Source organism: Equus caballus, chromosome 29, assembly GCF_041296265.1.
Source record: "Equus caballus isolate H_3958 breed thoroughbred chromosome 29, TB-T2T, whole genome shotgun sequence".
NCBI lineage: Eukaryota > Metazoa > Chordata > Mammalia > Perissodactyla > Equidae > Equus > Equus caballus.
The window spans coordinates 43,841,726-44,855,000 of NC_091712.1; the positions used below are offsets into that span (position 1 = coordinate 43,841,726).

General features: G+C 42.1%; 6 protein-coding genes, 4 long non-coding RNA genes, 1 other non-coding gene and 2 pseudogenes across 129 annotated transcripts; 7 read left to right on the forward strand and 6 right to left on the reverse strand.

The window, feature by feature from the left end:
* Positions 1 to 24,543: 24,543 nt before the first annotated feature.
* On the reverse strand, positions 24,544 to 46,145 carry GTPBP4 (GTP binding protein 4). Its single transcript, XM_001500943.7, has 17 exons — positions 46,013 to 46,145; positions 44,506 to 44,676; positions 41,590 to 41,693; positions 41,369 to 41,505; positions 39,939 to 40,039; positions 38,608 to 38,700; positions 37,737 to 37,928; positions 37,595 to 37,660; positions 35,326 to 35,415; positions 34,302 to 34,412; positions 32,539 to 32,616; positions 32,103 to 32,154; positions 31,513 to 31,613; positions 29,631 to 29,828; positions 28,568 to 28,633; positions 26,249 to 26,392; positions 24,544 to 25,309 (listed from the first exon to the last, which is right to left on the reverse strand). The coding sequence occupies exons 1-17, from the start codon at positions 46,058 to 46,060 to the stop codon at positions 25,157 to 25,159; spliced, it is 1,905 nt and encodes a 634-aa protein (XP_001500993.4). The 5' UTR covers positions 46,061 to 46,145; the 3' UTR covers positions 24,544 to 25,156.
* On the forward strand, positions 46,113 to 103,056 carry LOC106782748 (laforin). 21 transcript variants are annotated; one of them, XM_070254976.1, is made up of 5 exons: positions 46,113 to 47,211; positions 61,666 to 61,753; positions 61,892 to 62,140; positions 72,920 to 73,579; positions 75,878 to 76,131. In XM_070254976.1, the coding sequence occupies exon 1, from the start codon at positions 46,113 to 46,115 to the stop codon at positions 46,614 to 46,616; it is 504 nt and encodes a 167-aa protein (XP_070111077.1). In that variant the 3' UTR covers positions 46,617 to 47,211; positions 61,666 to 61,753; positions 61,892 to 62,140; positions 72,920 to 73,579; positions 75,878 to 76,131. The 21 variants fall into 21 exon arrangements, with proteins under 21 accessions (XP_070111077.1, XP_070111078.1, XP_070111075.1 ...); XM_070254977.1 differs by lacking the exons at positions 61,666 to 61,753; positions 61,892 to 62,140; positions 75,878 to 76,131 and adding exons at positions 91,063 to 91,158; positions 101,552 to 103,056 and having other exon boundaries at positions 71,670 to 73,579; XM_070254974.1 differs by lacking the exon at positions 75,878 to 76,131 and having other exon boundaries at positions 71,670 to 73,280.
* Positions 103,057 to 150,631: 47,575 nt separating this feature from the next.
* LARP4B (La ribonucleoprotein 4B) lies at positions 150,632 to 242,169 on the forward strand. 24 transcript variants are annotated; one of them, XM_070254664.1, is made up of 18 exons: positions 150,632 to 150,746; positions 178,083 to 178,217; positions 178,908 to 178,967; positions 195,226 to 195,376; positions 195,626 to 195,766; positions 210,591 to 210,669; positions 212,307 to 212,443; positions 218,296 to 218,399; positions 222,702 to 222,812; positions 223,924 to 223,977; positions 224,063 to 224,272; positions 227,423 to 227,538; positions 228,088 to 228,339; positions 232,052 to 232,097; positions 234,808 to 234,957; positions 236,924 to 237,048; positions 237,143 to 237,251; positions 238,506 to 242,169. In XM_070254664.1, the coding sequence occupies exons 2-18, from the start codon at positions 178,137 to 178,139 to the stop codon at positions 238,776 to 238,778; spliced, it is 2,199 nt and encodes a 732-aa protein (XP_070110765.1). In that variant the 5' UTR covers positions 150,632 to 150,746; positions 178,083 to 178,136; the 3' UTR covers positions 238,779 to 242,169.
* Positions 242,170 to 252,797: 10,628 nt separating this feature from the next.
* LOC111771217 (uncharacterized) lies at positions 252,798 to 255,478 on the reverse strand. Its single transcript, XR_011433916.1, has 3 exons — positions 255,080 to 255,478; positions 254,647 to 254,958; positions 252,798 to 254,505 (listed from the first exon to the last, which is right to left on the reverse strand). It is a non-coding gene; the product is annotated as an uncharacterized lncRNA (long non-coding RNA).
* A 245-nt stretch (positions 255,479 to 255,723) lies between these two features.
* On the forward strand, positions 255,724 to 267,141 carry LOC138921431 (serine/arginine repetitive matrix protein 3-like). Its single transcript, XM_070255248.1, has 4 exons — positions 255,724 to 256,203; positions 256,683 to 256,967; positions 259,274 to 259,358; positions 263,038 to 267,141. The coding sequence occupies exons 1-4, from the start codon at positions 255,724 to 255,726 to the stop codon at positions 263,061 to 263,063; spliced, it is 876 nt and encodes a 291-aa protein (XP_070111349.1). The 3' UTR covers positions 263,064 to 267,141.
* A 4,201-nt stretch (positions 267,142 to 271,342) lies between these two features.
* Positions 271,343 to 272,272, forward strand: LOC138921383 (uncharacterized). The gene is made up of 2 exons (XR_011433917.1): positions 271,343 to 271,464; positions 271,916 to 272,272. It is a non-coding gene; the product is annotated as an uncharacterized lncRNA (long non-coding RNA).
* Positions 272,273 to 333,676: 61,404 nt separating this feature from the next.
* Positions 333,677 to 343,218, reverse strand: LOC138921394 (uncharacterized). The gene is made up of 2 exons (XR_011433936.1): positions 343,129 to 343,218; positions 333,677 to 333,954 (listed from the first exon to the last, which is right to left on the reverse strand). It is a non-coding gene; the product is annotated as an uncharacterized lncRNA (long non-coding RNA).
* Positions 343,219 to 356,479: 13,261 nt separating this feature from the next.
* On the reverse strand, positions 356,480 to 359,217 carry LOC138921395 (uncharacterized). Its single transcript, XR_011433937.1, has 2 exons — positions 359,142 to 359,217; positions 356,480 to 357,096 (listed from the first exon to the last, which is right to left on the reverse strand). It is a non-coding gene; the product is annotated as an uncharacterized lncRNA (long non-coding RNA).
* A 154-nt stretch (positions 359,218 to 359,371) lies between these two features.
* Positions 359,372 to 829,033, forward strand: DIP2C (disco interacting protein 2 homolog C). Of its 26 annotated transcripts, none has more exons than XM_023631967.2 (39): positions 359,372 to 359,636; positions 606,848 to 606,919; positions 608,499 to 608,666; positions 619,277 to 619,387; positions 645,695 to 645,820; positions 656,366 to 656,575; positions 667,324 to 667,458; positions 671,005 to 671,124; positions 672,240 to 672,437; positions 681,024 to 681,115; positions 687,731 to 687,841; positions 692,551 to 692,674; positions 692,998 to 693,107; positions 693,284 to 693,386; positions 695,696 to 695,760; positions 698,095 to 698,188; positions 698,309 to 698,428; positions 699,700 to 699,814; positions 725,986 to 726,125; positions 728,839 to 728,975; positions 730,375 to 730,583; positions 731,834 to 731,948; positions 732,462 to 732,663; positions 738,224 to 738,333; positions 739,612 to 739,692; positions 745,855 to 745,978; positions 746,662 to 746,783; positions 747,705 to 747,816; positions 747,906 to 748,015; positions 754,321 to 754,451; positions 767,761 to 767,929; positions 770,085 to 770,255; positions 793,933 to 793,962; positions 795,419 to 795,480; positions 815,811 to 815,868; positions 817,753 to 817,827; positions 819,785 to 819,959; positions 821,491 to 821,614; positions 825,953 to 829,033. In XM_023631967.2, exons 1-39 carry the CDS (start codon positions 359,552 to 359,554, stop codon positions 826,203 to 826,205), a joined length of 4,869 nt encoding a protein of 1,622 aa, XP_023487735.1. In that variant the 5' UTR covers positions 359,372 to 359,551; the 3' UTR covers positions 826,206 to 829,033. The 26 variants fall into 26 exon arrangements, with proteins under 26 accessions (XP_023487735.1, XP_023487737.1, XP_023487738.1 ...); XM_070254986.1 differs by having other exon boundaries at positions 359,458 to 359,636; positions 606,848 to 607,068; XM_070254988.1 differs by lacking the exon at positions 359,372 to 359,636 and adding an exon at positions 359,781 to 360,015.
* Positions 569,904 to 572,009, reverse strand: LOC100057652 (ras-related C3 botulinum toxin substrate 1 pseudogene; annotated as a pseudogene).
* Positions 790,615 to 790,721, forward strand: LOC111771263 (U6 spliceosomal RNA). The gene has a single exon (XR_002805008.1). It is a non-coding gene; the product is annotated as a U6 spliceosomal RNA (small nuclear RNA).
* On the forward strand, positions 804,632 to 805,215 carry LOC111771184 (large ribosomal subunit protein eL32 pseudogene; annotated as a pseudogene).
* A 16,199-nt stretch (positions 829,034 to 845,232) lies between the features above and the next one.
* ZMYND11 (zinc finger MYND-type containing 11) lies at positions 845,233 to 961,464 on the reverse strand. 51 transcript variants are annotated; one of them, XM_070254712.1, is made up of 17 exons: positions 961,062 to 961,271; positions 922,064 to 922,198; positions 889,955 to 890,114; positions 882,368 to 882,412; positions 880,170 to 880,265; positions 879,546 to 879,707; positions 864,687 to 864,764; positions 864,125 to 864,217; positions 861,850 to 861,937; positions 861,232 to 861,287; positions 859,574 to 859,651; positions 858,583 to 858,701; positions 853,730 to 853,937; positions 853,247 to 853,315; positions 851,909 to 852,181; positions 851,414 to 851,599; positions 845,233 to 847,499 (listed from the first exon to the last, which is right to left on the reverse strand). In XM_070254712.1, exons 5-17 carry the CDS (start codon positions 880,218 to 880,220, stop codon positions 847,377 to 847,379), a joined length of 1,584 nt encoding a protein of 527 aa, XP_070110813.1. In that variant the 5' UTR covers positions 880,221 to 880,265; positions 882,368 to 882,412; positions 889,955 to 890,114; positions 922,064 to 922,198; positions 961,062 to 961,271; the 3' UTR covers positions 845,233 to 847,376.
* Positions 961,465 to 1,013,275: the final 51,811 nt, after the last annotated feature.

Here is a 1,013,275-nt window from a genome sequence, read left to right on the forward strand (position 1 = left end):
TTAAACAGAGCAAAACTTTATATTTTCAAGGATTTTTTAAATAGGAGCTTTTTGCCCCTAGAGCCTCTGAAAAGGGTCAGGGGCAAAAAAGGAACTGTCCTCATTTAGAAGTGTCCCTCCCCCTCCAGGGACAGCTGTCCAAGGTGAAAGGGCAGTTGAGACATATGATAGTGTCTGTTGAAATAGGAGCTATGATGCAGAAGAGATACCCAGATAGGAAAATTCCTAAATAAGAACAGGCTTAACGGAAGGAGTGGACCTGCTCATGGTAGGCTGAGAAGGCCAAGACGTCCTGATCTTTTCATCCAGAACGAACAGTCCCTTCCAAGAATTCATACTGGATAGACCTCAGCTTAGACGGAGCCCAAGGGAGCCTACACGAGGTTTGGAAATATCACTTGGAGGAAGATGTTACTTATAGGTTAAAATTAAAACTGAAGAAACTCTAGTTCATGTTCACCAACACTCTTCATAAAACTGAAACAGCTCAAAAATCCCTCAAGAATAGATTTGATAATCAAATGCCATTTTCTTCACACAACACGTTTCTTCATCTCTGAATTATTTATTGATGCTTTTATATCATTTTCTAAGGTAATCGCATCTTTGAAATTATAAAGTAAGAACTCTTGGTAGCTTAAGGATATTAAGTTTTATCTGTAATATGTTATCAAGATAAAACATTTATGATTTCTCTTTTTCTTAGTCACTACTTTCCTGACACACAGAAGGATTATTTGAGTGTATTTCAATCTACCACTTTTTGTGTATAGATTTCTGCTCTTAGTGTCATACCTAGAAAGACTTTTCCTTCTAGAATATCATGTAACTCTTCACTCATCTATTTTTTCTAGTACTTTCATGGTTTCATTTTTTTCAATGAAATCTTAAATTCATATGGATGTCTCTAATCTGACATCAGAAGGATATGACTTTGTTCCTTTCCAAAAAACTAGCCGTTTAGTCCATCAATGCTTGAATAATTCTCTCTTCCATATCTCTTTGAAAGGCACCTTAATCATATACTAAAATGTTACACAGTAGAACATAATTCACCCCAGGTTTAAAAACTGAAAGCGTAAAGAAAAGTGTAGTTGTGTCAAAATAATATTCTATAATCATCCAATTTGTGAAACAAGCCATCGAATAACTGAAGATGATTTGTTAACATTCTGTGGTACCTGGAAATGTGGGATTTGTCCAGCTGTGAAAAAAGCATAATGGCCTGAGAGATTCAGGGGCTGAATACAAACTTTGAAAAGAAAATGTAGAGCGTGAGCAAGCAGATATCCAAAGAGATCTCTCTTCCAAAGGGCTTTTGTATCACCATCTTCACCAGTTTCTGCAGAACCTGTTACAACAAATCTTTTTAGGGGACATGGCCATACTCCCAAGCACAGATCAGTAAAGGTTCACCATGTACTTTTTAACTACTGCAAGAATTTTTTTGGCCAACATTAAAAGAATGAGTATGTTTTGAAAATTCTTATTTTTGCTCCAAGAATCAACTAATATTCTAAAGACTGTAATTAGATCTATTTTGTGCCTGTTTCTTATGTTCTGTTATTATTTCCACACTCAGATGCCAGCAGCACATTGAGTTGGTCATTATAGTTTTCACATTGCAATACTGGGTTGAGCAACATCTATTACTCTTACTTTCAAAACATTGAGAGCTATTATTGCAAATTAGTGTGTGTGTTTGTGTGATATTCTCCTCAAAAGAAAATAAAATTTTATTTTTTTAAATGCCAATGTGATTGAGAATGTAATTAAATAAAATTCATAGAATAATTTTGGAATACCTGCCATCTTTGAACACTGATTCCTGCCACCTGTACATATCTTATTTTGCCCCATTCATTTTTTTTAAAGATTTTATTTTTTTTTCCTTTTTCTCCCCAAAGCCCCCCAGTACATAGTTGTATATTCTTCGTTGTGGGTCCTTCTAGTTGTGGCATGTGGGATGCTGCCTCAGCGTGGTTTGATGAGCAGTGCCATGTCCACGCCCAGGATTCGAACCAACGAAACACCGGGTTGCCTGCAGTGGAGCGCATGAACTTAACCACTCGGCCACGGGGCCAGCCCCTCATTTTTTCTTATTACATTTTCTTCTGGTAGAACATGCACATCTAATCTTAAATACATTTCCAAAGCACAATATATCATTTGCTTCAGTTATGAATGGGATATTTTTTCCATTATGTTTCAGTAAATATTATTATTAATATACATTTAGTATTTTTGTAAAATATGACAATGATGAATAAAAGCTTATCAAACCTGTGACTCACTTAGAAGGAATTGATGTCTCCATAAGACTTATCCCTTTGAGTTCAGCCAAGACGTTGTAATCTCCAGAAATGAGCACTTCACAGTGAATCCGCCCACTCATCCCCACACACAGTGCTGGTGCGGAGGGAGGAGGACCAGGACAGCCATGCAGCCCCTAAGCCTCTTCTACTCTTGCAAAATGGCAAAATGGTTAAAATGGCAAAAACCATTACTGGGGTTGACAGTTATTACCCTCCCTTGAATCTTCTTTCTTTGATCATCTCTCATCTGACTCCTCATTAATGTGAAGAAGTATCTAAGTACCACTCATGAAAATAAGATGCCATGAATAATCGTAAAAAAAAGAGTGAGTGGGCGAACTTGAAGACCAACCCACTATGGGACAGCTAGACATGATAAGCAAAAAACTATTAATAGCAACCAGATATTTTAAATACAGAACATATAAGAGAACATACAAGAGAGTAAGAAGGGCCTCCAAAAAGTGAAAATTGAAAATGAAGACAAGCTTCGTCTGAAATGTGGGTGTTTCATGTTGGAGTCCCATTAACAAAGGGGCTGGGATTTTAGGACCATGATTTCTTAGACAGAAGAGAACTGAACAGGATGTTGGAATTGAGATTCTTACCCAAATCCAGGATCGAAAACAAGGCTGCTCCTTCCCTGGGAAGGTGAACCCTATAGGAAAATATCTGACAACCACAAAGGGAAAATGAAGTGAAATTGGTGGGAAATTTTAAAAGACATCTGAAGTTTTGTCTCCACATGTCTTACATCTTCACATGCATGTAGAACTCAAAGTTACACTCCACTGTGGTTCAGAAAACCCCAATTCAAGAAATAAAGCCAAAAAATAAAAACGAAAAAAGGCAACGGGTACTTGGCAGAAATAAACACAAAACCTCCATCTTTAATACAGATTGCTTAGAATTCTGATAAATGAAGCATAATAATAATAATAATAATAATAATAACGGCTTCACGATTCAAAGCTACAAAATTCGGGAGAATGTAAACTACAATGAGACAGGTCCAGATAAGACCAACAAGAATTTCCTAACGTGATTTTATGATAAAGACTCTAAAACTAAGTAATTAAAAAAACGCAACATAAAATGATCAAAAACATGAGAAAAAATTAAGATCCTATAAAAAAGAGACCAAGCAGATTTGAAAAAGAAATGAACAGGATGTACCGGGTTGAAGGTTGTCCTCCCAAAATTCATGTCCATCCAGAACCTCAGAAGGTGACTTTAATTGTAAATAAGGTTTTTGCTCATATAATTAGTTACACTTAGGTCATAATGGATTAGGGTGGGCCGGTGTCCTTATAAGAAGGCCATGTGAAGACACAAAGAGGGAAGAAAGCTACGTGACAACGGAGGCAGAGATTGCAGAGAGCAGCTGCAAGCCAAGGAAGGCCAAGGACCGTCAGCAGCACCAGATGCTGGGAGGGAGGCCAGAAGGGATTCTCCTCAGAGCCTCCAGAAGCCACCCACCTGCTGACACCTGGAGTTTGGACTTCCAGACTCCACAACAGTGAGAGAATCAATGTCTGTTCTTTTAAGTCACCAAGTTCGTGGTAATTTGTTACAGCAGCACTGGGAAACTAACACAGAGAACTTAGAAGCTTTTATACCTATATCTATATAGACAGATTAGAATTGATTAAGCTCCAGTTTAAACAGCAGAAGAGAAATTAGTGAACTGGAAGCCATACATGTGTAAAAACCCCCAAACTCTTTTTCTTTTTGAGGGAGATTAGCCCTGAGCTAACATCTGCCAGTCCTCCTCTTTTTGCTGAGGAAGACTGGCCCTGAGCTAACACTCGTGCCCATCTTCCTCTACTTTATATGTGGGACGCCTACCACAGCATGGTGTGCCAAGCGGTGCCATGTCCGCACCTGGGATCCGAACTGGCGAACCCCGGGCTGCTGAGAAGTGGAACGTGTGCACTTACCCGCTGCGCCACTGGGCCGGCCCCCAAAACCCCAAATTCTTTACAGGGAAATAAAGAGAAAGAAAATATGATAGTGAGATAAATAAAAGAATGAAGTGAGATGGTCTAACACACATCTAACAGAAAGACAGGGAGAAAACACGGGAGGAAACTGGGGAGAAGCAATATGCAAAGAGATCATGGATATCCCTCTGGTTTGCTCTACTCTCTCACCTCTTCCATGTCTTTTCTCAAATATCTCCTTCTCTATCTGACAGTCCTTGAGTACCCTATTTACAAGTATTTATTAGTAATGAGGGATGTAGACTGCTGTTTCTGTATAAATAAGTAGGAAACAAGAACAAGAACACTGTGGCTGGGGCCAAGAGTGGCCATCCCAAAACCACGTCGGGGGCGGGAAGCAAAGTCCCCCTTTCAGCTGGTTTTCTTGGAGCTAGTTATTTTGTAGGGCATGGGAGGGGCAGGTAAGATTACAAGGTGTTTGCTGGTTCTGGGTTGTTGATTCTGTTCAAGGTTAGTTCTGCTTGGGGATCATTAGGGTGAAATGTTGGTTAAGGCTTCGGAGAGCAGGTTGGGGTTAGGATTGCAAGAAATGGGTCGCTAAGAGCCCTGTGACCAGATTAGGCAAGGAGCTGCCTGGATGAAGGGAGGAGCTGATTAAGTTGTGGGAATGGGTTCGTTTTGAGAAGCAATGCTCTACCTAGTTTCCAAGAGGTGAGCGTGACCCAAAGGTCTGAGATAGTGAGACTACGGAGGAAAATCTTTAGTGCTCTTTCCTCTGCAGAGGGGATCCCCATGGTCCACCTCTCGATTCCTAAACACAGCAACTCAACTGCTGGAATCCGCTCATGAGGGGCCGCACATGTGGGAACGCATCATGCTGTGTTCTCCCAGTGACACCCATCACTGCAACTCAGAACAGAGGGATAGGTCTGAATAGCACTGTGCTCTGAAATGTTCCAGAAGCGAGAGATTATGAAATATCTTTACTCACCTTCCTGTTCAGCCTGGATTAGTAAGAGGGAGGGCCAAAACCGAAGGGAAGAAAAGGACTTTTTTTTTTAAGAGATGCACTTTTTTTTCATCAGATGCAACAGAAACTAAAGAAAAAGGCATGTTTGAAACTGAGAAGAATCAGCCAGCAGGGATTGTGATTGCACTGGTTTCTGATTATACAAATTAACAGGCTGTCAAATGCAGCTTTGCCCCAGTTTGGCTGAGGCCCTAGGGCAATAGAGAGAAACCCCTCCACATCCAGAGGAAGGAGCTAGGCTGATTCCACACAGTGTGAAAACACCAGTTTTGCCCAATTAAGTATCTGCCATATCCAGGTAGTCAGAGGGAAAAGTCCCCAGGAGGTTGGAGAACCATCCTTAGTGTGCCCTGGGTCCAGCCTGACTTGGGGGACAATGGGGATCCCTTCAGCTTAGACTTAGTGGGAGGGGGTTTAAGCCCCCTGGAGGGTTTTCCTGGGTGTTACCTGGGGCATGACAAGAGTGCCCACTTGTGGCCACCTCAGAACCTCCCACTGGACGCCCTGGAGAGGTGAAGTGGCCTCAGTGGGAGGGGCTGGAGGACATGCCCCTGTTGTCAGACGTTCCTCCCAGTACCCTTGAAGAATCCCATAAGGTGTTGCTCAGGTGAGTGGACCACCCACTTGCTTCCAGCCCAACTCACTCTGCTCTAGGCTCCTGCTTCTCCTTAGGGTCCCAGGTCAGCCCTTTCCCCTGCCTAGCTTGGCACTGGCCTCCCTTGCTGAGGATGCTCTTAGCTTGTTCAAGGGTACCAGCTGCCTCCCACTCAGCTCACCTCTCATCTCACCTGTACCCAACCCCACTGCTCAGCCCAGCCCTGAGGTAAAGTCAGGGGTCATGGTGCAAGGTTCCAGAAGAGATGCAGAAGGCCCCTCTCCTCCTTGACCGGCTGGCAGTCATTTTTTCCCCCAGTTTTATTGAGATATAATTGGCATTTAACGTTGTATTAGTTTAAGATACACAACATAATGATCTGATGTATGTGTGTATTGTGAAACGACACCACAGTAAGTCTAGTTAACATCCATCACTACTCATAGTTACCTATTTTTTTTTCTTGAGATGACAATGTTTAAGCTCTATTCTCTTAGCAACTTTCAAATATGCAATACAGTATTACTAACTATAGTCATTATGCTGTAGATGAGATCCCCAGGACCTATTTATTTTGTAACTGGAGGTTTGTACCTTTGACCCCCTTCACCCACTGTGCCCACCTCTCAACCCCGCCTCTGGCAACCACCAATCTGTTCTCTGTAGCTATGAGTGTAGTTTTTTAGATTCCACCTACAAGAGAGATCACAGAGTATTTGTCTTTTTCTGTCTGGCTTATTTCACTTAGCATAATGCCCTCAAGGTCCATCCATGTTGTTGCAAATGGCATAATTTCCTTCTTTTCTATGTCTGAATAATATTCCATTTCAAATATATCACATTTTCTTTATCCACTCATCTGTCAATGGACACTTAGATTGTTTCTATACCTGCCTATTGTGAATAAAGCTGCAATGAACATGGAAGTGCAAATAGTTCTTTGAGATACCATTTTCATTTGCTTGGTTTATATACCCAGAAGTGGAATTGTTGGATCATACGATAGTTCCATTTTAAATTTTTTGAGGAACCTCACTCACCATAGTGACTGCAGCAATTTACATTCCCACAGTGCACAAGGGTTCCTTTTCTCCACATCCTTGCCAACACTTGTTATTTCTGGTCTTTCTGACAATACCCATTCTAACACATATGAGGCAATGTCTCTGTGGTTTTGATTGGCATTCCCCTGATGATTAATGATGTTGAGCTTCTTTTCATGTACCTGTGGGCCATCTGTATGTCTTCTTTGCAAAAATATCTATTCAGATCCTCTGCCCATTTTTAAATCAGATTGTTTTTTGGCTACTATTAGCTATCATTTCTTTATGACCTAAACTGAGCTGAATGTGTCAACTTTTCTGGATTTCTATGGTAATATATGTCTTCTCTTTATTATATAAAGGTGTATATTTGGTCAAATGTGTTGTTCAAATTCTCAGTAGTCTTATTTTTTTATCCTCTTGATTTGCACGTCTCTGAAAGAAATGAGTTAAATCTTTTACTATAATTACGAAATTATAAAATTTTCTTATATTGTAAACAGTTTCTCACACATGTTCAGCTCAACGTCATTTCTGATATAGGAGAACTCCGGAGACATGTCGCTCCTCAAGGGTTCAGCTGAGGGTGGCTGGCACATGCACATGAAGGGAAAAGCCAACTAAAGGATCAGAGGGAACGGTGCCCGGCACTCCTGCAGACTGCCTCCTGCCACTAGCCAGAATGGAAAGTGTCATGGTTCGTGCGCCAATGGGGAGACATTCAGAAGTGTCTAGCCTCAGTAGAATAATTAGTCTAGATTTAGGACTGCTTTAGTCTCACCTAACATCCTAAAAGCAATACCTGAAAGGATCAAACTTTCCAAACCATTCAACCACATCCCAGCTATAATCAAGTGAGAAATGTGTGCAGTCCAGTATCAGAATCCCAGTCATTTCATGCATAATCTTAGTTAATTTGATGCCACTCCATGAGGTAAAAACATAAATGTCATCACTCCCCTTGACTTCTGAAGATCAGTATGTATTTTTGTTAACCTGCCAATATTTGAGAATGTCTCAACCCAAAGAGAAGACAAACACATGTGCAGATGCACATGTACACACATGGCCAAAAGATATAAAAAGACACTCAGGCCCAGAAGTGGTCTCGGCATTCTATATTTTGATTTCAGAAATATTTGGCATACAGTGAACCCTAATCTGTAGGAATGGTGAGTGCATATATTTTTGTTTTCCAGTTACTCTCATTTTGGTCAAGGCTATTTTGTTTTTGCATTTTCCATCACTGCTTTCTTTTGGCAACTGGCCATAACCCATGTTCTCTCATTTCCTTCCTCATTATCCTAAGACAAATATTCCCCTCTTAACTGATACTGGGTATGTTAGGCCGCAAGCCCAGCTGGGCTAAGGTGGCAGGATATCGCACCGAGAGACCAAAGAAATGACCCGGAGACTGTGAACGAGACATATAGGTTTACTGGGTCCTACTTACAGGAGTGTCCAGTGGCAGCTGGCTGGACAGAAGTGTGCACCTGCAACCGCCCCCTAAGAGAAGTTTGCTTAAGTAAGCAGAGAAACAAAGGCTGCATGCTTGCCATAGGGCTGTCCTTGGTACGACCAGTGTTCCCAGGAACAGTAGCTCACGTGGAGGGGCTCTGTCTTCCTGTAAGACTCGATGTTCTTCTCGTGGGATAAGGGGGGATCCAGGCTGGCCAGGCCCAGATCGTTACAAATCCCAGCAGCTGGGCTCCCTGCCCAGCAGGAAGCCAGAAGGACACATGGTTGCAATGGGCCTGGGGGCTTTTGCTGAGCAAGCAAGGCCCAGGCCCTACAGGGTAGCATTAGAATCTTGCATTTCTCCAATTCTCATATATTGCCTACAATGCTTCTTGGAATAAGACAAAGTTAAACATAAATAGAAAAAATAAAAGGAGATACAGACTGTGGTAATGATGAATGAAGTCCACAGAGGTGGGTTGTTTTTTTCTCACTTCTGTAGAGATGAGAACTTTATCCTTTTTATTCTCTACTTGTCAGCTTTCCAGTGTCAGAGATTTCCAAAACCCTTTGGTTTATGAGTCTGATTTACAGGGGTTTACTGATTGACAAAAAACCTGCAGGACAATAAAAAGCAGAACAAGAACATGCCCTAAATTTCCAACGTAACTAAGAAGTGTACCCTAAATGATTAGCGTTTCTCCATATACGTTACACTACTTTGTGTAATTTGTGATATTCACAATGAAGGGACATGGCTATATGTTCTCTTTCATTGTTCATTTATTGGCAAATTTAGGGACAGTACCCACTGCTGACTAACCCTGTTTGCAGGTATGTCCGCCTAGGTCACCTTGATGAGTTCCAGACACTGCGGCTGGAGGAGAGTTGCACCATCACTGATGAGAATGATCAGGTCACTGGATACAAAACAAAGAGGAACTGCCACCTGATTGAAAAATTGAAAAGGGTAAGGCGGAAAGAGGTTCTTGTCTGTGTTCAGGATCTGTCACATCGGCTATTCCCAAACTTGCCAAGTGCACCGAGGAAGCATGTGAGAAAATGTCACTGAGCAGCAGACAGTTTACGTGTGTGGTGCTTCTCCCTTCATACAGCTTTGAAGAAAAGTCAGGACCATTATACCCTGACTGTGAGCTCTGTCCGTGTCAAGGGTCACCACAAGGCCAGAGCCTGAGAGGTCACTTGGCCCCACCAGGTTCTCCCTCTGCCCACCTGGTCAGCCTGTCACCGCAACAACTGTGGGTCCTGAGGACCAGGTTTACACTTGGTTGGTTGGGTCCAAATCCTAGACCTGTGTTCCTGGTATGGATGCTCAGTTCTTTACCCTCCAGTTTCCTTTTTTATAAATAGGGGAAATAATAGTGCTGCCCTCAAAGTGAGGCCATGAGTACCAGATGAACAGACAAAGCGTATAGCACCTGGAGTATAATGCAACGAAGCCAAGGTGAGATGCTGCTGCTGTTCAAGTCCTGAGCTGAGTGAGAGGATGCGACGGGGCAGAGGGGACCGCTTCCATAGACTTCACATGCACAGCGGCTGTGTTTTAACCAACACACACCCACTCTGTAGGGCTGTTACACTGACGCTTCAGTGTCATCCTGTTCAACCAGCAAGACCAGCTCCTCATACAGCAGAGATCTGACTACGTACATGTTTCCCGGTGAAGCTTGTCAGATGAAACCTAAAAGCCTGCTGACTTCTGACCTGTCCTGTGGGAGCACACGGAGGGTTGACTAGTCAGCAAACCCACCCAAAGCTCTCTCAGGAAATCTCAGTCCCACTCCAACAGACAATGGAAGGACACCACATTACCAGCATTGACAAACTGGAATTTTTTCAGGGAAGTGAAGAGACCCATTTGTCTCAGAAATGCAAATTTGGGGGCAGTGAAAAGATTTTGTAGTTCAAAGGAATTGAGACTTTAATGTGAATAATATTTGACCAAGATTTGAAAAGTTGAATTGATAATAAGGTGATAATTCAGAATTAAATCTATTTTATCCACTAAATGGGGATTAGGAAGGGAATTATCCTGTTTAGTTAAAAAAATTTCCAATAAAGTAGGCACTTTATCCATGCTTTCCAGGGTATTTCATTGGCTCCTGCTCTGGTCACTCCCTAAGCAATCCCGAAGATTGCTCTGGAAGAAAAAGACGCCTTGGGAGTGAGTAGGGCAGCCGTGAGACATCTGCAGGCTGGGCCGGGAATCCCTATGGAACAGGTACCCTGCATCTTGTCTTCTAAATCTTTCTACACAACTGTGTTAGTTACTCAAATTCTTACCTCCAATCAAAACTCCAGGAAAGAAAATAAACTTTGGGTGCAAATTTAGAAAATTGTGTGTGGATTTCTATGATGCATTCTCTGTTTTTACAACATGAGGATAGGTGAAAGCGAAGAATCTGAACATTGGTTGTTACTTAATAAGTGATGCTGAGTTAGATAAGAATCAGAGGTAGAGCCTTCTCATGAAACCTATGAAAACCCGATTCACAATCTATGAACACAGAAATCCCTTACATGGTATTTACAGATAAAATACGACTTTTGTTTATGAAATCAGGGTGTATGTGCCCCACAGAAATACGCTTATCAGTTACTTATAGCACTTTTCATATTTCAATTGTGTCCATATAATTATCCCATTGGGTGCACAACAAAATGAATTTTCAAGGCTATAAAACTGTGCTTTCTTTAATTTGGTCTCCCCAGTGAAAAATGAGTGAGTGGCACTCAGTGGATGCACTGTATATATTTTTTTAATGAAAAAAAGAATGAATTTGAATTCTCTCTCCAACGTATTTTCCTTGTGTTTGAATTAACACAGATCAACTTTTGTCACAGCTTTCCATAAAGGATATAATTTTTATGACCCGAATTTACCACAAGAGTCCATTGAATAATGTCTGGCGGGACCATAAAATTGGCTATCTTCTGTTTGTGAGGAAAAACCTCATGGTGAACCTAGACCCCAGGGGGGTCCAACATTACTGCTACATGACCTGGGAGGAGATGGGGGTCCTCCTGGACAGGGCAGCCTAGGAACAGGAGGAGGTCACCCCGTGGATTAAGACCATCACAAAGGGCTTTCTGTTCAAGTGGTGGGGTCATTTACTGGACGTCTCCCCATTTGTGGAGCCTGACAAAATTCACAAGCGAGAAGCTGTGGGAGGGGACTGTCCGAAGTAAGGGGTCACCCAACCCCATGATCTCAGCTCCTATTTCAGATTAAAACAGCACACATGCTGATGAAGGTGCACTACAGAAATCTAGTCATAAAATTTCTTTAATCACTTAGATTTAGCTTAAGAATCTCCTTCACAATTATACTCGAGAGCTCCCTTGTTTTCATCCATCTCTTAAAATGCTTCAGCTGCTTTCTATAGAAAACGTCATTTTTGTCCTAAAACTTTCCCTCTAGTGGCTTCACCATTCCCCATTAGCTGGGTGCAGACACGAGCTCACACAGGTACGGCAGCTCTTCACGTCGCCTCTCTACTGGGTCCTTGATCACGTGTCCTTGGAGAATTTCATCCTTTAGGAAGATATGTTGCATGATGATGACATATAAGAAAAAAAATTAAATGTCTGTTAGTATTAACTGAGGAAATTAATCTCATCAAAATACTGACTTAGACTAGAAATAAATGCTTGCTAGCATATAAACATATAATCATTTTAAAAATAAAATTGTTTAATTTCCTTAAAGAGGTGAATCTTTTTATTGAAATGTTATCATAGTTACATATTAACCTGTTTTTACTGCCCATTTCACAAGATCTATACTCATAATCTTCATTATCAAAAATGTATTAAAATGCAAAAACTTGAATAATAAGAAATCTTGAAAAAGAGGTATTGTAATTCACTGATTTTCTAAGTAAATCCTAATGAGGAAACCACTTTTACTAAGTGCTTGTTAAATTCTTTGCCATGTATAAATATATTTGATCATTTTCCTGAAAATCAATAAAAATCAGATGGAAATTGCTTACTCCTTCTTTGAGGATTCCCTGGTCTTTGGTCTTGGGGTCATCATTCATGAAACGAATCCACAGGGTAGAGTTTCAAGATGGAGTTGACCGGGTTGAGTGGATGAATTCCAGCACTGGAATTTCAGGATCTCTTCTTCTCTGTTCTTTCCCTTGTTCTGCTGTAGTGTCTGGGCAAAAAAACTTTATCCTGCTGGAATTCACCGGAAGAACCTAGAAGTGTTTACTGGCCCATCATTTCTAATATTTCCACGCTGATCCCAAACCTTAGTTTTTATACCAACAACCTCCCTACACATCTGTTGAGAAGTACCAATTTAACATGTCTTTCACCCTTGTGGGGAAAAGCTCTTTTTCAAAGGGACATTAATAATGTTTAGAGTTTCAAAGACCATGGTTAGTACGTTTTAGCTTCCAGCACTGTGCACAAAGCTATTTCACACTGGTAGAAACGGGGTCAACTTTGGATCATTTTACTTACTGACATGACCACAAATGGAAGGAAACTAGAGAAGCATAATGGCATGCAAAAAAAAAAAAAAAAAATAGAGTTTCTGGTTGTGAATGGCTTCCTCTCACACTAAACTTTAGAAATGACAGAACAGACAGTACAAATAAAATCAAATACATCAGCATTCTTGCAAATGAAAGGAATTCTCAGAGAAAAGCAAAAGAATGAAGGAGAGGCATCTTTGTAAAATATAGCTGGTACTTTTCCAACAATAAAGACATTCTGAAATTGGAAGAGCCACCTAGTATCCAGCAGGAGGAGGAGGAAAAAACCTGAAGAAATTTACAACGAAATTTCAGAACCTCAATTAGAAAAGACAAAATCCTAAGAGGATTAAAAAACAGAAAGATATAAAAACACACCTATGTATATGTCTATAATATGTACCTATATACTTTATGTAGCTATAAAATATAAGAAAATAAATATAACAATATAAACATGAGAATATAAATATAAGATACTATAACACAGCACTTCTGTGGTCCTCCACTTCCCCTGCCCAAGAAATGTATAACTTATAGTAAGGGAAAATTAGACAAATTCAAATCAAGGAGCAGCTACAAAATACCTGGCTTGTACCTTTCAAAAATGTCAATATCATGAAAAGCAAAGAAAAACTGAGGAAAGTTACAGACCGAAGGAGACCAAGCATCATGACAGCTGACTGCAACACATCATCTACTGCTTCTTTTGCTCTAATGGACATTGTTGGATAATTTGTAAAATCTGAATAACTTCTGTAGATTAGACAATAGTACTTCATCAACGTTAATTTCCTGATTCCAATAAGTTCCGTCTGGTTATGGAAGAAAATGTATTTAGTTTTAGAAAATACACACTGAAGTATTTAGGGATGGGGGCCATCGTGCCTGCAACTCTCTCAACGGTTCAGGAAAAAGACGTAAACACACGGTGTGTTTTAAATTATGAGTACACACAGATCTAAGCTAACAGATATGAAGAGCACTATAAAACACTCTTTCAGAGAAAACACGCTGAATAACACTGAGTCTAGAGGAAGCAGAAAACCTGTAACATTGGCATTATAAGCTTTATATCCAGGAGAGACACTGAGGTGAGGTTTATACCCAGGAAAGACACTGAAGGGCATGTTGACATAGCTGTCACTCTGAAAGTGCAGCATGTGGGCAACAAGGCTTCTAGAAAGAACACTGGAAATCTGGAAAAGGGAACAGAGAGGTACAGGAATGAAGGCAAAGGCAAATGATTAGAAGCACTACCTCTGGGGGCCGTTTTCAAAAACTCCCTCTAGTGGAAGGAATTGGCAGTCAGGTCTGAGCACTGCAAGGCTCACAGAGGAGCACAGTGGCCACCAGGACTTGGCCCAACAGCTCTGGTGGAAGGACCGAAGGTCTTACCTGCAGCTCAATCACCTACCTGGGCCTAGCCCTGCCTGGCTGGCTTCACACTCTGGGAGCCTCCTTCTGCCTGGGTAGCACCGGCTCCTTTCCCAGGTCCTGTACACAGCTCCATGGCGACTGCAGGCTCAACGCGGAGAAGGTCCAACACGCTCACTCCTACTTAAAACGGGCGTCCTAAACCCTCAGGAGACTCTCCTTGTTAATGGTGCCTTCCTTTGTTTAATTTTCTCTGTCTGCTCCTAGAAACCTGAAATTATCTTTTGTTTTGTTTTCCTTCTCTCCCTTGTTCCAATCTCTCACTCTGATCTCTCCCAAGATGTAAGGGAAAAAAAATTAAAGAATCTTATTAATTCACTCAACAACTTACACATAACTTAAAATATACCCTGAAAACTATTTCTCTGGCTAATGTTCTCCCAGTAGAACACCTCTTGGAGTCTGCATATCTTTTTTTTTAATGTGGTAAAATACACATACCATAAAATCTACCATTTTAAGTATACATTCAGTGGCATTAAGAACATTCATCTTGTTGTGCAAACCTGACCATTATCCATATCCAGAACTGTTCCATCATCCGAAACTGAACTCTGTACGCATTAAACAATAACTTTCCAATTCCTCCTTACCCTAGTCCCTGGTAACCATTGTTTTACTTTCTGTCTCTACGAATTTGACTGTTCTAGGGACCTCATAAAGGGGGATCATGCAATAGTTGTCCTTTTGTGCCTGGCTTACTCCACTTAGCATAATGTCTTCCAAGTTTATCCATGTTTTAGCATGTGTCAAAAGTTAATTCTTTTTAAGGGTAAATAATATTTGATTGTATGTATGTACCATTGTGTGTATCCATTCATCTATCAATGGACATTCGGTTGTTTCCACCTTTTGGCTATTGTGAATATATGCTGCTATGGCTATATATCTGTTCAAGTTTCTGCTTTAAATTCTTTTGTATATATATTGAGAAGTGGAAGTACCAGATCCTATGATAATTGTTTAATTTTTTGAGGAACTGTCTTACTGTCTTTCACAGTGGCTGCACCACTTTATATTCCCATCAGCAATGAACAACAGTTCCAATTTCTCCATCCTCACCAACATCTGCTTTTTTTCCTAAATAATACTCATATTAATGGATGTGAGGTGGTATCTCACTATGGTTTTCATTTGCATTTCCCTAGTGACTAGGTGATATTGAGCATCTTTCCATTTATTTATTGGCTATTTGTATGTCTCTTTGGAGAAATAACTATATATAAGTCCTTTGCCCATTTTTGAATTGGGTTGCTTGGTTTTTACTGTTGAGTTTTAGGAATTCTTTATGTATTCTGGATACAAATCCCTTAGCAGATATGTGATTTGCAAATATATTCTCCCATTCTGTGGGTTGCCTTTTTACTCTGTTGATGGTGTCTTTAGGTGTAAAAGTTTTAAATTTTGATAAAGTTCAATTTTTCAAATTTTCTTTTATTGCCTGGGCTTTTGGTCTCATACCCAAGAAATCATTGCTAAATCCAACGTCCTGAAGATTTTCTTCTATGTTTTCTTCTAGGAATTTTATAGTTTTAGCTCTTATGTTTAGGTCTGATCCATTTTGAGTTAATTTTAATATATGGTGTAAGAAAGGGTTCCAATTTCATTCTTTTCCATGTGGATACCCAGTTTCCCCAAAACCATCTCTTGTCCTTTCTCCAAATGTCCTTTCTCCATTGAATGGTCTTGGGATCCTTCTTGAAAGTAATTTGGCCATATATGTGACGGTTTATCTGGGTCTCTATCCTATTCCATCGGTATATGTAATTGTCTCTAAGGCAGTAAGTAGCACACTCCTTGATCCCTGTAGCATGGCACTACGTTTTGAAGTCAGGAAGTGTTAAGTCCTCCAGTTTCATTCTTCTTTTCCAAGATTACTTTACCTATTTGGGTCCCTTAAGATTCCATAGAATTTTAGTATGGATTTTTTCTTTTTTTAAGATTTTATTTTTTCCTTTTTCTCCCAAAGCCCCCTCGGGTACATAGTTGTGTATTTTAATTGTGTGTCCTTCTAGTTGTGGCATGTGGGACGCTGCCTCAGCGTGGCTTGATGAGCAGTGCCATGTCTGCACCCAGGATTTGAACCGGCAAAACCCTGGGCTGCCGAAGCAGAGCGTGCAACTTAACCACTCGGCCATGGGGCCAGCCCTCTAGGATGGATTTTCTTATTTCTACAAAAAACATCATTGGCATTTTAATGTGGGATGCATTGAATCTATAGACTACTTTGGGTGGTACTGGCATCTTAACAGTATTGAATCTTTCCATGCTTGAACACAGGATGTCTTTACATTTATTTGTCTTTAAATTTATTTCAGCAATGTCTTGTAGTTTTCAATGTACAAGTGTTTTCCTTCCTTGGTTAATTGCTAAATATTTTATTCTTTTAGATCCTATTTTAAGTGGAATTATTTTCTTAATTTGCTTTTTGGACTGTTCATTGTTAGTGCATAGAAATGTAATTGAAACTGATTTTTGTGTCTTGATTTTGTATTCTTCAACTTTGCTGAGTTCATTTATTCTTGTTTTTTTCTTTTTGGTATAAAATATTTAGAGTTCTCCAAAGGTAATTTTACTTTGTCCTTCTCAATTTGTCTATCTTTTATTTCCCTTCCTTGTCTAACTGCTCTAGCTAAGCCTTCCAGAACTACGTTAAATAGAAGTGGCAAGAGTGGGCATGCTTGCCTTCCTCCTGCTCTTAAAAGGAAAAGCTTTCAGTCTTTCACCCTTGAGTATGATGTTTACTATAGGGTTTTCAAGTTGCCTTTACTGTGTTGTAGTTTCTTTCTAGTCCTAGTTTGAGTCCTGTTATCATAATTTGAGGTTGAATTTTGTCAAATGCTTTTTCTGCATTGATTAAGATAAACATGAGGTTTTCATCCTTCATTCTGTAAATGTGATGCATTACATTGATTGATTTTTGTATGTTGACTCATCATTGCCTTACAGGAATCTGTCATGGTGAATAATCCTTTTAATATGCTGCTGAATTCTGTTGGCTAGTATTTTGTTGAGGATTTCTGCATTAATATTTATAAGGGATATTGGCTTGTAGGTTTTTTTTCTTGTAGTGTCATTGTATGGCTTTGATTTGAGGGCAATGCTGGCCTCACAGAGTAAGTTATGAAGTGTACCCTCTCTTCATTTTTTTTGGGAAGTTTGAGATGGTTGGTGTTAGTTGTTCGTTAAATGTTTGGCAGAATTCACCAGTGAAGCCACCTGGTCCAGGGCTTTTCTTTGTTGGGAGGTTTTTTTTTTAAATTGTGGAAAAAATACATAACATTAAATTTACCATCTTAACCATTTTTAAGTGTCCAATTAAGTGGTATTAAGTATATTCACATTGCTGTTGAAGAGATCTCTAGAACTTTTTCATCTTGTAAAACTGAAACTCTATACTATTAAACACTTTCTCCCTCTCCCCAGCCCTTGGAAACTACCTTAAAACTTTCTGTCTCTATGATTTTGACTACTTTAAATACTTCAAAGTGGAATCACATAGCATTTGTCCTTATGTGACTGCCTTATTTCACTCAGCTTGTCCTTAACGTTCAATCACTTTGCAGCATGTAACAGAATTTCCTTTTTTAAGGCTGGATATTATTCCAATGTACGCATTTACTACATTTTCTTTATTCATTCCTCCATCCATAGACATTGCTTCTACCTTGTGGTTATTGTGAATAATTGTGCAATGAACATGAAGGTACAGACACCTCTTCAAGATCCCACCTTGAATTCTTTTAGATATATACCTGGAAGTAGTAGTGCTGAATCATGTAGTAATTCTATTTTTAAAGTTTTGAGGAACGTCTATACTATTTTCTACAGTGGCTGCACCATTTTACATTCCCACCAACAGTGCCAAAGGATTCCAATTTCTCCCCATCCTCACTAACACTTTTCTGTTTTTTTTTTTTAACTGAGGTCGTAATAGTTTATAACATTGAGAAATTTCAGTTGTACTTTGTCAGTCACCATACATATGTGCCCCTTTACCCTTATACCCACCCCCCAACCCCCTTCCCCTCTGGTAACAACTAATCTGTTCTCTTTGTCCATTTGTTTATCTTCCACACATGAGTGAAATCATGTGGTATTTATCTTCCTCTGTGTGGCTTATTTTGCTTAACATAATACCCTCAAGGTCCATCCATGTTGTTACAAATGGGATGATTCTGTCTTTTTTATGGCTGAGTAGCATTCCATTGTGTGTGTGTGTGTGTGTGTGTTTGTACACACCACATCTTCTTCATCCATTCATCAGTTGATGGGCAGTTCGGTTGCTTCCACATATTGGCTATTGTGAATAGTGTCACAATGAACATAGGGGTGCATAAGTCTCTTTGAATTGTTGATTTCAAGTTCTTTAGATAAATACCCAGTAGTGGGATACCTGGACCATATAGCATTTCTATTTTTAACTTTTTGAGAAATCTCCATACTGTTTTTCATAGTGGCTGCACCTGTTTGCATTCCCACCAGTAGGGTATGAGGGTTCTCTTTTCTCCACATCCTCTCCAATATATATTTTTTTATCTTGGTAATTATAGCCATTCTAATGGGTGTAAGGTCATATCTCATTGTAGTTTTGATTTGCATTTCCCTAACAATTAGTGATGTTGAATATGTTCCCACGTGCCTATTGGCCATTTGTATATCTTCTTTGGAAAAATGTGTGTTCGTATTCTCTGCCCATTTTTTTAATCAGGTTTTTTTGTTGTTGAGTTATGTGTGATCTTTATCTATTTTGGAAAACTCCTTGTTGGACATATGATTTGCCAATATTTTCTCCCAGTTGGTGGGTTGTCTTTTCATTTTGTTCCTGGTTTCCTTTGCCTTACAGAAGCTCTTTAGTCTGATGAAGTCCCACTTGTTTGTTTTTTCTTTTGTTTCCCTTGCCCAAGTGGACATGGTATTCAAAAAGATGTGGCTAAGACCAATGTCAGAGTGTACTATTGGGCCAGCCTGGTGGTGCAGTGGTTAAGTTTGCACGTTCCACTTCAGCAGCCCGGGGTTCACCGATTTGGATCCCAAGTGTGGACATGGCACCGCTTGGCAAGCCACGCTGTGGTAGGCGACCCACATATAAACTGGAGGAAGATGGGTACAGATGTTAGCTCAGGGCCAGTCTTACTCAGCAAAAAGAGGAGGATTGGCAGCTCAAAAGGAGCTCAAAAGGAGATGTTAGCTCAAGGTCTGATCTTCCTCAAAAAAAAAAAAAAACCCAGTGTACTGCCTATATTTTTTTGTAGGAGTTTTACGGTTTCATGTCTTACCCTCAAGTCTTTGATCCATTTTGAGTAAATTTTTGTGTATGGTGTAAGGTAATGGTCTACTTTCATTCTTTTGCATACGGCTGTCCAGTTTTCCCAACACCATTTATTGGACAGACTTTCCTTTCTCCATTGTGTGTTCTTGGCTCCTTTGTCGAAGATTAGCTGCCCACAGATGTGTGGTTTATTACTGGGCTTTCAATTCTGTTGCATTGATCTGTGTGCCTTTGTACCATGCTGTTTTCATTACTATCGCTTTCTAGCATATTTTGAAGCCAGGGACTGTGATGCCTCCAGCTTTGTTCTTTTTTCTCAGGATTGCTTTAGTGATTTGGGTCTTTTGTTGTTAATTTTAGGATTCCTTGTTCTATTTCCATGAAGAATGTCACTGGGGTTCTGATTGGGATTGTCTCGAACCTGTAGACTACTTTAGGTAGTAGGGACAATTTAACTATGTTTATTCTTCCATTTCTTTATGTCATTGATTTCTTTCAACAATGTTTTATAATTTTCATTGTATACATCTTTCACCTCCTTGGTTAAATTTATTCCTAGATACTTTATTCTTTTTGCTGCGAAGGTAAATAGGATTATATTCTTGAGTTTTCTTTCTGTTAGTGCATTATTAGAGTACAGAAATACAACTGATTTTTGTAAGTTGATTTTGTACCCTGCCACTTTGCTGTAGTTGTTATTTTTAATAGTTTTCTGACGGATTCTTTAGGGTTTTCTATATATAGAATCATGTCATGTACAAACAGCGAGAGTTTCACTTCTTCCTTGCCAATATGGATATCTTTCATTTCTTTTTCTTGTGCAATTGCTCTGGACAAAATCTCCAGTACTATGTTGAATAGGAGTGGTGAAGGTGGGCACCCTTGTCTTCTTCCTGTTCTCAGAGGGATGGCTCTCAGCTTTTCCCCACTGAGTATGACATTGGCAGTGGGTTTGTCATATATGGCCTTTATTATTTTGAGGTATTTTCCTTTCATACACATTTTATTGAGTTATCATAAATACATGTTTGATCTTGTCAAATGCTTTCTCTGCATCTATTGAGACGATCATGTGATTTTCATTCCTCACTTTGTTAATGTGGTGTATCATATTGATTGATTTGTGGATGTTAAACTATCCCTGTGTCCCTGGTATAAATCCCACTTGATCATGGTGTATGATCCTTTTAATGTATTGTTGTATTTGGTTTGCCAATATTTTCTTGAAGATTCTTTGCATCTATGTTCATCAGTGATATTCCTTCTTTGTATTGTCCTTGTCTGGCTTTGGGATCAGGGTGACATGGCCTTGTAGAATATGTTAGGTAGTCTTCCATCTTCTTCAACTTTTTGGAATAGTTTGAGAAAGATAGGTACTAAATCTTCTTTGAATGTTTGATAGAATTCTCCAGAGAAGCCATCTGGTACTGGACTTTCAGTTATTGGAAGGTTTTTGATTATTGTTTCAATCTCTTTACTTGTGATTAGTCTACTCAGATTCTCTATGTCTTCTTGGTTCAGTTTTGAGAGGCTGTATGAGTCTAAGAATTTATCCATTTCTTCTAGACTTTCCAATTTGTTTGCATATAACTTTTCATAGTATTCTCTCATAATTCTTTGTATTTCTGTATCTGTTGTAATTTCTCCTCTTTCATTTCTAATTTATTCGAACTTTCTTTTTTTTTAGTGAGTCTGGTTAAGGGTTTGTCTTCTCAAGATGTTTATATTATCAAAGAACCAGCTATTAGTTTCATTGATCCTTTTTACTGACTTTTCTGGTTTCTATTTCATTTATTTCTGCTCTAATTTTTATTATTTCCTCCTTCTGCTTACTTTGGGCTTTGTTTGTTCTTTCCTAGTTCTATTAGGTGTAGTTTAAGATTACTTATTTGAGATTTCTCTTGTTTAAGGTGGGCCTGTATTGCTACGAATTTCCCTCTTAAGACAGCTTTTGCTGCATCCCATATGAGTTGATATGGTGTATTTTCATTTTCATTTGTCTTCAGATATTTTCTTATTTCTTCTTAAATTTCTTCATTGATCCATTGGTTGTTTAGTCACCACATATTTGTGACTGTTTCAGCTTTTTTCTTGTAGTTGATTTCTAGTTTCATAACATGATGTTCGGAAAAGCTGCTTGATATGACTTCAATCTTCTTAAACTTACTGAGGCTTGCCTTGTTTCCCAACATATGGTCTATCTTTGATGATGTTCTATGTGCACTTGAAGAATATGTATTCTCCTGATTTTGAATGGAGTGTTCTCTATATACATCTATTAAGTCCATCTGGTCTAGTTTTTCATTTAATTCCAGTATTTCCTTGTTTACTTTCAGTATGGATGAACTATCCACTGATGTATGTTGGGTGTTGAGGTCCCCTACTATCGCTGTGTTGCTGTTAATTTCTCCTTTTAGGTGTGTTAATAGTTGCTTTATGTACTCTGGTGCTCCTGTGTTATGTGCACATATATCCATAAACGTTATGTCCTCTTGGTGGAATCTCCCTTTTATCATTATACACTGCCCCTCATCTCTCATTGTCTACTTTATCTTGAAGTCTATTTTGTGTGATAAGTACAGCAAGACCTGCTTTCTTTTATTTGCTATTAGCTTGGAGTATCATCTTCCATCCCTTCACTCTGAGCCTGTGTTTATCTTTAGACCTGAGATGTGTTTCCTGGAGGCAGCATATTGTTGGGTCTTATTTTTTAATCCATCCAGCCACTCTGGGTCTTTTGATTGGAGAATTCAATCCATTTACATGTAGAGTGATCATTGATATATGAAGGCTTAATACTGCCATTTTATCACTTGTTTCTGGTTGTTCTTTGTTTCCCTTGTTTCTCATCCTGTGTATTTCTGACTGCCAGTTCAGTTTGGTGTTTCTCTATGATGGTTTTCTGAGTTTCTTATTATTTGTGTCTTTGTTCTGATTTTTTGTTTAGTGGTTACTATGATGTTTGTATAAAAGATCTAGTAGATGAAATAGTCCACTTTCTGATACCCTCTTATTTCTTTAGTCTAAGCAGGTTCCCTTCCTTTCCTCTTGGCCATCTAAGTTGTTGTCACATCTTACTCCGTTTTGTCTTGTGAGTTTGTGATTAAAATGAAGTGATTATAGTTATTTTTGATGCTGCCTTTCCTTCATCTTCAATGTTATAATAGTTTGCTAACCTCTTCTGATCGACACAGTTTTCTGATTTTGTCTGTCAGTATCTCCTTGCTCAAGGCTTTGTAAACTCTTTTTTTTTTCAGGGATGAGGGCGTTTTGATGGTTTCTTATGGGTAGTTTTGCTAATAGAGTATTCTTGGCTGAAAGGTTTTGTCTTTCAGAATTTTGAATATATCACTCCACTCTCTCCTAGCCTGTAGGGTTTCTGCCGAAAATCTGCTGAAAGCCTGATAGGGGTTCCTTTGTAGGTTATTTTTTTCTGCCTTCATCCTTAATATTTCTTCTTTGTCATTGACTTTTGCCAGTTTTACTAATATACGCCTTGGAGAAAGTCTTTTTACATTGATGTAATTAGGAGTTCTATTAGCTTCATTTATATGTAATTCCAGTGCCTCCTCTAGGTTTGAGAAGTTCTCAGCTATTATTTCTTTGAACAACCTCTCTGCTCTTTTCTCTTTCTGGAATACTTATAATCCTTGTTACAATTCTTAACTCAGTCGGATATTTCTCAGAGAATTTCTTCAGTTCTTTTTAGTCCTCCATCTGCAGCATTTATATATTTCTGTCCTCTAAATTACTGATTTTGTCCTCCATACTATCTGTTTTTCAAGGACTCTAGATTTTTCTTTACCTTATTCATTGTTTTCATCTCCAACATTTGTTTTTTTAGTTTCAATTTCTTTTGTGAAGAATTCCCTCTGTTCATTTTTATTCCTGAGATCACTAAACTGTCTGAGTTTTCTTGTAAGTTGTTGAGTTTCTTTATAATTATTTTGAATTCTCTGTCATTTAAGATTGTAAATTTCTGTGACTTGAGGATTGATTTCTGGGTACTTGCCATTTTCCTTCTGTTCTGGAGCTTTAATATACTTCTTCCTGCCTTTTGATGGTGTGGACTTTTGCTGTCACATAGTGGTAGCATCTGTTTGCAGATTCTACCTTCCAACACTGGGGTGGCAGGGCAGGAGCTGTGTTTTCTGAGCCACCTGCAAACCCTGGCAGATGTGCCTGCCTGTTGGAAGCTTTGCCGACGGCCCGTCTGTGTTTGCCTGCTGGCTGCTGCTGCTTTACATATGTATGTGCAGGCGTTCTGGCAGGGTTCCCCTGCTCTGGCTGACTAGCCGAGCTGGTCTACCTAGAGGAAGGGGAGCTTTCTTTCAAGTGCGTGATCCCGCACATCCCCATGCCACACTATCTGCCTAAGCGGGCTGCTTGGCTTGGTGTGGATGCCCCAGTGATTGCTTAGCTGCCTCATTGGGGAGCATTTCCATGGCTTGGAAGGTGTCCAAGAACACAAGCATTCCCACAGAGGGCTACCTTTCCCCACCTTCTCCTCGCATGGTTGTGTGCCAGCTGCTGTGCAAGGTCCTGTGCCCTAAATTGCTGCCACTCAGGAGATTCCTTTATCTCCTTGCACTACCTCCCAGCGGGGGTCCAGCACCCTCACCTTCAAATATAGAGCAGTGTGGATCTCTCACACGTCTACTGTGTTACGTGAACGTCCTCTGTTGGTTTATGAATGTCCTTTTCATTGTATGTTAGTGGGGAGAGACTAAGAGATGGGCTCACTCGGCCATGAAGCTGACATCACTCCACCTATTTTCTGTTCTTTTGATAGTGGCCATCCTAATGGGTGTGAGCTTATTGTGATTTTAAAAACAAAAAGGAATTGTCATTTATTTTTTCACCTGTTTATCTGACCAAATCAACACTAATTTGTAACTAAGTCAACAAAACAAAACAAAATAACCCTAAATAAATACAACTATTTTCTTTTAGAAATTTATTTTGGATCAAATAGTTGAAGACGAATTACATTGGTACTCTGTACAAAAAGACTAGAAAATAATTTAGCCCTGGCATTCCAACATATAAACTTGCATTTGCTCCTGTGTCTGCAGGACAGGAATAGCAGCTTTCTGCCCATGTCCACAAGTGGAGAAGTTTTCTTTGCAAAAAAAGACTATTCATGTGCAGTAAACCAAAGTTCCCTCTTGCAGAAGAAAAGATTTTTCTCCATCAAAAACAACATAATGCACAACTAGAAGGACCCGCAATTAAAACATACAGCTATGTAGTGGGTGGACTTCGGGAGAAAAAGAAACCACATAGTCAAATCAATACATCTTTCCAGTTCTGCAAATCTGAAGCAATCAAAACTCCATTAAATGCAGAAACCACTCTCTACTCAAAATGTAATATGCAGTGATAAAAATGTCCCACACCTGTATAGTTAAGGATTAACCATAGTTCTAAGCAAAGCAACAACTGCTATTGTTATTTTCAGTTTATAGATCATGACTCCAATTTTATGAAACCATACCATACCAAAACAAGAAACAAACAACAGTCTAGCTAAACTGTTTCAGCTGACAAAGACACTATCTCCTGTCCTTTTTACCAGCTTTCCTCTTTCCAGAGAGTAAGTGCTTGGGCTTCATATCAAATACATGTCTGTCTGCCTCGCCTTTCTTCCCGAAGCGATTCATCTTCTTCTGAGCATTCTTCATCATAGTCTTTGCTTTCTTCACCATCTATAAAGGAGAAGAAACCATAAAACACATTAGCTACCAAAAACTAAATTTCCTCATGTATCTTTGTTACCTGTCTCAGTGGTCCAGGTCTATTCTGTGGAGAAGCCCTGGTAAGTCTCACTCACTACTGTTTTCCCTCAGACTCTCCACAGTATCTGCAGGAATTCAACCAATATCTGTGTATAAAGATGGGGTAAAATTATATCTAGAGAAGTTTTGTACCTAGAAGGACCAGACACATTTTAGATCTGGAAGATTAGATACATCTAACTCCCCCTTAGACAGAGAAAGAAACTGAGATTCCGGCCCATGAAATTGTACTGCTCACATCTGACTGATAAGTGGCAATGCTGGTATTAAAATCCAGATTTCTAGACGGAGGTGCCATGGAGGAATGGAAAACACAGGCTTCTATAAAGAAGACTGCTGCAAGTTTACATACAGAATTTCTCCTATGTCTAAACTTTCAAAATGCTGAAACTAATACTGTTTGTGTTTTTTAAATAAAAAGAAGCTTCAGCAAAAAAGACTGTGTACATCCAAAATGTCTTTCCCAACAGACTGGCCAAAACAACTCCCTCTGGTCTGGTTACCTGCATGGGTTTGCAGCTCCCAGGCCTCTAGGTTCTGATCAGGGTCCATTTCCTATCACAACTGTAAATGGCTGGGACCTAGACTAGATCGCCTGGTGCCTTATGACGCCATGCTTCTGTCCACTCCTGAGAAAGGACACCACTCATGGATGCTGTACCTAGGGCAAAGATCCAGGGACACCCACTGTACCCTGGCCCAAGCTTACTTTTTGGGGTGCAGAATGCAGCTAATCCCCCATCTGCCGTCCCTGCCACTCCAAATGAAAGGTGTGGGTGTTTTGCCCTGAGTCTCATGTAATTAAAAGCAGAGGCTGTTGTTTTTTAATGACACATTACAGAGACTAACCTTGACGTCCCGAAGACCAGAGACATCACGTGGAGTTCGAGAGCAACTGCGACTCCGGGCTACAGAAGAGGGTGGAACAGAGTCTTCCCGCTTTCTTTTCCTAGTAACACTCCGAGATCTCCTGGCCTGGACTGCATAATGGGCCTGAAAAGCAAACTTCAGTGCCTCAGTACCCCAGCCTGGCTTCCAGACTTAGTGACAAACGTGAAATTACCCCAATGAGGGAAGAGAACAGTTAGGAGCTTTTAGAACCATTATAAAATAAGCTAAAGGTCTTTAAAATACGGTTAATTTCACATCAATTACTGGTCAAACATTCTTTTTCACTTAACTCAACTACTGTATATTACAAAGCTGATTTTAACTCCATTTAACTAAGTTTACATAGAACTGCCCATTCAACAATGTTTTCCCTTACCCTAGGATCATTGGATTAGCATCAGAATTTCTGTTTTAGACATAAAGAGTCTCTCTCCTTCACCTCTCCATTTTGGGGTTAGCTATATGAACACAGAGTGATAGCCATGAGAAAGTTCAGCCTTGAGGCTAAGCAAAGACATGCAGACTGCTAAGGACAGGCTCTGTGGTCAGTCCCTGGGCAAGTCAGCTCTGCTCATACTGGTCATAGGTGCCTTGTTCACCCTCGTTACTGAAATAACTATGTAAACTGATGTAAATAACAGGGAAATAATAATAATACAACTACCATGAAAGTCATGTAGGCAGTGAGCCTAGCAGTTAATAAACAACTGAAAGTCAGAAGCTATATATGTACATTAAAATAGTACTCCATGTGGGGGCTGGCCCTGTGGCCGAGTGGCTAAGTTCATGAACTCTGCTTCGGAGGCCCAGGGTTTCACTGGTTTGGATCCTGGGCATGGACCTAGCACCGTTCATCAAGCCATGCTGAGGCAGCATCCCACACAGCACCACCAGAAGGACCTACAACTAGAATATATAACTACGTACTGGGAGACTTTGGGAAGAAGAAGGAGGAAAAAAAAAGATTGGCAACAGATGTTAGCTCAGGTGCCAATCTTCGAAAATAGTACTCCATGTGAGCAAGATACTCTCATACATTGCTGATTAAAACCCAAATTAGTCCATGCTTGCTGGAAAAAAACCTTAACACAATGTTATCCCTTTTAGTAACTGCACTTCTGGGGATCTGTTTTGAGAAAATAATCCAGAATATGAAAAAGTTCTCTATATGAAGATGCATATTATGCTCTGGCATAATTCATCAAGCAAAAACATTAGAATGCATAATAGGTATCTGAAATGCCTTCTAATCTTTGGGCTCCCAGGAAAATAGTTCTGAAGTATTTATAGCCTAAGTTCCTCTCACATTGAGAAGCTCAATAACATCTCATCTTTATTTGGTAACTGAACTGAAGCTAATGAAAGCACCGTGTAAAGACTAGTCACCAAAATCAAAGTCATAGTTTAAGTAAAAAAATTGTATAGAACAATATAAATTTATCTGTTTTGTTCTCTTTGACATTTTATTCCAATTCGTACTTTTCCCTATGCAAATTCTTCTATTTTCTTGTATACTTCTTACACATCATCCTACATTGTTTGTGGAGACGGAATATGAATTTTTAAACTGCAAACAATCCAAAAAGCCTAAATAAAGAAACTAAATGTTTTTACTCAATTAAAAAGGTGAGAAAATTATACTAAAATGAAAAATGCTTATACTACAATAAAAAGTAGATGCAAAAATGTACATGTCAACCTAGCTTATTTTTGTGTGCTGTAACCACAAGTGATCTTTTTTCTTTCTAAGAAGTTTTCAGTATATTCCAAATTTTCCATTAACCTGGAATGGAAGATAATGTAAATAGATATATAATAAAACACTGACATGAAGCAAAAAAACAAAAGAAAAAGAAAACGCACTGGGGCTGCCTCTCATAACTGAGGTGAACTGAAGCAGAACATTGGAGTAACACCCAGGGGAACCTCCCCCAACCCCAGGGATGAATTTTAATTAAGGACGATGGAGCATGCAAGGTCTATCTACAACAAGAACTAAGTTTGGAAATACCATCCTGCACCAAGAGCACAGTCCCTTGAGCCAAATGCCCCTGAACCAGTCCCTGAGGGAAATGGACAAAACAGTGTGCATCCTTCAGTCCTTAACTAGCCACTACTAATCAAGATTCATGCTAATGAAGCTCCTCAATGGAAATACTAAAATTCTATTTTCCTTTTTAGTCAACTCTGTAATCCTATTGGTTTCTAGGACCCTAGTTTTTAAGAGAAAGCTGAATCCAACTTTGTAAGCATCTGAGACCATCTCTGCACACTCACATTGTCTTTATCATCCATGTCAACACCAAGGCTGCGCATCTCATTCGCCAAGACTTTCCGCTGAACCTAAAATGGTGTTAAAAAGGATATTTGTTTTAAGCAAAATTAGTTTGATGAAATGGGCTCATGTTCATGTTTTTGGACAACTCATTAAATCCCATGAAAATCCGTGAACATCTGGAACGTCATCATTATTCTTCCTCTCTCATTACACTTTGCCCTCCCTCTTTCTTCAGGGAGCTGCCCTTCCATTTTTGCCATGTCCTGTGGTTTGGGGCACCCACAGGACCTAGCCTTACCTGCCACCCTGACAAGAGCGTGCAGCAGGAGAGAAAGACACCTAATGAAAACAGAGCTGGGAAGTGGAAAGAATCTTGACATCATTTGATCCATTCGTGCCTAAAGTGCAATTCTCCCCACCCTAACCAGTCATAGGAGTCAATAAGTTGCCTTTGGATTTAAGTTAGATTGGGTGAGGTTTCTGTAAATTGCAAAAGATGAGTCCTGACTAATAAAGAAATTATAAAACAAGAACATGTGAATTGATGGCTTTACTTCTACATATCATGAATTAGGAAATTAATTTGTACAACTGCAAAGTACTTGAATCTAATAGTGCTGAACTTCAAAGTCACCAAGAAAGGGTATAATAATCAGAATAATCAAGCAAGCTCAAAAATTAATATATACCAAGAAAACAAAGTACGAACAGGGGCCGGCACAGTGGTTAAGTTCGCATGTTCTGCTTTGGTGGCCCAGGGTTTGCTGATTCTGATCCCAGGGGCAGACCTATGCACCGCTTGGCAAGCCATACTGTGGCAGGCATACCGCATGTAAAGTAGAGGAAGATGGGCACAGATGTTAGCTCAGGGCCAATCTTCCTCAGCAAAAAGAGGAGGACTGGCAGTGGATGTTAGCTCAGGGTTAATCTTCCTCAAAAACAAAAAGTATGAACAATCTTACGGACACACAAGAGTTGAAATGCTGTATTTAGCAATGACTATACAAGAATCCAATCAGCAAAGAAACAGGTCATGCCTCTTTGAAGAGACATAAAACTTGCCTTCTTTGCAGTTCGAGGCATTCTGGGTCCCTGTGTATTCTTCTCTTTGGATTGCAAAATTTTCAACTTCTTTTTTTCTCTAATTTGTCTTGCCAGCTGTCGGATTTCCAACATTTCTTCATCTTCACTTTCAGATTCACTGTCGTACTCTCCAGCAGCTGTCCTTAGCTCTTCCTCTTTTTCCAACTCTTCCAATTTCTTTAAAAAGAGTTGTAATTAAACAAAAGCAATAATGAAAAACTGATACACCAGCATAGCAACGCTTATATGGGAACAAGGTTTCCACTAAGCCTTTCAGGATGCAGTGAATGCCAGGGTTGTCTCAGGTGGGCCTCGTCTTACATGCCAGGGCTTACCTCCCAGCAAACAGATTCTGTGAAGAAAATGAAGACGGCAGGAACGCTAAGCTGACAGCATACTGTTAACTCTTTTGTGTCATTTCTTTTTCTCATTTAAAAACAATTACTCCAAATACCAAGATTAAAACCGTGCGGACGTCACCTCCCTCATTCCCCACCACTCCCAGCAGATATACAAAGAACCTCATTTCTTGAAAAACTTACAACATCATTGTGAACTGGCGTTACACGACAACAGCCCATTTATCCATCCTGCCATCCCAAGATACCACCTCACTGCCTTTACAATTACAAAAACAAAAAAAATATGTGTATGTATATCACCACCTAACAAATAAACCTTTACAGAAATCTGACAGTCCAATGTGCCCATATCAATAATTATGTAACAAGTGCAGAGTGGGGGAGGCCGGGAAGAGGACAGGCCAGGCCAATCACAGGCTACGCTGAACCGAGACTAAGGAAACTGGACACTACACAACAAGAGAGAAAGCAAGAGGCGTACCCAAGAATTTAATGGAGAATAACATTTGAAGGAGATTTCTCACACATGGGAGTGTGGACAACAGAATGAAAAGCAAGAAGACCAATGAAAGCAAAGGCAGTGAGGTGAAGTAAGACGCCAGAATAAGGACTATTTCAGAAGCGGAGCAAACAGGAAGAGAAGACTGAAAGAGGCGTACATTAAGTTTACTCCTTGGATACCCAGATAAATCATGATGCTATCAACCAGGTTAGCTTCTGGAGCAGAAATGAGTCCGAAATGTTGGGTATGAAGAGCTTGCACAGATGTCGACAACCAGACTGAAATGTAAATTCAGGACAGCATTTGGGAATTGAGGATCGGAAAGTACTGAAACGTACACTGCAAATATTTTACAAAGTCTCTTTTTAAAAAGCTTGAGTGAGGAGAGAAAGAACAGCAACTAAAAGAGGACACAGGGTTTAAGAAAGTTTTTGCTTTTCAGAAAAGATGAGACAAACCTGTGGACACTCACATGCTAAGAAACAGCAAATGGAGAGAGGAGTGAACAGGAGGAAGACATCGGTGATGGAGAAAACTCCAGAGAAGACAGAGTGGGCCAGGTCAGAGAGCAAGCTGAGCCTGCACCCAGGGCTGAACCTCTGTGGTGAGAAGGCCCCATGGGGGAAAGGACAGAGTGAGAGATCAGGAAATTCACACCCTACAACTCTATTTTCTTTCCAAAGGGGCGCCATCTGCTAAGACTGGCAGAAGGAAGTACCAGCAGGTTTGAGGAGTCTGGAAGGGGCCCGGATGGAAGAATGCCAGCTGGGGGGAAGAGGATTAATGGTGCTGCGCCCATGGCAGCCTACTTGGCAGAATCCTGGAGTCTCAGGACACCTGGCAGGAGCAGGCGGTCATGATCAGGGCCGGGAGGCTTGGTGGGGGTAGAAGGAGCGAGGGGAACAGACAGAGGTGAACCCAAGGTTATGCTCATACCTTCCAGTAGTTGCATTAAAAAGGACTAACAAAATAACATAATTTAACGAGTGACACAAACCTGCATGATGTCAGGATCAATATAATCAGCTATATTATGGCCTTCCCAGATCTCGGGTATCTTATCATACTTTTCAGATGAATTCATTATATCCCAGTACTCTAAAGTTAAAAAAAAAGTTATTTATAGTTAGCTACAAAAAAAATCCCGGTATCCTAAAATGACAGAAAACTACCTGGAAGAAATCTCACAGAGCCCTGTCAGTATGCAACCCTTCATCTTTAAGAAATTAAACAAAACGCTGGAAGACTTTCATTCATTAAAGTCCTTTCACAGTTTTCTTAAACACTTTACAAGCAATTAGCATTTTAAAATAACAGGGGCCGGCCCAGTGGCACAGCGGTTAAGTGCGCACATTCTGCTGTGGCATTCTGGGGTTCACCAGTTCGGATCTCGGGTGCAGACCTGGCACCGCTTGGCAAGCCATGTTGTGGCAGGCATCCCACACATAAAGTGGAGGAAGATGGGCACGGATGTTAGCTCAGGGCCAGTCTTCCTCAGCAAAAGGAGGATTGGAGGCAGATGTTAGCTCAGGGCTAATCTTCTTCAAATAAAATAAAATAAAATAACGATTACATTCTAGCCCTTACTTTGAAGATCCAAAATATAATCATCTCCCATTTCTAGTTCAATATCTCGTTCCTGCAATGAAAAAACAAAACAGTTAAAATTAGCTCTATTTGACCTTTCAGTTCCAGAAATGCTGAGCTCCCTCCTTGTCCCTGTGAATCGTCTCTTCTCCAATCTAAGAGCCAATGCTTTCAACACCTGCGAGGCTCAGCTCCTTTACCTGGCAGGAAAGCTGCCTGGACCATCCAGTGGACCCTATCTGTTACGTATATACTTTACTCACTGCCATCTCCCATCCGCGAGGGTAGGGACCTTCATCAGATTTCACGGCCATGTTCTCAGAGCCTGAGAGCACGGGCACCAGGTGCTCTCAGCATGTTCATGCTCTAAGTCTCCACCCCTCCTGCATGCACTGCCTTTCTGACCCTCTCTAAAAGGAAACCTATAGCAACTTACCCTTTTCCTCTTCGGCTCCCCAATTTCCATTCTCTTTTTGCGTGCCACCACTCCTTCTGGGATGAAAGGGGGCCTCTCCTGAGAAGATATTATTAGAAATATTTATGTGAAACGCCTTGTTAAATGCGAAAGAAACACAAAAATGAAAAAGTAGGAGCAAATTCTCCATCTGCAAGGAAAATGCAAAACCGTACTCAGACTAATTAAAAATCAACAGATGATCAAGGGGAGAGAACAGGACGCAGGGCCAGTTTGGGCAAGGAAGCCAGGAGGGCTTCACAAGCCAATTTTAAAGTTAATTTACAAAAAAAATAAACATCAAGATTTTCAAGAAAAATTATGCACAAGGAAAGTGATCAGGAGAAATAAAGCAGATGAATGAGAAATTTAGACATAATCCAAGTACATATGAGAAATTCAATGGAAAACACATTATCCAATCATTAGTTGTGAGACGAATGACTAGCCAGTTGAAAACAGAGCTGGGTAACTATCTCTGCTTGCTTTCTAAGAACAAAATAAACTCAAGACTGAGTGAAGAGTTCCATTCAAAATAGGCAAAATTTTTAAAAAACTAAACCATCAAAATATAGAAGAAAAAATAATTCTTAAAGAGTATTTTTGGAATGGACAGTAGGCCTTTCTATACATGACACAAAACTCAGCAGACACAAAGAAAATATTAATATATATGCTAATAGTTTAAAAACATGTGATTCCTTTGAGGTAAAAAAATCCCCCAAATCAAAAAGAAAAGAATATTTATAGAACATACAAGAGTCTGATTTCCTTACTATAAAAATTACAAATCAATGAGTAAAAACCAAATGACCAAAAGAACCGAAAAGACCAACAAGCACCTTAAAAATGCTCAACTGCACTAATCATTAAAGAAATACATCACAGGGGCCAGCCCCGTGGTGGAGTGGTTAAGTTCACAAGCTCCACTTCAGCGGCCCAGGGTTTTGCTGGTTCAGATCCTAGGGACGGACAGGGCACCGCTCATCAAGCCATACTGAGGCGGTGTCCAACACAGCACAACCACAGGCACTCACAACTAGAATATCTAACTATCTACTGGGGGACTTTGGGGAGAAGAAGCAAAAAACAAAAAAAGATTGGCAACAGATGTTAGCTCTGATGCCGATCTTTAGAAAAAGAAAGAAAGAAATACGTCACAGTAAAACCATCTTTAACCATTTCAATCTATTAGACTGACAGAAGCTAACACCCATTAATGATGCAGAGAAATGTGCATTCTCCAACTGTTCACAGTGGAGAATAAACTAGTAAGGCATTTTTTGAGGACAATGTGATTTTCAATGCCATACCTTAAAATTTACTCCACAGACATATTTGCAGTTAAAAACAAACACGTATGTATAAAGATGTGCTCCTGAGCTCTGTTTGTAATGGCAAGAAAACGAAAATTTTAAAAGAACCTAATACATTCTGTTAATTTTAAAAAAAATTATGCTTATATGCCAAAAATATTTCTGGAAGGACAAACAAGACAGAGTTAACAGTAACTGCCTCAGGTGGAGCGAGAAGGTGGTTTTAACTTGGCATTTTAGACTTTTTTTTTTAACTTTTCAATTCTTTATGATATACATGTCATACATTTCATTCTGAGAAAGAAACTAAAGACCACTCATGAAATCCATTTGGATCTGCGACTCCTGGACAAAGGCATGTGGTGCTGTCCACTGACCGTATCAGTAACACTATCTTATCTCAAAGGCTCTCTGGAAAGGCAACCTTACCTTATCATCTCTTTTGTTTGGTATAGCTAAATGCAATTTGTTCAGCACCTCATTCACTTTATTTCCTTTCATTTTGGTTTCAACTCGATGAGCCAAAAGCCTGTCACAAGCCTAAGAAGGTGAGAAAACAAGGCACCGAGTCACAAGGTATCCTGTGGCAGCCTCCTGTCACATCTTCCCAGGAGGAACCGGGAACCAGCGCCCTGTTAACCAGCAGATTATGTCCCAAAGGTTTAGAGCATGCTGTGCAATGTTCCTCAGTAGTGACATCTGGTGGCTAAGTCCTTAGGACTACCCTGAGGTCCATGTAACTACTCTGGGGCAGACCATACTTCCAGGAGGGAGAAGGCATCTTTCTCCCTTTCCAGGCCAGGCCCCATCGGAGGCAGAACCCTAAGGCAGTGCTGCCACAAAGCTTGCCCCAAATGCTCCCACCTCCCATTTGGGGCCTGTATCCCACCAGTGGTGACCCTCACGCTAGCTAAGTAGTATCCCGAACTAGATTCACGTCCCATCTCAGGACTCTGCCTGGAGTAACTGAGCCCTGAGAAAAACCAACAGTATCAGAGCTGCCCTTTCTATTTCAGGTAAAAATAGCAATGAAGGAAAGGTAATTAGAATCACATGTGAAATCCAACAGGCAATGCCTCCTTAGGCTGTTCTTGCTTTTCACACTATTTTATTGCCTTCTGGTTTTAAACAGGTTCCACAAAAACTCCATGTTTTCATGACAGCACCCATGGAAATACTGGCAGGTCAAAAGACACAGCAGACAGTGACCTAAGTTATAATTACCTATAGTGTGAATCTAAGTATCTCTTCAAATCCCTATATTCACCTGGGCAGTTGGGGACCTCGGGTTAAGTGAGGGCACTTACACTCATTTCTCTCGCCTAGTTATACTACTACCAGTGCTCAGGGTCAATACCACCTAGAAAGAAAACATTTCCCCCGCCAACTGACTTTTCTGAAACAAGAGAAAGACAATAAAGAGGTCAACACCTGCTTGTAAGGAAGCACTGACCTCTGTTTTCACTTTAATAACTCCCTCCTCCGTGAGGGTGCTGGTCTCCACCACAGGAAATCCTTCAGCCTGCAAATCTATAAATATTTTCTAGGAATACAAAGGAAAAATGAGAGATGCATTATTTCTAGTTCCCCACGAACAAATCTTACTGTTCCTCAACTGGGTGTTATAAATGCTAACGAGCACAACATCTGTGGTTTGTTTTTGAACTTCTGAAGAACAGACATCTCTCCTAAACAGTTATCTGATCTTCCCATATATTCTTCTCTAATTAGGAAAATATAAATTACTGGGAGGATTAAACCAGACTATAGCAGGCAAACTAGAGGCTCTCTGGAACATTCTGTGAGACTTCACCTTCCAAAAAGAAACTTGACAAGATCAATAAACGGATTTTTTCCCAGAATGTTTTCAACGCTATTTTTAATAAAATATTTGGCCTCCCCAGGCTAAGAGAATTCCTTAGAAAACACAAAAATGTTTATGAATCTAGCTACATATAAATCACTAAGACTCTAAGAGAAGGGACTTCAATTGTGTGTCCCTCCACCAATGCCATGTTGATACCTCACTGAAGATGCGGCCAGGTTCAGACGCAGGTGACCACACCCATGGTAGTTAAGCTTCTCATGAACAAGATCTACTTCCTTACTACACGGTCCAACTTACCACTTAGGACTCCCTCCTCCACTGGAAAGATCAATGGTCTTGGAGAATACCAGGGTCTGAGAGCCAATCCCACCAATGACTAGCACATGACCCTGCATAAGACACTACATCTGCATGAGCTTATGGTGACAGCATCCACCACGTGCATTATGAGGCAATAACTTATGATGCTGCTCTAATGAAGTTAGAAGCATGGATAAATAGAGGGCAGGCTGCAATACCGTTACAGCGCCCACTACCCACCTGCTTTCTAATTCCATTAAATCTCCCTGACAACGTCATTGGTAAACAGCCCAATGATGCAGTTGTTACTATCACTGATTCCTGAAAGGCGACCTCATCCATCACAGCTGGCAGGGAGTGAAGCAGAGACTGGAGCATGTCTAACCACTGAGCCTGAGCATCTGGCACAACATCCACTCTCAGCTTTCCCAGTGTTCCTGCCTTCCCCTCTTCCCCACCCTATAATGCTTGTAGCCTGGAAACCTGAGACTGCTCGATATATATTTAGGTCCTTTCAAAGACAAGCAAATTCTCTGATGTCAGTATTTATATAATTAGTAATTTAAAAAATACCCTGCAGTGCCCCAAGGAACCGAATTCTTACCAAGTATTAAACATCTAAATAGAACAAGACAGAGACACTGACTGAGAAGAGAGCAGCACACCCCTCCCTCAAGAGGGTCTCCTTTGATGTGGTAAACGACTACACTCTAGGAGATGTGGCCAGATGAGTTCATTATTCCAGTGCAGTGGTTCTCAAACTCAAGTGTGCATCCACTACCCGGGAGTACATTCAAATCCAGGTTGCTGGGAGCCTCCCCAGTTTGTGATTTTGTAGGCCTGGGGTATACCCAAGAATTTGCATTTATGACACATTACTATGGGAAAGCAATGCTGACGCTGCTGGCTGGGGACCATGATAGGAGAACCACCGTACTAGTGCAATGCTTCTCTAAGCATGTATCCTGAAATATGCCTATTAAAGAGGGCTGCAGGGTCAAATTATTTTGAAAAACTAGGGCTAACAATATTACTTGCCTCTTGGAAAATTATAGCAGACAATGCACACTCACGGTTCTGCAAAGTGTGCACATGTTCCTTCTCCTCCATTCACTCACTCAATTCCCAAACTTATTTCACCACAGAACAGAAGTGGCAGGTATGTAAGTAACACACATGAAACCCTTCCTACCTAAAAACTTATTCTGCAAAGTGCTGCTCCAGTGCACTGGTAGCCTGAGGCCTGGAAGAGGCAAAGCACACCTTAAAGTGCTTTGATTCTTTTAAGGCACCAATGTAAGAGAACAATCCCTTCCCAAGGAAGCACATCTTCCAAAGGTTAAATGCACCGACCTGTTGAATGCATGGATGTTTCCATAGCCTCTACAACAGAGTAGGAATCGGGAAATTTCGGTTTTAGTTCGCCACTAACTAGGTTTTTATAACATTATGTCAACTAAACCAGAGGATGTTATCTCAACTGTAAAATAAGAAACAGGACTAGCACTGCTAACATTCCTCCTAAATTTTTGTTGCCTGAGATGAGATTCAGAATTGGTAAGTAAGAAATATTCAAAATGTTAAGATGATTTACCTGATCGTCTTCAGGAAGTTCAGCTATCCTCTTTACATCACATTTGTTTGCCACAACTATAAGAGGCTAGAACAAGGGAAAAAAATAAATTATTACCTCTACACTGCAGGTTATAAATGAAAATACTGGTTATCACACTTACCTTGTTGATAAAGAGGGGTCTGATATTCTGGAAGAGCTCCAGCTGCTCCTTCAGCCCATGCCCACACTGCTCAGACAAATCCATCACATACAGAACTGCAGCACGCAGGTGGGCCAGGGCCGTGATGGCCTGCATTTCAATGGTGTTCCGATCCTCCAGAGGGTGGTCCAAAATCCCCGGAGTATCTACAACCTAATTGTTAGATTCATTACTCCAAAGCGTCCACATTCACAAACTTCTCGTCCAGCACATCCTAGAGGTCACTCACATACCCAAACAAGTCCTGAGAAAACTGGTAAATAAAATGTAGGTCTCCCAACCAACTCTACTAAAATAAAGCAGTGAGGAAAAAGTATATAATCTTTCAATATTTAAAGGAATGGTGGAGGGACCCTGAGAGCTCACTAAAGAACTAGCCAATGACCTTGAGAGAATGACTCCTCTTTTCATTAGTGACATCATAAAATAGAACTGGAATAACTGGCAAACACTCCCATGGTTTAGGAATTATTTCATCGTCTATAAAATTCAACTCAACTGTGGAAACAGATTGCTTCCCACTTTCAAACAGCTGGCAGATGCCATTTCTAATGACAGAGTCAGAACAATGACAAGGAGATTTTCATTTCATCAGAAGCACCATTGTTACACTGTTAACATAACACAGAAAGGCATACTGGTAGCTGGATACTTCCCCTGAATTCTATCAGAGAAACAAGGACTGCCCTCATGCAACCTTAAAGCTCAAATGAGTTTTCTCCATGGGGATGTTCCTGGCAACCCTGAGAATCTATCCTACCTCCTCAGTCTTCTCATGAAAATCAAACTCCATTAACAAAACCACCAAGACATCTGTTTAAAGAACTCTCACCTGCCAACGCAGATACTTATAATCCATGTGCCCGACAAACAGAGACTTGGTTGTGAATGCATAAGGTTGGACATCCACATCTGCTCTCGTCACCTAAAACAAAACAAAACTCCCACAATCACAGAAGTTCTACAGCTTGTTTGCTCTTAAATAATGTACATGTGGCACCTACATGGTATCAAGACTAATTTTTTTGGCAGGAAAAATAAAAGAGAGAGCCCTCACATGATTAAACTGCTGTGGACAGGAGCTACCACACTTTGACAGATGGACAGGCTCCATTTCCTCATACCACTGGGCCCGTGAAGGAAGGGTCTACATCAGGGATTATGAGGCAAGGCCCAGTATTTAGAAGACATCCATCAGCTTCTCCTCTCATCCTCCCCAGACCCAGCAATGCCCAACAGAACTTTCTGTGACAATGGAAACATTCTACATCTGGACTGTCCAATACAGGGCCTGCTAGCCACGTGTCCTCATGAACTCTTGAAACATGCTCAGTGCAACTGAGGAACTGAATTTTTTTACTGTTTAATTTTAATTACTTAAGTGGCTGACACCCCACAGCACAGGCTTACAAGTGTTTGAGACATTAGCTAGGTCATTGCAGAACTTTGGCTTATCACCACGTCATGGCAATTTTTGGACTAAATAAAAACCTACAGATCTGCTTAAAAGTCAAAGTGGTTTTGGCAGCAAGTATCCACAACACACATAAAAATTGTTTTTTGGTATCTTTTGTTTTGTTGCTGGCTGCAAACTAACATTTTAAACAGTGTTTCTACTCTCTTCAGGTCCCTCAAGTTCAGCTAAATTGTTCTGAAGCACCAAGTTACTTACATAATACCTCTGAGCCCCAATTAATAAACTTAGCCAGTAAAGAAGACGCAGTCATTTACTGTTACCTGGACGAAATAGCTTATGTGAAAGTTGATACAGCAACCAAAGTGACATTCACCCAAAAAATACCTTCAAAGACTAGGAAGTCCAATTCAGCAAGTGCAAGCTGCTATAGTCAACAGTATCTCCCATGACACTACCATTACCAAAATATGCGGAGACAACATATCCTGTGAGAAGCTCTCCATGTGTCAATAAAAATGTACTTAAATGTCTCAAATCCCTTACAAATCTGTAGGACACTTACAACAATCAAAAATAAAATGGTTTCTGTAAGAGCAATATAAATCTAGGTTCAGACAGAGCCAATTTTCCCTTCATGGAAACGGCGTTTTAAGCCTAGGGCAGTTGTCCTCCACCCAAGATCACGACATGGCAGTGCTTTGGCCTCAGGTCCTCGGTCACTATGTTATCATCAGAGACAGACCAACCTTATTGATGAAGCTGGACTTGCCAACATTCGGGTACCCACACAGAAGCAAGGTCCTTGTATTCGGGTCAATAGTTGGCAGACGGGACAAATGCTGACGCACTATGAGAAGTTTAAATTAAATGTGTTTGATTATTCATAAGAAAAATTAAGAAACTCAAAAGTTTAAGATCTGCTTGACTTATACTCCAGGCCCATGGTTATGTTAACCTCACTCCAACATTTATAACATAAGTGACAGAGAAAATACAAATGAAAGAAAAAAGTAGTAGTTGCAGATGCAGCATGGTACCAAACAGTATTTCCCAAATCTGGCTGTACCAAGAATCCTATTCCTAGGCCCTACCAACTTGGTATCCCATCCAACAGGTCAAAGGTGGGGGCAAAAACTTGTCTAAGAAGTGCCCAAATGATTCTTACTAAGTGAGATGATGTTTGGAAAAGCATTTTTGAAGGGGGCATGCGCATCATCACTTCCTGGCTAGGCAGTGGGCTATTTCCACGTAATGACCAATCCTCAGGTGCCTCGTCTACAAGGCACACAGCTCCAGTGACACTACTTGGCTACCCTGAGCATCACACAGATCAGCTGAAGCACTGTCAAAGAAGTCAAGTACTACAATCTTGTCACAAATTATTTGTCAGATGCACAGTGAGAGGGAACAAAACCAACTGAATTAAAAAAAATTGTAATGTAGGGCCTGCCCGGTGGCTCAGCAGTTAAGTGCGCACGTTCTGCTTTGGCAGCCCAGGGTTCGCCGGTTCGGATCCTGGGTGCAGACATGGCACCACTTGGCAAGCCATGTTGTGGTAGGAGTCCCACATATAAAGTAGAGGAAGATGGGCACGGATTTTAGCTCAGGGCCAGTCTTCCTCAGCAGAAAGAGGAGGATTGGCAGCAGTTAGCTCAGGGCTAATCTTCCTCAAAAAAAAAAAAAATTGTAGTGTAAAAATACAAGCATGTAAAAAGGCAAATATCTGTTTCAATAAAAATCCTACTACATTAATTCAGAAATTGTCCTATTAAGCAAAACTATCAGGTGGCAAAACTGGAGTAGCAGTTTAATGCAAACACATATTACACAGAAAAGCATTTAAGAAAAAACTAGTGTCAATAATAGGTAAAGCTATGAGTCAGTTTTATATTTTTTTGGTATTGTCCTGTGATTGATAATGTATATGCCTTACTTACTAAATATGATAAAAAAATTTCCTAACAGTGCTATTAATTTATAAGCATTATAAGTGCTAGCTGCTTTTTTAATAACTAGCCTGGTAGAATTTCTTATAGGCTAGTCTGGGAAAAATAATTTGACCCTGTCATCTCTAAAATAAGACATAAACAAGTATTTCAAAAATAAGTTCTCAACAAAGATCAAGTAGCTTAATCAAATACACTAAAAACCATTTTTGCTTATGCATAACGAGTACCTTGTTCCAAATATTCCAAACTCTGCTTCTGTCTCTTGATAATTGTACACATTCGCCCAAGGGCAGCACGCTTCAGCTGCTTGCAGCGGTAGAGAGAATCACCATATTTCATAAGCCGCACATAATCTTTAGCAACACTTAAAGAAATAAATAGAAATATCTAAGAATTTTTTCACTTTTGACAATAATTTAAAAGATACTACCTTAAGAAGATACCTTACTTGTCCACTAAATTTTTGGCAATGTTTACTTGTCCAAGAGCCAATTTGTAATGATCTTTGTCATAGAGAATGTTCATCAAATCAGCATAAAATGGATGGATATCCTATAACAAGAAAAACAACAGTCATTTTGATACAATAGTTTCTCATCCCTCCAAGTAAATAATACTTGAAGAGTTATTTTCTAGGGAAGTATGTCACACCTTTTCCTCTTCCCTCACACCCCTAGCATCTTCTCCCCAGTCCTCTCTCCTGGCTAATGACTGACTGTAGTTTTCTGAGAAAAAAGCAGCAGAAAGCAGGGAAGCAGGCGCAGCAGTTACTTCTGCCCACACATGCACCTGACCCATGCCCAAGAAAGCTTCCTTGATCCCCACTACTGTCCTTGGACCTGGCCAAAGCCAGATCTCCATTTCTACATTAGACCCATCCCCTTACTTCTCAAGAACTGAGCTCCAGAAATTCTCCCTTCTCTACCTGGCCATTCCCATCAGCTTGCAAACATACTGTTATTTCCCAGGAAAATTCTCTAAAAGTTTTAAAACTCCCTTGAACCCACAATCCTTCCATTTCTCGGCTTCTTTTTTTTGGTAAATGACACGAAGAGAAATACTGTCTTTTCTTTCCTCCTACTCTTCATAAACCCAATCGAGTCAGGACTGTCTCTAATCCATCAAAACAGCTCATCAGATCACCAGTCACCTTCCAATCCTCGTTTATTTACTAGACCTCTTTGCAGCATTAGGCAGCTGGCCACTCATCCTTCTTGATACATTTTATTCAACGGCCTCGGGACCCACTGTGGCCACTCCTCAAACTCCCTTGCTGACTTGTGCTCCCACCCCAATGTTCAACTCGAGTTTCTGGAGCACATTTCTTTCCACACTCATTTCCTACGTGGTCTCATGGAGCTCCGAATATGTCTACATTTTCACAGGTCCCATTTTTACATCTCCAGGCCAGACTGCTCATGAGCCTCAGACTGCTCGGCACTTCTACTTTGACATCTTACCCACATCTCATGATCAACATGTACAAACTGCTCTCCCTGTCCTCAAATCTGCTCCCCTTCCGTGTCTCGGTGAATAGCAATACCACTGCCCAAGGTGCTAAAGCCCACACCTGTCTTATGAGCAAATCCATTAGCTCCTCTTTCAAAGGATACCCTGAAGCCAGCCACTTTACTCCTTCACCACCACTAGTCATCTAAGTTGCTGCGTTCCCCTCTGAACGGTCTCTTCCCACATGGGCCAGTCATCCTCTAAAGCTAAGTCAAAGCACAGCATGTCCCATGCTCAACTCCGACTGCTCCCTCAGGAACAGAATTTAAGTCCTACACAAGTCGCCTTGCTCCAGCCACTACTTCTTTGATCCATCTTCTAGTGCCCTCCCTCTCACACATCCTGCCCGGTCTTCCTGCTCTTCAGAGACATCAGATTGTAGACCTCATGGCCTTTGCACTTGCTGTTCCTGTGCCTACAGTACACTTTTCCCACATAGCTGCACGGCTCATGATCTCACTTCCTTCAAGTCTCTGCTACAAACTCCCTGCTCAGGCACTCCCTACTTTCCTTTCTCATCTGACACACTCTGTATTTTCATGTTTACTAGACAAGGATAGCGACCTTTCTTTAAAATTACCGTTGTATTCCTAGCACCTAGAAGAGTACTTGAGACATGAAAACCATTTGATGAATGGTAACATACTCTAACTCTCTCCTCTAAAATTGTCCTCAGACTACTCACTCTAACTAAAAACCAGGAACAGAATGTTTATAAATTTAAACCTCTAATGTAATAATAAAAAAGATACCAAGGATGAAAAAGGTAAAATTTCTTACAAAGAACCACAAAAACCTGGTACTAAGAAGATCAAGGTATTTTCTGTTTGCTCAAATCAGGTGCTTCCTAACACCAAATCAGTTTAGAATAATCTCATTCTTACATCTTTTTTCATCCCCAGGTACTTTCTATAACACCTGCCCTATCGCCAAAAATTATTCACTCATTCAACATGCACCTATCAAGCACCCAAGTCCTAGAGATGCATATAAGTGCCTGTCTGCTAGCAGAATTTACTTTTTATTTTAAACACTTCGGTATTTTTTTAACAGCCATCATTACCTTTTTCAATGCAAAAGAAATTCTGGTCACATAAACCAACCTCTTCTCTCTGCCTTAACCTACCTTCAGAGACTATTTCTGGGCAGTGGCAAATTTAGGCTCTTACACTGGCCTCCTGACCCCACATCTTTCATCACCTCAAATAACCCTGCAACCGTGTGACCCCCACAGGGACTTCCTAAGCAGTGTCTGCTCTTGCTCTCTATAGCTAAAGAAATAGGCCAACTGCACTATGCAGCAGAGTGAAGAATTCAACTTATTTGGCTTAACATGTAAGTCACAGCTCCCCACTCGACTTCCTCTTGGCAATGAAGAAAGCAGTCAGTGCTGAACTGATCATCATCAGCTGATGAAGCAGCAAGATCACAACAGTGGCGGACCTCAGGCCACTGACCCAGTGTGAGCCCACAAGAACAGGAGCCTTGGAAAAGAGGGAGGAGAGGAAGCCGAGACAAGCCAGTGAGCCACCAGAACCCTAGACTTCCGGATTCAGTCCTCAGCTTTTAAACAGCTTGTGTTGACCCCTGCAAGCCCAGAGGTTACAAACAAAGCTTGAGGAGACAGCTTTGGGCCCCTTAGATGGGGTTTAGTTGGGGGAAAGGAAGAACACTAAGGAATCAAAAAACCTGTGTTCTGTTCCCAGCTTTGCCACTAACTCACTGAGGAAACTTCGACAAGTCAATTATTTTGTGTCCTTCATTATCTGTCAGATGAGCAGGCCAAACTGATTAAACACTGATTTTTCTGAAGCCTCATATTTATATAACCATGTTATCCCTTGGAGTCACTTACATCCAATTTGGGGAAATCGGTTAGAATCTGTGAGAGTCTGTCATGGTAATTCTGTTGAGTAAATTTGACTTTCCTCATGTAAAAATGTCTAATGCGATGAATTTTGTAATGTTTATGAATAACTGTCGGAGTCTTTCGTTGAGTCTTCGACAATGTCAGGTCAATAAAGTCCTGAAATTAAATAAAATAAGACACAGTTACACCAGAAACGTCTACTTTTCATACACTCATCTGAAACCCTCTTAAGACTAGTATCTAACAATAACACACATTTTAAACTACAAACACTCTTCTAACTAAATCTTTAGCCTTCTATATACAACTTTGTTCATCTTTTATAGTCTTTGCCTTTAACAAACACTTAGCAAACAGCTGCTGAATTAAATTTTATCCCAAACTTCCTTGATGTTATCTTATTTTTTTTTGATGAAGATTAGCCCTGAGCTAACATCTGCTGCCAGTCCTCCTCTTTTTGCTGAGGAAGACTGGCCCTGAGCTAACATCCATGCCCATCCTCCTCTATTTCATACGTGGGATGCCTACCACAGCATGGCTTGCCAAGCGGTGCCATGTCCGCACCCGGGATCTGAACTGGCAAACCCCAGGCCGCTGAAGCGGAATGTGGGCCCTTAACCACTGCGCCACCAGGCGGCCCTAGGTTATCTTATTTTCTAAATACCTAAGAACCTTTGAACTTAAGCAGTCAGATAACTCAAGCAAAAATCAGAAAACATTTTAAAGAAAAAGAAACAATCCTTCAGTTTTGATTTGCATATCCTTGACTTTGAAAGCATACAAGATAATCGATAAAACTAAAACCCACGGTTTATAATCTTCTAAAATACATACGGAGACTTTTGCAGGAAGTCCCCAGTGCAAACAGAAACAAAGCCAGGCGCCTACAACACTGTCAGCACTGGGAGGGGCAGATCACGCCTCGAGACCTCCTCTATCTCCGCTCCATCTCGCAGATTCGGTGAACCCTTAAGGCTCCAGCTACCTACTTCATAACGTTTTCCCTGACTCTCCCCCTACTCTCAGGAGTGACCCTGAACATCTGAGGAAAGACCCTAACCCCCGTGGGCCCTGATCTCTGAGGAAGGAACCTAATCTCAGAGGAAAGTCCCTCATCTCTGAAGAAGGACCCTAATCTCTGACAAAGAACCTAATCTCTGAGGAACGACCTAACCTCTGAGGAGGGACCCTAACGTCTGAGGAAGGACCATGACCTCCGAGAAAGGACCCTGACTTCTGAGGAAGAATCCTAATGTGCAAGTCTGAGGAGGGACCCTAACCTCTGAGGAAGGAGCCTGATCTCCGAGGAAGGACCTAATCTCTAAGGAAGGAGCCCCCCCCCCGCTCCTTGAGGGGACCCCTAAGCCGGGCGACGTGGGCTGGGAGGCGAGGCTGGCGCGGCGGCGACCCCTCTCCCAGCCCCGCCTTGCGGGCCCGGCCCTCGGCGACTTGCGGAGAAGGGCGGGGACGGAAGGCCCCTCGAGCCGCCTACCTTGGCTGACGGCACCACGGTGATCTTCTTGAAGTTGTAGTGCGCCATGCCGCCGGTCTGACACGAGGACCGTCGCGCGGGCGGGCGGGCCTTCCGCCGGATGCGCGTCACTTCCGAGCGCTCCCCGTGTGCCCGGCGCTCTGCCTCAGCCCGCACGGCGCCCCCGGGCGGCCCGGAGGTCCCGCGGCTCGGGCGAGGGCGGCGGCCGGCTGGGGGCGCGCGGGGCGGAGCGGCGCGGAGCTCACTTCCTGCCGCGGACGGGGGTCCCGGCGGGCCGGCCCGGGGTCTGTGCCGCCCCGCCCGGTCCGGCTCAGCGGCTGCAGGAACTCTGGAGGCCCGTGGGCCTTGGGGGCCCGGGGTTCGTGGCCGGCGTGGGCGCGCGCGGCCGCGGGGTCAAGCGCGGGCGGAGCTCCCGGACGGCGCGTCGCTTCTGCGCGTGCGCGGCCGCCGCCGCCTCTGCACTTGGAAACGCGCGCAAGTCCGGTTAAATACGGAGCGCGGCGGGGCGCTCGTCTGCGAGGAGACGCGTCTCTGCTGGCCCGGCCCTGACCCCGACTGCGACCCCGGACGGCGTCTCCACCGGCCCCGGCCCGGGAAGGCCTGACGGCCGCAGGGAGAGCCCCGGCCTGCGGGGCGCCTGCTCCCCCCGGCCTGGACCGCCGCCTTACTGGGACCGCGTGCGTAGCCTGGCCTCTTCTCGGTCGTCGCCCTCGCTCCCTCCCGTCTCCTCAAAGCCGCCTCCGTTCCCGTGAGGGCTGGCCCTGCGCTGGTCTCAGTGTCTCGGCTCCCTCTTTCGCGGCTCGCTCGCCGGCTGCTGTCTCGCCCTGACTGGAGCTGGTCCGCGCCGGCGGCCTCCGCCTCTCCGGACTTCCCTGGAGCTCTCGCTCAGCCTGTCCAGACTCCCTCCTTGTGGGCGCGTCGCCGGTCGCCCTGCGTGGATGCCTCTGGTGAAGCAGACGTTTCCAGCCTGACGGTTCCGGTCAGCTCCGAACGGCCGCCCTGCGCGGCGGCGGAGGCGGCGGACGCAGCGCTTCTAAACATCACGGGCCCTGGCCTCCTCTCCGCGGAGGTCGGCCCCCCCCTCGCCGCGGAGCGCGGTGGCGGGGCGCGGCCCTGACGCCCCTGAGACCCCGGGAGCAGGGCTGAGCTGCCGCGCAGACTGTGCACCAGCGCGATGGGCAAGGCATCCCGGGGCAAAGGTGAGGGCACGCCGAGGGAGACAGGTCAGAGGACGAGTTCGATCCCCAGAACGAGCGGCAGAGGAGAAGCCCGCGGACGGCAGGCCGTGGCGGCCGGCTCCTCTCAGCGCGGGAGGAGGCCGGCGGAGCGGGTGGGAGACGGCCCTCTGGAGTCCGACTGAGCGCGGAGCATTGGGACGCTTACCGTAAGCTGCCGTCAGCACGGCCACTCCCTCAGGTAGCCCCGGACCGCGGCCCAGGGTGAGCCGTGTGTGGGTGTGGCCGCGGGTCAAGCGCTCGTCAAAGCGGTTGAGCACATACCAACTCGTTTAATTCCCACAGCGACCCTGTGAAGTGGGTGGCAAAGCCAGGGCACAGCAGGGCTGGTAAGCAGCCGTGGTCACACAGCTAGTGGGCGGCGGGGTTGGAGTTTGCGCCTAGGGGGCCTGCCCAGCGTCTGGTCAACCGTTAGCTATTCTGCTTCTGAGTCATCTCGAACGCACCCTCAACTTCTCAAATCCTGTTAACGAGCCCGTTTGTGTCATCAGCAGGTCAGACAAGCATGCCTCCTGTGTCTTTGTGGCGTTCCTAAAGGAAGCCTCTGCGATCGTCAGGATTTCCTGGCTACGATCATTTGCCAAACTGCAGCACAGCTCTGCACTGTTCCGGAGGTTCCCAAAGGTGTGCGCATGGTCACGGCTCTTCCTCGGGTACCTGTGCGCTCCTCAACCCCACCCACGTCCCCTCGCTCTTATGTGACCTGGTCCACCTCCTTTTTGTTCAGTCCAGTACTTAGACAAGTCCAGTCAATCCTTGGCTTGCGGCAGGCCACTATCCTTTCTTTAGCTCTTAGCTCTAGGGAGTAATTGAACAATTTCTTACATTTGTATAGGACTTTAACATTTACAAAGTGCTTTACTTTTTAGTGTCTCAGTAATATTCCCAACAACTTTCTGATGTGACACTAAACTGAGATTAGAGGCTTGCTTCTCCTTAAGGTCACACAGCACTACATGGCAAACAGGATTAGACCAAGCTGAGGACCAGGCCTCTTCAGCCATCCCATAAACATTTATATAAATGGTTTGTGGAGGAAACAGAATTTTTTTACATGCTAATAACAAATGTCAGTGTGTGATTTTCTTGATTTTATGCAGAATAGTGAAGTCTACTTGTTCATATAGAACAGAAGAGAAACCATTCATTTAAAGAAAACAGAAAGAGGACACTTGACAAAGAGAAAATGTATTAACATTCATGTCGGAGAATACATGTGAGAGGATTTTATAAATCCTGTCAATGAAAAACTGACAGGTCTTTGATATTTTTACTATTCTCCCAAGAATTTGAAATCCTATTTGCATAAAACACTTAATAAACACTTGCCACCATGAAGAGTTGAAGGCCCAGGTTCATGTTCCAGTTCTGCACCTTACAAGCCACGGCACGTGAGCTTCAGCAAGTGACTCAACTCCTATCCTTGCCTCCTCTTTTACAAAATGGGGGAAATAATGCTCGCTCTCAGAGGATTGTTTATGGCGGCTAATTATGCAAAAGCATAAGCCATACAGTAAGAGGTATTAATATAATGAGTATCATTAATAAAATTTTATTTGAAAACTTTATCAGGTCAGTTACAAGGTAATGATCTGAGCATTGCCATAAAGTATATCAAATCCCAAGTTTCTTATCAGGGATTCTCAGTTCCTAGGTGTGGCAATAAAATCATCCTTTAGAGAGCATGATGGTGTGGAACCTGAGTTATTGGCTAGCTTTTCAAGGGACAAGAAGCAGCACATGAGAAGAAGAGATGTATAACACCCTTCTCGTGAATCTAAGGGTGTGAAATTGGGAAGGGGGTCTGAGAAGACAAGACCACTTCTGGGAGCTATCTGCTTTTCAGTTGCTCAGCCACAAGACGTGTCTGTGAATGCACAAGCATTGTGACTCATTGTGGGCTCAGAGCTACACACCCACGATGGGGTACCAAGCATCCCACACCACCTGCATGTTGATCAGAATCAACATTCTTCCCTCTCCCACTTGTGCTTTGCGTGGCTGAGTGCAGCTTCCTGGGGGCAGGTGTGTGTCCCCGACCACTAAGAGGAAGCAACTCATTCATGAACGTGCTGCTGGTCTCTGGGGGAACCAGACCCTTGTTGAGGAGAGTTGGAAAAGCCACCTGCAGCAGAAGGCAGGTCACCATTTCTCAAGCTGATTTTGGCCGTGTTGTGGAGGTGTCCAATTGCCAGGACTCCTCAGAGTGTGAGCCTTGTGACAGAGGAAGGGAAGCCTTGGCTATGGTGCAGGACACTCTCGAGGGTGCTCTGCAGTGCTTTCTGGTGACTTCTGACCGTGAGAGCACTGCACAGCAAAAAGGCTTGTTTTTCAGGCCTGTTTATTTTGTGGAATTGGTCTCCTCTGTTTTACTTTCCTATTGCTATAATTCTGATTGATGAAAAGTACACCTTGCAGCAGAAACTGTGCCTGGGGAATGTGACCAAACTTGCGTAGAAGGAGCCTTTGTGTGGGGATTAGTCACCTAGCCACAGGTAGCTGTCCGGTATTAGAAGATGTTGGAACCACTCCAGTGCATCTGTTGGTCATTTCCCTGAGTCCCCACTGAAACGGTGTTCTGGCTGACTCATTGAGCAGGAATCATGCTGCTTTGGGCTGTTCCCTACATGTTCCTCCTGAGTCCATCTCATTTCCCAGAGAGACAGTCTCTTCAAGGGCAGAGACTGTGTCTCATCTTTTTGCTGTTCCTCACAGCAAGCAGCATTTCCCTGAGCATTCTAGAATGACTGTGGAACTCGACTGATTGAAAGCTGGCCTAAGTAAATTCCTGGTGCAGCTGACATTTGACATTTGAAATAAGGCTTCTGTCCTACTTAGTCCCACTTATTTCACAATTCCTGCTGTAACACAGAAGAAAGCTGCACTGAACCTGTAGCTTAATGACAGCCAGGGCAGATGCCTCAGGCCCAGGGCACTTGGACTCTGGTCCCCTGGAGTGATGAGAGACACAGAGGGCCTCAGGTTCTGAGGCTACATGCCCAGATTCTGAGAGGCAAACTCTCCCCAAAGGAGCCTGCAGCCAGCTCGTTCCTTATTGAAGTGAAAACTGCAGCTGAGGAGCCCAGGGAGCAGGCAGGACAACACCTCAGTGGGCTGCAAGGTGTGTACACCCCCACAGCCAAGTTCTGCCCGTCAGCACTGCTCTCAACTCCTGGCGCTCGGTCTCCTGGCCCACAGCCTGCTGACCCACAGCCTCCTGAGCCACCATCTCCTGGCATGAATCAGTGGTGCCTCAACTGCTGAACAAGGGGATGTAAGCCAGGTCCACACAACAGAGGTCTGCATATGTGTGTCTTTCAGTTGTCGAAGTGATTGGTTATGAAGACACCTCACTGAAGGATAAGGGGATGACAGGTTTACTCATCATAGTTTTCCTTTAATATGACACTGAAAACTCGAGAGAAGGGGAATTTCCCTTTGATGACATGACTTAGTGTCAGCGTGGGCTGCTATAACAGAACACCATAAACTGGGTAGCTTGAACAGCAGATGTTTATTTCTCATAGTTCTGGAGATGGGAAAGTCTGAGATCAGGGTGGCAGCATGGTCAGTTTCTAATGAGGACTCTTCCTGGCTTGCAGATGGCCACCTTCTTGTTGTGTCCTCACATGGTGGAGAGAGGAAACTTTGGTGTCTCTTCCTTTTTTTTTTAGGAAGATTGGCCCTGAGCTAACTACTGCCAATCCTCTTTTTGTTGAGGAAGACTGGCCCTGAGCTGACATCCATGCCCATCTTCCTCTATTTTATATGTGGGACCCCTACCATAGCATGGCTTTTGCCAAGTGGTGCCATGTCCACACCCAGAATCTGAACCAGCGAACCCTGGGCTGCTGAGAAGCAGAACATGCGGACTTAACCGCTGTGCCACTGAGCCAGCCCCTCTTCCTTTTCTTATAGGGCCACTAATCCCATGATAGGGGCTCCACGGTCATGACCTCAGTTAATCCTCATCACCTCCCAAAGGCCCTACCTCCTAATACCATCATATTAGGGACTGCAGCTTCAACATATGAATTAAAGACATAATATTCACTTATCAGTCTGTATAGTCTAAGTCATGCTGTGGTAACAAACAGTTTTCAGATCTCAGCATCATGTTGTTTTTCTCATATGCTCCATGCCTACCTTAAGTCACAGGGGGCTGTTTTCTGGATGGTCACTGAGGGAACCAGACTGCAAGAGCAAATGTTGCCAATTGCTGTGCCAGGGAAGAGAGAGAGTTTGACAATTAAATGTTTCAGCCTCAATTCATTGGCTGGAAATAGTCACATGGGACAGGGTGTACAAGGAAGGGGGAGAAACAGAGTTATTTGCAGACAGCACTAATGCCCACCACGTTGGCATCGAAAGCAGTTGCTTTACAAGTGTATATCCAATCAATAATTCAAATATTGTACAACATGAAACATAAAAGGCATTGACAGAACCTCAAGCACTAAGCCACAGTAGGAGGGTCCTCAAGCAGGAGCTGCAGACACAGAAGCATGTGGTGATGCCAAAACCTCAGGCTGGGAGGGAGAGGTGAGACAAATAAATACCCAGGGCAATCTCTCCTTCTCACTTCTGCTGGGGTCTCCCTTTGACCTAACCCAATGGCCAGAATGCAAGAGAACCAGGGATCCTGTCTGTAGGAGTCAGCTTCCTGGGACACAGTGCAGGGCAGAGAGAGACACAGAGTGCGTCTGGGAGCAAATGGAAAACATACAACACAGAGATTCACAGATGTGAACACAGATTGAGAAGATCAGTAGGATTGAGAAGAGCAAACCTTTGTCTAATAAGAGTTCCAGAAGGACCTGAGGAGTAAGGGGAGGAGGCAATATTTGAAGACATAACAACTATGATTTTCCCAGAGCCCTTGAAAGATGCCAACCCACAGATTCAAGAAAACCAACCAGTACCAGGATGTTAAATAAGTCAGGGGCTGGCCTGGTGGTGCAGAGGTTAAGTTCGCATGTTCTGCTTTGGCAGCCTGGGGTTCACCAGTTCAGATCCTGGGTGCGGACATGGCACTGCTTGGCAAGCCATGCTGTGGTAGGCGTCCCACATATAAAGTGGAGGAAGATGGGCACGGATGTTAGCTCAGGGCCAGTCTTCCTCAGCTAAAAAAAGAGGATTGGTGGCAGATGTTAGCTCAGGGCTAATCTTCCTCAAAAAAAAAAAAACAACAAAATGTCAAAGATTGAAGAATACCAAAGACAAGAACGATATACTAAAGGCAACCAGAAGGAAAAAGCTGATAACCTTGAAAAAGCAACAATTGGTCAGGTGGTAACACGAAAAGACAGAAGACCCTGGGATGACATGTTCAACCTGAGGGGGGAAACCAATATGACCAAACTAGAATGCAGTGCCCAGAGAAAATATCTTTTAAGGACCAGACAAAAGAAAAACTGGTAATCGTACCATCAGTAGACCCTGTCTAATGGGAAGTCTAAAGAATTTACTTGAGGCAGAAGCAAAGTGATCAGAATGAAGAACAAAGAAAGTGTATAAACAATAATAATAATATTGCACTTTAACATTATAAAGCCTATGAATCAAAAAGAGAATAGAGTTAGAGTTCTAGATCCTTTTTCAGAATTAGGGTAAAAAAGTGCTAATGAGCTTCTTGATAAAGTAAGTATTCATGTTATAATTTCTAGGGTAACAATGGAAACTACAGAAATAGAATGTATAACTTCCAATTTAGTAGGAAAAAAACAATGCTTAATAAAAGCTAATAAAATGAGGAGGACAAGAAAGGAGGAAAAAGAAACGGAAAAACAAGACAAATGGAAAACCATAAATAGTAGTAAATATAAATCCAAATATGCCAATTACAGCAAGTGTTCAATTCACAAAGAACATAATTTTAGAGTATGAACCTAATAGCATAACCTTGAAATATAGAAAGTAAAATTGACAGAACTATAGAGAGAGAATCGTATCTTTCAGTAACTGACAGAGCACACAAGAGATAATTAAGGAACAGGAAATCTGAACAAAGCAACATTAGCTTAATGGAGATGCCTGTTTTACTGCATCCTAGATTTCGAGAGTATGCATTCTTTCAAGCACACAGAAAATTTTTATGAAACTTGAGCACATGTAAATCAGGTCTCAACAAATCTCTATGGATTTGTATCATAAATCAGATTCTTTGAACACAGAAAATTTAACTAGAAGTTAGAACAAGTAAAATGGTAGAAATATACATATGCTTGGAAATTATAAAAACACATTTCTAAATATATCATGGATCAAAGAAGAAATTTCAATAAGAATTAGGAAATACTTTTAACTGAATGATAAAAATTCTACATGAAAGACAAAATTGATGAGCTAGGCATCCATCTTAATGAGTTTTCAAAAACTGCAAAATAAAGTAAATGAACAAATAAAATGAAGAAATGAGCAGAAATTAATGATGTATAAAACAAAACAACAGTTGGTAATGAAAAGATATTAATTGTCAAACTTGGGGCAAGACTGATCAAGAAAAGAAAGAAAGGTGCTAATAAAACAGTATTAGGATTGAAGACGTAATACTATCTATATTAGCACCAAAATTTGAAATATTTAGGTATAAATGTAACAAAATATGTACAAGATCTATATTAGGAAAAGTACAAAACTCTAATGAAGGAAATCAAAGAACCAAATAAATGGAGAGGTAGTCCATGTTCATGGATAGGAACACTCAGTATTGTCAAGATGTCAGTTATTCCAAAATCTACAGATTTGATGCAATCCCAATCAAAATCCCAGCAAGTTATTTTGTGGGTATTGGCAAATTGATTCTAAAATTTATATGGAGAGACAAAAAATCCAGAATATCCAATACGATATTGAAGAAGAAGAACAAAGAGGTCTGACACTACCCTGCTAAAAAACTTACTATAAAGTTACAATTATCAAGACAGTGTGGTATTGGCAAAAGAATAGACAAATAGATGTCCAGAATAGAAAGCCCAGATACAGACTCACAGAAATATGATGAATATTTCACAATATATACATGTAGCAAATCATCACTTTGTAGACCGTAAACTTGCACAATGTTATATGTCAATTACATCTCAATAAAGCCGGGAAAAGAAGGGATGGAGCAAAATGGCAGGGTGAGCTGACCCAAGACTCTCTCCCCTCCAAAATACAACAAAGGATTGGAAAAACTGAATTTCACAGAAGAAATCTAATGCCAACATGTTAGAGACCTACAATACCAAGAAGGCAGAGGACAGAGACCTTGCTGCCGGCCTCAGAGGAGTTGGAATGGTAGGAGAGAACATCGCTCCCTCCCCTAGAGTGTGTGACGCTGCTGCGTGGGTCTGGGAAGGAGTGGGGGAGGGGCCGTGTGACCAGGGGATCATCCAGGACTCCCGCTGCTGGTACAGTGGAAACCCGCTGATGGGGAAAGCTTCCGTGCACGGGGACCCCCTAAACCCAGGGCCTTGGGAGCCAGAGAACAGAACTGATCTGAAACCAGATCGGCGGTGAGAATAGCAGCGCTTCCCTCCTGGCAAAGCACACTGGGCCCAGCCATCTTGCCCGAAGGCGGAGAGCTCAGTACACGTGGCTCTCGACCCCCATCTAGTGGCAACAGGCTGTAACCGCAACCGAATTCTACCACCATGAGAAAAAACCGCTCCTGTACCATCCAGCAATTTATAAAAGCCCCAGACCAGAAGGAAAACAATAAAAACATAGAATTAAGTCCTGAGGACTTAGAATTAGGTAAACTAAGTGAAAATGAGTTCAGAGCAGCTATAATCAAAAAACTCAATGAGGTAGAGAGAAAGATAGAGAAACAAGCCAATGAGTTCTGGAGTTACTTGACAAAAGAGATTGAAATTATAAAGAAGAATCAAACAGAATTACTAGAGATGAAAAACACAATGGACCAGATAAAACAGAATACGGATTCCCTGAATGTCCGTGTAGACACCATAGAAGAACAAATTAACATAATTGAAGATAGACAGGCTGAATGGCTCCAGACAGAGGAAGAAAGAGAACTAAGAATTTTAAAAAAACGAGGAAAATCTCCGAGAGATAGTGGATTCAATGAAGAGAAAGTACTTAAGGATCATCGGAATTCCTGAGAACGTGGAGAAGGAAAATGGAGCAGAAAGTGTGCTTAATGAAATTATAGAAGAGAACGTCCCAAATCTAGGGATTGATGGAGAAATGTGTGTAGAGGAAGATTTCAGATCTCCTAGATTTGTCAATGTAAAAAGACCTACTGCAAGGCACATAGTACAAATGGCAAAAAGGAAAGACAAAGAAAGAATACTCAGGGAAGCAAGACACAAGAGAATAACCTACAAAGGAGCTCCTATCAGACTTTCAGCGGATTTCTCTATGGAAACCCTACAAGCTAGGAGAGAATGGAGTGACATATTCAAAGCTTTAAAAGATAAAAATCTTCAGCCAAGAATACTCTATCCAGCAAGAATTTCCTTCAGATTTGAGGGAGAAATTAAATCTTTTCCAGACAAACAAAAGTTAAGGGAATTTGTAACTAAAAGCCCTCCACTACAAGAAATCCTCAAGAAGGCTCTCATACCTGAAAAAATAAAAAAGGGGGAAAGGGGTCACAAATCACAGAGTAGGGAGACCAGTGGATAGAACCAGAACAGGATAGCAAATATTCAACTATAGCATTAGGGTAAAGGTAAGGAAACTGCCAAAGCAAGGATGATCTTATCACTCTTAACTACAAATTCATAACACGAGTTGGAATAAGAAAGGAAAATAATTATTTAGGAGGGGAAGAGCAAAGGGTCTAAATCAGTCTAGGCCAAGTAAGTAAGAGACCACCAGAGAATAGACTATATTATACACGAGATTCTAAATACAAACTTCAGGGTAGCCACTAAACTGAAAAACAGAACAGAGCCACAAAACATAAATAAGGAAAAATCTAAGAAACCCAGCATAAGAAATTGCAGTATTAAATGGGTAAGCTAAAGCACACAGGAAAAGAAATGCAGGAAAACAAGGTAATGAGCAACAGATTGACAGCATTAAGTCCACATGCATCAATAATCACTCTCAATGTAAACGGATTGAACTCTCCAATAAAAAGACACAGAGTGGCAAAATGGATTAAAGAACAAGATCCAACAATTTGTTGCCTCCAGGAAACACACCACTGCCACAAGGACAAACACAAGCTCAGAGTGAAGGGGTGGAGGACAATACTTCAAGCTAATAGCAAGCAAAAAAAGGCAGGTGTTTCAATTCTTATATCAGACAAAGTGGATTTCAAAATAAGACAGGTAAAGAGAGACACAGAGGAACAATATATAATGATCAAAGGGACACTTCATTGGGGGGCTGGCCCCGTGGCCGAGTGGTTAAGTTCACGCACTCCATTGCAGGTGGCCCAGTGTTTCGTTGGTTCGAATCCTGGGCGTGGACATGGCACTGCTCATCAAACCACGCTGAGGCAGCATCCCACATGCCACAACTAGAAGGACCCACAACAAAGAATATACAACTATGTACCAGGGGGCTTTGGGGAGAAAAAGGAAAAAAATAAAATCTTAAAAAAAAAAAAAGGGACACTTCATCAAGAAGAAATAACGCTTATAAATATCTATGCACCCAACACGGAGCACCAAGATTCATAAAGCAACTATTAACAGACCTAAAGGAAGATGTTAAAAACAACACAATAATACTAGGGGACCGCAACACCCCACTCACATCAATTGACAGATCATCCAGACAGAAAATCAACAAGGAAATAGTGGAGCTAAATGAAAAACTAAAACAATTGGACTTAATAGACATATATAGATCACTCCATCCTAAAACAGCAGATTACACATTCTTCTCAAGTGCACATGGAACATTCTCAAGGATAGACCATATATTGGGAAACAAGTCAAGCCTCTACAAATTTAAAAAAATTGAAGTAATAACAAGCATCTTCTCCGATCATAATGCTATAAGGCTAGAAATTAATTACAAGAAAAAAGCTGAGAAAGGCACAAAGATGTGGAGACTAAACAACACACTACCGAACAAGCAATGGATCGTTGAAGAAATTAAAGAAGAAATCAAAAAATACCTGGAAACAAATGAAAATGATAACATGCCATACCAACTCATATGGGATGCAGCAAAAGCTGTATTAAGAGGAAAATTCATTGCGATACAGGCACATCTTAACAAACAAGAAAAATCCCAAATAAGCAATCTTAAACTACACCTAATTGAACTAGAGAAAAAAGAACAAATAAAGCCCAAAGTCAGCAGAAGGAGAGAAATAATAAAAATCAGAGCAGAAATAAATACTATTGAAACAAAAAAGGCAGTAGAAAGGATCAATGAAACAAAGAGCTGGTTCTTTGAGAAGATAAAATTGACAAACCCCTAGCCAGACTTACAAAGAAAAAAAGGGAGAAAGCTCAAATAAACAAAATCAGAAATGAAAGAGGAGAAATAACAACAGACTCTGCAGAGATACAATGGATTATAAGAGAATACTATGAAAAACTATATGCCAACAGAATGGATAACCTAGAGGAAATGGATAAATTCTTGGACTCCTACAATCTCCCAAAGCTCACTCAAGAAGAAGCAGACAATTTGAACAGACCAAACACAAGGAAAGAGATTGAAACAGCAATCAAAAACATCCCAAAGAATAAAACCCCAGGACCAGATGGCTTTCCTGGGGAATTCTACCAAACTTTCAGAGAGGATTTAATACCTATCCTTTTCAAGCTATTCCAAAAAATTAGGGAGGATGGAACACTTCTTAACCCATTCTATGAGGCCAACATCACGCTGATACCAAAACCTGACAAGGACACCATGAAAAAAGAGAACTACAGGCCAATATCACTGATGAACATAGATGCAAAAATTCTAAACAAAATTTTGGCAACCAGAATTCAGCAATTCATCAAAAGGATCATAGATCATGATCAGGTGGGATTCATACCAGGGACACAGGGATGGTTCAACATCCGCAAATCAATCAACCAGATACACCACATCAACAAACTGAGGAATAAAAACCACATGATCATCTCAATAGATGCAGAGAAAGCATTTGACAAGATCCAACAGCCATTTATGATGAAAACTCTGAACAAAATGGGCATAGAAGGAAACTACCTCAACATAATAAAGGCCATATGTGACAAACCCATAGCCAACATCATACTCGATGGGCAAAAACTGAACACCATCCCCCTGAAAACAGGAACAAGACAAGGATGCCCTCTATCACCACTCTTATTTAACATAGTACTGGAGGTCCTGGCCAGAGCAATCAGGCAAGAAAAAGGAATAAAAGGCATCCAAAGAGAGAGGGAAGAAGTGAAACTCTCGCTGCTTGCAGACGACATGATGTTATATATAGAAAACCCCAAAGAATCCATTGGAAAACTCTTAGAAGTAATCAACAACTACAGCAAAGTTGCAGGGTACAAAATCAATTTGCGTAAGTCAGTAGCATTTCTATACTCCAATAATGAACTAACAGAAAAAGAACTCAAGAACACAATACCATTCACAATCGCAACAAAAAAATAAAATAATTTTTTTGGGGTAAATTTAACTAAGGAAGTGAAGGACCTATATAATGAAAATTACAAGGCCTGTCTGAGAGAAATGGATGACGACATAAGGAGATGGAAAGATGTTCCATGTACATGAATTGGAAGAATAAACATAGTGAAAATGTCTGTTCTACCTAAAGCAATCTACAGATTCAACACTATCCCATTCAGAATCCCAATGACATCCTTTACAGAATTAGAACAAAGAATCCTAAAATTCATATGGGGCAACAAAAGACCCCGAATTTCTAAAGCAATCCTGAGAAAAAAGAACAAAACAGGAGGCATCACAATCCCTGACTTCAAAACATACTACAAAGCTACAGTAATCAAAACAGCATGGTACTGGTACAAAAACAGATGCACAGATCAATGGAACAGAATTGAAAGCCCAGAAATAAAACCATGCATCTGTGGACAGCTTATCTTCGACAAAGGAGCTGAGGGCCTACAATGGAGAAAAGAAAGTCTTTTCAACAAATGGTGCTGGGAAAACTGGAAAGCCACATCTAAAAGAATGAAAATTGACCACTCTTTTTCACCATTCACCAAAATAAACTCAAAATGGATCAAAGACCTAAAGGTGAGACCTGAAACCATAAGACTTCTAGAATAAAACGTAGGCAGTACACTCTTTGACATCAGTATTAAAAGGATCTTTTCAGACACCATGTCTTCTCACAGAAGGGAAACAATAGAAAGAATAAACAAATGGGACTTCATCAGACTAAAGAGCTTCTTCAAGGCAAATGAAAACAGGATTGAAACAAAAAAAACAACCCACTAACTGGGAAAAAATATTTGCAAGTCATATATCTGATAAAGGCTTAATATCCATAATATATAAAGAACTCTCACAACTCAACAACAAAAAATCAAACAACCCGATCAAAAAATGGGCTGGAGACATGAACAGACATTTCTCCAAAGAAGATATACGGATGGCCAATAGGCACATGAAAAGATGCTCATCATCACTGATCATCAGGGAAATGCAAATCAAAACTACACTGAGATATCATCTTACACCCATTAGAATGACAAAAATATCTAAAACTAATAGTAACAAATGTGGGAGAGGTTGTGGAGAAAAAGAACCCTCATACACTGCTGGTGGGAATGCAAACTGGTGCAGCCACTATGGAAAACAGTATGGAGATCCTCAAAAAATTAAAAATAGAACTACCATACGATCCAGCCATCCCACTACTGGGTATTTATCCAAAGAGCTTGAAGTCAGCAATCCCAAAAGTCCTATGCACCCCAATGTTCATTGCAGCATTATTTACAATAGCCAAGACATGGAAGCAACCTAAGTGCCCATCAACAGATGAATGGATAAAGAAGATGTGGTACACATATACAATGGAATACTACTCAGCTGCAAAACAGAACAAAATCATTCCATTTGCAATAACATGGATGGACCTTGAGGGAATTATGTTAAGTGAAATAAGCCAGCTAGAGAAGGATAATCTGTGTATGACTCCACTCATATGAGGAATTTAAAAATGTGGACTAAGAGAACAGTTTAGTGGATACCAGGGGAAAGGTGGGGTGAGGGGTGGGCACAAAAGGTGAAGTGGTGCACCTACAACACGAATGACAAACATTAATGTACAACTGAAATTTCACAAGATTGTAACCTATCATTAACTCAATGAAAAAAAAAATAAAGCCTGGAAAAAGGGAAAGAAATTCAATGTTATTCAAATGCCCTATCATTGATCAGTCTAAGTTTTTGACATTTAGTGTCAGCAGTAGGCCAAGTTCATATCTCAAAATCTATTCTTCAAGAATCTCAGCTTGCAGGTGAGAAAGTGAGTTCTGCAAACATTCGGTGACAGGCCTCAATTCAGCTCACTGCAGACACAAGTCCCAAGTTCCTGCCCGTCATCTGTGTCATACTACACCAGCCAGCCTTGATTTCATTACTTCACCCCCAAGAGCTGCCATCTGTGTGCATTCAAACTCTTCACCATTTGATGGAATCCCTCTGAGTTTTTCCTTTATTATATATAAGAGAACAGCATTTCTTTCATTTCCTCAAACCCAAAGCTTTTGTATGTGACAATTTAGACAAGGCTGTGCCCCATGGCAGGGGGAGGAACAAGGTATGTGAAATTCCGGGAGTACACTCTTAGGAAATTTAGTACATTATCACTTCAATTCAACAGACGTTTATTAAATTCCAACCATGTGACAGACTGCGCTAAGCACTTGGAAGACATCGACATCCATAAATAAAGCAAGATGAAGGCGTTCTGCCACCAGAGCATCCATGCTAGTGGCAGCAGCAGGTGGATGCTGACAACTCATTTAAGTCAGGAGATTTAACTTAAATAAGCACGGACACAAATGAGCAACTCTCTTGTAAACTTTTTCTGATTAATTAATTCGCTATTTTTTCCCTGACTGCTGGGAACCTAAAAATACATAAAAATAATTTGCATGTGTTTCCAGTTTAAATGTCACTGTTTTACATAAATGATTTCTTCTGACAAACAGACACTGTTGTGTGCTGGGTGGGTCACAGCTGCGCTCAAGACCATCACCACCAACAAAGGAGGGAACTGGCAGCAAGTTGAGTTGCTCAAGTTCCCACCCCATTTCCAGAAAGATGCTGAATCCCGAGTCCCCAAATTCCTGGTGTTGACCCCTCATGCGTTTGCATAACAACAACAATAGCTAACATTTGTTGACTCTGCATGGCTGTGAGCAGAGTGTATTACTGCATTAACTCATTTAATCTTTACAACAACCGTTGAGGTGCCTGTTAATATGATATTTTACAGTTGAGGTAAACTGTATCTTTTTGTACTTTTGCAAACAGAAAATAGATTACCATTGTGGCCTAATGGCTGTGGGAGCACTAACTGGTGACCTGGCCTTGTTCCCGCTTTCACACACGAGGAGAACAGGTAACAGTCTATGTGCCTGCACCTTGCTCTACATAAACAATGTCTGATCCTCACAGTGGTCCTTCAAGAGAGGTTTTATTATTCCCAGTTTGTAAACAAAGAAATGGAGTGTAATTCTCCCCCTCCATTGCTCCTTAGGAAGGTGCACTTCTGGAACTCTGTAAGGCCTGGAGGAACAGTCAATGGGGAAGAGGCAAACCCACACAGAAACACTTCAACCTGCATTTACTGTCCAGGGAAGGCCCAGTTTGGCAGGAGTGTGTGTGTGGTTACCAAGCGTCTGCTGAGTCACTCATCACAGGACCTTGACCAGCTGCCCCTCCCGTGTACACAGTGTTTGGTGATTTACCTGGTGTTTTCTCTTCCGAACCAGCTCGGCCAGAAAAGGTATCTATCTGATTAACCATGTGGAACCCCTTCCCCCTCCCCCCTCCCCCACCCCGGCACCTGGCACCTACCCACCTACCTGCACATGCTCGGACCTTTCTCCCATCTGGTTTGCCCTACAAGTCAGCTCTTTGAGCTGTTGGGAGTTTATGTGATGATGTGCCCGTTTAGGGTAGTCCTTTGGAGTTTTGAAGCTGTTACAGCACCAGTGGCTACTGGAAGCCTGGCTTAGTCCCAACAACCAAAGGACTATTTGGAGAAAATATTCATCCTTCTTACAGACATTCTGAGAACCTCTCATTCCATGCTATAATTTCCCAGCTAAAAGTTACTAATTTATAAAGTTCAGACACTGAAACTTTAAAAGTCAAGATGGCGCACATTGCAATGTGCTGCAGTCACACTGTCAGTGGCCTGTTGTGTTGGAGTCTGATAAATGGCCACAGATATATTCTGGAGACATCCAGGAGTCCCCATCCTATGTGGGAGTCACATTCATAGACTTTTGGGAAAAGTGGCCTATGAGGAGCTCATCAAAGCTGCAAACAGTACAATGAATGCAGCAGAAAGTCAGAGTGCTTTGTAGCCTGTCTGATGGAAGTCTTGAGATTTGTTGCCCAGAAAGCTCTTTTGTCATAACTATAAGGAAAACACAAACTCAAAATTTGGTAATCACAGTAATCTGTTATTAGAAACAGTCCTTTTGCCGATAACACCAATCAAGTCACCAATCTACCCTACATATTACCAGCCCTGCTTTGTAATAAGCTGCATACATATTGTTATCTATCCTCTTGGTTTTGGCCACAGTCCGCCCCCATTATAATCATTAGAATTAAAGAAATGATGTGCTATGATGAGAATCTGGAGAAAAAAGTTGAACCCCACTAACTTTAAGCAATAGATCAGATTAAGGGGGACAGGAAATACTTTGCTATACCCCAATATGCATAATAGGACACAAATCATGGAGGATTGTATTTTTTTAGCTCCACAGTATCAATGCTTGCTTGAGATAACAGAAGATAATGTGCTATTTATGAGCGTTAAGCAGTTAAAATCTAGTCCATATAACTTCCAGGAGCTCTTAACTACAGTGTGCAAATAATAATATCTAGGAGTACAATTTTAGCTAATGAAAACCATTGTAGCTGAGGCTAGGGCAGGGGAAAAGTGTTAAATGTGAACCAAAAGCAAGTATGTCCATATATTTAAGTGAGGGCTGAACAAGCAAGGAAGGCCCTGGGCATTCACTCAGACTGCCCAGTTAACGCCATCCGCCTGAGACCCAGCTGGTATGAGCTGTTCCCGCCCTGCACTCCCCAGCGCTGGGGGTCTGTTCCCACCTGAGCCCCCAGCAGGTGAAGCTGTAACCAGCACATCTGACTCCTCACCAGACTATGGGTTTCTTGCAGTCAGGACCTCCTTCCACACAGTTGGGTGTTTGCCCTTTCAGCCTTTGCCATAAGTGTTCAATTACTGTCAGTGCTGCACGACCTCCTTCCATAACAGCAGAGTTATGGTAGATCCTGTCAGCCCGCCTCGTGTGAAATCCTGTGCTCATGGAATAAGAATGACAGGGCATGCTCTCAACAGCTTGTCGGTTGGGTCTCTGAAGACTGCATAAATACCAGGTGTGATGGGGCACACCCCAACAGAACATCGAAGGAGCAAAGCCAAGTGCTCTCTCCAACACCAGGGCGACATTTGTCGAGCAAGAAAAAGAAGGCAGCGATCAGTGACTGAACACTTGCTCTTCTGCCAGCTACTTTTCTTTCCTTTTGTCATCAACTTACCTACGCAAGATCTGGGTGTAGAACATTTGACATTCTGAACAACTGATTCTTGGCACGTGTGTACTTCTTACAAGCCAAGGGCTTATACAGAAATAGAGTGTCTCATGATTATCTGGAAGTCTCTGAGCAAACCTGGGAATGCCTCTCCGAATCTACTAACGCTGACGACTAGTTTCACCCCTTAGTCTTCCCTGGGCTTCTAAACGTTAACATCTTTAGAATCACACATGCCCTTGAGAAGCCACAGATTCTGCCCAGGAGCAATGAATATACGCTAATTCCCATACATTTTTGCACCCAATCTCAAAAGGTTCATGGACTCCACCCTCCAGATTCAGTCCTTCCCCCAAAGAAAGAAACAGATAAAACCCTCGTCTTTGTGTACACAGGGTCCCGAGCGTTTCATGGCCTGCTTGCACAGTGACTATGCACAGAGTTGTCTCAAACACTGTTCTGTGGCCTCCCTTCAAATGCTAATGTAATCTCTAAATTCTCACACCCAGCCACAAGCAACAAGACCCTGAACTTCTGTGTCCAAGAATCTGGATAAAGTGACTTTGTTGATATTCGTCATAAAGCAAGTAACAGCATTTCTCAGGGTGACATGAGGCCAATGAGTCAGACCTATTCTGGCAGCCGGCAGCCAATGGCAGGCATTCTCAGCCTCACCAATGGAATCTGGGTTGAGGAAGGAGCAGATCAAGGCAGGCAGTCAGGTAATAACCAATTCAGTGTCGAGTGACCTGATGCTGGACATAAGCATCACCCTCCCCTCACATAGCCTTAGTGAGTTCCTTTGCTTTCCCTATGCTTTCCTGAAAAGAACATGAATAGAGGGAGATGCAGAGAGTAATGCATCACACATGTACCCACCGCCCATCACGGTGCCCAGGGTGTCAGGGCACAGCCTCAGGGCTGGGGAACCAGTGACTGTGACATGGTTCTGGCCTGCAAGGACTCTGTTTCTGCAAACCAATGACTCACAGATGCCCTCCTCCAGGCATGTCTGGGCATGTCTGCGCAACAGCAGGGAAGAGAAGCTGACTGCACCATCAGGAAACCCCCTCCCCCATGAGCCAACCTAGGGGCCTCCTTGGAGGCGGAGGCAGAAGCGGACCAGAATAGCAAAGGGCAGACATCTGGGCAGGTGCACAGGTATACAGGCTGAGGCAGCGCCCCACGCTGAGGGGACTGCAGGTGATGCTCTAGTGCTGGCACAGGGCACACCTGGGTGTGCAGGCGACGAGGCCAGAAAGGCAGCTGGAGCAAGAGCGGATGGCTAGCCGCCAGGTGAGAGGAGGACCCCCTTCCGGTTAGAAAGCTGGTGAAGATATGCAACAGTGGAGGCACGATGACCCAACACGGAAAGGTTCTAGTGTGGAAGAGGACAAGACAGGGCTGCAGCCAGTGCAGCTGTCGCAGCGATGACCCCAGGGAGGGACCGAGAGCCTGCAGAGGGCGTTGACATCACAAGTGGAAGAGGGGGCAGATTCAAAAATGACTTAGGAAAAGAACCAGGTCTTGTGTGATTGGAGCTGTGGCCCAGGGAGAGGGGGTTGAATGGAGAACTCAGATCGGAAAGTGGGTTTCCACAGTGAGTTTGGACGTTTGGCTTAGAAACAGCAGTGGAACATCCAGGATGGGAAAGCCTGTGAGCAGCTGAAACCCAGCTCAGGCACAAAGCTCAGAGGAGTGGTCAGGCTCCTGAGGCAGGTTTGAGAGTCAAGAGTGTGTAGGTGCAGTTTGTCGAATGAGGGGACAGGTGGACTGAACCGAGACCCTTGGAGACATGGGAGGGGTGAGGGGATGGACAGAGGAGAAGAAGAGAGAGCAGGACAGAAAAATATGTAGACGAAGGGAAGAGAGAGTGGCCCACAGTGCTGAGGGCTTCTAGAGGACTAAGTAGTAAAAGTGTCAATTAGTTATTTCAGTTACTTAGAAATCTGCATTGTGGGGAAGGCATGTCAGCTGTGAATCTCCCCACAGGCTGCACGCTCATCTTGGGGATGCATGTGACCACATGTTTGGGACCAGCTTGGAGCCACAACACTGAACCACTCTGGGGGCCTCTTCCACCAGTCTTGGGGGGCGCCCTGGAGTAGAGCAGAGTACAGCCTGTGGGGTCATGAGCAGCGACTCTGAATGAATAAGAGGCTAAGGATGGAACACCAAACAGTGACTCCTGTTTCTCCTGATGCTGAGACAGTGAGTCTTGCCTCTGCGTCAGGACCAAGGGAGTTACAGGGACCAGCGTTCTCATGCGACCACACAGAATAGGGAGTTTCTGACATGCTTTATGGAGGACTTACCTCCTGGTCTTACAGAAAAAGTCCTCCTTGGTGTGAACTGAGTTCCACCCGTTACCAAATCCATGGTGAATGCCAAACAAGAGTGTGCATGCTCCGTAGCAGCCCAAGCAGAAGGGCGCCTGGCCATGGCAGCTTTACGTTCTGGGTGCTGTAGATTCCTGAACACAATCTGTAGTGGGGTCTATTTGGGCCAGATGTAATCTATAAACATAACCAAACAGTTCTTTAATACAAGGATTGTTAGAGATTAGTTGAGAATTGCTGGACCTACTCTAAAAAATCAGGACCAGGAACAGCTTAATTCTAATTTGGAGAATTAATTCTAAGATGAGTATATCCAACAACCAATGATACTAATATGGTGACTTCTAATACTGATTCCAATTTTTCTTCCCTAAGTGACTGTTGAAAAACAGGGCAGTGATTAGGATAATAGGTTTTGCAATCAGGTGCCTGTATTTGAATTCAGTGTCCATCAGCTGTATGTCCTGGGGTAAGTTACTCAACGTCTCTGACCATCAGTCTCCTCAGTGCATTACAGTAATGCAATAAACTACGTCAAGCACTCACACTGTTCCTGGCACTTGGAAAATGCCCTGTAAGTGTTCAGCATGAGCATTCCGTCATGGCTCAGTGCTGACTGCTCATTTTCTCACATGATCACGGTTCAGCCAGCCCTGCTCCACGTGTCACACACTGTTCTTTTCCTGCGCCAGTGCTCTTCTGCTGCATGGAGAAAAGTTCTCTCTGTGCTTGCGCACCTGTTCAGAGTGCACTTTAAATGCGTCTTTGTTAATGGAAGTCCCAAAGCAGCTTTTCTTCCTTCCAGTACGCACTGCACAATACCTGCCATCCACTCCTGGTTATTGAAGGATGCTTTCTTTCTTTCTTTGTGTCGCTTTGAGGTTTTTTTCTCTCAGCAAGCACTCAGGGTCCCACAGTTCACATTCTGCCATGCTGTGGCAGCAGGAGGAATATTTTGAAGTCCACTTACTCTGGAGAGGAGCTACTTCTAGATTGGAGCTAAGAGAAAGCAGACCTCCTAGGCCGTGGCACCCCAACAGTGTCAGGGTACTGCCCAAGGCCGGTAAACATCATTTGGTTTTAACCGATTCAGGTTCAGCTTCATCTACCGAGCTGGGAATGGACTCACAATTGGTCAGCTGTAAACGGAAGCAGACGCGAGCCCTCTGCATCTCATGGCGGTCAGTGCCTCCCAGCCCCTGACGCCCTGGCCCTCCGTCTGTTTGCTGAATTATCACGTTCAGACTCAGTGCATGTTGTTTTGTTCTTCTGCCAGGCTGCTGCTGAGGATACACAATGATCCCTATTGTACAGGAAGCAGTATATTTGGAAACTTTAGCAACTGTTACAGTGATTTAATTTAGAGGATGAGGAAAAAGTGATGGCTTGAACACAGATAGAAAATGACAATTGTTAAGAGGCAATATGGTAAAATTTAGGTCAATTCAATAGAGTTTGAATATAAAGGTATATTTGTTTACTTTATTTTGTTTAAGAAGTCTGCATTGCATGCCTACAATGGGACAAGCATACTGGTGGATGTGGTTGGCAGAATAATGGCCCCCAAAGATATCCATGTCGTAATACCCAGAACTGGTGAATACATTGCCTTACCATGGCAAGGGGAATTAAGCTGAAGAAGGAATGAGGATTGCTAACTAGCTGAGATGAAGGTAGGGAGATGATCCTGTATCAGTTGCATGGGACCAATTAATCATAAGGTCCTTGTAAGTGGAAGAGAGAGCCAGAAGGGTCAGCGTTAGAGCTACTCGCATAGAACTACTCATGAGAAGGTCTTAACCTGCCACTGCTGGCTTTGAAGAAGGAGGGAGAGGCCATAAGCCAAGGGATATGGGCAGGCTCTAGAATCTGGAGAAGTCAAGGAAACACCTTCTTCCCATGACCCTCCAGAGGGAATGCAGCTGTACCAACATCTTGATGTTAGCCCAGTGAGGCCCTTTTCAGATTCACAGCCTGAAGAACTCCAAGGTAATAAACTTGTGTTGTTTTAAACTAAGTTTGTGGTCATTTGTCAAAGCAGCAATAGAAAGCTAGTGCACCAACTGACTTATCAATTTAGTCCAACTGTTATCTTGCTAAAGAAAAAACAGACATGACTCTTGACTTGGGGAGACAAACATATCAACAACCAATTACAATTAAATAAGTAGAAGTCTATACATGTTTATGTACATGTATAGGTTTACACATGTTGTGTGAGCAGAAGAGAAGAGGAATAAAAGGCACTGTCTGAGCATGGATTTTCTTTTTTCTTCATCCCAATCCTATTGGGACCCAAATGGTTGATGTCAAGTCCTTACAGATGGAGTAGTTAGGAACTGCCTCTCCACCAGATGCTGGGCCTGGCGTCTCCTCCTTCCCTCCTCTATTTACCCTGTAGTGGGATGGCTGCCCTGCATTCCTCTTCACAGAAGAACAGTATTCACATTCTCACTGACAATTAAAACAAGGGGACAGAGTTCTTGTTGCAAAAGCCACATGCACTCCGAGTGTAAGTGTGGCTCACTTGTCCAGGGACGTGGGAGTGAACAGCACCAGACACTTCCTGAGGCCCAGGGCCGCCTACTGAATCATACAGTGAAAGGAAATTCTTCTCAGGTTTGGTTGTCAGCTGGGGTTATGGTAGAATTCCACTTCTTCCCCATGTTTTTAATCGTTTCAAACTCTTTGCTAGATTAGGCAATGCCAGGCTGGGGCATTGTTGAAAATATCAAAGTTGTCACTGTTGACCTTAAACAAATAGGCAGTTATTTCTCTAGCAAAAAGGGTTTATTCTGGATGAGAAAGAATTGCAACTGGGGTCTGTGACCATGGCAAGCCACGTGCAAGTCCCAGCAACACGGGAGGAGAAGCCCTTTTGCAGGGGGAAGAGGAAGTGGGGGAGGCAATCGTAAACAAAGAGTCCATGGGAGGAGATGGGAGTTGGAAGTGTAGTGGCTTGTCATTGACTGAATGGTGACAGTCTCTCATTGGCTGAGCTGTTGCCGGGCGAGAAGAAGTCTTTTTCCTTCCCGTGGGTGTCTGCCTTCTTCCTAGGGCGTGAGAGCTCCCCCTCTGGTCTCCTGACTCCAATATCGTGAGGTTTCTGTTTATTAATTTTCATATCACCATGGAAATGTGCCTCGTTACATTTTACATTTTAAACAACCTGTTTTCAAATCTACTGTGAACTATGGGTGAATATGGACTCTTCGTCAGGACTCAGAATGCACAGGTCTGTCTTGATCGAGCCAGTTGCCAACTGGTTGGCAGTAACTTCCAAATTCTGCTTGTGGCCTTTTCTTTGCTCTCTTGTCATGCCCTCCCCCAGCCACCTAGAATTCTGGCCAACAAGGTTTCCAGATACCAGATATTGCTGGACTGTCCCAGAAATGTATCATTGAGAAATGCTGGCAAGGCCCTGGCACCAAGAAAGACAGCTGCTCTCCAGCATGTCAGCCCCTAGTCTGCACCTGGAGAACCTAGTTGTTATAGGCTGTGTGCCCTAAAAGGCCTTCCAGACACCTTATCTTGCAGTTACTTCGAATCTCTGATTCCACTCAGTGCTCATTGCTGGGAAATCAGACTCTGAACCCACCAGGCCCCTCAGAGGCGCTCAGAACAAGGCTGAGTCTCAGTAGGGTTTGCCGCACGCAGTCTGACAGGTCAGGGTTTCCCGTTCTGTAGGGTCCCTTCGACCCACCCCTCGGGGCTAGCACGTGCCCTGCGGTCACGGGAGGGGAATGCAGAGCACACGCACCTGCATCCACCTAGTTGTGTGCCCTCCAGCGTCTCTCCTCTATCTGTGGGAATGTTGTCTGGCCACACACTCCTGGAGGGCTGCTCTCCTCCTTCAGCTCCTTTCTCTGTGAGAGGTGCTCATTGACAGAAGTGCAGTTGGAAGGAACACCCTCATGTGAGAGTGAATGCCTCACAATTGAAAAGAAGGAAAACTGCCAGCATCCAGGCAGCTCCTCCCAGGAGGTGAGAGGAATTACACTGCAACGTTCACAGACGCCTTTTCACGATGTGGACGGGGTGGAGGCCAGAGCAGAGGACAGAAATTCATGCGTCTGCCAAAGTGAACCTGACCTTTCCTGCTAGTTGACTTAGTAGCAAAGCCAGTCAATAAACAGTCTTGAGACGCCAGAGGGCGCCTCACGGCGCCAGCCTGGTACTGATCAAGCACTACTCTGCACTCACCTCCAACATTCTGTGCTGTCTGAAGTATCCCCACCAAGATCATATTTGTACCACAGAGTGAAGACCCTTAGCAACTAAGTTCTCATTTTCCACATCTGATACCTGTTAAGACTTATGTTTTCAAAATGATAAATAGGGTTTTTTCCTCTTCTTCTCCCCAAAGCCCCCCAGCACATAGTTGTATGTTCTAGTTGTAGATCCTTCTAGTTAAGCTATGCAGGACGCCCCCCTCAGTATGGCCCAACGACTGGTGCCAGGTCCATGCCCAGGATCCGAACCATGAACCCTGGGCCGCCGACGTGGAGAGCGCGAACATAACCACTCGGCCACAGGGGCAGCCCCCAAAAATAATAAGTAGGTTTTTGAAGAGAAAACAAAAATGTTTTGTGGGGTAAGATAGACACCTAAATCCAAGAATACAGGAGAAAACACAATGAATTAAATAAGGAAGTTATGGGCAAAGCAGAATGGTGGTCTCGAGAAGGGGAGGTCCGGCGGGCAGAGCTGAGAGGACTCCCCAGATTGCTCCTGGTGCTGGATGCTCTGACACAGAGGCTCTCACACTCGGCTGCGTATAGTCATCATCAGGAGCATTTTAAACCCTGATGCCCAGGCCACATCCAGCACAATCAGATCAGATTTTCTGGGGGCAGATTAGGCAATTTGGTAAAGCTCCTTCGGGGGTTCAACACACCCAGGTTGGGAACCTGCCACTGTCGAGGGGTTTGTACCCAGTGGAGGGTGGAAGGTTCGGGGTATCAATCTCATCTTCAGGACCCACCACCTACACAAAAAGACTGTCCATATGCCTCCTCAATCTCTCAGGTTGGGATCATGTCCCATTCCTCCCTTTCCATTACCCTCTGCATCCACCTCTTCAATCACGTAGTAGGTAAGAATGTGCTCCTTCCTTCCTCTGCGGCCTCACTGGCCCCGTCCTGGTCTGGACCGCTGGCCCAGGGGCTGTTGAGCACCGGGCATGTGGCTAGTCCAAATCGCATGCTGTGAATGTGGGAACACACCTCATATGGAAGAGTTAGTATAAAGGGTATACAAACCTCATTCATCATTTTTATCTTGATTACACACTGAAAAGATAATATTTTAGTTAGTTGGGTTGCATAAAATGTGTTATTAAAATTAATTTACACCTGTTTCTTTTTTTTAACGTGGTTACCATGTCACTTAAAACTACAGCTGTGGCTCAAGTTACATTCCTATGGGACGGCACCAGTCCAGACGCTCATTCTTTCTGACCGGGACTAACACAACAGTCTCTGTTAGGCTTCTCCTACCCAAGTCCATCACCGCCTCCCTTGCCTCAGTTCCTCCTCCCCTGCAGTTCAAGTCCTGCCTAAGAAGCACGGGTGACCGCGCCTGCCCATCGCTCCCCCTTCGCAGCTCGCCCCTCCCAGCAGTGAGCACCCTGGCCCTCCGCTGGGGTGGCAGAGGAAGTTCCCGTTAGTCAGTCGGGATTCCAACAATCTGTCAACACCTCCTCCTCCTGGCCAGTGTTCTCTCCCGCACCTCAGAAGGCGGGCATATCTGCCACACTTGCACTGATGGCACACAGCATTGTGACGGTTTGGCATCGTCTTCCCCAACCCACATTTGCTCCTTGAAGGCAGGGACAGTAGCTGCTTCACAGCGTCGTGCTTTGGACTTTGTATCAATCCGGAAATGTCCATTGACGGAGCATGTGGTGAATAAGACAGAGAATGTGGAGAGTTTACTTATTCTGATGTTATATATTTATGCCAGAGCTAATCAGCTGTTACGGTGCTGGACATCGGTCAGGCATAAATGGTGGCGGTCTCATGAGGGCTTTCCGAGGGCCCCCTCATGTGTCATGGAGCTGCCGGTCACCCACACGCTCTGGAGTGTTGGGAGGTAAAGTTGTCACAGGTGCTGGCGCTTACCACACAGGCCCGCTATGCAGCCTCAGGGCCTTGAAACACTTTTGGAGCAGAGAGTTTGGGAAACAAGCCTACGGGCCACACACTTGCTGGCGAGAGGCAGGAAGCTGAGTGTGCTTGCTCAGGGGAAAGAAAGGGAGCCAGAGGTCTTGGTATCTGTCCATAGGTTAGGGGATGCAGGGAGGGTACAGGGGAGAATCTGCCCTCTTCTCACCCTGCAGACGCTCCCAGATATCACGCTCTAAACCTGCCCCAAGGAGGTCAGCTCGAGGCCTAGAAGGCTATCGCCTCCCATGGCCCTGTGCCCAGAGACGACTTTCTCATCATGAATAAAACACGTGCCATGAGCACCTCTGTCAGAGAATGAACATGGATCTCACAGGACACTGGAACCTTAAGCTTGCAGAGGTCGGGGTAGCAGCCAGGGGGCAGAGAGGGAGGCCGGGGACAGCACGGCAAAGGTGAAGACGTTCTGTGGATCCCTCAGACCCCTGTTCTTTCTCTTCCTTCTGCCTGCCTGTGACTGGTTAGCCTCTTACTATCCAGGAGTCGCTCAAGAAGACTCAACGCAAGTGACCCTCGGAGTTTGCTCTTTGTTTCATCTGTACCTTTCTTTGTCTGACGTCTGACTTCGTGAGCAGGAGCCCTTCTGGAGCCAGGGGGCTGGATTGGGACCCCGCGCCCCACTCAACAGCTGCAGAGCCTGAGACGGGTCCTTTGCTTCTCTGTACCTCAGTTTCCTCTTCATAAAATTGGAGACAAAAACAACACCCGCTTGGTAGGAAGTACTATGGTGCCCAAAGATGTCCACGTCCTGATACTCGGAAACTGGGAATGTCACCTTCCATTGCAAAACGGGCTCTGCAGATGTGATTAAAGTTATACAGAACCTTGAGATGGGGAGATTATTCTCGATTATCCGTGCCCAATCTAACTACATGAGTCCTTAAAAGTTGGGAATCTCTCCCCACTGAGTTCAGAGAGAGATGTGACCACGGAAGAAGTGTCCAAGAAATGAGATGTTACTGTCTCTGAAGATGGAGGAAAGGCCACGAACCAAGGAATGCGGGAGATTCTAGAAGCTGGAAAAGGCAAGGAATGGATCCTTCCCTGCAGCCTGCAGAAGGAACCAGCCTTCCTGACACCTCAGTTTTAGCCCAGTGAGACTTCAGACTTCTAACCTACAGAATGGTAAGATAATAAATTTGAGCTCTTTTAAGCCACAAGGTTCATGGTAGTTTTCTGCAGCAGCCACAGGCAGTTCATAGGCCTCCCTCACACGACTATTGTATTAGATCAGGTTACATGTGCCAGTGCCTGGAGAAGTGCCTGGTAAACAGTCAGTGTTTAGATGCACACGTGCACACACATGTACACGTATGGGTTTCTCAACCTGGCACTAATGACATTTGGGGCCGGACATTTCCTTGCTGTGGAGCGGTCCTGTGCATTGCAGGATGCTCAGCAGCATTCATAGCCTCTGCCCTCTGGATGCCAGTAGCTCTAAGCCCTCCACTCCATGTATGGCAACTGAAAATGTCTCCAGACATTGCCAGATGTCCCTGGCAAGGAAAATCACCCACGGCTGAAAGCCACTAATATGTATGTTAGCTATTGCTACCATTGTTGTTTACAACACCAACAACATGCAAGACGTTATCCTTGGTGATATAATTTGATTTCCTTTGCTAGCAATCATGATTTAAATAAGAATGTGTATGGGAGAGTTTGCAATTTTAAATGCCCAGAATTCAGTAATATCAACCATTGTCTGCTTGTAAACTAGATTTTGAGCTCCACGTCAGCTTTTAAACCCGGGGGCAATGTCCATGCTTTGTATTTCAGTATACCTCACAGTAGCCGAACAGTGCTGTGTCCATATAATAATAGAATACTAGAGCCAGAAAGGGTCTTTCTGATGATTTTTTTCTACCATGATAAACAATCACCAGATACTGATTGGATGGATGGATGGGTGAATGGATGGATGGATGGATGGATGGACAGATGGATGGACAGATGAATGAGTGGATGGGTGAATGGATGGATGGATGAAATAGCTAATATCCTAAAATGAGGTATAGAGATATTTGTGTGATTTTTTAATCTATAATTTCAGTCCTTTCATTAGAGTTCAATCCCTTTTCCTCCTTTTGTACAAGCAATAGATAACAGAAAAGTTGGCTGTAATTCTGAAAATAACAGAGGTCCCACCAAGTTCAACATTGATATTTTAGAACCCTGTGTTGTATGAGACCAGAACATCCAAGTGGTCAATTATACATAAAACTCTGTGATGCCTTGTACACTCTGAGTTCATTAAATACCCAGGTATCTCACCAGCACAGCCTGGGATTGCACAGGTCCATCCAGACCCCCAAAAGGGAGGGTGAGGGGATTCTACAGGTTTCTGGTGCAGCACAGATTCACCCATCACTTGTCTGTCGAACTGAATGATGGTGACAGTAGGATGGAGGGATTGAGAAATTTGGGTGGTTCAGGACTAAGTCCCAGGCTGGACATTCTGGAAGGAACAGTGGTCAAAAATATTACCCTGGAGCTGGCCCAGTGGCACAGTGGTTAAGTTCACATGCCCTACTCTGGCAGTCTGGGGTTCACAGGTTTGGATCCCAGGTGCAGACCTGCACACTGCTCATGAAGCCATGCTGTGGCAGCGACCCACATATAAAATAGAGGAAAATGCCACAGATGTTATCTCAGCGACAATCTTCCTTAAGCAAAAAGAGGAAGATTGGCAATGGATGTTAGCTCAGGGCCAATCTTCCTCACCAAAACCTCCCCCCAAAAAAACATTGCCCTAAAATATAAAATGGTGAGGGTTCTCAAAACAGCAGACATGGAATTGTTAACACTGAAGCATGAGAGAACCAAACAGTCTGGTTCTCCTAATTTCTGCTCCTTTTGTGTTGTTGTAACCACTCCTCTGGCCCCAAACTCCGTATTCCTAAGTTGAGTCTGTCATAACCCTCTGGTTGAGACAGTCGTTGCTATAACTCCTCTTGGGCATTGCTGTAGAGAGCACTCTCTCCAGAAAGCAGTAAGTGTTCTAAAGAACCCCACCTCCAGGCTGTGCCCTCCCAGGAGGCAGTAACCACTCCATGGACGAGGCTTCTTGTTACAGGCTCACATCATCCATGGATGCAGCCACCTCCTAACGAATGTTTGCCAAGTTAACTAACTAATTAATCAGTGTTTACATTGTGGGAAGAGGACCTCAGCTACCGCCATTGTAGAAATGAAGGTGGAGAAATAAGAGGCTCGAACGTCAAGAATCAGAAAACATTTCTATTGAACACCTGTATTAAATTTGAGGCCACTGGTAGATATTCGTCAGAAATGCAAATGGAGCTGGTTAACAAAGGCACCCAAACCAAGTTAAAATAAATCCACAATGATGTTCACTCTTGACCTTTTATTTAAACATCCTTTAAAAGCAGGTATTGTTATTTGATGTTTCCATTTTTGCAGAAACCTGAAGCCCAGAGATTATATGTGACTTGCCACACAGCTAATTCGCAGCAAACTGCAACTGGAACTCATGTCTCTTCACAGCCAGGCCAGCCGTTTTCACCTTAAGATACTCCGACGTGGGTGCTTGTCTTTTCCTGGTTCAGGCGAGCCTGAGGAATGAGGTCAGGGGACAGTGCTGCCTCCTTGGGCCACAGTGCCTCCTGTCCCTGGGTGTCTGAGGAGTCTCTGGTTCATTAAAATCTTCTGAGTGAGTCAAGCTTCCTGTTCCATTTATAGCCCAGCCACCAGATGAGCTCACTGTGGCCCTATTCTCCCCAAGGCTCTGGGTGGTAGGGCCGGCTCTTTTGGAGTCGTGGAACAGGATTTTCATTCCTGACTTGTACAAGAGGGCCTCAAGGATGGGTGGGGCTGACATTAACACAACATGCCAGCACCGTCTTAGGCTCTGAGGATACAGGAGTGGGTGAAACAAGCAGAGCCCTCACCCACATGGAGCCACATTCTATTGGAGGGCATGCCAGACAGTAGTCACCACCATGGGGAAATAAATATAAAGCAAGAAGGGGGAGCAAGAGTGACATGGTCAAGGGGGATTCTGTGGGGGAATGATATTTGAGCAAAGATCTGAAAGGGAGGCCAGTTTAACCACGTGGACACCAAGGGGCTTGTTCCAGAAAGAGGGCACAAGTGTGGGACATGCCTGTCAGTTGGGGGGCCATAGGCGAGTCCTGAGGCTGGAGAGGGGCTCGCTGGAAGGATCACACAGGTCCCAGTGCGATGGGAATCCACTGCCAGGCTCAGATTTCACAGGGACACCTCTGGCTGTTGTGTTGAGAGGAGAGGCAGGTGGAGGCACAGAGGTCGACTAAGAGACAGCTGCGGCAACTGGCAGGAAGACAGATACATGCGATATGATGGATGCCATTCCGTTACATTCAAAACCCCGGAAAACAATTCTGTTGCACAGAGGGAGAAGGGCAGGTGAGGTTGGCCTGGCAGGCAAAGGGAAGGGAAAGAGTTTCAGTTCCTGCTGCTGTGTTTTAGTTCTTAAGGTGGGATGGCGAGTGCACAGGTGTTAATTCTATTTTAAAATGCTCAAATCTCTTTTAAAAATGAAAGGGAAAATAAGGAAACCAAAGCCTCAGAGGTAGGATGATTCTACCCTGGGTCTCACGCCAGAGAGTGTTGCAATGTTCTCCTAACTCCACCATGAGACTTCATCTATCCCCCTTATCCTAAAATTCTTGTATTTTAGGAAAATCTGTATAGTTTGCCTTTTTCAATCCAAGAGAATAAAGTGTGAGATGCTGTCACAGAGGGCCGGCCCTGCTCTGGGCAGACCTGGGTAATGGTAACTGAGGAGCATGGGGGCGTGGGGTGGGGGCCTCTTTCCTTAGAGTCAGGGTCCTCAAATCCTCCTTCCACCCCCAAAAAGCAAAGGTTCTCACGCTTGTGGGTCCCACCAAGAAGCCATCCTACTGTCTTGTTGGCATGACACATAACAAGGGATCACCATAAAATGCTGATGAGCTGTGGATGCTTCTTAAAAACCCAGGTTGGATTTCTCTCCTAGAGTCCCCTTTCTCCCTTTCTTCTGCTCATTAGCTAACTGGCCATCACATGCAGCCAAACCTCCAGTTCTGATCTCCCCCGGAGAGCCTGGACACAGCTCAGAACCCCGACTCAATGGGAGCTCCATGGCCAGCCTGCCAAGCGCCCACATCCTGCTTGTTCTGTCTGCTCAGCTGCCCACAGCCTGTCCACTCCAGGCTGATCACAAGTCCAGAATCCTCACAGAAATTAACCACTCTTCACTCATCCGGCCACCCCATGGTGCCCCTACTCCACTTCAGGACCTGCCTCGGCACCAGGGATACAAATAGGTATTTTAAAAAACCCAGCAGTGGGCTTGGAGAGCTCCCAGTCTGATAGATCACTTCACAATGGGATTTCCTTTTTCTGAATATGAAATACATGCACTTACTATAGAAACACAGAAAAGAATTAAGAAGAAACAAAAATCACCCACACTGTCAATGCCTACAGGCATCTACCGCTAAAATCTTGCTCTGTCTTCCTCTCCATCTCTTGGCAATTCTAGTCATTTCTTTCTTTCTGACCTGTTCCCATTCTGCTCAGCAGAGTTTGCCATGGTTTTCAGCAGCAGAATCAAATGTGTCAATAGCATCAGTGGTCCCTCTCCTGGTCAGGGCCCTTACCCTCCAGTTTGTTGGGGTGGCTTATTTTTAACTGGACAGAGGGTACGAGTGAGAACTTAGCTGTGACAGGTCACAACATCTTAATGTACATTGGACTTACACGCATCCCTTCTGTCAGGTTCAATGCCCTCATGATGATAAATAGGGGCCCATTCATGAGAGTCTTCCCAGTACAACTAGAGACTAAAAAATACCTGTTTTCCACATGAGGCAAACTGACCACTGTCTTGAGCTGTTGGCGTGGTCCGTGACTCCAGACGCTGGTGGAGGAATGGAGCATGTCCTTCCCTGAAGGAGAGCGCAGTGTGGGCAGGAGAGCCATGCAGAAGACCCCCTTCTCAGGGGGTTAGATTTGCAAGGTCAAATGTTCGTTATTTTCTGAGAGAAATTTATATTTCAAATATACAAAATGTCTTTTGTATTACTAGAGTTTTGACATTGAGCTTGTCAAACTCATCTCCATATTTGCTTCTCAGGAAACTCTCATAATTTAGGACCAATTATGAAAACTCATCTCCATATTTGCTTCTCAGGAAACTCTCATAATTTAGGACCAATTATGAAAACAAGCTATTTTATTAGCTGGTTTATTTTAACAATACCAGTGAGCCTAAACCACCTTAAAATTTTGGTCCTTCCTTCTCTTTAGTCAGTCAATTATGTAGCTATCAAGAAAACCACCAGCACCGCGGGAAGTGCCACGGCTTTTTGGCAATAATGAAGAAACAGGTCTTATGATCCCCGCCTTTGGGGACATGCTGACCCCTCCTTATTCTTCTATGTCAAAGGCTGCTTCTGCCTTATTTTGAACACTGGTGTCAGATCTCAACTTATAATCCAAAGTCAACATCCAAATCCTTAAGCAACAACGCTGCTCCAGCCACAGCAAGCGTTCCACATCGTCAGCCTGTGAGCCGCAAGGATCAGGTGTGTCATTGAACCCACAGCCAGCGTCACAGAAAGAAAACATGCTTTTCAGCAAAATTGCATGAAACAATCAACAGAAGACTAACCGCGAACAAAGCCTGTCCTGATTTTCTGTGAGTGTGTGAATGTGTGTGGTTGTGCTGAGGCACTGATGGTGATTCAGGGGACCTCCACTGGGACTTGCTGTGGGATCACTCACGTGAGCGTTCCTGCAGGCTTCCTCTCCCCTAGGCAGTTTTTAAGCAGGCTTCCCCCACCTCCTGTAAACACCTGGTCTCTCGGGCTCTTTGCTCCTGCCCACCCTAAAAATGGCAGGAACTTAAGAGTCATCACCATGAGTCTGCGGACTTTTTTCAATTGGCACTAAAAGAAATCACAGAGCTGGAGACGCTGGTGTGGCCATTCGCAGGCACTGTTCCTATCAAGATTAAATTTCTCTTCTTAAATGGTTGACTGGCATCTAGCCATTAGATAATTGGCTATCTAGTGTCGCTTAAACATTGACTCCTCTTTCAATACAGTAAATACGATACAGACTTTCACTGTCTTCTCCTTCTAAATGCCTGGAAGTATCTACTCAGGCTGTATCACACTACTATTTTACAGAGAGTTGTAATGATGACTAACATGTCCACAGGGCTCTGGGACAACAGCAGGGTTTTACGTGCTTCGCTGCACTTGCTCTTCACTGGCATAGTCCACAGGCAGCGAGTGGGAAGACAATGGTGATAACCCTCGAGGAACCAATAAGCATTTCTGTGTATTTTTATTTTGCCTGCCCCCTGGAGCAGGGAACCAACTGGCTTTCCCTGGCAGGATCCCACTTTCTGTATTTCTGTGGTGTGAGGTTGGAGAGACCAGTGGTTCTTTGAGTCCAGCAGCCTCAGGATCACCTGGTGAACAGACGAAAATTCTTGGGCCTGACCCCAGATGCACTGCTTCACTCCACCAAGGAGGGCTGAGGATAAATACTTGCCTGCTGCTTACAGTTTCTAACCCTCACTTAACCACCGCAGCTCTGCCTGTCTATGGTGTCGGCCGGCTACGCGCTCAGTGAAATCCCCCTCCCTGTGCTCAGGGACTTCCATCTCCTCCTCGCTCCCAGGCACATGCTGACTTGAATACCCGTCTGTTAAGTGTCTGTCTTGCTCCAAACTATCCATGGCACTAAGGATTTCCCCATCAAGTATAATCCACAGTATCCGCCAGCTCAGCTGTCACAGCAAATCATCACAGTTGCGGGGGCTGAAACAACAGACATTCATTGTCTCTCTGTCCTGGAGCCTGGCAGTCCAAGGTCAAGGTGTGGGCAGGGCTGGTTCCTCCTGAGGCACCTCTCCTTGGGTGTAGACGCTGTCTCCTCCCTGTGTCCTGACATGGTCTGTGCGCTGTGCTCTGGGCCTGTGGTGGGAGTGGCAGGTCTGCTGATCTCTGAGTTGCCTCGGGGTCACTCCGGCTTTTGTTAAGAATAATGCCTGCCACAGCCGGACATCTCCACTGTTCCGTCCTGTAAAATCCTAGAAGTCTGACAGCCTTCCTTCGTCTGTCCCATCTCTGTTGCCTTTAGTCCCAGCTGGCAGAGTCTTTGCTGGTGCAACCCCATCTCAGTTCCTGGCTTCTGCTGAGATGGTGGAGAAGTGTCCAAATTCTCTCATTCTTTCTTGCTTGACAATTCCTTCTGCAATTTCTCTCTGTCCTCTCACATTTTACCATAAGCATGAAGGGAAAACCAGGCCACTCCTTCAGCACTTTGCTTAGAAATATCCTCTGCTAAATATCCAAGTCTGTCACTCAACAAGTTCTACCATCATGAAACACTAGAACACAGTCCAGCCGAGTCCTTCGCCACTTTGTAACGAGGATTGCTTTTCTCCAGATTCCAATAACCTCTTCCTCATTTCCACCTGAGACCTCGTCAGAATGTCCCTTAACATCCATATTTCCAACAACAGTCTCTTCAAGGCTTTGTCGACAAAAATAATCCATAACCAATCTATAAATGAAAATTTGGGTGAGTTTATTCTGAGCTGAAATCTGAGGACCATGGCCCAGGGCCTTTCTTTCTGAAGGAAGAAAGGGCACCAAAGAAGTGAGGTATGCAGAATGGTTATATACCCCCATACAGGACGTTTCGCATATGATTGAAATGTCCCTCCCACAATAGTCACAAGATTGCCCTGTCAGCACAGAGCTTCCTGGAGGGCGTAGCAGGAGGCAAGTCCATTGTCCCCAGCTGGGTGGTCACAGGTGAGCACAGCAATCAGTTTCTAGCCTAAGGAAAGATGCTTAATCCTTAAGGAGATGCCAACGTTGGGAGGGGGAGGGAAGTTGCACCTTTATCTCAAGGGCCTTTGTTCTTGCCATAGGGAATATCTAAAGCAGATATACAATGCATGCTCAACAGCCATGGTCAGGCCCTTTTGGAAAGACAAGGTCAGGCCGAATTAGGTTTATACCAAATGGCTTCCTCATATTCTCCAATATATGCTATTGCTTGCCATTTTTATTTGTCAGCTTTTTCTAATGAGGTCTCCAAAACTCTTCCAGCCTCTACCCATAGCCCAGTACCAAAAACTCTTCCACATTTTTAGATGTTTGTTACAGCAGCACCTGAAATCCTTGGTACAAAAATCTGTATTAGTCAGGGTTCTTCAGAGAAACAGAACCGATAGGATGTGTATGAATAAAGAGAGATTTTTAGGGAATTGGTTCACACAACTATAGAGGCTGGAAAGTCCAGAATCTGCAGTTTGAGTCTGAAGGCTGCCTGCTGGAGAATTCCCTCTTGGTCAGCAGAGGTCAGCCTCTGTTCTATTCAGGTCTTCAACGGACTTGATGAAGCCCACCCACATTATGGAGGGCAATCTGCCTTACCCAAAGGCCACCAATTTAAATGTTGATCTCATACAAAAACACACTCACAGAAACAACCAGAATGACGACCACATATCTTAGCACCATGGCCCAGACAAGGTGACACATGAAATCTACCATCACATCTGCCACGGTCCTTTCTTTCATTTCTTTATTTTCCTTTTCACCATTATCACAACCATTTTCTTAACACAGAAGAGAGGTAGAAAGCCAGCCAGAGGGACTGGCAGCACTCCACCCCAAATGAGGAAGCTCAAGCATAAGGACAGTAGGATGGCTACCAAGTAATGCTACAATGCCTCCTCCTTTGGGTTGCACATGTTTCTTCCCAGAGATAAAGGGTAGATTAAAGGAGTCTTCAGAGGCCACTCCCACTACTGAGATTTTGTGATATAGCAAAAAACAATTGCCTAAAACTTGTGAAATTTGTTTAGGTTTCCCAGAGGCAAAATTTGAGTGAAGCCAATAGCAGGATCAACTACTTTTTTTTTTAAGATTTGCTGTTAATTTACTAACCTCAAAGAAAGTTTGATCTTCTCTTTTTTGCTTTTGCATTACAGAAAATGTCGATGTAAGTATTTTTTTGATTTTACTGAGGTCATAATAATTTATAACATTGTGAAATTTCAGTTGTACATTATTATTTGTCAGTCACCATAAAGATGTGCCCCTTTACCACTTATGCCCACCCCCCAACCCCCTTCCCCTCTGGTAATCACTAATCTGTTCTCTTTATCCATGTCTTTATCTTCCACATATGAGTGGAATCATGCAGTGTTTGTCTTTCTCTGTCTATTTTCACTTAACATCCTAGCCTCAAGGTCCATCCATGTGACTGTGAATGGGATGATTTCATCTTTTTTATGGCTGAGTAGTATTCCATTGTGTATATATACCACATCTTCTTTATTCATTCATCAGTCTGCGAACACTTGAGTTGAGTCAAAGAGTGTACTGTCTATAATTTCTTCTAGGACTTTTATGGTTTCAGGTCTTACCTTCAAGTCTTTGGTCCATTTTGAGTTAGTTTTTGTGTATGGCAAAGCATAGTCATTGGGATTCTGATTGGGATTGCACTGAGTCTGTAGATGACTCTCAGGGTTAGCAGAGAGAAGCTTCTTTACCTGGGAAGACAGGCTTGGTTGTTGTGGACCATGATCTCGGGCAAGCAGTCACCAGATGACAGGCTGCCCTGGGCCCTGCACTGGCATGCCACCTGGGCACGGGCTCATGGCTGCACCAGCAGTTTCCTGTAGGGATGAGGAGGACCAGGTGGTAGCAGCACTCAGCTTTCTTGCTGAAATATACAGGCCACACCCCTGTAAGAGGAGCCGGTGTCCACTTGCAGGAAAGCTCTCCCTGATCACATCATGCCCCACACTCATGATGCTCTCTGCTCAAACTGCCCCCCCCACACTCAGGGAAAGTCAGTAAGAAAGTGGTCAATGGGATAAAGAAGGACGTTTCCCAAGTGATGTAAAGTTGTTACAGACAGATCTACTCCTGAAGAGGCTCAGAGACAGGTAAGGAAGACACACACAGGGAGAATGAGAACTTCCGAGAGATCAGAGGTGATGTTAGAGACCCTGGAGGGAAATAAGGCTGCCACCCTGGCGGAGAGCAGCGAGGAGCTTCTCATTAATCAGTGGTAAAGCCTCCCGTATCTGGAGCCCTCCAGATATCAAATCTTTGATAATTCACATTTTACCTTTCCTTGTCCTGAACCTGGCTCTTGTCCTCAAGGAAAGGTACTCAATAACCATGGAAACCAGACTCTCAGCAAGAATCTGCCTTCATGCTTCCTAATGCGTATCCACTCCCAGCTTAACGCCCCTACTATTGTGGCTCTTTAAAAATCACATTTCAAAATAGAATGAGAATTAAAATACAATCACTTGAAATCACTAATTTTGATGGATACTTTTAAATAGCTCATAGACACATTTTAATATTTTTGATAGATAAACACTTTTTAAAGATACGAATCTTAAATAATTATCTCCAAATCCCATTGTTAACTATGACTTCCTTCTGTAAGTTTACATAAATCTGTATTTTCTTTGAGAGTAAATGGTTCTTTTAAATGACTTTATGGAGAAGCTCTTTATTTTATTCTTAAAACTTATCAAGGTGTTAGCTACCTGTTCTTCCAATATCCCCAAATAGGAAATGAGAAGAATTTAACCCGGAAAATGTACCAAGTCTCTTTTCTGGTCTCAAATAAGGAATTGGGCAGTCAAGGGAGAGGTGGAGACATCAGAGCCCATTGAAACTAACGGAGCCATCAGTGCACTTTGAAAGACCTGCCAATGACAGAAGCATGAAATTACCTGCATTCTCTCAATGAGCCAAACCTTGACGTTTTAGAAGATATTCTCACTCTGAGACCTGAACCAGGCCCTGGCAGAGGGTGCCTGCAGGCTTAGAAATGTGCAGTGGGGGCTTGGCAGTTTGAGTAGAGGAGGGACTCAAACCAGGTCAGGCTATGTGGGAGGTGTGGAGCCCGTGCTGGGATCAGACACAGTGAGGAGGCAGAGACGCAGGGAACCCAGCTGAAGCTGCTGTGCCCACCAGTCGAGGCAGTGTGGTGAGGGGCATGGAACTCCAGAGAGAGCTGGAGGCTGACCAGAAAGGCTTTGCTGAGGTCTGACTGGGGTGTCCAAGGAAAAGAGGAGTCGAGATGACTCTGCTTTTGGCATGAGCAACCAGAAGAATGTGTTGCAATTAACTGAGATGATCAGGAGGAGCTGGTTTGAAGAAAAATGTCGGGAGTTCAGTGTTGGACTTGATGTTTGAGAAGCATATTAGATATCCAAGGGGAGATGTCAAGCAGGCTGTTGAACACAAAAGTCTGGCATTCAGTGAAAAGGCCTGGACTGAAGATATAAATGTGGGAATCAACAGCATACAGATGACATATGGAGCTGTGACTGGATGAGATAACCAGAAAGTGAATGTGGAAGGGGAGAGGGAGGGGGAGGGGAGGGAAGGAGAGCGAGAAGGGGATGACATAAGGGAGAAGGGAGGAGTAGAAGTGTACCTGGACCCCACGCTCAGTGCTGGACCCCCCTCCCTGCCACACTGGCCTCCCCTGCAGGGTCTGGACCCCACACTCAATGCTGGATGCCCCTCCCTGCCACACTGGCCTGCTCTCAGAATGTGCAAACCTCTGCTCTGTTTTTCTTGCCCACTGCTCTGGTTCCTGCCCAGGATTGGCATCTGGCCTTGACTCCCAGACTGCTGGGCTGGAGTCCTGAGATCCGCCTTGGTTCAGCTTTGCCCCCAGGGGTCTGGAATCTGGCTAGCGGCACACTGAGGAAATGGATTCTCCAGAACTGGACAGCTGCCGATGCAGAGCACCTTGTGCTGGAAGCGCCCTCTCCCCACCTCACTGCTGAACCTCTGAGCTGGTCTCGGCCTTCGCACTACATTGAACAGACCTGCATGAACACCTTGGCTGCCCTGGAATCTTTCCTGCACTGATATTGTTGTATTGTGCATCTTTCCCACATTTTATTTGTGCACAAGGATGACCCTCTGGGTCTTCAGGACCAGGACCAATTTACAGCATCAATGTGATGAGATCTCTCTGCATCCCAATGTCTGTTGCTGTCTGCAAGGGCAAGACGTGTGGTCCAGCTGCTGGGGTCTAAGAATAAACCCAAATAATGCTTGTGATGGTAGGAGGGAAGGGAAAGGGGACACCATGACCAAGCACTCACTGTGCTCACCACTCTGCTAAATGCTTTTCTGGTCTTCTATAATTTTCTCCCCATAAAATCCCTTGAAATAAGCTGTATTCCTATTTAATAGATGAGGAAACTGGGACTCACAGAGGCTGAGCAACTCATACAGTTGCCCAGCTAGTACGCGGTGAGCTCAGATTCAAATCCACACCGACTGACTCAGGAGCCCATGTTTATACTGATAATGATAACAATGCTGCAATCTACCCTTCAGAAACCCTCTATCCCACCAGGCAGAACATCTGCACTTGACCTCCAGTCTCTCCTTTAATCTTCAGGTTGATCCTATGATTGATATCTCATTTAATCCTCATGTCAATCGTATAATTATTCCCTTTCATAAACTAGGGAATTGAGGCACAGAGAGATTAAGCAACTTGCCTGGGGTCCTCCATCTAACAGGTACAAGAGGAAGAATTTGAATCCACAAGATCTGACTCGAGAGTGACACCCCTTAAATAGTCTGCTATTTAATTTCTTATGTATATATATGTAGTCTGTCCCATTAGGAAAAGAACATGAGGAAAGTTACAGAAAATATACTTTACCACAAAATGAGGACTATATAAAATATTGAAAACCAGGACAAAGGCAAAGTAAGAAAAGAACAGGAGGCCAGAGAAGAGTTTCTGCTGGAAGCGTGTGCTGTGCAGTCTCACTGACCAACCAAAGGGGGGTCCTGCAGGATGAAGACTGTGTCAGATGAGTGAGTGCAGCTCAAATGCATCTTGACCACCCAAACCCACCTCCAGGTACCATCATTTGAACACTTGGCAAACCACAGACACACAGAACCCCCCTCTGTCCTGCTGAGCCCCCAGGCCAAAGGCAGAGCAGCTGAAGGTTGAAACTCTGCTTCTCTAGATGCCACACCCTCCAGAATCTGGACATGCCAGAAGGGCCCTTTCCCCTGGGGTCAAACCACTTCCTCAAGTCCAGGAAACAACAGTGACTTCAGAGAGAGTGTCCTGTTAACTGTCCCTTCTCCAGAAAGAATCGAGGACAGAATGGCTTCTGTGCAACTACCTGGATTTGGTCAAATTTCCAATGTTTCTACTATGAATCCATCAGTTCTCAGTGGCCGGGCTGGCAATGGAACCAACTCTATGATGGAAGAGACAAGAAATTTGCTGACAGTGCAGGTGGCCTCGGGTCTCTGGAAGGCTGGATACTTGAGTCTGAGCGAGCATCCTTGGGAAGGGCACCCACCCTGAACAGGCCCAATCATCCAGACACTCGTGCCCACTGGGACCACCGCCCCACTACCAGCCCCTCCACTCAGATGCAGCTCCTGTCTCACATTCTCAGCCAGAAGCATCTGCTGGGCCACGCCCGGGTATGGGCCTGCTGCAGCTGTGAGAGGGGCTGGGGAGGAGGGTACCTGGACCTTGACTTTAAAGCAGGAGGCAGGCTCCACCCCCACGGACACCTGCGTCACTGTTTCTATACCGTTTGAATCTAGATACCAGTTGGTGTACAGGGATCACAGTCAGATTTTTTTTTTATGAAGATTATGATAGTTAACAACCTTGTGAAATTACAGTTGTACATCATTATTAGTCATGTTGTAAGTACACCACTTCACCCCTAGTGCCCTCCCCCCACCCCCCCTTTCCCCTGGTAACCACCAATCAGTTCTCTTTGTCTATATGTTAACTACTACCTATGAGTGGAGTCATACAGAGTTCGTCTTTCTCTGTCTGGCTTTTTTCACTCAACATAATACCCTCAAGGTCTATCCATGTTGCTGTGAATGGGATGACTTTGTCCTTTTTTATGGCTGAGTAGTATTCCATTGCATATATACACCATATCTTCTTTATTCAATCATTAGTTGCTGGGCACTTGGGTTGGTTCCATGACTTTGCTATTGTGAATAATGCTGCAATGAACATAGGGGTGCATGGGACTTTTGGAATTGCTGATTTCAGGTTCTTAGGATAGATACCCAGTAGTGGGATGGCTGGGTCATAAGGTATTTCTATTTTCAACTTTTTGAGAAATCTCCATACTGTTTTCCACAGTGGCTGCACACAGTTTGCATTCCCACCAACAGTGCATGAGGGTTCCTTTTTCTCCACAGCCTCTCCAACATTTGTCACTCTTGGTTTTGGATATTTTTGCCATTCTAACAGGTGTAAGGTAATATCTTAGTGTAGTTTTGATTTGCATTTCCCTGATGATTAGTGATGATGAGCATCTTTTCATGTGTCTATTGGCCATCCGTATATCTTCTTTGGAGAGATGTCTGTTCATGTCCCCTGCCCATTTCGTGATTGGGTTGTTTGATTTTTTGTTGTTGAGCTGTGTGAGTTCTTTATATATTATGGAGATTAACCCTTTGTCGGATAAATAACTTGTAAATATTTTTTCCCAGTTAGTGGGCTGTTTTTTTGTTTCAATCCTGTTTTCCCTTGCCTTGAAGAAGCCCTTTAGTCTGATGAAGTCCCATTTGTTTATTCTTTCTATTGTTTCCCTCGTCTGAGGGGTTATGGTGTCCTAAAAGATTCTTTTGAAGCTGATGTCAAAGAGTGTACTCCCTATATTCTCTTCTAGAAGGCTTATTGTTTCAGGCCTAATCTTTAGGTCTTTGATCCATTTTGAGTTTATTTTAGTGAATGGTGAAAAAGAATGGTCGATTTTCATTCTTTTACATGTGGCTGTCCAGTTTTCCCAGCACCATTTGTTGAAGAGACTTTCTTTTCTCCATCGTAGGCCCTCAGCTCCTTTGTCGAAGATAAGCTGTCCATAGATGTGGATCACAGTCAGCTTTTAGCCCCATTTCCTTTCCTGTCACACACATCTCCAGTAGGGAAGTCATCCGCAGCTGATAGCTCATCCAATGCTTTTCAAAATTTAATCTAAACTGGTATCAACATATTCTCCAAAAGTTTTCAAAACAAAATTATATTTAATTCAGCTTAAGTCCTTCATTGGGGTGTAATATTGCAAAAATTATACAATGAAGATAGATATCAAAATTTCCTTTTGATAAACATTGCTTTCCCTAAAACCTTTCCTTTCATGGTTTTTACGACCCATGTCATACATTTTGACACTTAAATCCCAAACTGAATATCTGGTTTACTTCACTAACCATTACGAAGAAGTATTCTTTTTCTAAAAGTAAACTGCTTCTATTATATAGTAGCAAAATATCTGGAGAAAAAGTAATTGCACCCCTATTCCTCTCTAGTGTTTATTCCTTTTCATGTCTATGTGCTTCATGTAAGTTTATAAAATTTTCTTGTATTGATATAGCTACATCAGCTTTTTTGAAATTAGATTTCACATGGTATGCTTTTTTCTGTCCTTTTACCTTCAGTCTGTGTACGTGTTTATATTTTAAACTTGCTGATGTAAACAGCAGACAATTGGATAGTTGGATAGTTTCCCCCTAGACTGATGATCCTGTCTCTTCATTAGAACACTTACAGTCAATGTAATTCTTGGTACATGGGCTTAAGCCTACTATGCTGCTATCTGTTTTCTATTTGTCCCATCTGTTCTTTATTCCTCCTTTCCTACTTTCTTTTCAGTTAATAAGTAATTGTCAGTATTTCATTTTATTGCTTCTATTGGCATTTTAACTATACCTCTTTTTTTAAATCTTTTACTGGTAATTCTAGTGATTACAATATGTATCGTTAGTTCATCACAGTCTACTTTAAATTAATGTTATAAAACTTCCTATTCAAAGTAAGAAACCCACAACAGTATTTACCCTTTAGCACGTTGTGTTATTGTTGTTTTAGTTCTGTATGTGTCATAAAGCCTGCAACACGTCATCATCATCATTATCATCATTACTGTTGCTTCAAACAGTCAATAGACTTTAAAGAAATTATGAAAAAAATCATCTTTTACATTTACCTATATGTTGAATTTCTGGTTCTCTTTGCTCCTTCTTGCAGACCCAGATTTCCATCTTGGATAATTTCCCTTAGGCTTTAAGAACTTCCGTTAGCATTTCTTGTAGTGCAGGTCCATTGGTGCCAAATTCTCTGAGCTTTTTTTTTTCTTCTGAAATGTCTTTATTTTTCCTTCATCTTGAGGAAATTTCACTGGGTATAGAATTTAGATTACTAGTACTTTTAGAACTTTAAAGGTGCTACTACATTGTTGTCTGGCTTTCATTTTTTCCTATGATAAATCAGCTATCATAGTTATTCCCCTGAATGTAATGTGCAGTTTTTCTCTAGCTATATTTAAAATTTACTCTTTATCTCTGGTTTTCATTAATCTAACTATCATATGCCTAGGAGTGGTTTCTTTGTGTTTATTTTGATTGGGATTCATTGAGTTTCTTAGATCTGTGAGTTTGTGTCTTCCATCAACTATAGAAAATCTTGGCCATTATCTCTTCAAATACAGACAAGACAGCTCTATATTTTATTATCTTCCTTAATTTTTCTCAATTTCTGCTCTCCTCTCCTTCTGGAGCTACACTAACATGGATTTTTAAGCATCTTTTATTCTACACATCTTGGATATTCCTTTATTATTTCATTCTTTCTTCTCTGTGTTTAATTTGGATGTTTTCTATTGAAGCATCATCAAATTAACTGATCCTTTCTCTTCTGTATCCATTATGCTGTTAAGTCTATCCATTGAATTTTTCACTTTAGATATTGTTATTTTTTTACTTCTAGGTTTTTTATTCCATTCTTTTTTATAGTTCTCATTTCTCTGGTGAGAATTTCCTTATGCTCACCCATTCTGTCCATCTTTTCATGTAAATTGTTTTTCGTATTTATAATAGTTGTTTTAAAGTCTTCATCTGCTAATTCCAGCATCCAGGCCATCTGTTGATCTGCTTCTATTGACTGATTCTTTTCTTGATCGTGACTCACATTTCTTGGTGTATCTAGTGGTTTTTCACTGTATATTTGACATTGTGGATGATACATTGTGGAGACTCTGGATCATGTTATCTTCTTTTACAAAGAATTGACATTTACGTGTTCATTTTTCTGGACGGCAGTTAAATTAGTGGAAGATTACCTTGATCCTGTGGAAATTTGGCTTTAATCTTTGTTAGAGCAGGTCTGCTTTTGTTTTCTGCTTTGTTCTAGAGTAAACCCTTTTGTATTGTTTATATTTTTTATTTTTTGTGTATTATGATGTTTTGACATCTTTAAAACCTTTCTGGCTGGTGCAAGGACTGTCTCTCCCAGGGCTAGTCAATTCTTGGAGGGGCCAAAAAGTTCAACCAGAAGCATGCCTTCAATATGTAAACTAACCAATCCAGAGTAGACCTCCTCTATCTGACCCATGCACCCAGGAGGTAATAAGCCTCTGCCTTCATCATCCCAGAGCCAGGTACCACCCCCTATAGTTTAGAGCCTGCTGGAATTATTCAAACTAGCCAGTCCTAAACTGTTTACCCTCCCTGTCTTGCTTTTCTTTCCCACAGAAATCCCTAGTCTTGGCTTTCCTCTCACCCCTGACCAGCCTGGTGTCTTTCCCATGTGGCCTACATGGTGTGCCCTACCTCTCATTTCTGGGACCTGTGAGTATAATAAATTTTGTTCTCTCCTGTGTCTCTTCTTTTGGTTGTATCTGACCATCACATAAAAGAACACAGAACATCCTTAGTCCTGAAATGTGACCAATATCCCCAGGGGTATCCCTTTTGGGAAAGCCAATGTCTACCATGCCCTTCTGACTTGATGGAACTTGATATTCAAGCTGTGTCTCCAGCACTGGGCAGGCCAGTGCCTCCTCAGCTCTTTAGCTTTCCAGCTTCTGATTTCTGGGGCTGGGAGGGGCGGGGGGCTTTGAGTCTCACCCACACCTGTGTAGTTAGGAACCAGCTTAGACTGTGAAACGTTTTTGCACAAATTCAAGAGATGCCTGATTCTATACATCCCTCCCTTATGAGATTTTCTCTTTAGTTTCCAGCCACTTTGGCAGCTTCAACCTCCAAATTCTGTCTCTTCATCTCAGTAAAACTGCCACTTTTTTGCTTGAACTCCATTGTCCTGTGTCCTGAGAGAACTTGGGAGTGCTGTCAGGGGAAAAGGCAGATGAATGTTGCTAAACTGTGTTCACTAGTTTGCTTCCCTTATTTCAAGGATTGCATCCTTCCAGTTTCTGTCTGCTTTTGTTTGACTTCCGATGCCTTCAAACTATTGTTCTTAATATTTAATACAGAGTTTATAATTGTTATTAGCAGGAGAGTTAATCCAACAAAAGCAACTCTGCCATGGCCTACACAGATTTTCCAAAATATTTTCCTGACGTGCAGGTATGTTCAGATTGTCAAACGATGTCAGATCAAGATAAGAAATCCTTACAAATTGAGAAAAAATTATTTTCCCACTGTTATTACAAAATAATTTTGTAATACTTCCTAGTATCTACTTCCTAGTATCCCTGAATTACTTAATACAAGCAGTTGTAATTTAGTGGACACATTTCATTTTTAAAGAGCAATAAATCAGAGTAATTTCTTCCTCATTTACACCTTCCCTTTCCCTGTGTTTCATACATGTGGCATTACACAGAACTTACTACTAGTTCACTTAAGAGTGACAAAAATAGTTTTTATGAGCTTGTCAAAAATAGGAAGGAGAGGCCAGCCCAGTGGCGCAGCGGTTAAGTGCACACATGTCGCTTCGGCGGCCTGGGGTTCACCGGTTTGGATCCCGGCTGCGGACATGGCACTGCTTGGAAAGCCATGCTGTGGTAGGCGTCCCACATATAAAGTAGAGTAAGATGGGCACAGATGTCAGCTAAGGGCCAGTCTTCCTCACCAAAAAGAGGAGGATTGGCAGCAGTTAGCTCAGGGCTAGTCTTCCTCAAAAATAATTAATTAATTAATTAATTAAAAAATAGGAAGGAAAAGTTACTTTTCCACACTTTGATATTTGAACGAATATTTGAACTGATGGAATTCTTGAAGGTTTCAATAAAATGAAAAAGAATTAAAATTAAAGAATAATTTCTTGTTCCAAAAGTTTACCCAAACCACCCTTTTCCAAAATGATAGCTGTGCTTGAATAACTGCCAAGGAACTGGGCATGAACACTGCACAGGCAGCTTAGCATGTGTCTGCGTGTACGTACACTAATGCCACTTTAATTGGTTTTTGCAAACACTGACAACTTCATCTGACACTCAGTAGAGTGATCACCGGAGGACAGTCAAGCCAAGCACAACACTTGGAGTGCTAACACATCCTGTAATAAAACTTTTAGCTTGGCTTGGAAATGCTGCTTGCAATGTTTCCACTCTTTCTTCTCAATCGCTGTCTTTCATTTCCTTTGCTGCTAATTCTTCCAGTTGTACTTCCAGTTTTTACTTCAAATTTCTTCTCTCTTGATGCTCAATACAGTCTTATAGCTATCATTAAAAAAAGAAAGGAAAAGAAAATGTGTTCTTTAGACATCAAGGAAGAAAAAAAAATATGCCCCGACTTTGGGAACAATCAAAGCTGACACAGCTGTCTTTCTGTCTTTGAAAATGAGCTCAGTCACTGGTTCTTGGAGCCAGAGTAAAATAAACACTTCACTTGTTATTCAGTGCAGTGTTATGATACAGAAGTCCCATCGTGGCTTCCAGAGGACTCCTGTGTAAATATTTACTGGCTTCTTAGAATCTCAATCCCACTCCCACTTTTGAGCCAAGAATTCCAATGATTCATAGAATCATGGAACCCCAGATTTGGAAGGGATGGAAGCGATCACTTAATCCAGTTTGTACCAGCCATCATGAGATTTTCCTTTAAAACACCCCTGAGGGATAGATAGCAAGTTTCCACCTGTCACCAGAGCTTGTGATTTCTCAAATGAGTCCATCCTATTGCTGGGCAGTGTCAATGGTTAGAAGTTTCTTTCTTGCATTAACTAAAATCTCCTTCCAGAACCTTCTACTCATTGGTCCTTGCTCTGTCATTGAGTTATACAAATGTATAACTATCTAATCTGTGAATACAGACATGCAAGAAATTGCAATTTCTTTAACTCAACCTACATCTATATATCCGAGCCTCCTTCAGGCAGCGTTGGTGGTAATATTCAATCTCAGTCGTTACAAAGTTCCCAGAGACTACCCAATAGCCCCAGAGCAATGAAAATGTCCCATGGGCCTATACAGAGCCAAATATTCAGGGACATTCCTATTTTAATCAGTCCAAGCTCCTTACCACTGGAATGCTGTGGTCCCTTACCTTCCATGTCCCTTTAGGGGCTGTTGTGGGGCATGCAGCCCGCTGACACACTGCTCAGTGTCTCTGAGGCCCTCCCACATTCCAGGGGCACCTTCATAGAAAGGGAATCAGATGACTTCAAATCATGGGGCAAGTCACCCCACTTCCATTCTCTTCCTCCAGAATATCTCTTTCTCTCCTAATTCGTAAAAGTATCATTCCTCTCTCTATACTACCGTTTGGACCCCTTTGTTTAATTTCCTCCCAGCTTTTATAAGCATCAGGAAGAGCCCTTGTTATCAAGCTTCCCTGCAGACACCAGGCAATGAAATCCAGCCTGTACACTCTCCTGAAGTGGGTGGGGCAGCAGGCAAGATCAATAAGGAAGGAAATATAGGAAGACCAGACACAAGCTTTAACTGCCACACCTAGTAAAAATGAATCACCTTTGTAATGCTCTTCCAAATATTTGAAAATATCCATCATGTTTGCCCAAAATCCTATCCAATTCAGAAACTACTCCCGTTTCCTTCAATTATTCCCCATAAAAGATAGTTTCCAAGTTCATCCTCATCTCAACCTGCTATTGTTTGGCCAAGTCTTTCTTAAAATATGGTGCCAAGTCTTTCTTAAACACAGTGCCCGGATGTGGTTTGACCTTGGCAGAGATTCGTAGAGCCAACATAGTCCTTGCTCTGGGCAATACACAATTAATAAGCTTAAGATAATGTCAGTTTTCTCCCCAGACACATCATACTGTTGACCCATAGTGAATTTGCAGTCAAGATAGAAGGCATAGTCTTGTTCTAGCACTTTCTCCAGAATGTGTTTGCTGACTTAAGAATAGCCCATATGTACAGGAGCTCACTTCCATTGCTACCACAATTTCAGAGAGAAGATGCCATTTTCTCCCGATGATTCCATCACTTCTCTTCATCAATCGAGCTCTTCCTTGTGTTTCAAAGGAATCCAGCTTTTTGAGAGCTTGTCAAAAAGCAAATGAAATTGTCAGGTGCTGGGCTTGCAGGAGAATCAGATTTACAACAGCTAGCTGAGAAGTCAAAGTCTCTATCCCAGTGACTTGTCTTTATGTTCGTTTCATTACAGAAACTTCATTAAAATCTTCTTTCTGCATCTACAGTTAAGATACCCACATGGAGCAAAACCCTCTCAATTTAGGCTAATTGGAGGAAAAGCCAATGGAATTAGTGAAAAGTCAAGTACATTTAGTAACCAAAAACACACTAATAAAGGGTTGCTTAGTAGAAAAATATTCTTTGAAAACTATCTCTAAGAATTCTCATAATGAGTACACAAATTGTCCGTATGGTGCATCTATAAGGTTTGATCTCGATTTGCTCTCAAGCGTCATGACTTGCTTTAGAAAGTCTTTTTATTAGCTCAGAGGTTTACTACAGCTTGAGCCCAGTGTGGTTACTACAAATCACCAGGTTCCCACTTAATGAGGTTTTCATGCCATAAGGATTAGAGGGTCTTGGAGACAGAGAGAATCTCAGTGGATATTGAATCTAAATTTCTATCCATTGTTAAAAGCCTCTGCTTGAATATTTCCCCTGAGCAACGACTATGTAATATAATATATTACATAATATATGGGGGGAGGGGGAGAGGAGGAGAGAAACGCATTTGTTTTAATGGAGCCCAATCCCGTCCCTGGTTAACTTCCACCTCCCTGTTCTAGATTTGTTTCTGAAACAATGGGCTAGAACACTGCAACACCTTCTTTTCTGATGATTTTTGGTCACAGGCTAAACAACATTGGTCACCTGGACGAGGAACAGGGTCCCAGACCTGCCCATCCACTCCCTCTCACTAACCGTTCTATCCACTCCCGTCCTCCTCCCAGTGGCACCCACACTGTGGCAAGAGGAGCATCTACTGAGAGTCAGGCAGCCAGAGCTCTGATTACCTGCCTTGAACCAGTCTCTCGGCACCCCCAACGCTTACTCTCCTTATCTGTGGGTCTCCTGAGTGTAGTACTGTGTGCAAAATACCTAAGGCAGTGCTTGGCACATCAAGGTGATCAGTAACTATTGATTCTCTCTGCCCCCTTCCTTTCCCGGTCAACACAAAGGACAGTGGGATGCCGACACCCAAGTCCAGATGTTCTGCTCCCCTGTGAAGAAGCGTAAGAGAGAAGCATAGAGCAGCTCTGAAAGGGTGGCCAGATTGACAATGGCCTTCTTCACAGGCGTCATGGGCCCACCAGAAATCTCTCCACAGGTTCTTAATCCTGGCTGCACAGTGAATCGTCTGGGAGCTTTAAAAATGGTGATATCCAGGCCATGCCCACACCAATGAATCCGGCTCATGCAGGATTTACCTCTGAAAAGAATGTTTATAACACTGCCTTTCAGTCTTTTATTTTAGGCATTATCCACTGACCTTCATCTTCTGTGTTGGTATCTGAGCTACTCATTGCTGGCTGCTGCTCACCACCAAATCCACACACACACATGTACACACATACACGCACATGCATACACACGTGCCAAGACCATCATATTCTCAACATGCTCTATCATAAATATTTGGTTATTTGACTTGTGTCTATGTAAACACTATTCACATAGAAAACTATGGTTCCATTTCCTTTCTTCTACACTTTTCCCCTAAAGTGAATAACTGCCTCGGTCTTTCTTTCAGTTGTTTAACTTTCTATGTACCTATTATGAATTCACCGCAAACTCTCTGCCATGAACATAAATCCCTTCTTGACACGTATAGACACATCTGCACCCGGTCTGTCTTGTCTTCTTGGTGTCGACCTCCTGGAGGCCTTAGTCCTCCTCCCAAGTCTGTACTGGTTTTGCTGGGAACCCACTCAAGTGATCCTGGGGATTTTTTTCCTCTCTCCTGAGTTGGGTTTTTCTTTCCTGGATCCAGTGTCTTTTGTCTAATGTTTACTCCCTCATTCAATGAGAACACATCTTCCATTAGCTTTCCAAGGAAGAGTGCATGAGAGGTAAATGATGGAGACCCTGAATGTCTGAAGATCTTTGCTCCCCTTGTGACCTTGTAGATAACTGGGCTGGTAAAGAATTCTGGAGGGACATGATCTGCCCTCAGAGTATCTGGGCCTTGCTCCATCACCTCCTAAAGTCCAGCATTGCTGGTGAGCCGTCCAGTGACAGTCACTCCTAATTCCGCGTGTGGCCACTTCTTCTGCACCAGCAGTAGTCTCGACTACGCCCTACCTGGAGTCCTGGAATGCCATGACAACACGCCCCTGCGGTGGGTCTGGCTCATTATTCAGGCCAGACTTCTATTTCGTTCAGATGTTTCACCTGCTCGCTGAACCACAGGGGTGTCTTTATTCTTTTGTTTTTCATCTCTTGTCTTTTGGTTTCTGAGAGTTTTTTAAATTTTATTTTCCCGCCTTTCCATTGAGGCTGGCATTTACACTATCACAGAAGTTTTTTTATTTACGAAAGCTTTTTCCCTCCAGTGTGTTCCTTTATAAGCATGCTGTTCTTGTTTCATGGGTACAACATCTGCTCTTCTCTCTCTAAGGGTATAAATTATAGCACTTTTTTCCTTGAGGTTTTCTTCACCCTGCATTGTGTCTGTTTCCTCCCAATGGTCCTCTGCTTGTTCCAGTGTCTAGATTCAACATTGGATGCTTTCCTCCAGAGGCTGATGATGGGGCTGTCCACTCCTGAGAGCAGGGCTGTCACGGGCTCTAGTGGGGCAGCTGTGTGCGTGCCCTACTATGGAGTGGCCTGGTAGGAAGGTGTCACTGGGGCTCCTCACTTTAGCATCTATGGGACTTTTCTCAAGGACTAATGAGATTCTTCAAAGGAAAGAATCTCAACATCTCATCTAGATGACACAGATGGGGGACCCAAGTGGGGAAAGGAGTGTGAGGTCGGCTTGCCACTCAGTGTGGTCACTCAGTTAACCCACTCCAGCAGAGACCTTCTCTCTGACCCCTGCCCAGAGAACAACCCTTCCCCACTTATTGTGAGTGATGGAGGGGAGGGTTTCAAGTTTTCAACAAGTCTTTTATTTGTAGGTTGACCTTCTCCCTGGCTTTCACGGGTTCCTGCTCCTGTTCATTTCTGTGCCTCTCTGGGGTGCTGCAGCGTACACATGCTGGCCTGTTGGCCTCCCTCCAGGTTCCAGCTCTCCTCGGCATGGTGGACAGTCACCACGCATCCGTTTTCTTGCTAGCTCCCACAGTACTCCTGCTCTCACCTCCTCTTCTATTCCCTTTCTCCTTGAAGATTTATGCCACATTCTTCTTTCTCCCTTTCCTTCATCTTCTCTTTCTCTTCCTTCTCTGCCTCTATTGTCACTTTAGAGACACTTTGGATAAGAACAAAGAAAAACTGAGCATCCAATTCACTAAAGCCCCTAAGTTCTGTTCTACTTTTTCAAACACTGTCACACTCCGAACTCAGGAATAAATTGAGATAACGAATGAATCTACCATGAAGCCTTTCTCTTCCACTGCTGGGAAGAGGGCTGGAGCTGTGTTCCATTAATTGCTTCTGTTGGATATTTGATATAAATCAGTGGACAACTGTTAAGTACCGCACTGAAATTTCATCTACTATAGCTCCTGTGACACTGTTTTCTTTGATAGTGGACATAACCTCCTCTTCCAGAAGACAGTCATCCTCAATGTGGTGATGTCACCATATTTTCTTTCTGTCTTCAGGGTTCAGCATCCAGTAGGTGCTTGACAAATGTTTGCTGAACTGCTTGGTGAATAAACAACTGCCTCATCCATTGCTGACAATCCAATGACTGGTTAGTGTAGAAATGACTCACAATGACATATGTCTTCCTTTTTCTTCTTTAGTTTGCTTTTGCTTATATACAAATATCTGTAACTTGATAATTCCCTCCCATCTTATGCTGCAGTTTTGGTCTCTGACTAAATTATAAGCTATTTGAAAACGTGGACTGTCTCAGAGTTGCAGAATGGTGGGACGGGAGGAGCACACAGAGCATCCTTGAGGTCCTCAGTGAGGCCCGTGTGGCATGAGTTGCATGAAGAAGACAGAGCATGGTAGGAGAAGTCAAAGGGAAGACAGAGACCAGATCATGTCAGGCCTCAGAGTCAAGATGAGAACTTGGTCTTTGATCCGCCACAGAAATGAATTGGCACTACTGCCTTTCATCCCTGAGAGATTCCCACTGAGTGAGTGAGACGGCGAGGGCTCGGGTCTCACACTCTCCCTCAGTCACAGAAGTCTGCACTGTACTGGGTGCTCCCACCAAGAGAAGACCTAAGGAGAGGATGGGTCTCCAAAAGCAGCCAAGCAGTGCAGAACAGAGGGCAACAGGTGACAAGCAGTAATGACAGAGGTCTGCTCAACATGGCCTGGTGCCCTCCTCACTTCTGTCCCGCCCAACAGCGGCCATCCCAGAGGCTCAGTGGGAAGGCAGGGGGTAAGGGGTGGACACACTGGTTTGGTGTCCTTTGCCTGTCAGTATATCAACACAGAGAGCATGTCAGTGTTTCATAACCCTCATTTCAGAGCTTCCAAAGCGCCTTTGCCCCACTGTGGCCATTTATCCTTCCACTCCTCTCTAAGATCTGTACTTTCCTGAGCTGCTTCCTCTGGCTCAGCTTCATGCCTAATGAAGTGACTCTCTCCCCCAGCAGCTTAGCCACGGTCAGTGTAGCCCAGCCACTGTCACTTGTGCATCAAAAACACTGTCATTGTCCAGTGCTGCCTCAGAGGGGCCTGGAAACTAGGAGTCACCCTGGGCTTGGACCCTGAACCTGCATTTTCGGCCTGTCATCTTTAACCCTGACTTGGCTTTTGACTTCTGTTTTGTTTCCTGAGCCAGGCATCTGGTTGACTTCAATGACTGCCAGGTTTTTTTTTTAGTCCTAATCGATTATTTGCTGTAACGATATTTGACCTCCTCATTGCAGGTTATCTCATCTGTCCTTGGCCCTGATCCAAGGAGTTTGTGCTCTAGCCCATGACAAAAACACACTATGTAATTAATGTTACCGAAATTGTATTTTAAAAAACTAGCCAGCTCACTCTTGGCTTGTGGACAAGGGTATAAAGATGGACATCTACATTTTTATTTCCTTAGAGCTCTTTTTTGGGACTTACCACATTCTGCCCCATAATGTCATTCTGCATACCTTTTCTTCTTTGTTAGGGTGAATTTGTGAACTCCTGGAGGATGGAGACCATGACTTACTCTTCTTCATATTTCCTACACTTCTATGCAGATCCCAGAGGAATTATTAAATTTTCATACATCTAAGAATCACCTGGAGAACCTGTAAAACATGCAAATCCCCAGGCCCCTGTGCAAGTGATTCTGATTCCGTATATCTGAGGCAGGGCCTAGCGATGCACATTTTCTCAAGCTCCCCAAGCGACATAAGACAGGTGGTCCTCAGAGTACACAATGAGAAATAAAACTTGGGGAAGAAGGAGTGTATGGTGAAAATGAATAAAGAAAGAATATGAGGCAGGTAAGAAATTTAGGGTCATTTGTGAATTTAGGGTCTCTCTGGAAATCAAGTCTCACGGACATGACCTCGTTCTGTACCCTACCCCATTTAGAACATCTGTGTGCATTTCACTTCATAAGATTAAAAATGGCACCTAAAGTGTCCTCTGGATATGCAAAGATGAGATTTGTCTTGTTGGAGAGGAAAAACTTTTCCTCTACTCTCTTAGGTTCAGTAAATGGAGGCCTACAATTTAAATTGACAAAAGACAGATTAGCAAAAGTAAAACGGTTTATTTACTCAGGCAACATGTATACACATGGGAGGGTTCAGTGATGAGTAATTCAAAGGAGTGGTTAGAACTCGGGGCTGATGTACCTAACTTAGTAGGGGAAAGGGAAGAGGGAGAAAAGGTTCCTACATGAAGAACAAATAGGTTTCTATACGAAAGACAAATGGGTTTTTAGGAAAACAAATGGGAGATAAGAAAGTTAGTGATAATGTTTGTTTATGCAGGTGCAAGTGGTCTTTCTCTCTTCTTCATGTTCATGAAAGTCCACAGAAATGAATTTCTGAGAGGGGATTTATGGTTGGGCTACTCTTGATCTCTCTGCTGGAAGCAGAAGCCACCCCAAGGAAAGACTTTATGGCAGTCCTCACTGCCCAGAAGTTGCTGCCTGTAGTCGGGAAAGGGAAGCTTTGAGAAGGCTTCTTTATGCATCTGTTGAATCAAATGCCTTAAGTTTAAAATAATCATACCAACTCTGGGGTTCCAAGTGGGTCCCCAATAGACTCAAACTCTTACCTGGTTTAAAAAAAAGTCAAAAACTGGAAGTCTGTCAAGAGTATAATTATCTTCCAATGACAGCTCAGTGGCAGGTAGGAAAGGATTATGTAAATGTATTCCAATTCATACTCCCTAGAAAAAGATGCTCATTTATTTCATGTGATGTGACTAAGACAGCTCTAAAGCCACACAGAGCACTGGTATCTCACTGCAGATACAATTCGTGGCAAAAGCCAACTGAATCCTGAAAACTAAAGACATGATAACTAAAACCATGTGAGAAAATGAAACCACCCATGTGAGCAAGGACATTCATTTCTTGATAGGGAAATTGGTATGCCTTACAAGATGAAAATTAAGTATTTAAAATGACAATTTTTTGCCTTAAGGAGAAGTCTTTTTTTGTTTTTGAGGAAGATTAGCCCTCAGCTAACTACTGCCAGTCCTCCTCTTTTTGCTGAGGAAGCCTGGGCCTAAGCTAACATCTGTGCCCATCTTCCTCTACTTTATAGGTGGACGCCTACCACAGCATGGTGTGCCAAACGGTGCCATGTCCACACCCCTGATCCGAACCAGCGAACCCTGGCTGCCGAGAAGCAGAACGTGCGAACTTAACTGCTGGGCCACTGGGCCGGCCCCGGAGAAGTTTTCTTATGATTGCCCCTGCGCGGAGTCAGTTTCTCTACCTACTTTAACTCTAGCATCTTCCTAAACTCCAACCATGCAGAAACGCAACACAAGCCTTTCAGACAAATGTACATCAAACAGCCTAGAAACACCTCTGCTGGGCAAGCACAACTTATTTCCATGTAGGGGGAGCTTGAAAAATGGAAGATAAACTTCCTTTTATTTTTCATGAAGAAAGGCCCCAATCCTGCTCGAGCACTGACTCTATCTGTGCTTCTCAAAGTTCTGTTACTTTAGGGCTACATCTTCGGTCAGGATCAACCAAGACAATCACATGACCACTGCTGGCTCTGTAGGGTTGGCTCTACATAAAGTATTTTAATATAGAAATGAGAGGACTTGCAAAGCCACAGGGTGCCAAGGAAAGAATGGCAGTTAAAGTCAGAAATGAAAGAGGCAAAGCTGTGCTCTTGTACACTGCTGAAGATGAAAGGAGCAAATCCACTCAGTCTGTGAGTGACGCCTCCATTGGGACAGACCTGAGAATGGGGTCAGGGATGGCAGACGTGTTTTTGGAAGGAAAGCCATTACGTCAGCATTAAGGGGCACAGCACTCTCCATTCTTTAAAGTCTTTGCCTTTTTTCCCATTAGCAATTAGAATGTTCAGTACTGGATCTCAAAACCTATCCAACCAGTTTTCTTACAGCTGGTTACTTGGCAGGTATTCCAAGCACACTAGCCAGAGCATACCTTTCCTTTAGTGAAGAAGAGGATAGGAAATAAGATGGTCAATAGGAAGCTGGTCTTTTCCCCTCAGGCTTCCAGGAACAGTGATACGTAGGACCTCAAAGGGCGGATTGGTTCCTAGGGAGCAACTCGTTGAAGCATATATTTCCACAAGGAGCAAGAAATGGAGCACTAATACATTCCCCATAGTGGAACATTAAGAAAAATTAAGGATAAAACAAATTAGGAGATAACAAATGGTATTACAGCTATGGAAATACCATCCTAACACATTAAGAAGTTGAGAAAGCAAAAGAAATCCGTTTTTAAAGAGGACAATTTAGCACATGGAGAGCATTATTTATGCCCGACAAATAAAGAAATCATCTACAGATGAGAAGCGAATGTTTCCACAACTCTGTTAAGTACCCAGGTTCCACCCCTTAGAACTTGGTTTCTTAGGCTTTGGTCTTATTATATTTTTGATCCTTTAATTCTTTTATCTCTTTTCAACTTAAAGTCAGACCTTTACAAAATTTGTCCTATGTGAACACTTCCTTTTTTCTATTTTTTTATTTTGAGGCATACATATATATGAAAATGAATAATTACAAACATCCATGTAATAACCCCTCAAGGCAAGAAATAGAATGTTAGCAACAAGTCCCGGGTATGTTCCTTTTAATTATTCCATCTTTTATCTTCATTTTTCACTCTACTTTTGGGTGCTTTAGTGTTGAATCTACACTGTGCTCGCTGGGCACTGGAACTGTGCCTCACTCCGGAGAGGCAGTAGCAGTTAAGAGGCAGTCTTTGAAACTGGATTGACCAGAGCAAAAGTTGAGGTACTAAGACTCAATACCTTACCACCTGTGTAACCTTGGGCAAATTACTTGCCACCAAGCCTCAGTTTCCTCACACATAAAACAGGAGAAAGAATATTTAGCTCATAAGCTTATTTGCAGATTAAGAAAACTGGAACCCAGCCTCCGAACTTGATCAGTTAAGCACGCTAGGTAATTATTTTGCTCAAATGCCTTATCTTCTCCATCCCCTTACTTACTATCAAGAATGAAACTAAATTATTACAGAATGATTTTCAACAAGAAAGTTTTATAGAAAAGGAGGAGGACGTTTGGTCGTCACAATAACTGGGAAGCAGTATTGGCTCTAATGGAAGGAGAACAGGGATGCTAAATATGCAACATGCAGCACAGCACCACATAGAGAAAAATGGTCTCATCCAAAATGCCACTAGTATCACCTTTGAGAAACAAAGCTATGTCTTAGAATCCAGAAGAAAGGAAGAAATGATTGAACAAGTTTCATATACAAGTCTATCAATGTTTACACTATTTATAATTAGGCAGTTTTCCCAATTTCTAAATTGTATCACCTTTGTTAAAATTTTAGACTATCATTTTTTATCCTGTTTGGAGAAGGGAAAACAATAGTTGATCATCCGTTTTTATGTTTGTAGAAAAATACAAGTATATAGAAAATAAGTTTGCTTAGTGAAAAATTAGAGTGGGGAAGATCCAAAAATAGAGGATTGGTATAATAATTTGGGGTACTCATCCATAAATCATCTATTATAGTCTATTATGTAGCCATATAAAATCATATCCTAGAAGAATCGTTTACTGACATGAGAAAATAATAATGTTACATTGCTAAATGAAAAAATAAAGCAGGATGAAAAACAGACATTGTGATTACAAAACATGCAAAGGAAAGTATGACCAAGATACCAGAAAAAAAAAAAGCAAGCAACAGAAACTGCAGGTGAGAGTGACCAGGTGTTAACTAAGACTTCAAAGTACCTGTTATAACTATGTTCAAAGAACTAAAGAAAACCATAATTAAAGAAGTAAAAAAAGGTATGATGACAATGTCATGTCAAGTAGAGAATATCAATAGAGAGAAATTACAAAAAAGAACAAAATGGAGATTCTGAAGTTGAAAAGTACAATAACTAAAATGAAAAATCCACTAGAGGGGTTCAACAGTAAATTTGAACTGGCAGAAGAATAAATTAGCAAACTTGAAGATAGATCAATAGAGATTATACAATCTAAAGAACAGAGAAAAACAATTAAGAAAAATGAACACAGCCTCAGAAAATTTGTGAGACACAATTAAAGGGAACAACATACATGTAATGGAAATAGCAGAGGAGAGGAGACAAAGGAGCAGAAAAAATATTCAAAGAAATAGTAGCTGAAAACTTCTCAAAGTTATTGAGACATTAATCTACTCATTGAGTAAGCTCAATAAATTCCAAGTAAATTCCAAGACTTCCTCAAATAAACAAAATAAACAAACAACAAAATAAAGTAAAAAAATAAACAGAATTAAAAATAAGCAAAAGCTGAGAGAATTTGTTGCCAGTGGACCACCTTATAAGAAATACTAAAGGAAGTCTTTAATTTGAAAGCAAGTGATCCCGGGTGATAATTCAAATCCACACATACAAAAAACAAAGAGCATGAGTAAAGCTAATTACATAATTATAATAGATAGTATAAATGTATATTTCCTTTTCTTTCTTTTATTAAGTGATTTCAAAAGCAATTGTATAAAACAAAGTGTATACAATACATTGTTGGACCTATAATATATAGAAATGTAATATATTTGCCAACAACAGCATGAAAGAGATGGGTTGCAGCAAAGCCATATTGAGCTCAGGAAATGATTCCATATGGTAACTTGAATTCATAGAAACAAATGAAGATAATCAGAACTTATAAATAAGAAACTTAATATAACAAAAGCTATAAACACATTTTCACAGTCTCTTCTTATTTAAGCTTCTTTAAAGTACAAAAAATTATATAAAGTGATAATTATAAAAATGTGTTGTTGAGTTTAAGACTTATAGAAGTAGCACGTATACCAGTAATACCCCCCAAAGGAGGAAAAATAAATAGAATTATATAGGAGGAACATTTCTGTATCTCACTGGAATTAAGTATAAATCTGAAGTTGATCTGATAAAATGTCTATGAAAGCCCTAGAGCAATCATTAAAGTTGCTCAAAAATATATAATGAAAAAATTATTAAAGAAATTAAATGCTACATTAGAAAATATTCACTTAATGCAAAAGAAAACAGAAAACAGTAAAGGAGGAATAGTGGAACAAAGAAGACATGAAACACATAGAAAACAAAAAGTAAAATGGCAGACATGAATCTAACTATATCAATAATAACACTAAATGTGAAAGGATTAAACAATCCAATAGAATGGCAGGGATTGTCAGACTAGATTAAAAAAAAAACAAGATCCAATTTTATGTTGTCTACAAGAGACTCACTTTAGATTCAAAGACAGAAATACATTGAAAGTAAAAGAATGGAAAAAAAATATACAGTCAGCCCTCTATATCCATGGGTTCCTCATCCATGGATTCAACCAACCACAGATCACGTTCTATGTTTACAATCTGTGATTGGTTGAATCTGCAGATGTGGAACACATGGATACAGAGGGCTGACTAGGGACTTGAGCAGCCTCAGATTTTGGTATCCACAGGGAATCCTGGAACCAACTGCCCATAGATACTGAAGGACAACTGTATCATGCAAACAGTAACCACAGAAATCTGGAATGGCTATCCTAACAGATAAAATAGACTTTAAAACAGAAAATGTTACTAGAGATAAAGAGAGACACTTAAAATAATAAAAGAGTCAATCTATTAGGAAGAAACAGCTGTAAACATATATGCATCTAACACAGAACACCAAAATACATAAGCAAAAATTAACAGAAATTAATGGAGAAATAGACAATTCAAGAATAATAGTTGGTGACTTCAATATGCCATTTTCAACAATGAATAGAAAAGCTAGACAAAGATGAAAAAGGAAATAGAAAATTTGAACAACATGATAAACCACGGAGATCTAAAGACATCTATAAACACTTAACCCAACAACAGTAGACTATACATTTTTCTCAAGTGCACATGGAACGTTCTCCAGAATAGACAAAATGCTGAAACATAAAACACACCTCAATAAGTTTAAAAGACTAAAACAATACAAAGTATGTTCTCTGACCACAATAGAATGAAATTACAAGTCAGTAACAGAAAGAAATTTGAGAAACTTACAAATATGTGGAAATTAAAAACACACTCCTAAATAAACAATGAGTCAGAGAAGAAATCACAAGGGAAATTTGAAAATACTTTGAGATAAATGATAATTAAGACATGACATATCAAAGTTTAAGGGCTACAACTAAAGCAGCATTTAGAGGAAAATTTATAGCTGTAAATGCTTATATCAAAAAAGAAGAAAAATTTCAAATCTTACTTTAAGACACCATAAAAAGAAGAGCAATCTAAATCTAAAGCAGACAGAAGAAAGGAAATAATAAAGATTAGAGAGAAAATGAATGAAATGGAAAAAATTTTTTTAAATCAAGAAAATCAATGAAAACAAAAGCTAGTTCTTTGAAAAAAATCAACAAAATTAACAGATGTTTGTCTAGATTTACCAAGAAAAAAAGAAATACACAAATTACTAGATTCATAAGTGAAAGATAGGGATATTATGACTGACTTTACAGAAATAAAAAGAATTGTAAAGAAATACTATGAACAATTGTCTGTCAATAAGTTAGATATCTTAGCTGATATGGACAAATTCCTAAAAGATACAAATTACCAAAACTGACTCAAGAAGAAATAGACTATCTGAATATATCTATAACAAGTAAAGAGATTGAATCTCTCTTGAGATTCAAAAACTACCCACAAAGAAAAGCTCAGGTCAAATGACTTCACTGGTGAATTCTACTAAATATTTAAGGAAGGATTAATACCGATTCTTGAAAAATTCTCTCATAAAATAGAAGAGGAAGGAACACTTCTCAATTCAATCTGTGAGGGCAATATTACCCTGATACCAAAACCAGACAAAGCCATCACGAGAAAAGAAAACTAAAGATCAGTATCTCTTATGAATATGGATGCAAAAACCCTCAATAAAATACTAGTTTTTAGCAAATGGAATCCAAAAACACATACAAAGAATTATACACCATGATCAAGTGGGATTTATTCCAGGAATGCAAGGTTGGTTTAACATCTGAAAATCAATTCATGTAATAAACCATATCAATAGACTAATAAAACAGAAATCACATGATCGTCTCAGTAGATACAGAAAAAGCATTTGAGAAAACCCCAAAACTTTTCATAATAAGAACACTGAACAAACTGAATAGAAGGGAAACTCCTCAATCTGATAAAGAATATTAAAAACCAACCAACCAACCCAGAGCTAACACCATGCTTACTGGTGAAAGACTGTATGCTTTCACTCTAAGATCAGGAACAAAACAAGGATGTTCACTCTTGTCATTGCTATTCAAAGTTGTACTAGAGGTCCTAACCAGGTCAATTAGGAAAGACAAAGAAGTAAAAGGCATCCAGATAGGAAAAGAAGAAGTAAAACTATGTCTATTCACGGATGACATGATATTGTATACATGGAAAATCTTAAGGAACCCACTGAAAAACTAATGAATGATTTCAGCAAGGTTGAGGGATACAAGGCCAACATACAAAAATCAATTCTATTTCTACACACTTGTGTGGAAGAATGAAACATGAAGTTAAGAAAATTTCATCTATAATAGCATCAAAAAGAATAAAATACTTAGGAATAACTTACAAAGTTCAAAACTTATACTTTGAAAGCTATAAAATGTTGTTGATGGAAATTAAATAAACCCTAAATAAATGGAAAATACCCTTGTTCATGAACTGGAAGACTTAACACTGTTAAGATGGCAACATTCCCCAACAGACCTACAGACTCAACGCAATCCTTAGCAGAATCTCAGCTGGCTTCTTTGTAGAAACTGACAAGCAAATTCTAAAATTCACGCGGAATTGCAAGGGACTCAGAATAGCCAAAACAAAGCTAACAAAGAACAAAGGGGGAGAACTCACATTTCCCAATTTCAAAACTTACTAGAAAGCAATAGTAATCAAGATGGTGTGGTAGTGGCGTGAGGATAGACATAGATCAATGAAATAACATGAATAGTCCAGTAATAAACCCACATATCTCTGATCAAATGATTTTTCACTAGAGTACCAAGACCATCTGATGGGGAAAGGATTATCTTTTCAACAAATGGTGCTGGGACAACTGGATAGTCACATGAAGAAAAATGAAGTTGGACCCTTATCTCCCACATACAAAAATTAACTTAAAATGGATCAAAGACATACGTGTAAGAACTAAAACTATAAAACATAGAAGTAAGCCCTTGTGGTCTTGGATTTGGCAGAGTTCTTCAATATGACACCAAAAGCACAGGTAACAAAAGAAAAAATAGTTTGGAGTGTGGATGTCATTGAAATTAAAAAGTGGGCTTTAAAGGCCACTATCAAGAAAATGAAAAGAAGACCCACAGAATGTGAGAAAATGTTTGCAAGTGATATGTCTGATAAAGTACATATCTAGAATGTATAAAGAACATTTACAACTCAATAATAGACAAATAATCCAATTTAAAAATGGGCAAAGGATTCAAATAGACATTTCTCCAAAAGAGATAAACGAATGGCCAAAAAACACATGAAAAGATGCTCAATCATCTGTCATCAGGAAAATGCAATTCAAAACACAATGAGATACCACTTCACACCCATAGAATGTCTAGAATAAAACAGACAGATAATAGCAAGTGTTGGCAAAGATGTAGAAAAATCAAAACCCTCATTCACTGCTGGTGAGAATGTAAAATGATGCATCTGTTTTGGAAAACAGTCTGGCAGATCCTCAAATGATCAAACACAGAGTAACCATGTGACCCAGAAATTCCACTCCTAGGTATGTATCCAAGAGAAATGTAAACATACGTCCACGAAAACTTGCACATGAAAGTTCATAGAAGCATTATTCATAACAGCCAAAAATGGAGACAACTTAAATGTTTGTCAACTGGCAAATGGATAGACAAAATGTGACATATTCACGCAACGAACTTTTATCCTGCCCCATAAAAAGGAATGAAGTACTGATATAGATCTCACATGGATGAACTTTGAACACATGCTAAGTGAAAGAAGTCAGTCACCAAAGACCACATACAATATGATTCCATTCATGTGAAATGTCCGGAACAGGGAAATCTATAGAGACAAAAAGCAGATTCCTGGTTGCTTTGGGCTAGGAGGAATGGTGAGATAGAGGGTGTTAGCTAAATGGTACAGATTTTCTGTTTGAGGTGATAAAAATGTTCTAAAATGGATTGTGGAGATGTTTGAACACGTCTGTGAGTATACTAAAAACCTCTGATGGAACACATTAAATGGGTGAATTGTACTGATATATCTCAACAGAGCTACTATTTTTTTAAAAACAGTATAAACAATGTGATACTATTTTGTTTAAAATAATATCTATATATAGCCAGAAGTCTTGAAAGTCATATAAAAAATGTTTACAGTGGCTCTCTCTCAATGGAACAATTATACATTACTTTTATTGATTATTTCTATGTGTATGTTTTGTTTTTCAAATTTTATTATTTTGCAATAAGAACAAAAACATTTTGAACATAAAAGCAAATAAAAATATAGAATACCTTCTAAATTAGTTTTCCTCTTTCCAGGCTAATTCACTCCAAATTCTGCAAGTCATCACAAAAAGAATTTTCCCACAAAGATTTTTTTTTACTAATTTCTTTTATCTGACATTGCTCCACAAGTCAATCAACAAGCACATCAAGAACTTCCTGGTTGCTTACTCACACTGGACACTGCTGACCACTCCCTCCTTCATAAGCCTCCCGAGGCACAGTGTTTGGCACATTGTAGATGCTCAAAAAGTACTTATTGAATAACTGAAATTTGAGTGTCTACTGCTTTGAGGATTTAAGACTAAGGCATGTAGAAGAATCAGAGAACAAAGAATATAATTTAGTACTGTATTTTTTGCTTGGAACACAAATGCTGTTTCATAGATGAGAAAGATTAATGTGGAGAAAATCAATCAGTATCATTTATGCCACATGTGCTTCACAGACAAAGAGACGTGGTGGAGGCAGGTTCAAGAGGAAGAGGACTTTGCTTGCCAGGCATCTTTCACTCTTTCCTGAAAAGAGTCTGTGTCCTAGCCAGAGTAGTCTAGCAGGTTCCCCAGTGCGGTCTCTGCTTACCTTCACTCATGCCAACCCTTCCTCTTTGCGTCACTACTGACAAACGCAATGCCCTTCTTTCTAATGCCCACTTGTCAAGACCCAGTTCTTGGCATTGATAGCATCATCCGGTCTCTTCCACGATGTTGTTCCTGTTCTCCTCTCAGCAGACCTCTTCCTTCCCTGAAGCCCTCGGCTCTGCCTTTGGCTGTGCTTTACTCTTCACCCCACCTATCGCTGAGGTCAGGCCTGGAAGGCCTCTGATTGGCCCTTGTTGGCTCCAGTCTATGCTTTAGGTGGAAAAATGTGTTGTTGGTGGAGGAATAGCATTTGTGAAAGTCTGAAGTTGAGCTATGGCATGACCACTTGAGACACGGGAAGACTACAGTGTAGGTGGAATGCAGCATTCGAGGAGGGAAGTTGGAAGAGGTGAGTGTAAAGAAGGAAAATAAGCCATATCAGGAAGGGCTTTGGGTGCCCTGGGAAGGAGTTTGGACACCCCACTAAGGCAGCAGGAGCTTTAAGAAGATTTGTGTGTTAACGTTTTCCCTCACTGCTGGATGACACTGCATGGGCGGGGGTGGGGGGGGGTGGGGGGCGGACAAGAATAAATGTTGGGAGACCACATAGGAGATCACTGTGGTAGCCAGGTGAGAAAGGTAAATGGACTAGTAATGACTAGTAGTGTCCAGTGGAGAGAGATGGCGGACTGAGTGATCTTTAGGAGCAAATTGATTACTAGTGCCTTTCACAGAGACTGGTTACAAAAAAGGGAGCAACTGGTTTGGGCACAGGGCAGGGTAGTAGGGGAGAGGCAGAATTCAGTCTTATTAACTTGAAGTGAGTTTTTCTGCAGTCCTCTGGGAAATGTTGACTAGGCAGTTGGTTACACAGAATTTAAGTTCCAGACATATACAAAGGCTGGGAATTTGGTTCAGGAGTCATTGACACGAAGATGACAATGGAAGATCCCCAGTGAGAATTAGCAGAGGGAGGACTCACAGCAGAAACCCAAGAGGTGCCAGAAGTTAGAGAAGAGAGGATGAGGACCCTATCACGGAAACAAAGAAGGAGCTGCTAGAGAGAGAGAATGAGACCAGAAGCCAGGGAAGACGCTGTTCAGAGAGGAGCCTGTGGCCAACAGAGGCAATGTGGCTTGAGCCCTGGAAACTATCTGACGACTTCGTTCTTCTGGAGGCTGTCAGCAACCCAGCAGGAGGCTGCACAGATGGAGGGCAGCTTAGGCCAGCTGACAATGGTCCAAGCGGATGAATAGGAAGAGAGGAGATGGGGGTGACAAGTGCAGAAAGCTCTTTCCAAAAGTGTGATCAGCCTTACCCAGGAACACTGCTCTTATTCCTAAGAAGAAGGAGGTACAGGTGTGGGTAAATGTGTAGATTCTGTGCCAGGATCAGAGGGAGTTCTTGTGTGGTAGCTTTTATTTTCTCTGGGAAATCGAAGGTGAGATTGTCTGCCGAGAATGATGGAGGGGGAGAAGGCTCAGTGGTTTGAGGAGGAGGGAGAATCATGGAGCATGGGGGAGATTGATGAGTTGCAGAGCATGGTGGAGCAGACCTAGGGTCTGTGCTTATGGTCTCTGAGGTCACACTGGCTTCCATCAGCAACATGCTCAGGAGCCCAGGAGTAGGACAGGAGAGGGAAGAAGTGGGATTAGTCCTGGGTTGAGGTCTTTCTAAGAAGTGGTAATACAAGGATGAGAGGGCAGGGCTGTAGAAGATTCTGCAAGAAGAATGGAAATAATATAGCTTGTAATACGGCTTTGGTAGAGAGGGAGTGTAGTAGTTTTCAATCACTGCATAACACAAACTTAGTGTTGGAAACAAAATCCATTTGTTATCTCAACTTTGGTAGGTCAGAATTCTGAGCACGGCTCAGCTGGGTCCTCTCCCCAGGGTCTCACAAGGCTGCAATCAAGCTGTCAGCAGAACCTGCAGTCTCACCCGGAGCTTGAGGCCCTCTTTTGAGCTCATCCAGGGTGCTGGCAGAATTTAGTTCCTTGTGGTTGGATGACTGAGGTCCTTTGCTGGCTGGTGGATCATTCTCAGCCTCTAGAGGCCACCTCTCTCCACAAGACTTTGCTTTCTTCCTCTGAGACCAGCCAGAAAAAACATCTGCTTTTAGAGAGCTCACCTGATTAAGTCAGACCCACACAAGGTAATCTTTATTTTGATTAACTCAGAGTCAATTGATTTGGGACCTTGATCACATCTGTAAAATCTCTTTTACCATATGATGTGGCATAATCATGGGAGTTACATCACATCATATTCACAGGTCTCACACACACTCAGTGGGAAGGGATCATCCAGGAGGAGGGTCGTTGAGTAAAGTCATCTATGTGAAAAGGAAGCCAAGATTTACATCTTACGCCCTGATCTCTTCAATGGACTGAATTGTGTCTCCACAATTCCTATGTTGAAGCCGTAATCCCCAACGTGACTGTATTTGGAAATGAGGCCTCTAAGGAGGTAATTAAGATTAAATGAGGTCATAAGGGTGAGGCCCTGATCTGACAGGAATGGTGTCCCTATAAGAAGAGGAAGAAGGGCCGGCCCGGTGGCACAGCAGTTAAGTGCACAAGTTCCACTTCAGTGGCCCGGGGTTCGCTGGTTTGGATCCTGGGTCCAGACAAGGTACTGCATGGCAAGCCATGCTGGGGTAGGCGTCCCATATATAAAGTAGAGGAAGATGGGCACGGATGTTACCTCAGGGCCAGTCTTCCTCAGCAAAAAGAGGAGGATTGGCAGATGTTAGCTCAGGGCTAATCTTCCTCGGAAAAAAAAAAAAGAAGAGGAAGAGACACCAGAGACTTCTCTCTCTCCATGTGCACAGAGGAAGCACCATGCGAAGACATAGTGAAAAGGTGCCATCTACAACTCAGGAAGGGAGGCATCTCCAGAAACTCGCCCTAGAACCCTCTGCCCATCTCCCACTTCACCTTGGATAATCCCCTGGGCCCACTAGGCTTCACTCTGTTTCTCAACATAGCAGGATCTCATTCCAGCCTCAGGGCTTCTGTTCCTTCTGTTCCCTATACCTAGAATGCTCTTCCTTCAGAACTGTGTGAGGCCTATTCTTTTATACAGCACAGTTTTATACAACTGTTTGAGGCTCTATTCTTTTATACAGAAGGGAGAACCCTCCCTTCACCATTCTGTCTAAAGGATATGCCATATCTGCTGGTTCCTTCATCACATATCCTGTGGCAGACAGAATAATTGCCCCCCAAAATGTCTACCTCCTAATTCCTGGAACCCCTGAATATGTTATTGTACATTGTGAAGGGCAATTTAGGTAGCAGATGGATTATGTTACTAATTAGCTGACCTTAAAATAGATTATTTTGGATCACCTGGGAGGGCCCAATGTAATCACAAGAGTCCTTAAAAGTGGAAGAGGGAGGCAGGAGACTCTGTGTCAGAGGCGTGGGACGTAAGAAAGACTCAATCCACCACTGTTGGCTCTGAAGATAGGGGAAGGGGCAGTGAGCCAACGAATGCGGGTGGCCTCTATTAGCTGGAAAAGGCAGGGAACAGACTCTCCCTTATAACCTCCTGGAAGGACAACTTGATTTTAGCCCAGTGTGATCCATTTTGGACTTCTGACCTCCAGAACTATAATTTGTGTTATTAAAGCACTAAGTTTGCAATAATTGTTTCAGCAGTAATAGGAAAATAATACACACTCCATTTTGGTTCCTTCACAACACTTATCACTATCCAAAATGATTTTATTTATTCACTTATAAAGTGTCTCCCTGCTCTAGAATGTAAATCCAGGAGGACAAGGACCTTGACTTCACTACTGTGTCCCCAGGGCCTCGAACAGCAATGAACAAAAGTGGGTGCTAAATAAAGATCATCTCTTGGATAAGTAAAAAGAAGAAAAGGTTAACAGGAACTTGAGGGGTTAGGGATAAGTATTCCTGTGTGTTCGAGAGACAAGCACAGCAGAATAAGAGTTAGGATTAGGCTTGAAGTGAGTCGGAAATGTGGCACGATAGTGGTCTGAACAAAGCAGAGCATTTCTTTCTCCTGGAGGAGCTGGGAGGTGGCAGTCCAGGCCTGATGGCATTGCCGCTCTAGGGAATCCTTAGGGACCCAGCTTCCTGCCTTGTCCCTCCATCCTTAGCAGGTGGCCTCATCCTCCTGGTCCAAGGTGGACTTCTAAGGAAAACTTCCAGAAACTGCACACAACTTGTTCCACTTACATACCATTGGTTATCACAGACAGTGGAAAAGCTACTTTACAAGTATTAGATGCACAGTGTAATGCCACTTTTATAAACACACACACATTATTAGAAGGGCTTCTAGCAACAACTAAAGAGTGTTTATTTCTTGGTTGTGGGATATAGGAGATTTTTATCTTCTGCTTTGGGCTTTTCTATATTTTCCATATGAATAGCAATAAATATGTATTGCTTTTGTAATCAGAAAAATCCAATAAAAAGCATTTTAAGAAAAAGGAGGAAAAGTCATAGTCAAGGGACTAAAGTAGTGATTTATGCAGGAAATCAAGAGGGTTGAATTGTGGCTGAGAGGGGCGGGGGTAGTATCAGATAATGGTTGAAAGAAGGGACATTTCCAGATTCACCGGAAGGACCCGCTTTTACTCTCCCATTGTCAAAATGTTTATAGTCTGAAGGGTTGCTATGCTCGGGATTTTAGGCTTAGCTGTATTTTGATTTGGAGTTTATCCTCCTTACAAAATTATAGACTCTAAAAGAGCAAAACGTGGACTACAGCTCAGGCTACAGATGAGACCAGAAATGTAAATACCAGGATCTCGAAAATGTCAAGCTCTTCTTTCAATATTTGTCTATATAATAGCCTCACTCCATCACCTTCCTTGCTCCTCCCTCCCAAATAAAGAGCATCTGTAAAGCTTTCTACTTAGTCTCAATGCCTAGCTCCAAGCCACACTCCCCGGCCTGGGAGGAACCTTCCTGTTGGCCATGGGGGCCTGGTTCCACCAGCAGCTCTGGGAGGCAGCACGGCTGCCCGCAGCCCACAGGCCAGCATCCGTAGGGAGACAGTCCAGTTGGAACCTGCTGAGTTCTTGTCATTTTAGGCTGAACAAAATTATAAGGTAAAGATTTTCTGCGTTAGACTACGCTCCTTAGTGCCTCCTGGATGTGGGTGTAGCCTTAGGCATGTAGACAGGAGCCCTGTAAGTACTCTGGTAACATAACTGCATAGTTTGTAGTTTGTGGTACAAATCAAGCTCCAAGCTGCCATTACATTTAGCTGTCGGGGTTGGTACATGTATAATTTGATTCAATCTGTCAGGGTTCATGGGGTCAGCAGTTTGGGAGCAGAAAGTTAGTCTGAGTCAGCTCCCAGGGCAGCTGTACAAAGCAGGCTCTGGTTTGGTGGGTAGACCAGAAACCTGGCCTGGGGCCTCTTCTCCTGTAGAGCGGTGTGTGTGACCCCCCCCCCCCCCTTCTCTGTAGGGCTGCTGGGCAGGCACTGTGTGTACGCGAAGTTGGAGAGGCACATTGTGGGGACCAGAGTAGAGAGGGAGAGATTTCTCAGCTGGCCAGGAATAGTCTGCGTCAGGCAGGATTAAGAGGGAGGAAATAAGACCCAAGGTTCCAAACACTTTCACACATTTTCCCTTCTTGCTAGAGTTTTCAAAGCACTGTATTTTAAAAAAAATTAACAGTGCAGTTTCAAGTTATTCCAGTTAACAGGATAGTGTTTACTTAGCTTATTTCCTGCTGTGACTTAAAGCAGAAAGCGTATTAAGCTCTTTAGATTTTGCACTAAGTCAGGCAGGCTGGAAAAGCTCTTTTAAATCCATGGAGTATGAAAACATAAGCTACACATCCTAGGCAACAGGTAAAGAAACATGTTGCCTAGGCAGTAAAATATTTTATTGAAAAGGCAATGACCTGAGTCAAAGCTCTTATTGAATTGTAAAAGTGATAACGTCATCAGATAAATAGAACTTTAGAGGTTTATCAATTACTGGTATTGCTCAATCAGCATCAAAACCACAGAAAGGAGAGTCATCTCAGGAAACAGAAGTACTAGAAACATACTTCTAATCTCATGAGGGATTGGGGCCAGGGAGGAAAAATCTGGCAGCACATTTAGGTACCTGCCTAATCTTCCATCGCATGGGATGCTTGGTGCCTGTGGGGTGGGACTCTCCTGACGGCTACAGTCCTGGCAGGTTGATGTAAGAGTAGACATGCAGGCGATGTCAGCAAGATGGTAGACTAGGAGGCCTCAGCCCTTGCGCCCCCTCAGAAAAACACAACAATTTGACAACTATCCATGGACAATAATAACTCTGGGAGAGCTCTGGAGTACAATTAAGAAAGAGGAGCAACCCAGTGGAGTACAAAAACTGAGGGTGGCCACATAGACAAGACACAGAAACATCTTACCTGTGTCACCCCATCACTCAGGCTGACACATCTCAGTGACAAAGGAATCCCTTGGGCTATGAGTCCCCCTGAGGGAAAAGGAGAGCAGGAAGACCCCAGCAGCCTTCATCACTCAAGACCCTGCAGCCCTGCCACTGTCAAGGATCCCCAAAGTCTTGGCTGACATAGACTCCAGCTGTCAGCGATAACTGGAGCCCATACCACTGTGCCCCGTGGAGCTGAACATGGAGCCTCATCCCCAGAGGCGGCACTGTGCCTTTCCCCTGAGTCAGTGCTGCCTGTGCACAGGCCCAGCCTGGACCTGGTATCACCAACGTGTGTGTGCCTGCCCCGAACCCTGCGCTCCCATGTGCCCACTGGATCCCGCACTCCTACATGCCCACCAGACCTGGCGTGCTTGCACAACCCCCAGACCAGGTACCACTGTGCACCCCACCCAGCCAATGCCCTCACACCCACCAAGAGGTGAGGGTCTTTCCTTAGTGAAGCCAGTCTGCAAAGTCCAGAAGAAGTGATTGCTTCTTCAAATGTGCAGGCACCAATACAAGGCTAGAAGGCACATAAAAACTCAGGAAAGCATGACATCGGCAAAGGAACACAATAAATTTCCAGTAACTGAACTCAAAGAAATGGAAATCTATAAATTGCATGACAAATAATTCAAAATAATGGTTTTAATGAAGCTCAGCAAGCTCCAAGAGAACACAAATAGACAAGTCAAAAAAATTAGGGCAATAAGACATGAACAAAATGAGAAGTTCAACAAAGAGCTAGAAATCATAAAACAAACATACAAACAAACAAAACAAAATAGAAATGCTGGAGCTGAAGAATATAGTGACTGAATTGAAGAATTCAATAGAGAGCCTCAACATCAGCCTCAATCAAGCAGAAGAATGATTCAGTGAGTTTGAAGGTAAGTCATTTGAAATTATCCAGTCAGAGGTACAACGAGAAAAAAGAATGAAAAAGAGCGAAGAAAGCCTATGGGATTTATGGGATACCATAAAAGTAAGTATCATACACATTAGGAGAATCTCAGAAGGAGAAGAGAGAGAGAAAGGAGTGAAAAACTTATTTAAAGAAATAATACCCCCAACTTCCCAAATCTAGGGAAGAAAGTAGACATTCAGGCTCATGAAGCCCAAAGGACCCCAAGTAGTTTGAAGATAAAGAGGTCTACACTGAGACACATTATAACAAAATTGTGAAAATTCAAAAACAAAGGGAGAATTTGGAAAGTAGCAAGAGAAAAATGACACATCACATATAAGGAAACCTCCACAAAACTATTGGCAGATTTCTCAGCAAAAATCTTGTAGACCAGGACTGCTGGTGGGAATGCAAACTGGTGCAGCCACTATGGAAAACAGTATGGAGATCCTCAAAAAACTAAAAATAGAACTACCATACGATCCAGCCATCCCACTACTGGGTATTTATCCAAAGAGCCTGAAGTCAGCAATCCCAAAAGTCCTGTGCACCCCAATGTTTATTGCAGCACTGTTTACAATAGCCAAGACATGGAAGCAACCTAAGTGCCCATCAACAGATGAATGGATAAAGAAGATGTGGTACACATATACAATGGAATACTACTCAGCTGCAAAACAGAACAAAATCATTCCATTTGCAATAACATGGATGGACCTTGAGAGAATTATGTTAAGTGAAATAAGCCAGCAAGAGAAAGATAATCTGTGTATGACTCCACTCATATGAGGAATTTAAAACTATGGACCAAGAACAGTTTAGTGGATACCAGGGGAAAGGTAGGGTCGGGGGTGGGCACAAAGGGTGAAGTGGTGCACCTACAACATGACTGACAAACATTAATGTATAATTGAAATTTCACAAGATTGTAACCTATCAATAACTCAATAAAAAAAAAAAAAGAAAAACTGGGGAAAAAAAAATCTTGTAGACCAGGAAAGAGTGGGATGATATGTATTAAAGTACTAAAAGAAAAAAACTTCCAGTCAAGAATACTATATGCCACAAACTCTCCTTTAACAATGAAAGAGAGAGAAAGTATTTCCCAGACAAACTAAAAATTGAGGGATTTCATTAACACAAGATTTGCTTTTCAAGAAATGCTTAAGAGAGTTACTCAAATTGAAATGAAAACAGGCTAAACAGCAACATGAAAGCATATGAAAGAATAAATCTCACTGGTAAAGGTAAGCATACAGACAAATACAGAATAATATAACACTGGAATGATGGTGTGTAACTACTTTTAAGCCTAATATAATAGTTAAAAGACAAAAATATTAAGAATAACCATAACCACAAAAATTTGTTAATGGCTACACAATACAAAAAGAGTTAAACTCTGACTAGAAGAACACAAGGTGTAGGGGATTGGGGAGGTAATAAAAGTGCAGAGAGTTGTATGTAATTGAAGTTCAGTTGTTATCAACTTAAAACAGACAGATATAACAAGATATTTTATGCAAGCCTCGAGGTAATCACAAAAGAAAAGCCTATAATAAATATACAAAAGACAAAGAGAAAAGAATCAAAGCAAATTACTACAAAAAACACATCAGGTAGCACAGGAAGACAGCAAGAGAGGAAGAAAGGAACAAAAAAACTGCCAAACAGACAGAAAGCAATTAACAAAATGGCAATAGTAAGTCCTCACCTATTATTGATTATTTTAAATGTAAACAGATTAAATTCCCCAATCAAAAGCCAAAGATTGGCTGAATGGATTAGAAAAAACAAGATCCAGTGATATGCTGTCTATAAGAGACTCACTTTAGATTTAAGGATACCCAAAGACTGAAAGCAAAGGCATGGAAAAGATATTCCATTCAAATGGTAACCAAAAGAAAGAGGGCTGGCTATATTTATATCAGACAAAATAGCCTTTAAGTCAAAAACTGTCTCTAGAGTCAAAGAAGGTCATTATATAATGATAAAATGTCAATTCAACAGGAAAATAAAACAATTATAAATACATAACACACCCAACATCAGAGTAACTAAATATATAAAGCAAATATTGACAGACCTGAAGGGAGAAAGTGACAGCAATACAATAATACTAGAAGACTTCAATACCCCACTTTCAATAATGGTTAAAACATCCAGACAGAAAATCAATAAAGAAACAGCTGACCTAAACAACACTGTAGACCAAATGGACCCGACAGAGATGTACAGAACTTTCCACCCAACACCAGATTACACATTCTTCTGAAGCACACACAGAACATTCTCCAGTGGAGATCACATGCTAGGTCACAAAGCAAGTCTTAACAAATTTAAGAAGATCAAAATTATTACAAGTATATTTTCCAACCACAAAAGAAAGAAACTAGGAAGTAATAACAGTAAAATAAATAAGAAAATTCACAAGTATGTGGAAACTAAACAACATACTCTTGAACAACCATTGAGCCAAAGAGGAAATCAAAAGGGAATTTAGGGGCCGGCTCTGTGGCCGAGCGGTTAAGGTTGCGAGCTCTGCTGCGGTGCCCCAGGGTTCAGATCCTGGGCGCGGACGTGGCACTGCTCGTCAGGCCACATTGAGGCAGCGTCCCACATCCCACAACTAGATGGACCTGCAACTAAGATATACAACTGTGTACAGCGGGGTTTGGGGAGATAAAGCAGGAAAAAAAAAAGATTGGCAACAGTTGTTAGCCCAGGCGCCAATCTTTAAAAAAAAGGGAATTTAAAAAATACTTTGAGACAAACAAAAATGAAAACATACATACCAAAACTTATGGGATGCAGCAAAAGCAATACTAAGAAATGAGTTTCTAGTGATAAAGGCCTACATTAAAAAAAGAGAAATTTCAAATAAACAACCTAACTCTACACCTCAGGGAATTAAAAAGAAGAAAACTAAGCCCAAAGTTAGCAGAAGGAAGGAAGTAATAAAGATTAGAGCAGAAATAAAACAAATAGAGAATAGAAAAACAATAGAAAAAAATCAGTGAAACTGAGGGTTGGTTTTTTGAAAAGATCAACAAAATTAACAAACCTTGACTAGACTAAGAAAAAAAGAGAGAGAACTCAAATGAATAAAATGGAATGAATGAAAGAAGAGACATTACAGTGCATGACTCAGAAATATAAAGGATCATAAGGGACTATTATGAACAATTATACATCAACAAATTGGACAATCTAGAAGGAGTGGATAAATTCTTAGACTCATACAGCCTCTCAAAACTGAATCAAGAATAAATAGAAAGCCTAAATAGACCAACAGACCAAAAAATAAGGAGATTGAATCAGAGATCAAAAACATCCCAAGAAAGAAAAGCCCAGGACCAGATGGCTTCATGGACAAATTCTACCACACATTCAAAGAAGAATTAATACCAAGCCTTCTTAAACTCTTCCAAAAATAGAAGAGAGAACACTTTAAAACTCATTTTACAAGGCAAGCATCACTCTGTTACCAAAGCCAGACAAAGATATCACAAGAAAAGATAACTACATGTCAATATCCTTGATGAATATAGATTTTTAAATCCTCAATTAAATAATATCAAACCAAATTCAACAGCATGTGAAAAGGACTACACACCATGACCAAGTGGGATTTATCTCTGGGATTCAAGGATGGTTCAATATATACAAATCAATCAATGTGATACACCACATTAACAGAATGAAAGATAAAAACCAAATGAACATCTTAATAGATGCAGAAAAGGCATTTGACAAAATTTAACATCCATTCATGATGACACATCTCAAAATAGGTACTGAAGGAACTTACTCTAATATAATGAAGGCCATCTATGCAAAGTCCAGAGCTAACATCACAATCAATGGGGAAAAACTGAAAGCTTTTGCCAGTACAAGACTGGGTTGCCCACTCTCACCACTTCTATTCAGAATAGTACTGAAAGTCCTAGCCAGAGCAATTAGACAAGAAAAAAGAAATAAAAGATATCCAAATTGGAAAGAAAGAAGTAAAAATATCTGTTTGTAGATGATAACATGATGATATAGGTAGAAAACCCTAAGACTCCACAAAAAATTGTTAGAACTGATAAACAAATTCAGTAAATTGCAGGATCCAAAATTAACATACAGGGGCTGGCCCTGTTGCCGAGTGGTTATGGTTGCATGCTCTGCTTCTGCAGCCCAGGGTTCCATCAGTTTGGATTCTGGGTGTGGACATGACACTGCTCATTAGGCCATGCTGAGACAGCGTCCCACATGTCACAATCAGAAGGATCTACAACTAAAATATACAACTATGTACTGGGGGGCTTTGGGAGAAGAATTTTTTTAAAAGATTAACATGCAAAAATCAGTGATGTTTCTATACACAAACAACAAACCATCTGAAAAGGAAATTAAGAAAACAATCCCATTTACAATAGCAACAAAAAGAACAAAATACTTAGGAACAAACTTAAGCAAAGAGGTGAAAGACTTGTACACTGAAAATTATAAAACATTGGTGAAGGAAATTAAAGAAGACACAGATAAATGGAAAGATATCTTTGTTCATGCATTGGAAGAATTAATATTGTTAAAATATATGTACTGCCCAAAGTGATCTGTAGATTCATTGCAATCCCTATCAAAATCCCAATGGCATTCTTCATAGAAATAGAAAAAAAATCCTAAAATTATATGGACCTTCAGAAGACCTCAAATAGCCAAAGTAATCTTGAGCAAGAAAAATAAAGCTGGAGGCACCACATAGTTGATTTCAAAATATATTACAAAGCCACAGTAGTCAAAACAGTATGGTACTGGCATAAAAACAGATACATAGATCAATGGAATAGAATTGAGAGCCCAGAAATAAACTCACACATTTACAGCCAACTGATCTTCAACAAGGGTGCCAAGAACACACAATGGGAAAGGGATAGTCTCTTGAATAAATGATGTTGGGAAAACTGGATATCCACCTGCAGAAGACCCTTATCTTACAGTGTATACAAAAAAACAAACTCAAGATGGATTAAAGATTTAAACATAAGACCTGAAACCATAAAAATATTAAAAGAAAATAGGGGAAAAGCTTCTTGACATTGGTCTGAGCAATAATTTTTCAGATACGACACCAAAGCACAGGCAATAAAAGAAAAAATAGATAAGTAGGATTGCATCTAACTAAAAGCTTCTGCACAGAAAAGGAAACAATCAACAGAGTGAAAAGGCAACCTATGGAATGGGAGAAAATATTTGCAAACCATACATCTGATAAGGTGTTAATATCCAACAGCAAGAAACTCACACAACTCAATAGCACAAAACAAGCAAATAAAACCCCAAATAATCTGATTTTAAAATGGGCAAAGGATCTGAATAGACATTTCTCAAAAGAAGACCTACACATGGCCAACAGGTATATAAAAGGTGCTCAATATCACTAATCATCAAAGAAACAAAAATCAAAACCGCAATGAGATATCACCTCACACCTGTTAGAATGGCTACCACCAAAAAGACAAAAGATAACAAGTGTCGGTGAGGATGTGGAGAAAAGGGAACCCTTATGCACTGTTGGTGGGAATGTAAATTGGTGCAGCCACTATGGAAAACAGTATGGACGTTCCTTGAAAAATTAAAAATAGGACAACCATATGATCCAGCAATCCCACTTCTGAGTAGATAGCCAAAGGAAATGAAATCAGTATCACAAAGAGATATCTGCAATCCCATGTTCGCTGCAGCATTATTCACGACAGCCAATACATGGAAACAACCTAAATGTCCATTGACAGACGAATGGATAAAGAAAATGTCGCATATACATACAATGAAATATTATTCAGCCTTAAAAAAAGAAGGAATTCCTGCCATTTACGGCAATAAGGATTAACCTGGAGGACATTATACTAAATGAAATAAGCCAGACACAGGAACACAAATACGGCATGATCTCACTTACATATAGAATCCAAAAGAGTCGAACTTACAGTATTAGAGAATAGAATGGTAGTTACCAGGGGCTTAAGGAGAAATGCGGAGAAGTCGGTCGAAGGTGCAAAGGTTCAGTTATGCCAGATGAATAAGTCCTGGAGAGCTAATATACCACAATGTGACTGTAGTTAATAATACTGTATTGTATACATGAAATTTGCTGAAAGGCTAGATCTTAAGTGTTCTCACCATACACACACACACACAAAAAGGTAATTATGTGGAGCAACGGAGGTGTTAGCTTGATTGTGGTGCTATTTTACAATGTATACACATATAAAACCAGCACGTTGTACACCTTAAATACATATAATTTTTATTTTATAAAAAAAGCAGAGGGATGCAGAATGGGGGCAGGGCATGCTTGGTGGGGCTTTGCCGGATGTAGGTGGAATGTTCTCCTTCAGCTTCTGACATGCAGGTGACAACCTGGCTACTGGATTGGCAGCTATTTGCCACCCTTTAAATTTCTGGAACATAGTAAATATTTAATTCACTGTGATAGAGCTGACACCACTATGACAATCAGTAATGAACCTGCTTGTATCCCAAAACAATATTCTGGGAGCAGTTTCTTTAGCAGGCTGAATTCTTCCTCTGTTTTACTCCCATTTTCAATACATGTAATTAGTCCTTCATGTAAGTTGCCAAATGTAGCAAAAACAAAAAGTAAAAAATATTGTAATGGACACACTTATACTAAAAAGCTATTCCTTGTTTACCTGAAATTCAAACCCAGCTGGGCATCCTGTACCTCTCTGGGAGCGCCCCTGCACTCGCCCCCCCCCCCCCCCCCCCCACTGATTCTCCACCCGCCATGCCTTCTTTTTATAGTGGGCAAAACATAGCAAATTCAGAACACAGGCATCTCAATAAATTATTCCACCACCATCAGAAATCTGATTCCACTACTATAGCGCCTGTGAAGCTGTCCCTGCTGTCTGGTTCACGTGGTGAGAAGGGAGGCACGTTATGTTTCTTTCTAGTCCACAACACATGGAATATAACAAGACTGACAAGCCTCTCAGAGCCCTTGGAGCCACAGCATTATCAGCCACAGTGGCCGAGGGGTTCCTGCCTGGTGGTAGCTTTCCAGGCAGAGCAAGCATTTCAGGGACCGGACTTCCTCCCAGCTAAGTCCCGAGGCACAAACAGACCAGAGGGAGCCCAGCCTGGGGCCTGCTCCTGCTCCTCGGCACCCCAGGCGTCGCTGGCTTCCTCGGGTGTGTCTTCTTTCGCTGCGCTCCTCCACGCCTGATCTGACAGCTCCTGAGGGGCCGTGTGTCCCTCATATTTGCAGCCAGCACACAGGAGGCGCCGCAGCTACTGTTGTGGAGCAGCAATCCACTGTAAAACCTAGTGGCTTAAAGCAAAACAACCTGGGTTTGCTCAGGACTCTGCAGTTTGGGCAGACCCTGCTTGGCGAGCAGGAGTGTCCTGGAGGACCCACTTCCCAGGGGTTTGTGCACACAAGAGGCTGGCTGATGGCCAGGAGCACAGCCCAGGCTGTCTGTCAGGCCTCAACCCCCTTCCTAGGACCCTGCACAGGAATGTGGGGGTTCCCAGACTCAGAGCACCAGGAGAGGCAGGTGGAAACTGTGCCTTTTACCAACTAACAGCAAATCACGATGGCAGCATTATCCCCGCCGTCGCTGGGACCCCACCCGGGGTCAAGAGGGAGGGAATATAGACCCAAATTTATGTTGTGAGGACAGCAGGGAGATGGGAGGTCCTGTTGCAGAAATTCTGGAAGAAAAACCTGCCACAGGAAATGTGTTCAATGACATTGATGGATGAACGTGTCCTGTCTTCTTGTAGCTTGAAGAGCTGAGCTTAGGCTCGCTGTTCCTCTCCATTGCTGCCTCTCTCTTACTTTAATACCAGGACCTCGGGGCTCCTTGATCATGCAACGCCTTCGTCCTCCCCTGACCTCGGCCAACCAGGACCCCTGCTTCATTGGTACCTGAAGCCCGTGTGGGCCAACCCCACTCGGCACTTCTCCAGGCTGTCCGGAGCCCCACTCCAACATGGACCTGATCCGTGTGGGGCTCTCCCGGCTGCACAGCCTCATTCCTTCTGTACCCACCTCCACAGAGAGCCCTTCTCTGACCATCTAGTCCAAATGAGTCCCCACTCCCCTCAGTCACTGTCTCACAACCATATTTTATTTTCCATAGCACTGATCACTACTTAAAATTAGCATTGTAATGCATTTCTTTACTAGTCATTGTTGATAGCACCCCCCTCCCCTGTCCCCACATAAGCTGCATGGAGCAGGAGCCCGCTGCCCTGTAGACAGTGAGTTGGCAAGTCTTTTCTGTAAAGGACCAGATATTTTGGTTTGTGGCAAGCTCTCAACTCTTCCTCTGTATGCAAAGTGACCGCAGAGGGCGCCTAAGCAAATGAGCTGTCTGTGCTCTGGAGGGTACCAGCACCTGAAACCACAGCAGTCAGTTCCAGGCCCGGACATTTTCTGGGCCACCACAGCAGGATGCAGTGTCAGTAGGGCTGCTCGCTCCTGGCTCACCATGACGTTGAGGTTCAGCCCCCTCATAGTCAGCGAGCTGCTCCACCTTGCAGGCCTGGGCCCCTCACTCCGAAGTCAAAGCCAGCTCCATCTTCTCAGCTCCCTCTTCCAGATCGGCAAACACCTTCAGAGCTGAAGTAAATTTCTGTCTTCCCCTAGATCTTGTCTAGCCCTCGGATGTTTTCCAGAAGATTTTTTTTTTTTTGAGGAAAATTAGCCCTGAGCTAACATCTGCTGTCAATCCTCCTCTTTTTGCTGAGGAAGCCTGGCCCTGAACTAACATCCGTGCCCATCTTCCTCTACTTTATACGTGGGACGCCTACCACAGCATGGCTTGATAAGTGATGTTCAGGTCTGCACCTGGGATCCAAACCAGCAAACCCCAGGCTGCCGAAGTGGAACCTGTGAACTTAACCACTACGCCACTGGGCCAGCCCCTAGAAGATTTTTAATATGCTGCCTCTTCAGGTGTTTTCAGGGAGGACTGGTCAGAATTACCCTGTCCACCATTACCAGAAGTAGAAACCCTCTCATCTTGTCTGTATTTTTAGCATATGTTCTAGATTTCCTCAAACACACCCTGTAGATTACATACTTGAGTCCATTCTGTTATTCAGTTGGTCCTTTGAATTTTGTAATTTATTTCTTTTAAATTAATTCTGTATTTACTAATTAAATTCCATACAAGTCTTTCTTGTACTGGTGTTCCTATTGGTAGTCTATTCTTGTTTTGTGGATACAATATTGTTCTGAATATCTCCGAAGGTTCTATTAGTCCAACATTTTTTAAAGTTCTTGCCTATTTGTGAATTAGCACCATGACACCTGAGCTGATTATTCTAGTTCTGCCCATGGTGCTTCTGTCCTTACATGTTGGAAGAGCCTCGGAGGTCCCTTGAGGTCCATCCGATTTTACAGACGAAGATCGAGGGTCCTGAGCATTCGTGGCTGACATGGGATTTCCTACAGTTGTGTGGCTGTGTCACACCTGCCATCTTCGTCTTTCCTCATTCCAGTCTCAAAGGGTAGTCTCACCTTCAGTTTTGAGGGGAACTTTCTGTTGGTCCTGCAGATCAACTAAAGGCAAAGAGGAAACTACAAATAGATGAAAAAGACCCAAAGATAAAATTAGAGTTCTGCATATTGATGAGGTAATTGTTTCTGGATCAAGAATGAGTCAGTGTTTATCTTTCAATTCTATTTTCTTTCTCTTTGGGTTAACTTCCCTCTTTAGGTGGAATTCTAGAAAAAAACAGTCACAGCCAGCAGGTGTAAATATGAAGAAAGAAGAGACTCTTACTTTACATCACAATTTACACAACCTGTTGTAGCTGCACATTTCTCTTGGGACACACTTGTGTCCTGGGTTGAGGGGCGTGTACCACCTGGATCATTTGGCCAAGGAAAGATAGAAGGTTGTCCCAAAGGAGCTAACTCCAAGGCCTTTAGAATAGCAGTGCTGCTTGTCTATGGCTGCAACAACCCTCTAAGCAAATACCATGTATTTTCTTCAAGGAGTTCCCACTGACAACAAAAATATAAACGCATCCGCTCAGTGCGAATATACTGAAATGGTACCGTTTACTATTTTGCTATAATTAAATGAAATGGCACTGCAGGAAGGGAGACTTAGAGTGGCTGTCACAAAAATCTGAAGGAGCAATATTTTCAGCAGCTGGTGAGTCACTATTCTCCAGGAATAATCACGGCCTGAGGCAGAAGACGGTGCTCGGCTGTTTCACGTAGCAGTGTTTTCAGTGGTGTTCAATGCAGGCTCTTATAAACAGGAGGGACCTTGACGATTCTTTGAGGATTTCTACCTCTGAGGGTGGTGTTTCCTGACACAATGCTCAGGGGGTCCTCAAGTTAAAAATAAGTCCTAGTCCCAAAGCTAATCCAAGTATGATATTCATAATAATGTCACCAATGGTATTTTGATTCCCAGTTGACTCACCAAATAAGACTGAAGGCAAACCCTGTGTGTTTTTAAAGTATCTTTGTAAGCATAGATCACACTAAGTATCTAACATATAGCGATGATGAATTATGACTGTTGAATTCAATAAAAAGAGTGACATTTTTGGGTGAATAATAATAGTATCTTTTTTGGGTAAACAAGAGCTAGTATTTACTGAGTGACTACACGAACTCTGAACAGCCCTGTGAAGCAGATGTCATGATCCCCATCTTACAGATGAGTCAACTGAGGTTCAGAAAGGGTAAGCAACTCAATCAAGTCTATAGTGGGGGTAAGTAGCCAAGGCAGGGCTGTGTGGCTGCCAGGACAGGCCCTCCTGGTCATGCCTGCTCAACTGTGTGTGATATTCTGCAGCCATTCCCACACCAGTGTCAGGGTCCCACCGGTGGACGGGTCCATGCAGCTCAGGGAAGAGGAGGACGGGCCATGGGAGAGAAGTTCCTCTGCCTCCCTTTATCCAGAGCGGGGCTTGGGCCCAGGGGTTCTGACCCAAACTGTTCTTTTATGTATATCTTTCACATGATGCATCATAGCTGCTGTGCCAAGCTCCCTTTCCACACTGACCACACTGTCCCCACCCCAAAGTGCTCTATTTCCCTTTTCAATAACCGTCTCCTTCCCGCAATACCTGTTCTCTTGACAGGTTCGAATGAACTTTCCTTGAAGTGTCGCCATGTGTTAACAGGGTACCCGAACCTTGATAACGGTAGGCAGTGCACCCAGGTGAGGTGGAAGAGGGGTGGAGGATGGAGGGTGGGGAAGGGAGCATTACTTTGAGGTATTCTGTGCATGTTTCTCTCTGAACATTCCGCATTTGTCCACAATGGTGGCCAGAGCTGAGGCAGTGCAGGGCACCACTCCTTAGGCAGCTCACAAGCCAGGGGCTGCCTGCCAATTCTCATAGAAGAAACAGGAGTCCTGCCTTGTCCACGAGCCGGACAACTGAGCCGCCTTGGAGGAGACACTGATTCCTTTCAAAGTCTAGTGAGATGTTTTTGTAAATAGAGGCCCTAGAGTCTCTAAATCAAGCTGTATATTGTTGTTGTGGCAAGCACGCCAATTAGAGATAAATGTTTCCACTCCCCACTCGGGAATTGCTGGGCCCATCTGAGAGCATGGCCAGGTTCTTGGCCCCACTCCATGGTGGCTCTTTATGGTCATCTGTGCCTGTCTCTTCAGAGGCTGTTCATCTTTCGCAGGTTTATCGTGCTCTAATGGAACAGCTTCCTTCTATACCATGAAAACTTGTACTTTTTAGGCATAGTGTCAGAATTCGAGGTATTCAGAGCTAGACTATTCAGAACAACAAAACAAAACTGCATGTTCACATAGGATACTTGTGTATATGATTATTCACAATTAACATTCTATGTGGTTTGATACATGGCAATATTAAACCCACCACTCATCAGATTTCTGCTGAGTACCACATGCACACGGCATCAGTGACCCACAGCAGAACCTTTGTGACTGCATTTGCTGCTGCTGAGGCCACAGTGTCAGAGCCTAGACTCCAGCCCCAGGGTGATGACTCAGAAACCTTCCGCCAACCGTGCCGGCCCCACCTCAGTCTTGTCCACATTTCACCAAGGCCACATATCCTACAGGCAATTGGAGTGGGCATCCCTTGACTATTCTGATGATAAACAAATGTCAGGATTTCTAATACTAGAATTTTGGTAAAGAGAATCACAATATAGGTTTTAAAAAGAAGGAAGATATTTTAAAATCAAAACAAAGATTATATTGTAAGGTAATAAATATCAACTTCTGTCAACTTTAAGGATTTCAGAGTTTGAAGAGTTTTTCTCGTTATTACCAATTCCAACAGGAACTTCTAGTGAACATTACTGAACTTGCTAAAGGAGTACCTCAGGGCTTCACCCTGCGTATTTTTGGTTTCCCCTTCTAATCTCCCTAAGCAATCACATCAGTTTCGCTGGTTCCAAAACCATTCGTATGTTGAAGACTCCAACAATTTTACATTCAGTCCTGACGTTTCCTTTGAATTTCAATCGACTTGACCTCTGCCCTTGGATGTCTCATGCTTATCTTGCACCAAACCCTCCAAATGGAAATCTCGACCTCCCCATCCCACACAGTTTCCCAGTGTTCTCTATCTGAAGAAAACCACCATCAACATGGTTGCTCAGAAACGTGGGACTCCTGCTTCATTTCTGCCTCCTTTCCCTGCACTTGTAATGGCCAGCAGTCCCACTTTCCATCTTCATGATGTGTTTTGAAGCTGTCCACTACTCTGGCTCTGGGGCCATCTGCTAGGTCCAAGTCCCCCTGGGCAGCTGCAGTGGCTCGGCGCTGTGCCCTCACTCAAGTTCTTGGCAGCAGCGTGTTGACATTTGGGGCTGGGTGATTCTTTGTCTTGGGGGTGGGGCATGCGGAGGCCTGTCCTGTGCATTGTAGGGGTGTTGACCAGCATTCCTGGCCCCCACCCACTCGATGCCTGCATCTCCCCCGACAACAGGGATAACCAAAACATCTCCAGACATTGCCAAATATCCCCTGGGTCAAAATTATCACAGTTTGAGACCACCGCTCTATTCCAATCCATTTCCTGTCCTGAGGAAATATGAAGCAATGATGTTCTAAACCCTAATCAGATAATTTCACTCTCTTGGTTAAAAACACTCAGTGATTCCCTATTGGACACAGAACAAACTCCAAACACTTTACCATGAGACACTTAAGGCTGTTGTGACCAGACACCTGCCCACAGCCCCAAACTCTCACTTATACCTTCAGCTAGTGCTGTGAGCTGAATGTTTGTGTTCCCCAAATTCATATGTGAAATCCCAACCCACAAGGTGATGGTGTTAGGAGATGGGCCTTTGGAAGATGACGAGGTCATGAGGGTGGAGGCCCCATGAATGGGATTGTGCCATTATGAAAGAGACCAGGAGAGCTCCCTTGCCCCTTCCACCATGTGACGACACAGCGAGAAGATGGCCATCTATGAAAGAGAAAGTGGGTTCACAGACACCTCACCAGACACTGAATCTGCTGGTGCCTTGATCTGCAACGTCTAGCCCCAGAGCTGTGAGGAATGAGTGTCTGTTGTTTAAGTCCCAGTCTGTGGTGTCTGTTAGGGCTGCCAGGCTGACTAAGACAGCTAGTGTAGCCGTCTCTCACTCTTGGGACCCTGCCAAGCTCTTTCTCACATAGGGCCTTTGACCATGCTGCACCCTCTGCCTGGAATGCTTCAAGTCTTGGCATAAATGTCACCACCTCAAAGGCCATCCCAACCTGTGCCCTGTTATTCTCCATCTCAGCCTCTGCTTATTTCCTCCAGGGGGTGGCAAGCTCGGGGTCCCTGGTTTTAGCTCGGTGAAAAATGACAGGAAAGCGTATTTCAGAAGAGATGATAGTATGCACAGAAGCCCTAGGACAGGAGAAAGCCTAGCAGGTGGAGGGGTAGAAAAGGCCTGTGGTAGGCTGGGAATTGGTGAGGATGGAGAGGGAGGGAGGGCCCAGGCCGTGCAGGAAGATTTCAGACTTTGCTGTGTGTGGAGAATCAGAATGCATCACCAGAACCAACTTCGCCTATCTGGGATTTCCCGGGCTGGACCAAGTGGCCGATGGCCAGATGTTCTCTTGCTCCGGTGCGGAACACGAAACCCCTGTCCCTTGAACTAAAATCGAAATGTGACAAGTAAGTGGGGGGGGGCGGGGAGAGGAAATGTTCCTGGGATTTTGAATGTTATTTGGACATGGACAATGAATGAAGCTCCCCATTTCACTCTGTTGTCACTGAATGAGTGTCGAGTGTTCACTTTCAACCCGTTTGGGGTGTGGATTAAGAGAGGCCACAGTCTAAGATCTAAGGCAAGATTCACACTGTGGTTTCAAGGAAGGGCCTTTGGGTCTGTGCCAACCTAAATGACAAAAATTCATGGGCGTTTTTCTAGAGAGCAAGTGCATCTCTTCTTCCCTCAGATTTTGAAAGAGGTCTGAGACCTCAGGGATATGCTGAGACGCGCTAAGACAGGCACAACCCAGAGCGTGAACACACTTTACCTCACGTCTAAGTGTTACTCAGTAGGTAGGAGGATGCTGCTCATTTATGTGCAAGTGTGTTCGTCAGCCTCACATTCACAGAACACAACGCAGAGGACTGAGGGACTGCAGGCGAGTCCACACGCCCTCCAAAGCAGCAGCACCGAGGGCGCAGTAATTAGAGACCAGGCCTCTGGCGTCAACAGGCTCTGGAATGATTGCACAGTTCAGACCCCGTAGTTTCTGACGTTCTGTGTGTTGACTTGCCAGAAGGACTGAATCTGAGTATTTTATTTGAAAGTTAGAAAAGAAATTGGAGAATATGTAGTTGAAGATTATTCCAAATATCGGGCAATCGTATAGGAAGAGGGATGTTTTCAAGTCAAGAAATATAAGGGTTTATTGTTTTTTAAAAAAGAGTGATAGGAAATAACAGAGATTCTCTGCCACCCCTCAGTGCCCAGAATAGCTAGAATGCTTGATAGAAAACTAGTGGAACAAAGAGGAGACGGCTTGACTCTGTACTCTGGTAAAAACTACACAACAATAAAAACGCTGGGAATTATTTAGACTACGTACTCACTGTCAGATTTCCCAGTGATTTTCTCAGTAAAAACATTCTTGAACCTGCCTGAATGTGAAAAGAAGGGTGGCTCTGGCCAGTTAACATATCTTGCTGGAACTATGTGACTTCCAGGAAGGAATCTCGGCATAAGCAATGGTCTTACTTTAAGATCTTCCTCATGGGATGTTCCATTTTTATTTCTCTCTTTTCTTTTAGAAAAGTTTATGAAAACATTTACCACATACCAAATTTCTTATTTAAAAAGCTGGCTTCTCTTTGCAAAACTAAAAGTTGAAGTTTCCCATCTTCCAAGCCAATGTGAGCAGAGGATGTCCCCTTTGCCCAAAAAGAGCCAAAAGATGAGGTTTGGGGCAAAGGGGGATGAGTCAAAGTTGAGATATTATTTTTTGTCATAAATCCTTGTCTTTCCTTACCTCAGTTTCCTTAACTGTCAAACGTCTTGCATGCTGCTATCAAGGAAAGCAGTTGTTGTGCTACGCTCTCTGAATCAAAGCCCTTTCTCCTCCATGTCCGCAGGCTCCATCAGCTGGCCTAACACATCCTTTGGTCTTCCCTAGCTGGCCTCTGCTGCAGCGGGCACCTCTCCTGGGTCCCACCCAGCACATCTGCGTTAGATGCCTCTAGGTGTGTGTGCTCCTCCATCTGCAGGAGGCTTCTCTCTCCTGTCCTCTTGCCTCAGAGCCTTCCACCTTCCTCCTCATGACGATCAGCACTTGCTTTAAACTCAGATCACGACAACACCTTCAAATCTTTCCAGGTTCACTCTGCCGCAATTATTCCTTCCTTCAGTTATATCAGTAAATTCATTCGATACATTCAGGAAATAGATGAACGCTTTTTCATATGTGGGACACTATGGGTGATATAAAACATGTCAGAAATGTCTATGCCACTTAGAGATTAAAATCCGGTAAGGAAAACAAAATATTTTTAAAGATTTTACTTTTGCTTTTTCTCCCCAAACCCCCCTGGTACATAGTTGTATATTTTAGTTGTGGGTCCTTCTAGTTGTGGCATGTGGGACGCCGCCTCAACGTGGCCTGATGAGCCGTGCCATGTTGGCACCCAGGATCCGAAACCAGTGAAACACTAGGCCACCGCAGCGGCGCAGGCGAACTTAACCACTCAGCCACGGGGCCGGCCCCAAGGAAAATAAGATACTTTTAGACAACTACAATTCAAAGAGACAGAGCAAGGGGCATACTAACATGTTTACAGCAACTTAGTGAGATGACTTTTACCCTATAAAACCCATGTCGGCTCAGTTCCTACATGTTAGGGAATTGAGGAGGAAATCAGGATCTAGGAGGGGGTGTTGACCCAGGGGATGGGATAGGGCTGCCCCATAGTCCAAAATGCAGTATTCAGACCTGACCTAGACAGAAACTCACTTCCTGGAAGAGGGCAACAAGAAGATGGGGCATGGCAGCAAAAGTAGACAGTGGGTGACACTCAAAACTGCAGGGAGGCGCCAGCACAGTTCCAGGAACAGGAGGAAAGAAGTGGGGGGCTAGGGAGGGCAGAGACTGGTAAAGAGTGTCAAGGCTTTAGCCAAATAGGCCAGGTTTCTGGACAAGACTGATTTCAGCAGGAAGCTAAGAGAGAATCTGGCCTAAAGGTGAGCCAACACACATGGGGCAGAAGAAGGTGTAGCCCGAGAGTCCCTTCACCAGCCACCCAAAGGTGGCAGACCTGGACCTGGACCTGGACCTGACGACTCTTTATACAGGTGCTGTCATGTGTGCTACTTGATTAGTTGACAAAGAATTGTGCACATCAGGCAAAGCAAATACAGACCATTCAAAACAGTATATGACAAAAATACTGAATGTGGGTGGTAGCTATACGGATGTCACTGATACTCTTCCTTCAATGTTTCGGTGTACTTGCAAATGTTCATATAAAGCGGTGGGGAGGGAATAAATCATGCTCTTCCGTCAAAGCCCCACTGCCAAGCCACCCTCCACCCTCTCTCCTGCCAGGGGCAACCATTTTTTAAGCACAACTGACCCTTGCTCCCTAACAGTTTTCCCTCATTAGAATGGCTCAGGGACAAAGTCGACGGAATTGAGAAGGACTTTCTAGGCAGAGGTAAGAGCCAGTCAGGAATAGACTGGGGAGGCACTACAGACACCCAGCGCATGGCGGGCAGATGAGCTGGCCTAACGCTGACCTGTGCACTTCCTGTATCCAACACACTGAGTTAGGCCATGAATAAATTCGTAAAGGATTGGGTCCCAGAACCCAAGAGCCTATGGTCTACTCAGAGTCAAAATGCATGCAACCATGCAAAACTGTGCATGAAAAATGCTAATGATGGTCTTCAGAGGCGGGAGGAATCCCATGTGTAGGAGTCTGCCAGAAGAGAGAAGATGTGAGTGATACTTTAAAGGATGGGTAAGATTTGGATAATCTGAAAGGACAAAGCAGTATTTTCTGAGAGTGTGTATGTGCGCACGTGCATGTAGTGGAAGGTAAGGTAGCGTAAGGTAGTATTTCCTGGTTTTTCCTCTCACTTTGTTAAGCATAGATAGAAGTACTGACTACCTGATTATCTTCTTAATTATCTCATTATCTCTGGGTATTGGCAAGGGTGAGGAGACACTGTATGTGGAGGGAATGAATGGAAAAACCTGCTTCTCCGTTCTCTTACTTCCTGCCCACCTCCAACTACCCTCTCTGCTTATGAGACATACTAGGGTGCTTGGTTACAGGTGGAGTTAACCTAACGGGATACTTCTTGGGAAATAGACTGGTTGGACCTTTTGTCTCAATAAAGTGATATGTGAACAAAATTTTAAGACCATAGTACATACCAACGTCTTTAAGAGTGTTTCTGCTACTAGGCTTTAAAAATCCTCCAGAACTCCTTTCACAATATATTTTAAAAAAGAAATGCTTATTGAAGCATTAAGTGCCATGAGAACTTCTAAGAAGTTCTTCGTTGCTTCTAAGAAGTAACGACTAGGGGCAATTAGCTTTCACAATCACACTTTCTTATATTCACCTGACTTTTCTAGAATAGCTTAGTTTTTCGGTTTTTTTTAAACTCCAATCTAATCTTATCTCACATTTCTCACCATGAAAAACAAATGTGAATCAGAAAAATCTGAGTGCTAACCTTGTCTTTGCCCTTTTCTAGCTTGTTGAGTGAACTTGGATGAGTCATTCAACCTTTGAGCCCTGTTTCTTTAACTGAAATAAAATTAAAAGGTGAGAATAATCCTGCCCTATGGGTTTCACAACGTTGATATGATGACCAAATAAAATATGTATGCATAAACACTAGCTCACCAGATGAAATGTAAAGAATTATCCGTTTCAGCAAGTTAGCGGGTACCAACGTTATGAGATTCATATTTTATGAGTGCCTTTCAGTGACATACCATCAAACCACACATACAAAGCAAGCACTTGCCCAAAATATTAAAACCTCCAGGCCTAGATGATTTCCAGCAGCATTATACCAAACATTTAAAGAATTAACTCCAATTATACATAATCTCTTCCAGGAAACAGAAGAGGAGGGAACACTTTTCAATTCATTTAATTAAGCTAGTAGTAGCCCGATACCAAAACCAGGCAAAGACAGCACAAGAAAAGAAACTTACAGACCAACATCTTCATAAAGATAGATGCAAAGGTTCATAATAAAATATCAAATAGAATTCAGCATATATAAAAAAACTTATACCATAACCAAGTTTATTCTAGGGATGTAAGTCTGGCTCAAGATTCAACTATCAATCAATGTAATCTACCACATTAATAGGTTAAAGAATAAAAGCCAGAAGAGGATATCAATTGATGGAGAAAAAGCATTCGACAAAATTAACACCCAGTATACCTACCGGTAAAAGACAATGCTTTCTCCTTAAGAGAAAGCCTACACCTAGAAGAAAGAAAGAAAGGAAGAAACGTAGAAAAGGAGGAAGAAAGAAAGGAAGGAAGGAAAACTGTCCCTATTTGCAGATGACATGATTGTCTACACAGAAAATGCCAAGGAATCTACCAGAAAACCCCTAGACTGAGTTCAGCAGGATCACAGGATCCACAATAAACATACAAAATTAATTGTATGTGTATATAGTACCAGCAATGAATAGACACCAAAATTTAAAAGTACAACATAATTTACAATCACTCAAAAAAATGTACTACTTAAGTACAAATCTAACAAAACATGTATAGGATTTGTATGCTGAAAACTACAAAATGCCAATGACAGAAATCAAAGAAGATTTAAATAAATAGAGAAATGTAGGGTGTTCATGGATTGGAAAACTCAACATAGTAAAGATGCCAAGTCTCCCCACACTGATCTAATACTGATATACAGATTTAATGCAATTCTTGCCAAAAGACCAGCAAGATATTTTCAGATACAGAAAATTTTAGAATGTATACAGAAATACAAAGGAACTAGAATGGCTAAACTAATTTTGAAAAAGAAAAAGTGATGGAATCAGTCTACCCTATTTCAAGATGGATCATAGACTTAAATGTAAAATACAAAACTTTTAGAAAAACAAAACAGAAAATCTTCAGTATCTAGGGCTAAGCAAAGATTTCTTAGAGTTCACATCATCAACGTGACACATAAAAGGATAACTTGGATTTCATCAAAAATAAAATCTTTTGGGGGCTGGCCTGGTGGCATGATGGTGAAGTTCATGCCCTCTACTTCAGTGGCCCAGGGGTTTGCAGGTTCAGATCCCAGGTGGAGACAGAGCACTGCTCATCAAGCCATGCTGTGGTGGCATCCCACACAAAACAGAGGAAGATTGGCACAGATGTTAACTCAGGGCCAATCTTTCACACAAAAAGAAAAATGAAAAAAATAAATAAATAAAATAAACAAAACCTTTTGAATGGTTTTGCAGAAAACCATTTTGGGAAGATAAAAAGACAAACTACAGACTGGGAGAAAATGTTCACAAACCACATAGCTAACAAAGGACTGGTATCTCAACTATAAAAAGAACTTTCAAAACAACCGAACAGTAAAAAACAAACAATTCAATTAGAAAATGGGCAAAAGATAAGAAACGACATTTCACCAAAGAGGATACACAGATGGCAAATAAGCAGATCAAAAGATGTTCAACATAATGACATTCAACATAATGAACCATGAGGGAAATGCAAATCAAGACCACAATGAGACATCCCTATACACCTATCAGAACAGCTGAGATAAAAAATAGTGGCGACGCCCTGTGCTGGCAAGGATGGGGAAGCCTGTTCACTTATACATGCTGCGGGGATGTGAAATGGAACGGTCACTCTGGAAAGCACTTTGGCAGTTTCTTAACAAACTCAACATGCAACTACCATACAACCCAATAACTGCCCTTTTGGGCATTTATCCCACAGAAATGAAGACTTACGTTCACACAAAAACCTGTACACAAATATTCCCAGCAGCTTTATGGTCACAGCCCAAACTAGCAACAACCCAGATGTCTTCTACAAGGGAGTCCGTCCACACCACGAAACAGTGCTCTGCAATAAAAACTATTGAAGAGAAGTCACAGGTCCCCTCTCCCCAAAACTATTGATCAAGAACTATTGATACACACAACACAACCTGAATGACTCTCTAGAGAATTATGCTGAATGAAAGAAGCCAATGTGAAAGGTCTCACACTGTGTGAGCCCATTTACAGAACACTCCTGAAGCGACACAGTTACAGAGACGGGAGCAGATTATGGTTGCCAGGGTGATGGGGGAGGTGGGCGTGGCTCTCAAAGGGCAGCAGAAGGGAAGCTTGTGTTGATGGAGTCTGTATCTTACTGTACCAACGTCAGCATCCTGCCTGTGATATTCACTATAGTTGTGCACAAGGCTACCACTAGGGGAAACCGGGGAGAGGGGACCTGTGACTTCTTTGTATTATTTTTCACTAATGCAGATGAAGCTATAATTACCTCAAAATCAAAAGTTTAATTAAAAAGCAATGAGGCCATGTGCCTTCAGTGTTTGGAGCCATCTTTTGCACGCTGTGCTACTGCGCACAGCACGTCCAGTGGAAAACTGCCTGTGGAAACAGCGTCCTGACGGCCACTGCCCTCGTGATGTCTTCTTGCCCTATTCAAGTCCACCATCACACTGTCAGCAGTTTAACTATGTTTAACTATGTCACGTTTTAAGCCACTTTTGTTTGATTTATTAATTTTTAAAAATCATATAATTCACTTCATGATTTGGGGAGCTTTTTACATTTAAAGAAGAAACCGCTATTCATCAATCAATCAAGAAAATGAGACTTCTTAACCTCCTCTTCCAGAGCCACAGAATATTTTCTTCCTCCTTCTGACAGGTTAAGGGCTTTCTTCCCTCATTCCTAATATCACAGTGTGCACACCACCAACTGTGGCAGGGGTATGAGTTCCTCTGAGTTCAAATGTGTGGGTCACTGGCTGACCATCTGCTGCCCAGAGAACCCCAGCCCCTCTGTCCTTTGCGCTGCCAGATAGAACTGAGTCATATTTTTTCCGTGCCTGAAAGAAGCAGAACAAAATGTTTTCTTGTTTGTTGGCAAGAATTGGCAAAATAAATTGTGTTGGTGATGAAAAGCTGGCTCTTGCTTCCTTTTCACCCTGAAGTAGGTTTACTTCTGGGGCTCAGTAGATAAAAGCATTTCAGGGGCCGGCTCCGTGGCCGAGTGGTTAAGTTCACGTGCGCGGCCCAGTGTTCGGATCCTGGGCGCGGACATGGCACTGCTCGTCAGGCCACGTTGAGGCGGCATCCCACAACTAGAAGGACCTGCAACTAAGATATACAACTGTGTACAGGCGGGGTTTGGGGAGATAAAGCAGGAAAAAAAAAAAAAAAGACTGGCAACAGTTGTTAGCCAGGTGCCAATCTAAAAAAAAAAGAAAAAAAAGTATTTCAGAGTCGAAGTTACGGCAGTTTTCACTTCCGGTAAGCTTGGACTGAAGTGCTCAGCCCTGCGTGTTTTCAAACAAGGAAAAAAAAAAATATGTTTTGAGGGGTTTTTTGTTGAATATATCTGCTCTGTTGAGCATAGTATAGTTTCTAGTTCAATCCTTTGATTCAACAAATGGAGAAACAAAGCCCAAAGAGCTTAAATAACTTGCTAAAAGTTAGAGATAGAAATGGGGTTCCCAGGTTCTGGACTCTTCCTGTACTTGAACTGCCTTCCATCATGCTACCACAATGAATTAGAGGACAAACTCAGAAAGAAATGTTCATTTTCCTAACTTTTAAAGATTCTTTTAACAACTGGAGACATGACTATACTAATCGCCCTAAAATTTATCAGAAAAGTAATTTCCTCCCCTTCCTACATCCTTTTGGATAAATGCAGATTTATTTACAAAAATAACAATTATTCCCTAGTTTGACAACTTAAAAGTCTTTACAAATCTTTATATTTTCATTTAAAAACCAGCCTACGTAATTAAGAGCTAATATAAAACACACAATCCATAAGAAAGGTAAAGGATGTAAAGAACTTCCAGAAACTTTCAGACAATGTGGAAATTAAAAAGTTTGGTTTTTATTTTTACTAGTAAATTTTCAGTATTCTATAATGTGGGGTTAACTGAGAACAGATAAATTTGGAAAAGTACCAGGAAGAAAATAAAATCTATAGAGAAGATTTTCCCCAGGGATCAAGTCTTTCATAACTGAGTTTTTCCTGTCTGTGAGCACACAGAACAGGCGGCTTAAATGGCAGAAATTTATTTTCTCACAGTTCTGGAGGCTGGAGGTCCAAGGTCAATGTTCTAGCCAATTCAGTGTCTGGTGAGGGCCACTTCCTGACTCATGACACCATCTTCTCACTGTGTCCTCACGTGGCCTTTCCTCAGTGCACATTCAGGAGAACGTGTGAGTTGTCTGGTGCTTCTTCTTACAAGGATACCAGTCCTATGGGATCAGGGCCCCACCCTTATGAGCACTCTGCACCTCAGTTACCTCCTTAGACACCCCATCTCCAAATACAGCCACACTAGGGGTTAGGGCTTCAACATAGGAATTTGGGGCGGACACAGAGTCCATAACAGAGAGTAATGCTAAAATGTCTTTAAATTATGTTTTAAAATACGATCATATAGGCGCTAGCCCTGTGGCCAAATGGCTAAGTTTGTGCACTTTGCTTCAGTGGCCCAGGGTTCCCTGGTTCAGATCCTGGGCATGGACCTGCACATCGCTCATCAAGCCATGCTGTGGTGGTGTCCCACATAGAAGAACTAAAATGACTTACAACTAGGATATACAACAATGCACTGGGGCTTTGGTGAGGGGAAAAAAAGAAAGACTGGCAACAGATGTTAGCTCAGGGAGAATCTTTCCCTGCAAAAAAGAAAATAGAAGTGAGCTTGGGCTGTGGTCTCATCTGAAGGCTTGGCTGGGGCTGGAGGACCCACTTCCCAGGGGGCCACCATGGCTATTGGCAAGAGGCCTCAGTTCTTCTCCACAGCGACCCTTCCAGAGTGCTACGGGGCATCCTTAAGACATGTCAACTGGCTTCCTTCAAAGTGAGTGACCCAAGACAGGGGACCATGGTTTTAAAAAACGTCATTAGATCATGAAATTATCAAAACTTCCCATATTTATGATGGCTTTCCTATAGAGGTTCCCCATTCATTTAAAGCTGAATATTAGTAATACTCCTACTATTAGAGTGGTATATCAATATTTTCTTTTTAAAAGTGATATATGGTAACCCACTGTTTTCTACACTTTGCAGAGGCTGTTCCATCTGAAAGAGAACCAACTTCCAGAACAAAGACTCTTTTAACCTTCTGGCTTGAGTGTGTGCAAATGGCATGTTTGAGAAAGAAAATCCCTGTTAAAATAAATTATTTGGGAGGAACAGACACCTAGGAAAATGGATCTGGGAACATAGCCCATATCATATGTAGTATTTCTTTTGTATACTTATAAAACAACAAGCATTGTGCTGTATATGTCTTAACAAATAGCATTGTATTCCAAATCAAAATAGGGACTTTAGGGGCTGGCCCTGCAGCATAGTGGTTAAGTTTGGCGCACTCTACACCAGTGGCCTGGGTTCATGGGTTTGTGGGTTCGGATCCCAGGTGTGGACCTACACCACTTGTCAGCCATGCTGTGGCAGCGACCCACATATAAAGTGGAGGAAGATTGGCACAGGTGTTAGCTCAGGGCTGATCTTCTTCAAGCAAAAAAAGAGGAAGATTAGCAACAAATGTTAGCTCAGGACTAATCTTCTTCAGCAAAAAAAAAAAAAAAGGGACTTCATAAGTGTTCATTGAATAGTCCTATTTTTTGGGGGGTGGGGGAGCATCACAAGAAGAGCCACATTCATCTGCATATAAGCAAGTACACTAGGATATGGTGATAGGTTCAAGATCTCAAGACTGAAAGAATTTTAATCCAAGTAGATTTAAAATAACTCATATCCTCATTCAGCAAAGGTTATTCAACAAGAACTGGCCCACAGGACATGTTAATATCTTCTGAGAGAAATTAAGCTATTCTCCTCTGAGTAAAGATGTCACAATGTGACTGAATTTTATCAGAGAGCAATATATTAAGTCTACTTAATTCTTTATATAGAAACCTACTTGTCTTCTGCTTTGCTATGTTAAGCAAGGTATAGCAGAAAAATTTCCACTGAGTAAAATGTGAAATTTCCACGATGGGACTTCCATTCTGCTGACACAGAACATGGAACAGTATAAAGTAGAAAACACACAGAATCTGGAGTTCTAGTCTTGCTTTCTACTCACTAGCAAGGGAATCTTGGGCAGATTATTTGACATTTCTGAATTTCACTTTCCTTATGTATAAAATAGAACTGGTGATCACTTACATTCCAGTGTCATTTTAGGGATATGAGATACTGAGTGAAAAATACCTTGTAAATTCAAAGTGGTAAAGAAATGGTAGTCATAATTATTAATATTATTATATAAAAGCACTTTGGATTTTTGCATAAAATTCTGTAATTTGTTAGAAGCTGCAAACAATCTCCTTATCAATATTGATATTACTGATCCCGAAGCAGCATGACAACAGTTTTGTATTCAGCTGTACTGTTTCCCATACCCTCACTCTGTACACTCAAGTCTTTCCCATCTTAAAAATTGCTCCTTTCCCCAACGCTCACTCTTGATACTGCCATTTCTACCAGACCACCAAACTTCTTGAAACAACTGTCTGTGATGGAGATCTCAAGCTCAGGCTGTGGATCACGTAAACCCCTCTGTGGACACAGCAGTCTGAGAGTTGGTTTTTGGCGGAATGTGACTGCCTCCAGGCTGGGCATGCTCTCCTCATTCAGCCCTGCTCACCACTCCCTATTATCACTCCAGTTAGTTCACAATTGATGTTAACTGTCTGGTCCCTAAGGCAATTTGTATTTGTAACCTCTAGTACCAAAGATAAAAACAGTAACTGACAGAATCACTTACTTACAAATTTCAAATTAAGAAAAGAAAGATTTGCAAATTAAGATACAATTTACAGTTATACAATTAAGCCATATTTTTTAAATATGGTTTCAAACTCAGTCTTCAAAAATAGTGAATTATACAGACACATTTAGGGAATTATCAGCTTGCTTTCACTTTCTCTTTTTTTTTTTTGAGGAAGATTAGCCCTGAGCCAACATCCATGCCCATCTTCCCTCTATTTTATATGTGGCAAGCCTGCCACAGCATGGGTTGATAAGTGGTCAGTATGTCCGCACCTGGGATCTGGGCAGCGAACCTTGGGCCAACAAAGCAAAACATGTGAACTTCACCACTGCACCACCAGGCCGGCCCTTCACTTTCTCTTTTTAATTACGCTGTTTCTAATGCTTCGGACAAGCAAAGAGCCCCATCAGCTGTGTGAAAATCCAGTGCCTAAGCTGCAGCTTCCTCACCTTCAGTTCAGCATCTCACCCAGGGCGGGTTGTGACCAGGGTGAGTGACAAATCAATTTAAAGGGTGGTAACTAGAATTAACAAAAATAACACAGAATAGAAGATATCAGAGAAAACAACACAAAGTAAGGGTAAATATTATTTCATGAAACTTTAAAAATTGTGGTAAAATATAAAGAACATAAATTTACCATTTTAACCATTTTTAAGTATACAAGTTGTGGCATTAAGTACATTCACAATGTTGTGTTGCCATCACCAATATTTCACGAAACTTCTGCTTTGTGTGTACACGTGTGCGTGTGTGTGTAGTGGGCTGTCATAGAAAATGTATTTCTTACAATAGGTCATGGTTTTTCAAAAAGGCATGAAAACCCTACACTAGCTCACCCTTCTCAGATGTAAAATAACGGATATTTCACTAACTCTGTGACTTCAATGGAGATTGAGCATCAGAGAAATACTCTCAACCTAAACATGAGGAGATATTTCTAAAGAAAAAGATAAATTCAGATATTTGACACAGTGAAAAATTTGAAATGCTTACCTGTCCTTACACGTAGTGTAACATATTTGTTCCTATAACAAATGCAGGGCGTTGGGGGATAAAGTAAAAAAACGTTATCCTTTGCAATTGAAGGTAGAAAGAATGGACATAAACCTGTTTTGATTCGCTTTCTACAGCAATAATTACAACTGTGATGACTGTCAATGTGTTTCTAATGAGACTCAAGTATTTCCCAACAGGATCAGGAAACAGTGTTTCCTAAGTCTAATCAAAGTGACTAAAATACATCCAGGGGAAACATGATTGTAATACAGCTGATGTACGGAAAATTAACATTCACTCAACTCTAGCCTATGGTATCTAAGGTTATAATGTTGTCAAAACAAAGTAACAGAAATAGCTGTCACCATGGAATCCAGAAAAAAAACAAAAGCAAACAATAAGAATTCCAAGTCTATTGGATTCCCTACGGTGAATGGTGTTAAAAATAAAGGCAGCTCACTCAGAACTGACAGAAGCCTAGTAGAGGCTGGTGGGTGAGTGAGCAAAGTTGGGATGATTTCAGTTCAGTAAACATTTACTAATCACCAGTCACTGTGAAAAATGACAAGGATACAAATTCTACACTAAAGTTCCTGCCTTTGTGAAGTTTATAATGAGCAGGAGGAGATATACAACACATATGCTGGGGCTCCTGTGCAATGCAGAAAGAGCTGTGATAAAGGTGCACCCTGGATGGGATGAGAGCCTGAAGAAAGGGACCTGATCCAGCCAGGGATGGGTTGAGGGGTGAGAATTCAGGGAAGGCTTCCTGGAGGAGGTCAAAAGCATCCGAGTGAAGTAGTGAAAAGAGTGGAAGACAACTGGCCAGAAGGAAGAGGGGAAAGATAGAAGGTGAAACACACAGAGGTGCAGCAGCTTAGTGTACTCGGGAAACTCCAGCTGGTTCCATGATCAGGAGGGGCAATTTCCAGCCCCAGCAAGTGGCTGTGGTTACTGTTTAAAAATGGAGCCTGTTGTCATTCACAGGCTCCCTTCCTCAACCTGGAAGCTCATCACTGTTAGTGACCACCAGGAGCCGCCCACGTTTGATTACTGGATAGGTGCGTGCATTTCTTGGAGAAATGAGGTGGAGAGTTCTCATTAGAGAAGCCTTTGTTCGGGGAAGAGAAGAGCACACCTCTCGGGAGACTTCTGTGAGCCCACACGCGGCGCCTGGCACCCCTTCTGCTCCAGCGCGGGGAAGCGGGGCTGGGGAAGGCAGGCGGCAATTGCAGGGGCACCGCATGGAAGAAACAGGAGGGGACTGGTGTTGCTAGGCACAGTCTAGAACTTTGGAGACAGGCAATGATGTCCAGACACTGACCTGCTCTCTCCCTAGAGGAAGGTCTTTTGTTTCTCAAGAAGTTGAGTGTCCATGGAGGTCAGATTAAAAAGAATGTCCACTTTGCCAGGCCTCCAGGAAGGTAAAAATTTCTCAATCTAATAAAAACGACATGCTTATCAAGTCTGGTTCTCTGCCTGAAACATCCAAATTGGGAAGTCTCTCCAAAATGTCTCTCTCTATCAGTTCCTCTTCCTTTCTATGAGAGCTACGGTCAGGCAGGCAATAACAGTGAAAATGCCATCTTTTCTCCGGCCTAGAGCCATACATTTGCCTGAATGCAGACAGGCACTATGTGGGTTAACTATCCCAGAGGACACCTGCAAGCAAGTGTATGAATTTAAGCTGCAGCCCCAGCCAGCAGCCTCAGCCCTCAATGAAGTTACTTTCAAAGGAAACGCAATCCAACCCTGGAAGTCTTGAAGGACTGGCTAGGTCTCTACTGTGGGTTTTCATAAAGGAGCTAGCTCCAGGGTATTACAAAGCACACTATATAAATGGTTCTCAGAAACTCTCTCTAGACACGGTCCCTCTTTCTAAAACTCCATACTGGAGCAAACCTTGCGTCTCCCCTGCAGGCCCTCAGGCCTCCTCCCCCAGGGATGGCAGCTGCCAACACAACTCTGCCAAGGCTCCCTACTTCCCCAGCTTGGACACCCAGAGGTTTTGCCTAGGCCCCTTTGTTGCTCTAGCAGAAAGGCTGTGGAGTATCCTGGGAAACGGTCTCCTTCTCTTTCACTGCCTTTTGAGCAATACATGTTCATGGAAAATCTACAATGAATTAAAACCCTCCGTCTCATCACCGTTTTGTGTGTGTGTGTGAGGCAGCTTGGCCCTGAGCTAACATCTGTGTCAATCTTCCTCTATTTTGTATGTGGGATGCCTGCCACAGCGCAGCTTGATAAGCAGTGTGTAGGTCTGTACCAGGGATCTGGACCACAAACCCTGGGCCACGGAAGCGGAGTGTGTGAACTTAACTACTACGCTACTGGGCTGGTCCCTCATCACCATATTTTTCCTATAATGAGGAATTTAAAACATATATGAAAGCAAGGAGAAGACTTTGGTGAACCCCTATGCATCCATCACCCAGCTCCAACAAATTTCAACAGACTAGGCTGTCCCATTATTATCTGTTCCTACCGACCACCTCCCCTTTAGATGATTTTGAAGCAAATTCAAGACATAATATCATGTCACTCATAAATACTTCAGTATATATCTCTAAAAAATAACTCTCCGTTTTGAGGAGTTTCAGATTCACAAAACAAGTTGTACCCACTTACATATCCTACACCTAGATTTACCAAGTAAGATTTTGTCATATTCCCTAAGTATGTGTGTGTATGTTTCACAAAACTATTTGAGAGAAACTTGCAGATATCTTGACCCCTCGTCTCTAAGTACTTCAGTTGATATTTCCTAAGTTCAAAGACATCCACTTACATAGCCATAAAACAATTTATAAATAAATCCAATTCGGGAAATTTAAGCTTGATTACAAGACTGGAATAGAACCCATACTGAAATTCCAGTCATGTGCATTATAGAGATTTTATTCTGATCAAGGATCTAATCTAGGATTACTTGTTGCATTTAGTTGTCATGTCTCCTTAGTGTTCTTTAATTTGGAAAACTCCCTCAGCCTTTTGTTGTCTTTTTTGGGGGGTGGGGAGGAGGGAAGATTAGCCCTGAGCCAACATTTGTTGCCAATCCTCTTTTTTTTGCTTGAGGAAGTTTTGCCTTGAGCTAATATCTATGCCAATCTTCTTTTACTTTGTATGTGGGATGCCTCCACAGCATGGCTAATGAGTAGGGTAGGTCTGTGCCAGGGATCCGAACCCACAAACCCCAGGCTGCTGAAGCAGTGCGTGGAACTTTAACCACTCAGGCCTGAGCCAGCCCCCTGTTGTCTTCCATGACCTTGACATTTTTTAAGAGTATGGGCTGATCATTTTGCAAAATGTCCTCAGTTTGAGTTTGTGATTGTTCCTCATGGTTAGTTTGTGCAGTTTTGGCAGAAAGGCCACATAACTGAGGCTGTGTCACATGATATCAGTAGGCCACCATTACTGGGGATGACAACTTTATCTCTTGGTTAAGATGGGGTCCACCATATTTACGCATTGTAAAAAATACTCTTCCTCCCTTTGAAATTAATAAGCAATAAGGAATTAATAAGCTGTGAAATGGCATACACAACCTGTTCCTCAACCAGCTCTCACCCAATGATTTTAGCATTCGTTAATGATTCTTGCCAAGATAAATTCTATGATAGTTGCCATGTGGTAATTTTTAAAATAATTCCTTCTCTCTTTATTAGTCAGCATTCTACTGCAAAGAAAAAGCTTTCCCTTTTCCTTCCTCATTTCTATTATTTTTTTATTTGCTCATTTATATTTCTTTGTATGAGCTCATGCATTCTTTTTTTCCAATGCATTCTAATCTATTACTGTCATTATTCATTTTGATACTTCCGCTTAATTTGACTAAGCTACTTCCTTACTGTAGTTCTGTTTGGGTGGCTTTTTGGGGCCAGAGATCCTCCAGAGCTTAAAACCTTTATGAGCCCTCATAATAAAATCTTGACTCTGTACCAAATCCAAACAACCTGGGTGACTCACACGACTCTCGGGGTTCTTGCCTCACTTACCCCTCTAGGCTCCACCCACTGCCCTAACTTGGCTTTCTGCATCTCACGTTCAAATACTTCTGTTCTCTGACCAGCGCCGGCCTCTCCCTGCCTGCTGGAAGGTTTGTTGGCAGCCCCTCCACTCTTGTCTCTTTGGTCTTGGCTCAGTTATCGCTTTCTCTGACTCCTTCCAAGCTGGCCTCTTGCTCCCCGGGCCCCCTGTGCACACTCCGAGGCCATCCTTATTCCTCTGCCTCCCTTACCGTCTCTTTACCTGCCTCTGTCCTGGGCTGCTCTGTGCCATCTCCCCAGCACTTAGCACAGCCCCTGAGGCGGAGTAGGGACTTGGTGAGTGTCTGTTTAATTGACAGGTGAATGAATGGTGCTAAATCATCAGGAATAAAGTTTGAGCAGTGTGGTTAAGCCACAAATGAGTTTGCTAACATACAGATACGGTAATCTTCAATGATGATATACACAGTGAAGAAAAAGTGTTTATTTTTTACGCAAAATGCTGGGAGAATAAAAGGAAAAAAATGTTCTTGGATACTAGCTGAAACTCAGGGCTTTACTAAGAGAATAACGTCTTGCTTTGTTTGTTGGTTAATTTTCAAGGAGGCAGTGTGTGCACCCACACACACGCATACCCCGTGCTAGCTGTCACTCGGTCTCCACCTGTGGACTGACTGACCAGTGGTCACTGAGGGTCCTGTAAACAGAGTACCACAAGGACCCAGAAGGAAATCTACTATCTAAAGGAAAAGATTTACATGGCTGACACTTGAGCTGTAACTGGAAAAATAAGCCAGACCTTACCAGCAGTGGAAGCTGAGGAAGGACGCTCCAGACAGAGGGAGGAGCATAGAGAAGGACCCTGGAGGCCCCGCATGCTCAGGACAGGAAGGATGCTCCGTCCCAGCAGCAGGTGTCCGGCGTCTGCTCCTGTTGCCTCTGCAGCAGGACTCCCCACGCCGGGGTGCTTTGCCTGTCTGTAAACAGCACGGTCCTAGCGTGTTACCCACGTCTATACCCAGCAACTACCTGACATCCTAAACAATGCCTGTGAAGTGAGTGTGGTTGCAAGGCTGCGGGGTCTAAGCTCAGGGCAGAAAGGAGATGGAGGGATCAGCTTCGGGCTAGGGCCAGTCTGCGAAGGGCCTTGCAGCCCATAAAACACAACTTGGACTTCACCCTCGGGGCGAACAACAGGTTGTCCTTGGAGGCTGACAGTGAGCAGGCTTTCAAGGATAGTCTGTCTGCGCGATGCAGATGGGGCGAGGACACCACAAGCAGAGGCCCCCCTCGATGCTGTGAAAGCAAATGGAGGGAAGTAACCGTGGGCAAAACCCTCCTCAGGGGGAGAGGAAAGAGGCTTTAGGTGGGATAGGTAGGATATGTAACGGCGCGCACAGGGGAAGCAGTGTTTCAAAATTGGTCTTATCTTTCTAGGTAAAAATGCCATAAAAATGCGTTTTATGTTGTAACCGCATATCCCAAGGTGACAATAGATCTTTGTTCTGAAACGCAGGTCAAAAAACAAAATCCTAGGAGAACAAAAAGCTGGTTTTGGTTGTTCAGACAGGATCACACAATGTGAACACAAAGTAAGAGATGTCATTTCAACAGAAAGCATTCTCATGCCATTTAGGTTTAATCTCTTTTGTAATTTAGGAATTTTTCTATATATCAAAACGTCTGCCAGAATGTAGACACAAGCGAAGCAGAAGAAGTCTAACTTACCAACTGGAGGATTCCTGATCTCTCCAAGGTGGACCACATCTCTGGGCCTAGCGGCGATTTCACTGGCGGAGAGTGGGGCCTGGCTCTGAGAGGTTACAGGTGGAGGTGAGCATAAACGAGGCGCTTGAGAAGGGCTCTGCGACACGTTCAACAGGTTCTCTTGGAAAGTGAGCTTAAAACTCTGCTTTTTCTGAAATACGTACATGCTTTCAACATTCGAGGAAATGTCCGGCTCACATGACTATTTAAAGACATTGCTATGAAAATCATTATCTAACTTGCAAGTTTCTTAGAGCTAGGAGGTGACAACGTATCACAAAGCAGGTGGCATCCAACACTGATGGCAATAGTTGATCTTCCCAAACAACACATGGACGTCCAAAACGCAGATCTGTCGGCATTTGAATACCGTCAGGAGGAACGGACAAGCAGCACAGACGCATGGAGAAGTGACCCAGAAAAGTCTTCTGAAGACGGGTTAAATCCTGCAATCTATATAATCAATAATCAATCAGAGCAAGTAGACAGGAAATCAGGCAGCAAGCTTAAAGGAAGTGAGCACACTTGAGCTTTTCTTCCCCATGAAACGGGCCGGGGCAGGTGAGATGTTCTATGTTTGGGAGACTCCGGAGTCTTCAGCTGTTCCCCTGAAATCGCGAGAATGTAGCTGCGACAGACGGCCCGGCTGGACCCCACTGGACCCCACAAGGCCGGCGACGGCCTTCTCCGAGCGCCCTCAGGGGGCTCTCCTGGACCCCGACCTCCACCGGGCCGCCAGATCACTCGAGCGGGTCATGGGGGGTGTGGAGGGGCCGGAGGGGGCGGGGGTCGCTGTCCCGGGTGGAGGGAGGCGGGGGTCGCTGTCTGGGGTGAGGAGGGCGGGGGTCGCTGTCCCGGGTGAAGGGGGGGCTGGGGTCGCTGTCCCGGGTGAAGGGGGGGCTGGGGTCGCTGTCCCGGGTGACGGGGGGCGGGGGTCGCTGTCCGGGGTGAAGGGGGGGCGGGGGTCGCTGTCCGCGGTGAAGGGGGGCGGGGCTCGCTGTCGGGTGTGAGGGGGCGCGGGTCGCTGTCCTGGGTGAAGGGGGGCGGGTCGCTGTCCGGGATGGGGGGGACGGGTCTCGCTGTCGGGGGTGAGGGAGGCGGGGGTCGCTGTCGGGGGTGAAGGGGGGGCGGGGGTCGCTGTCCGGAGTGAAGGGGGGCGGGGGTCGCTGTCCGGGGTGAAGGGGGGGGCGGGGGTCGCTGTCGGGGGTGACGGGGGGCGGGGGTCGCTGTCGGGGGTGACGGGGGGCGGGGGTCGCTGTCCGGGGTGAAGTGGGGGCGGGGGTCGCTGTCTGGGGTGACGAGGGGCGGGGGGTCGCTGTCCGGGGTGAGGGGACGGGGGTCGCTGGGGTGACGGGGACAGGGGTCTTGGTCCCGCGGTGGCGCCGGCTCCTTAGGCCGCAGCGGGCAGAGGGGGTGAGGGCCGGGGGCGGGGCGGGGCCCGCCGGGGAGCGTGCGCCGGGCCGGCCGGGAGCGTGAGCGGGGCGTGGTTGCGTGCGCGCCCGCGCCAATCACCGGCGCCGCCGCAAGGGGTGCGCGCGCGGAAAGGCCGGGAGGCCCGGGGGGCGGGCCGGGCCCGCGCGCGTCCAATCGGAGCGCCGCGCCTCCGTGACGCGAGGGTCTCCCGGGCGCCGGGCGCCAGTCTGCAGGCCCGGCGGGTGAGTGCGCGGGCGCGCGGGCGCGGGGGCGGGACTTCCGCTGAGTCCCGGAAGCGGGAGCTGTGTGTTCTCATGCGAACGGGAAGGAGCGTTGGGGCGCCGGAGTCGCGAGGTTGAGACATTTTCGGGCCCGAAACGGGAAGGAGCCGCCGCCGCCCCGCCGCCAGCCCGCGACCGCCGCCCCCGCCGCTCGTCCGGGCCGGCCGCGCCCCTCCTCCCGCCTCTCCCTCTCGGCCCGTCCGCGTGCAGCGCGGTCGCCGGGCACCGGGGCTGCGGCGGTCGGCGGCCGGGCGGCGGCGGCGCTGACAGGTGAGCACGGCGGGCGGCGGCCGCCGCTCCCGTCCCTCCGCGCCCCTGCCGCTCCCGGCCCCGCCTCGGACCCGCGCCGCGCCTGCCTGTCACGGGCCGCCATCTTCCCGGAGGACGCGGCCCGGCAGGCCCGGGGCCGGCGCGGGGCAGGGCCGGGCTGGGCAGTGGCAGGACCGGGCCCCAGTCTAGGCAGGGCCGGGCTGGCGTGTCGGCGGGACAGGGGCCGGGCTGGCCGGCGTCTCGCCGGGCAGGGGCGGGTGCAGGGCCGTGGGTCAGGTCCGAGCACGGCTGGCGTCTGAGCAGGGCCGGGTCGGGCAGGGTTACAGCCTGGCAGCCCTGCGGGCCGGTGGGCCAGGGCCGGGGTCTGAGCGGGGCCGGGGCCGGGCAGGGTATAGTGCGGGCAGGGCCGGGGTCGTAGTAGGGCCAGGGCCGGGCAAGGTTACAGTGGGGGCAGGGCCGGGGTCCGGGCAGCGCCGCCGTCCGGCCCGCACTGCGGCGGCCTCGCCCTGCCCTCGCCCCGGAGCCCCGGCCGCGGGCCGGCCGGGCGGGGAGGGACGGGGTCATTCGGACCAGGAAGTGGGGATCGTGTTGCTCGGTGTGTGTTTGGGAAGCTCCCGTTCTCTTCTCGGTGGGCTTCATTAGAGGCAGATTCTGAAGGAATTAGAAGAAAGTGACATATAAAGATGTCTTGTGTTCGAAATAGGGCCACGATGCGCAGTCGAGGAAGGGCCAGGTCAGGAGTCTCTCACCACCTGCTTTTCAGTCGTGTCCAATCCGAGCGTAAACTTGAGTTACTCAGATTTCATGTAATTTTGTGTTGCGGCTCTTCGTGCAAGTAGTCTTGCTTTCCCCCTCATCTTTATGTGAAACGGTTTTTGATTTTGGCTGAGATGAAACTTGAGAAGAGGATCTGTAGGGTAGCTCTTAGGCGTTGGAGACCCTCTCCCTGGCTGCGCTGTAACTTGTGATCTTAACTGGAAATTTGGACTTTTGGATAACAGCAGGAAAGCAGGATGTCCCTGGACTGTGCAGGGATATCAGTTGGTATGTGGGACAGTTTTAAGAAAAGATAATGCCAGCTTGAAGACGAATATTGTAAGTAAGCATTGTAAATTATTTTGCCTTTTGAAAGTTTTTTCTCGTGATATTTAGGTGGTTTCTTACTTTAAGTTGTGTGAAGTATTTAAAATGCACTTGAAATAGGTGCTGAGTTGTAGTTTGCCGAGACCGCGGGGGGCGGGGGTTAGGGGAGTGGCGGCAGGGAGACTGATGTTCACTTCTCTGTGGTGGTCAGATAGAATGTGCAAAGTGCAGTTTCCATACTTCCCCACCCGGCTCCCTCTAATTTACAGTCGGGGTAATTTACAGAAGTTGAGGTGGTTGTGGCTTTTCAGCTTTTCTCTGCATTTAATGTATTGACAGGCAATTTTATAATCAAGGTGTAAGAAGTCTCTTGACCGAAGTTTGTTTGAGTTCCTAACGTGAAATACTTTCTGAAAGGCACTAGATTAGTAAATTTATTATTCAAGCATAAATTTGATTTGTGTATTTCGCTTTGAAACTTGCGTTTTGTTAGACACAAATTTCATCCTGTATTTTGAAAAGTTAATGTGAGTTGACTTATTTACGTGAAAGAATGGCATGGCTTGTTATTTATTACAATTTACCCTCTTGGTCCTTCACTTTCATCTCCAAAAAGGGGATAATAATAGCCCCATAGGGCTGTTCTAACATGCTGATGTTGGCTGTTTCTACTATTTTTTTTTATTACTGAGATTCTTATTCAGAATTTTGAAAATGGTATTTACCTTATTACTATTTTCAGTATTCTTTCTGTGACCCTCAATTTTAATTTATTAGCAGAGAGAATTTTTTTTTGCTTGATCAGATGTATCTGGGCAGAGAAAGCAGGTTCTGAGGATGGAATGTGTATTTGGAGAAAGGAGTTATACTATATTGGAATAGGAGCTAGAGAGAAGATAGATGATAATGTGAGTACAAGAGTGTCCTAGCATTCATTTTAATGTGTTTTGAAGAAGAGTAGCTAAAATTAAATGGCAGCACATTTAGGGAGAAATTTGATTTTATTTAATGTTCCTAGGGGTTGCACTTTTAAAAAATTGAGATTTGCAGATTTTATTGAACTTAATATGATTTCCATAAATAAGCACAAATTTTGACAAGTACATATTGAAACTCTGTGGAAACAAATATTTTACTTAGTCGCTTGTTTTTATGAAGCAGTCTTCACATATAAAACATAATTTTAACATACTTAAGTGCAGATTGGGAACATCAGGTTGTTAATGGTAATAACATTAAATAGTGCTTTTGATTGGCCCCACTACTCGACATCGATTTGCAACAGTATTTATAAGTTTTTGTAGTGATAGACCTGTGGTTGATGTCACCAGCCAAGAAGTGGCTGACAGACTCCTTTGACTGTTGTTGCAGTGTCATGCTGGAGTTCATACTTTCCCTGGTGATAGCTAGGATTATAATCCAGGTCTTTTAACTTTAGTAACGTGTTATCTTTATGATGGTCCCTAGAGATTGTAAAAAACTGCATAGATAGATGCGACTTTAAATTCCATCTGTCATTGTCCTAATGAGCCTTTAACAGGCTCAAGTTTTAAATAAGCTTTCGTAACACATGCTTGTAGTCTTGCAGAATTCTCTCATATTTAGGGATTTTGTTTTCCAACTGATAAATGCAAGAAAATCTCAGAGTATATTCTTTTAATTCCTCCTATAACACCATTGACTCAGTGTTTTTCTACTGGAGAGAAGAAAACAAACACTGAAGTTGTGTTTATGGAAAACACATTGTTAAAAACCAGGCACAGCTGCTGGGTTTTGTTGCTTAAGCTCTTTTGTAAAACTTTATTCCTGTATAGAGTGCTTGTTTTTCTGTAAGAGCTAGTTTTAGAGAACACAGTATGTGAGGCACTGCCTGCTGAGAGGGTTCAACTCACCAGAGCTGAGTTTAGTTTAGTTTCATTCAGTTTTAACTTTTTTATCCTAACTGTTGCATTTCTCGATATCTTTGGAGCTACTCTACTTCTTCTGGAGTTATCTTGGTTAGAAATTGAATTTCTTTATTAGAATATGGTATTGTAAGGTAGAAAGCCATTAGGTTCTCTTATTAAAAGAAAGAAAATTCCAACATGGAAATGTTTTCCTCCTAACGTTCTAACGCTTTATTTTTCCTGCGTGTAAAAGTCTTCCTTAGGAACAGGGAAAATTATTAGCTTATGTTCCCTTCCCTTTTTATCTCTCCCATCCCAAAGCTCCCATACTTTTTGTCCCTTCAGAGCCTTTATAAACTGTCTTTTCACCATTTTCCTGGTGAAGCTGTTGTGGCTCCTACTTAATCATGAAGGGTGCAGGTGAGTGATGGCACTCCTTTTGTGCCTTCTCTTGTGGTCTGGTTCCTTGTTTAGTGTCAGCCCCTTTCCCGCTAGTGAGACGTGGGCCATAGAGTGCATTGTGTAACATGGAGGACATTTCATATTTAACCTATTTGAAAGCATGCTACTTAATTTTTAGGGGGAGTTTGATAATCATTGGGATGAGACTTACTCTTCACTGAAAATGTTCTTTATCAAATCTGTTCTTTATGAACAGATGTGTTCCTAATGTGTTCTTTATGAACATAAATGTTCTTTATGAAATATAAGCAAAAGTTTTGGCTTAAAAACTGATAAGATAGTATTTGTGTGATAAAAATAAGATGCTCTCTATTTATGTACACCATTTTAATCACATAAGGCTAGAGGTTACTTTAAAGGCATATCCTGATTCTTAGGCCCTTTTGAAAAACTCCACAGTGACTATCTCTGCCTAAATAAGAGACACTCAGGGGCCTTGCCATCTCTGCCTCCTCCTTGCAGGCTGGACCACCTTTGGTAAGCCTGTGCTGACCACTGCCTCCACCCATAATACCTTGGGGTTGCAAATGGTGTTGCCTTTGCTCTCTGTAGTTTCTTTGCCTGAAATCGAGTGTCCTTCTTCTTTTTTTTTTTTTTTAAAAAAACCTTACCTCCTTAACCCATCCTTATAAAGGCATTTCAGGAGTCTTTCAGGAATCCTTGCCTTGATTTCTAAGATGGTGCTGAGTGCTTCTGTTTCCATAGCACCTAATTACTTAATATAATCTCCTTGTGGGCAGGATCCTTTTTGCCCAGTTTAGGGTCAAGTACACTACAGATATTTAGCAAACTTGGTTCAACTAGACGGATTAAGGTACACCTAAAGACACCTCCCACCTCCCTTTTAGAGAAATTCTTTGCAAATCATACATTTGTGTGCTTTCATAAGCAAATATGAAGATTTTCACTCAAAAGGGATGCAATAGGAAGTGCATAAAAATTATATTTATAAAATGTTAACTGACTTACCTATAGCTACATCTGGTGCATACCGTGTTTTAGATGCAGTAATTTACAGGACCTCCAGATTATGCTCCTTCTCAGTCTTTAAAGACATGCCCATTTTGGTTAACAAATATTTCTTACTGTCTTTATTTTGCTTTAAAATTAAAACAAATTATATTAACCAAAATTAAAGCAATCACAATAGCGAAAATGTATTTTTAAACTTCAGTGGATTTTTCTATTTTTCATTTCCTGTGAGAATCATTGCTCCATGGCCTGATTCGGAGGAGGGCCAGTCAGAGGAAAGAGGAGAATTCATGCTTGCCTTGAGCAGGTGTTTTTGATCAGTCAGACACTAGCAGTACAAAGATGAGTGATACTAGAACTTTTCTCTAAGGCTTGTGGTCTAGGAGGAATTAGGAAAGTGAATTGTTTTAAAGTAAAGTAGACTGGCATTTGAACTCTTGAAGTTTCTGTTCATGAAACTTGTTGATGACTCTCAACTCCACACTTCCTTGAGCAGTCCCATAGTGACAGTCGCATTTATTATAGCATATCCTATGGCAGGCACCCCTTATCTCCCTTCCCCGCTTTATTTTTCTTTGTAGCACTTACTGCATTATAACATGCCATGTGATTTCCATATTTTATGCGTGATCTGTCTTCTCGTACTTGAGTGTAAACTCTGTGAAGTCAAGGGTTTCTGTCCACTTTGTTCATTGGTGTGAGCCCAGATCTTAGAATGGTACATAGTATGCACTAGACACCTTATGAGTAAATCCCAGGTTGTATTGGTGAACAGAAGGGATAAATTGCCCTCTTAGAGCTTGCTGTCCACTCAGGCAGGTAGATAATCATATAATGAGGTATGAGGGTGCTTTGTGCTGGGAGACCATCATGTAGGCCTTGAGGGATGAGGAGACTTCCTTAAAGGAAGGATGAGGTGGGAGAGAGACAGTCTTCTAGGCAGAGAGGTAAGTGTGCAAAAACTGAGCTCGGGAGGGGTGCGGCAATCTGGAGGAACTAAGTTGAACAAGGCTGAGTGAGGTGGGCGGGCTGAGGTGGCAGCTGGATCATCCACAGCCTGGAAGGTCCTAAGAGCAGTTGGAGAGTTTTGAACAGGAGGATTACCTGACCCGAATTGCCTTTTTAAGTGATCATTCTACCTTGTGGAGAGTGGCATGGAGGGCAGGAATGGGCACACACGGACGGGGATGTTGCTTGGCCCCAAGGTGGAGAGCACTGTTATTCACTCTTGTGTTGATCTCCGTGGGAAAGGCCAGGCCCTGGTCTAAGTGAGACTAGCTTGCTAAGAAGCTCTTTCGTTTGCGTTACACATCATCACATATGCTTAAAAATACTTAGAATGTACGTCTTAAATCTGCTAGCATTTGTCAATTTAAAGTATATTTGTTATTTCAGCTTTTATTAAGGCAGACTAATTAACGGATTCCTATTTTAGTAACATCTATGAAAAATGAGAATATTTTGTTTTCAAGTTTAAAAAAGCTTTGTTTTATTGTCAAAGCTCAAAATATAGGGATAAAAAATAGTGACCAATTTGATATAGATTTACAAGTTGCCTCAGTGATTATTTCCTCTGAACATGTTAAACATTCCCTTTTCAGATATTTTTCTTGCAAATATCAGGTCCTTTAAAACCTGTTCTTTAAAGACTTTATACTTTCTGAACATGATTTTTCCTTCTCTTTGCTGATGACATTATATCTCTGTATTTCATTGTTGAGATTTTACCATCTGTATAATTTCTGCCTTACGATGTATATGTGTGTGTGTGTGTGTGTGTGTGTGTATTTACATCCAAACTGTATGTGGTGCTGTAATCCACTGCTCAACCCCCCACAGTCAGAGAATACCAGGAACCTTTAAGAGTAGACTCGAAGTCCTTGTGGAAAGTTACCTTTTAAAAATCTAGACATTTAGAAGGCAAAAGCACTCTCTCTTTACTTGTGTTTTAGGAGGTAAAAATGTTCAAACAGTTGATAGTATGCTGATTGTTGTTTAGTATGGGAGCTTAGCGTGAAAACCTTTTTGGATGAAACTTTCCCCAGCATCATTGTGAGTTCCATGTTCCTTTTAGATTAACATGTGTATCTCCAGTGATACTTGTTATCAGACTAGAATGCTGTTTCCGGTTTTCCCTTCACCAGGTCACTAGGAGTACAGACCATTGTACGAATGAGTAGCTGATGAATCAGCAATATTTGCTTCTTCACACCTTAAATATCTGGGGAGGGAAGGGCCGTCAGGGAAGATCAAAGGGCGCAGTATTGAATGATGCCCTTCGCTGGAGCCGCCATTTGTGTGTGCGGCTCTTCCCATTTCTTTGTATATGTTGTTGAGTTTTCATTTATTCTGCTGAAGTCATTATCTTTCAGGGTTCAGTGCAGGAGAGTTAAACTGAAGCGTGGCAGGTCTGGAAGTAGAAAATAGAATCACCAGTAAGATGGCAAAAGCATCCAGGCACATAGAATTCGAAAGTTGCTGTGACCTGGGGAAGCTATCGTTAAGAGTACAGTGTTTGATGTGAGAGTGCCTCGAGATCCCAAATGGCCACGTGTTGGTCTTCAGTCAAGCCCACGGACACTGGGCATACCGTTCCTTTCAAGTTCAGAACATTGAGTGTGTGTTTGATTGCAGTTGTGGAGGGTTTTAAACTTTAACTCAGTATAAGTTTTTCATGAAATCATAAGATTACAGGTCAAGATAAAAAGCCATAGATCAGATGTTTTCCCGAAGTCATTATATGGCCACAAATTGTGTTAATAGGTAGTTTTATGAGCAGGGCAAATAAAAGCTGGATCATTAACTTCCAATTTACTTTTGGTGTGTGGGGATGTGGTTAGGTAAGTTTATTGACAATTTGTAAAGAATATGTTTACCAAATGTTTAATAATAATTAACCAGTAATCAGCCTTAATCCAGTTACATGGATTATTTTATTAATTTTTTTGCTGAGGAAGATTCTCCCTGAGTTAACATCTGCTGCCAATCTTCCTCTTTTTGTGTGTGAGCCACTGCCACAGCATGGCCACTGACAGACAAGTGGTGTAGCTCTGTGCCCGGGAACCGAACCTGGGCCACCGAAGTGGAGTACACTGAATTTAACACTAGGCCGCCGAGCTGGCCCTGGGTTATTTTGTTTCCATCAGTGCTGTTGTTACCTGTCTGGAATTATAAGACTGAGATGAAAGCTTTAATTCTTTTTGACTATTCATATGTTTAGTGTGAATGAAACAACACTTTGAATTAGGAGAATCATTTTCTGAGACTTTTAGGTTTGGTCTATATTGTTTTATTAACTGAGATTTGATAGCTAGTTTCTGAAAATAACTGCTAGGAAAATAGTGTAATGTTGTAGTTGTAGTCTTAGGATTTTAGAGCTTTAAAACTCAGAAACTGAAGCCCACAGAGGTAAAATTAATTAGAAATACAGCTAGTTAGTTAGTGGTAGAGCAAGGATTATAACTTTGGTCTCCTTTCTAAATTCAGTTTTCCATTGCACTGTAATTATAGAATTCATGTAAGATCCTTTTCAAGGTGTACCTTTAACAATGAAATTTAAAAGGAAAAATTGAAATTGGTGAAAGTGTTAACTTTATGTATGCTATAGCATTTTGTTGGCATTTTATTGTTTTTTATTTTAAAACAGATTTTTTTTACAGTGAACAAAAATTTTTATTTCAACTGACCAATGGTTACTACAAGTCAGTCATTATTTGACAAAATGAAGTTGCATGCAAATCTCCTTTTTTCCCAAGAAATGTATTGTCATTAAATTTGATATGTAATCAACTGTAAAACTATTTCTCACCCTCAAACAAATTAGAATTACTAAACTGAAACTTCTTTTAGCTTCAGCAGCATTTATTTCAGAACTTCACGCATTAGTCAGTGACATGAAGGACTTCTTTGCTGAATTGGGTAATAGTTTTTGAATACTGGAAGAAGTATTGCCTCCATTTTGTGTGTGTGTGCATGCTAGTCACGATGTAATGACTACAGATGACATACTTTTTAGTTTAATCTTCGTTGTTAGCATTTTCTGTATCACTTTTTGTTTATTTTATTGAGGTTGTATTGGTTTATGACTTGGTATCATTTCAGGTGTACATTATTATATCTCAGTTTCTGTATAGACTGCATCGTGCTCACCACCAATAGTCTAGTTTTTATCCATCACCATACAGATGTGCCCCTTTACCCACCCTCTACCCACCCCCCACTCCCTTCCCCTCTGGTAACCACTAATCTGGTCTCTTAAATCAAATTCTTAAAGCAGCTATTAAACTGTGCTTTGTAAAACGTTGAAATAGCATGTTTATTCCAGGAAAGTTAAGGTTGTTTTGTTGTTGTTGTTGTCTTTTGAGGAAGATTAGCCCTGAGCTAACATCTGCTGCCAATCCTCCTCTTTTTGCTGAGGAAGACTGGCCGTGAGCTAACATCCATGCCTATCCTCCTCCACTTAACATGTGGGATGCCTACCACAGCATGGCTTGCCACGCGATGCCGTGTCCACACTCGGGATCCGAACCAGCGAACCCTGCGCTGCTGAAGCGGAATGTGCGCACTTAACGACCGCGCCACCAGGCCGGCCCCAAAGTTAAGGGTTTTATTTGTCACTTTAGATAATTTAACCTATTAGCTTTAAGCTGTTTAGGAAGGTGCTAACAGGTCTTCCAGTTTGTAGCATACGTTCAGACTGCAGTTTACCTGTCATCTTTGAGAAATAGTCTAAGAGAAATTCATATCAACTCTGTGGTTTCCTTTCTGGAGCATGTGGACAGTTGTAAAACTTAATATAATATCCAAGCTACTGGTGCAGGGCTCTGTGTTCAGGCTTTGGAAATGTTAACACCTCTTTTCACACCCATCACTTTTTTGTAAAGAGTTTGGAGGAGAGAAGGTGACTTGCTGTGAGAACTGCACCACCTCTCTTGGCCTTTAGTTTTCCATCCTGAACAACTGTTTTTGCCTACTTCCTGCTGTGTGTTTAATGATTTCAGATTTTAACAGCCTGCACCTTTCCTAAGAACTGGGAGAAATGAATTCAGATCGCAGTAATTCCCACCTTCAACAGTGTATTTGTCTCCCCCCTTTCTTTTTTCATTTGTTCTTCAGAACACCTGTCTTACTGTTTGGGAAACTGAGGCCTGGAGACAGTTTGCCTTACATCACACACTGAGGGAAGAGCAGAAAATGGGATCTATCTAGCTTCTTGCTCCCAAGTTCATTACAAATAGTGTCAAACTCTTGGAAAGTAGATGTCCTGCCCAAAGCCTGAGATCCAAGTAGCCTGATAGACTTGAGGGATGTGCCATACAACTGCAGCTAAGCACCAGAAATGCTAGCTTTGACCAGGAAGTTTTAATGGTAGTTTTTATAGTTGAGATCGTTGAACTCAGGGCTATCCCACACCATAGGACTGAGGGAAGTTCATTTACCTAGCTGAGCAGTAATTCAGCATTATTGGAGCTGATTCTGATAGTTTGCTTAGAACTTTTATGGTGATGTTGTTAGGTTCTTCGTCTGTTGAACTATAATTTGACTGACCAAAGAGTTGTGATCCAGTTATTTATAAAATGGAGATGGTATTATGCCTAGGAGATATTTCCTTTGGAATTTCAACTGAAGGATAATCCAAAGTAGTATATATTTTTGAATTCATAACTGTGGAACTTATATTCTTTTTTTAAATATAGTATCACTTGTGGAGGGAACACTTCATATTAGGGGATCTTCATTGTACTTTAATATTAATTAATTTGCAGTCATCTTGGAAAACATGAAAGTGTTTTCAGTTGTCATATCTAATATTTGAGGGTTGTGGTTAGATTCTGCGCCTGGACTCAGTGGCTGTTACTTTCTGAGTACAGTGTGGTATTTCATAGTTATTCCAGGTCCAGCCTCTGGCTCACTAGTAATAGTAATGATTGCATTGTTTAAGCATGTGCTCTGGGCTGCACATGCTCACAACAGGTAAAATGGGAGTGCCCGGTGTCTCCACCTGGGGAGTCTCAGTGTTTATGCTGGGTGTGGACTTGAACCCCTGCTCTTAACTTCCTCCTCAGAGCCCAGCCTGTCTTTCATAGATGGACTTGCCGGTTCATTGAACTTCTGATTCTGTGTTTTACATTTCTAGTATGTGTCTGTTTTTCCAGTTGTCAGCACATTTTCAAAAGGATCTTTGACCTCTGCCTTCAATACAAGTAATAGTTTTAGTGTGTGTTTGTCTCTTAGGAACTTTTTCAATGATTTGTTGTTATTTTGATAATTAAATGTAATTTTTTACTGTCAACATCATTTAATGTTTAAGTCATATGTTTAGATCCCAAGTGCATACTTACATATATGCACATACATATACATATACATACACTTGTCCCTCAGTATTTGCTGGGGATTGGTTCCAGGACTGCTGGCGATACCAAAATCTGTGGATGTTCAAGTCCCTAATATAAAATGGGGTGATGCAATGAGTACAGTCTGCCTTTGAATCATATAGATTCAATTCCTCCATATCTGCGAAATTTGTATCCATGGTTGGTTGAATCCACGAAGGTGAAACTCGTGGATATGGAGACATGACTGTATACAAAATCTAGAGAATATCTAAAATAAAATGAAAGTAATTTTACCCTAACCTAAAAATATTGCCTTTTCCCACATTAACACGTCGTTTGGAATATGCAGCAACAGAGGCTTTCGCTTGGAATCATCTCGTTTTCTGAGCTTTATATTTTAAAGCTCATGTTTATTGTTCTAAAGGCAAAATGACTGGACATGTATTTCCTGAGATTCTTAGTCTGTTGAGTATAGTATCAGGAATACAGCTTATGGAGAAGGTAGAGGGATTCCTGCCCTCCCAGTATTGGAGAGACGGGACTCCCTTAGCACACAGTGTCACTGGGTATAAAGGTTTTTTGACCCAGGCTTTGTTGGGACAGTGGGGAGTGACATTTCAATTGGCCTTGCTTGTGGTCACGGTGTCCCAAGTGCAGGCCTTTGGAGGTGTGAGCTGAGAGGTGGGAGACTAGTCTCCTGTTCCAGGAAGGTCATTCTTTGGGAGAATTGGTGGGATTGAGGGAGACTTAAGAAGTCGGGTAGTAATTTAGTTCAGAGATGATGGTTATCTGACCAATTTAGCAACAATAGAGATAGGGAGATAGAATCTTATTTGCAAGGAAGAGATTGAAAATGTATTGGCAGGTTTCTGGTTTGGGCAACTGGGTTGATGATATGCTTGCTCTCTTTCTTTGAGGTGGAGGGGTTGATTGTCATTTTTGTTTATTTGTTTTAAATGAAAAGGAGGGGTAGGAATGGATTTTTTTAGTAACTGATTTTGAGAAGTCTGTAGGTCAAAAAACATTCACCAGATGTTTGCATGGTTGAACTGAAATTCAGCGTATGGTGTTAACTGGAGCCATGAACAGCTGAGAGGGAAGAGCATAAGAGAAGCAAGTGAGGCCGCAGCTCCTGTGTGCCGTCCTGTGGAATCACAGTTGCTGTGGGTGAGGAGCACTGGGGCTGGCCACTCCTGGTTGCTTTTTCTTTCTCTTTTCCTACCGGTTGAGTTGTGTGCTTGTAAAAGCCAGTTCAGTTTGTCCCCATCAGTGCAGCTACATTATTTAACTAATATAAACTGATAAAAGAGTACAAAAACAGTTATTCATGGGAAGACCAATTTGAAAATTTTGGAGTGTCTCAATAAAAATGTCTCTAAGACAACTGCTATTAAATTAGGTATATGGATAAGACAACCATAAAAAATTGGGGAATAATCATTCTAGAAGCATTGTGCCATTCAGATGATGTTTTAAGTATCTAAGTTGTACTCTAAAGAAACAAAGTGAAAGTCTTAGGTGATGAGTTATGGTTGTGGTTTACGTGAGAAAGAAATAGGAACGTCTAATAGACTGACTCAGTCTCAGAAAAGGCCCAAGTGAAGGAGCATATACAAGTTAAAGTTGTTAAGGATCCATGTCTCAGTTTTAGAATTACCTGTGTAACTCACTCATACAGTTGCTTCCAATTGCTTAAGGCAAGAGAGCTTTTACTGTACTGAGTGTGGAGGAGAGCATTCAGGGAGCGAATGAGACAGGAGGGAGGAGGAAGGCGGGCATCCCCTACTGGAGTGGAGGAAGAGAGCTGCAGAGGCCCGCCCCACTTGATAGATCCAGCAGTAAGTAGGCACTGGCCATTTTGGAAGGAGCAGTGTCCTTGGAGAGGCTTCGTCCTGCCAGGGAGGCCCCCCAGCCTCTTGGTTTTGTCCTTCCCTGTCCCTGCCCCTCTCGCCTCTCCACTTGCCTTCCCTCTGCCCTGTCTTTGGAGACAGCATAGGCTGGGCGTGTTTACAAAGGGACAAGGAGGAAGAAGTTGAAGATGCAGGAAAAGCGGAGGAAATGGGATCCAGATCACAGATAAAGGACCAGTGCTCCTTCACTTAACAGGTTGTTTTTCTCCAAACCTTCTTTGATTTTGAAACTACTGAGAAAAACTCATTCATTTGCATGAAGTTTTTTCAAGTTGTCTTATGTTTGGGCTGTATTTGGGTCTCTTGCCTTGACTTTTGAGGTCTGATTTTCAAGAGCTGTATAGGATTATAATTGTTATGGAATACTTCCCTTTCTTTCACCAAAGTGCTAAGAAATATATATCTATTAGGAATACTAAATTCAAGAAAGGAAGGATGCATATTAATATAGATCTTGAAGTAAAGCATATTTTATCACCACTTATAAAGCTGTTGAGTGGTTTTCAATTTTTCAGGAAGATGATTTGCATGTTCAGGTAAGATTTTAGGGAAGCCCTGTAGGGTTGTAGTAAGGACTTTAGGAAGACAGATTGCCATATTTATGTGTTTTCCACCATCTGTTGCATCAAACAGCTGTTTACTGCTTTAGAGCTCTGCAGACCCTTTGGAATTTCTTCATGACTTGCTGAATTTCGTTGTCCTTCATTTGGAGAAACGTTGCGCATTCAAGATGTTCTTGCTTTATTTTGATTTATTGGTTAGTTGATTAATATAGATCAGAAGTACCTTTCCCCGCAGCAAAGCTTTTCTTTTAACATACTTGAAAGCTACATTTTGGTAGTACTTTAAGAAATTGGTCTGTTATAGGATGAAGAAGTAAAAATATTCTGTCAGTGTCAGGTGTACAGTTTTTTACTGAATCAATTTATGTATAGTTCCAGGACTTCAAAAATTTTTCCATCTCTACTTCTGGTTCTTTGGTACCCTCCCAGGAATAAAAGCATGCCTCAGTCTGAGCAGCCCAGAGTTAAAGCAGCTCTAAGCTGCTTTCCAGCTCTGAGAATGTCATTCTTAAATTTTTGAGTTCTGAGTTTGTTTACCATCGCTATCATCTTTCTCTTTAAGTATTATGCACTTTCAAGTGAAAATTGTGGTTATGTGATTATAAATTGGAAAGTGCGGTAGAATGGGATCAGCAGTCCTTGAGGAAATGCAAGGTTCATTAGAAGGGTGAGGTGAATAGAGACTTTTTCCATTGAAAGGAGTTGAAGCAGTGTACCATCCAGAGCTCTTTTTTTTTTTTTTTAAAGATTGGCACCCAAGCTAACAACTTGCCAATCTTTCTTTTTTTGTTTTTTTTTTTTCTTTTTCTCCCCAAATCCCCCCCAGTAGATAGTTGTATACTTTTAGTTGTAGGTCCTTCTAGTTGTGGCATGTGGGACGCTGCCTCGACATGGCCTGATGAGTGGTACCATGTGTCTGCGCCCTGGATCCAAAGCGGTGAAACCCTGGGCTGCCGAAGCAGAGCGTGTGAACTTAACCACTCGGCCCCGTGGCCCCGGAGCTCATTTTTGAACAGGACTTCTGGGTCTCTTGAAAGACTTTCTTGTGGTATTGACTCTGACTTTTCCTTGGTACAGGTGTGTACCATTGCTACATTTGGCCATCATCATTTTTTGTTTTCAAGTGTAAATGAGAGAAAAATGAAGATTTTTATGAAGAATGTCAATAATCTCAAGAAAATGATCACATATTCAAAATGAAATTAACAAAGCTGTTAATGAACTTCATATGTGCAGTTTCCTAGGGTAAAAATAAATTATAAAAGATGTTGAATGTGGTAGTTCTGCTCTTTGTTCAAAAGGTGATGTTACACATGAATTGTCAGCTGTAAATTTTTTTTTTCCTACTCTGGACTCAAGGTACATTTTGCTTGCCATCAGTGAGGTTAGTGTGTAGCTAAGAGAAGAGATGGCATAAATAAGAGAGGCGCAGAAGTTCAGCTGAAAGTGCCTTTGCAGCACATGAGCAGACAGATCTAAAAAGGACTTGAGGGTGGAAGTTAATGGGGGTCAGTGTGGCATACTTCTGGGTCAGACAGTGTGAATCTAGCATGGCAGGGGTGGTCATTTCAACATGGGAAGTAGTTGTGTTTGTTTTTGTTTTTTTTTAAAGATTGGCACCTGAGCTAACATCTGTTGCCAATCTTTTTTTTCTTCTTTTCCCCAAAGTCCTCCAGTACATAGTTGTATATTCTAGTTGCAGGTCCATCTGGCTCTGCTATGTGGGATGCTGCCTCAGCATGGCTTGATGAGCAGTGTTAGGTCTGCACCCAGGATACTAACCCGTGAAACCCTGGGCCGTCGAAGCAGGTGCGCAAACTTAACCACTCAGCCACGGGGCTGGCCCCCAGAAGTAGTTCTTAATGAAAAAAATATTCATGAACACATAAATGGAGGTCAGAAAACGTTCTAAACAGGCTGGACTCAGGACAGTTAGCTTTTTAACTATGGAATTGAACATCTCTCTTAACAGTATTTCTTAGATTTACTCCTTCCATTTCAGGTTAAATGAAGTAGGCTTGCTGCATTGTATCCTGTGGATGCTGCAGGTTTGGCTCTAGCACTTCCTGGGAGCATTCCGGAAGATGTGTGAATGAGCTAAGCTTGCACCTTAGAGAGACACACCTAATGTGCTTGTGACCCTCTCCATTTGCTTCTCCCTCTGGTGAGGAAGTGTGTACCTGCTTCAGGAGCTGCTCTTCTGTTGGAAAAGAAGTGACTTATGATCAGAACAAGAAATTTTACTTTCAGGGCAGAAAGGCCGTATCTCTAAGGATGTGATTCCCTACATCAACTTTGCACTTACTTTTACAAAATAACCATTACAACCACGTGCAAAATGAGAGAGAGGCTTTTAAAATCATCTTCGTATTGTTTCACTTGTTTCAGATAATGTTTTACTTAGGCTGTTTAATAACCAAGTATTGGAGTGGTTGGTTGGAGTTTGTCAGAGATTTAATGGATAAAATACTTCTCTCCTAGCCAGAGGGTTAATAAGATGATCTGAGCTCTCTGTTTTGTTTTGTATTTTAGTAAGAATCTTAGCTAAAAGGATCTTTTCAAATAATTGTCTTTTCCAGGGCAAGATAATATGTCATAAGCCAATTATAAGTCTTAAAGCTGGAAGGACCGTTTTTCATTTTTTGTGTGGAATTACTAGATAAGTTCTAAATTAAAAGCAATTAGAAAATTTTAGTAGTGTAATTTTTCAGTATACTTCTCATATAGATACTTTTCCAGTCGTATTTGGCTAAGAAATGTTTTTGCATCTTGTGTCTGATTTTATGCCCTCCCTAGAAGCAGAACCAGATCAAACTATAAAAAAGAAATCACTTTTCCCCACTGCTGTCTTTTTCAGTAGAAGCACAGGTGTACATGTATAAAAGGAAATTAAAAGAATTAATCTTGAAGTTTATCGGCAGCATCTGCTTAGGAATATTTCCGTACTGGGTGCCAGTTTAAATGTGTAATTAAACAACTGCCTACTCTACTGAGATTGGATTCCTGTCTTTCATTCGTAAGTGTCTTTGAGTGACACGTATGCTGTGAGAAGACTCAGTGGAAAGAATGTACTATCAGAGAGATTGAATCTTGAAAAACAAAGAGCTAAAATAACAGCTTTCCAGGCAATAGCCATCTATTGGTCTGTAAATTTTTCCACTCTTTAACCCTGCACATTCAGTTGAGTATATGATCTGGGCAAAAGGTGCTGTGAAAGGTGCATGGACTAATCTGCCCTAAGAGTCTCACAAATTATTCTGCTGTGCGACAGGAATGTACATTTTAGATACTGTAGAGTAACACCAGTAGCAGTGAGATAAAGAGCATAATCTAAGCAGCAGCACAAGGCAAATGACTGAGGACCTATAGTTCCTATTACGCTATTTTATTTTCTTACACTTCTCTGTTTAGAGATGGGTGTATTGCATTCATGAAAGAAAGTTACTGTTATTAATGAATGTCCTTCCAGTCACCAAATGCTATGATTGTGCTTTAATGATTTGATTTAGCTTGTTTGACCTTTTTTTTTTTAATGAGTTTATTTAGTTTCAAAACTCTGGTAGGTAAACTGTCTTTCTACAAAGTATGTTTACACATTGAAAGTAACAGATTTTGACTTCTAATTGATTCTCAAAGAGGATCATATAGTACTTAATTAGGGCAGTCTCCTAAGTTCTTAGCCCATTTTCCATATTGAGGTAAAACTGTTTACTTCTCTAGTTCAGCATTCATTTGCTGTTTTTGTAAAATGATCCTAATAGTTATGCCCGAGTTCTTAGAACGCGTGTCTAGGTAGTAGCATCTTATCCTGTCTCTTCTTTGCTCATGTTCTGTCCCTTAACTCATTGCTCCTAATCACAATTAGGGTTAGAAGAGACGTTAGCAAACTCTACACCTCCCTCATTTTGTGGATGCAAATACAGAAACAGAGTATTTAGACAATACTGCAGTAAAACCGTATGTATTGGAGTGTTACTGATAAAGGAAGCTCTTTGGGGTAAATTGTTACATATCATTGGTGGAATATATATTTCTCTTGTGTCCTGTACGTAGAAGATGAAATGCATGGATTACCTTTGAAAAACTCAGGATAGTAGGGATGAGGCATGGATGTGGTCATTGCCGTAAACAGCAGAGAAGCCTGTGGGTGCTTGAAGAAGGACTGAGGCAGGAATCGGAACGATGCTTTTGAGAGGGAGGAGCACTGCAGGCAAGAAGAACAGAATGTGTAAAGAAAAGCGTGGAAGTGTTAGTGGAAGTATTAAAGGGCTTGGCGAATATAGAGAATGGGGAGTGGAGACTTCCTGACTTCAGAATAATGTTTTTAGGTTCAGAAAAGAGGTTTTATATTTGGCTTCCATATACTGGAATCTCATCTTAATGTGACATGTATACATTTTAAGGTCAACTCATAAAGTAAAAATTATCTATACACTTGAAAATTCCCCAGTAAGGTACAAAATATTATCTCTCAATGCAGCCAGTTTTATTCTGGCGTTGAATCAGATCACTGTTTTTGTTGTATAAAATAACGAAGTATTTGACTCATATTTAGACACTATGTTGTTTTTTAAAAAAGTGCTTATTTTAAATCCCAAAATCATAATCTGTACGTTGGTGCAAGATGAATATCACCATAAAGGGAAAGGAGGAATGAAGACCCACTAAGGAACTGTAGGTACTTCTGAGGGTCACGTCATAGGGGGCCATTGCCCACTGGCATGGATTGAGAGGGTGAGCTGCCTGCACTACTGAAATTCTAAGCATATTGTGTTGAATAGTGGAAATTATATGTGCATATGATTCGGCTCCCTGGACTTACTAGCTTTGTGACCTTGACTAAGTTATCTCTGAACTCAATTTCTCAGTCTGCTAGATGGGCATGAGACCTAACTAAGAGGATTAAGGTTAATTTAGTGACATGTAAAGCACTTAGAATAATCACTGCATAACAGAGATCCAAAATGCTAATTCTTTCCTTTGTACATTTCTGATCCAGAGACAAATCAGCCGTGTTTCCACATCACTCTTTTGTATGCAGTAAAAGAATTTCATTCTGTTTAGGAGAATGATAACTTTATTTTAATTGTTTAAGAAATTATTAAATTCTCAAACTATGATACTGTCATTGCTATTTGCAAATCCAGTGAAGTATGCCAGGCACATGTGTGAAAATAAGGCTTGTAACTTCTAATAGTTTACTGTTTGGGTTGTTTCCACTTTTTGGCTATTATGAATAATGTTGCTATGGATATTTATGTGCAAGTTTTGGTGGGGATATATAGATTTTCACTTCTCTTGGCTATATACCTAGCAGTGGAATTGCCAGGTCATATGGTAACTCTACATTAACATTTTGAAACTGTTGCCAAAGTGGCTGTGCCATTTTACATCCCCACCAGCAACGTATTAAGATTCCAGTTTCTCCACATCCTCACCAACACTTGTTATTGTCTTTTTGATTATAGCCATCCCAGTGAGTGTGAAGTGGTATTTCGTGTTTTGATTTGCATTTCCCTAATGACTAATGATGTTGAGCATCTTTTCATGTGCTTATTGGCCATTTCTACATCTTCTTAGGGGAAATGTCAGTTCAGACTCTTTGCCCATTTTTTACTTATTTGTCTCTTATTATTGAGTTTCAGGAATTCTTTATTCTAGATGTATGTCCCTTATCAGATATATAATTTGCAAATATTTTCTCCCATTCTGTGGGTTATCTTTCCATTTTCTTGATGGTGTGCTTTGAAGCACAAATGTTTTTAATTTTGATGAAGACCGGTTTGTTTTTTCTTTCGTTGTTTGTGCTTTTGGTGCCCTAAGAAGACATTTCCCAACCCATGTTCACAAAGATTTACTCCTGTGTTTCCTTCTGAATTTTATAGTTTTAGCTCGTGCATTTAGGTGTTTGATCTATTTTGAGTTAATTTTTATATAGTGAGAACAGGGATCCACCTTCATTGTTTAGCGTGGGGATATTCACTTGTCCCCGCACCATTTGTTGAAAAGAATGTTCTTTCCCCATTGAAGGATCTTGACACCCTTTCAAAAATAATTGGCCATAAATGTAAGAGTTTATTTCTGGACTCTCAGTTCCATTCCATTGATTTGTATGCCTCTCCTTACAACAGTACCAAAGTGTCCTGATTGCTGTCATTTTGTAGTAAGTTTTGAAATCAGAAAGGGTAAGTCTTCCAACTGTTTTCTTTTCAATGTTGTATTGAGTATTCTGGGTCTCTTGCATTTCCATAAGAATTTCAGGAGCAGCTTATCATTTTCTGCAAAGAAGGCTGGTGGGATTTGACAGGGATTGTGTTGACTCTGTAGATCGATTTGGGAAGTATTGCCATCATGAGAATAGCTTATCAGCCCATCTGTGAGCATGGGACGTCTTCCATTCATGAACACCAGGCATTTGTCCATCAGAACTAGTTTTGTCATATATCAGTGGTTCTCAAACATTTTGATTTCAGGACTGCTTTACACTTTTAAACACTGAAGATCCCCGAGAGCTTTTGTTTATATGGCTTTTCTCTATATTAAGAATGAAGACTTGGGGCTGGCCCCATGGTACAGCGGTTAAGTTCGCACGTTCTGCTTCGTCGGCCTGGGGTTCGCCAGTTTGGATCCTGGGTGTGGACAAGGCAATGTTTGGCAAGCCATGCTGTGGCAGGCGTCCCACATATGAAGTGGAGGAAGATGGGCACGGATGTTAGCTCAGGGCCAATCTTCCTCAGCAAAAAGAGGAGAATTGGCAGCAGGTGTTAGCTCAGGGCTAATATTCCTCAAAATAAATAAATAAATAAAAATTACAAAAAATAACAAGACTCAAAAATTTTAAAAATACATTTTCTTTAATAATAATAGCAAACCCATTGCATGTAATAGAAATAACATATTTATGAAAAGAAAGCAATCTTTTCCAAAACAGAAAATAATTTAATGAGGAAAGTGGCAGGGTTTTATATTTTTTATAAATCTGTTTAATGCCTAATTTAATAGAATCTCGGCTAGATTCTCATCTGCATCTGCATTTGCTCTGTTGGTGATGTGTTTTGATTGAAGTATGAGAAGGAAATCTGGCCTCACACAAATACAATATGTAGTTGGAAAACCTTGATGATTCTTCTTTGATACTACACCATAACTCCACTGCACTTTTGTGAGGAGAGAATGAGAATGAAAAAGGCAAATAACATCTTGGCATTATTACAAAAATCGTTTTGACCCCGTGGGCCCCTGAGAAAAGGTCTCTGGGAACACTTACAAACCCTGACTACACTGAGAGCCCATCTTACAGAACAAGACTGAGTAGTATAGTTTCGCAAGAAAATGTTGTAATCACCGAATGACAGTTTTATTAATCTGTATTGACAAACAGCTGGGAAGGGGCTTAGGTGCTTTTCCTGCTGGTTACTTGATCTTTCTGTATAAAAGACGCCCTGGAACCCCAGAAGATTAGCTTGTTGCTTTGTAAATGTGGAATTGGCAGGCTACTGGGTTTTGTTAAGTATGTGTGATTATAAAAATAAGTTATTCAAAAAATTGAGACTACAGAAATGAAACAAAGTAAAACACTATCCTCAAGTTGCAACACTTCATCACACATTGTCAGTCATCTGGTGTATTTCCTTTGGGTTTCACTTGTTTTGTTTTTAAATATTCACAAAGTTATGTGAATTTTTAAAATGTAGTTGTAATTATACTGTCTACAGTTTTATATCCTGCTTTTTTTACTTAATGTAATCTTTGTGAATATTTTAAATAATTGTAATATATCACATTAGTTTCTGCTTTCCTATAGTGAAATGTTTTTATTTCCTGTTTTTTTGCTAAAGCTGCTGTGAGCATTGTTCATAAAATGGTTTACATATTTTTGTGTAATTTTTTAGTACAAGTTTTAAATAGAAGTGTGTGAAGTTTTAGATGTATATTGATACTATATCCTAGTTAGATTTTTCTTTTACTTTTTATTATGGACAATTTTAACCGCAAAAGTAGAGAAGATAGTGCAGTAATCCTCAGTGTACCCATCCTCTAGTTTCAGGTACCATCAACTTGCTGTGTTCTTGTATTTTCGTTTCTTTTCTTTCCTTAAACTTAGAAAAAAAATTATTAGCATGTTTTAAGGCAAATTCCAGATGTGTAAATTCATCTGTAGTCTTTTAGTTTGTATCTCTTATACAGATAAGACCTTTAAAAATAAACAGGAACAGCACCTTGATTACACTCAACAAAATTAATAATCATTCTATAATATTCTTTATTACCTAGGCAACATTGTTTTTCCAGTCATAAATGTTGTTTTAAATTTAGTTTATTTGAATCCAAATCCAGATGCAGTCCTCACATTACATAAGGTTATTTTTGTTAAAGCTTTTTTATTTTGTAGCTATAAAAATCTCTCCCATTTTTTCATGAGTTAGATTTGTTATAGAATTGAGGTCATCTGTCTTGTAGAATGCCCCACATTTTGGATTTAGCTAATGACTTTGTGTTGGTATTATTTAACATGCATCGCCCCAGAATTTCCTTTAAATTGGGAGTTAGGTCTAGAGGTTTAATTAAATGCAGGTTCTTTTTTTGGCAAGAATACTTAATAGATGGTACTCTGTCTCATCAAGAAGAATGTAATACCTAGGTGTTGCACTTTTTGTGATAAAATTGAAAGGTGGCTTCAGTCAGTGTCCATCTGACCCACCCATTATAAAATCCCCGTCAGCTCTTCACTTACTTCCAGCGGGCATCAGTGATCTTGCCTTTGTTATTTCATTAGAAGTTGCAATATTTTGATTTTCTGATTCTCTCATTCACTCTCCATCTATTGCTTGTGGTTCCTGTATAGAGAACAGCTTGCCCTGATCAGCTGCTTGTTTATACTGAAACAGAATCATGGAGGAAAGGCAGACTAATGATTGTTTCCCTTTAGGGGTCTTCAGAAAAATGCGTTGGTGTCGTAACAGCCTCCAGAGGTGACCCATGTGGTGGTGGTGGTGGTGGTGGTTTGAACTATTGTGGATTTTTATATGTTTGTATCCATTCGTTCTGTCTGCTACTCTCACCTTCCATGTTGGCCATTGGGAAGTCCCTCCCTTCCTTTCCTGTTGTTCCTGTGACATGACCACAGGAGTCTTTGGTAGCTTCCTCACTTTCACGGTGTGATGTCACAGATTCATCTCAAATTGACCAATGTTCTACAAGATAACTTGGGAAGTGTAGATGAAAGATGAGGAAAGACTAAGGAGCTGTCGGTTTAGAGGAGACTAAAGAGAAGCGACAGCCAAATGCAGTGTGGGATCCTGGATTGGATCATGGAATGGAAAGAGGACATTAGTAGAAAAACTAGTGAAAGCCAGGAAAAGCTATAGTTTAGTTTAAAAAGTTACATTTCCAATTTTAAAAGTATACAGATTTTACTTAGCTTATTTGATTTTATGTTTGTATCTTCTTTTATGCTGAAAATCTGAGTACCTAATGTTAGTGTGATTCTTACGTTTTCTGTTATAGTATGTGTGTGTGTATATAGTGTATGAAAGAAGGGAGTTTCGAAATAATACCAACATTTACTGTAAAGAACAAGCCAACTGGATGCATTTTAAGATTTCTAGATGAATTTTTAGGATCTTATGTGCAAATAATATCTTTTAAAATCACTTAGAATAGTTCTTCTGAATAGGTATGCCACAGACTTGATATACAGTTAAGTTTATTTGAGATTGAGTTATATTTTTAAGGATTGCTTTGAGTGTCCAGAAAGATCTTAATAAATGTTTAGTTATGAAACAAACGTTTCTGGTATATGTGAAAAGAATTCTTTAGAAATAGATCTAAGTAAACTGTACTCTCCCAAGTATTTAATAAGATTGATAAAACATTTTTTAGGCATAGCTCTGACAGTTTGAGATTAAAAATGTACTGCCAGCACGGAGACCACCAGATAGGCAGGAGGGCCTTTTGATTTCAGCTCTCTTTGCTCTTCATGTGAAGAGAGATGAAATCAAATCAGGAAAATAACTCTCTTGTCCAGCTCATTAAAGCTTTGTGAAGGCTGCCTCCGAACACTATCGAGTTTTCAAAGAACTCTGTCTTAGGCCAGGAAATACTTTGCTTTGGCAGTAGTTTTTTTTTTCCCCTCGCATATTTCTCTTTACAACCTAGAGAGCTGCTTTTTGGGCATGCCAGGAAGCAGTAGTTTATATAGTTTGTCTCAAAATAGTTTTGGTCTCTTGAACAAGTAATGCAAAACTTACTTTGTTATTTATTGGAACTATTGTCAGTACTTGCATCATCATACTTTAAATCTCATTTTAGATTCGGACGTTTGATAATAAAGTCTAATTTTAATGTTTTGTATCTTTTGTAGTGCTTAGATGAATATCAGTAACTCCTGTTGGCAGACTTTCCATTTGTAGGATTTTTTTTAAAAAACTGTACATTTGTAAGGTCAGTAATTAAGAGACATAGTAGTATGATGTAAAGATTACCTGTTTGTGGATAGGATGTGTGGGTCAGATCAGGACCACTGATTCTGTTGTACTAAGATACTGCCATGGTCACCTTTTTAACCTTTTATTATAGAACATTTCAAACATACAAAAGTAGACCGGATTGTATCATGAGTCCCCATACCCCTTTCCCAGGAGGAACAATTGTGAACCCCTACATCTGTCCCACCTATTATTTTGAGGGAAATTCCAGATATCGTGTTATTTCCCCTATAAATATTTTAGTATGCAGCTCTAAATGGCAGGCCCTGTTTTTTTGTTAAACATAACCACAACATCATTATCACATGTAAGAAAATACAGTAATTCTTTAATACCATCAAATATTCCATCAGTATTAATTCCCTGATCATCTTTTGTTTTAGTTTGTTTGAATCAAATAAAGACGTATAGGGGCTGGCCCAGTGGTACAGCGGTTAAATTTGCACGTTCCACTTTGGCGGCCCAGTGTTCGCAGGTTTGGATCCTGGGTACGGACATGGCACCACTTGGCAAGCCATGCTGTAGCAGGGGTCCCACAAATAAAGTGGAGGAAGATGGGCATGGATGTTAGCTCAGAGCCAGTCTTCCTCAAAAAATTAATTAATTAATTAATTTTTAAAAAGCTGTATAAACCAGGTAAGGCCATAGTTTGGCCAGCATGTGTCTCTTGTCTCCTTTTGTGTTGAATAAGCCAGGCTGTATGTCTAGTGATTGCCCACTTTGCAGAACCCCGTGGTGCTCCTCTGGGCTTGTGTTTGCTATAAGTGTGTACTAAGATCACATCCTGGATTTGTTGTTTGGTTTTGCAAGACCACTTCCTATCTGGTGGCATTGCCGTTTCCATCAGGAGGTATGTAATTTCTGACTGTCTGAGAAAACATAGTATATGTGATAAAGGATTCTTCTACTTCATTTTTTCCCTTTTGGCTATCATATCTTGTTTTCTGCCATTCTTTTCTTTGAGAATCTTAAAAATCTACAAGTTAATAGTAGTACAAGCATCTACAGTACCACCTTCTGTGATTTGTCAGTCTGAGTGTCATTCTACATCTTTATTTTCTGGATTTGATGGTTTTGTGAGAATTGATGTTGGTTTCTATTACAATGTAATAACATATTTGTCATTCATCTTACATTTTGGAAAACATTGACCTGTGTGAAAGTGACTTAATTTGTTTCAAGTATTTCTTCTCTATTAGTTTCTGTTTCCAAACCTGTCTTCAGCATTTTAGTGATGTTGTCCTTTTGTGATTGATGATAGACTTGACAATTGGAGGAGATCAGATTATTTCTTTAGCAAAGGCTTTGAGAATTTATCATAAGCAGGTTATTGAGAATAGGGAGCACCATCATAGAAACTAAAAATCTACGTTCCTACCTAGTGAGACAAAAATAGTTAACTTTTAAATTTCTTTATGTAGCACTTGGATACGGTGTGTTTCAGAAGAGCCTGAAAAAGATAACTGGATTAAATTGAGTTCTTTCCCTCGTGGTGAAGCAGCGTAGCTTGCAGTGAACAGAGGGAGTGCCTGAAGTCAGGCCGGAGTGTCCGGGAACCCCAGTTCTGACGCTTGTAATATGAAATCATGAAAACTGTCGTCCTTGCTGAACCAGAGTTACTTCTTAAGCCGTTTGGGAAAAGCAAATGAGATATTCTATGTAAAGTTCAGTGTCTAGCTGTTGAGTTGAGCAAATGCTTTGCAGAGGTTCCTTTGCAGTGCTATACCACTGTATTCAGATTGTTTTCAGTTTCTGTGGTTCAGGATTGTACAGGGCTTCCTTTTTAACTAGTTACTGTTTATTTCTCCTGATAACTGTTGTCCTGGAACAAGATGAAATTAATGGGACTGGTCAAAAGTACATATATAAATTTGGGATTTATCAAATCCCCAGTTGGAGTTGTATTAGTTATGTAATTTTCTGTTTTTAAAAAATGAGTTTCTGGGCATAAATGGGTTTCTCTGTGTTAGCACATGGTTTCTGAGTCTTACAGTGTTATCATGGTCACCAAATTAGTGTAAAGAAGAAATTTACTTATTGAAAAAACAAGTATTTCTTAGGTAAGTAAGGTGTAAATTATGGGCAGATTTCTTTAAACTAGTTAGACTCCAGAGGAATAAACACGTGTCTTGGAAAACTTGAGGATTTTGAGACTTCTTAGTAATTTTACTTTAAGAATCAGTTATATTCTGCACTTCAAGTTACCAATTTACTGTCTTTGTCGCTTTACAGCATCCTCCGGTTAACATTAAACTTCTCCCAGTGGAGCCACAAAGTAAACAGCTCATGACTTCTGATCAGGACGCTAAGGTCGTGGCTGAACCTCAGGGCCAGCGAGTCCAGGAAGGGAAAGACGGCGCTCATCTGGTAAGTGTGCGTCTGAGGCCAGGATTGGCTCGGTGAACCTCTCTTCTCTCCTTCTGGTGACAGATTCGACATTGGACTTAATAAATAGATCAAAATAATGACACTTGCATATCCTATGAACTAAATATAGGTGCTATATTCTGAATAAATTTATGGGTGGCTTAGTAGAGGAAACTGTGAGTACCAGGTCATGGAGAAAACAAACAGCAGTTATAGCTCTAGATGCTTAAAGCTTTGGGTTTTAGATCACCAAGAAACATGCAGTGATTTATAAATACTTTAGTAACAGTAGAGCTGTTGTGGTATATATTTAAAGAGTTAATTAGGACTATATCATAAGTTTTTCATTTTGAGTACTTTCATTTATTGTAAGAGTTTATCATGTCAAGCAGTATATTTAAAGTTCCTAAATGGCTTTGGAAAATGTAGATTTTTGTAATTTTCCCCATTGACTATAATTTTCCCCATAAGACTATAAGAATTTTACTTATGGTGTTCAGTCAGAGTTTCAAAATATTTTATATTTCAAGGCTGCTACATCAGTCTGGTCTGAATATCTCGCTGGATTTCTTTGTCATGTAAAAATGTGCTTTTCTTAGTGGCTTTTGTTTTGCTAAATGACAAATATAGTTTGAAAATATGTTTCTTTACGTTGCAGTGATGGTGTGTTTGATGTTTTCAATTTTACAGATGAATGGTCCCATATCTCAAAGCACTTCTCAGACAAGTTCCATCCCAGCTTTGAGTCAGGTAATTCAGGTCTGAGATTAATCACAGCCAAGGCTCACAGATGTCTCCTTATTTTAATGTAAAAAAATTAGAAAATGTTGATGTTTCCCAAAAAGGGCTGGGAGGACTGAGCTGGGTACAGTAGACGTCAGTACTGCATGTCCTCTCCTGGCTTCTGTGTGTGGTATGCGTCTGGTTCCACGGATGGCGGTGTGCCTGGTGTGTTAATTTAAGGTCAGATATTCATCACAGTGTTTTTAATGGTTCATTGATTATCTGTTGTCTGTCTATGATTAGCTTTACGTTTTGATAGCCTGTGTTCTTTAAAGCACACAAGTCATAGTAAGCATTTACTAAGCAAATTAGTTTCACATTTTAGTTGAGATTAATGAAAGAATAAGGAGATAGAGACCATTGGTTTTTAAAGCCTGCTTTGTACCATTGTTCATGCGAATGGCAGGTGCATTTGGAGCCACTGCAAATTTAGCTTGGCAGTCTTCTAAGTGATCTTCTAAACCTCACAAAATTTAAAAAGTAAACCTTTTTTTATTAAAGTAAAATTTTAAAGTAATCTTACAAAATTTATAGTAAACCTTATCTATTCCCTCAGATTATAAGCAGTTAATGTAGAAATTAAAGGAGGGGATTGGATTGTTGATCTACTTTAATAAGGTAGAATTTTAAAAAGTGAAAGACTTCTCCAAACTGTTGTATTTTATTGTTGTTATTCAATTAAGTATGTATTTTTTTGTATATTGTATTTTACGTTGATATTTTTAAAAATGAATTTTATAATATTTTAAGTAAAACCCAAATATAAGACCTCTAGTAGTCCAAGAGGGAAATTATACAGAAATCATTGAGAGATTTTAAAAAAGTTGGGGGGGGGGACACAAATCTCCCTCTTCCCCATGGTTGATTTGCAGTCCAACATAACTTTCAAATGTCTTTAAAACCTTTTGCAAGACATAAAACTAGATTTTGGATTCTATGTGGTTTTTAAGAATTATTTTGTGAGATTTGAGATAATGCTTATCTAGAAAAGAAGTGAAACACCTGAGCCAGAATTCAGTATTTCATTTCTGTGGAGAAATAATTTGCAACTAGTATTGCCTACACGTGCTTTCTAAGAGTCGTTTTTTTTAAGAGTTAACATCCTATAACAGAGTATCATCTGGTGAGTTCTTGGTCCAGGCCTGCTAATCAGTACCCCTGGTGTCCCTTGGGCAGATCACATCTCTGATAACAGGTTTTATAAAATGTGGATATACTATTTAACATTTTTACAGGGTTTTGCACTCTTTAGGTTTTCATAGGATCATTAAATACTAGAGCTGGAAGGTACCGTAAGAGACCATCTGGGCTCACAACATGTGTCATTTAAAACTTTATTTGAAACTAACTTAAGCATCCTTACAGAAAATAAAAGTCTTGTTAAAGTGTACACACATTTTTGTGTAGTTGTAATCAATATATACGTATTTTAACTCATTTTTTCCCACATAGCATGCTTTCGCCTATATGTCATCTTGTACTTGCCCTGTAGTATTTTCTTTATTTTGATATGCCTTTATTTCTTTAGCCATTTGGTTTTGGGGGGCATTTAAAGTGTTTATTTTTTTCCTGCTATTATAAATGGCATTGCTCTGAACATTTTTCTGACTGGCATTACTCATGGCGCAGCTAAGTGTGTGGACAGCTTACTTTGTTTAGTGGCTCTGAGTGTTGATGCTCAGTAGTCAGCAGTTGTTAGGATTGGTAAGTGAGTATGCTTAGCAGTCTGGTTTAGGAACCAGTCTCTCTAAGGTCTAGTCTTCCCCCAAGGGTGGATGCAGTGTGAGTAGGAGGAGAGTCACCATAGAGATGTCCAAATGTTTGAATAATTCAGGAGCAGTTTGCATTTATCCAGTGATACATCAGTCATATTTATTATACAGCTCCCTGCCCCCCCAAAAGAAACTTAGTGAGTAATAACTATTTACAAGCCTCGCCAATCAGTGAGCACCAAAAAGTGATCTTAACTAGAGGAAACTGAGACCTGAACAGGCTTAAGTAATTTCCCCCAAGATTACTCAACTAGAAAGTGGCAGAACCAGTATTTGAACCCAGCAACTTGCCTTCAGAGTCCAAACTCAAGATGAGATACTTCATCTTTGGCATCTGTTATTTCATTTAAAAGGAGAAACAACAAACAGAAAATAATACCAAAACCAAAACCCAGCTCTTGTCAGCCATTTGCTGACGATTTGCATTGTCGCCTAGTGGTTGAAATTAATTTGGGATAAAGCTGGAGGATTTTAGGTGAGGAATAGTATGACACATTATAGGAACATTATTTTGACCTCATTATATTAAGAGAATGGATTGTAACGAGTCAAGAATGGAAGCAAAGAAATGAAATTTAGAAACTATCAGGTAATGAAGGTGAGAAATGATTGTGGCTTAGACTAGGATTGAGTGAATTTCAAATTGATTTTGGAGGTGGATTTAACCACACCTTTTTGTAGATTGGTTGTAGAGATTGGGGCGAGGGAAAGATAAATCAAGCATAGCTGAGCAACTTGATGGATGATGGTTTCATTTATTTTGAGATGGAAAACAATGGAGAAGTAAAGGTTTGGGGAGGGACTGTCCACCTGGTAGAAATTCAGGCAAGCAGCGAAGTGGGCGGGTGGGACCCATTGGACCTCAGTGGAGAGGTTAGAGCCTGGGATGTAAATCTGAAATAAAGAAATAGATGTTTTTCTGTATTTATTATGTAGAAAAGACTATTAAAACTACTGTTATATATGGGGATTAGGGGTAAGCAGTTAAAAAGTAACTGAGTTACCATTTAGTATAAAATTTTTTTCCCCTCTGTAACTTTCTGCCCACCATTAAGGTTTTTATATCCTTCAAGAGCATTCTCAGCTATAACTGATATCTTCATTGATTCATCTTTTTCCTAGTCACCTGTAATACTTCCTATATGTATATTGATTAAAATTTATTTAAGAAATTATATTCTATGTTATTTTTCTGAATGTTTCAAATTATAAGTTTTATCTTGGGAGTTTTTTTTTTTTTTTTTTTTTTTTTTTTTTTGGCTTAATGCAAACATTTATGTTTAAAATATATATCTGTATACATAGCGCCTATGGACATTATCATAGAAAATAAGCAAACAAATCACACAGAAATTAAGATGAGGAGTTGATTAGACCTAAAGGATTAAAATGAAAAATCTTGATTTTCCTTTATCATACTCTAAATTAATTAATTGATATTTTTACTATCTAAACTTCTCTCTCTCTCAAACAGCAAAGTGGAACGAAGATCACAATTGATTAAATTGTACTCTTTAAGTCCATTTTTTAATTCAACAAAGAGATCTTAAGCATCCGTCTTAAGTGAGTTGGCACCGTTAAACATTGGGAGTTTGTGAACAAGGCAGTGTTGTGCCTGACTCCTGTACTTCATTTACAGTCGTAGAAATAGATAAGAAATTCCCCCAAATTTAGATGGTTAGTAAGTCTGAAGACGTGGAAGGGATTTTGCTAGGTGACAACATGGTAATTCACTTTATTCTAGGGATTTGGGGAAATATCTTGGGAGTTTTAAGACCCATAAGGGCAGGAACTATGTAATGTAGCTCATTGATAATTCTCTGCAAGGCATACTTTACTTAAATTGGAAAGAAGTTTCATTAATATCAACATGGTATAATTGATAGTTTAGTCATTCATCCTAAAAACTTTATATATATCATATATATGTGATTTTATATATATTCTATGTATATGTATATGTATGTATATGTATGTGTATATATACATTTTATATATATCATGTATATTATATATATATATATGTATCTTTGTGGTTACCATGGGGATTACATATAACATCCAAAAGTTATAATTATCTAATTTAAATTGATGCCTGCTTAACCTCAGGAGCACGCAAAAGCTCTACTCCTATAAAGTTCTCCACCCCTGGTGTCACAAATTACATCTTTATTATTTTGTGTGCAATAACGTAGGTTTATAATTATTTTTATGCATTTGCCTTTTAAATCCTGTAGAAAACAAAAAAGTGAAGCTGTAAATAAAAATTTGAATGCTGGCTTTTATAATTGTATATTTACCTTTATCAGAGAGTTTTATTTCTTCATACAGCTTTGAGTTACTGTCTCATGTCCTTTCATTTCAACTTGAAAGCCTCCCTTTAGCATTTCTTGCAGGACAGATCTAGCAGTAATGAGCTCCTTCAGCTTTTGTTTATCTTGGAATGTCTTAATTTCTCCTTCATTTTTGAAAGACAGTTTTGCTAGATAAAGAATTCCCAATTGACAGTTTTTTCTTAGAGTGTTTAACTATACCATCCCACCACCTTCTAGCCTGCAGGGTTTCTAATGATAAATTGGCTGATATTCTTATTGAGGATCTCGTGTACTTGACAGTCATTTTTTTCTTAGACCTTTCAAGATTTTTTTTTGTCTTTTGACAGTTTGATTATGATGTGTCTTCGTGTCTGTTTCTTTGGGTGTATCGTACTTGAGTTTGTTGAGCTCTTAGATTTGTAAATGCATGTATTTCATCAAATTTGGGAAGTTTTCGGCCATTATCTCTTCAAAGATTCTTTTTTCCCCTTCCTCTCTTCTTCTGGGCCTCCCATAATGTATATATTGGTCTACTTGATGATGTCCCGTAAGTCCATTAGTCTCTGTTCACTTTTCTCTGTTCTTTTTCCTTCTTCGCTGACTCAATAATTTCAGTAGTCCTATCTTCAAATTTGCCGATTCTTTCTTCTACCTGTCCAAGTCTGTTTTTGAACCTCTCTAGTGAATTTTTCAATTCAGTTATTGTGCTTTTCAGCCCCAGATTATTTCTCTTTGATTCTTGTTTATAATTCCCGTCTCTTCATTGATATTCTGTTCGTATATCATGTTCCTGGTTAACTTCAGTTTCTGTCCATGTTTTCCTTAGCTCTTTGAGCATATTTAAGATGATTGTTTTAAAGTCTTTGTCTAGTAAGTCCCATGTCTGAGCTTTCTCATGGACTAATTTGGTTCATTTGAATGAGCCGTATTTTCCTGTTTCTTTGTATGCCTTGTGATTTTTTTTGTTGTTTTTGAAAGTTTGGCATTTGATTATAATGTAACTCTGGAAATCAGATTCTCTTCTTACCCAAGGTTTGTTATTTGTTGATATTGTTGAAGGCTCTAGTAGTCTCAATATTTTGAGACTTTTCCAAACTATTTTTGTAAAGACTGTTCCTTGTCATATGTGTTCACTGAAGTCTCTTCCTTTAGCTTATGTTCAGCTAATGTTTTGACAGAGATTTCCTTGAATGCCACAAACTGAAATAGACAGTCAGCCAAAAAAACCCCCAAAGAACAAGAGAGAGTACCACTGCCTCTCCCAGTCTTTGTAGACTGGCTGTTTGCTGGGGTAGTCCCTTGCCGATTGGCTCAGCTTGCTCGGAGACCAGAGATCAGCCTGAGGTGAAAGCCTAACGTCTTCTGAAGACTTTTTTGAGCATACATCTTGCCTGGATGTGGCTTTCTGAATTCCCCACATACTTGGCTGCTTTTGAATATCCTGATTTCCCAGAGTTTTACCCCAGCTTCTTCTCTGGTCTTTAGATGGTTCTTGCATGTCTCCACCTGTCATCTCTGCCCCAGGTGTGTGTGGGTCTGTAGCTCCCTTCTAGCTTTTATGAGCACTGCCTACCGCTTTTCTCTTTGTGTTCTGAGCTCTGTGAGATCAGATGAGTGAGTCAGTCCTTCAGGTAACCTCCAGCTAGGACAGAACAGATGTACATACTAATTTGCAAGTGCTGTATACTCTGCTCCCTCTGGTTCCAGGAGGGGATCTGGGACTTGGGCTGCTGCCACCTCAGACCAAGACCACACCATGCCACAGAACGTTCCTGCCACATGGAGGGCAGCTGTTTCTTGATTGTGTTTTCTTAGTTGCTGTAAACCTATAATTGTTTTTTAAGAGCTCCTACAGAGTTGGTTCAGAAACTTCTGGTTGTTTTCTTGATATTGCTGTGGGAGAGGAGAGTTTGGAGCTTCCGAGTTCATCATTTTGCTTGACTTATCATAAAGTTTAAATGAAAACATTTTCTGGATTGTCTTTGTTGATTTAAATTGTTCTTCTAATAATATAGAAATACTGATAAGTTCTTAATGCATGTGCATGTAATTCTTATACAAATATAAAACATGACTGCCCAAACCTATAAAATGCAAATTAATGACATTCATTTAGTCTAGTGGGTAATGTTTTGCTGAAACTCAAGCTGCTTCACCAAGTACTTGAGGTACTAGTTACTCAGAATTTCTTTACATTTGCCACAACCTAAACTGCTGAATGCCATGTGAATGATTTTCTACTACTTTTGCCACTTTATTTCTGTGGCACACCTTCGTGTCACCTGGCCCTCACTGGGCATGAATGAATTTATGACATTTTAAATCCAACTCTTTTTCAGTAGATTAGGTCAATTTAAGTATTGTCACATGGTACCACTGCACTCTTAAATCTATTTGCAGGCGTGGGCTGGTTATCTTTAAAATTTTGTGTTTGCGTCTTTTAATTCTCTCAGAAAGCTTGCAGATTCCCAGGGCACCACAAACCCCAGTTTGAGATAGTTGATGGTACAGACACTAAGACTTGCTGTTAGGATGATTTCCTAGAGGCGTGGGGAGCAACCAGCATGTGGGGTAGGAGACAGTTATTTTGCGGAATTGAGAGGGATGGCCTTAAAAAGGATGTGAGATTTGGTCAGTGGGAAGACCTGATAAATGGCTCAAGCAAAGACAGACTATGCTGGAGTTGGTCAGTTGGGTGTGTTTGGGATGAAATAGAGAAGATAAGGAGGATGGTATTTTAGAATGAGAGGCAGTTATGGTGGTGGGCTGGGGTAGGGTATGAGGACTTTGAAGTGATATTGGGGTTTTATTCTAAGTATTTTACTTAATATCTTCACAACAACTCTTTATGATGGGTACTGGTATTGGCTCCATTTTACAAATGAGAAAACTGAGATCAGGAGGTTAAATAATGTGCCAAAGCTAGACATGTAGTATAGCTTCACACGTAGTACAGCTTACACACGTAGTATAGCTTACACACGTAGGAAAGTGGACTGAGACTCACAGCTAGGGAGATGAGCTCATGAGCCTCCCTCTGTAACTGCTGCTCCGTGTAACTGCAACAGGTGAAGGGTGTGTGTCATCCTGGATAAAGAATTGTTTTCATGTGGATAGTTTACTCTCTTTAGTGATACAAAGAGCTGTATAACTTGTGAGGTCTTGCACTGTTCTGCCCTCAGTTCTTCATTCTCCTTACCTGTAGAATGGGGTTAATATATCTACCTTGGGTTGTTAGGAGTGTGAATTAAAGTGTGTAACGTAATGAAAATATTTGTGTACTTAAAATTTTGTGGCACATAGTGCCATAGAAAGTTATAATTATCATCATCATTTGCTGCAGTTTCAGTACCTGAACTTAAGTATATTCAGAAGTGTTCCTGTTATCTTCATATTTAAGTAGAATTCGTATACTGCTTTCATAAAATATAAATAAAGCATAAAATATAGTGTTTTATAAAATGGAAGTAGGACTAGTAGGACTAGCCATAACTTGTAGATTAAAGTAGACAGAAAAATGTCTCTCACAGAGGAGTTAACAGGATTATTTTGTTTTTAAATATCGTATCAGAACCATAATAAGAAAAGAATTGCTTATACTGAGAACAATACTTACAGCTGTGGATAAGACCAGACCCATTGTGTGTGTCAGCAGTCCTGGACCACAGTGCCGGGGCTCTTCTTACTACTGCAGGAAGAAAGGGTTTAGGGGCTTTTGAGGGGATTCCTGGTTATTGGACTGGTGGGTGTGGAATTTCTTTCTCTTTTTCTCTTGTTCTGTTCTTTTTCTTAATTAGAATTTTCAGACATCTGCAGAAGTAGAAAGAATAATAAAATGAACCCGTGTACTCATCATGAACTTGAACAATTACCACTCTCACATTTTGCAACTTTTGTTTCATCTTTTCCTCCCCTCTACACGCTCTTTAAAAAGATGTTATATATGTATGTATTTACTACTGCTTTATTTGCTGGGGTGTTTTAAAGCAAATCTCAGACAATGTGCCATTCACCGTAAACATACCAACATGCTTCTCTAACAGACACCAGTTCCAGTTGTGCCTAGCACAGTTATTCCTGAACATCCACAGACGTCATTTCTCAAAGGCAGAAAATTAGGTACAACTATAAGTACCTATAAGTTTTAAAGAAAAAATTTTTTATTATTGTTTCCTCTGGGGGGTATACCTGCTAACTTCAGTTGCCGCCATACCATGAAATACAGTTTAGAGAATGCTGAAGCACTAGAGAAAGCGAAAGTGTGAAATTCCTTCTGGCTAGGATAATTTAGTTATTTTTTATTGAGTTTATGAGAATAAGAAAAGTAATACGAAAATTTTTGTTGCTATTCTGACTCCACATGCTATTTGGGTTTCAGTGCGTAGAGTAGGATGGCTGTTAGGCAGGGTCTGTTATGATTAGGATTTTGGATTTGAGTGGCAGGGACATGTGACTGCTGTGCAAGGGGTTATTTTTGGTGTCTGGGTGTCGGCTTCTTGTCAGAAACCATAGAAAGTTAGTGAGATGCACTTGTGGAGGCTCAGAAAACGACAGGCGTTATGTGAGTTTTTCAAGTTTCGAACATGGGTTGTTGCTTCAGCAAAGAATTAAGTAGTGAAAATGACAATGAAAAAACTGGCCTTTTACAAAAATCTGTGGAGGAGAAGGAACCGGAGAACAAGATAAGTAAAACTTTATCTTCATTATTTGATACCCTTGAAGGTGAGGAGCTTCACAATGTTGGACATGGAGCCAGCGGGGCAGCTGCTGGAGCCAATACACGGACAAGGGCTTGTGCGAGGCCTGGGCACAAACAAGGTCACAGACCAAGACAGTTGTTTAACTCTTTTTCCTCTTCAATGTATAAGTTCTTAACTAGGTATGAAAATTTAGATGAGACTGACAAGAACCCAGATACAGTTGTTATTGAGCAGGATTGTAAAAATGCCTGCGGTACTCGGTGTGTGGGCACTGACAGTAAATGGGGTTTCTCTGAGAGTGTTTGCTCTGAAGATGGCGAGTCTCTTTCCTGTGTCCTGGTGCCTTCCTACCAGGGCATGCGGGAAGTAGCCCTTGTAAATTACCATTTGTGCCGTTGCCCAGCCACCTGTGAAAACTCTGTGATGGAGAAAGAAGTAGCCATAAATGTTCGCATCAGCAGTGATGATGAGAATAACTCTTTAGGTATGTCTGGTAGGGAGACAAAGGATGAAAACCGTATTTGTGTTGATCACAAACGATGTAGGAATTCAAGAGACAGTGAGTTTTACAGTATTTGTGTTGTAGATGCTGACTGCCTGGATGTTGAAGACGAATTGTGTACTCGGGTATGTGGAGCAGCTGCAGCAGAAGAGAGTCATTCAGCTGTCACCTCTGAGGGGACTCGCAGAGGGGCCTGGCCAGCAGATAACACTGCACAAAGGCCAGGGGAGTTAGAGGCACTGCAGAAAGAGCTGTCCCCAGAGGGCATGCCGGGTGCAAATGAAATGAAGGAAGTCTTTAATGAGAAAACTAAACTTAGTTCTGAGCTTGTGACTGACAGTGACCCACCCTGTAAAGTAAATGCTGATGACACGCAGGCTGAGTCTTTCAGGGCCAGCACTTACACCAGGTTCCCTGAAGATTACACAGAAAGTAATGCATTACCTAACGTTGGCATACTCCCTGAGTTACATATTAACATAGACGTGCTGGAGTCTAGTGTGTGTGCAGTCCCTAAAGAAAGAGAGAGCTGTAGTTCAGAACTAGTAAGTCCGATGGGTGATTCGAATGTTAATTTAGTTAATGACACTTCAAATGTGGAAAAAAATGGTGAGTCTGGGACTGTAACAGCTAGTGTAGATCAGAATTTAAACTCTGAAAAGGAAGGAGAAAATAACTCTGTAAAACCACTAAAAGATAATCATTGTTCCACCTTAGATATTAGCAGATCAGCCAGTAGTCTCCTTTCCATAAATCTGGATAGAATTAATTTAAGTTCAAGAAGATGTATCACTTCATTGAGCTTTGGAAATGAGCATATTCCCATTCATGCTAATTTCCAAGAAACAGCCCCTAACAGAATTGCTGGTTCCGGACCTGAACACCTCCTGGGGCCAGTGATTGAGGAGCAGCACTGGGGGGACTATAGCCTGGAAACTGGGAGCATCCAGCTTTCAAACAAAGGAGAGTTGTTTTTGGAATCTGAAAATAGATCATCTTATCAAGATGAGGATAAAATTAGCATTTTTGAAGATGAAGGTTGTGGTAAGAGGGCTTTTGAATGGAGACCTTCGTGTCAGGTAGATCTCTTTGTAGGTGCTGGGGCCGGCAAGGTCCAGGCACAGATCTGTGATTTAACTCATGCAATGCGGGAAACAGAAGAGGAGAGAATGTTCCAAAGAATAGACACCATGGGACTCAGAAGTTCACAGGAAGCGCCCTCAGATGACGAGTCACTTGATGGCGCCAGATGTCGTAAGAATAACTTTATTTCCTCTGCATTTATTTTCACTTGCACTGAAGAAGAAAGTGAAACAGGCCTGAATTATAAAGCAGAAGGTAAAATGTGTGTGCATAGTTCAGGGAGTGACCTTGACAGATTAGAAAGTGCTGAAAAAGAATCACAAAAAGCTAATCCCAGAGAGAGAAGTAAAAATGATATAGAAAATGTCAAATCAGACTCTAAAACAACCTTTGACTGGGAAACAGATACCCTAAAATGCAAGGCAGCACCCATTCAGGATGTACTGGCTTGTGCTGGTTCTAGGATAACAGAAATCCCTGATTTTGAAACAAATCAAATAGAAAAAAATAATGAAAGCCATAGAGTGAGTGACTACAGATGTGAAGATCTTAATCTTGTACCACCTTTAAACCAAAGTTCGAATTCAGCTGTACAGAGGTCGGAAGTAGAGATTGACTCTGTTAACAGTGATAGAAATCTGGGACTGAAGCAGATTTTCTCCGAATCAGCCAGAGAAGTTTCTGGTGGCTTTGGTAGTGCGTCGGGGGTGAGCGAACCAAAACTAACAGATAAGGAAGAAGAAAAGAGACTTTATTTGGAGAAAGACAGCAGTGATCCCAGCATCGTCGACTGTGTAGGTCCATGTGGGGCAAGCAGACATGCACAGCACTGCACACAAGGAAATGTTGAGCCCACCATTAAAGGACCCACGTTAAACAGTGGAGTGGATTTTCTGGGACGCCCAGAGGTGATTTTTGGAAAAATGGAGTTGTGTGACACTCTTGAGGGGCATTCTTGTTTGGCTGGTGTCGATTCTGCCCTAGTGGACAGATACACAGCTGCTCCTCATGATATACTGCAGGTAGTTCCTGTCATCCCAGGTGACAGCAGAGACGACCATGTTTTATCATTCACAGAAGATGCTGTACATATAGCTGAAAACCCCTCAAAAGGGGATTTGCAGAGCTTCCCAGAGAAATTGTACTCCCAGTTTTTGAATGAACTTTCCTGTTACCCGATGGGAGGCTTGTCAAGCCAGATATTTTCCGAAAGACTGGCGGATGGTTGTGGATATCAAGGGGGCTGTCTCTGGACTGGTACAGTTGCGAAAGGCGGGTTAGAAGATGAACAGATGTTCAGTGACGACCTGCGCAGTGAGCAGCAGGACTTAGAGATCACCTTGTTTTGGATGGAAAAGCCCCCTCATCAGCCTCCAGTGGCACAAGATGGTGTTATTTGGGGATGGCAAAACAGAGGTGGACAGTTAGTAAGTATGTTTCATCAGTTTTCATGATTGTGCTGGGATATGCTCATCTCTCATTTTGATTGCTTTTAACGTAACAAAATATTTATTCTAAACAATTGGCACTTGTTTGAATGTTTATATAAGGCTCTGGCTCTGAGTTACTCTGGCGTCGATTTAACCATTTCCAAATTGGAGAATATGAATTTAATTCACTGTTTAGTATATTTAAACCAGAGTTTGTGTGTCAACTCTTGTTAGCCCCAAACCCTACACTGCTGCTGGTCAGACGCAGCGTTGTGCAGATGTCTTCTGTGTGTGGACATTGTGTGGTGTGCTCGTGAGTGCTGCCCTGCCCGATCCCTGTCCTTCCTCATCCCCTGCTCCTTGTTAGAGCACAACACATATTTCACCCATTGGGTGTTGAAAGGCGTCTCTGAAAGGTCACACTTGCAGAGTATAGATGAATTAGAATCTGACTTACCACTACTTTTGTATGGTACCTGCCTAAGGCGGGTAAAATTTGCTGCTTTAACTGGCTTTGAGATCTTGATTCTGTGTCCTTTCAGTCAGAAGCTTTTCAGACCACGGTGCTCACGATGCTCGTTTGGAAGAGGCTTCACAGATGATTCTGCAGTGGGCAGCCAGTTTGAGCTTCTTTTAGGAGTTCTGTAATAAATGCAAACATTTAACAAACAGGAAGTTAGTCTTGCTCTTCAAGCAGTCCCTTTGGACATGTGTGATTGAAAGGGTGTACTTGTAATAGCAAAATTACCTCTATTCAACCAGTAGTTTCTTATTAGTGGGTTTTTGTTGCATTAAGTGAGAATAATGATTGATACTAGTAAGGAGATAGATGTGGCTGAAATGTTGATGCCTGTTATTTGTAAATAAACAAGTAGAGATTAAGTCCTATAATTTAGGGAATTATCCACCACCCTCCTTCTTTCCTTTCGAAGCCCACATTTGGGAGTCTTACCAGAAAGAGCTATGTTCACATTAATCAGTTTTGTTCCTTAAATAGTTATAGAGGCAAAACACTACAAAATTAGGCCTTTAAATAGTACATATGTAATTGTTTACGAAGCGGGGATGATTGGTAGTTGGCTTGTCTGTGCTTGTCCCTCAGCTTAGAGTGCCTGGCTTCTGTTGCTGTCCTGGTCTTTGGCCTTGAAGTGACATGCGTGTGACTTCCGGATTAGCTTTTCAGTTATGAGACCACACCCAGATGGTGTTCTGATCTGACATACTGTTTTAGTGATGGTGCTTTCTCTTCAGAGCTCCAATTCTCAGAGTGCTTGTACAGACATCATTTTCGTAGTAATCTTATATAGCAGCTCTTACTCCATTTTGCAAATAAAGAGCCAGAGGTATGAGACTTCATGACTCTAAGGCCAGTGAATCACTCTGAATTATTAAACTTACTTAGTGGTAAATCCAGGAATAGTCCCTGCTCACTTATCTCAGCTGTTTTATATTCTCCACCTACCTTTCCCCTTCTATGATATTAGTTACTCTAGTTCCTACTCAGTAACTTGTCAGTGGGACCATTCTGTCCCATGTCCAGAAGACACAAATTTATGAATTGGTAGGTTATTTTTATTTTAATGGGGCACAGTGTTTGGGGGGTAGGAGAGTTTCTTTAGAGTGTCGGAATTTAGGGATGCTGTACTCTTCAAAGAGTAACATTGGTCATTTATGTAAAATTGCTTCGGAGTGTGGCTGTTAGGGTCCACTCACTGCTGCTTCTAGCAACCATTGTTTAGCCGCGAGTGTTCAGTGGAGAAATAGGACTTAGGCAGTCAAGCAGATGAAACTTGCGTTGCTGGTCATCAGTTGGAGTTCATATGACTGCAAGAGAATAACCACATTTTAAAGAAATATGTTTAATACAAGTTATTTCTCATGTGAATTACAAGAATTTAATGAACTCTTGATAAATGTTTTATTTTTGCTGATAGTAGAACAGTCTTCTAATTATAGTCATTTTCATGAGCAAGTTACTTAACCATTCTCTGCCTTGGTTTTCTCATTTGTGAAATGGGGGCAGTGGTAATAACCCTCATGGGATTGTCATGGTTCAGTACAATACATGCCTAGAGCATGCCTGGTACCCAGCAGGCTCTTTAGTGTCAGTTGTCATGGCATTAGCTTGTAATTATAAGTCTCTGTTTTTTCATCCCTTGTCACATGTCAGAGTATCTCTTGAATACTGGTTAACTGCTTAAAATTGCGTTGTCTCTAATACTAGATTTGGATTTGAGTATTTACTACTTAAGAAGTAGTAAATTACATAAGGATAGGGTTCTATTCAGTTGTAGCATAAAATCTTTCACACTTTGTCAAATAGTGGAAAATAGAATTTTCTGAGTTACTACTGTTTTAAACATTTATTCCTTCAGCATATTTCTCAAGCACCTCTATACTGAGTTCAGGAGTGCTGAGTATTTGTGGTACAGGGTGAACAAGATGGACATCCAAGAGTTTTTGGGCTGGTGGGAAAGACAAGACGCGTTCTAGCAGTGTGAGTGCTGTGGTGGCTCTCAGATTTGTTTACGGGCAGTTCACTTCCAGGACGGTGTGTGATCTGTGTTTGTGAACTATAGTCAGTGGCAAAAGGTGCTAAAAATGGAAAAGACCAATGTTAGCTCATGTTAGGAATTTAGAGAATGTGTCGTATGTACGTGAGATCAGGGGGTCAGGTCCGTTGGTGGAATAGCACTAACATGGGAGAGCTTGGTGTCTGTTGTGGCGTGATGGAAAGAGACCCGGTTTAATCAGAAAAGGTGTTTACGCAAGTGTTGAAATAAGAAAGAGAATAGAGACCTGAGTTTAAAAAGAAAAATGGTTTAACTGCTGAGGAGGGTAGTGGTGTCTGAGCCGTGGAGTGGCTTCTGCGCCGCTGGGTGTGCTCATGAGGCCAGGGGCTCACCGTTCTGTCCTGTTGCCTAGTGCTGTGCCTGGTGCTTGGTGAGCATTTGGGAAGCGTTTGTTGGAGAGAGGAGTGGATGAGAGAGACAAAGAAACAGTGTGCAGAAGCAGGGGCCAACAATGAACCGGGAAGTTTAGAAGTTATGTGAGAAGGGAGACTGGAGAGTCATTGCTTCTTGAGTATAATATTCTTCAAGGAGAAGGGGAACCTTAATTTCTGCCCTATCACCAATACTTAAAAAATAAGAATTCCAGATAGGTGCTCACTCAAGCATCTGGTTTTGTGGGCATGATGTTTATTGATTACCCTTGCTTCCTAGGTGTGAACAAAGTATATCCTGTAACCACATCAGCCTCTAATCTTAATTTCAGGAATAGTTTTGTTTTTCACTGCAAGCTTTAATCACCCTAGCTAGAATGAACTTATTCTCTCTTTTTAAGATTGTTAATCTATATGTTGTTTCCTCGATGGCTCATCATGCTGCTTCCTGATCCTTTTCACGTTTGGAGGCAGCATCGGGGGATATCTGCTCGTCTCTGGGGTGGTGCAGGGAGGCTGCACTCAGCCTCGAGCTCCTGCCTGGCACTGCCCAAGGGCTTCTGGGACCAGGACCCTTGTCCCTCCCTTTGAAGCTCTGACCCCTGCATAGTGGTGTCAAGGCTTGTGATACCTGGGACAACAAATAATTTGGCTAGGTTTGCTGAAGGATTGTAGCAACAGGACTAGAGTTAGCTTGGGGAGCAGCTGCCTCCCCTCCCCGCCCAGGACATCGACTTTTCTTTAGACTTGGGGAGCCACTCAAGGTTTGTAAGCAGGAGAAAATCAGGGAGTGGCTGTGGATTTAATAAGGTACGCCAGAAAAGACCTCTCCAATTCCCAAAGGAAGCAAAGGTGTGAGCCGTGTGGATATCTGGGAGAGTGTTCTGGACAAACAGGCAGGAAGAGCAGAAGTGCCTGGTGTGTCTGGGACAGTACGGAGGCTGGTGTAGCTGAAAATGTGCAAGGTCAAGAGGTGGCCACACCAAGCACCTCTCTGACACACCTATCAGAAGACCTTTGTTCTTCTGAGGAACTTTCGTTTTCTATGACCTTTGCTTATGTGAATGTTTGAGCTTTATTTAAAAATTTTATCCATCTATATTCTATTCAGATTTGTAAATCTGCGAATTGTGTGAGTATTCTAGAACAGAGATGATAATTGGATCACCACTTATTTCTCTGTTACACCGTTGGTAAGGCACTGAAATCTCATGAAGGCAGGGACCCTGTCTTTCATTCCTATTTCTAGAGAGCCTTGTACTTAGTAGGAACTTAAGAGTAATAGTGAATTGAGTTCTGAATGCATCAATTTTTGTTACTTTTGCACCTGATTTCATCCCACAAGTATGTGCAAATAGATAGATTCAAGTTTTTTTAGCGTAAATTCTTTATAGAGATGTGTTTTAACTCTGAATTAATAAGTAAAATTGCATTTGATTGGAATTTGGATACAAATGTGTATATCAAATTTTTTCTTAGGTACCAACAGCCAAGGTATCAGAGCTCAACCCTAATGCAAAAGTGTGGGGGACTCACATGCTACATGTGGAAGCAAGTAGTGCAGCAGACAGCGGTGTGAGTGCAGCTTGGGAGGAGACGCACGGCCGTCGCACAGACAGCGGCCAGGAGGGTGAGTGGTGAGCTGAGGGCGATGAGGAGTGGCTTTGCCCTCAAGGCTTTGTGTTTGTTTCTTTTTAATCCTCCTTTAAGAAATAGTTAATTAAAACTTGTGTCATGGTTTGTAATGGTATTTAAGAGCAAGGAGATCTTTCACAATCAAGTTAAAAATTCGAGTAACTGCAAATGTAAGCTTTTCTTTTGTTTTAACAGAAAGTTACTCTTCTAATCCTGCCTTTTGGGGTAAAATTCCTAATTGTAGGATTGGATGCCAGTGGTGATGGTGACAAAAGTCATGACAATGCAGCACTATCAGATTTACAGGAGTCAAACCAAACAGCTATGAACACTTTGGCCCTGGATCACTCAGAATATGAGTCTCCACCTGAAAATAGCGAAACAGGTAAAGGTATTTTATGAATTCATTTTCATATAGTGTGTGGACTTTTTAAACTTAGCTTGTTAAATCTTTCCCTAAACGTGCATTTCATCGCTTCCTTTGAGTCTGCTTTAAACTCACTGATGTGGATACAGAGATGAGTTCTGGTTGGGGAAGGTGTCATGGAGTGTCTAAGACCTGAGCAGTTCCTGAAAGACAAGTCAGATTTAATTAGGAGAAGCAGAAGATGGGCTGTAGGGCAGAGTGTCGTAAAAGTACAGAGAGGGAACATTAATGTTGAATTTTGACGCTCGAACCCTAAAGGACTTGGTTCTTCGTGAAAGAGGTATTTAAAGCTATTTTCAGAAGAAGGAAAAGAACAAGGAGAAGACAATAGTTCTCTTGTGGGGGCTAAGATATGGACCACCAGAGAAATGGCGTATAGGTGATGGGACATGGATTGCTCACGTCTGATTTTGTTTCTGCCTTAATCTGAAAAACCAGGCTTTTCTCTTTTTTTCCTCTCTTTTTTAAAGATTTTATTTTATGTTTTCCTTTTTCTCTCCAAAGCCCCCCGGTACATAGTTATATATTCTTTGTTGTGGGTCCTTCTAGTTGTGGCATGTGGGACGCTGCCTCAGCGTGGTTTGATGAGCAGTGCCATGTCCGTGCCCAGGATTCAAACCAACGAAACACTGGGCCGCCTGCAGCGGAGCGCGCGAACTTAACCACTCGGCCACGAGGCCAGCCCACCTCTCTTTTTTTTTGCCAAGGAAGATTCGCCCTGAGCTGACATCTGTTGCCAATCTTCCTGGGTTGTTTTTTGCTTGAGGAAGATTGTCCCTGAGCTAACATCTGTGCCAGTCTTCCTCTGTTTTGTGTGTGGGTTGGTGCCACAGCATGGTCACTGACGAGTGGTGTAGGTCTGCCCAGGAACCGAACCTGGGCTGCCAAAGTGGAGTATGCCGAACTTAACCATTAGGCAACAGGTCCAGCCCCAAGACCAGGCACCCCAACAGACCTAAGGGGCAGGCTGCACTCTCACTCTCATTATTAGCAGCTGGATGGGGCAAGTTGAGTGGAAGTAACTCCCCTAAATTGGTAAATATGAATTGAACATGGAGTGTGTTCCATCTCCCAGATGTTTCTATCTGAAAATACACTTGAGTTAGAGAAGAAGGTACATGAATGAGAAGGTATGCCCTTCCTTTCCATCGTTGTTACGATCTTACTACCAAATGGTCTATGACCTATGAAAGGTACATAATAAGCAACGTGTAAATGTTTGGCATTAAATGTTTGTTTATTTTCCCCCTTCAAGGGTAACCTCCTTGAAGACCTTGTCTTCACTGTGGATAATTCAGCCAGCGCTTGTTGAATGCCTCCACTGGCTTCTGTAATCACTGTGACCCCCCCCTTGCACCCTCACTTCCTTCCTCACTCTGCCTGGATTACCCAGACTGTCATTTCAGTTATTTTCTTGCATCCAACTTCCTTCGTAGTTGCTTAGCAAATGCCTCAAAATTGTTTAAATATAATGCTCTACCTTCTGTGTGCCTATTCCTGAGCAGATAGATAAATGCAGCTGAACAAAAATGTATAGTGGTGTGGAATGGTCTCTTTTTAAGTTCGTGATCACAGACTTCCCGCAGCATGGCCCCCAGTGCTGCTGTGTGGCCCAGTGAAGTCACTCTCCTGGACAACTACTTTATACCTCCTGTTCTCTCCTCAGACCCTAGAACTCTCCTCTTTGTTATTTTTGCGTATAGAGCATTAGTGAAGCATCATTGATGTACAATAAACATCACACATCCAAAGTGTATTATAGCTTTTCTGTAAGTTTTATTTTCCCTAGCTAAAAACGCGCTATTCAGTGCACTATAGAATTGATTTGCTGACTCTTCCATTCCTCATTGATTTCTCTACTGGTTTTGATAAGATGTCTATGCACCTGTAAAACCATTACCACAGTCAAGGTAATGAACATATCCATCACCGTGAAAAGCTTCCTGTGCCCTCACTCCTGCTCTCTCCCTGCCCCAGGCAACTACTGATCTGCTTTCTGTCACTCTGGGTTAGTTTGCATTTTCTAGACTTTTATGTAAATAGAGTTTTAGAGTATGTGCTCTTTTTGTCTGGATTCTTTTACCTGACTTACTAATTTTGAGATTCATTCATGTAACATTCATAGGTCGTTCCTTTTTATTGCTAATCGGTATTCCATTCTAGTGTACACCAGTTTTTTCATTCACCTGTTGATGAATATTTGTATTGTTTCTAGTTTTTGGCTATCACAAATGAAGCTACTGTGAATAGTTATAAGCAAGACTTTTTATGGACATTATGTTTTCATTTCTCTTGGGTAGATACATAGGAATGGAGTAGAGTGGATCATCTTGTAGACGTGTGTTTATCCTTGTAAGAGATGATAAAGCTGGGTCCATAGTGGTACCTTTGTTTTCCCATCAGCAGTGGATCAAAGCTCCAGCTGCTCTACATGCTTACCAACATTTGATATGGTCAGTCTTGTTAATTTTAGCTGTTCTAAAAGATAGGTAGTGGTTTTTATTGCAGTTTTAATTTGTGTTTCCCTAGTAACTAATGCTGGTCAAGCAACTTTTCTGTGCATATATTTTTGGTGAAGAGTCTGTTCAAGTCTTTTGCCCATTTTCTTATTGGATTGTTTTATTATTGAGTTTTGAGAGTTCCTTATATGTTTTGGACACGTCTTTATCAGATATGTAATTTGCAAATACATTCTCCCGGTCCGTTGGTTGCCTTTTTGTTCTCCTAACAGTATCTTTTGAAAAGTAGAACTTTACATTTTTTCATATAGTCCAATTTGTCAGGGTTTTTTTCTTCTAGGGATCTTTTTTTTGATGTTATACCTAAGAAATCTTTGCTTAATCCAAGGTCACAAAGATTTCCTCCTAGAAGTTGCATAGTTTTAAGTTTTACATTTTTTAAGTCTGTGTTCTGTTTTCAGTTAATTTTTTATATGATGTGAGGTATGGAGCAAATTTTTTTTTTCCACGTGGGGAGATGCATCTGTTCTAGCACCATTTGTTGGAAAGACTCTCATTCCTCTACTGCATTGCCTTTGTCAGAATCATTTGTCCCTACGTGTGTGGGTTTATTTCTGGATTGTCTCTTCTGTTCCATTGATCTGCTAGTCTGTTTTGACAACAGTACCACATTGTTTTGATTACTGTAAATGATTCTTAAAAACAGGTAGTGTTAGTCTTCCAATTTTGTTCTTTTTCAGAGTTATTTTGGCTCTTAGTTCCTTTCCTTTTATATACAAATTAGAGTGAGCTGGTCACTGTCTATAAAATGCTGAAATTTTTGTTGGGAATGCACTGAATCTGTTGATCAGTTGGAGAAAATTGACATCTTAGCACAGTACTCACGAGCAAGGTGTACATCTCTACTTGTTTAGGTCTTTAATTTCTCTTCGCTAGATTTTTTAGTTTTTAGTGTACAGGTCTTTCACATCTTTTGTCCAGTTTATCCTTAAATATTTCATATTTTTTGATGCTATTCTAGGTGATTTCTAAAAATTTAATTTGCAGTTTGTTAGTAATCGATAGAAATATAATTAATTTTTGTAAATCGATATCATACTGTGAAAACTTGTTAATAAGCTTACTTACTAGTTTTAGGAACTTTTTGTAGATTCCATTGGATTTTCTACATAGACAGTCATGTTATCTGTGAATAAATTCAGTTTTATTTCCTAGCCAATCTGGTGCCTTTTATTTCTTTATCTTGCCTGATTGCACTGGGTGGATCTTCCATTACAAAGATGAACAGATGTGGTGAGAGTGAACATCTGACTGACCTTAGGGGGAAAACATTCAGTCTTTCACCATTAAGTAAAATGTTAGTTGTAGTTTTATGTATAAGACTTTTATCAGGTTGACAAGGTGCCTTTCTATTAGGATTTGCTGAGAGTTTTTATGAGGAATGGTTGTTGGAATTTGTCATGTTTTTTTCTATCTATGGCAACAAACATACATTTTTTATTTTTTAGTGTGTTAAGATGAATTACATTGATTGATTTTTCAAATGTTTAACCAGCTTGCATTCCTGAGATAAGCCTCACTGAGTCATGATGTAATATACTTTTGATATATTATTGGATTAGATTGGCCAGAATTCTGCTTTGAGTCTTGACACTTGTGTTCATGAGACATATTCGTCTGTAGTTTTCTTTTGTATAGAGTGGCTGATAATACTCTATCCTTTTAACATCTGTAGAATCTGTAGTCATCACATCACTCATTCCTGTTGCTGGCAATTCATGTCTTCTCTTTTTTTTCACTCTAATTGATCTGAGTAGAGCTTTGCCAATTTTATTGATCTTTGCAAAGAATCAGTGTTTGGTTTCATTGATTTTTCTCGTTTTTCTTCTTCCCATTTCATTACTTGTCTTCTGATCTTTAGAACATACTTTCTTCTGGTTACCTTGCGTTTAATTTGTCCTTTTTCGAGTGTCTTAAGATAGAAGTGAGCTCATTGATATGAGGCATTTCTTCTTTTCTAAAATGGCTATTTAGTTCTATAAATTTCCTCTTAAGTACTGTTTTAGCACAATCGCACAAATTTCGATATGGTGTGTATTTTGTTTTTTTAAATTTAGTTCAAAATTCTTTCTAATTTTCTTTTTTTTATTTTCTCTTTGATCCATGTGTAATTTAGATGTACGTTATTGGGACCAGCCTGATCCTGTGGTGGTTGGGTTCACGTACTCCACTTCGGTGGCCTGGGGTTCACAGTTTCAGATCCCAGGGGACCTACACACCACTCTTCAAGCCATGCTGTGATGGCATCCCACATACAAAGTAGAGGAAGATGGGCACTGATGTTAGCTCGGGGCCAGTCTTCCTCACCCAAAAAATAAAAAAAAAAAAGTATGTGATTTAGTTTCCAAATATTTGGAGATTTTTCCAGGGAACTTTTTAAAAATTGATTTCTAATTTGATCTTGTGGTCAAAGGATGTATTTTGTATGACTTGAATCCTTTAAATTTATTAAGACTTTACTATGGCCCAGAATGTGGGCCATCTAGGTAAGTGTTCCCTTTGCACTTGAGAATGTGTATTTTGCGCTTGTTATGGGGGTGTTCTGTAAATAGCAATCCTGTCTATTTGGGTGATAGTGTTGTTCAAGTCTGTTCTTTCTGGTTTCTGCCTGCTTGTTCTATTGAGTAAGAAAGGTGTCCTATCTTGAGTTCATCTGTCTGTCCTGTTCTCTCAGGTTTTGCTTCATGTATTTTGGAGCTTTGTTTCAGGACTGTTATGGCCTCTTGCTATATTGACTCCTCTTTCATTATAAAATGACTTTCTTATCCCTGGTAATTTTCTTTGCTCTGAGCTTACTTTGTCTAATATTCATGTAGTCACCTCGGCTTTCTTGTGACTACTGTTAGGGTACATTTTCTTCAACCTTTCATTTTTAACCTCTTGGGATCTTTATATTTAATACAGTACATTTCTTTTAGATAACAATTGAGTCTTGCTTTTTTAAAAAAAAAAGTTAAATCTTACAATCGCTGCCTTTAATTCAAGTGTTTAAAACGTTAACATTTACTGTGGTAACTGATACAGTTAGGTTTGAGTCTCTCATCTTGCCATTTGTTTTAGAACAGTTTTAGACTTAACAGAAAAATTGAGAAGATTGAGTACAGAGCGTTCCCGTAGACCAGGCACCCAGTTTCTTCTCTTCCTAAGAACTTACATTAGTATGACACGTTTGCCACAGTGACTACACCAGTATTGGTACACTTACCTAGTACCCCTTTTCTGTCCCAGGACACCACACTACGTTTACACGTCATATCTTCTAAGGCTCCTTTTGGCTATAACAGTTTCTCAGACTTCACTTGTTTTTGATAACCTTGATAGTTTTGAGGAGTACTGTACTCTTTTTTTGTACTGTACTCTTCTGTTGAAATTTATATGATGTTTTTCTCATCATAATACTAGTATTAGGGTTTGGGTGCAAAAAGACCACAGAGGTCAAGTACCATTTTCATCCCATCATCTTGAGGGTACATAGTATCAGTATGAATTATCACTGTTGATGTTGACCTTAACCATCTGGCTGAAGTAGGTTTATTAGATTTCTCAACTGTAAAGTTAATCTTTCTTCTCCCAGTTCCCATATTGGACTCTTTGGAAGGAAGTCACTGCACAGCCTACACTTAAGGACTGTCCCCTTCGTGAGGGCAGAGAAGCTATGTAAATAACTTGGAATTCTCATGAATGGGCATTTGTCTCTTCTCTGTCATTTATTCAACCATTGATTTATATCAGTATGGACTCATGGGTATTTAGTTTATACTTTGAGTTATAATCCAATACTATATTATTTTTTTCTCAGATGTTCTAGCTTTGGCCATTGGAAGCTCTTCTAGTTGGTTCCATTTGACATGCCCCCATCAGCGTAGAGTTTTTGCTGTTGTGTTGATCTTCTTTTCTTTTCTTTCTCCCTGCTCCAGGTCCACAATCAGCCAATTCTCCAAGGAACCATGGTTCCTGTTATTGGGAAATGATTTTTTTTCTTTTGGAGTATGATTTTTTAATAAGTAAAACTTCATACTTATCCATGTAGTTACCATCTCTGGCACTCTTTATACTTGTGTTTAAAGCCAGATCTCCTTCTTGTACCCTTTTCTTAAAGATTGGCACCTGAGCTAACATCTGTTGCCACTCTTCTTTTTTTTCCTTTATTCTTCTTCTCCCCAAAGCTCCCCAGTACATAGTTGTATATTCTAGTTGTGAGTTCCTCTGGTTGTGCTGTGTAGGACACTGCCTCAGCATGGCTTGATCAGCAGTGCCATGTCCACACCCAGGATCGGAACCGGTGAAATCCCAGGCCACCGAAACAGAGCACAGGAACTTAACCACTCAGCCATGGGGCTGGCCCTTTCTTGTATCCTTTTGCTTCCGTCTAAAGGACTTCCTTGGATATTTCTTGTGGTGCAGATCTGCTGTGATGAATTATTTCAGCTTCTGTATATCTAAAAACATCTTTATTTTACATTTCTTTTTGCTTGGTGTATAGAATTCTGGGTTATCAGATTTTTTTTTTTTTGGTCAGCCTTAAAGATGCTGTGCTGCTGTCTTTCATTTGCATTATTTCTCAAGATAAATCTGACGTCATCCTTAAATTTGTTCTACTCTGTATAGCCTTTTTTGTTATCTTGCTGCTTTTAAGATTTTTCTCTCTTTTAGTGGTTTTGAGTGTTTTGATTATGATGTATCTTAAAGGTAATCTTCAGGTTCCTGTAGTTGGTTTTCATTGAGCTTCTTGGATCTGTGATATATAAATGTTTTCGTCAGACTTGGAAAAATTTTGGCCATAATTTCTTCAAATGTCCCTCTGAAACCACCCCACCCACCCAGCCATTTCTTCTCCTTCATGATCTCTGGTTATACCTGTGTTAAGCCCCTTGAAGTTGTCCCACAGCTTACTGATCCTTTCTTTTTTAAATAATTATTTCTCTGTTTCATTTTGGAAAGTTTCTGTTACGTTTTTAAGTTCACTAGTCTTCTGTAATGTCTTATCTGTTGTTAATTCCATCAAGTATATTTGTAATATTGGACATTATAGTTTTCATCTGTGGAAGTTCTATTTGGGGTTTTTATTCCATGTCTGCCTAACTTTGTGAGCATGTGGAATGCAATTAGGATAACTGTTATAATGTCTTTCTCAGTTAATGTCAACATCTGCATCAGTTCTGGATAGGTTTCTCTTGATTACTGGGTTATATTTTTCTGCTTCTTTACATTCACTGTAATTTTTGGTTGGATTAATTTGACTTTGTTAGGTGCTTAATATTTTTGTATTTCTATGACTATTTTGATTTTTGTTCCAGGTTGCAGTCAGTTGGAAACAATTTGATCCTTTCATATCTTGTTTTCAGATTTGTTAGGCATGAGTGAAGCAGTGCTCAGTCTGGGACCAATTATCTTCCACCCCTGAGGCAAGACCCTTCTCTCTGCTCTTCCCCATGTAGACAGTACTCCAGAACATGAGGGGTTCTACTCCAGCTGGTGGAAACAGGGGCTGTTGCTAATTCTCATTCTTTCAGGTGGTTCCTGCCTGGCCTCAGGGAGTCCATCACACCTGTGCTGTGCTTAGAGTGTGGCTGCCTACTTGTTGGGGGTCTTCCACAGCTCTCTGGACACCATCCCTGTGCACTCTGTCCCAGCACTCTCCTCTGTCTCTTAATTCACTGAGCCTACTGGATTCTACCTGGCTTCCCACTTCCTGAGCCCAGGCCCAGGACAGTCATATGTCTCATCTCTCTCAGGGACTGGTGTCCTACAGCTGGAAAACTTGTTTCATTTGTTCTGTTTCTTATTGTTTCCATTCCGAAAATATTTATTCAAACTCTCCACATGCCAGATTTAGTTGGAATACGTCAGTGAACATAAGTGATGAAAGGCCCTGCCCTGCTGGAGCTTACATCCTATTGGGCAGAGACAGACAGTACACATAATAAATAAGTTCGTGATATATAGTGTAAGAGGATGATAAACACGACAGAAAAGACAAATCAAGGTAAGGAAAGTGCTGGGGTGAGGTTGCAGTTTTCTCCAATCATACCTTATTGAGGTATAATTGACAAGTAAAAATTGAATATATTTAAGGTGTACCACATGGTGGTTTGATAGTACATATACTCTGTGAAATGATCACCACAGTCTGGCTAATTAACACATTCATCACCTCAATAGTTACTTTCTTTTTTTTTTTTTTGGTGTGCTGAGAAACTTAAGATCTACTCTTAGCAAATTTCAAGTACACAATACATTATTATTAACTGTTGTCACCATGCTGTACCTTAGATCTCCAGATCTTACTCCTTGTATAACTGAAAGTTTGTACCTGTTGACCAACATCTTTCCATTTTCCCTCAACCCCCAGCCCCTGGCAACCATGGTTCTACCCTCTTAGTCTATGAGTGCTACTCTTTTAGATTCTACATGTAAGTGAGATCATGTAGTTTTTTTTCTTTCTGTGTCTGACTTATTTTACTTAGCATAATATTCTCTAGGTTCATCCATATTGTCACAATTGGCAGGATTTTCTTCTTTCTCCTAGCTGAATAATATTTCATTGTATATGTATACCACATTTTCTTCATCCATTCATCTGTCAGCAGACTCTTAGGTTATTTCTATGTCTTCGCTGTTGTGAATAATGCTGCAGTAACATGGGAGTGCAGATATCTCTTTGAGATACTGATTTCATTTCCTTTGGATATCTACCCAATAGCGGGAATGCTGGATAATATACTAGTTCTATTTTTAATTTTTCAAGGAACCTCCATACTGTTTTCCATAGTGGTCTAACCACTTTACGGTCCCACCAACAGTGCACAAGGGTTCCCTTTTCTCCACATCCTCACCAACACTTGTTATTTCCTGTCTTTTTAAAAATTTTTTTTGAGGAAGGTTAGCCCTAAGCTAACATCTGCCACCAGTCCTCCTCTTTTTGCTGAGGAAGATTGGCCCTGAGGTAACATCTGTGCCCATCTTCCTTTATTTTATATGTGGGACATCTGCCACATCATGGCTTGATAAGTGGTGCGTAGGTCTGCACCTGGGATCCGAACTGGCAAACCCTAGGCCACTGAAGCAGAGTGCACAGACTTACTCGCCATGCCACCAGGCCAGCCCCTTTCCTGTCTTTTCCATGATAGCTGTCCTAACAAGTGTGAGGTGGTATCTCATCATGGTCCTGATTTACATTTCCCTGATGATTAGTGGCGTTGAGCACCTTTTTTATGTACCTATTGGCCATCTGTATGTCTTCTTTGGAAAAATGTCTACTCAGATCCTTTGCCCATTTTTAATTGGATTGTTTGGTTTTTTGCTATTGAGTTTTGTATATATTTTGGGTATTAATCCCTCATCTGATAGATGATTTGCAAATATTTTCTCACAGTCCAATTCATTCTTTTGGTTTCCTTTGCTGAGCAGAAACTTTTTAATTTGATGTAATCCCACTTGTTTATTTTTGTTCTTGTTGCCTGTGCTTTGGTGTCAAATCCAAAAATATCATCACCAAGACCTATTTCAAGGAGCTCTTCCCCTACATTTTCTTCTAGTAGTTTTACAGTTTCAGGTCTTACGTTTAAATCTTTAATGCATTTTGAGTTGGTTTTTGTATATGATGTAAGATAAGGGTTCTGTTTCTTTGTTTTGCATCTGACTGTCCAGTTTTCCCAACACCATTTATTGAAGAGACTGTCCTTTCCCCGTTAAGTATTCTTGGCAGCCTTGTTGAAGATCAGTTGACCATATGTGCATGGGTTTATTTCTGGGTGCTCTATTCTGTTCCATTGGCCTGTGTGTCTGTTCTTATGCTGATTCTGTATTGTTTTATTACTATAGCTTTGTAATAGAGTTTGAAATCGGGGAGCATGATACCTCTGGCTTTGTTCTTCTTTCTCAAGATTGCTTTGGCTATTTGGAGTCTTTTGTGGTTCCATACGAATTTTAGGCTTAGTTGTTCTATTTCTGAGAAAAATGCCTTTGGAATTTTGATAGGCCTTGCATTGAATTTGTAGGTGGCTTTGGGCAGTATGGAGATTTTTCACAATATTAATTCTTCCGATCCAAGAACACACGATATTTTTCCATTTTTTATGTCTTCAATTTCTTTCATCACTGTCTTACAATTTTCAGTGTACAGATCTTTCCTCTCCTTGGTTAAATTTTTTCCTGGGTGTTTTATTCTTTTTGATGTAATTATGAATGAAGTTCTTTTCTTAATTGCCTTTTTGGATAGTTTGTTGTTAGTATAGAAATGCAGCTGACAGTGTCCCATAATTCATGCAGGCTTTCTTCACTGTTTTGTTTATTGTTGTTTTTGTGAGGAAGATTGGCCCTCAGCTAACATCTGTTCCCAATCTTCCTCTTTTTGCTTGAGGAAGATTGTCGCTGAGCTAATACCTATGCCAGTCTTCCTGTATTTTGTATCTGGGACGCCACCACAGCATGGCTTGATGAGTGGTGTGTAGGTCACCACCTGGGATCTAAACCTGCAAACCCTGGGCTGCTAGTGAACTTAAACACTATGCCACTAGGCTGGCCCCTTTTCATTGTTTTTCTTTTTGTTCCTCTAACTGGCTAATTTCATATGACCTGTCTTTGAGTTTGCTGACTCTTCCTTCTGCATGACTGAGTCTACTATTGAGGCTCTCTGTTGAGTTTTCAGTTTTGTCATTGTATTCTTCAGCTCCAGGATTTCTGTTTAGTTCTTTCTTATGGTTTCTGTTTGTTTACTAAACTTGTTATGTTCGTACATTGTTTTCCTGATTTTGTTTTGTTTTCTGTGTTCTCTTGCATTTCATTGAGTTTCTTTAAGATGATTATTTTGAATTCTTTCTCAGGCTATTCGTAGATCTCCATTTCTTTGGAATCAGTTACTAGAGCCTTACTAGTTTCCTTTCACAGTATCATATTTGCCTGATTCTTGTAGCCTTGCTTTGGTATCTGTGCATTTGAAGGAGCAAACACCTCGTCCTGTCTTTACAGACTGGTTTGGCGAGTAAAGACCTTCTCCTCTTGGTTTAGGCTGATAGGATTACCTCTGACATCACAGTCCTGGTGGATTGGAGCCAGGTCGCAAGGCTGCTGCTGGGTCTGCAGTCAAGTGCACAGTTGGGAGAACTTGGGTGGATGTGGATCCTGCCTGCTCCCTGGATGCTCAGGGGATATGGACTGGTGTATCTCCTGGTGGGTCTTCCGGATGGGCAGAACTGCTCATGGACTGGCAGCACAGCTGGGAGGGGCTGGAGCAGAGTCACAGATCTGTTTCAGGATCTGCAGTCAGACCGAGGTTGGCTAGCCTATCTCCAGGGGCATGCCAGGGTAGTTTCCCTGAGGGACCTTTGGCTGGTAGGACAGCTTGTGGACTGTGGCTGGGAGGGGCTGGAGCCCATTTCTAACACCCTTTCAGTATCTACAGTCTGACTGAGTTTGGTGGGCTTGCCTCCGGGGGCTTCTGGACTGTAGCCAAGAGGGGCTGGAGCTGGGTCATGGACCACTTTGGGGTCCACAGCCAGGACTGAGGTCTGTGTACCTAAACCCAGGGCACAGGTGAGTGTGACTCTTTTCCCATGTCCCTTGGTGAGTGATGCTGGTGACAAGACTAAGTCATAGGGGGCTGTAGCCAAGTCCTCAGGGGTATGGGGCTATTTCCAGGTCTGTAGCTGCGACCTCCATTGGCAAGTCAGCTGCCTGGGTGTCGGCCTGCCTCCTCGAAACGACTCTCCTTGGTCTTGGACTGCGCTGGGGTTTCATGTCTCCTACCTAGATCCCACAGTTCCCACAAAGGCCCTCTTGTCCGAGGATGGATGCCAAATTTTTGTTGCTGAGAGGAACACAAGTGGGGATCTCCTATTCCACCCTCTCGCTGATGGCACTCTCTGTCTCTTTGGTTTTCCTGGTTGATTTACAAGAGGAGGAAAGTCCAGTCCCTGTTCTCCATCTTGCCCAGTCGCAGATAACCTCGTGTCTTAGTTAACTGTGGAGACGGGAGCTGTCAGAAGAGCACTTCCACACTCAACACCCCTGAATCTGTCTTCTCTCTGACTCCTCCTCTCCTGTGTTCTCACACCCTTTGCTGTGTCAGGGATCTTCCACATTGGCATATCCTCTCGTGTTAGGTGAAACCTCCCTCGACACGCTGTCTTCCCCCAGCAGAACTCTCCAGACTAATCGTCTGGATCAGCTGTCTCCCTGCCTACCTCCTGTGCCCTCTTGAGCCCCACCCAGGTAGACTGTTGTCCCAGCCACATCACCAGTATTGCCTTTGTCCAGTCTTCAGTGACATGGTGCTGCGAGATCAGTGGGTAATCTGCCTAACTCAGCGTGTCCTTGTGTCTCCCACCGACTCCACGTCCTGCCTCCCCAGTCACATCCTCTCAGTTTTCCTCAGGGGGTTGGAGTGCCTCAGGGTTCAGTCCTGGCCCTCAGCTCTTCCTGCATTGTTGGCTTAATTTCCACCCTTAACCTGAAGAGTCCCAAATATTAGTTTATCCTTGATTATTGCATCAGCATCCTAACTAGGCTCCCTGCTTCCCTCTTTGCCCTCACCATCCGTCTTCAACACAGAATATGGAGCTTTCTCTGAGATGGAAATTGGTTTCCCACCACGTTTAGGTTAGAATTTTCATGTCCTCACTGTGGCCTGCAAGGACCCTGGATCTGACATTCACCCTCCCTGCCTCTGTGGCCTCCTTTCTGACCACAGTCCCCCACTCACTCTCCCAGGCATTCTGGCTTCCCTCCTGGTTCTTTAGGACCCCCTGCCAGACCTGTGCATTTGCTGCACCCCTGCTTAGAATGTACTTCCCACAGACCCTGGACAAGCCTACGCTCTCCTCCATCAGATCTCTGCTCCATGCCGCCTCCGTGCCAAGACCCCTCTGAGCACCCCGTCTGGAGTGGCTCTGTGCATGCCATTCCATGCCCTGGGTCTTATCCCATATGTCAGATTCTCCCTGACGCTGAATGCAGTGTTTACTTACGTGGTTGTTGACTGCCTCTCCCACTGAGAGCAGAAATTTTGCCTCATTGAGGCTGAATAAGCAGTGCTATAGCAATGCATGGCACACAGGAGATGTGCTTAATGAGAATTAAATGGGTGATTAGGAGAGGCCCCTCTGGATGAAGGAGTAAAATCAGGTGGTGGTTTCAAGGGCCATTTCTAGTTTTCAGTCTCATCAAGTCCATTTGTTTGTTTTCTTTTCTTTTGGTGGTTTTGTTTTTTTATAGTGGGGGTGGATTTTGGTAAAGCTCTTCACATAAAACAGACACAAGCTCTCTGTCCTTATTTGTTATAAATGCTCCCACTTTGTCTTTGCTTTTTCATGGTCTTTGACTTTTAAAATAACAAGTATCTTTTTTCAGAAAATTCCACATGTATGATTATGCAGATTTATACAGAAGTGTACAAAATTCTGAGTTCTGAGTGTGTCAGTGCTTTTCCTCTCCTAGTGCCACCTAAAATGGGGTCCTCACCTGGCGTGCAGAGTCCTGGAGAGGGGCAGGGGCCTCACCCCAAACTCCTGCATGGAAGTCCTGCTCCTGCTACGTACAGAGTCTGGCGGTGCCCAGGCCTTCCCCTGAGCTCGCTTATACTGTCCTAGAGGCCCCAGGGCCATGACAGGTGCTTCGTGTGACACACGTGGACTGTGCCATCCAGCATCTTAGGGGAAGTCTCCTCTAGAGTCTAGTCGCAGCTTCTATTTCCTCTTGAGGGTCTGCTTATTTAGTATTTTCCAGTAGGATCTCTTTAACGCCACAATTTCTTACTGTAACTGACTGCCTGGAAATTTAAAGACAAGTTTATAAAGCCCTGGGGCAGAAACTGCATAGTCCTTAGGGCCTGGTATTTATGATCCCAGCCTTGATTTTTTGGCCTGTATTTATTATTTCCTTATTTTGATTTTTTCCTTTGTATTTTATTATTGTTTTAGTATCTGTGTTCTTGTAGGCTACTTGAAAATCCTTTTTGAATTGAGGCAACACATTAAGTAAGCTTACACTCATTTCGTGATAAAAAGCACCTGCGAAACTTTGCTAATCTTACTTCTCAGATTATTTTTTGAAAGTGTTTTTGTTTGGGGAACAGGAGTTTTTTTGAGTTTTTTTGCTTATGATTTCTCTTTTTTTAGTAGCTAAAATAGCATTTTTCTTATGTTCTCTATACACTATGTAGATGAGTTAATATGTATATTGAGAATATTAGACTTGCCTTACTGAATCATCTGCTGGGTAAATTTTAAGCCGTTTTTCCTCAGTTGAGTATTACTTTTCTGTAGGAGGAAATGAGTCTCAACCAGAAAGCCAGGAAGACCCTCGAGAAGTACTTAAAAAAACATTGGAATTCTGCTTATCTAGGTAAGGACGGTAGTAGTTTTTCTAGTACCTAATAATCTGTGTTGTTCTGCATTGGTTATTGTTTACAGATGTGGCACTTTACTTAGCAATGTGTGTCTGTTAATATCTATGTCTGTATACATCTATTAATAGGAAATCCAGAATGTTGAGTAGTAATTACCTTTGACATGTTGGAGAACTGAACATAATCCTCTGGACCAGTGTTCCCCACAGTTGTCCACAGATTCATCTTCACCATTATCTGGGCTGCTTTATGAAGTTTGGATTCCTATGCCCCACCGCCTGCCCATGGAATCAGACTCTGGGGGTGGAACCTTTGGTCATCAATCTCACAGAGACATTTTTAGCACACTAAAGTTGGAGAACAAGTTTCCTATACTAGTTCTCAAAAAATGCCAAAACTGCAGTAGCAAATTGTTTTATTTATATAGCACTCATATTTTTAGGGTTTTTTTCCTGAATACCTTTTCTATTGAAAAATAGAGTACAACCTTTAGAGTTCAAATGACAGAACTGGACATGCAAGATGGGATAAGGTTACATGTAGTTTTCTTTGACTATGAAGATAACCGAACAGCTATGTGTGAAGTTTTCTACCAATAGTGGTGATTTTTCAGGTTTTTATCTGGGCCTGCCTTAAGACCTCACAGAGGTGTCTGATGAGGGCTGCCTCAGAGACAATAGGGCTGCGTGAGGGAGAGCTGAGGGTTGTGCGCTGGCCTTCCTTCCACGTCCATATATTCACAAGTTAGGAAACCCCATACACTGCATGATGATATGCTTTAAAAGGAGAAGATGGTGCTGCAAATGTTGAAAACCTAGTCTGCACCACTCGCAAACCCTGCTCTGTCGCTCCTCTGGCCAGAAGCCTCATATGTGCAAGATGGCTAACCAAGATGAGGGGGACAGAACAGCGTTTACCTTTGCAAATCAGTGGCTTTATGCAGCTTTGCAATTGTCATCAGCCTTCAGCACAGGACCAGTGAAACCCAGAGTTTAATTGTGTCTGGCTTAGAGATGTTTTTGAGCATAATGTCCTCTTTATGAAAACATTCATCATAGGCCAGAATACCAGGAAGTAGCTCATCATCACTAAACTACTGATTATGTGTGGCTTACCTTGTGACCCTGTGGGTTATGTTACTGATCATGTTTCCTTCTTTTTAATCCTGGCTGCTAAAAAGTGCTAGGAAGCCAGAGTTGGATTTGCAGCTTCTCTGGCAAGTGTCCAGACTGAACAGCACATACTGGGGACCAACCTTTCCCAGGCTTTTCATATTTTTCTTACTTTCTTATTCTTTCAGATGGATCTCCTTACTTCAAAAATTGTGTTTATGTTTTTAATAAGCTACTCAAACATTTTTTAGAACAGAGAAAAGCTATGAATACGTTTTTTAAAGATTTACCTGCTAATTAATTTTGATTATATAAAGTGCAGTAGCATACTTTTACTTTTGCTCTCTCCACCTGCCAAAATGTCCCTGAAAAAAATTTACGTCCAGTCATAGAGATGGCAAATACCAGGTAGAGTTTGAACTCAGATCTAATTCTGAAGCCATACCATGCTACACTTGTATGTCTTGCGAAGCTTCCTTTTAAAGAAGTCTTAATTAAGAGAGATTGTCTTCTTTCTGCAGGGAGAACCTTGCTAGTGACATGTACCTTATATCGCAGATGGACAGTGATCAGTACGTGCCAATCACCACGGTAGCTAACCTGGACCACATCAAGAAGCTCAGCACCGACATGGACTTGATTGTCGAAGTGCTGAGATGTAAGTAAACAGCAGTTAGCTCAATCGTACCTGGTCTTGACGCCATTTGCCTCCCGGGTGCGACCTTTAGATGCACACCATTCAGTGCTCAGGCGCTCAATGGCAAGTGGAGCCTTCCCGGGCCTTCTGAGCCTTGCCGACGAGTCCCATGTCTGGTGAGCGCCCATGGCATTGGGGCGCTGATGGGCTCCCTAACCGAGACCTCAGTGCATCCCAGCTGTATGTCATGGGAACTGAAAAGGGTAACGGCAAGATTAAAGACAGCTGTGATGTTAATGAAAAAGTAATGGTATTTAGGGTAAAGTAGAATGCGTTTTAATTGGTAGTCTAGTCACTAAATGAGTTTCTTTCAAATTGCAACTTCCTGCTGAAATTTTGGTGAAATATTATTGCATTTTTCCTTAAAAGGATATTGTGAATGAAGTTGTTTCTTGGACATTTGGTAACATCAAAGGAAGGTTTAAACCTTACATCAGAGACCCACAGGGATTCAGGAAATGTGGATATTTAAAGTGTTAGCTGCTGTGTCACAAGTGTACTTTGCTCGTACCCTGGTTTGCTTTGCAGATTGAAGCTTCTACAACCTATCCATTTTATTTATTTATTTATTTTTGAAAAGCCACTTCCCTGAGGTATAATTGGCATGGTGAACATGTGTTTCAAGTGTACCTTGGGTCAGTTTGGACCTGTGTATACATTGGTGGGCTGTTCATCACATCACGGTCAGGATTACGAGCACATTCACCACTGCCCAGAGTTTCCTATGCCCCTTCCACCTGCGATGGCTTCACTGGGGATTAGTTTTATATTGAATGTATGATATATTGCATTTCTTTTTAAATGGGGTTGGTTTTAATGATGGAAATTCACTTTTTATAATAGGGCTGCAAGTAGCAGGTGAATTATTTCTCCCTCCTCAGAACTGCTCTACTGAGCAAGTCCAGTGGGTGCCCTTCACAAAGAACAGTGTGACATGTGCTGGCCCCGTTCCCCCCCATGCTGCCTAAATATTTCCAAATGATGAGATGTTGCATGCCCGAGTTAAAGCCTCGTTTCTCTGTTCACGACCATGACTTTGCCTCACTGATGCTTAGGCAGAAGCGTTCACATGTTCTCCCTGGCTCAGCTGACTGCTGACAGTCAGGGAAGATTTTTTTCTTGTGTGCATTTGACTTAATGGTAGTAGAAAAAGATGAACATCTTACCCTAGAACTTAGTTGGATTTTCTTTTCATGAATAAAAGTTCTCCTCTGTTTTCTGTTCCTAGGCATATGTTGTAAGGTCATTAAATTATTGAACCAGATGCTAAACATAGCAGGTATAATCCATAAAGTTTGATTTCTAAAAATTATACCACCGTTTCCCAAGATCTTGTTATACTTTCCCATGTTGCTTTGTTTTTTGGAGTCCATTTAGAACAGAAACCTATTTTATGTATGAGTTGAGTTTGGTTCCATCTGACCCACATAAAGGCCAGTGGCTTTCTTAACCTAAAAACACTTTACTCTGTTAACAGTCTGTGGTTATTATTAGGAATCCCAGCTTTGGTTATTCCTTTTAGGTATTCCTTGGAAACTTGGCTGCCCCACTGAGGATAATTTCTCAGTTGATGCTTGTTTTGTTGGTGAGGGGTCATTCGTGCAGGCTCTGAGGATGTTTAATTGCCCTGTGTGTTTGCTTTAAAGGAGCCGTTGCTCCCATGGACAGCCCTGTAACTCTCCACTCCAGCTCCACCTGTCCTTTTCCAGGGCTGTGTTTGGGGAGTTCTTGAGTTGTAGTGTTATCTTCTGTCCATTTGTTATTCAGTTCTTTGGTGTCTAATTGTCTCTTTTCTCTCAATCTTTGAACAAAAATATATGCATATGTGAACAGACTATAGTTAACATAGTGTTAGTTGCAGTTCTGAAGAGGGTGACATAAATAAGCCTCTGTGAGCAGAGATCTCTTCTTAAATTTAAATCTTATCCTCATCCCCAAAATGCCTAACATAGAGTCAGACACATAGTAGACATCTGATAACATTTTATTTTAATTTGGATGTCCCTTACTACAACACTGAGACTCACAGGTTAATTGAGTTACATAAATTACATTTTTAGAGTATTTTCATATCATACATATAGTGCATGACATAGTATATCTGATTCAAATTCTTTGTTTTTACACTTAATATAATTGAAATGCTAATTTAAAAAAAACGCTAAAATATTTGTCACCAGAGTATGAATAAATACATTGTGATGTAGCCACACAGTGAATACTAGAGCAGTTAAAATTAACTAGATGTACATTTTTCAGTAAGAATACGTTTAAAATCATAACATTGAATATAAAAGCATATTTTAAATAGCACAAGATGATACCACTTATGTAAAGTTTAGGTATGTGTAAGAACCATATTTTTATGGATTCGGAGGTCCAGGGTAAGAGTATAAAACCACGAATAGGATTGAAACTCCTGATTCAATGTGACTGTTGTGGGTGGCTGGACTGGGCAGGGAGGAGAGGGACAGAGGGTTTCTCGAATACCCGTTTTTTGGTTTGTTTTACAGCTTTATTTAAGTAGAATTTGCATGCCGTAAGTTACACGTGGTTTAAGTGTACATTTGTAAGTTTTGGCATATTTATACACCCACAGAGCTACCACAATCAAGATAGTGAACATATCCATCACCCCCTAAGAGTTTTCTACCTCCCCAGACAACCACTCATCTGCTTTTGGTCACTATAGATTAGTTTGCATTTTCTAGAAATTTTATATAAATGGAATCAGTCATGCAGTATCCCTTTTTTTTGGTCTGGTTTCTTTCACTTAGCATAATTATTTTGTTGTTGAGTGTATCAGTAGATCATTGCTTTTTATTGCTGAGTAGTATTCCATTGAGTAGATACACCACAGTTGGTTTATTCACCCCTTAGTTGATAGACATGTAAGTTATTGTAGGTCTTGCCTACTACAGAGAAAGTTGCCGTGAACCATTGTGTAGGTCTCTATGTGGACAAATCTTCCATTTCTCTCGAGTCAGTAGCTGAGAGTGCAGTGTCTGTATAGTGTGATAGGTGTACGTTAGCTTGTGAAACTGCCAACCTGTTCCCAGAGTGGTCGTACCATCTCACAGTGCACGTCACCCACAGAGAGGCAAGCTCCCTTGTTCCCAGCTTTGCCAACACTTGACATGACAGACATTCTAGTTTTAGATTTTCTAATAGGCCTGTGTGGTTATCTCACTGTGGTTTTAATTTCTGTTTCCCTAATGCCTGCTAACATCAAGTAGTCATTTCATGGGCTTATTTGCCCTCTTTTTATTTTTGCTTAAGTGTCCCTTCAGGTGCCTCCCTGCCCCTGCCACTTTTTTATTTGTTTTCTTACAATTGAGATTTGAGAGGTGTGTGTGTATAGCTTCAGATATGTATTATCTGTATTCTGGATATAAGTCCTTATCAGATATGTGATTTGCAAATACATTCACCCAGTCTGTGGCTTCTCTTTTTATTCTCTTAATAGTATCTTCTGAAAAGCAGAGTTTTGAATTTTTTATATAGTCCAGTTTATTAATTTTTTTCTTTTATGGATCTTGCTTTTGGTGTTGTGTCTGAGAAATCTTTGCTTAATCCAAAATCACAAAGATTTTCTCTTAGAAGTTGTGTAGTTTTAGGGCTCACATATTTAAGTGTGTGATCCATTTTTAGGTAATTTTTGTAGGTGGTCTGATATTCAGGGCCTCTAAGGGGCCTCTAAGTTCACCGCCCCTCGTGTGGGGATACTCACTGCTTCAGCACCATTTGTTGAAAAGGCTCTTCTTTCTCCACTGCCTGGTCAGAATCGTTTGTCCCTACACATGTGGGTTCATCTCTGGGCCGTGTGTCTGTCCTTGATCTGCTTGTACTGGCTTTGATGCCAGTACTACAGTGTCTTGATTATTCTGGCTTTACAGTAAGTCTTAAAGTAGGTGCAAAATCTTCAACTTTGTCTTGGCTCTTCTAAATGCTTTGCATTTCCATATGAAATTTAGAATTCTAGTTGGGTGCTAGTATGTAGGAATGAATTGATGTTTGTATATTGATCTTGTATACTAAAACCTTGCTAAGGTCATCAATTCTAGGTTTTTTATGGAAATTGTATCAGATTTTGTGCATAGAGATAAGCTTGTTGTCTATGAATGAAGAGGTTTCCCTCCTTATACCCAGTCTGGGCACATTTAATTTCTATTTCTTGCATTATGCCCTGGCTTCACCCTGAGCACGGTGGTAGATAGAAATGGGGAGAGTCAACATCCTTGCCTTGTCCAGTCTCCAGGCAAGTGTGATGCTCGGTGTTGGTTTTTCATAGGTGAGGAGGTTTCCCTCCCGTTCCTGAGTTTGCTGAGACTTTTTATCAGGAATAAAAGTTGGATTTTGTCAAATACTCTCTCTGCGTCTATTAGAAATCATATGGTCTTTTGCTTTGTAGTCCGTTAATATGGTGAATTACATTGCTTAATTTTCGGTTGGTAAACCAGCCTTGCATTACTGAGAAAAAACCCACTTGTCCTTATTTGTTATCATTTTTATATATTGTTGGATTCAATTTGGCAAGCTCTGGTAAGAATTTTTAATGTTCTTGAGGGACATTGGCCTACAGTTTTCTTTTTCTTAATGTCGTTGTTTAGTTTGGGTATCAGAGAACTGCTGGCTTCGCAGGTTGAATTGGACAGTACTCTCTTAGGTATTTTGAAAGAGTTTGTACTGTAGAATTGGTATTTATTTTTTCCTTGAATATTTGGTAGGATTCTCCAGAAACCGTTTGGCCTTGAGTTTTCTTTTCTCTCATATGTCTTGGTCTATTCTGGTGACCTCCTTCTTGGAGTGAGCTTTGGTCATGTATGCCTTTTAAGGAATTCTTCTGTTTCTTGTAAGTTGTCTAATTTATTAGCATGAACTTTTTCTCACTATTCTCTTAGGATCCTTTTAATATAAGTATAACCTGTGGCAAAGTTACATCTTTCATTCCTGATGTTGGTAACGTGTGTCTTTGAAGTGGTGGACACATCTGAGCCCTGATTGTGATGATGATGTGCTGTGACTTGAATCTACACATGATATAGTTTCACAGACGTGACACCAAAAACCAAAACATAACAAAAAGGGAATGCACATAAAGACTGATGAAATCTGAATTAGGCGTGTCCCTGTGTTAGCAGTCTTGCCCCAACGCCAGCCTTCTCGTTTTGACAGTGGACTATGATGCTGTAAGATGTTGTCATTAGGGAAAGCTGGGTGAAGGGTACATGGCAACTTCCTGTGAGTGCAAAATAAAGTCATAATAAGACAGAAGATTATAGAAAGGAGAAAGCCGTTAACCCTGAATCTTAATCTACTTTTAGTTCTTTGAGCTGTTTACAATTTTTGTTTCATAGTATGAACATTTGTTACAGCTCTTACAGAATTTTTTTTTTTTAAGATTTTATTTTTTCCTTTTTTTCCGCAAAGCCCCCCGTACATAGTTGTATATTCTTCGTTGCGGGTCCTTCTAGTTGTGGCATGTGGGACGCTGCCTCAGCATGGTTTGACGAGCAGTGCCATGTCTGCACCCAGGATTTGAACCAACAAAACACTGGGCTGCCTGCAGTGGAGTGCGTGAACTTAACCACCCGGCCACGGGGCACAGAATTTTTTAAGTTCCCATGTTCCTGAGTTTTGGAAATGTAACATGAAAGATTGGTTTAAAACTTCTGGATAGTTTTCCTATTGTATACAGGTTTCTTTAGTGTGACACATCCTGCTGGAGTATCTATGTTATATCATAATAGAATACAAGTGGTCGATTTGTTTTAACATTTGTTTTTTACCATTCATTTTTCTTCTCTTTATAGCTTTACCTTTAGTCCAAGTGGATGAGAAGGGAGAAAAAGTAAGGCCGAATCAAAATCGTTGTATAGTAATACTGCGGGAGATCCCCGAGTCCACCCCTGTAGAAGTAAGTCGTTTCTCCTCTGAAGGACACGTGGGCACTTCTGTGTGGGCTTTTTGTTTTGATTTTTTTCTTACTTCTGTGTTTTTTGGAGAGCATATTTTAAAGGATAAATACCTGCAGTAACAGTTTTTCCTAGATTTATGCACTCTGATAGTTACATTGTGATTCGTTTTTAAGAGTGCTTCTCAAACTTTTTGGTCTCAGGACTCCATTACACACTGTACAGTAAAAAAATAGAGTTTATGATAATTTCATTATTCAGAAATTAAAAGTAAGAAAATGTTTAAATATTCATTTAAAAATAGACATAAACTCACAAGTTAAGATAAAAATCGCATCTTTATGCTAAATGACTTTTCAATACAAATGTTTTCATGACAAGAGGGGCACTGTAAAGAGTTCACGCCAGTGTAGCTTGTGCTTGACTCGAGCTGCCTCAGTGTAAATGTTGTTACAGTAAAGAGGCAAAGACATCTTTTTTTTGTAAATGGAGTCTGGAGATCATAATTTGAGAACTGCTAACTTAGGTGATGATTTTAGGAAACCACAGTATTTGCTAGCTTGAGTTGCGGAAAGTAATCTGCCTTATTGCACTGCTGTGAGACCTGCTACTTGTCCAGATGCTTAAACTAAGTGCGTTGTGTCATAATGCACACTGATAGCCACGCCTTGAAATAATAAAGGGCAGTCTTCATGTAGAGCACCAATATCACTTACTCATGCTGTATGCTTTCTAAGTACCTTCTCTGTAGAGGAAATAGATTAGTGCATCTGCAGGTTTATTAAGGGCAGTTCTTGGTGGAGTGTGACAAAGGTGAGGTTCCAGCAAGAAATTACATCATTCTTTTTTGTTTTTTCTTTTTGAGGAAGATTAGCCCTGAGCTAACATCTGCCACTAATCCTCCTCTTTTTGCTGAGGAAGATTGGCCCTGAGCTAACATCTGAGCCAGTCTTCTCTATTTTGTATGTCAGATGCTTGCCACAGAATGGCTTGATAAGCCAGTGTGTAGGTTCATACCCAGGATCCAAACTGGCAAACCCCAGGTCACTGAACCAGAGTGTTCAAACTTAACCACTATGCCACCAGGCCAGCCCCCAGAAATTACATCATTCTTGAGCATGGCCTTCCTAGCAAGTTTTACTTTCCTTTCAACTTGGGCTATTTTTACTAGTTCTGTTGTAATATGTAAAGAAAAGAAAAATTAGGGGGCCGGCCTGGTGGCGCAGCGGTTAAGTTTGCACATTCTGCTTCTCGGCAGCCCGGGGTTTGCCAGTTCGGATCCCGGCTGCAGGCATGCTACTGCTTGGCAAAAGCCATGCTGTGGTAGGCGTCCTGCGTATAAAGTAGAGGAAGATGGGCATGGATGTTAGCTCAGAGCCAGTCTTCCTCAGCAAAAAGAGGAGGATGGCAGTAGTTAGCTCAGGGCTAATCTTCCACAAAAAAAAAAAATTAGGGTTGTATTTTTTTCCTCATCTTTTAATTAAGGTTCTGAATATGAAGGATCAGCGTATTTCTTATTACTAATCTGGATGTCTTTATTAACTCACAATAATATTTAAAACATAAGTCCTGAGTTTCAAGACTCGAGACATTTGTAAAGACTACAACCAAGAAGAATTTTCTAATTTTAGCTGCAGACATTGATCTTGGTATATTTCTCTAATTCCAAATTGCACACCGTATATCTGTTGTAAAACTTGAACAATGAGAGTCTTAGGAGAGAAGGTTTAGAGGAAGCTCTATGGATAAATTAAAAGTTGAACAAAAAAGGAAGGTGGGGGGGAAGTGGTCCCAACCGGCGTGAATAAGAAAAGGACAGTAAGATCCTGAACACCGTATGGTGGAGAGCCCTTCTGCTGGGGCTGGGACTGTCGGCTGGGAGTCTTCAGGAAGTCCTTCTCTTTAAATGTGACCAAGTGCTCGTCAGTGACTAGAAAATTCTTTAAATCATAGTTCATTTAGTTAATTCCTTTGGTAATTTTTGAGGTGTAACTGGCTAGTAGGCCTTTATGAAACAACCCTATTTTTGTCCTGGAATTGCTTTGTCTGGTATTCACGTAGCCACTCCAGCTTTCTTTGATAGATGTCAGCGTGGTGGGTCTTTTCCAGTCGTTTACCTTTGACCCTTTTGTGTCTTGATATTTAGAGTGGGCTTTCGGTAAGCAGCCTAGGGGTCTTGCTTTTCCTACCTAATCTGAATATCTCTGCCTTTTACTTGGGGAGTTTAGACCACTCCCATTTACGTGATTCATAACGTGTTGTTTAGTTCATCCTGCTGCTTGCTTTCTATTCATCTCTACTGTTGTTCGTTTTCTTTCCTTTTCCCCCTCTTTCTTTTGAATTAAATGTGTATTTTTTTATCTTTTTTTGGCTTATTAGATATAACTCTTTGTTTTGTTTCGTTTTGTTTTAGTGGTTGCTTTAGGGTTTGTAGTTGACATCCTTAATTTATCAAAGTCTGCCCTTTATTAATATAATACCCCTTTTCACCATTTAAAAGTTCCTTCCAGTTTTCCTTATCTGGCCTTTGTGCTATTGTTATACATTTTAATTCTGCGTAGTCATAAACACAATATTTTGTTATGTTTGCTTTAAACAAGTTGATTTTCTTTTAAAGAGATTAAAAATAAGAAAAAATGTATTATATTTATTCACTATTTACCATTTACAGTGCTTTTCATTCCTTTGCCTAGTTCTAGACTTCCATCTGGCATCATTTCTGCCTGAATATTCCTTTAATATTTCTTGTGGTGCAGGTCTACTGGTAATGCATTTTTACAATTTTTGTATGTTTGAGAAAATCTTTATTTTACCTTCATTTATGAAAGATGTTTTCACTGGGTGCAGAATTCTGGATTGACAGGATTTTTTTCTTTCTGTATTTTAAAGCGATTGTTCTACTCTGTCCCGGTGCACATTGTTTCTGAGGCTCAGTCTGCCCTTTTTATTGCTGCCTTGAAGATTCTGGCATTGTTGTTAAGCAGTTTGATTGCAATGCACCTTGTTGTAGCTTTCGAGTTTCTTGTACTTAAAGATCCCTGATCCATTATCTCTCAAATATTTTTTCTCTTCTCTCTTCTTTTCCCTTTTCTGAAGGTCTCTAACTAGCTGTTAATCCTATTTAGTGTATTTTTCATCTCAGACATTGTATTTTTCATCTCCAGAAGTTCAGTTTGGTTCTTTTTTTTAAAATCTTCCATGTCTCTATTTAACATGCTCAGTCTTTTACCTCTTTGAATATAGAATATTTCCAGTAACTTTTAATGTCCTTGCCTACTGATTCCATTGTCTGTATCATTTCTTAATCTCATTTGATTGATTGGTTTTTCTCTTATAGGTCATATTTTTCCTTTTCTTTGCATGCCTGGTGAATTTTGAATGGATGCCTAGCATTTTGGATTTTACTTTATTGGATACTGAATGGTTTTGTATTTCTTCCTATAAGTATTCTTCAGCTTTGTTTTGAGGTTTAGTTAAGTGACTTGGGGCCCATTTGATCATCACTGAAGGAGCATTTGTTAGGTGCAGTAGAGCTGCCTTTGCAGCTGGACCCATCTTCCCCACACTGAGGCACTGTCCTTTGAGTGCTCAGCCTGAGGGCTGTGAATTAGGAACCTTTTCCACTCTGCCTGGTGGGGAGACACACAGCCCTGTCCCGTGAGCTCTGGGGTGTTCCCTCTAGTCATTTCGGGTAGCTGTTTCCTGCACACTGAGCCTGGGGAGACCCCAAGAGCTCTGGCGTTGTTGGGCTGGGCCTGTGCTCACCCTCCTGGCACTGCAGTCTGGAAACTTCAGGCATGAACTGGGTGTTCGCAGGCTCTCCTCCCGTGTCCCTCTCAGGGATTGTGTCCTACACGTGAGGGCCACTGTCTGAAAAATGGTATTTCATATATTTTGTCTTTTGTTTTTAATTGTCTCATGTGGGAGGGTAAATCTGGTCTACCTTGGCCAGAAGCAAAAGTCCAGCTAATTTTTAAATTCCTTAAATTACCTTCCTCCCCGCCCCCCAAATTGTGTAGTTATCAGCCTACTGTGTAAAATGAAATGATATTTTCACATTAATTTAGCTTAATGGTCTCTTGGTAGTAGGGAATTTGTGGACTTATTTCTCCTGTGGCAGTGGGATCCTAAATCTGGAAGCTACACTGAACTCCTTAGCTGTTTTGAAAGAGGTTTGCTAGACATCAGTGTGTTGGACTCTGTCTAAGGATCTGTCCTTAAGAGTGTGCATCATTTTTATTTGGTGACGACAAAAGGTGGCATAGTGGAGAATTAATTTCTAATTAATTTCTCTTTTTCTGTAGGAAGTAGAAGCACTATTTAAAGGAGCTAATTTACCGAAATTTATAAACTGTGAATTTGCCTATAATGATAATTGGTTTATTACATTTGAAACAGAAGCTGATGCACAGCAGGTAAGCTGTTTCTACTATTCCCCATGAAGTACAGAGTTCACGATACCTAACAGTTAGTACATAGTGAGACTAAATTTGGGCGTTGAATTACTATTGCATTTTAGTGTTGTTTGAATATATAAAATGCAGAGGAAATCAAGTTATAGAAACTTAGATAGATGTGTTTGTGTAGACAGTTTCTGTAGCAATATGAAAAGTATGTGACATTATTTTCTGAGGCCATGTAAGATAAGCAGCCTGGGAAAATGAGTTCGGTTCTTATATCTGGACAGAGAAAGGTTTTAATATTTGGAAAGTGTTTTGGGAAATTTGAACTTAACCTTAACTTGCACTAGGCATCATCGTGTTACAAAATGCTTGAAAAGACACTGAGAAACCCTATGAGGAGACACAGCAGTTAGGATGGTTTCCCTGCCCTTAAAGAAAGAATCTTCTTTGGGGGAAACATTAGCATGTGTGAAGGAATCCCAGTATAGGATTAAGTCTTAAATAGTGTGAATGCTATGGGTTCAGAAGAGAGAGACAAAAATCTGAACTATGGGTTTTAAGTGGATGGAAGGGAAGAGAGGGACTAGGAGGAGCCCGGCGATGGGGAGGACGTGTGTCTGCAGCAGGTGCAAGCCCTCTGCCCAGTGTGGCCTGCAGTGCGCTGAGGCCGAGTCAGGAGGTTCAGAGCCTTCAGAGTCTCGTAGGACAATTTGGAAAAGAATAAGGAGCTACGTAAATAATGACTTTTGAATATTGCAATCATAATCTTTTCCTTTCCTAAACTGTGTAATTCCAGTTTCAAATTTAGGTTATTGCTAGGAGCCCAGTAGCCCTTGTTTTCCCATAGGTCAGGATCCTTAGCCTATGGTCTATGGGGAGCTTTTATAGTATCTATTAATGCTTATAAAATTGTATACAAATGTTGTTTAGGAGAATTTTGGTTAGAGGGTACATAGCTCTTATCAGGTTCTTTTGAGGAATCTGTCACCCGAAGAAGGTTAAGGATCACTGCTGTAGGTCCTGTCCACCATATTTTAACTTTGCAGTTCCTTGTTTGAGATACTGTCAGTTCATCTTATTTATAAAATTAACACAATGGTATTTTGGATGATTTTGCCCTCAGGCTTACAAATATTTGCGAGAAGAAGTGAAAACTTTTCAAGGAAAACCAATTAAGGTAAGCAAGACCATTGGTTATACTTGCTTTATTTGCAAATCAGTTTTCTTAAGTATCTAATAGAAACTCACATATTTTCAAACAGGCACGGATAAAAGCAAAGGCAATAGCTATAAACACATTTTTGCCAAAGAACGGATTCAGACCTCTGGACATGAGCCTTTACACGCAGCAGCGATACACGGCCTCCTTTTACTTACCTCCGGTCTACGGCCCCCAGCAGCAGTTCCCTCTCTACAGCCTGATCGCCCCTCAGACGTGGTCGGCAGCGCACAGCTATCTCGACCCACCCCTGGTGAGTTTTGTCTTTACGTGGAGCTCATGTAGCAGCAAGTTACATTGTGGACGCTGCACTAGGTGCTTTGAAGGATGAGGGGGTCTTCGTCTCATGGGGGAACCAGATACGCGTGCCCATTGCCATAGTAAAACAGACCTTCACCTTCTGTGGTGGATTTTAAATTTAACTGGGAGGTAAATATGGAGCACTGTGTACACTAACAAACCTTCAAATTGTGTCATCTCAGTCCTTTGCCCAGTTCACCTCCCCTCCTGTCTAGCATTTCCTTTCTTAAGCTAGTAAAACACCACATGTGCTACAACTCTGGGATAGCTGGGGTACTTGTGAGCGCAGAGGGAAGTGCAAGGGGAGATGGTCCTAAGGAGAAAGAGGTGTTTTAATAGGCTTTTAACAGTCGAAGACAGGTAGAAGACACGCTCTTAAAAGCTCTATTTTTTACACCAGCCCTAGAGTTGATGGGCATGGTTAATTTTTACAGATTTCAGCCTGTCTTAAGGCCTATGGTTGGAAACAGGTATGCTGCTGTAGATGTTAAAGAGATGCCCTGGCTTGGACTTGGCATGAGTTGATGAAGTGGGACGTGAGAATCAGGGCTAATCTGTGGTCATTCAGCTCCTACCTGGGAGGATAGGGATGGGCTGATGGATGGAGCCTTGCTTGAGGCTGCAAAGCAGGAGTATCTGGAACCAGAGGTGGTAGGAGAGACCATGGGGGGGACTGTGGTCAGAAAGCAGGAATCAAGTTAACAAATCTGAGGATATGGCTGCGGACCACGTCAGGGAAAGTTGGACTGATCTCCCCTGTGCAGTGCTCTGGTCATCGTGGGGAGTGAGGGAGATGCCGTGAGTTGAGCCTCGTCATGTGAGGATATCACCTGAGGCTCTCTCACCCCTGAAGGGTGGAAAGAGGGTGGTAACAAGAAGGGTGGCTTGAGAGAAGGAGCGCTGGGATGGCTGTGCCTGTTATCCACTGGAGTGTAAAGATGGGCGTCCATGAGAGAACACACAGTCTGGAAAAGACTAGTGTGTCAAGCAGGCAGTCATCACATAAATAGGACATAAGCACAGTACCATTAGGCGTTTACCAGGGATCACGTTGTTGTCTAAGTGGAGCTTATTAGAAGGGGTGGGAGAGAAGGAAGCTGCCTGCAAGAAGGCGGCATGGCAGAGGTCCTTGGGGTGACTTTGTGGAGAGGAGGCTGGTGAGTTCTCTCAGGGCCAGACTGTCCAGGTTCTTAAATGTGGGCTGAGGCTTGTGAACTCACCTCTGGTGCTTGAGGGACGTGAGAAGGACAGCCAGGAAAGAAAGATGAGTCAGGAGATCCTGAGGGGTGCAGAGCTCCTCAAAAGTGAAAGACAGCTAGCAGACAAGTGCTGACATTCACGATTGTTTCTCTTTCTTTCGAGTGAATCATAATGGGAAGAAAATGTACTACTTTTTTGAAATACTACATTCTGTAAAAGTGTACCTATAGCCGTATAGTTAGTATATCAAGAGAGAACGTTAAACTCTTGGGTTGAATAATTTATCCAGAGGAGGGTGACCACTATGCCTGTGCTATTTGGTTCTTCTTGAATTAAGTTGCTTTTCTGTTTCTCTAATCATATCTGTTCCTCTCCCAGATGGGGTCCTTTGGGCTCCTGCGTCAGTCGTCTGGCTGTTTAGAAAGGTTCCTTTGACCCTGGTTTGGGGCTGTGAGGCCCTTGTGCTTGCTCTCAAACACACTGTGTTGTTCTGAGCAGAAGTGAAGACCTGATGCTTGTTAATTGTCAGCAAGTTGTGTTACATTATCGTGTTAGTAGCCAGTTTACTTTTAAATTCTTGAGCAGAGTGACTCAGATACCAGAGCTCTGTGTGTAGACGTGCATCCGTGAAATGACTGGTCTTACCATGATAGACAGTCTTCCAGCTCTGGTTCTGGTTGATGCATTTCTCAAGAGTCTGGTGCAGACTCTTCTCCAGTAGTGTGCTGACCGCTCCAACAGAGCTTGAGGTACATCTTTCTCCCCCAGCGTTTCCCTTTTATTGCTTTAATTTTATTTTTTTTAAATCAGGGAACAATTTTATTTTGGTCCTAGGCCATCTCTAACATCCTTCTTCTATTATAGCTTCCAGTGAGCTCCAGTTAAAAGGAATTGCTTGCTTCTATCCTCTCCCTTTTTTTCCCCCCAAACAAGGAAGGACCTAAATCTATTTTTCAATTTAGTGATAATTTAAGGTGGGGACTGGAGGACACTGAGTAGTTAAATACCTTTGAACCCATCGAGAAATGTCATTTACACAGAAAGTGTTTGAAACCACAGGTCCGGAATCCAGAGAGCTGGAGTGAACATTCTTTTCATCTTTTTAAAAAAGAACTGTGTTTCAACACTTAAGTTTTCTGGGGTTTTTTTTGTGTCTAGATGTTTAAAATAGTTGGCTGATACTTAAAATTCTGTACTTAATCTTTTTAACTTTTTAGATTGTATGTTTTATAAGGGTACTGTGGCCCTTTTTAATTCTCTTCTGAATTATATGTCATTGTATCACTTTAAATGTATCACTTTAAATTGTGACTTGAGGGATAATTATTAATGATCTGAAAATATCTTGATGCTCAAAGCAAGACTTGCGTGAAGGTGAAGACTAAAAATGGCACTCTCAAAGGCTGTGATTGTGAAATAGATATATAAATGTTCCTAAAATTGGGAACTCTGATGAATTTCACTAAAGTCATTAGGAATAAAGAAGAATGGCTGACTTTTTGCCAGTCTTGGAGGTGGTGTTACTTGTACCATTCAGTTGAGCATTTGGACTCAGGTGAGCGTGCAAGTCACGAGCCTGTACTTGGACCTGTGGGGTCTTGAGCAGGTGCTTTCCTCTCCTGTCAGTTTCCACTTACATAAATTGGCTTCTTTGTTGGGTCATCATGAGGATCAACTGAGACAGCCCAGAAAAAGGTCTTAGCCTCAGCCTGGCTCAAGAAATATTGGCTACTAGCAATAATCTTACACAGTACTCTTCTTGACCTGCGAATGTTGGAAGTCTGACATGGAACATAGCCTCCTTGACATGTCAGGAAACGACCCAGGTTACCACAAGATGCAGTGTTAACCAACTCAGAGTCTGTTCATGCCTTGTTGACTTGCTTGTTTTTAATGAATCTAGGTAACTCCATTTCCAAGTACTGGATTTATAAATGGGTTTACGTCTCCAACCTTCAAACCCGCAGCATCTCCTCTGACTTCACTCAGACAGTACCCTCCGAGAAGCAGGCAAGTTCTGTGAGTGATTAAAATGCAGTTGTTTTTCCAGGGGTGGTAATAAGAGGTTGCTGCTATGTTGTATACTTTAAAAGCAAAGGAAAATAGAATGTGTTAAACCTTGGTAATCCTCACCATATGCACGAGTCACACTTACTAAGTAGAGAGGCTGTTTCTGACGCTCACTCCTGATATATTTGGTCCTAGTAATGTTCACCAGGGATAAAGCTACTTGCAGTGTAGAATTACATTCTGTGAGATTTAAACCCTAAAATGCATACCGTAGTGCCTACATAAAGGATGGCTTCTCTGCAGACAAAGGCATAGGGCAGCCTGCATCTCTGCGTGCCTGCTTTTAACTTGGGCCTGGACTGTAGCTAACAGAACACTGATACTTTATTTATAGATTTGCATTATCAGACATATTATGTGGTAACTGTTCTAAATAACATTTTTATATTTTTTCTAAATAGAAAGCAAATTTTAGCTTAGACATTCCTATATCGGCATGCTCGTTCTGTAACACTATGATCGTTTTTAACTGAGCATGTACGAACACTTTATTTATAGGAATCCTAGTAAGTCTCATCTACGCCATGCCATTCCCAGTGCAGAGAGGGGACCCGGGCTGTTAGAAAGTCCTTCGATATTTAACTTCACTGCGGATCGGCTACTCAACGGTGTCCGGAGCCCACAAACGAGGCCGACAGGCCAACCTAGAACACGGGTACAGAACCCTCCCACCTATGCTAAGAGAGACATTGGAACTGGGCGAGTGGAACAGAGCAGTCTGGAGTCCTCTCCTGGTTTGGGTAGAGGAAGGTGAGTTACACAGAATTTTTGTTGGACAGGTACTTGTGCTTATAAACTATTCCATTAATTTAGATGTGTTTTATAATCATTATTTTCAAATGCATCATAGAAAATCAGATTGAAAGCTGTAGCCATCAAAGGTTTTATATAGTTACTCAGAAGAGTTGGTTTTAGAGCAGAGACTTAAGTAGTTTTATTTCTTTTTTGTAATATAAAATTCTTCAATCAGATCACTAAATGGAGTTGAACCATGTTAGGTCACGGTCATTTGTGGAGAATTTGGAGCTCGACATATAGCAGACTCCATGCTCTGTGAGCCTCTGGTCTCACTTCGCATCCCCTCCTGCTGCTGCCTGGGTAGAGGGCCCGCGTGTTCCCAGCCTTGCTCATTTTCCAGCCAGCAGTGTCGCACAGTAGACAGGCAATGAGTTGTGTGGCCAGGCAGACCAGAGTTTAAATTCCATTTGTACTAAATTTGTTTATAAACACGGGCTGTTATGGTTAAGTGGTACCTGTTGGCCGTCTTTAGGGGAGAGTTAGCTCATTTCCATCCTTGATCCCACATTATCTGTGGTCATTACCCGGGGTTGTTAGCGTGCATCCTGACAGTGGGCTGTGTCTGCCCCCTTCTCACTTTTCCTTTGCTGCAGCTTGCTGTCTGCCTTCTGCCACTTATTCCTCCACTAGAGAGGTGGGCTTAGAAAAGATGGAGGTGGGTCATCATCCAAAAGATGGATGGGTGAGCGTCCAATTAGTGACATCTTGTCCACTGTTGACAGATGGAAGCTGGCTTATTAGTTTGTTCTCTCAGTGATTAGTTCAGTACGGGCTGTCAGGAAGGAAATCTCCTCTGATAATTAACTAGCTAGCGCTCAACTACCTAAGCTTTTTTTTTTTTTAACCTACTTTGAGAACTTAAGATGAAAATATTTCTGTGTTCTATACGGAATGTCCAGCACAGTGTCTGACATGCAGAAGCTCCAATAATGTTGGTTCCTCTGCCTTCCTGGCACGATATGTTTCCAGTGCAGTTTGGGAGTTTGAGGAGCCCAGAGGTCCATCACATTTGTGGTGGTTAAATCCACATGGTCAGCCTTGGTGGGGTTGTAGGATGGACTTAGAGTGACTGAAGGCAGCAGGCTGCAGGAGAACTGGTGCAGGACTGCACATCGTCAGGAAATTTGATAGAAAGTTGGTTTGACTGGTATTGGAGGGCTGAAAGGCAAAGGGGCACACCGAGGAAATACAGAGGAAGTGACTTCAGGAGGCAGCTGCCATTCGTGGGGCTGGGAGACAGTAGGCAAGTTTGGGGTTTTTAGACAAAGAGGCTTGGAGCAGGGTCTGCGGAGCTGAGGCCAGACCCTAAGGAAGGGCCGTGCCACCATGCTAGATGGTGCTGGTTGAGGGACAGTGCAGAAGAAGCACCACCAGGAAGACAAGTTCCTAGACCCTCCTCCTGTGGCATTCCCTGTTGGGAAACACTGGACAAGGAGTGTCCTGGCAGTGGGAAGATGAGTCCTGCAGAACACCACCCAGTGTCACAGAGGAGGGTGAAGGCAAATGTGCTGAGGAGCATTTAGTCAGCCAGCATGCCCGCCTCTGACCATGTAGTCACATGCAGTCCTCCCACAGCATTCGAAATTCCAAACAGCAGTAACGACTTTGTGCTTTTGCGCAACCAGTAGAGACTCCCACCTCAACAGTGTGCACCTGAGGACTGTGACCAGCACCAGTGAGACTGGAGAGAGCTCAGCCTACGCACCGGTCTACACCAGCTGCAAGGAACAGCCTGTCAGGGGAGCCCTGGTCAATACTGTCACCTGGCTCCTTCCTCTGTTCCTTGTGCCTTTTGTCTCCAGACAAGTCATCAGGTGTCCAGGGCTCTTCAGCTGAAGGGTGATGCCCGCCTTCTCTCCTGAAGGACCTGAGCCACAGTGGCCGTGCTACCCCCCAGGATGCCTATTTTTCTGGTTTTTGTTTCGTTTTCCAGTAACTTTGTCTCTTGGGCAATAAGGAGTCGTCGAAGGCACCCCAGGAAATCCCCTGGACTACACATGGCTCTCTTACCTGCCGTGTAACAGCAGCCCACAGGGCAGCCACCTAGCCAGGTTCAGTGTCAGGAAGAACCCCAGTTGAGCAGACAGCTATCTCTGTTATGTCACCTGATGGGAGCATTCCATTTTGGGGAACTAAGCCAGACCACCAAAATTCGAAGTAGTGGGCACAGGAACCAGAAATCATACTGGTGGAATATTGAGTGTGATAGTGAAGAGTCCCTCCCAATTCTGTTGTTTGGTGCCGGGGCCGTGTTTGCTGGTGTGGTCACATGCAAAGCATATGCTGCATCTCTTGAGTTAGGACCATCCTTTGAAGCTGTTGCCGGCCCCTCAGCCTTGCATCTGAGTCTTCCTCGGTGAAGCTGCTCCCTGGAGTGGGGCACACGCCACTCATGCTGTGGGATGGGTCTCAACAGCATTGCATGGGCACCATGGGGTGAAGGCAGCGTCTCCTTAGGGTCCACTGATAGGTGCCATCAAACCAGTGGCACGCAGAGCTTCTGCCTCCTCCAGGATAGAGAAGGACTGGCCCCCTGGGCCAGGCTGGGCACTGTCAGTAGTGGTAAGCAGGCTAGCCTTGGCATTGGGGTGCCCGAGTGTAACTACTATGCCCCTGGGCTGACGGGGAAGAGGCTGGACACCACCCCTTGTCACCCACTTGTTGGGGATCTCTTCTAAAGTGGATGGCTCCAACACAGATGTCTTCACAATGTCCCTTCCTTAAGTCTCCTCCCAAGGTCTCTTTATTGTCAGACTTTGAGTTCTTGTCTTCATGAGTCTCTCGTCTAGCCAGGTCTTTAGCTCCCCTGCTTGAGAACTAGTGTAAATCTGTACTTTCAGCCGTTTCTGTGTCCAGACATGGTGGACAGCGAATATGTTGCTTGAAGTTCTGCTCTCTGGGAAGATCCCCTTGCACACTGGCTCTTGGGAATGCTCCTTATTGGGGTGTGATGCCAAGGCGGTCGGCATGCTGTTCAGCCATCTGTAACCCAGGTCCAGAGCTCTCCCCTGGTCAGTGGTCAATAAATTTTCATTACCATTCTTTAACAGTTGACCTATATAGTTCACTATCAGATTTTATACATCTTGTCATTCTGACAGAATGGATATTCAAATATTTATGTGATAAATTCTAAATAGCCACTAGGATAATTCTTTTAATAAATGTTTTTATTTTATTTACGTATTTAGATATCAGTTTTAGTCCTTTATTATAAAATTTTTGTGTTTTGCTTGTACTTCCTCTTTTTTTCTGTTTTTGGTGGGGAAGATTTTCGCCCTGAGCTAACATCTGTTGCCAATCTTCCTCTCTCTCATTTTTTTCCCCTTTCCCAAAGCATCAGTGCATTGTTGTATATTCTAGTTTTAAGTGCTTCTAGTTCTTCTATGTGAGCCACTGCCACAGCATGGCTACTGACAGACAAGTGGTGTCATTCCACACCCAGGAACCAAACCCAGGCTGCTGAAGTGGAGTGCACTGAACTTTAATCACTAGGCCATCAGGGCTAACTCTGCTTGTACTTCTTAAGGTTGAGATTTTAGAATCGAAAATCATCTTCAAAAGAGTACAAAGTAATAAAGACAAGTATGTCTGCACATCCATATACTTGAGAAAATGTTCTGAGTGGAAAAAATTAATGGTCTTTTGCTTTCCTCTCCTCTAGGAAAAATTCCTTTGGTTACCGGAAGAAAAGGGAGGAAAAGTTTACAGTGAGTACATCAAGCCGATGTCATTTTTGCAAGACATTTCAATCTAGTTTATACTAAAGAAACATGGGATTTAATCAAATCAGTAAAGGTTAAGATGTGAGAAGGAGCTTTTCAAAAGACATTTTCTTTTAACATGATATCCATTAGGTAATAACCGACATTTTAGATGCTCTGAAGAGGGGAAGGTGGTGGCTAGTTGCCTGAGTGTTACTGCATAGTACCTATGTGTGCACGCACTGTGCAAATGATGCTGCCAAGAACATGCACACAGACTCTAGTCTCTCTACAGGTGTCCAGAGTTCTTTCTGGGTGGGTAACCATACACCATAAAATAACTGGACTCATGTAGGAATTAGTTCATTAATATTTTTCATTCAAAATGATTTACTTTGTACCCACAATGTAGAAAGCATTATTGCGTTCTGCTGTAGCCTATGCTCAGGACAAATGCAAAATTAAGTGATGGGTTTATGTGAGTGGGAAGTCCATGGGCGTACTCACGTCTGCTTGGGTTGATTAAACAGTTCCTCCTATGCATAATGCCTCCACAGGCTTTGATGGGGGTCATATGGTACGTTTCCACATGAAGTGGTGGGAGAACATCCTGGCAGAGTTACCAGGATTGGTGAAGACGCAGAAGGGAGAAAGTATGTTTCATGGACTTGCACATGGAGAATTCCCCACTTAGAAGACTGGCAAAGACCTTGAGAAAGTTCTTGGTCCAGTCCCTGAACCATTGGTATATGCTTTCTCATCACAAAAGAGAAAGTTTGTTTGTCTAGAACTTAGTACAAGTTAGTCATAAAGAAACACGCATAATCCTGCCTTATTGGTTACTTTAGCCTAGTTTTTGGTGAACCCTTTGGTAAGGCAGTTTACATCAGTTGATCCTAGTTGGAATTAATGAATTCCTGTAACATTTGGACTAACAAGACTAGCATCTGAATATCTCTTCAGATATTACTTACCTTACACAAGTTATTCCCATTGGTCACTACATCACCTTCAAAAGTGAAATTTTTTCCTGCTACCATCTTGATTCATTTTGTGTCCCTAATTCATGTGTTCATACCTGGGAGCCACCTAGAAGCCCAGGCACATGATGCAGGTATATGTATTAAAGAGACCACAGCTGTTACCACACTAGGCTCCTCTAATGACTTCAGCCTAGAGCTGGGCAACAAACGTATGGGCAGTTGGCTGAAGCCCGTAGGACCAGGGATGGGTTGCATGCCACCTAAAGCTGTTCTGATCCTAAGGAATGTTAGACACTGCCCTCAAGATGAGGCGTCATCTGTCGGCTTGCCATTTTGTGACTGCTGTGTCTGGGCAGCTACTGCCTGCCTCTTTTGTTCCTAAAGGTCGAGATTTAGTGAATTTTTAGTAAGTCTTTCTCCCTAGAAATGCTTATCATCTGGAAACCTGGGTTTCCCTCAGAAACATGCAGGTGTTTAAAATAAAGCATCTAAAAATTGGTTTGAGATTATGGTGTCTGCATAACCTAGAGCTGCGCTGAATTATAGGGAGTGTCCCACAGCCAAGTGGTTAACAAGTGCAGGCTTAGTTCTGAGGGCACCTAACTGAGCAAAATGAGGCTGAACTCCGGCACCTACACCCTAATAAAGAGAGAAACAGGTGGGGATGCCCAGAAGAGATGTGGAATTTGCCAGCTTGGGTCCATTTTTACCTTTAACCTGCTCTCACTTGAGTTCTGACAGATTTTCTCTGCATTCCACTTCTGTAGGGAAATAAGTTTCTGGGAAATGTTGGCCCTTTCAAGTTATGTGAGCCCCGTGAGGGCATTGCTTCTAGTCAGAGTAGCCCACCCCTCTCCCAGAAATACCTGTATTCCACCTGAACACAAACTCACTTCCCCCTCCTGTTCCTGACTCCTTCAGCCAAGAACTGGACACTTATAAAATGACTTCTAGCTTATTAAAGCAAGTTGATAGTTTTTCGATAAAACACGTATCACTGCCTTTCGCCCTAGATCTTGGGTTTATAAAGTACACTCAGATATTATGCTGAGTCTACCTGAAGTCAGGGAATGTCTTATCAAATACCGTGTTTCTACATAGTGATTTAAACATATAAAGGGTTTCAGTAAGTTAATTTTCAGATAACTTGAAGACTCTTTTTTTGTTAAACCATTTTTTTAATGGAAATCTTTGTAAATTTCTTACATAAGGTGTAGAGTTGAGAGAGTGGCACTTTTTTCTCTTACTGTCTCCTCCATGACTTAGATTACAAGCTATTCTGTGATAACATGAAACTTGTCTGGAGATGACTGAGTTAATGTCTGGACTCGGGCTCTTCTGATTTGTGAGCAGTGGGGTTGAGTGACTTTACAGCATCTCCCCTGTCTGTGGCTGTCACTTTGCTGCTATCAGCTGCACACTTGGGTCCTACCAGGCCTTTGTCGGCTGATGGTGGTCCAGGGGCTGCAGGGTCTTGTGGTCGTAGAGAAGCAGCTCCATTGCAGTGTGCTGGATCATGGCTGGCAGCAGCCTGAGGTCTCACCTTTACAGCTCTTCTTCTGATGAAGGAGATGAAGTGTTTGTATGTTTGGAACATCTGTCTGCCTTTTCAGATGGATGCAGAAATGAGAAGGCTGGAGAGCAGGTTCTTGGCCTTAGCCTTCTGCTGTATTTCTTAGTTCTGCACTGTGTGTCTACACTTGGGCAACTTTATGGGTGTTCTTCTCTTTCAGAGGAGTCAAACTCAGTCTCCAACGCCACCAAAGCCTCCGTCTCCGAGCTTCGAATTAGGGCTGTCCAACTTCCCCCCACTGCCTGGGGCAGCAGGCCACTTGAAGACAGAGGACTTGTCTAGCTTGCTAATAGGATCATCAAAAGAAAGGGTAAGATACGTATCACAGGCCTAACAGTCACTGACGTTTGCTGAGTGCTGATTCGTGCCTGGCACCTTGCTGAGCTCTTTACATACATAATATTCTTCATACTCAGAAGAGGTTCAGAGAGGTTAAGTGATTTGCACAGGTCACACAGATTTTGAGTGGACCCTCTTAGTTGCCTGTCTGCCAGGGTAAGAGGTGGAAACCTGTGCTGTGGCATGCTATACAGATGCTTTCTCTCACCCTGGAAACTCAGATTGCACTTATATTGTTGTTATTCAGGACTTGCCATTATTTTACAAGTCAGCAGAATAAAACAGAGAAATCTGGATTGTACCAGAAGTAATACAGTTTTTGGTAACCTACATGAATAACAAGGAGCCCGGAATAACTTTACTCTAATACTGGTGGTTTTGGGTGAATTCTCTAGGCTGCTAAATGAGTTGTTTTCACTCTTCTGCAGTGATGACAATCCCAAGAATCAGCTTGAGCTACAGAAGCCAGAGGGTGTGAGTTCCAGTGCTCCTTCTGGGTTCTGCTGTAGTTGACGAGTTAAGGAGGGATTTGTCCTGCTGCCAGGAGTGCTGTTGATGGCTCTGTCGGTTCTTAGCCAGGCAGAGGTGCCCTGCAATGCCGTGTTGAGCTGAGGCGGGGAGAATGTGTCCCCGGGCGAGTTCTCAGCGTGGCTGCACACCACAGTCGCCCTTTGTCTTTTTCCACTGGAAATCCACCACCACCCTGCCCGCTACCCTCAGATCTCAGGGATCAGAATCCTCTCACCTCTGGATTGGAAAGGCACACACTGCAGCTGCAGCCAGACCGTCTACACTCAGAGAGCACCATGAAGCCCTCAGGCACCAGGCCAGGGCTCACGGTGAGATTTATAAAGCCAGGGGTTTAGTCCTCTTTATCCTCCCACACAATGCAGCTGTGGTCTACGTTCCAGCATGTCAGGACCCAACATCCTGGATTAAATGAGCTTTTACAAAAAGATATTTTCCATTCCCACCAACCTTGAGCATGAAATCTTGAAAGATCGTGGTTCTCACGGAGGGCCTCTTGTCTCTGGTCACCCCCGTTGAGGACAGGTGTAGAGGTAGTGCCATTCCATACATCTCGCTCCCTCCAGAAGCTCTCGTTTCAGTTCATTTCTGAACTTACCTGCTTTGAAAAGTACAATTTTAAGACAATGTCTTTTTGCACTTAATCACACTTCCAATTATTTATTTGCTCTCCTGCCTTTTTTGTTAGTTACACAACATGAAGAAGACTGTGCATATGTGAGCTATCTCTGCACATCAGGGTCACCGGCCTGAGTAAGAACATCTAGTGTTAGTCAGGTCTTTGCCTCATTGCTGTGGACAAATAAACATTCTCAGCCTCACTTTCCTCGCCTGTTAAACTGGGAGAGTTAACACACCTGCTTCTAGGGTTTCTGGGGAATTCAGGTGAGAACTGCTGTCAGCACCTCCTGCCCACCTCAAGGTACTCAAATTTATGTCAGTATGGAGGCGTTGATCTTTTGGATTTTAGTTATAAGACTGAGTCATTGAATTGTGTTAGGAGCTCTACATTTAACAGATATTTGGGTGTTATATGCCAGACTGTACTAGGCGCTGGGATATCAGATGGATAAGATGTTTTTGATGCGTATTCAATTAAGAAAACAAATTTGCTGCTAATTATGATAGAAGCACGGAAGAAAGGGCCTGAGATGTCAGGGAAGACGGGTGAGGGCTCTGTAGGCAGGACAGACTTGGGGTGGTTTCCTTGTACAGCCAGTGTTTGCCAGCTCTGCTCTCCTCTGCAGGGTCCACTCAGTCAGCACCCGGCACAGCCGCCCCTCCACCCCCAGGAGGAAGGTGGGAAGCCATCAGATTGTTGCCATCATTGGTGTATTTAAGATGATTATGACAAAGAGCTGACAAATGCTTCTCTACACAAATATAACTGTTATTCCGATGATTTTCAGAGCCTCAATGCGGATGCAAGCACGAACACTCCTCCCGCAGTGACCCCCCGAGAGCCCTCAGTGCCAGCCCCCTGCACTGTGTCGGCAGCCTGTGCGCGCTCCCCTTCCCCCACCCACCTACCCGAGTAAGTAGCTGCCTTCTGTCACACTTCCATGTTGACTGATTGAAATTGCTCCCCAGTGTGCAGGAGATTCAAATATTGGGTGGCATTTTTACAGGGATCCCAAGGTGGTCGAGAAGCAGAGGGAAACCCCAAGTATGGACAGACTTCCTTCTACCCTGACTACAACTGCAAGTAAATCGGTGCAGGTGAACGGCGCTGCCACGGTACGTGCCCCGACCACCTCCCGCCACCCCACAGAGGCTCTCCGTGTGGGAGAAAGACAGAGCTCCTTCTCTGCATCAGCTTATTCTCAGTAAAATCAAATTTGATGGGTTTTTACTTGTGTGTGTGCTGTTGTGCTTTCTGTACAGAATACCTTGGATCTTTGCTATTAATTTTCACCTTACTGCCTGGTTATTTCTCGTTACACAGCCATGGTGTCTTTATTTCAGTGCCACTAGAGCACAGTTCTCTTTTTGAGTAGTCAGAAGATGCCAGCTCCTGTTCTCTGTAGGACTTGTGGTCGTGTAGCGTGTGCTGTCAGTAGCAGACACTGAGGACAGACAGGCACAGCCCTGCCCTCCCGCTCCTGTGGGGCCGCTCCCTCCCCGCGTGGGCCTGCGCACTACTCCAGCCCTCTCCTCTCCTTCCCTCAGGGGCCAGTCCGCATCTCTATTCTGATTTGTGTTCTCCTCAGTTTGATCTCCGTGAGCTTTGTCGTTTCGTTTGGGAGTTAAACCTTTACTGTCCACCAGGTTGACTCTTTAAAGAAAAACATTTTTTTAGGTTAAAAAATTATTTTTAAGTTAGCAAATGGCTTATGCAGGTGAAATAGTTTTTACTATTCTGTTTTCTTCGGTCATTTAATCTTCATGCTTCTACTTACCCAAAAACCCTATTAATTTTTTTTAAGTTTTTAACTCTGTCTTCACCTTTCCTGAACCCCCATCTCCAGCCCTCTGTAGTTTTCAGATGTGCCCAAAAATTTTTCAAAGATGATTTTTGAAGTTCACCTTAAGTGATGGGCTGTGCCTTTCTCTAGCATTCCAGGAAACCTGGGCTGTGCTGAGTGGCAGTGTGTGTGGAAGGAAGCAAGGGCAGAGAAAGCAGATGTTGCCTTTTCTGGGGATTTCTGGTGTTCTTAGGCCTCCTTCCAGGCTTCCATGAGGCTCAGCAATCCGTAAAGGTCAAACGTTGGGAAGAGTTCAGTCAGCACTTTACATATCAATACCACCTCTAGTTGCAGCCTTTTTGTACAAGATATTTCTAGAGTATCTTGGAAGGAAAGTTGTACTGCAAGGGAAACAAAATTTTGTTGAAACTTATGACCTTTTTAAAAGTCAGAATACTCTGAATGTGGAGATCTGGTTACGGTTGAGAACTTGTTTACTTTTACCTTAAGTGAACTTTATTTTCACATGTTGTCACTGGAGACGTCATTTTATGCATGTCATCCCAGAGTTATGTCTGTTTCCCAGGAATTGCGAAAACCCAGCTATGCGGAGATTTGTCAGAGGACGAGTAGAGAGCCTCCGGTGTCCCCGTTGCAACCCCAAAAAGAACAAAAGCCAAACACTGTCGGTTGTGGGAAGGAAGAAAAGAAGCTTCCTGAGAGAGAGCCCCCTACCCCCAAGTCCAACCCGGGACCACCCAAAGACCAGAGGAGGCCGCCGGGCCGCCGGCCTTCGCCACCGGCCACAGGGAAGCGTCCACACAGAGAACAGAGCACCCCTCCCAAGTCCCCCCAGTGAGCGCCGAGGGCTGGGAGGGCTGCGAGGAGTTGAGGTCGCCACAACTAAGCACTGTCCCACTCGGGACCGAGAATGAGCCGCTGGTTAGGAGCTTGCAGTGGAGAGGAGGCCATGAGATGCCTGCAAGTTATTTTTCTTCTATGAGTCGGATTTTCCCCCTCTTGAAAAAAATCTATTTTTCAGGATTTAATTAATATAAACCTTATTTTAGGTTGGTGCTTAACTGGAGGTGATGCATAAGTCTGATTTTTTTCAGGATAGAAAATGCATTTATCCTAACAAATTGATATTTTTTATTAAGCCTCCATGTGGCTATGAATGCAAGCTATATATAGTGAGTTTTTCTAAATTAAGCGGAACTATGCTACTTCGTTTTTTAAAATAACTGGTTAGCAAGTGCATATCTCTAAGATGTCCATACCGACAGGTGAAGCTGAGGACAGTGGGATTGAGGGCATGAGGCGACGCTGTAAGTGGAGCCTGGAGAAGGCATAGGGTCAGATCGAGTCACACCCTGGCCTGGGAGTTATACTTTCATTCAGAATCCTAACAAGTGATTCTAGCATTTTTTTTTTTAAAGAGTATAGCCCGTTTTTGATCTATGGGGCAAAATGAGCCTGCAGAGAGCACCCAAGAGAGCCTTGAAACCTCAAGTTTGATGTACTGCAAGCAGTAACCAGCTTCTCACTCCAGTCTCAAGTGGCTATTATGTAAGATAAATTCAAAGCACAGTGTGAATAGAATTAAATGAAAACATAAACTTTGCTGCCCACTGACATGTTATCGCAAAGTTGTACCCTGATGTTGTCTTGCTCCCACGAGCTAGCAGGGAGGATGTGGGAGCCACGGTGGCTCCTGCGTCTCCCCCATGTTAGTCAGCTCCCGTGGGCACCTTCCCGTACCTCTGAATCGGCACGCAGACCGAGACGTTGCATAACTGTGAGAGAATGGTATTTGTGGTGCCCCTTTGGTGGTGGAGGATGAAAACTCCCGCTCTCTTTACCTCCAAGACGAGGGTCTCATTGAGTCCTCCTGGGTGTGCTGGGCTCGGAAGAACACGCATGCACTGAAGCTAGCAGTTTATAATAAAGTTAAATACAAATTATTTTGTTTTAAAATGCCTAAATTTTTTCTTTGAGTATTCTAAGCAGCAGACGTTAAAATAAGACTATTTCCTGCTAAATGTAACCATACAGTTTATTCCACAAAATGTTATTTAATAAGACTGAGGATTTTTTTAAAAAAATTATTTCCATCCAATATTTAAAGACTTGAATTTTATTTAAACTTGAAAATGACTTTGCCTTAACTTTTGTATAAGACAGCATAGAGTTGATGGAGACCGGCCCCTGGGTTGGCATGAGTCGAGTACAGAGTTACTCAGTTACGTGGGATCTGCTGGCGCTAGTTTTACTGAGTAAGCATACGGTAGTGTGAGAACTAGCAGCATTGTTTGTAATATACCTTGAAGATCTTAAACAGTTGACCTTTTTCAGATTGTTGAAAGCCCTGTAAATGCGGATAGTCGATACTGTATTAAATATGTGCACTTGGAGTGTGTGCTTTGCCTGTACAGTTGTAAATAATCAGAACATATTAAAAAGGTACCCTAAAGAGAAAATCTGATAAAAATTATTGATATATTATAAATGTTGCTATTGAGCTGGATGTAGATAAACTAAATGTTGTGGTTTGAATATTATTTTAATTTGTTGAGGTTTTTTCCTTTTTCTCCTATGCCGGTGTGTTGAACTGATTCTGCCTCTTTGCTGCTGCAAAAGGGAAATGGAAAGTCTTATTAAAGCCTTCAGATGTCTCCATGCTCTTCTTAAAAGTATGTAAATATGTACTAATCATAGCTGATGTGAAAGGGTTTTGAAGTATAATATTGAAAGCAGACACTTGCAGGGTCTGCAAGGGAAAGTAAAAATAATCTACTGCTTAAATCTGGAATAGCTGAGTATGATTTCCCCTGCCAGAGGGAAAGGCGCCCTGGTGCATTTGACCATCTCCTTCATTCAGTACCTAGAAATACACACAGTGCTAATAGTTTACAAATGCTGGTAAAAGGAAAATGGGACTTTACTTCTTTGTAGTTGTCAGACTGCTGACTAAAACATCAGGAATAACTGACCTCTTACACCCAAACTGATGAGTACTGTATACAGCGTTGGAAGGGCATGCTCCAAGCCCTAGGAATTCCTTAATGTCGCAGTCTTTGCTGGAAGAGGGAGCGGATGTTGTCAGCCATCATCATCCCCCAAATCACAAACCCTGTGGAGCTGAGACACTGGTTCTCAATGATGACAAATCCTTTCCCTGGAGGCAGGTGTGTGCTAGAGCCAGCTGTAGCGATCTGCTCTTTGTTGGCAGACAGCATGACGGTGGGCCCCTGAGGTAGCAGCCAATCGTGTGGCAGGCGGTGCCTGAGAGGCGCAGGGTGGATTCTGCTGCGTCCCTGCTGGCTCAGTGTGCTGTGTTTACTGCTCCTGCAGCCAGTCTGTTGCATCGAGAGTTGAAACCTCGCTCTGATGTGATTTTTATAGCATCCTTTTTAATTAAGCAAAGGTAATATGCCAAATACTTCTATAATGTCTACAACACGACCTTTCTGACATTGCTCTGAGATGTCCCTTCACAGAAAGGAATGGGAGTTCACAACGGGAAGCTGTGATACGGCACACAGACAGCGGCTCCATCACACGCAGCCAGTAGTGTGTGGCTTTCGTACATTTTTTAAAATTTAACTCTTTCCTTTCCCCCAGCAGTATCTCAAGGTATAGAATCAGATGCAGCAATCACAAATGACATTTTAACTTGTAAAATTGTGAGGTGATGCTTGTCATCTGGAAATATGAGAATCTGGCTTTTTTCACTAGACATGAATTTCAAGTAGAATAGTTCCTTTTTAAGAGTTAGTGTCATGATGTTTCTGATCAGCCCTTCCTGTAATCACATCACTGGTTGTCATTAGCAGGTGGCAAAAGATGTTTTATGTTGCTGCGTTAGTCAGGACCGCTGCAGTTTACATTTAAAAACTGGCTCAGTTTCTGCAAGGGCGGCAGGTGAGGAAGGTGCGTGCCTGTCTTTGTACCAGCCGTCAGTGTGCTCTAGTTAGGGTCCATGTACTTCAAGGCCTCTTACCCAGAAAGCAGCAGACAATCGAAGACGGAAGGAGAGCCAACAGCTGCCAATTCACACAACGCAAGTGTAATGTGGAAGCTTTCTTGAAGGTTTTTGTTTTTGTTCTAATTCTTTTCATTAAGACTGGAATCAAGCTTACATGTAAACTATTGGTAATTTAAGTTTCCTTTTGTGTCATTCAGTGTAAAACTGTCTAATTTGAAAAAAAATGTAGGTTATGAAAAATAAAGATTTAGGCACTGTTCAATTTTTCTTTTGATTTTTTTAATTAAAATTTTCTTCAAGAATGCATCTTTTTTAAAAATAGTTTTTTGTCTCTTCCCATCAGTGTACATGAGAGTGAAATGCAGGTTGCCTTGGCCTGTGTTTGGATTATGGCTTCTCGACACACGTGTGAGTTATGTCGCATTAGGGCTTTTCCCTGGTCGGCTTAGTGCTCTGAGGTGTTCAGAGTGAGCATTAAAATCAAGATTCACAAGGAAACAGTTCATTAGTCCAAGATTTACCACAAGAATAAAGATCCCTGTGTCAGGATCTTTTGTTTCTTATGTTAAATGGCCTTGTCTCGTGAGATGTCTCCATAAAGTCACTTGGAGTTGTTGTTGGGTCATGGTGGTTTTCAGATCACAAATGAGCCTCAAAACAAACTAATTGACTTATTCCTAAATAATCATGATGCCAACACTAGTAAAAGGCTGAAGATGGATCAAACTTATTAGTATATTATAAATTTAGTGGACAGATGGTCCGATTAGATATTAATTGCCTGATTTTCCTTTTCTATGAATTGCCTGTTCATATCCTATTCCCATTTTTCTACTGGGTTATCTTTTTCTTATTGACTTGGTATCCTTTATCTGTTCTCACTATCAGTCCTTTGTTATGTATGTTACAAATATTTTCTCTCAATCTCTACCAGTTGTCTTAACTTTATTTGGAGTACCTTTTATCTTACAGTTTTTAATTATCATGTAGTAAAATTTATCAGTCTTCTCCTTTATGGTTTGAGTGTCTTGGTCTTGTTTATGAAGTCTTTCCCTGCTCCGGAGTCACAAAGGTAATCTCCTTTTATGTCTATATATGTCTTCAGTCCATCTGGAATTGATTGATTTGTATGTGCGTGTATGGTCTGAGGTAAGAACCCAGTTTTATTTTTTGCCACATGGAAAATTTCTTTTTCTCATATCACTTACTAATTAGTTTATTATTTTTCTACTGATGTGTAATGCCACTCTTGTTACTTACAGAGTTCCCACATATGCAGGCATCTTTAGCTAGTCTCTCTCTTCTGTACTGTTTGTAGTTCTGTTTCCTTGCTGACGCCATAGAATTTCATTCTCCATTCCTAAGAATTTCGTTCATAGAACTCATCACAGTGATAATTAAGTGTGCTCAGTGAAGGCAGGAATTAAGTCCATCCTGATCACCATTGTATCCCCTGTACTTCCTACACTGTCTGCAACATAGTAGGTGCTCAATAAATATTTGTTAAATTAAAGAAATACTTATTGAGTATGTATTCTCCATGCACAGCGCTGCCCTAGGAAATTCAGCGAGAAATAGGGTGATGTGTTGATTTGCTGTTTCCACATAACCACCCCAAAACTCAGTGGCTTAAAATGACAGTTAGGCATTGAGAGACTGATGGAGGCTTGGCTCCCCGGCCCTGCTGGCATTGCGCTGCACTTGGTCACAGGGGTGTACCTTGGCTGGTCTGGACCCAGGCCTGTTCTGGGGGATGTGGGGTCTTACCCAGTTTATCACCATGTGCGCCTCATCTTTGGGCCAGCAGGCTGGCCAAGGCGTGTTCTTCCATGCCTGTGGGAGTGGTTCAAGAGCCGAACCCCAAATATTTAAATTTCCCCACAAGAAATTGAAATTGTTGCATTTCATTCCTTCGTATATCCACATATGTTACTAATGTTAAAATGCTATGTTTATCTAAATCATTAGATAAAACTGACAGTTGAAGAAGCACCACCAGCAGATGGTCATGTATTGCCAAGCCTGATGGGCTGTGAGCCATTGCTAATCCAAGTGAACTGATGGTCTGCTTAGATTGGGATGTAGGTGGGGCTTTATTTCCCCTTTAACATCCTGTATTCCAAGTTCACCATGGAGAGGCGGGAGAGGTGAGACAGTAAGTCAGAGAAAGACAGGCATGGCAAGAGGATTTAGGTGACTTTCACAAAGACCTCCCCACTCAGCTTCATTGTTTGTGGAACCAGAGAGACCGTGGGGCACAGCCAACACTTTGAGTGCTCAGCTGGGTGGACCTGGCCCCTGTCCTCCACAGCAGGAGTCTGGACAGTCTGGGTGGTCCTGCTCTGAGCTGAAATATGATGAAGGTGTCACAAGGGAAGGATGGTTGGCTGGACCCAGGGGGTCGGGATAGCTTTACAGAGGAGGCTACCTGTTAGGTGCATCTGAAACTGACTAAGGGAGGAAAGGGTTTCCATGGCAGGGGAAGAATGAACACTAGGCCCCAGGGACTGACAATTGAGCGTCCAAGAGATGGAGATTCCCTGTCAGCACTTGTCCCCTGCATGGCAAGGGCCTCCAATCCAGTTCATCTGAGACCAGGTTTTCTTTTCAGTCATGGCGGCCACCTTGCATAGCTAAAACTCATTATTTGTTTATTGAACAGTTGTATGCCTCTGTGTGTGTTTATCATGCAGGGTGTGAAAGCTCTCTAGAACATTCACAAGCAAAGTGGGTCCATTCTGAGGGTGGCTGGTGAGGCAGCAGCACTATGGCTTAACTACCCCATGCGAAGAGGGCTCTGCACTTCTGCCACGGCCATAGGAAGAGTACTTGCTTAAAAAAAAACAACAGATTTCTGGCACCATTTCAGCCCTTCTGAACCAGGAACTACAGCTGCAAGGCCCAGAGATCTGTTAAGACCCAAATGACTGTGATTGGACAAGTTTGGGATCGACTGAACAGACGAAGATCTAGCTATACCTGTCCTGGGCCTCCCAGCAGCCACAGACACTGAGAAGGGCCCTCCCCTGTGACCTGCGATGCATCCCCACACCAAAAGATGAGGTTCACCATGGCTTCCTCTAAGGCATTGAGTTGTGAGAGATTGAAAGCTAGGTGGCTGGCCATGGGAAACATGGCTGAGATTGCCAGGGAGGCCAGTGGCCCGCAAGGCTGAGAACAGCCCGTCATAGAGCTTTCACTTCCATTCCACACAGCCTTAAAATAAATCCTGTTGTTCTTTAGTCGCCTGGAGTGACTCTCTGTCTCTCTCCTTTTCAGCCAGAAGAGCCAAACTAAACATCAAGAAAACACAACCAGGGATGTCGGCTATTAGAGCTGGCTGCCAAGGCTTGCCCACAGGGGACTCCAGGTCCTGGCACTCGGGGCCAGGCAGCAGCTAAGCTCCCAGCTGCCTCTCTTTTTACCCACTCAAGTGCCTGGCTTAAGGGACCCAGTGCAGAGAGTGGCAAAGGAAGTTTCCCAGCACTTAGCAGCTGGGATTAACTGGGAACCAGAAATGCTAGGAGTCAGAGCCTTGACCTTCTCCTGCGGGGCTGCTGTACAGCCCTGTGCCCAACACCACTGAAACCACACCAAGAAAAACTTTATCTTGGGAAGAGGTTCCAAATTCGCATGAGCCTAACCCATCCCTGCTACGAACATGGGGCTCAGGGTGGGAGGAGAGGAGTGCCGAATCGAGTTGTTGCCGAGGATGTAGGAGTGGTCACTCGGCACACCAGCTGCTGTGGAGAATGATGGTCAAAAGGTGCTTTTGGTTCATAGGCAGTTCAGTTACCAGAGAAAAAGCAAGCAGCCCCCACAGAAACCCCAGAACTAGTGCCCAAGTCAGGTTGGCACAGCTGGAACTTGCCAATCCTTTATTTTTTCCTTCGTTCTGCTTGCTTTGGGTTTATTTTTGCTCTTGAGAAAAGAATGTAAGATGACTGATTTAAGATCTTTTCTAATGTAAGCATGTAGTGCTCTAAGTTTCCGTCTTCAACTACATCTCAGTTCTACATATTTTTAAATTTTTCTTTGAGATTTCTTCTTTGAACCATGGATTATTTAGAAGTGTGTTGTTTAGTTTCCAAGTGTTTGGAGGTTTTTCTGTGGTCTTTTGCTGGTTTCTAGTTTGCTTCCGTTGTGGTCACAGGACACACTATGATCTCAGTCTTCTTGAATGTGTTTTGTGACCCTGGATGTGGTCTGCCTTGGTGAATATTCCATGGGCACTTAGACGTGCCATGGACAGTACGTGCTTCAGCATGCATAAATGTCAGGCAGATCCTCATGGTTGAGGGTGGTGTTCAGTTCTACATCCTTGCTGCTTTCTGACTAGTTCTCTCAATTGCATCTCCAACTGTAGTAATAGATTTATCTATGTTTTACTCTTTCTCATTCCAGCTCAGTGAGTTTTTGCTTTGTGTATTTTGAAGCTCTGTTGTTTGGCGCCTGCACTTTTAGGATTGATGTGCCTTCTTGTGGGATCCATGCTTTTATCATTTGGTAATCTCTCTCTTGGTCCTTAGTAATTGTCTTTGCTCTGAAGTTTTGCTGTATTTGACCCATTCCTGTTCTTCTTTTCCCTTAATGTTTGAGATGCACTTTTCCCATCTTTACTTTTCAACAAAACTGCCTCTGTTGTCATATCTGGAGTGAGTTGCTTGTAAACAGCAGACAGTTGGGTGTTGTTTTTTAATCTACTTGGTCAATCTGTCTTTTATCTTGTGTGGATAGGCCATTTACACTTAAAGTAACTATTGATATGTTGTGGCATATGTCTGCCATTTTATTACTTGTTTTCCATTTGCTCCCTCTGTTTCTTGTTCCTCTGTTTCTTTTTTTTTTTTTTTTTCCTTCCTGAGGGTTATAATTTGCTGGTTTTGTTTTTTTTAAGGAAGATTGGTCCTGAGCTAACATCTGTTGCCAGTCTTTCCTCTTTTTGTTTTTTGTCTCCCCAGTGCCCTAGTACATAGTTGTACATCCTAGTTGTGAGTCATTCTTGTTCCTCCATGTGGGATGCTGCCAAGCAAAGCTGATGAACAGTGTGTAGGTCCAGGATCTGAACCGGCGAACCCTGGGCCGCCGAACCGGAGCGCGCAACCTTAACCACTCAGCCGGCCCTTAATTTGCTGATTCTTAAGTCCCAGATCAGGAGTTGTTTTTAAAAAAAAGTCAGCTCTGTATGCCTGAAGGTGCATTTGCCAGAGTGGGCTCTGCAACACTGCAGCCTCACACAGGGATCCTCTCCTCACAGATCACTTTGGGCAAGTTATTTAGTCTCTCTAAGCCTGTTTTTTAAAATTTTTTGATGGGACTTTTCACAGTGCCCACCTCATGTGGTTATTATGAAGGCATAGCAAACATTTGAAAGTGGCATCCCCAGCACCTGAACTCCGTGCCCCAGCCATTGGTGTCCAGGTTCTTTAGGAAATTGTCCCTCCTCCGTTCTCAGCAGGTTTGGGTGATGTGATCTCAAGTCTCAGGTACTAGAATATTCTCCTCTTGGCTAAAACCAGTGAGGGCATCCCATGCCCCTGGCCGCTGTGATTGGCTTAGGCTGGACATGTTACCAAGTGCAGGTGAGTGAGACACAAGGAACTTGCAAGAGCTCCTTCTGTGATCATGACCTGAAAATTCCTCCTCTGCCTCTGGGTGGTTTAGGGTGAGGATGTTAGACAGAACAAGTATGACAGAGCCATGGCTAGAGTGAGCTACCATGAGGAAACTGTCACAAAGACTCACAAATAGGGCAGAGCCTAGAGAACACAGGATGGACCTGGTGACATCGTGATCCTGAGCCAAACAAGAACTGAAGTCAGAGCCGCCTTGGGAGTCTTCAGGTATATGTGTGAACAGATCACTTTTTGGTTTTGGCTAGCTTATGTTAGGCTACTGTGGGCACCCAATATGTTTTTAATAAGTAGAGTGCATTAGACAGTGCATGTAAAGTACAGTGCCTTGCAAATACGTGCCTAAGAAATTCTCTCACTAAAACTTGCCACAGCAAAGGGAGAATGCATTTCACATTTCAGGTCCAGTCTTGCACCCAAGGCCTTCTCCAAAGGAATGATTCTAACCCTTGACCCTCTGAGAGAGGGAACTAAGACCACCCAGAGGTCTGAGGGGGCAGATTGAAGTGGACGTGTACCCCTTATAGAGTCTGAGGAGTGGACTGAAGTAGACATGTGACCGCTCACAGAGTCTGAGGGTATGGACTTAAGAGGACGTGTGACCACCCAGAAGTGTGGGCAGCCAACATAGGTTCTCATGTCACCTATGAGGTACACCTGGAGAACCATCTTCTCTGTGTCCTCACCTGAACTGAGAGGTTAGGCAAATTCAAGCTTTGCTCAATGGATTTGCCAAAGCCCAGGGCAGCATCTCCCATCAGCTCTCCATTTGAGTTTCAGCTAGTCACATGAGCTGCCTTCTTTCTTTTTTTGAGGAAGATTAGCCCTGAGCTAACTGCTGCCAATCCTCCTCTTTTTGCTGAGGAAGACTGGCCCTGAGCTAACATCCGTGCCCATCTTCCTCCATTTTATGTGTGGGACACTTACCACAACATGGCTTGCCAAGCGGTGCCATGTCCGCACCCAGGATCTGAACTGGTGAACCCAGGGCTGCCGAAGTGGGATGTGCGAACTTATCCGCTGCGCCATGGGGCCAGCCCAGCTGCCTTCTTTCTTAAGGCTGCTGTATGAGTTTGTTCCCTGCACCCAAAGTTGCTAAAGCAAAAACCAAAGACATTTCTGGGGCTTTCACAATAGCTCAGATGTAAAGCAGTGAAAATGGAATGGGGGCCAAATCAAATGCAAGCATCTCAGTTCTACTCCTGGGGCGCTCAGCCTCACACAGCTGACGTCCAGGTGCTCTGCCTTTCACTTCCACCGTTTTTCTTCCTCCTCGGCACTGACCAATCCCTCTTGGTTTATTGCTGGCTTCTCTCCCTGACCTTGATGATTGCGGAGTCTTCTTGTCTATATCTACACTTTCTTATGGGGCAGTCTCATCCAAGGTTCTTAACTTTATACTTCATTGAAATGTGGATACTTCCATACCACTTGAAATCCAACCCCTCCGTGGAGAAACAACAATAAAACTTACTGTGTCGCTGAAGAGGAAGTGCAGAGCTCAAGATGTCCCCGAGGACTCATGCCCTTTCCATGGCCCTGTTCTGCCACATCAGGGTCAGCTTCTTCCTCAGACAGGGAGCAAGAATGCTGTAGGCAGACATGTTAGCATCCAGGGGAAGAAAAGGGATTTTCTTTTTGTGTGGCATTTAGGGATGTCAAAGCTGCCAGTAAATTTCTCATCTCATTGGCCAGAGTTGCGACCCATTTCTAGTCTTGAACCAGTGACTGTCAAGGGAAATGGGCTTTCAAACCAGTTAGGTCTACCTTTGGGGATCTGGGATAGGGCCAAGGAGGGGTGGGGCCCAGACACATCCAGTTACCGTTAGGAAAGAAGAGGCAGCAACCGACCACACCCACGCTCAGATATATCCCAACCCTGGCCTGCCCTCAGACTCCAGGCTTATATATCTGACTGACCATGTGACATGGCTACCTGAATTTACTTGATATCTCAGACTTAATACGCCCAAAGCTGATCCAAAATAGGCCCCTGTTTCCTCCGCAAAGCATCATCTCATCTGGTATCACCATCCCACCCAGCTACTCAAGTCAAAAAGCTGAACTGTCCTTCATCCCATTGTCTCTCTCCCCATATCTAATCCACTGATGACCCTGCCTGCTCTACCTCCATAGGATGCCCCTAAGCCTCCCTTTGCCCTGTTCAGCCTCAGTTATCTCTTCCAGGCACCTTTTAATTGGCCTCCTCCAGTCCTCTGACACCTCCAGCTGCACCTCCTACCAACTGGGGGGATCCTTTTGGTGTTATTGGCTTCAAACCCTGCAATTATTGACCATGATAGAATGAAGTCCAAACACTTAGCGTAGCCTCTAGGTCCCTCACCCATGAGCTATCCAGCTTTGTGTCTGACCACTCGTCCTTGCTCCATCCACCCTGCCTCCTTTCTGTTCCTCAAACATACCCAACTTGCTCCATCTCAGTGTTTCCTTGGCTTGGAATACTCTTCTCCCTTCTCTTCGCATGACTGGTCTTCCCATTACCCGAGTTTCAGTTCAGATACCAACCCTTCACAGAACCTCTCCCTGGCCACCCTCTCATACAGCAGTCCCGGGTCACCTCTGTCTCAGTCCCCATCTTATTTTATTCATATTTCATCTAATTCGTGTACTTGCTTTTGGCCCAAATTCCTATGTGTCTATGTGTCTATGCCTCTGTCTCCCCAGTGTCAGGAGCACTGCCTGGCCCACAATGGATATCAATATATATCAATATATAAATCCATTCATATATTGATTCAGCACCCATGTGACAAGACCTACTTTGTCCCAAATAGTGTCATCTACAGGCTGAAGACCACCAAAGTTCTGTCTCCCCCAGACCTCTCCTTAAGGTGCCAGCTCACCATTACGGCTCAGATATCTAAAAGGCAACTCAAACTCAACGTGTCCACAACTGAATTCCTGATACTCTCTCACAGATCTGCTCCTTTCAGTCAGTGACAGCCCAAGCCTGGGACTCATCCTCAATGGCTCCGTTTCCCTCCCACCCCACATCAGGAAATCTCATAACCCCCCAAGCTGCCACTGGCGTCCCTTCTCCAGGACCCAGACCTGCCTACTCTCGATTAATGCAGTGACTGCTGCTTCTGTGCTGGGCTCTCTGCTGTCCTCACACAGCCACAGTGTGGTCCTTTGGCCTCAGCTCTGCCAGGACCGCCCAAGGGCCCACCTCACTTGGAGTTACTTGTTCGACTTCGATGCTGTGCCTCAGACGTAGCAGACTTCCAACCCCGCAGCCCCACTCCTCCAGTTCTATGTGTGATGGCTTCCTCTTCCGTCCAGCCTCTGTTCTCACGTCACCTTCCTGACCACCCTATTTAAAATGAACCTCCCTGGCAAGAAGTTCCTTCCCCTTCCTGCTGTATTTTGCTCATGGTTCCAACTGTCATCTAATGGGACACACCTGTGTGTCTTGTTTGCCGTTTGCTGGCCTCCCCTCGAGTGCACACTTCACTGGGGCACAGATTGATTTTTTTTTTTTTTTGGTTTTATTTTGTTTAGTTCTGTTTCCCCAGTGCCTGGAACTGTTTAGAAAGTCTTTAATGACATTTTTGAATAAATGCTGAATGGAACAATTTATTTTTTAAGAAGGCCAGTCTTGCTGCCTTGTGGGAAATGAGATGGAGACTGACATTGGATGGAGACTGGCGTCAGCTAGAGACATGGCCAGATGCCCAGTGTAGCTCCAGGTGACCCTCTGGGGCCAGCAGACGGGCAGGTGTAGGGTGGGAGGAACATGAGTCATCAGAGATGAATCTGAGTCCTGCTTCAGTGCCTGGGTGCACAGATGGTGATGCCTTCACTGGGGTAAGGAAGACTGCTAGGAAGCAAGTTGGGAGAGGGGGAGACAAAAGTTCCATTCTGGCCATTTTAACTTTGCAATGCTGCTGAAATCACGGAGTGGAACAATGGTGCCCAACAGACAAGCAAACCTGAGCCTGGAGCTCGCAGAGGGAGTGGTCAACGTACACTGAGTGCATGGGCTGTGATACGCGCCCAGGAGGAGCCAGACAGAGGACACAGCTGCAGCCAAGTGGTTTCAACATGCAGAGACCCAGCTGAGAGGAAAGATCAGAGACAGGTGGGAAAGACAGGCCAGAAGGGGAAGGAGGGGGGTGTGATATTCGGGGACCCTCAGAAGGAGTGGTGGCTGCTGAGGCCCTAAGAGGTGGGATAGCGTGTGTCTGTCGGATTTGGCGGCACAGAGTTTCAAGGTGCCCTTGACCAGAGAAGTTCTAAATATGCCTAGTATTTCCTCCAAGAAAAGAAAGTCGTCAGGGTTAGGAGGCAGCAGTCTCAGGTTCTGAGCCACGGTTCTGTCTTCTGAAATCTAGGCACCAGCCCCCAGTGGGTAAAATTATGATGTTTCAGCCTGAAAAACGGCAGTTCACGGTGTCCAGGGAATCACAGAAGTGGCCTTTTTCTTGGCCTTCTCACTGACCAGGAAAACTATTCTGATCGCCTTCTTCCTTTTAAAACTCAGGCTGACAGCCAGCATCCTTCGGGATGGAATAGCCACTGAGGACAGCGCAGCAGAAGACCCGCACTTGTGCTGGGGTGGCGGCTTTGTTTTCCTCACATCCTGCCACTTGTCCAGCACAGCATCTCACACTGCTGTCACGACTCAAGTTGCCACAGGGCAGGGGCTTGGTCTACGCTGCAGCTCAGGACATTGTCATTTACTCAAAACAGCAAGCAAGACAAAGCAGACTCCTTCAGCATGGCTTCCGCAATGAAGGGACCGGTTTGCGGTTCTGGTATCTCTTCCTCTTCTTATAAGGACATCTGCCTTATTGAATTAGGGCCCTGCCCCTTATGATCTCATTTAAACGTAATCATTTCCTGAGAGGCCCATCTACAAAGACAGTCACCTTGGGGGCGAGGGCTTCAACATATGAATTTGGGGAGACACAATTCATGCATATTCAAGCACATGTGATAGCAGAGGAAGGTGCAGATGCTGTGGGAATGAGAGGAAGGAGAAATTATTCTGCAGAATCAAGGAAGATGAAGCATGCAATGTTAAATTGGGCCCTGAGGAATGTGTGGAATTGGCCACGGAAGAGGAGAAATCATTCTAGGAGGAATGGAGCAACGTCACGCGCAGAGATATGAGGGCGTTAGGGAGCTCAGCTCATGGCCTGGGTGGGGGGGGGGGAAGGGGAGGGCGCGGGGGGAGTGATGGTGGGTCTGATGAGAGAGGCCAAATGAAGGAGGACTCAGCCACGCTGAGGGATTTGGACTCTATCCTGTGGGTAATGGGCAGCCATGGAAGGTTTTGAGCACAGTAGTGATGTTATTAGCTTTACGTTTAGGAAGTTCATTGCAAGTTGTAAGATGAACAGACTGGAAAGAGGAAAAAAAGGTTGGAAGTCATGAAAACAGAGCAGGGAAACAAGTGGATGTGGTGTGAATGGAGCAAAAGAAAGGGGCATCTGTGGGGACTGGCCCCTCAGGGAGACAGCGGTGCCACCTGAGGTGTGGACAGTGGAGCGGGGCTAGCAGTGAGGGGTGGAGGATCAGAGGAGGCCTGGGGCGGTCATTGGCATACATGGGATGATGTGAAGTCTCTGAAAAGAACATGATGAGAGGAAGTCCAATGGGAAGCAGCCAGGTCCTGGGGTGTGCACAGGTTTATGTCCCCTGTGGACAGCAAGCAGAGCCACATATACCCGGGGTCACCATCCAGCAGGCCAGCACCTGGTCCAGTCGCCTGGGGAGATGGAACCCTGTGTCCCTGTGTGTGGAGGCCCTGGGGTGCACAGGAAACTGCCCCTTGTCCTGGTCCTGGTCCAGTCACCCAGGGAGATGGAAGCTGGAGAAGAACCAGCCCAGGCTGGGTGCAGGCGATGGGCTGGAGGGATGGGTGTGGTATGAACATTAGCACATCCTGCCCCAAGGCAAAAGTCACTGAGCTCAATGGGAGAAAGCCTCTCCTCTGCTGTGCACACCAGTACCTGAGATGTGACGCTCCTAACTGGCGAGCAGGGCTTCAGCAGAAACAGACACTTGTGGTTCCCTTTGGGGAGGGGATTGGAGGGCAGGGGAGGGAAGGAGACTCGCATTTCACTGAGTGCCCTTTATACTTTGGGGTTCTTGGCATCGTGCACAACTTTTTGCCTCTAAAAAGCAAAATTAATTTCATTCTCTTTTGTGTCATAAAGGAAGAGTCTGAGAAATGTTATCCAGTGGCAAGAATTGAGTTTTTACGTTGAGGAATTCTAAACAGCTCTTTGGATTAAAAGCTCTTAAATGCTGCCCTCTGTGGGCTGTCACCACCACCTTGCCCGGTGCTCAGTGTTCACTCCACTACGTGCAGCTGGAGGCATTGCAGGCACTTTCCCCCAACCCTCACTCCATCTGCTCTGACTCACTGATGAGATGCTACAAGGCCCCGGAGCCAGGAGCTCTCTCCCCCAGCCCGCCATCACTGGCTCCATCTTGGGTCTCCATCCCAAAGGAAGCCTGAGCATTAAATCCAGACAAGGCCCAGGGGTCTCTTCTTACATCAGCACCCACTTTACAGCATAATATTTGTGTTTGCCATAAATATCACCACACTGTCTCCCCCTAACCACTCAAAGCCAATTTTGATGTTTTGCATTCTGGCATCAGAACATGTTTCCTTTTGGCGAAAACTCCGAAATCCATCTGTTTCACCTCTTTTTTCTGCTTCAGTTCTTAGATTCACTCAGACTCAGGAGACGACCCCACTCTCCTGCCCCCTTGAAGGTAAGGTGAGGTCATGTGTCTTGCTTTGGTCAACAAAAGTAAGGAGGGTGACGTGTCACCTGAGGGGCAGAGTTTACAAGTTGGTTCTTGATTCTCTATACTCCTCTTCGCCCGTGAGAGGACATGCAGGTTCCATGCGATCAGGCACCCAGAACGAGGACAGGTGAAGCTGGCTGCCCTGGAGAGCAGACTGGACCTCTCCCACACGACCTCTGTGAGTGAGCAGGAGAGAAAAAGTGTTTGTTAAGCTCCTCGGTTTGGGGGTATTTGTTACACAGCATAAGCGGGCCATCCAGACAGTACACTATGGCTTTCTTCTCGCAGGTGTCTCTCAGAGACCTGGCCCCTCTCACCTCCTCACGGTGAGAGCTCGCTCAGAGGCAATGCTCATGGCAGGCAAGTAGGGAGGTCAGGAGCACAGAAGTGACAACACATCCTTTCTCTCAATACAACATACGCTGTTGCTGGTGGGGCTGGGGTCAGAGCTATGAACGCAGTTGGGAGTTTTGCTCTCCAGAGCCTTGCTGAAACGCTCTCAGATGGGCTCTGACGGACCACTCTGACAGCAGAACCGGCGGCCTGGAACTGCACGCACGGAAGCAGATGCGTGCTCCTCTGCAGCACGCTTCCTGCGGCGCTGGGAGGCGGGCTCCGGATTTCTGTAACTGGAAGAAAGAGGAGCCGACAGGAAACACAGTGTCAGGAGGAGGCGCGCACACTCCCTTCAGCTTCGCCGAGGCCCCCGCCCCCCGCCTGAGCGCAGTCACTTCCGACCACCAGCTGTACCTTTTCCTTCGTCGGGCTCTGAACTCCTCTGCTGTTTTGCCAGTTATCCTCCGGGTGCTCGTTAGAGCTACTCAGCTGGGTAAAAGATATAGCATGAGGAGGAGACCAGCAAGGAAATACTATAACAGAAACCTCCCTGGTGCACTGTGAGAATCGAGCGGTTCTCCGCCCTTCAAACGCGCACACTGACTCTGGGGGAAGCGACCACCCGAGTGTTCAAGTCAATGAATCGAAAACTTGAGTCAGGATTGATTTCCAGAAGATTAAAAGCAGCGCCCTGTACACACAGTGGGGCGCGGAGACGTCGCAGGCGCGGCGAGGACACAAAGGCAGGCGGTTCCACCGCCCGCCCCGCCGCAGAAGCCGATAGACGACGATTCAGAGACGCGCCGCGGCCGCGCGCTGGAAGGCGAGCGCGGGCCTGAGGGCGGGAGGCGGGGCCGGGGGAGCGGCGGGGGGCGGGGCCGGGGGAGCGGCATGAGGCGGGGCCGGGGGAGCGGCGGGGGGCGGGGCCGGGGAGCGGCGGGGGGCGGGGCCGGAGGAGCGGCGGGGGGCGGGGCCGGGGGAGCGGCGGGGGGCGGGGCCGGGGGAGCGGCATGAGGCGGGGTCGGGGGAGCGGCGGGGGGCGGGGCCGGGGGAGCGGCATGAGGCGGGGCCGGGGGAGCGGCGGGGGGCGGGGCCGGGGGAGCGGCGGGGGGCGGGGCCGGGGAGCGGCGGGGGGCGGGGCCGGGGAGCGGCGGGGGGCGGGGCCGGGGGAGGGGCGGGGGGCGGGGCCGGGGGAGGGGCGGGGGGCGGGGCCGGGGGAGCGGCGCCCCGGCGCTGGGGCTGCTTCCAGCGTCCTCGCTCCCCCGCCGTTTCCTCTGCAGCGCGACCCGGGAGTGCTGAGTCACGGTGACGCGAGCGGGAGCGGGGCAGCGCCCCCTGCTGTGCGTCTGGCCCGGACGCTGTGTGCTGTTGGGGGCGGCGTCTTCGGCGGCACGCACTGGGGGCCCCGGCTCCCCCTGCGCCGGGTGGGGCGGAGGCACCGCAGGCGTTGGGAGCAGCGGCGGCGCCTCCCCGTCCGGTTCCCCGTCGGCGTCGCTGCGTGGAGGCCGCGGGGCCCGCAGGCCGGCTCCAGCACCTCGGTGCACAGTCGATGCTGTGACTCTAGTCGGAGACTCAGGGATGGGCTGACGTGGGGACGGGGGTCCCGCCTCCCCCGTGGAGAAATTAAGGGTCGCAGGTTGTCTGCACCCTGGATTTCGGCGGGGGGCGGGCAAGGGGGCAGAGAGAGCGGGGAGCCGCCCCTTCCCCGAGCCCACTTCCTGCTCACACGACCCAAACTGACCTGAAGGCGAGGCCTCCCGCCCGCGCCACCCTCGGGTCAGAGAATCCCAGGCTCCGCGTGGAGTCTAGACCTGCGCCGTCCAGGAGACTTGTCACGCGAGGCACAGATGTAATTTTAAATTTCTTAGTAGCCTCATTAAAAAACAAACAAAAAAACCCAGGCTAAATTAATTTTAATATATTTTATGGACTCTACATTCAAACTACTGCCACTTCAACAGGTAATATCAGAAATTAGCAGTTCGATCTCTTATCTTCTTTTTCACACTTTCCTTAGAGAGCCGGTGTGCACGCCCACAGCGCCTCGGTTTCTCAAGAGCTGGGAGCCCAGGGCCAGTGGCCGCCCCTGGACAGCACAGGTCTCGCTGGGCTCCTGTTGTGTGAGTTGCTCTCGCTGGCCCAGAGATTGTCTGAAACCGCAGGCCCAGCGGCTCAGGAGGTGTCTCCACGCAGAGGGAAGTGTGGCTCCACCGAGAGCCGGGATGAGGCAGCCTGGGGCCGCAGAGGCTGCTCCCCGCCCGCCCAGCCACCCGCAGCGCCAGAGCTGCATAGAAATACCCACGTAAGAAATAGGGAGCAACTGTGTGCAGGCGAGGGGCGATTTATGGGCAGAAATGGTTTTCTGTGTAGGGAAAGCTGTACGTGTGCACCCATGTGCATAGACGTGTATGTGCATGGTTGTACATGTGTGTCTGTGTATATGTGCATGTGTGTATTGTGTGCAGGTATGTGTCTGTGCATGTGTCTGTGCATGGGAGAGAAAGATGAGATGTGAGGAATTCATGTTTATAGTGTTTTCTACTTGTTTTTCCGATGAAATATTTTGGGGAGGAGACGTTGCACTGAGTGAAGCTACTCTGGGAGGAGCGCGTGCTAGAGCAATTCTTCACCGCCTAGGGAGCTGTGCACGCCACACTTAAGGATCTCTGGTGCACCATCCAGGCAGCAAGACCCCTTTGCTCTCCTTGGTTGAAGGTCAGATGACCCCATCGTGTCCACTGTGAGGGGCCGACCTGGTCTCCCGGCTCAGGAGAGGAGGAGCAGCTCCTCTCCAGGACTGCCCGGGCCTCAGAGGGGACTCCCAGTCACACCAAGTCGGACCCTGAGCCGCTTCTCCTCGGCCAACACGGGGACAGCGAAACTCGAGAATTCCCTGATTGAGCAGCACCACCCACCTCCCACAAGGGAGAAACCCTGGACGATGGCCCTGCTCTAGGGGCACAGGTGTCTTGTCCCAGCTCCCAGCTGGCCCCAGGAGACTGAGGGGATGCACTAGGGGTCTGAGTTCTGCTCGGCCATTTAATAGCTATTTGACCTTGGGCATGTCACCGAACCTCTCTGAGCCTCAGTTTACCCCGATGACAAATGGGAGAAATAGAACCTACCTCTTGGGTCTTTGGAGAGGACTGAAGGAAATCAGGCACAAAAATGATAAGATCAGACCTAGGAGGACCCCATGTGTGTGAGGGAGGTGCAGCAAGTGCCCTTGCGTCAGCTCAGGGAGCTCAGCACCACCAGGGGCTGACCTGTCTCCCAGGGCCACCCAGCCTGGTTGTGGCCACTCCTCCTGTCCCATGTCCCATCAGCCTCAGTCCATCCCCAAGTCTGTCAGCCCACTCGACCCACATAGGGACCGATTGTCTGAGGGGCAGACACCATTCGTCCACCAAACACACCCTCTTCTCTGACCATTGCCCACCATTCGCACCCCTCATGCTGCAAAGTGGTCACGTTTGATTATGTGTTACCTGAGGCAGAGAGAGAGATAAAGACAGAGACAAGGAGAAAGAGAATGACGGAGAGAGACAGAGACTTGGGAACATGCTGGGCAGGGGATTTGGCCTGGGTTCCAGATGGTCTGTCTGGGTCAGCCCCTCAGGAGAGTCAGTGGTACCCCTACCTTGCATTAATGAGATGCTCCTGGCACCATACAGACTCTGCCTAAGCAGGTGCCAGTGGTTTCCGTGGTCCCTGGAGAGCCCCACAACTGGACAGGCACAAGTGGGTGGGGCAGCAGCCTGAGGTGCCCTCTCTCCATGGAGGAGAGTGACTCCTCCCCGAGACTCCAGCCTGATGGGCCCCTGTGCTGTGATGGCCACAGTGCCCAGGGGGCATGGGGCTTCCTCCCCGGGGTCCACAGTCTTGCTCTTGGTGTAACGGGGACCCCAGCCTCCTGTTTCCACTCAGAGCCCTCAGTCCCCCTCCCGCCTGCCCCATACGGATCCTAGTTGGTACCACCCACCATGCCTGGCATGAGCTCAGAGCCTGGCTGGCTGCACTCAACTCTAGTCGGCCCATCCTCCTGTCTAGGCCCCACACATCTGTCTGTCTGCTGCGGAAGGCTAAGGCCAGCCCCACTTGGTCTGGGCGCTCGCCTGTGACTAGGCAACTTGGACAGGAACTGAGCATCTGAATGGGGAAGTGAGGCCCTGGGCGTCCGTCATGAGGAGCATGCCCCGGTGCCAGAAGGAAACGGTGGTTCTACTGGTATATTTTGTGTTCTGGGTGGTGGCCTCTGGGATGACCCTGTGGCCTCAGTCCTGGTGTGGGCTGGACCCAGCAACACTTCTGCATCCTGAGTAGAAAACAGACACATTGAATGAGGTGGGATATCACTTCCAAGACCAGGTCACAAAGGAAGGATGAGGCTGCTCCAGCTGGCCCCTCCCCACCTCCCCTTGGCTTCGCTCTGGAGGCTGAGCCTCTGAGGGGATGGCAGCCCAGGCTGACACCTGGAGCAGAGTTCCTGCTAAGCTGTGCTGGGATTCCTGAGCCAAATATCTGTGCTTTTGAGCTGCCCGGTGAGGGCTGTTTGCTACATAGAGTGGAGAACACCCATGATCATTACCACATTTGTTCCTTGTCTAGGTGCGACCTCTGAAGGGCAACTACAGCCCGTCTAGTTGGATGCTGACCCTGGACCTTGCCCTTGGTGTTAGTCCCAGGATTGGAGGTAAATGTTCTCTGCCTGCCCAGCCACGGCCACACCCCACAAGACAGTGGTCAGAGGACAAGGAAGGCAGCAACTGCCGCCAGCAGCAGGGGCGAGAGCCGGGCAGGTGGGTGCTGCTGATCACAGCTAGGGTGTCCGGAAACCATCCACGGGACAAGGGTGCCCATGCCAGCCTGCTCCGCCCTCCCGGGCCCTGCAGCGTGGACAGGCTTCCCTCAGACACTCACACAACACCCACACAGAGCAGTGCTCCATCCCGGCTGTGATGACGGGAGAGCACGGAAAGCAGGTGAAGATCTCTCTGTGCTGCCCACTGCCCTGGGCTGTCCTGTGCCATCGACAGGGTTGTTCCAGGGGAATAAGCCCCGTGCGAGGCTGTGTCTCCAGGGCTCACAGAGCCCCACTCTGATTACATGATGTATGGGCAGCCTTGATGAGGAGGGCGAGAAGGACATTCCTGGGCCCCTCATTGAGGGGGTGGGTGTCTCCATGGGTGTCACCTGTGCCTTGGGGGTGATCTGAGGAGGCCTAGTGTTTCTCCAGACTGTCCCCAAGTCACCAGGCAACCACGACCAACTCCATACCCACAGCCAGCATCCACCCTTGGTCACCTGCGGGTCCCGAGCCTGTCCTGAGAGAAGGCTCCACCCGAGACCCCATCCGCTCTTCGGCAACATTCGTCACAGGTCTTGCCTTGTGGCAGGGCCACCTCCAAGTCAGGACATCACTCTGAGTCCCTGACGAACTGTCATGTGAGCTGCAGACGTGCCGCGTCCCCCCAGCCAGCTGCCCAGGATGAGGGCCTGGCTCCCACTTGGGACCTGACCTCACGCCCGACTGACTTTGACTGGTGGGAGTCAACGTGCACTCCAGATGTGTGCACCCAGACACAGCTCAAACCAGGCTCCATACACTCAGGTCCTGTCCCCATGCAGACACTCCGTGCAGACCCGAGCCCTGTCCCCTTGCAGACCCTCCGTGCAGACCCGGGCCCTGTCCCCATGCAGACCCTCCGTGCAGACCCGGGCCCTGTCCCCTTGCAGACCCTCCGTGCAGACCCGGGCCCTGTCCCCGTGCAGACCCTCCGTGCAGACCCGGGCCCTGTCCCCGTGCGGACCCTCTGTGCAGACCTGGGCACTGTCCCCGTGCAGACCCTCTGTTCAGACCCGGGCCCTGTCCCCATGCAGACCCTCTGTTCAGACCCGGGCCCTGTCCCCATGCAGACCCTCCGTGCAGACCTGGGCCCTGTCCCCATGCAGACCCTCCGTGCAGACCCGGGCCCTGTCCCCTTGCAGACTCTCACTGTAGACCCAGGCCCTGTCCCCGTGCAGACCCGGGCCCTGTCCCCATGCAGACCCTCCGTGGAGACCCAGGCCCTGTCCCCATGCAGACCCTCCGTGCAGACCCGGGCCCTGTCCCCATGCAGACTCTCACTGTAGACCCGGGCCCTATCCCCATGCAGACTCTCACTGTAGACCCAGGCCCTGTCCCCATGCAGACCCTCCGTGCAGACCCGGGCCCTGTCCCCATGCAGACTCTCACTGTAGACCCAGGCCCTATCCCCATGCAGACTCTCACTGTAGACCCAGGCCCTGTCCCCATGCAGACCCTCCGTGCAGACCCGGGCCCTGTCCCCATGCAGACTCTCACTGTAGACCCGGGCCCTATCCCCATGCAGACTCTCACTGTAGACCCAGGCCCTGTCCCCATGCAGACCCTCCGTGCAGACCCGGGCCCTGTCCCCATGCAGACCCTCCGTGCAGACCCGGGCCCTGTCCCCATGCAGACCCTCCGTGCAGACCCGGGCCCTGTCCCCTTGCAGACCCTCCGTGCAGACCCGGGCCCTGTCCCCATGCAGACCCTCCGTGCAGACCCGGGCCCTGTCCCCATGCAGACCCTCCGTGCAGACCCGGGCCCTGTCCCCATGCAGACTCTCACTGTAGACCCGGGCCCTGTCCCCATGCAGACTCTCACTGTAGACCCGGGCCCTATCCCCATGCAGACTCTCACTGTAGACCCAGGCCCTGTCCCCATGCAGACCCTCCGTGCAGACCCGGGCCCTGTCCCCATGCAGACCCTCCGTGCAGACCCGGGCCCTGTCCCCATGCAGACCCTCTGTGCAGACCCGGGCCCTGTCCCCATGCAGACTCTCACTGTAGACCCAGGCCCTGTCCCCGTGCGGACCCTCTGTGCAGACCTGGGCCCTGTCCCTGAGCAGACCCTCTGTGCAGACCTGGGCCCTGTCCCCGTGCAGACTCTCACTGTAGACCCGGGCCCTGTCCCCGTGCAGACTCTCACTGTAGACCCGGGCCCTGTCCCCGTGCAGACTCTCACTGTAGACCCAGGCCCTGTCCCCGTGCAGACCCTCTGTGCAGACCTGGGCACTGTCCCTGAGCAGACCCTCTGTTTGTCAATTGGGTCTGGTTTGTCGGGCAGGTCTAACCCTCTGTCTCTGTGGGAGGCCACATCCCATGGCGTGGGCACCTTCCCTTCCTTGCCTGTTGGGAAATGGCGTTTCTGCAAGTTCTATTTCAGTAGCAGAATTTCTGAATCACTGGCACTGAGCCCTCGGGGAGCCTCTAAAAGTGGCACTTCCGATCCCTCACTCAGTGGTTAGGAGGCATTTGCTGGGTTCCTCCCTGCCCCCTGCTGTGGAGGCAGGAATGACTCATCCTCCTGCTCCGGGATTGGAAAGATCTTCTGACCTAACTGGTGAGTCCGATGCCAAGTCTGGTCTGGTCCCGACCCAGGCGGCTCTGAGAGAGGAAACCCCACAGCAGATCTGAGTGTAGGATGGGGTGTCCCGCCTCCCAGGAGGGATGGAATCACCTCACCTCTTGCCAGGTAGGAGCGGACCCCTCCCCATTAGCTGAGGACTGGAAGTGGCTCCAGCGGTGTCTGAGCAGCTGGCCAGTGTCCACAGGAGATACTCTCGGCCTCCAGGAGCAATGACCCTCCGCCCAAGACAGGTCCTCCCTGCCCCTCGCTCCAAGACAGTGTCTCAGTGGATGCTGCAGAAACCACGCCGCCTTCCACCAAAAGCTCAGGGAAAATTCCCCGGGCCCTGCACAAAACTCACTATGGTTTCTGGGGTTCCTGCCCCACTCCTTTACTCTCTTGTCATTTTCAGACAACAGACCTACAACTCCCGGAAAGTCTGGTTAAAGATGGAGACCCTCCCAGCCCCCAGGCCTCAGCTCACTGTTGATCCCTGATTAACCCTTGAGCTCCAACTGATGCCTGAAATGACCACGGGACTCCTTGTCCTCCTGCGGTCAGCCTGCCCGGCTGTCCAGTCCTGGAACTGCCAGAGAGGCTGGGAGGGACTTGAAATAACTTGCTTCTGTCTGGAGCCAGGGTGGGGTGTGACTTGCCCTGGGGCTCTCCCCCAAGAAGAGCTGAGGTCGGAATTTGAGTGCAAGTCGTTTATTTGGGAGGTGGTCCCAGAAGAGCCAGTTGAGGAGGCAGGGAGGGGACAGCAGAACTCAAGAGCCTCGCCCAGCTGTTGGACAGTGTGGGCACATTCAGGGACCCCGGGAGAGGAATCTGGGGTATCATCCACATCTGCCACCCAGGAAAGCCCCTGGTGGGGTCTGGGAGATGCCAGCGGGAGGTGGGACCCAGGCAGCCATAAGGCATCTGACAGCCTTCAGGTCAGACGTCCTTCTTTTCCCTTCAGGGCAACAAGAAGAGGCTGTGTGCTGACCAGCCTTCAGAACACGCTAAGATGCTCTTGCTCGGGAAGTGGCAGGGGCCGAACACTGTTCGAGTGATGGAAGAACCGAAGGTCCAGGAGACAATGGGGAGGACCATCCACACCACAGGGCTGCACGTCGGTGCCGGGTGGTCCCGTCCACCGCCTGACAGCCTCCTTCCACAGTGAGAAAGGGTTTCCCGGCTTCCAGGTCCTGCGGCACCGTGGATGGTGGACAGAGCCGACTGCCCGCCGGGCCTTCCGAAGCTGCTGCCGACGGCTTAGGTGGTCGGCCTGCACCCAGCTGACAACTAGCCCAAGAGAGGGGGCTGCATCTCCTGGGTGGGGACTGTGGGGCCTGCACGGGGAGCTCGGCTGGGTCCGTGTGCTGCGACTTCTCAGGGATAGGGCAGCCTTTCTCGATTCGGGGACACCGGATGCATCTCAGTGCGCATCTGGGGTTGGCAGCTGCCGCCTTGGAATTAAGTCAAAGGCAGAAAGCTGAATCCAAGACAGGGCACGTCTGAATCCCTGGGAGAGCTCCCTGGATGCAGGCTCCGAGCGCTCCTGGAAGGCCTGGCTCTGCAGGTTAAGTGGAAGGCCAGGGCACCTGGACCCAGGGGACCACAGACCATCCTCTGAGAAGCAAAGCATGGACGGCGCCTCCTGAAACAGATGAGCTGCATCAGGAGGGAGCTGAAGATCAAAAGCAGGGTTCACGTTTAGAAATTAGGGCTCTCGGCCGGAGCTCAAGCCGTGTGCCCTGTGCCCTGGTCCTGCTCTCGGGTGGCCCCACTAGGAGGGCTTTTGGGGTCTCAGCTGGTCACTCAGGGCCTCCCGATGAAGCGCCAGGGTCCAGGCTGCTCCAGGATGGACCGCAGTGTCACCTCAACCACTGCAGGCTGTCAGGGGTGGCCCTCTGGCTGAGCAGAGGTTCTCCCTGTGACCCGGCCTGATGACCTGAGGCCAAAGGGGCCCTGGCCGGCCGGTAAAGGCTTATGGGGAGGCCTGGGGGCTGGAGAGGCCTCACGAAGCCTCATCTGGGCAGAGCAGGTCAGCACTCACTGCCCTGGGCCGGCCGGGCTCTGCTGACCGCTGGCCCCAGCCCCCCACGCCAGTTCCTCCTTGACCGCCTGCCCCTCTGAGCCTTTACTGGAGCCGCTCCTGGGCCAGGCGGACCCCGTCCAGGCTCTTGGTCAGGCTTGTCTCGTTGATCCCTCAGGGAGGCTCTGTGAAATAGGTACCAGTGGCCTGGTTTCCAGGGGCGTGAGCAGACACAGGTGCAGGGAAATTCAAGCCTCACTTGCTGCCTCTGAACCCAGCGAGCTCTCTGTGTCGACACCCACCACCCTCAGACTGGGTAATGGGTAACGGGACTCCGGTTGGGCTGTGGAGGCACGGTGGGAAACTGGTTGGCAGAAGGTCCTTGAGCAAAGGGTCCTCCTGATGTCCTGGGACCCCTCACCATGTAAGACGTTCCACCCACTCCGAGGGGACGATGGTGGCACCGACAGAGGCTGATGGACACTGAACCTGGGGCGGAGCCCACCTTCTCCTCTGGAGACTTCCCCAAACCGGTCTTGCAGGTGGGGGAGTGGGGGGGCGGGAGGGGCCCTCCTGGTGGCTGTCACAGCCCTTGGCTGACCCGACAGCAAGCCCCAGCCCCTGAGGGACCAGGCGTCTCTTAGTGGTGGCAGTGGGCAGGGTGGATGGAGGGGGCATCCCCCACTGAGCTCCTGCCTCCTCCTGCAAACCTGCGCTTCCTCAAGCAAATGGACCCGAGGGCCCAGGGAGCCATTTGACTGCAGGTGAGGCCCAGCCGGAGCGCTGTGGGTGGTTTCGAATTTCAATTGTTCCTGTCTTGAGCGGCTCCACCAGCTGTGAGATCTGGCCTTGAACATTAGTCCACTCCGCTCCTCTGTCAAGAGGGCCTTTCCAAACCGTGTTCCCTCCCTGTTTAGTGCTGCCTGACGGCCTCCCTGCGCTTTCAGGATAAAGAGGAAAGCCCTTCTCTTCCCTCCTGGCTCCCTTTCCAACTGAGGCCTCTCTGTGCTCTGGGTCTAGGCTCCCTGGCCTTCTTTCCATCTTGGGTTCTCTGTTATCTCTGACCACAGGGCCTTTGCACCTGCTGTTCCCTCTGCTTGCAACCCTCTTTGCTGGTTTCAGATTTCATCTCAATATCCCTTCTTTTGGGAAGCCTTGCCTGACTTTTTGACTAGAGAAATCCCCGTTTTACCTTCCCAGAGAACCATCTTCTGCTCTTTCACATAATTAGCACAATGACGTTTCACATTTGCTTGAGTGACTAGTTAGTTTTTATTCGTGTCCACCATCAGACTTGCTTCCACTTATCTATTACCGCATAACATCTACCTCCAAAACTGAGTGGCAAAAAATTTACTCATTTTATTATGCCCATGATTTTTTGGGTCTGGAACTCGGGCAGAGCAGAGATGTCTCAGCTGGGGCGGCTCAGACTTTCAGAGCTGGCTGGGATGGCTCCACTGGGGCAGGGTTCCTTCATGTCTTCCACGTCCTGTCTGCTGGGGTGGGAATGTGCAAGGTGGCTCCTTCCCTCACAGAGCTGGGCCAGCCAGAGTGATGGGCTGGGCCGGGTATCCCTCTTTCTCCACAAAGCTGGCTTGTGGGTCTCACGGCATGGCAGTCCTGGGTGTCAGACACTGTGCGTGGTCACTGCCTTCCCCAGAGCAGGACCCAGGAGAGCAGGAGGCAGCTGAGGGCTTCTTCTAACCCATCTGGAAGTGTCCGTCACATTCCACTGGCATCGCAGGGCCAGCCCAGGTTCAAGGCGGGACCACATAAGGGCAATTCCCCAGGGGACGTCTCTGGAGGCCAGCCCCCAGAGACAGAAGGCCAGGCATGAGGAGAGGGGCCCTGTGTGTTCTGTGCTCCAGAAGGTGCTCAGGATAGTGGCTGAATGAACGAGTGAGTGAACGTAAACTTGAGACTAAGACTGGGGAGACTGCCAAGACACTAAATTCCTTGAGAGCAAGAAAAATAAATATTGGCTATTGGTAGCACCCCGTCGAAGGCACACGCATTCTGCCCAATGTGTAGGATTGTTAAATGGAGACCTACTTCTCACTTCTGTTTGGACTCGACACCAAGGCGTTCCTGAGGAGTCTGGTGTCACACCCAAGCCCCGTGGGCTGCGGGGACACCAAGGGAATTGAGTTTAGAGGACAATTTAGAAGCTAGGAACTCCCATGAACACTCACTGTCTAAACGGAAGCAGCAGGTGAAGACCCACAATGGAAGAAGACCCTGGCTTTGCAGAGGTATCCAAAAATCTTGAAGGGGTTCCTTCTCTTTTCAACCTGTCCTATGATAATCTCTTTATTGACACAATTTCTGGCTGAACCTATTGGGAGAGTATTTTCACTACAATTTTGAAATGCAAGTCGATGAGACAGTGGGATGTGCACAGGAATTCTAACACCATCCACGGATTTGAGAGCAAATGCTTTCAGGTGGGTGACATGCACCACAGACATTGGAATCGTGTGGAAGGTGGACTCTGGCTGCGAGGCCCAGCCAGGAGAGGTGGGGCCTGCAGCCCTTTGATAAACAAATGGCAAGCAATAGGATATTGGAGTATATGAGGAAGCCATTTAGTGTAAAATTAATTTGGCCTGACCTTGTTTTTCCAAAAGGGCCTGACGTGGCCGATGAGCATGCATTTCATATGTCCCAAAGACAAGAACGAATGGGCTTAAGATAAAGATGCAACTTCCCCCACATTGGCATTTCCTTAAGGATAAGCATCTTTGTCTAGCCCTAGGAACTGATTGCTGCACCCACCTGTGACCACCCAGCTCACCTGTGATCACCCAGCTCGAGACCACAGACCTGCCACCTGCTGTGTCCATTAATCACTGTGCTGACAGAGCAGTCTCATGACTATTGTACAAGAACAATTTCAATCACATGTGACACATGCTCTTTGACAGTATATAACCACTCTGTACACCCCACTTCTTTGGTGCCCTTCCTTCCTTGGGGAAGGAGGCCCTGGGCTAAGCTAGTCCTCAGATGTGGCTCATAATAAACTCATCCCAGTTTGATTTATAGATTGGTTATGGATTATGTGTCTCGACACCTGTCTGCTGACAGGTTTCACTGACTGAGCCACGGTGGCTTTCCAGACCCTCGTCTCTGACTTGGGGGCCTGAAGGTTTGTTCCTCCTGGGTGAAGCTCACGACTTGGTTTCCATCAATTGTTTTGTGAATGGAAATGAAAAAGTTCAAAAGACTCAATAGCCTACTGAGGGTGAATCACGTTTCTTATTGTCCACTTTAAATGCACAGGAATTGTTCTCGCCTGTGGATTAGCCTGAGCGATGTGGGAAAGCCACACAATGATGACACTGGTGTGTGTCCTAAAAACCCTAGCATATGCCGGCACGTGGCCGCCCCATCCATTGTTGGTCCACTCCTGCCATCCTTCCAAACAGTGGCTTGAATTCAAATTCGGGGCCCTCAGGCAGACATTGCAGAAAGAGCGTCAGTGTCAACAAACTCCACCCTATACCTCCCATCAGAGCCTGGGTCTGCCCCAGGGCACAGAAGCATCCAGAGGGAAAAACCCGTAATGATCTTAAAAGATGATGTGAAATTTCCAGCCTCCTTTCTCTTCGCAAACGTTCACCGCAGCTCTCCAGGCTCGTGTCTGAGTTTCGCTCCGGCAGCTGGAGGACAGAGTCCAGGTTTCTGCTACACAGTCTGACCCTCGGCAGCATCAGCATCACCCGGGACTGTTAGAAATGCAGACTCTCAGGCCCCACGCCGGCTGCCGGACAAGGTCTGCACTTTAGCCAGGGGTCCAAGTGCTTCCCAGGCATGAAGTTTAAGGAGCTGGAGGGGCGGCTTCCCATCTCCTCCCCCTACCCCCACTACTGGAGCAGCCTGGGGCTCTGCCTTCTATTTTAGGTAAAAGAGCCCCACATCACTGGCTCTCCGCGGGTGACGGGCCTCGCCTTCTGCATCAGGGGCGACCTGGGTAGTAGGTGCTTCTCCATTTCTCAGGGACAGCTCCACTCGTTTCTTCTTCTCCATCCTTAATACTTGGGTATTTCAAATGCTGATGCTGTTGGCAATCCCTGTTCTACTTTCAAAAGATGAATAATTTGGCCCTGGAGGAAAAAGCAGTCTTCTGAAATTAAGGGACGGCAGACGGCCTTGTCCACCGAAGAAACCCACCCAAACAGCCATCCTGAAGCCAGAGATGCTCCCTGCCTCCAAGGCCACAGCACAGGGCGTGAAGGTCACCAGTGAAGCTCATGATGAGCTCCATTGCTTCCCCTGTGAATTCCTCCTCAGAGCGCTCTGCAGGCTCCCGTGGAGCTTCTAACCCGTCAGTCGAGCTTCTAACCAGTCGGTGCAGACGTGCCTCTCTGCCCCAGGACTGCAGCAGCCTTGCTTTGCCTCAGCTTCCTCTGAAGTAAGTCACTCCTCTGTGATCTGTTCTGACGGGATGGGGGGAATTCGGGGCTTGGATTCTCCGAGCCCCCAGACCCCCCAGTCATGAGGATCAAGGCTGCCCCAGGGAGAGAAGCGCAAGGCGTCCTCCCCTACATACCGATCTATATCATCCTCCAGGAAGCATAGGACGTCCTGACCTGATCTGATCTGATTTCTATCCAAAGTTATAGGACCACCCAATAACCAGACCCCACCTGCATTGATACCATTTTAATGCCTTTTTTTCACATAATCTTTCCTTTGTCTTGTAAAGAAATAATTCACATACCTATGCCTTATAAATTTAGCCCTACCCTCAACCAATGTTTGTAGCTCCTACTGCCCATGGGTCCTGTCCCCATGCCTGCAGCTCTTACTGCCCACGGGTCCTGCCCTCATGCTATTCTTTGAAGAAAGGAGCACTACTGCCAGACCTTGAGAGTCCAAGAAATCTTTCTTTTGACTCGTTGGCTCGCCAAACCTGCATCACCACCATCTGGGAGAAGTCACTCAGGGCCCCACAGCACTGAACCTTAGGAACAGCCCAGGCCTGTCTGCTGGTGCCTGTGTAGTCTGCACTGCGGCTGGGATGGACTCATTCCGGGTGAGGTCACTCACCAAAAGGGAGATTATCTGGGCAGCCTGACCTGCCTAGGCCCCTGGAAAGAGACCAGCATGTCCTGAGGTCACAGAGATTGGGAGTGAGCACTTGTCAAGTGGCGATGAATGACCAATACACTTATCCCACCAGGCCCCTCTTTAGCCTCCATCCATCTGCCTCTTTTCAGAAACTGACTTTCAGGGTCAGGAGGGTCACTAAGGGCCGGCCTGCTCCTCCATCTGCTTGGCTCACCGCCCCCACACAACCCCTTCTACTTGTCAGCAGCTCGAAGACAGCAGACACTGCAGAACAAGGGCGTCCCCTCTCCCTGATGTCCTCCTCGTGTCCACCTCCTAGCTCCTCACACTGTCTCAGGCCCATCACCCATCTGTCTCCTGCCCCTGAAGACGGTTCTGTTTCCCTGCATTCTTCTAGATGCCCGTGTGACGTCCTGACAAGGTCTGCCCAGGACCGGCATGGTGGGTGGTCAACTCCTATGGTTTTGCCTGAATCCAGTCCTGTCTCACCATCCCGGCTTCAAACCCCCTGACCCCGGGGCAGTCAGAGAGATTGTTTTCTTTAGAATGTGAGTCAACCATGTCGCCCCCAACACTTAGACCAAACCCAAAGACCTCAGTATGTTCTGGAAAGTTCTCGAAGACATGGTACCTGGGTCCCAGGGACCTCGCCCTCTTCATCTCTGACCATGGTCCCACCCATTCCCTCCATCCCAATGACACCCAAGCCCATCCCAGCAGTTCCCACAATTCCCCCCGCTTCAGACGTTACCCCTGAAAATGCCCCCGACCCCCACATCCCTCTCCTTCTGTTTCCTGCCTCACTTTCCTTCACTTCTCCCACTTACTGTGTCTTTGCCTGTGTGCGAGGGCCAGGCTCAGTCACTCCTGACCCCCAGACTCAGGCGGATGCTCTGCGATTAGCATCCAGCGAGTAAATGAATGGCAAATGTTGCATTTCAGTTACTGTGAGGTAACTGACCCCTGGATTCGCGTGACCTTCCCTCTGCATAATGAGAACCCCAGGCTCTTATCTGTCCCAGGAGGCGCGCCTCCCTCACCCCACCTTGTGCAGAAACTTCCCCGTTCCTCTAAGATTAGATCTCGCCAGGTTCAGCCTCCTCAGCCGGCAGGATCTTTGCGGAGATTGTGTGAACCTGAGCTGCCTGACTCCACCTCAGCTTCCGCCCCGACAGCTTCCAGGGGATGTTCCCGTGTCTCGCGGCTCAGACACAGATACCTGAGCACACCTGGCTTGGGGCCCAGCACTGCCCGCGGCCGGCTGCAGACTTCACCCAGCGGCTTTTATCTAGGTGCTCGCCGTGGCAGCCAGAGCGCAAGCCCCTCGGGTCGTCTTAGATTTCCTAGTGGCCACATTTAGGAAGTAAAAAGAAACAGGTAAAATTAACTCTAATAAAATATTTTATTTAAACACCATATCTATCATATCGTTTCAAGATGGAGTCAATGTAAAACTATTAATGAGAACGTATAATTAATCATACTTTCTCTTTGTATAGTCTTGGGAATCTGGCGCATTTTACGCTACAGCCATCTCCCATTGGATCGCTGTATTTCTTGTCCTTGCTTGTGTAGCCCACACCTGCCATCTTAGCCAGGCCTCTCTTCAGCTCCGACCCCTAGTCCTGGTCCCATAGTCTGTCACCCCAGGCGCTGTCCTATGCCTTAAAACTGCCACAGAGACAGGAACCAGTGTAACAAGACAGGGTTGTCCCCAGGGCCCTGGCCTAACAAGATAAGGCCGGTAACAAATCCTCAAGGTAAGAGTCAGATAGAGACCACCGAGATCCACATTCCATAGCCTCTGGACGCTCCTGGATTTAGGCATGCACCCTAGCACCCAGGAGTTGTCTGAAGGTGACCCTGGCCCCATTAGCAGAGTAAAAATCACACCCAGGGGGTGGAGAGCTAGCATGCTAATGATACATGGAACGCATGTGGCGGCATGTTGAACAGTGCAGGCGAGAGCACAACCCCACCTCCACATGCCATGACAAGGCCCTCCTCCCCAGGCTTTGCCTAACAAAAGCCCCACAGTCCCGCTCCCTAAGGAGCCAGTCACCTGCCCTTTCCTTTCTGCACCGGCTCCCTTGTGCCTCTCCTGTGCACAAGCTAATAAACTTTTGCTTTTCTACTCTCTTTTGTTCTCTCTGTTGATATCCATCCCAAGGGACAATAAGAATCCAATGTGCCTGTAACACCAAGACCCTGGGCTCCGCCTCTTCGGTCCCCACTGGTGCAGTCTCCCAGCGCATCATCCTCGGCCCACCTGTGTGAGCAGACAGGTGCCAGGTGAGGACTGCCAGAGACCCGGGCAGGTGCCTCAGGGCTTCGCCTGCCCCAGAGATCTGTTTTCTCTTGGGCCTTGTGGGCCGTGGGTAGTTGGGTGACAGAGGGCTTTGTGGGCCCTCCTCCTGCACACAGCACACCCAAGAGGCTATGGTCACCTGGCCCCTGGGCAGAGCACACTCAGCTGGCATGGACGAGGGCCCATGGAACGGAAATCAGCAGAGAGTTAGCCATTGATGATTAAGTAGCTAGGAACTAAAGTTTTTTCCTTTTTGCAATTACTGATTATAGCTTTTAGCTGTTTAACCTGCCCATTGTTAACTGTGCTACTTAAGCAATATGCTATCTGACTCCCACTAGGCTCCTACAGATAGCATCTCCCTGGAGCCTGGGTCTCCATGGTAATGGGTGTGTGAGCCAGTTTTCAGGAATTAGAACTCCTTGTTCACTTCAGGCAGGTGGAGACCACCAACTCATCAACCAACTCATCAACCGGGCCCATGCAGATGTCTGATAAGTGACCTGCTGTCAAGCGGCTAAAACCTCCACCCTCAGATCATGCTAACGCTGCCATTTTGTGAACATGGGTCCCATGAAGAAGCATGAAGTCTGACTACTCTTGGACAGACCATCAATCACCTAACCTCTCCTCACCTCCCCTCACCTCCAATCTCCTCTCTCCACAATTCAGGCCACCTTGCCCCCCATCCCATAAATATCCCTGAGTGGCTAGTTTCTGGGAAGCAAATTTGAGGCTCATGCTCTTGCTTCCTTGCGTGGTTGCCTTGTGAGTAAACTCTCTCTCTGCTGCAATCTCGTTGTCTCAGTGTTTGGCTTTCTGGGCGGCGGGCAAAAACGAACCTGGTTCAGTAACAGAACTTCCAGGAGATGGGTGTGCTGGTACCCAGTGAGGGGCGGGAGGCTCAGGAGGCCAGCCAGGGTCTTGGGGCAGCCCTGCTTCCCGTTTCCAGCTGATGGGCCCTCAGTACCTCCCAGCCAGCCACCAAGTGACTGTTTCAAAATGCACATACACATTGCAAATGATGCCTCCCATGCCGAGAAAAAGTTTGGTTTCTAAATCCATTGAAATTATCATAAGAAATGCCAGCAATTTGCATTCCCACCAGCAGGTTTCAAGGGCTCCAGTTCCTCCACGTGCTGAACAACACGCAGGGAACGATGCCATATGGTTACCTAAGATCTGTTAAGAGGCCGGTCCCGTGGCAAGTGTTCTTACCAGGATAAAATTTGTAAAAATTTTAAAAATTTTTATTACAGGGAAAGCAAGGGAGGTACAAAACTCTTAGATAAAATACCAACGTTTAACTTTAAACCGGTTGTAAAAGTGGCTCTAAACTCTTTTCATCCTCTCTGTGTGCGGTTTCTCACTGCTGGTGGCATCAGGACCTGACAGCATCATCAGAAAGGCGCAATCAGGACCTACACCTGGCCATTTCAAGGATGAATCTTGATGTACAGAAGTTACATTTTCTAAAACAAGTTTCACAGGGAGATTTTTTAAAAGATATTCGGAAGTTTTATGCAAAATCAATATTTTTCTTATCATGACTATATAATAATAAAGAAAATGCAAGGTATTTTTTTTTTGCTAGGCTCCAAATTATGCCATCAAAGTCCCAATTTGCCCTAATTCACCCCATGTCACGCCCCCAATAGTACCATTGTCGGTGTGTGAAAATCCTGGGCAGCCAGTGACTGCCCCAGGCCTGCTCCGCACCTGCTCTCTGCCTCCTTAACCTGCATTTTCACCCCTTTGCAGTGGATTTGCTTTCTAAACAATCAAAATTTCAACTTATCTAAATTTTGTAGCAGAATCAGGCAGGTGACTTTTAACAGAGGTGCATGCAGCCGGGGGCTGCAGAGAATGTCCAGCAACCCTTCTCTCCTCGCCCCTATTTACTTCCCAAACAGCCCGCAGGGCTGTGAGCAGGTGAACTCCCCGGGGCAGGGTTGCCATCTGCCCTGCCTCTTGTTGAGAGGCTCCTGTTGGTGTGAAACGGCACTGCCCTGGCCTGGGGTCTCTCTCGGCAAAGCAGAGAGATGTCTATTTATTTGGTGATGCTGTGAGTTTTTGAGGGCTGAGCACTTCCCTTGAAGCCTGCCGTCCAGGCCTCACTGAGATGGGAGGCCCGAGAAGGAGCCGGGCGGAGGGAGACAGCAGCATCGCATTACTCGGTCAGGGTGCAGCTTGTCTACTGTCTCTCACACATGCGGACAGACGCTGCCACGATGTGCAATTTGAAATATATGACGCTCGAAAGAGAACGAATGGAAGCGGAAGTGAACTTCTGGGTGTAAAAATAGGAAAAACGTGAGAGGCAGGACGCCCCTAAGCCACAAAGGCGATTCCCCGCAGGGTCTGCAACACGTCAGCTATGGTCTTCAGAGCTCACCGTGCAGACAGAGGTGTTACCAGTGTGGACACCGCACAGAAGGTAGGTCCCTTCCCAGTAGTTGTCAGAGAGCACGCCGTCTACACTTCGAGGGAGGGGACGGTCCTGGGGGGGCTCCGGATTCCCAGGGCGAGCAGCTGCCCCAAATCCCTGGTCGGAGCGAGGCAGAGGATGAGCGCACAAAGCACAGGACACACACAGGGTCTGCCCTGGATGAGCGGGAGCTGGGACGCGCCTCGAGCCGGAGCTCAGCCCACAGCAGCGCTCGCGCGGCGCCTGCGTCTTCCGGTCCATCACGGACACGGCGCGCCCTTCGGGCCAGCGCTGCGCAGGCGGGTGGGCGCGGGGCGAGGCTGGGGCGAGCCCGGGGGGTGGGGGTCCGCGGGGCCGGTGGCCGCACGGGGGGACGGCCTCGCTGCGCTCGGACGAGCGGGGGCTGCGTCTCCGCGCTCCGTATCGCTGCCTCCCCGTGTGTCTGTGATGAAGTCGACGGACGGCAGAGCCCGGGCGGTGGAGCCGCGTGTCCTCAGCTGCCCGCCCCTCGGTCCCCTTCCTCCGTCCTCCCTCGCCCCCCTGCAGGCGCCAGATCTGGCCAGAGCTGGGGGGCACTGACCCCTGGGGTCGCGCGTCTGCCGTGGGCAGAGGGCAGGGCTGTGGGCAGGGGCGCTCGCGGCTCAGAGCCGGGGACGGGGTCCTCAACTCCCCCTCCAGCGCTCCCCAGTCCGGCTAGTTTTGTCTCTACTGGTGGCTGGAGGCGAACCGACAAACAGAGCTGTGTCATTTCAGTAATTCTGCATACAAGTTAAACGCTCTGATGGTTGCGTTTAAAACTGCATTGCACGGTATAAAGACAAATGGTAAAATTCATGCTAATAATTGACATTTTCAGATTTCCTTAGAACAATGATAAATAGCAAATAAAAAGATATCAGGACAAGCTGAGAGACAGCGATGGCAGAAGGCAGAAAAGGCTGTGAACGTCTCTTTCACAGCACTTTTTTCCTGCCTTTTGAACAAGGGGCCTGCGTTTCACACTGGTCCAGGACGTCCTGACATGGAGTTCTGGCCCGTGTGTCCACTGACGGAGACACTCCCTCAGCGCACACTTGTGCGCAAGAAAGGGGGCTGAAGATGGCTTCAGGAGCTGCGTATTAAGAGGTGCAGATTCACAGAGAGAAGGGCCTGAAGGGCGGCATGTCAGACGTCGCAGCACCAATCCAACAATCAAAAGCATTTCAGAACTCAACGCTTTGCCTGAACCAGGATTGGAGCTAAAGGAACTTCTGAGAGGGCGAGCTTCACTTAACGTTGTTTGCAAATGAAAATAGTTTCAAAATGAAAACAGGTTTTTTTGATTCAAAAAGTAACACAATCCAAGTGTCATTGACGGATGAATGAATAAGCAAAATGTGGTCTATCCATAGAGTGGAATATTACTCAGCCTTCAGAAGGCCACAGTGTGGGTGGATCTTGAGGACATGGTGCTCAGTGAAATAAGCCAGTCACAGAAAGACGAATACTGTATGATTCCACTCACATGCGGTATCTAGAGCAGTCAAATTCATAGGGATAGAAAGTGGAATGGTGGCTTCCAAGGGAGGAGGTTGGGGAGTTAGTGTTGACTGGGGACAGAGTTTGTTTGGGAAGATAAGAAATTCTGAGGATGGGTGGCGGTGATGGCTGTGCAGCAATGAATGTTCTTAATGCCTCTGAACTGTACACTAGAATGGGTAAGATGGCAAATTTTATAGTATGTGTATTTTACCAGGAGAAGAAACAGGAGCACCTACTCACTATAAAAATGAAAAGCAGAGGCCAAAGGAGAAGCTGCAAGTGGAAGGCTGCAGGTGGGAAGGACGGGCAGGAAGTGCCCATGCAGTCCCACCTGAACCAGCCAGGCCACAGGATGCTGCAGAACACCCACCTGTCAGTCTCCCTTGGCCCCGGGGCCCCAGGCAGGGCGATGGGGGCTGCTGGAGATGCCATCGCTGCAGGGAGGGTCTCGCACAATGAGGCTCGTGCCACTGTTCAGAAATAACTTACACAATTCCGAGTGTTTAAAGACATGGGCGTTGGCCGTGCTCATCCACACAGGGGCCCAGATATGCGGTTCCCAGGGCCTGAGAGAAGACCTGCCTCCAGCTCTCAGCTTTCCCAAAAGACGATTTCCTCACAGCCACTCTCTCTGGGAGGCAGCCTCCAGGGGACTGTGAAATCACAGAGTAGCAAGGGTCTTCAGAGAACAAGAGAAGAGCACAGCTAAGGTGACGTGCTGGGACGGCTCCAACTCCTCCTCTGGTCTCAAAAGGCTAACTTTATAAGAAACTGTCAAACTGACTTCCAAAGCATCTGTACTGTTTTATTTCCCCACCAGCAATAGATGAGCACGCCAGTTGCTCCACCTGCTCATCAACACTTGGTATTGTCAACCTTTTAAATTTTAGCCACTGAGTGGGTATATAGTAGTATCTCATTGTGGTTTTGATTTGCATGTGCTTAACCTGCACGTTAAGCATATTTTCTGGTTTTGCATACTTCATTTTATGAACTGTCTGTCCAAATATTTTTCCCGTTAAAAAAATTGAGTCATCTTATTATTGACTAGTAAGAGTTGTTTATGTATCTAGGTACAAGTCCATTGTCAGAAATATGTATTAGATATTTTCTCCCAGTCTGAGGCTTGCTTTCTTGTTTTCTTCATGAATCTTTCAAAATGCAGAACTTTTCATTTTGAAGTCCAATTTATCTTTTTTTTTTTAAGATTGGCCCTGAGCTAACATCTTTTGCCAATCTTTTTTTTCTTCTTCTCCGCAAAGCCCCCCAGTACATAGTTGTATATTCTAATTGTAGGTCCTTCTGGCTCTGCTACGTGGGACGCCACCTCAGCATGGCCTGATGAGCTGTGCCAGGTCCACACCTGGGATCCGAACTGGCAAAACCCTGGGCTGCCAAAGCAGAATGCATGAACTTAACAACTCGGCCACGGTGCTGGCCCCCAATTTATCATTTTTTTAAAAAATTGTGCTGTCTGTCTCTATTCTTTTTTTGGTTACTTTTACGATTTTTGTTTCTTATCCCTGGTTTTAAGTATTTTCTCTATAATATGTCTTGTGGTTTTCTTTGTGTTTATCTTTCTGGGAGATTCATTGAGTTTCTTGGATCTGTATGTTTATACATTTTATCAAATTTGGAAAATTGTATCATTAAATTTTTTCTGCACTTCCCTTCCCCTTTTTGCTTGGGTTTCCAACTGCACATGTTGGACCACTGGATGGTCCCCCTGGTGCATTAACCTTCTGCTCATTGTTTTTCAGTGTTTTTCTCTCTGTGCTTTATTTTGGATAGCTTCTTTTGCTATATCTTTAAGTTCATTGACCTTTTCTGCTTCAGTTTCTAATCTGGTGTTAATACCACTTAATTAAATTTTTATCTTAGCTATCGTATTTTTCATCTCTAGAATTTCCATTTGGGTTTTTTTAAATCTCTTTCATATCTTCCACTTCTCTCCTCATTAGGTTTGTGTGTTCCGCTACATTCTTGAGCATATTGAACGTATTTATAATAACTTTTGTGCTATTGTGTGATAAATCCACCATCTGTCATTTCTAGGTTTGTTTCTATTGATTGACTTTTTTCTTACCACGTTTCACGTCTTCTTGCTTTAGTGCACGTCTAGTCAATTTTATTGGATGCCAGTTATTGTGAATTTTAGATTGTTAAATACTAGGTTTTGTTATATTTCTTTAAAAAGTGTTGGACCTATTTTCAGTCCTGATTGGTTCTTTCGAGGCTTGTTTTGAAGCTATTTTAAGGCAGGCTTAGGCTAGTGTTTCCTGTGGGGCTGGCTTCACCCTGCTGCTAAGGCAATCTACTGATCACGCACGTAAGGTCTCTCCACCCTGACTACAGGGAATATGAACTACTCCTAGCCCCGTGTGAGCTCTGGAAATTACTCTGCTGAGAGCTCCCCAGTACCTCTTCTTTCCCCAGGATTTACTCTTTGCAAACTAAGGATTTTTACCTTGGTCATGAACAGATGGTTTCCACCTGAAGACCTAAGAGAACCCCTATGAGGATTTCTGAGCTCTTTGCCTGTGTGCCTTCCTCCTATTCAGTACTCTGCCTGGCAAGTTTTAACTGCCTCAGCCTCCCCAGGCTATCTCTGCCTCCTCAACACCATGAAACCAGCTGGCCCAGTTTCCCCACCTGTGCCAGTGTCACAAAATGCCTCAGGCAGAAATCTAGGTTGCTGGAAGGGCTCATCTGCCTTGGTTCCCTCATCTTAGGGATCACAGTCCTGCATTGTCTGTTGTTCAACATCTAAAAACAATTTTGTGTAGTGTGGTTATTTTGCAGATGGTTTGTTTAATATAGTATGCCTAATTTTCTAGCTGTTACAGCAGAAAGACAAGTCTGGACGCTGTTATTTCCTCACAGCCAGAAGTGAAAAATTTAGTTTTATATTTAAAAATAATTTTTTCTTAATTATAAAAATAACAAATATTCATTCTAGAAAATTTAAGAATTACAAGTAGACACACACAAAAATAAAATAAAAATTACACACACCACAAAAAATAATCACTAGCATTGTGGTATACACCTTTCTGTTACAGTCCCTATGAACATATGTGTATGTTTGTGAGTGTGTATATGTATGTTTATATACTAGGGTTTTTTAACAAAAATAGGATAATATTGCATGCACTATTTTATACTCTGATTTTTTCATTTCATATTATATCATAAATGTGTTTCCATGTCACTACGGTCAAGACCATCCATCTCACGTCTTTACTTACACCCTCTCCTTCCTTCCTGACTCCTGCTCTTTCCCCCTACTTCTCTGTAGTCTGTTCCCACTGCTAGTGCCATCCCAGGCATTGTGTGGTGCACAGAGGAAAGAGAGGTCATGTTCTCCGTGCTTGAGAAATTCAATATCACACCGAGGAGAGAGACATAAATGTCGTGTCTGTCTAGAGAACTGTGTGTAGACAAGTACTTTGTAGAGTGAGGTTGGTTGTGTAAGTGTAGAGTGGATACAGAAATGGAAAAGATTGTTAAAAAAAATGAGTCACAGGCCAAAAGAAAATTAACCCTGAGGCTCAAAAAGTTCACCTCTTTAGAGCTTTACAGTATTGGAGTGATGTAATAAGTCATCAGTTTGTGGGATTCTTAAAGCTTTGAGTGATTTGCTATGTAGTTTTCCTCTCTCTTCATGGAAAAGATTGTTTTTCCTCACATGAGCTTCAAAATCTGCCATGATCCTGTTGCTAAAGATATTTTTAGTCAAAAAATATTTTTTTAGTCAAAAGTTTTTTTAGTCAAAAAAAAAATTCATTATCCTACTAATTCATTCACTTAAAACACAAGGTGGATGGGCCAGCCTGGTGGCACAGCGGTTAAGTTTGCACGTTCTACTTCGGTGGGCTGAGGCTCACTGGTTCGGATCCCAGGTGCGGACCTAAGCACTGCTTGACAAGCCGTGCTGTGGCAAGTGTCCCACCTGTGAAGTAGAGGAAGATGGGCACAGGTGTTAGCTCAGGGCCAGTCTTCCTCAGCAAAAAGAGGAGGATTGGTGGTGGACATCAGCTAAGGGTTAATCTTCCTCAAAAATAATAACACACAAGGTAGAAGACAATCTATCCTGTTTGCTAGAGTATTTTGATAACACACAGTTGTTAGGACTCCTAAAAGTGTGAATATGAGAATTTTACTTGTAGGATGGTAATCACAGGAGGTAAATTAACTATAATAAAAATTAACTGCCCAATTATGTGGAAGGTAAAGTAAGGTGAAGGGTTAATATTTAGAAGTCTTTCCTTCAGACATATTCTTTAATATGCCAATTAAGTCAAATTTCTGTATTTTTTGTGATAGTTAATTTCATATTTTTAATCTACAATAGATATTCATATTTACAAATTACAAAAATTCAACTTTAAAAATATGTACAGGTCTATTTCTAAGCTCTCTTTTCTGTTCCAATGGTCCATCCATAAACTAATACCATCAAGCTGGGTTGATTACTATAGGTTTGTAAGTCTTGATATTGGGCAAGTCCCCACTGTATTGTCCTTCATGAGTGTCTTAGCTATTCTTGGCTCTTTGCCCTTCCATAGAAATTTTATAATTAACTCATCAAATTCTGCAAAAATCCTTCTTGGGATTTTGATTAAAATCATATTGGATCTAGAAATCAATTTCAGGAAAAATAACATCTTTATGATCTTGAGTCTTCCAGTCATGAATATATTTCTCTATTTTAAGGTATACTTTAATGGTTTTCAAATAAGTTTCAAAATCTTCTCCATAGTGGTCTTGCAAATAATTCTTTAGGTATATTCAGGATTACTAGAGATGCATCAAATACATTTTTTTGCCAAATACCAAACAGTCAAGTGTCAAAACAGATATTTGGCCAAAGCCATGACCAATATTTATTTAGAAAACTAAAATACTTGGAACATATGGATAAATATAAAGGTTTTTCAGAAAATTTATTTTATGAAAAAATATTTCAATTTTTATACTGCAATTTTAAGTTTGATATTATGATGCAGAAACCATCAGTTCTCAGAGCTGACAGCTGTTAGATTACTCCTGCAGTTACTACACTGCACAGTTGTAGTGTTCTCACTTTCAGATGAGGTGAAGAGAAAAGCAAGATATTTTTGAGGTGTATCATTTTCTTCTCTAAAACTTTCATTTTCATATTGTTTGTCTACTAGATCTTTTCTTACTAGAAAAATTTTGAAGTGACAAAGATAACAATATACTTTTCATTTATCTTCATGAGATGTGAAGGATTCCCAGACAGTAATTTTTCTCCAAGATCTCATGGTTTAAATGAAATTAAGTAACTGAAAATAAATGCAGGTTTTACAGATTATTTTGTTTAATGTAATGGGTGCTAGTATGCCAAGCAATTCTATGATTACTAGAATAATTGCATAATCTAATTCTTAGTATTATGCTTGTATAATTACAGAAAGTTTTAGGAACATTTCTTCGTTCAAAAATGACATAATGTTCTTTCCAAATTTGTCGAGCTAATGCATTCTCAATATTCCTATTAACTTGCAGTCTTTTCCTTTATTTATTTAGCTATTTGGAAGCCCTTCATCGTTGTTTTTCTACATAAAATTAACTGCTTTCACAGCCATCGTTAATTATTGCAGAATTTTACTCCTGCAATAGTAAATGTACCATTATACGACAACCAACATTTCAACATGGAAAGAAGCTAAGAAGATCTTCCCTCCAAGTTACATATAGAATGTTTACCTATATTTGTAAAGTAAATATTTAGATATTAAAAATGAAACCCAACAGCATGCTTTGTCTGTATTACTGATAGTAATCTGCACAGTGTTGTGACCATACATGGGCTAAGGGATTCGAGGAATGTATCAGACATTTGACCACCCCCCACCCAAAGCCAAAGCCAAACGGCAAGCTTGACCCAAAAACAGAGGTTGAAGATCAACTTCAGCACTAGGTACTGGATAACTTTTTCTTAATTGCTATTATAAATGGCATTTTTAATAAATTACACTTTCTATATATTGTTACTATGTAGAAATGCAATTGAGTTTTGCATATTGATTTTATATCTAACAACTTTGCCAAATTTTATCCTTAATTTTAATACTTTGTGCATTTTGGGGCCATTTTGAAGACCACCATACTGCTGTGAATAATGACAATTTGTCTTTTCTTTGTATTGCTTTTTCTTTCGTATAAGAGCCTCAACAATGTTGGGTACAAGTAGGGCTAGCAGGCATCTGTCTTGTTTCTACTTTTTAAAGAGAAAGCTTTCAACATTACTTTACTAGTTAGGAAGTTTGCTGAGTCTTTCAGAGATACTATGAAAACAAAACTGTAAACCCCATATTTCTTTTCTGTCCCTCTCTCTCTCTCTCTCTTTTTTTTTGTGGGGAAGATTGGCCCTGAGCTACATCCATTGCCAATCTTCCTCTTTTTGCTTGAGGAAGATTGTTGCTGAGCTAAGATCTGTGCCAATCTTTATTTTATGTGGGATGCCACCACAGCATGGCTTGATGAGTGGTGCTAGGTCTGTGCCCAGGATCCAAACCTGCAAACCATGGGCCACCAAAGCAAAGTGTGTGAACTTAACCACTATGCCACCAGGCCAGCCCTTAAACCACGTATTTCTTGATTCCACAAGTCCCATTTTCAACAAGTTCCACATACTTAGATTCGACCTCGCTCAAAAAATCAAGTGTATACCAGATGAGGAGCCTCTTACTAGTATTTGTTAGCAAGAACCTGAGGAAGATGAGGACTATTGACTTAGGTAGGAGAAGAAATCAAAGACAAGGTTTGCAAATATTTGTGAGGCATTTGAAGATGCCAAGAATGTAAATCTTTATTTTTTATTTTTAAAACATTGTGGTGAAGGGGCTGGCCCCGTGGCCGAGTGGTTAAGTTCGCGCGCTCTGCTGCAGGCGGCCCAGTGTTTCGTTAGTTCGAATCCTGGGCGCGGACATGGCACTGCTCATCAGACCACGCTGAGGCAGCGTCCCACATGCCACAACTAGAAGAACCCACAACGAAGAATACACAACTATGTACCGGGGGGCTTTGGGGAGAAAAAGGAAAAAATAAAATCTTTAAAAAAAAAAAAAATTGTGGTGAAATACACTTAACTTAAAATTTACCATATCTGAGAAATCATTGCCAAATCCAAAATCATGAAACTTTCCCCTATGTTTTCTTCTAAGAGTTTTATAGTTTTAACTCTTCCATTGAGGTCTTTGATGCATCATGAGTTAGTTTTTGTATAAGACATAGGTTAGGATCCAACTTCATTCTTTGGCATGTGGATATCCAGTTTTCCAGCACCATTTGTCAAAAAGACTGTTCTTTCTCCCATTTAATGGTCTTGGCACCCTTGTTGAAAATCATGTGACCCTATATGTGAGGGTTTGTTTCTAGGCTCTCTCTTCTGTACCATTGATCTATGTGTCTGTCTTTTTGGCATCCCACACTGTTTGGATTACCGTAGCTTTGTAGTAAGCTTTGAAATCAGGAAGTGTGAGACCTCCAGCTTTGCTCTTTTTCAAGATTGTTTGACTATTTAAATTTTGGGATGGATTTTTCTATTTCTGCAGAAAACGTCATTGGGATTTTGACAGGGATTGCACTGAATCTGTAGGAGAATGTAAATCTTAACTCAAGTTGGGGTCAAAGTCCTTTTGTGTCAACATTTATACCTGTTCTCTACAAATTCCTTTTTGTGTCATCTAACCTCCTGTGGAACAGAACGATCTTGGGCCATACACACTAATTGCTTGTCTTGGGAAACTGCGTTTTCTGTAACCTCACTTGTCTACAAGGAGATTTGTAGCCGTTTGGTGATGAGAAAGCTTCAAGACCTTTGTTTGGCTTTCTCACTTCAAGCTTGATTACAATACATTGATAACTCTTACAGATTCAGTTCTTAAAAGCACACGTGACAAATTTCTATTTATACTCTTTAGCAAGTAAAGGAAGTTCCCATCTATTCCAAGGTTACTAAGAGTTTTTTTTGTATCATGAATGGGTGTTGAGTTTTATCAAAATTTTTTGCATTTATTGAGATAATCATATGAGATTTCTCTCATTTAACTTATAAAGGTGGTAGATTACATTAATTGATTTTCTATGGGAAAGCATTTTGCAGTCTTAGGATAAATCTAATGTGTTCATGACAATTAACTTTCTTTTGTAGTGCTGGATTCTGTTGCTGACATTTTGTTTAGGATTTTGCTTCTGTGTTCATAAGTGATGGGGTAGCTAGTCTTAAAAGATGACTCTGTTTTCAAAGATAAACCACATCTCCCAGAATTTATGCCCTTGTGTAGGCACCTTCCCTTCAAATTTGGACCAGTCCTGTAGCGCAGTTTAAACGATAGCCACAGCAGAATTAATGCTGCGCTAGTTCTGGGCATAGAATTAATGCTGCGCAGCTGGTTCTGGGTATAAGTCTCAGAAAGGCCTGGTAGGTTCCTCTCTCTCACTTTTGAGAACTCTCAGATGCCATGTAACAAGTCTTGCTAACTTGCTGGAGAAACCACATGGAAAGGCCATGTTGGAAGTAGAAGTTCTGAGGCCATGTGGAGAGAGACTCAGTCATCTCTGCATCCCAGTTGAGCTCAACCTTCCAGATGTCACCACCCAGGCACCACATCTATGGTGAAGCCATCTTGGACGTTGCAGCCCACGTGAGCCCTGGGACGACTACACCCCAGTAACCTCACATGGAGTAGAAGAGCCACCCATGTGGGTCCTGTCAACCCCAGAATAAGAAAAGGTAATAAACGTTTGGTTTTTAAGCCATCACGTTTTGGAGAGGTTTGTTATGCATCAGTATACAACCCAAATACTGTTTTAGTTTGGATTTTGTATCAAAATTAAATCAGCTTCATAAAATGAGTTGGGAATATTTCCCTTTTTTCTGTTTCCTCAAGAATATGTGTAAGGTTGGAATTCACTCTTCCTTGTGTGTTTAGTGGAATTTATCTGTAAACTTCCTGGCTCTGGTGTTTACTTCGTGGGCAAATTTTTTAACAGTTGATTCTATTTATTTATTGATTAAATCTGTGGTTCTCAAGCTGAGCACCAAGGCTCTGCAATGTGCTGTAGGAAAGTCTTAGGGTGCAGAAGATTTTTCAATTTTAGGGGAAAGTACTCAGACCTGGCATGTGTTGGACACTGCACCAACTTCTAACTCGAGGAAGTTCATGGTTTCAACATCAGGTCTCAGTATATTCCTATCAATGACATATCTCTATGGAGCTGGTTTTAGGTGGGTGCTCTGATCAAAAAGCATGCAGAAATCAGTGTGTTGGTGTTCAATCTGACTGCACAGTTTGACCAGCTGAGTAGTGACCAGTGGGCACCCGCATCTCAATAGTAAGTAATTGTGGTTATTTAAGAAAGTATAAACTATTACTTTTCTCTTTCAATTTATGTGTATTTCTTTTTCAATTGGCAAATAAGTTGTTAGGACATAATATGTGCTTTCCCTCTGTTATCTTTGTCCACCTGCTAGAGGTTTATAAATTTTGTTGACCTTTTCAAGGAACCACCTTTTGATTTTATTGATATTCTATGTTGACTTTCTATTTTCAATTTCATTGATTTCTGCTCTTTTTATTTTCTTCTTTCTACTTCCTTTGGGTTTATTTTGCTCGTATTTTTTCTCATTTCTTAAGGTGTAAGCTTTGATTATTCATTTGAGAACTTGCTTTATTTCTAATATAAGTATTCAATGCTGCAATTTTCCCTCTAAGCACTTTTTCAGCTGCATCCTACAAATGTTATGTTGTATTTTAATTTTCATTATTTCAAAATATTTCCTAATTTCCTGTGAGACTTTTTCTTTGACCAATTGATTATTTAAAAGTATGTTTTTTAGTTTCCAAATGTTTGGAGATTTTTCTGTTATATTTTGGGTTTTTATTTCTAGTGTAATTCCATTATGATCTGAGAGCACATTTTGAATGATATCAATTCTTTTAAGGTTAAGTATTTTTCCCCACAGTGGCTGCACCATTTTACACTGCCCCGAACGATACAGGAGGGTTCCAGTTTCTCCACATCCTCGCCTACACTTCTTGTAGTTTTATAGGTATCCTAGAGGATTCGGTGTGTCTTGTTGTGGTTTTGATTTGCATTTCCCTGATGACTAAGGATGTTGAGCATCTTTTCGTGTGATTATTGGCCATTTGTATACCTTCTTTGGAGAAATGTTTATGCAAGTCCTTTGCCCATTTTTGATTGGGTCCTTTGTTATTTTAGTGTTGAGTTGTAGTTCTTTATATATTCTGGATATTAAACCCTCCGCAGATATATGATTTGCAAATGTTTTCTCCCATTCTATAGGTTATCTTTTCATTTCTTGATGTCCTCTGATACACAAAACATTTTTAATTTTGATGAAGTCAAATGTACCCATTGTTTCTTTCGCTGATCATTCTTTTGGTGTCATATCTGAGAATCTGTTGTCAAATCCAATGCCATGAAGATTTACCCTGATATTTTTTTCCATTAAGAATCTTATGGTTTTTGTTCTTATATTTAGGTCGCTGATTCATTTTGAGTTAATTTTTATATCTGATATGAAGCAGAGATCCAAATTCATTCTTTTGCATGCAGAAATTTGGTTTTCCCAGCACCATTTGTTGAAGACTGTTCTTTCCCCATTGAATGGACTTGGCACCCCTGTCAAAAATCATTTGGCTGTAGGTGTATGGATTTATACCTGGACTCTCAATTCTATTCCATTAGTCCACATGTCTATCCTTATGTCAGTACCATACTGTTCTGGTTACTGTAGCTTGTAGTAAGTTTTGAAATCAGGAAGTGTGAGTCCTCCAGCTTTGTTCTTCCTTTTTCAAGGTTATTTTGGTGTTTAGGGGCCCATTACAATTGCATGTGAATTTGAGGATCACCTCTTTCATTTCTGCAATAAAGGCTGTTAGAATTTTGATAGGGATTGCATTGAACTCTAGATTACTTCAAATAGTATTGACATCTTAACAATATTAAGTATTCCTACCTATGAACAAGTGAAGTCTTTCTATTTATTTAGGTTTCTTCATTTCTTTCAGCAATGCTTTGTAGTTTTCAGTGTACAGATCTTTCACCACCTTGGTCAAATTTGTTGCTAGGTATTTTATTCCTTTAGATAATCTCTAAACAGAGTTACTTTCTTAATTTCCTTTTCAGGTTGTTTATTACATGTGTACAGAAACACAACTGCTTTTTGTGTGTTGATCTCATACCCTGCAACTTTGCTGAATTCTTTCATTAGCTTTGGTAGCTATCTTGTGCATTCTTTGGGATTTTCTATATATGGGATTATGTCATCTGCAAATAGTGATAGTTTTACTTCTTCCTTTCCAGTTGGAATGCCGTTAATTTCTTCTTCTCTTCTAATTGCTCTGGCTGTGATTTCTAGTAAAATGTTGAATAGCAGGGTTGAAAGTGAGCATCCTTGCCTTGTTCCTAATCTTGGGGGGAAAGCTTTCAGTCTTTCTCCATTGAGTAGGATGTTAGCTGTGTTTTTTATAAATGCCCTTATCGTGTTGAGGAGGTTCCCTTCTATTCCCAGTTTTTCTGAGTGTTTTTATCATGAAAGTGTGTCGGATTTTTTCAAATGGCTTTTCACATCAATTTAGGTAATCATATGGCTTATTCCCTTTGTTCTTTGATGTGGCGTGTCATATTGATGGATTTTCATATGATGAACCACCCTTGCATTCCTGGGGTAAGTCCCACTTGCTCATCGTGTATAATCCTTTTAATATTATCTTGGATTTGGTTTGCTGGCATTTTGTTGAGGATTTTAAAAATCAATATGCATAAGGGTTATTGGTCTGCTGTTTTCTTGTGACATCTTTATCTGGCTTCAGTATCATGGTGATAAAAGGTTCACTGAATGAATTAGGAAGTGCTCCCTCCTTTTTTATTTTCTGGAAGAATTTGAGAAGGATTGATGCCAGTTTTTCCTTAACTGTTTGATGGAATTTACCAGCAAAGCCCTCTGGTCCTGGACTTTTCTTTGTTGGGAAATATTTGATTACTGATTCAGTATCACAAGTATTTACTTGTTATAGGTCTATTCAGATTTTTCCACTTCATTATGAGTCTGTTTAGGTAATTTGTGTGTTTCTAGGGATTTGTCCATTTCATTCAGCTAATCCAATTTGTTGGAATACGATTATTATAGTATTCTTTTATAATCCTTTTTATTTCTATAAGATCAATAGTAATGTCCCACTTTCATTTCTCATTTTAATTATTTATATCTTCTCTCTTTTTTCTATATCAGTCTAGGTTTCTCAGATTTGTTGATCTTTCTGAAGAACCAAATGTCTTTGCTTTCATTGATTCTATTGTTTTCCTATTATCTATCTTTTTTATCTCCTCTCTAATCTTTATTTCCTTTCTTCTGCTAGCTTTGGGCTTAATTTTCTCTTCTTTTTCTAGTTTCTCCAAGTTAGGTGACTGATTTGAGATATTTCTTCTTTTTCAGTTTAGGCATTTACAGCTATAAGTTTCCCTCTGAGCACTGCCTTTGCTGCATCTCATAAGTTTTAGTATATTGTGTTATTTTTCCATTCATCTCTAAGTATTTTCTCATTTCCCTTGTGAATTCTTCTTTGACCCATTGGTTGTTTAAGACTGTGTTTTAAAATTTTTGCACATTTGTGAATTTTCCAGTTTACCTTTTGTTATTGATTTCTAGCTTCATTTCATTGTGGTCAGAAAATATACTCTGTATTATTTCAATTGTTCTAAATTTATTGAGACATTTTGTGGCTTCACATATGCTCTATCCTGAAGTAGTTCTATGTGCACTTGAGAAAAATGTGTATTCTGTTGTTTTTGGGTGGAGTGTTCTACATATGTCTGTTGCATATAGTTGGTTTAGAGTGTGGGTCAAGTCTTCTACTTCCTCATTGATCTGTCTACATAGTCCACCCATTATTGTATTTGATGTATTGAAGTCTCCAACTGTTACTGTGAAACCGTTTATCTTTCCCTTCAGTTCTATCAGTGTCTGCTTCATATATTTTGGGTCTCTGGTGTTTGGTGCATATATTAATATACAATGTCTTTCTTTGTCTCTTTTAATGGTTTTTGATTTAAAGTATATTTTGTCTGATGTTAGTATAGCCCCCTCAGCTCCTATTTGCATGGAATATCTCTTCAATCTTTTCACGGTCAATCTATTTGTGTCTTTGTATCTAAAGTGAGTATCTTGTAGATAGCATATAGTTGGATCATATTTTTTTATTCATTCTACCAATCTTTGCCTTTTAATTGCAGAACTTAAAGTAATTACTGATAAGAAAGGACTTACTTCTGCCATTTTGCAATTTGTTTTCTGTATGTCTTATACCTTTTTGTCCGTTTCCTCCATTACTGCCTTCTTTTGTGTTTAGTTGATTTTTTTATAGTGAACCATTTGATTCTCTTTTCATTTCCTTTTGTGTATATATTTTAAAAGATATTTTCTTTGTAGTTACCATGGAGATTATATTTAACATCCTAAATTTAAAACAATCTATTTTGAGTTGTTACCAATTTATATTCAAAAGCATGCAAAACTGCTCCTGTAAAATTCTGTCCTCCCCGTTTGTGTTGTTGTTGTCACAAATTACATCTTTATACATTGTGAGTACAAATAATATAGATCTTAAATATTTTGAAAAATCCTGTAGAAAAGAAAAAGTGGAGATACAAAACAATACTTGCTTTTATATTTGTCCATGTGTTTACCTTCACTGGAGGTCTTCACTTCTTCAAACATCTTTGACTTGCTGTCTATTGTCCTTTCATTTGACTCCCTTTAACATTTCTTGTATGGCAGGTGTAGTGATAATGGACTCCCTCAGCTTTTGTTTTTCTAGGAATGTCTTATTAGTCTCTCATTTTTAATGGACAGTTTGCCAGATATAGAATTCTCTGTTGACAGTTTTTTTTTCTTTCAGCACTTTACATATGTCAACCCACTGTCTTCTGGCCTCCAAAGTTTCTGATGGGAAGTTGGCTGTTAACCTTATTGAGAATTGCTTGTTCATGATGAGTCACTCCACTCTTGTTGCTTTTGATATTCTCTTTGTCTTTTGACAGTTTAATTATAATGTGTCTCACATAGATCTCTGTGAGTTTAACCTACTTGCAGTTCATTGAACATCCTGAGTTTGTAGGTTCGTGTCTTTCACCAAATTTGGTACATTTTTGACCATTATTTCTTTAAATATTCTTTCTCTCTCTCCTTCTGGGACTTCCATACATATATGTTAGTTCAGTTGATGGGGTTCCACCAAGTCCCTTGAGCTGTTTTCACTTTTCTTCATTCTTTTTCCTTTCTGCTCCTTCAGACTCAATAATTTTAATTGTCCTATCTTCAGTTTGCTGATTCTTCTGTCTGCTGAAACCTGCTGTTGAGACTCTGTAGTGAATTTTTCACTTTTGCTTTTGTATTCTGCTCCAGAATTTCTTTTTGATTCCTTATGGTTTCTATCTCCTTATTGATATTCTCATTTTGTTTATACATCATTTTCCTGATTTGCTTTAGGTCTTTGTCTATGTTTTTCCTTAGATCATTGAAAATATTTAAAACAGTTATTTTAAAGTCTTTGTCTGATAAGTCTGGTGTCAGGACTTCCGCAGAGGTGGTTTCTGTCAATTAGTTTGTTCCTTTGAATGAGCTATACTCTTCTGTTTTATTGTAAGCCTGCTGTTGTTGTTGCTAAAAATGACATTTCAATATTATAAACTGGTAACTCTGGAAATCGGACTCTGCATTCCCCAGGGCCTGCTGGTTCTTTTAGTTGTTGAAGGTTGTAGTAGTCTGTTTGTTGTGAGACTTTCCAAAGCTGTTATTTCAAAGACTGTATTCCCTGTTGATGTGTTCACTGAAGTCTCTGATCCTTAGCTTGTGTTCAGTTAGTGTTTTGACAGAGATTTTGACAGAGTGTTTGATGGATTTCTGGCCTTATAGGAGCTAAGAAAACAAATAAAAGCAAACAAGGAGAGAAAGACAGAGACAAAGACAGACAGACAGAGAGAGAGAGAGGGAGACAGAGACAGAATCAGAGAGAGAGAGAGACAGAGAGACACTTCCCCCAATCTTTGCAAGTTGGCTGTGCACCGGGACCCTCCTTCACCTATTAGCCAGGCTTGCAGTGAATAAGCCCAAGGTGAAAGTTTAGGGTTTTCTCATGTCTTTTCTGAGCATGCATCTTGCCCTGTGCATGTGTGTTGCTTTATAAATTCCTCGGTATACACAATTGCTTTTCAATATTCTAATTTCCCTAAGAAACCCTCCCCAGCTTATGCCTCAGGCAGGTTATTGCATATTTAGACTGCAATCTTTTGCCCCACGTATCTGAGTGTTGTTATTTTGGCTTATAGTGTTTTTAAGCACTTCTCACCACTTTTCTGGCCTGAGTTCCAAGTTAGGTGACACTGACACATATGGCTTGCACTAGCCCTTCAGGTGGACCCAAGACGGGTGAGAACATATAAAATAATTTGCTAATAAGTTCTGCTCTGGTCCCTCCAGGACCAGGAGGATGGTTTCACAATGGGAAAATGGGCTGCTGCTGCTTTGAAACTGCTGTCATTTCAAGTCACTTGCTGATTTAAGACCACTACCATGCCCGGGAGGAAGTGGAACCAGGGCGAGGAAAATCACCACAAAGCTTTGCTACTATTTTGGAGTGTCTTTTTCTTCTCTTTTTTTTTAAGATTGGCACCTGAACTGACATCTGTTGCCAATCTTCTTTCTCCTTCTTCCTCTTCCTCCTCCTCCTCCTCCTCCTCCTCCTCATCCTCTTCTCCTTCTACTTCCTCCTCCTCCCCCTCCTCCTCCTCTGTCTTCTTCTTCTTTTTCTTCTCCCCAAAGCCCCCCGGTACATGGTTGCATATTCTAGTCGTAGGTCCTTCCAGTTCTGCTGTGTGGGACGCCACCTCAGCAGGGCTTGATGAGTGGTGCTAGGTCTGCGCCCAGAATCTGAACTGATAAAACCCTGGGCAGCCAAGGCCGAGAGCACACACTTAACCACTTGGCCGTGGGCCTGGCCCCTGAAGTGTCTTTTTCTTGATGCAGCACTCATATAGTTGCTGTAAACTTTAAACTATTTTCCAGAGTTCTCAGAAAAGTGGTTTATATTTTCTGCTGGCTTTTCATTGTTTCTTTGGGGGGATGAGAACTTAGAGTTGCTTACTTCACCATTTTGCCAATGTCACATTCAAGCTTTATTTTAATTAGAATTTTCATACATATTTTTTCCATCCTTTGACCTTTCAACTGTCTATATTACCACAGTTGAAGTTAATTTCTTATAGGCAGCATATAATTAGTTCATGTTTATATGTATTCTGAAAATCTCTGTCTTTTAATTGGTGTGTTTACATGATTTGCATTTAATGTAATTATTGATAGGCTTGGATTTAGGGCCATGATTTTATTAGTTGTTTTCTGCTTGTTCCTTCTGTTTTTTTGTTTTTATTTTATTTTATTTTATTTTATTTTAAATATTGGCACCTGAGCTAACATCTGTTGCCAATCTTTTCTTTTTCTTCTTCTCATCCCCAAAGCCCCCAGGACATAGCTGGATACTCCAGTTGTAGGTCCTTCTAGTTCCTCTATCGCTGCCTCGGCATGGCTTGATGAGCGGTGCTAGGTCTGTGCCCAGGACCAGAACCGGTGAAACCCTGGGCTGCCAAAGCAGAGCGCACGAACTTAACCCTGTTCCCTCTGTTTTTTTTTTTTTAAGATTTTATTTTTTTTCCTTTTTCTCCCCAAAGCCCCCAGGTACATAGTTGCATATTCTTCGTTGTGGGTCCTTCTAGTTGTGGCATGTGGGACGCTGCCTCAGCGTGGTTTGATGAGCAGTGCCATGTCCGCGCCCGGGATTCGAACCAACGAAACACTGGGCCGCCTGCAGCGGAGCGCGCGAACTTAACCACTCGGCCACGGGGCCAGCCCCTTCTGTTCCCTCTGTTTTTTATTCCTCTGTTTCCCCTGCCTTTCTTTCTTTTTTGTTATTTGAACATTTTTAATATTCCATTTCAGTTTATCTATTGTTTTTTACTCTATTTCCTTGTAGTTTTTATTTTAAAGGCATGTTCTAGGGACTAGAAAATACAAATGTAACTTTTCACTTTCAGGTTGTAATCACTATTTTACCACTTCAAATGGAAGGTAGACACCTCATCACCACATAGATCCTTCTACAGCCCCACCCCATGTTGCAGTTGTCCTATATATTACACCTGCATACACTGAAAAACCACTCAGACAATGTTATAATTTTTGCTTTCAATTGCCAAGCATATTTTCAAGAACTCAAGAGGAGAAAAATGGCCTATTCTATTTACCAAATGTCTTCTGGTATCATTTTCTTTTCATCTGAAGAACCCTCTTTAGCATTTCTTTTGGAGCAGGTCTGTTGGCAGTGAATTCTCTTGATTTTGCTTTATCTGAGAATGTCTTTATTTCATCTTAATTCCTGAAGGATTTTTTCACTGGATATAGAATTCTGAGTTGACAGTCTTTTTTTTCCCAGCACTTTTTAAATGCTCCAGCACTTCCAGCAATTTAAAAATGAGAAATCTGTAGTCTTTTGAATCCTTTTTCCCCTATAAGTCATGTGCCATTTTACTCTGGTTACTCACAAAGTTTTTTCTTTGTCTTTAGTTTTCAGCTGTGTAATTATGATGTGTTTGAGATTAATTTCTTTAGGTTTATCATATTTGGGATTCACTGAGCTTCTTAAAACTCAAAAGACTCTGAGGTTTGTGTATTTTCTTAAATGTGGGAATTTTCCAGCCATTATTCTTCAAATGCTTTTTTCTGCATCATACTCTTTCTTCTCTCCTGGGACTCTGATAGTGCAAATATTAGACATTTTGATATTGTCAGACAAGTCCCTGAAACAATAATTTTTTCCAATCTTTTTCTCTCTGTTATCAAGATTGAATAATTTCTGTTAATCCTTCTTCAACTTCACTGTCTCTTTCCTCTGTCATCTCCATTCTGTTATTGAGACTATCCACTGAGTTTTTAAATTTTCCATGATTGTAATTTTCAGTTATAAATTTTCCATTTAGTTATTATTTATATCTCCTATTTCTTTGCTGTGACTTTCTATATTTCCATTCTTTTCAAGAACATAAACCATTACTTCTTGGAGCATTTTTATAATAGTTCATTTAAAGTCTTGTCAGGTAATTCCAACATCTGTGTCATCTCAGCGTTGTTGTCTGTTGATTACATTTTCCCATGCAACTTAAGATTTTCTTATGTCAAGTAATTTGGGATTGTATCCTTGACAATTTGCATATTGTGTTATGGGACTCTAGGTGTTGTTTAAATCCTACGGAAATTATTTACATGTTTAAAGTGAGACCTATGCATGCCACTTCGAGAGTGAGCCCATATGTTCAAAATCAACTTTATGTATTTCCTTCCTAATATCCTCCTTCTCCACAATTTCCCTGGTGCTTTTCAAGTTACCTGGAGGTCCTCATTTTAAACCTTCAGTCAGAAAACAAGGGCTTTGCTTACCTTGCTCTGCTGTACATTTCGTGCAGTTGATCATGTGTCCAGGGCCAATTGACCAGAGAAGAGGGAAAATAAGCAATGGTGTTTACCTTCCTCTTTCTGTCATAGTTCCTGCAAGTGGAGAGGAAGGTTCTGTTCCCTCCAGTTCTGAGCTCCTGTGGGTGGGCCCTTCTGTTGCTGTTACCCCTGCTGCACCACAGAATTGCTTAGAGATTGGGACGTGTGTGAATAGATAAAAGAAAAACGGGAAATTTCTGAGCATTAGGATACTCCTTTTCCATTACTGAATCCAGAACTACATAACTTCTTCTACAGCCCTCTCTATTTTCACTCTATTCTGGATTTTAGGCTGCACCGAGCCCAGGTTGGGTGACACTGAAGGAAAAAAAATGGTAAACTCACTCAAGTTTGGTGATATTTCAACTCCTGCTCTTCCTCTGCAGTGTGCCTGCTGCTATTTATCTTCAGGGACCTCAGTTAGCTGCCGCATGTGTTGTATTCAGGTTTTTACAGCTTCATTTAGTAGGAGAGACAAGGTACGGTGTGCTTATTCCATTAACACAGGAACCTGTATTCTCCATCCTTAACTTCTCACATTCCAGTACAGTTACTGTTTGGATACTTCACGTAAAATGCAGAAACTTTGCAGTTTTATAGGTCCGTGTTTCTCCTTCCCCACATCCTTGATGCCATAGCTGTTAGGTGTATTTTATCTACATATATCATGAACTCCACAAGGTACTGTTAGAGTATTTGCTTTAAATAGCCACATGTATAAAGAAATTAGGGGGAAATAAAGCAAAAAAATCCTTTTTTATTTAGTCAGATATTTACCATTTCTTATGTTCTTCATTCATTTCTGATAAACCAAGTTTTTTCTAATATTAACTCCTTTCATTATGAAGAACTTACTTTCTCATTTCTTATAGTGGTAGTTTGCTGCTAAACAATTCCTTTCTGTTATATGAGAAGGTATTTTGCCTTGATTTTTTTTCAAACTTTTTTTTTTAGAGTACGTTAAAGTTTACTATAAAATTGAGAGGAAGGTACAGAGATTTCCCATATATACCTTGCCCCCACACATGCACAGCCTCTCCCATTATCAACATCACTCACCAGATGGTACATGTTTTACCAAGGATGAACCTGCCTAAACACATGAACACCCAAAGTCCATAGTTTACATCAGGGCTCACTCTTGGTATTGTACGATTAACAGGTTTGGACAAGTGTATAATGACATGTATCCATCATTATAGTATCATACAAAGTATTTTCACTGCCTTAAAATCCTCTGTGCTTTGCCTATTCATCCTTTCCTCCCTACCAGCCCTTGGCAACCACTGATCTTTGTATTGTCTCCACAGTTTTGCCTTTTCCAGAATGTCATGTAGTTGGAATCACATAATGTAGCCTTTTCATATTGGCTTCTTTCACTTAGTAATATGCCTTTAAGTTTCTTTCATGCCTTTTCATGGCTTGAAAGCTCCTTTTTTTTAGTACTGAATGATATTCCATTGTCTGGATATACCACAGTTTATTTATCTATTCACCTGTTGAAGGACATCTTGATTGCTTCCAAGTTTTGGCAATCATGGATAAAGCTGCTATAATTTGTGTGCAGGTTTTTGTATGGACAAAAGTTTTCACTTGGTATTGGGTAAATAACAAGGAGCATGATTGTTGGGTCATATAGTAAGAGTATGTTTAGTTTTGTAAGAAACCACCCAGGTGTCTTCGAAAGTAGCTTGCCGTTTTGCATTCCTACCAGCAACGTATGAGAATTTTTGTTGTTCCGTATTCTTACCAGCATTTGGTGTTGTCAGTGTTCTGGATTTTGGCTAGTCTAATAGGTGTGTAGTAGTATGTCATTGTTATTTTAATTTGCATTTCCCTGATAGCATGTGATCTGGAGCATATATTCATATGCTTATTTGCCATCTGTATATCTTTTCTGGTGAGGTGTCTGTTCAGGTCTTTGACCCATTTTTAATTGGGTTATTTTCTTATTGCTGAATTTTAAGAGTTCTTTGTATATTTTGGATAACAGTCCTTTATCAAATATGTTTTTTGCAAATATTTTCTCCTAGTCTGTGGTTTGTCTTCTAATTCTCTTGATATTGTCTTTCAATGTCAAGACAGAAGTTTTTAATTTTAATGAAGTCTAGCTCATTAATTCTTTCTTTGATGGATTGTGTCTTTGGTGTTGTGTCTAAAAAGACATCACCATATCCAAGGTCATCTAGGTTTTTTGCTATGTTACCTTCTAGGAATTTTATAGTTTTGCATTTGCATGAAGGTGTTTGATACATTTTGAGTCTTTTTTTGTGATAGGTGTAAGATCTGTGTCTAGATTAATGTCTTCGCACGTGTATGTCCAGTTGTTCCAACACCATTTGTTGAAGGTATTGTCTTTGTGCATTGTATTACATTGCTCCTTTGTAAAAGATGAGTTGATTCTATGTAGATCTATTTCTGGCCTCTCTATTCTGTTGCATTGATCTATGTGTCTATTCTTTGACCAATACCACACTGTCTTGATTACTGTAGCTTTGTAGTAAGTCTTGAAGTCTGGTGGCATCAGTCCTACAATTTTATTCTTCTCATTCAATATCGTGTTAGCTATTCTGGGTCTTTTGCCTCTCTATATAAAATTTAAAATTATTTTGTTGATATCTGCAAAATGACTTACTGGTATTTTGATTGGGATTGTGTTGAATCTATAGATCAAATTGGGAAGAACTGACATCTTGACAATATTGAGTCTTCCTACCCATGGACATGGAATATCTATTCATTTATTTAGTTCTTCCTTGATTTCATTCATCAGAATTGTATAGTTTTTCTCATGTAGAAAGTTTTTTTGTTGATTCCTTTAGATTTTATACATTGACAATCATGTCATCTGTGAACAAAGACAGTCTAATGTCTTCCTTCCCTGTCTGTATACTTTGTATTTCCTTTTCTTGCTTTACTACATTTGCAAGGACTTCCATTATGATGCTAAAAAGGAGCGGTGAGAGGGACATCTTGCCTGTACCTGATCTTAATGGGAAAGCTTCGAGTTTCTCACCGTTAAGTATGATATTAGCTATAGTTTTTTTGTAGATAGTCTGTCTCAAGTTGAGAAGTTCCTCTTTATTTGTAGTTTACTGAGAGTTTTTATCACGAATAGGTGTTGGATTTTGTCAAATTCTTTTTCTGCATCTATTGATATGATCATTGATTTTTCTTTTTTAGCTTACTGATATGATGGGTTACATTAATTGATTTTTGTGTGTTGAACCAGCCTTGTATACCTGGGATAAATTCCACTTAATTATGGTATACAACTTTTTAATAGTTTTTAAATTCAATTCGCTAATATTTTGTTGAGGATTTTTGCATCTTTTTGAGATATATATATACACACACACTAATGAGAACTTTAAAGGCATTCTTCATTTCTGTTACAGTATTTTTTAATCTCTAGCATTTCTTTTTGTTTTTTTCTAGGATTTCCATTTCTCTGCTTACATTGCTCATCTGTTCTCACATGCTGTCTACTTTATCCTTAGAGCCCCTAGCGTATTAATCATAACTGTTTTAAATTCCTGGTCTAATAATTCCAACATCCTCGCATGTCTGGTTCTGATGCTTGCTGTGTCTCTTCAGATTGTGTGGGTATTTTGCCTTTTGGTATGTCTTGTGATTTTTTCTTGGTATCTGGACGTAATGTACTGAGTAAAAGGAACTGCTGTGAATACGCCTTTAGCAATGTGGTGATGAGTTGTGGGGGAGGGGAAGCATTCTGTAGACCCATGATTAGGTCTCTGTCTTTTGGTGAGCCGATGCCTCTGGACTGTGAACTTGACAAGTGTTTCTCAGTTCTCCCCAACCCCACTTAGATGGGACAGGATGGATAGAGCTCACTAAAGTTGGGTATTCCCTTCTAGTAGCTAGTTAGGCTCTGATAACACCTCAGCAGGTTAGGCTCAGGTTAACTAGTTTCCCCTGAAGGCAGGCCTTGTTAGGAAGAAGAGAATGCTCTGATGTCTTTTAAAATGGTTCTTTTCCCCTCCCAACGCCAGAGACCCATGGGGATTTTTCTCTGATACTCACTGTGGCAACCTGGTTGAGCTCCTGGAGGTAAAACTCACAATATTGAGGGCCCCTATGACGGGGTCCCCCAGGAGTTTTTCACTCTAAGAGTTGTCCCCACTGAGCCTCCAGCAATTTCTCAATCACATTGAGATTTTCCTGCCCTGGCACTGGTTCCCACAGCAGTGTCCACCACTGGGTCCCTGCGCCCATAAATTATAATTCCCACATAGTCAATGCCTGTCTGTCTTTCCAATCTGGGGCCAGTGATTTGCCGTGTGTCCTCTTCTCTCTTACAGAGCCAAGAAGAGTTGTTTGTTTTTCAGTCTATTCATCTTTTTACTTGTTGTTAGGACAGAGTGGCGAATTTGGAGCGGAACTGGAAATTGGAAGTTCCTAGCTGCCTTTTTGAAAAATAAACTCAACTTTGCCTTGATTCTTGAAGAATATCTTCACTAGAGAGAATTCTGGGTTGGTTGGCAGCTTTTTTTTCTGGCCTCATTCACATCTGATGAAACATCAGCCAATAATTGAATTGTTGTCCCACATTTAATGTGTTGCGTTTCTCTTGTTACTGTCAGATTTGGTGTTCATCTTTGTTTTCCAGCAGTTTGACAACGATGTGCCTCAGCACAGCCTTCTCTGTGCCTCTCCAGGTCGGTGTTTACTGAGCACCTGAAACTGTAAAGTGATATCTTTCATAAGATGGAAAATCAGCTATTATTTCTTCAAATACTTTTTCTGTCCCGTTCTTTCTCCTCTCCTTCTTGGTCTTCAGTTACACATATGTAAGATTGTTTGATATCACCTGATAGGTTCCTCAGGACATGATCTTTTTTAATCAATCCTTTTGCTCTCTGTTCTTTGCACTATTTCATTTTTATTAATTGATCTTCAAGTTTACATATTCTTTCTTCTGTTATCTCCATTTGGCTGTTAAGTCCATCCAGTGAATTTTTTATTTCAGACAGGTTTTCACCTCTAGAAATTTTGTTTTGGTTCTTTGTTTGTAATTTCTATTTCTCTGTGAACATATTTTTTTTCACTGGGGATAGTTATAATAGCCACTTTAAAATCTTTGCCTATCAGTTCCAAACCCTGGGTCATCTCAAGCTTTCTGTCAGTTTATTTTGTTTTCTCTGGAGGAGGCATACCATTCCCGGGTTTTTTGTTTGTTTGTTTATGTGTACATGAGGTAATTTTGGAAATCCTGAACATTCAAAATATGAAGCTGCGAAGACTCAGGATTCTGTTCTTTTTCTCTGGGGAGTACTGTTGCTTGGTTTCGGCAGGCGGTTAGCTTGTTGGGCTGCAGAACGAGTCTCAGCTCATCCTCTCTCTCCTTAGCAGATATTCTTAGAGTCTGCCCCACACGTGTGTAGTTCAGAGACAGACAGACAGGATTGGGGATCCCCACTCTGGATTTCCTTCTGGGATTCCCTCTCTCTGTCTGGAGGTCAGGTTTGCTGGATTCTGCAGTCTAGTTCTCCAAGTCCTAAGGAATGGGGTTTTCCCACCAGTGCCCTTGAGGCCCTGTGCATTAGCTCATCGCATCTGGCCCTGTCACAGAGCTACAGAGACAGGCACTGACTCATACTAGTCTCCTCCTCTGGTGTGGACTCCCGCAGACTCTGCATGCTTCCTGTGGCTGGTGCTTCAGGCAGCTGCTTTTGTGTGACATCTGAACGTTGTAGTTGTTTCCTGCGGGCGTATTGGTCCGGTAGGATCTTATTAGTCATTATTAGAAACAGACGGCCTTCCTTATCTCATAAAAATGCTTTGTCATTTCTGTCACATATGCTATTCATGTTTTTCTTTAAGACTTTCAAAGATGTTTTATATTTTTAGATCCTGTCAAGAATGGGAGCATGTTCGTGTGCACGCTCTCTCTCTCTCTCTTCACATTTTCTAATTAGTCATTGTTGCTAGTTATAGGCATGCTATTGGATTTTAAAAATTGGTTTTACATGCAGTGATTTTCCCCCCAAAATTATTTTAATTATTTCTATTTGATTTCTTTTTCATTTCTAGAGGGAAAATTGTAGCCTCCGTAAATAGTGATTGTACCATGTATTTCCCTTTTTATTGGAATATCCTGTCTTTTTGCTTTTGACCCTTCACTGGCGTGCCACTAGTCCCTCCCCTCCTGGCCTCACATTCCTCCCCCAGGGTCGTGCCTGACCTCCTGAAAGATGAGATGATGGTGCAGAGGAGGCACCCAGAACAGAGCTGGATTGAGACCCGGTTTCCTTCTCTAACTTAACTCATTAGTTCAGCCAAAATGGCAAAAAAATGACATGCCCAATACAAAGCCCTGGAAGATTTTAGGTAGAAACAGTAAAAAAAGCTTTCTTAGAAACACTACTGAAAGTGGAAGAAGTGGAATTAATTTCTAAAGTTAGATTTTGCTTTTGTTAAGGACAATGTGGAGCAATATTTTATTTTTAAATTCTTCAAAGTACAATGGAAATAATCTAACTTTTCTTGGCTGAAACTGCAAAATAAAGCAGAGAACTAAAGAAATTACATAGATAATTCATATCAAAATTTGCTCTTGGAATATCCAGATAATTGAGTACAAAGTGAAGATTTTATTTGCTTGAATGACCTGGAAAGTTGTTTATCCTCCATTTCACCTTTATGACTAAAACAGTGGTCTAGGGAAGGAAAATGGAGGCCTTGCTTTTTTGAAAAAAATATTTAAATATCTTTTTAAAAAGAAGCAAATAGAGAAATAGAAAAAGAGTATGAAGAGGCAATTCACAGAAGAAATACAAATAGCCAATATACGTACAGAAATGAGATATATTTCACTAGTAGTGTGGGAAATAAAAATTGTAGCAATGATTGATAGGATTTTTTTGCCTATCAGATTAGCAAAAATTTTTTAATTGATAATATCCAATGTTAATAAGCTTGTGGGGAAATAAATGTTCTTATCTGATATTGGAAAGACTGTAAATGAGTTCACACTATTTGGAGGGGTAGCACAGATGTCCTCAGTTCTACAACTCTTCCCAAATCAACACCCTTCACCTCATGACTTTGTGGTTCTCTCCATCCTGAGTCTAGGCTGAGCTGTGCGACTGGAGGCAGTTCATGGATGTTAGGAAAGTGCAAGCAGGAACTTGGAAGGTGTGTGATTGGAGTTGCCTCTCTCTCTCTCTTTGCACCTCTCCCTGCACCAGGAGAACGTGCCCAGGCTACCCTGCTGGAGGCTGATACATATGTGAGCAGAGCAGTTGCCCAGACACCCAACTTGGGCTGCCCAAGATCACCTGCCCAGCCTATCTGCAGACACACAGGCAAGCCTGCCAAGACCAGCAGAGGTCCCAGCTAACCACCCAGACCTACGAGGAAGAGATGCTTTTATTTGACTATTAGATGTGAGGTTTGTGGTTGTTACGCAGCGTTATTGGGGAAGGAGATAACTGAGTCAGAAGGCAATAGGCTTAATCTACAGGGATTTTTAAGATGTATAACTCAACCCAACAATTATATTTCTAGGAAAAAACAGAAATGCAGATGAACTGACAGGCTTGCAAGAAGTTGTCCACGGAAGCATTATTTGTTATAGAAAAAATTGATTAAAGATTCAAAATTTCTATCAGTAGGGAATGGTTAAATAAATTAAAGTATGTCTGAATAAGAGAATATTATGTAGCTATTCAAAAGTATAAAGTAGATTTATATATACTGATATGGAAAAATGTTTATAACATCATCTTAAGTAAAAAAAAATATTGCCCAGCAGTAAGCATAATATAACAGCATTTTGTTTAAAAAACTACAAATGTAAAGGCATAGAAAAATATCTGGACAGAGAAAAAAACTATTTGTAACTTCTGAGAAGTTGCATTTGGGGGAGTGAATCTATCTGTATGTAGACTTAGCATTTCTGTAATGACCATGAATTACCATTGTAATTCAAAACAAATGAGAAAAATAACATTTTTTAGTTGGTTTTTATTTTATTCTTTTTCAGTTTTATTGATATATAATTGACATACAGCATTGTATGAGTTTAAGCTGTGCAGCATAATGACTTGACTTACATATATTGCAAAATGATTATCACAATGTTTGGTTAACACCCATCACCTCATATAGTTACAAAAAAAGGTTTTTATCCTTGTGATAAGAACTTTAGGATCTACTTTCTTAGCAAATTTCATATACGTCATACAGCAGTGTTAGCTATAGTCCTCATGTTGTATATTACATCTCTAGTACTTATTTATCTGGTAACTGGAAGTTCGTACCTTTTGACCTCTTTCCTCCAATTCCCCCTAACCGTGCCCCCTGTCTCTGGTAGCCACAAATCTGATCTCCTTTTCTCTAAGTTTGTTTCTTTTTTTAATTCTACATGTAAGTGAGATCATACAGTATTTGTCTTTCTCTGTCTGACTTATTTCACCTAGCATAATGCCCTCAAGGTCCATCCATGTTGTCACAAATGGCAAGATTTCCTTCTTTTTAATGGCTAATATTCTATTGTGTGTATATATATATATACACAATATATATACAGTATATGTATATACCATATCTTCTTTATCCATTCATCCTTTGATGGACACTTCCATTGTTTCCATTTCTTGGCTATTGTAAATAATGCTACAATGAACATGGGAGTGCATATATCTTTTCAAATTAGTGTTTTCATTTTCTTTGGATAAATGCCCAAAAGTGGAGTTGTGAATGCCATGATAGTTCTATTTTTAATTTTTTGAGGAACCTCCATACTATTTTCCATAGTGGCTGTACCAATTTAAATTCCCACCAAGAGTACACAGGCGTTCCCTTTTCTCCATACCCTCCCCAACACTCCTTATCTCTTGTCTTTTTGATGATGGCCATTCTGATGGGCACAAGATGATATCTAATTGTGGTTTTGATTTGCATTTCCCTGATGGTTAGTGATTTGAACACCTTTTCATGTACCTGTTGGCCATCAGAATATCTTCTTTGGAAAAATGTCTATCCAAATCTTCTTTCCATTTTTAAATTGGATTATTATTATTATTGTTGCTTTTTTGCTATTGAGTTGTGAGAATTCTTTATATATTTTGGATATTAACCCCTTATCAGATATATATATTTGCAAATATTTTCTCCTACTCAGTAGGTTCACTTTTCATTTTGTTGATGGTTTCCTTTGGTGTGTAGAAGATTTTTAGTTTAATGTAGTCCCACTTGTTTATTTTTGATTTTGTTTCTTGAGCTTTAGGTGTCATATCCAAAAACTCATTGCCAAGAACCATGTCAAGGAGCTTTTTCCTTATGTTTTCTTCGTTCCAGGTCTTACTTTTAAGTCTTTAATCTATTTTCAGTTAATTTTTGTGGGTGGTTTAAGATAGGGGTCTGGTTTCATTCTTTTGCTTGTGAATATCCAGTTTTCCCAGCACCATTTATTGAAGAGACTGTATTTTCTCCACTGAGTATTCTTGGCTCCCTTGTCAAATATTAGTTGACCATATATGCATGGTTTATTTCTGGGCTTTTGATCTGTTCCATTGGTCTATGTGTCTGTTTTTAGTTTGATACCATCCTGTTTTGATTACTATAGCTTTGTAGTATAGTTTGAAATCAGGAAGTGCGATGCCTCCAGCTTTGTTCTTCTTTCTCAGGATTGCTTTGGCTATTTGAAGTCTTTTGTGGTTCCATGTGAATTTTAGGTTTGTTTTCACTACTTATGTAAAAAATGTTATTGGAATCTTGATAGGGATTACTTTGCACCCATAGATGGCTTTGAGTAATATGGACATTTTAACATATTTATTCTTCCAATATATTCATTTGTGTCCTCTTCAATTTCTTTTATCAATATCTTATAGTTTTCAATATACAGGTCTTTCACCTCCTTGGTTAAATTTATTCCTAAGTATTTTACTGTTTTTGATCTATTGTAAGTGGGATCATTTTCCTTATTTCTTTTTCAGATAGTTTGATATTAGGGTATAGATATCCTACTGACTTTTGTATGTTAACTTTGTATCCTGCAACCTTACTGAATTCATTAATTAGTTCTAACAGTTTTTTGGTGGCGTCTTCAGGATTTTGTATACATACAAGATGATATCATCAGCTAACGGAGACAATTTTACTTCTTCCCTCCTGATTTGGATGTCTTTTATTTCTTTTTCTTGCCTGATTGCTCTGGCTAGGACTTCCAGTATGATGTTGAATAGGAGCAGTGAGAGAGGGCATCCTTGTCTTGTTTCTGATCTTAGAGGAAAAACTTTCAACCTTTCACCACTCAGTATGATGTTAGCTGTGGGCCTGTCATATCTGGCCTTTATTAGGTTGAGGTCTGCTCCTCCTTTACTCAATTTGTTGAGGGTTCTTGTCATGAACAGATGTTGAATTTTGTCAGATGCTTTTCCTGCATCTATTGAGATGATCATATGATTTTTATTTTTCATTCTGTTAATGTGGTGTCTCACGTTGGTTGATTTGTGCGTGTTGAACCATCTTTGCATCCCAGGGATGCATCCCACTTCGTCATGGTGAATGATCTTTTTAATGTGCTGTTGAATTTGCTTTGCTAACATTTTCTTGAGAACTTTTGCATCTATGTTCATCAGGGATATTGGCCTACAGTTTTCTTTTCTTGTAGTGTCCTAATCTGGCTTTGGTGTCAGGGTAATGCTGGCCTCGTGAAATCAATTTGGGAGTGTTCCCTTCTCTTTGAGGTTTTTTGTTTGTTAGTTTGTTTGTTGTTTTTTGGAGTAGTTTGGGAACGATTGGTATTAATTCTTTGTTAAGTGTTTGGTAAAATTCACCAGTGAAGCCACATGGTCCTGGGGTTTTCTTTGTTGGGAGGCTTTTGATTACTGCTTCAATCTCCTTACAGTAATTGGTTTCTTTGGATTTTCTATTTCTTCCTCATTCAGTCTTGATAAGTTGTATGTTTCTAAGAATTTATCCAATTCTTCTGAAGTTGTGCAATTTGTTGGTGTATAGTTGTTCATAGTAGCCTCTTAGTATCCTCAGTATTTCTGTTTTATTAGTTGTAGTGTCTTCTCTTTCATTTATAATTTTGTTGATTTGGGTCCTCTCTTTTTTCCTTGTTTAGTCTACCTAAATGTTTGTCAATTTTGTTTATCTTTTCATAGAGCCGACTCTTAGTTTTGTTACTCTTTTTGACTATTTTCCTGGTCTCTATTAATTTATCTCTGCTCTAATCTTTATTATTTCTTTCCTTCTGCTAACTTTGGACTCAGTTCTTTTTCTAGTTTCTTGAGTATAGATTTTTTAAATTATAAGAAATTTAAAAATTATTAAAGTAATAGATACCACTTCACACCCAATTAAACAGCTGTTATGTAAGCACCCATACACACTTTCTGATTTACAAAAGTGAAGTCACATTATTTATTATTCTAGCAATTTGTTTTTACTTCATAACATCCAGAGATAGTTTCTTTCTGTCTCAGGCTAGCTTTCATTTTAAATTACTTCCTGAACAAATATCTAGTAGGGCCTCAATCACGAAATGCGACCTGCTCATAGACACCTTCTCAGAGCCTAGACCAGTGCCTGGTATGCCATAGACAGCATGGAAAGCTGAATGAATGAAAAAATCTCGATTATTTCAAGTGCCTCAAAATGACTATGTTAATTATTATTTATATATCACACAATCCAACTTATAATACCAAATGTGTCCTTAGTGGCAAAGTTAAAACCCTGGTGTATTTCAGTTACTTTTTAAAAGCTTAATTCAAAAGTATCCACTTAAAACCTATGGTTCACGTAAAGCACATTTAGATTCTGGATAGAACTTCTGACTCTTATGTGGAAGGAGTCATTGTACTCTCTCTTTTCCTCAGGCACCCCGAGGGTGGCCTTTTGTTGATCTGTGGATATTAAAAGAGAAACTGACACTACTGGCCTACAATCTGGGAATCCTCATTCCATTCCAGGTCTGGGTGCTTATGCGGTTTGCAACTTTGGGGAAATGGCAGTGTTTCCATTTTCTCCTCTTTCTCTGTTTAAGGATAGATGATATGGCTCCTTTCTGAAGAGCTCTGACTTCCTAATGGAAGTTGAACCTGCCCCGCGGTGTGGGGAGCATCCCCAGGGCACCTGCGGAGGCTGGGGGGCACATGAGCTCTGCCTTCTGCTCCCACCTCCTCCCCTGGCTTCCTCCTCTCTCCCATGCCAGCTCTTCCTCCTGTGTCCCTTTCTTTTTCCCTCTTTGTCTCCCTTTCTAGACACCTGGCAGCAGCAGTGGCCCCCAGCAGGGTCCCTGGGAGCCTTCTCCAGGTGTGCTCAGGTGGAACCTGGGACACCCAGTTTGTTTCACACAGTGTGCCACACAAGGCTATTCTTCCTGTTCTCAGAACCAGAGTGCACAGCCCCCTGCTGGCCTTTCCCACCAGCAGCGCGCAGAGCCCTTCACCCTCTGGGCAGTGCTCGGAACTGACTAGCTGCTTCGCCCTCTGGCTTCTGGCCTGGGCTCAGCCAGTGGGAGAGAGGGCAGGAGATCAAAGGAGTTAGGAAGGTGGGCGGAGGCCTTCCTTCTCCCTCTGTCTCTGTCTCTCTGTCTCTCTCTGTCTCTGTCTCCGCCTCCCCTTCCTCTTGCCTCTGCAGACCCAAGACCGGCACAGCTTCCCTGACATTGCCGCTGCCCCCCATCCCAGGTTTTCATTCTTGTTTACTTCTCTTAACACTGCTCACACCTTTGTGACGGCCCCATCGCCTCGCCGGCCAAGGACCTCCTGAGCCGGGAGGGTTGAGTGGCGCTGGGCTGCCTGTGGAGGTGGACTGCAGACTCTGTGATGTGCTTGGAAGGTTTGCGGGAAAGCACTCCCAGGGTCCGCTCCTCCCAGGGTGGGAGGGAGCCGGATTGGGGAGGACACGCTGAGGACCCTCCAGGACCCCAGGAGCCCGCAGCTGGGATGGGCAGTGTGGCATGGGGGCTGTGTTTCTGGTGGACCCCTGACCAAAGTCCCACTATGACCTGATTTCTGTGAGAGAACGTGTGCTACGCCCACTCCTTACAGGACTTTGGGGACACCCGTTTCCAAATCTGCCCCTCCCACAGTTTGCCTTTCCCTCTGAGCTCTGAGAGTTCAGGCAGAGGGGCGGTCCTGAAGGGACCGTCAGATGCTGTGACGAAAGCCTCAGGAGGCCTGCAAACAGCTTCCTGTGAGAGCAGCGTCCTCGCCTGGGCTGGATCCCTGGCCTGGCGTCCAGCCCCGGGCACGGGACCGAGTGCTGTTGTTTCAGTTATTGAACGAGCTGTGCCTGAGCCCAGCAAACTCAGAATCCAATATAAATTATTTACTTATTACTCATTCCCTCTGCCCCAGGACAAATGTCTGCTCTTTGTTTTAAAAAGTGATTAAGTTTTTCCCATGGGGGTTTAAAGTCTGCTATTTCATAACTGACTTGATATATCGGATTCTTGGAAGCTCTGCCACATGGGCAGCAGCTCCTCATGAGGAGCCAGGACATTGTCTTTGGTTGGTGTTGCCAGCGTGGGCCCAGGAGCACCATGGAAGGTAGTCCAGTTACTCAGAGGGGACTGCGCGCCCCCAGCAGAAGGCGGGTGAGTGGGCAGTTCACTGGGACGTGGAGACAGGGTTTCTGCCCCTTGGCCGGAACCCACCATGTGGAAACGACACGTGCATCCTTCAGAAGAAAACACTGTGCCCTTCCCATCCTGTGTCCTATGACTGCCCTCCCGCCCCCTGGGCATGTGAGCCAGACGTTTCCAATGGAAAAGTACTGCTGGATGACTCTCCCGTGTCAGCCTGGGAACCGCGACATTTCCATCCCTTTATTGCAGCTGTGCTCACCCCATTTGCTCTGACAGTGGGGAGGTGTGGTCGCCTTGTGATCGACTTAACCAATCTGCCTTTTGCGAGGGTCTCTCTGGCTTTGCTCTGGGCCCTGCCTCATCTTGTCTGCACCCGGAGCACTGACCCACTCCTTCCTCAAGGTCTTAGGAGCATTATTACCATCTCTCTTTTCCTCCATTTCTTCGCCAAATCCACCTCCCTAGCCATCAAAACCATACACACACACGCACGCACATGCACATCCATCAGGATAACTGAGCTTTTTCACCAGCCTCAGAAAATGAAGAGCAGGGAACTGCTACTGCAGTGTGTCACAGCCGATCTCCCTCAGCCCAGTCCTCCCAGACGCATGCTCTGCGCCAGGCCCTGGGAACACACGACTGGACCAGCGAGCCCTGCTCTCCAGGAGCATGGCCGCCTGGGTGAACAGACCAAATGCTCCCAGGTGGTCGGTGCAACTACAGACACAGAAAGCACAGGTGCAGGGAACACCTGGGCACACCTGTGTGGGGCGGGAGGGGCACAGGAGAGGGTGTCGGGGCAGTGACGTTCCAGGACGGGGGTCTGGAAGACAACCGGTCCTTGTCAATCCTGATGGTTAATTTGATGTCACCTTCACCAGGCTGAGGGAGGCCCAGAGAGCTGTGTCTGTGAGGGCGTGTCTGGCATTTGAATCAGTGGACTGAGCACAATTAACTGTCACCCATGTAGATGGGCATCATTCAATCCCTTGAGGGCTCGAATAGAAAAAAGATGGAAGAAGGAGAATTCGCGCTCTGCTTGAGCTGGGACGCCCGTCTTCCCCAGCCCTTGGACGTCAGCCCCCAGTTCTCGGGCCTTTGGACTCAGACTGAATTACACCACTGGCTCTCCTCAGTCTCCAGCTTGCAGACCTCAGAGCACGAGACTGGGCAGCCTCCATAATCATGTGAGCCAGTTCCCATAATAAATCCCCTCTGATACATACCCTGTTGGTTCTGTTTCTCTGAAGAACCCTGACTACCTCACCAGGGGTGGGTCTTCCTTGAGGACCCCAACACCTGCAGAATCTCCCTCTGACCCAGAGGTGCTTTGGGAATGTTTTCTGATTGTGGGGTAAGGAGATGTTGGAGAAGGGAGCGGCCCACAACAGGCCAATTCCGCACACCACACACATTCCACTCGAGGCAATGGCAAGGAGAATTAGCCTGTGATTTAAGCGAAGGGATTGAGAGCCAAAAGGAAAAGTACAGTGAAGGAAGGTGTGTCCCTCCGAGCAGCACCCAGAGCATAAAGCAGGTGGGTTTGGGGTTCCCCAGTCAGCTGGTCCGTCGACCAGGTTTCCAACCACACCCTGAGCTTCTAGAAACCTCCCGCAGATGGGGCAGCTCCACACCAGCTGGCAGCATCCAGGGCCTCGCCATCTAGAGGCCCTGTCCTGTCCAGGTCTGGGAAGCCCACACCAAGTGCCACGTACCCAGCAGGATCGGGGTAAGCAGCTGGTTGAAGCTCAGAATCATAATGCACGTCATATAAAATTTACAACGACCGTTTCTTTAAGTGGAACAATGACCTAAGCCCTGGCAAAGATATCTGCAGGCAGAGTCCCCAGTCTCTTACTATTGTCCAGTCCAGGAATCGGCAATTTTTTTCTAAAAAGTTAAAGGCCCAGAGAGGAAATATTTTTGGCTTTCTGGGCCATACGGTCTGTCACACCTTCTCAACTCTGCTGTTGTCGTGCAAAAGCAGCTGTAGATGGCGCGGAAATTAATGACATGGCCCCATTCCAGTGAAACTTTATTTACAGAAATAGGCGGCGGCCACATTTGGCCCGTGAGCCGTGGTTTGCTGACGCCAGGTCTCATCCATAGCAATTTGAGGACTTTTGCTTCTAGCCACTCAACTTTATCCAATTTTTCTGAAGCATTTGACTTAGTTTTGAAGAAGCAACAATTCCATTCCCCCAGCAAATAACAGTTCTAGTTTTTAGCTGTTTAGTTCAAAAAACCTTGATTCTCTTTCTCTCACAGCCGTATCCCATGTGTCAGCAGACCCCACGGACTCTGCGTGGACTGTAAACACAGAACCCAACCTTCTCATCCCGTCCTGCACTCCCCGCTCGCCTGCATTGCTGCACGGCCCCCAAGGGGCTCCCGGCTGTCCCCTTACCCCACAGCAACCACAGTAGTCCTCTCAAACTGGTGGCAGCTCTTGTCACCCCTAGGCTGACACCCCACAGGGGCTCCACATCTCAGTGCAGAGCAGAGCCCTTCCTGAAACCACTGCCACCCCCACCACCATGTGACCTCCACCAGCCCTGCACCCGCCTACACGGAGCTTGTCGATCCCAAAGCTACGGCATTTCCCCGCTGTGCTCACTGGTCCTTCAGCCTGGAATCGCTTCCCCAGAGATCTGCAAGGCTCCCCCTCATTTTTCCCCCATTATCAGTGGCCTTCCCTCCCTCCCTCGGGAGCCACCGGCTGTCCTCAGCTCACGCTTAGGCTCTGTCAGCATCACCAGCATTCTGTGCTCGCCGTTCACCGACAGCCCTGCACTGGTTTGCTGGGGCTGCTGCTACAGAGTCCCACAAACCAGGCGGCTTCAACAACATGAATGTCGCCTCTCTCAGTCTGGAGGCTGGAAGTCTCAGATCAGGGTGTCCACAGGCTGGTTCCTTCTGAGGCCGCGAGAGAGAACCTGTGCTGGGCCTCTCACTTCTGCTGCTGGAGATCCTTGGTGTGGAAGCATCACCCAATCTCTGCCTTTGTCTTCACGCCGCGTTTTCCCTCTGTGTGTGTCTGTTCAAATCTCCACTGTTTATGGGACACCCGTTGTATCAGATTAGGGCCCACCCTAGTGACCTCATTTTAGCTTGTTTACCTGTGTAAACACCCTATTTCCAAACACGGCACTCGGATAATTCTGAGGAGCTGGGGGCTTAGGACTTCAGCATATGAATTTTGGGGGAAACAATTCAACTCAAAACAGCCCCCAACCCAGAATGCAAGCTCTGTGAGGGCAGGGATTTCGTGTCACTTGCTCCTAATCCAGGTCACAGGGAGAATGTTGCCGCACCGCGGACACCTGTGAGTATCTGGAATGAGTGGCTCCTGCCTATCTCATAACCCTTCTGCTTATGGGAACGTTTAGTTAGATGACACATAAACTGAGGTAACAGGTTTGGGGACCAGAAGAACGGATTCTCTGCAAGCATGTGCCCCGCTAGGGCGCAGAGAGAACCGACTCCCCCCGTGGTGGTCCGCGTACTCTGGCGTCAGCCAGGAGGCCTTACACAGGGGATGGAGAACGTAGGCTCAGTCGAGAAACAGGTTCCGTGGAGGCTGGTTAAGAAAGCTTCACTGTATCCGCTACCCTCTGTCCATCCCCGATAGCTCCCTTCTGAGTCCCAGTGAAGGGGGTTACAGCTCAATTCACAGCTGCTTGCAGTTATTTTCAGGCCCAAGCTTGACGAATTTTGCAGTAGAAATACGCTGTGATTGTGATGAAGGAGAAGTTGCAGACTTGTGTTTGGCCTCTGCGATTCACACGTGTGGAAGCGGCTGGGATTCAGTGTGCCTGGGGAGTAGGTGTTACTGCTGAGAAGGCAGAGGCGGACAAGGACCAGATCCTGGGCATTAAAACAGGCCTTCGCTGCACGTTAAGAGATGTGGGCTTGATCCTACAAAACAATGGGGCTCACCCACTGTATGCGTCACTTGTCATGTGGGGAGGAAGATGAGTGCTAGCCAAGCCCTGAGGAGCCCAGGAGCAAGAAAGACCAGGGAGTCATTGGGCCTGAGGTGGGAGGGCGGTGAACAGGGGCCAGCTCCAGAGAGAGCTGCATGACAAGAGCTGTTACCGCTGCAGGGGCCCAGGAGGGTCCTCCCAGCCTCCCTTTCCTCCTCTGTTCTGCTGCCTGCGAGGCCCCAGGGCTAGACAACCAGAAGCCAGAGAGACAAGTGATCCAATCCGCAGGGGCTGGTGTCCTGGGGCACAGAGCAGGATGCAGAGGAGTGGAGAGATTTGGGGTAGAGAGCAAAGAGAAAGTGTCAGCTATAAAGGGTATTGTGAGGAAGATGACACTGAGTTTGAGCAGCTGACAGAACAACCAAGGGGAGACCCAGTGGGTGGTCGGACATGGGAACCTGCATCTTCTCGCAGAGTTCCGAGTAGAAAGTATAGACATGAATCTGTGACAGCACCAGTGTCATGTAAAGGGTGAAAAGTCAAGAGCTGTCGTGGGAAACTCATGTTTTGTCTTGCACGTCAAATGAAACTCCTCTATTCGGCTTTCCAGACCCTCCAGTTGGGCCCCACCTGCCATGATTCTCGCTACTGCCCAACAGAACTCCTTACTGCCTATCTCTCTTCAGGCTGCTCGCCCTTCCTTGTCTTCTTGCCGTGCAGATCTTCAGTCTCAACCTGTGGTAAGACCCGTTCCTCCCCAAGCCTTGGATTGCTCTACCCTCCGCTGACCTCTCTCTTTCTGAGGCTGCTTTCGCCTCACCTGGCCATTTGTTGTCCTTTAATTATTTTCACGTGTTGGTTTGTCTCCAAGAGAGAGATAAAGATCTCTAACATTAGGGATCTTATTTCACACTCTTTACTATCATTTAGCACAATGCTAGGTGCTTATAAGTTAATTTTTGCTTGACTTATATTTAAAAATTTTTTAAATTGTGTTACAATACTCATAATATGAAATTCAACATTTTAGCCGTTTTTAAGAGTAAAGGTCAGTGGCGTTAAGCACATTTATTGTTGTGCAACCATCACCATCATCCGTCCACAGATTTCCATCTTGCAAAACTGAAACTCTCTAACCATTAAATTATAGCCCCCCTTTCCCTCTGCTTCCTGCTTCTGTAAATTTGACACCTCTAGCTATCTCATGTAAGTGGAATCATACACTATTTGTCCTTTTATGACTGGCTTATTTCATTTAGCAAAATGTCTTAAAAGTTCATGTTGTAGCATATGTCAGAATTTCATTCCTTTTTAAAGCTAAATAATATTCCATGTATGTATATACCACATTTTGTTTATCCATTCATCCATTGATGGACACTGGGTTGTTACCACTTTTGAACTTGGTTTGTTTTGAAGTGGGTGGTTCTGAGATAATTTTTCTCTTCTCCGCCACCACAAATGTCAGTTGGGCTAGTTGAGCAGGGAGGGTAAGTGTTCAATGACGTTCTTCCGAATGCCTGATTTGCATTTTCTAGGACGTGCATTTTTCCTCTTTTAAGTCTTCAACCTGGATAAACTGCAAATGAAGTCAATAAAAGTGTTGGTTGAAACCATCTTCTAGACAAAATTGATGTTTGTTTCTGATTTTAGTTTGGTTTTTTAACTTTATTTTTTTAAAGCAGTTTTAGATTCACAGAAAAACTAAGAGGAGGGTACAGAGATTCCCATTTACCTCCTGCCCTTGCACAGGCACAGCCTCCCCCACTATCAGCATCCCCCACCAGAGTGGTATGTTTGTTACAATTGATGAACCTACATTGACACGTCATCATCCTTCTAAACTAATCACCAAAACTAAGCATACTGTTACCATATGATCCAGATGTCGTGCTCCTTGGTATTTACACAAAGAAGCTGAAAACTTATGTCCACACAAAAGCCTGCACACAAATGTTTATGGCAGCTTTGTTCACAATTGCCAAAACTTGGAAGCAACCAAGATGTCTTTCAATAGGTGAATGGATGAGTAAACTGTGGTACATTCAGGTAATGGAATGTTATTTAGCACTAAAAATAAATGAGCTATCAAGCCATGAAAAGACATGGAGGAAACTTAAATGCATATTACTAAGTGACAGAAGCCATTCTGAAGAGGCTACATACTGTATGATTCCACTATATGACACTCTGGAAAAGGCAAAACTATGGAGACAGTGAAAGGATCAGTGGTTGCCGGGGGTTGGAGGGGGGAGGGGTGAATAGGCAGAGCACAGAGGATTTCTAGTGAAGTGAAAACACTCTATGTGATGTTGTAATGTTAGCTACGTGTCATTATACATTTGTCTAAACCCGTAGACTGTACACCATCAAGAGTGAACCCTAATGTAAATGTAGATTTTGGGTACCTTCCGTTTTTAAGAATATCTTTTAAAGAAAATCATTGGTTGGGTTGGCCAGTTTAACAGAAGGAACATTTGGAAAATCAAGAGAGGCCATCCTCACAGCAGAGGCTTTCCACATACACTTAGGTGAGTTTGGGATTCCAGGATCTCTCCCTAGGTTGGGCTCTGGGTGTGGTGATGTTAGTTCATGTCCCCACTGCCTCCAGGTCCCCATGCGAAATAGATGTGGAGTTCTGGAAACTTTAAAACCAAATAAAAGTATTCCAGGGACTCGAGCTTTTCACAGCGACTGTTCATGGTTGGCAGAGGCAGGAGCAGACACGCTGCCCGGTAGGTGCCATGTCACATCAGGGACACAGTTGGACACAGTCATCATGTGACCGTGAAGGGACGATCAGCACCAAAACAGAAAGACGCCCGCCAGAGGAGGAGTTTCTTTACAACCGTGAGTCAACATTCGCAGAGTAAGTGCCATGTGCCCATCCCTGTGCAAGAACCAAGAGGCACAGACAGCACATCACTTCCAGGTTAATACGGCCAATGGTGGTGGGTGACAGAGTTCCTCCTGCGATACCTAACAGATGAACAGAAAGGAGTGCCAAAAAATCACCAAAGAAAGTGGACCAACCTTTGGCCATAGATGTTACACCCACCAACATCCCAGTCGAGTCAATAGTCCAGGGGCAGTAAGGAAAGCCTGGAGGGCTGGAACTCAGTGTGCTGCCTCTGGTACTTGGCAGCCCAAGACAAGCCCTGAGGTTTGCCAGCTTCCGGAGCATCCTGCCAGGTTGGACTCATGTGCCCGACTCACCAGCGTGGGACACTTCTGACGGCGGGGGACTCAGAAGAGGTTGGAGGGTGTGGAGGCAAATTCACCCACGCTGCATCAGAGCAAACACAAGGTGCCCATGCTCACAATGAGCAGGATGGAGAGGGAGCACAGCATGGGAACTGTGGGGAGGGAGGGAAGAAGGAGGAAGGATCTTTGTATGCAAAAGATGAACAGCCCAGGCTGGAAAATATGTGGCAAAAGGAACAGAAGTAAATCTCCATAGGTGCTTCTCTCTACTATGGAAAATGTAATGATAGGAACGCAATAAAACAGCAGCTCAGAGATGAGAAGGTAAAACAGCAGAGAGCAATGCAGAGCTAAGGAAACAATACCATCAACAAACAAAACTTTACAGACTAATATCTTTTTTTTTTTTTTGAGGCAGATTAGCCCTGAGCTAACATCTGCTGCCAATCCTCCCCTTTTTGCTGAGGAAGACGGGCCCTGAGCTAACATCTGTGCCCATTTTCCTCTACTTTATATGTGGGACACCTGTCATAGCATGGCTTGCCAAGTGGTGCCATGTCCACAGCCAGGATCCGAACCGGCGAACCCCGGGCTGTGGAAGCAGAATGTGCGAACTTAACTGCTGCACCACCGGGCCAGACCCAAGACTAATATCTTTTATTTATAAGCAACAAGGGAAAGAATAGATACGATTGAAAAGTCAGATTAATGGCATGGGGAAAGGCTTGAGATCTTCAGAGTGACACAGAGGGGAAAAGACCCAGAGATCAGAGCATCTATAGTGAAGATATTGTATAGAGATGTGCATGATCCAACACAGGCTAAGTCGTGTCCCCAAGCAGCACCTCCACAAATGGGACAGAAGATGTATTTAGAGAGAGAGTAGAGGAAAACTTCTTTTCTGGAGACATCTAGAATCATATTTACCAAATGTTAATAGGTGGCACAGCTCAGTGCCAAGAGATGCTTCTCAGCCTGTGATTTCTTACTGGGAGAAAGTGAGAGCATGTGAGTGAGCACCCAGCTTCCCCAGCTGTGTGGGATGCTGCCAAGGAGGCCCATTTCTCTCACTCCATCCAGAGTGCTGAGTCATGAGCTACACGCCTGGGGGCAGTGAGTGACTGGGAGAGCAGCAGAAAGGACTGTCGGAGGGCATTAAAGGGACTACTTATGTCACAGACTCCATCAAGAAGCCCAACCGTGAGCTCCTGGGATGCCTTGCCCCTGGACCCCCTTGCTGACCCATGGGCACCCCCAGTGCTCCATGAGCCTCACCCGCACACCCCACCATCCTATGGCTGGCTCCCTGTGCACACTCCCAACAGTGGTGAGAGCAAGCTTTTGCAGATGGCTAGTGAGCACATGCAGAAAGCCATCCTGAGTCTAAAGACCTGGAGGAAAACACAATTTGAGATTTGGCTCTACCTTTGAGAAAGCGAAAGGGAAGTTGTTAGCACCAGACTTGTGCATTGCAGGATCAAGGGAAAGCATGCGAGCTTAAGAATTCTGCCACAAGAGGGAGCAAGAATCGTGGAGTAATTGTATCCACAGAAGGTCCAAGAAAGCCTCAGAGTCCCTAGCAAGGCTGATGGAAGGTACTTCTCTCCCAAAGTCAGTTAATAAAGACTGGAAGAGGTGACTGCTTCCTCAAGTGTGAAGACAGCAACACAAGACTTTAAAGAACATGAAAAATTAAGAGAACATGACATCCCCAAAGGAACACAATAATCTTCTAGTAACCAACCACAAAGACATGGAGATCTGCGATATAGCTGATAAAGAATTCAAGATAGCTGCTCTAAGGGTGCTTAATGAGCTACAAGAAAACCAGAAAGACAATCCAATGAAATTAGGAAAATTATATACAAACAAAATGAGAAGGTTAGCAAAGAGATAGAAATAATAAAAAAAAGGACCAAATAGAGATTGAGGAGCTGAAGAATATAAGAAAAATGTAATAGAGAACATCAGTAGCAGAACGGATCAAGCAGAAGAATCTGCAAAGTAGAAGACAGGACTCTGAAATTATCTCAGAGGAGAAGAAAGGAAAAAGAGCAGAGAAAGCTTATGTGAACTATGGGATACCACCAAGAAAATAATCTGTGAATTATTGGAGTCCCAGAAGCAGAAGAGAGGAAGAAAGGATTAGAGAGCTTATTTAAAGAAATAATGGCTGAGAACTTTCCAAATCTGGGGAGAGGATTGGACATTCAAGGTTGTAAAACTCATCAGTCACCAAACAAATTCAACTCGAAACAATCTTCTCCAAGACATTATGATAAAACTGTCAAAAATCAAAGACAGAGAGAATCTTAAAAGCAGCAAGAGAAAAGAAGCTTATCTCCACAAGGGAACCCCCATGAGACTACCAGCAGATTTCTCAGCAGAAACCTTACAGACCAGGAGGGAGTGGGATGATATATTCAAAGTGCTGAAGGAAAAAGGCTGCCAACCAGGACTATGTTATCTGGCAAAGTTGTCCTACAGAAATGAAGGAGAGGTAACGACGTTCCCAGACAAATGAAAGCTGAGGGAGCTCATCACCACTAGACCTGCCTTACAGGAGACACTGAAGGGGGTTCTTCAAGCTGAAGTGAAAGGACGCTAATTAGTAACATGAAAGCATAAGAAAATATAAAGGCAAGTATATAGTCACATCCAGAATACTCTAATACTGTAATATGATAGTGTGTTAGCCACTTAGCTCTAGTAAAAGGTGAAAGGACAAAACTATTTAAAATAATGATAGCTACAATAATTTGTTAATGAATATGCATATAAAAAGATGTAAATTGTGACATCAAAAACATAAAAGAGGAGGGAATAAAAGGGTAAAGTTTTGTACAGGATCAAAATTAAGTTGTTATCAGCATAAAATAGACTGTCATATCAATAAGCTGCTTTTCGTAAGCCTCATGGTAACCACAAGGCAAAAACCTACAGTAAGTAAATGAAAGAAAAAGAGAAGAGAATCACCACGGAATATAATCAATTCACAAAGGAGGACAGTAAGAGAGAAAGAAAGAAGAGAACCACAAAACACTAGGAAACAATAAGATGGCATTAATAAGCCCTTACCTATCAGTAATTACTCTAAATGTAAATAGATTAAATTCTCCAATCAAAAAGCATAGAATGCCTGAATGGGTTTTAAAAAAAAAACAAGACCCAACTGTATGCTGCCTCTAAGTGATTCACTTCAGCTTTGGGACACACATAGGCTCAAAGTGAAGGGATGGAGTAGATCAAACTAAAAAGCTTCTGCATAGCAAAAGAAACAATCAATCAAGTGAAAAAGCAACCCTCAGAATGGGAGAAAATATTTACAAACCATCTATCTGATAAGAAGTTAATATCCAAATATATAAGGAACTCATACAACTCAATAGCAAAAAATAATAATAATAACTTGATTAAGAAATGGGCCAATGACCTAAATAGACATATTTCCAAAGAAGGTATATAAATGACCCACAAGTTGATGAAAAAGTGCTCAACATCACTAATCATCAGGGAAACGCAAATGAAAACCACAATCAGATATCACCTCACATCTGTTAGAACGACTGTTATCAAAAAGACAAGAGATAACAAGTGTTGGTGAGGGTGTCAAGGAAAGGGAGCCCTCGTGCACTGTTGGTGGGAATGTAAATTGATGCAGCCACCATGGAAAGCAGTGTGGAGGTTCCTCAGAAAATTAGCAATAGAACTATCATAAGATCTGCAATCCCACTTCCGGGTATTTATCCAAAGGAAATGTAATCAAGATCTCGAAGAGCTATCTGCACCCCTATGTTCATTGCCCCGTTATTAACAACAGCCAAGACATGGAAACAACATAACTGTTCGTCAACAGATGAATAGATAAAGAGGATGTGGTATATACATATATATATGTACATGTACATGAATAATAGAATATTATTCAGCCATAAAAAAGAAGGAAATACTGCCATTTTTGACAACATAGATAGACCTTAAGGGCTTCATGCTAAGTGAGATGTCAGATAGAGAAAGACAAATACTATACTATCTTGCTTATAAGTGGAATCTAAGAAAAGTCAAACTCATTGAAACAGAGAGTAGAATGGTGGTTGCCAGCGGGGTGGGAAGTGGGGAGATGTTGGTCAAAGGGTGCAACCTTCCAGTTATAAGATGCAAGAGTTCTGGGGATCTAATGCAGAGCATGGTGACTGTGGCTAACAATAGATTGTGTACTTTAAAGTTTCTAAGAGAGTAGATCTTAAACATTCTCACCATACCCCCAAAATTGTAATTATGTGAGGTGATGGAGGTGTTAACTAACCCTATTGTGTAATCATTTCACAATATATACGTGATTTAAATCATCATGTTTATGTCTTAAACTTATACAGTGTTATATATCAATTACATCTCAATGAAGTTGGATTGAGCTTATATTGTACATGAAATTTTACATATTTTGAGCATTTCCTATGTTAATAAAAATTTTTCATAAACATAATTTGGACGATGTTACATTCTTGCATTGTATGAATACATTATAACTCATTTAACAGTTACTGGAATAACTCTGGAGGATACATGTAATCTCTAATTTTCCTCACAAAATAGGCACATAATAGACATGTAATTAATCTCCCTTGAAGGAGCATCGTAGCATACAGACTAGAACTTCATAGAATTTCACACAACTAAATGTCATTCTGGAACCCCTGTTTTAACAAATAACTGGTTTATAAAATACATACTCTAATATGATGAAATTTAGTGTCCAAATAAAATATCAAAATATTTATATGCATTTTGACACTTCCTTTAAAAATAAACAGAATAATAGTCTGATTAGATGCTTTTCTTAAGTCTAACTTCAACTCCTTCCTATTTCTTTGGCTCAAACATGCACATAGCCTGTTTCATGGTCAGACTATTGAGAGGGGAAGCCATGGATTTACTACTTATTGTGACAGTATAAGAGAGCTAAAATCAGCTGTGCTATGTCATTCCTCCCCACTTCGCCTGGCTCCCGGGAGGAGGGGATGGCAGTTAGAATAAAATGTGACTGTGTGCAAGCACGGACAATCATTCTCTCTCTTTATCCACTCTCCTACTGTGTGACATGTGATCCGTTTTTTTCTTCTTTTACTATTAAGGAGAAGTAAGAGATGTGAATTACCAGTAGAACATGGTCAAGGGGGCTGGCCCCGTGGCTGAATGGTTAAGTTTGCGCGCTCTGCTGTGGCGGCCCAGGGTTTCGCTGGTTCGGATCCTGGGAACCAACATGGCACTGCTCATCAGGCCACATTGAGGTGGCCTCCCACGTACTACAATTAGAAGGACCCACAACTAAAATATATACAACTATATACTGGGGGGATTTGGGGAGAAAAAGCAGAAAGAAAAAATACATGGTCAAGCTGTGAAGTTTTACATAGAGAATACTTGTCTGGGTTTTTTTGGGTATGTGTAAATAAATTGTAGGTATAGCAGTAGGAAATTAGTTGATAGGCTTTGAATTTTTATTAATGAACAAATAAGTATTATTAAAGAGCTGACAATTTATTGCTATTTAAACATTGAACATTAAATCTCAAATGAATTTTATTTATATTCATAAGTCTAGTATTAATGGAGAGAATAACAAGAAGAAGGTGTACTTTTTAAGGCACTAATAATCTTGATGTGAGACACAAATTTGACCCTTACCCGACACATCCGTCTCACTTCCCTACTGAGATTATCTGGTATCAGTCTTTGTGTGAGGTTCCATCTACACTGTGGTGGCAGAAGTAACATCACTTATGTAACACTGAAACATGACTCCTTCAATGTGTGTCTAAATAAGTTTTAGAAATTCTGCTTTTATTTATTTATTTTTTGTGTTAGGAAGATTGTCCCTGAGCTAACATCTGTTGCCAATCCTGCCCTCTTTTCGCTTGAGGAAGATCAGCCCTGAGTTGACATCTGTACCAGTCTTCCTCTACCGTGTATGTGGGTCATTGCCTCAGCATGGCTGATGAGTGGTGTAGGTCTGTGCTCAGGATCCAAACCAAAGAACCCAGGCCACTGAAGTGGAGTGCACTGAACTTAACCACTAAGCCACAGGGCCAGCTCCTAGAAATTCTACTTTGAACGTGCACCTCTCAGACATACTCATTTCACATTAGCGCATAAATATACAAGGAATTCTTCAGTTAAAACTACCTAACTTTGTTCAGGCTAGCTTCTTCAAACTTAGCTGACATCAGAACCATTTTCTTTTTCTATTTCTCCTGTTAACATCTCTTTGGACACCCCGGGGAATAACTGCTTTAAGCTGTTGCTCTAATAGCAGCATATTTGAATACAGTATTATATTGGTGTGCTTGGGCTACCACTACAACACACCTCAGACCGGGGGCTTAAACAGCAGATATTCATTGTCTCTCAGCTCTGGAGGCCGGAGGTCAGAGATCAAGGTGTGGGAGGGCTGGATCCTCCTAAGGCCTCTCTCCTTGATGTGCAGATGGCCGTCTTCTCTCTGTGTCCTCACGTGGTCGTCCCTGTGTGTATGTCTGCGTCCTCATCTCCTCTTCTGATAAGGATACCAGTCAGATGGGATTAGGGCCCACCCTGATGACCTCATTTTAACTTGATCACCTCTTTAAAGACCCTGTGTCCAAATACAGTCACATTCTGAAGTCCTGGGCATTGGGACTTCCACATGTGAATTTTGGACGACATAACTCAGCCTACAACAGGTATGAAGAGCTTTGGAATCAGATGTAGACATTAGCCGGCTGTACATCACTCCTTTGGTCTCAATTTGCTCCTCTGAAAAGTGGGAACAACATTATCCCCTTACAGATTGTGTGAGGATAAGTCAGTGTATATACAATGCCAAGTTCTGTGCCTGACACTGAGAGGGTGCGTGCTCAATAAATCTTGGTCCCCAACATACATTCCTTTTTCTAACCTCTTTCTCTCAACACCCACTTACCACCCCACCAATACATCCTGAGATTTTATTTTTAGAAACTCAGCCTAAGCGTCATGATCTACAGACTTACTTCTCATCGACCTGCATCCAACTCCATGCTTTCTTTCATCTGCATATCCAGAGGGCATATAATTGGTGGCCCTGCATCATTTCCTTCCAAACTTAGCCCTTTGGTTCCGGCCACTGGGCTGTGAAATTATAACTCAGCTCTGCAGAGCTTGGACCAAAAAGTCACCTTGTGTAATTTGGGTGCCCAGGACTAATTTGTTATTGCAGAAGCTAAGGGTGTTTGTTGAAACGTGGTGTAATTTAGACTCTGTGGACAGAGCAGTTGAGAATCATGATGAAAACACTGAATAAAGATCAGAGAGGCTTGGCTGTGGTTGGATTGGATGGAAAAGCACCCTTTTAAAAAGCCAGCAGTTGTTGCACGGGTCTGACCTAAGGTTTCACCCCATAGCAGGGCATGTCTACTGAGGGCGCAGCCATGTTCTTTTCCTTGCAGTAGTTTAATCTACAGTGTCTGGGTTTTATTTATGCCCTGAAGTATTTGTGCTGTTTAATTAAGCTAGAGTGGTTTTATCTTAATTTTAACTAGAAGCTTAACAATATTTAAGTGGATGAAAAGTCAAAAAATAAAGCTGGAGAGTCCTCTCTGAGTAGTCAAGGAAAGCAAGACAGTGAGAGACATTACACAGATAATTTATCACACGTGAAGCACATTTCAAAATAGAAGCCAACCTGTGACTTTATTCTGATATATGGTTTCCGGAACAGCCTGAGCTGAGCCATTGCAGGTGAGAGCTCTCTGGAGGATGGCGCACAGTGTGGCCCCCATGCTAACACCAGTGGGATCAGACAAAGATGGACATGAAGGGCAAAAGGTAAAACAGCCACATGGGAGGCTGGGCCTGGTCAAGTGTGCTGCATGTTGGGGGATGCGCTGCGCATGCCCAGGGTTCCATGGTGACAGGTGACGTGCCCACCAACCCGGCCCTTTGGCCACCACACGGCAATGCTGCCTCCTGCACCCCTCCACTCTATCTCCCCGTTAGCACTGGGAAGCCCTAGAAAAGCGGGAACTTGCTGTGACTGCCATTATTCACCATATCCAAGCCTCACTGCTGGTATGGTTTTCTTATCATCATAATAAAGTTAACAAAATAGTTTTCAACCCTACAAAATCTGTATTGCTGTGATCATGTAACTGCCTACGGCTTTTGTCCCTGAAAAGACAGAAATGCACAACGAAATCACCTCACAGTCTCACCGAAACCGAAGTGGGTTCCCTCCTGACGAGTTAAATCAGACTCTCCACCAGAAGCAGTTGTCTCACAAAGTAAAGCACATTTGCTGCAAATAGGAGACCATGAGGAGTCATTTCCAGCCTCACGGCGTCCACGAACAAAGGGAAGCAGGGACATTTATTTGGGATGGGGAATGAATATTCCAAAGGGAGAGGTGGGTATCCTCTTGCACAGGCTCTGTTGGAAAACATCCTTCCACATACACTGCAGGTGATGGTAACAAGGCCCAAGCTCCTCTTGGAGAGATCTTAGCATTAAAAATAAGGCAAAAGTCACAGGCATAGCTCTCATGGTGAGGCCTGGTCCAGTTCAGGGTGGTTGGTGATCTCATCTCCTTACCATATAAAAGGAAAAAGAACAATTTGGAAAAACAGTTAAAATATCCAAACCCACCTTTGAATTCCTCGGGGTAACTAGTGGGTGACAGCACGAGAGGAGGAAGGGCCTTACAGGCCGCCTAGTCTGCTGGCTCCCTGTCCTGGCTGCATTCGAAGCACCTGAGGAGCCTTGAGAGCTGTGCGGGACCCGCCCAGACCAACCGTGCACACTCTCCGGGATGAGGCCACGGTGTTCTTTAGAGCTTTCCAAGCAGTCAGTGAGCTGTCAGGGCTGAGAGGCGCAACAACTCCATTTTACAAACACAAATGAGGAAACGGAAACCTGGAGAAAAAAATGACTTTCCCAAAGCGGCCAAACTATTAAATTGATCCCTAGGAAACTGCTGATATTTGAATTTTTGACCTAAAAAAGGAGAGTTTCCTATGGCTCAGTCAAATGTACAGCAACACGATTAGCACAACCACCCAGCTTGAGCTTTTCCCACTAAGTCGTGTGAGGTTTGTTCCATGGTTGGTCAAGCACATGTGGTATCAGTTCCACAACTGACAACTGGGACGTAGTCTCGAAACTCTTTTAGGGAAGCAGGTCTGGGACCATTTCTCTGGTGCTGCCGTCCCTCCGATTTGCGTGGAAACAGTTTGATTTTTTCTGACATTCGCTTTGGTTCTTTTTAGGTGGGACCAGAGCAGCTTTTTCCTTCATTTCTGAGACAACATGCTTCTGAGTACTCTCCTGCTCTCGGTGACTACAACTTGGCTGGAAGCAGAAGTCTGTTGACGCAGTTTTAATGGGGGGGGTGGGGGAGGCGGTGGGACTATTAGGAAAAGGGCTAAAAGAAACTGACGTTTGCTATTCGGACAGAACTCTCCGGAGTCCCAGCTCCGGCAAGGCCACCAGAAGCCTGTTCCTGCACTGAAGTCACAGCAGGAGCCAAAGGGACTTAAACTCCGTGTGTGAGGCCAGGTTTTAAAGTAAAAAAATACAACTAAAATATATAGACACCTCTGTATATAGGCACGGAAAAAAAAAACCCTGGAAGGTGAGATGCCCGCACGTAATTATAGGTAATAAATACTTTACTTTTGGATGAGTTTTTAATATTTAAATAGCCTAAGGAAGAACAGGAATTACTTTCTTTAAGAAAAAAATAATGTTTTTGAAAAGTTTATAGATAATCCTGACTTTAATAATGTGAAATAAGGGATTGGGTGAAATAACCTCTCATGCCCTCTAGTCCTAAGCTGGGGAAAGATCTCCAAATATTTCTAGTTTCCTGAGATGTCTGATTCCGGATCGATTAGTCTTGTGTTTAATTACTTTGTTCTTCAATTTTCACTTACTCAAAATCCACAATTTTTACACAGGCCCATGAAAAAAGGTTGGTTTTGGTGGATGTTCCTTGTTTCTTCTGTTATGTGGCCTTTAATTTTTCTGTTAATATTACCCTTAAATCTACCTGAACTGTAATAAGTTAAAAAAAAAAAAACCTTTCTTCCAAATTGATACTCCAAACGTAGTGTGAGGGCAGGAAAGTGCCAGAGGATTTCACATATCAGATAAAAAAATGTGATTGTCTAAAAATCCCCAATAAATTTCTTCATTTTTCCAAGAGAAAATTCTTTGAAGAACAGGGCATAATAATCTTTTTAAATTGTTTCAGTTAAATCACATAACTGCTTCTCCTCCAACTTGTAAGGCATTTCACAAGAAGTAATTTTAGTCCTAACAGCACATTAACGCAGATATTTGACAAATCTCAGCCAAATGCATTTCTTGTCTGGTGCTACTGAATGAAACAGAGATAGGAAAAAAAATTGATGTTAAGGCTGCCACTCCTATTCTACTTAACGATAAAGAAATAATATTTTACCCAAGAGTTTTATTTGGCTTGGCTTCGGAAAAGGAGATTCAAACTCAGCTTTGGACGTAGTTCATCGGGCAGGTTTCTCAGGACCAAATACAGAAAGCAGTTAGGTCACCTGGATCCCGAGGAGTGTTTTCTGGGGTTGAGGTGTGTGTGGGTGTAAGCACGAGTGGATTTCTGGGAGGTGACCAGTAAACAGGGGCAGACAGTGCGTCAGCTGTAGAGTGAACAGCCACTCCCATGACGGAAAACCAGTTTCTGGAGTTCCCTCTGCAGACACGGACACGGAAGGAGCTTTAGAAGGAACAGGTGTCATTGTGTACTTAGGGTGTGAGACGTTACCACCGCCCGGCCAGGCCCTGCTATGCTTCGAAGGGTGTTCCCGTGTTCGCTTTACTGCTCAGAAGGCGGAAGCTCCTTGCTGCGAGGGCCTCATGTCCTCACAGCCCCGCATGCTGTTGGGCACATGGTGGGCATCAGAATATTCATCATTTGCCGTCACTTGGTTGGTATTCAAAGCAGCCAGAAAGGATCATACACAGTCTTATATCTGGTTTAGAAATTCCTGATTCCATGGTTTTCAAACTGCATTCCACAGAGACTTACGGAATCTTTGGGTCTGTTTCTAGAATAGTCAGCAGAATGAGGCTGTAAAGTGGGGTTCTCAATCAGAGCAGACGTTAGCAGGCCCAACACGTATGGCTGTGCAGCTGTGCGCCTCACGATCCCACAGGCTGGGGCACATTTTATGACAATTTCCCAGAAAATTACAGTGAAGGTCTTGTTCTAATCAAAGCCGTACATTGCAACCCTTCTCTGCGCAACGCAGGTAGTGTCTTCAGGAAAAGCCTTGGCCCAAAGAGCCACCATCCCTCCCCATGTCTGTGCCCTGGTGGAATCCCCTCCCATGTCAGGCCATGGCCAATGGGGCAGCAGCAGACTTGACACAGGCTGGGGCTCACTCTCTCCATCTCGGGGCTGCTGGAGTCCACACTGTGTGCCCGGAAGCCCAGGCTAGCCCTCTGGAGACATGTGGGCTTTCCCACAGCCAGAGCCAACTTCAGGCACAGGAACGAGGCCATCAGAGGCCGTGCAGCCACATCTGTGCTTGGACATCTGAATTACTCGTCGTGGAATCATGAGCAAATAAATTGATAATTTTAAGCCACTCAGCTTTGCGGTAACGTGGAGGTAATCGCTATGCAGCCCTGGATGGAGAGTCAGGCATCTTTTTCTAATTGGCACACAGGTAGTAACTGGTACCAATAGTGGACATGTATACAGGGCTGCCACTGAAGAGTCCTTTAATAAAAATTTTCCAGCTAAAAATATGCTTAGAAAACCTGTTCTGGTTAAACGTTTTGCTCAACTGAAATTTCTAGCATAAATAAAAATGATGAACTTTTTACAGAATTCGAGAACGTATAATATTCAAAAATAGTAAAATATTCAATACCGATGTCACACTAAAGCATTCTCAGCTCTGCATGATACCTTCAGGGATGATTACTAACTGACTGATCTTCTAGTTCACTAGTTGGCTCTTCAGATTTTTTTCATTCTGGAATGAATATATTTTTTCCCATCCATTAAGATTTCCCGGCAATGGTTCAATTCCATCCGTTTTTGTCTCATAGCTGAACAGGGAACATCAGCTATCCACCTTTGCCTCTTTGAGGAAATTAATCACATTTTTTAAACCTCCTGCTCTGATTCTTAACAGAACTTGTTGCCTTGGGTGGAAGTTTTCTCCTGCTGAGTTCGTGCTTCGCCTTTGTGGCTGACATTCCCCAGCTTCTGCTTCTGTGGTGGGGGGCTCTCTGGGGTGGTGCAGGGCTGCTCAGGGGGCTGGCTGCCCGGAGAGAGGGTGGCCCTGCTGTGACCCTGCCACCTCTGGCTTGTGGCGGAAGCCCCCAGCCCCAGCGACAGGCCCCCTGTTCAGTCCCGTCTGTCTCCCTGGAGTCCACAGGGTCCCAGCCCTTCCTACTTTGGAGCTACGGGAACTTGGTTTTGAAAGTTTCTCCAGCATTCCGTAGACGTGATGCAGGAAGAACAGAACGGGGTGCCCAGACCAGCACCTTAACTCTAGAGTGAACCTGACTTTGGCGATCGCCACGTCAGGACCTCCGTGGAGAAACCCACGGCCACGGCTTCTTCCCAACACGCGCTGGGCTGCGAGGCCGGGCGCCGGAGCCACGCGCTCTCCCGCCGGCTGGACCCGCCGCCCCGCCCGGCGCGTCTCCGCGGGGGAGCTGGAGGGGCTCCGACCAGAAGCGCTCGGTGGGCGCGCGCGCGGACCAAGGGGTGAGCGGACTCTCCCTGCTCAGAGCGGGTGGTCCCGTCACGGCACAGGAGAGACCCTCGTCCCGGAGCCGGGCGGCTTCAGCAGGGCCTCGGGAGGACCGGAGCGCCGGCCACGCGGGAGGAGGTCGGTCTGCAGCCCCGTGCGCCTCGCTGGCGTCCCCAGCCTCTGCCTCTGGCCGCTCCTGCAGGCGCCCTCCCAGGCGCCGGGGCTCGGCAGGGCGCGGGACGCTGCTTCTCGTCGGAAGGCCCGTGGTTAAATTTGCACACCTACATTAGCGTTGGCTGGGCACACCTTTGCCACGTATGACGTTGCTTTTTTCTTTCAAGATAGGTTAAAATGCGCCATTTTGACTAGAAGATCATACAGGGAATGTTTCCCCCTTGCCGCAGCAGCAGCAGCCGGAGAAGTGAGTGAAGGGAGAAGGTCACACAGCAAAGGCAGGGACGTGAAAGGTGAAGGCACGGAGGACGTGACAAAACGGGTTCCGGGAGGGAACAAGGTCCTTAAAGCTCTTAATTAGCATTTTCCCTTTGGACCAAGGGGCTGTCGAGAATATTCTGTAAACGTGGAAAATTCCCCAGAAGGAGACAGGTACTATCGCAGGAGTCTGCACACAGTACATTTATGGCCCCACGTGGCAGCCGCTGGAGAGGGTGCTCGGCGACAGGGACCCTGATGGTAGGGTTGCTTCACCGCCCAGGAGGGGCCAGCCTGTGGAAGGCCCGGGATCCGGGGCCCAAAGGCAGCCCAATGCTGTTAAATGCCCAGGACCACGATCAAGAGGAGAAAGGCAGGCAGAGGGTGGTGGTCTGGCGAGGAGACTGCACCATTCACCAGGCCGGCACAAGTTGGGGAGAGAACGACAGGGACACGCATCAGGTGGCTGCATGTCATTGACACATACCCAGTTAAAGCTTTTATTTGGTTCTATCCACATTCTGTCTGTTATAATATACCCACCATCCCCCCCAAACTGGACTGATCATGCAGGAATTTCCGGAAGAGAAAGAGAGCTGCCTCTATTCCTCCTACTGATACTGTAGATTCATAGATTTAGGGGGAAATCTGCCAGCATGTTTCTCTTTAAGCTTCTAAAACCCAGATTTAAAAAACAAATAAGTTAAAGGGTAATAATTTTCTTTACTTAACCCAAGGATTTATATAAAAGCTTTCATTAAGATAGAATTTCATCTACAAAATTTTGATTTGCCTAGAATTTTAGAATAACATAAACATGCAACACAAATTGGACCAAATCTCCTAGATTGATGAGCAGTGGCTGTTTTAACTAAGTAAGGCCCTCGGTGGGATCGAAAGTGGCCTGCCTGCTCCTCAGCTTTGCCCAGACTGCCTGCACTGGGCCCAGCCGAACTCAACTGGTGCAGTTAGTTTCACAGCAAAATCTTGGACACTTTCACCAGGGAAAGTCTCAGCTCAGAAGAGAGTCCTGGGCTAAGGAGGCTGGTGGAGAGTCGGGGCTCTGTCTTTTTCATCTCTACATCCCCAGGGCTGAGCACAATGGCTCCTAACAAATAGTAGATGTTCCATAAATGTCTGTTGAACATACAAATGAATTGACGAGGTAAATAAATGAAAACTGGGCTGGGAAGCAGAAGTCCATGGGCTGTTGTACGTAATGATCTGGCTGCATGATCTTTGATCCAAGGCGGTTAACGTCCCCTGACATATGATACATCCATATGTTATATGAAACAGAACATATTTACAACACACTCTCATCCCTCGACATTCTAAATAGACATGTGTCTGTTTCTTCACTGTCTGTCTCACCACTGGAATTTAGCTTCCCTTAGGAAAGCAGCTTCATTTTGTTCACTGCTGAATCTTAGGACTTGAGGATCACCTGGCCTATCATAGGTCCTAGGAAATATTTGCTGAATGAATAAAGTGAGTGAATCTTGTCATTTCCCTGATTCCTTTTTGCCTTACTTTTTGTATTTGCACCTATCTTACAGATGGGTGCTGTGAGGCTGAAAAGAATAACAATGTCCTGAATTAATGATAGTAGCAGACAGAAAAAAAAAAAGAAAGGGACAATGAAAAAAATTACCAAATTTACAACATAAATGAGCATTTCAGATAACATTAAATAAAAGTAGGGGACCATCTCAATCTACATTGCCACTTTAATCTCATTTACAACGAGTGGTTTGTATAAATGTCGCTTCAGTCAAACTGGTTGTACCATAGTTTTCCTACATGCAAATGTGAAACTGGCCTGGCATTTGCTGTTTTTGCTGCTCAGCCTTTAGTCCTCCTTTTCCTGATGTCAGGCAGGCCTCCAAAGGGAACCTCACTCCACGCACAGACCTCACAGGGTGAGGGAATCGACTTTACCAGGTTCCTGGGGCATGTGACACAGACCCTTCACCATCAGCATCCCTCTGCTTGTGTACCACACTGTAGCCGTAGCCTTCACTGTATCTGTGTGGAATGATTGGTTCAGACCAAATCAAAGCATTTTGAAGGAACTAAACATTGATGGGAAAGTGGTCGAGGATGGAAGCACTCTTTCCCGCTGGATCAGAATGAAGGTCAACGTAGAAATTAAAAGTAGGGATAAACCAAGTTCTGAGGGTGTCGTTGGGATACTGAGTCACACTTCCCCTGAAGCTCACATTCCTCTTAGGCTTTCCCATTTCCTGAAGCAATAGTTTCCCATTTCCAGAACTCTGTTTTCAGAAAATAATCAGAAATATGCAAAAAGTGTGTAATGTAAAAATATGTTCACTATGGGTTTATTATAATTGTGAAAAACTGAAGCAAAGTGAATTATTACACAGCCATTAAAAATAATATATTGTAATATCACTAATCATCGGGGAAATGCAAATCAAAACCACAATGAGCTGTCACCTCACACCTGTCAGAATAGCTATTATCAAAAAGACAGACATAACAAATTTTGGTAAGGATGTGGAGAAAAGGGAACCCTTGTGCACTGTTGGTGGTAATGTAACTGTTACAGCCACTATGGAAAACAGTATGGAGGTTCCTCAAAAAATTAAAAATAGAACTACCATATGTTCCAGCAATCCCACTTCTGGGTACATAGCCAAAGGAAATGAAGTCAGTATTGTGAAGCGATATCTACACTCCCATGTTCACTGCAGTGATATTTACAACAGTGAAGACATGGAAACAACCTGTGTCCTTTATGGATGAATGGATAAAGAAGATGTGGTATATATGTACAATGGACTATCGTTAAACCATAAAAAAGGACATCCTGCCATTTGTAATGACAGGGTGGAACTTGAGGGCATTATCCTAAGTGAAATAAGCCAGAGAAAGACAAATACTGCATGGTATCACTTAAATGGGGAATCTAAAAACATCAAACTCATAGAAACAGAGAGTAGAAAAGTGGTTGCCAGGGGCTGGGGGGGTGAGGGGAGTGGGGGCAGGTTGGTAAAAGGGTACAAACAATCAGTTACGAGGTGAGTAAGGTCTGAGGAGCTACTGTATAATGTAGTGACTATGGGTTGCTTACACTGTATTGTATAACTGAAATTTGCTAAGAGAATAGAACTTAGGTGTTCTCATCCAAAAAAAAAAAAAGATAAATATGTGAGGCGACGGATGTCTTAGTTAACCAGATGAGGGGAGTCCTTTCACAATGTCTGCATATATCAAATCATATTTACATCGTACAGTGTAAATATCTTACAATTCTATATGTTAATTATACTTCAATAAAGCTGGAATTTTTAAAAAAATCATGTGTGGTATAAAACAAAGTAATGATGTCAACAAATATTCACAATACGTAATTCTGGCTTTAATGGCTTTTGGTATGTTTAAATATCAGTATTTGCTCGGAAGAGCAGCTCAATTTTTACCCGAAACATAAATGTCTTTATATTTTATTATGAAAGTAGTGCATTGTTGTAAAATTGTAAATAATCTATAAAATTATGCAAATGTGAAAGTGAAAGTTGTGCTGTGATTTGTGTCTAACCCCCACTCCCACCAGATATGACTAGTCACACTGTTTGTTGAAGATCAATATCCAGCCGGTTAGAATACTGGAGCAGGTGAGGTTGCTCATCTTAAAGCAGGGGTCCTGAGAGGATGATGATCCTTAACAGTTGTTGTTTTGATCAAATTATTTCTTAAATTTTATCTTGGAAAATATAAGGCAATAATCAGAAGTAGGCACATTGTATGTGTATATTTCATTGATTATATATTTGAACAATTAATGATATTTACTAAATTCCTGTCCCGTTAGAAAGGATTCAATAGAAGTGTTCAATGTGTGAGAAAGACTTTAAAAATCATTTGGGGAAACATGAGTTTCCTCTGTCTGTTCTAGGTGATTTGTGATCTAACCTGGAAGGAAGTCTTTGCTGATAAAAATAGTCCTGTTCCTTTTTCTTTCATCAACATTCCTTGATCGTCTGTGACATCCGGCAGTGTTCCAGGACACACTGTAAGGACCTTACTTCGGATTCCTTATCTTCAGTCCTAACAACTGTCAGGGTAAAGTGAACATAAAGCAGAAACTTGAACAACTGTCATATTTTCTGTATTTCTATCTCTTCTCTTTTTATTCACACAAAATGCCATCTCATCACTTAAATGGTACTGAGAATAAACTACTTAAAAGAAATTTCTTTCTGACCATTCTAAAAAGGCTTTTCCCTGCTTTTTTTGTATGTGTTAAAATGATTGTGATGCTTAAGTGAAAGTTCAGAGAAATAGTTCAAGATTCCATAAAGTTTATCGGGAAAGACAATCTCTTTCCGTGGCTGCTGATGCTGGCACAGTGAACAGAAAGACAGGGTCGAGCACACACGTCCTCTCAGCCAGCCAGCGGTTGTTCTCAGAGCAATCCATGGCTTCTCCATGTGGACCTGTGTGTTTCCTCCAGTCATTAGAATGGAGGACCACATACAATCAGTGATAAAAGGCAGATTCCAAATTTCACTCCTGCTCCCAGAACCTTTAGTTCTTTGCTTCCCAGGTAACTAACCAGAAGACCATCAAGATGAGAATGTGGACTGTGGATCCTCTGCAGCTGGCTTCAGGATATTCAGATTTGTGATTCACAGTTACAGTGAATGTTAAGACTGTCAAGATGCTCCCAGGGAGGGGAACATTCTCTGGAACCGAGAGCATCATCTTCCCAGGACATCCAGAGATGGAAATGGATCATTTTGGCGGGACCGCCGGCTAATCAAACACCAAGTCTCCCTGGGCCCTGGGAGACTGTCTGTTGGACCAGCTGGTCTTGAACGCTCCTTTTTGCTGTTACTCCTTTGATTATGTGACTTGGCTAATCACTCGCCTGTGCCTGCCCCTTTCTGGCACCTTGGGAGAGCAGAAAACACTCTCCTGCCCAAGATCGACACAGGCATGTGCTGTGATGATCAACGACCTATCCTCTTCATAAAAGAATGTGACTAACCTATGTCCTGAGGTTTGCAAAACCAAAAATTCGCCTTCTGAAAGGTTCTTTTCTGTGATACTCAAGTCTGTAATGTTTACAAGTTACATTTTGCCTCTTTCCTTAAACTTATTTATAATAAGCATCTACCAAATGGTGAAATGTTTTCTAAATGCCACTTGGTGAAGTAATCGCTGGTGGATAATCTCTGTGAGTAGTTTACACACCCAGAGAACATGCATGTCCACCTACTCCACACCAACACATAAAAGGAGTGGGACTTTGATTCATAAAATCCACTGCACATTATTTAGAGAATCCCTTGCCTGACTTTTTTTTTTAAGTAATAATGACTTTAGTCCAGACTGAAGGAAGTCCATATTCTTTTGTGGTGGAAAAAAGAAGACCTTATTGTTGCTAAATATACACAGGGTCCTCACAGCAAAATGGAACAAAGATTGAGAAACATCATCAAATTTTTCTTTATTCAAAGAACACTGAAAATGGCAAATATTACAGACACTAAACCCCAGAAATTGAAAAGAGATAAAATTTACTGGCATATTGATGAAAGCCAGACATAGCTGGAAAATTTCCTTCTCCTTGCATGCACACAGGCAATCATGCAATCACAGATTTTGCTGGTGCTTCTGATTTGTTCAACAGTGTCCCTGATTCCTGTTCTATTGCTCTTAGATCTGCATCTTGAAGAGGTTTATTGTAAGACTTTTCCTCAGATCAGACAGATGAAAACTAAGCTTTCTATTTTTATTCATTTAAACAAGGACACTAAGACATTTGTAACTCAAAAAATGTTTAAATATGAGCTTGTGTTTGCTTTACAGCTGTGGCCCATTTGATTGGAATTTGTGATTGGTTGCGAAGTCCCACCTCCCTCTGAGGTATTTCTGATGTTATTCTGTCATATCCCAGGATGAACCAAGTTGGCTTGGCAGACGTAGCATCCAACATGACAAACAGGATGGTTGATGCTCCTGGTGTCTGGTGCTGGTGTCAGGCTAAGCCTTCCTGCTGAAATGAAGTGGAATGAAAAAGACTGCATTTAGGGAAAGAAAATATCACTGAAGCACTGAAGGTCTGAAGCAGCAGGAACTCTGAGGTCAATTACTGGATGAAAACAGAAAGATACAGGAAAGCCAGGGTGACACAGCCACTTCTGTCCCGAGGGTGCTGCCACTGCATCCTCACCTGGAGGACAGCCAGGGCAGGGCCTGCCCAGGGTGGGAAATCTTGGGGGGACACACTCCCTCTCCTGCTGACCCCCTGAGGACTCCCAGGGGAGATGCTTTAGCGCTGCGCCAAGTCTTCCTCGATTTTATACGTGGGACGCTGCCACAGCATGGCTTGATGAGTGGTGTGTAGGTTCACACTCGGGATCTGAACCTGTGAACCCTGGGCCACCAAAGTGGAGCACGCGAACTTAACAACTATACCACCAGGCCATCCCCTTTTCACGTTTTTTTAATGTAACTTGATAAGCTACATCTAGAATATATATGGAATTGCAAAGTGCCATGAGTAGCCAGGATATCCTTGAATAAGGTGAGAAGACTGCTGTGTCGGCTATCAAGTTGTATTATACAGCTACATAATGTGGTGTTGGTGGACAAGTGAGCTAACTGAGTAGAACAGAAAACCTAGAAAGAGACTCGCATGCACATGAATCATGGCCCTGTGATGTATGACAGAGACCACACTTTAGATCAGTGGGCAAGGATGGGTTTTTTCAATAAACAGTACTGAGAAAATTGACTAACCAGACAGGAAAAAAAAAGAAAGGAAAGAAAACAGACTCCTTGCTAACAACGTGCACAAAATTAATAAAGCAACTAAAGACTGAAATGTAAATTCCAATAACTGGAGCCAAACTCGGAGTCCAACTCAATTGATTTCCCTTTCTCTTGCGAGCATGTTCTATTTTCTTGGTTCTCCATGTGTCAGGTAGTTTTGGGCTGTGTCCTGGTTGTTATGCAAACAAAGCTGTGGAATTCAGAGTTCTCTTATTTTTCTCCACCATTGCTGAGTCCTTTACTTCGTAGATGGTCTTCTTGGCTGGGCTGGAACTGCGGTTCCTGAGTGGAGTTTTAGTCTGTCCAGATCTCTGTCTTCAGCAGGTGACTCTCAGTTGGTTGCCTGCATGTGTCTTTCAGGGTCAGCCAGTCAGGAGGGGAGGCAGACTGTGGGGATCCCTTGTCTGGCTCTCTCACTTATGGAGTTTTGCCATTCTCTTCAGCGTTCATACCATGTTCCTGGCTCCAACCTTCTGGTTCCCCGCACCAAAACAGACTGCAAGTTATTCCATGTGGGTCCTCTTGGCACCTATCACTGTGCTTGCTGTGCAGACCACAGATTGAAGACCTAGAAACAGAAACTTATTATATAGCTCCCAGCCCCTCCTCCAAGAGCATGAACTCCCCTCAGAGTCTATATGCGTCAGTGCTCCGTCTGGTTCCTTCAGGGGGTTGCTTCTTGCCTCTTGTAATGCATCCAGGTTTTATACTTGTTTTCTGCAGGGGAGGGAAGGTCATCCAGTGGGTCTTAGTCCTTGATTACCAGAAGTAGAAACTCACAGACCAAATGTAAAAGTAAAACCTTTTAGAAGAGAGTGCTGGAGAATATCTTCATGGCCTCGGGGTAGGGAAAAATTTCTTAAACAAGATACAGTAAGTAATAACCACAAACGGACAAGTTTGCTAAATTTAACACATTAAAATTAAGAATTCTATTCATCAAAGCACACACACACAAAGAATGAAAAGATAAGACAGCCTGTGGGAAAAGATATTTGACAAAAAACTAGTATCTAGAATATATAAAGGGCCTCTACTACTCAGTGAGAAAAGCCAGAATGACCAACAGAAAAATGAGCAAAAAGACTTGAATGAGCATATCACAAAAAAGGTGATCAAGGGCCAGTGAACATGTGACCACGTGCTCGATCTTATCAGCCATCGGAGAAACACAAGCTAAAACTGCACACGCAGGAGAGACATTCTGCCTTGCCATCACACCATAGAATGTAAAGCTGAGTACTACCAAATGTTGACAAGGACAAGGACACAGAGCATCGGGAACTCTCACTCAGAGCTGAAGGGAGGGGACTTGTGCAATCACTTTGAAGAGTTTAGTGTTATCCAGTGAGTTGACAATAATCATGCCCTATTTTTTACTCAGCAGTTCCGCTCCTAGGATATACCTCAAATACAAGTGTTGATGTGTAGAAAGATATATGCACACTTTCATAGTGGTATTACTCATAATGGCACCATGTGGGAAGAACTCAAATGCCCATCAATAGAAGAATGGATCCAGAAGTGGAAGATTATTTATTCAATGGGATTCTATTCCACCATGAAAATAAATGAATGCCAGATATAGAAAACAACATGGATGAATCAGGGAAACAAAATATTGGGGGGAAAAAGCAAATCCCCAAAGAATATGTACAGTATGATTCAATTTACATAGCATTCAGAAACGGACAAAATGAAGCTGTCTATTCTATGGAGGCACACACATGTTGTAAAACGAGGAAGAAAAGGCAGTGATCGCTAAAAATGTCAGAGGCCTGGGGTGCGTGTGATGGGGAAGAGGTAAATGGGGATTTGGGGTGTTCTGTCTCTTGTTCTGGATGGTGGTCACAGGTGTTAGATTTACCTCCACTGGTTAAACTGCACACAAAGTCATATTCATGTACATATTCATGAATGTCACCATTAAAAATATTAAAAGAGAGAAAGATAATTATATTCTAGTATTAAAATCGACAGGAGCAAAATTATTAATCATTTTAGTTTGAAAGTGATAAGACAAGAAAAGCATTTCAGACCCTCTCCCTGCTCTTCTCTTCCTGGGCCCGGACAGCTGAAAGTCACCATGCGGCACAGTCTGGACAAGCAGATGTGGGGAAGTCCCCAGCTAAGATTTCCTGTCCAGAGAAGCAGTCAAAGCCTCACAGAAAGATATTTCTTTTCCCCTGCACACTTCCCTTCACCCTTTTCCTCTTTCTCCAGCCACAAATGCAGGGCCATCTTGCTACTGTGAGCTGACAAGCAGAAGGGTGGAGAGTGGGAAGGTGGGACAATCTGGTCCCTGATGGCGTTGCTGAGCTACCATGCTGGCCATGTGTGCCTACTCTAGGTTCCAGTTGGGTCAAACAGAGAAACACTGTTTGCTGTTGTTGAGTTTTCTGTAAGGAATAGCTATTAGTAAACAATGGCCTGGACAGACAAATGGACAAACTCCATTTGAAGCTCTACAACTTAATGTTGCAGATCCAATGTGGACAAGTCACTTAACCTTGATTGTTCTTGTGTTCCTTTTTTAAAAAAATCAATTGATTGGTTGGTTCAGAAAACCTCTAAGCGTCCATCTAGCTGGAGTCTCTGACTGCATAGCAGTGTTCACTTTTCCACATTCACTGGGAAGAGTGCAATGCATCAGCTTAAAAAATTTAGTGAAACACAATTCAGTGACTATGCTATCTAAACTTCTATTATTCTAATTCCATGAACTATTTAAAAATAGAGCAATAAAAAAACCAACTAGGATCTGGAGACGTATAGAACAGTACTTTTCACGTTTCTAACAGCATTTGTTCAAAGAGAGGTATATTTTTTAATAGCTGTTGGATTGGATTCTCGCAGAGCCCAAGCTATTCTCCTGGTGATAAGTTAGGCATTTTTAGAAACCACATTAACTCCTACAGTCCGTAATCCAGAGCAAACTGAAGTAGAAACTTAGAACGTCTGCATTTTTGACCATGTCCTTTCCATTTCTCTTCTGACCATCCATTTAATGTTGGTGACCTCCAGGTTCATTCTTGGATCATTGATCTCATCCTACCTGATCTAGCAGAGCAACTTCAGCCTTTCCCAAGGTTTCAGCTACCGCTTATATACTAATTACTCTTAAATCTTTATCTCTAGTTCTGAGTATGCTTCTGAGTTCTGGATGTATATGTCTAACAACCTACTGAAATTTTCAGTTTCTTAAATTCTACATGCTTCAGATTAACTTATCATCTTCTTTCACAAAACTGCTGCTCTTCCTTTCTTCAGATCTTGGTGATTAGCACCATCAGTTGTCACAAGAGGGGCCTCAGTGATGCAAATTGGTCAGTACCAGGGCTTTAATTTTAGTTTGAAAACCAACTAAGGGAATCAGGACCACAGGGAGTGAGAGGGTGAGTGAAAATCATTGAGCGTTCAGAGTTGTTGTGGGAAAACAAAACCTCCCATCAAATCTGATGAGCAGGGACAGGGCTGAAATTGAGAGATAAAATCAAGAGTCAGGTCAGTGGTGAGGAGGAAGTGACTTTGTTTATTTTTGGTGAGGAGGAGTGGCGCTAACATCTGTGCCAATCTTCCTCTTTTTGCTTGAGGAAGACTGTTGCTGAGCTAACATCTGTGCTAATCTTCCTCTGTTTTGTTTGTAGGACGCCGCCACACATGGCTTGATGGGCAGTGTCAAGGTCCATGCCTGTGATCTGAACCCGTGAACTCCAGGCCACCCAAGTGGAGCCCACGAACTTAACCATTACACCACCAGGCCAGCCCCAGAAGTGACTTTAATAGGACGAAGGAGAGAGTGAAGTTAGAAGAACAGCAATGCTGGAGAGGCTGCAGCTTGCCCCCAGGCTGTCAGCTGCATGTGGCAGCCATACCTGTCATCTCCCTGAATGTGCCTGCTCTCATTCCTCTTGCATTTGCACTTGCTGTTTCCTCTTCCTGATGGGCCCACATTTTTGCCTTTGTCTGGACTTTCCTCCTAATTGTTGTAGACTCAGCTGAAGCATCTTCTCTGCGAAAACTTACCTCACACTCTAGACAGTTTCCCTACTCTGCCTGTATCTCGTACATACCTCTTTGTCTGCAGTCCCGACATTTTTTATATCTGTTTACATTTTTCTTTTCTTTTAGTTTTATTTTAAAAAGTAATATATATGAAAATGCTTTGAAGTTAAATAATGCCTCTGGTTTCCAGAAACAGCAGACTGGTTTAGTGAGATTAACTCTCCAGCTAAAAACAATGAAAAATATTATATAACATAGTTTTACATATTTAAAAAAATAACTTTAAGGGCCAGCCCGGTGGCGTAGCAAAGTTTGCGTACTCTGCTTAGGCCACCTGGGGTTTGCTGGTTTGGATCCCTGGTGCGGACCTACGTACCACTTATCAAGCCATGCTGTGGCTGGCGTCCCACATATAAAGTAGAGGAAGATGGGCACAGATGTTAGCTCAGGGCCAGCCTTTCTCAAAAAATAAATAAATACAACTTTAAAAGTATCAAAAATCTGAAAAGACAGTAGAAAATCCAAGTTATTGCATGAAAGTCTGCAATGAGAGCTATGAGCATATGTATGTGCTGTATACGTATGAGAGTGTATGTGCTCACCAAAGGTGCTCATGTCCTGAGGGCATTTGCTGTATCTATGCTTGGGTTTTGGTTCTGCAGCCACATAGTACAAGAGGAACAGAAGTCAGTCCTGGTATCCAAGGTCTTAAAGGAGACATCAAGCTGGGATCCCTAAAGGGAATCACACTCGGAGTAAGGGTGAACCATATCTAAACCCACCCTCTACCCCAACCATAGGGGATTTAAAAAACACTGCCTTGGAGAGAAACAGAGCAAGAGAAGAATAATGAAAGAACAAAATTCCAGAGAATTTGGGGCCACCGATCAGCTCTTACAAAGATTTGCACCTGGGTACACATGGTCTAGAACTCAAAGGCCAAGGAAAATCAAACTACAGAATTGGTTTGAGATGGTTGCAACTGTTAGTATCCCAAACATTCTTAAAAAGGAAAAGTAAATGTTCTCTGAAGGAGACATATCCATCCTAGACTTTGGGCAACGAACAAGCAAAAGTAATTGTCAATTACAAACATGTAATTTTCTTGTTTTCCTGACAAGCAGGAAGACAGAGATGACAAGACACCAAACTGATAGTGGTGGAGGGTGGTAGGAAGACAACATGAATGAGAACTGAGAGATACAAAACAGCAGAAACAGAACTGTAAGAATTTCAAAGAGCAGAATTATCAGACACACATTTTAAACAACTAAACATATCATGTTTAAAGAAGTAAAATAAAAACTTGAAATATATGCAGGAAACATGAAATTATAAAAAGGGATGTAGTTTACTTGAAAAACAGAACTTCTACAAATGAATAAATAATCGAAATTTGAAACTCAATGGATACCTTATAAGGTAATAATTATAATTAAAAAATTATAATTATAAAAAAATAATTATAAGACATAGAGAAAATCTTAAAATCCACCAAATAAAATGGACAGATCACTTTCAAATGACTGACAATTACACACAGCTAGATTCTCAACTACAATGTTCAAAGCAGAAAACAGTGCATTGATATCGTCAATTGCCAGCCTAGAATTCTATATCTAGTGAATCTATACCTCATGAATGAGAGTCAAATAAAGGCATTTTCCAGACAAATCAAAACTAAAAGAATTCATCACCAACTGACCCTCACCAATGAGTATTCTAAAGGAGATCCCAAGCCGAAGACAAGCGATCACAGATGCAGGTTTTGAGATTGAGCTCATGAGTGGCCAAGTCAAACTTGCACAGCTCACTGGCCTGCAGTTCTAGGGTGAGAGCTGTAGAATTTCGAAAAAGAATTAATAACAAAGAGAGAACTGAATATCCAGGTAAATGGAAATGAACAAAAACTGAATGTAATATTAATAACAATATTTAGTGGGGCCTAAAAAGGAGAGAGAAATTATGGATGTAGTGGAGTTAAATTATTCTAAGGTCCTTGTATTATCCAAGAAACTAATAAAGGTTTTGATTATCTTTTTTTTTTTTTAAAGATTGGCGCCTGAGCTAACAACTGTTGCCAATCTTTTTGTTTTTGTTTTTGTTTTTTCTCCCCAAATTCCCCAAGTACCTAGTTGTATATTTTAGTTGTAGGTCCTTCTAGTTGTGGCACGTGGGACGCCGCCTCAGCGTGGCCTGATGAGCGGTGCCATGTCCACGCCCAGTATCCGAACCAGAAAAACCCTGGGCCGCCACAGAAGAGTGTGAGAACTTAACCACTCGGCCACGGGGCCGGCCCCTTGATTATCTTTATATCTTGATAATTTAACTATTGATGTTATAATTTCTAGAATAACCAGCAAAATAAGATAATTAAATGCACAACTTCCAAATGATTAGAGGGAAAAATTGAATGATAAGGAATTCTTAGCCAATCAAAATACTACAAAAAAGGAGAGAAAAAAATAGAAGAGATGAGAAATCACAAAATAAGATGGCAGATTTAAACCTAAATATCTTAATAATTACATGAAATGTAAATGACTAAATTTTTGACTTAAAAAGACAAAGAATGCTATATTGAATTTTTAAAATTGAACTGTACACATCCAGAGAATACAGGGAGAATAATAATAAAAGAATGGAAAGAATATAACATTTGTACTTGCTAAAGTATTTGGTATAAATAGATTAATATCAGACAAACTATAAGGCAAAAAACATTGTGAAAGATAAGGAAGGATGCTTCATGATAATAAAAATTTCAATTAATCAGGAAGAAATGATTATCTAATATGTATGCACCTCATAAAATAACACCAAAATATGAAACAAAAACTTGATAGAACTACACAGAGAAATAGGCAAATTCACAGTTATAGGGGAAAATTTTACCATACCCCTCTCAGTGATTGATAGAAATAATCAGACCAACAAAAAGTTGGTTACGATATAAAAGATGGAACAATTTAACGACAAACTAGATTTATGGGCATCTATTGAGCAATGGAACCAACTGCAAAAAACACATTATTTTCTAGTACACAAAGCATTTACAAACAATGATAAAAAGGCAAGAGTTAATACATTTCAAAGGATTGAAACATTATCCAAATATTTTCTGATTATAATGAAATTAAAGGAGAAATCAACAACAAAACGACAGGTAGAAAATTCTCGCATCTTTGGAAATTAACAACATCATTCTAAGTCAGTCTTATGTCAAGTAATAAATTATGATAAAAATTAAATTTTGGTGGCTGGCCGCATGGCCAAGTGGTTAAGTTCACGAGATCTGCTTTGGCGGCCCAGGGTTTCACTGGTTTGCATCCTGGGCAGGGACATGGCACTGCTCATCAGGCCATGTTGAGGCGGCATCGCACATGCCACAACTAGAAGGACCAACAATTAGAAGTATACAGCCTAGGTACTGGGGAGATTTGGGGAGGAAAACCAGAAAAAAAAGTTTGGCAACAGTTGTTTGTTCAGGTGCCAATCTTTAAAAAGAAAATTAAATTTTGAACTGAATAATGAAATGCTGCATATTAAAACTATGGATCAAGCCAGAGAAGTAATAAAGAAAAATGTATAGCTTTGTACCATATATTAGAAAAGAAGACAGGCTGATAATTAATAAGCTTAATATCTATCAAAAAAGTTTAAAAAGCAAACACAAAATTAACCCAAAAAAAGAAAAAGAAAATAAATAATAAAGATAGGAGCAGTAATTAAGTGAATGAAACAAAAAACAAACACGATAGGAAGGATCTAGATAGCTAAAGATCTGTTCTTCAATAACTAATAAAATTGACAAAACCTCTTGTGAAATTGATAAAAAATAGAGAGAAGGTACAAATAATTGATCCTGGAATAAAAAAGAGAATATCACTATAGATGCCACACACACACAAACATATTAGAAAAAAAGATATTGCTAAAACTTTATACAATAAATTTGAAAATATGGATCAAGTGGACAAATTTGGGGAGATGTATACCAAGACTGGCTCAAGAAGAAACGGAAAACTGCAACAGTCCAAAACCTTGAAAGAATTAAGTCAGTATTACATGGCTTCCCTTAAAAGAAAACTCCAGGCCAGCTGGGTTCACTATGCAGTTATTCTAAACATTCAGGGAGGAAACAATGGTTTTCTTACACACACTCCTCCAGACAACAGAAGAAACATTTCGCAGTTTATTTTATGATATAGCAAAAGCTTGGTACAAAAGACAAATATTTCCAGGCTAATTTCACTCATGGACACAGATGTAAAACTTTTCAAAATTTAGTAAAGCCCCACCACAATTTGATAATGAGACTCAAATAATATCAATTGTATAAACGCAGGTCCCATTATCGTGAAGTCATGAGTGGCCACGTCACACTTACCCAGATCCCTGGCTTGCCACTCTCGGGTGAGAGCTGTGGAACTGCAGGAGCCCTCAGTCCCTGCTGTGGCTTTATATGGGAGGGTTTCATTTTTATATGGGAGGGTTTCATTTTTATGTGGGAGGGTTTCATTTTTATGTGGGAGGGTTCCATTTTTATATGGGAGGGGTTTCATTTTTATATGGGAGGGGTTTCATTTTTATATGGGAGGGTTTCATTTTTATATGGGAGGGTTTCATTTTTATATGGGAGGGGTTTCATTTTTATATGGGAGGGGTTTCATTTTTATATGGGAGGGGTTTCATTTTTATATGGGAGGGGTTTCATTTTTATGTGGGAGGGGTTTCATTTTTATGTGGGAGGGTTTCATTTTTATGTGGGAGGGTTTCATTTTTATTCGGGAGGGTTTCATTTTTATATGGGAGGGTTTCATTTTTCTCCTCTTCTTTTCTTTTCCCTCCCCTCTTCTTTCTTTATGTTTTTTGTCTGTTTATCAACTTTTGGCTTAAATGCCAGTGGGGAAAATTCTGATTCTTGTGGTGACTCAGCTCTCAAAGACGTTCACATGGATCAGAAACCCTCTGATTAAGCTGAGAGAATATTGGGGTGCAGGGACCTGTCCTCTACGTCTCCATTTTCCAGGAAATAATTGATTACTTACAGCTACCCGGCCCCCTCCAGCTCCCTGAAGAGGTTAAGAACTTTAATCAGGCTCTGTTTGAGAAAGCAGAGGAAAAATTGCCAATGTCTTACTCTCAATTTCAGGTTATTTTTGGGGAGTTATTGATAAGTTTTACTGTAATAGTAAGCCAAATTCAGCAATATGTTAAAACGACAATACAATTTGATGAAGTCAGAATTATCCAAGGAATGCAAGGTTGATTTAACATTTAAAAAAATCAGTTAGCAATTTTCCATATTAGCAGGTTGATACAGGAAAAAATTCTATGATCATCCCTATAGATGTAAGAAAAGCATTTGATAAAATTCAGTACCAGCTTAAAAACTGAGTAAACTGAATCAGATAAAGAGAAGCTACAAAAATGTACCATAAATATCAAATTTAACAAATGTTTGAGAACTTTCCCTTTGAGATGATGAACAAGAAAAGACCACCTCCTATCACCGCTGTCACCATGGCTGCTCCACACTGAACATGAGGTCCTGGCTATGCACAGAGAGAAGAAAAAAATCAAGACTGTTAACTTTGGAAAGGAAGAAGCCAAACTATGACTGTTGTCAGATAAAATGATTGTCTACGTATTAAATAAAAAAATTTTACAGATAAAATATTAGAATTGATAAGAAAGTTTATAACAGGGTTACCAAAAAATAAAATCAGTATCAAAATTCAATTGTATTTCTATATAAGAGCAACAAATAGAAAATGTAATTTTAAAATATACTATTTACAAATAGCATCCAAACATAGCAATTAGAACAAACATAAAAGAATGATGTGAAAGGCATTTATGAGGAGACATTATTGAAAACCTAAACAAATGGAGAACTATGCCATGTTTATGGAATGGAAGATTCAAAATGCAAAGAGGTTGTTTATCTCTAAATTGATTTCTAGATTCAAAGCAATCCCATTCAAAATCCCAAGAGGTATTTTGTGGAAGTGACATGTAATGGGATAATTCAAAATATTAAAAAATTCCAGGAAGAAGAATAGCCAAGGCATTGAAGGAGGAGGAGGAGAAGGGAGGAGGTAAAGGAAGAGGAGAAGGAGGGGATGAGAGGGCTCGGTCTGCCCAAGGTTAGATATCGTAAAGCTGTATTGATCAATACAAGGTCAGTGCTGGAATAGACAAATAGATGAGTGGAACAGAAAAGAGAGCCTATATATGCATGGTGATATATGGCATAGGGAGTAACTCAGAGCAGTGGGGGAAAGTTGCTCTTATGTTCACCAGGATATTATCTATGAGATATTTATATACCATATATATCAGCTGTAATCATGTAATACTAAATTGTATCATGCTATTATATATTGTTCCCATAATAGTCCAAACCTGGAAACAACCCACATGTCCATCAACAGTGGAATGAGAGAATAGATCAATAAACTCTGATACACTTATTTAAAAAAGATATTTATTTAGAGCCAAAAACAAAAACAAAAAACCAGTAGGCTACTTGAAACAATATGGATGAACCCATAAAATTAAAGTTGAATGAATAAAAAACAAAACATAGAATTTATAGTATAATGCTATCTATATAAAGTCCAACCGTAAGTGAAATTAAACTATATTTTATGGGGATGCATGCAAAGATGGAATTACCATACAAGACAGGAGAACAATCTCTCTTGGTGGAAATAAGGGTGTTGTATTCAGGAAGGACTTCTGGGATCAAATAATGTTCAATTTCTTGACTGGGTTCATAGTTACTTGGCTTTCTAACTATTTATTAAAGGTTACCAATAACACTTATGCACACTTCTGTATATTATATTTTGCAACAGAAATTTTAAAAATATAGTATAATTTGACTTCCAATGAAAATCCATTTTCTGACATGGTTGAGAACTAGTGGTGTTCTACTTATTTGTTAAATGCCAAAACATTTATGCACATTTCTGTATATGTTATCTTTCACAACAAAAGTATATAATTTTATGATTAGACTCCAAATGAAAAAAGCAGTTCCCCAACCTGTCTGGTCTTACTTCCTAGGGGCGCACACAGTCAGATTTCTGATGTTTCTTTTAGTATTTCCTTCTATATTTCTAAATATAAGCTTGTAGTGCTATGTTTTTATTTTTCCCTTTTAGATCCTATTACCGACCGTCTACATCCGCAAGGTGAGGACATACTTTCTTATCTAACTCTCTCTCTAGGCTCACACACACGTTTCCTGTTCTCTTCCACCCCAACTATATTGCTTTTTGTTTACGTCAATTTTCAGAATTTATATTATTATGACTACATAAATATTATTCATCACCAAAATAATTCAACCCCAAACTCCTCTCAATGTGTTCATTGTATTAGTTTCTTTTTTTTTCCCTTGGAGACATCCCTCCAGGATTCCTCATTCTTTTTCTCCAGTTTGGACTGGTGTTTGCGTTATTACACTTATGAAGTATTTTTCAGAGACTTCTACTACCAGCCATGAGACTGTAAGTGATACCAGACTTGCCCTCCACTGAAAACAAGTACAAAATTAGATAACGTGCTACAACTCTTTTCAGTCTTTGAAAAATGAGCATCCCAGGAGAAAAGAGATTCAGAAGGTGAGCCCAGTTGCCCACGACCCTTCTGGCTTTCAGCCTGGAGGTGGTCTTGCCAAGCTGAGGAGGAAGGGGTTGAAGTTCAGATCTCTGAAGTGGTTGGAATTTGTTGGACAGGATTTCTGAGAAGGGGAGCTGCACAGAGAGGAGCACCAAGAAGTCTGCACAGGGATTCTTTGTGGGTCCTGGGCTGCACAGCAAAGGGTGAAACTCTGTGAGGCTAGCAGAGATCACCTGCTGCAGGCTGGCAGCTCAGTGGTGACACCAGGAGGCATGCAGTTCTGGGAGACGTTGAAGCACCAGCCTAGGCAGTGGAGAGACCTCACTGAAAATTTTGGAACAGAGTTGAGATTCCAGAAATGTCAAATCTTAAGAGTAAGGTCCACACTCTACAGGAAGGGACATATCCCAAACGTAACTTCTAAACCAAAATAGGCCCACTCCAAGAAAAAATAAAACCAAGACTGACAAGAGCAAAGTAAGGATGAATAATCTCACTGCCTGCCCGAAAAAACTGTGAAGGGAGACGTGATTTTCTCTCCCCACAACATGTCATACACAATGTCCAGCATACAATAAAAAGTTGCTACATGTGCAAAGAAGTGGGAAAATATGAACCATAATCAATAGAAAATACAGTTTTTGGAAACTGATCATTGGTTCCCTAGATGTTGGAATTAACAAGCAAGAACTTTCAAGCAACTATGTAAGTATGCATATTTATAACAGCTGTTTGAATAAGTGGTCATGATGAGTAAATAAATGGGAAATCTCAACAGAGAAATGTAGATTATAAAAAAGAACCAAAGGGAAGTTAGAAAACTGAAAAGTGCAATATATGAAATGAAAAATTAGTGGGATGAGCTAAATAATGAATTTCAAATGTTAGAAAGAAGGGTCAATGAGCCATTCAATCCAAAAAACAAAAAGAAAAAATATTAAAAAAAAATAAAACATGAACAGAGTCACATTGACCTGTAGGACAATATCAATCAGGACAACTGAAGTGTAGGAAGAATCTAGAAGGAGAGGAGAGCAAGAATGAGCAGAAAATAAATGTGGAAGAATAGTTGGAAATTACCCAAATTTTGTGAAAAGCACAAACTTACAGATCAAAAAATCTCAGCAAATTCTAAGTAGGATAAATACAAAGAAAACAACACTCAGGCAAATCATGGTCAAATCGTTGAAACCAAAGATAAAGAGAAAATCTTAAAAGCAGCCAGAGAAAAATGACAATTTTATACAAGTGAGTGATGACACAAATTATGACTGGTTTCTTATCGAAACAATGGAGGCCAGATGACAATGGAACAAGGTTGTAGAGTTTCGAAGGAAAAAACTGTCAACCCAGATTTCTAAGTCCAATGAAATTTCAAATATTATTAGAAATTGAAGATGCATTAAAGATCCTTCATTGACAGCATAACTGCACTACAAAAATTCTAAAGCAAGTTATTTATGACCTAGGTAGAAATTCAGATCCACAAGAATGAAATGGAGAACACCAAAAATGGTAAATAGAAAAGACTACACACTTTTCTTGTTGCTATTATTATTTTTTATTGAGTTCATAATAGTTTACATCATTGTGAAATTTCGCTTGTACATTATTTCTTGTCTGTCACCATATAAGTGTTCCCCTTCACCCCCTGTGCCCAACCCCCATCCCCCTTTCCCTGGTAACCATTGAACTGTTCTCTTTGTCTGTGTGTTTGTTTATCTTTCACAGCTGAGTGAAATCATACGGTGTTTGTCTTTCTCCATCTGGCTTATTTTGCTTAGCATAATTCCCTCAGGTCCATCCATGTTGTTGCAAATGGGACGATTTTGTCTTTTTTATGGCTAAATAGTTTTCCATTTTATATATATATAGAGATAGATAGATAGATAGATAGATAGATAGATAGATATACACCACACCTTCTTTATCCAGTCATCAGTCAATGGGCACTTGGATTGCTTCCATGTCCTGGCTATTGTGAATAGTACTGCAATGAACATGGGGTGCATGTGTTACTTTGGATTGTTGATTTCAAGTTGTTTGGATAGATATCCAGTAGTGGGATAGCTGGCTCATATGGTATTTCTGTTTTCAGTTTTTTGAGGACTCTCCATACTGTTTTCCATAGTGGTTGCACCAGTTTGCGTTCCCACCAGCAGTGTATGAGGGTTCCCTTCTCTCCACAACCTCTCCAGCATTTGTTATTTTTAGTCTTAGTGATTATAGCCATTTTAACAGGTGTAAGGTGATATCTTAGTGTGGTTTTGATTTGCATTTACCTGATGATTAGTGATGTTGAACATCTTTTCATGTGCTTATTGGCCATCTGTATATCTTCTTTGGAAAAGAATCTGTTCATGTCCTCTGCCCATTTTTTGATCAGGCTGTTTGTTTTTCTGTTGTTCAGTTGTGTGAGTTCTTTATATATTATGGAGATTAACCCCTTGTCAGATACATGATTTGCAAATATTTTCTCCCAATTGGTGGGTTGCCTTTTTGTTTTGATCCCAGTTTCTTTTGCCTTTTAGAAGCTCTTTAGTCTGATGAAGTCCCACTTGTTTATTTTTTCTTTTGTTTCCCCTGTCTGAGAAGACATGATATTTGAAAAGATCCTTTAAGTTCGATGTCAGAGAGTGTACTACCTATATTTTCTTTCAGAGGTTTTATGGTTTCAGGACTTATCTTCAAGTCTTTGATCCCTTTGGAGTTTATTTTTGTATATGGCGTGAGGTAATGGCCTACTTTCATTCTTTTGCAAGTGGTTTTCCTGATTTCCCAACACCATTTATTGAAGAGACTATCTTTTCTCCATTGTATATTCTTGGCATCTTTGTCAAAGATTAGCTGTCCATAGATGTGCGGTTTAAGACTCTATACTTTTTAACTTTCCTCTCCAATTTTTAAAAAGACGTATGACTGGTAAAGCAAATATTACCCCAGTGCTCTGTGGCATTTATAATATATATATATGACAATAAACAAAAAAATGCAAAGAGGTATAGAAAAACGTCGGTAGAGGAGTTAAAATAGAATACTAAAAAACATTTGATTAATCCAAAAGAAGTCAGGAAAGGAGGAACAGAGGAACAAAAGATAGAAAATAAATCACAAAATGATAGACGTATATGCAACTATATTAACATTACATTATAAGCAAATATTATTCAGAATTTATCATTATAATATACTATGATCTAGATCCTTTCTTTTTGTTTTTCCTAAAAACGATTGCCTTATTTTCTCCATGAGATTAGCTTTTTGGGGGGCCGGCCCGTGGCTGAGTGGTTGGGTTCATGCGCTCTCCTTTGGTGGCCTGGGGTTTGCCAGCTCAGATCCTGGACATGGACCTGCACACTGCTCGTTGGGCCATGCGGTGGTGGCATCCCACATGGAGGAGCTGGAATGACCTACAACTGGGATGTGCAGCTGTACACTGGGGCTTTGGCGAGGAAAAAAAATGGGAAGATTGGCAATAGATGTTGACTCAGGGCCAATCTTCCTCATCCTTCCCCTCCCCCAAAAATTAGCTTTTTATTTTTTAACCATTCATAATTTCCCCCATACCTTATAACATTCTCTCTCTAAAATTTTCTGGAAGGTCAATCACATAATTAATCTATCAATTCCTTTTTTAACTTTTTTGCGGGGAACACAGCTCCCCACACCTCATGGTTTCTTCCATGTGGAGGAACTCTGTACCGTAACATTTCTAGCCTTTTTGTATTTATAAACACAAATACACACACATGCACACATGCACACACACACTGCCCCAGAAAAAGTGAAGTATCTTCTCTGGTTGGTGAGAATGAAGAAGAAACAGCACAGCCCAGATGCTGGCTTCTTCTCTTCCTCTTGGGGGTAAACAGTGGGCAGAGAATACATGTTGCGTACTGTTCACCAAGGGTGGACTTTGTTTGCACAAGGAGGCCTGCCCCAGCCCCACGTTGCCTGTGGCAGTAAATATTTATGACTCAGTAGTAGGAAGCCCATTTGCCCGCAGGCGCAAGACACATTCACCAGTAACAGCATTACTATATAAAGGCGAATCTTTGGTCTCCCAATAAATTATGGAATCAGAAGCCCTATCAGAGCAGCTGTCCATCTACTAATGTGATTTACACATGGCGACATTAAACTGAAACTATCTTAGGTAACAAGTTAGTCAACTGATGAGCAATGATTGAGTAATATCTGTTTTTCAAGTGCTAGAAATAAAACCAATCTCCTTCATAATCGTCTTTCATTGCTTTTGTTCAGTATTTTTTGTTATTGTGTATAATACATTACTTATAATTTCTTCTCCTGCTTCATTTCCACTCCCCAATCTTGTTAGTTTGTTTTACAATTTGCTCGTAAGTAGCTAGCTCTTTGTAATTCTCTTGGTGTTCAGGCTGTAAAGTCTTAATCTAGATTTGGTTTTTTCCCACATTAACATCTGTTATGGTTGACTTGTGCCCCCTCAAAGAAGATATGTTGGAGTCCTAACCCACAGTACCTCAGAATGTAACTTTATTTGGAAATAGGGTATTTTCAGAGTTAACCAAGTTAAGATGAGGTCACCAGGATGGGTCCTAATTCAATATGACCAATGTCCTTATAAAAAGAGGAAATTTGGAGACAGATGCAGAGAGAGGGAAGACGACATAAAGATGCCAATTTGACAGTGGAGTCACAGATTGGAGTGACTTGGACAAGCCAAGAACTGCCAGAGATTGCTGAGAACCGCCAGACGCTGGGAAGAGTCAAGGCAGGCTCCTTCCCTGCAGCTGTCAGAGGGAGTGTGAACATGCTGACACCTGGATTCCAGACTTCCAGCCTCCAGAACTGGGAGACAGAAAGTTTCTCTTGTTTAGAGCCACCCAGTTTGTGCCACTTTGTTACAGCAGCCCTAGGAAGGTAACACAATATCTAACTTCTCAGCAACATTTCAAAACAGCATTCTGCTTGCCTATGTTTAAAATTTTTACCTGATTTATCATATCTTAAAATTCGTTAGTTTGAGCTCTGTCTCCCTGTATCTGTCTTTTCCCCTCTCAGTCTTCTTGCCTGTTTTAACACAAACAGTTTTTTTCTTTGGAATGTATATTCCTCGATAAGTCAGGGGTCCGTGTGTTGACCTTCTTCCCTCCATCTCTTCCTCTTACCCTTGCTCTGTGCATCCTTCTCTTTCCACCTTTCAATCTTTCTTTCTTATGCATCAGGGTACTTCCTTCAGTTTGTCGGGGAATGGTGGTCAGAGGGAAAGGACAGCGCCACATCTGAGTGAAAGGGAATAGAGTGGGTTCCTGTTGAACAAGTTCCACAAGTTAGAAAAGCCAGGTAGAGATCAAAGCCACATCTTGAAGATTTACTGGATTTTATAAATTAACTTCCTCATTCTTTACCTTCCTCAGAAACACGTTGTCCATGTGGCACTATTAAGTTCTGCATTGTTCTACCGGGATTTGCATGCATATCTTTTTCTTGCCAAGGTCTGAAACCATTGAGAGATTTTGTGAAGCCCTTGGTGAGCTACCTACTCGGAAAAAGAGGATGCTACGAGGGACCACAGGGATTGGGCAAGCACTTTGGGACAATCAGGTGGGTGACATAGTCTCCGTAGTCCATGCCCCCGGTTAGTGTGGGTGTTTGTACACAGCAGTGTACAAACATTTGGTCTAGACTCTTCATGAAGTGTGGCCATAGTCATGTGTTTTCCCATCTCAGGTCAGGTCCTCAAGAGGGCTGTGGCTTTGACTTTCGTGTTGAGAAAAAGGCCAAGAGATGAGGCTTTCCCTATTCATACATCAGGAAAGGACGTACAGGGAAATGGGGAGCTCTGAGGTGTACCAGCTTGTCTCCAAGCCAGGGACCAGGTGGAGAGCTGAGAGAGAACAAAAGCCAGACAAATCTCTCAGGAATCTGCTTAAAGAGTGGGATACCCCAGAGCCATGGTCCCCTTTGCCCGAGGGTCTTCCCACGCTGACACGGAGGGCTAACGAGGAGGGAGAAAACAGCAGTTGCACAGCATCAGGGAAGGGAAAGATAGGGCAGCTGGGTCTGCAGCTTCGAAGGCTGGGGCAACATGAGGTATAGATGGACAAGGAAACTTTTTGGAATGAGATCTTTTGGACAATATAGGATACCTTATAAACTAACTGTTCATCAGCTGTGTTGAAAGCAAATGCCAGACTAAAAAGGCCTATGGGACAGGCTCCACTGGCTGCTGTGTGCATTTGTGCCTCTTATTTGGGCTACATGCCTACAGGACTGGAAGTTCCTAGAAGTTCTGAGCAACATCTCATATGGCATCCAGCACAGTGCTTTGCACCAATTGTTTTGTAAAACTTTACATGAATGACTGGGCAGCATCTGAAATCCTTCACAAGCCCATGCAAAGCAAGTTAAGTCATTTTGAATAATTCATTGGTTTATTAAAAAATAAAAATAAAATGAGAAAAACAATATTAACATACAAAATAAACCCAAAACACTCAATTGCGTAAGTCCAGTTTTCCACCTGAGCCTATGCAGGTTCCTCACATTCCATGATCTCTCTGCCCAGATCAGCTTCATGGTGGATGTAGCGACTATTGACTGAATCAGCAGTGACCCGAGTTTCCACCCAGTGATGTGCAGTAGGGGGTGTGGTGCCTGCCCAGAGCCCTTTACAGCCTGGGTGCTTCATCTCTTAGCTGCTGTAAGTGTTGGTGCTAATGGATTGCAGCTACCCACTTTCCTGATGGGATCAATTGATGCTGGGCCCCCACTGCAGGTCAGCGACTGAGAGACACAGCAGTACCAAGGCTTGTCATCAGTTCTGTGGTGCCCCATGCTGGAGAGCCAGCTGCCCCATCAAACTCTGGACCAGGCCACTGTGGCCTGCTCTTTCCCTCCTGCCCTGATGTGCTCACTCCCTACAGGTTCTTTTTGATAAGAGCATGCTCCCAATAAAGCATGTGCCTCTGAACCCTCCTCTCAGGCTCTGCTTCTTGGGAACCAATTTATGTCAGTCCAGTCCATTTGTGTGACTTCAGTGAGCATGGCTAGGCTGAAGCACCAGCATCGACTAAGGTAAAACTTTCGCTGTCTCTGAGATGTGGCTATTCTATGATTGTACAATCTCTCCTGTTGTTTCAGACCAGTGTATATTTTAAACACTCAATAAAGTCACTCAATAAAGTCTTATATCTTAGAACACTTTGTAAAATCTAGAAAAAGTGCCTATGTGTCATTAGTCTCAGTCATTAACTGATATGAGTTCTGGGAATGACAATTAATTTTAACGTTAGCTTAATTAAGCCAGACATTAGTCAATCATAATTGGCAAAGGAAACATGCTGTAAAAATATGATGCAATCTAGGACCAAACAGGATTGACTTTTGGATAATTTGTTGTTTTATGCTATCCACGTCACCATTAGCAAAAGTGATTAAGCATTCACTGAAATGATCAGAAATTATTATTGATAATTGCATATTGACTTGTAATAACATATAGAAGGAAACTTAGGCTATTTGTCCAAGATAAATTTCACACACTTGTTTTTCCATCAAGATGTCTTTGACCCACAGCTGAATTCTCAGCACTTCCGGCAATGGCATAGAAAATCAAATTAATTATGCCATGGGATTCTGTCGGATTGCTTCCTGCTGCTTCTGTTTCGCCGGTACGCTTGTTCTTAGGTAAACAGCTTGGCTAGTTCTTTACTTCTAGAGGAACAGAAATGCGAGCACACATCTGGTTCACCGAACTTAGTCACATTCATAGAAGGAAGTCACAAAAGTCTTATTGATCTCTTGCATGCATGCAGTAGTTTCATTCAAGGGTTCAAGCTGCTTTCTAAGTTCTAATTAATTAAACGCAAACTTTGTGTGTCAGATTATTCACTTTTGTTCTTTCTTTAAACCCAACACTCTACCCAAGATGAATTTCTGACAATATGGCAAGACCGAAATGAAACATACCCAAAAACACAAATTGCCAGGCACAGTTCTGTAGGGAGACTTCAGCTTAGGAAGAATGTGTTATAACAGGGTTGGAAGCATCCCCCCATAGGATTTAGGATATAAGAACTTGGAGAACTCCGACCGCAGTCTTTTACAACTCACTCTTCCTAGTGGCTTTGGAAAAGGTAAAAAATTCACAAAGTTGGGATACATAGGAGAGCATGACATGAACAAATTCTATGTGAATCTGATAAGGAGTGAAATAAGCAACCCTTATCAGCAATAAAACTTAGGAAATGAAGGTGCAACTCAGAGATACGCTTCTGCAAGGGATCCGTCACCTAAGGAGCTTCGGTTTCCTCCATCAGCTCCCTCATTAATAAATAAACCGTCTCTGCCACGCCGACACCTTTAGCGCACTCTGATTTAGTACATTTCTTTACTACTCTCTTCCATCCCAACCAGGTTTTCTGAAACCTAGAGCCCAGTAAGTAAGTCATTTTTCACTTGGAATTGACTTGGAATTCAGTGAAACAGAAAAAAATAGAGGTGAGATCCTGCAGGTAGGCAAATAGTGGTGACAAATTACCCACAGCAGACAGTAAAGCAAGATACAGACAGAGGTACTCAAATCCTCGCTGGCATGATGACTAATTAATTAATTAGCTTTATGTAGCTGCCCCTCTGTGGAACTCAAAACACTGTCTCCAGGATTTGCCTACGCGAAACTGTAGAGGAGCAAAGATAGCCTACCATGCCGTGTCTCAGTGTTTCTTCAATCCACTAGCCTCTCGCTGGCTACCTACTAGCCAGCCAGGGGCCTTACTGGGGACCCTTTCTCTCCTCCTGGCACCTAAATGTCCTGTACTGTGTCTTAGACCCTCTGGGAGTAAAGGCTGACTTATTTGATAAATTAAACCATGCTGGTGTGTTAATAAATGCTAATGAAGTGTAACTCCTCCCCAGGAGCAGTCATGAGATTTTACAGTGGCTTTCTGAAGACAACTGACCACAGTTCAAAGATGTAACTCTGATGACGGAATTTTCAGGCTTTTAGCAAAGCTTTTGAAGAAAATAGCCCTTAGCATCTATTCAATTCATTCTAATAAACATCTATTGGGTATTGTCATGCCCGCCTTGGCATACATTTGAGCCAAGTTTTATATGTACAAACACAGACTAGAATAACGGGGTATTCACTGAGCCCCACATCCCTTGAGGCTGGCCATGACTGGAGCAGAACGAGACGAGGGGAACAGTCTTCCCCCTGTTCTAATGCCAGACTGCACTTTGAGAAACAGTATTCAACACGGTGGGAGAATTATAGATAGACTAGCTCCCAGATAAAATGCACATACACACTACTAATCCTAGGTAGAACAGGCAGAAAAAGAGGCGTGTCATTCCAGAGGCGGGAGAGAGTTTTTCTAACCAGATTAGGAAGGAAGTCTTCACAGAAGTAGCATTTGAACCGGGACTTGAAAGGGTAAAATTTGATGTGTAGCTGGGACTTGGGTTGGCGGAACAAGGGAGAAGGAGGTGACAAGAAGAGGGTACAGGTCAGCAAAAACAGGGATGAGCAGCAGGAGACTCTCCGAGGACAACTGAGAATTTTTCGGGCTAAAGTGAGTGTATGATAGGGAGCTGCAGAATAGAAAGGGAGGAAGGAAGCTTTGTGCCAGGGCCTGTGAAGCCTCCAATGACAAATCAAGGAGTTCTTTGCTTTGCAGGCAGAGAATCTTTGGAGATTGCAAGGCAAGGGGACTGTAGCCTATTCAAGGTGGCACTTTGGGAAGAGTGGGCCAGCAGCCACCGTGGGAAAGATTAGAAAAAAAACTGGGAGGAGGCACTCTGAAGGCCTGAGGGCAGTGGCAGTGGGACTGGAGGGGAGGAGAGAGATGTGAGACAGAAAGGTTGTAGGTAGAAGTTTTTGAAGCCTGATAACAGGCATGACTCAAAGTGTGGATTACTTGGAGAAAGGGAGGCTGCTCTCAGAGACAAGGAACAGAGACTGAGGAGTGTGACTTTGGACACAACGTGTTTTGAAGACATGGTGGGATCTCTGGAAAAAGATGTCTGTCAGGCCATTGGAAGGACCAAGAGTACACCATCCTATGTGTACTTTGTAGTTTCAGAAAGACCTGCTGAAATGAAGAGGCATGAGCTCAGAATCTAAGCACACCATTGATGAGTTTAATGCAAAACAGTAGTCTTCTCTGGAACCAACCTTGGTTACAGCATCGTACACAAATAATCAAGACCCATCCATGCATTAAAGGGAATGTATGTTTCATGTTGACATCATCCTGCCCTGGACTGGTACCACTTGTTGTCCGGAATGTGCAGTCCCCCTTTGGTATAACAGATGAACCCAGGGCTTGGCTCTGAAGATGTGGTTTAAATCCTGGTTCCACTGCATTTTATTTCTCTAAGACTTTCATCTGTAGCGTGAAGGGGCTGGACCAGATCCTCTCTAGGACTTTCTACTTCAGTGGTCTGTTTATTACGAGAATGAGGGAGATAGTGGTGGGGCCATACAGTTGTGGCCACTGGTGTCCATTGTATTTATGTCCATAGAATGTAAAGCACAGGAGATTTGGAATCATCTTCTTCAAGCTCATCACTATCAGTTGCCCACTTCTCTCTCACAATTCACAATTCCCCACTGAGAAGACTGATCTATATGAGAAAGGCCAACAACACTCTAAGTTGTCACTGCTGTCACATCACTAGGAAGTACAAAGATGATGGAGGCTTGGTCTTCGTCCTGGAGGGGCTTTCACTCAGGCTAATGAGGAAGATAAACAAAAGATCAAATACATTACAAGGGCAGTAAGTAGTGGGAATGCAGTAGGGGAGGAGGAGAGATTTTTCTGGAGTTGATGTTAGGGATGACTGTGGGAGGGTGTGGGCAGAGAAGCAGGACAGGGCACACCTGGAGCAAAGATGCTGAAAAAGAGCACACCAGGTCTCTGGGAACCAGAGCACGTGAGAGATGTAGGAGGGACTGCAGTTTGGAGCCAGGTGGTGGAAGTTCTCCAGTCTCCTGCTAGGAAGTTGGGCTTGTATTCAGCAGACAATGCAGTAAGTACTGCTGCCTTCTTTTTTTTTTTGGAGGAAGATTGGCCCTGAGCCAACATCTGTGTCCATCTGTGCCCATCTTCTTCTCATTTTATATGTGGGATGCCTGCCACAGCATGGTTTGATGAGAAGTGCTCAGGCATGTCTGTGCCCGGGATCCGGGCCTGCGAACCTTGGGCAGCTGTGGGGAAACTTAACTGCTACACCACCAGGCAGGGCTCACTATTGACTATTTTTTTTTTTTTTTAAAGATTTTATTTTTTCCTTTTTCTCCCCAAAGCCCCCCCGGTACATAGTTGTGCATTCTTCGTTGTGGGTTCTTCTAGTTGTGGCATGTGGGACGCTGCCTCAGTGTGGTCCGATGAGCAGTGCCATGTCCGCGCCCAGGACTCGAACCAACGAAACACTGGGCCGCCTGCAGCGGAGCGCGCGAACCTAACCACTCGGCCACAGGGCCAGCCCTCACTATTGACTATTTTTGAGGGGAATGAATGTCACTGTGCTTCTGGGAGCCAACTCCTAGCACAGGGTCAAGTAGATGGTGGAGGAACCAACTAGGAGGTCGTCATAATGCTCCAGGAGTGCGTTAGTGGATGAACTGGGAAGAGGGGTTACAGGAATGAAAATGAAGTCAGATGATCAAGACTTTGCTGAGAACCTGGAGACCACTGGGAAGCAGAGGGTGTGTGAAAACTGAGGAAGACAGAGAAGTCTCAGGCGACCTTTTCTAGCCTGGATAATTAAGAAGAGGGTAGAAATTATCAGAAGTCAAGAGAAAGGGCTGGCATAATTTTGGGCTTATGGAGTTCAGGGTTGGGGGACATGTAGGTGAGGTTATTCAGTTGGACAATGGAGGTGTGAGATAGTCTTCCCCAAACCATCAGGACTAGAGGCACAGATTTGGTAATCTGCCCCGCAGAGGTGGCACTGATGCTGTGGGAGCTGATAACCTGAGAGGAGAAGGCTTTCAGGGAGAGGAGGGAGAAGGCGGGAGGACAGAATCCCAGGGCCAGCCTGGCTAGGGCGCCGGCAGGAGGACCTAGGAATGACAAGAGCCCTCAGTCCGAGGAAGGCTGGGTGGGTCCTGGGCCACCGCGTGTGATTCGGCCTTTTAGGGCTGACATGGAATGTGGAGATTAGGTGACCGCATGTCTCCTGCAGCCTCCTTTTCACAGGTGGGGAAACTGAAGCCCAGGCGGAAGCACTGATCAGCCTAAAGGCACAGGCTAGCCAGCTTTAGATCTAGAACTAGGAACTTCCAACCTAGTACTCTTTCCACGGCCCACACTGTCTTTTTACCCATCCCGCCCCTCCCCCGCCCCGCCCCCGCCCCCTAAGTATTCACACACATACACAAATTCAGCTCTCGAAGACCCAAACACTTTAAGTTTTAACCTGCGCTCTAGGCTGGGGCTCCAGCAGGTATTTTTTGCCTTAAGCTAGGGAAAGGAGAGGGCTGGGCCCGGCGGGGAGTCACCGCCGGGTCGGTGCGCGCGCCCTACTCCCCGAGCGCGGCCCCGGGAGCGCACACTGCGCAGGGGAGGCCAAGTTCCCGTCCGGGTGCGCGCCCAAGGCCCCGTCCTCCCGCCTCCCTTGCGCGCCTCCGCCCATATCCATCCCGGTGCACGGACCCTTCCCCCACCCCATCCCCTGCCCCCATTTCCAGTGCGCGCGCCCTTCCGCACCCCCATCCACGCCCCTGTGCGCGCCCCCTTCCCCCACCCCATCCCCCACCCCATCCCCTGTCCCCACCTCCGGTGCGCGCGTCCTTCCCCACCTTCATCCCCGTCCCGGTGCGCGCCTCCTTCCCCCACCCCCCTCCTCTGCCCCCACCACTGGTGCGCGCGCCCTTCCCCACCCCCGTCCCCGCCCCGGTGCGCGCCCCCGCCCCGCCTCCTTCCCCGCCCTGTGCGCCCTCGCCGCCACGCGCATCGGCGGAGCAGCGGCGGCTGTGAGCGCGCCGGGCCGGGGGCGCGCACCGGGGCGGCGCGGGCACGCGGGCGCGAGGCCGCCGTGGCGGGGCCGCGCTGAGGAGGCGCCGGAGGAGTGAGCTCGCTGCGCCGCGCCCGGCCTGCCGCCGCTCGGTGCGGGTCCGCGGGGCGCGAGGAGCGGCCGAGACCGCGGCCTGGAACAAAGAGAGGCGCTGGGCGGGGGCGGCGAGCATGGCGGACCGCAGCCTGGAAGGGATGGCGCTGCCCCTGGAGGTGCGGGCCCGGCTGGCCGAGCTGGAGCTGGAGCTGTCGGAAGGTAACAGGCCCCGCGCTCGGCCGGCCGCGCTGTCCCGGGAGGGCCGGGGCGCGGCGGTGCCCGCGCCGGTGCGTGTGCGTCCGGCCCTGCGGCTGCTGGCGTCGTCGGCCGTCCCCGCTGCGGCGGCCTGGGCGCGGGCCTGGCGCGGGCGCCGCGGCCGGGGGCCTGCCGGAGGGAGCCGTGTCCTTGGTCGCGTCCGTGCGCTGCCCACCGCGGCCCATGGCTGCACGGCCTGACGCGCCGCCGGCCTTATTCTCATGCGAAACTTGTCGTTGGACTTGAGGGCTCGATCTCCGCGTTTCAGGCATCCTGGTCTTCAGACAGCCTGCCCTGGCTGGAGGAAGATAGCACCACTATTGTTCCTGTGTGTGATGTGAAGGTTGGGCAAAATCAGGAAACCTCCTCCCTCAGGCCAGGTTTTATGCCTCGCTCTCATCGTCGCATATTTAGAATTTGTGACAGATTTGCTACAGTGATTTCATGGAGTGTTCCATACGGTTTCTTGTTTGCTCTTAATGGTGGGATCATGTGCTCAACTGTCATAAGTTTTAGCTCGGGTTTTGCTATGTCTTTAAAAAAAAAACCACTCGAGTTCCAAAATGTTAAATGTGTAATTTATGTCGAGTATTCGCCCGGTTCGCCTTGGAAAGGCCACTAATATAATGTGGTGGTGTGGGGATAGGCCGGTCGTCGCGAATTTATATTTGGAGCAGTTTAGCTAGTGAACTTGTGTGTGAGTGTGTGTGTGTGTGTAACGGTTTTGTGAGGGCCGGCAGCCAGAAAGTAGATTCATTCGTGCCAATTTTCATCAGCAGGGAGGAGCTGATGTTGACTTTATGTTTTCCTTTTAACACTTTCAGGGCGAAGAAGAGAATAAACGTGGGGGCTGTGATGTGGTGTTAACTGCCTTTTCGGATTTCCAGGGACTGGAAAATTTTCTATTTCAAATTTGGGGTTCTGCAGGGTATTGCGATGTTCTGTAATGTGAAACAGCCCGCAGGAGGAGGAGGAGACAGCTTCCTGGACTCTGTATGCTGAGCAGACACTGTTCTGACTGGTTGAAGATGCTGAGGGCCTTGCTGGGATCTCAGAGGACCCAGAGCTGGGACACAGAGAGTGTGGCACCCAACTGGGGGCAATATTTACATGTAAGCTGGTGGATAAAGTGTGCAGTGTGGACAGATTGCCTGAAGCAATGAAGCCACTGTTAGAAAACATTTGCCTGAGTTCTTTGATTCTGTCAATGTTCAGATGGATTTTCTCCCTCACTTTACAAGGCCCTCTTAGCTCCAGTTTCTTGCCTGCACCACTGTTGTGTTATTTACAGCACCCCATCATTCATGCATTATCTCCAAACAAGCACTTCTGCTATGTCTGTTATTACACTAAAGTTGTGTTGGTCTCTTGTCTGTGTTAGCAAAGTGGGGAGCCATCTGAACGCAACAGGATTGCACCACCTCCACTGTCAGTCTGAAAATCGGCTCGCATGTGCTTCTCCCAGTCTGGGACGTGCTCTGGAACGTGTGTCCTGGGCCCCTGCTGCGCTGGGAGTGGTTGCTTATGAACATGTGCTTAGGCACACTCACCTGTGAGATGACACTCACCTGTCACCAGCACTTGGTCTTGGAGGCCTGCTGCTGAGAGGATGGCACAGCCACTTTAGACCAAGATGTGTTCGTTGAACACCTTGTGTTTGTGCAGACTTTCTTAAAGGGTTTAATGAATTTCTTATTGAGTGTCTGGGCAGAGAAAGGGGTGTGTGCGTTTGCATGTGGGAAGCATATTATTGTTTTTCGTTCTATCTGAACTTTGCTAGACCTAGCCTGAACACTGTAGAATAAAAGCATCAGAGGGTTGTTGCTTTGGCTGGTCTACCCTCAGACAACCCCCATGCCGCCCCCACCCACTAGCCGTGTCGTCTTTGACTTGCTTTGTCCAAACCAAGCTGATGGAGCATTCTTTAAGGTCATTTGGAATTTCTTGTCTTGTAACCACACAGAGTAGTTTTACTGGCTTAAATTAGATGAATCAACTTGTTTTTCAGTATTGCTTAATGGAAACCAAAGAATGGAAGGATCAGAAATCTGTGTCTCTTTACATTGTGGAACTTAAAAAAAATCCCCCTACATATCCACTTTCAAAGTGAAAAGTTAAAACAACTTTTAATGCTGAATTATTTGTGTATTGCTTTCACGTTTTATCTTCAATCAGGGTTCATGTGGAGAGAATTCTTTAAATGTATTCATCATTTTATTAAAATATCAGAAAATATTGTGGAAATATATGTGGAATTTTTAGTGCTCAGTTCCTCCAGAGGAGGATGGAAAAACAATTCCATTTTAAGCACATAATATAGGTTGAAAAGACAGAGTAGACTGTTCTCTCAAAGTTCCTGTATGGCCTGCCAGCTCTTAATGGTTGTATATTGTCTAGATTTGTAGACACTGGTTGAGTTTTGGTTTGCACTGTCTGCTGGGTGTTGTTATGGATACTGATGTTTTATTTTATTGGGTCATTGTTTGGTAAAGGGTTGCAGATTGACTTCTTGGCTGCAGAGCTGAGATTTTTACTCTCCTGCTCGCCTCCTCTTTTCTTTCCATCTCTGATACTACCCGGTACGTCCCTCACTGGGGAAAGCTATGCTCCTCTTGCTGTAGAACAGCGTTGTCAGCAAAGAACAAGAGCTTTCTGTGGGAGATGTGGCAGGCAGCCCCTCCTGTGGGCACTGAGAGCCTCCAATCCACATGTCTGGCTAAAGTCCTTGGTGTGGGGCCAGGGATTGTCGGTCTGCTCAAATACTTGGGACTGAATGTGGGGTGGGGGCGGGGAGTAAGCCACGCCAGTGAGCTGGCTGGCTGCAGGATGCCAGGTGAAGTAGTGGGGGCTCCTTTCTCCACACTCCATTCCCTTAATCACTTTTTCTTTCCTTCTCTTACCTATATTCTTGCCTTTTGGAATTGTGCTTTTTCTTTTTGGCTTTAAGAGGGCCTAAAAGTAATTTCATTAATATGTGAATAAACATTATTTGGCTTAAGGAAAAACTTTAAATGGAAACACCAAGCAAAGTAGAGAGAAAATAGAGAACTACTCAATAATGACAGACTCATATCTTATTAAAAAAAACCAAATTCAGTTGTTGATTGCATTGTCAATAAGTTTCTCTGTTAAGGGATGCTTATTTCCGGGGCTGTACATACACTGGACTTGTAACTATGGGAGGAGCTGTTCCCACTCTTTCAGGAGTGGCTGAATTCTTATTTTGGTAGAACTTAGGAAAATTGCCTTGTGATATAGTCTGTGAAAATTGATGTTTGCAGAAGAGATGTCTTTAAAAAATATTTGCCATGGTTTACACCTTGTGGCTTTTTAGTTGTTAGTATGCCATTACTAACTTCTTCACTTCTGCTTATGGGAGTTACTCAGTTCATGCTCTGCTTTGCTAGTTAGTATACCGAATTACTTCAACTATTAGTTATGTTCCATAATAGAGTCCAACTTAATGTTTTCTTAGTAAGTGTGAAACTGCTTGAGGAAGGAGGTGAATGCTAACTTAAATATCAGTTCTGGTCAAGGAACCCCATTTTTTTTAAAAATGCAGATGAGCAATTCACACGCAGCTTGCACATTCCTGTCACCAGAGAGTAAAACCTTGAAGAGATGGCCAGCTGGAAAGTTTGTAGATTTTGGGGGTGTCATCTTCAGGGCTGTTGGGCACAAGATGATGCATACACTCAGCTCTAGAACTCGAGTTCTGTCCTTTCGCCCTTCCACACTAGGCTTTCTTGGAGGTCCCTGTGCTACAGAACTAACAGCTCTGTTGGAGTGTAAACCTTTGCACTGCCTTCCAGAGTCAAGAAGACAAGACCCAGCTGTCCCTAATGCCACCCAAACTTTGTGTATATTCTCCTCAGTGAAGGGCAGTAGTTAACTCTGGAAAACAAATGTGTGAAAAAATGTTTTCTTCCCAAGTCTCATTGGTGATTTGCTGTAATGGGGAGAGGCCGAACAGAAGAGGTCAGCAGATTCAGGGAAACAGTAGCTGGGATGCTGCACAGAGCCGCCCCACCTGGAATCAGGTCTTGAGATTGTTAACAAGATTTGTTTACTTTATTACATCCGTCTCAGAGTTGTCACAAATAGCTGTAAGTATTATGGTGAATGAAACGGAATACTTGGCATGATAAATATAAACATTGTTACCTGTATTTTAAAAAAATTACAAAATGGCAGCATTGAAATGTGTGGGGTTTAGAATGTGTGGACTTCAGTTGAAGAGTTTTTCAGAGTTATGAAAATAGTTGAATTTGAATGTTCTTTTCTCGATGAATAAATATAGATGTCAAATTTAGCCAGGAAGCTGGGAAAGTAAACACATACACACACATTAAAGGCACAGCTCTGTGAGATTGTTCCAAATGCTCGTAAGAAATTTGCAATGCTACAGTCGTGCTTAGATCGGAACTTTATGGGGTCAAAGCTGTAACAACGACTCTATTTTGTTTTATACTGGGCCCACTGGTTTTATATTCTTGTTATGGTTTGGAGGCTACAAGCTGTTGGGTATTATGAGTCACTTTTTGCCTTCCTCCTCCCAGCCTTTTTCAAATGGGTTGTCTCTTTTTTTAGAGCTGATTTTTTTTAAAGCAGTGATTTATGGGATGAGTTGTAGCATTCTTCTGAATTGCAAAGGGAATGTATTGGATAATCTTAGTTTTGATGTCATATGTATGGACTGACTCATCAGTTCAAATCCTAGTCACGTCATTAAGATCATTTCTATTTCTCATACTCACACAGCCACCTTAAAAAAAGCAAATTCTTGCTTATAGTGATTTCACTGAGTTTTGCGTATCAGTCTTTATCCTGGGAATAGGGGACATTTCATCTGCTGTAACGTGGAAGGCACCTTGGTGGGTTGATGTCCTCTCACACTGCAGTCTCTCTTTCTGTAACCTCTACTTTCAAGGTAGCCAACTTTAATTTCCCTCTTCTGTGAATTTTTTGCCTTACAAAGGTTACCTACTGTTGTTGCCAGTGCTCTGTTCTTTCTGCTTAGAGGGTCAAAAATTTGTCACGTCTCAAAAGAAGTAATTGCATCCATTTGTTCATGATGATAATAAATAGCGCTCTCAAAGAGGAGACTCTAAGTGGGAATCCCAGCTGGTGTGGGGTAAGAATAGAGGAGTCAGCATGCCACAGGAGCGAGTATTCATAGTCTCTGAGCATACGTTTGCTGCACTTCTTTCTTCAGGACCCAACTGGGGTATTAATTTTAATAAGCCCCTGAGACAAATAAAGTGAGAAAATGCTAAAATATTGAGTTGTAAAAGCCAAAATTACAACAAGCGGTCTTCAAGTTTGTCTAAGATAGTGAGGAATGGAGGGATTCTGTGATTGACAGTAGGTTAAATAGATCTTTTTTTCCTGGGCTGCTGGTTTTAAATCATTTTTTTTGCTTATTAGGTTACAAACCGTTTCTTTGGCCTGATGCAAAGATTGAAGACCACAGGCCAGATCCAAATTAGTTCTAGTTCACCAGAGAGAGGGATTCCCTACATACTTATCTACAATTAGGCACAATTTTTTTTCTTTACTAAATTATCTCGTTAATTGTCACATTTTTTCTATTTTATTAGAGAAATATTATAACATTTAAAAATATAAAATAAAAAAATTGTATTAAACATACCATCTCTTCCACATGGGCTACTTCAGACCCATCAGTCTCAGGTCTGAGGCACTCGTTGAGGAAGAAGGAATTCGTGGGTCTGACTTCCTTTCTGGATAGTTAGTCCTATGCCCAGAGAAACTTTATTACAGAATCACGGGAGGAATTCTACTCATGTTCTGACCAAACGTCTTATAAACATAGTTTGCCATATGTCAAGAGCTCATAAAACAAATAAAGCTTTAGGGAGGAGAGAGGCCCACATGTCCCAGACTTTCCTTAGTCAGTGCACTGCAGTCGCCTAATGGCAGGTCTTACATCTCCAGGCATTTGTGGATTTGTTCTGGTCACTCCCTTGTGTTTACATAGAGCCATGATTTCTTGACTTTGTCACTTGCAGGTAAAACTGTAAAAGCATCTGTTTTGAATCCTTGTTTTATTCTCCATTCTGCTTTCTCACCAAGCTGAAATTCACTTCCCTATAGAGATGAAGATGGCATGGATCTACCCTGATGATCTTTCTAAGGAAGTATCAAGAGGTGCTTCTGGGGCAAAACAGATTCTGCAGGCCAGTTTACCTGAAGTGAAAATGGAAATGTACACTGTGTTATTAATTAACCTTACTGGAAGATTCTGGTCTTCTTTATGAGTAAACTAATGCAAATAGAGGTTATTTGTTATATTGCAAATGGAGCATGGCCAGTTATGTCAGTTACCCATATGGTGACAGAATGTAGCTTGTAAATCCTCATATAAGGATGTCAGGTGTCTCTGAGAGCAGTGGCAAAGCCTGACATTGTCAGGGGAAAGGAATAGATGAAATCTTTTAGTTGGCTGAGTGCTTTAGAGAGGACAGGTTCACTTATGAGCCATCAGTTTGAAGGGGCTGGGTTTTAGTACACTGGGAATTTAAAGCACAAAAACCCACTTTTAACTTGTGGGTGACCTTCTTCTGTGCTTCCCGAGTCTCTGAGTCTTTTCCTAATTCCTGTTTGCAGGGATTTGTGTGGGGATCTTGAGATTTCTCTGGGCTGAACATGAATCCATTGAGAAGTCCTCTTCTTGGTTTTCACACATCAGAGAGGATGTCAGGCTCTGCTGGTTCCACCACTCACAGCATCATCTTGGGTCAGCCAGCTAGTCTCTCCCAGCCTCAGTTTCCTCAGCTGTAAGATGAGGTTCATAACCCTACCTTCAGGTTTGTAATGAGGACCAATGAGGCAATGTCACAGTGGCTGTGTGGTAAATATCCACTTCCACTGTTTCCCTCCAAGGTGCTGGCCACTGGGACAGAGCTCTCCGGACTTCCTGTTTCTGGCATTCCCTCTCCCCCAGTTAATCCAGGTGATTTGAGGTTATGGTGACTGTAAGAGTGGCCTTAGGAGAAAAGTGAAGGAGGAGCTGTCCCAAGGCACAGGCATGGGTATGGGAAAGCACTTTTGCCTCATGCTTGGAGGGTGCACTTCTTAATAGATATCACCTGAGCACTTGCTGACTGTGTACTTGGATAGTTTCAGAGCCCAATGCCTGTTTTTTTTTTGTTGTTGTTGTTCCTTCCTGGTAGCCTCTTTGAGTCAATAACCCTGGGAAGGATGTCCTAACTCAGGTTCTACTCCAGGTGTATCTGGGAAGGATGTCCTATTTAAGTTCTAGTCCTGTCATGTCTTGGGACCACTTTTGGACCTCCAATCAGAGCTATTCCCAGAGCTTTGTGGGGGACTGGAATTGGCCACCCCAAGATATGTCTCTTTGGCATGAGGATTATTTTGGGCTGGTTACTTTAAAAAAAAACTGCAGACAGGAAAGAAACTCTGAAAAGCAGAGTTTACTTATCCTTTGTTAAGAGACGTTTACATTGTAGGGGAAATCTCCATCTGTAAAGGTGTCTCCCTCTCTATACCAGGAAGGAAGGATGACCTTATCTCTGGAAACTCTCATCAATGTGGAAGGCAAGGACTCAAGTCTGCATAATAACCTGACTCTTGTTTACTGTACTGGTGTGGTAATCTCCCATGATCGACTCTCCACCCCCAACATCCTCCTTTGTCTTTAGCTGAAGATGATATTTAAGGTGGTGGCTTCAGCCATTTTGGTGAGTTGCTCAGGTTGCCTGAGCCTCTCCCATGTATACATGTTATAAAGCTTTGTTTAATTTTCTCTTGTTATTCTGTCTCATGTAAATTTAATTCGTTCTCCGGCCAGAAGAACCCACAGTGGGTAGAGGAAATGTCTTCCTCCTGACAGCTTCCAGGAGGAGCTTCCCAAATATCTGCTGCAGTATTCCCCTCCTCTCTTTGCTAACTGCCGATGAAGTTCAGAACTCCACCGGCTGTGACTATGGGACATCTTCCTCCTGGAAGTGGGTGTCCCTCAGCCATCAGTGTGTGTTGAGTGAGGCCAAGTAACGCCCCTTCTTGTCATGCTCCCATGTTTGGTGATATGTGAACGTGGATGTTGGCTGACAGGCCACTCAGGTGGGATCATGTGAGCCTGGGGTAGTTCTAAGAGGCCAGGGTACTCCTGTGATTTGGAGCCTGCCCACAGGTGTGGACAGGGGCTTGCTCTGGGAGTGTGGCTTGAGGCCCTGTCCCTTGCTTGCCGAACACCCTGTGTTGTCCTGGGGCTTTATCCTTTACGTCATCCTGGCAGTCACACGAACTGAGCTCCATTTAGGTTTGTGAGTGTGAGTGGGATCATTTCCATATTGACTTTCATAAGCTGCTTCTTATAAAATAAAAACCAGAGATAGAGTGTGAAGCCTCCCTGCTTGTAAACTTACTGGTATCACAGAAGTTATGGCTTCAGTTATGTATAATAACCGACTATTTAAAAATAACCTGAAGTAATAAGGTAGAACTGTACTTCATGCTAGATTCTTAAGTGAGCATTATTGGGCTTTGAAGACATCTTTTGTTTTTTTTATTTTGGCGAATAATAATAGATGCTTAAAAGCTGTTGAGATTTAGTAATACTAAGTCATCTTTAAGGATCTATTTAAGCAAGGATGAGGGTCCGTTAAACTTAAGTCACCAAAACACACCTCTTTAAACCAAGGAAATGGCTATCAACTTGCCAGGGTTGAAACTTTGTTACTAATGTTACTAATGTACATTGTAATGTACTTGTTACTCATGTTCCTCTCATGCCCACAAGTTACTGTTGCAGTGCTGTGTCATGTAGGAAAATTCTGTGAAAACTAAGACTTGCTGTGTGGGTTGGTTTTGTTGTTTCATTTTGCTTTTAGTTCAAGTGAATGTAGTCTTATTGCAATGGCTAGGCTTCCCCCCATGCACTGCTACATTGACATGGGCCAAATGAGAAACAGCCGTTGCAGTTATTTTGCTGTTGCAATTAAAGTCCAGACTTTGAGAATTTCTCACTTAATTACTTGTACACAAATTAATGTGAAAAGGAAGTAGAATTGTTTTTTCTCCCTCTCCCCCAGTAGATGGTGATGAATTATTGTTTAGATCTCATACTAGTAAGGCATTTATAATGCTTGTTGATATTTTAGAATTTCTTCCCTGTTATTAGGAAGATCACATGGGGCAGGAAGCAGTCTGGATTTGGCTTACTTCTTTGATGACTTGTTGAGTTTAGTGTTCGACAAACAGGATTCTAGATCATATCTGCCCTTTATGGAAAGTGTGTTAAGTAAGATAGGGGCTTTCTGAAAGTATTGTTCTATATTCTATCTCCTGTGAATACAGAACAGCAAGGCCTTGGGGAAGGAATTGGGCAGAGGATGGCATGGGCAGGAGCGTTCCTTGGATAGGCTGCCATTTGGCAGGTGATGGAAGTCTGCTGGTTGGGAATACTCACCCAGGGATAGGAAGCTCACAGGCTGACTGCAACAGTGGGGTCATAGGGCAGTTTTGATAACTGTGATTTATTCTTGAATGATAATGTGGGATGGGGAGCAATATTTGGAACACTAGTGTTACTTGAAATAAAGACATAAACCTTGTAATTGCATGGTGCCTTGTAGCTTTCAACTACTTTCATGTTGATCCTTTTTAGTTCTTTTAAAATATTTTCTAGGGGAATGATATTATCTTCTTTGTACAGATGAGGAGACTGGATTCAAATGGTTAGAAACTAATCATGAGCCTTAGAATCTTGGTTTCCTGATACATTTCCAATACCACGAGTGAACCAATAGACCTTTTGAACCACAATTGGGGATCCAGCCTTCTCCTTTTATTTATTTTACTATTATTATTATTTTGTGTGTATGTGAGGAAGACTGGCTCTGAGCTAACATCTGTGCCATTCTTTCTCTACTTTATGTGGGTTGCCACCACAGCATGGCTTGACGAGTGGTGCTAGGTCCACGCCTGGGATCAGAACCTGTGAACCCCAGGCCGCTGAAGTGGACAGCGGAAACTCAACCACTACACCACAGGGCCAGCCCCCAGCCTTCTTTTAGACAAGCGCCAGGAGCTCCATGGAGTCCTGGGTGCTCCAAGGAGGGTAAGCAGTGGGCAGTTTATTTCCAGCTTTAGCAGTAATGAAAATGCTTGCATTTCCATTCCACTTGGTTACAGTGGGGTGGAGGCTTATGCTGCACATTCTCTTAGCTGACTGCCTCTGGAACTTTCTGTTTAAAATCTAATCTGTCATCTAGGGAGTAGTACATGGGTGTTCACTGTACAACTCTTTACATGTTTGAAATTTTCCTATGTTTCTCATGGAAGATAAACAAAAAATGCAACCACTGGGTTAATTTTTCTGTACAGCATCCTTTCAAATCAGGAGGCTGGATATAGTATGGTTTTATCAGAAATATTAATCATTTTGCTCAAGAGACAATACTGTTAATTCTTGGTTGTGTTGTTTTCAGGAAAGAAATTCTAAATGAGGTTTGAGGAATAACCTCTTCAGCATCTCTATAAGAAAAAAGTGGCCTCTCTCAAAGCTTCCCTATTACTAACCAGAATGATGGTGATCATGTTTAAGCAGCCACCAATCACTTATGAGGCAACCAATTTTTTTTTTTTTTTAACGTGGAGTGCCCTTATTCCAAGTGAAGTGCCCGTTTTCATCTTCTCCAGTTCTTGCAGGGATGGGGGCCCCATCTAATGGACACAAACCATGCTCATCTCTGGTCCCCAGGGAACTGGAGTCTTGTGAGTAGGAATGGCAGGTGCATAACTTGGATTTTTAAATCAGATGTTGTGAATACACATTTTTTTTTTTTGGTGTGAACAGTCTCTTATCTCTGTTCATGGTGGAGGATGCTAATATATATGTCTGGCCACCACTCACTGTACTAAGCATTGCTTAGGTGTCTTACATATATTACCTTTTAGTACTTATAACCCAAGTTAAATTACATTTCTCTCACAAAAAAGGAAACATGTTCGCCAAGGCTTTGTGGCTGAGCACTAGGTCTAAGTCATCCTGCTTTGCCCTTGAAACTCTTTCTGATGCTGCCTGCTGTCTCCTTTGTACATTACAGCTTTCCTTACACAAGGGCCACCCTCATGCAGTAAGTTAAGCAAATCAAAGTAGGAAACAGAATTTTTAAAAAGATACCAAGTTTCGTCGTATATGTGATTTTTCTTTTTTACATATTTACTTTCATGTACCCTAAACAATATGTTTCTTCCACCCGATGTAACAATTAACTTAATTACCAGCTATTATTGATACATAGTCCTATAAAGGATATTTTAGGAACCTGTAGGCTCAAAAAAAAAAATCCTTTATTTTAATAACTCTAAGCTGCTTAATAAAGTTGTTGGGATTGTGGCTTCCTTTTGTTATCCTATTTTTATTTTTATATCCTTGAGAGGAAGCTATTTAGTGGTTACTCATAATTGTGAAAATAATCAAGTCATTAGAGAATCTTGTTAGGACAAATCTTATAGCTTTGTGTCCTTTATGTAAATAAAAAAATCTTAATTCAGGTAAATGTTGGAAGGAAGGACTGTATTTAAAACAGATAAGATCTTGGTGTGATGTGGTCATCCTGGGATATTGTCTCAAGAAATATTCTAGAACATCCATCTTTATTCTCACTAGTCTACACTCTCCCCATCCCCTGATTATTTCCCTCTTCACCAGAATTTTGAGTCCCTGTATGCAAGATGGTAATTGCACATGTGTGCATGTATGATGCCTTTTCCTGTAATGGGCCGTTTGAATATTGTTTTTGGACAGTACAACTTCCCATTTCCTCAGTTAGAAAACATGTAGCTCCTCGTTAATGAAGATAGATATTCTGGTATCAGGAACCCCCGAAGACTTTTCATGTTATATTAAACAAATTCTAGAACAAAGGTGGTTTTGTATATTATGTATTTATATTGGACTTTCTTGTTAAAAATGGTGTGAATGTGTTCCTGCATATTGGAAATCACATGACTAGCTTAAACAGAAAACATGGAGCATTAATTTTGTCTTCAAATTGTTTTTCCATGTTTATGATTGCACCTGTTCTACAGGCTTTGGGAGTCATTCATTCTTGGCCTAGTGGGGCCATGGTTATCAGAATTAAGAGAAATAAGATGATTCGCCAGTTTAGGTTTCTTAATCTAAAACTGCCTCTTCTCTGCATAATAACCCAATCTTTAAAAAGATGCAATGTAACTTTTAGTGGATTATATTAATTTGGTTATCTGCAGTTGAATCACTACACTGCATTGTGAATGAATTTTATTTTTCGATTTATCCTCATAATATAGAGTGGTTTCAGAAGATCAGCTGTAGGCTCAGGTAAAAGTGTTAACATTGTTACTTGTAACTTAGACTAACTCTTGGTTTCTTTATCATCTTGTGAAATGATAACCGTAGAGTCATGCATTTAATTTCCATTTATCACTTTGTTCTAAATTCTAAGTCCTTCTTTGGTGATCTATTTCTCCCATGTTCTTTCCCTTCCTCTTGCTCCATCCTTTCTTCTGTTTTGTCTTCTTTCTGATCCATAGGCTCTGAATATATGGTGCATGTGTATAGAGGGGTCCTGACTGCTGTGAATCTTTGGTAACTTGTGGAAAGGGCTCTTTTTTTTTTCTTTCTTTCTTTTTTTTTTTTTTTAGCAAGACACCTCTAAACAAACCTTCAATTGTCTATGTATCATCTGTTTTGTGGACTGTTTGTGGAAAATTTTAATCATTTTTTCATGAGATTTTGGCTGATCTTTCTCTGCCCCACTGATTCTTCCACCCAGCCCATGTGCACTTAAGCTCTGCAAGCCTGTTTCAACAATGATTATATGCAAAATAATTAAACAGAGCTCTGTAAATAAGAAATCACATGTTACCATATATGTACCCTTCTCTGGAATTTGAGCGTGGATTGTATAGTCTTCCTGTTAGTGGCCCTGAGGATCCTGGCCTTTATTTGGGAGCACCTTGCAATGAAGTGGATGTAAAATGTAAAATTGATTACAGTATTATAACTCACATGGTGGACACCAAAGATGCTTTAATCTGAATACCATCTGAAAATTAGGATATGTTAGGTTTGGATGGTGGATGACCTTTTTGACAAAAGCAGCTGGCTTTTGTCATACCTTGAAAGCTGTGCTTACACTGTTTTCTCTTTTATACTTAGAATTTCTACAGTTCCTAAAGAAGATACTTGCTTATTTTAAGGGGTAAATTACTTTAGCAATAAAAATGCTCTCTGGAGATTTAGATTGAATAGATTTGCCATATTTGTTGTTTACTATTTATTTAATACCAAATATAGTGGACTTTGAAGTAGCAGAACATGCTCCACCCCCATGTTGGTATATACATGCAAACATACATGCATACATCTAACTAGTATAGTTACCTTTGATTCCAAAGTTAGGTAGAGATTGCTTTTGCCAAACGAGAGCTTTTGAATTGTCTTCCCTTTCCTTAACCCTTTATTTCATTGGTAATTTAAGAGAGGCTCTATATTAGATGATATGGGAGTGGGGACAGCCGTTTTATAATCCAGAAGGAGGTAGGACTTAAGCGTGTGGGGAAGGTCGGTAATGATAGAGAAGACAATGAGTAAGACCTACCACAAGTCAGTGTGGAATTAGATGCCAAATGAGTGATCTCAGCAAGGAGAGCTGAGTTCAGAGGAAGGAGCTGCTGTGTGCTGGGCCTCTGGGGCCTGGAGGGCCAGGCCCTGGGCCTTTGCAGAGAGGCAGAGGCCAGCTGGGCCGGGATGTGGCCCCTCCCTCAGTGTGGCCAGGCAGTGCTGTCTGTGGGCTCCTGGGTTTTGGGTGAGGCATGGTCTTGGGCCAGGGGTCCCCGGCACTGAGCCTAAAGGACAATGGCATCTGGGCCTTACCTGGTTTCCAAAGGCACATGTGAGTGACCGGGGCATGCCTTTGTTTTCCTCTCTCTCTCCGTCCTGTCCAGTGGGGTGACTGTACAAGGGTTGATGTGATTTTCCACACTTTGATTTTGAGGGGATAGCTGGCATCTGAAGATGAGGCTCCATCCTTGGAGATGCCCTCACGTGACCTTCCTACTTTCTGAGCAAGATTATGGAAGCAGGAGTTGCAGGGACTTGCCGGAGGTCGTGGTCAGCGGCGGAAGCGGGCCACAGACCCTGACGCCTGTCCGGTCCTCCCGCCCGCAGGCTGTGCCCTCACGCGCTCGACGGCCCCGCGTGGGGAGCGCGCCATTACCGCCGCGGAGCTGCGGCGCCTGGGGCACTGCGTCTGTGCGCCGTGCCGTGCGTGCGTCGTGTGCCGTGCGTGCGTCGTGCGTGCGTGTGAGGACGGGATTCCGCGTGGCCTGCGCGCCTCCTGCCCTCGGTCTTTCAGGTCAGTGCCGCGGGCTGAGCCCCCCGACCGCCAGGAAGCAGTCGTGTCGGGCGTGTGCCGTGGGGGTGTGGAGGGGGGACCTGCCTTCCTCTTCTGCCCTCAGCGCCCAGCCCGCTGGTGTGGCGGGCAGGTTAAATGTTCCCCCCGAGCTGTGGGCGGCACCGTGACCACTCTGTCCCTGGACAACTTGCCCGTCGTCTGAGGAGAGCGGAGCGCGGGGCCGCTCTGAGGCGGCGCCAGGGTCCCTGACAAGTCGCCCCGCCAACCCCGACGTCCGCCCCTCAGCACCCCCCCGTTCCTCAGCCCTCTCCCTCGTCCCCCCGCCTGTCCGCCGCCCCCTTCTCCCCTCAGCACCCCAGTCTCCCCGCAGCCTCCGCCCCCCCGTCCGTCGCCCGCGCGCCGTGGCGACCCCGCGGGCGGCCGTGGGAAGGTGTCTCCGTCCGGGCCGCGAGGAAGACCTCGGTGCTGTGAGAGCGGAGGTCTCCTCGTGGGCCTGCCCGGCAGTCAGGGCGCGCCGCTTTCCGTCAGGTGTCACGTCCCGGTGGGACTGGGAGTGCCCTTCCCGCGCGTCGCTGTGGACTGGCCGTGTCGGCAGCAGACGGAGCGCGCGGCCGCGGTCAGGCGAGGCCGATCTGAGGCTGTGTGTGTGGAGCGGGGAAGGCGGCCGCGGGGCAGGCCTCGCCGGCTGCGAGCCTGAGAGGACGCGGGCCCCGCCCGCCCCGTGGTGTGTCCTGCCCGCGCCTCTCGCGCCCGCCGGCTGGGCCCCTCCCGACGCCGGGAGCCATCGGCCGAGGGCGGTGCAGGGGCGTCCGCGTGCGAACGCCGGGGGCCGCCCCGCGCTGCCGGCCGCGTTCCGTCGAGCGTGTAGCTCGCTAGCTCGTTTGTGGGAGGAAACTGGTGTGTGGCGGGAGGCCGTGGGCATTTCAGTCCCGCTTTTGTACAAGAAGTTGGAGAATGCATGAAAGGATCTGCAGGCTGTCACCAGGTCCTTTAGGAGAGGACGTTGCTGGTGAGGGATTTTCCCCTGCCCTTTGACACGGATGTATCTTTAAACAAAGAACTTTTGCCTTATTGTGGAATGAGAATTATGATTTAAAGCATAAAATTTTCTAAAATAGTAATGAGAACTTTGGCGGTATAAACTCTAGCAGTAGTTGGTCGTTACAATGGAATGACAATTTTTATTCAAACTGGAAGATTTCCTTGTCTTCTTTCCAGGAAGGCGACTGAGGCAGTCTGCCCCTTCCCGCCCCGTTCCTTTGGGATCCTTTCCTGTGGCCAGGCCCTCCGGCTTCTCTCTCTGGCTGCTTCCCTGGAGGAGTGAGGAGTGAGGTGCCTGTGGGGGCGCCCCTGGCGGATCCCGGGGAGCAGGACGGCTCTAGCCGTGCGCCTGAAAATAGAGGCCTTCCCCTGGCTCCCAGCCCTGTGTCCGGCGCGCGCCAGCGGCCCACGGCACATCCCTGGCAGCCGCCCGCGGAAAGTCAGTCCAGTTGTGACCGTCAGTGCTCCTGGACTTTAAACAGGTGTGGGCAGTTACTCAGGCCACCACACTGATCGCCTTTGCTCGGTTTTATCACCTGTTTGTTCTTTCCTGCTGTGCAGAAAGGTGGCCATTTACTGCAGGCACCTGGGAAACTGATTCCCTGCCCCCTAACTCTGGCCTTCAGAATCGCAGTCTTGGGGTGGCACTCGGGGTGTGGGTTCCCAAGTGATTCCAGTGCAGCTGGCCAGTCTTTGGGAGCCAGTGGCTTCTCCCACTCATTTGAAGTTAATCGTATATTTCTTCATGTAAGTGTATCAGAGTGGAAAAGAAGTAGGAGGCAGGAAATTCTGGTTTACTTTTGACTCTGCTGCTCACCAGCTTTGTGAGCTGAAGTATTGTAAGCATTTGCGGCTAGATAATGATGTCCTATGCTTTATTTTCAACTTTCTCAGTAGGTGCTAAAGGAATAATTGTTTGTAGAAGGCGGGTTTCAAAACTGAAATCCAGATAAATTATGTTACATGAACTTTTATTTCAAATGAATACCCCTTCCACCCCCCCCCCCCCCATTAATGCAGAGGAGAAAGGACACTAAGAGCTGTACTTACTTTCTCTATCATAGCCACCAGTCAGTGTGCACAATAGTAATAGTAATTCCAGGTGTTCTGGCACCCTCATTGGTAATTGCGTGTGCGAAGGTGAAGACTTGGATTGTCTGTAGAGGGAGGAAAAGGGCTTCTGTGAGTGATTGCCACTTGATTATTTACTTGTTTCAGCAGATTATGTTCAGGGATGTGTGAGTCTGATGTAAGATTTATGGAGTGTTCCTGGCTTTAGATCCTATTAGATAAGCTTGGCTCTTGTTTTTGTTTTAATCTCGTACATTTCACCTGGTTACTGTGATTGATGATTTTTGTGGAAAGCTACTAAAGAGGGGAGCAATGTGAGATCCTTGCTCAGGGCTTGCTTGACTGGAGAACTGGTGCTGTGGTTTCCCTGAAGCAGCATTTCATATGAGAGGATGGGCAGGGGCAATGCCCAGTCAGCTTATACCTTGTCGTGTGGTGGTAAAAACGTAGCTTCTTCAAGGCTTTTGTAGTGAAAACTCAGAATCTTCCAAACAGCTATGTATGTTGTTTTTCTTTTAAAAAGCGAACACATAATACTGTACTTAGAGTTTATTTAGTGTTATGTGAAGTTTCCTATAAGTGTTAAAAATATCATTTTCTCTGCTAGAAGACATTATTAGTCTTGTACAATTAAAACTCTTGCTTTAGAATGCATAATTATTTACTCCCTCCTTTTTTTCCCTTCCATTAAGAATGTACCATTTAGTTATAGAATGAAGTTAATAATGAAATAAAGTTCACAAATGTATGACATTAAAACAATTAAAATAGGTGTACTTTATAAGTCATCCAAAGTAAAAAAGAAATAAAAATGAAGATTGAGAGAACCCACTGGTGCAGGAATGTTATGATTATTTTCTGTTATGTCCGGGAAACCTAAATCTTCAAAGCTCTGTGTTTTCTTTCGCAAGGTCAGCTTTCAGTAAGATCTGTCTGTTCTTCACCAGCCCCAGGGTAAAGAGTGTAGGTACTGGATAGATGATTTGGGGATTTGCCAGTCATAGTTCAACAGATATTTTCTTATTAGTTGATAATTAAAACATTTCACAATTGTAAAGGTTTTTAATGTATTTTTGTGTGTTTTATTACTATATTCCTTTAGGAGCCTTGTGAGAACTGTCTAACTTTTCTGCTATTATGAATTATAACATTTTGAAATAACACTTCATTTTCAACATGTTGAAATAATGTTTGTCTGCAAGGCATTAGAGACATTGCAAACTGCAGGAGAAAATTTATGTGTTAAGAAGACTGAAAACACAAACTTAATTTTTTATATATTTCGAATATTAACCCCTTACTGGATAAATGGTTTCAACATATTTTCTCCCATTTTATAGGTTGCCTTTTCATTTTGTTGGTTTCCTTTGCTGAGCAGAAGCTCTTTAGTTTGTTTTAATCTCTCTTGTTTAATTTTGCTTTTATTGCCTGTGCTTTTGGTGTCTAATCTGAGAAATTATTGCCAAGACCAATGTCAAGGATCGTTTTCTCTGTTTTTTTGAACAGTTTTATGGTTTCAGGTCTCACATTTAAGTCTTTCTTCCTTTCTGAGTTAATTTTTGTGTATAGTCTAAGGTAGTATCCAGTTTCATTCTTTTGCATGAGGCTATCCAGTTTTCCCAACACCATTTATTGAAGAGACTGTCCTTTCCCCATTGCACTCATACAGCTTAGTAGCAAAAAAACAAATAAGCCAATTAAAAATTGGGCAGAGGACCTGAGTAGACATTTTTCCAAAGAAGATGTTCAGATTGCTAACAGGTACATGAAAAGGTGCTTAACATCACTAATCATCAGGGCAATGCAAATCAAAATCACAGTGAAATACCACCTCACACTTGTTAGGCCGGCTGTCCTCAAAAAGACAAGAGATAACAAGTCTTGGTGAGGATGTGGAGAAATGGAAACCCTTGTATACTGTTGGTGGAAAAGTAAATTGGTACAGCCATTATGGAAAATAGTATGGAGGTTCCTCAAAAATCTAAAAATAGAACTAACATATGATCCAGCAGTCCCACTTTTGGGTATATACCCAAAGGAAATGAAAACAAGATATTGAAAAGATATCTGCATTCCATGTTAATGGCAGCCTTATTACAGCCTTAACAGTAGCCAAGATATGGAAACAACTTAAATGTCCATGGAAAGATAAATGGATAAAGAAGATATGATGTATATACAATGGAATATTATTCATCCATAGGCAAAAGGAAATCCTGACGTGTGCAACAACATGCATAGATCTTGAGGGCATTATGCTAAATGAAATAAAACCAGACAGAGACAAATATTATATGGTATCACTTATCTGTGGAATCTTAAAAAAAAGCCAATTTTATAGAAATGGAGAGTAGAAAGGTAAGTTGCTTGGGGCTGGGGTGAGGGGTCAAAGGGTACACACTTCCAGTTATAAGATGAATAAGGATCTAGTGCACAGCATGGTGACTATACTTAATAATTTGTTATTATATACTTGGAAGTTGCTAAGTAGATCTTAAGCATTCTTACCACGAAAACAAACAAACAAACAAACAAACCAGAGTTAGCTGTGTGAGATGATGGAAGTGTTAATTATCTTGATCTTGGTAATCATTCCACAATGTGTATGTATATCAAATCATCACATTGCTACACTTTAAATATATAGAATTATGTCTGTCAATTGTACCTCAAAGTTGGGAGGACAAAAAGAAAATCCTTTGTATGAGTTTTCTCAGCCTTGGCACTATTGACGTTTTGAGCCCAAGAATCCTTTGTGGTGGGTGCTGTCCTATGCATCATAAGATGTTTAGGATCATCACTGCTTCTACCCACAGATACCATTAGCACTCTCACTCCTAGCAAAACTCCCACCAGAGAATCACTGCTTTCCATGGCATGAGGAGACATTAGGTTTGCATTATTTGATGAATAACTGTTTCTAATTTTTGAAAATCTAGTGTGACTGAAACACAGTTGAATATTGATATTTGGGTAGACAGGCCTTCTCTTGGCATATACAGCTCAACCTGTCCAGGCCTAAATTTGTGCACTTCTGTATTTTAGAGAAACGACAGCCCTCTGATGCATGGATTTTGAGGTGTTTGTCTAGGTACATGGCATATGTACTAAAATGCTTCTGCCGTCTGTGTTTTAGAAGGCACTCTGATGTTCCTGCTGCCCAGGAGGCAAGGCTGTGGGGATTTCTCTTATGTTGCATCAAGAGAATTCTAGGGAGGGAGATTCTGAAATCCCTTTGTAAATACTCTGACCCACCCCAAAAGCTTTTAGTTAGGGAGGTGATTTCTGCTTCTGTTCTTCATTCCAGGGACTTGAGGGTGATGGATACCATCTCCTTCATAATGGCCTTGAAAGCAGTTACTACATTTCTGTTGGCTTCTGCACCCCCAAACTAGTTCTGGTCTGTTAAAGCCTTCCTTTCAGGCCTTTCTATTCATTTACCAGTTTGGTTGGTTTCTTATACCATATCCAAATTTTCCACAGTTTCCTTAAGGTGGGATTCAAAAGCTGAGTGTAGAATTATGACAAAACTCAGCCTGTGCCCAGTGCAGTAAGAGAGTTGCCCCAGAGTCCCCTCCCCATCCAGACCATGCTTGCCTCTTGGCTAGCTGTGCTATTTAGTCATGTTCACCATCTGCCCTGATAGGGTCCAAGATATTTAAAAATGTTTCCTAGACAGTAGAAACCCCTTTGTCCAATGTGATCAGAATCACTATTTTCAGTTAATTGAAGAGGTGTGAGCTAGGATCATGAAGATGGTATCTTGATATCTTACCTCAAAGCATAGACATGGACAGTCCTCAGTCTCTTCATTTTGGGCCGAGCCATCCTCTCAGAGTATGGTTCTCTGATTTTGGGCTATGGCACCTTTCTGGCCTAAACCATAGCCGTGACATAGTGTCTGTGGGAGATAAAATGTGTATGAACATAACTGTGGCCAGAATGAAAGTCCTCAACTATCCGGATGTGGGGGAGTGACGAGGGGTTTTTGGAGGGAATCCTGAGCTGCTCCAGCCTGTGCTTCTGACAGATAGCATTCTGAGTGGCCAGGAGAGTTAGGGACAAGCTCAGGGGTCCTTCTCTCTTGCAGCATAAGGTAATGAAAGCCTGAACTGGCTGATGAGAGGGAGGAAAGGAGGAAGCAAGGGATGGAGAAAACAAGTGAACTGATAAGCCTTAACTGACTGAATTAGGGGAGAAAAGTGGAGAAGCAGGTGGGGGTTTTGAGGCTGGGTAGCTGAGGTTGGTGGTGGCATTTTTTGGAAATGAGGAGCATGTCTGGGAGGAGGATGATGAGTTCATTTTGGACATGACTTTGAGATGTTTCTGGACACCATGTGAGCTGAGAGTTTGGAAATAGGGAGCAATGCTTGAGGAACACATCTGGACTGGAGTGGATTTGGGAGTCATCTTCACAGAAGTGCAGTTGAGTAGCCAGAGTGGATGAGAGCCTACAGGTAGAAAGCGAGGAGGGCAAAGGAAAGTGCGTATTTAGACATTTGGGAAGAAGAATGAGGAGAGTGAGGAAAGGTCCTGGTTTAGGATTAAGAGAAGACTTGGAACGTGCAGCTCATCGGAGCCCAGAGAGGAGAGTTTTTCCAGAAGAGAGTTCCAGATGTTGCTGGAAACCAGGAGGGCAAGGACTCAGAAAGGGCATTTGACTTGAAGCCTGGGAGGCTGCTGGTACCTGAGAAGATCAGTCAAGTTGGGAGGGTGAGGGCTGAGGATGATGACACTTCCAAAGTGTCTCCCTTCCCTTGGGGAGGTGCTATGGGGGAAGACAGCTAGTGTCAGGAGAGCTAGCAAGCCTGCAGACAAGGAGGGAGAGGCCAAAGTGCGTGGAAGAAGTGGAACCAGGTCCCCATGGATGGACACAGTCTTTCCATCTGTATCTGTTATTCCAATTTTGCAGAGTAATCTACTCCATACAGAAGAAAGACGTTTCTGAAGGGCCCTTAGAGCCGGAGTGTGCCTTGTGTGCTTTGATTTTGGTTTATTATCGGTGACTAACTCTCAGCATGCCTTTTGTTGAAGGCTACGGAACAGCCTCAACCAGCATCATGAGCCTCATGGTGTCTCTCAGGATTAAGTGCAGGCCTGTTTGCCACTGTCCTGCCTTTGGAAGGAGGGATTTGCAGTTGAGATTCTCAGAGTTTCACTTTGGGATGTGTGGTTCCCAAGTTGTTTGATTCCATTTCTTATGTATATAGTGAATGAATGGTGACTAACACCTGCGGTACTGAGCCAGCAAGGTTCAATAGGGAACAAGATGCACCTTGCTTTCACGTATTGTCCGCATTGCTTCTGCCTTTCTCACTCTTGTATGTTTGTCTTTTCCTCTCTGGTAATAGATAACAAATGTAAGTTAGCAGTCACATCTACAAAGCTAGCCTCAAACTCACATGGTGATTCAAATGAAAAATAGAGAAGAAGATGATACACACCAGGTCAGTTGGGAGGGGAGAGAGCTGACCCTCTGTAGGGGACAGTTGAGCCCCTGGAGGGCAAGAGGCAGGACCCATGCTGGGAGGGCTGGGTTAAGGGGAGAAATGCAGAATTTTTGCAACACAGACGGTGGGTCCTCATGGAAGAGAAAAATCTTGGAATCCTTGCTAAATTATTTGATTATTATGACTATGATCATCATCATCATTATTATATGGATGTTGGGAGTGGGTGTAGTTGAAGAAAGAAAAAAGGTTTTGAAGAACTTCAGGGGTTTAACTTCTGTTCTTCTGATTCTAGGGTTTTGTCTGAAATACCACCTTTATTTGGTTAGGTGTTTTTTAGCACTTGGGTTACAGCGTTTGGAACACTACATCTTTGTGATATGTTAGCTGTAAATATATTTAAAATTAGATTCCTAGAAATCGGGTTGAGGGAGCTCTTGGCCACGTGGCATAGGTGATGTTTTGAGCACCTGCTTTGAAACCTTACTGTGCTGGCTGTTCTTACTATCTGTAGACTGCCCAACTCGTGATGTTGTAAGAATGTGGTTTTCTTTGTAAGTCTTAAGGCTCTTTGGCATTTGTTTATTTATTATTGTGGCAACATTGATTTATAACATTATATAAATTTCATCATATTTTGATTTGTGTAGATTACATCATGTGTAACACCCTAAGACTAATTACAGTCCATCACCACACACATGTGCCTAATCACCCCTTTCGCCGTCCTTGTCCTTCCTCCCCTCTTCCCCTCTGGTAACCACCAATCCAGTCTCTGTCTCTCTGTGATTGTTTGTTGTTGTTTTTATCTTCTACTTATGAGTGAGATCATACAATATTTGGCTTTCTCCCTCTGACTTATTTCACTTAGCAAAGTACCCTCAGGGTCCATCCATGTTGTCACAAATGGCAGGATTTCATGTTTCTTATGGCTGAGTGGTGCTCCATTGTGTATATATACCACATCTTCTTTGTCCGTTCATCCCTTGATAGGCACCTAGGTTGCTTCCAAGTCTTGGCTATTGTAAATAATGCTGCGGTGCACACCAGAGTGCATGTGTCTTTAGACATTTGTTTTCATGTTCTTTGGATAAATACCTAGCAGAGAAATAGCTGGATTGTATAGTACTTCTATTCTTAAATTTTTGAGGAATCTCCATACCGGTTTCCATAGTGGCTACACCAGTTCACACTCCCACCAGCAGCGTATGAGAGTTTCCACATCCCCTCCAACACTTGTTCACACCAGTTCACACTCCCACCAGCGGTGTATGAAAGAACTCCACATCCTCTCCAACACTTGTTATTTCCTGTCTTGTTAATTATAGTCATTCTGATGGGAGTGAGGTGATATCTCGTTGTAGTTTTGATTTGCATTTCCCTGGTAGTTAATGATGTTGAACATCTTTTCATGTGCCTGTTGGCCATCTGTATATCTTCTTTGGAGAAATGTCTGTTCAGATATTTTGCCCATTTTTTAATTGAATTGTTAGTTTTGTTGTTGTTCAGATGTATGAGTTCTTTATTTATTTTGGATATTAACCCCTTATCATGATATATGGTTTGCAAATATCTTCTCCCAATTGTTAGGTTGTCTTTTTGTTTTGTTGATGGTTTCCTTTGCTGTGCAGAAGCTTTTTAGTTTGATGTAGTCCTATTTGTTTATTTTTTCTGTTGTTTCCCTTGCCCGGTGAGACATGGTACTTGAAAATATACTGCTAAGACTGATGTCGAAGAGCATACTGCCTATGTTTTCTTCTATAAGTTTCATGGTTTAAGGTCTTACATTCAAGTCTTTAATCCATTTTGAGTTGATTTCTGTGCATGGTGTAAGGTAATGGTCTACTTTCATTCTTTTGCATGAGGCTGTCCAGTTTTCCCAACACCATTTATTGAAGAGACTCTCCTTTCCCCATTGTATGTTCTTGGCTCCCTTGTCAAAAATTAGCTGTCCATAGGTGTGTGGGTTTATTTCTGGGGCTGTCAATTCTGTTCCATTGATCTGTGTGTCTGTTTTTGTGCCAGTACCATGCTGTTTTGGTTACTATAGTTTTTGTATCATATTTTGAAATGAAGGATTGTGATGCCTCCAGCTTTGGTCTTTTTTCTCAGGGCTCCTTTGGCTGTTCTGGGTCTTTTGTCATTCCATAGAAATTTTAGGATTCTTTGTTCTATTTCTGTGAAAAATGTTGTTGGAACTTTGATAAGGATTGCGTTGAATCTGTAGATAGCTTTCTGAAGCATGGACATTTTAATGATGTTAATTCTTCCAATCCAGGAGCATGGAATATCTTTCCATTTCTTTGTGTCTTTTTCAGTTTCTTTCAACAATGTTTTATAGTTTTTGGTGTGCAGATCTTTCACCTCTTTGGTTAAATTTATTCCTAGTTATTTTATTCTTTTTGTTGCAGTTGTGAATGGGATAGTATTCTTAATTTCTCTTTCTGCTACTTTGTTGTTGGTGTGTAGAAATGCAACTGATATTTTTATGTTGTTTTTGTATCCTGAAACTTTACTGTATTCATTTAATATTTCTAAAAGTTTTTTTGGTGGATTCTTTAGGGTTTTCTGTATATAAAATCATGTCGCCTGCAAATGGTGACAGTTTCACTTCTTCCTTTCCAGTTTGGATCTCTTTTATTTCTTTTTCTTGCCTGATTGCTCTGGCTAAGACTTCCAATACTATGTTAAATAAGAGTGGTGAAAGTGGACATCCGCAAGTCTGGTTCTTGTTCTTAGAGGGATAGATTTCAGTTTTTCTCCATTGAGAATGATGTTAGTTGTGGGCTTGTCATATATGGCGTTTATTATGTGACATACTTACCTTCATTTTATTTATGCATTTTATTCAGAGTTTTTATCATAAGTGGATGCTGTATGTTGTCAGCTGCTTTCTCTGGATCTGTTGAGATGATCATGTGATTTTTATTCTTCGTTTTTTAAATGTGTATCATGTTGATTGATTTGAAGATGTTGAACCATCCCTGCATCTCTGGAATAAATCCCACTTGATCATGGTGTATGATCTTTTTAATATATTGTTGTATTTGATTTGCTAGTATTTTGTTGAGGATTTTTGCATTGATGTTCATCAGTGATATTGGCCTGTAATTTTCTTTTTTCTTGTCCTTGTCTGGTTTTGGTATCAGGGTAGTGTTGGCTTTGTAGAATGAGTTAGGGAGCTTGCCCTCTTCTACAATTTTTTGGAAGAGTTTGAGAAGGGTAAGTTTTAAGTCTTCGTTGAATGTTTGGTAGAATTCACCAGGGAAGCTGTCTGGTCCTAGACTTTTATTTTTTTGGGAGGTTTTTGATTACTGTTTTGATCTACTTACTGGTGATTGGCCTATTCAAATTCTCTATTTCTTCTTTTTTTTTTTTTTTTAAAGATTTGCACCTGTTCTAACATCTGTTGGCAATCTTTTTTTTTTGTTCTCCCTAAAGCCCCTCAGTATGTAGTTATATATTCTAGTTGTGAGTGCCTCTGGTTGTGCTATGTGGGACACTGCCTCAGCATAGCCTGATGAGCAGTGCCATGTGTCGGTGCCCAGGATCTGAGCCAGTGAAACCCTGGGCCGCCGAAGTGGAGCTTGTGAACTTAACCACTCAGCCATGGGGCTGGCCCGTCTCTATTTCTTCTTGATTCAGTTTTGAAAGGTTGTATGATTCTAAGAATTTATTTGTTCCTTCTAGGTTATTCAGTTTGTTGGCATATAGCTTTTCATAGGATTCTCTTATAAATCTTTTGTATTTCTGAGGTGTCCATTGTAATTTCTCCTCTTTCATTTCTGATTTCATTTATTTGAGCCTTCTCTCTTTTTTTTTTTGGTGAGTCTGGCTAAAGGTTTGTCAATTCTGTTTATCTTTACAAAGAATCAATTCTTGGTTTTGTTGATTTTTTTTCTATTGTTTTAGTTTCTATTTTACTTATTTCTGCTCTGATTTTTATTATTTCCTTCCTTCTACTGATTTTGGGCTTTGTTCTTTTTCCACTTCCTTTAGGCGCACTGTTAGATTGTTTACTTGAGATTTTTCTTGTTTGTTGAGGTAGGCCTGTATTACTATAAACTTCCCTCTTAGAACCGCTTTTACTGTATCCCATAGATTTTGGCATGTCATATTTTCATTTTCATTTGTTTCCAGGTATTTTTTGTTTTCTCCTTTGATTTCTTCATTGGCCCAGTGGTTGTTCAATAGCATTTTGTTTAATCTCCATGTATTTTTGTCTTTTCTGATTTTCTTCCTGTAGTTGATTTCTAGTTTCATACCATTGTGGTCAGAAAAGATGCTTGGATTTATTTCAGTCTTCTTAAACTTATTGAGACTTGTTTTGTGGCCTAATGTGTGATCCGCCCTGGAGAGAGTGCATTTGAAAAGAATGTGTATTTTTTGGTTTTTGGATGGAATGTTCTGTATATATCTACTAAGTCCATCTGGTCTAATGTGTCAGTTAAGGCCAACGTTTCCTCATTGCTCTTCTGTTTGGGTCTATCCATTGGTGTAAGTGGAGTGTTAAAGTCCCCTACTATTATTGTGTTACTGTCTATTTTTCCTTTTATGCCTGTTAATAATTGCTTTATATATTTAGGTGCTGCTATGTTGGGTGTATAGATATTTACATGTGTTATATCCTCTTGTTGGATTGTTCCCTTTATCATTATGTAGTGCCTTTGTCTCTTGTTACAGTTTTTGTTTTAAAGTCTATTTTGTTTTCTATAAGTATTGCTACCCAAGCTTTCTTTTCATTGCCATTTGCATAGAGTATCTTTTTCCATCCCTTAACTTTCAGTTTGTGTGTCTTTAGGTATGAAGTGTCTCTTATATGCAGCATATATATGGGTCTTATTTTTTTATCCGGTCAGTCTCCCTATGCCTTTTTGTGTGTGTGTGTGTGTGTGAGGAAGATTGACCATGAGCTAACATCTGTTGCCAGTCTTCCTGTTTTTGCTTGAGGAAGATTTTCACTGAGCTAACATCTGTGCCTGTCTTTTCTCTATTTTATGTGGGATGCCTCCATAGTGTTGCTTGATGAGCAGTACTAGGTCCACACCCAGGAGCTGAACCTGCAAATCCCAGACCACCAAAGCAGAGCATGCAAACTTAACCATTACACCATGGGGCCGGCCCCCATCCTGTGCCTTTTGATTGGAGTATTTAGTCCATTGACATTTAAAGTAGCTATTGATAAGAATGTACTTATTGCCATTTTGTTACTTTTTTCTGGGTGTGTTAGTAGTTCTTCTCTGTTCCTTTTTCTTCTCTTGCTCTCTTTCCTTGTGTTTTGATGGCTTTCTTTAGTATTATGCTTGGGTTCCTTTTCTTAGTTTTTTATGTATTCGTTATAGTTTTCTGGTTTGTGATTACCATGAGGCTTATCTATAATAACCTATGTATGTAGCAATCTATATTGAGTTGATGGCCACTTTAGTTTGACCTCTTTCTAAAAGCTTTACTCTTTTACTCCCCTCCTTCCACATTTTATGTGTTTGATATCATATCTAATCTCTTTTTTTTTGAGTGTGTCTATCTGTTAACCTTTTATCATGGAAGTAGGTAATTTTAGTACTTTGTCTTTTGACTTTCATATTTTCTTAATAGGTAGTTGAGCTGCTACATTTACTGTGTTTTTGCCTTTACCAGTGATTTTATTGCTTTTTTTTTGTATAATTTTCTTATTCCTATTTGTAATTTTCTCTTTCCCATTTAAATAAGTCCCTTTGGCATTTTTTGTGAGACTGATTTCTAGGTGATAAACTCCACTAATTTTTGCTTGTCTGGGAAACTCTTTATCTCTCTTTCCATTCTGAATGATAATTTTGCCAGGTAGAGTGTTCTTGGCTATACCTTTTTTCCTTTCAGCCCTTTAAATATATTGTGCCACTCCCTTTTAGCCTGTAAGGTTTCTGCTGAGATGTTAGCTGATAGCCTTAAGGAGTTTCCTTTGTATGTAACTTGTTGCCTTTCTCTTGCAGCTTTTACGATTCTTTCTTTATCTTTAATTCTTGACATTTTAATTATAATGTATCTTGTGTGGGCCTTTTTGGGTTTATCTTGTTTGGTGCTCTCGGTGCTTTCTGTAGCTGGATGTTTGTTTCCTTCCTTAGTTAGGAAAGTTTTCAGCTATTCTTTCTTCAGATAGTTTCTCTGCCCCTTTGTCTCTTTCTTCTTCTTCTGAGACACCTATAATACACATGTTAGTGGGCTTGATGTTGTCCCAGAGGTCCCTTAGACTGTTCTTGTTCTTTTTAATTATTTTTTCTTTTATCTGTTCAACTTGAGTGATTTCCTCTAGTCTTTCATCCAGGTCGCTGATCCATTCTTCTGTATTATCTGCTTTGCTATTGAATCCCTCTAGTGAATGTTTCATTTCCAGTGTTGTATTCTTCATTTCTGATTGATTCTTTTTTATATTTTCCAATTCTTTGTTGAAGTTCTCACTAAGTTTGTCCATTGTTCTCCCAAGATCATTGAGCATCTATGACTTTTTGTTTGAACTCTTTGTCAGGTAGATTGTTTATTTCTGTTTCTTTTAGTTTTTTTTTTTTAAGATTTTATTTTTTTCCCCTTTTTCTCGTCAAAGCACCCTGGTACATAGTTGTGTATTTTTTTTTTTAGTTGTGGGTCTTTCTAGTTGTGGCATGTGGGACACCACCTCAGCATGGCCTGATGAGCGGTGCCCTGTCTGCGCCCAGGATCCAAACCGGTGAAACCCTGGGCTGCTGAAGTGGAGCACGCGAACTTAACCTCTCGGCCACGGGGCTGGTCCCTTTTTTAGTTTTTTATTTGGGGTTTTGTCCTGTTCCCTTACTTGGAATGTATTCCTTTGCCTCCTCGTTTTGCCTCTTTCTCTGTGGTAATATCTATGTATTAAGTAGGTGAGCTATTTTCTCCTGATCTTGAAGAGGTGGCCTTGTGTAAGAGACACCTTTGAGGTCCAGCAGTGTGCTTCCCTCTCGTCACCAGTTCCAGATGTCCCATGGGTGACCCCTATGTGGGCTACATGTGTCCTTCTCTTGTGGCAGGGTTGCTCTTGCTGCAGGTACCCAGGGAGGCTAGGCTGTTGTTCCCCTGGATGGCTGGTTGTAATGCTCAGCTGCATGTGGCTGCTGGGGACCCTTAAGTCACTTTATCAGGTATAGGGAGCCCCAGCACAGTTGACTGCAAGGTCTAATAGTACATTCCTGTTGCAGTTTTTCTGTTTAGTGAATAGGCCCCCAGTGTGGCTGTTTGCTAGGCTTACAACTGCTGTAGTCCTCCAGCCTGCAAGGCTCTTGTCAGCTCTCTCAGGCTTGCAGCTCAGTGGGGCTGGCCTCAGCAATGGGAGCACCCACTTGTTTTGGGCTTTGGAAGGTGGGGCCAATCCTGTATGTGACTGTTTGAGAAGCACAAGTCTTCTGCAGCTGACAAGCCCCACCACCTGCAGGGCCACACACACCATCAACACAGTCCTGCCCTGTGCATGTTCCCCCACACCCTGAAGCAGACCCAGTCTCCCTATTGCAGAGTACCCCCACACTCCACCAATGCCCCCCACACTCCACCTGCTTCTTGTGCACACCTTGCACCTCAGAGGCAGACCCACTTGCCCAGCTGCAGAGGATCCAGGCATCCAGCCTATGCAGGCCCACAAGTTGCCTGAGGGCTTGCTGTTGGGTGGGGCAAGTCGCTACAGTGGGCTGCCTGCCCTGGCTGAGATGGATTAAATTGGTGCTCTAGAGGGTGGGGGAGACCCTGGTTAACAGGCCAAGGGAAGAACTCCAGTGGCATCTGCCAGCATCTATGTTAACATGACTGTGCCTGCTGGCAATGTCTCAGTCCCTGGAGAGGTCTCATCTCTTACTGAGATGCACCCAGAGCCTATCAGGTGAGTCTCTTTTCACCAAAGGACTGTGTACCTTTCTTTTTGGTGACTTTATGTTACTTTCCCAAATGGGTGAATTGGTGTGTGTGCCCTTTAAGAGCCAGCTTTTTTCCCTTTATGTCTTATAGCTTTCCTGGCATTATTCCCCATTGTAGTTAGTAGCCAGCAAAGCCAGATATTATGACACTCATCTCAGTTTTGCTGAGTCCAAAAGATGCATATAGTGTTAAGGCCCCCCAGCTCAGATCCCTTGCTCCTCCAGGGAAGGCTGCATACCTTAGGATTGCTCCTGGCTGGCCATGAAGCACCACAGCTTGTGAAGGTGGCTCTTTTTCTCTCCAGAAAGGAACTTCTGTCTCTTCCGCCTCAGTCAGGACTGTCCCTTCTTGCAGGGGTTCTTTTTAAGCTGTTTTCTGTTCTCTCTCAGGGGTAATTGTTCCGGGAGTACTTGTAAGTTTGTTGTGTCTATGGGAGGAGGTGAGTTCAGAGTCTGCCTAAGCCACCATCTTTACACCAACCCCCTCTTTATCTCTGTCTCTTATATGAGCTTTCATGTCCTCATGTCTCTTATAAAGCAGATGCACATTAAGAAAATTCTTCTCCTGCTTTCTCTTTCTCTCCTCTGTGACTCTGTTCTTCTCCTTCACTGCAACTTCATGAGGTAGGAACATAGGAAATAGAATCTGCATTTGGCAGAGGACTGAGCTGGGAATAATGTTCCTGATTGCATCTGTGTGTTTCTCCCTTAGAGGGGACCCAGGCCTCTGGACTTTGTTTTGTACATTTCCAAGAAGAACATCTCCCCTCTCTCTGGTTCATTCTGCTGTGGTATTATTTCTGAAGGCTGTTTCTTTGCCTTCAGTTTTGACAACTATGATTTAGTTTCTGAGATGTTGAAAGGGGAGTAAAAGGGCATGGAAGAGAGAGCAGGAGGGGAAGGAATATTCTCATGATTTTAGTCGGAAGGAAATCACTCAGAGAGAAAAACATAAGTGGGTCAGATCCCAGGAAGACATATTTAATAAGTGGCACCATACTACACAGCCCTTTTTTACATAATTGTTGTTACTAGGGGTAACTAAGAGAATGAGTACATTCAGTCTGAGGTCAGAACATGTATCATTGCTGACTGTGACTATAATCAGCAGAAATAGCTCATTTCAAGTTTGAGAACACCATAGAGGAGAGGGTCTTGGTGAGGGCTCATTATCTGGAATCAAGAAATGTACAGTAAAGTGGGCTCATTAATTTCAAGAAGGTACATTTTGGGGGTGTGCCACTTTTTATAGGTTTGAATAATTGGGCCTCCTCTGAGTGTGTATTTGTGTGTGTATGTGAACGTGTGTATATGTGTGTGCATATGTGTTATGATTGTGTATACAATTGCAAATGCATGTGTTTCTGTGTATATGTGTGCATACATGTTTGTGCAATGCGTATTTGTGTATACATACAAATGTGTGTATATGTACGTGTTGTGTGTGTTGTGTATGATGTGTGTACGCGCATGTGCATATATTTGATTTGCGAAGTCCTCTTGGGAGGGAATATCGCTGGGCAGCCTCTGCCTGTGGCCCTCCAACTTTCCTTTCAGGGCGGGATAACAGTTGTAAATGGCCCAGCTATTAGGCAGAAGTGCCTGAGAGTATATAAAATACATTATTTTATATGTAATATGTATCCCACATATGTTGTGGGAGTTAATATGTTTTAACAGCGGGTGCAGAGGTGTCACAGACATCTGTAATAAAAACGTCAGTGCCTCCTCGTTATAACCTTTGTGAATGATTTCCTGGACACAAGATAGAAGATGCTGCTCGAAGTACAAGGGGATTAATGGTTTTTTGCCAGGGAGGACTGGTTAATGATTAGTATTTCTGGTAACAAACGTGCTGTGTGAGTTTTTGTAGGACTTGAAGTGTTACCAACACTACACTGATTCAGTGACACCTGGGTCTCCATTTCTTCCTCATTCTCCTGTTGACTTTGGCCAGAGCTGTCAGATCCATTTTACTTTTCTTTCTTTAAACCTGAAGCATTTGCATCCTGTAAAGACCAATGAGAGGTCAGTCTTCCTCTCCATGTGGCCCATGGGAAAAGCTGACCCTTTTCAAAGCAACAGTGGTTAGTGGCCTCCCCTGCTGTTTTCTCCTTGGTCTCTTTAGGGCAGATTTTTACTTTTGCTTTATTTGCCATTCTGGAGTCCACTGTGTGCTTAATGCCTGTCGTCCACTGACCCCCTCGACTTGGGGGCCACTGGGTGTGCACAATGATGATTCTGTGTTGATGCTGATTTTCTAGGATCCTACTGGGGGCTTACTCTCTTCTTTACTAGGTAACCAAAGACTGCAAAAAACTTATAGAAAAGCCCATAGAAGCCCTGCTGTAAGAAATAGTTAATTATATGAGAGAGGTAATGGCACTGGTTATAGTGAAATGTGCATCTACATAATAATACACATTATTTTTTTAAATGTTGCTGTTTAATAAAGTAAGCTTCAGATTTGAATATTGTACTTGAGAAAAGTTTAAAAAAGAGATTATGAAAGTCTAACTGGCTATACTACAGTATACTGTCATAGAGTAGGGCAGAGTATACTATAGAATAGAATAGCATAGCACAGCGTTGTATAGTATAGAATAGTAGAGAGTAGTATAGCATAGTGTGTAGAATAGTATAGTGTAGAATAGAATACAGTAGTATTGCATAGCATAGCATTATATAGTACAGAATTGTGTAGAGTGGTATCGCATAGCTTAGACTTATATAGTATAGAATCGTATAAAGTAGTATAGCACAGCACAGCATTGTATAGAATAGTGTAGCATAATATAGCATAGCCTAGTGTTGTATAGAATAGCATTGCATCTCCCATCCTTGCTATTTTTTTGTTTACTGTGAGACTCAAGGCTGAGAGATAAGAGGGTGAAAAGATTGTTTCCTCTATTTCTAGTGCCATTTATTTATTTCTCAGACATCATTTATTGGTCCCTGTTTATTTGCTAGTATTCTGTGTAGCAGTGCAGTCTATGCATTCTGTGTAGTATGAAATAGGATATTTTTATGTAATTAGTTGCATCATGCCTCACATATGTCAAATGCTCAGTGCATTTTAGCTGTTACTCTTCTAAATACTTCTTTAAAAGTACTTTCCCTCATTCAAAAAAAAAGGCACGCTATACATACCATACAATGTGGACAATCAGAGCCTTTTCATGAACCGGGGTTTCATTTTAACAAAAATACAAACTTACTGGGGAAAGCCCACTGGTGTTCAAAATGCCAGGGCCCTTGGACATTTTGTGCTGTGAATGATTTTACCTGTTGGACTGGCTGTAGAAAGGACATTTGGTTTGTCTGTCTTTTCTCCCTTCTTTCATCTTGGCAGTCTTTTTCAGAGAAACCCTTAGTTGTCAGAAAACTGCTGATTAGTATTCCATCTAGACTGCAGCTGTGAAGAGTGAGTATGCAAGGCAATGTCTGAGGAAGCGCTCTGCTCTGTTTGCTGTTGGGGCTATGAAGCAGGTTCTCCCAGACACCACCTCCAGGGCCACTACCACCACCAGGACCACCGTTGTCCCTGGCTTGTCCTGTGGCCATGGGGTGCGCCCCCCCCTTTTTTTTTTTTAAGATTGTACCTGAGCTAACATTTGTTGCCAATCTTCCTCTTTTTTTTTCTTCTTCTCCTCAAATCCGCCTAGTTGTATATTCTAGTTGGAGGTCCTTCTAGTTGTGCTGTGTGGGATGCTGCCTCAGCATGGCTTGATGAGTGGTGCTAGGTCTGTATCCAGGATCTGAACTGGCAAAACTCTGGGCCACTGAAGTGGAGTGCGCAAACTTAACCACTTAGCCATAGGGCCGGCCCCGTGGGGCTCCTTCTTTACCAGACCTTGGCTAGAACCCTCCTTGTGGGGAGAGTGAGTGGGACAGCCAGCGTTAGGCGCTCTGAGAAGTGAACATGACATTGTGGTTGGCTGCCCATGTCCCTGTCTGAAGAGACCTGTGTTCAGGGTATCTGCTAACCCAGACACTGTAGCAGAGGGTCCTTTCCAGGGAAGAGTGTTAGTGCATTTCCTCTGAGCCGTGCCTAGTTTCCTCCTTTCTGAAGCCCTTTACAAAGAGAACTATGGTTTCTCAGGCTTAAGAATTAAAGTCAAAGAACAGTTTAGAGTGTCCTTTTTGAGTTGCTGGCCTTGCTGTGAACAGTTTATCTAGTTGTTCATCATTAAGAGTCCTCACAGTCCCCATCCCAGTGGAAGACTTCCTCTTATCCAAAGAAATATTCTAACACATCTAAATCAGGAAATTTTAGTGATAGAATTATGACTCTTGTTTTAATTTTAATAGATGATTACTCTATCTAGCAAGCTCAAAAATCAGAATTGTGATACAGTTAATATAAATCATTGATTATAAGTACTTAAAGTTGTCAGCCCCTTGCATAGCTCCAAAGGACTGAGGAGTGGATAAACTTTGCCTTAAATCCCAGTTGTCCCTTAAGTTTTCTCTGATTGAGATGCTCCAGGTCACAGAACATTCTTGAGTTTTCATTGTACTCTTAATTGTCAGTATCCAGTTTAGATCTTGATGGATGCAAGACTTGGAACCCCTAGAAGGCAGGAATTGCTCCTCTTCCCATTGTGTCATGTCTGGTGTCCAGGGCACTTGCAGGCACTCAAATATGCTTGCTGATTTTTGGATTTCTTTAGGGTTTTGGATTTCTTTCTTCTGTCCCAGCGCAGCTGTCTTTGTGGGAAACCTTGTCGCTGGTTTTTGCATGGGGCCTGGAATGAGGAAGGATCAGGAGATGGAGTTGCTGAGGCTACTTGGAATTTCTAAGAGGCCTTTGGCTTCAGGGATGTACTTTAGTCAAGAGCTCAACATCCCAAACTTAGTTCCTCCCCAGTAAATTGTTCAACATAGTTTCTTTGCTCTTACTTTGGTTAAGATGATCCTTGCTTATTTTATATTACTTCACTTTTCTATTGGCCCAGAACTGTTAATAAACTAGTTAGTAGGGAGATTCATGCGTAAGGCTCATGATGGTCTGCTAACATGTCTCTTAAAGCGTTAGTTGAAAAACTGCGTTTACAGCCAAAATAGTACTCTTGAAAAAACCCATCTTCCCAAGAGCAACTCTCAGTGCTGTGGAAATACAGGCGTTTGTGCAAAGGGAAGCCAGGCCTTGGCCTGGGAGGACTGAAGTCTTGGGACATTGATGTTTATTAATGAACCTTTAAGGGAATTATTTATTTGCCAAGTACATTGTGGATTTTCTCAACCATTAGGGCTTTTTAGGTTGAGATTGCTGTTGGATGCTGGTGTTTCCTCGAGTTTGCCCTGTCAGCATGTTTCTCTGTGGCTGAGGGCGGTGATCCAGTCACATGGATTCTCACTGCTGTTTCCTTCTCTGCAAAACAAGCACCATTCCCCAGCCTGAAGCCTCGTCCTCCCACGCATTTCCACTCCCAGTCCTCTGTCATGACTGCTGCTCAACCTAACCCCTGTCTGAGACAATCATTCTGTAGGAAAATGTACCTCCGTTCCAACGGCTCCTGAGGAACCAGCATCTGGAACACAGCCTTGTGAGCGTGGTTGCCCCATGTGGCTGGAGGGGAGCTCAGGGCCTTGCACACCTGAGGGGAGCGTGCTGGGTGACCTTGGGATGCCCAGTGGGAAGTGGGTCACAGAGCGAGGGCCTTTATGTCTCTTTTTTCTTTCTTTCAAGGAGGCCCAGGGCAAGGTGGACCTTGTAGCTGAGATTGCATTATGCCCATTGGAGTTGTTGGGGAACTCAGGTCTCTGATTTGCATCAACATGGGGACACCCCTGTGTCCCCGCGAGGCAGCACTCTATCCTCATCTCTTTCATTTTTTTTGTGCCCTAACCTTCCACTCAATAGTAAACAAATGCACTGAATTGCTAGTGCAGTCCTGTCTGGGCTGTTTGGGGTGAAGTCAGAGAAACTAAAGTGATGCGTCCCCAAATATATTAACTCTATTCATTCCGCTGCCGCTTCATGAAATGACAAAGGTCATGTGCATTGCTCAGTAGGCAGCATTCGGATCTCAACAATGTTTTTCAGGGAAAATTTTAGTCTTTAGACATCAAGATGTTGTCTTCTAATAAGAAATGAGTGGTTTTAAATACGAGGAAACATGAATGATGGTTCTCAGTGCCCTGCAACCGAGGACTTAACATTTCAAATCTGAAAATATTTAGTGTTGATCGGAGATGCCAAAGCCATATTCCCAGTCCACCGCTGGAACACATCCCTCAACAGTGGAACTGAAGTTTCATGGCAACAGTTTTTGGGTGTTCAGCCTACCCTCTGAGCCGGAGGGTGGGATTAATCACTTGCATTAGAACAAAATAATTGTATGGCTACAAAATATAAATGATTAATTGTGAGCACAGCTGGAAAAGGCCCTACCCCAGGGTTTTGATTGGCCCATATATCAATCCTAGTTGATTTTACTGTCTGAGATTGAGGCAAGGATGGCCTGGGTAGATTTCTTCAGGCTCCCACCTGGCAAAGTGGAGACATTGACTTGCCCCTTGGGGCTCCACACTGCCTGCTGTCCACAAGATGCCAGTGACGGATGAAGGCACTCCAGTGGGTGAGGAATGACATCTGTTAGGAAGGGTGACTGACATCCAATAAAGAATGTTCTGATTCCCTCGAGGTTTTCTCTTTTTTCATGAAAGTTGTGTCTAGAACATCCAGAATCTGCCTTCCCCCCACCCCCTTCTTAAGGAATTACCAACATGTTGCCCCACACCATCACCATTGCTCACAGTTTAGGCCATAGAGGGCACAGATGGATCTCAGTGCTGCCCTGGCTTGGCCTAGAGGTCTGGGTTGCCATAGCTTGTAGCAAGGGGGCTTCCAGGGGCCATAACCTTCTATTACATATGAAGGATTTGAGGCATCTAGAGAAATGCTCACAGTTTAACAGGACGGAAATTATAGTGCAGCATGTAGTGGACTACGCTGGAGCTGTTAAGAAAGAAAGAGCAGGATCTATATTTACTGGCCTTGGAAAGTTCCCAAGAAAGTAAAGAAGCAAGACAAAAAAGGATCATCTCCCATGATCCTGTTTCTGTTAAAAAAAAAAAAAAAAAACTGCGTGGGTTTTGTGCTTGTGTAAGTGTAGGAAATATGTGGAAGATGCACAGAATCTTCTTCCGGTGGGTCATGCTGGGAAGTGGGATGGGGTTTGGGAGTAGGTGGAAAGGGGCTTATGTGTAACTTTTATACAATTTTATTTTTCAAAGCAAATGATTTAGGTTAAATTTGAGTGATGGGTTGGCCTGGCTGTGCTGCAAAGTAGGTATAAACACGCAATGGCTTCAAACAATAACAGTTTGTTTCTTAATCACAAAAGAAGTTGGGGTCCTAGGTCTTGGGCTGGGCTGGGTGCATGACGCTCCTGTGTCTCTGTCCTCACGGCCAGGTGTGGCAGTCCGGCTGTCCTTGGCAATGGCTTTCCCAAGGGGAAGGAGACGGGTGCATTGGGAGGGTCTTTGCGCAGGCTGAGGGGGCAGAGTCCCATGGCCCTGCCTGGAGCTCAGTCCTGCCGGCAAGGAGGCTGCAGTGGGGTCCGGGCAGAGAAGGAAGTAGGTTTGGTCAGCGCTGGCAGCTGTTTTTACCACAGGTGATGTGTGATGCGTGATTCTCATTGAAATACAGACTGTTCCAGTTTTCAGATTTTGTTCATTTTATTTACTATGCTAGCTCTTAGAAGATAGGAGTATCCCAAGTGGGCATTAGTGCTAATTGTGTATTTCTGTAGTATTAATGCAGTATTCCTCAGGAATGTATTAATGTTTCCTTTTGTTTCATACCCCAGGAGTTCTAAAGATACTTCCGTTGTATAGTTTTCTTCATGAGTTATTCTGCACATACTCCCTTTCGTTAAGGGGACAAAGTACCTGGGGTGAGGATGGCCGTCTCACTTGTCTAGCAGCTACATGACCAGTGGTGCTTTCAGTGGAGAGACTTTTTTTTGTACCAAAGATGGTATTTGGAAAACTCCCAGATTTTAGGGTAAGGAAAATTTTGGGGATGTGAGTTCATTTAAATAAATGTTCAGACTTGGTTTCAGTGGCTTATGTTCTTATATGTTCTTATAGTATAAAAGGTGTACCTTTTGGGAGAAAGATTAGCCCTGAGCTAGCATCTGTTGCCAATCCTCTTTGCTGAGGGAAGACTGGCCCTGAGCTAACATCCGTGCCCATCTTCCTCTACTTTATATGTGGGACACCTACCACAGTATGGTTTGACAAGCGGTGCCCATGTCCGCACCTGGGATCCGAACCAGCGAACCCTAGGCTGCCGAAGCAGAACGTGCGCACTTAACTGCTGCGCCACTGGGCTGGTCCTGGGGGAAATATTTTTAAAAATATATTTTATTGGAAAGGCATTGAAACAAAGTTAAAGATCTATTTTTTTTTGCATAATACCTTTCATATGGCTACTTATTGTATAATTGTAACTTTCACATACATTCTACTCTACTATTTTTTACTTAATATTTTTATTTATTCAGTGCATCATTCAGTCTTTCCACAGAATTCTGTGGTGCATTCCCTAGGGCTGAGGCTCGGTGCTGAGTGCCACCACACAGAGGTAGAAATGGGAGACACACATGGTCACTGATCTTGTGGAGGAGGCTGACTAGCACAGGACACAGTGCTGCTGATGGAAGGGGCTGGCAGTATGTGCGAGGGTTGAGGCCCAGAACCCAGGGAGCAGAGGTGAAGGCTCTGGACATGTCCCCAGAATTGAATGGGGTAAGAGTTGTCCAGGAAGAGACACAGGGAGAGGTGGTGAAGGGAAACAGGACCTGGAGAGGAGGCAGTGGCCAGGCCATGAGGGGCCCTCCCTAGCATGTTGATGTGCTTACATCTGACACTGGGGAAGTGGCTTCAGAGAAAGAGCCAAGAGCAGCTGAGAACAGCTCCACCTGAGAACAGTGTCCATCCTTGCACAGGCCCTGGGCTGCCTTTAGCTTCTCTGCAGTTGGAACGAGATGCCCTACAATTTCAGGTTTGATCCTGGGCAGACATTGCTGGTGTTGGGGAGTTTGCCACATCTTTCATGAATAGGTGGAGCACAGGTAGAAATGCTGAGTAGAGTCCTGTCTGTAGGCTGGCAGCCCTGAAGATTCTGGAGGCAAGAGGCAGGAAACTGGAACTGACTTGAAAGCGAGGAAGTGAGCATATTAGCATGGAGGGTTATTCCAGGGCACTGGAGGTGGACCCACACCAGCCTCTGAGACAGGAGGCCTGCTAGACCCAGCTCCTGGCTGCAGGGCCCTGCGTGTCAGCCTCTGCAGGCTGGCACCTGGTGACTGCCTGACAGTTCCCTACTCACCTGAGAGACAACTCGCTGTTGTGCCTCTGTGCCCATGTTTCCAGGGAAGGGATTCTAGGAGCCCACTGGGTCAGGTTCCCACCTCTTCCAGGGCACATCCAGAAATGACTGTGGATAGCAGTCATGGCCACTGCATGCACAGATGTTGTAAATTGGTGCTTTGTCTCTTGGTTCTGTAAGTATAGGCCGTGGCCCTGACCATAGGTCCCTGACCTTAAAGTCCTTACGGTGCTGTTACAGCTGTAGGCCCGAGGTCCTCACCACCACCTGGAAGAAGGGAAGGGGCATGGCTTCCCTCCACATGGCCCCCTGGGGCATCAGTACTCAGATGTTCTGGAGAGCTCTTCTCTCCTGGGGTAGGCAGAGCGCCAAACAAGAGGGTCTCTGGGCAGACCTGGAGGCGTCACAGTCCTCTGTCCCTCGGCACCCATCCTCCCAGAAGCAGAATGAAGGCTCGAAAGTGTTCTTCTCAGTAAGGAAACTGTGCACCTTGCTAGAGAGCTTGAGTTGACGTGAACTTTGGACAGCAAATACTGTCTAAATTTTCTTTTTCATTTTGATGTGTTGTGTGTTAAACAGTAGTGAAACCACTTGAATATTGGTGACAAATGGTACCTATAAGGGAACTGTGAGCATGTTTGATATAAGAAGGGCATTCTTCTCTTACCTTGGATAACACCTTTAATGATTTTCTACCAGAAAGAACCTGTTCTTTATTTAAAATAAGTAGAGGATCATTTGGCAAGTGAATTGAGATTTTGGTTTAAACTAAAAATAAATTAATTTCATCTTAGCATTCTGAACATTTAAGTTAATTATTGAGAATTCGAATAACACTTAAGGGCTATATTCTGACTTTTGACTTCCCTCTGATTCATGGCATTTGCTATAATGTGACAGAACTTTAAGTCTGAGAATAATTGGGTAATATGACAAAGGGAAGGGGCTGGCCAAGTGGAGTAGCAGTTAAGTTCGTGCGCTCTGCTTTGGTGGCCTGGGGTTTAGAGGTTCAGATCCTGGGCACGGACCTACACACTGCTCATCAAGCTGTGCTGTGGCAGTGCCCTACATATAAAATAGAGGAAGATTGGCAATAGATGTTAGCTCAGGGCCAATCTTCCTCACGGGGGGAAAAAAAAGGGAAAAGTTGGTTCTTTGGTTTTTTTCTTTTCTTTTTTTTTGTGCAGAAGATTGGCCCTGAGCTAACGTCTGTTGCCAATCCTCCTCTTTTTGCTCGAGGAAGATTGTTGCAGAGCTGACATCTGTGCCAGTCTTCCTCTATTTTGTATGTGGGACAGTGCCACAGCATGGCTTGATGAGTGGTGTGTAGGTCTGTGCCTGGGATCCGAACCCACAAATTCCAGGCTGCTAAAGAAGAGTGCGTGAACTCAACTGCTATGCCATGGGGCCAGCCCTGGTTCTCTGGTGTTTTTGCTTTAAGGGAGTTACATTATTTAATTTCCTCCTTTTCTAATAAGAAAAATTGTTTCCTTATTATCAGATATGAACTTATCTGAAAATTAATAAAAATAAAAGTAACACGCTAAGAAGTGCATATATTTTAATTAAGAAGTATTGTTACCTTAAAATGTTTTTGATATTTACTCAGCTTTTTCCTCTGTCCTTCCCCACCCCTACCACTATTGCTCATGTTCAAGTTTGCTTATGAAAACACAAATTATTTTTTGTAAGTGTTAATGCAGTTTCAATCCAAGGAATAGGACGTAATGCCAGCAATGGAAGGTCTCAGCTGAGTTGGTCTGTGTGAAGTTTGGAAGCAAAAAAAAAATTTTAAACTTCTCTCCTTTACACGTGCTCTCACCTGAGAATGAGATTTAATTAGCTTAATTTCCAATTTAACATAATTTGTCTAACAAAAACTCCTACAATCCTATAAAATTCTGCTTGTGTGTTTTGTAATTTTCAGTTGCTTGGCTTAGTATGATAAATGTATCATGAATTGTTATTTTAGTAATTGCTATAAAAATTAAATGTGTGTTACAACCAAGTATAAAATTAACAACAAAGTAAAGATAAAATTGTACATATTTCCTTTATAATGATGGTTAACTTTTCTTAGAACATTTACCTGTGCTTAAAGGGCGGATTCATCATCCTTTCCATTGGGTCTCCAGGTGGCATTGCGTTTTCTGGGTGTGGTGGAGAGTCACCGGGGGTCCCACTGCCTACCTGGGCATAGAGATAGGCGTGGGTGGAGATTTGACATCACACTTATTAAGATGAGCAAGGAGATGGGGAGCAGGAGTAGCTGGTCTTGGTGGCTCTTGCGTGCCAGTAGGACAATCTGGTCAAGAACACAGTGTCAGGGTTCCCCTCGGGGCTGGGGGGATGGGCAGGTGTTAGCTCCTCTCTTCTGAGGAGTGTCAAACCTACACGGGGCCATGTTTCCAGAACGAATTCGACTGAAACTTTTATATATCCCCTTTCCAAAGGCATTTGAGTCATGAGTGTTAACTCAATTTAAAAAATAATTATACTATGTGTTACTTTCTAGGAGAAAAACCCCAATTGATTTTAAAAAATGAAATCAGAGTGGGTGGATGACAACATTTTGAGAGAGATGAGGGCTTATGTTCTAATGCTTGACAGTGTTTCCTAAACTATGGAGTTTTATTTTTGCATTTCAAAAGTGCCATATTTGTTAAATATAGGAAAATAGAGGGAAAAGCAATCCTCAGCCCCCTTCCATTCAGAGATAAACATTATCAGTATGTTGATGTACTTCCTTCTGTTTTTGTTGTTTATTTTTTTATTGTATCATTAAGATCATATGACAGATGTAGTTGTTTATGATGACTTAACACTTTTACTGTTAAAAATAGTATGTGTTTGTGGAAAACTTAGACATTTTTGTTTAAAAGTTATTCGTAGACCCACCATCAAGTCATTAATATGTTTTATAAATTTTCTTGGTCTTTTTATATACTTAAAACATAAATTTTTATAAATAGTGAATACATAATTTCATAAACGTTTCTTCGTATTGGGAACAGAACACACAGGAGGCAGCAGAGCTGTGCAGGGGAAGCCAAGTGCTGCCCTGGATCAGTCTGTCTGAGCAGTTCCTGAGTTTGGGGTCCTCACTGAGGAAAGGAAGCCTTACGAATCACTTTGCACCATGCCTCGCGTAATCACTGCTTAGCTTTGATTTCCATTTTGATTAAAGTGTGTACTCTAGTAGATCTTTCAAGAAGGGAACTTTGGTGATAGAGTTCTGAGCCCCCATGTAATGAGGCTCTTTCTGCTGCTTTCAAATGTGACAGCTCAGCTAAGGACATGCCAAATTTTCCTTCCAACACCATGCATGGTCTTCATCTTCTTTTGGAAAGCTATTGTGGAAGAGAAATCTGAGGTCAGCTTGATTTTTGTTTCATGGGAAGATACTTATATTTTCCTCCTGAATGTTATCTTCGTAATAAAAATAATATTCAGCTTCGCCTTGATGTGGTCTTGTTTTATTGTCTTGTCTGGAACATGAAGAGGCTTTTACAGCATTCCTCCTGCTCCTGCTGAACTTTCCTAGCCCTGATGTGTGTTTCCTCATCCTTGGGTGTAGTGCGTCCTTTGTTCTCCCGAGGTGCACTGAGGCTTTTTCAAGACAATCTTTTCTCTTTTAAATAATGAGTAAGCTCACAGAATCGTGATCTTTTACCTTGTTTTGTCTTTGAAAACAGATCTTCCCAAGCCATCTTGTGCCTCTATAGTATGTGACTTGCTTGTCCTTTCTCACTGTGAGTGGAGTTGGAATCATAGGATTCAGATGGTGGTGGTGAGGAAGAGGTATTTCCATGTTCTCACCTCTTCCTTGTACTTTCCTCTAAGTGTAACACTTGTGCTGCTTCTATACATTTCTTTCTAATTCTGTAACCTTACTCCACCCTCAAGTGGAACATTCTGCTTCTTACATTTCCCTCAGTTTCAAAGTGTGCAGTAAAATTTAATAAAGCAAATGTATCAAATGAGAGTTCTTTTGAAAACTTGGGAATAAACGGTAAGAAGTATTGGTATGTGTAACATTATAAACCAGCCAGAATTCAGTAAAAAAAAATTTTTTTAGTGTACTAAATGGATAGCCATTGTTGGCTAGAAGGGATTCCGTATGTATCATTGGTGCCTAATGCATATTTATTGAATAAAATAGACTTAATGGAAGATAAAGATGAAGGCCAAGAACTTTTCCAATTCTGTTGTTCTGTGATTAGAATAATGGTTTTGGTAAGTTAGGTTAAGGAGTCTTTAGTTCAGCACGTTACTGTGTTGCATATGGTATATAACAAATGTGGGATGGCACAGTGGTTTAGTCCATGGGCTCCTGTGGAGGACTGTTAAATCTTTTCTTTAATCTTCGCTCCCTCTGGAGTACCAAGTAGAGTTCACATAAATTTGTATTACATTCCTTTCTTAAATTAGCCTCTCTTGAACACAAGCTGCAGTTTACAGAAGAGTAAAGGCTGAAATCATTGCAGCATCTTGGTGTAAGAACACAGGGATCTCACTGTGATCTCAGGTGTGGACATGCGTACCCCGTTGTGTGATAGTGGTGGGCCTGGGGGCTTTGTGTAGGGACCTTGAGCCTTGACACTTCAAGCTCTTGTTCTGAACAAAGATAGAATGAGCAGAAGGTCTAAGTTAAGAGTGATGGCATGGATGGCTGTGCTGGCCAACATGTCTTTAGGAATATACATCTATGTATTCTACAAAACTGGCTTAGTTTTTTTGTGTTTAAATTGGTACCTGATGGTCCTGGTATTTGGGCATTTGCCCTGTGTTTGTTCCTTGCGTAGTTTACCATAGTGGTTCCCCGGATCTTGTTAGAAATTTAAACTCTCTGGCCCCACCCAGACCTGTGGTATCAGAAATTCTAGAAGGGGAGTGTCCAGCAAGCCTTTAACACACCTTCCAGGTGATTCTGATGAAGCTCAGGATTTAGAACCTCTGGTTTAGTGGCTGCTTATGAACCACGCTTGGTGCATTTTCAACATGAAGAGGCAAGGTTCTGAAATAGCCAGTAACAGTACTGTGGAGCAAAAAAATAGAAATGTTTTTCTTAAAATGGGTGTGGTCAGAAAAATGATTTCCTTCATCATATTTAGAAAAGATTTCAGATTGGTGGGCACTTTTTGGAACTATTAGTCAGCTTCTATATTTTTTGATTTTGCTTATTGGAATAGGGATATAAAACCATTCAAGCTAGTCAATTTAGATGCATGTTGGTTTTTTCCCCCGCAAGTTGTCTAATAGGACTCTATACCAGTGATGTTGGCTAAACTAGCTTTGACTGACTAGCAGAAAATCAAGTTAAAACATGGGTCTGTTTTACCCCGAGTGTTCACCAGGTGAAATTTTCTCCGATGCTCAGCAGCGAGAGAGAAGGGCATTGTTTGGATTGTCTTCCTAACATGAGTGGTAGGAGGGGTACAGTCTGTAAGGTAAGTGGGATCTAAACTATGAAAGAGCAAGGACAGACCAACTTGCTTGGCCAGTCTCTTCAGTTGAGTGCGCTGTGTGTCTTCTCATAGGCTTTGCTGTATGGCTGCCCTGCCCGTGGGTCTTAATCCAGGGAAAGGTTCATGATGACCCAGTGCAGGTGATGTAGTGGCCGTTAGAACATGGAGTACACATGAGCCTCAGGTTGCTTGTGCTGTCAACTGTCCTGAAGAGTGAATTATCCTCACTTACACGGGGCCAGTAAAGTAGGTGAATATAGTGTATCAGTTCTGATCTAGAAGAATGAGGTTAGTACACTGAGATCCTTTAAGATTAGAATAGATTTTTTAACTGCTAACAGTAATTTTTCAGGACTGATCTTGAACCTGTGTTCCCCCAGTTTTTGAAAGGAAGGGGAGATGAATGCTGTATCTTTAAAAAGTCTGAATATGCCAACTGGGATGTAGTAAATAAAGCCATAGGAGAGAAACATGGTTATATGGTTATGTAATATTGCATATTAGTTGGAACTTACATATTCACACACACGTGCCCACCCGTATGTACGCACACAGCTCTGTTGGCACGTTAAGTCAGGGGCCCTTGGAGCTCACGTGGTCTCCGTTGCCTTGATGAGCGCCCTTATGGGTTTGGAGCCATCTCTGTAGCCTGCGTGGCCTGTGGCTGCTGGACAGCTGTTTGAATCAGGCCTTTATAGCTTATCTGTCCTCCCCTAACTGTTCATTCCTTGCCCTTCCTGTCAATTTGGAATTTAATATGCACTGCTACACTGGTTTAAAGGCTGCTTGGATTTCAGTGGTACATGTAAAGGTTGTCTTTCCCTGCGAGCTGACTTACTGAGGTGTGATAGGATGGGTTTCAGAGACTCTAGGGCAAAGGTATAGCTTTGGGTGTGTCTTCACTGATCCTAGAGACCCCTGTGTTCGGGAGGGTTGTCTCAGGGACATCCAGAATACAGTGTACTGTGAGAGCATTGGTTCTGGAGGTACAGCCGGGGTGGTTCTGCTCTGTGCTCCGTGTGGATGCACTTCTGCATCTATGGGCAAATCCAGGGACTGAGTAAGACATCTGACTGCCTGGGCAGAGGTGGCAGCCTCTCCTGAGGCATGTTCACCCACGTATCCTGGGTGCCCTGAGTGCGAGAGGCACCAGGCTCTCCTGTCTGAGGGACAGTCAGGTAGGGATGTAGCCCTGCGGAGGCTGCGTGGTCTGTACATGTTGTGCAGGAACTAGGAAATGATCCCATGTAGAGAGTGGCAGGACCCTGGCAACTGCGAGGGTGGTGTCCGAAGCTGTGCGCCCAAGCCAGGCAGAGGAAGTGTTTGCTGCACACATTTGAGAGTTGGCCGAGGTACAGCTACTGCTGACGTCTGAGATGAATTCTAGTGGTGCTGCTCATTTGTATGTGACCTTGGACAAGTGTCTGAATTCATTAGACCTCGATCTAGTCTCTAAAACAGGCACAATATGCCTATTCCAAAGAGGCAGTGGACTAGAAAGCATGCTGCCAACTGTTAAGTGCTATGAGAATGTCCAGTTGTCATTAACAGAGTGAACCCCTGAGGCGGGCTTGCATGAGTTTAACGACATTGGATGTAAGCTTGATAAACCTGCCAGAAAGTGCTTCCAAAGTCACTTCATGTGGTGGTTTCTATAGTGACCACTCGTGTGCTGCTAATATTGAGGAGACATTTTTGCGATACAGACAAATCCCATTGTGTCCATTACAGTGCTGGGAACACGTTGGACTCTCAACATAATTATTATTACTTTAAAAAATAATAATGAGGCTAGGCTAGTTTTCCCTTATTTCGTTGTGATAAATAGCATCAATGACTGCAGCATAGCAGTTGCTTTGTTGCCTTGGGCATCTTTTTTATTTTAATATTTTCCCAGAACTGCTTCGAGCCACAGAGTGAAGCTCCGGGAAACCCAGCATTTCTACAGCAGGAAGCGAAACAATGTTAGACTCATCATAACTTCAGCAGCATGAGAAGAATTGTTTATTTTACAACAGAAGTGAGAGAGGTAGCTGTGTCTTCAGCTCCATATTTTTAGGGACACGAGACCTTTCTCACTTAGGCAGGAGGTGGTATTACCCTGAACCTAGAGAGGAAGTTTCAGAGTAAGACATGTGGGCTTCATACTTATCCTTCTGAGATGTTCCAAGAAGCAAGGAGAGCACTGTGGCTGCAGGTCTGTATTGAGGACATTTTTCAAAATAACCCTGAGACTGAATCAGAATCTGCACAGTACAAGATGATGCCTTTTCACCAGGCAGGTACTCGTGTGATTTTTAAATATGCATACCCTGGAGACCTCCAACGTTCTAGATTCCTGGTGAGTAAGTGCTAGAAATGTCCACATGCCTATAAACCTGAAACTGTAATCTCACTGTGTAAATTTTATGACCAAAAGTGATGTAAAGGGGAGAGAGGGAGTAACTTCTCTACCTGGAATGGCTCTTTCTTGTGACTCCCAGTCCAGGTCTCTCACCTTCGAGGAGAAGGTGGTCTTTTCTTTGCATTGTGTAGGGTGATATATTCACATTAATCTCTTGTTTTGCAAGGACTGAACTTCAGGAATTTAAATATTTAGGCTAAATTGTCATGCGTGATTAAATTGGCACTGTAATTTTACTCTTTGTAAAGCCTTTTGGTTTCCCATTAGAATTATTTACCTTTTCTTGAGTTAACTGAAGCAAAATCTGCTGTCAGTATGAAGAAGCAGCTGTATAGTTAGGATGCTGAATTATATAGCATTTTCCTAAATAGCGCATGCTCTTCATAAATTTTTGAAATTCATTTGTTCATCAAGCATGGATTGAATGCTTCTGTCCTGGTTCCCTAGTCACTGCACATATATATTTTTAAAGAGTTACTTCCATCTAGCTCTGAAATAAGAATGCACTTAGAATTTGGCTTAGAGATAATTAAGCAAGATGCTTTTGCGCAGTAGTTATGTTTTCATTTTACTAGAGAATGTTGTCTCAGACTCAGCACAGGTCAGGTGAGGCCCTTCTTGCCTGATGCACACACCTGTTCTTCTGCCTGACTTGGGTCTGTGTCCCCATGGTTCACAGATTGAAGGAAGGGCCATGAGGTGTCTGTCCCCTTCACATTTCTCTTGTGGAGGGATTAATCCTTGGGCAAGAGTTTTGGTTATTTCCTACTAGATTAGTTGTTATCTCTGTTAGTTAAATTTCCCTTGTTAAGCCTTGGAAAAGAGAGAGAAAATGGATTGGAATAGTGAATTTGGCCTTCTGAGTAGTGGAAACATGAGAGCCCAGGCGTTTATAGCCAGCTCTCTGAGCAGTGAGCACTCAGCAAGTCTTGGGTGACAGTGGTTGGTGTATTCTCCACCCTTTTGGAAAGACTGGGTGGCTTACTTCCTCTAAGGCCTCTTTCTTTTCGTCTAATCCTGAGATGTCTCAGAAGCACAAGCACCAATTACTTGGTTAAATGATGGCCTTTCCTATCACGCGGTGACTTTTCCTAGGCACATCTTATTGCCTCAAAGATCCGGGAGGAATATTGCCACCACCTTCTCTGTATGGGAATCTGTCTAGAATCCTCTGTTACAGTACTTTTGCCTGGGTTCTCGCCTCGACTTTGAAACTTGACACTTTTTGGGTGAACATCAGATAATTTGTCACGGAGCAAAATTAAGGTAATTCTGTATTAGGTATATAGGTATATAGAAATATACATAAGTATTTTGAGAAATAACACGTGGATGAAATCTGACAGTAGCCATTGAGGGATACTGAGACCCTTTTGTAGAAGATTGGAAGGAAATCTTGCAAATACCTGTGGGAAAAAAAACCTTGCGGAGAGCAAAGACCCACTGCTTCTGTTTCTTCAGCATCAGCATTTATGCATCCCACACGCACGGGTGCGGGAGCCCCGTGGCCTTGACACTGCTCACTCTGTAGGCAAGTTTCACAGCAGGAGGGGAACATTTACTTAACAGTCAGATATATATGCCTTCTCTGCGGGAACTCTGCATGTTAGTGAGGTAGGAGATGGATCTGGGAAAAACAGCCCTAAGTCCTGGAGAAATTCAGGTTAGGATATGGTAAATAATCTTGTTATATATAAAATCTTGTAAAAAAATGTAAATTATCACCTTATTACATACTGGGTTTTCACGGCAATATTTAAACAAGAGCAGAAGTTAATGCCAAATTTTGTGTGTCAAAACAATGATTATTACCACATCACACTGAAGAAATAAAAGTTCACAAGTCAGAAAAAACAAGAAAAGAAAATCTCTAAGTTAAAAGAAAGGGAGGAAGATGAGGTGGGAAAGAAGCTTTTGTTCAGAGGCATGCCAGCTGGTCAAGGGAGGAAGCGATAAAGATAGAAAATCACCGTTTTTAAACCTAGTGCGGCAATTGATCCTGGTTAGGGTCTTCATTGCATGCTGGAGCTCCTGGAGGAAGCTAGCTGGGAACCAGGACGTGTTCCTCACTAACTGAAAAGAGGGAGTGTCCTTCTTGTGGAGAGGTTGCTGACCATGCTCTTAGCATGCAATAAAAGTTGGTGCTCTGATGGAGGGCAACATGGCCTGTCGCAGCCTGTCTCTAGGTGTGACAGCGTGACATGCCCTGAGCTTTTCAGACATCCGTGGGCAAAACACTGCCCGAGCTTCCCCAAAATGCTGTTTCTGATTCATCAGGTTTGGGGTGATTGTGAGTCTGCACTTTCAGTAGCAGATGCATAACCTTAACCAGTGAGGTTCCTATGAAGCATAGACCTGTTGAACTGAATGTGATTGTGCCTTAGACTTAAACTTCCCGTTTACAGGAAATGTAGGTGGACAGAGCAACAATGTAATGACACCCTGAGGATGTTTTATATTATATGTAATCCTTTTATGCTGCCCTTCAGAAGAGTTTAGGATATTGAAGATATCATGATAATCTCTTATTGAGGAAGTTTAGTTTTTTGGTGGTTTGTTTCTACGTGGATGTTAAATAGTGACCTGCCCTTGAACTAGGTTCATTTAGTGCCCACATCCTCAACCACTGGAGAAACTCTCTCGGCGTCCCTGGAAAGAAAAGAGGGGGGAGAAACATTTCCAATTAAAGCTCTACCATTCTCTGGTGTTGCTTTGAACTTTCATGAGCTGATATCACAGTAAGTGGAGACTGCCTGAATGCATAGTTTAGTGCAGCTGTTTCATAAGGCAGGTTAAAAATAACAAATCATAGTCAAACTCTAACCGATAAAATGTCAGGAGAGGTTAGAAGTAAGAGGAGATGAGGCATTTCCCCTTTATTTGCTCTTAGTGTGAAGTCTGAAAATTTACAGGATAGCATTTATGTAGATCTTGATAGTTGCATTAATTTTTCCCCTTATGGTGCTAATGTTGCTGTTATAAACAAGGCACCCAGACTGGAAAGGCTTATTGCTATTTTTGATTACTAGCGCTAGTAAATATATGTGATTGTCACCAGCAAAACTTAGGCCAGGCTAAGCTTCAGGATTGGAGGTTGTGAAGGCCGCCCAGGGACGCTTTCTGGAAGATGCCAGTCTGCTCTGACTGTAGGATGGTCCTTTCAATGGACGAAGACTGTAGAGAGTCTTAAAAAAAAAAGTTTTAAGGAAGAGAACTGTTTCTGCCTCTGTTTGGGGAGTGGAATGCATTTTTCCACATTGATGCAAAGATATTCTTCGGCTGCTCACTGTATGCCAGCCACCCTGCTATGGGGTAGGGTCACCCTGATGTGTAAGTCACAGTAAAATTACTCTTCAGGAATGCCACCCAGACTGTCTCTGTTTTTTGGTGCCTCATTGGGTACAGTGAGTTTTTCTTCCTGGTGTTTTGGGGTCAGTTTTCTTAGTCCACCCTATTACCACTGTAAGTTCCAGAGTTCTGCAGGTTTTTAACAAGTCTTTGTATTTTGTGTGGAGAGCAATCCAGCGGCAGGAAGCATTTTGTCCTTTGGAGCCCACTTTGGAGGTGGACCTGCGATGGTGGGGGTGTCCAGACAGTGGCCCCTGTCACTTGCAGCACAGGGCCTTTGGGTGGGCTGCTTGGCCTGAGGCTCTGTCTTCTTAAATAGCCCGGGGTGGGCAGAGGTGGGAGGGAGCACCAGCTTGTGCTAGCCAACCTTTAATCTTTGCACCTACGTGAACAGCTGGGTTTACTTAGTTATGGGAAGATGTGCTTCTGGGGCTAGCAAAGAATGGCAGACCCTTTGTTTTGATAGTCTTGCAAATGAGAGGTTCATTAAGAAAGATGGTTTTAGAGTGCGTCGTCTCCTTCAGTCATTAGGGCTTGTTGTGGAGCCAAATTCTAGTTTTATCTGCATGGAAGAATCACTGTATGTTGTTTTAGATCAGGGAACATAGAATCAGGCAGGTAAGAGCTTGTCGAATATGATCTCTGGTGCCTGCTACCAGTCCAGTTCTTAGTAGACACTCTCAGCTGCTGGGAGAAAATAGAGAAAAGCCTGTCTTTATTTTGTCGGAATGAGAACAGCGCTGAAGGAGGTAGAAATGAGCTGAGCACACACGGCAAACCACACAAGTCTCAGCTGGGGTCAGCTTTTGAGCTGGCTTCGATGTGGGCAGTTGTAAGAGCTCCAAGTGGGATATTCTGCTGTGCAGCTAATGTTGAGAGGCCCTTTTGTAGACAAGTACTTTAGTAGAACTCAGAGGGTTGATATGCTTTCCATCAGGCTACCAGTATCCAAATGCCCCTGACCCTGGTTAGCATACAGGCCATCAGGATTTTAATGTTAGCTTTTCAGTATTTTTGGAGTGATGGGGGTGGGGGCGATGGACATGGGACACGATGACGTGACAGGTTGGAAGGGATGGAGAGGCAGCTGTTCTGTGGCATGAAGGAATGGCATCTGTTCTGTCCATGGGCTTCTGTGTTTGGAGCTGTTAGTCAAATTCCTGTAATAGAGGAGCACACATCCTTTCAAAGCTACTTCGTGAAAGGTGAACTTGCCAGAAAGGTGCCCAGTAGCAAACGGTTAATTTTGCCTGAGCCACCCCCTCTAGCCAGGGGTGTGTGGTAGATGCCCTCTCCCTGGTTTCTGAGGAGAGAGTTTGGAGAAGCGCGTCTGGAGCCAGCGTGGGACAGAGAGGAGCATTTCTGGCAGATCACGGGGTAGAAATGTGCTCAGCATGTTAGCTGTGCAGATTGTACTTGGTGAGAAAGGATTCAGCATTGCTGATGAGAAGGTGAGCCCTGCGGTGTGTGTGAGGGTAACGTGAAGAAACACATTGCGGGTGTCTCTGGGCGTTGACAGTGGACAGAGCTGTCACTAGTGCTTCCTCTCCTTTAATTTTACTGCACGTTGAGAGAGAAACACTCTCATTCCCATGTTTTCTCTTTCTGCGCAGTGTTTACATCCCAGAGCACACTTGGGGCCAGGCCTTACCTGGAAAGGGCACACAAAACAAGTGAAATAATCTGTGTGCCTAAACTTTGAAGCAATATGAAGGAATATAGAGGCTACTGAAATCCAAGGCATTTTAGATTCTACGTATTTCTTTAAAAGTGTCCTAAGAAGTGAAATCATTTATAAGATAGATCTCCACTGAAATAGGACTGTGTGTGCTTGTCTCCTTGAAGGCATTTGTGCGGAAATGGTTTGTGGTTCAGCTGAAACGATGGGATTCTAGATGTGAGCAGCCCACAGTATGATACTGAGGGATAAACGGGCAAGCAGAATCATCCAGAACATGAATTCCGATCCTGCCTCCACTTGGTTTTGAAGTTATGGCGCTGGTCATTACTCTCCTTCTGAGAAGATTAGAATTATAATTTGCCCCTATCCACTGCGCATTCTTCATTTCAATAGTTTATCTCATCTCAGACCTGGATAGAGAAGGGAATACTTAGTGTTTTTATGATCCAAAACTGCCTTTTCTGATAACTGCTTCTGTGTTGCTTTACAGAATTACATGATCTTGTTTATGAATTGTATTGTTCTTTAATTAAATGTGTGCTTTCATATGCTTCACACTCCATTCTGTTCCCTGATACAGCTTCTTCCCAGCTCAAAAATTAAAAATAATCTTTGATCATACTTTAGTTCTAAAGATTTCAAGCATCCATTGGAATATTAGTTATTGAATATTGGTGGTTTACTTAATGGAAAGTTACATTTTGAATAGAGTATTAAAGTGGAAATGATGCTTAGATTTTGTAATAGATCCATATAAAATGTTAAAATACATTCACTGAACTACATACTTACATAATATGAAAATGTGAAAGCCCCGAACTCCACTCTGTAGACACTCCCTAAGAATGCATCACCGAAGTGTGCATTTGAAAGTGTTACTCCTTTTCCAAATTTTAGGTATCTCATAAGGGGTTGGCTGGAGAGGGGTGTTTAGCATTGAGTGAACTCTTGATACAGATTTGTCCCAATGTAAAATTAGTTAAAAAAAAACCTTCAGAGTTCCCGCTAAAGGTTCCCTCATGAAAGGACGCGCTTGTAAAAATGTCTGAAGAGCTGTAACACCTACAGCTGCTAAGAGCTAACTGTCCTACTCCATTGTGAGGTATTAGTTGTCACACAGTGACACATTTAAGCAGTATTAATGTTGATAGTTAGCTCTGTATCAAATGTGATCACAAGTGTCACCCTTCTGGAAGCAAAATTGAGTTCCTGGAGATGATATATTCTTAATTCAGATTAAAATGGAGAGTGCTACAAAACTATAAACATTCCAAGGGGGAGAGAAAAGCCTGGGTAAACAAGACTCCAGAATACTCACTATACTTCCCCTAAAAGATGGGAAATGCAATACATAGAAAGTACCAAAGCAAATGGTACTTTTAAAATTGTTATTTAAATAGATTAAGTGAATAAGTGAAACAATTAATTTGCATTAATTTTAATTATTTCAATTAAATTAATAATAGAAGTAATTTTAATTATTGATGTGAATTATTTGAATTAACTTTTTGTTATTTTAATTAAATTAATATGTGAAATAATTTTCATTATTTATTTGAATTATTTGAATTAATTATTTTGCCCTCTAACAAGACTTAAAATTCTTTGAGGACAGGAGCCCCTCCTGCTGCTGCTTCTCTGTTCATCACAGCCTCTATTTCCTGAAAGTTGTCATGTGACATGATGACCCTGTAATACAGTTTAACAGGATGTTGGAATCCTAGAACATTTTGCCACAAATGTATCATCTCTGTTTTGTACCACAAGGTATGTTAGCCACCAGACCTCACTTTGTTCTTGTTGTTTTTTTTTTTTGAGGAAAATTAGCCCTGAGCTAACTTCTGCTGCCAGTCCTTCTCTTTTTGCTGAGGAAGAGTGGCCCTGAGCTAACGTCCATGCCCATCTTCCTCTACTTTATATGTGGGACGCCTGCCACAGCATGGCTTGACAAGTAGTGCCTAGGTCTGTACCCAGTATCCAAACTGGCAAACCCTTAGCTGCCAAAGCCGAACATGCGAACTTAACCGCTGCGCTACTGGGCCAGCCCCATAGGCCTCACTTTTAGAGTATCTATTTAAGTATGAAACTGATTGAAAATTTTCACCTTTATTTTTAATACAGGGTAAATTCTTCTTAAGAACACCTGCTTTTGGTGCCACATATTTGATTTACTCAATAAGATTGTCCCCATACCAAAGAGTAATGAGAAAGCTGGGTGCCTATTAGCACTGCATCTGTGGTCTGAACCAGATCAAAGCGTTCTGATTAATTATTCATTATGACATTTTATATGTTATTTTACTTTTCATAATTACCAGAGTCTGTATAATTAACCTCTCATTTAGTTGAAGTGCTTAACATTAAGTAGAGCAATAATTACAAGTATTAAAGTATATGGAAAAATTTAAAGATCTTTAATTAGAAAGGAAACTGTTTTTTTGTTCAGTTCCATAGTACATTTTTTTCCTTGTCTACAAGTGCCTTTAATTATTTAAACAAAGAGAAATCAAAGGAGAAATGCACAGCGATCAGTAGTGTTCTGACTGGTGGTGGTGGAGTAGTCTCACTAGCCTCATATTTTGTTTCTTGGATTAGAAGTGTGGTATGAGTCTGTGGGCATCTTTGATGTATAACTCATTCTTAGAGGGCAGAGATTGTCTACTCCACCTCTGTTGTTTCATGGATGAGAAAGCAAGTTCTCCTCAGCAGACGGCGTCCATGTAGCCCCCTGGGGGTTGCTGGCAGGTACGGTTCCACTCTCCTCTGAGTGGACGGACGTGCCGAGGATCCGCTCCACCCGTGGTTCAGCTGGCACCGAAACTAGGTCTCTTCCTCTCGCCAGGACGCTTTCTAGTGTACTGTAAATTGGAAAGAACTTAGTCTAAATCTAGTTAGAATGGACTAGATTGGGAACAACACAGAATTGATGAGAGGTAGTTAGCTCCCGATAAAGTATTATGCGTTTTACTAAGTAGCTCTTGATGTGAAGCCAGTCATCCTCCTGGAGGACACCTCCTGTTGGTCTTGAACACCGGCCATGGTGACTCACATGTGATGACCTTCCCACTGTATCCCAGGAACGGGATCAAGTCTGAAGGGCAATGTGTTACCTCTTAAGGGTTGATTTCATGGAAACGATAAACCTATTTTCCACATTGTCAGGTTTGGGATTCATCTTTCAAGCGCAGGTTCCATCTATAAAATGTCCAATTCTGGAGGTTTCTGTGTAGGGCAGCCACCTTCCACCGGACAATTATGGGACAGAGAGGGAATGCTCACTCGTGCCCAGATCTCAGGCTCTACTCTCCATTCTTGCAGCACTGGGGACGGGTCTGTGTCCACGGTGGCCCTGATCTCCAGGAGGGACCCAGGCTTTGGAATTAACTCTTATCCTGCTTCTGTCGATTTTGGACCAGTTTCTTCCTCAGGAGAAAGGGACAGTCACAGTTACTTCTTAGGACTGTAAGAATTTATACATTACATAACAGAGAGCGACTTCCATGCTGCAAACCTGAGGGTTGGAACCCCTCGGCCTCTCTGGCATCTCCCATAGCTCATTTCTTCTCCGTTTGCCTGCTGCCACCACATGTCAAGCCTCTGTCTCCTTTTCTGGGGACCCAGGTGATGAAAATCCAGCTGTTGTAGTTAACGTCTTCTGTAATCTGCGTACATGCTGCATCAGATCATTCTCCCAAGCTGAGCCCTGATCAAGCCACTCCAGGAATCAAAACCCACAGAAAAAACCCAAGTTCTTGCTAAACTGTTCGAAGACCTCCAGGCGCACGTTCCAGGAGTCTGCCTCATCTACCTGCTTGGCTCAGTGGTTGCCAGCTGCAGCCATCTTGACCCCCCAGGACAGGGGACACAGCTGTATCTGGAGACACTTTTGAGTGTCGGGACTGGGGTTGGAGTGATACTGGCATCTATCGGGAGAGAGATGCTGCTACACACCCTACAATGCAAAGGACAGCCCCAGACAGCAAATGACCAAATGTCAGTAGCACTGAGGCTGAGAAACCCGGCAAGTTAGGCTAAAGAAAATTGGTTGTGGTTTCCTGGAAACTTGCAGTGCTTCCTTCCTCTTTCTCTCTTTAATCATGCTCTTCCTTTTCTCTGATGGCATCCCTGCTTCTCCCATTTTTGCTGGTCAACGTTTTTTCCATCCATCAGGACTCCTGCAGGCTGGCTGTGCCCAATGGTCTGTGTCTGACCCTCTAGATAGGACTCAGCCCAGCCCTGGCATGGGCCTGGTTCCCACCTGTACCTCCATCCCCCTCCGGACCTGGCATGGAGCCCATTGCTCACAGAGGTCTGAGGTTGATTGTCGGCAAAGCAGGCAGGCTCTCAATGGCTAAAATATGCTTTTTTGGGCTATTTAAAAATTACTGGATGTGTGAAAATTTGTTTGGTGCTGGCAGGCTTTTGAGCTAACTGAATCTCAGCCTGCAGTGAAGGAATAAACCACCCAGGGCCAGACACAGAGGCCACCTTTGGCTTGCTTATATAGCAGTATTTTATCTTGTTAATTTTGGATGTTATTTCAGCGTAGATAGATAGGTCAGCATGTGGTTAACGTCATTGTCTTGAACCTCTACTACTACTCTTCTGCCACTTAGTAGTTGTATAATTTTCTATAGTTACTAAAACTTTCTGTGCCTTGGTTTCCTCATAGATTAAGTAGGAATGGTAATATTACCACCTCCTAGGGTACTTGTGAGTGCTGAACTGAATTATTACATGTGAGGTGCTCAGAACTGTACCTGGAATGTGGTTGATGATGATACTAATAACCTTTCAGATTTCTGATTCTGAGTGTTAGTATCTGGCTAAATTCCCAAGTCATTAAAAAGAAAAAACAAACAAAAGGAACTGCATATGCAACAAAACTTCAGTCAAGTGAGGATGATGGTCTAAGATGGAGACGAGGAGCCCAGTGTAAATCACTGAGTCACTGCTGGGTTTGGGGTATGTCTGTGCTCATGAGTGTTGCCAAGGAGATTTTTGTGAAGGTTAGAAAGGGTCTGAGCCATCAATAGTGGCCGAGAGATGCGGTCTTGTTTATGCCTGCCCCATGGTGGCCACGCTGAGGCTGGACGAAACAGGCCATTTTAAGTTGGTAGCTCTCACTCCTAGTTCATACAGGACTTAACATAGGCTAAAGATCTCCCTTAACCTAGTTCGAGTCTAATTTGCTTGGCAAGCCTATTTTTCTTGAGTGGTATCAAGTAAAGGCAGAGTCAGTGCCTCCCAAAGTAAGTATAAACATGACCACAGTCCGGGTTGAAGATGTCACCATACTAAGACGAGATTCTTCACAGTGACTCCTTGGCTATGGTGAGAACCAGGTGTCCAATGCTGCCAGTCACCAGGAAGATGCCCATTTTTTCCCTTCTTCCTTACTAATAAAGCCCCAATTTTGTTTGAGGAAGTGGACCCAGCTAAAAACTCACTTCTGAAGCGAGGAGTGGCTGGGTGACACAATTCTAGAGAAAGAGATGTTGATCAAAATTCTTAAGGAGGATGTCCTTTTCAAGATAGAAAAAGCAAGCATCCCTTGGCCCTTACCCTCTCTTCTTGCCTGGGACACAGCCATGATGCCTGGTGGCAAAGCAGCTTCTTGTATGCAGGTGCAAGAAGGACAGCAGCATGGAAGGAGGGTGGGGTGAGCAGTGGTGTGGGTCCTTGAGGGGTATTATGGGGCTACCGCTTCATAGTGACCCACTTCCTCATCCCATAGGTAAATGGGCCCTTACATAAGCCACTGTCGGATTTTTTCTTACAGCTGAAAGAACTCCTGCTGCAATGAGAGACATAATTAGATCTACTTTAATGGCAGGAGGGCGAAGCCAGAAGGAGGGAGATGAGTTTTTCTATAATATATAAGGCTGTTGATCTTATTTTGCTTATGAGCAATTCAGAGGTGAATAGTATCTGTAACCAAAGAATAAACATTAATGATTCTTGGGGGGTAAGTCACAGATTTGCTCATGATTGGTCCAAAATGAGAATTCTAATGAAAGAACTAAAAGAGTGGTTTTAATCCTGACTCATTGACTGTCTCTGTGACCTTAGGCTATCCTGTCCTTTGTGGGGTTCAGCTTCTCCTGAGTTGGGGCTCACCTAGATGGTCTCAGAGCTCCTCTTCTGCTTTGCCACTTTTCCCTTCTCTTGTATCCTGTCCTGAACATGCCAGAGGATCTTTGAGTGGAGCAGTGAGCCTCTCTGAACTGATAGAGCCATTGGATGGGCTCAAGGTAAAAGGGAAAAGTGTGCGGGAAGGAGAAAGGAAACCAGAAATGGGGACGAGATGAGGAGGGAGAAGGAAAATGGCTTGGTGACCGTTTCCCCAGATGCTGCTGACAGGATGGTTGCCCCCTCTCCTGCCCCAAGCCCATTCTTTGGATAGTACCTGGCTGCCCAGGGATTTAACAGAATTCTTTTGGGGGTGGGGGTGCAATTTAAGGTGATGCCTCTGGGCCCTGGAGTTGATGGTCTGATCATAGATCCTGATGGCGCTCTGTCACCAGCTGTTGTTCACTAGCTATGTGACCTGGGCAGTTCCTTGACTTCTTGCTTGTGTTTCTCATCTGTGAAATGGGGATCATCTCAGTCATAAGGTGGTTCTGAAGATCACAGGCCACACGCTTAAACAATGCCCAGCGCATCATGTGCACTCAGCAAATGTTAGCAGTTATTAATGTTCATGTTGACATGATTGAGGGTTGATATGGTTGAAATTTGGGAGAAGCATCCCATGGAGATAGTGGTTCCTTGTTTGTTTATTTCATTTATTCACAGCTTATCATCTTGCTTTACTTTTTCAACATAATTTTTAAGTAGTTTCCTATTTTGGAATGAATCAAGTGATTTGTCATATTTTTCATTAGATGACGTTCTTCTGGTTTTCCAGTTTATGAAAATCTGTTTCAACATGCCATTTATTGGCCCTTTTCCAAGGGATTTCAGTGGTAATCTTTGCTGTTTTATTCCATTTCCATCTAATGTAATATTTTTCAGTGTTTAATTCTTTTAAATTGAATGGATGTCATTTAAAAATAAATTTTGTTATTCAATTCCAGGTTAATTTCCTTAATTTTTTTGATATTGTGGGAAACTGTTCCCCATTTGTAAGTAATCAAAATGATTCAGTACAATTTTATAGGTGTTCTTTGTAACTGCTGTCACCCTAATAGAAGTGGTGGTACACATGGCAGGTGTGCATGAAGCCTTGCGTGACTTAAAATCTCTTGCAAATTTAGGAGTAATTTTTTTTCTATTCTTCCCCAAACCTTCTCATACTTGTTCATTACTTCTCTCTCCTTCCCTGGCATTCGGAAGCTGTGCCAAGTGAAGTCTGAGAGTACTAGAACATCTTGTCTGGTGCTGGCAGCTGAGGCCACAGATCAGGCTCAGCGTGGCTTAGCCCCCAAGCCCAGGCAAGACCAGCATCATAATTGCCTTCCTGACAGAGCAGAGTGTGAGCTTGTCATCAGAGCCATGCCAGCCAAGAAAGCCCTTTGAACAATGTTGAGTCTAGGAGTTGGCTCCTGCCAACTGCCGTTATAAGATGGATTTAAATCTTTACATGATTTTCCTCTGTGCTGAAGCTAGTGTGTGACTGTCTCTTAGTCATTGTCATAGGCCTTAATGTCAATCTGACCGGAACTGTCAGATGTAGGAATGCTGCCCAGAGTCCTTGCCAAGCACTTCCACCAGGCTGGTGGGCCAGTGGATAATAGAGGGTTTTTTGTCTTCCAGTTTCAGTGGAGTTCAAGTGGTTTTGTAATTGTTAGCGTGAGTAGCGACCAGCTGAAGAGACGACTGCAATTTAGGTTGCCGTGTTTTTATTTTTATAGTTGATATCAGGGACCTGGATCTAAAATGCAGGAGACTATCTGGAAAAAGTGCAATGCAAGGTACTCTTTCCTGGGCGTCTGCCTTAAGATGGATAGTGAGTTTCTTCTGTTGGTTGTGCTCTTAGAAACCTTGGGTGGGAGAAGGTGAGGGCCGTCAATCAGCCTACAGGGATGTGGGTGCAGCCTGGTGCACTCCAGAGAATTTTCCGGATGCTGGAGGGTTCTTAGAATTTTATTTGCTCATTGGGACCCAGCTCTGCTTCCGAGACACAGTTGTTTCCTTCTTTGTGTTGTCATGGTGATGTGTGTGTGTCTCTGACTTAGCACCATTAATGTTATTTTGTCACTTTCTCATCTGTGCCCACTAGGGTGAACACTTGCTTAGGGTTTGCATTTTAGTCAGTTCTCTCCAGGTGTACCTGGCATATAGTTCAGTAAGTCCTTTTTGAAGAAGTAAGTTACTTAGTTACATATCTTGTATATTTAAAGTGTTTATAAATGGGCTTTATCAAGGCTTTTTTGGCTAACTTTAGAAGACAGTCCTGTAACAGACTTGTGAGTAGAGCTGCGAGGATGTGCTGGGCCTGTGTTCCTTTAATTTTTGCTGGCTGGCAGGAGCAGCGTGCCTGGTTTTAGTTGGAGTGGATTCCAAGTAACTCAAGGGCGTACTCCTTTTGCATTTGTACACTATAAAAATGCAATTATATTAAAGTTTAATACAGCAGTTCTTTGTGCCTTTTGAATGTGGTGCACACTAAGTGGAAAAAAAACTCAGTCTCCAAATGGAGCTGAGTAGCCAAATCAATATCTCTCAGTCCTTACATCGTGCTAGTGCTTTGATGCTTTCAGGATCTCCTTCATGTTTGTGATTGCATTTGTTCTTCGTGGCCTATTGGAGTAGAAAGGGGAGAGGCTGTCCTCCATTTTACAGGTATGAAGGCATCACTAGGCTTTTGGACTCAAAAGATAGACTTTCCCATTCTATCACAATGACTCTGGGCTAAAGAAGAGTGGGCATAACCAATAAAATCAATTTTATCAGGAAGCTTTAAGAAGTATACTTTTCCAAAACATTTTCAAACAAATTAAAAACAACTGATTTTTTTTCCTATTACCAAGTATTGTTACTTGAAAATTATTTGGCAAAAAATGTAAATAATCTCACCACCAGAAATAACCTCTATTAGTATTGTATTGCATATCCTTCCAGGGGTTTTTCAGTATCCATCCATGCATCCACCCATCTACCATTCTATCCACCCACCCACCCCTCTCTCCACCCCCGTACCCCCATCCACCCACCATCTGTTCTTTAAACCAGTGCTTTATGTTCTGAAATCCAGCCTTATTACTTGCTGTTTTTTCTAGCAAGTACTATAACATGCAAAGTTTTACTGTTAACAAATATCTTACTAAATGTAATTTTTATTGGCTGCATGCTATGTAGCAAATCTCTGAGTCATGATGAGAGCATGTATTTTAGGAGGTAGATGGAGCTACTGCTGTTGAAAATAGTGGGAGAGCATTATCATGCAATTGGTGCAACCTATGGAAACTTAGGAGGGCACCAGGAAGAGCAGGAAATGAACTGACTTTAAAACCTTGATTGATATTCCTCCATGTGGTGCCTCCAGGAGGTGCATCCTGTAGGACTGTGGTTCCTGACATGTGGTTTGGGAACTTGTCAGAAATGCAAATGATTGGGCCCCACTCCAGCCCTACTAAGTGAGAAACTGGGATTTAACCATAACAATCTGTTTCATCAAGGCTTCTCAGCAATTCTGATGCAGGATAAAGTTTGAGAACCACTGTCATAGGATTAGGCTAGTCAGGTTCAGACCTACTTGAGGGGTACAGTCTTGAGGTAAGAGGCTATTAGGTATCTTGCTGTATCTGCACAGTATGGTGCAGGTTGCTCTGTGGAATGCACAGTGATACTTGCCTGTTTCAGGGAACAAGCTGTGTGGCTGGGAAAGTTGAGAATATAGGGCACAAACTCAGGAAGGTAGATAACTATAAATGGTAGCAATGCATGAGCTCTGATGGCCAGATGGCCCTTAAGAGGGCTCATATGGGAGCTGGCCCGGTGGCAAAGCTGTTAAGTTTGTGCATTCCACTCAGTAGCCCGGGCTTTGCAGGTTTGAATCCCGGGTGCAGACCTATGTGCTGCTCATCAAGCCATGCTGTGGTGGTGTCCCATGTACAAAATAGAGGAAGATTGGCACAGATGTTAGCTCAAGGACAATCTACCTCAAGCAAAAAGAGAGCATTGGCAACAGATGTTAGCTCAGGGACAATCTTCCTCAAAAAAAAAAAAGACTTATGGGTGTTGAGTCCAGATCTATCTGGCCAAATGACTCAAGATTTAATTACTGCCTGCTATGTAGCAGGCTCTATGCTAGAGATTGGACTAAAATAATTTAATGAGTGGATTTTAAGGGTTTAATAATTAAAGAGGAATGTGTCAGATTTGAACTGTTTCCTTATTGCAAGGTACTTCACCAACTTTTTTGGGATAAATACTGGGATGTCAACAAGTAATATGAGAGATTTGCGCTGTTATGGAGTGGTTACATCCTTTCACTCACTCAACAGAAGTGGCCAAATATGAACCCTGGAGTTTCAAACTTGGAATCAGTCCTGGGTTTTGTTTGATCAGCAAAGTATTTAAAAGCTTTTAAATATATAAGGAACTCATGCAGGGCAGGCCCCACGGCCCAGTGGTTAAGTTTGCACTCTGCTTTGGTGGCCCAGGATTTCGCCGGTTCAGATCCTGCATGCACACCTAGCGCTGCTCATCAAGTCATGCTGAGGTGGCGTCCCACATGACACTACTAGAAGGACCTACAACTAGAATATACAACTATGTACTAGGAGGGGGCTTTGGGGAGAAGAAGAAGAAGAAGAAGAAAAAAAAGATTGGCAATAGATGTTAGCTCAGGGCCAATCTTCTTAAAAAAAGAAAAAAAGGAACTCAGGTAGCTCGATAGCAAAAAATGAGTCCAATTAAAAAATGGGCGGAGGAACTGGATAGACATTTTTCCAAAGAAGACATACAGATGGGCAACAGGTAAATAAAAAGGTGCTCAACATGACTAATCATCAGGGAAATGCAAATCAAAACCACAGTGAGATAGCACCTCACACCTGTTAGGATGGCTATTATCAGAAAGACCAGAAATAACAAGTGTTGACAAAGATGTGGAGAAAAGGGAACCTGTGCACTGCTGGTGGGAATGTAAATTGCTGCAGCCACTATAGAAAACAGTATGGAGGTTCCTCAAAAATTTTAAAGTAGAACTACCATATGATCCAGCAATCTCACTATTGGGTATTATATTCAAAGGAAACAAAATCAGTATTTTGAAGAGAGATCTGCACCCTCATATCCATTGAAGCGTTATTTACAGTAGCCAAGACATGGAAGCAACCCAAGTGTCCATCAGTGGATGAATGGATAAAGAAAATGTGATACACACACACACACACACACACACACACAAGAATATTATTCAGCCATAAAAAAAGAAGGAAATCTTGCCGTTTGTGACAACATGGATGAACCTTGAGAACATTATGCTAAGTGAAATAAGGCAGAGAAAGATAAATACTGTATGATCTCACTTATATGTGGAATCTAAAAAAGCCAAACTCACAGAAACAGAGAGTAGAATGGTGTTGCCGGGAGCTGGGGGCTGGGGGAAATGGGGAGATGTTTGTCATAGGGTACAAACTTCCAGTTATAAGATGAATAATTTCCGGGGATCCAAGACAGCGTGGTGACTGTTTAACAATACTTTATTATATACTTGAAAGTTGCTAAGAGAGTAGATCGTAAGTGTTCTCATCACTTAAAAAGAAAAGTAACTGTGAAGTGATAGAGGTGTTAACTAACCCTGCTTTGGTCATTTTGCGATGTATACGTGTATCAAATCATCACAATGTATGCCTTAAACTTACACAATGTTGTATCCCAATAAAGCTGGAAAAAATCTTTTGAATTTCTGTTTTGAGAAGGGTACCCAAATTCCAGTGTCCCAGCGGCAACCCCCTCTCCATTTATCCACTTGCTACTTCCTGAAGGCATTGGAGTTTGACACCTTGGTTTAAACCATTTGGAACTGATTCCTAAGACTGAGTTCTATGCCTGGTGACTGTGTGGTTGCTGAACAGAAAGCAGAAATGTTCCTGTCTTTGGTGTAATCATCCTACTTAATTGATAGTGTTTCCCTTGTGATTTGGTGACAGGAAGGAAATGAAGGCTTCAGAGGTGAGTCTCTGAGGCATTTTTCAATCTTAGGATTCTAGGATTCCTGATAATACAGATAATTACACCTATTTGTTACTCTGTCAGTTGCAGACTACTTAGGTCCTTTATGATCCCTACTCCTGGGTTGAGCAGCACCTGCCTTACCTGGGAACCAGTGAAAGGCGGATAGCCACCTGAGGTAGAGAAGCCCTGAGAGGGGACAGGCGTGTGGACTTCCTTACACTCGAGGGAACATGTGTGCAAATTCACAAAAGTGGTGGGTTGAGTAGCAGGGTAGGATTTGAGTACTTTTTTGGCTTGGTCTTCTAGATCTTTTCTTTGAATATTGTACAATAGTAAAGTGAAAAGTCAAAGTATTTTTAATGTTTGTATAATCTATTAATTTAAAATACATTTACCATGGAAGCAAAGTCTTGGGACCAACCACTTTTATTTACTTGAACTTTCTTCCCATTGAAGCTGGTTTGGGCATAAAGAGAGTCGTGACCCTGACTTCTTCCGCCTCTCATGTTTCTGGTGCCCTCTTTCTGTGATCTGTGCGGCCCATGTCTCTCTTATCTCTTCATCTCCAGCCTTAGAGTATTCCCATGGCAGTTCTGATTTGACATCCTCCCCCATTCTTGTGAAAGCTGTAAGAATGTCGTTGGAATGGGAAGCCCCCACACCCTCCCTTGTCATGCTTTCCCAGCCAGCTCCAGCCACGTCTCCTTTCTCAGAGCTGACTGTGTCGGATTCCAGTCTTGTTCTTTTGTTGTCATCAATGTTGTGTAATGTGTGTCATCCTGTGTTGTTTTGACTCTTCATGTATTTGCACTTTGTTCAGATGCTCCGTAGGCCCTTTGGGCTGGTCCCTATGTTTCCCCTACTTGTTGAAACCTTTCCTCTGAGTCTACTCAGTATTTCTAATGGAATAATTGTTCTGTGAATATTGATGCTTTGAAATTTACAATTGGAATATAGTAAAAATGAATTTAAATATTATAGTAATTGGGCTGAAATTAAGTACTTTTAGAAAACTGCATTCTGGAATTTAAGGTGAGAACATTTAAGCTTCTTGCAGTGTAATTCACTGTCTTTGTCCCACTATATCCAGTCAAACTATTCCCACTCTGAATTAGAAGGCTAGTCTCCGAGCACACTGCAGTTAGAACATGAGTTTTACCTTAATGTAGTAAGAGGTATTCTAAACATAATTCCAAGTCAGTATTAGGTATTTAATCAAATGGACCTAATACAGAGGTATTGTGGGAACAGTGATTGCGGCTTTGCTTGTTTTGGCTGGTGGAAAGTATCATCTTTTTATTTTAGTTTTTTGAGACGGGAACAAGGAGGAGGAGGGGAGGGACAATAGGGGAGAGGGAGGAGAAGACGCTCCAGGAACCGTCCTGCTCACTTGATCTAGGCTGGTCTGGAGAGCCAGAATTGGAAGCTGCTTTTCTAGTGTCTGGCAGGTGTCTCAGGAAGTCATTACTAACAGAAATCCTAGAATAATGTCTTTTCTTAAAGTGCAATGAAGAAGGTTGGAGGACATGAAGAACTGAAACAGGATGCCTACACTTACATAATTCTTTGATTTTGTATGTTTATTGTACTTTTTGACCAAAAGAAAATATACATACTAAATATACATGCTAAATTATAACACTTCACTACATGCCTACTAAAATATACATAACTAATAACAAGGAAATACACATACTGAAAATATACTACTAAATTAAAGTAGATCGTTTTTAAAAACAACTAGAATATATTATTTAAAAAAAGCCTTTTTGTTCTTAGATCTGAACTTTCTGAGCAGGATCTTAAGTCACGTTTTAGGTTATAAATGAATGATTTCCTTTTTGGAAGCTGTCAGCCTGTTAGTGGTTTGTAATGTCAACAGCAACGACGAAACATTCATGGATGCTCTTCGCTCTGCACCTTGCTTGGAACTTGTGGCAGAATCTTATTTGTGCCTCCCAGTGATGCTATGAAGCAGGTTTCATCATTATCCACTTTTTTACCAACAGAAAATTGAGGCTAAGGGAGGGCACACAATGTGTGCAGGATCGCCCAAGTGGATCTGACATCCTCAGTGGTAAGAATGGAGCTGTGACTTGAACAGGGTCTGATGCCAAGCCCAGTGTCTCATTTACTTGTCTTGTCCTTCCTCCTCCTAGTTGTGAGTGTGTGTGTGTTCTAGTGTGTATGTGTGGGTATTGTTTCGTAAACAGTTAACAGGGGACATACTTTGTTAGGATGATTATTTTTTCGTTTTGGACCCTCAGGCCTGTGTGTCTCTCTCAGTCTCCCCAAAATTGAATGTAAGTGTTTCGAATTTTGTTTGATTCTTCATCTCCAAGGACTTTGTCCTCCTCAGAACCATACATCAGGACCAGTTAACTGCAACTAAAGGATGTTCACTTACGTCTTCATTGGGAAAAACAACACCAAACAAATGAGAATTTGCCAACATGACTAAGTCAGCCATTAGACAAAGCAGTCAGTAAATCGTTAGACAAGCCAGCGAATAACAGTCGTTATAAGACACGTTTATTTTTCAAGTCGAACAAATTGGGACTGTTTTGAGTTGCAGGGTTTTGTTTTTAAACTTGGACATAATTGAAGCTTTCTACTCTGCTTGCTCAAAAACCAGTAGTTTTCCTGCTAATCAAAAGCAGTAAAACTTCTACATTCAGTTTTATGATATGAGACTCATAACAAAGAGAAAAACACAACAGGCTGTTATTTTTTTCTTCGTATGTTCAGATTACTTTTTGCTTTCTTTTCCTATCCTCATCACTTCCAGTTATCTATTCAAACTAAAGAGATTTTATTCTTGTTTTGGAGAAATTGTAGTTAATGGTTTCTTTTCCTGGTTTAGTTAATCTCTAAGTCTAGTGCCCAAACTTACACAAATAGTCTCTTCTTGAAGTTTAAAGATACTATAGCCTCAGTGCCCTTCTTTCCATATATTGCAGGCCACCCAACCCAAGAGGACCCCTATAAATAGGCTTTTGGAAATGGAGACCTTCTATATGTGATATTTTTATTAAGTTCAATATAGGTTTGGTGTAGAGGAGAAGAAAATGGGCCTCTTCTTCAAGTGCCTTTTTATTGCTTGCTTGTGAAGTGTTTAATGATAAAGCACGCTTACATATTAATTTTATAATTTATAGTAGTAGTTGAAATATCACTACAGTTGAAAAAGCAAGAAACACTCCCAGAAAGTAGATAGGAGGAAAAAGCCATCAAAACTTAATAAAACACAAAATGTTTGGTGTTATAAAAATATGCAATAGAAGATACATTCAGTCCAACTAGATCAACTTTAGAATCCTTATGTAAATGTTTTATCCATGTGTGACCCTGATGATAAAGAACACTGATATATAATTTTGAGTCAAAATATTTTTAGTGGGGCTAGACCCAGGTTGTACAAGCAAATATTTCTAATTGGGTATAATTAAGGTGTTTTATTCAAAGCAGTAGTACCTAAGCTGGAAGGGGATGGAAGAGTCCACATCACAAATGCAAGGGTAGATTATTTTTAGTGATGTTCATGGTGTCGCTCATCCACCTGGTCTGTTTAAAGCTCCGTGATCCCCTCAGTGAGTAGATGACTCAGTTGACACTGAAATTGCCGCTTTTGTCCACTGTCATCTGCTACTGCAGAGCCTGGCTACCCAGTGGAGCTGCTTGGTAAGCTGGTGGTGAGCCCACCTCCTGGGTGGCTATGGCTCAGGCTCCATGCTGGATTTCAGAGCAGGTGGTATGTGAGCATCTCAGACTTTCTGTTCAGCACGTGGCCTGCTCTTGCTGTCCCTAAATGTCACAGACTACCTCCGGCCTCTTTTGTCTAGTGTGGTTGGGCACAGGCACCTGTCTACCCCAGGGAGGATGTTGTGGTATTCTCCAGGAATGCTAGTTAACTTCAGGGTCCGGGGCCTGCTGACGACTGTTTGTGACCTGCTGATGGTTCTCCTACCACTCCCACTCTGACGCCCTCTGATCACTGTGTCACGTGTGCAGTGTCATGTTCGCTAGCAGAAGTCTCCCATGGCTTGTCAATTTCAAGATTCCTCAGAGGGTCTCTTCTGTTAAGTTTTGGGTTTTTTGGCAGTAGAGATTGAAGTCATCCTGAATGCAGCTGTCAGACAGAGGTGTGTTTCTCGTGAGTGCCCTTTGGCTGTGACGATGGATAGATATTTCACATACTCACCAACACACACACATACTTCTGGTCTGACCCCTTGCCGGGTAACTGGGGAAACCCAACTGTCAGCCTTCTCATTGCCCTGGATCCCACCTCTTTGACAGCTGGAGTCAAAGCAGCCACAAGTGAGAGGTTTTAGTTTGTGATGGTAAAAGGAACCCTCAGTTGGTAGAAAGTAATTGACTTTGTCTGTGCTTTGACACACAAGAATCATTATAAAACAGTGTCTGCTGGAATTTTGTTACTGAGTCCAGCAGGCAGAATAATGGCCCCCAGACCAAGACAGGCTGGCACTGATTGTCCCAGACAAGGGTCTTTGAAGGTAGGAGAGGGAGTCTGGGGAGTCAATCAGAGGGAGACGTGACTATGGAGGCTGGAGGTAGTCTGTGACATTTAGGGACAGCAAGAGCAGGCCACGTGCTGAACAGAAAGTCTGAGATGCTCACATGCCACCTGCTCTATTGTCCACATCTAACACAAGGAACCTGCAAGTACCTTGAGCTTGTGGCAAAGGGGAATTGAGATTACTGATCAGGTCACCAAGACAGACTGGCACTGATTGTCCCAGACAAGGGTCTTTGAAGGTAGGAGAGGGAGTCTGGGGAGTCAATCAGAGAGAGACGTGACTATGGAGGGGTCAGAGGATTCCATGCGAGGACCTGATCAGCCATCACTGGCTCTGAAGATGGGTAGAAGGTGGGTGCCTCCAGAAGCTGGAAAAGGCATGGAAACTGGTTCTCCCCTGAGCCTCAGAAGGAACCAGCCCTGCTACACGTGGACTTTAACTTCCCATTTGGGCTTCTAACTTCCAGAATTATAAGATAAATTTGTGTTGTTTAGGCCACTAAGTTTGTGATAATTTCTTACAGCCACTAGGAAACTAATATGCTAAGGTACATGTCTTGAAATAAAATTTGCCTGACATAATGAAGTTAGATAAATGGCAAACTCAGACTTTCTGATAACAACACATTTTTCTTATTTAGTGAAGAGAGTTCACTGTGTTGTTTTTCTTACTAACTGGAGGTACAGGTTGTTACAGAAGGTGTGTCTCCCACATAACCCAGGAGACTGTCACTGAAGTTCTGATTTTGCTCCATTTCATGGAAAAAGGGCCATAGTGGGAATGCGGTTAGGGTGGTTATGCACTTATTGAATTCTGAATTTGAAAAAAAATTGAAAGTACTTTTGATGTAGATTCAGATTTCCAGTTCTGGAAAAATCAGAAAGCCAGCCCAAACTTTCATGAAGGAAAGTGCTTCTGGGCAGTAGTGTGGCTTCGGCTGGTATGTAGCTGTGTGCACATTTGGAGGTGCTGTGCCCAGCAAAGCCCTGTGGGGTACTGCTCTGATGGCCATAGACATAGCGTTTTGTACCCAGGGAAATCACTGGTTGATGTGCTCTGAGTGCTGATAGTTATCCACAGGGGCTTTGTTCCCCAAATCATGAATTATTCCTTTGTTTTGGAGTCTGTAATGGAGTGATAGTCTTTTAACTTAGTTACAAAAAAGGAAACAGAATCTGTAATGATTTAAAAATGATTATTCAGTAGTCATATCCATAAATACATATAATTTATAGTTATGCTATAGAATCAGCTGCACTGTAGCTTAAACCATGTGGCCTGTGACACGGACTGCTCGCTGATGGTATTTTTAATGTTGGGCAGAAGTCTGCACATCCCAAGGCTGTGTTTGAAATGTGAGCAGCAGCTGTGTGCAGGGCATTTGAGAAAGGTGGGCAGGTAAGCTAATCCAGCCAGACCAGGGTGTGACTGGGTAGGAGATCTGGCAAGAGGCTGCATCGGTGGCAGGGAGTTAGGTTTTTGTCTCAGCAAATGCACCATCTGCCTTTACGAGCCCACAAGTCTGCCAGAATCCAGTCAAAGGTTTTCCTTTCCTCATCTCATGCCAGAAAGAACTTATTCCTCAAAGGGATATTTGTAATTTATATAAATGAAACATTTGAATACCCAGAATATGCATAAGAAAATATTATTAATAACCATAAAAATTCACTATTTGGCAAATTTGTAAATTTATACATTATTTTCATTGGATTAAACAGTTCAAGGCATTCGTCTTGTCAGTTTTTAGCTTTTTATGCACAAAGTAAATGTCAACAGCATTTTAAAACAAAGTATTTAGAATCTTTTAAAAACTTAGAATCTTAGGTGAGACATGGTGCTGGCTCTGACTGCACACTGGTGAATGAGGTGGTGAGTTCTTCCTCATCCTCAGGCTGGCAAGCCAGGACACCCCACTCCCCCATTCTTACATTATAGTATGTGCTGTGCTTGAAAGCAAAGTGAATTTCTTCAAAAGTGAAATTCACACTACTACACACTATTAGAATGACCAAAATCTGGAACACTGACAACACCAACTGCTGTTGAAGATGTGGAGCAACAGGAACTCTCATTGCTGGTGGGGATGCAAAATGTTATGGCCGCTTTGGAAGACAGTTTGGCAAATTCTTACAAAACTAAACATTTTCTTACCATATGATCCAGCAGTCACACTCCTTAGTATTTATCCAAAGGAGTTAAAAACTTGTGTCCACATGAAAACCTGTATGTGATTTTTATAGCAGCTTTATTCATAATCGCCAAAACTTGGAAACTACCAAGATGCCCTTCAATAGGTGAATGAATAAATAAACTGTGGTTCATCCAGACAATGGAATATTCCGCACTAAAAAGAAATGAACCATTAAACCATGAAGACACATGGAGGGACCTTAAATGCATATTACTAAGTGAAAGAAGCCAGCCTGAAAAGGCTCTATCCTGTATGATTCCAACTATATGACACTCTGGAAAAGGCAAAACTATGGAAACAGTAAAAGGATCAGTGGTTGCCAGGAATTATGGAGAAGAGATGAATAGACAGAGCACAGAGGATTTTTAGGGTAGTGAAACTACTATTTGATACTGTAATGGTAGACATATATCAGTGTACTTTGTCCACATCCATAGAATGAACAGCACCAAGAGTGAACTCTGGCCATGAACTCTGGGTGATTATGATGTGTCAGTGTAGGTTCATCATTTGTAACAAATGTACCACTCTGGTGGGAAATGTTGATGAGGGAGGCTTTCTGGAGGAGATATGTGGGAATCTCTGTACCTTCCTCTCAGTTTTGCTGTAAACCTAAAACTGCTCTAAAAAAATCCTTTTTTTAAAAGTGGGGTAGTGCATTAAGGACAAACACACAAGCTTACTTGGGCAGGAACAGCTTCCTGGAGAGTGTTTCCTTTAGGATAACTGAGAGTAGCAAATGGTCTTCCCGCAGAGGAAGGGAGTCCTTCAAACCCCAGAGCTAGGGGTGAGAGAGAGCTTGATCCATGGAGCTGATTGCGTGGCGGTAGATCAGTGTGTGGGCAGTTGGGATTGGGATGAGGGAGAGGAGTTGTGGTTAGGTGGGTGTGTATATAGATGGAGGGCGGATCGTAGAGAACGTTGTCCTATGTACCGGCAGCTTAGATTGTATTTTGACGGTGATGGAGTCATTGAAGGATTTCTATCAGAGAAGTGGCAGTCAGACGTGCACCTGAGTTGTTAGTGTGTGCTGGGGCTGCACATGATCTCATTTAATTTTCACAAAACCTCTGAGGCAGGCTTACTTATTGTCCCCATTTCACATTTGGGAAACCTGAGGAGAGTTTAAAGGGTTCTTTAAGATCACATAGCTGGTTAGTGGTAGAACTAGTATCTCAGTGCAGTCATGACTCCAGAGCCCTTGTCAACCCAACTATTGATTGTTCCCTTAGCCTGGGTGAGAGGCTGCCAGGCATGGGGGCATGGGCAAGTAGTGAGGAGGGTCCTTGTGTACTTCAGATAACAACAGGTAAGTAACTAAAATAGTTAGTAGTTGTGAGGATGGATGGAACAAAACCTTTATGAGGCATTAAGAAGGCCAAACGGACCATATTTAGTGGCTGCATAGAGTGAAGGAGGAGGAGAACCCAGAGTCCAGGATGAAATACAGATTTTTGGTTTGGACAAGAGGGAGGAAGAGCAGAGAGGGAGGGATGAGATATGTGGTTGTTTCTGGACATGTGAAGTTTGAGGAGCAAGGGCTACTTAAGCAAAGAATGCTCATTGGTGGTTGGTATATGACAGGAGTGTCATTCAGGAGAGAAATGCAGTTAGAGAGAACTCATTTTGCAAGGCACATGTATACATGTGAGAGCTGACATCCAGAGGACCAGAGGATGTGTTTACACAGGTTGAGAGAGCCTAGGAGAGAACACTGTGGAAATATGCACTTAAGGAGGGTCTCACAACCACCAAAGGAAATGGAGAAAAGGGTTAAGGTTGAAAATGTCCATTGATTCAGCCACCAAGGTGTCATTGGTGGCCTTGATGAGGATGTATGTTACAGTGTTTATTTGGTGAGTGAGTGCATGTGGTCGCCAGTGGTCAGTCAGGTCTGCTAAATCTAGAAAGCTATTGAGCTATCATTCAAGATGATTAGAATGATTGCTTCTCAACGGAGATAAGCAAATTAAGCCCTAGGCATTTCTGAACCTAGTATTTCACTTTTCTTCCTTTAGATGGCTTTATTGAAGTGAGGTTCTTAAAACCTGACTTTTTTACAGATAACTAATGGATTTAAAAATTATTTATTATGGGAAGAGACTGTCATCTTAGGCTTTTTAAAAATGTTCATTATAACATCCCTGTAGGTGTAGGTGTTAAATACATTTTTGTTTTTATTTGCCTTTACCTATAGTGAGTCATATGTATGTATTCTCTTTCTCAACTGTTGTTTTAAAGTACTTAAATTTGAATGGATCAAAATAAGTGATTTTTATCCACTTTTTTCCCTGCTCCAACATATCTGAAGGACATAGATTTACTAAGGCAGGGATTTTTTGCAAAGGGAATCTAGGATGTGCATAGTTTGAAAAAGCTCTCTGGATAATTCTGCTATGTTTCCCTGAAGGGGATTCTCTTACTGTTGAGAATCACAGCACAATAATGGTCAGGTTTATCCTGCTCAGGATTCTCTGGGCTTCTGGAATCTGTGGTTTTATATCTTTCATTAATTTTGGAAATTCTTGGTTGTTAACTCTTCAGAATTTTTTCTCCCCATTTCCCTCTCTTTTCCTTTTCTTAGACTGTTGACTTTTGTCCCACAGCCCTTGGAGGCTCTGTTCTGGTTATCCCACCCACTCTTTTTCTCTTTATGTTTCAGTTTGGGGAATTAATGATCTATCCTCAAGTTCATGGATTTTTTTTTTACCCCTACTCACTAGGGTTGAGTCTACTGATGAGCCCGTTAAAGGCATTCTTCATCTCTCTTACCATGTTTTTATTTTCTTGCATTTACGTTTGACTTTTTCTCATAGTTTCCTCCTCTCTGCTGAAGTTCCTCATGTCTTCATGCATGTTGGTCACATTTTCCATTAGAGCCTTTAACATATTAACCATGCCTTTAACATATTAACCATAATTTTGAAAACTTCCCAGTCTGATAGTTGTTACATCTGAGTCATCTATGAGTCTGGTTCTATGGATTGCTCTGTCGATTGATAGTGGGTTTTTTATTGCTTTCTTTGTTGTCTTGTATGTTTTGAGTGAACATATGACACCAATATAGGAGAGTAGAGACTGAGGTAAAGAGTATTTATGCTAGAAATGGCCCTACTCTTCTGCTAAGTCACTGGTATGGGAGGTTGAGTCCATCTGGTCGGGTGTGAGTAGGGATTGGGGTTTGATGTTGTTCCAGTTACCTTCAGATTCTTCCAACCTCACCTTACGCCTGGACTAGGGTTGCCAGAGGTTTTGCTCAGTGTTCCTGATCCTCAGGTCAGAATCTGGGGTGCCCTGCCATACTGGGCCCCTGCTACCCAGTAGACAGCCATTGCTTGGTGCTTGCTAGTGGTCATGGGGGGAGGAAGGGATGTCCCTCCAGGCCTGGCCCATCCTCAGCCCCTGGGTCTAGGGTGGAATGGGGCTTTTTTGGTGACCTTAGCCCTCTTCTTCATGGTAGTCAGTCTCCACCCTGTATTATTGGCAGGAGATGTTTCCTGTTCCTCCCCCAGGAGTGGATGTGTTAGTCTTCCTTTCTCCAGGGTCAGTGACTCTTCCCTTGTGCGCTGGCACCCACAGGGTCAGCTGCCCTCCTGCCAGTGGCTGAAGATGCATCTCTGTTGGGGAGAGGGTCCTACCTCCCCTCTTCCTGCTTCCCTACAGGAGTGGCTGCCCCTCCCCGGACCTTCTGTCTCCCACTGCCCCATCCTGAGTGTCTAGGAGAGGGCTGTAAATGGTCTGAGAGTGGAGGGAGAATCCTGGCTCTGTGTGCTCAGGCTGCCGACCCTTGGCCTTCAGCAATTTGTTACTCAGTTTAGGTGAGATCTTCCAACTCCCTTGCATGGCCCATGCATTTTTCCCCTAGGGCTCTGCCACAGGAGAGGCATGATTGCTCTGCTTTCCTTGAAGCCTCAGCCTGCGGGGGCTTCAGTACTTGCCCATCTCCCTCATTCTCCACCTCCCATCCCCACCTATTCGTGGTCTAATACCTGAATCAATGTTCTTTCAGTGTAGGAAGACAAGTGAAGCCAACCTGGCAGGCCTGAGGCAGTGGCTGTCTTTTATCAGCGGTGGCTGTCCAACTTTCATTTGCACAGAATCACAGTAAAATGCAGATTCTTACCCCTGTAGCATTCCTGTGTCTGTGCCTGAATATCTTGAAGAAGCTAGGGAAGCGATTCTGACCTGTCCACTTGGTGACTGCTGCATGACAGGAGGGCATTCCCTTTGCAGAATACACATCTGTGGCAGTCATAGCGCTGCGCTCTGACTGTGGAGGATCATATCAATCTGACAGTGACCCTGAGGGGCGCCTGTGTTAGTTGGGAAACTCAGGTGAGATTGTGTCTGTGCTGAGGCCTGCCCGCTGGTGCAGGGTGTGGTTTGCTGTGTTGCTTTATTCTGTTTGGTGGGCTCACCAACAGGACCCTTAGGGGGATCTCGCTGTGCTTGCCAGTGGGGAGACAGAGAGAGACTGACATACTCAGGAGAGATATAGATTTATGAGACTTTTTCCTAAGACCATAGATTTAAAAATTCATACTGGAAGAGAAAAAAATCTTGCATAAGAGAAGCAAATTAATTTGCACTTGACTGAAGACACTCTCATTGCTTGAATAGTTGGTTTGTTTACGAGATTGGTCCCATGAACAATATATACAGATTAGTTGAAGTTTTTGTCTTGTGTTCTTCTGTAATATAAATAGAAGCTATTATTGCAGCCCAAATTAGCTGTAAATTTTGCATCAGATTGTGGTTCTGATTACAGACTGCTTCTTGATAATTTAATTGATAAAATTGTTAGAAATTCTCTGCTTGTTTTGGAACCCAAAGTAAAGAGAACTGAATTTTTTTTCACAGAAGTGTATAATTGAGGGGTAGACTAAGGTGGTGGGGAGACACGAGCCTTAGTATAATGAATTAGGAAAACCGCCCTATGCTCTTTCTCAGCAGTCTTCAGGAGGACACTGAAAGAAAAGGCTGCTAAATGTGGAAGAATTCCTCCCTATAGCCTGAGCCTCTCATATTGTCATAAAACATGATTAAGTTGAATCAGCGCAGCCTACCTGCAGGCAAAAGGTAATTAATTTACAAATAAAATAGCTAGTGGTGTTGGTCTCTAGGTAGACTGTTTCATTCCAAGAGCCCTTTTGCATGATATGACGTGAATCCCAGTTCCTGTCATTTGGCGCGTACAGATTTTCAACACTGAAGCCTAGGAACTCCTCCAGGTGAGTTGTGTGCTGTGTGTGGATGTTTCCTCCCTTGGTAAAATCTATTGATGACATTGTTCCAGATGAGTCGAAAGTTCTAGAGAAGAAAGGGCTAAGGAAACACTGCTCTTAGCTATGTCTCTTCTAGCATCCCAAGTAAATTGACATTTTATAAACATTTATAAATATGATAGGGGATGTGTCTCAGAGAATGGAAGTCTGGTAATGCAGTGCTCCCATCTCGCTTGTAATTGCAGATAAGTGAGTATAAATGTCCTTGATGCCTCAGTGGTGAAAGTTGGATGAATTCCTTGTATCTGAGGAGACAAAACATTAACATAGTAACCTGTTCCTCGTTATATAGGACCTGGCCTCAAGGAGGATACCTGCAAGTTTTCAGGGCTTACAGAAGTAGCCATGGTGGTCCTTGGTGATTAGATTGAAGATGTAAACCATTTGGTATCTTCTTCTTAGCAGCTGTGTAAATGATTTCTCCAGAAAGTAAAAAGTAAATAGTGCACATAAGATTCTATTTTTGTCCCTTGAATGTTGACAGAAGCAGCGGCAAGAAGGGGCCCACCTGGGGACTGCTCAAATCCTACGCCATTTCACAGTAAAATTTCCACTTGTATTTCTTTGAGGAGCGTAAGATGTGCTGTAGAAATCCTCTCCTCAGTCATTCGTTTTTGTGAGCACCTAGGACAGTAGTTGCCACCTATTTTGCAAGGGTGACAGCTGGCTGACTGTGGCAAGCTTGCACCAAATCCTTTTGTTCTCTCATCCCCTGTCCTACCTGACGTTATCACCAGTGTCAGCTGAGGAATCTGAGACGCTGGAGGTCACACACATTAGGATTGGGATTCAAAGCCAGGTCTGTCTGACTCCAGACACACCTGTTGTCTCATGTCGCTGAGGTGATTTCCTTTACAATAATGTGTTGAGTTAGTTTGAAGAACCAGAAGAGCTTCTGGGCATCCATTTCATCCCACACTTATTCTCTCGAGCTGTGATGACCACTATGGTAGCCAGTAGCCATGGGCTATTTTAAATTTAAATTTAATTAAAATTTAATTGCATGAATTAAATACATTCGAAAAAAGTTTATTAATTGAAAGTTCAGTCCTTCAGTCACTTTAGCCACCTTTTGGTGCTCAGCAGCCCATGTGACCGTTAGCTTCAGTTTGGACAGAGCAGATATGGAATGCGTCCATCATCACGGGAAGTTCTGTTGGCCTCAGCTGTCCCAGTAATGGCGCTAGGGCAGAAGAGCCATTTGGGGGCCCCTTAGGTCTTTGTTGGCTGTGAAAGGGCTTGGGGCACTGGGGGATGTCTCGTAGCCCTGTGCTGGCACCTCAAGGCACACGCAGGTCAGGAAGGTATCCTGCTGCCACTGAACCTCTTTCTTAGTTTTGTTGCTTGTTGATTTCAAGGTGATGGGCAGGGGGCCATGTTGGGAATGCGGGCAGCTCCTTGTGCTTTCCTGGCCAGGTCCCATCTCAGTGAGTCTCCAGTAATATTTTGGCAGGGAAAACCCCAGCTTCCACTGTTTACGCCGTGTGCCAAGGGAACACGGCAGAGTTCCCTGTTGTATTGATCTTGAATTATGAACACAGGTGGGACTCAGTTCTGATTCCTGGCCAAGTGAAGAACCTAAATAGTTGTCTGTATTATTTGTATGGCAAAAAGAATGTGTGGTTGCTAATTTGAATTGAGATGTATATGCATTTTGAAATGAGAGATCCTGGGAACCATTGCTGAGTTAGCTTTTCCTGGTCCTCGCTGTCCAAGTGCTGTGGGCTTGACGACTTGGAATGTAGTTACTGGTTTGGGATAGGCCAGGCTTCCTGGCCATCTGTATGGAAAAAAAAACCCCTGGATACCTTAGGCTGAGGGAAGGCAGGGGCAGGGGACTAGTTTGGGTAACATGCTTGGTTTGGGAAGGGCAAAGGTCAGAAGGGCAGATGTGAATGCATCACAGAGCCAGTGTCAGGACCTCTCCCTGAGAAGGCAGGGGAAGGCAGGCGCTGGGACCTGAAGGAGTGGTTGCAGAGGCCAGTTGTCCCAGCCACAGGGAGGAGCCTGTTGGACTCTATTTTCAGCAACAGTTCCTGGTATAAAGTCCACTCTTACTAGGAATGTGTGGCATTGTGATTCAGTAGCAAATGGTGCAGTTGCTCTGATTACCTGCTGTTAAGTTCCCCTTCCAGTTATCATGAATTAGAAACAGTGGTAATTATTAAAAGAGGTAAGGAATCAAAGCTATCCAGGGTGGAAACTGACTCAGTTGTTTGCCTGGTCCAGCCTCGCCAAGAATGTAAAACCAGTGGAACCAATTTTAGGTGTCTTGACTTTCCTCCAAGTTGAATTCCTCAGCTGGCTGGTATTACCTCAGCTGTGCCAGCGCTTCCCAGGACTGGTGGGTGCATTCCAAGTATTCATATCTCAACTCAGATGCCAGCATGTGCTTATTATTTATAGATGTAACACCACATTATTTTATCTGTAGGTGTGGACACTGAGGCCGAGGGAAGTTCCATTCCACCCTTTGGTTGTTTGTAATCTCCTCCTAATGAGTGAGTGATAAATAACTTGCACAGGAGTAGAATTCATGGACCTCTACCTCACAGGAGTAGAGGGGGTCCTTTTTCTTACCCTCTCCTGGGCAAGACAAGGTAACAGTCGCTGCACTGGCAGATCTGGGGGCCTTGCCATGAGAAGAGTTGAATTAAGGAGGTTATGTATTCCCACTGATGCTTTTTGCCTTGGCTTGAGGTGAAACTGTGCAGATGTCAGTTCTGGGAGCATCGAGGGCAATCTGGGGATCACCAACGTCCTTTATGTAAATGATTTCATAACTTTACTTGTCAGGTAAGCTGAAATTCTTGCTGGTTTTCCAGCAGGTCCCACATTGAGATACACCCTGTACAAGGAAAGGTGTTCAGGAACTGAGTATGCATTCCTGGCTCAGCTTGAGCAGAACTATGAAGTAAAGTGTTGAAAGTTGTGTTTTCACTTAAGTAGCTTCTGGGAACCCGTAGACCCCAATGCTTGTCAGTCCTGAACTTTAGTGAGTTTGAGAATCACCCATAGACCCGCCTCCAGAGGTTCTGAGTCCCTGGGTTTGGGCAGGGACCCGAGCATGTGCTGTTTTAACCAGCTCCAAGACAATGAGGCCCTGCCCACCTTTTGTGGCTCTGCCCAGATTGTCCTCTCATTGACTTGCAGGGAGCAGGTGTGCTTAGTTTTCTGCACACCTATTCTTTAAAGTGCTTATGGAATGGAATTGGAAATTTCCTGTGAACTCTTAAAATCTGTCTGTTCTAAACTTTCTTTGCAGCTATTTCCGGGATAAAACGAGAGTTAATGTTCTTTCATAAATGGGACAGTCAGCAACTCTGCTTTTGACCATCCTAAGCCACAGATGCATCTGCCCTTTGCCACCCATTTCACAGGTGTGGAATGTTTTGTTTTAAGCAAGACCGGGGAAAGCATGTGGCCAAACCATATCCCTGTTGCAGCCAACTCAAGGTGTACACCTACTGAGAAGGGTCAGTAGTCATTTAAAATTCTGGGTTTATTTAAGTATGAAACCAGCAAGTAATAAGTACTTTTCATAACTAGACTGTGTGTCTCATGTGAAACCCAGCCCTTTTTGACTTTGAAGAAGTGTCTGTTTGGCTCTGTGGAACATCAACATTTGTTTAATTTCTTGAAGTTTTGCCTGTGTTCAAAACAATGGGCAAATATTTGTAAATTATGATCCTTTCCATTGAGGATGTATGGTAATCTCTCTATAGGATTACTGGTATGAATCAATAAGGCTCTGAAGGGTGCTGCCCTGAGGTGAGCCAACACATTATAGTTTGGTCTTAATTCTTTTCAAGGGATATAAAGGAGTGTAAAGTACAGATGGGAAATTTCATATTTTAGGTTTCTCTGCTCTTTTGAAATCAAAATTCAAAGAAAAAATGTTGCCTTGAGGTCTCTCCTCATACGTGACTTTCTCCTTGAGGTTTTTTTAGATTGTCTAATAACTGAAGTTTTCCCCCCATCCTTGGAGAACTTCCCATCTTCGTATCTTCATTTAAAGATATAGGTAAGCTCAATGTATTAGATTAAAAAATACCTTTCTATATTATTTTCGTCTTTTAACTGATATATTTAGCATTTTATTTGTGAAAAATTAACTGGGCAAATTGGTTTCTTCTTGGATGTAACTGATATAATCGCTTAAAAAATAATAAAAAACAATGTAGCTGTTTCTGAAAAGTCTTGAAATTAAACGAATCATTTGGAGAGGAATTTGGATGCCAGTTTAAAATGGTTCCAGTACAAACTCCAGTCGTGTGGCCCTGACCCGGGGGCCTGGGGTGTCTGAAGTCACAGGATGTTTGTGTTTCAACCTCTGGACATAGTGATAATGCAACTCCTATTTGTTGAGTCCCAGTGGGCCAGGCCCTGTTGTAGGATGTGGGGATTCAGTCGTGAATAAGAAATGGTCCCTTCCCTTATGGACTTTACTTTTTTGTTTTTTATTTTCTCTTTTGATTAAATAGCATAAAATGTTTTCTTGTCCAGAGTAAGGGAAGTGAAAGCAAATGTTCAGCTTTTCTATTGCCAAATCCAAACAGACTTCATGAAGGGAAAACACTAGGAATCATTGGTGAGAGAGTGCACCTGGCAGGGAGGGCATTTCAGACACATGGGACTTCTTTGGGAAGGATCGTATGGGATGAATAAGGTGGACAGACCCAGTTTGCCTGAGATGGGAAAAGTAGATAGCCTGAGAACAGCCTCAGGAATTCTGGCCGAGGGCCTCTAAAAACAGTTGAAACCTAGTGACTTGTGATTTGTTGGATAGAAGAAAAAAATTTGCCAGTCTAGGGGCCTTCATCCCACCTACATCTGCATGTCAGTCAGTCCTGTCATTAGTTTCATATTCGGGAAACATTAGCCACTTTAATACTAACTCAAGCCAGGTGTCTGCAAAGCATCCGAGGGAGTGCCACATTCCTCTGCACACACTGATTTCCACCAGTACAAATGGTCAGGGAGGAGCTGTAGAATGGGCAGTTTGGTTTCTGTTTAATTCATACACCAGCAGGATTTGACCAAGTAGTGGTCTAGGTGAAAACTGCACAGTGTTTCCACTGAGACCCAAATCTGCAGCTGGATTTTTAAGTTTTTTTGGTGAGGAAGATTGTCCCTGAGCTACCATTCAATGCCAATCTCCCTCTTTTTGCTTGAGGAAGATTGTCGCTGAGCTAACATTTGTGCCAATCTTCCTGTATTTTATATGTGGGATGCTGCCATAGCATGGCTTGATGAACGGTGTGTGGGTCTGCACCCAGGATCCAAACCTGTGAACCCTGGGCCACTGAAATGGAGCACGTGAATTTAACCACTATGCCAGCAGGCTGGCCCCTGCAGCTGGATTGTTGCTCCCTTTTATTATGCTTTTAAACCTGGCTAAACCATGGGATTATCACTTAGTGTTTTGATATTTGCAAGGTGATATATTTTATTTTCTGGGAAGTTGAGAAACATGAGAGTATCCTGTTAAATACTCTCAACCTTAGATTAAACTAAATCATTTGAAAGAAAGAGAAACTATTTTTTGAGAAAAAAATTATCCTCTTATTTCAAAGATAAAAGGGCAATTTATATTCTTTCTGAATTGAGTTAGTTATTAAATCACATGAAGTGGGTTTGAAAAGACGCTGGATGCTATAATTCATCGAGGAAACTGCTCTTGTTCTTAATTTTTAAAAAATGGCTTTGATGCAATATATTGCCAATATTTAGTCAGCCTCAGTATTGCTTGCTGGAATGTAAGCCAATATAAAGATCACTTGGATCCTTCTCCCTCTATATTTTGCAAAGGAAAAGTTCCTGACAGCTGAGGAAACACCCTTCCACCAATTTCTTCCTGATTCCATCACCAGAAAAAGTTGTACTCTTGTTAATTCTAGAGTTTACTTTTGGAAAGTTTGTATAATGAGAGAAAAGTTCACAGTGCTTGAACAATGACTTGGATTTAGGTGGAGATTGTTAGATATGTTCTAATCGGATGTCTCTTGATATTTTTAGCTATTTTACATTAAATTTAGAGCAGTGAGTCATAACAGCTACATATGTTCTTACCTTTCCCTTTTTTGATCCAATATTACTTGTGTTGGTATGACTGTAATAGCAAAGAATGATGTCGGAGGAATTATGCTTGTGATACAGGAGTTAGTTTTCTCTTTTGAACTTGTTAAGATTTTTAGGGGGACAAGTTAATATACTTTTGATAAATATTATGCTGTACATTGGGGTGACTGGTATAGTAATTGCCGCCGTTGTGATCACCAGATGAAACTATTACGTTTTATACAAGACTTCTATATGCTGAACTTACTGTGCTGTGTCGTGTGGGAATAGGCAGCAGGTTGGAGGAGAGATTTATCTTCAGAAGTCACTCTGAATGGCCAGAATGGAAGGCAAGTACTAATATCTTCTTGAGGTGATCTTTTTCTGTGTGCAGTGTGTTCTTTTTCAGGTTGTGGGAGGGAGATGCAGGAGGATTATATCAAATTTGCTGATGTGCATTTGTGTATGTCCAGTGAGAATCTGAGGATTTGGGTTGCAGTCCTGCAGCGGTGTCTGTCAGCTGTGAGCCCAGCATCTGCCTCTGGATCACTCACCTCATGGGATTGTAGTGAGAGTCAGTGTCATCACCGTAGATTCATTGTCTTGGTGGGATGGCACAAATTGCTTAATAAACCTACTTTGGCTTTGTGTGAACCTGTAGAATGCTAAGAATCTAATTCTAGATTCTTTTCATTATCCATTTTGAGGATTATAAATTGTGATTCTTGCCTGAGAAGAGGTTCCTGTGTCTCTGTCGATGAAGACAGTGGCCATATTATTATTCATAAAAGTGGAGACAGTCTTATATGATGTCATAGAGATACATGATTGTGTAGTCGTCTTCACGTCTAAACTGAACACCGAAAGGGGATTGAGGTAGTCAGCTCCTGGAACACACGTTCAAGGATCTCTGATTTTTGGATGTATCCTTGCAATAATCCCATCTATGTTTTTGTCTTAGCTCAGTGAATTATTAACTACTTTCTGAGGATGGAATGGTCAAACAGATTAGAGGTAGAATCTTCCTATATTTAAGAGTTGTGCATATGCTTCAGTTGTCTTACAAGAAGGAAGTTGATTATGACTATAATGTCTCATGGCCTCCTGGAACAAACAGGAGAAATGAAGATGTTCTAGAGCTTTAAAAATCTTAATAATGACTTGAATGCCTTCTTCCCTTGGACAGAAAAACCTAATTAGAGTAAATAGGATGTTGCATGGCCTGCTCTGTGCTTGGCAGCATACCCGGCATGATTAAGGGCTCATAAAACACAGATCTGTCATAAATTTTTACCTGTTGGCAAAGAGCTTGTGTGTGTGCGAGAACACAGGAGTAGTTCTGGCATGTCTGTGAATATAGGAACATGGTAGTTTGGGTTTGGGTTTTTTTGGTGTGTTCTGGTTGCCTATCAAGTAATTGGTGGGAAACACCTCTTCACATTCTAGTCACTGTGATCTAGTCATTATGGACCAAAATGCAAGCAAACTATGATGATTTGACACAATTGACAAATCAACAATCACACAAATGCGCATGCATGCGTCTTCTCCAATTTTAGGATGGGTCTGACTTCTGAGTTTATAGAAACATTGTTCTTCAAGAGTGGTTTGGATTTTGTTATTTTTGGGTGGGGGGTAGCAAGGAGTCCTTGAGTCACGGATACTCCCCCTAATTAATGAGAATCCCAAATCTCAGAAGAGAAGTATGCCAGACAGGGAGCGCTCCCTGTCTGACTGTAGGGGCTGCAGCAGGTTCATCCCTGAAGCATGGATGGAGCTGTGGGGTTTACATGGTGCTCTGAGTGAGTGGATGGATCTTGTGAGCTGACAAATGGTTCTTTAGCTGGCTGATATCCTGAAGCTGAGGGTTGCAATGGGACAGGTCTAGCATGGCATCCCTTCCTTGTTTACACAGAATTCATGCTGAAGAGATAACTTAGAAACTGGGAAGCAGGATGAAGAGAATGGACTTGTTTTATGTATCTTCACTCGACGTTTGTTGATGCTTCCAAATGCCAAGCCCTGCCGCAGGCCCCAGGGGGTCCCATTTAGGAAGACAGTCTCATCCAGCATAATACCCAGTGTGGAACCAGGGTGCAGACTTGAGTGCTGTGGGGACTGGAAGTGGTGTGATTAATTTTTCATTGGGGGGGGTTCACAAATGGGGACCTTTTGAGATGGCCCTGGAAAGATGAGTGTGTAGAAAGGGTGTGCTCTCAGAGAGAGCTGTGAGACCATGGTTTGAGAGACTGGGCCATTCTGTAATATTTTGTTTCCCTTCTCTTGCATGAGTCTCACAGGTTTTTCTTGTTTTGTTTGATGAAGGACAGTCCCCCTTTGCTGGCCTTATATAGCATTCTAAGCTTCCTTGTTTAGTTTGATCATGTCAGTATGATAGAAATTCCTAAGAAGGCATTTTTATTGCCTAATCAGTATGTTGTTTTTGTGGCTGCACGTATTGGTGAATTATTAAGTTAGTAGTTTTAATGGTATCAATATCCAAGACAAAGGTGGAGAATGGAGTAAAACACCTCACACTTTAAAACGTTCGTTCTGTGTACTAAATTAGAGACCCGATTCCATAAGAACCTTCACTTTCAAATCCAAAATGAGGATAATGAAATTTCATGGTTTCTACTTTCTGCTGAGAATTTGTCTCAAGAACAATCTTGTGTAAATAATAGTTTATATAGTTAGACTGATCCTAAGGGCATGGTGTCAGTTGGTCTTATCTGTGGTGGTGGTGGTTTTTGGTGAGGAATTTAGACTTGGTTAGATTTAGCATGGAAATTCTGAGTGGCAAATTGAAAGACTGTTACAGGAAATTCTGGAATTGATGATGAAATGAATAGATTTGGATTCTCGTGATTTCCCTAAGATCCTCCAAAGCCCATAGTTGAGATAGTTGAGATCCATTTGTGCTTCCTTGATTCCCTATTTTAAGAGGAAAATGTGGCTTGGATCTAAAACGCTCCATGTTTAAGCCCTGATGACTGATGACACTGGAGTCACTGACCCTCTGCACCAAAGGGAGGACATTGTGCTTCTCGGTAAGGTCAGTGCCAGAGGGTTCTCACCTCGGAGAACACCTGGAGAGCCGACTCCCCCACAGGCCATCAGGCGGGCCGTTCTCACATCTTCTGTAAGCCTCAGGCTGGCAGCCATCTTTCCTTGATTCTTAAATCTTCTCTGCTGCCCTAAAACAATTTCATTGTCTTCGCTTTTGATTTACTTGTACTTTGTAGATTTTTCAGATATTGATGGTCTTTTCAGCATTCTTGAACTCTGCTTTTTGTAAGAGAATGGTACTGAAAATGTGTCGGAAAAGTAGCAAGCCAACAATTTGACAGAGAAAACCCAGCCTATTTGGCCTGGTCCTAAGTGTAAATTCGTCCTCTCCCACTCCCCCAATTTTGGTATTGCTGCTCCCTGACTGGCCAGGCGAGGAGTAAGTCATCATTGGCCAAGGCATAGGCAAACCCCCTAAATTAACTAAATAGTTCCTATCTTTTTCTCTTTAATACCTCTTTTTAGTTCACATGGGACAATAGAATTGAGAAGTGTGTTTTGTGGGGGAAATTCATTTCTGTAACTATGGAGAAATAAATCTTTCTTTTTGGATGGTTACTGTAAAAAGAAAAGGGAAACCTGAAACCACAAAAATTTATATATCAAGTGGCTGTTTTATTGTAATGATGTTACAGTATTGCAGTTGAAAGCTCCTTATGTTTGATTTTAAGTTTTCAGGGTGTGTCTCTGTGTGTAAGTGTGTGTGCATGTGTGTTGGGGTGTGTATGTGTGCTCACATGTGTATTCTCCACTCCAAACACAGCTCTGAAAGTATGTCAGGCCCTCAGTACTTATTGGTTGCCTGATTTTTAAAGTCATATTGGTTGACATCTCCATGGCTATGTTGTTAGTGATACAGTTCTTATGTGATGTAGTATTTGCGTCCTAAATTTAAAAGTTAAACAGAAAATTACTTCGGACATTCTGTAAGTAATTTTTACTTATCAGCATTTGTGGTCAGCAGAATAATGGCCCCTAAAGATATCCACATCCTGATTCCCTGAATCTGTGAATATGTCACCTTACATGGCAGAAGGGACCTTGCAGATGTGACTGAATTAAGGATCTTGAGATGAGGGGATGATGTGGGATTATGCAGGAGGCCCAGTGTCATCACAGGGTCCTTATGAGATGGAGGAAGGGTCTGTGTTGGAGAAGGAGATGTGGTAACGGAAGCTGAAGTTGGGGTGATGTGGTGCCTCTGGGAGTGGGAAGAGGACAGGAAACCTGGTTGTCCCCTGGAGCCTCAGGAGGAGCTGGCCTTGCCCACACCTAGAGTTTAGTCAGGTGAGGCTTCTGACCTCCAGAGCTGAAAGAGAATAAATTTGTGGTATTAGAAGCCACTAAATTTCTGGTAATTTGTTACGGCAGCAGCAATAGGAAATGAATACAGTGTTTCTGTTCTTTACCTCTGAGTGTTTTTAAAATAACTATCTTGTATCAGCCTTTTGTGTGCCTTAAATTGTAATGAGAGGTGGTTTCTAGGAAATGATTGGTATTTAAACTATGGTGGAAAAGAAAATTGAACAGAAATAGTGTATCGTCTCTGGATCTATTATTTGAGCGTTTAAAAAAATTACATTTTAGTCACATATCCTGGTCTTGTTAATAACATATATTGTATTGGAAACCTTGTTCACATCTCACTGGGAGACTAGGCTTTTATACGTTGAGTGTTAGAATAAAAAATCAAAGCATATCAGAGATAGAAAGAAGTCCTGAATCCAGAATTCTCCCACTTTACTATTTGAAAATTGCGTAATTTACTGAACATTCTTATTTTCCTATTTTATTTACTCTGTAATAAATAATTTCACATAGATTTCATATATTAGTGGACATGTGGGAACTTAAATCCAAACGTCGGATATTTCTGCAAGCAAATTGGTGGTGATAGGGCGTTCCTAGGGCTGGTTTTATTTTGTTTTATAGCGTGTAGTGCAGGTTCTTGGCTAATTGTTACTGAGCTAACAATCATTGAACATGGAGCACTCTTTCCCATGGCCTGTCTGATGGGTTTTATAACCACTGCTGTCACTGTAGTATGGGAAGTGAGCTTAGAAAGGTGGCACAATGCCCCACACCCACCTGCTTCCTTCTTGCAGGTAAGGCTCGGTGCTCAGGTTTAGGTGGAACTGTCTTTGCTGAACCCTACTCCACTCTCCAGGGAATTTCACTCAAGACTCTAGTGTTTCCCTTAAGTGCTGGGCCCAGTGAGAAACAGTGATTAATGATGTCATGCTGCTGTGCTGCAATATTAGGGTTACTGTGGTGGTGTCACTATTGCAGAACTGTGCACTTCTCTTCTGCATGTGCTTGTGAAAGAAAAATAGGGAGCGATTTGTATGAGTTGGAGTTAGTGCAAGATGCAGACAACCTTATTGGAACATTAGCAGGAGGAATGTGGCTTGAGAGCTCAGACGACCTTGGGAGGATTGTTGGGATGTTCTCCAGACCATAAAAACCCTGATGTCTGACACCATGGAGCTCTCCTGAGCCCTGTGTCCTGCAAGACAGGATGGCTAAGAAGTCTCCCCTCCCCCTTCACTTACCACAAAGAATGCGCCTTCTCATCTGACCTAGATAAGATTTCCAGATGCCCCTGTTTACCCAGGACAAGCCCAGACCCTTCAAATTTCCATCTTTGCCTCATCACCAATGAGCTGTGCTGCTGGTCCTGCTGATCAGTGGGAGCAAAATGCTTGTTAACCAAACTCTGGTTAAGCTTCCTCCACCCCCACCCCAAACTTGGAGCCAGCAAGCAGCCCCTCCTCAAGGGCCTTCCCAGAACAGCTAGCCTTGGGTGAAACCTTCTCTGACTTGCCTCTGATGAGGCTTGCCTTCCATCCCGTTCCCCACACACCTTGCTCATTCCTCCCTGTTAGAAACCCTCTCCGCCTCACCCTTCGGATACTGGCTGATGTTGGGGTCACAGCATTCTTTTTCCAGATTGCAGTAGTCTCCTCTCTCCACTGCAGTGATCCCTCAAATAAAATTTCCCTTACCAGGTTCAGGTTTTTTACTTGACTTGGCAGCTTTCAACAGAGAACAGCTAGAGTGGGCAAGAAGGAATCCTCTGCCCCACGTCTGCCTTCCTGAATGTTTGAGAACATGGGAGCCCTTGCGCTGCAGAAACCTGGGTCGTGTATTTTTAATTTTCCAGCTTCATGTGGAATTGAAATCAAGTGAGCCAATCCACATCGTCTGTCTGGAACCAGAATCTGTTGTAGTTCTAAAAGTGGTAGTGTCTATCGTTACAACATTGAGAGCATTTGACGTCTAAAATGGGAATGGTGATTTTTGAAGCATGGGTGTATTTTTAAACTATTGTTGAGTGTTGTAAACCTTAGTATAACTTTATTTTTTATTTTTGCCTGATTATCTGGAAATTTACTGAATCTTTGGTAATAATGACAGTGGTTTATATATGTATGATACAATCAGTGTTATAATTTAAAACTCATGTAGTTGTGTAGCAGATGGTTGGCTGAGGAAAAGCCAGCCTTTTGATTTTCTTTTCTTTGTAACCACACAAGGGAGTAAAGTGAGTGTAGATAACGTGGTAAATTCATTTCAGGGCAGACCAGAACACCAGAAGGTGGAGTAGTCTTCCAGCAGTACACACTTTCTCATGTTAATATGTACCATGCTATAAATTTTGGCAACGCTGATCACCGATATGTGGTTCATCATACAGGAAAGTTGTACCTGAGAGAGTTAGTTTTTTAATCAGCCTTGGAAAACATTAGTTCAATTTAATTATCCAGCCCTGCTATCAAAAGGGCTTTGATGAGGAGTCAAACACCTGCATCCTATTGTAATCCTGACTCAGTTATACAATTGCTTTGCTGTGTGCCAGGCACAGTGCTTGCTTGTCAACACTGGTGTTTGTTTTTTGGACTTCACTGAGTAGTTGTAACACTAAAGGGGGATACCGTGTGTGAAAGCACTTTCAGGTGCAAAGAGCTGAGGGTGCTGAGAATCTTCTCACTCCTGGTTATCATCACAAGTGCTTCCCTTTCTGCTCAGTCATCTCTAGGCCTCAGGCCATTTTTCTCATTAGCAACATTTCTCCGGTGCTGGAAAGGAAGGTGGGGGAGATTGTGCCAAAACTCACCTAAGAAATAATCTTACTTAGTGTTCTGATGACAGTGTAGTCAGAGAAGTCAGAAGGAGCACCCAAGAGAAGTCTGTGGTCACAAGGGCTCTTGGCATGGGAGTGCTGTGGCCAGCAGATGAGACAGGGTTGATGGGGTCAGGTGGCCTCCCTACACAGAGGGCCCCATCCAGCTGTCTCATTCAGCTCAGGCTACTGTGACAAAATACCCCAGACTGGGGCTTAAATAATAGATGTTCATTTCTCACAGTTCTGGAGGCTGAAAGTCCAAGACCAGGGTGCCAGCATGGTTGGGTGAGAGCCCTCTTCCTGGTTCTAGACACCTGTCTTCTCACTGTGTCCTCACGTGGTGGGGAGGGAAACACAGAGACAGAAACAAGCTCTCTAGCCTCTTCTGATGGAGGCAGTAATTCCCTAATGATGGCTCCACGCTCATGACCTTATCACCTCCAGAGGCCCCACCTCCTAAAACTGTCATCTTGGGAGCTAGGGTGAATTTTGGGGGACACAGGCCTTCAGTCCACAGCACATAGTGTCTACCTCCTGGGAGCTGAGAAGGGAGGGCTTGACCCTGTGTTCTTTGCTCTGGCTGGCCCCTCAGGTGACACAATGGTCAAATCAGTTCCTCCCAAACTTTGCAGGACTTTAGAAAGACAGAATTTATGAACTTTTACTATATTTCATGGTTGTTGCTCCTTCAAGCTTTACTCCTTTTCCATAGTTTCGGATCCTTGAGTAAAGAAGAATCAGAGATTTTGCTGAGTCCTGGAGAGAAATGCAGAGTTCCCACTGCATGACAGAGGTGAGAGGGCAAGGAGGTACCAAGAACCGGCAGGCAGGATGCCAGGACCCGATGGCATCCTGGAAGCATGAGCCAGAAGTAATCCAAAGGCAACACCATTTGTTCATTTGCCCTTGGGTTTGTACATGATATGCTCTGAAATCTTTGAAAACCACAGACTGACCTCCTCTCACCTTCTCCTCACGCCTCCCCCATGTCTTTGAACAGTTGCAGGGTCCACCCTGTCACTTATTAGGAGCTTGGGAGTCAGTCTCAGTTGCTGCCTTGCCCTCATCGCACATCCTGAGAGATGGACCAGATTCTGTGCATGCATGACTGTGTTGGACTACTGTGATAGCCTCTCATGCCTCAATGCATAGAAATGATATCCCTGAAAAAGTCTCATTGTGATAGCCGTATCTGAAATTCTTAAAAGTGTAATATTTCTGCACATGTTATCAAATTGGAATGTTCTGGTCATTACATAATTACTTAAATGTGCAGCTCACCTCGAGTATTGGCTATGTGTAACATTCCCAGATTTGAGCTGTGTTTTACTAAGGAACAAAAATACCAGGGTAAAAGTTTTGTTATGTGACCAAAGCTGTGAAATATGTATCAGTTATCTAAACTTTCAGTACCCAAGTTGACAGTGACCGATGGTGATGCTCAATGGCTGCTAACTTTAGGATTTGTTTCAGATTTTCTCCATCTGTCTGCTGTGGCGAGCCCATTCTCCACCTTCGGTCAACAATCCCAAGTTCCCATTGGAGCATGTGGCTGTGGTCCATCTCCCTCTTGGACTTTTGCTCTTCGCTGAAACCGTTCTTTGTACCTCTGACCTCACAGAATATTGTTTTCCTGGTTCAGCTCCTACTCCTGGATGTTGAGATCAATGCGAGTCTGAGATAAATAGGTTTAGGCAAGTTACAGATGCTCACGTTTGGAAGTGACCTTAAGGGCACGCAGCACAGCCAAGCTGATATGAAGACCATTAACAAAGATAGCCACAAGCTCATGCATGCCAGACATTCTGCTCCTCCCTACACCTACATTATTTCCTGTAATCCTGCAGCCTCTCTGCACAAGGTACTAGTATTGCTGCCATTTTTTGAGTAAGGAAAGTAAAAAAGATGACGTGCCTTGAGCAAGGTCACATAGTCACTAAACAGTGAAACCAGAGCAGTCTTGGATGGGTTTCCACTGGGCTCTGCTGCCTCTCTGAGATTCCTGTAGAGGAGGTGGGTCTGTAGCTTTTCTGTTGTTACTGATTACGGTGACCTGGACCTTCCCTTTCGCATGTAAACCCTGTTCAGACTTTAATAGCTGTTAGTCATTTGAATCAATGATTTCCCTTTTTGTTTCTAGTTCCTATGGCTTCTAGTTCTATACCTTTCACTAAAGGTTTGCTGTATACCCATGACCACACCTTTGTTAGTGAAGATAGCAGTGCTCCTTTGCAGCTGCCTGCATGGGGACACATGCCCTGGGTGTGGAGCACAGACTAGATCACAGGCACCCTTGCCCCATTGGCTGGAGACCAGCCAGCACAAATGCATATGGCGGTGCTCTTATAATATCCTACAGCTGGTGTTATGAAGGTACCTCTCCCGAGTGTTTTGCCTGACAGGTGGAACTTGGAGCTCCCACCATGACCCTGATGGAGCAGGTACCTGGTAAGGCAAGTGTCCATATATGATGTGTTGTTTTTTGTGGTAAAGATGTTTATTCATACTTTAAAAAAACAGTGCCTTCCTTTCATCCAAAACCAGACAACAACCATACTCATCTGCGTCCTGAAAAAAAAAAGCTCATCTTTGTGAGAGGAGAATTTGGGAGTGTGTGTAGTTTGTATACAAACGTGCCTCCCTGCCGAATCTCTGCATTCCAAAATAGTTACTGAAAAATTTATGGATATAATTAATGACAGAAACGTTATGGATTTACCTCCTAAAGGAAATTCTGGAAAAGCTTAGGGTACTCTTAATAATAAGAGGTGTTTATTTCTATTGGAGGCCCACATTTGGATTCTAAAGATACTCAGACTATTTCTAAGTTTGTAAACTCTTCACCCTAATTCCAGTGGAATAAAAAGCTAAATATGTTGAAGTTTTCTTGCAGATTTTGTTCGGCAATGGTGGTGAGGGAAGTGGTTAAAGGTAACTAGTCTGAGGGATAATTTTCCTTCTGTTTTCGTGGACACAGGGTGTTTACATGTCTTTTTTTCTGGATGAAGGCAAAGACAGAATGTTTACATGGTCCACACTTTGTGGTATCTTTTCCCTTTCCTGTTAAAACATGTTCTGTGGGTTCTAAATCGTAGACCAAGTGTTTCTTGATATTCTCATCTGTTCACATAAATGCTATTTAACAAAAACGGTACTGTAGATGCTTGAAGCTGAATACCCCTTTTATTAAAAAGCAGAGAGAGGGGCTGGCCCCGTGGCCGAGTGGTTAAGTTCGCGTGCTCCGCTGCAGGCGGCCCAGTGTTTCGTTGGTTCGAATCCTGGGCGCGGACATGGCACTGCTCATCAGACCACGCTGAGGCAGCGTCCCACATGCCACAACTGGAAGAACCCACAACGAAGAATACACAACTATGTACCGGGGGGCGTTGGGGAGAAAAAGGAAAAAATAAAAATCTTTAAAAAAAAAAAAAAAAAAGCAGAGAGAGATGAATAATTGTTTTGTGGTAGAGACTTTGAAAATGATTTTAGCCGTTTCCCTGAAATGAAATAACTACTTATTTGTTGGATTATTCATGTATTATAAAAAGGGAAAAAGGAACTAGATCACTCTATGTACCTAAGTGAAAATTTGAAAAATGGTTGAGGCTGAATTCATCTGATCTCTTTTTGGAAGATTTGTTTTAAGTTTGGGTATTCAGTCAACTGTATTTAGGTTAATGTTGGAAGTTTCTTACCGTTTATCTTTACTTTTTTTAGTTTGTATTTCATGCTCAGAATTTAAATGTGTAGTTTTGAAACTTGTGAATTTATGTTTCTTTAGTGTTGGTAAACACCATGTGATAGGAAGAGACATGGAAGATGAGTGGGTTAGAGTTGGGGCACCTGGGTTAAAGTCCTGGGTTTGCCCTTAATTCACACTGGACTTTGGGCCAGTGACTTAGGGATTATCGACCCACAGTTGTCAAGTGAGGTGGCTGGATTGGGTGACCTGGGAGTTCCTTCAGCCCTTCCCAGCTTAACATTTCACTGTTGATGACATCACTTGTCATCATTGACCTACTGATTAATAGCTCACTGGGCAGTTGGTTGGTGAGGAGTGGCCAGCAGGTCCACTGTTTGTTCCTTCAGCTGTAATGTCAGTGATAAGATTGTGCACTGATCTCATTTTGTCTATTCTTGACCTATTGCTTGTTGCCTTTAATTTCATCCTGATCTTTATCATTCTGCAGTTTTGAATTTGATCTGCGATTACAAAGAGATGGCTCACCAGATTTGTTTCTATATATCTTACAGATAATAGGAGAATTGCACCTGAATGAGTTGACGTTTCTGTGAATTTCTTTAACTTTTGTTTTTGCTGGCTGTTATGTTCAAATGAGATATCTTAGTAAGTCCTCAGCCCATTCTGTGTGTGGTTGACTAATTCTAACCATTTCAATGAAGTGTTACTTCTGTTGGAATCAGGAGATGAGAGGCTGCTGTCTCCCCCAACCCAAGGGGAAATGTCATTTATTCGGCCCTCCTATGGAGAGAAGTCAGGGATTCTGGCTCTCTGAACTCAGTTCACAACCAGGAGAAGTTGTGTTTTGGGGAGCCCAATTTGGGCTGACCTGTTCCTTCTTTACTTGTTTCATTCTGGGATCCTGGTTTCATGTGGCCTTTGTCACTTCAGTGTACGAAGCAGGGATGAGGGGCCCATGTTTGCTTTCATGCAGAAATTTCCAGGGCCTTGGAAGATGCCCTGGGGGTGGCCCGTCGTGAGGTTCTCCCTACTTTTGACAGAAAGGCAAATATCCACGGCTTTTATTTTGCCAGGGACAGTTTAAAATAAACTGTGCAAATTACTAATGGTGTCAAAGATACCTATATCCACTGCTAGCATGGCTTCCAGTATTTGCTCTGCTTCATATGCCATCGCATTTAGACGTCCAGTGAAGATTCTTTGTTCTTCTCACACTTAAGAAAATTAGGAAACGAAGCTAGCCTCGGTGTGGGTTTTCTCTTAGCCTTCATGCCCATCCTTGCTTTGGATTTGAGGAATGAGTGATGTCATCAAGGAGGATGTGTATGGCCACTGTGGGCCTTAGGGGTGTGGGACAGGAAGGGGTCTCCTGGGCACAGCCCATGGGGGTGAGGGCACGAGGAGCTCTCCGGGCCAGCGTTCTGTTGACTCTGTCCTCATGCTGCCTGAGTGGGATTTAGATTGTTTCCTATGGGAAATGTATATCATAATTGTATGTTTGCTTTGTGGAGGTGGCCTTTGGATTGAGGGAGAGAAGGTCTGTGTTGTGATTCTTGATTGATTAGAAGTTTGAACCAAAGGGTTTGTGTTCCGTTTAGGGGTCCCTTGGAAAGGCAAGACAGTGTGCTCCTCGCTGCGCTGGAGGGATGAGAAGGAGATGCCTGTCCGGTGGAGACTGGGGCTGGCATGTACCTCCTTGAAGAAGTGCTGCTCTAATAATCTCTCTCCTCCTTTTCTTTTTTATTTTACATATGAACTAAACACTTTCCTTTTCTAAGTTGACTCACCGGGTACCTTTGGCTCCTTGTCTGGAAGGGGATATGGAGTTTTCTTCAGGGATGACTGGTTATCAGGTCAGCATCTTCCAGCCTTGACTTGACTGCAGGCACTAACAGTGTCCAGAAGAGGACACCTGCTGTGGTCCCAAGTGGTAATGTAAATGGAACGCAAACTGTAGTGCCTCTGTGAGTTAGTGAGCTCTCTGGAGCCGCAGGGGTGGGAGCTGAAGCAAGAGCTGAGTGGGGGGAGGGTGTGTGCGGAGCAGCAGCAACCCTTGGGGAGGTGGGGCAGGTCCCCACTCAGTCCTGACTCCTAGTTTCTTTCATATTTTTGTATATGGAAAGGAGAGAAATCAAGGTCAGGCAGTACCTTATGGGTATAAGTTCTGCCTTCATGGCATCCCAGCTGTTGTCAGTAATATTATTTATACTCTTCCAACCTTAGGCTTATTTGGTATAAAAATATGAAGGGACAGAAATAGTTCAAGGGCGTTTAAAAACTTAGATAATCATTAATAGGCCTAGTTTTATGGTATCGCACGTATTAGGAACAAATCATGAAATAAATTCACTTAAATAGTTTAGAAATATCTTTACTATTCTCATTTTTGTGGCAAACGTTGATTATTAGTTGATACTTAGTAAAAATTTTTAACATTCCTGTAACTAATGCCATTTGGCTCTGCATCCCGTTCACTCCGTGTCTCCTTCTGCTGGAATTGTGTGAGTGGCCCAGGAGCGGTAGAGGGGCCTGAACCTTAGAGCCAGGAGGCAACCTGTAGACCACTTATGAAGATGACTTTCTTCAAGGAAATACTCTGCACATGTGGACTGGATTTTAAGTGTGGTTTGCTTCTTTGTCTGCACACATCTGCTCACATGATTTCCTCTCATCTCCCCTGTTAGTTTGTGAACTTGTTGAGTTGGTTCCTTTGTGTCTTTGTCCAGTGCTGGTAATGAGGGCTCAGAAAGTTAGGGTTCTGAGCGGGAGCTGGCACCAGTGCACATGGAGGCTGTCAACGAGAACTCAGACAGTTCTGTGACACCTCTACACCTTTCATGGAATCCCTCATGTGGGTCAGTTCAGAGTGTTTTATTTTTTTCCATCTGGACTTAAATCTTCTTTCAAGGAGAAACTATGTCTGTCTTGTCTTTATATCTCCTAATGTATAATATTTTTAAGAGTTGAATAAGTATAAATAAGTGGGTGAATAAATGATATATATCATAAGGAGGAAAATTTAAACCAAGAGTTACATGGCTATAATGGACTGGTTAAATATTTACATTAATATAATGAATTTCGTTTTAAAAAAACAAGGAGCTTTTGTTTATGGGGTCTTTCCGTTTTCCATAGCACTTATTGCTTGCATCTTACCACTGCTGTTTAGTGGTAGGGAAGGTTCATCGTCCCTTCAACAGATAGGGAGACTGAGGGACAGGCCTTAGTGCATGTCTCAGCACATGTAGCTAATCGGTGAGGTTAGGGCCTATGATCTGGCTCTTGGAGTTCATGCTTGTGCCCTTTTTAACAAAACAGGTCCCTCTCTTTCATTGTCACCTTAAAAATAAGCTTTTCCCCCTTCTAATCATTGTAGTATATCGGTTAATTTAAGTTATCAAAAGTGACTGCTTTCAGACTTCTGCTTATCATAACACAAATAGTAAATAGTTGTTTAAAAGTTTATATCCTGGGCCAGCCCAGTGGCGCAGCGGTTAAGTTCGCACGTTCTGCTTTGGCGGCCCGGGTTTTGCTGGTTCAGATCCCAGGTGCGGACATGGCACCGCTTGGCAAGCCATGCTGTGGCAGGCGTCCCACATATAAACTGGAGGAAGATGGGCACATCCTACATATAAAGTAGAGGAAAATGGGCACGGATGTTAGCTCAGGGTCAGTCTTCCTCAGCAAAAAAGAGGAGGATTGGCAGCAGATGTTAGCTCAGGGTTAATCTTCCTCAAAAAAAAAAGGTTTATATCCTGCTTTGTTTTAAAAAGGAGCCAAGGTGGATGCTAAATTATTTGTTTTAGTTTTCTTGGTAGAATATTTATGTTTCTTCTTCTTTTTAGTGTCTAAAATCCTGGGTGAAGAAATGATTAATGCTTCAATAAAGAATTAGTCTGGAAACAAATACTATTGTGATATTAACCTTTACTTCATGGTTTAATTTCACAGAAATTCATCATACTTTATTCTGTTGAATTATATGAAATTGCCAATATGTAACTGTGTTGACTTACAAAATGGCAGTTTCATACGATTTAACCTAATATGTGATACTTTCATTACAAAAGAGAAAAAAGGCTTCCCTTGTGGGAGAAATGGGAACCAATAAAAAATTGAAGTGTTCTGTTCAGGGGACTCTAAGTGACAGATAAATCTGTGAGAGAAGCAGCAGCTGTATGCTGTTTTCCTTTTGTTTTAAAATTTAGGGAAAGGAAGATGCAGTTGAGTTCAGTTCAACAAGTGTTTCAGTTTGTTCTCTGAGGTGTCAGTTGACTCACCTGGGATGTGGTTGGACTCTGTTCAGGAGCCTAGTGTGACAAGAGCTTACCTGAGCTGCTGTGGCAGGTAGTGGGATGGTGTCTTTAAAAGTAGACAGGTTCAGAATGTACCTCCCAACTTTTTTCTTAGACTTGAAGCCTTGCACAGTCATCTGAAAGGCATGTTGAGAACAGCTGAGCTGTGTCACTGGGGCACCTATGTGTGCCCTCCTGAGGTGCATGTGCACTTGTTGATGTGCGACACTCTCTGCAGAGGGAGCAGTCACACGTGGTCCTTCCTCAGATGGGGGAAGCAGTTCAGGCTGGATTGGTCTTGTCATATCTGTTAAAGGAAGGTTTCCAAAAAAGGTAAAACTGTGGCTCATGCAGATATAAAATGAACGCATGTTGAAGATTTTATTAAGTTATTAAAACCAGTAAGATCTGCACCCAGTTCAAAGGGGATGTCAGAGAAACACCAGCTTGTGTGGAGTAGAGTGGGAATCAGTGAGCAAGTGGATGGAAGCTGACTTTCCCGAGGAGGAGGACTGCCCCCTCCGCTGGACAGAACTCATTTGCGTGTCTACGGCAGGACTTAGTGAATGTTGCTCTGGGGCATCTACAGTGCACAGAGCTGCGAATTGCTCCCCTGACCTGCGGGTCAGCACACTGTGGCTCTGGTTTGGACTCATGCTCGCTTGCCTGTTGTTCGGGGCAGCTGCACCTACAGACCTGGCAGTTGAGGGATGACAGAATGGGGAGCATTGGGCAAAACTCTTGCTGGTTGGTTCTGCCCACACTGGGATTCTCTACTGCTTCCGGTAGAGGTGGAGTGAGCAGGTGTGGACACTCTGGAGAGCGCTGGTCTGAGGCAGGAAGCTCCCGGGCAGTGACCACCTACACCCTCCCTGGTGGGAGTGAACCTGCACACCGCCAGCACGTGCCCTGTCGCCTTGGTTGCTCCTGACTCCACACTGGGATCAGGCGTTCACTCTGTGTGTCTGCTCTCTCAGAGAGGTACTTCTGTCCAGGTGGCAGCTTTTGGTGCTCTAGACCAGAATCCGCAATGTAGCCACAGCCTGTTTTTGTAACTAAAGCTTTATGGAGACACAGCCTGCATTTTCGAACTGCAAAGGCAGAGTTGGGTGATAGGGACGACGCTTTGTGGCCTTTGAAGCCAAAATACTTATTCTCTGGCCCTTTATAGAGAAGGCTGCATTTCCTGCTCTCAGCGTCATGGGTCTCCTTGAAGCCCAGGCTTTTCCTGCACATCACAGCAAGCACAGCAAGTGAAGAGCATTCTGCACGTTTCTCTCTGCTTGTCTCTCAGAGTCCAGTCTTTAAAACAGATTTTTATATCTTAAAACACAGAATCCCGCAATCCTGTGGCACTAGCTTTTTCTGCCCTCCTTACTGTTATATAAGTCCATGTGACGTAGACACAGCCCATCCACAGGGCATATTCTGAGAAATGCCCTGTGCTATCCCCAGGTGCTTCCTGGAAGAGCCCTCTACCTCTTGGGCCTGGAGTCGGACACAAGTGTCTCGGACACTGACTGCTGCTCCTTGGAGGCCTCTCAAGGCTGGCGGTGCCCCAGCCCTGGGTGAGCGCAGGCTGGACACATGTCTGTGCTTTCTTGGCTGGGCATTACAACACACTAGGTGGTTTCCATAGTGTGTATATGTATACACGTGCATGTGCACAGACACACAGTACGGGTGTTCGGGGTGATGTCAGCAAGGCATATCAGCATGGAGCTTTAGAAAAGGCCCTGTGAGGAGTGGGAAGTGGAAGCCTGGACCTTAATCAAGCAGTGGCTCCTGAGACAGGAAACTATTGTGAGGAGCAGTAGACGACAGGCCCCGTGTTTCTCTCAGGCCTGCGTTACCTTCCTCTGGACTGGGCTGAGTCACTCCATGGCAGCACGATGACCCTGTTGGTCGTTGCTTCTGAGATGGCTGCCTCCTCACTTTCCAAAGGTTCCTTTTCCAGGGCTGTTGAGTGATCAAGCTTGGCCCAGTCTGTGGCCTGCCACAATGTGTTTGGCAGCCGTAATCAAGTTGAGGAGTTTTCAGGTGATTTACTTATTTCAGATAAAAATTAGAGCAGTTTTAAAGTTGGTTCTGTAAGGACAGCCCTCCTAGTCGACTTCTAGGATGTTTCCTAGGCTGGGAAGTAAAAGAGTGGGGCTCCCTGGGGGCCTCTTCAGAGGCGGTCCTGCAGGTGGTCCCTGCATGTCCAGGTAGGAAAGGAGAGGGTGCTGGCTCAGAGGACACCCGCCATCCCTAAAGGAGGCTTTCGAGGCTTTATGCCTCTGGAGACTTAACTTCCTGATACCATCTTCCCAAGTATTCGTGCATCGAATCTCTAATATGCTTTTGGGTGCTAGAACTTAAATATAGCAATAAATGCCTCTGTCCAAATCATTCTGGTAATTTTTTGTTCGATGCCTTGAAGGCAGTTGTTGGCTGAATTAGCATTTCTTGTGACTTCTCTGTGTTCAGGATACACCTAGTTCTTTACCCTCAGGGGGGAAGCTGAAATTTTAGGGGAGATGGCAGTGTTTCTAGTGTCTTGGGAACAGAAATTACTTATGCATGAGGATAGACCAGGCTGCACTGGGCCCGCAAACAGACCCCAACATCTCGCAGCATCCCTCATGTGCATAGGGTGGAATAGGTGCCTTCCTGGGGTGGCTCAGCGTCCCAGGGACACTTCATCCATGATTCTAAGTACCATGGGGGTCTCCAGGTCACTCAAGAGGATGAGTAGATTGGGGTCAGGCACCAATGCTGCAGATGCTGCAGCCTGGACAAGATGCTCCATCTTCCCAGTCACAGCTTCCTGGCGAGACCCAGTGTATGGTGGCAGCTAACAGCAGAGTCTGGGAAATGTAGGGGCACATCAACATTCAGAGAGTGGTGGGCATCCCCCCTACCCCATTCCCACACCTGCCTTGGCTGGACTGAGGAACTGCCCCCTCACCCAGTCACTCAAGCATTCAGGTCGATGGCAGCTAGAGATGGACAGAGCAGTGAACGGAGTACCTCTGGTGTTAGAGATGTCCAGGCAAGGTCCTGGGCGTGAGCACCACACCAGCCCAGGGCCAGCATGCGCTCTGTGTCTGTGTAGACGAGACCTGCCTGTAGGAGAGGCAAACTCCAGTGGCTGTCAGGGTGTGACGTTGCTGATGTGACATCTCAGGCCCAGCACATATCCTCTTGTCTTAGGACACATTCTCTCTCCTCCTCCTAGCCCGTCTCCATCTCCGTGGCCACTGTAAAGTCAATCCTGGGAAGTGAAATTACTAAATACTTTTGTCAATATGTGAAAAAAATTCATAAAACCTCTTTAAAACACTAACAAAATCCTTGTATTGTATGTATGCTGCAATGCTAAATTCGTCATTCTAGATCACCAGCTTAGGTTTAAGGGTCTGTGGGGACAAAGTGACAGAATACCCATCTGCTGTCTGGCGTTGACTTTTGCAGATGGGCCTGGGTCTTGGGAGTAGCCAGCCCTCCTTCTCTGGGTGCGTCTCCCCCGGGCTGCCCTCCTCATGTCAGCGCCCAGATGGAAATGGGGCTGTGCAGCCAGGGCCTCCGCTATGTGGCCCCAGGCTTCTTTGACCGGGCCTGTGCTGAGCCCAGCTGTGTCAAGGCCTGTGGTAGTTCTATCCTTGACGCTGTGAGCCACAGTTTCCCTACCTGTGTAGTAAAGATTGAACAACAGGACCCGGAAGGTCAGCTGTGAGGCAACACGAGAGCCCTACTTGGGTTTCAGAATGACAGACTTCAGTGCACGGAGCCAAGTGACCTTGGCTGACCATGAGAGAACGTGGGACGGCTCAGCCTGCCTGGCCTCTGCAGGTGTCCCAACCTGTTGTGGGAGCCATAGGACCAGCGGGACGAGCCTTGTGTCGGTCATCCTTCACTGGGCTTTGGGGCAACAGGATAGGAAGGCTGCTTCCGACAAGCACTGTCACTTTTTTTTTTTTTTAAAGATTTTATTTTTTCCTTTTTCTCCCCAAAGCCCCCCAGTACATAGTTGTATATTCTTTGTTGTGGGTCCTTCTAGTTGTGGCATGTGGGACGCTGCCTCAGCGTGGTTTGATGAGCAGTGTCATGTCCACGCCCAGGATTCGAACCAACGAAACACTGGGCCGCCTGCAGCGGAGCGCGCGAACTTAACCGCTCGGCCACGGGGCCAGCCCCAAGCACTGTCACTTTTGATGCACACCATGCTTCTGTCCTTAACAGAGAGACGAAGCAGGAGTTCACTGTGTGGGTTCAGAGCATGGAGACATGCAACTGCAATTTGCGTGCACCTGGGTTAAGAAGTCACTGCTTTGGGGTTAAAAAGTTACTGTTTTACGTAAGGGATTTTACAGTTTCTGGACTTTTTTTCCTGTTAAATTTTTTTTGCTTTTTTGAGTAATATATTAACTCACTTATTACTCATTGAATAGTCTGTTCACTGTGATAGCTTGTAATAATTAAAAAAAAAATGCTGGGCTTTGTTCCACCAAACTGGGGGCAGGGCAATAAAAGTATGGATGGTCTTGTTTTGAAATGTCTTCGTGCCCTGACATCAGGACTCTGCCTGCTTTGTTCTAGGGAGATGTGAGACCAGATAGAGGATTGGTTTGCCAGGGTAGCGGGAGGAATGAGAGTGTGAGTTGCTCTGTAAGGGAGCTGGAGGATGCCCCTTCCTCACCCACAGCCTGCACTGGAGGGACCCCAGCTGCAGAACACGTCTTAGTGCCTGAGACTTGCTGGGTCCGGCCTGAGTCCGTGGAATCCCCAGGGTTGTTTGTTCACAGTGGTGCTGTTCACAGCACGCTCCACTCCATGCTCGTCCCCTTGGCCTGTGTACAGTGGATGCTGCAGCAGCGTGACTGACTGCTCTGGTAGCAGACCCCACATCGCTGCTGCCGTTCTCATGGACAACTCTCCAGAGGGAGATGAGTGGTGGTGAGCTCACATTCCTACTTTCCAACCTGGTTGATGTGCTGTGCTGGGAACAGGCTCTGAGACCCGTGTCCCTGTTCAGACTCATCATATATATTGCTGGCACTTGATGTGGATAGTCACCAACATCAGTGTCTGAAAATCGTGTGAGAGTCAGTGAAGCTCACTGCAAACCCACCCTGATGGCTGGATTTCTCCAAAGGTGGAGGGGTCTCAGTGCTTTCAGCTGGCCTCTGGTTTCCTGATACCTGTTTGTGGTCACATGCCTCCCTTGTAGTTTTAACCCTTTGTGGAGAACAAGCTGTGTGCTACATCCCTGCCTTACCCTGTCAGGCAGTTAAGCCAGTTTTCTCAGAAGCCCTTCCAGAGAACTGCAGCCCATCCAGCCTGGATCCAAGAGGGGTCGTGGGTGCTTGCTGGCCAGGGTTCCCATGTGCTCCTGTCCCTGAAGCCCCTGCACAGGGGTCAGTGGCCTGTGCCCTGATTGCCCCCAGCCCCATTTGCTCAGAAGGCTCCCTCTTCCAAGTCCTGGCTACCTCTCCACGGCAGCGCCAAAGTAGCCAACTCTCGGGAAGTACAGATGACTGGCAGGGTGACATTTAGGGATATGTATGGGGCAGACATCCCCCATGCCTTCCATGCCACCAGATGTTGAAGCCCAGATGATGCAGGATTCTGTCTGTTGCAGTGTCAGCACCATCGAGCAGTGTAAATACAGCTTGACCCCTGGAAGGCCAGGTTCAAGGCCCTGCCTTGGGGTCTAGTACTTGCGTGACCTTGAGAAAGTACCTGATCTTTTGAACTTAAGTTTTCTTAATTCCTAGGTGAGGACAATATTGTGTGCCTTTCCCAGTGGTGTCAAGAGAGATTGAGAACGTTGTATTCAGAAGCACTTAGTACTCAGGAATGACGCCACTGGCCTCCCCACGTCCTTGTGTCTTAAATTGTCTGTGTTCAGATAGCCCATGCTGGGCATGTTGCAGAGTAAAAGGAGAAGTTTCACGATGGGTTGTACAATACCTGATAGATTTTTTCCCTCATGTAAGTGTTTTGGACACAAGAATTTATAGAACTTGTGCAGAGAAGAAAGGGCTCTTGTGGGGGGGAAAAGTATTGTTTATCAACAGTTGACATGATACAGAATCTTTATGCTTTCCACTCTCTCCATTTCTGGTTATTCCCTTACAAAACACAGCAGGAACTGTGTTTTAAGTTACTATACACTGTCCACTCTGCTAGTCATCTTTAACAGATTCTGTAATACGCTTTTAAGGATTTATGTAAGCTACTTTGTAAAAATGAATTGGGATGATGAATTGAACCAGGAAAACAGTGAACAATCCTTGGACTGGTGAGCCTCGATTCCTGAGGCCAGTTGTTGGTCATTGACACACACACTGTGTGGGACTCCTACAGAGAGCTTTGACTCTGCTGCAGAAAGTAGACCCTGTTGTGCATTTTGTCTCAGTTCCTTCGGAAAACATTGAGTGGCTCCCCTCTACATGCCAGGCTCTGAGTTGACCCTGGGAGTTCAAAGGTGAATGAAACAGAGGCAGACAACTAAAATGCAGTGCAGTAGGGCTGTTGTAATAGAAAGATACAGGGAGTAGGCTGTATTTCTTCAGCACTCACTGTGTTCAGGCAGCGCCCTCCCCATAATCTTTCAAATCTGTGTGGAAACTAGATGAGGAAACTGGAAGAGTTGAAGGACCTTGCCCAGGGCGGTCAGCCTGCAAGTGGCAGAGCTGATTTGAGTTCTTTTAGACTCTTGCTGCAAGAATCTAAAGAGGGAGCTCAGAGGAGAGGTTCCTCACTTTGCTGGAGCTGATCCATCAAGAGAGGATGGGCCTTTTCCAAGCATCAGAGTAGGGTAGCATGTTCCAGGGTGAGGGTTCGAGGAATGAGGAGAGAGAGTGGGGTGCACTGAGTAAGGAGAGAAAGTGGGTGCACTCAGGAGAGGGAGTGGGGTGCACTGAGTAAGGAGAGAGAGTAGGGTGCATTCTGAATGAGAGAGAGAAGGTAGATTCTGGGTGAGGCATCACGGGGGGTAGTGGAGAGTGGTTCTTGTTGGGGAGACAGTAAGGACAAGATGTGCTGGCAGTTGGACTTTATCCTATAAATGAGGAGCCGTTTAAATGGTTTAAGCCCGGCAAAGGACAGTTTGAGTTTCACTGAAGAAAGATGATTTTGGTGACAGATGGAGGGCTTTGTCTACAGGATGGTTCTGAATAGTAGACTTCTGAAATAAAGTAGGCAAGAGATGATGAAGGGCAAACGGGAGGTTGTGAGTTTAGAGAGGAGGGGATGGGCTGAGAGATACTCAGAAGGTGAAATTAATGGGAATTTGTGGTGACTTGAGGGTCTTGGAAAAGAATACTAAAGGAGTAAGACTGACTTTCCTTCTTCCAATTTGGAGTGATTGGTTAGATGATAGTATCGTTTTCAATAAGGAGGATTGGAATTAGGGATTTGGGGGAGGCAATGAAGGAAATAATGAGTTTTGTTTGGGGGAAGTTGTGTTTGAGGTTTAGGGGGCATCCCAGGTAGGAATGCCCAGTGAGATACAGGCGAAGTGACCAGAGTGGAAGAGGGTGCTTTGAAATCCTGCTGGGAAAACACGTAAATCAGGACACTGGGCAAACACATTCTTACAGTCACCCTAGATGTGGGTGTCTTTGGGGTTGGAAAATGGAGATTTCTGAGTCCTTAGGATAGAATTGGGCCAAGACAAGGATAAGACCACTCAGTTGGAGTTGTTGAATGAGGAAGGGCAAAGGATGGAAACCTATAAGAACATGGGATTGGCTAAGAAGGAAAATCGACAGAGGAAATAGAAGCCCTTAAAGACCCCAGTGACTATGGGATTCAAAGGCTAAACAGAACAATTTAAAGTTGCTCTTAGATTTTTACATGATTTATAGATATATAGTGAGGCAAAAAGAGCTAGTCAGTTTATCACAACTTGAAAATTGTAATTTTTAAATCACCATATACTTTTCAAGGAAACTTCTATGATAGATGAATTCCATCTAGTAAGTTCCTTTAATAAAATTAAAATATGATTTGCTTTATCCCAATTGATACCTATAGCTCTAGTTTATTTGGGTTTCACTGCTGTAGATTATTGCATTATGTGAGCATGTCATAATTCATCCATTTTCATATTGATGGGCATTTGGATTTACTTGGCGTGTGTGTGTCTATTCAAGGCTTCAGTTTGTCAGGATTTCTTTGTAGAAGATAAGAATATTATGATAACATTGTCTGCCATTGAACCAACATGAACTCTGACTGTAGTCATACAAAAAGACTGTTAGATTTTATTGATAATACATAGAACCATTTTCTTATCAAATACATACAAATGTAGACCCTAACATCATCCAAATGGCTCCTCAGATTTTAAATTTGCTTACTTTATTAATATCTCTACTAATTGAGCAAATGTATTAGTTACACAGAAATCTAAGAATGTAAAGTTACACATTTAGAACTGAAAGAAACTGCATTTTAATTAATACCCCAACTATATCGCCATGAATGTTTTTTCTTCTTCTTACATGACCACTGTGTTCTTTACTTGAAATGTGAAATTATATTTGAATATAGTTTCCTAGCCCTGCTCTTAGACTGGCACATAGTTCTTCAGTGTAAATGTAAAAATGTATTTCATGAGAACATTCGCCATTTGTGGAACATAATTTCCCCAGTAAGCAGCTTGCTGTAGATCTCTACTTACTTTTCTTCCACTCAAGTCACCTTCAGCATATAGGGGATTAGGGAACAATGGTGGGTTTCTGACTCAGGTCCCTATTTCATTGTTTTAAAGTTCTTAAATGTGGAGGAGGCTGGGAATATGAAGAATATTGAGGCCTCTTTCTGTTTCCACCTAAAATTTTTATTTGAAAGTATTTTTGCTTTGATATTTCTCATATTTCTGTTTCGTGGGCTTTGTGCTTATATCTACTCAGAAGGTAAATAACTCATAAGGCAAATAAATGAAAAGGGAAATTTTATTCAGTCACCTACATGACTTTATTTGCCAGGCTCAAATCAAGTGGGTATTTGGAAGCTTCTGTGCACAATGATGATTTTTTTTGTTTTTGAAAATAATTTTTGGTTTTATGTTATCCAAATAGGTAACTATCTGGTGGTTCTGTCTGGAAAAATACAGCCGTGAAACTGGTTTTAAAAAATGCAGAGGTGGGTGTGAGAGGTTGGCTTACAAATTATATCAGTAATGGAAAAGTGCCAGCATCTCTGATAAATGTAGCTAAGTATTTCATTTTTAGTGACAAAATGCGTGGAATCCGTGTTGTAGTGTTGACCTTGACAGGTGAAAGGTAAGAATGGATACTTTGTTCAGCTCAAGCTGTCGACCATTCATAGATGATTTTCGTGCTTCCCTTTGAGCACAGAGTAGGGATTCTGTGGCTAAGGTGAATTAGCAGGCTCAGTGAAGAAAGAACAGCTGCGGGTCCTGGTGCATCCAGCCAGTCAAGAGGCCATTTCCTTCCATCTCAGGTTCTGCACGTGCATTGTGACTGTATAAGCTGACTCTCCTCAAGTGACCATGTGTGTGGGGCCCCCCTGAGGGGCAGAGAGCAGGTCACTGAGCACCCAGAATAGGACAGGCGAGGACTGGGGCACTAAAGGCCGCGAGCCTTTACTCCTGGGGGCGAGGGAGTTTCTGAAAGATTACACTGTCCAGACCAGTTGAGCAGGAGGAGAAGAAAGATGGCGTTGGTTTTCCACCACCCTCTCCTCCGGGATCCGGGGAGCTGGAGAGGAGACTCTGCCTGCTCAGAGTTTGTCCTGGGCACCAGGTCTGCACTCGTAGCTCTGAAGGAGGCAGGGCAGTGCTGACAGTCTCCTGCGCCTTTCACGACACTGAAAATTTGCTTCATATTAAGCCAGTTTCCTAAAGGGGTCAGGTTCTTGAGTTACAAGAGTTAATTTCTTCCCTTCTGTCATCCTTTTTGACCAGTTTATCAACCATATGTGAAAAGCCAGACACGTTAATTTGTGTCCATAATTGCTGTTTAATTTGCCAGAATAGTTCTCTCTCACTCTTGACTGTTTACAAAAATTTAATCCTTCACAGAATGAGGATATGTCATCATTGGACACAAGACACATGTCGAAAGACCATTGGTTTGGGAATCACATTAATTTTACCTTATACCTCAACAGTGAAGATTTATGGTTAGATAAGGAGATCTCTGAAATCTTGCCCAGCTTAAAGAATTTTGTGAATTTTGTTTTAGGCCACTTTAGGTGGAAGGAAAAGATGCATAAAGAACATCTTTGATGCCGTGCCGTTAATTCATTGGAATGAATATATAATTTTCCTTGGTGGCCCTTTCGAAAGGAATGGCACTTTGAAGACATTTTGGTGTGTTTGTTACCCAGATGTGACAACTGTGTGTGGGTTTTGCAGAGGGTCAGCGTATCATGCTGCACTGTTTCGTGGTGGTGGGTACAGAGGATCTAGCAGATTAATGTTTTGACAGCAGTTAATTGTGCATGTTGATGTGTGTGTGTTTTACTGCCTTAAGGTGGGAATGTTTCTCCTCTAATAAACACTTCATCAAAATGATTGCTGCCAGATATTTGATTCTTATTTAGTAGAGTTTCCAGGTTCCTTCTTTCTATTTTTGTTTTTTTTTTAAGATTTTATTTTTTCTTTTTTCTCCCCAAAGCTCCCAGTACATAGTTGTATATTCTTCGTTGTGGGTTCTTCTAGTTGTGGTATGTGGGATGCTGCCTCAGCGTGGTTTGATGAGCAGTGCCATGTCCGCGCCCAGGATTCGAACCAACGAAACACTGGGCCGCCTGCAGCGGAGCACGCGAACTTAACCACTCGGCCACGGGGCCAGCCCCCCTTCTCTTTCTATTTTTAATTTGATTTCTAGTTCTCTGAAGGCAAAGAGATGGAAAATGCGAACCCATCTACCTCACAGGGACCGAATGCTACAATAGGAATAGAAGAGTCTCTTCCTAGCTCTGTATTTGTTTCAAGACTGTAGAAAACTCTTCTCTTGATCCATCAGGGTGTGAGTAACATGAATTACCTTGTTTAATCTAAATGTGAATGGATCGAAGCTGGCATGTGTATTGTTTATGACTTACTAGATTTTAAAGGAGTATGTGCCTCCAAAGAGAGCATCAAAGTTCTGCATTGAACGTCTTGGGTTAAAAGGAGCTGTGGGGCCTTGGGTCACTGAGGGTCATTACCAAGGTAAGATGATGACTGTGGGCATTAATTCCAGGCTTTCCAGGGCTTAATATCAGAGCTTGTGGGCTTGTAAGAACCTCAGTTTTTTTTATTTGTCCAGAAGATTGGCCCTGAGCTAACATCTAGTGCCAGTTTTCCTTTTTTTTTTTCTCCCCAAAGCCCTAGTACATAGTTGTGTATCCTAGTTGTAAGTCATTCTAGTTCTTCTACGTGGGATGCTGCGACAGCATTGCTTCATGAGTGGTGTGTAGGCCCAGGATCCAAACCGGTGAACCCCAGGCCACCAAAGCGGAGTGCATGAACTTAACCACCTGGCCGTGGGGGCAGCCCCAGAACCTTGTATTTTGAGACACAGTGCATCCACTTGAGGCACTGCATTATTCTTGACTATTTTAGACCTTTATTTTGCACCGTGCACTGCTTTTATGTCTCCCCCAATAATTACGTACTTTTCTTGCTCTTGATCCACTATTCGAGCCCTCTTGTGAATGGACTTAAGAGGCTGTCTGGTCTGAGGCCTTCATTTGGTGGGCCCTGCTGCCACCAATCTGTTCCCATTCAATTTAATGCATCTCAGTATGGTTTATAAGGTTGTTCTCAGGACCTACCATTTAGAGAGAGTGTGTCTGCTTTTCCTGCAGATTGGATAGCTACCTCAGGGTCATTCTACTGGTATGGAAACCACCCCCAGTTTTTCACCTCTTTGTACTGTACCTTGAAGGCATTTGTTGTCCAGTCAGTGTTAGGCCAATCATCTTAATCTGAGTATATGTTCATATTATAATTACAATTAAAAGATTTTTAGTAGTTCTTTATGAATTTTATTGTGGTATTAAATTGTTGGAGTTTTCCATGGAGAATCTTGTTCCACAATGATAGCCTTTGGAAGCTATTTCAAAATGAATTGCTTTTCCTTAAATGTATCAAGTGTTATATGTGTATTGGCCTGGGATCTGTTAAAGCATTTATCTTTCAGGGCTGTGCTGCTTCACACTTCCTTACAAGAAGAAAAATGTCATACAGAGTATTATTAGTTTGCTTTTGCTTCCAGACAAAATTATTTTTTTCCACAAGGAGACATTTGCTAATGTAAGTAGTAAATTATAATATGCTTGAGATAGAACATGGATCAATAGACAGAGAAGAGAGTCCAGAAATCGAGCTACACAAATATGGCCATCGATTTTTGACAGGGTGCAAAAGAAATTCAATGGAAAATGGTTACTCTTTTCAACAAACGGTGCTGGAAGCATTACACATCTATATGCAAAAAAATGAAAAAACCTTAGACAAAAGTTAACTCTGACCAGATCATACTTCTGAATGTAAAATGTAAAACTATAAAACTTCTGGAAGAAAACATAGGAGAAACTCTTCTTGACCTGAGGTTAGGCAAAAAGTTCTTAGACATAATATTGTGATTCATAAAAGAAAGAAATAAATGGAGTTCATCAAAATTAAAAACTTTTGCTCTGCAAAAGACACAGTTAAGGAAAAATAAGACAAAGTGCATACTGGGAGAAAATCTTTGCAAATCACATCTCCTACAAAGGGCTTATATCCAGAATATACAAAGGACTCAAAAATTCAATACTAAGAAAACAAGCAACTTAATTTAAAAGTGGGCAAAAGACTTGAACATATGCTTCATTGAAAAAGGATGAAAGATGGCAGATAAGCATATGAACTACTCAACATTGCTAATCCTACTGAAATGCAAATTACAACCATGATGAGCTGCTGTTACACATCTATTAGAATGGCTAACACAAAAACACTGACAATACTAAGTGCTGACAAGGATGGGAGCAACTGGAACTCTTGTATACTGCTAGTGGAAATTCAGAATGTGCAGCCACTCTGGAATATAGCTTGGCAGTTTCTTACAAAAGTAAACATACCCTTAACACTTGACCCAGCAGTCCTGTTCCTGGGTATTTTAGCCTAGAGAACTGAAACCTGAAGTTCCACAAAGACCTGTACTTAAATGTTTATAGCAGCTCCATTTATAGTTGCCAGAAATAGGTGAATAGATATGCGAACTGTCATACATTCGTACCATGAAATACTACTCAGCAGTAAAAACAAACAAATTGTTGATATACATGGGAGCTTGGATGATGCTCAAAGGCATTATGCTGAGTAAAAGAAGCTAGTCTCAAAAGATTACATTCTGTAAAATTCCATTCATATGAAACTCTGGAAAAGACAGAACCATAGGAATGGGGAACAGATAGGTGGTTGTTGGAGGCAACTCTGCTCTCTGTTTCTGTGAGTTTGGCTATTTTAGATTCCACATATAGATGAGAACATAAAGTATTTGCCTTTCTTTGTCTGACTTATTTCACTTAGCATAATGCCCTCAAGGTCCATCTATGTTGTCACAAATGATAGGATGTCCTTTTTTATGGCTGGAAGATATTCCATTGTATATATATACACCACATCTTCTTTATCTATTTGTTCATCAAAGGACTCTTAGGTTGTTTCATGTCTTGGCTATTGTGAATAATGCTGCAGTGAACATGGGAGTGCACATAGCTCTTCAACATCCTGTTTTCATTTCCTTTGGATAAATACCCAGAAGTGGGATTGTGGATCTTACAGTAGTTCGATTTTTTATTTTTTGAGGAACCTCCTCCATACTGTTTTCCATAGTGACTGCACCAATTTGCATTCACACCAATACTGCACAAGGGTTCCCTTTTTCCACATCCTCTCCAACACTTATTTCTTATCTTTTTGATAATAGCCATTTAACAGGTGTAAGGTGATATCTCATTGTGGTTTTGATTTGCATTTACATGATGATTCATGATGTTGAGCACCTTTTCATGTACCTTTGGCCATTTGTATGTCTTTGGGAAAGTGTTCAGATCCTCTGCCCATTTTTTAATTGGATTATTTGTTTTTTTGCTATTGAGTTATATGAGTTCCTTATATATTTTGGATATTAACTCCTTATTAGATGGATGATGTGCAAGTATTTTCTCTCATTCCGTAGGTAGCATTTTCATTTTGCTGATTCTTTCGTTGTGTAGAATATTTCTAGTTTGACACAATCTCACTTGTTTATTTTTGCTTTTGTTGCTTGTGCTTTTGGTGTCATAGCCAAAAAATTATTACCAAGACCCTTGTCAAGGAGCTTTTTTCTGTGTTTTCTTTTAGGAGTTTTACAGTGTTGGGTCTTATATTTAAGTCTTTAATCTACTTCAGGTTAATTTATGTGAGCGATGTAAGATAGTGGTCCAATTTCATTTTTCTATGCGTGGCTATCTGGTTTTCTCAGCATCTCCTTTCCCCATTGAGTCAAATATTGACTCCTTAGTCAAATGTTGGTTGACTGTAAATGCAGGGATTTATTTCTGGGCTTTCAATTCTGTTTCATTGGTCTGTGTGTCTGCTTTTATGCCCGGACCACGCTATTTTGATTACTATAGCTTTGTAATAAAGTTTGAAATCAGGAAGTGTGATGCCTCCAGCTTTGTTGTCTCATAATTTCTTTGGCTATTTGCAGTCTTTTGTGGTTCTATACAAATTTGGGGACTTTTTTTTCTATTTCTGTGAAAAATGCTTTGGAATTTTGATAGGGATTGCATTGAATCTATAGATGGCTTTGGGTAGTATGGACATTGTAACGATATTCTTGTGATCCATGAACATGGGATATCTTTCCATTTATTTGTGTCTTCAGTTTCTTCCATCAGTGTGTTATAACTTTCAGGCTTGACGTTTTTTGACTTGACATAAAATGGAATTCATAATGATTATTTTTTCTTTTTTCTGGAGTCTTAGTAGATAGGGAAGACAGTATAGTAAAAGCTAATTTTAAAACAAATTTTAAACAGCAATAGTTCTAGGAAAAGTTACCTTAAATTGCTTTTTGAAAAAAGTTTCCTTAATATAACTTTGTGTTGTTTTATTTTTATGTTTTCATGTAGTGAATTAAAAGAAAAGCCATAAATATGGATGAGGGGTATAGAGTAGGGCAACTTAAAGGATGCAGCTAGCCCAGTGGTCTGAAGTTATTATGTAAACCTAACTTTCTAGCTGGAAGGGGCTCTTGTCAGTGGATGTGGGCTGGGGGCAACAGCCTCTTATAGGTTGCAGGCACGTGGCTTTGGAGGGAGCCCGTAGGTGCTGGGCCCTTTACCAGGAGGCCTCAGGCCCGCAGCTGGAGGAATCTAAACGTCCCAGGCACACTTGTGGGTCTCACGATCCTCAGCACCTTGGCTCTTCCCTGGCAGTGGCCCAGGTTTTTTGGTTTTGCGTGTCTGGATCTGCCTCCTGGGAGGATCTCTTCCTCTCTGTACTTAAGGGCCTTTCCTGAGATGATCTTGGCGTAGATTTCTCCAGCGATAGGAGATGGGAGACCTGAGCTGCAGGCGGCATTTTTCTCCAACACTGGATTTAGTTAGTTTCAGTTCTCCATGACTCTTTTGTTCAAGACCCCATCCTCCCCCAGAATCAGCATCAGCTGGAGCTTGTTGGAAATGCAGCACCTTGGGTCCCACTCAGGACCCCTGAAGGCAGAATCTTCATTCAACAAGATTGTGGGTGACCCGTACGCACATTGAGGTTTGAGTAGCACTGATTTCACTGACTCAACTGCTATAATTTAAATCCTGAAGATGTAGTTCTGGCCCTTAGTGCATCCTCATTCTGGTTGCTGGAGGTGACAGGGGAGATTTGTCAGGTGGAGGAGGCCTCATGAGAGGGGGTTCTCCGGAGAGGTTGGAGAGTAGGGGACTAGATCCTTTGTATGTGACTACTCAATTAGTATTTATTGCTTAACATCTCAAAGATGGTTAAGATCAGTGATTTTTATAGAAGTGTAAGTCTTTGTGTTTTTGGTAAATCCTTGATGAGGATTTTATGTCCATAATCATGATAGCCAACACTGCTTACTGTGCACCCCTAGTGAGTTCCATGTTGATAGCTGTCACTGCATTTTATGCCCCATGACCCCAGGAAGTAGTTACTGTTATCATCCCCATTTCACTGACCAGGAAATTAGAGCTTAAAGGGTTTAGATAACTTGTCTAAAGTCCCACAGTCAGCAGGGACCCAGGTGGTCTGGCTTTAGAATCCATGCTCTTAGTCATCTCCAAATCCCAGATGGTGTGGATTTTTCCTGCTTCAGGGCAGCATGGTTTACAAAGCAGGACCAAGATGTACTGTAAATGGATGAGCCCTTATTATTCTTTTGAGACCAAAGTATTCCCTGGAATGTTGGTGGAATGTTGAGCAAAGGTAAATACAAATGTTCTGCTGGATACTACATGTGTGTTTTTTGTTTCACCAGGGCTCCTGAAAATGTGTTTTTCACAGCAGAAATTTTGCTAGTGAAATCTGTTGACTAAAGATTATGTAAATAGGAACAGGTTTTTCTGGGTTCTAGTTTGAAAATTTTTTTAGAGCCACACAAGTAAACAAGCTGCCAATATTAGTGCATAGCCCAGCCACTTCAGTACCAGTGGGTGAAATGTGACAACCACTGAGATCTGCCCCTGTCGGAAGCTTCTCGGGACACAGTTCACCACAGAGGTAATTCCCTGTAAAGATTGTCTGACTCGTTCAGCAGGACTGAGTTCCTCAGGTCGCTGAGGGATGATGTTTGAGTCTCTGGTCCTCGGAGCAGGAGCATAGAGCTCTGTCTGTGCAGGTTCTGAATCAAGAGTTCACCATCACAGGCACGATTCACTTTTTAAAACCCTGGATTCACTGGTCTAATATGTTCCTGGACTTTAGTCTCATGCCAGTTTAGATCCATTTGGAAGAAAATTCAGTTGTAACGACACAGTACAGAACCAGACCTCTAGTCTTGGTATTTGCAGAAACTTAGGTTCTGTGCCTTCATTTTCTTTACCTGTTAAAAGAGGCTTAATACTCTGAGTTGTTTTTCTCTCCCAGAGACATTTTCAGAATTGGTTAGATAGAATACTTAGAGAGAATTAAAGAAATGATTGAAGAAAAGGCCCTACATGAGTATGGAATACTGTGTGAGACCTCCTACCTTACTTTATTCTCCTACATCTATCAGTTACGCAGGGCTGTTTCTATCATGACATCAGTGTTTATCTCCTTACCCTTCTGTTTTTGAGGTATTATCTCCTTGGGGCCTTTTGGGTCTCCTGAAGAGGCTTTGTCTCCTGGCTGAGCAAATTGCTTTTCCCTTTTATATGGCAGTTAGGAATGTGTGATACAAAGCAAACAAACAAGAAACCCCTCTTCTTCAACATTCAATATGGTGATTAAGTGTTTTGAAGTGTAGCTCAAGTTCATTCTTTAAGGGCCACAGATTTTTCTTTCTTTTTTTTTTTGAGGAAGATTAGCCCTGAGCTAACTGCTGCCAGTCCTGCTCTTTTTTTCTGAGGAAGACTGGCCCTGAGCTAGTATCCATGCCCATCTTCCTCTACTTTATATGTGGGACGCCTACCACAGCATGGCTTTTGCCAAGAGGTGCCATGTCCGCATCCGGGATTCGAACCAGCAAAATCCGGGGCCGCCGACGTGGAACGTGTGCCCTTAACCGCTGAGCCACGGGGCCAGCCCCTATGGGCCAGAGATTTTATCATCATTGGGTCTTGCAGTTAGTGTTACTGGAATGAACCCCCTGAGGCCTGTAGTATCCTGTATTCCTCAGTTCTGAATGGCACTGGAGAGGCATTGGTAAGCCCAGTGGGAAGTTAGGGCGTGCCTGGTTTAAAAGCATCTTCATACCTCCCTGTGAACTGCACCAGGGTTGTTTTCACTGGCTCTACTTTAGCGAACTGTCAGAGCTTTAGGATATGTACCATCTTAACCAAAGCCGTGGTTTCTGGAACTAAATAAAGCTGTGATTTTTGGTTTTATAGAATTATTCACTCAAGGATTATTAAAAATAAAAGTGCCTGAGAGGCATTTGAATGCTATTTGCTGAACATAATTTACGTCCACTTCTTCAGGAACATTCCTACTAAGATGACATGTACCCCGCTCTGTTCTGCACATGTGCTACTTGATTCCATTTACATTTAGATCAGAAATTTCTTTAAGCTAGGATTTCCTCTCAGTCTTATCCTAAATTGTTGTTGTCTGAAACCATGACAGGATCTATTCTCGTCCTCTTCCCTTCTCAGCTTCTCTTTTGTCTAGTCCGCTTGGGCTGCGATAACAAATTACCACAGATGGCAGGCTTAAACAACAAATGCTTGTTTCTCACCGTTCTGGAGGCTGGAAGTCCAGGATCAGGGTGCCAGCAGATTTGGTGTCTAGTGAGCGCCTGCTTCCTGGTTCATAGATGGCCATCTTCTTCTCCTGGGGTCTTCACATGGAGGAAGCGGCGAGGGAGCTCTCTGTGTCTCTTTTATAAGGACACTAATTCCATCATGAGGGCTCCACCTCCTGACCTAATCTCCCAAAGGCCCCGCCTCCTAATACCATTTCAGTGGGCTTAGGTTTCGGGTGCTGACATCTGGGGGGACACAAGCATTCAGTCCATAACATCTGTACTGTGAGGTCAGAGCTGGATGCAGTAGGTCTGAATGTCTGGAATTACCTATGTGAACTGCCTACGTTTCATTTGTTACCTAATCTATACTCACCTGGTCATATGCTCTACTTCCCCTGTTGGGTTAGCTGGCAGGACCGTGTTGGCAGCACAATGCTTTGGGAGAAAGTAGATTCTTAACAAACATTGTGAAGTGGTGTGTGGCAAACCATCCGACATTTCTGGAGTTAAAGGCTAAGGCCTGAGCCTTAGTTGAAGGTAACTATTTGGGATTAAGTACTACTTGAGAACCTGCACATCAGAAGATTCTGGATCCTCAAAGATGCAGTTCTGTGTCCTGCTCTATAACTTCCTCACCGTATGTTTTGATGTCGGTGTCACAATCCACCACAAACTATTGTTTGCATCAGCTTCTGGTTCTTTCAGTGGGAGTTTACAAATGTGCTGGACAATAATGACCTCCCTCATCAGCCCCATGGGGATTTCTTCGTGGGCCACCTGAGTCTTCAGGTTCTCATGGCAGGAGTCTGCAGCCCCTGATGGTTAAGTCCTTCTGGCAGTGCCTGTGAACTGTGATGAAATAAGCAGCAGACCAGGTTCTCCCCTGACACCCCTTGATTGTGTCACAGACCCCATGCAGCCAGCTCTTCTCACTAAAGAGTGTGTGGGGATGGACTAGAGTTCTCGGCCCTAGAATTCAGAGCTGTCTAAGCAGACACATACACTGTCGCAGGTAAATTGCATTTGGATCCTGTTTCAGCAGCTGTAATTTCAGATTTCTGCCATTTAGTGCTAGGAAGAGTTGTGCAAAGCCATTTAGTGAGAGAGAGAAATCAGAATGGGGAGTTGAACATGTCGGTGTGATGATTGTCTAGGTGAGGTTAAACATTTGTTGCTGGCTTCTCTTGCTTAGCTGTGGCAGGCGTCACCACCGGGGAAGCTTGCCACCCTTTCTGCTTTTGGTGAGAACTGATGTTGTGTTTCGTTCCGGCTCAGCTTGGCTGTGGCACTGAGTGTGGGTGAACACTGGGCTGGAGCCTCATCCCTTCTCTGTCTGGCTATTTGCTGGGTGGCCCACACACAACTCTCCTGCTGCCTCCTCGCATCTCATCCTAGACAGCTTTGGGAAACTGCGAGCGGAGGAAGCGTTCAGCTCAGACCTCTGCCCACTTGGATGTTTGAGCCTTCATTTGACCTGGGCAAGTACAGAAATAGCCTTTGGTGTGTGCACACACTCCTTCCCACCAGAGGCTGTGCTGCTTTTAGAGGTTTGGGAATGTAGCTTAACTCATCTTCAACTTAAAGTGTTATTAAATTTTAATGTTTAAATTGATGGCTGTATTCTGTGGCCTTTATTTGATTTCTCTCTCAATTGATTTTTCTTTTCCCCATAAGAGGAGGCGTTTTAAGAGAGCAAGCTAGACATGGCCCCCATTCCAAGGATCTAAAGTAAATTCTGAAAGATCGTCATGTAGGCAATAAAATAATCAGGGAGCCGTTGTTACAGTTATGCCTGTCAGCATGAGGTGCATGTGGCTCCCAAGCAGCAAAAGAACCAGCCCTGGGAGGGGAGGTAAATGCTTAATGTTGTTCCTGCTTCCTCTTCCCTAAGAAGCTGGACCTGGAGGGAGTTACAGATGTGTGTCAGCCCCCAGAGCCCCCTTCCGTTCAGGGCACAGTGTGTGTCCGTCTGGTTCTGAGGTGGTCCGGATTCTTGTCACTGACCTTGTGTTCCCAGATCCAGACTCGGGGGTGTTGGCGGTAGAAAGTGTCAGGCACCGCCTTCCACACAGGGGTCAGTCATGAGCTGATTCAGGTGGAAATAAACCAGGGAGGGGTTCTTGTCCTGGCTCTGGAGCCATAGAGCCTGTAGACTGGATCCTTATGTCCCAAGAGCCACCCTGAGGGACTCCACAGCTGTCGAGGGTCACAACCCTGGCCCACGCCAGCTGTTCCTATTTTCACTCATAACCCCACACATATTTAGCAAATTTGCTAAAATTTAGATGTTACTTGGTGGAGAGCTAGTTTTCAGTTAAAATAGGATGTGATTTTCCCTGGTGTTGAGTGGATGGAGGAGGTAGGTTGGAGCCTGAGGCCAGATCCTGAGCCTTGTGGGGACCAGGAGTTGGCAGACTCTTGGTAAAGACTGTAGACTCCCACTGGCCTTGCTGGCAGAGGGCTTGAAGGGACTGCAGCTAGAACATGGGAACAGTACACCTGCTGTTGACCCTTGAGTTCTGTTACCTTTAGTATTTCTCTTCCTTGCAGCAGGCCAACCCAAAGCCTTGTGACCTAAAACAACCATTTTTTATGCTTACAGATTCTGTGGGTCAACAGTTTATACGGGGCAGTGGGGACAATGTATTTCTGCTCCACAATGTCTGGGGCCATATTTGGAAAGACCTAAACAGCGTGGTTTGAACTTCAGGGATGGAATGATCTGGAGGCTTCTTCCCTCACTGTCTACATCTGGGCTGCACTACACTTGCCACAGGGGGGGTGCCTTTATGCAGCTGCTCTTGATGATTGGGTTTCTTTGCATCATGGTGGCCTCAGGATGGGGCACCACCTGTGTGGCATCTCCAGGCTCCCAGGGCAAGTGCTTTGGCCAACCAGGTGAAGCAACATGGTTTTATGGTCTAGCCTCAGGAGGGACATGGGGTCCCACCTGCTGTTCACGAGCCCACCATGAATCAGGGATGGTAAATGCATTGTCAAAGAATTTCTGGCTGTTTTAAAACAATCCTGCTGGGCTCCTTTTATTTTTGCTTAATAAGGTATGTTTTTCTCATTTCAAAATTAAACAGGAGGGCCCCCAGCCAAGCTTAGCTAGCTTAGGTATCTGCCAAAACACATTTCTTGTTGCACTATCCTAAGAAAAATTGTCCAGAGCTTGGAACCAGGGCAAAGGGTGAGCTGCATGCCTCTCAGTGTGGAGCTGCAGAGTGTCTGTGAGCCCACTCAGGGGTTTCACTGTCTAGAGGAGAGGAATGCTTGTTGGCCACACATTTGCTGTTGACTAAAGGCCAATGGTGGTGTTTTTGTGAAGTTACATGTTCACTTGCAGATTTTTGTCTGATAGGGATGCAGCTGATTTCTGTTCACAGAGGAGGTAATCTCAGATTTTGTGGCCCTTTGGACATGAACCTGTTTCACATCTAACCTAGTAATCTTGTGCTGCCATCATTTCCCCAAATGCCTACAAATAATTCCTCAAATGTTCTTTGAACCAGTTTTACCACCAGGTGGTTCCTAATTAATGGTTGAATACATTTTTGCCATGTGTTCATCCTGTTTGTGTGTGTGTGTGAGCCCTGTTTTTAGCTCTTTGATAAGTAGGCACTCGAGTATTTGGAAACCAGCTTTTCTATTCCCATTTCTCTTGGACTGGGCTCTGTTGATGCTGAGTCTTGATAGATGGGAGGTGAATGTTCAAGGATTTGCTGTCAAGTAGAGCCTGGAGGGAGTAGATGAATGTCTACTCCTGTGTCTGTGTTTGATAATTTTTAGACGGAGCTGCTTCTCCCATATCTTGTGGCCTGTGGGTTTTCAGCCCTATCATTGCTTGCTTTAATTGGTCTCTAATTACAGGTGAGCGGCCGTTGGCATTAGAGGCAAAGCCTAGGAAGCCGTTGGGGTGCGATGGGAATCAGGGGTGATGTGTGTCAGATGGAGCTTTGGAAGTAGTGAAATTTTCATAAAAGCATAGATTAGTGTCAAGAATAAACCACACACCTGGTACTAGACATACTGAATAAACCCTGTGTGCGCCTGGTAATAGGACGTAGATTAAATAAGCAGTCTTGTATCATTTAATTCAGACATACCATGTGTTTCAGCTGTTTAAATCAGGCTCAAACTATAATGGATAACTGCTGCTTGTCAGGCACGGCCTAGGTGCTGAGGAGGTGGAGATAAGTAGAACGCCCGCAGCAGACATCGGCTTGGAGGGTAAGGAGCACCTGCACACGAATTCTGTAATGGAGCACTTGGCGCCACACATGAGACGTGCAAAGCAGCGTCTGCCAGCTGGATGGAGCTGACTGAGCTGGAGGACTTTGGAATTCCTGTGAACAGGGCTTGGGAAAGGGCCCCCAGATGACGCTCAGCTGGACCCTGAAGGAAGCCAAGGGTCTCGAGGTGTCTGTTAACATTGACGTTGTAAAACAACTAGCCTGCCCTACAGGAGAGATACTTGGGGAATTGTATTTCTGTACCTTGTCTAGAGGAGTAACCTGGTCTCAACAGATACATACATGCATGCATACATGTGTACATGCACATGTGCACACACTGCTTTTAATTTAAAAAATGGCATTGTTAAGTTTGGAAGCACTAAGGAAATGAGACTTTGCTCTTATTTTGTAATAAGAGCAGGTACTCTGTTTTCTCCCGAGTAAATCATCGTTAGAGGCAGCAGGTCTCTGCTCTGATAGAAGGGGTGGACTTGGTGGAGCAGAGTGAAAGGATTTGTACAGTGCTGGAGAACCACAGGTGGTAGTCTTCTTCTCCAGAATCTTTGAGGTCTGCTCCTGTCTTGAACATTATGTTAAAACTATGAAGCTAAAAGAGGATCATCCCTGCTGTGTGGATGTGCAAGGCCCTACCCACCCAAGCATTGAAGGAGCGAGCACAGGCTGTACGTGGTGCCCAAGCGCAGCCATCCTCGAGGCATGTGCTTGGTTTCCAGGTCTTCGTCCATGTCTGGCATCACTGGGTCACATTTAGAGTCCTTAGTTTCTTAGATTCATGTAGTTCATTCAGGAAACACAATTTTTGGTTTAGATTGCAGTGTCTCTAAGACACATGTTGAAGTGCTCAGAGTGTTCCAGCAGATAAGGGTTTGCTTGTGGAGACCCCTATTTGTGCCCCACTGGAAGTAAGACATTGTTGCATAACTTTACTACTTTCAGAAGGATGGTAACCCTCTCCTTTGCTTTTGTTCTTATTAACTAAGCTGTAGTCAAGCAAGGCCGACTTTTCAGTTGAAAAGTCACCCTTTATAAAGTCAGGGCAAAACAAATCCTGGTTCGCGTTGTATGAATTCTATTAGGAATTGGTTAGAATCTATTAGAAAGTGGAAGAAAAGAGTGTCATTGCCATTCCTCCATTGCCCCTTCCCAAATTGGGCCAGTATTAGAAGTCATTGATGATCATTTTAATGACAGTAAGACTTTTAACTATTTTCTTTTTTTACCTCATAATAAAACATAATGAAAAGGCAGGACAGAGCATACTTTCAGATCTAAACTCGGTTGCTCAGAATTGATGGGGATGAAGCAGGAACACAGGATCCAGAGACCCATTCTGTCCTTAATGTGGAGGGAACCCAGACAAGGAAGTTTGTTTCTTATGAGCCTCCACTTACTGGTACGTAAGTGGGGATGTGATGATGGTTATTTACTGTTGTGAGGATCAAATGAGATCATGCAGGTAAAGTGCTTAGCTTGATGTAGTCCAGCAATACTCAATACTTCAGTTACCACCACCCCTACCGCACCCCACCATCATCCCTGATAGATGGAGCAATTTGTCATTTAGGACTAGAAAAATCACAGTACCCAAATTAAAAATATTTGTTTTAAGGGCTCTGGTGTCTAACTCAATGGGAACCAAAATAAAGGTGCCAATAAATAACATTTTTCTAAATTCTTATAAATTCTATTATATGAAATAGCCCTTATGGATATTAAGTTCCACAGGGACCAGAGAAAAACTCTTAAACCATTCTTAAAATCAGTATTTTGTGTGTTTGTTTTAATGGAAAATATTTCTTTGTATTGTCTTCCTTATCAAAAGAAGGAGAGAGATAGTAATTCCAGCAACTTGCTTTTATCTACAGGGAAAAGAAATAGCACACAAATTTTAATTTTGTTTTTCTCAGATGGTTTGTGTGTTTCCAGTTTAAAATGTAACTCATTAAAACAGGCGTGTTTCTAAGAAATGACTTTATTGTTTTAATTACCAGGTAAAAACTTACAGGTTAAACTTTATCCAGTCTGTACCCCGGGTCCAGAACTCCCTTCTTTTGTTGTATTTGAGCCTACGTGACTTGCAATTATTCCTGAAAAAAAGAAATGGGATGTTTCCAAAGAGTAGGTTTTAGGATTATGAAGTGCAGAGTTTAGTGTGGGTGACTTTCTCCGAAGATGCGCATATCATGTTACCAGTGCATGTGGCAGCCTAGATTGATTTCCTTGGGTTTTGTAGTCACCAGAGAAAAGGAGCAGGGAAGGGTAGATTGACTGACGCTTGTCCCTTTGGTAGCAGCCAGGGAAGGTGGGCAGGAGGGAGAGCAGGAGCCTGTCCCCCGCCTGCGTCTCCACCTGATGGCTCTCTCAGCAACCGCTGAGGACTGGCAGAGCTCGGGGAGCTTGGGGCAGTTAAGGGGTTGAGGAGGAGAAGGATGTGGCACGTTCCTCCTCTGGAGAGGGCCAACTGGCTTAAGGAAGTGCATCAGTCCAGGGAGCCCCTACTGTGGAAGCAAGGGGTCTCTGTGCCTCAAGTGACCACAGCCACGCCTGAGGGACCCTGTGCACTTGTCTGCAGTGAGAACTTGACCCCTAGTCCTTGAGGCAGATCCCCATTCTTCTCCACTGGAAAATGGGTCGAAAACAGTCTTATAGAAATGCGTTTTACAATTGTTTGCCTGCAACATCTCTTTCCCAGTACAGCTGGGACGAACCCACCCTATACATGACCAAGAGAGGTGTGATGGCAGTTCTTCCATGCGTAGAGTGAGCGTAGCTTGTGTGCATTTCAAAGGAGGTAGATTTGTGAATGTGAAGTGTGCTGATGCTTACGGTGGTTCCCCCTAAATCATGGCACAGAATCAGTAAAGTGAGGGGCATTCTCACCACGAGGCTAGCGACTAGCTCAGTTGGTGGAAAGCTGAGCCTGTCCTGAGCTCATGAACTCAGTCATGTCAGCTACATGCATCTGCCAATGTCTGTCTGATGGACTTCATGCTTTGCTATCTCCTCTCCTACCTGTGCCTTTTCATAGGATACTAGGAGAACTTGACTTCGCATTCTCTGTGGAGATGGAAAAGTCTATCTGGAAGCTCATTATTACACAATGAAAAACAAAGTTAGGTGAAACATTTCTTTATAAATGCCCTCTGTGCCCTGGGTTCTCGTGCTCACCCTGGGCTCATTTCCACAGTGATGGTTCTTGTTAAAGTTGGGTCTATACCAGCAAAAGTGTGAAAGAGCACTTGATATGACTGTTAGTTTTAAAATCTAGAATAAACATAATGAAGGAAATATAACCTATTGGACCACTCTGAAATCTGATTTGAGATATATTGGCTTTCTTTTTATGCTGTGGTCATAATTTTATTTTTATTTAAAGTGGTGCCAAGCCAATGGAACAGATTTATTTTTATTTGTTCTCCTAGGAAATCTTCAAATTAAATGAGTAATTACTAATTGTTATCATTTTGTTTTCACATCAACATATTGCCTCCTCAAGTTTTTTCTTCTAAGTTACTCCTCTACCTTTCTGAGTACTGGCATAATTGTTAGAGAATTCACAAGAAAAAGCTCCAGAAATAAGTATGTTGTCATATTTCCTTTACTTTTTTAATACTTTTGATAAACTGTCTGATAAGAGAAGGCTCTCTTATTCCATGTATCCTTCCTTTTTGAGTATTTTCCACATTCCACCCATGGTCCTGTCCTCCTGTCATCTTGTTGTACAGCTGCAATAGCTTGTACTCAAGGTTGGGGGGGTGTTTCTATGTATTGGACCTAGGAAAACAACTCCCAGTCAGCTGGCTTAAATCATGCTGTGTTGTAAGTCTCAATTACCACTGTCTCCAGAGACACCTTTGTTTCTTCCTTGTTACGGCAGGAGAAGTCTCAAGTTGTGCTAAGATGCACGTGCAGCTGATGGTTTAAGTTCATCTCAGATGATTCTTTATCATTTATCATTCAGCATATGGGACCAGTCATAGTTTAAGGTGATAGCTCTTCTGGCTGATATACTTTAGAGAATATTATTCTTTCATTTCTGTTCTTCAAGTTGAAAACTTCCTTTGTGATAAATAGGCATTTTGTGATTCATTTCAATATGAAGTTGATTTTATTTCGTAGCTCAATTTTTCATTAATCTCATAACTTAGAATTAATTCTGAAAACAGATTTGACAAAATCTTTCTGATAAAACTTTTGATTAATCAGATTACCTAGTATAAAGTCCAAAGGAACAATGTTCAAGAAGATTGCTGATAATTGCAATATCTTTTAAAGTCAGTAACAGAAGCAAAATAAGTCACCTGTTGAATGTAAGGGCTCCACTGTGAGGCAGATGGGGTTTGACACTGACTCCCCAGCTCGCTCCTCCCTGTGGCCTCTGCAGGTCGCAGGTGTCTCAGTTGTGAGAGAGCTACCAGCATCTACCTCATCGGGCTGTGGTGGAAATCCAGTGGCTAAGGCCCATGCCAGCTGTCCCTGGTGCCGTCCCTGCTGCAGATGGCATAATATGACTCAGACTGCAGGCCACCGATATTAGGTTCATTTTATTTACTCAAAAGGTAAGGTTTCAAGTGCTTTGCCCTGTTGCGGGTCAACTGCAGGCATCGGCGGGGCAGGCTGCTACACCTTAGGCATTATGGTACCATAGTGTGTCCTCAGCTGGACAGACTCACGAGCCCTCACTGACTAGCCGTGTCTCTGTGATCTTCCTCTCTGGGCCAGTCGACCTGGCTGTGGGTGGAACTGCTTACACATGCTCGTGGGGGTCTTAAAAAGCATCTCCTTTCATTTCAAGACGTTTTCCCTTTCTACCTTATGATAGGCAGCATTTTACACATAATGCATGGATCCTAAGCAACCCTGCTTGTTTTCTTCTCCAGCGGAGAGTTCAAGACCTTGTAATTTGACTGGATTGCAAACCTTTTCTTAGCCCGCCATATGGTGTGGCAAGGAGCTGGCTGTTAGGAGACTTAGGATGATACCTAAATGAAACCAGTTTGTGACCGCAGTTCTGCCTAGAAGATGGAGGCTTCCCTGGGAGCCCGATGTTACCAGAGCTAAATATCTCCATGTTGATGTAACGTGATAAGAGAAATGACATGGGAAGAATGCAAAGCTTGTTGTTGAGAGTTGACAGTTCCTAGATGGTGTGTGCGTGAGGTGTGTATCTGGGATGTGTGTGTGTGAGGGCGTGTGCACATGCATGGTGTGCATGCACATGTGTGCAGAAGTCCCTCTGATGGCTTTCTGAGACACACACACAGCTGTTCGTTGTGGCTCTTTGACCCAGCACCTTGGTGCCTCAGTGTCCTCAGGTCCAGTTACAGCTTTCTTCCTTAGCTAGCCTCTACTTCATACTCACCCTACACCTGCCATCCCAACTTCTTGACTGATTGGTGTATTCTTGATTCTGAAAAACTCTGGAATCAGGGCCCCAAAGCAGTTATTTTGGGCCTGCAGACCTAGTATAAGACTTGTCTGTGTCCTGCGGAGGGACTTGTGGAGAGCCAGGGCTCTGCAGTGTTGGATAGAGCAGTCAGCAGTGCCGGCTGTCCCCCAGGATGGTCACTTGGATGGGTTTTCCTGAGGCGGCTCCTCATTGTCCAGTGGCAGCACATGTCTATGGCCTAGTCAGTGGGTGCTGAGCTTTGTGTGGGTCATCTTGTCTCTGCATCTCCTTTCAGTCTCCCTCCTCCCTTTTTCCTCGATTAGGAGGGTTCTGAGAAGCAGAGCACAGGACAAGACCTTCACCCCAGCTTCCTCCTGGCACAACAGCAAGTGTGGGGGATGGGCTGGCCAGCCCAGCTCTCATCACCAGCTCACGACAGGCAGCCGCATCCTGCCAGCCCAGTGGGACTTTCTCCGGAGCACAGGGAGAAAAGATTTGGGAGATGCTAAAGTCTGAGCCAAGCACAGAATGGTTTCTTCCCAGACCTGCTGTTGTCCTAAAACTTCTCTTATGTCCTGGTCCTGACAGTTTTTTCCCCAAGGGAAATCAGAACTTGAGTTTCTGTTTAAGGAAATGTGTCTTTGTACAGTTTGTTTGCCATCTAAGTATTCTCCAAACGTTCATGTTGTACAGAGTTGGTGTCTTTGTAAGTGTCCCTCCTCCGAAATGAATTCAGTAGAGTTAATGAGGCATCGTGTGAACTTTGACCTCCACTCTCAGCTAGCTGACAGTTCAGAGGGACGTGGCTGGTCATGTCCCAAGGGTTGAGAAAGTGTCGAATAGCATGGAATAGTAATGTTTATTTGTTTTCACAATGTCCGTGGGGAACTTTTGAAACATGAGCTTAGTTCTTTGGGCTCAGAAGGGTCACATTTTGTTTTGTGAACAGGGAAAGCTGCTCTTGTTCCTCCCTCCCTGAGTAGAGTCCATGACCCTGCAAAGGCCGTCTGTCTGCACAAGGTCATGGGACAGGCTTTGAAATTATGTGAGCTCTCTCAACTGATTTCCTGAGAAAAACACCTCGGTGAAGATGCCCCTGATTAGCTAAACATTTCGAAAGGACAGTAAGTTGTTGCTGTTGTTTTAAAGATTATCTTAACTTTCTTGTTGCTTTATGTGTAAAATGCCTGTTCAATAGGGCAAGGTTCATACAATTTTTTTCTTTTCCTGTATGAATATTTGATTTTTGTTGTTGTTGATCTCTACATGATTGTGTAGTTAAACTGAGGATTTAAAACCAGAATCCTGGCACCAGTGGAATTTAGTATGTGGAAAAAACACTCTTATTCTAGTGTTTAGAAAAAGCCACAGAGTCGGTGCTGGAGGCATTGGGGCCGTATGCTGCTGCACAGCCCTGTGCTTCAAGACGGCACCGAGGCCATAAATGAAGGCAGCAGCACACCAGCACCAGCGCCCTGGTCTTCACACACACAGCTTGCTTCCATGTCTTAATGGGTAATAGCGAAAAACCAAACGTGGTTTTTGCGGAAGGAGCATCTGGCTGGGGTCATCAATCTGGGCCCTCAAGATTTCTGTGTTTGGTCCACAACAAATTTTTCAGTGGCTTTTTAATTTGGGTGATAAATAGGAGCGAATTTGGCTTTTCTAACCTTCCTGTTGTGCATTTAATATTTGTTTCTGCACCAGATCCTTTTCTATTAATTATAATCATGATAATAGTAATAGAAACTAGTTTCATTTATTGAGAGTTTAATGTGAGCTAAGCATTTGCATACATTTAAACTCAGTTTTAAGAGAAACCAGTGAAGTAGGCAGTGCTATCCCCACTTTACCCACATGGAAAATGAGGCTTAGAGAGAGATTAATAAATTTGTCCGAGACTGTGCAGCCAAACAGTGGAGGAGCTTGGTTTCCAGCCTGTCTCTGCTGCTTGACAGCACATGCTTAACCTTCCAGCTGTTCTCTTTCTCATCTTCTTATAATGTGTGTATATATTGAAATCTGAGTATTTGAAATTCACTAGAGGAATTTGCCATTTATGAGGGATCTTAGGTTAAACTTTAGTGAAGAGTCCTTATGTAGAATAATTAATTGCCTTTTGTTTTCTATGTAAGTCCTAAGCAATAGTTCATTCCACATAAACTCTCCCTATATCTTATTCCCAGATAGATATCCTGTAGGAACCACTAATAGGGAGGCCTTCCTCATTCCTGCCTGCTTTTAGTGGTATGCCACAAAAGTGACTGTACAGGTTTGGATATTGTCAGAATCCAGTTGTAATACTTGGTACATAAGTTTAATGCATGTGATTACATTTCACAGGGGTGATTTGATCACTTAAATAAAAATACAGAATTATTCATTTTATTTAATTTAAATATTAAATAATTCCCTCTGGAGTTCTTTCCTTCCTCTGAATTAAAAAAAAAAAATTAGTTTTTTGTCCTGGAGTCTTACGCGTAGTTTCTTGGCACAATGTCCCCACTATTAGAAGATTTCCATGCATTCTTTCCCACCTCTTCACTGTCATAAAAGTAGCAATACTTCTCACTACTGCTGTGAGCATTTTGCTTATATTAACAACATGTAATAGGCATTGTTCCTATCTTGTAGATGATTTTTTTATGATAAAAACGAGAGTGTAATTACTGGCCTGGACAGTGTGCCACTTTTCAAGATTCTTGGTACAAATACTGAATTCTTCCCCAGAGGATGTGGTTGACACATTTTTATTCACCATATTGTGTTCCCCAGGTTCCTAATGAATCCCGTGTTGCTCCTTATGTCATTGAGGGAACCTGGATATGTAAAACAGCCTCTAGAGAAGTGTGAAAGGTTTCTGGAGAAAGTGTGTGTTTGTGTGTATTTGGCTTTTCAGAAACAACTAAATAGGGTGTTTGTAGATACACCTTTAATTCAACTGTACTTTTTTCTTATTGATGTACTTAAATGATGAAGTGTTCCTTTGGAGGAAATATGCTCATGCATTTCTGTGTATGTTACGTTTTATGGCAGATAAAGTGACCACTCAAACAGCTTTGTAAATCTTCAAGACTTTATAAATCTACAAGATGCCAGATGATCTCTGGGAGAATATTATGGGAACTGACAAAAATATCCTAAATCCTTTTATTATATGTGGTGGAATGGTCTTAAGTACATATTAAGTTTTGTTTATGAAGAAAAACCACTTTTCCCAAAAGGTGATAGTTGAGGTATACATTGGAAGTTTTCTCATCTGAAATAGGTATCTTCCTTTCATTACATTGCAACTAAATCATAGGAACTCATATATGCAATTATTTTCCCTTGATAATTAGAAATTCTGAGAGCCTAGAAAGACTTTTTTCATAGTCCTTTCGTGTCATTACAGTGTTTGGCTCCATTTATTAAGCACAAGAGCAGGTGGCCTTGTTGGTGATTCCCAGGGACAGGCAGTGTTTCCTGGCTAGACAGATGTGAATATTCAGTTTGGAGCCATATTGTTCTTTTTAATATAAATGATATGACATTATTCTTTAGTCTGCTGTGGTTTTTCCTCCACCTCAAAGTCACCAGGTTCTGTTCTCTTTTACAAAGAGAATTTTCTATGGTTGAATTGGACCAGGCCCGGGAGCTCTCGCTCAGATTTCCTTCCAACCAGACAGGGTAACGGTAACGTCTCTTGGTGGGTTGTGGTGTGCGGGGATCTGTCAGGCTTGGTGTATATCTCCCTGGGGGATCAACTCTGGACTTCTTCTCTTGAGGTTCTCGTGTAATTGTGGACACTTTAATAGCCGAATGCATGCTAAGATGTTAGTAGGCTTTTGGGCTCAGGCTGTACTTGGGGCAGCTAAATTGGAGAGGATTAAATAAGATATGTGGGAGATTGAGGGCTTCTACAGACAGTTTCTTATTTCTCATGCATTGTTTTAGGACCCAGGGATAGACTTGACTCAGGATTTAATAACCAGAGTCAGCCACTGGCTTACTGTTTGTATCCTGTCTACATGACCTTACTGTTGATTCACTTACTCCCTTTTGGTTATTAATTCCATTCATGGCTTCAAATAAAGAGCAAAGGAATCAGTTTTATTTAACTTTATTGAACAGAAATTAAAATCATTTTGTATAAATATTCCAAGTACTGGTATTTTCGTTCCTAATTTTTTCCATAGGTGTCTAAGTATTGCAATTAAAAAAAATTGTTTTTAGGGCTCAGCCTGGTGGCGTAGTGGTTAAGTTTGCGCACTCTGCTTCGGCGGCCTGGGGTTCATAGGTTTGGATCACGGACGTCGACCTAGCACTGCTCATCAAGCCATGCTGTGGCAGCATCTCACATAAAATAGAGAAAGGTTGGCACAGATGTTAGCTCAGTGACAATCTTCCTCAAGCAAAAAGGAAGATTGGCAACAGATGTTAGGTCAGGACCTAACTTCCTCACACACGCAAAGTTTTTTTAAATCTCTAAGTACATTTTTTATTAGCAGCTTTGATTAAGTTTGATGAGCAGTTTTCCCTAGGTAAATTTCCTCGGTTTTTGTATTCTCAGACTCTTGTTTACATTTATTGGGAGAAGACTTTGTGCCTTTATTTTTCCACACTGGTCACTTTTTTAGGGAACACTGAATTTATAGTATACTGTTGACATACAGCAGTCTCTCATTTAGAAAGTTGTGTTTTAATTTTTTAAAAATATAAACAGATGAGGTATTTCTCTCTTTTTGGCTCATTTCAAGAAAAAAGAAAACATGAATAGCACAAATACTTTATCAGAAGGTTACATTTGATGAGTGGCTGGGTGGCAGATCTGTCTTGTGGTGTTTGAAGAATCTGCCCAGCATTGGGCTGCGCTCCACATGGTGTGGCTGACAAAGAAAAGTGACTCTGAGGGCTGCGGCTGGTTTCTTCCTGGGACATTTGTCTATTTCACCAGAAGACTAAGAATCATCTGACACAGAATGTGTGACACAAGAAGTTCAGTAAGAATTTTATTGAGTAAGAGGCTTTGTCTCAAAGGCCAAAACATGAGGACAAGTTTCTTTTCTATTTTTTTGAAAGAACACTTATTCATTGCTATCAGCCTATCATTCCTACTGCATTAGGAAACACCTGAGCTTTATTGTCAAGCCAGACCTCTAAGGAAAAGTCGTGTTACATTTTTCACGAGCTGTATTCATTAACATTTTTTAAAACTGAGTTCTGGTTTGAAAAAAAATTCATTTATGTAGAACTGGCAGCACTTCTATGGAGTGTTAAAAGGTGCTGTTATTTGGGGCCCTTTCAGGGTCTTGGTGTATGTACACTGTGTGATCGTATGTATGTGTAGGCATTATATATATGCATGTCGTATATACGTGTGTACACCATATATGTATGGACATCGCATATGTGTGCATTTTGTGTATATATGTTAGACGCACATTACATATGTGTATACATGCACAATGTGTGTGTGTGCATGCTGTATATGCATGTATATACACTATAGATGTATGTATGCTATATATCTACACTATATGTATATATGTATACAGACTTTATGTGTATATATTTATAAACACTGTATATGTGTATACACTGTATGTTTATGTGTATATATGTGCGGACACTATATACACTATATATGTGTATATATACTGTATGTATATGCACTATATGGATATATATGTGTGTGTACACTATACAGTACCAGGAATAGGGCTCCAGCAGGCTCCAGTGAAGCACCATCTGGCTAGCACAGGGAGAGCATAGGGTGAAAACAGTTGTTCTTTGCTACATAGTGTATGAAATTTGGCAAGCTATTGGACCTTTTGACAATGCAGAAACCAGTCATTTCATTGATGTGTGTGTGTGTTCATTTAGTCATTGTAATAGCTCTAGGAAGTAGGTTTTATCTCCAGGTGGGAACACTGAGATTTAGTAGTTACTAGGTGACTCGCATAAGGAAAGGAAACTTTAGTATTAGCATCGTATCAACTATTTTGTTTTCCTTTACTTCCTTATCACAACCTTTGTTTGTTACCACTTAACTCAGTCAATTGGAAGTTGCCACCTGTCAGGAAATATGTGTTCATCTTCCTACTGTACATCTTTATTCATAGAGTAAAGATTGCAGTGTGTTCTTTGTCACTAGATAGCAGAATCCCTCTAATGTTGCTAATATAAACAGTTCAAAATAAACACAGTATCACTATATGTTAAAAATGAAAATGATCCCTAAGTTCATTTTTAGGTTCTATTTGGAAGGATAAGAAAGAAGACATAGGATGAGAGAAGAGTAGAGAGCATTTAAGTAAACAGGGAAAATAAGAACTTTGTGCAAAACATCTTCAGATTTGGTATTTGACAGTGAGATGCCTCCAATCTTAGATTATTTGTCTGCAGTTTTGGATTTTTAAATAAGTACTTTCAGTTTGCCATTTCTTTGGGAGTTTCACTTTTGATGGACTATTGCTAAAATATTCTGGTTTTTTAGAACAAAAGAACAGGCTGTCTCAAAGGCAGATTTCCGGTTCTAGTTTTGGAGAAAAAGAAGTTGCAACTTTTTTGAAGATACTTTTTCAGTTCTTCCCTCTTCAACGGTTAAAAAAAATCTTTGGGTTTAGTCTTAGCCACGTTCACCTTATTATATTATCATAAATTTCTCATATGTCTTCACAGACTCTATTTTGCCATTCATGGTTATTTAAGTTTCATGTGAGGAGAATCTCGTACTAGTTAAAGTTCCTTGAAGGCGAGGAGTTTGTTCTGTACTTTTCATAAACTGCAGGGCTAATGCTGGGGCTGCAGACCCTTCATCTGGCCCTTTATTCCTCTGACAGACATTTGTAGAGTTCTTTCAATATTCCAGGCATGGTGTTAGCTGCTTAGGGTGCAAAGATGAATCCAAGATTCTTTAATTTAGGAAGCCCTCACCACACTTGGAGAGAGAGCCCATTGATAACTAGTGTGACAAAGTGTGAAAAACAAGTGCACAGACTGTTTCGGGCACAAAGGAAACGTAATTGACTTGAATGTGGTAAAGTTTTCAATTTACTTTTGCCTTTATTAATTCCTACTTACAATCCCGATGCTTTCCTTTTTCCTTATTTAAAAAAAAAAAACCATTGCTAATCACTGGTGAATTGGTGGCAAACTATATTTGTGTATTCTAAATCTAGCAGTTTATTCATTTAACTGGAGGCCATTCCCTTTTTTTAGTGCATTTTGGGGGCCGGCCCTGTGGCTCAGTGGTTAAAGTTCTGCATGCTCTGCTTCGGTGGCCCTGCTTTGCGGGTTCAGGTCCTGGGTGCAGACCTACTCCACTCATCAGCCGTGCTCTGGAGGCATCCCACATACAAAATAGAGGAAGATTTGCACAGATGTCATCTCAGGGCTGATTTTCCTCAAGCAAAAAAAGAGAAAGATTGGCACAGATGTTAGCTCAGGGCCATCTTCTTCACCCAAAAAAAAAAAAAAAAGAGAGCGAGAGATGGTTCAGGTTTCATTGTCAAGAATTAATAAATAGTACAGGGTGCATCCTTAGTGGAATAAATGCTGATTTATGAAATGTAAGCATTTTATCTTTCTGATAGGCACACTCAAGATGCAAGAGTGCTTCGTTCAATTTTGAACATCTTGAACAATGTGAGAAGCATACACAGGATCATAATGAATGAAAATATATATAGATCAAGTACATCTTAAGTAAATGGGATGTGGACATTAGCTGTAAGTCAGTCTCTCTTTGTGACATTCTATTCTAGCATATTTGTTATTTAGTCTCAATAACAGCCTCTGGTTTTATTAAACCTGAGAAAGAGAAAGTAAACTGAAATCAGCACTTCTCAGGTTCCTTACTGTAGGCCAAGCGTTGTCAGGTAGTTTACCTGCTGCTTGTTTGATTCTCACCTGCCTTGTGAGGTAGGCTTGTTATTGAAGAAGCCGTGGATGAGGAAGCTGAGGTTCGAGAGGGTCACAGCCAACCACTCTGAACATTTCCTTTCAACACACCAACAATTGTCAACTGTCACATATAATTAAATACAGTTAATGCCCGGATGTGACTTAATCTGTGGTGAATCAGCATTTGCTTTACAACATTGTCATGGCTAATAATTGTAATCATGAATAAAAGCTGCCTTCATTGTGCAGTGTATGGAAGTGTCAGAAATGGAGTTCATTTCACACACGTTTATGGGGTGTAACGAGTGTTGAACACTCTGCTAGGTGCCATCATAAAATAGCATAAATAAATAGAATAGTTAGAATCTTGGCTGACAAACATATGTAGTAATTTTAAAAGTCTGCATTAGTTCTGTATTACACAAATGTGAATTCTTAAGTCGTCACAGCCAATGGCAGCAGGATACATGGCTGGTGAGCAGTGTTGGGAATGAGCACATCCTGCTTCCAGAAATAGCATCTGTGTTAGGGGAGGGGAATGCTTGATATGATGAAAATGCAAAATCATTAAAATCCTAAAGCATGGCTGATAAAAATGGTAACTCCGCTCTTGCTGTGGTAGAGAAGAGGAATGGGTGAGAGAAGATTGTACTTCATCATCGCGTATTTCTGAAAATGGCACTGAAAATTGGTGCCCCTAAATTGAGTTCTACTGCACAGAGAACGTGCCGGGTGCCACGTTCCCCTTGTCTTCAGGTCTAGGGAAATATGCTGTGTGGTGCCTGCCCTGAGCCTGGAGAAGTGTGGCTTCCACGTGGCAGTACTTACAGGTGTGACATGGTAAGTGTGCTGTTTCCTATGTGTTGTGACTGCTGCTCTTTCCCGTCCTGCCCCCATGGATTGTCCTTTGTGCATCATTACTCAGGGACAGTGCTGTTCAAGCTTGGACACCGCCCCCCCCCCCCCCCCCCCCCCCCCGCCCCGCTCCATTCTCATCCCAGATTTCAGGTCTGTGAGGCGTGTGCTATTGTCCCGTTTCTGAGGATGAAGAGCCATATTACTGCAAGGATCACATGTACCATAGGAAGGAGCATTGACCTACTGAGACCCTTCGCTGCTGTGCAGTCTGGATCTCTCTTAAGGAGAGTTCACTGTCTAAATGGCTATAATGTTTTCTTTTTTTTTTTTTTCCTGCAAAGGAATGGACCTGGAAGCCTAGCAGAGTCCTAAGCACAATTAGTTGCTGGTCCTGGTGCCCTCTCTGACTGCCTCCTTCCTGTTTTTTTTTGTAGTAAAGAACACGTATCATAAAATTTACCATTCCCTTCCTTTTTTTAAACAGGGCTGCCTTGACCAGACAAAAGAAATTTGTCCAGTTATAGTCAGTGCTAATTATTGCCAGTATTTGAAAACGTCAGTTAAAATGTGACCGTCAGATGAGAATTTTATTTTTTTTATAAAAGCAGTCACAAAGGGACTTGCTAATTGTTTGATATGTAATTAATAAATTGCATTCATAATAAACTTAAATGTCATCTTCTAAGTAATTCTCCAAGTTTCAAGTTAGCACTTGTAATAGTATGCTTTAGAGTTTTTTTTTTCCCCAACGTAAAGTTGAAAACATTACAATGTTAGATGGAGTGATGCCCTTCAGTTCATTCTTATTTATTTATTTTCATTGAGGTATAATTGACATACAACATTACATTAGTTTCAGGTGTACAGCATAATCATTCAATATTTATATATGTTGTGAGATGATCACCACAATATGTCTAGTTAACATCCATCACCACACATGGTTACAGATTTTTGGTTTTTTTTATGACAACTTTTAAGATTTACTCTCTTAGCAAGTTTCAAATATGCAATACAGTGTTATTAACTATAGTTACCATGCTGTAGATTACATCCCCATGACTTATTTATCTTATAACTGGACGTTGGTATCTTGTGACCGCCTTCACCCATTTTGCCCACCCTCCACCCCGTGCCTCTGGCTACCACCAGTCTCTCCTCTGTATCTATGAGCTTGGTTTTTTTTTTCTTTGATTCCACATGTAAGTGAGATCATAGAATATTTTTCTTTCTCTGACTTATTTCATTTAGCATAATGCCCTTAAGGTCCATTTGTGTTGTCACAAATGGCAAGGTTTCATTCTTTTTTATGGCTCAGTATCTTGGCTATTGTAAATAATGCTGCAGTGAACATGGGGGTACATATATCTTTTCGAGTTAGTGTTTTCATTTTCTTCAGATAAATATCCAGAAGTGGGATTGTGGATCCTATGATAGTGCTGTTTTTAATTTTTCGAGTAACCCCCATACTGTTTTCCACAGCGGCTGCACCAATTTGTGCTCCCACCGATAGTACATGAGGGTTCCCTTTTCTCCACATCCTCTCCAATACTTATCTCCTGTCTTTTTGATAATAGCCATCCTAACAGGTGTGAGGTGATATCTTGTGGTTTCAATTTGCATTTCCCTGATGATTGGTGATGTTAAACACTTTTTCATGTACCTGTTGGCCATTTGTATGTCTTCTTTGGAAAAATGTGTTTTCAGATCCTCTGCCCATTTTTTTTTTTAATTGGGTTGTTTTTTGATATTGAGTTGTATGAGTTCTTTATCTATTTTGGATATTAATGCCTTATCAGATATATGACTTGCAAATATTTTCTCCCATTCAGTAAGTTGCCTTTTTGTTTTGTTGATGGTTTCCTTTTCTGTGCAGAAGCTTTTCAGTTTGATGTAGTCCTACTTGTTTATTTTTGCTTTTGTTGCCTGTGCTTTTGGTGTCAAATCCAAAAATTATCAACAAGACTAATGTCAAGGAGCTTACTGCCTATGTTTTCTCTAGAAGTTTTATGGTTTCAGGTTTACATTCAAGTGTTTAATCCATTTTGAGTTAATTTTTAGGTATGGTGTAAGATAGTAGTCCACTTCATTCTTTTGTATGTGGCTGTCCAGTTTTCCCAACACTATTTATTGAAGAGGCTGTCCTTTCCCAATGTATATTCTTGGCTCTTCGTCATAAATTAATTGACTGTATAGGCGTGGGTTTATTTCTTGGCTCTCTATTCTGTTCCATTGATGTACGTGTATGTTTTTATGCCACTACCATATTGTTACAGTTTGAAATCAGGGAGCCTGATGCCTTCAGCTTTGTTCTTCTTTCTCAAGCTTGCTTTGGCTATTCAGGGTCTTTGTAGTTCCATACAAATTTTAGGATTGACTGTTCTATTTCTGTGAAAAATGCCATTGGAATTTTCATAGGGATTGCATTGAATGTGTAGATTGCTTTGGGTAGGATGGACATTTTAACAATATTAATTCTACCAATCTGTGAGCACAGGGTATCTTTCCATTTGTGTCTTCTTCAATTTCTTTCATTCATGTTATGTTTTACAGTTTTTAGTGTACAGGTCTTTCACCTCCTTGGTTAAATTTATTCCTAAGGTATATTGTTCTTTTTGATTCAGTTGTAAATAGGATTGTTTTCTTAATTTCTCTTTCTCATAGTTCATTATTAGTGTATAGAAACGCTACTGATTTTCGTCTGTTGATTTTATATTCTGCAACTTTATTGAATTTGTTTATTAGTTCTAACAGTTTTTGGGTAGTCTTTAGGATTTTCTAAATATAGAATCATGTCATCTGTAAATAGTGACAGTTTTACTTTTTCTTTCCAATTTGGATGCCTTTTATTTCTTTTTCTTGCCTAATTGCTGTGGCTAGGACTTCCAGTGCTATGCTGAATAATAGTGACGAGAGTGAGCATCCTTGTCTTGTTCCTGATCTTAGAGGAAAATCTTTCAGCTTTTCACCATTGAGTATGATGTTAGCTGTGGCCTTGTCGTATATGGCTTTTATTATGTTGAGGTACTTTCCCTCTATACCCACTTAGTTGAGTTTTTATCATAAATGGGTATTTTTCTATTTTTCTTTAAGCCAGGAGTAGCCGTTATAACATCAGTTTCTGAGCAGCCAGCATCAAGTCCACTCTCTCCTGGATCTTCCTTCCCTTGTTCCATATATGGAAGCCGTTCTTGCTGTGATGATGAAAACAAAGAAATGGCATGTTGAATTTAATAAATCTCTTCTGTGACAAATGGAATCATATTAAGGCAATTAAGTTTTTTTTTTTTAAAGATTTTATTTTTTTCCTTTTTCCTCCCCAAAGCCCCCCAGTACATAGTTGTATATTCTTCGTTGTGGGTCCTTCTAGTTGTGGCATGTGGGACGCTGCCTCAGCGTGGTCTGACGAGCAGTGCCATGTCCGCGCCCAGGATTCGAACCGAATACGAAACACTGGGCCGCCTGCAGCTGAGCGCGCGAACTTAACCACTCGGCCACGGGGCCAGCCCCCTAAGGCAACTAAGTTTTAACAGTAGACTTTGCGTATGTAAAGCATTGACTGCTGAGAGAGAAGTGAGCAACGGAGGCTTCTACTTTGCCTACATGAAACCTCTGGTATTGTGGCAATTTCAAGATATCTGGCTTTGAGTATTTGAAAAGATTGTGTATATGCCACATTCTTGTGACTTTCGAGAGCCTGCATAAAACCTGTGTGGTTTTATGCCAGATTTTATGTGTGTGTTTGTTAACAAGAGCTTAATAATGTTCGTATTGCAACGGATTTTGTTTTTTTAATTAGCATCTCTTGAAAAGAATATGTGTTGCTTTTCCTGTTGAGAAGATGAAACCAATGTCAGCTGTCCTTTCCTGGACTGTAGCTTGTTAGGTGGCCCACGTTCAGTGGCCCATGTGGTATGAATGCCTTTTTTTCCTGTTTCTCAGTTAACAAGCTCAGGTTTGAGTGCTTTAGTTTTGTCACATGTCGTGTGAGGCTGTCACCTGAGGAACCATTTTCTATTTCTCTGTTCTTGTTATTTGAAATATTTTTTTTCCAAAGCATACTCTACTGAACTTTTTCATTTGAATTTATGTGTACATAAAACAACTGAATAGTTATTTTGAATAAACAATATAGAGTTGTCTATTTATTCTTGGTTATTTAGTTGTGGAAAGATAATAGTGGAGTTTATCTTGATAAAATTTGTGGTAGGAATTGTGCAAAATCTTTATGTAAAATGGCCAATCTATTAGCTTATGTTATTGATGTTTGTATATAAAAGAGGAAGTCTTATCACTGAGGAATGATTCTTTTTATTCATGTGAGTGAAGGTTGAAACTTGTTATTGACCATCTAGTCAGTAAAATGCATTATAATGTGACTTACTATAAGAAAAGCATCAAGAATTTTTTTCTCTGCTGTGAAATTTTCTTAGACTTCTCTGCAAAATACTTAATTTGAGCAGAAAACAGAGTAACATGTCTCCCCTGAGGAAAATTTTCAGCAGGAGGGCCATTCATAATGAGTTCAAACATCCAAAGCATGGGTTGTTTTTTTAGAAATGGAACCCTGTTACTTTCGAGCCTTTGTAGTTGATACTGGTAGGGCCGTAGTATTGCTTTTGTAGGAACTTCACAAAGCTGCCTTCTTGGATAAAATACAACATTTTGTTTCTAACATTTCAGTTATGTGTTTTGAGATGTGTGAAAACTGTTACAACTTTCAGGGAATTACTTTGCTTAGTTCGCAAAAAGTGTTTGAATGCCTACAAACTCTGAAGCACTTAATCATAAAAAAATAATATTCTTGTGTGGATGAACTGCCTAGCTGCTCTGTATGTCAATCTAACCTAGAGTTACATAATCATGTAAATTTAATTATGTTTTAGCCTTTTATTTTTCTCCTTAATTATCCCAATTCCTTCAGTATATTGTTGCTTAAAATCTGGAACAAGTAGACTTCTCCTGAGCAGAATTCTTATTTAATTGCTAATGCTGGAACCATTTTCCCTTTCCCTGGATGTGAGTTAGGTGACTTTGACTTTGCAGTGATATGCTACATTTGATAATAGAAGCAGTAAAACCCAAAGTGTTCACTTACATTAAAATTTATGTGCTTTGAAGCATGTTCCTTATAGAGTGAAAATGGTACCTTTTACTTATGGGTTGATCATGCTGTTTTCTGAAAATATTTGTGTCTTTCTACCTTTTCAGCATTTTGGTGGAATGCCCTGTTATTAGTGGAAAACCCAGGGAGATGGGATATCTGGGCTCAAGTGCTTTTCTGCTCGGAAACCTCGATCTCTTGGCTACTTATTTAGCCTAATGTGGTTGGCTACAACTTAGTCTAATACTGGAGAAAGTAGGTTCCTGACGATACTGGTCTTTGAGGGTGGTGGCTCTCCAGATGTTTACCTGTGGGGCTGAGGGAGCTATTTCTCACCTGGACCCAAACCTACATTTGTTTTGGAGCTTTATAAAGGAAAAAGCACATCTATGCCTCTTGAATGAGGAGAAGTTATACTAAAAAGAGTGTTCACTTATTATTTTGTCTTGGGGATTACTGGGAAGTTTTGTCCTTGGCAGTCTGTAAATCTAGTCCATTGTAAAGTTTGTTCTGCAAAGTGTTCACTGCTTCAGAGTGTGTAAATTATATACATTTAAACTCAGATTCTTTACAAGTGTGTTATTTGGGAAAGTGGAAAATAATGGAAAAAAGTTGTTTTCCTCTTATTAAATTCTCAGAAGCTGGCAGTACTCATTTTGGGAGGGAGTGTGTGGAAGAAATAGTGAAAAAGTGTTCCCAAAATTAAACATGCCAAACTGTTGCAATAGTGACCTATTATATTAACAAATAAATATAAAAGATGTCAAAATGATCCCACCTTTCATGTCAAATCATTTGAATGTCAAAGAAAAAGCCATTCTTTGTTCTTGCTAGTATGAGCTAGTGTGGTGTTCGCTGTTATGGTCATCATGGGAAGGTGTGAGTTCTAGAAAGAGTTGATCCCTGACAGTGAGAGCAAGGCTGATCTGCTGCTCTGATGTGGCCATTCCCAGCTGCCCATTCCACACAAGGCCCTGTGCTGACAGGAGTGGGAGCCCAGAGATGGAAAGATGCAATCCTTGCCCTGATGGAGTTTAGGAATTTTTTGTGGAAGAAAGGATGCATAGTTAACTATAACATAGAGACAGAGCATGATGAGCTGTAGAAGTTGAGAGAAAGAAGAGATACAGTTAAAAGGTATGAGCTAAATATTTGGGGCATGTTAGCAAAACTCGCTGTACCTGCTGGTGTCTTGACACCCTTTGGATCCTTGAAACTTTGGTGTATAAGGCTGAGATTGTCAAGGACGCCAGCTACCCGTAAAGTCTGTGTGTCTCCATTACTGCAACTGGGGTAACCATGATCAAAGGCTCTCTTGCTCACACTTGAGTCATGTATGGCCTCCTTTTAAGAGGAAAACATTCTTAGGGCCTCAGGGTTGATTCCAGTTATTTATTATTATTATTATTTTTATTATAATATTGCTTGTATATTGTCAACATAGAACCAAATGTATATTCTATAATGCATGTAGCTCTTCTGTGATTATACATCTAAAGCAACTTACAAGTTAAATAATAAAATTATATAAGCTATGACATTGAAATTAATATTAATTTAAACGATGTTTTACAGAAGTGAACAGCTGCTCACATCTTGAATGTGGTGGCATGCATCACTCGTATCCCTGTGCCTCTCTTACCAGCAGCCTTAGCAGGTGAAGCCATGCTGCTGTGCAGTTGTGCACATGTGACGTGGAAATCGTACAGCAGAGGTTATGAGGCAGCCATCCAAGCGAGCTGAAACCTACTGATATTAATTTTTTTTTTTTTGGTGAGGAAGATCAGCCCTGAGCTAACATCTGTTGCCAATCTTTCTCTTTTTGCTTGAGGAAGATTGTTGCTGAGCTAACATCTGTACCAATCTTCCTCTATTTTGCATAAAGGACACCACCACAGCATGGCTTGATGAGTGGTGTGTAGGTCCATGCCCAGGATCCAAACCTGTGAAACCCAGGCCACTGAAGTGGAGGGTGCGAACTTAACCACTATGCTATCGGGCCAGCCCCTGATATTAATTTTAAGAATAATCATTTTGATGAAAACACAGGATGAAAAAAGTCCCCCAGGGAACCTGGGGGGCCCTGAAAATAAGTCAGCCGACTTAACTGAGAAACCTGATCCCAGGACAAGTGAGAAATGGAAAGCAGATGGGAGAGAAGGCGAAGGTAAAGAAAAGGAGAGAGGCAGGCGAAGAGAAGGGAAAGAAAGCAGAAGGGGAGATGTGGTTGGGAAGTAGAAACTTCCTCTGCTGGGAAGTGGTGGCCGTTAGCGATTGCAGCAGGTCTGCTGGAGCCCACCCTCCAGCAGAGGTGAGCGAGAAGCGACGACGAGCTTCCAGGGACCTCAGGGAGCCATGCTGATGATCACTTCTCCTTTTTCAGTGGTGACTGTTATGGGTGTTCAGCCTGGTAAATCTGCTCCACCAAAGAGAAGACTGTTGCCACAGTTGTCCTTTGTTCTGTCCAACTGGAAAGAAGAGCACTCCTCCCTGTAGATTCTTTTTACTTTATGATATTTATCATGGTTTGGTTGAGTGGTTTCTCCATGGGAACATTAGGGATACTATACAGAGTGATCAGCCAGTTTCAGATTCTTGAATTGTTCGTGGGGAAAATCCTATCTGTTTTTTCTTGGGCTAATGCAGGTCCAGTGTGGCAAAACTGAGGTGATGTGTGATGCTTTCATTATACAGGAATTTTGGTAGATGTTCTGTACTGAAAAAATAATAGCCTCTTATCAAGTAAAGCTAAATAGGAATAGTATGTTTTTATTAGAATGCAGTAAGCCTAATTTTAAATGGCTAATGAACTTAATTTTTATTCTTAATGAATCCCTTGTGATCTTTTCTCTTCAAATGGAAATATTTTGCTGATATTAATTCAACATTAATTGGTTGCTTAGCATGTAGAAGGCAATGTTCTGGGTGAGATATGAATTTATGGAGACAGATCACACTCTCAACAGAATTTTAACAAGTTGGTTGGTGCCACACAGGAGTATCTGAGAATCCTTGTGATGAAGGAATAAGAAATGTGCTAACTTGGGCTGAACACAGCTAGAGGGGAGAGGTGTCACTTCTAGGTTTTAGAGAACCTTCTGGATGAAGTGGTGCTTGATCTCTTATTGGAAGATGATGAAGTTTGGCTCTGTGAGCTGTGGGATACAGAAGAAGGGAAATGGGAGATGCTGGTTGTTTTTGCAGGTGGCAATGATCCAGATTGGCTTAAGGAAGGGCTCGTATTGGAGAACAGTGGACATGGCAAGGGGGCTTTAGGGCAGTGGTCACTGTCCAGGCCTTGGAGTTAGACGGTCTTTTGCAGGGCTTCCCCATTTGTCACTCTGGGCCATGTACTTAGACTCTTCTAAACTCAGTTTCCTTATCTACAAAGTGTGCGTAATAAAATACACTTTTGGAGTTTAAAGATTCAATGAGATGATGAATGTAAATGTTTTTTCCCCCTTTCTGGCACATAAACTCAGTAAATGGCAGCAGCTCTTATTGGCACTTAGTACTTTCTGGTCTGTGGTGTGCATGGTCAGTTGGAGCTAAGAGGCTATTGAAATAATCCAGCGATGAGCTAATCAGATACAGAACCAGAGATTGAGGTAGAGGAAATACAGAGAAGGTCTGGATATCAGAAACAGTGGGACTTCTGGCTGCCAAGACTTTGTTGACTTACATGTTTTGGAAGATGAGGATGCAGAAAGAAGCCCAGATTGCTCCAAAGTGTGAAGTGTAGAAGAATGGTGCTATAGTAAAGTTGTTAAGTAAGTCAAGGTCACCTTGTCAGTTTCTTTCTAGATCTCCTGTCTCCTGCCAAGTCCAGCTAGAACTCTAGGGCAAGGCCTCTGGGCTCACCTCCCATCAGGTTTCCTGACTAGCTCATTGACGTCCTTGAGGGTGGATGCCTGCCTGTCAGACACCATTTCACACTGATGGTGGCTTAGTCTCTTAAATCCTCAAATTACAAGTCTCTTCACTTCGTTTTTCAGTGATACCCAAGTAAATTTGAGTAGTGATTGTAAAGCTTTCAGACCAGTATGTATCATTTAGCTGACTGATCACTTGGAGAGGCCAGACGACGCTTCAGGTTGGTGTTGCTTTGAATTTGACTTTTGAGCTAGTTTGTTTTCACACAGGAAAACCAGTTAGCTTTCTATGGCACACATTGTTATGTATCTCAAATTGTGTTACTTCTTAGCTGATTGCCTCCCTTGTTTCCGCTGTTATAAAAATCAAATCTGTTTTAAGCACATGAGGGTGCATCTCCACTGAGGGTGTTCAAAAGTGTGTCCTCCAGTACTGAACGTTCTGGCGAGTTAGTTTTAAAGAATCAGTGACATTATTTTAAGATTTTATTTTTTAATTTTTTTTTCCTTTTTCTCCCCAAAGTCCCCTGGTACATAGTTGTATATTTTTAGTTGTGGGTCCTTCCAGTTCTGGCATGTGGGATGCCACCTCAGGATGGCCCGATGAGTGGTGCCATGTCCATGCCTGGGATTCAAACTGGCGAAACCCTGGGCTGCCGAAGCAGAGTGTGCGAACCCAACCACTTGGCCACGGGGCTGGCCCTGACATTATTTTGTAGAAACACTTTGTGGCTGGAGCTGGGCTGGCCAGCTTTCTGTAGAGGGCCAGAGAGTTCATGTTCTATTTCTGCCAACCACTTAGGCTCTGCTGCATATTCTTCTTTGTTCTTTTGTTTCTTGAAACCCTTTAAAAATGTAAAAGGCACTTTTACTCACTGGATTTCCCTCAGGGCCCTTGTTTACAGACCCTTGACTGCACTTTCCTCACAAGTTTGTCCTTAATTACACCAAGAGCAGGCATCCCAGTTCATTCCTTCCTTACTTCAGCTAAGAAGTGTTCACCTTGATGCTGAAACTTCACAGCTTTTTAAAAGATCTCTCTTCCATTTCTTTATTTTTTTTTTTTAAGATTTTATTTTTTCCTTTTTCTCCCCAAAGCCCTCCGGTACATAGTTGTGTATTCTTCGTTGTGGGTCCTTCTAGTTGTGGCATGTGGGACGCTGCCTCAGCGTGGTTTGATGAGCAGTGCCATGTCCGCGCCCAGGATTCGAACTAACGAAACACTGGGCCGCCTGCAGCGGAGCGCGCGAACTTAACCACTCGGCCACGGGGCCAGCCCCATCTCTTCCATTTCTTTAAGGCTGGTGTCTCTCAGGAGTTGAAGCTGCTGCTGACTTCCGTCCTATCTTATCGCAGGCCAAACAAAATGCAGAGTGCACCTTGGTGTTTAGTTTAGTGCTTCTCTGAGACATTAGCAGGAACGTTCTAGTAGATCCACGACCATCATCTAGATCAGAAAGGAACTTTATTTTTTTCCCCTAAATGCATGTCATTAGGACATAATTTCTAATCCCTTTCCATCTTCTAATCCTGTGTGATTGATTTCTCTTCCTGCTCCATTTGGATCTGTGGGACTTGTTGAAAAATACGCTTTTTCCTCCTAATTTAGAACTTCAGCTCTGATTTCACAGGTGGATTATTATTCTTACTCTCCTTTAGAGTTCTAAAAAAAAAACCAAAGGAAAACCCTAAAAAACAAACCACTTTCAGCAGGTGCTCTGTTGTTTCCCCTCCTCTCCCTGCCTTCCTCCATACCCACAGGTGGGAAGGCCGCTGATGGTGGACATTGCTGGCTCTTCCCACTGCCGCCGAGGGGGGCCACCCTGCTGGGGAGCAGGCAGTGTTGTTGCCTGTGTGCACATGCGCTTCCTCTGCCCTCCCCTCCTGGGCCACAGGGCAGCTCTGTGGTGTGGCCACTCTCACTTACCACTTAGTCAGTTTAGAGAGCACTGTCCCTACCGTGTTGGTCCTCGTTCTCCTGTCCTCAGTAAACTGGGAAGTTCAGGGTGCTGAGTGCCCCAGGGCCCCTTCAGTGAGTGAAGCTGGCCCCAGAGCCAACTCTGAGCCTCTGTCAGAAGCCCTTTTCTCCATATCATGCTGATGCACAAGGTGTGTAAGCCAAGCTGAAGGCACCTTTCCCAGAAACATTCAGAGGGTTTAGGAAGCACTTTTTTTTTTCTCCTCTTATTTTTTCCTCTCTATTTTTTTTTTTGAGGAATATTAGCCCTGAGCTAACTACTGCCAGTCCTCCTCTTTTTGCTGAGGAAGCCTGGCCCTGAGCTAACATCCGTGCCCATCTTCCTCTACTTTATATGTGGGACGCCTACCACAGTGTGGCGTGCCAAGCGGTGCCATGTCCACACCTGAGATCCGAACCGGCGAACCCCAGGCCACTGAGATCCGGAACGTGCGAACTTAACCACGGGGCCAGCCCCAGGAAGCACTTTTGACTAAAAGAAACTACTGGTTAATTGTCTGCTAATGGTTAGTTAACCACCCCTGGAGGGCTGGTTAAACTCAGGTAACTGTGGGTCTGGGATGGGCCTGAATGTATGCATTTCTAACAAGTTCTCAGGCCTGCTGTGCAGCCCAGTAGGTGTTAGAGGTCACCGTGATAGTTGCATTTAGTTAAAACCGCTTTTCCTGAATAGGTCAGTTATCACAAATAAAGCAATTTAAACCCCTGGAACATCAGTTCTGAGGTTGCATGGTCATCATTTCATGGTTTATGGAATAGAGTTTCTCTAATCTGAGTCTTGACTCAGAGACAGAGCATTTGATAGAAAAGGGGACAGGGTGCCTGTGGTGTGCAGAGACCTAACTTGTTTTCTCATCTGGGACATGGCAGCACATGAGCTGTTGTGTCACCATGATCCCGGATCATCTGGTGAACGGGTATTTCTTCAGAGAAAGGATTCAAGGTTACAGGCCATTGCTACACTCCTCTTTGAGTCCCTGTGAGGTGCTAGTGGTATCTTTAAAAGCACTGCCTCTGCGGTAAGATATTCGAGGAATCCAAGCTGCAACAAAGACATGCTCACGTTTTCTACATGCCGCTGGCCTGGGAGCCTTGGTATGGATTCCTGCCCTGGGAGCGGGCAGAAGCGGCTGCTGTCCCGTCCGCTCCACACTGGCCTCCCTGCTTTCTGAACACATAGGCTTTGAAGTCCGAGTGAACTGTAAAAAGAGCAGCTGTGCCGGAGTGTTAGCACTGTTTATTTTTGGAATGCTGTTTGAAGGAAAAGAAAGACAACATAGAAATAAAGGATTTGGTTGTGTCTCCTGTTGGCTGATAGTTTGTGTATTATATGAACAAATAATTAATAGTGTAGCCTTCTAAAGAAAAAGTACACGTTTACACTGTAAATAAATGAAAAAGTGTATTCGTAAGACTCCTGACAAAGTAGGCTTTTAATATGGGTAGTCATTATTATACTTTTAAAATTGGCAAAAATTACATTATAGCTCTTTAGATAAGTGAAAATGTAAACTACATTTTTTGGACTGAGGATTTTAATATTAAAACATCCTAAAAGAAGGTATTAATTTTATAACTTTTTATTCCTTAAAATGTGTTCCAATTTTGAAAAAGACTTTTTTTTTCCGATGTGGATTAGAATCTGCTCCCTTTCCCCATCATAAAGTTCCAGAGCATCAGAATGCGAGTCTTCATATGCAGTAGTGAGAGGCCATCTGCCAAACAGGAGCCCGGAGGAAAGTCCAGTAAGGTATATTTAAAATGAGATCAACAGCAACAAGTCAAAGACACAGCTCTTCTCCTATATGAGTGTTCCGTTTTCCTGGATGTGTTATAAGGAGTCATCAATAATTTCTGTCTTCATTCAGTTTCAGCACTATTTTTATTAAGCTATCAGGCTATTAAATACTTCTGAACAGTGTGCCAAGTTGGAGAGCATGTGATTCACGTGTTTAAGTTTTCTTTGCTGCTGTTGGTCAGTTTACACTACTGTGTTTATAACTGTGCTTCTGTCTTAGGTTTTGAATGCCTCCAGGAGCTTAAAATTTGAGTGCATTTGATGATATGTTGTTAGAAACTAAACTTGCATGTAGCAAGTGGAAAAAGCGCAGTTTATATCTTACTACTTTAGCACATGTGAATTCTGTGGTTTTAAATTCCAGGTGTAATTGGGGTATTGGTCTGTGGGAAATGCCTTCTTTTAAAATTGGAAAACCTGATTAATCTTCATATGCAGCATTTAAAAAGCAGAACCAAGATGAAAAAGAAGTCTTCTGGGCTGATTCTAGTTGAAGACGATTTCACTTCATGTGAAATACATATTTTTTTTTTTTTAAAGATTTTATTTTTTCCTTTTTCTCCCCAAAGCCCCCCGGTACATAGTTGTGTATTCTTCGTTGTGGGTTCTTCTAGTTGTGGCATGTGGGACGCTGCCTCAGCGTGGTCTGATGAGCAGTGCCATGTCCGCGCCCAGGATTCGAACTAACGAAACAGTGGGCCGCCTGCAGCGGAGCGCGCGAACTTAACCACTTGGCCACGGGGCCAGCCCCGAAATACATATTTTTTGAAAGTCTGAATGGTGACTTTGCTTTACCGTGTGTGTGTGTGTGTATATATGTTTGTGTTTATTGTCTGTAACCCTCTTTTGAACTCGAATACTGTTTTGTATTTTTAGGAGACACAGGTTATTTCCTCAAGTGAATCAAAACTTAGGGAAGGCAGTACTCTTTTGTTCCTTAAAGTTGTATAGATCCTGCTCTGCACAGAGGAGCTGTTCGTGGCCATTTGTGCTTGGTCTGTTGACAGAACGCACGTTTTTTTCCACTTGCTCTGGGCACTTGGGGCCTTGACGCTGACCAGAGGCTGGTCCAGGCTTGAGTGGGCTCAGCTGCCCACGAACAAGGGTGTCCTTCAGGGCTCCCTACTTGAAGCTCCCCCTGGGGATTGATGATCAAGGCCTGTCCCTGCAGCGTGTGGCAGCTTGGTGCCTTCTTTCAGCAGCAAAACAGAAATTTGTGGCAGGTAAGAGGACAAAACAGTTTTTTCCTCTATGGTTTATCCTTGAAAAGGCATTGTGTGGCCTTGCTAGGTTTCTCAGTAGAAAACTGAACTCACTGAGTTGTAATGCAGTTTTGCTTGCATACCATAAAGGAGAAGGTCCAGAAAACAAAAGAATGACTTCTGCTGTTGTCTGGTTGTTTGAGTCTTCCAGCAAACCAAGTGGGAAAAATATTTGTTGTTTTCTCGTTTCTATCCATATGTTTGTGAAATGTCAAAAGCAAATGGGTGGATGTAGCCAAAGTGTTTGGTCCAAATTATAGCTGTTTTTTATGTAACATCTGCTGTATGTCAGGCACTGTTCTAAGTGATTTACATACATTGACTCAGTTAATCCTCCTAGGAACTGTTTTACCCAATATGCTATATTACCCAAATGCTATTATTGCCCTCAGTTTACAGGTGAAGAAACTGATGCTAAAAGGGTACTGGCAAAAGATGACAAAGCTAAGTGACAGAGCAGAGGTTTTTACAGGCGCCTGGCTTCTGAGTTAGTGCCCTTGGCTGCTGTGTGATACTGCTACTTCATCTGTTACCTTGGACTTCAGCGTCTAGCCAAGACGGAGTGACAGGGACCACATTCACGTTTGTGCCTCAGATACAAGCCTGGACAAAGTAGTTGGACAATCAGACAGTGTCCAAAGCAGGCCTGTGATCTGAGAGGTGGGAAACAAACGTGGTGAGTCCCATAGAGGCTTCCTTGCTGCCTTGAGAAAGGCGCCTAGACCATGGTGCAGGAAGGGAGACCCAGGCAGAGCCCAGCAGAATCTGTGGTCGAGGAGATAAAGCCGATTAGTCCAAGGGGACAGAGGAACTGAACATGGTTCAGTCCACAAGAGCCAGTGCTGTTCACCACTCCTTCAGAAAAACAGGAGAGATTAAAACAGTCACTACAAAATACCTGCTAGTAAATAATGCAATGAATACCATAGAACCTTAAACACCTTGTATTTTCACAAGCTTTGTAAGTTTGTCCACCTAAGTCTTTTTCTCTTCCATGCATATTTTTACCATGATCAGTTATAACACATTTTAGTTGATTCTACTTCAGGTTGTATTGAATTAGTGTTTTCTCAGCTTTGAAAATATTCTCCCCTATAGTTGGTTGACCTAGATATTTTCATGGAGGCTAATTCTTCGGTTATTTCAAACTCATCATTGGTTCCTTGAATAAACAACAACTGAACAGTGTTGGAACTATCTGCTCATCAAGAGCCAAGGAAAACTCCTTATAATTTGCCTTGTTTCTTAATTGACTCTTGATGTTGCTCAGTGTGCTCAACTCTTCAAGCAGCTGTTCTCACTGGAAGGCTAATACTCTTTAAAAGTTTATTTTTTCTTTGGACACATGTCTTTAATTGCTGCAATCAGAACAATTTAATTACCTCAACATGAGTGAATATCTTTCCTTGCTTGGCTCACAAATGTACCTCAGAAACTTTGGCACTTTATTTAAAACTGCTGTTTCATTTTTATTTTTGTGAAATTCTGCTGTGATATAATATTAGATTTTAAATTTTCTAGTTTTTCTGTCTTGCTTTCCTCTGAGTTGGAAATATTGTGATGAATACTTCCTTTGCTTATGTTGATATAATTTGTATTCTTTTAGTTTGGCTATCATGTCATTGCATAATGAGCACGATGCTTTCCCCTCTAATTCAGTAACTAAATAATCCACACTGTACTGTGCTTAAAAGGGGGGCATTTGAAATCCACTTTTCTCTTCATTTTGTTTTGACATGATAAAATTAAATATTGCACTATAGGGATTTTATGTGGGGCTCCAAATGCTGTTGAGAGAGAATTGCATCACTGTCTCTGTAGTATCCCAGGCAGCCCTGGGAAATCCTGAGGCACATACAGTTTCCCTCACAGCTGGTCGCCGCTGCCATTGTCCAGTGAAAGTGGGCATTGCAATATATAAATGAAAGAGTGTGGCTGTGTTCCAATAAAACTTTATTTATGGACACAAATTTGAATTTCATATAATTTGAGCATGTCACAAGATATTATTATTTTGATTCTAAATAATAAATTTAGAATCTAAATTTAAAAACTGTTCTTAGCTTGTGGGCTATACAAAAACAGGAAATAGACTAGATTTGGCCCACAGGCTATAGTTTGCTGACCCTTGATTTAAATTAATTTTGAGAAAGTCAGTTTTAACCTACTTATATTGTCATTTTCTCCTGGAGATTATCTGACTCAGTTTGGTAAATTCTATTATTATATATATTTTTTTTGCAGGGAGTGAAATACAACTGTTATTGGCAGAATTTTTTAGGATTAAGGAAATTTGAAAAGTATTTCTATTATTTCCATTAATGAACAAATATAAAAATAGGTACTGCTTTCAGTCTTTATGAATACTTAAGCATTTATCTGTGATGGGGAAAAAGAAAAAAAAACAAAAAGCAAAGCAGCACTTAAAATAGTACGCACGCACACAGCTGGCCTGCAGGATGCTACAGGAAAAGCAGCATGCGTTGGTTGTCATTGGCCTGTGAGCCCTGAGTGGTATGTGTGCTGAATTAAAGTAAGGCATTTGACTCGGAATTTCAGTGCAGTAAACAGACATCTGAATCCTGGAGTGATTTCCTAAACATCGTTACAGGCGGCATGGAGCTGGTACTGTGTGTGATTGTTCGAGTGGGGCCAGAAAGCCTGGTGGTGCCACAGGCAGTGTAGGTGAGAAGAGTCTCTGCTGAAGACTCTTGCATGTCAGCTAGGGGAGCTCTGCCAGGTGGGAGACTTGCTAAGGCCATGTGCAAATCCACATTCATTTATGAATCTTGAGCTATATCTATTCCTTTTAAGCAGTTGAGCTTTTTAAAAATTTCCTGAATGGTGTCTTCTTTCTCTATCACTGCTAATTCTGCCCTGTTGAAAAGCTTCTGGTCTGTCATGCTTATATTCACTCTTCAAGCTTATTTCTCAGTTTCTAGAATATTCCAGAGTGCATTGTTTATTGATGAAAATATGAAAAGCTGGTTGAATCAAGAGAAAATGGTTTGGAATACATTTGTTTTCAGTAAGGAAGAAATCTGCAAAACTGTTTATACAAACCCTGTTAGAAATGTTTAACAATGGGACATTTAATGTTTAAACAATGTTTAAAATGGAGACGTTTTAATTTAGAAATCCTCTGGGAAGGTCAATTTAAAATTACGGCCATAAATATACATACACATATATATATGGAGTGAAAAGAGTGAGTGGTACTATCTGTTAAAAAATGGAATTTTGTCTATTTGGTAGTGTTGACCTGAATAAATAGATAAAATGAAGTGAGCTCAAAATTGCTAAAAAGATGAATTTATTCGGGAATAGCAGAGAAATTGCAGTTTTGGACATGCAAACCGTAGCAAGCTACAGGTGAGTCTGTTGAGGGTTTGGGGTAGGCTGTACTTAGGGGAAGGGAATGTAAAGAGGGGAAGGTTCAATTAGTGTCAGAACAGATGGAGTCCAGCTCTAGTCATTCCCTGAGCAGACCAAACCAGTCCAGTCCTACAAAGCTCAACTCAGCTCACCTCGCAAGACCAGCCCACCCTGGGTCACTTTCTGCTCATGCCTCTGGAAACCACAAGCAAATTTGCAAGGTTGATATGAGGCAACCGCTGACCAACTCCTTGTTATTTAAGAAAATTCCAATATTTTCACTTTTCTCTAAATCAGGCATTTACAGGAAACCAGTCTCTCAGTCCTTAAGTTTTGTCTTCCTGAGGGCACATGCGTGAGATTTTCCATTTTGTATCCTCCAGTTCCATTTTAGATTGAAATTCTTTCACCGTAGAGATTTTATAATTTATCAGGTAGGACCCTTGCTTAATGTTTCAGATATATGAAACTGAAATTATAAAAAGTGATAAATCACATGTTTTTTTTAAATAATGAGTCTTGTTCTTCTTAAAATAATGATTCCTTTAATTCCTTTACAAACATATCCATATGTAACTTTGTCAAGAGTATGTTGCATTAGTTCTTGAGTTCAATTTTCTGGACAGGAAAATTATTACTTTTTGAAGTTTATCTTGATGATATTGGTGAACAGGTAAAATTCTTTAATATGAAATTAAGTATGGAACCTTAAATATGGAGCCTTGGGAAAGCGTAAAAAGGCTTTTGAGTAACAGAAGATATACCAGATTTCATGCAGTAAAATTTATGCGTTTTTGTTAGAGAAATGTCGTTCTTAACCATACTTTCAATTTACTATTTTAGAATTATAATGATCTTGATTATCTGATTTCACTGCCTGCAGTCCACTAAAAGCAGCAATTAGAAAAAGCTCATGACGTAGCAGGTGAGTAGGTATGCAGACAGCAAGCAGCGAGAAGTACTTGCTGACAGCTAAGGGGGCATGGGAGACGGTGAGGAGATACTTCCATAAACGTAGAAGTGGCTGTGGCTGCCGAGCCCGGGGACATGGTTTCCAGGTTGATGGTGATATACACATGGTCTTAATAACTTCTCTAGACGAGAACGAATTAGATAGTCTCCAAGGAGGAAGTGTGTTCATTAATTTCAGAAGTATTTGCTTTCACAACGGTTAAAACTGTTTTCGTGGAGCCTCTCCTCATCTCTGGAATGAAGTGTCTTCCCTTCCCAGCAGACAAGCTATAGAAGGGACCAATCTCACACGGTTGAAGAGATTCTTGCCTTGAGGAGATGGCATTAAAGTCTAGCGTGAGTCCAAGGAAACTGTTGGGAACTGAGCCAAGGCTCAGAGTGCAAGACCTAGGGAGATTTAAACTAGATGCTAGACCACAACTTCTCATCACTGTGTCTGAGTGCTCCCATTGCAATTGTTAGAGGAGTAAACTCCAGGAGAAGCAAAAGAAAAGAGGAAAAAAAAGGCCTTGGCAAATATTCTGTGATGTTGATCAAATTTGGGAGCTTTATTATTGAGATTTTGGAATGAGAAGCCCTACCAAGTACAGATCTACCAGCAGACTGCTGGGGGTGTTGTGGTGTAGGGTTGTGTATATATGTAAGAGCATCTCGTTGAGGGGGTTCAGAGTCCTTCTGGCCAGAGGCTGATCATCAATCCTATTTTGCGAGACATCTGTCCAGCAAGATAATTGCCTCCATCTGTCAATTGTGAGCCTTCCCCACCTGCAAGAAAATGAACACACACATATGAAAAAATACCAAAAAGTGATCTGTTGTTGTTGACAGTACCTTGTGGTAATATTTTCCTAAATTAGTTGATCACTTTGGAAGTCAGTGGGTTTTCGAGTGTGTTAATTATAGAGTTTACAGCAAAGGGAAAAAGTTTACTTTGCAGCCAACCTGAGAACCAGTGTCATTTCAAAGAAAACAACGGGACCTCTTCAGTAAGATTGATTCAAGGGCTTCTTGCCAGGGAGTGGAAAGACATTTGAGCAGCCTGCGTGCTGATATGTCAAGTGGTTTGAGAACTTAACTCTTGATTGACTCTTAATTAACAGTGAGGTATTCTCCTTGAGAAGATCAGTGTTTGTAGGACTCACATGTGGCTGTGGGTTTACGTTTCTATTTGTTTCCATTTCCACCACTGAATGCTTGTCTCTGTCCTCCAATCTCTCCCCCTTCCCTGAATTCCTGCTCCGTCTTGGGGCATTCCCTCTATGGCTGTCCTTCCTTTGTGCACGTATGTCCTTTTCCCCACAGATGTTAGTCTCAAGGAAGCCCATGGCTGTGCCGTGTATACAGTAGATGCTGAGTAACCACTTGCTTTGTATGGTTCTTTTTATTTGTAACTCCCAGTGAAACTTTTCATCAAGCCATAGTCAGGCACAGTGGCAGACGTGGACGCTGGTGGGATGGAGAGAGACTGAGAATGGGGGGCGGGTGTTAGTCAAGGGCAGAAATAATACTCTCAGGTTAACAGACTAATTGGTTGAATGAGTAGATATTCCCCCTGGTGTGGCCAGACTTCCACGTGGCATATCCGGATCCTGACTCCTGCAGGGACTGTGGCCACACTTGCTCCTCTGTCTCCTTCCTTTTGCTGGGTTGTAAAGGAATCCTATAAGGTGTGAGCTGAACCCACAGTGGCACAGGGACGTGGAGAGGAAGGCCAGTGTGAGTCTGCACAGGCTGAGTTGAGAGCTCATCTTGGCTGGAGGCCGCTGGCTTTCACCTGCTGGAACTTTTCCCAAGCTGCAAAGAGGAATCTCGGGTTTCACCTGCTGCCGGAACACTGTCAGAACTATGTATAGAATATGTTGTTGTTAATATGAAGTATGATGCCTGGTAACCCAGCTATGTTGCAGGCTTTGGGAATTTGAGGCTCTGGGACAGTAGTGCTTATTTTGGGCTATGTTCCTTCCTGAATTAAAAAAAAAATTCCTACATGATGTAATCTACACAGAATTTGAAATATATTACAATGTACATCTGAAAGCTATATATTGTTATAACCCAATGTTACTGCAATTAAAAAAATAAAAAATTAAAAAAAATAAAATTGTGGAAAAAACAAAAAGAATTCCTGTGACTGATGCTGGGAGGGGAGGAAAAGTAATTTTCCCTCCACCCTTCTGAGTTCTTAGCTGAGACCCCTGTAATAAATGACAAGTTGACAAGAGACAACAGAAGTTTAACGTGGGTATCTCGTATATACTTTGGAGATGCCCAGGGAAAGATGAGTAACTCCTGAGGTGGGTTAGAACATAGGCTTAAATACCATCCTAGTAGGGGAAGGGAGGCCTCTCAGGGGAGAGTACCTGTTTTTAGGGAAGGTGACTGGGCCCTTAGCAGAGCAGATGGCAGGTGTGAGAGTTTGTGACAGAGTCTGCCTGGGTGTGGTGTCGGCCTCTAGTCTCCTCTCCTGTGACAAGAGTCCATCTTCCTGGTTGGTGAAACTCTGGGGAGGGGACCTATGACACTTGAGTTCCCTTTGGAGGATCTCTCTTTAGGCATATGTAGAGTTCAGAGAAAGCCCCTCCCTGCATCTGCTGCCCTTCAAGTGTCTTCAACTCAAAATAATCAACATACTAAAGTGGCACATTTTGTGGTGGCGTGTCCTGAACCCCTGCAGTCATACTTGGGGTGCCATGTCCTGAACTCGTGCAGTCCTACTTGGGCTGCTGTGTCCTGAACTCTTGCAGTCATACTTGGGGTGTCATGTCTTGAACTCGTGCAGTCATACTTGGGCTGGTGTGCCCTGAACTCTTGCAGTCATACTTGGAGTGGCATGTCCTAAACTCCTACAGTCATACTTGGGGGTGGCGTGTCCTGAACCCCAGCAATCATACTTAGGGTGGCATGTCCTGAACTCCTACAGTTGTACTTGGGGGTGGCGTATCCTGAACTCTTGCAGTCATACTTAGGGTGGCGTGTCCTGAACTCTTGCACTCATACTTGGGGTGGTGTGTCCTGAACTTCTACAGACATACTTGAGGGTGGTGTGTCCTGAACCCCTGCAGTCATACTTTGGGGTGGCGTGTCCTGCACTCCTGCAGTCATACTTGGGGTGGTGTGTCCTGACTCCTTCAGTCATACTTGGGGTGGCGTGTACTGAACTCCTGCAGTCATACTTGCGGTGGCGTGTCCTTCACTCCTGCAGTCATACTTGGGGTGATGTGTCTGCACTCCTGCAATCATACTTGGGGTGGCGTGTCTCACTGCCCTCCAAGCTGATTACCTGTTAGTAGGAGGTGCAGTGCTTGCTTTGGATTACTGCTGCCCTCCTCTGGTTCTTTCCTCCCAGGTTCCTCCATAAAGACCAGACCTTCTAGGCCCAGCTGTCTGCCTATTCACGTGCCATCTCTGGTGTCTGGTGGTCTAGGACCAGGTCCCCAGGAACTTCTTTCATCATAAAATTGTTCATCTAAGACACATAACCGCCTTAGAACTTCTGATCAGCATGAAATAGAGCCAGTGCTACCACAGCAAGTTGCTTATGATTCTAGAGAAAAGGAGAAATTTCACTTTTCGTTAGCTTGTAAGATCTCATAGATGCAAATACCCAGTTCCCATTAAACTTTGAAAATCTTGGAAGTCTCTTTTCAGACTTTTGGTTGGAAATCACTGGTGTGGTCCCACTTCTTCCCTCTCCTTGTACTGAGGAGGAACTTGAAGACAGAGATAAGTGACTTCTTCAAGGTCACAGCAAGGGCTCCTGCCAGAGCTGGGGTTCTGTCCCTTTTCTGGGATTCTTCCTGTTACATCATTAATGCGGCAGCGTTAGGAGGAGCTTCACTACGCAGCCTGAACTGTTCATTGGCTAAGTGCGTTAACTGACGTTTTTCATTTTGTTCCAATCTTGCCTCAGTTAACTTAGAGAAATATTATTTACCACAGACAGATAAATTTAGGGCCCTGCCTTTGCTTTCCAATGGAATTCTTTGTTCTGAAATGCTTTCTGTAAAGAGCACCCTTTGTTGGCAGAGAAATATCTGAGAAAGTTTCAGAGCTGAAAAAGACTTAACAGTCTTCTTGTCATACAGATGAGTATCTGACAAAACATCTGATTTCTGAAATGGTAATTTATACACATCCTATTAGAGATGCACCTGGAGGTATTAGATTCATATTGAGGAAGGGCAGCTTTTTCTTAACCAGTGGTGGAAGAGTCCCATGATGGTCATTGACAGGCTGAGTACTGTGTGCTGGCCCCATGCCCTGGCTGGCTGGTGCCAGCCTCACACCTTGGCATCTGCCGTCGCCTTTGCCCTGCGTCTGAATCTCGGGGTGTTGTTTTAAAATTTCTACAATGCAGAGAGTATCTTGATTGCTTGATCTGAGGTAGTCACTCCAGAGTACCACCCATTTTAACTCCTGGCATTATTGGCATTGATCTTTTATTGTTTTCTCCCGGTTCTGGCTCCTTCCTTTCTGTACAGTGGTGGCTCCCTGAGAGCTTGCCTCTCTACTCTATAAACAGTAATGGATTCACAGGGTGTGTCTGATAAATATTTACAAATGAATAAGTGACATGGTTATTTTAAAGTGAAGAAAAAATTGTTTTGGTTATCCAGAACTCTCTGTGTGAGCTCAGGCTTTATTTGTATTAAGGCTGTCCTTTTTCTGCTGGCTGTGATCATAACCAAATTACGAATTGAGGATTTCTAAATGCACTTGTGTGTCTTTGTGTGTGTTATGTGAGTGAGTGTACATAAAAAAAAATACTTTTGGAGAAATGTAATTGATGGAAAGATGGGGAAAAACTATGTTTCATAGGAAAAAAACTGCGTTATGCACACTTTGCAAAGGATATCTAGAGGAAACAGTCAAAACAAATGCTTTCTTAAAAAGCCAGACCAAACACTGAGAGCTCATTGGAATTAAGAGTAAATAAAAAGCAGTACCAAGAACCTTTGTATAAGAGGTCATTTCACAAACAATAATAGTTTGCCCCAATTTTCAAAATAGCTGGACAATAGATTCTCTTGAAAACAACACTGGAAAACTAGTTTATTTCATGAAATTAGTGTTTGTTGCTTCCCATTGTCATTCATCCAGCAGTGACAAATGATTTAATTTACATGCAGGCATTCATTATATTTTTAGATCTTACTTTAAATTGGTTAGAATATGCTAATAGTGCCCAACTTTCTGGTAGGTCCAGGTCAATATTTTACATTTGACTGAGCATCTTTATAGTTTGGGGTGGAATATCTCATGCCCATTGATCAGGCCCAGGTGAGTGGCTACAGACAGAACGAATGATGTATGGTTGAGCAGGAGATCAGTAGTGAAGATGTCTAACTTCAAGAGAGGGCAAAAAGATTCCCTTATCTAATTTACAGCTTCCCTTTACTACCATGCTATGTGTGCTGAAAGACATGCATCCAGCACTCCCTCATCTCCTGCTGTCATGTTTGCTGCGTGGGTCCAGTCTGGGCCCAGCCTCCCTCACCCCTCCACAGCCTGCTCATGGCCATGTGGCTCTTCGTGAAGGGCCTATAGTCTTCTTGGACAAACTTGGATATCCTACTGCTAAGAAAGCTGCACCAGTTCAGCTCTTTGAAATTAAGTATAGCCAAGAATAATACAAAACTCATGCAAATCAGTACTGTATTTAATATGGTAGTTTATAGTCATATAACTATCTTTTACATATTTCTGAATCATCATATATTTTTAAATTTGGGATTGAATATCTAAATTCTGAGAAGCATTAGCTTGTTAAATTACTGATGCAGATGGCTCAGGTCTTCCATTGCAAGTCAGAATAAGGAGAGAGTGTGGGCTTTACAGTTGGCTGTGCACCCTTGGGATTGACTCTCTGAACCTGCTTCTTTATTGAGAAAATGAGGGCATGTTTTCCTACCTGGATGGGCTGTTGTTAGGAAGGTGCAATGACTGCCACAGTGTCTGGCACCGCACTCTCAATGTCATCTAGTTTTTATTATGTTTAATACTTTGGTAAATGTGTCTGGCAACAAATGCATTGTCTTTACAATTCGTAGAAAATTATATGAGGAAAAAGTAAACCAGGACACTACCCAAATCTAAAAGATACTAGGCACTTTAGCTCCTCTCTTGAAGTATTTTTATTACTTTAATTCTGGTGTGTATCAACATGTAATACAGCTGTGCTGGCTATGACCCCAACTTTGTTATCATAACAGAGCAGAGACATCAGTGTCAGTAGGAGGTGCACCCACTCTGCCCCCATGCCTCAGACTTCTCTCCCTCTCTCCCTCTCTCCCTCTCTCCCTCTCTCCCTCCCCCTCCCCCCCTTTTTTGTCTCTGTCTGTCTGTCTCTTTCTGTCTCCCTCTCTCTCTTTCTGTCTCCATCTCCCTCACACTATATAAGAGAGGCCCAGACTTTGACACTTTCCAGCTGGCCCTTTTTAACACTTGGCTGGGAAAGCAGAGGGAAAGGGGCCTGGTTACTACAGAAATACAGGGAATTGAAATAGAATGTGAGCTACTTTTGCATCTTGTTTTTTATTTTGATCTAAGTACAAAAGGCAAGTGTCACAACAAAATCACTGTTAATTACTCCACATAGTCTGTGTCTGGTGCCTTCTGTCAGAGCTCCAGTAGTTTCAAGTATCTTGGCTTGAGCCCACTGGTATTTTTGGCAACTCTTCTACCAAACGTTTAGAAGTTCTACAGGATGAATAAAGGAAACATTTAATTATAACCTCCCTGATAAAAGTTCCAGAATTTGTTTAGTAAAAGTTTTCACATTTATCCATAGGCAAGTGTTGGTTTAATAAGTATCTTTTGCCCCTCTCTGCTGGAGCTGGGAACATCATTGAGAGAAGGCACAGGCTCTGTTCTGAGAGCAGCTGGTGTCCCAAAGGCCGGTGGCGAAGGGCCTGGCGTGTGTAACAGTGTGGGGCGCAGAAGAAGACCCCACCCAGTGTTGGTAGAGTGGGCACCCAAATATAATTGTTCGCATTTTGGTAAGTTCATTTGAACACAGGCACATGCACCTATGCATACCTCCCCATATTGGATCATATGAGGTACTTTGCATACTGGTTTTTTTCACTTAACATTATTGTGAACATTTTCTCATTGTTAAAAATATTCTGTTAAAAAAACAGGGAATCTGGCAACGTTTGAGGTACTGAGAGGAATGCAGTGTTGCTGGTGTGCAGAGAGCTCCCTGAGTGGTTCTGGATGAGAGGTGGGTAGAGGCAGATCATGCAAGGCCTGGTGTGTGTTTGTTATCTATTGCTATGTGACAAATTACCCCAAAACTTAGTGGCCTAAACCAGTGAACATTTATTATTAGACAGCTTGTATAAGTCACAGGTTCGGGGGCAGCTTTCCTGGACGGTTCTGGCTCAGGATCTCTCATTGTGGTCAAGATACCAGCCAGGGCTGCACTCACCTGAAGGCTTGACTAGGGCTGGAGGTTCCACTTCCAGGGTGGCACCCTCACATGGCTGTTGGCAGGAAGCTGGTGCTGCTTGCCACTGGGGCCTATCCATAGGGTGGCTGGGCATGTCCTTAACCACATGGCAGCTGGCTTTCCTCAGAGCTGGAGATGTAAGAGAGAGCTAGTCTTTTACAACCTAGTCTGGAAGGTCACACTCCATCACTCCATCATATTCTACTGGTCACACCAGCCCTGGGTCAATATGGAAGAGAACTATGCAAGACTGTGAATACCAGGAGGTGGAATCGTTGGGGCCATCTTGGAGCTGGCTCTCAGGCCATGTAGGATTTTGGATGTTATCTTCAAATTGAGTTAAGTCCAAAAGGGTTTTAAATAGAGTTTGACATAATCTGAATGTGATAGGGAGAATGAGGAGGAGAGAGTGGACATGCATTTACATGATAGCTATAAAAATCAGGATATTTACTGGGTGAGGGAGGGTGCTATGACTGGGATGGGTACGTGGACGGGCTTCTGGGTTGGGTCACAGAGTTCTGTTTCTTGACTTGGTGTTGGTTAAAAGGGTGTTCACCTTAAAATAATTCTCTAAGGCATGCATTTATTTTGGGTGGTCTTCTGTATTTTGTTTGATGTTACAATAAAAAAAATTGTTTTGGGGGCCGGCCTGGTGGCACAGTGGTTAAGTGCGCACGTTCTGCTTTGGCGGCCCGAGGTTCGCTCGTTCAGATCCAGGGTGTAGACATGGCACCGCTCATCAAGCCATGCTGTGGCAGGCGTCCCACATATAAAAAGTAGACAAAGATGGGCAGGGATGTTAGCTCAGGGCCAGTCTTCCTCAGCAAAAAGAGGAGGATTGGTAGCAAATGTTAGCTAAGAGCTGATCTTCCTGAAAAAAAAAATTTGTTTTTGATAGAGTGAGGGTGGAGGATTAGTGGGGGCAGTGCTCGTGGCAGGAGGGGTGATGTCCTGAAGTGGAGCAGCAGCCATGGAAAGGCGGGAGGTGGCACATCTGAGTGAAACGTGGGCTGTAGGAGGGTCAGGTTTGATGTCTTATCTGATGGAGGGAGAGTAGGGAACTGGGGAGACTCCCAGGTTTGCTTTGAGCACCAGGTGGATGGTGCTGTCGTTTCCTGAGGTAGCTTTGTGGGGGATGAGGTTGAGGTCAGCCTGGGCGGGCCGAATGTGTTGAAGCTCCTTGGAAATCTCCCAGTGGAGATATCCAGTGGCTGTTTGGTTGTAGGGACCTTCTTCTCAGGGAGGGTCTGGACTGGGGATGAGGGCCTTGGCAGGTACTCAAGATGGTAGAGAGGGAAGCTGGAGGGCCCAGGACAGAGCCTGAGAAACAGTCACAAGTAGAGACTGGGGGAGGGAGAAGCTGACTGGAAAACTGGGACCCTGTTTCTGTTCAGAGTCTCAATGTTTTCCTCTGTACCCTGAGTGTGTTCTGGGCCATATGGGCGAGGGGAGTGTGACTTGCAAGGATTTTTAGGAAGGGTGGGGAGGTCATGAAAGTGACTTCAAAGACCCATTGCATTTATCAGTATTTTGCTTTTATGTTTGTTTCTTTAATTATTTTGTATATCTGATAAAAATAGTTGGATATTGAAAACAAATATAACTGAAAAAAATAAGAATGGGAAAGAATATGGAGTGGGTGCATAGAAAGGATGATAAAATTGGTCTTTAGAGGGAAGTTAAAGATTCCTAGTGGATTTGTTAGAGGTCGGCGTGTGGCAGGGACGCTCCAGGCACTGGCATCAAGAGCAAACAAGTCCTCAGCTTCATTCCTGTGTGCTCAGACAGTGAGTACCGATGCCCTCTGAGGCCTCCCCCAGGCTGTTCTTGGGGGATATCCCACTTCCTACATGTCTTTATGCATATTGACTTCCAGGAACGGCTTAGAGGGAGAGTTTGCTGTGTTGCCAAATGGCTTTTTCTGCTCCTGGCCTTCTTCCACCCCAAGGTCTCCTGAGGGTGTGTCTTGGTTGTTGCTTCCTATGCTTGAGCTTCCTTTAGCTTGTTCTCTCTCCAGGCTTACTCAGGGGGGCCAGCTGTAAGCAGAATTAACTAGCTCTGGGTATAAAACTTTCCAGAATCTTAATGAAAAACATCGTTAGGACAATAAGCGTGTTCTGATGCTGACTGGGAAAAGTGCTTTAAAGTGCAGTTTGTGGGGGAAGGAATAGCAGTGGAATTGGTGAACAATAAAGAGAATGTTGAATTGGAGGATAATTGGTCTCCAGTCAAACCTGTGAAAGTAGTGTGAAGAGCATTTGAGAAAAAAGGGTCTAATGATAAGAGGGGACATGAGGGGGAGCAGCTGCTAGTCACCCCATCTCCCACCGTCTCTCTGGCAGATTCGCCGCATTTCATCCGCGGAAGAAGCCAAGGCTGTCATCTGCAGGCTGCGCACAGTGGGTTGGAGGCTGCTTGTGTTGTCGTGGGTGTGTACTGACCGCCTTGCTTGTCCCTGGAGCCCCCGAGAGGCTCGTGGGGTGCTGTCCTGGGCTGGTGGCACTCACAGTGCCCGCGTGTCCCTGTCATGCAGGCTGCACTCTTGGGCCAGGAGGGGTGGTTGTGGCTGGCATGGGCAGTGACAGCCCGAGGCTCTGGTGTCCTGCCAGGTCAGGTGTGGGTGGTGCTGGGATCCTCCTCTGAGTTCCCTCCTAATCAGATCTGAAAGGCAGGAGAAGATGCAGTAGAAGGCCTCAGTGATTAGTACATCTGGTTTGGGTTTGTACCAGTGCAGCCTTTGGCTTCCAGGAGGGATTTGCTCCTGATGGTAAAGGAACCAGAACTCGGGGCACAGCGGCAGCAAGAGGGAGGTGGGGTGCGGGGCCATGGGCTGTGTGTGGACGTGGTTTCTCAGCTGAGTTTATCACGGTTTTGAAGTGCATCATCCACGCTCACCTTTAGTGTCCACGGCTTGGAGTGGGAGGGCCAGGCCTCACCTCGCTGGAAGACTGGAAGCTGAAAGACTCGCTGATGGAGCAAGAAACCTGCACAAGCTCCACCCCCAGTTATTTTGCTCAACTGGACGGTGAAACCAGGAAGTGACCAGTGGTGGAAAATGCCAGCCCATTCAATCACTGTTTGACTGGATCGTTTCACCAGTGACAGGTGACAACATCTCAAAGATGTGATTCTCGCCAGCCGCCCAGAGCACATGGCGGGGAGCCAGCCACAGCCAGTACCAGATTCCTCTCTGTCAGCCATGACCTGGGCAGCCCACTGAGCCTCTCTGGGTCTGGCTTTCCTTGTGTGTAAAATGAGTTTTGACTGTAGGAGTGGTTCACACTCTTCTAGAACGACATGCTCTATTAAAGCACCTCTGCCAGCAACACCAGGAACAGCAATATTCCTTTTTTTCCTTTCTGATACACATTTTATAGAGACTCATACATTTTCCACCTGACTAGTTTTGTGTCAGGTACTCTGCTAGACACTGGGACTTACAGAGATGAGTAAGATAAGATCCCATTTCTTCTGGGCTGTCATGGAGTAGTTTCTGGGAAGTTGTCCTGGGGAGGGAAGGTGTGCTCTGAGCACTTTGGTTGGGGACAGTGCTGGGGTGTGAATGTGGTCTCTCCACAAGCAACAGCGATGTAGATGCTGCAGGTGAGGGAGTCACAGCGCTGTGGGGATGGTTATGTGGGAGCCTTGCTGTTTCACAGGAGACACTTGGAAAGTCGCCCTGGTGATGTTTGAGCACAGAGCTGAAGGAAGTCTGGGAGCAAGTTATGCAGGCATCTGGGGAGACATGCAAAGACCGAGGGGACACCTAGTTGGACGTTCAAGGAAGACAGTGGCCCAGGGATTGAGTGAGTTGGAGAGCACTAAGGGGGCGGTGAGGAGCTGGGGAGATTTGTGGTGGCTTTCGCTGGGTGAAATGCAAGACCTTGAGGGGGACACCTGGATCAAGAGAGTCCAGGTCCATCTGTGCCATGCACCCCTTGCATGGAGGCAGGCTTGCTCACATTTCTACAACCCCATCCAGACTTCCTTCCCAGTCTTGGCCCCTAGCACCCATCCAGAAGTTTCACTGTTGACCATTTTGCCTTTCCTCCATGTGTCTCGTGTCCTCCCCCACCACTTGGGGGGACTTCCCCTTTTCCAAGCCTGGCTCCCCTCCCTTTCCTAGCAGACAGCTATAGGACCACCATTGGGGCTGCTGCTACCCCAGCACCTTCTCCCTCACCTGGGGACTCTCAGCCCCAGGCCTTCTGAATCAGAACCCTCGTTTCACCAAGACCTCTCAGCATCTTGGGAGATGCTCTCCCTGGTTTCTTGTGCCCTAAGTGTCTTGCTGGGTTCACTGAGACCTTGACAGCTCTTTCCCTATTTCTTGGGTTGTCTTTGCAGTGAGTGACCTTGAACAATGAGGTAGTGTCTCCCTCTGGGATTATATTGCTTGCTCCAACCTGTAGGACCCGCATGTTCAGTGCTCCTCAGCTTGGTGCAAATCTGCTGTGTGTGCAGCCCGTGGGCATCACCCTGTGGGACTTGAGGGGCATGGGCACTGACTCAAACAAATGCGAAGCTGTGCTGCCTGCCTGCCCCCAGTAATGATGCCCTTTGTCTCTGACTTGGGAGTCATATCCGCGAAACAATGACAGGCAGACTGATGAGCTCGTCCGCAGGGAGAGACTGGCCCCCTTGAGTTCTGTGTGCATGTTAGTTTGTGCAGCGCTGCTGTGAGAGGACCTGGCACTGTCAGTTCTCTCCATGGCCTATTCTTTGGGCCTTCCCTTCTGCTGCCTCCTCTCCTGGAGCCTGTAGGACGCCAGGTCCCCTCATTCTCACAGCAAATGTCCATACTTCTGTTAAAGCACGGGCACATTGCAAGGTGTTTTTGGGGGGATGTCAAGCAAGTAGTAGTCCTTTTCAGACTTAATTTTTAGAGGCGAAGGCCCTTGTCATTTTGCCTTTGAGTCCTAAAGCCTCGCAGAGATGCCCCCCACACAGAAGGTGGTCAGAATGTGATTGTCAAATGAAGGAATCCATCAAGGAGTTATTCCTTTCAAAGAAGCAATATTTTAGATATTTTCTCATGGTATCAGCTAAAAACTTTATTTCGTGTCCATTTTGCATAGCATTGACCCTCGTGTGAGTGCAAAGCAATATAGTAATAGCTCTCTGAGGGAAAGAATTTCCTCTTAAATTTGGGGGGCAGCCATCAATGTGTGATAAATTACAAGAAGCGCATCATGATCCTGAGGCAGAGGCAGTGTTACTGGACTTGATGTGGTCGATGGGATGTAGTATGGAACTGTGGGTCCAGGCCAGGTTCTTAGAGTTACCCAGACTACTTTGGAAAATTAGCAATTACTTGGGCCCCAAGACCTGTCAAATGAGAATCTTTGGAACTGCAGCCTGGAAATCTCCGTTCAAGACAAAGTGGGGAAAACAGAAGGAAACCCTCTTCAAGTGGTTTTGATCTGCCAGTCTGGGCAGCACAGATGCAAAGGATCTATGAATAAATACAGAAACAGGAGCCAAAGGGGCGGAAAAGACAGGGACTGTGAAAATGCACTGCTGCTCTGAGGGACGTCTGATTCTAGTTCTTGTTAATTATTTAGGGCCTCCTGGATTTGAGGTTACTGGTTTGTTTTAGTTGAAATTGGCAGCTTATTTTCAGGGAGGATCAGAGAGATTTCTCTCTAAACTGCATCAATATGTGGCACAAACAAGGCCCCAGTGAGCGTTAGGAAGTCAGCGGCAAGCTTCCTGCTTTAAATGTGCCCTGCTGTCTCTATTCCCTGTTTTATTTCCATTATTAGAGAATCTTAGTCATGTATGACTGCATTCAGGGAGAATATAAATCGCAGAGAGGTTAATAAACATGCTTCAATAAGGCAGTTTGGTGTGCATGGACCTTCTCAGAGGGGGCGACCTTGCTCCTCTCTGGGCACAGGACAGGAATCGTTCTCTTGGGGACAAGTCTCATGTATGGAAAGGAAGCAGCTCTGTCCCCTGGCCTCTAGGAGCTGGCTGAGGGCATGAATGAAGCTTGGATTCAGCGTGCTTCCAGCCTTGGGGACACAAGGAGCTGGGAGATGATGTCTGAGCACTGTTGGCCCAGGGTTCCCACATTGAGCTGGAGACAGCTGTGAGCTGAACCTCCTTTTAGGCCCTTCCTGCAAGGTTCTTTTTACAATGCCTGGGGGTGGTCACCTCCAGCCCCACTCCTGGGACTCCCACTTGCTCCGTCCGCTCGGCCATGACTCCCTGCCTATGGCTGCTGCTTCTCTCTGGAGTGAAGACACCTTCTCGGTGACATGTCCCCCGACAGACCCTGTCTGAGATCACTCCCTGCTCTTCTTTGTACACTGACCACCACCTCCTCCCTTTGGTTAATGCTGTCTTGCCCAGCTAGATAGTTTCCACGAAAACAGACTTTTCTCTTGTCACTGTGCCTCCCAGCACCCCAAGCAGCACTTGTACATAGCAGGTACTCAACAAACCATTGGTGCTTGGGTGGATGAGAGGATGGCTCTGGGGTGGTCCCACCTCCCTTGGTTCCCGGGTAGTCTGTTTCTGTCCATCATGAATCAAGGAAGTTTTATTTTAGTATATGTGCTGCCGAAACGAGCACTAGGAAGTTTTATTTTAAACTTAAACTGGTCTGCTCCCTTCTAAGATGTAACAGTCCGAGACACTGGATGTGCAACGGGTCTGAAGATGAATGAAAAGAGGCTGAGGGAAACCCGACGCATCTGGGTTGCACAGCAAGAAGGCTGGCAGGCCGAGGCTACCAGCCCCTCTTCATCCCTCCGGGCATTCCCACAGCCTGAGTCCATCCTGCACTCTTCCCGAATGAGCTTATCCAGAGAAAGCAGAGCAGGCCACTCCTCTTGTCCTGCCTCCCCGGACCTTGAGATACACCAAAGCAAACACGTTTCACAGGTGAGTCGCCTCCCTGTGGCTAATCCCAGCATGCTCGCTACAGAGAGGTCTCAGGTTTGGGATGAAGAAAGGCTTCCCCCGAGACTGCTCACAGAGCCAATGCCTGAAGAGTGGGGTCTGCCTCCCACCCTGCCTGCGTCCTGTGGCCTTGAGCTGCGTTTCTCGCTCCAGTTTCTTTATCTGAAAGAGACAGATGCCCATCTTCTGGTTTATTTGTGGATCAATTGATTAATAAAATACAAGGAAATGCAGTACTTATGTTACAACTGAATAAAAGTAGTGGGACTGTTGGGTAAGATTTGGTGAAAGGAAAGACTTTGTGACTCAGCTGCTTGTCCTGTGTCCTGCGCTAGTTTGGTAAGACGGTATAAATGTGTCTTCTCCAAGTTCCTTTTGGGAGGAGGGAGCCAAGCAGTCAGTCTTCCACGGTGTTCACCGATGACGCATGGGCCCCCTCCTCACCGGTTACTTCTGCTGAGCTGCTCCTGTCGATCCCTCCTTTGTCCTCTGGACACTCACATAGTTTCTTGGTCACGTAAAGTATATGAGGGGCTGAGGCTTTGAAACACCGATTTGCTGAATGTATTCACTTAAAAATGTGGGTTCTGACTCTGGGTCTGAGGCGGGCCTGGCTTTTCTAGGTGTTCCCGGAGTGGTCTGTCCTGCACCAAACTTCTGGTGAAGAGGGTAGGAGAAAGCTTGAGGTTTGGGAAGGCCTTTAGTACAGATGTGGGTTGGGCAGATCACTCAACCTGGTGACCCTATGAGCTGGTCTGTAAACAAGCACAGACATGCTTACCTTGCGAAGTTATTGTAAGAATGAAAAACCTGCCTAAGTGAGAATGCACTGCAGGGCCTGACACCTGTGGAATTGGGTGTGCAGGTGGACCTGGCACTCAGGGTGCACGCTGTCCCTGGTCAGCCGCTTTTCACTGGTCACCCTTTGCGCTGTAACTGGGAATTTAAGAGGAACCATGTTCAGGTTTTATCCCAGACCATTTGATCCGAATCTCTGAGGCTGTAGCTTACACATCAGAACTTTTTTAAGCTTCTGAGGCAATTCTTACGAGCAGCCGAGATGAGGCACCAGTGTCTTAAAAGTTTTACATGCGTTCATCTCACTCTTGCTTTATCAGTGGGTGATGGAGACCCCCAACTGAGAGCAGCTTGCACTGGTGAGACTCATTTCTCTCTCTAGCTCCCTGACCACCAGCTGTCTGCTCTGCAGCTATCAATGTGACGACCACTTGTGGTCAGGCTGCTTCAAGCCAGCTGTACAGTCGACATTCTGGCCACAGGTTGGGGAATGAGGAAGGCTCACAAATGGGCCCCTCTAGGCCCAGTGGTCCCCGGAAGTGGTAGGTGTCCTGTCTGCTTCATCTCTCACGCGAAGCCTAACTCAGGGAGTTGGGGAAGTGCCACTTCCTTCTGGGGCTGGTCCCTGGGCGATTGGGGTTCTGTGACGGGACACGAATGCCCCTCTTTTAGTCAGCAGGCGTCTCTACTTAACATAGCCGTAGCTCCTGAGTCAGGAGCAAGAGGGGGCAAATGCATAGGGAGTCACTGTTTTCAGGTTTGTCTCTTGAATGATATTCCCAGCAGAATTTGACCTTCACTATCTGCTGTGGTGCTGAAGACCGTGCAGGAAATATTTGGGGGTCCTGATACTACATAGGAATCCTGTCAGGCCTGTAATTAAATCAGCCCCATGAATTTCGCATTCCTTTTCCCTTGTGGACACCCCTAGTCATGTCTCTGTGCGTCTGTCTCGCTGTCCTGGCAGCAACTTGAGAAGGCCTGGGCAAGGACTGGTGAGGCCACCAGGCCAGGAAAAGGTGCGGCGTCCCCTCCAGGACTTCAAGGAAGGAAGTGGCCTGGTGACCCGGGGCGTGCTGGGTGCTTGGGCCTGGCTTTGTGGGGAGAGTGTCTTGGGGTTCTTCTGGCATCTCTAAGTTGTATGTGTCCTACAATGCATTGGTTATGAAACACCTTTCCTGTGTTTCCTCTCTTGTCACACAGAGAGCCTCCTCTTTCCCCTGAGGAGGTTGGAAATGGGTGAGGGAAGGAGCGTCAGAATTGAAAGAAAAAGACGAACAACTAAGATACTAGCAGAATTAGTTGAGATGGATTATCAAGGAATTTTCTAGATTGGTCTGGGGTGATTTACTGGGAAGCCTGCATGGCTGAAACTGTGTAGAATCTTAGAATAAGCATAATTAAAAATGTTTAATTACAACTTTTCTGAAATGGAAACTCCCGAGGAATGGTGCAGACGGCCTTTATAACTTGGTGCCGCCAGGTGCTCCCTGCCTGCAGACTGGACCTGGACCTGGACCTGGGGCAGTCTGTGGTGCCCTGGGCTGCTGCCCATCTCACTTAGGTCAGCTGAGGCCACTCGGGATCGGCCAGAGCTGTGCCCACGGGTCACCACCTCCAGCCTCTGGATGTTGCCATTCTCGGTTTCCCTCTGAGTTAGAGTCCAGGGGTTGAAGAGAAGCCAGCCTTCAGCCCATGCGGGGGTGTGCTACTGACAGTGCTCCTCCCACTGTGTCAGGCTTGCATTCTCACAGGGTTCTGCCTTGTGCCCCACCTCCACTGGCTCCTTGGAACTTCTCTGCTTTGCCTTCTGCAACAGCCCAGAACATGGTTCCTCTTTCTTCCTCAACAGCACTTCAGATACTGGGGACAGTGTCACATCTCTCCAGTCTTCCCCTCTCCAGCTGACTGGAGACTTCCTTCAGGCTTTAGCATGTGACACTAGTTCCCCACACTGAGCTGTCTTCGTCCTTTAGGTAGAATTCCTGTAAAATACCTCATGTTCAAAGTCCATCTTCTTTTTTGTTGGAAGGCCATTTAATTGCACTGATTGGAGAGTGGCAAAGAGCGTGGACTGAGCCTACTGCCTGGGGGCACACCTCAGCTCTGCATCCATGTGCTGTGTGCCTTCTGGCCAGTGATTTAGTCCCTCTGGGCCTCAGTGTCCCCATCTGTACAGTGGATCCCTAACGAGACTGCCTAGTAGGGCTATCGTGAGGATGGAATGCTGTGCTTAGGATGAGAGCCCCGGGCACACATCATGTTACCTGAAAGTCTGTGTGCTGCGATTGTTAAATTCCGTAGCTTCCAAATCCAGAGACCTCCGTATTCATCAATGTTATGCAAAGAAGGAAGTTTCTCCTCATTCTGTCTCCCTTCTCATCACCGTAAACCTTTGCTATTTGCCAGTGTAAGTACAGAGAGATTAGCTCCCAGCTGGGCTGTGGCTGAGAGAGCAGAGATTTCTGGACTGTTTTTAAGGGCAGAGCACACAGTCGCACAGGGAAAATCCTAGGATAGAACAGACATCTGAAGTAGAAAAGAAACCACAACTGTTAGAGAATATCTAGCTTTTTAAAAAGCTGGATGTGTTCAGATAAACCACGTTCATCTGGGAGTTTTGAAGCAGCCCTCTCTGGACACTGTTGTTACTGAGAATTCAGAGAGGATAGAGAATTGTGAAAAACAGGCAAATACAGTGGCCATCCTTAAAACAGTGCAAGGGACTGACCACGGTAAATTATAGTACAGTTACCTTATCTTTGAGGCCTGGGAAGATGCTATAAAGTTGCCGACAATCTGTACTCACTGATTAGGGCACAAGATAGTGAGTGAGGAACACTCAGTTTTGTGAAAAGGAAATCAAGCTGGATCAGTTTATGTTCCTTCTGGGATTAAGTGGCTGTCCTGTACAGGGAGAAAGCACAGAGAGAAAATCTACCCAAACTTCAGGAAGCACTAGGGTGGTTTCCCATGTGACATGCTTGCGGCAAGGCATATTGTGTGTGTCTGTCACCTCCTCCACAGGGACGGGAGTGGGCTTCTTGTGTGGGTCACAGAGTGGAGGCCGTGGGACATGGGTGCCACCCATGTGCAAGCCGTGCAACTCTAGACGCCTGTCTTGTCTTCTAGAAGTGCATTTTTAGTTATTTAAAGAAATTCGTTAATGATATTCCTCTTAAAGCTTACGCAGTAGTGAATTCTGCCTTATAACTCTCGCTCGGGGGTGGGATTGAGTCTCTTTGTTAACTACAGGCTGACTTAAACCTGTGACTTGTTTAAATATCAGTGACAGGAGGCACCTGCCCATGGGTCCTTTCACCACATGCCCCGAGCCCCTCAGTTGTCACTAAGTGTCCTCAGCTGGGAGGCCAGAAGGAAGGGCCATTGGGAGACTTGATCAAGTTCGTATACATGAGGTATTTGATTCAAGCCTGGCGTGGAGTCAGAGCTGCTAGCTGCTGTGTCACTCGGTCTCCTTGGCAAAATCGTGCATAACTTACTCAGATACAGTTCACAAGTGACTTTAAACACAGATGACGTCCTAAGATATCACAGGACTCAATGACCTGTAGCCCTGGGCCAGAAGAAGGTGAAATCATGTCTGACTGGGACAGAAGGAAGGGCATAGGGATTTCCATAGAAACGGAGGTGGCGAGAGTGAGCCCCATGGTTCAGAGTGGGGAAGGGACTCGTGTTTCCTTGCTCCTGAGCTGTTTCAGTAGGGTTTGAGGGGAGTGCTTGGCAGTCATGCAGGAAGGTTGTGCAGCAAACGCCATATTCCAGGCTGTTCTCCCTCCTTAAACAGCAGGTTGAAGACTGAGTGCGGATGACTTGTTCAGAGCACGCTGAGATGTCTGACTCCACGTGTAGTTGGTCCACTGCAGAGGGGTCTTTGTAACTTTGAGTACAAAGTGATTACCGTGGGAGCTTGTGAAGGCCCACTTCACACACTCAGATGGCAGGTCTGAGGTAGCCCAGGGGTCTGCGTCCTAACAAGCTTTCTGGTGGTTCCACCAGGTGGGCAGCCCCCGGACCGCTTGTTAGAGGCATGGCTCTTCAGGGCCACCTGAATTTCTTGCGTCTCCTAAATGTAAATCATCCACCTTCTCTTTCTTGTTTTTGTAACTGCCCCCAGGGTGAGGTCAGCCTGCCTGCCAACATCATTTCTCAGTGCTGGGATTGGACGCTTGGGAAGATCTGGTGCTGAGGATTTTTCTGTCCTAAGTATCCAGCATTTCCTTATTCTCACTTTTAGCAAAACTCTGTAATTTGGGGTTTTTTGATGCGCAACAATGTCCTTACCCTCTTTCCTCATGTTCTGACAGGACCTGCAAGGAGCAGCGGACACGTCTTGGGTGGGAAGAGGGGATTATGAAAACAGTGTGAGTGGGATGAAATACTGATGAAAACGTAAATAAGGTGTGAGTGTCGTGTAAAGAGGTCCTGGTTCAGATTCTGTAGGCAGGCATTTTTACATTTTATTTTTATTTTCATGTTGAATTTGCATTGATTGATTGCAATTCACATCGTTTTGAAAAATATGCAAAAATACTAACCAGAGTAAATATATTAAGTAAGATCGTGGAGGTATTTGTGTCCAATCCCCTTGTGATATTTCTGTACTTTGAAGCTCCATGTTTAATGGGAAACCCAGAAAGTGTGTCTTTAATGAACAAGAAAGACTGCAGTGCCTGTGTGATAAGAAAACGGGCCATGTGTAGGCATTATTCTCAGTTACTGTTGAGTGTGGACATAATTCCCAGTTACCGTCGTGTGTGGACATCATTCCCGGTTACCATCGTGTGTGGACGTCATTCCTGGTTACTGTTGAGTGTGGACATCATTCCCGGTTACTGTCGTGTGTGGACATCATTCCCGGTTACTGTTGAGTGTGGACATCATTCCCGGTTACTGTCGTGTGTGGACATCATTCCCGGTTACTGTCGTGTGTGGAAGTCATTCCTGGTGACTGTGGTGTCTGGGCATCATTCCCAGTTACTGCTGAGTGTGGACATCATTCCCGGTTACTGTCATGTGTGGACATTATTCCCGGTTACTGTTGAGTGTGGACATCATTCCTGGTTACCGTCATCTGTGGCCTATCATTGCCAGTTACTGTTGTGTGTGGACATCATTCTCAGTTACTGTTGTGTGTGGACATCATTCCCTGCTACCATCATGTGTGGACATCATTCCCTGTTATTGTTGTGTGTAGACATCAATTCCCTTTTGCCATCGTGGGGTAAGCTGTCCAGGTACAGCAATCAAAGCTGTAATCCATGTGCCCCGTAGGTACTAGTCTGTTTGTTGCTATCACAACCCTGCTGGGAGGTTGTGTCCTGGTTTTAAAGACTGAAGTAGTCTGTCGCAGTTGTCCAGTTGGCAAGGGGTGAAGCTGTGACCTCCAGCCTGTCCACCTGACCCCCCAGCATGCCTGTCTCACCATCATGGTACTGATTGGGCTCCGGGAGGCTCTCGCAGGGTCTGTGCTTCCCCCGTCTATTACCCAGTTTTGAGGAATCACCTAGGACAGGTTTCCTAATGGTTCCTGCTTTGTCCTGCCTTCTAAAGGTGCGGGCCCTTTAGTGAAGGGCTCTCTACCCACTGCCAGTCAGCTGGGGATCTCTTCCACTGTGGAGTGGAAGGAGTCGGGCCTGGGCACTGGGGATCCTGGTTCTAGCACTGTCGCTGTGACAGCACAGTGACATTTTCTCTGTGCTCTCACCTTGCACTAGGGGAATGGGAAGGAGCAGGATGCACAGGTGCCTCCACCTTTCCTGTTTCTCAGGAACTCAGGGGAAACAGCCATGGAAACCCAGGTCCCTGCTTCCCGCCCCGCAGGGAGCTACTCGTTGCTCGCAGTTGTAGGTTGCATGAAGTATGTAAATTATTTTATGATAACTTAGTCTCTCCTAGCAATGATGTATTTTATGTAAATAGCATGTAGAATGTGGTATTTCAATATCTGATCAAACCAAAATATAAACAGCAAAGATGTTACTTTCCTAGAAACACTTCTCTGTGGGAACAATCACTTTCTCTTCATCTTAGAGCTCGTCATCAGTAACCCTTAGGAAATTCTCTTGCGTTCTACACTGTATTATAGTTAGAAGTGTGTGTGTATATATCTCTCTTTTCCTGTACTGTATATTTCTTGAAGCTATGGACTAAATCTTACTCATCGGTTCCACAGTATTCAATGCAAATAGTCAAGAGATGCTTGCAAATGGACGCTGAACAAATGGACAAATGAAAAATACAAGCAGTGACTTGAAATTTTATGTGTTATGAATGCATTATGCCAGAATTTAAATCTTTGAACTTTTGCAGTCCTTTGGATGAGGTGGACTTTTGCACGGGGTGGGTAAAGAATTGCACAACTGTGGTGAGGGGCTCTGTGGTTTTGAGTTCACTAAATAAATACTTGAGGAAATTTAGTAGTAGCACCTGCATTGTTAAGTTCCCACAAATCCATGCGCGTTAGATTCTTGTCCTGAACACGTAAAGCACTGCTTCATAGACTGTTCCTACATTGGGCCTCATGTGCACTGACCCTGTGTCCACCTGGCATTGTTCAGCTCCCACGAGGAATCAGCAGCAGGGACGGGAGGGAGAGGAAAGTAGCAGTTCACAGCTCCTGATGCCCAGCCCGTAGCCCCTCCAAGGGCTTTGAGAGCCTGGGCCCTGGCTAGGCTCTTCATGTGCCCCTGACTCAAGGGTTTGGTGCCAAGGAAATCTGGTGGGAACATGGTGGGAGGGCTTTTGATAGCGCCGAGCCCTCTGCTTGAAAATGGTCCTAGCTTGGTGTTGGAGGCAAAACATAATGTCCTCTGAACACCATTGAAGAAGTAGCAAACGTGGGTGTCCTCTATGATGGCAACATGCATGGCAGCTGTGGCTTGTCTGCGGAACAAAGGCCAGACCTGCGGAGGCTTCTGCGGTGACGTTCCCAAGACCTCTGTGCACTTCACACAACCAGCTGGAGCCCAGCTGGTGCAGGACACTCGTCACCTTTTCAAAGTTATATTTAAGGAATGAAGTAGACGAATGTAATAATTTATTTTTGAATACTTAATACACTTAGTATCAGAATACTTAAATACTTAATATATCAAAATAATAAAGAAGGACTTTTCCTTCTCCATTTGCAAAAGCAAAAGTATAAACAACCGTTTTACTTGGCAGGGGCTTTACTATGTTTCTAAAAAGCCAGCCAGCACTATTCCTAAAATAGTCCCATCTGTTCCTCTTCATAGATCCTATTAAAATCCAAGCTAAATTTCTACTGTCTCAATGTGACAGATTGTAGAAAAATTTTTTCTTCTAAAATTTCATTATGCTTTTTTTCTAAATACTGCATAGAAGGTGCTTGGAGAGTAAATCTCAGAGTTCGGGTTTACTTCTTAGTCTTTAAAGAGCTGCTGTCGACAGCCTCCATCACTTACAACCGAGGGCGCGTCGCCATAGCAGTTGTCATCAGATTGCACAGATGAACCAGGATCCCCAAGGATGCAGCGCAACCTTTCCCAGAATTGAGGAAGCAGCAGCCATTCTCTGAAGAGATGAGAGAGCCTTCCCTCTCATTCCTGAGTGTGGCAGTTCTCGGATAGAAGCAGCTGCAGCAGCATTTTTGAGGGTCTGGAGGTATACCGAGGGTGGGTGTTCAGCGTGTTGTCATCATGTCTGCAGTAGGGGCAGTGATGTGGAAACCTGGAAGACTACAGCCTGCACCTGGGTCAGGTGGTCTCCTGCGTGAACTCCACACCTGGGACTGAAGAAATTGGAGTTGACTTGTCATTGCTCCTTTGAGAGATCTTTGCGCTTATTAATTCTGCTCCTGTATAGTTGAACTGTGGTTATGAGTTTATATGTGACCCTTTCACAGGATGGGGAGAGGATGGATGTCTGGACAGCTGTCAGGATCCCGAGTCTGTTCATATTCGTTGCTGAGTATTGTGTTGGATAATGAATATACACTGACTTTTCTCGGTGGCCCATGGAAAACAGGCTTGCGTAAATGTTACCGTAAGATGCTCCTCATCAGTTGAGACTGAACTTTAGTCTGCCAACATTTGGAATGTTCTAGAGAAGTTTGAAAGTTGTGCAGTGAGTGCTCTGTAGGAGTTTGGATTCCCTTTGTAACATGATATGGGCTCAACAAATGGTATTGGATGGATGTCTGGACTCGTTACTTTCTGTTGATCTGTGCTGTTCTGAAAGTTTTCTCCTTGGGAGGCTGGAGAGTTTCCTTAAAGTGACGTGCATCAGTGCTTGACCCAATTCAACCCAACAGGAGGCAGGAGAACCTGGTGTGGGGTCCTGAACCGAGGCCTCCTTCCCTTTAAGAACTCCACAAAGGAATTCAGGATCTGCTCTTGGAGAGCCATGCTTTCTCTAGGGGCGTGGCCGGCAAAAGCCTGATGTGGTTCTTTCTGTGTGTGAAGAGAAAACACAAGAGCATCGTGGTGCTGCAGCTGGAGGCACGAGCAAGCACTCGTGTCTGGTGTTCCTTGTTGGTTTCCAGAGCCTGGCCATCCTTCAGCTGTGTCTGGGGCACCTTCCGTGTGCTGGGCTTTGGGGCAGGGAAGGGCAGTGAGCCCCACAGTGATGGTGGCAGCAGCAGCAGTAGGTCTTCGAGAAGATGAAAGGAGAAGAAGGGCTGAGCTTGTGGGTCTGTGGGGCAGAAGAAAGCTGGTACCTGAGCCGTAACTGTCCCTGAGGTGGCACTGGCGGAGGAGGAGCTTACTGCCGACTGTGGGAGCCACAGTTAGGATTTGAGTTGGGGACATGAGTTGTCCTCCTTTCCCGTCCCCAGGTGTCCTATGGATGTTTGTTTATTGCTATCTGGTGATTATTCTGAATTTTAAGGGGATTTTTAAAAAATTGTAGGTGGAGGGGGCTGGGGATTTGATTTTGTTTCTGATTTTCTAGAACTTTACATTTTTACCATCCCTTAGCCTGGGAGTGGAATGGGAATTCTCTGCAGATGTTTGTTATAAAGAAAGGAAAGACTTTCAAGAGATGAAGTCAGTACAGATCCGATTGCTGTAATAGCGCTGATTATTTTAAATGGGAAGAATGCTAACATCTGCAGGGGAAAAAATATTAGCTTCAGTATATAAATCTATTGAGGGGGTCCAGAACAGTGCCGTCCAATGGAACTCTGCACTGAAGGAAGTATAACTGTGAGCCGTCCCCCGCGACTGCTGCACACTCGAAATGCTGTTAGTGCAGATGAGGAACTGAACTTTGTCTTACTTAAGTAAGTTTGAATAGCATGTGTCACTAGTCGCTAACATATGGGACAGCACAGTTCTGGAAGATAAACCTTTTGCGTGGATAATGTCACAGTGTGAAGTTTGATGACGTGGACTCCTTTCATTAAGTGGCATGTTGTCCTGTTGGTGTCTGCCCACCTGTAGCATGTATTGATCTGTTACTGATAGTTAGTTTGATGGGTAAATATCTGCACTTGTTGTGAGCCTCAGGGCAAGAGAGAGGCACTGAGTGGAGGTGAAGCCCGCTGAGCACAGGGCAGGGCTCCCCACAGCGTTTCCTGGGAGAGACTCTGGCGTCTGATCGCAGGCCACATGCACTCCCTCCTCTTTGGTGATGTTGGGTGTTGTTTGAGCTTTGCAGTTTAATTTTCCTTTTCATTTGCCACATCTTGCCTCTCTCCTAGCACAGACAGTTCATTTTCCAAATAGGGTCTTTATCCATATGTGCATTCTCAGCAGGGCAACTTGTCCTTAGGGAGAAATCTGAGATCTAGCAGTGGCTTGTGCCCTCCCAAGGGCCTCAGTACATAAAGCACACACAGTTTATCTGGTGTTCAGATTTCCTGGCTGTGGGGGTGATTAGGGAAAAAAGGCCAAGAAGGGCTGTAATGAAAAAAGACAAAAACCTTCACACATGCATACATACGATGACTTAATTTGACAAAGTTGGACTTTTAATTTGGCGATTGCTAATGCCATTGCTTGTAGGCATTTCTTGATGAGTTTCTTGTTTTCTATCAAGTAGAAAGTAAAATTGAATAGTTTTTGTTTTTAACTCTATTGACAGAGTAGAATTTACATTCTTTTTTTTCCCATTCACATCTGGGTGGGGATTGGACAAAAGAACTGGTAAGGACCTCTCTTTCTAGTCTTAAATGATTTTTTCTTGACTCTCATTTTTTGGAGATGAGTCGAGCTGCTCTATATTTTCCCCTGCCAGTGCCCTGTTCTCTGGCCTCGGAAGTGTGCTATGTTTTTACTGTGCTTTAAATGTACACAGTGGTCTAAATTGCTACTTTTCTTTAAAGTTAGGTATAACATTTTAATTAAAATGTCATCTATAAATCACACTCAGACAGTCCCTGAGTCGGCAATGCAGCAGATCCACAGTCTGGGGGATTTTGGAGGATGGCCACCCATTTCCCTCCCTGAAAGTTGCCTTCAAACACTTGCTTAAGTGCTCTTTTTCCCCATGTGCTCTGGAAACTCGGTGTCTTCCAGGCTTATGCTCAGGAATGGTGCTTGGAGCCTGGATGTTTCACAGGATGTGGCCCACCTGGAAGCAGAGCACGACTTCCTCTTCCTGGCACCCCGTTCTCTGGGGGTTCCCTCTGGTCCTGTCCTCTGGGAGCTCTCCCTGTGGGCAGCACGGAATCCTGGGCATGGATTGGAGTGAAGTGGTGACTGAAGCACCCCGGGGTGGACTCAGAGGAAGACACTGCACTCCTCGCTTTGCTGTGAAGTCCTGGGCACGGTTCCAGGAGGCAGCATGTGTGCAAGCACTTTGTAATTTACAGTCACAAGCAGACTTCACTGTTCAGTGAGTTCTGATTGCGAAATAGGCTTCAGACAGTGAGTGGTTTTTAGCTGTGTATGAGGGGAGAAGGAGCTCTCTGTGGGTGGAAGTACAAGGGTGTTCCAGGCAGGCCATGGGAGCTGCACGAACAAAGCAGGGAGGTGTGGGACTCCTTAGGGAAAGGGGATGTGGTTGGAAGTGAAAGGAGGGGAACAAGGGGAGTGGGGTAAGGGGAGGGTGGAGGAGCACTGAGATCCCTGCCAAAGAGAGGGGCCTGGGTAAGTTATGATTTCACTTATGTCCTATATATGTATTTTATATATGTCATATATAGACACATAGATGCATATATATGTGATTGAGATACAGTCTTGGAAAAGCATTTCTAGGAACCTGTTGGAAGAGCATATGGTCATCTTTAAGGCTGTGGATCTCAGTTTTCTCATTTATAAAAAGGTGAATATACTAATGCCTCTTTATCTCATGAATTATTATAAAGATCAGATTAGATAATCGTGTGGGAGTGCTGGTAAATGCTGAAGTGCTATGCGATGTCAGTTGTGGCTGGGACTACTCGCTGCCTCCCCACACCCACTCCCTCTCTCCCCCTTTCCCCTTCAGTAACAAGAACCTCAGGGTTTGTTGGGCACCTGCTGTCCAGCCACAAAGTAAGTCTGTTTCCCTGTCCCACCGCATGATGGCCATGTGACAAAGATTTGGCTGATGAGTAAGAAGTGTTGTTTCCTGGTTCTACGAGGCTTTTAAAGGGTGGCCACATGCTTACCCTTGCTGGCTGGGCTCTAGTACCATCTGGGACCAGAAGACTAAGGGCACCACCTGGGGCTGTGGGCTGGGAGGAGCCTCCCTAGTTTTCTCTGTGTGAGCAAGACATGTACTGGAGTATTGTTTAAGACACGGATTTTCTATTCTGATCAGTTGAACCTAGACTTAATGGGTCTGGGTCATATGATGTAGTAATAAGAATTTGAAGTCACTACTGGTCTGATTTAATGAAAGCTTGTTAATAAAATTAAAAATAATTTCAAGAATGAATTTGAAAGTTAAGCTAATGAGTGTTGGTGGAAGAGATCTTCAGCACCATGCTCAGGAATGATGAACAGGTTTTGTATATTTGTGACTAACTAGTTCAACTTATGTGGAGCTTCAGTCCATAAACAGTCTGCTCTACAAGTAGGTAATTCTCTATGAACTCTTGATTGTAGTAATTTTACTTATAGATTAAATTACATCTTATTGGTAAGTCATGAGTCATTCTCTGTTGTTCCAGTGGCCATAAATTGGAGGAGACTACATTGAGCCTTTTCTCTGGTTTAGTTTCTGAGTTCTTGATGGTTTACGATTTTGAGTAAGTCTGGATATAAAGTAAAAAAAAAAAATAGTTCTCAACATTGTAACCCTTTCTTACCCACCACGCATTACTGAGCTGACAGGGGCAATGCTGGGATGTGCAGGGCTGGCGGTTGTGCTGTTTCCACTTTCCTGGTCCTGTGGCATTATGGTCGAACTACTTCCTTGTGTTTAGACAGCAGTTCTCAAAGTGTGGTCTGTGGGCATCCCAGACGCTTTCAGAGGATCCATGAGGTCAGAAAAAATCATGTAATTGTAAGCTGTTGTTTGACTTCCTCCACGTGTGGATGTGACACTGATGATGTGTAAGCAGTGGTGGGCGCACTGCTGGCATCTTGGCCTGAGTCACTAACTGTATCGGTTGACTACATTCTTCACCGTCACATACTTGGAGGAAGAAAAAGCCAGTTTCACTTGGAAATACACTTGATGAAATAGTAAAAGTTTTTGTTTTATTAACTCTTTTTTCTTTTTGAGGAAGATTAGCCCTGAGCTAACTGCTGCCAGTCCTCCTCTTTTTGCTGTGGAAGACTGGCCCTGAGCTAACATCCGTGCTCATCTTCCTCTACTTTATATGTGGGACGCCTACCACAGCATGGCGTGCCAAGCAGTGCCATGTCCGCACCCGGGATCCAAACCGGCAAACCCCGGGCCGCTGAGAAGCAGAATGTGTGCACTTAACCGCTGGGCCACTGGGCCGCTGGGCTGACCCCTATGTTTTATTAAATCTTAACACCCAGGTATACTTTAATGTTCTGAGTGATGACATGGGAAGTATGCATAAGGTACTTGTGCCACATCCTGAAGTATGGGGTTATCTCAAGGCAAAGCCCCTTGATGAGCTGAACCAGCCACTTTGTGCATGGGACTGCCTTTTTCATTTAAAAGAATGCCTTATAACTGTGGCTATTGGGACTTAGGTAGTTGCAGGCTTTTTCTCAAAAATTAACAACTTTACTTTCACTTCAATGAAAATAACGATATTGTTTGTCCCCAGTGATAAAATTCCAGCTTTCAAGTGAATATTAAAATTTTGGAAATCTTATATCTATCACCATTTCTGATGTGGTATCAGTGCTGATTTTAATATATGTGGTTTTTTTGATGTTATATGATGAATTGTGTCAACATTTGGAAGCCATGCATAACTCAGTGAACCCAGGTTTTCTAAATGACCAATGTTTGGTTACAAAATCAGGTTAGTAAAAGAGCCACTCAAAGTGCAAGATGACCAATTAGTTTAAGAGGAATTGAGCATGAAAGGCTCACTGGTAAGATTTCAGATTCCAAATTCCAAATACCCTTTAAGGAAGTGCCACTTATTAAATTTGATGTAGTATCAAAGAAGAATATCAAAAATTATCTGAAAAAACCTGTTAAATACTTCCTTTTCCAACCCTATTTCAGCATGAGGCTGGATTTTCTTCGTACACTTCAACCAAAATTACATATTGCAACAGACTGATACAGAAGCAGATATGACAATCCTGCTGTCTTGGATTAAGCCAGCTATTAGAAATTTGCAACAAAGCAGCTCATTACCATGCTTATCTTTTCTTTAATTCTGGAAAATGTTTTTTCTTTATGAATGTGTTTAACATGTAATGAGTTTATTTTTAAATGAATACAAAAATATGTAAAATTTTTCTATTTCTAATGTAAATATTGATAGATAATATAACCTACATAAAAGCTTTTTGTGATCTTCAATAATTTTTAAGAGTGCAAACAGAGTTCCTGGGACCCAAAGTTTGAAAACCACTGGCTTAGACAGATATCAAGTTTCCACTACTCTACTATCCATCTTCTAATCTGCTGCTGGAGAAATGGTTGAAGGGATTACTTTTTTCCTTTCACAACTTGGAATATTGCATAGTCTGGACACATTTTGAAAAATAGTGCTAGTTTTGTAAAAGTCCTTTGTGGAGAAAAGTTTTCTATTGAATATGGTTTGGAAAATACTAGATGATGCCCAAACCGTTTAAAGGTTCACGTTCGTGCAGATTACTCTGTAAAACAGTGGCTCACAGAGAACCCAGCAATTACCCAGAATGGGGCTTTTAGATATGAAAAATGGAACTTTTCAATATAAGTTTATCTGTACCTGGAGAGCTTTCTTTGCTTTTAAATTTATGCACATCAGGAAGTCTCCAAGACCACTCTCAGTTTCAATAATTTTCTATAACTCATAGAAACTCAGCAAAGCTGTTATGTTCTTCACATTTATGATTTATTGCAGTGAAAGGAAACAGATTAAAACCATCAAAGAGACATGGACATAAGGCAGAGTCTGGGAGAGTCTCAGTCGTGGAGCTCCCAGCTCCCGGCTCACCCAGTAGAGTCTGCGTACAGCACTTACTTCTTCTGGCGACAGGCAGGAAGTGTGGCCAACCAGAGGGGCTCACCTGACCTTGGTGTCCAGAGTATTTGTTATACTAGGGTCAGCCGCGTATGCTTGACCTCTGTCTCCAGCCTTTCTGGGGGCCAAAGATGGACCAAGGCCCCCACCATAAGCCACACTGTTGGCATAGGTACCTGGCTCACCCAAGGCCCCAGGTAAAGCAGGACACTTTCATCAAGTGAGACCTTCCAAGGGCCCAGCACTTACTTCCCAGGAGCCCTGGGCAAGGGCCAGACCTTTCACTGGGCAAGGTTAATCCTTGACTGCACAGTCTTTTAAACTCTCTAAAGGATAAAAATGAAGACAAGACCCAAAACAAGCTTGAAAAAGAATAAAATTGGAGGACTCACACTTTCCAATTTCAAAACTTGCTACAAAGCTGTAGTAATGTAGACAGTGTGGTATTGGCATAAAGACAGACATAAACCAGTGGAACAGAACTGAGACTCCAGAAGAACCCTTATTACATCTTTGGTCAGCTGGTTTTTGACTAAGGTGTCAAGATTGTTCAATGGAGAAAGATGGTCTTTCAGCAAGTGGTTCTGGCATATTTGGATATCCACATGCAAAAGAATGAGGTTGGACCCTATCACACCTTACCAAAAATTACTCAAAAATGGATCAAATATAAGAGCAAAAACTATAAAAACCGTGTGTATTAGTTCCGTAGGGTAGCCTGAAGGCTCAGACAACAGGAGTTATTTTCTCTCAGTTCTGGAGGCTGGAGGTCCCAGATCCAGGTGTTGGCAGGGCTGGTTTCTCCCGAGGCCTTTCTCCTTCCTGGGTAGGCAGCTGTCTCCTCCCTGTGTCCTCATATAGTCCCTGGTGTCACTTTGTCCAAATCTCCTCTTTTTATAAGGACACTAATCAGATTGGATTCAGGGCCACTCATATGACCTCATTTAACCGTACTTATTTAAAGCCGCTATCTCCACATCCAGTCACATTCTGAGGTACTGTGGGTTAGGACTTCCATATTTGAATTTTAGGGGAACACATTTCAGTCCATAACACCCTTAGAAGAGAACACAGGTGAAAATCTTTGTGACTTTAGGTTAGGCAATGGCTTCTCAGATATGACACCAAAAGCACAAGCAACCAAAGGAAAAAAGATAAATTGTACTTTATCAAAATTAAAAACGTTTGTGTTTCAAATGACATTATCAAGAAATTAAAAAGACAGTTTACAGAATGGGAAGAACTGTTTGCAGATTACGTATCTGAAAAGGGTCTAATATTCAGAGTACATAAAGAACTCTTACAACTCCAAAAATAAAACTAACCCAATTTAAAAATAGGCAAAAGATTGGAATAGACATTCTCCAAAGAAGATATACAAATGCCTTAAAAGTGCCTATGAAAAGATGTTCAGCATAATTTGTTATTATAGAAACACAAAGCCACAATTTGATATAGTACTTCATCCCCACTAGGATATCCAGAATCAAAGTATCAGACAATGACAAATGTTGGAAAGGATGGGAATAAATTGGAATCCTCATACACTCGTGGTGGAAATGTGAAATTGTGCAGCTGTTTTGGAAAAGTTTGGCACTGCCTTAAAAAGTTAAACAGAATTACCGTATGACCCAGCAATTCCACTCCTAGGCATATGCCCAAGAAAATTGAAAACATATATTCGCACAAAAACTTATGCAAGAATGTTCATAGCACCATTATTCACAATAGCCAGAAGGTAGAATCAACCCAAATATCCATCAGCCGATGAATGGATAAATAAAATGTGTATATATAGAATGAAATATGATTCAGCCTTAAAAAAGGAATGAAGGAATACATGCTACAACATGGATAAACCTTGGAAACATGCTAAGTGAAAGAAGCCAGACAGAAAAGATCACATTTTATCCCATTTATATGAAATATTCAGAATAGGTAAATCTGTGGAGACAGAAAGTAGATGAGTGTTTGCCAGGGGATGTGGGAGGGAGGAATGAGACGTGACTAATGGGTGTGGTGTTTTTTTGGTGAAAATGTTCTAGAATTAGATAGTGGTGATGGTTGCACGACCTTGAGAATATACTAAAAACCACTGTACACTTTGAAAAGAAAGATTTCATGGTTTGTAAATTGTATTTCAATAAAAGAGAAATGAAAGAACTTCTTTGCTGGTGTTGATATTTTAGAATGTGAAAGATACTGCATCTAAAACTTGTTACCATGTAACACATGTCCTAAAAGTCATTAGACTTGCTCCATCTACGTAGTATCTTAAGCTGTATATTTGACCATATTAGATACAGTGAGCCATACTGTGTTACAGCTGATATTATTAATTTCCAACTTACACAACAACTTCCTGCTCTTCTTTGTACAGAGAGAAAATGGACATGTAAATGTGAGCTGAATACTATGCAGAAGAAAATTTATTTTACCCAGATGGTTTAGTAGTGTGGCAAGAAACGCAGTCATAGTACATTGGCTGCATCTCCATGGCACTGAGAGTCTGGCACATATAATCATTTAGATCTTTGCTGTGAAGTTCCTAACAGGGTTGCCCATCTCCCTGTACAGTTGTGTACCTCCCCACTGAAATAAGTAACAAGACCCGCGCAGTTACTCTCTCAGAAAGGAGCCTATATCTGGGGAAGGCAGGTGTGCTGAGCATGTGGGAAGCCCGACTCCAGAGAACCTCCTTGAGGAGATTGTTATTTGTAACAGCTTGAGCTGTGGGCAGGACATTCAGGAAGGACCACTGGTGCTCAGAACCTTGACAGGTGTTACTTGTATCTGTGCAGTTAGTTACTGTTGCTGCTGGACATTGATGCCATTATTGGCAGTTGGCGTTTACTGAGCATGAGAAAAACAGCCCCTGTTGTTGCCCTGTGTTTGATGGGTTCCTGGCTGATTGGGGCTAGCAGGCAGGCAGCATCTGATTTTCGGTGGCTAGGAGGGTTCCTCTGGTGATAGTTGCACTCGTTCCTTATTGCTCTGAGCTTTTGCACGCTGGCCAGGGTGGCTAGTGATGAGGGCGACCACGTGGCCTCTGAACGCTCTGCTGGACCAGAGCTTGGCTTGTGCAGGGCACATGAACCCTTGTAGAAATACATGCCTAAACATCCCCTGATGCCCACCCACCTGCCTGCAGCTGGAGCCTGAGGAGGCTCCAGAGGAAGATGGCATGTCAGATGTCATGGAGCGGGAGCTACCTTCTAGTAGTTTCCAAACCTGGCTGTGATCAGAAACACCTGGAGGCTTTCGGTGACGCCATCTTTATGGGCCTCCCCCATGGGCTTCATCTCCAGGGACACCTGTGCTCTCTACAGAACACTCTCCAGTTTCTCCTGATAGTGTGGGATCCAGTGAACTCAATGACTGATTTTCTGAGGCAGACACCATGTTGCGCAGACATGTTGGGTGAGAAAACCCAGGCTGAGCTGGACCCGGCAGTTGGAGGAAGATGATTTTTTCAGGAGAACGGTGTTCGCTTGGTTTCCTGCCTGTCTCCTGGAAAGGTCCTCTTCTGTTGGTGAGGAAGCCATGGTTGGTTTTGAAAATTCATGTATTGGTACAAACTTACTTCTTCGCTTCCTCCTCTACACACATCCACTTCAAATCTGTCACCATACTATTCATGTAAATGAGGATGTAAGTGAATTATAGTCAGCTGTAGCTTAACTAGGCAGATTCTTGGTGAAGCCTTGCTTATTAAATGGGCTCGTCCTGTAAAACATTTTAATGTCAGCATAGGTTTTTTCCTGAGGATTTTGTGGGACTGAGAATTTTTTTTTTTTCAGAAATAAGGACTGTAATTAACCATGAAAATCAACCATTTTTAAAATGCTAATTTTAAAAATCAGTATCTGTGCTATTGACAGGGACAGAATTAGAACACTCCACAGCTTCAGTTAGATTGTTTTAAAAATGTCATCTATTTGGCTTTCGAACATTTTTACTTTTTAATTAAAATAGTAAAATTACTTTGCCTTTCCAGATCCTGGTTCATCAGCAGTGGGTGGTTTGAGAATGGCATGTGTGATTACCAAAACTCGAAAGGTGATCCAGGTGGTCAGTTGTGTGATTAGCTGCACCTGATGATCTGGCCCGCTTTTGAAGTGTGTTTTTCCCCAGCGTTGCAAGCAGGAACCCTGAAGAATTAACCTTCTTTCTACACCATGCAGCTCTAGGAAAAAGGAGAAAGAAGCAATGTTTGAGGGATGCAGTGTTCTAGGCACTGCTTTGTGCATTATGATTCCAAAACTATGCCTCCAAGTTGCTGTTGTTGCAATCTGGTATAGTCAAGAGGTTAAGGAATTTGCCTGATGTTACGCAGATAAGTGGAATTTGAATCCAGGGGCCAGTTGTGGCTCTGGAGCTTATAAACAAGGTCTGAACTGGAAAGGTGAAATCAAGCATGGTCATGTGGACAGAGAGTGGGTGAGCCTTTGTGGAGACGGCATGGAGCGAGAGTGGAAGAGCGTCCAGGCAGAACTTGCCAAGTGCTTTTACGATGACATTTTATGATGCCAGAAGACAAGGTCATGAGGGAGCAGAGGGACCAGGGGAGGAGTTGTAGGTGCCTACCAGGGTTGCCCGGAAGTATTCCTCTTCTCTGAGAGCAGCATCACTGGAGCAGTAGGTGGGCACTGGCTCACACAGATGGAAGAACGGGCATGTCTTGTAGGAAGTTAACATGCTGCGCTAGTGGTCTCCAAGCATCCTTCCAGGCCAGCTGTCCCGTCCCTGAGGTCATGGAACCGGAAGGCTCACAGACTAGACTCATTCGCCAGCTACACAGTTTATTAAATCAGTGTAGAGCAGTGAGGAAGCAAGAGCAATGAGTGAGGTAAGTTCATACAACCAGGGTAGGGTATAGTCGGGTGAGGTCTGCTCCACTTGGATCCTGGGGTGCACGTTGTTTCTTGTCCTGTGTCTCTGAGAAGTTGGGGTTCCCGCAGGGCCCCAGCACATCTGCCAAAGCTGTTGTTTGCCAGTTAGTCTAATGAACACCCATGGGTTTTATCGGTGCTTCTTGGGGCAGAGAACACCTGGGACCAGAATGCGTATCAGTGATTGTGGCCCAGTTGAGGGTTCATGGACATTAAAAGATCGTGTGTATTCAGTGCATCCTTAATAGTTCACATCCAGGTGCCTCAGGAGTGTTAGCATCATGTGATCCTTCCTGTCTGTGTGGAGCAGTCTCATTCTGCTTACCACATGTTTGTCCTATGACTTCTATGTCTAATAAATGCTTTACTTTCTAGATATACCTAAAACACCTTCACAGCATATTTATTTTCATAATAGAACCGAATATTTTCCAAAACAAATGCACCTTACAGGATGCAAGAAATTGGAGACAGTTGTTATAGATTACTTTTTATTTAAAAATTTTATTTTTTTATTGTAAAATTTATATAACTTAAAATTTACCATCAACCATTTTTAAGTGTACAGTTCAGTGGCATTAAGCACATTCACATTGTTGTACAACCTCATCTCCAGAACTTTCTCATCTTCCCAAACTGAAGCTGTGTCCCCATTAAACACTTAAGTCCCTACCACAGCCCCTGGCAACCACCATAGATTACTTATTAATAAGCTTTTCAGTAAAAGAAGGGCAGGAGAGAGGACCCAGGCAAGACTGTCTTTAGGTCTGAAGAAGTATTTTAGGTTTTGACAGAAGGTGGAAGCAGTAGTCATATGATGTTAAGCCCCTGGGGGCCTCAGAGTTTATTTTCCTGACGTGAACAAGGCATGTGTCCTCAAACCCGGGTCCAAGATGATCACACTGGGATGGCACTGTCATTGTGAGAATTCTAAACTTGCTCTCTTTGCAAGTCACCTTTCCAAGCACATGAGGTTTATTGACTAAGGTCTACTGTTTAAGGGAGACTGAGAATCTGAACTTTCATTTGTTGATTTTAAAACACGCACATCACTTTTGTGACTCTCCATCTGTCCTCATAAATGTGAAGTGTTTTTCCTCCTAAGTTTGTTTCATGCATGTTCTGTGTTGCAGCAGTTGCAGTGGGTGCTACTTCTGTTTGATTCATGGTTATTGCCGAAGCGCAAGCACCTAGAAACACAGAAATGGAGAGGAGGGTGATGTGCAAGAGGCTCTGGAACATCTTGTTTTTTCTGAGGTAGCTGTCATGGTGTCACGTGTTTTAGTATTCACAGCTTTTGTAATATGTTTTATGCCCTGTTAGCTTTAAAGTCACTTATTTTTGCATATTACAGCTTTATCCTTTGGACCTGTAATATTGCTTTTCAAAACTGTTGGCTATTTTTTTTTTAAGATTTTATTTTTCCTTTTTTTCCCCAAAGTCCCCCTCCCAGTACATAGTTGTGTATTTTTAGTTGTGGGTCCTTCTAGTTGTGGCATGTGGGATGCCACCTCAGCATGGCTTGATAGAGCAGTGCCATGTCGGCGCACAGGATTCGAACCTGTAAAACCCTGAGCTGCCGAAGCAGAGCGCGCGAACTTAACCACTTGGCCACGGGGCCAGCCCCCCTTTTTTTAAAAAAACCAAAACAGATCTTACAGTGTGAATGTGATTTCTGTAAGAATTTAGTTTTAAAAATTGATGTGTATTCAGTAAATTTATTGGGATTATTTGTTCAGTAATTGAACAAAATTAAATTCTTTACATTATATTTTACATCAAAATAAATACTTAGAGGAAAGATAAGCACACATAAAATCTATGGACCAGGAAGGACTTCCAAATAATATAAGTGATGGAAAGTAATTTCTTAACAAAGAATAGCTAAATTTGTTACACAGAAACTTTTTCAAAACCTGTATATTTCCAAATACAGACAAAATAATTTAAAAAATAACCGTGCATACTTTCTACATTGTAAACTTTGTGTAACTGTAATGCATGCAGCCAGTTAAAGTTGATTTCATGTTTTCCTTTTATAAGTTCCTTGCCTTTGTATAATTTTGTTAGAGGAATAAAATTGTATAAAATCTGAAAAAATCAAATACAATAAGGGATTAAAGGGTTAATATGATTACTATATGGAAAGTGTATTCCAGTTGATGAGAAAAGCCATAAGACTCTAATAGATCAATGTGCAAAGATATTATGAACAAATCCTTCACAATTGAGGTAATTAATATAGAAGAGTAACAAACATATAGGAAAAGGTTTTGTCTTACTAGTAATCGCATAGGTTTAAATTAACAGCAATATGCTACTTTTTGCACCTCTAATTAGCAAAGTTTTCAGAATTACAATACTCGGTGCTTGTATTGATACAGTTGTTGGTAGAAGTATTAATAGGCACAGTTCTTTCTGTGTGAGTTTTTTTTTTTTTTTATTACAGTCAGAGCCTTTCAATGTTTATATCCCTTTCTGGGTGTTCTGCAGTTTGAGACGTAGTTGAGGTTCTTAAGTTAGGGTAGAAAACAAAAGCAGGCTGACTTATGCCCCCTTAGATCTGAGAATGCAGGCTGGGAGTCCTGATCACCTCAACTGTGACATTGCTTAGCTTTGAACCTCCTCAGTAATCGCCCTTTACTCACTGTGAAGGGGCTTTAGCTGGAAGAGAACCCATGACTGTGGTGCTCACCCACACGCCAGAGGACCATAGACAGGGACGTGCAGAGCTTAGACCGTGGAAATGCTTCGTGCCTGGGAGGCCTGCCCGGTGTTCAGCGAGGCTCCTGTGTGGAACAGTGCTGCGCTAGGCCTGTTGAATTGCTCAGCCTGTCTGTGTCATCTCGGAGTGTTCCTCACACCCTGGCTCACTCTGTCATATTTGAGAGCAAAACAAGAAACCTGGTTACATGGGGATCACGCCATGAGCACTGAGTGAGCTGATGTTCACAGACTTAGGCTGCCTGCCACCCCTGAGCCAAGTAGGGGAACCTGTGGTTACTCGCTGATGCTCCCTTGGGCTTCAGGTGGAGAACATGTACAAAGTGCAGGAGCTGAAGTCTGTGCCAGGGTGATAATGCTCGTTTGTTAATGATGGGATTTTAAAAACGGTTTCACAGGGTCCTTTAAATGGAGGGTATGTACCTGTGAGAATTTGGACATAAATACTCCAGAGCAGTAAGAGATTCTGCTCCAAAGCAGGCCCAGAGTGTCCTGTGTGTCTTGTCTCCCTTTTACATCCTCTTTACAAATAGTATTATTGAGAATTTCAGGCTCCACTGCGTCTGCCTCCCCGACCTCTGGAGGTCAATCAAGTTATGACAAGAGAGGGTAAGTTTTTCCAGGCCACCTGGCAGGTGTTTAACAAGGACTACCTAAGCCTGTCATGCTTGGTGCCCAAGATGAAAGGCTGATTAAGACACAGTGTTGATACCCAGATACTGAAAATGCTCTCCCATTGTTACAAAATGAGTGTTGTGATGGCATGTGAGATACAGTCTGGGAAAAACAAAGAATGAAAGTTCCATATCTGTTAAGTAAAGATTTTTAAATGGTGTCTTTGAGATACTTCAGAATTGAAAGGACCTGGTAACTCAAGGAAAAGGAAGTGGTTTCAGATCCTCACCTTCCTCTTCCAATTTCACACTCTTTCTGGTTTCTGTCCATGTAGAAGCTTCATGCTGGGAGGAAGGTTCAGTCAGTAAGCACTGAGTCATAGATCAGACTTCCAGAAATAAAACACCTCTCTGTCTCAGGCTTACCATCTAGGGGCTTTTACATGCACAGCTTGCTAGGGTGAGAATCAGAATTCCTGATGCCCCTGGCTGTTTCAGCATCTGTTGTAGGTTGAAATGTGTCCTCCCCAAAGATATGTCCAAGTCCTGGTACCTGTGAATGTTACCTTACTGGGGAGGAGGGTCATTGCAGATGTAAGGGTCTCAAATGAGGTTATCTTGGTGTACAAAGAGAAAGGAGGGAGGGGTTTGAGAGACAGAAACACAGAGGAAAAGCCAGTGAAGACGGAGGCAGAGATTGGAATGATGTGGCCACAAGCCAAGGAACACCAGGGGCCACCAGAAGCTGGGAGAGGTAGGGGGCCTGCTGACACCTTGATTTTGGACTTCTTCCCTCCAGAGCTGCAAGAATGAATTTCTGTTGTTTAAGCCACTCAGTTTGTGGTACTTGTTATGGTGGCCTTAGGAAATTAATGTAGCATCCATCTGAAAATATTCTTAGCATACAATCAGTGCCTCAGGATGAAAGTTTACATGAGGAATGGGAGATAAATGTTGGAAATATGGCACAAATATATATACACACAAACGTTCATACGTATATATATGCTCTTTGTATTTTGACTAAGGCTTTAATTCTGAGAACATACCCCTCCAGCAAGTGTCACACTTCCTGAGTTTACACCAGTAGTTCCTTGAGCAAACCCACGTGCTCTCATCAGACTAGATGTGGACAGCTTGAGTGAGGACGTCTGATTCAGGTGGCCACAGCCCACACAGGCCAGTGTTTCTGTTACCAGACTGAACTATTTTATCTTGAGGCCCTTCTCACTGAGCATTAGCACAGTGACCGTTTCACTCAAGGTGAAATACGTGAGAGAAACAGGGGTGTACTGGGACTTATAGGAAGGCACCATCTGTACAGTATCACCACCAAGTGTTGGCGTCCTGTGTCTGTTCTATGAAGAATCCTAGACATTGATGATTTCAGTATTTAATAACTTAAGCACCCACAAGGAATTTAGGTCCAAATGACCAGTCAGAAATTTGGGTTTGGCAGTGCCCATCGGTGTAGAGGATGGTTCACGTCAGCATCAACTCATCAGCTCCTTTCTCATCACTGTTTCCGTTTCCTTTCTCTCCTCACCTCTAGTCCTGGCTCTGCTCAGGAAAGATGAGTCTGGAGGAAAAACCCTTTATTGCTGGGGCCAGGTGGCTCTTGATGAGCACTGCCCTCAGGCAGAAGGTCTCTTTGGGCCATGCTGAGTTGTTCTCAGGAACCCGCTGCAATCAAAGGGTAGCCTGGCCTTACTGGAGGCTTGAAAGATGCTCTGATCCAGTAGCCTGTGAATCTTGCTCTGCAGACCCTTGAGATGCTGAGGCAGCTTCAGATTGTCCTGGGAGGTGGGCGTGGAATAGCAGGCGTGGCTCCCATCTCCCCACAGCCAGAAACTGATTCCTTACCTGTTTTACAAGAAAGATTGTAATTTTAAATCATTGATTATCCAGATAAAGAATACTGTGAGATGAAATAGCTGAGGCTATGTGGCACATTAGTGTTAGATATGGGATGGAATTCAGTCTCCTAAATAGCAAGGTTCCAGTTCCTTCTGTTAGAGCATTGTTTGCTCCAGTCCCCAAATAACTGAGAGACTGTCAGTCATCAAAACACACATGATATGGGCCAGCCTGGTGGTGCAGTGGTTAAGTTCGCACGCTCCACTTTGGCGGCCTGGGTTCGCCAGTTCGGATCCCGAGCGCAGACCTACGTACCCACTTATCAAGCCATGCTTTGGCAGGCATCCCACATGTACAGTGGAGGGAGATGGGCATGGATGTTAGCTCAGGGCCAGTATTCTTCTGCAAAAAGAGGAGGGTTGGCAGCAGATGTTAGCTCAGGGCTAATCTTCTTCAAATAAATAAATAAATAAATTTTAAAAGACCTGACAGAGTCAAGACTCATAAAAGTCTCTAAGCTATGAGTGGGCTGAGATCTATATCATAAAATTTACTTGACCAAATTCAGTAATCTTGGTTTTAAATTAAGAAATATCAGTTGTAAATAGACCCAGATAGGGAGGTCTTTTAAGTGGGAAAAATCTGACTGTTTTGGTTGCTCTAGCTAAGATAGCTATTTTGGCTAGTTTTCTGATAAGAAAATGCAATGCCAGCTTACTCTAATAGAAACAAAGTTTCCAGATTTAGCAGTTTCTCTGCTGGGGCCTCCTGTGGAGGTGGGTTGTTCTGGGCTTCCTACTTTGAGAGAGATCCTGCCCAGCAGACAATGATCGGTGAAGGCTGCCGGGCTCTCCATGGGAGAAATGGATGAAGGTTCCAGGAGGTAGCTCTCACGACTTTTTTGGACTTTCATCTGTCTAACAGTGAAATCAGCAGGCTCTTGATCTGAGAGCGTCCTGCCAGGGTTAGTGGACTGTCCCTTGGACAAAAATGTTTGAAAGAGACTCCTGTTTCTGGAGGAAGATGTACTAGATAGCCTCTAGTTTCCTTCTAGCTTAAAAAGTGCATTTAGTCATTTAGATCAAGAATTACTTCCAGCACTGAGAATGACTAATGATACTCAGAGTGGCACTGTCTGCCTTCTGCATTGTAGGTCCCAGGCTGAGCCTCTTGGAATCTACGGGAACCGTGTACTCACCCAAATTGTCTGTAAAGTGAGTTACGGAATTATAACCAGTTACAGCCCATTCTTCAAATTCTGTCGCAGAATTTGGCCCTTGTGGTTCAGCATGGCCAGGAGCCCACGCAAAGACGCCTCATAGTTTCAGGAGTCATCACATGATTGGCTGCTTCCTCCTAAAAAGTCCGTTTTCCTGACTTTGGAGCACAGCTCGAGGCTTTGCCATTGAGGCTTCTGGAGCCTTTCCTTCCACTCTCTCTCTGTGCCTCTGAAGTTTACACGGGTCGTGGTCCTTGCAGAAGATGCAGTACCTGGTATATCCTGATTTCCCCAAATCTGCACATCCAAGAATTCCTTACACACGACTGTCAAGTTTCCTTTGGCCTAGACCTGCTGGGTGGAAACAGCCTCTCTGCTGCTGGCTGGTGCTCTCAGCCTCTGCCTGCCTCCATTCACCACCCGAGCATGCTCATGGGGACGGCAGCTTCCCTGGGCCAGGGAGCTCTGGAAGCACTGGGCTGTTACCCGGTGTCCAGCATGTACAACACCCTGTTTCTGTGAAGTTGTAGCAATAGCTGTTCATTTTATTAATTAATTTACTTATTTGTTACCATTTCAGTAATAGCATGATTTTTAACCCAGCGACCCCCTGCCTTCCACCCCTCAACACTCCGGTCAGCCTTATGCAAGTCACTCCCTGCCTCCCTGTTGTTTTCCCTTTTCTTTGGCCTCAGGTTCTGATAAGAACAGCGGTTGTGAAATGGGTGTTTGGTGACTCTTCTCTAAATCCAGAATCCCAACCAGTTAGAGATGTTTATCCCCAGGAGTCCAGAAAGCTACTTTGAATCAAGCCACAGCAAATAACCAAGGAACCTAAAAAGCCCTTCTCACGCTGCACTTGATATCTGAGCAATGCATTAGATTCTCACACCTTTTAACCATTGTGGCATGTCGTATCTGCTCACAGACGGCAGAGTTACACTGTGGAATGAAATACCGCTCACAGTGGCAGGTCAGGAGGTTTCTGGGCTGTCAGTCAGATGTGGCTGTGCTCGGCCTGGCAGATACAGGGGCTCCCTCAAGGTAGGAACTGGTCATGTGGCACTGTTTGCAAAGCTTGGCAATGCTAAAGTGTTACTCCTCTCTCAGGAGACAAAACAGTGAGGGGAGGCCTAACCTGCCAGCCCTGCAGTGGTAAATAAGAATTTGTTAGCATGGGAATGATGCTAACCCTTAGTAAGGAGAGCTTATCAATCTAAAATAACAGCAACAAAAAATCTTAAAAGATATAACTTAGGAGGTCAACTAGTGTGCCCCAGGCTACAAGACTGGTGAATGGAAGACATACCTACCATAGCCAGTTGTTGCCTCTATGGTGCTTGTCCCAACCAGTACCCTTGTTGGCATTTCCTCTTCAATCAGCACTCATGATCTTTCTCATGTCTTTTCCCGTTATCTCCCTTCTGGAGTCCATAGTCAGCTACTTCATACCTAAACATGACTATAATAGGCCATCTCTGTTGAGAAATCACTTCTGTGTTTTTTTAAGGACAAAAAACAAAAATGAAACAAGTGGGTAGACATATAATGAGGATGCTGATATCTTTTGACAGTGACTAGACTTTTGGATATACACTAAGGACTAGTAGGATTTCCTCCCTTCCCCTTAGTTACTACCTCTTTCTCCTAGGATAAAACTTTCTCAAGCTTTGTAAATTGGAGTTAAAAATAAAAAGAAATGAAAAGTTTTAAGCAGCATTGTATGTAGATACCTGCTCCATAAATGCTCACCAGACCTGAGGGCATGCTGTCCAGAAAAGGGAGTTGGGGCCTAGGAGTGGGGAAGTCTGGTAGGGTCTGCTCTGCTCCTGTGAAATGGGGTGGTAGCAAACAGAGCAGTAAAGAGAAGAGAGTTCCTGGCCTGTGAAGATGTTCATAGGCAACAGAGAGATTTGTGGAATTGAATTGTCCTCCTCGGCTCCTAGAGAGTTTAGAATCTAATTGGACTTACAGATTTTAGGGTGGTACTCAGTCTTCACAAAGGTGTATGTGTGATAAGTGAAGTTTGCACACCTCAGAAGCTGTCGATGGTGTTTTCATTCCTGTTGTTTCCAGTGTTTTAGTAAGGTTTCCTGTTCATTTGGAAACATAGGAAGATGTGCAGCGAGATGAGCAGAGCTGAGTTGTTCTGTCCTGGACACAGGCACAGCCTGTGGGAGAGGGGACCCTAGCAGGGAGTTTCATAGTTTCATATCTGAGACCAGCAGGAAGCGTTGTAGTTGTCGTCCCCCCCAGCCCCACCATGGGAGGGGTCAGTGCAGTGCTTCCTGGGCTGCACGTGTGGTCTTGCTTCTGTGGGTCTGTGAGCAGGGAGTGGAGGCAAACGCATGCACTTCTAGACAGAGAGGACTATGGGGCTGAGCTTGGATGTTGGCTGGGTGAGAGGAATGGGCAGTGTGACAGAGAACTCTCCTGTCCCCCAAAGGTGGCCCCATGCCATAGCTGTGATATGTTGCTGATATCCAGTCTCCATCTCTGCAGCACCTACCAACACAGGTGGTTGTGCAGTAAATGTGCAACATATATCTCCAGTAAAAACATGTGTCATGAACCCAAAATGTTAACTGCAGTGGGTTTTTATGTGAATAAAATTAATGTGAACAATGGATTTTTTCCTTTTAGTTTTTGTGATGAAATATACATAACATAGGGGCTGGCACGGTGGTGCAGCAGTTAAGTGTGCATGTTCCGCTTTTCGGTGGCCCAGGGTTCGCCGGTTCAGATCCCGGGTGCAGACATGGCACTGATTGACATGCCATGCTGTGGTAGGCGTCCCACATATAAAGTAGAGGAAGATGGGCATGGATGTTAACTCAGGGCCAGTCTTCCACAGCAAAAAGAGGAGGATTGGCAGTAGTTAGCTCAGGGCTAATCTTCCTCAAAAAAAAAATAATACATAACAAATTTACCATCTTAACCATTTTTAAGTGTATAGTCCAGTGGCGTTAATATTAGGCACATTCACATTGTTGTGTAACTGTCACCACCATCCATTTCTATAACTCATTTCATCTTGTAAAACAGGAACTCCATACCTATTAAACAGTAACTCCCCATTCTCCCCTCCCCCCAGTCCCTGACAACCACCATTCTACTTTCTGTCTCCGATTTTTATTATAAGTACCTCATATAAGTAGAATCTTGCCAGTACGTGTCTTTTTTGTGACTGGCTGATTTCTTTTAGCATAATATCTTCACAGTTCATCCATGTTGTAGCGTATTGTAGAATTTCCTTCCTTTTTAAGGCTGAATAATATTCCATTGTATGTTTATACCACACTTTGCTTATCCATTCACCCATCAATGAACGCTTGGGTTGCTTCCGTGTTTTAGCTATTGTGAATAATGCTGCCGTGAACGTGGGTGTACAGATATCTCTTTGAGACCCTGCTTTGAATTCTTTTGATATGTCCCCAGAAGTGGAATTGCTAGATCATGTACAATGGATTTTTATATGGGTAAATTCATAGTGTGCGTGAACGTTTTAATATTTAATTATGATACCTTTAAAGAAAGGTGCAAGTAGCTGGTATATTAGGGTAAAGGAAGGCTGCTGTGGCAGAGAAGCCCCATGAAAAACAAAGTGTTTCTCACGTAAGACTGGTGACTCTGCTCCATGAGGTTGTCATGGGAGCTGATTCCTTCCAAATTGCTGCTCCGCATCTTTCCCATGATGGAAGCTGGGCAGCTGCCACGCCCGTGGTGCTGAGGCGTGGGGCCAGTGTGGCACACAGCACCCAGTCCCACTGCACAAGCTCATTCTCATGGCCCTCGTTTGCTCAATTTACTTGAGCGGTGCAAGGAATGAAGTGCAGCCATAGGCATTGGAAGAGCAGCCACCACAGCTGGCATAGTCAACGGGAGTAAGGAGGGGAGGATTGAGTACACTGCTAAAGTTCGCCTTTTTCTTTTAGGGTAGACTTAATTATTGACTTCCTACTGTGAAGGTGAGAGAAACTGTGGTTCTAGACTGACCATCTTATTGATCTCATAATAACATTTTATATCCTTCGGCTAACATATATGCCAGTTTTAGAAATGCCACAAATTGGCCTGTGCTTCTCAGTCTGGTGTTAACCATTGCATTTTATATCTGTGTCTACATTGGTATTTATACCTGTGTAGTTATTTGCTGTTCTGTAAAACGTTATCACAGGATTCTATTCTGTGGAAGTTATTTCTAACAAACCCTTGCTGTGCATAAAAAGAGTAAAATCCATATTTTTTTGGTCTCATTTTTAAATGTATTGCCCCCAAAGTCACACCAGAAGTACAAAGATCAATAATTTTTAAAAAAGCAATGGCAAGACTGAAGATTAGGAAATTTCTGGATGATTCTAGCCAGTTGGCACTGCTTGCTGACATGACATGCCAGGAACCCGGGATCAGAAAGGTTATGAGGCCAGGGCCATCTCAGGAGCTCACCGTCGGTTAGGAGGAAAAATAGATCCATCAGAAATAAATGGCCACAGGCGGTCTGCCATTCTTGCTAGGACACAGAGGTCATTAGGAACTGAGCTAGGAGCTGGGTAAAGGTCAGGAACGTTTTAGAGGATTCAGGACAAACGGGGATTATTACTGAAAGCTACCCTAGGCCAGAAGGCCTGGAAGTAGGGTGAGAAAGACCAGGGAAGCGCCAGCAAGTGGCTTGCTGTGGCGGCTACTGCCCGGAGCACCTGCTCTGCGTTACCTTGATGGACGTGACTCTTATCCTAAATCGCTGCAAGAGCGCTCTGTACCCTGTTTACTTCTGCTGCTGAGGTTTGTAGACATCCTGAGTGCACAGCATTTTTTTTAAAGAGATTTAGATTGAGTTATTGACCTAAACCACCCAGCTGGGAAGGGTTGGAGCTAGGACTGAGGCTGCCTCTCTGATTCTGAGGCTGCCCTTCCCTCACCACGAGGTCACCCAGTGATTTGGGGATAGGGGCAGATGAATCCCCGCCTGAGAGCTGTGACTCACCTGGAGAAAATGGTGCTCCAACAGAATGGAGAAATGAAGAGGCATGACACTTCAAAGCATATCTGTCAGCTTGCTTTTAGAGTTTAGATTTTGGTATTTTGATGTAACTCACAAGTGAAATGCACTTTTGGAAGTTATCCATGTAGAAGTAATCAAAGCCATGAGTGTAGATGCATTCTTGAAAGTAAAGAATTCAGAGAGAATGTATTTCCTGCGAAATCCATTACATTAGGCAATATTTGAGGGGAAAAAAACAACTTCATTCTTAAAAATGTTGTAAAGCTAATTTTATTAAAACTAATTTGAATTAAACTCCATGGCTTTTTGGTTTTTTAGAGGGATAGGGCTGAGTGTATGATGGAAAAATAAGGGATTTGCGGATACAGCTGTCGTGTTGGTTCTGGGCTATAGGTGGCCAGGCGCAGGAAGGGAAAGGAAAACCATTTCACAGTGGTATAAGTATAAATACCTGGATTATGAATGTAGCATAAAAACAGTTGCACGGTGCCTCCATCCCTGAACTTTCCAGATAGGAACCAAACTGCTTTGGGTTGTTGGCGACCACTTGTGGCTGCTGGTTCACCTCCTTTCACGAAAGGTACGTTGTATGTATTCCAAGTTCTCCTGCATTTTCTATTTGACGACTCAAACCCCAGTTAATTCTCTTTCAGGTAAACTCTCCTACAGACTTGGCTAAGCTCTGCGATCCCCTTGTTCTCCTTTTCATTCTAAGTTTGATAAAAGCAAGACGACTGGTGTTGGCAATTAAGGAAAGTCAGCACCACATGTCAGAGAGCAGGGACGTCCTCCCTCAGCCACAGGGGTTACGTGACCTGCAGCGGCTCACCTGCAGCCTCTTGGAAAAGCAGGTTCCTGGGACTGGCCCTACCAGATCACAATCTGGGTTCATCCAGCCCAAGTTTGAGAATCACTGATACAGACAAGTCACATCAACCCTTGAGTCTGTATTCCTTGTCTAAATACCTGAAAGCAGGCAATTGAGAGGATTGAATATGTAAACAGCCTAGTTTATAATAAATAGGTGATCACTGTTAGTTCCAATTTCCTTGTGCAAAGATTTTTAAGATCTGCTGTCCTGATATTATTTACCTCATAAGTAGGCAAGTGAGATGTCCTTTTGCATTTGCAGAAGAAAGTTGTGAAGCCCTGTAAAGATGCCATGACCCTCTTCACAATGTTCAGTCCCATTCTGTCAGCTCACCTTCTTTTGGTGGGAAGGCTTTTCTGCAAGCACTTGCACTTGTGTGTGATAAACACTGTAGACCTCTTCCTGTTTTGTTTTGTTGAGTAATATTTCAAAAACAATACTGTTTTCTACCAAAATGCACTTCTTTTCAGTATATTATAGGTCAAATCAGCCTTTGTAGTTCCCAGAGGATTTCATCTCTGTTTATAAAAATTTCCATCAAAAAGTGAATTTTGAGGGGCTGGCCCCGTGGCCGAGTGGTTAAGTTCGTGTGCTCCGCTGCAGGTGGCCCAGTGTTTCGTTGGTTCGAATCCTGGGCACAGACATGGCACTGCTCATTAAACCATGCTGAGGCAGCATCCCACATGCCACAACTAGAAGGACCCACAACGAAGAATATACAACTATGTACTGGGGGGCTTTGGGGAGAAAAAGGAAAAAAAATAAAATCTTAAAGAAAAATGAATTTTGAATAGCTTTTGACACACAAGCTGTTTGTGACTTGGCGATTGCCTGCCTAAGTCAAATTCTATTTCAATTTGAGAATTTAGGAGCTTTAGAAATTCTGAAAATATAAAATGAAAACATGACAAAATTCAATTAAATGGGTATTTTAAATTTGATATAAAACAATTTATCACTGAGATATTCTATGATTTTAAGGGCCATGCCCTGTTAAGAATGCTTTTCTGTATTTTAGACTTGGTTGTCTTTGAGGAGGATGACTTATTTATTCCACTCAGATCACAGATACATGAACTATTTTAAATATAAGTTATTGCAAAGTGACCTTATTCATAATATCCTGGATTCATTCTTGATCTTCCAATCTTGGAAATGTGATCCTGTGTTAAGCTTTATGTGTAGACCATCTGGATCGCTTTGAACACATCTGCAAGCCCACCTTCTTATTCCTGAGTGAAGGGAAATAAACACTATTCTTTAAAACATTGAAGGTCCTTAAAGCAGTTTTTCCTAATGTTTCCATTTTAAAAAATGAACTCAGTAATGCTTGAACTAATTAGCTATTAATGTTGGATATCCAGTTAGCACATTATAGAATTTCTAAGTAAAAGTGATTATTTAAAATGGAAATTTAGTGAGGGAAGACTATAATGCATTCTTATTTCTAAAAAGTAAAATGACACTTCAGAGAACTATATTTTGTTTGCTAGGACTTAAAACTTTAATCTGCGTGTAGAATTGGAGGATAGTAACCTGCATCAGAGACCTCTTCTATCAGCGAGATTAGTGTGACTGTCAGATTTGGAAACTTACTTGTTTACTGTTTATTTTCTATGTAATATGTTTTTTGAAATCTCCTCTACTTTTAGTCAGATACGCCTAAGTTACTGTGATTTTACTTTGTGAGCACGACAGTCATTTCATTCTTGACTTTTCAACCCCTCTTTCAAATCTGAGCAGCGACTGTCTTGAATTGTCCCCTCCCACATTCTTGGTTTACACAGCACATTTCAGCTTTTGGAAACACGAGTTTGTCTGCAGCCACTTCTGGAAGCAGCTGGTTGCCCAGAATAGAACCAGATCGGTCCCAGGGGTTCTGCGGTCCAGCATCCTTGAGGTAGAAGCTGGTCCTTGAAGAGCCTCAAAATGAAAATTAAGGTTTAAGGCCAGCGGGTCACACTGCAGGAGGTGGGTGTCCAGACTATCCCAGAGTTACAGCTTCGTGTGAGAAATGGGAGAGGAGACAAGACCAGCCAAGGCTGCCCTTAGCTGACCCACACTGACCCCCTCCTTGAGCTCCTACAGGATCTCGTTGGCCCTATGCCTCAGGTTCCTAAAATTGTTAGGCTTCCCTGGGCAGGAATTTTTAGGTCTAGGCAAGAAGTCCTGGTGTATTTGCACAGGGTTCCTTACATGTTCTATGAACAAACAGAAAACCAACAACCATCAACAATGTGAATCGTTCAGAGCAGTCATTATTTCCTCAACCAAGCCATTGCTCTTTTGTTTCTTAATTAAAAGCCTTTGATGATGAGAGGTGTTTGCCCCAGTCAGTGGAGTGTTGGGTTACTGAGGCTCTCCTGTAAATGCTTTGCCTGGTGCAAGTAGGGAACTCCCTTTTGGACACAGGCCGGCCTTGCTCAGGCCTAAGGAGGCACTTTGCTCCTTAGGGGCATCTGAAAAGCCTGCCTGTCCCAATGTGGCTGTCTCCAGCCTTCTCACCCACCCTCCTGCCTCCATCAGCCCCTTCCAGGCTACAAGGCAGCTTCGTTAGAAAGTTCTTAGGGACTTGAGATGGATGGAAGACTCAAATGCTTGTGTGGTCAGGCAAAGCATGAAAAATTATGAAAAAGGGTGAATCACGGTCTGAAGGGGGCCTGGGAAGGGAGGTCAATGACAGTAGGGAATGGTGAAAATTGTAGTGAGCTGGAAAGCCCATATTCCATATAAAGATTTTTTTAAAAATTAGGAGCATAGTGCTTCAGGAGAACAAGAAGACAAGCCACAGACTGGGAGAAAATTATTTCTAAAAGACATATCCACAAAGGACTCTTATCCAAAACAGACGAAGAACTCCTAAAACTCAACAATAAGAAAGCAACCCAAATAAAAAATGGGCAAAAGACCCTAACAGACACCTCACCCAGAGAAAATAAACAGATTGAAAATTAGCATATGGGAAGATGCTGCACAATCTGTGTCATCAGGGAAGGGCAAATTAGAACAACAACAAGAGGTATCACCAAACGCCTGTTAGATTGACAGAACTCCTGAACACTGACACCACCCGATGCTGGCGAGGATGTGGAACTCTCATCATGGAGCTCTCTCAGGAGCTCTCAGTCACTGCTGACGGGAATGGAAAATGGTACAGCCGCTTTGGAAGACGGTTGGGTGGTTTTTCACAAAACTAACCATATACCATTACAATCCAGCAGTCTTGGTCCTTGGTATTTACCCAAAGAAGTTGAAAGCTTATGCCCACACAGAAATCTGCGGATAGATATTTGTAGCAGCTTTATTCATAATTGCCAAAACTTGGAAGCAACCAAGATGTCCTTCAGAAGGTGAATGGGTAAATAAACTGTGGTTCATCCAGACAATGGGTTGTTATTCAGCACTAAAAAGACATGAGCCATCAAGTCGTGAAGACACAGGGCGGAAACGTAAATGCATATTACTAGGTGAAATAAGCCAATCTGAAAAGGCTATATCTTGTATGATTCCAAGCATGTGACATTCTGAAAGAGGCGAAACTACGGAGACTATAAAAAGATCAGTGGTTGCCAGGGGTTTTGGGGGAGGGATGAACAGACAAAACACAGAGGATTTATAGGGTAGTGAAAATACTCTGTACGATATTATAATGGTGGATACACGTTGTCATGTATTTGCTCAAACCCACAGAATGAACAAGAGTGAACCCTAATGTAAACTATGGACTCTAGGTGATATTTCCACGTAGGCCCATCAGTTGTAACAAATGTAGCATTTGGTGGGAGATGTTGACAGTGGGGCTGTGCATATGTGGAGCCAAGGGGGATATGGGAAATATCTGTACCTTCCTCTCAATTTTGCTGTGAAACTAAAACTCTAAAACTAAAGTCTACTTAAGGAAAAAAAAAAAACCCATAATACTGATCTAATACAGTCTTTATGAGGGGATGTGGCCTGTGGTGTTGTGTGTCCAGGACTTCCCTCTTAATATGTACATATCCAAATTATACAAAATCTAAGCCTTAGCATTAGTAATTCACTAAGAAGTGAATCACAGAATTGGTGAGCTCCAGAGCTGGCAGGGTACAGACATCATCTTACCCTGACTTCTCATCTTACAGGTAGTGACTTCCAGGGTCACACTGCTGGAGTGTGACCAAGAATGAGGCCGAGTGGCAGAGATAGAATTAGACCTGAAACAGTTATGCTCAGTGTTGGCAAGGTTAAGTTTTTAACCCTCTTTTCTTCAGTTGAATAACCTGATCCATTCTTTGGCACCAGGGGGTCCTGCCACCAGGAGCAGCACAGCCTGCTTCGTGGGGCCATCTTTGATGCAGGGAGTCAGAACAAAAGCCTATTATGTGCAGTCTTCCCCCCAAACAAGAATTACAGTAAAGAATCCTCGTGTCCAACATGGCCTTGCTTAAATAGGAGATTGTGGGCTTCATGAGTGCAGTGTCATCACTGTGTGCACCAATTAAATCTGTTAGCAATTAAACCTCATTTTGCAATGCCTGGGATTAGACTCACTGGCTTTAAAGAGCTGATCCTTTAACTTTACAATCATGAATATTTATTTGCCTATAGTTGTGAAAATTGGGGAATTTGTGTTCAAAGTTTTGTGAAAATGCTGAAGTTTAAGCATTTATGTCATAGTATACAGATGGAATCATTTAAAGCTCTAGGACTCATATTAAATGCTTTTCTTGATTTTGTAATATTCGTGTGTAGTATTCTCAATTAGCAAGTGTCAGAGTGCTTAAATTTTGAGTGATGTCTAAATTCACTGAATTTCAAGCGTTTCACTTAAAATGTTATCACAACTAAGTGGAGCCAACAGTTTATGCCCTATAAATATATGTTGATTAAATGACACTTATGTTACACACATAAACTTTAATACACAGATGTAGGCAATGTGTTAACAAACCTTAGGAGAAGAATCAATGCTTGTAATCTGCTCATTATCAATAAACATCATCTATGTTATCTGAAAAGACAAAAATTTAAAAAGCTAAAGGTTTTGTAATTTTCCGGTTTTCTACTTATTTGCCCAAATGTGAAAGTTTGACAGCTAATAGTTGATGGCATCAGAACAGAAAGATCACCACGTTTCAGAGTGTTGATGGCCCCAGCCCGGGTGCACAGGGAGAGGGCTCGGGGAGGGAGTAGGGATCATGGCAGAGAGCTGACAGCACCATGTGCTGGTGCTCAAGAAAGCACATGATCCAGTCAGGCTGGAAGAGTTCATCTATTTCCTGAAAGAAGTTGTCTCTTCCCATGGAAGACCTGAACTGTTTAAGTTGGGATATGCATCTTTATGTAAGAGTTCTTACTCGGAAAGCCACTGTGGGCCTGGAAACATTTTTTTTGTAATGCAGAAAGCATTTTAAATTCATATTTAACTTTTTCCTTGTCCATCTTAATCTCTAATAATTCTCTCTGCATATGTACAAGTCTTTAAAAATTATAATGCATGTTACAGTTGTTTTAAGCTCTATATTTAAAAATCATATTTGATGTTTCAGTTTTACTTCTGATAATTTTGTCAATGTATCTCTGTGTTTTAAATTTCGCAGTGGAATTTCCAACATGATCGCCCCAAAAAGTGGTGTTATGTGCAGTTAAGTTTTGCTTGTTGAAGTTCCTATATAAAAACCGTCCACCATCTTACCTTATTAACTCTAGCAATCTTGGTTCAAAAATCTTTGGATCCACTGAAATTTCACACAGACTTCTAAATTTGTTGCATGACCTTTTCATTTTAGTGCTATTTGTTAATTCAGATATTTTCTAGGGTGTTAGTAAACCGTGGAATTGTGGAGGTGGCAGCGAGCATGCCCTAGTTTATTCATGAGCTTCCGTTCTGGGGAGAAGCGTCATTTTTCAGGGTTGAGCTTCACATTTTCTCTGTCATACTCTGAGACTGGAGCAAGGTTTTTTGGGAAGAAGCAACCATTAAATGTACCTTGTCACCCTCAGTGTTTGGGTAGCTGAAGGTCTGTTTCCCTGAAGTCAGCATCCACCCCTTCACTCTGAAACAGCATGAAGCAGCAGCAGCAAGGTGTGGAATCTATCCTCCCAGTCAGTTGTGCGTGCTTAAGCACGTCATATGTCCGTACCTGGAGGATTCGCACAAAGAAAAGAACATTAAAGGCACTGAGAGACCATTCCTGTTTCTGATGCAGTCGCGTATGTAGGTGGGTTGGGTTTCTGTTGGTAACGAGTCTTGATCAGACCGGCTTTGACAGTGAGGGTGATGTGTTGGACCCCTGAGAGAGGCCGTGCTGCTGTCCTGCCCTGATGGTACCCCTTCTGAGATGTGCAATGTGAGTGGAGGTCAGAGCGTCTTGTCCATCGGTACTTCTTCCTGCAGGAATGGAGGCTGTGTGCAGGAAGGGAGTCCCCTCTTGTTTATTGCCATAGCTGGGCAGGGGCTACGCTCGGGTGACACTTGCTGGGTGAAATGATGATTGAATGAGTGGGTTCATGAGCCTGGAAACTTCAGAAGTAGTACGGGCTTTGGGTTTGACTGTTTATTGGCTTAACACCACTGTCCAGCCCTGGGCTCTTTTTCTAGTTTGTCTTCCATGGTGCCGCCTCACCCACGGTGTGTTCCCATGTGGTCACCACGTAACTGTCGCAGCCCCAGAACATCCTCCACCACATTGCCCCCAGGCCTTGGGGGTGGGTTGGGGGAGGGCCATGCCAGCCAGAGAACCAGCCCAGACCCTGCAGTCACAAGAATGCCGGGCACTGGTTAGTTCAGGCCTGGGTCACCTGGGCCAGTTGCTCAGGCAGGGGCTGGGTCAGATTTGTGCTGCAGGGGAGGGTGAATATCGATGAAAAATATGCATATTATTAGCACAGCAGATGAGGAAGTGGGTACTAGATGGGCAAATTGAAAAGTCCACAACAAGTTCCACATGCAGACCTGGGCTTACAGATCCGTTCTAGGTATTCCAGTCAAATGATGACTGTTGAAGTGGGCAAAATAATGAAATGGTCTTTGGACTAACTTAGAGTGGGTTGATCTAAAACAATCCTTCTTACTTTCTTTTAATAGTAATAATGACTTGCTTAAAGGATAATGGAGTTAGGAACAGGTTGTTGGAATCCAAAATTTTATTGTCCTAGGGGAGGATATCTATTATTGCAACCCACAAGAATTTTGATCAAACCAAAAGAGACAGTCTGGAGGCCTCTTCCTGGAGGAGGGGTGTAGCCATCACTGTCTATAGGACACTGAAAGTCGTCCTATTTGTGGATTGCTCCGTTAGTTATTGGACGTACAGTTTTCCGCCAAACTATGTCCAGAGCTGCTTCTGGACATAAGCATGAAGTGCCGCTGGACACCGGTAAAATGGGTGCTGCAAACTGGCACACCTTTGCCTATGAATAGAGGGTGGTGCCGTTGGTGAGTCAGAACACTGGGTGTCAGTGTCAAATGGAAATTGCTGTTCGGATAAGCATAGTCGTTAGGTTCCTGACGACCTTTGCTGCTCGGAGACTTTCTCAGGAAGTGAGGGGTAGACCCACGCAGCATTGGTGGGAGCTTGAAACTGAGGGGTGACAGAGGACCACTGTTTATGTTCACTTAGGGCCCAGAGCCCCTCCTAGTGCTGCAGCCCATTTAGGATCACAGACGGTTATAAGGATGACCCTGATTTGGGAGCGGGATCTTGCTTCTAAGTTAGACAGGAAGGTGGATGTTAGTGTTTTCCTTTATCCGTAAAATTCTCTCACAGCCCCCTGCCATACACACACACCACCAAACTATGCTTAGTGAAGATCTTTCAGGGTCTCAGTGTTGTGCTTGAAATGTAAATTTCATATGGAGATGTAGCATGATTCCACTCATGTCATAATATTTCTTTTCAGCGAACTGCACTGAAGAGGTTTCTAGGTTTCCTTCCAACTTTTAGATGGCACCTAAGTGTTGCAAGACTTTCTGTTGACAAGCACGGTGAGATGGCTACTGATCAGTAATAGATGACCTCTTATGTCAGCACAAGTAGGGGTGCCTTGAGATAAATGCAGGGTAATGTAGATGTGTTTGTAAAGTGTCAGTCAAAAGAAAGGGGGCATCTCTCTACTAGTGACAAATTTGCTTGGAGTATTGATTTTGTTTCAGCTCAGATGGAAAATGGTGAATGGCATTCAGTATAATCTTTCAAAAATCCATTTAGAAGGCATCCATATTTTGCTGTTTTCTTCCCCTTGCTATCTGGGTATAATGAGGAATTCTTTTTGTCATCATCACCAACCAGAAACTTGTATTGAGCACCTGTTCTTCTTGGGCACTATGGTGTGAACAGGTGGAATTGTCTCCTGTCCTCGTGGCCTCTCAGATCAGGTGTGAAGAGAAAGAAGATAGATTGTGGGAGGGCCGTGGGGAAGGAACATGGAGTTGGTGTAGTGGGAAGGAAGCTTTACGGAGAAAAAAATTCATAGATACTAGGACTCCTCTCAACCCCTCTTCCTTTTGTTTGTTTTTTCGTTTAGCATTTCTGAAATGGGGATGCATTTTATGATCGAAGGGGTGTCATAGTTTAATTAGTGTATTTTTTTATCTTGCTGCTAGGTAGATTAATTAAAGGTGGGTAAATGTAATTAATACATTTGCCTTGAGTGGTAAGGTTAGATTTGATGAATACAGTGATGCATGGAGAGGGAGAGAAAGGTATTCCAGGGAAAGAGAATGGACATTGCAGATGGGGACTTGTTTGTGGAATACAGAGCCATGGAGATGAGAATGGGAAGGGAGTGTAGTGCCCAGCTGTAGCGCAGAGTGGGACTGGTGGGATGGCTGAGTCCAGCACTGGACTGTTTCCATGGAGTCAATCTCCACAGGGACTGGACTGACCGCCAGACCTGAATTTCTGCCTGCTTCTTTCTTCACAATCCCCAAGATGAGGAAAAAGCCTCTACTGTGGGTGAATTATCGTCTAACAACCATCTCTGGAAACTGTTCTTGATAACTCTCTTTCAGGTTGGTGATCGCCTTGGACCTGGGAATTGGATCCACCTTGAGCCTTGCTTCAGGCTGTAGGTGCCATGCAGAATGGGATTGGATGTAGGTTTGGTTTGGATGAAGGATTCGGGAGCTCAGTTCAGGAGGTCACCTGACATCCAGGTCTTGTCAGGGACATGGTCCATGTGGCATCACCCTGTGATGCCTTCAGGAGGTCCTTTGTGAGTCTGTGAACTTGGACGTCATCCACTCAGACTCCTAAAACATGGGAGTAACACTGTGATTCTGTATCATGCTCAGAGTGCATTGAAGACCTGTACATCTGCTTATTCAAGACCTATAGTGCTTGCTGCCTGGGGTGCTTTCCAGGAAAAGGTTTGTCTCCATAGGCCAGTGGGTATATTTTCTATTGACAGAAAATAACTGGTGGCCTGTGTTTCCTTTTTTTGTTTAAGTTGCCAAGAAAACCCCTAAAGCATAATCGCCACCCTGTTGGAACTACACCATCTCAGGTCCGTCTATTCCTTCTGCTTCTTGTGTTTCTATTCTGTTGAGAGGCTGAGTTAATATAATTCCTCTTAACTTCAGATTTGAATTTGTTTCCTATTTTTTTTTTTTTTAGAAAAAGTACATTGATAAGCTTGTGTTGCTGTTTAACTGGAAAGCCAGGGGTGTGCTCATAGATCTGGGAGAATATAGAACACACAGGGGCATGCAGAGTGACCGAGGCCCAGTGTCTTCTCTGTTGCTCAAGAATATGTCTGCTTTTCCCATTCCACAGGCCTGGGGTGAGGTGACTCTGTGCTCCTTGAACAAGGTGCAGTTTAAGCCGAAGTGTGACTAGTAATCAACTTGAGGACGTGCAAGCTGATTTTAAGTAGGGACAAGGGACAGCTATTGAGTTCCTTGCACTTTGACACGCAGGAAACAGAGTCTGATGTTTAAAAATTCCTCCCTCCACTGGATTGTCGCCAAATTGGGCAGAATAAATGATGTCTTCACTGCTTTTCCAGGGAAGTGGGTTATAGGCCCATTATTAAACTTGGAAGACTTTCTTGAATCCCCCTCTTAGACTTGTTGACAAGCCTTACGTAACCAGGAGGACTCGCGGAAACCAACGTTCACCTTCATGTTACTCCTCACACTGTCGTCTTTGGATGGGCAGGCCCCAGAGAGCACTAGGGGATAGGACCCCAAGCCCACCAGTGGTTGAGAATAACCTTCCAGTGTCCTTTGACCTTAGAAGTGGAAGCTCTTCCTGTGGGTTAGGTATTCCCTGTGATGCATCCCCTCAACCCAAATCAGAGGAATCTAGTTTTGAGCATAAATATGTTCTTAATGTCATAGCTTTTATGGCTGATCTCTACATATGGGGCTCATTAATTTTGTGTTGGTTCATCGTTGGTAGATCCAGGAGTTTCTTGTATTGATGGTGAATATTTACCATCACGTATAGAGAAGGGAGTGACCTTTATCTTTGTACTGAAGTCAGATGAGAAACTATTGCTGTGGGATCCCTGGGAGGTGCTTAACAGCTCTTTTTAGGGTTGAGTTCTTTTTTTAGATATCCTAACATCTTTTAAAGCTGCTTCACTTACAGACTACATATGAAAATCATTCTTGGAGTAGAAAAGGATATACTTCAGCAGAGTAACTAATAACTATGTATATGTTAAAAATATCAGCCAAAAGTTACCCCAAGTGTTAACCCTTCTGTTTTGTCTTTTATATTCACTTATGATTATTTCAGTATCAAAATTTTTTTTTTTTTATGATTCCAGGATTTATTAAGTCTTACATGCAAAACATACTGCTAATTGCATTAGCAAAAGATCAATGTAAAAACACTCCACAATTCTGCAACGGTCAATTTAAAAAATTTTGTTCTAGTGGTTGAAAGGTCCGACCTCGTATTCTTGCCAGTGGGTAAGTTGTACAGAATTCATTAGCACGAGCATGGGGTTTACAGAACCTCACAGACCCAAAGGAACATCGTTAGGCAGGGCAACACCGGGAAGCAAGTGTCCACGGGGCGAGGCGAAGAGGGCCAGCGTTAGTCAAGGTGCAGTGGGGGGGATCTGGCAAGACAGCGATGTTAAGAAGGTTCATAGTTTAAGAATATCTAAAATATCTTAAAAACCGGAAAGCTGCAACACATGATTTTTACACCTAGTTACTAGAAAACTAAGGAAAGCACTTATTAGCTTTGAATAAAGTAAAATGAAAACAGGAATGCACTTTTTACTAATCTACAAAAGAAGTTTCTAATGCGTTATCAGAAAGATTTTATAATACAAGGAGGCATATTGCTCATGAAGAAGGGTGCTATAAGAAAAGCACGCACTAAGTTAGCGACTATGGGAATGACCAGTTCAAAGTGGAATTAAATGCCCGATTTCGGGCAGGGTGGCAGGCTTAGGAACGAGGAACGCTTCAGAGGACAGTTACGGATCATACCGACCGACCTTCATCGTCTGCTGCATTTGGCAGAAATTAACCTTTTAAAATGTTTACCCGTGACACTTTCATTCGGTTTAATTATTACGTGTACAATGTAGTGTAAATTAACCTCCACTTCATCATTTTGTCAAAATACTGTCTTCATCCTTTGATCACATCCAATGTCCCGCACACTCCACCCCAGGGCACCCAGGGCTGGAGCAGAACGCTTCATGGGACAGACACGTGAGGCAGAGTTCTGTTCAGAATCTCAGCAAAGCTAACACTAATTTTTTTTTAAAAATCTCACTATGAAATCAAAAAGCTTGATCCAAAGAGCTGAGTTGTTACCCTCATCCCATCATGAGCTACAGTACAAGGTTGGGTCAGGAACGCAGGAACTCGTCAGGGGTCTGCGCTAAGCCCGAGCCGAGGGCTCCAGAAAGGCGAAGGCCTCACACGGTTTACTGCTTAGTGTTCTCAGCACAACGCGACTTAGTTCACAAGGTATTTTGGCAACTCTCAAGCAAGAACAGGGGCTTTCGAAAAATAAGGCTTTAAGAAAGCTGGTCATTTTAGGGCTAAATTTTAATAGAACGTGAAAGTTTGAACTCTTACACTTTAAACAAAACCTAGAAATTACTGATTGGTTCAAAATGGTTTTATGGAAAAACTAATCTGTAACAAAAACTTGGCATTGAGTGCGAAGGCTCCACTGTTTCTGAGCAAAGCGTACAAAGGTTCCGAGGGGCGGACGGGCGGGCGAGGGCGTGGCCGTTCACAGCAGCAGGCATTTCCTTTTCCTCCTCTTGACGGGAGGCGGGCAGAGAACCGCTCGAATAGCTTCATCCAACACTGTCTTGAGGCCTCGCTGTGTGAGCGCCGAGCACTCCAGGTATTTGACAGCACCGATCTCCTTGGCCATGGTAGGCCCTGCGGGTAGGTGATGGGAGTCAGCTTCTTCTCCTTCAGTTTCTCGATCGTGTCCTTGTCATCCCTAAGATCAAGTTTAGTCCCCACCAGGATGATGGGAGTGTTGGGACAATGGTGTCGCACTTCACGATACCACTTTGCACGGACATTTTCAAATGATGCAGGACTCACAAGAGAAAAGCAAATTAAGAAGACGTCTGTTTGCGGGTAGGAGAGGGGACGCAATCTGTCGTAATCTTCTTGTTCAGCTGTATCCCACAAGCCCAGATTCACTGGTTTTCCATCTACCATAACACTGGCAGAATAGTTGTCAAAGACGGTGGGGATGTACTCTCCGGGAAACACATTGGTCGTGTAACTGATCAGCAGGCACGTCTTACCTACAGCTCCGTCTTCCACCACCGCACACTTGATGGCCTGCATCTCGGCCGCTCGCGGGGCCGCGGAGGCGAGGAGCTGCGGGCGGCGGGGTGCGGGGGGCCGGGGCTGCCGAGCACGCCGCCTCGCCCTCCGCCACTCTCAGTATCAAAATTTTTAAAGGTTTTTGTGATAATTTTAATTATGGAAAAATTACTCTTAAAACTCAACTGCATTTATAACACTTTAAAGAACTAATTGGATTACATTATTTGTTAACTTTTCCTGGGGCATTTTGCATAGTTACATAATTAATCTTTATCTCTTTGCCAGAAATCAATTTGTGTGTGTGTGTGTGTGTGTGAGAGAGAGAGGAAGATTGGCCCTGAGCTAACATCTGTTTCTTTTTGCTCGAGGAAGATTGTTGCAGAGCTAACATCTGTGCCAGTCTTCCTCTAGTTTGTATATGGCATGCTGCCACAGCATGGCTTCATGAGCGGTGTGTGGGTCTGCACCCAGGATCCAAACCTGTGAACCCCAGGCCGCCGAAGCAAAGCACACAAACTTAACCACTGCACCACCAGGCTGGCCCTCAATTCATTTTTTTTTTAGATCAGAAACCTGAAATGAAACATTCCTTTCCATTAAGTGGTATTTAACTATGTGGCTATCAATTTGTGAGTGTGAGAACAAGATTATCTTGTATCTTTTGGGATAATTTTTACTTAACAGTGATACTGCTAAATGTTAAAATTATGGAACAGTTCGTTTCTTTGGAAATTAGTATTTGTATATTCACCAGGTGGGAGCTGTTGGAAATGTGGACATGAAAAAATTAAGTCGCATTCATTTCGTACAGAAAGAAGATGTTAAAAAACCACTTTTACTTTTTGCCACCCTGTGGTTGCTTAGCTACAGAAATGAGGTCATCACGGGTACTAGACTCTTGTCTCTTTCACTTCCACAATCAGAAGAAATACTCCTTAGCAAGCACAGGCGTCTACAGTTTCGACATTTAGACTCCTGAAGATCAGTCTAGTGGAGTAGATGATGACATTGGTGAGTGCTGGCATTTATCATGTGGGATTGCTACCCCAGATTGGGCTGCTGGAGCGAGAGCCAGCAGGCCCAGAGGGCCTGAGACCTGCATCCTCTGGAGCGATGAGGACAGAGAAGAAAATGCAACAAAGAAGCAGCAGTGCCTATGAGGGTTAAAGCCTGGGAACGAATAGTAGGGGCAGGTAGACACCTTCGAGCTAATCTGTGGAAGAAGCCAAGGCCTAGAAGGACTGGGACAGTGAGTGATGTGGCCCCTAGAGCTTGAGAACTCTTGTAGTAAACAGACATTAGCAGAAACTGCCCACAGGGAGGTTGTGAAGCTTTACTGGACAGAGATGGGAAAGATGCTCTGAGAGCTGTGCTGGCTGCCTGCAAGTGGGGAACACTTGACCTGCTCAGTTTCCTCGATTGGCTGGGGGTCTGTGTCCTGAAACACAATGAGCACATCCACGGACATCCGCTTTAGTAAGCATCTGGAGTGAGGTGGCTTCAGCGAGGGTAATACACTCTCCCAGCTGGAATATGTGAAGAGAAGATGTGAGGAGACTAAAGTACAGCCGCCCTTCCGGATCTGTGGGCCCTGTAGCCGCAGGGCGAAACGATGGTTGTGTCTGTACTGAAGATATACAGACTGTTTTTTCCTTGTCATTATTCCCTAAGCAATGGGGTATAATGACTGTTTACGTAGCATTTACATTGTATTAGGTATTATAAGTAGTCTAGAGATGATTTAAAGTATATGGGAGGATGTGTGCATGTTACATGCAAATACCAGGCCATTTTATATAACGGACTTGAGCATCCTTGGGTTTTGGTATGGAATCTCCCGTGGATATGGACAGATGACTGAGGTTCATCAGCATTGGCAGGTTTCTGTGATGAAATTGAGCATGTGTCGCCCAGTGAATGGGACAAAGTGACTTTTCTTCCCTCTGATGTGTCCAGTGTTCACATTATTCCTGCCCATATGTGGAAAAGAGAAGGCGTGACTGGGCAACTGGGTCCTTTTCATGTTTTCCAGTTATGTATTTAGAAATTTATGGGTTATGTACATCCTACATCTGAATTTTTGTATTATTAAGCTTGTAAACTTTTCAAACACTTATTTTCCCCATGGGGGGAAATACAGAGCCACAGAGCATGGCTTCCACATAGCTTAGCTTCCTTCCATGACGGGTGCATGGGGAGTGAAATCCTGTTTTCACCATCAGTGTTTGCAAATGCATGTCTCTGTATAAAATTTTGTTTTTCTTGAAAGTTCCAGTTAGATCCTTTTACTTAACTAGATATTTAAAAGTGTTGTGCAAATGGACCTGCCAGCTGCTATCATGAGTGAACATGGGTTTTGGGTTTGTTTTCCTGTGATAGATATTCTATTAGTGTAAATATTTGTATGAATGCTGAACACTGGGGGTGGTGTCATTTTTCTGCTTTTCATTTTCCTCTAGGTTCTATTTAATGACTTGCTTACTGTCAGAGTGTAACAGGCACAGTGCAGAGTGAGGATTACAGGCCACAGTGGGTACAGGCTTCGTGAAGATCAGCCTTTGGTTGAAACCCTGCGTAGGTGTCTGTTGCTTTTGAATAAAATTAAGTGACATTTCCATTCTCAAGGGAGACATATGCACACAACAAAACAACTGTCAAAAAACAAACCTTTTTTTTTTTTGAGGAAGATTAGCCCTGAGCTAACATCAGTGCCCATCTTCCTCTACTTTATGTGTGGGACACCTACCACAGCATGGCATGCCAAGCGGTGCCATGTCCGCACCCAGGATCTGAACCGTCAAACCCCGGGCCACCAAGAAGCGGAACGTGCGAACTTAACTGCTGCGCCACCGGGCCGGCCCCCCAAAATGAACCTTTTAGCTTACTGAGGTCCAGCAAATTTAGTTTGCAAAGTTGAACTTTTTTCTTGGAAGTCATTTATCAATAACTTTTTTTCCTAGAAGTCATTAATTCAGTAGTATAAGTTTAAATATATTTGCCTAAAACTCAGCACAAATTATAAAACCAATAGAATATTGATTTAGGTGTATGGCCCCTGAAGGAATAATACCCAGTATGCGTAACATATTGGATACATGTGCTTAGAAAGCACAGAGTAGGACCACTCTTAAAATACACGTTTTTAACATACACTTTGGTTAGTAGATTTGCTCTACATTTGTAAAAACTCACAGTAGTTCTTAAGTAGTTTAGGGCACATATGAGTACATGTGTATGTGTAAACATCAGTGTTTTTCTCCCTCTCTTTAAACAAGACATCAGCACTCTTCTATACCAGTGTTAATAGTAAAAAACTGCTTTGTTTCATGATTAGAGGTCAATTTTCAGAAAATCCTTTTAATCTTTGTAAATTTAATTTACCTTAATAACATGCTTCTGGGACAAAACAAAACAAACAAACCAAGAAACACAAATGTTTGTGGACTGTATTGTAAATTTTCAATGCCACGTGCCTTAGGAAGGTAACGTTCACAAACAGAAAATGTAAAAGGGCCGTTTAGGGGCAGCTGATAAGAAAGCACCGGGGAAGAGCAGGGTGTGGGTCACCCGCACCTGGCCCATGCTTCATGGACATTGTAAGTGGCGGCTGCACTCTGCCTGCAGGATTGGGGGGAGCCCAGGAACAATGGCAGGGATGTCACTGCTCCTTACTGGGTGGCAGGACAGAACACAGCCACAATTGTAGGTAGAAACTCTAAAAGACATAGACCCTGTTTGTTGTGGCACAGAGGTTAAAACCAAGTTTAACTTGTCCTTAGAATGAATGATATATATGTTACATTTGATAATTTTTAAAGCGATTGTGTGTGTGCGTGTGTTCAGTTGACATTCCCTGCAGGGAGATGAAGCAGTGTCTTCACACCTACATTGACTGACCAGGTAATCAGCCCGGAGAGGTCTAATGCCTAGTGCAAGAGAACTTCACTGTGGGAGCTGGGCAAGCCTCACAGTCCTCTTTCCACCCTACACATTTCTCTAAAGAATACACAGTTGTAAGTCTTTTTAAAAATTTTTTGATGAGGAAGATTGGCCTAAGCTAACATCTGTTGCCAATCTTTCTCTCTTTTTTTTTCTCCCCAAAGCCCCAGTACAGAGTTGTGTATCCTAGTTGTAAGTCCTTCTATGTGAGATGCCACCACAGCATGGCTTGATGAGCGGTGTGTAGGTCCATGCCCAGGATCTGAACCAGGGAACCCTGGGTTGCTAAAGCAGAGCATGTGAACTTAACCACGACACCACTGGGCCAGCCCCCACAGTTCTAAGTCTTTATGAAATCATAAAAATTAGGAATCCAGAAGAAGTTTTCTTAAAAAAACAAAAAGTAAATGGCATGCTTTTTCTCTTTCTACTTTCCTGTGTAGGGTAAGCAATAGAAGCATATTGGTTTGGAATCAATATTGTTGGTTATTTCACATTGAATCTAAGATTCTTTGGTAACAGAATTTTTCCTTACAAAACAAGGACACAAAATCTTTCTCAGGTATAACTGTTCAGTCTGCCAGCCCCCCATTAGCTAAGCCATTGGAAGTCCGGTCTGTAGGGCCTGAAGAGGTTCTAACTGTGAGGGGTTTGCAGATAGGGCTGCACTCATGTGTATACAAGAGCACTCTAGAAGCAGACCCCACGACTCCATGGCACCCTGTGACCACTTAGAAAACCTCTCCCAGCAATTTCTTTACTGATAAGGCTCCCTGTTGCTTTTTACCACCCCCTGGCGGCTGGCTGAACAACAGCCTCCTGCAGGATGGCTGCCTGCTCTTAGGATGTTTGTGGGGCCAGCAGATGCTGTTGTTCAGGACATTGGATTCGAGGAACAGCTGTGCATGTGTATGTGTTGAGTATCTATAAAGATTTACGTGCATCTTAAACTTCTCGGACGAGTGAGTTGATATTGAAAATATATCTAGAAGAATAATAGATTTGACTATGTTACGCTTAATATCCAGGAGAAAATACTAGGTTTTGATGAAGTAGCTCTAAAGAAAACAGGAATGGAAAGAGTGGTGTGTTTTCTGCGTCAACATGACTAAGAAACATCCTGGTCATTCTGCGCCACCATCCCAGAATTACTAGAATGTCGACATTGGGCCAATGTAAACACTATTGATCTTTACAAAAGGTTTGATCCGGCAGCCTCAGAGCAGATGAATAACTGTGCTGGGTTTAAATCCGCACGTACATGGAGGCATCTGAAACATTCAGCTATTATTCATACTGAGCTATTCATATTCAGCTCTTAGGGTGTAACTGCTTGCTTTCTCCTTGTCCTTCTAGACTTTTGTCTGCATTTCAATGGAAGAGTTTTTGTTTAGTTTGTCTTTATTGCTCAGTATGCTCTAATGTTTAAAATAACAGCTACTGTTTCAGTAGTGCTGTCTCCACACCTGCCCTGCACCATGGGAGAGCAGAGTAGAGTGTTACGGAAAACAGGAGAATCTGAAAGAGGGAAATGTCATTGTTGACTGGCACATGGCAGTGCACCTTCTTGAGTAGTACCTGTGTATTCAGGGTAAATGGGAAGTTTAGGAAAGAGAAAAGTTGAGTAAAATAATGGTTTTAAAAAGCATAGCAAACAAAACCAGAGCTCGATACTCTAGAACACAGAGCAGGGGTCTTGGAGATGACAGATGTGGGCCTCAGTCTGGTTTTCTCACTTTGCATCTCCAAAGCCTGCTCTCCTCATCTCTAAGTCAGGATGATCACATGAAGCTTCCGTTGCCCAGTTTGCTGTTGTTGAATGGAGCCAGTGCATGTAAATACAGTGTAGTGCCTTGGAACCTAAGGAATTCAGTAAATATTGGTTATCATTAATGTTTTAAAGATGCCGAAGAAAATGGTTGCTACAGATAAATCTATTAGATAGTTACGCTACTGCATGTGAAAGTGGTAATTTGGCTTTTGATTTGCCTGGTACATTGCAAACTCACACTTAATCCCAGGGTTCCTCAGTGCTAGGCACACACGTGTGTTGTGTTTGTTGTTCCCTTCTCTTCTGTTCCTGTAGAATCAAGAACTCTGGCCCTGGAAGCATCTTTCCTCTAGACACTCACCATGAGGAAAGTGAACTGCCACAGTGGATGCCCGACACGGATGGGAGAGCATCTCCATTTGAGTTCACTCCGGGCTGTTGTCTGAACTTGGAGTAAAACCATGGAGCTTGCAGGAATCCCATCTTACCAGCTGGCCATTCTTCAGACTCTCCTCCCGAAAATGTGCCCCATCCCACCCCCAGTTTATCTTAGGACTGCCTTCCAGTTTTCTCCTCATATGTCTGCTCACCTATTGAGTTATCTCAAGTTACTGATCACTCATTAACCAGATGATCTGCTATGCTGATGGCCACTGAGATGAATCTGACTCCTTTTGGTAGTAAATGTTTTACTGTTTCTAGGTCATGCCTTTATTCAGAGAAGGGAACCTGCAGTGAGCCCTGGAGTAGGGAGTCCTTCAGGATTTCCCACAGCTCCTGCCATGGTGATTGCATCCAGTTGGTGCTCACTAAATGACATTTGAATTGAACTGAATTGACTAGTGGTCAACCTTGTGTAGCCCCTGTCTTGATTGGCCATATCTATCCTGGGGAACGCCCTCTCTCCATTACTTTGTGGATGAGGATGTGAACAGCATGAGCAGAGACTGTCCTGTGGTGGAGCCAGTACAGGAGAGGAGGGGAGCAGTGCTATGTCCACTGGCGTACCTGCTCACCAGAGGACGTGGAGATAGAGTTTTGGAGTCCTTCCTGAGGCCCCAGGAGGGAATCCAGAGAGAGTTAAATGGAGAATGGCCAGGCCTGGCTCTTCCACCTGAGAGAAGGAGTGTAACAGTGTTTTCCTGTCGCCCAGATTTCTGAGCACAAAGTAAGGATCATGTCTGCAAACTTGAATGCATGTGGTCATTGAGTCATTCAGCAAGTGGGGAACAGGCTATGTTTGGCTGAGTTCCCACCTTTAGGAGCTGACTTTTCCCCCATCATATGTGTTGGTGGTGATAGATACCATCCTGCAGTTCTGTCAGGAGCCATTGCAGTGTGGTCAGGAACGTGGACTTGAAGTCCTGGGAAAGGCCTGGGTTGAGTCCTAGCTGCACCACTTACCCATTGATCTTGGAACAGCTCCTTAATTTCTCTGAACATCAGTTTTCTCATCTGTGGGACAAGGTAATCACTTACGTCTGAAGGTATTGATGCATATGAAGACTCCTGGCTCAATGAGAGCACTCCATAGTTGAGTTTTCCACCTCCTTCCTCTTTCCCACCTGCCTGGCTAGTCAGTATTAGTGGGTTTGAATAGTAGGTTTACGGAATCAGGAGAAACTAACGTGGAAAGAAGTCCCTGAAATAGGGCAATGAGGGGGGAGGAATGGAGCCCCTGTGTGGTGATCTATGGGGTGGCCAGTTGGCACCTGCACCATAGGTTGTCTGCCCTATTTGAGAATGAACCCTGGTTTTATATTCAAGCATCATGACCGTCCTTGCCAAGAAATACCATGAGTTGTCTTTCTCCTGTTTATCAAATGTGGATTTTCACAAGGATCCCTGGTGCGAGTTGGTTCAGAGTATGGGAGGCTGGATGTCGGGCTTCTGGCTGGGAGAAGTTGAAGTAAAAGGGCGGAAAGGTGGTACCCAGGCCTGCACAGACTGGACGTGTAGGAGGGAGTTCCCCTTTGTGTCCTACCCTGCTAACTGGGCTCTGGGACTGGGAAGTTGACCCTCATGTGGGATGGTTGGGGTGGAACAGTGTTCTCCAAGTCAAGCAGCTTAGGTAAGTAGCCTGGGATCTTCTGTCTCTGGCTCACCTCCTCATGGCTTTTCTCTCTGCCACTATGGCTCGTGCAGCAGAAACTACGGTCCTGGACTAAACCGTACAGAATCTCGAATCTATAACCCTTGAGCCTCCGCATATGTTGCATGTCTTGGTCCTTATAAACTGTAAGAATTTCTGGAATAATCTAAGATATGTAGGATGTGCGTGAATGGCTCTTCCCGGGCAGTTTGATGTTCGGATAGCAACGAAACAAGCATCTGTAGCATCCTTCTTACTATTGGCAAAGCAAATGGTCTTCTAACTATGAGTATAACCTTACTATGTGTAGCACATTACCATCCACTATTTGCCCGAGGACCTGCCCCCTGACGACGTAAGAGACAAGCCCATGGGACTGGCCCTCTGCTGGACCCTGTGGAGATTTTTTCTGTCAAGAGCTTGAAGGCTCATTGGGAACTGGAAAGAACTTGCCCTAACGGTAACAACACAGAGCAGCTATCGCTGGTGAGCGCCTGTTCTCCGCCAGGTGCCGTCCTCTGCAGTTTTGGTGTGTCACCTTATTTAATCCCCACAGTGCCCTGTTAGGTAAATGTTCCTAAGTCTATCCCCTTTATGTACCAGGAGATTGAAGTTTAGGGACATTGGCTGTAGGAGAGGAGGAACAAAGTGACAAGAGAAGGGAGCACAAGGACACACGTGGAGGAGGGACAGGAGCCCTGACCCCCAGCCCAGGTGCATCACACACAGACTTTGGGGTCTGGACGTGATGAAAGGGTTTTGGGGAGAGGGTGGAACCTGTCAGAAATGGATAGGATTTGGATATCCTCAGAAAAAAAAAAAGCAAGATTTCCAGTTGAGAATAACAGCTCAGTGTGGCTGAGTCAGGGCAGTGAGCAGGCTGGGCCTGGACCAGAGAGTCCAAGCCCATGGGGCAAGGTGTGCGGCAGGCCTCCCTGGTGAGGAGATGGGAAAGAAGTGCTGATGGTGGGATGAATGAAATCTGCCTGGAAATTTGCTTTCAGTTTGTTTTCATTCTGTTTCTTTTAAAATGTAAGCCAGTCCTTGGTTTGTTCTGTTTCTTTTAAATGTGGGCCAGTCCTTGAACTTGGTTGCCTCAGGCTGCTGGTGACGGAACAGTTTTCTGATGGGGAAATTGAGGCTGGAGATCAGGGAGGTTTCCCTGGGCGCCTGAGGCAAGTAGAGAAGATAGCTGATTCAGTCTCCTTGGGAACAGTGTGGCTAGTTCTTGTGTCCACCCTGGAGAAGCAATGATATAAAGAGTTAGAATGTTGCACAACCCACCACTGTTGCTTGTTATTAACGATTGTCCAGGAGACCTGTAGAAGTGTGAAGATGGGGTTGGCGATGTTAAGGTTTGCCGCTTCTCCTCCGTGACCGGGATGGTGGGCCACCTTCACACACAGCTGAATCAGAGTCAAGCTTCTCAGCATCTGCTGGGATCATTCAGGTCAAGATGAGTCAGTCTCTGATTTCCTTCTTAAAATACTTGCCATAAAACGTTTCACAGCTTGTGCTTTGGGAAGGTGTACATATGGCTTATAGACGTCATGGATGGAGGGCACTTGGTTGGTGTCCAGGTTAAACACAGACACATCTGGAGCCAGCATGGTGTCACTGAACAGAACCCTGGGTCTGGGGGTCAGGTCCTGGCCTGCCGTGAGCTTGCAGTGGCCTCGGACACCTGAACGCACTGGCTCCGATTCAATTTATGGAACAAGACACCATGGGCTCTAATCTCTAATCTTGGATCCTCTGTAATAGAGTGAATCTGTATGTGTGAATACCATATATACACGTGTAGTTTTTCAAAGGAAGAAGGGCTTTTGAGAAATACCTGAAAGATTTTTAAAGTTTTTGAGGGAAGCCAAAGTAAGACTGAAAATGTCAGCAGTTAGTCCTGGCACGGTGCACACGGGCACACAGCCGTGATCGTTTCTGATTTTGTGTAACCGAGTGGGTGTGGGGTGAATCTGGAGCTAGAAACTCATTTCCTGGCCATGAAGTGAGAACTCTGAGCAGCTCACCAACAACTTTGAGCTTCTGGGGCTCGCAGCTGAGCTGGCAGGTGAAAATGCGTGCTAGGAGGCACCTCGTGTGGGGTGGGCATCCTCAGACATGGGTGCGGAGCACTTTAGAAGGTTTGTGGTGTTGATGCGTGCAAGCCCAAGCCCCTCATGAGGACTGTGTTGTGGCTTGTGTTTATGCCCATTTAGTGCAGCTCAGCTCTTTCCAGGGAAGAGCAGAAAACCACTGATTTGTAAGCAGGAAGAATGCTGCTGACAAGTGCTTTTCTGGGAGCTGATTAGAACCCATAGGCCTGATGTCCCCTACCAAGATGCAGCTGAGGCTGGGGCCCGTCGAGCAGTAGAGGCAGACATTCCTGGAGGCAGAGAGGGCTGGGCAGTGGCTGGGCCTGCAAAGGCCTGTCCCAGGGAGCTCCTCCCCCTCTTTCAATGGTCCCTGATCCGTACCTTCTCCCCCAGAAATTCCTAGGCAGTTTTCTCTTCTGGTTCGTTTTCAGCATATCACCCAACGCCCTCCATCCAATTTAAGATGAAATACACTCTGCGGCTATGTTTTTGGGTGAGTCTTGTGGTTGGTAGAGCCAGCAGTGCCTGTCGGCTCCACTAGGGCCATGACCATGCTAGACTTCAGCCATGGGAACCACATGCATGTGGGGCCACCAGACCCTGGGGACCCAACCCAGGGACAGTCCTGATTGTCACGGCATGCTCTGAAGTGTAAACCAAGGAGGGCACATCTGCAGGGCCTCGTCCTGCCCAGGAAAACGGAGCAAGAATCCCGAGAGGAAGCCCATAGATGTAGGTGCTCTTTAACCACCCCACAGGACATTCATCAGGGTGGGAGGCTTTAGCTGGGACAGGCAAGCATGGAGTCGCCTCAGTAGCCCCCAAATAACACAAGCCTACGTGGCCTGAAGGTCGTTTCTCTCCATCAGTCATCTTGTTAAGGCAGAAGGACTGGATCTTAGCCCTAACTTTCCGTTATCTGTGACCATCAACAAGGCTCTGAATTTCCCTTGACCTGCCTCATCTTTCCAGTAGATGGTATGTGACAGCATGAGGCTAGTGATTTTCAAAGGTCCTCTTTCTGGGCCTCATGGAGTAGACACTGCACCTTTCTAGCTTTTCATTATCTTTATGGGTAAATCTAGGCTCAATCTTGTTAGATCAAAAACATAAAGAATTCATGGTAATAGTTTCATTTTCAAATGAAATGCATTTCCATATTTAAAAAATTTAATTTTGTAACAGTTTAGAAAAGTGGCGGCAGTAGTAGAGAGTTCCCATAGACTCCATGCCCAGTTCCTCCTGCTGACATCTTACCTGAGTACAGCTCACGTGTCGCACTCAGCAAAACTGATGCATTATCATTGCTCAGCAAGTAATGATGCATTAAAGACTCAGCAAAACTGATGCCTTATTATTGAATAAGACCGTACTTTTTCTGATTTCCCAGAAGCCCTTCCAGGACACCACATGCCATTTAGTCATCACATCTCCTTAGCGCCTGTGGGCTGCGACAGCATCTCAGTCTTTTCTTCTTTTTGGTGACCTTGACGGTTTTGAAGAGAATTGGTCATGTGTTTTCTAGAATGTCCCACAGCTGGATTTGTCTGATGTTTTGCTCACAATTAGACTGGGGTTTGGGTTTGGGGAGGAAGACCACAGAAGTGAATACCCTCTGTGAGGTCATGTTAGGGCATGGCTTAGTACCCTTGACTTACGACTCTTTAGGTTGACCTTGATCACCTGCCTGAGGTTGTCTGCCCGATTTCTGCACTCAGAGCTACTCCTTCCTCCCCTCCTCACTTTTCTCTTTCTTACGAAGTTGGAAGCAATTTTACCATAGGATCCAGCAGTTGGGCACTGAGGTATTTACCGAGCTGATCTGCAAACTTTTACCCACACAAAACCTGCATGCGAATGTTTATAGCAGCTTTATTCATAAACACCAAAAACTGGCTGAGATACCCTCAGTAAGTGAACGGATGAATAAACTGCCACGCCCACACAGTAGGAGAGTGTCCAGCGGTAAAAGGGAATGAGCATCTAACCAGAAACAGGGATGGGTCATAAGTGCATGTTGCTAAGTAGAAGAGGGCAGTCTGAAAAGGCCACATACTGTGTGATTACAGTTACGTGACATTGTAGAAAGGCAAAACTATAGAGGCTATAAGTAGACCAGTGCATTTTCATTTTTTAAAATGGCCTTTCCTTTGACTTTTAAGTCATTGTATTGTGAGCCTTAAGTCTGTGCATGAGGAAATCTGTTGAGGATTAGAAGAAACTAGAGTTAAATTATCAAAAATGATACAAGTTAATGCAATTTTGTATGTAATAATGGCTTCTGGAATATGAGGTAACATTAAGCTCAGAGTAAAAATAAAATCTTCCTTTTCCCAAAGAATCGTGTTGTCCCTTGTAGAACCGTGGATTGCTCTGACAATCTGTGTTAGCCCTCTTTCTTACTCCCGTAAGCTTTCATCTTTGCTTGAATTTCTAGTAGCTAACATTACATTTAAAAAAAACACTGAACTCATTATCTCCTCCCTAAATGTCACTTCTTTATGAACATGGGTGTCTCATGTCCCAGCCCCTCAGTCTGCCCACTTGGGTCAAGTCAGATGATTTGGTGAAGGCGTGTGCATAGGAGCCTAGCTCTGATCTACCATCTGACTTTTGAAAGAAGTCTTCTCTCAGGCTGGGACTGCTTTCTGTGGGCCAATATCCTGCTGACTTGAGGTCTGAGATGTAGTTCTGGGGCTGGTGCGGGATAAGTGCAGCTGCTGCCCGAAGAGCGTATCTGGGATGTCTGGGCCATGTGTACGCGCTGCCATGTGCAGGGCTGGCAGGGGGAAATTTGCTTTTTCTAAAAAGAGGAATGCAGGACTCGCGAAGGTGTTACTCAGGAATCAGTTTTCCTGATAAAATCGCAATGGCAGAACGTGAGTGAGTCTGTGGGCACTGTATGAATGCTCAGAGCTCTGGGGGCCGTTCTGGGACCTGACAGTGAGGTGATTGAGCACGGAAGTCAACACAGTGTTAATGCTGACGAGGTCAGCGTGACCTGAGTGTGGAGTTTGGTGTTGGGAGAGCCGGTGATCAGCTTGTTGATGAGGAGAAAGGCCAGTCCCCGCGTTATGTGGTCATGCAGCCCAGCCAGCTGGGGACGTAGGCTCAGGTTCCGACTCCCAGTGTCTGTCTTCTTGATCACAGCGCACTGTCAATCCAGAGGCCACAGATGCCGTTCACAGCAGGTTTTGAGAGGTTACAGTTTTAAGCAATAATTTAAAGAAAAGGATGGGTATAAACTTAGTGGGAGAATATGTAAGACCTTCCGAGTGGCAAACTGGCCAGCTGGGCTGGCACAGTCGGATGTGCAGGCAGAAGCTCACTGAGGTCTGGGGGGAGACGGGGCATCAGGGAAAGTGAGGGGATGGGACCTTGCATGTCCGGGAGCTTTCAGTCCACTTCTGAGATCGCTTCCATCTGGAGAGTTGGAGGAAAGAGTAACGTTCTGTTAATGCTGTGCTAGGATGATGCTTTATTTCAAAGTATTGCTCTTGCTGTTTTATGGGCCATTTCATGGTAAGTGCAGCTTGCAGCCCATGTGTAAATAGCCAAGTGGGTGACCCTCTCTGCACCTCTGTGGAGCTAAGCTCTTGGGAGGAGAACTTCGCAATAAGCCTGGATCAGACCCTCACTGATTTGTGATTATGGGCAGATCACTGCTCTGAGCCTCAGTTTCCCAGGAGCTGGTCAACAACACTGACCTTGCATGGTGGTGTTGGATTAGTGGAAGCACTTGCAGGATGATGCCTGCCGTCAATCAATGGGAATGATCATCATCAACGTGCTCAATGAATGTTTAAGTTAATCGGCATCCGGCACCCATTCGTTTATTCAGTATGTATCGAGGGTTTATTACAGGAACATGTTGGTGAATAAGATTTCCACCCTTAACCTCTCTGGGTCTCAGTTTTCTTAACTCTAAAATGGGGATGGTAGTACCTTCCACAGTGTTGCTGGGAAGACGAAGTAAGTCAAAAGATATAAAGTGCCTGTGAAAGCCCTTGCAATACGTAGATGGTGGTGACCTCATCATTAATGCGGCCTTTAGTGTGTCAGAAACTTGGTAGCATGCTCACACTTTTTTTTAAGTTAATGTATTTCCTTGACTTAGTGTTCCTTTCCTTTGCAAATGATTAAAACAGAAAACTTGAGGTTGATCAAGCACTTCAGGGGAAGTTCTACTTTGTGGAGGCTAGGACTGCTGAGTTTGGGTTCAGACTGGCTGGACTGGAACCCCCGCCCCCACCGAGCGGTTCTGCAGCCTTCCTCTGAGCTCCAGCCCTCTCTCCTATAAGGAGAGTTCTGACAAGCACCGCTGGGATTGCTGTGAGGCTCAGAGAAAACAACACACAGGAGGCGCCCACAGCTGCAGTCCTCGTTTTGTGTAGGGGGTCTGTCAGGGAAGGAGAGTGGTGGAGCCCAAGGTCCTGACTTGTGACTATAAGGTGCTCACAGGTACGTTTTGATCTCAGGTCCCAGGGCATCTGAAGTAATCTGAGATGATCAGGATCCAGTTAAAGATAATTACTTCTGAATTAATTTTCATAACTCCAGCTGCTATAGCCAATCCTAAGATTTTACTGGCCTAATTTGAATTCATGTGGAATTCCTGGCCGGTGGGTGGCCTTAGGCATGCATGCAGGACCAAGTGCTGATGGCCTGTGGTTCTGCCTGCCATCCTCTGATGGTCTCTGCATTTAACCAATGTGGGGAGGGACCAGGTGGAGCTGGCACAGCAACCATCGTGACGTGACCACCTGTCCCATGATGATGACTGGTCTCATGGCCACACCTGATGCACCTGACTGAAGGAAGCTGGACCACAGTCCACTTGCATAGGAAGAAGAGAGACTAGGTTTGTGACTGGCCGGTCACCAAGTAGAGGGGAGATTTGACGACTCCGTCAGTTGTTCCGCAAAACCCAAAGACAGTGAAGGCACTTTGTGCTTCTCTGCTGCCTTAACTGTGGCGGTTGTTGGGGTTGGGTGGGGAGACGAGGTTCATCTCCTTTCTGAGTCCACATCTGCTTTAAGCAGCACTGACCTTCTTGTCTGTTGGGCCAATGTGTGACTCCTTTTTGGAGTAGGTAGCCCTTTCTTCTGTCGGTTCTTAGTGCCACTGTCCATTTCCCAGGAGAGGAGAACAAGGACTCGGTGACATTTCCCTAAAATCAGCAGGGATGAGAAACATGAGTCCACAACTGCCCTTCCTCATCCACAGCTGCTTTTCCTCTTTTGCATCTCTCTGGTCTCTTTGCTATTTCATGCCTTTTGCCTTCTCAATTGCTTACCTCAGTTTTTTGGACATTTTTAATATTTTTACAGACTTTTTTTTATAGGTACTTTCCTTTCCTCTGCTTGTTTTCTTTTCCCAGTTCTCACCACTTACAATTTTATAATGATCCATTGTGCATTCATGTCGCTTTCCCCTCAAAACCACAAATTACTGTAATTGGAGCTTGATATTAGAGATGCAAGATAGAGCCCTTGTGCAGAGGAGTACCGAGCTCTCGAGTACGCTTCACGATGTACTCGAGTCAGTGTCTCCGTGTTCTTCCTGAACTTTTTGTTGAATTTACTTCTTCATGTGGTGCTTTCATAAGTGTGTTTTTAAATAGTGTGTGTATTTATATGTGTGTTTGTGAGTGCTGCAGGGGCTTGGCCAGCTGAGTCCCTGCCACGGCAAGGTAGTGTGTCTTCAGCATCGCTGCTCCAGTGACCAGGCACGTGTGTGAGCGCGTGGAACAGCATCAGGAGTCGAGTGCTCCTCTTCTGTCCCGGAACACCATGTTTCCCAGTGTTCTGTGGTTTACACAATAATTACTGTGGGGCTCGCCTAATGAGATGTAGTACTTTTAAAGGCTTGAATTAAAATCTTCACTGTTTTATCCACTTTCCTCATGGAGTTACTGGCTCCTGCTCACTGTAGCCAGACTGCCAAAGTGTCAGTCAACCTGGTCTTTCCATGAGAGTGAATTTCTAATATATGTTTCATTAGAGGGTTTTAAAAATGATGACTACATTTCATTAGCTGTCTTTTCCTGTAAAATGTCAGGAGTTCATAAATATACTTGATCCAAAGAAAATCGCTTTTTTTAAAGGTTTTTAATTTAACCACATACATACTCATGTGCACATGCACACACGCAGATGCACAGACACTTTTTCTCCCCAGGACTTTAAACTTTTTAAAATTTTAGTAGCACCCTTTATAAGGCTCTGCTTTGTTCAAAGATGGGGTGGGAAAACAGTTTCTGCCGTGGTTTCTTTGAGCCTCACTGAGCTTGTCTGCTTTTTGTAAGTCTTACACACCTTTAGTTGTGTTGACTTAGTGCTGAAATCCTCCTTTCAGGGGTAAAGGAGGTTTGAATACTGGCTAGTGTTTGTCCGTAAGTTTCTCTCCACCTTGTTTCCTCAGGAGTCTGGACTCATGGACTGTATTTCATGAGTTTATGTAAATATATCTTCCAAGGCAGCACGCATGGAAAATGCACTGAAACGTGCACAGTGGTAACTCCACGGATATTAACGACCTGGTTCTGCCCACCATGCACGGCAGCGTCCAGCTCCCACGCCCCTGTCAGTTTTCTCACCTGTGCTCCCACTGTCCTGGTGCTGACACATCAGCTGTTGCAGATGCTGCTTCAGATCTCACTGGTTCTGCTAGCTCCTTTTTTCTCGAGAAAAAGAATTGCCCGTTGGTACTGATTACTCCTTACAGAGATTTTTACAGGTGGATGCAGGGTGGGCAGAGGGGAGGACAAGGCCTAGGTTCTCTGGTGGGCCAGGTGTCATTCAAGAAGACAAATGCAATACACTCACTGATGTCACTAAATTATTTAGCTGCAAAGTGAGATAACACAAAATATTGGGGGGAAAAAATCTCACTCCGTAATTTAGATTACAGAGTTTTCAGGGTGTTTTCCTCTGAATTGGCATCCTATAGCTTTAGGATCCTGTTTTTATTCATCTTTTACTAACTTGGTCATACAGCGGATGCTAGAGATGAAATTGTTGCAGTCTGACATAGGATCATGTGCTGTATTTTTACCTGAGACGTTCAAGGTGGTTCATGCGGTAACAAGAGGCTGCATTGTGCCTGAGGACAATTAGCCAATCGCCCTCCTCACTGGAGGCATCTGGAAGCAGTTCCAACCTCAAAGGACATGCCACCTCAGGTGTGGGGACAGAGACCCTCTTCCCGATGATTGCTTTCCTTGTGTGTCTGTTCAAGCTGGCCTTGATTTTACACAGAGCTTTTGAGCATATTTCTGCCCAATGGTGATTTGACAATGATTTATACATTGTGGGGGCCTGGGGATAAATATTCTCTGTTGCCTGGACAGGTAGGCACTGGGGTGGGGCTGTCTGCATACTTCCAGGAGATGAAGGGTGAGGTCTTCCCATGTAATTGTCTCTCAGTTCACACAGTCAGACCAATTTCATCTGTTAGTGAAAGTGAAAGGAGTTTCAGTTAACTTTTTCAGTTAAGTGCCATCAGGAAGCTGGAGTTTAATTCTTGGGTGAAATAATCACGATGGGAATGTGCCTTTTGACTTGCAGTGATATCAGAATGACTGGGAAAGTCCCAGTGATGGGCTTAGCAAGTCTGTTTTGGGCTGTGGACTTTATCAGGTGTGTAGAGAATCTTTATTAAAAATGTAGGAAAAGGAACAGACAGAAAGATTCCACTTGAAAGGAATGAAAAAGTACATTAAAAATGCAGCCTAATTTTCTCTAAGAGAGGCCCATCAAAATGTGACCCAATTTTCAGTTGAACAGTAGGTTCAGAACTGGAGAAATGTTTCTGAATGTTGTTGGAATTGTTTTTCCTTTCGTCTGTGCATCATCTCCCCAGGCGCTCACCAAGGGCAGTGTCTCCTCCTGGACCGTCAGTTCTGAGCCAAGGATCAAAGATCTTCCTGTGGTTTCTGCTGACTTGCAAAATACGTACCTTGTAGCCTGTGGTGCCATTTCTGTTTCTCCTGAATGGTAGTTTTATTTTGTTTTAAAATTAAGATATAGTAAAATTGATTCTTTTTCGTGTCCGGTTGTATGAATTCTGTTGTGCTCATTTGCAAGCTGTTTATCCACTTTTTTGAAGTTTCTGTTCAAGTCTTTGCCAGTTTTAATCGGGATGTTTGTCCTTTGTTAGATATATGGTTTGAAAATATTTTCTCCCAGTCATAGCTTAGTTTTCATCCTCTTAAAAGTGCCTTTTTGGGAACAAATTTTTAATTTAATTTAATTTTTTTTTTCTTTTGGTGAGGAAGATTTACCCTGAGCTAACATCCATGCCAACCCTCTTCCAATTTGCATGTGGGTTGCCTCCACAGCATGGCTGCCTGGTGGAGCAGGTCTGTGCTGCATCCAAACTGGTGAACCCAGGCTGCCAAAGCAAAGTGTGTGGAACTTTAACCACTCGACCATGGAGCCGGCCCCCCAAATTTTAAAATTTTGATAAAGTCTACTTTATTATTTTTTCCTCTTACGGCTCTTGCTTTTAGTTTTATGTCTAAGAATTCGTCTAACCCAAAGTCATGAGGATTTTTCCCCTGTGTTTTCTTCTAGAAGTTTTATAGTTTTATGTTTTACATTTAGATCTGTCATCCATTTTTAGTTCATTTTTATAGAAGGTGCAAGAGTTAAGTTGAGGTTCTTTTTTTTTCTTTGAATAAGGATTTCCAGTTGTTATTCCAGCACATGACAACAAGACTGTCTTTTCTCTATTTAATTCATTTTGCACCTTTGTCAAAAAACAATTAGCCATAATTATGTGGGCCTGTTTCTGTACTCTACTCATCTGGACCTTCACCAATATCACATTGTTTTAATTATTGTAACTTTCTGGTAAGTCTTAAAATCAGGCAGTGTGATTCCTCCAACTTTATTCTCTTATCAAAAATTTTTTGTTATTCCAGTTCCTTTGACTTTTCATATAACTTTTAGAAATAGCTTGTCCTGCTAGGATTTTAATTGGAATTATGTTAAATCTATACATTAATTTGGAGAGAATTGACATCTTTTTATTATGTTGAGTTTTCCATTCCATGTGCACAGCATGTCTCTTGATTTATATGGATCATCTTTGATTTCTTTCGTCAGCATTTTGTAGTTTTCAGCATACAGATTCTGTGTTATGCTACAGATCCCATACATTTTTTAGATTTATACCCAAGTATTTCTTTTTTTATAGCTACTGTAAGTGATAAAGTTTTTAAAATTTTAGTTCCAAATATTCATGACTAATTTTCTCTTTTCTGTTTTCAATTTCTTTGATTTCTGCTCTTTATTTCTTTCCTTTCACTTGCTTTGCGTTTATTTTACTTTTTTTCTATTTTCTTAAGGTAGAAGCTTAGATAATTGAGACCTTTTTTGTTTTCAGATATAAACCTTTAATGCTATAAGTATTCTTCTAGTCACTATTTTGGCTACATTCCACAAATTTTGGTTTTCATTTTGGTTCCGTTGAAAATATTTTTTACTTTCTTTTCAAAACTCAAAGTAGTTTTATGTAGTTCATCCAAATGTCATTTTAGCTAGTGATCAAGATGAAAATTCATGCAAGTTTAATTCCTGCATTTGCTTCATAATATTTTCACGTTCTGTGCCTTCACCAGTAAAGAGCGGTAGGTGAGCCTATCAGGGAGACGGTTGGTACGTAGTCTATTGATGACGTAAAATTAAGTGCCATGAGGACAGGGGTTTTGTGTTTTGTATTCCGATACTACCAGGTACCTAGAACAGTGCCTGGCATGCAGTAGGCGTGTGAGAGAGATTGTTGAATGAATGAATACTGTGTGTATCTGCTAAGGCAGTGTGCCTTTGCATCGAGTTAAATGTAATTTCACTTTGATTTGTGCCTTTCCATCCAGGTCCCTTGGCTTATCTGAACTCTTTTGCTATGCAGGCTAGTTTGCAACATGACCACGTTTTCAAGCTGTCTTTGCACATTGATTTAAGCTTTGTTTACTGATTATTTTTTCTTATTTTAAATGAAAGAACTTTTCTTACTCTCTGATCATATGCACTCATCTTCCATCTATTATTGGGATATATGGTGCCAATGCATGTTACTTTGTAAAGATTAAAAAATTACTTTAAACACACCTGTACTTGAATATCCAGCAGAGATTCGTTGATTCCAACAATAAGGCAGAGCTTTATTTACAGCTCCTTCTTCCTCTATTAATACATCAATGGGTATAGGATTGTATACATTATGCTTTATTATTTGCCTCTTGACTAAAATATATTATTAACAATTAATTGCTGCTTGATCAAAGTTGGGCAGAATGTTCAGAAAGCATAATGTTTCCATAAGTTAAAAGTTTGACTGTCCTGTTATGGTTATTACTGTTTAATTAGGTAGTGGATTCATCAAAATTTTATCACACATCTATTATGTGCCAGGATTATCCACATGTTTTATTCCCATCAGTTCAGGGTATTTTTTACCTTGCAAGTGAATTTGTGCACAGGAAGCCTCAGTGTTTGCAGGAGGAATTCCTGCAGCTCATTGGGCTCAGAAAAAGAGGTAATGATTGGACAAACTTACCCCAAAGAACTGGCCTGTTACATGTCTTCTGTATGTTATTTGCCTGCCTTCTCCAGCCCCCACTCCCCCAAATCCAAAAACCTTTTAAATTAACAGCAAGCCTTTTCAAAACTGAGCCATTATTTTAGAAAGTAGGATTTTTAAAAGAAAATATGTAATTGGAAGATGATAGAAATATCGTAGCATAGTCTATATATCTCTTAATGCCTATAAGAGGGAGATAACATCATTCCTATCTTTGTAATAATATCTTTGTCTGTTTCCATTTTTATTTCCCATTACTTGTCCAGATAGGGCAATTTAAGAAAGACATTGGAATCATTAACTTAGGTACCACTTTATTTCCACCTTTAAAAAAGTTTTAAAAGTGAAAATGTAACTCTTATTCTTTCATTCAGCAAACATTTAGTGATAGTGGCTGTCTCTCTGTCTCTGGCACATAGTAGGTATTAATAATATTTGTTGGATGAATGAATGAGAAAATAAAATTCGGGGTCATTTCCATGGTATTTGGAAAAACGGGAGGTAAAATTTCAGCACGACGGTGAAGGGTGTTCAACAGGGGCTGAGTGGAAGCTGCAGTGTCACTTTGTAGTCATTCTAGATTTGGTTCAGTGTGGAGCAGCAGCAGTGTGCTCTTCAGAGTCTGGATTTCCAGGAGTTCAGAGTGAGCCAGGGACGCAGTGTTTTATTCCATCTGATAGAAGAAGTAGAGAGCTGTGGTGGCTCCTCGTTTCAAGGGAGGACAACTAGGCTTACATCTCCATGCCTAACAGGTTGGGTGCTCACCAGGGTCTTGGGCTTCCTACAGCTCCTCCGGGGCCCTGCTGGAGGGTCAGGCAGGGCAGGCTGCAGGGAGTTGAGTGTGAACCCACCTTTGACCCTGGCCACTGACCCCCAGGGAGGTGTCCCGTGAGGGGAAGTTAGTACGTGCTACCCAGGGTGTTACCAGTGTGCAGAGATGTGGAGATGCAGAAGAGGGCCCAATCCAGCCAAATCTCCGTTAAAGATTTGTAGGCGGTCTGCTCTTGCTGAGGAGTCCCCAGTTTTATTCCCTGGGTCTAAACTTACTCTCAGTGATCCTGCTTGCCCCAGGAACCCACCTGAGCGAGAGCTGGCAACTGGGAGTTGGGCTCCATCCATCGTCTCCAAACATGGCGGTGTTAGGACCCCCAGCCAGCACCTGGGTTATTATAAAGTTTGAGGAGTTACTGGGTCAATGATTTCTTTAGTATAACAATAACAACTTGATGGGTGACAACTGGACATCCAAGGTGTCCTTTAGAAAGGTCATTGGTAAAGCCCAGCAGTTCAAAAAGGGACATGGACAATCGATGTACAAGCTTTGGTTCATAGTATCAGCACGGCAACAGCGGGTCAGCACCCTCCATCCACCTGTCAAGGGGTTAGGTGGCATCGTTTGCACTGAGCAAGGCATTCTCAGTCCATTCAAAAATCGTCAGAGTTGAGAAGGATCTGCTTAGAAGAAAAAATCACTCAGACTAAATTTTTCAGAATTGGTGCCTTCCATGAAAACAGGTAGTTAAGAATAATAAAAAATGAAAGCAAGTCATTCTCAATACAGTTAGCAGTTCTTTGTGATCTAAAGTAATGTTGGTAAGAAACAGTTTTGCACATAAATAATACAGTAGAGAGAAACTTAATAAGCATTTATAGAGTTTTTAAAAATTTTTGCTAATTTTTAGGTGATAAGATTCAACAAATGCTCGTAGTTTCCTTAACTCAGTTGCACAGGAGAAATATTTTTTCAGCTTAGGCTGTCACTGGGGTAAAGCATGAGTTGGTGCTGAGGTGTCTGTAGCTGATGGAAGATGAAACAGTCAGGTGGAGATGGAGGCATGGTCCATGCTGTAAGTCTTGAGGTGAGCTAATTTCTTCCTTGAAGAATTTTAGTTAGCTGAGAAGGAATGGGTGGAAATTGAATTTCAGTAAATAAAACGTAAGTCAAACAGTCATCCATGGACAGAAAGTGCTTTCCTAACTTGCCAGCTGCCTGTAGTCCAGTGGAAGCGGGAATGGCAGTGTTGACACTGTTTGCCTGTGGCAGACGCAGAACCCGCCCCTTGGTGCTGTGCTGGTGCAGTAAGAGCCGGCTGGCTCCCAGGAGTGAGAAGCGAGGGGGGCCTGCAAAGCCCAGGTGGCTGAGTGTAATAGATGCCTGGTCTACCCCAGAGTCGCCTGCACACTGCACAAGTGCAGGCGTACCCTCCACTGAGGTGCAGAGGGCTGCAAGCATCCTCCTTCAGTTGAGTACCTCATGGTAAGACCAAGAATCATTTCTTGGACAATTTGTATGCGGTATTTCTTTCCCTGCCCTTAGTGAGGTAAGAAGGGACCACAGGCCAGAGGAGCAGAAGCAACAAGACCATTGTCGCTGCAGAGAAGGTTGCTAGGAGTAAGTTGGCTGCATTGTGGAATGTCGGAAAAAAGTTTTTTTTAAAACTCTTCACGTGTGTCTTCCCTGTCCCAACCTATTCCAAAATAACTAATTTCATGGCACTTATGTTTTGAGATGCCCTCTCCCAATGTATGTGATAGTTTTCTCAAGCAATTCCACCTCCACCTTCCTCCATGTTCCTTGGATTCTCTAGCAGGTAAGGTACCTCTGGAGGATTGTCACAGTGAAGCATGTCTTATCATTGTCACTCTTAGAGGAACATTGGGCATCTAGCTGCTCACAAATTAAGTTTATCTAGATCTGAGTAATTGACGTGTATTATAGGATTGAACTTTACTCAAGTTTAAGTTCATAATGGATAAGCATTTGGGAGAAGACAGGGTGTTCAGCTAATTGCAGCACCAAATGCATTTTACAAGTGGAGTCTAACTGCTCTTCCCTGTCTCCCTATCGTCAGTTAAGTGTAGTCGTCCCTTGGTATCCGCAGGGGATTCATTCCAGGACCCCCCTCCCACATACCAAAGTCCGCAGATGCTTGATCCCCTTACTCTGCCCCTCATATCCGTGAGTTCCACATCCGCAGCTTTAAACAACTGCAGATTGTGTACTATGTTTACCATCCGCGGTTGGTTGAATCCAAGGATGTGGAACCTGTGGATTCAGAGGGCCAACTGCATTTATTCTGAAGTTGGTGAAAAGAAAACAGCTGCTACACTGTACCGACTAGCAAGTAATGGAGGAGATAAAATGTGTGTTCTTTCTCCCTGCCTGCTGAATTTCCTAAAGTCTTCAAGATATACTTGAGCATCTTTTTTCTCTTCAGTATAAGATTCATTTACTTGAAAAAAACACGGAATTCTTTCTACACAGACCAATATTCAAAATCTGTAGATAGTTTCTGGGGGTGAGGAGGGAAAGATTCACAGGGTTTCTTTTCTTTCTTTTTTCCATTCACTTCAACTTAAGCTCATTGTGTCAGAAATGACTTTTTAAATTTAACAGTGAAGAAAATATGAGTGTGCGTGAGTATGTATTTAAATATTTTCTCACAAATAAATGTGATTGTTCAGATTCATCCAGCTGACGTGATGAGTTAATTTTTCTCTTAAATTTAATCCCTGCAAGTTCATGTGAAATCTAGTGTAAGTGCTCTTTAAATCTTGTGGTAAAAGGTCCTTTTTGCTGTTCAGAAGAAACAGAAGTTTTGTCCTTGTTCTGCCTCTAAGTCAAGAGTCGTCTGATTTTCGAGAGGTCAAAAGCCGCTTGTGCTGGTGGGCCCTGGTCAGCCCACCAGACAGGAGTCGTCAGGGCTTGAGGCTGAGGTGAGTGCGCTCACTTGGTGCACTCTCCACCTCACGAGGTGGAAGATGTTCCTTCTGATAAGGAGATTAACTGTGACTGGGGAATGCCGGCAGGACAGAACCTGGACGAAGCCCTGGACCTGGATTTACATGTGATGTGTTCATCTGGTGTGACCTCACCTCGTGGGACTGTGAGGCTCCCAGGGGGTCAGATGGACCCTGGGGGACCCTGAAACCCACCCTCAGGGTGCCCAGTATTGGTCTGCGAGACCACGTGGGTGGGCACAGAGGAGGAGGAAAGCGGGCTCCTGATTAAGAGGCGACCTTGTTGTCAGGCCCTGTGAGGTCTGTTTGGGGGGGCCTGGGCAGCTACCGTGTCCCAGAGGACTCAGCCCTCCCGAAGGCTGGAAAGCAGAGCGGCCTTCAGTGTGGGCTGTCTGCCTACTGGAGAATGCCATCCTCCTCCGTCACCAACGCACCGCTTCACATTCAGAAAGAAAAATCTCAAACCATGCTTTGCTCCTATACTATATTTTTAGGCTTGATTACAGTTACCTGATTTCCATAAGCCCTGTTTGCGTGTCTTTATTCGTCCCCATTCTCTCAAGATCCCACATGAACCCCCTGCAGTTTTGCCACCTGGGGGTTCTTGTACACCTTCAGCTGTTTGTCAGCACTGCCCTTGCCATCTCCAGAACCAAACCTTCTGGGCATCTGGCCGGTGCTTGCCTCTGTCCCTTGGCATGTGATTCTTTCATGTCATCTCTCTGTCGTCTCATCTCCCCAAAGCCCTTTTAGTCAGTTCTTGCCCCCTGTCTGCTGTGCACCCTGATTCACTGCCGGATGTAGGGGTAGATCCTGGTCTGGCTCCTCATTGTATAGATGGGAAAACTGAGGGCCGGGGAGGTTGTGATCTGAGCATCACAGACTGGAAAGTGGCCCTGAGGACCCAGTCCCCAACTCCAAGTCTGATGTCTTTCCCGCTGCACCACATTGTGGTTTCTTGTTGTCACTGTCAGGTTACATGTCAGGGATGAGATCATCCCTTCATCCTTCCAGGCATGTGGCTCAGAGGCTGTCGTCTGAATTGGCTTGGTGAGCTGAACAAGGCCACAAGAGGGTGAGCCATACACAGACACTCTAGAATGGACTTGGTACCTACAGATGGAGGTCCAATATGGACTCGCACTTTATTGAAGACAGCCCTGACTGTTTACACTTGCTCAAAACAAAATGAAATACTTACATCTGACTCTAACAAAACACGCAGAGGATCAGTATGAAGAAAATTACAAATTTCTGATGAAAGAAATCAAAGACTTAAATACCATGTTTATGGATTAGAAGACTCAATGTAGTAAAGATGTTAGTTCTTCCTAAATTGATCTATAGATTTAAGACAATTCCCATAAAGTTCTCAGCAAAGTTTTTAGTAGACATAACAAACTTTTCCTAAAATTTATATGGAAAGGGAAAGGCCCTAGAATAGCCTAAACAACTCTGCCAAAGAAGAATCAAGTGGAGAAATGGCTCTTCCCAATGCTAAGGCTTACTGTCTACCCCCAGTAGTCTAGAGTGTCCCTCTGGTGGAGGGACAGACCCATAGTTCAACGGAATGGAGTAGGGAACTCAGAAATAGGCCTACACAAATGTGCCCAATTAATTTTTTGACCAAGAAGCAAAAGCAGTTCAATGGAAGAGGGATAACTTTTTCCATAAATTGTGTTGGAGAAATTAGACATCCATAGGCCAAAAAAAAAAAAAAAAAAATCAAGACCTAAATTTCTAGTAAGAAAGATAGAAAATCTTCCAGACTTAGGAGCAGGCAGAGTTCTTAGATTTGAAACTAAAAGTATGATCCATAAGAAGAAAAATTGATAAATTGGACTTCATCAAAATTAAAAACTTGCTCTATGAAGGACCCTGTAAGAGGATGAAAAGACAAACTATAGAGTGAGAGAATGTATTTGCAACCCACATTTCCAACAAAGGATTTGCATCCACAATTTATAAAGAACTCCCAGAACATAAGAATATTGCTAAAAAATCAATTCAAAAATAGGCTAAGGACATGTACAAACTTTTCACTAAAGAGGATATGCAGATAGAAAGTAAGCCTATGAAAATAGGTTCAACATTGTTAGGTATTAGAGAAAAGCAAATTAAAACCATTTTGAGATATCACTACATACCTGTCAGACTGGCTAAAGTAGAAAATAGTAATAACACAAAATGCTGGCAAGGATGCAGAGAAACTATCCTTGGGGACTTTGCTTGGAATTGATGTTTCTACCTCACCCTGGGATTCTTTGGCATGGGCACAGATGACCAGATGGCTCATGTCCGTCTCTTTGAGCTTGCCTTTCTGATGTTTCATTCGCTGCAGATGAGGCAGCCTCTTGACTGGCTTTGACTTGTGGTGGTGCTGGAATAGAAACAGCCAAACAGGGGCTGTAGCTACTAACAGCCCTCAGTGCAGCTACTTAAACAATTCTGAAAACACTTAAAATCAAGCTCTGGGTGAGCGAGAGTGTGCTTCTGAAACAGGAAGATAACACTTTAGGTATTTGTGGGAAATCAGGGCTTTTTGGCTTTGGATCTTTACACGTTTGCACTTCCCTAACTGACTTGTATAAACAGTAACTCTTGAGTTCTGCTTACAGGGACATGCTTTGTCCGTGCTGAGGTTTCTGCATGGGAATGAACTTTGGTACTTGCTGCTGCTAGCCCATTTCCTCCTGCTATCAGCGATTAAGCCTTTGGTAAACTCAGCCGTTTTCTCGTTTTTCTTTTGGTCCCATGTACGGCCCTCTCAGCAGAGCACTGGTGCAGAAGTGGCTTCTGTGGGACCTGGTTCATAACCATCACCAGTGGCTGGCCCCCACACCTCCTCTCCCTGCACCTGTGAAGACCAGCCTGTGTGCTTACTGCAGGCTGCCCCACAAGACTGTCCAGACCCTAGAAGTGACATGGGCCTTTTTTGTTTCTTCAATTTGTCCTCCTTCAACTTCTGCAAAGGGCTTTGACCTTCTCCCCAGTGTGACATTTAGACATTTCCCATTGTGAGATGGTGGGAAAGCTGTAGTGCTTGTACCTCCCTGGTCCAGATGATGCCTTTAGCTGGGCTCATGGGCAAGTGTCCTAGCCTTGCTGGGACAGTCACCTTTTCTGGAAAATGAGGATGCTGATGATGATAGGATCTCTAAAATTTAAATGACATGTTGATTTGTAAGGTTCCCAGTAAGATCCCTGACTCACTGTAGGTAATCAATACTCCTTCTTTCCCCTTGTCTTCCATTCTATGCGTCTGCCCCCTCCCCATCCAAAGTACCAACTCTGATGGTCCATCTTCATAGGAGAGCCTTTGGGAAGGGGGTCAAGGGGCTCATTCAGAAGATTCATGAGGTTTGAATGAGAAAGGGCTGGGCCAGCCGGGACCCTGGTCCCATCTCAGCTTCTGAATTTCTAGCTAGAAATAATGAAAGATGGTGTCCATCACCCTCCACTCCAACCCCTTCCCACTTGCCTCCACCAAAGAAAAGGCACAGCATCCAGGAAAGCCCACTTACTGGTGAGATTTGGGATCTGCAAAAGTGAAACTCACCATCTGGGAAATGTAAGTAGCTTTATTTCATATTTACGTGGTCTTCTCAAGAGCTAACTTCCTAGAGAGTAGGATTTTTTTTTCCTTTTTCTCTAAAGAAGGGATATCTGAATGCCAGAAGATACCAAAAAAAGTGACACTGGTTTGTTTAAAGAGTTTTCAGCAAGTGATTGTAGCAGTTTTGCCTGAAACTGACCTGTTGAGATTTTCTGGACTGATGATCGAGGATGACCATGGGTGGCATCTCTGGGGGGCTGTGAGGGGAGTTCCCTGGGCAGGCACTGCCTACTTGTGTGGCACCTGGGCAGGAGGCCTTGCAGCAGGAGAGCAAATCAGCCTCAAACGTACAAAAACCTCTGTCGCCTACCCAGCGGACTTCTGCAGCACTTTGAAATTTTGAAAAGGGCTGTTGGAGTTCTGTAAGATCTTTGGGGCAGTTCAGGCCCCAGGACGGCTGGTGCTGGGAGTGGTTTTCCTTCACTATCAGAGCTTGCTTTCGAAAGTCTGCTGCAGGACTGGTGGACATCAGCTGACTCTTTCTATTTATGTGGTTTAGAGTAGAAGGGACTCTAAATGGGTTATTTTCTTTAATCCCTCCTATAATTGGCGTTCTTTACATACCAAAGAGAAAAGCTATGGAGCACATATAATATTTTGAAAAACAAAACAAAAGTAAAACTGTGAGTGATAACATCTGAGACCTAATTGGCTTGAGTTAAGATTTTAACACAGTGGGACATTTAAAATATATTTTTTTCTTTCTTGTCATGCCATTAACTAAGTGTTTTAAGGAACTTTATGGTCATTCACATGAACATAAAAATCCCAGTCGTGTTAATCTGTAGTTCTTAAGAGTTTTTTTCCCATTGTAATGAGTATTTGAATAAGTCTGGGTTATTTTATAATCCTAGGCAAGATTTTAAATTTCTCCTGATTACATTACTTAAAATATCCTTATGGAATTCAAATTTCTAAGTTTTGCATTGGAAATATGGCATAAACCTGAGAAAAATTAAGGAGTGATAATACAGCAGTGCAGATAGTAACTAAGGAAAACATAATTGTGAAGTGATGTGGACGTGGTGAGACGTGGGGCCAGGCTCTGGAAGGACCAGGCCTTGCTGCTGAGTTTGCTGTCAGTCCTGAGGTGGTGAGCAGCCTGCAACAGGCTCACCATAGTGAGGTCACCCAACCCCGGTTCCCTTTTAGTGAGAGATTGGGGGGCTGCATGTGGAGAGGACGGGGTGATGAGGACTCGAGATCGAGGGCTGTGAGCAACTGTTTGGGCCATGCAGGGAGAACCGATGGCAGCTGGCATTGGGTAGTGGTGGCAGCAATAAAAGAAAAGAGATGGATGCTTGAGAGGTCAGGGTTGAGTCTCCTCAGAATTTCTGACACTTCTGTAACCTGTCTTTGGCCTCACCTGTCATGCAGTGGCCATCACTCTAGTCCTTGCATCTTCCTACTGCGTACTAGTTGTACCACACTGAGGAAGGCAGTTTTCATGAGTCTTCCCACCCAACTCAGAGAACTTCTGGAGCAGGAGCTGCATGGGTGCCTCTTAGTGTCTGTCACAAGTTTGAACATGTGATAGATGCTGGATGAGTACTTGTTAGGTTTTTTTAAATATGTTTTCTTACCTACTTCATGCTTACTAAGACGTTTTACATTCTGCGTATTTTGTCTTTTCAACTATGTCACAAGGTAATAGGTGTTATTACCAACATTTTATTAATGAGAAAAATGAGACCCAGAGACATGAGCTGACCTTACTGAGTCCCCCAGCTGTGTTCAGTGTGTGTTCGGGGCAAAGAGAGGTCCCTGGTCTGCCTGCTTCTCCCCCGAACAGGTAGGTACTTGCCACAGATGTCACAGTCTGTTTCTGCAGAAATGAAAAGCTTAGCGCGGAGCTGACGAACACGCCTCCAGCAGTGGGGCGAGCAGGAGGAAGCCTTCCAGGGTGCTCCCTCAGCCTTATAAAGCCATCGGCTGAGGAGAACAGCATTGTGAAGCCTCCTGACAGCCATAAAACTCCAAACATGGAAATGATTGCTTTGTTATATAAAGCATTCGTTCCAGCTTTAAATAATGAAATAAACTCCTGACACCAAGAATGGAAACCATCACCGTTAAGCTGATCTGTTTACTCTGAACTGATCCCAGCCGTGGAGATGGCTTGGTGGCACAAACGTTACTCGTGGGGAGCACTCAGTCACCTGGAGACCACGTGGCTCTCTGGGCTTTCCCATCCTGATGAGACATCCACGGGGCTGGTGGCTCTGCACACATTCCCCTTGGGTCTGAGTTTGCCAGAATGAGGCCAAGATGGACAGACAGAGGAGCTGAGGTGTCCCCTTCACGCTTGCATTTGCTGGGCCGACTTTTCCTTCACTTTTCTAAGACTGAGAGTTTACCCTGAAACTCTGGACTACAATATAAGTAAGACAAAGAATTCTTCCTTTTGGGGAGGGAAAGAATTATCTATCTCAGAGTGTTGCTAAGCTGTGTATTGTTGGTTTCACTTTGCTTGTATTTTCATTTTAAGTTTATGACTTGTCTGTAAATCTCCCTTTTCTTTGTAACAGAACAGTTGACAACTTTAAGTCTTACAGAACTTCTTTGAGAATAATATAAATAACATTTTTGATAAAGTGGAAAGTGTTTCAAAAGATCACTTTCATTTTCTCCTCAGTGAGGTTACAAATAATTTCTGTATTTACTTTTCTGTCATATATTCTTATTCCTAAAATGAAAAGAGAGTTAAATAAATGGGTATCTTGAGTATCAAAGCATGGAAAATATGCTATTTGGAATTTTATGTGGGAAATTCTCAAGCAAGCGATCCTCAGGTTCGTGTCTTTTAACATTAACATTTTCAATGAGCAAAATTCTGTAGACAGCGCCAGGGGGAAGTGAGCTACACATTTCCTTGAATGGTGTACTTTTAGCTTCCAGGTTGAAAAAAATACTAATTAACCTGCTGTAAACCATGGAATAGTCCCTGTGGAATGATGATATTAAAGAAAACCTTGCTTAGAAATGTGACATGGAGGAGTGGCTCCTCTCTTTTGTAGCCTTTCTGCCTTGAATTTACAGTTTCACCCTGAAGACCAGTGCTCATTACAGATCCAAGGTGAGGAGGAGCCGCCAGGTGATCCTTCAGCCTGAACTGGTGTAAGGTGGGGGAGAAACACCGTGTGTGTCTGTGGTGATGTCAAGGTGTTGATTGCAGGTCCATCTGGACAGAAAGAGGGTGGCATTCTGGGTGGACGGAGTTGTGTAAAGCCAGCCAGCTAGCCGGCATCTGTCTGTCCTGTCTATCTTTCATTCATCTGTCTTTTTTCATCTATCGATCATCTGTCTATCCCTTCTTTCCACGTCTGTCTTATCTATCTATCTTTATTATTCTGTTAGCACAAAAACCAACATTGGATGCTTCAAATCAAAGGACAGAACATAAGACCCCCTGCTAGAAAGTTTGCTTATATAAATTTGCAGTGAGAGTGTGTCAGAGATAATCTGTTGGACCTCTGTCTACCAGATGCTAAAGTAGTTTCAGAATTAAAAATAACTGGACTTTCTCCGTGGAAAAGAAAATGTAGCAAAGGCATTTTTAGCCCTGGTGCTTGGAGCGCAGATTGCCACAGATGCTGGGTCCTTTTGGGTAACACACCAAGTCAGGCTGTTGTCTTATACACTTTAATAATGGACTTGTTATCAGTTTTCCCCTCTGCCCTTTCCCCACGCAGTTGCTAAACAGTTAAATGATAACCCTGTGTTTATGAGTGCAGCTGCTGTCCAGCCATTTACATGAAGTCGCTTCGTGACCTTGTATCTGGTGCTCTGTGTGTGCCTAACTCCATCAGCACGCAGTCCTGGTTTTTAGAATAGCAAGGTTGGAACTTGGTTCTGGAGGATGCTGACCCATGAGAGCATCTCCGTAAGCAGCTATCCGGGGCCTCAGGAGGAAGACACCACTGTGGCTTGTGCAGGATTCTGTGCGGTGGGAGCCCAAAGGCTGGGCTGTCACTGAGGCTGAGATGGGCAGGGTCTGGTGGAGTGAAAGGCAGTGGGAGGCCAGGGTGTCCCTGAGGCAGGTGGAGAGCTGGGTGGGATGTCCAGGTGGCAGAATGCTGACCATATCACTGTCGGCTAGAGCAGAAGATTCCAGATGTGGCTTCAATGGGAAATAGTTTCAGACTTGGAAAGAGTTTGTTTCCTTCTTGGATCTGAGGCCCTGGGTGAGAAACATAAATAGTGTTTGTGCCTCAGTTTCTTACCTGTAAAAGCAGTTGTTGGAAGGATTTAAAAGAGATCATTTAGGACATGTGGAACAGGGACCAGTAAATGTTTCTGTAAGGGGCCAGGTAGGAAATGCTTTTGGCTTTTGCCGGTTCCATCTGTGTGTTGTGCTTAGAGGAGTGCAGCTTGTGCCAGTAAAACTTTATTAGAAAATAGCCTGCAGGCTGGATCTGTTGTTCGCCAACCCTGATTTAGATAAAGTGCGTGGAAGTTATTCAGTTAGTAGTGCCTCCCTTTCCCTTCTTCCAGGTTTCCAGAGTGATGGTCACCTGGGATTTCTGGAAGTTCTATCTGGAAGTTGTCTAAATGAGCTGATTGCTTAGTGAGTACGATTTAGTAGTGGAGCTAAAATAAAACACCTAACTGTTCTTTGACTTAGCCCTTTGAGTCTGGGGGTCAGGAACCTGAGTGGGGCCTGTGAGGTCAACACTCACTTCTTTCTCCTTAAGAAGAGTCATGGTTTCTTGGGGGGGAAGTGCTTATTTTCCTTCAAGCCTAAGGTCTTAGCAGTTCGAGCTTTCCAAAGTAAGACAGAGTTAAAAGTGAGTTTCCTTTGAAGTTGGCTTACACTGAATATTAGAGGAGGGACTCCCCCACTGCATACTTAAGTGTTCATCTGAGAAATTTTTAAAACGAACTGAATTTTGGGTGTAGAACAAACTGTGAAAGGGGGCTAGTTTTCCAGGGCTGAGACTCGATTGTAGAATTGTGCAAAGCAGCTGTGAGGCCCACAAGCGTGGATCAGCCAGTGCAGGACTGGGGAGGGCATGGGCACCGGAGGTAAACAGTAGGTGTCTGCCTTGTGCTCAGGTGGCCTCTCAGGAAGCCAGTGTGTGCTCGTTGATTGTGATCCCACCAGTGCGCCTCACTCCTGTGTTCCTGTTCCCTGCTTTCATTTTCCTGTGTTCCTGTTCCCTGCTTTCATTTTCGTCTGGGTGTCCCCTCAGTTGCAGGGAGCAGGCTGGTTCTAAATTGGTAAAATGCTGAGCGTGAGCCAAATGGATTAAGCAGCAGTACAGTTGGCATGAACACTAGCTTCCTCAATAGTTTTTTTCTTTTCAGAGTGGTCGAGGGAGGAATGTGGTAAAGGATGGTGAGTCTCTTCTCGGGAGCCTGGTGGCAGCTATCTTCTCGGGGTCCCTGAGGGGCTGAGAGGAAGGGCTGGGAGGTGGTTTCTTCTTTGCTGTCTAAGAGCAGAAAGCTGCTCCTTTTTTCTGTAAGCAGGAGTGGGGAGCTTAGGCCGTCCCCCTGGGGCCTCCTTCTTTCATTCCACTCTCAGGCAGATTGGCATCCACTCACTGACCACCCCCTTGCCCTCGTCAGTGGGTGTAGCCTCACTCGCCGCTGGCACATTCCAGGCTTCGACTGTGTTTGTTCTGCAGATTGTTTTTATCATGTGTTCTCACAGCCAGATGTTTTGCTCTTTCTTGTAATGTTAGAAGGTGCGTAGTAGTCTGTAGAAAGAAATCAGAAGGAGTAAGGCCTGAAAATCACTGCTCAGCCAATGTCCTAACATTTTCCTGATAAATCACAATGATACTACAGAGTACATATATGCAGTTGGAATTTCTCGGTTGTTGAGATTTTGGACATCCTCTTAAAACGAGGGATTTATAGAACATTTCCAAAAGCGACTGCACAGCTTCAGTGCTGAGAAGGGGAATTGGTATGGCTCTGTTGCAGGCAGACCTGAGGGTGGGTGCTGTGTTTCACATTCACGGATCTGCTCTTTGACTGTGGCCCACTGACATACCTTTGGCATCAAAATGCTCATCAGTCAATAGTGGGACTCATTTTCGATCTGTTTTTGTTATTTACAGCTCTGTGTTTAAAAACTAGTCATGCGTTTTATGGGGGTGGACAAGACTCTGTGCAGTGAGCTGTGAGTTCGCCGGGTCAGTCATCAAACACTCAGTATGCCTTCTGGTTTGATCAAATTTAGTGAGCATACGTCACTAGAAAAAGAAAATTTACCAATTTATGTATGATTTATAGTAACTTTTCATTTGTTTGCTATATTTTTATTAAAACTTGAGTTTTTAGCTCTTCTGGGAATGATGGTTTGATCAGAATATTGGGGAAAAAATTTAACGGATTCCAAAAAATTCAAGGGCAAAATCAGCGTTTTATGTGCATTAGCACTTGTAATTGGAAACAGCTGTTGCATGTCCTAAAGGTTATTTTGTCCCGGGTCCTTAGCATTTAGGAAAAATGTCAGCATGGTGCCGACCGTAGCTCTTCTGTATGTGAATCTCTTGCTTTAACATTTTAACTCTTCTTTCAACGATAAGCGCCTTTCTCACATATTTTGATTTCTGTAGGTCCCATGTTATCTTGCTTGCTTTTATTGACTGTTTCATTTGGTCTTAGTCACTTATTTTCAAAAATACCCTAGCAGTTTAAAGTCCTTGGGACCAACACACCTGATTAGAAAAAAATCTCATTAATGGAGGAAGATGCTAATCAGTAATGGTTTGGGCCAGCTGTCACCGGGTAGATGCCTGTACAATTTGTTGTTGATTAAGTTAATGAGAGCCATGCAGACTGGGGAGGTTTCCTGCTCCGGCAGATGTGAATAAGGTTGCAAGAATCTAATTCTGGACCCCACGAGAGCCGAAACCTCTTGAGGAGGGGCTGGGACAAGCATGTGCACAGCAAAGGATTTAAATACTGTTTGCGGGCAGGGAAAAGTCACGGTGAGCGAGGTGAAGTGGTTTCTTCTTAAATGATAAGGCAAACAGAAGACACACAGAGATGTAACTCTGTATCTTCTTGGGTTCCGTTGAGTCATCAGCTCTACCTACTGAAACCATTCTGAGATTTTCTTTCCCTCTCTTCCAGGCGACATCACACAAAAAGGATATGAAAAGAAGAGGTCGAAACTGATTGGAGCCTACCTGCCCCAGCCTCCGAGTACGTAACCCTTGCTGAGGAGCATGAAACGTTTGGTGTTGAGTTAACTGCATCGTGCAAGAGAAACACCTGAGCGCACATCCTTCCTTGGTCCCTGATCTGCGTGAAGACCACACATCTGACGTGGCACAGCCACTACTGACACCCTTGTATGAGTGCACCTGTAATTTGTGAATATGGAAGGCATATGAGATTGTTCTATAAGTGTGCCTAATAAATTTAATAGGTAGTTCATCTATAGAGGGCAATCATGTGTTTGACTACTTTAAGATGCTGTAATCATAAAAGTATGAGTGTTTACTATTTAAAATGACTTTTGGTTTAATGAGATAAGTTATTGCTGCTGATTATGGCTTAAATTAATCCTAGGTTTTTATTGATTTCATGGGGCAGAGGGTGCAAACCTAGAAATCTAGAAAATGATATAATATCCTGCCTGGGATTATGAAATCATGACTGCTGGTCGTGTTTTGAAATGTGATTGTAAAATGTTATGGATTCTTCCCAAAAGTACAAAGTCTGTTTCATTCCAGCATTTCCACATGTGCAGTTTGTAGAATCTCTTTGCACTTGAACTAGGGTTCTGTACATTTCAGGAAGAAGAAAATGATACCAGGCTGGATTCTGATGAGAGCTCAGTTCAGTTTGAGGGTGACCTTGAAGATTGCTAGGCTTTGGGAATGGCTTAAAGTATCTAAGTCCTCAAGGAAAAAGGACAGCAACCTAAATTTTAAAGGTGCTCTTTGAACTCTCTTGTTTTCACTGTTGAAACACAGTTTTAAAGCCCTGCCCAGATGCCTCTGCTGGAAGAGGTTTGAGCCCACACGGACCCAGTCTGTCCCTCCTGTCCAGGCTGTGACATACCGTGTAGGGTTCTCTTAGCACAGCAAGGAGCCTTCCCTGGAGCTCACATTCCAGGAGACTTAATTTGTGGGTTTAGTTTCTGCCATGTGTGTAGTTTTGTTTTGCTTTTCTGTTTTTCTTCTTTCCTTGATATTTGAGAACATTACCATAAAGATAGACCTGATGCATAAGCCTTAAACGAGCTGATGGGCTGGATTTTCCTGTTGTCTGGATTATAAAAGGAAGCAGCACAGTTCTATCCAAGTGCATTAACAATAAATCAGTGTTTGGTTGGCTGACATCCATGAGTGGAAGGCTTTCAAAACAGATGTGGGGAGATGATTAGACGTAGTTCACCTTCTTTGTCCTCTAACAACTGCGTGGTGGTGGCCTCTTTGTGGCCTGTCACTGTGGCCTCCTCTGCAGGAGGCCCCCCATATCCTGGAGGAGGCTGGCTGTAGGCTCCTGACGTTGCTGGATTTGTTTTCTGTGCTTTACCAAACAAAAGCGAGCCAGACGCAGTCCTGTGCGTTCCCAGGAGAGATTTCCCAGCGGTGGCCACGCGGAGACTGCGGTTGACCTATGTTAGCTGGGTGCTCAGGGTGGCCCTGTGTTGCTGGTCCCTTTGGTGTTTCTTGTGCTGTTCTGCATGGGGTCGGCAGCTCTGCTCAGCGCTGTAACAAATTTAAAAAAAACTAAAGTTTGAATTAATTAGTTTTTTTTCAACTTGTTACAGCAGCGAATGGAGCTGCCGTGGTCCGGTGTAGACTGCAGCACAGTGAAGGAGCCCCGAGAAGAATGCTGCACTCTGGCAACATCGGGGTGTGTGACATCCGAGAAGCCGCGGTCCGAGAGCGGGCCGCCAGCACTGCAGGAAACCGGCCGCTGTTTTACTTTCGTTTCGGTGAGCGCAATTTACTGAGAGCGAGAAACCCATGGCAGGGACATGTTTGAAATGGACCCTCCACCTAATGCCATTTTAAACAGAAGTCTAGGCCTAGCCTTGGGGGAACCTAGGAGGGTCCTGTTCTTGAGGCCCCCCCCCTCCAGATGAGCTCATGCAACTTATCCATGGAGGGCAGAGCGCCCTGATCACACGGCTTGTGGCAGACCCCAGAACGATGATCGTCTTGCTGATCAGGGCCCAGTTCTGAGTGTTTTATATTAAGATATAATGGGCTGCTTTTATAGCCCTGTTTTCGCAGTAGGAGCACCACTTACAAAACACTTGAGGAAGAAGAATGCATGACAAATTATAAAATTCTTCTTAAAATTGTTGGTCCTCCAGTAACCCTTGCCTCATAGTCAGAGACGTGGGTGAAGGTTGAGTGAATATGCCCTAGCCTCTGACACCTGCTGAAGGAGCGAGAGCTATAGCTCTGCCATATTCCTGTCCCCAGAGGGCACAGTTTGGGAAGTTTTGAAAAAGAAAAATCGAACCAATTAATTAGAGTATATTCTTAGAGGTAATGATCCTATGTAGAGGTCACAATTACTTTTGTGGACAATATTTGGTATGTAAGAAGCCCAAAAAGATGAGTTCAGTGCACCTTTTAGTAGAATAAGAAAATAAGCATTTGTAAGCTTTTGGCTTATCTTCAGGGTTTTACCTCCAATATTATGTACAAATAATAGAGAAACTTTAATGTTACCGTTGGCCGCCAGGATCTCGGAAGAGGGCAGCCCAGCCTGGTTGCTCTGCTGCAGCTGCTGTTCGTCCTCTGCAGGCCAGCTTGCTGATGGATATAAGCAGTGTCCTTGTGCAAGGATGAATGGAGGGTTGTCGAGTGGGTGGTGGAGGTGAGCATTAGCTGTGGGGTCCATTTCGTGATTTACGTAAGCCTCAGGCACCTGATTGAAACATGAGGAGGCGAGAGCTGCTTGATGACCCTGTGGGCCACCCCCGTTCCCACTGGGAAGGGGAAGGCAGGTTCCCCCATGATTCTAGGGTCGGGGGCCAGGTGCCTGGCTAGTTTTGCAGCTTTTACTGCTAATATTTATTTCTGAGAAGCTGCCCTGGTGAATGATCAGTCACTGTATAGAACTTTGTGCCTGGGAAGCGGTGAGGACAGCAGGTGGCTCTAGATCAGAGAAGTCTTTCTTGACTAGCTCAGTCTTGGAAATAACTCTTTGTTTAGAATCTTCATGAAAAACATCTTATTTTCTTTTTCAGTCACACTTACCCTACCACATACTTTTCTCTAAGGCGATTATGTTTTGATGAACTTTACTTCTTTTTTTTAGCATTATTTTTATTTATCGGAGAACATATTAAGTCTTCTGTAGAAAGTATTCTAAAAGTATTTCTAAGACGTTGTTTGAATTAGGACACACAGTTATGAGTTAAAACACTTGTAGAGGCATTTAGCAAAAACTGCTAGCTTGAGTCGGAGCTGCCGAGCATCAGCCATCCTAGGGAAAGCACGGAAGAAGCAGGCTGTTTCCTGGTTTTCTTCTCTGCACGGGGGACGTGAGTGACTGTCACAGAATGTCTGCTAGTGACTCAGGTGCCCCTGGAAGACACGCTGTCTTCAATGAGCACGATGCTGAACGCTTACCTAAATCTAGATGAGGAAAAGTGGGCCAGAAGCTAGAAAGAAAAATGAAAATTATGTATTTAATGAAGGAGGGGGTCAGAAAGAATATATTTGAAAATCATTTGAAGAGAGAAAACAATACTTAGGAGAACTTACTCATTTGGTACTAGTCCTCTTACAGTTTTTTGGCTCTGTAGTGGCTCATTATCTCTAAATGTGATAAAACTTGTAAAAATAGAAAAAAGTTCACTCTCTACCACTCTCTTCAGGGATGTCATAATAACATAGTGTCAGCTTCTATAATTGCGTCTTCACTGCTTCATGACAGGCTATGTGAAGTAACGTCCTAAAATTCCACTGTCACCACACACAGTGACACGTTCCTTGACCAGATACAGTCCAGGTACAAGGATTTACTGTGACTGCGTAGTTGAGAAAATCTTGGTGAATTTGGCCAACATGACCAGAGGGCAATTTGTCTGTGTCCTTCCTGCTCCCTGGGAATGGGCTGTGGGACCCACATGAACAGCCTCCTCAGAGAAGGGGCCTCTCCTGTTGGGGTGCACTTATCAGTCCATGTGTGCTCCCACTGGATTTGGCGGATGGCCCTGCGTGGGAGCATAGACTTGTTTGTATCAGAAGGACCTCGAACACAGCAGCCTGGCCCTTCTTCAGCTCCTCCAGCCTTCATGTGCTGAGCTTCATCCAACGTTCACGTGAGGCATTCTGCACACACTTGTGTCTTCTGTGTGCACCTGTGCATCGCTTAAAGCTCAGGTTCAGTGTCACTTCTGGATTGATTCCCTGATCCCTGGGGTTAGGGCAGGCCCTCCTGTCCCCATCTTCACCACATCCCACTTCTGAAATACTTACAAAGTTGTAGATGTATGTTGGTTGTGGAATAGGTGATTCTGCCCTGACCCACAGTCAGACCTTGCTCTCCTTCCACAGCAAGTAAGCATTCCCAGATGTTTGTTGAAGGACGAACTGGGTGAATGAACCCAGAACTGTATTGGTACATCACAGACCTGCTGCTGGAATGCAGGCCATCTGCACCTAGTAAGGGCAGAGCCCAGCAGCTCTCCTGAGTTACAGAACCACCGCTTGGCCTCCCGCCCCGTGGTCCACACATGAGCAGCGAGACAAGTGTGTCTGGCCAGGTGCCAGCGTTCGCTCATTCTGAGAGAGCACTGGGGCGTTCAGATAGCTGGCACAGCTGAGGGCAGATGCCAGAGCACCAGCCTGGGGCTCAGACCGGTGATGCTTCAGACGTGCAGGGGAACAGACCTTGTACTGCCTCAGGCTGCTTCTGTCCGCAGCCAGTTTTGTTTAGATTTCTGATTTGGATAAATTTAAATGGCAAAGGAGAACATAGAAGTGGTGACTATTGTTTCCATATCCAAAAGGTCAAAGGATAACGTGATTTTAGATCTCAGTGCATTCCAGTCGGTTGAATTTTATTATTAAGTTTAGAGTTCAGCTTGAAAATCCTGGTATTCATTGCTACAAAGAAGATATAGTCCTGACATAATTCTGTTCCTGGGAGTGGCCCATGCACAGGGGCCTGGACTGAAACCCAGGTCTTCCTGCTGGGTTTTCAGGATCGTGAGGGAGCAAGTTGCCCGTAGTTAGCAGAGTCTAGTGCTTGTGAACTTGATGCTTTGGTCTCATACAAGATGAACTTTCTCATCTTGATTTTAAGGGTATAAACCTGAATCAAATGCTACTGTGTCCTTTGTTCTTTGTGAGTAAAGCTGGCGCTCTGCCTACTTGAGGCTGTGGCTGATCTGGTTCTTCACGTTAACAACCACTGCGCTTCTCTGGTGCCAAGCACACAATTTGGTCCCTATTTTCCTCCTGCCACAAGAGGTGCAGTCTCCCAAAGCGCCGCTCTCCCTTCCCTGGGCGTGGAAGCTGTGCTTGCCCATCCTGACCCAGGCTTAGGGACACATGACCTCTGCTGGGGACTTCCTCAGCTAAGGAGCCCTGCCCGCCGTTTGTTCACAATGGATGGGGTGTGAGATGCAGGGTTGACTCCCAGAGAAGGAGGAATACGAGTATTTCAGTCATCATTTCCTGTCTGTGACTTAGCATGAATTCTTCCCAGATTGAACTGCTACAGAAAATGAACTTTCATCAGCTAAATTGCCTATATCCTAGGTAAGCCACGGTCATGATCTTGATGCACAATTGGTTGCTCCCAGTTTTCTAAGAAATACTCTTATTTTATCACACATAGCTGTTGGTTCGATCAGATGAATTTCCTGTTATTTTTAGTAACATTTAACCAGTCAGGTTCCTCCTCCCAGCTATCAGTGGTTAAAAGGGAGCACAGCTAAGCTACTGCCATGTAAGGCTTCTGGAGTTGGAGCAGAGTTGGACATGGGATCTCTGAGCATCCAGCTGGACAGTGAGAATGGTGTCTCCTTTGGAACTGGCTTGTGTGGGTTTTTGTGAAAAATCTATATGAGGTATAAGAAAAATACAGTAATTTGAAGCCCCAATCCTACCACGTACACTCATTGCCTTCTGAGTTTATCTCACCTGATGAGTGAAGACTAAGTGTTGGTATGCAGGAATCACATGCAAATGCACACGCAACATATAAAGGGCTCTTGTCAAATCCTGAAGTTCCACATCTTTTACATTTTTCCAAGTTGTAAGTCCCTAGTCAAATTAACATCTTTTAATAGGAAATGGTCAGCAAATTTATACAGATTTATGTTATTGAGAGACAGGGTAGAAATGATATTGACGGGAATGTAAAAATTAGGCTAGAATGGCTGGGGTAGATGTTAAGGTGCTTATGACGAAATTTCTGTCTATTTTGTGGTGCTCTCCTCTGAGTCCATACACAGCAAGTGTAGTAAATTTCTTATCTGTATGTACAACAGTTGTACTATTTATTTTCTGGCAGAGTCCTTGATTGCACTTATTTTAGAAAGAGTGTAATTAGGTACTAGAAGAGCATGGGATGCTTCAGAAATTGTTTTTGTTCAGACTTGAAACAGGGAAAGAGTCTCAGCAATCTTACCAAGTGCCTAAAGCATGGTCTCACCTGTGTGAGTGCCCCGTGGCTGCTGGGGAGCATTGCAGGACCCTGAGAGGGGCAGAGGAGGGGCCAGGGGACACCTGGGTCACAGCAAGGTCCTGGGAGCAGAAGTCACTCACATCTGATCCCCAGTGTACATGGAAACATAGGCTTAGAAACTGAGTGATGGGTCTAATTCCACAATTCGTAAGAATAAGAACAGAATTTGGACCAAGTTCTTCTAGTGTTAAATCCCATATATATTTTCTTTCAAGTTATCTTCTACACATCCTTTATGATTTATTTTAAATAGATGTTGAAAACCAAGGTTTTTCAGTATATTTCTCTTACTGTCTGAATTTAGAAATTTTGACTTTTTCTAGAACATTGAACATCCTGAATAACCAAATGTTGTCTCCGCTGCAGGTCTCCTGGCCTGTAGTGCACCGATGTGTCAGAGCAAAGGGTGACTGCCCCCGTGGGCCTTCTTCTTAGGTTAATATGAAGATTATTGTGATTTCTAGTGTCTGGTTCACCATAGTATTGATGAAATTACTGCATTTATTTAATAATAGGAAATTGATGGATTGTTTAGGTGACAGATCTCTATTGTTAGGAATTTTCTTTGGAGAATCCTTTCTTAAGGAATTAATTGAAATAATTGATTGAAGTTCTTGTAAAGATGGCTTACTTCTCTGCTTTCTCTCCATCTGGGCTTAAACGAGGTTTTCACCTCTGGAGGAGTGAGTAGTGATAGAGTGGGGCACGAGCTTGGGAACAGTGGGTCTTCTGTTTGATGGGGACCTGGAGGCACGAGTGGGAGGTGTGGCTGAAAAAGGGCTGTGATGTTGGAGGGAGACTGAAGTGCAGGTGGAGGAGTCTGGGCTCTGTCCTCAGGTCGACAGGATGCAGAGAGATGGACTTGGCAGAGCCCTGCTTGGATTGAAGCAGGGAGAGATTGAAACTTGGGGCTGTGGGAGCCACAGGTGGCAACTGACTGGAGGGAGCAGGTCTGGCGAGCACTAAGCTTGCTGGCTTTTCTCTCCTTCAGGATAAAGTGTAGGGTGGAGAAGAGAGGACTTACATGGGATGTAGGTGTTTGAGGATGTGGAGAGAGGGTGGAGGCCACGTGTGGAGGACTAGGAAGTCCCGGGAAGGTGCGAACTCAGTGGAGAAGTGGGGTGTATGTTTTACTCTCTTCCTGAACTCTCTCTCTGTTTCCTCTTCCTTCTTTTTTTTTTTTTTTTAAAGATCTTTTATTTTTTCTCCCCAAAGGCCCCCAGTACATAGTGGTATATTCTTCATTGTGGGTCCTTCTAGTTGTGGCATGTGGGACGCTGCCTCAGCATGGCTTGATGAGCAGTGTCATGTCCGCACCCAGGATTCGAACCAATGAAACACTGGGCCACCTGCAGCAGAGCACGCAAACTTAACTACTCGGCCACAGGGCCAGCCCCCTCCTCTTCCCTCTTAAGCATCTTGGGTCTCCTTCCTCCTTTCTGGAGTTTCAGTTCTAGTCCCACTGCAATTCTAGAGGAAAAACAAAACCTCACTGACATTGTGTTTACATTGAAGTGTTGCAGAAATACCTCCTGAGACCTCCTGTGGGTCAGGGACAGCACAGCAGGGTAGGAGATAACCAGACGCACTTGCCTTATCTTGCTGTCTCCCAAGTACGGATCTGATGAACACACTCTTGTGTCACATGATGTTGACAACTTTCAGCTGCTCTGAGTTCATTCCTGGGCAGCAGTCTGAAATTGTAGCAGGTTCCCTCTTTCTCTGGAAGTTTGCTGTTGAGCAAATAGTTTTGTGATAAGATCACAAAAATGCTTCTTGGCTTCAAGGTACCAGCTAGATTTTGTCCATGTGGCAATTACTGCACCAGGAGTGCAGCACTGAACAGCACACAGACTCTGCCTCAAGGACAAGGCCTCTCTGGGGATGGGACAAGGAGGCCCCCAGGGCTCTCTCAGTGCCATGGGGTGCCTTTGAACACCAGGAGGGGACCCATCCCCAAAGAAGGGGCAGTTAGGAGCAAATGTTTAAATACTAGTTGAGAGTGGCAGAGACGCTTGAGTTCAAATGCAAGTTCTGGGCTAGCATTTTCTCATCAATAAAATGGCAGAAACAGCATCTCATGTGGTTATCTTAATTAAATGAATTAATAAAATGCTTAGATTAGTGCTGTAAAGTGTCAGCTGTTCTGACAAGTTCTGTGTAAAGATGAGAAACTGGGCCCAGTGTCACAGATCGTGACGGCAGCCGGTGGGGATGCTGTCTCCAACTCCAGAGCACAACCACGTCCCTCAGTTCACATGGGATCTGAAGCTAAGCTCGTGCCTGGCACGTGGTGCTTAATAAATGTCTGTGAGTGACAATTTTTGGTCTCTGTCCCGTTTTTGTCTGATGAGAATTGGTTTTTGTCTTCCTGGTTTTGCATGTTTTGGACAGTTACCTCACCTTCTCAGTGACCTGTCCTAAACTGACCCACATATTCTGTTGTAGAGCCTCTGGTCATTTTGTGGCTTTCCTGACAGCTAGTTTTCCATCATGGTAAGAATGTATGACCTCAAGGCTGAACACTGAGCTGTAATTATGTGTTTTACTCATTATTTGTGTGTTAGGGTTACCAAGAAGGCACCTATTCCAGCAACAGCATTTGGTCAAATCCCCTTACAAATGATTACGAGAAGGACCCCTCAGTTGTGACCCTTGGGTCCTCCTGTGGTGGCAAGTTGAATTCTAATTTGGAGTTGCACATTTGACGGCGTTTTCTTGTCAGAACATACCTTTAAGCTCCTCAAATTTCATTCACAATGAAGTCAGATAAAAATTAATGATTGAAATATGCACTCTAAGATTTTAGTTTCTTTTGATGTCCTGTTACTAGTGACCTGTTGAAGCTATCCTCCTTTTATCGAATTTGTTCATTCTTTTTAAAACTTGTGTTGTAAACTCTATATTTCAGCCTATGTGAGTAAATGTTCACAACGTTTATATGCAAAATTAGCTTTCTGAGGACAGGCGTGCAGGGCCCATGAACAGATGAGCACCAGCCTGCAGCTCTGTAAAGCTGGTCTGCGTGTGTAAGCATGATGATGGTATATGGCCAGAGGAAGTATATGGCCACCTAGGGACCCAGAGAGGTTAAGATTGAAAGTCGTTCCAGGAAGCATATCTGCGTGACCTAGGTAGGTAGCAGTGCAGAGAGTGAAAGCTGAACATCAAGTGCTCGTATAAATCAGGCACTGTTTAACTTTGGTAGCTTGAAAGTGTACATTAGCTCTGCTTCTTCCCAGAACTGCACTAAGATGTCTGTGAACGGATAAAGTATAAATCCCTAGGACAGGAGGATGGCAGAAACAGCGACCAGTTGCTACAATGCGTGAGGTAGATGATTAGTGGCACCTTGTTTAGCCAAGGGAAGAAGGCAGCAGAGAAGGTGCTGATGAAACCATGGGCAGCACGGGAGAGGAGGAGGCAGGGCGTCAGGGAGACCCATGAACCACATCTTCCCCACTCCCCTGGAGGTGTTTGTTCTCGGGAGAATGGAGCTGAGAGCCTCCAGATCTGGGGTGCCGGGCAGTGCGGAGCCCACAGGCACTGAATCAGAGCCTGCATGCTGGAGACTGAGAACAGCTCCAGCCTCGAATGACGAACACACCTGTGCTTAGTCACAGGACAGGACACCAGAGGTCTCTTCTTGGGCAAATGGAACAGCCCAGATAAAAGGCTATTGGAGATAGATCAGTGATGCCCCCGCCACAGGAAGAAACCCTGGCGTGCAGCTCCTTTGATGGGAAAGTTGACAGAAGAGAAAAGGAAAAAATAAACAGATTTCACATACGGATTATAGCATCAGAATAGCATTTAACTTCTCGACAACAATAATTGACATGAAAAGAAATGAATACAAATAATTTTCAAATATATTTATACAAATAAATTTTCAAATTTACAAATAATTTTGCTTAGAATTCTAAGTGAAAGCAAGTCTGAGATAAAGGGATGCTCCATGGCAGTGATGCAGCAAGTCTGGACCAACCAGCACGACTGGAGCAGGAGGGGCTCCAAGAGGGAGGTCTTCAAGGGGGAAAGACAGGGGCCGGCTCCGTGGCCGAGTGGTTCAGTTCGTGTGCTCCGCTGCGGCGGCCCAGGGTTCGGATCCTGGGCGTGGACATGGCGCCGCTCGTCAGGCTACGTTGAGGTGGCATCCCACATCCCACAACTAGAAGGACCTGCAAGTAAGATATACAACTGTGTACGGGGGTGTTTGGGGAGATAAAGCAGGAAAAAAAAAAAAACAGGAAAGACAGTTGAACTAAAAACTGTTACTGGGTTTTCAGTGTTTGACTATGGAGGAGAAAAGTATTGGGAAGAGTTTTGCAGTTCTGTTGGAGTATTTTGAAAGGATTAGCCATAGGTACACTGAAAAGCCAGATAGTGGAACAAAAAGATACAAATATTAGCTTGAGGATAATAAAAAAGTCTAAGATAGAAAGGTATTCGTGACCTACTACTGACTCATAATCTAATAATGGTGTAGAGAAGGCTGCAGTTGGTGTAAGGGAGAAGTCCATATGTTACCTAAAATGAACATTTAGGAAGAAGGATGGTAAGCCCATATTAATATGAATTTAAATACCATGTAACTACTATTTTTCATTATAAGAATAGTACTCTGATTTCATAAACCCTGTGCATCTTTTATAACTATACAAAGTAATTTTTTAAGAGAATGTTTTTAAAAGCTCATTTGTAGACAATAGCTGGAAGAGGTTTGGTAGCTGTGAACTCCTCCATCATCAAGAAACGTTAATGAGTGTTGTTAATATGCTTGCTGGATAAACAGCTCACAGAACCTAACAAAATGGCTTACAGCATAGGTATCTTTTTAACAACTCTAATATAGTTAACTTAGTGCTTGGGACCCACAAACATGTCATCAAAAACAGAGGCGCAGAAAGCTCCATCATAGAGGAACATTGAATCCCAGGGATAGATAGATAACTCTCACCGAGCCATCACAGGAAACCAGGGACAAAACGGTTTTTGTTAAAATTGGTGTCTCTGACTTACTTTCTATAAAGTATTACTGGTCCTTTTCTGAAGAAGCAATATTGAATATTCAATGCTCAGTGCTCAGAATTTCTTTATTTCTGAACTGTGATGATTAAATCTCTCCCTTGGTACTTAGTTTTATCTGGACTGTCCTTCTTGCCACTCGAGTTCTAAAATAATAACAGGTATCATCATGGCCAGATTTAGGTCAGCTCTTGACCAATACCCATTGGATAATTTTTATCTGACCATGTTAACATTTTTGGTAATTCATCAAAGCCATTTTGAAATACAGTTTGTTCAATTATTTAATATCAAATGGAGTAAGATTCCAGAGAGTTAGAAATTTTGAATGAACAAGGATGGAAGTTTACACTCAATCCTGGTTACTTCAATTATATTGTTAAAATATCCTGTAAGATTTATTTTAAAGTTAACTTTAATGATAAATGTAATTTTTTTTTCTCAAGAATGTTTATAACTTTTTCTGTATGTTTATTATATAAAGATCATAATGTGATTCTGTGCTTTGGGCTCCATTTTTATAATCCAAACTCTGAAGATTTCAGTTGTTGCTTGTGGTATAATTTTTGTCTCTTCACATGATATAATAGATGTTTGTGATGTGAGGGAGCCTGTGCTGGTGTTTCTAAAGGCTGTAGTGTCAGGGCTTGAGTCTCCCCTGCCCAGGATGCTTCTCCCTTTCCTATTTATCAGCCATGATGTCCCTGGCCTCCCATGCCCGCTCTGGGTGTGCTCTGCTTGCCTGTGGGAATGCAGTGAGTCAGGGCTTTATTCTACTGAATGATTTGCTCCACAAAGTAAGTTAACTCCAGCTGCCAAGTAAAGCCTCACCTTACTTTGCTCTTTTCCTTAACCCAGGGGTGGATCAAGCTTTGCCTCCAGAGCGCCGGGCTCCAGTTACTCCTTCCTCTTCCTCTCGCTATCACCGCCGAAGGTCCTCAGGGTCACGAGATGAGCGCTATCGGTCGGGTAAGGCACCAAATGTGGACGTGAGGTGCTAATACTCTAGTCTGTAACATTGGTGATGGAGAAATGGACGTGCAGGCACATGTGCAGCAGCTTTGTAAATATGAGGCCAAAGTAGAGTAAGTTTGAGTGTTCTTGTGGTTGGTTGTGTGATCCACAGGTGATGACATCCTACCTCATACCCAAATATACTCTCTAGGGTACACATTAAAATTCAGTAAATTGCAACTCTTTTCACGTTTTTAAAGTTAACGTTGTCCACTATGTAGAGTTTCGTAATAATTTTTAAAATAGTAATCTCTCATAAGCCAGATTTTGCTCATTTTTTTAGGTGTCACTGATCAACAGTTTGGTTTTACTATTTGTAATCTTGGTTGCTAGTATAATTTTTCTTTCTCTTTTAACCTTAGTGACTTCTGTTTTTCAAGCACAGTTTTCAAAAGGAAACAAAATCCTTAAATATTTGTATGTTCTTTGTTTATCATTTCCTTTGTGTTTTATGAAGCTGTGTACAAGAATGCTGTCTTGGTAATTTCGTTTTATTGCAATCATCACCTGGGCTTGACTGGCTTAAATTTCTTTTGTTAATTTAACATCAGAAAACTTGTACTATGGTTAATATTTTAATTATTTTTTGAGAGATTTTTCTCAACATCTAGATTAAAGTTGCGTTTTTCTACTACCCTAACTACCATTTTTAAAAGAAAATTATCAATAAGTGTTGTCGCTGGGACACCAGAGCACATGTGGATTGCTGCTGCTGATGATCTGAATTATAACATTTGTATATCAATTTATATTTTGCAGAGTACTTTCAAAGAGGTTATCTCCTTTAGTTTTCAAGACAAGCAGGTGAAGAACTGTTCCATGTTGCAGAAGAGAAAGCTGAGGCTACGAGAGATAAAGTAGCTCAGCTAGTCACACCAGGGCTGGGCAGGTCAACCCTGTGAACCTCTAGTACCATGTCTTGTGATTCTTTCCATTAATGAGACTTTATGAGATAAACTACCACTATATTCTCTAATGAGCTGTCTGACTTCCTGGCCCCATTCTCCTTTCTAGAAGAGAAGAAAAGGGTAAGACAGAGATTTTATAGCATCAGGAGGCCTTATCTGCGCAAGCAAGAAGAATGGACTTGAGAAACTAGGAAAATTTTGGCCAACGACAGCCTCATTGCTGCTCCTCCTGTAGTATTGGCCGCTCACAGGAGGCCTGGATGCCTGGGAAAATATGTGGGGATGGACTGAGGACAGGAGTTTGTTCCCAAGTCCACCTTCTGTGTTTCAAATGTATTTTAACACCTAGCACATATCAACAGCCCATCTTACTCATTCAGGCATCTCAAAGGCCCCTTTCAAATAATTTAGGAGGGTAGAGGCACACACATATGTGCTGTCAACTTATTATGAGATGCTTCCATTAACTCCCTTGTCTTGATACTACTATGCTAGTATTTTATATGTGCACACACGTAGACACACACATACAGTAGACACATACACAGACATACGTCTAGATGCATGTTGACTATCATCAGTATCTTCAGTTCTCTCAGAAACTAGTCAAGTGTTCTTATTTCCATTTTATAGATGAGAAATTGAAGTTCAAGGTAGTGTGTGATTGTTAATGATAACATAGTGAGTAACTCATCAAATAGGATGCAAATCTGGCTTCATCTGGCCCTGTAACCCAACTTCTTTCCACATAGATTATATCTTGTGTCCATTTCTAACCTCCAGCTTTCTATATTAACTACTTTTTAAAAATTTAGATGGAAATTAAATCATAGCACAGTCTATTTCCTACATTATATATCTTTCCTAATGCTGAGGTGTAGGGGATGATAAGCTCTTATGTTTACATGACCCTTGATAAGGTGTATTGTCTTTTCCAGATCCTCCTGGTTATTTTAGGGGACAGGTGGTGGTTGTCTCACTATGTTTCAAGTAAAGTCTGAGAGAGGTTAACACAGTAGGAAGTGGTGATTGGTCTCTTGGCCTCAGATACATCTCCCTTCACCTGTGCACATTACCTTCTGTCTTCAAGGGCCGAAAAGAAGATGTGGGAGAAAAGCACACAGTGGAAGGTGGGTGGTGGCCAAGGAGAAGAATGAAGGATGCCTTCAGGGGATTGATTTCCCTTAGTCAATGGAGACACTGCCAGCACAGCCCTTTGAAGAGGAAACTAGACCCATCTTGGTACAGCCCACCTAAAACCGACTTTAGACTCACTGTTAATTTCTCATTAGCATTATTGTGAGGTGAGGGAGAGCTGTGAGCAAATGCTCCAGTTAGTGTTAGTCCTTTCCAATTAGAAGTCCCACCCCTGAGATGAGCTCTCAGAACTCTCCCCTCTTTGAGTGAGGCTGCAGAGAGTGCTGCAGGCTCCTGTCTTTTCATCCTGGGGGCATCTCTCCTGGCACCCTCGTCTCACTTGCTCTACTTCTTTCTGGTTTTCTCTCACTTGGTTGCCCTTTCTGCCCAGTTGTTGAGAATCAGGCCTTCACTGTGGCTGAATTTTGGGCTCCAGGCCTAAGCTCAGAGACCAGTTAAGGCCCTCCAGTGTCCAGCGCAGTCCTGGAGCTCCATCTGAGCATGCAGCACCTAAGGAGTTTGATGAATCATTTTTCCCAGTCTGCTCGGTGCTCCAGAGCTATAGAGAAAGTAAAACACAGCCACCCCTCAAGGAGCTCACAGTCTAAAGGAGGAGCCAGACCCGTGAACCCAAGGTTATAACATGTACAGGGTGAAAGTTACTGGATGGAGTGGCCTCTGAGGACGCTGCTTTCAACACAATAGCACACTGAGCTTCTAAACACGTGTTAGCTGGTGACACTCCTCAAGTATTCCAGTAGCTCCCGTTGCTCTCAAATCCCACTAATGACCTACTGTGTGCATGATCTGGCTTCCCATTACTCCATGACCTCATCTTTCACCTCATTCCTCGTCTGCAGCCACATTGGCTTCCTAGGTGTTTCTCAAGTACACAAGGCACCTAACCGCTGTGGGGCCTTTATACTGTTCCTTTTGCCTAGAATGTTCTTCCCTCAATACATACACATTGCCTGTTTCCTTATGTACATCAGGTCTTTGCTCAAGTGTTACTGTTTTTGTGAGGCATTCTCTGACCACCCAATCAAGATGTTAAAACACCGTGTCACCTCATACACAATCCCTACCCTTCCCCATCCTCATTCATTTGTATCCATTGCAGTTATCAGCCCCTCACTCTATCCATCATCTGTCTTCCTACTTACCTATCAGTCATCTGTCTGTCCATCTACCTGTCTATCAATCATCTAGCTACCTGTATCAATAATCTACCTATCTTATCCATTTATCATCTGCCTACCTACCTACTTGTCTATCAATCAGTCATCTATCAATCATCTATCTTTCTATTCGTCATCTCTCTCTCATCTGCCTATCTACTCATCTAGCCATCTATCAATCTATAGTTTCCTGTCCATCTGTCCTCTTTCTACATATTCATCTATCCATCTATCAGTCATCTATCTATGTATGTATATCATCTTTCTATCCATCTGTCATCTCTCTGTTGTCTGTCTACCTACTCATCTATCCATCTATCAGTCATCTGTCTACCTACCATAAGAATGTAAGGTCCAAAAAGAAAAAGATCTTTGTTTTGTTTATTCATGTATGCCAAGCATGTAAAATATTGCCTAGTTAATAGTTTTTGAAGGAAGAAGGAAGATAAGAGAGCATAGCACATTTGGGGAAAAGTAAGAAATTAGGTACAAGAATCCAGATTTTAATGTATCTCATGTACTGTGCTTAGGAATTTGGGCTTTATCCTGAAGATGATAGGATACCCCTTGAAGATTTTGGGCAAAGCCATGACAGGAGTAGATTTTGGGTTTGAACATTATGTTGGTAGCAGTGTGGAGTATGGATTAGAAGTAGATGGATTGGAAAGACCCTGAATGCCTGAGGTTGATACATGTTTAGGAGATGAGTCAGTGCCAGTGGGATTTGAGATATGTTTAGAAGATAATAGCAGTAGAACCTTACGGCTGAGCTAATGTTGGGGGCTGTGAGAGAGGGAATTAGGGGTGACTCCTAGATGTCTAGGTTGTATAGCTGCAGAGATGATGGCCTCTGGTTCTGCCTTTAGAGAATTTAGATTTCCTTTCATAGGTTAAAGATGGTGGAATTTGCCTCAGCTATTCACTTACTATGTAGAGAATACTATGAAAAATTGTGTAGACATTCCTCGAAGTGTCCTGTAAGACATGGAAAATGTTCTTCCATATATACTATTTTAATTTTTAAAAATTGGCACTCCTCTCAATTTTGAATAAATAATGACTGCTTAATTTACATATGGAACTGACATATCTAGAGGATCTTTCCATATGCTCATGAACTCTCAGTTGGGGTTCTCATTTTCTATAACCAACACTGAGCGCGCCCACTACCCCCATGTATCATGGCAGCCACCCTAAAGGAAAAGTAAAGAGGGCCTGTGGACATTATTAGGGCTCATTTGGTAGTCTCACTTACCACCTTATTCTCTCCTATTTCCTATCATTAAAATAATCTAGTCATCAGTTTTCTTAATTTAGACATTTCACTGATAGACTGTAAGTTACTTTATCTTAGAGTATATGCTCATATATCATTTTTTAAAATGTAGTATTGGTAAGAGCTTATTTCAGTCTACTGCCAGTGTACACGTTTCAGGATTTTCTGGTTTATTTTCTCCTGAGCCAGAATGGAAGATCAAAGACGCTCAGAAGAAAAAGTTTTGTGGCCCTCAGGAGACTTAGCTTTCTAAAATTCTTTGACCACTTAACTTGTAGTAGAGTGACTTTGGTTACTCAATACCAAAATTATATCAGCCAAGAGGTAATTCTGTTATCTCTTAGATAATTGACCTAATCAACAATCAATCTAGTCAACCATGTAGCCTCAAATTTAGTCTCTCCTGGCTATATTTTTTCCATTTCATTTCTAAACCCATGACCTTACACTGCAATGAACTCCTACTAGAATTCTTTATAATAATGTGCACTGCTCTTCTTTTTAAATAACATTCTTTCGAAACTTAAATTTGATTTGGCAAGTGAATGAATGAATGAACAGGCATTTACTGAATACCTAGAAAATGTCACACTCTGCATTAGGCATTTTGTTACTTTTACTTGATGAAGTCTAAATTAGAGCCTAAAACATTCCTAGCTATTTTTTAGCACTCTTTGTCCCCCAACCAAAAACCCTAAAAAAGAAAACTTTGAGATTTGTGTTGTTGCCATTCCAACCAAGAGCGACTATGACAAGGAAGAATATTAAAACTAAAATGTAGCATATGATTTCCTAATATGTTTTAAATGATTATTTTGTCTTTAAGTGAGCTTAGAAAGAGTTTTAAAAACCACGTCTTATACTTTATGTGCAAGCCTGGACAAGAGCAGCTGCTTTCTCCATTGTCAGGCACCCTGATCCACCTGCACTCGTCTCAGGAGGAATGTCACGGAGCCCTGTCTGCCTCTAGGACAGCAAACTCAAATAGAGTGCAGGGAACCCTGGGGGATCCCGAGACCCTTTCCAGAATGTCTGTGAGGTCGAACTATTTTCAGAATAACACTAACACATTATTTGCCTTTTTCATTCTCATTCTTTCGTGAATGTCCAAGGGATTTTTCCAGAGGCTGTCTGACATATGGTGATGTTATCATTCTGACAGCCAGTGGAATCTGTGATTGTGAAGTCTTGTTGTTTGAAAAAGTTTTTCAGTTTACTTTTTTCTTTCTTTCTTTTTTTTGCTGAGGAAGATTAGCCCTGAGCTTACATCTTTGCCACTCTTCCTCTATTTTGTATGTCGGTTGTCACCACAGCATGGCTGACGAGTGGTGTAGGTCCTTATCTGGAATCCAAACACACGAACCTAGGCCTCCAAAGCAGAGCATGCTGAACTTAACCACTAGGCCGCAGGGCCAGCCCCCTCAGTTTACTTTCTAATACAGTAAATATCAAAGTATTAATCTCAAAAGCAAAGGCTTTTAAAGGTTTTCAGCAACTTTTAATAGTTTAAAGCATTCTTTGGGTTAAAGAGTTTGAGAAACATTGCTGTGAGACTTGTAAAAATGAATTCTTTTTTAAAAAATTGAGAGAATATGAACTAGAAACTTCGACACCTGAACCCACTCTGAGGCTGATTTTATACTGATGACAGTTTAAAGTCTGATTCATAGCAATGTTGAGTTTCTGGGAATAAGGATTTGTGTCCTAGTATTTATTCATTTGACAAATGTGCAAATAATTTTGTGTACTGAGCACTCTGCTGTGCACTCTAGGTGAGACAAAAATACAGGAAGTGTGGTGTTTGCTTCCAAAGAGTTTATTTACCCTGCAGTAAGTTCTTGACACTAAAGTTTTATTTTCTAGATTGAAAAAGTTTGTCTTTCTCTAGTCAATTTGAATATACTGATTTTAATGTGGTTTCCTAACTCTTTGTTTTCTCTAAACTCAGTTTTTTCTTTTGTTTATCTATTCTAGTATAAATCAGGAAATACCATGTTCTCTTACTTACATTAGAGTAACAGAGAATGAGGCATTAAGTCAGATTGCACACTCAATATTTCCAGTGAAGGCTGGCCTCCATCTGTGTAGAGCTGCACTGTCCAACATGGTGGCCAGTATCCACATGGGACCTTTTACGTTTAAATTAATTAAAATTAAATAAAATTTAAAATTCTGTTTTTGTGCTTCATTAGCCACATTTTAAGACAAGTGGCTACTATGCTGGGCAGTGCAGATATGGAAAACATCCCCCGACAGCGAAAAATTCTCTTTCACAGTGATGTTCTAGGCCAGAGCAATGGAAGATTATTCAGTGCTAAAAAGAAATGAGCTATTAAACCTTGAAAATGTGGAGAAACCTTAAACACATATTACAAAGTATAAGAAGCCAGTCTGAAAAGTCTACATCCTGTATGATTCCACCTATCTGACATTCTGGAAAAGACAAAACCATGGAGACAGTAAAAAGATCAGTGGTTGCCAGGTGCTCAGGGGAAGGAGGGATGAATAGGCTAAGCACAGAGGGTTTTTAGGGCAGTGAATCTGTTCACTATGATACTTTAATGGTGGATACATGTCATCATACATTTGTCAAAACCCTTAGAATGTACAACACTTAAGATTGAACCCTAATGTAAATTATGGGCTTTAGTTAACAATGTATTAATATTGCCTCATCAGTTGTAACAAATGTACCTGACTAATGTAAGATGTTAATAATAGGGGAACTCTGTGTGTGTGTGTGTGTGACGTGAAGGTGGTATATGGGAGCATACTGTACTTTCCACTCAATTTTTCTGTAAACTTAAATTTGCTCTATAAAATACTCTACTAATTTAAAAAATGAAATGAAAGACAATGATACAATTTAGAGGATCAACAAAGAGGAGTAAGATTCTTAGGACGTTCCAATAACATTGAGAAACCTCCAATGAGAATGGTGAAGCAGAGAGAAGACAGAAGTAAATAAGGAATTAAAAATGGGACATCACTACAGATATACACCAGAGGAAAAAAGATAATCAGAGGACTATGAGGAACCCTGTGGCTATAAATTTGAAAACTTCACTAAATGGACAAATTCCTAATTTAAATATTTAAGAAGAAATGGAAACTGTGAGTAATCCTATGGCCATTAAATAAATGGAAACAGTAGCTGAAAGCCTTGTCACAAAAAACATCCCAGGCTCTCAGAGGTTTCATGTTTAAGTCATACCCAACTTTCAAGAACTTAACAGTCTGATTCAACACAAACAATTTCAGAGAATGGAAAGAGAGAAAAGACGTCCTTCCTGCTTTGTGCTAGCACAGAGGCCTGTGTCAGTAATAGACAAGGACAGTAATGAGAAAGGAAAATTATCTACATAGAAACCCCCAAATAATCTATAGATAATTATTAGAAATAAGGAGGGTTTAGCATAATGGTTCAATATAATCTGAACAAACAGAAATGAATCATATTTCTATACACTAGCAACAAATGTAAAAGCATAATTAAAAAAAGTTCTGTACAGTAGCAACAAAAACTTTATAAGGAACCTAATGAAAATTCAAACAAAAGATTTGCAAGACTTTTATGGTGAAAATTATAAAATTTTATACAAAAGATATTAAAGAGGCCCAAATGAATGGCTACACTGTGATAATGGCCAGGAAATCACAATTCTGTGATTTCCCCTAATCTACATTCAATTCTAATAAAAGTCCCCCCAGGGTCCTTTAGGGGGCTTGAGCTGATAGTAGAATTTACATGGAACAGCAGAGGGCTGAGAGCATGCAAGATGCAATAAAGAACAAGGAGCCAGTGCAGACGGCCGTGACTAAACCTCAAAGCATCATGCTACTAGAAAGAAGCCAGACACAAAAGACTGATCTCACACAATTCATTTGTATGAAATTCTTGACAGCACAGAACAGTAGCAGCAGCTAGCACATTGGTACTTAACCGTGACCTCCTAAACACAGCAAAACCTGATGTTTGTTCTAAACAGTCATCTTCCTAGGGCAGCCAACGTTTGTTGAGCACTCGCTTCATACCGGGCACTGTTCTACATGCTTTTTATGTAACTCATGTAAAGTCTCTGTCACGTGAGTCAAGTGTCTCAACACCTCGTTCATGGGTGAACAAAGCTATTGGCCTTTGTGTTTGTAATTGACTTTTGGTGTGTTTCCTGTGTACTTAGGTTATAGCTGTTATAAAATTGTATCCCCCATTTCATTCATTAAGGACAAAAGCATTAGTCACAAGTGTTAAACATGGAGTGAGCTTATAATGGAAAAGAAAGTACAGATAATTTATGTCTAGAGCAGAGCCTGGCACAGCAAAGGCATTCGATACATATTTGTTTGGTGGTTGAATAGGGATGTTATTCATTCTTCATTGGAAACAGTTCTAAAGGCCAAAAACCAAGTAGGGACCCTGTGAGAGTTTTTGTGTCTGTACAGCTATCTGTGATATAAAACAAAAGAGAGAGAGAGAGAGAGGAGGTGGGAGAAAACTGATTGAGAAGCTGGAAAAAAAAGCGTGTGCGTGTGTCTGGAAGTTCATCCTTGATTTCTGATGTCAGCTGGCCTGACATGACTTTAGCGAGGCCAAGAACTTATGAAAGGATTTAAAGAATAAGAAAGTCAGCTGCTCTGCAGGTAAAGCTCTGTTATACATCCTCAATAATCGGACGAGTTTGGAGCACCCACTGTTCTCCCAGGTCCAGTCTGCGTGGCACTTCTTGTCCTGCCAACTCTGTCTCAAACTCACCCAGGGCCAGATGCCCATCTTCTGTACTTGCTGGTCACAAATTCTTTACTCATTATACTTGTCACATCCTGTCATCTTGGTTTACTGGTCTACATCTCCAAACAGTTCTGTGAGAGGAGGGACTAGTGCACAGCAGGAGCTCAGAGAGTAATTGTTGAATGAATGAGCACAGTCCTCAGACCAGAGCCCCCTTCCATGCACGGTCCCTCCCCTATCCCTGCGGTCACATAACTACATGTTTTTCTTGGAGATTGAGAGATGAGGGGGATGGCACTGAAGCTGCGAGTAGATGAAAACCAGGTGGTTGGCGGTGGCTCTCAATGCCCTTACATGCTCCGCCTCTGATCAAGATGGTGCTCCTTGGAAGCACACAGTCCTAACCTTCCTCCTCCTCTTGCCTTCCCTCTATCTTCAGCATTTTTACACAGCTCCCTATATCTCTGCTTCTCTGTGCATAATGTACGCAAAGAACAGAAAAGAGTTCAACTACAAACCCTCATGGAATGGAGCATGGGTGGCCCTGATTGTGAGGCTAGAGGGTAGCAGTGGCAGTAGTCAGAACGCAAGGAGCTCATCCTGGTTTAGCCTTTCGGCAAAATCTTGGTTTCTCCCACACTTGGGTTGCTTCTCTTTTTTTTTCTCTCTCAGGCTTGGAGCTTACATTAATAATGCACAGTGTCATATTAAGAGCTCACAGTGCAGTACAGTGTTGACACCATCACATGTCAGACTCTGCCCTGAGCCCTTTCATGGATTGACTCATTTAATCCTTGTAGCCACCCCAATGGCAGGTACTTTCATCGTTCCTTTTTTGCACATAAGGAAACAGGCACAGATGAGTTAAGAAACCTGCGCAAAGTCATGTGGAAGAACTGGGACTGGAACCCAGGCAGTCTGGCTCTAGAACCATGGCCTTCACTGCTCTGCTACTAAGAAATAAAGTAAGCTTCCCTGAAGAAAGCATTCTCTGCATTCATGCTTGTCTTTGAGGCTGTCCACTCGCTGTCCACGTCTGTAGTATTAGTTAATTGTGTGATGATGTGAGCTCTATGAGAGGAGCAGGAGCTCCAGGAATTGGACTGTGGTCTTGATTTCATGAGGGAGACGAGAAGGGGCAACAATCAGTTTTTCTCAAGATCTAAACCCCTGGATAGACACAGATAGACTCATTCTCTGAGGGGCTGACGGTGTAAAGATTATCTGCTTATCTGATTTATGCTCCAAATATCCCATTGCTTGTGGTATTGCAGGATACTAGTTTTTTCCAGAGTGAATGAAAGTGCAATTTATATGAAGAAACAAAAAGGGAAGTGGAATGTTCTGTTCAGTATATTAAGAATTTATATCTGTTCAAGGACCTTATTGAGACTTCTGAAACTAGAGTCTTGTGGAGAGGAGGGACCTCTGACTGAGTACTGCCCTTTGGGATTTACCTTCAGGTATAGACCAGAGGCTGTGGTGGCCTGGCCTGCCCTGAGATAGGCAGCGTTGGTGCCTTCTTTCTCGCTGTTGCAGAGCACCGTTCATAGGTTTACCCGTGCTCTGCGATGTCTGCCTCCAGGAGCACCAGGTCATGGTAGTGTCGCTCAGAGAATCAGGCTATCAGTGCGAGAGGACAAGGTGGGAGCCACCAACCGTCTGAGTCCTTTTGGCCGTTTCACTTTGTCAAACCCACGTATCACACCCAGTGCTTCAAAATACTAGTAAAAGAAACTGTCATTGATGAGTGCCTGCCCTGTGACAGGAAGCTAGTGGCTTGCTTTGTATATTTCATCTTATGTAATTCTCACAGTAACTGATTTTGTTCCCATTTTACAGATGATCAGAGTGAGGCTTAGAAGGATTAAAAAATTATTACTCAGTGTTTTACAGCTAGTAGGTGGTAGACCAGGATTCTGACTCCAAAGCCTGGACTCTTACTTCAGCATTCTGTCATTTCCCCAGAACTATGGGAACATTTTGTATTGCTGCATCCCTCTCAGCTCATGGAACTAAAGAGGAAGAAAAACTGTGGAAGTTTCTCTGAGGAAACAGTAGGTGGAGAAATCATCAGAAGTCAAAGAGTGGGGTCAAGTCCATCTTTCAGTCCAGTTGGAGGAGAGGAGACCAAGTGGATTGATAAACTCGTCACCCACAGTGGTTATTTTAGGAAGAGGTGTTTGCAGAAAATGGATACATACAAAGAATAGCCACATAATGCTGGTGCTGTGTTGCTAGGCTTTTAATACATTCTTCTTCGAGGAGATAATCTTTTCTGTTTGTCCAGCACTCTATGACCTAGTAGGTGGTTTATTATCATTTTTGGTACCTTTTGAAGTTCTGCTGAAGAAGTATCTGTTAGTGTGCCAGTTTATCTAACACTGTAAATACAGGAAGTACCCAATAGATTCTTTAGGAGGAAGAATGATCTGTTTATTCAGTGCTACATGAAGCAGACCTTAAATATCTCCTTTCTGTTACTAGATGGATGCTTTTGAGGTGTTAGAATGACAGACCCAAAGTGAGTAAACCATAAACTACTACGGTAGAGACAGGAAGGAGACAGATGAGAGATGTGCTTAGTTTTGCTTAATATCTCCAAATGTCCCATTATTGGTTTGTTGCCTCCCAGCTCTGAGTTCACCCTTCATTGCCTTCTCAGAGAAGAGTGGATCGGGCCCTGACGTATTTTTCCTTGATCAGCTGGCACATGTTCAGCTGCATCAGTAGAGGATGTGGAGGCATTTCAGCAGTAGTGGTTTTACTTCTTGCTTCCCGTACATTTGCACAGCCTATTATCCAGTGCCCGGCCCCTGTGTCGTGTGCCAGCACAGCTCACCCTGACACCCCCTTGGATGGTTTTGTAGGAATGTCTGTGGTGAGCCACCCACTGTGCCCCCGAGGGCAGAGGTGAACACATTCAGCTTCAGAGCACCCAGTGTCTTGTCTTGTGCTATGAAAGCTTTCAGATTTCTTCTCTTCCTACCACATCCTTGCCATGGCCTTCACCCCTGTCTAATTCAGTGCTTCCTGGTTATATTTGTTTGTTTCTTCTTTGCTTTGGTAAGATATTAATGCCACCTTGGAATCCCTAAATTCGTGTTCAGTTTACATGAAATTGCAGACCACCACTTCCCAGCCTCTTCATGGGCAGCCTGGAATATCTTTGACCACTTTTTGGTACTTGTCTCCAATGATACCTAGAAATTGTAGAAAATAACAGTTCTCTTTCCTGTAAAACTAAATGTCCAGCTCTAGAGCCAGATTGTTTCCTCCTGCTGTGTAGTTTTCTCATTTTAAGTCCACTTGTGTTTCAGACCATCCTAGGAATTTAGGACACTCAGTGTGATCAGCAGATCTCTGTGTTCTGTATGCTCATTGCAGTGGCTCTGCCACTTGCATGTGCCTCCACTCTTCCCTCCCTCTGCCCAGCCCCGTACAAGTGGGAGATTTCCACTTCTCCCTCCCTCCCCTTCACAGCCTCTCATCTAGCTCCTGATTAATGTGGGTAGAAACTGCATCCAGGACGTTTGTAACTAAGGTTTTTGTGACACTTAATCAAATGCCTCAGTGGATTTCCTGTGCATCACAGCTGCTGACCTTCATTCATAGACTTTTGTAGGATTGATCCGGGTTTTAGGATAAGAAGTATAAACTTATTTTCAGCCAAGACCCCTTTTCCAATCTTCTTATCGGTTCATCCAGTACGCTCCTCTTCCTTGCATCCAGGTCACTCAGAGCTCTCCAGGGGCTTCCCTGTGGCCCCCCATTGGTGTTGGCTCTTGCAGAAGATAGGTTTTATCATATCCTTTTTCCCTCATGTTCAGCTTCATTCCTCTCCTCTCTCCTCACTTGCCTGCAGGCAGTCAGACACGTAGAAGTCTCAACTGGTGTCAAAGTTGGCTGTTTTCTTTCTGGTAGGGAGCTAGGAGAGCACCCAGCCTTGTTGAGAAGAAAAGAGAAAAGCAAAGTTAGAAGAACCAGGGGAGTCACACAGGGATGTGGGTTTATATTCCCCCCACTAATCGTAATATTTGAAAACATCTTTCCAAAAAAGATCCATCCATCTTATCACAGTTCTAAGGTGTTGGTAGTCTAACGTTCCTCTTTGGTTTGGATATTTGGGTTAGGGTCGGGATTATTAAGCACTGCAAGAGCTTAACATGTAGAAGTAAATTCTGATCCAAGCATTTTATTCAGTGGTATAGTGACTGCCTTTTGCCATAAGTGTGCTGCCCACTCCAGAGGCAGATCTTCAGTACTGGAGTCAATCTCTTTCTACATCTCGGCCTTGTTTTGATTGGATTAGCATGTTCTCCAAGGATCTTCAGTGATAACACCATAGGTGCCATTTGCAGAGGGTCATCCTCTTAGTTTACTTAACGTTAGTATTCAACATGTAGTCCAAGGGGATCTTTGGGGTACTATTTACAGATATTTTTAAATGTTTATGATGCCATTGTTTTGTGGTTAAAATAGGACATAGAGTTGCCTTTTTGAAAATAATTAGTTTGAAGTTTAGTTACTTCATTAGTTTATGTATTGTTCAGTTTTGCTGTACAATAAGCAGTCCAACATCTTAGTGACTTACGACAACAAACATTTATTTCTTGCTCATGGCCAACTGGAGGTAAACTGTCTTTTCATTCTGGGGCATGCTGGTCTCTTTGTGGTTGAAAATATTCTTCTTTTACTATTTTCTCTCAATTTTGTGGGAAAAAATTTAGCAGACTTGTGTGTGGTGCTAGCAATTTTAAAATGTCTTTTATCTTTGTGGAAAAAATCCACATTTCTTTAAAATGTCCCTTGCCTATTTATCCATCTTTTCTAAAATTATTATTTTGTGTTAATATGATTTTTATGTGATTGCAAAAGTTGTCCTGAAAGCAAAAAAACTTAGCAAATATCAAAAAGAATGAACGAAAGATATATGTTGCAATTTCATCATCCTTAAATGACTACTCTTAATATTTTGGTATAGTCTATTCAGTTTTTTGAAATGAAATTACTTTTAACACAAGCATTATAATTATATTGACCAAATCATGATCAGATAGGAAATTTGAAGGAAATGAAAAGAATATCAATTTGAGGGCAAAAAGACCATGTGTAAAGAGGATGCAAACCTTGTTTTTAAGAACTTTGAGAAAGGACTAAGGACAAAGGTTAATCCACTGTGTGTGGGTGTTTGTTGTGTCTGTCGTTGTGTTTTTTTGCGTGCCATGTAAACCCCAAGTGCACATCCTCCCTCTTAGTAGACCAAGCACAGGTTTCAGGGTTGTCATTGTTATTTTGGTTACTTTCCTAAAAATTGGTCTTTTGGAGGAATAAGCTGAAGAGAGATTGGGAGGTAAATCTGAAGTAGATTGAAATGATCAGTTCGGGCCTGGAATGAAGTTTCTCTGCTCTGGGTGTGTGTCCCTGTTCCTAACATGATACAAAAGGAACAGGAGAGGGGAAGTTGGTTGCTTTCGTTAGCCACGATCCATGGGCAGAGGGGAGAACAAATGCCTGTCAGTGCTGCAGAGACTCAGGGGCAGGACTCCTGGCCATCATCTGAGCACTTCACTCGCTCTGTTTAGCAGATGCAATTTGTTGTGTCTACCCAAATTTGGTTGCATTTTCATGGAAATTTTAGGAATACCCTGCCAATTTCTACAAAAAACTTGCATGGTTAGAATAGAACAGAGTTACCTTTCTGAAAAGAATTAGTTTGATAAATCATTAAATATAACTCCTGTATCTTATAGATGAAAGACGTACAGAAGTTTAATGATTTGCCCAATGTTAGTATGTATGCTGACTTTTTTTTCCAAGTGGAAATTGCTGGTATACCAGAAGGTGTCAGAAAGTAAAAGTAACGTGACTACATCTTACCTCTCTCATTGCATCACTGATGCCTCATTTCATTTTTGAGTCAGGTGAACATATCTTGGATACATGTAAGAAATCAATTGAATAGCTGTTGATTGATTTGCATCTCATTGGCTATTTACTAAACAGAGGAAGAAATTTTGTGTAAAAACACTGTATCAATCAAATGAAATCTTACATTAATTTTTTTCCCTTGTTTAACTTGTAATTAGAAAACTTGTAAGTGAAAATACTTTTCATAAAGTAACTGAGTTGAGATGTGGAGTCACAGTGAAATTCTGTAGGTAGACTTCAGTTTTAACAAATTCTTCAACAGTGTAACTTAAAATTGTTGTACTAAGACAAAAAAATGAATCCCCTAATTTGTGCCTTTGATTTCAAATTTTAGAAGTCAGTTGTTATTTTAAAATAATTTTATTTTGGGGAGCATGGTCAGGTGATGGTTTGAGTTATTTTTCCCTCTTAGCTTCAGATATTTTCAGTAGATCCTAGCATGTTTCTTTTTTCTGAATGGCACAAATAAAAAAATTCATTTTGTGAAGGATATAATTTAGGTGAGAGTCTTCCATTAAGATAATTATAAATCACTCTAAACCAAGTAGGGTTGGAAGTTATATTTACTTGACTTGGATAATCTTATTAAATTCTTTAATTTAACACAAAAGCTAGAGGGGGTGGAATGTTAGGTTTGGTTCTGGAGTTGGTATCAGACCACTTCTCCCACAGAGCAACTCCCAAACACAGGCCAAAAATGGAGGGGCCACTTGAAAAAAGAGTGCAGCAGCATGTGAGATTCATGCTGATTTGGCTTTTTGCCTTGAATATACTCCCCAATTGCCATAGTGTGGGACTCCTAAAACCCAAACTGAAAGCCATAGACTGGCTTAATGTGTCAGAGGAAAGAATTTGGGACTGTCAGAACAGCTGGAAATTAAGGGGAAAATTTGGGAAAGAATGAACCACAAAGCAGGGAGTCCCCAAATCTGGTTATAAACTCCATTCAGATTCTTGGCAAACCCTGGAACTGTGCATGCATTTGGGAGCCCAACAGAGAGAGCAGCTGGATGGTTGAGCTAGCTGCTAGCACAGGGAGGACAGTCGGGGACAGTCTAGAGCTTGAGTCCAACCAAGTTAACTGGCTACTAGAACAAAAATCAACACTCAGAAGATAACAGGACCCAATCTTCGTAAAGTCTCGTCCGCAGGCTCCATTACACTATCAAAAACCTCTAGACATGTAAAGAAGCAGGAAAATGTGACCCATGGTCAAGAGAAAACAGTTAATAAAGCCAACTGCAGACAAGGACTTTACAGCAGCTGTTGTAACTCCTTTAAGGACTGGAAGGAAATATGCTCAAAATGAAGGAACAGTAGGGAACTCAGAACAGTAATGGAAACTATTAAAGGAGCCAAATGGGAATTGTAGCAGTGCGATGCACAACATCAGCACTGAAACCTCAGGCGGACAGGCCTGATAGCAGATCCAAGACAGCAAATACTTAATAAACCTGAAGATAGAGCAATAGAAATGACTCATTCTGAAGAACAGCCTTAGTGATCTGTGAGGCAGTAGTGAGCTGTCTGATACACATGTAATTGGAGTCCCAGGAGGAGAGGAGAGAATGGACACACAAAAGATTTGAAAAAATAATGGCTAAAATTTCCCCAGATTTGATGTAAACAAACTTCAGATCCAAGAAGTTCAATGAACCTCAAGCAGGATGAAGATAAAGAAAAGCACTCCTGGGTGCATTGTGGTCAAACCAAAGAAAACCAAAGATAAAAAGAAAATCTTGAAATCAGACAGAACAGAATAGATTATATTAAAGGGAAACAACAAGGCAATTTACAGCTGACTTCTCTTTAGAAACACTGAATAGCATCATTAAAAGACCGAATAAAAAAGTCAACACAGAATTCTGTGACTATCAAAAAGTATCTTTTAATAAATTAGAAGTGCTTCCAGCTCCAGTAATGGGTTAGTAGATTGGTCAGACTGATCTTACAGACATGTGATAAAATCTGTGCTATCCCCTGAAAACAGTTTTGTTTTTGGAAGGCACCGGTGAATGATTGAAAGTGGGCAGAAATGAAGAGGAGTCTACCTTTGAAATTAGGAACTGAACCTGGTAAGAATTGCAGCGTTTTTCCTGTGGGCACTCTCCGGTATATGCATGACTCGCAGCCACTGAAATCCAGTCTTACTGGCTTACGGTGTCAGAAGAGACAGCTGGGGCCAGCAGAGAATTCAGTGCTGGCAGACCTGATCTATGAGATATGTGAAGGACATACTTAAGGCTAAAAGGAAAGAACAGATAGAATTCATATAAAAGAAAGAATGAAGATACCGATTTTTTTCCTTAATATCATTAAAAATAACTGTTTAAATTAAAGCTAAAATTATAACATTGTGTAGTGGTAGTTATAAATTTAGTTGTGAAATATATGACAACAATAACACAAAGAAATGGAGATAAATGGAATTCTATTGCAAAGGTTTTTTTCTTTCAAAGTGGGACAATATTAACACTAAGTAGAGTGTGTTAAGGATACATGTTGTAATTCCTACATCAACCATTAAAAATAATACATACAGATATGGCTACCAATCCAATAAGGGAACTAAGATGGAATACTAAAGAAAAAAAACTTGATTAAACCAAAAGTAGAAAAGAAAGGAGAAACAGAAGAATAAAAGTCCAATGCAACAAATAGACAATAAATAGCAAAATATCAGACTTACATGCAACTGTTAAGCATAAATGGACAAAAGGCAGGGATTCTCAAAGTGGATTAAAAACAAAACTCAACTATATATTGTTTATAAAAGGTGTACTTTAGGGGCTGGCCCAGTGGTGCAGCGGTTAGGTTCATGCATTCCACTTTGGTGGCCTGGGGTTCGCTGGTTCAGATCCCAGGTGCAGACCTATGCACCGCTTGTCAAGCCATGCTGTGGTAGGCATCCCATATAAAGTAGAGGAAGACGGGCAGTGATGTTAGCTCAGGGTCAGTCTTCCTCGGCAAAAAAGAGGAGGATTGGCAGCAGATGTTAGCACAGGGCTAATCTTCCTCCAAAAAAAAAAAGTGTACTTTAAAAAAGAGGGAAATAGGTTGAAATTAAAAGGATGTAAAAAATATATACTATGCAAACAGCATAAGGAAGTTGAAGTGACTATAGTAATCAGGCAAAGTTTATTTCAAGGGAAAGAATATGACCAGAGTTAAAGACGGACATTTCATAACAATAAAAGGGTCAATGAATCAGAAGGAAATAACAAATCTTAATATATATGCATGTAGGAACAAAGCTTCAAAATCTATAAAGCTAAAAGTTAGAAAACAAAGGGGAGAAATAGACAAATCTCCAATCTTAATTGGAGAATCTTAACATTCCTCTTTCAGTAACTGAAAGAACATCTAGTTATAAAATTTAGGAAAGATGTTGAAGATCTGAAAAGAGAATAAATCATCTTGGCCTAATTGACATTTATAGAACAGTGTACCCAAAAACTACAAAATGAACATTCCTTCTAACTACACATGGACTACATGCTGGACCATAAAAAAAATTTCAATGAATTTTAAAATCTTACAGGATACTTTCTTTCATTGCAATAGAATCAAATTCGAAATCAATAAGATGTCTAGAGAAGCCCGACATATTTAGAAATTAAACAGTATTGTTCTAAATTACCCATAGGACAAAGAATAAATCATAAGGGAAATTAGAAAACATTTAAACTAAATGGAAATGAAAATACAACTTATCAAAGTTTGCGGAAAGAAACTAAAGGAGTGCAAGGGGGAAATACACAGCTTTAAATGCTTATCTCAGAAAAGAAGAAAAGTTAAAATCAGTGATACAATTTTCTACTTCAATGACTAGAAATAGAAAATTAAGCCAAAATAAGTAGAAGGAAAGAAATAATAAAGTTAATAGCAGAAAGCAATGAAATGAAGAAAAAGAGAAATAGAAAATCTGGCAAGATTGATCAAGGAGAAAAGAAAACATATATAACCAATGTCACAAATAAATAGGTTTATGCTACAGTTCCTATAGATATTAAAAGGAAGATAAGAATATAAAAAATTTTGTGCTGATGAATTTTACAATGATGAAATGACAAAATGGACAAATTCCTTAGAAAACACACTTTAGTAAAACCAAAATGTAGAAAATTTGACTATCTGCTCATGGTAAGAGGTTTGGGTACTCTAAGATCAGGGTTTGTTTCCTGTAATCTACCCCACTGCATGTGCAGATGTCACCTAGCTCTCTTCATTTTACCCTGGGGGAACTTGTGCTCAGGAACTGATGCAAATGCTGATACCTTAGCTACTGCTCTTGCTGTGTGTAGTAAAGTTCTTTGTTTCTGACATAGGAGTCTTGTGTCTTCTGCCAGCATCCATGGAACTGTGGCAGGCTCGCTCGTTAGCTTGTGTGTCAGGTAAAATCTCAGACCCTTTATACTTCTTGACATACAGATGCAAAACCTCTTAATTATTAGTAAATCAAACCAGAAACATATAAAAGTATAAAATATATATATATATATACTTTTATATATATACATAATGACCACTTAGGGTTTATCCCTGTCGTGTAGTATAGTTTTGTGTTGCAAACTTGGTTCAGACAGTCAGTCAATTGATGTCATTCACCGTGTTAACAAAATAAAGGAGAAAACTCATTTGATCACCTTGCTAGATGCTAAAAACATTTGGCAAAATTCAGTCGTCTTTCCTTACAGAAATTCTTTAATTGTTCCTTACAGATATTCTTTAAAAATTAGGAGCAGGAGGGAACTTACTTTATTTGTTAAAGACCAGCTGGGGAAAAAACCCTATAGCTAACATCATCCTTAATGGTAGAAGACTGAATGCTTTCCTCCTGCAATCAGGAACAAGGTAAGGATAGCCATTCTCACCAGTTCTATTCCATGTTGTACTTACTGGGAGTCCTAACCAATGAAATAAGGCAAGAAAAATAAGTAAACAACAAAGACTGGAAAGGAAGGGGTAAAACTATCTTGATTTACAGACAGATGGTTTATTTAGAAAATTTTAAGAAATTTGAAAAACTGCTAGAAATAATGTGAATTTTGTAAAGGTGCAAGATACAAGTTCAATATAAAAACCTAATTGTATTTGTATATGCTAGCAACAAAAATTGAAAGTGAAATAAAAAAACAATTCTTTTTACAATAATGCCAGTAACATCCAACACTTATGAGGAACTCTTCAGTGAAAAGTTAGAAAACCTTGTTAATAGAAATTAAAGGAGAAATAAATGGAGAGATACACCACACTCATGGATTGGAAGACTCAGTATTAAGATATTGACTCTCTCTCCATTGATTTATAGACTTAATATGAATCCAGTCAAAATCCCAACAGGATTTTTGTAGAAATTGCAGGATATTTCTAAAATTTCCTTGAAAATGGGATCAAATTTGGATAGCCAAAACAAATTTGAAAAGGACAAATTTGGAGGACTCACACTACCTAATTTCAAAACTTATTACAAAACTACAATAACCATCCCTATCAAAATCCCAATAGCATTGTTTGCAGAAATAGAGGAAACAATCCTAAAATTCATATGGAATCTCAAATGACACTGAAAAGCCAAAACAATCCTGAAAAAGAAGAGCAAAGCTGGAGGCCTCACACTTCCTGATTTCAAAACATTGCAAAGCTACAGTAATCAAAACAGTGTGGTATGGGGGCTGGCCCCGTGGCCGAGCGGTTGGGTTCGCGGCTCCGCTGCAGGCGGCCCAGTGTTTCGTTGGTTCGAATCCTGGGCGCGGACATGACACTGCTCATCAAACCACGCTGGGGCGGCGTCCCACATGCCACAACTAGAGGGACCCACAACAAGGAATATGCAACTGTGTACCGGGGGCCTTTGGGGAGAAAAAGGAAAAAATAAAATCTTTAAAAAAAAAAAAATCATTCTTTAAAAAAAAAAAAAAAAAAAAAACAGTGTGGTATGGCATAAAGACAGACATATAGACTAATGGAACAGAATAGAGAGCCCACAAATATACTCTTTGCACAGGTAAGGAAATGATGTGTAGAGTGCAAAAACCCACAGAATGGGAGAAAATATTTGCAAATCATATATCTGTCACATATAATAAAAACTCATACGACTCCTTAACAACAAATAAGCTAATTAAAAAAATGGTCAAATGTCTTAAAAAGACACTTTTCCAAAGATTTACAAATAACCAGTGGATGTCTGAAAAGATGCTCAATGTCACTAATCATCAGGGAAATGCAAATCAAACCACGAGATATCACCTCACACCTGTTAGGATGGCCACTATTAAAAGAGCAGCTGTTGTTTGGTGCTTTTGGTGAAGCACCACACTATTATTTTGATGAAGCACCAGCTGTTGGCTCTGTTGGTGGGAAGATGTGGAGAAATCAGAACTCTTGTGCACTGTTGATAGGAATGTGAAATGGTACAGCTGCTGTGGAAAACAATATGTAGGTTCCTCAAAAAGTTAAAAATAGAATTACCGTATGATCCAGCAATCCTACTTCTGGGGATGTATCTGAAAGAATTGAAAGCAGGGACTTGAATAGTTGTTTCTATGCCTGTGATCATAACAGCGTTATTCACAATAGCTAGGAGGTGGATGCAACTTAAATATCCATCAATGGATAAATGAAGAAAATGTGGTATATAAATACAAGGGAATATTATTCAGCCTTAAGAAGAAAGGAAATTCTGACACAGCTACAGCGTGAATGAACCTTGAGGACGTTATGCTGTGTGAAATAAGCCAGTCAGAAAAAGACAAAAACTGCATGATCCCGCTTATATGAGGTACCTAGAGTAGTGAAACTCATAGAACCAGAAAATAGAATGGGGGTGCCACTGCTTTGGTGGAGGAGTTGCTGTCAGGTGAGCGTAGAGTTTCAGTTATGCAGGATGGGGGGTTCTGGGAATCTGTTACGCAACCATGTGCATGTGATTGACAGTGTAGTACTGACTACACGGAAGTTGTTGGGAGGGTGAATTTTAGGTTACCTGTTTTTTGCCACAGTAAAAAACATTGGTAAAATATAAATTTCTCTGAGATGTGGCTTCAATAAATGATATTCTAACAAAAAAACCTACAAAAATCAAAATAGTGTAGAACTATTAGAAGGTTAGACACATAGGTTAACTACACCAGATAGAGAGTCCAAGATCAGACCCATACCTATAGAGTCAGGTGGTACTTGACAGAGGAGCCAAGGTAATTTAATGAGAAAAGGAAAATCTTTAGAACAAATGGTACTTGAAAAATTAGGTAAACATATGGGGAAAGAGTGAATTCCAACATCAACTTCCACTACTTAGAAAAATGAACCTGAGATGGCTTCTAGACCTAGACGTAAAAGGTAAAACTATAGCACTTCTGGAAGAAAACAAAGGAGAGTAACTTTTGGACCTTCAGATAGGCAAAGGTTTCATAGCATTCAAAAAACACTAACTAGAAAGGAAAAAATAAGTGAATCTCATGAAAATTAAAAATTTCTCATCAGGTACTCTGTTAAGGGTATGAAAGGTGAACCACAGGCTCAGGGTAAATAATTTCAAAACATGTATCTAAAAGATAACTTGTACCCATAATATATCAAGAACTACTATAAATCAGTACTAAAAAGGCACCTCAAAAATCGACAAAAACTTGAACAGATGCTTCACAGCAGGTGATATACAAATGTGCAATAAGCCCATGAAAGGTGCTCAACAGAAGCTGTCAGGTAAATGCGAACTTAAATCCATGATGAGTTAGTACTTCACTACCATGAGAATGGCTACCAGGGAAAAGACTGACGGTACCAAGTGTTGGTAAAGATATAGCGAGACGAATTTTGTACCTTACTGATGCAGATGTAAAATATTATAACCACTTGGCAAACAGTTTGATGATTTCTTTAAAATTTAAACATGCACTTACCATACAGCCCATCAATGACACTTTTAGATGTTTACCCAAGAGAAATGAAAATGGCTGTCCATATAAATGCATGTGTATAAATCTTCACAATAGATTTTCATAATAGGCCAAAACTAGACACAACATTAATTTCACACTGGTATTAGCTAGCAGTTCTAAAATTACTTTCTGTATCTCCCAAGCTTAAGCAAATTAGTGAATATATTGAGGATAATAGGAGCTAATTTTCTTGGATAAAAGAGTTAGAATTATGGAAAAGTTAAAGGCTAGAATGAATCATATAATGTTGGATTGAAATGGGAGATATTAGTTTGAACCTGTGGCTTTCAAAGCTATAGATGTGGGTAGAAGTATTATCGAGATATGTGTGTATAAATTGGTATGTGTGTGTGTGTGTGTGTGTCTGTGAAGGGCACAAGTGTGTATGTTCTGTCTGCTGAGAGGGCCTGGAGACACTCCTGGTAGCAATGAACATACCTAGTGCCCAAATCTTAGTTTCTAAATACCATTGTTTACTAAAAGGAGCTAGGTCTCTGATTCCAGGGCTGCAGTAGGGAAAGTAGAACATGAGTCTGGGGCATGTGCTGTAACAGAAAGTAAGAAAGTGTTTAAAAAATGATGAAGACCTGCCAACAGGACATAGAGGCCAGCTTGAAGGGATTTTCCTGGTCCAAACTGGGGCCATGTGAGCCTCAAAATAAAAAATGATAACTATAAATTATAATCCATTAAATAGATTCCATGAGTGTATAGTGATATACATAAGTAAATGAGAAGGGAAAACTAATAACTTATTTTTTTAATACATGTAGAAGGATCTAATGGTTTACAAGGAGTGATGGAGTTAAGAAATCATCAGTGGATGCTAAAACTAGTACGTGAACAATTGATGAAGAACAGAATATGTTCATAGTAGGAAAAGTAGCATCTTTACTTTGGAAGAACTTGGTGGACACCACCTTAACCAAGGATCAAAGTTAACACCGCCAGGAAAAGACAGACTTCTGCAGTTCCTGCTAAAATGTATCCTCTGAGTCTAATCATGAGGAAATGTCAGAAAATCCAAGTTGAAGGCAATCTACAAAATAACTGGCCTGAATTCTTTAAAATTGCCAAGTTCAAGAAGTGCAAAAGCTAAGAAACTGTTCCAGATCCAAGGAATGTAAAGATAATGTGACAAGTGGATGCATCCACGGTCCTGGCTTGGATCATAGACTAGGAAGATGGAATAACCAAAAGGAAATTACTGGGACAGATGGCACCATTTGAACATGGACTTTGGATAACATGGTAGTTTTGTATCATTGTTAAATGTCCTGGTTTTGAGAATTTATGTCACATAAGGGAATGTCTGTTCTTAGGAAATACTTTGAAATATTTAGAGATACAGGAGCATGGTATCTGCAGTTTATTTTTAAATGATTAGCAAGAAAAAAAGCACTGGGATCAAATGTAAACAATCGGTGAATTTGTGTAAATATATGGGAGTTCTTTGTATTATTTTTGCAAATTTTCTATAAATTTGAAATGATATCTAAAAAGTTTAAAAGGGGAAATATGTAAAAGTGAAAGTGTTTAATAGGTGAAGAATTGATGTACTCTCCAGCTCATTGATGAGCCCGTTAGTTTCAGGCCATGAAACCAAGTCATTCAAGCACCAGGTTTTACTCTGGGAGTTTAAGAAAAAGAGTGACAATAAACTATGTTTTTGTGTTAAAGTACTTTGAGTCCAGCTGAGGAGAAAAGAGCAGTGCACATGACAGCTAAACAAAATAAAGCAATAAATAAGTTTGTTGTATTTGGTGTGTGATACACTCTAAAACAGGGTTGGCAAATGCTTTCTGTAAAGGGCCAGCCAGCAAGTATTTTCAGCTTTCTGGACCATTATGATCTCTGTCACAACTACTTGACTCTACTTTAACAGTGTGAAAGCAGCCATGGTCTACACATATGTGAGGGCGTGCGCTTTGTCCCAAAGAAACTTATTTACAGATTTCACAGGAACGGCTGGACTGTAGTGTGCTTAGTTGTGAAGGGTGTGGCCCTGGAGGTGTTCACACCTGGGTGCCAACCCTAGGATGCCACTCACCAGGTTCATGACTCTGGGAGAGCTTCATGCCTCTGCTTCCTCCTCTGTGAAATGGGACTACTGAGGGCCGCCTCCACAGAATTGTGCAGAGTATGTGGGTGAAATTGTCTCTCGCCTGACTGCTGCCTTCTAACTGGGTTCCTGGCTTCCACTCTCGATCTCCTGCAGTCTTCTTCACAGCAGCCAGAGCAGTCTACCAAAGTGGAGTCAGATTATGTCATCCCTCCCAAATCCCCCAGTGCTTTCCTGTCAGACTTAGTGTAGGAACCAGACTACTGACCACGCCCATGAAGCCTTCATCCAACTCCCCGTGTTGGGTTCATTCAGCCAACTCTGTTCTCATTCAGTCTAGGGCTGTCGAGCTGGTTTTTCTCTGTGTCCTGGGGAGTCTCATCTTGACAAAATGGCTGGTCATTCTTCCTGGTCAGATTTCACACTGAGAGAACTCTTTCCTGGCCTTACAATTAAGTAGCGACTGAGTCAGTCTGTTTATCCTGTTTTAATTCCTTCCCTACTTGACTACCTTACTGTCTCTTACCCATTAGAAAGTAAGCTGCCTGAGACACATTACCTTGTCTACCTGATTCTCTGCTGTACTCCCAGCCCTGAGGATGCTGCCTTACAAAGTAGCGTTCAATAAATATTTCTGGGGTTAATAACTCAAAAGGCCTAACACTGAGCCCGGTAAGTGTTACCTAAAATCATTGCTAATGACCTCTGAGGTGTACATATCTCCCTTAACAGAACATTGCAATGAATTATGAGGTTGGAAATGGGACCTATGAAGAAATATCTGAAGATTGAAGTTTACTCACCCTAAGAAAAGAAAAAATCACACAGTAGTTTGTAGCCAGTATTTGATTATTTATACAGATTTTAGGGTAATAAAATGAATAATAAAAGACTGCAAATGAATTTTAACATCGTCTTTCTGCACCTTTCAAGCTAGCAGGTTTATACTACTTTTCCTTCCTTCCCCACCCATCCATTTGTGAGTTTCTGTAGGAAGATAAACTATTTTACAGGACCAGAGAGAAAGGAGAAAAAGCATGAGGCCTTTGGGATGTTCCTGAACAATGGAGTAATTGAGCTCTCTTTTTGTTTTAGATGTCCATACAGAAGCTGTTCAGGCAGCGCTTGCTAAACACAAAGAAAGGAAGATGGCAGTGCCTATGCCTTCCAAACGCAGGTCCTTGGTTGTGCAGACCTCGATGGATGCCTACACACCTCCAGGTGAGCGCAGGCCCACTGCCTGCTTCGTAAAGTGATGAGCATGCCTTAGAATTAATTTACTACTGACCCAGCAATCACGGTCTTTTTAGCTTTCAAAATAATGATACTATAATTCAGACTTTGTGAACCAGAAGTCCAGAAACAGTATATATGCTCTAAATTAAACTTGGAAGGAAAATTAGGTTATTATCTATATAATCTGTATAAATGTGTATTTTAAACTTTTCATTGAGACTCATAAATATTATACAGATTTTTAAAGTCTTATAAAATTTTATTTAATTCTTCATATAACAAAAGAGTTTGTACCTCCACAGTTCCAACTGAAGTTGGACTTTTAGTCTGCTTAAACTAGTGTATGCCTATTCTCAAGTCTTTAAAATATAAATCTGTTGTAATGTTATATTAAGAAACCAAATGAATTGAAAAATTTAGTCAATTACCTAAATCTGGTATCATCAAACTTTTCCTATAAAATGCAGATAGTATTTTGGTCTCTGTGGGCCATGTGGTGTCTGTCACAGCTTTTTACTCTGCTGTTATAGTGGGAAAGAAGCCACAGGCAACGTGTCAGTGATTGAGTGTGGCTGCGTGCCATTAAAACTTTATTTACAGAAGAAGGCAGAGGGCTGATTTAGTCCATAGGCCTGCCCACCCCTGACCTAAATGGTTAAACGTAATATCCCATTTATATTTCTGCTTTTATTTAATCTTGAATTTTATATAACTACCTAAGTTCTCTACTTTGCCCAAATAATTATGATCTATATCTCTTGATCTTCAAAAAGTTAAATTATCCAGGTATCTATTAGAAACATGAAGGATTGAGCCTAATTTGCTCAATATTTTCTCTGTGATTTTGGTTCCAACATTATTTGTGTCATTGTTGCCATTCTATCTTCTGTACAGATCTAAGTTACCTTGCAGGCCACTTCGAATAGTTTTAAAAATGCCACCATTTTTTCTTTTAAAGATTGGCACCTGAGCTAATGTCTGTTGCCAATCTTCTTTTTTTTCTTCTTCTTCCTCTCCCCAGAGCCCCCCAGCATATAGTTGTATATTCTAGTTGTGAGTGCCTCTGATTGTGATATATGGGACGGTGCCTCCGCATGGCCTGATGAGCAGTGCCATGTCCATGACCAGGATCCAAACCCGCGAAACCCTGGGCCGCTGAAGTGGAGCACTCAAACTTAACCACTCGGCCATGGAGCTGGCCCCTAAAGGCCACCATTTCTGTTCACGAGAGAAACTGAGGGCACAATAAGAATAGTTGAACATATACAACACTTTTTGGAGTATTTCGAAGTTGAGTCCTAAGAATGTTTGAAAGCAGTGAGCATAATAGAAGCACACACTTGAGCTCAGAGATGTGGTCATGTGTATCCAATATTACTTCAAACAACTCTTAAGTATTCAGCTTTACATGCCTTTAAAAGTGAAAGTCCTGAGCTTTATAAGACAAAACTTAAATAGTGTATACCTTAGTCATTTCGTTTTTTATTTACGGATAATCCAGTAAACATTCTTCATCTCAAGAATATAATATCCTAATAAGAAAGGAGTCCTTTTTGCTGATTTGCTTACTTACTCTCCTTCCTTATGCTGAGCCACAAAATGTAATTTGGGACTATTTTTAAATCAGCATAATTAATATACTTAATCCTGTTTATTTATTTAGTTTATGGATATAGTTTGCCAAAATTTATAACTTGGTGAAAAATTTTATTTTGTATGTGTTTGTGTAACAAATAGAATGGACTTACTAAGGGGCTGGCCTCGTGGCCGAGTGGTTAAGTTCACACGCTCCGCTGCTGGCGGCCCAGTGTTTCGTTGGTTCGAATCCTGGGCGCAGACATGGCACTGCTCATCAAGCCACGTTGAGGCGGCGTCCCACATGCCACAACTAGAAGGACCCACAACGAAGAATATACAACTATGTACTGGGCGGCTTTGGGGGAGAAAAAGGAAAAAAATAAAATCTTTAAAAAAAAAAAACAATGGACTTACAAGGATAACACACCCATTTAAAATATTTTAACCAAATCTTTGGAACTAGACAGTATTCAGGGAGATGGCCCTTTTTCTCAGCCACTTTTTATGAGAGATATTGAATTTAAAATGCAGGAAGCAATGTGATTATTCGTGTATGTGCTTTTTCACATGTTGACTCTATCCTCAGAAATGTTATTGTGTCATATGTGGTGAAAGGCAAAACTTTCAGAAAAGCAAACCTTGTACAGATGTCTTTGCAAAATATAAAAGAACAATATTGGAAATGTTATTTCAGTGAAACATATGCATTTAATTATTTGACCAGCATTTTCATTTACACCACATAATACATTTTGTTGCTGTCTTTCAGGAACCCTAGTGAGACTATCACATGGGATAGCTTTGTACAATCATAAACACCAGCACTATCATCCTGAAAATTTTTATTCACATTCTATTTTGTCCTTATGCAGTAGTTCATTTTCTCTCGTTCTCTTTTCCTTGGTTGCTGATAACATTTGTTAGGACTCATCTCGTGTCCTCTGCTCTTCAGAGAATGTTCTTGAAGTTTATAGTCTCTGCATGAAATGACTGGCTGCTGACGAATATTATAGTTTCTGGAAAAGATCTAAATAGGATTGTTGCACTGCCAGTCTTCCGTAGGTGAAACTTTCCTTTAGTTTTTACATATAAAAATGTAAGGCTAATTTGCCAGCATTTCTGCTTCTAGCCATAATGAAACAAGTGGTACCAGACTAATGCATGCACTGTAAACAACTGCAAAGCTGCACAAAATAAATGATACACTACTTTAAGGCTGCAGGCCACAAGCAGTACTAGACTGAACCTGAAAGTGGAAAAGCTCACCCTGTGAGGTGAGCCCCACAGTTGCCAGTTCTCTTCCTGGAGAAAATTTTCAGACCTTGGCACAGAGATTGGGATCTCAGTGAGCCTGGCTGCCCTGCTAAGTTGAGGCACAGAGATCTGAGTTCAGGGAAGATGAAGGGGCTGGAGCTTTCCACAGATCCACACTAGCAAAGAATAAGTCTTCTCAAGGTCAGGATGATCACCAACAATTGAGCTGCCTGCTAAAACAAGAATCACAAGCCTTCAAAGAAAGATCATACCATCCACAATGTCTAGTTCTCAATAAACAATCACTAGATATGCAGAAAAACAGGAAATATAGCCTGGTGCTGCAGCAAAAAGCGGTCAATAGAAAATGAACACAAGTTGGCCTCCACCATGCTCACAGTAGCCACTAACCACGTGTGGCTGTTGAGCACATGGGATGTGGCTGGTCTCGATTGTGTTTGCTGTAAGCATGGAGTGCACACCAAATTTTGAGGAGTTGATGTAAAAAAATAACTGAAAAATATTTCATTAATTCTTATGTGTTGAAAGAATAATATTTTGGATACCTTGAGTTATGTAAAAATACATTATTAAAATGTACCTGTTCATATGTTTTTGATGTGGCTACTAGAAGGTTTAAAATTAGATACAAAGCTCTCATTATGTTTCTGTTGGAAAGCACTGCTGTAGGTGTTTGATATAGCAGAGGACAGTTTTTAAATATGCGATTATAAATACTTAGGGAATCAAATGAGAATATGTCCAAGAACTAAAGGAAAAAAATATTATCTTCATACTTGAGCAGAGAAAGGGAAAAATACTTTAAAAATTAATGGAAACTCTAGAACTGAAAAGTATAATACTGAAATGAAATTTCACTGCATCAGCTTACATCAGAGTGGAGAAGAAAGATGAAGGAGTCTGTGAACTTGAAGAGATAGGCTGAGAAATTAACCAAACTGAAGAACAGGGAGACAAAAGATTAAAGAAAGATTACCAGAACCTAAAGCATTAGTGGTACAATGTTCAGATACTTGTAATTGGAATCCAAGAAGAAAAAAGAGTGAGTAAAGGGCAGAAAAACTGTTCGAAGAAATAAGAGTCAAAACTTCTCAGATTGGTGTAAAACACCACCTTACAGATCCCAGAAGTTCAGTGAACTCCCAAGCAGGATAAGTATAAAAAGAATAATACTTAGGGACTGAGCCGGTGGCATAGTGATTAAGTTTGCACACTCCACTTCTGTGGCTTGGGGTTCACTGGTTTGAATCTTGTGTGTGGACCTACACACCACTCATCAAGCCATGCTGTGGCAGCATCCCACAGAGAAGAACTAGAGGGACTCACAACTAGGATACACAACTATGTACTGGGGCTTTGGGGAGAAAAAAAATGAGGAAAATTGGAAACAGATGTTAGGTCAGGGCCAGTCTTCCACACCAAAAGAATCATACCTAAGTTAATAATAGTCAAAGTGCTGAAATCCAAAGATTAAGAGGAAATCTTGAAAGTAATCAGAGGAAAATAGATATGTTACATACAGGAGAGCAATCTTATGAATTATGAATGACTTATATGAAGATAAACAGAAGCCAGAAGACAATGGAAAGACATCTTTAAAGTCCTGAAAAGGAAAAAAAGATTGTCAGCTCATGTCCAGTGAAAATATCCTTCATATACAAGGGTGAAGTAAAGGCATAATGAGACACCTGAAAGCTGAGAAAAGATGATGCCAGCAGAACTGCACTGAAAACATGCTAATGGGTATCATTTAGTCTGATGGGAAATGATACTAGATGAAAACTTACATCTGTAAAAAGGAAAGAACAACACTGGAAACAATAAATAGCTGTGTAAGCATAAAATACTATGTTTTTCCTTTGTAATATGCTTTAAAACAATTGTACAAAAGACAAGGATAGGCGAATGGAATTATGCTGTTGTATGGTTATTACATTTGTGAAGTAAGAAGGAGAAAGTGGAAAGTAGGAAGTGAGTAGTGGGAGAGAAAGTTTACAGTGTCAGATTTGAAGAGCAAACAGTTACAATATTGACACCATGTAGACCCATTAAGGATGCATATTGTTAGCCCTAGAGGTACCACTGAATAATGAGGAGAGGTAAGAATTTAATAGAGGACATAAAATGAAACTCTTAAAAATATTTGGTTACTAGAAAAGAAGGCAAGAAAAATCAACAGAGATAAAAAATAAGAGGAATGGGGCCAGCCCCATGACCGAGTGGTTAAGTTTGCATGCTCCACTTTGGCGGCCTAGGGTTTCACTGGTTCAGATCCTGGGCATGGACATGGCACCACTCATCGGGGCATGCTGAGGCAGTGTCCCACAAGCCACAACTAGAAGGACCCACAACTAAAAGAAATATACAACTATGTACCAGGGGGCTTTGGTGAGAAAAAGGAATAAAATAAAATCTTTTAAAAATCTTTTAAGTAAAATAAAATCTTTTTAAAAAAATAAATAAAAAAAAATAAGAGGAAAGGAAAGAAAACAAATAGCAAAGAGTTAGATTTAAACCCATTCATATCAATTATTACAATAAATGTAAATGGACCAAACACCCAATTAAAAGATATAGGTGGTCAGACTGGGTAAAAAAGGAAGATACATCTATATGTTGTCTACAAGAGACACATTTAAATAGAAAAACAAGGATAGTTAAAGTCATGAAAAAATATACAATGCAAACATTAAGCATAAGAAGGTGAACAAGTCTAGTTAATATCAAAGTAGACAACAGGACAAAGTAGTACAAGATATAAAGAGGGATATTGTGTAGTGGAAAATGAGGACTTCACCAGGAAGACATAACAATGAATATGTATATACTGAAAAGCAGAACATTGTAATTTAGAAAGCAGAAACTGGCATAGTGAAGGGGAAAATTGAAAAATCAAGAATAATAATTGGAGGGCCAGCCCGGTGGCCTACTGGTTAAATTCGCACTCCACTTCAGCACCCAGCTTCAGTTCCTGGGCACAGACCTACACCACTCGTCAGTGGCAATGGTGTGGTAGTGGCTCACAAACAAAAAGAGGAAGATTGGCAACAGATACTAGCTCAGGGCAACTCTTACTCTGCAAAAAAAAAAAAAAGAAGAAGAAGAAGAAGAACTGAAGATTTCTAAAATAGCCTTCTGAAATAATCATAAGAAAGATATTAAGACAACAGTATCAATCAACTTGATGCAGTTGATATTCACACAATATTACACCAAACTATTCCAGAATACACATTTGCTTTTTAATACCTTTCTTTAGGTATAATTTAATCCCATAAAATTAACCTATTTTAAGTATACAATTCAATGATTTTTAGTAACTATATAGATTGTGCAAGCATTGCTACAATCCAGTTTTAGAACATCTCCATCACCCCCAAAATTTTTCTCATGCCCATTTACAGTTAATTCCCATTCTCACACCCAACCCTAGGGAGCCACTGACCTGATTTATATGCCTCTATAAATATTCTAGACATTTCATGAATGAAATTATAAAATATATTCTTTTGTATCTTGTTTAGGGTAATTTTTTGAGTGTTGTCCATGTTGTAGCATTCATCAATAGTTCTTTCCTTCTTATTGCTGAACTGTTTCCTGTTAGATAGATGTATACCAGATTTTGTTTATCCATTCACTGGGGTGTGGATATTTAGCTTGTTTCCAGTTTTTGGCTATTATGAATAATGCTGCTGTCAACGTTTATGTGTATGTCTTTGTGTGTGTGTATATATATATATTTATCTTGGGGAGATTCCTAGGAGTGGAATTAATGAGTCTTATGGTAAGTTTAACATTTAACTTTTAAGAAACTGCCGAATTGTTTCCAAAATAGCTGTACCATTTTACATTCTCGCCAGCAATGTATGAGGATTTCAGTTTGTCAACATCCTCACCAACACTTGGTATTGTCTGTATTTTTTATTATAGTCATTGTAGTGGATGTGAAGTGGTATCTCACTGTGGTTTTAATATGCATTTCCCTGATGAGTAATGATGGTAAAGCATCTTCTTGTGTGCTTATTAGCCATTTGTATATATTTCTTAGTGAAATGTCTGTTCAGTTTTCTTACCCATTGTTTAAATGAGTTGTCTGTCTTCTCACTGGTTAAGAGTTCTTTATGTAATCTGAATACTAGTCCTGTATCAGATATACAATTTGCAAACTGTGACTTTTCTTTTCTTAATGGTGTCTTAATGGAGGACAGAATTATGGCTCCTCCAAAGATATCCATGTCCTAATTCCTAGAACTTGTGAATATATTAGCTTACATTGTAAAAGGGACGTTGTGCGTATGATTAAATTAAGGATCTTGAGATGGGGCAATTATCTTGGATTAACCATATGGGGCCGCTGTAATCAAAAAGCTCTTTATTCAGACAGAGAAAGACAGATACTGTAGGATGTCACTTATATGTGGAACCAAAAAAACAAAAAACTTATAGAAAAAGATATCAGATTTGTGGTTACCAGAGGCATGGGGTAGGGGTGGGAGAATTGGAGGAAGGTGGTCAAAAGGTGCGAACATCCAGTTATAAGATACTTAAGTACTAGGCATGGAATGTACACTGTGATGACTATAGTTAACACTGCCGTATGATGTATATGAAAGTCATTAGGAGAGTAAATCCTAAGAGTTCTTATCAAAAGGAAAAAAATGTTTTGCCTTTTTTTGTATCTATATGAGATGATGGCTGCTAAGTTTATATAGCAGTAATCTCACAATATATGTGAGTCAAACTTGTGACGGTACACCTTAAGCTTATACAATGATGTATGTCAATTATCTCTCAATAAAGCTGGGGGAAGAAGCTTCTTATAAGAGAGAGGGAAGAGTGTCAAAATCAGCGAAAAAGACAATGGAACCAGAGGTTGGAGGGCTATGCTTTAAAGATAGATGAAGGGGCTGTGAGCCAAGGATGCAGGTTGCCTCTAGCAGACAGAAAAGGTAGAAGGAACATAGCCCTGCCGACACCTTGATTTCCAGCTTCTGGCCCCAGAACTGTAAGGGGATAGGTACATGTGTTGTTGTACACTATCAAGTGTGTGGTGATTTGTTACGTTACTCAGAGGAAAATGATAGCATCTTTTGAAGCTTAAGAGTTTTTTATTTTAATAAAGATCAGTTCGTCAATTATTAGTTTATGTATTGTGCTTTTGGAAGTTTTATATAAGTTTCATAGTTTTAGCTCTTTCATTTAGGTCTGTGATCCATTTTGAGTTAATTTTTGTTTATGGTGTGAGGTAGGGATCTATATTTTGTTTCTTTTTTTGGTAGATGAATATCCAGTTGCCCAACAATATTTGTTGAAAAGATGACCTTTTTCTCATTGAGTTATATTGGAACTTTTGTCAAAAATAAATTGACCGTAAATGTAAAACTTTATTCTGGATTCAGTTCTCTTCCACTGACATATATGCCTATTCTTGTGCTAATATCACCATCTTGATTACTGTAATTTCATAGTAAGTTTTGTTATCAGGTAGTGAAATCCTCCATCTTTCTGAAAATTATTTTGGCTGTTCTAGGTCCTTTGTATTTCCAAATAGGTTTTAGAATAAGCTTCCAATTTCTCAAAAAAAAACCACCTAGGATTTTATTAGGTATTGCCTTGAATTTTTGTTAGATGTATTGCTAAGTGTTTTATCCTTTTTGATGCTGTTGTGAGTGGAATTGTTTTCTTAATTTCATTTCCAGATTGTGTAGTATTAGTATAACGATATTTTGTAAAGATATATGTTTTATAAGGATATAATTTAAAGATATTTTATCTCTTTATCTTATATCCTGTGACCATGCTAAACTCATTTATTAATTCAAGAATTTTTTGGTGTGTTCCTTGGGATTTTCCAATACACGATCGTGTCATCTGTGAATAAAGAGTTTTACTGCTTCCTTCCAATCTTGATGCCTTTAATTTATTCTTTTTGCTGTATTTCACTGGCTAGAACCTTCCAGATAATGTTGAAGAGAAGTGGCAAGAAGGGACATCCTTGTGTTGTTCCTGATCTTAGAGGAAATATATTCAGTCTTCTACCGTTAAATACAATGTTAGCTGTGGGTTTCCATGGATGCCCTGTATCAGATTGAGGAAGTTCCCTTCTTCCTGCTTTGTTGGGAGGTGTTATTAAAGAGCTATTGAGATAGCTGGTGGTAATGGTTGCACAACATTATGAATGTATTTAATACCACTGAAGTGTACACTTAAAAATGGTTAAGATGGTAAGTTTTATGTTGTGTATGTTCTACCACAGTAAAAAGAAAAAAAGCTGAAAAAAGCCTTATGTCTGAATACAAAAAAAATATGTAAATTATAATTCTAAGTTGTTTTAAAAAGCACGACAGGGAGAGAGAATTTGTCAGGCTCCTACTATTATTGTTGCTTTTGTAACAAATAAACTTAAAAATTTTCCAAAAAACATAGGTCATGTCACAGTGATAATAAAATGTTAGGGAAAATATCCTTTATAAATATTGTTGTGTTTTTTTAAAAAAAATCCTCCATCTTGATTTAAGGCAAATTATTTTTCTTATTCTCATTAAATGTTCTGGAACTACTCACATCCTTAGTTCCCTCCTAGCATCTCACATATCTCTCCTATAGGTAGGCTCCCAAATGTCATTCTTACGTTGAAGTTTAAATACGAAGTACATCAATAATTCATTCTTGAAAACTTTGCTGCTAGGTGAAAAGCTATTAAATGAAAAATATTTCCATTAATTTTAATGAAAAAAGTAACGTGTTTTATCTCAATCCAAGATAATTTTTACAGATAGAAAAATAAATCAAGGGGCCAGCTCTGTAGGTGGTGGTTAAGTTCATGTGCTCAGCTTTGGCGGCCTGGGGTTTCACTGGTTTGGAGCCTGGGCGTGGATCCGAACCACTTGTCGGGCCACGCTGAGGCAGTGTCCCACATGCCACAACTAGAAGAACCCACATCTGAAAAAATATACAACTATGTACTTGGGGGATTTGGGGAGGAAAAGCAGGAAAAAAAATAAAATCGAGTACATAATGAAAGAAATTGATAAGAAATGAATGTAAGAGTAAACACCTTTAGGTTGACTGTAAAATGTAATGTTTATTGTCCTCACCAAAGGAGGAGGCATAGTCTCGAGCATGTAGGTTGGTGGAGAAGAGGTGGGAGCCTTTCACCATGGTGCATTTTTCCTTATACATTTTCTTCACTGATAGCTCACTCTTGGGGAGGCGCATGGGTATCTTGCACTCATAATAAACTTAAGAATAAATTAAGTTTATACTCAGAGAAACGTCTTGGGACTAAACAAGGGCTACAAGCAGTCACACCTTGAAACACATGAAAGTTCAACATCTCTTAGAAAATGCTGCCCTTGGCCCTATTGCTTGGTCTTTGCATGCAAAGAAAACGTTTGGTTTCTTCCCAAACTGTTGAGTGGAGGAAATTGGTGAGTATGTCTTTCTCTGGCATTGTAATGTCAAAAAAGACTTTTTGTAGCTTATTTAAGGCGTTTTGGATAAAAAATTCATTATACTAAAAAATAATTCATTATCTGAGAAGTGGTATAACTTTTCAAGAATGTTCCACATAAAAGTCATTGAACAGTTAGTATGTGAGGTAGGTCTGTTTGCTGTGTTTGATTGGGATGTTCTTCTTTGCTGTGATGCGTAGCAAATTGTTTCTCTTTCACACAGATACCTCCTCTGGCTCGGAAGACGAAGGCTCAGTGCAGGGGGACTCCCAGGGGACCCCCACCTCCAGCCAGGGCAGCATTAACATGGAGCACTGGATCAGCCAGGCCATCCATGGCTCTACCACCTCCACCACCTCTTCCTCTTCCACCCAAAGTGGGGGAAGCGGTGCCGCCCACAGACTAGCCGACGTCATGGCCCAGACGCACATAGGTGAGTGCCTTGTCTGCGTTTTTCTTATTGTTGGTAACTAGGCCCCACTGAGTAGCTGTGGTCTTCTTGTTTACGTATTCGGCTACCTGTGCCTTGCGGTCATGGAATCCCTCAGAGGGACAACGCAAACCCTGCCCCGACTCCTGGGCTGCTCTGTCCTTCGGTTTTACTATTTTTTGCCATCCCAATGGCTTCCACAGCTAGACTCTCAGGAGCTCTCTGCTCCTAACGGAATGCATTCTTGAGCCATCCCTGCTCACATTTCCTCTCCTCACTTACGCTAAAATATGCTCCTAAATGAAATCTAATAGTGCTGGTGAACAAGGCAGGGAAGTTTAAGGTGTTTGACATTACTTTGGAAATCATTTAAGGAAGCAGAGGTCTTTAATCAATACTGCTCTATACTTTCTGCTGTGAGTGTTTAGATTTCTTGGGTGATGAAAGTATTTTGTATATAGGTTCTGTAATGAGTGAGATCCTCTATGTTGGGAAAAAAACACAAGGTTAGGAAACATTGCCTGAGATGTTTGAAATTAGTGTAAGAAAGGAGATTAAGTAAGAATTATTAGAGGAAAAGAGAGTATATTGGCTGAGCAGTGTGGCTGTATGAAATGTGGGTGAATAAGGTACTTTTCTGCCTCCACTTACCCCTGTCACTCATTATGCTGGGGAAATGAGGCCTTGTCTGGTATACAGGGGACAAGTATGATGTCCAAATCTGTTCTGATCCATTTTCAGCTGTGGATTAAGATTTTTAAAGTTTTAGTAATAAAAATTTTCATAAAGTAATTCTGTATGCTCTCCATTAAAATAGCAGTGTGGACATGAGTTCACCACCCCCAAAGGAGAAAACCCAGTATAAGACACAGGTGCACATTCTCCTCACCACTTCAAACCTCAACTCTGAAAAATTCCCAACTTATAAAACAGATAAATGTAATGAATGAATTAAATACTCTATGAACATCTCAGACTCACACAGTGTTTATTTCTGGATTATTAGTTACTAGACAGAGTCAAGGAATTTCAAACTGCCTCCTTAGGACTCAGCCCCAACAGCACTCACTCAGAATGAAGTTGAAGTTAAAGGTGTCAGCCTTTTCGATATCAGAAATGAGACTGTTTTTCCACTGGTGGGACACAGGAGAGCTGGGTCTGATCTCAGTTGTGACGTTAATGGCTGCTGACGTCTTCAGAAGACATCTCTCCCTGCTTTGCTTTTTAAGTAGGAGGAAAAAAAAAGAATTATAGTTTGTTTCCTTTGTACCTCTCAGAAGTGTTTTGAGTAAAAGGAGAAAATAGGAGTATTCTTCAAAAATTTTTAAAGTAACACTCAAATGCAATGTAACATTATTAAATTTCAGTTTAACATGTTTTCAATAACATGTACTGAGAATCTCTATTTGAAATCATAGTAAGTTAAAAATTAAACAGAAATGTGTGACCTTTAAATATTTTTAGATAATAAAGTTTCTTCTCATGTGTGTTTTGGAATCCGCAGTAGTGGCTGAGGTTCTGTCGTTGTGCTCCATCCAGCAGGTATGCCGATAGGTTAGACATGGAATTCCCTCCACCTCTGCCACTCACTCCAACCTTGGAAATACACATTATTCTGATTCGGTTCACTTTTAAGGAAGTATCAGAATCTCACCAAGAGAAACGCTTAATTTTGAACAAATTAATCACTACATTTGGCTCTCCCTTTGTGAATTTACATGTGGAATAATACTGGAGGAAATTATAGCATGGTGACTTAAATTTATCCAGACTATAAAAGGGTGCATTACTCATGTACCTCAAGTCTCACTGTAACCTAAATATAGCTTTTGTGTGACCTTTCAGTAATTTCTAATTTGGCACAAAGGTAAGTTACTAGAATATCTGGGAATTTTCTGTAAAGATGAAAAAAACTTTTTTAAAGAAAACAGTGGCAAAATAATAAAACAACGAAAAAAGAAGAATTAAAATACTTTATTCCTGTGGCAAAGAAAAGAAGTCAGAGAATTGGCAGCATTTGGACCTTTTGTTGAGATCATGGAAAGCCTACAGATAAGAAAATTATGTGTGTTTTAGGAATTTAGGGTAAAATAAACCACCAACTTGACCTCTAATCCTGCAGTGAAGTACTTGGGTAGAGTCTATAGGCACTTTTGCCCCATGACAGGAGTAGGAGACCATAAAGGCGGTGAAGAGTATGTCACAAAGTGGGCTGTTCTTCCTCTTTGTCCTTAGTGGACTGAAATCCCAATCCTTGTAGGTTTCCATCAGGAGGACATAAATAGGGACACCACATGTGTATCTCCATAGTTGAGCTGGTTTAGCACACAATGCAAAGTCCCCTACCAGGTTGTTTTTTCTTCCTCTGGCTCTGCTTGTTGTTGTCTCTTTTGTGATGTGCTGCTACCTTCATGCTTAAGACTCTGACAGTGAGGCCTCCAAGACATTCCCCATCCTGAGATGCTAAGGACTGAGAATATGCACATTTGTAATGCAAGAAATGAGACCTACTGTCAGGTCTCCCCACAACCTCAGATGGAATGATATCATCACCTCGTAGGCCCTCACTCCGTTGTGAGAACCTGAAGGCTTCTGGATCGTTATCACAAAGTATTTACGTTATTCAGAACCTCTGTGCATGCCACATTCTAAAGACAGTTGGATAAGAAAGGATTAGTACCTCTAAAATATTCTATCAGTATCAAAATTGAGGAACGTAACTTACAGTAACCAGAGGAATTAATGGAACATTTTTAAACCTCAAGAGGCATATTTGCAAAAAGCCTGAGAGTAAATTATAGGAGTTAGTTATCTACATAGAAATGGAGAAATTGAAGAGAAAATATTTATTAATGCATGTCCAGACTGAGATAAAAACAAAGCAGAATAACTTTGTTGTACATTCAGAATCAAATTTTGTGTATTCAGAAACTTAAAGAGACTTCTGCATGAGTTATTCTCTCATTTTGTAGCTACAGATAAATTGATAAGGTCTCTGTCACCCTTTGTTAACTGACACATCTGAGGCATTGTCACATATAGGCTCCATCAGCATGTGTCGGGGTTGCATTGTCATTACCAGATATTCATAGAAGTAATTGACATTTCCAGAATATTTTAGAATTCCTTGACATGAGTGCTGCTTTTGATGTGTGCTACCTGTACTAGCAAGCAAATTCTCATCAGATTTCTTGCATTTAATCTTGCTAAGAAGATAGAAGTCAAAAGGCGAATATATGCACCCCACATACCTGTTGCATAATTAGCATGAGTCTAGATAGTGCATTTTTTTTAGTCTAGATTCCAGTTTACTAGGGAATTTATTCAGAGGCTTGAATAGCTACTGTTGACATAAATTACCCTAATTTGTTTATGTATAATCATCCACAATATCAGAGAATTCTTTTATAATTGCTCTGTTGATACTTTTCAAACATTTACAAACAGTCTTAAAATGTCAAATACATATGGAGGATGGTGATATTGGCAAAGCCCCACATACCTGGTGTTGGGGGTCTCCCTCCTAGCTACCCCCACCCCACCCCCCCAGCTAGGGTATCCTCACAGCTAGAGCTTCATAATTCTACAGCAGGGTCAGCAAGTTTTTCCTGTAAAGGGCCAGAGAATAAATATTTTAGGCTTTGTGGGCTGTACGGTCTCAGTTGCAACTATTCAACTCTGCTCTCTAGCACAAGAGCAACAATAAATGGTATGTAAACATGGCTGTGTGCCAATAAAACTTTATTTATAAAAACAGGAGGCAGACCTCACCGTAATCCATAGTTGTTTTAGAGAGTTTTAAGCCACTATTGAAAAAGCAAGCAGGAAAAAAAAGATTTTTCAGTAGATAACACAGGCAGATATTCTATTAATTACGTATTTCTTGTGGCTCATTGGGTAATATGGTACTAAAAGAAACTTGGCTTGAGAGGTGGACCTCTCATCAGCTGAGATGACAGTAGGAATTTTTAGTTAAGTCCTAATGCTGGCTTCTAATCCTTGTCATCATGTTTCGTTGGTAATAGATAAAGCTGAGATCTGCACAAATACATTCACTGAATTGAGCAAATATCACCATATACCTTTTTCCATCTCCTTGTGGAAAGTCTTTAACCGCTGATCCAGCTCAAATGTCTCCATATCTTTCTCCATTCTTTTGCTGTTTCCTTTTCTGGGAAAGAATACTCCCCCTTCCCAAGGTTCATCCTTCATCCCTCTGGATCCAGCTCCTCCTGAATTTGCTAGCTCATTTCTTTTCTCTTTTGCATCTTACCCTGCCTGCCTCATCAGTGAACCCTAGCTTTGGATGTTATTCACCCATGGTTTCCTCCTCTTCTGGCCACATCACTCTCTGGCTCTCCTTCCCTGTTCTGGTCCTTTCCTCTCCTTCTTGTGGCTCCTCTCCCGACCCTGTCTCTACATTCTTACTGATTTCAGACTTCATCCACTTCCACAGTTTTCAAGGCCACCTGCTCTTCCAGGACTCACACATCTGTATTTGCCACCCTGAAATCCTTTACCAGCCCACATTTCAAAGTGCCTTTCGACACTGTATATGGCCCTGCCCAGTACCCTGAGATCAGTCCATCAAAAAAGGCCTCAAACTCCCATGAGCAGGCCCCAAACCAGCCATGCTTTGCTCCTAGTTCCCACATGTCATCAGTGTCCACGTGCTGCGCATTTGGCTGCCCGTGTGTCTTGCAAACCTTCTTCCTCTGAATTACTGCTCCCAGGACCGTGGGTCCAGGCGCCTCCCCTTCCCTCTGGACTGTTGCAGCCCTCTCTGGCCCTCATGTCCCTTCCTTTCCACACTATCCTGTAGCTCGCTGCTCTGTCAGTATTGTCAGGGCACAGGTCTGAGCCTTTTATCCCCAAAAATGCTTTTGGGGTTTTCTCCTCTGACAACTGATTTTGTTTATTTGGATTTTAAACTTAGAATCAAAGTAGTGATTTTTGGGCCCATGGGTATCCTAACCTGTCATCCACTGTGTGCTCCACTCTGCAGAAAGGCCTCACAGACCTGCTTACACACACCTTGGAATATGTAAGAGAAATTCGTCTATTTAGTTCTGCTGTTTTTTTTCAATATCTAAATGCTTTTAATTCAGAAAGTGGTAACACAATCATTTACACATTTATGCACATGAGTTTCACAGATTCTTTCTTGGACCTCTTGAGAGGAAAGGGTCCCCAAACAAGGGAGAAAAGGCAGAGAGGGAAACCTTCGGGCCTGTGTAAATGGGGCCCGAACACAAGGATGGCAGGGTATGACGTCCTTTAGCTCCCCCAGCCACAGCAAGGAGTGAGTAGCAGCATTCTTGTCCTGCAGTTGAGAAGACTGAGGCTTAGAAAAGTTGATATGATGCCCCAGGGCACCCAGCTAATGAGTGGTGGGCAGGAATCAGGCTCAGATCTGCTAGATGGAGGAGCACCCACTCATGACAGTCCGCAGTCTTGCTCTCTCCTCAATATCTCTATTCTACCTTGGCCTTGCTTGTTAAAAATGGTTAAAAACGCTTTCTAGACAAAGGTACAATTACACTTTGCATAAACAAAGAAGATTTCAGTGTCCCTATCACAACCTCACTGGGTCTGTGGTCTGTGCAGGCTTTGTGACAGTTGGAGTCTTTCATTGTGAATTTGAATTTGGTGGTATAAAAATCAGGAAACTGTTGTCTGAAATTAAAGATTCTTGTTCTGATATTAGAACAGACTTCCTAAGCTTTGTCTAACAGTCACTATCATGACTTCTAGGGATTTTCATGGCATAAATGTGTGGGGGAGGCAGTTCCAGTCTGAGAACCTGTATAGTCCCCCTAAAGTCAACCTGACCCTTCAAACTTTGCCAAGAGAAATGTTTCAGTATGGAACCACTGAGCCCTTTTCTCACCTTCTCTAGGTTTAGTCTGTGGGTGATTTATTTGCCTGCAAATTTGAAAAGGAACTATGAATCCCCATTAGCAGTATCTCATACTCACACACACAGGAAAAGTTAATCTGCAGCAGAGGACAGGTAAACAAAGTATATTATTCTGTCCCTGAGTGATTATGAAAAGAATAAGAAGATAAACCCTTACTTACATTGTCATGTCTCACCTTTGGTTGAGACACAAGTTACAGCTTTCCCGTTAGGTGCATTCCAATCAAGCCAGTGAAAGTAGACTGCTGGTGAAACCAAAGAGGAAAGTCTCTCCTTCTGAGTAGCTGCATATGGAAGAAGGATGGATGCAGTAAGCAATCAAGCTGAGGCCTCCAGCAGGAAAGCTGGATGTTCTGACTTGGTCGAGGGCCGGCTCCTTCCCTCAACGTCATTGCAGATTCCTTTTGCCATGTGTCTTCGCTCATTGAGATTATGTCTGGTGCAGTTGAACTTTTGCTCTGTTCACCTCCACATGTTCATCGAGGAACCTGGTTTTCCCCCACCATGTGGAGGGCATAGTTGTGTCCTCTTAGGAAGCTGGAGCAGCTTGACAGACAGGTGGCCTGAGGGTCTGTATCACAGGGACCTCATTCCTTTCTTTCTGCTCAATGACAGTAGTGGTTGAGTTGACCATAGGAAGCTCGGGATGGAGCATTCTTGATACGTGGAAGATTGGGTTCCTTTAAATGCATTATTCATTACCCATCATCAGTTAGTGGACCATGAGCACATGGCTCTCTACACATGAAAACCAGATTTCCTATTTTTCTTTTCTTCATTTAGAAGTTATTTGGAGACTGAAAAATAATTAACATGGCGTAAAAGTAGGATCCATCACCACTGGCCCCTGGGGATTCCCAGTGAGACAGTTAGAATTAAAGAATGCTTCTTTTCAGCTGGTGTTAGAACCAGAGGCATTTTATCTGAATTGTCAAGTGTTCTTTAATTTATTCATTCTTATGCTCATTCATTCTTTGAACTATTCCTCCAACATTTGCTGAGCGTAGACAGCATGGGCTGAGTGCCATGTAGTGTCAGCATCTGAGTAGGACACAGGAAGCCAGATTGAGCAGGTGAGTAGGAAGGAGTTAGGTCAAGAAAGCAGGGAATTTTCAAGGCAGAGCTGAGCAGGGAGACCAGCCGGTATCCTGAAATGGTCATCCTGGAAACAGCTGTTCAGATGGGGTGGATGTTGGTAAGAGTAACAGACCGAACCCCAGAATGGGAGGGGGGAGATTCAGGAAGTGAGATGGCAGCCCTGGTGCTGATGGAGCCAAAAGAGATTGCAGGTGCATCACGAACGATGGCTGAGTTATACTTCCTCCTCCTTTCCTCTTGCGCCTGTCTCAAATTGCAGATTCTTAAGGAACCCATGTCGGCTGCGGAGAGTGAAAGCGATGCAGGGGCAGATGAGACAGAACCCCCCGTGGGGAGCAGATGTGAAGGTCCCGGGGCTCACAGTGGAGGTGACACTTGACAGGTGCCTGGAAGCGTGGCCGCCATTTTTCTTTTGATTTTAAAAGTGCTGGGAAATTGATCCAAGGAATAGTGGGCCATCTTGCTCAGGAGATACAAACCTGCTCTGACAAGAGTTCTTAATCTTCAGAATGCTCCTGATGTACATGGACTTCATTGGCCTTATGCCTGGAGCCAATGAACATTTCAGACCTTTGAACCTGCACCTTCAACTTGGCTCCACTTCTTACCCATCAACAAGTGTGTCTTGAGCATCTGTTATGTACAATGTTCTTTTAAATAGTCCTCAAAAGATAGGTAACCTAATGAAATACTGGAGGCCCGATCTTTATCAAAATACAATGGGGAACAGTGCGTCACTATAGCAGCAGAACATTCTCTGGCTCCCTAACTGAAGCCAGCCTCTGGGTTTGTGACCTACAGTGACAGCATATTCAAGGAGTTTGAAAGGGAGTGGCAGGGGAGATGACATGTAAATAAATTTGGAAAACACTTTGAATTCACCCAGCTGTCACTCTTCCTATTTTTTTAACCACCAGATGAATTGGAATCATTATTTTTCCCTACTTCAAAGTGGAAACATTGCAGTATTCCTGCCACCCAACACAAAGATTGATTGGCTTTCACCAGTGATGTGGCTATAGGGTAACTTAAACACAAGTAAATCTGAATAGAATCAGAATGCAGTGAACTCACATTTTAGCTGCTTTTGTTTTAGGTGGCTAATTTGAAAACTTGCTCATCATACATTAGTGTCTGTTGTATTTTCATCTGAAGTATGAGGCCCCAGTAAGTACTACTTAGCCATGAAGAATTAGATCATTTTGAAACATGAAATAGTCTATTTGGCCAAAGCACAGGTGGAGGTGGTGAAAACGATGAACACGGTGTCTGAAACATTAAAGAGGCCCTTGGAGCGATCCTTTCCCTCCCTCTCAACCTTCCCCTCCATGACCTGATAAAGCATCGTGACCTTGCTCACCTCCCTCTCACAGGCCCCCCTTTTCTGGGCTAAGATCCAAGAAGCTGCGCTTAAGGATATATTGTAGTTTGCTGGGCTGCCAGTACAAAATACCACAGGCTGGGGGCTTAAACAATAGGCGTTCGTTGCCCCTCAGTCCTGGAGGCTGGAATCTGAGAGCCAGGTGTGGGCAGGGCTGGTTCCTCCTGAGGCCTCTCTCCTCAGCATGTAGACAGACATCTTCTCCTGTGTCCTCACATGACCATCCTTCTGTGTGTGTCGGTGTCCTAATGTCCTCCTCCCATAAGGAACCAGTCCTATTGGATTTGGCCCACCCAATGATTTCATTTTACCTTAATCACCTCTTTAAAGGCCCTTCTCCAAACAGTCACATTCTGAGGTCCTGGGGGTTAGGGCCCCAGCATGTGAATTTTGATGAGACACAGTTCAGTCCACAACAGGGTGAATACTCTTGGAAAGGGAGACAAGAAATGGGGCACTCAGCTCTCTGCTGATGGCCTGTGTTTAGGGCTTTGGTACCACTTATCACGCTTTACAGAGATTCCAAGGGTTCAGACCCTGGATGAATAGTGGCTTATTGGGGCTGCCACTCGTGCCAGTGTTTATCTCACAGCACGCTGGCATCTAAAACCTCCCTTCAGCACATGTCTGTGCACCTAACAATAACAGTGCTTGAATGCTTGTGTGTATTTATCGACTTAATTCCCACTATAACCTTACAAGGTCAGTATTGTCATTATCACCTCCATTTTACAGAGAAGGAGACTAAAGCTTGGAAAGGTCCGTCACTGGTCCCAGGTGATCAACAATGAGCAGTGGACCTGGGAACCAAATTGGGGACTGTTGGTGGCCCCAGCCCTCAACCCCCGCTCCCCACGTACGTTTCCACACACGTGCTGAATCAGTGTGCCTGGACCAAAGGTCTCCCGAGAGTCTGGGCACATTGGGGTGAGTGGTCACCCTGGGTTGCTACACTTGAAACTTTCCCAGAATACAGGTTAATCTTCCTCAGCTGCAAGTCTCATTTCTTGTAGTGTCCCTTAATCTGTGCAAGCTCTTCTGTATACGTACTGTGTACACACATATGCACTCACACATAAACCTCTGTATGCAGTCAAGCCTCACAATTGGCTGATTCCGTGCTTGTGAATCCACCTACTTGTTAAAATAACTTGTAACCTCAAATCAGTCCTATGACCTTCTCACAGTCACGTGAGGACATTCTCACGTTCCCAGCTGAGGTGGAACAGGGCTGCGCTCAGCCTTTGTGCTCCAGCTCAGGCTGTAAACAGTGTCCCTTATGTAATCTGCTCGGTGTCCTGTTTTTCCTCATTCTTGTGCTTTTGTTGGTGATTTCAGTGTTTAAGACGGCCCCATGTGTAGTGCTGAAGTCAGCAGCATCTGGAGGAGAGAGGCCTTCCGGAACCTGCTCTCCTTTCAACAGCACAAAGTAATGTGCTTGTGTCACATGGAACTATAGGATCTTGACAAGTTTCTATCTAATAAGGATTAACGAATCAAAGTTAATAGTATAAAACCCTTATCAGAACTTAGGATGTATAAAATGTCATTGATGCTTTCATTTGACATGCTGTCCTTAATGCCTTATTTAATAAATGCAGAAGTTGTGTTTTCCCATGTAACCATTTAAGTGCTTAACTGTATCATTAATGAAAGCCGTGGGCAAGGACTGCTGCAGGTCTCACTGTGCATGACATGGCACCCGGTACACACTAGATTGTAAACAGATGTATTTTGAATGACTGTTCAGTATTATTCATGCTAAAACAAATAATATACTAATACTTCTTGAATGCTCACCCTCTATCAAAAAATGTCCCAAGAACTTTATACATGTTAATTCATTTAACCTACCCTACAAGGAGGTAGCCATTATTATTCCCATTTGATAGATGAGGAGCCTGAGGCACAAAGAGGTTAAGACACTTCCCAAGACTTGAGGAATTTGCAGAGCTGAGATTCAAACCCCAGGCTCTCTGCCTCCAAAGCTTGAGCTCTTAACTGCCTTTCCTATGACAGACAGGAAAATTACTCTGATATGAACAGACACATAACTTACAATATCTCTTTTTCCATTGGCTGCTTGAAAATTACTTTAGTTAAAATGTCGCAGTGCTTCATCAATGTGGCTCCTGTTATGATATTACGTCTGAAGTTTTATCTACCTTTGTTCCTTTTTGAGCTGTATAAAGTATCTTAAAGACCATCTTTATGCTGAGATTTCTGTAGTAGACTTGGATTCAGGGTCATGGTCTCTTCTTAGGATGTGCAGTTTTTGAAACCCCATTGGTTACTTAGCCTTCAGAATAACTGTCATGATAACCAGAAAACTTGTAATTGGCTTCTTTACAGAAAATCACTCTGCACCTCCTGATGTAACCACTTACACCTCAGAACACTCAATACAAGTAGAAAGGCCGCAAGGCTCAACGACGTCACGGACAGCACCCAAGTATGGCAATGCTGAGCTCATGGAGACTGGTGATGGTATGTCTTCAGCAACTTCTTTCCTTCTTTGTAAATTCTAATTTCTACTAACTTGCCTTTCTGTGCCCATGATGGGATGTGTTTCTTCTAGATGCACAGTCAGCTCATTGAATCTCATATATCATGTTCTTCAGGAGCCACCCACAGAAGGTGGTATAGTCACAAGAATTGCAAATTATCTCCAAGTTGGCCAAGAGTTACTCCTTGTAGGAAAAAATGTCACGTTGTAGGAATTTAGTCATGAGAAGAAAAAGAAATTTTATAAGACTTGTGTTTTTACTAATGAATAATGAGTGTTGGTTCAGCAGTTAAGAAATTAGTGTCAAGTGTTTAGACCATCAGTGATTATTTAGAAGGGCAAGACGAAGTTCAATGTAAAACAAAATAATTGACAGATATGGGCTAGTGTGGTGCTTTAGACTTTGGAAGAAAGAGGGTCTTTTTTTTCCTCCATATTGGAAAAAGTATTAGCGATTTGAAAAAATACAGCAGTAGGGGGTTATCTTTTATTCCTCATATCTCCCATCTTGGTATGTTCTGATTACGGTGGCCATTTCTGTTACCCAATCTGAAGTAGCAGACTTGAACATGAACTTCATGCTTTATTCTGCTGTCTTTAAGTCTCAGTCCTTCGTTGGGTCATGAAAGTTAGAATAGAACCCGATGATGATATAAAATGTTATTTTCGTTGAAGATAGCCAGAGTAGCTTTGGTGTGCCATCCATCCCACTGTGCTCATGTCCCATTGTACCGTGTGATTTGGAGGCAGTGAGGAAGACCTAGACCCAGCCTCTAACAGGCAGCATGCACTTCATTATGGTCAGAGCCCAAAGTCACCGGGTTTCATGAGCTCTCCATTGGTACATTTGAGGTCACTCCAGTTTTAATAACTTTATTGTCTTTGAAGTCCATCGTCTTCTCCTACTCCCCCAGTTAAGTAAGTATGTTGTCCATATGACTCCATATGAGTCACGTGTTGTCCAGGCCAGTGTTTCTCAGTGTGTGATAACCTCTCATATCAGAACCACCTGGGCTGCACCCCTGACCTCACACATCAGAAGCTCTGATCTGGGTCCTAGGATGATTCTTATAGGTTCTAAACTAAGCTGGAGAACCAGTAATCCTGTGGAATGATCTCCATCTGAACTAAATTAAGTGGAACTATTTGATGGGGAAATACTATGTTAAGATATTCTGAATTCTCGGTTGTATATTTTTACATGTTTTCAAAACTTTAAAATATTTAATATCTCAATTCTGAAAGTGCTTATAGACTATTGTAAAACTACCTACTAAAATGTTTTTTTATTTGATAGAAAAATTTCCTTGAATTCTGTCATTCCAAAAGCCGAGGTCTGTTTTTGTGATACCACACAATGGAAAAGGAGGACTCTGCCTCAGCCATTATGGGAAAGACCTGCCTCCAGGCCGTAGTTCTTCAGACTGAGAGCTGTAAAGTTTCCAAACCCATAGTTACCAGGTGCCAGTTCTGAGCTCCTTTCAGCGACAATGAAGTTTGCCTGCAGGGGATATATTTGATCCTGTTAAGGATGTCAGCATGTTGGCACTCCTTTTGTTCATTAATTTGGGCTATTTATTTATTTTATTTGTGTGTGTATGAGGAAGATTACCCCTGAGCTAACATCTGTGGCAATCTTTCCCTGTTTTATGTGGGATGCTGCCACAGAATGGGTTGTGAGCGGTGCTATGTCTACGCGTGGGGTCCAAACCTGCAAACCCTGGGCTGCTGAAGCAGAGCGCATGAACTTAACCATTAGGCCACCAGGCAGGCCCCATGGTCTATTTATTTTAAAATTTTAAAACTTCATGCCTGGGGCTGGCCCAGTGGCGCAGCTGTTAAGTTTGCACGTTCCACTTCTTGGCGGCCTGGGGTTTGCCGGTTCAGATCCCAGGTGTGGACATGGCACGACTTGGCACGCCATGCTGTGGTTGGCGTCCCACATATTAAAAAAAAGTAGAGGAAGATGGGCACGGATGCTAGCTCAGGGCCAGGCTTCCTCAGCAAAAAAGAGGAGGACTGGCAGTAGTTAGCTCAGGGCTAATCTACCTCAAAAAAATAAAAAATAAAAAAATAAAACTGATGTGGATTAAGGCTGCCCCAGCTAGAGAAGCTCAAGGTGACCTGGCCTACATGCCAAACTATATGACCCAGTGGACTTTTGTTATGGTATGAATTAGGACTGCCCCAGGGAGAGAAGCCCAGGGCATCCTCACCTACATGCCGATCTCTATGGCCAGATTCGTATCTATAGTTACATGACCGCACAATAACCAGACCCCATCCGCACTGAAATATTTAATGACTTTTTACATCATCTTTTCTTTTCTCCAGTAAAAATAAGTCACGTACCCATGCCTTATAAAATTAGCCCTAACCCTCAACTCGGGGCAGCAGCAGGAGCTCTGACCGCCTGTGGGTCCTGTCCCCACGCACCAGCTCTCCCTGCCCATGGGTCCTGTCCCCATGCCAGCGGGGGCAGCAGCAGCTGCTCTCCCTGCCCATGGGCCCTGTCCCCATGCCAGCAGGGGCAGCAGAAGCGGCGGCAGCAGAAGCTCTGACTGCCTATGGGTCCTGTCCCCATGCTATTCCACACTATTCTCTAAATAAAAGAGCACTACTGCCACATCTTGAGAGTCTAAGAAATCTTTCTTTCGACTCCTCAGCTCACCGATCCCGCATCAAAACTTCATGCCTTTTTCAGTGATCAGTTAACTTAATCAGTTTTCAAAATGCTGTCACATTCATTGTTGTAAGTAATAAATATATTATCATTAAATCGGATTTATTTTTCTCGACACGTGAAGTATATTCTAGTACTCTATGTTATATGAAAAAATGAATTTAGAGACTTGAAATTGCTGTGCTTCTAGATTGCATTGCCTGAGAGTTTACTCAAAGACAGGTAGGAAGGACCGGTGGTCCCCTGTGAGAGGGCAGGGCCTGCCACAGAGCTTGTAGAACCTGAGTCCTGCTTGCTTTCGTCAGGAAGTGCGGGGCGGCAGCGCCAGACAATCACCTAGAGCCCAGACGCTACAGAGCAGCCAAATTCACTTCTCCAGCAGAATGTTGTTTTGGCCCCTGCAAGGCCAAGCACCAGTGGTCTCTGGGACTCAGGGAGGGTCTCACTGCTTTGTCAGCTCTCTGACTCCTGTTGAGAGTGGAGAACCTGAGACAGTGTGACTGTTTTAGGAATTAGAGATGGGACCAAGCCTTCTCTGTGGTCCAGAGTCTTCCCGACATCACCAAACCAGGAGGACTCGTGAAGTGAAGGAGAATGATTTCTGCCGCTTCTTTACCCTCCTGTGGTTCCCTGCAGGGTCCCTGCACTGTGGTAGTCCACCCAGTGGAATATCTTCACTCTGCACATCGTCTCAGGTGACACTTTGAGGGATACTCAGTCTCAAGCGCATTCGCCTGCTTCTCACAGCCCTCACAATGGAGCCAGAGCATCACAGCCGTGTTATGTGGCTGCTCATTCAGCTGTGATGTCCTGCAATCAGCTCATCTGTGCTTCTGTTTTTCAGGAGTGCCAGTAAGTAGCCGGGTATCAGCAAAAATTCAGCAGCTCGTCAACACCCTCAAACGACCTAAACGACCGCCATTAAGGGAGTTCTTTGTTGATGACTTTGAAGAATTGTTAGAAGGTAAAAGAACCCTTTCCCATCCCCATTTGTTTCATTGTCCCTATGGTACCATAAACTACAATGATATTTTTTCTACAAAGGTATTTTACTTCTTAAGAGCAGTAATCTCTCCGCATTCAGTGGAAGACAGGAGTCTTATCTAGAGACTGTAGTTACTGCTCCCCAAGGTCCTTAAAGGTGCGCTGAGCACTGCGTGGTTGGATAGATTTCCAAACTGATTATTTGTTTATCGTCCTCAGCAGAATATGATTTTGGATTTTGTCCCATGAGCCAGGCCTCTTTCTAAGGGCTCCATCAAGTTTCAGAAATGCAAGTAAATTATAGAAAACCTTAGCTCATGGTGAGGCATTGCTCTCTGCATAAGCTTGTTGAGAGGAACGCAGAGAAGGCCTCGTTTTCCTCCACTCTCTACAAATTCAGGCACAGTGTCTTATCCTCTGAATGCTTGTGAGCCTTTTAACACAAAGTACCTAAAAAAAAAATACTGCTTATTGTGTCAAACCCAAACTCTTTATTTCTGTTCTTTATACCACAAGTAAGATATAGCTGATTTTCTGGCCAGGAGGTAGAAATTGTCAACTATGAGAGAGAAACATTTCTAAAGAGTTGGGTAAATTGTATTTTATTATGAGGCATTTGTTTTTCTTTTGTTTTACTCAAGGAAATAGGCTCTGTGCTAGTTATTCATAGTAGTTGTAGCAAATTTAAATTTGCATCTCACTATTTAAGGGCAAAATATAATTTAGCAAGATTCGAGCTCTTTGGAATCTGGAATTGCTAGTGTATGTCAGTAATTGATATTTTAAACAAAGACTCTAGGTGTGTTAAAATATATGGTTTTACTTGTCCTCAGTTTATAATGCACTCAGGTCGCCCTAAGTTACCCATCCCTATTACTGCCTTGGAAATTATAAGAATTCAGTGCTTCCATTCCATCCATGAGGCCAGTATGTAGGTCATGGCCCTGATTCCAGAAGAGCGTGTGTGCATGTTTTCTGTCTGTTAATAAATTTATACCTTAAGTCTAAGTCTCCTGGCTTCTATAAGAAGAAAAAAGTGATCGTACTAACATGGATGTATTTTTCTTGAAAACTTTTGTATTCAAATGTACTTAGTTCAACAACCAGATCCAAACCAGCCAAAGCCAGAGGGAGCCCAGATGTTGGCAATGCGAGGGGAGCAGCTGGGTGTGGTTACGAACTGGCCGCCGTCTCTAGAAGCCGCGTTACAGAGATGGGGGACCATCTCCCCAAAGGCCCCATGCTTGACCACAATGGACACGAACGGGAAGCCCCTGTACATCCTCACTTATGGTAATCCTAGAAGGGTACTCGCCTTTCATTTGCTTACGCACGCACTGCCCCTTTCAGGGTGGCTGATTTATACTTGTGCTGCCTTATGTTTTGGGTATGGAAATAACTAGAATCTGAAAAGAAATATTTTAGGAAAATTATTTGTTTTGAATATGAAAAGTTATTAATGTTTTTTGAGTAAAGTCCAGAAATGGATACCAAAATTAGTGATCATAACTCTAATAAGATGTTGGATTTTACCTCTTGGAATGTATGTCTGATACTCTTGTTGCTTTCAGGAAAGATTGGTAGTTAAAGAATGTATATCCAAACTCTTTGACATATATCACTCAGAAGAAACAAAGTCTGTTTCCAAAGTGCTTTTTCAGAAAGTAAGAGAAACAAGCTTTTCTCTAATTCTTCATTCAGTACAGTTAATGCAGTCTGTAAACTTTTGGAAATAGTTAACTGTACCAGAGGGATTCCTCTCTCTTTGTTCCATGGGTAAGGGGCTGTGGAGAAACCAGATTGTCGGTTATTTTCATACTATCTGCTGCAGCTTTGCGAAGAAACCAGCTTAATAACTAAAAGACCAGAATGGCTCATATTATATCTGGACATGTGTGGTTAGATTACCTTTTTTTCCTTTCAGTTTTGCATTTTATGCCAATAACTCTCCTCTGAATGCAGGTAGGAAAGAAATTGGTTTCTACATTAGCAATCGAGGTCAAAGGCCAGATGTTGTGTTAAATAATGTAGAGTCTAGCCCTATGGGGATGTGGGGCCCCAGGAGGCACCAGCCATAGACTCAGTTATTCTATGCATCTCATGGACAGAAATGGGATTTGAGTTTAGGAGCATATGATTTATAGCCTCGTTGTTTTTATGCCTTCGTTGGGTAATTCTAAGTGGATAAAGAGTATTTCACCTAAGATAAGGCATAAACTTGAATTTTTAAAAAAATTATGCTCTTGGAAATAGGTTGTATTCAGTCAAAAAGATAGAGACTTTCCTGTGTGACCTTCATCTCTTGCCAGATTCAGCCATGGAGCTGATTGTGTACTTGGAACTGCTGTTCCTAAGCTAATTCTTCCAGGGCTTACATGCCCACATGCAGGGAATTCTAGGACCCACCTGCATGCACAGGTGAGCGAAGCACTCGTCTGTCAGCCAACAAGCATTTGTTCTGGTGTCTGAAGCACCGACTGTGCACTGGCTCGTTGCTGAGGCTTGGGCAATCAGAGAAGAGTGAGTCACGGTTCTCAGGGGCTGCTGATCTAGATTGGAAGTACAGCCCCCCTTCTGCTGTTGGAACGCAGGACAGAGTAGTGCTGACTTTCCCTTCTTGCAAGGTTAAGGTGAATTTGACGTGTAAGATACAGACCAAATGTTATCTATGAAAATGTAGAACGCACATGTCTGCACCAATGCATCTCAACTCCTGCTTTTAAATCATCTGTATTCTGTTGCATTTTAGTCATCTCTAGTTGGTATATGCTATGGGTCAAGCTTGGTTTTTACTTATTAAAGGAATAGAAAAAAGTAGTACATTTCCAAATGAAGGATTACAACTTATCAGGATGCAAAATCAAAATGTTGGCTAATGCGATGAAAACTATAGAAAAGTGCGTTCTATGTAGAAACACTAAAATAGGTGAACATGTTGCTAAGAAGATGCAGAGAAAAGTTCATTGAATGAGAATTGTTGTAATACCAAACAACTTGGTATAATTGAAGTACTAGACTATTACGGTATTGTAGTATACCTTCAACTCTAAAATTCAGCTTCCTGCAAAGCGCTAAGGTAGGAGAATTTCCCAGCTGAGAAATTTGGGATCTTTAATAGGAAGTACAGATGGCAAATGAAAGTTGTGAACAAACTTAGAAAAAAAGGTGGTTTTCCATTTACCAATACAAATAAAAAAGTATACTGAAGAGAACCCATGGCATTTCATAACCTTAAATTAATAAAAATAAATCATGCTATGCAGCTAATTTCCTTCTGTCATGTCTTACTTGCGGAAACCTCAGTCTCTTCCTCCTCCCCTCCCTCCCTGTCTTAGTGAGATTATCTGAAAGTTCATTTTGCCTTGTTGCAGTGTGCTTTTTCTACGAAGCAAATGCTCATCTTTTTCTTCTTTTTTTAGTGAGCTCTGATAGCCCTTCTTACCCACCTGCTTCCCTCCCTCCTCAGAGTTACACTCTGTACAAGTTGCTTATTCCTCACTCAAATCCAAGTAAAATTAAAATTAATATGTAATAAGGTAGTACTTACATCATTTATACACCTTTTTTCCTTCTACATGCACATGGCTGATTCAGAGTCTAAATATCTGTTTTCCCAGTTAAACTGTCTGTTTAACTTGCCTTAAATCTGGGGGAATTTCATGTCAAATATGCAATACAGTCTTTTTAACTATTATTAACTATAGTTGCCATGCTGTACGTTACATCCCCATGTCTTATTTTATAACTAGGAATTTGTACCTTTTGAGCCCTTCACCTCTTTCACCCACTCACCACCCCCGCCTCTGGCAACCACCAGTCTCTTCTCTATCTGTGAGCTTGGTTTTGGGGTTTTATTTAGATTCCACATATAAGTAAGATCATATGGAATTTGTCTTTCTTTGTCTGACTTGTTTCACTTAGCATAATGCCCTCAACGTCCATCCATGTTGTCACAGATGGCAAGATTTCGTTCTTTTTTATGGCTGAATAGTGTTCCATTGTATATGTATATATACACCACATTTTCTTTATCCATTTGTCCGTCAATGGACGTTTAGGTTGTTTCCATATCTTGGCTATTGTAAATAATGTTGCAGTATACATATATTTTTTTGAGTTAGTGTTTTCCTTTTATTCAGATAAATACCCAGAAGTAGAATTGCTGGATCATATGCCAGTTCTATTCTTAAATTTTTGAAGACCCTCCATACTGTTTTCCATAGTGGCTGCACCAATTTGCATTCCCACCAGCAGTGCACAAGGGTCCCCTTTTCTCCGCATCCTCACCAGCATTTTATTTCTTGTCTTTCTGATAATAGCCATTCTAACAAGTGTGAGGCAATCTCTCTATGGTTTTGATTTGAATTTCCCTGATGATTAGTGATGTTGAGCATCTTTTCATATACCTATTGGCCATCCATATGTCTTTGGAAAAATGTTTATTCGGATCTGCCCATTATTTAATTGGATTGTTTGGGTTTTTGCTGTTGAGTCGTATGAGTTCTTTATATATTTTGGATATTAAGCCCTTATCAGATAGATGATTTGCAAATATTTTCTCCCATTCAGTAGGTTGCCATTTCATTTTGTTGATGGTTTCCTTTGCTGTGCAGAAGATTTTTAGTTTGATGTAGTCCCACTTGTTTATTTTTTCTTTTGTTGCTTTTGCTTTTGGTGTCAAATTCCAAAAGTCATTGCTAAGATCTATGTCAAAGAGCTTCTGGCCTATATTTTCTTCTAGAAGTTTTATGGTTTCAGGTGTTACATTCAAGTCTTTAATCCATTTTGAGTTAATTTTTGTGTATGGTGTAAGGTAGTGTGCATTGTTATTCTTCATGTGGCTGTCCAGTTTTCCCAGCACCATTTATTGACGAGACTGCCCTTTCCCCATTGTGTATTCTTGGCTCCTTTGTCATAAGATAATTGACTGTATATGCGTGGGTTTATTTCTGGGCTCTCTATTCTGCTCCATTAATTTATGTGTCTGTTTTTATGCCAATACCATGCTATTTGTATTACTATAGCTTTGTTATATAGTTTGAAATGAGGATATATGATGCCTCCAGCTTTGTTTTTCTTTCTCAAGATCACTTTGGCTATTCACAGTCTTTGTGGTTCCATATAAATTTTAGGACCATTTGTTCTATTTCTGTGAAAAATGCCAGTGGAATTTTGGTAGGGATTGCATTGAATCTGTGGATGGATTTGGGTAATAGGGACATTTTAACAATATTAATTCTTTCAATTCCTGAGCACGGAATGTCTTTCCATTTGTTTGTGTCACCTTCAATTTCTTTCATCAATGTCTTATATTTTTCAGTGTAGAGGTCTTTCACCTCTTTGGTTAAATTTATTCTTAGGTATTTTATTCTTTATAACGCAGTTGTAAATGGAATTGTTTTCTTAATTTCTCTTTCTGTTAGTTCAATATTAGTGTATAGAAATGCAACAAATTTCTGTGTATTAATTTTATACCCTGAAACTTTACTGAACTCATTTATTAGTTCTAACAGTTTTTTGGTAGAGTCCTTAGGGTTTTCTATGTATGGTATCATGTCATCTACAAATAGTGACAGTTTTACTTTTTTCTTTCTGATTTGGATGCCTTTTATTTCCTTTTCTTGCCTAATCGCTGTGGCTAGGACTTCCAAAACTATGTTGAATTATAGTAGCAAGAGTGGGCATTGTTGTCTTGTTTCTGATCTTAAAGGAAAAGCTTTCAGCTTTTCACCATTGAGTATGATGACAGCTGTGAGTCTGTCATGTATGGCCTTTATTATGTTGAGGTACATTCCCTCTGTACTCACTTTGTTGAGTTTTTTAATCATAAATGGATGTTAAATTTTGTCAAATGCTTTATCTGCATCTATTGAGATGATCATATGAGTTTTACCCTTCATTTTGTTAATGGGGTGTATCGCATTGATTGATTGGCAGATGTTGAACCACTCTTGCATCTCTAGGATAAATCCTACTTGATCATGGTGTATGATTCTTTTAATGTATTGAATTCAGTTTACTAATATTTTTTTAAAGATTTTTACATCTATGTTCATCAGGGATTTGGCCTGTAATTTTCTTATCTTATGGTGCCCTTGTCTGTTTTTGGTATCAGGATAATGCTGTCCTTGTAAAATGAGTTTGGAAATGTTGCTTCCTCTTCTGTTTTTTGGAAGAGTTTGAGAAGGATTGGTATTAATTCTTCTTTGAATGTTTGGTACAATTCACCAGTGAAGCCATTTTGGTCCCAGACTTTTTTTTGTTGGGAGATTTTAAATTACTGATTCAATCTCCTTACTAGTAATTGGCCTATTTAGATTTTTTTTCATGATTCGGTTTTGGAAGGTTGTATGTTTCTAGGAATTTCTCCATTTCTTATAGGTTGTCCAATTTGTTGGTGTAAATTTTTCATAGTAGTCTCTTATGATCTTTTGTATTTCTGTGATCAGTTGTAATGTCTCTTTCATTTCTGATTTTATTTGATCCTTCTCTCTTTTTTTCTTGGTGAGTTAGCTAAAGGTTTGTCAATTCTGTTTATCTTTTTGAAGAACCAGCTCTTGGTTTCATTGATCATTTCTATTGTCTTTTTAGTCTCTATTTCATTTATTTCTGCTCTGATCTTTATTATTTCTTTCCTTCTACTAACTTTGGTCCTCATTTATTCTTTTACTACTTCCTTGAGGTGTAAAGTTAGGTTGTTCATTTGAGATTTTTCTTGTTTCTTGAGATAGGCGTTTATTGCTATGAACTTCCCTCTTAGAACTGCTTTTGCTGCATCCCATACATTTTGGTATTTTGTAGTTCCATTTTCATTTGTCTCAAGATATGTTTTTTACGTCTCTTTTGATTTTTAATTGACCCATTGGTTGTTCAGTAGCATGTTGTTTAGTCTGTGTATATTTGTGAATTTTCCAGTTTACTTATTGTAATTAATTTATAGTTTCGTAGCATTGTGGTCAGAAAAAATGCTTGATATGATTTCAGTCTTCTTAAATTTGTAAAGACTTGTTTTGTGGCCTAATTCTCCAGGACATCCTGGAGAATGTCTCTTGTGCACTTGAGAAGAATGTGTATTTTATTGCTTTTGGATAGAATGTTCTGTATGTATCTTAAGTCCATCTATTCTAATGTGTCATTTAAGACTGATATTTCCTTATTGATTTTCTGTAGGGAAAATCTATCCATTGATGTAGGTGGGCTATTAAATTCCCCTGCTTATATTGTATTGCTTCCTATTTCTCCTTTTAGGTCTGTTAATATTCGCATTATATATTTAGGTGCTCCCTTGTTGGGTGCATAAATATTTACAAATGTTATATCCTCTTGTTGAATTGATCTCTTTATCATTAGATAAGGCCCTTCTTTGTCTCTTATTGCATTCTTTGTTTTAAAGTCAATTTTGTCTAAGTATAGCTACCCCAAAAGAAACCTGGGGCATGCTTTTGGTGTTACATTTTACATCTTTTTATCTTGTGTATCCCTTAACTAATTATTGTAGTTACAATTATTTTTACTACTTTTGTCTTTTAACCTTCATACTAGCTTTACAAGTGATTGACCTAGTACCTTTACTATATATTTGCTGTTACCAGTGAGATTTATACTTTCTTATGTTTTCCTGTTAATAATTAGTACTCTTTCTTTTCAGCTTAAAGAAATCTGTTTAGCATTTCTTGTAAGGCCAGTTTAGATTTGCTTGTCTGGAAAACTTTTTCTTTCCTTCAATTTTGAATGGTGTCTTTGCTGGGTAGAGTATTCTTGTTGGGAAGTTTTTTTCTTCCTCCTCTATAAACTGGTCAAGAACTATTGTATCTCCTTTAGTTTAAATCAGCAACCTATTCTTTCTTTTTCTCTTTGAAAAATATCAAGTATAATTCTGGAATTTTGCCCAAAATGTGTTGCCCTTTTCAAACACTCTATTGTAAGCTGACTTTTATATGAATTTATGGTGATATCAACTTTAATATTCCAAGGTGAAAATGAAGTTGAAACTTTAAAAAAATATAATGGTGCTAATTTTTATTGTAATTGATTTGTCTATTTACAACACATTGATTTTTTTCAATTACGATAAACTGATTGTAATTGTTTATTCAACTATAATAATTCCCTAATATTCACGTTAAAAAGATCTAAAGGCACAACATATTTGTATTTTTTCTTTTTTTTTCTTTTTTTATTTTTTTCCTTTTTCTCCCCAAAGCCCCCTGGTACATAGTTGTATATTCTCTGTTGTGGGTCCTTCTAGTTGCGGCATGTGAGACGCTGCCTCAGCGTGGTTTGATGAGCAGTGCCATGTCCGCACCCAGGATTCGAACCAACGAAACACCGGGCTGCCTGCAGTGGAGTGTGCGAACTTAACCACTTGGCCACGGGGCCAGCCCCTGTATTTTTTCTTTTTTTAGGAAAAAAATTTACTCACTGAGTTATTTCTAATGGCTACTGACTATTTTTTTTGGGGGGGGGGGATGTAATCATCAAATAAAATACCAAATAATTGTAAGGGAGCCAGTCTTGAGGAGGAGTGAGCATGAATAAAATTTCATACCTAGTAATTACTCTAAATGCTCAAGAAGTATGCTAAACTGCATACTGTCCTAGGAATTAGAGGAATCACAGATAACAAAAACATTGTCTTCGTCCCCTAATCACTAAGAGGGAGATAAATTGATAAACCCTGTGGTGGGTAAACAGTAGTGACCCTAATTTGGGTTACTGCAAAGTCCAATATAAAATAAAACAAATTCAGATTTTTTTCATTCAAAATATGTGTTGTAAACAAAAAATTTTTTAATTTAGCTTTTACATTTAAAATACAAAAATGATTAAAACAGTGATTGCACTTATGGGAAACAGTTAAAATTGCTCAACTTTATTATACTACTGTTATATTAATATAACTTCTAACATCTTGACCACTCTGAGAGCTCATAGAAGATGAAGTTGTAAGAGGCCCTTTATTTGCCCAAGAACTCATATTAGATTTAACAGTCGTTTTTATTCCATCTCAGACTATTTACTGTTGCCTGGGTAATGCTGAGGAAATGTTTGGCCCTGGGATGGAGGCTGGGACTTGAAATCTGCAAGCTCTTCAAAGCTGGTCATTTTTTTCTAAAGTGTTTTGGGCTTTTTTAATCCTGTTTTTGATCATTTTTTCTGGCCTTTTAAACTTTAAAATAATTCAAAATTTTACCATAATCTTTATGTAAGTTCAAGGATTCCTCTCCAAAACCCTAAAACCCTGAGGTTAGGAAAATTTTAAGTTGAGAAACTTAGGACTTGGAGAGGGAGAAGGACCAGGCCCTGTAGAGACTGTCTGAGCTCTTTGTGTCCATGACAGTCACACAGAAAGACCTGTTCATAGAGTCGTATGACAGTCACGCAGAAAGACCTGTTCATAGAGTCGTATGACAGTCAAGCAGAAAGACCTGTTCATAGAGTCGTATGACAGTCACACAGAAAGACCTGTTCATAGAGTCGTATGACAGTCATGCAGAAAGACCTGTTCATAGAGTCGTATTGCAGGATGTCTGCAACACAAATCAGCAGTAATGCACTATTGCTGTGGTCCCTTGCTGCACTCCCTAGAAATCTTCCCCCACAACTTCTGTGATGATAGTTAAAACCTTCTATGGCTTTGCTGTAGGTACTTTGCATACTAAGAGTATTGGTATTAGTACCTTATTTCAGTGTTCAGGCTTCTCAGATTTTATGAGTCAGGGTTGCTGGCTTTTCTCATCTTGATTCCAGGGACTCAGAATAACTTGAAGGCTTAAAATGAAAAAGTAAATACTGTCTCTGTAGTTTTGTGTGCACATATATACATAACTGAAAATGCATATGTCCAATTACTTGTGTCTTTATAATTTGTATTGTTAGGCAAACTGTGGACAAGAAGTATGAAGGTTGCTTACAACATTCTGCATAAATTAGGTACAAAGCAAGAGCCTATGGTGCGACCTGGAGATAGGGTAAGTGCAGTTTAAATTATTACGTATGCAAAACACATCGTCTTATGTGGAAAGATACCTACTGTCTTAAAGTTTCAGAGTTCAGTGTCTCCTATCACTATATTACTAAATAAGGCTTTCTTAACATCTACTGTGAACCAGGAGCAATTACGCAATGTCATTTAATCATCACAACAATTCAGTGAGCTAAACTATGGTATTTCTCCATCTTATCCATAAGGACACTTGAACTTGAGAGGTTAACTATCATATCAGATGAAGGCACATAGCTAGTAAGTAGTGTAACCAGCACTCATATCCATTTCTGTCAGACCCCAAAGCCTGTGTTTCTAACTGCTGTCATATATTGTCTCCTGGCTTGAAACATATTTGTGTCATCTACCTGAGCAGGCAGGACAATTATATTTAAAACTCTTTTCACATTTGTCAGTGAGACTGACAATCTTGGCAGCAAACTCCTGGTGTTACTCCTTTTCCAGTATTAAATTGCTTGATACAGATTGCTGTCTTTCATTAGAAAGCAAATTGTTATTCTTACTGCAATCTGGTAAGTCACAGAGGACAGATAGTAGTATTTCCATTTTAATGTTACACCCAGAGCAATTAACAGTCTTGTCCAGGCTTTACACTCTGATTTAGCCATGGGACTGGGTATAGAACCCAGTTTTCTTGCCTTCAGTGTAGTGCCTTTTTTCCATACACTTCCAATGCCTCAGATGCCCTAAGACTGGTTTATCCTACTGCACCCAAAGGACCCCCAATGAATTTTATAAAAACATCATTGTAGAGCACCATAAATCAACAAGAACACAAGCTGTGATTCCACTGAGCAAGATTATAAAGACCTGGGCCCATTACAGGGAATTTTTTAAAAGATTGCTGCAGCCCCAGGATTCTGTGGTAGTCTGGGATTCTTTCCCATTTTTTATTGAACGAGTTTGACTTCTAGCTTTTAAAAGTCAAGTGTAGGTCTCATACTTCCTGATTATAAAACGTGCTACAAAGCTGCAGTAATCAGAACAGTGTGGTCTGACATAAAGAGAGACATAGACCAGTGGAATAGAGTAAGAGCCAAGAAATAAATCCTCACATATACAGTCAAATGACTTTCAGTAAGGGTGCTAAGACAGTAAATGGGGAAGGACACTTTATTCAACAAATGATGCTAGGAAAACTGGGTATCCACAAGCAAAAGAATGAAGTTGGACCTTCATCTAATACCATATACAAAAACTAACTAAAAATGAATCAAAAACCTTAACCTAAGAGCTGAAATTATAAAACTCTTAGAATAAAATATAGGGGAAAAGCTTCATGACATTGGATTTGGCAGTGACTTCTTGGATATGATGCCAGAAGCACAGACAACAAAAAAATTGATAAATTGGATTTCATCAAAATTAAAAACTTTTGTATACCAAAGAACACTATCGAGAGTGAAAAGACAACATACAGAATAGGAGAAAATATAGGCAAATCATACATCTGATAAGAGATTAGTATCCAGAATATATAGAGAATTACTACAACTCAACAGCAACAACCAGAAAAATTTTTTTTTTTAATTTTAAAAATTAAAGTTTAAAAAATGGGCAAAGTACTTGAATAGATACTTCTCCAGAGAGGATTTACAAATGACTGATCAGCACATGAAAAGATGCTCCACATCACTAATCTTAGGGGAGCATACTTCAAAACCACAATGAGATACCACTTCACACCCATTAGGATGGCTATTGTCAAAAAACAGAAAATAATAAGTGTTGACAAGAATCTGAAGAAATTGGAACCCTTGTGCACTGCTGGCAGGAATATACAATGGTGTAGCCACTTTGGAAAACAGTATGATGGTTCCTACAAAAATTAAACATAAAATTACCGTTTGATCCAGTAAATTTTACTTCAGTTTCAAAATAATTGAAAGCAGGGACTTGAACAGGTATTTCTATACCAATGTTCATGGCAGCGTTATTCACCAAAACCAAAAGGTGGATGCAACCCAAGTATGCATGGACAGATGAATGGATAAACAGAATGTGATATAAACACACAGTGGAATATTATTCATCCTTAAAAAGGAAGGAAATTCTGACACATTGTAAAATATGGATGGACCTTGGGGACATTATGCTAAGTAAAATAAACCAGTCACAAAAGGACAAATATTGTATGGTTCCACTATATTAGGTACTTGAGTAGTTAAATTCATAGAGACAGAAGAATGATGGTTACCAGGGGCTGGGAAAAGGGGATGAGGAGTTAGTGTTTAATGGAGATGGAATTTCAGTTTAGGAAGATGAAAAAGTTCTGGAGATGGATGGTGGTTATGGTTGTACAACAATGTGAATGTACTTAATGCCACAGAGCTGTACACTTGAAAATAGTTGAGATGGTAAACTTTGTTATGTATATTTTATCACAATAAAAAAAGTCAGTTGTAGTCTATCTCCCTTATCTATAATTTAATAGTCTTAATAGTTACTTAAAAAATTCTTTCGTAGTATGGCCTCCAGATTCTTGAAGTTCCCCTACAATACCAATTACAAAGTAAACCACCTGTCTTCAGCTGAGATATCAGTAGGAATGTGGGGGGCACAGCTTTCATAGAATAAAATATGTAAAGAGATGGTTTTGGCAGGGGCTGGTTTGAATTGTGTGAGGCGACTACTTTTCTATATTATTCCGTGAAAAAATTATTCATGTGGCTAGCATCTGGCATGTGTGTATAAATACTTATTAAATAAGCATACGTGACTGTAGTATTCAGTTGATAGTAACCTCCTGTTGCAATAAACAGGATTCATTACCTCTTTGAAAACTGTGTTTCAATAAAACGTAATTTTCCATAGAATAATGAACATTCAGTCCTTAGCATAAAAATTATAGACAATTTTCATGTGGGTGACCCTATTAATGCCCTTTGGGGGAGTACCTTCTTGGGCTTTGAAAAAGGCATTTATGTGCCTAAGCTGAATAGGGTTTCCTGATGGTGTAGGAGCTGTGGAAGATACACAGGTGCATCACATGTGAAGCCTGCCTTCAGGGAGCTTGCAGTATTAAAAAAATAAAGACACATTGATCATTAGCTTTTCTATAAATTAGAAAGTGATACAGGTCCCCAGAGTAGGTGGCGAGAGATATAGCTGACTGTTTGGGAAGGAGCTAGAGAGCTTTTTCATTTTGGGAGCATCTGGGATCTGAGAAGCCCTCTCAAGGAGAAAAAGTAAGCTGGTGAGCCCTTGGTCAGGTTCTAGGAAGATGTGGAAAGAGGCTCGGGGGGAAGTCTGTGGGGTGCAGAGGATGAATAAGCCAGGCCTGGCCAGTAGGGCTGCGTATAGGAAGAGCCATGGAGGAAGAAGACGGAGTCAGTTTAACAAGATTAAATCTGAGCAAAGGCTCAGGATGGGCTCTCGCCTCTTATTTGGTTGTGCTCTGTGGATAATGAGGGACAGTGAAATACAAAAGGAATACATAGAGAAATGAAGGAGACATTTGGGTTTATGGAAATGAAGCATCTGCATGCTTGTACAGTATTGCACTGGAATCACTATGGAGTCACTAGGAAATAGGACTTGTGACTGGTTCTGATCTAAAAGGAAAACCTAATGAGGACGAAGTAAGTATAGACTTCCTTCCTTAAAACAAATTGGAAAAGAAAATTTTTTCCAGCTTTGATTCTAAAAGAGGCTTAGATATTTGAATTTTTCTATCCATTACTTTTATACCGTTGACAGCATACTATAATGTACAATTTTATATTCTGCTTTTATTCACTTTACATTAATATAACATTGCATCCTGTTTTAACACAACTCTGCAAAGTGATATAAGATGGCATTATCAGCATGAACTTCAGTGAATTTTAAATCCTGGGTCCACTTGATCTTCCTTTGAACAGAGCTGGGATGAGAACCAGACCCCAATCTCAGAAACAGGATTGACCATGTCTGGCTCTGGGAAACCACCTTCTTTCTCTCTGTTCTCTTGATGAGGATTTCTGCCTCAGAACATGTATTCCAGGAAGAATAACAAGTCAGCATTTAACTGGTCTTTCATGAATGGGTGTGACCATGAGTTTTGGATGGAACTTCAATGTCTTCTGCATTTTTACTGCTGTTTGATCGCTTACTCAAATGTCTTGGTCTACTTCAGGGAAAGAAGTTGTGTGGCAGTGGTACCCTTGCAAATACTACATTGAATATTGTTGCTTTGCCAGATCCAGATCTAAAATCAGAAGCTGTCAACTTTTAGCCCACCACTTAAAGGTGAAACACTGAGGATGCTGCAAACCTCAAATAGTTTTTTTTTTTTTTTTTTTTTTGAGGAAGATTAGCCCTGAGCTAACTGCTGCCAATCCTCCTCTTTTTTCTGAGGAAGACTGGCCCTCAGCTAACATCCATGCCCATCTTCCTCTACTTTTTATGTGGGACGCCTACCACAGCATGGCTTGCCAAGCGATGCCATGTCTGCACCTGGGATCCGAACCGGCGAACCCCAGGCTGCTGAAGCAGAACGTGCGCTCTTAACTGCTGCACCACCAGGCTGGCCCCTCAAATAGTTTTTTAAAATAATTGGTTGTGGTTCAGATGTGTAGACATACAAATAAATCCTTTTATTCCTCCTTGAAAGTCCTACTAATGTGGTAGCCTGGCATCTGACTGAGTGCTGCTGGGACAAAATAAAGACTAATATAATCAACAGTTATTTCACAGGGTTTCTCAAATAAAATTGCTCAGTAGTGCAGAATGGCTTTAACTGGCCTTACAGTGTCATTTCTCTCTCATGTAGCTGATTTTAGTAAACTGCAGGAATGCTGCATAGAAAGAAAATCTTCATATAATCTCAAATTTAATTTTGTTTCCACCAACTATCTTGTATTGCTAAATTGCCAACATAGCCAAATTTAAGATACAACCTGCTCCATTCTCAGCTGCCATCTGAATACTTGGATGCCAATCTGCTTATTTAGATATTGAGAGGGAGTGTCTTATCCAGCTGTTAATGACAAAATTTAATACCTTCTAGTTAGGACATTTTAAAGAAAAAATTGGTTAAATTCCTGAATGAGATACTGCACAAATGATATGTATATGGTCAGTCATGGGATTTATGTGCCTATGAATACACAACAAATTTAATTGTCTACCAGAAGGCGTAGCGCCAATGCCACAGCACACGTGAGAGGGGCTCATCCTAAGAGAGAAGCAGAGTTCTGCGGTGCACCGCGGAGAATCCAGAAGTAGGACTGTCTGTTACAGCTGCATGTCCTGAAGGAGGCTCTCCAAACCAAGGGAACAGCAAGGGTTACTCCAGGAGGAGCGTGGGCTAGCGGGAAAGCCAGCTGGATCCACGATAAATTAGCTACACTGCAGACACTGAAGTGAGCTCCAGTGAATTCAAATTGGATGAAATATTGGTTAAATAATAGGTGATAACGTAAAGGAAAGGTTTGATAAATTTACATAAAACATTAAATGTGCAAATAAAAATAAAACATAAAATATTAGATCAAGAAGTGTTTGCATCAAATGTAAGTTAATATTATCAAATATATTTAAAATTCATCCAGATTTTAGGGGAGATGTCAAAACACCAACAGATAAATAGGCAACAAATGAAAACAGTTCATATGAGGAAGAATAACTATAAGCCATCTTGTGGAAAATTGTTCGTCATTAAGGTACCCTAAGGAATATCAGAAAACATATTTTTAAAATAATACTATCCATTATTTGGTTACTTGATGGTAATTTAAATTAACCTGACTTTTAGAACTCCATGATTATTCTACTCTTAGTTCCTCAGAACCTGTGCTGGGAGCTGGTGGACAGGGGAGCATGTGTCAATAGAAGTTCTTTGAAGCTCACCTGTGAGGACAGAAAGCCAAGACCCTGCAGGTGCACTGCCAACTGCCCTCCCCCACCCCCAGTGCTGAGAGTTAGTGCATCTCGGGTGGCTCACATTCACGGCTGCGTCCCCTGTGCCAGGTGTCACACTGAGCTCTTATCTGCCTTCTCCCATTTCATCTGTACCACATGCTAAGAAATAGGTTCTATGAGTATTCTTGTTTTTCAGATAAGAAAACTAAGGCTAGAGGGACAAGACTGTGCCCGAGATCCTGGAGCTAACAGTCACCCAGGATCTGAATAAGTCCTATGTGGTCCAGCTCCCAGCTGCCAGCCCTCATGGAGAAAGGAAGCACATAGCATTCAGTCCCAGTTGTGAAGACCACATGGAAAGACGAGGAAGTGTCTATGAAGCCATAAGAATAGTGAAAACCAGAACAGTGTGTACACTGTAGTTTTATCCATGTAAAAATACATGTCAATATGGAAGATAACGTGGGAAAAACAAGGATAGTTGTATTCTGTACAGCGTTACAGATGACTGGGTGATATGTGTGCCTTCCACATAAAATAGAGGAAAAGTACATGATGCTTATTAAAATGCATCTTACTAAAATGCATTTTTAAACAGGGCACCTGATTTTTGTCTGAGCGTCTGTTCTTTCTTAGAATGTGACCTGCTGTCTGTGGCAGGTTGCGTCCTCCCGTGGTATTTTAAAAGCTGACAGTGTCCTGTTAACAGCTGATCCCTCCCCCTGTGTCGGTCCAGGTGGCGCTGGTGTTCCCCAACAATGACCCTGCTGCCTCCATGGTGGCCTTCTACGGCTGCCTGCTTGCCGAAGTCGTTCCTGTGCCCATCGAAGTGCCACTCACGAGAAAGGTAAACAGCATGCCGCCCACTCTGAATGTGCTGGAACCTTTCTGAGCGTGAGAGTGAGGTTACAGCAGCCGTAATTGGCAGAAGGGGATGTGTTCTTTCGTTGACTGTGCTTTATCCTGACAGGCCCCTTTGCTGACAGGAACCCTGAGTGGTGACCTGGCTGGTTCAGAGAGGGTCACTGTAGGCATGGGACACTGAAGGTCCGGGGCAGAGCAGAAGGAGAGCTGTGAGTCTCTGTAGCGGGGCCGGGGTTTCTCACCTGCACTTTGTCGGTCCTTCTGGGACCTGCCTGCCCACCATCTTAGGCATCCCAGGCTGTGACCTGCCAGTCAGCTCTGTCTTCCTCACTTCCTGGGCCCACTCAGACCCTTGTGTTATCACCCTGAACCTCAGGACCAGAAAGCCCTTCTCAGAAGAAAGGGCTGAGGTTCCCTTCTGGCCATCTCTCCATCAGAACATCTTCTGAGGAGAAACAGCACCAGGAGATGACTTTGCTTACATCTGTCTCAAGCCAGAAGCTGTGCATCGGGCCTCAGGCGCTGTGACTTTAGAGCATGACATTCGATATCTTAGAAAACTTTGCTTATTTTTAGATAAAAGAATCCATTGGCTCAGGTGCAGTGGGAATGGGGTGAGATGTGCGCATAAGCATAGGTGATGAAGTGTGTGAATATTTCTTCTGTCTACAAGTTTTATGCCCACCAGACTTGTCCTAAAATAAAGGGCCTCACGAGACCCACATTTTCCAAATCCTGATTGTTGCTTAATGACCCTAACTAAACACTTGAGTCTCACATACATTTATTTATTCTCTGTTTTAACTCGTGAGGTGACAGGAGCAAGCTCATTTTTCCCTTGAGGAGTTCGTAGTAGGAGAAATGGTGTTCCTGCAGCAGTTTGGCCGGGGAGTGCAAAGGGGCACGAAAGGGACATCCACACAACAGTGCCAGAAAGGGCTGGAGCAGCCACAGAAGATCTGCAAAATGCATGTTGCCATCACCCTCGTGAGGTGGCTGAGCTGGTCTGTTGAGGCCAGCTCTCAGCAGAGCAGATCTGTGAGCCAGCAAAAGTTGGCTGAGCCAGAATTTCCCCTCCACCGATAGAGGCTCTGCCATGGCACGAGTCTGATGGAGAAATAGCAAGGCCTTAGGACGAGGGGTCAAATTGTGCGTGTTCTGAATGTAACAGGACCAGAGCCAAATGGGCCCCATAGGCCATGGGAGTTGACCCAGCCAGGACGTGGCCCATCAGCACTCACATCCATGCCTGCTCCAGGAACAGCCCGACATCAAGGCTTAGAGGAGTCCCTCCTGCGAGAAGCATCATCTCGGGAGGCTTTCTCTCCTGTACCGATAGAATTGTCCTTTGCTTAGAATTCTAACACACAATCCATTTGTTTGCTTTAATCAAGATTTTTCAAATGTCGTGTTCAAGTGAAATATCTCTGGAAGGAGTAATATCAATGTCTTGTCACATTTTTACAACCTCATATGAATGGTCACAGCCCTTCCTCAGCAGCATGTTTTGCTGGAGGAAATCAGAGGGAGCAAGGAGACCCTGGGACCAGGAGTTGTGGGGAGGGAAATGGGGCTGCCCAAGGGTGAAAATCCACCCTGCTGAAGTATGTATGGGTGGAAGGTTGTGCCCATGTCTGGGATTCATTTTAAATCCAGTCTGTGTGCGTGTGTGTGTTTGGGGTAAGATATGAGACCAGATTTTTCAAACATTGATAATTCTTGAAGCTCAATGACGGTACATGGCATTTCTGTCTCCTTTTCTCTGTATGTTTGTGTATGCTTGGAAATTTTCATTACAAATAAAAAGTTAAAAATTAATTGGCAAAAAAATATGTATTAATGACAAGTTTGTCTTAGTATTGATAAGGAAAATTTCTTGTGTCAAATTTCTTTGATCCACCTGGTTACATGACCATAATAATCTTTAAACTTAGCAATCTGCAGCATATTTTGTATTGACTCTGCAGAGTAATGCATCTGAAGTCCTTATCTCCATTATGTCTTTGCATTATTGTCTTACTCTGCCTCCTGAGAGCTAACAAACTATTAAGGCAGTGATTTGAGTAGGCAAGGAACAAAACTGGATAAATACCAGCTAGAAGTTGTGTGGCCACAAATCCAAAATGAGTTCATGAGAGGGACTTTCCATGAACTTACCTCACGTTTGTTAGAGAATCATTTTTATGGCTATGATTGACCCTTTCTGACAGAGAGCCTGGGATGGATGATGGTTGAGTGGCAGTCCACACTGGCCTGTTAAATGCAGTCAGAGACTGTGGGTGAGGAGAGGCTTCCTAGGAAGTGACGTGATTAGTCACTCTCTGCGTGGTGGAGGAGGATTGAGAGTCAGAGAAGGGTTTGAACTCAGGTGTGATCCAGCTTTTCTTGAACAGCAAAAGAGAATCAGCGAGATTTTGTGACAGGGAGTTGATCATTACAGTCCTTGGTGGCATAGCTCCTCAGAGGAATGGCCCCCCAAGCGAGCTGCCTGCCTTTATCTGAGAAAGAACCTGCAGGCCAGAAACTGCTCCTTCTGGGGAAGGCACGTAGAAAACATCGTCAGGGCCAGAGTGTGCATGCCGCGAGGACTGTCTTCCTCATGTTCTTCCTGAGTGGGGGCTGCTTACCTGAGTTGCTTCCTGTCAGGACAGTTAAAGGCAGATATTCCAAAGGGTATGTGAGAGCTCCATGTAGATCGTGGCATGGGTATGTCCAAATGTCCTTGTCCTCGGGGTCCATAGAGAGACAGGCCCATGGAGGACCATGGCTTCGATGTTGTGTGTTGAGAGTGGGTCTACGTGCAGGCTCCAGGTTCGAGCATGTGTTTAATTTGAAGGGTCTCAGTGCGTGGAGGAGATGCACAGAGTGCTCTGAGAGTGGGTGGTGGGCTGTCATCTCAACCCGATGGTGGCAGGGTGGGCAGAGCTGTTTCTGGGAAGTTGATGTTTGACTGGAGCTCTGAGAAGGAATTTTCCAGATGAGGAGGAGGAGAAGCTGCTTCCGGCTGAGGGAGGAGCAGGCACGAAGGCTGAATTTCATGTAAATGTGGTGCCTTGTTCCCAGTTACTCTCCTTCCCACACAGTCTCTCATCTCTTCCTCATATTTTAGGTGTCTTTAGGAGCAGTTATTAGAAAGAGAGGGTTCAGAGACAGTAAGTCTCTGCCAGGAGGGCCACAGTCAGAGTGAGAGCCCTCAGCAGGCCACTGGTGCTCCCTCTCCTAAGCCATCCTGCACAGCCTTACTGTGGACATTCCGGCACATTCACACTCACAAAGCAACTGCCACTTCCTGCCACTGACTTGATTTCAGAACCTGTCTCCACTCCCCTTTGTGTGGTCTCAACATTTGGTGATGTGATATCCAAGGTCACATCAAAGTGACTGGTTGTAACTACTTGAAAGACTGTTGCTTGAAGGAAAAGAACCATGCGAGTCCCAGCACTGGGAACGTCTTGTTGCCAAGTGCCAGACCCCCGTCCCCTCGCAGCGTCTCCCCTCTCCAGCAATGGGAGATTGGCTGTGTACAGTTCCACAGAGAGAGACTTGGTTTCCAATGTAGGTTTAAATCTGCAATAAGAAAAGTGTGAACTAGTCACGTGACAGCTACAGCCTTGAGATGTCAGTGCTGCTGATCTTACCTGGGTGAGAACTGGCATCATCTCACGTTTTCCGTTAGCGAGGTACATACAGATGGGCAGAGCAACAGGAAACCGCATCGGGTCCAGTGACAGGCCTGCCGGGTTGTCCGAAGGTTCAGGTAGAGCCATGTGGGAGCAAATAGCAGAGACAGGTTCACAGTGGTCATGACGTTTTGGGGATGCTGGCTCCTTCACAGTTTCCATCTTATTCTCTGAATCGTAGCCAGTGTGACTGGTGGGAGTAAAGAAATTGAATTGGACTGACTTGCTGCTTGTCCATTTTCCTGCAAGGCAGCTGGACACAGTAAACGACAGAACTCACAGGGTTGGGTGGTCCTGTGCTGTCCCAACCCACATGTCTGCTCACATACCATGTCCCTGAATCAGTGTAGTCATTCAGAGGCAGCCCTCTGTGCCATCAACACATGTACACTAAATACACATCCTTGTTTCCTGAGACAGGGCATGTTCAATAGGGAAAGGTGACAGGTCTTCATTTCTTTGGTTCAGAATGGATGCCTAATCCGCCCACGCCCGATGTGATCAAATGCATCAGAGCCCTTTGCTTTGAGTATTTTTTAAACCAGGCCCTCGGTGTTAGTTAATTATTAAGTATGAAGATGTTTTCTTGGACCCTTCCTGTTCTCCACAATAATTATGTCCTACAGTGACAATCTTACAGAAGTGGAGGGAAACCTAACAGCAGCGTTTTAGTGAGAACCACTGTGTGCCAGCCATGCGCTAAGCACTTTATATGCGCTCTTCTGGTTCATCCCTCACAACAGACCTATGACATGGCTCTGCTTTTTATGCCAGTGGTACAGATGTGGGAACTGAAGCCAAGCAAGCAAGCTACCCTGTTCAAGGTCATGCAGCTAGCTAGCGGCAGCCTGGGATGTGATCCTGGTTCTGCAGACTCCAGTCCATGCCCCGAATTGCCTCTTGTTCAGGGAGGTTTGTTCCATCCCAGAACTTGGGGGTGAGGCCGTGTTTTGCCAGGAATGCAGCCATCAGCCGGCTTTGTGACTCTTCTCTCTTTGCTGCCCTCTCTCAGGATGCAGGAAGCCAGCAGATCGGGTTCTTGCTTGGAAGCTGTGGAGTGACAGTAGCCTTGACGAGCGATGCTTGCCACAAAGGCTTGCCAAAAAGCCCAACAGGGGAGATCCCACAGTTCAAAGGTAGGCCACAGCCCCGCATGCCAAGTCTAAGGCTGGCTCTTCACTTGGGAACAGTGTACCACTTCATGTCAGTTCCAGGACACATGCTTCTCCACACGTGAACATCGCAGATAACACGTCTTGTGTTGTCAGCCTGCAATGTGGTGTGATTTAACTGGGTACAGCTTACAGCACTGTTGATGTTGTCTTAGACTTACTGGAAACATCAGAGTCCATCTAGCTTGTGGTGGTGTAAAGCATGCCACATGAATAGGGAAAGTTATTTTACACACCTCTTTTCTGAGTAATGCTTACCTAAAAGAAATTTGTCGTTTATTTCGAAGGTTGGCCAAAGCTATTATGGTTTGTCACAGAGTCAAAACATCTCTCTAAACCTCCTCGAGATTGGTTCCCACATATTAAAGATGCAAATAATGACACCGCCTATATTGAGGTAAGTCCCTGGGTCTGGACACAAGCTTTGGGAACTTAGTCTCATGCATTTCTGATAGTTACACATGTCCAGGATGAGGGAATTCGCAGCCTCTTGATTAACTGGAAGAGCTGAGGGACGTGGGTCTTATGCTTTATTCTCTTGGTACCACTTGTCCACACGTTGTCTCATTTCAGTATAAGACGTGCAAGGATGGAAGTGTGCTTGGGGTGACCGTGACAAGAATTGCACTGCTGACACACTGCCAGGCCCTCACACAGGCGTGTGGCTACACAGAAGGTATGGGCGGGACCCTGATCCAGACCTTGGCCCTGGAGATGCACGTTGACAGTGGAGGGATTGTGTTGTTCCCACTCTTAGCCATGAGAGTAGTGTTACGTTTGCACCCAGCTCAACTCACGGTTCACTTGTTGGATTGTTTAGTGTCTTGGTCAGCTTGGGCTGCCATAACAAATACTAAAGACTAGGGGCTTAAGCAATAGACATTTATTTCTCACAGCTCTGGAGGCTGGAAGTCTGGGATCTAGGTGCTCTCAGAGTTGGCTCCTGGTGGTGAGGACTCTTCCTGGCTTGTAGACAGTGCCTTCTTGCTGTGTCCTGACCCAACCTTTCCTCCGTGTATGTGGAGAGAGAGCTCTCGTGTCTCTTCCTCTTCTTATAAGGACACCCATCCTATTGGATCAGGTCCCCACCCTTATGACCTCCTTTAACCTTAGTTACCTTCTTAGAATTCCCATCTCCAAGTACAGTCACACTGGGGCTTAGGGCTCAGGCTATAGCAGATAATTAATATCACAGGTGTTCATCCCTGGCTGCTCATTAGAATCTCTCTGAGAGCTTTAAAAATTACCCACTCTTCAGCCCACCCCTACCGATTGGATCCGAGTCTCTGGGGTGGATTCTACAAGCTCCCCAGGCTGGGCTGCTGCAATGGAGAACAGTGGTTTTCACGTGTTTTCTCTCCCCTGGGTGAGAGTCATGGAGGCAGAGAGGTCACGTGGCTGGAGGGAACCATGGTAACAGCATGGACTGGGCTTATAAGAGGAAGAGTCAGCCTAGATGACCACTTAACCTTCTGGCCGGAGCTTCTGTGACCAAGTCCCTGCATTGGAGACATCACAGGCCCCCAAGGGCTGGTTCCCAAAGAATCACTTCCTGGCATCCATGGAAGCTGGTGGTGGTGTCTGTCGCACACTTGAGGATGAATGGTTTCCTTTTTTACTGTTCTTGTTCTCCCTCCCTCCCCATCCTTCTGGTAGGAACAGTTCACAGGGCCAGCCCCATGGCCGAGTGGTTAAAAGTTCAGAGCACTCCTCTTCTGCCACCCAGGTTCAGGGGTTCAGATCCTGGGCGTGGACCTATTCTACTCATCAGCCATGCGTGGTGGCACCCCACATATAAAAAAATAGAGGGAGGTTGGCATGAATGTTAGCTCCAGGCAGTCTTCCTCGCAAAAGGAAGAAAAGCAACAAACAAAACAGTTCACTTGTCTCTGATGTTCGGTCCCTAGACCAGCTTCCCAAACATTTTCACACACCAAGACACATGCCTCCAATCATCACCACCCTATTGGTTAGCATTTTCAGCTTTAATTCCAGCCTTTCTTACAACCTCATGACCATATTCCTTGCCCTAATTTCTTGAAGGTTCCAGGCTGTCAATTTTGAGGGAGTTGGGGAGAGAATACATATATATTTGCTCCTTGTGTCTCAACCTAAGAAAAATACTGTATAAAATGGAATATAGGCTGTTTCCTTTGAGCTTGTTTATTTTGAAAGTCCCTCTGCCTGCCTACCCTGAAAGGGATGAGGCACAGGATACTGAACCTCTGGCAAGCATAACAAGAACCAAGTGAGAATGTAAGGTGAGACATCAACAAATGCCCAGGGCTCAGTGATGGGTAGTGTTGGGCAGATGTGTGGGCAGTTGGACCACCTGCCCAGGCCATTTGACCAGTATGACTTAAAAAGCACTGTTGGTGGCCTTGCTGGTGGCTGGCTCTCCAGCATGGTCTCTACATGCCAGCGTAGTAGTTGTTTTCCACCATTTATTCTTAGCCTCTGTTCTTGCTCCCCATTTAGGAGCTGCCCCCATAGCCCTTGAACACTCTTCCCTCCGCGTCCCTCCAAATCCTTGCCTCCTTTATTATTCCAGCCCCATCCTGGAGGCTTATGGGGTGCAGGAAAGCGATTTTGCTGGAAATCGCCCCTCTCCTCCAAATTCACCAGCAGCGTTTTCCCTTTCCTGGGAGACCACGTGATGGAAATGAAGCAAAACTAAAAACAGGAAAAAAGGCAGACAGGAGGAAAATAAGTATATAAAAAGAGAAGACATAAGGAGTTTTAAGTGATGGTGTGAGGAGCCATTGCTGTTAATGTACGTGTCAGAATATCCATCTAGAAACACTTTCCAGGCAGGCCAGCATTTTTAAAGGGGTTGGGAGGCTACAGAATTTCTACAAAGATAAAGTGAATGATACTTTTCCAAGATCTGTTACCACCCCTGACACAATGTTTGGTTTTCTTGGCCTTTTGGTCCATGCCTGTCTTTCATAAGTCAAAATCTTTTGACTCTTTTTATTTGTGCAGCTGAAACAATTGTGAATGTGTTGGATTTCAAGAAAGACGTTGGGCTCTGGCACGGAATCCTAACAGTAAGTGTGGCCCGACCCCCCCAACTCCCGCCCTGCAGTGTCCTGTTTACATTTAAATTGATTGATGTTAGAATTAGAATCACAATCTGTACACATAGCCCTTGGCTAAGCCTCTTCCTCCTACATTACAGAGAAGGGTCAGGTTGTTAGAAGTCTTAAATTGTCAGCTAATGTAACTTCCAGAAGCATGGTAAACCCAGGGGGTTTCAGCAGCTTCTTGCTTGAGTCATCCAACCACGTGTTGAGGTTAAATTACAGCAGCCTTACTCGGTCTCTTTCCTCCCTACTTTTGGCATTTAAGATGGCACAGTAATGTTATTGACTCTTGTGTTTGGGTCACCTTCTCATATATCTGATTTGCCTACCACATTCTTGTTGCTTTTTCTCTCTATGCGTCAGTGTTTATGAATATTTAGGCGATCTGCTGTTCCACATGCTACAGAGGGAAAAGCCCTTTGCAGATTTCCCCTTGAAAATTCAGCACACGTTATAGAGAATGCATATCTCATAATTGTTAGTGCCACTTGATAAGTGACAACAGTTCCAAGCTGTGGGCACTTTGAATAGAGAAATAACCTTATTCTTGAAGATATGTTTGATGCTTAAAAAAATACATATAGCATAACTGCTTAGAATCTCACCTTTTCTGTTTCATATGTGGTTATTTTCACTCACCCATTTTCCTTTCTTAGGCTGAAACTTTGTATCTTTTCTGAAGTAGAAAATTTTAGTCATTTTTGCATAAGTTGTAAGAACATAAACACAGAAAATGGGATTTGTTGTTTCTTGATAAACCAGGACTTATTAGAACAAGAGTGTGCAGGCATCACACAGACCCAAGGTTTTTGGCTCCAGACCAACAGCCTCTTTCTGTGATCAGTACAGTTCATTTCCATCATCTGGATACTAGCACATGATTGATGAAATGCAGAACATGCGTGCTCACTAGCAGATGATAACATGCAGAAGGTGCATGCTTACGGATGTGCTGGCCTAGTGGGAAGAGATAGGGTCGGAGGACACAGCCTGCGTCTCAGCCCTGCTTCTGTAGCTCTTTGACTCCAGGCACGTCGCCTGCACCTGTGCCCGAGCCTCTCTGAACCTCAGTTTTCCTGTCTGTCCAGTGGAATGGTGGTCCTATGTGAGAATCATGTGGCCTGATGTGTAATGGGCTCCTAAGCCATCTACTTGCTTGACCCTTGTGACAGAAGCTTCTGTTGTTGCTGCCTTCGTAGTTGCTCTTAGTGAGAATGTTGCTTTCAAGAGCTCTGTGGTGGAACTCCCACAGATCTTGTTGATATTCCACCCACCTGCTTACTCTTGCTCTGGATTCCTGCCAGCCCCAGGAATCGGCACTGTCTGAGTCTCTCTTTTGCTGCCACCTTCTAGAGCAAGGAAGGTCTCTGGGGGGACAGCCATATGTGCTCTTCTGTGGTGTCTTCTGTATGATGAAAGATGCTTTCACCCCCAGCATGGAGTGGGGAACAACTGAGGCGAGTGAGCACGTACTGGCAGTACGCAAGCTCATACCCACCAGAGAGGGTGTAGGTGGTCACTGCCCCGAGCTTCCTGCCTCAGAGCAGCGCTCTCCAGAGTGTCTGCACCTGCTCACTCCACCTCCACCCAAGGCAGCAGAGAATTCCAGTGTGGGCAGAACCGACCAGCAAGGGTTTTGTCCAATGCTCCCCATTCTGTCGTCCCTCAATTGCCAGGTCTGTAGGTGCAGCTGCACCGAACGACAGGCAAGCGGGTATGAGTCCTACCTGGAGCGTGTAGGGACTAGCCATTTATTTTAAGTTTATTTTGGTCATCTATTTTAAAGGAGTGAACCCTTTAGGGGTCCCAGCCTACATTAGCAAGGCTACATGGAGCTGAGGGTAATTAAGGCAAGCTACTCACTACTCCATGAGATCTCAGTGCAACATTTAATAAATAAAGCTGGTATAATACACTAGAAAGAATTAAGCTTCCAGACTATGAAAGGCCATTAAAAAATGATCATTCAACTAAAGGTTTTATAAAAAAGGATTTGGAGATGTTAGCTCTGGGCCACTCTTCCTCATCAAAATGAGGAGGATTGGTGGCAGATGTTAGTCAGGGCTGATCTTCCTCAAAAAAATGATTTGGACAGAAAAAAGGAGCCAAGATGACTAGATAACCCTTGGGAATTCACTTGCACGCTGAAGTCTCTTCCAAGATTCTTCCAGGATGCACTTGCCCTGAGGCCCCCTGACGTGGGATGAGCCCACTCCTGTCCTGTCCCCACGTGGAGCCTGGTGTGGCAGGGACGATGCCTCATGCGCTGGGTTCACCTCTGTGTATCATTGCTTTCAGAGTGTCATGAACATGATGCACGTGATCAGCATCCCATACTCGCTGATGAAGGTGAACCCGCTCTCCTGGATTCAGAAGGTCTGCCAGTACAAAGGTGCGTCTCAGGGTGGCCCTCCAGTGGGTGTTCTGTCACTAATGACAATGGCTTCTTGTTTAATATTACATGGTCTGACAGTGCACATGTTAACTCACTTCCCTTCTACTTCTCCCTCAGCAAAAGTGGCTTGTGTGAAGTCCAGGGACATGCACTGGGCGTTAGTGGCACACAGGGATCAAAGAGACATCAACCTCTCTTCCCTCCGGATGCTGATAGTGGCTGATGGCGCAAACCCCTGTGAGTGGCAAGTCTGCTGCTCAGGCGGCAGGCCGGCAGGAGAGCCCTCGCTCTCCAGGTCTCGTGATGTGCAGTCTGGTTTTTCTTTTTCTAGTCTTTACCTTAGTTAAGAAGTTGCCTTAAAATAGTAACCAAATGTATTGCTCACTGGCCTAAGGTCGTGATGGTCAAGAACATGGACTTGCAGACACTGGGCCTGAGTCCTGGATGTTCTGCTTCCTGATTATGTAGAGAACCTGACTTACTTTTTTAAATCTTTCTCTTTCTTTAGCTGCAAAATAGTACATAAATCATAAGATTGTATGAGGATTAAATGAAGTAATCCCTATATACAGTTCTTTGGATGTAATAAGTGCTCAAGAAATAGTAACTACTTTTATTTTATGGTCTATAGTAGTTTTATTGGTCAGGAAATTAATTTGTCATTTTTAATGGAATTTCATTATCAAATCGTATAGCAAAAATTACCCAGGAAAAGTAAATTAGTGCTTCCACAGAATACTATTAATATACCTTGAGAAATATTTCAGTTAGTTGGAAAAAAACCCAGCTAACTTGTCTTTTTATGAGAAGAGTATATAAGCCAGAAGCAGAGTGGATGAGTGAAAGAACGTTTGTTTCTGACCACATTTGTAAACTGTGCAACATAAATATGTGTAAATTAAAACAGCATATACTTTCTCAAAGAACATCTGATATGCAAAAGTGGACTTGCAAACAGATAATTCAGTATTAGTTTTATAAATGATTCTTCCATTTACAAAATAACTCTATAAATTGTGGGGTGTTTTAATACACAGTTGGTTTTAACCCTAAGTCTACAGAGTGATGTGTCTTGCATGAAGCAAGGTGTGCTTGTACTGGGAAATAACTCATCTGAGAGGTCCCTGGTCATTACCCCTGGATCTCATCATTCAAGTTAATGTGGAGGCATGTTCATTTGGTTAGGGTTAGATATGCCCATCTCTTGGAACATGCATACTGGAAATAGTAGAATAAATCTCAGAAAACTTAAGTTCATCAGTCAGCAAAAATGTTTTGATTGAGTATAGAAGTTACAGTTTTGAAATTCTTGAGTTCTATGAGTGTGAGAATAATATCATCTTTTGTTGTAGCATAAATATAAATTGTATTAAATGAAATATTTTTTCCATGCTGCCTAACTCTAATTGTGCCTAAGTCCTAAATCCGAAAGCATTTTATGTTATGGGATATTTTTAATCAATCACATTGCTTCCACTGTCTGATTACCGTCCCCTTTGTCACTCTAGGGTCTATTTCTTCCTGCGATGCATTTCTGAATGTCTTCCAAAGTAAAGGCTTGCGCCAGGAGGTCATCTGTCCCTGTGCCAGCTCACCAGAGGCACTCACAGTGGCCATCCGGAGGTACTGGCTGAGTTAATTGAAGTGGACAGCCCAGGGAGCTGTCATGATTAAGCAGCTGATGGAGATCTGGGAACCAGAGCAATTAATTTTAGTGTGGGAATAAAAACAGGCCCCAGCCTTTTCAGGATGAGTTTATGCTAGAATGGATTCTTTTAGATAGTCTTGTCAACAAAAATAATCCATAACCAATCTATAAATGAAAATTTGGGTGAGTTTATTCTGAGCTAAAATGTGAGGACCAGGGCCTGGGGCCTTTCTTCTCAAAGGAAGAAAGGGCACCAAAGAAGTAGGGTGTACAGAGTGGTTATATACCCCCAAACAGGGTGTTTCCCATATGATTGAAATGTCCCTTTTACAATAGTCGCGAGACTGCTCTGTTGGCACAGCAATTGATGGATGATACAGTAGGTAGGGCTGCTATCTTGGTGGACACAGCAGGGTGGCAGGTCTGTTGTCTGAAGCTGGGTGGTCACAGGTGAGCTGGGTGGTCAAAGGTGAGTTCAGCAATCAGTTCCTGCCTAAGGAAAGATGCTTATCCCTAAGGAAATGCCAATGTGGGGGAAGTTGCACCTTTATCTTAAGGGCGTTTGTTCTTGCCATAGTAAATGTGTAAAGCAGATATACAGTGCATGCTCAAGGCCACGTCAGGCCCTTTTGGAAAAAACAAAGGCCGAATTAGGTTTACACCAAATGGCTTTCTCATATACTCCAATATATCCTATTGTTTGCCATTTCTAATTGTCAGTCTCGATTTATCAGCTAGAGGAACATTTCTCACTCTAGATTTTCATGCAGTTCCTGCAGGCTCTCTTCAGTTTTCATTGAGCAGTGACGTCCTGTCTTTGCAGGTCTCACATTTTCACTTGCTTCTATCAGGCTCAGGTTTATTTGGGGGTGGAATATAGTAACTGTTGGATGAATCAAAATTTTTCTAGCCACGCCTGTGCCCTGTGATACTCGGTTTTTATGTCATCTTCATTTTCCACCCTCTGCAACACTGCATATTCTGCACTTTAAAAACGCTGGTTTTTCTGAGCTCTGGAGCTGCTTGATGGCACATCAGAAGGCTGTCAGGTCTATGAAGAGCAGCTGTCCACAGCGTTAGCATGGGGCCTCCTGGGTGCTCTTGCTGAGGTTCTTGCTCAGTGGCCCTGGTCATAGGTCACTCTAGCATCCCTGTTTGCTTCAGAGCCATGCAGCACTTAGGGGATGTGGTTAGGCTGGTAATAGCTTATCTACCCAGGATGAGAGTACTACAAGGGGCCATTTGATCATCATCAGTTCTCAGTTATCCACATTGAGGTGAGAAAGGAGTGTTTGTGTCATCTAGCTATTTGCAACTCGTAACATGATTTGCTTTTCAATATCTTTGGTCTCTAATTAGGTTTTATTTCATGTCACATAAATGTGCTCCATTGTAAGAGTGGATGACAGCTTTCAATGCACAAAGCCTGTGAGTTCTGCTCTTTATTACTAAAAGATTTGGCTTCCCAGAAATAGTCACTGAAAGATTATCCTTAAATAAGACACCTTCTGATGCTTTTAGATGTTTGTTAATGTAAAATTAACCAGACTGCCTAACAGGTTGAGAAATTGAAAATCTTTAAATTATCAGAAGCAATTTTTAATTTTGTTGAACCAGAAATTAAAATTCTATAACATAATTTAAATTGATGAGTAAATATGGCACCATCAGCCAGAATTCAGTCTTCATTTTTGTAAAGGATGGCAGTGTCATCCTAACAACAGGATCATCTTCTGATGTTTATGTCTGACCTGGAGCACAGACCACCCTGGAGTTGCAGTAGCAGCTTTACCATCAATGTTCTTCAGAAGTTACTGTTAAAATCTGTGTCTTATTTGAACCTAGGAGTCCATACCAAGGAGCCCAAGCCTTGAGGAGCTGGGCGGGGCCAGGCGTCAAGCTGGGAGCTGGCCTGGCTGGTGTCTGCCTGCGTGATCCTGGGAAGTCTCTCCTCTCCAGGGCCTCAGTTTCCTCCACCAAAAAATGAGGGGCTTGGACTCAGTGATCTCTCAATTTCCTTTCACCTAAAAATTTTTAAAATTCCACAGTTCTGTGAAATAGTGCCATTGCCACAGATAATTGATAAAACAAATGATTCATACGTGTAGAAAATCCAAAGTTGTTATGATCAAATGATTTGCTTACTTGCTTTTCCTAAAAGTGTGCTTTCTGTGCCATTAAGATAAGTAGCATAATTATGCCGGACTTGATTGGCAGAGGGAGAAGGGGTAAACAAAGGGTTTTTAACTGTTTCTCTAAACAAATCTTTAAATCCTCCTAAAAAAATCTTTCCTGGGCCAGTCCCGGTGGCCTAGTGGTTAAGCTCAGCACGCTCAGCTTCAGTGGCCTGGGTTCAGTTCCAGGGCCCAGACTTACACCACCCATCTGTCAGTGGTCGTGCTGTGGCAGCAGCTCAAACACAAAATAGAGGAAGATTAGCAACAGATGTTAGCTCAGGGCAAATCTTCCTCAGCAAAAAAAATTCTTTCTTAAAAAAAAAATTCAGTACCAAAAATGGGCAAATTAAGTGGCTGCTGTTTTCTGAGCATGCCTCACATGGTCTGTGAGGCATTTCCCAGGTTGTCAGCAGGGCTCGAACCTCCTCTGGATAGGCCTGCTAGTCCAAGCCCGCATCATCGTCAGTGGGCTGGGAGCAGTGTTTCAGATGTGCTTCATCCTCCAGGAACCTGCAGCCAGACCTGGTCCTCCGGTGTGTGGCTGTGACTCCACTCCTTCAGAGACAGGGACTGCACACGAGTCAGCGGCCTTGCTTTGGAGCGGAGTACTTCTCTTTGGAGTGCACAATCACTCATCCTCTCGCTTCTCTCACAAACTCACCATGACCCTGGCTGCCATGCTCACTCCGCAGAGCTCTCTTTTGTTGTTTCCCAAATAATGGGTGGGAAAACGCAGAACTAGGATGAGTCCGTGGATGCAAATAACCAAACTCCTTGCAAGTCCTCCAGTTTGTAAGGCGTCGTGGCTGGTGACGTGGTCGCAGCATGGGCTGTGGTCAGGGTGGCAGGTTTTCATCACAGGTCTTAAGTGTGAGAGATTGTCACCTGAAAGGCTCAAGACCCATCCACCTCCGGTGCACCGCTTGTCTTCATTACCAGGCGTTCTGAGTTGTGCTGACCAGGCAGAAAACAAAACACGGTGTCATTGCCTTGGCTGAATTTTTGCCCAGTTACCTCATTGGCAAAATCTCATATAGAATGTGTAAATTCAGCTTTTTTTTTTTTTTAAAGATTTTATTTTTTTCTTTTTTCTCCCCAAAGCCCCCCAGTACATAGTTGTATATTCTTCGTTGTGAGTCCTTCTAGTTGTGGCATGTGGGACGCTGCCTCAGCGTGGTTTGATGAGCAGTGCCATGTCCGTGCCCAGGATTCGAACCAACGAAACACTGGGTCGCCTGCAGTGGAGTGCGCAAACTTAACCACTCGGCCACGGGGCCAGCCCCAAATTCAGCTTATTTTTCTGAAGTAGAACTATCGTTAGTAGTTCAGCAGGTTGAAATAGAAAGGGTTTGTGATTAGAAGCATCAAAGTCTCAGTTTTTAATCCCAAACTGGTTTTCCTGCCAACATGTCATAATCATCAAGAATGATGTTTACTCACTTCATTTGCATGTAAGCGTTCAGCCCTTCTGCTTGACGACGCTGGCAAGGCCCGCTGAGTCCTTCTTAGACTCTGTCACTGAGCATGCCTGGCCCTGGAGACCCTTTGCCAGCCGGTGTCTTCTCTCCTGCTCTGAGACCATTGCCACAGGGAGCTACAGCAGCCACAAGCAGTAGACCATCATAATTTCTTTAGATTTAAAATATCCATGGGAAGAAGACAATGATGAGAAAGTGACATAAAAATGTAATACAACTAAATAGATACTGTAACAGGTATAACTTCCTGCCAGATAGCTACTGAGATCCCACAAGGTACGTGCCCCACATTCTCAGGAAATGAGTAAAGATTATACAGAATCCTGTATTCAGCAAGCACATGATGTGACTATGAGGTAACAGTCCAGCTTTCCTGTGTGGGTTTTAGAATATGTATTTCTGACTTGATTGTCTCAACTGATAGGAAATGATATAAATCGTTTTAAAAAATCAGTCCCTGCTTGCAACTAAATTGCTGGTATGAAAATTCCGATTGATGTAATCTCTGTGACTGACTTGGCTTTGCATTTTTCTCAAAGTTGCATGGAATTTTCTTCGATGACTACAAAGTGAGAACAGTGAAATGGCATCTTTTGAGCTTCTGCAGTATGGAGGCCCCTTGTGTGTTCGTTCTCGTGGGGATTCTTCCCTCTCCCTTCTCAGGAGAGCAGAGCTGCCTCATGACTGCTCACCCGTGGGGGACATCCCTCCTCTCCGTGCTCCAGGCCTGGACAGGGCGCCTCAGTCCACGAGCCCTTCCCAAAGGCTCTGCTGTTCATTTGCCCAAAGTTCTGTGTTTTCCCCAAGAGGGTGAGGCATCTCTAGTTGCTGGGATTCCGATGCTGGCTCTGACTCCAAACGTGTGCCTACTCTATGCCCTTTGTGATATTTCCTTCACTATCCAGAAAACAGGAAAAAAGGAGGACACATTACACTGGGAAGACCCTGTTTCAAGAGCGTTTGATTAAAATATATATACATAGCTGGGACCCAGTAGGAAACCACAGAATATTGCAGCAGCTCTTACCTCCTTGTCCCCAGGCCTCTGCATGCATTCCAAGTGGTGTCCTGCCTCGATGGTGCGTGTTTCCACTTTCACATGGATGTGGGCACACAGGTGCAGAAGGTCTTCGCTGTGGGTTTGTGGGCCTTTAGAGAGAGTGCTGTGAGCACTCTTGGTCTTTGGTTTTCCCCTTCTTCCTCTGCTTTCCAGCCCATCTCTGATTCCATGTTGTTTTTCATTCATTTGGCAAATATCTTTGAATGCCTCTTGTTTGCCAGGCACAGTTCTGGTGCCAGAGATAAAATCGTAAGCAAAGTCAGAGAGTAGGACATGGTGAGGGAAGACCGATAATCTGCCAGGTAAATGGAGAGATCATTTTAGTTAGCAATAAAATTTACCCTGTTGCTTTTCCTGGAGAAGGGAATAGAGTGAATTTCCTTGAGTCACGGGCTGGCAAACGACCTACTGCCCCTTTCTGTGATGGTTTCCTTGGCACACAGCCACAGCCACTTGTTCAGGTGCTGCCTGCAGGACAGAGTCAGTAGTTGACAGAAATAGATGGGCCTGGGGCTAAGACACCTGCTGTCTGGCCCCTCACTGAGAGTGTGCCGAGTGCTGCCGCAGTGGTGAGTGAACTGTGTCAGCGCACAGCTCCCGCCGTGTGGTCTAGCAGGTGTGGGTTCTGCATGCACAGAAAGGCTCGTTTCTTTCCTCTCCTCAAATGCCGTTGATTGACAGCAAAATGATTTCATGGTAGGTGGCTCCTTCAGTGAAAAATGAACACCATACCATCAAAAGGTGTGTCAGTAACATGAAGAAACTCTCTTTCGATTTTCCAAACCTGCACTCTGTAATCCTCGCTCCATATGCTGGTTTTCAGACTTTGATAAAATGGGCTTCACCTGGGTGACTCACGTCGAGACCTTCTTTCTAAATCAAGACACTGCTTTCCTCCCAGAGAAATCAAGGCCTGCCATGCTGTCTTCTGCCTTGGTCTTCCTCCTCAGCCGCCACACCATGATTTTTTAAGTCTTGTGAAAATGAGAAGGAGGGCACGTTAACCATTCATTAACACAAATCTAGAATGTAGACATGAGGTGCAGGCACTGCTGAGACCGCTCTGACCTGCTCACCTCAAGAACAGCTCTTCATGTCTCACGTGGTGGTGGTGGCACACGTGGCCACACCCGTGTTTGCCTCTGGCAGCAGCAGTGAAGCTGCTCCTGAAGGACCTGCCTCCTGCAGGAGGGGCTGCTGAGCCTGACACTCTCTGGCCATCTTCTGTATTGTCCTGTCCTCGCTGAAACCAGGAAGGTTTAAGATGTCTCTGCGTGTTTTGCTGAGGCCTCCAGGTTGCCGGTTTGAGAGTAAGGAACATAGCTCTGTGCAAGCTTGCACAGTCTTTCACCATTTGAAGGAGGCAGGATGGTCTAGTGGGTCCTGAGGACTCTCGAAGATGGTCCTTGGCCTTGTGCCTCTCACGGTCAGTCTGCTGACAATTGGTGAAGCGTGGCCCCTTCCATTCTGCTCTGCATAAAACAAGAAGAGGTCATAAAAACACAGGAAAAAAGTGTAGTGTTAATTCTAAGATGTTTGCACTACCTTATGAACTTCATGGTTTTATCCAAATAAAGATAATTTTGGAAAATGTCCTTGTAATATATTTGAAAGCACAGGGTTTTAAAAATTATTGTTTTCTCCATTTAAAGCATTCACAAGTACTATAAATGCCACTCCACTCTTAACCATCTTCCTTGGATTTCAAAATTATAAATGCTTGTGGCCAACTTTGAAACAGAAGGATATTTTCGAAATTTAGACTAACATCCTCTCAAAGACAAATGAAATGCAGAAGCTGGCCATAGGTAATGTTAAAATTATACTGCAGTTTTTAAAACCGACAGTTTCTTTCTCTGTCACACCTGCCGTGGTTTTGACTGACTGATTTCACATCCTGGAGGTGCCCCAAGGTTCTAGAGGAACACGTGCTCCACGCAGCGCACGTCTGCTTGGACCGGTTCCCAGAGACCCACTTCCCTGGGTTGCGATGAACGTGAGCAGACGCGCCCATGACTGGCTGTCAGCCCGTGAGCTTCCATGCGCTGAGAGTGCTGGGCATTAATACTCCGTGTGCTGCCTTGTGAGGCATTTTGGGCTCTTAAGTGACCTGAAATCACAGCCTTCATCCCCACCATATCTGTGGGTCTTGTGGACAGAATTCAAGCCGCACTCAAGAATGGCGGCTGGCAGATCGTCGCCAAGTATTTGCCGTGGTGTCACTGACCTTGAGCTTGTCCAGAGCTTTATAGATTAAAAGAGTGCTTTTAAGTCTTCTGATCTTGATTGTCACAACTACTTTATGCAACAGAAAAGACAGATTTTTAGACGTATTTACTTTGTAATTGTATCTCCATGGACCAGCTGGCCTAAGACACTCAATTCCCTCACCTATAAGGGAGGGTACCAATACCTCTGCCACCTGCTTGTGTCTACTAACACCCCTGCCCTCGTTCCTGTGCACCCCCATCCCAAGGCAGTTTTGTGCTGTGATCATCAGCCCACAGCCTGGCAGCTTGCAGTCTCTGAGCCATAGGCACCTTCCCCTCCCGCAACCCCACCCCCAGGATTCATAGCTTTTCAGTGCCCATGAAAAGTCAGCATTAGATCCTGGAGGACAGGAAGACCGGATGCTGGTTTTTGTCTCTTAGACCTTGGCTACTGTATTGGCGACTGTTCTCTTTTCTTGTGGGCAGAAGAGTGGGAGGCAGAGTGGAAATGAGTTTCAGTTTAAGCGTCTACCACCACCACCATCTTCTGCTTTCGTATACCATCCAATAGAAACCACGTGCAAACACACTCCAAACGTCCTACTCCCTCCCAGTCTGCCCCCTTCCCTGGCCAGCCTCATCCTTCTTGTTCTCATGCCTGCATGCAATGTGCCAGGAAATGTCCAAACCCAGCTACTTCCCCCACCTTCCCCACGGCTCCCCCGACCTGGGTCTCCTCCTTTCTGCCCTGCCCCCCATGTACCCAGAACCCTCTGGGTCCCACTCTGTGCCAGCCAGTCTGCATGAGGCCGTGTGGTCTGGCCACGCTCCTCTCTTGGCCTCCTCCTGCCTCCATGCAGCCCAGCCGTACTGGCTCCTTGCTTTCCTCCGTGTGCAAGCGCAGTCCCGCTAAGGCCTTGTCTGCTCCCCGTCCACCTGGAGTAACTGCAGAGCGGTGTGGCTAGCACTCCCAGTCTTTGCTCGCCTCGTCAGAGGTCTGCCCTGACCCTGAGCCTGAACTGTCGTCCCGTACTCATCTGATTCATTGCCCCCTTCTCATTAGTGTTTGCTATGTTCTCATGTACTAGGTGATTTACTGGTATGTTTATTATTTATTCTCTGCCTGGTAAATAGTTGGTGCCTAATATATATTTTTGAATAAATGAATGAAATAAAAATTCAAAATACGTAAAGTGAGAAGTGGAAGTCCAGTCCCATGCCCACCCTCTGACAGCCTATGTCATTCACCAGGAGCAAGTGCTGTGAAGACTCAGGTCTCCCGTGTGTCTGTGTCCCTGCCCCTGCTCTTCAGTAAGCGAGTGTCCAGTCTGTGTTCCACCCAAGTAGAGTCGGTCTGGTTTTTTGTTTGCTTGTTTTAATTTCACTTGACGATCTGGGAGCACCTGACAGCCTGGAGTGTGGTGTAACGTGTTCTACTGAGGACGCAGCACCGTCAGAAAGGCTGTGGTCCTTACTCTCCACTGTCGATGGCCCCACGAGGCTGGTCTGGAGAAAGACTGAGCCAAGAGGGAGGACCATATGTGCACAGTTGGAGGTCTCAGATGGTGGCCTGAGGCGCGTCCAGGGTGGTGCTCCAGGGGCAGGGGAGGAAAGGCTGGTCCATTCCACAGGAGCAAGATCAGGACCCCAGAGTGCGTGTGTGGGAAGCCTTCCCACCAGAACTCCTGAGGCAGCCCGTGGGCTTTGAAGGTAACATAGAGGCTGCAGAGGTCAGCAATTAACTAGAACAGACATAAATAAAGGTGGTAGCAGTGTCTGCCACCACCACACTTCTGCACTGTGCATTTGCATTAAAATGACCCTCGCCTGCATGCACAGCTCTCAGAAGACTGGGATCATTCCAGCCACTGCATCGCCCTCCGCAGAGCCCCCACCCCGGGTTGGCCTGACATGTTCTCAGAGACCTCCAGTTCTGTGACTGGCTTCATCTCTCAGGTTCATGAATAAGTCGAGGGACAAGAATGATAGGATAGGGAAGGTACAATTTTAGTATTCTAAGTAGAATTAGGAACAATAGTATAATCAAACTAAAAATATCCCTCTGGTTACTCTGCTTATTTCACACTGTGCTTGCCGGCCTTGAGCACATTCCTCAGTCTTACCAAGACAGTTGTCATCTTTCTGTTTGATTACTCTGCACATGATGCATATTTAAGCTATTGAATGCTGGAGATTATACAAAGAATGATCTTTATAATTAGCTATTGCCCTTAGACTCTGTATGGAGGTGAATTTAGGTGGTAAGGACTCATTTTTAGTGTTGGATATTTTTAGGAGAGAAACGAATGCTAGGGTCTCATTTAGAATCTGTTTCTTTCATTGTCCTTGTTTCTTACATGTTTATATTTAAGTCGTTTTCAGACAAATTTGATGAAAACAGCACTGACGCTTGCATTTTCATTGGCATAATCCTCTTTGGGCTGTTATCGTAACCTGTGACTAGAGGGAGACAGTCCGCTCCTGGTACTTCACTGAACTACTCTGTCCGCAGAAAGGTTGAGACAGATTCCTGCTTTTGGAAACGAGCTAGTGCGTTTAAACTCCTATTTTGTACTTTGTGCTAAGTCCTTATTTTCTTCCCTGAAATACATTGATGACTTGAAGGAAATTTCCCATGTATAACAGGTCAGAGGCCAGGATTAAGTAAAAATGGCTTTGATCCATTCTATTCAAGCCATTTGAATGAGGATCGAGGAAGGCTAGTTACCCCTTATGGGTTTCGGTGTGAGGACTGTCAACGCAAATAATCTATAAACAATCTATAAATCAAATTGACGTGAGTTTATTATGAGCCAACTCAGAGGACCATAGCCTGGGAGAGTCCTTTCACAAAGGAAGGGAACACTCCAAAGAAGTGGGTGTACAGGGTGGTATACACCATCAGATAACAAGCATCACATATGATAGGAATGTCCCTTTTACAGTAGTGACGGGATTGCTCTGCCAGCACAGCAATTCAGTGAACACAGTGGGTCAGTGGTCCCAAGGTGGGTGGTCACAAGATGAGTGCAGCAGGTCAGTGGTCAATCCTTAGTTTAGGAAGAAATGGTTATCCTTAAAGAAATGCCGATGTGGGGGAGGTTACATCCTTATCTTTAAGGGCATTGTTCTTGTCTTTGGAACATAGTAAATACTTAAACCAATATACAATTCATGCTCCATAGGCCATGTCAGGCCATTTTGGAAAAACTAGTTCAAGCTGAATTAGTTTTATACCAAATGGCTTCCTCATATCCTCCAGTATATCCTATTGCTTGTCATTTATTTATCAGGATAAAGTGATGCTTTCTTAAATGTCACGTAAGTCTAGTGTGGGAGGCATTACAATCCTAACATTTTATTTGCTACTTATAGGATAATATTGTGTGTGTGTGTGTGTGTGAGGAAGACTGACCCTGAGCTAACATCTGTTGCCAATCTTCCTCTTTTTGCTTGAGGAAGATGGTCCCTGAGCTAACATCTGTACCAGTCTTTCTCTTCTTTGTATATGGGACACTGCCACAGCATGGCTTGGTGAGTGGTGTGCAGGTCCATGCCCGGGATCCAAATCAGCAAACCCCAGGCTCCTGAAGCAAAGCGCTCGAACTTAACCACTATGCCACTTGGCCGGCCCCCATAGATTAATTTTTAAAGGAAGAAAAATGAATGTCTGGCTGGTCCATCACCCTATTTTGTTGCAAAGATAGGCCCCATCCATAGAGGACTAATTCCCCCTCATTCAAATGGTTTGAGGACTGACATTTTCCTTTATGCTGTTGTCTAAGCGATTGTGTCCTGTGCTTTAATAATCTTCCCAGGACAGCTTGCTCTGCCCTGGTGATGAGGAAGAGGTTAACTTCCAGTAAATAGCTCAGAACAGCTGATTGCTCACTTGGCTTTTAGTCCACTTAATTAGAAAACGATGCTGAGTTATTGTCTGTGGTTGTCAGTGAAGATGAAATTGCAGACGCATTTCCATTGCTCAACTTGTAGGACCTTGGGCCCGTTCTGGAACTTGTATCACTCTGCAATTCTCTTCTGTAAAAAACATATGTAAGTCAGCAAGCCAAGTAGTTACAGGAAAGCTGCTCAGGCAGCCCGTGGGTTTGGGCCATGGGAGGCAGCAGGGCCATGCAGGGACAGCTGTGTACACATCCAGCTTCTCAGGCTGCTCCAAGCAGGTCCTTCCAGAGCGGATGGCTAGGCCTGATGGGTTGGTGCCCATGGCCACAGCCATTAAGTATCTTGATGTCACTCCTCTTATAAGCAACAGATTGCCTCTCACCTACACAAAAGGAAGCAAATTGGAAGGTTCCAGGGCTCACAAGTTTCGGTGGAAACCTCAGGTATATCTCTTGAAAAATAGGCGGGATGAGGAGGTGCTCCAGAGAGCCAGCTACAGGACCCTGGCCATCATCCAGCGGGGGCAGCTGACTGACGCCACAGCTTCCAGGTCAGTGTGCTGCCCAGGTTTCATCTGACCACCAGGACTAGCCCACAACAGTGTTCCCCTCAGGGAAAGGCCACTCTCCAGAAGGAAATGAAGGTCAGCCGAGAAGATGACCGGTGTTCATTGTAGGATGTTTGGGTATTTTTAAGAACATGAGTCAGAGAACTTGAAGGAACAAGGGCAGGAAATGTGCTTGTCTTCATGCATGTTTGTCTTCACACATGTCTGTCTTCACACATGTCAGCCAGATGGTGGCAAGAAACCACACTGCTCTCTAGTGAAGTCTGCCCTGGCTTCCTGTGTGATCCATATTTTTACCAAGGTATTTAATCTGTTTCCTTCTTTTTAAAACTATCATCTAGGTATACATTTTGTGTTTCATATTTCTCTGAAGATTGATTGTAGAATAAAAAATACTGGAGAAATACAGATTCGTAATGCCTAAATTCATCAGTAGATTTATTGGAAAATGAAAACCAGCAAATCATTTTCTAGCCCCATGTATCTCCTAGATTGCTGTCTGATTCTGTTTCCATCTCTAGAATACATATGATAGAATCGATTTTTTTTTCTGCTTTTTCTTCCCAGATCCTCCCAGTACATAGTTGTATATTTTAGTTGTGGGTCCTTCTAGTTGTGGCATGTGGGACGCTGCCTCAGCATGGCCTTACAAGTGGTGCCATGTCCACGTCCAGGATTCGAACTGGTGAAACCCTGGGCTGCCAAAGCGGAGCTTGCAAACTTAACCACTCAGTCACGGGGCTGGCCCCAGAATCGATTTTTTTAAAGCTACATTGTGATAATGTTGATTGAACTAAAAAGAAATTATGGGCTTTTTACCTACAAGGTATTACAATTCCTTGATGCTTCAGCAATGAAAAAGTAATAATTATAGAAAACAGTGATTAAAACAGCAATCCTAGAGAATAATAAAGATACCCCCTTCCCACCATAATTATTTTCCATGTTGAAAATGTCTAACCTAGAACTTAGAAAGCTGGGAGAAAACCAAGAGAAGAGTTGCCCAAAGGGTGGCCCATCCTGAGCTGTGTGATACCCATCTGGTCCTGAAATTCAGCAGTTATACCTGAAGCATGCCAACCAGGGATCCAGAGGGAAAGAAAGTTACACAGACCTATGAATTGAAGAGGGATCGTTTGTGTGTATGTGTGAGGAAGATTGGCCCTGAGCTAACATCTGTTGCCAATTTCTCCTTTTTGCTTGAGCTAACATTTCTACCAATCTTCCTCTGTTTTATGTGGGATGCCACCACAACGTGGCTTGATGAGCAGTGCTAGGTCTGCACCCAGAATCTGAACCTGCAAACTCCAGGCCCCCAAAGCAGAGCACACAAACTTAACCACTATGCCACTGGGCTAGCCCTGAAGTGGAATTTTTGAGAATGTTTTTGACTGCCGAAAAAAGTCAGACTTGGAGATCAATAATCTTATTTTTAAAGCACAAGGTAAAATGTATTGTTTGTAGTTTTAATCTAAAAATATTTAATTTAGATAACACTTCTCTAACAACAAAATAGTTTTAAGATAATCACTTTATCTGAATAAAAGCACAACTTCAGTAAGTAGCATTGAGGAGCAAGGTAACTCTTACTTGTTTAAGTGAATTGTCCTGGCCTCTTGCATTGAAGAGTGAGTTCCGCTTTGTTTTGTGTTTGATTGACCTGTGCACACAAGTTTCCTCTGGTGAGACGTACGATGCACAGAGAGCAGGCAGCTCAGGAAGCAGCCCCACCCTTGAGTTTCAGGCTGACATTTGCCCACTGGCTCCCACCAGGAGCTTACCCTTAAACAAGGAAAAGTAGTCAGGGAAAATGGAAAGTCAAAAACAATTTATTTGGTATGATCCATTTTCTAGGTTAAAAAAATTGAGTAGCTCTAAATCATATATTTAGCAAGAAAAAAATCTGAAAACTATGTACTAGACTGGGTAGGTGAGGAGGTAATGTAGGGAAAATCTTCCCCTTCTATATTTTGTAGTTGTCGAAGCAGGTTGATTTTTTTTAAATGGGTATGTATTGCCCTCATCAGAGGAAAAGAAGGTAATTATGTTAAAATAACTCATAAATTAGAGGATATTGTTTTACCCTTGTATCTTTCCCTATTAAAAATCATGAATTTGGAAAGTGACATCAGCATCATGTGGCAGAGTGAGCTGTTTTCTTAGGCTCTCCCCTAAAATACAATGAAAAGGACCTTCATTTAACCAACGGAGGATAACCACACAACACAATAGACATCTGAGACATCCATGCCGCCATACATGTGAAGGTGAGGGTACTGGATCCCCGGAAGCAGTGGAAGGAGGTGAGTAGATCTCCACACTCTCTCCTGTGGCAGTGATCCAGGGCATGGGACCACACACAGTGGCTGGTGCGTGATTCTGAGAGGAGATGGGAGAAAGTCAGCCCTCCACGGGAATGCTTTTGCTGTAGGGGTTGCTTCCCAGCCCACAGGAACACTCCACACCGAGGCAGCCAAGTCACTGTGGGGGTGCCCCCACCAAGCCAAGCAGCTCAGGTGGGCTACCTGTGACTGCAGAGCAGGAGCTCGGTGGGAAAGAAAGTGCCCTGACCCTCCCATTCTGCCTGGCACACCAGCTCAGCTGGTCAGCCAGGGCAGGAGATCCCTGCTAGAGCACCTATGCCTGTGTGTGTGATGCAACAGCGGCCAGACACAGAGAACCCTATCAGCACAATTTCCAGTGGACAGGCACAACTGCCAGGGGATGTGGCGGGCTCCAAACACACAGCTCCTTGCTCCCCACAGTGGTGGCAGGTGGAATTTGTGACCAGGTACTACCACTATGTGCTGGCAAAGGTCCACCCCATCAAGCAGCGTGAAGAAATACATTAACACTCCAGACCAGAAGGAAAAGGACAGGTGTCCAGAAGCCAATCCTGAAGTCACAGAAGTTTGCAATCTAAATGACAGAGAATTCAAAATAGTTATGGTAAATAAACTCAGTGAATTACAAGAAAACTCAATGAACTCAAGAATAAAATTAATTAGCAGAGGGAATTCTTCACAAAAGAGATTGCAACTCTAAAAGAAAATGAAACAGAAATGCTGGAAATGAAGAATGCAATGAATGAGATTTTAAAAATCTAGAATACTTAAAAAACAGAGCTGACATTATAGGGGAGAGAATTAGTAATTTAGAGGACAGAAATATAGAATTGCTTCAAGTGGAGGAGGAGAGAGAACTAAGGCTAAAAAGAAATGAAGAAATTCTCCAAGAAATAACCAACTCAATTAGGAAACGCAAGATAAAGATTATAGGTATTCCAGAGGGAAAAGAGAGGGAGAAAGATGCAGAGAGCTTGTTCAAAGAAATAATAACTAAGAACTTCCCACACCTGGGAAAGGAGCTGGAATTACATGTAAATGAAGCTGATAGAAGTCCTAATTACATCAGTGTAAAAAGACCTTCTCCAAGGCATGTATTAGTAAAACTGGCAAAAGTCAATAAGGAAAAACTATTAAGGGCAACAAGGCAGAAGAAAATAACCTACAAAGGAGCCCCAATCAGGCTTTCAGTGGATTTCTCAGCAGAAACCTTACAGGCTAGGAGAGAGTGGAATGATATATTCAAACTAGTAAAAGACAAAAACTTTCAGCCAAGAATATCAAGTGAAACTATCCTTCAGATAAAGGGAGAAATAAAAACTTTCCCAGATAAACAAAAGCTGAGGGAGTTCATTGCCACAAGACACCCCCCCTTCAAGAAATGATCATGAAAGCACTTATACCTGAAAAAAAACCAAAGAGTTTACAGAGCCTTGAGCAAGAAGATAAATAGACAAAATCAGAAAATTGCATCTCTCTATCAGAACAGGCTATCAAACAATTATAACATTAAAGATAAAGGGAGGGAAAGCATCAAAAATAACTGTAGTCACTCCATTTTATCACAAACTCACAAGACAAAACAGAATAAGTTGTGACAATAATAACTTAGATGAGGAAAGGGATGGAACCTGCCTGCTAAGGAGTAAGAGGCCATCAGAAAATGGACTCTCTCATCTATGAGATCTTTTATACAAACTTCATGGTAACCACTAAACAAAAAATCAGAACAGAGACACAATGACAAATAATGAGAAAACCATCATAGAAAATCACCAAACTGAAATGGTAGTTGGAAGTACATGGGATGAGAAACAGGGAAATACAGAACAACTGGAAAACGAGGTAAAATGGCAATATTAAGCCCTCATAAATCAATAATCAGTCTAAATGTAAATAGATTGAATTCTCCAATCAAAAGACATAAAGTGGCTGGATGGATTAAAAAATAAGACCCAACAATATGCTGCCTCCAGGAAACACAGCTCTAAGGACAAACACAGGCTTGTAGGGAAGGGATAGAAGACAATACTCCAAGCAAATGGCAAGCAAAAGAAAGCAGGTGTTGCCATACTTATATCAGACAAAGTAGACTTCGAGATAAAAAAGACAGACACAAAGAGTAGCAGTATATAATGACAAAAGGGACACTCCACCAAGAAGATATAATGCTTGTAAACATATATGTACTTAACACAGGAGCACCAAAGTACATAAAGCAACTATTAACAGACCTAAAAGGAGAAATTAACAGCAACACAATAATGTTAGGGGACCTCAACACTCCACTTGCATCAATGGATAGATCATGCAGACAGAAAGTCAACAAGGAAATAGTAGAATTAAATGAAAAACTAGACCAGATGGACTTAATAGATATATACATATCACTCCGTCCAAGAACAGCAGAATTCACATTCTTCTCAAGTGCACAAGGAATGTTCTCAAAGATAGACCATATGTTGGGAAACAAGGCAAGCTTCAATAAATTTAAGAAGATTGAAATCATATCAAGCATCTTTTCTGATCATAATGTTATGAAACTAGAAATCAACTACAGGAAAACTGGGAAAGTGACAAATATGTGGAGACTAAACAATATGCTACTGAACAACTATTGGATCAATGAATAAATTAAAGGAGAAATCAAAAGATATCTAGAGACAAATGAAAATGAAAATACTTCATAGTAACTCATGTGGGATGAAGCAAAAGTGGGCTTAATTGGGAAATTCATAGAAATACAGGCCCACCTTAATTTAAAAAAATCTCAATAATCTTAAACTACACCTAACAGAACTAGAAAAAGAAGAACAAAGCCAAAAGTCAGCAGAAGGAGGGGAATAATAAAAATTAGAGCAGAAATAAATAGAAACAAACAAACAAACAAAAAACAGTAGAAAGGATCAATGAAACAAAGAGCTGGTTCTTTGAGAAGATAAACAAAATTGACACACCCTTAGCCAGACTCACTAACTAAAAAAGAAAGAAGGCTCAAATAAACAAGAAATGAAAGACTAGAAATTACAATGGGTACCACAGAAATACAAAGGATTATGGGAGAATACTATGAAAAACTAAATGCCGGGCCGGCCCCGGAGCTGAGTGGTTAAGTTCCCGCACTCTGCTTTGGCGGCCCAGGGTTTTGCTGGTTTGGATCCTGGGCACAGACATAGCACTGCTCATCAAGCCATGCTGAGATGGCATCCCACATAACACAACCAGAAGAACCTACAACTAGAATATACAACTATGTATTGGGGGACTTTGGAGAAAAGAAGAAGAAGGAAAAAAACAGAGTGGCAACAGATGTTAGCTCAAGTGCCAATCTTTAGGAAAAAAATACTAAATGCCAACAAATTGGACAATCTAGAAGAAATGGATAAATTCTGAGACTCATACAACCTCCCAAAACTGAATCGAGAAAAAATACAGAATCTGAATAGGCAAATCACAAGTAAAGAGATTGAAACAGTAATCAAAAACCTCCCCAAAAATAAAACTCCAGGACCAGATGGCTTCTCTGGAGAATTATACCAAAGATTCAATGAACATTTAATACCTATCCTTCTAAAACTGTTCCAAAAAATTGAAGAAGAGGGAACACTTCCTTACTCATTCTATGAGGCCAACATCACCCTGATCCCAAAGCCAGACAAGGAGAACAGCAGGAAGGAAATTTCTAGGCCAATATCGCTGATGAACATAGATGCAAAAATCCACAACAAAATATTGGCAACCTGAATATAGTAATACCTTAAAAGGACCATACACCATGATCAAGTAGGATTTATACCAGGAATGCAGGGATGGTTCAGCATCCGTAAATCAATCAATGTGACACACCATATTAACAAAATGAGGTATAAAAACCACATGATCATCTCAATAGATGTAGAGAAAGCATTTGACAAGATCCAATAGAAATTTACAGTAAAAACTCTTAAGAAAATGGGGATAGAAGGAAATTACCTCAACATAATAAAGGCCATATATGACAAACTCACAGCCAACGTCATACTCAATGGGAAAAAACTGAATGCCATCCCTCTGAGAACACGAATAAGACAAGGATGCCCACTATCACCACTGTTATTCAACATAATACTGGAGGTTTTGGCCAGAGCAATTAGGCAAGAGAAAGGAATAAAAGGAATTCAAATAGGACATGAAGAAGTGAAAGTCTTGCTATTTGCAGGTGACATGATCTTATATATAGAAAACCCTAAAGAACCCATTGGAAAACTATTAGAAATAATCAACAACTACAGAAAAGTTGCAGGATACAAAGTCAACTTACAAAAATCAGTTGCATTTCTATCCTCTAATAACAAACTTACAGAAAGAGAACTCAAGAGTATAATCCCATTTACAATCTCAATAAAAAGAATAAAATATCTAGGAATAAATTTAGCAAAGGAGGTGAAGGACTTATACAATGAAAACTATAAAATATTATTGAAAGAAATAAATGATGACATAAAGAAATGGAAAGATATTCCATGTACATGGATCTGAAGAATAAACACAGTTAAAATGTCCATACTACCCAAAGAAATCTACAGATTCCATTCAATCCCATTCAGAATCCCAATGACATTCTTCCCTGAAAAAGAACAAAGAATCCTAAAATTCTTATGGGGCAACCAAAGACCCCGAATAGCTAAAGCAATCGGAGAAACAAGAACAAAGCTGGAGGCATCACAATTGCTGACTTCAAAATATACACAAAGGTATAGTGATCAAAACAGCATGGTACTGGTACAAAAACAGACACACAGAACAATGGCACAGAATTGAAAGCCAAGAAATAAAACCACACGTCTACGGACAGCTAATCTTCAACAAAGGAGCCAAGAACATACAGTGGAGAAGGAAAGTTTCTCTAGTAAATGGTGTTGGGAAAACTGGACAGCTCCATGCAAAAGAATGAAAGTATTCTTTTCTACACCATACAGAAAAATTAACTCAAAATGGATTAAAGACATGAAAGTAAGATGGGAAACTATAAAACTCCTGGAAGAAAATATAAGCAGTACACTCTTTGACATTGGTCTTAGAAGCATCTTTTTGAATACCATGTCTACTCAGGCAAGGGAAGAAAAAGAAAAAATAAACAAATGGGGCTACATCAGACTTAAGAGCTTCTGCATGGCAAAGGAAACCAGGAACAAAATGAAAAGACAATCCACCAACTGGGAGAAAATATTTTCAAATCGTATGTCCAACAAGGGGTTAATCTCCAAAATAGATAAGGAAGTCATACAACTCAACAACAAAAAACCTGGTCAAAAAATGGGCAGAGGATATGAACATTTTTCCAAAGAAGATATACAGATGGCCAACAGGTCCATGAATAGATGTTCCACATCACTAAACATTAGGGAAATGTAAATGAAAACTACAATGAGGGGCCTGGCCCCATGGCTGAGTGGTTGGGTTTGCGTGCTCCACTTCAGTGGCCCAGGGTTTCACTGGAACCTGGACATGGACATGGCACCACTCATTCGGCCATGCTGAGGTAGCATCCCACTTCGCACAACCACAGGCCCTCACAACTAGAATATACAACTATGTACTGGGAGGCTTTGGGGAGAAGAAGAAGAAGAAAAAAGATTGGCAGCAAATGTTAGCTCAGGTGCCAATCTTAAAAAAAAAAAAAAATACAAGGAGACCTCACCTTACACCAGTCAGAATGGCTATAATCACCAAGACAAAAAAGGAACAAATGTTGGGGCCAGCCCAGTGGCGCAGCGGTTAAGTTCACACGTTCCACTTTGGCGGCCTGGGGTTCACCGGTTCGGATCCTGGGTACGGACATGGCACCACTTGGCAAGCCATGCCGTGGCAGGCATCTCACATATAAAATAGAGGAGGATGGGCACGGATATTAGCTCAGGGCCAGTCTTCCTCAGCAAAAGAAGAGGAGGATTGGCAGCAGATGTTAGCTCAGGGCTCATCTTCCTCAGAAACAAAAAACAAACAAAAAGTAACAAATGTTGGAGAGGATGTGGAGAAAATGGAGCCCGCATACACGGCTGCTGGGAATGCCAGCTGGTGTAGCCACTATGGAAAACAGTATGGAGATTTCTCAAAAAACCAAAAATAGAACTATCATATGACCCAGCTATCCCACTACTGGGTATTTATCCAAAGAACTTGAAATCAACAATCCAAAGAGATTTATGCGCCCCTTTGTTCATTGCAGCATTATTCATGATAGCAAAGACATGGAAGCAACCCAAGTGCCCATCAACTGATGAATGGATGAAGAAGATGTGGTATATACATACAATGGAATACTACTCAGCCATAAAAAATACAAAATTGTCCTGTTTGCAGCAACATGGATGGACCTTGAGGGTATTATGTTAAGTGAAATAAACCAGACTGAGAAAGATAAACACCACATGATTTCACTCATATGTGGAAGATAAACATATGAACGAAGAGAACAGGTTAGTTGTTAACAGAGAGAAGGGCATTTGGTGGTGGGCAAAAGGGGTAAAGGGGCACATCTGTATGGTGACTGGCAAATAATAATGTACAACTGAAATTTCACAATGTTATAAACATGAGCTCAGTAAAATTTTTTTAAAAATCACAGATTTAACTGAGATTTTAATGTAGGAGTGTGTTGCGTTTTTGAAAGTCTGTGTCACACTGAACACTGAAGAAGTGTATTTTCATGGATTTGACTGGGTTTCTCCTGAAATTTGCATTGCAGGAGTGTTCCCTGAAAGTACTGTTCCCTTTAAAACAAGTGCGCAACCCAGCTGCTCCCCATCCTTGAAAGGGCATTTTAACCTGGTGCTGTTAATTTCTTAGTGGCCGTCCTGCTGCAGTAAAAAAAGATTAGCCTAGAGAAGGAAACACATGGAGCTACTCACTCTCCATTCCACGTTTGTGCATCGGCCACCCAGGCACCTTCCTCGGGCTCACACGCATCTGTGAGAAAGATTTCAGTCACAGATGGCAGCTCGCCATTCAGGAGGCAGAAAGGCAGTCCTCCTCATTTGGATTGATGGCCCTGTGGCTTCTAAGAGGCGTATTAGGACCTCGGCTGTGTTTCCTAGGGAGGCCGTGTCACAGGAGGCACTCTGATGCCCTGTGGAAGAGCTTTTGGGTCCTGAGCATGCCCTTCCCCCTTCTTGGTCTCCATGTTCAGTGAGCCTGGTACTCCGCCCGCCTGTGCGTCTTGGAGTCCATCCCTTGGTCACTGTTCTGGCTCTTCATCTGCTTTCATTTTCCACTTGCCAACTTTGTAACTTGGGCCAGTGCTTGCCTTCAGCTCTCAGAGTCCTCGTCTGTAAAGGAGGGTGACAGCAGTGCCCATGTCACACAGGGCCACGTGAGCATCAGGTGGTCAGTATGTCCAGAGCAGGGAAGATGTGCCTGGTATGCTATTCTTAATGTTAGTATTACTCTGATAAAATTATCTATGTACCGTTACGTATGTAACATGTGTATGTGTGTGTAATGTTGTGCGACGATCTATTATATAGAAATGCTGCAATAAGCATTGTTGTTAAGGAAAGTGCAATTACTGAGACTTAAGTCCTCTGCTCTCCACATGTTCCTGAGTTGAGAATTACTGAATTGGAGATTGTCTCTACAAGATGAGGAAGGAGGCACCTTTGTTGTCCCACTTCAGAAGGGCTCTGTGAAGGACAGTGGCTTTAGAGCTGTGCCAATGTGGTTGCAGTTACTGTGTTAAATCCTGGGCATGGAAGTCGTCATAACTGCTCGTTGTTTACTTGACTCTTTTTATTTCACTTTGATGCCTATTTGGGCCGGGCCGGGCCGTTGCTGTCAGTGATAGCAACCTGTGGATGTGCTCACTGAGATTTAGTGTGGCTATTTCTTCACGTGTTACATGGGCATAATTAACTAAAGGGTTAGTTAGGTACCATTTTACAGAGGCTGGAAATGGCTTTACAGGTAAACAGCGGGTCAAACTCTGTCTGATGGAAGCACGCGTCTCATCAGGCCAATGCTGAGGCTGACGTGCCCTTCCTCTCTTGTCGTCTCTAATTTCCGTCTTTTCTCTTTCGTCCGTCAGTGCAGTCTTGGCCCTACGTAGCTGCATGCCCTCTTCCTTCTGTCTCTAAGACCACCTCTTTATGATTCCTCCTATATTCGTAGTCTGTATGAGGGACTCATGGCCGAGTAGTCATGAGTACACCGTTTCATCTTGGAATTCAACCTGGAAGGGGACAAATGGATCCATAGCTCTCTTAGCTGTTATTTAATTTACCGTTTTTGATTATGACAATAAATGGTTTCGAAATCCCTGGGAATTCTGCTTATTGGGGTTATTTTTCACTTCCATATCTAGTTTATCTACTTGGACTTTTTATTTCCTAGTAAGATGTTAATGGAGATAAAGATAATATGACGTGGTTAATAACAAGAGAATACCAACTGGAGCAACATGAGGACTGGCATTCTACTCATCGGGTTGGGAACAGTGCTAAAAGGCTGACGATATGTATCTGCATGAGTGTGTGGACTCAGGCACTGCTGGGAGTCAAAGCACAGGTCCTGAAGCTGGCTGAGCCTTGGCCTGGGTCTGCCCCACAGCGGTGACCTTGGGCGGGGCCCCACTGCTCCTCACTGCGTGTCCCACCTGCAAATGAGAGAACAGTCGTGCCTGTCTCACAAGGCTGCTGTAAGAATAGTTAATGTACATAGAACATGTAGAACAGCACACTGCATGAAACAGTGCAATGCAAGTCTGGTAAATCCAAAGATAATACCCATATGCTGTTGGTGGGAATGCAAAATGATTGTCTTTTTGGAAATTATTTAGGCTTTGTTAAAATTTTAAGTGTATATGCTTTTGGATTTTTCTCTTCACTTTCTATATACGTATCTTACAGTAATATTTCTAACTGTAGAAAAATTAAATAAATGATCATATATTCATATTACTGAATACCATCTAACAGTTAAACCAGGACAGTTCATTGGTTTGTGCAGTACACATACTATACATGTTCATCTGCACACGCACACACACATAGGAAGATCTGCAAGATGTATTAGGTGAAAAGGTGCAGAAGAAGATGCATATTGTGGTTCTGCTTTTCTTTGATTATAAATGTATTTGGGTGTGCACACACTTTATATGGAAATGCACATTAAAGAGGCTGGGACTTCACATATGACAGTGTTGGTAGTAGCTACCTGTGGACTGGAGGGGTCGAGAACAGGCGAGACTTTCCCTGTTGCTCTGTGTTCCCGTGTGGTGGTTGACTTGTCCACACGAAGGATGTGCTCATGTGTTAGTCATGTTGTATGTGCTCACGTGTTACTCATGTTGTTTGTTTTAAAGTTTCATGAAAAGAAGACTGTGCAGTGACCTAAGAGATCAGTCTTCAGGCCAGAGGCGGAGAAGCTGTCGGTAAAGGCGACAGGCTGCTGTCTGGGTCTGGGGACGGTCTCTGCTCTGGCTCCGAGCCCCACCAACCCCAGTACTTACTCAGGCAGCTCGGTTACCGCTCTGTGCCTTAGTTACTAGTCTGTAAAGTGGGGGAGCAGTGGTGACTGCGTAAGTTTGTATGTTAAGTGCTTCAGTGTATATGAAGGGCTCAGGATGGTGCCAGCACACAGCAGCATCAGGAAGCCAGGGCTGTCGCACTACAGGTTTTTCAGGGAAATTGAGTGACGGAACCAGGAGTGCCGTCATCTGTGGTGAGCTGGGGTAACAAGGCCGAGTACTGTGTCTAGGAATTCATGTGCTTCTGTTCTGCCTTAACGCATGTACTTTGCAAATCTGCAAAGAAAAGAACCTAGGGGCCTCAGTTTTCTCTAACTAGCAAGGGAGTCTGTTAGATATGAAAACATAGCAGTAAATTAAAGTAATACAGGGTTAGTCTTGTTGGTTTACCTTTTGAGTATACTCAGTCTTCCATAACTATCGTTTTGTAAACTTAATTGAAAATTTCCTGTGACAAAGTTCGTAATTTTAAGGTCTTTAATTATCACATGTATGAGTCTTTCATCTCATTCACTATTATTAAATGTAGGAGAGCGGATCTCACAACTAAGACAACAGATTGTACGTTGTCGAATCCTAGAAGAACCTTTCCCTCCTGGCTTCTCCTGTACAGTACTGGTCTGCCACCACATGCCCATGTTCTTGAAACTTCCTATACTTGGGCTGTGTCATGGCTAGTCCAGCATTTTGCTTTCATGTGGCTTTTTAAAATAAAAATGTGTAACTTTATATTACTCAGTGTATTAGTTTCCTAGGGATCTCATGACAACACACCTCAAACTGGGCGTGTTAAACAGCAGAAGCTTCTCCCACAGTTCTAGCGTCTAGACGCCTGGAATCAAGGTGTCAGCAGAGCTGGTTCCTCTGAGGCCTTGAGGGAGAGTCTGCTCAAGGCCTCTCTCTCCAGCTCCTGGGTGTGCCGGCAGTCCTTGGCGTTCCTTCCCTTGTAGACACATCCCCCTGGTCTGCCTCTGTCGTCACGTGGCCTTCTCCCTGTGTCCGTGTCTCTGTCCCTTTTTTCTCTTCATTTAAGGACACTGGTCACTGGATTTAGGCCCTCCGCCTTCCAGTGTGACTTCATCATCACTGATTCTAGCTGCGAAGACCCTATTTCCCCATAAGGTCACATTCAAGACAGTGGGGATTAGGACAGCGGGATATCTTTTGGGGGACACAGTTCAACCCACAACAGATACTAAGGCTTCTGATCTCTGACTCACGTGAGGTTTTTGCTGAGAACAGCAGCAGGGTGAGGGCATCGTGGCAGCAGAGGGTTATCAAGGGCTCTCCTCTCATTTCAGAGCGTTGATTTATTAGCGTCTTTGGGAAAGAAAAAGCCAGGAGAACAATATAGATTCCAGGGTTTGGGGCTTATTTTCAGGTGCTTTCACAAGAGTCTTATAAATATTGGGCAGACTTTTCTTTTGTGTCTGGTTAGCTCTACCCTTCGTGATTTTTACAGAATAATTCTATTTCCAGACTCTTTTATGCTTCTTTTTTATTTTTATTTTCTTACTGAGATATAATTACGTAACATACTTCTTTTTTTAAATACACCAGTTACTTGATTCAAACGAGATCTCCTCTTGCAAATTTTAACTTTTATGCTTCCCCACTTGTATTTTTAGGTTCCTTATAAGTCTTTACAATATTTTAAAGCCAAACAGAAAACTTCTATTTATATTTCAACCTTTAGATCCTAAAATTACACTAAACATTTGCATATTGAAAATTACAGAAACGAATGTGATGTTTACCTAAATTGTACTTTCTCACTTAGCTCACACTGAAGAATCTTCAGTTTGCAGGGATAAAATTCGTGATCTTGGAATATTTTAATGTATTTGTTCATTAATTCAGTCTGCAGACATTTATTGCTTGACATTACTCAGGGGTGGGACCCAGCAGTGAAAAAGAAAAACTGCATTCCACAAGGAGCATAGACTGATGGAGGAGGCAGGGCAGGCCATCAGATAGCACCTGCTGTGGAGACAGGAGCTGAGGGTGCTATTTTTATGGGGCGATGGGCAGTTGCATATTTGAGCCATCCTGGAAGACAATGAGGGTAAAAGCCATGTGGAATTCTGCTGGTAGAACATTGGGGTAGAGGCTAGAACAAACCCCCAGGGGGAGTGGGCTGGGCACTGAAGGAGGAGGAGGTGGGGACGTCCCCGAGGGAGTAGGCTGGGCACGGGAGGAAGAAGGGGTCAGGATGCTGGTGTAGAATCAGCCAGAGCAAGAGTAGAGGTGAGGCAGGAGGTGGGGCTAGAGTCCAGCCACAGAGCCCATGGGCAGTGGGGACACCAGACTGTGGATGTGGTGAAACTGTACTTCATCCTCTGACCGTAAAGCATTTTACAGCATGTCTCTGATCCAGATAATCTCCCTAAGAGTTGTCATCCAGAAGGGCACAGCATAAATCTTGTTCCAGCTTCTCACACACAGTTGAGCAGCAGCCCACACAGTGCACATCTGAACCTGAGGCTGGGCAGGCGGAGGCTCTGTCACTTCTGTTCCCTGCTGCCATCTGTGTTCCTGGAGTTGTTGCTCGCCCTTTCAGCCATTTTCAAATCTGACCTTGCAGGGAGAGGGAGTTGGGGTGAGAGAGTGAATCAACCGGCCAGTCTGTGGTGGACGTAGACAAGAGGAGGGTAGGGTGTTTAAGGAGCAGCAGGGCAATGTCTTCACACTTCTGAGGTGTTTGTAAAATGTTCTGAAACCCAGAGGGAGAATTAGGAGACACCAACGTCTCATAAATGAGAGGCAAGCCCTCCTTGATGTGCCGGGAGCACAGAATATGCGGGCAGGTCTGCCCTCAGGAGGCCCAGGGTGTGCACTCGTGCGTGTGTCTGTGGTGAGGACGCTGGTTTGCTTCTGCTATTCAGACAAAACTGCTGTTGCAGGCCCACAGACGACAGCAACCAGCCCCCGGGCCGGGGCGTCCTTTCCATGCACGGGCTGACCTATGGCGTCATCCGGGTGGACTCGGAAGAAAAGCTGTCTGTGCTCACTGTGCAGGACGTTGGCCTCGTGATGCCTGGAGGTGAGCATGGGGCCCCAGGGCAGATGATGCCTGAGTGCGACGGATCCCACCCATGGCCGGTGCACTAACCTCAAGTTATGAGATGCTTTCCCCACTGCATCACCGTGCCCCTGTGGCGGGGGCTCTGACTGAGGACCGGGCCCCTTGTACCAGGGGCTTTTGACTGAATGCTAAGCTCAGTCTTCTCAGGTCCCGTCAGAGAAAACCCAGCATGCTCAAGAAGCTGAGGAGGAGCATTTGTGCTGCCTTGTACACAGAGACCCAGGGTCCGTCCCTGTGGGGGCACTGTGGGTCTCTCTGTACCCACTGCAGCCCCTGAGCGGCTTCTCCCTTCCATGGTCAGGTTCCTGCTGGTTATCCGGTGGTCAGGCAAAGTTGGGCTTTGAGGCTTGTAGCAGACAGTTTCCTGTGAAAACTGAGGAACAGCGGTCTGGGTAGTCAGTGAAGCTTGTTTTTATCAGCAGAGTCCATTTTTGAAAGTCACAGAGACTGCTTTGCAGTCCTCACCTGCCCTCCCTCTGCCCCTCATGCCACCTCATGCAGGGCTCCACCAAGTGCAGCGGGAGAGGCGAGCCCCTTTCTGATTTGTGAGATGCCCTTACCTGGTCCCGCCTCTCCTGGGTGCAGGGTACTGGCGTCCCGTCTTTCAGGACCCGCGCCACATTTAGGCTTCTCCCATCCGGCACCCTCAGCTCTCTCTCCTGGTGCAGGTTCCACCTGGAATCAGCTCTCCAGGTTCAGGTGGGTGGCCTCGCCTGGTGAGAGGACACTTGAGTCCACACACAACACTGGCTGATGGGAACGTGGCTTCCTCACAACCAACAGTGCGACCAGCTGGAGGGTTCAGGCACCATCCCTGGAGGGGGAAGGCGGGGTCTACCACATGGATCTCCCCACGTCCTCGTGGCCATCTGCACAGGGGTGGAGATGGCCCAGCTTCCTTGGAGGCCCCTCGCCGGCTGCTCATATTCTGAGGGCACAGAAGAGACAAAGCAGACCTTGGCAGTCCCTGTCCTCGACACCCCTCTGATTCTGGCATCGCCATGGTGTCATTCTTTTCTGCCTCTCAGCCCCGGAAACACTCTCTTCAGTCACAGAAACTTCACTTAAACTTCGCACCCCGACATTCTGTATGTCTCCTGCCCACTGCATGCTTCCTGCCTTAGCCAGGCCTCCTGGCTCCATTTCATTCTTTCTCTAAAAAAATATGTAACAGATCCCCATGGTTCCAGCCTCAAAGGATTCAGGGTTGTACAGTGAAAAACCTTCTTTCTGACCACTTAGAGACAACTGCAAGGATCCCACGCTTCCCGTCAGATACTCAGACTGTACACACATGCGCGTGCACACGCACACATGCGTGCATGCACACATATGCACATATTCGTTCTTCCTATTTTTTTAAATTTCACTGTATGCCTCTGCATGTCTTGTATTATAAGGCTCATTTGTAAGCAGTGCATCAAGAGCTCACTCATTTCTTTCCAGACTGCGTAGTGTTAATTTAGATACATAATATTTTATTGGGTGATTGTCCATCTTTTGCTGCTGCAGTGTGATGCAGCTGCAGTGAATAACTCACTGTGCTTCAGTCTGTGCAGGTGTGAGGAATGTGGAATAAATTCTAGAAATGGGATTTCTGTTTCAAGGGCATATGCTTCCTGCCACTGGTGGAGGACAGCCTCGCTCTCCACTCCCTTGTCCCCAGTGTATTATCAGACTTTTAAATTTTTACCAATCCGATGGGTGAAGAATATTTCAGTGTAGTTGTATCTTGAACTGTTCTTATCATGAGTGAGCTGGACATCTTGTCCTGTGTTTTGGCCGGCTCCGTTTCTTAGACTCAGCTCTTCCTGTCATCTCCACTACAACCTGCAGGTGACTGGAAATCTTAGGCTCAGCCATCACTAACTGCACACACACCACTCGCTGAGAGGCCAGCTCCCGCTCCCGAATCAGACTCACGGTGCATGGGGCACGTATGCTGTGAAAGTGTCAAAGCGCTCATGCCACACTTGTGAGAATTTACTGTCACTGAATTACTTGCCGAAAATGCTCAGTTATGAAGCTCTTGCCAGTGTTCTCTGAAGGACTCCCCTTAACAGGGAATCTGAGAGCAGAGACGAAGAGTTCCTAGGACGGTGAGGCTTCAATTCTCCTTTCTACTTAGGGAGCCAGAGGCCTGTGGGGCGCTGTGTGCTCCTCCCTCTGCATAGTCGCATTGTCCTGGACGCCAAGTGTGTGCTTCTGCTGACATGCATGTGGCAGACACCCCTGAGGTGGATTCAAAGTGTCACCCTCCCATCCAAATGCACAAAAGGTTGCTCTCCTTAAATACGATTTACACATGAAAATTAAGGCAATTGTAATTATTTACTGATGTCACAACTATGAAATTTGACATTTTGCCTCAACATGAAAAATCATGACTCGCTTTGGGGAAAATGAGTCCCTGGCTCACTTTTTTACTGGCAGTTTTGTTCCATATACTATTCCTATTCATTTGTGTTTTCATTCATTATTATTCTCTCTCCCTGCTCTGTCCTACTCTCCAACCCCCTCTCTCCTCCCCCCCTCCTCCTTTCTCTTTCTCCATCTCTCACTTTCTTCCCACCTCTCTCTCTCTCTGTCGCTCCCTCTCTCTTTCTGTGTCTTTCTCTCTGTGTCTCCCTCTCGCTCTCTAATATTACCTGTGCTTCCTATTTGCTTTCAGCTATCATGTGTTCAGTGAAGCCGGATGGGATTCCTCAGCTGTGTAGAACAGATGAAATTGGGGAGCTCTGTGTGTGTGCGATTGCCACAGGCACATCCTATTACGGCCTCTCAGGCATGACCAAGAACACCTTCGAGGTAGGTTCATGGAGGTGAGCTCCACCCACATTTCCTCTTCAGGCAGCATTGCCAGGTGCGTAGAAATGGATGTGAAAGAGAAGATGGTGATTTCTCAATAAAACGTATTCATTATAATTTAAATGGTTGCACTTTCTTCTGCCATTTTTTAAATAGTTTTCAATAAATTTGGCTTATCAGTGCTGTTTTCACTTCGTAACCAGTGTCAAAAAAGGACAAGTACAGTTTCTTAAAAAAGGGCCTTTTTTATATTTGGCTGTTCTCATCTTTGCCTATTTAGTAAGAGTGCCAGCTGACAGGTGGGTGGGAGGAGGAGCATGGCACGTGTGCACAGCCTCACCAAGGTGAGGGAGCCAAGGCTCTCCCTCGTGGCCTCTCAGCCCGGGCCAGACTTAGCCAGGTGTGAGCAAATGTACACGCTACGTAACTATCTCCCTGGCACGAGCAGGCATGTGTGGTCTGTGTGCACACGTGTGTCATGTGTGCACACATGTGAGGTACTGTGTACACACGTGTGTGGTGGGTACGTGTGTGTGGTGGGTGTATGGATGTGATGGGTACACGTGTTTGGTGTGTACATGTTGTATACCCACACGTGTGATGTTCATGGTGTGGCATTAGCATGCACATGCATACACATTCTGGCCTCGTGACTGAGAGGTTAAGGGCAGGCTCGGGAGCTCAGGGCCAGCCTCTGCCCTTGGAATTCCTGTCAACACCTGCCCATAGGAGGAGCGCACATTCTGGTTAAGTTTTGCACGAGGAGATGGGGCTGTTTGAATATACATTTCTTAATGTGCAGACTTTTTTGAAGATGTGTTCAGTCTTTAGAATGTCCCTGACACTGGGCTCAACACAGTCTGAAAGACCCATCTCTTTCTGTGTCACATATCTGCAAGGTTTGAGGAAAACAGATGTACAGTTTGAATGCATGTGATTTGCTTCCTTTATATTTTTCTTTTCAGTGTTGTTCCAGTAAGGAAAAATATTTTAATGAAAGCAGATCATTTTACAAGTAATATATGTTATTTAAAATGCACCTCAATTCCCCATTTATCACTTTGATGCTATGTTTTTATAAGCCTGAGAATTAATTAGTGTTGATTGGATTATTGCCATTATCTCTGTGATCATCCCTTAGGACACTCAGAAGCCAGGGAAGGAAATGCACGAGGCCTTGCGTGTGGCTCCGGGGGAGCAAGTGGGAGGCACTGGGGTGGGAGGGGAGGTGCCTTCTGGGTTGCAGGCTGTCTGCTAACAGCAGCTGCCTGGCCCTGGGCTTCTCCAGCACCATCAGGTAGGAGACGCAGCAAGAGAAAAGCAGGCCCAGTTGGCTCCAAGGGGAGGGTGGACAATGGGCATTACTGGGGCTGGGCTCTCAACGCTCCTGTGTCCCCAGGTGTTCCCTGTGATGAGCTCAGGGGCCCCAGTCAGCGAGTACCCCTTCGTGAGGACCGGCCTGCTGGGCTTCGTCGGCCCTGGGGGGCTGGTGTTTGTGGTGGGCAAGATGGATGGGCTCATGGTGGTCAGCGGCCGCAGACACAACGCTGATGACATTGTGGCCACAGCGCTGGCCGTGGAGCCCATGAAGTTTGTCTACCGGGGAAGGTGAGTGCGCCCTCTCTGAGTTAAGCACACAGTCTTCTGTGGAACATACTGTTTATACAAAGTTGTATAAATTCCTTAAATGGATGGGACTCAGTTTCCTATTCTGTAAAACGAAGTAACTGGACTCTGACCTCTGAGGTTCCATCTAGTTCTGAATGGCAGTTTTATAGAAATTTTCTGAGCCCCATAAATATATTCTCATTAACTTCCCCTGTAAATTAAGTAAAAATACCCATTTGAAAAACTTACTTTTTGTTTTGTTTTTTTGGCCGAGGAAGATTCTTCCTGAGCTAACATCCATTGCCAGTCTTCCTCTTTTTTTCTTATGTGAGCCACTGCTACAGCATGGCTGCTGACAGACGAGTGGTGTAGGTTCACACCTGGGAACTGAACCTGGGCTGCCAAAGCACATCGTGCCAAACTTAACCACTAGGCCACCAGGGCCAGCCCAAAATTTATTTTTAATAACTTCACAAAGAGCCAAATATTCATCTTGGTGCAGGTCATTTGGAAAGACCCAAAGAGAACAGTTGAGTGACAAATTTGCGTGGGAAACCAGCTCCTGTGGCTCCTCTCTGTGATGGCCCCCCCACCCCCCGGCTTGGCATACAGGAAACACTGAATCAGGACCACAGTTCCTGAGTTCTCTGCTAATTTGAAGGAGGTCATAAACTAATTTAGAATGTACTTCAGTTTGCAAACTAATGGAAGTCGCAGAAGTGGATGTGGCATTGCCATCTTAGGATTGTCCTTAAGCCATAAGCTCTTTCTGAAAATGTCTGAGTCGCCACTCTCCTGGGCTTACCCTGAGAGGCAGACATATCTAGCAAAAAACCGCTAGTTCCAAAACAGAAAGTTCTGCTGATTTAGAGAATTACTACTTCACAGGTGTGAACTCAAGATGTGAATTTTATGGCTTTCCAAATTTCAGCAGTTCTAATAATCGCACATCTACTCCGTCTGTCTATACTGAGAGGCAGGAAGCCTGCCACCAGAGCTGCAGGCGGCCTCAGCGGGAAGTGCGCTGTTCTGCCCTCGCAGCATCCTCAGGTTTCTCCCCCAAAGCCCAGCTTATGTCACTGAGCGCATGGGAGTCTGAGACTGCAGTTTGCCTTTCTGGGGTTGTGGTTGGCACTGTGACCTCCTGAGCTCTGTACTTGGTAGTGGCCGTAAAGCCCCTTATTACAGAACTGGTCCTCACACCAGCATCTCCAGCGCGTGCTAACTGCGCTTCCTTTCTGTCCCCACAGGATAGCCGTGTTCTCAGTGACTGTCCTCCATGACGAGAGGATAGTTATTGTGGCCGAGCAGAGGCCGGACTCCACGGAGGAGGACAGCTTCCAGTGGATGAGCAGGGTGCTCCAGGTAGCTCTTCGCCTGCCCGGGGTCTGTCTCCTGGTCACATGACAGCTTCCCTTGGCGTCTGTTAGGCTGTGGCCGACTTTCATTGACTCTGCTCCCTGACTGTCACTTCATTTGACCAGATATTGCATCAACCCTGAATCTCGTATCTGCATTCTAGGAAAGTAGCTAACAGATGGAGGTTAGGGGTCAGGAATTGGCAGGACTGGCTTCCACCATTCACTTGGTGAGATCACAAGTAAACTTTTTTGTTACGATCTTGAGAATATATTTTCTTTCCTCCAAATTCCCTGTCTTGGTGTATCGTATTCCACAAGTCCAACGTAAAACTTTTCAGCGTGGTGAGGTTTGGTGACACAGCCCTCCTCTTGTCCCAGTGTCTTTGCACCAGCAGCCCTACTCATGCTGCGGGAGCTTCTGTGTGTTGCAAACAATATTTTGCACAGCCTGAATATCTGCTAGGTGTCTGTTCCTGACACCTATTCTAACACAGCTCCCTCTCTTGTGACTTTCCAGGCAATCGACAGCATACATCAAGTTGGCGTTTATTGTCTGGCCTTGGTTCCGGCAAACACCCTCCCCAAAACCCCACTCGGTGGGATCCATTTGTCAGAAACAAAGCAGCTTTTCCTGGAGGGCTCCCTTCATCCCTGCAACGTCCTCATGTGCCCCCACACTTGTGTCACAAACTTGCCTAAACCTCGACAGAAGCAACCAGGTACGTCTAATGGGCCTGGAGGGTTGCACGGTCTCAGATTGCTCTCTGGAGCTGTGAATGCCATGCTCTCCAGGCCTTATGAACATCGGTGATTCCCAGCCTTTCTCCCCTGGTCTCCACAGTCACTCACTCTCCGGGGAGGAAACCACCTCCTCACAGCGGTGCTTTTCTACCCGTGGAGGGGTGGAGTGCAGCACTGTGCTAGGACAGCAAAACCCACTCAGAGCAGGGCATGTGGAGAACATTTGAACAGAAAGAGGCCCCAGTTTCCTGAGCCCAGTTTTCTCAGGGGATGTCAGACCCTCAATCCAGCTGGGTGGCCTTTGGGAAGGTAAGGACCTCTCAGGGTCACAGTTTCCTCAGGCACACATGAGAATAATGTTCCTTGCATGTTTCACTGGCTACTTTAGAAGTCAAAGTAGCTAACACATGGGAGAGCACTTTGAAGCATATGAAGAGTTCTCCAAGTTTGTTTGTGATGTTGTTATGATAGTAAACATTTGCTGCTTTGCAATTTGGGGAGTACATAATTATCCATGATACTTACCCCCCCTGCAGCTAACCAATCGTGCTCTTTAGGGTTGCACACAATTCAGTGAGAGGGAACTTACTGCAAGAAGGTGGATTGAGGAAGCAACTCTTCTGCCAGTGTAGTAACGGAAGGTCCTGGGCCTCCAGGCTGCACCATGAAGACAACCTCCCAGAGGCCAGGGCAAGAGCTGCCTGGGGCCACAGAAGAACAGCATGTAGGACTTGCACAGGCCGCGTTTCAGCACATGATGCACACTAACTCATTTCCTCCTCATGGAGCCCTGGGAGGTGGGCGCTTTCTTTTCTCCACTCCACAAATGAGGAAAATGTGCCACAGAGAGGTTTGGAAGTTGGCCTAAGGCTACAGGGCCAGAGGGTGGTAGAGACAGACGCAAACTCGATGGCCATTTGCTCCATCTGGTAATGTGGCAGGGGACAGAGTTTGTGGCAAGTCAGCTGGAGCTGGTTGGGTCATCGCTGGGCACAGCTGACTTGGTGGTAAATGCAGGAGTTATCTGGCCCCATGGCTGACCCCCTGTAAGTGAGACTGGATGAGGTGGGGGGTGAGTGGTCCACTATAGTCAGGGTGAGAACGCTGAGGCTGCAGGGAAAAAGTGGTTGCCCCACGTGTAGAGCAGGGCAGAACTTGAACGCAGGTCTCTGGCTCTGTGTCCTTTGCCGCTATTGTCTCTGCAGCGCAGAGATGTTTGTAAGGTGGTCACAAAGTCCCCTGCACACTGGAATGCTTTATTCTCTCCTGGGATAAGCTAATTCTCCTAAAGGGCACAGGAAGTCAGTTTCTGCTCTCTGGGCACCTTGGGTTTGCACTTAACACTGCTCTTTTGTTTCTGTCCTGTTAATTATTTTCATGTATTCTATAACTACTGTTCCTCCTCCATTTCATTCTCCTCTCATCTTCGTTTTATTCTCTCAATCCCTGGTTTATACGACTGCTGTAGTAAAATGCAGAGTTACGGCCAACTGAAGTCCTCGTTTCTTTGAATTCTGGGGCACACTGGCCTCGTGTGGCGTTCTGTGGTGAACTGCTGAAAAACAGCATTGCCCTTCTGTGAGCATAACGAGAGGATGAAAAGTAGCCTCTTTTGTCTGCTAGTATCTCAAACATCAGCTGCTCCAGAGTGATGTGGCAGTGCTCTACCTGGGCATGTTGGCTCTGCGTCGGGGCTCCCAGGGTGTCCCCATGCGCAGTCAGAGGGAACTGGAATCTCCCTCTCCCTCTTCGCCTCAGTTCATCATCAGCCACCCTCAGCCCAGTGTCTCAGGTGTGGGGAAGCCCATGTGAACCCCACTGGTCAGCAGTTGGTGACCGCAGAATTTAGGACAGATATTTACGGTGGGGGATCATTTGCAAATGCATGATATGATTCCAGAGCTGCAGGGCTCGGCTCACCTGGCAGATGTCAGAGAGCCCACAACAAGAAAAACATGGCCAAGGAAAAGGCCAAGGCCCCCTGCTCCAAGGTTGGGCTGACAGAGCATCTGAAGACAACCTTCTTCCTTAGGGGGTGAGCACACGCAGAAAGAGTGATCCCGGAGATCTGGGCCCACTTGAGTTCTGCAACACAAGAAGTGAAGATTTATGCGATTGGTAATTGTAAGGAAAGAATTTTTTTTAATGATATTTGGTGTCGCTTCTGTTCTTGTTAAATATTGAGAGATTATGTAATTCTTTGTCTTCAAAAAGCTGTTTTTTAACAAACACTATGTGGCAGCTATGAGGTGAAAGTCAATTTCCCTACCTTAGTGATGACCTGCAGCAGCTTGCAGGTGACATCAGACAGGTGACATTTCTTCAAGGCCCAGTTTCCAAAACTGCAGTGAGGGAATTGGACTAGATGATTTCTAAGGCCCCCTGGAGTAAACATTTATGACACTGAGCAAGTGCTTATTGGCGGCCAAAGCAGACATCTAGTGAGGCCATTTATGTGTACGAATGTTGCTGGATGCTTGAAACAGCCCGTAAATTTAGATAATTTGTAGACAACCTAATTCCCTTCTTTACTGGATGAATTCATATTTACTCAGCTAACAACACTGTCCTGTGAGAGTATCTTAACTGAGCACAAAAGAGTTAAAAGAACTGTAGCTCATCAGCTGGGCTGGCAACAATATTATAAAAATGAAAACTACTCCCCCGCATTAACATTCCCTGGGGTATATTTCCTCAGAGCAGCTCGAGGGAACCAGTGGGAGTAGCCACAGCCACAGCACCTCTAGGGCTCCACAGCTTGCTGCTCTCAGGTGAAACTGGGTGTGTCCCTGCATGAACTAGTCACGTGTTGGCTGGTAGGAATTCGACAGCACTGAGATGAAGTTGCCAACTTGTGGGTTTGTAAATCTGCAAGCGTGCACGTGGGAAGAGAGCAAATGTGAATTTCAATGCACATTGCTACATTACATTTTCAAATCATGAGGGGGTGAAGTACTACAGGAGGGTTTCGCATGCACCTACGTCATTCAACAAGGGGAAGAGCGTCTCAGTCCTTGGTGAAGGACAGACTTTGTAAACAGATGCAGCAGGAAAGCTGCCTGTCTCCCGGCAACATTCAGAAAAAATAAATTAAGTCCGTGTAGGGATAGAGACACATAAGGCCCAAGCTTCGTGCCTGGAGGACGCCGGCAGAAGTCAGCTTTTAGTAAGGAGAAACCTGACTCAGCGACAGAGAAGGGCACTGTGTACATAAACACATGTAAAAATACATAAAGTAGGGCACTGAAAATCCAGTGTCTCCTCAAATAATGCTTTCCCTACCCTAGTTTGAATTCTTACAAAAAATTATAGAGAAACCTTCAAACCAGTTCGGTCCAGTTTCCAAGTTGACATCTTAGCATAACCGTCCTGCCCAGCCTAAATCATCCAGAGTAACGTCAGAATACTTTATTGATGACACTAAAGACAGGAAGTGAGTGACTAACAAGCCAGGCTGCAGGCTCCCAGGGCTTTTTTCTCGGTGGTGAAGGCTGTCCACGTGCTCCAGCCCCACAGCAGCGCCACCCATTTCAGCATGAACCTCGTGGCCTAATTTTCTTTTTGTTTTGTTAAATATGAAAAGACCTTTCTCTCTCATAATTACTTTACTAATAGCTAAGAAAAGAAATGTCGTCGGTGTCAAACTACCACACGTGAAGATTCAAACACGATTGGATTAGTACATAAGGCATATTCTGATTATGTGGAAACCAGCATCAGGGCTCCTATAAATTGCCTAACACCAAGGACACCAGGAGGCCGGAGCCCAGTGATCTGTGTTGCAGGCTGCTCTCCACATTCAGTCCTGCCTTGAAGCACCCTGCCTTCTCCCGCACAGCTGGGCTTAAGTTGGATATTTTACAGCAAACCAAATTGCGGTCAGCCACACATCTGCAGAAAAGAATGGGCCTGTTCCCACTTGGACAACCCCCAGGGGGCTTACACTCAACCCCTCGCACTGCCCATGGTTCCAGTGTATTTCTGCTCAGAAGCCAGAGCGACTGTCAGCGTGGTTGTCACAGCAGCTGTGCACATTGTAGGCCTTGGTCGATGCCACCACACCCCTCCACTCAAATCTTAAAACTTCTGTCTTAAGTGCAGACATACAGCTCTTTGTGTGTAGTAAATAGTGCAACATATGCCCTGGTTTATACACCTGTAATTTGACTTCATCAACAGTTTATAAGAATTTGATGGGGGCCCGCCCAGTGGCACAGCGGTTAAGTGCGCACGTTCCGCTTCTCAGCAGCCCGGGGTTTGCCGGTTTGGATCCCGGGTGCGGACATGGCACTGCTTGGCACGCCATGCTGTGGTAGGCGTCCCACATATAAAGTAGAGGAAGATGGGCACGGATGTTAACTCAGGGCCAGTCTTCCTCAGCAAAAAGAGGAGGACTGGCAGTAGTTAGCTCAGGGCTACTCTTCCTCAAAAAAAAAAAAAGAATTTAATGCAATGGCCTTTGACTTGTATTTTATCAAACCAAGGGTTAAACACAAGTTGTTAATGTTGTCTTTGTTATTTTATACTGCAGTTCTTTTAGTAAACATCTTTCACTCTTCCGCACTTCCTGCCCTCCTTCCTCCATCTGCCCTACTCTCCCACATGCACAGTCACATGTGCACTCACACACACATGCACACTCTCACAGTGGTGTGTTCTCCGGGAACGTCTAATCTTTTCCTAGTAAATGTGTATATCTTGGTTCATATGTATGAATTTAATGAAACAAAAGTGTGAATGATGGTATTTTGAGAAACTGGAGGGCACCTAGGGTTTCTTGCAGTCAGAAATTTTGAAAGAGTTTCTATAGTTCTTTAAGAAATTCCTTTCTTAAAGAAAGAAAGCTATGAGAATAGGTGGTGTCTGCTTTTCTCTTTTGAAATGTTTCATAAACTGGAATGAGCACTGGTAACAGAGTCAGGAATGGTAGTGTAAAAGGCACTTAAAAGGCACTTTGTACAGGAGCCTTTTGGTTTATTCTTCCACGTTCCTGTGGGCCTGACAGAAAACCTAAAACCTTTCAGTCAATGAAACATAGAGGTAAGTGATTCTGTGTCCTGTCCCTTCAACAGTAACATTCCCTAAATCCATCCCAAGAGGTATTTATTAAAAACGTATAATGTTTCATTTATATTGGTGGTTGACTGTCAGTGACGTGTGGTAACACCAGGGAGCAAGCACACAATCCAGGAGTCTGTAACTACTCAGTGGCGAAATACATCCTGTTTTAAATTCTGCCTTTGTCTTCTGCCTTATTTTTTATAATCACTAACATGCATAGATCTCAGCACCCCCCTAACTGGAAGATAAAGGCAGCGGGCTTGGGAGAACTCTAGGGAATTCAGTGAAAGCATGATTTCTTTATACCCTTAATCGAGACCGTTTATATTTGCCATCATTACCGTTGTGGTGACTTCTCTGAAACCCTGTTCTAACAAGATTTTTTCAAAGCCAGGTCTTTGAAAGGATTTCCAGAGCCAACTCTTTCCCAGGCAGGAATTGTGTGGTAAGGATTTCCTCACGTGTGCTTCTTTCCAGAAATCGGCCCTGCCTCTGTGATGGTGGGGAACCTGGTGTCTGGGAAGAGGATTGCGCAGGCCAGCGGTAGAGACCTGGGGCAGATTGAAGACAACGACCAGGCCCGGAAGGTGAGAGCAAGGGCCAGGCCCAAAGGCTGCGTTGCAGATACACGGATACCATCTTCCTGCCCTGCATATCCAGCATCCACCACTGATCTTTGGTGTCTTTGGTGACCTCTTCTTCCTACCTGCCCTCTTGGTTCTGCATGAGACATCCATATAATTTTATAAGGGTGCAGTGTTGCAGAACATTTCACGGTGGCCCAGAACAGGTGGATGATACAGCCCCCAACCAGCAGGCCTGAGGCTGGTGTCTAGGAATCCCTGTGCTGTCCTTGTAGCCCCTAAGCACTTTTCTCTGTTATCCCACCAGTGCTGATTTGACTCTTAGACTGCCTCACAGCGACCTTGTCGAAAGGCTTCACTCCTTTGATTGTTGGAATTCGAGAAGACATCAGTTCAAAACCCAGATTTGGGAGCCAGACCTCCTTAAAGCAGTCGTAGGAGCAGTAGGAGAAATCCTGGGGCCCCACTCCACCATAAACATCATACAATTTGTCTCATGTAGCTATGCATCCCCATTATAACCATTCAGCCTTGAGAACTCTTACAATTCACCAAAAGGTTGTCGCACTCTGTATGGCACCAGGAAATGTGACAAAATCAACCATTTAAAATATTGCCAATTTGGTAACAAATAGTAATATGTTCATTGAAAGCACTTGATCACCATGTTCCCCACATCAGAGTATGTTTCTGTTAATAAAACCCATTAAGGGGTCACATGGGTGTCCTATATCCTGGCATGAGGCAGGGCTGACCTTTTCACCATGGGCTGAGTCAGTGTGTGCATAGAATCTGTGTGATTTGCAAAGCCGTTGAATGACCTCAGGGGATGATCATTCTAAAACCAATGAATTTAAAAGAGCCCATTTTTAAAACAGGATAGGTCTGATTCTGCCATTGCAGCCCCAGAAATCACTAGTGCATCTTCTGGAAACCCCAAGAGAAGGGATTTTCTGTTTCAGCTGCTCTGTCTACAAGGGGAATGTGGTTCTCCATCCTTGGGCAGATTTCAGAAACTTCCCTAACCAGGGGCTCAGCACCCGCTGTCTGACTTGTGAGTCTAAATGAGGTGCAGAGAATCCAGTCACTGCAGGAGGAACATTATAAGCACTTGCTTATTCTGTCCATTATGTTTGTCCGGGGATGTCTCGTTCCTCTGTGGAGGAGAGCGCTGTTTTAAACAGGCACCCTAAAAGCACTCAGACTATGCCAATTTAAATGTTGAGACTACCCCAATCTAAACAAGGATGGTCTGAACTTAATGGCTGTGCTTTGTTCCAGTTCCTGTTTCTCTCGGAGGTCCTGCAGTGGAGGGCTCAGACCACCCCCGACCACGTCCTGTACACGCTGCTCAACTGTAGGGTGAGGCATGCTCAACTCGCACCTCATGATTGCTCACCTGTGGGGTCCATGCTTTCATGATTCTTTATCATAATCCTTTCACTTCAGACTTACTTGAATTCCTTTTAATTATTTGTTGCTATGTTAACTGAGATCTTTTCACTTGCTTTTAAATATAAGGGTTTGCACATCTGTCTATCTATACATATATTATGTACGTGTATATTTGAGCAATATTTCCCCCAAAAAATGAGTCATGAATGATCTCTACAACAGAGAAAAATTGCAGATCTCTGAGATATTTTTATCTTTATTACTAAACTGCTTTTTTTTAATAAGTAAGAGGTTATGTTTTAATTTAGACTTTCATTCTTAGGAATGAAAATCATTTGTATTTTATAAGTATAATTAAACAGTAATTCACATTTCACATCAGAAAAGCAAACTCATCAGATATTGTTCCATAATCGTACTTAAGAATAAAGCCTTAAATATGTAAGCAAATAGTATCAGCAATAAAAATTAAATGCGAGTCTTAATATGTTTTTTAACTTTTCTTGTGCTGTAGAAATAAAGCCTGAAAAGTGGGTTTTAAATCTGGGTCATCTTGACAAGTTATGGGTACTCGCAACTTTAAGAAGTGATGGCTTTTCAGATTTGCAAAATAGCAAGCTCTCAGGTGCGAAGGCCTCTTGCTGGTTAAAGCTATAGATAAAAGACAAGTAAACAGAAATGCCCGTGCTGTAACTGCGTCTCTGATATCCAGTTCTCAGACCAGTTTTCCATATGCTTTAGCTCGTCCTCTATCCTAGAGGCTCTTGTTATCTTGGATTGCCGTGTGCTGAGTTGACCCTAGTAGTTTGTGTGTTCACTGTGTCTGTTCAAAACTGTCTCCCAGGAAGAGTCAGAAAGCGTTCCTGTGACCCTGGCCCCTTCCTGCCTCTCCTGCACTCATGCCTCTCTCGGGCCCCCGTGCTCACTGGTGCCCAGCAGGGACATGCACGGCCTCTGAGCTCCTGAGCTTTGGTGTAGTCACCCTGAGGCCTGTATCCAAAACATGCCAGCCCAGTTTCCTACCTCCTTCCTCCACTGGCTCCTTCCTCAGCCTATAAATACAGATAAGACTCTCCTTTCCTGACACCGTCACCCAGTTCGCTGTCCTCAGCTCTGTGGCACTATCCTGATTTCTCTTTAATCGCTTCTTGTGACTTTTCTCATCCTCCACAAGTAGCATTTCTCCTAGGGACTGTTCATGACTTTTTCTTCTGTTTCTCCAGTCTCTCGTGACTCTCTAGAGATTTGCAGCATCACCTCCAGAGGGATAAGTGTCATCCCACTGGATAAAAGCCACAGTGTTAGTTCCAGCCCATCCCCCACGCCCCAGGGAGAACACCTGCTCAGATCCCTTTGCCAGAGTACTTATGCCCTTCACTTAGCTTCCTAAACATAGCAGTGATGCTGACATGCCAGGATAGGACGACGTGATGTGACATGATATGACATCCTCCATAAACTGGAGGCAGCGAGAGAGCAAGAGACAGATCAGCATCACTTTTTAAGCCCTTTCTTCACCATGACCTCGTCCATTACTCTCATGTTTGTAGGAAGGGAGAGAGAAGGATAAATATCTGTGCCCAGACACTCAGGAGGTATAAATGGGTAGCTTAAGAAAAGTAGCAGACCTCCCACACATATACAGAGCTTCAAAAATGATTCAGGTGTGTTCATAGACAGTATGTCCCATCAGAGGGAGGAAAATAAGCTATTCTACCTACCTCTAACTTTGGGAGTGGCAACGTGCAGATCAGACCCCTCAGATTGACAGCTGGAGTTACGCCTCAACACTGGGCTCGTCAAAAATTGTCTGACCTGTTGACATGTGTTCCCATCCCGACCCTGTGCTATGGTTGGAGATGCTGGATCAGTTGGGAAAATGCGTTCACAGGAAATGACTCCACTCTAAAAAGAGCTTCGTTAGAAACAACAGAAAATCAGATGGGGCAAGTTGTAGAGATCAAAGCCATGAGTAAATTTACTTCAGGTCAGCGTGGAGAAAGTGTAGTCCACGGATACCTTCCCTTCTAGTGGTAGTCTGCTCTTTCCTGAGGCTCTCGATGTAGAGGCACCCAAATCCTGAACCATTCAAAGGGTCAGATGTGACCCAAGCATCTGTGCTCATTCCCACCTTCTCTGACCCCATATGCAAACTTAGAACAAATGCTCAACCTGGACCGAAGGTCAGAAACATCATTTTTATGGTTGTTATATGTAATTTCCACTTAAATCAACCTTCTAGTTCAGCACTGTCTAGTAGAAATATAACACAAACTACACATATAATTTTACGTTTTCTGAAAGCAACATTTAAAAAACGTAAAAAGAAACTATTGAAATTCATCCTAATAATGTTTTACATAACTCAATATGTCCAAAATACCATCATTCCAACATGTGGCCCCACCGCATTTACAGGCTGGCCTCTATCCTGGATGGTGTACTCTGTTGATTGTGAATTCGCCTCCTTGATCATGGCTCACTTAAAACAGTGAACCATTTAGTTCCTGGCTATGGGTGAGGCTTCCTGTCAGTTGAAAACAATGTTCATTCTTCTGCTTTCCTCCACCGCAGTCCAGTCAATAGGGTAAGAGTTGTTGTGCGGGATTTATAATAGGAAGTGAGGATATAATTCATTGCAAATCAGGGAAAACTTACATTCTTGGAACGTGTTTACATACAAAAGAGCATCTGTTAATTTTCTTTACAGAAACACCAACCAGCTCTTTTAACCTTTTTTTTACTTATAGAAACTTCTTTAGAGTATTAAAATATGCATCCTATTTGACTTCATTCCTCAATATTTTTTCAGTTGTCATTATTTAAATGTAAAACTTTAAAATGGTGCCAAATTTACAGTCACTGACACTGAAATTTGTTGTCTTTGGAGTGGGGATTGGATGGTGGATTAGCGTGCATTGCCATTCTGTCATGATACCACCCATGACTTCTTTTAGAAAAAGTCAGCCCTGATTTCTCTGGTGATAGTTTTTACTAGAGCCTTCTTCTTAGGCAGTGGGTTTCTATATGGAAACCTCAGCTTTTGCCATGAGTGCAGATGAGGATGCCAGGTAACCACTGACCCGAGGATAAATGGCTACTACTTCATGGACCCCTCACCTGTAACATTTCATGTTTTTCTTAACAGCGAGCACTTTGGAAAATGAAATGTGTAACTGAAAATCAGTGGTATTTCTCCGGAAATGAAAGTTTGTGTTGAGACTCCCACAGAATGAGTGGTGATGAACAGATCTGGGGCCAGGTGTGACCTGTGTCCCGTGTGGGCTCACTAGATGGTGGAGTCATGTCGTATTCAACCTTGCAAGCTGGGGAAGAGAGGAGAAGAGAACATTGTGTTGGACTTACCGTGAACTAACACACTTCTTTCCAACATCACACTTCTTAGGGTATTTTTGAGGATAACTTTAATTGATTCCCCATTACCCTATATGCTGACTCTAGGGCCCAACTCCCAAGAGAGGTGTCCCTCTCCTGGGCAGTTGCTGCAGCATGTGAGGGGGGCTTCCTGTTCGTTATTGTAAATGCCATAAAATGGCAAGCGGTATTGTGAAAACTGTTTCAGACATTACTAGAGGTAAAGGACCGCATGCCAATTAAATTTCACCATTTTAAGTAGCTATAGGTGGGAATTTTCACGAATCAGAGTGAAAACATGTTTTCAGATACACCCTTGGCTGCTGCTCTTAAGTCACAGGCACCTCTCAAATCTCATAGGCTTTGTCATATGTCAGAAAAGCTGGTCGTTGGTGGGGAATTGGTGTCAGTGCTCCAGAAAATGGGGAAAAGGTCAGTTCCAGAAGTTGAACGGCCCAGACCAAGAATGCTACTGTTTAAGATAGGATGACATAAGACAGCAGCAGACAGCAGGGTGGTCATGGGATCCTATGTCCCAGGAAGGTCTGCCTCACTGGGAACAGAAAGATGAGCCCCTTCTGCCAGCCCTACCCCTGTGGCAGCCTGCCACCCACCAGCAATGCGTCTGATACCTGTTCATCAGTCAGGGATGCAGTGCTGGCATTCCTCCAAGACAGCTGAGAGGGGGAGCGTCTGCAGGCACTGGCGTGGTCCCCACCACCACCAGTTTGGGAACTGAGTGGGTCCTGGGCCTCTCCATTAGCTGTGTGGGGGCCGGGCTATGCACCATCTTCACTCTGAAGAGCTCACGGGACATTTGGGTCGAGGGGTGTGTGTGTGTTGGTTCATGTCAACAGGTGTGGTCTCCGGCAGTGAATGCTCAGAGGAACAGTCTGGTTTTGAAGGCACCAAGTTCTGACATTTGGGCTAGTTTTCTTAGACTCCAGTCTCGTTGATCTTTTTGTGTTCACCCAGTTTTACCACATTCTACTCTTTGGCTCTTCCACTTTATGTATCTGTTTCTATTTTCTTATGTTGTAACCTTCCTCGGAAGGAAAATAATTAAGGAAGATGTGTGCAGTGAGAAACCTGTCCTCCGTAGGAGGAACCAGTCCCAGCATGGTGAGAAAGAGGCCAGAGCCTGGCTGGCAATTCCTTTCTAGGCGGGGCTCTGTGGCCCTGCACGCTACCTGAAGGTCATCAAAGAGAATGTGTTGCTTCCCCGAGCTAGATACAACAATCAGTTACTTTGTGAATGTTTTTGGCAAATGACAGGTACTGATATTTATGTCCTGATGTCTTATGAAAAGTTCTACACTCCACTGGGTCCCTCCCCCCTCACCCCTCCAGATATTTCCAACAGACGGGTCATTTGGGGTGGGAAGTCTAATGTCCAGTCACCAGATCACCACTGTCCTTTAATGTCCCCAAAGGTTCTGATCACTTCTGTGTCCATTACAGCATTCTCCTCCTCCTGCGATTGGTGCTCGTGCCACTTCCCTTTGGATTTCTTTCTCCACACATGGCATTCGGGTCTGGAACGCCTACCAGGGTCCGTGTCCAGTCCCCGACAGTCTTCTCCTGATACCTTGCTCGCTTGCTCGCCTTCCTTTCAAGTTCCCTACCTCAGAAAACACATTTGGCCCAGGTGTCCAGGATGTTTCTCACCTTCTGGAGTCTTCCTGACCTGGAAACTGCTGGCCAGTTTGTCTATTGCTTCAGGAAAGCTCCTTCCCCCTATTAATCACTTTAAAATAGGATTTGATCATAAAGAAGTAATTTTTAAATAGCTGTAGACAGTGATCTCTTCACAGCTGGGAACTTGTGTATATGAACCATAATTGTAAAATGTATCCTCAGGAAAAACTTTTTTGAGTTAGTTATATGTCTATAATTTGCAGTTTCTGCATGCTTTTCTTTACAATTTGCACAGTAAATCCCATATTTTTTAATATTTCTTTGTTCCTATTTTGGTACTGATCTTCCCTAACAACCTTTTTTAAGGTATTTTTCAATCCAAATGTATTTTCCGTTTATGACCACACGTTTAAAAAGTCTACATAAAGTGAATTTGACAATTCGTTTTTTCCTTAGGGTTTTTCTGACTATTGCTTTTGCTTGTTTGTTTGTTTTTTGACCTCCTTGACTTTTGGTGTGATCTTTCTCAAAAAAACTTTCAATCAGGGGCCAACCCAGTGGTCTAGTGGTTAAGTTTGGCACGCTCCACTTCAGTGACCTGGGTTCAGTTCCCAGGCGTGGACCTACACCACTTGGCGGGGGCTGTGTAGTGGCAGCGACCCACATACAAAACAGAGGAAGATTGGCAGATGTTAGTTCAGGGACGATCTTCCTCAAGCAAAAAAAAAAAAGAAAGCTTTCATCAGTCTTGTTTTTCATAGGACAAGTCCTGCAGGTTTACTGCCCGTGGCAATTACACTTAAGTCCCAGAATTACTAGATTGATTTTTTTGGTAAGTTTAGCTGTTTTTTAGGTCAAGTAATTATTTTCTAAAATGTTTCTTGTTAATACGAAAATATCTAGATGCCTCTTTGGTGCTGTACTTCTTAGCTGGTGGGAAGGAAGGACAGTGGCTGCTGATGGTACAGGGTCTCCTGAGGGGGTGATGAAAACGACTGGTGGGTAGTGGTTGGTGACTGGACCAATGTCCATGGGACTGTACATTTTGACCAAGTGAACTATGTCTCAGTAAAGCTGTCGGGTTAGAATAGCTCACCCCTTGTTCCTGTGACACAGGGCACAATAGCAAACTCACTGACGTGTGTCCAGCTGCACAAGCGAGCCGAGAAGATAGCTGTGATGCTGATGGAGAGAGGGCGCCTGCAAGACGGGGACCACGTGGCTCTTGTCTACCCACCAGGTGAAAGACAGATGGGGGTTTGCATCTGAGATGGCAGGGCCAGTGAGTAGTCTACCCGCCGGGTGAAAGGTAGATTGGGGTTTGCTCCAGACAGGGACCATGTGGCTCTCATCTACCTGCCAGGTGAAGGGCACGCCTGGGTTTGCCCCCAAGGTGGCAGGGCCAGCCACTGTGTGAGAGGTGCTTTAGTGCACATGTCATTGCTGATGACCAAGTTGCTGTGTTATCACCAAAAATTAACACAGTTCTACCTGGCTCACTGTGTTTAGTCACCACCACTTTTAGGGACTGTGCTGCATACTATACCCCTTTAGGGGCATAAATAAAGCAATCTTTCATGAAGACTTTTGTATCTAAATTTATTTTATTAGGTATCTGAGGTAGTTCATTTAAGCAATGGTAGTTAATCGCTGACTACTAAATTGATAATCATAGAGTTGAGTAATTCCTTCAACAAATGACAGAAATTAAATTTCTGGCTGCTTTGTCATCACGTACCTAAGTGGGAGCTATTGCAGAAGTTTAACAAAACTCACAGGGATGAGAAGAGAGTCTGCTAAAGGTCTTAGTTGCTCACTTAACCTTGGGACTTTTTCCAGGCTAGTGTTTCTGTGGACAGGGATGACAGCCATTAAACAGTTTGATTTGTTTCAATGAGAGCTTTTGCATTTCTCCCTGTGTAGGAATAGACCTCATTGCAGCATTTTATGGTTGCCTGTATGCAGGCTGTGTGCCAATCACCGTCCGTCCTCCACACCCACAGAACATTGCAACAACGCTGCCAACTGTGAAGATGATCGTGGAGGTAACCCTGCCTGAAGTGTCTGGACACGTTCTCTGGCCCAGACCTGAGTGTTGGGCTTGTGGAGTGCAGAGCCTAGGCCTTGAGGGGGAGGGCTGGTAGTGGGAACATGTGGGAGTGTGAGTCCTGCGGTGGCGCAGGACATGGCCTCTACCCCCAAGGAGCTTACCTTCTGGTTCTGGAAGCAAGATTCCAAACTGTGCTTGGAATTAGGGGCTAAAGGGAATTGAATGCACCCTAGAGAAAGCAGCTTGCCAGAGAGGAGGTCCCACAGACAATGGGAACTTCCCCACCAAACCCAACTGAGTGAACCTAACCAAGTGAGAAAGTCATGTATTTTTTAAAGTTCTTTCCTCAAGATTTAGAAGTATCCTGTTTCTTTTAAAAAGTATAGATTTGTTTTGATTTTTTTAATGCCTGGGGAAGTTTCAGAGGATTAGGATATGTTTTCCCCCTGGAGGAGGAACCATGAGGCACAAGTAAGTTTGGGGACTCCACAAGCGAATACTTTCTATAGTTATGTTGGAATACTTTCATGGTAATTACTCCTGTTAGAACACACTGATGGTGTGTGTGGACATTCATGGCATTTTTCAGAGGACAGAGCTAATGGCAAAAGCAGTTAGTCTGGATGTTTCTCCATCCTGTGATCATAGCACTGTGGATACTACTCAACTCTAGAAATTTCCAGAGGCCTCAGTTCCCACAATCTCTGCATGTGTGCTTCCATGGTCTGATTCCTGGCTCTCTTGTCCCTCTGCTGGCCAGGACTGGCTCCTCTGAGGCAGCAGTGTCTCTGGTAGTCTAACCTGCTCTGAAATCCATGCAACCTCAACGTGCCTTCTGAGCAGCAGGCACGTGTGCAGGGTGTGTTTCCTCCGAGGTTTACCTTCCTTCATCCATCCTTTGTTCTCCGACCCTCAGGTGAGTCGCTCTGCCTGTTTGATGACAACACAACTGATCTGTAAGTTGTTACGGTCCAGGGAGGCAGCTGCAGCTGTGGATGTCAGGGCGTGGCCCCCCATACTAGACACAGGTCAGTCCTCTAACCAGCTGTATACCTTTGTTTGCTTGTCTCCTTTTTCATCAGGTCAGATAGGCTAATAGCTTTATTTTGCTCTCCAGATGATTTGCCAAAGAAGCGGCCTGCCCAGATCTACAAACCCTCCAACCCAGACACGCTAGCTTATCTTGATTTTAGTGTGTCCACGACTGGGATGCTAGCTGGAGTAAAGGTGAGAAGTGCGTCTGCGTGGTGTATTCGCAAGCCACTCAGTGATTGACAGGTTACATCTGTATGTATAGTAGGAGTGTGGTGGGAACTTGAGTGAAACATGGAGAGAGGTATATATACACATTTCCTTCAAGTTATAAAATGCATGAACATTTCAGTAGTTAACTTGGCCAACTGATTCTTTCCAGTGTCCCAGCTATTTCTTTATATAAACAGCCTCACTGGCCCTAATAAAAAACTGCATATATTTTTATTTCTTGCCTGTTCTCAAATCCCAATATTCTGTCTACTGCAAAACTCTGTGCACTGGAGTATCTTGATCTTTTAGCCTGGGCTCTGTTAGAACTTGCCAGATTGGTGCTTGTTGCAGTGACAGTGATCCTTTTTCCTATCAAAGGATGGAACTACTATGTATGTCTCAGAAGTAGGACCATCCTGCTCAGGCGATGTCCTTGTTAAATTCTCTTGTAGCCTCTGGAAGCCCTTTCTCTATTATTTGGCTCTGGGGTCTGACTGCTGAGTTTGCAGAATTTACCTCATTTAGGTCTCTTATGCTATCAACATTTTTTTTTCATATGGTAAAACACATCTAACTTAAGCTTACCGTCTTGACCAATTTAAGTGTACAGGTCAGCGGTATTAAATACGTTCAAAATGTTATGCTGCCATCACCACCATCCATCTCCATAGTTCCTTTCATCTTGTAAAACTGAAACTCCCCGTTAAACACTAACTCCTCATTCCCACCTCCCCCAATCCTGGCAACCACGATTCTAGTTTCTGTCTCTGAAAATTTGACTACTCTAGGTACCGCATATAAGTGGAATGCTACAGTATTTGTCTTCTTGTGTCTGGCCTGTTTCACTAGGATAATGTCTTTAAGGTTCATCCATGTTGAAACAGGGGTCAGAATTCCTTTTTAAGGCTGAGTTAATATTCCATTATATGTATATACCACATTTTCCTTATCCATTCACCTGTCAATGGACACCTAGGTTGCTTCCATGTTTTATCTATTGTGAATAGTGCTGCTGTGAACACAGGTGTACAAATATCTCTTCAAGATACTACTTTCACTTCTTTTGAGTATAACACCAGAAGTGTAATTCTTGGATCATGTGATAATTCTATTTTTAATTTTTTGAAGAACTACCATGTTGTTTTCCACAGCAGCTGTACCATTTTATCTTCTCACCAACAGTGCACGAAGGTTCCAAATTCTACACATTCTCACCAACACTTGTAGTTTTCTGAGGATTTTTTAATAATAGCCATGCCCATGGGTATGAGATGGTATCTTACTGTAGTTTGATTTGCATTTCCCTAATGATTAGTGATTTGAGCATCTTTTCATGCGGTTATTGGCCCTTTGTATATCTTCTTTGGAGAAATATCTATGCAAGTCTTTTGCCCATTGTGGAATCAGTTATTCTTTTGTTGTTGAGTTTTAGAAGTTCTCTATATATTCTGGATATTAATCCCTTATCAGATATATGATTTGAAAATATTTTCTCCCATTCTTTGGGTTGCCTTTTTAGTCTGTGGATGGTGTCTTTTGATGCACAAAATTTTTTGACTTTCATGAAGTCCAATTTTGCCCTTTTTTTCTTTTTTTGCCTCTGCTTTTGGTATCATATCCAAGAAATCATTGCCAAATTCAATGAAGTAAAGCTTTTGTCATATGTTTTCTTCTAAAAGTTTTATTGTTTTAGATCTTACATTTAGGTTTTTGATCTATTTTTGAGTTAATTTTTGTTTATGGCGTTAGCTAAGGGTCCAACTTCATTCTTTTGCATGTGGCTGTCCAGTTTTCCCAGCACCATTTGTTTAAAAGACTTGTCCTTTCTCCATGAAATGGTTTTGGCACCCTTGTCAAAAATCATTTGACCTTGTATGTGAGGGTTTATTTCTGGATTCTCTATTCCCTTGATCCATATGTCTATCTTTGTGCCATAACTTTGTAGTAGGTTTTGAAATCAGGAAGTTGAGTCCTCTGGCTTTGTTCTTCTTTTTCAAGATTATTTTGGTTGTTTAGGTTTCCTTGAGATTCTATATGAATTTTATCATGAGTTTTTATAGTTCTGCAAAAAGATCATTGAGATTTTGATAGAGATTACATTGTATTTTTATTGTTTTGGGTAGTATTGACATTATGAATATGGGATATGTTTTTATTTATTTATATCTTCTTTAATTTCTTTCAGCAATGTTTATGGTTTTCATTGTACAAGCCTTTCACCTCCTTGGTTAAGTTAATTCCTAAGTGTTTTGTTCTTTTGTATGCTATTGTAAATGGAATTGTTTTAATTTCCTTTTCAGATTTTTCATTTGGTTTATAGAAATGCAACCAGTTTTTGTGTTTTGACTTCTTATCCTACTACCGAATTCATTTATGATTTCTAAAAATTTTTTTGTGGAATCTTTAAGGTTTTCTACATGTAAGATCATATCATCTGTGAACAGAGATTATTTTACTTCGTTCTTTCCAATCTGGATGCCTTTTATTTATTTTTCTTACCTAATTGCTCTGGTAGAACTTCCAGTATTATATTTAATAGAACTGATGAAAGCAGGCATCCTTGCCTTTTTCCTGATCTTGGAGGAAAAGCTTTCAGTTTTTCACCATTGAGTATGATGTTTGCTGTGTGTTTTTCATATGTGGCCTTTTTTATTTATTATGTTGAGGTATTTTCCTTATATTCCTAGTCTGTTGAGTGTTTTTTTAATCATGAAAGGATGTTGAATTTTGTCAGATGCTTTTTCTGCATCAGTCGAGGTGATCATGTGGGTTTTTTCTTTCATTCTCTTAATATGATGTATTACATTGATTGATTTTCATATGTTGAGCCATCCTTCCATTCCAGGAATAAATCCCACTTGGTTGTGGTCTTATAAGCCTTTTAATATACCACTGAATTCAGTTTGCTAGTATTTTGTTGAGGATTTTTGCATCAGTGTGGGATATGGTTTGTAGTTGTCTGTTCTTGTAGTGTCTTTGTCTGGCTTTGGTATCAGGGTTATGCTGACATCATAGAATGAGTTAGGAAGTGTCATCTCCTCTTCAATTTTTGGAAAAAATTTGAGAAGGATTGGTGTTAGTACATCTTTAAATGTCTGGAGGCATTCAACAGTGAAGCCATCAGGTCCAGGACTTTTCTTTGTCAGGACTTTTTTTTTGACTGATTTGATCTTCTTACTAGTTATAGGTTTATTCAGAGTTTCTGCTCTTCGTGATTTAGTCTTGGTAGGTTTTATGTTTCTTCTTGATAGTTTGTCTTTCAAATTCCATGAAATAGAATTTCTCTGTTTCATGTAGGTTGTGCAGTTTGTTGGTGTACAGTTGTTCATAGTATTCTCCTATAATTCTTTTCATTTTTGTAGAATCAGTAGTAAATTTCCCCATTATCATTTCTGATTTTCATAATTAGAGTCTTCTCTCTTTTTTTCTTAATTCATCTAGCTAGAGGTTTGTTAATTTTGTTGATCTTTTCAAATAAGCAACTTTGGGTTTGCTTGATTATCTTTACTATTTTCTATTCTCTGCGAGTATTTGTTTATCTCTGCTCTAATCTTTATTATTTTCTTCCTGCTGCTAGTTTGGGTTTAGTCTGTTCTTCTTTTTCTTGTCCCTTAAGTTGTAAAGTTAGATTGTTGATGTGAGATCTTTCTTGGTTTTTTAATGTAACTATTTATAGCTATATATTTTTGCCTTGACACTGCTTTTGCTGTGTCCCATAAGTTTGATACGTTCAGTTTTCATTTTCATTTGTGTCTAAGTATTTTCTGATTTTCCTTGTGATTTCTTCTTTGATTCATTGGTTGTTTAAGAGTGCTTTGTTTAATTACACAAATTTATGGGCACTGTAGAATGTCTGATTTAGTATAAAACCCATGAGTATATGTTTATATGTTCAATTTAAGTTTTATAATACTATCTGTTTAAAAGTATAATTCGAACTCTGAAGGTCCCTAATAGATTCTAGATATACATTTGCTCAACATCAACAAGGAAGTCCTATAGAGGACCCATATAGCATCTACAGTTTACTTTAGATTAATCACCTTGCAGGTTTCCCCATGGGCTATTTTAGAACTTGTGGTGGCTCTCCCTTCCATGGAGTATGATTCTGGAAACACTTTCCTGCCCACTTTCAGCTGATGTGTGCAGCTGATGTTGGCCCAGGGAATATACACTTTTTTTAACATTAGCCAAAGCAGAACTGTCCTGGAAGGTAGACCTGCCCAAGATAAGTCACAAGGTGCATGCTGAAAATAAATACAGTTGACCTCATCCCTAATTCCTCGCATTGATATACCTACTCTCAATGTCTCTTTTAAAGTAGAGCATTAGAGTTTGTTGTTTGGGGCTTTTGGAAAACCAGTTCTTTAGCCAAGTATGAGTTTGTCTTCATAAGAATTAGGAGTTTTTCTTACTAAGAGGTTCTAAAAAAACATTCCAACTTGGGCTCTTAGTTTGTCATGTTGGCAGGGTCCAAGGTTGGAATAAGCTTAGAGATTGGATATTCAACTTTCCTACCTGCTTTTTTTCTTAACCTGTTGCCTCCTTGTCACTATGGTGAAATCTGTTATTGCTTACTCATCCTCAAGAGCCCAGAACCCTCTGACCCCCAGGGTGACGTAAAGATCCTCTCTCTGATCTCTTCACACTCTGCACACTTTGTCAAAGCGCTCACAGATCCTGCAGTTATCAGTGTAAGTCTCTGAACCTCCCTCTAGATTGTAAGCTCCTGAGAGCAGAGACTGTTTTATTCCTTTTATATCCCGAGCAACTAATACAGTGCCTGATACATAATGAGTTCTCAATTACTATATTCATATTTGCCGAGCTGAGCTAAAGAACTCAGTTCTTAAGCTATAAACATTGCCTCTACAGAGCACGGGGTCAGTAAAGGTTTGTTTTAGCTACTGTTTTGAGCAGGTAAGTAATTTTGGTAGTTACGGTTTTACTAACTCCTGACCCAGGAGCAGGAGGGTGAAGGAATGTTTCATAAATCCAGCCTCATTTCTTCTTTAAACAAATATTGTGGTTTTAAAAGCAAGCTAAAAAGAACCCCTTATGTGTTAGAACCTAGAGTAATTCTGCATTACCTTGTATGAATTCAGTAGAATATCCACGATGAAACTTTCTTCCAGGGAGAGCTTCAAACAGTGATCCTATGTGTCACCAAGGGAAGGATCCCCCACTGATGGTTTCTCTCACATCCTTCACTCAGATGACTAATGAACAAAAATAAGGAGCTCTTCACTGTAGTGTTGATGATGGGGGGTGAGATTGGATTTTGGCTGCCATCAAATGACTAGTATATCTCACTGCACCAGCCTCTGATTCTGGCTCAAATGTGTGTGACCTTCAACAAACTCTTTACCTCCTCTGAGCCTCATTTCCTAATCATTGAGACGGAGGTTGTTCATCCAGCATGCCCTGCTAACCTCCTGTTACAAAAGATTCAATGTTGGGCCTGGAGACAGGACATGAGTGGTAATATCTCCCCACCTACTTCACAGGCTGCAGTGAGGATTACAATAAACCCCTGTTTGGACTAACCTGCTATTCAAATGCAGGATATCATTACTTCAGTTGCTGAAGTTATTAGGTCCTGGGGGACCAGGAAGTTTTCAGTGTGGTTTACTCATTGAAAATGGGGAGGCTAGTGGACGGCCTGGTGGCGCAGCAGTCAAGTTCGCACCTTCTACTTCTCGGCGGCCCGCAGTTCACTGGTTCGGATCCCGGGTGCGGACGTGGCACCGCTTGGCAAAAAGCCATGCTGTGGTAGGTGTCCCACATATAAAGTAGAGGAAGATGGGCATGGATGTTAGCTCAGGGCCAGTCTTCCTCAGCAAAAAGAGGAGGATTGTCAGTAGTTAGCTCAGGGCTAATCTTCCTCAAAAAAAAAAAAGAAAAAGAAAATGGGAAGACTAATGAGAACATCAGCAGCCCACTCTCTCCTAAGTCACAAAACCAGAGCTTGGCTACAATTGTCCCTGTCCTGAAATCACCTCTGGGCACTGATTGTCAGGTCTCATGCATTTAATGCAGCCTTGTTCTGTTACAGATGTCTTTAGGATAAGTGTCAAGCTCCATGCATTTAATGCGGCCTTGCTGTCTTGCAGATGTCTTTAGGATGGGTGTCAGGCTCCAGGCATTTAATGCAGCCTTGTTCTGTTACAGATGTCTTTAGGATGGGTGTCAGGCTCCAGGCATTTAATGCAGCCTTGTTCTGTTACAGATGTCTTTAGGATGGGTGTCAGGCTCCATGCATTTAATGTGGCCTTGCTATCTTGCAGATGTCTCATGCAGCCACCAGTGCCTTTTGCCGTTCTATTAAGCTGCAGTGTGAGCTCTATCCCTCAAGAGAAGTGGCCATCTGCTTGGACCCTTACTGTGGACTTGGGTTTGTCCTATGGTGCCTCTGCAGGTGAGTTTCCTCCTGAATATCTTTAAAATAACAAGTAAATCATACACCCTCTTTCTAGAACACCATGGAGGGCCACCTCTGGAGGAGGCCCAGCCCCAGCAGAATCGCACAATGACCTCAGCCCGGCTCTCGAGGTGAAGCAGGTACACCTGCAGTGGTATTCCATGTTCTTTACGGCATCTGAAAAAATTAGTGTCCCTGAAGTTTGCTGAAACCAACAGAGAAGATGAGAGGTCTGCTGGAGGACTCCGGGGCTTAGGCTTGGTTCTTTTGCCTTTCAGTCCTGCCATTTGTCTCTGGGCTGGAATATGTGTTAAATCAGTGGGCGTTACAGGTTCTCTCCTCCTTCAGGCTTCTCCCTGATCTAGGTGGGGAGGCACTTCAGCTGAGGGGAGGTCAGGACCAAGCTCCATGAGGGTCCCCCTCCTGCCCCCCATGGTCCACTGCCCACAGTCAGCAGCCCCGTGCCCAGCTCATAGCAGATGTTAGCAAGTATTTATGGAATGAATGAGGGAGGAACACATGGATATTTATTGGCGTTTTTTTCTGATTATATGTATATGTTCGTTGTAGAAAATTTAGAAAATACAAAATAATATAAAGAAGAAAATAAAACCATCGATAATCGTACCACCTAGTGATACCAATAAATATTCACTATTAGCATTTTGGCATATAGTCTTGCAGAGTTAATTTTCTAATGTAGCATATTATTTTTTATTATTAACATGTTTAAACATATGTTAGTGTATAAAGAATGCTGTAATAAACACCACTGCCCTCTTTCTAGCTTCACGTGGATCAACAGTTTGCTAATTTTGTTTCATCTATCCTTACAATTTTTTTCTGTCCCTTTTTCAAATAGGACATTTTAAAGCAAACATCAAACATATATAATTTCACCCATAAACCCTTATGTCCACATACAGTTTGTAAATGTACATTAATATATTTATAAAACTGAGATGCTACAGTATGAAATTGGTTATTTTTTTCTTAATAGTCTATAGTAGACTTTCTCATGTCTTCAAACACTCTTCTAAAACAATTATTTAATAGTACTAAATTGGATTAAAATCTAATTCTGTATTTTTGAACAAGACTGACATTCCAATTAAGACAATTAAACTTCTTGAGAAAGCAAATAGAATTGAACAATTGAAATATTTTAATGATTTTTGCCTCAATCCAAAGTGCAATAGCATTATGGGTAGTTTTTTTGCTTGGGGAGTAGTTCAGAGTGTACTATTCCAAGAGTAGGGCCAAAGAGACCTTAGACATATTTAGCCAACTGAGAAGGAAGCCACTTCTGAGCTACTGACTTTATAGGACAGTTGTCTGTATGTTGCTTGCAAAGGTACCGGTGATGCTGAGGCCAGTAAGTGGAGTACTTCATGGTTCTGCAGGCTCACCGAGCCTGACCCCACAAAATCAGCAGAGAAGGTGCTTGGTGAAGGGAAAGTAAGTTCTTAATGTGCATCACTACTAGCCATGGGGACTCTTTAAAGGGATTGTGCAGAGAGGGTTACAGCAAACCTTTACTTAGTGAACGTCTGTCCTACAAATTCATTCAGAAGTCAGGAGATCGCAGTGTTGTTGATTACAACACTACAAATAAATATATAAGATAATACAAATAAATACATAAATACGAAAACCTCTTTGTTCTGAAAGCCTCTATAGAAACAGATCCCAATGGACTTCTTAAGAAAAAAGAAAAACTGGACCTGGGAGCAGCCACCCCAGCATCCATAAATACTGTGAATACTATTTTCCTTTCAAATGAGCTAGGGCTTCTTCGAGAAATGGACAGTTTCAGGGCTGGACAGGAAATGTCCAAGATGACCCTGGAATATCTTTGTTATGCAGGAAAGCAAGGAAGTGCTCAAAGAATGATGGGGACATGTCAAAAGGACAGAAGAGCCAGCTTAAAGGGACTCTCACTGGCCAAATCAGGGATAATTCAAGTGTCAAAATATGTAAAGACCACAACAGATTATAACTCTTTGAATGAAAAACAGGAAATTATCTGACTATTCAGATATAAATAGAAGAACACATTGAAAGCCTGGTGAGGAACAGGGATTTACATGATAGCCATCCACAAAACAGTTGTTAATATAAAGGGGAGAAGAGAACCTTCATGATGGCAAAGCCTAAATCAAGATCAAAGTGAACCTCATAGACCTGAAACCATAAGGCTTCTGGAAGAAAACGTAGGCAGTACACTCTTTGACATCAGTATTAAAAGGATCTTTTCGGACACCATGCCTTCTCAGAGAAGGGAAACAATAGAAAGAATAAACAAATGGGACTTCATCAGATTAAAGAGCTTCTTCAAGGCAAATGAAAACAGGATTGAAACAAAAAAACAACCCACTAACTGGGAAAAAATATTTGCAAGTCATATATCTGACAAAGGCTTAATATCCATAATATATAAAGAGCTCTCGCAACTCAACCACAAAACATCAAACAACCCAATCAAAAAATGGGCTGGAGACATGAACAGACATTTCTCCAAAGAAGATATACTGATGGCCAATAGGCACATGAAAAGATGCTCATCATCGCTGATCATCAGGGAAATGCAAATCAAAACTACACTAAGATATCACCTTACACCCGTTAGAATGACAAAAATATCTAAAACTAATAGCAACAAATGTTGGAGAGGTTGCGGAGAAAAAGGAACCCTCATACACTGCTGGTGGGAATGCAAACTGGTGCAGCCACTATGGAAAACAGTGTGGAGATTCCTCAAAAAATTAAAAATAGAACTACCATACGATCCAGCCATCCCACTACTGGGTATTTATCCAAAGAGCTTGAAGTCAGCAATCCCAAAAGTCCTATGCACCCCAATGTTTATTGCAGCACTGTTTACAATAGCCAAGACGTGGAAGCAACCTAAGTGTCCAGCCACAGACGAATGGAGAAAGAAGATGTGGTACATATATACAATGGAATACTACTCAGCTGCAAAACAGAACAAAATCATTCCATTTGCAACAACATGGATGGACCTTGAGAGAATTATGTTACGTGAAATAAGCCAGCGAGAGAAGGACAATCTGTGTATGACTCCACTCATATGAGGAATTTAAAATTATGGACTAAGAACAGTTTAGTGGATACCAGGGGAAAGGTGGGGTGGGGGGTGGGCACAAAGGGTGAAGTGGTGCACCTACAACATGACTGACAAACATTAATGTACAACTGAAATTTCACAAGATTGTAACCTATCAATAACTCAATTAAAAAAAAAAGATCAAAGTGAACCTCATGGACGATGGGACACAGGGCACTTGTGCATCACTCAGAGGGCTGCAGTGAGGAAAACAGCACGTCTGGAAAATTCCTGCCAAAGATGCTTCACCTGAATCTAATCGTGGGAACATAATGTGACAGCGTAATTACACACAATGTGTAATCTTCACAAATGCCAGGGTCATGGAGCCAAAGAAACACTGAGGAACCAGCTGGACGGGGCTGACAGCTTAAACGCAGGGTGCGACACTGATCTGGATCCTTTCACTATAGAAGATATCCTTACGACAACTGGGAAACTTGAATAGGGTCTGAGGCTCAGATGGGAGAAATGTATCAACTCATTTCCTGATTTTGATGTCTTACTTAGCTTATGGAGGAAATATACTTGTTCGTTGGAAATACCCCCTAAAGTATTTGGAGTTGATGGGGCATCAGGTCAGTGACTCACCATCAAATGATTTGGGGGAAGAAGCTATTTTTACTGTACTTGTAACGTTCTGTAACTTTGTGTTTATTTCAAAGTTAGAAAATATTCAAGGGCCCTGGTGGCCTAGTGATTAAATTTGGTGCACTCCATTTCAGCAGCCTGGGTTCAGTTCCTGGGTGTGGACCTACACCACTCATCTGCCAGTGGCTGTGTTGTGGTAGCAGCTCACATGCAATAAGAGGAAGATTGGCAGTGGATGTTAGGTCAGGGCGAATCATCCTCAGCAAAAAAAAAATGTTTAATACAAATAGTTCTTTTCTATATCTTCATCCTAAAGTTCCCTTCAATCATAAAATAGAAGACTGAGAATCATTAATGTAATAGAATTGTTCATCTGGGAATCATTAATAGAATTGTTTCAAAATATTTTCTAAGATCATACATGTTTTAAAAAACCTATCAGATAGTTCATATTCATGGATTAGAAGATTCGATATTGTTAAGATGGAAATTCTCCACAAATTGGTATATAAGTTCAATATAATCCCTGTCAAAATCACTATAGGTTTTTTTTGCAGAAATTAACAAGATAATCCTAAAATATATATATAAAGGACCCACAATATCCAAAACAGTTTCGGAATAGAATGACAAAATTGGAGAACTCAGACTTCCTGCTCTCGAGAATTACAATAGTAACCAAGACAGTGCCGTCCTGGCAAAGAGATAAACATATATATAAAACAACCAATGAAACAGAATTGAGAATCCAGAAATAAACCCTTATACTTATGATCATTTGATTTTTCAACAAAGGAACCAAAGCAATTCAACAGGGAAAGGATAGTCTTTTTCAACAAATGACACTGGGAAATTTGGACATCCATGCAAAAGATTAATTTAAATCTTTACTTTACATCATATACATAAATTAACTTGAAGTGGATCATAGACCTTAATGCAAGAGCTAAAACTATAAAACTTCTAGAAGAAAACATAGGAGTAAATCTTCATAACCTTGGGTTAGACAAAGACTTCTTAGATATTACACCAAAGGTTCAGTACATAAAAAAAATTGATAAATTGGACTTCAACAAAACTAAAAGCTTTTGAACATTAAGAAGGCACCATTAAGAAAGTAAAAAGACCAGCCAGCCACAGATTGGGAAAAAATATTTGCAAATCATATATTGATAAAGTTGATTCCAACCAGATATAATACAAATTCTTAAAACTCAGTAAGGAGGGGCCGGTGTGGTGGCACAGCAGTTAAGTTCACACGTTCCACTTCAGCAGCCCAGGGTTCGCCGGTTCAGATCCCGGGTGCAGACCTACACACTGCTTGTCAAGCCATGCTGTGGCAGGCAACCCACATATAAAGTAGAGGAAGATAGGCATGGATATTAGCTCAGGGCCAATCTTCCTCAGCAAAAAGAGGAGGATTGGCAGCAGATGTTAGCTCAGGGCTAATCTTCCTCAAAGAAAACCCCAAAAACCAAAAAACAAACGAACGAAAAAAACTCAATAAGAAGACAAGCAACACAATTTAAAAATGGGCAACAGATTTGAGCAGATGTTTCACCAAAGATGTACAAGTGACCGGTAAGCACATGAAAAGATGTTCAACATTCATTAGGGAAATGCAAATTAAAACTATAGTGAGATACCACTTTACACCCACTAGGACAGTTATAGCCAAAATGACAGAAAATGACAAAGTTGGAAAACTCATATTTTCTGATTTCAAAACTCACTATAAAGCAAGAATAACCAAGAATGTACAGAAACTGGAGTTCTCATACACTGTTGACTGGAAGGTAAAATGGTGAAACCACAGTTTGGCAAGTTCTTAAAAATTAAACATAAATTTACCCTATGACCCAGCAATTCCATGCCTAGGCATCTATCCAAAAGAAAGGAAAACATGTGTCCATGCAAAGACTTGATGCTTGAAATGTTCACAGCAGCCTTCGTCAAAAAAAGAATAAACAATCCGAATGTCTGCCAACTGGTGAATGGGTAGACACTTGTCATATCCATTCAATGAACTACTGTACAACATGGGGAAGCTTCAGAAACTTGTGTTGAGTGAAGGAAACCAAACTCAAAAGATCACATATTATATGATTGTATCACATGATGCCATTTATATGAAATGTTTGGAAAAGGCAAGTCTATAGAGATAGAAAGTAGGATTGAAAACAGGATTGACTTCAAATGGACATGAGGCATGCCTTTAGGGTGATAGAAGTGTTCTAGAACTGCATTGTGATGATGATTGTACAACTCTACAAATTTACTAAAATTCATTTAATTGTAGTATGCAAATTATAGTTAAAACTATTTTTTAAAAAAGAAAAAAGCCTGTCATTGGAATAGCTGAAGTGTATAGTCTGTAGCTGGGCTGTAGACACTAGACTGCCAGTGAAGGAGGCTCACCCATGCCACCCCGCAGCGCCATGTGTAGCATGATGACCGCACAGCTGCCCTGCTCAGATGCCCAGGTTGTGATAGTTTTCAATTGTTTGAATGTTTGTCAGGTTAATAGTCTGAAATTATTGAATTACAAATGTACAAATTTGTTTTCCTCTCTCCTGGTCAGTAACGTTATTTTTTTTTTTTGTAACGTATTTATTTTTCAGAGTAGTTTTATGTTCACAGCAAATTGAGCAGAAGGTACAGAGCTTTCCCATACATGCCCTGCCCCAACACATGCACAGTCTCCCCTGTTATCGACATCTCCCACCAGATGGGACATTTGTTACAATGTAGGAAGCCAGGTTGACACCTCATCATCACCCAGAGTCTGTAGTTTACATCAGGGTTCATTCTTGGTTTTGTAGACAATCTAGACACAGACCTTACACCCTTCAAGAAAAATAACTCAGGATGGATCATAGACCTAAAGGTAAACTATAGAACTCTCAGAAGGTAACACAGGAGAAAACCCAGATCACTTTTGGCCATGACTTTTTAGATATGACACCAAAGGCACAATCCATGAAAGAAAGAAGTGATAAACTGGACTTCATTAAAAGTTTCTGTTCTGCAAAGGATACTGTGAAGAGAATGAAAAGACAGTCCACAGACTGGGAAAGAATATTCCCAAAATGTCCTTTTTAATCAGTTTGTTCTTTTTGAAGTTATGATCTAAGCTAGAATTCTAAGAAAAAAGTCTTCAGTATGAGTAACCTGCTGTTAAGTAGGTTTGTTTTGTCCATGGAAGTATTTACAGCCAGTGCCAAGAAACCAACGTTAGTTAATAAATGGAACAGTTAATCAGCATTTGTTGGACCAAGCAAGGAAATGGCAAGTAGGAAATTCATGAGTCAGATTTTCTGTTTGTCCTCTGTTATCAGAATTTCTTCGTTTTTTCCTTAATGTTGACTTTCAACCTATTCATGGGAGTGAGGAGAGAGGTGAAAGGTATTTAATGTTCACAAGTGTGCTTGCAATTCTCCAGCCTTGAATTCCACACTGTGGACCCCAGCCCTTGCATGTGCAAATAATCATTTATGCTGACTTATATCTTGGAAGGCTAATGGTAGGTTACTCGTATTTAATTTTCTTCATTTTGAATCTCCTTGTGATAGCATTTACACAGTAAAATGCTGGGAACAATATGGAAATGATAGATTGTCCTAATTATGAGGAAAATCATCTTAAGCTTTTATATGCATTTGATTCCCTGAGACATGAGGCTTCAGTGTCATTAAACATGTTTGGTACCTGGCCCTGACAATGCGGAAGTCATCGGTGTGAAAGAGTAGTGTGTAAATTTAAGCTGCAGTAAAAATCATACAGGAAAATCTAATTAAGGTGGTGTTATTAACCCTGATTCATGAATGGGCTGAATAACAGTTGGTATTAACAGAAAACTGTGCCCCATCACTTCTCAAAGCGGTAAGACGTGAGTTTCCCAGTGGATAATTATGATTTCTAAGATGTGTAATGTGCAGGCTTGTTAGCTCTTAGGCTGTTACCTGGTGTATGATCCCATTTTGGGCCCTGAGATTGTTAAATATCCATTCAATAGAGGTAAATTTTCCATTATTTTTATTTCTTCCTGCTTAATGCTGCCTTGAAGCTTCTAGTTGGAGTTGACACAGCCACAAAGAAAGGCTGTAATTCAGAGTCACACCAGACATAGTGTGTAGGCTGATTGTGGAGCCCGGTGTTGCAAGTGACAAAGTAAGACTGGAAGACGGTGCTGGCGGCAGCAGAGCAGAACTACATCAGCTCCAGCCATGTCAGTCCGTGTGGGAACGCCCTCTGCTGTGTGAGCACTCCCAGAGGCTGCCGTCGTCTGGGAAAAGGGTCTCCACAGGAGAGAGGAGAGTGTTGTGTCTCCAGCTCTTACAGCCCTGGAGAAAGGTCTGCAGGTCTTTACAACTGGCCCGCGGCCCTCTGCACGTATGAGGGCCGGCCTCTAGACGCATCGCTGGAGCTAAGGAGGAGTCTGGCTATTTTCAGGCCCCCAGGGTATTGCTCTCAGAAGGTTATTTTGAGAGTAATGTGGTCTGCCTCAAAATGTGGTCTGCGTGAGCCAGACAGAAATGCTGACTTTAAAGAACCTCAGTTCTGCATGCAGGAACTTCTGGGTGGAAGTTTGTTTTCACAAACTGCAAGGGCAAGGCTAAGTTTGTGTAGAAATGCTGTTTGACAGTCTGTTACCTGCAGTAAGTAGTAGTTTGAGCAGGTGTCAGTATTTTGTAATGCAGATATATTTGTTGTAATGTTATTTGATCTCTTGAATAAGCTTAATATAAAGTGATCCTTAATGATCTAAATGAATTTCTGAAGACAAATCTTAGAAAAAAATTGACAGAATTTCGAGTGTTCTAGTTATTGGAATGTGATCTTACTGATTTTGATATGTCAGCTGTAAAAATAACTTCTTATACTTTTCCATAGGGCTCTGTTGGAATGTGCAGTTTTGTGAAATTATGTGCATAATGAAATTTTCATATCAGCAAAATTTCAGAGGAAATATGAAAGTTTTAGGAGCAATAATCCTTTCTTGTGGTCACTGAAAGCAGTGAGTCCATCCTCAGAGCCCTTTAAAGTTCCTCTAAAGTCAACTTGGAACCAATTCTTATTTCATTTTACTCTTTAAATACAGCGTGCCCTATTCATTATCAGACTTCTTACTCAGAAGGATTGTTTAAATAAAATCCAAAAATTCTCATTAATAAGCTCCCCACTGATAAATGTGGTTGCCACTTGATTATCAAACATCCTTTCTAAAATAACACTTAAATTTTATCCCGGCACATTAGTTGTTGATTGTCTGATGTTTTGATCTGTTATACTCTGTTAGCAGAACCTAAAGTAATCACCAACTTCTAGCATTTTGTTATCCTGATAGGAAATGTATGACTGGATGTTTCAAGGTTAAGAATTTTGTGTTAGTGTGTTTGTATGTGTATTATATTCTATAGAAATGAATAAGAATGTCATAAAAGTGATAAGACAGAAAACACCCATAACCCCGACCCTAGCCCAGCCTGTGCCTGTAGTTTGGTGTGTTTCTCCCCATGCATCTGCTTTTCTTCAAAGCTGTAGTCACAGTTTGTATGTGATTCCATATCTTGCTTTCTTCTAATATTAAAAACAGAAATTGTTTTTTTAAAGGCATGCTTTTTGGTGAGGAAGATTGGCCCTGAGCTAACATCTGTTGCCAGTCTTCCTTTTTTTTCCCCCCCCAAAGCCCAAGTACATAGTTGTATATTTTAGTTGTAAGTTGTTCTAGTTCTTCTATGTGGGATGCCAGCACAGCATTGCTTAATGAGCAGTGTGTAGGTCCACACCCAGAATCCAAACCAGCAAACCCCGGGCCGCTGAAGCAGCGTGTGCGAACTTAACCACTCAGCCACAGGACTGGCCCCCGGAAGTTTTTAAACATGTATCTTGGATGTAAGTTTTGTGGAATCTGTCTTTAGAACCCAAGTTAGAACACATCTGCCAATAAATCCCTTTCATTAGTCTGAAAAGATAGTGTGTCAGTGTGTTCTTCACAAACTGTTGCAAATTGGGAGTGGGTGATCCCTGGAAAGCAAATGGTTTTCATTTTAAAAACAAGAAAGGGTCCTCTGAGAGCTGTTCGTGAGCTGGAGTCAGCAGTAGGAGGCATTTGATGGGGGTCACACCTGTGAAAGGTGTAAGGGCTGGAAGCAGATCAGGCAGGGAGAGCCTCAGCCCAGTGTGGAAGCTTGCAGCCAGCAAGCAAAGGTTGCAGGCCACGGTCAGGGAAGTCTCGCTCGTGTGCCTGAAGCCCTGACGGCAGGCTGGCAGCCCCTGGAACACTCACATCACATCACCGGGTTCCTTCCTGAAAGGACATCTAAGGGGCACACCCAGCCCACAGCAAGGGGCAAAGGCATTTTCCTGAAGCAAAGCAGGCTCTTTAAATGGTGTTTATTCTGGTGCCTCCAAAGAGCATGTCAGTTTTGTGTGTGTGATTGACGTTGTGTAAGCACCTTTTTTTTAAAAGTTCACTGTGATTTCACTGGCTCAGCCAGGGTCCCCGGGAGTGGTGCAGGGACCTCAGAGGGCCTTCCACTCGGGTGTGGTTTCTCTCCAAACATTGAGTTTCATCTTGGGGTTTATTCCGCCTTGAAGAAGCGCACTCATTTAGAAGGGAAACTTGGTTTCAATGGGACTTTGTTACTCTCTAAAGTAACAGTGGCATTTGAGTGTGCTATGAGATGCTTGCATAAATACTGACTGGCATAGAATCGTTAAAATAAAATGGTAATGTTTACTTTTACTTATTTTTGATATTCCTTCAAAAGAGATCAGAATAATTCACATTCCTGGTTTATACAGTAACTTTAAGTAATAAAGCAAAAGAAAAACCAATGCAGCACTGCAAGGTCATATATAACAACATTGTGTCTGTTTGTGTGCACATGCAGTTCTAATGGTGAATTATTAACTACTGAGTGACTTTCACACTTTTTGAATTTTGTTTTTCAACAAACAGGGGCCTTAAGATTCTTCAGTCAGTAATATAATAAAAGCCAATTGCATAAAAAATGGCCAAGGACTCAATTAGACATTATTCCAAAGAAAACATATAAATGGCCAATAAGCACATGAGAAGATGCTCAATGTCGTTAGTCAGTAGGGAAGTGCAAATCAAAAGCACAGTGAGATACAACTTCACATCCACTAGGATGGCTATAATCCAAAAAAAAGCAAAAAAGGATATGACAAATATTAGGGAGTATATGGAGAAACTGGGATCCTCATATTGCCAGCAGGAATGTAAATGGTGCAGCTGCTTTGAGAAACAGTTTGGCACTTCCTCAAAAGATTTACAGAATTACTGTATGATCTAACAATTGGGTATATACCCAAAAGAATTGAAAACAGGGACTCAAATAGATTTTTTTTTTTTTTTTGAGGAAGATTAACCCTGAGCTACCATCCGTGCCCATCTTCCTCTATTTTATATGTGGGACACCTGCCACAGCATGGCTTGACAAGTGGTGCCTAGGTCTGCTGCACCCAGGAACTGAACTGGTGAACCCTGCGCCACCGAAGCAGAACACGCAAACTTAACCACTGTGCCACCAGGCCAGCCCCATCAAATAGATATTTATCCTTTCATGTTCATAGCAGCATTATTCACAATAACCAGAAGGTGGAAACTACCCAAACATCTATCAAAATGTGGTATATGTACAATGGAATATTATTCAGTCTTAAAAAGGAAATAATTCTAACACATACTACAACACGGGTGAACCTTGAAGACATTATGCTAAGAGAAATAAGCCAGACAGAAAATGACAAATATTGTGTGATTCCACGTACGTGAAATATCTAGAATAGGCAAATTCAGAGACAGAAAGTAGGTAAGAGGCTACCAGGAGCTGTGGTGGGGAAGATGGAGACTTATTTTTTAATGCGTACTGAGCTTCTGTTTGGGATGATGGAAAGTTTTGGAAATTGATGATGGTGATGGTTGTGCAATAGTGTGAATGTTGTTAATGCCATAAAGTGTACATTTAAAAATGGTAAATCTTATGTATATTTTGCCACAATAAAATTTTAAAATTTAAGACCAAAAACAGCCATTTGTACAGCAGGATGATAACTTGAGGACTGATACCCCTCTTTAGTGCTTAATCTGGTGGTTCTCAAATGATTAAACCCTTTGAAAAGATCACAGAAAAGGTCATGTACTGTCTCTCCTTCTGACAAAAATAAATGACTTTAGAGGAATAAAGAAAATTGGAGACTTGCCCAAAACACCTTTGTCACATTCTCTGAAGAAGTTTTCCTTCTAAGGGCCCTGTTTAAAGGAGATTTTGTGAGCCAACTTAATTTCCTTGCATTTTTTAACCAGTTGGATTCTCTTGTAAATAAAAATTTTGAAAATTTTAAAATGAGATTGGCCGCATTAAAGAAGAATTGGCTTTGGTATCGTAACATAGCAGTTTAGAGGCTTATGTGCTATTTCATCTATGAGATTTTTTTCTAGCTAGAAAATGTCTTTTACTTAAATCTTAGAAGGTCATTTAACTAGGATCTTTTATTGTAATGCGTGACATCTATTGTTGATTTATAGTAATAAACCAAAAAAAATTAGAACTATTAAAAATGTGGTTTTGGCAAATGCTTCATTATTTTAAAACCACACTTGCCCTTTCAATTGATGATGAATCAAAATATTTAACCTACCATTTTTCTCTTATCTCTAAATATCCCCTCAATTGTAAAGGTAGAATTATAGAATGATTGTGTTCTCCTTAGTTTTCTTATTTGGTGATTTGTTTGCATTATTTTGAAGTAAAATTCCAAATTTTAAAAAATCGAATGACAAACTTTCTCTAATTGTTTTAATTTTCTTTCATTTACTCCAGACATCAGTTTTCTAAACCAGGGGTAGCCACGCTTTTTCTCAAATGGCAATTTAGTAAATACTTTAGCCCCTACAGTCTCTGTTGCAAAAACTCAGTTCTGCCTGTTGATGCAAAAGCCACCGTAGGTGGTATTTAAAGGAACTAGTGGCCATGTCCCAGTGAAACGTTATCTACAAAAAAAGGCAGCATCTGGAGTTTGCTAACTCCTGTGCTAAACTTCCAGACATTTTACAAATGTTTACCATGAAAGAGAATCCAGTTTGTTAATGTAGCTCCTTTGAGAGAAAAAGCGTCACAGCTTTTAGATGTTTCAAATGAGTGTTCAAAGTAGTAATAACTGGGGGGCCGGCCCTGTGGCCGAGTGGTTAAGTTCACGTGCTCCACTGCGGCAGCCCAGGGTTTCGCCAGTTAGGATCCTGGGCACGGATATGGCACCACACATCAAGCCATGCTGAGGCGGCATCCCACATGCCACAACTAGAAGGACCCACAACTATGTACTCGGGGGGGAGCTTTGGGGAGAAAAAGGAAAAATAAAATGTTTTTTAAAAAATGGTAATAACTGAATCGTAATTCCTATAGCTCTTTTGTGCTTTTCAGAATGTTTTCATAAACATGCTTTCATTTCATATTCACAGACACCTCATAGTAGAGTTGGGATGACCATCCGCCTCTTGCAAATGGGCGGGGTGGTCCCTGCCTCTCCACCCTTACTGAGCCCCCTTTCTCTCTGCAGTGTGTACTCTGGGCACCAGTCCATTCTCATCCCACCTTCAGAGTTGGAAACCAATCCTGCCTTGTGGCTTCTTGCCGTGAGTCAGTACAAAGTCCGGGATACATTTTGCTCCTATTCGGTGATGGAACTTTGTACCAAGGGGCTGGGCTCGCAGACAGAATCCCTCAAGGTAAGCAGCCCCCTCCCCCAGCCTCACCGTGCCTTGGGACACACTTTACATTCTCCCAGGAAAGCACCGTAGCACATGTCCGAGGGCATGGAAGGGGCTTGGTGAAGTTAAAATAATCCTTCACAAAAGCCGAGACATAATTTGCGGTCGCCTGAAGCTTACAGAATTGTTTTCATGTGAAAACTTCTTTTTATAACATGAATATTTTCCCACTGCCAAAAGAGTTGTAGATCAGAGAGTTTGTTACTGATGTCTTTAATTCCATTAGGTCTACTTAACGGGTCTTAAGTTGCTTTTTTATTTCTTGGTGAATTCAATTCTTCAGTGAAGTTAATTTTATTCTAATGGTGGTATTCAAGTCATAGGTTTGAATTTAGCCACTGATTTTGGTTTTCCCTGAACACCACTGTTTTGTAGGTCTGGATCCTAACCAAAATTCGTTTTTACAACTAAGCAAACAGTGGGGTTTTTCAGTATAATTACTCTTATGTGACAATAATAGAATTTCCCTACATTTACCAAGGACATTTTGATAGACATATTTTCATGGTAAGTTAAGTAATCCTTATCCAAGTAACTAGGAGGGAATGACCACACAACCTGTTTTGATTTATGTTTCAACCACTGTTCAGTTTGTATTCCCAGATATGTGTATGTCTTTGTATGTACAGATTATGTTTGTGTGTGTATGCACACACAAATTATCTGTACACATTCAAATAGTAAAGAATACATTTATCTCTCTTAATTTTGTTTTCCTATTGAGACCTAATGTATTAAGCTTGAACCAGAAAACAACATGCAAGATAACTTTGATATTAAGCTACATAAATAAATGTATAGTTACTTGAAATTATGTACTTATACAGGAAAATAAACTCATAAAACATAATTGTTACTCATGTCCATCTATATTACGTTATAAAATGATTGAGTACATTTCACAAACTTTCCCTGTAGGTGCATATATAAATAACCAAATGAAATAACAACATAATTGAGTGATTTTTAAGCACTTTACGTATGATTCATTTAACCTTTACAACAGCTCTCTGAAATAGAAACCATTATTGTCTCCATTTCAAAGGTGGGGAAACAAAGAGAAATTAAGCACCCTTTCCAAGTTCTTATATTTAATAAACTTTAGAGCAAGTTTTGAATCTCTGGCTCTAGGTTCACCATCTCAAACCTCAGGCTGCATTGCTTCTCAAAATATACACGTGTAAATAGATCCTTTGTGTTACCCAGGTTTCAATTTTTCCTGTGTAACTGTACGTGCATAAAATCAAATCTGTGTACTAAATTTCAGAGTCAGAGTTGTCTTGAATTGTGTGTCCCTCCTCAGTTTAGGAGTCCTTCCAGCTATCCAAGTGCCAAGACCACCTTGCAGGATGCTTGAAGGACTAAATGGTTCTGCTTGTGGTGATGGTCCTCTCAGGGCTCTCTTTTCCACTGGCCATGCCACCTCTCGTCACCTGCCTCATGTCTAAATGCAACTGCTACCACTCTTTGCCTCCCTCAGCTCAGCCCAGGAAGCCCCGCTCTTACCACACAGTGTTGTGCTTAACTCTCTTGAATTCCTCCTCCTCTGTTTTGCTCAGTTGACGGAATTTGGTGCAGAATTGAGATGTGCTTGATCATGTGTAGACCCTAGAAACTGAGATGCACTTGATCATGAGGATTTCTCTGTGACCTTTTGAGGAGAGCTGTCTTTAAGAAGTTGTCCAAACATTTTAGTTTTCCATTCCTGTATTAAAAATAGGTTTTCTCATTTCTCTCCACGTGTGTCCTGTGTTCTGTGTTCATAGGCGTGTGTACAAATGCTTCCTTTCTTCCCCAAACCCTTTCCTTTAAATTTTTTTTTTCCTGGACCTCGCTTCTGCCCCATCTTTCCCCTCGTCATGCTTCTTGCTGTTACTTCTTGCTATTAAGATATGTTTGTAATGGCATTGATAATCTGATATCTGTGTGTTTTTGTTTTGTTTGTTTACACAGACATCCTAAAACAGTTTAATTGATGGTGTGGACACAGAAAGCCCTTGAAATGATATCTGTGTGGAGTTTCTGTTGTTTTATGGGGTCTGCTTAAAGGGCCTGCAGGTCACACACCTAAGCACTTGGAAGGCTGACTTCTCACCGCTCTGGTTATTTCTAGGCACGAGGACTGGACTTGTCTCGTGTGCGGACGTGTGTGGTTGTGGCAGAAGAACGGCCTCGAATAGCACTCACCCAGTCCTTCTCAAAACTGTTTAAAGACCTGGGCCTCCATCCTCGGGCCGTTAGCACCTCGTTTGGCTGTAGAGTGAACCTGGCCATTTGCTTGCAGGTAAGTTTTGCTGATGTCAGTAAGAGCTTGAGTCAGGCACTCAGCATAGACTGCTCAACATGGGTTCCTGGCTGATGCTTAGCTACATTCAGAAGACACCTTTTCATCAAATGCATGAGATTGGTGCACACTTGTTTCTTTTTCCTTTTTTTTTTTTTTTTGTCCTGCATTTGTCGGCAACCATTATTCATAAATAGCTTTCATGGTGCTTATTCTATCTTGGAACATTTTAACTTTTGTAGCATGAATAGCAGTTTGCCCAGACCCCTGAAGTTGGGCTTTTTAAAGATTGGATACTAGACAAATGTTTCATTGTGGCAGGAAATCCTGTCTCTTGAAGTACTTGGTCTCCCATGTGTAGGCAGAAATTTTTGTAGGCATAATTTCAGGACATGAAGGAGGTCTGGGAATTTGCTGTGGTGATGGTAATGTAGAAATAACAGTTACAATTATGTGCTGCATTTCTATGGCATAGGTGTAAGCGAGGCCACCCTCATAAGACATCCTTGCACTAACCATGGCTTGAAAACCCTTGTTTTCTTTCTTTCTCTTCATAAGCCCACTTCTGGCCACCTTCACTATTCCTTTCCTTTTCTAACTCTTACCATGAGGTGCATGTCCATGGAGATCACTCTGCCAGGTTGGGATGGCCAGGAAGGACAGGAAAGCCATGTAGGCATGCTCTCCCCCAGTGCAGCCTCATACAGCCTCACCTGGACGAGCCAGTCCGGGCACAGCTGCAGACTTTGTTCCTCGAATGTATTAAAAGGATGAAAACTTCACTCACAACAGTTGCTGGAACGGAGGACGGTTGACACAAGCACCTCCTGATTTCCCCTCCCTGCCCTGCTGTCTTCCGCTTACGGCCCCAGAGGTGGTTGTTTGCAGTTACCCTCTGGGTGACCTCTGAGAGCCCTCAGTCTGCCTGCTCTTTGCCGGGACTCCAGGTTTTTGGACTTGGCCATGGACTTGGGCTGAGGAAGGACGCTTCCCATGTGACCAGTCCGATGAGATCACTTCAGAAAAGTTAGGTACAGAAAGCTTCTTGTGATTTTCCATTGGGGTTCCTTGCCTCTATCCTCCCTCTCTTTGAATTAGCTCCATTTTTTCAAAAATTACCAGCTACCAAATTCCTCTCAAGAGTCAGTTATACCTTGTTCTGTGATTGAAGTTAATTCCCTACTCTAAGAGGTAATCTAAAGAATTGGATTTATCTTGCCAAACTAGTTCTTTAAATATTGAAATTTTCTTTCTCTATTCACTTTTATCTGCTCTGTTTAAATGTTTCCAGCTGCCTATTCCATGAGGAGGAATAAGAAATGCAGAAATCTACTTCTTAAATAAGTTCAACCATAGGATGATCTAACACTTCCCTTCTGCACAGGTGGTGGGGAACAAATCAGGAATTCATGAGACAGGTGCTTGGCCACAAGGGTATTTCTTCTTCTTTGTTTCTCTCTCAAAATGTTGATGGATGAAGGGAGAAGAGCATAGCATAGATGCCACAACAGCATAATAACGCTTACTGCTTGTTCACATTCAACATGTTGCTGAGGGAGGTGTTGATACCGTGTTTGTGGGGAACAAACCACGAACAAGGTTGTGGCGACTCAGTGCTGCAGGTCCCTCCGTGATGCCTGCTTTCACGTGCTGTCATGTGAAACACATATGAAAGTCATGAAAATTGACAAATATGTCATTGTTAAGTACACACATGGGCAATATAAAGATTTAAATATTAGACAATCATAGAAAATTGAGACATAATTTCTGTGATGCTCTTGTTTCAGCTCTTATATCTTAGAAACTGAGGGATTTGTTTACCCATTTATCTTTTTGAGGCAGGAATTGCCACATTAATTATTTTGACATTGTCCCTTTGAGTTCCATGTCTTAGCTCTATGACAAAGGAAGGACTCACAACATCAAGTGTGGATGACTTTGATTTTACAAGAAATACTGGTATATTTTATATTCTGCAGAAGCAAGAAATTTAAGTATGAGCTATTTGTTATACTTAGGAATGACATTTCCTAGAATCTTTAGATGTCAAAATGACTTTAAAACAATTTCAATTTGTTGAATTTATGACAAAAGCGGACATTAGATCAAATTATAACTTCTGGGCTTAATTAACTTTAACATAAATTTCCCTTAGTACTATTAAGAAGTGTCACTTGTTTATTAACACACAGTATCTGTTGAAAAAGATACTGCCTACAGCCACAGTTACTCTTTTCAAAAGTATAAGCTGAAAGGTCTTTGGTTTTATTTGCTTTAGAAATTCAGTTCACTGTAACTGAAAAATTAGCATCCTCCTTGCCAGCAGAAGAAGGGAGGGGAAAATGAGGTCTTCTATTTTCCAGAACTTTTAAGCTACCTTAAGCAGAAACTTTGATCTTTATTATATAGAAAAACAATGATTAGTTTATCTGAGAGGAAAGCTTTATTGTAAATAGCTATGTGAAATTCAGTCAATAGTAATAGTTATAGTCAAGCTTAAATCTTGATGCTCACATAATGAAAGAGAAATATAGCCACCCTGATGATGAGAAGTAGAGTAATTGATTGTGAAAGAAAAACAGTGGAAGGCTCCGAGGATGACATAAATCTTAAGTAATTCTCAAAATAAAATTAATAGTTATAGTAAGACTTTCATTAATTTGAGCTCTCAATTCATTTTTCCCCCGCACTGCTTTTAGATGAGGAAATTAAAAATAAATAAAGGCACTCTTGAAGGTTTTGCATGCTCCAGGGAATTAGTCGCATTCAGCTGAAACTTTTACGTCCTCTCGGGCTGATATATGTTGTCCCAGATAATGAAAATTAACATTTGAGATCATGGGATCTGTATTCTCAGTTACGCAGTATATCAGTCAGCATTCTAATTTGTAAGTAGCAGAGACCACCTTTTGCAACTTAAATGAAAAGGAATTTATTAAGATGTCAGTGGTTCACTCTTAGAAGCTCCAAGGAGCCAGAGGACCGGATTTAGGACTGTGCTGCAGGAACAGCTCTGTTCTGGTGAGGACATCAGTGTCTGTAAGCTTGCACTGAGCAACTGGCCCTCGACACCAGGCTCCACCACCGGCATACCTCCAGGGCTGAGGCCATGCTGCAGACGCTCCACTACCAAGGGCAAGAGCCTGCATGCGTCCTTATGCCACGAATGGATGCAGCTAATTGGCAGACCTGCCTACCTACCTGCATGCTGGCTTCCAGGAAAGCTAGGGAGGAGAGCATCAGGAATTTTTAGTTACTGCAAAGGGACGGAGCCCGGTATCAACCAGGCTCCAAAAGTGGAGGAGTTCCCCAAATACAGATTGTTGAGATGCTTGGTAACCAAAAAGGAACAATCAGTGGCTGCCTCAGCCCATGCCTTTGGCTGCCCAACGTCAACACATACTCTTTGTCTCATTCTTATACATCATCCCTCGGCCCCTCAGTAAAACTGCTATAATGTAGCTTTCACTCTTAAACCAGTAACGCACCCACCCTCTGTCCAAAAGAGAGACAAGCTGATGCCCCAGCAGTTACTATGATCAGTCCTAGGTCCAGGGTTTTTGGGTGATGACCATTCTATCACTGACATTCTGTAAGCTGTAGACTAGATTGTGAAGTTCATTGCCATGGGCAGACGGACTCTGAAAAACTGTGGGGCAAAGCAAGGGAAAAAGAAGAGGCACATTCACTCCTTCCTCTGTACAGTGTTTTTGGATGTCTAATGTGTGCTGGGCACTGGGGATCACCACATTGAACAAATAATCAGTGTTGGATCTGCCAGTTCCTGGGTATGTCTAGCCATCTGAACATTCAGGAACTTTGAAAATAACCACAGGAAGAGTTTAGGGTCCTAATAGACCATGATGAGGTGTCCAACTGATGTTAAACTCCACAAGTTTCACAATCAGATATTCACTTTGGTTTGGGTTATCTCTTGTCGCAATGAGCAAGTGATTGTCAGTTGTAGAAAGCTCCTGGGTTTTAGTCCATGCCTTGAACCAAAAATATAAACACAAGCACCTGAGCTTCTCATTTGTTCTTTAACTTCCACAGCACCCACAGAAACAGTACGTGGCCTGCAGCCACAGTCCAACCCAGCAAATGAGCTGGATTTTCCCTGCCCTTGGCTCCCGCCAAATGAACTAATCAATTTCAGATTCCCCTATTGCCCTAGCAATCTGTTACCTGCAGCCACTCCTGATACCAGTTTCTAAATCAATTGAGGTGTTTAATACCAACCACAGAAAACAGTTCTGTTTGATTTTAGAAAAAATACATTTATTACAAAGGATTCTGGACTTCCATTTTTGATTAGGATATGTAAGTCACACGAGATTTGTTCCAACCCTAACAGTTAAAACAATCTGGTTAATTACAAAGTCATAGTTTTTAAGATCCATCAGAGAGCTGAAGAGTCAAAGAAATCTCAGTGGACTAAATTCTTCTTTGGAGAGAACAGACCTGCAATTGTTTTCATCCCTGGTAGAGGAGCAGGAGGAGGAATTTACCGTAGAAACCAAGGAGGCTTTTTTGAGAACGTTAGCAGTGGCACAGAGCTTGGCAAGGTGGATGAGAGTCCCAAGGGGCCCAGCTCAGTCCTGTGTGCCTACACCAGCTCTTCCCACAGGCCTCCACCTGTCCAAAGGGGAGTATACAGAAGCTGAGAGAGGGCAGAAGTGCTGAGAGAATCCATCTGAGGTTCTCTAGGCCTCCAGTGAATGCAAAGCAACAGACCTGTGAACTCTGAGCAGGGGGCCCTGGAAGAGAAGACATTTCCTCTGAGGAACTGGGCCTTCAGTGAAGGGAAGGCGGAGGTACTGAGAGCTGAAAGAAGAGCAGGGAAGCTGACAGCCCCTCTCCAGCAGTCCCGGATCACCAAGTGCTACCATCACACTCAAAAGACAGGAGGACGGGAATGCTGAGCACCTCTCTCTCAGGCCTCTTGGGGGGCAGTATGTTTGCCTTCGAAAGGCTGGGAATTGGGCAGCAGAATGGAGAAAGCTGAGGTGAGACTGGAGAGAAGAGAGCACCAACTAGTCACGCAAAAGCTGGCAGCCAAGTCATGAAGCAGAAAAAGATCTCCCATGGTTTGGAAAGTGAGTCTCCAGGCTGTAACGCATTAAGAGAGATCCAGAGTCTCAGATCCAAAGTCCTGGTCCTGCCCACAGCTGTGTGAAGCCAGCGTTGAATGGAATCTAACTAAGCTCAACAGAGCCCAGACCAAGCTCCCTACCATACAGATTCACTCAGACACCCGAGCTAGTGGCCTGACAGCACCTTTTTCAGGGGGTGGGGAAGGCAGTAAATGTTTTTTACTTCAATCTCCACTGTTCTTTTAAACACAAGGTTTGCTTTAAAATTAAAAACTAAAAGATGTGCGAAGAGGAAAGAAAATATGATACATGGCCACAAGAAGAAATGGTCAATAGAGCAGAATGGACATGTTGGAATCATCAAAGACTTTAAAATAACTCTGAAAGACATGCCAGAGGACCTAGTTGAAAAGGTATACACCTTGCAGGAGGAGATGGGGGATATCACCGAAAGATATAAACTATCAAAAGAACCAAATGGAAATGCTAGAAATGAAAACTGCGGTGTTAGAAACAAAATATTCCTCATGGTTTAGTAACAGACTAGATACATCAGGGGAACGGGTCGGTGAGTGAACTTGACGTTCAATCAGTAGAAATTATCCAAACTCTCAACACAAAGCAAAAACAATGACTATAAAATGGAACAGTCTCTGAGATCTATGGGACAACCCCAGGTGGTCTAACATACGTGTGGTAGGAGTCCCAGAAGGAGAGGTGAGAGAGGATGGGACGGGGGAACAATTTGAAGACGTAATGACCAAGACTGAAAAGAGACAGCAACCCACAGATTTGAGAATCTCAGTGAGCTCCAAGAGTAAATAGACACATCATCATCAAAATGCTGGAGCAAACGATAGAGACAAGCTTAAAGCAGCTACAAAAATAAGAATAAGTTACACAGGGGAATAATAATAAAAATAACACTGAACTCTTGTCAGAAACAACACAAGTCAGAATATAGTGGAATGATGAACAAGCAGACTTCGGAGATACTACAGGTTTGATTCCAGACCACTGCAATAAAGTAAATATAGCAGTAAAGTGAATCACACAAATTTTTTGGTTTCCCAGTGCATACAAAAGTTATGTGTGCACTATAGTGTATGCAGTAGTATTACATCTAAAAAAACAATTACACACTTTAATTAAAAAATACTTTATTGCTAAAAAATGCTAACCATCATCTGAGCCTTCAGCGAGTCATACTCTTTTTGCTGGTGGATGGTCTTGTCCCAGTGCTGATGGTGCTGACTGATCAAGGTAGTGGTTGCTGAAGGTTGGGGTGGCTTTGGCAATTTTATTAAAATAATGATGAAGTTTGCCGTATCAATTGACTCTTCCTTTCACAGACAATTTCTCTAAAGCATGCAGTGCTGTTTGATAGCATTTTACCCACAGCAGAACTTCTTTCAAAAAAAAGTGGAATCAATTCTCAGAAACCCTGCCGTGCTCTGTCAACTACATTTATGTGATACTCCAGATCCTTTGTTGTCATTTCAACAATCTTCACAGCATCTTCACCAGAGTAAATTCCATCTCGAGAAACCACATTCTTTGCTCATCCATAAGAAGCAACTCCTCATCCGTTAAAGTTTTATCATGAGATTATAGCAATTTAGTCACATTTTCAGGCTCCACTTCTAATTCTAATTCTCTTACTGTTTCCACCACATCTACAGTTACTTCCTCCACTGAAGTCTTGAACCCTCAAAGTCATCCATGAGGGCTGGAATCAACTTCTCCCAAACTCCTGTTTATGTTGATATTTTGACCTCTTCCCACGAATTACAAATGTTCTTAATGGTATCTAAATGGTGAATTCTTTCAACAGAAGGTTTTCAATTTGCTTTGCCCAGATCCATCAGAGGAATCACTATGTATGGCAGCTGTAGCCTTAATGAAATGTATTTATTAAATAATCAGACTTGAAAGTCGAAATGACTCCTTCATCCATGGGCTGCAGAATGGATGTTGTGTTAGCAGGCATTAAACAACATTAATCTCGTCGTACATCTCCATCAGAGCTCTTGGATGACCAGGTGCATTGTCAACGAGCAGCAATATTTTGAAAGGAATCTTTTTTTCTGAGCAGTAAGTCTTAACAGAGAGCCTGGAATGTTCAGTAAGCCATGTTGTAAAGAGATGTGCTGTAACCTAGGCTTTGCTGTTCTATTTACAGAGCACAGGAAGAGTCACTTAGCATAATTCTTAAGGGCCCTGGGATTTTCAGAATAGTAAATGAGCATTGGCTTCAATTGAAAGTCACCAAATGCATTAGCCCCTGAAAAAGAGAATCAGCCTGTCCTTTGAAGCCTGACATTGACTTCTCCCCTCTAGCTATGAGAGTCCTAGATGGCATCTTCTTCCAATATAAGGCCGTTTCATCTACATTGAAAATCTGCTGTTTACTGTCACCACCTTCACTGATTCTCTCAGCTAGATCTTCTGGAGAACTTGCTGCAGCTTCTCCGTCAGCACTTGCTGCTTCACCTGCACTTTTATGTTATGGAGACGGCTTCTTTCCTTAAACCTCATGAACCAGCTTCTGCTAGCTTCAGACTTTTCTTCTGCAGCTTCCTCACCTCCCTCAGCCTTCACAGAATTGAAGAGAGTTAGGGCCTTGCTCTGGATTAGGCTGTGGCTTAAGGGAATGTTTGATCTTCTATCCAAACCACTAAAACTTTCTCCATATCAGCAATAAGCTGCTTCACTTCCTTATCATTAGTGTGTTTACTGGAGTAACACTTTTAATTTTCTTCAAGAACTTTGACTTTGCATTCACAACTTGGCTCATTGTTTGGCGTAAAAGGCCTAGCTTTCAGCCTATCTCAACTTTCAATAAGCCCCCCTCACTAAGCTTCATCATTTCTAGCTTTTGATTTAAAGTAAGAGATGTGCAACTCTTTCTTTCAGTTGAATATTTAGAGGTCATTGTAGAGTTATTAATTGGCCTAATTTCAATATTATTGTGTCTCAGGATATAGAGAGGCCTAAGGAGAGGGAGAGAGACAGGCAAATGGCCAATCAGTGGAGCAGTCAGAACACATTTATCGATTAAGGACTTATCAATTAAGTTCTCCATCTTAGGTGGGTGCAATTTATGGCACCCCAGAACAATTTCAGTAGTAACATCAAAGGTCACTGATCACAGATCACCATAACAAATATAATAATAATGAAGAAATTTTTAAATAATGCAAGAATTACCAAAATATGATCAGAAACATGAAGCAAGCAAATACTGCTGGAAAAATGGTGCCAATGGACTTGCTTGGTGCAGAATCGCCACAAACCTTTTCTTGTAAAAAATTCAGTGTCTGCAAAGTGCAATAAAGCAAACCAAAACCAAACAAAGTAGCCTGTGTTCAAGGTGCTAAAGCAGTTGTTTATCCAGCAAAACTGTCCTTCGAAAAGGAAGACAGGGGGCTGGCCTGGTGGCGTAGTGGTTAAGTTCACATGCTCCACTTTGGTAGCCTGGGGTTTGGGTGTTCAGATCCCGGGTCCAGACTGGCACACCACTCATCAAGACATGCTATGGTGGCATACCACATACAAAAGAGAGGAAGATTAGCACAGATGTTAGCTCAGGGCCAATCTCCCTCACTGAAAAAAAAGGAAGACAAAGACAGGTATTTGTAGACAGAGCAAACTGAGAGAATTCACCATTAGCAAATATGCTCTACAAGAAATGCTGACTTCCTCAGGATGAAAAGAAATGGCAGCACAATGAAGCTCATATTTGTAGGAATAAATGAAGAATACTAGAAAAGGTAAATACAAGGAAACTTTTAAAAATCTTTCTATCAATATGTAGGTACGTAAATATTCTTAAATGTCTTTAAAGATTTAATTACTCAAAGCAAAAATGGTGACAACTGAGGCCTTTATAGCTTAAGTAGAAGTAACATATGAGATGACAAAGTGTCAAAGGGCAGGACTGGGGAGGTAAATGGAAATATTTTGTTACAAGATTCTTAAGCTGTTCGTAAAGTATGTGAAGGTGGACTGTGATAAATGATGCAAATTTTGATCTCTACATCAACCACTAAAAAGTTAATACAAAGGTCAACAGAGGAGATAAAATGCTCTACCAAAAATATTCTGTTCATTAAAAAGAAGAATGTAGAAGGGAAGCACAAAAACAAAAGGGGCCAATAAAAAACAGCCAATTGTATCAATAATTACATTAAAGGTAAGTTAACTAAACATGCCAATTAAAAGGCAGAGATTGTCAGACTGATTAAAAAGACTGAACTATATGCAGTTACAAGAAACACAGCTTAGATATAAAGATACTGACAGATTGAAAGTAAATACAGTCAGCAAAAGAAGATGTTGTAGTTGTATTAATAAAAGATATATTAGACCTAAAGATGAAGATGCACATTTTGTAATGATTAAATGGTCAATTCATCATTCTTAAGGGTCATTCATAAAACTTAAAAATCCTAAATGCACATGCACCTAAAAACTGAGCTTCAAAATACGTGGAGCAAAACTGACAGACCTCAAAGAGGAAAGTGACAAATTCACACTCATAGTTGGAGATGTTAAGACTTCTCTCTCAATAATTGATAAAATAAGTAGGAAAAAAATCATTGAGCATATAGAAGATTTGAACAACACAATGGCCTAACTTGATGTAATTGACACTTGAGAATACTATACTCAACTGCTAGGACTGAATTGTGTCCCCCACCAAATTCATATGTTAAAGCCTTAACCCCAGTGTGACTTTATTTGAACATATGGCCTATAAAGAGGTAATAAAGGTTATATGAGGTCATAAAGCTGAGGCTCTAAGCTGATATGATTGGTGTCCTTATAAGAAGAGAAAGAGAGATCAGGGCTTCTCTCTCTCCATGCACAAATGCCACAGTAAATTCACATGAGGACACAACAAGAAGGCAGCCATATGCAAGCCAGGAGGAGAGCTCCTACCAGAACCCGACCATGCTGGCGCTGTGAGAAAATTGATGCCTATGGTTTAAGACACACAGTCTGTGGTATTTTGTTATGGCAACCCAAGCAGACTAAGACACCAACATCTGTAGAACTGGCATGTCTCTCAAATATACGTGAAAAATTCCCCAAGAAAGACTATAAAACATTTCTCAATGAATGTTAAGTGACTACAATCACATAGAGTATATTCTCTTATCAAAATGGAATTAAATGAGAAATCAATAACAAGATGGCCAGAAAAATCTCCAAATGTTTGGAAATGAAACACACTTCTTAATAAGCCATGAATAAAAAAAGAAATCACAAGAAAAATTAGAAAATATTTTAAATGGATTGTTAATGAAAGCACAGCATATCAAATTTTGTTGGTTGCAACTAAAGCAGTACTCAGCAATAACGTTTATATTAGAAAAGAATGGACTATAAAATCTATTATTTAAGCTTCCACATCAAAAGTCTAGGAAAAATTTAAGCCCAAGGTTAAAGAAAGAAAATAAAAATAAATATGGAAGTGAATGAAATAGAAAGTAGATAAACAAAAAGTCAACAAAGTTAAAAGTTGATTCTTCGCAAAATTAATAAATTTTATAAACTGCTAGCAACACTAACCACTAAAAAAAGAAGAGATAGATAGACTAATGATACCAACTGCCCCCGAAACAGAGGAAATGTTTGAAGGCTCAGGCTTTGCTGTGGGGCACGTGGAATGGTGCAACAACTTTAGAGAACAGTTTGTCAGTTTCTTGTACAGTCAAACATGGACTTACTATGTGACCCAGCAATTCCTCTCCTGAGTATTTACCCAAGAGAGATGAAAACATATGTTCTCCCAGGGCCTGCACACAAATGTTTGCAGCAGCTTTGTTCATAATCGGAAACAACTCAGGTGTCAATTAACTGAGAATGGAGGGGCAGGTTGTAGTTTATCCATGCAGTGGAGTGCTGTTTGGTAATGGAAAGGACTAATCTGCTTCTGCACAGAACAGCATGTATGGATCTCAGGAATAATTTGCTGAGTGAAGGAAGCCAGACACAGAGGTCTGCATACCATATGAATTTGTTTACAATCATCTGCCACGTAACAATGTTTCAGTCAATGCCAAACCACATATAAAACAGTGGTCCCATAAAATTAGTACCACATAGCCTAGGTGTGTAGTAGGCTATACCATCTAGGTTTGTGTAAGTACTGTAGGGGAGGAAGAAACTTTCCTCTACCTTTCTAGGTTCTTCTGGCTAGTCTAAGAATTAAATTGAATGAGACAGATTCACAGGAGAAAAAGAAAAGTTTAATAACACATATACATAGGAGAGACCCAGAAAAACAGAATAACTCACCGTAAGGACCAAAGCTCTCACCTTAAATGCCATCCTCAGCTGAAGACAAAAGATGTTGGGGGTAGGGAGAGTCAGGGACTTCAAAGAGAAGGAAAGCAATTCACAGGAAGGAGAAAAGGAGCAAATGTTTGGAAAACAAGTGTCTGGTCACAGAAACAGAAGAACACAGACGGGAGCCCAGCAAACAGGCCTTTCTAGGTTCCTCCCTGTCTACCACCCAGTTCATCTTGTGCTAAGGTGATAGCTTGCTTCCTGAGAAAGGATTTCTAATCTGAATTCTTTTAGGCTGTTAAGGAGGAGGTAACAAGGAAAACTTTCTGAGTCTTTTGTTTCTTAAAAATGATCACCTTAGGGGCCGGCCCAGTGGTGCAGCAGTTAAGTGCACACGTTCTGCTTCATCGGCCCGGGGTTCGCCAGTTCGGATCCCAGGTGCGGACATGGCACCACTTGGCAAGCCATGCTGTGGTAGGCATCCCACATATAAAAGAGAGGAAGATGGTCATAAATGTTAGCTCAGGGCCAGTCTTCCTCAGCAGAAAGAGGGGGATTGGTGGCAGATGTTAGCTCAGGGCTAATCTGCCTCAAAAGAAAAAAAGATCACTCTAAAATAATCCTCATGTTAAAGAGATGTATTTTGGGGTGGCAAATTTTATTCCCCTTCAGTACATTCTGTGATCACACAACAGCAAAATCGCCTGATGACACATTTCTCAGAACATATTCCTGTCAGTAAGTGATTCATGACTGTATATGATACCCTGGATAAGGCAGAATTCTAGGCCCAAAAATCAGATTACTGTTGTCGGGTGCTGAGGGTTGGGGGAGGGAATTGACTGCAGTAGGGCAGGACAGGACTTTGGGGATGATGAAAATTTTCTGTTGATTGTGGTGGTGGTTACATGATTGTATACATTTGTCAAAATCAACCTTTACACTTAAGGATGAATTTTATTGCATGCAAATTATACCTAAGTACATCTGACAGATAAGGATACAAGGAATAAATTACAAGTGTTAGGAATAAGGACTTCCTCTGTTAGCCAAGTTGGAGTAGCAGGGACCAGATTTACCCTCTCTCTTGAAACAAGCAAAGAAAGGACAGATACATGAAGCAAGACACTGGACATCAGGCAACGAAGAACAGAGATCCCTGAGAGAAACCAGGTTAACCCTATGATTTCCCATATATTACTGCCTTGAGAGAGTTTTCAGACCATGGCTGAGGGAGGGGAACTAAGGTAGAGCCCGGTGAGCTCCTTGAGTGGAGATGGAGCTAAGAGTCTGAGGAGAGAAAGGTGGCTAGACCTCCCAGGACAGGGTGCTGCAGAGGAAAGGGGCGTACACAGAAAACTCTGGGGATCCACAGAGGAACCTCCCCAAATATCCACAAGGACCCTCCTCAGTTGTTCACACAGGACCCTCCCCAAATATCCACAGTGGACCCTCCCCAAATATCCCCAGAGGATCCTCCTCAGGTGTTCACAGAGGACCCTCCCCAAGTATTCAGCTGAACACCAATCAGCATATCCTGATTAAAGTATCCATTCATGTAAGGAAACTACTCAAAGCCAGAAAAAGAACCAGCCAGGAGGATTCAAGGGAACAGTGCTTGTTCACAGCAGACTGGAAACCTCCATAATTCATGAGAATACTGCCCTGGTCCCACCTAACAAATCTTAAAAGCAAGAATGAAGAGGATCAAGCACTTTCCAAGTAATTTGACTTGGAACAAAGCTGAAGAATATTTACAGGAATAGAAAAATATCCAGCACCCAGCAAGGTCGAATTTACAATGTCTGACATCATATCAAAAATTACCAGGTATACCAAGAAGCAGGTAAATATGATCCACAATGAGGAGAAGTATCAGTCAATTAAAACTGAATCAAACTGACACAGATGTTGAATTTATAGACAAGGACACAAAAGAGTTATTTTGACTGTATTCCAGATGCTCAAAAAGTTAAGAAGAGACATGGAATGTTGAAAAAAAAAAACAACAAAACTTGTAGAAATTCTAGAATTTCTAGAAATAACTACAGTATGTGAGATGAAAAATACATTGGATGGAATCAATGGCAGAAGAAAAGATTAGTGAACTTGAACACATAGCAATAGAAACTTCCCAGAATGAAACATAGAAAAAAATAATTTTACAGAAAAAAAAGACAGCCAGTCCTGATGGCCTAGTGGTTAAAGTGTGGTATGCTCGGCTTTGGCAGCCTGGGTTTGGTTCTCAGTCGTGGAACCACACCACTCGACTCTCAGTAGCCATGTTGTGGTGGCGGCTCACATAGAAGAACTAGAGGAACTTACAAGGAGAATCTATAACCATGTAGTGGGGCTTCAGGGAGACCAAAAAGGGGGCAAGATTAGCAACAGATGTTAGCTCAGGGCAAATATTTCCCAGCAAAAAAAAAAGATCATCACTGAACTGTTGGAAAACTTTAAGGGACTTAATATACATGTAATTGGAGTCCTCAAAAAAGAAGAAAGAGAGGGAGGTCCAGAAAAAACATGCGAAGAAATATTTCAAATTTGATGAAACTATAAACCCAAAGCTCAGCTACCTCCAACATAACATGAAGGAAACTGCTTAATTGCTCAAAACCAGTGATACAGGGAAAAGCTTTAAAGCAGCCAGATGAAAAAATCAAGTCATATGCAAAAGAATGACAAGGATGACATCAGATTTCTTGTCAGAAATAATGTAAGCAAAGAAGACGGTGGAGAACATCTTTAAGTACTGAAAGAAAAGTACCCTCAACCTAGAATTTTATGCTCAGTGGAAATATCTTCCAAGAGCAAAGGCTTAAACAAAAAAACCTTTTTAGTCATACAAAAGCTGAGAATTTGTTACCAGCAGGCCCACACAGCAAGAAATATTAAAGGAAATCCTTTAGACAGAAGGGAAATGATACCAGATTGAAGTCTGGATCTATACAAAGGAACAAAGAAGTGGTGGAAATGGCAACTGCATAGGTAAACATATGAAATTTTGTCTTATTATTTACATCTCTTTAGAATGTAATTGATTGCCTTTACAAAACTGGTCATATATTGTGGGGTTTATAACATGTGTAAAGTCAACTGTATGACAACAACTGCTCAGAGTTTGGGAGGGGAGAAATGGAAGATTACTATCATAAGGTTCTTACACCACATGTAAAGCAGTATAATATCACTTGGAGGTAGACTGTGATTAATTAAAGATGGATGCTGAACCCTGAAGTGACCACTAAATTTAAAAAAGCAGTTATAGCTAATAAGTCAACAGAGAAGATAAAATGGGTCTATAAAAAAATACTCAATATGAAAGGCAGAGAAAAGGGGGAGGGGGAGATAGATGAGATGAATTAAAAACAAATAACAAAAGATAGATATAAACATAATCACATCAATAAATATAAAGGATCTAAACATCCCATTTAAGATGTAGAGATTGTGAGGCTGGATTTTTAAAAAGCAAGACCTAACTATATATAGCCTACTACAAACACAGTTTAAAAATACACACCAAATAGGGCAGCCCAGAGGCGCAGTGGTTAAGTTCATGCGTTCTGCCTTGGTGGCCCAGAGTTTGTTGGTTCAGACCTATGCACCACCTGTCAAGCCATGCTGTGGCAGGCATCCCACATATAAAGTAGAGGAAGATGGGCACGGATATTAGCTCAGGGCCAGTCTTCCTCAGCAAAAAAGAGAAGGATTGGTGGCAGATGTCAGCTCAGGGCTAATCTTCCTCAAAAAAAAAAATACACACCAAAAAAAAAATTAAAAAATAAAAATAGTTAATTTACTTATCAACTCCTAAAAAAGTAAAGTAAAATAAATAGGCACAAATAAATTAAAAGAATAAGATGGAAAAGTTGTACCATACTAATGCTAATAAAAAGGAAAATGAAGTCACTGTATTAATATCAACAATGTGAATTTCATAGCAAAGAATACCACCAGAGACAAAGAGGTCATTTTATAATGATAAAGGTGTCAATTCATCACTAGAACACAATCCTAAAAGTTTGTGCACTTCATAACAGGGCTCCAAATACAAAACACAAGTATTAGGACTGAAAGAAGTGATGTCACTACAGATCCAATAGAAATTTCAAGAAAAGTAAGGGGATATTATCAGCAATTTTATGCCCCCAAAATTGACAGCTCAAGTGAAGCAAATTCCTTAAAAGACAAAAATTATCAAAACACAAGAGGAAATGGGAAATATAATAGTCACATATATATGAAATTGAATCTATAATTTAAAACCTTCATAGGAAAAAATAACCTCTGGAAAATAAACAAAATTGACTAACCCTTAGCCAGGCTCACTAAGAATAAAAGAAGATTCAAATAAATAAAATTAGGAATGAAAGAGGAGAAGTCACAATGGATACCACAGAAATACAAAAGATTATAAGAGAATACTATGAAAAACTATATGCCAACAAATTGGATAACTTAGAAGAAATGGATAAATTCTTAGACTCTTACAACCTCCCAAAACTGAAGCAGGAAGAAATAGAGTCTGAATAGACCAATCACAAGTAAAGAAAGTGAAACAGTAATCAAAAACCTTCTCAAAAATAAAAGTCCAGGACCAGACGGCTTCTCCGGAGAATTCCACCAAACATTCAAAGAAGATTTAATACCTATCCTTCTCAAACTATTCCAGAAAATTGAGGAAGATGGAGTACTTCCTAACACATTGTATGAAGCCAGCATCACCCTGATCCCAAAACCAGACAAGGACAACACCAAGAAGGAAAACTACAGGCCAATATCACTGATGAACATAGATGCAAAAATCCTCAACAAAATTCTGGCAAAGTGAATACAGCAATACTTTAAAAAGATCATACACCATGGTCAAGTGGGATTTATACCAGGTACACAGGAATGGTTCAACATCCGCAAGTCAATCAATGTGATACACTACATTAACAAAATGAGAAACAAAAACCAGATGATCCTCTCAATAGATGCAGAGAAAGCGTTCGACAAGATTCAACATCCATTTATGGTAAAAACTCAATAAAATGGGTATAGAAGGAAAGTACCTCAACATAATAAAGGTCATATATGACAAATACACAGCCAACATCATACTCAATGGGCAAAAACTGAAAGCCATCCCTCTGAGAACAGGAACAAGACAAGGGTGTCCACTCTCAACACTCTTATTCAACATTGTACTGGAGGTTTGGGCCAGAGCAGTTAAGCAGGAAAAAAGAAACAAAAGGAATCCAAATAGGCAATGAAGAAGTGAAACTCTCGCTGTTTGCAGACAGCATGATCTTATATATAGAAAACCCCAAAGAATCCATTGGAAAACTATTAGAAATAATCAACAACTACAGCAAAGTTGCAGGGTATAAAATCAACATACATAAATCAGTAGCATTTCTATACTCTAACAACAAACTAACAGAAGAAGAACTCAAGAACATGATCCCATTCACAATTGCAACAAAAAGAATAAAATACCTTGGGGTAAATTTAACCAAGGAAGTGAAAGACCTATACAAGGAAAACTACAAGACTTTCCTGAAAGAAATTGATGACAACATAAGAGATGGAAAGATATTCCATGCACATAGATTGAAAGAATAAACATAGTTAAAATGTACATACTACCTAAAGCAATCTACAGATTCAATGCTATCCCAATCAGAATCCCAATGACATTCTTTACAGAGATAGAACAAAGAATCCTAAAATTCATATGGGGCAACAAAAGACCCCAAATCACTAAAGCAATCCTGAGAAAAAAGAACAACTGCTGACTTCAAAATATACACAAAGCCATAGTGATCAAAACAGCATGATACTGGTACAAAAACAGACACACAAATCAATGACACAGAATTGAAAGCCCAGAAATAAAACCACACATCTATGGACAGCTGATCTTCAACAAAGGAGCTGAATATAATGGAGAAAAGAAAGTCTCTTCAACAAATGGTGCTGGGAAAACTGGAAAGCCACATGTAAAAGAATGAAAATTGACCATTCTTTTTCACCATTCACAAAAATAAACTCAAAATGGGTCAAAGACCTAAAGGTAAGACCTGAAGCCATAAGGCTTCTAGAAGAAAATATAGGCAGCACACTCTTTGACAGCAGTATCAAAAGGATCTTTTCAGACACCATGTCTTCTCAGACAAGGGAAACAATAGAAAGAAAAAACAAATGGGACTTCATCAGACTAAAGAGCTTCTTCAAGGCAAGGGAAAACAGGATTGAAACAATCAACCCACCAATTGGGAAAAAATATTTTCAAGTCATGTATCTGACAAAGGGTTAATCTCCATATTATATAAAGAACTCACACAACTCAACAACAAAAAATCAAATAACCCAATCAAAAATGGGCAGAGGACTTGAACAGACATTTCTCCAAAGAAGATATACGGATGGTCAAAAGGCACATGAAAAGATGCTCATCATCATTGATCATCAGGGAAATGCAAATCAAAACTACACTAAGATATCACCTTATACCCGTTAGAATGGCAAAAATAACCAAAACAAAAAGTGACAAATGTTGGAGAGGTTGAGGAGAAAAAGGAACCCTCATACACTGCTGGTGGGAATGCAAACTGGTGCAGCCACTATGGAAAACAGTATGGAGATTTCTCAAAAAATTAGAAATACCATATGACCCAGCCATCCCACTACTGGGTATCTATCCAGAGAACTTGAAATCAGCAATTCCAAAAGTCCCATGCACCCCTATGTTCATTGCAGCATTATTTACAATAGCCAAGATGTGGAAGCAACCTAAGTGCCCATCAACTGATGATTGGATAAAGAAGATATGGTATATACATATAATGGAATACTACTCAGCCATAAAAAAGGATAAACTCATCCCGTTCACAACAACATGGATGGACCTTGAGGGTATTGTGTTCAGTGAAATAAGCCAGATAGAGAAAGACAATCTCCATGTGACTACACTTATATGTGGAAGTTAAACATGTAGACAAAGAGAACTGATTAGTGGTTACCAGGGGAAAGGGAGGGTAGGGGGTGGGCACAAAGGGTGAAGTGGTACATGTACAACATGACTGACAAACAGTAATGTACAACTGAAATTTCACAAGGTTGTAAACTATCATAATTTCAATAAAAAGTAAAAATAAAAATAACCTCTAGACCCAGATGGTTTCACTGGGAAAATACCAATGTTACAAAAACTTTTTCAGAAAACAGGAGAAGGAGGAACACTTTCCAACATGTCTTATGATGTGAGCATAAGCTAGATACCAAAATCTGACAAAAATATTCCCAGGAAAGAAAATTCCAGACCAAATCCCACGTGAAAAAACTCTCAACAAAATATTTGCATTTTTGAGTCCAGCAATATATAAAAGGGTAATGCATCATAACCAAGCAGGTTTTATCTCTGGAATGCAAAGTTGCTTTATCATTGAAAAACCAATCACTGATTCATCACATTAACTGAATGAAGGAGAAAAATCGTAAGACTGTATCAATAGATGCAGGAAATGCATTTGATAGAATTCAGCACCCATTTATGGGTTAATGAGGAGGACAACGGAACTTCCTTAGTCTGAGAACAAGCGTATACAGAAAGCTTGTTGCTAACCTCATACATAATGATCTGCTTTGGGAGCTTTTTCCCTAAAATTCCTAAAATCCACTTTGAGAGCTTTTTACCTGATGTTCCCTAAAATCAGGAACAACAGCACAATATCAAAGTCCTAGCCAATGCAATAAGACAAAGGGGAAAAAAGAATAAAAAGTACACTATTGGAAATGAAGAAGTAAAACTTGTCATTATTTGCAGACAGCCCAATTGTGTGTGTAGAAACCCCTGTGGAACTACAAAAGCTACAAACGCTAATATAGGAGGTTAGCAAGAGCATGAGATAAAGGTTAATACATAAGAATTAGTTGTATTCCTAGAGAGTAGCAATGAACAACCAGAAAATGAAATTTGAAAAATCAGTGCCATTTACAGTAATATCAAAATGCCACAAGTAATTAAGAATAAATATAATGAAAGGTATTACACTAAAAATCACAAAGCGTTGCTGAGAGAAATTAAAGAAATCCTAAGGAAGGAATTTGCCATATTGATGGAGTGGAAGAGTCAGTATTTTTAAGATGACTTTTTTCCTCCAAATTGATCCATAGATACAATGCAATCTCAATCAAAATCACAGCAGGCCTTCCTGAAGAAATTGACAAGATGATTCTGAAGTTGTTTGGAATTGCAAAGGAAGTAGAATAACCAGTCTTGTAAAAGAACAATGTTGAAGGGCTTAGGCTACCTCATTTCCAGACTCGCTATAAAGCTACAGTAATCAACACAATGTGATATTGGCATGAAGAGAGAGCAATAGAGGGGGGAAAAAAAAAGGAAAAGAATCCGGAAATTGATCCACCATGGCACCAAGACCATTCAATAGGGAAAGATAAAGTTTTTTGACCAATAGTTTTGGAACAACTGAAGATTAAATGGAAATTAACCTCTATCCCTTCTCGTACGATATGCAAAAGTGATTTCTAGATGGATCATAGACCTAAATGTCTATGATAAAACTTCTACAATAAAGCTCCCAGCTGAAACTATAACATCTTCATGACTTCAGGATATGTGAAGATTTCTTAGGACACAAAAAGCACTAACCATAAAAAAATATTATAAACTGGACTTCAACAAAGTTAAGTTTAATTAATACGTTTAAGAAGATTAATAGAAAAATTACACACCAGGAAAACATGTTTGTAATAATATATCTGACAAAGGAGTTCTAGCCAGAATATAACAAACCATAAACCAACAATAGAAAGAAAACCTCATGAAAAAATATGGACAAAAGACTTGAATGGGCGCTTCACAAAAGAAGATATACAAGTGACCAATAAGTGCATGAAATGATACTCAACATCGTTAATCATCAGGAAAATGCTAATTAAAATGACTTGGTGTGCTTGCTTCAGCAGCATATATACTAAAATTAGAACGATGCAGAGAAAATCAGCATGGCCCCTGCACAAGGATGATGTGCAAATTCGTGAAGTGTTCCATGTTTTGCACGGTTCCCAAAGGTCCTTCCACCCTTTGCTCATTAGCTCCAAGGAAATGATATGAGTGAAAGCACAGCACGTGGTACCCAATGTTGAAATTGTGGTTTTCGCTACAAAAAAAATTACATGGTGATTCAATTTCTCACCTTCTAGAATAACTACAATCAAAAGGCTGACAATACTAAACGTCAACAAGAATTTGGAGCCCTAAACCCCTAATTCATTACTGGTTTAGAGAGCGATTAAAGTTTCTTATAAAGTTAAATGCATTTCAGCTCTATGAACCAGCGTGTCTAGATATGTACTCAAAAGAAATTTAAACATGTCTACAAACATATTTGTATTAAGAATGTTTATAGCAGCATTTTCATGATAGCCCCAAACTAGAAATAACCCAAATGTTCAACAACAGCAGGATGGATAGATAGATTATGGTATATACATACAATATAATACTTCTCAGAATTTAAAGGAACAAGCTACGGATACAAACAACATGGATGGATTCCAAAAGCATTATGTTTAGTGAAAGGAGCCAGACACAAAAGAATTCCATTTACATGAAGCCCAAGAATAGGTTAAACTAATCTATGGTGTTAAAAAGTTGTAGCCTTTTGGCGGTTATGGGGATTCATTGACCCAGTACCTGGGGTAAAAGAATTTTTATATGCTGTTTGGGGTGTTAGTTACATGGGTGTATACAATTGTCAAAATTCACCTCACTGACACTTAAAACCTGTGCATTTCATTGTATGTAAATTATACCTCAATTAAAATGTTGAAAAGATTGTCGTTAATGCACAGATCTGCTAGGTGGGCAAAGAACATGGCTTGGGGTCATGCAGGCAGTAACACTGCTTAAAGTTCACCTACTGAAATGGCCCAGTGATGACCCCTGTGCCACGGCCAAACACTGCAGCGTAGATGCCGGGAATCCACTCCTGCGGAAACTGGCTCCCACGATCTTCCTTGACTCCTCAGACACCCAGCACGGTAGATGTACCCAACATCAGTACTTTGAAATTGTCTTTATTTTGTACATTTCTACTTAGAATTCGTCACTTACGCTTAAGGAGCCATGTGCTAACATTAGACAGTACTGGTACTGTACTATGTGAATCACTGGCTAGTAACAGCGCCACTTGGCTCAAGTGTTAGAGTAAGTGCTGTGCTGGATTTTCTGTGCTGTGTTTGGGATGTGAGTCTGTGTATCCACAGCTGAGATTTAGATATAACTCACTTGTTCGATAAGGACTTATGACCTAACTGATATGGTACTTTTATACCAATAAGGAAACATGATTTCTTAGTATACGTATGTCCATATATAACTTATTATTATACAATGGAACTTTAAAGTTCATCCTCTTTTCAGATTTATATAACTTGCAATTGCAAATGTGTTTTGTCTTCATTTCTGATAAGCAGTGGTTGGAATGGGTAACTTTGCTTTCCTACTGGTCCTTTCTGCAAGTATTTGATGATCCTTAAATACTTGGGAGCATTTCCATGCACTAGGGATGTCTTTAGTTAAAGGAACTCCAGTTTGCATTCTTTGGCAAAGTGAAGATTTTGTTAGATATGCACTCCCTATATGTATCTTGAAATCTCATATTTTTGTACCTGAGAGTTTTTGAAATTTGAGAACACCTATGTGTTAACTCTTTATTTCCTCCTTCATGTCCCTATGAACACAGCAGACCAGTCTTGCTCCAGATGCTGTGTGTTGTCTCCTCCAAGCATCTGCAAGATAGGAAATGTAGCTCCCAGTCATACATATTTCTTTTTCTGAGATGCTACTTTGAGCCATTATAACAAAATTTATGAATTAGAATAATTTAGAACATTGGCTTATTTTTGTTCCTGTTAATATTTGGGATTCAAGGAATCATGAAGGAAATTATTCAAATCATTGCATTCAGCTTGAATGGATCCATTAAAAGTCCTGTGTGCCTTCAGAGTGCACACACTGTTACTAAGCCTATTCTTCCCTTTCTTCAAGTCCTGCCTCAGTTTTCTAAAGATACAGATACTGAGAGAAAGCAGTAGCCATGATTACCATCATAAAGGAAGTAACAGAGACAAGGGTGGAATAATAACGTTACAATCTGGAACCTTAGCTTTTTGATAGACTCACCTCCAAGTTGAGTGGTGGTAGTTTTTCAGTCTGGTTTCGTTTATTACCAAATTGCAGCCCCAGGAAACCCAGTTAAGAACTCTCTTTTTATTGCTGCCTTGGTCATCTCTGGAGTCCACCTACTAATGTGATCGTAGAGAGTGGGGCTGGCAGTAGGCCATACGCACACAGCAGCTGTGCATCACTCCAGGTGCCCATAAGATTTTTTTTTGTACATTTCTGGGAATATTTGGACAAGATACCTCAGCCACCTAGGGAAAATACGTTGCATCAAGGGAGCTTGCCCGAGTTGCTTTCTAGAGTCTTTCTGCGATTCCAGGTAGATAATTTAACAGGGGTGGAAGTGGGTAGCAGAACCATGGGAGATGAGACGAAAACAGGAGGGAGTGTCTTTGGGGACAGCAGCTGTGAGGATTGACATAGGATGCTCACTAGAGTGGAAATCCCTCACCAGAATGCTGAGCTAGACCATATTTGATCCCCATGTTTGGCTCCTTCATGCTTCGGACGTACTTTGGCCCCTTTCTTGTGTCTCATCTTGTATATGAGTAGGGTCAGGCACCCAGATTTTAGATGTGGAAGCTTCCAGGCTCCCCTCCCTTATCATACTAGGAGACTTGGAGCTACTTCAGTGAGGAACACTTGATAGATTTGCCAATAAAATTCATACTCCCCAATTCCCTCAGAAAAGAAACTTTAAAAAACAGTACCATAAAATTGAACTATCCGGTAATACCATTGACCTCACATATTAAAATAATTGCTCAGGTCTGTGTGTCCAGGCCTGGTCATCTATTACTCTCTTCTGTTGCTCTATGGAAATGTTGACATCTTTTTAAGATTTTTTTAGCCTTTAATGGTACAGTGATTGATTTTAACAATTTCCATATTTGACATTGTTTTTGATCTTCTTTTTACTTTGTTTCCTGCTTTTTGCATTCTCCTCCCTGCCCCTCCTTTTCTTCATCCCATTTTTAATTGTTGGGTTGTTTTGTTTATGTGTCTGTGTGTCATTTATTTTTGGTTTCTTTTGGTCTGGTGTCTTCTCCTTTCTTCTGTTCCCTACCTCCTGCTGCTGTAGCCCCACAGGCTGTGGAAGCTGGCCGAGCAGGTAGGGGATTTTCCTCTTCATCCTCACTGGTGCCTCCCTACTACCTCTGTCTTGACAGCTTCCAGCAGTGGACAGACTAGAAGTTGAGTGCAGAGATTGACTAGGGGTTTATAGACCCTGTGGTCAAGAGGACTGAGGGCCAGCGGAATGTCCTTTCTCAGATCTCTTCAAACGTTTCACACTTATGACAGACGCTGGACTTCCATTGTACATGATCAGTGGTTTCTTGGCCAGTTTGGGGTCATCTTGTTTTACTTCATTTTCCACTTTTAGTGACCTGTTTTCTGATTTATTTTTTAATTGGCCTTCTATGGTTATGTGTTTGCATTACTCAGCACATCAAACCACTTCTCCACTCAGCGCTGGTCTGTAACACAGCTCCACGCAAGTCGTAGGTTAGAAAGAATGTTCTTTGCATTATACATAGCATAAGCTCCCACCTGGAGGCTGATTGCATGTGCTTTCTCTGTCTTGGTGGTGAGATACCAATGACCAGAGCTGTTGAGTAGGATATTATGTTTTAATGAGGTGTCTTTATTTTTATCTTTTTCTTACATTTAAACATGCCTTTGGTACAAGATAAAGATTCTCTCCTGAAGAGTTTTAGTGTAGTTCTTCAAATAAATTCTGAGGGGCTCCCTTGTTTTTTGGCAAATTTGTTTTTAGGTTCCATCTTTTCCTACACAAGGTATTGCATTGCCTTCCCAAGAAATGTATGCAGAATTTTGGTTTGTAAGGTGGCTTTAATGATGTTGTTCTTACATGGACAGAGATCACTGGTCAGAAGTCAACTCAGCATATGTTGTGAAGAGATCTATGGTGCCAAAATCAGATTTCTGGACCCCCATGTTACACAAATAGTCAGATAGCTCAGACCGCAAAGTGCTGCCCTCTGACCTGAGACACACACAAAGCCTCTGTGACCTGCGTCACAGCAAGGACATCCTCCCTCGGCCAGCGGAAGCCAGGCCAAGTAGGACTAAAAGGACAAGATAATTGTCTTTTTTCTCTTCCTCCTCAATCTGTCAGCTCAGGTCACATGTTCTGCTTCAGTATCTTGAGTCTAAAAATAGACCTTTTTGGATAGATAGAATAAAATTTCTCAGCAAATGATGCTTGATCCTTGACAGCCTGCTTTTGCCAGCCAGACGTAGTCGCAGCAGCTCCAGCCTTCTTTTATTTGGCAAGACGTGTCGCATGCCTCTTTTCTTTTTATCAGTGGGATTGACAGTCAAGCCATGTGCAAGTCCAGGATTATCCTAATAAGATGCTCCTGTTGGGATTTAGGTTATCAAATTGAAAGTTAACCAGAATCATGGAGAGGGTGGTTTAGTGCTTTTAGTTTTTGTTTAGTTTCATATTTTTACCAAAGAAATGCTTACCAGCTGGTGGGAGGCACAGACCTGCATTCCTGCCCTGCAGACATGGGTTAACCGCACTGTGTCCTTGCTTGCAGGGGACCTCGGGACCTGACCCCACCACTGTCTACGTTGACATGAGAGCTCTAAGACACGACAGGTACGGTACTTGTGGTTCTGTTCTCTGGGCTCCTGGGCACACAGGTACCCTCCAGCAAAGGAGGAGCCGTGCTTATCTGCTCCAGGCGGTTATCTTGCAAATAAGTGTGGAGTTGGGCATGTTGGTGGACCTGTAGCATCTCTCCACCTTCTGTTTTGTTAACATGCCCAATAGAGCAATCAAGGCTGTGTTTTGAGAGGCAGTGAAAACTGTTGTGACATAGCGGTGTGTTGCTGTTTCTAATAGTCTGACCAGAAGCACCTGGTTGTTTTCCTTGGCCATTTTAGTCAGGCACACTTTGCACCTCGTAAAATATCAACACTCTGCCCACATTTCTTTACATGAATTGAAATTTTGTCAAGGCATTTCCATGAAAAACTAAAATAATAGTGAGGTTGCCTTTTTTGTGCAGCTTCCTTGAGCAAGATTGAAAAGTGGTATTATTGGTGAGTGTTTGTAATTTCGTGTCAGGGGAGAGAAGGGGCAGAGGTGGAAGCAAGATGAGAAGCCTTTAGAGGGATTTCTGCCCCAATGAGGAGGACCTATTAAAATGCCTAAGTGGGAGAGAATTTTATTGTTTTTCTATAGACTTTCCCCATTGAATAGATTACTCCTGTTCAGTAACTATGGAGACACCCTTTCATTGTTGTTTATAGGATGTGACTAGTAATAAAGCGAGGTGTCTCCTTTCCTAAATTACTAGCAGATGCTCAATGAATGTGTTGCTATGGCCAGTTACTGTGGTACTCACTTTGCATTTTCTCAGTCGCTTACCTGCCGACATGTGTCATTGTGCCCTACAAAGCGTGGACAAATGGAACAAGAGGGTTGTAGAGCTAGTAGGGGGAGTAAAATGCAGAGACCCAACCCCGGCCCGGCTGAGCCGATGGCCTGAGTGTCTTCTTCAGTGACACTGAATCCATGTGTGAATGTGTTGGGGGGCAGGGTTCTGAAGGCTGAGGAGGGGTCCAGGTGGGCTATGCACTCTCCTGCCAGCCTGGGGAATACCATCTACATGCACACGAAGGTTCAACATGGCACTTGTGCCCCAGCGGCCATCTGGCCATGTCTGGTTAGCATGATTTGGGAGTAATACTGGCCTCGGGGCTGGAGGCCAGGGATGCAGCTCAGCATCAGACAGGGCACAGGACACCCTCCCCCCCAACAATGACCAAAATGCCAATAGTGCTGAGATTGAGAAACCCTGCATACACCTAGTCCTCTCTCACTTGGAGGTTGTCTGCCTGGCCCCTGCAGCCCTCATTTTAGACTCTACTGTTCAAAGAGAATCACAGAAGGTTAGAGCCCATCTGGTGGGAGCCCCTCCTGGGAGGCTGAGGGCAGAGAGCATGGCTGGCCCACCAAGAACACACCAGCTGCACAGTAGCAAAGTCCCATGGAGAACATTTCCAGAAGTCAAAAACTTAGTTCGAAGATGTTAAGTAACTTGTTCTAAGGGCAGACGTAGTTCCAAGTATAACTTATGGGCTTAAACAAATCTACTTTACACCCTATAAAAGTTATTTGAAAATGTTAATTTTATAACTTCAAAAACGGAACAATAGCTCATCAAAGAATCTCTGTTTGAGTAACATTTATGCAGTTCTGTCTATGCCCTGCACTTGACACACATGAAGAAACAGGACAGTTTATCTCATTTTGTGTTACCAGTGTCCTGGACTATCAGAGATGGCAGAGAGTGGAGACATGGGGGTGTACTGGACTATTGGGAATGGCAGAGTGTGGGGACATGGGGACGTCCCAGTTTGTTGGGGACGGCAGAGAGTGGGCAAGTGGGGATGTCCTGGACTGTCAGAGATGGCGGAGAGCAGAGACTTGGGGATTTTCTTTCCTGGAAAAGGACAGAAATCTCAAGAACTCATTTCTAACAAGTTTGTGACCTACTTTTTCACTGTCTTCTCTGTGGCAAATCTTCCTATCGAGAAAATCTATGATTTAGGAAAAGTGTAATGAAATTGGAACCAGTACAGTGTATGATGGTAATAAAGGTTCAATAAGAGATCAATATCATTGTTCAAGAAAGAGCCCAGAGGGGCTGACCTGGTGACATAGCAGTTGGGTTCATGTGCTCTGCTTCAGCAGGGCCCAGGGTTTGCCAGTTCAGGTCCTGGGCACAGATCTACACACCGTTTGTCAAGCCATGCTGTGGTAGGCACCCACACATAAAATAGAGGAAGGTGGGCACAGATATTAGCTCAGGGCCAATCTTCCTCAACAAAAAGAGGAGGTTGGCAGTGGATGTTAGCTCAGGGCTAATCTTCCTCCAAAAAAAAAAAAAAATGCCCAGAAGCCTGAGTCCTAGTAAAAGTTTCTTGATGATTTACTAATTCTTTGACCTTGGCAAGTTCATAATCCTTTTAAGTCACACTTTGTCCTAATCTGCAAAATAATCTCTAATACATACTTTTCCCTGACTAGGTTGTCCAAAATGGAAGTAAAAGTGCTTTGTGACCTGGAAATTGCTGTGCAGTTATGTGTTATTAAAGATAGCCATTGGGGGGCCAGCCCTGTGGCACAGTGGTTAAGTTCGTGTGCTCTGCTTTGGTGGCCTGGGATTCACCAGTTCGGATCCTGGGCACAAACCTACACACCACTCATCAAGCCATGCTGACGTGGCACCCCACAAAGAAGAACCAGAAGGACTTACAACTAGGATATACAACTATGTACTGGGGCTTTGGGGAGAAAAAAAGAAAAAAGAGGAAGATTGACAACAGATGTTAGCTCAGGACCAATTCTCCTCGCAAAAAAAAAAAAAAACCTAGCCATGGGTAATATCATTGATCTTTCCAATTAATGGTGATGTTGATTAGCATCAGAGTGATCAGGACACATCAGACACCCCCCTTCCTCCGTCCCCCCATCCCAGCCACTCAGAGAAAGTCTTCAGAATCGTGTCTGTACCCTTGTCGACCCCCTGGTTCGGTCACCCCCCTCCACCCCAGGAGCGCTCTCCCAGACTCGAACCTCATATTCCCAGTTCTCTCTCCTGTGTCAGAGGACAGATGTGCCTGGGAGCTGAGGGGAGCACATCAGACACCGGAATGTTTGTACTGGACTTACCTCCTCTTCATCTTCTTCAGCGTTTGACTTACAAAAGGCACAGCAGAACCCTGCCTGGAACATGATGTGGCAATTCCTTCAACATGGTTCCTGTCCAGAACTTCCCAGTCACCAACCGGGAGCCTCCTCTTCCCTTGGATGCTCTCCCTTTTTCTGTGTTCAGGACCATCATTAGAGGCATGGTCCTTTCACCTGGCTGGCTGGGTCGCTGGCTGTGGTGCTGCTCAGGCTGAGGTCCTGCCCAGGGCTGGGTCGTCATCCCTTCTGTCCTGCTGGGCTGCCCTCTGAAGGTGACAGAGCCTCAAGGAACCTCCATCTTTGCCTTACCTGTTAGTTTCTCCTCCTTACCTTCCTGCCCACACCCAGCTAAGCTCTTCCCGCCCTGTGAGCCTTGCCCCTGTGCCTCTCCTGTTTCTGCATCTTCTCTCCTATCTGTTGAAATTATCCTCGTGCTCAAGCCCAGCTCAAATACCATCTTCTCTGAATATTCCCTGGTGGAAATATCTAGCTTGAAGTCTCCAGCATCACTTCTGACCTTGGTGAACACGTCAAATGTACCTTATGCTGCAGCTGATGTGGCATAGAGGCTCTGGGGTCTGACCAATCAGGGTTCAAATCTCCTTCCTCCTCTGTCCTTGGACAAGCTCCATGACCTCGGTTTCCTGTGCTCAGAATGGGTGCAGTAAAACCAGCCTCCCAGGGGACCCATGAGGACTAAATAAGAGGTGCCATGAGGTGCCAGCAGGGGTGGAAGCTGATGCTGAGAGTGAGTTGGGCAGAGGGCTATCATTCCCTCAGGGAGGTGATGGTCTTCCCCACAGAGAACTCACCTCTTCTGTCCCACGGCACCAGGTGCTTCCCCCAGAGAGAGCGACCCAGGGGACAGAAGGAAAGCCCCAGCTGAGAGGCCGGCAAAACAGGAGAGCCTTTAAAAACGTTGACTTGTCTCTTTCTTGTCACTATGTCCATTAAAAACGTGGGGCTGTTGTCCTTCTCACTTCAGCTGTGTTGAGTCAGTCACAGGATTAATGACTCCCTGTTGCTTTAGGACATTCACCGGGGAGCCCCAAGGCACCTGCCCAGTTATCACTTAATTAACCTTGAGGTTAACTTGTCAGTAGGTGTGTGCAGTTTCCCTGAGAAAGAGAGCCTCCGTGTGTGTGTGTGCGTGCACGCATTGGTGTGAGAGAGACAGACAGATGACAGAGAGGAATGGCTTGGTGGAGGCCTGTGGTCAAATAGGTTTCCCAAATTGTTTTGAGTGTTGCTTGATTTTCTCCCTCTGTTTAATACCCATTTTTCCTCAGAACCACAGTGTTTGGGTTTGGTTGTCTGCTGTAGCAGGCCTCCGTGGAGAACGTTCCTGCCTCAGCCAAGGAAGGTGCTTATTCTCCTGCCCTTAGAATAAATTTACTTCCTACATGCCCTCAGGGGAAATGATGAAATTGTTCTGAGACTGTTTGGAAGTGACTGTCAGTTTTTAAAACGTTCTTTATAATGTATTCATTTAAGATGAATTCACAGTCTGTCATTGACTTCTAATTTGATCATTCCTGAAGCTCTTGAATTTTCCAGACTTGACCTAGGAAAGAAAAAAATTTTCTTCTGCATTTAAAGAAATCGTTTTAGGAGTTAAAACTTATGAGTGCGACGTTAGCGTGAAGGCCTGGAGGGACAGCTTTCTTAGCTTCCTTGCTCCTTCTGACCTGGAGTCATCATTAAAGTCTCAGACAAACCTGGATAGAGAATTAATTCCTGCTCAGTGGTTAGCGGAGTATAAAGATCCCGAGAGAGTCGTGGGCGTAGGAGGAAAGCTCATCTGTGGACTTGTGATTTACTCAGCGGGGGCAGGAGAATGAGATGACGGCAAAGCAGCTAAAACAGGGCCCTGCTCTTGATCAGTTCCTGGTGCACGTGTGTGCAAGTGTTTGCGTTGGCACGAGTGTGAGTGTGTCATTCATGTATTTGTGGGTGCATGTGAAAGGATTCCCTGGGAGGGTGCTTGAGTCTCCATCTCATCTTTGGTTGGTTCATGGTGGCCCCTTGTCTTAGTGGACCTGAGGCAGGACCTTCAGGGGAGTTTGCACTAATTATTATTATTACTTGTACTTATCACTGAATCTTTCTACCATCAACTTCTAATTCCCTATAATATGGTCCTTAGAGGACTGTCCCCCAAGTACGTGGGGCAGCCTCACTGCTCTGATGGGCAGCAGCCTCGCCAGCCTTCTGGGGCTCTATCAGACGGTGCTCCACTGTTAGTGATGGCCAGTTTTTTCGCAAGTGGGTGGTCAGGTCCATCTTCCTCGTCTGTCTCGTCTAGAAGCTCTGCTGAAAGCTGTCCAACATGGGGGACCCTGCTGGCATTTGAAATACTGGTGGTATAACTTTCAGCATCACAGCCACACGCAGCTGTCACAGTATGACCACTGACAGACAGGTGGTGTGGTTCCCTGACCAGAAACAAAACCAGGCCGTCCGGTGTGAGCCTGAATCTTAACCACTAGACTGGCCATCATCTGCATATAAACATGACGTAATGAATGCCATCTAAAAACAAAACGGAAACAAAGAAACCCTTCTTTGACCCTCCTCACCAGCTACCCCATATCTCTGCTCCCTTGATAACAAAGCCCCTTCAGAGGGTTGCCCTACTCTCCTCCCATGTCTCACAAAGTTTCAAGCCTTGTGTCCCCACTGGGCACTGAAGCCTTCAAGGTCACCCATGGTGTCCATCTTTTCAGCCCACAGACCTCATCCACGCCCACAGGTCACTCCTGCCTAGAGCCCTTTCTCCTCTGTGTGTAGAGACGACACACTGATGGCTCTTTCCCAGTGTCTTGCTTCATCCTCCCCTTCCCAGCCTGGTTTTGAATGATGCGGTGATATTTTTTAATCCCTTCTACAATTCAGAAATTTGATGAGTTTTGATTAAATGTTCCTTATTTGCTGGAATATATTGGGTTCTTCTGAGAAATTGTTCTCTCTTTTTCAGTAAAGATCAAATTCAGTTTGATCTTTAAATAAATAAAAGTAAAAAATAACATATTGACCAGATAGTTTCTGTTATACCAGTTTCTTCATTAACGTTTATCCAAAAGACCCCCATCAAATCCTCCTAATTAAGGTTGCAGATAAAATACAGCACAGCCAGTTAAATTTGGATTTCAGATAAATGAGGAATAATTTTTTTAGTATAAGTATGTCCCAAATATGCATGAGATATACTTAAAAATTCTTTGTTGTTTATCTGAAATTCACATTGAACCAGGCATCCTGTATTTTTATCTGCTAAATCTGGCCACCCTGTTCCAAAATCAGACATCAGTTCTCCCAGTCATTATTGTTACTGGTCCCTTGTGTTCTCTGACGCTAGAGGGCTTTGATTCACATGAGGCTTGTTCCCTGGGGGCATCTCCCACTGTGATTGCTGCCTCATACATATTAGAATTCCTCTTTCTAGACAAAGTGTGTAACTAGCCTCTTGATTCCTCATTGTGAGATATGCACTTCTGTGGCCGGACTGACCAGAGCCTTCCTGGACACGTGTTGGGTGTGCGGTTCCTGCCAGCTTTTAGGCGGGGTGCACCTCCCATCGCAGCCCGCAGGTTGAGATCATTTGCAGGAGGTGGGACAGGATGGTGTTGTGGTGCAGTTTAAGATGGAGAAGCATGGGTTGAGCTAAAGGAATCCTCTAGTGCATGATGCGGAGGCACAGGAGAGCCTGAGGTCTGCGTGGTCGGAACTCAGCCTGCAGGAAAAGAAAGGGTCCACCAGGTCATCTTTTGTGCACCAGCATATTGCATTTTTAATTATATGGCCAATAGTGTCACGAGGAGTTAGGATCATGAAAAACACAGGTCTGTGAAAGCTGCCTTCCTTCCAGACTGGCCTGCTCATTCACGTTTTTTTTTTGTTGTCTTTTGGGTTGTTTTTTTAAGATTTTATTTTTTTCCTTTCTCTCCCCAAAGCCCGCTGGTACATAGTTGTATATTCTTAGTTGTGGATCCCTCCAGTTGTGGCATGTGGGACGCCACCTCAGCATGGCTTGATGAGCAGTGCCATGTCTGTGCCCAGGATCCAAACTGGTGAAACCCTGGGCCACCACAGCAGAGCGTATGAACTTAACCACTCAGCCACGGGGCCAGCCCCTCGTTCACATTTTATCTTCATATCCTTATAAGTTCTTCTCTCACTGTTGACAAAATAACCACCATGACAAAATCCTCAGATTCCATTTTGTTGTAGAATCTTAGTGTTTTTCATTTATCAATGTAAATCCAAGGACCATTTCATAAGTTTTTGCATGTGGCTGTTATATGTAAGTCAATCTGTCATTAAAATGAAAATTATTTTAAAAGAAATGAATCCTAGATAGTTTTCCCTTGAAGTGAAGCATCTTTTTGGTTAAATAACTTACTCTTTTAGAGCCCTTTTTGTGGAGAAAGAGCTTACGCCTCAGCAGATGGGGACAGAGCTTAGGGCTGAGAGTGTGACACAGGTCACAAAATGATGGCTCAGATTCTGCCTTGTTTGGCTTTATTCATGGTCTGCATGTTGAAGTTACATGCAACTTTCTCCTTCACCTCATTCTTCTCTACCATTTCACAGGAGAACTACAAGCTAAAGAAAAAGGCCTGCCAATATTTTAAGTGGCGTTCTCTTTCATTATTGTATGCTGGAATGTTCTGCCAAAGGGACCAAAGAATTAACAAGCTCAGAAACAAAACCCAGAGGGGCAGCTGGACTGATGGGCCTCCAGAGAGAATCCCACGAGAAGGACACAACTTGCTCTATGTAGCAGTCCCACTGAGGACCTGGTCCTAGTGATGAGGAAAGATCAGAGAACCCCAAAATGATGTCTAAATAATGTGAACTTTTTTTAATTTTAGTAAAATACGGATTCATAGAATTTACCATTTTAACCACTTTTCAGCATAGAATTCAATGGCGTTAAGTACATTCACATTGTTCACATTGCAACCATCACTGCCATCATCCCCAGAAGTGTCCTATCTTCCCAAACTGAAGTTCTGTCCCCATTAACACTGACGCCCCATCCTCCTCCCCCAGCCCCTGGCAACCACCACTCTACCTCTGTCTCTATGAATCTGACCACCTAAGTATCTCAAGAGTGGAAACATACAGTGTTTGTCCTTTTGTAATTGGCTTATTTCACTGAGCATAATATTCTTAACGTCCATCCATGTCTTAACGTGTGTCAAAATTTCCTTTTTTAAGGCTGAATAATGTTCCATTTTATGCATATACCACATTTTGTTTTTCCATTCACCCATTGATGAACACTTGGGTTGTTTCCACCTTTTGGCTATTGTGAGTAATGCTGCTATGAACATGGGTGTACAAATATCTCTTCTGGACCCCGCTTTCAGTTCTTTTGGGTATATCCCCAGAAGTGGGATTGCTAGCTCATATGATAGTTCTATTTTTAATTTTTTGAGGAACCTCCATAGTGCTTTCCATGGCAGCTGCACTATTTTGCATTCCCACCAGCAGTGCACAAGGATTCCAAATCCTATGCATCCTTACCAACACTTGTAGTTTTCTGTTATTTTGGTAGCAGCCATCCTCATGGGTATGAGGTGCTATCTCCTTGTAGTTTTGATTTGCATTTCCCTGATGACTAGTGATGTTGAGTGTCTTTTCATGTGCTTCTGGGTCATTTATACATCTTCTTTGGAGAAATGCCTATTCAGGCCCATTGCCCATGTTTTACTCGGGTTGCCTGGTTGTTGTTGGGTTATGGGAGTTCTCTGTATATTCTGGATATTAACTCCTGATCAGAGGTATGACCTGCAGATATTTCTTCCATTTGTGCGCTACCTTTTCACTCTGTGCACTTTGTCCTTTGAGGTTCATAAGGTTTTAATTTTGATGTAGTCCAATTTATCCATTGTTGGCTTTTGCTGCCTGTGCTTTTGGTGTCATATCTGAGAAATTTTTGCCAAATCCGATGTCATGAATCTTCCCTGTTCTCCCCTAACATTTTTACAGTTATAGCTCTTACCTTTAGATTTTTGATCCATTTTGAGTTAAACTATTTTAAATGGTATTTTTAAAAGGCAGGGGTGTATTCTTTGAAAAAGTCAATGTCATGCTCTTCCTCGGCGCTCCCTACGGAGGTGGCAGCCATCTACTTGGCATCATGGCTGCCCTCAGACCCCTTGCGAAGCCCAAGATCATCAAAAAGAGGACCAAGAAGTTCATTTGGCACCAGTCAGACCGATATGTCAAAATTAAGCGTAACTGGCGGAAACCCAGAGGCATTGACAATAGGGTGCGCAGAAGATTCAAGGGCCAGATCTTGATGCCCAACATTGGTCATGGGAGCAATAAGAAAATGAAGCACATGCTGCCCAGTGTCTTCCAGAAGTTCCTGGTCCACAATGTCAAGGGGCTTGAAGTGCTGGTGATGTGCAACAAATCGTACTGTGCTGAGATTGCTCACAACGTCTCCTCCAAGAACCACAAAGCCATCGTGGAGAAAGCAGCCCAGCTGGCCATCAGAATCACCAATCCCAATGCCAGGCTGCACAGTGAAGAAAACGAATAGATGACAGCTCGTGTGTGCATTGTATTTGTGTTAATAAAACCATGAAACTCTGCAAAAAAAAGAAAAGAAAAGAAAAAGTCAATGTCACAAAGACAAAAAAGTCTTTGGAAATGGTCCTCATTAATGGAAGCAAGAGAGATGTGGCAGCCAGATGCAAACCTGATGCTCAGCTGGCTTCTGTACTTGAGGAGGGTGCTGTAAAGGCCGTTATTGGCTAGTGGACACAATGGAAATATGGATGTAGATTAAAGTGTCTATCAATGTTAAGTTCCTAAAGTTGATAACTGCTCTGTGGTTACGTAAGAGAACATCCCTCCTCTTAGGAAATGCCCACTGAAATCCTTGCATGTAGAGGGTCATGATGGATTCAGCTCATCCTCAAATGGTTCAGAAAAAATTGTGTGTGAGACAGAGAGAGCACAAATGGCAAAGCAGATGGAGTGAGATATTAACAACAAGCGAATCTGGGTCAGGGATATTACAAGTGTTCTTTGTACTATTTTCATTTTTGTAAGTTTTCTATAATTTCAAAATTATTTTTCTTGTTTTTTTGTTGTGGTGGTTTTTTTTTGTTTTTGTTTTTGTTTTTGAGGAAGATTAGCCCTGAGCTAACATCTGCTGCCAATCCTCCTCTTTTTGCTGAGGAAAACTGGCCCTGAGCTAACATCTGTGCCCATCTTCCTCTACTTTATATGTGGGATGCCTACCACAGCATGGCTTGCCAAGCGGTGCCCTGTCCGCACCCGGGATCCAAACTGGCGAACCCCAGGCTGCCGAAACGGAACATGTGAACTTAACCGCTGTGCCACCACTCTGGCCCCTTTCAGAATTACTTTTTTTTTTTAAGGATTGGCACCTGGGCTAACAACTGTTGCCAATCTTTTTTTTTTTTTTTTCCCTGCTTTATTTCCCTAACCCCCTCCACCCCCCCTCCCCCCCACCCCCCCGGTACATAGTTGTATATCTTAGTTGCAGGTCCTTCTAGTTGTGGGATGTGGGATGCCACCTCAATGTGGCCTGACGAGCGGTGCCATGTCTGCGCCCAGGATCCGAACCCTGGGCCACCGCAGCAGAGCGCGTGAACTTAACCACTCGGCCACTGAGCCGGCCCCTACTTTTGAATAGAAATTTAGTTAAAAGAACAATGTTTATAAATGTATCACATCTAGAAATTATTTTTCATGTCTTTCTGTTCTCACTCAAAAAGAGAAAAGAGGTCTACGTTGGTTAAGACCTTATGGTGGGAAGTAACAGAAACCAGTTAGAACTATTTTGGCAGACACAATTGATGTAGAAGGGGAGAGAGGTATCTGACGGAATCTGAAGGTAGAAATGAGCCTACTGTCAGGAGGGACTAGAAGCAAAATCCAGGAGAGCCTCAGGAACTTTTTATCACCCTGGCTCTTCTCTGTACTTGGTCTGTCCAAAATTCCCCACAGGTTGGTCCACTCTGTTTGTATTCAGTCCACCTGGGAGGATATGCCAGCCCGCATTGCCACAAGCCAGCATATCCTTGCCACAAGTCCATGTGCCTGGGACATGAGCTTGGCCACCCAGTGGCAGGACACTTGACCCTCCAGGAGGCCCATGTGGATGTGCACAGTGACATCCTTCCCAAGAGGACAGTGTGGGAAGGGGTTGGGGAGTGACACTAAGTGAGATACCTGACAGACAAAGGGCCTCCCCAGGAGATCAAGGTCAGCATGGACAGTGATGAGTCAAGTGGAGAGCATAGAGCCTCGACAAGATGTGACAAGAGGGGCTTCACCTTGTGGTCTTCCTCCCAAACCCATAATCCCAGTCTAGCCATCAGAAAACATCAGATAAATCCCAGCTGAGGGGCATCCTACAAAACACCTCGCCAGATCCCCTCAAAACTGTCAAGGTCATCACAAACAGAACAAGTGAGAAACTGCCACAGCCCAGAGGAGCTGAGGAGACCTGACCACTGAATGTCATGCGAGATGCAGAAGAAGGTCATCAGAAAGCTTCAGAAATACGCCTGACATTTGGACTGGAATTAACAATAACATCTGTTTTGGCTCATTGACTGTAACAAGCATATCATACTAACAGAAGGTGTTTGTGTGCAATAAGATAGTGGTTATTACCAGGGAGATAAGAAGTCTACACTGTCTGCTCAGATTTTCTGTGAATCTAAAACTGTTCTCAAAATAAAGTCTAGAGGCATACCTGGTTTTACTGTGCTTCGCTTTATTGTGCTTTGCAGATACTATGTTTTTTACAGATTGAAGGTTCGTGGCAACTCTGCATCAAGCAAGTCTATTGGCGCCATTTTCCAACAGCATTTGCTAACTTCGTGTCTCTGTATCACATTTTAGTAATTCTCACAATATTTCAGAGTGTTTCCTTATTATTATATTTGTTGTGGTGATCTGTTATCACTCATCTTTGATGTCACTATTGTTATTGTTTTGGGGTACCACAAACCGCACCCATATAAGATGGAGAACTTAATCGATAAATGTTGTGTGTTCTTGACTGCTCCACCGACCAGCCATTCCCCCAGCTCTCTCTCTCTCCTTAGACCTCCCTATTCCAGCACACAACAATATTGAAACTAGGCCACTGAATAACCCTACAATCACCTCTAAGTGTTCGAGTGAAGGGAAGAGTCACATGTCTCTCAGTTTAAGTCAAAAGTTAGAAATGATTAAGTATGATGAAGACAGCATGTCAAAAGACAACATAGGCCAAAAGCTAGGCCTCTTGTGCCAAACAATTAGCCAAGTTGTGAATGCAAAGGAAAAGTTCTGGAAGGAAATTAAAAGTCCTACTCCAGTGAACACACTAATGATAAGGAAGTGAAGCAGCTTATTGCTGATATGGAGAAAGTTTTAGTGGTTTGGATAGAAGATCAAACATTCCCTTAAGCCACAGCCTAATCCAGAGCAAGGCCCTAACTCTCTTCAATTCTGTGAAGGCTGAGGGAGGTGAGGAAGCTGCAGAAGAAAAGTCTGAAGCTAGCAGAAGCTGGTTCATGAGGTTTAAGGAAAGAAGCCGTCTCCATAACATAAAAGTGCAGGTGAAGCAGCAAGTGCTGACGGAGAAGCTGCAGCAAGTTCTCCAGAAGATCTAGCTGAGAGAATCAGTGAAGGTGGTGACAGTAAACAGCAGATTTTCAATGTAGATGAAACGGCCTTATATTGGAAGAAGATGCCATCTAGGACTCTCATAGCTAGAGGGGAGAAGTCAATGTCAGGCTTCAAAGGACAGGCTGATTCTCTTTTTCAGGGGCTAATGCATTTGGTGACTTTCAATTGAAGCCAATGCTCATTTACTATTCTGAAAATCCCAGGGCCCTTAAGAATTATGCTAAGTGACTCTTCCTGTGCTCTGTAAATAGAACAGCAAAGCCTAGGTTACAGCACATCTCTTTACAACATGGCTTACTGAACATTCCAGGCTCTCTGTTAAGACTTACTGCTCAGAAAAAAAGATTCCTTTCAAAATATTGCTGCTCGTTGACAATGCACCTGGTCATCCAAGAGCTCTGATGGAGATGTACGACGAGATTAATGTTGTTTAATGCCTGCTAACACAACATCCATTCTGCAGCCCATGGATGAAGGAGTCATTTCGACTTTCAAGTCTGATTATTTAATAAATACATTTCATTAAGGCTACAGCTGCCATACATAGTGATTCCTCTGATGGATCTGGGCAAAGCAAATTGAAAACCTTCTGTTGAAAGAATTCACCATTTAGATACCATTAAGAACATTTGTAATTCGTGGGAAGAGGTCAAAATATCAACATAAACAGGAGTTTGGGAGAAGTTGATTCCAGCCCTCATGGATGACTTTGAGGGTTCAAGACTTCAGTGGAGGAAGTAACTGTAGATGTGGTGGAAACAGTAAGAGAATTAGAATTAGAAGTGGAGCCTGAAAATGTGACTAAATTGCTATAATCTCATGATAAAACTTTAACGGATGAGGAGTTGCTTCTTACGGATGAGCAATGAAAGTGGTTTCTCGAGATGGAATTTACTCTGGTGAAGATGCTGTGAAGACTTGAAATGACAACAAAGGACTTGGAATATCACGTAAACCTAGTTGACAGAGCACTGGAGGGTTTGAGGGCATTGACTCCAGTTTTGAAAGAAGTTCTGCTGGAACTTCTCAAAATGCTCTCAAACAGCATCGCATGCTGCAGAGACACTGCTCACGAAAGGACGAGTCAATGGATGCGGCAAACTTCATTGTTGTCTTATTTTAAGAAATTACCGGGGCCGGCCTGGTGGTGCAGCGGTTATGTGCACACATTCCGCTTTGGTGGCCCGGGGTTTGTTGGTTCGGATCTCAGGTGCAGACATGGTACTGCTTGGCAAGCCATGCTGTGGTAGGCGTCCCACATATAAAATAGAGAAGGATGGGCACAGATGTTAGCTCAGGGCCAGTCTTCCTCAGCAAAAAGAGGAGGATTGGCAGCAGATGTTAGCTCAGGACTAATCTTACTCAAAAAAAAAAAATTACCACAGCCACCCCAAGCCTCAGCAACCACCACCCTGATCAGTCAGCACCATCAGCACCGAGACAAGACTGTCCACCAGCAAAAAGACTGACTCACTGAAGTCTCAGATTGATGGTGAGCATATTTAACAATAAAGTATTTTTTAGTTAATGTATGTAATTTTTTTTTAGACATAATGCTATTGTATACTTAATAGACTACAGTATAGTGTAAACATAACTTTCGCACATACTGGAAACCCAAAAAGTTCATGTGACTCGCTTTATTGAGATATTTGCTTTATTGCAGTGGTCTGGAACCAAACCCACAATATCTTGGAAGTATGCTTGTATTGATTAAAAGGATGGGTGGGATCTGAGGAGGCTGTGGCAGCGTGAAGGAGGGGGCTGACCTTTCTCTGGGGAGCAGCCTCCTCTCCCTCTCCCCTGCCTGCCCAGCCCCTCGGACTGGAACCTCACGTAGCCGTCTGTCCTACTAGAGTTAATAAATACGAAAATCCATAGAGCAGTGGCTGGCTCAGAGTTAGCACTGAATAAGTGTTTGCTGCTCTTTGCCAAAAAAAAAAAAAAAAAAGAGGAAGAAAGACAATGTGTTCAGCTGCAGCAGCAGTGAAGAGCTTTAAGTGGTATACCTGTTTAGCTTTGTAATTATTGAACAAGTGCTTCTGCTCAGAGTTTCAATACAGGCTCTTTGTAGTCACTGGGCTGATGTTATCTGTGCAGTTATCTGGGAACTGAGGTCTTACGTTGAGAGAGAAAAAACCAAAATGAGTATCTTCCCTGAAGGAATAAATGTCCTCTCCCTCCTGGAGTGCACTGTCCTGCCTCTGCTGCTCAGGGACGAGTGAAGCTGCTCACCAGGGGACATTCTCTGGAGCCCTCCCCAGCTCCCTCACCCATTGCCGGCACGCTGGACGTGCACGACTACGCCATAATAAACACTCATAATAGAGAAAGCAGTCTCCGCTGGCTTTTGAGCAGCGCATCTAGGTTGCTGGGCTGCGCAGAAGCTGTTTTGCACAAGCCGGTCACTAGGGGCCTGTCCCCTCCTCTGGTGCAATGCCACACCAGCATCTGGTGGAACTGCGTGGTTGTCTCAATCGAAGGCACAGATAGCACTCATCCTCCAGGTCACAAACGACCACCAGGGGTGGCCAGGGCTGGGCATCCAGTGGGTGGCGGATGGGCACCCCTTGCCCTCTTGGCCATCTCCATCAGGACGCACCCATAGCGTTTGTTGTCCATCATTCTGACATTGCCAGCTTCTGGCAGTAGCTGTGGGAAATGCCAACACTCTTGCTGGGGCAGATCGTGTGATTCCCCGATTGTTACCTGTCTCCAGAGCCGGTGGTGTGACGGACACTCTGGGAGCGGTGAAAGTGGGCCGTGCGGGCAGCGTCAGCAAGCAGGCCCAGCCCCGGGGAGGCGAGAGCCCTCGTCTCCTTTGGTGAGAGTTGCCAGGGACAGACGGGTGTCGGGTGGGCAAGGGGGGAGGGCCCCAGAGAGAAGTGAGGTGGTGGTGGCCCCCTCTCGTGCGAGGCCACATGAAGTAGGGAGGGGACGGAACCCTTGGCAGGAAGACCTCTTGTGGTGCCGCGTCTCTACCTGCCGTGTTGCTCTGACGGCTGCAGCCTTTCAAGGTGAAATTCGGGCCAGCGTGAGAGCAGGTCAAGGACAGCACAGGTGAGGACTTTACCCTGCCTGCCAGTCTCCCCACCGCAACTCGCCATCTCGCCCTCTCTCCTTTTCTAGTGAAAGCCCAAACGTCAAGTGCAGTGAAAGCCTGGGTGGGAAACACGTTTTTGATGTCCAGGATTTTGATGTGAAGTACTTGAACCCGTCGGGGATGAGGGCCAATCCAGGCAAGGCCTGAGTGCTGACTCAGACGCGGGCGCGGCCGGAGCGCTGGCTGGGTGAGGAGCCAGGGCCTGGGGCCTGGGCGCCGTTTGAGGCGGACTGCTGCCCGGGGCGCCCTCCTGGGGGCTCTAGGGGCGCCGGGCGGGGGCTGGTGGCCCCGGCGCCTCCGCCCGAGCGCAGTCCTCCCGTGGTCACCCCGACTCAGCAGGCCTCCGCGGCTCCACTGGAGCCCCTGCCGGTCCAGGTCCCGCGTCAATGCGGGGCGGAGCCACGCCACCCCCGGAAAAGCGGCGAGTGGTCTTGGGCGTCCCCTCTCTGCCGCTGCAGCCCCGCCACGTGCAGTGTGGCCTCCCGCCCTCCCCGGCTCCGCATTCGCGGCTGTGCGCCCGCAGGCTTCGCTCGGCCGAGCTTCCACCCGGTTCTCCAAGTCCTTCCGCCGCCGTGTGCTGCAAATGTGTCTCCCGGTGTTTTCGGGAGAGACGTCTTTGCCTTTGTCTTTAGGGGGTGTTCTTTTTCTTTTTGTTCTTTGGTATTTTTCTTTTCACGTGAATGAAGAGCAGTCTTACGTGGCATTTGCTAACAGGATCTTAGCCTTTTCATTCAGGACCCACCCTGAGTGGTGAGTGACTCCAGCACCCATTCTTGCTCTCATACTGACCAGAGAAGACATTCTTCCCCTTTTTTTAGGTTTGCCCTCCACCCTTGCCCCGGGTCCCCTCACTGGCGCCCGATGGCAGGGCCGGAGACCGAGAAGAAATTCTTAACGGTAGAGCCTCCTCGTTTTCCACATTTCAGATAAGATGAGATCTCCAGCTGAGATTCTGCCTGCCTTCCTCGGAGGCCAGGGGTTATCAAGGAAGAACAAGAGACAAGACAAACTCTGAAGGCAGGAGGGCAGAGGAGGCTGCTGGTCAGAGGCAGACGCCGGGCAGTGTGGCGTGGCCTGGAGCCACAGTCCCTGTCGCAGACAGTGGCTTGTCTCGTCCCCTGTCGGCCGGGTGCAGGCCAAGGCAGAAGCCCGCGGGCGGAAGAGAAGGAAAGACCCAAGTCATCCCGGGACCCCAGGGACGTTTGCCCCTGATTTCCTTGTGTCATCAGTTACACCAGGGTGCCCTCTCTGAAGTCACCCCAGTCCTAATACCTCGGACAGAGCAGCCTGGCACATCCAAAAAGCATGGCAGGGGTTCCTGACTTCCTCAAACAGCGATGACTCTGAGTGGACGCCCGCAGAGAGGAAGCTTGTCCAAAACAGCCCTCCTTTTTTGGCTAAGAGTTTTGCTCCCTGGCCTGGTGGTCTGGCCTTTACAGGATGCCCAAGCTGGCCACTGGCCAGCTGCCCAGCCCCCAGAGAGTAGCCCCTCTATGTGGAGGCCAGGCCGTGCAGCAGGGACCCATGCTCAGCCAGCTGATCTCTCTGGCCCCTTCTCTTTCATTCTTTCGCTCCTTCCTCACCCCTGCCCCTCGTAATCTTCCCAACCAGTTTGGCCTCGTTTCCTTATTGCTTTCTCCATCTGTAGCAAATTGACAGTATCCAGAATCCCCAGTTGGCCAGCCAGCCATTGGACACAGGCTTACCGTACCTGAGTGCTCACATCAGCCTCATTCAGTCCAGCATCACGATCCCAGCCTCCAGACCCGGCAGGCTATCATTGCATCATTAGCAGCATTGATATTTCCTGCGAACACCACGTTCTCTAACTGTCCCAGCTTCTTGAATGTTTGCTGTTACGGACAGAGTTCCACAGGTTCGGAGTTGTGTTCAAATGGCAGTTGTTAAGAGTAACCCACCCTAAATTAGCATGCTGCTACCTGGGTCCTAAGAGTTTTCTTTTAATTCTGTATTAATGCAACCAGGAATTTACTTATTTAAGTTTTATTGAGGTCATAATGGTTTATAACATTGTGCAATTTCAGGTGTACATTATTACTTATCAGTTTCTGTATAGACTGCATCATGCGCACCACCAGTATTCTAATTTTTATCACCATATATATGTGCCCCTTTACCCCTTTTCCCCACCTCCCAACCCCCTTCCCCTCTAACTACTAATCTGTTCTCTTTGTCCATGTGTTTATCTTCTACATATGAGTGAATTCATGTGGAGTTTGTCTTTCTTTGTCTGGCTTATTTCTCTTAACATAATACCCTTAAGGTCCATCCATGTTGTTGTGAATAGGACGATTTTGTCTTTTTTTATGGCTGAGTAGTATTCCATGGTATATATACCACATCTTCTTTATCCATTCATCAGTTGATGGGCACTTGGGTTGGTTCCATGTCTTGACTATTGTGAATAGTGTTGCAATGAACATAGAGGGGTATAAATCTCTTTGGATTGTTGATTTCAAGTTGTTTGGATAAATACCCAGCAGTGGGACAGCTGGATCATATGATATTTCTATTTTTAATTTATTGATAAATCTCCATACTGTTTTCCATAGTGGCTGCACCAGCTTGCATTCCCACCAGCAGTGTATGAGAGTTCCCTTTTCTCCACATCCTCTCCAACATTTGTTATTTTTTGTCTTGATGATTACAGCTATTCTGACTCAGTGTAGTTTTGATTTGCATTAGCGATGATTGATTAGCGATGTTGAACATCTTTTCATGTGCCTATTGGCTATCTGTATATCTTCTTTGGAAAAATGTCTATTCATATCCTCTGCCCATTTTTTCCCGGGTTGTTTGTTTTGTTGTTGTTGAGTTGTTTGAGTTCTTTATATATTTTGGAAATTAACCCATGTCAGATAAATGATTTACAAATATTTTCTCCCAGTTGGTGGGTTGTCTTTTCATTTTGTTCATGATTTCCTTCACCTTGCAGAAGCTTTTTAGTCTGACATAGTCCCATTTGTTAATTTTTTCTTTTGTTTCCCTCGTCTTAGTAGACATGGTATTCGAAAAGATGTAATGCAGCCAGGAATTTACATTTGAGGTTAACATCATTAAGCCTTTTGGCATATTCTGGAACAGTTGAAGAAGTGTTAAGACCTGGGTTGTTTCTCCTTGATCACCCTCATCTCCTGCTGTCAGCATCAAGGCCTTCCTTAAGACACATACCAGAGATTTTAGTGGTTATCATTTGATCCACAGTTGCTGCAGGAAGTTCTTCTCCCTCAAGTTACTGCTGCAGCAACTTGGGTGCCCTCCCTCCCTCCCCCTCCAGGATTTCCCCCAACTTTCTCCTCCTTAAGATAAGATGTCAGTCCTGCCCTTTCTGCTGTTTCGTGATTCGCCTGTGGCAGGCTGCTTTTGTCTGTGCAGCAGGAGACACCACCAAAGGCTCCTCGGGAGGCAGGGAGTCCTTTTCACTGCTGAGAGCCCTTGTCAGATGCCTGAGGACCCCCGCACACACCCAGCGCCCTGGTTGGCACCTCCCTGTGTCTGCCTCAGGCTAGCACTGCTGTCCACATCCTGGAAGTTCTTCCTGTGGAGCACCCCTCCTCTCCTCAGCAGCACTGGGTCGTGGGGGACAGAGGAAAGGCCTCTCACAACCCCATTCCCAGAGCCCAACTGCCTGCTGATGGCCGTTCTGTTCCGTAGCCTTCAAGCATTAGAGTGCTTTCTCCTTCACTTCATTTTCTTTGGCTAAAACTGCCTTTCAGACAAATGAGCAGCATCATAGTCTTATAGTAACATGGTGGAAATGTTAAACCAGGAGGAGGCCATAAAATATTGAAAATAATGCAGCTAGGGAAGAACTTAGTTAGCTCTGGTTGTGACCAACGCCAAGGTCCTCCGCAGTTCTTAAGATTAAATTACTATTAAATATTTTTTAAATTGAAAAGGGTTTCTTTTTTGAAGGCAGGTTTTGCTGTCTGAATCGGCCAGTCCTGTCCTCACTCGGCTCAGATCGCCTGGTTTATAAAGCAGATTCTGTGCTGCTGTGAATCGGGGCCCTGCCCGTGGCCAGCAGAGGGGCAGGGCTGCGTGTGCTCTGGGACTAGGCATCGCTGTCACCAGGGGTTGGCAGCTCTTTCAGGGATGTAGGTTGATCCCTGTTCTTTTCTTTTTCTGCAAGTGCTCAGTGGAGTCCTCGGTACTTTAAATGCAAAATCATTTTCCCAGTGATTCTGCAGGTTTGGTGAGTGGACTCACCTCCGTTCCCTGCAGCCTGCGCAGAGGCTCCCACCACTGCCCACCAGAGCACAGCTGTGCTCTGCTATGACTGCTTTTTCTTTGACTTCTAAACTATCTAAACTACCCCACCCTCAGCATTGATGTTCCCTGCCTACGTGAGGAGCACTGACCAAGTGCTGAATGTGGAGGAGAGGAGAGGGGCACAGACACACTCAGTAATATCTCATGTTTCTCTTTGTAGAGTCCGTTTAGTAGAAAGAGGATCTCCTCATAGCCTGCCCCTGATGGAGTCAGGAAAAGTAAGTATTAAAGGAAGAATATGCATTTCTATACAAGTGTGAGTCTCGTTGTATGGGCTTTGAAATTTTAAGAAATGTATTTTATATTTTTTCCAAAAACTTTTCTTGAATGTAATGTATCAGGACTAGGTTTGGCCACGAGTACAGAAACTCAAAATATGAGTTAGTTTTTTTCTGTCTCTCACGTAAAAGAAACCATGAAACTACCAGGGGCCCTGGCACTTTCTGTCTTGTTCTGCTCTTCATGGCCTCCATTCCCAAGGGTGCCTCAGGGTCTAAAGTGGCTGCTCCAGCCCCAGCCATCATTTCCAATTCCAGCCAGCAGGAAGAGAAACTGAAAAAGAAGGAAACAAAAGGTGTAGACCTTAAGGAAGTTTCGTAAATTGCCTTACTCACACTTAAATACCATTGGCCAGAATTTAGTCACATGATCACACCTAGCTGAAAGGAAGGTTGGGAGCATCATATTGGTTCTGAATATCTATGGGCCTAGCTAAACATCAGGGTATCATTTACTATGGAAATAGACAAAGAACGGTTATCAGGGGACAACTAGTCGTTCCTGCCACAGTTGTTGTGGGGTTTTTTGGGTTTTTTTTTTAAAGATTTTATTTTTTTCCTTTTTCTCCCCAAAGCCCCCAGTACATAGTTGTGTATTCTTCGTTGTGGGTCCTTCTAGTTGTGGCATGTGGGACGCTGCCTCAGCGTGGTCTGATGAGCAGTGCCATGTCCGCGCCCAGGATTCGAACCAACGAAACACTGGGCTGCCTCCAGTGGAGCACGCAAACTTAACCACTCGGCCATGGGGCCAGCCCCATGTTGTTGTGTTTTTTTATAGAATTAAAAGCAAGAAATGTATTTAAACGTAAATGAAGACTTCTTTTTTGGCCCCAAATGTCAGATCTCTTCTCCACTAGATATAATTCTGAAAGCATCTTATGTTGCTTTTGGACGTTTTATCATCTGTGTCTACACCACTGCCAATTAGAACTCTTGGTACTAAGTTGCTTCTAATGGTAGGAAACAGAACCTACCCCCTCACCCGAACTCAGTCTGGAGGACCATCAGTCAGACAGAGAGCAGAGCTGCAGGGCACACTTCAGACGTAAGGGACAGGACAGCGTCCTGAGAATTTTTACCACAGCGCAACCATACAATGTTAGATTACCTGAACCGAGACGACTGTGTTCTGAATTTCCAGAAGCAGCTCTTGCTTCCTCCCTTATGTGGTTTCAGTGGAATTCAGAATATTTCTAAGCTGAACTTCCACTAAGAAGATGCTTAATATCGACGCGATAATAAAAGGGGTTTACCAGCGTTCCAGCCGTAGCACAGCAGACTGCCCCAGCAGTGATACGTGGCTCTTGCTTCTTGCCTCACAAGAGCAGCTTTCCACTAAACCCTGTCGCCAAGCCTGCCTTGTTTCTGAGTCACACTCATCTCTGAAAGCTTCATCCCTGACGTCCTTAATCTAGTGCCTGCTGCCAGCATCAGCCTTCCTTCGTGCTCACATGCCATGTGAGACATAGTATTAAGTATAACTGAGAAAAAGTGCATCAAAATAACTGAAAATTCCTATTTTGCAAGCATCAGGCTGTGCTCAATTATATCATTTATCACGTCTTTGTTCAAATTCTTAATTTTAAGATCACTTTCACATGGACTCTGTCATTGTAGTAATCATTACAGTGAAATGCGGTTGTTATGATGTAATTACATGATGCCACAGTCCATAAATTTGATTAAAGCTGTATTACTTTCTAAATGATTGCTGAAAGGAAAACAGGCATGTGGCATGAAGGCCAAATCAAGGGTGACTGTGATGCAGTGTCTGTCTGTCTGTCTGTCTGTCCACCGACAAGAATGTTCTCTTTTCCCACGTAGATACTTCCGGGGGTTCGGATCATAATTGCCAACCCAGAAACAAAAGGACCATTGGGAGACTCACACCTGGGTGAGGTGAGTGCCGGGCCTCCACCCAGGTGAGGTGGGTGCAGGGTGTCCACGCGGGTGAGGCGGGTAGGGGCGTCCTCTGGGACACACGGTCCCCGAGACCCAGTCTGCCTTCCTGCTGCTCCCCCGTCTTCAGCACCAGTGGACAGGACCCCGTGTCGCCGACCCGCAGTCACATTCTGTGTAAAGAAGGAAGTGCAGCTGACCAGCGGGAAGTAGCTTGCGATCAGCTTCATTGCTTAAATGAGCGTGTGGGAGTTGAGGGTTAGTTGAGGGTTACGGAGCAGAATTTCCCTAAGGAAGTGCGATGGGTTCTCGTCCAAGAATTTCCGAGAGCGCGAGCTTCACGGAGGTGGACTGGCGGCCGCCGCGGGGCCGGCGCACAGGCGCTGGGAGAGCCCGGCCCGCCCTGCGTCGAGGTCCGGTGGCCCGCGGCTTTGCGCGCTGTCTGCGACGGGCGCCCGGGCCGACGCCCGCCCTCTCCCGCGCTGCCGGCTGTGTCAGGACGGCGCCACTCCTCCTGAGGGACGCGCGGGGCTGTCGCTCGTGCCGCCGCGCCCTCGGTCACGTGGGACGGTCAGGCGGAAGCGGTGAAGCTGTGGACGGGCCTGCCTGGGCGCTCCCGCAAACGCATTCGCGGCGCGAGGCTGGGCCGCAGAGCCCGCGCCTGGGGCGGTCGGCGCGTCGGGACCCTCCCCGGCCTCCCGTGGGCCGCGTCTCGCCGAGGCGGCTGTGTGAGGGAGCAGACGCGGTGCCCCCGCCTTGCCGGGCGCGCCTTCTTCCGCGCCCTCGGACGCCTGCGCGGCTCTGCAGGGCCTGTCGGGCAGCTGCATCCGGGTGCGCAGGACGCCTCCGACGCCGAGCGCGCATGCGCCTTAGGCGACGTTAGACCGGCACAGCTCCGCCCAGGCCTCTGCGCACGCGCCCCGCGCTCGGGAAGCCCCGCCTCCTCCGGGTGCTGTGGCTGTGGACACGCAGCGGGCACGCAGGCGGGCTGTGAGGCGTCCCGCTCCTCGCGTCTCCCCGTGCTTCGCACAGCCCGCGTGCTTAGCACGTCCTTCTGCGCCGGCCCCACACACTCTCACGCACACCCATGCACACCCACACTCCCGTGCACACACCTACGCACACTCTCACGCACACCCACACTCCCGTGCACACACCCATGCAGTCGCACTCTCCCACACACTCATGCACACTCACATTTCCCCACACTCCCGTGCACACAAGCACTCTCTCACACACACCCCCCGCACACTCATACTCTCATGCACACCCCTGGGCACACACTCCCACACATGCACGCACCCACACACATACTCATATACTCTGCCACTCACCCACACACTCCCACTCACTCCCACACTCCCTAACAGTCCCACACTTTCCTACACTCACACACACTCTTCCACACACACACTCCCGCACACTCACTCTTACACTCCCACACTCCCACACACACTGCCCCTTCACACGTCGACACTTCCGTTTCCTGTTTTTTGACGATACATGCCGCCTTCCGTCTTACAGGTGGTTTTCTTTTGTGGTGTTTTATTGCAGTACATTTCTAAAAGTATGCAAACCAGGTGAAACGGAAAATTAAATCATAAAGCTTTTCAACATTTTTCCAGATTGCTTTTTAGAAACAATCATTACGTTTGAATAAGCGCAAGGAAACTAGTAGAAATTGGACGTGCTGGTTTTTCAAACCCGCCGTTAACATGCGCTAGCGGGTTCTTGTCGGGCGGCTCCGTGTTTGCCCCGCCGCAGGCTCGCTGTTCGGCGAACACGTGAACTCGGGCATCTGGGTCTCCCCCGAAACCCGAGCGCATCAGCAGCATCTTGTCTGTACCGTGCAGGGGCGCTTTCAGCGGCACTGGGATTTACTGGACGGTGGAAGCAGCTTCTTCCCTGGAGAGAGTCGCAAGCTAACTTACCCCGTCGTATTTTGCTTCCTTAACAGATCTGGGTTCACAGTGCCCACAACGCCAGTGGATATTTCACTATTTACGGAGATGAATCCCTCCAGTCAGATCACTTCAACTCGAGGTTAAGTTTTGGAGACACCCAGACAGTCTGGGCGCGCACGGGCTACCTGGGGTTCCTGCGGAGGACGGAGCTCACAGACGCCAACGGAGGTGAGCGTGGCGGGCGGCGGGGAGGCCAGGGGCCCTGGACATCCAGCGCCCATCTGGGGTTCGGGACCCCAGACCAGGAGAGCACGTCTGCGTGCTCGCCGCACACCAGCTGGACACAGCCAGGTGCGAAGGAGCAAGGTCGAACGCGAGTGTGTCCCCAGCTGAGCTGCGCTCACACCGTCCGAGCCAGGACAGTCGCCCGGGGCCGGGCCTCGTGTCCCGCCATCAGGAGCCCGCGGTCGCAGACCCGCCGCCGGAAACGGGCCCGTGCGGCCCGCGGGAAGGGGCGGTGCTGCGGGCGCAGCGAGGGTGGATGCTGCTGCCCCCTCCTCTGCGGGGCTGGCGCCAGGCGGGGGATGCCCAGAGACAGAATGTCGAAGCCTGCTTGCTGTTCAGGTCTTTGCCGAGTCCCGGGTCCTTTCTCAGCTCCGTGGTTCCACTAAAATAGAAGCCGGGCTGCAGCGTTTCAGAGGACGGGAGAGGAGCTTTCTGGTGGGGTCCTGCCCCACACAAAGCCGGGAGACCTCAGGAAGGCTCCCCGACACACCTGCCCGGCGGGAGCTGTGCTCGCAGAGCTGAACCGCCATTGAATTTACGGAAAAGTACAAAAAAATTTGATGTCACATTTGCAATTTGGGACAATCATGGGCTGTTTTATTTGGAGGTGCTCTCCGGGGTTCCCGTGAAGAACTGAGTTAGAGGTATAAGGTCGGTGGTATCCAGCACCCCCCAGGAGGTGGGGCGGTCTCTTCTGCGGGATCCCAGGGCCGGGCGGCCGGGGGTCCCTGCTGCGGTAATCGCTAGAAGCCGGCAAGTAAATTTCTGCATCTTGTCTGACTCGCACTGGAAAAGATTTATTTTCTGGTACTTTGTATGTTGATCACTTCTTTCAAATTTCCTCTGATATATTTGCTACTCTAAAGATTAAGGACACGTCTCCTTATTTTTAAGAAGAGATGGACTGACTGCATTTTGTCAGTATCCCAAGGTTTACACACTGATAGGAGTAAGTTTAGCGGCTGTGTGAGCTGAGGAAAGCTTTGTTCATGCACGTTATCAGAAACTACGCTTTTTTTTCCTGCTCAGACATGGAATAAGACAGTTGAGACCTCATGCGATGGAATCAGAGGGAGCTGGGTTTACTTTTAGCAGTGCTGTGTCCTCACCATGTGACTTGGGGAGAGCTCCATGAGATTTAGGCGCCTCTGCAGCCCCAGGACCCAGGCGGTGCTGAAGGGGCTGAGGGTGGTGGGATAATGTCTTTGATGAGTATGGAAGCTGATTGAGATGCTGTCTCTCCGTGGCCTGGAGGCTTCAGGGAGGTTACAGATGGTGGCCCGCACTCTAGGGCCACAGCGTTTTCCTTGAGCATCTCAGGCACGGAGCATCCCTGTGGGAGGGAAATATCCCTGACTTGTGACCCCTTTCTTTGCATCGCTTTCTCACTCTGAGTGGTTTTAATGCTTTTTTCTTGAAGCAGCTTGAGCAGCATAACGGTGAAACTCACACACTTTTCCCATTCCCTGAGCAGAGCGCCACGACGCCCTGTACGTGGTAGGCGCCCTGGACGAAGCCATGGAGCTGCGGGGGATGCGCTATCACCCCATCGACATTGAAACCTCAGTGATCAGAGCCCACAAAAGCGTTACAGAATGGTGAGTGGTGGCAGGTGTTCCCAGACGAGCAGGACAGGGTTTGGGCAGCCTTAGGAGCCCGTGGAGTCGTGTGGAGGAGTCTCACCCTTAGCCTGTAGCCTTCCCTCCAGGTGTTGATAACTTAGCAGCAAGGGGCATTCCTGGGTGGACTCAATGTCTTGGGCACTTCCTGAGGGTGACGTACTAATGACTGGATAGCAGCTTCTAAAGAGCCAGGCTGTCGCTGTTCATTGGTTTTTAGTTTGCAAAAGCATGATGTAGCTGATCATCAGGGAAATGCAAATCAAAACTACACTAAGATATCACCTTACACCAGTTAGAATGACAAAAATATCTAAAACTAATAGTAACAAATGTTGGAGAGGTTGCGGAGAAAAAGGAACCCTCATACACTGCTGGTGGGAATGCAAACTGGTGCAGCCACTATGGAAAACAGTATGGAGATTCCTCAAAAAACTAAAAATAGAACTACCATACGATCCAGCCATCCCACTACTGGGTATTTATCCAAAGAGCTTGAAGTCAGCAATCCCAAAAGTCCTATGCACCCCAATGTTCATTGCAGCACTGTTTACAATAGCCGAGATGTGGGAGCAACCTAAGTGCCCATCAACAGATGAATGGATAAAGAAGATGTGGTACATATATACAATGGAATACTACTCAGCTGCAAAACAGAACAAAATCATTCCATTTGCAATAACATGGATGGACCTTGAGAGAATTATGTTAAGTGAAATAAGCCAGCTAGAGAAGGATAATCTGTGTATGACTCCACTCATATGAGGAATTTAAAACTATGGACCAAGAACAGTTTAGTGGATACCAGGGGAAAGGTGGGGTGGGGGGTGGGCACAAAGGGTGAAGTGGTGCACCTACAACATGACTGACAAACATTAATGTACAATTGAAATTTCACAAGATTGTAACCTATCAATAACTCAATAAAAAAAAAAAAAAAAAAAAAAAAAAGCATGGTGTAGGGAAGAAACCGACTGCACACACACAGGCACAGAGAGCACTTGTGACCACAGCCCGGGAGCCATGGAAGTCCATGGGCCGTGTGGGGAGACCTGAGATGATGAGAGGAGGGGGCAGACTTGCCCGAGTTAAACCAAAGCCAGAAGTGACAAGTCTCCCATCCCAGGTGCCCTCCCTGGGGCCAGGGGCCTTGGGGACCTGGGGTCTACCCTCCTGACCATTTGGTTGGCTGTGCTCAGTGTGACCCGCAATAGCCAGCTGACCTGGGGGCTGCAGCACTGACCACTTCCTAGGTCACCCAGTTCTGGTATGTGGCATCAAAGCTCAGGCCAGGAACCCCAAGGGAGGAGCATTCTGAAATTTCTCATGGCAATTTTTCCTGGTGGGGTAGATGGCTCAGATTGTTCATTGCCTGTTTTTTTTTTTTTTTGAGGAAGACCAGCCCTGAGCTAACATCCGTGCCCATCTTCCTCATTTTTATATGTGGGATGCCTGCCACAGCATGGCCTGATAAGCGGTGTGTAGGTGAACCCCAGGCAGTCAAAGCTGAGTGCATGAACTTAACTGCTGTGCCACCAGGCCAGTGCCTTCATTTGCCTCTTGTTAGCTGATGCAGGCTGGTGTGTGTTGCCACGTACTGAACGCTGACCCAGAGGACTTGGCAGGATAGAAGAGATAAGAGGGAGTGGAGAGTGTGCATACCCACATGTGCTCCTGTGGTTCAGACTGCTTACGGCTCTACTCGCCCTGAAACAAAGTCCTCAAGTTGCCACAGTTGCCTCTCTACTCCAGTGTACCAAGGGGACAGAATCCCAGAAAGACAGCAACCTGGAACCCGAGCCCAGTGCCTGCCTTGCTGTCTGTCTGAAGGGCTGCGAACATCAGTTACAGCCTTCTCTTTTTGTATTTCTGAGGAAATGATTTCACTGGCTTGTGTTGCCTCCCTCAAGTATTTTCTATGTAGTTATTGAAGGGCTGTGGCAGGGGCTCCCTGAGCCCCTTGTGGGGTGGCAGGCCATGACTCTAGTTTCTGTCCCAAGCACCGCTGTCATCACCTGCGGGGTGGCCTTGCCTCCTGGGCCTCTCTCCTCACCCTGCTCTGTCCATAGGCAGCACCAGAAAGAAGGAAGAGCAGTGGTCTTGTTCTGATGGCCTCAGTCCATCAGAAACTGCCCAGCACACACTGCTCTGCTGTCCTTTTTACTCTTTCTTGCCTTCCCTCCCTTGAGTCCCCTCTGGTTACTTCATACTGAGAAAGAAGGATGTGACCCCATGTCATGTAATGTGACTGTGTCCACACAAATAATTCATAATCAATCTAAAAATCAAAATTTGGGGTGAGTTTGTTATGAGCCAGGTCTAAGGACTATAGCATGGGGGGTTGGGGAAGAAAGGGCACCGAAGAAGCAGGGTGTACAGAGTGGTCATACACTGTCTTGGAACAAAGAGCGTACATCACAATGACAGGAATGTCCCTTTTGCAATTATCTCAAGATGCTTAGCTGGCACAGCAGGTCACAAGGTGAGCACAGCAGGTCAGTAATTAATCCCTAGTTTCCAGGAAGAGATGCTTATCTTTAAGGAAATTCCACTATGGGGAAAAGACACCCCTATCTTTAGGGGCATGATTCTTGGCTTTGAAACATTGTAAATGTTTAAAGCAGACGTACAATGCATGCTCAACAGGCCACATCTGGCCTTTTTGGAAAAACAAGGTCAGGCCGAATTAGTTTTACACCAAATGGCTTCCTCATATACTCCAAGATGTATTGCCTTTTATTTCTTCAGCAAGAGGTAATTGTGTATGGCACCTGGGAAAGCTCTGATGAGAGGAAAGGGACCTGTGTCCAGTCCATAGCTTCCTGGCAAGCCCGCCCTGATTAAATATGGAAATCCAACCTGATTCCTGATACTGTGTCATCAACATCAAATGCCATCATAAAATTATACCAAAAGTGGCTGAGGTGTATATACATGTATAATCTATGATATCACAGACTCACAGTATGGGCTCATTTGGGTCATGCAGAGCAATATCTTAGTGTCACAAAGAGTCATATTATGGAAATTCAGCACCAGCACATCTTGGGAACAGCCCTCAGCAGGATTGTTCCCCTAGGTATACGTGCTTGTCGCAAAGCAAAATCCAGGAGAGAGCTGTTGAACACATTCTCCAGTATTTCCCTTTCATTTCAACGTATATATTGCCCATACTGAACAAAATGTGCATTTTTTTTCCTAATAGACATACTCTTACACTTTTAGAAAACAATAATGAGTTTTCCCAAATATTTCCTGCCTCACAGCTGAGACAGAACCTTCTGTGTGTCTGGCATGAGAAAGCAGATATCAGCAACCCACTGCAGGGCCCTGGGGCCTAGCGCCTCCTCCACATGGCTCCCCAGCCCTGGGCTCCTCCTAGAGCCTGGATGTGGCTCCGTGTGGCTCTGTCCCCCTAGGACCCTCCTGGCCTCCACAGCCAAGCAGAGCATGGGCACCAGGGGCAATGAATATTAAGGTTGTTACACAACCACTTTTTAAAAGCCCCGCTATATGAGGTTAATGAGGCTTAAAGTGTAAAGCACAGGATTAGGCTTCCACAGGTTGGGCAGACTAAATACTCTGGGTGACCCTCCCATTGAAAGATCCCAGATGAAACACTTCTAAATAAATCTTCCACGTTCTCGAGAAATTACTCCCATACCAGTAGCTCTTGCTGTATTACGGTCACCCCAAACTCAGTATTTTAAACAGTAACTATTTATTTATGCCCCCACATCTGCAGTTGACCGCTGGGTGATCTGACTGCACTGTGACTAGGGCCTGTGGGTCAGCTGGGCCTGGCGCTGGCAGCTGTTCTCCACGTTTCCATCCTCCCAGAATGTCCCACCCTTGCGATGGCAGAGGAAGCCAGGACCAGCCCAGACACACCAGCTGCTCTCAACCTGTGCTGACTTCCCACTGACCAAGCTGCATGCTGGCCCAAGCCCCACGGCAGGACACCAACTTCACCCTTGGGACTTAGTGTGCAGATCCAGGGAGCGGCTCTGGGTGCACACCCAACCCCTCACCCCTTGATACCAGCTAGGGGCAGAGGGCAGGGCTGCTCTGAGGGCGATGCCGCCACAGAGATCCTGGAGCATACGGAGCGGCTGCCGCGAGAGCAGGCAGTAGACAGTCTAATAGGAGGGAGGGAAACTCCAGTGAGAGGAAGGAGGTGGGCTCGGAGAGACCAGCAAGGCGAGGAGACTGGCAGTGCTCAGGTAGATCCAAAAGAACAAAATGCACCTCTTGAAAACAAAATGTGATCATTAAATTAAAACTTTGCCATATACGATAGTCTTTTCTCTCTTCCAGTGCTGTATTCACCTGGACAAATTTGTTGGTGGTTGTGGTGGAGCTTGATGGGTCAGAGCAAGAAGCCCTGGACCTGGTCCCCCTGGTGACCAATGTGGTCCTGGAGGAGCACTACCTGGTGGTGGGAGTGGTGGTGGTGGTGGACATCGGTGTCATCCCCATCAACTCCCGGGGCGAGAAGCAGCGCATGCACCTGCGAGACGGGTTTCTGGCAGACCAGCTGGACCCCATCTACGTTGCCTACAACATGTAGTCTTGTCTCCACTCCGTTGGACTTTGTAGAGATGGAACATTTTTCTCAGCGTCACTGAAGTGTGCAGAAGCGAGGGTGACATTCGCCAGAATGGAGCCTTTTATTGCACGCTGCCGAGGAGGAGGCTTCTCCACAGCACCCGACTGGCGTGGGGACGAAATGTGAACTTACCACTGAAGTTTGCTCAGAAGGATTTTGGATTATTGCCTGCAGTTTGTTGGAAAAGCCCATTTCAAAAACTTTCTTTTCTTTTTTTTTTAATTATTGGATAATAAGTGCTTTCTTCGTAAATGTGGTATTTTGTTAAGCCAAAATAGCAATTAAAAAAATATTCTGCCCTCCAGATGGGTTCTTTTAAACAATTTATGTAGTGTGACGAAGAATTGTTTTCTCTGTTTTAATGTGTCATGAAATCTTAATGACATGGACCTGTTACTAATTTAAGCCATTGCTAGAACTCATCCTTTTAGGAAAGTTTGTTGAGGTACGAGAAAACCTTCCAAATAGCACCTTCCAATTAGATTTTAGCAGCTTTCTTTGTCAGAAATGTGCTGAAGAATCAAAGGCTGATATGTGGCCTTTGAAGTTAGCATAGAATGAGGAGAAATTATAAATAAGGTGTATTTCGGCAATTATCTTGCAGATATCTTTGTACTAAACTAAAAGATAAAATAAGTTAACTACTTCATATGTAATTATGTACAAAACGTTTAATTTATTTTGATCTCTTTAGAAGTATAAAAGAGAAAAACATTCAAGAATATTAAAGTCTTGTAATGTTTGCTAATATAAAAAAGTGTTGTATTATCTTGCGTGGATAGTATCACAACAAATATATATATATGAAATATAAATTCACTAATGAACCAAGGAGATTTTAAAGTTTAAAATGCAGAGCCTGTCACTTGCATGGTGTCCCCTCCACGGAACTGTAGATAGAGAGACTCTCACCCGCTTTGCTGCTGCGAGCAATCGCAGAGTGCCTGTAGCCCAGGCTGAACGTTTCTTCTAGAACCAGAGAGCAGCAAGTGAAATTATTGCCATCTAAAGATGGTGGAGTCTGAGGCTACTGTGCGCTGTTTTTCCTTTGCTGTGGGGGCCACACGAGCAGTTTGTGCCAGCACGTGCTTACGACACCAAGCAGGCGTGAGGGAAGGCAGGTGGCAAGGAGCACTGTTCTCTTAGCTGCAAGAATTCGTTGCACAATGTTTTTCATCCTTTTTGTTAGTGTCACCTTTTTTCGGTCCTTGGTATGAAAAGGAATGATATGTGGTCATTTGCACCAGGGTGTGTTGATTCCCCTCAGATGGCCACTGTGTGGAGTGGACAAAGTGTCCGGAACCGCTTTACGGGAAAGGACTCACATAGGAGATCGTCACCTCAGCCAGCTCTCTGGGGCTCCCTGGCCCGGGGTGCACAGAACCCACTGGGAGCCTGCGTGAGCTGCCCCGGGACTCTGAACAGAGCCATGGCTGCAGCAAGGAAGCCTCATGGCTGCCTTCATTCGCCACCTGGGGCTGACACGTTTCTGATTTTAGTCTCGCTGCTGCCTCACACACCTTCGAATTTCCAGAGCGCATCTGTACACTCCTTGATGGAATCGGCCCATCTGTGCCAACCAAGAAGAGATATCAGCTCTCCAAGCGTGATTTACTTTGTAATTGCCCCAATATGACCCTGCAGTGGCTCTCGTTGCTAGGTATGCATGACTAAGATTGTTGCTGGGCAAAATTTAGATTCACTTTTCATTATATCGTGGGCGATGTCCTTACCTGCCTTTGCTATATGTGCCAGCAGTAAGCCCTTTGCTAAAAGAGAGTTTTGTTTGACTTCTGAGATCCAAGGCTAATTGTTTTTTAAAAATTTTAAGTGGCATATTTTTTTAATTGCATGTGGGGTGCATCCTTCCATCTCCACAAATCATTTGATTTTTAAAATATCGTTTGACTTCATTGCTGTGTATGAATATTTCTCGACATGCTTCAGATACACATTCCTACAGTCTTCTGCTTCCTAAGGGGAAAACCCACCACACACAGGAAAAAGACGTGTTCTTATACACACCCACCTTGTTTAAGGAAAGAAGAATTAAGGTTTCAGATAAAGTACCGATTGGGAAACACAATTGCAGAATAACTTGTCAGGTCCAGCTGAGGTTGGAAGCAAACAAATCAGGTGTCACTTCACACACAACCTTCCCCTTCACCACATCAGCTTCACGTGCCAGGCGTGCGGTTGTGGACGCGGTTAATGACAGCCTGTCGTCTCTGGTGTTAGAGTGGAGGTCCAAAGGTTGGGGGCTGGGATTGAAATTCTGTTGTGCAAGAAAAAGGAAAGGAGACACTTAAGAACCTCCCATGTCAGCAATAAAGAAGGATCATTCTGTATTAGAAATCGTGCTGTAGATAAGTCGTTCCTGAGAATGTAACAGGTGTTTGTCTTGTGACCTTGTGCTTCTGAAGTCAGACAAAACCGTGTCATCAACTTGCACAAAAGAGGGTACACAGTGCACATCGAAACACAGCCCTGACCCGACAGGGCGGCCTCCTCATGGTGCTTGTCTATTATCTATATTTAATCCTGCTTGACACTTTACCCAAGGGAAACGGGCCCTTTTATCAGTTGAATGTTAGCAGCGTTATTTCATAGAGTGTGGTGGCTGGTTAGAGGAATGTGCTCAACCAGTCACTGTTTCAAAGGAAATTTTTATGTGCAAAGGATGGCAACCTTCTCGTATGTAAACCACCAGTAAGCTTTGTACATCTGTGATAACGCCTGTTTTATATTCAAATGAACAAATAAAAGCTTTTATTTTTGTTGCTCTGAAATAGCAGTTTCTTAATTGGTCCCCTGGAAAACTGTCTGGGACAGCTTCAGTCCCAGGAAGGAAGTGACTTCTACAGGGAATGTATCTGACTCTGTTTACATAATTTGTTGCATTACTTAGTACAGAGAATCATACTTTGAACGCTGTTTAAATTTTGATGTGGGCATTTATTGCTAAAATAATTCCTATGGCAACAAATGTTTTGTGAAATGTTTTTTTAAATTCTTTTAAATATATCTAAATATATTTGTTCACATTTTGCTGCAAGTGTACAGATTATTGGAAACTTTTTGGGACAAATGGTAAGCATGAATCCTGTGTGCAGACATTTACTGTCAGCTGTGTGGCAGGGACCCTTGCATGTCAGGAAGCAGGTCCAGCCGACTATTCCAATCCTAATCACCTTTGATTGTTTGACAACCAAAGAGCTCTACCCTTTGCCCAAGATCTGAGAATTCTGATGGCTTTGTGTTTTGGAAAGCAGTAGCAGGTTAAGTGACCTTCGGCCTAATGGTTATAAAAATATAAATTTTATACAGATGAAAATCAGTAGAATGCAAATCTGCACACAGATCGCCAGTGTTAACCTACATGCCTTTGTTTTAGACTCCACTTGTCCCCCCCCACAACTTTTGTCCAAGACAACCCCACGCTAATTGGGGGATGCTGCTTTGAGTGTATGAAAGTGGATGTTGTTGTAAGACCAGCCTGGCTGTGTCAAATCACACAGAAGATTGAAGGAAGGCCCCAGTTTTTCAGATGGTGGCCTAACAGTGATGGGTCAAGTGAAACAAGAGCACCAAGAGAGCTGCCTCTGCACAGCCCTGCTTTGGACAGTGTGTGTGCCTGCGTACCTGTATGTGTGTGTACCTGTGCATGTGTACCTGTGAGTGCATGCGTACTTGTGCATGCCTGAGTACCTGAGTGTGCGTATCTATGTATGCGTGTGCACCTGTGTGTGCACTTGTGTGTGCCTGTGTGTGTGTACCTGTGTATGCCTGTGTACCTGCATATGCCTGTGTACCTATGTGTGCCTGCATACCTGAGTGTATCTGTGTATGCATGTGCACCTGTGTGTGCCTGCATACCTGTGTGCATACCTGTGTATGTGTGTGTACCTGTGTGTGCATACCTGTATATGCATGTGTACCTGCATATGCCTGTCTACCTGTGTGTGCCTGCATACCTGTGTGCGTACCTGTGTATGTGTGTGTACCTGTGTGTGCATACCCATGTATGCATGTGTACCTGCATGTGCCTGTGTACCTGTGCGTGCCTGCATACCTGCTTGTGTGGACCTGTGTGTGCCTATGTACCTGTGTGTGAATACAGACTTTTCTTCTGTGGTGCCATGTTCTGCATCCTCTAGCACAATGCTGAGTTCTTGGGGCAACAGTAGTTTGGTTGGCTGGTCGATTATCATTTCTGTCTTATTTTCCTCCTTAATGTCTCAGCGCAGAGACAGGATGGCCTGAGAAGCGCTGAGGCTCCTTCTGTGGAGAGAAGTTCGTTTCCTTTCACACACACGTCTTCTGTGACTTGCAGCTTGCACTCACTGCTTTTCTCAGTAGAATTCACAACCCCTGATCCCTCCTGACATCCTACACCTTTTATTTTCTACCATATTCCAGAGAGGCGTGCAGGACCCCCTGTGGCCATCCTTCCAGAGTGAGAACTGCAGTGGTGCCATCACTATCTTCCTGTCACAGGCAGTCTGGCTCAAGTCAAGTGGGGACTCTCAGTGCTACTTCTTACTGTTCTTCAGTCTTTAAGGTTAATTCTGAATAAAGTAACTGGGCAAGACCAAGATCAATCTGATATCTTAGGAAGAAATTTGGATCCGCCCCTCTGCTACTGTGGGCTGCTGTTGTATGGTGGTGACATCTCGAGATGGTTGACAATATCAGCTCCCTCTGGCTTGTGTGGAAGTCTTGTGTGGATTTCTCCCACGTCACAGTGATGTTTCAGCTCCTGCCCTCCCCTGACACACACCTCCGTCTTTGTCCTTCTCCATGTCACCGTCACCAAGCTGAACTCAGACTTTCATGGGTAGAGAGAGTTTGTATGAATTCTGTCGTGCTTTGGCCCATTCAGCCCCCGTCAGAACTGGCATTCAAGTGAAAATAAAAAGAAGGGACAAAGCGGGCTTCCATCACTGCCTCAGAGACCAACTCTCAAGACTTCCAGCAAATGCCTTCTGCAGCCTGGCTGGCCAGCCTTACTCCGCTAAGGTTCCAGTCTCGTTTTTTATCAGGGCTTCGCTCTGCCGGGGGGGAAGGAAGGAGAAGACAGGAGGCAAAGAAGTACTTTAGGAATCTGGGTTACACAGCACGTTTGGGCAGAAAAATACATTTTCTTCTACTTCCCACCCTGTGTGAGGAGAGTGTGCAAGACACCACATTCTAGACACTTCTCCATGTGTGAGAGACCCCAGATGGAGCTGCTGTCAGTGCTTCAAGAGGCAAAGACTGACCAGTGAAAGCAAAGCAGTAGAAATCAAAAGTGGGAAGAAAGAACCCAAGCCTAGTGGTGTGTGCACCTTAGTGCCTGGCCTTGCTGGAGCATAGAGGGAGAAGATGGGTGGCGCCAGCTCTTGTCCTCGTGTTGCTTTGCTTCCTGACGTTGTGTTGACATGTGTTAAGTATCTCTTCACCTACCCAGCTTCCCTGTGGGAGAACAGGGTGTGTTTTCTCAGTGCCTACCCTTGTGCCGTGCACAGAGCAGACATTCATTGAACCTGCTATGTGAAAGAATCCTCACTGGTAAGTGGCCTCATGGGCCACAGTGACCACAGGACTGGAAGCCCTCCCGGGAGATGGGCAATAGAACGGGTGGGTAATAGGAGCTCCTGGAAACATGATGAACTTGCTTGTTTTCATAATACAGAAAGTGCTAGTGAATCCTGACAGTCACTCAGGCCTTCTTGCCAGAGGTTATTAATTATAGGAATCCTTCACTGGGGCCCAAATATCCCCGACATTTGACAAACGGCTAAAACACCAGAAAGAGGATAAACGGTAACAAGGGGAAGAGGGAAAGGAATTAGAAATAAATTACGTGGTTAGTGAAGAGACAATTCATTTGCAAGATAATACACATTAGAAAGATCCATGAAATGGTAAAGAAGTATAAATTGAAAGTGGGAAGGAAGAATGAGAATACAGAAGGATACAGAAAGGAGCTAGGACTGAGCGGACATCAAAGTGATTGGAGCCCATGCAGCCCAGCCAAATGAATGTTGGGACAGGACGGAGTGGAGGGGAAATGGTCTCAATTTTTGCTACAACGTGAAGGGAATGTTATGAGCCACAGAGGGTGGATAACAACCTAGACAGATGCATCCTGGCACCTCTAGTCTAGCTAAAGCTCAGGAGGACGTCACCAGAACCCGCACTTCAGCAGACCCCCAGGTAATTGCCCTGGGCTGCGCTCCACTGCCCAGGGGTAGCTGTGCAGCTGGAGCCTGAAGAGGAGCAGTGTGGTGCTGAGCAAAGTGGAGCAGGAGCTGCCCCCACTCCCCTCTTTCCCTTAGGACATTTTTACAAAGGGCTGGATACACCCCTCATCTTGTTGAGTGACACCTGGTGAGTCACTGAGCATGGCTCTGCTTCCACGACCCAGTGTAAAGGACGGCCTTTCCACCACATTCTGCTCCTCAGACCCACTGCACATGGCAGATTAAACCTGCCCTGACCATTATCAGACAAGCTTTCCACTGAGGACTCAGGTTTCCCCTGTGGGGTAGTTGCTGTGAAACATTCCAAGACTGAGAACCCCAAGTACCTGGGTTGTGTAGCCTCTGACTAGTGCAAAACCAGCCATGAATCCTAAATGACAAATGTGCTCCTCATCAAGAGTGGCTTTCCAGCTGCTGAGGGTGCATCTCAGGCTTTCAAGGGCTGAACCAGGTCAGTGTAACCTGGACAATCACTCTGGGGGTTTGTAGATTGAAAACAAGTGGACGTGCCTCCAGCCCCGAGGTTTCTGGAGATGGAAATGGGGGCTGTGAAGATGGGTTTGGCTGGTGTTGATGGGTTTTAGGGGTTTTCTTGGTTAAGATTAAACCATTAGGCGTTAGTGGGCAGTCACTCTTGGAAAGATAACAGGACACACTAATGACGCTGCATCTTGATGACAGCCCCAGCAAGGGTTTAAGCAGATCACTGCCAACCTTCTAAGGCAAGGGCTGCAACATTTCTGCTAGGCTTTGGGGACCAAGTAGCTTCTGTCTCAACCACTCGGTTCTGATGTTGTGACACAGACACAGAGCTCAGACAGAGGGCAGGGCTCTCATCCAATAGGACTTTATGGACACAGAAGTTTGAAGTTTACATAATTACCCATCATGAAATATTGTCCTATTGATGTTTTCAACTATTTAGAAGTATGAATGCTATTTTAAACCTATGGGCCCTACAAAAAATAGCAGCCAGATTTGGCCCTGGGTTCGTAGTTTGCTAACTCCTGTTCTAAAACATACAAATAGTAAGGCAAACTTTTGGGAATTAACTTTAGATTCTGTTTTTTCTTTCAAAAGGAATTAGTTTCTGAGTCTGATGGTTTCCACTTTAAAAGAGTCAATCTTACAACCTCTGTCTCATTCACTCATTCAACCAGCAAATATTTGAGCACCAACCATGGGTAGTTGCTGGGATAAACTGGTGAAGATGCCCCACTGCTCCTCTGGGTTTCGGATCCAGCAGGGACTGTGAGGGTGAGCTGGCCTCGTGGCTCCGCTCCTTCAGTCAAAGACTCAGGTGTAGTCTTGGTTCTGCCACACAGAGGAAATAGTGATCTCTTCTATCCATGGCTCACTTAGCCTGTTTCCCTGCCATCAAGCCACGAGTGCTCTTTATAACTAACCTGCCTCCAGACATGAGAGCACCCTGGGGAGCCGGGACTGCACAGAGATAAAGGGAAGTTTTTGTTTCTCCCAGGAAATTCATATAGAACCACAGATATGCTTTGGGTTGTTTGGGGCATAATTCTGCTTATACTGAAGGGCGTACGTGTGGTCACCCTGTAGGGTTGGTGGGTCTTGGCAAGTAAAGGTGACTAGACCAGCACACAGTCCTCTCTCTCTTAATTGAGGGGTGAGGGTGCTGGGTGTCCTGGACTGACAGTATAATCCAGTGTGCTAACCTCCTGAAAGCAATAATGAAATCCCCAAAATGTCAGGATTCTTTTTAAACAGCAAAGTTCAGAATTGCTCTGTCTTAGTGCCTGATTGATAATCTATCAGCAGAAGCAAACATATTTGGTATTAGTTTCTAATTCTATCAGATGATTAAGGGTATGTGGAGAAATACTTGAGAAGAAGCTATTTAAAGATACCCCGTGATTTTCTGTGATGTGAATAATTAAAGGATCAATTTAGTCTGTTTAAAGTTCAAGTTAAACATTCAAGTGTTAACATGTTAAATATTTCGTTTAATCATGAAAAAGCATGACCTATGGGGGATAGTTTTCTACAGAAAGATCCTTCTCCCCTGCCACCTCCTCTCTGTTTTTCCAGCCTGTCTTTCTTCCAAATATCTCTATGGTATAAATCCTCAATTCAACTCTACTGTGGGCTTCAGTGGCTACTTGATGTTTAGAGAATAAGTACAGTAAGTCAGTCTAATGGCATTTAAGGAGTTCCTACTATGTTTACAGCACTTAACTGGGGATGAGGATGGGGTTCCAGGAGACACAACTGCCAAGGGCAACAATCTGGTTATGGAAATAAAGCTGGAAAGCCAGCAGTGGACTGGCAGCAACTGTGTGAAGGTGTTAAGACCTCTCCTATTAGGAATGATGCAATGAAGGGGCAAAGAAGAGAAAAATATCACTGTTACTTGCCATCAGCATCTCACCATTTACTGCCTAGGCTATTAGGAAAACCCAAATCATCATTTTTGAAAAAATGTGATGTTTTGAGTAGGTAATCCAATCACACATTCCAAATATGGAAGCTGACGAAGAGGTGCTCACTGCCAGTCACACCCCAGCACCGTGCCGGCCCCCATGGCCCACGACAGACAGCCATTTTTACTAGTTTCTGCTGTATCTTTATGTGAATACCAGCCAATTATGAATATAAATTCTTACCATCCCTTCATTTTAACCCAAAATGCAGTGTCCTATATACTCTACTCTGCATCTTGTTTTCTTTAAATTTTATCTTAGAGATTTGCTTTTTCTACAAGCGACACAATCTTCCATCTTCTTGGTGTACACAGTTCCATTCCCATCAAGGAAGACTCAGCCTTTTTCCAGTCTTTTGTTATTGTAAACAATCAACTTCTGTTATGACAAAAATAGTTCATGTCATATGTGGGCAAGAATATCTGATGGACAGAGTTCTGGAAGTGGATTGGTGAGTCACTGGTAAATGCACCTGCAATTTTGCAGACGTTGCCAGAGAATCCCACAGTGGCTTCACTTTCACAAGCAACACGTCACCAACAGAAAGTAATGATTTTAATTTACATTTCTCTTGTTATGGGTAAGGCTGAGTATTTAAAGAAATATTTTAAGAAGCCATTTGTATTTCTCTTTCTGTGAACTGTTTGTTCACATCCCTTGAAGTACTGGGTTGTTGAACTTGTCAGGAAATATTATGAAAGATTTTTTTTTTATTTTATTTTATTTATTTTTGTGAGGAAGATTGGCCCTGTGCTAACATCTGTGCCAATCTTCCTCTATTTTATGTGGGATGCCCCCACAACATGGCTTGACAAGTGGTGCTGGATCCATACCCGGTATCCGAATCTGCAAACCCTGGGCTGCTAAAGCAGAGCACGTGAACTTAACCGCTACACCACAGGCTGGTCAGTGAAAGATTTTTAAATGAGCAAGAGAAGATTATTGGATGTCTTGTTTAGCTCACCTAACGAGGTTGTCTCTGCCTTTTATTGCCTTTGAGCTATAATTTGTAACTTGCAGAAAACTGATAATAACACTAATTATTCTTGCCCATGGAAATGCAAATTATGTCCCATGAGCACAACTGATTAGTGTGTTGTGAATAGACCTGTTTCATGTCTATTTGTAAATTCATTTCAGAATTCCTTGTTTTCTGTATATGTGGTGTTCTCGGACTCCTTCAAACCAGTTCTGATGTCTGACCTGTTTCCCTGTTAATGAGTTAAGTAAAACCTTTGATACATGTTTGTTTTCTATCTATCTGTCTGGGAGTCATGATTATAACATTGTCCTTTTAAAGACTTCTTCACTACTGTGAGCTCTGTTAATCAGGGAGATCAGCCATTTGTCTGCGATGAGTTGAAATTTTTTTCCCCCACTTTCTGTCACTCTTTTTTTAATTTGGTTTTTTGCCATGCTAAAATTTTTTATCTTTATATAGTTGAATTTATCCACCATGTATAGCTTTTGGAGTTTGAGTCATGTTCGAGTACATGATATTTTTAGCCCACATTATTTCTCCTTCTCAGTTGAGTTTTTTCCATCGAACGGAGATTTCCTGCAGTCCTAGATGAGTGAGGGCCTGGAGATGGTCATTCTGATAAGTGATTTTGTCACTAAGCAGGCACTTTCCTTAGGCCTCTTCCACTGCTTAATGTTACAAGACCAGAAAAGATGCTGCCTCGAATTCTGACTCTGCGTAAACTTATTTACTTAAAAAAAATCTCGTCTCTCGTAGTACACTCTCAAATAGAATTCCCGTGAGGGAGAGGAGGATGATTAAGTGTAGATTACGTCAGCGAAATGGGTCTTAAGTTCCCTCCTAGTTCCACTCTTGTGTGTCTCAAAGTCTAAGGCCTCAGGGACATGGCACCTTACCTGGAAGAACTGGTAGCTTTCTGGGAGACCAAACAAGAGCATACACGCGTCAAGATAGGACAGCATTACTGCAAACAAAGGAAACCTGTCACAGCTGCTGCATCATCAGAGGGAAAGTACTGATGTGCAAAGAAAAGTTCAATATGAAACCTGAGCTGGATGCTAAAAAAAGTAGGTTTACACAGGTGGGGCCTGGGAGACATCTGCCTTCCCACAGCTGCACTAAGGGCTTTGGGCCGACCTACTTTAGTTTCTATTGTTTAGAGACGAGGTTAAACAGTGCAAAGAGAGACTCGGGGGGAAAAGAGCTTCCAGCAGATGAGGGACCCAAACGCTGCCTGGAAGCCCAGATGGCACCTTTCACTTAAACTGCTCTTCCAATGGGCTCAGTAAGCTCAGAGGAGGTGAGATTCCCCTGCACATCCACCTTCTTCAATGAAATGCAGTGTTTCTGAAAGCTCAAACAAGAATGTTTCTGCCACGTGCGCTTCAAGTCTCCCACCTTCCTGTTCCTTCCCTCATTCTTCCTTCCGAGCTCTTCTTCTCAGTTTTCCCTGTCAAGGCCCAGGCTCAGAGCAGACAAGGATGAGGACCAACAGCAACAGAGATGCAGCTCTCTGCCAGCAAACTCAGGGTGAGAAGCTGCACAGACCAAGGGTGCGAACCCCTGACAGACCCAGGGTGAGGAGACCCTTCCACTGCCCAAGGTGAGGAACCCCCACAGTCCCAGGGTGAGGCGCCCCCACACACCAGTGGGATCAGTGGGAGGTGCAGCAGCCACTCTCCTGTAATGCACCTGGTTGGGAAGCCCTTCGTCGGCTTCTTTAGCAGTGCCTTAGACCTTTCTTTGTACCTCAGAACAACTTCCTGCAAACTCATGTAATATCCAAATTAAAATGTTTGGAACTGGTTTATTTCTAAGAGTATCCACTCTTTGACCTAAATATCAACAGCAGGAAGAAACTGAACACGAATCACAAAGATTTATACTGGAGGCAAACATTCAAAAATGTAAGAACAAATCAGTCACTTCTGTCTTCATTCCCCCATTAGCAGGTACTCCGTTTCTGGAATTACTAAAAGGTTATAAGAATTATAACTTAATCTTTCTTAACTTTATGATCCTCTTTAAAATGAGCTAGAAAGGAGCAGATTGCCACTTTTTTTTTTTAAGCAGAGAAAATATAATTTATTTGTTTCGTCTAAACCTAATCTGGCCTACTTCCTGAGACCCACTCACTGAACACTCCTAGTTGGAAGGAAAGCTTCATCTAAATGGAGTTTTGAAACAGTCGCTTTAGGTCCTATGCAATCTCTCTTGGATAAGGCCACTGGGTCTTTGAGCTAACGTCTCCTCTCCTGCACTCCCCCACAACCCCAGTGAAGAATGTTCCGAGTTGGAGAGAAGTGTGTCTTCTGCCGCTGGATCAAGGTGGACCAAGGTGAAGGGGTCTTTGGAGCCATGCAGTGATCTTTGCTCTCTGTCTCTGGTCTCTAAGTGAAACTCCTTGCTGCCTGGTCTCTGGATATCCACCTGGCCTTCAAAGTTGAAGTTTGAGCTACTGGAGCCCAGCATCTGTTCTTGTGACATTGCTCCCTGTCTTACACGACTGATGCCATGCAACACGTGACGGCTGGCTGTGAGGATGAGGAGCCCACACAGCATCTCAGCATCACCTGCTGCCTACTATCTACCACGACCCGAGTTCCCAGGCTCCCGTGGGAAAGCTAAACCTCTGGGCCTCCCATGCCGACTGACAGCAAACTAGGTTGGTGTCTTGGTCCGTTTGGGCTTCTATAACAAAATACCATAGACGGAGTGGCTTAAAACCACAAACATCTGTGGATGGACACTTGGGTTGCTTACATGTTTTAGCTATTGTGAGTAATGCTGTTATAATCATGTGGGTACAAATATCTCTTTGAAACACTGCTTTCAATTCTTTGGGGTATACACCCAGAAGGGGAATTGCTGGGTCATCTGAAAATTCTATTTTTAATTTTTTGAGGAACCTCCATACTGTTTTCCTCGGCAGCTGCACTATTTTACAATCCCACCAACAGTGCACAAGGGTTCCAAATTCTCCACATCCTCACCAACACTTGTTGTTTTCTGGTTTTTTTTTTTTTAATAGTAGCCAATCCAATGGGTGTGAGATGGTATTTCATAGTTTCCCCATAGCATTTCCCTAATAATTAGTGATGTTGAGCATCTTTTCAATTGCTTGTTGGCAATTTCTATCTCTTCATTGGAGATATGTCTGTTCAAGTCCTTTGCCTATTCTTGAAATGGGTTGTTTGGTTTTTTTATTGTTGAGTTTTATTATTATCTTGTTATTTAGTAGTTATTTTGAACCACAAAAACAGCTACAGAAAAAAATATTTTTCTTTAATTCCAATATTGCAGAAGATGTGCAACTTTGATCTCTTTCAGGTGGCGCTTCTTATTAGATTATAAATATGTTCCTTTTCTTTTTTTTAACTTATTTTTATTAAGACATAATTGGCATATAACATAGTGTAAATTTAAGGTGTCCAACATGTTGATTTACACATTTATATATTGCAGTAGAATTACCAGCATAGTGTTAGCCAACCCCTCCATCACATCACAGAATTATCATTCTTCTTTGTGGTGGGAATTAAGACCTAGCCTCTTACCCACTTTGAAGTTTATAATCTAGTTGTCTATTCTCACTATGCTGCACCGTAGTTCCCCATGACTTATTTCTTTACTGGTTGCAAGTTTGTGCCCTGAACAAAATCTTCCCAAATCCCTCAGCCCCTGTGACCACCAATTCTACCGTCTGTTTTTAAGAGTTTGGCTTTTTAAGATTCCAGATAGAGGCAGTATCACACAGTATTTGTCTTTGTCTGACTTACCTCATTTAGCATAATGCCTTCAAGGTCCATCCATGTTTTCACAAATGGCATGATTTCCTGCTTTCTCATGGCTGAATAATATTCCATTGTATAAATATACCACATTTTCTTTATTCATTCATTTGCTGACAAACACTTTTAGGTCGTTTACATATTTTGGCTATTGTGAATATACTGCAATGAACATGGATGCGCATATATCTCTTCACTATCCTGTTTCCATTTCCTTTGGATATACACGTAGGAACAGAACTGCTAGGGCATAGGATAGTTGCATTTTTAATTTTGGGGGAACCCCATACTGTTTTCCATAGTTGCTGCACCAAATTGCATTCTCACCCACAGTGCATAAGAGTTTCCTTTTTTCCACATCCTCACCAACACTTGTCTTTTTGAAAATTGCCGTTCTAACAGTTGTGAGGTAATATTTCGTTGTGGTTTTGATTTGCATTTCCCTGATTATTAGTGATGTTGAGCGTCTTTTCATGTACCTGTTGGCCATTTGGATATCTTCTTTGGAAAAATGTGTGTTCAGTTCCTCTGCCCTTTTTCAAATTGGATTGTTTGTTTTTATGTTAAGTTATATGAGTTGTTTGTATGTTTTGGATATTAAACCCTTATCCCATATAAGTTTTACAAATATTTTTTCCCATTCCATAGGTTGCCTTTTCATTTTTTTATTGCTTCTTTTGCTGTGCAGAAGCTTTTTCATTAGATGTAGTCCTACTTGTTGATTTTTGCTTTTGTTGCTTGTGTTTGGTGTTATATCTAAAAAATCATTGCCAAGCCCAATGTCAAGGAGCTTCTTTCCTATGTTTTCTTCTAGGAGTTTTATGGTATCAGGTCTCATGTTTAAGTCTTTAATCCATTTCAGGTTAATTTATGCAAGTGATATAAGATAGGGGTCCAATTTTATTTTTCTGCTCATGATTATCCAGTTTTCCCAGCACCATTTTACCAAAACTATAGTTTTGGTGAAATATTTGGTAGAATTCACCAGTGAAACCACCTGATCCTTGGGTTTTCTGTTAGGAAGTTTTTGATTACTGATTCAATTTCCTTATTCATGATTGGTTTACTCAGATTTTCTGTCTAGGTAGGTTGTATGTTTCTAGGAATTTATTTATTTCTTATAGATTATCCAATTTGTTGGCATATAATTGTTTATGGTAGTCTCTTACGACCCTTTGTATTCCTGCAGTATCAGTTTTAATATTTCTTCTTTCATTTTTTTTTTTTTAAAGATTTTATTTTTTCCTTTTTCTCCCCAACGCCCCCCGGTACATAGTTGTGTATTCTTCGTTGTGGGTTCTTCTAGTTGTGGCATGTGGGACGCTGCCTCGGCGTGGTCTGACGAGCAGTGCCATGTCTGTGCCCAGGATTCGAACCAATGAAACACTGGGCCGCCTGCAGCGGAGTGCGCGAACTCAACCACTCAGCCACGGGGCCAGCCCCTCTTTCATTTTTTATTTTATTTATTTGAGTCTTTTATCTTTTTTCTTAGTCTCACTAAATGCTTGTCAATTTTGTTTACCTTTTCAAAAAAACAACTCAGTTTCATTAATTTTTTTTCCTGTTGTTCTTCTCGTCTCTGTTTCACTTATTTTTGCTCTGATCTTTGTTATTTCCTTCCTTCTGCTAACTTTGGGCTTCATTGTGTTGTTTTTTTCTACTTCCTTGAGTTATGAAGTTAGGTTGTTTATTTGAGATCTTTCTGTTTTCCTAATATATGCATTTATTTGTATAAACTTTCCTTTCAGAACTGCTTTTGCAGCATCCCATAAGTTTTACTATGTTTTGTTTCCATTTTCATTTGTTTCAAGATATTTTATAATTTTCTTTTGATTTCTTCTTTGACCCACTGGTTGTTCTGGAGTGCATTATTTAATTTCCACATAATTGTAGATTTTCCAGCTTTCTTCTTGTTGATTTCTAGTTAATACCATTGTGGTTGGAAAAGATACTTGATATGATTTCAAACTTCTTAAATTTGCTGAGACTTGTTTTGAGTCCTATCATATGATTTATCCTGGAGAATGTTCCATGTGCACTTGAGAAGAATGTGTATTCTGCTTCTGTTGGATAGAATGTCTGTATGTGTCTGTTAGGTCCATTTGGTCTAATATATGGTTCAAGTCCAATGTTACCTGGTTGATTTTCTGTCTGGTTGATCTATCAATTGCAGAAAGTCAGGTATTGAATGCCCCTACTATTATTTCATTGTTTCTTTTATTTTTCCCTTCAGATTTTTTACTGTTTGCCTAATATATTTAGGTGCTATGATGTTGGGTGCATATATATTTACAACTATTTTATCTTCTTGATGCATTGACCCTTTTATCATGATATATTTACCTTCTTTGTCTCTTGTTACTGTTTTTGGCTTAAAGTCTATTTTGTCTGATATAAGTATAGCTATTCTGCTTTCTTTTGATTTCCACTTTCATGGAATATCTTTTTTCCATCTCTTTGCTTTGAGTCTATGTGTGTCTTTAAAGCTGAAAGGGGTCTCTTGTAGGCAGCATATGATTGGGTCTTGTTTATATGGGTCTTTGCTTCCTGTGGGAGAGGTCACCAACTGCTAGACACATCAGCCCCATGCAGGCTTTCCTTAGGGAGGTACAGTGCTGGGAAAGTTCTTCTTACCATCTCTACTGCATCCAAACTTCTTTTCTCTCCAGTGGCATGTTGGAATCTCCCCTAGAGAAGGCTGGATTTCTATGATTTCTCTATCTTCTCTGCGTATCTGTCCACGTCAACACTCTTCAGATTTTTTTTCCCAACTGCAGTGAGACGGATTGGGGCAGGTTTGTTGCTACACGTCTCCACAGCCCATGTCAGGGTCTGCCTGCCTATTACCAGGTGGACAGGTGGGCAAGACTCCTCCTGGGCTCCTTGGTGTATGGTGCCGGATTCCATAGCAACCACAAAGATGCTTTTGTTCTTGGATGGATGTCTAATTCTTTGTTGAAAAAGGACAAAAAGGAGGAACATCTTACACCGACCGTGATGCTGACATTACTCATGTGTTCCTCTTCCTGTCCTAGACATGATTTCCCTCAATCTTTCTTCTCCTGTTCACTAACAAACTTGAGTAGTCTTCTCTAATCTTCACTTCTTTATCATCTGCTATTTTCTGTGATCTCATCTAGTTCTGTGCCAGTTTCCCCTAGATGTTCTCTCATGGCATCACCCTCATTCCCTCTTCCCACCTGTAGGCTTCCTTAACCATGTCAAATCTCTCATTACCTGAAAAAAAAAAATTACCCTCCTGTAACCCTTAATCCTGTAGACCTCTCTAGCTAAGACTTCTGTTTTTTTCTATAACTTTTCCCCCAATTTTAAAAGTAATGTTCATAGTAAAAATATGAAGGAGAAAATGAATTATCCAAAATCAATACTGGATCCTCTGGAATGCCTTTCTTCTCTAGCTAACTCCTGCTTACCTTACAAGATTCAGCTTATATATAAATTTTTTAAGCCTTCCCTAATTCTCACCCCCACTAAGTTTTATGCTTTCGCTGTATCCTATAGTCCTGTATTTTTCTTCTTTGTACCTAACTCTGATTTCTAAGTAAAACATTGTAGTTATTTGCTTGACACCCTCTAGAATGTACGCTTTATGGGGACAGGAAATGTCTGTTCTCATTATTATATACTCAGCACCTGACACAGATGCTGTAGCAGCTCAAATATTTGTTAAATGAGTGAATTAATGATGTTTACACTGTGTGTTCTGAATTTCCTTAGCATTCTACACCTTCACTTTATACTCTGCCCTCTTCCTGGAGGGCAGCAACTATTTCATATCATTGCAAGATTTTGTTAAGCCACCTAGTCTTCGACAGGCTGTAGAAGAGGGGATGTTAGGAATGTGGTTCTCGAACTTGAGCGGCTCTAGGTCTCAGCTTTCTCTCCAGTATGAGGTTAAGAAGTTCAACTAGACAAAGGTTTCCAGACTTCCCAGGGCTGCCGAATTGAAATGTCAATTTAGAACTTGTTGACTGGATAATTTCCAAACTCTCAAATCTCAGATTCAGCAACAGACCAAGAGCCTACCCTCAGAGAGCTCAAACTCTGGCAAAAACTAATTTCTTCTTGTCAGCTCCTAGATAATCACATACTCCCTCTAATACACATTTGCTGAATGAATACTGACTACAGATAAGGTGCTGATGGGGGTGCATGCTGGTAAGACAAAGCTCTTCTTTTTTAGGTTGCTCTGTCCAATATGGGTAGTCATCAGCCCCCTGTGAATGAAATGCCGGTAGGCCACATGGAAACATGCTGAAAGCACAAAACATGCACTGAATTTTGAAGTCTTAGTGCAAACAAGAATGTAAAATATCTCGTTATATTAATTATTGTAATGATACTTTGGACATATTAAAAATATAATTAATTTCACTTGTGCCTTTTTACTTTTTAATATAGTTACCAGAAAATTTAAAATTACGTAGGTGCCCCACATTGTCTCCATTTAACTGTTTTATGTGATTTATGATTTAGTGCAGTACTAGTTAGCCTTTTGTCAATTTACATACCCTTTAACACCTTGCCACTCAGCTGTGATGCCTGGAGAGCCAGTATCACTCGGAAGCTTAGGAGAAATGGCAGAATCAGCTCCACCCACCCCAGACCTGCTGACTCAGATTCTGCATTTTAACTAGATCCCCAGGTGGTCTGTGTGCACACAAGTTTGATAGCCTCTGATTACAGTAACTGGACTCCATCTGCCTCCTTACCCATCATATTTTTGCTTCTCTAATCCTGCTGGTTCAGGGATTAACATGAGAGACCTAAATCCTTTTGGGGGTGGGGAGTCTATAGATGGGCCCTAGGAATCTGTAAAATACTGAAATTCTCTGCACCATATTTTGTGCATCTACACGTATGTGGACTTTTATTTTCACGAATAAAGCAATGGTTATGAAAAGATAGCCTCATCAGCAACACGGGAACTTGTTAGCAATGCAAATGCTGGGGGCATGGCCCAGCAATGTTTTAACCAGCGCCTCTGTGATCCTGATGTAAAAGTCTGAGAACCACTGAACTAGACATGGAAGGCAGAGGGCTGAGCCACTTGCTGTGTTATGGTCTGGTCAGGAGAGTGATGCGGCCTGAACTGAGATTGGCACCATGTGAACGGTGCAGAGACGTGGAGTGATGCAGGGAGAGACGATGGGCTTGATTCTAGATGTATTGAAATTGATATTGACTAAGCTCAAATGTTTATTCAGTAATTTTCTATCTGTATGTTCAGCCTAGCATAAGAGTTATGAAAATGGGCTTTATAGTCAAACAAACCTAAATTTTTAAAGAACTGGTGAGAGTATTTTGTTTTTTTTTGAGAGCTGGTAAAAGTAAATTCAACCTAAACAAACATTTAGGTGAATGAATGATTTTTACCACACTGATTTTATATAAAGTTAAACAGTCACCAACGGATAATCCATAGTATATGATCACCATGTGATATGGTTGTCTTTGGTTTGGTATAGGGGAATGCACTAAATCAACAATTTATTAAAGTTGGTCTTTTTAAATACATTTATTAACCAATGTTAACACATTAAATGAATCTATATATTGCTAGTCAGAGCAGCTTACAAAATGCCAGAATGCATCATAGAACTGGACAGCCACAATGAATAATTACAATGTGCATAGTGGCTAAGCTCAACACCTTGATATAGCTTTATGATTTGCAGAAAAATTTTTATGATTCCTAAAACAATCAATTGTAATTTTACCTAAAACTTTTACAAAACCAGGCCACAATCTCTTTTTTTAATTTTGTTTTTTTTTTTTTTTTACACACAGTTTTCACACTGTAGTAAATTGGAAATGTGCAACCGTGTCAACGGAGACAAAAAAGCCAAAGTAACACAAATCTTACTTTCATGCAGCTATCAGTTAAATAGTACATACTCTGGAATGATTTTACACCAAAAATATTTCCACAATCACTTGCTCTCATAGGGGTGGATCGAAGTTTTAAAACTTGAAAAACAATCAGAGAAGGTAAGTGTTCTTGGTTACGACGCCTCAATCAGACCACAGCACCGTGGCAACACTAATTAAGCACACAGCAACGAGGAGGGAGGGAGACGCCAAGTCACTGCCCGGTTCAGGTCTGGTGTTGAAAGGGGGCCACTGCACACCACTGGGCAGTAGCTCGTTGATTAACTTGTGTCACCACCATCTGCAACAGCATCAGGATCGGATGGATGATTATTTCACAGAAGACTTAGTTACATTTTTATCTTTAGAGTGACCCTGACAAACCCGGAGAAAACTTTTTAAAAGGTTTTTCTCCTGATTCTTTCACTTCCATTGTGTGTAATTGCTTTAATAAATATCAAAGGTCTAAATAAATATTTACAAATTATTTCTCTAGTCTTAAAAATAACTAAATGATAAATGACAATTTGACTTGGTCTAAGATCAGCCTTTGAAAAAACATAAATTGTGAGGTTTTTAAAAAAAAAAGTAATTTAAGTTTTCCTGGCTATATTTTATATATCTATGTATAAAAAAATCATTATTCAACTATCGATCCATTCCTATTGGTAATGCTTCTTAATCCAGACATTCCGCAAAATACAGACTTTTTACAAATCACGGCATCTTTAATACAAGAAAATTAACATGCATTATTCTTCATTCTGTGTACAGTGATGGAGTTCATTAGTAGGCAATGACCCATTACTACAAACATAACGGCTTCTGTGAAACTTAAGTGCTTTCTTTCCTTTTAGCATTAACTTAAAATATCCGAGGTGACACCAGATAACAGGCAACCAGATGGTATTTGGGAAGGGAAGGGAAGCATTAAAGAAATTTGTATGCCTCATCTATAATTTCATGTATGGATAAAGGTAGTTTTTGGCTTTTTATTTTATATTTGTTGTTTATCTTGATACAAGCACTCATGTTAGGACAAAGATGAAATGTGCAAACTTTAAAATTTAAATATTCATTTTCTCTAAGATCCAGCTCAGTAAAAGATTACCCCAGTTCCCTGCAATTTTAAACTACAAGATCAAAGCTAATAATTTGTTATAAAAGTTATATATTGAAAAGAAATAATGAAAAACACAATTGGGAAATATTTACGAAAAAATATGCAGGACTAGCACCTGCTGTGTCAACCCTGTTCCCTAAATTCAATCATATACCCACTGGCATAACCAATAGATAATGCCTTTAAACAGTAAATTAAGCTGAACAAAACCAGCTCAACAAGGTTAAGAAATAAATTTCACATCAAGGTAGTATGTTTTATTTCTGAAACAGTTCTCACATTCAGATCTACTTTAAATGCTTCTTTGTTAAACTCACTTGTATTCACCTGTTGTTTTTTAAAGATCTTTTGTTTAAAGGTTAAAATCTCTGTAAAACCTAAAAATGTTTTAAAATTTGCTGAAAATGCAACAAATTCTCACTAAAGTTTATTTAAAATAATACCCTCCACTGATGTTACTTTTACCCCCTGAAAAACTCTGGAGGAGCATTAACAAAAGATTTAAACTACTGTGCAAAATTTCTTCACGAAAAGTGTTTAAAGGCTGGTGCAAAATGGGAAGCAAATTCTAAACAATTTTGGCTTCTTGGAAACAAAAACCGCTGTGTCTGAGAAGAGTCGTCGTTGGCGCTCCCAGGAAGAGCCGCCTTCATCTCTTCCGGCGGCAGGTGCGCTTGTGCTCGGCGTGCCAGTGCTCCTGCTGGCACTTGATGGAGCAGTACGACGTGTTCCAGCAGCAGTGGTACATGGCCTCCTCCTCACAGTTGTAGCACTGCACACGAGAAATCAGGACCAGGGGTTGAGCTTGGGACTACGTGCACACAAAACTAGTCAAAATAGGAGACTTCTTTCTGGTTCAACCTTAAGATAATATCACCAAGAACATCAGAATATGTTTTACGTACTGAGCAGAACAGCAGGAAACAATGGGACTCGTCAGTTATCAGCGAATTTGAGCTTACCTAGCACCACATCAACCTTTTCCATCTCCACTAGGCCATTCCCATCAGCACACAAACATAACTAACTTCTATTTTCTTTAAAAGGTTTTGAGAAGATTCTGGGAAGGCAGTGGAGCAGAAAGCACTGAACCCTAACCTGGACATCAACTGCACTGGTAGAATCTGTCTAACGTAACTATTGTGGAACTCTGGAGTCTACTGAGGGCTTGGACCGTACATTGTGATTAATTTCGGTCACTTTCAGCTCTCAGCACAGCAGAAGTTACCCATCCTCCAGCCCCAGGACAGGCAGCTGTGCATATATTCTGGGAGCCAGAACACAGTGGACAGAAAGGACCCTCTCCTCCAAATACCAGGGATCTGTGCTGCCTGCTGCTTCTGATCACAGAGGTGCAGACAAAGAGGTGGGCAGCCATTGTTGTTGTACCTCCCCCAATTGTCACAAGCCCCCTCCCCTGGGGCTGAAATGCCTTCCAGGAGAATGAAGCGGCCAGTGCCCTGTAACTGCCCCTTTCAGGAGCCCAGTGCAAATAGGGGAGAACCGGCAAGTGAATGTGCATGCCCCAGGGAAGGCTCAGGAAAGATGTAAGGACATTCATTTAGTTCACACCTCAGCTGATCCTTCTCACAGAGACAGCCCACAACAACCCCCTCAAAAACAGCAGCAAACCCTGAAAAGTGGGAGAAAATGAGTTCCAGAGTTAACACATTATTAGATTCAAATGTCCACTGTTCAACAAAAAATCACAAGGCATACAAAGAAACAGAATCGTATGACCATTCAAAGGAAAGAAAGTAAATCAACAGGAAGTGCCCCTGAGAAGGCTCTAATGACAAACACATTAGATGAAGACTTTGAAACAGCTACTAAAGATGCTCACAGGAAGATGTGGAGAAAGCCAAGGCAACAGTGTGGGAACAAAATGGAAATATCAGTAAAAAGAAAATCTGGAGCTGAAAAGCCCATTAAGTGAAGTGAAAAATCTAGTAGGGGGATTCAAAGGCAGATTTCTGCAGGCAGAAGACAGGACAACAGAAATTAATGTCCGAGGAAGGGAAAAGGCTGAAGAAAAGCAGACAGAGCCTAAGGGCCCTGTGGGACACGGTCCAGTGGACTAAGACATGCACTATGGGAGTCCTAGAGGAGAAGAGAGTGCAAAAAGGGCAGGGAGGTTATGTGAAGACATAATGGCTGAAAGCCTCCCAATCGGATGAAAGACAGTGAATCTGAATATCTAAGATGCTCAATGAACTCCAGTCAGATGACCTCAGAGAGACCCATGTCGAGACACATTATAACCAAACTTTTGAAAACCAAAGTTAAAAGAGAATCAGGAAAGGGGCTGGCCCCGTGGCCGAGTGGTTAAGTTCGCGTGCTCTGCTGCAGGCGGCCCAGTGTTTCGTTAGTTCGAATCCTGGGCGCAGACATGGCACTGCTCATCGAACCACGCTGAGGCGGCATCCCACATGCCACAACCAGAAGGACCCACAACGAAGAATACACAACTATGTACCGGGGGGCTTTGGGGAGAAAAAGGAAAAAATAAAATCTTTAAAAAAATTAAAAAAAAAAAGAGAATCAGGAAAGCAGCAAGACAAAAGCGAACAGTCACATACAAAGGATCATCAATATATGATCGGCAGATTTCTCATTAGAAACTTGAGGCAGAAGACGGTGGGCTGATGATATACTCAAAATGCTAAAAGGAAAGACCTGTCACCAAAGAATCCTACAAAAATTTAAATTCCCAGATAAACAAAAGCTGAGAGATTTCCTGACCACTAGACCTGCCTAGCAAGAAATGCTTGAAGGAGTCCTGCAAGGTGAAAAGAAAGGACACCAGACAAAGCCTTGAAGCCATATGGAGAAAGAAAGGTCTCAGTAAAGGTAAATACACAGGCAAGTATAAAAGCTAGTACTATTGTAATGATGGCTTGTACTGTACTTCTTCTTCTTTTTTTTTGGTGAGGAAGACTGGCCCTAACATCTGTTGCCAATCTTCTTTTTGCTTGAGGAAGACCGTTGCTGAGGTAACAGCTATGCCAATCTTCCTCTATTTTGTATGTGGGATGCTGTCTCAGCATGGCTAGGTAAGTGGTGTATAGGTCCACGGCCAGGATCCAAACCCGTGAACCCTGGGCTGCTGAAGAGGAGCATACAAACTTAACCACTATGACACTGGGCCGGCCCCTATGTTTTTTAAGGGACTAACAGATTTAAAGAAAAAAGTTATTAGTATAAAAACTAGTATTGCCATAAATTCAACTTGTAATTCCAAATCGTGTTTTCCACATAATTTAGGTATTAGTGCATTTAAAAGAATTTTTAACTTATGTTTCAGGCACACATTATATAAAGATGTAATTTTGTGACTTCAAGAACTGAAAGGGGTGGGGAGGGAACTGTAAAGGAGCAGAGAATTTGTATGTTGTTGAAGTTAAGCTGCTATTATAATTCTTTATTATAGCCTTCTCTTCTATTTCCTTTATTCTTTAGTAAACTCATGGGATTTCTTCTCATAAATCTAGTGTCCACTTTCTAGCTTCCTCTTGTCTTTATGTGATGGTTGAATTTTGGACATGGTGTTAGGGCAGTGTGCTTGTTATTATCTTCAGCACACCTTAATTCCTATCTGGTGATATTTAATTCATTATTCATCTGTTTTTTCCTATCAAACTATCTTTGTAGAGTCCTCTAAATTATATGCTACATTTCCCTTTTCCTTCTTGACAAATCTTTCTTTATCACAACTTTTATAATGTTTCCTTCCCTCATGAAATATTTACTTTACATGTATTTCAAGATTGTCTTCAGGCGCCGGCCCCGTGGCCGAGTGGTTAGTTTGCGCTTCGGCGGCCCAGGGTTTCGCCAGTTTGGATCCTGGGTGCGGACATGGCACCGCTCATCAGGCCATGCTGAGGCGGCGTCCCACATGCCACAACTAAAAGGACCCCAAACTAAAAATATACAACTGTACCAGAGGGCTTTGGGGAGAAAAAGGAAAAATAAAATCTTAAAAAAAAAAATAAATAAAGACTGTCTTCAGAATGTAGTCTGGATTAAATGAAGAATCACAAAACTTCACATAGTAATTCACTAAAATTAAAACCAAGTTACGTGCTTTTGGGAACAAAACTTTTTCGCTGACAATTAACTGAGATCTGTGGAGGTGGGAGATAAGAGTCACAAACAGGACACAATAAAAGTGAACTGTCAGATTCTAAGTGGAGTCAGAGACCAGTGAGAAGGCGCTATATAAAGTAAAAGCAATCCATTTCCTAAATAGAATCTAATGTATAAACGTCAAGAGCAGTACAATCTGAAAATCCTTAATTTGCTATCGTGATATTTACATTTACAATCTCACAATTTAGATATTACCTATCAAGAGTTACCAAGCAAAAGTCAGGGCCAGCCAATTAATCAAAATAAAATACTTGCATAGATGGAGAAGTTATATAAATTAGTTGCACTAAATATGCTATGTACTAAAGTGTCATAATCTCAATTTTACAAAATAATCTGAGCAACACTCAGTCATGTGGGATCTGGAGTTGAGAGATTATAGGACTTTTAATAAATTTTTAAAATTTAAAGTTCACAATTTCACATTTATTTCAGGGATAATTTTTGCATATGCCACTTATATCTTTCGGAATTGATTTTCATCATACCTGTGGTACATTTTCAGAGACTGGATTCTAAGAAAATTTTGATATTTACCCACTGCTTCTTCTTGGTCTGAGAAATTAGTTGTTTGTGCTGTGTTGCCAGCTTCTTGATTTCTTCTACAAATTCTTCTTTGCATTTCTCTTTTACTTGCTTACATTTTCTGTCCATCTCACCCTGCATATTGGCTACAGCTTTATTTACAGCTTGTCTTTTTTCTTCTTCCATTTCAGAACGCAGCTGAAATGAAAAAAAAGTTAACCCACAGTATGTCGGCTCACAATGTACACAAACAGCTACACTTACAACCTTCAGACATAGTTTCTACTTAAATGTTGTGCCTCTTCCCTTTATTTCATTAAGAGCTGTAAAAGATTCTGGTGAGAAAAGTACTATTATTAACTGAAATATTACAAAAGATGATTTCTTATATTCCTAGGTTTAAAAAGCAGCGACCTGCTTGATGCATAAGTGAAAGACACTAAACTACTATGGAACACGGATCCCACCGGGTGTCAGAAGGCAACGCCCACTGTGGGGCTGCTTTACCTTTTCTAGAGCTTCTCGTACAACTCTTTCAGTTTCTCGCTTGTGATCAGACTTCATTCGGTCCTTAAAGTCATTGAAAATTTTGGTGTATTTGTCGTGGCACATGCTCTGACACACTCCGTCACTGGTGGTCTGGGTGCTCCGATGCAGCATTCTTGGTGAAGAGGCACTTAACTTCTTGGTCTGAGTTGACACTGAAACTTTTTCGATTGGCTGAGGCATTGTGGGGATTTCCTGGCTGGAACTCACTGCTTCAGTTTCAGGCTCTGGTTCCTAAAAGATAAGGAAAGTGCTTAGATGTAAAACAAGCCCATGTAAGCCACCAGTTCAAGAACAAGCTCTATCAGGATAAAAACACAGTGATATACATAAATAGCCATATAATAAACTGTCGTTAAAAAACCATGCAATTAAGATGGTAAATTCTGTTATGTGTATTTTACCACAATTAAAAATAAACAAAAAAATGAAAAAACCCATGCAATTAATAGCTACGATAATTTTTAACAGGAACTTCATTCACAATTTCATTACATAACAATACCATGGTCTTGCTTTTAAAATAGACTAAACAAAAAAATTACCATATAAAATATAAAATCATTATCAATTTATAGTCACTTCTTTGGACTAGATTCATTAATAAGTTTCCTAAAATCCTAAGCCATTTCTCACTGAACATGTGTTTGCACTATGCCCTGATTTACAATTGGTTTTATTTTTTTACTTATTTTAAAAAAATTTTTGTGTGTGAGAGGAAGATTGGCCCTGAGCTAACATCTGTGCCAATCTTCCTCTACTTTTTTATATATGGGACACTGCCACAGCATGGCTTGATGAATGATGCGTAGGTCTGCGCCCAGGATCCAAACTTGTGAACCCCAGGCCACTGAAGCGGAGCATGTGAACTTAACCACTAGGCCACCGGGCTGGCCCCTACATTTGGTTTTAAAACATACATGGATTACATAATTTAGAAAGGCTGAGCTTAACCATAGTTTCCTCCAGTTTTTAAATGCTGGCCTAACTGATTTACTGGATAAACCCTTTGTTTTTGATAATGCTATGAGAAAATATAAGAGGTCCAGGAAACACAGCAAAGTGCCCCCCACCTAGGCAGACTTGGCCAGCAGATGCTAAATTGAGACAGAAACTCTCAGTATGCATGTGTCAATCAAGCGACAGCACATAACAGCAGGAAGGAGACTGGGTTCAAACATGATTGATATTATCTGATTGACGGCAAGGCATTTCACTTTCAGGAGCATCTGTCTTGGCCATAACTGAAAACATTTCCCATTTCAATGCCACCTGGACACTGCAAGGTGGGCAACTTACTTCTTTTTTGGGTTCCACACTCTGATTACGTCGTCCTTTCTTTGCTCTTGGCTCTTGAGTCACCTTTAGCTGTGGGCATCATAACAGTAACAGCATATTATTCCAGACGTTATGAAACACTTCTCTGCTGAAAATACTAGCCAGGGACCCACAGGTCAGAAGTGAGTAAGTGGCTCCCTTTTGTTTTAGCTCATCCAAAACCACACAGCTACACTTACTGAATTTCTGCTCTGGTGCAGACATTTACAGAGCTAAGGTGCCTCTGGAAGGAGCAAGGCACTGACTCTCTCACTGGCAGAATCAGGGTTGCTCGTGGCTTATCAGTTTGTTACTTGAATTGGTTTCTTTTGCAGAGCACTTTACAAATGTTTATATGAAAGGAAAGAGAAATGTCAGAGTCTCATCACAGTCAGGAGTGTGCACTAACAATGTTCACAGTTAAAATAACACTGACAGGTAGTTTCTCTCTGGGATACCACTCACCTGCTCATTGCTGGTAGAGGAGATACTGGACTCTGCCTCCTCCTCCCCTCGGTCCTCATTCTTAGACTTCCAAAATCTTCCTTCACGAAGGAAACGCTGATGCAGCTCCAGCTCATCACACGCCTTTTTCCACCCCATACTGCGCTTAACGTGCAGCCGATGAACATTGACTGTGATATCCTGTATGTTTTCAGAAGGAATCCAGGCCCTGTGAGAACAATGAAGCCATTGTCAGAAAATTCCAAAATGGTAGTGGACTCTACCCATTGTCAAGTCCAATCTGTGGCAATTCCATCTACTGAGGCTGTGAGTTACAGCTTGAACAAAGACTCTTACCAAGTAGAAAATAAGTGAGGTAACTTTTGTTTTTCACAGTCATCAAGGCAAAGTTCTCAGAATTGGAGAGGTTCACAAATACCTCAGAATTGTCACAAATTTCTTTAACCAGCTTAGCTTATCACAGTTAAGTCCTATTCAGAATGTTACCCCTTGCTGTTTTGAATATTAAGTTATTCAAAATCTAGCTATTTCCAGATTAGCACCACAGAATCATTTGAAAATGCCCAGAAATTTTCACCACACACACACACACACACACACACACGTAAGAGGGCATCTAAAAGCTCTCACCTAGTAAGTTATATTTAGATTACGTCCCTATGCATTAGGTGAACCATGGTAGACAAACAAAGAAGTGTTGGTGCCATTCAGCAACCGAGTGCTCAACCACGAATGCAGCTGTAAGTGTGTCTGAATTATGTGTAATATTGATCTGAAACTAGAGAATGAAAAACCATTTGGTTTTACTGGAAAGAACACCTAAAAATTCAAGAGAATTCTCCTGGGCGCTAATCACTTGATTGGACTTTAATTAGCATCCATCTAGAATGCTGTATCAACTCAACAACTGTTCACTGTGCGCCAGTGAAAGGCACCACAAAGCTATGGCAGTGAACTGGGCCCACCTGATTTCAAGTATTACTGCCTGTGTGACCACGGGAGGAGATGCTGCCCAGACGGGGTTACAGTAAGCTGTCAACTAACGGCTGGAGTCCAGTGAGGGCACTCACTGTGCCCAGTTATTAGGATGACACTTCTACGCATGCTGTCTCTGACTTTAAGGACCCTACATTTTTGTCAGAAATGACTGAGAAACAATCCTGCAATGCAGCATGTAGTCAAGGGGATTCGTAAACTACACTTTGTAAAACTAAACTTTAATGCAAGAAGTGCAAACGAAACTTTGCTTGTGGCAGAGTTCCTCACCATTAGATCTTGCATTATTATTATAGTTACCCTTTCAGTCAACAAATATTTATCGAGAGCCTATTATGTGCCAGGCAATCAGTAACAGTGTTTTAGTGCACATTTAAAAGCAGGTGTTTCTGAGAGGCTCCTGCTACAAGCAGTGCCGATTACCTAGAAGGACCTTGTGAGTTCTAAGAGCAGTTTTTCCCCTTAACTTGAATTACCTATTTATCCCCTGGCTATAATAAAGCTGATTCACACCTATTCTTCTTTTGCTTTTTTTTTTTTGAGAGAGATTAGCCCTGAGCTAACTGCTGCCAATCCTTCTCTTTTTGCTGAGGAAGACTGGCCCTGAGCTAACATCCGTGCCCATCTTCCTCTACTTTATATGTGGGACGCCTCCCACAGCATAGCGTCCCAAGCAGTGCCACGTCCGCACCTGGGATCCGAACCAGCAAAGCCCGGCCCACCGAAGCGGAACGTGTGCACTTAACCGCTGTGCCACCAGGCTAGCCCCCACATCTATTCTTAATATGAGACTTAATTAAGTCTCAGTGCATTTCATACACACATTCCTGTTCTCTTTTCATCAACTCCATTACTATAGATAATCAGATTTCAGTTCACTGGGTATGCAATCTGATCTATAAGAAAATAAAAATTAAAAAAAGGCAAAAAACCCCACAATTTAGAGTGAGTCTAATAAAAAGAGGTATAACCTAATTTGGCTATATCTACACATCTATCAACCCTGAATGCTCTGAGCACATGCAGGAAAAAACAGCTCAGTGACCTGATGGCAAATTAACTCAAAATGTTCTACTTCTTTCTTGCCTGCATCTGATTTTCTACCAGCTCTTCCTGGCCTGTGCCATCCCATCCCCCAAGTACACAAAGCAAAAAGATTTAGCCCTGTTGACGTAATCAGATCTTAGCAACCGCTTTTTTTCCACTGGCAGGCAAAATCTTGCCAATTCCACAAAAATCCCACTTAACGTTGAGCACGATCACAGTCGTCTTTCTTCCTGTAGCGTTACAATTTTCTCAGGGTCCAGGGAGAGAGCAGCATGTTTTGAACACAGAGAAGGGACTAGTTTGAAACCATTTATTTGTTTAAAATTTTTTTTCTCCCACCTACATGTAAAGAGATGATGAACTGGCAGAAGAACATTTATTGGTGGTGATCACTGCACACAATGTGATGTATTCAATACCACTGACCTGTGCACTTAAAATGTGATGATAGTAAAGAAATATAGATTTATATATATTTATTAAGGAGACTTGCAACTGGTGGCCCTTATTGGTCATCTCCTCTTGGTGTAAACATGTTGCTTAAGTGACGACTATAAGTCATCACTATAAGTTTATAAAGTTTGCTTTTCAATAAATCAAATATTCTAATATGATACAGCATAATTTTTAAGGTATGTCCTCTTCAATCATTCACTTCAATACCTTACTGGGCACACTGTAGACGGGAAAGGTAAAGGAAAAGGTTCTCGATTAATCATAAAATTGTAGATCTTTTATTTTCTAAAGTGCAGTCCTTAGAACCCCACCTACCCCAAATATTTTAGATAAAAATCTTCCAGGAAATAAGAAGTGTCAGGGGGAAAAAAAACCTCTGGAAACGTATTTTGTGTTTTAATTCTCTCTTCAGGTGATAAACTCAGTCTAAGGACCCAAGTAGATTAGCTCAAATATTCTTTTAAAATATTTTCTTCCTAGTATACTGAATGACATAGATTAACTCATATTCTTCATAAAATCACTCATGGTCAAAGATAATATAAAGCTGTTTGAAAATTGATGGAATGGAAAAAAATATAGGCAAAAAATTCTGATTATCTGTTGTTCTTATCCAGTAGTATGGTTTTAAAAAGATAACTGAATTCTTTGTTTTTTCCAAGTTAACCGTATTTTATTTAATGAAATTGAAAAAACTGAATCCAACTTTCCCTGTTGTTTGCATATTTGTATTACAATGCTAACCTCTTCTGAGTTTTGCTCCATGTCAGGGACTGTGGTTAAGCCTTCATATGTAAAAATTTCTTCAAACCGTACAAAAAATCTTATGAGATAGGTACTGTCGAGGCCCTTATTTTACAAGCGAGGAAACAGGCTCAGAGAGACCAAATAACTTGTCCAGGACTAGACACAAGTGCGAGGACAGACATCACCCCTCGGTCTTCCTGGTATCGACTCAGAGACCATCCTCACCCACCTGCGGAGTGCGCACGGCCTCCCCACCTGTTCCGACGGGAAACAGAAACTGAAAGTGATGTACTGAGCATGGAAGATTAAAAATTACCACCTAATAACCATACAATTAAAACATTCATTTTGTAGTAAATTATGGTATCATTATTTAATGTTTCTTGCCATGATAACAGTGTCAGCTAAGTGTGCATCTATCTATGAAAGAACTCTTTTTGAAATTTATGCTATTCACAGTTTTCTTGTAACTAGACTTCTATTTAAATTAAATGAAGACTAAGTAAAACTCACCATGGAGAGGAATAAAGTCCTGCATTCTGTAGCTTCTCTTACAGTAATGACAACTGCACAAGGCCTCACCCTCCAGGCATGACAGAAGATGCTTCAGGCATTGTAAATTCAAATCCTTGCAAAGTATGACTTTTAGATCATGTAACTGACTTTTGGCACTTTTCTCCTTTATTTTAATATCTGTGTTAAATGAACCCGCCCCCCAATCACGTGTAAATTCTTATTCCTATGATAGCTTGATTAGTTAGACTCATCAATCTCCGAGTCCTATGATAGTTCACAAAACTTGAGCGCACATTTTTATAGGTGATGCTATTAGTGATAACATCATTTAGGTCAATGCTTTATGCTCTTAATTTTCAATGTTCAATAAATGTTAAGGCCTTAACATCACAATGAAGGAGGTAGCTATAATTTTATAGTAGGATAGTTCAGAAGTCTTTGTATGAAATAATAATGCAAAAATAATTTTATAGTAATAAAAATAGGTTTTACTCTTTGGATATATATATTCTTATATTATGAAAATGTAAATTTTTAAGTTTTGCTGTATACATCTCCCTAGTGACAGAAACTTTAAAATCTATATTGGAAACAATGTCTGGTAGTTAGATGCATATAATTCTTATGCACATGTAAGGTATTCACATACTTTCTTACATCAAGGCTTGACGTGCCCTACTCTCGAGTTGATTATTTTTGTCTATCATTTTAATAACAGAGCCTTGGAAAGATGGTTGAAACAACTGTAATGTCATTACAATACTATGAATGGGCACATTCTGAGAACCGTTCCACACCAATGCCATCAGGAAATCAGTCCCAGTGCTAACATGCCTGAGTTCAACAGTGTCAGCTACTGAAACTGTCCCGTTTAGTAAACAATTTAAATATAATTTAAATTTAGAAATACAATTTACAGAAATCACTGTCAGCTGCCTAGTCCACTTATGTGCTGATTTCTTTCTTCAATTTAAAATACTTCATTCTGTTTCTGATGGAGAAGCCCCCAGGACGCTGGAAACAGCCAGACTGTGTACTCTCCGGGACTCCTCAGACACAGCTGTGACTGCTGTGCACGGGACCACAATTACCTTTGGTGGTGGTGACCGAAGAAGCGGACGTCAACTTGATTGTCCTCTTTCTGCATGACTTTGGCTGGCCAGAATCCAAAACCTTTCATTTTAGCCCAAACCAGCTCATGATTAGGTATCTGGAAATAAAATGTTTTACCGTGTCAAATTACTTTTAAAGTATCAAATACAAGTATATCATTAACATTAACTACTTAGTCAAGTATAATCCATTATTTTGAAAATATTTCTTTTCTAACTCCCAAACACATAGAACTTTTTTTTCTGGAACTAATTTTACCTTCAAGAAAAACACCAAAAAATGAACATTTGCATAAGACTAGCAATATGGATGTTCATTTCTCAGTAGCGATAGGAAAAATATTCTCTTGGTAGCTGGTAGCACTTGGAATGAGGCAGTCCCCGAAACCAAGGGCGTGTGAAAACAGGTCCGCAGAAGACCCAGCTTAATCCAACACCTAAGAGCCTGTTAGAAACAGGGTTTTAAGGCCTGCTCCTGACATACCGCGTCAGTGATCCACATTTTAACGAGACCCTCACGTGCCTGAGAAGCATAGCACCTCTCTAAGACCAGTGGCCTCTTTCACTTGAGTCACTGGGGGCTGCCCCAGAACACCCACAGGCTTCTTGTCAGCACCCTCCTTGAAATCATGCCACTTTAGGGGAAACTGCACAGCTATAAATATATATAAAGCCTTAGATTTCTTGTAAAAGAACGAGAGGAAAAGCAAAAGTTCACTTTACCATATATTGAGGGACCCAGTGTTTACTCTTATTCTTAAGATCCTCATTTCAAAGCCAGAAATGGATAATGATTCAAGTGTTTTCCCCATGTTTCAGTTTCTATACTCATTAAAACCATATATACCATGATACAAAAAAGATTATTTAGCAAGGATTATAATCTTTAAGCAAATTGGAAACAAACTTCCTTAGGGCAGTACATCACACACTTAAGAAGCAAAAACAAAAATCACAAAATTTCACATACACAAGGATAGCAGAACCAATTGTCAGGACGAGCATTTGACAAATAGAAGCAATTCTTACAAAGCTGTAGTTCATCCAGCTGAAAAAGAAAAGCAACTATTTTAGCCTACATAAAATATACGTGCGTTAAATTATATAAAACAGATTCATATAAATTAACATTCTCTTTCATGTACATAGTCTTGAATTTTTAAACTTAAATTGTTAAACAAATTTTTAAGTTTTCAACAAATGATACTGGAAGAGCCTGCCACTTTGCTGTCTGAACCATCCCTGTGGTCCCAGACTGCACTTAGAGCAGAAGACAAATTCCTGAGCAGGCTGGCATGTTTGACCTCTGTTTCCCAGCCTCGCTGGTGCCTTTCCACTGTTCAGCACTCAGATTAATGCTATTTCCTTAGAAAGGTCTTCCTGATCTACCCCTATCAAATATCCACTACCAATAACAGCAGTCCTTACTTTACCTCATTCTCCATTTTAGTCCTTGTTCTCTTTCATAACAGTCTTTTACAACTTACAAAGAAACACATTTTGTGTGTTTCTTTTTTTGTCTCCCTCTTCAGAACACAGCTCCATGAACAGGAAGCAAGTACCTTGGATCACATTTTATTCCTCCTAACAGATCAAACGGCATATAGCAGACACTCAATAAATATTTGTTGAACAAATAAAGAAACGAAAGTCAAATCTGAAATGAATTCAAGAAACAAAACTTGCTATGCAAATTGAGACACTTCTGCAAAGATACTATGGTTACAGGTGAGTGTTTCAAATAAGAAATACCACAAGAAAAACCCTAATATGTACAGCCCCTCCATCTGAAAGTAGAGCTTTCCTAGGAAACCTTTCCTAAGCCAAGATGGCGTAAAGTGAAGAAGCAATTACCATTAATTTACATGGGAAAAATTTTTGAGTATTCCCAGACTGAAAAAATAATCTACCAAAATAAACTGAGCTAAAGCAGAGATGCTCAGAGACACAGCTCAAAGCTGTGACCCTCATTGCTGAGTGCAGGTCCTGGGGAAGGAGCATGGCGGCGCCACTCCCACGGCTCGTTGCACGTGCTGCCTCAATACGGGCTTGCGGCAAAAGAAACATGCTAAACGTTATTTTCACCTTTTCTCTGTAAAAGCAAAAATCCTCTTCAGATTTCTTTGTGTTAGCAAAAACAGGTACTAATGTAGGTCTTTCATAAAAGCAAAGTGCTGTAACTCAAACTTTCTGATAGTAAGGGAAACCTGTATTCCATTTATTGTATAAATATGAACTTTGTTGTCTAGCTGGCTTTTTGCCTGTGTAGTCTAATAGGAACTCAAATTTGAATCTTTCATTCAAAGAGGGTAACATTTATTGAGTGTCTGCCCTGTGCAACACACTTACATGCATTATGTAACTAATACTCTTAAGGGTAGTTACAGAAGAGAAAACATTCTTTATACAAGTTACTTAGTAACTAAATCTAACTCCCAGGACTTCTTTGAGAATAGTTCTTCAAGAACTTCTTTCCTTTCTACTTCCATTATTTCCCATGTATGTTAGACATGGAAATAAAATTATATTCAAAGGAAATGGCAAAATTAAAATGTATACAAGAGTGGAATTCTGAAATAAGTTAATTTGGAATACAGCAAGAGTTTAATTATTAGGCATGGATAGTACCTCATGACATGTGTCTTTATATAGCATCCTTGCTATGTCAGCTTGCTCACTGTCTGCTGTAATTAAAGATAGATATTATCTATTACCAGTAATCTAGAAACACAAGACTATCAAAATTAATACAGTCATCTAAATTTTCCTTCAGTTTGACAAAAGTGGACATACACCATTTAAAATGAAACTGTATATTTTAAATATAGTTCAGGCAGCAAAATAAAATTCTATCGGCAGCTTTAATTTTGTATCCAGTGCAACACTGGTTCTACAGGTAAGGAGCGGCCTCTTTCTTTACCTTTGAATGACGGGATTTTAACAGGGAAACGATGGGAATTAACCAAAGTATTTCTAACAAACCTCTCAACTAAGTTTATAAGTTTCTGTATAAAACTATAAATAATAGTTTCATCATTTAGTGTACTAGAGTTTTGCTTTTGGCCAGTCAATTCTATAAGCTATGACTGTATTACCAAACATTTTTAAGTTTAAACCCTAACATTATTACTTATAAGTCATTAAAGTATTAATTTTTTAATGTAATGCTTTATAAAAGATATCTCTCAACATGAAATGTAAATGTATGTAAGTAAAAATGCACATAAAAGAAGAAAAATATTCAACCTCCATAGAAAATCACTGTGTTGTGGAGAAGTAGCTGAGCATCAGCTTTGAACTCTTCGTAACTTCGATATTTCCCTTCATTCACTTTCTGCAGAAGGCAAAAAACAAGACAGCAAAAACAGTTACTAGGCAAAATATCTGCTGGCATTCTGCCATTAAGGTCAGAGTGTGGGACCTATCAGGGGTTTCCAGAATGACATTCTGACGACTCCTGTGTCCCACGGTGTTGATGAAATGCACGTAAAGGAAACCACGACTCCACCTGCAGTCAGAAGCCGGCAGAATGGGGAAGCGTGGTAGGCCCAATGCCCTGTGGCCGCTGTTGTCCTCTATATTAATTTACTAGTGTGAACTCTGCAGCCTGAACATCTTATTCTGCAACAACGATAGGAGCTGCTGCTAAGCTTTGTAAATAAGGAAAGCTTTGGTTAATGTGTGTGATAAGACCCTAACTACACACATACCATTTTTATAACACAGGAGAATAAAGATTAAAAAAAAAAAAGAACTGTTAGCCTCTATGACAGTTAAATAACTACGAAAAAGATACATTCATAATTCTGAATTAGGACTAGGTACTGATTTATAAACAATTTAAAAATAAAGTCCTAGATGTTTCTCTGTGCACCAAGGCAATGCTAGGGTTTCTTCTGTGTTAGACCAGTGTATGTAAAGATTTCCATCATTGGATCTCTGTAGCTTTGCCTTTAGCTGCCAAAGGGAAGGATTATGGAGGAAATTTGAAGGTTTTTTTGGAGGGGAGGCAAAATTTTGGGAAGAAGGGTATGTGACAAAGTTTCCTAAGAAGTAGCCAAGAGGTATTTTCTTATCCTGGTGATACTCTTAGGCAATCAGCTTGAAAAAAGCTTGGCTTCTAAATGCTGAGGACTCCAAAGAATAATCAAGAATGCACCTTTCTATCAAAATCCTCCAACACCCAACTCAGCTGCCCCTTCTTCACGCAGGCTTCCCAGATATCCGGGCTGGAGGTGCCTGCCTCCTGTCTGATATCTAGGGTTACAGGACTTATTTATAAACACTGATATCCAAGCTCCAGCCTGAATTTCTGATTGTACTGGGCTTGAGGATGCTCAGGCGGTGGCAGTGTCCAGGTGACCCCACATACACCCAGGTGGACAACTGCACCAAGCATTCCCAAAGCACTTCTGTGATTTTGATGTTTGCACCATCATGCCCTGGACTGTAAGCTCCTGAAAGCATAAAAATCATGTCTTCTCTTCATTTTCTTTTCAGTGTTTTTCTCAGGGTCAGCACTTGCTTAAGCACACAGCCAAGACACCATCAACTTACTGGTGTTCTCTATGCCTGTGACGGGAGGCATCAGACTGGGGGGATCTGGGACAGTGCCATGCAGGGAGAGGAAGCCACATGAGCAAAGGCGGGGGCAGGACAGGCAGCTGGGTTCTTCATCCCTCTTCAGAAGATCAGGCAAAGAGGCTGTGGCTGAGGCTACGCCATCTGGGTGCTTGCTTTCATTCTAGGATTTGCCAGCCACTTGAAGAAAACAACCTTCCTTTCCCCTCTTCTTCCACTGAAATGATACACCTTTAGTCTTTCTCAGCAGCTAAGAGGATTAGGAAACCTGTAAGATGATTTAAATTGATTCCTATAACCTCCCTATCAACTACTGTAACCAATCATTAGCTTTTAAAATTTCAAAATGACACGTAAGGTATGGAAATATTAATTCAGCTAACTGAATTATGGAAACTGGAAACATGTCAAGGTATTCTATTGGATTTTATTGTAATTTGTAATTAAATATTAGCAAACCCATTAAGAATCCTCAGGGAGAGTAGGTAAAATTAAGCACTTTAAGAATAATTAACTTTTCTAATTATAATCTTTGTTTTGTTCAAGTTCATTTCATTGTTTCCCAAGACTTTAGATCAATTCTATGCTCTAGTTTTTCCTTTACTACTGCTAAAACTAGGACACCTCATCCAGATATGAATTTTCTACATCTGAAATATTAAATTGACCAGGCTAGAACACATTTTCTTTAATCAACAAGTATCATTAATCTACAGATTGTTTAAAACCAGGCCGTTTAAAAGATGACCCTAACTTGCACTGGAGCGAGCACGTGAGATCTCAAACAGCGGCAGTGTTCACTGCGCCTTTCTGTTGCAGGAAGAGAATGGGCAGGCACACTATCAAGGAGGAATGGTAACTGGATCGCACTCAGCTCCAAGTCGCTGGTCATCTGGGAGCTATGGGGTGTTTCCGAAGCAGGAAGGCAGGCCAGCTTTACCTCCTGTATGGTGGGGACGTCGACTGCTGAGTGTACGAGCCTCCGGTACATCGGGTGTTTGTTGTCCTTCCCCTTTTTATTAAGGTCTATAGCCTGAAACGTCATTAGAGACATCAGTTTTAAACGCGGCTAGGGAGAGACAGGTAAAACATCAATTTCTAAACAACAAGTACTCTAGAACTTAAGAGAAAAATGTGCATACACTACATAGTTTAACGTGGCATTCCTCTAAGTTTTGATAGAAAGAAGAGTTTTGGAAAATTTAATTTCATTTTAAACACAAATTATCAATGAAAATGTTCATTCTGATAAATGGAATTTAAAAATATAAATGCTTCTAATCTAATGCAGCTAAAGAAACGCCTGTATTAAAAACAAAGAGCAAATAATGTAAAAGCCTCTATAGAACTATTGAGTGCACAAAAGCAGCATGACAGCAGCAGTCTCCACCCTTTACAGGGCTCTACACACATTTGCTGCCTGTCAGTCATTAACTTTTAAAGAATGAACCAGAGTAACACACACTTGGGGAGACTCTGAAAGACCCCTGCACAGGACTCACCCTCTCCTTCATGCGGGAGACGATGAACCTCAGGTAGGTGCTCATCTCCTGCTTGTTTGTATTTTTCTTCTTGATGCTCTGTTAAAAATAGAAAAGGCCAAATGTAAAATCTGATCATTTATATGTCCATATTCATCTAAAAGACTTCTATATATAAAAGATTATAGTATGCAAAGATTTTCAATGTATTTGATACAGGGAAATCTTTGAAATTTGCATAACAAAAAAGCATTGAATGCAACAAGGTAAGAATCAGAAAATATTATGTTGTACTGGGCATAATACCTTAGAGAATTATGCATTTTTTCTGTTCTTGACATTTTAAAACTTCAACCAATTTTCAGATAAAAAGAAATAATGACAATACCAATGATGATGACATCATGATGACAATGTAAAATCACTTCTTTCCCCCAAAAATAAAAAGATGGCTGAAGTCCTTTAGGGAGCATTTCAACTTAGCAATATGGAATGGTAAATTTCAACATACCATTCTTTTTAATTAAAAAGGTTATTAAAAGTCTATGTCGCTAATGATTATGTACAGTGTAGCTGCACACACCTACATATCTATTTTAAAGTGTTATGGATCTATTCAGTAATAACTCCAATTTCTATTAATCTGGCCTAAAAGCTAATTAGGTTCTTCAATTTCTCTCTCAGAAAATCTAGCTTCACATGAAGAAAAAAAGGATTCTACCTTTTATGTCATTTCTAGACAGCTAGGAAACAAGGACAAGCGTCCCCATTTCCTTAGTCAAGGTTAAGGCATCATGGCAGACACTCCACTGTACGCAGACGGCACTGCGGAGGACTGAGGAGGCTGCGCCACTGTTTAATGAATGCTTTAACTTTTTCAGGCCACTAGATTATGATTCTCTGTCCAGTGGTATTACCCCAAAAAGAACTTTATACGCAAGAAGTCATCATAATAGCAGAGGAAGGAGCAAACATTTCTCATGTAACGAGAATTCTTAGGCAGGGCGTAAGCGAACTGATTATACATACACACAAATAAAATATCTGAATAAAAAGTGGAAAAGTATTTTCTTAGCTGCAGACTTAATTTCATATACTTCATGTTTAAAGTGATATCCTCCCTCCACTTCCCACCGGAATTCTTTGGTAATGTACACAGTCAATGTTTCTCTCCTTCCTTAGCTTTATTTTAGGACCTGTACATAGAGCTTCTAAATTTACGCCAATCACAGAGCAGTTTTTCTCACCCCTGGCCATACGCAGACACACTGGCGGAACTTCTATGAAATGCAGGTGGGCTTTACCCCTGAGCATCTGAGCTGGAATTTCTGGGGGAAGGTCCTGTGCTCTGTATGTTTCTTCATTCATTTATCTGTTAACTCCTCAGGTGGTTGTGACACATGGCCAAGACTGAGTACCAATGGTGTAGATATGGAGTGTAAAACGCAATAATATTCCCTGGACCCCAGGTTTATAATCTTTGGGGGAAGGAAGCTTTAATGTAGCTTTCAAATTCTCATTTTTAACAAGATCTCTAGTGATTCTCATGCACACAAACATGTGAGAACTATTAGCGGCTCCCTTCTGTAGGCCAGAGAACAACAGAGAATGATGCTGTTTCTGCATTCTGCAAACCCCACAGGACCTGAAGCACAATCAGCCATTAATGCTTTTGAACAAATGTTCTTCCAACAGGGACATCCTTCCACATAATGCTTTCTACACTCAACAGCTTGATGAACTGTCGGATACAGGGAAGAGAAAGGATAAGAGGGCCAAGAAGGCTGCTTTTTTCTCACTTCTTGGGAAACCTGCAATCCCTTAAAAAGAGAGGAGAATAAAAACAAATGCCTCCAGCTACATGCTCTATCATGCCAACTCCAAAATATTCTGGGTGAACTACTAAAATTGCTAATCCCACATATCACACTGATCATTCAATCATAAATTTGCATAAATTCAGATATAACAGCAATCTCATCACGTTAGGAGTCTTGTAATATTATCTGTGGGGTTATAGTTCTTTCGATAGGTAACATTATTTAGCAGAAATACAGATCAACACTTTAGGTAGTGCTGAAATAGAATTTTAAGTTCATTAAATACTGTGCCCAGACCTTCCCTCAACCAAGAAGGGTGGGAATACTCTCCTCCCGGGGTCTTCCTTTGAATACCACAAGCTCAAGTGGGGAATGAGAGCACTTGCAGCCCATGTCCATTAGTGTTGGGACATCTACAGTCACCTGATCAGTGGCGGTGGGATGGGTGCCTCACTGCATCTACCACATAAGGCTGCCCCGTCTCCAGGGCTGCTGGGTATTTTTCACACATGCACAGAAACGTGCTCCTCCTTTCTGCACTCTAAACATCAGCCTGTTAAGTACTTCACTGTTAGTCGGAATCTAACCTCTTTAAATTTTTTAGAGCCTTAGAAAATAAAGTAATTCAATGTTTCTCTATGGGCAAAATTTATGCAGTGCTAGAATCAGAATATCCTATCTAAATCATTCTTTCTTTGAAACAAAAACACTTAGAAACAGTCAGGGAAATGCTATTTTACTTTTTTGCTTAAGTTTAGGTAACTCGTGCACTAAATTGTTCATGTAATTCCCCAGTTTAAATAAAGATCTATTTTCAGTTCCTACTTCCTTTTCATAGAAAAGCTACACAAAACATGGATATTACACGCACTCACAATGCTTTCACTTTGGTTTCATCTGCTTAAACATTTTTAAATGAATTGCTAATTTAATGTAGCCATGTGCAACAACATTTCTTTTTGGGAAGACTCCAAATGCACAGAGTTCAGGCTGAGGACCTTAACTTCACAAAAATAAATAATAAACTAGAGGGTGAAAATCTGATTTTGTATCATATTTAAATATGTTCAGAGTCAAGTTGCTAGAGGATCTCTTTTCTTGTAGATGTAGTTACAAGTGATGATAGGAGTTTGGAAAAATGACTGTTTCAGCAAAATGTCAAAGGAGACAAAGGGACTGTGACTTTCATGGCTAAATGGATAGGACCCCCTTCTTCACAGCTCTGATTCCTTCAAACAGCAACTGCACGTACTCCCAAAGGAGTCTGCTACACATTTAATAAAGGGCTACTCAGATTGGGACATCCAACTTCCCTGTTGACCAACTCTGGTTGTGCACTAGAACCACCTGGGAAACATTTAAAAAACACCAGTGTCCATTTATATAAAGTTCTATCTGTGATGAAAAATAATGGGAACAATGGCTGTCTGGGGGGGAGGGGGATTCAGGGGTCACACCTGTGTTCGGTGGGACTTGGGGGCACAGGTGTGTGTGCGTTTGTCTATTCATCAAACGGTGCATTCAAGACTTGTGCAAATCACTGCAATGTAAATTTTACCTTGAAGGAAAAACTCATCAATGTCACCCAGAGACCTCACTAACACCAGTTTAGGGAGCGGACTGGGCTTTCACAGTCCTAACTCCCAGGTGTTTCTAACATGCAGTCCTGACCAAGAAGCACTACCCAGCATCATAAAAGAGGCTGTTTACTTACACAAATGTGTGCAGTGGTTCCAAATGAAACCTTCACTGCTGTACTGAGAAGTGTCAAGTGCTGTATTTTCCAAAGTTCTCTTTTAAAGCGACATACCAGATCTACTAAGTTTCTCCTTCTACTTACTCAGACAAACAAGAATGTACCTCTCTTATGTTTTAACTCTTTGTTGGTTCTTTGCAGTTACTGTATGAGAAACTTCAATGATTTGGGCTATATAGAAAGACTCACCAAAAGGAGTTTCAGAGCCAAAGAGGATTATTTTTTTGAAAGCCTCCATGTTACTTGTTTATTGAGGTCACAACAGTTTATAACATTGTGAAATTTCAGTTGTATGTTTTTATTTGTCAGTCACCATATATTACTTGTTTATTTTTCCTTTTCACTTGCTGCCCAATACATCTTTTCTGGTGACAAATATGGGACTCTACTGAAGATGTGGGGCAAGAAATGAAATGCATACAAACACTCAGGTTGCTAAGCAAACAGCTGCCTGGATGACACAGAGTTCTGTGTCTGGACCTCCTGCTGCTCCAGGCATGTCCAGGAGGCCGGTAGGAGCCTGCTTCCCAGATGCCCCGGACGCGAGGGCTGAGGAGCTCCCTTAGCAAACTGAAGCAAACAAAAGAGAGGACCCTGAACACATGCAAAATCTCTCTCAATAATTTGTAGGGACAAAACATTTGCTGCAAGACACTTTCATGTTTGCTAAACTTGGGGGCTTTCTTTCTGACACTTTCCAGTGATGATCTAGAGATTCAGCATTTCACGGAAGATCAACAGAGCACTGCAGCGTCTATCCTAGGGCTGCACCATGAGACTGGTGGGTTTTAGGTAATATGTTGTGAGCTGCCTTATGTGACATTCACAGCAGAGTGCTTCAGGTGGTGCCTGTCAACCAAACCAAAACACTTATAGTGGCTTGAGAAAAAGTCAACATAACCAAGAAATTAAAGGAGCAGCTTCAAAGGTCAACGCTGTTCTGTCTGTGCTCCTGACAAAAACGTCAGGAAGACGAACAATAATGCTGTGTGACATCTGCATACTGTTTCAGGCCCAATTCTTCCGCTTTGGCACCTGTCTCCTACTTGCAGACCTCAGAATTCCCCAGTACAGGCCTCTCTGTAACACTGCACAGCTCAGAATCTAACAGAGCGCAGCCCAGTAAGTTTGGGTAACTGTTCCTATCACCTGGTAGCACATAGGAGTGACTCTGATCAATATTACAAATAATCAAGAAAGAAACTTTCTATTACATGGCCAAAGTTGCTGCAACCATTTTCAATGACAATAATTGCATGGCTGAAGCTGTGTTACAAACGTGCGTAAGACATCCACTAAAGTAAGATGCTCTTAAGTACACTGCAGATAACTGAGGGGCTGCTTTCTTCTACTTTAAGGGAAAAATAACAGAAAATCTTGAACATCTTCTTGAGTAAGGGATTCTTAAGCCAGTTAAAAATAATTTCTCGGTTAGAGCAAATCAGATGAGTCTGGGTAGATACCACAGACAAAACACGAATGAACTAATTCAGCCACTCTCGGTGACTTATGGTGTTTTTGGCTGGAAGAAGTATGAGCAACTTTTGATCCTGTCAAGGTTTATCCACAGCCGATTATTGATAACAATGCCCAAGCATCATTATTTGAAGGAGCATTCAGGATTACATGGTCTGGAATTTTTAGTGTTCCCCAGGCACCCAGCTTTTCAGTTGTAGAAACACATTTTGGCAGAGAATGAACTTATGGAAATACCATTTCAGTACACCAAACATCCAAAAGAAAGAAAAGTCTGAAATCAGAAATCTGTACGTCTTTTCCTTAGATAATTATTTGTGCTATAAGTTTGGTGCTAGAGTTCACCAAATCTAAGTCCTCAAGTCTGTGACTGAACAAGACAAAGGCTTCACACTTTCTTTGGGATTCTCAATATCCTGAATGGTCTTCCCGTAGCAGGCAAGATCAGAGGTCAGCAAACCTTCTGAGAAGGGCCAGAGAGTAAATATTTCAGGCCTGAAGACACACGGTCTCAACTCTGCCATGATGGTGAGAAAGCAGTCATAACTGATGCATACGTTCCACTAGCATGGTTGTGTTCTAATTAAACTTTTGGATAGTGACATTTGAATTTCTTATAATTCTCATGTGTCACAAAATATAATTCCTCTTTTTTCTTCAACCATTTCATAATGTAAAACCCGTCCATAGCACATGAGCAGTACCAACAGGTGGCAGGCTTGATTTGGCCATGGCCAGAGTTTGCCAACCCCTGACTAGACTCTGAGCCTTGTGAACACAGGGTCCCTAGTGGTCTAGTTCAGGGTTCCTTTGCCATGGCCTTGTACAGCATCTGGCAGGGTAATGGTCAATAAATGGCAGTTGAATGGAACTCATGGCAGTTGTTACTAACCAACTTCACTCACTACTAGAAAAACTATTTCATGTAGTTGAACTAAACAATACAAGATCCTTCCAAAATGTGAAACACTTATTCATACCCCAGTGTGTCGGCATATTTGTCCACTATAAAACACTTTGTTTACTTCTGGTGTGTGAACCATTTCATTGCCAGTTGACACCTAAATATTGCTGCTGGCCTCTAACAACCAAAGGCTGACTTCAATGTTAGTGAGCTCACGATCATCCGAGTATGAGCTGGAAAGCAGATTCCTGAGCCTCGGTCCCAAGGCTGTGTCTAAACAAGCACATCAGGTAATTCTGGTACAGGTGGCCTCTGGATCTTACTGGAGAAACTCTAATCTGCACATAAATTACCTACATTGTTTGAGGAATCAAGAAGCTCCAGGCTCTCCTCTATAACTATCTGTAATCACGGAATAGAAAAGCACCACAATTAATTTTATCTGCACATAAACTGCCTATGTTGCTATGGAAACCAGAGGCTCTACAGTATTCTCTACAAGCACCTGTACTGATGGAATACAAAGGAATCATAAAGAATTTAAAAGGAAACCCAACATTTGAGACTTTAACAGTAGAGCTGCTCTGGTGAAGTGGCCCAAAGTCCTGCCATTTCTCCTCGCATACTGGGACCCCAGGAGCCCATCAAATGACAATCACTCTCTAGGACAATTTTCTAACAGTATACCTACGTTCAGTCTTTTTCACTCCCAGTACCGACATACTGAAATTAACTCTCCTTTACAAGACCAGATGAGCAGAACACCACATCTATTGCCAGTACTAACGGTAGAAAACATGGCTCACCCACTTCCACATGTGGAGTACCTTACATCTAACCATATGGATTCCCTATAGCTCCATCTTAAACTTCCCACAGCCAATCCAGCAACAGTCATTTGCACTTGTTTCTGGCAATAGTTTTTTTTTAAGTTAAAGGAATTTAAATTTAAGTTTAAAAACTTCCTCTTCCTCACAAATATGCCTTCTTACTCACAGGTCAAGTTGGAACTGTGAGGCAATTCACACTGCTAAGGATATCTTGAAGTGGATTCTTGGAGCGTGTCGGCAGACATGACTGCCCACACACCCCTCTCCAGCTGGGAAGTTGGCCCTGCAAAAGACTAATGCACAGTGTTTCCAGACTTGTTCATCCAGATTTACACAAGAGCACCGAATGCTACTCCAGCTGTGTCTGCATTTATTAATTTGTACAAAGTCAACTCTTTCCTCTCTGATTGAGGGCGGCAAGTTTTGGTTAAGTCAGATGATACACTCAGCTTTGTAGCAGCTGGTCTAGGGTGATTTACCAACTATTAGAGGATAGTCTCAAATTAATTCCATGGGCCACAAAACTGACTGATATTGTAAAACAATGTAGTATTTCCAAATCCACCACATCCATATAGTCACAAAGAAATGGCTAAAATATTATTAGCTACAGAGAGGTGTTATACATGTCAGAAATGTTATCATTTTAATATTAAATGCACTTTTGGGGGTAACTTTAAGCTCCTTTGTAGCATATTACAGGGACATAAGAATAGGAAAGGGACATTCATAAAAATTTTATGGAACACCAGTTTTGCATCTACTTGTTCCTTCCCCTTTCTACACAACATTAGCCTTGAAAGAATGAACAAGATTCAAAAGGCAGAGGCAGAATGTATTCTTCAGTGGAATAAGTCTTTCCATTCTTCCCTGAAAACAAATTACATCTCTCTATTTTTGGGTCATGGAATGAGTATTTGTTTTCTGCTTCCAGTCAACAGGAATACTACCTGCCTACCTCTCCAATCCTTGTCCCCCAACTTCGGGCATTTGCAGAGACGATAAAAGGAAATTGTGTGTGCTTTGTACATACTTTCAGTTTATCAATACTGGAAGCACTAAATAAAAGTTTCTATTTATCTAGATTAAGTTGCAACCATCCTGATGTAGGAAGCAGCCCAACTATCATCTCCTTAATCCTTTAGAGTTCAAAATAAGAGATAAAGTTCAATTAAAATTCTAAACAAACCACCAAAAGATACATCATGAAGACCAAATACACCACCACCCAAAACATTCTGCACTCATAGACCAGCCACTCTGACCATAACACTGTTAAATTCATCATGGGAAGGCAATGTAGAAATATGTTCATTTTTTCTTTCTTGCTTGGGTCCAGTTTTACAGAGAGATTAGAGAATAATACATGAGATTTTATAGTTTTATATCTTAGATCCAATTTTAAAAATCCTCTGGCTTCATCAACGTTCCCATTTCTTTTTCCTCCAGTCAAGCTTGTGATGAACAGAAAATGACCTGATAAAAGTATTTGGTTCGGACGAAGATCTTTTTAAAATTAATTTTCTACTTTTGTGATTCAGCTGTCTTTAAAAATTGTAAAAATATTTAATGTTCACTTGTAGTGTTCAATACTATGATTGTCTACCATAAAAAACAAACAAACGAAAACATGGCTTCTACTTCTATTTTATTTAAAAATCAAGTCTCCATTCTAGATTTGTTAATATGTATCTTGAAGGTAAAGGTACTTACTTTTAGGGTGAAAACACTAATAAATTTCCCACACTAACAAAAGAAGATTGACCAGAAAGCAAGAATACAGTTTCAGAGTAGATACATAAGGAATTTATGTTCAAAATATTTTCATTTAGCATTTTGCCCCATTCATTCTGAATACTAAACAAGCATTCTATTTCTGGAATTAAACAGCCAAAAGAATGAAAAATGAATTCAGAAGTAAACTCTATCTCCAGGTTCAAGAAAGTTTTCATCTTTTTTTTTTTTAGCTACCTTAACAATAAAATGTCACAGTGCAATGACTCAAATATAACTCACCCAGAACCACGTCAACATTAAGTCACTACGTACCCAACTGATAAAACTCTAGGTGGCCTCCCAATGGCAATTCAGCCTTGGTTCAGTTTTAGTAGACCAGTTAAATTCCTTCATTTTCAGTATCTGCCTAATGAGTACACTATAACCCATGCAAAAAATACCTGGGGCTTAATATCCAATTTAGAAGTTAATTTTAAATGCTTTCTATAGACTTTCTTCTATATGTCTATTTTCAAAGTATTAAGTTTCCTGAAAAATGTATATCTTCATTCTAAATATTTTACAGAAGCCACAGTAGTAGGGAAATTTTAGGAACAGTTTCTATTAGTGTGGAAGTGCACTTAGGGGCTCTCTTCCACAGATCTTTGTAGATGACTAGTAGTCAAGAGCAGGGATCAGAGGAGGAGATGCTGCAAACTTGAGAGTGTTTTTGGATTAGATATAAAACCAAAGTATTTAAAAATTATTAGTAAAATTCTCCTACAGAGATTCTTCGTTTCCTAATGTACATTTTCTTGTGTTTCTGTATTTTATGATTCACTAATTTGTATATTAACACAAATTTTAAAATTTGTGATCCTTAAGGAGAGAAAAATGCCATGTGAAATAATTGTGGGAGGATGAGTATTTTCTAGTTTTTAAATACATACTGGAATAATATATCCCCTATCTGTTACCTTGAATAAATTACCTTTTTTTAAGGTCACTTAAATTGACCCTTTCATATAAAAGTCACAATAAGTATGTCAGAAAAGCATGTAAAGTGAACCAAAGTTTTTAAGAGGATAAAAAGAATAGTAATATAAAATTTGTACATTATAATATAAAACAATTATAAGAGTCTAAGATAAAAATTTTTGGTGGATTTCACTGAAGCAATATTCTATTTCAGAGACCCCAATATAGAAAAAGAGACAAACAGATCACTGTGGTCCTCCCATTCTAGTACCTTCTATGTGCTCACAGTAAAAGGACATCATACACAATTTAGAGCACTAAATTCTGTTCCCTAATGACATATTTTAGTCTAAATATAAAATTTTCACTTACTTGAAATGAAAAGGAGCAGTAATATGAATTTGCAACTCCTCCAAGTTATGAAAACAAAATTCATTTATGCAAGGACCATGAACATATTAAGAGAATAGAGGAAATAGGGGCCCACTTTCAAAATACCTCTCAAAATTGTTAAGCTGGAAAGTACCAAATATTTTGTTTTGCTACACAGTTTTTTCCCCCTAAAGTTAATCTTCTGACTTTTTACAAGGTACCAGACTCAGCAAACGCAGCACTATCAGACATTACAGCCATGGATCAGTGCACTACGTGTTATGTTACGCTACACTGTATCTTACAGCCACAATGCAGTGTTTGCTATACAACCCTCTGTGTACACGAGGCAAAAGAGGGGCAATGGGGAACAAACTGATTTATATCCTTCCTTTAGAATTCTTCAAAGTCGTAACTATGGCTCCATAGGGAGAACAAATGCCAGTACACTCATGAGACTGACATTTTATACCAAAGATACTTCCCTTGGAGTAGCACAGGCATTGAGAATATGCAGCTCTAAAACTGCACTGTCTAAGACAGCAGGTAGCCATAAGCCACACGTAGTTCCTGGGTCTCATGGGCCACTTCAAGTGTTCAATAGACACATGTGGCCAGTGGTTCCTATTGGATAGCAGAGACAGAACACTGCCATCCTCACAGAGAGGTCTACCAGACAGTGCTGCTCTAAAAGGCCACATGGTTCCCATGACAGGGTGGTCCCAGGATTTCTTATAACATGTTACCTTGCCCATATACAAAAAAATCAAGTAGTCATTACTTAAGCACTATTATGATGTCCACCAACAGGACTGGAGGCCAGCAAGCATGCGGTGCATGCACATACACATACAAACACACGTGTGCACATACCCACACAGACACATACATGCACACAGACGTGCACACACACACATACACAACAGACACACCCTCGCCCCCCCCACATACACACACACACGCTTACCCACATACAACAGAAGAGCACATACACAGATGCACGCTCACACAAACCTATGCATGTACACACACACCAGACATGCATACATACGTGTGCTCACACATACACAACACAGACACACGCACACAGGCTTGTGTACACATCCAGACTTGCCTTCTGTAACCACAGCATTAAACAATAAAACAACTTTGTAATTTGGAAACTATACATATGAAAATAAGGCAACATTAAAATGAGACATCCATTTGTATCCTATCAAATTGGTAACAAAAATTTGGAAAATACTTTCATGTTGGTATAAATGGGTATAATCTTCTGAAGAACAATTTGGTGATTTTTATCACAAATTGAAATGTACCTATGCTTTAAATTTAAGAATTCCACTGCAATGAATTTATCTCATGAAGATTGATCAGACAGAATTACATGGATAAACGTAAATTAATTTTCTTTTTAAAAAGTATAATTGACTACATTGTGTTTTAAAGATATAGCCTTTAGGCAAATAAAATCTTAAAAGTGACTTTCACTTAAAAGTTACGATTTTCTCATTTTTTCCTGGAAGACTCATGGCTGTTTCAGGAATATAAAATTCAAATACATCCAAGTTGAACAAAATATAAACTTCAGTTTCATGCAGAAATAAATTATAATGAGTGATAATTATAATTATATATAGCTTATAATTATATATGTAATTATAGATAGATATTATAATGAAATATAATTATAATGAGAAAATTATAAATCTTTCAGACTGGAAAGTATGACATGACTCTGGACACCCCAATATCAATGTCCCCTTTGACAGGTAAGTTTCAGGTTATTGATCAGACAGGACAGTGGAAACAATGTAATGTGTATCAACGGAGAACTGGCTAAATAAATTATAGTATGCCCTTTTAAATTATAATATGTAGAAAAAAGACGTCTGGGACATTGTTGAATAGAAATAAACTGGCTACATCTAGTAACATATATAAAGTTACATAGATACAGATACAAACGGCTGCCCGCACAAGTACACACACACACGTGCGCATGCAAACACACGTGCACGCACACACATGGGCATGCAAGTGCACAGGCACACACACGGGCACAGAGGTCAGAGGTCTGTGAGAACATTCACCTTCTAGGCGATAGCATTTCTGGGAATTTTATTTTTTTCTTTATCCTTCTCTAAATTATTTGAATTTTTTACAACAAATATGAAAAAATTATTTTAATCTTTTTTTAATTAATGAGAGTTCTCATAACAAGAGTGTGAAACAGAACATTACTTGAATTTTTTCAAAACAAAATGTTAATTTGATAGCCACAGGCTACTTTACTTTTTACTAACAATCTACTGTGTCTGTAAAGCAATAGCTTATTTTTTAGAAAGCCAGATATTGCAAAGAGATATCCTCAGCACTCTGAGATTTTTGATATTTATTATGAAAACTGATAAAATTATTTTAAATTGAGAAAAATTCCTACCATTGCCCTCTTAAAACCTTTTGGAAACAGTCAGATACATGAGATAAAGCTTGAACCGAAGCCAGTCTGTAACAGCTGAGAGCTGGGTGAGAGAACCTGTTCTCAGTAACTTTTCAATGCCGTAAGGGACAGAGATAATGTATAACAAAACAGCCTTCTGATCACTATAAAATATTAGAAATATTTTACTAATTTTTACCTGTACTGAAATTTGGCTTCGGGGATCTTACCTTCAAATTTCCTCATCAGTGTATCTAACTAATCTATATTCTTTCCAAACATTAAAAAGAAAAATAGAGAAGATCATTGTTCTGATTTGGAACTACAGCTATTAAGTTTCAGTTTACAGATGCTCAGTTCTTTTAGTCCAAGAACATTAGCTCTAGTCAGGCACTCTCATGCTAGATTATAAAAAATGGCTTTAGCTGAAGCTTTGACACTTTGTTTAAGAAAAAAAAAAATCAACCAAAACCTACCTTAAAGATATTTAAAATTCCATTAGGATTTCAAGGTTAGTGTTACTCCTTCTCCCAGAAAAGGAATTGTTAGCACTCATTTTTTTCTTGAGGTAACAATTAAAACAACACAATAGATCTAAAAATATAACTATTTCTCTGGAAGTTTTAAAAGCTCTAGATAAAACTCCCCATCCCTAACCCAGACGCAGGCTTTTTGAGCCTAACCAGAGAGTAGCTCAGAGTCTATAAAACAAATGAGTGAGCCACGACTTTCTACTGACTCATAGCATCACTTCAGCAAGCTTAATTACATCACAAGGCGAGGATATCCAGACAGACAAGAACAAAAGGAAAGAGGGGGAAGAAAAGGAAACTGAGACAGGCCCAGCTAAGTCACACTCTGGGGACCACGGTTCTGTGTGAGCCAGTGGCTCTGTCAAGTGAAAACCTCATCTAATCAGTCAGGAGTCGGACAAACACGTAAGAGAAGGGAATCTGACAACCTGACAATGAATTCTGATGGAAGAAGTATTACAAGTTTTCTTCAAAGGTACAACTGTTCAATTTCTATTTTTCATGTAAGGAATATTAAAACATCCATGATAAAGTTTAACCCATCCTCAAAAATCCCAGTGTTTTTGCTTAAATTCTTTACTTTGAAAATAAGAACTAAGTATTAAAAAGTTATGTCTGTAGAGATACAGGTGTGTCGAGAATTTTATTTCCCAAGTTCCTGAGTCCATATTATTTCATCAGTGACATTACCTCTTTTATACATTTACTACCTTAATGCTTTTGTTCTTAGGATTTCATTAATTCTTTACTTCCGCCAGTGTAAACTGTTACCAGAACACAGGAGATATATATTTTCTTGTAAAATGCACAATCCAAATCCACAAGTATAAAACGTAAATATTATTGCAGCTCCCACACTACCAATTACGCTAATTTTTAGTAGACATCATAAATTCTTGTAGGCCTACAACTTGAGCCTTGATACCAATATATTCAGACTTAGCAATTTATCACTACTAATCTAGCATTTAGGCGTTTGATTATATCATTATTATGCTTATTTTTTAATGCTCTCCCAGCTGTCTTCTGTCTGCCTGGTGAATACGCAGTAGTGCTGGTAAGATGAAGTGCATTAGGTAATACAAGGCCATAATGTTAAGGGAAGACTAGAATGTACTATATTTTGCTCATCAAGCTTGTAGGAAACTTTTGGTTGCTAATAAAGAGGGGGAAAATTATGAAGACAAAACTTTTCTTGGAAGAATAAATGAATACTTAAATTACTCAAGCATTATAAAGCATATTCACAAACTGAACTCATGAGTAATCTTGGCAATTTGCAGTTTCAAATAAGAGTCTTAATAATTTCAAGTACAAAACAATAGAGGTTGCAATCAAATCATTTCTTACTAATCACCATCAATGCCATATGTAATGAAGTGTTTAAGTATCACACATCACTCGTATACACACACACACATGACATTCCGCAACCAACAAGCACAGCTATGTATACTTTTCAATGGGCAAATAATATGAATGAAAATAATTGTGGAAAGTACCTAATTTTACCTACCAGACTATTTCATTTTGCTTTAAATAATTACAATTCTTTATACACAACTGTCCCATCCCTCCACCCTCCAAATCAAATATAAGCAAGAAATAGACTAACCAGTGATATGACAAAAAATAAAGGCAACATTACATGGATATAAAATAGGAAGTAGACACGAATGTTTCCAACCATGCGCCTTCTGTTAGCTGTTGTTTTCAGTAGTAGAGAGGACTGACTGAACAGACCTTGGCATGGGAGAGTATTTCTTGATCCATTAAAGGAGTGACACAATCCAGAGGCAAGTGTAAAGTAAGGGAAGAGAGTATATTTTTATGTGATTAAAACTTTCTAAAATCCATACCCTGAGTATGTTACGTGTCTGTGATATCCATTTATGAGTCCACTATGTTCATTTACCATCATTTCAGTAGGTAACCCCCACCCTCCAGCACTTTACCCATTAACCTGGCAAGACAACCTGGGGTATCTTTGTGCAGCTGTTGTTAATGAATTCCAACCCTCTGACCAGCACATTAAAGCTCATAGGTACTCACCCTGCAAACTGGGCACTGCCAGTGACTACTGCTGTCTCTAAGCCTGTACTCATCAGACAAACACTTGGAATGATACACACGAAAACACAGGTCACATATCAACACCTCTCCAGGCAAATGGCATTCAAAACAATACCAGTCATGATTTTCTGTTTCCCAGTCCTACAAAAAATACAAAATAATTTCGTATGACATTTTGTCAATATCTGCAATGACTAAGAACAAAATTGAAACTAAAGTCCATCAGAAGTTAGGCATTATAAACAATTTTAGACATTTACTGTATTAAAACAAGAGGGAAAATACACCTAGAAATTTGCTTCTTTAAATTTTAAATTCTTTCCTAAACAGTATTAATATTCAAAATGTCTTAAGGTGATCTGATAGCAAAACCAGTCCAAAATGAAGTAATTCCAAAGCCAATCCCAGTTCTAATGTTATCTTTCATTTTTTAATATAATCTATGGAAAAACTGCTTCAGTAAACTGAATACCCCAAACCAACATCTATAGCTTAGTATTTCAAATAAACAAACCTCTGTGTTGTTCTGCTCTTAAGAAATATATAGTAAGTACTTAGCACACTGTGGGAACAGAGAGAATAGTAATAAATGGTGATGCTCACTATTCTTATCTTCTCATCCATGGTATTGGATGCTTTATTGAAAATAACCATTAATCAGAATGTCCATGTTCTGATAGGTTGTCAAATTTTCAGGGTCTGTTGAATTTGGAAAAATAAATTGAAAATGTGAAACTAAAGGTTTAATCACATTCTCCAAAGGACATTACGATAAAAAACAAAAAAGGAAGTAGCTTATTTTCTTATTGGGACTATTCCTGGAAATAAAAGAACATAACTGCAGGTATACAGGTGTTCGTCAACATTTTCTTTTTTGTTACACTCTTTTTTGTACAGCCAAAACCATTTAAACATAAACAGGAAGATGTTATACGCTCTCTTAATTTAGAATTCATTCTTCATAAATATCACTCTTAGCTTTTATCAAAAAATACCTGTGTTAAGAGTGATAGATTAATTCTCACCCTTCTTTTGCAGATGTAATAACTAAATGAACATTTAGTGTAATCAAGGCCACTTCCGATGGGGATTCTGAAATTCCAAACTTGGGCTCTGCCATCTCTCTTCTCTTTATAAATCACTGTCTACACTGTTTCTGAGGTTGAGCAGCTTCTTCGCTCTCTCTTATATCAGTAACTTCCCCAATAAATGGGCTTCAACACAGTACTTGTTCAGTAAGCAGAACCTCCTTGGGTGCTTCAGGTTCGAAGTTTTACTGCTTATGATCATATGAGTGGCTACTACCCACTCCTTCAAAAGGGAAGAGTCACTAATGTTCCAAAATTCATGCCTTCCAATCCACATTGAGAGTCATGGCTAGAGTACATTAGTAAATTGTGCAACAATGTGATCTTTTTGGTTTGCTTTTTATTAAGAAATTGGTGGTCTTTATCGATCAAACTAATAAAGAAAAAATCATGACCATTTTAGTTACTTGCTGCAGATGTAAAAACTGCAAACTTACTTAGGTGGAGTAATTTCAGTCAGTCTGCTTAAAAAATTGTAATATACAGATTTGACCAAAAAAAACCACCCCCAAATCTGTATATTGTAGGAAAAAATCTACCTCACAAAGTCGAACACAGAGGCACCACAGAGACAAAATGTGTATATGGTGCTGGGCTGTACTAAAACAACAGCCACTGTGGACCCATTTCACACAGCTCATATGTAAGCTGCATTTTAGCTATTTTAATTTTTGTATCAAAAATAATTGATAAATTAGGTTTTAGTGGAGATAAGATGCTTTGTTCTATTTTTAATTAACAGAACTCTTTCCAAGTTTAACACAAAGAATTTGAAAGTATTTTCCTCATAGCTGACATCTTAAAGGATTTTGGTGGCTTATTTGACTCATTATTAACAAAAGAAACGGCCATCCTTTATCATTTTAAATTTTTTACATTAATTCATCTTCCTGTGATTCTCAAAATGGTAGTTACTAGGTTAACTAAGAAAAAGAAGCAAGACAGTATAATTTGGTGCATAGCTCCAGCCTCTCCACATTACCTCCTACCTTTTCCTTTCCCATCCTCTCTCATCCACTCCAGAAACAAAGATGAAAGTGGATCTTTCTTTGATGGGGTGTTTAATACTAGACTTGGTTTTTCATAAGACTTATATGAAAGTATAATTCAAATGAAGTAAAAGTAAAGAAACATTTGGATACCTATGTTTATATAATGGCATATAACTAACTCTGTTATCTGATATATGAGCTGGGTATGTATGTGCCATTCATTGTTTTAATCATAGCAATAGCTGTCTAGAACACATAAAACATGCAAAAGCCATGTTCAAAAGTTATTAGATTTGGAATCCAAGAAACATTTTTCTGATGTACAAATGATACACGCATGTTTATAACAGGCAGAGCTGCCTATAATTTATTTTTGTAAATAGAATTCATTTATATAGCGCTTTTGACTAATACTCAATAATGTATGCCAAAAATCTAAGTTTGTATTTTCACTGGATTTCACCAGATGTCAGCAACTACTTTAGAAACAGCCTGACTGACAGCATATACTATGTGAAATACCACTCCAATACTTCAAGAAAGTTTTTAAAAGCAAACCTACTAGCACAAAATTCAAAACTAGAAGCAATGTAAAGATAGTATGGTTTTAATGAACAATTCTAGCAAGAGTTAACTAAGCTAGCCTAAAGAAAGATAGAAACATAATACAAAAAAAAAAAGCAGAATTAAAGTAAAATAACATAGTGCAAAATTAGTTCACCTTGTTTGGGGTTGCTGTCCTGGAGAAAGGCTGCATACTGTAGGCCTTTCAAAATAAAAACAGAATAATCTTGGTCTCTCTACTATAACTTTGCTCAATATCAGGCAATACACAGAGCTAAAGGGATTTTGTACATGGTCAAACTGTTTATTTGCTATACGACTTATATTATTTTGCAGATGATATCAATTGCTAATCTATGAAGGTGCTAATCATAAATGAAAAGACAGTAGCATGCAAACTCAAGAGTCACTACTACTTTAAGAGGAAACTTTTGACACTAACACAAAAACTACCAATGGACATAGAGAAAAATCTCTAAGAATTCATGTGCCATGAAACCTACAATGATGTTAGAAAAACATTTTACTAACAAATTCAGTGCCATTATAAATTTGCACCAGACCATGAATGTATGTGTTATTGATCTGAAACTGGCTCAAGGTGGATTTCTTTTAAAGGCAGGATGATGAGTGTCAACGTGGTAAACTCATACTTCAGCACAGTGTGCAATTCACACAGGCTGCCTTCAGAACCCAGCAGTTGACACTCCTGCACCTGGAGCAGCCTGCTGACCTACGTCGGTGTCGCCGTGTACAGCATGTGGTTAGGGCTCTGGAGCCAGACTGGCTCAAATCCTGGCTCTGGCACTCACAGGCTGTGTGATCTGGGGCAGAAGACTTAGCTTTCCTATTTATCATTTTCTGTCTGTAAAATGAACAAAATAATAGTGCCTAGTTTACAGGGTTTTTGTAAGGATCAAAAGTCTTAGCTGGTGTTATTAATGTGGTTTATTTACTATAGCCCAAAAAATAGGAATTAAGTCACAAATGATGTGACGCTTGTAGCTATACATGTGCGATTTCTTTTTCAGGACTTTAAGTTCATTATGACAGCTGACTCACAACATTTCTGTACGCTAGATGGACCAAGAAATATCACTAGCTCACTTTAGAGATAACACTGAAGCAAGAGGGCTCAGTGGGAGAAACGTGTCTGGAACCTAGGCCTTTGGAACTAGAATCCACCCTCATCATATTCAAAAGAGACTTTAGCTTTTAAAGCTATTCCCTATTTCTGTGTAATGAGCAGATAAATCTTACATTATCAAATATGTGTTTGATGTGGTATTTTAACAAAGACACAATGTGAAAATTCTCTACAATTCTAGGTTTAGTTCAATTCTGTTAATAAATTCAGTTAATCATTGAGAGGCAAGAATTTGATAATTAAATATTTCCAGTAATTTTAAATATTTTTTAAACATTACAACATTGCTTAGTAAAACAATTTACAGAAGGAGAAAAAAAAGAACTCTCTCTCTCTCTCTCACACACACACACACACACACACACACACGCACACTCTCAATATAAGCTGAAAAGTTTCTAACAGGATAGCATGACCCAAAACATTCTATTGAATAAAATGAAAATTCTTGACCAAAGCAAGAATAATTTCTAAGTATAAGTACATTACAGTTTGAATACACATAGCCTGTAGTATAATTGGTTTTTAATTAATTAATAATCGCCAATACTTAGAAATAAATTATTATATTTTTGTATCTGAGACTGGTAAGAGGCCTTTGGAAGAAAGAAAAGTGTAGTTCTGCACATAATTAACAAAAATATAATCAAATATATTTCACTTAAGAAAAATCAACAGTATCCCAGGGGCATCAAGTTTTGTACTCAGGGCACTTAAAACATTAATCAATTTATGAGTATAATTATAATAAGAAAAATGCAAACATCTCAACTTAAAAAGAAATCTTACTTCACTCTGCCATATGAAGTGAGCTGGGAGAGTCAAGCTGTTTGAATTCCACAGGCCTCTCTCAATATTTTTTCAAGAACAAATCAAGGGAGCACTTCTTGCCATGGCTGTTCAATGGTGTTATTTCTTGGGAATAAGACATGAATCCAATCCCACCTTGTATCTAAAAGATGTGAGCTAAGCTTCAAAAGATAGATAAACCAGTGCTCCTTTCAGAATGGTCATTCTGAATTGGGAGAAGCAGGTGACAGGAAAAAGTGTCTATCTTGCCTATCGTGTCTATCTGTAAATTAAGACTCAATTCACTGATCCCCAATACCACACGTTAATCTCTTCAAGAAACCACAAAACATGTATTTTCATTAACTATGCTTCTTAAATGGAGTCAAAGGGCTGTCCTGGTGGCATAGTGGTTAAGTTCACACACTCCACTTTGGTGGCCTGGGGTTCATGGGTTCTGATGGCAGGTGTGGACCTACGCCACTCATCAGCCATGCTGTGGTGGTGTCCCACATACAAAATAGAGGAAGACTGGCACAGACGTTAGCTCAGGGACAATCTTCCTCAAGCAAAAGAGGAAGACTGACAACAGATGTTAGGTCAGGGCCACCTCCCTCACTGGAAAAAAAAAAAAAAAAAAAAAAAACCAAAAAAACCCACAGGTGCCAAACCCTTAAACAAATGAGAAAAGGCAAAAAATACAGAATTAATTCTACCTTTTCATTTATGCCTAGTTTAAAAGTCATACAAGGTCCTGCTTATTGTTAGGACAAACTGGGTTATGTGAAAAGAAAGTACTCAGACTGAAGCTGGACAGCACAGCCAGCCCTGACCTCACATCTGCAGTTGCTCTTGAATCATAAGTAGCCAAACTGGCAGAAGGGGTCTAACCAAAGATCAGATGTGGTCCCTACACTGATGCATGATTTCTGAACTGGCATTAACTATGAAAGAAGAAATGAGACCCTGAGTCCAGATTTGTCAGGTAAGTAAAGAAAGTAGTAGTTTCATAGTAAATGTCATTTTTTCACACTTTTAAGTCATTCTCTACACTGGTGTCCAAATCATTTAACGTCAGATCGAAAGTGTCTTTCAAATATTAGGGTAGAGTGATAGCTTTGTGCCAGGGATGGTCAATAAAGTTGGAAGTCACCAAATAAATAACAACTACTTCAATATCAAAACACATATTTGATATGCTTTATCTGCAAATGATCCGTAACTTAAGGTTACCTGCCCTACTAGATTACATTAAATATTCTTTATAAGACCTTCCTATCTTTAGGGAGCACCTTATGAGTAAAGAGTTTAACTCATAACAAATTAACTGTGTTTATTATGAAGGATGCTACTAAATACCAACAGCTCAGCCCAGCGAACCGTAAAATTCTGCTCGAGAAATAAATTTCTCAAGTTGTTAGAATAAAGGACATGAAATATTGTTATCAGATATGAATTGAATGTAGACGTCCATGTACATTTCTTTAGAGCAGGTAGATGATGAAGCACTCCACGAGAATACATAGCATTTCTTTAAAAAATCAAAAGAAAAAAGCCTTGATATAACAAAATGTTGAATGGTCAGACATCACAAAGTTTCACTCTGCCCTGGTCTATTGGCCTCTTACCAAAATAATTTCAGAAGTAATGAAAACCATCTCTAAAAGAATTATTTGGATCCTATGAGTGAATATTAATGACACATAAATCTGGAAGTTTTAGATGATCAGAGAAAATTTATTAACAGTATTTCCCAGGTTAAGCAAGATTGTCATTTAAAAAATTGGTTGGTTCATATACTTTTGCTTATTTACTAATATTTAAGCAAAGCACTTGAAATTGAGAGTGGCCTCATTTTTAATAACTACATTTTTCATTCTATGTCAAATGGACATATTTAAAATATCACCACGAAGATGCTTATTTATTACCTAATTTTATCATAGTTTCTCCAAATGAATTAACACTTCAAAATGGCTATAAATGATGGGTGAGACTGGCATCTCAAAATGTCTAAAAATCACTCTAACCTAATACAAGGAATCTGAGTAAAATGGAGGCCACTGTCTTTGACTTATACAGGCTTCCTTTTTAACAGATTATATATAATTATATCCTGACATGTTATTAGAGTTAGGCTTTTATTATATGATTGCTGGATTTAATAAAAATAATGCTACTCGAGATATGCATATTCTTCAATTGTATCAAGTTTTCAAAAATAAGCATGGAAAAAAGGTAGCAGAGGTGTAATAAAAACATGACACCAACAAACTCTTTGCTCAACTCTAGCTGAGTGGCATAAAGAAAGCTACACTCTTTCTCACCATAATTGTGGAAGCAAAGACAAAGAGAGCCCAGTCTCTTTCCTAATGCAAAAAAGGATTTCTATCAAGGGATATAACTCGTAGGACTTATCAAGAGAAATCAACGTTTTCCCCACCTGTGTGCTACAGCTACTATTTTTAGAGGCTACAGAAGGAAAAGAAGAAGAGCTTCACTATCCATTTTCAAGTGACAGAACTTCCTGAAAAAAGAATATTTGTAAGTCTGAATTAAGGTTTAAAAATGAATAAACAAAAAATTATATACCTTTCCTTCCCAAGGTCATATATATATATATATATATATATATATATATCTACTTGATTTTTTCTTCTCCTGATGTGGGGTCAGAAAGTCAACAAGGTGAATAATAATGTACATCTTTTTTTTTTTTTTCCTTTTCCTCCCCAAAGCCCTCCGGTACATAGTTGTATATTCTTAGTTGTGGGTCCTTCTAGTTGTGGCATATGGGATGCCGCCTCAGCATGGCCTGATGAGTGGTGCCATGTCCGTGCCCAGGATTCGAACTGGCAAAACCATGGGCCGCCGCAGCAGAGCACACAAACTTAACCACTCAGCCACGGGGCTGGCCCCTAATGTACATCTTTCAATTTAAAATCTCAAGTTTTTAGAGGCGTCATATCATATACAAGCTAGAAACATTACAAAGGGGGGGTCCCAGACTCCAAGGTCAGCGTGCAGGGCTGTCACCAGCCCACAGAGTACCTTTGTGCAAATTAGATAAGGCGATCCTTCCTTAAGACTCACTTTGTTAGGATAAGACACTTTATCGCCATATGCTAGAGAACTGCTGAATAAACATACAAGTATATGATGTCTGAGAAGTGAGTGACACTTCCTAAGTTGTACAGTTCACAACTGGCTCTCATACTCAATGGCCTGCATACATGGGCCACACAGTCCCTACAAACACACAGAGCTGGCCAGTGTGACATGCTTGTGCTGTGCCAAGAGTGACGCATATCAGTTGTGGGTCCTTCTAGAGTACTCTTAGGGAATGAAAGTTGAGCACATGACAGCCCCTGGGTAGCTAGGTGGTACACCAGCCACAGTTATGAGATATACATATAATTAGTCTCATCATTTTACAGATCCAGCATCGTAAAGGAAAACCTCTTTACAAATCTCCTTGTGCTTGGGGATACAGGTTGAAAAGTAAAAAGACCATAATGAGAATTTTCATTTGTATGGTTAGTAAGAAATTTGTGCTTTTGCTACACTATATAGGCATTTCTTGTTTTAAGCATATTTATTCACTGGTCAAAAAATTGCTCTGAGTACACAGTTGTATGCTTTATATAGATAATCTCATTTAATCCTTAAAACAATCAAATGAAATAGATATTAATATACCATATTACAGCTGAGGATCGGAGGTTAAGAAATTTCCTCAAGGTCACACAACTAAATAAATGCTTGAGATGAGACTGAAAAGCCCTTTCTATTGTAACATATAAGACCTTACCTCTTTCTACTACATTACACTGCCTTTGGATTTTTAATATTTGCATATTGTATAAACAAGGCACAATTTTTATATACTCAGGTGTATTTATATCATAAATGCATACTTTGTATAAAAATGTGAATAATAACCAACCAGAGTTAATAAAATCTGTACACTGGTTGTATGCTTTACATGTAAGATTTCATCTAGAAAAAAGAAAAAAGAGAAAGATGATGCTACAAATACATACAGTAAGGACATGTAAAAATAAAAGATATTATACAGAACCTAATTAGTGGCGAATGTATAATAGCTCACTAATGCTTGTTGAATTAAACTGAGCAAATAAACTTCAACTTGAAGAGGAAGAAAGCATATGGAAAAGCACAAATCTAAAAAGCAAGGAGAAATAAAATCAGTTTTATGAAAAAATGAATACATGACCCACAAACCAAAATCTTGTAGATTGTTACATTTACTATTGGTTAATTACTGTGTAAATTTCAGAAATTATCAGTATAGCCTTCTAGACTAAATCCGTAAGTTTCTAAGTGTTTGGGGATTGAAAATTTTATGTTATCCGGACTATTTTGAGTATATAATAAGCTATCAATTATCAGTGGTCCTCATTTAAATGTCTGATGTAGACAGACTTACATCACTTGATATTGTTATTATTATTATGGCTTGGGACCCAAAGTTTCTTTATTGGCAACAAAGATTCCCTTTCTGTAAGGAAGTCAACAGAAAAATTATTCTGATATAAACATTTTCACTTAAGTTTTCAAGAACAATAGAGTGCACAAATCAAATAATACCAGTGACATTAAGCATTTTTTCTTCCATGTTTTCTTTTTGTTGATAATGTGATTTTTCTTTCCTGAAACTTTGAAGGCAGAGATTAAAATGACAAAAACTGAGGTAAAATGGAAGCACTTCTGTATTAATTTATAACTTATCATACCTGCTTCCATGTACTAACTCCACCCAGACAATGTGTTACCACTTCATTGCTCTCAGACCTGACAGGTGAGTGTGTGTTTGCTGTCTCATCTGCTGTGGAGCCAGAAAGGGAAATATGATCCAAAGTTTTTGGGAAGTATTTCCACAAAGAATCAGTTTTAAGATTTTGTCTCATTTTTCAGATTTTAAAGAATTCATGATAAAACACCCTCAAAATACCTAATTATTAAATCCATTTCTATGAGAAACTAAAAAAATTAATGTCTATTATACTTGAAAACTATCATCTTAAATAATGTTCCTTTGCAAAAATTAAGATTTTTCCAATCAAACTATTAGAAATATCAAAAGCAAATAGGTAGGAAGATAGAAATATTACACATGAAACCAATCTTTACATAAGAACAAAATGTACTTCTCAATGACACCAAGAGGAAACAGAAGACTAAAATATCATAACCTAAGAGTCAAAGTAAGAACCAGGTAAAAATATAAAGAAAATCAACTTTGTCTTTCCTATGATTTCTGTGCAAGTGCCACAAAACCAGCTGTTGTCATTGTGTGTGGAGACAGTGGCCAGGGGAGCCTACCACCCGGAACCTCTGTGCTCTGCACACCTAGCTGAAGGGCGGCTCTGGGCTCTGCCGTCACCCACCCTGAAGCGAGATGCTCAGCTGAGAAGACAGCTGACCCCTTTCAATCTGTCCAGACAGCATCAACATTACCCTGTATTGAAACATTTTCCTTTTTACTAATATTTATTGAAGAAAACACTTAGGAATACCATTAATTGTGTGTACATTTGTTTGTTTTGTTTTTGGATTCAAGATAAGCTAGACAGAGAAAGCAAGCTTGTTGTAAAAGTGATTTTTCTCCTAAAAAATCAGGGAGCAAAGTCTCCATCTTACCAGTGTAGGTCCTTAACGTTAATAAAAAGTGTTAAAGTGAAACATTACTAAACTTCTGAAAATAAATTTCTATAGGTTGTATTTAAATAATGTTAAAAAACTTAAAGTCAGCATCTCCAAATCTATCGAACAAAAGATACTTACAATCTCATCTCCTGGCAACCAATATCCTTCCTGTTCAATACCAGCTTTGGAACCTTTGCAGCCCACTGTCAGAGTCTCCACAATGAGACCATCCTTCACAGCTAAGCTCAGCTGACGGGTGGTCTCTTTTGGATGCATACCGTGGACTCGAGACATATACCTGAACACAGAGGAAAAAAAGATTTAAAAATATCTTAGTACTAAAAAATAAAAATGAGAAAAAGAAATAAAATAGAGGTGACTTATTTCTTTTATTATGACTTGTACTAATGGGAGCCCTGCTGGAATGGAGGGAGAGAGGGAGAGTTCTGAATACTTAACTCTTTCAATTATCATAGTATCTTAAACCTTAATTCTATTTCGTATATTTAGAGGAATATTTGTTCAAAATAATCCCAAACCAGCAAATATAAATCACTTAACAGATTTTAGATAACATCCCATTTAGTTCTAGCCTCTGGAGCAATTACCACTAATTTCCACTCTGCAGACTCTAAATTTAGAAGTTTATAATCTCCAGCCACAGGACTTTAGAATGTAAAATACTTTTACTCAAAACTTAAGAAATGACACCAAAGAAAATAGAGGAATTACATGAGTGGTTGTCCACATATAAAGAAAACAAGAATGCACATTTGATCAATAAGGCAAGAACGTGCTTTTCAGTGAAATATGCTGTGGACTGGATCACTAAAGCATACAAGTGCTCTCTGAGTTACATGGGCCAGCTCTGGTGGCCTGGTGGTTAAGTTCAGCGCGCACCACGGTGGCAGCCTGGGTTTGGTTCCCGGGAGTGGTCTACACCCATCTGTTAGCAGCCATGCAGTGCTGGCGGCCCACATACTAAAAACTAGAGGAAGATTGGCATAGACCTTAGTTCAGGGCAAATCTTCTTCAGCCAAAAAAAAAAAAAAATTAGTGTTTGAAACATACCCTGGACCATAGAGAATAATGGTGCAGATTCCCTTGTATTCATCAATTATATTGAACTCTTGTTAACATTTGGGAAATTTGCTTCATATCTTTTTTTATTTTTTAAGGAAATATAAGGTTATAGATACAGCTGAATTTGTGCCATTTTCCATTCCACCCTAAACAAACTCCAACACCCTCTACCAGTAAACGTCTGGGCATCAAAGAGTCCTTTGGATATCCAGATACAAAAACATAATATGAGACAAACCACAACGGCCTCAGACTCTCCAGAGAAACATTCCATGCTGGAAGACGGGGAACAAAGCCCATGAGTCCTCGAGGAAATTAAGCAGGACAAGAATTTTATATCCAATTAATCTGTCATTTAAGTCTCAAAGCATTCAAAACAAATCATCTTGAAGATGCAAGAACTCATCACTGAAGAACCTTCTAAGCTCAGGGGACGAATTTCAACAGGAAAAGCAAATCCCCAGCAGAAGGAGTGATGGCGAGAATTCTGTGTCTCAGTCTCTGGAAGAGAACTGTTTTCTGTTTAGGAGATAACTAACTTTTAAACAAGCGCCTGCTTTCTCTGCCCATGCAGTTAACTGAGGGCTAAAAGAAAGAGACAGATGGGGAGTGTGGCTGATGTCGTGTTGGCTGTACAGACAAAGGTCAACACTAACAAAAATAACCAACTGAAGTTTGGAATGTGGGGAAGGGACATGGGCAAAAGGGCAAATGTACTATTCCTCACTGTTCACGGTAGGGAGACAACAGAATTACCACAGGAATTAAGTAGATTATTTACGTTTACAAAGGTACCCTTAGAACAAAAACTCTAATGTTCTAAATTATCTGAAGAAACTCATAAAAAACACATTAAATAGTGTAATACATAAAATACATACATGTAATACATAAAATGTACATGTACATACATGTAATACACAAAACACATACATGTAACACATAAAATACATTATGTAGTAAAACATAAAAACAACAAAAGAAACAATAAAACAAAAAGGATACGAAATATGATGAGAGGACCAAAACCAAAGAAGTTAGTCTTTTAACTCAACAATTAAAAGAAAAAAACAGACTGAATCACAAAAAATATGCTGTCTACAGGAGACATATTGAAAAGTGACTCATTTACAAAGAATGGGCAAAGGCATATCATAAAAACTCAACCCAAATGAAGCAGAGTCAACACTGCAATGGAAAGCATTTGGAATCCAGGGCAAAAATCACTTTAAAAAACACAAACAGGGCATAGACAGTTATAAAGCAAAAACTATAATAATAAAGGAAATATCGACAATACAGAATTATGAGACTTTAATTCACTCCTCTCAGTCCACAAAAACATCTACTAGACAAAATTACGTATGGATACAGAAGATCCAATTAATAAGACAAATCCAGTTGAAATTATTCTGAAACCCCAAAAATACCTTCAGTAGGTCCAAGAAACATTCTATCAAGTTTAGCGTAAAATCAGCCACAAAAACAACCTTAATAGATTCCCAAAGTGATACAGACATTTGCTAGTGCCACTGAAATTAAACCAGATATTAAACCATTGAATTAAAAAGGTTATCTAAAAGTTGCAAAAAAATCTAAAAATAATTAAAAAGCTAAAGCAGTGCCAGCTGAAAAACAAAAATTGTAAAACTAACCAATATTAACCCAAGAGCTCCTTCTTAGGGAAAAATAAAAAAGAGATCAGCTAATCTAATCAAAAATGAAGATACAAAATGCAAAAATACACAAACTAAGAAATGTTTACAGAGACACAGCCGTACGTAAAGAGGAAATTAAAATAGTCATAAGCAACTATTTGGTCATTTCTAAGTAAAAATATAAGATAAACACTGTGGTTTTCTAGGAAAATATAAATAACCAAAACTTGACCACACACACACACAATTACTTAAAAAGGACACTTTCCAAAGAAATAAATAGAGGAAGTTGGAAAAGAGCTTCCCCAGAAAAACACCAAGTAGGAATACATCTATCAAACTTTTAATGACCAGATAACTCCAACATCATTTAAATTCTTCCAGGACACAATAAAGAAGGAGAAACAAGGAATCTAGGATAATGCTGGTAACAAAACTCCACAAAAACAGCACAGAAAAAAGAAAACCAGTGTCTCACAGAAATACTAGTATAAAATTCTAAATCAAATATTTGAATATACAGTTTAATATTACATATTAATATAAATTAATAAACGTTAATACATTAATATACTCAAATATCAGAATATACCATAGGCAAGTATTAAACTCCAGGATTTCTAGGAAGATTTAATATTTTGAAATCTTCACCCCATTAATAGATCAAAAGTGAGAAATTATGAAGATTTCTCATATTGAAAAGGTATTTAGTAAAATTCTACATCCAGCCCCTAACAAAATAGGAATGAGTAAACACTTCCTTAACCTGATCAGGAATGTTCAAAGACGTCTTTAACACTCTGCTAAAGATGATAACCAACACAGCTGAAATAGAGAAAGAAATGGGGTATAAAAGTTGGGAAGGAGTTAAAATGATCATTATTTGCAGATCTCTTATCTAGAAAACTCAGGAAAATCAGCTGATGCAGTATTTTAAATAATCAAATAATTTAATCAATTATTTACAGTTAGGAGACTTAAAATAAGACAAGATCTCAATTATTTACAACAGCAATAAGAAACATAAAATACCACTTAATAAATAGAAGAAATGACAAGATCTGTATAAAGAAAATTCTGAAATGATACTGACACAAAAGAAGATGAACAAATGGAAAGATATGCCCGATATTTGGATGGAAGACAACAAAACCCGAACTGCCTCTAAGACAATTTAATTAAATACCACCACAAAGTAGGCAGGTTGATTCTAGAGTTCTGTAGAAAATTAAACAAGAACTTCCCAGAAAATTCTTTAAGGGTAATATCACATACTGAAACGGTACAGTGCTAAAGTAAGTAAAATAATGTGGAACTAGTGCATGAAGAGCAGACCAATGGAACAAAACACAAAGTTCAGAAAGAGATCCAAATACACATTTTGATTATAATAAAGGTGGCAATTCACACTAGTGAGGTAATGATTGACTAATCAATGCACGATGTTGGGAGAATAAGCTAGCTAGCTGGAAAAAAGTAAAGATGGAGCCGTATGCACCCATAAATAAACTCTGGATAGGTCAGATTTAAATATTAAAAACAAAACCACAAAATTATTAGAAACAAAACACAGAAGAATAATGGTATGAGAAAAACCTTTCCCAATATGAAACAAAAGCCAGGTGATACAAGAAAAGCCTGAAAAATTTACACAAAATCAGCATTTTCTACATACAAAACAAACACAATAAGCAAAGTTAAAATACAAATGACAACCTGGGAAATATATTTGTTACACATATAACCAAAGACCTAACTTAAATCCTATATAGATTCCTAATACATATAGAACTCCTACTAATTAACAAGAGACCAAGAAATAACCTTTTCTATCTGTCATATTCATAGTCTGACACACTGCGTTGGTGGACGGGGCTCGATGGGAAACACAGCACTGGCGAGATGTAAATAAGCACCACCCTGTGGAGGCAAACATGGTGGTAACATCTGCCCAAAACAGAAACGTGCACACTCTTTGAGCCAGCAACTCCACTCCTAGATATTCATCCTATAGATATACTTAGACATGTGTGAAATAATATATATACGAGGAAGAAAATTCATCTTAGCATCGTTGGCAGCAAGAAAAGATTAGAAATAATGTAAACATACATCTTAGGGAACTGGCTAATTTATAGTATAACTATATGATTATTCTATAATCATTAAAATAAATGATGCAGTGTTACAGACATTAAGATGACATAAGCTCTAAGATATATTTTGTTTAAAAAATCATGGTACAGGGTTTACTATCCAAAATATATAAAGAAGTCACAACTCAAGAGCAAAAAACCAATCTCATTAAAAAATGGGCAGAAGATCTAAATAGACATTTTTCCAAAGAAGACAAACAGATGGCCAGCAGATACATGAAAAGGTGTCCAATATCACTAATCAGGGGAATGTCAATCACAACCACAATGAGATAGCACATCAAACCTGTCAGAATGGCTATTATCAAAAAGACAAGAAATAACAAGTGTTGGCGAGGATGTGGACAAAAGGGAACTCTCGTGCACTGGTGGTAGAAATGTAAATTGGTGTAGTCACTATGGAAAACAGCATGGAGGTTCCTCAAAAAATTAAAAATAGAACTATCATATGATCCAACAATCCCACTTCTGGATATTTATCCAAAGAAAACAAAAACACTAATTTGAAAAGATATCTGCACCCCATGTTCACAGCAGCATTATTCACAAGAGTCAAGACATGGAAACAACCTAGTGTCCATCGATGGACAAATGGATAAAGAAAATGTGGTGTGTATATATACACAGAATGGAATATTACTCAGCCATAGAAAAGAATGAAGTGCTGCCATTTGTGACAACATGGAAGGACCTTGAGGGCATATGCTATCATAGATACAGAGAACAGACTGGTGGTTGCCAGAGGCTGGTGCGGGGAGGTTTGGGGGGGCAAATGGGTGAACAGAGTCAAAGGCACAAACTTCCAGTTATAAAATAAGTCATGGAGACGTAACATACAGCATGATGACTACAGCTGATAATACTATACTGCATATGTGAATAGATCTTAAAAGTCTTCACCACAAGAAAAAGAAATTTTTTTTAACTATGTACAGTGACAGATGTTAACTAGATTTACTATGGTGATGATTTCACAATACATACAAATATCAAATCATTATGTTGTGCATTTGAAATATAATGTTATTTGTCAAATATACTTCAATAGAAAAACGAAAATCGGTGAAAAAAATCATGGTATAAAATGGTACAATTTCTCAAAACCATTATATAATATCTCTGTTTATGCATAAGAGTTCTTGAGGCATACTCCAGAAACTGTCAAAAGAGGTTACCTCTGAGGGGAACTGAAGACATTTTTTCACAGTATGCTCTTTTGAATTTTGTTTGGGAATCTATTAGCTAAAGACTGTTTTTACTTTAAAAAGTAGCTCCCATTACCATCCCTCCAGCAACATATGATAGCTCCTTTCTCCCACACAAGCTGCCAATCTTGGGCAGTTTCCTCTCTTCCTTTTCAAACTCACCTTGGCTCTTGGTCCTTTACTCATCCATAATAATTTTAGAATCAGTTTGTCGAGGTCCATGAAAGACACTGTTGTGATTTTGATTAATTTATTTGAAGAGGATAAATATCATTATAACATTAAGTCTTTCTTTATTTATATCTTCTTCTATGTCCTTAATAAAGTTTTATAATTTTCTCTATAAAATTCTTGCATATCTTTTGGGTTTTTCCTAGATACCGCATATTTTTTGTTTCTTTTGAAAAAGGTATTTCATTTTAGATAATATTTTTTGCTTGGTGGTTGTTAGGATATACTGAGAAAACTTACTAAACTCTCGTTAGTTTGAAGCGTGTCTGTTTAAGTGAAGTCTATTGAACTTGTCTTTTCCTTTCGTGTTGATTAGGATCTCTAGTACAATGTACACCCTATGTATAACAGTGGGCATCCTTGTTTCAGATTTTGCAAGAGATTCTTACAGTAGTTCACCATTAAATGTGACACTTGCCAATGGTTATTGGTAGATTTGTTTTACTGATGTAAACTGTTAAATATAAATACAAATACGATCTTGCTACAGAATAATGGTATCAGTTATTAAGGAAATTCCTTTCCAGCCCCAGTTTGCTGTTTTGTTTAGTTTTTTTAACAAGAATGGCATTACATTTTATTATCCCTTGATATATTTTAATCCACTGAATTTCACCCCACAAATGGGTCTTCTTAGTCACTATGTACTCAAACAGCTACAGAGCATGGATTAAGACACAATAAAAGAAGAGTTTGACTTTATCTTCAGTGATAGTATGCTGGGCTCAACTTCCTTAGCTAAAACAGAACTGAAAAACTAAAGCCACTTATTTTGGTCCTTCAGTCTTGAGTGACTACAAAAGATGTACACAAGGAAGGACTCAGAGCCCTTTTCATAGGGACAGGATGATCAGGGAAGGGTATGGATGAAGGATTAATACTAACTAGAACGTGAGAACCACAGCAATGCAAAAAAATGCTTCCTCCTAGTACTGCTACAGCCTGGATATGCAACAGATCTGAGTTAAGGGCTTTTGTTTTCCAAATGAAAAGTTTGGGTTTAGCCAATTAGAAGGAAGAGTAAGTGATCTAGTAGTCATTAAAAAGTGTCGTCTAAAGGCAAATAACATGTATTCATTATTTAAAATAGCTGTTACATGTGCATTTGAATTTTTTGCAAATACTTGTAGGCACTATTTAACTCCCTTTAAGGCCTTAGATTGACAGGAACTATTTGCTGACCTATCTGCAATTGTAGTCAGAAAAGGTTAGGTGCCACTAGTGGGAGCAGATGACAAAATTATTTTAGATAGTGTCTTGCATAAAACTGGTACTTAATAAATGCTTGCTGAATATATAAATGAGTGTTAGAGAATTTCAATGTGATCTTTTAGAATCTTTTGTTTTAAATTAATTTCAGACTTGCAGAAGAATTGCAAAAATAGTAGAGTTCCCATATACCCTTTACCCAGCTTTTCCTAACATCTTATATAAAATAGTATAATTATCAAAATTTCTCAATTTCTTTTTCTAAAATTGTACTTATTTTTTAATTTATATATAATTGACATATAACATGTTAGTTTCGGGTGTACAACATAATTCAATATTGGTATATATTGTGACAAGATCACCACAGTAAGTCTAGTTAACATCCAAACATTTCTTAGTTTCTTAATTAACACTGGTACCATGTAGCACACTGGTACTTTAAACTACAGACTTTATCCAGGTTTCACCAGTTTTTCCACTGTTCTTTTTCTGTCTCATGGATGAATATAGGATCTCTCAATATGTGATTTCATGAGCTTAGAAAACATCCAAAAAGTAAACAGATGATATCATAAAAAAGGAAGAAAAGTGAGTAATAACTACCCTTCCTCAGCAGAAATTATTATAAAGTATTCTATTGGAACAGTGGCAACAACGAGGTTGGTATGGAATTTGATTGTAGCTGACAGTACCAGCAATTTTGAAAAAATGTAGTATGACACAAAAATTTCAAACAAAAGAGCAATACAAAAGCTCAGAATATCTAGAAATAGTTCCAAATACACAAAAATCTAAATATGAAAGGCAAGCATTACAAAAGAAGGGAAAACTTAACAATATTTAGCAAGTAATAGTGGAATAACTAAATAGCAATCTGGATAAAAATAATTTAGATCTACATCACACAAGTTTTGAATGACTTAAATATAATAGAAAAATAAGAATAAATTAGAACAAAGTATTAGTTAGCTACTTGGGAGACCAATTATGAATTATAACAATGGAAGAAACAAAGGTAAAGATAGATTTAAACATAAAAATTAAGACGGCAAAATATAAGCATGAGAAGACTAAAACAGGAAACAAGGAATTAGCAAAAAGATATACTGAGCACGACAAAGGTTAAATACATACCTATCAACACAGCTGAGGTGCCAGAGGTTTCTTTTTTGTATGTGTGGTCTATGCAATAGGTCCAAAACTTATATGAGCAAAGCAAGACCTTTGGTTTAATATTTACTGTGACAGAAACCATCAGTAAACTGCAAGTCAACAAACACAGCTTATAAAGTAATGTCTAAACTTGAGGAATTCCTTACATTCTCCTACTATTCTCTTCTTTTTTGGAAAAAAAATCTGATTCTGGCACGCATTTTTCTTAAAAAGAAGTGAGCCAGAGCACGGAAGATGGTAAGTAAACAAGGACTAACGTCATCTTACTGAGCATTACAGGCTAAGTGTATTGCATAAGCCTTAAGATTGTCCTGAGTTAATCATAAATAAATTCTGAAGGATTGAGCAATTATACAATACCTTAAATATAAAAAGGTCCCAATCCATTATTCCTTTCCTTAGATTATCAAGTACCCAGGCAGGTTAACTTCAAGTGAAAATACTTATGTTAATAATTCAGGTGACAGTCACTCCAGGTCTCTCATTTTCTTACATTTGCTTATCCATCACAGGGACTTATGTTCTTCAAATAAACAGGCAAAAATACCAATCTGGGTTTGAGATGCATTCACAGTGGCCATCTAGTCTCCTTTTCTAATTTCACTTAGCACAAGTCATGAAATAGTATGTAAATGTCTAATATTTAAATGTTATATTCAATTTCTCTGAACTTTTTCAATAACTTTTTAATTTTTGCCCATCCTATCCATCTCCTTTCCTGTAATTTTCCCCAGTGTCTCTCCTAAGATACTACTTTCTAACTGTTGCCGAGCACTGAAGTATATCCAAGCAACAGAATGCAAAACCCTAAGTTGTTTCATCTCCCTTGAGATAATTCCGCATGTTCTAAGACAAAAAAATATAGTTAATGGTAAGAGCCATTGCTGATTTAACATTTTTATAAAAGTAAGAAACGTCATGAGTCATAATTTCCGAAAAGTAATTATCTATCTTTAACCCTTCTAATAATGACTCAATCTCAGAAATTTGTGTCACATTGTTTGAAATGAATACGCAATCTCATGTCGCTTAATGACAGGGATACCTTCTGAGAAATGTCTGTTAGGCAATTTCGTCATTGTGCAAACTTCACAGAGTGTACTTACACAAATCTAGATGGTAGAGCCGACCATACAGCTAGGCTGTGTGGTACTAATCTTGTGGGACCACTGTCGTATATGTGGTGCATCCTTGACCAAAACATCATTATGTGGTGCATGACTGTATCGTGAGATGGGCACACTAATGAAAATAGTATAAGTATGATCATATCCTGTGGAAGAAAAAATCACCACAAAATGCAATGTTTTCTGTTAATTAAAAAACATAACGAACACCTGTACTGTCCTCTTGTCCCTTACAACAACTTCACACCACTGAGGAGTCTAGAGGCCTTCATTTTGATGGAAATATAACACACTTATTTTAAGTGTATTCTGGATGATCTGGATAAAGTTAGTACTGCTTCATAATGTCAGTACCTAATGGCTCCCAACTGGCCCTGGTGAACTGGCTCAGGGGCTGAAAAAAGACTAAATCGAAACATCATAATCATAAAACTTGATATAAAAATTTAAGTGAACATTGGTCTAATCTCTTAATGCTAAAGGACATTCTGAGTATAAAAGCTACAGCAATAACAAAGGATCCAAATATCTGACTAGATAAGAAATGTGGAATTGCTCCATGACACAAAAACTCCAATTTTTTTCCTAGCCTCTAGAGTATTTACCATTAATTTCCATTCAGTAAATTAAAAGCAAACAATAAAATGCAAAAGCATTCATCACAAATATGACAAAGAGCTTAAATCCTTAAAACACAAAACTCAATAATAAGAAAACTATTTCACCTGTCATGTGAACAAGATATTTAAAATTATTCTCAGTGCTGATAAAGATGCATTAAGACAGCCACTCTCAAGACAGTGCTGTTGAAAATGTCTTTTGGAAAGCATTTTGCATTATCTATCAACACTTTATAGATGATCCTACATTTGACTCAGTTATTCCACTTCTATGGAAATAATTTGAGATGGGACACAAGATTTACGTAGAAAAATATTCCTCACATCATGAAATTTTATAGGGGAAAAAAGGATCTAAATGTCCATAATAGTAAAATAAATTATGGATATAAAATGAGTTATATATCCATACAACAGAACATAATGCAGTTAAAATTGTTTCAAAAAACATAATGGTGGTCAGCAACATGGTGGAGTGAGCTCACCCAGGACTCTCTCCCCTCCGAATTACAACCAAAAGAAGCAACTGCATTCCAACCAAAAGTAATCCTAATAGCACAGAAATCGTCAGAGACCCACAGCAGCCAAATGATGGAGGGCGGAGAGGCTGGAGCTGCCCTTGGAGGAGCTGGAGCAGGTTAGGAGAGAACTTCGCTTCCTCCCCTAGAGACTGGGATCGCTGCTGTGGGTGTGGGAAGGAGCGGGAGAGGGGCCACGCGTCCGCGGGATCACCCAGGACTCCCACAGACCCGTGGGGCGGAAATCCTCTAATGGGGGAAAGCTTTCGCGTGGGGCAACCCCATCAAGCCAGGGTCCCGGGAACTCAGAGAGCGAGAGCTGATTGGAATCCAGGTCTGCGTGAGAGAAAGTGCCCCTCCTCCCCCAACCCACACTGTGTGCCACCATCACAACTGAAGGCGGAGGGCTCAGAACACGCTGCTCTCGACCCCCATCTAGTGGCGACAGGCTGTAACTGCAGCCGAATAATGCATCATGTGCAAAAACTGCTCCTCTACCATCCAACAATTTATAAAAGCTCCAGACCAGAAGGAAAACAATAAAAACACAGAATTATGTCCTGAGGACTCAGAAATAGGTAAACTAAGTGAAAATGAATTTAGAGTAGCTATCATCAAAAAACTCAATGATGTAAAGGGAAATATAGAGAAACAAGTCAACAAGTTCTGGAGTTACTTCACAAAAGAGATTGAAACTATAAAGAAGAATCAATCAGAAATACTAGAGATGAAAAATACAATGGATCAGATAAAACAGAATACCGATTCCCTGAATGTCCATGTAGACACCATAGAGGAGAAAATTAGCATAATCGAAGATAGACAGGCTGAATGGCTCCAGACAGAGGAAGAAAGAGAACTAAGAATTTAAAAAACTGAAGAAAATCTCCGAGAAATAGCTGACTCAATGAGAAAATGCAATTTAAGAATAATAGGAATTCCTGAGGGTGTGGAAAAGGAAAATGGAGCAAAAAGTGTGCTCAATGACATAACAGCAGAGAACTTCCCAACTCTAGGGATTGAGAGAGAAATGTGTGTGGAGGAAGCTTTCAGATCTCCTAGATTTGTCAATGTAAAAAGACCTACTGCAAGGCATATAGTAGCAAAAATGGCAAAAATGAATGACAAAGAAACAATACTCAGGGCAGCAAGGCAGAAGAACATAACCTACAAAGGAACCCCTATCAGACTTTCAGTGGATTTCTCTACAGAAACCTTACAAGCTAGGAGAGACTGGAAAGACATATTCAAAACTTTGAAGGATAAATATCTTCAGCCAAGAATACTCTATCCAGTGAAAATATCCTTCAGATATGAGGGAGAAATTAAATCTTTTCCAGACAAACAAAAGCTAAGGGACTTCACAGCCACAAAACTACCCCTACAAGAAATCCTCAAGAAGGCTCTCATACCTGAAAAAAGAAAAAAAGGGAGAAAGGGGTCACAAAATACAGAGTAGGGAAACAAATAGAACCAGAAGAGGACAGCAAATATTCAACTATAGCATTAGGATAAAGGGAAAGAAATCACCAAAGCAAAGACAATCTTATCAATCTAACCACAAACTCACAACACAAGTTGGAATAAGAGATGAAAATAATAATTTAGGAGGGGAGGAGGAAAGGGACTGAAGCAGTTTAGACTAAGGAAATACGACGCCACCAGAAAATGGACATGTTATACACGAGATTCTGAATACAAACCTCAGGGTAGCCACTAAACTAAAAAACAGAACAGAGACACGAAACATAAATAAGGAAAAAGCTAAGAAACCCAGCATAAGAAATTGCATAAGTCAATGGGTAGGCTAAAATACACAGGACGAGAAACAAGGAAAACCAGAAAATGAGCGACAGAATGACAGCATTAAGCCCTCATACATCAATAATCACCTTCAATGTAAACGGCTTGAACTCTCCAATAAAAAGACACAAAGTGGCAAGATGGATTAAAGAACAAGATCCAACAATTTGTTGCCTCCAGGAAACACACCTCAGCTCCAAGGACAAACACAGGCTCAGAGTGAAGGGATGGAAGACAAAACTCCAAGCTAATAGCAAACAAAAGAAAGCAGGTGCTGCAACACTTATATCAGACAAAACAGATTTCAAGATAAGGCAGGTAAAGAGAGACATAAAGGGCCAATACATAATAATCAAAAGGACACTTCATCAAGAAGAAATAACGCTTATAAATATCTATGCACCCAACACAGCAGCACCAAAGTTCATAAAGCAACTATTAACAAATCTAAAAGAAGATATCAAAAATAACACAATAATAGTAGGAGACCTCAACATCCCACTCACATCAATGGACAGATCATCCAGACAGAAAATCAACAAGGAAACAGTGGAGCTACACAAAGAGCTAAAACAGTTGGACTTAATAGACATATAGAGAACACTTCACCCAAAAGCAGCAGAATACACATTCTTCTCAAGCGTGCATGGAACATTCTCAAGGATAGACCATATGTTGGGAAACAAGGTAAGCCTCTACAAATTTAAAAAAATTGAAATAACAACAAGCATCTTCTCCGATCATAATGCTATAAAACTAGAAATTAATTACAAGAAAAAAGCTGAGAAAGGCACAAAGATGTGGAGACTAAACAATATGCTATTGAACAAGCAATGGATCATTGAAGAAATTAAACAAGAAATCAAAAAATACCCGGAGACAAATGAAAATGATAACATGCCATACCAAAGCATACGGGATACAGCAAAAGCTGTATTAAGAGGGAAATTCATTGCAATACAGGCACATCTTAACAAACAAGAAACTAAGCAATCTTAAACTACACCTAACTGAACTAGAGAAAAAAGAACAAATAAAGCCCAAAGTCAGCAGAAGGAGAGAAATAATAAAAATCAGAGCAGAAATAAATACTATTGAAACAAACAAGGCAGTAGAAAGGATCAATGCAACAAAGAGCTGGTTCTTTGAGAAGATAAATAAAATTGACAAACCCCTAGCCAGACTTACAAAGAAAAAAAGAAAGAAAGCTCAAATAAACGAAATCAGAAATGAAAGAGGAGAAATAACAGACTCCGCAGAAACACAACAGATTATAAGAGAATACTACAAAAAACTATATGCCAACAAAATGGATAACCTAGAGGAAATGGATAAATTCTTACATTGCTACAATCTCCCAAAGCTTAGTCAAGAAGAAGCAGACAATTTGAACACAACAATCACAAGGAAAGAGATTAAAACAGCAATCAAAAGCATCCCAAAGAATAAAACCTCAGGACCAGATGGCTTTCCCGGGGAACTCTACCAAACTTTCACAGAGGATTTAATACCTATCATTTTCAAGCTATTCCAAAAAGTTAGGGAAGATGGAACACTTCCTAACACATTCTATGAGGCCAACATCACGCTGATACCAAAGCCTGACAAGGACAACATGAAAAAGGAGAACTACAGGCCAATATCGCTGAAGAACATAGATGCAAAAATTCTAAACAAAATTTTGGTAACCAGAATTCAGCAATTCATCAAAAGGATCATACATCATGATCAAGTGGGATTCATACCAGGGACACAGGGATGGTTCAACATCTGCAAGTCAATCAACGTGATACACCACATCAACAAACTGAGGAATAAAAACCACATGATCATCTCAATAGATGCAGAGAAAGCATTTGACAAGATCCAACAGCCATTTATGATGAAAACTCTGAAGAAAATGGGGATAGAAGGGAACCACCTCAAAATAATAAAGCTTATATATGACAAACCCACAGCCAAGCTCATACTCAATGAACAAAAACTGAGCACCATCCCCCTGAAAACAGGAATGAGACAAGGATGCCCTCTATCACCACTCTTATTTAACATAGTACTGGAGGTTTGGGCCAGAGCAATTAGGCAAGAAAAAGGAATCCAAATAGGGAGGGAAGAAGTGAAACGCCTGCTGTTTGCAGACGACATGATCTTATATACAGAAAACCCCAAAGAATCCATTGAAAAACTCTTAGAAGTAATCAACAACTACAGCAAAATTGCAGGATATAAAATCAATTTGCATAAATCAGTAGCATTTCTATACTCTAATAATGAACTAACAGAAAAAGAACTCAAGAACACAATACCATTCACAATCGCTACAAAAAGAATAAAATACCTCAGGGTGATTTCAACTAAGGAAGCAAAAGACCTATACAATGAAAATCACAAGGCTTTTCTGAAAGAAATACATGACGACATAAAGAGATGGAAAGACATCCCATGTACATGAATTGGAAGAATAAACATAGTTAAGATGTCCATTCTACCTAAAGCAATCTACAGATTCAATGCTATCCCAATCAGAATCCCAAGGACATTCTTTACAGAATTAGAACAAAGAGTCCTAAAATTCATATGGGGCAACAAAAGACCCCGAATTGCTAAAGTAATCCTGAGCAAAATGAACAAAACTGGAGGCATCACAATCCCTGACTTCAAAACATACTACAAAGCTACAGTGATCAAAACAGCATGGTACTGGTACAACAACAGGTGCACAGATCAATGGAACAGAATTGAAAGCCCAGAAATAAAACCAAACATCTATGGACAGCTAATCTTCAACAAAGGAGCTGAGGGCCTACAATGGAGAAAAGAAAGTCTTTTCAACAAACGGTGCTGGGAAAACTGGAAAGCCACATGTAAAAGAATGAAAATTCACCATTCTTTCTCACCATTCACCAAAATAAACAGAAAATGGATCAAAGACCTAAAGGTGAGACCTGAAACCATAAGACTTCTAGAAGAAAATGTAGGCAGTACACTCTTTGACATCAGTATTAAAAGGATCTTTTTGGACACCATGTCTTCCCAGAGAAGGGAAACAATAGAAAGAATAAACAAATGGGACTTCATCAGACTAAAGAGCTTCTTCAAGGCAAAGGAAAACAAGGATTGAAACAAAAAAACAACCCACTAACTGGGGAAAAAATATTTGCGAGTCATACATCTGACAAAGGTTTAATATCCATAATACATAAAGAACTCACACAACTCAACAACAAAAAATCAAACAACCGGATCAAAAAATGGGCAGGAGACATGAACAGACATTTCTCCAAAGAAGATACACGGATGGCCAATAGGCACATGAAAAGATGTTCATCATCGCTGATCATCAGGGAAATGCAAATCAAAACTACACTAAGATATCACCTTACACCCGTTAGAATGACAAAAATATCTAAAACTAATAGTAACAAATGTTGGAGAGGTTGTGGAGAAAAAGGAACCCTCATACACTGTTGGTGGGAATGCAAACTGGTGCAGCCACTATGGAAAACAGTATGGAGATTCCTCAAAAAATTAAAAATAGAACTACCATACGATCCAGCCATCCCACTACTGGGTATCTAGCCAAAGAACTTGAAGTCAGCAATTCCAAAAGTCCCATGTATCCCAATGTTCATTGCAGCATTATTTACAATAGCCAAGACATAGAAGCAACCTAAGTGCCCATCAACTGATGACTGGCTAAAGAAGATGTGGTAAATACACACAATGGAATACTACTCAGCTGTAAAAAAGAACAAAATCGTCCCATTTGCAAAAACATGGATGGACCTTCAGGGAATTATGTTAAGTGAAATAAGCCAGATAGAGAAGGACAATCTCTGTATGACTCCACTCATATGAGGAATTTAAAAATGCAGACAAAGAGAACCGATTAGTGGTTACCAGGGGAAAGGGGGGTTGGGGGGTGGGCACAAAGGGTGAAGGGGTGCACCTACAACATGACTGACAAAGAATAATGTACAACTGAAATTTCACAAGATTGTAACCTATCATTAACTCAATAAAAATTAAAAAAAAAAACCCATAATGGTGTGAGAAAATGCTCAGTATAATATTAAAGATAATAAAAAGATAAGATTTAAAAGTATATATATGTGTGTATAAATAGAGAGAAAGTTCTGTTAGTAGTGATGGTTGATTAGGTTATTCAGATAATCCTTCCACTGAAAACTAGAAAGCAAACAAAACATTAAAAAATAATTCATTCAATTTAGGAGCATCTGCCAATTCTGGAAGAGGCAACTGAGAGTCTCAGAAGCTAAGTGGAGCTTTTGACAGCCTCACAGGGACAGGGCGACAAAACCTATGGTTCAGACCTGCTGGGAGAGGGAGTCCTGGTAAAAACACACAGACTTTGGGCTGCGATTCTGAGGGACTATGCTTAGGACAGCTAGAAAGAGACTGGTCCACAAAGGCACCAGATCAAGTCAATTTCTAATTAGATTAATGTGACTTCAATAGCTGATACACCTACCAGAAGTAAACACACATTCTAGAGGAAGACAGCATCACCCTAGAGCCTGCATTTCTACCTATCTCTATTTCACACGGGGACCTGGCACACAATCAAAACAGGCATACAAAGTTGCAAGAACATGCAACATGCAAGTATCTATTCGTTTTGCAGGTCCTAGGCTAGAATATAACACATCTTCTTGCATAGTTCTGTCCCTCTCGCTAAATACTAGACACAAAACTCTTTATTCACCACAGACCTCCAGAATGACTATCCAGGAAAAAAGGCAACAAAGAGAGGTAAAATTTTTTAGTTTTTTTATATCCTTTTCATAATTCCTGTGTGACCATAACTGCTAAATCTTAATTTCCCCAATCTCTCAACTAGTTAAAAATAATTCACAGTGGTTACTGAATATAGATACACTTCGAAGATTTGGGGGGATTAATAAATAACCACCAAAAAAAAACACCCTTTCCATTATTTTTATCATTAATAGTAAAGGCATGAAAAATACTTTTTCTTTCAAAAATTGCTCTATTTTGATTACCCCAAATAGCACACTGTAAATTATTTACCTTAGAACGTGACCTCTATTATTTACGTGGTGACTTTAATTAAAATTGGTAAAATAAAATCTTTAGTTATTTTAAAGTTAGGTGGAAACTTAGACATCACTTCCATTACAGGCAAAGTTTTCATTTTGTGGGAAAAACATTTTTCCTCTGATACATATACTATTTATTTTATTGTTAACATGAGTTTCATTTTATCAAAAGGGAAATATTTTAAGTTCAAAAAGTCTCAATTTCAATAATGATGAATTACACATTTTACAGCTTGCTCCTTCTTTTTACATTATTCACTCAGGTCTATCCAAAAATTGTACTAACTTTTAAAAATGTTCCCAGTTTATAACAATGATACAACTAATGAAAATCCATAGCGGTGTAATGATGCAAAAAATCACCACAGGTTGGAGGATAACGTAGCCGTTTCACACCTGAAATAGAAATATAGTGCAAGTTTTACATTTCAGTTTCCTCTTGGGACACAGCACAGTCAGCACCGGAGCACCACTCTGGCCCACCCTTTACAGAAGAGGAGCACCACTCTGGCCCACCCTTTACAGAAGAGGAGCACCACTCTGGCCCACCCTTTACAGAAGAGGAGCACCACTCTGGCCCACCCTTTACAGAAGAGGAGCACCACTCTGGCCCACCCTTTACAGAAGAGGAGCACCACTCTGGCCCACCCTTTACAGAAGAGGAGCACCACTCTGGCCCACCCTTTACAGAAGAGGAGCACCACTCTGGCCCACTCTTTACAGAAGAGGAGCACCACTCTGGCCCACCCTTTACAGAAGAGGAGCACCACTCTGGCCTACCCTTTATAAAAGAGGAGCACCACTCTGGCCCACCCTTTACAGAAGAGGAGCACCACTCTGGCCCACCCTTTACAGAAGAGGAGCACCACTCTGGCCCACCCTTTACAGAAGAGGAGCACCACTCTGGCCCACCCTTTACAGAAGAGGAGCACCACTCTGGCCCACTCTTTACAGAAGAGGAGCACCACTCTGGCCCACTCTTTACAGAAGAGGAGCACCACTCTGGCCTACCCTTTATAAAAGAGGAGCACCACTCTCAGACAGGACTGGATTCTGCCATCTGACATGAGCTTTGCAACAAATATAAATGGTCAATGTTACAGAAACTCCAGGAATACATTTCTTTCTGGGTTTTAGTACTATTGGAAACAGCTATGGTTCACCTCAGCGATTGATTCCCTAATGGGCATTATTAAAATTTGAGGCTCCCCTTTGGACTAGCCTCTAGAAAATGGAAAGCCAGGTTTGTAACATCCTTAACAAGTTGTGGTGCTTCATGGAAAACCTTCCTCTGTTAGCTTTCTTTCTGACTCGACTTTATGTTCGAACCTCATTTCTCTTTTCCTCAGCCTTCTCTCTCTGCTCATACATTATCTTACTCTACTTACATCTTTTTCTAAATGTCACCAAAATATTTTTGGAACAAAGGAAGTTCTAATAAAATATACTGTGTATATTTATTTGATATACATATATGAAAACAATGTACACACACACACACATACTGAATACCACCCACCTTCTACCTTTTTTTCCTGGACTGTCTAGTTCACATGTTGTACCAGTATAGCTACTAATAGCACTCTTTTACACTTACCCAATTACAGGCTTTCTACTTTTGCATATTTGTCCAAATAACACATCACCTATACCTGTACATGAAAGTACACTGCAGCTTTTATCAGAATAGCCCCCAAATGGAAACATCCCAAATGTCCATCAGCAGGCGAATGGATTTTAAAAACTGTGTTATGTCCATATAATGAAATTCTACTTAGCAATGAAAAAGAATGAGCTACCAATATATGCAGCAAAACAATCTCAAAACATGCTGACCGAGAAAAGCTTATCATGAATGTATGATTCCATTTATATAAAATTCTAGAACAAGCAAAGCTCATCACTGCGACAGAAAGCAAATCAGTGATCACTGGGGCTTAGGGCAGGTGAACTCACCACAAAAAAGTACAAAAGGACTTCTCGGAGTGATGAAAACTTCTACATCTTGATTAAGACAGTGGTTACACAGGGGCATTAATTTGCAGATAAAGGAAGGAAAGTGACTTCCTCAAGAAAACAGAGCTAGTTATAGGATAGCTGATATTAGAACTAGTCTAGTTCTATTAAAACTTTCAAAGCTTTCAGTTGAAAGGACAACTGGCTGCAGGAAAAGAGCCTACATTCACTTAACATTTTACAAGTATCATTGAAGACTGCTGAGTGAATACCATGTGCTAGTCACCATTTTTTGGTGCTTGGCACGCACCGATACACCAAACAGAAAAAGATCCTTACCTATCAAGCCTCTAAAGTTTAAATTCTAAAGCAGAAGGCAGACTTCTTATACAGAGAAAAATAAAACTGGATCCTTTCCTACCACCAAATAAGAATAGAATGACAGATGAATTAAAGATCTAACAGTGAAAGGTAAAACTATAAAGTTAATAAAAGAAAACGTAGAATATTCTTGTGGCCTTATTAAGAAGAAGAATTCGTTAAATAAAATTTCAAAAGCACAAAACGTTAGGCAAAAATATTAAATGTGATCATATCAAAATTAAAAATTTCTGTTCAACAAAGAACACTGAGAAAAGTTAAACAGATGAAAGAGTAAGAAAAGATGTTTATAAAGCATGAAGTGTATAAGTAAATAATATCTAAAATAACAAGAGCTGCTGCAAATCAACACAAAGAGAGAACAAAGCCAATGGGAACAGGGGCAAAGCATAAGAATACACATCTTCTGAGAACACCAAGAGTTGCCTAAAATCATTAATAAACACAGAAATGCAAATTAAAATATCTGAGTGACAAAATCTGTGCAACTCAACAATCCCAAGTATACACAGACATAAGGGGAAATGGAACTCTGTGCACTAATGAAGATGCAGAGTGAATATCTTCTCTTGAAAGCTTAGTCAAATTAAGTATAGGCACATCCTATAATCAAGGAAGAATTCTGTTCCTGAATACACATACTAACAAATTCCTCACGTAGATCAAAAAGGAAACACTGTTATTTGTGGTAGTGAAGAGTTGGAGCAATGCACGGCTATTTGTGGTGGAGGGAAACTGGAGACAACCTGAGTGTCCATCATAAGGAAACAATTCAAAACATGGGGAAAGGTTATAATGCAAGGATATTAGTGAACACAATGAAAAAACTGGAAACACTCAAGTTATCCAAGAATATAATCAGGGCAGCATGATGATAAAAAGGCAGATAATACATACCTACAGGACTGTAATAAAAGCTAAATGAGGTAATGAATGTAAGATGCTCAGCCCAGTGCCTCGCACTTAATACATTCTAAATAAATGGTTCCTGCACTAATTACTTTTTATCCCTCTAAGCTTTAACCTCATCATTTGTATTACTGGATATTTGTATAACTGGAACCCTTAGAGCTGTTATAAGAACTCAACAGATGACAAGTGGAGGCAACATCAAAGTATAGTGGAACAAGCATGGCCTCTGAGGTCACACAGATATAGGTTCAAACATCAGCTCTACCCTTTGCTAGCTGCATGACCCCGGACAAGTTATTTAACCTCTCTGCATCTCAATGTGCATATCTATAAAATAAAATTAATAGTGTCAACCCTATGTGGTTGTTTTGACAGTAAATAAGACAATGTAATGTAAACCTTACAATAAACATTTACCTTGCTTCTCATCCCTCCTCCCTTCCAAAGTACATTATGAAACAGTCTCACCACATGAAATACTGCACAACCATTTCCACTAATAATTTATGGTGACCACATGACAACACGGAAAAAGGCTAAATAATGTTGCAGACAAAACACACACGTGAAAAATGACCAGAAATAAATAAATCAAAACAGGTCCCTTACTTGAATTTGGGTAGAGAAATTAACAGGTGATTATTTTTCTGCTTTCTGTTTTCCAAGTATCCTGCAATATGGTTATGTTACTTTTAGAAATAAGAAAAAATTTTTAATAATAATGCTTTGCCACTAGGTGCTTTATAGATGCAAGGATGCTTCAACATATGCAAATCAATAAGTGTGATACATCACATTAATAGAATCAAAGATAAAAATCGTGATCATCTCAACAGATGCAGAAAAAGCATCTGACAAAATCCAACACCCTTTCATGATAAAAACAATAAAAAAATTGGGTATAGAGGAAACTCTCTCACCATAATAAAAGCCATATATGAATAACTTATAGTGAGCATCATACTTAATGATGAAAGACTGAAAGCTTTTCCTATAAGATTAGAAACAAGACAAGGATGCCCACTCTCACTCCTCCTATTAAAAACAGTATTGGAAGTTCTAGCCACAGCAACTAGGCAAGAAAAAGAAATAAAAGGCACCTAAATTGGAAAGGAAGAAGTAAAAATCTCTCTGCAGATGATATTATCTTATATGTTGCAAACTCTAAAGACTCCACAAAAAAGTTGTTGTAAACAATAAATGAATTCAGCAAAGCAGCAGGATACAAAGTGAATACACGAAAATCAGCTACATTTCTATACAGGAACAATGAACAATGAGAAAAGGAAATTATGACAATAATTTTATTTACAATAGCATCAAATAGAATAAAATACTTAGGAATTAACTTAACCAAAAAGGAGAAAAACCTGTACAATGAAAACTACAAAACACTGCTGAAAGAAATTAAAGAAATAAATAAATGGAGATTCATCCTATGTTCGTGGATTAGAAGATTTAACATTGTTAAAATGTCAATATTACCCAAAGCGATTTTGCAAACCCTATCAAAATCCCAACGATAGTTTTTTCAGATATAGAAAAACCCATCCTAAAATACATATGGAATCTCAACACACCCTAAATAGCCAAAATAATCCTGAAAAAAAAAGAAAAAATACGGACTCATAATTCCTGATTTCAAAACCTACTACAAAGCTACAGTAATCAAAATAGAGTGGTATGGCATAAAGACAGACACATAGAGCAGTGGAGTAGAATAGAGAGCCCAGAAATAAACCCTTGCATATACAGTCAAAAGATTTTTGATAAGGGTGCCAGGACCACTCGATGGAGAATGGACAGTCTTTTCAAAAAATGGTGCTGGGAAAACTGTGTATCCACGTGCAAAAGAATGAAGTTGGACCCTCATCTAATACCACATACAAAAATTAACTCAAAATGAATCAAAGACCTAAATGTAAGACCTAAAACAATAACACTCTTAGAAGGAAACATAGGACAAAAGCTTTAAGAGATTGGATTTGGCAATGATTTCTTGGATACGACACCAAAGGCACAGGCAACAAAAGAAAAAATAGACAAACTGGACTTCACTAGAATCTAAAAATTTAGGGGGCTGGCCTCGTGGGGTAGTGGTTAAGTTAGCATGCTCCACTTCAGCGGCCCAGGGTTCGTATACCAGGTGTGGACCTCTATACACCACTCATCAAGCCATGCTGTAGTGGGATCCCACATACAAAATAGAGGAAGACTGGCACAGACGTTAGCTCAAGGCCAATCTTCTTCACCAGAAAGAAAAAAAAAACCCTAAAAATTTTGTACATCAAAAGACACTATCCACAGAGTAAAAAGGCAACCCACTAATGGGAGAAAATATGTGCAAATCATATATTTGATAAGGGATTAATATCAAGACTATATAGAGAACTCCTAAAACTCAACAACAAATAAACAACCAACCTGATTGAATAATGGGCAAAGGACTCAAATAGATATTACTCCAAAGAAGACATATGAATGGTCAACAGGCACATAAAAAGATGCTTAAAATCACTAATCATTACAGAAATGCAAACCAAAACTAGAATGAGCTACCATCTCATACCTATTCGGACGGCTACTACCAAACAAAGAGGAAACAAGTGTTGGTGAGGATGCAGAGAATTTGGAACTCATGTGCACTGCTGGCAGGAATGTAAACTGGTATAGCCACTGTGTAAAACAGTCTGGAGGCTCCTCAAAAAACTGAAAATAGACATCATGTGATACAGCAATTCCACTTTTGAGTATATACCCAAAAGAACTGAAAGCAGGGTCTCAAAGAGAAATTTGCACACCCACGTTTATAGCATTATTCACAATAGCTAAAACAAGGAAGCAACCCAGGTGTCCATTGATGGGTAGATGGGTAACGAAAATGTGGTATATACATATAACGGAATATTATTTAGCCTTAAGAAGGAAGGAAATTCTGCAACATTGTACAACACGGATGAACCTAGAGAACATCATGGTAAGAGAAATCAGCCAGTCACAAGAAGACAAATATTGCATGATTCCACTTCTAAGAGGTACTTAGAGAAGTCAAAATCATAAAGACAAAAAGTAGAATTCTGGTTGCCAGGGACTAGGGGGAGGAGAGAACAGAGAGTTACTGTCTAATACGTAATGAGTTTCAGTTTTACAAGATGAAAAGAGTAACCCCTCGGCCACGGGGCCAGCCTCACAAATATTTTATTTTAAAATTGAACAAAAAGTAATAAACTTGAAAACCTAAACAGCATTTTGTAGATCCTTCATCAACAAATTTATGTAAAGATTTAGAATGTACTCTGAAGGGGGGGCTTCTTCCTAATTCTAACACTTAACCCGGGACAAATAATTTACTCATACAGCCTTATATTGCTCACCTACAAAGTGGGGCTAATTTGAATGTCAGAGTTGCTGTTAGGATGAAATGAGATAATATGGAAGCATCACGTAGACGACAGTATTTTAAAAACGTCCAACATTTGCAAGGATACAAATATAAATTTACTAAATATCAAAGGGAACATTTAATGGTTAAGAGCTTGGACTATGACAACAGATAGACCCGTATTCAAATTTCAGTTCTGCCACCGACAACCTGTGTGGCTTTAGGCAATTAATTTCACCTACCTAAGCTTTACCATCTTCACCAGCAAAATGAGGATAATGACAATATACCTCACGGAGTTGTTGTGAAAATTAAATGAGATAAATCATATAAACCATAGTGCTTGTCACAAAATAATGATTCAATGTTCTCAAATATTATTATCCTCCTTGAAATTACTTCTGCAGTTAATGCAATTGAATATTTATTATTCTTAAGAAATCTTTTCTCAGTGCCTTTTCCCAGTTACTATGCTTCACTCTAAGATCCAAAGACAGGAAAGATGGATGGCCTACCCTCAAGGTGCTCACAATCAGCAAAGGAATCAGAAATATTTTTTAAAGATCATAGAGACTATAATGAATAATAAAATTGAATTTTATATGTATTACTATGTGAGCAAAGACTAAGAGGAACGGGATTGGTTAAAGAATGAATCAGTATTTCAAAGGAGATGATATTTGAGTTGTATCTTAAAAGAAAGGGAATTTTCTGTGCATTAACAAAGGAAAAACACAAAATAAAGAATCAAAACAATAGAGCACCCAGGGAATTGAGAGCAGTCTCATCAGATGGAACTCTGAGTGGGGAAAGGCAGGGCAGGGTCTAATTGTGAAGGGCTCTGCACAAATGTCCTGTTCAGGTATTTGCACTTTATACACAATGGGGAAATCAAAAGATGATTTAAGAACAACATAATCAGACCTAAAATCTAGAAAAATAACTGATAAAATGTGAGGCATAGGTTGACATAAAGGTGTCAGGAATGACTTTCTAGGAGATGTGACCTGAAAGAGGAGTTGGCCTAGTAGGCAAGTCCAGGAGGACCAACATCCCAGGCAGAGTGTAGAAAACCGTGGATCTGAGGACCTGGGGAGAGCCCACTGTGTTTGGAGTGTAGCACCCTGAGTGGGAAGTAGCAGGAGACAGTGCGGAAGAGGAAAGCTGAGAGATTAATACCTTGCACAGGAATTTGGACTTCATGGCAACAGAAAAAGGCTTTCAATCATGCAGAATTTGATAAGATGGTGTTTTAGAAAAATCTCTCTGACACCAATGACAGGAAGAAACAGAGACTACCAAGACCAGGAAGCTGGAAGCCCAATTAGGAACCTGTTGCTACTGCACAGGCAGGAAATGACAAGGGCTAAAACCCAGGACAGGATAGGGAAGAGCAGGTGGACTCAAGATACATTTAAGGAGACTATTCAGTCTATCTGGGGAGGGAAAAAAATCAGTGTATTTCACTTTTACCATTTCTATATTCCATTCCCCTCTAGTTATATGATAAAAATCTCAATGCTGGCATTAAAGACTTTCCTACTCTGGCTCTCCTCTCTGCCTTTTTGTGTGTGTGTGTGAGGAAGATTGGTCCTGAGATAACATCTATTGCCAATCTTTCTCTTTTTGCTTGAGGAAGACTGTCACTGAGTTAACATCTGTGCCAATCTTTCTGTATTTTACGTGGGATGCCGCCACAGCATGGCCTGACGAGCAGTACTAGGTCCGCGCCGGGGATCCAAACCTGCGAACTCCGGGCCACTGAAGTAGAGCGTGTGAACTTAACCACTATGCCACGGGGCTGGCCCCTCTCTTTGCCTTTTTATCTCCTTTCCCTTAAAACCCTACAGTACCTCTGCTTTGACTCTCCTCTCAGCCTCAGCAAATTCCATCTAACTTCCAAGGCCCAACTAATTCCATACCCTTCACAAGGCCTCTCACAGTGACCCCCCTCAAATAAGGCCTATAGTGTTATTAATACATCCCCCCCAATGTAGGGCTGAGCCGTATTCTGTCTATGATGGCTCTCGTATTTTTTGGTACTATTTTATTCTCTAATGGTTATTTACACTTTTCTGTGCCTTGTCTGTATGTTTCCTTCACAGAACTGCAGAGAAATGTCAAATATGAAAACAGCTAGACAAGAATCCAAGCCAAGATGAGGGCCTTAAGGATTTGGCATCATGGAAGAAACTCACCATGGAACTGTGGATACGGTTATTCAGAATCAGTTACTTCTTCTCTAAGGTTGTTATTATGCAAAATAAAAAAATATTGTCAACAGTGGTAAACTGTACCTGCCAATCTGCTACCATAAAAAGATATGTAAGAAAGAATAAATCAATGTAGATTGAAATGAGAATGTAGTTAGTAATTCTGTGAAGAATTCTTGGGATTGCATATATTGGGATTAAATCCTATATTTTGGGATTACATATACACCATATTAACTGGTAGTTTTTTTACTAACTTATTTCCAAAAAAGTAACTTAGGCAATGGCCATTATCCCCCTCTACAATAAATCTAATGAGGGAATAGAAATTGACAGAGAGAAAGCAAAATTATAATTTTAGTAACCAGTTCCTAGAAATGATGGGTTTAATAAAATTAAGTTCTAATAAAGAAAGAAAGAAATAATGTATACCTAGCTGCAACTTCAAAGGCAACCTACACACAAAGAGGACTTACAAATTGGGCTTATGTCTGTAGTGACAGGAAGAACTCCAGGAGAACTCATAAATTTCAATGCCAAACATGTCATAATAGGTCAGAGGTCACATTTTCTAACTGGGGTTTGACCCTAAAGTAAGCAATATATGTAATTAAATGATGCCCTCATCTGAAACATTAACTTGAACAGGACTAGTCTACCAATCCAAGTTAGTCTAATCATGCTAGTCACAAATGTGACCACCTCTAGAAACACAAAGTCAAAGTTATTCAAGACAGGAAGCAAACCTGAAGGTTCAACTGCTTTTTCCAGCAGTCAACAAAAAATAATGTGACCTCTCCCAGTGACACTAACTTGCTCATAATGCTGGTAGAGACTAGTATAAAATCCATACTTACATCAAAAGCACGTCTTCACTGGCTTTCAAGTAAAAAGGCTGCAAACCAGTAAGACTGTTACTAACATGCAAGAACTCAAAAAGTTGTTCCCATGAAGTCTTGATTAAGAATCTACTAGATGGTGCTGCCACTATAGAAAACAGTATGGAGGTTTCTCAAAAAATTAACAGTAGAACTACCTTATGATCCAGCAATTCCCCTTCTGGGTATACATGCAAAGGAAATAAAATCACTATCTCAAAAAGATATCTGCACCCCCACGTTCATAGAAGCATTATTTACAACAGCCATGGCATGGAAATAACCTAAATGTCCACTGATGGATGAATGTATAAAGGAAATGTCATGTATATATAGACACACACGCAATATAATTATTACTCAGCCATAAAAAAAGAAAGAAATCCTATCATTTTGTGACAATGTGGATGGATCCTGAGGGCATTATGCTAAGTAAAATAAGACAGAGAAAGATAAATACTGTATGATCTCATTTATAGGTGAAATCTAAAAAACTCATACTCATAGATACAGAAAACAGATTGGTGGTTGCCAGGGGTGGGGGTTGGGGGTGAGCAAAATGGATGAAGCGGGTCAAAAGGTACAAACTTCCAGTTATAAGATAAATAAGTCATGGGGACAGAATGTACAGATGGTGACTACAATTAATAATACTGTATTGTACATTTGAAAGTTACTAAGAGATTAAATCATAAAAGTTCTCATCACAAGAAAAAAAACTAACTATGTGAGGTGACAGATGTTAACTAAATTTACTGTGGTGATCATTTTGCAATATATACATATATCAAATCATTATATTGTACATTTTAAACTAACACAATGGTCTGTCAATTATATCTCAATAAAACACAGGAAAAAAGAAGAAAACAATCTACTAGAGAATGAACTTTAGATATCAACATAAGGACTAGTGGTAAGCATGAAAATACATACTTACTTGTACAAATAAGACTAAATGGCAGTTATAAGGAAGAAAGTATAATATGTAACTGCTATATTGTCTTAGAGTTTAGAATCAGCATAATTGTTTAAAAACAATGGATAAAGCAATTTATATGGTTTCCATGAAACATATTATTGGTTATTCTGCTGCCGTTGTTATTGTCAAATAACTTGGTATTATAACATTGGATAAAATAACTGAGTAATTACATTACATTCTTAAATGCTATCATTCACAATGTCCTTGATAACCATGACCCTTACTGTGTAAGAAAAGAGAAAGATTTTAGACAGAAGAGTTAAGTAAAACCCAGTAGCCATACATTCAAGTCATATATTTATTTCATAACTGTCCACTGAAAGGCCCAGAAAGAGAGATCAATCTAGCAGCAACAAGCACAATGAGGGCAAGGAAGTGCCCCTGAAATACCATTTCTAATGAAAGAAACCAGAGCCCCTTGGAGAAATCTGGGGAAAGGTATATACAAGATGAGGCTGAAAAGTCCTGGAGCATCAGAAAGCAGAAAGGAGCTTCAAGAGGCAATGTAACGCAGTTCCAACTGGTCAAAGATGGGAAATTTGAGCTTCAATAGGGATTATGTCAGAAATGGATTGAAATATACCAAATATATTTAAATGCATAAATTCCAAATGACATTTTAAAAAAACTAATTGGTTACCATTAATGGATGCTTTTTGAAAACTGGTAAATAAAGGAAAAGAATCAAACACTTATTCTGATTTTCTGCTATGAACCGTACCACAGGGTAACCAAACAGTATGCGATGGGAAGTTTGTCTCTATAGAAGCACTCCAGTTAAAAAATGAAAGATAAAATTAGATTATCACCATTTTGCAATCTTTACAGAATGACTGGATGCAGCCACTGTGCATCAAGGCTACTAACCTCACTAGACAAGAAACAACAGACATTATGGCCTCAGGAGAGCAGAACACATCACCATCTACGAAGGAGTCTGGCCCCACCCGCCCCCAAGCCTCTGGGTCAACTATCAACTTCCACGAAACGCAGGAGAACGAGCAACAGATTCAAGTCCTCCGCAGGGATGCAATCAGCAGAAGCCAGACTAAGGGAAACCACAGAGCAAAGGAACCAGTTTCTTCAATAAATAAATACAAAGACAACAAAAAAAGATGATGAGAAACCTATAGATTGAAAGTGACTTAAAAGACACATCAAAGAAAAACAAAAGCAAGCAGAACTAAAACATTACACAGAAGTAAACTATAGTGTTTAGGGTGTGCCAGGCTTCCAATTATTATAAAGAACCATGACCCCAAGTCCAAAAGTTTTAATGTGTGACCAAAGCTGTCTAGCTTTTATTTTTATAACGGAGTCACTCACCAGTCATCATATAGAATGAAATTTAATGACTACATATGCATTCTTTACAATAACTCTACTACAGCCTTCAGTAACTTAAGATATTTGTAAAGATTAAAAGATACTTCAATGTTCAGATCTGGCTTTAACTAAGCAGAGCAACTTGATCTAAAATTAATCTAAGGCTTGAAAAGTATTTACCTATTTAGAATACAAAATACGAATATTAAGCTTTAAAGCAGAAGATCTGACTTCCTGTAATGGCCCAATGCTTCTTCCTAACTTGCCTTGGCAAGGGTAATGAGCAAGGACATTAACACTACTGAGAAGCCAAGGCACTGGGCTAGGCAACTGTCTAGATGGCTTCTTCTTGGGGCTGATGGTCTGGCAGAGAAATAATTACACATATGACTAAAGTTGTTAAAGAAGTACAGGACACTATGAAGTACATCCTTGTAATAAAAAGCAATATGCATACTCTCAGATGAAATGAGGCAGAAGAAATACTGGGAACCACTCACTCACCCTCTGATTTTCTTAGTTTGCTTTCATCTGTAGATGATTCTGATAAAACAATGACTATTTGGTAGGTAAATAAATTTATTCATATTTATCTTAAGATCTATGGGCCTTAGGACATGTAGAAAAATAAGCTTTGGCACCCTTAAGGCTGTAATCATGAAGAAAGGAGAAAAGAGAATGTTTATGAACAATCCATAATGCAAAATGAGGAGAGGTATGCAATTCTGTTAACAACCTCTGTATCTTTTACTATAAATTAACATGTGTACACATGTATAAACACACACAGATGTTATGATCACCCAAAAGACACCGGCACCCACTACTGTCGTGGTTAATACTCTGACTCCCATGTTAGCAGGTTGCTACAACCTAACAGCAATCTTGATGGCCAAACCATGTACATCTCACACTGGGAGAGTCCCATAGCTTCCTAGAGAATGTCCCCAAGGCCTTTAGAGAAAGATGCCATGGGTTAGAAAGAAGTAATTGAAATAGTTCAGTAGCTTAAATAACTTTAATTTAAAAAAATTAAATCCAAAGAACAGTATCTTATTTCCACATTCTTCTGTAATTTTGATATAAACTATGGTTTTTTAAAAAAATCCCAACCATAGGTAAATACAGCTTTTGATTGTTTGAGGTTTTTTAAAAAAATGTTTTAATACCAATATCATCTCACTGTAGCTTGTATTCAGTTACCATGCCTCAAATTATCTGCTTTATTCAAAAACATAAAGTAACAATTATTATGTACTATTTATTTTATTCTTATATTCCACATAGGTGTTACCTACTTTTTTTCTTCTATTACCCTACAGGAGCCAGTTGTTGTACATGGGCAACTTTAAAATATTCAAAGGGTAAATACAGAGTTAGAGCAACATACAGCATCATCCTTTCTCTTTCTCCTGTCCCTTCTCTTTTAAGTAAGCTTTATAATCTTCTTTATCAGAATATAGGTTAGGGAAAAAAATATACAGTACTCAATTTTTTTTACTTATTAATAAGGACAAAAATAAGCATTTAATTAAATGAGCTTCTGTAAATCATGCGTTTTCCATTTTTACAGATAGCATCTAAAGAATGCGTGGGAAGAACAAATATAAAGAAATTATACCTGAATTACCAAAAAATATTTAAACATTTAAAAAAGATGAATTTAGCTTTATTCTTTTAAAAATACCCAGAGAAACAAATATAACAAAACAAAATCAAGTTCTATTTGGAGACTCCCTTGTAATTAGTATATAACATGTAAATAGAATATTCATAAAGTAGTCTGATTTTTCCCTAGGCTGAATCTTTGTCTACCAAGATAAACAGCACTGGAAACCAGAGAATAAGAACTTGCTTTTTTTTAACTCAAGATTTATTTAATATAACTTCTGAAATATAGAACGAAATTGTTAAAAATTCTTGGTTAGTGCACTATGAACTAATAAGACTATTTACTATACAAACCATGCTTGTCCTATATTAAAATGGATAATGAGACTGTTTTTAGATAGTTTACATAAAAGCAAGTGATTAACTAAAAGCCTTTTAAATAAAAGACTTAAAGATTTGTTTCCAAGAGAAAATTTTTCATAAGTAAGAAAACTACTATAAATAGTAGACATTGATATTTTACTTATCTAATTATTTATAAAACCTCTAAACACAAGCTGCTTGTGTATGTTTCTGTATTTGTTTCTCTAACAATTATATACTCTTGCAAAGTAAAAAGTGACTAGTACTCTGTAATATATGTTGTTTAGCATAATAAATAAGTTATTTTTGGACCTTTTACCCCCAAGGTATTACACGAAATTTCACAGAGATACTTTTGTTGAAGTTTACTTACTTTGTGATACGGTCAATGTTGGCAATTTGCTTCTGGTTTCGTATAATCTCGATGGCTGCCCAAAGATGCTGGATAGCTTTTGTATCCGCCTGTCGCCTTTTTGTTAAACGTGCCATGACCTGTTTACTGCTTTAGCTGTAGGGATACACAAAAACACAGGAAAAAAAGCATGGATTACAAAATCAAGTATTATGAATATAAGTGAGTAACACTATCAGCACCTCTTGATTACTGGAGAGCACTAACACAGTATGTAGTATGGCCAAGTTTTTATTTTCTACCATCTACACCACCAATTACTTCATAAAAAATTATCATTCACTTCATTACTTCATAAGGAATGACATTTCAAGACCAAACAGTTAAAAAGGTCTTCCCAAGAAGGACAAGTGGCTACTTTATATCAATATATCAAAAAAACATACATTTAAATTTTATTCTAAAGCAAAAATATTACAACATAACATTTCACTTTTTGGTATTACACTGTGTGTAATTTGACAGATTAATACAAAGAGGAGTTTAAATGCCCTGATTCTTTGGTACTTTATTATAGTCATGGTTTAAAATTTTCAATTTTATATAGACATATTGATAAATAAAACACCATTCTTTCTTTTTTTAAATAACCATTAGTGGAAAATATAAGACAGTTATTTCTGGCTGTTGAGTGAAAGGCTGGAGGTTGGTATGCCAGAGGACGACATGGGTGGACCCACATTAGAAATGTTCATGTGCTTGGATTAAGTGTTAGCTGTTCAATAGCAGGAAACAACACTGCTATTGAACTCAAATTTCAATATTCTCAGTGAACTGAGGAAAATGGCCACCAGCTGTGCCCTAGCAAGACTGACAAAAAACGCGAGGTTACAGCCTGGATGTCTGGTGATCCTGCACACTCAGACTCAACCGGGCACGGAGGGATCTGTCTGTCAGGAATGTCCTAGACCACTGAGACACCTGATTCCAAAATCACACAGGTGATGATGCTGAGGCCCTTAGGCATCAGATAAACATTAAACCTTCTGGGATGGCTGAAGTCTCCTTGATCTGGCCTTTTCTATCTCTTAAGGGAAGAAAATGAGTGAGGGAAAATCACTCTCAGCACTTCAGCACACTGTGTTCCACGACCGGAGCCTTATGAATCTGAATTTTCTCTACCTCTACATTTCTTTTCACAGCTAAGTCAGCTCTCCTTCTTTCTCTGACAAGCTCAAATAAAACGAGCAGTTGCTATTGAAGCTCATCTAGAGACACTTCTGGTGAACCTGTGGTTAGGCTCCTGGAATAAGAAGGTGTTTTCAGAATCACACTACTAACAGAAGAATTTTGTACATGTTTTAGAGCATTCCTGAATATCTGCTTCTTCCTACTACTTACAAGAGTTTCAAACTTTGCTCCACAGAAAGAATAATAAAAAATAACACCAGCATTCAAGTTTTAAAGAAAACTTAAGGAAAATCTGTTGGTTTGGAGTAGACTTAGACACAGAAGTAAAAGATGATAAAAATTCAATGATAATTTATGAACATGTCTGTTTTAGAAAGTAACCACTTTAAAATGAACTTCTCAGTTTTCAAGCACTTGTATAGGAGTGCCAGCTTTGCAATTTGATAAGCATTAACGTGAGGAATTTATTGCTAAGAACATAAAATATGCTAGAAAGTGACACCTAATGGTGAACTATATATAATACAACTTGTCAGATTACACAAATACATAAAAGAACAAAATTTCAGTCATTCTTACATACTTAAAAAAAAGTTGCCTATTTTGTGTAAGGCACTCTACTAGACACAATGAAGTATTTAAAAATGTATAAACTGTAGTCTCTGCCAGAAAATAACCTAAAACTGGCAGAGGAAATTTGACATATACATAGATGTACTAACTGTAAAGTCATACATGACATAAATGGTCCAAACTCTCTGCTGTGAGAAGCCAGTCAAGGGAGACACTACTTGCAGCATAGGTAATACTCCAAAATGGTAAATATGTGGGAAAATATAAGAGAAAATTTCTTTGTAAGATAATTGGCTGTTTAAAGCAAAGATAAAAATAATTGTTAGGTATCATTAGGTTTATAACATATGTAGAAGTAAAACAGATGACAACAGCAGCACGAAGCGGGGGGGGGCAGTAGGAGTATCACTGTAAATTCCTGCATGTGCTGGGAAGCAGCACTGTATTAAGGTAATAAGGACGGTGAATCGAGGAGGCATATGAGAATCCCTAGAGCTAACACGAAAGAACACACAGGCACACAGCATATAATTCAACTTAGAAAATAATTTTTCAAAACACATGTATGTAAAATTAAGAATAATTTATCCAGAACTACAGAAAATACATAACAGCAAAGCTAACATTTAAAAATAATACCTAAGTAAACAGTAAACATAACTATTTACATAACAACCAGACAAATATAGCGGGGACTAGTAGCAGAAACTCTAAAAGTGACGTCACTTAATTCCTAGAAATGGTTAAAATCAAGATTAAAGAATTAACGAATGCTACATTTCAGGAAAACAGATGTAAAGTTAAAACTAAAGATTTTTGAGATCTACCTGAACCAAATCACACAGGTAGATATGCCCTGTAAAGAAGGTACACCGTAAGGAAGATGCTCACAGCTACAGGATCCTAAGGAGACACTGCAAAGAATGCAAACCCAGGTAAGGTAAATACAACAAAGCTTGAGGCACGTTATAAAAGTATTCAAAATAACCTGACCTATTAGGACAAGAGCTCTCTAAAGTACAAGCACTGAAATTCTCCTTTCCTATGAAATCTAAAATTACTCATTCACTGAACATATTTCAGATATGCCTGTTATACATCAGGCGCGTCTATGCTCTGGGAATATAGCAATAAGCAAAACAGACAAAAATCTTTCCATCATCTAGTAAATATGACTAATAATGTGGCTTGATATAAAACAAGGATAGCAATTTGGATGTTCATCAATAGAAAGAAAATCTTAGAAAATGAGTTTCATAGGTCCTGTGTATAGACAGCTTATCATTTAAGGTCTGCATTGATGTGGCCAAACCAAACTTTTCAGTCCATTCTTTCCTGAATGTATATTATATGACTACTAAATTGAAATACTCAAAATTCCTAAATATGCCCCAAAACTTCACACCTCTATCCCTTCACTTAAACAGTTCTCTCTGCTGCCCCCTTACTAATTATTAAAATTTTCCTTGTTCTTTCTATGACTTACTCCAATGCACTTGTTCTTGACCAACCCTTTCCACTAGAATCAAACTCAGTTCTCTTGGGTATTCTAACTGTAATTAGTTTACACATTACTCATAAATTTATTGCCTTGTACAAATTATAAATTCCTCAAAAGAATCCATTAATTCACGTTAAGAAAGGACATGTCTTGTTTATTTTTCATCTTTCCAGGTGCCTAGCATAGTTATGACCGTGATAAACCTGACATGGAATTATGAAATTCAACCATTCCAGTTATGTTATATAAACAATAAAGTTCCAAAGTGAGCCATCCTTTATGTTATACCAAAGATTAAGACATCAAAAAGAAAGATCAGAAGACTTGTAGAGATATTTAATATAATCCTCAATCTTTTTTTGCTTCCAATACATCTGAGGAATTTGAGGCTCCCTTCAGGAAGAGTAGCTCCTTCGGGCAGAGATTCTCAAAAGGGCTATAGTTTAAAAGATAAAAATATAAAACCAAAATTTCCCAGTAAACTTTTTTTCAATTTCTTGTATTGTGGTAAAATACACATAAAATTGCCATCTTAACCATTTTTAAGTGTACAGTTCAGTGGAATTAAATACATTCACATTGTTGTGCAACCATCACCACCATCCATCCCCATAATTCATTTCACCTTGTAAAACTGAAACTCTATACACATTATTTACTAACTCCCCATTTCCCCAGCCCCTAGTAATCACCATTATACTTTGTCTTTATGATCATGACTACTTTAAGTATCTCATAGAAGTGGAATAATATAATATTTGTCCTTTTGTGACTGACATATTTCACTTATTATAATGTCCTCAATATGCACATTGCAGCATATCACAGAAGTTTCTTCCTTTCTAAGGCTGAATAGTATTCCACTGCATGTATACACCACGTTTTGCTTATCCATTCATCTGTGGATGGACACTTGGGTTACTCCCATGTTTTAGCTATTGTCAAAAATGCTGCTATGAATGGGAATACAAATATCTCTTTGAGACCCTGCTTTCAATTTTTTTGGGTATAGCCCCAGAAGTGGAATTGCTGGATCGTATGGTAGTTGAATTTTAAATTTTTTAAAGAACCACCATACTGTTTTCCACAGTGGCTGCACTATTTTACATTCTCATCAATAGTGCACAAGGGTTCCAATTTCTCCACATTCTCATCAACACTTGTAACTTTCTGGTTTTTGATACTAGCAATCCTAATGGGTGTCAGTAGTTCAAGTAACTGTGGCAAGGCCCCAGGTGATACTGATATTCTCTATCACTACAAACCCAGATTTAATGCAACCTCTTCCATCTATATAACTATCTTGTTTTATATCACACAAATGCTACAAACAGGAAGAATAAAAGAGAAAATAAGTCAGGAAAAACTTAAAAATAAGAAAAATTAATGCATTACTTGGTGATACATACATATGTGGAAAAACTTTTTATTGCAAGGAAATGACAAACATGATAGGAGGATCAGAGAATAGTTGGTGGGCAGAGAGGAGAGACTGTATCAAGGAGGAACACCACTGGGAGAGTGCACAACATCGAAGGTGTTCTAATTTTACTTCTGGTGTGGGTTCAGGTCTTTGTTGTATTATGTTACCTAACACAAATATAAATAAATATTTTGAAGTAATTACATCAAATATACATAAAATTTAAAAATTAACCTCATTATATAATGTGCATTTCCTTGTTACTTAGGTTAGGTTGAAATTTTCCTGAAGTCTATTAGCAACTTTAAATTTTTATTGATAGTCTATTCATACCATTTTTCCATTTACAAACTAATTTCTTTATATATTAAGGTTATTCATACAAGTACTTTTCTGTTTGTTTTAGCAAATATTAAGCGAAATTATACTGAAATCTAGCTATGTATTTCTTGATGACAGCTTTTACGATTAGAAGCCCTTCCACACACAGGTCAGAAAAATATTCACTTGTATTTTCCTCTGTTTATAATTTTTTAAAATACTGACTTCTTTATCTGGAAATAACTTTTTAAAAAGTACTAACAAACTTTATTTTTTAGAACAGTTTTAGGTTCACAGCAAAACTCAGCAGAAAATACAAAGAGTCCCACATCCCCCACACACCTACGACCTCCCCCATTATAAACATCCCAAAACAGAGGGCACATTTGTTATAATCAATGAACCTACACTGATACACCATTACTACCCAGAGTCCATAGTTTACCTCAGGGTTCATTCTTGGTGTTGTACATTCTATAGATATTCATATATGTATAAAGACAAGTATATACAATTAAATTATCATACAAATAATTTTACTATCCTGAAAATCCTCTGTGCTGCCCTATTCATCTCTCTCTCCTCCTAATCCCTAGCTACCACTATCTTTTTACTGTCTCCATTGTTTTGCCTTTCCAGAATCTCACACAGTTGGAATCACATAGGACCTATGTAGCCTTTTCAAATTGGCTTCTTTCACTTAGTAGTATGTATCATCTTTAGTGAGCTGACAGTTGAAGTCTTTTGCTCATTTTTTAATCAGAATGTTCATTTTAATGTTGAGTTTTTAAAAGTTTTGAAAGTTTCTCCTGTCATATCCTCAAGCTCAGAGATTCTTTCCTCAGCTGTATGCAGTCCACTGATGAGCCAAAGGCCTTCTTCATTTCCATTGTGGCGTGTTTGCTCCCTAGCATTTCTTTTTGATCTTTCTTAGAGTTTCCATTTCTCTGCTTGCATTATTCATTTAATTTTTTTTTTAAGGTTTTCTTTTTCCTTTTTTTCCCCCAAAGCCCCCTGGTACATAATTGTATATTTTTAGTTGTGGGTCCTTCTAGTTGTGGTATGTGGGATGCCACCTCAGCATGGCTTGATGAGTGGTGCCATGTCCGCACCCAGGATCCAAACCAGTGAAACCCTGGACCACCAAAGCAGAGCGCACAAACTTAACCACTCGCACCCTACTCATCTAATCTTGCATGTTGTCTTTTTGCTCTTGAACGCTCTCAGCATATTAATCAGGTTTTGTTTATTTGTTTGTTTTTGCTGAGGAAGATTAGCCCTGAGCTAACATCTGTGTCAGTCTTTCTCCACTTCATATGTGGGTTGCTGCCACAGCATGGCTGCAGAGTGGTATAAGTCTACACCCAGGATCTAAAGCTGTGAACCTGGGCCACCAAAGCGGAACATAATGAACTTACTACTATGCCATGGGGCCAGCCTCTTAATCCATTTTTTAAAAATTCCTGATAATTCCAACATCCCCGCTCTATTGACACAGGTTCGGATGCTTGTTCAGTTTCTTCAAACTGTGTTTTTTGCCTTTGAGTATCTACACTAAGTGGGCTTTTAGCAATGCAGTGGTAAGGTGTGGGGAGAGGACACTTCCTAGAGTCCTACGATTAGGTCTCAGTGTTTTGGCGAGCCTGTGCCCCTGCATCATGAACTTCACACATGCTTCTCAGTTTTTATTTCCCCCATTAGGTGGGACAGGATGGCTAGAGTGGGCTGGAGTTGACTATTTCCCTTCCCCAGGTCAGCTAGGCTTTGATGAAACCCCAGCAAGTTAGGCTCTGGCAAAACAGCCTCTCTTGAGGACTGAGCTTATTAAGAACAGAACACTCTGGTGTGTTTGAAAAAATCGTTCTTTTCCTCCTCCCGCTATGGAAGCATGAGGGGATTTTTCCCCCAATATTCACTAGGAGGACCTGGTAGAGCTCCAGGAAGTAAACCTCACGACAGTGAGTGTGGGACCCTATGACTTGGTCTCCTGGAGTTTTAACTCAGACTTGTCCACCCTGAGCCTCTAGCAAACTGTCAGTCACATTCAGATTTTCTTACCCAGTACTGGTCCCTGCAGAGGTTACTGCTGGTGGGTTTTTGCTCCAGTAAACTATGATTCTGTCTGCCTTTTGTTTCTCCAATTTTGGTGGCAGCAGTTTGCTCTATGGCCTCACTTCTCTGATGGACCTCAGCAGATTTGTTGATTTTTCAGTTGCTTTTTACTTGTTATTAGGACAGAGTGGTGACTTCCAAGCATCTTTCATGCCCAACCAGAAACTGTAGAATTGTAGGCTGTTACTGTTTAATTTTTATAAAAGCTTTATTGACATATAATTCACATACCATACATTTCATCCACTCAATGTGTACAGTTCACGGGTTTTGGTTTATAATATTAACTTTTTAAAAATGTGGTGAAGTATATTTAACATAAAATTTGCCCTTCTAACCATTTTTAAGTGGATAGTTCAGTAGGATTATTCATCTGTTGATAGAAACTTGGGTGGTTCCTACTTTTTGGATATTGTGAACAACAACTTCAACAAACACTGGCATATAAGTATCTGTGTAAATCTCTGCTTTCAATTCCTTTGGGTATATACCAAGAAGTGGAACTGCTGGACCATACAGTAATTCTATGCTTAGCCTTTTAAAGAATCACCAAACTGTCATCCACAGTGGCTGCACCATTTTGCTTTTTACCAGCAATGTATGTAAGTTCCAATTTCTCCACCTCTTAGCCAACATTTGCTATTTTCTGTTTGTTTGGGTTTTTTTATAGCCATCTTAGTAGGTGTGAAGCAGTGTTTCATTCATGGATTCCCCAGTGACTAATGATGTTGAGCATCTTTATGTGTTTATTGGCTGTTTGTATATCTTCTTTGGAGAAATGTCTATTTGAGCCCTTTGCTCATTTTTAAATTGGGTTGTCTTTTTGTTGTTGAGTTGTAGGAGTTCTTTATATGCTCTAGATATTAATCCCTTATCAGATATAAATTTTCCAAATATTTTCTCCCACTTTGTAGGCTGTCTTTTCACTTTCTTGATAACATTCTCTGATGCACAAAAGTTTTTAGCTTTGATAAAGTATAATGTATCTATTTTTTCTTTTATTGCTCCTGCTTTTGGTGTCATACCTAAGAATCTTCCTAAAGGTCATGAAGATTAACCCCTATGTTTTCGTCTAAGAGTTCTATGGTTTCAGCTCTTAAATTTAGGTCATTGATCCATTTTGAGTTAAATTTTGTATATGGTAAAAGAACTTCATTCTTTTACATGTGGATATCTAGTTATCCCAGCACCAATTTTTGAAGAGACTATTCTTTCCCAGTTGAACAGACTTGTCAAAAATCAGGCATAGATGTTATGTTTATTCCTGAACTCTAAATTCTATGCCATTAGTCCATATGTCTATACTTATGCCAGTCCCAAACTGTTTTGATTACTACAGCTTTGCAGAAAGTTTTGAAATAAGGAAGTGGGAGTCCTCCAACTTTGTTCTTTTTCCAGGCTGTTTTGGCTATCCAGGCCCCTTTGAAATTCCATATGAATTTCAAGATCAGCTTTTTCATTTATTAAGAAAAAAAAGGAGGCCATTGGAATTTTCATGGGGGCTGCATTGAATCTTTATACTGCTTTGGGTAGTACTGACATCTTGACAATACCATCTTCCCATCCACGAACACAAGATGTCTTTCCATTTACTTTGGCCTTAATTTCTTTCAGCCCTATTTTTTAATTTTCAGTGTACAAGTCTTTCACCTCCTTGCTTAAATTTATTCCCAGGTATTTTGCTCTTTTAGATGCTAATGTGAATAGAATTGCTTTCTTAATTTCCTTTTCTGATAGTTCATTGTTGGTATATAGAAATACCACTGATTTTTGTGTGTTGGCCCTATACCCTGCAACTTTGCTGAACTTACTAGTTCTAACAACTTTATTGTGGATTCTTTTGGATTTTCTAAAATAGCATCATGTCATCTGCAAATATAGTTTTATTTCTTCCTTTCCAATTTGGATGTCTTTTATTTCTTTATCTTGTCACATGCTCTGGCTAGAACCTCCAGTACAAAATTAAACAGCAGTAACGAAAGCGAGCATCTTTGTCTTGTTCCTGATCTTAGGGGGAAAACTTTCAGTGTTTGACCATTGAGTATAATATTAGCTTGGATTTTTAAAAAATGTCATTTATCATGCTGAGGAAGTTCCCTTCCAGCCCTAATTTTCTGAGAGTTTTTAACTTTAAAAGGTGCTAGATTTTGTCAAATGCCTTTCTGCACCAATTGATATGACATTTTTTTTAAATGGCACCTGAGCTAACCTCTATTGCCAATCTTCTTTTTTTCCTTCTTTTTCTTCTCCCCAAGGTCCCCCAGTATATAGTTGTATATTCTAGTTGTGAGTGCCTCTGGTTGTGCCATGTGGGACGCCACCTCAGCATGGCCTGATGAGCAGTGCCACGTCCATGACCAGGATCCGAACCAGTGAAACCTTGGGCCACTGAAGCAGAGCGCACAAACTTAACCACTCAGCTGTAGGGCCGGTCCCATATGATCATATATTTTTTTTCCTTCATTCTACTAACGTGATGTATAACATTGATGAATTTTCTTATGTTAAACCACCTTTGCATTCCTGGTATAAAGCCCACTTGGTCATGGTGTCCATTTGTGTTCCCCCAAAATTCATATGTTGAAAACCTAATTCTCAAGGTAACGGTATTAGAAGGCGGGGCCTTTAGGAGGTGATTAGGTCATGAGGGCAGAGCCTTCATGAATGGGATTAGAGCTCTTACAAAAGAGGCCCCAGAGATATCCCCCGCCCCTTCCCCCAGGTAAGACAGAACAAGAAGTCAATAGCCTGTAACTTGTTGGAGAGCCCTCACCCAACCATACTGACACCCTGATTGGACTTCCCACCTCCAGAACTGTGAGAAATAAATTTCTGTTGTTTATAAGCCACCCAGTCGGTCGTATTTTGATACAGCAGCCCAAAAAGACTAAGACACTGGTTTTACCATCATCAAGGCAGTATCACCAAAAATAAAAAATATTTTAATCACAAGAAAGTAAAATGGACATATAGTCAGAAATACGTCCTTTAACATGAATAGATTTAGATTCATAAAATGTATTCATTATGTTGTTTTTCATTTTTCTCATTTCACAGCCTAACTTATCTCTGATCTTTATCAGTCTCTGGACAGGTGTTTGCAATAAATCAAGGAAATAGTATTTACCTTAAAATTATAAAAACTGTTGAGTTACAGCCATATTTTAGTTAACCATATTTGGAAGTTATGAATAAGAAATCCATAAAAATTGAGACACACGAACTTTTCTTATTAATTTATACTTATGTTTTACAAAAATATACACTGTAATTACTGTGCTTTGAATAAAATTGAGCTGTGCATGACTAGTTACGTATACATGTTCATTAATTGTTAAAAACCTGGAATAAAAATTACTACACAGAATGTCAAGTTCTGGTAATAGGAGAATGGCAAAGTATTTGCCAATGAGAACTTGAAAAGCTGTACCAAAAACAAATATATCTGTTTGAAAGTAGCAAAGAACTAACAAGGTACTGAAACTTACAGAGTTAAATAGAGAAAAATAGAAAACCAAGAGTAAGCCTTGATTTGGAGTCATACTTCTATACAGGCACCTGACAATTCTGTAAGAGGCAGCTAAGAACATGAGCAAAGCTTTCAACAGACACAAGGCTAAGAGGATAAAAAAACAGTAGAATTGAGTGCCAACTATGGGAGGTGGGGGATATTATATCCCTCCAAACTGTAAGTTGACAAACGACAAGGCTACACCATAAGAGTAAGAGAGAACTGCAAAGAATTCAGTCCTTACATGTAAAAGAATTACCCAGCAATAAATGAAAGTATCCAATTAATACAAAATGAATAAACTACCATTATTCTCAAATTTCAAATCATCTTAACTGCTGATGGGATTAATGTGATCTAGGATTACCAGTACTCCTGGCTGTCTGTCAAAAACAAACATAAATCCTTTCTGGATAACATCACCCTGAATCTTAATTTTTAAAAAATCCTATAATTTTTCATATACAGTATACGGGACACAAGTAAAAATAACCAAATACACAAAGAGGCAAGGCAGTATCACCAAAAATTAAGAAAAACAAAACAAAAAATAGAAAGAAATGTACAGGAGACATTCTAGATGATGCAGCTATCTGACATGGACTTTAAAACTATGCTTGCTATGCTCAAGAAATTAAAAGATTGATAATTTCAGCAGAGAACAAGAAACAATATAAAGAAGCTAAATGGAAAGGATAGAATTGAAAAACCACAATAACTAAAGCACCCAATGGATGAGTTTAACATCAGATTAGATACAGGTGAAAAGAGAATTAGTAAACCAGAGGATTATTTTTCAAAAGAAAGAATCCAGAAGAAAGCATGGAGAAACAAGAGCATAAGAGATACATGGATATGATAATAAAGTTTAACTTATATTTCACCGCAATCCCAAGAATAAGAAAAGAAAGAATGGAGCAGAATCCACTTTCAAAGAGACAGTGGCTGAAAATTTTCCGTAACTGACAAAACACATCAAACCAGATTCAAGAATCATTACCAGAAAGCAAAACCAGATGAATACAAAGACAACTACAACTAAGCACATCACAGAAAAACCGCTGAAAACCAAAGATAAAAAAGAAAACAATTCTATAACCAGAGGAAAAGTCATATTACCTTCAAAGGAGCAATAATACAACTGCAAGATGACTTCTCAACCAAAACAACAGCAGTCAGAAGATGATGAAGTAATATCTTCAAAGTGCTCAAAGAAAATAACTGCAAATCAAAATTTCTATGCCTGCAAAAATGAAAGGTAAATAAGATATGGTTTATATAAACCAAGACTCCATCACCAGCAGTCTCACAGTACAGAAACCAAAGATGTTCCTCAGGCAGAAGGAAAAGAATCCCAGACGAAAACTCAGAACTGCAAAAAGGAAGAGCAATGAAAAGCGTACTTGTGCGAAAATCTAAATAAATATTAATTGTATAAAACAACAACGTCTCCCAGGTGTACAATACATACAGAACTTAGGCAGGAGGCAACAATTGCCTAAAGAATGGGATAAATGGGGTTAAAAGTGTTTAAGTTCCTTGCATTATCTGGGAAGAATAAAAGAATTTATGTGAGACCTTAATACATCAAGGACACAAGTTACTACCTCTAGAGTAATCAACAAAAGGATGCATAGGTACCAAGCTATGAGATGCAGAAAAGAGAATAATACAAAAAATGGTTTATCAACACCTTCACACCACCAACAAAGGCAAAAGAAAAAGGAGCAAGATGAATAAAACCCACATATTTTGATAACGGATTTAAACTCAAATACATCAGTAATTACATTAAATCTAAACAGGGTAGCTTCAATAAAAGACATCAATTTTGAGACTGGATTAAAAATAACAACCATAAAAACAAAAACCCAGCTACATGCTTTTTGCAGAAGACACATCTTACATATAAGGACACAGTAAGTTTGTAAAGAAAAGGATAAGTAAAAGAATCATGCCAAATTGTTATCAAAAAGAAAGCTGGGGGGCCAGGCCGATGGCCAAGTGATGAGGTTTGCACACTCTGCTTCGGCGGCCCAGGCTTCACTGGTTCAGATCCTGGGCACAGACCTACACATTGCTCATCAAGCCATGTGTGGCAGAATCCCACACAGAACTAGAATGACCTACAATTAGGATATACAACTATGTACTGGGGCTGTGGGGAGTTAAACCAAAAGGAAGACTGGCAACAGATGTTAGCGCAGGGCCAATCTTCCTCAAAGAAAAATGCTGGCATAGGTCATTTAAAAAAAAAAAGAAAGCTGGCAAGAGGACAATAATGTAAACTATCACTAAGGAAAAAGAAGATCATTTTGTAATCAAAAAGATGCAACTTATTAGGAAATACTCAATTTTATGTACATAATCTCAAAACATATGAAGCAAAAACTGACAAAACTGCAAGGAAAAATAGACAAATCCACAGTTACAGTAGGAGATTGTAACATACCTTTCTCAATAGCTGATAAAACAAAGAGAAAAATTACTAAGTATATAGAAGAATTACAAAAACATTTAACAAACTTGACCTAACCTCTGCAGCCAATAACCACAGAATGCACATTCTTTTCAAATGCACATTGAATGTTTATGAAATTGACCACATACTGGGTATAGCAAGCCTCAATAAATTTTAGAGGATTGAAATCATACATTCAGCTGTCTGCCCACATTAGAACTGAAAAAGAAATCAGTAACAAATTACCAAAAACATTCCTAAGTTTGGAAGCTAAAATAGCATATGGATTGATGAAAAAAATCACAAATAATGAAAGGAATGAAAATGGAAATACGACTTATCAAAAGTTCTGAGATGTACTTAAAAGAAAACTTCTAACCTTAACTACACATACAAGAAAAGTGGGGAGAAGATGAAAAGCAATGACCTAAGCCTCCATACCAAGAAATTACAAGATAAAAAATTAAACCAAAAAAAATAGAAGGAAATTTCATACACGTATATGTATATATACACATATTATAATGAACAGAAATCAATGAACTAGAAAACAAACATACAAAAGAGAGATTCAGTAAACAGAAAAGTTGGAGCCAGCCCTGATGGCCTAGCGGTTAAATTCTGTGCTTGCTGCTTCAGCAGCCAGGGTTTGCTTCCCGGTCTTGGAACCAGGCCACACATCTGTCTGTGGCAGCAGCTCACATACAAGAACTAGAACAACTTACAACTAGGATATACAAGCATGCACTGGGGCTTGGGGAGGGGAAAAAAAACAAGAAAGATTGGCAACAGTTGTTAGCTCAGGGTGAATCTTACCCTGCAAAAAAAAAAAAAAAAGTTGATTCTTTGAAAAGGCAAACAAAATTGATAAACCCCCGGCGAAAGTACCAGACAACTACCAAAACAGACACAAGAAGAAACAGAAAACCTGAATAAGCCTATAACCACTGAAGAAGTTGGATCGATACTTAAAAATTTTCCCACAAAGAAAAAGTCCAGAACCAGATTGCTTCACCTTTGATTCTACCAAACATTTCAAGAAGAAAAAACAGCAATCTTACAGAAACTCTTTCTGAGAACAGAAAAAGAGGAAATATGTTGCACTTTGTTATATGAGATCAATATAACCTAGATACCAAAACCTGACAAAGGACATTGGGAGAAAATAAAGTTATATGCCTATCTCATTCATGATCATGAATGCAAAAATCCTAAACAAAATACCAGCAAATCAAATCCAGCGATACATAAGAACAACATAGTGTGATCAAGTTTGTTACAATCCTAGCAACACACCTATTAATGGAATAAAGGAAAACAATCATACAATCAGCTCAATAAATACAGAAAAACACTGGATAAAATTCTTCATCCATTCATAACAAAAACTCAAAGCAAAAGAGAAACACAGGGGAAACGCAATCTGAAAAAGGGTATCCACATAAAACCAACAGCAGAAAAATCATAATGAAATGTTGAAAGCTTTCTCTCTGCAAATGAGAATGAGTTAAGATACCCATACTCACCGCTTCTGTTCAACACTGTATTGGAGGACCTCATCAGTGCAATAAGGCAAGAAAAAGAAATAAGATATATACAGACTGGAAAAGAAAAATTAGAACTGTCATTATTCAGCGACAACATGTTTCTATCTACAGAAAATTCCAAAAAAACCTACAGACGAATAATTAAAATTAATAAGTGACTTCAATAATATTGGTGGATATAAGATCTACAGAAAAAATTACTTATTTCTATATACTAGTAAAAAAAATGAGCAAATGAAAAAAATTTTAAGATATTATTTACAATGTCACCCAAAAAAGTCAGACCTAGGAATAAATCTAACAAAAGATATGCAAGATCTCTCTCCAGAAAGCTATAAAATATTGAGAAAAAGTAAAAATGACCTAGAGATACATTATATTCACAGATTAAAAGATTAATGTTGTAAAAAATGTTAATTCTTCCCCAAAATGACTTACAAATTCAGTGCAACTCCATTCAATATTCTAGAGGAATTTTTCGTGTGGAAATTAACAAACTGATTCTGAAATTTATATGGAAAAGTAAACGGTCAAGAATAGCCAGTAACAAGTAAGATATAAACAACAAATAAGTAACAACACAATAACAAAGAAGATATAATTGGAAGATTTTATAACATATATTAAGATTTACTGTAATGCTAATGTAATTAAGACAGTGTCAAATAGGGACAAAAATACTCATATAAATTCATGGAAAAGGAATAGAGAATCCAGAAACAGATCCATGCATATACGGACACGATTTATGTGACAAAGATGGCACTTCAGAGCAACAGATTTAAGATAACTCTTCCCATAAATATGCTGGGTCAATTAGACATCCACATGGGGAAAAAAATCAGTCAACTCTTACCACACACAACAAAATGCACTCCCTGTAGATTATAAATATAAACATATAAGCTTCTAGAAGAGAAGATAATTGCAGACTATTTTCATGATCTCGAAATAGGGAAACATTTCTTACACAGGATACATACGAACACTAAATTGCTAAATAGGAACACATTAAAATTAAGAATTTGTTTATAAAGAGATATAATTAGGACAGTAAAAATTTAAAGACAATACCAAGTCAAAGCAAGATGTCAGCAAAGGGAATTCTTATACACTGCTAATCAAAGTGTAAATTGGTACACTGCTTTGGAAAACAGTTTGAAATTACATATTAAAGTTGAACACTCTGTTCCTAGGTATATACACTCAACAGCAATGCAAGCCCCTGTTACCAGAAGACAGGTACAAGAACGTCAAAGAAGTAGTATTTGTAATAACCCAAAAGTGGAAGGAACTCAATGTCCACTATTAGTAGACTGGATAAATATATTATGGTTTAGTCATATCCTGAAACATAATAAAAACTACATAACAGTCAAATTGAATGAACTAGCTAAATGCAGTATACGCAGATGATTCTCCCTAAAGCCACTCACAAAATACATGATACCAAAACAAGGTTCAAAAATAGCTGAAGATTAGCCCTGAGCTGGCATCCGTGCTTATCTTCCTCTACTTTATATGTAGGACGTCTGCCACAGCATGGCTTGGTAAGCGGTGTGCAGGTCCGCATCGGGATCCGAACTGGCGAACCCTGGACTGCCGAAGTGGAGCACATGAACTCAACTGCTGCACCACTGGGCCAGCCCCAAAAAATTTCTTTAAAAAATAGCTGAACATCAGAGAAGATCTAAGATCAGAGAAGTGAGGGAATGGGGAATTATCCCCTACTCTGGATGGGACACATTCTGCAATGCTGTTAAGAGTCCGTCTTGACCTGGATTGTGATTATATGGGTATATTTATCTAGTGATCATTCACTGAGCCATACGTCATGATAATGTGGAAATGTTCACTTTCCTATACAGACGTTATTCTTCAATTTAAAAGTTTTTAAAAGAAGGAGAAAGTAACACACAATGTAATTAATATCTGTATTCTATATTTAATCTAATGAAAACATTTGGTATTTAAGTAGAAATAGGTGTACACACATAATTTTGCACATAACTCTGAAGGAAAGAAACTGGGCCATATAAATCTCTAAGGGCTATTGGTAATTCTGTATTCCTTGCAAAAAGCCTTAAAAATTAACATTACTAGTGCCACAGCATTTCATCTAGATTGTATATTTGCCAATTAGAAATCTATTTACAACACAGATGTTAAAATAAAAGAAAAAGACACTGACTCATACACAAATAAAAGTGTAAGTCTGCATATCTGACTGCCTTTAAAGCTAAGCCAGACTGAGCTTTTTACAAACAGATGGGACTGCTCATTCCCTGGAAATATCCACCTAAAGAGAGAGGGTAAAACAGTCCCCACAGAGATCTTCTGAGGTCAACTAAGGAATGGTGAAGACAAATCACTTGTTTGTCCTCCACCTATCTGTGTATTTTATACTCCTTCAACTGGAATGCAAAACTCTACTTTCAAGAAATTTTTGAATTAACATAATACTGCATCTATACTTTAAGCGGTGCTTCCCTTTCTCTCCTTAGTAAAACTGAAATGCACCACAAAGAAGGAAGATGTGGGCTCAGAGCAAGGTGCCCAGTGATGATGGCCGGAGCCTCCAGAAACTGATCTGCCCAGAAAAAAGCTCTTACTTGGAAAACCTCAAAGTAAGGTGCTTTGTGTTCATTTAATCTTTCAGCTTCACGTTTGAAGACCTGAATCCACGCCTAGAAGGAAAGGGAAGCCTTTAAAATGTATACATTGCATTTAATCCCGGGCATATGACTGTTAGATCTGTAAATGGACCAGTTAATTTAAAAGACTATCACTTAAAAATTCAATGGAGTTATTAGGGAAATAAAAAGCAAAACTACAGTGAGATACCACCTGACACCCATTTGGATGGCTACTATAAACAAAACAAAACACCAGAAAACAAGTGTTGGTGAGGATGTGGAGAAATTGGAACTCTTGTGCACTGTTGGTGATAACGTAAAATAGTGCAGCCCCTGTGGAAAACAGTACGGTAGTTCCTCAAAAAATGAGAAATACAATTATGATATGATCCAGCAATTCCACTTCTGGATATACACCCAAAAGAATTGAAAGCAGGGTCTCAAAGAGATATATGTACACCCATGTTTATAGCAGCATTATTAACAATAGCTAACCAATAGCTTTAAAAAGGAAGAAAAGTCTGCAATATGCTACAACATGAATGAACCTTTAGGACATTATGCTAAGAGAAATCAGCCAGTCACAAAAAGACATATACTGTATGATTCAACTTACATGAGGTACTTAGAGAAAAAATCAGAGAGACAAAGTAGCATGGTTATTGCCAGGGATTGGGGAGGAGGAGAGAATGGGAAGTTACTGTTTAATAGGTACAGAGTTTTTGTTTTACAAGGTGAAATGAGTTATGGAGATGAATGGTGGTGATGGTTGCACAACAGTGTGAATATACGCGGTACCAGTGAAGTATACATTTTAAAACCATTAAGATGGTAAATTTTATGTGTATTTTACCACAATAAAAAAAAATTTTAATGGTTTTGAATGTCAAAAAAGGAGTCTTTTACTAGATTCTTGTTTTTTTAAATGTCTTTCACAACAGTCTCTGCAATAGTCATTTATTGTCAGTAGACTCATTTTTTTATTAAGGGTACAGATGATTATATTTGAGTTTTAAAATCCTATTTTATACATATGTATTTTTTTAAGATTGGCGCCTGAGTTAACATCTGTTGCCAACCTTTATTTTTTTATTTATTTTACTTCTTCTCCCCAAGGCCCCCCGGTACACAGTTGCATATTGTAGCTGTAGGTTCCTCTGGTTGTGCTATGTGGGATGCAGCCTCAGCATGGCTTGATAAGCAGTGCCATGTCCGCGCGTGGGATCCAAACCAGCGAAACCCTGGGCCGCCAAAGCAGAGCACATGAACTTAACCACTCAGCCACGGGGCCAGTCCCTAAAATCCTATCTTAAAGTTACATCACTTTTACCACATTTAATTAGTCTTCATTACTAGCAAAACCATGATCCAAGTTTGGGTGGATGCACCATCCAACAACAGCCAACAAGCAACCTCCAGAACGGCAATGCAATTTAGCCCACGATTAAAAAAGGAGTGCACAATCTTTGCAGAAAACATGTAAAAAGCAGCAAGTGTAATATTTTTGCTGATTTTATGCCTCATGAAACTTTATATATTTAACAGCCCACTTTCAAGAGAAATAATAATACTTAGCCATAAAGATAAATACATATAGAATCTAAGATTCCTTTTAAATGACATGTCTTGCCAAAGACTGTCGGGCTGGAGTCTAAATATCCGTATTTTTTTAACTTCACTAATGATCCTGGAAGGATATGAGAAATTCTGATGGGCAACGAATGTAGAGTCTATATAAATTCTGTCTATATTGATAAAAAATACAACAAACACTAAACTGTGTCAGTGGCAGAGTAATGACAGAATTTGTCATACTTAGTTTTTTTTTTAAAGATTGGCACCTGAGCTAACAACTGTTGCCGATCTTTTTTTTTTCTTTTTCTGCTTTTATTCCTCCCCAAATCCCTCTAGTACATAGTTGTATATTTTAGTTGTGGGTCCTTCTAGTTGTGGCATGTGGGATGCTGCCTCAGCCTGGCCTAACGAGTGGTGCCATGTCCGCACCCAGGATCTGAACCAGCAAAACCCTGGGCTGCCAAAGCAGAGCGCGTGAACTTAACCACTTGGCCACGGGGCCGGCCCCTAAGTTTAGCTTTAATTTAGTCCATTAGCCAAGGCTTTGAACCCCGGTTATTTTACCTATATCTTTCTTTCACATTCATTCATTTGGTCACAATCACTTACTGCAGACCTCTGGGCACTAGGCTAGACACTGGAGACAAAGATGCTTGTGTCAGGCACAGTCGAGCCCTCAAGATGCTCACGGTCACAGACCTGTGAGCAGGGGCCACACAAGGGAGCTACAGAGGGCAACTTATCCTGGGTGGGAGGGCAGAGTGAGGAAAGAAGGGCTGGCTGCATTTAAATGTCAACGTCAGTCAAGTATTAAAAATAACTGTGATAAACACCATATTTGCAGAACTGTACTCAGCCAAACACACTCAAAACCAATCCTTAATATTCTTATCTGAATCTGCAGAATCAGTAGAGTAGCCACAACTATCTTGCATGCCTCTGTTTACTCTCACTGTGCATAAAAATCAACGGCCATGCTCCCTCATTCCTATCTCTCTACCACAAATCCTCACCCCCACCATTTTCATAAGCCATAGTCAGAGCCCAAACCATCCCTGACAACCACCACAAAAAATCCTCCTCAGTTGCTATTAGCCAGGAAAGGAAATGAAATATCGTGTACACAAATTTGAGCTATAGCCATCTACAAGCAAGAAGAGCAAATCTGACTTCACCAAAGGTTAAGAAGGAAGACAGGGGTAGGGGTAAAGAGAAGGTGGGACGGGAAGACAGAGGGAGCAGGATGGGGGAGGGGGTAGGAGGAGGAGGCAAAGAGGGAAGGGGAAGCAAGGGGGAGAGGAGAGGGAGGGGAGGAGGGGGGAAGGGGAGTTGAGAAAAAGAAGCAAAAAAAAGGAAAAAAAAAAGAAAAAAGGAAAGCAAGGCCAACAGCATCTTTGGAAAATAATGGGTTTTTAAAGATATCCCTGGCTACAGCATGCAGAATGAGAGGAGAAAAGATGACATGGACTTGATTGTGGACTAGGAACGAGGGAGAGGTGAGTGTCAAGGTTTCTGGCTTACACAGCATGTTGTTCTGGGGTGTTTTCAATTGAGAGAAGGAATTCAGGATGAAGACCAAGTTTGCAAAATGTAGTGAGTGGTGTGGCACTGGTTTTGGACCGATGAAGTTTTAGGTATCTTTTAGACATCCAAGGGGAGATACCAAGTAGGCACAGGGAGAGGGAGCTGAGGAGCTGAGAGCATGTACTGAGACAGACAAGTGTGAGTTACCTACACAAGCACACACTAAAACCATCATTGTAGACTAGACTGCCCAAGAGAGGACATGGTAGAAAGAGACCTTGGACAAGTCTTGAGAAACCCAACATCTAATGATTAGATGACTAAGATTAAGGTTATTTATCCTGAGGAGAGGAGGCACGACCCAAAGAACTAGGAGCAAACCCAGGAGAGCTGTCTTTACAAAAGTCAGTGACGACAGGATTCCAAGAAGTGCGGGGTGTTGCTGAGAAGACAAAAAGAAAAAAGAATTGGAAAATGTGCCCTAGATTTAGCAAAATGATGGTCACTGATGACTTTAGCAAGAGCTATTTTGGTTAAATAACAGATGCCAAAACCAGATCAGAGCAGATTAAGGTAAGTGGGAGATGAAGAACTTAAAACAGGGAAAGAGCTAGATGGAGAAGAAGCTGGAAAGAGATGAAAGATCACATGAAGGTCTGTGGTTTATTCAAATTTTATTCTCATTTTAATTAAAATAAATACACGTATGACTTTAAGTCAAATAGTCCCAACTCTCCCTACCCTAACTCTGCTACCTTAAGGCAATCACTGTCAACTACAAAATATAAAGGTATTTTTTGTTTGTATTCTTAATTTGACTCTTATTTTGTGCTTTTACTAAGTAATCTGAGTCATGTCCTGGATATTTATGAAAACCCAGACCAAACAATCAGAAATCCTCCATTCCACAAATATGTTACCTCTCAAAGGAATATAATCCACCAGTCTACCTCTAAATTTATGGTTTTCACATTATCTGAAGGTTAGGGAACTAGCTGTTTTGCTTTGCTGAATTAAATAAGGGCCTTTAAGCTAAAGTATGTGTCATATTTTGAGTAGCATATTTATGTTAAAAAATTAATCACATGAAAAAGGATTTTCCACTAAGTTATAGTTACATGACTCGTGTAAGTAAAACAATAAAATACAGGAATGCCTAGTTTATCCTTATTTAAGAATAAGATGTATAAATCTTTCAAATAAGTGGTTTAAGAATTACAAATTTCTTAATACACTGTGATTGGAAATCTAACATATATGAGACACAGCCACACATGCTTAAATGGCATATATAGCAAATACATATTTTCGTAACAACCCGAGGTCATCATCTTCCACAGGGATATATCAACACCTGAGTTTTGTAACAAAGGAGCTGCCTTGCCCCTACACCAGGGTTCTTAACCCCAAGGCTATCGTGGGACTCTGTTGCGGGGCTGTCCTGTACATAGTATAGCAGCATCCCTGGCCTCTACCTACTAGATGCCCATTGTCTCCCCCCAAGGCATGACAATCAAAACATCTCCAGTCAGCGCCAAATGTCCCCTGGGAGCAAACTCACTGCTGCAAACCAAAGGGTCAGAGTTTGTGCACTTGTGCGCTTGATTTTTGTAATTTCCTATCTCCTCCCTGAGCTCACCACTCAGTAGCACAGCAACCTCTTTTCGGTTTGCACATTTCTCAAAGGATACCCTTTTCCTTTTAAAATTGTCTGTGTTGTCCACCAAAGTGTCAGACCACCCTGATGACAGATACTCTCCTAGGGAGGACCTCTTTGCTCATGGTGGAAGACAGTGGAAGCTCTCCTCTGAATAAAGGGTTTTTAGATCATAACTACAGTCATGTGTCACTTAATGATAGGGATACACTCTGAGAAATGTGTTGTTAGGCAATTTCATTGCTGTGCAAACAGCATAGAGTATACTGACACAAATCTAGATGGTATAGCCTACCATACAACTAGGCTATGTGGTACTAATCTTATGAAACCGCCATTGCTTATGTGGTCCATCATTAACCAAAACATCGTCACATGGCACATGATTGTATTACAGATATTTAACTAATGTATAACTAACTAATCTTTTACAGTATTTTGGTCTTGTTTTAATTTTCGCCAAAACCAAAAGTGCAAAAATTGTACTCTGTTTTAATTTGCTTTTCTTAAGACTGGTATTGAGGCCAAATATCTTTTCAAGTAATTTTTTACATTTGTGGCTCTTCTTTAAAAAAGTGCATATTTGTTTTCTCTATTTCCTATTGTACTATTTGCCATTTTCTTAATGATTCTTTCTTAATGATTCTTTAAAATTCTCTATACACCTGAAGAATAACACCCTTTGGGTTATTATCTATGATGCCAATATTGTTCCAGTTTCTTTCTTTGTTTTTTTTAGTTTTAAATTTTTATGTAATCAAATTTATTGATCTTTTCCTTTAAGGTTTTTGCCCTTGGTATCAATCAGCTTTCTTAAGGTAAAATTTAAAAAACACACACCAAAACAATGTACATTTTTTTCCCATAAAAATCTCAATCTCTTTAAAGAACATCTAATTTTTTAATCATATATATAAATGCTTTCTGAAAAAAAAAATCCTAATCTTTCTTTTAAAGCCAAGTTTACCTAGGTTGGAAAAAAGAGATAAAAAACTACAGGGGAAAAGTGTCCCATTAGTAGAACACAAAATAAGAGGAATTTTCTTAGATTTCCTTTGTAGCTATGAAATTCAGTACAAATTCTTTCATAAAATGAAATAAGAATTAAAAGATAGGAAAATGAAAATCATCATAAAATCCCTGACACAGAAAAACTTTACCAATTATATCTACAGTTGATTCTCATTATTCGTAGATTCCATAATTGTGACACCACCTACTTGCTAAAATTATTTGTAATGCCAAAATCAGTGCTCGTAGACTTCTTGTGGTCACTGGCATACACACGCAGGTTTCCAGCTAAGGTGGAACAGGGTGTTGCTCTGCCTTCTTCTTCCAGCTCAGACTGAAAATAACGTTCTTTCTGCAATCTATTTACTGCCACATTTTTCATTTCTTGTGCTTTTTCTGGGTGATTTCACTGTTTAAAATGGCCCCAAGTGTAGTGCTGAGGTGTTGTCTGCTGTTCCCGAGCATGGGAAGGATGTGATGAGCCTTAGGGAAAAACGTCAGATGAGCTTCCTCCAGGCAGTTACGGTGCTTCAGAACGGTGCTTCAGAACACGAAGGAGGAGATGCACCAATCTACCTGGGACCACTATGGAAAGTGCTAACGCAGCATCTATAGTGCACTAGGAAGTCACGCAGAGGATGGGAAAGCCACCAAACTCATGGATTCATGTGATGACAACTGCTAACAAGTGTAGCAGACAGCGCTGTCATGAGGCTCAAAGCAAAAGACATTTATAACCACATTACCTAGGGTCAGGAAAATGCTAAACCCTTCTCAGCTTGTGTCGGCTGGCTCACATGTTTCAAACAGCAATACTACGTAAAAAATGTTAAATTTTCAGGCAAATGTTATACAGGAAAAAGACTGTGAAGAACAGGTTTTTGATGCTGAGACTGGCTTGTTTTACACGAATATTGGCAAACAAACCTATATAACAGAAACGGCACTTTAGTTTATAAAACTGTTGTGACTAGAGGCTCACAGGAACCCAACCCTGTACTTCCCCTGGAGGCAAAGGGTCACCATTGGCTAACTCAGTGTTTGTGGCAATGACAGAATATAACTATAGCAAATCACAAGAATCGACTGTGATTGTTGCAAAATGTGATCTTTACTTTTTAAATGTTCTGAATAACTATTTTAATAACACTATCAAATAAACAGCCTAAAAACCCTTTTAAGAAGGAAGATGAAGAAAACCGAAGCTTTTACACTATTTCCAGTTAAACATAGTCAACTCTGGATAAATGCCAGCATGGCAGAACAAGGATTACTGTAATTCTATAATTTGCTCATAATATTATTTCCTAACAAGTCAGTTAAAATGACACAATCACTGTCTTCTAGGAACTTAAACATCTACAAAATAAGGTATATAATGCTTACATTAAAAATTATTAATTAGCCATTCATTTATTACATATCAACCATACCAGCCCATGCTAACTTAACCAGAATGCTTCGTTTCTCAAATATTTTTTTTCAGAAAGAGTTTGTCATAATTTGTAGACTGTACAATGGTAAACTTCAAATCTGAAGAAAACTACAAATAGCAATTCTGTACTTCACAACTGATGGAAATGAGTTACTTCAGGGAACATATTAGCACCACGTTGAAAGTATTCAACAGCAGAGACACAACAGGAAATAACTCAATTTTATCCAATGCAAATAGTTCACACTAAAAGTGACATGTCTTGCTTAAGAAATGTTCAAATGAATTTAAAAGGTAGACAACTCAAATAATGGTTTATGCTTTCATGCACATTAATAACACAGCACGCTTCTACAGTCAAGATTGGGGGGATATCTCAATCTGACCTCTTTTTCCTAATACACATCCCTTTAAAATTATTATCTCATTAATTCATGAAATTAGACCAAAGTTGGCAATTGAACTTTTCCATTATTTAGATTCTGACTACATGAGAATTAACTATAATTTTTTAAAACCCTCAATTATTTAGCAGTCCATATAAAGGATATTTTACTACAAGGAAGGAGCAAAGCTCAATTTACTATATATATTATACTGTAATGAATAAGTAACAGAAGAAAGAACTAAGAAATTACATGACCAAAGATAGCAAATACATGCAAGGGGTGAGAACAACATGTGGCAGGAGGGCTCCTGGCCTCACTCCTGTACCAAGAGCAAACATCATCCGGAACAGCCATGTGTTTAGGCTGATGTTTGACCTCCAAGCAGGAGTGGGGAATACACATTCCCGTCTTATTTTAACATTGCCTTATTGAATTGCTATAACGTACATCTCAAAGTTTATACTATCTTTGAAAATATATAAGATATTTTATTAAACACATAAGAAAGTCCAAAATCTTACAATTATCGGATACTTTGCAAAGCACATGGCAACACTGGATGCCCAACAATGTGTGCCAATCAATCTGGCATTTTCTATAGCTAAACTGCCAAATATCTGTTATTTTAATACAATGTCTGTTTATAAAGTACTCTGAGTTTTAATTTGGTTAAAATATGTCTCCCATAATCTTGAAAATGAGCTTCAAAAAAGTTTGGTCTCATTTCACATTTCTAATTGATTCGTAATGACTGCCTAGGGCACTGCGTTATGGATTCTGAGGTCACGGAGTAAATTTACAGACTATTAGGAAGGAGGGCGAGGAGAGGGAGTCTCCAGAAAAGTAAAAAAATTATACAATCATTAATCATAATTTACGAAGGCATGCAGTTTTCTAAAATAATCCCGTATCATCAGCATTAAAAATGGCGTCGGCCAGAGCCACGGTCAGTCTCTAAAACTTGCCAGAACGGCACTGAGCTAGCTCATATCCATGCTGCGCACGCTAGCAAACAACTTGCTTCACTTATGACTCCACTTCTCACCCTTCTCCTTCCCTCTCTTTGAAGTTGGGGCAAGCAGGGTAATTACAGATCACTCTCTAGTCTGAGGAGCAGGGTTCCATAGAAAGGAAGAGAAAGAAGGGTGAAAATAATTCTTTATTAGATTCTGCTTCAGCTTTTCTCCTCTCTCACAGTAGAATAACTGCCCTCCTCCTAAGTGATACATTATCTATTTAAAGTACAATACTTGATAAGTATAAAATTTGACCCCAAATACACCAACATATATCCGGATTTTAATATAGAAATATTAAAAACAGTAAGCTAACAATATATTTAGTTATACTTTACTATTATGTTGTTCTTCCAAAGGTAAACTCTCTAAGTATTTATATTTAAAAAATAGTAACCTAACAAGCTAATAAAACTGTTATTTGAGCACATGCAATACTAGTTTTAACCCTAATTAACTGACAATGAAAGGCATTTTATAGCTCCACACCATCGATTCTCTTGATCATTCTATATCAGAATACCAGGCCATTTAATCAGTCAACACTTATTTATATTAAACAGCAATTCTGGTTGTTTTGAGTACAGATGCTATGAGAGCGAATAATGCTACAGAAGACGTTGTGCTCCCTTCCCTTACCTGGGGGATGAAATATAGTTTCCCTAAAGAAGTGACATTTAACCTGGGACCTCTAGGACATTTAGAATGAGCCAGCAAGGTTGAAGCAAAGACTGTGGCACCAGATAAAGGTGGGACAGAGCACAGGGCCCAGAGTATGTGGAGTTTCATAAGTCATTATAAAGGATTTGAGACTTTAACCTAAGGGCAGTGGGAAGTCACTGAAGAATTTTTCAGCAGAAGAGAGTGACTAAAGTTCCAAAAGCTATTTAGCTCAGAAGTTTCATCTGTACCAATCTTGGTAATTCCATCTTCCTTATCAGCTAATATCAGGTTTAGCAACTGCTGTGTGACTCAATGAGGGAGAAGTGTGCTAGGCCTACCTTTAGGACAGATGTCCTACCTCCTAAAAAGTGGTCTCTTCTTTCTCTGAATATCACTAGGTCTAGATATGACACCCAAAACTGATGCAGCCATCTTGCAACCGTGAAGGGAACTAGCCTCAGAATAAAACTAATGCTGACGATGGTGGATTGACAAAGGAGAGAAAGTCCTTCGAGCTGCTGATTGCACCACCTGGAGTCCGTCCTATCTCTGGACTTCTAGTTAGAGAAGAAGTTTGCATTAGCCATTTTGAGTCAAGGATTTCTGCTAAGTTCCAGCTGGAAGCATCTTAGCTGATATAATAATTACTACCATGTTGGTGGTAACTGAAACCACAAGCAGAGATGAGACTCTGGAGGGAGGCAGACAGGAAGATAAGAAGTGGAGTCCTGGGGCAGAGCACGGGGCACTTCACATTTAATTCTAGGTAGAAGAGCAGCTGGCAAATAGAGATGCAGCAGCCAAAGGTTCTAAAGAAAAAGAGAAGAGTGTGGCATTACAGAAACCAAAAACAAAAGGGAGTGTTTCAAGGAGGAGATGATAGACTGTGCATCACAACTGCTCAAAGGCCAAGGAGAACAAGGCCAGAAAGGCTCTGCTGGACTTGGCAGCTGGGAGGTCATGGTGACGTCTCTGGAGAAGCTTCAACATCAGAAGGTGGGAGAAGCTGGACTGGGAAGAACTAAAGAAACAAAGGAAAGACGATTCTTTTGATGAGTGTTAAGAAAGGAGAAAGATCGGGAAAAGGAGAAAAGAAAACCAGAGCAGTGGGTGTGGAGTTCAGAAAAGATTTTTGTTGTTTTTGTTTTGTTTATTTTGTAATGGTGGGAGACGTCTGAATGCAGACGGGAGGGAGCCAGTACAGACGATGACGACAAAAAAGTAGGAAGGAGCTTTCTGCAGGGAAAGATCTGTAGATCACAGGTCAAGAGAACAAGAAAAGGGGATGGAGAGAGCAGATCTGGAGTAAAGTAAGTTTGTTCCCCTGAGATGCCTTCTTTCTCTCGAGAAAAAGAGGCCAATGTCGTCTACAAGACTGAGCAGGCGAGAGGGGTGTAAAGAAAGTTTAGTACGTCATTATGAAAGAGGAAGATGAGCTGATCTGAGAAATAAAGTATGACTGAGAGCCCAGATGACCATGTATATTGGTTTCCAAGAACCTACATACAGTGTCACCAATCAGCTCTGTAGTTTTCCTCCACTAGCATGCAGGCAAGGAGACTGTTAGGGCAAATATTTGGGTTTTGCATATACCATGTCGCCACTGAAAAGATAACGGGCATTCTTTTGTCTACCTGTATGCACTTATGTGACCTACTTTATGCACAGCACTGCACTAGGTATTATAAAGAAATTTTAAAAGTCTGTTCTTAGGGGCTGGCCCTGTGGCCGAGTGGTTAAGTTCATGCGCTCGGCTGCAGGCGGCCCAGTGTTTCATTGGTTCGAATCCTGGGCACGGACATGGCACTGCTCATCAAACCACGCTGAGGCGGCGTCCCACATGCCACAACTAGAAGGACCCACAACGAAGAATATACAACTATGTACGGGGAGGGCTTTGGGGAAAAAAAGGAAAAAAGAATTTTAAAAATCTTTAAAAAGAAAAGTCTGTTCTTAGGTCAAGTAACTAGGAAGATAATTATAGGGGTAAAGTTTAAATAATAATAAATGGCAATAAGAACTAGTTGAGGCAAACTTTAAATGCTACAGAAGATAAATTGAGGCAAAAGATCACTGTGAGAGAGCAACAAGATGGAGAAGATAAAACTTGACAGAGATCTCAAGTGCCAACAAATTTTAAATTAAATTTTAAACTGACTTCAGCATTAGGGGTGGAATGAGGAGGGGAAAGGAGGATACCAGAGCAAAACTTATGAAACACTAATACAACCAGCACTACTTGTGTACTAAAAAAACTTATTGAAAGAATAAACAGAATGACTGATTGAAGTAAAGGTTTTACTTAGGAGAATAGTTGAAGATTAGACTAGAAAGTTAGACTAAGAATAGACTCCAAAATTTCCTGCATGACAGGATTATAATCCCTGGAGGAAGGAAAATGAATGAGGAGAGATTTACAATTACCTCAGTTCATTGCCTAGTAGCAAATTTCAGGACACAGTGCAGGGAAAGAGAACCCGAACAGAAGAGACTGAGAGCAGAGACTGGAGTGGCCAGTTTTCAGTTTAGCATTTCATGTGGTAGAATTCAAATTTTTCAATTACTGTCTATGAACCAGACTTCAGATCCTCTTCCCATCCTACTATTTACCATATTTAGGACTATTCTATGAAATGGTACTTCAATTGAAGAATACTGATTCATAATAGTAAACCCATCTAACACTTTCCACTCTATTCTTCAAGGTCAAGTTTTGTAAGAATATTCTATTTAAAATGCAATTCTAGGGCTAGCCCCAGTCGCCTACTGGTTAAGTTTGGCAAACTCCGCTTCGGCAGCCTGGGTTTGGTTCCCAGGCATGGATCTACAACGACTCATCTGTCAGTGGCCATGCTGTGAAGGCAGGTCACACACAAAAAGAGGAGGATTGGCAACAGATGTTATCTCAGGGTGAATCTTCCTCAGCAAAAAAATAAATAAATAAAATGCAATTCTAACAACAGTGATTAATATAATTCTTGAATGTATCTGGTAATCTAAAACTAAGGAAGTTATGTATATTTAAGAAAATCTGACCTGGCATACTTCAAAAACAGATAAGATGTTGTTTTATCACCCAAGGTATAACTAGAAAAAACAGCAAGAGATTGACACCAGTGGGAAACAACTTGGATAGGACCGTGTCATATGATAAGAAGAGCAAATGAAACACCATCAGACCTAGCTGGAGACTCCACCAACAAGCAGCACCAGGTTGAGTGAGGCTTCCCCAGGCCACTCTCGCCTCTTTTAAAACCCATCTACCATGTACCCTGGCTTGTGAGGAACTAATGGACACTGCATTTGCATTACAGAGGAAGAAAGAGAAGTCCGTGGAAATCAGGCACTCTACAGGTCCCCAGGGGCCCCACGAAGCCTCAGTATGCTGCAGCGAGAAATACAGGAACTGAGGAGGGAATGCAGATACCAGCCAGCAGTGGTCAGAGTGACAGTGAATCTTAGAGCTCAAGGGCTTCTCCCCTCATACTCTTCTGGTACTCAGCTCAGACATCGAATCTGCTCCTGTGATGGCCCTACCTCTGGGGAACCACCTGCGAGTGGAAATGACACCCCCAATCTGGACGAGTATCAAGAATCACCTGAAATCCAGACAAAGGCCAGGGTTAGCCCCACGGCTAGGCAGAATCTGAAAAGACTTCTCCGGTGGTCTCACTCCCACCTGCAGATGCAACCCCACCATGGTTGGCGTGACTGCCTAAAGACATCCAAGTTCTTCCTATACCTGCCAGGGTTGCAAGCTTACTCCAGGACCCTTAGGAACAACAGGCCGCTGCTTAGTCAAATTATGGGAAAGCCCAAAGACACTGAAACCGGATGGCAGTCTATCCTCCGAACATCATTTATCTCAGACACGCTGTGGGACCAAGAGGGAAACACCAACCAACCCTACCTCTCTGATAGCTATCTTCCCTGACCAACAGCAGAGCAACAATACAGGAGCATTTTGAGGAACCTGAAAAGACATGAGGTCTTCTTCTGGGATGCATTTATTTTTCAAGCTGTTCTGATTATCCTCTTCAGGAAACTTCATGAATATGATTCTTGAAAAACAACTGCTGAGGCACAGAGCTAAAGGTCTAGGGGTTACATTTTCTATAAGCCAAGTCTAGGGGCTGCATTTTCTATGAGCCATTCCAAAAAAATATTTTTTAAAAAAGGCATATCTAACACTGCCTACTTAAAAAAATTAAAAAATTGAAACTTGAAAAGTTAAAAACAAAACTGTAGAACTTTAAAAAATGGAGCCAAGACCCATCCTCAGATATTCTGATTTAATGTTTTTCTTAAGAAAAAGAAGTAATGCAGATGCTCAGCCATGATTGAGACAGTGTACTATCAAGAGTATGTCAAGCCACTCTTGGCTCCTAAAATCCCAAAGAATTTACGTAAAGGAATAAATAAGATCTAAATACTACTGCATCTAAGGCTTACAATAGTATATTTTTAATTAGCATTTAAAATAAGCAAATGGACCAAGAGAAAGTCTAACTTTAAAGTGAATTGGTGGCTATTCAGCTTTTAAGTCACCTGAAAATAACAGACTAAAGCTAGTTTTATTCTAAGAATCCTAAGAAAATAAAATTTAATTTTCAAATTATTCAAATGGAGGGGGCTGGCCCCGTGGCCGAGTGGTTAAGTTCGCGCGCTCCGCTGCAGGCGGCCCAGTGTTTCGTTGGCTCGAATCCTGGGCGCGGACATGGCACTGCTCATCAAACCACGCTGAGGCAGCATCCCACATGCCACAACTAGAAGGACCCACAACGAAGAATATACAACTATGTACCGGGGGGCTTTGGGGAAAAAAAGGAAAAAATAAAATCTTAAAAAAAAAAAAAATTATTCAAATGGAAGTTTCTTACCTGAAACAATCCATCATGAATATTGATCACAAGTGAATGGATTCTTAAGATTATATGTGTAGAATACATATGTGCAGAATAGTAAAATGAGTAGGTATTTCAAAATAAAAAATATCACGTATTTTGACATTATATGATATTAAATCTAATATTTTTAAACATAAGAAAAACATTAAATTTTAAGTACAGTAGAAAAATAAATCACCTTAAACTTTATATCCTCTATAATTTAAAAAGACAACATCTCTAATGGTAAATAAAATGCTCCAAAACTCTTTTAAATACCAATGAAAACTGCAAATAAATAAATCTCACTTATTTCTACCACAAGAGCTGGGCAGCTAAGTAGGTATATTTTATATTTATTCAAAAAGGGCTCCATGTCAAAACTCAATTGAAAATTAAGGACTTGATCTCCCAAATAGCATTTCTCAGATGCAGTTTTGAGAAAGAAAAGCTATCAACAGGCAGATAAATCAAGAATCTACAAAAAAGCTACAAAGTTCATAATGGCCTTCGGGGTGAGACAGCTTCCCCAAGCAGAGCTTTCCCTCTGCTGAGCCTTCATTAAAAGAAGGTTTCTTTGTAAGTCTCTCCCTGGCCGTCAAACATGAGAAACCACATTTCACATCCCACTGCAACACCACTGATGTATCAGGATGGTCTGAGGCTGTAAATGCTACAACTCAACCGATCTATTTCTCTCTTCACCATATGCTTCTCACATTATTTTAGACAACGGTAAACACCTACTGAATTCTGAAGCCTCCGCACTTAGAGCAACTTTCAAGAAATTAGCTAAATGCAAAGAGATTCCTCAAGACAATGACTTCCCCTTCTAATACAAGAATACTTTAGTGTTGGCGTCAATTCTGAGTATTTTCAAACATTTCTCTCCTATACATAAGTATTAAAATAAAGATTGAAGGTCCCCACCCCAAACCTGCACCAAGTTATCTTCATAATGTGAGCTGCCAATAGTGACAGCAAGAAAATGAGCCAATTATTTGTGCTTCTTAGATTACTAGCTGTCATGACCAGTGAAGTGGGGCCTAACCAGGACTTTATATATGGAACGTTCTAATTACCAGGAGGTCTCTAACAGTCCTCTTTCCACCTCCTACTTCTGTCAGAAGAATGAGCACAGTTTTACATTCCTTTATTATTCCATAATTTTGCAAATTTATACATGCACATTTGGAAGATGACAACATATCAGTACAAAGATCCAAGAAGTTACTGGGTTTTATGGAGACAGAGAAACCAAACGGAGTTTAGGTCCGGTAGTCATACACTTGAATTCAAATAAATATCCATTTAATCATGTATTCTGCGTGACGTTAGGTACTAGGTAACTTAACCTTTCTGAGTCTTATTATAAGTTATATAATACTTCTAACTGTACTACAACATTATAATTTATGCTATGATAATACTGCAATAACACTTCCCTCATTATGATGCTGTGAGGACTAAATGGAGAATGGAAATCACCTAGTATACTAGGTGCTCAATATGTGACACCTTCTTTTTAAAGAAGTCTTGCTGGGGCCAGCCCTGTGGCTGAGTGGTTAAGTTTGCGCACTCTGCATCAGCAGCCAGGAGTTCGCCAGTTCAGATCCTGGGCTCAGACCTACACACTGCTCATCAAGCCATGCTGTGGCAGCATCCCACGTAGAACATACATCCCACTAGGATACACAACTATGTACTGGGGCTTTGGGGAGAGAAAAAAAAAAAAGAGGAAGACTGGCAACAGATGTTAGCTCAGGGACAATCTCTCCTCACCAAGAACAACAAAAACAACGTGCTGCCAGAAGTAATGTTTATGATGAAACCCAGCTTTCTAAAAACTGCTTATAAAGTAGACTTCTAAACGGACCTTATCTGCATACATAGTCAAAATATATTCATGACAGATTCTCTTGCAATAAACCACAGTATCTACCCAATTTTTTTTAAAAAAGCATTTTTAATCCCAATTTTGAGAGTTAGTATTAGTGACAAACTCTCAGTACAAATCCACTTTTAAATATTTGCATATATCTTTCGTGTTTACATGATAAATGCTTGAACTAGGAAAGAAGATTCTTCCTTCGTTAAATTATATTTTAAACTTACTTAGCATACAAGCAGATAAAACTAGGAAAAAATTTTAAGTGGGTCTACTTTTCACTTAAATGCTTAGATAATATCTGGAGAACATAAAAATTACTAATCATAACAAAGTTGTTTTTAGACATCCTCAGAAATATGGTAAAATCACAAAGTCACAAATTAGAATAAATTTGAAATCATCAGTGTTAAGACCTCAAAGGTAATCTTAGCTCAAATACAATGTACCACAACTCACATACATTGCTCCACAGCATCTGTATTTACTTCTTCCTGTTAAACTTTATGGAGCTTGCTTCAGTAATTGCGTTACCTAGCAAGTGTCTAGTACATACCAGTTTCAATAAATAATAATGTTTAATAAATGAACTCAAAATATTAAAACATATGCTACCTATTGTAAGAGAGTAAATATGATATTTTAACATGATCTTATGAAACAGATTAATTATGGAGTTAAGAGCATTTATGCAGGGGGCGGCTCCATGGCATAATGGTTAAGTTCAGCACCCTCCACTTCAGCAGCCCAGGTTCGTGGGTTCAGATCCCAGGCACAGACCTACACCACCTGTCAGCCATGCTGTGGCAGTGACCCACATATAAAGTGGAGGAAGAAGAGCAAAGACATTAGCTCAGGGCTTATCTTCCTCAAGGAAAAAAAGCGGGAGAATGGCAAAAGATGCTAGCTCAGGGCTATTCTTCCTCATCAAGAAAAAAACAAAGCCATTTACTCAAAACAAAACTAGTTAATCTACTATACTTAATATTACTAAGAAAAGCACCATGTACAAGTTTTCAGTAACACACATTTTTCCTAATGTATAAGACAAGATAACGTGATCTGCTAAATACATTCTCTTCATCTCTGAAGAACAGATAAGAGTTAATATGATCCCTTAAAAAATGCAAACATAGGGGCCGGCCTGGTGGCATAGAGGTTGAGTTGCACGTACTACACTTTAGCAGCAGTTTGGATCCTGAGCATGGACCTATACCACCTGTCAGCCATGCTGTGGCAGTAATCCACATATAAAGTGGAGGAAGACTGGCACAGATGTTAGTCCAGGGCTAATCTTCCTCAGCAAAAAAAAAAAAAAAAAAAAGGATAGTGTATATAAATAACTTTGCACAGTGGCTGAGACATGGTAAACACACAATACATGATACATATTATCATGGTATTCATTTATGTTATAAATTTATGGATACCAAATTTCTAAAGTCAAGACCAAAAGAGGACAGGCCACTGATGATGTGGAGAACCTTTACGTCACTAATTATCTTCACAGAATCACTGCACCAAAGCAGATTTCAAGTGTTTTGAAATTTTGACAATGCCACTGCAAGAAAGCAACTGAAAGTTATCATGCAAGCAATACAGGTAGAAATTAAACTCAAATCAGTTATTTTTTAGTTCTTGTCAAATTCCTAGTAAAAACGTTGGTGAAGGATTAATTCCACAATGATCAAATGAAGAGGTGACAAGCAGTGTTTCTTTGTTCAGAAAGTCTATCTGCTCCACGCAAATATAAAACATACAACCTGAAGCGGTTACAGACAGGGTGACAAGAGGGAAAAGAGAAAAACTTTAATTTAAAACTAATGGTTAAAATAAGAACTCTCACACTGTGTACTTCAATTACCTACATTCTTTATCAAAGATAAAGAAGTGAATGAGGAGTTAGTGTAAAACTGGAGTTCAGTTTTACAAAACACTATGAAGATGGACAGTGGTGATGACTGCACGACAGGATGAATGCATTTACCATCACTGAACTGTTCACTTAAAATGGTTAAGACGGTAAATTTTGTTATATATATATTTTATCACAATGAAAAAAGAAAAAAAAGGAATGATAGAAAGATCCTTAAAATTGCTTCAAGTAAATGAGGAATATAGAAATATATTCCTGAGGAATATAGCAAATGCTTATTTTCCAAACTTCTGAGATAACTAAAGTGAAAAACCAGAGATTCAGAGGTAGGCTACGACAAACACAAATTAGTAAGACAAGGCGCATGTGAGCATGCCATACTGTAATTTCAGAGCTTCACCCCTTTCCACACTAGGTTAATTATTAACCTGAATTGAATTTGAGTCAACTGAATTGAATTAGTCTAATAGTGGTTCATGAGTCAACAACCCCATGAGGTAGGTACAATGACTATCATCCTTGTTTTTCAGATGGGGAAACTGAGACCAGGCATGACAAGTTTAAGTAATTTGCCTGAGGTCATTTTGCTAGTAAATGACGGAGGTGAGATTCAGACCCACGCCACCTGGCCTCAAAGTCATTTTGCTAGGGACATCTCTAGTGACAAAAAATCTAATCACCCTTTGGGGGAAAAATGCAATGTCAAGTCTAAGTTAGAGTTTTCAAACAATGAAAAGCTTTTAACTATCATAACACTAAGTCTAACTGTCCATTTTCTCCTTAATTTTTTTTCAAGATACATCCTCTTTGTTTAAACGATGTTTTCCATGCAGAATTCAATTGAAGGATGGTAAAATTAGGTAAAGAAAATCTGACACCAGAGGTTTAGGGCTTTAAGCAATATTAGGATAGCATTTGACACTTGTATTAAAATTCTTAATTAGCTTCAACTAAGGCATGCCAAAGGGTATGAATATCTCTATCATACATTATCTGAATAACCCTTAAAGGAAAAGGGGTTACAAAACGATGAGAGTTCAAATAAACACATGTCAATTCTTGGACACATGCAAGATGACATCCACTCAAAGTGCCAACATAATGATATCCTAGGAATATGCAGCACGACCTAAGCAGCCAAATTTTAACATTTTAATTGATTTTTCTTTGTAAAGCTGGAAGCACTTACATGTATGTTTTTTAAACACCCTGCCACAGGTAACCGCAAAATAAACTGCCCAATTTACAGAACATAAAAGGGAGATTCAGTTTTCATATGAACAACATCTATGGGAAAAGAGTACCATATAAAAAAAATAGAAATCCTGTGTTGACCACAGGTATAGTTAAGTAAGAACAATATTTTATTGATTCTGTCCTAATCACATCCCGTATGATCTGATCTTTGATCGTCTAGCCTGGCCATCTCATAAAGAAGAGCTCACCAAAATAATGACCATAACCAGCTCCAGTTAGCCAAAGACAAGGAAAATAACATAACTCTACAAAATTCATATTTTATCTCCTGCTTGTACAGTAATTCAAAAAAACCACAAAGGTGACCTTGCTTACCAGAAAGGACTCAAACTTTTAAAGTACAACCAAGACTATCTCCCTGATAACTTCTAACCATTCATTAGAATCAATAACCAAAAAACCTGAAAAGGTTATGCATCCCATAATTACTAAGCCACAACTACTATATGTCTCAGTTTAAAAGAAAACAAGTAAACGTTTCACTTTCTGCCTTTCAACAAACCAATTAAATCATTTTTAAGCAGCCTCTTGCCCGCAGAGGACACGGCTTACTGCAGGATGCAGAACACCCGGGTGAGGCAGACAGGAAGACCCAAAACCTAAACCTCAGCAAGCCCAGTGCGTCTGTGAAAGTCTGACGGGGGCGGGCCACTTCAACCTTCAGGCACCCTTCCCTGAACAGGCTACCTGGGCACCTGATTTGAGCTCACAGACACATATGACCCCGGGTACTAAGTATACACTGTGTATGTGCACAGCGGGCACCATGCACACACCGTATGTGACACCGGGTGCCACGTGCACACCGGGCACCACGCGAACACCATATATAACACCGGGTATCAAGAGCACACCGTATATACACCGGGCACGAGGCGCACACCGGGCCCCATGGACACACCCTGTTTAACACCAGCACGCTGGACAACCGGCACCTCGCGCACACCGGGCACCACGGACAACCGGGTACCATGCACACACTGCACGTAACACCAGGTGCCACGTACACACCGGGCACCACGCAAACACCATACATCACACCGGACACACTATATACAACACCAGATATCATGAGCACACCGGACATACACCGGGCCCCGCGGACACACTCGCACCAGGCCCACACCGTAATCGCCTCCACAGCTGCCCGATACAGAAAGTGAGGGACAATCCACGTGGAAGCCGGGGTCCCCGGGCCGCCCCAGGAGCCCCGCACCCCAAGCAGGCCCGCTGGGCCCCGCACAGCAGCTCCTCTCGGGACGGGACGCCGGGCGGGAGGAGTGGCGGACCCGCAGGCAGTCCCAGGGGCCCGGCAGGACCTGTTGAGGAGGCGGAGGCCTCGCTGCCGCCAGTTCCAGCCGCGGGGGACGCGGGCCGAGCCCCGCCTGGGCCCTGGGGACCGCCCTGCCCGGCCGCGGCCACCGCTCCCAAACAACGAGCCGCGACCGCAAGCGCTCCCTCCGCCCTCCTCACTCACAGGGCCGCGTTCCGCCGGCCCCGCAGGCGCGGGCCCCGCAGCCCGGCCGTGCGGGGACGGCCGTCCCGGCGGGCGGCGCTCACGCGACTCCCTGGCTTCCCGGCCCGAGCAGGCCCCGCGCGGTCCTCCTCCTCCGGGGTCTCCCCCGCCCGGACCCGGAGACGGCGAGCGGGCGCTGGCGGACCGCGCAGGCCCCGCAGGCCCCGGCGCCCCTCACAAAGCTCCGCGGGCAACTGGGGCCGTCCGCCAGCGGGCGAGCCGCGGTCACAGCCACGCCGGCGGCCCGAGAGGCTGCAGCCCGGCCCGGCTTCCACAAAGCGGCGGCGCCCCCGCCGCCCCCGCCCGCGCCCGCGCCCCCGCCGCCGCGGCCGCGCTTCTCCCCACCATTATGCTCCGGTCCTAGCCGCCGTCGCCGCCGCCGCCGCGCCCGCCCTCCCCCTCCGCGCCCGGCCCCGTCGCCCGCGCCGCCTCCTCGCCGCCGCCGCCTCCTCCCGGGCCTGGGCCGGCGGGGCGCGGGGGGGCTCCCCGCCTCCGGATCCGCGGGCTGGCCTCCTCGCCTCCCGCCGCCCTCCTCCCGGGCCTCCCGGCGCCGCAGACCGGCCTCCCACCTCCCCGCCGGCCCCCAGCCCGGCTCGGCGGGCCCGGCCTCCTCCGCTCCCCGCCGCCTCCGCCCGGCTCGGCGGGGCCGGGGCGCCATGTTTACAACCCTCCACCACATCCCTCGCGAGCCCGGCCCGGGGAAGGCGCGGCGGCCCGAGTGGGCCGGCAGGGCCGGGGGTGCGGAGGCCGCCGCCGCCCGCACTTACGGTGTCTCCGCGCCGAGCGGCGGGCCCGCGGCCCGGGGCGGGAAGTTGGGGCGCCGCCGCCGCGGCGAAAGTTTGCGTCCTGCGAGGCCGCGGCCCGCTCACATGGCGGTGTCTGCGCGGGGCGGCCGCTCTCCCGGCCCGGCCTCCTCCACCTCCGCCCGCCCCCGGCGTGTATTGTGCGGCCCGGCGGCCCCGCCGAAGGCTCGGGCACGGGCGCGGGCCCGCCGGGCCGCGGGCTGCGGCTCCCTCCCGGCCGGCCGGCGCCGTGCACGCCCACACCCACCTTCCCTCGGCCCAGTGCTCCGCGCCTCTCTCCGAGTTTGTTTCAGCATATTCCTGCGTATCCACACATGCACTTCATAGCAGCACACACGTGAAGGCGACGTACGTGCCGGCACGCGGGAGCCCGGCGCCCGGCACACAAAGGTCCCGGCGCTCGCAGCATCGCCGGGCGCCGACCCGCGGGGCCCAGGGCTGTGCCCGGCCGCCGGCTGTTTCTACGTGGGATGTACCTGTTTTATAGTGCACACCGTCCGGAACTGCAAAGTCTTGGAGGAGCGTTAATTTTTAAATTAACAAAATTGGTAAAGTGGTTTAATATCTTTTAAATTCTATCATCAAAAGGAATTACAGGGATATGCTGAATTTTTCATCCATGCATTCACAAGTAGGACTTCGGAAAGAACAGGACCACCCCTTTAGCGAAAAACACTACAAATGTGTGTAAGGAAAAGTAGGTTATCTTGTTTAGTTTGTGATTCTAGATCTAACCAGAGAAGATCCCAATATGTAGTTTAAGAAAGTCTCAAGAGATAAGCAGACCTCACATATTTTGCCTAATGACCTTTCTCCACTAGGAGTTTGGAAGGAAGGGCCTATCAACCAAAATTTCTTACTCTGATTCTCATTGGACATATGGACCTGAAAATCATTGGGAAGAAACTGCCCAAGAAGTTTTGGGATTCTAATCCAATTTATCAATCTTCTTTAAGACTAAGTTAGAATTTAGAAATGGGTGGTACTTGAATATGTGTTCTATGATGTACATTGGTCAAAGAAACATAATCTTTCATCCATTCACAGCCCTGAGAATTTTTGCTTATCTCAAGGGACATCACGAAATAATTTTAACTCATTTTAATTTTATGGATGAATATATGCCATTAAAATCCAGCAGAGGAGTTAAAGGGTGTCAGAAAAAATCAAGCCATACCTGGTTTGATTCCTGGGCCAGGAATTCTAACAATAGCTTTAAGTAAAGCACCTTTTTTTATTTTAAAGTCACCTATAAAATAGAGGACTACATGGTTCTGTATATTTCATGGAGACCACTCAAGTAAGACATCATATGTGTATAAACAAAGCTTACCTTTTAGGAAAGAAGTGATTGCGTAACTCCACATTTTTCTCCAATTAAATTTTTTAGGCATCATTTCAATTTTTGTACCCAGATACTCTCTCTCATTCTAATGTAAGTTAGATGGCTTATCCCTGAATTTCTTATTGGTTTGGCCTAGAATTTAACCCTTGGCTCTATTTTCCCTTCAGAACAGTTTTATTTATCTCATTTTTCCCTCAGCTGAGTGAATATGGGAGGCAGGAGGTGGCCTGGGGGTCAAAGGTTTGGAGTTGGGAGTTGGGGGGAGGCCCAGAAGACCTAAATAGTTACTTCTATACAACTTATGTTCTACCATGAATTTATCTGCCAGCTTGCAAAGAAAAGGCAAGGGGACGAGCTGTCAGGGACAAGAGAGGAAAAGGAAGAGTAATGGGCAGTGAGGAATGGTTTGCTTCAACTTACATGTATTTCAGAGACTTGGCACCACCAAAAGAAGGACCCCACACAACACTTCTCTTCTTCCCCAACCCCAACCAGCACTCTCCACCCTTAGCTAAAACCCTAGTTGATCAGCATATCACTTTTTCCAGGCTCTGCTTTAAGAAATATTATGTAAATAGAGAGACAAGGATTATTCAACAAATTGATATGGAAAATTTGTCAATTTAAAAAATAAATCAAATTGTATTCTTACCATACATTTCACACTTAAAAATAATCCAAATGACTTAGATACTGTAATTGTAAAAACCGAAAATCATTTTTCAAAAAGTAGAAGAAAATATAGGTGAATATTTGTAAGATTGAGGGTGGAGAAAAATATCTATAGCAGTGATTTTTATCACAAAAGAAAAGAGTGATAAATTTGACTATATAAAAATTTATGAATCCTATATGTCAAAAAACAAATATAGATCTACTTTAAAATATGTGCATTAGGGCTACAACTTTTACACTTTATAAGGAGTTTTTTCTAATACCCTTTCTCCCACTGTCTTCACATAATGAGGACCAATTCAGATTTCTTGGGACTGGCTTTAGAGATGGCCACTTCACAGGTATGTAGAGTAGGAGTCTCCTATTAAGTTCCCCTGTCAGAGTGTTCCTGGTTTGCTAATGTGTAGCAATAATAAGCTCATGTCCATGCTCCTATAATATATTGTTGTTGTTTCTTTATTTTGCCTTTACTATTATGTTTGGTTTTCTGTTTTTGTTTTGCATTAAAGGTTAAATTACATAAACATTGAGTACTGCATGTATGTTTTGTTTGAGAATGTAGTCTTAAGTGCGTGGTTCAGAATTACCGAGAAAAAGCTTCAGGAATGCAGATGAGCATCACATTATAGAGAAATTAGTGAACAGAAAGTGGTATGTTGGGTTATCATAACTAATGTATACTAGTAAAGTAAACAGGTCCATTTCAATGAGACTTGGTGTTTTTCATTTATGGGAACTAAGAAATTCATAGTATTTTTTTCTAATTTAAAGCCATAGTAATGGCATTTTCAATTTACCAGATTGGTCTTTCAATAACAAATTGCCCTTGCAAGGTGGGGAAGATTGCACAAATAAAATTAAAAGGCAAACAAATTGGGAGAATATATATATTTGTAAGAAATAAGAACTAGGGTAATAGTCTTTAAATATAAAAAAGCTATATCACATCAATAAACACTAACATACCTCCCAAAAAGGACAAAGGCCGTGGATAATTTACGAAAGAAGAAATATAAACTATTATTAAATATTGAAAAGTATTCAAATTCACTAGTAACAAAATGACAAAACAACACCACACTGCTTTTTTTCGAACGGCACAATTCTTCAACGATAATGCTACTGAGAGTTAGAGAAATGGACACTCTCTCATGCACTATTGATAGGAAATTGAATTGGTATGAACACTCTTGAAATACCAAGAAACTTAAAAGTATTTATATCTTTGACCCCAGATGTACGTATTTAGAAATCTGTCCCAAAGATCATCTGAAAGGTAAGCAAAACTGTGTGGACAAGTGGTTTGCGTCCCTCCCTATTTAAAAACCTTCAACGATTTTCTGCTGCCTCTTGAATAAAATCAAACCCTGGTCTTTGGCTCACAAGGCCCAGCATCATCTGGCCAACTATCTACCTCCTAAATTTAACTTTTTTATGCATTCTTCAGGTATCTGTTCAATTGTCACTTTTTCCAGGCAGACCCCCAAGCTCCCAATCTAAATTGGTCCTATTTTTCTCTGTAACACAAGATTATTTGTAATAATACGTTTACCTTAGTGTTTATGAATGGCAAAAGGATTTGTTCTCCATAGCATACCCAGGCACTCAATAAATAAGCATATCGGGAAAACGCCACTGATAAAATTGGTAGGCTTGTTGCACTTGACAGAACACTGTGTAGATGCTAGTATTTTGCTTTTAAATAACATAATACCAGTGGCTCTGTCATTCAAGTATTGTAGTCCTTCTCAACGCTTATTAATTAAAACTACACATTAATTAGATCATGTTATACGTAGGTTAATAGCTCAGGGCTGTGGAGTAAGAGATCTTGTAAATGCAGGTCTCTCAAGCCCTGAGAAAAGACACGCAATGTTTTCTCTGCCCATGGATGTGTGTGCACAGGTGTAAGGCAGAAGAAGTATATATTCCTGGAGTGGTATTTCTGAAGCACATTAATGCACTTTTCACTTTTGCATTTCCATGCACGAGGTCGCTAGTTAGCCCAAGGCATCCACGTACCTTAGACGACATTAGGATTGTCACAGCAAGAGCGTCGATAGAAGGAAAGTTAATATTAAGGGGCTGACATCCCAAATATGAAATTTTAACATGGAGCAAGACAATAGGATTGCAAGCATGACTTTTTTGAGAGGTAACGGGATTCTCCAAATTATTTTTTCTCCATTTTAAACATATTTAGAAACACGTCCGGCATAGCAGACCACTGAACTTCACCGCCTAGGGTGGGGGCTGGGGATGAAATTGGGGGAGAGAGGAGGCAGGAAGCTAGTAGTGAGGTGTGTAACTGCCTGGGGTTAGGCACTTTTTTCAAATATTTGGCACTCAGGACTACCTGATGAATTAATGAATGAGATTCATCACAATGTTTTCTGTGATATCAATAAAATCAAATGGAAATAAGATAAAATCCAGCAATGGAAACTGTTAATTGAAAAGGAATACAAAACCACATATGCATATGATTTCCATTTTGCTAATATTAAAAGGAAATATTGTAGAAGAAAATGTTAATAATGCATATTTCTTTGGGTTACAGGTGCCTTCTTTTTAAAAAACCTTTGTTTATAATCAGGGAAAAAAATTGCTAATAAGACTAGCCTGAGAGACTGACTGTTCTCCATGTATGGAACTACGCCGTGTAGGTAGCCCTTACTTGGAAGAATATATACTTTTCAGAAAAATGAGTATAAAATTCAGTTGTACAGTCTTATTTTCCATTGATTTCTTTAGTTGGTGTATAGAGAGATTTGTGGCTGCAATCTATACATAGCTCACATCCCAAAATTTATATTGAAAGCCAAAAAATATAACTATTGGGCAGTCGAAGCTAATAAAAATGAACGTGGGGGCTGGCCCAGTGGTGCAGCAGTTAAGTTCACATGTTCTGCTTCAGCGGCCTGGGGTTTGCCAGTTCGGATCCTGGGTGTGGACCTACACGCTGCTTGTCAAGCCATGCTGTGGCAGGCATCCCACATATAAAGTAGAGGAAGATGGGCAAGGAAGTTAGCTAAGGGTCAGTCTTCCTCAGCAAAAAAGAGGAGGATTGGCAGCAGATGTTAGCTCAGGGCTGATCTTCCTCAAAAAAAAAAAAAAAAGAATGTAAAATATATGTGGGTAGTTGTCACAGAAGAAACTCACCGTAAGGAAAGGTTTATAAATGTGTCACTTATCAATGAGACTAAACTCTAACTCATATAAAGTGAGTTTTAGTAATTATTACCTGACACTCTCTATATTGTCACAACAACGAGGCAATGAAATTCTAGGTGGATTCTCATTGTAGAAAACAAATAAGGAGGAGTGTCCTTCGGAGACAGCAGGCCGTGATATCTCTGAGAAACCTCAGGGCTCCGTAGCATGCATTTTGAAATTCACCAATCCAAAAAAGGAGAGTCAAGTGGAAAAGATTCGTCTGTGATCAATACTATGAAACATAAAGTTTCAATGTAAGATAGTACGACAGCAGTTAGTTACTAGCAATAAAGTGTGGACTGTTGCAAATGACTGTATGTGAGAATACATTGAAAGTTATCCCTGTAATAACATCCTTTGTCACTCGTTTGTCTTTAGAGATGCTTCCTGATGTGGGAGAGAAAGGAATGGAATCAGAACTCACAGCCATGGGAAGGCGTTGCCTAAGTGAAGGTCACCTCTTACATGTGCCACAGTCCCCCTTGTGAATGAGAGAGGCAGCAGTTTTCTCCGTTGTAAATGAAGGCTGTTTACTGATTGCACCTTAAGGTTCCCATTGGTGCTAAACTTCTACTAACACAGCGCTCATCCTCCCGCTGTTCCTGGAAACCCTGTTGTCTCTGCCTGTTCTAGTGTCTCTTGTGGAAAGTTCTTCCATCAGGTATACTTTCTGGTTCATGCACCCTTGCTTCTCTTTACCCCTGGTTTCCCTTCTTTCTTTTTCCCCTCTGGTGGTTTGTTTGTTTGGGTTTAAATGGTTTCTGGCCTCTGCACAGCACCATCAGGCCCGCTGACTCCGGTTAGAGGCCTCTGTCGCTCTTCTTCACTTACACATTTAAAACTCCGAGACATGCACATTTACATTTTTGTATACATCCTCCAACCTCTTGTCAGGGATATTTTTTCAACATCTTGTCACTTTTTAGAGAGGACAAAATTTAGTCACATTCTACACCATCATCTTTGGAAGGATTTCACGTAGTAAGTTTGCCTTAAGTAGGAGACACCTGCACTTACCCATCACTAAGGCTTACACCCCCAGTGACGGCGGGTGAACACGCCTGATCACAGGAAGCAGGGGCCAGAAGGCCTTATCTCAATGCTGCATTTTACAGAAATACTTTTCTATCGTTACCACCTATTTGTGCTGACTAATCAAATCTGTGGGAAATCTTGAGTTTCTTTATTACCCGGTACTGTGGTATATAGTATTTAAGATTTTCTTTCTTATTCTCTTCCTTCAGCTTCATGATAGTTGTCATTGGATAGTTATGTTCCTTCCCACACAAATTCACATTTAAGAAAACAATAGAGTATTTCCTATCGACAATGTTGGAATTGTGTCTTGTTCTGAAGGATCCTCTATTTTTTAATATACAGAGAAGCTCTCCTTCATATTTGGATAACTGACATAAAATTAAAAGTGATGCTATCTTTATGCATGTTTCAGGTTTGTAATACTAATAGAGTTGAGAGAAATTCTAAGACTTAGGGAACAGGAACATTAGAGGTAACAATTCTAAAGAAATTCTCATAAGAAAATTGTCTTCTAGAAGAAGTAGAATATAAAATATCCTTCCGTGTTCTTACTGTCTCTCTAGCATTTGAAGGAAACTATATCTCACTGAATTGCCCAGTGAAAGATCCCTTAAAGAGCTGAAGAAAAATATAAAAAACATTTTGGATCTCTCACAAGAAATGTGTAGGGAGTAAAAATCTAGGGAAACAGTGAAGTGAAAAGTAAATAATTGTAGTGCTAAATTACACTTTCTTAAAAATTGTTACAGTCCAAAAGTACTCCCTGAATTATTTGGTGGTTGTCTCTGCATCTGCAGTTCGATGGTCTTTTTTGCTCATGTGCAGTATTCAGATAAAGTCAGAGAAAAGCTGCAGAGAGTACTACTTCCTTTTTTTCTTTTTATTTAACTGCACTAAGAATTTCAAACACAGGAAGTTCTGCTTCCTCGACAGCTGCGTGTAGAAACAAATGCATTTCTTTCTGTTCTGACCCACGAGTGCAGTTGAGGCTTTTTCTGCCCCCTCTTTGCTGGTGAAGCCCTGTGTTCATTTTCACACACAGTGTCGTTTGGGGGCCGGTTGTCCATTCTTATTTGTATTCGTTTCTCTTTTTCTTATCCCTGTTTTGAAAACTCCTCCTGAATGTGGGCAAAGAAGGTGAAAGAAAAAGTGAAACTCAGCACATTTTTGGTATTTTATTAGCAATTGTATTTTTTTTAAAGGAAAGTTGCTGAAAGAGAAAGTAATTGAATCTATAGACTACAATGACATTTAGGGATAATTATAGAATTTCTTATATATTTGCTAATGTACTGAGTGCTAATTATAAAACTGTTTTATCATATGCCTCCATTCTAGGTAAGTCTATAACTGCAATAAACACTTGCTGTTTGTTTTCAATGCATATGTATTTATTTCTATTAATATTTAACCAAGAGTTTCTATTAGAGGTTGTTGCTTAGTTGTTAGTGTTGAACACAGTTTGGAATCCTTTATGTAAATGGCCTACTATGTCGGCAAGGTCTCACACACGCACACGCACACCCTAGCAACATGGCTAAACAAATTGCGATTTATTCATAGATAGGATTTATGTAGCCATTAAGGAAGTTGTTGCTAAAGGTTATATTTCTATGTTGAGTGAAAAACTACAATATACATTAGAGAAAATGATCACACCACATAAAAATAAGCATATTATTAATTTTTAAAAAGACCAGAAGGAAATATGATAAAATACTAAATATATTAATCTCTGACAGATAAAATTATATGTGATTTACCTTTCCTTTTTTATATTTTTATTTTCTTGATCCCATTTTCAAATTACAATTATAAAAAAAGTTGTTCTAGAAATAAAATATTTGATGTTTGAAGATTTGCTGTATAACTTTAAATGATATTTAATAGTAATGATTACCCTCAAAAGTAGAGTACAATACAGTTAACAGAAAATTTATTTCCAGTTAAAGTTTTCTATGAATACATTTATTCCTTTAAATGAGGAACAACTCTACTGTTCACAGTAACATTAAATTGAAGCCACTTTTCTAGGTAAAAGAAATCAAATATTGACATTTTCATATTGTTCAACCTAATGGCAGTGGTCTTCAGATTCCCTGAGTGTGATTTCTGAAAAATAAAAGTAAAAGTGAAGACAGACATAGTGTGTTCGTTAGGAAAATGGTGATCCAACAGAACAAGCTGGAATCCAATTAGAAGAAAATGCTCATGGCATTCCATGTAAGTTTTCCTTCACACTCAACTTTAAAAGTCAGTTCAATAATTGACATTGAAAATTATAGTGATGTTGAACTCAGTCTATCAAGTGATAGTTTGTATGATAGTGAGGCATTGTAGTTAGAAAGTTTATTTCTTCTAGAAATGTAGCTTTGACTGTTAAACCCCTTGCACAATAAGGACTTTTATTCATAAAACTAAAATATTCTGAGCTCTGTGTAATAGGGTGTGAGCTGCTCCTCATTGTGCCAGCTGATTTCATCCTTCACAACTGATAACTTCATTACTCACATTTTGCCCGTGAGGAAACTGAGATTTAGAAAGAGAAAATATCTTGCCTAGACTCATAGCTGGAAAGTGACCGAACTCAGACTTGAGTCCAGGGTTATCTACTGACAAAATCTGAAGTCTGAGCTATTCCTGATATCTTTTCAAATGTATTCCTCAGTTAAGAACATGTTTTTTAAAGACTTTACCTGTAATGTTACATACACACGAAAACTCCCTGCCTTGTACTAGAATTTCTATTCTTTTTTTTTTTCTTCTTCTCCCCAAAGCCTCCCAGTACATAGTTGTATATTCTAGTTGTGAGTGCCTCTGGTTGTACTGTTTGGGACGCCACCTCAGCATGGCCTGATGAGCAGTGTCCTGTTTGTGCCCTGGATCGGAACCAGTGAAACCCTAGGCCGCCGAAGTGGAGTGCGTGAACCCAACCACTTGGCCAGGGGGATGGCCACATAAAATTTCTGTACTTTCTATTAGAACAAAAGATTAAAAATTTTAAATAAAATATACACATTTATTAAACAAAGACTTAGATATGTGAAAAACCCTACAATGAACAAGGAAAAAGAAACCCAAAAGATTGTGTTCAAATGAGTCACCCAAAGTGAAAAAAAAATCTTTCTCTTTGATCATCTACTGTTTAGGACCATAGAATTCACAAGTGGGCACATCTTGGTTATTTCGTTTATTATTTCCTTTAAGAAGCCTAATGTACTCAGATTCTCTTCTGGCAAGATTAGGTCGATGATGATAAATAAAGAGAAGGAACTCCAAAGTTAAGGTCAGGTGTGAGAGTCACAACTATTGTTCTTTTAATAATAATCCTTTTATCAAAGCATTAAAAATTTATCCTGGAGGGCATGTTTTTAAATTGTAATTTGAATTGAAATATTTTTATTATTGCTACTTTTATAAAATTATGTTCATCTTTGTGTGCAACTCTGTGGCGTATCCCAATTTCATGCTAGAGAATTTGGTTCAGATTTGAGTCAACTTAGTTTGCCAATTGCTTTTGCAGTGTTGTATATCATGTAGTAAAGATTTGTTAAATTTGAGAACAAAAGCAATAAAGGAGGCAAAATTTAAAATGAAAGGTAAAGTCAGAAACAACTTAGTACACATGCATAATACATAACCAAACTAAGGAAACTCATTCAAATCGTGTTTTCTTCGTCTCTATTAATCTAAATTTACTAAATGTATTCTTAAAAGTTGATGTAAGTATACTGTTCCTAATCTGGTAGAAGAACATGAAGAGTGCTTTCACGCAATACTTGTATTTTTAAAAAATATTTTGAAATTATAGATTTGTTTTTCCTTCCTTCCTCTCTCCATCCTTCCTTCCCTTCCTGTCTCCCTCCCTCCCTCTTTTCTTTCCTTCTTTTACCTCATGTGAATATGTTTCTTCTTCCTCTCTGTGGAGTTCACACTTCCTTTAAACTTTATTAGCTAAATCACTGTAATCTTCCCATAATATGTGTTCCTAAAATACTACAAGTCAAAAACATACAATCTAGCTATTAACATCATGCACACTATAGGTAAAGGAGGCCTCCAAACATCTATTGGTCTAGAACTCTGTCCTTTGACCCATGGAAGGATGTAAGAAAATTGGATTCTGAAAACATCACTGGGTCTGAAATATCCATCCCTGGTTTTGGATAGAAGCTGGAGCTGGACAGAAGTCAATAGTTTTGAAATACATTTAGGAGGTAGAACTGACAGCCCTTCTTATTGGCTTGGATTGGGGGGATGAGAGAAAGGAAGAAATTAAGTATATCTCCCAAATTTTTAGGCTGAGTAACCTGAAGGATATTATTACCATTTTTGGAGAAGGGGAATACATGGGGAGGAATGGGTTTTAGAAAAGAATCAGGAATCCTGTTCTTGATGTTTAGCTTGCTGGAGACCTGTAAGGAGAAATACCAGGTAAGCAGCTGGGTGGAGATATAGGTGGATGGAGCTTAAAAGAAAGGTGAGGATTGAGCAGACGCATTTGGGAATCATCAGCACATAGATGTTCCTCAATGTCATTGGACTGGATGAAGCTGCCTTCAGAGTGTATACAGGGAAAAGAAAAGCGCCCAGGTAAAAGCCCTTTTCAGTCTCTAGGTTGGAGTCAGCAAAGGAGACCAAGAAGTTGGCTTGTGAAGGAGGAAAACTAGTTTTGTGTGGTGTTATAGCAGTGAAAGAGGAAAATGTTTTGATCATAGGGCATGATCTCTTGTGCTAAAAATTACTGACAGGCCAAATAAAATGAAGCAGATGGGCCATTTGGAGCTTATTAGTGACCCTTACATAACCATTTTCACTGTTGAATGAGGTGAAGCCAGATTGTTACAGGGTAGAGTGATTATCAGTGACTTTCATTGCATCAAAAAAAATTGCGAGAGAAAGTTTAATACATCTGAGAATAATCTATTGTCAACAGGTATACTAGATTATAGAGAAATGTTTTGGTAAAGGAGACTCAGGACCCTGTTCCTGAGCCATTAGGAGTCAAGATTTTGTTAGTTTGCAGATAAAATCATAGTCAAAAGAAAGTAACATCCCATTTATTTTGCTATTACTTATAATATCCAATTTTGTCTTATTCATATGTCTGTTCTCCTCCATTATTTGAACAAAGGGAAATAATATCCCTTTCTGTTCACTAAGGTATAATTAAGATAGCAATTATATAAATAATATATATTTAATATATATTTATATATAATATTACATATATAAACATATAAATGTACATATATAAGTAATATATTTGTAGAGTAGGATATTGTTTCTTCACAGGGACTGTACATATAACATAACATTTAGATATTAAGACTGATATAAAACTTGTATTTTTTGTATTCATAAGTTTAGTTTCCTAAGGTGGGAACTTAGATGACGGATTTTAGATCTTTCTTCTTTTCTAATATATGCATTCAATGCTGTAAATTTCCCTCTAAGCACTGCTTTTCCTGCATCCCACAAATTTTGAAAAGTTGTCTTTTCATTCTCATTTAGTTCAAAATATTTAAAAATATTTCCTGAGGTTTGTTCTTTGACCTATGTGTTATTTAGAAGCGTGTTGTTTAATCTCCACTTGTTTCGAGATTTTCCAGTTATCTTTCTCTTCTTGATTTCTGGTTTAACTATATCATGGTCTAAGAGGCAACAATGCAGGATTTCTATTAATTTAAATTTGTTAAGGTGTGTTTTAAGGCCCAGACTGTGGTCTATCAGGGTGAAAGTTGTGTGTGAGCTTGAGAAGAGTGTGTGCCCTGCTGTTGTCGTATGAAATAGTCTGTAAATGTCTGTTATATCCAATTGATTGATGTTGTTGTTGAGTTCAACTATGTCCTTACTGATCTTCTGCCTGCTGGATCTGTCTATTTCTGAGAGAGGGTTGTTGAAGTCTCCAGGCATATTCGTGCACTCACCTATTTCTCTTTGCAGTTCTATCAGTTTTTGCCTCACGTATTTTGATGCTCTGTTTTTAGACGCATGTATCTTAAGAATTGTTATATCTTCTTGGGGAACTGACCCCTTTATCATTATGTAATGCCCTTCTTTCTCCCTGATAGCTTTACTTGCTTTGAAGTCTACTCCATCTGATATTAATTTAGCCAGTCTTGCTTTCTTTCGATTAGTGTTAGCATGGTATCTTTTTCTCTATCCATTTACTTCTAATCTATATGTGTCTTTATAAGTGGGTTTCTTGTAGAAACATATAGTTGCGTCTTGTTTTCTATCCACTCTGACAATCTCTGCTTTTGACTTTTAAAGTGATTATTGATATAGTTGAATTAATATTGACGATATTCTTTACTGTTTTCCATTTGTTGCCCTTGTTCCTTGTTCCTATTTTGTCTTCCACTCTTTTTCTGTGTTTTGTGGTTTCAACTGAGCATTTTATATGATTCTATTCTCCCTGCATTATCAGCTGTACTTTTTTATTTTTTACTTTTTTGTAGAGATTACTCTAGAGTTTACACATTTATAACTAATCCAACTCTCCTTTCAAATGACATTGTACCATTTCACAGGTAGTGTGAGCACTTTATAATAACAAAATAATTCTAATTCCTCTCTACCATCCATTTATCATGCTATCATTCCTTTCACTTATATATAAGCATACATAAGCATATATTGTTTATATATACATATCCAAATATATGTGTATCTATATATACCTAAGCATACATAATCCAATACATTGTTACTAATAGTATTTTGAATAAACCATTATCTATTAGATCAATTAAGTATAAGAAAAAGAAAAGTTGTAATTTTACCTTCTCTTATTCCTTCTCTGATGCTCTTCCTTTCTTTATGTAGATCTGAGTTAATGATCTTTATATTTTTCTTTCCCTCTAAAGAATTTCAACATTTCTTGCAAGGCAGGTCTACTGGAAACAAAGTCCCCTAATTTTTATTTGTCTGAGAAAGTCTTTAGTTTTCCTTCATCTTTGAAGGATAATCTCACAAAGTACAGAATTCTAGGTGGGTGGATTTTTTTCTCTCAATGCTTTAACTATTCCATCCTCTCTCTTCTTGCTTGCATGGTTTCTGAGAAGAAGTCTGATGTAGTTCTTATCTTTGTTCCTCTGTAGGTGAGGTGTTTTATTCCTCCAACTTCTTTCAGGGTTTTCTTTATCTTTGATGTTTTGTAGTTTGAAAATGATGTGCCTAGGTGTGAATTTTGGCATTTATCCTGCTTGGTGTTCTCTGGGCTTCCTGGACGTGTGGTTTGGTGTCTGAAATTAATTTGGGAAAATTCTCAGTCATTAATGTTTCAAATGTTTCTTCTGTTCCTTTTTCTTTTCTTTCTTCTTCTTCTGGTATTCCCATTTTCCCATTATGCATGTGTTATAACTCTTGTAGTTGTCCCACTGTCTTTGGATATTCTGTTCTGTTTTCTTCAGTTTTTGGTCTTTTTGTTTTTCAGTTTTAGAAGTTTCTATTGATGTGTCCTCAAGCTCAGAGATTCTTTCCTCAGCTGTGTCCAGTCTACTAATAAACTGATCAAAGGCATTCTTTATTTCTGCTACAGTGTCTTTGATCTCTAGCCTTTTTTTTTTTTGGTTCTTTCTAAGGACTTCTATCTTTCTGCTTACATTCCTCCTCTGTTCTTGCATGCTGTCTACTTTATCCATTAGAGCTCTTAGCATATTAATCATAGTAGTTTTAAAATCCCAGTCTGGTAATTCCAAAATCCCTGTTATGTCTGGTTGTGATGCTTGTTCTGTCTCTTCAGATTGTGGGGGTTATTTGCCTTTTAGTAGGGCTTGTAATTTTTTTTTTTTTTTTTTGTAGCCACACATGGTGTACTGAGTAAAAGGAACTGCTGTATATAGGCCTTTAGTGATGTGGTGATGAGGAGATGAAAGAGAGGAAGTGTTATGCCCATGATTAGGTCTCAATCTTTTAGTGGGCCTATGCCTCTGGACTGTGGACTCACAAGTGTTATTTTAGGTTTTTTTTCTCTTCTCTTTTAATTGGAACAGGACTGCTAGAGTGGCCTGGAATTGGGTATTTTCCCTGTGTCCCCCACCCCTTACAGATCTAAGAAGAGTTGTTGATCTTTTCAGTTTATTCAGCAATTACTTATTAGGATGGAGTAGTGACTTCCGAGCTCCTTACATGCAGAACTGGAAACCATGTTCATAAGTTTATAAAAAAATCTTTAGTGGCAAAAACTGGACTTTATTCTTTAAAACCCTTGAATAATATTAAAATCTGTGATTGAATAATATCAAACACAGAGAAGATGAAAACTTATCATAGAGGCAGTGAGAATGCCAGTTTGAGCTTAGACAGACTTTGAGAAAACAATATCTGAGTTTGACTTTACCCACTAACCTGGAGAATTGTTATTCAAATTATAGTTCAATACCCCACATGTCACGTTATTGTGTATGGCGGGGGAAGGTACATACCGCTTGTGGGATATAACTGTATGGATAATTCGTACATATAACTTGTATATGTATATGTACCTGACACATACCAAGTACCCAATAGACAGCAGCTTTTAGGATTATTGGGTGAATAGTAAGGGCTTAATAAAGATTTGTTCATGTAAAAGATAAGTAGAGAAAATTTCATTTCATTATTAATACTTGTAAATTTCATTTCTTACTGAAATAACTAAGCTCTTTAGCTGAAACCACCTTTACAGAACATAGGAAAAACTAGGAGAAAAGGGGATTTCTTTGTATTAAATTCCATGTCACTATGTAACTAATATAAAGCCAAAGCTCTTAAAGCTGTCAAAAGTTAAATATTAGCATACAGACACAGAAAAACACAACTGTTACCATGCTTAAATTAAGTAAAAACACAGCATAAGTGATTTTTTCTACCCTTGTTTCTCTCCTGTGCAATCGAGCCTCCGCAGAGATTCCCGGCTCTTTGGCTTGTTGGAATGAGCGAGCACGAGGAAGTGGTCTCCAGTGCTTGAGGCTTCTCACTGTGAGAAGCATCGTCCCCACGCTGCTTTTGCCCCCACTTAAAAAAAGCCACAAAAGTACTACCTAAGACACAGAGCCACACTTCTGCTAAATTAAACAAAATGCCCAGGAGTACAGTTATCCAGCTGCTCTAACCTTGGCATTTTCCTTTCTGGATTTCTGACTAAAATTATTAATATAGTAGTAAATTCTTTCTCTCTCTCAATAAAACTAAAATATATATGAAATGAATGTACATAGTAACACAAGTGAGGAGAAATGCTTATCTAATACTTTAGTGACTCTAAACTCACAGGCAATGAATTAATTCAAAGTATATGATAGAATCTCATAAACCTTAGGGGTTCATTTCAGTGTGTTAAATTGACCTAAAAAATGATAACAATGGTTTCTGGGAAATTTATCAATGTAGAGGGTAGAATGCTGACTGTTTAGTCCATCTTCATGCAAGGTCCAAGAGAAATGGTAGAAATGAGCTCGCACACTTTCCGCTGTAGGCAGCCCTTGAGCATGGGTAGGGACATTTGATGAAGGACTTTTTCTAGTGTCCCATTCTGATATCCTGTCTTAGAGACTTTATTCTGAACCTAATGTTATATTTAAGTAAATACAACAAAAGACATTTCATAATGTTTCATTTTGTTATAGGAATCAATTAAGTTAATAAGGGAATTCCTGGGCCAGCCCGGGTGGCGTAGCAGTTAAGTTCAGCGTGCTCTGCTTCCTTGGCCTGGGTTCCATTCCTGGGTGCAGACCTACACCAGTCTGTTGGCAGCCATGCTGTGCTGGTGGCCCACAAACTAAAAAAATTAAAGGAAGATTGGCATGGATGTTAGCTCAGGGCGAATCTTCCTCAGCAAAAAAAAGGGGAATTCCTCTCCAACTTTTAGAGTTTACTTTCATATGGAATTACTCTTTCACTTCTTTGCAGTGACATTCCAAGTCAGTAATGCATCGTCTTTCAATAGCTGACATCATAGAAGATCTTTGTCTCCAGACATTACTGCAGACGGGAAAAATCACACAGCGTGTCTTCATTTTATTGTTTTAATTTATTATTATTTTTTTTACCAGTGATTGAAGTAGATTCTTAAATAAGTAAACCTACTTGAATTCTATTTTTTCTATTTGCTGGAGGTTTTTTAGAATGGTGTCTATTCATGGCTTTAGGATAGCAATGGCAATAATTCAGGACAGTTGAGTTATTGAACAGCCAGGGAACAATTTGAACTCATTGCTTTTTGTTAATGGGGGGCACTGGAAAAGTGACATTTGGTAGACACTAAATAGTACTTTAGTTAATGCAATTTCATTTTAAGCAGTATATTTCATGAATAAAAGCATTGATAGAATACAGTCATGTGCCACATAACAATGTTTTCGTCAACAACAGACTGCGTATGCAATGGTGGTCCTATAACCCTGGTGACACATATCCTAGGTTTGTCGTCTGCTGTACCGTCTAGGTTTGTGCAAGTATCCTCTGCGATGTTTGCACAGAGACGAAACTGCTTAACGATGCATTTCTCAGAATGTATCTCTGTCATTAGGCGATGCATGACTGTATGTGGGGAAGAGATTGTATACAATACTTTGCCTTTTAAATTCTTAACTGCCTATTATTTATTTCTTCAACAATTTCTACCACTCCCTGTGTCAACCTACAAAGTATGCTGTGGTCTTGATGAGAGACTAATGAGAAAGCAGGAAGCCTTTCTAGAATTTGTATAATACAATTGGATTTTGGAAGTTTACAAAGGTATTAAAATTTCTAAAAAATAAATTGTTTAGAATGTGTGTTATTAATTTGTGCTTTGGTAAAAACAAGGCTGGAATTTAATAGACAATCAATTTTTTCATTTCATTCTCTTCCCTAGCTGTTTCCCTTTAGTACAAGATCTGGGATGCCGGGGAGAAGGGATTCTGTGAAGGGCCTGTCTAAGTCGGGGTGGGCAGGGGTGTGTAGAGAGGGTGTGTGAATGTCCAAGGAGATTTACTGGGTCAAAGGAGATGTGCACATGATTCCATGCTGTGCCCAGTACACAGTGGCAACCAGAGTCCATTTGGATACCACTTCTAGGGAGCCTTGCTCAGAGTGCCCCGCTCACTCAGCAGATTTCTTTGACCTCAATCTTAGGAGGTACACAACGTGCCTATTAAAACCTAAGTAAGAAAATTATCAGAATTCCATGTTGCATCCTTCATGTAAAATGAGACGGAGGAGAAAAATATTTTTTCTTTGAACTGTCTTCCTGTTTATATTTTCCTCACTGTAACTGAACTCCTCACACATACAATCCCACTTTTATAAGGCATTGCACCTTATTAAAGGCCTCATAATTGTGCCATAAATGTAAAAACTACAGATTCTGACCAGGAGTGAGACGGTTATCTGGTTCCACAGTTATTACTATTCCCTCTGCATTTTCCCACTGAAGGTCTGGGTTCTGTAGAAAGATTGCCCAGCTGTGAGTCCTTCCTTCAGACCTCCTTTCCCACATAAGGAAGGCTGATCAACATGTCCCTGTGGACTGAGAACAAAGCTGCCTCTCCAGCTTCTGGCAAAGGGAGGCTTTCTTCTTGGTGTCAGCAACCTTGTCCTCATTTGGAACTGAAGATACCCCACAAAATAAAACCCATGTTCAGACATGAGGGTAATGTCTCTTAATTTTTACCAAGGCAGTTTATTGGTAATTAAAGAAATCACATACCAGAGTCTAAAGTCCATGTAATAGTTTCATAGGAAGTATTTAAACAGTACTTTAAAAACAGTGCAACCCTATTTTACATGATGAGTAAAGTTAGCGAAACGTTTTACTGCTTGTTTCCTTCCCTGGAGTATGCAGAATTTCAGTCATTTTCATTGGAAAAAGGACAGTAATTGGTTTTAGCACTCATTTCAAAAATGGCATTAGTTGCGGCTGGCCCATGGCATAGTGGTTAAGTTGGCACACTCCACTTGGGCGGCCTGGGGTTCACAGGTTTGGATCACGGGCGCAGACCTAGCGCTGCTCGTCAACCCACGTTGTGGCAGCATGCCACATAAAATAGAGGAAGATTGGTGCAGATGTTAGTTCAGGGCCAATATTCCTCAAAAAAAAAAAAAAGGATATTTGGAGACATCATCACAAAAGTTTTAAAGTTTGATGTATGAAGATACATAATCTGTATAGGTTTAAAAATAAAGTAACATTTTTCTATAAAATAATGATTCTCATGACTGAACTTTGATTACCTAGAAAAAGGTTAGAACAGCATGCCTGACGAAATATCAAAACTAACATAAGGCCTACGCAGCATATTCTACTGCTTTCAGGAAGGTGATGCACTTTCCTTTCCCACACACAGCCCTGTTTCAGTCAAGGAAGGTTTCACTCAACGCCGTTTCTACAGAGGAAGGTGCTAGTGTTAAATGCCACTGGTTATGAAAGACAGAAACATTCTTTGTTTTATTCCAGGCAATATTTTCTAAAAGTTTGACAATGTAATGAGATAAAATTCCCATATTTGAAATTCTTATATCTTGTATTCTGAAAAAATGTTTTTCTTACTTTTTTTGGTGAGGAAGATTGGCCCTGAGCTAACATCTGTGCCAATCTTCCTCTGTTTTGTATATGGGATGCTGACACAGTATGGCTCGATGGGCGGTGCGTAGGTCTGTGCTGGGGATACAAACCCACAAACCTGGGACTGCCCAAGTAGAGCATATGAACTTAACCACTATACCACTGGGCCGGCCCCAGTTTCTCTTCTTTATCAGAAGAGATCAAATAAGTTTCTGCCTTTTTTAGCTTATTCATGATTGGCAATTGCCTACTTACCTCATCATTCTAATCATAAGTTTTCCTTCATTCCTTTTGCAAGATTTTGATAGATTACAATCCTTTTATCAGCGTGCATGGCTTAGATTTCCTGTGGGCCGCTGGGCCCCCCTCCCTCACAGATTCTGACCGGGAAGGCAGACATGACCTTCAACTCCTGCTCTTGGGAGCCATTTCCCACAAGGATGCAATGTAGAAGCTTTTCTCTACTAAATAAAGTCTTGTCAAATAATGTGTTTTAAAGGAAATAAATGTGCTTACCATGTTTGCTGATATACTTGGGTAAAGTTAAATTCAAGTCCTTCATTTGGAAGTATTCACTATTAAAGGAGTTTAGCAGATCTTCTTAACCCTGAAAATGAACTCAGTAATGGATTCAGCAAAGACCAAGGAGGAGAACTTCCACACACGTTGATAGCACCTTAGGCGTGTTCTCCCCAGAAGGCACTGTCTCCATACTGTAAAGAATTCCCCGTTTGTGACTCCCTGTGGGTCTTGGTTACATGGGCTCCAATCGTAACCATTAAACAAACCTCTCTGCATGCTCGGCCTGTGTTTTCATGCCTGGCTGGAGGGAATAATGGCCCTGCCATCACTGCAGCCTGCTGCGGGGTTGCTGGGAGAGTGGATTAGCTACGCCTGTTTTGGTTTTGAATGAATACACCCCCTGGCGAGCCATGCAGCCAAAATAATTTCCTAGGTGGCACGTGTATGGAACTGGTGGTCCACCCTTAGAAACATCCTATATTCCTATAGGGCTAAGCTTTTCTTACCAAAAATGCGGACGTGGGACAGCGCTCCTCGCAGTTTGCCTGTCTGCTTTCTGATTTCTTTCACTCCTTCTATCTTTTGAAAGGAGAGAAAATGTAAGGACATGTCTGCAAGCCTTTACATTGTTCCATTCCAATCACATCTCCAGGAAAATCAGATCAACTGGTTTACATGAATGATCTACATTAGGAGGTTAAGAATCAGTGAGACGAGCTGGCCCTGAATTTTGTGCTCAATGCACTACTCATGAGAAAAGTATTTGCCTGAAGCCTCTTTGCTCAGCTGGTTGCCTTCCCATAGCTCTCCAGTAGAAATGAGTATATTGTCTGAACCAATCTGGGGCTGGTGTTTGTTCCCCGACAGGGGAAGGGTGTATGGTTGCTGCCCAGTCCCTGGAGTGGGAGATTCCAGCATCAAAGGCCCTGAGAACACGGGGAGGAGGCAGTCACACTCAGGCCCCCGTCGAGATAACCGAGGCTGTAGGATTGAACTTCCCACTTGGTCTATAGTTTGTACAGCAGTCGTGAGGATGGCTCTCTTCAAAGCGAGATTTGTGCATCTAGACATCTGTAAACATGTCCTGGAAGAAGCAAATAAGTTTGAATTAAATCTCTCTCAAGACAATACACTGCTACCAAGTCAGAGGGAGGGAGTAGTCAAAAATTATCGAGGAAAATCAGTAGTTGGCATAGTTAAAATTCCTGTGGTACCAGTTCTAGCAAAGAAGCTCTCTGATCAGTTTCGTCTGCTGCCACATGCTAATTTTCACAGAGATGTTGGGGGTGGGGTGGGTTTCTTTTTGTTAGCTAAAGCAGGTATATACTCAATTCAATATGTACTATACTGATTATATCAGCATAACCAAGAAAACTAATAATATATTTATGTATAAGGCACTACATCAATTTCCAGAGGAAATTAAAAGGATCAGATCGTCTCTTATTTTTCTTTATTAAGTGGGAAAGGGGTAGAAATCTAATTTCATCTTTATTTCCCATTTTCTTTTTCACTCAGAAAATACGGTTTTTATTTCTTTCTTGCTCTATGCACCTGTTTTTTTCTTGACTTCCCTCTACGTTCATGTAGTTGCTTTCTGTCTTTTTACTTTGTTACTTGTTCTCTCACTTCTTCTGGAAGCCGGTTGGCAACGGAGGCTCTGTGGTTTTTTTGCTTTGCTCGTCAATCTTTTCTAGAGATAAAGTGATGCAGAGTAGACCATTTATTGATAACACTGCAGACTTCTCAACACTCCTTTGTGTGTGAAAATATACCCATATGCAGACACAAACAAGCACTCAGGGGGGTTTTCTATGGAAGGAAACTGATTTGAGCACTTTTTTAGTTCGAGGAGCACTTCTGTAATGAAAACACACACCCCTGGTTTATCTAGCAGCAGGAGGACAATAAATGCAGTCTTCTGGCCCAAGTACAAACCCTTCTTCATTAAATCTTGAAAGATTCTGTATCAATTCCTCTGAAATAGGTGTTTGTTCTCTCTGTTCTGGCTATGTTTTAGTGCAAATACATGTGTCTCCTTTAGGACTTAAAGTTCTCAACTGAAACGTGTTTTTCTCCCCTCTCCTTTCCAAAACTGTTGTGTCTATTTGAACCTGCATAGCAGTAGTTTGACACGCTCTACCTCTGTCACGCAGAGACCTTTGAAGGCTCATGAAGCTTTTCGATGCTTTTGGTTAGAAGAGGCCATAGACGTTTGAGAGACCACTAAAATATTAAACTTCTCCCACTTTGTCAAGGGAATATTTTTCTCTTGTAACTAGATCCCTTATGGCTTCATTAGTTGTTAGTTTAAAATCAGTGATTTTAAATAGCTGAAAACTGTATCTGTTTGAGTCTTGTTGGACTACCTCTTGAATGTGAGAGGAAGGCATCATAATTTAATTTTTCTGATTAAGCTTAGCACAAGGCAAGCAACATGTCTTTCAAACTCTGAAAGAGAGAAAAACATTCATCTATCTCTTCCCAAATAATGTGGTGAAACTGTTAAAAGAAAAAAAGAGAGAAAGAAAAGAAAAAAGGCATAGCTGCACATTGAGGAAATGTAGTCATTGAGCTTATTTCCCTCCCCACACTCCTCATCTACATATTTCCTCTTTTTCTGGAGGCTTCTTCTGAGAGCAGCAATGCCCAAGAGAACCCTCTGTGATCTAGAAATGCTCTCCATTTGCACTATGCAATGTCCAGCCACGCGTGGCTATTGAACATGTGACATATGGCCAGTGCAATTGATAGACTGACTTTTTAATTTCATTTAAATTTTAGTGGCTAGTGGCTGCTATTTGGATGATAGATTCTTATAGTTGTTTGCCCCTGGCTAGTTAAGGAAATATTTATTCTCCTCAGACAATTTTTAGAAGATTATAATTCTTGTCCCACAACAAAGAATAATCTGAGCAGTTAGTACTACGTAACAAATTTTACACTTTAACCTTTCTATAGTTTAATAATGATGTAGGCTTAAAAACTTTAAAAGTTATTCTAATGCTTATGTATGATCATAAGAAATAGCAACTTTTTAATGGAACATATATTCTATAAAATATATCTTGAGGTAAAAGTGATTCAATCATGATTATTATGGTACAATAATAGAATTGATGTATCTTGATATTACTGATATTTATTATAAATAAAAGTGATATGTCCAGCTAATCTCCTATTATTTATTTTATATATGACGTTTAGAAGTTGCTAGCTCAGCAGTTTGGTGAGACATGCACATATTTCATAGTCCCTCAATTCTTTGTGAATTAACAGGTTTTTCCCTACGGTTTCTCTTCTCTCTTGCATATCTTCCTTTTTTAAAAAAGACTAGCAAGACATTGTCAATCTCACCAAATATATTCAGCCTTTGTCCTTTAAAGAGATTATTTATTACATTGCAAAGAGACACAAAATCATTGAGTTTTGGCATTTCAATATTTTAAATACTGTGATGATGGAACATCATTCTACTGAAACAGAAATAATGCAGTGTTGCTATACTCAGAAGAAACTCCACAATGTCAAAACATAGATTTTGTTCTCATTCCCTGAATTGATGTATGGCTTAAACAATGTAACCGAGTTAACCTCTCTCCCTCAGCATCAATTCAGCCACCAAATCTGTATATGGAATTGTCAGAAGGAAGCTCTGGAGGAGAACCTTGGGGAGAGTGAGACTTGTGAAAGGAAAATCTTGTCGTTTTAACCACTCCTCCCAGGAGGAGGCTCTGACCCCCAAGGAGTTTCTCTGGAGCCTTGTGGTTGAAACCCACACGACATCCCCTGGCAACAAAGGGATTCTCTGCTGAAAGCAGCACAGATAGGGGTGTGTGTTAAGGCTCACAAAGGAACCAGGCTTTAAACGGTTTGTCCACTGAAAGGATAATCCCAGTTGAATTCCAAGATTTCTAGAGGTCTTTCTTTGTCTGAAAGTGGTCCAGAGAAGCTGCCTCTCTGCCTGGTGTGTAAACCTCAGTGTCTTCTCTGCCTTCTGGGTGGTTGTTTTCTCTCTTGGGTGTTGGTGGGTGATGTGGATTAAGGCTGCCCCAGCTAGAGAAGCCCAAGGTGACCTGGCCTACATGCCAAACTATATGACCCAGTGGACTTTTTTTATGGTATGAATTAGGACTGCCCCAGGGAGAGAAGCCCGGGGCATCCTCACCTGCATGCCGATCTATATGGCCAGATTCGTATCTAAAGTTATATGACCGCACAATAACCAGACCCCATCTGCACTGAAATCATTTAATGACTTTTTACATCATCTTTTCTTTTTTTTCCAGTAAAAATAAGTCACGTACCCATGCCTTATAAAATTAGCCCTAACCCTCAACTCAGGGCAGCAGCAGGAGCTCTGACCGCCCGTGGGTCCTGTCCCCATGCCAGCGGGGGCAGCAGCAGCTGCTCTGCCTGCCCATGGGCCCTGTCCCCATGCCAGCGGGGCCAGCAGAAGCGGCGGCAGCAGAAGCTCTGACTGCCCATGGGTCCTGTCCCCATGCTATTCCACACTATTTTCTAAATAAAAGAGCACTACTGCCAGATCTTGAGAGTCTAAGAAATCTTTCTTTCGACTCTTCGGCTCACCGATCCCGCATCAGTGGGTTCTGTTGTCCATTGCTTTGCTTTTTGATTTTTTTATTGAGAAAAGCCTGAGGATTAAAGAGCTAAGAATTTTATCTTCAGGGCTCCTGTGTCATTATGTTAAATTACACAGGATTCTTTCCCCATTAACTACATTAATTGGTAACTTGGGAGATTTCTTAGAATTGTGCTTTGTTTGCATAATACTCATAGACGTAAGTTTTGTGTACACAAAATAAAGAAAACATAAGAAGCCACATGAAAGGCTTAATATGGGAAGTGAAATTAACTAATTTACTTTATATTATATATATTTATTTATATAGTATTATATAAAGTTATTTTTGAAATTCAGATAATAATAAAGGGGAAATAAATCAATATTTTTGTTGTAAAATTCTATTTCTGCTCCATCTTGGTATATTTGGAGTTAATAATTGTCCTTTCCATTTTAATGTGTGTAAAATTCATTCTAAAACTTTATAAGCAAATATCTGAAGTTTTCTAAGCTATTCTCATTAAGATTTGTCAAAATAGGGCATCTGAAAAAGATCTATTTCCTCATTTATTGACAAAATATTTTGCTTCAAGATTCTGATTGTTTTTCATTGGTGGTCTAATCTGCGTCCTTTGACATTTTGGGTGACCTCATGGCAGGAGCATGTAAGCAGTGGAGTATGTGGGAGAGGATGTGTAAAATGCAGGCTGCATATACATAGGAAAGATTTTGTATAATTTTGAATTCCTTAGGTCTAGTAATGTATGCCGATTGACAGGCTATAAAAGTCGATGATTTCTTTTCTTTTGAACTCAGATTTAAACGGTTCCTCTTGAGTGTCTGAATTTACAGACTCAAGGAAGAAATACCTTCTAAGTCTTAATAAGCCAATAGGTTCTAAGCTGGGATCGTTTTTTGCTTCTTGTAACTGCTGACTTATTTTTGGTCATAAGAATGAAATTCTATGATACTCATGAAAATGAGATTATTCAAATGAAAGATGGACTTTGAAATGTAAAGAATCAAAATTTTCACCTCTGTAAATATAGCATGAAACCACTAGCTAATTTGGATGTTAGGAATCAGGGGCTGTCTTTAGAAACTCTGACTACCAGAGGCAGAGCTGCGAGCCTCAGAACGAGAGGCGGACCGAAGCTCTGCTCCAACAGACACCAAAGTCTAGAAGAAGAAAGTAACGACTCTTCTGCACACGGAGTGGAGGTGTCTTGTGATTCTTCATTCGTCAAAATAGTACACAGGTAACCTTGGGTTTCAGTTTTCACACTGCACTTGTGTGTGTGGTGCATAGTTTAGGTATGTTGTTCTTAGAGACAATAAAGGTTTGCACTGCAGCCAGCTTTTATTGTTAATCCAATTCAAACACCACAATTCCTCTGAATTAAATCCTTTCTCTTAATAATAGCAACCATTGATGGAGGGCCATATGCTATCTCAATCTCAGGATGCCCGTGAGGTGGTATTATTATCCCTGTTTCACATATGATGAAACTAATGTTCAGAGTGTCTAGGTGGGTTTTCCAACATCACACATCCAAGTCTCTCTGATCCAAAGCATGTGCTCTGCCTTTCTAAGCGTTTTCTTTGCAGCCCTGGACTGGTTGGACAGAAGAGGGGCTGAATCCAGGCGCCCTTCTTCCATCAGATTCACCTTCTTTTTCATAAACGTGTGTTGGTCTTATACCCTTGAGCTCTGTGAATAATAAGCATGGTTGGCACCATACACGGCACATGCCCGGCACATGGTGTGCGTATTATCCAGGCTCCTTGCTTCTCCTTTTCCCTCTCCTGGTACTGGCAGGGCTTTATGAAGCTGGAACTGAGGAGGGAAAGTGAAGTTAACTGCTAACAGCTCTAGCCAAAGGCTGGCTTGAGGAGAAGCATACGCAGTTCAGCGGGAGGATATGGACTTTAATTTAGTCATTGTATTAGTCTACTTGGGCTGTAGTAACAAAAGAACGTAGACTGCAATTTATTAACAGGACAACAGAAATGGATTTTCTCACACTTCTGGAGGGTGGGAAGTCCCAGATCAAGGGGCTAGCTGACTAGGTTTCTGAAAAGGATTCTTTTCCTGGCTTGCAGACAACTGGCTTCTTGCTGTGTCCTCATGTAGGGTGGGGGCTGGGAAGGGAGCCAGGAAAAGGGAGCTCTCTGGTCTCTTCTTACAAGGACACTAATCCTATCAGATCAGGGCCCCACCCTTTTGACCTCATTTAACCTTAATTATTTTCTTACTCCTAATACAGCCAAACTGGGAGTTAGGGCTTTAACATATGACTTTTGGAGGACACAGTTTAGTCCATAGTACTCTTGATATCCCCATTCACTATTTTGTGCTTGTCTGAGTGTAAAGTAGGCATGTCATTGTCATTAAAATCATAGGGACAGGCCATAGTCTGAATAATAAACCATTGTGAAGGCATTTGTAAATATTTTAAAAGAAAATTTGAGTATCTGAGTATTTAAAAATACAATAATCTCTTATAAAATTGTCTATAATAAATATATACACAATACAAAATTATAGGATATAGGAAAAGCAGTTCTAAGAGGGAAGTTTACAGCTATAAATACCTACCTTAAGAAAAAAGAAAGCTCTCAAATAAGCAACCTAACTTTAGACCTCAAGAAACTAGAAAAAGAAGAACAGAGGCTGGTCCCATGGTTGAGTGGTTAACTTCAAGTGCTCCACTCTGGTGGCCCAGGGTTCACAGGTTCGGATCCTGGGTGTGGACCTACACACAGCTCATCAAGCCATGCTGTGTGGCATCCCACATAGAAGAACTAGAATGACCTACAACTAGGATACACAACTATGTACTGGGATTTTGGGGAGAAAAAGAAAAAGAGGAAGATTGGCGACAGGTGTTAGCTCAGGATCAATCTTCCTCACCAAAAAAAAAAAAAAAAAGGAAGACGAAGAACAAACAAAGCCCAAAGTTAGTAGAAGGAGGGAAATAACAAAGATCAGAGCAGAAATAAATGAAATAGAGACTAAAGTAAAAGATCCATGAAATTGCGAGCTATTTTTTAAAAAGGATAAACAAAATAAACAAACCCTCAGCTAGACAGTATCGTATTATTTTTCCCTAGGAAGCTTATATCACAATGCATCTTATTTTGATATGCATTCTAACCAATTTTCTGTATTTTATTTAGTTTAAAGAAGGCCTTCGAAAAACACAAATAGGATTTTTTTCTGGCTTATTGTTTTCATTATGGAAAGTTTCAAACATAAACAAAAGTCAGGGAAATGGGATGATTCACTGCCATGTACTGTCATCCAACCTTAACAATTAACACATGGCCAGTCTGGCTACATTTTTGTATATTTTTACTTCAGCCAGCTTGTTTTTTCTTGTATTTCCTTCAGATGCTCTAATGTTATCTGCTACTGTATTTAATATTTACCCCATTTTCCTGTACAACACTGGCCACGTTTCTTAGGCTCTTTAAATGTACTTCTGGTGTCCTGCTCTGCCTTGTCTGCCTACTCGGGCATCATGCACACTTGATGGTAAACATCTGGATGTGTCCTTAGGACTCATGGCCTGTCAGCAACAGGGCCTACCTGGTTATGAACAGTGAAAAACTGGTTAAGCCGGTCTGACCGACACAGGAAATGTGACTAAAAATAGCTCATTTTTCAAGTTCAGTGAAGGTCGAAACTGACAATTTTAAATTTCTAAACAATGGCTAAATAATCAGCTCTATTCTTTTGTGTCTTTCTCTCTTTGTACAAGAGGAACATTGAAGCAGAGTCAAAATCCTGTGGACAGGGAGGCAGGTCGGCTTCCTTCACTTTTCTTAGCCTGACTTTCTTATTCTTTGAGGTGTCCAAAGTAGTCTGGGGATTTAAAAATTTATTAAGGCTGTTCCATATCACTAGGCCATATGTCACTTGTTAATGCATTTTTTACAATGAATTAATTAATGATAACAATGGTTCAATGTTGATTACTTTAAACCATGTAATAGAAAAGCGTATCATATCTAGATATATGTTAAATACTCTTCTTATAAATTTTAATATTGTTAAACTGTGCTTGTCTAAATTTTTCTCTCACATTTAGTACATTCCTAAGACTTTCTCCTTTTTCTTTCAGACATTTTTTAAGAGCAGTGGTAGGTACACGGCAAAACTGAGAAGAAGGTACAGAGATTTCCCATTTACCCCACATGCCCCCAGACTCCCCACTGATCGATGTCATTCACTCGAACTGTACATATGTCACACTTGATGAACCTACACTGGGGTGATCGTAAGACCTAGTTTACCTTGAGGTTCCCTTGGTGTGTACACCCCAGAGCTGCCCTTGCAGGCTGAGGACTGCCTTCAGTGTACCGATTGTTCCCAGCAGGCTTGTGGCTCCACTTCCTGCTCTGGATGAAGCCTTCTTCTTGAGGTTATTTTTCTTTCATCGTGATGGTGTTTATTCCCTGCTCATTCTGGATTCACTCCAGGAGGTTTATTGGAGATTTAGATGGTTTGGCCTGAGCTGGTATAGGTGCCCTGGGCAGAGGAGGGAAGCAGAAGCTGACACTCTCCCAGTAAGGAGAGCAGAGACGCAATTCCTGAAATGTTCTCCTTGCTGAGGTAAATGGAATAGGGCTGTCTTGTCCCACAGAAGCCTCCTCCTGCTGGAAGTTCATAGGCTAAGTTAGATTCTGAGAAGAGGCTGGGGTTGTTTTCGTTGTTTATAGGAAATGAATGGATGAGGAGCCCACAGTAGCTGCAAAGGCATCGAAGTGTGAAATCCATATTTACAGTGATATTTACAGTGCAGCAAACACTGCAACCAGAAATGCATATCCCAGCTGTGTTTCTTACATGTGAATGTGCATTATGAGTCAGTGCCGTTAGATGCTGTTTTAAAAGATATAGTGTGTGATTCCTATCTTCAAAGAGTTTACAGTTATGTAGACATGACATAGGGAAGTATTTATTTAAATAAAAATGACTCAGAATTCCAAAGGAGGAAGCATTCACTATGCACTGGGTTTACTGAATTATGGAAAAAGAGCCTGAAGAAGCACTTAGAAACATTAATGAGATTTATTCCCAGGTTTATTTATGTCCAGCTAAGAAGCTAGACAAACAGAAGTTTAGGTAAGGAGGAAGAAATAACTAAAACACAACATACTTGAAGGATTCCTGTAAAGACAGCAAACTCAGAACTAATCCTTCCTTTCCTTAGATTATGAAAGACGCTGAAATTGGTTTAGTAAGGTACAGATAACATGAAGGGAAGAGCTTCCAGGACGGATCTAGGAAGAGATGATGGGGAACAGCTCTGAAACAGAGGTCTGTATACCAACCTGCTATTAGATACCTAACCCTAGGTTTACTTCAAGTAATTGTGCCTCACGCATGAGAGATGCGACTGTTCCCAAGCCTGGTCCTCTCACACTCCCGTATCCTGAACATCTGGTGGCCCTGCTCTAAGGACAACTTGGGTGCAAGCAGGTCAGAGAGCCTCTGCTTGTCTGTGGCCAACTTTTAAATGTCCTTGACTTTCAGAAGTGTAGGTGTTCCTCTTAAAATTCCAACATGTTTAAGAACCAAAGATGATCAGGATGTTTCAGAGAATAAAGGCCAAATCCAATCTGGGTTATAATGGATTCTATTTTAACAAATGCCACTGTTTTATTACACACCTAATGAATGACATTTTCAGTTAAACTTTCTCAAACTCATCTGGAGCGGACCATTAAGTATCTACAGATAAGCTCTTGTGCTTTGATAAAGGAAAACACTATTGAATTTGATTAATGAAACTCTGGCTCATGTCTTTGAAGAAGATAACTGAAAATGGATATGCCATATGTCCTTTTTCCAGACGAAATCTATTATCATGAATGTGTGGCATCTGGTTGAGTAGGGACACTGGCCTGGTGCAAGTAACCCCTCCTCTCTCGTCTTTATTCTTTCGCTGTTGCCTTGTTCCAGAATAGCAGTGATAATCTTCCACCTCCTATGGAACACAAGTGTAGTCATCTTGATGCAAAAGACTTGGTCTCTGCAGATGCTGTACAAATTTGAATTTGAAATAGCTCAGAAACAATTCAGAGAGTTAAGATAAAAATTGGATGGTTTTGGTGAGTGATGAATTATTTTTTAAAATTGAAACTTTTTAGACAGTTTGGTTGCTGAGCTCTTTCTGTTAATATCACAAGCATGAACCTTTAGTGAACGTTTAGATCTTACAAAAATCATTACTTTACCCTCCTGCAAGGTCATATAATTTGGGTTATAACAGACTTTGGATCCATTCGTTGTATAAGTATAAGGATCTTTTCCAGTATCACTGTTATGCATTTTCTAACCTAAGACGTGACTAATAACAGATGATAAATTTGTCTCACATCCAAAACTTCGCTCACATTGTTCACATTGTGAAAAATATTTAAGTGAAAATGCTAGGAAATATGAACGTTAAAGTCTCCATAGTATATTCAGTTCATTGTAAACTGTAATTTACCAGTATAACTAATAATTACAAAACATTTAGCATGGAACATTGCATTAATAGTGCTAAATTTGTACATTACTCAAAAGGTGTTCATACAAAAATTAAAGATTTCATATAACATTATTCTTATCAACTTAGCAATACTATATATTAACCTATCTCAATCTAAAAATGCGTGACATACCATGAATATAAAAGAATGAAAATACTATTTTAGACACTATTTGTATATTGAAGCTAATTCTTCCACGCTGAGAAGATTAGACAGGGTCCAATAAAGGGATTAATAATTACACCAATATGCAGTGTGAGTCAAAAATGTTTGCTTTAGGTTTTCAGTCTCCCTACTCAAAAGAGCATTTCATTTTCTTCAGACTTATAAAATAATTTTCGATTAGATCCATGGGATAAAATTTGAGAAATATAGTTCTCAGAATATCCCAGAGTTTCCAATAAAAAACAATAAACATAACAGTTTGGGCGAGTGGCTACTGATGAAGGCATCCAATGCTTTAGTCAAGAGTTGGGTCATCCGAGATCATTGAACCAATAAGAAGGCAGATTCGTGGACTGAGTCTGTGCAACTTCTGATTTTCTTAGCATCATAACTTTTTAGGCATGCCTGTAAAGGGTGTCTTGTCCAATTCTCTCAATTCACAGAAGAAGAAACTAAAGGCCAATCCAGGCTGCTGGCTCTTTGTCTAACACGTTTTCCATGTTATCTTTGAGAAATAATACCAAAATGAGTTAATTTTGCTTAAAATGATTCAGCAATGCTGAGAAACTAATAAGTCTATTGAAAAGACTTGACAATAATGATTTTCCAGAAAATTTTGTTTTGTTGTTATAATAGAAATCAATTCACGGGTTTCGGGTCACTGTGTCTTTTATTTTATAATGTAATATCATCCTCTCTTGTTTTTGGAATCATGCTTTTCCCTGAACATTACTTAAAAATCAATATCTCTTACTTAGGAAATCATTAACTAAAAGTCCAAACCCAAATCTTAATAACCTGTATCTTTTTTTTTTATTGAGTTATTGATAGGTTACAATCTTGTGAAATTTCAATTGTACATTAATGTTTGTCAGTCATGTTGTAGGTGCACCACTTCACCATTTGTGCCCACCCCCCACCCCAACTTTCCCCTGGTATCCACTAAACTGTTCTTGGTCCATAGTTTTAAGTTCCTCATATGAGTGGAGTCATACACAGATTATCTTTCTCTCACTGGCTTATTTCACTTAACATAATTCTCTCAAGGTCCATCCATGTTATTGCAAATGGAATGATTTTGTTCTGTTTTGCAGCTGAGTAGTATTCCATTGTATATATGTACCACATCTTCTTTCTCCATTCGTCTGTTGCTGGACACTTAGGTTGCTCCCACGTCTTGGCTATTGTAAACAGTGCTGCAATAAACATTGGGGTGCATAGGACTCTTGGGATTGCTGACTTCAAGCTCTTTGGATAAATACCCAGTAGTGGGATGGCTGGATCGTATGGTAGTTCTATTTTTAATTTTTTGAAGAATCTCCATACTGTTTTCCATAGTGGCTGCACCAGTTTGCATTCCCACCAGCAGTGTATGAGGGTTCCTTTTTCTCTGCAACCTCTCCAACATTTGTTGCTATTAGTTTTAGATATTTTTGTCATTCTAACGGGTGTAAGGTGATATCTTAGTGTAGTTTTGATTTGCATTTCCCTGATGATCAGCGATGATGAGCATCTTTTCATGTGCCTATTGGCCATCAGTATATCTTCTTTGGAGAAATGTCTGTTCATGTCTCCAGCCCATTTTTTGATTGGGTTGTTTGATGTTTTGTGGTTGAGTTGCGAGAGCTCTTTATATATTATGGATATTAAGCCTTTGTCAGATATATGACTTGCAAATATTTTTTCCCAGTTAGTGGGTTGTTTTTTTGTTTCAATCCTGTTTTCATTTGCCTTGAAGAAGCTCTTTAATCTGATGAAGTCCCATTTGTTTATTCTTTCTATTGTTTCCCTTCTCTGAGAAGGCATGGTGTCCGAAAAGATCCTTTTAATACTGATGTCAAAGAGTGTACTGCCTACGTTTTCTTCCAGAAGCCTTATGGTTTCAGGTCTCAGCTTTAGGTCTTTAATCCATTTTGAGTTTATTTTGGTGAATGGTGAAAAAGAATGATCAATTTTCATTCTTTTACATGTGGCTTTCTAGTTTTCCCAGCACCATTTGTTGAAAAGACTTTCTTTTCTCCATTGTAGGCCCTCAGCTCCTTTGTCAAGATAAGCTATCCATAGATGTGTGGTTTCATTTCTGGCCTTTCAATTCTGTTCCATTGATCTGTACATCTGTTTTTGTACCAGTACCATGCTGTTTTGATTACTGTAGCTTTGTAGTATGTTTTGAAGTCAGGGATTGTGATGCCTCCCGTTTTGTTCTTTTTTCTCAGGATTGCTTTAGCAATTCGGGGTCTTTTGTTGCCCCATATGAATTTTAGGATTCTTTGTTCTAATTCTGTAAAGAATGTCCTTGGGATTCTGATTGGGATGGCGTTGAATCTGTAGATTGCTTTAGGTAGAACGGACATTTTAACTATGTTTATTCTTCCAATCCATGTACGTGGGATGTCTTTCCATCTCCTTATGTCGTCATCCAATTCTCTCAGAAAGGCCTTGTAATTTTCATTATATAGGTCCTTCACTTCCTTAGTTAAGTTTACCCCAAGGTATTTTATTCTTTTTGTTGCGATTGTGAATGGTATTGTATTCTGGAGTTCTTTTTCTGTTGGTTCATTACTGGAGTATAGAAATGCTACTGATTTATGCAAATTGATTTTATACCCTGCAACTTTGCTGTAGTTGTTGATTACTTCTAACAGTTTTCCAATGGATTCTTTGGGGTTTTCTATATACAAGATCATGTCGTCTGCAAACAGTGAGAGTTTCACTTCTTCCCTCCCTATTTGGATTCCTTTTATTCCTTTTTCTTGCCTGATTGCTCTGGCCAGGACCTCCAGTACTATGTTAAATAAGAGTGGTGATAGAGGGCATCCTTGTCTCATTCCTGTTTTCAGGGGGATGGGGTTCAGTTTTTGCCCATTGAGTATGATGTTGGCTATGGGTTTGTCGTATATGGCCTTTATTATGTTGAGGTAGTTTCCTTCTATGCCCATTTTGTTCAGAGTTTTTATCATAAATGGCTGTTGGATCTTGTCAAATGCCTTCTCTGCATCTATTGAGATGATCATGTGGTTTTTATTCCTCAGTTTGTTGATGTGGTGTGTCACGTTGATTGATTTGCGGATGTTGAACCATCCCTGTGTCCCTGGTATGAATCCCACCTGATCCTGATGTATGATTCTTTTGATGAATTGCTGAATTCTGGTTGCCAAAATTTTGTTTAGAATTTTTGCATCTATGTTCATCAGTGATATTGGCCTGTAGTTCTCTTTTTTCGTGGTGTCCTTGTCAGGTTTTGGGATCAGCGTGATGTTGGCCTCATAGAATGTGTTAGGAAGTGTTCCATCTTCCCTAACTTTTTGGAATAGCTTGAAAAGGATAGGTATTAAATCCTCTGTGAAAGTTTGGTAGAATTCCCCAGGAAAGCCATCTGGTTCTGGGGTTTTATTCTTTGGGATGTTTTTGATTGCTGTTTCAATCTCTTTCCTTGTGATTGGTCTGTTCAAATTGTCTGCCTCTTCTTGAGTGAGCTTTGGGAGATTGTAGGAGTCCAAGAATTTATCCCTTTCCTCTAGGTTATCCATTCTGTTGGTATATAGTTAATAACCTGTATCTTGATGCCTTAAGATTTACTTTGAAGGGTTTACTGTGTAGCCACACATTAAAAAAAACTGACTAACATAGCAGAGGTTCTGATAACATTGAGTTTTTATAACATTTTGGTGCTGAAGCATGTGTGAGAGAGAGTTGCTGGAGGTGAAGACATCATTGTCATCGGAACCAACTTCCTTTATTTTGAGAAATCCAGCAGTATGGATCTTGTAGTTAGTTACCCACCTTTCTTAGGGAAAACTTCGAGGTCTCTTACAATCTGTGACTCTTTGTAGCCCAAGATCATAAGTGCTTTGTTTCTGTACTCAGACATTGTCTCTGTGAAATGACCTTTCTGAGACAGATCTATAGGAGACTGTTGGTGCCTCCCCTGCCCCTGGAGCTTCAATGGCGTTAATGCTGGTGTGACGTTACAAAGAAAATGTTATTTACTAGCAATATGCACACTGTGACCCTCATCCCCTTGTCCTATTTTTGTTGGAGAAAACAGAGAAGCTGCTTCAGGGTGGGAGTGATACCCCAGCTGGCATAGTCAATAAGAGTAAGTGGTCCCTGAACTGCTCTCTCAGGGGCTGTCAGTTAGCTGCCAGGCTTCTGTTAGGCTGAGGGGTTATAAAGACGATGGGTTGGAGGTGAAAGGGTCCAGGTATTAGAGTGATTTTAGAAGCAATGTGTGGAAGAGGGAGAGAAGAAGAGAGAGGAGAGGAGATGAAGGAGATGAATTTCAGAAAAAGAATGGTAATGTTTAAAGAGATTTTTTTATGATGTTCAGTTTTGGGTGCACTATAAATCTTTCTTCCCCTCTTTCCAAGAAACCTTCTGTAAAACCCACCTTACTCGTGAATGCATTGGAAATCTTATTTCTGGGTGGGATCAGGAATACGCCTCTTTAATAAGTAAATCCGGGCTGATCTTGGGGAGTAATCAAAGTCCATGCTTTAGGGGACACTGGATACTGGTGGTGGGATCAATTGATGTAGAGCTTGGATAATGTATAGTCTGATGGAATGGGCTCTATTAGCAAGTAATTAGTTGCCTGTCACTAGAGTTGGTAGCACAGGCTGAGTAGAGATATTGCAGTAAGAACTCAAACATAAAAGCAGGGTTGTTGCCTTTTAAGATTGTAGTTCACAAGCATTTTGTGTTTTTATACTATTTAAAATCTGTTATGTCAATGGATTTGATAAACCTACTTGGTAGAGATGATCAAGTTAAAAAACATTAAAAAAACCCAAGCCTACTTTGTGCTAGGCAGTGTATTAGCCCTTTTCCATGGGTATTGGTACCATGGTTCACAGAGGAGGAAACGGAGGCACAGAAAACTTAAATGATTTATCCAAACACACATAGCTAGGAAGTGTCAGAGCCATGAGGTAAACCAACTTTTCTGACCCCAATCCAGTACTTACCAGACAATATGCCAATTCTTAACCTGAAGCTATAGAAAGTAGGTTAGTTTTTCTGTTTTGAATTAGCTTGCTGAGCATATTGCACAGGGAGATTACAGACAGGGGACATGCTAGAATTTTCTAGCTAATTTTCTGCTATGTTGATCTACCATGTTCATGGCAGGGAGAGGGCACTCCCAAAGCTGCATCTGTGACTCAAAATTTTGAGGCTCATTTTGGAAAAGACCATCTGTATTGCATTGTAGTGTGCAAGTGTCCTAGGTTCTCGAGGCAGAGCAGTGAACCAAACAAACAAGTTCTCTATGGAGAACTCTCATGGAGCCTAATTCTAGTGCAGGAAAATAGGAAACAAACAGGTAAGATAATCTGAGATAATGGTAATTGATGTGAAGAAAATAAAATCGTATGGTGGGCTAGGAAGTTCCTGGGGCTGGAGCTGTGTCAGCATTTCGAGTGAGGTGACAGTAAAACACTGTGGGAATTACATCATGTGTAGATGACCCACCTTCACATGAACACTTTCCAGACCCCCTTGCCTTGATCTATTGTTAATTCAACAACACCACTCTCTTAGATGTAAGATATTTGCCTCGATAAGTTAAAATGTTCTTGGATGATGCCTCTGTAAATATGTAATTCATAAATGAGATGATATATGGAAAGAACTTTGTAAACTGTAAAATGTTATACATCTGCTAACTAAAAAAATGTTGCCTTTCTTCCTAGACTTTCATTATGGCCCTTAACAATTAAATTCAATGCTGCTGCTTCTCCTGAATGGAGACACCTGGTCATAAAAGAAGAATGACTTTGACCCTGGGCAGCAGCAATATTTTACAGTAGCAAAACTATTCTGTTAGCTTCAGCTGAATGTTAGCACTAGAAGGGGCATAATAGATAGTATTATATCTATAGTCAGGGCAGGGACTGACTATATAACCAATAACCAGTATTGGTTGTTTTGTACTTCAATGAACACATTATGTATGTGATAAATACTTATTTATAATGACCAGACACTCTACAGTCATTTTTCAAAATCCCATTAACTCCATGTAGTCATACAGTGTTGTAAAAGATTGCACTTTATCTTCAATGGAAGAATATATTTGCATCCTCCAAGGTCTTTCAAAGGTAATTGTAGCATTCAGCCTGTTATCTCTGTAGCTTGACTTTAAATCCTAATGCTATTGCTTGGCTTTCTCATGCACAGGAAATTCCAGTATTTACTAGTTTTGATTTTCACTGGTATTAGGTTGTGCAATTCAAGGAACTCAACCACCTTGTTCCTGAAAGACTGTAACACTGATGCATCTACTGGAAATCTATGCCCATGGAGAGACAGTTTCCTTGTGCTACGGAGATTTTCATAGTGGTAAAAGAAAGCAGGCTGCACATACTAAAGTGCTGAGTATTCAGAACCGTTTGATGAAATTCAGTCTTTTCGTAGGCATTGAACTGAATACAACTTATATAATTCTTCCATTTTCATCTACATTTATTCTACCTCATTCTCTGCAGGAGGCATTCCATCATTTTTAGAATGCCCTTGACATCACATGACTCTGAAAGAGTTTTACAATTCCCCTCCTACAGGAAGTTCTCCTTTACTTGGTGGAATTGTTATTATTTCGCTTCCTACAAATTGCTACAGTTAAAAATCTGTGGGTAAATTTATGTAGGGACTTGAAAGCTAACATAAAAAGGTGGATTGTGCTCTCCTAGTTGCTATTTACTAGCACTCTTGCTGAATGGAAATTACTCCAAATTCCACTGGTGGAACCTCAGAATCACCCTGGTGTCCGTGGGCAATAAGGACCTTGTCCTTCAAAAATCAAGGTTGTGTGTTTTATTTGGGAAAGTTTTTACTTCTCCATCATATCTGAAGGATATTTTTGCTGGATAGAGTATTCTTGGATGAAAGTTTCTGTCTTTCAAAGATTTGAATATGTCATTCCATTCTCTCCTATCCTGTAAGGTTTCTGCTGAGAAATCCACTGAAAGCCTGATAGGGGTTCCTTTGTAGGTTATTTTCTTCTGCCTTGCTGCCCTTAGTATTTTTTATTTGTCATTGACTTTTGCCAGTTTCACTACTATATGCCTTGCAGTAGGTCCTTTTTACATGGATATATTCAGGAGATCTGATAGCCTCTTTCACATGGATTTCCATCTTCTTTCCAAGGTTTGGGAAGTTCTCTGCTATTATTTCTTTGAAAAAGCTTTTTGCTCCATTCTCCTTTTCTTTGCCCTCTTGAGTGCCTATAATTCTTATGTTGCATTTCTTAATTGAGTTGGGATATTTCTCAGAGATTTTCTTCATTTCTTTTTAGTCTTAGTTCTCTCTCCTCTATCTGGAGCATTTCAATATTTCCATCCTCGATTATGCTGATTTGTTCCTCTACAATGTCTGCTTGAGTGTTCAGGGAATGCATATTTTGTTTTGTTTCATCCATTGTGTCTTTTATCTCTAATATTTCTGGTTGATTCTTCTTTATAGTTTCAATCTCTTTTGTGAAGCAGCTCCTGAACTTGTTGAATTGTTTCTCTACATTCTCTTTTAACTTGTTGAGTTTTTGATGATAGCTATTTTGAATTCTCTGTCATTTAGCTTACATATTTCTGTGTCTTCAGGACTGATTTCTGGGTACTTATTTTCTTCCACATCCTGGTATTGTTGATCGCCATTACTACCTATTGCCACTGGGTGGGGGTCAAGAGCTGTGTATTCTGAGCCCTCTGCATTCCTCCAGGATCCCAGGTCCTGGACAGGTGTCGGGGAGGGGTGCTTTCTTCTGCTCTGTTTTCACTATCTGCTCTCCTGGGGTGTTGACTTGATGAAGTCACACCTGAGATAGCTTTCGTCTTGGTAGGGGGCTTTCCCCTAGGCTGAGAGGGACCTCAGGGATCTTTGATGTTCCAGTGAAGGAGACTCCTCCCCCATTTTTCCCTCTCGGAGACCATTCACAGTCCTGGATCACAGTCTTTTGGGGAGGGAGTGAAGTTTTCTCTTACTCTGTTCCACCTCCTTCAAGGGAGGCTCCAGCCTCTCTACCCTCCAACATATGGCTCCGTTGGTCTCTCAGATGTTTTTTGTGTTGTATGGATGTCCTTGGTTGGAGTATGAATGTCTTTTTTGTTGTATCATGGAGGGGAGTGATCGCTGGGAGAACTCACTCTGCCATGATGCTGATGTCACTCCTCAAGGTTATGTTTTTTGACCATGGAGAGGCAGCACAAAAGCCAACCATTGTTTCAAACTCCACAGGCTGAAGCAGCCACAGGTGTTGTTTGTCAAGAGAATTTAAAGAGAATGTCTTTAAATTTTTTCCTGTCCCCTTTTGGGATCCAGATATTTAAGGAAATCTTTATCAGGTAATTGGCTAACTACAGAAATAATGGATTAGAAACCTCAGGGGCCACACACAGAGAAAAAGAAATGCTTTGCAAAAATAGTTTGGAAAAGTCACAAATGTGTGGCTCCAGCCCTCAACAAGTGTAAATTAGTGATCCCTTAAGAGTAGAAGAATTAGATTTCTGGTGTTACAACGTAATACTCAGAAGGTCCAGTTCCCAAGAAAAGTTACAAAATATACAAAGAAACAGGAAAATATGGACCATTCATGAGAAAAAAAAGAATTTGACAGAAACCATCCCTGAAGAAGCCAAGACATTAAAATTATTAGCCAAAGACATTAAATCAAGATTTTAGACTATGGTTAGTGAGCTAAAGGAAACCATAGACAATGACCTAAATGAAATCAAGAAAACAATGCCTGAACAAAATGAAAATATCAACAAAAAGAACAGAACAGGAATTTTGGTGCTGAAAATTATAATAACTGAAATTTAAAAACTCAGTAGAGGGATTCAATAGAAAGAAGAAAGGATTAGCAAACTTGAAGATAAGATGATTGAAATTACCCAGTCTGAGGATCAGAAAGAAAAAAGAATGAAGAGAAATGAACAGATCCTGAGGGACCTGTGAGACACCATCAAATGTACCAACATATGCATTATAGGAGCCCCAGAGAGAGAAGATATAGATAAAGGGGCAGAAAAAAAGTATTTGAAGAAATAATGGCTGAAAACTTCCCAAGTCTGAGGAAAGACCAGATGTACACATCCAAAAACCAAAATGATCAAGGAGGATAATCTCAAAGAGATACACATTATAATCAAATCATTGAAACACAGGGACAAAGGGAGAATTTTGAAAGCAGCAAGAAAAGGCAGCACATCATGTACAAGGGATTACCAATAAGATTAACAAATTCCTCAGAAACCATGGAGGCCAGAAGGCAGTGGGATGACATATTTAATGTCCTGGAAGAAAAAACTGTCAACCAAGAATTTTATATTTGACAAAACCACTCCTCAAGAATGAAGGAGAAATTAAGATATTGTGAGAAAAATAAAAACCGAGGGATTTCATTACCATTAGATCTGTCCTATGAGAAATGCCAAAGGGAGTCCTCTGGGCTGAAGTTAAAAGACATTATATAGTAACTTGAATCCAAAAGAAAAAATGAAAGCCAGTATTATTGTGTGTTTGGTGTGGTTTATAACTTCTCTCTTTTCCCTATATGATTGAAAAGATAAATGCATAAAAGTTATAATTATAAATCTATGTTAGTAGCTGTATAACTGATCAAGATGTGATCTGTGACTATAACAATATAAACAGGGAGCGACAGAGATGTGCAGGAGTGGAGTGTTTGCATATACCAGTGAAACAAAGTTCGTGTTATTCAGACTACACCATTGTAAGGTTAAGATGTTTATTGAAATGCCTAAGGTAACAACTAATAAAAGAACTTTAAAAATTATGGAAAATGACAGAAGAAGGGAATCAAAATGATTCGCTACAAAAATTTAACTAAATATCTAAAAAGGCAGTAATGGAGTAATTGAGGGAGAAAAAACATGTAAAACATACAAGAAAACAAATAGTTAAATGTCGGAAGTAAATCCTTTTTTATTTGTAATCAAATTAAATGTAAATGGATTAAACTCTACTACTAAAGGCAGATATTTGAAATTTGGATTAAAAAGATAAGATCCATCCATGTGCTGTCTACAAGAGACTCACTTTAGATACATGGACACAAAGAAGTGGAAGGTAGAAGTGTGGAAAAGATATTTCATGCAAATAGTAATCAAAAGACAGCTGGGGTTGCTATATTATTGGCAGACAAAATAGACTTTAAATTTTAAAAGTTTACAAGATTACAAAGTTCAATCCAGCAAAAAAGATATAACAATGATAAACATATATGCATGTAACAACTGAGCCCAGAAACATGTGAAGCAGAAATAAACAGAATTGAAGGGAGAAATAGTTTTACCATAATTATTGGTGACTTCAATACCACACCTTCAATGATGCATAGAATAAGACACATTAATATGGAAATACAGGACTTGAATAACACTGTAAATCAACCAGGCCAAGCAGGCATACACAAAGTGCTCCACCCAACAGCAGCATAATATACATTCTTCTCAAGTGCACGTGAAACATTCTCCAGGATACACCCTATTTTAGGCTGCAAAATAAGTCTTAAGAAATTTAAAGATTGAAATCTTTCTAAATATTTTTTTGATCACAGTGGAATGAAACTAGAATTCAGTAACAGAAGGAAAACTGGAAATTCTCAAATATGTGACAATTAAACAACCATTGGGTTGAGGAAGATATTACAAAGGAAATTAGAGTCATAGAGATAAATTAAGAGGAAAACACAACATACCCAACCTTACGGGATGCAGAGAAAGCAGTGCTCAGAGGGAAATTTACAGTGGTAAATATCTACCTTAAAAAAAGAAGGAAGATCTCAAATCAATAACATTAACATTCACCTTAAGGAATCAGAAAAATAAGAGTAAACTAAACCCAACTTTAGCAGAAGGAAGGAAATAATAAAGATCCAGAGCAGGGATAACTGAAACAGAGAATAGAAAAACAATAGAGAAAGTCAAGTGAACAAAAAGCAGGTTCTTTGAAAAGGTCAACAAAATTGGCAAATCTTAAGCTAGATTGACTGAATAAAAGAGAAAACTCAAATTAGTGAAATCAGAAATGCAAGTGGGACCATTACTGCTGATTTTACAGAAATAAAAGGGATGAAAAGGGAATACTCTAAATAGCTGTATGCCAACAGACTGGATAACCTATATAAATGGAAAAATTCCTATAAATACACAATTTATGAAAACTGACTTAAGATGGAATAGAAAATCTGAATACATATGTAACTTGTAAGGAGTCGAATTAGTTATCAAAAACTGCCCAACAGGGAAAATCCCAAGAGCAGATGACTTCACTGATGAATTCGAAAAACATTATACTCAGTCACAGCATTTACACAAGTATTACAACTTCCAGTTTCTGGTGTAGGAAGTAAGGAGCTTGGAAGTCAGCACTCCTGTCCACACAATAAGAAAAAAGCTGAACTAATTGAAAATCAACAACTATTGTTAGATCCATCAGAGAACTAAGGTCACAGGGCAAACTGCTGCCCCCAAAATGGAGAAGACAGACAGGTGAATACAGAGAAACACAGTTTGCCGGAGCAGAAAACTCCACTGGAACAAGCACCAGAGTAGGAGAACCTAAAGTGTAACTAAATTACTGAAGGTTCGGCATGGATGAGTCTCAGAGTTAAAAACTCTGGGAGGGCCTAGTCTTAGTGTGGCCCACACACTTTTTTGAGGAGCTCTCCCACGTTCTCAGAGTAAAGATCAGAGAGAAACCCCCTCATGCTTCTGGCTCGGGGGGTGGGCAGGGAAGCAGCTATTTGAAATACACAAAGCATTCCGTTCTTCCTAACAAGGCCTGCCCTCAGGAGCAACTAGTTTGTTTGAGCCTAAGCTGCTGGGGTTTTATCAGAGCCTAACCTTCTTGGGGTAAGGTAAATATTTAACTCCTGCTCATCCACTCTTCCCATCTCACCTAAGGTGGAAAACAAGACAAAACAAAACAAAACTTAGAAGCACTTGTGAAGGTCACAGCCCAGGCACACAAGCTCACTAAAAGCTGAGACCTAATCACAGGGCTGTAGAACGCCTGCCTCCCACCACTCCTCACCACCACATCAATAGGTCTCCCATATAACAACAGGGAATGCAACGAAAATGAATCTGTGTTTCAGACATTATTTAAGAACAGGTCTCTAGGGAAACCCAAAGATAGTAAAGGAGACCAAACAAGGGTACCAGAGTAAACTTTTGTCTCTTATGTCTACAACTACAGTAAACAGCAAACATAGCCTAAGCCTTAGCCAGATAAACAAAGCCTCACACTAGAGGCCTGTTTACCTCAGTTCCTTTTACCCAGTACATCCTGTCTAACTTTCAACCAAAAATTACAAGGGAAACTGAAAGACAAAAAAACACAGCTTGAAAAGAAAGAGCAAGCAAGAGACCAGACTCAGATATGGCAGAGATGATGGAATTATCATACTGACAATTTAAAACAACTGTGGTTAATATACTAAGGGCTCTAATGGAAAAAGTGAACAACAGGCAAGAACAGATGAATAATGTAAGCAGAAAGGTGGAAACTCTAAGAAAGAATTAAAAAATGCTTGAAATAAAAAGCATTGTAACAGAAGTGAAGAATGCCTTAGATGGCCAATCAATAGACTAGACACAGGTGAGGAAAGAACCAGTGAGTTTGAAGAAGTGTCAATAGAAATTTCCAAAACCAAAATGCAAGAGACAAAAGAATGAAAAAGACAGAATAGAATATCCAAGAACCACAGGGCAATTATGAAAGGTGTAACATATGCATAATGGGAATCCCAGAAGGAGAAGAAAGAGCAAAAGAAACATTTTAAGCTAATTGCTTCAAATTGATTGAGAATTCCCCAGAATTAGTGATAGATGCTGTGTTAGAGTACTAGGTCTGCCACAACAAAATACCACAAACTGGGTGCCTTCAACAGCAGAAATTTATTGTCTAGTTCTGGAGTCTAGAACTCTGAGATCAAGGTGTCAGCAGGATGGATTCCTTTTGAGGAACATGAGGAAAAATCTATTCCAAGCCTCTCCCTTAGCTTCTCATGAGTTTCTGGCAATCTTTTGTATGGCTTGGCTTGAAAAGGCATCTCTACAATGTCTGCTGTCACCTTCATGTGGTGTTCTCCCTGTGTTCATGTTCCTATGTTCAAATTCCCTCTTTTCAGAAGGACATCAGTCACATTGGCTTAGAGACCCACCCTACGCCAGTATGATCTCATCTTAACTAATTATATCTGCACTGAACCTATTTTCAAATAAGGTCACTTTTAGAGGTACTGGGGGTTAGGACTTCAGCTATGAATTGAGCAACACAGAATTAAACCCATAACAGACACCACACCACAGATCCAGGAAGCTCAGAGAATACTAAGAAGGATAAATATAAAAAAACCCCAAAAAACAAGAAACAAACTATACTTAGGCATATCATAAACAAATTTCAAAAAATCAAAGACAAAAAAAATCTTGAAAGAAGTCTGAGGAAAAAACACCTTACTTATGGTAGAAGAAGGGTAAGAATTACATCAGACTTCTTTTCATAAACTACGCAAGCAAGAAGAGAGTGGAATGAAATATGTAAAATGTTAAAAGGGAATCACTGAATTAATACTCTGTATCTATCTAAATTATTCTTGGAAATGTAGGACCGTCCAGGACTGTCCCAGACAAATAAAATTTGAGGGAATTTGTTACTAGTAGATCTGCCTTGCAAGAAACCTGAAAAGAAGTTCTTTGGAGGAAAATTGTATACGTCAGAAACTTGTATTGACATAGAGAAAGGAATAGAGTTAAAGAATGAAAATAAAGGTCAAATAATTTCACTTATTTTTCTTGTTAGGGTCAGGGTCAAGGTCAGGGAGAGGGTTAGGGTTAGGGTTAGGGTCAGGGTCAGGGTCAGGGACAGGGTCAGGGTCAAGGTCAGGGACAGGGTCAGGGTCAGGGACAGGGTCAGGGTCAGGGACAGGGTCAGGGTCAGGGTCAGGGTCAGGGTCAGGGACAGGGTCAGGGTCAGGGTCAGGGTCAGGGTCAGGGACAGGGTCAGGGACAGGGTTAGGGTTAGGGTTAGGGTTAGGGTTTAGGGTTAGGGTTAGGGTTAGGGTTAGGGTTAGGGTTAGGGTTTAGGGTTAGGGTTAGGGTTTAGGGTTAGGGTTAGGGTTAGGGTTAGGGTTAGGGTTAGGGTTAGGGTTAGGGTTAGGGTTAGGGTTAGGGTTAGGGTTAGGGTTAGGGTTAGGGTTAGGGTTAGGGTTAGGGTTAGGGTTAGGGTTAGGGTTAGGGTTAGGGTTAGGGTTAGGGTTAGGGTTAGGGTTAGGGTTAGGGTTAGGGTTAGGGTTAGGGTTAGGGTTAGGGTTAGGGGTTAGGGGTTAGGGGTTAGGGTTAGGGTTAGGGTTAGGGTTAGGGTTAGGGTTAGGGTTAGGGTTAGGGTTAGGGTTAGGGTTAGGGTTAGGGTTAGGGTTAGGGTTAGGGTTAGGGTTAGGGTTAGGGTTAGGGTTAGGGTTAGGGTTAGGGTTAGGGTTAGGGTTAGGGTTAGGGTTAGGGTTAGGGTTAGGGTTAGGGTTAGGGTTAGGGTTAGGGTTAGGGTTAGGGTTAGGGTTAGGGTTAGGGTTAGGGTTAGGGTTAGGGTTAGGGTTAGGGTTAGGGTTAGGGTTAGGGTTAGGGTTAGGGTTAGGGTTAGGGTTAGGGTTAGGGTTAGGGTTAGGGTTAGGGTTAGGGTTAGGGTTAGGGTTAGGGTTAGGGTTAGGGTTAGGGTTAGGGTTAGGGTTAGGGTTAGGGTTAGGGTTAGGGTTAGGGTTAGGGTTAGGGTTAGGGTTAGGGTTAGGGTTAGGGTTAGGGTTAGGGTTAGGGTTAGGGTTAGGGTTAGGGTTAGGGTTAGGGTTAGGGTTAGGGTTAGGGTTAGGGTTAGGGTTAGGGTTAGGGTTAGGGTTAGGGTTAGGGTTAGGGTTAGGGTTAGGGTTAGGGTTAGGGTTAGGGTTAGGGTTAGGGTTAGGGTTAGGGTTAGGGTTAGGGTTAGGGTTAGGGTTAGGGTTAGGGTTAGGGTTAGGGTTAGGGTTAGGGTTAGGGTTAGGGTTAGGGTTAGGGTTAGGGTTAGGGTTAGGGTTAGGGTTAGGGTTAGGGTTAGGGTTAGGGTTAGGGTTAGGGTTAGGGTTAGGGTTAGGGTTAGGGTTAGGGTTAGGGTTAGGGTTAGGGTTAGGGTTAGGGTTAGGGTTAGGGTTAGGGTTAGGGTTAGGGTTAGGGTTAGGGTTAGGGTTAGGGTTAGGGTTAGGGTTAGGGTTAGGGTTAGGGTTAGGGTTAGGGTTAGGGTTAGGGTTAGGGTTAGGGTTAGGGTTAGGGTTAGGGTTAGGGTTAGGGTTAGGGTTAGGGTTAGGGTTAGGGTTAGGGTTAGGGTTAGGGTTAGGGTTAGGGTTAGGGTTAGGGTTAGGGTTAGGGTTAGGGTTAGGGTTAGGGTTAGGGTTAGGGTTAGGGTTAGGGTTAGGGTTAGGGTTAGGGTTAGGGTTAGGGTTAGGGTTAGGGTTAGGGTTAGGGTTAGGGTTAGGGTTAGGGTTAGGGTTAGGGTTAGGGTTAGGGTTAGGGTTAGGGTTAGGGTTAGGGTTAGGGTTAGGGTTAGGGTTAGGGTTAGGGTTAGGGTTAGGGTTAGGGTTAGGGTTAGGGTTAGGGTTAGGGTTAGGGTTAGGGTTAGGGTTAGGGTTAGGGTTAGGGTTAGGGTTAGGGTTAGGGTTAGGGTTAGGGTTAGGGTTAGGGTTAGGGTTAGGGTTAGGGTTAGGGTTAGGGTTAGGGTTAGGGTTAGGGTTAGGGTTAGGGTTAGGGTTAGGGTTAGGGTTAGGGTTAGGGTTAGGGTTAGGGTTAGGGTTAGGGTTAGGGTTAGGGTTAGGGTTAGGGTTAGGGTTAGGGTTAGGGTTAGGGTTAGGGTTAGGGTTAGGGTTAGGGTTAGGGTTAGGGTTAGGGTTAGGGTTAGGGTTAGGGTTAGGGTTAGGGTTAGGGTTAGGGTTAGGGTTAGGGTTAGGGTTAGGGTTAGGGTTAGGGTTAGGGTTAGGGTTAGGGTTAGGGTTAGGGTTAGGGTTAGGGTTAGGGTTAGGGTTAGGGTTAGGGTTAGGGTTAGGGTTAGGGTTAGGGTTAGGGTTAGGGTTAGGGTTAGGGTTAGGGTTAGGGTTAGGGTTAGGGTTAGGGTTAGGGTTAGGGTTAGGGTTAGGGTTAGGGTTAGGGTTAGGGTTAGGGTTAGGGTTAGGGTTAGGGTTAGGGTTAGGGTTAGGGTTAGGGTTAGGGTTAGGGTTAGGGTTAGGGTTAGGGTTAGGGTTAGGGTTAGGGTTAGGGTTAGGGTTAGGGTTAGGGTTAGGGTTAGGGTTAGGGTTAGGGTTAGGGTTAGGGTTAGGGTTAGGGTTAGGGTTAGGGTTAGGGTTAGGGTTAGGGTTAGGGTTAGGGTTAGGGTTAGGGTTAGGGTTAGGGTTAGGGTTAGGGTTAGGGTTAGGGTTAGGGTTAGGGTTAGGGTTAGGGTTAGGGTTAGGGTTAGGGTTAGGGTTAGGGTTAGGGTTAGGGTTAGGGTTAGGGTTAGGGTTAGGGTTAGGGTTAGGGTTAGGGTTAGGGTTAGGGTTAGGGTTAGGGTTAGGGTTAGGGTTAGGGTTAGGGTTAGGGTTAGGGTTAGGGTTAGGGTTAGGGTTAGGGTTAGGGTTAGGGTTAGGGTTAGGGTTAGGGTTAGGGTTAGGGTTAGGGTTAGGGTTAGGGTTAGGGTTAGGGTTAGGGTTAGGGTTAGGGTTAGGGTTAGGGTTAGGGTTAGGGTTAGGGTTAGGGTTAGGGTTAGGGTTAGGGTTAGGGTTAGGGTTAGGGTTAGGGTTAGGGTTAGGGTTAGGGTTAGGGTTAGGGTTAGGGTTAGGGTTAGGGTTAGGGTTAGGGTTAGGGTTAGGGTTAGGGTTAGGGTTAGGGTTAGGGTTAGGGTTAGGGTTAGGGTTAGGGTTAGGGTTAGGGTTAGGGTTAGGGTTAGGGTTAGGGTTAGGGTTAGGGTTAGGGTTAGGGTTAGGGTTAGGGTTAGGGTTAGGGTTAGGGTTAGGGTTAGGGTTAGGGTTAGGGTTAGGGTTAGGGTTAGGGTTAGGGTTAGGGTTAGGGTTAGGGTTAGGGTTAGGGTTAGGGTTAGGGTTAGGGTTAGGGTTAGGGTTAGGGTTAGGGTTAGGGTTAGGGTTAGGGTTAGGGTTAGGGTTAGGGTTAGGGTTAGGGTTAGGGTTAGGGTTAGGGTTAGGGTTAGGGTTAGGGTTAGGGTTAGGGTTAGGGTTAGGGTTAGGGTTAGGGTTAGGGTTAGGGTTAGGGTTAGGGTTAGGGTTAGGGTTAGGGTTAGGGTTAGGGTTAGGGTTAGGGTTAGGGTTAGGGTTAGGGTTAGGGTTAGGGTTAGGGTTAGGGTTAGGGTTAGGGTTAGGGTTAGGGTTAGGGTTAGGGTTAGGGTTAGGGTTAGGGTTAGGGTTAGGGTTAGGGTTAGGGTTAGGGTTAGGGTTAGGGTTAGGGTTAGGGTTAGGGTTAGGGTTAGGGTTAGGGTTAGGGTTAGGGTTAGGGTTAGGGTTAGGGTTAGGGTTAGGGTTAGGGTTAGGGTTAGGGTTAGGGTTAGGGTTAGGGTTAGGGTTAGGGTTAGGGTTAGGGTTAGGGTTAGGGTTAGGGTTAGGGTTAGGGTTAGGGTTAGGGTTAGGGTTAGGGTTAGGGTTAGGGTTAGGGTTAGGGTTAGGGTTAGGGTTAGGGTTAGGGTTAGGGTTAGGGTTAGGGTTAGGGTTAGGGTTAGGGTTAGGGTTAGGGTTAGGGTTAGGGTTAGGGTTAGGGTTAGGGTTAGGGTTAGGGTTAGGGTTAGGGTTAGGGTTAGGGTTAGGGTTAGGGTTAGGGTTAGGGTTAGGGTTAGGGTTAGGGTTAGGGTTAGGGTTAGGGTTAGGGTTAGGGTTAGGGTTAGGGTTAGGGTTAGGGTTAGGGTTAGGGTTAGGGTTAGGGTTAGGGTTAGGGTTAGGGTTAGGGTTAGGGTTAGGGTTAGGGTTAGGGTTAGGGTTAGGGTTAGGGTTAGGGTTAGGGTTAGGGTTAGGGTTAGGGTTAGGGTTAGGGTTAGGGTTAGGGTTAGGGTTAGGGTTAGGGTTAGGGTTAGGGTTAGGGTTAGGGTTAGGGTTAGGGTTAGGGTTAGGGTTAGGGTTAGGGTTAGGGTTAGGGTTAGGGTTAGGGTTAGGGTTAGGGTTAGGGTTAGGGTTAGGGTTAGGGTTAGGGTTAGGGTTAGGGTTAGGGTTAGGGTTAGGGTTAGGGTTAGGGTTAGGGTTAGGGTTAGGGTTAGGGTTAGGGTTAGGGTTAGGGTTAGGGTTAGGGTTAGGGTTAGGGTTAGGGTTAGGGTTAGGGTTAGGGTTAGGGTTAGGGTTAGGGTTAGGGTTAGGGTTAGGGTTAGGGTTAGGGTTAGGGTTAGGGTTAGGGTTAGGGTTAGGGTTAGGGTTAGGGTTAGGGTTAGGGTTAGGGTTAGGGTTAGGGTTAGGGTTAGGGTTAGGGTTAGGGTTAGGGTTAGGGTTAGGGTTAGGGTTAGGGTTAGGGTTAGGGTTAGGGTTAGGGTTAGGGTTAGGGTTAGGGTTAGGGTTAGGGTTAGGGTTAGGGTTAGGGTTAGGGTTAGGGTTAGGGTTAGGGTTAGGGTTAGGGTTAGGGTTAGGGTTAGGGTTAGGGTTAGGGTTAGGGTTAGGGTTAGGGTTAGGGTTAGGGTTAGGGTTAGGGTTAGGGTTAGGGTTAGGGTTAGGGTTAGGGTTAGGGTTAGGGTTAGGGTTAGGGTTAGGGTTAGGGTTAGGGTTAGGGTTAGGGTTAGGGTTAGGGTTAGGGTTAGGGTTAGGGTTAGGGTTAGGGTTAGGGTTAGGGTTAGGGTTAGGGTTAGGGTTAGGGTTAGGGTTAGGGTTAGGGTTAGGGTTAGGGTTAGGGTTAGGGTTAGGGTTAGGGTTAGGGTTAGGGTTAGGGTTAGGGTTAGGGTTAGGGTTAGGGTTAGGGTTAGGGTTAGGGTTAGGGTTAGGGTTAGGGTTAGGGTTAGGGTTAGGGTTAGGGTTAGGGTTTAGGGTTAGGGTTAGGGTTAGGGTTAGGGTTAGGGTTAGGGTTAGGGTTAGGGTTAGGGTTAGGGTTAGGGTTAGGGTTAGGGTTAGGGTTAGGGTTAGGGTTAGGGTTAGGGTTAGGGTTAGGGTTAGGGTTAGGGTTAGGGTTAGGGTTAGGGTTAGGGTTAGGGTTAGGGTTAGGGTTAGGGTTAGGGTTAGGGTTAGGGTTAGGGTTAGGGTTAGGGTTAGGGTTAGGGTTAGGGTTAGGGTTAGGGTTAGGGTTAGGGTTAGGGTTAGGGTTAGGGTTAGGGTTAGGGTTAGGGTTAGGGTTAGGGTTAGGGTTAGGGTTAGGGTTAGGGTTAGGGTTAGGGTTAGGGGTTAGGGTTAGGGTTAGGGTTAGGGTTAGGGTTAGGGTTAGGGTTAGGGTTAGGGTTAGGGTTAGGGTTAGGGTTAGGGTTAGGGTTAGGGTTAGGGTTAGGGTTAGGGTTAGGGTTAGGGTTAGGGTTAGGGTTAGGGTTAGGGTTAGGGTTAGGGTTAGGGTTAGGGTTAGGGTTAGGGTTAGGGTTAGGGTTAGGGTTAGGGTTAGGGTTAGGGTTAGGGTTAGGGTTAGGGTTAGGGTTAGGGTTAGGGTTAGGGTTAGGGTTAGGGTTAGGGTTAGGGTTAGGGTTAGGGTTAGGGTTAGGGTTAGGGTTAGGGTTAGGGTTAGGGTTAGGGTTAGGGTTAGGGTTAGGGTTAGGGTTAGGGTTAGGGTTAGGGTTAGGGTTAGGGTTAGGGTTAGGGTTAGGGTTAGGGTTAGGGTTAGGGTTAGGGTTAGGGTTAGGGTTAGGGTTAGGGTTAGGGTTAGGGTTAGGGTTAGGGTTAGGGTTAGGGTTAGGGTTAGGGTTAGGGTTAGGGTTAGGGTTAGGGTTAGGGTTAGGGTTAGGGTTAGGGTTAGGGTTAGGGTTAGGGTTAGGGTTAGGTTAGGGTTAGGGTTAGGGTTAGGGTTAGGGTTAGGGTTAGGGTTAGGGTTAGGGTTAGGGTTAGGGTTAGGGTTAGGGTTAGGGTTAGGGTTAGGGTTAGGGTTAGGGTTAGGGTTAGGGTTAGGGTTAGGGTTAGGGTTAGGGTTAGGGTTAGGGTTAGGGTTAGGGTTAGGGTTAGGGTTAGGGTTAGGGTTAGGGTTAGGGTTAGGGTTAGGGTTAGGGTTAGGGTTAGGGTTAGGGTTAGGGTTAGGGTTAGGGTTAGGGTTAGGGTTAGGGTTAGGGTTAGGGTTAGGGTTAGGGTTAGGGTTAGGGTTAGGGTTAGGGTTAGGGTTAGGGTTAGGGTTAGGGTTAGGGTTAGGGTTAGGGTTAGGGTTAGGGTTAGGGTTAGGGTTAGGGTTAGGGTTAGGGTTAGGGTTAGGGTTAGGGTTAGGGTTAGGGTTAGGGTTAGGGTTAGGGTTAGGGTTAGGGTTAGGGTTAGGGTTAGGGTTAGGGTTAGGGTTAGGGTTAGGGTTAGGGTTAGGGTTAGGGTTAGGGTTAGGGTTAGGGTTAGGGTTAGGGTTAGGGTTAGGGTTAGGGTTAGGGTTAGGGTTAGGGTTAGGGTTAGGGTTAGGGTTAGGGTTAGGGTTAGGGTTAGGGTTAGGGTTAGGGTTAGGGTTAGGGTTAGGGTTAGGGTTAGGGTTAGGGTTAGGGTTAGGGTTAGGGTTAGGGTTAGGGTTAGGGTTAGGGTTAGGGTTAGGGTTAGGGTTAGGGTTAGGGTTAGGGTTAGGGTTAGGGTTAGGGTTAGGGTTAGGGTTAGGGTTAGGGTTAGGGTTAGGGTTAGGGTTAGGGTTAGGGTTAGGGTTAGGGTTAGGGTTAGGGTTAGGGTTAGGGTTAGGGTTAGGGTTAGGGTTAGGGTTAGGGTTAGGGTTAGGGTTAGGGTTAGGGTTAGGGTTAGGGTTAGGGTTAGGGTTAGGGTTAGGGTTAGGGTTAGGGTTAGGGTTAGGGTTAGGGTTAGGGTTAGGGTTAGGGTTAGGGTTAGGGTTAGGGTTAGGGTTAGGGTTAGGGTTAGGGTTAGGGTTAGGGTTAGGGTTAGGGTTAGGGTTAGGGTTAGGGTTAGGGTTAGGGTTAGGGTTAGGGTTAGGGTTAGGGTTAGGGTTAGGGTTAGGGTTAGGGTTAGGGTTAGGGTTAGGGTTAGGGTTAGGGTTAGGGTTAGGGTTAGGGTTAGGGTTAGGGTTAGGGTTAGGGTTAGGGTTAGGGTTAGGGTTAGGGTTAGGGTTAGGGTTAGGGTTAGGGTTAGGGTTAGGGTTAGGGTTAGGGTTAGGGTTAGGGTTAGGGTTAGGGTTAGGGTTAGGGTTAGGGTTAGGGTTAGGGTTAGGGTTAGGGTTAGGGTTAGGGTTAGGGTTAGGGTTAGGGTTAGGGTTAGGGTTAGGGTTAGGGTTAGGGTTAGGGTTAGGGTTAGGGTTAGGGTTAGGGTTAGGGTTAGGGTTAGGGTTAGGGTTAGGGTTAGGGTTAGGGTTAGGGTTAGGGTTAGGGTTAGGGTTAGGGTTAGGGTTAGGGTTAGGGTTAGGGTTAGGGTTAGGGTTAGGGTTAGGGTTAGGGTTAGGGTTAGGGTTAGGGTTAGGGTTAGGGTTAGGGTTAGGGTTAGGGTTAGGGTTAGGGTTAGGGTTAGGGTTAGGGTTAGGGTTAGGGTTAGGGTTAGGGTTAGGGTTAGGGTTAGGGTTAGGGTTAGGGTTAGGGTTAGGGTTAGGGTTAGGGTTAGGGTTAGGGTTAGGGTTAGGGTTAGGGTTAGGGTTAGGGTTAGGGTTAGGGTTAGGGTTAGGGTTAGGGTTAGGGTTAGGGTTAGGGTTAGGGTTAGGGTTAGGGTTAGGGTTAGGGTTAGGGTTAGGGTTAGGGTTAGGGTTAGGGTTA

What these genes read in the sequence shown, in the direction of transcription:
- DIP2C (XM_023631967.2), top strand. Translation starts at nt 359,552, where the DNA reads ATGGCGGACCGCAGCCTGGAAGGGATGGCGCTGCCCCTGGAGGTGCGG. An exon ending in GCTGTTTTACTTTCGTTTCG is followed by an intron (nt 608,667 to 619,276) that starts GTGAGCGCAATT and finishes TCCTTAACCCAG; the next exon opens with GGGTGGATCAAGCTTTGCCT. An exon ending in ACAACGACCAGGCCCGGAAG is followed by an intron (nt 738,334 to 739,611) that starts GTGAGAGCAAGG and finishes GCTTTGTTCCAG; the next exon opens with TTCCTGTTTCTCTCGGAGGT.
- LOC138921431 (XM_070255248.1), top strand. Translation starts at nt 255,724, where the DNA reads ATGAGGCGGGGCCGGGGGAGCGGCGGGGGGCGGGGCCGGGGGAGCGGC. An exon ending in AGGCCGGCTCCAGCACCTCG is followed by an intron (nt 256,204 to 256,682) that starts GTGCACAGTCGA and finishes CACTTTCCTTAG; the next exon opens with AGAGCCGGTGTGCACGCCCA. An exon ending in AGCTGCATAGAAATACCCAC is followed by an intron (nt 256,968 to 259,273) that starts GTAAGAAATAGG and finishes TTCCTTGTCTAG; the next exon opens with GTGCGACCTCTGAAGGGCAA.
- ZMYND11 (XM_023631892.2), bottom strand. Translation starts at nt 922,179, where the DNA reads ATGGCACGTTTAACAAAAAGGCGACAGGCGGATACAAAAGCTATCCAG. An exon ending in GGTTGCCAGGAGATGAGATT is followed by an intron (nt 882,413 to 889,954) that starts GTAAGTATCTTT and finishes TTATTTTGAAAG; the next exon opens with GCCTACAGTATGCAGCCTTT. An exon ending in ATAAAGACACATGTCATGAG is followed by an intron (nt 859,652 to 861,231) that starts GTACTATCCATG and finishes TTTCTTTTTCAG; the next exon opens with CTGGATGAACTACAGCTTTG.
- GTPBP4 (XM_001500943.7), bottom strand. Translation starts at nt 46,060, where the DNA reads ATGGCGCACTACAACTTCAAGAAGATCACCGTGGTGCCGTCAGCCAAG. An exon ending in GCCAAAAATTTAGTGGACAA is followed by an intron (nt 41,506 to 41,589) that starts GTAAGGTATCTT and finishes TATTTCTTTAAG; the next exon opens with TGTTGCTAAAGATTATGTGC. An exon ending in CTGGTCTTCGGGACGTCAAG is followed by an intron (nt 25,310 to 26,248) that starts GTTAGTCTCTGT and finishes TCTCCTTTATAG; the next exon opens with ATGGTGAAGAAAGCAAAGAC.
- LARP4B (XM_070254664.1), top strand. Translation starts at nt 178,137, where the DNA reads ATGACTTCTGATCAGGACGCTAAGGTCGTGGCTGAACCTCAGGGCCAG. An exon ending in CCGAGTCCACCCCTGTAGAA is followed by an intron (nt 218,400 to 222,701) that starts GTAAGTCGTTTC and finishes CTTTTTCTGTAG; the next exon opens with GAAGTAGAAGCACTATTTAA. An exon ending in TAGGATCATCAAAAGAAAGG is followed by an intron (nt 234,958 to 236,923) that starts GTAAGATACGTA and finishes GATGATTTTCAG; the next exon opens with AGCCTCAATGCGGATGCAAG.
- LOC106782748 (XM_070254984.1), top strand. Translation starts at nt 46,113, where the DNA reads ATGCGCGTCACTTCCGAGCGCTCCCCGTGTGCCCGGCGCTCTGCCTCA.